The sequence below is a fragment of the Podarcis erhardii genome, assembly GCF_964252035.2.
Source record: "Podarcis erhardii genome assembly, chromosome: 15".
In the NCBI taxonomy this organism is placed as follows: Eukaryota; Metazoa; Chordata; class Lepidosauria; order Squamata; family Lacertidae; genus Podarcis; species Podarcis erhardii.
The window spans coordinates 36,849,107-37,826,919 of NC_138505.1; the positions used below are offsets into that span (position 1 = coordinate 36,849,107).

General features: G+C 45.5%; 7 protein-coding genes and 2 pseudogenes across 28 annotated transcripts in view; 5 read left to right on the forward strand and 4 right to left on the reverse strand.

The window, feature by feature from the left end:
• The window catches only part of RIMBP2 (RIMS binding protein 2), a 185,706-nt gene extending 152,655 nt beyond the window's left edge, over positions 1 to 33,051 (forward strand). For 2 of the 16 annotated variants that reach the window (XM_081842214.1, XM_081842215.1), the window contains 11 exons: positions 640 to 789; positions 1,093 to 1,251; positions 2,595 to 3,314; positions 5,397 to 5,517; positions 10,397 to 10,543; positions 17,884 to 18,068; positions 20,968 to 21,136; positions 25,550 to 25,653; positions 29,431 to 29,502; positions 30,282 to 30,416; positions 32,803 to 33,051. In XM_081842214.1, coding sequence (XP_081698340.1) covers positions 640 to 789; positions 1,093 to 1,251; positions 2,595 to 3,314; positions 5,397 to 5,517; positions 10,397 to 10,543; positions 17,884 to 18,068; positions 20,968 to 21,136; positions 25,550 to 25,653; positions 29,431 to 29,502; positions 30,282 to 30,416; positions 32,803 to 32,994 — 2,154 coding nt within the window. In that variant the 3' untranslated portion in view covers positions 32,995 to 33,051. Of the gene's footprint in view, positions 1 to 639; positions 790 to 1,092; positions 1,252 to 2,594; positions 3,315 to 5,396; positions 5,518 to 10,396; positions 10,544 to 17,883; positions 18,069 to 20,967; positions 21,137 to 25,549; positions 25,654 to 29,430; positions 29,503 to 30,281; positions 32,600 to 32,802 lie in introns of those variants that run through there. The other 14 variants (XM_081842216.1, XM_081842217.1, XM_081842210.1 and 11 more) reach the window with 12 other exon arrangements.
• A 4,380-nt stretch (positions 33,052 to 37,431) lies between these two features.
• On the reverse strand, positions 37,432 to 67,458 carry PIWIL1 (piwi like RNA-mediated gene silencing 1). Of its 3 annotated transcripts, none has more exons than XM_081842248.1 (22): positions 67,442 to 67,458; positions 63,445 to 63,504; positions 60,875 to 60,973; positions 59,679 to 59,799; positions 58,043 to 58,168; positions 57,531 to 57,745; positions 56,975 to 57,096; positions 55,937 to 56,017; positions 51,232 to 51,429; positions 50,112 to 50,223; positions 48,233 to 48,359; positions 47,080 to 47,197; positions 46,828 to 46,942; positions 46,487 to 46,674; positions 46,073 to 46,145; positions 45,329 to 45,529; positions 43,998 to 44,101; positions 43,669 to 43,739; positions 41,861 to 42,014; positions 41,456 to 41,581; positions 39,151 to 39,298; positions 37,432 to 37,827 (listed from the first exon to the last, which is right to left on the reverse strand). In XM_081842248.1, the coding sequence occupies exons 3-22, from the start codon at positions 60,953 to 60,955 to the stop codon at positions 37,711 to 37,713; spliced, it is 2,598 nt and encodes an 865-aa protein (XP_081698374.1). In that variant the 5' UTR covers positions 60,956 to 60,973; positions 63,445 to 63,504; positions 67,442 to 67,458; the 3' UTR covers positions 37,432 to 37,710. The 3 variants fall into 3 exon arrangements, with proteins under 3 accessions (XP_081698374.1, XP_081698373.1, XP_081698372.1); XM_081842247.1 differs by lacking the exon at positions 67,442 to 67,458 and adding an exon at positions 64,410 to 64,520; XM_081842246.1 differs by lacking the exon at positions 67,442 to 67,458 and adding an exon at positions 64,410 to 64,520 and having other exon boundaries at positions 63,376 to 63,504.
• An 86,909-nt stretch (positions 67,459 to 154,367) lies between these two features.
• On the forward strand, positions 154,368 to 155,713 carry LOC309329743 (MICOS complex subunit Mic10 pseudogene; annotated as a pseudogene). Its single transcript has 2 exons — positions 154,368 to 154,551; positions 155,450 to 155,713. The product of its transcript is annotated as an MICOS complex subunit Mic10 pseudogene (transcript).
• Positions 155,714 to 167,934: 12,221 nt separating this feature from the next.
• Positions 167,935 to 171,578, reverse strand: FZD10 (frizzled class receptor 10). The gene has a single exon (XM_081842266.1). The coding sequence runs from the start codon at positions 170,459 to 170,461 to the stop codon at positions 168,698 to 168,700; it is 1,764 nt and encodes a 587-aa protein (XP_081698392.1). The 5' UTR covers positions 170,462 to 171,578; the 3' UTR covers positions 167,935 to 168,697.
• A 112,671-nt stretch (positions 171,579 to 284,249) lies between these two features.
• Positions 284,250 to 284,602, forward strand: LOC309330223 (large ribosomal subunit protein eL37 pseudogene; annotated as a pseudogene). The gene has a single exon. The product of its transcript is annotated as a large ribosomal subunit protein eL37 pseudogene (transcript).
• A 15,842-nt stretch (positions 284,603 to 300,444) lies between these two features.
• On the reverse strand, positions 300,445 to 301,393 carry LOC309330823 (PSME3-interacting protein-like). The gene has a single exon (XM_081842711.1). It carries the CDS (start codon positions 301,352 to 301,354, stop codon positions 300,581 to 300,583), a length of 774 nt encoding a protein of 257 aa, XP_081698837.1. The 5' UTR covers positions 301,355 to 301,393; the 3' UTR covers positions 300,445 to 300,580.
• A 28,747-nt stretch (positions 301,394 to 330,140) lies between these two features.
• Positions 330,141 to 788,105, forward strand: LOC309330533 (transmembrane protein 132D-like). The gene is made up of 9 exons (XM_081842227.1): positions 330,141 to 331,156; positions 450,502 to 451,393; positions 516,304 to 516,450; positions 646,085 to 646,268; positions 739,081 to 739,224; positions 774,360 to 774,565; positions 775,147 to 775,420; positions 780,733 to 780,924; positions 786,454 to 788,105. Exons 1-9 carry the CDS (start codon positions 331,078 to 331,080, stop codon positions 787,636 to 787,638), a joined length of 3,303 nt encoding a protein of 1,100 aa, XP_081698353.1. The 5' UTR covers positions 330,141 to 331,077; the 3' UTR covers positions 787,639 to 788,105.
• A 26,195-nt stretch (positions 788,106 to 814,300) lies between these two features.
• Positions 814,301 to 886,584, reverse strand: GLT1D1 (glycosyltransferase 1 domain containing 1). Of its 2 annotated transcripts, XM_081842284.1 has the most exons (12): positions 886,447 to 886,584; positions 884,485 to 884,633; positions 881,804 to 881,909; positions 877,927 to 877,978; positions 876,074 to 876,110; positions 874,237 to 874,293; positions 851,554 to 851,649; positions 837,345 to 837,394; positions 827,179 to 827,222; positions 826,292 to 826,412; positions 820,203 to 820,301; positions 814,301 to 815,648 (listed from the first exon to the last, which is right to left on the reverse strand). In XM_081842284.1, the coding sequence occupies exons 1-12, from the start codon at positions 886,512 to 886,514 to the stop codon at positions 815,502 to 815,504; spliced, it is 1,026 nt and encodes a 341-aa protein (XP_081698410.1). In that variant the 5' UTR covers positions 886,515 to 886,584; the 3' UTR covers positions 814,301 to 815,501. The 2 variants fall into 2 exon arrangements, with proteins under 2 accessions (XP_081698410.1, XP_081698411.1); XM_081842285.1 differs by lacking the exon at positions 874,237 to 874,293.
• A 1,937-nt stretch (positions 886,585 to 888,521) lies between these two features.
• On the forward strand, positions 888,522 to 945,829 carry SLC15A4 (solute carrier family 15 member 4). Of its 2 annotated transcripts, none has more exons than XM_081842268.1 (8): positions 888,522 to 889,443; positions 906,301 to 906,596; positions 907,478 to 907,649; positions 908,363 to 908,440; positions 916,226 to 916,394; positions 930,422 to 930,577; positions 939,624 to 939,782; positions 943,943 to 945,829. In XM_081842268.1, exons 1-8 carry the CDS (start codon positions 888,865 to 888,867, stop codon positions 944,089 to 944,091), a joined length of 1,758 nt encoding a protein of 585 aa, XP_081698394.1. In that variant the 5' UTR covers positions 888,522 to 888,864; the 3' UTR covers positions 944,092 to 945,829. The 2 variants fall into 2 exon arrangements, with proteins under 2 accessions (XP_081698394.1, XP_081698393.1); XM_081842267.1 differs by having other exon boundaries at positions 888,523 to 889,443; positions 907,475 to 907,649.
• Positions 945,830 to 977,813: the final 31,984 nt, after the last annotated feature.

The window sequence follows — 977,813 nt, forward strand, 5'->3', positions numbered from 1 at the left end:
TGACTCAAACCCATTCCTTCAGTAGTACTATAAAAAACAGTGCTATCTACCTACTTTTAAATCTGTAAATCAACAGATATAGTACACACCCAAAGTCCCCCAATGTCCTCACATGACACTGTAGGGCAGAGATGGAGAACCGGTAGCCCTCCAACCATCGTTGTACTTCAGCTCCCATCAGCCCTAGCTAACATGTCCAACGATGAGGGATGATGAGAGTTGTAGTCCAGAAATGTCTGGAGGGCCATCATTTTCCCCATCCCTGATATAGGTTCCTGCCCTCAAACTTCCTACCAACTGGGGAAATGAGGAGCCCAAAGCAATGTGAATGTGTTGAAGAACCATAGAACTGCAGTGTTGGAAGGGACCATGAGGGTCATCTAGTCCAACCCCCTGCAATGCAGGAATCTTCTGTCCAGCATGGGCCTCAAACCTATGGTCCTGAGATTAAGAGTCTTGCGCTCTACCAACTGAGCAACCAAGACTGTGCAGATTAAATGGGCTTGCCTTTCAGTGCAAACTGAATTGGATGCCTTCCCCATCCCTACCACCAGAGCACACAGACCTCACATCCAATTTCCCCACCACCCTTAGAGAGGAGCCCTTCCCTCACCGCACTCCTTGTTCTCAACTCCACAGCTGGAGAGAAGGAGCGTGTTCAGCGAAAGGAGCGGCGCTGCGCATTACGCAAACTCTGACGAAGAAGAAGATGGCTATGACTCGCCGCGTGTCAAGAGGAGAGGGGCTTCCGTCGACGATTTCTTAAAAGGCTCCGAGCTCGGGAAGCAGGTAACTGGTGCAACTGCAGCAGCTTGAGCGTCAGGCGTGTGCCATAGTCACGGCGTGAAGAAACTTGCTTGCTTGTGTGTGCTCTAAAACAAGTGCTAATATCCCCAGGATGGTGTAGTCTGCAGCTGGTGTTGGAGAGTCCTTTGGTTTCACAAATGCCTGCAGCCCTGGTGGTGGTGCTGAGGTTCTTGGGAGCTGCCCCACCTCAACCTCTTGAGGTTGGCCTTGATTTGAATTTTGAAAGTCGCATCTTGCTTTGTTCGCCCCTCTTTCTCCCTCTCCCCCCACCCTACCCCCCAACAGCCCCACTATTGCCATGGGGAGGAGTACCATACTGAGAGCAGCCGGGGCTCCGACTTGTCCGACATCATGGAAGAAGACGAGGAAGAGCTGTACTCAGAGATGCAGATGGAGGATGGAGGGAGGAGGCGAGTCAGTATAACATCGCATAACACTCTCAAGGTAAAAAGCAACTATGAGATGGGGAAATCCTCTATGCAAAGGATAGGACAGAGAAAGAAAGAGGAGCTGCTGACTTACTCGAGAGTAGGCTTGGATGGTCCAAAGGTTTCATGGGCTAGCAGCATCTTCAAATGAAGAAGAATGTGGTTGGAGATCCTAGGCCACCACGCTGCATGCAAAAACAGCCAGAGACTTCCTAACGGTTACCTCAAATCCTCACTAAGGAATCACATTCTATATAATTTCAAATTTCTGCCCCTTGTCAGCCCTGCTGCCCCAAGAAAAACCAGGCTCACAGTCACACATATTCCTAGAATTACCTTGCTGGCAGGAACCAGGTACTTCAAAGCAGGCCAATCCCATCTCTGTGCACCCCTTCCAGTCTGCCACGTGCCAGGGAAATACTTTTTTCAGGCGTAGTTTGTTTTCTTTTGCCTTGAACATCTAACAGAAAGCCAATTTCAAATAATGTTAAGCTTAAAAAGTTGGGTGCTCTTTAAAACAAGGAGCAGAGACATACGAAAACCAACACCTCTCCTATCTTGGAGCTCTCCCTGGTGCTGATTCTTCTGCCTTCCTGTTGGTAATTTATCTAGCATCTGGTAGGTACCAAAATGTTAAAACTGGGTGTCAAAGTGTAGATTTGGTGAGTCAATTCATAAGATATCCTTCAAAACAGTTTAGATAGGCACAGTGCTAAACAGGAAGATGACAATATCCTACTTGATCACTGGGCATTTGTAGTTCTCTTCCCCCTTCAATAGAAAAGGAGCATTAATGTGCCTTCTAGGAATTATTCTCAGCATGCAAATGCATGCTGGTAAGTTTCTGTTCTTCATCTAGCTTCTTTTAATGTGTGGACAGGACAGGAGATTTTGCACTGAGAAAATTCTAACTTAAGGGTGCAGTCTACAGATTGAAGGAAAGCAGAGGGGAGAGTTATGCCATAGACAAATACCCCATCTTCCCCACATACGAAGGAGACCTCCTGTGCAGCATCAACTTCTTTGTTCCAAGTGCCTGGTTTTCAGTTCTTTGTTAGAGCCTCAATATATCAGCCTGCTGTATTGACATCCTAGCACTAAATACAACACTGAGCAACTTCCTAATCATGTCTTTTATTTTCACAGATTCCCATTCAAAGCATGACATCTTTCCTCACTGAATAAAAGCTGCATGCTTTCTGTTCGCCATTGCTCTAAAACTAATTCTGTCTTTATTTTTTTTCTTTCCTCCCTCCTTCCTCTTTTTTTTTTTTTCAATCACACACTTATTTGTTCTCCTCGCCTATTCTTTGGTCCGTTTTTTCTTTTTTTAAAAAAATCTCACGTGCACTTTTAAAGGAATGTTATACGAATAAGAGAATTGAAGCAGCTTTTTTGGAGCAGCCTGATTTTGCCCAGCAGATCCACCACAGTAAAAAGCTGTTCAGTATCCCCGAAGTAGCTGAAGAGGACGGCGATCACTCAGAACTTTTGCACAAGCAGGGTTTAGGGATGGCCCACAAAATGAGGAGCGCAGTAGCTAGAGAGAGTAGATCTGCCAGAGCTTACCACCAAGACCCACAGCACAACTTCTGGCACCCGGCGAAGCAGAGAATCTTGGAGGATGCAGGCGAGAGAGGCTATACCTACAGCAGGTCTTCCACAAGGAGCCCAGACAGCGGCCTGGACTGCGGCAGCGAGGAAGAGGAATCGCGCTTCAGCTTCCGCAACACCTACGACGCGGCTTCCGCAAACGTCGCGCCCAGCTGCTGTGCTGCCGGCGGGAGCTGCTCCTGCCGAAAGACGCCGCCCCGGCCACTGCTTGCCCGCCGCAGGACGCTGACGAGGCAGAGCAGCATTGAAGAGGACTTTGGGGACCCCTTCCCTTCTTCTCTAGAGCCCCAAGGCGAGGAGAGCAAGCCATCTTATTATGAGAGGAAGTGCGAGCCTCACTGGTGTAATAGAGCAGATAATTTGATGCACGAAGATTATCAGGGAGGCTGGAGTGGCCCCTTGGCAGGGAATGACATTAGGGCACCTTCTGCAAGGCCATCCTACCGAGAGCCCAAAGACCCTCTGGTGTGTTGAAATACAAAAACTTCCTTCTTAACATCTGCTTGCCAAATCAACCTCTTTTCTTCCTTTTTCTCCTTTTTGTTTTCTCAAGAATCCATCCTCAGCATGTGTCTCTAGCTCCCTGCTCCCGTTCTTATTTTGCGTTTTCTTTCCTCATTCTTTCCCACGTATTTAATTTCTTTTTTTTTTTAATCTGTGTTGCTTTCACAGGCTTCTTAATGCTTCTGTTTTATTGTTATTTTTATTATTTATTTATTTATTTAAAAAAAAATCTTGTGCCATAATGAAATGGGACTAATTTGCTTTACAACGATGATTTTTTTTTTTAACCCCTCACAGATAATCAATCAACAAATAGATACTGGCTTTTGTTTTCTCCCTTCCTTTTTAAAAAGGACAACTGAAACTAAATTTTAATTAAGGGTTAGCTGAACTACCATTTTCCTAACATTTGGGGTTGTTCTTTCTTTTATAATTTTTTTTCCAACGATTTCTTTGTTTCTTTTTTATTGTGCTCCTTAAAATATAACCACTAAGGGATTTTATTTATAACTTGGGGTTTAAACAACCACCGCTGCCAAACACTAACTTTATTTCAACCCCCCCTTTTCTCTCTCTTCTGTTTGTTTAAGGTCTGCTTTAAATATTCCATCTTGTCATCTTGTTTTTGCTTCCCTCACTCCTAGACTTTCAAGGACGAATCTCTTTTTCTTCAACCCTTATCTCTGGGCAAGTACTAAGAACAGTCTCTCTCCTGTCCTGTCCTGTAGCGACAGTGACCCTAGGGCTTTGGAGTTAACAAGATTCATTGTGTCTCTATTATCCACCGTCCTCACTCTTAAACAAAAACCATCTCTTCTTGCCTTTGAAGTTGCAAACTGCATCTCTGCATGCAGGAGAAAGAGACCCCCCCCCAAAAAAAAGAGCTTTTGCTCTCCTTGGCTGTTTCAAAACACACACACACACACACACACACACACACACACACACACACACCTGGGAACAGTTGCTGCAGTTCCATATTTAATCCACAAGAGGGGCAGCTATGCTTGCAAAGCCTTTATATCGTCTGTCATAGACCTCCCTGCTTCCAAATACACCAAGAACGGCTTGCTCACTTTTTAAGGACTGCAATAATCCAGAGAATGGGCATGTCAGAAATATTCATCCTCAAATGATGATAGTAGATTCAGCATTAGCTGCTTCTGCTTAACTAGGCCAGCAGTTTATTTTCAGTGGAGTCTCTCTCTCTCTTTTTTAAATAATCCACTAACAAAATTGGTGCCAACCTCTCCCCAACCCCTTCCTTCTCTCCAATTAATGTTGGTTGTTACAAAGCTGACCCCCGAAGAGCCTTAGAAGGTGGTGCCATTTCCAGCAAACTAGCAAGCAGAGAGTGCCAGCTGTGCAATTTTGAAGGGGGAAACAAATAAATTAATTTGAGAAGGTTTTGGAATCTCATTTTCTTCTTCTCCTCCCCCCACTTCCTGCAAGCATTAATGACTTTTAAAAGCCTAGAGGTGGCCACAGACTGAACAGTAGGGGGAAAGGAATGACAGGATGATGGATGGATGGCGATGCTGCAAAAAAAACGACAGAGTCTGGCTGGAGTGAAATGAGTAGGTCAAATAAATACAGGCTAATCCACTCTTCGCAGCTCTGGGGGAAGAGCCTCAGTCCACTTCGAGGAGGGATCAAAGGGACCGGAAGCATGTTTTAGTGGCAACGACAAAGGCAAAAGAATGTCTTAAAACTCTCTTTTTTTCTGTTCCAATGTACGACTGTTGTTTACAAAGTTATGTACCACATCAGGCCAGCAAACTTTTTTCTTTCATTTGTTTCTTTCCTTTCCAGGTTTACTGGGCATCTGTCCTCTTCTTTTCAGCTAACCTTTCAGTTAAAAACAAAGTTTAGTTGCCTTTAGAGCTAATGATTGACTTGATTTTCTGTTAATTTCACACACCCCTGCCCTCTTCCTCTCCCCGCCCCCCACCCTTTACTGACACGTGTACAGTTGTGTAACTTTTAAACCTGTCTCTCCCCTCCCCTTCTCTCTCTCTTCCTCCCCTTTATTTTGGTTCTTAGCTTTTGAGTAACCCATCATCCTCCGGGCGACCAGACAGGATGGAGCACCGGGGTCAAAGAATATCTCACAGAAGCTCGGGAGGACCACAGCGGTCGCGGCCCATGCTGGTCCCTTCCATTGGTTAGTTGGCCTGACTGGTACATGTTGTGTTGCTTGTTGGAAGGGAAGCACAGAGATGGGTTGGCAGGAAGTCCCCAAATCAAGCTCCTGACCTTGATTTTGATACAGTGGGAAGGAAAAGCAACGGCACATTTCTGTCTGCATAGGAATATTCCCACTGGATATTTAGCATGAGAGACTTTTGGGGAGGATACTGCTGAGCGGATGAACCACTCTGCTTGGGTTTGTCACGAAAGGCAGGTGGTAGCATCCTGCCAAGGCTGTACCACTACAGAGTCCTGTCGGTGGGGGCGGGGCAGAGGGCATGCTGTGTAATTTGGATACTCCTCTATGCCATTCCACTCCTACTCAGCGAGTACACAAGAGAGAAGGCTCCCAAAGCTTTTCTTCCTGTGTGCTGGCATGTGCATCAATGCATGGACGCATTTGAACAGGCAGCCCCCATGTCCGCCATGTATTACGCAATACAGTCCCATGAAGACGGTGTGCCCGTATGTCTTCTCTCAATTTTGATAGAATTGGGAGGACTGGGAAATGGGGTGCAAAGCCTTTCTTATTGACCATCTTTCAGTCAGTTCATAGAATCATAGAAGGACGTCAAGGGTCATATGGTGTCCCCCTGCAATGCGGGAACCACAACTGAAGAATCCCCATGGAATTGTAGAGTTGGAAGAGAGTGGGGCAGCTCTTTTAATAAGAAAGAGTTTCTTGGCTTTTATTTTATTTTAAGAGGGACTTTTGCTCCACTTCCACACACAGGAGAATGCCTCTGTACTTTCCACATCGTTGTGATTCAGTGGGTTTTCAAATTGCAGCAGGACAGTTGGATGTGATCGCCCAATATGTCCTGCTCACACCTAGGACAATTTCAGGCTGTGTCAGTGGACACACTGCACTTGGTGAAAACAAACTGGTGTGTGGCTGTATTGGATGTACATGTAGGTCCCGCTTTCCAAATGCTCGCTATGTGAAAGTTCACTTATCTGAACACGAGGAATTTATACCCAAGACTTGCTCTATGCACTGCAGATTCAGATATCCAAACAGAAAGCATTTTTTACTTCCTTGTTTGCCTTTTGCTGGTGGGCTGAGGATCAGAGGGAGGGGGAATGATCAGACAAATCAGAGAGCATTTTTCCTGGGGGGAGGGGTTTGTTCGGGACAAAAATCTGTGATTGGGAACACATTAGAAACTTCCCCATAGGAATCAATGGAAATCGTCAACTTGTTATGCAAACACACTGTGTTTGGGAAGCGGGACCTGCATGTACCTACAGCACAAGCTGAAACTAGATTAGCCTTTCCCCATGGATCCCCGGAAGGATGATATTATCTAAAGGAGCTCAAACAAAGGATTTGCTCTCTCAGCAAACTATCAGCCAAACTAGATGCTATTTGCTACTTACATGTTATTTCACCCACCCTTTAAAAAAGAAAACACCTGAAAGCAGCTTCCAAAGGCTGCAGAACTGAGTGAAGGAATGGAAAGGGCTGCTTAAAATCACCCTCCACCCCCCCACTGCCCCCACTGCTATTCCCCTACAGGGAAAAATATGGGATGCAACAAATCGGTGGGGGCTGGTCCCTTAAGATGAGTGGAGCACAACTCCAACAGCCTCAGTTGGCCCTCATTCAACTAATATCTGCCTCTTCTTACTTACAACTAAATGTGGGAAGGCCTGGGGTGGGGGAATGGGGGGTGCGATATGTGGAATATTAAAACTATATCAAACTGGTTTTTATTTTTATTTTTACGGGAGTGAAACGGCTTTGGAGAAAATGGGGGGACTAGTTTCCCCCCAATTTTTCTGGTTTTTTTCCCAGGTCTTCCCATCTCTACTTACAACCGATTCAGGGGGGTGGCTTTGCCTGAGGCAGCTTCTTCCTCCTCCTCAATTTCAGTACTTCTGGTGGGAGGAGGATGAGGAACTAAAATTAGTTGTCTCTAGGCTGCCATTGGGATGCGGGTGGCACTGTGGTCTAAACCACTGAGCCTTGGGCTTGCTGATCGGAAGGTCGGCGGTTCAAATCCTCGCGGCGGGGTGAGCTCCCATTGCTCAGTCCCAGCTCCTGCCAATCTAGCAGTTCGAAAGCACGTCCAAGTGCAAGTAGATAAATAGGTACCACTCTGGCGGGAAGGTAAACAGCGTTTCCATGCGCTGCTCTGGTTTCGCCAGAAGCTGCTTAGTCATGCTGGCCGCATGACCCGGAAAAACTGTCTGCAGACGAACGTCGGCTCCCTCGGCCAGTAAAGCGAGATGAGCGCCGCAACCCCAGAGTCGTTCGCGACTGGACTTAACTGTCAGGGGTCCTTTACCTTTACCTTTAGGCTGCCATTGGCTCTGGCTCCCCCTACTGTTGGCCTCCCTGCTTTCCGCTCTACCAGTCCTAATGGGCAGCAGCCACCATGGTAAGAAATAGCCTGTAACTCCTGAGGTGATTTTCAATTGTCAGGATCCTAGTCTGCCCTTCTGCTCTGCCTGAAGGCAGTTTCCCTCCACTTTAAACCATTTATAGCTCACCCCTACCCACCCCCCACTTTTTTAAAAAACCCAGGGGCCATAGTCACCCTGCTCCCAATAGCCACACTCTTACACAGCCCCTTTTGCATGCACACACATCACACAGATGATTCATGCAGCTGAGCAGTGGGCCACAAGCCACTGTAGCCAAAATCAGTGGGTTCTGGTGACGGGGGGTAGAAATATTTTCTGTGTGAACCATATCAGGCCCCTGGCTGGAGGGTGGCATAGCTAGGTTTGTCCAAGAAAACCTATGTCACTTGAACTCTGTTTGATGTGCTGTAGGTGTACGGAATTGCCCTCATCCTCCTCATTGATTCACCCATCAGAGCATCCATCTTCCCATTCCTCTTCATCAGCACATTGCATTTTCCCCTCCATAATACATTTGTTTTTTTGGAGCTTGGTCAAGAGCACCCAACAAGGAAGACCCAGCAATCTGAATGAGAAAACTTGAAATATGAATTGTGTCCCTGCGGTTTCCTGTCAGTGGCCTGGCTATCTTTCTTCTGTTCCCCAGAGGGATAAACCAGTTTGTGGCGGCTTCTCCTCACGCAGCTCATGTTCTCTGGCAGAGCATGAGGTATCTTTGCCATTTCTCATAAAGGTTAAATAATCATCACCACCAACAGTAAACTCAGGAGGTTGAGTCCTTGTGAAACCAGGGCCGCCGAAATTAAGTCAGGCATTTCTCTATAGTTTGAGGATGCAGAAGAATATATACCGTATTTTTCGCTCTATAGGACAAACTTTTCCCCCTCCAAAAATCAAGGGGAAATGTATGTGCATCCTATGGAGCGAATGCAGGCTCCTTGGCTTCAGTGATAGCAACGCGAAGCCTCCGAAGCGCAGAGGGAGTGCTCCTTCCGCGCTCCGGAGGCTACGCGTTGCTTTCGCTGAAGCCTGGAGAGCGAGAGGGGTCGGTGCGCACCAACCCCTCTCGCTCTCCAGGCTTCAGGGATAGCCACCTGAAGCCTTTGGAGCACAGCGGGACCTCGCGCTGCACTCAGAAGGCTTCGGGTTCCTTTTGCTGAAGCCGGGAGAGCAAGACTCTCCTGGCTTCAGCAAAGAGGGAGAGCTGCACAGCGCCCCTTCTGCCAAGCGGGAGAAGAAATGGAAGGGGCTCTGTTTCTCCTGCTGCTTCACTGAAGGGGTGCTGAGCAGAGATGGGGGGAATTATTTTTCTTGTTCTCCCCCTCTAAAACAAGGTGCGTCCTATGGTCGGGTGCATCCTATAGAGCAAAAAATACGGTAATTAACAAACAAAAATTTATGAACTAAAAAGTCCACAATGGCCTGAGAGGGACATGTGAGCTTCCACATTTGTAGAATGCCAATGGGAAATTGTTCAAACATGGAGAGGCTGAATTTGTACATAGCGATGATACACTATGATTTATTATTACACAAACAAGCCTCAGCCTTGTGCCTTCCCCTCATCTTTTGCCTGGTGTATGGTAAGACAGCCAAGTGCCACAGCTTTGGGGTTGGGAGGAACTGCTGACATATTTTTCGAGGATCCAGTGATATTATTTATTGTGTCTTAGCCCACCATTTCCTCTGAGGAGTTCAGGATAGTGTACATTGTTCCCCTCACATTTTATACCCACAACAACACTGGGAGGTAGGCTAGGAAGAGAGATAGCGACTGGCCCAAGTCCGCTCAGCGGGCTTCATGGCAAAGTGAGGATTTGAACACAGATCCCTGAAATCAACACTCTAATGATTGCATTACGCTGGCAGTTTTGCCATGTGAATTACTCTCCCCACCCCACCCACATGATAAGGCTACTTCATCTCACTCAGCTGTTGAGAAGAACCACCTTTCTACCCAAAAAAGGGAGAACAAAACAGCCTAAAGCGTGAATCAGGCCTTCCAAAAATAAGTGAGGTGATGCGTTTTATTAGATTAGCACGTGCAAGAGGAATTGATGGCACTCCAGATGTTGGTGGGCTCCAAGGGTGGGTTGATGATTCGAACTCCCATCAGCCCCAGGCAGCTTGGCCAGCAGTCAGGGATGGTGGGATCTGGAGCCCAGAAACATCTGGAGGGTACCAGACTAGGTGCGATGGTGGTGCCTCAAGACACCAGTTGATGGGAAGCCACACATGAGGAGAGTGGTGTTCTGCTTAGGTGCTTCTTCTGGGCTTCCCACTGGGATATCCTGTCGGCTGGGCCAAGATGAGCATTTGGCCTCTCTTCTTAACATTTTGTGGAATGCTTTGAGGTGCATGGCAGCCAACGTCCCAGCCAAAGGGAAACCAGAGCTGGGCAGAGAGCCTTGCCGTGCGGAAGCCTCTACAAGGGAAGGGTAACCGGAGTCGTGCTTAATAGACCATTCCGTTTTTCTCCATAGAGATTACAATGGACAGTAACAGTGAAGGTGCTCGGTCAGGTAGTGAGGGGCATAGTTCCCCCCTAAGAGAAGATGCTTATTATCGCAGCATTGGCGGACACAGGAAATGGTGCCGGCAACGTACCGTGGCCTCTGACTATAGATACGGTATGCCAAAACCCTTCTTCGTCCTTTGTGCCAAACCAAAAGGGCTGCTTTTTTCAGAGCTGCGTGTGAAATGAGCGCCATCTCTGTATGTCGACGTTGCATGCCACGCCGAATGCCGAGGCCGCCCCTCCCTCGCCCCCTCTTTTATCAGGCAAGTTGTGTCCTGCTTTCCTTTCCCCTCTTTACGAACAGGTAAGTTTTGCTTAGGGAGGAGAAAGCTTTATGGCCATCTGGCCCCATTCCCTGCCCATGCCATCAGCTTTCCACATTGAAACGAGTCAAAAGCACCACCCATTGCATGAACCCCATCCTCTCTCTGCCCCCCCTCCCCCCACCTTTCTACTTGGCTGTGCAATCCCAATGGACATGATCCAAGCACATGAGCGCTTTCTTGTACCCTCACCTTAAGTGCTTCTGTTGCCGAAATGCAGGTGCAGGATGCTCAGGTGGGAGCAAATCGACAACACCAGGGCAGTGAGCAGATTCTGATCATGCAGCCCCGTGACACACCATTGCTTTGGGGGGAAATCCTAATAACTTGGTGGGACGTGTGTCCAAGAAAGCATGCATAGGGTTAGGCTTTCTCTCTGAGAATTTCAAATTTAATTAATGTCCAAGTCTGGCATGCGGATAGGATTTGTTTCACCTCTGAAAATGTCATGGAGCCCCGCTGTTAGCAGAGCTCAGATCTGAATGTCAGGCCTCCCTGCTACCAAAATGGCGCTGAGGCCATGTAGACCAGTACCAAGCACTGCCGAAATCAACGGAACTCGCTTGCAAGTAGGGTGTGGTGCTGATTCAAAACAGGGATGCTTTGATCCCTGAGCATTCTGGAGGCGTGTAATGCAACAGAGCGCAAACTGAAGAATGGGGGAGAAGAGAAAAGAATTATTACAAGGGGGTAGATCCTCTTTTCCCTGGGCACAGGCCACATCCCAGAGACATCTTGCCGCCATCTTGTTTTGGGAAGCAGTAAGTGGGGAGGCACCATGAAAATGAATTTGTTTTCATTCCTCAGTGGGCCTAATAAAAGTAAACTTTTGTGCACCTAGAACAGCGATGGAGAACTTGTGGTTCTCCAAATGTTGTTGCATTACAACTCCCATCATTCCTGACCACTGGCCATGTTGGCAGAAGCTACTGGGAGCTGAACAACATCTGGAGAGCCACAGGTTCCCCATCCCATGACCTGGAGTCTCCCTCTCCTCCTTTCCCCACCATCTTGGTTTGGCAACTTACTTCTGGTGTGTGCATGTGTGTGTGTGTGTTTAGGGGGTGTGGTCCTCATATACCCCTCTGTCCCATATGCTACCCCCTTGTCCACATTCCCACCTGCTTTACAAGAAAAAGCAAATACAAAGAACAAATGCAAGGCTTTGGGGCTGGCCTTCCTTCCCCTCATTGTCTGGCTGCCATGCATTTTGTCTGCCCTCCTGCTGCTTGGAAATGATGTTTCAGTAACTTTCCCCCTTGAAAAGGCGGCACCTCTCCGAAAATGTGGTGTTCTGTTGAACAAAAAATACATATATGCAAAAGGCATTGGGGGATGCCAGTGGTGAATGTTGACCTTGAACGACTAGCAGACGGGTCCTGCTAGTGGCAGCCACGTCTCATGCAGGTGTGCCCATGGCAGATATGACCCCTGTATGTGCAGTCTCCTCTGTTGTGAACTGAACTGACCACTTTGTGGGATGCCACCATGTGCCACCTCAATGAGTGGTGGCAACGTTGCAGGTTTTTGTAATGCAAGAATGGGGAACCTGTGGCCCTCCAAATGTTATTGGACTTTCTGGCTGATGGGAGCTGGGAATCCAACAACATTTTGAGGCCCACATGTTCCCCCATCCCTCTCAAATGGGAAATGAATTAGACTTTCTTACTTATACTTCTACTGGCATGGCTGGTGTTCCCTCCACAGATACCCCCTTGCCAGTCTCGGTAAGTATAAAGGCTTCCTTAAGCACACAAGGAAGACCACATGGGCAGCAACTTGTCTGTGTGGGTCTGCTGGAAACCACTGAAATCAGTGTGCCGACAAAGATACATGCACTTACCTTCCTATGTGGTGTCAAGGAGTCACATCAAGGGGGTGTGATCAAATTGCCATTGGATTGCAGGCGCCAGGCCTAGGGCTACACTTGATGGTGTGGGGTTGCATTGAGGTAGTGCTGAACTGCAGAAAAGGTCATTATACCCTACCCAAGAAGTATTAGCCATGCAATTAGAAGTTTCAAGAGCTCCATACCCAGCGTTGCTTGGGAAACCTAATAAACTCAAAAAATCTGTGCAGTTTTGAATTCGGTGGTTGAAATCATTGCTGTTTTGGAAAGTTCAGTCTTGATTCAAAATGGCATTCAATTGTATCCAAGGAACTATAATGCAAAATTTGGTTAAAAGCAAAACACATGCCTTTTTCGCATCTAGGCCAGCCGCAGATCCAGCACACTGTTAAGGCAGGCATTGATGGACTCCAACTCCCATCAGCCCCAGCCAAACAACATCTGGATGGCCACAGGTTGCCCATCTCATGCACAAAAGCTGAATGGGATCTCGGCATGTCACTTGTCTTAAGTTCCTTGGATTCCAAAGGGAATGGCGTGGACACTGTCTGCTGTGGATTGCATCCATAATATAGACAAGAGTGTTTGTGGTCAGTTCTCAAGTGTGGTCTTCTTGTGCAAAGACAGCCACTTTGACCGGGTGAAGGCATGTTCAGGGGAGCTAAAAGCTAATAAAGGCCAATTGCTCTGCTCAGCAAATGGTATCTAAAGTTGCAGTAAGACTTTTCTCGAGAGCCAGTGTGGTGTAGTGGTTAAGAGCGGTAGTCTCATAATCTGGGGAACCAAGTTCGCGTCTCCGCTCCTCCACATGCAGCTGCTGGGTGACCTTGGGCTAGTCACACTTCTCTGAAGTCTCTGGGCCCCACTCACCTCCCAGAGTGTTTGTTGTGGGGGGGGGGGAAGGAGAATGTTAGCCACTTTGAGACTCCTTAAAGGGAATGAAAGGCGGGATATCAAATCCAAACTACTCTTCTTCTTCTTCTTCTTCTTCTTCTTCTTCTTCTTCTTCTTCTTCTTCTTCTTCTCTGTAGCTATCTATGAACTGAAAGTTTCTGTGGTACCATTTTGCCATGGGCCTCATTGCAGATTCGGTCCAGGTGTCTTGCTTGGAACACTTCACTCATCAAAGAGACTCTGATGTAAACACTTGAGATAGGGAAATAGGAACGGGGAACTAAGAGTCCCTTCCCACATTTATTATCCCACCACCAATTATTAAGTCCTCACAAATCGACTTTCCTTGTGAACGCACCAGCACTTGCTTTGGTTAATGCTCATCACAACTTGGAAAAAAAAATCATTGAAACCAGTCAAGTTAGAGGAAGACATATGGGGTTGGGGGAGGGATGCCAACACAGAAAGTTTCTAAGAAATTGGTCTGCATTGGCCAAATATTCTGCAAAAGTCAACATGTGATGACTTTGATTGTAAAATTGTGCAGGATTGTGTGAATAGCATGGGCTGCAAGTGGGGGATGGATGGAGGAATAGATAGATTTTTATTAATATTTATTTTTTATTACACTTATATCCTGCCTTTCATCCAAGAAGCTCAAGGCAGCCTATGTGATTTCCCCTTTCCCGCCCCCCACAAAATTATCCTCAAAACAATCCTGTGTGATAGATTAGACTGAGAGACTGCTACTATTGACTGAAGGTCACCTGTGGAGCTAATGGGTAGCAGTTGGACCCTTCTGCTCTGCAGCACAGGGTAACAGTGCAGGAGGGGTGTTGTTAAGGTACCTAGCAAACACCCCTAGAGTGTAGCTTCCAAGCTTCTGTCTCTGGAGCAAGGAGGCAGGAGAAGCTGAAGGCAGGGACTGGTGGACTGTAAACATGCCAATCTGCAGAAGCCCTCCTGCCGATCTGCAAATTCCTCTGGTGGCTGGGGACACAATAGCCCAGGTTCCAGTCTTACTCCTCCAGGCAGAAGGAGATCAGCTAATTTATTACTGGAGAGAGTAAATAGTTCTAGCACCCCAACTTGGCAATTAAAGAAATCACCCTGGCTTTGGGCACTTTGAGGTGTATGTTTTCAGGACCCTCCTTATGTTTATGGCTGTTAGTTGCTTTAAATGGTTTGTAATATCGTTTTAATCCTGCCCGTCATCCTGGGACCTTGTGGAGAGGGGTGGGCAATAAATAAACGAACAAATAAATAGTTTTGTCCACTAGAGGGAATGATATAAAAACTGGTATGGCCAAAGGGAATAGCAGTAGCTGTTAAAAATGTTCAGCCATGCCCAGGCACCACCCACCCACAAGAGGGAAGGATTGGGGGAACCTTAAGATTTGCAGAATAATGAAATCAACTTTAATTGGGTGGGTGGGAGATCCAAGTTGAAGGGGCTCAAAGGAGTGTGTTCAGAGGCCACAGGATTCTGACTTACTGGGGTTGGGGGGTGGGATACAGGGTGAAGGAGGGCAAATTGAACTGGATGATTGGAATCCTGAACAGCAACACGATACACTGCAACCTTTTGTTGCAAGTTCCACTTATTATTCTCTTCCCGGGGGCCCCTCTTTACTGCAGCCGAGCCTTAAGGCTGCCTGGTCATTTCATGTCATTTATTATGAATATTTGTCATAATAAATGTGAGATCGTCCCAAGGGGAGGTTACACTCAGAAGAAAAAAACAAGCAGATTTGGAAACGATGGTTAGAACTGAAATGGAAACGCAATACATTCCATCTCGCTCATGGACACAAAGGCAGGGTGTGTGGACTGTTGGGAAATGAGGGTCTTGACACAGCTGCCTCATCATAGCAGGGTTAAATGTGTGGCCGGAGCCCATCTGATCCCCAAATGGATGCCCCCAAAACCATGTACCGTAGTGGGGGTCAGGCGCCGAGTACTCAAGCAGAGCTGTAGTTTTAGGGCCGTGTTAGCAACTGGCTGCACACCTGTTGTTCATAAACTGGAGCGAGGCAACGTGTCCACTAGGAAGGGATCTGTCGAGTTGGGATCCTCACAGTTTTCCAGCGTTGCAGTTTTCACATCTATTCGCTTTTTCTTTTTCTTTTTGAGTCCTCATTAAGACAGGGACGCGGGGGGCGCTGTGGGTTAAACCACAGAGCCTAAGGCTTGCTGATCAGAAAGTTGGCAGTTTGAATCCCCACGACGGGGTGAGCTCCCGTTGCTCAGTCCCAGCTCCTGCCAACCTAGCACGTCAAAGTGCAAGTAGATAAATAGGTACTGCTCCGGTGGGAAGGTAAACGGCGTTTCCGTGCGCTGCTCTGGTTCGCCAGAAGCGGCTTAGTCATGCTGGCCACATGACCCGGAAGCTGCACGCCGGCTCCCTCGGCCTATAGAGCGAGATGAGCGCCGCAACCCCAGAGTCCGTCACGACTGGACCTAATGGTCAGGGGTCCCTTTACCTTTACCTCATTAAAACAAGCTTTTCAGTGTGAATTTCTCCTAATCTATGCATTTCTGTATGCAATTTCCCCTAATCTACACAATAGGAAAAGCATTCCCCCCACCCCAGTGTGAAGCATTTTTATATCTCTGCCTGTGCATTGTTTAAGGAAGTGCAAATCAAGTAGGTTTGGTTTAAATACAAGCTGAATCAAATACCACCCACCCTTGTGCTATCCACAGTGTCCACGTGAGCACTGACAGCTGCTATGAGCCACAGACTAAAATGCAGGATTGCTATAGGGTAGCCATGACTTTGTGTATTACTTTACAGAGGACAGTCCTCTATTTGAACATGTCCACCCTTTGATGATGGTGATGGTGATGATAATAATAATTTATTGTTTATACCCATCTGGCTGGGTTTGAAGGGCTCTCCAGTCCAAACCCGCTTTCAACACAAATAAATAATGACAACAATAATTTCTATACAGTCATACCTCTAGTTGCAGTTACAGATAGGTAGCCGTGTTGGTCTGCCATAGTCAAAACAAAAAATTCCTTCCAGTAGCACCTTAAAGACCAACTAAGTTAGTTCTAGGTATGAGCTTTCGTGTGCATGCACACTTCTTCAGACAAAAGCTCATACCTAGAACTAACTTAGTTGGTCTTTAAGGTGCTACTGGAAGGAATTTTTTGTTTTGACCTCTAGTTGCGTTAGGTTCATGTTGCAGATTTTCGGGTTGCGAACGCGGCAAACCCGGAAGTGTATACTTCCAGGTTTTGCCGCATGCACAGAAGCATTTTGCATGCTTTGCACATGCACAGAAGCGCTCTATCACACTCCGTGCTTGTGCAGAAGCGCTACTCTAGTTGCGGACTTTTTGGGGTGAAAACGGCACCCCGGAATGGATCGTGTCCGCAACTAGAGGTGCCACTGTAATTGGAAGTGTCCACAAGAATCATGTAGTCCAACCCCCTGCAATGCAGGAATCTTTTTGCCCAGTGTGAGACTTGAACCCACGACCTGGAGATTAAGAGTCTCATGCACTACCAACTGAGCTATAAACCAAGTCAGGTTTAAAGTTAATAAAGAATGTATGCTAAGAAGGGAGAGCAGGGGCCAGGGCAAGCACACAAGGACCACCGGGACACACGTCTCCCTCACTGTGGTGAGTTGTATTGCATTTCTATTTCACTTGCAGCCGTGATTCCCAAATTTGCATCTATTCCTATAAATTAGCAAGTGTAAGTTTTATGCAAAAATCTGTGTCCTCTTTCTCTAATTTCACGTTGCATAAATGTCCACTCTAAATTGCTTACGACACAGACATTGGGCCTCTGCCTTTGATGCCAGCGCTTAGTGGCTAGAGCAAAAATGTTCTGCCCTCTCTCATTGTACCATAGCCTGGGCTCATCTAATAAAATTGCATCTGGCAGCACGCTCAGGGTGTGCAAAATGAAGTACTGCCTTCATGCAGCCTTTGATTAACTTACGGAACTCTCTGCCACAAGATGTGAGGATGACTAGTAGCTTGGGTGGCTTTAAAAGGGGGGAATAGACAAACTTGCTGTTAATCATGACAGCTTGATAAATCCTTCATGTTTTGAGGTACTGTGCTTCTGAATATCAGCTGCTGAAGGCTATTTTGTTCATGCTCTGCTTGTGGCCTTCTCAGAAGCATTAAATTAGCCTTTGACAGATGGATGATGCTGAACTAGGTGAGCCTCTGTCTTGATCCAGGAGGTCTCTTCCTATGTTCTCACATCCTCTGTCTATTTTGCATCCTAGGAACAAGTTGGGGTCTTTGCTGAATGAGATTGAGAGGCGCCTGCATGGAGGGCTGTCAAAGATCATCTCGCAATGCTGCTCCCTCACGCGTACTTGAACTTTCTTTCTGGCCTCTGGCCTTGATTTTGCAGATGGGTACTGTAGCCGAGAGCGTCTGTCCCCAGAGATTTACGAAGAATCCGAAACTGACCCTGGTGCAGAGGAGGTTTCCACGCGGATCTTCGTTGCCCTTTTTGACTACGACCCACTGACCATGTCTCCCAATCCTGATGCGGCTGAAGAGGAGCTCCCATTTAAAGAAGGGCAGATTATCAAGGTATGGCCTGTGAAGCAGAAGCAGAGCACACTCATGCAGGATTGGGGCTAGAACCAGTTATGGCTTCTACCCGTGGGGGCCAGTCTGTGAGGGCTGAAGGGGCACCGCCCCACCAACCAGAATGTGCATTCAGCCAGCCCTCACTTGCCTGTTCTCCTACACACAAGTAGTACATGGGATGGCCTTGGCTGTCACGTTCCACCTTCGAATCACAGAATCATGGAATTGAAGAGTTGGAAGGGAGCCTGAGGGCAATCTAGTCTCGCCCTCAACAATGCAGGAATCTCAACTGAAGCAACCATGGCAGATAGCCTCCAAACCACTGCTTAGAAACCTCCAAGGTGTCAGGCTTCAGGGAATTAGCTTCCTTCCACCTTGGCAGCAGATAAGCAGAACAAAGGAAAAGGAGTCGTCTTACCAGTTAGAATCTTTAATAATCACACTGAGACACAACAGAACACATCTCTCTAGAATGGCGGTGCTCACAATTAAGGTTTACTCCCCTTGCATCCCTATTAATCTACATCACTCCTACGTCTTGTAACCTTGTGCTCTCTGTGCTTTCTGTTTGGAGACTTTCTGAGCCCTTCTAGATGGGGGTGGGGAAGGAATACTATCCAGCGACTGTAAATCTGTTAACCCTCCCTCTCCCAGCGTTTCTTCTCCTAGCTGTTCCCCATCCAGTATTTCCCAGCTTCTGCCTTCTGAACTATGCCCCTCTGCAAACCACTGTTCCAAATCTATACTGTTCTCCTGCTCCTGGGGAGATTCGGGGTCGGAGGGAGGCGGCGGCTCCCACCATGCCTCCTCAGCACAGTGCCTGACACAAGGAAAGAAAGTCCACCATTTTCCAAGGGAGTCCCGTCCCACTGTCAAACACCTCTTACTGTCAGAAAGTTCTTCCTGGTGTTTTGTCAGAATCTCCTTTGGTCTCCATGTTAGGATTCAGCAGGGGGGAGGAGGATGTTGGTGTTGGGGCAGGACTAGAATTAGTTGGCTCTACAAAGAGGTTGAGGGAACTTTTTGTGGTGGACTTGTAAAAGGGTAAAAGGGTATTGGGAAATGATCCATAACAAATTGAAATAAATGTTTAAAAGTACTTTCCCCCTCAAACCAGAGCCCTTTCTGTTGGGGATAATTCAGACTGACATTCCCAGGTGTCAAAAAAGGTTATTTATGTATGCCACTACTGCGGCCCATGTTTGGTTAGCCCAAAAATGAAAAACAATTGAGGTCCCAACTAAAGAAGAATAGCAACTTAAGCTGACAGAATATGTGAAGCTTACAGACTTAACATATAGAATAAGAGAACAAGAAGAACATACGTTTAGAGAAGATTGAGAAACGTTTATTTAATATATGCGAAATGACTGTGTACAGCTGAAAACACTGGCAGCACTGAAATAAATTCAACAGTGTAAATAAGTTATGATGGTTGTAATCATGGAATACTGAATGGTATAGTTTCTGTGAAATATGCAGGGATTTATGATATGTAAAATGAACCATGGAAAAAAGAGAAGAAGGGAAGTCATTGATATCTTAAGGATGTATAAATGAGTACTTTGAATTGTAAAACAGTCATCTGGAAACGATGCCTTATGAGGAACGGCTAAGGGAGCTGGGCATGTTTAGCCTGGAGAAGAGGAGGTTAAGGGGTGATATGATAACCATGTTCAAATATATAAAAGGATGTCACATAGAGGAGGGAGAAAGGTTGTTTTCTGCTGCTCCAGAGAAGCGGACACGGAGCAATGGTTCCAAACTACAAGAAAAAAGATTCCACCTAAACATTAGGAACAACTTCCTGACAGTAAGAGCTGTTCGACAGTGGAATTTGCTGCCAAGGGTGTGGTGGAGTCTCCTTCTTTGGAGGTCTTTAAGCAGAGGCTTGACAACCATATCTCAGGAGTGCTCTGATGGTGTTTCCTGCTTGGCAGGGGGTTGGACTCGATGGCCCTTGTGGTCTCTTCCAACTCTATGATTCTATGATTCTATGCTGTTTGGGCTTCTTGCTTTCCACTCCACCAGTCGCACTGGCCGGTCCTTGGAAGGCAAGGAGGCCACCAGCAGATGGCGCCAGAGCCAGCAGTAGGCAGAGCCAGCCGATTCTAGTTGTGGAACTCCCTCCCCACAGATGTGCCTTTGCCACGAATGCTCAAGATGCACTTCTTTACTCACCTGGTGTTGGACATTTGAGGTGCATGTTTATAGGACCCACCTTTTGTAATTTGAAGTTGTTTAAACAGTCTTTAATATTGTGCAGTATTGTAATGTGGGTGGCGCTATGGGTTAAACCACAGAGCCTAGGGCTTGCCGCTTGGAAGGTCGGCGGTTTGAATCCCCGCAACAGGGTGAGCTCCCATTGCTCGGTCCCAGCTCCTGCCCACCTAGCAGTTCGAAAGCACATCAAAGTGCAAGTAGATAAATAGGTACTGCTCTGGCGGGAAGGTAAACAGTGTTTCTGTGCGCTGCTCTGGCGAGATGAGCGCCACAACCCCAGAGTCATCCACAATTGGACCTAATGGTCAGGGGTCCCTTTACCTTTACCTTTACCTTGGGACTTTAGGAGGAAAGCACAGAAATTTGTTGTTGTTGTTTTTAAAAGGTTATTTATACCCCGCCCAGCTGGCCGGGTTTCCCCAGCTGCTTTGGGTGGTTCCCAAAATAATAATAATAATAATAATAATAATAATAATAATAATAATAATGTGATAAAACATCAAACATTAAAAACTTCCCTAAACTGGGCTGCCTTCAGATGCCTTCTAAAAGTCAGATAGTTGTTTATTTCCTTGACAAACAAACAACAAATAACAAACAAACTTCAGAAATGCCTAACTGCTTGGTCAAACTGAGTAAGTCATTTGTTTGTTTTCTCGTCCCTCATCAACATCAGGTGTACGGCGATAAAGACGTTGATGGATTTTACCGGGGGGAAACCTGCGCGAGGCTGGGCCTTATTCCTTGCAATATGGTCTCTGAAATCCAAGCCGACGACGAAGCTATGATGGAGCAGCTTCTGAAGCAAGGGTTCCTCCCTCTGAACACCCCTGTGGAGAAAATAGGTAAGGGAGGCCACCTGTAGCTGTCATCACGCCGTTGGGACTCTGCAACAGTTCTAGAAATGCTCCCCAGTTCAGCAGTAGGCCTGCGGTCAAGTAGAATATATCTGCCCAGAATTAGATTACTGCGTAAGCCAAGGGTAGGGAACCTCTCAACCCAAGGGCCACATTAGGTCTTGGGGGCCAAGGCCAAAGTGGGCAGGGCAGCAAATGCCTATTTGGCCTTTGCACAGTAGACTGGTTTCTGCACGCACACCTCGCTATCTGGAGAAGTGCTAGGCATTAACCAGAGTTCAAGGACACATTCCAGCCAGGCAAAAACACTTTGGGTGCCAGGGAGGGCCTGTGAGGGGTGTGGCCTCAGGAGGAGACTACCGAGTTCCATATAGAGAGGCCTGGGGGGCTGGCCTTTGGTCTTTGGCCTTTAGGCTCCCCACTCCTGGTGAATACGAATAAGAGCTAACTCAAATAGAAATGTTTGTTCCCCCCTATTGAGACCTTTAAAACACAGCCACTGCCAACAATTCATCGGTTCAAAGAAAAGATGTCGATCTTCCGAATGGTTAGAGTCTGCATGGCGTGTTCTGCATTAACGGTTGGTCTGGGTCACCCTGCTTGTTGTTCCCATCAGAGACCCCTGCCTGCAGCTCTGAGTCATGGCCTGAATTGCACAATATTCTGGACCAGGCAGGTCATCACTGTGTAGGAAACAGAAGTAGTCTTCAGAATAAGCTCAGGTTCAAAAACTAGAGAGGCAAAGGGCCAAATTAGATGTAATGTTAATTGCTTGATAACATGCACATTCTTCAGTTATCTAAATAGCAGCTGTGGGACAGCCTGAGCTGTCTCGGGACTATGGGGGGGGGGTTAACTTTCTGTCCTCCCCACATTGCACCCTCCCCAAGGGAACACCCAAAGGAGCTTTCCTTGGAAGACAAACAACAGCTTCCATCTATTTTTGTCAGCAGAGGTTGAAAGAAGCTGGCTGCACACATTTAAAGCACCTGACCTCCCCCCAAAATCCCGGGAAATGTAGTTCACTCCTCACAGGGATACATTCCCAGCACCCTTGGCAAACTACAGTTCCCAAAGTTCTTTTTGGCAGGAGAGCGAGCAGGAAATGTGCTTCAAATGCATGGGTTCGCTGCAGCTGCTTATTTAGAAAACAAAAAATGTGCGCCTTCCATGCAGCTAATGTAGTGGCTAGTTTGGCCAAGAACCTTACGTTTTTGTTGTTTTAAAGGAAGTACAGTATAATGGTTTAACTCCTTTGGTCTGAAAGGGTTTTGGGGAGATGGGTTGGAGTCTGATTTTGATCCTCTGTTGTTCATGTTGGGGTCTCCTTTGATCCTGAGGACGTGGAAAAGCAAACCAACCCCTTAACCATGCTGGATTACACCACCCTCAGCGCAACAAGGGCTCTGTGAAGACAAACACATCGGGTGGCTAAAATGAACTCAGGAAGTGCTGCCTTGCCACCCATCTGGTCTTGGTCCTTGAAAGTCCACATTTTGAAAGTGCCGTACCTTCCTTCTTAACAGCTTCATATCTTCTCTTCTTTTGTTTGTTCTTTTCCCGAAGTCAACTGCAACCGTTTCAAAGAGAGCTCACACTCTGCACACCGCAGGTCCAGAAAGTCCAAAAGAGGTCTGTGCTTAAAACTAACCAACTAACCAACCCCCAACCCAACAACCTGATTCAAGCTGTTGACGAAGCAAAGTGCTTTGAGCTGGCTTGTTTGATACTCCTTTTAGGCATCCCATCAGATACTGGCAGCAGAAAGGGTGTTCCTCACCTGTAAAATGTGAGCATTCATTAGGTGCCTCTGGTCTGGTCATTGTGCAGCTCTGCTGGCTACTTTTAAGAGTTCTGAGTTAGTATCTTTTGCCCAACATGGGGCTCGAACCCACAACCCTGAGATTAAGTGCCTCGTGGAGAATGGAGTTTCACAGAGCTTTTCTCTGCCCCTAGGGGTTGGGTACACTCAAAGCTGGGCAGCAGAAGGTTTTGTTGTTCTTCTGCTGCTAAAGCCTCCCTTACCTAGGTTGTTTCTGCAGTGAGGGTAGGATGGAGTCAAGGGAGTGCTGCCTCTTCCATTTCCACCGCCCGAGGCAGCTGCCTCGCCCTGCATCATGGGTGGGCCGGCTCTGGCAGGGAAATCAATCATATGGTCTTGTAAGCAATTCTCCAGTGGTCTGGGGGTGAGGAAGTTTGGAAGCTACTGGCCTAGAATATCCCCCACAGAATTTCACAGCAGAATCAGAGAATTGTAGAGCTGGAAGGGACCAGAAAGGTCACCTACCAACCCCCTGCAATGCAGGAATCACAACCAAAGGGTCCCTGACAGGTGGCCAGCCCACCTCTGTTTTAAAGAAGCCTTTGGTGAAGGAACGTATAGCACCTTCCAAGGTACACCAGCCTTCATCAGACCTGTTAATGTTGGTAAGGACTCCCTGATGATAAAAAGTGTGAGATTCTTTCTGTACTACTCTGGAGATGTTGGACAGTGGGCAAGGAGGGCAAATTAAGTCCTGAAGCTGCCTCCTTGCCGCTGCCAGAGAAGGCCTTCTACATTTTCACCAAGCACTGATCACATCCACAACCATAAGGACTAGACTTTTTTCTTTAAGTAAATGAAAATAGAGATTTCTTAGAATGTAAACAAACAAACAAACAAACAAATGGTTTCCAAACATGAATATTTGGAATACACACAGCCCTGGGGAAAGTCTTGAGGCTTAGCAGGTTAATCCCATATACCCCACCAGAATCATAAGGTATAACCACCAGGATCCGTCGAACTGTGTAGGGTGGTTTTGTTGTGTGTTGTCAAGGGACTGCTGATGAAAGCAACACAAGGTATACATACCTGTGGCTTCGTGAAACTACTTTCAATCTTCTTTTGGATCCTGGTCTGCATCTTCAAGGGAGGCAACTCTTTCAGAGCAGGGTCAACGCAAGATGTGATGAGAAAAGGAGTCTTTAAACTCGCAAACCCTCTCCTTCATTTGAACATCCTCCTCCCAGTCCCTATTTTCCCGCATCCTTTGCACAGCTGAGACTGGTTATTTTTCTCCATCATTCATGAAAGCGCTACAACCAGCACCTTGGACCAGCTGAAATAGTGGTTCAGCTCCAGGAGAAAACAACCTGAGTTCTTGTTCCAACTTGGGGGTCAGTTTTTGTGCATCTTTAAAAGGGATCCGGTGCCTCTTAAAAAGGCTGTTCAAAGATGTTTAGGGCTGCCTTGACATCTGCAGGGACCAGAGCTCAGTTGCTAGCCAAACCAAGATTTCAGCTTCTTTCCAGCTGTGTCTTGAGTCTCCTCCAAAGAAATGCCAGCTCCCAGGTGGTGTGGTGCGATGCTATATGTTCCTTTCTTTCTTACTAAAAAGTGTACCAATCCCAGACGTTCCTCATCCTCGATGTTCTTGGTCCATCAGACATGGAGTCCCTGTCCCAAGTTCCCTTTCATCAGTTTTCATACTGTTCCCCACTATCTCTGCTCCAAAGCATCCTTCATGAGATACGGATGCTAAACAAGCATAGTTTTCCTTTGCCAGATCCATCAGTTGCAAGGACCATGCCCCATTCATGTCGTTTGGAAGGCCATTCCAGAACTTTCCCTGAGAAATGTTTTATGTTGGTGTCTAAACATTGCAGCTTTTGCTCAAACCACGTTTGCTCTTGTCGCTCATTGAGAAAATGTGTATATTTCTGGTGTAAATAATGTTTCTGTTACAGCAGAGAGTGGCATTGAAAGGTCTTGAAGGAGCCTTCGTTCTTCTACCAGGCAAAGGTGTTAAGATTAATTTAGAGGCTTAAGATGAATTTAGAGCCCTGCCTTTTAGCTTCAGTTTAGTGGTAGCATCCCACCACCATTGGTGCACCCGTGAACCACTTGTGGTTCTTTCCAATTCTTGAAGACTACAAGCATATGTTGTAAGCTGCTATATGGGGGGCATCATCCTGGCCACTATGAAAACAGGATCCTGATATAGACTAGCCACTGGCCTGATCCAGTTCTTCTTGTGTTCCTATGTTCTTCTACCCTCTGTTGCTAAGTCAGGAGAGCAGTCCATTTGGCAAAAGTGGTTTGGATACAGATGAAACCCAGGTCCCTGACCGTCTGAACCAGCCTTTGCCAACCTTGTGCCCTCCAAAGACTTTGGACTACAACTCCCAAAAAGGCCAGGAGGGCACCAGGTTGGCAAAGGCTGATCTGAACAGCACTATCAAAAGGCAGAGCCAACCTCAGAGTTAGAAACTATTTCATTGTGTCCATTGTAAAATCAGTGACTTGCTAGCGAACAAGGTCTCAGGTGGGGTTGCTCCCTTGTTTATGTCACAGTTGCATAGTGGTGACATATATTTAAAAGTAACTGTGATAGCTTCTCCTCTCTTTGGCTGGAACAGAAAGGAACAGAAGGAGCGGCCATCAGCCTGCAGCATCGACCAGGAGAATGGTAGCACTATATGACTACGATCCAAGGGAGAGCTCTCCTAATGTTGACGTGGAGGTACGCGTTGAAGCAAACCAAAGCCCTTCCTCCTAACCTGATTGATACATGGATACAGAAAGAATTCAGTCCTTTGAGGGTGGAGGGGGGTAGCCAGCTGGGTGTCCGGGATTGGCTGGACACAGAGGTGTGGTGGCTGGGTGCTGAGGCGTAGGCACCAGCAGAAGCGGAGGTGGAGACTGACTTGGAAGAAGGGATTGGTGATCTGGGGGGACCTGTAACAACTGGGAGATGAGAGTCGGACGCAGGAGGGGGCTGCAGGATTGGAGAGTGAAGAGTCCAGGACTTCCCCACCTCCTGCTCCTATGCCTACCTCTCCTGCTCCCCTGTCTCCCAGGACCAGGAGAGGAATAAAGCAGGAGGAGCAGGTTGCATGCAGGTGCAGTCTCCATCTGCTTGCACGCAAACATGTAAGCCCGAATTTGGGGCCTCCCTGTTGTGCCCACCCAGGAGTAGCTGAGACACGTAGGACTGTTAGACATGCCTTTTCCTAACTTGTAAGTGTACCGTATTTTTCGCTCTGTAAGATGCACTTTCCCCCTCCTAAAAAGTAAGGGGAAATGTGTTTGTGTCTTATGGAGTGAATGCAGGCTCTGTGGCTTCAGGGATAGCCGCCCGAAGCCTCCGGAGCGCAGCAGGGGCTCCATTTCTCCTGGAAGGGGCTCCTTTTCTCCTGCCGCTTCGCTGAAAGGGAGAGAATTTTTTTTTTCTTGTTCTCCTCCTCTAAAACTAGGTGCATCTTATGGCCGGGTGCGTCTTATAGAGTGAAAAATACGGTGCATTTGACAATAAAGAGTTTGTTCCTCACTCTGGACATTGCTTGCCTGACGGCACTTTGACACTTAGTGCCTTCCAGATGTTGCTGGAATTCCATACCCATCATCCCTGACCACTGTGTATCGTGGTTGAGGTTGGTGGGAGTTGCAACGTAAAACAAATGGAGGGCACCACATTGACTACCACAGATTTAGGGGCTGGCGCCTGGTTTATGCCTTCTCTTGTGAGAACTGTAGTCCAAAATAATCATGGCTGTCAGGGGCTCAGGAGCTGAGGCACAGGGAAGATGGGAGATGGAGAGCGAGGGGGAGGAATCCGAAGGGAGCGTAGGAGGGGACAGTGGTCCGAGGGATTCCATGAGCCTCTCCAGCAAATCAGAAGATTCACAGAAGGGAGCGCCAGTGGCCAGGGGCAGGGGGGTCCCAAGGGGAACGCCCCAGGAGCAAGGGGGCAGCAGGGACTCCCAGAGCAGTAGTTGGAAATCAGGACCAGCTTCCCCACCAGAGCAGAGTGAGGGGGAAGAGTCCCAGGCATCGGGGCCAGTGCTTTCCCCACCAGGGAGAGGAGACGAGGCAGAGTCTACCACGCCTCCCTCGGAGAGTCGGACAACGGAAGGGAGGTCAGATCCGGCCAGTGTCACGGAAGAGGGAAGCAGTGATAGAAGTAGTGTAACGGTTAGGAGAAAGGTCACTGGGTTGGCGTGAGAAGCAAGTTCAAATGTACAGGAGCGCGGGACAGCAGAGAGTGAGGATTGGGAACCGGGTCCTAAAGCACGCCGGAGGCAGGGGGAGGAGCTAAGCGACTCAGCGTCGGAAGAGTCCAGGAAGGGCAATGCCCCAGAGGGCAGGAGGACCCAGAGGAGAAGAGAGCAGCGCAGGAGGTGGAGCAGGGCTAGGATCTTAAACTGGTGTGGAAGGGGCGGAGACTCAGACGGGACTTCGCCGATCTAGAGTCTAGACGTAGGGCTGCACGCTCTGGCTTTGAAATGGAAATTAAACTGCAATAAAGACTTTTGTACATCACATCAGCCTGGCGTTGGTCCTCTGTGAGCTGGGACCTAGAGGCAGCTCTGACAATGGCACTTAGACTGGAAGCACCAGGGAGACCAGTGGTCCTGCAAGTGCTGTTAAACTCCAGCTCTCAGCCCTAGCCAGCCTTGCCAGTGGTCAGGGGCAGGGATGGGGGAGAAATCAGGTTCAGTTCACATTTTAAGCCAAGCCAATCAAATTTGCATTTCCCAATATGAGAACTGCAACACAGCCCTCCTTCAAAATTTGCACTCGTCCAAATTGTGTGGTGCAGTTCCCCAACCAACCAATTGGTTGCAAATTGCATAAATTTGGGGGTGGGGACATTGGGAAAAGATGGTGTTGTTTTCACTAACACAACAAAACTGCATTTTTTTAGGGGAAACTCTTTTTTAAGAGAAATTTGCACTGAAATGCTGAAGAATTTTCATGATTATTTTTTTAAAAACCCAAAACCAACCTCAGATTGCTTCAAAAAAAAAGTGTGCAGAACTGAATTTAAGATGTTTTTAAAAAAGAACTTGCTCCTATTAAAATGAATTCCCACCCAAAATCACTTATGGCCAGGTATAGCATAAGGCATAGACTTCAATAGGTCTCAGATCAGGGACTCACCTGCAACATCACCTAACACCATGGAACCAACTTTTAATGTCTTGCCAAAAACATGAAGATAGAGTTGGTACACCAGCATGAGAAAAACTCTCCCTTAGAATTTCTTCTTCTACACAGACATTAAAATTAAAGGAGCTCCTTCTGCCAGTGCATCTCATCTGCTCCCTCTTTCTCTTTTCCCGCGGGTGGCGCTGTGGGTAAAAGCCTCAGCGCCTAGGACTTGCCGATCGAAAGGTCGGCGGTTCGAATCCCCGCGGCGGGGTGCGCTCCCGTCGTTCGGTTCCAGCGCCTGCCAACCTAGCAGTTCGAAAGCACCTCCGGGTGCAAGTAGATAAATAGGGACCGCTTACTAGCGGGAAGGTAAACGGCGTTCCGTGTGCTGTGCTGGCTTGCCAGATGCAGCTTCGTCACGCTGGCCACGTGACCCGGAAGTGTCTGCGGACAGCGCTGGCCCCCGGCCTCTTAATTGAGATGGGCGCACAACCCTTGAGTCTGGCAAGACTGGCCCGAATGGGCAGGGGTACCTTTACCTTTATACTAAACAGAAAAGGGAAAGATGGAACCTGGGGTTTTCTGCCTGCAACGCAGATGCTGTGCTATCTAGTTCTATCCCATGTCTGTTCTGACATTCATCCTCCTCCCCTCGTGTGTATATGTGCTTGCTAATTCAGGGTTGCACTTTGTGCATCTGATGAAGTGAAACTCTGGCCTGCAACAGCTCACGCCAGAATAAAGCTTAGTTTTTAAAGGAACCCCAAGACTCGTCCTGTTGTTTGCTGCATTAGACTAATGTAAAAAGACTTCTGTAAATAGTGGCAGCAGGAGATACAGTCACCTCACCAATAATAAACAGAGGTGCTGCTAGGTATCCATAATTTATTATTATTATTATCATTATTATTATTAGTAGTAGTAGTAGTATACCGCCCTATACCCAAAGGTCTCAGGGTGGTTCACATAAAAAGATCACAGTATATAAAATAAAAATAAAAGCAGTAACCCAATAATACTCCCCCCAAAAGAGCCACATTTTAAAAGGGATGTTGATCAGGTCAACCAAAGGCCTGGTTAAAAAGGAACGTTTTTGCCTGGTGCCTAAAGGTGTATAATGAAGGCACCAGGCAAACTTCCCTGGGGAGAGCATTCCACAAACGGCGAAGACCCTGCAGAGAAGATCCGTTCTTGTGTTGCCACCCTCTGGACCTCTCGAGGAGGCAGCACACAAAGTAGGGTCCCAGAAGATGATCTCAGGGTCTGGGTAGGTTCATATGGAAAGAAGCGATCCTTGACGCAGCGTCAAAAACTGAACCCTGCTTTGCAAAACCTGGTGATGCTGTCCTTTATTCTCTTTCCACAGGCTGAGCTAACATTTTGTACAGGAGACATTATAACAGTCATTGGAGAAATTGATGAAGATGGCTTTTATTATGTAAGTGTCCTGTTTATTTCTTTCCACTACTCATATATACAACCTGAGCCTATGATAGAGAGGTTCACATCAGCACCCCAAAAAGGTCTTGTTTTTCCCAGAGCCCGCAGCCTTGGATTCAAACAGAAATCAATCATGGCACTCTCTCCTGCCCTCCCAGCTTGCTACTTTGCTTCCAGCTCACATCAACTACTCTCCACTGTCCTTTTAATTATCCTAGTTGAGACAGCCACCCATTTGTCCTCTGACACAGGTCCACTTCCTTTGTTTCCTCATTGGCCCATTACCAGGAAACTGGCGTGGTTGTTTCAGGAATTTGAATCCTTGATTCAAGGAAGTGATTTTGCTGGATCCAGGAATTAGGAGGATCTCAGTATATACACAACCCTGAATTTGGAGGTGCACACTGAGCCAAGGTCTGATATTTACACAAGGGGAAGTAGCTTCAAGGTAGAGTAGCAAACTAGTGAGTTAGTCACGGTACTTCAGTAATCTACCCATTTGATCATCTGCTGCTTTTAACTTTCTATATTATTTCCCTTTTCATATGGATCTTCTGTGATTCACTGTGGTTTGCTCATCAGTGAGAAAGTAGTGTTAATGGCTCACATGGCTCTGAAAACCTTGATTCTAACTAAGGTTTGCTAGTTTATCACTGGGGGATCAAGGAAAAAGAAGGGAAGCAGGAACACTCCATCCCAGCTGGTCATTACAATTTGAAATTTGAAGATTTCTTTAATATGGATTATCACTTCCCACCTCACCCGCTTACATTCCAGGGCGAACTTAATGGCCAGAAGGGTTTGGTTCCTTCAAACTTTCTTGAAGAAGTGCCTGATGATGTAGACGTCTACTTGTCTGATGCCCCAGCACGATATACTCAAGATACGCCAATACGTACGAAAGCAAAAAGGGTAAGCAAGCATTGAAAAACAAAAACACATTTATTTATTTTTTGGTTCTGTTTCCTCCCCCCCCCCCCATATTTCATATCAGATTTAGCTATGAGTATCATCTGTCAACATTTTTAAAATCCATTTTTTTGTTTTTAGGACATGCTACGGGGGAAATGCCAATAAACACAGAAATAACTTGTTCTTCCACTAGTGTGTATAATAGTATCACGAGCATTTAGCTACGAACCATTCGTTTTGTGTTTGGTTCATTGCAATGCAAGCTTAGCTTTTCAAGCATTTTTCTGCCTTGCAATTATTTAACAGCTGCAGAATATAGGTATGTTATAGTGTTAAATGCAACACAGAACAAGGGGAGGGGGGAGGGAAGGGACATGCTCCAGCAAGCTTGCGTAGACCATAAACTCAAACCATTCAAAATCCTCACCCCAACCCCGCTGCCAGCAAATATCCCACAAAGGTGCCCATCTCTGAAAAGTATTCATGTGTAGTATCTCACTTCTGTCTTCTCTCATCACTGCAGTTTTTATATATTATATTTTATGTATATTTTTATTTCTTTGCTCATCTGCTTGGGAACAGAAGAAGAGTGTTCATTTCACACCTTAAAAAAAGGCAATGTAGCCTTCACGTAAGTGAGCAACTGAAGATACCAGTAAAAATATCAATTCAAGCTAGCTGGCATTATCTAATGCAGCCGTCTTAGCACCTAAATGTGCAGAGAGAGAAATATGTCTCCAAAACCATTAGCCCTGGTTGGTTGCAGACTTTCCTTCGATGTACTTTTCCCCCCTCCTTTTTATTTTTCTAAAAAAAATAAATTCTCAACTTCTAGGGTCTATATAGTCATAAAATGTCAACAGAATTGACTTATCTCACTGTTTTCTTCCTCCTTGTATTCAGGGCTCATGTTCTTAAAAAAAAAAGTTTTAACATTTGGAACATATTTCTTACTGGACGTATTGTTTGTTTGCATAAAAAAGTGTTCCTAGTGTCTAATTCCAAAGAGAAGCTGCATATTGCATTGTTAGCCAATCTGGGAGGAAAGCCCCCCACCTCCAGGAGAGGGAGGGGGTAAAAGCACAAAACAGACCCACCCTTGAATGATAAGTTTAACACTGTAAGCAGATCAGTATGGTAGATAAAAAGAAAGGGGTATGGTTGTATCTGAGAACACATTAACCTCAAATATCTGCTTCAACTGTTTGCCTTAAAAGTTCCTCTGCTGGTCAATGATACCCCAAGTTTGCCTATGGCAGTATCTTCTCCATAGTCATCATTCAATAAATAATAATAATGCAAACTCTCCAATAGCACAGTTCTACACCCATGTTTGCAAAGCACTCGGCGGCTCTTTGGTTTATCAATGCAATAACAGTTGACATAAGACATGCAGCTCAAACCCATGAATGAATGCATTAGAGCTCAATATATATATGGTATCTTCAGGTGTACGTTGGGGGTGCTTCTACGAAGTGGTTCTTTTTTGTTTTCTTCATTAGACAAAGACCTTGATTTGAGATCAAAGTAAGCTTGTGACCTCTTCTCTTCAATTTCAGTTCCGTTCATTAAACTGAGCCTGATCTAGATTTTCTGGATATAGTGGGGACCACGCAAGTGTCATAGCTGCCAGAAAGAATTGGTGGCCGGCTTATAAGCATTAAGCAAGCACTGCGACTGGTGTGGTCACTCACAAGTTTTCACTCTCAAATGACTTTCATACATATCAGTGCACTCTGTGCAAGGAAATATTCATTCCCTGTACCAGCCATTTTACAAGAAATCCTATTGTATAAAAAGTGTGTATTACTACCATCAAAGGTCAGGAAGCTTTCTTTGATTATGATTAAGGTTCATTTTAGCTTTTTTTTTTCAACCAGTGTGCCATCTTATAAAATATGTATATACAGTATTACTTTTCTTAAAAAAAAGTGTCCAATGGATCTCAAAAATTAAAGGGGGGAAAAGCCTCTGATTATATTATCTCCACAACTGGCGATTCCCTGTGGAAGCTGGCTGGTGTATATATAGAACTTGGCATTTGTAGTACTTAGTGCAATTTTCTCACGTGCTCAGGGTCACCAAGAGTACCGCAATGTGAAAAGGCAATTTTAATTTGGGCCAAAATCCAGTTCTGAGTCACCCGGTTAAAATAAGCAGTGCAATTTATTTTACCAAAACAACCCCCCCCCCCCCAATTCAGCTGTATATGCTGTTTTTTTTCTCACTACTTTGGTAAATTAGCTAAATCTGTTGTGTGGCATACTTTAAAGGAAAAAAAAATGGATTGTCCAAAAAAAAAAAAAATTAACAAAAAAAAAATAATGTTACGGACTTTCTTGTTGTTTGGCTTTCATTCAGTAAACTGTAACAATGTACCTACTAGGTTCCTCCTGAGAATACAGGTACATCACCAAGGAGAGCGCCATCCCCCACAGTCCATCTCCATACGGGGTCACCTACGTCACCTGTGGGTTCTGGTAGTCCCGGGCGAGGCAGGGAACTGTCCTCCAAAAAGAAAAAGGGGCTGATTTCCAAAGGGAAGAAACTTCTGAAAAAGCTTGGTGCAGTGAAATGATTTCGTGTTCATCTGGACAACCTATAAAGCTTCAGATCTATGTATTTTATTTTTTTTCTTAACAAAATAAAATGATTAAAAACTTCAAAAAAAAAACTAGGGCTTTCATGACTATTCTGAACCTCTTTCTATAGAGAACCTGGCCATTTCCTAGCACATTCCGACATCAGCAGAAACATCTCTGACTGGTTTGGTGTCAAGTTCCTTAAATCAGATGGCAAGGAGGGGAGGGAGGGGGAAAAAATCAACGTGGCATTCTTACTAAAAAGCACAGTGTTGCCAACATGCATTTTAAAAATATATATAAAGGGAAGACTGAAGGGATTGAGGAACATCACGAGAACCAACCATCTCATGACAAGGCAACTCTCTTCCAGCCAACAACTTTGGATACATTTTGGTACGTTTCCCTCCCTTAAAGTGGAGAAAGAAAATCTTGTTCTTTGATCCCTCTTCTGCCGTTTACCCACAACTTTACACATAAATGGTCTTGAAACTCCTAGTTTATTCCGCCTTGATGTTTGCCTTATTAATGCACAAATGATTTGTACTGTCTAAACTATACAGCGTATACTTTGTATGTACTGTGTATTCAACTGTCTTTCCATCTTTCACCAAGACATTGGTAATTTTAAAAGATCAAGTAATTGGTGTTGCGGACTCGGTTCAATGTCCAATGTATTTCCTGGGAGTCTGAAAGTGTTGTGCAAAGATGCATTCTTAAACATCTGTACGAGTTCTGCTAGTCAACCTCTCAAGTACATCAAAAGCCAGATTTACTGCATAAAAAAATATTCAGAGAATGCACAGTCAAGCCATTTTAAATATATATATATATATATATATATATATATATATATATATATATATATTTTCTGTAGGTCCTGGCACCAGTAAAGGTTTTGGTATTCCAACAGCCAGATAATTTTTCTAAAAAAATAAAGTATCTTGCAATGCAGTCGAGCTGGACACCATTTTTTTGGTACTGATCTCAGAAGTATGCTAGACACAAAAGTGAGGAAGTACTACAATGAGAAAGTTGTGTTATTCACTGACCATCGCCAGCAAGAAGTTACTAAAACAGATAAAGATTGCTACGTTTGCCACTACGTACTATGTCCTAATATTGGCATTGTGGTTTGGGAGGGGGAAAAAAGATTTTAAAAAGCCCTATGTAGTTGATGGCAGGCATATTTGGCTGTTACTCTTTTGTAACTTGTCCATTTGTAAATTCTTTTTACTGTTTATACATACTTTTCAGACTGCCTTTCTTTTTGTAATTGATGGAAGGTTTATAATATGAATGATCAAAGCTTTTCCCCATTGTGTCTTCAAAGAAATATAATGTAAATTCTTGTAAAATAATCTAGTGTGCTAGATTTATGAAATTAAAAGAAAAATACTGGCCTAAATTTGTGGTAAAGTATTGTGTGGGCGTGTGCATGTGTACAGTTGTTCATGTGTAAAATATTTTATATAAATAAATTTGATATTTTGTAGGTTTGTCTTTGTTGCCTCTTTATTGACAAAGTTAGGAAGGCGGCAAGCTCTTCAAGGATTCAGAAACCCCGAAGAGCCCAGTCTCTCTTCTAATACAATGCAGTCATTCTTTTTCAGAGCATCAAGAGCAGGCACAGGCAAACTTGGCCCTCCAGATGTTTTTTAGGACTACAACTCCCATCATCCCTAGCTACCAGGATCTGTGGTGAGGGATGATGGGAGTTGTAGTCCCAAAACATCCGGAGGGTCAAGTTTGCCTATGCCTGATCAAAAGATTTCGGTATACAGTAGTGCCCCGCAAGACGAACGCCTCGCAAGACGGAAAACCTGCTAGACGAAAGGGTTTTCCGTTGTGGAGGCGCTTCGCAAAACGAATTTCCCTATGGGCTTGCTTTGCAAGACGAAAATGTCTTGCGAGTTCCTGCGGGTTTTTCCCCCTCCCCCCCCCTTTCCTAAGCCCTAAGCCACTTATCAGCTGATCCGCTAAAAGACGCTAAACCGCTAATAGCGCTAATCCGCTAAGCTGTCAATGGGCTTGCTTCGCAAGAAAAAACCGCTATACGAAGAGCCTCACGGAACGGATTAATTTCGTCTTGCGAGGCACCACTGTAGACAGATTGCCATGCACCCCAGCTCTCTTAAGTAGTACTATACCACCACCACCACCACCCAAATCATGAATGAAATCCCTCAAACAAGTCTCTCAAGAATCCATTTTCAGTCTTTTTTGAAGGAGCAAGCCTGGATGCATGTGTATACATGAACAAACAGTCAGGTAAGTAATTCCCACCCATCAAGGGCTAGGGACCATTTTCCTCCACACCTATGTACTGCCCTCCAACTGTAGGCATTCCAAACAGACATTAAGCATAAAGGTAAAGCAGACGTAATCAATGTCCACAAGCTAAGCCAGTAGCTGCTGTTTGTTGGCTGGCTGAAACAGCAGAAATAAATCAATTGAACTAAATGGTGCTCACTACAGAGTAGACATGCATTATTTTACTTTGACCTTGCCGTTCACAACACCTACTCAGAAATAAATCCCCTGGAACAAGGTGGTCCAACACAGAGCCCACAAGGCACCTGGCAGAGCAGGGAACTGGAAGTGGCTCCCGGGGTGCTTCTCCAGATGTGGAAAGGAGGTGGGAGGCCTCTAGGACCGTCTCTTACCCAAAGCCCGGCAAGTGCTGCCAGATTTTGAGGTGTCCTTTGGCTTGGTGCCCAGTGTGGGGGACCCAGTTGTGCTGCCCTAAACCTGGCACTACCCCCTGCCCACCAGTGCCAAGAAGGAGAGAGTGAAGGGCTAGGGGGGAGAGCCAGCTCCAAGTCCCGGGAGCAGCAGAGACCTGGCAGTGCTGCTGCTTAGTTGGGGGCACTCATGGTCTTTGGGGTGTGTAGGTCAAGGGCCGGCCTGGGGACCAGAGGTGAATCAGTAGGGTAGGGAGAAACAGCAGAGATTGGGGGCCATCTGGGTAGGTAGTTGTGGAAAAGCCTGCCTCGTGGGGAAGAACAAACATAGGCTCCTGGTTTTAGATGGACATAAGGCTCTTACGGGACGCGGGTGGCGCTGTGGGTAAAACCTCAGCACCTAGGACTTGCCGATCGTATGGTCGGCAGTTCGAATCCCCGCGGCGGGGTGAGCTCCCGTCGTTCGGTCCCAGCTTCTGCCCACCTAGCAGTTTGAAAGCACTCTTAAGTGCAAGTAGATAAATAGGTGCCGCTTTATATAGCGGGAAGGTAAACGGCGTTTCCGTGTGCTGCGCTGGTGCTGGCTCGCCAGAGCAGCTCCGTCACGCTGGCCACGTGACCAGGAAGTGTCTCTGGACAGCGCTGGCCCCGGGCCTCTTAAGCGAGATGAGTGTGCAACCCCCGAGTTGGTCACGACTGGCCCGTATGGGCAGGGGTACCTTTACCTTTTTTTAAGGCTCTTTAAATCTCCCCCTTGCCAAAGATCGCACACTTAACCCAAGATTCCTGGATTTTTCCTCATTTCCAGGCTTTGCATCTACTAATTTGTCAGGTACCCTGCGCTTGTGTATTCAATTTAACAAATATTCGTACTATTAGTTGTATATTTATATATAATTAAATAACATAACCATAATGCAAACTTTAACAATATTGCCTGCAGGTTCTGTGTCAAAGTACTGCTCACTTGGTCTGAGGCTGAACCACCCTTCCCAGCTACAACTTGGTAGGCTAAATCTGTTCTGGAGGGGGCTCTTTTGCCTACAATTTCCATGAAAAAGAAAGTTATAGCTGCAGTAACATCTAAAGATGTTAATATTTTCCATTATATATGTTAATAGGGAAGAGCAGAACTTTTGTTTGTCCAATCTGACTTGCTATTTGGATGTAAATTGGATCTGTTAAAAACAGAATGGCTCCAAAACAGGTTGGACAGCTTTCCAACACTACACATACAAGACAAATCTTGTGCCCACTACATATTTCAATTGACCCCAATTATTTAATGAAGACTCCAATTATTTAATGGGGATGCGGGTGGTGCTGTGGGTTAAACCACAGAGCCTAGGACCTGGCAATCAGAAGGTTGGCGGTTCGAATCCCCGTGATGGGGGTGAGCTCCTGTTGCTTGGTCCCTGCTCCTGCCAACCTAGCAGTTTGAAAGCTCGTCAAAGTGCAAGTAGATAAATAGGTACCGCTCCAGTGGGAAGGTAAACGGCGTTTGTGTGTGCTGCTCTGGTTCTCCAGAAGCGGCTTAGTCATGCTGGCCACATAACCCAGAAGCTGTACGCCGGCTCCCTCGGCCAATAAAGCGAGATGAGCGCCACAACCCCAGAGTCAGCCACGACTGGACCTAACAATCAGGGGTCCCTTTACTATTTAATGAAGAAACAATTGAGGACTTGGTCTTCTATTTAAGCTTACTGTGTTCACTCATCCTCCAGAATGAGAAGTACCAATAAATTCAGATTAATGTGTTAACAGTTTATTGAAATGGAAATATATGGTTTGTTAGCAAGAACCATGTTCAAAAAACCAAGTACACTTTATCAAACAAAACATTAACTAAAAATTCATCTTGCTGAAGTCACAAGTAATAGCTTGACATAATACTAAGTGAAACAGCATAGCATGATGAAACAGGCATTTGTTTTTTTAAGCTCCACATTCAAGACATCTCTAAAGGGGAGAAAAATGTCTACGATACAAGTTATCTTCCCATACTGTTCTTCATCCTCTCTTGTAAGATCACAAGTAATAGAGATTCTCTGACAGCGACAAGTTAGGTTCCCTGTGTATGCTCTGACCCACAAGGAAAGCCAGCTTGTGGGCATATTGGCAGGGAGCAGGAACTCTAATAACCCCCTATGGAGAAAACAAACACATTACAGGAGGCAGGTACAGCAAGCTGGTGCCCTCCTCTTAGGCACATCACAAACTAAAAGTTGCACTTTCAAAGGACAAATATGATGAAGAGACAGGGCTTAAGATAGCACAATTATCATTAAAATGTGTATCTCATTTAAGCTGCCTCCTCCATTCCTCCTTAATGGAAATCTACCCAGAAATCTCCTTTCTGCTGCCCTCACCAACAGAAGTTAAAAATCAACAAGAATCTCAATAAATATTCTATTGAGAATGTGGCAGAGAGGTGGGACCAAGTCTCTCATGTCTCCTCTCAAAAGAATGACTGGAGAAATGTTTTACTTTCAAAGGACCTTCTTAATGAGAAATGTCATTTGGCCCCATCTGGAGAAATGTCGTTTGGTCCCAATGGATTTATGCTCATGGCTACAATGTACTACTGATGCTGGGTAATATGATTTTGTGGTGGCCCCTGTGTGAGGTTCTGAAAGTAAACAGAATTTAATACATTCTCATTAGTGGCATTCAATCTATCAAAGCCACCCATAACAGGATTTCTGAGCTAGTTTGCGTGTCACAATAAGCTAGTCTTATACTGCAGTTTAGCCATCAATGTATCTCTGACGTGCTATGCAGATCCCCATCCAGCTTTCTCTGGGTTCAGATTAGATTACAAGACTCATTTGAGCTGCACTGGGTGGGAGGAGCAGAATGGAATGGAGCCACATGTATGATTCTACCAGGCTTATAAGGAAACTGACTTATGACATGTAAAGAAGCACCTCAACAGGATGCAATTATAGTTAGGTCGGCTTCTTCAAGCCAGTTTTCTGCTTCAGACACAGACAAACTATTAATAAATCAAAAGCAGCATGCACGGTAAGGGAACACTTAAGCAAATTCAGCTACTTTGCTTGCCTACTTACCAATTTGGATACCCTCTGCCCTGTATTTCTGCCTCCCCACCCCACCCCATTTAGAATTTTATTGATTCTTAAGGAATCAACTAGCAGGCAGAAATACTAATAAGCCTTACAAAAACCAAGTTGCATTACCAATTCTCTTTCTACTCCAAATGGATGATTGTGGGCAGAGGAGCCCACAACAAGCTTTTTGTTGGAACTCACATCTGTTCCCAAATGTATTGGAGCAAAGCAGAACAGAACTAAAAGTGGAAAGTTACTCCTCCCCAAGCATCCAGAGGAAAGATTCTGAACCTGATTTGCAGGAACCCTGCTTATTAGAGGACCTGGGAGGAGTTAACTCATTTGAGGAAATCATCATCTGCTGAGAGAGAAGTATATTTATTGTACATATACTTACTGGCCAGTTGTAATACATGTGGCAGAGCTTGTATGTTAGCCTCTGCATGTAGTCCGGCTTCAGTGCACTATTGTCATAGATTACATTGTAGTGGGTTGGTGCAACACTGCCAGTTCTCACAGACTGACTCACAATAAAGAAATCATACCTTTTAATAGAAAAAAATTACAATTCAGAATGGAATTCCAGACAAGTGGAAGTTAAGGAACACATGCTATGCGGGGAGAAACTTTGTGCTACCCATCAGGCAATGGCTTATTCCACCTGCTTTGCCCCACCCTTCAGCCTTAAGAACCTTTGTAAGGGAGCTGTTTCTAGAGGAAGGAACTGTGAGGGGGGAGAGACTGTTTGCCATCAGTGTGTGGTTGGGTTTCACCCCACCTCCAGCCTGAGGAACCTTCAGAGTAGTAGCTGCCACAGGCATTGTGTGTCTTTTAATGAGCTGAACAGAAAGAAAGATTATGAGGCATAGGGATGGGGAATGTGTGTGCATGAATTTAACAGTGCTTAGTTTGTTTTTTGGTTGCTTAGTTTGTTTGTTTTTTGGTTGCTATTTTGCTACTGTTTTTAATATTTTTAGAGATTATAAATGCTGTATTGATTTGTTAATCATATAATATGACTATGCCTTCATTGTGATGTTCAACTTATTTTTTTGTTGCTTTGTTAATAGTGTTTTATAGATTTCAATTGTTTAACTGATGACTTGTTATTCTATTATTCTGTATTTGTAATGTTCAGGTTATTTACTGTTTAAGCTGCTTTGTAATTCATTTGAATGAAAAGTGGCATAATGAATGACCTCTCCCCCCCCCCACCCCACCGACAAAAAAAGAATAATGCACACACTTTCCTAGGTTTTGCTTAATCTATACCAAACAGTGTGTATCTAGCAAGTATCTAGAATTGTTGGGTGCCTTCCGAAGTGCACCCTTTGATTTAGCACCTTCATCTGAAGTCCACTCAAGGTAAATACAAGTCAGAGGAGTAATCCATTGTATTCATTCATGCAAGGATACCTTCTCACACAGAAGTAACCATTGTTTACAATAAACTGTATTTCACTGTGGATGTACAGAGGATCCCAGATTACTTCCAGAATCTCATCACTCAATACTTAGTTGTCTCATGGGATGAGAGAGAAGCAGCATCTCTCACTCCTGCTTGCTCTCTTGCTTCCTGAAAGCTTCCTTGTGCCATCCAAGGTACATTTAGAAGGCAGTAGTGCAGGGAGCAGGTCCTAAAGAGCACTAGGTTGAGGCATGAAAGGAGGAAGGGAAAGTTCAGGTGCAGGGTGCTGAATTATAGCAAACTTGTTACAGCAAGACAGGGAGGAGACCAGAAGGAAAAATATACTGTATATGGAGAGCAGATTGTGGTGGCAAGAAGACCTGATGTAACGTCAACTGTGCCAAAGGCATCACTTGTGGGTTCAGAAACAGACTGGGCTGAGACTCTCTGGCAAGCCTGAAGCAGTTTGGCCCCAGGAACAAGTTGCTGAGATTGTGGGGGAAGGAGATTTTCCTCTGACGGATTAATAGGCCACACAGGAGGCCACATAGATCAACAAAGTCAATTCTCTTGCCCACTGTGCTGGAGTCCACAGAAGAAAGCAGCTCCTGGGTCTCCCTAACTCTGCTGTGGCTGAATTGAGGAGGGAACTTGCCATGCACGGAGCAATGGTGGGATAATGTGCGGCCTTGCCTTTGCTCCTCCACAGCCATGGAAGTGTTCCGCCTTGGTGTAACGGGTGAAGAGGCAGTGAATGAAGCAGGCATGCCATCACACGAGACAAAAGCCTCCAGACTGGGAGGAAGGACCTTTGCCCAGCTCCCCGAGTTCTCAAAATGGCAATGAATGTCCCACAATTATGGCTGCCTGGGTGCCGGCTATGACTACTGCTAAGTGCTACCCCTTGCTTAAAATGCAGCTTATGCTTCCTTTGTCTGCTTTGTTTTTTCAAAGGTGGGTAAGGAGAAGGAATGCAAGGGAAGAAAAGAAAAGTACAAGGTAAAGAATAGCAATAGAGAGGGAAACTCCAGAAAGGATGTTGTTCTGAGCCGAGAAAGGAAACAATGATCCTCAACAAGAAGGGTAAAGTCTTCTGTTGAAGTTCTGGGTGTTTCTTGCCTCTGAACTGCAAGAACACGGCCTACTTGGAGACCTCTGGCATCCACAGAAGAATTGGCTATTTCCCAGTCAAGAACCATAGCAAGAATACTGGTTATTAACAAGGATTTGGCAAAAGCAATCCAGACAACAGCTCAATTATCTTCCATATGCACAAAGTTTACTTGCAACTTACCATTCTGGTCTCGTAACTTCCAAATCAATAACTGTGCCAGGAGGTGGATTCTGAAGTCTTCCACCAAGCTGAGCAAAGAATCTTGTATTCACACGCTTCTTCACCACTATCACTGTTAGTTTGGGACTTGAGAAGATCACATAAGAAGTTTATATACAGTTACTAATTTGAAATAAAACAGTATGTTAAGAAACCTACTCTAATATGGTGGCAATTAAGTACAACAGAAACACTTTTACCAGGTAGTGGAAGGCTATGCTAGACCAATGAGAAGTGGTTCAATAAAGCCATCTCATTTACCCATTTGATATTCAGGTATGCCAGATGGCATCACCAAGCTTACCTTTTATGGAGCCATTGCATGTGATTAACCATGACATGATCATGTCGGATCACTTAACTTACTTGTAGTCCTGCCCAACAGCTTTCAAGCACTCCAGAAATTGAGGAACTTCATAGTTAACCAAGGTTTTCAGTTGACCATCTCCAACACCATCTCGATACACAATAATGCGAGAAGGCATGTGGTTGTTGTAGGTATACCAAGTCCTTAAAGCAGCTTTAGGAGGAAACATCAGTGCATCAATCTACTACTGTTATTCCCTTTGGCCGCCAGCACGCCATTAAATTAAAAAAGCAGTCTGTTTATAGCACCTCCCTCAAAATGTCAAGCTTAGTAAAACTGGTTTCCTTCACTCTTGTGTTTTGAATGGAAGCACTTTATCTTTTTCACAGGAATAAATTAACTGTCCACCCTGCTAAAACAACTTCCCATTAAAGTGAATTTTATAAGCAAGCTTGTTATAAATCAGTTTGTTATATAACAATTTGTCTGGTTAAAGGAGTACTTTTAATTTATAAAATATTAGTAGAAATGGAAGGATCAAGATGATCAATTAAAAGAGGTGTGGGGAAAGGATACAACAGGGCAGATAGATAGTCAAAGCTGGGGGAAAATATGGGAGAAAGGTATGTTGAAAATGTTGTCTATAAGAATAAAAGAAAATTATAAATTAGGTTGGAGATGGTATTTAACACCAGTCAGATTAAATCAAATAAACAAGGAATATTTGATGTTATGTTGGAGGGGATGCCAGGAAACTAGGAATTACGTTCACATGTGGTTGGGCTATAAATATGTACCATTTCTTTGGCAAAGGGTGTTTAAAGAGATAACAGAAATCATGGGGTTAAAGCTCACTGAAAGTTCAGAGGTTGCATTATTATCAATTTACATTGGGTGGAAGATTCGTAGGCTATGAAGGACTTGCTCGCAAATTTATTGACAGCTGCATGAATTATTATAGCTAGGAAGTGGAAGGGGCAAGCAGAATATAAAATGGAAGAATGGTATAAAGAAGTGTGGGATATATCTATTAATGATAAGTTAACACGTGTCATTAAAGTAAGATGGGGAATATGCAGGAGAAATAATTTTGAGAAGGTATGGACAGCGTTTGTAGAATTTTTTCTGTTACAATGAAAAGGGCTCAAACCATTACAAGAGGTGTTGAAATTTGGGGAAGTTGGATAGTTACAATGGAATGGTCTTGGGTGGGGTGCACATTTTTACTATTTACGATTATTACTTAGTCAAAATAAAAAATAGATAAATTAAAAATAATAAAGGAGTGCTTTTTAAGTTTCATCTAAACCAATATATTTAGCACTCCAAATTTGTGTAAATTTGTAAAATATTTGGGCATGACCCAATCAAAGATTAAACACCAATGCAAAAAATATGCTCATCTCTCCCAGTGAAGGTAATGGAATTAAAAAGTATCCATTTATTAACAGAAGGATAACCTTTATTTACACCAGGCATCATCCCTGACCACTGGTCCTGTTAGCTAAGGATGATGGGAATTGTAGTCCCAAACATCTGGATGGCCAGAGTTTGCCTATGCCTGATTTACACCATCCCCACCCCACTCCCCAGTTGTATTTGCATTAGGAAAACTGCATGAAACAAGGATAAACAACTCCCAGCTGCCATTGAGTTTGGAGTGGAATGTTTTGACCTGCTTTCAAGAGCAGTGGGCTATTGGCTGTGCCACCAAAGGCACCATCAGCAGATTGGGGCATGGGGCTGGGCAGGTCTTTACAAACAGCTTGGCAAACCTGATCAGACCCATGGTTACCAATTCACCAGTCCCTTAAAAAAAAGAAATAGGGAAAATGACACACATAAGTTCTTAAGTATTTAAGTTTACCTTGCAAGCATACTTTAAGTCCATCTACAAGTTCTTGTCCACGATCTTGAAGGACACAGCGTGAATACCAACTGTTGTGAGAAAAGAAAATGCTTCAGCCAAAATAAATTTTCCTCGTCATTACTTGACAGCAGCCAAGTACCTGAAGTCTCTCTCTGTATGATAACTGAATTTGACTTTATTACAAAGTAGAAAGTGTGTGCAGCACAAGCCAGGCAGCTGAGAAAGTTCATGTAATACTTTTGATTTCTCCGATAAATTGCCTTTTCATAAAGAAAACTAAAAAACAAAGTGCTGCAATTAAAAAAAAAACAACTTCAGATTTTTACCGTGTCATTCCCTGATTCAGGCTTGCAACAAATCCTGCAATTGACCTCCGGCCAGCTGTGGTGTCATGGTAACAGTCAATTCCCACAATCATGAGTTGTTTCAGCTTGAAAAATATTAAGAAAAACAGAGTGAGCTACAAGCTCAAAAATCCAAGTTTCCAATATATTAAAATTAGCTTTTGCACTAAATAGTTATGGGAGCTATTCAAGAGTCATACTCAGATCTCAAAGGGCACAGTACTAGCTAGATGGATATCCTCTTAAATTCCTATTAGTCTGACCCAATCTCAATCTACTGATATAAAATAAATAAAATAAAATAAAATAATTCCTTCCAGTAGCACCTACTACTAATAGTAGAATTTGCTGATGTGTTTACAGTGACTGCCGTAAGTCCATTAAGGCGAGTATCATATTTGAAGGTTTCTACATAAAACCAAAGCTTCTTATTCAGTCTACAAGAAAGTATTTATTAGCAACTGAAGGGTTTTTTAGTATGGATGTGCACAGCTTTGAACAAATACTGAGCCAATGTGAGCTGTGTTCTAAGGTATGCATGCTTTAAAGGCAAACAAGTGCATTTGGGCAGGGGGAAGGGGGAGAAGACACTTCTACAGTTCTTCCTTTTTCTCTTTCACATGGTGCTAGCACTTAGGGAGTACAAGCTTTTAAACTGCAATCCCAAATCAATTCCAGCCTTTGTTACTGTGTGGGCCGTTTCGGACAACTCCCCAGTTCCCTTTTATCCTGATAGTAGAGAAACAAAGCAAGAAGCTAGGTTAAACAGATCACAAAGTTAACAGGAAGAGTCAAGTGGGATTACGAAGAAATTGGGTTAAAGAATAAAACTTCATAAGCCAATCTAAGCACATTCGGTATTTATGTGTAGGTATTTGACAATGCTAGGGACGCGGGTGGCGCTGTGGGTAAAACCTAAGTGCCTAGGACTTGCTGATCGCAAGGTTGGCGGTTCGAATCCCCGTGGTGGGGTGAGCTCCTGTTGCTCGGTACCAGCTCCTGCCCACCTAGCAGTTCGAAAGCACCCCTAAGTGCAAGTAGATAAATAGGTACCGCTTTATAGCAGGAAGGTAAAACGGCGTTTCCGTTTGCGGCACTGGTGCTGGCTGGCCAGATGCTGCTTAGTCACGCTGGCCACATGACCCAGAAGTGTCTCCGGACAGCGCTGGCTCCTGGCCTCTTGAGCGAGATGAGCGCGAAACCCTAGAGTCGGACACGACTGGCCCGTACGGGCAGGGGTACCTTTACCTTTTATTTGACAATGCTAACAAATGGAATGAAGTAAACAATTATACTTGAAAAGAACTACTTACTGGTATCTCAACACTCCAGAGCTCCCCACCCATTTTACAGTTCATCTGTAAAGCAATTTTTGTGGCTATGGCCATTACTGTCTGGGGTTTACTCAATGTCCGAGCAAGCACACATTGGCTTGGAGTGGGGCAATCGGTACACAAGTATTTCTTGATTGCATCGTACTTGTCTTTACGGTTACTGGAGAGGAGGCAAACCACCTTTTTAAAAAAATGAAAGAAAAACTTCAATGTACCACAACTACTATTGAAAAGTTTTCTATCTTCTGGCATGCTCAAGCTACAGTGTGATACGTAACTAGGGCCAGTTGGCCAACCTGCATGTCTCCCAGCAGCATACTGATGTGTAGGACCACAATGGTGGCCTTCCACAACTGGATGGAATGATCAGGAATGTTCAGCATGCACAGCCCAAAATATGGAATGGCAGGTCTCTGCGACGCCCTCTGTAACCTGCCTATTGATGATGGGTCTGGAAACCATCATCCTAGGCTCCCACATTGTACCAGATAACAAGGAATCTGTACATCTCAAGTCCTTGGCGCAGCACACATAGACCCAAAAGCCTCCCTGGATGACAAGTCTGGTGGACTGGTTTTGGGAATTAGCTAATGCCAATGCACTTTTGTTCAAATAAACCAACAAAAGGAAATTCAATTCAAGCTTTTCCCAGCATGATTCAGAGAATCTACAGCCACCACACCATGTTTCAGCATTGTATCTTCTAAATCACTTAATACATACCATCTTTGTATCTGAATCAACTTTTTGCTTCAAAGTTCTCAAATATGCTTCTGTTCTGTCCTCTACTTCAATCCTACAAAAAAGGCCATGTTTTACTGTACTTTATTCAGCAGCACCTATTCTAATTTAAGAAACTCAATAGCAATGAATCCATTATTTTAATAGTGCATACAGTGCCTAAGAATGCCAGACTCCACTGAAACTCTCAATTTCCAAAAGATAAAACAAAGATTAGGTGTTCTAGGTGGTATTGCAAATTCTCCTGAATATTCCTATGGTTTCAAAGTAGTTTATTGGAAATTCTGACAAATTACTGTGAGTACAAATTTTCTTGATTTAACCATCCTGGTACAGTACAATTTCTGAAATAAAGCAATATAGTTTCTAGATAGTAAGTGTCAATATGGTACTTACATCATTGCCTTGTTCATCTGTATACCCATTGCTGGTGTGACTTTGAAAAGATTCTGTACTAATGCATTAGCTGCATCATAATTTCTCCGTGTGTAGATTAACAGCCAGTTATCCAAAGGCTTTACACTGATTAGAGATACTCCCCTGGTTTCTTTAGACCAGTCTGCAAGTTGTGGATTGTAGTCAAACTGAATTAGAGAAGATTCCAGAGTAATCATCCAGCATGAACATAAATCCAAGTCTTAAAACATTTTTTCTTGAGCAACACATGTTGCTTGATGAGAATAATCTCTTCTGGCTATATTTTAAAATGCATTAAATGAAGTAAAAGGTTAACTTACCACTTTCCCTCCTTGATGGATCTTTTCTGACTGAACAACTCGTCCCGAAAAGGAAAGCAAGTTGGATTCAAAACTTAAGCCCCAATCATGAAGTTCTTTCTGGACATTATCATCTCTATTTAGATATATAAAATAAAAACACTGGAGTTACATTATTTGTGCTAATCTCTTTTTCTGGGAAATAGCAGGCTCATGTTTCTTAGCAAATCAACACTGTGCAACTATTATCTGAATATGATTTAAGTAACGTACTTGTTAATGTAATCAATGAGCCTTCCAACTTCACGCATTCTCTGGTCTGGGGCAAGTCTTGTATGAACAGACAAGTCTTTCATAACGGTAAAATCACTTCGCATTTTATCGGTTAAGCCTACAAATATGAAAAAGATTATTTAAGGCAAAATGTCACATAGAATAGGGCTACCATATGTCCCCGGTTTCGCAAATCTGTCCCCGGACAAATTCCGTCCCCGGAATGTCCCCAGATTTGCAAATCTGTCCCCGGGAAACGTGACAGCGGCAGCCTCAGTTGGCTTTGGCTGGCTTCAAGAGCTTCTCACTGTTGTGAAAAGACACAACATATGGGGACACAACGAGCAGCTCCTGAAGCCAGCCAGAGCCAACTGTGCTACCAGGTTGGCTCCAGGCATCTGACTGCCGCTGCCACTGCCAAGGGGGAACCGGGGACGTCAGGCGGTACAGATCTCCTGCCCCCTGCCCCCTTTGTTTTGACTGATCGGGGGAGGCTCAGGAGTCGCGGCCGGCCAACCGTTGCCCAGTTTTTTAAAAACTGTGCATTTTTGTTTCACAGGGTGCAAAAGAAGGGCTTTGCACCTTGCCTGGTAGAGAAACAGTGCCTTGTGCCCCTCCTGGGCAACGCTCACCTACCCACGACTCCTGAGCCTCCCTCGATCTGTCAAAACAAAGGGGGAAGGGGGCAGATCAGCGGGGAAGGCTCTGGATATGCATGTGTGCTTGGGCCCAGGGTCTTTTGCCTCTCCATCCCCACTACTGACTCCTTGTTGCTACTCAGCTTCGAAAGAAAGAAAGAAAGTGCCCCCAGATTCATTGAAAAAAATCTGGTAACCATAACACAGAAGCCACTCTTTCTTATCCAAATATACAGCTAGGCAATAGTTAACTAAATTCAGTTCTCCCTGTGCGTCCATGCGCTCGCACGCCCCCACAAGCACCTCATTTATTATCCAACTGCTACAAATGAAACTGTAAGATTCCTGTGAGTGTTAATGTGAAGGACCCTATCAGCACTACATCCATAGTTTAGCTACCAGAACTATGCTGAGTGGTGTCAACAGTACAAGGTATGACTGTACTCCCAAGTAAATATTAAAAATACTGAGATGCAGATAACATGACAGAAAGCTTACTTTTAATTGTAATATACCTGTAAGGTAGCAAAGTTCAGGAACAAGTATGGCTGGACCTGCCATGACACCTCCTGGGCCTGTCTTCCTCTTCGGCTGACTCACCAAAAGTGGTTGATTCAGGTCTTTGATTTCTTGGCTATATTGCTGTATTAAAAGCACATCATGTAGAATTTAGTTTTGCAAAACTTTTTGACTATGAAGTCAGAAGGAGCTGTGTCACATGGAGAGATGCAGGTTCCACAATATCATAAATATGGCCAACGGAAGATGATAGCAGCTGCAACACTTCTGAACACAGAACATAATGCTAGGACCCACTGAGTGGCATGCCACAATGGAAAAAAAGAAAATTAGTTTCACATCCTTTAAATAATAGAACAGGCCTATTTAAAAAAAAGAACTCTTCCCTCCCCAAACTAGCCTTGCACTGTAACCTTTTGCAGGGTGCCCTATATGGCAGAAAATGTGTGGAACTAGATCACCTGGCAAGGTCCAACACAATGAACTGTGCTTGGTTTTAATATATTGTGATCTGCCCTGAGCCTCTGGAATGGAGCAGAATATAAAGTCCAAGTAAAAAACAACAACAGCCACCACCCAAAAAGTATCTGTACAATCTATAGTGTTGTGAGTTTCGGGGGAACCCCCTAAATGCTAGAAATTAGTAAATGGCAGAATTTTGATTATTTGAGTATTGAAGGGATGATTGCAGACCAGAGGAAAAACACAAAGCTTTCTTTCCAAGTCAGGGCCTCACCTGGGATAGAGGTTGTTAATATGACAAAAGGTGTTGATAGCCCATCTAATAGGAAACCTGAGCCCAGGCAGACAAGATTGCCAGGGTAACTGGGCATGAGGTGACAAGATTGTTTTGAGCATGGTGTGTGGGGGAGACTGGAGAACAAACATTGAGATCCATCTTGGCTGAAGGCTAGCTGGGAGTGATGCCTTTGGCTCCAGTGCTATGGGGAACAAACCCTGCCTGAGATGACCATGCTATACGTTCTGGCCTCCCTCTATGCAGACTGAAGGTGTAAATATGTGAATAAATCAGTTCTTAAAGCTATGACAGTCTCTGCTGCACCTTCAATTCTTGAGCAGAAACCCTGAGTGAGCGCCCGGAACGCCCTGGAATCTTGCTACTGCTTAGCAGAGAGTGGGGGGTAGCACCCAATTTTTGTAACAATAGTAATAAACTCCCTACAGCCACTAAAGTAAGTTCTGCAAATACTGGAGATGCTCAGTATATTCATTAAAAATATATCATTTGTGGATGTACAGGAAAGGACCAGAGTGGGGCTTATGAAAAAGCAGCAACCCTGCAATATAGTTTCACTCATCTCATGTCCCAACATGCTACTGAGCCCCACATCTGCCAGAGGCAGCCAATGGCAAAAAACAGGAGCAGTGAAACAACACATTTCAGAGCAAAGACAGGAACACCAAGCTGCCATTTTTAGTGTCAACCCTATAGTTTTTGTAATTTGTTATTTCACCCTGACTGGAAGCCTACCAATACTTTACGTCACCAATAATTACATAAAGGGAGACAAGGGGATGAGATGAAACAGATCCGCCTGTACAGGAGGTAGAAAATGGACATGGGGTCTCTATAGAGGCAAGGCAATCTACTGAATATGGAGACTATAGAAGTCCACACCCCTTTTTTCCTCTCAAAATTATTTCTGGATTCTCACATAAACAGTAGCAAAAGACATGCCTTTGGGGTCGCAAGTATTTGCCTACAGTTCAAGATCCATATCTTTAAATAGCTAAGTTCACTGTATTATTTAACTGGTAAAAAGAAAGACAAACAAAACTGAGTACTTTTTGCAAATCTTAACTTTAGAAAAGCTAATGAGAAGGTTCAACACAGTGGAAGCCAATGTATCATACCATTTTGTAGTAGTCCATAAAGCTGATTTCAGTTCCATCTCCCTTCTTAAAGGAAGCTTGGGGATTGGAATCCCAATCAATGTCATCAACTCGGTATGTTTTGTTGTTATATCTGGCAAAGTTTTGAAAAGTTCTGTTAATCTTGCTTCCTTTGTGATTTCAGCATAAAACATTGTACAAAAAACTGTTAACAATACTAAATGACCCGGTATCAGACAGGAAACTGCCTTAGCATAACAGGAAAAGTGACATGGTGATACTTTCAGGCCCCCCAACTCAATTTGAAATAAAGCCTCTCTCAGTTGATTGTTTTATCCAAGTGCTGGAGAAAAGAAAAAGGATATTGTCAGAACATTTAAAACTCCTATCAGAAATACTTGCCCAAATCTGAAATAGAGAGAAACTCTGAAGAGAAACTCCTACAACAAGCAGACAAATTTGCAGAAAAGCCCTGGAGCAAATAGGAGGTAGCCCACCTTGGAAGTCCTCTTTTACGAATGGAGAATTTATATTAATTCAGCAGGATAGGGGAGATTTATGACAGAAAGAGCATTTCAGGTCAACATTCCATCCCAGGTATAAGCAAAGTGCCCACAAAGGGGTAAAAATTCCCTTACAATCACTAAATTAAGTTGCTTTATTTGAAGTCAGATTTTTTCATACAGAGGGTAATAGTAACTTTGTGCCTTTTGCTTACAGTAGAATATACTTCAATCAGCCCTGCGTCAACATTACCAGAACTCTGCTAAAAAGCCTTCAGGGGGCAGAAGACTAAGTCAGGGAAGCAAGCAATACACCTTGCAATGTATGCACATCGTAAACACTATTTTTGCTCCTTTAACAGAAACACTTATTTAGATTTTGGACCAGTAAATACCCTTTTAAGTGCTTTCAACTATGTGCTCTTTAGCAAACTGTTCACTGCTTTCAAATATACTGTGCTAAAATAAGTAGGAACAGTGGAAACCCAAGTAAAGCAATACTATCCATTTATTAACAGCAACCAACTGTTTCTATACACAATCTAGACAACAGGTACTACAAGCATGGCTACAATTCCCTTCTGTGAGATCAGGTATAAGTACCCCCCCCCCCCGGCAAATGATCAAACAAATCTTACCTTGTAAGAACAATCAAGCCAACCAGTTCTTTAGCACATATTTCCCTGAACCGCTGTTCTCCCACCTGCTCATACATGGAATACATAAAATCCAGAACAGTTTCACTCCTGAGAACTTTGTGGCTCACATCTGTGCACAACATGATACTTGTTTCGTATTGCAGAATGGAAGTTGTAAAACCTGGCCAAATCATCAACCTGCCATACAGACAGAGGACAGAATGTCATATCACAAATTGCCATTCAGTGGCCTCATTTGCAAGAGATGCTTTGTTTGATTAAACCCTGCCCAGTAAGTCAAGTATGGTTTGTTTACAGTTAACAGATCACAATCTGTTTATGTACTGTACTCTGGTTTAACTATGGCATGGTTTTACATAGGAACCAGGCCAACACTTTGAGAATACAACTGGAAATTTTTAGGAGAAGCTTTTCATTTGTAGTTACAATCATGCTTTGTAGAATCTGCCACTCAACAAAAAGAAACACAATTCCAAAGGTCATGAAGTCAAAGATGCTTTCCTTATTTCTGAAATTCTAAATCTTCAAAATTTTATCTGAAAACATATAATCCTCTTTCAAAATAAATGACAAGGCAGGTTGCAACATACAAAACACAATAAAACCTGCCTTTGACAGAATTAAAAACAAATAAAACCTCAGTAGATGCCGGTTTCACCTTGCCAACAAAGGTCCGTATAGTTAAAGCCATGGTTTTCCCAGTAGTGATGTATGGAAGTGAGAGCTGGACCATAAAAAAGGCTGATTGCCGAAGAATTGATGCTTTTGAATTATGGTGCTGGAGGATACTCGAGAGTCCCATGGACTGCAAGAAGATCAAACGCATCCATTCTTAAGGAAATCAGCCCTGAGTGGTCACTGGAAGGACAGATCGTGAAGCTGAGGCTCCAAGACTTTGGCCACCTCATGAGAAGAGAAGACTCCCTGGAAAAGACCCTGATGTTGGGAAAGATTGAGGGCACAAGAAGGGGACGGCAAAGGACGAGATGGTTGGACAGTGTTCTCGAAGCTACCAGCATGAGTCTGACCAAACTGCGGGAGGCAGTGGAAGACAGAAGTGCCTGGCGTGCTCCGGTCCATGGGATCACGAAGAGTCGGAAACGACTAAACAACAACAACAACAGATGCTGGTTGGTTTAAATAAAAATTCAAAGTGCAGAGCAGTTTTCAAAAAGTACATGAAAGAAGGAAGAGACAACTCCTGCTCAACTTCGACTGGCAGGGAGTTCCACAGGGCAGAATCTGCCCCACTGAAGGCACACTAAAAGCCAATCAAACCTCAGAGGCACAAGGAGCCACTCTAAGTGCCAAAGGTGACATATTAAGGGATCAGGTGTTCCTTAAGGAACTTTGGGCCTATGCTGTTTAGGGCTTCGTGAATTAACACAAGCCCTTGAACCAGCCTAAAAGCAAATTGGCAACCAGTGCAGCTCACTCAGCAGTGGACTAAGATGTTGCCAGTAATCTGCTCCTGTAACCAGTTTGCCTGCTGTTTTATTATGCTCTAGCTGTAGCTCTCTGATGAAATACAAAAGCAGCCCCACATAAACCAAATTACAATAGAGCCTTGAAGTTACCCTGCATGGTCAGGCTGTTGAGATCCAGGAATGGCTGCAGCTGGAATACCAGATGCAGCTGGTAAAAAAGCACTCCAGGCCACAAAATTCACTTGGACCTCTAGTGGAAGAGATGGAAACATGGTAAGAAGTACCCTCAGACAGCATACCTGCTGCTTTAAAGGAAGCACACCATCCAGAAGAGGCAATTGACCCAACTCCTGGACATAGTAACCAGCTACCCAGAAAGTCTATCTTTTCAGGACCCAAGCTGTTTAACTGACCCTCAACCAGTCCACCATGGCCTAGATCTAGGCATCTGTCTAGGGCTTGCAAACCTTCTCCTGACACAGATGTAATGAGAAATAGTCTGTTATCTACAGCATACCAATGATAACTTGCTCCAAAACTCCTAATTACCCCTCCTAACAGCCTCATATTGATGTTGAATAGCACTGGGGACAAAATAGTGCTCTGTTGCACCCCACTGCATAAACGCCAGGGCCCCTCAAAGAGACTCTCCCAGTGCAACACTTCATTCCCAACCCTGCAGTTAGGAACAGAGCCACCATAGCAGTGCCACTGATGTCCATCCCACCTATTTTATTTATTGAATTTATATACTGCCCTGCACACAGAGGTCTCAGGGCAGTTCACAGAATAAAATCAAAATACACAATCAAAACGACAACAACTCAATAACCCTCCCAGCCCCCATTTTGAACATAGTCTGTTCAAAAAGGATACCATGGACAGTGGTACTAAAGGCCATTGCCCTTTTCTCAAAGGTCATCCATCAGGGTAACCAAGGTTGATTCAGTCCCAAACTCATGTCTGAACACAAACTGGCAATGATCCAGATACAGTTAATCCCATCCAGGAATGTCTGCAGTTCTTCCACTCAAAAAAACAGAAATGCCCCAATAATCACCATATCCTGAAGGTACACTTGCCTGCTTCCAACAGAGACATGTTCAAACATTTCCATAATTAATTTTCTAAATAGGCTCAAATAGAAAATCCTACGACCCACATACACATCTTTGCAGTCAGCACTGTCTTCTAACTGCTAATAGGAAAAAAATTGAAAGAATACATTCCTTTGGAAATGCATTTCTAAAAAGTAAACATGTAGTCCACCATGTGCAATGGTGACCATTTATCTTTGTTGCAAGTAGACAATAAAAGACAAGTGCACACCTAACTCTAGCCATAGATCCTTGCAAAAGTAACTTCCACCCTTACCAATTATCTCATGCACAACAGTGAAGAGTTCTATCTCAGTGGCTCTTGAGTCACACAGTACTACATGTGCAGATGTTGGACATAAAAGTTCAGAGCTGGAACTGTGTGAAAGCCTCACTGCTTTGAAGCAGGCAGACAAGGAGAAGCTCCTCACTGTAGACCAAGAAGCACAGCAAATGGGAGGAGTAATAACCTACTCCACTTTCAGCAATGGGAGTTATTCAGAAGAGGCTGATGAAAAAGCTGCATTATCTACAGCAGTGTTCCCCAACCTGTGGGATGCAACCTGCAAGTGGGTCATTGGCTTCTTCAGTTAATCCAAAATGATCATTGCCTTTAACTGGTATGATGAATATCTTAGAACTTAGTTTCATTTGCATATTATAATGCTGTATTTATACTGGTAATCTAATATCAGAAAGTCTTAAATCTTAAATTTTAACACTTGGGAACTGCTCTCTGACAGCACATCCAGTGGTGGTTCACAAGATGCTCAGAACTATTTTGAGCAGGTGTGCCAAGTAGCCCCACGGCTTGGGTCCGTGAGTGCCATGCAGCATGAATGGCCCTGGCACCAAAATTTGTGGGTGCCTGGTCCCTTCATGGGGAATTTTGTGGGTACTTGGGCCTCGGAGAGTTGGCACCTATGATTTTAAGCAGCTATTACATCTTGCTTCTAATGTGCAGGCACCAAAGGCATCCCATCCCTCTTACAACAAAAAGTTATGAGTTAAGTGTGAAACCAACAGCTGCCAAAGAACTATGGTCCACAAATCCGCTCCACTTCCCAGTGGGGAGGAGTTGCGGTGGACTGCGTGGCCACCCACTCCCCACCGGGGGCGGGGGACCTTGTCCCCCGTTGCCCAGGGGATCCCGGCCAGAGCCCAGCCAGCCAATCCACTGGCTGGGGGAGCGTGGCCGGGACAGTTTAAATGGAGGAGCGAGCCAGAGGAGTTCCTCTTTGGCTCGCTTCTTCAATCACTCGCCCTCCCTCCCTATTTGCAGGTTAGGCACTGGCCTTGCTATGGACTTCGGTTGGTCGCCTTGGTTGTCTGAGGGGTCCGGTAGGAATTTTTCCACTTGGCAAACTGGCACTGGCCACTTGGTTTTCACCTATCTCGTAGCAATCGTCACAACTTTGTTAGGGTTGCAGTTAGGTATTGTTTGACCTTGTGTGGGGGAGGGGAGGTGTGGCCATCACCTGCCCCTCCATGCTTAAGGGTATTCCATTAAAGGAATCCGGGGGTGTTGATCTTGTCCGAAGCCCGGCTGGGGGCTAGGGGCTTGACATGACCCCGACGGGAACACCAGGGGGAGCTTCAGTTGGTTTGCATCGACAGGGCTCCCCCTACCGGTGGCTTACCCTTTCTGGACTTCCTGCACAGCAGGCAGGAGTCAGATATAGTCAGATCCAATCAATGCCTAAGCCAATACCGCTCACATTCTGTAATTCAATAAAGTTGTGGCCAAAATTTGCCCAATAACATAAACCTAATATCTGTGTCCTTGTGTGAGTTATTTCCCAACGAGGGGGTGGCTGCGGGGTCTCGACACGCAATACATGTGACAATAAATCAATGAGTCACCCAAGGCAATTTGCCAAGGCAACTTGCATTTGTTGGTCACCATACCAAAATGGTTGGGAACCACTGATCTATAGTATATGACCTTATCTACAGAACATAACAAAGCAAAAACAGTTGTTGGTCTATGCTACATATTACTGTGCAAAGTACACTACATAAAATTTAAGTACAGGATACAAAAAAAATACATTATCCAAAATAGGAATGACACACAATAAGCTGTTCAGTAGAGTAAAAATTGGCTGACCTGAAAATCTGTTACGAGAGCACCAAAACATTTAAGCTCTATTTCATTACCTGTGCTTGGGAATACTGATTGGGTCACTTGGATTGTAATAATTTCGTCCAATTTGCTGCAAGTTCATTATTTTCAGTAGCCTGGGGAAAAAAATATTTGGGAGTGGTTAGATAATAACAGTGCCACCAATCCACAACATAGAACCTAAAATATAGGTTCTGCCATGGTTTGGCTAAGGTCTTTCCACAAGTCTCTCTTGAACATTTATAGAAAAGAACACCTCAGTTCTGTTTAAGTGCTTCTTATGTGGCAAGTCAGATTTACAGTGGTACCTCAGGTTACATACGCTTCAGGTTACAGACTCCGCTAACCCAGAAATAGTACCTCAGGTTAAGAACTTTGCTTCAGGATGAGAACAGGAATCGCGCGGTGGTGGCGAGGCAGCAGCGAGAGGCCCCATTAGCTAAAGTGGTGCTTCAGGTTAAGAACCGTTTCAGGTTAAGAACGGACCTCCAGAACGAATTAAGTACTTAATCTGAGGTACCACTGTATATAGATTTTACACAGGCAACAACACTTAGGATCATCCCCACAACCATTTCCTTCCAACCACACTGTTATGGAGAACCTGAAAGGTAGCAACAGCAATAAGTTTTGTTGAGGAGCATGTCACCAATACCAAAAATCCACAAAACATGTGGTTGTCAAGTGTACTACTGCCAGAAAATGGAGAGACAGCTAAAGCAGCCCACTCCCTTCTCACCCTGGAGCACAATGAAGAGCATCTATCCAGGATGTTGCCCTGAAGAAGCTAGCATCAACTGAGCAGGGGTTCTTTCAACACACTGTCACTATAAAGCAAGCAGGATAAAAACTAGGTGATTTTGTATGGCCCTGCCTACAGAAGCAAATAGGAAAAACTCACTCCACTCAGTGGAGGAGAGTATTTCAGAGTAATAAAGCTAGCTGACTTACAGTGCATTAAAAAATCTGGCTCACCACAAACAGAAGACCAATATGAGCTATCAAAATAAACATACTGCTGTCCCATCACTAGTATTACTTTCTTTCACAGGAAATCAACACTGAAAGCCAACCTTCTAAAAATAATGTTGTAAAACTGTAGGCATGTAGGTGAAGTAGATGGCAGCTCATTGGTTAAAGTGATTGTAATCTTCACAGTCTCTCCTTGTCGGGTCTGACTAAACACTTCAGAAACCTGAGAATATTAAGTGACAAGTTAAATATCTTAAGATTTTGCTTTACATCAAGGGGACAACCCTTAAGAGTGGTTGTTGCCAATTTGGTGCCTGTGCCCACAGAGTCCATTCCTGGTACCCACAGGATACTTTCCTCACCCACCTCCCAGCAAAATTAGACCTCAAAGAAGCATTCTATCAGTGTTTGCCTGGTTTTAGTTGACATGTGGTGCTCATAAGTTTCTCTAGTTTGCAAATGTGTTCACAGCATAAACCAATAAAGCACCCAGCAGCAAACAGAATACACATCTCAAGCCATTTGAGCTTGTTGCTATGACCACCCTGAACTTCAGAGCCAAGGTGAAAAGCACACATAGCGTAGAAGATGCAGTGTGACTATTGTGTTAGAAAGTTTAGGCACAATTAGATTTTAAGAACTTTAGAGCCACCATACCTTGTTTTCCAGTTTCTTTGGCAAGAACAAAATTGTCCCATCAAAAGCATGTGTCCGCCCTATTAGGTCCTCGTGCTGAAACAGCAAAGCTGAACGAAGACGCCGGGCTTCCATTTGTGGATTGTAGTCAATGTGGTATTGGAACAAGGCCCATTGTGGACGAGAAGTCAGCCGAAAATGGTTTGTGCTTAATTTTATCAGAGTACCTGAAGCACCTGAAGAAAGGCATCCAGCTGCTATCAGCCATCTCTTGCTAGCAGAGAAGTTAGTAGTCATAGAACAGAACTCCAAGAGCCCCACCGGAATTTAATACAGGCATGGTGAGCCTTGGACTCCCTTTCCTCCCCCTCCCACACTGGCCTTCATTTAGCTTTCTCTGCCAACTTGGAAATTTAAATAGTGGTTTGGGAGTTCAACAGAGCAGCTGCTAAATTAGAAAGGAATACAGCATCCATATTTATTATTGCGTAGTATTTATAATTTACACATTTGTATGCTTTAGAATTGTGTACCTGTTTTAGAGTCTTTAACATGTGCCATTGATTGACGAGTATTTACGCCAAGGTCATGGAAGTCTCTGCGGCGTCCACCTCTTTCTCCCAATGACATTTCTTGAAAACCAGCTGAAATCTGAAGTTCTGCAATTTTGGGAGGAACCATCATGACTTGCACTTGTTTAGGCCCCCCCCCCCCCGAGTATCAGCAAGAAATTTCGGTCAGCTAAATCTTAACACTGCATCTCTTGGCAACCCAGAGTTGATGAAACAACCTTGATGACAGAAAGTGAGGAGGAATTAAAGAACCTTTTAATGAGGGTGAACGAGGAGAGTGCAAAATATGGTTTGAAGTTCAACACCAAAAGATCATGGCCACTGGTCCCATCACCTCCTGGCAAATAGAAGGGGAAGAAATGGAGGCAGTGAAGCAGAGACATCACCTTGCCAACAAAGGTCCGTATAGTTAAAGCTATGGTTTTCCCAGTAGTGATATATGGAAGTGAGAGCTGGACCATAAAGAAGGCTGATCGCCGAAGAATTGATGCTTTTGAATTCTGGTGCTGGAGGAGACTCTTGAGAGTCCCATGGACTGCAAGAAGATCAAACCTATCTATTCTGAAGGAAATCAGCCCTGAGTGCTCACTGGAAGGGCAGATCGTGAAGCTGAGGCTCCAAGACTTTGGCCACCTCACGAGAAGAGAAGACTCCCTGGAAAAGACCCTGATGTTGGGAAAAATGGAGGGCACAAGGAGAAGGGGAAGACAGAGGACGAGATGGTTGGATAGTGTTCTCGAAGCTACCAGGATGAGTTTGACCAAACTGCAGGAGGCAGTGGAAGAGAGGAGTGCCTGGCGTGCTCTGGTCCATGGGGTCACGAAGAGTAGGACACGACTAAACAACAACAAGGTTAGAGATAGCCCACAGTACCAACACTACTTTCAACGCTACCTGAAGCAAAGGGAGAAGTTTTTCAATAAGTGCTTGGGGTAGTACCAGACAATGTTGAAACTGAAGCATAGATATATAAGCACTGCACACAAATGATTATGCGGTTAGGACTGCAAGATTATAATTTTAACTCTTGTATTATATAAATATTGTAAAATAAATAACTTGTTTTATTTCCACATTTCATAAACTCTCAGCAGTAAATCTTCCTTCTCATAGCAAATCCAAACTGGCGGTATCACAGCAGAAAACAGAAAAAGCTAAACACTAACTGAAACTTCTTGAAATCTAATGCTAATCCAAACAGCAACATAATATGGAGAGAACAGGCTCTTTTGAACAACAGTGGTCTTCTTTTTTTTTTTTAAAAAAAAATATATTTTATTAAGGGTTTTCTTGTTTTACAGTGTAAGTGTAATGTCTCGTGTATTTTTTTTTTTTCCGTGTAACATTTTTACAAATCCATTTCATTTGTTGAGGCATTAGGGGGAGAAGAAAAAAGAAAAGAAAAAGAAGAAGAAGAAAGGAGGGTGGAAGGAGGGGAGATGGATGGGGGTGGGGTGGGGTAGCGGTGTTTCTATTATGCTTAATGTATGTAGTTTGGTGTCAGCGTGCTTGTGTTGTTCACATCCTAGGCCAACCCCAACCTCTCTCACCACCAAAGGAACACAAGTGAACAACAGTGGTCTTCTGCTGCACTTACCTTGCGATCTTGGTGCAACAGGTCCTCTTTTTTGCCGCCCACGCCCAATTAGTTCTCCTTCAGCTGGTGGCTCAGCTTCAGGTTGCTGAGCTGCAGTTTGCATATAGGTAGGTGCCTGAACCTAGATAATTCAATAATGATTAGAAAAGAATGCTGGCCATTCACCATGAATATCCAAGGTGAAAGAAACAAAATAAAAAAATTCCTTCCAGTAGCACCTTAAAGACCAACTGAGTTAGTTCTAGGTATGAGCTTTCGTGTGCATGCACACGAAACCTCATACCTAGAACTAACTCAGTTGGTCTTTAAGGTGCTACTGGAAGGAATTTTTTTATTTTGTTTTGACCATGGCAGACCAACACGGCTACCTATCTGTAACAAGGTGAAAGAGGCGTCCATATATGACTCAACTCCTAAAACTGCCCATGACAGGGAGATTTGTGGGTTATAAAAGGTTAGGTGGTTGTTCTAGGTGAAGACGACTCTGCTGAAAGTTCCAGACAGGCCCCAATCTGGAGGTTGACTTGAGTACCAACAGCTGCCTGTGATACTATGGCTTCTGAACAGGCAAGAAGGCTCCTTCCTACTCTTGTGCAGAGGGACTCATGGAGACCCACCCGCTCCAATAATATGGCCAGCAATCTGGACACAAGGAATGAACCTCCTAGAAAACCTTTTGTGAAGGACCTGCAGTGGCCAACAAGCCAGCAGAAACAATGGTATTAAACCCACTCCCCACCAATCCAACCAGTCTACCTCTTCTTCTTTTGCTGTCCCTGAGGGTTGACCTTTGGCCACTAGCAACCATGCCAGACAACAAAAGGGAAGGAAAAACATTGTGGAAGGTATGAGGATGACATACAAAGATCCTTTACAAAAAAAGAGGAAAGCCAGAGAAGGAAGTGTAACTCTGAAAATCTGAGTATCATTTCTTATTAAGCTTATGTCACCTGAGTTATTGAACACCTTATCAAAGCCCACAAATGGAAAATAAAAACACTTGTGTTGACTCTTGGGCACAAAGTCAAAGCTGTGCAAGGCTTCACTGGAATAGTTTCAGTGGGCTATTTTTATTAACCACCCAATGACTTTTAAAGAAGTTTTAAAGAAAACTTAAAGCAATGGAATATAAAACTATGCATGAATCAACACTCCCTACATCTAAATATCCAATCCTTAAGCTTTTAAACACTCACCATAGGTACTCCTACTGTAGGCGTAGCAGTCTCCTGGCCACGGGCCCTTCCCCTTGCTCTGGCTCTGGCTCTACCAGACATGGTCGCTCAAGTAACAAGCTGCAATTATTAAATGAAATGGACACATTTTGATTCCCTCATATTCCAATAAGGTAAAAAAATTATCCACCAGCATTCAAGCTAAAGCCACACACTGGCTCATTCTAATTTCTGGACAACAAATGGAAAAGTCTTTGAGCACTATTAGAAGATGCTCAAAGAATCCTTTAAAAATAAAGGGCAAACTACAGATTAATAGTCTCATACTTTTTCTCCAACACTGAAACCAACACAAAACAAAGGCTGAAGGTTTCAGTGGAGGAAATGCAGAAAGGGCTGCTTAGTCACTTCCCTACATTAGCTTTTTTTCTCATTCAAAAGACCCCCATGGTTTTTTGTCCTATAGGGAAAAAATTGTGTTAACTTGGCCCCTGAATAGTTTGCTGAGCTTACACAATACCATGGTATTTGGAAAAAATGTTCAACTTATATTTTAAGTGCTATGCTAGAAAGCATCTGATATATGTTTAATATTTATCAGTTTTATCAAAACTGTGATGCAATAAATGTGCTCTCACCACTTTTGCATTAAAATAAAAGCATTTCTCTTGTATTTCATTTTGACAGCACACTGTTCAGTTTACTATCCAATTTGTCAGATGTTAAAAAGCACTGAAAAAGCAGCATATGTACGCAGCAATTTGCATTTTGAGTGGACTCCTCTAAGATTAAGTTTATTCTATCCTGTTTGCGTGAATCAGCTTTGGTTTATGCACCCAAATCTTTAAAACATCGTAGCAAATTCTTTTATTAACTTTGTTTTAGGAAAGCGTCACACTGCATGATTCTGGCCAGAATCATGCTGCATTTTATTGAACATTATTAACTAGGGGTTTTGCCCCTGCTCACCAACTCCACTGCTATTCCCTCCACATTAACTCCATTGGACTCTCCCTTCCCACCATGCAACTTCTAAGCTAGCTTTTCACCCACTACACTTCAGATCTTTCATCTTCAATCCCATCCCCATGCTGCCTACTTCCTTTTCACAACCCCCTGTACACTCCATTTCCACCTTCACTTTTTCTATTGCCTTTCTTTTTTCAACTCTCCCCTGCACACCATTCTCATTAACCCTCCTCTGCTATTCCGCAGCCCACTTTGCACACACAAACCATGATTATTATTATTTTTATTTATGCATGCTTTTAAGATGAATAGACTCCTAAGAGCAAGCTTGTCAGTTAGCTCATTCAGTTAGGGAAGGTTATGTTCAGTTGACGGATGTTGCACATACAAGGGTTTTGCTTGTTAATAAAAATATCATCTAAATTACTACACTAAATCGGGAATTTCATGCTAATGGTACCAGGAGTGAAACACATTATGTAAAGGTTCATGTCCTTCCTTTCTCACACAAGGCATCTGAGGAATGGGAGTTTTGAGTAAAACAAGAAGGGAAGCACACAAAGGAAAATGGCTGTTTTAAACAATGGCAGAATTTTGAGTAAAGGTTGCTTTTTTAAAAGAAACATGATTTAACAAAGCAAAATAGCAGCAATGGGTACAACTAGGAAGATAATACGACTGGGCGATATCTGGTTTTCAGCATCGCGATAGATCATCAGCTTAACATCATGATATACTGATATGTCACACTGTCTGTAAAAAGGATGGAGCTATGTAGAAGCATTGGATGGTTTCACGGTTTTCCCCACATTATTACTTTTGCATAGCACACGAACACACAGTGATTCACAATATATTGCCAGGTCAAATTATGAAACCAGTATCACTAAAGGGACTTCAAACTAGTTTTGGACAATATATCACCCAGCCCTAGAAGCTAACACCAAAAAGCTTACACAATTCCTACATAAGGTCCCAGTCCCCCCCCCTTGCTCATTTTACTCAAACCTCTGCCACTGCTGAAAATTGCCACTTGGCGACCTATCAATCCGTGCTTTACTCAAACTTCTGCTGCTGTTTAAAATTGTCATTTTCCTCCGCAATGAAACCAAGCAGGCTGCCAGAGGGACATAATTCTAACATCCTTCTTCTGCCGAGCCCCCAGTAAGCTAGCAATTTCTTATCTAAACTAGCAACTTTTGGAAGCTAATTTAGCAGGCTGTGAGGCTTCAAAGTAAAATTCACTGGAATTTATAGAAACCACTAGATACAGATATGCCTAGCTCTAAGACACTGTGTCCCATGGGGCTTATAAAATTCTATTTTAAGGCTCCCATTATTTAGAATTAAGCCATATATAACTCAAGGAAACTCCCTTTCACGTAGAAATGAGTGCACTTATACCTCTGACGAAAAAGGCTTGGGGTTATCACTGCTTTGGTATGAAGATTGTAACCTTCATTTTACACAAGTTAGATTAAATGGAAACAGCACATGGGGAACCCTACCGCCCCACAAAAGTCCACAAGGGAGATCTTACCCCAACAGCTCACCCTATGCCACACAAAGGAGGTGCTTCCCACAGCTGCCAGCTCACCACACCTCCACTCCCCAAAACCTACCTCACAGGATTGTTGCAAGGATAAAATGGAGAAAAGCAGCACGTACACCACCTTGAGCTCCTTTTGAGAAAAGGGAGAATATAAATTAAACTTTCAGTTAAAATTAACATTAAAAAGTTTACTCCAGACCTGTTACTACCTTTTTCTGGATTTCTGACCTATTTCTTCCTCCTTTCCTACTTTTCTCCTCACTCCACGTTCTCCACTCACCCCCTCTGCTTTCTCTATTCTTATTTTTACATACATTTCCCAACCCCTCTTCAACTGCTGTACCATTCACTCACCAGTTTGAATGCAATATCAGACACAGACACAAGTGCAGCTGTAGAATATTATATTATTATCATATTTAATATCATAAAGTTCTGTTTTTAGGGATAAAGCAACAGCAACAAGTAGTTTCTTTGTTGTGTAGCCAACTACAGTAAAGATATCTCCTCCATGTTTCCCATGCATGGTTTACAACAAATGAGAATCTGTGGAAAACCTGAATTGCCATTTGTTGCACTTCAGCTCTAAAGAGCAGGTTTTCATGGGAAAGTCATGAGCAAGAGAAGTCACACATGGAGCAAAAGGTAAGTGTGGATACACTCTGTAAGAAGTCATCTGTTGAAATCGAAGGACCTACAGTGGTGCCTCGCAAGACGAAAAGAATCCATTCCGCGAGTCTCTTCATCTAGCGGTTTTTTCGTCTTGCGAAGCAAGCCCATTGATGGCTTAGCGGATTAGCACTATTAGCGGCTTATCGGATAAGCAGCTTAGAAAAAAGGGGGGGGGGAGAAGGGGAAAAAACCCACAGGAACTCACAAGACATTTTCGTCTTGCGAAGCAAGCCCATAGGAAATTCGTTTTGCGAAGCACCTCCAAAATGGAAAACTCGTCTAGCGAGTTTTCCATCTTTTTTGGGTGCACCACTGTACGTTAACCATGCCTTATGGTAAGTGTACTGATTTCAATACTCTTACTTTTGAGAGGAGAGATGGTTACTGATGAAACTACTGTGAACTCACAAACTCTCAAGTCAGATGTACAGTATAAACTCAATATAATCTTTTTGTTTTGTCTCTTTGGAATGATCCTAGAAAAGAGTTTGCCAGATATATTATGAAATCCAAACAATATAGTAAATTATATCCCACCCTAGACTTTGAACAAATGGCAGGATATAAACTAAATAAAAATGTGTATTAAATTAATGGGACACAAAGCATCTTCAATATCACAAACACATGCATGGGCTATGCCCAACTAACATCAACTTAAGACTAAACCCACCAAAATTAATGGGTCAAAGTTAAATCCAGAGCAGACGCAATGAAATCAATAAACATGACTAACACTGGATGTACTTCCATGATTGCAGTTTACCTGAGAATAAGTCCCATCAAACTTCTTTTGAGTACACATGTAAATGACTCAAACACACAAAATACACACTGCTGCATATTACTGTGTAATGTTTACATTTAAAAAACCCTACAGTATTATGGAAAAAAAGTTTGCTTGTATTTGTAATGTAAACTCAAGAGTAGATACATGGACATGTATCCAATTTTAATCATACTCAACAGTAGATCTACAGAAACTGATAATCATGACTAATTGTAATAGTACGCCAAACTGAGATCAATGAGAAGCTACAGTGAGGGGGGGAAATATTTGTTCCCCTGCTAAATTTGCCCGTTCGCCCTCTGACGAAGAAATGACCAGTCCATAATTTTAATAGGTTTCTTGTAGCTGTGAGAAACCGAATAACAGGAAAAAGCCCAGAAACTCAGAAGACAAGAGTCAGAGATTGATGTGCATTATAATGAGTGAAATAAGTATTTGATCCCCTATCAACCAGCCAGATGTCAGGCTACCCGGTATTTTCACTGTATGTAACAAGCTGAGATTAGAAGCACCTGCTGTAAGGGAGAGGTGTTTACCTGTAATCCCAGCTCGTTACAAAAGACAGGTACTGTTCTGTTGACAGAAGCAATCAATCCAGCAGATTCCGAAGTAGCCAAGCAGCTTGGTGACGCGACAACAGTTGGTGCAATAATTCGCAAATGGAAGAAACACAAAATAACAGTCAACCTCTGTTGACTGTATCTGAAGAAGTGTGCATGCACACAAAAGCTCATACCAAGAACTAACTTAGTTGGTCTTTAAGGTGCTACTGGAAGGAATTTTTTTATTTTGTTGAGTCAACCTCTGTCAGTCTGGGGCTCCATGCAAGATCTCATCTCGTGGAGTTGCAAAGATCAGAACGGTGATGAAGCAGCCCAGAACCACACGGGGGAAATTTGTCAATGATCTCAGGGCAGCTGGGACCATAATCACCATAAAAACAGTTGGTAACTCACTACTTCATGAAGGACTGAGATCTTCCAGAGCCTGCCAGGTCCCCTTGCTCAAGACAGCACATGTACAGGCCCGTCTGCAATTTGTCAATGCACATCTGAATGACCCAGAGGAGAACTGGGTGAAAGTGTTGTGGTCAGATGAGACCAAAATCGAGCTCTTTGGCATCAACTCAACTCGCCCTGTTTGGAGAAGGAGGAATGCTGCCTACGACCCCAAGAACACCACCCCCACTGTCAAACATGGAGGGGGACATATGCTTTGGGAGTGTTTTTCTGCTAAGGGGACAGGACACCTTCACCGCATCGAAGGGACGATGGACGGGACCATGTATCATCAAATCTTGGGCAAGCACCTCCTTCTCTCAGCCAGGGCATTGAAAATGGGTTGAGGGTGGGTATTCCAGCATGACAATAACCCAAAACACATGGCCAAGGCAACAAAGGAGTGGCTCAAGAAGCACATTAAGGTCCTGGAGTGGCCTAGCCAGTCTCCAGACCTTAATCCCATCAAAAATCTGTGGAGGGAGCTAAAGGTTCGAGTAGTTACACATCAGCCTCAAAATCTTACTGACTTGGAGAGGATCTGCAAAGAGGAGTGGGACAAAATACCTCCTGAGATGTGTGCAAATCTGGTGGCCACCTACAAGAAATGTCTGACCTCTAATTGCCACCAAGGGTTTTGCCACCAAGTACTACCGTAAGTCATCTTTTGCAAAGGGATCAAATACTTATTTCATTCATTATAATGCACATCAATATGACTTTTGTCTTCTGAGTTTCTGGGGTTTTCCCCCGTTACTCTGTTTCTCACAGCTACAATAAACCTACCATTAAAATTATGGACTGGCCATTTCTTCGTCAAAGGGCAAATTTAGCAGGGGATCAAATACTTTCCCCCCTCACTTTAGGAATAACTAATTTAGGTCCAATAATCTAATATGCATCTGGCTCTAACAGAGCTTTCTTTTTTAAAAAGATTATTTAGACCCTAATTTTATATATTAAAGTTTTCCAAGGCAATTTACAAGGGAACCATCCATATATATATATATATATATATACATACATACATACACACACACACACACACATATACATACATACATACACACAAACACAGGTTTTTAAAGGCAACAAATAATGCAGGAACTAAAAAGGGAGGGGGGCAACCCCACCCCACAGCTAATACCTTTTTTCATTAACCTAATGAAACATTAACGAAGTGGAGACACTCTGCACGTGCACAGAGGCACTGCAGGCCTAAGACACCACCATTCCACAACCTGTCTTGGTAATTAAAGGGTTTTAAACAAACAAACCAACAAATCCCAAATAATGTGGGAGCTAAGAAAGCCGTCAACCCACTCATACACACAAAACCCAAAGCAAATACTTTCTTTGTACATGCCCAGAGGCACCGCAGGCCTGAGGCAAGTTATCTGCCTTGATAACTTAAGGGCTTGATGATAACAGAAACAACGGTTTTAAAATCCTGAATGTAATTATTGTTTAAAAATTAATTTAGAGAGAGATTAATTAAAGAGAGCGGGAGCCGTCGACTCCCCCACCCCACATAATACACAACAAAAACTCGAAACAAACACTTGATTTACGAAGGCACTCTGCACATGTGCAGAGGCACTGCAGACCTGAGAACTTGCCTTGGTAATTTGAGGAAGGTCGAACCCCCTCTTTTCACCCCCAGCCCCCTTTTTAACCCCCGCGCCCCCGGCCCCTTTTGTCCCGCCCACCAGCGACCGAGCCCCGGGAGACGTTAGGACGAGCCTTCCAACCGCTCCTAAAAGGCGTTGGTGCGACGGTTAAACGGCCTTTTATAGACCCCGGGGGGGGCACGTGCCCGCTGACCCCGCCCACAACTCTAAAATAAGACACGCCCACACAGAAAGAAGACCGGGGCGACGCCCTAACGGCTCTTTCCACCTTGTGAAGAGAATTCGGGTGGGCCTCACAAAGAAAAGAATATCACTCCGCGTCACGTGACGAACCTCGCCCTTTGAATCCCCGGTACCGTTGGCCCTTTTTCTCACGCGGACCCCCCCCCTCCCATCCTCTTTTTTTATTTTTTAGGTCGTATTCCTCGTCGCAAAAAAAAAAAAAAGAAAGGTAGGAAATAATAACGACGTTATGTTTAGGAATATTTTTTCACCACGCGCGTGTTCTCCGCGGATGAACTCCGTCGACGAATCACTCTCCCTCGCAAAGCTTCGAAAGCGAGGGAGAAGCGCGCCGAGCTCTGATTGGTCCTCGTGACCTCGCAGTCCCTCCCGCTCCTTCTGACAGGCATGTGATGCCGAACGTTTCCGAAGCCGGTCGGTTGCAGCCGGCGGCGGCTCATTGGGAAGCGTACGGTATTTACCCTGCTCTGCGAAAGAACCGAAAGCTACCGAGGAGTCCCGAAAGATACCAAAGCGACCCAGAGTTTTCGGACGCGCTGGAGAGAGAGCCTCAGGTTCGCTGGATTTAGAAGCGATAGCAGCGCTTAATCTTTTTAATTGGACAGTTTTTCCTATTTGTTAATAAAACAAAATGTTCTATTTTCAGCGACCCCAAATAATTAATCAATCAATCACTGTCAGGACTGCAATCTAAAAAGGCATGGCATAAAAGGAAAGTGAGGTGGGGAGGGAGAAGGAAATGTTTGATTTGATTTATTGTATTTCAATGCCGCAGGCAGTGGAAGACAGGAGTGCCTGGCGTGCTCTGGTTCATGGGGTCACGAAGAGTCGGACACGACTAAGCGACATTTCAATGCCGCTTTTCATTCAAACGAATCCCAAAGCGGCTTATAAACAATAATAAAACATAATGGAGCATCACAAATAAAGCAGAAATCATATAAAATAATAAAGCATCAATAAATCAATTAGTCTTTAAAACACTATTAATAAAGAAACAAACGCCAGCATCTGATTCTTAATCATGGCCAGCTTGGACGGGAAACAGGTTTTTTTAATGAAAGAGAGAGAGAAAGAAAACCATCTAGCAAGCCATAGTTCTTGGAAGTGGCTGTGATGCACCTGCTTAATTGCCTGTGCTGGTTGGCAATTGCTAGCAGGTTGGCTTCTGTTTTTAAGTTTGGCACGTGGCTAGGAAGCAATATATGTCTCTCCCACCAGATGGAGCAGTGAATCAAGAAATCAGATAAATTAAAAAGATAATGTAGATTAAGATTACCTCGGCTTTCTAAGCATATGATTAGGTTTGCCTAAGCCAGTGATGGCCAAATTTGGCCCTCCAGCTGTTTTGGGACTACAATTCCCATCATCCCTGACCACTGGTCCTGTTAGCTAGGGATGATGGGAATTGTAGTCCCAAAACATCTGGAGGGCTGAGTTTGGCCATCACTGGCCTAAACAGAAATGTTTTTCGCAGGCACCAAAAAGAGCACAGTGAAGGTCTCTGCTTGATCTCAGCAGGGAGTCCCAAAGTTCAGGCACTGCCACACTAAACGATTGGGTTTTTCACATGTGGGACGAGTATTACGTGGCAGCTGCGGTAAATGATTCACATACATACGGTATTCTGCATATAACCCATGAAAACATAATATAACTATGCCATAGAAAGGAGCAAATGAAAAGAAAACGAGTGATATCAACACTCAAGGAAGTAATTGACCAATTTTAGGGTTGCCATATTTCAAAAAGTAAAAAACCAGGACAGCCTAGTTTGAGGGGGGGTTTTAGGAGGACCCCAAAATTCTTAAGCTTTTTCTTTTTTCGATTGACTTGCCGAACATCCAGGATAAAGCCTTTCAGAAATTCCCCCCAGGCATTAATCCCGGTGATGTCCAGGAAAATCTGGATGTATGGCAACCCTACTGATTTGATGAGAGGAGTCTGGATAGAACAGGTGTTGGTGAAGTTTTTCAATCAAGGGCCCCCATCCCATTTTGGGAAGTTGTCGAAGGGAGTGCACGCCAGTGGAGTAACCTATGGAAATTTGACCTCTGTACTGTAGGCTATCGGAGGGACGCGGGTGGCGCTGTGGGTTAAACCACTGAGCCTAGGGCTTGCTGATCAGAAGGTCGGCGGTTCGAATCCCCACGATGGGGTGAGCTCCTGTTGCTCAGTCCCTGCTCCTGCCAACCTAGCAGTTCGTAAGCACGTCAAAGTGCAAGTAGATAAATAGGTACTGCTCCGGCAGGAAGGTAACCAGCGTTTCCGTGCGCTGCTCTGGTTTGCCAGAAGCGGCTTAGTCATGCTGGCCACATGACCCAGAAGCTGTACGCTGGCTCCCTCGGCCAATAAAGCGAGATGAGCGCCGCAACCCCAGAGTCGGTCACGACTGGACCTAATGGTCAGGGGTCCCTTTACCTTTTTACTGTAGGCTATGAGCATAGCCAGAATTTTTGTTGGGGGGGGACAGGACTTGGTTTGCGGGGGCAGGACTTTTGTTGGGGGGGGGAGCAGAACCGATGTGATTGATCAGTTAAGTATTTCTATTGTTTTACTTGATCTAGGAGGGACAGCTCCATTGGTTACGCCCATGGAGAGGGTGAAAAGCTGGGTAAGTAGGGTGTTTGTTCTGGTACGTTTCCTGAGGGTCAAACAGAGAGGTTTGGATATCCATATTGAGCCCCCAGGCCGGTGGTTGACCATCCCGGGATAGAATCTCATTTCAAAAACCACTTTATCAAAAGCATTTATGTTATAAACTGTGTAATAGGTGCTTTGTTTTTAAAGCACTGTGGCGGTTTTTTTGGAGTTGGTGAAGTGATTGGGGAGGTTAAGAGGGTCAGATGAACCAATGTTTTAACGTGAAGGCATGTAAACACCCAGCCAGTAAATTAGAATGTCCATCGTCATATACAGTGGTACCTCGGATTAAGTACTTAATTCGTTCCGGAGGTCCGTTCTTAACCTGAAACTGTTCTTAACCTGAAGCACCACTTTAGCTAATGGGGCCTCCTGCTGCTGCCACGCCGCTGGAGCACAGTTTCTGTTCTCATCCTGAAGCAAACTTCTTAACCTGAAGCACTATTTCTGGGTTAGCGGAGTCTATAACCTGAAGCGTATGTAACCTGAAGCATATGCAACTGCTTCATGGCTTTTAGAAAGATCTTGTCAGAGGGATCCTGGGGAGACTGGTTTGAATCCCCGGCCCCTGAGAAGATCTCTCTCCCCACTACCATGAAAAGAAAAAGAAGAATATCATTGGCATTTGGGTGTTGCTGTTTGACCATTAAAACCCAATTTTCTTTCTTTGTGCGAGGTTCTGGCCATAACTGCAATCCAGGCAGTTACTGCTGCTGCTATGATCTCTGCCACAGTCTCAATTAGGTGGCCTTTGTCTCAGCCTCAGTCCCCCATCTGCAATATGGGGATAATGATACAGCGGTACCTCAGGTTACATATGCTTCAGGTTACATACGCTTCAGGTTACAGACTCCGCTAACCCAGAAATATTACCTCAGGTTAAGAACTTTGCTTCAGGATGAGAACAGAAATCGTGCTCCGGCGGCGCGGCAGCAGCAGGAGGCCCCATTAGCTAAAGTGGTGCTTCAGGTTAAGAACAGTTTCAGGTTAACTACGGACCTCCGGAACGAATTGAGTACTTAACCTGAGGTACCACTGTACCAGCTAGCCTGCCTTCAAGGGCTGCCAGAAAGATTACTTGGTCGTGCATGTGCACTTTACGGAATGCTTAATAGGAGAAGCATTCTTCCATGTATAAGCTGTGACTGTGCACAGCTTTATTCATGACATGCAAATTTCTCCGTTCTCCAATATGCATTGTTTTCTTATTTGCCTAAATGATGCTGTGTGTTTTTTCTCTCTCTTAAGGATTGTGTTCTTTTATGGATTATTTTCATCTTATCTGGTTGTGTTGTAAACAGCCCTGTGATTTGCCCATTTCTCTATAAATTTATTTTCTTGATGGCTTTTGTATCACAGTCTTCTTACATGTCCATTTTACTACTATGATAGTTTGCCAAGGATTTCATCCAGTTTGTGTTTGGTGGGCTATCTTTTGTGTACATTGGTTTATTGTTGTTATTAATTTTCTTTTGTCATTCTGTTCCATAATGTTTTCAAATGGGTTTGGGTTTTTTTTAAGCATTTTGCTTGCAATTCCTGCATGGTGTGTCTTAACTGGAAGAACTGAGAAAGCTGGTGGCTTTTGCTGCTTGTTCATGTGATATTGTTCAAACCAAGTACAGTGGTACCTCGCAAGATGAAATTAATTCGTTTCGCGAGTTTTTTCATCTTGTGATTTTTTTGTCTTGCGAAGCACGGACTTTGGAAAAGCTTCAAAAATCACCAAAGTCTTCAAAAACCTCAGAAAAGGCTACCACCCCGCATGCTATGAGTTGCTCCTCGAAGTGAATGCACGGTTTTAAGAAAAAGGAAACAAACTTGCAAGACAAAGGAAACAAACTTGCAAGACGTTTTCGTCTTGCGAAGCAAGCCCATAGGGAAATCCATCTTGCGAAGCAACTCAAAAAACGAAAAACTCTTTCGTTTTGCGAGTTTTTCGTCTTACGAGGCATTCGTCTTGCGAGGTACCATTGTACTGTACTTTTAACAGATTATCAGATGAGGATGGTATCCAGATCATCTAAATCCATCCATTTCTGCTTGCTTCTTTCAGTTATTAGGAAGGAGAGAGAAAAATGTTGCGCTGCACACTGAAACTATGCTCAGCTCTCTCCCCAGCATAACTTCAGAAGTGGCACATTCATGCTTGCCTGTGCTCAATCTTACGGACTAGAAACTTGGGTTTAAAAACCAACAAGAAATTGAAAGCTGAGATGATTTGAATGCTGAATTACACACCAAAAGGCACTTGCCTGGGGTTCGTGCAGTGAACTGTGGACTAATTATACACACAGCTCTGGGTATGTGGCAAGACTCCAACTATATCAATAAACACATCACCTGTATCCTGTATGAAAAAGAATTGGCTGGTGCTTTGCTTTGATGTTTGTTTTGCCCCCATGATGCAGCTGGCTGTGTGTATGTGTGCATGGGGAAAGTGGGAGGGGGGGGACTGGTCTGTGCTGCCTCCTGTTGCTTACAATAAGCCATTTCCCATACATGTCATCTCCAAAGCAGAGGGGATAGAGAGGAGGGAAGACCATATGGAAGCAGAACAAAGAAAACAGAACAAAAAAGAAACCGGGGAAACTTTCAAAAAGTCCATTTGATGTGCAAGTATAAACAGGAAAATGATGCCTCGGGACTCGGGAGCCAGGAATTGCACCATCAGACAGCTGTTAGCTTATGTTGTTTAATACCACAGTGAAACCCAGTGCAACTGTGTTTTTTCAGGCTTTCTGGCTTCTTGGGGAGTCCTATACACGTCAACCTGTCTCTCAAGGAACCCCTAAGCAGGGGCGTAGGATGGAGGGGGGTGACAAATATCAAGGAACAATTACTGCCCTACTAGGGCAGTTCATAAAAAACTTTTTTAAAAAAAATGCCTGCTCCAAAGGTCTTATTTTACTACACTAGAGATTATATAGCTATAGATGAAATTTCATACATATCAGTTAACATCTTGACCCTCCTCCACGAAAATAGCTGTTTACTTGCCCGTTTTCCTATGTCGTGAAGGCTGAAATTTCAGTTCTGTGGAGCACTTACTGTTCCCAACCCTAACCCTGCAGAAAGCCATCTAAGTAGACTTCAATTTTGAGATGTTTTTAGGAGGTAATTTAATTATTGTTTGATTTTATACCAATGTTATGTATCTGATGTTAGCCGCCCTGAGTCCGACTTCGGCCGGGGAAGGCAGGATTTAAATAAAAGTTTATTATTATTATTATTATTATTATTATTATTATTACTACTACTACTACTTATTATTATTATTCCTTTGTAAGAACATAAAACCATTTTTGGAGACCAGAAAAAATAAATAAATGTGTGTGGGGGGGTGACAATAAATTTTCCGCACCGGGTACCACCTTCCCTTCCTGTGTCGCTTCCCTTAAGCCAGGGATGTGGAAGCTCTGGCCCTCTAGACATTGATTTATTTGGTTATTTCATTTAACAGCATTTCCAGCCACTTCATATTTCCAAAATGAAATAAATTTCTAAGCAGTGTACAACATAACAGCAATATTCATTAAAAAATAAATACCACCTAAAACCTGGAAAACAACAGTATAAAAACATGCAAAAGCAATTAAAACAAAGACTTGGGGTGGTATTCATGCATTTAAAACAAGGTTCAGTCTTATGGGTCAGGGAAAGCCTGGACAATTATCATTTATCTTTATTATATATTTGTTTATACCCCACCTCTTTCCCTGAGAGGGACTCCAGGAGGCTTACAGCTGAAAACATGGGGGGGGGGGCACCAATCATTAAAAAGCTTTAAACATTAATAGAATTAGAACATATATAAGAACCTGCAGATTAATTACAATAAAACAGCACAGCACCAGCCCTTTCATTAAAAGCTGTCAGTTTGCCAAAGCCTGTTGGAACAAGGTCTTCATCTGCAGAAGGACCACAAGGAGGGAGGCAGTCTTAACTCTAGCTTCACCAGGGAGGGAGTCCCAAAGTCTGGGAGCAGCCACCGAAAAGGCCCTCTCCTGTATCCCCACCAAGCATGCCTGTGAGGGTGACCGACAGAAAAGGGACTCCCTCGAAGATCTCAGAACCCAGATGAGGGAATGTGCACAAAAAATACATCTAAACAAATAAACAGAGGTTGCTGTTTCTGCAGTAGCAGAAAACCCTAATATTTGGGTCAGCGCCTAATGGCATCCTGTAGGGTTTTGTGCCATGAGTAGAATTTTGCCAGATGATCTAAGTAATCTTTCAGGTCTATACAGGAGCAAGCAGTCTTTCTGATAAGCTGGACCTGAATCATAAAATCATAGAATCATATCATTGTAGACTTGGAAGGGACCCTGAGGCTCAGCTCGTCCAACTGGCGGGGGGGGGGGCAAAGTTGATGGGCATTGCCATTCAAATTGTGTCTTCTTTTTTAAATCTGATTCTTATTAAATTTTCTGTTTTATTATTTTGGATAAACATTTTGCATACTTAAGATATCAATGACTTCCCTTCCTCTCTTTCCATGGTTCATTTTACATATCTTATATCCCTGCATATTTAACAAAAACGATACCAGTCGGTTTTTCATCATGCCTTGTTTTTGATTATGTGGGGTGGTGGGGCTTACCTGCCCCCCCAATATTTTATTCAAATTGGCACCCCTGAGAGAATGAGACAAACGAGGGAGCATCTCCACACAATCTTAGGGACCAGGCAATCTAATTCCAGAGAGGAAATGAGGAAACTCCGAAATGTTACCAGCCATTTCTTCCCATCTCTGGCCCGTTCTTGTTTAAGCTGGGCCTAAGCAAATTCGACTGCACAGCTGTGGTTAAGGCTTAAAAAATAAGCACACTCAATTCCTTCACCTCAGCTAAATTCATTTTCTGTTGTTGTTGTTGCTGTTGTTGATGGCAATGAGCACCCAGCCTCAGGCCCAGAGCACTCCTCGTAAACATCAGGAAATACCCAAAGCTGCTGAGAGGATTAAAGCGTTGATATGAACCTCAGATCTCTGCTTTAAAGCCCTGGCATACAGCAAATCTGGCAACATGGTAGAGGAAGGAGTAATTGCCCGAGTATGTTTTCTTGAGTTGCAAAAACTGCTTTTGACACGTTTGCTTTGGGGGGGGGGACCTCTGCTGGTGATGTGCATGATGATGAGCAGCCTAGTAATGTGATGGTTCTCTAGAATGAGCTCCATCAGCCTTAAGGTACCCTTTGAAGACCCATCTAAGGTGGATCAAATTTTTAGGGAGCTAATTCTTGAGATCTCTCTGTCTCTCTGAGTTAGAAGGATGCAGTGTGGCACAGGTCAGATGTGCAAGGTCGCCAACATACTGCTGGACTGAAATTGGCCGCTGGGTCTTAAAGTTTCACTGAGTTAGGGATTTCCCCTGCGTGCGAAGAAGGGCTCTGGTTAATTGACCCAACAGTGGCTCCAACGGTCAAGAAGAAGAGTTTGGATTTGATATCCCGCTTTATCCCTACCCGAAGGAGTCTCAAAGTGGCTAACAATCTCCTTTCCCTTCCTCCCCCACAACAAACACTCTGTGAGGTGAGTGGGGCTGAGAGACTTCAGAGGAGTGTGACTAGCCCAAGGTCACCCAGCAGCTGCATGTGGAGGAGTGGGGAAGCGAACCTGGTTCACCAGATTACGAGTTTACCGCTCTTAACCACTACACCACACTGGCTGGTGGCGGTTGCTACACATGCTCCAGATGAAGCTCATCAACCTGCTGAAGTAGCTCATCTAGGAGAAGGAGAGCTTGATCCTAAACCTCTGCTGCCTTGTGGGATATCTTGGATGGTTGCAAAGGTGCATGCCCTTGGTTTTTACCACTTTAACACTCAGAGCTCACCCCATCACAGATCTCCAGTTCCCAGCACACATAAACTACAGTTCCCAGGATTCCTAAGGTGGAGCCATATGCTTTAAATGCATTGGGTTGTATCAAATGCTAGTTCTACTCAAGAGTTGGTCCTTTAGATTAGTGGGCATGCCCAACCATTCATTTCCATGGGTCTACTCTGGATGGAACAGAGTGGACTGCAACTCATTGTGTGGATGCGACCTTAGTGGAAATAATATAAAATACACATACTAGCAGCCTTATATACAGCATTACATGGGAAATTCTGTTGTTGCTGTTTAGTCGTTTAGTCATGTCCGACTCTTTGTGATCCCATGGACCAGAGCACGCCAGGCACTCCTGTCTTCCACTGCCTCCCGCAGTTTTGTCAAACTCATGTTGGTAGCTTCGAGAACACTGTCCAGCCATCTCGTCCTCTGTCGTCCCCTTCTCCTTGTGCCCTCCATCTTTCCCAACATCAGGGTATTTTCCAGGGAGTCTTCTCTTCTCATGAGGTGGCCTCAGCTTCAGGATCTGTCCTTCCAGTGAGCACTCAGGGCTGATTTTCTTAAGAATGGAGAGGTTTGATCTTCTTGCAGTCCATGGGACTCTCAAGAGTCTCCTCCAGCATCATAATTCAAATGCATGAATTCTTCGGCGATCAGCCTTCTTTATGGTCCAGCTCTCACTTCCATACATCACTACTGGGAAAACCATAGCTTTAACTATACGGACCTTTGTTGGCAAGGTGATGTCTCTGCTTTTTAAGATGCTGTATAGGTTTGTCATCGCTTTTCTCCCAAGAAGCAGGCGTCTTTTAAGAAACCCCTAAATCTGTGAAGTCTTGAACTCAGCGGTCAACATCAATGCAGCTCTGAAAGGTTCTGTCTGCCATCTTGTTTCAAAATAGCACCCAGCTGTATCCCAACATAGATGAAAACCTAATTCTTGGTCTTAGGAACCTTCATGCAAAATTTGGTTATATCTTCAGAGATCTCCGAATGCATAGTGAACAGATACGTTTCCAAAATTTATAGTGTGTGTGCGTGCTATTTATATATACCATCAGCTGGATGGTTCCCCAGCTGAACCTATAACTCAAGAGTGCCAAGAGTCCAAAGTCTTTGTCCTACATTTAGGCTCCCATGGAGTGGGGCAGGAATATAAAATCAGGGCCTCATACAGCAAAAATTTGTTTGGGATTCAGGCATTGTGAATCTGACCCTCACATTTAGCTTCCCAGGACTGTCAGACCCTTTGGGAATAATCTAGGGTATCTACTTATCTGTCTGTCTCTAGCTAGCTAGCTAGCTATTCCTTTTTCAAAAAATAAATAAAATTAATTCCCAACTTCTAAGGGTTTTTTGTTTTTAGTTTTTAGCTTGCTGTGTGTTTGAAAACACTTCAAGGGGGAAATGGTGGTGGCCAGCAGAGAGTGCCTCTTTTTGAAAGACATTCCTTTGTTAAATTCCTTCCCCCAGGGGACGGAGAGTTGGGAAAGAGAGAGGTTCTCAAACACCTGGGGGCAGCCACGGACTCTTTCCAAATGACCTCATAAATTATCAAAGTGTTACAATGCTTGATTTGTCAACCTCTGCTTCATCAGCTATTTATGGAGTGCTTGTAAACTGGGAGCCAAATGCGCTTGCACCCCCCTCCCCACCCACCCCTGTAAAATGCTTGCTTGTCCATTTTGCTCTTTGAATGTTTCATAGGCACCGTCCGGTGCTTTTATCCTATTCTGTTGGGGGGAGGGCGCTGATTATAATTTGATGCATCTATTTTATTTCTCAGAGTGGGTACTAATGCGGCAGTAAGGGGGAAAGCAGAACATCAGGGGCGATGGGGGGGGGGAAGGACGGAGGGGGAGAGATTGCGGGAACTTTCCAAACAGGGCTGACCAATGACTTCTGTCACTTGAGATTATGGACAGGGTACTTCTTCTTTGGCGATCACTCGTAGCCGAGTAAGATTGTCTTCCATAAACACGGTTTTAACAATGAGTCCGTAAGTGACTGTGGAGGCCAATTCTGGATCCACACCTCCTTCCACAGTGGCGACATTGGTTTCCGGGTGGGAGTTGATCACGGTGTGGATTTGCAAAGCGTGCCTTCCTCTTAGCACGTTTCTCCCTTGCGTCCTGAGTTCGAGTTTCTTCAAAGCCCATGACACCTTTGGTAAAGGCTGCTCTCCAACTGGAGCGCTCGCGGGCCAGTGTTTTCCAGTTGTCAGTGTTTATACTACATTTTTTTAGATTTGCCTTGAGACAGTCTTTAAACCTCTTTTGTTGACCACCAGCATTACACTTTCCATTTTTAAGTTCAGAATAGAGTAGTTGCTTTGGAAGACGATCATCAGGCATCTACACAACATGACCAGTCCAATGAAGTTGATGTTGAAGAATCCTTGCTTCAACACGGGTGATCTTTGCTTCTTCCAGTACACTGATATTAGTTCGCCTGTCTTCCCCAGTGATGTGTAACATTTTTCAGAGACACCATTGATGGAATCTTTCGAGGAGTTGGAGATGGCGTTTATAAGTGGTTTACAAGTGTGTGCAGAAGCCGACTGAACTGCCAGTGGATTCTTGCTTCAGCCCTGGTGAGGGGAGAGTATTCTGAGGCAAAGCACCTTAAAGAACCTTCTGATTCCTCCTGGATCCCAAGATTGTCTGATGTGGCACCTGAGGTTCAGCAGGCCATTTCCAGGGGCAACGCCTTCTGTGTGGCAGACAATAGGATCTGAGCCTTTATGCTCTGCTCTGCTCCAGCGTATCTTTCAGCCAAAGAAAATAAAAACCTTTTTCCTTTTAACTCACTGCTAGACAGGCTATGGCAGGATAAGAAGGCTATTGCCATCTTCAGATCTCTAAAGAGCTGTCCCACGAAAGATGGAACAAGCTTGTTTTCTCCTGCTCCACAGGGTAGGACCAGAAAGGAGATTCTGAATGAACTTCAGGAAGAAGTTTCTGGTGGTAAGAGCTGTTTGACAGTGGAAAGGACAATGGATTCCCTCAGGAAGTTGTGGACTCTCCTTCACTGGAAGTTTTTAAGCAGAGGTTGGATGGCCATCTGCCATGGATCATAGAATCAAAGAGTTGGAAGATAGATGACAAGGGTCATCTAGTCAAACCCCTCATTATAATGATGCCAAATTATAATACAATTACTAATACCAATCATTCAGATACCAAATTATATAATTTAGGTGCCCCACCCCACTGTGTGCCAGAATTGATGGTTTGATGATTTACTTTACTTTTGCGTTCCAAAATCTTATTAATTTCAATTACACTCCAGTCAAAATAACAACCCCTTATGCAACAACTGCGATATTAACAAATTCCATTCATATCGACACATTTAATGATTTATAAAATTGTTTATCATTGGTTGGATGCAGTTCTAAGAGGCATCACCAACCTACTAGTCCCCCACAACGCCTTCCCAGGTGAGCCATGAAGTTTTGCAGGGGCTAAAGAATATTTCGGGTCCTAGCAAGTGCATGTCAAGGCGGTGGCTTGGTGGTTGAGCCTGTATCCAGGTTCAATCCCCGTCACCACCAGGCAGGACTGGGAATGTCTCCTGCCTGAAACCCATGAGAGCTGCTGCCAGTCTGAGCAGACAATACTGAGCTAGATGAACCAGTGGCCTGATAAAGCAGCTTTCCATGTTGCATGGTGGGTCCCCTCCCCCCATGGAAATAATGACACATGACGCAATTATTAAGGTTAATGGGCTAAATAAGGCCACAACTTTATTGGTTACAGGTGATGAGCGGTGTTGGCTTAGGCATTCGTCCTAACCGACTATATCTCACTTCAGCCCGTCCGCTTGAAGTCTGGAAAGCGTTAACCACCATTTTGTGAGTCCTGCTGATGCACATCAACTAGGAACTCCCCCGGGGTCACCAATAGGGGGCGTGCCTTAGGCCCTCACCTCCCTAGGCTTCGGACAGGGCCACGCCCCCCAGAATCCTTTACCGGACTACCCTTCAATATGTGGGGCAGGTGATGGCGCTACCTCCCCTCTTCCATCTACAGGACTATACCAATGCCTAACCCCCAATACCCAGCAAGTTGTGACGATTTGCTATGAGGGAGGCGAAAACCAAATGGCTGGTGCCAATTTGCCAGGTGAAAAAATTCCTACCAAGCCCCTCATCAGCGACCAACCGAAGTCCATAGCAAGGCCAAGGAAGGGAAAGCTTATAGGGCGGGAGGGTGGGAAAAGCAGGAACAGCTGGCAGGTGGGGAAAGAGGGAGATCCTTGTGCTGCGTCCTGCCTTAAATAGGGCAGGCCATGCCCCCTGAGTCAGCCGATTGGCTGGCCAGGGAATGACGCGGCTGGGAATCCCCCCCAATCACGCGGGGGGCTGGGCTCTAGCCACCGTGCACGTGGAGGAGCCATGAAGCCCGCAACCTCACCTCCTCCGTAGAGTGGAGGTGGCTTTTCCTCTTCTTCAGGGCGCTAAGGCGAGGGGTCAGCAAACTTTTTCATCAGGGGGCCAGTCCACTGTCCAACAGAGCTTGTGGGGGGGGGCCGGACTATATTTTGAAAAATATAAATAACCTGCAAGCCGGTCCTGCAGCTGCCTCCGGACCTGGTGTGGAGGAATGCACTCTGCGCCTGCTCAGGAGTGGGTCTCGGGCCTCCTGCTCACCGGCGTTGTTGACAAGCAGCAGCTGCTCCATCAGCTTGTCTCCACAGAGCTCCCAGATGGCATGAACCACACACTGCAGCTTGTCGTCCAAGGCCAGGACGGCAGGCAGGCCGCGCACACGGAGCGCTGGGTGGGCAGCACGCAGCTCACCCTCCAGCTGCTCCACGAGGGACTTCTGTGCTTCAGATTGGCTGCAGGAGCTTCATGCAGCCAATCTGAAGCCGCGCCAGCATCGCTGCCGCCCAGAAGCCATGCCAGCGTCACAGAAGTCAGTCCCCACGTGGCAAGGCGTCCGCAGCGTACGAGGACTGACCATAGCTGTCAACTTACAGATTTGAAAATAAGGGACCAGCAGCCTCAAAAATAAGGGATCAGCAGCCAAAATAAGGGATTTTAGTCAACCAGCTGAAATACGAAGTTAAAGGGGACCTGATAATTTTTCGTTTCCAGAGGTTGCTGCTGAAGACACCAGCTGATGAAACACTGCAATTAAATAACTATAAGCAGCAACCACTTTTCGCGCAAAACGAAGTCCAAGCTACGAAGATGCTGCTGCAGTTCTGTATCTTTTCTCTTGTGCTCCACCTGTAGCTCTCAGTTCCATCAGGCGGGGCAGGAGGAAGAGGGGGGGGGGGAATAGTGCCCGAAGTAAACCTGCAGATCAGACTATCTATGCTAATCTACCACTACAAATCTATGGGAGAAGTGCTTGCGGTCCTTCCTCCGCTTTCCTTTAAAAAAAAAAAAAAAAAAAATCTTTATTACTTTTCAAACTTACAGCAGAAAACAAAAAAAGAACAAAAGAAAAAAACAATTCAATAAACAATACAAAACACAACCTTAACACTAAATTAAACAAAACAAAACAACAACAATTTAAAAAACATATAGCATACCATTTCATTAGTCTATCTTTCATTCCCTTATTTCATCGACTTCCTCTCACCTCCCTTTTTGTATTCCACTTCTGTTACTGGTTTCAGCAAATCCTTTCCATCTTTCTCTATTTTTATCATTATGAATGTCTTAACATATTTTTAACCTTATTTTCCATTAATACTAAAATACTTATTTATACTTCCTCCGCTTTCCTTCTCTATGGTTAGCCCTTGGAACACCTGCCTGCGCCTCCGCCTCCGCCTCCGCCTCCTCCTCCTCTTTCTGAACTGCTTTCTCTATAGTTGCCCTCGCTCTCCTCTCAAGGCTCCTCAGTCCCGGCGGGGAGGGGCTCCCAGGGGCCAAGGCTGGTGAGAGGAGGCCGGAGGGGGGCGGGCCGGGCCGGGCAGCCAAGCAACACAGTTGGAGCCTCCCTCCTCCCTGGCCGGCAGGGAGGGAGGGAGAGGAGCTGCTCCCTTTGAAACCCGGGAAATTTAAGGGACATCATCAATAAGGGACAGCAGCGGGACACGGCGCTGGGATAAGGGAGTTTCCCGCCATATAAGCGACGGTTGACAGTAATGGGACTGACTGAGCGGGCGGCAGCATCCCTGGTGCGGATTTCTGAGCCTGGGGGCCGCATTCGGCCCCCAGGCCTTAGTTTGCCAACCCTGCGCTAAGACCTGTCGTCCTTCCTTGCTTTCCGGTGTCCCTGTTTATTGTTTCCGCCACGACTGTTCTCTGCTTCCCTTGCCCACATCCCCACGTCCCGTCCTTCTCCCGGAGGTGTTTATTTGTATAGCTATGAGGGCAGTAACAGAGAGAGCATGCTTTGCGCAATCCCATGTCCCATCCCTGGTGTTTCCGAGGAACAGGTCAAGCCACAGGTGGTGGGGGAACAAAATCTGCCCCAAGCGCTTGAGCATCAATCGCCCTGTCATAACAGAACAAAATTTGCTACTACACCTTCAAAACTTTTGCAAGAATAGACCATCCAGTTACTAGCTGCCCTCCATCTCCATTTGGATAATAATAATAGTAATAATAATAATAGTAATAATAATAATAATAATAATAATAATAATAATAATAATAATAATTTATTTGTACTCCGCCCATCTGGCTGGGTTTCCCCAGCCACTCTGGGCGGCTTCCAACAAAGATTAAAAATACATTAAAATGTCACACATTAAAAACTTCCCTGGCTATGCATTGGTTTCACTTTTTGTTTTTAAGAAGCCGGCATTATAGCTACTATTGCAGAATTTAGCACACATTGCTGCAGCTGTAGCTTATTAAGCATCTGCTGCAGCTGAACAAATTTATAAATGGTGACGGCAGGGAGGGGCTCTTAAAAACAGTCAACCTGTGGATACAGATGCAGGTGTGACTTGTAAATTTATTTATTTATTAAGAAAGGCCATTTAGTTCTGCAATCTAGTCTGTTGGCCTTTAAGTTTGGCAAGGGCTAGCTTTATTTTCTTACTGGGTTGTGTCCACCTATGTTCTACTCTAGAGTAGACCTATTGAAATGAACAGACCTCTGTTAGGCCCCATCTGCACTATATGTTTAAAGCAGTGTCATACTACTTTAAACAGTCGGACACAACTCTGTATTGGTTTCTGTGTTGCTTTTTATTATTATTTTAAGCCAAGTTCTGTGTTTGGGAGCATTGAAAAAACAAATGGATTTTCTAGCTCTTTCAGGATCTGTCGCTTCAACAGCGTCAAAGAACTGGCCTAGTCAGGCTGGCAAAGGGCAAATCATAGTATGTGGTCCGGTTTCTGTGCACCATTCAAAACAAGGCGGTTGGCCTCTGAATTGGGGAATTTGGCGTTTTCAGGGCGCTGGTGTGATGCTATGCACAGTCTCATAGCCTTTCCGATTTGTGGAGGGGGCAGTGGGGGGAGCGTTGTGAAAAAGGAAAGTGCACAGAAGGGGGGTTAGCTTAAAAAGCAAACCTGAACACTTTTGAGGCTATACAGGGAAAGTGAGAAACTGTCCCCCCTGCTGGGGTAGCTGATGAATAATCCGCAGATATCAAGCTGAGCGCTCAGCTCAGAGCGGCTGGTATTCCATACTAACACTAATCAACCCGTATGAAACATCCATTTTAAACGCAAATGAGAAAGGGGGGGGGGGAGGCTTTTCAACCAAGACCCAAAGAGGAGATTGGAAGGGGGTGGGAGGGAGAAGAGTTCAAAGCTCAACCCGTCTCTCTGTTTCTTTCTCTGTGTGTCTTTAGAAAGAGAAAAAAATGCGGCTGATTAGTTATTGTAAAGGCGGGGGGGGGGGAGTTATGGAGAATGCTGAAAACCTTTTCTGAAAATCAGGCTTAAAACACACACACACACACACACACACACACACACACACACAGAGGTGACTTCTCTTGAAACAGGGGTGACAAGGTTGCACAAGGCATGCCAGCCATGCCCTTTCCCAAGATATTCCATTCCGTCTCTCTCACACACAACATCCCATGCCCCTTGAGCATGCTCAGTTCTCATTGGTCTGTTTTGGATTCATCCCACCCAATTGGGGTTGCCCCTGCACCGAGGATCTTTTTTTGGTACATCTGCAAATCTGGGGTCTTCTCCCAAGCACAGGATGGTGCTAATTTGGCTCCATAAGGATCCAGAGTTGAAGAATGAGTTTGCTAATTGATTGATTGATTGCATCTACATACCACATTCCCCCCAAGGAGTTTAAGGTGGCATACATAGTTCTTCTCCCATTCTGCCCACACAACAACCCTGTGAGGTAGGTTAGAGCCAGTTGAGTAGAGTTGGCATCCTTTGTGTCTTGGGAGACAATGGAAGAGTGTGCCTTTAGGGGTGAAACCATTAGAGAATTACAGCACCTGCAGAGGTAGAGATCAATATGGGCGAGATATGTTTTGTTGCAGCTGGGGCAGACCGTGGTGGCCTTTGAGTTTTCAAATTTCATCGACACCCTGTGCAACACAAAAATTTGGCGCCCCCCCCAGCCTCTCGCCCTCCATTCTAAGTTGTTGTTGTGATGCCCCCTGTGGTGCCTTCTCAACTCAGCGCCCCATGTGGGTCAACCGGTTTCGCTCCCCTAAATTCACCTCTGGGGCAGATGAAGGCATCTGGTTGTGCTACTGCAGATACACCAAAGGTGTTTCTTCTCTCTGTGATCCTCCCATAGGTTATTCCTCCTCTGGTCATTGCAATGCATCCCCGACCTGACTGACTGTCTCCAGGCACTATGGTCATCTGCAAGGGGTTCCCACACGGTGGGGTTAATGTTGCCAGCCCAAGGTCACCCAACCACGGACTTCATGGCTGAGAGGGGATTTGAGCCCCGGTCTCTCAGAACCATAGGAGCAAAAACAACCTGACCAGTTAACATTAAAATGAAGCAGCCCCATGGCCCAAACTATGGCATTAAGCCAGTGGAGGATGGTCTGTTTGGGAAAATGGATGGTCTGTCCCACCAACCTCATTCTGCTCTGACCTCCCCCACCTGCCAGGCTTCTTACTCACATCCTGCCCAGAAGGTGGCATTGCTTGTTGGTTTTGCCCCTTGAAGAGCTGGGCAGAGAGGAGGACATGGAGAAAACTAGAATTAGTTGGCTTTGAGCTGCTGTTGGCTCTGGCGCCACCTACTGTTGGGCTCCCTTCCAACCCCCCTACCATCTTCAACAGATTCAGCCACGCCAATCACAAACAAACAATCACACCCAAGGCCAACCCCAACCTCTCTCACCACCAAAGGAACACAAGTGAACAACACAAGCACGCTGACACCAAACTCTACATACATTAAGCATAATAGAAACACCGCTACCCGACCCCACCCCCATCCATCTCCCCTCCCTCCACCCCCCTTTCTTTTTTTTTCTTTTTTCTTCTTCCCCTAATGCCTCAACAAATGAAACGGATTTGTAAAAATGTTACATGGGGAAAAAAAATATGAGGCATTACACTTACACTGTAAAACAAGAAAACCCTTAATAAAATATTTTTTAAAAAAACAAAAAACAGATTCGGCCACCACTGTGTTCATCCAAAACATGGGTAGGCAAACTAAGGCTCGGGGACCGGATCCAGCCCAATCACCTTCTAAATCCGGCCCACGGACAGTCTGGGAATCAGCGTGTTTTTACATGAGTAGAATGTGTGCTTTTATTTAAAATGCATCTCTGGGTTATTTGTGGGGCATAGGAATTCATTCATTTCTTTTCTTCCCAAAATATAGTCCAGCCTCCCCCCCCCCCACAAGGTCTGAAGGACAGTGGACCGGCCCCCTGCTGAAAAAGTTTGCTTGACCCCTGATCCAAAACAAAAGGCAAATGTTGCTCTAGGACAGGCATCCCCCAACTCGGCCCTCCAGATGTTTTGGGACTACAACTCCCATCATCCCTAGCTAACAGGACCAGTGGTCAGGGATGGTGGGAATTGTAGTCCCAAAATAGCTGGAGGGCCAAGTTTGGCCATCACTGCCTTAGGCCCTCCAGTTCTGAGGGGAAAGCAACAGACTGGTGACTGAATCAGTAAGACTGGAAGACTGGCACGAGCTGGAGAGGTTAGAGTTTTGGCTGACTAATATTCACTCTTTTTTCAAAGCAGCTCTCTGGCCAAGCTGGTTTCTGACCAATACTTTACAGTTTTGTTTCATTTTTTAATGTCTTCAACTTCGGGATGATCTGGTCTCGACTGTCATGTACTAATACTAGATAATTCATTGCATGTTTTATGATTAATATAGCCCTTGATGCAGTCGATGCTATCAAATCTATCCGAACGATTCCCTAAGCAAAATAGGAATCATTTATCCCTCTGCTGAAGTATTGCAAACTCCAATTTTGCAAACATCTCTTAAATGCTTTAAAAATGTTTCAGTGAGCAAATCATTAAAAAACAGAGTGATCCTGCTGTTTAGATTATATTTACATTTTGTGGTCCATTTCATTTCATGGTACATTATGTAATGTATTAAGGGCACATTTCCGTATTAGCATTTGCTGAATAATTCTCAAAATGTAACTTATTTTCCGTACCATATTCCTGTCTCCACCCTCTCCCAAGGCACTTCACATTTGCAAGTGTGTACAGTATCAGTGGCGTAGCGTGGGTTGTCAGCACCCGGGGCAAGGCAAGTAATTTGCGCCCCCTAACCCGTGGATTTGCGCCCCCTAACCCGTGGATTTGCCCTAACCCCAGATGTTGCGCCCGGTGCGGCCGGCCCCCCCTGCACCCCCCACGCTACGCCACTGTACAGTATGCCTTATAGGCCCTGCGGAAAGAAATCAGATCCTGCAGATCATTGCAACATGTTTGTTTATTTGCCTTTCACCAGAACACAGTGGAAGGGAGAAAGAAGAGTGGCAGGTGCCGCTGCCTGCCTGCTGATTTGCAAGTGATTTGGTAGCAGTGCTGAGAAAGAGATGGCGCAGTTGGCAATAATAGCAGACCCTCCCAGTGGAGAGCCACTGCAGACCCTTTGAGTGTCCCTATTTCCCAGGTCAGTCCTGGATTTACAGAAGCTGTCCTGGTTTCTGATTTGATCCTGGAATGCCCCGCTTTTCCTTAGGACATCCCTATATCCATTGGGAAGATGTTGGAGGGTATGGAGTTATGTGACCCCCGAGCTGATGGGATAAGTAACTATACAACCTTTAGAAGACATCTGAAGGCAGCCCTATATAGGGAAGTTTTTTTAGTTTAATGTTTTATTATGGTGGGGTTTTTTTATTTAAAAAATGTTGTATACAGTAAAGTTGTGGGAGAAGCGAGGGGAGGGAAGAGAGTGGAGACAGGGAGAAGGGGGATAGTAAACTTTCATTCTTTTACATAGTGTATGTGTGAGATTTTTGTGCCAGCATCATGTGGGTATTATTATTATTATTATTATTTATTGAATTTATATACCGCCCTATACCCGGGGGTCTTAGGGCGATTCACAGGTTCTCTGTTTATTAATTTATGTTTTATTATGGTTTTTGCTGTGGCTTAAACCACAGAGCCTAGGACGTGCCGATCAGAAGTTCGGCAGTTCGAATCCCTGCGACGGGGTGAGCTCCCGTTGCTCGGTCCCTGCTCCTGCCAACCTAGCAGTTTGAAAGCACGTCAAAGTGCAAGTAGATAAATAGGTACCGTTCCGGCGGGAAGGTAAACGGTGTTTCCGTGCGCTGCTCTGGTTCGCCAGAAGCGGCTTAGTCCTGCTGGCCACATGACCCGGAAGCTGTACGCTGGCTCCCTCGGCCAATAAAGCCAGATGAGCGCTGCATCTCCAGAATCGGTCATGACTGGACCTAATGGTCAGGGGTCCCTTTACTTATAAGTTAGAAGCTGCCCAGAATGTCTGGGGCAACACAGTCAGATGGATGGCATAATAATAATAATAATAATAATAATAATGATGATGATGATGATGATGATGATGATGATGATGATGGAATAGGACATCCTTATTTTCATCGGGAAAATGTTGGAGGGTATGTGATAGCAGTGATCTTAAAGGGCCCCCCAAAAGCAGTTCTCAAAGGGCCCTCTAAAAGCAGTTCTCCAGGGTTTCAGGCAGGGGACATTTCCAGCCCCATGCGCAGATGACAGAGTCTGATTTGAGATGGAGAGTGCTGTTTCGCTCAGATCCCACTTGTAGGTTTCCCCAGAGTAATCCAGTTGGCCACTTTGGGAACAGGATGCTGGACTAGATGGGCCTTTGGCCTGATCCAGTAGGGCTCTTGTTATGTACTTGGCAACTTAGGACATCTCCTATCTCCCCTCGGACGCTTGCTGGTGGCTCAGCTCTGACACGAGCCTCCTCTCTTTGCTAGATCAGGGTGACCCTGAGCATCCCATTTTCCTTTCCATTATAAACGGGCAGCATGAAGGACCCCTCGCTGGGAGAGGACAGCTGACAGTGGAACCTGTAGCAGGCTATGGCAATAATTGCAAGCCACCCCCCACCCCCAGGATCCAGGCTCAAAGTTTTTGTAAGTTCTCGGGAGACAAAGATGAGTGAGCATCAAAGGCAGAGGAACACAGCAGGACTGTCGTAAGCCTGAAGTTACAACTTAGACATGCAGTAGAAAATATCATTGGTACCTCTCCAATGCGTAGCCTCTAGTAATTAAAAACTTGATCCCTGCTGTTTTATCATCTCATTAGCAAGGGGGGGCACATGACTTTTATCATTATTTGTCAGGAATCAAACATACCAGAAGAACTCTGATTATAAATTGATGAAAGAAAAAGTTAAACTTTCAAATAAGAGCCATTTCAGTTCACAATGTTTTATTTTATTTTATTTTTCAAAGCTGGTTTTGAAAGAGAAGGAAGGGGGGAGGGAATCTTCCCCTCTTTTTCTCTTCTTTTACTCCAGTAAGATACCCATATCCAAGTCCAGTTTGAAATAACAAAAAATGATTGTCAGACAAAGCACATGAAGAGTCCACGTACTTTTAAAATATTTATGATCCTGGAATAAATACTAACCCCTACGGGGGGAAACCCCAAAGCTGGGCAGACATAATATTAAAAAGAAATGCCAACCTTTTGATCAAGTTGCAAGGGGGGGCGGATATGATGTAAAATGTTCTGTTTGTGTCAAGTTGTGAAAGAGCCAGTGCCACTGAAGCAATGCTGACATGTATATATATATGGGGGGGGGGTGAGAGAGAGCTCTTTAATAAAAAATAAAAATAAGGTGCTGGTAACTGAAGCCTGAAGAAAACAAGATTGAATACAACATGCATCAATGGATGTATGGGGAGTTCAGTTCTGCTTGCTGGATCCTCCATCCACTGCCATTGGTCAACTTTGACCAGTGGGAGAAACCACTTACCTACCTGCCAATCACCTGCCAAGTCATTTGGGTGCCAGATGATTGACTGGTAGGTGGTCTAGCCCAGCTGCTAAAGTTGGCCCATTGGGTGAGGGGAGATGATGATCTGGCCCACCAGGCTAAAAAGGTTCCCAAACCTTGCTCTAAAAAGGTTTGAGTAGTCCATATTGGAGCATAGTAAAGAAAGGTAAAGAGACCCCTGACCGTTAAGTCCAGTCATGGACGACTCTGGGGTTGTGGCGCTCATCTCGCTTTACTGGCCAAGGGAGCCAGTGTTTGTCCACAGACAGCTTCCAGGTCATGTGATCAGCATGACTAAGCCGCTTCTGGAAGCACATGGAAACGCCATTTACCTTCCCGCTGGAGCGGTACCTATTTTGCTACTTGCACTTTGATGTGCTTTCGAACTGCTAGGTTGGCAGGAGCAGGGACCGAGCAACGGGAGCTCACCCTGTCGCGGGGATTCGAACCACTGACCTTCTGATCGGCAAGTCCTAGGCTCAGTGGTTTAGACCACAGCTCCACCCGTGTCCGTAGTCAATGGCATAGCTGAAGGTAAACTAAGCCAATTGAGAGTGACAGCGGTGTTTCCTGAATGAGTCACATGTGTGATCCTAGCCTAGTCTCCCTAGTCCGCTGACCTCACACCACTGCTGATAGCGTCTCTGGCTTGGCAGAATGGAGGACAGAGTGGAGTGTAGAACTTGGCCTACTGTAGGAAGGTTAAATTTGCATTTGTTGCTCCACCCAATTTTGACTCAGGCATGTGGTCCTCAGAAGGTTGCCCAGGAGGGGCTGTGGCCCTTGGGTTGGAAATGTTCCCCTACCCCTGGTGTACAAAAAAGATATTTTCCAAGTGGTATATGTTTGTCACACTCTACTGTGACCAAAAAAAAAGAACTTAGGAGGACTGTTAGATAGGTATGGAGCTCTTCTGGAGGGAACGCAAATGCAGCCTGAAGTTGGTTGCATTGGTTCTTAATTTCCTATATATTTTCACTAATATACCGTATTTTGCGCAGCGAAAGCAGCGATCCCTCTTGCTGTTCTGGCTTCTGGGATAGCTGCGCAGCGTGAATTCGCTCCATAAGACGCACACACATTTCCCCTTACTTTTTAGAAGGGAAAAAGTGAGTCTTATAGAGCACAAAATACGGTATGTATTTTAATGCATGCTTCCCCCAAATATGCATGCTGGCTGTGTTTCAGTCCGCTTATTGTTTCAGGAAGTGCGTATTAGATAGGTCTGCCTTGGAGTGCAAGCAATCAAATTTCTCCCCCACCACTGCAGAGGGCCAGCTGGTATACTGCAGCAGGCCAGATTTAACTAGAGGTCTTCTGGTTACTGATCCCTAAAGCACCCATCTCTATTTTGCACCTTATTAAATGCTACCGGGGCCATATATGCCTCTTCGTTACAATGCAACACCAATGGTGCAAGCGGACACCTTCTGGAGATACCCAAATCCCTATTTCTCCCCAGCATCTTCATTTATAGACCGTGTCAAAACCAAAACCTGACTTCCATTTCCTGTTTGCTTAAGGTAAATGCCCTTTGTAGTTAAGTCCTCAGAGGGATATAAAGGGGTTTCATCAGTCTGACGACTCCTCTGGTTTGCAAGCGAAACATCAGCACTTCACAGAGCTGGGTTTCAAAACGCTGCACAGCGTTTTTGCAGTGATACGCAATCGGACCGTTCCCAAGCCCCATTGAAGTCTATGGAAATGCTCCTGTGGACATCAATGGCCTTTTGAAGGTTCCCCTTAATGAGGGTTCTTCTGAGTTGAGCCATCCTTTCTTCCCCAAGGGGGTACATCTCGACTTGCAGAAGTGACACCATTTGATTGCATTTTAATGAATCGCTGACCTGAACAGAGGTGTTACTCTTGAACTGGGTAGAGGCAAATTTGGTGGGAGCAAACAAACGGGGACATCTTTTCCCTTTTGTTTCACGCCGCCTGGAATCGCTTTTCTTCTTGCTCCTCTGAATCTCGCTCTGTCTTCTTTCTTCATCTCTTCCCTTCCCTTTCAGGTTTCTGGTTGGAGGTCTAACAAGCTAAAAAGAGAGCATGTGGCAGAGACAGTGCCTAGACTGCTGGGCTGACTTTTATTAACACGCTTAAGCCTAATGATAATATTTTAAAAGAGGCAAACCAGGACCTCTCTTCCCTTTTAAACGGTGATAATAGAACTTCCCTTCATGATGGAGGCGATTACGAGCCAGGACAGAAATTGTTATACAGTGAATCAAAAGTGTGGCAGTGGAATAATTTTCTCCTTATCCTGAAAAGAAGAGAAGTCCTTGAAGCCAAAATTGACTAATCAGGAGTGCAAGGCCCCACTTTATGCGAATTAGGAGAGCGTTCCACTTTGGACAAAAGCGTAAGAAGATGCTGGAGCATCTCATTATTCAGCTGCAGTTATTCAGCGAGGAACAAAGTTAGCAGATTTGTTTGGAATTCATTAGGCCAAAACACAATCTGCAGAAGACAGAGGGAAATTACATATTTAGCGACCTCTGAAAAAAGCAAAAAGCTTCTTTCAGAATATTGTTCTTGCATCTGATAAGAGCGTTGCCTAAAAATCTGTGATCCATCTAAAAATTAATAATAAGTTTGTGTGGGGAAAATACTACACTTACCAGCTAGTAATTGGGCAATTACAGTGAGGAACTGTGTTTGTAATAGGTCAGGCTGCCTATTAGCTTAAGGCTGAATTCATGGTATGTGGGGGCCTTAAGAGGATCCTTTGGAGGTGTGTGGCCCTCTGTAAACTTCAGCTGGTCCAATATGCAGCTGTCAAGAGTATTGACTGAGCCCCAGAGATCAGAACATAGGGTTTCTCTGAATCGTACCCACCCTCCATTAAACATTGCTGGAGGCGCTCCACTCTGTTAAACGTGCAACAAGCTGAGAGGGAAGCGGGTTGCTGGATGGATTTTGATGAGTAGGATAGTATATTTTTTTCCCCATTAACTATCTTCCTCTTCTTATGTAAGAATGCAAGCACCTATTTCAGGAGAGTACCATAATATCACCATCCATGTGCAGCTTATCTCTGGAAGCTTTTGGAGAAGAGGTTGCATAACCTTCTAGAACAATTGTGATATCCAAGGATGCTTAGGAAGTCACGGATCACCTCCCTTCTTTGTTTCCCTCTTAACAAATAAATCATCCTTAGGCTAAGTAAACAAGAAAAATAGAAGGTTTACTCACATCAAAAGACTTGCCAGGATTCAACATATACAGTGATGGAAATCAAGCAAGCTGTAATCCTTAAAAGTTACAAAAGTCCATAGCCCAATTCAAAATAGAGTGTGGTCTCTGGAAGAGAGCAGGCAACCTTTTTTAAAAAAAATAATATTTATTAAAGTTTTGAAAGTTACAGAAAGAAAAAAGAAAAAGAATTAAACATAACAAAACCATACAATACAATACAAAGACAAAAATATTACATATACATAACAAAAATAAAACAAAAACAATTTGAAAAAAGAAAGAAAAAAGAAACACAACCAATACTTTCAATGTTAGAGAGTAGGCAACCTTCTCCGTTGTGGGTAAGAAGAAAACTGTGCTGTGACAGGAGGAGAAACCAGTAGGAGAAAAACCAGTAGGAGAACACTTCAATCTCCCAGGACATTCTATACAAGATCTCAAAGTAGCTGCCTTATTACAAAAGAATTTCAGAAATAGACTGGAAAGAGAAGTTGCTGAATTGCAACTTATTACCAAACTTAAAACCATGGAGTGACCTGGTCTGAATAGAGTGACCTGGTCTGAATAGAGACAATGGCTTCTTATCTCATTATACATGATAAAGCTATTTTTAGCCACCTCACTCCTTGCTTTTTCCTGTAAGACCAATTGCAGTCGTTAACAGTCATCAACAGGTTTACCACACCTATCAGCCAATCACCCATTCCCACCACCCTTCTGAGTAATACCCCTCCCCTCCCTCTCATGATATACAGTGGTACCTCAGGTTAAGTACTTAATTCATTCCGGAGGTCCGTTCTTAACCTGAAACTGTTCTTAACCTGAAGCACCACTTTAGCTAATGGGGCCTCCTACTGCCGCCACGCCGCCGGAGCACGATTTCTGTTCTCATCCTGAAGCAAAGTTCTTAACCCGAGGTATGATTTCCGGGTTAGCGGAGTCTGTAACCTGAAGCATATGTAACCTGAAGCATATGTAACGTGAGGTACCACTGTATAAGGGTCTGGTGACTTCTGTTTCAGTGTATCTGAAGAAGTGTGCATGCACACGAAAGCTCATACCAATAACAAACTTAGTTGGTCTCTACGGTGCTACTGGAAGGAATTTTTTATTTTATTTCGGCTACAGCAGACCAGTACGGCTCCCTACCTGTATCCAGAGCCCCTGCTTTCTTAGGACTCTGCCTTTAACCTAGACTTGGACCAGGCAGCCTTTTGATTTGAGAGCTCCTTCAATCCTTTGTCCTTCCAGGTGTTGCTGAGCTGCAGCTCTCATCAGCATGACCAATGGCCAGGAATGGTGGGAGCTGTAGTTCAGCAACTTCTGGAGAGCCAACGGTTCCCTGCACCTGAAGCAGAGGTCTGTCTCTAGCATCCCTTCAGTTAGAGGACTGTCCTCTTCACAGACAGACACATGGCCACCTGTACTGCAGGCTATTGGATTGGTTCCTTTCCAACTCTACAACTGTATGGTTCTGTGATTCCATATTGCCCTGGAAAAACAAACATGACTCCCCCTGCCCAATTCTTGGGATAAGTCAAGGAGGGCAACTAAGATGATCCAGGGCCTGGAAACGAAGCCTTATGAGGAACAGTTGAGAGAGTTGGGTATGTTTATGTAATGGTTATAAGGGGTTGCTCGTGCGTAAGTTACCGCCACTCCTGGCTAGGTAGCCTGGTTAAACCTGTTCTGGCTGGACAGCCCTGCACTTCGTGGCTGTTCAGTCGCTAGCAGAATCCATCAGTGGGCGTTTCTTGAACTTCTTCCAGCAAAGAAGTTCTTTGACGCCAAGTCTACGCCTACTTTCCCTGCGCGGAAATCTTCTGCGCATGGTGGGTGTGGGTAGCGGAGGACCCGTGCTCTCCCCACTGGTCTCCAGCGAAGAGTCTTGGAGCCCCCTCGCCGATTCTCCCATCTGCCCTCCTCTATCCCTGGTGTTACGCTGATTTCCTTCCCCAGCCGATGAGCTCCCTCTCTCCCTGCTGGGCCCCTCTCCAGCATCGCTTGAGAGCCTTACCTCCACCTCTGGCTCCGATGTCAGTTCCCTGACAGTTTAGCTAGGAAAAGGAGAGATGGAGAGGAGAGATGACAGTCTTCTTCAAATATCTAAAGGGCCGTCACATGGAAGATGGAGTGAGCTTGTTTTCTCCTGCCCCTGAGGGTAGGACCCAAACCAGGGCTTCAAGTTATAAAAGAGATTCTTACTAAATATCAGGAACCTTCACTGAAGGTTATGAAGCAGAGGTTGAACGGCCATCTGTCATGGATGCTTTCGTTGAGATTCCTGCATTGCAGGGGGTTGGACTAGATGACTCTCTGGGTCCCTTCCAACTCTACAATTCTATGTCGCATTAGTGAAGGCTGAAGAAGGAAGAGGGCTACAAGGATTAAGGCTTTCTGGGAGATGATCTATAATGAAATGAAAAAGGTATTTAAATATACTTTCCTGAAGAAACCAGAGGCCTTTCTCCTAGGCATAGTCGGCCAATTGGTGCCAAAGAAGGATAGAACTTTCTTTATGTACGCTACAGCAGCAGCAAGAATACTCATTGCAAAGCATTGGAAGACACAAGACCTACCCATCCTGGAAGAATGGCAGATGCAAGTAATGGACTACATGGAATTGGCGGAAATGACAGGCAAAATCCGAGATCAGGGAGAAGAGTTGGAAGAAATTTAAAATCTACTTACAGAAATATTGTAAAATTTTTGAATGCTGATGACATTGAAATGAAACGAAGGGGTTCTAGTAATAAGATAAAATGTAAGACTGGAGTGATATCAGGTTAAAATTTGAAGTTATAATATATGAGTAAAAATAATTAAGGATAAACCAACAGGATATGAATTTGCTGAACCAACTTTTAAATGGAATACAAAAAAGGGAGGCGTGAGGAAGTCAGGAAAATAAGTTAACTAAAGATGAGAAATTTTTTTTAAAAAAGAGGGATTTTTGTTTTTTGCTTTTTCTTTCTTTCTTTATGTTAAATGTTTGCATTTTTGTACTTTTGTATTTTTGTAGTTTTGTGTTTTTGTATTTTTTCTTGTGTTCTTTCTATTTGTTGTTTTATAATTTCTCTATTGTTAAAATCTAATAAAATATTATTTAAAAAAAAGAAGAAAAAGAAGGAAGAGGGCTATTTCATCTCTGGTGCCTTGTTTATGTTATACCCTTTCCACGGTGGCAGTCCAGGAACCAGCACCATATACAGTGGTACCTCGGGCTAAGAACTTAATTTGTTCTGGAGGTCCGTTCTTAACCTAAAACTGTTCTTAACCTGAGGTATCACTTTAGCTAATGGGGCCTCCTGCTGCCGCTGCACTGCCGCCGCCATGCAATTTCTGTTCTCATCCTGAAGCAAAGTTCTTAACCCGATGTACTATTTCTGGGTTAGCGGAGTCTGTAACCTGAAGCTTCTGTAACCCGAGGTACCACTGTTATTTCAGGAGTCGGTCATTTTGATTAACCCCACTAATCTCTAGCGCTCAACCATGACTGGCCCAAAAGTGAGTGACCCCATCATTATTTGGGCTGAGTCGGATATTTGAGTCTCCTTTGTCCTAGTCCAGGCATGTCCAAAGTCCATTTTGGGGCCCTAATCCGGCCTGCCAGTCAGTTTAATCTGGCCCCTGTGGCAGTTTATCTCCTGGGGTAAAATCATAAAACAGCTCAACAACTTCAATCCTTAAAAGAAAAGGTTAACAACTTTGGTCGGCCCTTTGCTCGGCCCTCACGGCCCTTCACTTCATCAAATCTGGCCCTCTTTGAAAAAAGTTTGTACAGCACTGTCCTAGTCCAATGCTCCAACCACTACACATATTCCCCCTGGCAAATAAGAGCAGTTGGAGGCTATGAGATAGAAGCTCATCTGATGGTGCAATCCTACACGTCTGCTCAAAAATAAGTTCCATTCAGTTCAATGGGGGCTTACTCCTCTTTGGTAAGTGGCCCTAGGACTGCAGTCTGAGGCAAAAATCCTGGTGCACAGCTTAGCCAAGATGTAACATGCAACACTTGATTAGCATGCAGTTATATGACATGTAATCTAGCCCTCACACAGTCCATTGTGTGTGTGTGTGTCCCCCACATGCAATTAATAATCTGGCCACAGATGGAACGGCAATGAAAGCAACAGGGGCCAGGAACTGTAGCCAGATTGTATTCTCAATACTTCACAATATACACACACCATGATGCATTCTTCAATGGTTATTAATTTAAAGGCTCTCAAAACATTGAAGAGGTCCATCTGGGTTGGTTCCAGGAAACCGAGAGCAGGATGGGAAAGCTATATTTTTGAATTTGATTTCAAAGCAACTTGCTGGAGGACTCTGATTTGCTTTATTCTCCCCAGTGCACCTCTCTAATCTGGAGCTGAAGAAGTGCTTGGTTTCATGTTCCAACATCTTGTTGAATATCATAGGGACTTTGGAATGTAAATGAAAGGATGGTTTTCCCCTCCCAAGACACATGCAATAAAAATGCATTTGAAGGTGTGAACCTGAGGAAGGTGCAAAAAGCAAAATACAAAAAAATCCCCCCAAAAAGAAAGAACCATCTAACTTAGTTCTACTCAGAGTAGATCCACAGAAATTAACAAGGGGTCCATCATTTTGAATTGGTCTACTCTGAGTAGGAGTACCATTGGCTGAACACAGGCAAAAGTAATCTGGACCAAAAACACACTGACTGATCCATCCCTAATGGATGGCCCCTGGAATTTGTTGAGGTCCACTGTTTATCTTTTGGTTCCTGTGCAATTGCATCCTCCCTGGTGTAATTTGGTGGAAGCTTGGGGCTCCTCCAGATGTTTAGGTAAAGGTAAAGGACCCCTGGATGGTTAAATCAAAGGCGACTATGGGGTTGTGGCGCTCATCTCGCTTTCAGGCCAAGGGAGCTGGCCTTTGTCCAAAGACAGCTTTCCGAGTCATGTGGCCAGCATGACTAACCGCTTCTGCTACACGGAGGACTGTGACAAGGCACAGAGCACATGGAAACACTGTTTACCTTCCTGCTGGAGCGGTACCTATTTATCTACTTGCACTGGCCTTCTTTTGAACTGCTAGGTTGGCAAGAGCTGGGACAAAGCAACGGGAGCTCACCCCATTGCGGGGATTCGAACCACTGACCTTCCGATTGGCAAGCACAAGAGACTCAGTGGTTTAGAATATTTGTAACTAACTAATGGGGGGAATATTTGTAACTAAGTCTGCCTTTAGGAATCCAACTGTGAACTGATGTGAGTAAACTTCTTTTATTGACTTTGAATAAGATTGTTGCATCTTTATTCTTTTAAGATTGATTCAAGGTAACTTACCAGGAACACACAATTCAATCTGAGACAGATTGAATTGTAGAATAGTGAGAGGCTCACATCAGCCTGCAACCAGCTATCTGCTGTGCATATAAAAGGAGGGATGTAACTCTGCTACATAAAGGAACTTGCTAGCGCAAGTTAGGAAGGATATTAATAAACAATATATCCTCTCCTGCCACCTTGAACATTCCCACAGGGGGGAGCCCGCTAGCCAACAGAGCCCTTGGCGGGTGCAAAGCTGGTGGGCTTCTAGCGAACATCTGATCGGCAGAATGTTGGACTACATGGGCCTTGGGATTGATTTGGCGGGGCTCTTCTTAATTTTGCAAACCCAAAGTTTTGGTACGCAGTTGGATCCCTCCAGCAAAATACTGGCCGTCTGGAGGCAGCAGGGGTTGAGAGGTGCAGCCAGGAAGCAGGTGCTACTGTTTTGGGTACCTGCTTACCCGCCCCTAATGCCTGCAGAAGCAGAATGCGGTTCTACAAAACAGCCAGTTATATGCAAATGTAATCCTTTTCATCTGCCTTATTCAGGTCACAGAACCCTGATTCTATTGGCTCTTCGTGAGAGCATAGTGCACACTGCCCAAACCCCGTGTTTGATATGAAGCTGTTAGAACAAACAGAATCTATGGATGGTGCACCCTCTACTAACGGCTGGGGAATATCAGAACACTGAGAAAATCGCCGTCCACAATGTTATTGGTGTGTTGTTGTTTTTCCAACTCTCCGGCTCATTGGGTTTTCCTTTGTTAGGGAAGGCGAGAAATCATACAGGGGTAGAAAGAAAGGCGGCGGGGGGGGGGGGGGAGAACCTAAAGTAAACCACAATCTGGTTCCACGCCAACAATATTAACTACGTTCTTTTAGTGCTTTTGAAGTTAGCAGGGGGTATCCCAGCTTGCGGAGCAAAGAAAGAACTATACTTTAAGTGATTCCTTTTCATCCCTTTAGCTTAATGAAAGATTAATAGCCTTGTTATTTTTGTTCCTGCTTTATTTTCTTTATATTTCTCTCTCTCTAAAAGGGGGGGGGGCTTTTAAGCACTTGTTGAAACGAAAACATTGCTTGCAGTGATTTTATGGGTCACCGGCATCTAATTCTTATGCCATAACATATTGTTAAGAACGGTGCTGTCCTAGTATTCAGATCTTCCCTCTAATGGTGATGAGTCTCTTGATCATTAGCTGCAACATGCTAATTCAAGGCGTTTGGGGCATCGGGCCATCTCATCTCAGACCATCTGTATGGTCAGCTTGCATCCGCTGGCAATAGCAGGGGGTGATGAACTTCAGGCCAGGGGGGCACAGGTGGCCCCAGTCCTCTCTATTAGATCCTTGAGCTCTGATAATGGCTCTTGCTCGAATGGATGGAGAGATGTTTGTCTATGCATAGAAACCTCTGCATGTGTGTGGCTGGAATACTGACTTCCTGAAAAATGACCCAGGCTCACATCCCTTGCTCTTGTTGTCTCTCTTCCCACCCACTACTGCCAAGTGCCCCCCCCCCCATCTTGTCCACGAGGAAATGTGGCCCTTGAGTTATGAAAGGTTGGCCACCCATGCCACACCTGCAGCAGGGATCGCCAACCGTTTTCGGCCCACAGTGCACACTCTGATGTTTAAGAGAGTGTTGGGGTTGCCAGTCTGTCATGGGAGGGCTTGGCATAATACCACAAAATTAGAGGAAGTTCCATTGTGGTGAAGGTTTTCCAATAACGGTATTTCTGTATGAGGAAAGTCTTAACCTGTTGGATTTCTAGAAAATAAGCAGGGAAAGTGCATTAAAGGGGATACAAGCACACACCAGTTATTCTTATTGCCTGGTCTCCAAACAACTCACTTATCAAATGCAGCTCTGACTTCACTCCTTGGTGAAAAACACTGACCGGAGGGAGCAGCCAGGCTTGCTCATTTCACAGAAATTGCTTAGAAGGGCAGGCCCTCCAATTTTCTCTATTTTTCAGGGACTGTCCTGGATTTACAGAAGCTCTCTCGGTTTCTGATTTGATCCCAGAATGTCCCGCTTTTCCTTAGGACATCTCTATATTCTGTGGTCTAAACCACAGAGCCTAGGGTTTGCCGATCAGAAGGTTGGTGGTTCTAATCCCCGCGACAGGGTGAGTTCCCGTTGCTCGGTCCCTGCTCCTGCCAACCTTGCAGTTTGAAAGCACGTCAAAGTGCAAGTAGATAAATAGGTACTGCTCTGGTGGGAAAGTAAACGGTGTTTCCGTGCGCTGCTCTGGTTCGCCAGAAGCGGCTTAGTCATGCTGGCCACATGACCCAGAAGCTGTACGCCTGCTCCCTCAGCCAATAAAGCAAGATGAGCACCGCAACCCCAGAGTTGTCCATGACTGGACCTAACGGTCAGGGGTCCCTTTACCTTTACCTATATTCATTGGAGAGATGTTGGACTTATGCAACCCCCAAGCCAAGGAGATTATTACTATACAACCTTTAGAAGACATCTGAAGGCAGCCCTGTATAGCGAAGTTTTAAAATATTTAATGTTTTATTATTATTTTTTATTTGTTCGAAGCTACCCAGAGTGACTGGTGCAACCTGGTCAGATGGGCAGGGTATAAATAATAAAGTTTACTCTTTTTTCAATGGAATAGGACATTTTCAGATTTGATCTGGAATGCCCTGCTTTTCCTTAGGACATCCCTATTTTTATTGGTGATATGTTGGGGGGGGGGTATGGAAGGGCACCTACACATAGTGCTTCATAACTTTCTTTCCATGAGGGCTTCTTTCTACAAGGGCTCAGAGTCTAGGACTCCTGCCCGCAGGCAGCAGTGGTGGGCATAGGTGGCCCAGGGAGCGTCTCAAGGCTCAGAAAGAGCAGCTTAGAGGGCCACAAATAAATGAGTCCCAGGTCTTAGGTTTCCCATCCTGGCCTGGACTAAGTGAGGGATGTGGGGACAAGCACCTGAAAAGTTTTGCCGGTACGTTTTTGTGAAGGGACTCGGCGCTCGGCAATGATAAATGCATCAGAGTGCTTCTCATCGATTCATACCATGGTCCTGTAAGACTCATTCACATTATTATACCCATATAGCAGATGCAAGCTGAGGCCAGGCTATGACGTCTATGCTCTACCGCCACTGTCAGAGGCAGCTTGCACCTGAACAGCGGCGTAGGAAGTGGGGTGCGGTGGGTGTGGACCGACCCGGGTGTCATCACTGAGGGGGTGACAAAATGACAAAAATATGTGTCACAAGCCAGTTTTCTCTGGGATTCCCCTCCCGCCTTCTGCACCTGCAGGGCGAAGAGGCAAGGTGGAGGTTCTGGTGAGTCTGGTTCCGCGCTGAGGGGACACAGCATTCCCCTTGGGCTCAGCCACCAGTTGCCCAAGGAAGTCCCCTCAGGAGCCCACACAAGGCAGCTCCTGCCTGCCTCCACCCCTTTCCCCTTCCTCCCCACTCACTGCCATGGAGCCCAAGAGGGAAGCAGCAAACACTTGGAGCGCCATCTTCCTTCCCTGCCTACATTCGCCTCACAGCTGTGGTGGCTCCTGCCTGGGGGAAGGCTTGCCAGCAGACCCCTCTCTCGCCCCAGTGGCTTAGCGAGGGAAAGGTGAGGTGGACTTGGCGACCAAGGCCGCAGCCACGCGCATGCGCCCACACAGCCCTGCTCAAGCTCAGAGCACAAAGTTAGGGGAAAAGGTTTTAAGTACTTATGCTCACTGGTTTTAAGTACTTAAGCTCAATTATGAATAATTGGGTGCACTCTTCCCACCTTGGATCAAATCTATGCTTCCAGGTGCCATGAGAAAGCTGCAGAGATAGTGCAGGATAGTGCTCACCCTGGAAGTGATTTCTTTTAGCTTCTGCCTTCTGGAAGAAGGTACAGGGTTATAAAGGCTAGGACTAGCGGCCTGAGAAACAGTTTCTATCCAAATGTGATTTTGGTTTTAAACGCATTGTAGGGAGTCTGTATGGGAGTACATTGTATTTAAAAATGAGGTATCAGAGTTTTTAGGGGGCTAACCAGGTTGGGATAGGTGGGATAGCAGGCTTGTTGGGTTTTGAATGTCTTGTGTAGATGTTTCAATTTCGTTGTTCTGTATGGGACAATGACAATAAAGATTATCGTACCACAATGAGAAGTAAATAAACCAGAAAATAACACTTGCAGCTGTAAGTATGTTATTTTCTCTTCTTTTAATAATTTCAATGTGTGTATGGGGGGGGGTGACAATAAATTTTCTGCACCGGGTACCACCTGACCTTGCTACGCCACTGCATCTGAATGCCAGTTGTTGCGAATAAGAAGTGGGAAGAATGCTCTTGCACTTCTGGGTTTCCCATCAGCATCTGACTGACCACTGGGAGAACAAGATGGTGGCCTTTGGCCTGAACCAACAGGGCTCTTCTGGTGTACTTATGAGGTTCCCAGCTCAGTCCCCTGAGAGTAGCGTTCCCCAATGTCAGGTGTTTGGGTCTACCACACCCATTGCCCCTGACCACTAATTAGCATTGCAATGGAGGCTGATGGGATTTGTAGTCCAAAACAGTTGGGTTGTGTCAGGTAGGGGAAGGCTGCTGCAGAATCTCCAACATCGGCAGCGTGCATTACATGTGAACCTGCCCTTGTGAACTAAACAATATGCTGCTCTTTAGGCTCGTTTCTAAGTTTGGGGCCTTGTGAAATAGCACATAGCTTGTCAATTCACAAAGAACACCAGTTAAGCTTCTCTAACCAAATTTGATGTGGTGTTTTAACTGATCCAGTGCAACTAAGTCACAGGCAAAGGAGTCATGTGGCTTTGCAGTTCATCATATAACACTAACTATAGTTTGCTGTGATGTATAAACCAGTAAACTATGGCTAACGTTTGCCCTTCAGACTGGAATAGAAAGTCCCCTTTTCAAGTGTGGTTCCCAGTTCTCATTTGGTGGGCAAGTTCTAACCATAGTTCTGGTTTATACAGCACCACAAACCGAAGTCACAGCTCTGTTGCAAACTGAAGGCTGCACCCAAAGCTATTGGTCTGCTAGCTTAAGGGCCTTTGCACTTACAGAGGTCTGTTTCTCAGTGTTGCTCAGGAGAGGAATCAAATGCAATAGGCCCCACTGGCAGAGCTGTTGCGCTAAGACTTTATGCTACTGGAAATGTTGTGAAACTACATTTTATTTTCCTGTTCTTTACAACAGTGGCGTAGCGTGGGTTGTCAGCACCCGGGGCAAGGCAAGTAATTTGTGCCCCCTAACCCATGGATATGCACCCCCTAACCCATGGATTTGCGCCCCCTAACCCTAACCCCCAGATGGTGCGGCCGCCCCCCCCCTGCACCCCCCACGCTACGCCACTGCTTTACAAATTCTACATAAAAATATAACTTGTTTGCTTTTGGAACCTCTTGTGTAATAGTAACTTCTTGCATAATTCAATCGGGCAGTGGAATTAGTTCAGTGCTGACTCCCTTTAACTTAGCATTATGTTGGGTACAACCCTCAAAGGGTCCACATCTCCTTTCCACTGTTCAGAAAGTTTAACCGTGGCTGGATGCAATACCTGATTTGGCTAACTGTGCCTATACGACCGTCTGTCAAATCAGTACCAAAAACCATAATTTGAAGGGGCTTTTCAGAGCATGGTTTGGGGGTGAGGAGGAGTTTGATGTAACTGAGTGGAAAAATCATAGTTACAGCTATTGCTCTGCATTTGGAATCTGCAACAACATGGAGAGTAGAATGAATTGTTGAGTTCCAAGGTTTAATCATAGTTTGAGTTCCTAGGTTGAGCTGTTGTGGAACAAACTAGAAGTGGAAACTTCTAATCTCCTCCCCTCATGTGGGAAAGGGAAGAGGAAGTGGTCTTCTCATAATGCCAAGCCATGGTTTGTTGGTTTACATCTGAATTCAGCTACTAGTTCAGCCTGTTGCTTAGAGATACAGTCAGTCTGACGGGCAGCAGTTCTTTCTTTCTTTCTTTCTTTCTTTCTTTCTTTCTTTCTTTCTTTCTTTCTCCCCTCCCCTCACTTTAAGTTGTCTTCACATTTTTGGCTGAACGGCTGGTCCCAGAGTACAAAATAAAATGCATCACTTCTCTTGATAACTAGGCTGTTTCAAATCAGAAATCAGAGGTTGTGTAATACGGCAGAAATTAAAACAGAATTTTTCTGCCATTATACCAAACAGCCTGCTTAATAAGTGGGTAATGAAAAAGAATAATTTATCACGGCTTGTGAATTTTGACAGTTCTAAAAAGACGTCCTTAAGAGTTTCCCCAAAGGGAGAACAACCACGTTTCTTCCTCAACACACTGGCGTTAAATGTAATTTCTCTGTCTGTAGAATTTTGCTCTTGCTTGGTAGAAGGCAGCTCGGTTTCTTTTCTCCCCCCACTTCCATCCTACATCATAACCTATTTTAGGCAATTATCATCCACAAGTAATAAATCATCTTCATTCACTTCTCATGGGGTGTGAATAGATGTGAGAGAGAATTCCGGAGCCTTAATTTATATCAATGTTTGCATTACCATTAAATGAATTAAATGGGTTCTACAAATGTTTTCCCATAGATTTGCAATAAATGGAGAGGCTCCTTAAATACAGTTATCATTCTAATTGTCCACTTCTGCACACAATTTCTAAATGGCATGACAGAACAGAGGAAAAAGGAAGGCAAAGTGTGGGAACATAGATCTCAGGTGGAACACAAGTCAAGCAACACAGTTGACATCCATATTTTTTTAGGGATGGAAGAAACCAACCTCATATCCATATAACCAGAAAGTAGGCACTACAACAGGTGTAGGTAACCACTGGCCTGGGGGGGTCTGATAAAGTGTCCCCCCCCCACATTTCTTCTGCCTCCTCCAAAGACAAATGGCAGTAGGGATGGGTGAAACTGTCAATTTGTGCTGCTCCCCGTTTCTCATTTTTCCCCCAAGTGTCCATGTTTTCCTCTCTCTTAACACCAGAACTTGCAGATGAATGAGGTGGACTCTTGGAGGAAGGCAGACAAAAGAAACAGCTTCTTTGCACGGCACAAAATCAGCACTAGCACACCACAGGGATATGTGCTAAGTCCATACCTGTATTCATTGTATACATACGATTGTGTATCATCTGACCCATCTACTGCAGATGACACCACCATAATGGGTTTAATAACAGGTGGAGACGAATCAGCGTATAGAGGGGAGGTCCAAAAAATATCTACATGGTGCCTAGGGAACAACTTGCACCTTAATATCAGCAAGACAAAGGAAATGGTGTTGGACTTTCGGAGGAAGAGAGGAGAACTAGCCCCGCTGTACATCGGGGAGAGCAGTGTGGAGAGAGTCTATTCCTTTAAATTCCTAGGAGTTTATCTCAGTGAAGACCTTACTTGGAAAATAAATACAACCCAGGTGGTTAAGAAAGCCCAACAGAGACTCCATCTCCTCAGAGTATTGCGAAAGAATGATGTCAATCAACATTTGATGATCTCCTTCTACTGGTTCACAATCGAAAGTGTCCTTTCATACTGCATCACCGTGTGGTACGCTGGTTTGACATCAACTGATAGGAAGTGCCTACAGAGGGTGGTGAATACAGCACAAAGTATTATGGGCTGTCCCGTGAATCCGCTGGATGAAATAGTGGAAGAACGTTGCCTCAGGAGAGTGAGGAAAATTCTCAGGGATGATTCACACCCTGGCCGGCACTTTCTTGATCTCCTGCCCTCGGGCAGAAGATATAGAAGCATGATTAGTTGCACCAACAGGGTAAAGAAATGTTTCTATCCATGGGCTGTTAGGCTGCTGAATGAAAAGATAACAACAGGGCAACTGACTTTCAGGTTTGGTGGGTGTGCGTCAGTAAACAAGGGGAATTAAGACTAAGAGAGCTGAGTGGGGGGTGCTCATGTAATCTCACTGTATACAAGTTGTACAAGTGACAATAAAGTGTTTCATTTCATTTCACAAACTATGGCTCTCGCTCCCACCGGAAGGCGGTGATGGCCACCTACTTGGATGGCTTCAAAAAAGGATCAGACGAATTCATGGTGGTTAAGGCTATTAAAGTAAGTAGCTCCGATGGCTATGTTCTGCCACTATGCTGGAGATGGTATGCTTCTGAGTACCAGTTGCTAGAAACCACAGGAGAGAAGAGTACTCTTGCACTCAGGTCCTGCTTTTGGGCTTCCCGTAGCCATCTGCGAAAGCAGACAGCTGGACTAGATGGGCCATTGACCTGATCCAACAGCCTCTTCTTATGTTCTCTGGATGGCAAAGCGCTTAATCCACTTTCGTTGCACAAACCTAAAGTCAAGGTGTGCCCTTGATTCCCTCCCACCAAACAGTGACTGGGGGCAGCCAGAGAGAGGGCCATCTCCACCTTTGGCATGCAGGATCTGGCAGACTGGTGAAGGTCAATGGAGCTCACCTGCCAATAATAATAATAATAATAATAATAATAATAATAATAATAATAATTTATTATTTGTACCCCACCCATCTGGCTGGGTTTCCCCAGCCACTCTGGGTGGCTTCCAACAAAGATTAAAAATACATTAAAAGGTCACACATTAAAAACATCCCTGAACAGAGTTGCCTTCAGATGTCAGGTAGTTGTTTATCTCTTTGACATCTGATGGGAGGACGTTCCACAGGGTGGGCGCCACTACTGAGAAGGCCCTTTGCCTGGTTCCCTGTAACTTGGCTTCTCACAGTGAGGGAACCGCCCGAAGGCCCTCGGCGCTGGACCTCAGCATCTGGGCAGAATGATGGGGGCACCTCTATTTTATAAGAAAGTCAGCACCTCCTAGCACCAAGGGCATCATGGCTATTATTAATTACAGTCGTACCTTGAAACTCGAACGGACTCCGTTCCGGAAGTCCATTTGACTTCCAAAACATTCAGAAACCAAAGCACAGCTTCCGATTGGCTGCAAGAAGCTCCTGCAGCCAATTGGAAGCCGCAGAAGCTCTGTTGGGTTTTTGTGTTCCAAAGAACATTTGCAAACTGAAACACTCACTTCCGGGTTTGCCACGTTTGGGAGCCAAAATGTCTGAGTATCAAGGCATTTGGGATCCAAGCTACGGCTGTGTATTTTATACCACTCTTCCTGTGGGCTCAGATTGGCACACATAGTCCTCACTATTCAATCCTTTAAGCAACCTGTGGGGTAGGTTAGGGGAGAGAGAGGGGGAGGGAGAGAGGAGGGGAGAGGGGGGGGGAAGAGAGACACACACACAGAGAGAGAGAACAGCCCAGTGTCATCCAGTGAATAGGGATTTTAGTCAGTTGGTTAGTTATGTTTTTATTTATAGCAATAGTAAAATAATAATAATAATAATTTATTTATAGCCAGCCCATCTGGCTGGGTTTCCCCAGCCACTCCGGGCGGCTTCCACCAAAATATTAAAATACAGTAATAAATCAAACATTAAAAGCTTCCCTAAACAGGGCTGCCTTCAGATGTCTTCTGAAAGTCTGGTAGTCGTTGTTCTCTTTGACATCTGGTGGGAGGGCATTCCACAGGGCGGGTGCCACTACTGGGAAGGCCCTCTGTCTGGTTCCCTGTAACTTGGCTTCTCGCAGTGAGGGAACCACCAGAAGACCCTTGGCGCTGGACCTCAGTGTCCAGGTAGAACGATGGGGGTGGAGATGCTCCTTCAGATATACTGGACTGAGGCCGTTTAGGGCTTTAAAGGTCAGCACCAACACTTTGAATTGTGCTCAGAAATGTACTGGGAGCCAATGTAGGTGTGCTGGTCCTGGGGGTTAACCGAGAGGCGAGGTCCGAGTCCGGTCCAAGGTCGAAGGTGCAGTATGGAGGCAGTCCGTAAAAGTTGAAGCTGGATGCAGGGCAGGGAGTTGGGTGAGGTCAGGAACTCTGGCAGAAGAGCAGGAAAGGGTTCAGGCAGGAACTGACAACCAACAAAGTTGCTCCCACAACTTGGGACTGGGGCTGGCTGGCTTTTATCTGCCCCAAGGCACAGGGCGGCCCCGATCCTCAGGTGACTCACCTCTCCTGGCCTGGAGGCGAGCACTCCTCCTGCGGGAACTTAGTTCCCTCTGCCTCTCTGTCCTGAGCCTCTGCAGCTCAGGTGAGGCTGGAGGGTTACCGGACCCAGAGGCAACCTCAGCTTCCCCTGACGGGGCTGAGAGTGGAGTACCTTGCAGGCAATGGGTCCTCCATCACCTCAGGAGCCAGAGCAGACTCAGCTGGTGCCTGCACCTGAGGATCCAGCACAGGTGAGGACCCTTCAGGCTCAAGCCCCAGCCCCGGCTCAGCTGGTTCTGTAGGTGGGGAATCCTGTGCAGTCTGGGATTCCTCAGGTTCAGCATCCGAATCCGAATCCCAGGACATCACAGTAGGTCTTTGCTTCTATATTCCACCTTTCCTCCAGGAGCTCAAGGTGCATACATTGTTCTCCTCTTCCCCTGCCCATGTTATCCTCACAACAACCCCGCGAGGTAGGTTAGGCTGAGAGGCAGTGACTGACCCAAGACTACCCAGTGAGCCAGGTGGCTGAGTGGGGATTTGAACCCTGGACTCCTGGTCCTAATCTGACACTTTAACCACCACACCGGCTCTCAACGCAAAGTCTCCCACAGTGGAGGCTGATCTATTTGGGAAAATGGGGCCAGGCTGCCCCCCCCCAACCTCAGCCTGCTCTCATTCGGCCCCACCTGCCTGCCTTCTTGTTTACAACCAGAGGGAGTGGGTGACATTGCCTTGTCAGCTTCGTTCTCCTTAGTCTCAGTGCTGCCCTTGTAGAACTCAAAACTCATTCCCTGGGGCATTGTTTTTTTTCTCTTCTGTTTCAGGTTTTATTTTATTTTTTTAGAATTTATAAAATTCCAGTGTCATCCATACTCATGAGCCTTTATACATGTTTTGCATATAATCTCCAAATTCCAAAGTTAAGGCCAAGGGATCATTGCCATGGAAACATAATATGGAAGACATTAAGAGGACATGGAGCACACCTCCGCAAAGCATCTGCTGCAGACTACATGGGACAGAGGGGGTAGAGTACTCTCAACAGTTTGAACAAATGGCTGGGTTGGGGGGGGGCATGCTCAATGGCAGTTGAAGCCTAAAAACACATGTGCAAGTGATGTGACTGACATTCAGACACCAGGTATACTGCTGGCAATACATTAAAACACTACTACCCTGTTTGTCTCCTGCTCAGATAGTAAGAGGGCTTGTCCTGCCCCAAGTGGAATTAGCATAGAGAAACAAATCTCTCCTCCCTTCAGCTAGGTTTACTGAAAGAAAGAGGCTTTCCTTCCTGTTGGGCTAGCGGTCAAGAAAGACAAGAGCCTTGCAGACCTTTTCCCAGTATGTATTAACAGGGGCATAAGCAATCCTGGGGTTCGGTTCTTAGCTAATGGCTCAGAAAAGCTCTTTGGAGGGGAAGGGAGGCAGTAGGCAGAGAGCAGAGTTGGCACCAGACCAGCCCTGGCACCAGCACCTTCGGCAGAAAATACACACACACACACACACACACACACACACACACACACACACCATGTAATGGCTGGAAGAGCAGCTTTAATACAAGCAGCCTTGTATCAGTTTATGGCAGCAGCTAGAATGCAGAAACTACTGTTGTATGAGGGACATGACAAAAGGACAAAAACATTTGCTGCCAGACTACAGAAAGGCCTTTGCTGAATGTAGGTATTCTCTCCTCCCCTCCAAGAGAGGCTTGATTTAAGACTGAACTGCAATCCAGCTTCTTCAATTTAAGTGAGAGCCACTCCTTACCTGCCTCCCTCCCCAAGGCCTAACCTTTTGTGACAAGACTACAGGCCAAATTATGTGACGGTGGTTAAGACCATCTTAGTAGGAGGGGATGTTTGATGGCATGTAGCCAGGCTGAAGCCACACACAGATCCCTCTGCTCAAAGAGGAACAACAGTCATGATAACAGGAAGCAAGAGGGGCTTGACTGAAGAAGCAGGCCACTGTCATTCCGGCTTGAGGTAGAAAGAAGGCAATAGTAAAAAGCAAAAAAGACACACTCTGAATCCTGGTATTTAAATGCCATCACTATCAAGCCTGGGGAGGGAGAAAGAGTAATGTACCCTCTAACACCACACTAATAGCTCACCACCTTCTGTGACATGCTACCATGGCACTTTTGGTTGAACCAAGTTTTGTTAGACCCAATAATACTGTCAGTTTTCTGGTTCCACTCAGCCATACTACTGCTGGGAAGGGAGAACAAAAGAGTGTACGTGATGGTGATGAGCCACAATTCAATACTCACACCAACAAGGGGAGAATTTTGGTACACTCAGCGATGCAGACTAACACAGCAAATGGGAGATGTACCAAGGGAAAGCCCATTTACAGCACAAGTTTTCTTTTAAAAATAAATAAAAATAAAATCTACTGCTTTGATTATTTTTTAAAAAAACTGTTTTCAAAGTGAAAACATTATTTTTATATCTCAAAGTAGGGGAGCAGTGGGAAGTTGCTTTGCTCAGCATCTGCCCTTTGAAAACCACCACTGGATGTTCCATACACACAAGCATATATCCATCAGGGGGGTGTGGGTGTGGGTGTTTTAAAAAAACTGCATTTGACATCTTAAGGTAAGTTGTTCCTCAAGCCAAAAGCTAGCAGAATGAAAGCTGTTCTGAATCTGTTCTTCTGTGTGGGTAATACATGTTATGCATACAATTAGGGGGAGGAGTACATATATAAAAATAAATATATTTGTGAAACTAACATACAGAAATGCATTATATTAGAAGGTGCTTGCAAAAATTTGTACCTTACTCAAAACAGGAGAAATTCACACCCAAAAAATGCAGAATAATTTTCGTGAGAATTAAAATCATCATCATCACCCCAAATTGCTCCAAAAATGTGGAGACTGGAAAAATGTGAAACTTAGAGAATTAACACAGACCCTCCAAGTGCCCCTATTTTCCAGGGACGTCCCTGATCACGGTTTCTGATTTGATCCCAAAATGTCCCACTTTCCCCTAGCATGTCCCTATTTTCCTTGGAGAAATGTTGGAGGATATGGAATTATCCAATCCCTGAGCCATCTGAAGGCAATCTTGTATAGGGAAGTTTTAAAAAATGCTTAATGCTTAATTATGTTTTATATATGTTGGAAGCTGCCCAGAGTGGCTGGGGCAACCCAGTAAGATGTAGGGTAGGGGGAAGGGTATAAATAGTAAAATTTTCATTATGGAATGGGATGTCCCTATTTTCATCAGAGAAATGTTGGAGGGTATGCTGGCATGAATAGATCCTTCCCCACATGGCCCCAAACCTTGCTCAGTTCGTGTGCCTCCCCCCCCCCCATCAAAGCAGATATGGTTGGTCTCCCTTGAGTGATAATCCCTATGGGGATGGGAAGCTATGGTAACCTCCATCCCTCTGCTATTGTCAGCAGGTCAAAGCACTGAATATCAATAGGCTAATTCCTTCCCCTGCAAACCCAATTTCTGGACTAGAACACTTAACTTCTCTTGAAAAACCGTCATTCACCTTTGGTCTCTTTACTGCACTACACTTCAAAGCCTCCTCTTCTTGTGGAAAATAACTTGTGGAAACTGGAAAGCGTGGCTATCGTTGCACAATTTAATTGTTAAATACATACTCGGTCACATACACACACACAGAGTTGCTGTTCTTTGTTTCTGCTGATGACAGCAGGACCGGCAACAGAGACAAAAGTCAGATCAGATTGCAGGTGGGTCACTGTGTTCCTTCCACACCTCTGATCCTGTGTCAGGAGGGAACCTGGGTTTTGTCAGAGCAAGCCTGCCAAACCAGTTCCTTTGTCTGTAATGGCTTGGGCTGGCTAGTTAAACACCAGCCTTAGCATCAGTTTCTCTGTGCCATGCAGCAAATGGGCAAGCCACCCCACTCCTCACTTGAGTGAGACAATAATCAGAGTTGCAAACCCTCCAGGCGTCCCTATTTTCTAGGGACATCCCTGATTTAGAGAAACTGTCCCGGTTTCTGATTCGATCCTGGAATGTCCCACTTTTCTTTAGGATGTCCCTGTTTTCATTGGAGAAATGTTGGAGAGTATGGAGTTGCTTGTGAGAGAGCTGGAAGCAGGCTGGAGGAAGACAATACAGGGACCTCCCTTGCTCTGTGCTGGATTCAAAGCTGTGACTAACAGAGAAGCATAACAGCCAACTCCTAGCGGCCGAGGGGTCTTCAGACTCCCCCAATAAAATATTTGAGGGGGCTGGGGCCCCAAGTTGATAGGCAGTGCCTTTCAAATGGTGTGTGCACACCACATTATGTGATTGATTATGTGGGGTGGGGGTTACCTGCCCCCCCAATATTTTATTCAAGTTGGCACCCCTGCAAAGAAGCAATATTTGTTAGAGTGTAAATGCTGTGAGCCTCTCCAGTCTATGTTCAGGTTGAATATATGTGTAAAGAAAACCAACAACAGTGGACCCTTGGGTTACGTACCTCTCTGGATATGTGACTTTTAGGTTACGAATGCAGCAAACCTGGAAGTATTATTCCGGGTTTTGCCGTGCACACATGCGCAGAAGTGCTCTGCACAGAAGCGGTGCCTCTACTTACGGATTTTTCAGGGTAAGAACGGATGCCTGGAACGAGTTCAATTCGTATCCAGAGGGTCCATTGCATCTTAAAGACCCAAAGTCTACCCTGACCCAGTGGCGGAGGAAGAGGAGTGTGGGGGGAGCGAACTGCCCCTGGCAGTGTGATCCCAGTGGGGTGCCATCACGGCTGCCCCCCATCTGCAGGCAGCATGCCAGGCAATGCCCCCAGGACGCCCACCACGCCTCTGTGGGTGGTTCACCACGCCCCCAGGACGCGCACCAGCCCTGCCCCCGCCTGCTCTCCGCCCCACCCCCACCCCGGTGCCGGAGCATGAAGCTCCGCCACTGCCCTGACCTTCCTGCAAAGAAACTGAACCCTGGGCAAGTGCTTGAAGCCCCTGGCGTCTCTCACCACTCGGAGACTAGGGTGGCACATTAATACACATTTATAGCAATATGATGGCGGCCTCAGACTTTGGGCGTCTGATTGCTAAGACACACAAAGCTTTGCTTTCTGAAAGAAGGAGGCTGTATGCAGGCTGACATCTCATCCTGCAGTTTGTTTTTCCTTTGGGGAGGGGCACCTAGCACTTGAATTCACACAGCGCATAGTTAACCCCCCCCCCACTTGCGAATCCCAGCAACTGGCTTTCTGATTCTCTGACAGTGAAGAGAGAACAGAGACATCATGTCTACTAGCCACTGATATCCTTCTCCTCCATGAATTTGTCGAATCCTCTTTTAAAGCCATCAAAGTTGGTGGCCATCGCTACCTCCTTGGGAATGAACGCCGCTGTGAAACTAGGCACTTCCCTCTGTCAGTCCTGATTGTTCCAGAACTCAGCAGAATTCCCAGCTACGAAGGACTTGCTGTTGCTGTCTTGATGCTTCCACTGCAAAATAAACGATACAAGCTAGGAAAACACATGGTTTTGTTTGGTTTTGCAAATTTTATCCTAAGCAACATATGCAGCCTGCATAATAAGCATCATTAAGAGCACCCTGGGTTCTTGGTCTGTTTGGGCATCTCCAACCCCCTTTATCGCTGCAGCATTTCAGCGTGATAAACGTATGCTTCAATTTCTCACTGTGGATTCGGTTACTGGCTTGTTGCTGTTTCTCTAATGAAATTTGCCTTGCACTTACCAGAACGACGCTTGTACACGTTGTCATGCTAGTAAATCTGCTGGAATTGCTTCCTGGGGCTTGCTGGGAAGCCACGTATTAGGATAGCAAGGGCTATAGAATGCAACGCCCCATCTGCACTGTTGATTTAAAGCAGCATCAGACCACGTTAAAGAGTCATGGCCTCTTCCCATGGTATAACAGCGCTTTCAATATATGGTCTGGATGTGACCAAACTCTCCATCATCTCTAGATACACACACACACCCTTATCTCTCTGCTCTTATATCTCAGCATATTTATTACTTGTATGCCCAACACATCCTCCAAAGAGCATGGTTCCTTCCCCAATTTTACCTTCACAACGACCCAGAAAGGTAGTAATTGAGGTAGTAAGTGCTTGCAGGGTTTGGGCTTGGTCCAAATCCATTGTACACCTCTTACAAAAATCTGTGGGAATGTTCAGGGATGCAGGAGAGGATATCTTCTTTGATTATATCCTTTCCAACTTGTGTTAACAAGTTCTACAATTTAGCAGAGTAACATTCCCCTTTTTAAATCTGCACAACGGATGCGTTTGCTCAGGCTCGCTAAAGCTTCTAAAATAAGTTTCCTTGGTAATTTCCCCTTTAGGTAAAGGTAAAGGGACCCCTGACCATTAGGTCCAGTCATGACTGACTCTGGGGTTGCAGTGCTGATCTCACTTTATTGGCCGAGGGAGCCGGCGTACAGCTTCCGTGTCATGTGGCCAGCATGACTAAGCCGCTTCTGGCGAACCAGAGCAGTGCACGGAAATGCCGTTTACCTTCCCGCCGGAGCGGTACCTATTTATCTATTTGCACTTTGACGTGATTTCGAACTGTCAGGTTGGCAGGAGCAGGGACCGAGCAACGGGAGCTCACCCCGTCGCGGAGATTCCAACCGCTGACCTTCTGATCGGCAAGTCCTAGGCTCTGTGGTTTAACCCACAGCCCCTCATAAAAAATAGACATGACACAGTCTTCTATAAAAGTATAAAAAGAGTTTACTCACACATTCTGTTCACAGATGGATCCCAGAAGGCAGACTTAAGTTACAAAAGTAATATACACCTGGAAAGTCCCATAAGGAGATAGCTCCTTTGTCCTCTCTCTTAGCATCTTAGGCTAAGCAGATGTTGCTTCTTTGATGAATGTAGTCAGAGAGAGAGATGGCGGCCTCCGTTGAGGTATTTTGTTACCTGCACAGGTGAGGCTATGCCCACCTCTGGTCACATGTAGACTAAATCTGTCCCAGCCTAAGAGGAAACAGAAAGTTCCGACTGGCTGGTCCAGACATCCCCTTTTAGTGTCCACTCTAGGGATGTTGTACTTGACTGCTCTGTGTTTCACATCCCACAAAATCAAACCTCTCTGTGCTCACTCCTATGACAAATATTAATCTTCATTCTTATCTTTGTTGCTCAACTGACTCTTCATGCTGGTCTTCACGGGTCATTTGCGTCAAAAGGATGCTAATACAGTGTGTGTAGGGGGAAAGGATGAAACCGCAAGGGCTTCACTTCCTGTCTCCCCACTTCCAAAATTCTTTGCAGTGTTGCTTTTAAATTCCTTCCGTAGCCAAGGCTCAGATGCCCTTCTTTTCCAGAACCCCCAACTGCGTGCAAATAATTATTTTCACCCTGCTGGAGCTTTGATAAGGCTCTTAAGAGCTGCCTTTTGCTCAGCCACTTCAGCCTTTGTTCCCCACTGCAGTTGTTTTCTTCCTTCCAAAAAAAAAACGGGGAGAAGAAGGGTCAGGGAAAACAGTGGTTATGTGTGGGGGAAACAGTAACACTTAGAAGAGGCGAAAACAAAGAGCAGAAAATCTGGGTCGAAGAAGTGCACATCTCCGAATGCAAGTAGGCAAGTTTTAAGCCTCTAAAATTAATTTTCAAAGTAGGCAGGAAGATCTGGGGCACAGATTGTTGCCAGGCAGGTGCTGGGTTTACAAAAGGCTATACAAACCCTAACTTTGCCCTTCCAGCAGTCAGTAATCGCCTAGCCAAATTAGACATGTATTACACTGATTTTTTAAAAAGATATTTTGGGATCAATCCTGAGATCAGACCTGCAGGGATGAGCGGCTCAGGAATCCTGTGGATCCCTGGCTCAGTGAGCTGGTTCCGGGAACAGCTGGACCACACAGATTTAAGCCCCCAACCCCAGCTCAGTCAGACATCTACTGGCATTAGTTCCCAACCTGGCTCAACCAGGACCCATCAGAACATAATACATAATCTGGACCTGGTGGATCAGGCTCACCTAGTTCAGCATCCTGTCTTTACAATAGACAACCAGATGCATGTAGGAAGCCCACAAGCAGGAGTGAAATGCAACACTTTAGATGGTGGACATCATGTTCCATTTCCAAATTTTTCCCCATATTGAATAACAAACAACCCAAATTTCCACACAATACTCTCACACAGGGGAGAGAAAAAGTTCTAAGCTATCCCTCTCCCAGACCCTCCAAGTGTTCCTATTTTCCAGGGACAGTCCTAGGTTTACAGAAGCCATCCTGGTTTCTGATCTGATCCCAGAATGTCCCGCTTTTCCTTCGGACGTTGCTATTTTCATTGGAGAAATGTTGGAGGGTTTAGAGTTATGCAACCCCTGAGCCAAGGAGATAAGTAACTAGACAACCTTTAGAAGACATCTGAAGGCAATCCTGCATAGGGAAGGTTTTTAATGTTTAATGTTTTATTGTTTTTCATATATGTTGTGTAAGGGACGCGGGTGGCGCTGTGGGTTAAACCACAGAGCCTAGGACTTGCCGATCAGAAGGCCGGCGGTTCGAATCCCCGCAACGGGGTGAGCTCCCGTTGCTCGGTCCCTGCTCCTGCCAACCTAGCAGTTCAAAAGCAAGTCAAAGTGCAAGTAGATAAATAGGTACCGCTCCAGTGGGAAGGTAAACAGCGTTTCCGTGCGCTGCTCTGGTTCACCAGAAGCGGCTTAGTCATACTGGCCACATGACCCGGAAGCTGTACGCCGGCTCCCTCGGCCAATAAAGCAAGATGAGCACCACAACCCCAGAGTCGGCCATGACTGGACCTAATGGTCAGGGGTCCCTTTACCTTTACCCAGAGTGTAGTTGTAGTAGTAGTAGTAGTAGTAATAATAATAATAATAATGGGGAAAGATGTCCCTATCTTCATTGGAGAAATGTTGGAGAGTATGCATTTTGCATGGGGTTTCTAAATGTAGGGGAACATTCAGAATCGTGGCCATCAACCTGCAAGAAGAAGTGGGATAACCCCTTCTACTGCTTCCAGCTTGTGCTGATGCCTACAATACAAGGGCAGTCACAGTAGTTGACTTTTTTGTGAAGCTCCGAATCCTGCTGGTGGACCACTGGCAAATTTGCCTGTCTCCAATTTCCCTCTCCTATTCAATGTGTTTTACAGTGTCAGATTGCAGACAGGGCCACTCTGTGTGATGATATGGCTTTGGAATTCAGCAACAATCCAGGCACAGAGTTGGAGGTTGCAGAGGCATCAGCTAAGGAGTTGAACCAGGTTCAAGACAGTGAGCCTGCTGCTATAAGTCAGGAGGTCTCTTGACCTGCAGATGAGAGACAACCCACAGACCAATTCCCTGTAGAAACAGGACCTATAGAGGCAGAGCCAAGATCTTCATAGGCACCTTCCCCTGAGCCGGAGGAACCCAATGCCTCCTGCAGTACCTCAGCGGTCAGCAGTACAGCGAATGCATCAAGCTTCCTGCCTTATAGCCTATCATGCTTGGATTGGATGCCTCGGAAAGTTTCAGGACCACAGACAGCTCTGAGTGAGAAACGTGTTCTGGCAGCTTGAAAGCAAACCAAGCCTTTCTAAGTGTCTGCTCCAAGACTATTTCTCACTGGCTCCTTTCCCTTGTGGATAACTCTAGATTCTGGGAATGGCTTTGATGTTGTTGAGTTTCTTTCACAATGAGGCGGTATATAAATTTTATGAAGTAAAAAATAAATAAATAGAGTCACAGAATTGTAGAGTTGGAAGGGACCACAAGGGTCATCTAGTCCAGGCACATCCAACCCCCAAGAGACTGTGATTTACTCCTAGGATAAAAAAAACTGGCAGTGATCTACCCATTGGAGGGAGGAAGAGCGTGCATGGGGTGGATGGATTGCCCAGATTTGTGCTTTGTTTGCGGAGGATTGCCCAGAGTTCTTGAGCCCAGAGTTCTTCAACTTTTATTTCTTAACTTTCAGTAAACTTTATTTAATCCCATGATCAATAAGGGTCCCGCGATCTACCAGGATCAACCGGGGATCTACTGGTACATCGCGATCTACTGGTTGGACATTTCTAGTCCAAACCCCTGCAATGTGTGAATAACTTTAAATACAGTGGTATCTCGGGTTACAGATGCTTCAGGTTACAGACGCTTCAGGTTACAGACTCCACTAACCCAGAAATAGTACCTTGGGTTAAGAACTTTGCTTCAGGATGAGAACAGAAATTGCGCAGCGGCAGCAGCGGGAGGCCCCATTAGCTACAGTGGTACCACAGGTTAAGAACAGTTTCAGGTTAAGACTGGACCTCCAGAACGAATTAAGTTCTTAACCTAAGGTACCACTGTAACTTAAAGAGTTATGTTTAAATAACTTAAAGGGTCAGCCCTCTGGCCTGAAAGCTGTCATCCTTCCAACTGTAGCTCAGTGGTAAGAGTGGTAAGAGCACACTGGCAGCCAGTGTGGTGTAGTGGTTAAGAGCGGTAGCCTTGCAATCTGGTGAACCGGGTTCGATTCCCCGCTCCTTCACATGTAGCTGCTGGGTGACCTTGGGCTAGTCACACTTCTCGGAAGTCTCTCAGCCTCACCCACCTCGCAGAGTGTTTGTTGTGGAGGAGGAAGGGAAAGGAGAATGTTAGCTGCTTTGAGACTCCTTCGGGTAGTGATAAAGCGGGATATCAAATCCATATTCTTCTTCTTCTCTGCATGAAGAAGAAAAAAAAAAACCCAGGTTCAATCTGCTGAATCTCCAGTCAGGGCTGGCAGAGACTCCATGTCTGAAACCCTGGAGAGCTGTTGCCAGTCAATGACCTGGTGGCTAGATGGACCAATGTTTCTCTGCTCATGGGGGGAACTGGTGTCTCCACAATGGAGCGAGACTTCTTAAGGTGCTGGCTCAAGCTGGTGGGGAGGGAAAGCATTTGGTTTCTGCTTCAGGTATCAAATACCCTTGGCTGGCACTGGTTGTAGCAAAATCTAATGAGAAGTTGCAGCCTTCTGCCTGACCTGCTGCCCTTACTAAGCCTCTGAACAAGCTTCTTGTTAACTGCCTTGAATATGTGTGTTGTTATCCCATACTGAAAGTTTAAATAACTTCCAAGATACTTAATGATCCTGGGTATCCACCTTCATCTCCAACTCAAATGGTAATCAAGGCAGGTGTCCCCATTGACTCCAGTGGCGCAATCAGGTATTTTTAAACTCTGGACCAATGTGGAAGCAGACTCAGTGTGAGGCACTGGATTTCTGCCATGACAGCACTGTTCCACCCCAAGCACCCAACACCTGATTATGCTACTCTCATCATGAACGCAGATACACTGGGGAGTTTGTAAAGACTAGAATATGACTCATTCTGCCCTTGAAAACAAATTTGGGGGGAGGATATAATGTATACATTAATTCCATCAGAGGACTCTGGGTTCCATGGCTCCACCTTTTTGTACCAGTTGGAGACCTATTATCGCTAAACCTTTCTTCTGATTTCTGAATCTGCTACAGGCGCTGTTAGAATTACAGCCGCGATAACGGGCAGCAGGGTGGGGGTAGCTGGGAGTGGTGGGGCCAGGCATGGGATTTGAATTAATGCTTTTAGACAAATCTCCATTCCGTTTCTAATTCTAATGCTAATTGCATTTGTGGATCAAAGCCCGCTCGTCAAAAGTTTCTGCTTCAAAACTGTACGCGAAAAGATTTGACTTTTATTTTGCGGGGAGCGTGCTTTGCAACAGAGACCAAACACAGTTCCAAAAAATCAAATAAAGGGATGGCCACTCCGGGACCAACCTCTCTGTGTGTTTTAACTTCCTTTCATCTGAATTTCATGGCTCTGATAACGCCAGAGAATAAGGAAGGTCTTAATGGGCTGCTTAGCCACAGGTGCCTCCCCCGCCCCAAATTGCTCATTTTTGTATTGCCGATTCTCTATTGCAACACCCATGTGCTCTGTGTGCCTTGTGAGCCTGTTTTGTGGATTTACATCCTGCTTTCCCACCAGCTAGTTGTCAAAGCAGCTGGGGGGGGGGGGAGGAGGAGTGTTCTGAGGACAGAGAAAGTATTGAGAATACCAAGGATATGCACACATCAGCGCTCAAGAAGACCAAATCACCCAAGCAAAGATCAACTGGCTCAGGAAGCCCTTTTCTTCTAGAAGGACTCATTGTGCAGGCCTGGGACCTTTACCTGTGCATCGACCGCGAGCGCCTGGAGTGCCAGAACAAGCAGAGGGCATAGCTGTCAAGCGTCCCTTATTTGGCGGGACAGTCCCTTATCCCAGCGCCATGTCCCACTGCTGTCCCTTATTGATGAGGCTTTGTTTGGCTGCTGGCTGGGCTTTCTGCCTTTAGCTCAGAGGGGCTCAGAAGTTGAACATACCTGTGCCCGGAAAATCCCTTATTTTGGCTGCTGATCCCTTATTTTCGAGGCTGCTGGTCCCTTATTTTCAAATCTGTAAGCTGACAGCTATGGCAGAGGGAAAGCAGTGGAGCTTTCATCTTCCACGCCTGGGACCGCCAGAAGTTTGTAGAAAGCGATGATGATGAAGAACTTTTGTTTAATATTCCTTTTACCGGCAATGTGAAACTACAAGGGATAATTGTGATGGGAGAGGATGATGACACACACCCATCAGAAATGAGACTCTAAGAACATTCCTCACATGTCTTTTGCCGATACTGCCAGAGAACCAGATCAGATGTTCAGCCTGAATCGTGATGTTACTGGAGAACTGGAATATCCTACAAAAATTGCTCACTTCTCAAATGTTTATCATCTGTCCATCCACATCTCCAAGTTGTGCGGAGACAACGGAGATCTTTTACACAGGCCTGAGGGGAGAATGGACAGAACCTCATCGAGATGAAGTGACCATCTGCAACGACAAAGCAGCAGCAAACCTAGCTGACCACAAAATTGATCAGATCACACCGGAGACGTACTTCATTTCCTAAGTGGTTTGTGCCCCACCAGACTGCTGTGGAGGCTTGGAAGACTGTCAAACACTTGAGGCTATAAGGAGCATTGTAGTGTTCATTCTTTTGTGGGTGTGGGTGTGGCTGCTTTGGTAAAGCAGGGCACCAAATGCTGGCAATTAGGTACCAATAATTATACCATTGCTAAGGACAATCATGGCTTGAGATCTTATAAATATTGAAGGAGTAGGTTTTGGAAATATTGGCCTTTGCCTTCCTGTAATGCAGTTGTCTCAACTGTGTTGTATCTGTCAGGGCAGAAGTTGTTGTTTTTCAGTCAGTGATCTTCCTGTTCAGTTGCTGCTTCTGCTGGCATACATAAAGGTGTGAGGATGGTGGGAGACTTGGTCTGGGAGTGTTGTACCATCTGAGATTCTGTTCTGCCTCTTGAATGTACTTTACACAGGGGGATAAGTTATTGGTGTTCTAGATGAGCTCTTGGCTAATTTCAAAAGTTAATGTGACTTGTACATGGCAGTACAGTGGTACCTCAGGTCAAGTACTTAATTCGTTCCGGAGGTCTGTACTTAACCTGAAACTGTTCTTAACCTGAAGCACCACTTTAGCTAATGGGGCCTCCTGCTGCTGCTGTGCCGCCGGAGCACGATTTCTGTTCTCATCCTGAAGCAAAGTTCTTAACCTGAAGCACTATTTCTTGGTTAGCAGAGTCTGTAACCTGAGGTGTATGTAACCTGAAGTGTATCTAACCTGAGGTACCACTGTATTCATTTGATGCACCAATGTACTGCATGCTTCTCCTTGAATATCATCCAGTAAGTTGCTAAGTTGCTTGCCAAAATGCAAGCTTCAACTATGCATCTAAAACCTGAAGAGGAGTGTTTCTCTCTCCTGGGCTTAACTTTCTAACCAATGTGGCTTAATTTTTTCTAATAAACATGTCAAAGAACATGTAAATAGATAGATACTGTAGATAGATGATAGATAGATAGATAGATAGATAGATAGATAGATGATAGAAGGACTCGTTGTCCAGCCTGGGTAGGTGGAATCAGCCTAGGGCAGGGGTCTGCAAAGTCTTTGTGGCTTGGGCTGGTTCATGGTTCCACAGATGCCGCGGTGGGCCAGAGTGTGCGTGCACTCACACATGTGCAAATGCTATTTCCGGTGCTCCTTCCGGCACGGAGGAGGCGTGTACAGCTCCCCATTGGCTCTAGGAGCTTCCTGCAGCCAATGGGAAGCCGGCCAGCGTCGCAGAAGGTGGTCCCTGCTCTGCTCCGTGCCGGTTTAGTGCAGTGCACGTGAGCAGACCAAACAGGCGGTGGGGTCCCCAAGTGGGTGGCGGGGGTCCATGGGCCAGTTAAATGACCCCCATGGACCACTTGTGGCCCATGGGCCTTAGGTTGCCAACCCCTGGCCTAGGGCCTGAAGGTCCTTCACTGAGAAGACTGCAGTTTAGTGAATCGCCACATGGGGAAGTATTACGAAAATCCATATTATCCTCCCAACATTATTTTGCAGTTGTTTAAACACCCCCCTCCCAGTGTTTCTCTCTCTTGACCCCAAAGCCTTGTCTGCAGATATAGCTGTATGTCTTCCAAAGGTCAGTGTCTTTAGGAATCATCTCTTGGAATGACGTTGTTGTCAGGAGCTCATCCTACACTAGGGCTGCTGAGCCTTTTTCCAGTTAAATGTTTCGGTTTGCTTGTCCTCACCTGTCGCAGTGGTCCAGGTGTGCCAGAGGCGGATTTGCACAGGTGGCCTAGACAGGCGCAAGATTTTGCTGCTGTCATAATACAAGAACAAGAAAGCACCCTGTGGATCAGCTGCTTTAGGAAGAAAAAAGGTGCTTGTAGGAAGCATAATTACTAAACACAAGTACCGTATTTTTTGCTCTATAAGAAGCACCAGGCCATAAGACGCACCTAGCTTTTGGAGGAGGAAAACAAGGAAAAAAAAAAAATCTGAATCCCAGAAGCCTGCAATCGCTCCATAAGACGCACACACATTTCCCCTTACTTTTTAGGAGGGAAAAAGTGTGTCTTATAGAGCAAAAAATATGGTATATAATGGAGTGGGGAAACTAGCAGCAAAACCTAATCAGATTAACCCAGGGGGGAAAGTCCCATTGATCTCAACTGGATTTGCTTCCATGCATGCAGCTAAGACAGGGGTCAGCAAACTTTTTCAGCAGGGGGCCGGTCCACTGTCCCTCAGACCTTGTGGGGGGCCAGACTATTTTTTTTGGGGGGGGGGGAATGAATGAATTCATATGCCCCAAAATAACCCAGAGATGCATTTTAAATAAAAGGACAAATTATACTCATGTAAAAGCACGCCGATTCCTGGACCGTCAGTGAGCCAGATTGAGAAGGCGATTGGGCCGGATCTGGCCCCCAGGCCTTAGTTTGCCTACCCATGAGCTAAGGGCACCTTCCACACCTGATGAGGCTTGACATGGTTAAACCTGTATAGACTTGGATGCTTCACAAAATGCCTTTCCCTTTTGATTTAGCAATGATGGCATAAATAGCAGGCAGGCAGCTCAAAGGGGGGGTTGAAACCACCAAAACACCCCAAGAGAATTTAATTTTGGTAGTGGGGAAAAACCCCTGGGCCTTCAGCAAGGAACAATTGGACTGATTTGGGCTGGAAGTCAAAGGGAAGCCAGAGAGAATGGTGGAACCGAAGTGTGAAAAGCAGGATTAGGTGCCTTTAAAAAAAAAGAGACTACTAAGATGGTGTTCAAGAAGGAGGTGGCAAAAGCAGGGGGTGAGATTCGGAGGGAGAAAAAGCCAATTAGTGGAGTATGAAATAAATCCCCCTCCCTGTTTTTTTTTGGGGGGGGGGAAGAAGAGTAAAAGCTAATTCTGGAAATAAAGAGCCAGAAGTCAGATTACGGAAAGGCATTTGAGAAGGGAAGAAGGGAAGTGGAGCAGAAGGAAGCAGAAAGGGAAAGGATGAAGGCAAAGACACAGAGATGGAAAGAAAGTGGATTTCCTCCCTCCGATTGTCACGCAGTTCCACTGCAAGCAACCCAGCCTCCCGCTGTCCTCTTCTCAGAGGTGTGCTGCCGCTGAGAGATGCAAAGGCGGCGGCATTCTGCTAACATCCGCAGGCAGTGGCGAAGTGCTTGCTGACTCAGGCAAACGGTGAGATGCGGCAGGCACAGTTGGACACTTCCCAAATCTCTCTCTGATGCCGGCCTGGATTGAGGGGAGGGGGCAAAGGGGGCAGGAGCCCCAGGCAGCAGGTTAAGGGGGCAGTGAGCAGCATCCTGCTCTGATGATGCCCCTTTCTTTCTCCCCTTCATGCCCCCCCCACCAAGGGAAGGAACCCTGTTTTAAAAAAGTAAACAACCCTGCAGGTGGAATGGGGTGGGGCAGAAAATCAGGCAAAGGCAAGACAATAAGCCTTGTTTGCTGCTTTTCTACTTGCGGGGAGATTTCTTTCTTTCTTTTCTTTTTTTACGAACCCCATCTGCAGCTCAAAATAGCATAGCCCATTCTTTTACTTCACCTTGGATGGGAATCCAGATCATCCTAATGAACTTTTAGCATGCTCAGTGGCCACAAAATGCCGTTGGAATGAAAGGGTGTGTGGAAAAAGAAGAGAGGGGTTTGGAACAGAGCATGGAACAGCTGACTGTAAATTCAGAAATGCAGGGCCCTTCAGGGTTGTCACAGCCCTTCACAGTTTCGTCCCCCAAAGCCACCCCTTTTCTAAGATTATACAATAATCTTGGTAGGAATGTGAGCCTTCTCAGTGGCTGTTCCCAGACATTGGAACTCCTTCGCTGGAGAAGCTCTCTCCTTGTGGTCCTTCCGCTGGGCAGGTGAAGACCTCCTTGTTCCATCAGGCTTTTGGGAACTGCCTGCTTTTAATGAAACGGCTGGTACCCTGCTGTTTTTTATTGCAATTATCTTTATGTTTTTAAGAAATCTTTTATATTTATTTATAGTTTCACTTTTATTAATGTTTGATTTTTTAAAAAATGATTTTTTCCTCCACCATGTTTTAAGCTGTAAACTGCCTTGATCCCGTCAGGGGAAAAGGTAGGGAATAATATTAATATACCAGTATACCTGAAGGAGCATCTCCACCCCCATCGTTCTGCCCGGATGCTGAGGTCCAATGCCGAGGGCCTTCTGGCGGTTCCCTCATTGTGAGAAGCAAAGCTACAGGCAACCAGGCAGAGGGCCTTCTTGGTAGTGGTGCCCGCCCTGTGGAATGCCCTCCCACCAGATGTCAAAGAGATAAACAACTACCAGACTTTTAGAAGACATCTGAAGGCAGCCCTGTTCGGGGAAGTTTTTAATGTGTGACATTTTAATGTATTTTTAATCTTTGTTGGAAGCCGCCCAGAGTGGCTGGGGAAACCCAGCCACACGGGCGGAGTACAAATAAATAATAATAATAATAATAATAATAATAATAATAATAATAATATTCTGCCCATCTGACTGTGTTGCCCCAACCACTCTGGGCAGCTCCCAATAGTAAAAGCACAATATGACACCACACACTAAAAACTTCCCTGAACAGGGCTGCCTTCAGATATCTTTTAAAAGCCACATAGCTGGTTATCTGTTTGACATCTGCTGGGAGGGCGTTCCACAGGGCGGGCGCCACTACCAATGAACAAACGAATGAATGAATGATGCAATGCAATGTTCATGCAGATCTGTGTATATTGCCTTTCAGCTAGCACTACTATTTTCTGCTCATGTAGACGGGTAAATGATTTGGAGTGCATTTTGGAATTCCTTAAGCCGTGTTTTCCTTGAAGTTCCATTGCGCATAACCGAACTTGCACACCATTTTCTAGAAACTGCAGTACCTTGTGTATTCAGTGTCCCTAAACTCCTCAGTGTTTTTCTCATGCGCCTTCTCCAGGGTTAGTGTGTGGGAGCCCATCTTCAGTGGCCAGCTCACCTGCGTTCACTCTGATGGACTCCAGTCAGCACAAAGGGTGAGAAGGCTTCCTCTCAGTGGCAACAACAACAACAACAACAACAACAACAACAACAACAACAACAACAACAACAAATTTATACCCTGCCCATCTGGCTGGATTTCCCCAGCCACTCTGGGCGGCTCCCAACAGAATATTAAAAACACAGTAAGAAATCAAACATTAAAAACTTCCCTAAACATGGTTGCCTTCAGATATCTTCTAAAAGTCAGAAAGAGTGGACGCTCGGGTTGCAAACAGGATCCGTGCAGTATGCACGTTCGCAACCTGCAGCGGCGCGTCTGCGCACGTGCGGGTTGTGATTCGGTGCTTCTGTGCATGTGCGACACCCGAAATCCGGAAGTAATCCATTCCGGTACTTCCGGGTTTCAGCAGGTCCGTAACCCAAAAAAACGCAACCTGAAGCGCCTGTAACCCGAGGTATGACTGTAGTTGTTTATTTCCTTGACATCTGATGGAAGGGTGTTCCACAGAGCAGGCGCCACCACCAAGAAGGCCCTCTGCCTGGTTCGCTGTAACCTCACCTCATCAAAAGGCTCCCGTTTCATGCTGAATGGGCAGAGACCCCACAGTAAAATTCATGTTGCAAAAATAGTAACAAATCTTCAATCGCTTGTGACCACTGTGAAATGGTGTTTCAGGTCTCCCTTGAAAACTTCTGTTAATGTTTGGGAAGGAAAAGCCGGCACTCTCGCTAATACAATGGAGCAGGAAGTCACTGGTTCTGTTCAGCCTATGTTCAGCTCCCCTATGCAGAAAGGTTGCAGAGTTCAGGACTTCTTAGTTCAGAGAAAAGGTGACATGATAGAAGTTGATAAGATTATGAATGGCATGAAGGAAGTGGACAGAGAAAAGTTTTCTCTCCCTTTCTCATAATGATAGAACTTTTGAATGTACAATGAAGCTGAATGATGGGAGATTCAGGGCAGATAAAAGAAAGTGATTCACGCAGTGCATAGTCAAAACCATGGGTAGGCAAACTAAGACCCGGGGGCCGGATCCAGCCCAATTGCCTTCTCAATTTAGCCTGTGGACACCATTTGAAGGGCAATGCCCATCAACTTTGGGGGCCCCCAGGTGGACGAGATGACCCTCAGCGTCCCTTCCAACTCTACAATGATTCTATGATTTTATGATTCAGGTCCAGCTTATCAGAAAGACTGCCTGCTCCTGTATAGAGCTGAAAGATTACTTAGATCATCTGGCGAAATTCTAATCATGGCACAAAACCCTACAGGATGCCATTAGGCGCTGACCCAAATATTGGGGTTTTCTGCTACTGCAGAAACAGCAACCTCTGTTTGTTTGTTTGTTTGTTTAGACGTAATTTTTGTGCACATTCCCTCATCTGGGTTCTGAGATCTTCTAGGGAGTCCCTTCTGTCGGTCACCCTCACAGGCACGCTTGGTGGGGATGCAGGAGAGGGCCTTCTCGGTGGCTGCTCCCAGACTTTGGGACTCCCTCCCTGGAGAAGCTAGACCATGGGTAGGCAAATTAAGGCCCAGGGGCCGGATCCGGCCCACGGACAGTCCAGGAATCATTATATGAGTAGAATGTTTCTTTTATTTAAAATGCATCTCTGGGTTATATGTGGGGCATAGGAATTCATTCATCCCCCCCCAAAAAAAAAATAGTCCAGCCCCCCACAAGGTCTGAGGGACAGTGGACTGGCCCCCTGCTGAAAAAGTTTGCTGATCCCTGGTCAAAACGATGGAACTCCTTCCCACAGAAGGCAGTGATGGCCACAAACTTGGATAGCTTTAAAAGAGTATTAGATAAATCCCTGGATGAGGAGAGGGCTATGGATGGCTCCTAGCCATGATGGCTGTGCTTGGAGGCAGCAAGAATTCTGAATAGCAGTTGCTGGAGGACTCTTGTGCTTTTAGGTTTTTGTGGCTTAGGGCCCTCGTATTTACGGGACCACCTCTCCTGGTCTGCCCCACAGAGGACCTTAAGGTCCATGAATAACCATAGTTTAGAGGTCCTGGGCCCTAAGGAAGTCAGACTATCCTCCACCAGGGCCTTTTCAGTGATGGCTCCAACCTGGTGGAATGCTCTGTCCCATGAGTCCAGGGCCCTGCAGGATTGAACCTCCTTCCGTCGGGCCTGTAAGACAGAGCTATTCCACCTGGCTTTTAATTAGAATTCAGCATGATCTTTTATTTCCCTTGTCTTCCCTCCCCATCCCCTTTTATGAAGATTACCCGCTCTGACACCCCACAGCTAATTCTCCCCTGGCCTCCTCACTGGCCCAAGTAGGACCAATTCAGCCAGCTAGCCCTGGGGATTAAAGGTAAAGGTAAAGGGACCCCTGACCATTAGGTCCAGTCGTAGACGACTCTGGGGTTGCGGCGCTCATCTCGCTTTACTGGCCGAGGGAGCCGGCGTACAGCTTCTGAGTCATGTGGCCAGCATGACTAAGCCGCTTCTGGCGAACCAGAGCATCACACACAAACACCATTTACCTTCCCGCCTGTGGCCAACTAGATGCCAATAATAATAATAATAATAATAAATTTGTATTTATACCCCGCCCTTCCCAGTTCAAAACCAGGCTCAGGGCGGCTAACAACAAATTTAAAACACTTAATTATAAAAGCAGCATGAAATACAGTATAAAAACATGAATGAAAATAAAATTCAAAATTCAGAAATCAATTTAGGGGAAATAAGCATTAGATAATCCCCAGGGCTACAGGTGGCATTGTGGGTTAAACCACAGAGCCAAGGACTTGCCGATCAGAAGGTCGGCGGTTCGAATCCCCGCGACGGGGTGCGCTCCCATTGCTCAGTCCCTGCTCCTGCCAACCTAGCAGTTCGAAAGCACATCAAAGTGCAAGTAGATAAATAGGTACTGCTCTGGCGGGAAGGTAAATGGCGTTTCCGTGCGCTGCTCTGGTTCGCCAGAACCGGCTTAGTCATGCTAGCCACATCACCCGGAAGCTGTACGCCGGCTCCTTCGGCCAATAAAGCGAGATGAGCATCGCAACCCCAGAGTCGGCCACGACTGGACTTAATGGTCAGGGGTCCCTTTACCTTTACCTTTACCTTTAGCTGGCCACTGTGAGAATAGGATGCTGGGCTGGATGGGCAACTGAAAATCCAGCAGGCTGTTCTTATGTTCTCATGTCAGTCTTCTCCCACCCGCAGTGAGGGGGTTGATCTTGCTTCTGAAGAGGCACACTGGGTTACGGTTGCTTCAGACTGGTGGAGGGGGGGGGCGGAAAGTGGCCTGATTCATCACAGTGGAACTAAAGTGCTTACACAGCAGGCTGCAGGGACGGGCTGTTTACCCTTTCCTTTCTTGATCATCAAATTACGCAAAATCTCTTCCTTTTCTCATCAGGAGGCTTAGCAATTATTTTATTTTAAAAACCTCACCCACAGTTTCTAGCTCTCCCACATTTTAATGTGATCGTAATTTTGCCGAGATACGCGGTGCGTTTTGCATAAGTTCCCCTACTGGCAAAGCTACAGTACTTTTGTGCTCAGAAAAGTGATTCATTGAGGTTAGCCCGAGTATTAAGTCACACTCAGGCAATGGGGAATGCATCCTTATCAACTCAAGGATTGCAAACCACAAGTAATTAAAGTGTGGGAGGTCACCTAAGGACATTGGCGTTTCTGCTCTTCCAGAAAGCATTTGGTGTGTCAAAGCTTTCCGAAGTCATCTCTTTTGAATGCCTTTTTTTGGTGGAGCCAAATGTTATCATCTCCAGTCCATCAGCTCTGGGGTGTGAGTTCAACAGGTTTCATAGTCTCTGGATATGTGCCAAATTGGGATGTAATGAGAGAAAATGCAGGATGTGATGGCAAAGATGAGCTGCTGTTTTTAACTCTGTAGGCACAACTCTATATTATTATTATTATTATTATTATTATTAATTTCTATTCCTCCTTTCTCTCCAGAGAACTCAAGGTAGCATTCATGGTTCTCCCCTGCTCATTTAATCTCCACTACTAAGCTCAATTGAGGACACAGGTGGCGTTAAACCACACAGCCTAGGACTTGCTGAACAGAAGGTCGGCAGTTTGAATCCCCGCGACGGGGTGAGCTCCCGTTGCTCGGTCCCAGCTCCTGCCAACCTAGCAGTTTGAAAGCACGTCAAAGTGCAAGTAGATAAATAGGTACCACTCTGGCAGGAAGGTAAATGGCATTTCTGTGCGCTGCTCTGGTTTGCCAGAAGCGGCTTAGTCATGCTGGCCACATGATCCGGAAGCTGTACACCGGCTCCCTCAGCCAATAAAGCGAGATGAGCGCCGCAAACCCAGAGTCGGTCACAACTGGATCCCTTTACCTTTTACCAAGCTCAATACCATGCCCAAGGAATACAGAGAGATAAATCACAAACTAAACCACTCTGTATCTATAGTTCCTTTTTGGGCCAGAAGAGTCACAAAACAGAGATTGAAATCTGGGTATCTCGTTGTTGGAGTTCCGTTGGGAATCGCAACAGTATAAGTATACACACAGAGAGTTGTTCTCGTGGACTTTTTTCAGGAATATTTGGACTGCTTGGCTTTGAGATACTGAGTTGCGCTATTATTTTGGCATTGTATATATTATTTAAGATTTCATGAATTAGAAGGTGTTGAAATGTCGTACGTTAGTAATAGATTTTTGTAAACCACATACAGAGTTGTTTGTCATTGAATCACCACAGCAACCCTTCAAGGTAGGTTAGGCTGAGAGGCACTGACAGGTCACACCCAGTGAGCTTCATAGCTGAGCGGAGATTTGAGCCCTGGTCTCTCAGGTCCTGGTGTGACACCCTTGGCTGTGGCTCAGTGGAGAGCATCTTTCAAAGCAGCAGGTCGCAAGTTCAGTCCCTGGCATCTCCCGGTGGAGCTGAGATACTCCTGTCTGAAATCCTGGAGGGCTGCTGCCAATCATGTTTCTAACCACACTGGCCTCTAAATGCTCCAAATGTCCCAAATTACCAGGAGAATCTCTATTCTTTCAGTGTTTGTGTGTCTCTGACAGTCACATTCCATGGATGCCTGATCATCCCTATTTTCCAGGTACAGTTCCTGATTTACAGATTTGACCCCGGAATGTCCCACTTTTCCTCAGCATGTTCCTATTTTCATGGGAGAAATGTTGGCGGGTATGGAGTATAAATGTTCCTAACTGCATATATAAACCACATGTCTGAAACCCCACAGAAAAAGTCCTGAAACCATTTTGTCCCTCCCAAATTGACCTCATATATTTCTCTGCAAGGTTGAAGGAAAATGGAAAAACCTCCCCATTGTCTTTTCGTTCACAAATCCTGTCTTAAGGGTATGTCTGTGTACCAATAGGGTGAGCCTGTGACCTGGCTCAGGAACCAAAGTATTTATCATTACAAAAGATTAGCCAGGCTCCCCAGGTAAGCCACTCAAGTGACCATTAACAGGTAACCTGCCCGACAGGAGAGAAACAAAGCACTCAGATTTCTGTTGTAGACCGCCCTTTCTGTGATATAGGTATGATGTTTGTGGGGGGTGGTCTTGGGTTACACCCCTTCTGTGATGTATATATGATGTATGGAGGGGTGGTCTTGAGCTCCAGGGCAGGGAATTTAAAATGTCTATATGAGGGCAGGCACAACTTTGTTCTGGGTCCTCCTCCATCCTCCTGCATGTGAGGGGAGCACCCTAGCTGCAACAGCTTTAATAAAGATCAGGCTTATGAGCTCCTTTGCTTCTCAATATTCTCTGGCTGGCCTCTGTTATTTTCTCCGACCGATGGAGAACCTACAAAGGACTCTATAAGGGCTCTTGTGTTCCCTATAAGGGAATAAGGGCAGATTTTTGTTCTCCCCCCCCCCCCAGCCAAGAAGATAACTATACAACCTTTAGAAGACATCTCTTTAGAAGATAACTATACAACCTTTAGAAGACATCTCGGGGACAACGAAATTACTTGGCTGCTCCATCCACCCAGGTAGGGCACTCCACACAAAATCAAAACAACTATAAGAACACTAATTAAAACAATACAGTATAATACAGCAAGGAAGATTAGATGACTTTCAAAGTCCAGGCTTCCCATTCAGGGCCGAGATCGCTCTGGAGAAGAAGCTGTTCTTGAGACGGCTCGTTCTTGTCTTCATCGTCCTGTATCTCCGTCCCGACGGCAGGAGCTCGAAGAAGACATTTGACATTTTTAGAAGCCATTTGAAGGCCGTTCTTTTTTTTAATGTTTAATGTTTTATTATGTTTTAATATATGTTTTAATATATGTTAGAAGCCTCCCACAGTGGCTGAGGCAACTCAGTCAGGTGGATGGGGTATAAATTTGTTGTTGTTGTTGTTACAGAATAGGATGTCCCTATTTTCATCGGTGAAATTTTGGAGGGTATGGGAACTCATTATTATTATTATTTTAGCAAAATGAGAATTCGCCTTCTCACAAAACGCCCTCCCCCTGGCAGTCCTTTTGAGAACCACACTTGTCCCCCACCCCCAACAAAAACTTATTTTCCCCTATTTATTTAGTAACTCCTAATATAATTTTTCTTCTGCCTGCAGCAGGTTATAAAGGCCTACATTCTTTTTACAGCTTTGAAAATCTCTGCAGGATTATGAATGAATACTTCAAGGGTGTATTATACATTCAGACATGTCTGCTGGGCTTTCAAATGCCACAGCGGGAGGCTCTTATGGAGGCAACCTGAGGGTAAAGGCTTTCCCACCTTTTGGGGGGGAAACTCCTCCCCTAAAATTTTCTTAGGCTAAAGTTTTTTAAAACATGCACACACACCAGAAGACGGCCTGACTACTGTTCAGCTGTTTAAAGCCACTTCGCTGAAAGCAGCCTTGGAAACGGACTGCAGTATTGCATGCCTACATATTTCTCTACAAATTCCCTGTTCTTCCCCCATTTAGAAAACAAAGGGGGGGGTGGACTATGATAGTGATTATTTTTTTTAAAAAAGTATAGCGAGGAGATTGTTAGAAACATGTCCCCCCACCCAGTGGCGTAGCGTGGGTTGTCAGCACCCGGGGCAAGGCAAGTAATTTGCGCCCCCTAACCCGTGGATTTGTGCCCCCTAACCCTAACCCCCAGATGTTGCGCCCGGTGCAGCCGGGCCCCCCCTGCACCCCCCATGCTACGCCACTGCCCCCACCAATAGGAACTTTGGAAGCTATCGTTTATTCTGTGAACTGACCCGAGAGCCCTGGGTATAGGGCAGTATATACCGTATTTTTTGCTCTATAAGACTCACTTTTTCCCTCCTAAAAAGTAAGGGGAAATGTGTGTGCGTCTTAAGGAGCGAATGCAGGCTGTGCAGCTATCCCAGAAGCCAGAACAGCAAGAGGGATTGCTGCTTTCACTGCGCAGCGATCCCTCTTGCTGTTCTGGCTTCTGAGATTCAGATTATTTTTTTCCTTGTTTTCCTCCTCCAAAAACTGGGTGCGTCTTGTGGTCTGTTGCATCTTATAGAGCGAAAAATACAGCAAATTCTAATAATAATAATAATAATAATAATACCCCGCGCATCTGTCTGGGTTTCCCCAGTCACTGTGGATGGCTCCCAACAAAATTAAAAGCACAATAAACCATCAAACATTAAAAAAATTCCCTAAACAGGGCTGCCTTCAGATGTCTTCTAAAAGTCAGATAGTTGTTTATTTCCTTGACATCTGATGGGATAATATCATGGGGTCCCTCCAGGGTTCAAGTGGGTGTTGGGGGGCTGCATCGTGTAACATGACACTGATCCTGGCCACATTCACACCATACATTAAAAGTACTATGATACCACTTTAAACAGTCATAGCTTCCCCCAAGAATTATGGGATCTGTAGTTTATTAAGGGTGCTAGGAGTTATTAGGATACCCGGATTCCCTCACAGAACTACAGTTCCCAAAGTTCCCTGGGAAGAGGAGTTGATTGTTGAATCACTCTGGAAACTACAGTTTTGTGAGGGGAATGGAGACTCCTAAAAAACCCCAAAACCAAAAACCACAGCCAGCCCCAGGCACCTGAGCAGCTTCCTTTACCGCTGCCTCCTTTATTCTTCATTTTGAGCATGGTTTGAACTCAAGCCACACCATAAAGGAAAAAGGAGGGACCAGACATCATGATGATGTTGGGAGATTGACATTAGGGATACAGGAAGGTGCCTTATACTGAGTGAGATCATTGCTCTGTCTAGGTCAGCACTGTCTGTGCTGGCTGAAGATGGCTCTCCAGGATTTCAGACGGTGCTTTCTCCCAAACCCTACCTGGACCCTGGACCTGGGACCTTCTGCATGCATGTGCAGGAGATGCTGTGCCAGTGTGGCACATTCAGATACATACAAATCCTTCCAGGATTGAAGTTAGTACAGGGGTACCTCAGGTTACAGACGCTTCAGGTTACAGACTCCACTAACCCATAAATAGTGCCTCGGGTTAAGAACTTTGCTTCAGGATGAGAACAGAAATTGCGCGCCGGCGGCATGGCGGCAGTGGGAGGCCCCATTAGCTAAAGTGCTACCTTAGGTTAAGAACAGTTTCAGGTTAAGAACGGACCTCCAGATCGAAGTAAGTTCTTAACCCGAGGTACCACTGTAGTATTTTGCCAGAGAGGGCCAGTTTTATCTTATAAAGAGTGATCTGAGTGGGATCTTTTGGAAACTCACTTGGAAGATTGGCTCACTTTGCAAGAACATTGGGGTTGCAAGTGGGTGCTCCTCTGGGGCAGGTGGCTCTGCTTCCATCAGCAAAACCCCCCTAGCAAATTGAGACCTACGAGATTGCCTTATTCCATAAGTTAGGATGTTAATGCAAGTTTTCTTTTTTTAACATTTTAGTAATTTTCAAAAATAACAGAAATAAAAACAACAACAATACAAAAACAAAACAAAACAAAATGAATTGACTTCCCTGTAGTCCCTTCCCTGGTTCGATTATCTGTCAATATACCGCATGTTCATTGTCAAACTTAAACCTGTTTAAATTGAATACTGTGATCACCAATAGTCAGCATGGATTTCTGAAAAATAAGTCATGTCAGACTAACCTGATCTCGTTTTTTGACAGAATTACAAGCCTGGTAGATGAAGGGAATGCAGTGGATGTAGCCTACCTTGATTTCAGCAAGGCATTTGACAAGGTGCCCCGTGATATTCTTGTAAAGAAGCTGGTAAAATGCGGACTTGACTATGCTACCACTCAGTGGATTTGTAACTGGCTGACTGACCGAACCCAAAGGGTGCTCATCAGTGGTTCCTCTTCATCCTGGAGAAGAGTGACTAGTGGGGTGCCACAGGGTTCTGTCTTGGGCCGGTCTTATTCAACATCTTTATCAATGACTTGGATGATGGACTCAAGGGCATCCTGATCAAATTTGCATATGACACCAAACTGGGAGGGGTGGCTAACACCCCAGAGGACAGGATCACACTTCAAAATGACCTTGACAGATTAGAGAACTGGGGCAAAACAAACAAGATGAATTTTAACAGGGAGAAATGTAAAGTATTGCACTTGGGCAAAAAAAATGAGAGGCACAAATACAAGATGGGTGACACCTGGCTTGAGAGCAGTACATGTGAAAAGGATCTAGGAGTCTTGGTTGACCACAAACTTGACATGAGCCAACAGTGTGACGCGGCAGCTAAAAAAGCCAATGCAATTCTGGGCTGCATTATAGCATCTAGATCAAGGGAAGTAATAGTGCCACTGTATTCTGCTCTGGTCAGACCTCACCTGAAGTACTGTGTCCAGTTCTGGGCACCACAGTTCAAGAAGGACACTGACAAACTGGAACGTGTCCAGAGGAGGGCAACCAAAATGGTCAAAGGCCTGGAAACAATGCCTTATGAGGAACGGCTAAGGGAGCTGGGCATGTTTAGCCTGGAGAAGAGGAGGTTAAGGGGTGATATGATAGCCATGTTCAAATATATAAAAGGATGTCACATAGAGGAGGGAGAAAGGGTGTTTTCTGCTGCTCCAGAGAAGCGGACACGGAGCAATGGTTCCAAACTACAAGAAAGAAGATTCCACCTAAACATTAGGAAGAACTTCCTGACAGTAAGAGCTGTTTGACAGTGGAATTTGCTGCCAAGGAGTGTGGTGGAGTCTCCTTCTTTGGAGGTCTTTAAGCAGAGGCTTGACAACCATATGTCAGGAGTGCTCTGATGGTGTTTCCTGCTTGGCAGGGGGTTGGACTCGATGGCCCTTGTGGTCTCTTCCAACTCTATGATTCTATGATAAAAAAAATACTCATTATCCATTCATAACAAAATTACAAGTACTTTTAAAACCCTGCTAATATATTAACGCAGGCATAGGCAAACTCGGCCCTCCAGCTGTTTTGGGACTACAACTCCCATAATCCCTAGCTAACAGGACCAGTGGTCAGGGATGATGGGAGTTGTAGTCCCAAAACATCTGGAGGGCCAAGTTTGCCTATGCCTGTATTAACCTGTGTACAATGCTTCTATATATATTCAACAAACACCTTCCATTCTTCCAGGAAGTTAATGCAAGTTTTCATCTGTTTTTAGTCCATTGTGATGTAAACTTTTCAAAAGTCTTAAATTATGGCTATCATTTTTTCTTATGGGATTGATCTACACTGGTCTGTAAAAACACTTTCAAAAAGGTAATGAAGCTCTCCATGCAATTTCCCATTGACCACAGATCACTGCTCTACAGCGCCCCCTGGTGTCACATTCTTGTCACATATTTTTAACGTTACAACTGACCAGTGTAGATTAGCCCATGGATAATGTTACTGGTTTATCTTTTTTGTAAACGACCTTGAGCTTCTTTTTGTTTGCTTTTACAATCAAGCACAATTTTTATGAAATAAATCAATTAAAGAAAGAAAGTTCCCCAAAGTCTTCGGGAATAAAGCAGTCTTCACCGGCTGGCAGAAAGACAAGAAGCAGGGAGCCAATCTAACCTCTCTAGGGAGGAAGTTCCAAAGTTTGGGAGCCACCACCAAGAAGGTCCTCTCCTTCAGTCCCACCAAGTGTGCCTGTGAGGGTGATGAGACCTGAGGGAAGGGCCTCCCTGCCCTGGATCTAAGATTCTCAAACATGCTTATCTGCAGCAGCAAACAATCCTGTCCCCCAATCTGAAATGAAAAATCCATGGATATGTGTGACATTTCTACCAGACAGTCTCCACTGGCATCTGTTTCTCCACACGTCTCTCCTCAGTCGCCCAGGAAATGTACTACCTTGGCTCTCTTGTTCCACTTAAGCCTTTAATTTGCACTTGTGGACTCCTTAAAAGATTATAGACAGTTGTTTCTTAGGAAGAAACCTATGTTGGGATTTCCCTCTGTTAGGTTCTTATGTCTACATGTCCACAGTGTGCAAAGCCCAAGCGTCCTCCTATAGGTGGTAAATATGTGTTAAGATTCCCCCTTTCCCCGTTCTCTAACCACCTTGGCGAAGAATAGCAACCTGTCATATGTAGGTCACCGTTGGTAGTCTGAGAACAGTTTAAAAGGAAGGAAGAGTGATTTCTCTTTGTAGCTGAATAAGCCAGCATCAATGCAGCAGCTGGGCCTCTTGCCCCAAGGGAAAAGCTTTATCAGCAACCGAACAAGCACAAGCTTCTATCTTATGAGACTAGTGTTGCCTTTGCAAGCACAAGAGACACACACACACACAAAAGGTTTGGTTGTGCCACGGATATTAAATTAAAGTCTCCACACTTTTAGCTGGAAACCTATGCCTCTTTGGCCTGAGTTAGAAAAGAACGACCTTGGGTGAACTCCAGAAAACCTTAATTGGATGACTGGATAATGAGAATAGGAGAAGTAATGAGGATGGTGAAGCTAATCCAGGCTTCCTCAACCTCAGCCCTCCAGATGTTTTTGGCCTACAACTCCCATGATCCCTAGCTAGCAGGACCAGTGGTCAGGGATGATGGGAATTGTAGTCTCAAAACATCTGGAGGGCCGAGGTTGAGGAAGCCTGAACTAATCTAATCTGGGTGGTGGTGGGATTGTTGTTGTTTAGTCGTTTAGTCGTGTCCGACTCTTCGTGACCCCATGGACCAGAGCACGCCAGGCACTCCTGTCTTCCACTGCCTCCCGCAGTTTGGTCAAACTCATGCTGGTAGCTTTGAGAACACTGTCCAACCATCTTGTCCTCTGTCATCCCCTTCTCCTTGTGCCCTCCATCTTTCCCAACATCAGGGTCTTTTCCAGGGTGTCTTCTCTTCTCATGAGGTGGCCAAAGTATTGGAGCCTCAGCTTCAGGATCTGTCGTTCCACTGAGCACTCACGGCTGATTTCCTTCAGAATGGATAGGTTTGATCTTCTTGCAGTCCATGGGACTCTCAAGAGTCTCCTCCAGCACCATAATCCAAAAGTATCAATTCTTCGGTGATCTGACTTCTTTATAGTTCAGCTCTCACTTCCATACATCACTACTGGGAAAACCATAGCTTTAACTATACGGACCTTTGTTGGCAAGGTGATGTCTCTGCTTTTTAAGATGCTGTCTAGGTTTGTCATTGCTTTTCTCCCAAGAAGCAGGCGTCTTCTAATTTTGTGGCTGCTGTCACCATCTGCAGTGATCATGGAGCCCAAGAAAGTAAAATCTCTCACTGCCTCCATTTCTTCCTCTTCTATTTGCCAGGAGGTGATGGGGTAGGCAACTCAATAATTTATCTATTAAAAAAATGGAGTTTGTTTATTTGTTATGTATTGGTGCAATAAGGGGAAGAGCCAAGAGGGTCTGCTTTGAATGCAGAAGTTCCCAGGTTCAATCCCTGGCATTTCCAGGTAGGCCTGGGAAAGAAACCCCGGAGAGCTGCTGCCAGTCTGTGCAGGCTGTAATAAGCTAGGTGGGCCAATACCCAACCTTATACATTATTAGTAACTCTAACATATCCAGTGAGTGACTTAGGAGCATGGCTCTGTTCATTTGTTTTGCCCTATTAGCAATTGTTATTTTGACAATTGTAAGAAATAACAACAACAACAACAACAACAACAAACAGGCAGAAAAAATAAAAGAATGGCTTCCAATAAACTCCACAGGACCAAACAGCTTTGGTTTCTGGTTCAGAGAGTGTGGCTTAGAAATTTTTGCACTGGAAGTTAGAGAGCGAAGAATCTGTTCATTTTACCTCTCTCTATTTCTTATTTTTCTGACCTTAAATGCAGTTCTTCACATTTCTACAGCATCATGCATTTTTTTAAAGGAAAAAACCCCCATGTGATCTTTTATCAGCATTTTTGTACCAATTTCTCTTAATAAAACCGCTTCTGTATGAAGCTTTTACTAAGGTACATGATTTTGCCAGCATTTCTCCTAATATAATGCTTTTTTTCCCTATGCTATTTCCTTTGGGAGAAGGGGTGGGGTGGGAATTTAATCATAAATTTTTTAAAAAACTGTTTTTAAATAAAAAAATTCCCCTAGTAACTGCATTTCTGTAAACCCTGTTTGGTTGGAGAACTTCACTGCAAAATTCAGAGAAGTGCAAATTCCAAAGGAGAGACGTTTTTCAGTTTGCGTATCATTTTAGACAGTGTGAATTTGGTAGATTCACCTCTAAATGCATACTGAATCAAATTTCTTCCCCCTTCCCATTGGAGGCCCACAGGAGAAAATTTTCACAGTCACAAACTTTTCAAATTGTACCTTAATTACTTTATCCCAAACTATGATAACCAGCTCTACCTCTCTTTCAAATCAGAACCAGTGAAGGCGGTGACGGTCCTGTGTGAGTGTCTGGAGGCAGTTGGAGGATGGATGGTGGCTAACAGATTGAGGTTGAATCCTGACAAGACAGAAGTACTGTTCTGGGGGAACAGGAGGTGGGCAGGTGTGGAGGTAATGGGGTAACTGTGCCCCTGAAGGACCAAGTGTGCAATCTGGGAGTCATTTTGAACTCACAGCTGTCCATGGGGGCGCAGGTCAATTCTGTGTCCAGGGCAACTGTTTACCAGCTCCATCTGGTACACAGGCTGAGACCCTACCTGCCCGCAGACTGTATCGCCAGAGTGGTGCATGCTCTAGTTATCTCTCGCTTGGACTACTGCAATGCGTTCTATGTGGGGCTACCTTTGAAGGTGACCCGAAAACTACAACTAATCCAGAATGCGGCAGCTAGACTGCTGACTGGGAGTGGTCACTGAGACCATATAACACCCGTCTCAAAAGACCTACATTGGCTCCCAGTACATTGCTGAGCACAATTCAAAGTGTTGGTGCTGACCTTTAAAGCCCTAAATGGCCTTGGTCCAGTATACCTGAAGGAGCATCTCCACCCCCATCATTCCGCCCAGATACTGAGGTCCAGTGCCGAGGGCCTTCTGGCGGTTCCCTCGCTGTGAGAAGCCAAGTTACAGGGAACCAGGCAGAGGGACTTCTCGGCAGTGGCACCGGCCCTATGGAACACCCTCCCACCAGATGTCAAAAAGAAAAACAACTACCAGACCTTTAGAAGACATCTGAAGGCAGCCCTGTTTAGGGAAGCTTTTAATGTTTAACAGATTATTGTATTTTAATATTTTGTTGGAAGCCACCCAGAGCAGCTGGGGAAACCCAGCCAGATGGGTGGGGTATAAATAAATTATTCTTATTCTTATTCTTATTCTTATTCTTATTCTTATTCTTATTCTTATTCTTATTCTTACTAGTAAATAGGCTAAATATGGTTAAACAGGACATACAGCTTTCTATTATGCCTTCAGACTTAAGGAAAGAGTATAGAGCAGCTTCTGTGCCTAAAGGAGCCTTCTGTTGCTGTTTGAACGCAGTAAAAAAAGCAAATTAGAAATGCGGTCAGAAAGAAAGTTGCTGATATCGTGATGCTGTTATACAATCAAGAAAGGATATTGTAGAGCAGGAGAAAGGGCAGAAAGGGCAAGCAGAATGGTCAAGGGGCTGAGCAACACCTGAGCTCATGAAAATAAGCCTTTGGATTCTACGGTTCTGTGCATCCATACAAGGTTCTAATTCCTGGGGCTGCCCTACCATTAGGGAGCAAATGTTAGTGGTGAGGGGAGAGCAGCACTATAATGTCAGTGAACAGAGCTGGGTGTGTGGTGTGATGTGATGTGGTCTGCCCTGCACACATATGTCATCCTGCTGCCTTCAGGTGTAATGCAAGACATCCCATAGCCCGTACTGAAATATGAGTCAATTGCTAGTCTGGCAAGCTTTTGTACATGGAATGGAATGGGATGCCATCTTGCTTCAGGCAACAAAATATCTCGGGCTGGACCTGATAACTCTTGCATCTTTAAGGGAAGCATTGATTGTTAAACCTCTTATAAACCAGCCTAATATCTGTAATCCTAACGAAGTGTCTTTACTTGGACTGATTAACACAGAACACCAAGCTGTGGTTTGTTTATCCAAACCACAGGTTTTACAAACCACGGGTTGCCCCATAGACTGTCAGACAAACCATGACTTGTTTCCCCAGAGCTTGGTTTGTTTTCCAGCTGCTTTTGCCTCATGCCTCTGTAGCTAGGGGAGCGTCTGGGGTGGGTGGGGCCAAGCAAACCATGGTTAAGGGTGCACATGTGATGCCGACAACAGTTAAAACAAACCAAGGTTGATAAGCCAACAACAAATCATGGCTTCCATGGCAGCAAACAAACCATAGTTGAGCTACTGGGCAGGATTCTCATATAACATTAAGCCATGGTTTAATAAACCATAGTTTGATAAATGATGGTTTACTGTGACGTGCAAACCAGGCCTTCTGGCAAGCCACTCTTGTTGTGAGTTCCTTGTTCTCCTCATTGGTGCCTCGAAAGACGAGCTGTTCCTTTACACGTCGCACTCCACCATCTCACTCAACTCTCCCCTTCTCCATATCCCCTCTGTCTCCTGGTCCTGAATTATTGCTGCATTGTTCGCAGTCACCCACTGTAGCTGCACAACAACAATGGGCCGGTGACTCATTAACGCATTATTTAACATAGCTAGTTAAACTTCCCAAGGAATCTGGCCACTGGGGTTCCAATAGGGGTGGGTGGGGGTGGGAGATTTCAGGCAAAGCTTCTTGAAACAGTGAAGGGAGATTGGAGAAGGAAGCTTTGTTTGAGTAAACTGATTCAAAGAGGACAAACTGATTCAAAGAGGGCTGTTTCCTGTCCCTGCTTCAAGCCAAGTGGCCGGATCATCAAAGGGCTTCCTGTGCTCTTCCCTCTCCAAAACTAGTTTCAAAACACTTTTAGGCCTTCGCCCTCTTCCTGGATCCTATGCTGGCTCTCCTGGTGGCAATAAAAAGCTCACTATGTTACAATTTTTTTAAAAAAAATGATCGTACATAAATTGATGTGCGGAAGGAAACAACAATGCCCCCATTTGCCAGGAAGCAGGGAGAGTCATCCTTGAGAGAGCACCAACGCTTTGAACCGTGGTTGGAAAAGGATCAGAAGTGGGTGAGGCTCTTTCAATACAGGCCAGAAATGTTCCAACTGACCAGCCCATTATTTTTCATTTATTTAATATATTTTTACAGCTGTCTTTGAAAAGCGAATAATTTTTTTTTTCATTAGGTGTGTTAATGTCTAGCACTCAGGTATCAGGATGCCAGGAATTATTAAACACACGTTTATAAACAAATACTTGTTAATTTTAATTATTATTATTTTATTTTAAAAATCATTGCCCTGGTCTCATTTCTTTTGAGGGTGCACAACCAGGCTCCCTCTTTCGGGGGGGGGAACCATGCCTGGACCCAACCTTTGGGGCTGGGGCAGCAGCGGCAGTGGCTCCTCCTCCTTAGGGCTGCCCCTGGGCTGGGCAGGAGGGAGGGAGAGGGCACAGGAGCCAGCTGGCCACAACCTCATCCCCAGGTCAAGCCTGACTTGGCGGTGGAAGCGGTAGGGAGGAAGAGAGGCAGCGGCTACCTCCCCTCCCCTCTTTGCTGGACTCAGGCGCATTAGTGCTCCCCCCGGTGTGCCCCACCCACAGCACATGTGCTCACCCCCCCCAGCACGTGGAAGAATTGGAGATTCTACACCCCTGCTCTATGGTCACATCTGCACCAAACATTTAAAGCATTCCTTTTTTTTGAAATGTTTTTATTATTAAAATAATTCAGCATTAATACACACATATTACGAATATACACACATACAAACATACATTTCATACAATCCTTAAAAATGTTCAAACATACCTACACTCAATCCCACAGATCATTCCCATCACCATCCCTCACCCCTCACCCCACCTTTGTGTTAGACTTCCAATCTACTCAATTGCAATTTCTTTCCACTTCTATTACTTTCTTTCACACACCTTTAACTCAATTTTCTGCTTCTTTTTCTATCACACATTGTTATCCATCTTATTTAGTATTTCAGTATTTAAAACGGAACTTGTTTATTCTAATAGGAGTTCAGATTTTTCAATATAGTTTTGCAAGTTTCCTTTAAACACCTTCCAGTCCCTGTCTATCTTCTCTTTTGAGATCCTTCCAATTTCTCCCATTGTTTTGGATATATTGTAATACTCCAATAATTTGGCAAGCCACTCTGTTTTTGTTGGTATAATACCACTTTTCCAATTTTTCGCAATCAATAGCCTTGCGGCTACTGTTGCATATACATATAATGTCTTGTCTTCTTCCTTTAGACTTCCTGGTACTATTCCCAATAGAAAACCTTCTGGTGTTTTCCTAAATGAATATCTGGACATTTTTTTCATTTCGTTATATATTGTTTCCCAAAATTGTTTGATGTTTAAACAATTTACTCTAGTTTCTCTTCAGACCGTATAAATCTTTCACCTTTTACATTTAAAGCATTCTTATACCATTCCAAACACTTGTTGCTTTCCCCCAAAGGATGCCAGTTCAAGAAGGACACTGACAAACTGGAACGTGTCCAGAGGAGGGCAACCAAAATGGTCAAAGGCCTGGAAATGATGCCTTATAAGGAACGGCTAAAGGAGCTGGGCATGTTTAGCCTGAGGAAGAGGAGGTTAAGGGGTGATATGATAGCCATGTTCAAATATATAAAAGGATGTCACATAGAGGAGGGAGAAAGGTTGTTTTCTGCTGCTCCAGAGAAGCGGACACGGAGCAATGGTTCCAAACTACAAGAAAAAAGATTCCACCTAAACATTAGGAAGAACTTCCTGACAGTAAGAGCTGTTTGACAGTGGAATTTGCTGCCAAGGAGTGTGGTGGAGTCTCCTTCTTTGGAGGTCTTTAAGCAGAGGCTTGACAACCATATGTCAGGAGGGCTCTGATGGTGTTTCCTGCTTGGCAGGGGGTTGGACTCGATGGCCCTTGTGGTCTCTTCCAACTCTATGATTCTATGATTCTATGATGCTGGGAACTGCAGTTTGTTATGTGTTCAGTGAGCAGTTAGGAGACCCCTCATAAAGCAACAGTTGTAAAATACACACACACACACAGTAATGCCACTGGGATAAAAAATGTGGAATGTGGCACTCCATTATGAGGAAGGGCTGTAACTCAGCAATAGAGAATTTGCCTTGCATGCAGAAGAGCCACGATTCAACCCTGGGCATCTCCAGGCAGGGCTTAGAACAGCCATAGGCAAACTTGGCCCTCCAGATGTTTTGGGGCTACAATTCCCATCATCCCTGACCACTGGTCCTGTTAGCTAGGGAGTTGTAGTCCCAAAACAGCTGGAGGGCCGAGTTTGCCTAGGCCTGGCTTAGAACAATTTTCTGTGCCTGAAAATTGATGTAGGAAATTGCTAAAAGGAGGTGGAAAGCCAAATGAACCAAATAATGACAACTCATGTTGTTGATGAATCAATCTATCTATCTATTTATCTATCTATCTATCTATCTATCTATCTATCTATCTATCTATCTATCATCTATCATCTATCTATCTATCTATCTATCTATCTATCTATCTATCATCTATCTATCATCTATCTATCCTTTTTAATAATACTTTGCCTTATCCCATTCCTCTAAAATTCCCCCATGCTTTCCCCCCTTCCTTTTAGTTCATGCTTCTTTTTTTGTTCTAACGAAATAGTGTTCCCTTCCATTTATTTGTGCTATCTCTTGCCCGTTCCTTAAATTTTTCCTATCCCTATTTTGTATACGAGTAATAAAATATATTTCTGGAACTGTAGTTTTCTTACATTAAATGTGAAATTGTATTTTCCTATCTGTGAATGTAGAATTCCTAAAGTTGACCTTGTTGCAATCGTTACACTTCCATCAGCACAATGAAATTGTTTCTTTTGCATCTTAATGCCTTGCCGAAAGCATTTGTTTAACTTCTTGCAATGATTGTAACCACCCTCAGGAATTAAGACTGGAAACTATGTACTTAAACTGCAACACTTTATTGTAACCATGAAATGCAAACTTGATTATGGTTTTGACTTACCGTATTTTTTGCACCATAACACTCACTTTTTTCCTCCTAGAAAGTAAGGGGAAATGTCTGTGCGTGTTATGGAGCGAATGCCTGCGGGTGGCGGGGGAGATCTGCTGCAGTCGTGAGCAGAGGATCCATGGTTCCCCTTCCTTCCCTCCTCCGTGGTTACAAAGCATGGATCCACATGGATCCTCAGGATTTTTGCATTGGGCTACTCCAAACTCACTGTCAGATCACATGTCTGTGGCCACAGCATGAACCACAAAAATCATATATCCACTATTTCGTTTAGATTTTTTTTTTCTTGTTTTCCTCCTCTAAAAACTACGTGCGTGTTATGGTCTGGTGCGTGTTATAGAGCGAAAAATACGGTAATCACTTCTACTCAGCTTCTCTCCCCACTTCCATCAGGCGGCAGACGAACAGATCCATTTCCTTTGACCCTGCGGGAACTCAGCTGTCAGATAAAAGTACTCATCCCTATTGTTATCAGGGGCGCCGACTTATAAAAAATATTGGGGGGCGGGGGCCCATACCGACTTATAAAAAATATTGGGGGGGCCCAAGACCTCCAAACCGCTGCTGCTGGGGGAACGAAAGGGGCGAGCCCCGGGCTGCCCCCGACCTTAAGTGAACCTGTGAGGGCCCGATTGGCTGCCGCCGTGGGCGGTGAATATTAATGAGCTAGGGGGAATCCCCGTGAGATTGTTGATGGGTCGAGAGCCCGCAACCCCACCCCCTCTCTAGATCGGGAGTGGCTTTGTTTTAACTCATTACTGAATGTATTTTAAAAGGTAACTATCGTCAAACAAGGAAAAGAAAAAATACCAACATAATTTTGTGATTTTACAAAGCATAATATAACTAATAATTTTCTTAAATTATTGGGGGGGCAGAGCCCCCCCAAACGAATTTTTGAGGGGGCTCGGGCCCCCTCAGGCCCCATGGAGTCGGCGCCAATGATTGTTATTCTAGAAAAACTGGATTACCATTTTGTTCACCTTTTCTTCCTGGATTTTAAATGTTATCTTACCTATGTAGATAGGATTTGCACTCAACCCTGTATCATGCGCACATGAACCCTTTTTCTGCACGCTGCACCAATGGTAAAGGTAAAAGTAAAGGACCTCTGGACTTAGTCCAGTCAAAGGCAACTGTGGGGGTGCGGCACTCATCTCGCTTTTCAGGCCGAGGGAGCTGACGTTTGTCCACAGACAGCTTTCCGGGTCATGTGGCCAGCAGGATTAAACCGCTTCTGGCACAATGGGACACCGTGATGGAAACCAAAGCTCATGGAAATGCTGTTTACTTTCCTGCCGCAGCGGTACCTATTTATCTACTTGCACTGGCATGCTTTCGAACTGCTAGGTTGGCTGAAGCTGGGACAGAGCAATGGGAGCTCACCCCATTGCGGGGATTTGAACCGCCAACCTTCCAATCAACAAGCCCAAGAGGCTCAGTGGTTTAGACCACAGTGCCACCTGCGTCCAATGTAACTTCCCCCTTACTTTGTAAAATGACAAATCTATGTGGATTAAGACCACCCACAATTGCAGTTGTATAAAAATTCTGAACTTACCTTGGGAATTCTGAACTTACCTTTGCTGACGTCTTGACGTAGGGAACCCAATTGCCATCAAATATAGGATCTTTTGCTTTAAACGCTGCTTGCTTCTTTTTCTCCTCGGTTTGGAATCGCCAGTCTTTTCCAACCGTAGCGGACCCTTCAGGGTCCCCTGAACAAATCTAAATATTCTACATCAGGGGTCAGCAAACTTTTTCAGCAGGGGGCTGGTCCACTGTCCCTCAGACCTTGTGGGGGGCCGGACAATATTTTGAAAAAGAAAGAGAAATGAGCGAATTCCTATGCCCCACAAATAACCCAGAGATGCATTTTAAATAAAAGCTCACATTCTACTCATGTAAAAAACACCAGGCAGGCCCCACAAATAATCCAGAGGTGCATTTAAAATAAAAGAACACATTCTACTCATGTAAAAACACACTGATTCCCTGACAGTCCATGGACCGGATTTAGAAGGCAATTGGCTGGATCCAGTCCCCAGGCCTTAGTTTGCCTACCCATTTTCTACATCAATACCCCGGAGACTGCTGCCCAGTCAGTGTAAACACTCCTGGGCTAGATGGACCAATGGTCTGGCTGCGTATAAGACAGATTCCATGATTCCTGAAAAGTGAAGAACACAGCTTCTGGGAACCCCATCTTGATTTTAAAAATAAAGCAGAAAAGTTCTTCTAGCCCTTAAGGCTGTGACAAGATCCTTGAAATTATGCCAGTGATATCTGTGGAAACCTCAAAAGCCAGAGAGGAGGTTGAAGGTGACTTCCGATGCTTGGAGTGGGGCTTGTAGTTCATGGCCCCTCCAAAATGTTGTTGTTGTTTAGTCATTTAGTCGTGTCTGACTCTTCGTGACCCCATGGACAAGAGCACGCCAGGCACTCCTGTCTTCCACTGCCTCCCACAGTTTTGTCAAACTCATGCTGGTAGCTTCAAGAACACTATCCAACCATCTCATCCTCTGTTGTCCCCTTCTCCTTGTGCCCTCCATCTTTCCCAACATCAGGGTCTTTTCCAGGGAGTCTTCTCTTCTCCTGAGGTGGCCAAAGTCTTGGAGCCTCAGCTTCACGATCTGTCCTTCCAGTGAGCACTCAGGGCTGATTTCCTTAAGAATGGATAAGTTTGATCTTCTTGCAGTCCATGGGACTCTCAAGAGTCTCCTCCAGCACCATAATTCAAAAGCATCCATTCTTTGGCGATCAGCCTTCTTTATGGTCCAGCTCTCACTTCCATACATCACTACGGGGAAAAACAAAGCTTTAACTATACGGACCTTTGTTGGCAAGGTGATGTCTCTGCTTTTTAAGATGCTGTCTAGGTTTGTCAAGATGCTGTTTAGGTTTGTCCCCTCCAAAATAAATTATCTATAATATGGGTGAATTTAAAAAAAGGAAGAAGAAAATAAATGTGTGTTGTGCAAAAAACAGGGACATGGTGTAACTTTCCCTGGAAGTGCAGAGCTAAAGGGCAGAAGAACATAAGAAGAGCCTGCTGGATCAGGTCAATGGCCCAACTAGTCCAGCATCCTCTTCTCAGATACCTCTGGAAATCCTGAAAGAAATCAAGACCTGAGCACAACTTCACATTCCCCACCTGTGGTTTCCAGCAACTGCTATCAGAAGCACAGCTGCCTCCAATTGGAGAAAGTTGCTCAGTTTTCAGGCACAGATGCAAAAGTCTTGATTGTTCGATGCTGGAGATGGATAACACTAGATGTAAGAGATGGATAATTCTGTCATGCCCAGCTCCTGACCCTGCCATAATGGCATCTAGCTGGCCATCTCAGAACATTGAGCTGGATGGACCATTGTTTTGACCCAGCAAGGGGATTCTGATGCCCATACGTACCACATTATTGATACATCCCTAAAAGCAGTGAGCAGAGCAGAAGAGCCCTCTCCCCTCCCATGGTGGAGGCAGAGCATAGCCATGGTGGCTGGTAGCCATTGAAAGGCCTTTCCTCCACATTCTTGTGGTTCAGGGCTAATAGGAGGCTGCACTCCATGCTTCCCAGGAAGAACATCACAGCAAGGGCAAGACCAACCTGGCCCCAGCTGTTGGCCACAGAAGAAGAAGCTGCTAGGAGCTTGCTTCTCATGCTACCCATGCTAGAAAGAACATTCAGCACCAGCTAGCTCAAGGTTTTGGGGGGCTCTCATATAAGTCTCTCTCCAATGGTCCCCTTTCCACAGATGCTCTTCACCACCACAATTAATCCCCAGCTCCTCCTCACTTTTCTCACCAGGAGTCAGAAAACCAATGTGCACGTGGGTTGCGGCACCCCCTGCTCCTCCATCTCCCCATTAACTTTTGCTTCTGGGCCTGTCCAGCCACCACAGGCACGTGGCCCCCAGAAGGTTGTCTATGAGAAGGTCTTGCTCTTGTTCTGAGAAATGTGTCCTGCGAGGGACACATTTGTCTAAACCAGGAGTCAGCAAAAGTTTTCGGCAGGGGGCCGGTCTACTGTCCCTCAGACCTTGTGGGGGGGGCCGTACTATATTGGGGGGAATGAACAATTTTTGCCCAACCGCAAAGAGGCCTGAAGATGCTTCACTTTACCTGTCCCAGTTGTCGTCCCAATAACTGCAGTTGAGCTTCTCCAGCCAGCTGGGTACCGTGGCAGAGATGGAGGCTGCGTTGGCCAGTGAAGACAGAAGGAGCAGCCCTGGCGGAGGAGCCACGGATGGAGGTAGGGGAACTGGGGCATCGCCAGAGCTTTTGCCCACCACCTGCTGCTGCTGCTGTTGCTTCCCAAGAGGCGCCATGAAGAAGAAGACAGAGCCACCCACCAACCCACAAGCTGCGGCCATGGCCACCGCAATGACCAGCCTGAACGCCATGGGAGGAACGAAGGAGGGAGGCAGGCAGGGGTGAAGAAAGCACGCAAGGAAGCAGTGTGGAGAAGGGGAACGGAGAAGGAAGGAAGGGCGGACTGAGGGAGAGAGAGAAGGAGCAGGAGGAAAACGCAGCAACAGCCAGCAGCCGGCGTCACATGCCCCCTTCACAGCACTGCCCTGCTGAGGCAGGCAGGCTGGTGAGCCAACTCCCTCCATCAATGGCGCCCAGCATGGGACAAGATTGCTCTGTCCCTGAGGAGAAAAGTGCCGCCGTGTGAGGGAGAGGGAGGGAGAGGGAAAGAATGTGCATATTGGCAATCCACATGGCGATTCCCCGACCTTCCACGGGCCGGATCTAGAAGGCAATTGGGCCTGATCTGGCCCGCAGGCCTTAGCTTGCTGACCCATGAGCTAAACAACCAGATTTTGTTCAGCATCCCAGTTTCTTTTGACCACAGGGTTCGTACCTTCCCTGCGTGCAATTTTAGATTGGGACTCTCAGATTATTGCTGAAGCTCTGCTTGCCACCCAAGCATGTGGATCTGAGAAAAAACTTGGATAAGCTGCCAGAGGAAGCACCAGTGCCCTTGAGAATCTCAAGGACTCAACTTGTTGATATACGGCCCCATTTCAATCACTCATCTGACCGAGTGCTGCCTTTCTGCAGATTTGCCTGCAAAGAGAGACATCTGCCAAACTGGTTGAACGTGGCACTAAATCACAAAGAGACACAAAAACATTTGGGCTGGGCCAGGGAACGTAAAGACTGAGATTGCTGCAGTGCCTCAGGAAGGGACTGACAAGCATGAAATAGGACTCAGGTTTTGCAATTCATCTGTGTTGAATGTTTCCTCACACTGTGTCCCACATCCTCACTAACAAATCAGAAGATAGGTCCCGTGGACCTAGAAGGATAGGAGCCAAAGGAGACATGACTACAGAAAAGTTGCCCCAACCTCAGAAAAAGCGAGGAATCTCATTTGATGTCAGGAGAAGCCACCAAGGAAGCCTCAGTTCATCATCATCATCATCATCATCATCATCACATATTTATACCCCGCCCATCCAGCTGGGTTTCCCCAGCCACTCTGAGTGGCTTCCAACAAAAGATTAAAAATACATTAAAACATCAGTCATTAAAAACTTCCCTAAAGAGGGCTGCCTTCAGATGTCTTCTAAACGTCAGATGGTTGTTTATTTCTTTGACATCTGATGGAAGGGTATTCGACAGGATGGGTGCCACTACCAAGAAGGCCCTCTGCCTGGTTCCCTGTAACGTCACTTCTTGCAGTGAGGGAACCTCCAGAAGGCCCTTGGCACTGGACCTCAGTGTTTGGGTTGAATGATGGGGGTGGAGACGCTGCCCCATATGATAGACTGCTGGAACTGCAGCTTGGGGGGCATATTATGAATTTGCAGGTCCTGTCCCCCCCCCCCGGCAGACAGGGAGGGCCATATAAGGCTTTCTGTTTGAGACGGAACATTGCCTGAACCACAGTGGTCTCCTAGCTGTGACTCCCCAAACTATGTTTAAATTGTAATAAAAGCATTACATTCAAAAGAGACTCCAACTGGACCGAAAAGACACAGTTGATGAGTGTTATAGGATGGTGGAAGACAAGACCTAGAAGCCTGCTGTTTAGGACTTGCCCTCTTCTCTCTCGGTATTGATTCTGGTTCACCCTCTCCTGTTCTCTTTGCTCATCAGCTCTCAACTCCCTTCTCCTCTCTCCACAGCAAAGTGTTGCTCCCAAGGCACAAGAAGCAAGCAGGCCATTGCTGAGTCCTACAGAATGACTGGCAGGTCTCCTGATTCATTAGCCTCGACTACAAGAGCAACCTTTCTTTGCATGTCCATCCTTTAGGGAGCTCAGAACCCATCCACCCCGGGAATCTCAGGTGGAGCTCTGCCCCTTTCCAATGGGGGCCCAGCTCTGACTCCTGGTTCAGCCTCTTAAGTTTGTTCCCAATCATTGGGTACAGCCCATGTCTCTCCTCAGCAGTTCATTCTGGACAACAAAAGGTCATGTGAGCAGAGGAGGGCCCTCAATGATGGTTTTCTTCCAAACAGTCTGACCCCTTTTCCAAGAACTAGTTTCCTCACCTGATTTCCAACACTGGAAGTGATCCAAGTTTGAAGGAAAGTGCTTTGAGAAGAGGTCTGTGAAGCTGGTGGTCTATTGCTAAGGTTAAAGCTTGCTGGGAAATGATATATAATGAATTGAAAAAGATGTTTAAAATAACGTTTGTAAAAACAAACAAACCCAGAAGCTTTCCTTTTGGGAATTATAGGGCCAGAACTACCGAAACATATAGAAATTTATTCATTTTTGCGACTACAGTGGCAAGAATGTTACTTGCCCCAAAATGGAAAGAGGAAGAAGTCCTAGCGAAAGAAGAATGGATACAAAAACTTATGGAATATGCAGAAATGGCGAAACTTACCGTAAAAATTAGATAACAAGATAACAAAACTTTTCATAAAAGAATGGAAATGGCTTATTGAATATTTACAAATAAACTGTAGGCAGGAAAGAACATTGGCAGGATTACTATAATAACCTGCAGTCTTATAAGAGTATATATTTAAAGCAAATGAATAAATGAGTAAATGAGGTTAATTTGGAATATGCAGAAAATATAGAAAGATAAATTTAAGGAATCACAGAAAGTGGAAGAAGGAAGTAGAGTTTTGAAATGTTAAAATGATTGTAAAATTATTGAAATGTATAAAACTGAAAATCATAAATAAAATAATAATAGGGAAGAGGACTGTGAAGGGAAAGTGGTAGGTGGCGGGAGGGTTCAGCCCCCTCATGTACAGACTCCTTTTGATGTCAGATCACATCTCCACCACAATCAGTAGTTTTCTACATTATAGGGGCAGATCTGTGTCTGATCCATTCACCAACACAGTGCTTGGAATGAAATAGTTTGGTTCAATGAAGTTCACCGAATTAGATCAGAAATCTCAATAACTGCACCTGAATGTAGTTTCCATAAATGCTGGGTGAGCTGAATGTGAACTAAGTTCATTTTGAATGATTTCTAGTTCAAGTTCATCATGTAACATTTTTTTAAAAAAAAATACTTTAGACTCTTTCCGCCTTTAAGCCAAATGGTTATAATTAATTTTATTATTTTATTTTATTAAATTTAAACATCGCTTGATTTTTTAAATATTAAAAAAGCCCAACAACCACAAAGTAGTTTACAAAAAAGATAGAGATGAAAAATTATCTGTAAGTGATAACAATTTAAGACTTAAGAAGTTGAAATAACAGTAGACAAAATACAGATTAAAACTTGCATCAAAATATTATTATTATTATTATTATTATTATTATTATTATTATATTTGCATAAACTTTGTAGACATCTGGGTAGTCTTATCTAAACAAAAATGTTTTTTTGTGGGTGGCAAAAAGAGTACAGTGAAGGTGCCTGTTTGATCTCAATAGACAGGAAGTTCCAAAGTGTAGGTGCTGCCACACTAAAATATTGATTTCTTGCAAATGTGGAACAGGTATTATGGCACCTGCTGGCTTTGCCAAACAATGCAGTCAAGTGACCATATATGGTAAGGCAATCTTGCAGGTAAACTGGTCCCAAGTTGTTAAGGGCTTTTTATACTAACAGTTTTGATGTTTTCTTAGTTGTCTTAGGTATAGTTTGTGCTTCAGCACAGCTTCATGTAACATTCTGAATGCTGATTTTTTTTTTTAAAAAAGAAAAAAACTTGAACTGTGAACTGAACATGAACTGAACTAATTCATTTTGCAAAGGGACAACCATGAAGTTGAATTATTTATTTGGGGTACATGTTGAACTTGAGCTATTATAACTAGCCCCTTTTAGAGCTTTCCAAGTTGTGCAACCTGCCTAGTTGGGTCTGTATTTTTCTAGGGCTCACGGACCAATCTTCTAGCTCATTGGTAGGGAAGGTCATTCTCACCCCACAAATCATGGAGGAATTGCCCAATGTGGGTCACACAGTTCGTTTTTCTTGTTCTCTCCCTCCCACGGCAACACAGCAGTTTGAGTCTTTGATGCGACCAGCCTGGCTTGAAAGTTTTATGCCTCTCTTAATGATTTAGTGCCGTGTTCAACCAGTTTGGGGTTGACAGTTCAGGCAGCATGGAAATCCTGAGATGGTATGAGGCTATTTCTGCCCTTCACACTGATGTCCCAGCCTTCGATCTCCTCCCATTCCAGCCCTCCAGTTGTGAGGGAGTAAAGTATTGATTTATTTATTTTTAATTAAAAAATTGAGTAAAGTATTGATGAGTTGCGTTTGCTAGCGCAGGCTCTTCCATCTTTGATCTGCAATGTTGGCTGGCCTTGTTCATCTATGTCAGGCTTCCTCAATCTCAGCCCTCCAGATGTTTTTTGGCCTACAACTCCCATGATCCCTAGCTAGCAGGACCAGTGGTCAGGGATGATGGGAATTGTAGTCCCATAACAGCTGGAGGGCTGAGGCTGAGGAAGCCCGATCTATGTGCAACTAGATGAGCTTCGTTGGCAAATGCAGGTTGATGGCAGACAAAATAAAATACAGAACAGCCAGGCCACATTTGGACATGGGGCTAAACTAGCTTTCTTGGTACCCTCCAGATACTGGGGCTGATGGGACTTCTACTCCAAAACATCTGGAGGGGGAGTCAGATGAAATGAGCTCTCCTTTATGAAACCAGATGCCACAATAACTGCACCCACCTAGGGAGTGGAGGGTGGTGCATATGTGTGAATGGGGCATTCCTCGTATATTTCAGTGTTACCCTTGTAGAACTCAGCAGGGAAAAGGATGGGGACAAAACTAGAATTATGGGGAGCAGGGGGTGGTGGCCAAGATGGCGTCGGAGGCAGGAAGTGGGACCAGTGCTTGGCTGACTCCGCCATCAAGCTGGGTGCTGGCTTTGGGTTGGGTGTCTTCTTCTCAGTCATCTTCTTCAAAAGGAAGATGTGTGGAAGATACAAGATCTTCCCACGCTGGAAGAGTGGCAGACGCAGTTGATGGACTATATGGAACTGGCTGAAATGACTGGCAGAATCCGAGATTTGGGAGAAGAGACAATGGAAGAGGACTGGAAGAAATTTAAGGACTATTTACAAAAACATTATAAGTTGTATGAATGTTAAGAATCTGCATGATTTGGAAATTTGAGCTCCTGCAATTAGATTGGGAAAACAGAAGATTAAGTTATAAGTAAGAAAAAGTTGAAATTTAAAGTTATTTTATGTATTATTTTAAGGTATAAATAATTGACAAAAGGTACTTTAAATCTAGAAGTAAAATATTTTGAAAGATATAAAAAAGATACGAAACAAGGTAATAATTTGCTGATATGTTTATTGTAAAGAACGCAGGGTGAGGGAGATGTGGGGAAGTCCAGTTAGTAACGTAAAAATGCATCTTGAAAGATGGATTGTTTTTCTTTTTCTTCTTTTTTGTTTGTTCTTTTTTTCCTTTTCTGTAAATTGAAAATGTAATAAAAATTTTATAAAAAAAAAAAAAGGAAGATGTGGCCCATCACTCTCGGGTCAGGAATGGGCTTAAAGGTAAAGGTAAAGGTACCCCTGACCATTAGGTCCAGTAGCAGATGACTCTGGGGTTGCAGTGCTCATCTCGTTCTATAGGCTGAGGGAGCTGGTGTTTGTCTGCAGACAGCTCCCAGGTCATGTGGCCAGCATGACTAAGCCACTTCTGGTGAACCAGAGCAGCACACGGAAACGCCGTTTACCTTCCCACCGGAGTGTTACCTGTTTATCTACTTGCACTTTGATGTGCTTTCAAACTGCTAGCTGGGCAGGAGCAGGGACCGAGCAACGGGAGCTCACCCCGTTGCGGGGATTCGAACCACCGACCTTCTCATCGGCAAGTCCTAGGCTCTGTGGCTTATTCAAATTGCCAGCATGACTTCCGGTCTCCTTACCTTCTCCACGGGTGGCTTGTCAAGGAGCAATGACGCAGGCCCGACCCATGCCTCTCTTTCGCCAGAGGAACAATGGCACCTTGGCAATTCCTTGGGAAGGTCGAAGCGTCCCGGCCTTGAGGCAACGGCCTTTGGAAGCGCTTGACCCATTGCTCTTTTTTCCTGCGACACCTGGGACCAAATATCATTTTTTTTGGTAATCCCTCTTTTGGAAGCAAAAACGGGGACGGGGCTGTTCTGGAAAGTAAAATAAAAATGAGAGTCCAAAAAAACAAAAAACTAGAATTATGCCCCATCTGCACTATACATTTAAAGCAGTATCATACAACTTTTAAAAGACATGCAATAGCTCAGTCGGTAGAGTGGACATAGGCAAACTTGGCCCTCCAGCTGTTTTGGGACTACAACTCCCATGATCCCTAGCTAACAGGACCAGTGGTCAGGGATGATGGGAGTTGTAGTCCCAAAACATCTGGAGGGCCGAGTTTGCCTATGCCTGCATGACACTCTTAATCTCAGGGTTGTGGGTTTGAGTCCCATGTTGGGCAAAAGATTCCTGCATTGCAGGGCATTGGACTAGATGATTCTCATGGTCCCTCCCAACTCTACAATTCCTTTATTCTATGGCTTCACCCAAATGATCATGGGAACTGTAGTGGTATTTTTTTAAGGTGCAGAGAGTTGCTAGGAGACCGCATTTCCCCACGTAGAGCCACAGTTTACAGAGTGATTTAATGGTCGACCCCTCTTCCCAGGGAACTCTGAGAATTATGGCCCTGTGAGAATAGGGGTCTAGCAACTCTCAGCACCCTTTGAAAACTACAGTTGACAGCATTCTTTGGGGAAAGCCATGACTGTTTAAAGTGGTGTGATACCAGGGCTGCCATATGTCCAAATACAGCAATTATCCATAAAAATAGCTCAAAGAAAAAAAAGAAAGATCAACAACTTTGCAGCAACAACAACCAAAAAAGCCTAGCCAGTACTCCATTCTGGTGAGTACTGTCCCCCACAAAAGTTCTAAATAAAGTAAGTTAATATGGCCCCTGAACCCCGGATTCCTTTTTAAAAATATTTATTATTCTATTCTATTCTATTCTATTCTATTCTATTCTATTCTATTCTATTCTATTCTTTTATTTTATTTTATTTTATTTTATTATTTTTTAAAAAAATTGAACCCTGGATTCCTAACCCCCTGCAATAGATCATAGAAGTCTGTCCCTTACCCCATGACAAATATTTCATTTTTGACTTTGCAAAATATTCCTAAAGTGGTCTGGTATACTGTGGTGTTCTTTTAACCAAGGAACACTAGCTCATTCGCTCTGGAACTTAATGAGGTCATGCAGCTTGCGATGTCAGCTAGGGAAAACACAGTTTGGGGGTGGTAAAGAGCCAAATCAGCCTTGAGGGTCTCCTTCCCCTCTACTCTATCCATTGCCTAAAATCACGGACTAGACTGAGATGCCTCCAGATTGGGCCCTGTTGCTTTCAGAGCAGGTACAACTAGTCTGGAAAGGATATACTTAGGTGCCCCAAATTAGCTAATTGCACGTTCAAGCCAGTAATTAAGGATGCAATTACCTTCCTCCTCCTTTCCTCCTTGCAATTTCACACATGGTGCCGACTGGAGGGTACAACACGGACTTCTTGCCTTTGAAAATACAGTACACGTTGTACAGCTCTGCCGATGTTCTCTGTACCTTTGGGAGCAATGAAAAATGCAATGGCTTTTTCTGGGTGAATTTTCTCTCTCCTGCTGTTCTGCATGAACCCTTCCCCACTGCAAGAAACTAGGCCACCAGTAGGATCCTCCTTCCAGCTCCCAGAGTCAGCAAGTATCTTCTTGTGGGGAGTTTAACGTCTTGGGCTGTATCAGGTTATAGCGAAACAGAATGTAGGGGAGAAGGTCCCTTCTCAGTCTTTAGAACACCACCACAACAAAATGCTTATTCTGACACTTACTGTAAGAAAGAGTATAAAAAAGATAAAGGGACTCCTGACCATTAGGTCCAGTCGTGGCCGACTCTGGGATTGCAGCGCTCATCTCACTTTACTGGCCGAGGGAGCCGGTGTACAGCTTCCAGGTCATGTGGCCAGCATGACTAAGCCACTTCTGGTGAACCAGAGCAGCGCACGGAAACGCCGTTTACCTGCGACAGCAACTGTGGCAGGCAGGGTGTGGAAGGAGACAAAGGCAGAGATGTAGGCCACACGGACAGACCGGCTGCTGCAGAGCAATTATGAATTATTTCCATTGGCTTGTATGTGTTTTGGATCTCACCAGCACCGTTTTCCACATTTCCTGTGCTTTTTATTTACGCTCTTTGCTTGAGCCGGCAGATAATGAGAAAGACTCGTTTTTGCGGTTCTCTGCAACATCCCGGCGACACGACACTTTCGGCTGGGCTAAGATTACAAGCGTGCAGCCTAATGAATAGGTGGGGTGCTTCAAGGAGGAGAGAAATAAACCAAGTGAGAGCTCCTCCAAAATGAGTTTAGGGTGTCTCGTGGCCGTTGTTCTGCCATGCCAAACAGATGAATCAAACGAGGGGTGGATTTTTGCACCATCACCGCTTGCATCAAAGCAAGGGCAACAGCTGGCTTTGACATTTGTAAGTGATGGAAAGGGCAGGGAGATGAGCTGGCAGACTTGGAGGAGGAGTTTGGATTTGATATCCCGCTTTATCACTACCCAAAGGAGTCTCAAAGCGGCTAACATTCTCCTTTCCCTTCCTCCCCCACAACAAACACTCTGTGAGGTGAGTGGGGCTGCGAGACTTCAGAGATGTGTGACTAGCCCAAGGTCACCCAGCACCTGCATGTGGAGGAGCGGAGACGTGAACCCGGTTCACCAGATTATGAGTCTACCACTCTTAACCACCATACCACACTGGCTCTCTCTTATTCTTGGCTCTCCTATGGCAGGCAAATTGTGGCCCTCAAGAGAAGCTGTTGGGCTCCCAGCTCCATACCGTCCAACAGTTCTCCTATGAGAATAGGGACATCCTAAGGAAAAGCAGAGGGACGTGGGTGGTGCTGTGGTCTAAACCACTGAGCCTAGAGCTTGCTGAATGGAAGGTCGACGGTTCGAATCCCCATGACGGTGTGAGCTCCCATTGCTCAGTCCCAGCTCCTGCCAACCTAGCAGTACAAAAGAACATCAAAGTGCAAGTAGATAAATAGGTACCACTCCAGCGGAAAGGTAAACAACATTTCCATGCGCTGCTCTGATTTCGCCAGAAGCAGCTTAGTCATGCTGGCCACATGACCCGGAAAAATTGTTTGAGGACAAACTCCAGCTCCCTCGGCCTGTAAAGCGAGATGAGCACCACAACCCCAGTTGTCTGCAACTGGGCTTAATTTACCTTTTTTAAGGAAAAGCGGGACATTCTGGGATCAAATCAGAAACCGGGATATAGCTTCTGCAAATCGAGGACTGTCCCTGGAAAATAGGGACACTGAGAGGGTCTGTTAAAGGATCATGGCTTCCCCCAAAGAATTCTGGGAAGTGTCGTTTGTCAAGGGTGCTGAGAGTTGTTAGACGACACCTACCCCTCTTCCCCTGACAGAGCTACAGTTCAGAGTTCCCTGGGAAGAGGAATTGATTGTTAGACTGCTCTGAACTGTAGCTCATTGAGGCACAGAAGGATATCCTAACAACTCTGCAATGTCGTGGGCCAATTAAAGTCATATAACAGCGCTTTAAATGCAGAGTGCAGATGGGGCCGCATTGTGCAAGCACACCAGGAATTTCTGAAATGGTGCACTGTAAGCTATCAAATAAATATAAATTGTTACTTTGGCTCGATTGAAAGGCTTGGTAGAAAACTTGTAAAGGAATAAATCAATGAGGATTCCCGTGTGCCCCAAAATACTCATCTGCAGAGGAGGCTGCCTGTCGCATCTCTGGGTGATTTGATCCTTACTGCCTTTCAAACAGCCTCCAGTGGGGTGGGGAAATTTGGAATGTGCTTGCTTTGATTGCAACTGGATCATTCAGTTCTTTTCAGTGTTTGAACTGAGCAAAGAAGGCTGCCATGGTGTTTGTCTCTGCATGAGTCCCTGCTGCAGACTAATCTTCCCCTTTTAGATTTATTTCTCTTCAGATGAAAGAACGAAGCATTGCTATTTATTTTAATTTAGGGGTGGGGTGGGGGAGAGTGTGCTTCGGTAGCCTAAGTTTTGGAAAGACTGGAATACACTCCACACAAAACAAGGCCCACCCTGCCTCTCCCCCCCCCTCTCCTCTCCCCGTTTGTATATATTTTTTCCTTTGAGGAGGGAGCCCTGATCTTCCAGTTCCGTGGCCTCTTTCCTCTCCAGCCGACAACAGAAGGGATTGTGCATTTCAAAAGGCATCGCCTTGTTCCCAAATCTAAGGATCTTTTTGTCATGCAAATGAAATTAACTCAGGCCCCTTGTTGGGTCTGTTTCTTTTCCTTTTCCCAGGTTACAAGTTTACCTCTCCTGTGTGGAGAGTGAAAATCAGAATGTGAATGTCTGGAGAAAGCCTTTGCTTCAGGGAGCAGCATTCTTATCTGAAGGAGGTTGCATTTCCAACATGCAATTGTTAAGGGAAGAGAACTGAGAGCCTGCTATAAACCCCCAGCACTCAGGAGCAGCCATTTTTGCAAGGAAACAAGGCACTTGAGCTCAACTGGAGACTGCCCCCTTTCAAAGTTATACAGGAACAAGACGGCAACGATAGCTCTTATTCTTCCACAGAGTAAATCTGTAGCCTCAGTTTCCAGAATCCTTTGCAGCATTGCTGTTGACATTGCTCAGGGGGTGGCTGTGTCAGTAGCAGGGGTGCAAACTTGAATAAAATATTGGGGGGGGGGAGAAGTTAAGACTCGCCCCACATAATTGATTACATGACGTGGTGCAAACACACCATTTTAATGATAATGCTCATCAAATGCGGTTGGGGGGAAGATAGCTCCCTCAAATATTTTATAGCCCCCCCCCCCCGAAGGGACCTCAGCCCTAAGAGTTGGCTTCTATGGTCAGAAGGTTCAGGGCTTCTGTTCATAAACTATGCTAAAATCCAGTCACAAACATTCTGTCACACCTTAATGTGACCAACAAAGAGAATTCGGGATGAAGCTTTGCAGATAGGAATGGACTCGAGTCTCAATGGCTGCTGTATCAATGGACAGGAAATAGATTTAGATGTACATCTCTAGACCTCCCCCCCCCCTTACGTTCATGATTGCCCATCACTGCCGCACCACCGGAGCAAAGCCAAGCCCTACACTTGTTGTCCCTCCAGAATATTTTTATTGTGCTTTCAAAATGATTTGCAATCAGGATGTCAATAATAATAATAATAATAATAATAATAATTTTATTATTTATACCCACCCATCTGACTGGGTTTCCCCAGTCACTCTGGGCAGATTACAGCATATCAAGGTAGTCAAACATGACCCTACTTTCCATACTATTAGCACCTGCAACTGGTAAAATTTGGGTTGAACAAGGTAAGTGTTAGGTGGGTTTGTAGCTGGTTGACTGACCGAACCCAAAGAGCACTCACTAATGTTCCTCGTTCCCGTTGTTGTTCAGCGTCTTTATAAATGATTTAGATGAAGGAATTGAGGGGATGCTCATCCAATTTGCAGATGACACCAAACTGGGAAGGCAGAATCAGGGTTCAAAATAATGGTTGTATAGTTACTTAACTCCTTGGCTCAGGGGTCACATAATTCTATACCCACAAACATTTCTAAAATAGGGATGCCCTGCCATACCCTCCAGCATTTCGTCGATGCAAATTGGGATGTCCTAAGAAAAAGTGGGACATTTTGGGATCAGATCAAAACCTGGGGTGGTTTCTGTAAATCATGGACTGTCCCTGGAAAATAGGGCCACTTGGAGGGTATGCTGTTTACTTGGAGGTAAACCCCAATGGTTTTAAAGGGACTTGGTGGAATACAGACATCAATCCCATTGATTTCAATGTGTCTTCCTCCCAGGAAGATGTACTTAGGATTGCAGTTGGACAGTGTGATTCTAGTCTAGGCATCTGTTTATTTGCAGGCAAACCTCTGTAGTTGTTGTTGTTTTTTAATGCTTTATTAATCATTTTTCATATATATACAACATGTAGTTATCTTCATTTCAGCCAGTCCAATAAGGATATCTATGTTCACAAAGAAAATTACATATAATTTCAACTAGGTGTTTTCTACACAAACATAAGACCTCCCATTCTCTCCATGTTTCCCTTTGTAATAAACATATTACTTTAATTTGTCATTATTATTTGTAAAAATTCTCTTTTCTATTTTGATGTCATTTTCCTTTATATATATTATTTACAGAAATCCTTCAAACGCAACTACCGTGCTTATATCACAACTATTGTTCAAGTAGTTCTTGAAGTTATCCCATTCTAGAATGAACTCCTGTCTGGGTTTGTCTTTCAGAAAGAGAGGCTAATTCTGCATATTCTGTAAGTTTGAGTAACCATTCATCTCTAGTAGGAAGTTTGTCATTTTTCCAATATGATGCAATAAGCACCCTTGCGGCCACAGTTACGTACAGAAAAAAAATTCTTAAGCTCTTGGGGATATCTGTACCTGTAATACTCAAAAGAAATGTTTCTGGTTTTTTAAGGAAAATTTACCTTTAGCATTACTTTTAGTTTTGAGTAGATGTCATTCCAGAACTCTTTGACCTTCCTGCAGGTCCACCATATGTGAAACATGGGGCCTCCTGTTACTCTGTAGTTAGTGTGTTCAGGATTGAAGCTGTTATCTGATAAAGTAGCTTTTATCAGGATACTTTCAGCAGTGTGTGTGTTTGTGTGACCCTGCGATCACCATGTGAGGCCCTTCTTTGTGTTCCTCCTCCACATGAGGTCCACAGGGTAGCAACATGAGAGTGGGCCTTTTCTGTGGTGGCTCCACATTTATGCAACGCTCTTCCCAGAGAGATTCGCTTGGTGCCTTCACTGGATATCTTTAGGTGCCAGACAAAAACATTCCTCTGTCTCCCAGGCCTTTGGCCTTGAATTCTCTGCCGCCTTTCAGAAGTGGATTATATGTTTCTAATGCATTTCTCTTTCCTCTTAGTTTTAATGTTTCTGTGTGGGGTTTATTGCCTGTTTGTTTGGTTATAAATTGATTTGGGTTGCTCTGGAGACCTGACAAATTTAATAAATGAAAATATTGAATAAATAAACCTATTTATTGAGCTTTCATCTTGATTTGTTTGTAGGGAGGATGTTTTGGCATCTGTGGTACTTGAGGGTCGATTCCAAAAGATCCCGCTTGAGGAATGTCTTTGCCCCTGTGGAGATGGTAGCATCGAAACAGTGGCACACGTCAGTGGCGTAGCGTGGGGGGTGCAGGGGGGGCCGGCCGCACCGGGCGCAACATCTGGGGTTAGGGCAAATCCATGGGTTAGGGGACGCAAATCCACGGGTTAGGGGGCGCAAATTACTTGCCTTGCCCCGGGTGCTGACAACCCACGCTACGCCACTGGCACACGTCCTCCTGTCTTGCACTCTCTACAAAGACCTGAGGAACGAGATCCTCACCCCACTCGTACTAACCATCCCAGGGCGCTCAGCCACTGCCACAATGTCCTTTCTTCTATCAGATCAAAATGAGCAGGTAACAGCAAAGGTGGCTAGGTTCGTAGCAGGGGCAATCAGAATAAGGGCCACTAACTGACGGCTGATTCAAGACTTTAAATTGTGCTCTTGTATCAAATTTCCCTTTCTGCGTATACAGTGGTGCCTCGCAAGACGAAATCAATTCGTTCCGCGAGTCTCTTCGTCTTGCGGTTTTTTCGTCTTGCGAAGCACGGCCATTAGCGGATTAGTGGATTAGCACTATTAGCGGCTTAGCGGCTATTAGCGGCTTGGGAAAAGGGAAAAAACTTGCAAGAACTCAAGCAAGCCCATAGGGAAATTCGTCTTGCGAAGCACCTCGAAAACGAGTTTTTCGTCTTGCGAGGCATTCGTCTTGCGGGGCACCACTGTACTGTAATGTTTTATTGTTGCTATGGCCATTGGCTAATGCGAATGAAGTTTTTATCTATGTTGCAGGGAGGTCTGACAATGTTGTGTCAAGCAAGTTTTATCCCACTGTATTTCTCTGTTACTTTCCTGGTCACTTGGGGAAGCGGGTTTGTTTGACAAGAGCACCAAATCAACCATCAGAAAACAGGTAATGTGCTTGACGAAGGTTGCCAGCTTCTCCCCTCCTCCCCTGGACATGGCTCTTGTGTCTTTAACAGAGGCACAGCAGGCAGAAGCTTCACCCGGTTGCCTCTATGCTAGGGAGTTTAGCTGCTGAATTTCTGCCTGTCACGTCCTTGTTCAAGGAGTCCCCGCCAGACAAAGCAGCAACAGTTGGTGACCCTCAAGCCAACCCATCACACCAAGTGTAGTGTAAACACATGCTTTCCAAGCTTTGATCAGCAAGGGCCTAATCCTGCAGGGTTAATGCATGCAAAGTTCCCAGCTACATGCAATCCCCACATAAACTCACTCCAGGATTACAAAAGGAGGGCAAAATTTGCATTTTAAAAGCAACGTGTAGAACAAAAGACTAACACATGGCTGGGAGAACACAGTGGCAGGGAAGATACTTCTTCTTTTCCCCTGACAGAGAGGTCAATGTTCTCTTGTGGATAAAAAAAAAAAGTGGACAGCAAAAGCAAAACAAATCCCAAACAGTCTACAAATACTAAGCAGAAACGGGCTATTGACAAGCTGGAACGTGTGCAGAGAAGGACAATGAAGATGACCAAGGGTCTGGAAACCTAGCTTTTGAGGAATGGTTGAGGGAGCTGGGTATGCTTAGCTTGGGGGAGAGGAGATGGAGAGGAGATAGGACAGCCATTTTCAAATATATAAAAGGTGGTCACGTGAAAGATGAGCAAGTTTCCTTTCTCCTGCTCCAGAGGGTAGAACCCAAACCAATGGCTTCAAGTTACAGGAAAGATTTCTTCTCAACATCAGGAAGAACTTGCTGGTGGTAAGAGCTGTTTGACAGTGGAATGGACTCTCAGGAGAGGTGGTGGACTCTCCATCCTCGGAGGTTTTTAAGCAGAGCTGGGATGGCCGTCTGTCATGGATGCTTTAGCTGAGATTCCTGCATTGCAGGAGGTTAGACCAGATGACACTTGGGGCCCTTTCCTACTCTACAATTCTATGATTCCATGATTCTGGTACAGGGATACAGAGCCATGTGGCCCTTCTGATGCTCTTGGAGTCAAGCTCCCATCAGCCCCAGCCAGCAGTAGTCCAACAACATCTGGAAGGCCCCATGTTCTCCATCCTTGTGCTAGAACAGTGATGGCCAAACTTGGGCCTCCAGCTGTTTTTGGACTACAACTCCCATCATCCCTAGCTAGCAGGACCAGTGGTCAGGGATGATGGGAATTGTAATCCCATAACAGCTGGAGGGCTGAGTTTGGCCATCACTGTGCTAGAATGAAAGAGAGAGACTCTAGAAAAATAGCTCAGGAATGTAAGATTCTGAATTGTGCCACATTACACTGTTGGCCCATATAGTTTACCCAGGGTTTCAGGCAGGAGTCTTTCACAGCCCTCCCTGGAGATGCTGAGAATCCAACATGAATCCAGTTACAGGGATGAGGTACAAGGAGGGAAGACCTTTAGCAGTGACCCTGGAGAGCTGCTGCCAATCAGAGTAGATCTGGGATAGAGAACCGTCTACAGCACAAGGGCCACATTCCCTTCTGGACAACTTTCTGAGGGCCACATGAAGGTTGTGGGCAGTGCCAGTGGATTAAGTGGGTGGTACAGCAAACATAAGTTTTAACCTTTCTGCAACAGGCTAGTTTTTACATCCTCTCACACAACCTCCTCTCTGTCCTCCATCCAGACAAGCAAGAGGCATCGTGAGAGTTCAAGGACACCTTCCAGCCAGGCCAAAGGACTCAGGGGAGACATCTTATTATTGCATTGATGTCCCACCTGCTTCCTCAAAGGGGCTCCAGGTGGCATATATGGTTCTCCTCATTTTATCACTGCAACAAATCTGTGAGGTAGGTTCGTCTGAGAAGCAGCGACTGGCCCAAGGTCACCCAGTGAGCTTCATGGCCGTGGGGGGGATTTGAACTCTAGCCTCCCAGGTCTGACACTTTCCCACTGAGCTATGGCTCTTCCCCTTAAATAGCAACACAAGAAACAGCCTTGTATCAAACGCTTTGTCCATCCAAAAATCGACTGGCAAGGGCTATCCAAGGTTTGAGACAAGAGGCACTCCCAGCCCTGCCTGCAGAATCGGCCAGGGATGGAGCCAGGCACCTTCTGCATGCCAAACAGTTGCTCTGCCGTTGAGCTCCCTGAGTTTTTGTTAGGTAGGCTTGTTGCTGCCTCACATCTGGGGTACTTTAGAGACTTGGCATTTCATAGGTAAAGGTAAAAGGACCACTGACCATTAGGTCCAGTCGTGACCGACTCTGGGGTTGCAGCACTCATCTTACTTTCCTGGCCAAGTGAGCCGGCGTACAGCTTCTGGGTCATGTGGCCAGCATGACTAAGCCACTTCTGGAGAACCAGAGCAGCGCACGTAAATACCGTTTACCTTCCCGCCGGAGCGGTACCTATTTATCTACTTGCACTTTGACGTGCTTTTGAACTGCTAGGTTGGCAGGAGCTGGGACTGAGCAACGGGAGCTCACTCCGTCATGGGGATTTGAACCGCCGACCTTCTGATTGGCAAGTCCTAGGCTCTGTGGTTTAACCCACAGCACCACACAAATGCAGATTTATCCACACTGTTGGAGGATGGTAGGAGCTGTAGTTCGGTTACCTCAAGTGGGCCAAAGTTCCCCACATCTGCTTAAGAAAGTTAGTCAAACTGAAGATGATGTGCATTGTGCCACCAACGAATTAAGCATGTAGAAGACTCCCCCCCCCAACTAGAAAAGGGAACATAGCACTTAAAACTTAAAAGAGCTGAAAATGGAAACAAACTCCTCTCTTTCTGATTCCAGAGGGTGAGGAGAAAGAACAGAGAGCTGCTCTTATCTTTTTGCCCCACCTGAAGAACTTTTCAGACACATTTTATTTATTAGAGTTTTGGGCCAATATACCTGCATGGCAGTAGAACCACTGATGGCATGTTACAGGTCAGTCTGCAAACCAGCACTGCTTGGGGTATGAGGAAGGCCATAGCTCCATCACAAAGAATCTGCTCTTGATGAGGGGGGCTCCCGGCTTAATTCCTGGCAGCCCTAGGAAGGCCTGAGAGAGACTCCTACCTGAAGCCCTGGAGAGCCCTGCCAGTCCATGTAAACCATGTTGAGCAAGACAGATTAATGTTCCAACTCAATATAAGGAAGCTTCCCATGTCCCTAAGATGCAGATCAGTGGCTTGGGGTGTCCCCAAGATTCACCTGTGGCTGAAGGGAAAGATGGGTAGCAATGGACATGCTTGCACAATGGTGGTCAGTCTTTGCATTTAGAAACCTCTGACAAGCTTCTGATAGTCCCCACCCAGAACTCAGTTTGGAAACCACGGCTTTAACCACCACACTAGGGATGGCCAATGTGGAGCACGCCAGGTGTTGGTGAACCACAATTCCCATCATCATCCCTGGCCATGGGCCACTCAGGCTGGGGCTGATAGGAGCTATAGTCTACAAACATCTGGAGGGTACCATCTCTGCATTTAGAATCGCCTCCATTCCCAAATCCTTGAGGACTTACAACCAGAATGGATAATTAGTCAATTCACATAATCTAGTTCCTTACAGACCCGAGCAACGCATGTCTTGGGGAAGGAGCAAGAGGAGGAAAGAATTTGGTGTTTGGGAAATAAAATGTTCCCCTTCTGCAACTGGGCCTTGAATGAGATAAATTAACATGGTCACTTTGAAGCATCTCTTCACATTAAATGGTGTTCGCAAAACGCCCCCCACGAACCTCTTTTATTTGCTGCAAAACCCCATCAATACAGAATGCTAAGGACACACATTATCATCAAACTAAAGGCCACATTTTATTATTATTATTTAATAAAATAACAGGGCATAAAAAATAATTGTATGTTACAAATATATATATAATATATACATACACTTTCTCCACCTCTCTCTCCGATACACGCACACACACCACAAATAAGTTTATGCCTCTCATATGCAACAAAGAGACAGAATAAAAAATAATCTAGTGCTTCTTGATCTATTCAGCATCCAAATTTGTTTAACAATAGAAAGAGTCAATAAGCCCTTCTGGATCCTTTGCAATTGATACCCTCCCCACTTTTTCTTTTTCCACAAATCAGTCCAAACGTGTCTGATTTCCATTAAAAAGCCACAAAAAAGTAACACTAAAGGGTTTCTAAGGACTAGACCCCTTCGTCCTTTTGTTTAGAGATCGCTTTTGTTGCCTTTATGTACAGCAAAATACTTGTTTCTCCTTTCATGTCCTGGCAAGGATTTTGTGTGTGTGGCAGCGGGGGTGGGGGTAGGAACCTGTATTGCACATAATTTTTTACTAAGTTTGGGTCAGACAGAGGACTTTTTAAAGCAACTGAGCAGGGGTGAGCTTTTCGCATTGAACCTGTTTTTAGAAACTCCATGCCTAGTAGGTAGGATGAGAAGCGTTTGGTAAAAGGATTTCTTAAAAGTTAGAACAGAAGTTGTTTTCAAAAGACAATGTGCCGATTGAACAAAAGCTACTCTCAAAGGGCTGGTTACCTAAAAGGAGGCAATTCTCCTTCAAGCTCTTAAAAAACAACAACCCAAAACAAAAAACCATTGCTCTATAAATTCTAACTCTACCTGGTTAGAAATCTAAACGCAAACAAATTTTCAGTATACATACAAATCATTACGCATGGATTTTAACTCAGGAGGGCTGAAAAAAACCAAACCATTAAAAACAAATTAGTTTTCTTTTTAAATAAGGGACCGTCAGTTTTCCTTGCACTAAAAACTTTTCCCTAAGCACGTTCACCCTTGTTTTATCCCCCATATCTTGACTTTAAACATTTCAGTTTTACCCCTTCACTGGCTATTTTGTCTATCTGACAATAGCACTTGTTAAAAAGAAAATTTTTATTCATGATTATTGTTAATCTTTAGTTCCGAGCACTATTGTGAGTGCATGTGAGTCTTTCAAAGTAGGGTCACTCCATGGCTGTTCTTTTTTTTAAATTATTATTATTATTATTACTACTAGTATTATTATACATTCTGCTCACACACAGGTAGGGGGTTGCAAAGCCGACTCGTATTTTGCATGGTGGGCTTTGGGCAAGTGCTGGGGCTTCTTGTAAAGTCCGCTACTTGCAATCACGCTGGCTGGTTTTCTCCGAGTCCTCTTCTTTAGCCTCCGGCTGCAAACGCTTTGCCAGGACTGGAAGGTCTTGGAGGTCCAGATCCACATGCCGCTGGTAATCCCCACAACCAGCAGCATGAAGACTTTGACCATGAAAATCTCCACCACCGGGATAGAGTGGCTCATCGAGCAGTCCAGGTGTTTGGCCTGGTTGTTCACCTTACACTTCTGCTGCATGGCCAGGACCTTCCAGTAGTCCATGTTCAGCCTCTCATAAAAATAGCAAGCAATGACACAGGTAGCCGGCACCGTATACAAGACCGAGAAGACCCCGATCCTGACCATGAGTTTCTCCAGCTTGTCCGTGTTTTCCCCACCAGTTTTCATCACCCTCCTGATGTGGAACAGAGCTACAAAGCCAGAGAGGATGAAGGAGGTGCCTATGATTAGGTAGCAAGCCAGAGGGACCAGCACAAATCCGGTCAAGGCATTCACATCCATGCTTCCCACGTAACACAGGCCTGTCAGCTCATCCCCAGCCACCCTCCGCATCACCAAGATCATGATAGTCTTCACGGCTGGGATGGCCCAGGCCGCCAAGTGGAAGTAGCTACTGTTGGCTTCAATGGCCTCGTGGCCCCATTTCTTCCCAGCGGCCAGGAACCAAGTCAATGTCAAGATCACCCACCACAAGGAGCTGGCCATGCCAAAGTAATAGAGCACAAGGAAGACAAGAGTGCACCCGGTGCTCTCCAAGCCCTCCTGGATGACGTAGAGCTGTCCACTGTCGCGGTCGCAGGCAATGCTCTCAGCACCAGAGAAGAGGCGGATGATGTAGCCCACCGAGTAGACGCAATAGCACATGGACAAGAAGATGATGGGCCTTTCGGGATACTTGAAGCGCTGGGGGTCTATCAGGAAGGTGAGGACGGTGAAAGCGCTGGAGAAGAAGCAGAGGATGGACCAGACAGCGATCCAGATGACGGCAAACTGCTTGTCATGGCGGCTCCAGTAGACGTCGACCCCGGCGGTGCAGAGCGGGGCGCAGGAAGCGCTCTTCTCCACGTGGTGGAACTTGCCGGGGTTCTCGCAAGTGGCCCTCCCCAGGCCGTCCTTGTGCTGCTGCTGCAGGTCGTGGCTGGCGCTCTGGGGCCTCTGGGGCCGGAACATGGGGGGCAGGATGCTGGAGCCCCTGGGGGGCTCCTCGGAGCCGTTGTTGGGTGCTTCCATGCATAGGTAGTTGGGGTCGTTCTTGTTGGGCAGCTTGCTGCAGTCCAGGGAGTCGGGCCACTTGAAGGTAAACTGTTCCATGATGGGCGAGCACTTGAAGCGGGCCTGTTCACACATCACCCGGCAAGCGGGGATGGGCGTGGAGACCTGTTCCGTGCACATGGGGGCGTAGAGGGAGCAGAGGAAGAACTTGAGGTGCCCGTGGCAGCCGTACTCCACCAGGGGGGCAAACTCATGGAGCTGAATGGCTGCTTCGCGCTGGTCCTCGTGCCCCATCAGGTTGGGCATCCGAGTCATGTTGTAGCCGATGTCCTTGCACATGGGGATCTCGATGGGCTGGCACCTCCCGTCCCCGGCCCGGTCGATGTCGATGGAGCTGATGCCGAAGCAGGAGCAGACCAGGTGCAAGACAATGCCCAGAGTCCGACGGGAGTTCCTCCGCGCTGCGCCCATGCTGGCCGACGCTGCGCCACGACCCACCGCGCCCCTGGCTCCCGCGTCTCGGAAAATGCCTGGAAAGAAGGCTGCTTCTGTTGGCGGCGGCGGCGGCTGGTGTCAAACCAGCTCTTCCGAAGCCCCTTCCCCGGCCACCGTCGCTCCCAACTTTCGCCAGGAGCCCCCCCAGAAGGGGACAGGCCCGATCCACTCGACGTGGGGCAGCAGCATAGCAGCCCCTTCTCAACCTCCCACCCCAAAAGAAAGCGAAATAGCGCCTTTCAACTCCGGTTAAGAGCTTCGCATCCGAACAGCGGAGGTCTTCCGGCCAAAGTCCATCCTGGTCAGTTTCCAAACTCCATAGGGCAAAAGCGGTGGCGGCGCCGGGAAGAAGGAAAGACTCGGGAGAGAAGGACCCTCTTGCCGTTTCAGCCCTCCCCACCCCCTCCGCAACCAAACTTACTGCACCAAGGAGGGAAAGCTTAAGTTGCGGGGGCTTGCCGTTTCTTCCTTGCAAGGGGTCTCTTGGCGACAGGCGCTCTTTCCTCCATCTCCTCCGGCCACGATTGCAGGAACGGTGGGTGCCCCCTTGCTTGCAAAGTTCCTTGTTCAAATGGAAAGGAAAAAAAGGGGAAATCCCAGCGATCAGTGCACCTCCAGCGCACACATGTCCCCAAAGCGGCGTGGAAGCTCCTCTTTCTCCTCGGTCTGTAGCTTCTTCTTCCTCTCTCTCTCTCTCTCCGATTTGTGCCTCGGACGATCCCACCTCTCCACACTTTTCGCTCGCTCGCTCCCCTCCCTCCTTCCCCTAGGAGGCGGGTCTTGCGCGCCGACGAGAGGCGGGGAGGAGGCAGATCCGATTGCAACGGGAAGGCGAGCTCTCAAGCGCCGTGGCGAGGAGAGCTTGTAGGCGGGGGTTGGCGGGGGGGAGCGCACCGAATCTCCTTCCGCAATACGCGCGCACCGTCCCTGGGTCGGATATTTTTCCCTTCCACCCAAAGCGAGAGGTCGGCGGGGCGCAGAGATGCGTGCGTAAAAGCGCCCGCTCGCTCTCTCTTTCTCAGAAGGCTAACTCCTGGGGTTTGCAGCAGCTGTGCTTGGAGGAGGCGTTTACAACCCGGGATACTCTCTCACGCGCGCGCACACACACCACACACACACAGCCTAGGATCCGCCTTCCCTGCGACACTCACTTTGCATGAGAAAAGGTGAAACTGACACGGTGATTACTTTCCAATCATTCGGAACGCCTTTCAAAAGAAAAGCGGGGTGCGCGGGGGGAGAACCGCTGGAGAGACCCTGGAGGTCGTCCCTCGATCAGTGCCGATGTTTTTAAAGTTTCTTTTTCGTCTCTCCTCTCTTAAACATCCCCCCCACCATCGACCTCTCCTTCGCTCTCTTGAAACTTCTCATACTCTCTCTGCCTCTCCTCCCCGCCCAGTCTTACTTCTGTTGCTCCTCATTTGTTGTAACAAACAAGTTTCTGGTTGGGATTTTTAAAGTTTCTTTTGAAACCTCAGAGTCATATTTTGTTGTTCGAAGGAGTTCGAAAGGGGGTTATGGTTCTCGCGCGCCCCCTTTTATCCATACAACATTCTTTCGAGGTAGGGTAGGCTGAGAGATAGTGCCTGGCCAACAGCCTTACGGGGATTTTCGTGGCTGAGTGGGCAATTCCTCTCTCGAACACCTATGCCACCTCTAAAAGACGCTGTTCTCTTAACTTTTCTTAATTTTTGAAACGGATTGGGGAGGAAATCCAACTTCTTTTGGTAAATGCAGGAAGGAGGCTTTGGGGTGGCACACAATTGTTCCTTGAGGTTATTATCGTTTTATTTTTATTCTTTTACATATGGGACCTGGTTGCTGTGTGGGGTGCTCGTGGCCAGCCAGGCCCCTTTTCAGGCTACTCCATTCCAGCCTGACGGGTTTTCATCCTCTCTTCCAGCCTTCTGTAACCACTGAACATACTCATTCCACATTTGGAGATATTCCCCCCCCATCAATGGTTCCCCCTCCCCCTTTGTACTTCTGCAAACTTTGGAATCCCCACTCCCACCGTTCTAAGTGTGGTACTGCTTTGGCTACATAAGGATGTAGAGTTTGCTATATTCTATTATTATCTTGTTAATCTATTTAGGGATAGAGTGCCATCAGTGCGTATGGCACTTTGAAGAAGGTCTGTGCCCCGAGGAGAATACAGTATAAAATCTGACACAGGGGAGACCACAGTGGGGAGTGAAGCATGGTGAGGCATACAAGGGAAAAATATAAAAACGGTCTATCTCCTGTATCAGGCCAATGGCCCATCTAGCCCAGAACTCACATGTGCCAACCTGAAGCCTCTGGGAACCCCGTAAGCAGGATATGAACACAAAAACACTCTCCGTGCTTATGGGCTTAGTGTGGTTCCAGGTCCTTTCAGTGCGACATGAGGATGGTTTGTGTGAAATGAACAAAATCAATGACTTTCTCCATAATTACCACCTGTGAAGGCTACTGGAGTATAGGAGAGACGTGTCAGGCAGGAAGCCTCTAGTTCAGATATCATCAGACAGAAACTCACTTTGTGGACTGAGGCAAGCCAATCTCTCTCTCTTGGCCTCAGTATCCCCATTCTGCAATATGGGGTCAATATTACTGGCCTTTTTTTCAGGGGGGTTCTAAGGATTTTAAAAAGAGATTACACACACACACACACACACACACACATTTGATGTCCCCTTTCAGGGCAAAACTCCCCCCCCCCAAGTGACTCACATGCAGAAATAAAGCATAAAATGGAAGCAGTCTATTCCCAATTTTAGAGGCAATTTTAGAACCAGCTGCTGTATAAACCATTTTTAAAAAATGAAGCGCAATCTCTCAGCTAAACTTAGGTCAAAATTAATGGCTTTTCAAGTCCTGTTTAAAAAACAGAGTGAAGCCGAAAAAATATATCACAAGTATGAGGCTACCATTGCAAAGGCCCTGTCACTAGTGCCCTGCTCTTGATCAATCACTGTTTCTATTTTGTCTTTTGGAGAGATTTTGTAGATGACCTTGAAAAAAAATCTCGATGTACTATCACAATTAATAGCATATTAAAAAAAACCACTCCATACCTGAGAAGACTGAGTTACAAAAACAAGTATATAACATTGATATAACATGCGCAACCTTTTTCCAATGCCTATTATTTCCAATTATTATTCCCATATTGCAGATGGGAATGTTGAGGCTGGGTGCAAGTAGCTCAGGGGGTTCTCTATCCTAGTGAAGATGAAATCTGAAGCAGTCCCTTCTTAACTACAAAGTTGCATCAGGTGAGTCCCAGTGTCGAGGCTAGAAACCAAAAGCACATGCAACTTTAGGGATATGGGGCACAGTCTGATTTCCTAATAAGTTCTGAAGTGAGAGGTGCTGCCTGACTGAGTAGAAAATGTACTCTGGGCATCCTTAACCTTGTTTTACATTCCTGGGCTTAACCCAGCCACTGCAAAACAGATCCAGTCCTTGCAAACCTTGCCTGAAATGAAGTACCGTATTTTTCGCTCTATAACACGCACCAGACCATAACACGCACGTAGTTTTTAGAGGAGGAAAACAAGAAAAAAAAACTAAACGAAATAGTGGATATATGATTTTTGTGGTTCATGCTGTGGCCACAGACATGTGATCTGACAGTGAGTTTGGAGTAGCCCAATGCAAAAATCCTGAGGATCCATGTGGATCCATGCTTTGTAACCACGGAGGAGGGAAGGAAGGGGAACCATGGATCCTCTGCTCACGACTGCAGCAGATCCCCCCCGCCACCCGCAGGCATTCGCTCCATAACACGCACAGACATTTCCCCTTACTTTCTAGGAGGAAAAAAGTGAGTGTTATGGTGCAAAAAATACGGTACTTCTAATAATGGTCTTGCTTTCCAAAATATGAGATGCTTGGGGTTAATTCTGGATCAAAATCACACCCTTGCCAAGGGACTGAAGCATTTCCATCTGCCGGTGCCTCAGATAAGTTTGAATGTGTTGCTTGCAAATTGGTTTAAGGGGGGGGGGGGACACCACTTTATACATTCACAAGAAACTCCTATCTGTTCTCACTAATTCTGATGCTCTGAAAACAGGTTTTGAAACAAGCTCTACAGCTAAGCCCTGCCTGTGTTAAATTAAGCCCCTCTTAGAATTCTTATATTTTGGGGTGGGGGTGGAGGGAAGGCGAGGAGAAGGATGATCTTGAAGAGAGGTGGGGGTGGTTGCTCAAAAGGGGATTGAGTTGGGCGCATTTTATTGCCAGGGCCATAAATGTCTGGCTGAGAAGCTTGTAAAAAATCCAGTTGGCCGGGAGTCTTCAGCCCCATCTGTTTACAAAATGTAAGCTTTGATTGTGAGCTGAGAGCCAAAAGCATCTTTCATACAGAGACCAAAAGTCAAAAACAGAACCACACCGGGCTTATGTGACTTTAAGTTAAATCCCCTAAAATATCATGCGGCAAAGTGGAAAATTCCCTCCTAGTAAGCTGTAAGGTACAGGAGGGCTGGTTTTCTCCACCCTGGAGGAGATTTAGGCTGCAATTCTAGGGATACTGACCTGGGAGAGAGCCCCATTGAACTCATTGCCAGTAACATGTGAGTAAAGATGCATAAGATTGCAATGTAATTGTGTTTCCCTCTGCATGTTACCTGGGAGTGTTACTGCTGCCCCAATTGCTTGAGTCTAACAGTGCAATCCTACACAGACGTGGAAGCGGGTGGCGCTGTGGGTTAAACCACAGAGCCTAGGACTTGCCGATCAGAAGATTGGTGGTTCGAATCCCCATGATGGGGTGAGCTCCTGTTGCTCGGTCCCTGCTCCTGCCAACTTAGCAGTTCGAAAGCACGTCAAAGTGCAAGTAGATAAATAGGTACTGCTCTGGCAGGAAGGTAACCGGCATTTCCGTGTGCTGCTCTGGTTTACCAGAAGCAGCTTAGTCATGCAGGCCACATGACCCAGAAGCTGTACGCCGGCTCCCTCGGCAAATAAAGCGAGATGAGCGCCGCAACCCCAGAGTCATCCACGACTGGACCTAATGGTTAGGCGTCCCTTTACCTTTAACAGTGCAATCCTGTGCATGTTTACATAGACGTAAAGCCCACAGAGCTCAACTGGGCACCTAGGGTTGCATCCTTAGAGTGTGACTGTGACAGCAAACCCCGCAATGACTGGAGGCTTCAGCACAAATTCAGTTTGCCACCGGGGGTGGGGGGGTGGGGTGGGTTGTGTGTGTGCTACACTAACATTTCTTGCCGCAAAAACATCACACATACGGTAGATATCACACACAAATCTTGAAACGGTGCAGTGCGACAGGTTAGGAAGTCTTTTTTAGGCCCGGTGGGTGAGTTATAATTCTCTAACGCAGATCTGAGGGCCACATTCCCTTCAGAGGAACTTTCTGGTGGTGGGGGGAGCACATCCCAGTGGTGGGCAGGGCCAGAGTTAAAAAGTGGGCAGAGCAATCAATTACAGTCATACCTCGGGCTGAATATGCTTCAGGTTAAGCGCTTTCGGGTTGTGCTCTGTGGCAACCCGGAAGTAATGGAGCACGTTACTTCTGGGTTTCACCGCTCGTGCATGCGCAGACGCTCAAAATGATGTCATGTGCATGCGCAGAAGTGGTGAAAAGTGACACATGCATGCGCAGATGTGCCGTCGCTAGTTACGTTTGCTTCTGGATAGGAACGGGGCTCCAGAACGGATCCCGTTCACATCCTGAGGTACCACTGTACTCATATACCCCTTTCTAGCCTCCATCTGGGTACGCATGATCAGAATTCAAGGACATAGAGTCCGGGGGTCAGCAAACGTTTTCAGCAGGGGGCCGGTCCATTGTCCCTCAAACCTTGTGGGGGACCGTACTAGATTTTGTAAAAAAAAAATAATGAATGAATTCCTATGCCCCCCAAATAACCCAGAGATGCATTTTAAATAAAAGCACACATTCTACTCATGTAAAAACATGCTGATTCCCAGACCATCCGTGGGCCAGATTTAGAAGGTGATTGGGCCGGATCTGTCCCCCGGCCTTAGTTTGCCTACCCATGACATAGGTAGACCATCCAGACAAAAAAACAACAACTCAAGGAGAGGACAAAATAGGGCTAGTGAGGGGAATTTTCCAAATTTTTAAACTGGAAAAACTAGTCAGGGGCTGTGGATTTCCCATTTAGAACCCTCTTTCTATTTTTTTCCTATTCCCTCCCCAGGTCATTCCATCTCTGGCTAGTCCCTCCCTGTAGATGAAGTTGTTCAGCCTGATGGCAGGTTTGCCACCTCACTGTTTCCCAGGTAGATGTTTAAAGCTGCAGGTGCAATGTCCATATGCTTATGTTTGCTGCGTGAAACGTCGGTGTTTTCTGAGTGCCCAGCTGCCCTTAGTCAATTGTCCCGCTTTGACACGGACTTCAGAGCTGGGCTCTTTTGTGCAGACACCCTTTGTGGAACGGTACAATATCCCCAGTCAGAATCACGCACAAGCACACACAGTTCGCTTCCTTGCTTGGACATTCATTCCTTATGTTTCTTCGGCTCTGTATCTCTAACAATCTGCCATTACAAATTGATCTGCCAAAGTGGTGGAAAGAGAGACTCAACTGCATTGATTTTTTTGTTGAAAAGAAAGAAAAAGAGAAGGTATTGCTCAAATGGGAAAAGAGAAGGCACAGATACAACTTAGGGTGATCTCTTGTGCTGAACTACCTTACATTGCTAAAGTTGTGTGTGAGCTTTGAGCATCAAAGAAGCTTTTATCAGGCAGCTACTAACGTTTTTGCTGCTGAATGGTTCCATGGGACTCAAAAACATCCACACTCCTATGCAAACGCCCGGGTGTTTTCAGGCAGAAGCACCATCCAAACAAGTTTGCCTCAACATCTCCATCTGCTTCAATAGCAGCTGGACATTTTTAGTCTATAAAATGAGGCTGGAGAACCTTTGGCCCTCCCAGTGCTGTTGGACTTCAATTCCCAGTAGCCCTAAGCCAGCAGGATCAATGGCGAGGGGTGATCGGAATGGCAGTTCAGCATCACCTGGCGGGCACACGTTGGCTACCCCTGCTATGGAGACCTGCAAGTGTCCAATTCCAATGGAACATACATTTATAGAAATAGCTGGAGGCAGCAGTGCTTCTCTGCTGGAAACTACAGAAGGGGAGAGGGCTCTTGTGCTCGGATCCTGCTGGAAGTATGCTATACTAGACAGACCATTGGCCTGATCCAGCAAGCTCTTATGTTCCTAAGCAAACAAATCTCCTGAAAATGAAGGCGGTATTTCTGCATGAAAAGTGGTTTAATATATAGATATAATCACCTATAATTTAAACACTGGCTTGTTTCCTGAATGGTCTCCTGGTAGATTCAGTAGCTCTTGTGGAAAAGGCTAGATTGGTTTAAAGGACCCTGGTTTTCACTTCCAGACAGTCTCCTTATTGATGTCCCTGATTTGCTTGCATGAGGTTTCCAGGGAGGTTGGACACGAGGACTGGTTTATCGAGCATTCATTCTGATTCACTGGCAGCAAGATGAGATGGTATTGCCCTCTGCAATTATTACCCCTCGCTTTCCAATGTGTTTCCCCACTACTTTCCTTAATCGTGAGAAATCTAGTGTAGGGGAGGAGAAGAGGGTTTGTTGGGCAAGCGCACCAAATCCTGCAACCAGAATTGCTGGTATGTGGCTGAATCTGATCTGAAAATAGCAATAGTCGGGAACTAGAAGCACATGAGTCTGACCAAACTGCGGGAGGCAGTGGAAGACAGGAGTGCCTGGCGTGCTCTGGTCCATGGGGTCACGATAAGTCGGACACGACTAAACGACTAAACAACAACAAGAAGCACCCTTCTCTTAGCTTCCACTTCTTAACTCTGTTTTTCAGTTTGTAAACATAAATATAGCAAACACTCCCCATATACCCCCCCACCCCACAAGAAACACCCCATGCATCTACAGTGGAAATAATATAGTCAAACATTAAGTAATTTTGTAAATAGTTTAGAATTGTTTCCATGAGTTAGGTGTCTTCTCTTCTCCATCTTTGCAGACTGTCCCAGAGTGAGCTATAGGTGAGGGGACAACATTGTCCTTCCCAGTGTACTGAATAAACATGTGCCATGCACCCTTTGTTGACCTCTTTCTGTGGACACTTTTGAGATTTATTTGAGGACCTTTAATTTTGATTTTTAAGTCGGGGGGATCATCAGGGAAGCTAGGCCACCGTTTGGTGATTCGGTATGGAAGGAGTCTGCATCGGAGTGGATTAATGAAGAATTTCTCTTCTTTGTTAAGCCAGGCGTGTTTTCCTTAGAATTGGTATGCGCCCTGAATCTTCCTCCACTCGGCTCAGTTGGGGGTGGTGGAACAGTGGATGGGAAGCATTCAGAAGAGCCCCTCTCCCCTTTTCAAAGCGAAATCCAAATGACACTCAAGTCAAACATGTACAGCGTACCCCGGTATGCTGCAGCCACCACCAGAATACCCAAATTGCTTATTAAATAAAAACTCAATTAAAATTAAAAGAATACCAAAATGGGTTCCACCCCCCCCCCCATATATTGAGACGGAGATTGCTTACAATTTTTTTCTAAGTATGGACAATCTCTATTCTATGAGGTTTCTTGGGGGACGGGTTGCCCCCCCTGAAAGCTAATGGGGAATATGTGAAATATTCACAGGATCCGATCCTTTGCCAGAGTGCTGTCTTTTAACTGATCTCCCCCCCCCCCCCCGTTTGAAATTGGGCTGTTCTCAGGATGGTGTTTATTAGAGCTAACATTTCCATCCCCTCTTTAGATCGTTCCTTCTCTCTTTCTCCCTCCCACCAAGTTTCTGCAAATTTCAGGCGAGAAAAAAGCAGCAGCACAAACAACTTGCTCGGATTGGCTTCCATTTAAAGGAGTGTGCACTGAGGAGGAGGAGGAGGAGGAGGTGGAAAAAGACACAGAAAACTAGTAAATAGAACATGATGTTAGAGTGGAAGAAAGGATGACAGACCGACCGACCAAAGGACAGAAAGACGATGAGAAATCAGCAACTGGAAAAGAACCCTGTAACTAATAAATGAAAAGACTCTTTTGATGGCTCCAGCTGAAAAGATATTTTATTTTTTCAGCCCCTATTTTTCCTCTCTCTCTTACCCCCTGCGTGTGGGATTTGTATGGAGCAGGCAGGCACCCCTGCTGCTCGGCCCTGGCTGGTCTCCGGCCCCCCTCTGGCAAATGTTATGGAGAATTGGGAAAGAATTTTATGCCTGTCTTTTCCCTGGGCTCTTTTTTTCCCTTTTGTCTTCTTTGAAGAATGACTTTAGACATTTTATTTACATATTTAACCATGGATGAAAGGGGAGTCGGTGGGGGTGGGAGGGAGAGAGAAAGCATTTGGTCCGTTGTGGGAATAGTGATATCTTTAAATTAATGGAAATCTTATTAGGGCTCTAAAAATTTGAAGCAAAGGTTTTTAATGAAACTTTGTAATTAAACATGATTTCAAATAACGTGCCAGCTAAGGCCACAGATATGCCTCTCTACGCTGTTCCTGCCACCCCAGTCTCTTCCTCCCTGCTGGCCTCCCCCCCCCCCCAGAAAAAAAATTTGCACAGAGGCAACACAGATTCCTCAAAATTCCCTTCCTGGAGCAAAAAGAGTCCAGCGTCACCCCTTTCCCCAACCCAAAGAATATTGCATATTGTAACTGGAAGTGTAACTAAATCTTTTCACAGCAAGAAAAGACAACGTGAACACAGCCAAGTTTAATGGTGTAATCTACAGTGGTGAAAGTATAATAAAAGACTTTGATATGTATAATGCGGGGGGGAATCAAAGTTATAGCTCCTTTATCCATGTAATGTTCAATGGAAATTTAAGGTACTAGGCTAGGTGGTTGCAGTTTTATGCCTTGGTAAAATGTGATTAAAGGAAGCTCAAGATATTCTTCTGGGTGATTTTAGCAGGGGGGAAACAGGGACTTGAAGGATGAGTTCAAAGACAATTAACCTGTCACAAATTTTGAAGCAGACCACTGGTTATGACGACAGTGCAATTATAGGGAAAGGGATGCATAAAAATTCTACAGGTATTTTAAATCCCCCCTCTCTTTAACAACATTTACATCCCGCTTAATTAAAAACAAACAAACCCATAAGTGGCTGGTATAAAATGATACGAAACATCAGTTACAAATAGCAATAAAAGATGACTTTTAAACAAAAACATAGATAAAAATCAACAGAGTTTAAAAACAAAGCTTCACCATAAAATTACATGGCTTGTGTCAACTTTTAGCAGCTGCCAGAAACAGAACAATGATTGTACCTGCATAATATCAAGAGGCAGGGAGTTCCAGAGATTAGGTGCTGCCACAATGAAAGAGCAAAATCTTGCAGAACAGACACTAAGAGGCACTTGCAAAAGGGTTCAAGTGGGCAGATATGGGGTAAAGCGATCCTTCCAAGTTTACTAGTCCCAAGCTGCTGAAGGGTTTATATCCCGACACCTTGAATCTGGCCTGGTAGTTCTGTTGAAGAAGAAATGTCTGTTGTGCCAATTCCATTAAGGTCCTTTCCAAGTTTACTCTAAGGAAGTACCAAATGGATCAGGGCTGTCCTCCTGCATCACCAACCCCATTATGTTTAGAGGATGCTGTGATGTGGTTGTCCTGCTACACGAGACCAGAGGAAGCACCCTGTAATTTTTTTTTCATATTTGTTCTCCTTGTCAAAATACAGAAACAAGGAAGAAAGTTAAGTGTGCCTCTTCTGCCGAGTTGAATGGGACTGGCACCCACAGCCCCACTGATTGCAGGCCCACCTTGTGGATTACACCGATTTTAAAGACAAAATAGGACAAAGAGAGGGAATGGAATGAAGGCAACAGTGATCGAAAGCTGGGATTTGTTTCTTCCACTTTTGATTTCAATCACAACACCTACATCGTGCCTCTGGCCCTTCTGCCTCCTAGTCGCCAACCCTGGCAATAAAGTTCATTTGTTTCGTTGAAAAGAAACCCAACTTAAACGGATGGAACTCAGGTAATGGATGCATCCTAAACATTTTCTCAATTCCTCCCAAGAACGTTACTTTAGGGTCTTTAACAGAGTCTTCATCTGGAAGGGAAAAGATAGAAATGGAAGTTTTAAGTGTGTGTGTGTGTGTGAGAGAGAGAGAGAGAAAAGCAACTCCAATGCCATATAGAACAACTGAAGTATCATTGCTACTCATTAAAAGCTTTAGAAAACACACACACACACACAACCCAGCTACAAAGCAAAGCAAAAAAACAACACCCCACATCATAAACGGATGAATAGATTGTTTATTAATGCAATTTGGCCAGCTTATTATTATTATTATTTTAAGGGCGCTTTCCCTAGAATGGGGTTTGAAATATTACCAAAGGTTCCACGGGGTGCCATAGTGTGAATTGCAAATCTGAGCTTGCTCCTTAATCCTCTTTTCAAGGGCTGGCTTCGGATCATTGGCGGCTAAGGGACTCCCCACTGATTTTGGCTTTGGAGGGACCATTCACTGCTGCCGGCTCTCGCCTCTATTCCCACAGTCCCGAAAACAACACCATAGAGAGACACCCTCCAACCAAATTAGATTAAACTCATTCCCTTCCACAGCCTGTTAGCCTTTTCACTGCCTCCTAAGATGCATTATTCAGTGACTCCTAATTTAAAGATACAGCATCTTTTTCTCTCTCTTAAAAAAATAAATAAAGTTGAGCCACACCAGGGGGAAAAAAGAACATTTATTTAAGGCCACAATAAAAGGACAGGTGGCTAATACTGTTGCCGTACTTTAAAGTTGTGACAATTTTGCAGGTTTAAAAATCTCTCTCTGCCTGCCCTGCCATACTGCCATCCCACAATTAAATGAGGACCCAGTTTCTGAGCACCACTAGGATGTGACACAAAGGAATTGTGGAATTGGAAGACAGCTGAACTTTTTTTATATATATATAAAAAACCCTGCTCTTTCAAAGTTAGGCTGGGGAGGAAGGGGAATTGTTGAAAGTGGGTCTCCTGCTTCCACACAAAGAAAAACAGAGGTGCATTTTGTGTTGGGCTGGAACCACCACCACGTAATATCCTCCTACATTCAGATTAAGACTGAATTAAAAGGACAACTGCACACAAAACAGATCTTGGGGTGTGTGTTTGTGTGTGTGTGTTTGATTTTGATGGGCTTTGTGGATTTGGCCCAGGGTCTGAACAGAGCCTATGTGTGCCAGGGTTCAGCCCTCCCAAAAGATGGAGTCTGGGGTCTTCTTAGAGAGCACAACGAAGCAGGACCCTCTCCATGCTGTCAAGTGGTCCTGGGGAGCTGCTAGGGCCATACACCTTGCACCACAGTTGTTGTTTAGTCATTTAGTGGTGTCCGACTCTTCGTGACCCCATGGACCAGAGCACGCCAGGCACTCCTGTCTTCCACTGCCTCCCGCAGTTTGGTCAAACGCATGCTGGTAGCTTTGAGAAAACTATCCAACCATCTTGCCCTCTGTCTTCCCCTTTTCCTTGTGCCCTCCATCTTTCCCAACATCAGGGTCTTTTCCAGGGCGTCTTGTCTTCTCACGAGGTGGCCAAAGTATTGGAGCCTCAGCTTCAGGATCTGTCCTTCCAGTGAGCACTCAGGGCTGATTTCCTTAAGAATAGATAGGTTTGATCTTCTTGCAGTCCATGGGACTCTCAAGAGTCTCCTCCAGCACCTGTATCTGAAGGTATCTGAAGAAGTGTGCATGCACACGAAAGCTCATACCTATAACTAACTCAGTTGGTCTTTAAGGTGCTACTGGAAGGAATTTTTTTATTTTGTTTTTTCCTCCAGCACCATAATTCAAAAGCATCAATTTTTCGGCCACCAGCCTTCCTTATGGTCCAGCTCTCACTTACATACATCACTACTGGGAGAACCATAGCTTTAACTATATGGACCTTTGTTGGCAAGGTGATGGCTCTGCTTTTTAAGATGCTGTCTAGGTTTGTCATTGCTTTTCTCCCAAGTAGCAGGGGTCTTTTAATTTCGTGACTGCTGTCATCATCTGCAGTGGTCATGGAGGCCAAGAAAGTAAAATCTCTCATTGCCTCCATTTCTTTCCCTTCTATTTGCCAGGAGGTGATAGGACCAGTGGCCATGATCTTCATTTTTTTGATGTTGAGCTTCAGACCATATTTTGCGCTCTCCTCTTTCACCCTCATTAAAAGGTTCTTTAATTCCTCCTCATTTTCTGCCATCAAGGTTGTGTCATCTGCATATCTGAGGTTGTTGATATTTCTTCCGGCAATCTTAATTCCGGCTTGGGATTCATTCAGCCTAGCCTTTTGCATGATGAATTCTGCATATAAGTTAAATAAGCAGCGAGACAATATATAGCCTTGTCGTACTCCTTTTCCAATTTTGAACCAATCAGTTGTTCCATATCCAGTTCTAACTGTAGCTTCTTGTCCCACATAGAGATTTCTCAGGAGACCACAGTTGGAGGTCTCTATACCAGCTGCTTGGGGTCCTTGCCAGTGCCTGGGCCCCTCTCATCATCTCACAGAAGCAGAGAAGACAGCAAACCAGGGAAAACCTTCAGAGCCGCCACCCAGCAGCTTGGCTAGCTGCGCACAGGTCCAGCCTAAGACATTTTGGCTCCTGAGGCAAACCCCAAAATGGCTCCCCTCTTCCTGCCAGGGAAGAAGGGGTGAGTGAAAATGTACATCAGGAACTGGGAGGTGGGGGGAATAAAGATCTACATTGGGCTCTGCTGCCCCTGTGGATCTTGCCACCTTAGGATCTGGGTAATTCCATAAAAATGGCAATCCACAGACTCATTTTTCTCTTTCTATATAACATTTCCCAAATTTTCGTTATCTTGCAACTGTTTTTCAAAACCACATTTTACACATGAGTAAAACAGCCAGAAGCATGGCATGCAAGATGACTCAGAATTTTGTCTCCCTCCCCCCAAAAAAAAACTTCTCCAAAAAAATAGAATAGGTTAATGATCCTTTATTGTACTGATAGTTTTGATTTCTCATTTGGTGAAATAACAATAAAGTTTGTGTTAGGAACAAAGCCAGATTAACCTAGGACAATAAAACTTATGTTGGTTTGAGCATGGTACATACACTTCAGGTTACAGACTCCGCTAACCCAGAAATAGTACCTTGGGTTAAGAACTTTGCTTCAAGATGAAAACAGAAATCAAGTGGCGGTGGTGCGGTGGCAGCGGGAGGCCCCATTAGCTAAAGTGGTGCTTCAGGTTAAGAACAGTTTCAGGTTAAGAATGGACCTCCGGAATGAATTAAGTTCTTAACCCGAGGTACCACTGTACTGTACTCTTTTTTTTTAACCCCTCAAGAAATTAAAAGAAAAGCAACAGCTTTAACTTCCTTCTCTTCGCTCAGGTTATTAGCATTAAGAAAATGTGAGGCATTATTAAGTGAAATGTTTTTTATGTGCAACATAACCCCACAATAATGCATCTTATACAGTTTCAATTGGGTAGATTCTCTTTCATTTTAAGACAAAATTCCTATTAAGTAGGTAGACTTCAGATATACAACTTAGGAGAGAAAGCTATGATTTGCACTTGTACTCAGCAGCCTTCTCTTTCTCTCTCTGGAAAAGCAATAAACAAACATATCTTCATATTTCTGGAGGAAGAGAGCATATTTCCCTCCAGCTCCTCTAGAAGTCCTGCTAGTTCATGGCTCCTGTCAATTGATTTCTGTGTTCAGCTACCTGGCGTGGAGAAGCACGCAAAGCTTAAGTCCTTGAACAAGTGGTCAGTAAACCTGAAAGCTGTGAAACATGTTCTGTTCTGAAGATTACAATCGATGCTTACAAAGTAGCCTTCGACCACGGAGCAAATTATATGCTGGGAAGCAGCTGCTGCTCCAGAGGTCCCACGAGTGGCTCATCTATCATCACTCGCTTCCCTGTGCCTGGCAGAAAGTAGAGGGACCCCTTTAGGTAATTTTAGGTGCTGTGCTTAATGAACTTATTATGAGGGGCATTCTTCTTGTACCTCTTTGACAGAAGTCCCTGTTGCCAGTTTAGCATAAGCTAAACAAGCTATAGCTTAGGGCCCTGCTCTCTTGGGACCCCCAAACAAATTTAAAGAAAAAAAGACCTGGATGTACATTTCCAAAATATAAGTGTCAGGTGCTGATGGTGGTTGCTTGTGAGTAACCAGGCAGAACTTCGACCTGTCATTTACAGGTTTTATTGTGCAAACTATTTACAGTGCAGATCTACAAAGTTCATGTCCGTCTTAGTCACTTGCAGAATCCGGGAGTGCCCCCTTCCGGCTTCTTCCCCAACATAAGAACTTTGGCACCCCAAACCTCCTCCTCCCCTCCTTGCGTTTCATCCCTCTGTGCAAGCTGGGCGACGGAAGTGGCATGCATCCCTCCTAGCCAGCCCGGTGAGGTGAGGCGCTGGGGCTCTCAGCAGCATCCTTGATCCCTTTCCTCGCTTGGCTGGCCCCTTCCCTCTCTTCTCCACTGGAGGTGTGGCTTTTCCCACCGCTGGAAGAGGAACTGCTCCTCAGAAGTGTCGGAGGCTCTCTGTATCCCAGCGGCCCCCCTGCCTCCCTCCCCTGTTCTGAAGGCAGTCCCCTGACAATAAGATAAAAAACAAATAAAATAAAACCTACATACAGCAACAGTGTTTTGTGCTGTGTAGACTCCTATGGTGTAAGTAATGGGCCCTGCCTGCTAGCCTGCTCCCTAAAATATCACTGGTTTGCTCATTTCTATATATAGGGTGCCTACATTTTGCATGTGCAAATGGCTTTAGATACCTATTAGCTCCATAAATTACCATATAGCATATATTCAGCACAAAAAAAGTGACAATTTGCTTTTGACAAAAGGACAGCTGGACATATAAAGGGCCCCATTACCTTCAGTAGCTTAGGGCCTCATCAAACCTAAATCCGGCACCGCCTGTAGCCCAGTCTTTGTCAACCTAGTACTGTCCAGGCGTTTTGGATGACAACTCCCATCACCCGCTTATGTCGTGAATTTCGAAATGATAGTTTTGAAACAATAAAAAGGGCAGCCTTTTTTCTTTGCTGCATCAGATCAATGCGAAACAATAGGAATAAAATGGTGGAAACCAAACTTGATATTGTTCAGTATTGTGACTATTGTAATGTAAAGGTAAAAAGGTAAAGGGACCCCTGCCCATTAGGTCCAGTCGTGGCCGATTCTGGGGTTGTGGCGCTCATCTCGCTTTATTGGCCGAGGGAGCCGGCATACAGCTTCTGGGTCATGTGGCCAGCATGACTAAGCCGCTTCTGGCGAACCAGAGCAGTACACGGAAACATTGTTTACCTTCCCGCCAGAGGGGTACCTATTTATCTACTTGCACTTTGATGTGCTTTCAAACTGCTAGGTTGGCAGGAGCAGGGACCGAGCAACGGGAGCTCACCCTGTCACAGGGATTTGAGCCACCGACCTTCTGATCGGCAAGTCCTAGGCTCTGTGGTTTAACCCACAGCGCCACCCACGTCCCATTTATGGTAAGTACCATTAAATGCACCAAGTTTATATGTGGGCAAAATTTGAAGATTCTCTCACCCCTTGGTTCTCAGGTGAGAGCGGCAGCCATCTTCCATTGACTTCAGTGTGACGTGCATCTCCTCGCCAGCCATGTTGACTTGGAAGTATGTCCCATTCCATTCAATGGTACTTACCTGCAGCTTAGGCTGTGATTCCAAGCATAGTTGGAAGTAAGTTAAGTTATATGACTTTAGCAAATCCCATTATAATTAAATAATAATACTAAGTGATAATACTCCTACTTTAATAAGATAATTTCATTAAATAATAACTGAAGTTCAAATATATGTGAAAATTTGGTTTCCACCCTGTGTATTGTAATCATTTCATATTAATCTGCTGCAGCAAGTAAATGTTCTTTTTTCTTTCAACTACAAGCCCTGATTACAATTTCAAAATGCTGCTCTTACTACTACTACTAACGCAAATTATAATATTTCTTTTTTCTTCTTTTGTTAGTAGTAAAGAACCATTGTGTAATCAAATATAATTACAGTAATTCTGTCTCATCAGTGTGGTGATAATTGTATTTAATAGCACTTAGTCATGAATAATCACGATACAAACAGTAATAAGAATAATTTGATTGCAAAAACAGATTCACAATAAAATCACATGGGGAAGCTGCAAATCCTATATGCCCTTACCTGGGAGTGTGTCTCCTTGAACTCAATGGGATATGCAGATCTTTGGAGGAGGCACAAATAGGATTGCACCATAAATACATCAAAAATGATGGGGTTTTGATGAGGTGCCTAGGCAGAGTCTCTGACCTTTGCCCTTCCACAGTCAACTGCCTTTTCCAGGGCTTCTGGGTGAGCAGGAATGCTGTTTACTGAGCAGGATTGCCTACTGATGGCCTAGGAGGAATGGGATGGGAGGTGAGCAGCAACAGACATTGTCTTCTGACATCGCTGTGTTGTGGGCTTCCTTCTCCATACATCAGGAAACTGTGGTCCTCCAAATGTGGTTGGGTGGCAGGTCTGGGCCTGCATTCCAGAACTGACCACAGCACTGCTGATGATCTGGGACAGGAATAAGGAACCTTTTGACCTTCAGGTACTGGGCTCCAAATCCTACTATTCTGGACCATGATGGGAGCTGCAGTTCAGCAAGCTCTGAAGGGACACAGATTCCCCATTCCTGGTCCGGGATGGTTGGAGCTGAAGCCCACCCAACTGGGGTGGCAAATCCCACCTGAGGCAAAACAAGAAGGTGCCACCATCACCCTGCCTCCTCTTCCTCCTCCTTGCTTACTCGAGTTGCATGGCAGCACCTGTGGGGCAACAACAACAACAAGAAGAACAGTTTGGATTTGATATCCCGCTTTATCACTACCCAAAGGAGTCTCAAAGCGGCTAACATTCTCCTTTCCCTTCCTCCCCCACAACAAACACTCTGTGAGGTGAGTGGGGCTGAGAGACTTCAAAGAAGTGTGACTAGCCCAAGGTCACCCAGCAGCTGCATGTGGAGGAGCGGGGAAGTGAACCTGGTTCACCAGATTACGAGTCTACCGCTCTTAACCACTACACCACACTGGCAGTGGTGGGTTCTGCTGAACTCTTGTGCGTTTTGTGAGATCTCACAAGATTTTGGTGAGATCCCGTTCAGCAAGATTTTTGTAAGATCTCACAAGATTTCAGCAACATCTTGCCGGAAGCTACCATTGTTGCCGCCAACGCTTCTCTGCCAGCAGTGGAGGTGGTGGGGTGGGCAGGGCACACATGGGTACGGTGCCTCTTGGCATTCCACAGGCCGAAGGAGCTGCCTCAGCCCACCTCATGGGCAGGTCTTCCCGCCAGCCTCATAGTCTTATTTCTTCTTTTCAAAAATCATTTTATTAAAGATTTCCTTGGATTATGAAAGTACGTGCATTGTTTCTATTTTCAGGTTATAGAGTCTTTTCTACAGATCAGCGAGACATTAATATTTGCTCATGTATCAAATCCAGGCTAAAATACCCAAGAGGGACATGGGTGGCGCTGTGGTCTAAACCACTGAACTTCTTGGGCTTGCTGATCAGACGGTTGGTGGTTCAAATCCCCACGATGGGGTGAGCTCTCGTTGCTCTGTCCCAGCTCCTGCCAACCTAGCAGTTCGAAAGCACACCAGTGCAAGTAGATAAATAGGTACCGCTGTGGCAGGAAGGTAAATGGTGTTTCTGTGCGCTTTGGTTTCTGTCACGGTGTTCTGTTGCGCCAGAAGCTGTTTAGTCATGCTGGCCACATGACCTATAAAGCTGTCTGTGGACAAACGCCAGCTCCCTTGGCCTGAAAGCGAGATGAGTGCCGCAACCCCATGGTCGCCTTTGACTTAACCGTCCAGGGGTCCTTTACCTTTACCTTTTATTGATTCTTATGCTGTTGGTGGGTTCCCACTGTTGTCTTGTTGGGCTGTGTGTGCAGTAAAGGGGAGCCACACTGGGGTGAAGGCGTCCTCTTTTATTTGTCCCTGTGTCATTTTCGGTCTTTTGGTTAGCTTTTCTATTAAGGCTATTTCTCATACGATTTGGTACCAGCGGTGCAGGCACTTGTTTCTAAGACCATACCATTTGACCCCTGCCACCATTGCTGCTTCAACACCAAGCCAACTCCCCCACCCCCAGTACCACTGCCTTGCTGAAAATGCAGCTTCATGTGGAGTTATCATGGACTCAGAAGCTTGGTCCACCATTTTGTGGCGTTTTCACAGTTTAATCCTTAGCCACACGTGCTAATGTAGCCCGCCTCTTCCTCTGCTTAGCTTATTTTACAGGATTCTCAGAAAAACTAATTTATTTGGCATGCAGACGACAAATTGTGCTCCAGGGAGGCGACATCATCCATGCCATGAAATTAATGGTGATATTTTATCCGCCGCCTCCCATGTCCTTTAGCCACTACACTGCTACTGACTGTTTTCCATACTGGATGAGCCTGATAGGAGGAACTAGAGGGCTACAGTTCCTGCATAATTGACTACTGGCTGTGGGGTCTCTGTGCACAGTGTAGCAACATCAGGCCACATGATAAATTTTACTCATTGGAAGGAGGAGTAGAGCCACAGGCTTCAGGTTTTGTTGGAAGTCCAACGCTTCTCCTGATCTTTAGTTCTGTTTGCAGAAAGAGAAGGATCAATGGTGGAGCACCTACTCTGCTTGCAAAAGATCCCAAACTTGATTACTGACATCTTCAAGTAGGGATGGGAAAGACTCCTGCCTGAAACCCTGGAGAGCTGCTGGCAGTCAGTGTAGACAGTACTGAGATGGATGGACCAAGGCTCTGACTCAGTAGTAACCAGCTTCTAATTCAAATCCAGCAAGGCTGTTCTTGTGCATTCCAGTTTGCATCCCAATTTTTTCCGTGTCCTCTTGTACAACCAGGAGATCAAGATGAAGGTTTGCGACTGCTCTTCAGTTTGATCACCTTGTGAATGCTACACAGAACATGTCTATCTCTCTACTGTGATTGGGCTAAATAGCATGGCTGAATAATATTTAATGGATGATTGTGTAAATGAATATGATCCCTATAAACAGCGTCTTAAAAGCATCTGGAAAGGCAGTCCTAAAAAGGTAAGGTCTGTAAAACAGGGGAAGAGACTGCTTATTAGTATTTTATTTTCTTTGAAACAAACAAAGCCACATTAAAGCTGATTGCAATTTATACAGCACCTATTACTTAGTTTGTTTTAAAGATGTAAGGTTAGTTATTGGCAGCATTAAAACACAGCAAACCTTCCTCTCTCCCTGGGATTGGGAACTCACCAAAATCAATGGGACAAGTGGTTCAATGGAATAGAAAACAAACAGGTTCAGTCCTGCCTGTTTCAACTGAGTTTGCATCCAACCTTTATATGCTGCCCTTCGACCAAAAGATTAAGTAGATTAATTGATACAATAGATTTTAAAAACCCAATAATAATATGCAAGTGGACAAAAAGCACCCAACAGAATAGTCAAGGCAGACTGTACTACATCTGGGGTGGGTAACCTTTGCAGCCATGATATTGATTTGATCTTGACAGAAAATCACAATGAAGCTTTCTTGTTTTTAACCACTATAAACCACTGTTTCCCCTTCTAAGCCAGAAGCAGCAGAATGAAAGGGAGAAGATTCATTCTCTTTTAATGCTGCCACACAGTCAGAGACTGGATTCTTCCAAAGTTAGTTTGACGGAGGGGCGAGGAAGCCAGAAAAGTCTGGCATATTAAAGATATGTAGCTAGTATAATAAGAAAGAGGATCCCAAGCAATCTATGAAAGACAACAGAAGCTCTTAATTGAGTTATGAATCCTTTGGGGTGGAGTGTGCAGCAGGGGGGTCGTTTCATTGATCTCCTGTTCTTCTTTAATTTTTGCTGCAAGAGCCACCTACATTTGATACTCCAGTTCCAGCAGCTGTGTCCCAGCTCTGTAAATAATTATACAGTTGCTTCAGTCTGAGGTTGCAGATGGGGGATGTTTGGCACAAAGGGCTGTTTTGCAAACCATTTCCCTGAGATGGACTAGTAACAATGTCCGCTAAAGAGGAGTTACTTGATCTTCTTGGGAAGAAAAAATATTTTACCTTGCAAGGGAGATAAAAAATATAGATAAGTGCATCCAATCAGTGAAAAGCCTAAGAGTAACAGGACAAGTTTCAGTTTCCGTTCAGTGAGAGAGCCCTGGAGACTGAGTGTATTTTTAAAATACTGATTTGGTGTACAAATATACAAGCAGAGCATATTGGAAGCCAACTGATACCCTTACAGCAAGCAGTTCGGCACCTAAAAATGCGTCAGACCCTCAATAAGAGCACCCACATCACAAGGGCCTTTCAGTTTCACCCTCCTCGCACCTCTCTCATCTCATTTGCCATCCATCTCCAGATTTAAGCTTGTGACAAGCTTTCTCTGCTCCTTCTACTGGCTTGACGAAGATGTTGACCCAGTGTGCAGTGGCTGCGAAAAAGGCAAATTGTACAAATCTATGTTGCGACCACGTTTGAAATACTGTATATAGTTTAGCTAAAGGTAAAGGGACCCCTGACCATTAGGTCTAGTCGTGACTGACTCTGGGGTTGCGGCGCTCATCTCACTTTATTGGCCAAGGGAGACGGCGTACAGCTTCCGGGTCATGTGGCCAGCATGACTAAGCTGTTTCCGGCGAATCAGAGCAGCGCATGGAAACGCCGTTTACCTTCCCACCAGAGCGGTACCTATTTATCTACTTGCGCTTTGACGTGCTTTCGAACTGCTAGGTTGGCAGGAGCTGGGACCGAGCAACAGGAGCTCACCCCATTGTGGGGATTCGAACTGCCGACCTTCTGATCAGCAAATCCTAGGCTCTGTGGTTTAACCCACAGCGCCACCCACGTCCCGTATATAGTTTAGGTCACCTCAAAGAGGATATTGTAGAGTTGGAAAAGATTTGGAAAAGGGCCACTGAAATGATCAAGGTTCTGGTGTAACTCTCTGACAAAGAATGCTTGCGGCGTTTGGGACTTTTTAGTTTGGAGAAAAGGCAAGTAAGAGGCGACATAGACATTTGTAAAATTATTCCCAGCATGGAGAAAGTGGATGGAGGAAAGTTTTTCTCCCTCTCTCATAACACTGGAATTCAGGGACATTCAGCAATGAAGCTGAATGTTGGAAAATCCGAAACGGATAAAAGGAAGGACTTACCCATAGTAGGAACCAAACACGTTCCTACGCATGTCTTGAAAGAGGATTTGACAAATTCATGGGGGATGTCGCAGGAAAAAAACTGGGGATGGCTTTTGCAACCCAACTCCCCATCAAGGAACTGAAGTGTCTGCTAAGTCCATTATTGGTCAGAGAATACAGTGGTACCTCAGGTTACATACGCTTCAGGTTACATACGCTTCAGGTTACACACTCCGCTAACCCAGAAATAGTGCTTCAGGTTAAGAACAGAAATCGTGCTCCGGCAGCGCTGCAGCAGCAGGAGGCCCCATTAGCTAAAGTGGTGCTTCAGGTTAAGAACAGTTTCAGGTTAAGAACGGACCTCCGGAACGAATCAAGTACTTAACCCGAGGTACCACTGTAATGGGTGGAGGCAAGGACCCTGTGGTCCTCCAGATCCTGCTCCATCTGTCCCAGCCAGGGTGGTCCATAGGAGATGATGGGAGGTGTAGTCCAGGAGCATCTGGAGGGGGGGACAACATGGGTTCCCTATCCATGCTGTGCACGAAACGAGACCTGGATCCATGACATTTATGGTACAATCAGGGATGGCAGTTATAAACTGTAGCCTGGGAGACCTGGGTTCCAATCAGGATGACTCTCCCAGCCAAACCAACTTCACAGGGTTATTGTGTGGACTGGAGGCATTGGAGCAGGCATAGGCAAACTCCGGCCCTCCAGGTGTTTGGGACTACAATTCCCATCATCCCTGGCCACTGGTCCTGTCAGCTAGGGATGATGGGAATTGTAGTCCTAAACATCTGGAGTTTGCCTATGCCTGCTGGAGAGTTGCAAGCCTGCACCTCTGTGAATGATTGACTTAATCAATGTTACCAATGACAGCAGAAGGTGGCGATTACAGGTGCCGAAAATAAACTATAGTCAAGAGATTCACATCAACAGGAGGCAGCTGTTTAAAGGAGACTTCCTGACCTCTTTTTTTTTTTTTAAATAAAAAAACTTCTCAGCAGGGGATCTAAGAAATGAAAAGCAGCCATCCATGCCTGTAATGAAACAGCCCAGCCAGGGAAACCAGTTGTGCTATGAAAGGCTCACCTTCACTCTGAACTCGCTCCAGCGAGATGTTAATACGACTAATTAAGGAGCACCTGGCCTCAGCCTTGGGTATCTATGACTCTTCCATCTAAACACACCTTTCCATCTCTTTCTTCTTCGGTAAAGCCCCGGGGTGACTGGTGGTGCCTCTTTCAGCTTTGTTTCTTCCTAGTGGGTGTGCCAGAACGCTGCTTTTGGAATTCTCTGACTATGCAAAGGAGAAGCTGCGCTCGAACAAAGAGAGTGGGCGCCTGCCTTTAAAGCACACACACTCACAACCCCAAACCTAGTCCTTATCTCAGAATGTGCGTGTGTTTGTATAGCGAATGGCTCCATAGCCTATAAACAGATGAGTGTGTGTGCATGCTCCAGCATGAAAGAACCTCCAGATAGCAATCGGAAGCCTTTATTGATTTTGCGAGAGATGAGCCACGCTTAGTGGCAGCGCCATTCCTAGCCCATGATTTTTATTTTATATTTTTTTCTGGCTAACAGAGTGATGTAAATAGACAAGGGCGGCCTGGCTAATATCAGTCTAATGTCAGTAGTGCTGTCAGGGGAGGACGTCCAGGCAAGTGTCTAGCAGAATGAGCAAGCCCCCCCCCCCGAAGCAACATTAATTCTAGGGTTTTTCTCCTGTTGGCAGGGCCAGCTAACCCATGAGGTGGGGTGAGCTGAGCTGACCACCCAGGGCCGGATTTACCGGATTTTTGCTCCATAAGGTGCACCTGACCATAAGGCGCACCTACTTTTTGGGGGGGGGGGATTCAAGAAAAAAATATATATTAAAAGTGAGTGCTGAGCAGAGCCTGTATGCATCCCAGGCTCTGCTCAGCACTCCCTTTCACAAGCCGCGTGGAGTGTGTGTGGGGCTCTTGGGGGCTTTTCCCTGAGGAGGCAAAAGGGCAGCCCATCACTGGCTACCCCAGAGCTGCTCAGGAGGTTGTGGGGCTGGCGGGGGAAGCCCGGGTTCCCCCCCCCCAGCCCCAAAGAGCAGCTCGAGGAGCAGGGGACAGGCTGTGCACAGCCTTCCCACTGCTCCCAGAGCTTGTGGAGCTGGCGGGGGAAGCCCTGGTCCCCCCCCCTCTTAGATTTTAAGAGGAAAAAAGTGTGTCTTATGGAGCAAAAAAATACGGTAAGTTTGATGAGGCCCTGAGCTACTGAAGGTAATGGGGCCTTTTATATGTCCAGCTGCCCTTTGTCAACAAAAAATTGTTGCTGTTCTTTGTGTTGAATACAGTGGTACCTCTGGATGCGAACGATTCTCCGCATCTGCGCATGCGCATGATGTCATTCTGAGCATCTGCACATGCACAAGAGGCGAAACCCGGAAGTAACCCGTTCCGGTATTTCAATATGAGTAGGAAATTGAGAATACCCCTAAACATTTTTTTTAAGAATCCTGAACAGGAGCATTTTACACTGCAACCCTTTATTGCAGATCCCATGAACTCATTCTGATTCATAATGCTTGCCACACTCCAGGAGAGCTCATAAAACTTTTTTTAAAAGTGCAAAGCCCATGTCAACCTTGTATAATGGGAGCACAGGATTAGCCAGTAGCACTCTCTAGGGGAGTCCGCTTTTCCTGTCTGACTAGTAGGGTTGCCATCACGTGATAAGCGATAGCTCAGTCTTCAGCTTTTTCTTGGGTAATTATTTTATGTAGTGCAATGACATGAAGGCTGATGCAGGCAGATCTACACAGTAGTTATGAACAAAGCCCTGTGCAGGTTCCTTTTTTTTTATGTTGCAACCAGATTGGTTAATTCTATGTCTAGCAACTTTCAACTTGGGATGAGCGTATCTGTCAGTTGTGGTTTCTCTCAATTTCTCGTTTTTCCAGCCTTAAGTTTGGTTTTCCACATATCCACACCAGCTTGTATTTTTTTTTAATTACAAGTCTTCATGAAAATACATCAATAGATTAGTCATGTTTCTCTTAATATGCACATTTATGTGCAATTATGCCTAATATATAATTTTTTGCAAATTGATTTCCCTTTTTATAATGCTATTTTCATCATTATATGCAATTTTATGCACGCTTTACTGCAGTGTAAACATTTTTGTGCTCATTGCTTGGCTAGAGAAATACATCCCAAAATCTGGATAAGTGCAGATTTTGAAGGATGGCTGTACTTAGTAGGTTCACATATTGTTTCAGAAAGTGCCAAATAACCACTTATTCTCCACCCTCCAACGTTTCTCCAACAATAATAGGGACATCCTAAGGAAAAGCGGGACATTCCAGGATGAAATAAGAAACTGGGGCGCCTTCTCTAAATCAGGGATGTCCCTGGAAAATAGGGACACTTGGAGGGTCTACGGGGCCTGACTACTTTTCTTAGCCCAGGTGCAGTTTTAACAGCAGCTAACTGGCGCTGTGGGTTAAACAACAGAGCCTAGGACTTGCCAATCAGAAGGTTGGCGGTTCGAATCCCCGCAACGGGGTGAGCTCCCATTCCTCGGTCCCTACTCCTGCCAACCTAGCAGTTCGAAAGCATGTCAAAGTGCAAGTAAATAAATAGGTACCTGTCAGGTCTGCCTCTAGATCCCAGCTCACAGAGGACCAACGCCCGGTGGATATAATATACAAAAGTCTTTATTGAAGTTTAGTTTCCATTTCAAAGCTCTGGGCGCGCAGACCCACGTCTCGACGCTAGACCGGCTAAGTCCCCTCTGACTCACTGCTCCTCCCACACCAGTTTAAGATCCTAGCCCGGCTCCACCTCCTACGCTGTTCTTTCCTTCGCTGGGTCCTTCTGCCCTCTGGGGTTTCCTCCTTCCTGGACTCCTCTGACGCTGACCCCCCTTGGTCTTCCCCTTCCTTCCGGCGGGCTTTAGGACCTGGCTCCCTACCCGGGCTCCCTGCTGTGCCGCTCGCCTGTACATTTGAACTTGGCGCGCGCGCCCAGCCGGTAACCTTCCTCCTGACCGTTTCCCCGCTTCCTGATGTGGGCGTGACCAAACCTGACTCCTCTCCTCCCGCTGGTGGTGAGAGCACTGGTCCCGATTCCTGGGACTCCCCCTCCCCACTGCGCTCTGGTGGGGAAGCTGGTCCTGATTTCCAACTGCTGCTCAGGGACTCCCCGCTGGCCCCTTCCTCCTGGGGCTTCCCCCCTGGAACCCCCCTCGCTCTGGCCATCGGCGCTCCCTTCTGTGAGTCCTCCGATTCGCTGGAGAGGCTTGTGGAATAACTCTTTCCACTGTCACTGCCTGCGCCCCCCTCGGACTCCTCCTCCTCACTCTCCATTTGCTCCCCCTCCTGTGTCTCTCCTTCTGAACCCCTGACAGTACCACTCCGGCAGGAAGGTAAACGCCGTTTCCGTGCGCTGCTCTGGTTTGCCAGAAGCGGCTTAGTCATGCTGGCCACATGACCCGGAAGCTGTATGCTGGGTCCCTTGGCCAGTAAAGCGAGATGAGCACCGCAACCCCAGAGTTGTCCACAACTGGACCTAATGGTCAGGGGTCCCTTTACCTTTACCTTAGAATGACAAAGAATATATTTTTCTTTTTTCTTTCTTTTTTTCTTTCTTTTTTTCTTTCTTATGATTTCTTTTCTTATGATTTCTTTTCTTATGATTTCTTTTTTCTTTCTTATGATTCCTTTTCACCCGGCTTGAGATCAGTACATGTGAAAAGGATCTAGGAGTCTTGGTTGACCACAAACTTGACATGAGCCAACAGTGTGACGCGGCAGCTAAAAAAGCCAATGCAATTCTGGGCTGCATCAATAGGAGTATTGCATCTAGATCAAGGGAAGTAATAGTGCCACTGTATTCTGCTCTGGTCAGACCTCACCTGGAGTACTGTGTCCAGTTCTGGGCACCACAGTTCAAGAAGGACACTGACAAACTGGAACGGGTCCAGAGGAGGGCAACCAAAATGGTCAAAGGCCTGGAAACGATGCCTTATGAAGAACGGCTAAGGGAGCTGGGCATGTTTAGCCTGGAGAAGAGGAGGTTAAGGGGTGATATGATAGCCATGTTCAAATATATAAAAGGATGTCACATAGAGGAGGGAGAAAAGTTGTTTTCTGCTGCTCCAGAGAAGCGGACACGGAGCAATGGTTCCAAACTACAAGAAAGAAGATTCCACCTAAACATTAGGAAGAACTTCCTGACAGTAAGAGCTGTTCGACAGTGGAATTTGCTGCCAAGGAGTGTGGTGGAGTCTCCTTCTTTGGAGGTCTTTAAGCAGAGGCTTGACAACCATATGTCAGGAGTGCTCTGATGGTGTTTCCTGCTTGGCAGGGGGTTGGACTCGATGGCCCTTGTGGTCTCTTCCAACCCTATGATTCTATGATTCTATGATTTAGAAACATTTGTATACCAACAAGAAACTGAAACATCATATTGTGATCTTATGTAAAGAAAGCATTTCTGTTGTAAAAAATCAATAAAGATGAATTGCACGAGATGACCACTGCAGGCAGCAGGATCTTCCAGGGAAGAAGATCCCCATGTCAATCTTTCTCTCCCCTGCTTGTTCCTGATGTAGATCTTCTTACACCCCTTCTTCCCTAGTGGAGAGGTGGGCACAATATTGAGGCCTGCCTCAGGTGCCCACATGTCTTGAGCTGGCCCTTCTTATTTTACCAGTTACTGGGAACAGAAAGTGGGGAGACCACAGCTGTGCTCAGGTCCTGCCTATGGGCTTCCAATGGGCATCTGGTTGGCCACCGCAAGAAAAGGATGCTAGACTAGACAGACCATTGAACCGATCCATCAGGTTTCTTCTTGTGCTTTTCTGTCCCTGTGCTCTCATAAACTTCACCAGTTCAAATTATTTATTATTTTATTTATTTGTTCCATTCATATGCTACCTTGTCTTCCAAGGAGCTCAAGGTGCTGTATTCATCCCTATGTCATCCTCACAACAACCCTGTGAGGTAGGTTAGGCTATGAGATGGTGAGGCCCAAGGTCACCAAGTGACTCTAACCATTATGGCACACTGGCTCTCACAATTTCCTTGTGCCGTGCTGCTGTAGGCGGGTTCCTTAGTGTCCTCATTTTCCTTGCTGAAGCCAACGATGTGCATGCAAGTTCCTTGGGGCACCTTAAAGACTGAAAACGATATCAAAGTGCACCAACCAATTTCACCTTAAGCAGCAGATCCATTTATTCTGTTGTAAACAAAAGCTGCCCTTATTCCCTTATGGGGGACACAAGAGCCCTTATAGAGTCCTTTGTAGGTTCTCCATTGGTAGGAGAAAATAACAGAGGCCAACCAGAGAATACTGAGAAGCAAAGAAGCTAGTAAGCCTGATCTTTATTGTTGCAACAGAGTGCTCCTCTCACACTCGGGAAAGGAGGAGGACCCAGAACAAAGGTGTGTCTGCCCTTATATAGACATTTTAAATTCCCTGTCCTGGAGCTCAAGACCACCCCTCCATACATCACACATATATCCCAGAAGGGGTGTAACCCAAGACCACCCCCCACGAACATCATACCTACACCACAGAAAAGGCGGTCTACAACGGAAATTTGAATGTTGTTGTTTTTCCTGTCTGCCAGGTTATCTGATATTGCCTTATCTGATTGCCTTTCCTGGTAGTCTGGCCATTCCTTTGAGATGGTGATTACCCAATTCCTGAGACAATGAGAAGGTTCCCTCACACCTTCCCTCCTTGCAGAGAAAACATTTGGTCATTTTGGGAGTCAAAATGGTTTCAGGGCGGTCTTCCTGTGCTGCTCCAGACATGTGGTCCCCATATCTATGTACGTGCTTGGTTGGTACATTTATGAACATTTATTTTATATATATAAGACCTCAATTTTTTATTACAATGCTTTTGCACCCCATGTTTCTGATTTGGCAAGTGCTCAGAGAAGAAGAATCTGCCAGGCAATGAACCCCGGAAAAGCGGATCTACACTCATTTTGAAGGCTTTCATGGTCCAAGAGTAAAATCTCCATTATATGTGAGTCGTAAGTCAGGCTGCAGAACTACCCCTTTCCTTGACAGCTTCCTGACGTTGCAGAGTATAAAAAGGGATTGACTGCCATGGAAGCACGTTGCTTCTTAGCTGACACTCGTAAAACTTAACTAAATCAAAAGCCTTTCCTTTAAAAAGGCCCAGAGCCTGGTTTTCATTGGACTGTGCACTAAATGGGGGGAGAAATCTCAGAGAAAGCACACTTTGGAAGGCCTGCTTCAGAAAAGAAAAACCATTTCCGAAGCTCTTAAAATGTTCCATTTATACGCAGTTGTCTTTTATCATGCACAGATCTTGTAAGGCTGCACAGATGAAAGAGGGGACTTTTCAAGTCATGATCCTCCTGGAGATCCTATAGTTATGCTGTTTGGATAGTAGAACAGAATAAGTCTTAGAGATGGCGATTCATTTGTTAAGGGCAGCTCAAAGAGCATACCTGCAATGTTCCTCAAATGAAAATAGGGACGTCATATTTAATACTAATACTAATACTAATACTAATACTAATACTAATACTAATACTAATACTAATACTAATACTAATATTAATACTCAGTGCTTTTTTCTGAGGGGACTCAGGGGTACACATACTGCTAAACATTTTGTGAATCTTTGTACTTTTGTCCATTTACCATATTTATTTTTCCCAATTTGAACTATAAAATGGTGATTTTCTAGAGTCAAAATGAGAGTACCCATAAACATTTTTTTAAAGAAAAAAGCACTACTAATACTAATACTAATACTAATACTAATACTAATACTAATACTAATACTAATAATACTATTTATACCCCACCCATCTGACTGGTTTGTCCCAGCCACTCTGGGTAGTTTCCAACATATATAAAAAGATAATATAATGTTTAACATTAAAACATTAAACATTCCCATCCAAGCTGGCCATTATAACAAATTTGTAAAGCTTAGGATTTGTTTTCTTTCTTCTTCTACCTTCCACATCCCTTTTTCCTTTTATGACGCATCTTTTTCCATTGTAAGCCTGAGGAGAGGGACTGTGTTGTTTTTGTTGATTTGGAAGGCACTCTGGGAGCTTTTCTCCCTGAAAACCGGAGTCCAAATGCTTTGAATCAATCAATCAATCAATCAATCAATCAATCAATCAAAGGAAAGGGCTATTATAGGACCTCTTCCCCATGAGTTTATCTGCTCCCCTTGTAATCTCCAATAGCTGAGCTAACTGTCAACACCACCTCTTGGGTGTTTTTTTTTTCTTTTTAAACCCAATAACCTGAGAGCAGCATCTTGTACATCAACGCAATAACAACAGGAGAAACAACAGAAGGACGCAAATCTTGTGCTCACTTATCAGAACAAATGTTTTCAGGCTTCCGATGTGTGATGCAAGCAAATTAACCACTCTTAAGAGCAAAGTGGTGATTCCACACTCCACCCCCAACACACACACACACACACACACACACACACACACACACACACACAAAAACGTCCTTCTTCAGGTTCTATTTACAAAGCAAACAAACCCTGGTGAAATGTAACTGCTTGTCAGAGAAAATGTCTGTTAGTTATTCCTGCCTTCTTGTAATGTGATGCCCACGGTACAACTTGTAAGTTTAATAGGTCCCAGGAGCCGGCCACTTGGTTAACGCAGGTTAATGTTTCCGGGCACAATTCAAAGTGCTGGTCTGACCTTTAAAGCCCTAAATGGCCTTGGTCCAGTATACCTGAAGGAGCATCTCCACCCCCATCATTCAGCCTGGACACTGAGGTCCAGCTCCGAGGGCCTTCTGGCGGTTCCCTCATTGCGAGAAGTGAGGTTACAGGGAACCAAGCAAAGGGTCTTCTCGGTAGTGGCGCCCGCCCTGTGCAATGCCTTCCCATCAGTCTAGGAAATAAACACTATCTGACTTTTAGAAGGCATCTGAAGGCAGCCCTGTTTAGGGAAGTTTTTAATGTTTGTTGTTTTATCATGTTTTTAATATACTGTTGGGAGGCGCCCATAGTGGCTGGGGAAACCCAGCCAGATGGGCAGGGTATAAATAATAAATTATTATTATTATTATTATTATTATTGAAATAAACATACATGAAAGGCAGAAGGACCCCTGCCCAACCCCAACCCCCACTTGTCATATGAACACCACTTTGCCTCCGCTTCCACTCTGACTTTGATCCAAAGATTCAGAGTGTTAATTGGAACGAATTTCTTCTTCTTCTGGGCATTCCAGAGGAAGGGGGAGATGTCACAACCTCCATCAAGCAAGTCTCTGGCCTCCTCCAGAACAGTGATTTTTCGTGAGTGTTTTCTGTGACATGTTTGTGACACAATGATAAAAGGTAAAGGTAAAGGTACCCCTGCCCGTACGGGCCAGTCTTGACAGACTCTGGGGTTGTGCGCCCATCTCACTCAAGAGGCCAGGGGCCAGCGCTGTCCGGAGACACTTCCGGGTCACGTGGCCAGCGTGACATCGCTGCTCTGGCGAGCCAGAGCCGCACACGGAAACACCGTTTACCTTCCCGCTGGTAAGCGGTCCCTATTTATCTACTTGCACCCGGAGGTGCTTTCGAACTGCTAGGTTGGCAGGCGCTGGGACCGAGCAGCGGGAGCGCACCCCGCCGCAGGGATTCGAACCGCCGACCTTTCGATCGGCAAGTCCTAGGCGCTGAGGCTTTAACCCACAGCGCCACCTGCGTCCCCCTGACACAATGATAGTGGTGGGCTATTTCTGCTGTGATTCTTTCCCAGTGATATTGCATTATTTTCTTTCTTCAGGGGCTACAGCACAACCAAAGCTGTACACACACACATAACCCAGAACAGTTTGGGTTAATAATTTGTTCGGCCAAAAGGTAGAGTAGATGCCATTCAGAATGTTGGGAATGTTGAGAGAATGGGAGTCACCAAATTGTGATCTTCATGGACATTACCCATGTATAACACCCACACTTTTTAGCAGGATTTTTAATGAAAACACATAGTTTTATACACGGAAAAGTACAGAATGTCAGCTGGAATTGGGATGCCAATTAGCAGCCATTTCTGATGAGCTACTGTGGGGTGTTTCCCCCCCCCCCAAAAAAAATATGATCATATTGATGGAAATGTTATTTATATGTAATTTTCTAACGCTTTGTAATTGTTGTGAGCTGCTTTGAGCTCAACTTTGCTGCTAGCAGAGGAGCGGCATGCAAATATGTCATTGACTCAAATCAACGTAACAAACTGAGCTTCAGCTTGACATACAAGCCAATGCAAGACATTTGTCGAAACCGGTCCATTTGAAACTAAGCAGCGCTGAATGCCAATCAAAGCCACTAAACTTGTACAAAGTGCTTCTGTTCTTCCGGAGGCTTTGATGGAGGAAAGAGTTAGGCTTTGATTCCGTTGCTTCTCTCTCGCTCCTGAGTGGCAGGCAGCCCATGTACATTATTTATTAAAAGTTAAGGAGTAAGATGCCTTTACTCCTGACTGGAAAAAGAGAGTTTTCAGGAAAGGTGGGGGGCTTTGGGAGAAATATATATTTATATATCAGGAGTAAAGCTACTGGTGCGGAGCTTGGAAGATGAAGGACCCTGCTTTTTCGCTTTGCTACCTTTGAATATGGGAGCTTCAAAATCCAGACTGTCAGGTATGATCACAAAACCCATCTTATGCACAAAGAAGAGGGGTAGAAATAATGCCCCCAAAGATCCCAGAATCTTTGCACTTAGATTCAATGAGCTGGAATTAGAAGAGAAAAGGTGAATTCTATCCTGCTCTAAATTAGTAACTGCCTTTCGAACGGAGTTTGTATCTCATCGTGTCTGCAGCGGCAGCAGCAGCAGCAGGCTTCTAAAGCAATCCAACTATGTCTAAGGGTGCACTTCCTCCTCTTGAATGGGAACATAGTGTGATAAAAAGGTAAAGGGACCCCTGACCATTAGGTCCAGTCGCGACCGACTCGGGGGTTGGGGCGCTCACCTCGCTTTATTGGCTGAGGGAGCCGGGGTACAGCTTCTGGGTCATGTGGCCAGCATGACTAAGCCGCTTCTGGCGAACCAGAGCAGTGCACAGAAACGCCGTTTACCTTCCCACCAGAGTGGTACCTATTTATCTACTTGCACTTTGACGTGCTTTCGAACTGCTAGGTGGGCAGGAGCTGGAACCGAGCTACAGGAGCTCACCCCGTCGCGGGGATTCGAACCGCCGACCTTCTGATCGGCAAGCCCTAGGCTCTGTGGGTTAACCCACAGCGCCACCCGCTTCCCAACATAGTGTGATATATATCACAATATATATCTGTTGTAAACAAAAATCTGCCCTTTTCCCTTATGGGGTATCCAAGAGCCCATATAGAGTCCTCATATAGGTTCCCATAGAGGCCAACTAGAGATTACTGAGAAGTAAAGCAACTAGTAAGCCTGATCTTTATTGATCTGTTGCAACAGGGTCCTCACTCACCACACGAAGGAGGGAGGGGGAACCCAGAACAATGGTGTGCAAGGCTTTATATAGACTTTTGAAATTGCCACCATGTAGATCAAGACCACCCCCAGAAACATACATACATCACAGAAGGGGTGTAGCTCAAGACCACCACTCCAGATACATCATACCTACATCACAGAAAGGTCAGTCTACAGGAAATCTGAGTGCTTTGTTTACCTCCTGTTGGGCAGGTTACCTGTTAATGGTCACTTGATTGGATTACCTGGGGAGCCTGGCCAGTTTTTTGTAATGATAAATACTTTAGTTCCTGAGCCAGGTCACAAGTTCACCCTGTTCATACACAGACATACCCTTAAGACAGGATTTGTGAGGAAAGAGACAATGGGGAGGTTTCCCACTTTGACCTTGCAGAGAAATCATTTGCTCAGGGGAATCAAAATGGTTTCAGGTTGGTCTTCCTATGCTGATCTATGTACGTGCTTGGTTGGTACACTTATGAACATTTAACATATACCTAAGACCTCAAAATTCCTATCACAATAGCAATCTGCCTTATAATGAACCAGTCCGTCTGGCTCAGGGTTGCCTACAACAGTGTTAGGGAACCAGCTGCCCTCCAGATGTGGATGGACTCCAACTCTCAGGAGCCCCAGCCTGCGTAAACAATGGTCAAGCACAAGCATAAGCAAACTCGGCCCTCCAGATGTTTTGGGACTACAATTCCCATCATCCCTGACCACTGGTCTTGTTTGCTAGGGATCATGGGAGTTGTATTCCAAAAACATCTGGAGGGCTGAGTTTGGGGATGCCTGGTCAAGGACAATGGGAGCTGTGATCCAATATCTAGAGGACCACAAGTCCCCTACCTGTGTTCTTCATACTAGTTGGCGGTAGTTCTAGAAAGTGACCTATTTCAGCCTTACCTAGAGATGCTGGTCCATGAATATGTGAAATTAGAAGCAGTGAAGGTTGCTGCCTGAGTGTGACTGGGGCACTGTCCCACCAAGTGCAGTCTCCCCCAGCTAGCCTTCCCCTTCCTGCCTTCCTACTTATGGCCAACCCAAGGGGCAAAGAGAGAATGAGGTTATTTATTTATTTATTTATTTATTTATTTGATTGGATTGGATTTCAAAACCAAAAAGTAACAAAATACAAGCATCAAATTCAAAATCCATATTTGTTTTCTAACATAAGCCTATTACACAGATTACCTAAATTAAAACATACTCTTGGCTTCCCTTTGCTGTATGTAAATACATCGCAGTTAAGAAATTTATATTATAAATAATATTATAGACTCCCACATGCCCCCCACTCCCCTTCACCCATGTATGATCTCAATATTTTGTTTCTTCCATCTTGTTGCGTTGTTATAATTTAATAATTATTCAATTGTTTCTATTGTTATTTTTCCTGCTTACCCCTGCACGTTTTACGCATTATCTATTAATATTTCAATTCTGGGACAACATTTTTTCATGTTATTCCTTCACTCCATCCCATTCTTTGATTATTCTCTGATTTGAGTGACCTCTAATAATTGCTGTCAATCTTGCCATTTCTACAAATTCACAGAGTTTGTTTTGCTATTCTAATAATGATGGGATTTTCTCCCCCTTCCAGTTCTTTGCAATCAATAGAGAATGAGGTGTCACTGGCACTGACTCCACCTGCAGTTGGGCTCCCTGCATTCCAGCCTACCAGGGCATTGGGTAACAGCCAACACTGGTATGAACATAATAAATAATCTGCCGGATCAGACCACCTCATCCAGTATCCTATTACAGTGTCTGAAGCGATGCTCATGGGAAGCCTGTAAGCCGGACCCGAATGAAACAGTGCTCTCATCACTTGAAATTCCCAGCAACCAGCATTCAGAGGTATACTGCTTCAGACGGTGGCTATTGTGGTTGTTAGCCCTTGATGGCAGAATGTGAGGAGGAATTAAATAACCTTTTAATGAGGATGAAAGAGGAGAGCGCAAAATATGGTCTGAAGCTCAACATCAAAAAACTAAGATCATGGCCACTGGGCCCAACACCTGGCAAATAGAAGGGGAAGAAATGGAGGCAGTGAGAGATTTTACTTTCTTGGGCTCCATGATCACTGCAGATAGTGACAGCAGTCACGAAATTAAAAGATGCCTGCTTCTTGGGAGAAAAGCGATGACAGCATCTTAAAAAGCAGAGACATCACCTTGCCAACAAAGGTCTGTATAGTTAAAGCTATGGTTTTCCCAGTAGTGATGTATGGAAGTGAGATCTGGACCATAAAGAAGGGTGATCGCCGAAGAATTGATGCTTTTGAATTATGGTGCTGGAGGAGACTCTTGAGAGTCCCATGGACTGCAAGAAGATCAAACCTATCCATTCTGAAGGAAATCAGCCCTGAGTGCTCACTGGAAGGACAGATCCTGAAGCTGAGGCTCCAAGACTTTGGCCACCTCATGAGAAGAGAAGACTCCCTGGAAAAGACCCTGATGTTGGGAAAGATGGAGGGCACAAGGAGAAGGGGATGACAGAGGACAAAATGGTTGGACAGTGTTCTCGAAGCTACCAGCATGAGTTTGACCAAACTGTGGGAGGCAGTGGAAGACAGGAGTGCCTGGCATGCTCTGGTCCATGGGGTCACAAAGAGTTGGACACGACTAAACAACAAAGCCCTTGATAGCCTTTCCTCCACAAATTAATCTTTTGCGTGCTAAACATGTGCCGCACCTCTGAGCAACTGTTCTTCCCTTGGCTTGTTATGGCCAAGCTTTGTTGTGGACGGGATACATCCAGGCACACACACAATCCAGCTCCTTTGCTATTTTCTTGCATTTATCAAGCCCTCTGTGCAAAGCTTGCATTTGATTTCTTGCTCTACCCACGTTTGCCTCAGTCCCTGCCCACCATGGGTGTGTGGCCCCTGAAAGGTTGTCCAGCAGGGTAGGTGGACCTCGGAATGAAAAAGGTTCCCCACCGCAGCTCTAACTGATGCTTGCTCCCCTTCTCTTTCCCTCTGCAGTCAGTATCTTAGAACAGCTTCTTGTCCATCTGAAGAGAGGCTTCATTGAGAATTAAAAACTCTCCGGAGCGGATCCTCCGTTAGCTTTGATTTTTGAGCCCCTCGTGTGATGTGCCTCAGGGAGCAGCCGTGTGGGTGGAGCACAGCTTGCAAGGCTTGAACCAAAACAAGCTAACTCCCCATGGCCTTCTGGGAAGAAACTGTGTGGTCTCATGCCAGAGTTCCCATTGTGATTCCAAATCGGGTGTGGGTGTGTCTGTTTCCCGTCCTTGGCCCTTATTTGGCAAAATATATAAACAGCAGGGTTGTCCCAACAAAGTTGAAAGGATGTTCACATGCAGGCAGGAGATGTAAATTGTGTGTGGACTATGAAGGCAGGCAGGGAAGCACTCAGAGCTCAATTCTAGGGAAAAAAAATGTTGTGTGTACATATCTGTGTATGCAGCCTAAATCTTATCATCCCACACTTCACGAGCCTTGAAGATGTTACACACATCCTCTCACCCTCCAGAGTTTAAAAGCTTTGCGTCTATTTGTTTTTTTAGAGTGTCTTTTCACTTAAAAGAGCTTGACACTTCATGCAGGATTTGCAGCAACTCATCCGAAATAATCTCTGCGGGGTTCTCTGCCTAGATGTGCAATATTTGACATGGTCTTTCTTTCCTTCTACGGCAATAACCTGCACGGTGGCCAAATGGCTCTATCCTGCATTGCTCATTTCGTTTTGCTTTTTTAAAAAAAAAAACCACAAAAAACCAGAGCAGTTAGAACAGCGGCCATATTATTCCAAAGAGGCAGAACATCAAATAAGCCAGTGCCACACCCTTCAGAGAAGAGGAAACTTTGCCCTTAACAAGGGAGGCAGTGACAGCTGCTCAATGTTCCAAGTTAAGTTGGGCCCAGCCTTTGATCTCAGCAGGGGGCAGCGGGACTTGTGCTAAGCATATATGCAATCCTTACTTAAAAGGGTCAAGCAGGTATTTTTAGTTCCAGTTTGAAGATGGAGGGAGAGCCAATCTCTCCCTCTCCCTCCCCCCCCCCCTCTCTCTCTCTCTCTCTCTCTCTCTCTCTCTCGGATTAAAAAAAGGAAAAGCAGTTAGTGAAGCCATTGCTAAGGTGGAATGCCAGAGATAAGAAAGGAAGAGGCTCTGGGTTATTTGCCAATTGGTGTCCTTCCCTAGCAGTGTGTAGGAGCCATGCTCAATTTACAGGGGATGCACAGGAGCAAATCCCTAGCCCCCTTAATTTTATGCTAGCTAACACTTTTCAGAAGGCTCTCAGCATGTGTCTGGTTTGGCTAAAACTGGAGGGAGACGGGGGCTTGCAGAGTTCCACTGAGAGCTCCCACCCTCTTCCCTTGTCATTTGAGCACTATGTAGAAGCTGTGTGTGTGTCTCTCTGTGTGCAATGCTAGGCAAATTGGGCAGAACACCATAGAGAATGCCTCCCCATCTTTGTTGTGATTTTGGGAAGGCAGTATTGTGCAGCGGTTAGAGTGTGAAGGCCTGAAGTTCACCTGATAACCTTCTAGGTCAGAGCTTTCCAAACTGTGTGTCATGACACATTAATGTGTTGGCTGCAGTGTGTAGGTGTGTTGTGCGAATGCTCCCCTATGTTCTTCCTGGGGCTGGAAAGGGGTTAGTTTAAACCTCTGGTTTACTAGTGAAACTGAATTACTGTGCTGCGAAATGATGCATGTCTAAAAAGTGTGTCACCATTGTGAAAAGTTTGGAAAACTGTGTTCTAGGGTCACTCTAAATCTAACTTACCTTACTGCATTGTTTTAGAGATAGGGTCCAGGGAGGGGCTTATATTCTGCCTTGAACTCCCTGGAGACAAGATGGGATAGAAACATAAAAATTAATAACGATACATTTGCACAGCAAAGAGTGCTGTTTTCTAGCAGGAGCTGTGTGCAACTCTAGCCTTATCCCTAGGCACATACTTTCTCAAACAATGGATGCATGGCTGAAGAGGCAAGCAGTTTTTCAGGTTGCGTACTGGCGGGGGGGGGGGGGAGATTGCCACCTCAGCCTGGAAACTTCACAGACCCCTCCAGTGGTTTGTTTTTTCCTCTGTCATTTCCACCGCTTCATCAGGGACTACCACTGTCCACTGCTTGAGGTAGTCCTGGGAGCACAGCTTCAGAAGCCCTGCTCTGTTTTATTGATCCTACAACATTGCCAGTCAGCAAGTATTTTGATGCTCCCACACAGCCAAATTGTCAGTATGGGGGGATGAAAAGCCCATAAAATCACAGTTCTTCCATACCCTGCTCACAAATCAACTGTTTTCCACTACCCCAAGGATGAGGAAACCAAGGCCCTTCAGAAGCTGCTGAACCGTTAGCCATGTTGCCTGGGAAGAGTGGGCGTGGTACTCTGTTGATATCTAGAGAGCACCAGGTTGAGGAGAGCTGCTTTTCTCCTATTTCTGTATCTGTTTCTCACTCATCCCAGGCACAGTCCCAGGCTACCTGCCAGCCTGACCTTTGTACAACCAGCTCAGGGAATGGCACTGAATGGCAGCTTCCTCCTCCTTAGACTCAGTGTTGTGCTTGTAGGACTCAGCCAGGAGGAGGATAGGGACAAACCTAGAATTAGTTGGCCCTGTCTGGTATAGCTCCAGCTACACCTGCATCCCTCCCATAGGCGCCGACTCCATGGGGCCTGAGGGGGCCCGAGCCCCCTCAAAAATTCGTTTGGGGGGGCTCTGCCCCCCAATAATTTAAGAAAATTATTAGTTATATTATGCTTTGTAAAATCACAAAATTATGCTGGTATTTTTTATTTTCCTTGTTTGACGATAGTTACCTTTTAAAATACATTCAGTAATGAGTTAAAACAAAGCCACTCCCGATCTAGAGAGGGAGTGGGGTTGCGGGCTCTCAACCCATCAACAATCTCGCGGGGCTGGCATCAGCCCCACGAGAAGCGGGGATTCCCCCTAGCTCATTAATATTCACCGCCCACAGCGGCAGCCAATCGGCTGCCGCAAAGGGCGGGCCCTCACAGGTTCACTTGAGGTCGGGGCAGCCCGGGGCTCGCCCCTTTCGTTCCCCCAGCAGCAGCGGTTTGGAGGTCTTGGGCCCCCCCAATATTTTTTATAAGTCGGTATGGGCCCCCACCCCCCAATATTTTTTATAAGTCGGCGCCCCTGATCCCTCCCCACCAGTTCCAGTGGGACCAGCAGGGCCGTCTTTACCTGGGGGTGCAAGGGGTGTGAGGCACCCGGGCACCGAATTCTGGGGGGTGCAGGCGCCCGCCGCTGAAGCCACCTAAGCTCTTAGCTATCTCTACCTGTTATGAAATAATAAATAGTTTTGATTAAGTTGACATTCAAAGCTGGCCACCGCTGCTGCCTTCAGCCTGGCCGCTTTCTCCTCCCCAGAGTCCTGCCCTGCATGGAGAGGCGTTGCTCCCTCGCCCGCTGTCGGTGCAGCTGCTGCATCCCTCTTCTTCTCCTTCCTTCTCCTGGAGAGCTTTTAAAAGCACCTGGATGTGAATTATCAATTTAACCTGCCATTGATAAGTTATGCGGAACTGGCTAGATTATCAGGGAGAATATGAGATCAGAAAGATCAAAAGTTTTTCTGAAAATTGGAGTAAATATTTGGTGTATATAAGAGATAATTGTAAATCTTTAAAGACACTGGCAGGGTTTGATTAACTTCAACAGCATATGGTTAATTAGATAAATGAATAAAATATGAGATGTAATGAAACTATAAGATACTTACTGAAGGGGGGGAAGGAAGTCTGAAGCTCGGCAGAGCTAAAGGTTGTATATGAGATCTATTTGTATAACAAATGTACATAATTGTATTCTGGTTGAAAATCAATAAAAATTTAATATTAAAATAAATAAATAAAAGCACCTGGATGTGAAGCTTCACCCCTTTGCAGAGCTCAGGTGCCCGGTTCTTGAGGGGTGATGGCAGCGAGACTCGGAAGAGCAGGACGCCACCGGCGCCATGGCCTCGCCTGCAACCACGGAGAAGTATATCTTGGGTGTAGATGTGGGCAGCACTAAATTTGGGGGCGCTGGGCAGATCTTTTCACTCCGGCAGCACATATGCTAAAGATGGCCCTGGGCCCCAGTCACCACTGGATGGGGAACCCTGTGGTCCTCCAGATGTTGTTGGACTTCAACTCCCACCATCCCTGACCAGGGGCAGGGGGTGGTTTGAGGGCAGCACACAACGGGTACATTCTCAGCCATGCTGCAGGGAACACCAAAACAATTCTGTAGAATGGAGTGCAAGAGGTGCCCCCCCCCCATTTTAGCATCACACAGGACATGGCTGAATTTTGAGAACCCAAAGTCCACCACTGGTCACACTGGCTGGGGCTGATACCAGGTTCCCGCATCCTCACTCTGCAAGCTCTGGTTCTAGATCAGGCTTCCTCAACCTCGGCCCTCCAGATGTTTTTGGCCTACAACTCCCATGATTCCTAGCTAGTAGGACCAGTGGTCAGGCATGATGGGAATTGTAGTCTCAAAGCATTTGGAGGGCCGAGGTTGAGGAAGCCTGTTCTAGATTCTTGCCCCACTGGGAGAGAACAGTTCTTTTGTAACCAAAAGCTGGCATTCTTAACGCGTCTTCTTTCTAAACAGTTCTCTTGGGAGGAAGGAAGTGCGATCCCCACGGAACTGTTGCTAACTGCTGCAAGTGGGCATCATAGTGGGCATCATTTAGTCCCTGTGATGCCCTGAGCAAAGGAAGAAGAAGAAACAGATAGGGTTGGGGGTTAAGAAGAAGAAGAGAGTAAATGAAATAACTCTCACAGGGGAAATACCCTTTTCAAAGCAAAAACCTTCAAGGAAGTGCTGATTTGCATTACAGAAGCGCTCTGTCATTTTATTTCCTGCCACAGACAAATTTATCACTTTTTTTTGGAGTGTCGACTATCAATGACAGCAGAAATTACACGTCCTTTCATAGCCCAAGTCTTTTGATAATTACTCTTTTAACTGCCTCTTGCTTACAGATTTTATCTCATTCTGAGTAGAGGGGTAACAATCTGACACAGTTTGGAAGAATATTAAATTCACCCCTCCACCACCACCCGTCAACTGGAAAGTGCTTGACCGGATAATGTCGCTGCCCCAAAAGAGGCAATCTGCCAAAAGAGAATTAAAATCTGAAACAATAAAAGGTTTCAAATAGGGAAATGTGATGACAGAGATGAGAGGAAGGTTTCATTTGCACAGGGTATGATTTGAAGGATTTCCCTGTGATGGTTGCTTTATTCTCGCCCCGCCCCCCCCCCCGTTTATTCTTAATGCATTAACACATCCTTGGGGGCCAAAACACTGCCAGCCTTCCCAAAGAGGACTGTGGGAAATAGGAACATTCAGAAAGGATTTCCATGGATGGCTACCAATGTTACTCCTGCTCAGAGTAGCCCCCTTAAAATTAATGGGCATGTCTAATTTAAAGTTAGTGTTTTCAATGGGTCTGTGGAGTAGAGGTTGTCAGAGAGAGAGAGAGAGAGAGAGAGAGAGAGAGAGAGAGAGAGAAAGAAAGAAAGAAAGAAAGAAAGAAAGAAAGAAAGACAGTCTTCAATTGTTTCAGGAAAATACAGATAGCAGATGCCCATTGTATCTCAGCAAGGATGCCTTTCCACATAAGAGGGGCAACCACACCTAAGGCCCTGTTCCAAGTTGCAGTGAAAGCACTTCAGAAATTTTAGAGACTTTAAGGAGATACTCTCCTGCAGGACACAGTGACCTTTTGAGTGTGGGATAACCAGCCTCATGCAACCAACATGCTTAAGTCTCATTAACATGAAGGGATCAATACCATAGAGTAATCTGTCCTGCCAGGCTTAGCTGTGTCCCCTTCCCCTCACCTTGGGAGGGACTAGGTAATAGATCTCTGTTCCCTAGGTAATAGATCTCTGTTAACCCAAGAAGCTCAGCATGTGAAGAGGACTGACCTGGTTGCTCCAGCTCAGACCACATAGCTCTCACAAACATCCCTCGAGTTCCTACACCAATAATTTAGAAACTTTCAATGTTTTGGAACTAAGCCAAGTTTTACTGCCTGTGCCACTTTTCTGACTGGTGTATGGAAGCACACATGAACCAGACCTTTGGAGAGTTTGTAAGTGAACCAATGGAAGAGGGACATTTTGTAACTCACAAGGGCATATTTTAAAGATTTAACAGCCTATATTTCAGTGCTTTGATTTGCTGAATATTTTTTGATTTTAAATCTCTGCTGGGGTTCCTGCCTCAAACTTGGATCTAGGAATTATCACCAAATTTTTTATATATATATATAAAACCAGCACGGGGTATATAAGAGTTGAAGCAGAACCAATAGGGCTGCAGCTTACATACACACTGACTGCACCAGTTTAATGGGAAGAGTCTCTTGGGCTCATCTTCTTTATGTTCTTCATGGCCTGCTTTTGCCTTTGTGTTAACATGACAAGCCAAGCCTATAAATAGATGTTTGTTTGCACATGGCAATCCAGCAGGCAACCATAAAATGCAAAATGGCACTTCATTGCTTTTTGTGTTTTGTTTTTGCTCCTTCCAAAGCCTTTCTTCTCATGATTTCCTCTGGGCACTCAAGACAAATGGCAGTTAGGGAAGAAACTGGAAGGTGTTGAAAACTGCTCCTGTTTTGTTATCTCAAGTTCTCCTGCATGGTCTGCTATCTGTATACAACTGGATCTGGTGGCAACAGTTGTTGAGAAGTTTGCTTTTTCAGCCAGGGATGTGAGTATGTCTCTGGAGCAAGTTTTCTTTGATCTGCCCATCTGCCCCACATCATCCCAATAGCAGATCTCTCATACTTCAGACTTAAAAACTGAAAAGTGAGGGGGGAAATTGAGAAGCTCAAGAAGTGGAATATACGAATTAAGAAAAACTGGAGTTTCACTCCCTGGAATGGTTCGGTGCCAACCACGGTGTCCCTGAAAAAAAGGGTTGCTTTTATGAATGTGTGACTGAGAAAGAGAGATAGAAAACTTTTTGTAGAAGAGAATATGCTGACAGACTTGTAGTTTTGATCTGGAGCACCCCCCCACACACCAAAAAGGATTCTCAAGGCTAGGTAAAGGTAACGGGACCCCTGACTATTAGGTCCAGTCGTAGGCCGTCTGGGGTTGCAGCGCTCATCTCGCTTTACTGGCCGAGGGAGCTGGCGTACAGCTTCTGGGTCATGTGACCAGCATGACTAAGCCGCTTCTGGCGAACCAGAGCAGCGCACGGAAACGGCGTTTACCTTCCCGCTGGAGCGGTACCTATTTATCTACTTGCACTTTTGATGTGCTTTCGAAGTGCTAGGTTGGCAGGAGCAGGGACCGAACAATGGGAGCTCACCCTATTGCGGGGATTCGAACCGCCAACCTTCTGATCGGCAAGTCCTAGGCTCTGTGGTTTAACCCACAGCGCCACCCGCTTCCTCAAGGCGAGATGGGAGCTAAAGGATTCCTAGAGAATAAGGATTTGGCTGCTATCTTGCAGGCAAACACCCTTGAATTTACCCTAAAATGTGGAATCCCGTTCAATTTGATAAGGAAATTTGGTGTCATGCAAGAAAGAAAGTGTTTACAGAAAACTAGCATATATCATATAACAAAAATACAGAGCTGCAGGTCAGTTGGTTTACCCCCAAAGATGTTGCAACATTCTGAGTTCCCATTGGTGTGGAAATCTCTAATGTCTTAGATGATGCACAACAAGTTTCTCAGTTGGTCAGGGTTGGAGAACTCAAGGCTGGCAGGGGGGAGTTTGTCTCCTAGGCCCCTCTATCTGGGTCTCTTTTACCAGACCACATCCTTCCCCAAGCCGCACACCCCTCTCCCAAGACCACATCTTTAGCCAGACCCATTTGCATCCTCCTTGAGTGTTCTTGAATGAATCCTACTCACCTGGATGGAGGATAGAAGAGAGAGAGAGAGAGAGAGGAAGGAGGAAGAGGAGGAGGAGAGGAAGAAGGGAGGAAGAAGAGATTTGCATTTGCCCACAATCTGTCTGTCTGTCTGTCTGTCTGTCTGTCTGTCTGTCGGCCTCTGTCTGTCTTATCTATCTTCCATCTAAAATCTGGAGTTTGGACCAAAAAGCAACTGCTAACCATTTCCAGTCCTGGGAACCACAGCCTGTAAGACTTATCAGTAATTTCTGTAGAGATGCCAATAGATCTAACCATGTTAGCAAAGGCAGAGGTGTTCTGGATGTGTTCTCTGGACACATTGATACCACATGGCCTCAGCCTGTACCACTTTGCATCAGCGCATGAAGCCCTTCTGAGCACTCTATCCTCAAAGCTCTGGAACAGCCACCCTGGAAGCAGCAGCATTTTTAACAGAGCAACTCATGAAGGCAGAAGCCAACGAGTTTTTCTACACAAATAATAAAACTTCTGCTTTGCTAGTCACAGTAGCATGTGTATCATTTTAGCGATTAGCCAGGTCCTAAAAGGGATTCAGTGTTTTCACTGGGCTACAGAGATGGGGCGTTCTGGAAACTCAGCCAAGTTTCACAACGCAATCAAACTAATTCATTGCTTACAGTGTTCTCTTTTTGAGGCTGCAGTCTGATGTGCAAACTTGTTGGGTTTTGTGTGCATGCTAGAAGGAAGACTCTGCCAACCCAAAGTGTATCTTGCGGTTCGTGGCTTTATGAATAATTTTGTATGAAGCTTGTAGGATTAAGAACTTTGGCCAGCTCTGTGATAACATATCCAGATTCAACCGGTAGGCTCTGCCAACTTTGACTGCCCTGAGGATGGTTTGTCGAAAACACAGCATAGACTTACATCACTATTATAATTGTCTAGGACAGCATGAGAGGCTCATAGACTGGTACCCCAGCTGAGTACTATCTGCATTTAGCAAATAAAGCTGGCTTGCCGGATCCTCTCAGCTTCTCATGACAATGCAAGACTTAGTGAAGGGATTTAGGACTCCAACCTCAGTCAGAGTCTTCATCATTCAGGCTCATTGACATATATAAGGAACACAGCTCTTTGTAGACTGAGAGTTCCCCAACCTGGTGCCCTCTAGATGTTTTGGGCCACTGCTCCCATTGGCTATGTTTGCTGCGGCTGATTTTCACTTATCTATTTTATTTATTGTATGTACATCCCACCTTTTCCTCCAACAAGTTCACGGTGGTATTGTTGTAAACAAAAAATCTGCCCTTTTCCCCATACAGGTATCCAAGAGCCCATATAGAGTACTTATGTAGGTTCCCTATTGGTAGGAGAAAATAACAGAGGCCAACCAGAGAATATTGAGAAGCAAAGCAGCTAGTAAGCCTAATCTTTATTGATCGGTTGTAACATGGTCCTCACTCACCACAAGAAGGAGGGAGGAGGAAACCCGAACAATGGTGTGCAAGCCCTTATATAGACTTTTGAAACTGCCACCCTGTAGATCAAGACCACCCCCAGAAACATCATGCATACATCACAGAAAGGGCAGTCTACAGCAGAAATCTGAGTGCTTTGTTTACCTCCTGTCTGCCAGGTTACCTGTTTAATGGTCACTTGATTGGATTGCCTGGGGAGCCTGGCCAGTCTTTTGTAATGATAAATACTTAGTTCCTGAGCCAGGTCAGGTTCACACCCTATTCATATCTTAAATGTGCCCTTAAGACAGGATTTGTGAAGGAAAAGACAATGGGGAGGCTTTTCCATTTTCCTTTGACCTTGCAGAGAAAACATTTGGTCAGTTTGGGAATCAAAATGGTTTCAGGTCAGTCTTCCTGTGCTGATCTATGTACGTGCTTGGTTGGTACACTTATGAACATTTAACATATATCTAAGACCTCAAAATTCCTATCACACTATACATGAGGTATCCTTCTCATTTAATCTCCACAGCAACCTCTGAGGTAGGTTAGGCTGAGAGGCAGTGACTGGCTTAAGGTTACCCAAATAGGGATTTGAAGCCTGGTCCCTCCCAGGTCCTAGTCCAGCACTCTAAGCATGACACCACACTAGATGGTGGGAGATGGAGCCAAGAATATCTGCAAGGGGACTAGGGTGGTGAAGGCTGCTCTGGAGAACAGACAACTGCAAGAAATCTGACTGGCCTGCAGTGATGTTTCCAGGCTGCTCCAGATTGAAATGGTGCCTCACTGTTCACAAGGGTGGTTAGCTTGTTCACAAGTCTTGCTTGAGAAACATGGTCTCCCTGAGCTCTGGTGGGCATTCCTGCTTGCTGCCTTCCTGGTTGCCTTTTGATCCTGATCTGCACATTGATTCTGCTAACTGATATGTCTCACAGCTTTTGACTAACTAAAGCACAGTTCTAGCTTCATGAGCATTAAAACTGAACCTTGTTTTTCTTGGATCAAATTCAGATTATTATATATGAGACATCCAGTATCACTCCAAAAGGCATGCTGAAAGATTTACACTTGCAATTGCCCTCTCCCCCTATCTTCCACCTGCCTCTCTTCTCTTTCCCCCCATCCCTCAAGAACAGACAAGACCCCCAGTTTTTGTTCCCAAGCTTCAAATGATTCTGGGTGCAAACCATTGGAAAACAAAACAAAGTCTCATTTGTGGTTTGTTCAGGAAGAAGGCAGGACAGGACTCGAATGAAAACCATCTCACAGATGCATTTCCCTTCATTTTCACCCCTCTGGGCTACCCCGCTTGCTAAAAGAAAATTAATCTTTTCAACGTGTGCCATCATGAATGGGCTGCGGTTAATGGTGTCAGCGGCAGCTCGGCATTCCCAGATTACGAATGGGGCCTTCGAGGCTGGATTTTGCACCTGGTGAAATTGCTACTCAGATGCCAAGATGATAAACGCCTTTGCAGCGGATGGTAGGTTTCTCCACTGGCATAGACATATTGCTAGGGGTGAAGAGTGGGAGGCAGATTCAGGACCATAGAATTGAGTGGCCAAAGCACTTATGGAGCCCTGCTGGCACTGCTGGCTCAGAGTTACGAGCAGGGCTGTGCTCAGGACCAGGTCTGATATGAGAGCTTATGAATCTACCATAAATGAGGAAGCATGAAATGCCAGCTATAGGCCCTTGTGTACACAGAGCAGTGGTCCTCAAACTTGGAGAAGAAGGTGTAAAGTTTGAGTTAGGAAAAGATCTGCAAAGGAATAGTTTCTCCTTAACCAGTCAAAGCACTACAAGTTGGGGTAGTACAGTTGTGCTCAGGTCCTCCTTTTGGGCATCCCATAGGTATCAGGTATGAGAACAGGACGCTGGGCAAGATGGGCCTTTGGCCAGCAGAAATCTTCTTATGTTCTTACATCTCTGATATCCTAGGCTTCCAAGTCCAACAATGAATGCCCAGGTCCATTAGAAAAGTTGAATCATCCTGAAGATCTTCATTTATGGGCAAATTGACCATGGAAGAAGATATTCGCTCAAGTATCTGTGACTAGCTGTCATTCCTGCATTGTAGGGGGTTAGACTAGATGACGCTTGGGGTCCCTTCCATTTCTACAATTCTGTGATTCAGTGATTCTCTAGATCTGTGTTCGGAGCTGTGCGACTCATCACTTAATGTTTCCCATTGGCTATGAGGATGATTTGTCGAAAACACAGCATAGACTTACATCACTATTATAATTGTCTAGGACAGCATGAGAGGCTCATAGACTGGTGCCCCAGCTGAGTACTATCTGCATTTAGCAAATAAAGCTGGCTTGCCGGTGGTTGCTCCCATTGGCTATGTTTGCTGTGGCTGATTTTCACTTATCTATTTTATTTATTGTATGTACATCCCACCTTTTCCTCCAACAAGTTCATGGTGGTATTGTTGTAAACAAAAAATCTGCCCTTTTCCCCATAAACAGAGTTCAAGTGTAACAGGAAGCCCGCTTAGACTCCTTCCTGACCAACAGCTGCCCTGGGTGGTTGGAGGTGGTCTAGGGCCTGAAGGTCCTTCACTGAGAAGCTGTGAACTGCAATTCAGTGGCTCAGTACATGGAGCAGCTGCACGCCGGACCCAGCACCTGCCAGCTCCTGCCATCCTGGCAGTTCAGTTCTCCTCCATCACCTCCAATTGGGTGCTGCAAACGAAAGGCTGTCATTCCTGCGAGGAGATGCATCTTTCACCCTCTGTACGAATTACAGAACACATATTTCATGATAAAGAAAGCTGACCCCCCCCCTCAACAGCCATCCGCTGCAGCCACCTGAGCTGCCACAGTGCTCTGCCCACCTGTAAGACCTGTCATCCGTGCCTCATTCTCATATACCCGGCATCCTGTCAGTAGGAAGGAAGGGAGAAGGTGGATGTTGAAGGATGGGAAAATAGCTGCCACCTGCACGTTTGTGTTTGGGATTGTGTGGAGAAACAATACCACTGTGTGGCTTCCTCCCCAACCCAGGTCTATGTCTGCCATAAAACGACATGATTTGCAAGTTATAAACACAGATTACAAAAAGCTTGGCTAGAAAGACTGAGATGCAGGGAGGGAGGGAGGGAGAGAGAGAGAGAGGATAGTGTTTCATGCCATCGACTTCCTGGAGTGATAGAGCATTCCAGAAACTTATTTTCACAGTAGCAGTTCTCTCATAAAGAGAGATTATGGCAGACTTACAGTGCTGCTGTAAAAATAATAACTGACTAGGGGAAAAGCAAATGCAGATGTTCAGCAGAGAAGCACCCAGAGAAGCATCTGTCCCCGCAAAAGCAAGGGGCTGTGTCAGTGGTGGCAGGGGCCCCTGTGAGTGGATAGGGAAGAAGGCAGGGAGTCCAACATGAGGTGGAGCCAGAACCAATGACAGGCAGAGCCAATTAATTCTAGTCTTGTCCCCATCCTTCTGCCTGCTGAGTTTTGCAAGGGCAAAACTGGGACCAAGGAGGTGGAAGCTGACAGCCAATGAGTACCTATGGGACTGCCTCTCCTGGCATGTTCCATGGAGGACTTTACGGTCTTCAGAACATCTTGGAGGTTCCTGGCCACAGGGAGGTTAGACTGGCCTCAACCAGAGCCAGGGCTTTTTCTGTTGTGGCCCTGATCTAATGGAACGCTCTGTCACAAGAGACTAGGGCCCTGCAGGTCTTGACATCTTTCCACATGGCCTGCAAGATGGAGCTGTTCCACCAGGCCTTTGGCCAAGGCACAGTCTGACCCCCTCTCTCCTTCTGTAATCCTCATGGAACTCTAGCCCAATGGTTGCCATTAATTTGATTTTGAATTGATTTTAGAATGAATTGATTTTAGAATGCTGTGTTACTTTTATTGTTGTTAGATGCTCTGAGCCCGGCTTCGGCTGGGGAGGGCGGGATATATTTATTAATTAATTAATTATTATTATTATTATTATTATTATTATTATTATTATTATTATTATGTAAGGGGACAGGCAGGTGGGGTCAGGCCAAGGGCAGACCAAGTTCCCATTTGCCACAATGGACCAGCCTCCTCTGGGCTGTGAAGCACATGACATTGGTCGCAATCCACATATACCTTCTATTTTCTCTCTCCCTCTAGTGTTTTGATGTGTTTTCCCCCAAGAAAGCTTCAATCTGATTTGCAAATGAAGACATTGATGTCTTCTCTCCACTCACTGGTCTGGACAGTCCAGAGGCAACTTGGAAACTGTTATGTACTGAGCTTGGATCCTAGAACAATAGGCAGGTAGGATCCTAGAAGGCAGAAACCTGATTGGCCTGCAGGAGCAGCCCAATATGGCTCCAGGAGGGGAGTTGAATCGGCAAATCACACAGGACCCATTGTGTAAATAATGTACAGTGGACGCTCGGGTTGCGAACGTGATCCATGCAGGAGGCACGTTCGCAACCCGCAGCGCCGTGTCTGTGCACGCGCGGGTCGCAATTCAGCACTTCTGCGCCTACGCAAAGCGCAATTTAGCTCCTCTGTATATGTGCGAGCACTGAAACCTGGAAATCACACGTTCCAGTACTTCCAGGTTCAGCGCGGTGTGCAACCCGAAAATGTGGAACCTGAAGTGTCTGTAACCCGAGGTATGACTGTATAAATAGCCAGAGGTTTGGGGGGAAAGTACTCACTCACTTTACCATGAGCTGAAATAAAGAGCATGAAATCAACACTCAACTCTGAGTATATTTCACTGGCGGCAAAGGTGGGATCCCGCTGAGCTGACCGCTATGCACCGTCCTGCCACCTGCCACCCCACTGAATCACACCGCTCATCTAGGCTTCAGCACCGGGACCCAAGGAACCCAGAATGGCAACTGACAACAGCTTCTTGCTGTTCAACCCAGCTTCAGGAGACTGGGAAGGGTACGCCACCCGTATTTCAGAAACACATGCAGTCATGCTGATGTGCATGATAACATGGAAATTTGATTTGCAACACTGCAAAAAATGTGAGAGAGGGCTCCCTGTGTGTTAAGCAGGTAAAGGTAAAGGGACCCCTGAGCATTAGGTCCAGTCATGGCCGAATCTGGAGTTGTGGTGCTCATCTCACTTTATTGGCCGAGGGAACTGGCGTACAGCTTCCAGGTCATGTGGCCAGCATGACTAAGCCGCTTCTGGCCAACCAGAGCAGCACACGGAAACATCACTTACCTTCCCGCCGGAGCGGTATCTATTTATCTACTTGCACTTTGACGTGCTTTCGAACTGCTAGGTTGGCAGGAGCAGGGACCGAACAATGGGAGCTCACCCTATTGCGGGGATTCGAACCGGCGACCTTCTGATCAGCAAGTCCTAGGCTCTGTGGTTTAACCCACAGCGCCACCCGCGTTCCTGTTAAGCGGGTAATGCGTCTTTAACCACAGTTTCCTTGATGTCCTGAAATGCTCCTTCATGCCAGCCAGTTAAAAAAACTCTTTTCCGTCCATATCTGAACTTCCAAACCATCTCAGTCTCTCCCAACCAAGCAGAGGATGTGCTCTCCAGCTGGCAGGCACCAACAATCAAAAGACATGATGCTTAATAAAGCTGGTCTCTTTGGTTATTTAAGCTCCTAGTTGATCCAACGTTCCCCAGGGTAGTTTACATAAGCAAATAACATAAGAACACAAAGTGGCACCATGAGACAGAGACTAGGAGTCTTTTCCAGGCCCAAGGGCCACATTTCCTCCTGAGCAACCTTCCAAGGACTGCAAGCCAGTGCTGGGCAGTCACAGGCAAAGCCAGTCAGAACAAAAAAAAAAAAATGTAAACATTGCCTTTGTATGGTAGATTTGTTTCCACACCCACTCTCAAAAGGCATAGTCAGTATTTCAGGACATATTCCAGCTACGCAAAAACTCTTGGATGCAAAATAGGATGAGCGGGGGGTGGTCTAGAGTATGGGTAGGCAAACTAAGGCCCGGGGGCCGGATCCAACCCAATCGGCTTCTAAATCCGGCCTGCGTGTTTTTACATGAGTAGAATGTGTCCTTTTATTTAAAAAGTATCTCTGGGTTATTTGTGGGGCATAGGAATTTGTTCATTCCCCCCCCCCCAAATATATATAGTCTGGCCCCCCACAAGGTCTGAGGGATAGTCGACTGGCCCCCTGCTGAAAAAGTTTGCTGACCCCTGGTCTAGAGAGAGTGTTCAAGGCAAGATATAGAGGCCTGGAGGAGCAATTTGACCTGAGGGTTCCCCCCCTCTGCCACATTGGCAAATTAAATGAAACATCTAAAAGGCTTTTTCCGCTTTTTTAAAATCACACTTGAATTAAAAACGGTCCACAGAGCCACTTGGAAGCAGGTCAAGAGAGGCCCAAGAGGAGTAGGGTGCCCAAAGGCAACAGCGGTCAGGATTCCAGCCATCTTCAGTGCAGAAGAGGGAATGGTGGCTGCAGTGGCGTAGCGTGGGGGGTGCAGGGGGGCCCGGCCGCACCGGGCGCAACATCTGGGGGTTAGGGTTAGGGGGCGCAAATCCATGGGTTAGGGGGCGCAAATTACTTGCCTTGCCCCGGGTGCTGACAACCCACGCTACGCCACTGGGTGGCTGGTCTAGCTTGCAGGGCAAGGCACAGCTGCTGAAATCCCCTCTATTGCACAACTAGGTAAAAAGGTAAAGGACCCCTGGACGGTTAAGTCCAGTCAAAAGAGACTATGGGGTGCTGCACTCATCTCACTTTCAGGCCGAGGGAGCCGGCATTTGTCCACAGACAGCTTTCCGGGTCAGGTGACCAGCTTGACTAAACCGCTTCTGGCGCAACGGAACACCGTGACAGAAACCAGAGTGCACGGAAACGCAGTTTACCTTCCTGCCACAGTGGTACCTATTTATCTACTTGCACTGGCATGCTTTCGAAGTGCTAGGTTGGCAGGAGCTGGGGCAGAGCAATGGGCGCTCACTCTGTCGTGGGGATTCGAACCGCCGACCTTCTGATTGGCAAGCCCAAGAGGCTCAGTGGTTTAGACCACAGCGCCACCCGCTTCCTACTGCACAACTATTACAAGTGCAAAAGCCCAGGCCCTCTTTTGCCTCTGAACACCCTACCTGAATGGGTGACCTTGGGTCAGTCTCCTCCTCCTAGCCTAACTTGACCTAAAAAGGGTGGTTGTGAAGATAACATTGAGGGGGCGAGGAAACAATGTCCTCCCTGATTTCCCTGGAGAAAAGCAGGGCGTATAAATATAAGGTAAAGGTAAAGGGACCCCTGACCATTAAGTCCAGTTGTGGCTGACTCTGGGGTTGCGGCGCTCATCTCGCTTTATTGGCCGAGGGAGCTGGCGTACAGGTCATGTGGCCAGCATGACTAAGCTGCATCTGGCGAACCAGAGCAGCACACAGAAACACCGTTTACCTTCCAGCCGGAGCAGTACCTATTTATCTACTTGCACTTTGACGGGTTTTTGAACTGCTAGGTGGGCAGGAGCAGAGACTGAGCAACGGGAGCTCAGCACAAATGGGGGCAGGGCGGCAAAAGCAGCCAATGGACCACATGCTGCACACCTGTGTACGATAAGCTTTGGTGATCATTTATACATAATAATGATTATTATCAAACTTGGCTGAACCTTCTTCTCTCTCCCCCCCCCCCCCCGACTAGACAGCAACTCCAGGAAGATTTGCCAGTGCAATAGCTGGACACTGGTTTCCAATACCCTTTTCCTTCACAGCTACATAGCAAGGTGGGGAATCTACGGGGAATCATGGCTCAAATCTATGCTTCCAGGTGTCATAAAAAAGCTGCAGAGATAGTGCAGGATAGTGTTCACCCCAGAAATGATCTCTTTCAGCTTTAAAGACTAGGACTAGCCGCCTGAGAAACAGTTTCTATCCAGATGCAATTTTGGTTTTATTCGCAGTGTAAGGTAGTCTTTAGGGATGCGGGTGGTGCTGTGGGTTAAACCGCAGAGCCTAGGACTTGCCGATCAGAAGGTCGGTGGTTCAAATCCAAGTGACAGGGTGGGCTCCCCTTGCTTGGTCCCTGCTCCTGCCAACCTAGCAGTTCGAAAGCACATCAAAGTGCAAGTAGATAAATAGGTACCACTCCGGTGGGAAGGTAAATGGCGTTTCCGTGCGCTGCTCTGGTTCGCCAGAAGCGGCTTAGTCATGCTGGCCACATGACCCGGAAGCTGTACGCTGGCTCCCTCGGCCAATAAAGCGAGATGAGCGCCGCAACCCCAGAGTCGGCCACAACTGGACCTAATGGTCAGGGGTCCCTTTACCTTTTTAAGGTAGTCTCTATGAGAGTATATTGTATTTAATTATGGGGTATCAGAGTTTTTAGGGGGCTAAACCAGGCTGGGATAGCTGGGATAGCAGGCTTGTTGGTTTTTGAATGACTGATGTATATTTTTTCAATTTCGTTGTTCTGTATGGGACAATGACAATAAAGATTATCGTATCGTATTTCTAGGGGGCTTGATACTGGGTGAGGTTAGGGGAAGTTTCAGGCAGCAGTCCTTCCCCCTCCTCTCCCCCTGCCTGCCCACAATATTCCCCATTTGCCTTGCATTTTAATGTGAAGTTTGGGTGACCTGGTTTGTTTGCATTTTTTTTTTTTGGCTGTGCTTCAAACATGGTGCAGATCAAAGATTTGGAGGAGGGTTCTTTGAAGGAGCAATTTTGAATACTTCTAAGTGGCTCCCCCCAACCCCTCCTCCCCCTGCATCTCTCCTGTGTGATGGATGACTCTGGAACCTGCTCCCTGCTGGGGTTCACGCCTACAAGTTACATTGAGTAATGGCCTGCTACCCTGTGTGTCTGCGACCAAATGTCACCGGGGGAAAGGAAAATCTCTGGCATAATCTCTCCCTTTTAGGGTGTCAAGAACTGCTGGGTCTTTGTGTTCGCTGCCCCATGTGGCAGAACACTGAACTGCAGTTCATGGGGCTTCAGGTACAGGGCTGACTCCACCCACTGAAGCCCCACCCACTAGCATAAGACCCTGTCCCACTTGAGCAGGCATCCCCAAACTCTGCCCTCCACCATCCCTGACCACTGATGATGTAGTCCCAAAATAGCTGGATGGCCGAGTTTGGGGATGCCTGCACTTGAGCCTTACTTAAGTACCATGGTCCTCCTGAGCTTTGGTGTGCACCTAAATCCTCGGTTATTCTTTGGTTCTGCCTCTTTGGTTCTGCCTTTCCCAACTACTTCAGGGTCCTGGCCCGCTTCAGATTGTCGCTCACAGCCCAGCCTTAATACTGAGGCAGGGGTAGAGAACAGACCCTCCAAGTGACCCTATTTTCCAGGGACAGTCCTGGATTTACAGAAGCCATCCTGGTTTCTGATTTGATCCCAGAATGTCCCACTTTTCCTTAGGATGTCCCTATTTTCATGGGAGAAATGTTATCTGACCCCCCGAGCCAAGGCGATAGGTAACTATACAACCTTTAGAAGACAACTGAAGGCAGCCCTTTATAGCGAAGTTTTTAAAAGAAATGTTTAATGTTTTATTATGTTTTTATATATGTTGGAAACTGCCCAGAGTGGCTGGGACAACCTAGTCAGATGGGTCGTGTCAGAGACATGGCCCAAAGAGAGGAATCGGCAGAGGGGGAGGAAGAGACAGAGGAAAACAGAGGGCTGCCTGCCACTTCTCAAAGCAACATTAGGAGGCAGGTGGTAGTAAGGGGTTGGATTCAACTCCAAAGGAGGAGGAATTGGCTGCACCCGAGTCTCCCAGAAGTAGGAGGCGGAGCAAGCGATTACAGCAAAGGAAGACCAGCTGGAAGCAGGGGCAGGCTCAGCATATATCTGGCCTAGGAAGGGGCCGGAGGCCAGTCGAGTCACATGACTCTGATAGTGAAGAATGAGCTGTGGGAGGCTCTGTTTGCTGTAAGCCTGTAATTGCCAAATAAAGCTAAAGGAGTTAAACTGCTAGCTTGCTGTGTCATGTGTGAGAGATGTGCTAAACCTAACAGGTGGGGTATAAATAATAAAATTATGATGATGATAATGATGATGATGATTGATGGAATAGGATGTCCATATGGGGTGGGGGGTATGTGGACCTGGCCAATGGTCTGGATCCTTATCTTCCCCCAGCCTTTATGGGCCCACTTAGTTGCCTCAATCTGTACCTGGAAAAGTAAAGAAAAACATATAGGGCAATCAATCCTATGCATGCAGTGGAGGCTCATCTGTTAGCACACTGGCGTCCAACTGGTGGACGGGTTGCAGCAGCATCACTGTCTCCATACATATATATGGTAAAAATTAATGAGTTTGCAAATGCATGCTTGGGTTAAAAGTGGGTCCTCAGTCTGGAAAGGTTGATGATAGCTGAGTTTGGGCAAATGGGGCACTGCCCCACCAACCTCAGTCCACTTCCTGCCTTCTTTCTTACAACCAGGCAGGAGTTGGCCTCTGTTTGCCATTGGCTCTGGCTCCATCTACCCCTGGTCTACCGGGGCACTAGCCTCCACTGAATATATGTCTACTGGGAAGTAAGCCCCATTGAGGTCTGTGAGGCTCATGCACACTTAACTGGGAATAAGTTCTGAGGAGAGAAGCATAGGTTTGAATTGGTTGTGTACTGCTCTGAGGCTCTACTACTTTGGCCACCTCATGAGAAGAGAAGACTCCCTGGAAAAGACCCTGATGTTGGGAAAGATGGAGGGCACAAGGAGAAGGGGACGACAGAGGACAAGATGGCTGGACAGTGTTCTCAAAGCTACCAGCGTGAGTTTGACCAAACTGGGGGAGGCAGTGGAAGACAGGAGCGCCTGGCGTGCTCTGGGCCATGGGGTCACAAAGAGTTGGACACGACTAAATGTCTTTACCAGTAGAAGGGAAGCTAGGTCTACTCTAGTCAAATCCCCCAGGCATTTGGGATTTCAGTCTGCAGTTACATCCAGTAGTGAAAACCAGTGGCTCAATATGTCGGTTGGAAGCAAAAGACGTTCAGACAGGGATCTTTTCCATCCCTACCTGGATATGCTGGGGATTGAACCGGGGACCATTTGCAGGCAAAGCGGGTGCCCTGCCAGCAATCAGTAGCCCTTCTCCTGCTTGCTACTGTTTAACTGTCACCTGAAACTTGCCACCCAAGGTGGCCGCTTTGCTCTACCTCCTAGCAAGGCCATCCCTGAACAGGGAAGGTATGAATCCCAGGTCACGCTGTTGTTGCAACCCCAGATTGCTACTTGGCATGTTGAGAATGGTTCCTTTCATCCGAGGATTTGCAGACACCGAATGCCACTTAACAGCACCCTCGGTGAGGCAGATAAGTTTCACTATTCTTAGGAGCCTGATAGAGAGGGACTCTGCCTGTTTAGAATGAGTGGATTGGGTACATTCATGGGGGCCAGGGCAGGGCGGGGTTGTCTGAAACCAGATCTGGGTGGAAATGTTAAAAGGTCAAGTGTTGGGCTGAATAGGGCAATTCAGCAGACAAAGTTTTAGAAAGCTGTTGATGATGTGTGTCAGGAGGGTGTTAATCTGAGCTGGGCTTTAGCCATCATAAACCTTCATCCTCATTGTCTTTATTACATACACAACATAAACATTTTTCTCAGGCTCCTCAGGCAAAAAAAAAAAAAAAAAAGCCTTACAAATGTTAAGATAAGACTCTCCCGCTCTCTGGCTTAAAATCTTAAAGGCATGACACAAAAGGAAGGGTGGTTGGGAGAGGAACAAAGCAAACTCAGGCACTATTTCTTAGTTGCAGAGTTCTTATCATGACCAGCTGGAATGGAAAGATTTCCATGGAGATGAGGAGCCAAAAGTTGCTGGTCTTTCAGCAGAGCTGACGAGGTCCATTTTCTCCTCTCTCCCTCTCCTAGAGCACATATATTATTGTTACCGCCTCAGAGGACGCAACATGGGACTAAGAGAGTGAGCTAGAGACTGGGACGTCCCTGGTTTGACTCTTGCCTCTGCTAGGAGCTTGCTGTTCCTGCTGTGGATGAACATTAATTTATACCCCACTTTGACGTAACAAGCAACCCCCAAACGGCTTGCAGAACACAAAACAAAACCACCAAGTAGAGTGATTTGTGCACAGGAAAAATACAATAAACTACAACAAAAGCATTTTTTAAAAACCCCACAGACCCTCTTGAGTCTATTATTCTTTGCTGGTCTGTTTTAAAAGGAGATGGTTAAGTATTAAACACCTGCTTGAACAAATAGATTCTCAGCCATCCAAATACAGGGAGAGAATGAGCCTGACAGGTTTACCTGAAAATAACATTTCCAAGTTTATTTGGGCAACCACCAACTCCCCTGCCTCTTACTTGCTTCAGGCAAATTCCTTGTTCTCGGTTGCAGTACCCCCTGCAATGTGGGGGTAACAACACTGACCTACCTTACAAGTTTGTTGTAAGATTATAAAAGTCCACGTTTGCCAAACTTTTAAAACAGCAATGGGGAAGCTCTGGTTGTCTGGATGTGGCTGGACCACAGCTCCCACCACTGGCCATGCTTCCTGGGTGAGAGCCTGGATCTCTACAGGTTTACCATCTCTGCTCTAAAGCATTGTGTAAATTAGAGGTGGGTTAATTCAAGCGTGGGGGCCAGATGTGTAGCCCTCAAAGCCTCTCTCTCTGGCTCATGTTTCTCACCTTAGGCCAGGCACAGGCAAACTTGGCCCTCTGGATGTTTTGGGACTACAATTCTCATCATCCCTGACCACTGGTCCTGTTAGCTAGGGATCATGGGAGCTGAAAACCCAAAACATCTGGAGGGCCGAGTTTGCCTATGCCTGCGTTAGGCCATACCTCCTCCCCGCCCAGGCCATAAACCTCCCTAGGACAGCTCTGCACCCTCATCTATAATAATAATAATAATAATAATAATAATAATAATAATAATAATTTATTTATTTATTTATTTATACCCTGCCCATCTGGCTGGGCTTCCCCAGCCACTCAGGGCATCTTCCAACAAAATATTAAAATACAGTAATGCATCAAACATTAAAAGCTTCCCTAAACAGGGCTGCCTTCAAATGTCTTCTAAAAGTCTGGTAGTTGTTCTCTTTGACATCTGGTGGGAGGGCGTTCCACAGGGTGGGTGCCACTACTGAGAAGGCCCTCTTCCTCATTCCCTGTAACTTGGCTTCTTGCAGTGAGGGAACTCCCAGAAGGCCCTTGGTGCTGGACCTCAGTGTCTGGGTGGAATGATGGGGGTGGAGACGCTCCTTCAGATATACAGGACTGAGGCCGTTTAGGGCTTCAAAGGTCAGCACCAACACTTTGAATTGTGCTCAGAAATGTACTGGGAGCCACTGTAGGTATTTCAAGATTGGTGTTATGTGGTCTTGGTGGCCGCCCCCAGTAACCAGTCTAGCTGCCGCATTCTGGATTAGTGCTTTTGCTAGACTAGAATGTGTCCTTCAACTCTGATAATGCCTCTCTATTACCTTTCGAAGGGGTGGTTCTAGCTACGCCCATTGCTCCATCTACTTTTTGCCTCTGGCTCTACCCACTACTGGCCAGTGATCCTCAGAAGGTTGCTTGTAAGGGAATATGGCCCTCATGCTGAGAAAGGTTCCCCACCCCTTATATAAATGAATCATTGAGTTGGAAGGGAGCCCAAGGGTCATCAATGCAGGAATGCCAGCTAAAGCGTCCATGACAGATGGCCCTCCAATCTCTGCTTAAAAGCCTCCAATGGAGAGTCCACAACCTCCTGAGGGAGACTGTTCCACAGTTGAACAGCTCTTACTGTCAGAAAACATCTTCCTGATGTTGAGTTGGAATCTCCTTTCTTGGAACTAGAAGCCATTGGTTCGAGTCCTATCATCTGGAGCAGGAGAAAACAAGCATGCTCCATCTTCCATGTGACAATGTGATAGGAATTTTGAGGTCTTAGATATATGTTAAATGTTCATAAGTGTACCAACCAAGCACATACATACATCAGCACAGGAAGACCAACCCAAACTAACGAAATGTCTTCTCTGCAAGGTCAAAGGAAAATGGAAATGCCTCCCCATTGTCTTTTCCTTCACAAATCCTGTCTTAAGGGTATGTCTGTGTTTGAATAGGGTGAGCCTATGACCTGACTCAGGAACTAAGTATTGTGTATCTGAAGAAGTGTGCATGCACACGAAAGCTCATACCAAGAACTAACTTAGTTGGTCTTTAAGGTGCTACTGAAAGGAATTTTTTTATTAAGTATTTATCATTACTAAGTATTTATCATTACAAAAGACTGGCCAGGCTCCCCAGGGTATCCAATCAAGTAAGCAGGCAATCCAATCAACTGACCATTAAACAGGTAACCTGTCGGAGGAGATAAACAAGTCACTCAGATTTGTGTTTTAGACCGCCTTTTCTGTGATGTAGGTATGATGTATCGAGGGGTGATCTTGAGCTCCAGGGCAGGGAATTTAAAATGTCTATATAAGGGCAGGCACACCTTGGTTCTGGGTCCTCCTCCTTTCCTGCATGTGAGGGGAGCACCCTCTTGCAACAGTTCAATAAAGATCAGGCTTCTAGATATTCTCTGGTTGGCCTCTGTTATTTTCTCCTACCGATAGAGAACCTACAAAAGGACTCTATATGGGCTCTTGGGTACCCCATAAGGGGAAAAGGGCAGATTTCGTTTACAACAACAACCCTTGAGATATTTGAAGATGGCCTTCATATCTCCTCTCAGTCTTCTTTTCCAGGCTAAACATACCCAGCTCCTTCAACCTTTTCTCATAAGGCCTGGTTTCCAGACCCTTTACCAACTTGGTCGCCCTCCTCTGCACATGTTCCAGCCTGTCAAATGCTAGATCTTCAGACAAAAATCCTGTTTTGATGGAAAGCCAAGATATGGGACATTATTATTTATTATATATCATTATTATTTCATAATTATTCTATAATGTATATATTATATTATATTATATTATATTATATTATATTATATTATATTATATTATATTATATTATATTATATTATATTATATTATATTATATTATATTATATTATATTATATTATATTATATTATATTATATTATATTATATTATAATGTTATATTATAATACAGTGGTGCCCCGCAAGACGAATGCTTCGCAAGACGAAAAACTCGCTAGACGAAAGAGTTTTCCGTTTTTTGAGTTGTTCTGCAAGACGAATTTCCCTATGGGCTTGCTTCGCAAGACGAAACGTCTTGCGAGTTCTTGCGAGTTTGTTTCCTTTTTCTTAAAGCCGCTAAGCCGCTAAGCCATTAATAGCCGCTAAGCCGCTAAGCCGTTAATAGCTGCTAAGCCGCTAATAGCCGCTAAGCCGCTAATAGCTGTGCTTCGCAAGACGAAAAAACCGCAAGACGAAGAGACGCGCGGAACGGATTAATTTCGTCTTGCGAGGCACCACTGTATTAGGCTGTATTCAAGTAGGTTTTACTCAAGAGTTCACCTACTGATATTAACCGACCTAACTTAGTCATGTATTTCAATGGGTCTACTCTGAGTAAAACTTAGTTGAATACCACCCAACACATAATAATAAATATAAACGTTTGTATAGCATGTTCAAGTGTTTAAAGTGCTTCACATACGCTGTCTAGCTGTAATCCTTAGGTAAGCTAGTATTTCTTATCCATTTCGCAGGTGCTGACAATGAGCAGCTTGCGCACAGTGTGGTATAATGGTTAGAGTGTTGAACCAGGACTTGGGAGATCAGGGTTCAATCCCCACTCAGCCATGAACTCCCTTTACCTTTTTACCTCACAGGGTTGTTGTGGGGATTGAATGGGGAGGGAGACAGCCATGTATGCCATCATGAGCTCCTTGGAGGAAAATGTGCGTTATAAGTGCAATAAATAACAATAAGTGGTAATAAAGCCTCGTAATGAGTCCATAACAGAGGTGAGATTCAAACGGCAGACATCTTGTTTTGTAGCTCTGTTCCTCTGAGGGACACCAGGTCTCCTCAGATTCTTATGAGACGGAACATTTCACCCTAGTCCTTCCTTCAAAAACGAAAGAGATAAGAAAAGAAAATGCACAGAAAACAAGATGATGGGGAAATAAATCTCTTCCTTTTCCCTGCCCTCCTATCTTGCCTTCCTTCTTTAAGATAACATTGAGTCTCCTTACAGAGATACACTGAATTTCCAAAGGGATCCAGACAGTGAAATAATACTGCATTCCCCCCCCCCTCAAAAAAGCCCCAACCCAACTCTGAAAGGAATTACACACAAAAGGTTTGTTTGGAAAGGGAAGCAGTGAAGATACCTAATCTGTAAAAAGATACCTTGTTGGTCTAGCAGACTCCAGATATTCTCACAAGCCTTGATAATCGCTTCAGAATTTGGCCAGAATGCCTTGCTTGGCATTCATTAGAAGAGTCCTATTTCACCCCATCTTGGAATCGATTTCTGGTTTGTGATCATGCGTCCTTTTGCCTGTATCAAGTGATTATGGCCTTTTGGAAAGGTGCTCGATCCACCCCTACCCCAATTCCATTTGAAATGAAAATCCTCTATTTGCCACATTGCAGATATGCCGCATGGTCTCCATCAACAAGCAATCTGAGTGGTTTTCCCCATCCCAGTTGACAATGGAGGAAATATCTGCTCTCCACCACCACCACAGTTCCTTCTTGGAAAGAGAGGTGTTTCTATTCTAACACTTCTGCCAACCAAGCAGGCAAAGAGTAGCTGTGTTAGAGCCTCTCCAAACATCATTTTTATTGTGCATACAATAAAATACACGGGTGGTGCTGTGGTCTAAACCACAGAGCCTAGGGCTTGCTGATCAGAAGGTTGGCGGTTCGAATCCCCGCAACGGGGTGAGCTCCCATTGTTCGGTCCCTGCTCCTGCCAACCTAGCAGTTCGAAAGCACGTCAAAGTGCAAGTAGATAAATAGGTACCACTCCAGCGGGAAGGTAAATGGTGTTTCCGTGCACTGCTCTGGTTTCGCCAGAAGCAGCTTAGTCATGCTGGCCACATGACCCGGAAGCTGTACGCCGGCTCCCTCGGCCAATAAAGCGAGATGAGCACCACAACCCCAGAGTCGTCCATGACTGGACCTAACGGTCAGGGGTCCCTTTACCTTACGTTTTTTATTCATGTTGCTATCAGACCAGTGATATGCTATTCCACTTTCAATACTGTTTGCTCCTTGAAAAGTTTTAGGGCAGGTGTACTGCTTCATTTCCCATTAGTGCATATCCCATAATTTCCCATGGGTGGTGGGTGGAGGGTACCCTCCAAAGTTTCCAGTTGGATAACATCTTTATTAGAATGAACCAAGAAGGTATAAAAAGAAGGACATCTTTTCGAATTCTACAAAATTCTTCACCAGGCCGGACGTTCTGTGGAACATCCTGCCTGGTTAAGAATTCTAGATGATTCAAAAGCTATTGATCAAGTAAGTGGGATACAACTTTTGTTAACTAAATATAGTGAAATGTGTTTGTTTCTTTAGACAGCCCTTCCAGATGCAGCAAAATAAGATGCAATATATGTAAATGTGCCATTTTCAGTTTGTAAAATTTCTTAAACATTTACTAAAAACAATGATCAAACCATGACTTTTGCCTGCAAAGTTTGCTTTTCTTTCCAGCTTTCATCCCTTTGTAACCATGGTTAAGGAAGGATGCTGGGTCCACATGTTGACACCAAGCCAAAGTCAAAACAAACCAAGGTTCATAACGCACTCCACAAACCATAGCTTATGTTTGTGGGGTTTTAGGGGCAGTAAACCAACTGGGCAAAGCTAAGCCCACTGGGCAAGGTTCATGCATAACACTAAACCATGGTTTAATAAATATCTTAATGAAGCATGGATTCAAGTTATGTGCAAACCAGGGTTTAGCAGAGATTCCTAATAAAATCAAAAGGCAGATAAATGCTTTTGGGGTTTGCTTTCTTGTTACTGCTCCTCTGCCTCTGCTCCTATAGTGGCAATGTTGTGATGTTTAGGCTCTGTTTGGTAGATAAAAACTAAGAGAGAGCTTTTCTGAAGTTCAAGATGCTTTTTTCTGAAGTCCCTCCCCCTTCCCTTTCAGGCAATTCCTCCGTGAGTTTTTCAAAAAGGTATTTGAATGTATTTGATCTCTGACAAATTTCTCTCTTGCTTCATCTGATAGGAAATTAAATCTGGCTACTCAGCCAGCCTTTGAAGCTGCTCTTCTCTTGCTTTCCAGCGAGCAGACAGAGAACACGTTATTATCTCACAAACCTGGCTTTCAAGGGTGACATCACTTCATGTTACGATGGTTGCTGGTGTCAGTGAAGGTCCATTTAGCTGAGCAAAACACTCCTCCAGGCAATATCCTTTGGCCGTCATCCAGCTCAAGTTAGCAATGATGAATGCCTATCAAAAGCCAGGGTGGGGGGGAACAATCCTGACCTGGAAGCTACTGCAGAACGCAGCAGCCGGATGACAGCATGAAACTCCTCTGCTGAAATAATTACACTGGCTGCTAATATGGTGTTGGGTCTGTTCAAAGCTCTTGCATCAATACACAAAGCCTTGGGCAACTTGGGTTCTGCATACCTCTTCTAGCCGAGCAAAAGTGTGGGTCTTACCCACACTTACCTTTTGCCCCACTCTTTTGAAGCAGGGACCCCTCCCCCACTTCCACACAGAACCTGTGGGGCACACCCTGAATTAAAGTTCCCTATTGTAAATTAAAGCGTTTGCAATATATTAAATACTATTTAATATCCACAATTAATATAGTTCATCAAATATATGTAATTAAACACACAATTAGCAGATTTAAAATATTCAATTATTAAACAAATTTAATACACAAACAGATGTTTGAGCTTTTATTAACAATGCATGACACCAAAATATTTTTTTAAGGCTTTAATATTTTTTTCTTGAATGTGGCCAAGGTTCACCAAACTAAAGCTTTGCGGGCCACATGTGGCCCTCGGGCTGTGGGCTGGACCACCCTGACCTAATAATAATAATAATAATAATAATAATAATAATAATAATAATTGTACTCTTCCCAACTGACCTGGTTGCCCTAGCCACTCTGGGCAGCTTCCAGCATAATAAAACACTACAAATTAAAAAGCTTCCCTTTACAGGGCTGCCTTCAGATGTCTTCTAAAGGGTATATAGTTACTCATCTCCTTGACATTGGATGGGAGGACATTCCACAGGGTGGCTGCCACTACCAAGTAGGCTGGTTCACTGTAGCTTTACTTCTCACAGTGAGGGAACTGCCAGAAGACCTTTGGAGCTGAACCTCAGTGTCCAGGCTGAACGATGGGGGTGGAAATGCTCCTTCAGGCTCCCAGCACATTTCTGAGCACAATTCAAAGTGTTGGTGCTGAACTTTAAAGCCCTAAACGACCTCAGCCTAGACTACCTGAAGTTGTGTCTCCACCTCCATTGCCCAGTCTGGACACTGAGGTCCTCCTCTGAAAGTCTTCTGGTGGTTCCCTCACTGTGAGAAACGAAGTTACAGGGAACCAGGCAGAGGGCCTTCTCAGTAGTGGCACCCACCCTGTGGAACACCCTTCCATCAGATACGAAGGAGATAAAGAACTACACAACCTTTAGAAGACACCTGAAGGCAGCCCTGTATCGGGAAGTTTTTAATGTTTGACATTTTACTGTGTTTTTATACGTGCTGTAATCCACTTAGAGTGGCTGGGGAAAACCAGCAAAACTATTGTTATGGTATTACAGGGCCAAGGCTGTTTAGGGCTTGCCAACACTTGGCACTGTGATCAGAAACGTACTGGGAGCTAATGTAATCCAGCCCTTTGCTTAGTGCAGGGGAAATGCTGCCTTTGCCATCTTCCCCTGATGCCCACGATGCCTCTGAGCGCCCCTCCATTCCCTGTCATAAGGTGGCAAGAGTGGCAACGTTTTTCTTCCCTCAAAAATTACATGGAACTGAAGGAGAAAGTTGGAAGATTGACCTCCTTTCTCACTTCCGTTTTTCAGCTCTATGTGCTTTTAAGGCTCAGATAGATTGTTTACCAGATGCAACTTTTATGCAGATCTCTGAGAAAAGTGAAGTGTTTATGTGTGTACATCTTCTCTCTTTCTATTTCAGCGGGTTGGAAGATGATCTGAGAGAAATAGCCTGAGGGGGTGATTCCTGTGGCACCCACTCAAAAATCCAAACGTGCTCACGAGGTTGAAAAGGTTGGTGAACCCTGGGGTTAGCTATGAGTTCTACACTTGGCCTTTCTGCACCTATTGAGCAAACTCCGGGGTTCACCTCAGCCTTGCTTGGCGTCTTATTCAGTTTTGAGGGACAGCTGAATTTTCCTCAAGACTTTTCTCATCATCTCTAACGACCTCTCATGGCCCTGACACCAGGCAACTGTTGGCCGGGGCTTTGATATTATTTATGATGGACACTCTGGTTAATCTCCTTGTCTCAGCTGGAACCTCTCTTTGGGAAGCCAAAAAGAAATAAAAAGTGTCTGTGCACTTTGCAAGTCTGTGTTTGCATCTCTCTCAGATGGTTTTGACAGCTGCTGCTTCCCTCCAAACCGAAACTCTAAATTTAACGCTGTTGCATTGATATTGTCCTTCTCCCCTTGTTTCCCTTCCTGCTGCCCTTTCTTTGATCCACTTCCATTTACCATTGCTAAGGACGCCGTGCGGAATGTTTATTTGACAGGGATGATTTCTTAGATCCAAACTTGTTTTCTGTTGACTTAGGTAGCAAGGAAGGAAGGAAGGTGGGGAGAAAGCAGTGAAATCACTCGGGGGATGAAACGGGACTGGGACCCCCAACAGTCACACACACACACACACACACACACACACACACACACACACACACACTTTCCCCCTCCAGTTGTTGGTTCCATCACAGAATAACCCGGCCAGACCCAGATACAATGCTGGAGTTTCTGCAAATGAGCAAGTCTCTGTTAGCAGAAGTTCAACATGGGGAGAAAAGCGAGAATTGTGATGAGCTGGAGATATTGTGGGGTGGCGAAGCAGAGGGGGAAGACAAATGAGAAGCAGGCTGATAGATCGCTGTGAAAACAGACTTTAGGTTTCACCAATGGAACTAATATTTAATCAATGGCCAGGTCAGCAGGTGCCGTGTGTTCAGAGGAGCTCGATAACTTCAAATGGTTTGTCTTTTTGTAACAGTGAGTTTGAAGTTTCCCTCTTAGAACTGGAAATCTGCCAGATGTATTTTTTAAAAAAGAAAGAAAGAAAGAAAAATTCAGACCATCTTATGGTGCCTGAAAACCCTTTGTGCAGACCGAGTACAGAGGATGGAAAACATTGGGAAAGGAGAAAGTTGACCCAGAAGCTCCTCCAGATATTCTCTGTATTCTGTACTCATGACCATTGTGCTTATGGTGACATTACACCTGATCCTGCTCTCAATACAGTTTGCACCTGCAAAGGTTTTGGAGTGGACATGCTGCTTTATATCCAGTGGCTGCACCTCTCGTAGCTTCTCAAATCCCATTTGTGCCACAAATACTCTGGTTTATTTCTTTGTTGTGCTATAGCACCAGAGTGCCTCTCCGGAAGACAGTAATATTGAGGAAGCCTCATGGAACCATGAATAAAGTGGAATTATGTGTATAAATCCAGCTTGAATCCAGAATAAATCCACCACTAATGCGCTATGATTGCATCAAGGACACGTTTCAGAATATACATGTGTTATAAGAATTTCGTCAGTGTATTCTGGTGCTCTGGAGGGGCTGTGAGTGGCAGGGAACAGAGACATACAAACTGCCTTGGAAAAAGTCCTCTTTTACCAGCTCAGATTCTGTGTCCTTCCATTTCAGTACAGTGGTACCTCGGGTTACATACGCTTCATGTTACCAACACTTCATTTTTATTTTTATTTTAATAATATTTTATTGCATTTTACACAAAATGACACAAAAAAGAAAACAAATTTCCATAGACATTACAAAAAAAGGAAAGAAAAACATAAAAAACATAGACAAAAAAAGAAAAGAAAAAAGAAATTTTAGCATAAAAATAAAAGCTCACTTTTCAATTGTAACCTTCAAAGCCTTATTTTCCTTACTTCCACCCGCCTCCCGATCTTGTATTCTATGTAATAATTAGTTCAGCAAGATCATTCTTTATTAATTTTCATTCTTTGTCCCTCCCTTTGTACTCTTATTTAACTCAATCACTAGAACCCCTTCTTTTGCTTTTCAAAGTCCTCAACATTCAAATGTTTTACAGTTTTTTTGTAGATAAACTTTAAACTTCTTCCAGTCCTCTTCCACCTGCTCTTCTCCTTGATCTCGAATTCTGCCGGTCATTTCAGCCAGTTCCATATAGTCTATTACTTGCATCTGCCATTCTTCCAAGGTGGGTAGATCTTGCGTCTTCCAATGCTTTGCAATGAGTACTCTTGCTGCTGCTGTAGCGTACATAAAAAAGGTTCTATCCTTCTTTGGCACCAATTGGCCGACCATACCCAGGAGAAAGGCCTCTGGTTTCTTCAAGAAGATATACTTAAATACCTTTTTCAGTTCATTATATATCATCTCCCAGAAAGCCTTAATCCTTGGGCACGCCCACCAAAGGTGAAAGAATGTCCCTTCAGTTTCTTTACATTTCCAACATTTATTATCGGGCAAGTGGTAAATTTTTGCAAGTTTGACTGGGGTCATGTACCACCTGTATATCATTTTCATAATATTCTCTCTTAAGGCATTACATGCCGTGAATTTCATGCCGGTGGTCCACAACTGTTCCCAGTCAACAAACATAATATTATGACCAACATCTTGTGCCCATTTTATCATAGCCGATTTTACCGTTTCATCCTCAGTATTCCATTTCAACAGCAGATTATACATTCTCGACAATATCTTAGCATTGGGTTCTAACAATTCTGTTTCCAACTTTGATTTTTCCACCTGGAAACCGATTTTCCTGTCCAAATGATAGGCCTCTCTTACTTGAAAGTAATGTAACCAATCTCGCACCTTGTCCTTAAGTTTCTCATAACTCTGCAATTTCACTTTGTCTCCCTCCTGCTCCAAAATTTCCCAATATTTTGGCCAATTAGATTCCATGTTAAGCTTTTTCAGGGCCTTTGCTTCCATAGGTGAAAGCCACCTTGGAGTTTATTTTCCAATAAATCTTTATATTTCATCCAGACATTAAACAATGCTTTCCTGACAATATGGTTTTTAAATGCTTTATACACTTTAGCCTTACCGTACCACAGATATGCATGCCACCCAAAAACATTATCATATCCTTCCAAATCTAAAATGTCCATGTCTTCAAGAAGTAGCCAATCCTTCAACCAGCAGAAAGCTGCTGCTTCATAATATAACTTAAAGTCCGGCAGGGCAAACCCCCCTCTTTCCTTTACATCAGTAAGAATTTTATATTTTATTCTGGGCTTTTTGCCCTGCCAGACAAATCTAGAAATTTCTTTTTGCCACTTCTTGAAGCAGTCCATTTTGTCAATGATTTGTAACGTCTGAAACAGAAACAACATTCTTGGCAATACATTCATTTTGATAACAGCAATTCTACCCAGTAAGGAAAGCTTCAAATTTGTCCAAATTTCAAGATCTTTTTTCACTTCTGACCAACACTTCTCATAGTTGTCTTTAAATAGATTTACATTCTTCGAGGTCAAGTTCACCCCTAGGTATTTCACTTTTTTCACCAATGTTAAACCTGTTTCTTCCTGAAACCTTTCCTTCTCTGCTGTTGTTAAATTTTTCTCTAAAACCATAGTTTTAGATTTGTTCAATTTGAAACCTGCCACCTGACCAAATTCTTGTATTATCTCCAAAGCTCTTTTAGAGCTAGGGATTGGCTCCTGTAATGTCAGTACTAAGTCATCTGCGAAGGCTTTAAGTTTATAGTGTTTAACTCCAACCTGTATACCCTGAATCTGTTGGTCCCTTCTAATCATGTTCAGCAAAACCTCCAGGACTGAAATAAAAAGCAAAGGGGAAATTGGGCAGCCTTGTCGTGTACCTTTCTCAATCTTAACTTCTTCTGTAACTACATTGTTCACTATTAATTTTGCCTTTTGTTCTGAATAAATCACACCTATGCCGTTTCCAAACCTATCTCCAACCCCCATCCCATGCAAATTTTTCCTCATAAAGCTCCAGGAAATATTATCAAAGGCTTTCTCCGCATCAATAAATATCAAAACAGCTTTTGTATTAATATTAACTTGTAATTTTTCCAAGATGTCAATTAAATTTCTTGTATTATTTGACAAATGCCTGCCTGGGAGAAAGCCAGCTTGGTCTTTATGTATCATTGTTACTAAAACTTTTTTCAATCTTTTAGTCAAAATATCAGCAAAAATTTTATAATCCACGTTGAGTAGGGATATGGGGCGGTAGTTCTTAAGTTGTGTCTTTTCTAGCTCATTTTTCGGTATAAGCGTGATGTAAGCTTCTTTCCACGACTCCGGCGCTCTTTTCCCTTCCATAATTTCATTGCAAACCTCCATTAAAGGTTGAATTAAGTAGTCTTTCATATCTTTGTAATATTTGGAGGTTAGCCCATCCGGGCCTGGAGACTTGCCTAGTTGCAAATTCTTAATGGCACCTTCGACCTCCTGTTCAGAAATTTTATCATTCAATGTTAATTTATTCTCTTGTGATATTTTTTGTAATCCACTTGTCTCCAAAAATTTCTCAATTTTAATTTCATTCTGTGACCCTTGTGCATACAGTTGTTTAAAGTATCTCTGGAAACAATCTTGGATCTCTCGTGGGTTTTGTATATTCCTTCCATTTACTTCAAGATTGGTAACAGTATTTAATTTCTGTCTTTTCTTCAGCTGCCAAGCTAGCAGCTTTCCACACTTATTGGCCGATTCAAAGGTTTTTTATCTCATTTGTTTGATTTTCCATTCTATATCCTGATTGATCATTTTCGAATATTGTGCCTGGTGTAATTTAATTTCTCGTAGAATATCTTGTGACTTAGGTTTAATCCTTAGTCTCCTCTCGCCTTCTCTAATTTTCTCTAAAATCTTTTCTTTCTTCTCCTCTTGAAGTTTCCTCTTTATAACATTTTGCTGAATCAAAAACCCCCTCATTACGGCTTTGCTTGCGTCCCAGATTACTCTTTTCTCCACAGTAGTCTTCAAATTTATTTCAAAATAGTCCTTCAAAGTTTTTTGGGCCTTCTTAACAATTTCAGAGTCTCTAAACAAGGTGTCATTCATTCTCCATCTAAAGGAACCAGTCGGTGTTAGTTTCATATCCATTCTCACTGGATTATGGTCGGAGCAGATTTTTGGGCAGATTTCCACCTTTCGAATCTTGGGCGCCATCCCTCTTGTAATCCAAATTTGGTCTATTCTTGTCCAAGTCAAATTGGCTTCAGAGAAGAAAGTCCCCTCTCTACCTAGGGGGTTTTTAGTTCTCCAAATGTCAATCAAATCCATATTGTCAGTCAGTTCAAAAAAGGTCTTTGGTAGTCTTCCATCTTTTGTAACTACCTGTCTTTCAGATTTATCCATATATGTCGACACAACGCCATTCATGTCTCCCATCAAAATGATGTTTTGATCTATAAAGTCCATTAACGTCTCATGCAGTTTCTTATAAAACTCTGATTTCCCCTCGTTGGGTGTGTAGACTCCAATTATTACTAATTTCTCTCCATGAAGTTGTATTTCAATTGCCACAAATCATCCATGTTTGTCTTTGAGGAGGAACTTTGGTGATAATTTCTCTTTTGCATAAATCACAACTCCTCTTTTTTTACTTTATCTGAAGAAATAAATTCTTGGCCTAACTTTTTATTTATCAATAGTTTCCTGTGGAGTCTTGTTATATGTGTTTCTTGTAAACAAATTAAGTCCAATTGTTCTTTTTTCAACATATGGAATATCCTCTTCCTTTTACTAGGGGAGTTTAGACCTCTAATATTCCAGGTTAACATCTGCAGAGACATGTTGTTTTTGTTATGATGTTCCTCCAACTGCTCCTAAGAGTTGCTCTTGGTTTGACAGCTGTGTCTCTTTCACTAGTTGATCCAATCCCAAGGGGGCTCTTCCTAAGTCAAGTGGTCCTAGTCCTGGCGTTTCCGAATCTTTTGTTCTGGCCTCTCTTTGTAATTCTTCTCCAAAGTCTCTCAGGAAACTCACTTTATCTTCCTCTGATCTTATCCTTATTTTCCTTCCTTTAAATGTAAACGAGAGGCCTTGTGGAAATTCCCACCTGAACAAAATACTGTTTCTTTTTAGCAGGTCCACCAAATTTCCGTAGTTGGCTCTGAGGTCAAGTAAATATTTCGGGATATCTTTAAAAATCTCAATTCTCACCCCTTGGATCTCGAGTGCTTTCTGGTAGTGGAGACTCAGTATTTTATCTCTTTCTTCTTTTGACCTTAAGGTAATCAAACAGTCTCTCGCTTTGTTTTTCCTTTTAACCCTTCCCAATCGAAAAGCACTCACTATCTTAAATTCTTCTTTATCTGGATCCAGGTCCCAGCACTCCTCGAATTCCGATGTAAGAAGTTCTATCAAATCTCCTTCTTCTGTTTCTGGGACAGCCCTAATTCTCAAATTTGTCTGTTTCTCTTTAAGTTCAATCAGAGAGAATTGTACCTTGTATTCATCCAATTTTTTATTTATCGGCGGTATCTTTTGTTCCACTGCCAGTACCCTCTCTTTAGCTTCCTCCGCTGTCTTCTTTGTCTCCTTGGATTCCTGCAGCAATCTGTCAATCGCCTGAGTGTTAGAATTCACATTTGTCCCCAAGTCATTCACTTTTTGCCCCAAGTCATTAATAGTTGAAGTATTTAAGTCAATCTTAACTGTCAAGTTTTGTAAAGCCAATAAAATCTTGTCTAGTGTTGCAGAGTCAGAGCCTGTTCCTTTTGATTCTTCCCTTTCTGTAGCTTGTGGGGCAGAAAGTCCTGCTGATGATGTTCTTCTATGCGAAAATTGTTGCTGTGCCTGCAGCTGCTGCTGTTGTTTAGCTTTAGCTCTTTTGGATACTTTTTCTGGAGGCTTTTCTTGCGACTTATCTGGTTGTTTGTCATCCATTGCTTTGCTTTGCCTCTAGAGATCAAGGTCACACACACAGTTCTCAAGCTCCTTCCTAACTATAAGCAATAACAGCTGCAGTGGAAAATTCCCAACTATAACACAAAGTTCCTCTAGGGGAGCAGAGTACCCAATTGTTTCCTCAATGGTTGTTAAACAGTAACTTCATCAACTCCTCTGCTATCTTCTCAATTGTTGCAGGAGTAAAACAGTTACAAACTTAGGAGCTCCCTTAAGTTGTTACCAGTCCTTCTCAGAGTTCAACAGAAAAGTTACAATGTCCATAAAGCGGTGCTTTCACAGTAGCCTTGCAGTTGTTTAAAGGAGACCAACAGACCAATATCAGAAAATAGAACGGTGAATTTTTTATCCCCCCCTTCCCTGCTTGGGGGGGTTTCTTTTAATCTGACAGTGAAATTTAGCTCTATATAAAGAAAAAAGTCAATGGTTCAAAGTTCCCTTGTCCTTTGCTTTGATTCTATTTACAGGATCGGCAAAGCGGACTTCCTGTTTACACTTTACCGTTTTCAGGTCCAAATTTAAGTTCAAGTTCAAGTCCCGATCAAAGTGTCAAGTTCAAATCCAAAGTCCAATTTTTTATAAGTCTTAAACTTTGATCTTTCCAAGTTCCAAATTCTTACTCACGGATAGCTGTTTTAATCCGACGTTTCACAGGAAAAAGGGAAGCGCTCTCCGGTAACTGCTATGCAGCTTCTCTCCGCAGAAGTAGCGATCGGCTCCAGCACAGCGCTGAACCCCCGCTCCGCTCCGGAGCTCTTTTCAGAGCTCCTTTGACAGTTCGGGGGGGGGCGCAAAGCATGCCCACTGAGCCCCACGGCCCCAGGCTTCTCCCGCCTGTGGGTTTTTTGAGGGTCCTCCGCTTCGCTGTAGCGGTGGACCCGATTTCTGCGGAGCTTCTCCCTCCGTTTCAGAGGGAGTCCGCCATTACCGATGGCGCCGCCTCCGGAAGTTCCATGTTACCAACACTTCAGATTACAGACTCCGCTAACCTAGAAATATCACCTCGGGTTAAGAACTTTGCTTCAGGATGAGAACAGAAATCGTGCTCTGGCGGCGCGGCGGCAGTGGGAGGCCCCATTAGCTAAAGTGGTGCTTCAGGTTAAGAACAGTTTCAGGTTAAGAACGGACCTCTGGAACAAATTAAGTACTTAACCTGAGGTACCACTGTACAGTGGTACCTCTGGTTGTGAACGGGATCTGTTCCAGAGCCCCGTTCGCAACCTGAGAGGAACGGAACCCGCATCTGCATGTCTGCGCACGTGCAGGTCGTGATTTGCCGCTTCTGCACGTGCATGTGACGTCATTTTGCGCGTCTGCACATGCGCGAGCAGCGAAACCCGGAAGTAACCCTTTCCGGTACTTCCGGGTCGCCGTGGGACACAACCTGAAAAGACGTAACCTGAATTGAATGTAACAAGAGTTATGACTGTGCTGACCCGTTAGGTTCCTTGTTGACCTTGAATGAACACAGAACAAATTCCCCTGGGAATAGTGGACAGCTCCCATGCGGGAATTGTACAAAGAAAAAAACATGCCCCCCCCCCCAACATTTTCCTCCATCCCTTAGAGTTGACTTGAGTGAGCAGGGCCAGGCAAAATTCTGTCACTTGCTTTCTGGAATTTACTGAAGTTCTGAACAGTCTCTCAGGGACAACCCTACAGAGAATGCCTTGCAGCAGGCCAGATGGGATGGCCAAAGAGCATGGGTAATTGCGGCTAAGCTGCAACTTTTCTCCAAGTCCCACTGGAAGTGGGTGGCCAGTCCTTTCCAATGGGATAATTTCACTCTGCCTATGGTCCTTGTAAATGGGACGTGGGTGGCGCTGTGGGTTAAACCACAGAGCCTAGGACTTGTCGATCAGAAGGTCGGCGGTTCGAATCCCATGACAGGGTGAGCTCCCATCGCTCGGTCCCTGCTCCTGCCAACCTAGCAGTTCGAAAGCACACAAGTAGATAAAGAGGTACCACTGCGGCGGGAAGGTAAACGGCATTTCTGTGTGCTGCTCTGGTTTGCCAGAAGCGGCTTAGTCATGCTGGCCACATGACCTGGAAGCTGTACGCTGGCTCCCTCGGCCAATAAAGCAAGATGAGCACCGCAACCCCAGAGTCGGTCACGACTGGACCTAATGTTCAGGGGTCCCTTTACCTTTATGGTCCTTGTAAAATACAGACCTCTCAGAAACCTCACAAACAAAGAAACCTCACCTCTCACAGACCTTCCACTCAACCCCCACTGGGTATTTTTGTTAGCCAGTTAATAAGATGCCAACAAATAAACAGAAGCCTCTCTGATTCTTTAACTTCTTTTCTCTCTCCCTCACCAACTTGGCCCATCACCTTCTTTTGCTTTAGAAACTCCAGGGAGGGAACAGATTTCTCACTTCAGAAAGGCTATCTTTTTTTACATTGTTCTTTGAAGAGCAGCTCTTGGCCATTCACACTTCCTATTATGCTAGGGCATCTGGAGCCGAGCCTATTGTGAAGCTGGCATTCTGCAAATTCCCCAAGCTATGAAACAAGGCCAAGGGGGAAGCAATGCTCTTTGACCAAGAAGTATATTAGTTTAATCAGCATGGCTTCCTGAGCATGATTCAGTCCAGCCCATTCACATAGAGAGTTTTCCCACTCGTAAACGTGCAAATTCAGTCGGCAAAGCTTCCAGGGTCCTCTGCTGGTTACAATGCCCTCCTCTGGTCAGAAGAAGGAAGTATGGTTGGAAGTTTCCCTCTTAACACACAAAATGTTGTGAAATGTATTAGTTTTTATGGATGATTGCTTAAACTGCTCGTTTATCATGTACAGTGAAAAGCAATTTGCAGATATTGAAAATAATTAAAAGCAAATCTTTCTCTTAGTAGCAGAAAAGCAGAAGTTCTGAACAGTGGATTCCAGAGGGGGGAAAAGATAATCTGTTATGATGGGCAAACTTCCCCCCCTGCAACAATTTGAGTTGGCTCAGGCCTTACAAAAGCGGTATCAAAAATTCTCATAAGAATTCCCCCCCCCCCAAGAATATTTCTGGAGACTCCCCACCCCTTGCCTAGAAAAGAAAGCCCCTTTGCAGAATGTCCTGCAAATGTTTACCACCATTTATAGCCCCAGAAAAATGCCAGGTCCTGCGGATTTTGTAGGATGCAAAACAGTCTGTCAGAGAATTCCTCACCTCCCTTGATAAATTTGCTGAAATGGCCCCTCTGATGCCTCTGCCCATAAATAGGGAGCTAGTGTGCTGTAATGGCTGTAAGCTCTTTGGGGTCAGAGCCTATTCGAGGTTCCATGCATGTAGCTTTTATTTACTTAGTCTAACCAAAGCCATTACCATGAGATCAAATACATAAAACGGAACCAAAATGGAACAAAATACACTATACAGTTAAAAAGTTACTAAAACCAGACATCCTGTCAGATAAGAGTTTGCTCCCCTGAATAATTTAACTTATCATCCCCAGAAACGGTACTCCTTAAAGCTGCTACTTTAAAGGCAAAACGGGCCAATTCCTGGGGTTGTAGGGGGACCTGTCCCCGAATAAAAAGTTAATCAAATGATCTCTTAACTGGGAGATTTAAATCTTTGAACAAGGCTGCTCGTTATCTTCATAGGGGCAAACTTCACAGGAGGTCTGGCCACTGGCAGAGGAACGGGGGGGGGAGCGCACTGCCCCTGGCACCATCGGGGAGGGGGGTACCATCGTGCCCACCCCTGACACACACCCCACCACCACCCTGGGCACCTCCCCCCCCCGCAGGCAGCGCACCACACCCCCGGGACACATGCCATGCCCTGCAGGCAGCATGCCATGCCCCCGGGATGCACGCCACACCCCTGCGGGTGACATGCCACGCCCCGGGACGCGCGCCAGCCACGTCCCCACCAGTTCTGCGCCCCCGGTGCCAGAGACTTCACCACTGGGTCTGGCAATAGCATCTTTCAGCTGTGGCAGAGTCCCTAGACTGGTGCCACAGAGCACACAGCTGGTATTCTTAAACGTTACAAACAACTTTCTGATGGTAAGAGCTGTGGAACAGCCTACCTCGGAAGGTGGTGAGCTCTCCTTGATGGGACGTTTTCAAACATAATCCACCTGTCAGGGATTCTTCAGCTATGATTCCTGAATTGCTAGAGATTGGGCTAGATGATGATGATGATGATGATGATGATGATGATGATGATATATTTATACCCTGCCCATCTGACTGGGTTTCCCCAGCCACTCTAGGTGTCTCCAACAGAATATTAAAAACACGATAAAACATCAAACATTAAAAACTTCCCTAAATAGGGTAGCCTTCAGATGACCCTTGGGGTCACTCCCAACTCTCCAGTTCTATTTTTATTTATTTAAACTTTTTACTGCTTAACTACAAGAAATTCAATTCCTAAAAAGGTTAAAAAAAAAAATCAGTTAAAATCAGTGCTTTTTTCAAGGGGTACTCAAATTTATGCAGTACCAGCACCTCTTTTTGTTGTTGTTGAAATGGCACTTCACTTACTGTAACAGCTTCATGGTGAGTACCAGTCAGTGCCGGATTTACGTCTAAGCTAAAAAAGCCATAGCTTAGGGCCCCACTTTCTTGGGGGTGCCCAAAAATTTTTAAAGGAAAAAAAACTGGATGTACGATTCCAAAATATAAGATAAAAAATAAAATAAATCCTACATACAGCAACAGTGTTTTGTGTTGTGTAGGCGCCTGTGATGTAAGTAATGGGCCCCGCCTGCTAGCCTGCTCCCTAAAATATCACTGGTTTGTTGTTGACAAAGGACAGCTGGACATACAAAGGGCCCCATTACCTTCAGTAGCTGAGGGCCTCATTTAAACCTAAATCCGGCCCTGGTACCAGCACCTGTTTTTCTAGAGAGAAAAAAAGCACTGGTTAAAACTATAAAAACAAGCTTCAGTTAAAATGCCTGCTAGGGAAAAAGAAAAGTCTTTAGTGGGTGCTGGAAGTTCAACAGGCCTGTTTGACCTGAACTGGAAGTTCCACAGAGTTGGGCCCACAATAGTGAATGCACGGCTTCTGGTGAATCTGAGCCACATGAGCTCCATTAAGTTATTCCCCTTCAGTGAGCAGGCAAGGCTAGAAGGAATTAAGCCAGCCTTGAGGTATCCTGGCCCCTAGTTGCTAAGGACTTTGCAAGTTAAGACAAGAAGCCTGGTATAATAAAAAAATAAGGTCTTATATATATAATAAATGTTCATAAATGTACCAACCAAGCATGTACATAGATATGTGGACCACATGTCTGGAGCAGCACAGGAAGACTGCCCTGAAACCATTTTGACTCCCAAAATGACCAAATGTTTTCTCTGCAAGGAGGGAGGGGGTCCCATTGTCTCAGGAATTGGGTAATCACCATCTCAAAGGAATGGCCAGACTACCAGGAAAGGCAATCAGATAAGGCATTGTCAGATGACCTGGCAGACGGGAAAAACAACAACACTCAAATTTCTGTTGTAGACCACCTTTTCTGTGATGTAGGTATGATGTTTGTGGGGGATAGTCTTGGGTTACACCCCTTCTGGGATATATGTGTGATGTATGGAGGGGTGGTCTTGAGCTCCAGGGCAGGGAATTTAAAATGTCTATATGAGGGCAGGCACAACTTTGTTCTGGGTCCTCCTCCGTCCTCCTGCGTGTGAGGGGAGCACCCTGTTGCAACAGCTTTAATAAAGATCAGGCTTACGAGCTGCTTTGCTTCTCAATATTCTCTGGTTGGCCTCTGTTACTTTCTCCAACCGATAGAGAACCCACTTAAGGATTCTATACGGCTCTTGGATACCCCAAAAGGGAAGAAGGGCAGATTTTGTTTACAACACTGGCATGGCATTAACACAGATGAAGAACCTGTTGGCAGATCCAACAGGTAAACGGCCTCGGTCCAGTATACCTGAAGGAGCGTCTCCACCTCCATCGTTCTGCCCGGACACTGAGTTCCAGCACCGAGGGCCTTCTGGCGGTTCCCTCACTGCGAGAAGCCAAGTTACAGGGAACCAGGCAGAGGGCCTTCTCGGTAGTGGCACCTGCCCTGTGGAACGCCCTCCCACCAGATGTCAAAGAGAAAAATAACTACCAGACTTTTAGAAGACATCTGAAGGCAGCCCTGTTTAGGGAAGCTTTTAATGTTTAATAGGTTATTGTATTTTCGTGTTTTGTTGGAAGCCGCCCAGAGTGGCTGGGAAAACCCAGCCAGATGGGTGGGGTATAAATAATAATAATAATAATAATAATAATTATTATTATTATTATTATTATTAACCATCAATGGATCCAGATGTTGTTAGGTGAGCAACAGAAGGCAGTTTTGGATGCAAGAGGAAGAGGAACTCACTGCCTGAACTTCAAATCTCTTGGTAGAGGGAGAGAGGCTGAAGGGACTGCCAGCTCGACAGTGAGTGAGCTTTGGAGGAAAGTCAGATACGCTGACATTTGCAGGGGTCTGGGGCGGGGGAACAGACTTATCAAAGGCACCCAAACAGTGTGACAAAAATAGAAGCCTGCCAGAGTTGTTTGGAAGAGTTCTGGATCCCTTTCCCAGAGATAAACACAGCTCATGCTGAGAGGCAGGTCAGCAAATTTGATCTCCAAAGAGGGAAGCTGTGTCCTCTTCTGTTTCCCAAAGCAACAGCTCAGCAAGAAGTAAAAGAGTGAACCAGGAGAAACTCTTGGTTCATTCAGATATGGATGACTCAGCAGCATCCAATCATTGCTGTTCTGCTGGAAACTGGAAATGGAATCTCAGATCTTGTTCCAGGCATCCAACCACTGGTAGCCAAATAGATAGCCTCCCTTTCTCCATCCCACAAATGTTGGTTTGTGGGTTAGTGTTTGTGTGTGTGAGAGAGATTTGCATTGGGACCACTGAGTGGTGGGAAAGGGTTAAATATGACCACCCTTCTGACTGCCCTGCAAGGTAGGTGTATGGGGAGGGAACTGTAGAAAAGGAAATGCTTACTTAAAAAGGAAAGGGTTAAAGTGATAGACACTAGAAAAGGCAATGCCTAGAGCACATCCTAGAACAGCCTTCCCCAACCTAGTGCCCTCCAGAATTTTGGGTGACAACTCCTATCAGCTCCAGTTAGCCCAGCTTTGCTAGCTGAAGCAATGGTCTGACTAGGAGTAAGACGGATTGATATTGGCCATCTCTATAAATTAACAGCAGCTCTTGGGAACTGGCTGGATTGGATCAGTGTTGTCAACTTTGACTGGCAGTAGCTCACAAGAGTTTCAGATGGGGTTCTTACTCAGCTCTACCTTGAGATGCCAGAGATTGAACTGGAGACCTTTTTGCAAGAAAGTTTAGGTTCTACCACCGAGCCATGACCCTTCTTGTATAAATAAAGTGGGATTCTAGTCCTCTGAAGGGATGCGGGTAGCGCTGTGGGTTAAACCACAGAGCCTAGGACTTGCCGATCAGAAGGTTGGCGGTTCGAATCCCTGCGACGGGGTGAGCTGCCATTGCTCGGTCCCTGCTCCTGCCAACCTAGCAGTTCAAAAGCACTTCAAAGTGCAAGTAGATAAATAGGTACCGCTCCGGCGGGAAGGTAAACGGCATTTCTGTGCGCTGCTCTGCTTCGCCAGAAGCGGCTTAGTCATGCTGGCCACATGACCCGGAAGCTGTACGCCGGCTCCCTTGGCCAACAAAGCGAGATGAGCACCGCAACCCCAGAGTCGGTCACGACTGGACCTAATGGTCAGGGGTCCCTTTACCTTTGCCTAATCCTCTTGATTCTGAATAAAGGGTTGAACTGAACAGGGACAGAGGAAGCATCCTTCTAATGGGAAACCTTGTTGGCCTGGTGGGGCAGAGCTTTCTCTCCCCCCACAACTTTGACAGAGGGCAAGACCACCCACCTGTCAGTCACCCGCCATCATAATGTTTTATCCATGTCTTGTTTAAGCCGATTGCCTGCTGTCCTCCTGGATCTCAGGGAGGGATTTTCCCCAGCTCTACCCAGAGGTGCTGGGGACTGAAGATGGAACCTTTTGCACATGCTCTATTGCCAAGCTCTCCCAGGCCCTGCTTCCTTGAGACAGTGCTGATCACGGCTCTCTACAGATGATCAGGTAAATGAATGCAACCATAGGCGCCGACTCCATGGGGCCTGAGGGGGCCCGAGCCCCCTCAAAAATTCGTTTGGGGGGGCTCTGCCCCCCCAATAATTTAAGAAAATTATTACAGTAAATTTCGCTCACGCAGATTTTTTTCCCTAAAAAGTAAGGGGAAATGTCTGTGCGTGTTATTGAGCGAATGTGTGGTCCCTGGAGCCGGAGCGCAGGGGCAAAAATCAGGCAAAAATAAGGTCTGGCGGTCTGGCGGAGGGAAGGCAGAAGCTGCTGCTTTCCTGCATTCTGCCTCAGGGTCTTACTGCCCACCCGCTTCTGTTGCTGCGTTTGCTCAAACTCAACAAAGAGCAGGGAATCCCCTGCCCTCCTGGCAAGCAGAGGGTTAAGGAAAGGATCGAGTCCTTCCTTCTAATTCTTTCCTAGTCACACTGCGTGCAGGCTCCAGCCCACCACCTCCTCCTCTCCGTGCTCTAGGGACTCGCAGGTGGGAGAGAGAGAGAGAGGGCTGGCTTGGGGGGACCGGGACTTTTGCCTTCCTTTCCTCCCCTCCACCCCGTTAAACTCCTTCCCTGCATTCTTAGCCAGCTGCTTCTCCGCACACCCCTCTTGTGCTTCTTGTCCCTTCTGTGTTTTTCCTTCCCTCCCCATTTAAAACATGGTGACAAAGCACGGATCCACATGGATCCTCAGGATTTTTGCATTGGGTCACCCCAAATTCACCATCAGATCACATAGCATGTTCATGGCTACATCTTGCACCAAAAAAATCACACACCCACTGTTGCCTGGGGCCGCAGTGGTGCAAAAACGTGGTGACAAAGCACGGATCCACATGGATCCTCAGGATTTTTGCATTGGGTCACCCCAAATTCACCATCAGATCACATTACATGTCCATGGCTACAGTCTGTACCAAAAAAATCACGCACCCACTGTTGCCTAGGGCTGCAATGGTGCAAAAACGTGGTTACAAAGCATGGATCCACAGGATCTTTGCACTGGGTCACCCCAAATTCACCATCAGATAACATAGCATGTCCATGGCTACAGCCTGCACCAAAAAAATCACGCACCCACTGTGGCCTGGGGCCACAATGGTGCAAAAACGTGGTTATAAAGCACGGATCCACATGGATCCTCAGGATTTTTGCATTGGGTCACCCCAAATTCACCATCAGATCACATAGCATGTTCATGGCTACATCTTGCACCAAAAAAATCACACACCCACTGTTGCCTGGGGCCGCAGTGGTGCAAAAACGTGGTTACAAAGCATGGATCCACATGGATCCTCAGGATTTTTGCATTGGGCTACTCCAAACTCACTGTCAGATCACATGTCTGTGGCCACAGCATGAACCACAAAAATCATATATCCACTGTTTCGTTCAGAATATATTTTTTTTTCTTGTTTTCCTCCTTTAATGCGTGTTATGGTCGGGTGCGTGTTATAGAGCGAAAAATACGGTAAATATCATTTCAGTCTTTTCAGAGCTATATATTCACTGCTCTGTAATAGTCTATAAGCATAATTGTTACTGTAAATTAAATTAGCTTTTTACGAAAATACCGTGCGTGTTTATGTTTTGTTTCTTTTTTCAAAGCCAAAAAGTGTTTCAGGCTTGTCGAGTTTCCCGGAGTGTGGAGTTATAGAGAGTCGAGTTTTCGGGGTTCTAATGTTGATCATATGACTCTAAAATACTTTTAAAAAACTTTAAAACTCACTAATTTTCATCTAAAATTTAGAAAACTTCCCGGGGCAGGACCCCGGTATGGGCCCCCCCAATATTTTTCATAAGTCGGCGCCCCTGAATGCAACCCAAAAGAGTTTCACAGCTTGGGAAGGGGGAGAGCGAACGAGAGAGCAAGGGAGAACAAGATACGCCCTGAGACCCCCAGAGACTTTGGTTCAAAAGCAAATTTGGCACACGGATCCCTTGAGAAGGCATGCTCCTTGCAGTGTTTTGGCCTGAGGGCTTGGGAGAGTAGGAAAAGATTTCCATTTAAGCTGTTCTTTTACTCTGGAGGCCTCAGGTGTGAGAGGCCCCTGCTAAAGGGGGTGTTGGTATCAAGGCTTCTGTGACAGCTGAAAAGCATTAAGGGAGCAGGTTGGCGGGAGGGAGGCAGCCATATCTTGTCAAGTTTAAGGCAGGCAAAGGCTTGTGTGTTGTGCTCGCGAGCCACAAAAGCCCTTGAACCTCTCCAGCTCAGCATCTCCTCTTACAATATGCCTTGCAAAGGCTTCAAAAGCAGCAAGAGGCCAAGTTGTGTCATTCCTGGGGGATTTGTTACCGAACAGGTGAGGTCAGGCAGGTGCAGGCTAATGAAAACTCCTCCAGCTCATTGCTCTGGGCTCTGAGCTTTGAAGTGCTGACATCATGCGCAAGTGATCCTGTTTTCGCTGCTGGTGGTAGGGGGGCCACATGGCCTGCTTTGGAGAGGACAGTTCTCTGTCAGAGGAAGGAGCCCTCTCTGCGCAAGGGCTGGGCCGTCCGAGTCCGTTTCAGAAGATCAAGGATCCTGAGAAAAGAGAGAAGCAAGGACTCACCCACTCGCCGCTCTATGTCTCTGCCCTTAACCTTCTCTTTTCCAGACTAAACATACCCAGCTCTTTAAAGCGTTCTTCATCGGACTCAAGTCTCTAGACCCGAAGCTTCGCCTCCACAATATATTTAAATAGCATCACACTACAGTGGTACCTCTGGTTGCGAACGGGATCTGTTCCGGAGACTTGTTCACAACATGAAAAGAGCGCAACCTGCAGTGGCAGGTCTGTGCACATTCAGGTTGCGATTTGCCACTTCTGCACATGCGCGTGATGTCATTTTGCGCTTCTGCGCAGGCGCGAGCGGCAAAACCCGGAGGTAACCCTTTCCGGTACTTCCGGGTCATTGCGGGACGTTACCTGAAAGAACATAACATGAAGCGGACGTAACATGAGGTATGACTGTACTTTAAACAGGCACAGCCCCCTCTGCCGCCATGTCCTGGGAACTGAAGTTGGTTAAAGTGCTGAGAGTTGCAAGGAGGCCCCTGTTCCCTTCACAGCACTACAGTTCCCAGAGTGAACTTATCAGTCAATCCCTCTTCCTAACAACCCTTGGCACCCTTAACAAACTACAGTGGTACCTCAGGTTAAGAACTTAATTCGTTCTGGAGGTCCATTCTTAACCTGAAACTGTTCTTAACCTGAAACTGTTTAGCCACTTTTATGGTCATCTCTGGTTTCCTGAAGTTTGAAGCTGCAGTTTGTTAAGAGTGCTGAGAATAGTTGTTCTGTGAGGTGCAAACTACAGTTCTCAGGGATTTGGGGGGCTGAGTCCCTTTAAATGTACAGTGGTACCTTGGGTTAAGAACTTAATTCATTCTGGAGGTCTGTTCTTAACCTGAAAGTGTTCTTAACCTGAGGTACCACTTTATCTAATGGGGCCTCCCGCTGCCGCCGCGCGATTTCTGTTCTCATCCTGAAGCAAAGTTCTTAACCTGAGGTACTATTTCTGGGTTAGCAGAGTCTGTAACCTGAAGCGTCTGTAACCCAAGGTACCACTGTACAGTCCCCAGAATTCTTTTTTTTGGGGGGGTGGGGAAGCCATGCCCCTGGATGGGGCCGCCCACCCAGCCATCACTTGATGCCACAACGATGTTTGGTGACCCATTTTGGTTTGCCCCAGTGTGTTAAACAGGCCTTGCAGGGTGCAGATTACTTACCGCTGCTCCAGATGTGCCACACATAGGCAAGAGGGACCTGCTGGGTGGCACACTTAAGATGAGCCCATTGGGGCAGATCAGATAACTGGGTCACAGGGAAAGGGCAACGGAGCAGACAAAGGAGTCCTTCTGTCTCTTCCAGCCCCACTGTACAGAACCAACTGGGAATAGCTGCCCTGTTAAACAAGACTGTACATTTGCTGGCGCTTAATCACCCTAAACCCATGTCGTCCAACGGCATTCTTTTAACATTGTATATGCTGCCCTCTTGCGGCTGGAGAACTGGAATTGCATCCTGGGTCACTGCATACATACACAATACAGTGGTACCTCGGGTTACAGATGCTTCAGGTTACAGGCGCTTCAGGTTACAGACTCTGCTTCGGGTTAAGAACTTTGCTTCAGGATAAGAACAGAAATCTCGCAGCGGCGGGAGGCCCCATTAGCTAAAGTGGTACCTCAGGTTAAGAGCAGTTTCAGGTTAAGAACGGACCTCCAGAATGAATTAAGTTCTTAACCCGAGGTACCACTGTACATTTAAAGGGACTCAGCCCCCCAAATCCCTGAGAACTGTAGTTTGCAACTCACAGAACAACTATTCTCAGCACTCTTAACAAACTGCAGCTTCAAACTTCAGGAAACCATAAAAGTGGCTAAATTCTGTGCTGCTGCTATAAAATTAAGGAGACAAGCTTTGAATGAATCTAACAGCCAATGTCTTAATATGTTTTAAATTAGCAGTTAAGGTTTTAACCTATATATTTCTGCTGTTTTATATGTGAATTATTTATTGTGTCAGAGAGCTTAGTTTTAATCTTATTTATATCTGTATGCTCTCTGTTGTTGTATACGTTTGCACTCTGGTCAGTGACCAAAATAAATCGATTCATTCAACTGCAGCTTCCAGGTTTCTTTGGGGAGGGAAGTGCTTTAAATGGATGATGTGTCTGCAACCTTGAAATGGAGGGGGAATTATTTGCTTCCTACGAGCTGATGATGGGACCTAAGTTTGCCCAAATGGATACTGCTTGCTCTCCAGTCACTAGAGAATATTACCTAGTTCACTAGAGTCACTAGAGAATATTACCTAGAAGTGTAAAGTATTGCACTTGGGCAAAAAAATGAGAGGCACAAATACAAGATGGGTGACACCTGGCTTGAGAGCAGTACATGTGAAAAGGATCTAGGAGTCTTGGTTGACCACAAACTTGACATGAGCCAACAGTGTGACGCGGCAGCTAAAAAAGCCAATGCAATTCTGGGCTGCATCAATAGGAGTATAGCATCTAGATCAAGGGAAGTAATAGTGCCACTATATTCTGCTCTGGTCAGACCTCACCTGGAGTACTGTGTCCAGTTCTGGGCACCACAGTTCAAGAAGGACACTGACAAACTGGAACGTGTCCAGAGGAGGGCAACCAAAATGGTCAAAGGCCTGGAAACGATGCCTTATGAGGAACGGCTAAGGGAGCTGGGCATGTTTAGCCTGGAGAAGAGGAGGTTAAGGGGTGATATGATAGCCATGTTCAAATATATAAAAGGATGTCACATAGAGGAGGGAGAAAGGTTGTTTTCTGCTGCTCCAGAGAAGCGGACACGGAGCAATGGTTCCAAACTACAAGAAAAAAGATTCCACCTAAACATTAGGAAGAACTTCCTGACAGTAAGAGCTGTTTGACAGTGGAATTTGCTGCCAAGGAGTGTGGTGGAGTCTCCTTCTTTGGAGGTCCTTAAGCAGAGGCTTGACAACCATATGTCAGGAGTGCTCTGATGGTGTTTCCTGCTTGGCAGGGGGTTGGACTCGATGGCCCTTGTGGTCTCTTCCAACTCTATGATTCTATGATTCTAAGATTCCATTGTCTACCCAAGGCTGCACTTAATTTGTAAAAAATAAATAAAAATAATAATCATGAGTGTTTGCACCCAGCTTGAATGTGTTCTTTGTTGGTGGCAAGGGGGGAAAAAATGGTACAGTATAAATGAAGAAGTCCCTGGATGCCAAGATCCAAGTTTGGGGCAAGCAAAGATTTAAAATCACAAAATATGCAGCAAAATAAAATGTGGGAATATAGACTGTTAGACATTCCTCTTCCTGATAAAAAACTGTTTTTATATGCGATAACTGCAGCAAGGACACTATTAGCCCAAAGATGGAAACAAGAAGAAATACAGACATACCACAGGTTAAAGATGCTTCGAGTTGCGCAATTTCAGGTTGCGCACCACGCCGAACCTGGAAGTACCAGAACGGGTTACTTCCGGGTTTCAGTGCTTGTGCATGTGCAGAAGCACTAAATCATGCTTTGCACATATGCAGAAGTGCCGAATCGCAACCTGCATGTGCACAGACGCAGCGCTGCAGGTTGTGGACACTGCGGGTTGCGAACGTGCTTCTCGCACAGATCACATAGGCAACCTGAGCGTCCACTGTACCAACTAAAGAAGAGTGGCAAGAGAAATTGATGAACTATGCAGAGATGGCGAGACTAGCAGGGAAACTTCGGAACCAGCAGGACCAGGCTTTCCTAAAGGAATGGGAAAAGTTTTCAACATATTTGGAAAGCAATTGTAATCAAATGACACCGCTTGTAGGGTTAAAAGAAGTTTTGTAAGAAGTGATTTATAAATTATTGTGAAGAGAATTAAGAATAGATGTATTGAAAATTTGAGTTTATAGCAATAACTATAGTAACAAAATGCATAATTAGAAAGACTTTAGAAAACTATCAGTCGAGGTTGAAGGAAGTCTCAGGCGGTGATAGCCAAAAAATGATTCTTAAAGGATGTTATGCTGGAAAACATGTGTAAAAACTAATAAAAATTATTTATTAAAATATAATAATAAAAGATTTCCTCTTCCCCTAGCATAGAAAAAAACCCACATGTTTGGCAAGCAGATGCTCTATCACTGAACTATGGACCTCCCTTTTTTTACAACCAAAAAGTTCCAAGTTCAATTTCCAAGTAGGGCAGAGAAAGACTGAACCCCTAGAGAACTTCTGCTACTCAGAGTGGACCATATTTTGCCAGGTGGACCAGTGTTCTGACTTGGAATAAGACAGCTTTCTGTGTAGTCCTTTGTGAGGCTAGTTCAGCTACATCGGCATAACTGCTCTTGCATTTCATCTGCTACAAATGCTAGCGTTTGGGTCAACCATTTCATTCCCTGCTTTCCCACCACCACCAGCTTCCTTTTGTGTCACATCCACCCTGGTGAGGAATTCTATAGAAGTTTAAAACTTTCTCACAGCTGTATAGCTTTCTGGTCAGCCCTAATTATGACACTGTTGCGGAATGGGGAATGTCAGTTTGGATGATTTATTCTGGGTCTTCTCTAAACCTGTAAGATGGGTGGAAGAACTGCTAGTCAAGCCTGTTGAGCATCCTTCTTTATACAACTAAAGAGTTGGCTGTGTTGCCATAGAAACAACTAGCTAGTGATGCTTCCAAAAGGAGAGGGCAGGCCTCTCTCCCACCCATCTGACTGGAGGAAAAGTCATCCTAGAGCTAAGAGAAAAATAGGCCAGGGGTTAGTTTTTGCCTAAACTTGTCTGGAGCTGAGAAGGTAAAGGTAAAGGGACCCCTGACCATTAGGTCCAGTCGTAGCCAACTCTGGGGTTGCGGCACTCATCTCGCTTTATTGGCTGAGGGAGCCGGCGTACAGCTTCCGGGTCATGTGGCCAGCATGACTAAGCAGCTTCTGGCAAACGCCGTTTACCTTCCCGCCAGCGTGGTACCTATTTATCTACTTGCACTTTGATGTGCTTTCGAACTGCTAGGTTGGCAGGTGCGGGGACGGAGCAATGGGAGCTCACTCTGTCGCAGGGATTCAAACTGCTACCTTCTGATCGGAAAGTCCTAGGCTCTGTGATTTAACCCACAGCACCACCCGCGTCCCTGGAGCTGAGAAGAGACAAAGGGAAGGTAAACAATGTTTCTGTGCACTCTGGTTTCCGTCATGGTGTTCTGTTGCACCAGAAGAGGGTTAGTCCTGGCCACATGACCCGGAAAACTGTCTGTGGACAAACACCAGCTCCCTCAGCTTGAAAAGCGAGATGAGCGCCACAACCCCATAGTCACCTTTGACTGGACTTAACCATCCAGGGGTCCTTTACCTTTTTTTACCTTTGTTTCTCCATCCAGCATGGCTCTCCACATGTTTTTATATTGTATTTACTGTCCTGAGATCTATGAATGAAGGATGGTATACAAATCATCATCATCAACAACAACATCATTAATTTGATATCACTCAGCCACCCCACAACATAGCAGAATCACAGTCTGTTGGATTCCTGGAATGCTTCCCTCTGTCCTAATGCTGAGATCAAACATCCTATCTTCTTAATGACTCTGGAAGCCAAGACATCCATCCAACCAGAAATAGGAACTGGAATGGAAGGGGGGGGGGGCGATGTCACAAGACCCAGCTCAACATTCTCTGCGGTTTCCCATTCCCATTGATCTCTCTCTGAGAGAGGAAATTAAACTGACACAGCACAAGTGATAAAATGCGGAGGAGCAAAACGCTTAATCACGTCAGGCCCTGGCCTTAAATCAGCAAATGTCAGGGAACATGGATTTATGTGTAGCTCTGAGTTCTTTCCACTTACAGAAAGAGTTCAAATATATAAATGTTTCAATCACCAGGTAAGACAAAGGGAGAGTGGGAAAGCACTTTTGAAACTGAGAGGCACGCAGCTTTTAAAAATAAAAGGAGGCTCAACCGACAGGCCATTTTGGAGTTTGTTGGCTTAATATTACTCAGGCGAAGCTTTGATGCCAGAGGTTTTTGCACTTTGTTTACAGCAGGGCTGGGAGCCTGTGACCCTCCTGAGATTGCTGGACTTCAACTTCTGCTCTAGTCAGCATAGTCAATAGCTAGGGTTATTTGGCATTATAGCCTAAAAGGACGTGTCATTCTGGGGTGTGAAATTTAACTTTTGCAAATTTCTGCAGGGAAGGGTCTTAAAATATGTTTTTGCATATAGGGAATTCAAATCTGCTATTATTTTTGTGACTGGGCAACATTACCTCTCCATTCTTAAGGAAATCAGCCCTGAGTGCTCACTGGAAGGACAGATAGTGAAGCTGAGGCTCCAATACTTTGGCCACCTCATGAGAAGAGAAGACTCCCTGGAAAAGACCCTGATGTTGGGAAAGATGGAGGGCACAAGGAGAAGGGGAGGACAGAGGACGAGATGGTTGGACAGTGTTCTTGAAGCTACCAACATGAGTTTGACCAAACTGTGGGAGGCAGTGGAAGACAGGAGTGCCTGGCGTTCTCTGGTCCATGGGGTCACGAAGAGTCAGACACGACTAAACAACTAAACAACAACAACAACAACAACAACTGCAAGTACTTGGCCATCATTTTTAATATTTTTTAATATGACACACATTTTACATACCAAGCAAAACTAAATTATATTAATTGAACCAAAGTATCTTTTGAATTCTCAAGTCATGTTACAACTTTTTAGCATCCTTCATTTGGGGTGTTTGAAAGTTGAAAAAAACCAACATGTCCTATAGAGCAATTCCCCTAAAAGGAAAGGTTTCAACCTAATCATCAGTTTGGACCCAATGGGAACAGAATGCTGGACTTGATGGGCCATTGGCCTGATCCAGCAACATTCTTCTTATGTTCTCATTCTGACTGGCAGTAGCTCACAAGGGTCTTCCTCACCCCTAAGGCTATTTAACTGGAGATGCAACAGTTTCCTGGTGGTTCCCTCACTGCAAGAAGTGAAGTTACAGGGAATCCGGCAGAGGGTCTTCTTGGCAGTGGCACCCTTCCCTGTGGAACGCCCTCCCATCTGATGGCAAGGAGATAAAGAACTATACAACTTTTAGAAAAATCTGAAGACCCTTGGAAGAGGCCCTCAGTGTCTGGGCTGAACGATGTGGGTGGGAAAGCTCCTTCAGGTTTACAGGACCAAGGCCATTTAGGGCATGGGTAGGCAAACTAAGGCCCGGGGGCCGGATCCAGCCCAATCGCCTTCTAAATCCGGCCTGCAGATGGTCCAGGAATCAGTGTGCTTTTACATGAGTAGAATGTGTCCTTTTATTTAAAATGCCTCTCTGGGTTATTTGTGGGGCATAGGAATTCGTTGTTTTTTTTCCCTCTTCAAAATAGAGTCCGCCCCCCCCCACAAGGTCTGAGGGACAGTGGACCGGCCCCCTCCTGAAAAAGTTTGCTGACCCCTGATTTAGGGCTTTAAAGGTCAGCACCAAAACTTTGAATTGTGGTCAGAAACATACTGGAAGCCACTGAAGATCCTTTAGGTCTCGGCGGCCGCTCCCAGTCACCAGTCTAGCTGCTGCATTCTGGATTAGTTGTAGTTTCCGGGTCACCTTCAAAGGTAGCCCCATGTATGTACAGCGCATTGCAGTAGTCCAAGCGGGAGGTAACCAGGGCATGCACCACTCTGGTGAGACAGTCTGCAGACAGGTAGGGTCTCAGCTGGCATACCAGATGGAGCTGGTAGACAGCTGCCCTGGACACACAATTGACCTGCACCTCCATGGACAGTTGTGAGTCCAAAATGACCCCCAGCATGCTCACCTGAATTTATTTTTGCATGCAAAGCCATGTCCTCCACTCCTGAGCTGTGAACCTCTTCTGTATAGGTGTGGCACATGGGAAAAACAAATGAGAGCTAATACAATTTTATTTATATTTATTTTTTATTAAAGATTTTCTTGTTTTACAGAAGTATGTGTAATGTCTCTCGTATTTGTTCCATGTAACATTTTTACAAATCCATTTCATTTGTTGAGACATTAGGAGGAGAAAAAAAGGGGTGGGAGATTGGTGGGGGTGGGGGTGGGGTCGAGTGGCGATGTTTCTATTTTGCTTAATTTATGAAGGGTTTGGTGTCAGCGTTGCTTGTGCAGGTTCTCTGCTGTTCACTTGTGTTCCTTTGGTGGTGAGAGAGGTTGGGGTTGGCCGAGGGTGTGGTTATTCATTTGTGGTTGGCTGTGGTGGTCTTCGTTTTCGTGTGTGAGGGGGTGGGTGGGTGTTTTGGATCAGGTTAGCTATATTGATTTGTATGCTGTTGGTGGATTATTGTCATTGTCTTGTTGGGCTGTGCATGTGATAAAGGGGAGCCATACCGGGGTAAAGGCGTCTTCTTCTGTTTGTCCCCGTGTCCGTTTCAGTTTATTGGTTAATTTTTCTAGTGGGGCTGTTTCCCTTACTATTTGGTACCATTGGTCCATGCTTACTCCTGACAGGTCTGAGAGCTAATATAATTTAAATGAGGAAAATATATGACCGTAGGTCCCAAGCTTGACCACTATGGAACCTTTTAACCACAAACCTAAAGCAATCTCAATTAGAGAAAACTGAACCAGGCTGTTTTGCTTTTGTATTGGTTTTTCACCATGGTGGAATCAGGAGAGGGAAAGGAAAAGACAGGGAATGGACACATGGTGGCAGTAAGTGATCACCTCTCTTGTTAGCACCAGCACATGTACACCCCTCCATCCCTTTACATAGAAACACAACCACACGCACCCAATTGATTTTCGAATGTCATTTTTGCAGTGTCATTTCATGGACTCTCTCTGAATTTAGCAGTATTTATTATTGATTTGGTTAATACATCTAAACTCCTCCACAAAAGTCTTCCGAAGTCAGCTTGCAATAAAGAAACAATAGAAACCTGTTCATGCACACCCGCAGCAGCCAAACATCAACATGATTGCAAAAATGAAAGACTAAAAATAGAACATTGCTAAAATAGCAGCAGTCCTGCCTTAGAAAATGACTATTGTTCCAGTAGCATCGGATGGAAAAGATAGAAAAGGCCAGGACAAAGAAAACTATACTCCTTTGCTTGCATCTCATCAGAGTAGCTGCAAGGTGGAGAGACCTGGGGGGGGGGCATTCTGAAGGGAAGGGTGCCACCACTAAGAAGGCCCAGTAATCCCAAATCATATTGATTCACCTCATTATTTGCTTTCCTACAGCTGAAGCACCTTTAAAAACATATCTCTTTCCCGCATATAGAAGAGGTCCCAAATACTTGTTCGAAAACCTCCTTCCCTACAGACACTCTCAGGTGCTGAGATCAGCAGAGATTGCCCTCTTGCTAGTTTCTCCACCTTCAGAGACTCAGGGGTTGACAACCCGGGAGAGGACATTATTGGCGATGGCCCCTAAGTTGAGGAACTCCCTCCTCACAGAGGTGTACCTGGCACCTCCATTGTACAGCTTCCAGCTAATGTTGAAGACACACCTGACTTTTGACACCTGGAAGTGTATATTTTTAGGACTCCTCTTATTATTGTGATTGTACAGTTGTTTGTACAGATTGTACAGTTGTTCAAATCCCTGTGACGGGGTGAGCTCCCGTTGCTCGGTCCCTGCTCCTGCCAACCTAGCAGTTCGAAAGCACGTCAAAGTGCAAGTAAATAAATAGGTACTGCTCCGGCGGGAAGGTAAACGGCGTTTCCATGCGCTGCTCTGGTTCTCCAGAAGCGGCTTAGTCATACTGGCCACATGACCTGGAAGCTGTACGCCGGCTCCCTCGGCCAATAAAGTGAGATGAGTGCTGCAACCCCAGAGTCGGCCACGACTGGACCTAATGGTCAGGGGTCCCTTTACAAAAACAACCTTACAGTTGTTTTACACTGTTTTTCATATTGTGCTTTAATGTTGCAACCAGATTCAGGAAAGCTCTTTTTAACACAGCTCATAGTTAAACTATGGAACTCCTTGCCACAGGAAGCAGTGATGGCCACCAACTTGGATGGGTTTAAAAGAGGATTAGACAGATTCATGGAGGAGAGGGCTATTGATGGCTGTTAGCCATGTTGCCTATGCTCTGCCTCCGTGGTTCAAACCAGCAATGCTGCTAAATCATCATCATCATTTTTTATTTGCTATATATATATATGTGTGTGTGTGTGTGTGTGTGTGTGTGTGTACACACACACACACATTTTATTGATTTTTTAACATATCAGTTCCATAGCTTCTCATCTTATACAATATTTTAGACTTCCGTCAACACCTCTGATGATTTTCCATTCTTTATCACTTATTCTGCATTTCTTAATATCTATATTACATTTAATTGTCCTTAACTAATAATTCTCTTCATAGTCTTTTTTGCAGTATTTCAAATAATCCACCTTACAAAACTTCTTGCAGTCCTACTAGCGTAATCTGCTCATCACAATTACTTTTCAAACAGTTCATATATTTACTCCAGTCTTCTAAGAATCTCTGATCCCGCAGGTTTCAAACCCTTCCTATTAATTTATCCAATTCTGCATAGTCCACCAACTTCATCCTCCATTCTTCTTTCATCGGTAGTTCTTCTTGCTTCCATTTTTTGTGCCAATAATATTCTTGCTGCTGTTTGCATATAAAAACAACTTACAATCCTGTCTATTGATATCATCTCCTATCATTTTTTTATTTGTATGCCTCCTTTCCACAGTTAAAAAAAGCAATGCTCAAGGCAGCTTACAGCATGACAAGATTTACATAATTGTTGTTGTTGTTGTTGTTTAGTCGTTTAGTCGTGTCCAACTCTTCGTGACCCCATGGACCAGAGCACGCCAGGCCCTCCCGTCTTCTACTGCCTCCCACAATTTGGTCAAACCTATGTTAGTTGCTTCAAGAACATTATCCAACCATCTCGTCCTCTGTCATCCCCTTCTCCTTGTGCCCTCCATCTTTCCTAACATCAGGGACTTTTCCAGGGACTCTTCTTTTCTCATGAGGTGGCCAGAGTATTGGAGCCGCAGCTTCAGGATCTGTCCTTCCAGTGAGCACTCAGGGCTGGTTTCCTTCAGAATGGAGAGGTCTGATCTTCTTGCAGTCCATGGGACTCTCAAGATTCTCCTCCAGCACCATAATTCAAAAGCATCAATTACATAATTACAAAAGTCATAAACAATAAATAAACCATATCAAAAAAATATACAACCAAATGGGTGGAAATTTCCACGTAAGTCAAAATCTAAAACTAAGAATACAGACCAGTTGTGGACAAGCACAATAAGGGAAAATGCTCTTGTACTTGAATCCTGCTTGCTGGTTTCTCACAGGTTATCCAGCTGGCCACTGCGAGAACAGGATGGTGGACTAGATTGGCCATTGGCCTGATCCTCTTACGGCTCTTATGAGATTTGAACCTGGTCCAAGGCCAAGACTGTACCTGCTGCACCACACTGGCAAAGGACCCCAGAGAGGCTGACCATAGCTCTGGATGACCACAGGAGTCTTTTGAAGTCACCTGATCGAAGCCTCGGCGATGAATGGGTGGAGGTTTGGAGGCATGGGCAGCAGCTGGACAACTACAAGTGAGGCCCATTGTAGAGCTCATTTATATTACGCACACAAAGCCATTGTTTAAACTTCACAACCCAGACTCTGGTTTGCAATAAAACAATTGCTCAGCCACCCTAGTTATTCATCAAGCCTCTCTTTCGGGTCACTGTAATAGATGGCTCATTAAAATGTTTGTATCTTCACAGTCTTTCTTTCTGCTTTGGAAAACTGCAGTTCAGAAGGCATAATTTCCCCCTTTCCCCCCCTTTCTTGTTCAAAATGTTCATTGCAACATCCCAATTTCAATTCGCTTTCCCTTTTTATATATATGAAAAAATGAAATTAAAGGGGGAAATGGCTTGCTTTTAAAAGCAAAATCAAGACTTTTGCTATGGATTAGGGGAGGACTGAATGAAGCCACAGGGGATAATTGCTAAGTAGAGAACTGAGACGGTGGTTTATTTTATTTTTTGATGATGCAGTTAGATGAGATATGCTCAACAAAAAGAAGGGAAATGATGTATTATTTCCTCAAGAAAGGGCTTTGATTTGGTTGCCTTTTCAAGGCAAGAACTAAAGGGACTCAGACAAGATGGAGCTCCAGTCCCAATGAGGGGAGAGGAACAGCTGTGGGAAGGGACTGTGGAAATGTAGCCCAAAGTTTGCACTCATTGCTTCTGAAAATAAACCTCAGGAACTTGCGATGGCTCAGTGACTCATCTCAAGCGCAAGCCAAACGTTACAACCTGCCAACTTCTTCCCTGGCTCAGATTGCAATTGGAGCCTAGAATGGCCTTGGGGTTCACCTTCCAGGTCATGGACTTAGAGAAAGAATCAGTGAGTCAGAGGGAATGGCCCACAGAACCATCTATAATGGAATGGTCCCTTCTGCTCCAGAAGTGCTAGCAGAAGGAGGAGGCCCTTCTGTCAATACCACTCCAGCCTGAAAAAGTTGCATTGCTGCCCTAGAGGGGAAATTCAAACAGAGCCACCATCTCCCTCATGCCAAAGGATCCCGTGGCTTCTGAAATAAACAAAGCCCCTTGAAAGATACTCGGAGTTGAGTGTGAATTTCATGCTCTTTATTCAGCTCGTAGTAGCAATGATGAAACTTTCCCCAAAACGTCTAGCTATATATACATTATTTACACAATGGGCCCCGCGTGATTGGCTAATTCCGGGCTGCTCCTGTAGGCCAGTCAGGTTGCGGATTCACTTCCTCCAGAAGCCTGAGTGGCTGCTCCTGCAGGCCAATCAGGTTGCTGATTCACTTCCACATGGAGCTGGATTGTGTGGCTCCTGCGGACCAATCAGACTGCTGCATTCTGGATCCTATTCTTCTGGGATTCAGCTCACCCCTTTAATCAGAAAAATCTCTCCCACTGAGAGGTAGAGCTAACCATCCAAACTGAGCCACAACCTTATTCAAAGCTCAATTAGGGTTCCCTGTTGCTGAAGCAACATTTTCAATGCGCTCCAGCTGCATGTGGGCCTGTCCATCCTCTCACCTCCTGCTAGAGCCATCACTGGAAGCAGAACAGAGGCAGGGAAGATCTCAAATCTTCCCTCTCTTCCTCTTTCCTATCTATTCCCTTGTGCAATGCCAGTTCTAGGCTTTATTTTCTGGAGGGGTGTCTTGGAAAAGGTTTTTTTTAGTAGGCCCACCTTCTCTGCTGCTTCTGCTGCTGCCCATTTGCACTTCAAATTGCCCCCACCTCCCAAAGTGAGTGAAAGGGACGTTACTGCTCCAGCTGCTCTCAGTTTTGGCTCACTCAGACAAACTAGGCTTTCTGGAGCAAGCCGGGATGCAGAAAATAGGATTCAGGGCCAAAGGCCAATTAGGAATGGAGGGCAAGCCAGGAGCCATGACCATTGAGCATGGCCCGAAACACAAGCCACCCCAGAGCTCAAAACAAGCCTAGCTGCTCATTGAGGGTGGAAGCCCTTGTACTCTTTCCATAAGGAGCCACTGGCTGGTCTGTTGGATGGAGCCAGTTCAGAGCCTTGAAAGTGTAATAGAATTTTAAGGCTATATATATATATATATATATATGCAGGTTTTGGTGTCCTCGGGTGTCTTCCCGTGTAAAAGTTGGGGTGTCTAGGCGACGTTTCGACGAGGTCTCACTCGTCGAAACGTCGCCTAGACACCCCAACTTTTACACGGGAAGACACCCGAGGACACCAAAACCTGCATTCCTGTACCCGTGAAAATCTACGAAAGCATATATATATATATATATATATATATATATATATATATATATAATAATAAATGTTCATAAATGCACCAATGTCTGGAGCAGCACAGGAAGACCTTTCTGAAACCATTTTGACTCCCTGAAACCATTTTGACTCCCAAACTGACCAAATGTTTTCTCTTCAAAGAGGGAGGGGGTGAGGGAACTTTCCCATTGTCTCAGGAATTGGGTAATCACCGGGCAATCAGATAAGGCATTATCAGAATACCCGCCAGACAGGAAAAACAAGAACACTCAAATTTCTGTTGTAGACCGCCTTTTCTGTAGGTATGATGTTTGTGGGTTACACCCCTTCTGTGATGTATGTATGATGTATGGAGGGGTGGTCTTGAGCTCCAGGGAATTTAAAATGTCTATATAGGGGCAGGCACACCTTTGCTCGGGGTCATCCTCCATCTTCCTGCGTGTGAGGGGAGAACCCTGTTGCAACAGCTTTAATAAAGATCAGGCTTACTAGCTGTATTGCTTTGCAATATTCTCTGGCTGGCCTCTGTTATTTTCTCCTACCAATAGGGAACCTATGTAAGGACTCTATATGGGCTCTTGGATACCCCATAAGGGAAAAGGGCAGGTTTTGTTTACAATGGAAGTTCTGCACAGAAAAGCTGCAGTTATATTCTCCACCAGATGGGGCAGCAATCTTGACACCTGCACTCTCTACAGTCGCTCAATGTCTCCTTCACCTTAATCTTGCTAGAAGACCTGAGAACCTCCCTGTCTCCCAGATCCTGTGTCAGTTTGTGCTCTGTTTGCACAAAGCACCCATCCTGAACAGCAGCCTCATATCAGCAGATGTGCTTTGTCAGCCTTTCCTTTTCCTTTTCCGCCTGAGGGTATTTCTCCTGAGGGCTTTTGCCCTGTGTCAATCTTCTCTTCACCTCAGTCCTGACAATTTAAATACAAAGCAGCAATCTGCTCACCAAAGCTGCTGCTTAATAAGTTTATCTCCTGTACCAAATGTTTGAATACCCTCCCTGGTTTCTCCGAAGGACTCTGGAGGCCAGCTTACAAGCAAAAGTTGCCAAAGCAAAAGGCCAGCTTGGTTTGAGTCATGCTTTCTTGGGAGTTGACTCCATATCGAAGGAGGTCTGCTGTGAATGGGGTTAGACTAGGACTAGAGCAAAGTGTTATAAGAATTTAAGGTCTCCAATATATAAATTAAATGTACAAGGCAAACACATACATACACCACATGTCTCAAACAGTGCAGGAAGACAGTCCTGAAATGATTTTGAATCTCCCAAACTGACCAAATGTTCCTCTGCAATCAGGGAGGAAATGAAAAAACCTCCCCATTGTCTCTGTGCTCACAAATCCTGCCTTAAGGGCACATTTAAGGTATGAATAGATTGAGCCTGAGACCTGGGTTCAGGAATTAAGTAGTTATAATAGCAAAAGAGTGGCCAAAACCCAGATAATGCAATCAGGTACTTGCCAGACAGGAGATAAACAACACACTCAGGTTTCTGTTGTAGACCGCCTTTTCTGTAGCTATGATATATCTGGGGGGTGGTCTTGTCTTGGGCTACACCCCTTCTGTGATGTATGTAAGATGTTTCTGGGGGTGGTCTTGGACTCCAGGGCGGGCAATTTATAGGGGCAGGCACACCTTTGTTTTGGGTCCTCCTCTTCCTCTCTCCTGCGTGTGAGGGGAGCACCCTGTTGCAACAGCTTTAATAAAGTTCAGGCTTACTAGCTGCTTTGTTTCTCAATATTCTCTGGGTGGCCTCTGTTATTTTCTCCTACCGATAGGGAACCCACTTAAGGACTCTATATGGCTCTTGGATACCCCATAAGGGAAAAAGGGCAGATTTTGTTTACAACAGAAGGGAGCGGGTAAGGCAACAGTTACTTTCTCTGTTGGAAGAATTTGGATGGTACAGATGTGTGTTGACAGTCAGCATTTGTCAGCGGCATGCCAAAGAGCCAGAGCTTTGCAAGCCTAGACAGGATTCTGCAGCAGTTGGCAACAGGCAGAACTGGCAGTCAACTGGAAGGGCCATAATTCAATGGCAGAGCATCTGCCTTGTATACCAAAGGTCCCAGGTTCTAACCCTTCCATCTCCTGGTAAGACTTGGGATTGGACCTGGACCTTCTGCATGTGAAAGAGGTATCCTACTACTGGGCTAGGTCCTTTTCCCTTTGACACCCTTTGGTCTCCTGCATTTGGAATAAATGTAGAATTTGATCTTTGCAAACAACTTGATCCATGCTGCTCAGACATGAAGAACAGACAAGCAGAACTTGGCTATCCACCAGACATTGCACTTCTCCAAAAGTTGCAACACAGTTCTTGAATTTAAATGCATCAGAACCCATATTTAAATCTGTATTTCAGAGAATATGTGTGCATATATATATATATATATATATATGATATGCTTTTGAAACACATTTTGAGAGAAAATACACAGTGAAAGATATCCTTTGAGAAAGACAATACAGTGTGTATTGAAATACATGTTTTGAGATAAAACACACATTTAAATATAGATTTTGAAAGATTGCATACATTTAATTACATCCAGAGTTGGTTTCTTGCAGCAAAAACAACAGAGAGTATTGCAGCACCTTTAAGCCTAACAAATTTATTATGGTAAAAGCTTTGTGGGCTACAGCACACTTTTTCAGATGCACGGTGCGTTCTCCTCCTAGCTATATGTACAAGCTGCTGGGCAGACGGAGAGGGGATTTAAGTGAGGGCAGAAGGAAATGAAATGAATAAAATACAGATGATGATCATTATGTGGCTATTCACAAAAAATAAAAGTTGTTGATAACACAAACTTTCTGGCTGCAGTAAGCCAATTAACATCTGCAGCAGATTAACAAAAGCTTTAATGGCTACTAGTCTTGTTGACTATGTATTGTTTCCTGTATGAAAGGCTGTATGTCTCTGAATACTTGTTCCTGGGGAGCACAGTAGGGCCCATGCCTTGCTTTGTGGCTACTCGGAGCCTTTCTGGTTGGCCACTGTGGAAACAGAACGCTGGTCTGATCCAGAGCAGGTCTTTTCTTATGTTCTGACAAAAGGGCAAGGGAAGGTTGATTTATCAGCTGGGAAGAACCTCCCACAGCACCTAGTGCTTTTAGTGGAAGGTATCTGAAAAGATGGAATATGCCAAATAATAATCCAAATGGTTGACTGATGGTCTCATGAGTGCTTTATCACTACATCTCTGCTATTAACACCTAATTTCGCCCTCTTCAGGATAACTCCCTATTCTGATGCAGCCTTTGCTAAATGGGTGCACTATAGATGCTAGGCCAGGCATAGGCAAACTTGGCCTTCCAGCTGTTTTGGGACTACAAGTCCTATCATCCCTGACCACTGGTCCTGTTAGCTAGGGATGATGGGAGTTGTAGTCCAAAAACATCTGGAGGGCCGAGTTTGCCTATGCCTGTGCTAGGCACTACAGTTCCCAGCAGTTCCAATGGCTGGGTGCGGCAGTCCACAACATCTGGAGGACACTAGGTTGGCAAAAGGCTGTTCTAAAGTGATTTTTAATTGCTCATGCAATTAAAAAGGTCTGCTTGGTTACAATGTAATAATATGCTTCTCTGAAGATCCTGTGGAATGGCAATTGATCCTACATGTCTCTGCCTGGGCTGGAAGCCATCCTTTTCTCATAGCAGAGCCAGTTCAATGTGGAACGGGAGCTTCTAATATTGACTTCTTCCATGAGAAAGCTGCTATCAAAAGTGTAATCAGTATTTATGATTCCTCCCCCCCCCCTTTCGCTCTCCTTGAAATGGCAGCAGATTAGAAATCAAAGGTCTCCAGGGTGAACAGGAAGGATATCAGCGAAGTCATCCATCTCCTACCTCGTATGTATTGATTTGTAGGGTTGAATCAATGGGGAAAATTCCACCCTTTGCTAACAGGGATTAAAAATAGAAATGTCAAGATTTTGCCTGCCCAGAGGGGATTATGGGGATTGTGGGGTGGGAATGGAGTACAGAAGTAGCACTAGGATAGACTAGGCTTACTTCAGATTTCTGGAATGGTGGGAAATTTGAATAGTACAGCATTAGGAAGCTGCTTTACTAGAGGCGAGACCTGGTGTGGGTTGCTCAGTCAGTAGAGCATGAGATGATGAGATGATGATGATGATGATGATGATGATGATGATAATAATAATAATAATAATAATAATAATAATAATAATAATAATAAAATAAATAATTCCACCCATCTGACTAGGTTGCCCCAGCTACTCTGGGCAGCTTCCAACAATTTATAAAACTACAGTAAAACATCGAACATGAAAAACATCCTAATCTCAGGGTTGTGTGTTCGAGCCCCACGTTGAGCCAATGATTCCTGCCTTGCAAAGGGTTGGACTAGAGGACCTCCATGGTCCCTTCCAGCCCTACAATTCTATGATTCATTATAATAATCTTTAGCCAATGGCCAAGGATGAGGGGAATTGTAGATAAGCAGCATGTGGAGGGTTACAGATGCCCCATACATACCCAAGTTAGCTCACTGGTCTATCTCAGATTTGTCTATTCTATGCCAACATTTTCCAACCTGGTGCCCCCTAGAAGCTGTGGGACTTCAGCTCCTCTTCTGTCCTAGCCAACATGACTGGAGGTCAGGGATGATGAAGGGAGAGGGGAGTCCATTCAGAGGTTCAACATCCAGAGGGCAACCAGGTTGACAAAGGCTGCCTCACACGAGCTCGTCAGCATTTCAATTTAATTACTAAGACTCTCTCCAGGGTTTCTGACAGGGAGACACTAGGGACTCAACTGGCGATTGTCTGAATTCAAGGCATATGCTCTACCACTAAGCCTTTAGGCTTAAGGCCCATAGGAATCTGTCTTACATGGATCAATGGTCTGACTCAGTGCAGCTCAGGATTGTCTACACCAGTATAGGGAATCTTGTGGTCCTCTGCCACCTGGCAGGGGAGACACCTTGATCATGAAGGAGGTTTTCCCAGAATGAGGCTCATCCATTGCACTACGAGTGTGCTGACCCCGGGGATTTCCCCAAATGAGGGAAATTTGTGGTACATCCCACCAGATGTCAAAGAGAAGAACAACTACCAGACTTTTAGAAGACATCTGAAGGCAGCCCTGTTTAGGGAAGCTTTTAATGTTTAACAGACCACTGTATTTTAATACTTTGCTGGAAGCCGCCCAGAGTGGCTGGGGAAACCCAGCCAGATGGGCAAAGTATAAATAATAAATTATTATAATAAATTATTATTCTGACCTACAGCTACCTTCATCCCTGACCATTGGCCATCCTGGCTATGGCTCTTGGGTGTTGGATTGCAGCTTCAGGAGGGCCACAGATTTCACATCCCCTGGGGTGAACCTACTATGCAACTAATGAAGCTTAAGATTCAGGATTGCTAATCCTGAAAAGGCTCCAGAAGCAACTTTACTCCACCTTGCTCACTTTGGGTCTAGTAGACTCAGTTTGAGTCACACAACTTGAAAACTATAAGGCATAGGAAATTTGTATCCACACCAGTGACTGTGACACATGAGATAGTCTAGTACAGTGGTACCTCGGGTTACATACGCTTCAGGTTACAGACTCCGCTAACACAGAAATAGTACCTCGGGTTAAGAACTTTGCTTCAGGATGAGAACAGAAATCATGCTCCGGTGGCATGGCAGCAGCAGGAGGCCCCATTAGCTAAAGTGGTGCTTCAGGTTAAGAACAGTTTCAGGTTAAGAACGGACCTCCGGAACGAATTAAGTACTTAACCTGAGGTACCACTTACAGCAATTTTAACCAGAATCTGAGATGCAGTAGGTTTTTTTTTTTTTAATGTCATGGAACAACCCCATTGAAGAAGATAACAGTGGTTACCCAGACCTAATTGTTGGTTGTAAAGGGCCCCCCATAACAGTTCAAGCTTCGGGGCCCCCAAAATGTAGGTATGTCTCTGCCCATCCCTGCAATATAAATGCTCACTTAGCAGGAAATGGAAAGGGCTTTCTTCGAAACCAGAGGCCTTTCTCCTAGGCATGGTTGGCCAATTGGTGCCAAAGAAGGACAGAACATTTTTTGTGTATGCGACAACAGCAGCAAGAATACTTATCGCAAAATATTGGAAGACACAAGATTTACCCACTTTGGAAGAATGGCAGATGAAGATGATCGATTATATGGGACTGGCAGAAATGACCGGCAGAATCCGAGACCAGGGAAAAGAGTCGGCGGAAGAAGATTGGAAGAAGTTTAAAGACTATTTGCAGAACTATTGTAAAATTAATGAATGTTAGAATGATGTTGGACAGAAATTAAGTGGTTTCCAGCTGTAATGCTTAAGAGATATGGAAAATAAGGTTTTGAAATAAGTAAAAAAACTAATGATGAGGATTTGTTGAACAAACAATCTGAATTGGAATATAAGAAAGGGAGGTATGAGGAGGTCTGGAAAATAAGTTAAAAGAAAATAAGTAAATGGAAACTCTATGTGTTTTTAGTTGTTTTTATTTTTGTATTTTTGTATTTTTGTTGTTTCGTTTCTTTTTGTTTTACAATGTATTATTTTTGAAAACTTCAATAAATATCTTATTAAAAAAAAAAGGGGCTTTCTTCACCAAAGACCCTGGGGAGTTGCTCTCCATCTGAATAGACATTGCTGAGTTTAGATGACCAGGAAGGAAGCTGCCTTCTGCCAGATCAGGCTATGTTTCCAAGAAGTCAAGCTGAAACGCTCTCTCTCTCTCCTTTGGGGCCATTTTTTTAAAAAAGAAATCTGGATTCAGCACAGCCTTTTTTCTCCCCTTTATCACTGTTGTTTATCAGCTCAAGTGCAGTTTTATGAGACTGGGTACAATATGAAAGTACTTGATGTATTTTCATAGGCTGTGGAGTTATTGACATTCCAATATATTAGATGCTGAGAAAGAAATGCATATTGATGATTGCTGAGTTGTCCTGAGAAAGAAAGGGATAAGAAACCATTTAAGATTTTATTAGATATTTTCGGGATGCTGGATTACTCAGCTGGAGCTCTGAGACGAGAATGAGAGGGGGGGGGTATGGGGACATGCTTCGAGTTTCTGCAATATCATTGTTGTGGTTTTTTGATAAAATATCAGTACAAGCATTCTGGGTGCTGCTTTTCAACAGGAACAGCCTGGATCTTCTGAGTCTTTTGTCTCTGAAAAACCACCACCCATCACATTGTTTGGAGGTACAGATAGGTAGCCGTGTTGGTCTGCCATAGTCAAAACAAAACAAATTCCTTCCAGTAGCACCTTAAAGACCAACTAAGTCAGTTCTTGGTATGAGCTTTCGTGTGCATGCACACTTCAGATACTTCAGATTGTTTGGAGGGACTTTGGAAACCATCTAATTCAGTTTTAGTCAATATGATGCCCTACAGGTATTTTGGACAGTTATTCCACCAGCCCCTGCCAGCCTGACCAATGGGTAAGAATGATGGGAACTGTGGTCCATCTCTTCTGGAGGTGTGGTCCAAAGTGTGACCAAAGTGTGGCCAATGTTTGCTCACTGTTTTGTTTGGAAAGGAAAGCAGCAATATAGGTCAAGGGCCATAGGGTCCTGAATGGGGTAACTGTGCCCCTGAAGGACCAGGTGCACAGCCTGGGAGTCATTTTGGACTCACAGCTGTCCATGGAGGTGCAGGTCAATTCTGTGTCCAGGGCAGCTGTCTACCAGCTCCACCTGGTACGCAGGCTAATACCCTACCTGCCCGCTGACTGTCTCACCAGAGTGGTGCATTCTCTAGTTATCTCCCGCTTGGACTACTGCAACACGCTCTACGTGGGGCTACCTTTGAAGGTGACCCAGAAACTGCAATTAATCCAGAATGCGGCAGCTAGACTGGTGACTGGGAGTGGCCACCGGGACCACATAACACCGGTTCTGAGAGGTCTGCATTGGCTCCCAGTACGTTTCCGAGCACAAATCAAAGTGTTGGTGCTGACCTTTAAAGCCCTAAACGGCCTTGGTCCTGTATACCTGAAGGAGCGTCTCCACCCCCATCGTTCAGCCCGGACACTGAGATCCAGCGCCGAGGGCCTTCTGGCGGTTCCCTCATTGTGAGAAGTGAGGTTACAGGGAACCAGGCAGAGGGCCTTCTCGGTAGTGGCGCCCACCCTGTGGAACACCCTCCCTTCAGATGTGAAGGAAATAAGTAGCTATCCTATTTTTAAAAGACATCTGAAGGCAGTCCTGTTTAGGGAAGTTTTTAATATTTAACGCTGTACTGTTTTTAATACTTGATTGGGAGTGGCCCAGAGTGGCTGGGAAAACTCAGCCGGATGGGTGGGGTATAAATAATAAATAATAATAATAATAATAATAATAATAATAATAATTATAGCTTTACATGCAGAAGGTCAGTCTCTGGCATCTCCAGGGAGGAGTGGGAGACAATCCTTGCTTGAGAGCCCCAGGCAATCACTGCAGACCATACTAAGCTAGCTGGACCAAAGGGCTGGCTCAGTATAAGGCAGTTTCCTATGGGTGATAGTCATGCTTATTTCATATGAATCCTCCCCCCCCCTTTAAAAAATGTTTAGGTGCAGGTGACATTGCATGTGCAGTCAAAGCAGCACCACCCATGCCCAAGAGAGAAGTGTCGGCAGAGCAGTGTATAAAATCATCTATGGTAGGGAGTGTTGTAAGAAAAAACTGCTCTTGTTCCCTTATGGGGTACCCAAGAGCCCATATGGAGTCCTTTTGTAGGTTCTCTATTAGTAGGAGGCCAACCAGAGAATGTTGAGAAGCAAAGCAGCTAGTAAGCCTGATCTTTATTAACTGTTGCAACAGGGTGCTCCCCCCACACGTAGGAGGCAGGAGGGACCCTGAACAATGGTGCGCAAGCCCTTATATAGACATTTGAAATTCCCCACCCTGGAGCCCAAGACCACCCCCCCAATACATCATACATGCATCACATAAGAGGCGGTCTACAGCAGAAAACCTGTCTGCCAGGGTACCTCAAAATGATCACTGATTTCATTACTTGGGCAGTCTGACGATTCCTTTGTGATGGTAAATACTCAGTTCCTGAATCCAGGTCACAGGCTCAAGCTATTCATATACAGATACCCCTTAAGACAGGATTTGTGAGCACAGAGACAATGGGGAGGGTTTCTTATTTCTTTTGTCCTTGCAGAGAAACATTTGAAGTCAATTTGGGAGAGACAAAATGGTTTCAGGACTTTTCCTCTACTGATTCAGACATGTGGTGGTTTATATGTTTATGTATGTGTTTGCCTGGTACATTTATTTTATATCTTAGACCTTATCATTTTATGAACATTTATTTTATATCTTAGACCTTATAACTCTCATACCAGGAGCATGTGGCTTTACGTTGTCTGAAGGAGGCTGAGCACCTGAAGGAGGATGTGCGCCAGGCCCCTTCAACTTTGAGAGGGCCCAACCCCCTTCCAAGAAATATTGAGGAGGCCAAGGTGTCTTTGACCCCCTAGAATTGGCACACCTGATTGTTGCTGTGTTCTACCTCCACTGTCAGACATAGCATACTCCTTTCATGGCTGTTGCTGGAAGCCATCTGTGCAATGGACATGAAAATCCAACTTAAGAAATCATTCTATTGTTTGGATGTTTTGTATCCCCAGCAGGTGCAAATTGTGAAAAGGTATTGGACATCATTTTTAAGGTTAGCCAAGACCTCTCGTCAACAAGGCACCTATTTTCGCCCTGGACTCTTATATTTTTAATCAATTTGTCACACTAACTAAAACCCTTTCAGCTTAATCATTATTGTAAAACAGTTGGTATTATTACTATTTTTTAAAAGATCACTTTCAAGGAACCAAAAGCAAGATGGACTGATCAAGGGAGGAAGAAATTGCTGGCAGGAGAGGATATTTTTACTGGCAGGGAAATTCTTGAAGCAGTTTTTACTGGCAGCCTGTAAGTTTACTGGCAGTTGGCAACCCTTCTTAAGACCTTTATGAAGGCGCAGGCGTTATGCCAGTTGTTCACAAGCTGCATTCACAGATTTCAGCTGGAGACAGGTAAGCTGGGGGCTAGACAGAATCCTATCCATTTCTGTGTTGCTCCATCATCTGCTGATCACAAGGAAAGCTATGTATTTTTCACTCCATAAGACGCACCTAGTTTTTAGAGGAGGAAAGGGGGAAAGCCCTGTTTCTTTGAGGATCAGCTCACAGTTGTGCAGCTTCTTTTGCAAAGGGGAAAAGCCCTGTTTCTTTGAGGATCAGCTCACAGTTGTGCAGCTTCTTTTGCAAAGGGGAAAAGCCCCATTTTTTGAGGATCAGCTCAAAGTTGTTGAGCTTACTTTGCAAAGGGGAAAAAATCCTGGTTTTATGGGGTTGAACTCACAGGTCTGCAACTTCTTTAGGAAAGGAAAGGGAGCCCTTTCTACAGTTTCCAGACAGATAATCTAATCAGCCAGTCACATATAGCTGGGAAAACAAACAGCCTCCTGCAGAACATTCAACAATGGAGATGTGGGCAAGGGGCCGGGGCTGGAAAGGGAGCCAGCGATCGACTACACATTCGCTCCATAAGACGCACAGACATTTCCCCTTACTTTTTAGGAGGAAAAAAGTGCGTCTGATGGAATGAAAAATACGGTAAGTGTACAAGTTTCACCAGGCTTGGAAACAGAGTTGGATTTGAGCATGTGGAGATGGGGGGCAACCAATGCAAAAGGAGAGTTGATTGCAGGCCAGAATCTGACCATCACTGACCTATTGTAAAAAGAAAAGCATTGCTGGATCAGGTGAAAGGCCTACGTCCCTAACCCAACATCCTGTTTACACAGTGGCCAGCCAGATGCCTAAAGCAGGTCTGCAAGCATAGCATTAGAACTCTCGGCTTGTGTTCACCATGATCCAACAGCCACTGCTGTTACTAGAGGTAACACATTAGCCACATAGAAGCTAATGATATCCTTAACTATGCACTGTGTGAACTACTTACTTTTGCCTGTCTTATGTCTCCCAGCATTCAGCTTCATCAGAATTACGAGAGAGGGAGAAAAACTTCTGTCTGTTCACTTTCTCCATACTCATCTTTCCTCTAAACTAAAAATCTGTTTGTTTGTTTGTTTATTAAAAAAATTGACATTTATTTTGCTTGGTACTATTTGCCGATCTAAGGAGAAATTAGTTCGGTTTGCATTTTAATGTAATCCTACCTGTTTTGCAATTACCAAACTGATACATGTTTCTCTGGATTGTCTAATACCATTCATAAAAATAAAATACACAAACTGATGCAGAGATTGGGTGAACCGAACTTAAAATTGGGAAAAATGAGATACAGAGCATTTAACAGATTTGCCCCTCCTAGTCTCATTGGTGTGTTTCTTAAAAAAATAGTTTCAACTGTTTCCCAAGGAATCCCACTAAGAAAATATATTCTAGGGCTCACTGTTTTTCCCCATTGGTGGCAAATAAAATATTCCTACTCAATCCTCCTCTGTAGAGTCTGAAAACCGGAATAGACGCCAGAGACATAATTAAAGGCAATCGCCTCAAATCCTCTGGTACTCCTAAAATGTTCATAACCCACTCACAGTTATTCATAATTGAGTATGCAGTTAAATGTTTTAGTCAATTTGTCTGACAGTAACGCAGCCCATTGATTTTATAGAGTCCCCAGGTTTTGCCATTAAATTACATTTGCTGAAAGCGATTTTTCATACTTCTGTCTTGTAATGTTTACAGTCCAATTGTGTTTTCCATTTGCGGAATGAAGCATTTCTAGTTAAGCCCGTTCACCTTGTGCTGTCTTGCCCCAGTAGCTTATCTGCTTGTTCTCTTGTTGCTCTCCTAACCTCTCCCAAACACTTGCACACCACAAAATGACAGTAGATGTGTTACACCAGGCATAGAGAAGCTGTGGCTGTCTGCTGCAGTGAAAAACTGTGAAGACACTTGTGGCACCTTAAACCAGGAGTGGGGAGCCTGTGGCCCTCCAGATGTTGCTGACTCCCATCAACCCCAGCAAGCATGGTCAATAGTCAGGGATGATGGGCGTCACTGACTGTTGGAAGGGATGGAATGGAGTATACCGTAAGAGGGCTTTCCTGGCTGGCTACAATCCTGAATGGGATGTACTCCATGGGTCTCATTTGTCACAGGTTTGACATCCCTGTATTCCACTATGGCAAATGGTACCTGCAACAAAATCTGGCAATGTGGAGTGCAACCTGTTCATGATTATAGCCAGCCAGCCAAGCCCTCTTCCGGGATATTCCATTACTTCCCTTTCAACAGTCAACCACTCCCATCAAACCTGACCATTGGTTATTGGCGAATAAGTTTGCTATTAGTGTATAGCAGGGATGTCCAACTGGTCGTCTGCGACTGACTGGTCAATCCCTGGGATGTTTGAGTTGATCGTGGGCTCTTTTTCCTTTGCTGGGGAGAAAGAGGATCCGCTACCACCCCACCCCCTCACCCCGTCCTCCATTTGTGCATGATCGCTAGAACGGAAGATGGAGTTTTCACTGTGAGGCTGTTTGTTTCCTGATCGATCCTTTGGGGAGCGACTTTTTTTCCTTTTCTCCTTAAAGAAAGTTCAACATTTTAGACCTGCCCCTCTAAAAAAAAGCTCAACAACTTTGACCTGAATCCCCACCCCCGTGAGTAGATCACAGTCTCTTGGAAGTTGGACGTCCCTGGTGTATAGCAAGGAAAATGAAACTGGTTCCCTTCACATGCTGTTGGGCTCCAGATTCCATCATCCCTAGCAACTGGCCATGCTTGCTAGGGCTTATGGGGTTTGGAATCCAATGAACACCTGGAGTGCCACAGGTTCCCCACCCCTAGTGTTTAGAATGGCATATTTCACGTTGGGAGCAGTTTGGAAGGCAAGACAGCTTTGCCCCTTCACCACAAAGATTTTCTCATCTTCAAAACTGAAGCCCCAGACAGCAGGGCCAATGGGATCATGGGAGCTGAAGTCCAGCACCATCTGGAGAGTACCAGGTTCCCCATTCCTGCCGTAAAGGAAGGGTGATGATTGGGTAGTGAAGCCATCCTGGCAAAGAAATGGGCTCACAGGTATCTGGATGGTCCTAATAGGGTAAAAAAACCCCCAAACTTTTCCAAACTGAAAAAAGAATACCGTATTTTTTGCTCTATAAGACGCACTTTTTCCCCTCCAAAAATGAAGGGGAAATGTGTGTGCGTCCTATGGAGTGAATGCAGGCTCCTTGGCTTCAGCGATAGCAACGTGAAGCCTCCAAAGTGCAGAGGGAGCACTCCCTCCGCGCTCTGGAGGCTTCGCATTGCTGTTGCTGAAGCCTGGAGAGTGAGAGGGGTCAGTGCGCACCGACCCCTCTCGCTCTCCAGGCTTCAGGAATAGCCACCTGAAGTCTTCGGAGTGCAGCGTAAGTTCCCGCTGCGCTCGGCAGGCTTCAGGTTCCTTTCGCTGAAGCCAGGAGAGTTGCGCAGCGCCCCTTCAGCCAAGCAGGAGGAGAAATGGAAGGGGCTCTGTTTCTCCTGCCGCTTCGCTGAAGGGGCGCTGAGCAGAGAGGGGGAGATTTTTTTTCTGGTTCTCCTCCTCTAAAACAAGGTGCGTCCTATGGTCTGGTGCGTCCTATAGAGCGAAAAATATGGTAATTGCTACAGCACAGCACCAGCAAGAGCAATGCATAATTTTGTTTCATGTTGCTGCTGAAGAACCTCTCCCCATCAAAGATGGTTGCTAAAGTTGACAGCTTCCTTCTCTTCCCTCTCTTCCCTCTTCCCATCACCCCCAGTTAAGGTCCTGATTGTTTCTACTTTGTCATTTCTCATCCTTTTGAGATGCATGACCTTATATTATTCACCCTCCCCTGGCCCTCTTTTACCTTATCATTTAATTTACTCAAACAGCCTAGCCGAAGGGGAACTTTGTAATTCGGCAACCGAGAACTGTTTTACATTACAAAAACCCAGGTAATTCAATTGCGGCAACGTAAGCCAAGAAGGTACAGAGAGTGTATTAATATCCTTTTCTCGCAAAGATTGTTCCCTGTGGCCTCCAGACTGTCTACGGCAACAGTTTTCCAATGGAAGGAGGAGGCGATAGCTCCTTCGCACAGCCGACAGCTGCTTAGGGAACATCCTTAAACTCTGTAATGTTCATTTTGCCTGGCTTCGGAAAATAGTTCTTAATTGAGTTGTGTCCCTACCTGACCTCAATTTAGATTTACCTAAGCAGCTAAATACATTATGGGCCTGTTGTCGCTGGCTAGGACGCCAACTCTTTTATTTCTTCAGTATAGAACAATGAGGGAGTGCAGACCAGCCAACGGGCTGGAACGAAAAAGGAGATGATTGCAGGGTACTGGACCGTGTGACCCTCGGGGTTCCTTCCAACTGGGGTTCCTTCCAGTTCTATGATTCTGCTTTATGACTGGGCAGTAAGAATGGATGAACTATGTCCATTTCAGCTACTGATTTTCTTCCAGTCCTAAATCCAGCCATTCTATGAAATTTGCACATCTCTGCATTATGCAATGCAGTCCTTCAGCCAAGTAATGCTTATGAAAACACATGGATTAGGGAAAAGCATGCAGAAAAATGTGTTACATTCAGACAAATTGCCTTGCAAAACCATCCATGCTAGGCAAACTTGCATATATAAACGTGTGGATATTAGGAGAAATTTGCATTATATATGAAATTTCGAAATGACCTGGAAATGGAGAGAACATAACTTAAGATTGGTAAAATGAGAAAGTGAAAGATTTGCCTTCACCCTTTTCCAGCTAAGTGGGTTCAGCCTAAACAATCATCTCTTTGTAAACAACTTTGAGTTAACCCCCTCTCACAATCAGGCAGTGTATAAATTTCATTAAATAAAATAAAAAATAAAATCAAAGAAGTTGTCCTGGTCAGTTGGTTAGCATTTTTTCTTTTTCTTTTTTTTAAAAAAAATCTTATTTTAAATTCAAGATCTAAAAACAAACAAAACCCTATAAGCAACAGCTGTTTCCTTACAGACTCTTTTCTCCTCTTTTCTCTTTTTTCACCAGGGAAGATTCTGGAGCAGATCATTAAGCAAACAGTCTGTGAGCACCTAGAAAGGAATGCTGTGATCACCAATAGTCAGCATGGATTTCTGAAAAATAAGTCATGTCAGACTAACCTGATCTCGTTTTTTGACAGAATTACAAGCCTGGTAGATGAAGGGAACGCAGTGGATGTAGCCTACCTTGATTTCAGCAAGGCATTTGACAAGGTGCCCCATGATATTCTTGTAAAGAAGCTGGTAAAATGCGGTCTTGACTATGCTACCACTCAGTGGATTTGTAACTGGCTGACTGACCGAACCCAAAGGGTGCTCATCAATGGTTCCTCTTCATCCTGGAGAAGAGTGACTAGTGGGGTGCCACAGGGTTCTGTCTTGGGCCCGGTCTTATTCAACATCTTTATCAACGACTTGGATGATGGACTCAAGGGCATCCTGATCAAATTTGCAGATGACACCAAACTGGGAGGGGTGGCTAACACCCCAGAGGACAGGATCACACTTCAAAACGACCTTGACAGATTAGAGAACTGGGCCAAAACAAACAAGATGAATTTTAACAGGGAGAAATGTAAAGTATTGCACTTGGGCAAAAAAAATGAGAGGCACAAATACAAGATGGGTGACACCTGGCTTGAGAGCAGTACATGTGAAAAGGATCTAGGAGTCTTGGTTGACCACAAACTTGACATGAGCCAACAGTGTGACGCGGCAGCTAAAAAAGCCAATGCAATTGTGGGCTGCATCAATAGGAGTATAGCATCTAGATCAAGGGAAGTAATAGTGCCACTGTATTCTGCTCTGGTCAGACCTCACCTGGAGTACTGTGTCCAGTTCTGGGCACCACAGTTCAAGAAGGACACTGACAAACTGGAACGTGTCCAGAGGAGGGCAACCAAAATGGTCAAAGGCCTGGAAACGATGCCTTATGAGGAACGGCTAAGGGAGCTGGGCATGTTTAACCTGGAGAAGGGGAGGTTAAGGGGTGATATGATAGCCATGTTCAAATATATAAAAGGATGTCACATAGAGGAGGGAGAAAGGGTTTTTCTGCTGCTCCAGAGAAGCGGACACGGAGCAATGGTTCCAAACTACAAGAAAAAAGATTCCACCTAAACATTAGGAAGAACTTCCTGACAGTAAGAGCTGTTTGACAGTGGAATTTGCTGCCAAGGAGTATGGTGGAGTCTCCTTCTTTGGAGGTCTTTAAGCAGAGGCTTGACAACCATATGTCAGGAGTGCTCTGATGGTGTTTCCTGCTTGGCAGGGGGTTGGACTCGATGGCCCTTGTGGTCTCTTCCAACTCTATGATTCTATGATTCTATGATTCCTTTCTTTCAGTGCACTTCTAACCATGTCTACTCGGTAGTCAGTCCTAATGAATTCACATGGGCTTACTCCTAGGTAAGTGGAGGGAAGATTACAGCCATACTCTCACACCCACGACTACCTCTTCTGAGATCATGCTTGCTACGACATGAGTGAGATTTAAAGCAAGGGGTATGATCGCTTTCTTCCCGTGCCCATTGATGTGGATTCAATTAATTAATTAACTCACTGAATCAGCCCATACAATTAATCAACAAAGATTTATTTGGCTCTTTTGTTGTGGTGGCTGAAGGAAGATGACGAAAGGAACACCCTTCTTTGGAAAGTGTCGCAATAAGACACCCACTTTGTGCCATCGATGTGGGTCCAAAGGCTATCACCTCCAGAACTCCGCCTGTGGAAAATGTGGATATCCTGCTAAACGCAAGAGAAAATATAACTGGAGTGCTAAGGCCAAGAGGTGCAATACTGCTGGAACTGGCCATATGAGGCATCTGAAAAAGGTCTACCACAGATTCAGGAATGGATTCTGTGAAGGAACAGCGCAAAAGCCCAAGAGAGCTGCTGCTGCAGCATCCAGCTCATCTTAAGGACTCAAATAACTTTTTAAAATAAATGGCATGAACTGTGGGAAAAACAAACAAAAACAAAACAAAACAAAGATTTCTTTGGTCGGGCAACTGTCTAATCATCACCCATTATGGCTGTTGCCATTAATCTAAATCAGGCATTGTGTGAGCATTGTGAGCCTAGGGATAATTCTGTTTTTCAGCAGCTAGGAGCCAGTGATTCTGTCATCACTTTCTGCTGTGGTGGATGGGTTACTGTTCTCGTCCCATGTGCATCTGGCACCTCTTGCATTTCTCAGGCTTTCACATCTCACATTCACAGTGCCACCTGCATAGTACACCATTTATTCGAAGGGAAAAGCAGGTGGTCCCATGCAGAGGTGCCAACTTGTCATGAAGATTTGGGGATGTCTCGTCAGAATGGCAGAGGAGCCAGGGGGTGGAGCCAAATGCAGTGGCAGCATGGCTTCAATGGCCTACAGTTCCTCCTCCTCCTCCTGCTGCCACGGGCCAGGAGTTGCTTCCCCCCTCCTTCCCCACCCCAGTAGCTGGAGAAGCTGGTTCCTGAAGCCATGTTGAACTCGGCTCTGTGCTCAGCCCGCTTTTTCGAAACATTCTGGGCCATGGTCCACCTCCCCAAAATATGGGGCAGGGGAAACAGTTGAGATCCCCAGAGTTGGTGCCCCTGGTCCCATGCTTTGGAAGGAAACAATGGGTATCCAAAAACCAAAAGGATGTGTACAGAACCATGGTTTGTGTTCCCTTAGGTCCTACTAAGAATGAGCCCATTGAAATCAATAAACCTAAGTTAGCCAGTTCCATTAAATTCAATGGGTCTGTTCTGAGTAAAATTAGCACTGAATGTAACTCCCATATTTCTTGTTAAATTAAGGATAGGTGACTACAGCCCGTGCAAATTATGGCCTCACTTCTGTGATGTATTTGCATTTTTTTACTGTTTTGGGCATTCATGTCATGTCCCCAGCCAGCTTAATGCATTTGTTGAATTGGACACTTTTCACCACTCAAATCTGCTAGTCTTTAATGTGCCACAAGATTCTTTTCATGGGCCTGGTTGCAAACAGCCAACTAGGGCAGAGTTTTGTGCAACATGATTCTGACTTGCTGCCCTATATAACAACATCCCAGCTCGTCATTTTGTACTCACTTCAGCCTCTAGAGCATTTTCAAGGGCAGCCCCATGTCTTCTTTGGCGATCACTCGTAGCCGAGTAAGATTGTCTTCCATAAACACAGTTTTAACAATGAGTCCGTAAGTGACTGTGGAGGCCAATTCTCGATCCACACATCCTTCCACAGTGGGGACATTGGTTTCCGGGTGGGAGTTGATCAGGTTGTGGATTTGCCAAGCATGCCTTCCTCTTAGCACATTTCTCCCTTGTGTCCTGAATTCCAGTGTCTTCAAAGCCCATGACACCTTTGGTAAAGGCTGTTCTCCAATTGGAGCACTCACAGGCCAGTGTTTCCCAGTTGTCAGTGTATACTATACTTTTTAAGATTTGCCTTGAGACAGTCTTTAAACCTCTTTTGTTGACCACCAGCATTACACTTTCCATTTTTAAGTTCGGAATAGAGTAGTTGCTTTGGAAGACGATCATCAGGCATCCGCACAACATGACCAGTCCAATGAAGTTGATGTTGTTGATGAGTTTGGATTTGATATCCTGCTTTATCACTACTCGAAGGAGTCTCAAAGCGGCTAACATTCTCCTTTCCCTTCCTCCCCCACAACAAACACTCTGTGAGGTGAGTGGGGCTGAGAGACTTCAAAGAAGTGTGACTGGCCCAAGGTCACCCAGCAGCTGCATGTGGAGGAGCGGAGACGCGAACCTGGTTCACCAGTTTACGAGTCCACCGCTCTTAACCACTACACCACACTGGCTCTTAGTTCTTAGTTCGCCTGTCTTCCCTAGTGATGTGTAAAATTTTTCAGAGAGCATATTGCAACAGTCCAAGTGAGAAGTTATCAGAACATGCATTGCTGACAGCAGGTTATACTTTTCTAGGAATGCCCATAGCTGGTGGACAAGTCAGAGTTGGTCATAAGCACTCTGCATCACGGAGGCTATCTGGGCCTCCATTGCCAACTTTGAATCAACGATACCCCCAAGCTATTACCAAGGTGATAAACAAGCACAGAATTACCCCAGTTATTTTTTAAAAAATTTTATTTTTTTGCTGAGCTTTCTAGTTTACTAAACCCCCTTTGCATTTGTAGACTGTGTACTAGCCAGAAACCTCTCCCAGTTTCGCCTCATCCCCAGATTTAATAAGTTCATCACACACTCATTTGGTGAGCCAAGGCATGAAATATTAGCCATCCTGTCAATGGCCTTGTGACTTCTTCTTCTTCTTTAGAAATACAAGTCAGTATGTTTTGCAATAAGTGCAATTAACTCAGATTACATAATGTTTATTCATGGGGGCTTTTTGGAGTAGCCAGGCATAATTGATCAGGCCAGTAACTTCAATATTGGCACCTCCAGTTATGCATATGAAATTATTATAAAGGAGGTCAGGATATTCTGCCCTCAATAGATTAATCAATTAGGGGCAATCAATGAAGAATAAAGGATGGGTAACACATTCTGAACTCCAGGACAAGGGGGTCAGTAATAAACTTGTTCAAATACACCTCCAGGTCAGAAGTGAGAATTGCATTGAAGTCTGATAATCCTGGCAACTTTTTCAAAGTTTCCCATATAAATTATCTCAATTATTATTATTATTGTGTGTGTGTAATTTTTTATTATTTTTTTCTGTTTTACAATTTAGAATATTCATTTAAACAACCTTAAAATGTCAATGACTTCCCTTCTTCTCTGTCCATGGTTCATTTTGAATATCATAAATCCCTGCATATTTTACATAAACTAAACCATTCAGTAATCCATTATAACATCCATCAAAATTTGTTTACACTGTAGAATTTATCTTAATGCTGCCAACGTTTCTAAGTGTACACAATTCCCACCCATATAGTCAGTAAACATTTTCCAATCTTCTTTAAACGCATGTTATCTCAGTTATAGTTACAACAAGATGAGTTTATTGTGCCCTGCTCTGATGGTGGAACTCACAGAGAAAGCAGTGAAGCTGGAGGCAGATTGAGGTTTGCTCCTACAAAGGTTGGGAGTGGATGGAGGCCTGTCACCAGGCTACCTCCTCCAGGCTCCACCCCGATGGCCAACCTAGCAGTTTGAAAGCACGTCAAAGTGCAAGTAGATAAATAGGTACCTCTCCGGCGGGAAGCTAAATGGTGTTTCCGTGCACTGCTCTGGTTTACTGTCTGCGGACAAATGTCAGCTCCCTCGGTCAGTAAAGCAAGATGAGCACCCCAACCCCAGAGTCGTTCACGACTGGACTTAACTGTCAGGTGTCCTTTACCTTTTACCTTTATGACATGAAGACAGGTACTGCTCATCCATTCCATAGCCTCCCTTGTGATGTGCTCCCTGCATCCCTGGAGTGGTAATATGTGGTAAGAGGTTTTCAGGCTCAGGGGAAGGTGTCTGTGAAGGTCTGTATTCTGACCCTATACATCCTGGTGGCCTGGGAGCTTCCTCCAGGGGCTTCTGTCCAACAGCCTGAGATGCAATTGTTTCCCTATCTTCAGCAGTCAGCTCTGAGCCCTGAATTCTCACCACTACTGGCATCCCTGCCCATCTGATGCCCCTGCAGTTTCCTACTTTGTGTTCAGATAGATTTAGGGGTCACAACAGAAGGAGAGTTGAGATAGCAGGACTATGACATCAGCTCTGCCGGGAGACAGTCTGCCTTTGGCTGGTCCTCAGCTATCACCTACCAGCAACCGTTCTATCCGACTGAAGCAGAGGGAGAGTTGAGGCTGCAGGGCCTTTGCAAAGGCTTCTTCTTGGAGTTACAGGCTGAGGGTAGCTTTGCATTTTCTCAACCTCAGATGAGATGTCACTCCTCACATAGGCAGTGTCTTGCTATTTGAGGCTCAGGACATTTGCCAGTAAAATCTGCATTCTGTAATAAACAAAAAATCTGACCTTATTCCCTTATAGGGGACACAAGAGCCCTTATAGAGTCCTTTGTAGGTTCCCCATCGGTTGGAGAAAACCAGAGGCCAACCAGAGAATATTGAGAAGCAAAACAACTAGTAAGCCTGATCTTTACTGAAGCTGTTGCAAGAGGGTGCTCCCCTCACATGCAGGAAAGGAGGAGGACCCAGAACCAAGGTGTGCCCATCCTTATATAGACATTTTAAATTCCCTGCCCTGGAGCTCAAGACCACCCCCAGAAACATCATACATATATCACAGAAAGGGCGGTCTACAACAGAAATCTGAGTGCATTGTTTATCTCCTGTCTGGCAGGTCACTTGTTAATGGTCACTTGATTGAATTACCTAGGGAGCCTGGTCAGTCTTTTGTAATGATAAATACTTAGTTCCTGAGCCAGGTCACAGGCTCACCCTATTCATACACAGACAGGATTTGTGAACAAAATGACAATGGGGAGGCTTTTCCATTTTCCTTCTACGTTGCAGAGAAATATTTGAGGTCAATTAGGGAGGGACAAAATGGTTTCAGGACTTTTTCTGTGGGGTTTCAGACATGTGGTTTATATATGCAGTTATGAACATTTATCATATATATATATATATCCTTACATTTTTTATTTCAATTCCATCATATGCAACCATCCCTACAAGTAGCCCAGGACAACAAAGTCCAATTCCTTCACAGTGGGCAAGAAACCAAATTATAAGATTTGTATACAAAAAAGTCCAGAAAAGTCAGCACCTGCTCATGCAAATGCAGCCACCAGTGGGCAACTGCACTCAGTGTAGCACTTGCTCGTGCATTCAGCATTCAGGATAGTATTTTCAGCACCACTGTGGATTCACTGAACTCCTGCACACTGAGCTAGAAAAGACAGTTAACAAGACACCTCACGTTTCTCCCCAGATGTTCTCTTGAAGGGGTTCCGTCATCCAATGGAATGCATTTTGTTCTAATTAGTGCAAAAGGAGAGCAATCAGCCAAAAAAAAAAAACAAAAACAAAAAACTCAGTGCCATCTGGAATGGAGCCGGTGCCAGTCTCTTTTGAGGCAGCTGGGATCAGTTCCCAACAAAGATGGAGTCCTGGGTTTACACAAGGAGGTATATAAAGGGTCTCAGAAGTGGCTTAGACATTAGCTGTTCTGTTCAGCACTGTGTTTTGCTTTATTATTTAGCAGCCTCCTTTGTTGCTTCCCCTCGACAGGAGACAGAGCTTGGAGCTGTTCTTGGGATACCTTACTAGGCAGGCAATTGTAACATTGTGAAGGTCTTCTATTGAACAAAGAAAAGAAGGAAGAAGGAGCGACATTTGGGAAGGAATATTATCTTCTCTACCATTCTCTTCGTAATCAAAGAAAGTGCCCTGCTGGCTTAGATCTGGAGTGGAACCCAACTCCCAGGTTGGAGGACCCACCAGTTATCAGGGGAAGCATTTGCCTATCATGGAGAGAAAGAGACAGAGGCCTGCTTCCCCACCGTGCACCACTGTATCCCCACCAGCTCTATCCTCACCATAAATGCTTTCATGGAATATCTGTAGAAAGGAATATTCCCTGCACATCTAGACTCCTCCTGAGATGTTACCTGGGATCCACATCATGGAGGTAGACTATGAGTGCAGATCAGAATTTCCTCAACAGACTTACCACTCGCCAAAACCCTTAGTTTCATCACAGGGTTCCATTTGGAAGGAAGTGTGGATGCTATGTTTTCAGCCAGTGCTTTTTCCCCCCTAAAAAAATGTTTAGGGGTACAGTGGTGCCTCGGGTTACAGATGCTTCAGGTTACAGACTCCACTAACCCAGAAATGGTACCTCACGTTAAGAACTTTGCTTCAGGTTGAGAACAGAAATCGTGCTGTGGCGGTGCAGCGGCAGCAGGAGGTCCCATTATCTAAAGTGGTGCTTCAGGTTAGGAACAGTTTCAGGTTAAGAATAGACCTCCAGAACGAATTAAGTTCTTAACCCGAGGTACCACTGTACTCTCATTTTCCTACTCATATTGAAATACTGCCCTTCAATGAGGCCAAACGTAGATTCACAAAATGTTCAGGCGTATGTATCCCCCTGCATCCCCCCCAGAAAAAAGCACTCTGGGGTTGCGGCACTCAACTTGCTTTTGTCCACAGACAGTTTTTCCGGGTCATGTGGCCAGCATGACTAAGCCACTTCTGGCAAAACCAGAGCAGTGCACAGAAACGCCATTTACCTTCCCGCCAGAGCGGTACCTATTTATCTACTTGCACTTTGACGTGCTTTCAAACTGCTGGGTGGGCAGGAGCAGGGACCGAACAACGGGAGCTCACCCCGTCGCGGGGATTCGAACCGCTGATCTTCCAATCGGTAAGTCCAAGAGGCTCAGTGGTTTAGATCACAGCACCACCCACGTCCCTATCTAGCTCAGTACTATACACTAATAAGGTTTCAGACAGGAGACATTTCCAGCGCTACCTGGAGAGGTCGGAGATTGATCCTGGGAACTTCTGCATGTGAAACAAGGGTTATGGCCCTTCCTCAAATATTGTTACAACTCATAATGATAATTATTATTAATCATTCAATTTATATCACCAGGAGGTCAGGGCAACATCCATGGGTGTATTCACACCCATTTTATTCTCATATTTACCCTGTAGGAAGGTTAGGCAGAAAGGTGGTGGCTGTCACAAAGTCACCCAGTGAGCCTCATGGCTAAGTCAGGATTCAAACGTGAATTTGATTCAGGCTGACATTGAACGAGTTCATGGTGCCCAAATTCCAGTCTTCTTTTAACTGATGCACTAAATGTTATCATGCTGTAGGGCCGCCAACTGATGGTGCTGCAAACTACATTGCTACTACAGGCTTTCTGAGTCTTGCTCACTTGCTGCTGGGCAGCAGAATCAGAGAGTGCAGAAGATGGCACAATGGTGGCCTGTGCAGAGCTCTCAGGACAGGACAGTGCAGTTCCCCAGCAACCATCCTGCTCTGCTGCTAACCACTGCTTCTCTCCTCCTTGCCCTCCACCAGTGAGGCAAAAATGTTGTTATTGGTATGAGACAGGCAGTATGAGGACAGAGGCAAATCTAAAAAAATGTAGTATAAACACCAACAATTGGGAAACATTTGCCTGCGAGCGCTCCAGTTGGAGAACAGCCTTTACCAAAGGTGTCATGGGCTTTGAAGACACTCAAACTCAGGACGCAAGGGAGAAACGTGCTAAGAGGAAGACATGCTTGGCAAATCCACAACCTGATCAACTCCCACCCGGAAACCAATGTCCCCACTATGGAAGGACGTGTGGATCCAGAATTGGCCTCCACAGTCACTTACAGACTCATTGTTAAAACCGTGTTTATGGAAGACAATCTTACTCGGCTATGAGTGATCGCCAAAGAAGAAAGAAGAAGAAGAATGAGGACAGGCAGTCATCATGACCGAGGCTGAGGTGGGGAAAGACTGTTGCTGAAGTTAGGAGCCAGAGATGTTGCTGATAGTAAAGGTAAAGGTGAAGAGACCCCTGACTGTTAGGTCCAGTTGTGGACAACTCTGGGGTTGCGGCGCTCATCTCGCTTTACTGGCTGAGGGAGCTGGCATTTGTCTGCAAACAGTTTATCCAGGTCATGTGGCCATCATGACTAAGCCGCTTCTGGTGAACCAGCACAGCGCACGGAAACGCCATTTACCTTCCTGCCAGAGCGGTACCTATTTATCTACTTGCACTTGATGTGCTTTCGAACTGCTAGGTTGGCAGGAGCTGGGACCGAGCAACGGGAGCTCACCCCATCGCGGGGATTCAAACCGCTGACCTTCTGATCTACCGCATCCCCAGTGCTGATAGTATCCAGAGGCTATTCTTACCCCTCATGCTGTTCCTTCTGCACCCCCAGCCAACACCTTAACTGAACAGGCTCCTGACTGGCTGAGGAGCAGAGCAAGAGAGGAGGTGAGCCATAGCCAGGCTGAAGAATAGCTGAGGCAGTGAAGTATCCATTGGATCCTGAACGGATCTCTTTGCCATTATGTTACTGCTGTAGGCCTCTTGGCTTGACAGTTCTAGCCTGAAACTAGCAAGCGGCTGGGGTGCAGATCCGGATTGCAGAGCTATGGATGGGGGAGAAATTTGACTCTCTGCATTTTAACAAAGAATTACCTGATTCACACTTCTTGAATCATCGTGCAAACTGAAATACAATTATCCTCCAAAACCCACAGTTCTCCAGGTGTTGTGATGCAGCTCTCCAACAAAACGATGCGTGCAAAAATGTATATATAACAGGAAAGTACATAAAAAGATATACATTAGTGAAAACATTGGAATAAAGTGCCTATAAAAATATGCACCTTGGGGGAAAATTTGCACTGAATTGCGACATCATGGGTGTGTGTGTGTGTTCCAGCTACCCCACCCATTTCCTTTGGAAATCTTGCAGGTGTGTGCAGGAGAGAGACTGTAAGCAACATTATGGGGTGGTTGTTTCTAGCACTAAGGTAAAACTGTGAAGCTCCCTTGTTATTTTTGCTATTGGAGGCTGCATGTTGTTTAAGTAATCTTGTTATATTTATAGTATTGGGATGTTGGGTTTTTTGTATGAAATTGTTATTGTCATTTGCTTTGCTACATTATGAAATCCTTGCTATGTTTTTTTTTTTGCTATGTCATTTTGAAATTGTTTTTGTAGCGTTTGTTCGAAATGCATCCCTCTTCCTTTGTTTTACGTGGTTTTGAGCACTATTTTTTTAGTGGGAAAGGAGCATAAAATGACAAATAAAATGAATGAATGAATGAATGAATGAATGAATTGCTGGCAACTTTTCATGAAGAAATCATCATCATCACAAACTGTTGCGGAAATGGGAAGAACTGAATTTAAGGTCGGAAAAAATGAGTTACCTGGAGAAAGTGACAGATGTGTCCATCTACTTGTTTCAAAGGAAGGAAAGTAAAAGTGAGCAAGGTGGGGAAACAAACAAACATTGAGCAGCAGACAGAGAGCACTGAGGACGGAGCTCTTGAAATTTAATGATATTTTATATTAGCACTTAGTAATTGTTTCAAGAGGCAACAAGCAGGCTGGGAGAACGAGGGCTTGAAAGTAATACAAAGTGAAATAAACTGCCTCTTCTGATCAATTATGCTAACTTCATGGGACTATTTTTTTTTTACATGTTTAGCGCTTTCCTTGCCTCAAGCAAACAAGGAAGTAGGGAGGAGAAGTGGGAAAAGCAGGCAACAGTAATTACAGGATGGATGAACTCCAGCAAAATGGTCCAGATTGTTTTTGAGCTCCTACAGTAACCTGTGGGCAAGGAAGGGCTTCATAATCCACAACAATGTGACGGGGGAAGGGATTGTCTGAGAGTGGCTGTGTCCCAGGGTTGACACACCCACACTTCGACACAAGTGTAAGGACCTGGCTAAGGGCATGAACAACAGTCCTAAAGTCTAAGTCTGGAGAGTGTAGATTCTCTGCTGGAGCTGTGCTCAAGCGAAATCCTAGGGTCAGATTTGGAATTGTGCTGATTCAGATTGCCCCAGAATTTGGCCTCAAAGCACAAATCCTAAGGAGGCTGTATTGCTGCTCTCTGACCCTGAGGCTCCAATCCAGGAGCTCACACAGAACCACCATCTCCCCTATGTGAAAGGAGTCTACAGCAGCTGAAACAGGAAAGGTCCCTTTAAGCCAGCCTTTCTCAGCCTGTGGGTCCCCAGATATTGTTGAACTACAACTCCCATCACCCCTAGCTAGCAAGGCCAGAGCTCAGGGATGATGGGAGTTGCAGTCCAGCAACATCTGGGGACCCACAGGTTGAGAACCGCTGCAGCAGAGAAACAGCTTGCGCTGGAAGGTGAAGTTAACAGCCCAAACTGAGCCACCACTTTATTTAAGGCTCAGCCTGGAGTTCTCTCAGCCAACATGGTGCTTTTCAGGAGCAGTTGGACTGCACGTCCCATTGGCCTCTGCCATCATGGCCAACATTCCATGGCTCATGAGAGTTGTAGTCCAACAACATCTGAAGAGCACTGCATCAGCCATCCTGGGGTTAACTGCTGTTGGGCATTCTGAAGTTACTTTAAAATGTGTTCAATGTTGTTTGTAATGCTGTAACCCACCCTGGCACCTTAAGGCAAAGGTTGGGTAATAAACAAACAAACAATAACAATTCTAACATTGCTCCAGCTCCACAAAGGAGTTTTCTATCCGATATGCCATGCCAAACCATGGCTTGACTTGAATCCTCTATTTAGTGGCTCTCTGAGTTCTCACTCACAGTTGGGTGGCCTGGATGAGCACTGAGTCCCAAAGAACTCCAATACAAAATACATCAAGCCCCGCCCCCATCTTCCCCAAAGGCAAATGAATCAGGGCAAAATTGTGACAGTGGGGACAAACGGCAGACAATCTGGAGGTGGTCTCTGGTCAATAAGGATGGCTGGAGTGTATGTGCTGCAGTCATGCCTCTCCTACGATGGAGATTTGACACTGGTAGATGAGCACTCATGTTGCTGAGCAAGCTGAGTTTCATTCGCCTCGCAGCTATTTTAAGCCATCTTGTGCATTATACAGCGGGTAAATACATGTTTTATTCATGGGAACAATGACTAAATAACTTGCTAAAACAAACTCACTGTTGTTGCTTCTGCACCCGGCTGCCAAACGGGGTTGGGATGAATAAATGCCCAAGTTTGGGCTAATGCTTTAACTCCAGCTGATACAGATTTACTTCAGAAGAGATGGCCCCGTCCCTGAAGCTCATATATCCTTGCCATAGCTTGCCCAAACTGTGGCCTGTGGAACACCAGAGGTTAATGAGCTTCATGCAGGTGGCCGATGGCATGTTTGTAGACTTGTGGTTGAAGATGGGAGGTGGCTTGTCCATCGCACTGAACATTCCTATCGATTTTTATTTTATTTTTAAATTTGATTCACATATTGCATTACAATATTCTATGCAATTACAATTGATGAAACAGGCACATAAATCATTATGAGGTCCACTAAGACCCTCAGAAATTTTCAAGTGGTCTGTGGCAGGTAACGTTTGAGAACCACTGGGATAGGTGACGGAAAGAACACTTTTGCCATAGGTCTGAACCGATCGCATGCAGAGGACTTTTGAACTTAGTCTGTGGAGCAGAAGGTTGCCATCATGTGTTCTAGGGGAAATCCATGAGACTTACGCTGGATGAAAACTGACTTATGTATGTATCCCAAAGAGATAAAACCTAGTTAGCTTGTTATTTGATGCTATTAAGTTTTTGACACACCCACAAAGAGTTTTCTTCTAAGCACATTTGTGTACCAAACTTTGCCCCCAGTGAAAACTTTGGGGTTTTTTTTGACAAGGCATTAGCTTGGTTCTTTTCCTGAGCACTCTCCTCTTGCCTGAGGCTTTCATGAAAATTTCACCAAGTGTGATCTGCTGCAATCTCCTGCCCAAGAGTGTTGGGGGAAGTGTCCAAAGACATCTATTCAGAGAAATCCCCCAGTAGCTCTACTGAGAGGCGGTTAGGTGTTCCTGAAAAAAACATCTTGTTTCATTAACCCATGCCAAGTTATGTCTGGGAACACTGGGAACTGAAAGAGAGAGAGCTGATACAGGAGAATTTAGAACAAATCAGATTGTGACAGGAAGTAGGAATGTGATTTTATAGGAGGGACGGGGAACATTTTCTAGCCTGAGGGAACATCCCTTCAGGGGGATGCATGCTAGTGGTGGGTGTGGCTAGAACAGGGGTCGGCAACCCGTGGCTCCGGAGCCACATGTGGCTCTTTTACACCTTTGCCGCGGCTCCGGGGTGGATACTAGCAAGGGGAGAAGGCGCATTGTGCGCCCCGACACTCCCCACTGTGGTGGGCGCTGTACTGGCTGTGACGTCGCATGGGGGCGGTGCGTGCATTAGTCACACACCGTCCCGACGTCACCTTCCCGCCTGCCCGCCCACCCGCTACATTGTAAGGGGCATGTACGCTGGTCACTGCATTGAAAGGGGGCATGTACGCTGGTCACTGTTTTGAAGGGGAGTGAAGAACACACACACACAAAAAGGTAACTTGTTAATTTAACGTTTATGTCTATGAGGAGGAGTAATTCTGAGGGGTCAAAAAAAGAAATAATTAAAAAAGTGACAAAAAAGTTATTTTTATAATGACGAGTTTTGCGGCTCCCAGTTTTTTTTTCTTCGGAAATGGGTCCAAGTGGCTCTTTTTGTCTTAAAGCTTGCAGACCCCTGGGCTAGAACCAGAAATGGGCAGGACCAGAAACAAAAATGGGTGGAGACTCTCGCCTCTGAACAGGCTACCTTACAGGTAGTTGAGCCCTCGTATATTGGCACAGTTCTGATCAGGGTCATGTCGAGGAATGAAATGTACTGAAATAAGTTGAAGTAAGGCTGGTGTGGGTTAAACCACAGAACCTAGGACTTGCCGATCAGAAGGTCGGTGGTTCGAGTCCCTGTGACGGGGTGAGCTCCCGTTGCTCGGTCCCTGCTCCTGCCAACCTAGCAGTTCGAAAGCACGTCAAAGTGCAAGTAGATAAATAGGTACCGCTCTGGTGGGAAGGTAAACAGCGTTTCCGTGTGCTGCTCTGGTTCTCCAGAAGCGGCTTAGTCCTGCTGGCCACATGACCCGGAAGCTGTATGCCAGCTCCCTCGGCCAATAAAGCGAGATGAGCGCCGCAACCCCAGAGTCGGCCACAACTGGACCTAATGGTCAGGGGTCCCTTTACCTTTTTACTTAAGGCTGGTAGACAGTCACTAAAGAGCTGAATTTAGTCTAATGTGCAGTTGGACACATTGACCTAGTTTGGAAAATCACATCTCAGTTTAATAAGGCAAGATACAGATTAGCCTTTCGGCCACATGCTCCATCCATGTGCCACCACTTCCCTCCTCCCTTTTCACCATATGCTGCAATAAGACAGGAAGTCTTCAGTTCCCCATTGTTCTCCATTACATCCAAACTGGGAAAGGATGATGGCAAATCAAGCTAATGGACTATGCAGAAATGGCAAACTTAACGACAATGACAATGAGAAGTTTTTAAAAAGAGTGGGAATTGTTTATTGTTTATGTGCAAAAATACTTTAAACAGGATGATGCATTGGCAGGGTTTTAAGCAAATGCTTGCAACTAGCAGACAATTAGATAAAATTAAGGGAAATAATAATTGAAAAAGCTTAAGAATGGATATGCAGAAGAACTTGGTTAATATAAGGAACCAGAAGAGGGTATGGAGGGAGATTTAAAGACTCTCAAAGAGAAGGTTTGTGAAAAGGTATTTGTATAAATGTAGATCTGGTAGAAATGTGAATTAATTACTGTTTTTATTTGTGAAAATGTAACTGTGAAAAACTAATAAAAAATTATTTAGAAACTGGGAAAGGGTGGTTTCCAGGTTCAGAAGACACTAGAATCTTCAACCAGCTTCCAAACCATGGTTTAAGAGGCTATCTGCTTCTGAACCTGGAAACCACAATCTCTCTGTTTGGATGTAATGAGAGGCTGTTGAGAAGAGGCCAGGGTCTTAAATTATGGTTTGGAGTTGATTTAAGAACCTAGCTTGTTCCAAACCAGATAAGGATATTGTTCCAAAGGGGGAAGATTGTAAGTTAGCAGCAGAGCATCTGTCTGCAGAGGGGTTCAGATTCAATCTTCTGTTTCACCAAGTAAGGCTGGGAACGTGTCCAGTCTGAAAACCTAGAGAGGCACTGACAGTTAGTGTAGGCAATATTGAGCTGAATGGGCCAAGGGGGTATGACATTAAGGCAGTTTGCTATGTTCCTATGAACATGATAACCATAGTTTCATGATTTGGATGAAATGCAAAATCATGGTTCACTGAAACAGGTTCAATTGTGGTGGGACAAGATCACAAGAAGGGAGAGGGGAAAGCCGTGTGGGACAAGCTTAGTTTATTAAGCTGGATCATCTAAAGGCTTTCTTTTTGCAGCGAGGGGGAAAACGTCTGCGATTGGAACAATGTTTTTGTGCACCTGGGCATATGAGGTTAGCCTGCTGTTTAGATAATATTTGGGATACGGGAGGAAAATAGAAGCTGCAGAGGGAATTCTGGGTTAGCCCATTGCAAAATACTAGCCTGGCTAGGCTCCTAAATACAAGGCCATTAAGCAACAATACTGGACCATTAAGGGCCATTGGCAATGCAAAAGAACTGTCCTTTTTCTGTGCTCTGAGGAGTGGACAGAGAGCAGGGTAACTGGGTGTGATGTTCCAGGAAGATTTTGGAATAGCTGGGACTGAAAGGGAGGGGCTGTGTTTTGCAGGGTGTACTGGGAAGAAGAAGGAGAACAGAGGCCAGAACCTTCTTAACTGCTGGCTGGAGAGGTGGCAGCCCAGAGATTGGGGAGCGTGGCTGGCTGTTCTAGACTCAAGCTAGCAGAAGCCATGAGAAAAGCAGGGAGAGGCACTCTTGAGATGACAATGCTATTATCTGCAATTCCCTCCACCTACACTCAGGTTGTACTTATGTGAATAAACCATATATCTTAAAGTCTCTATGGTCTCTGCTGCATCTTGATTCTCAATTTAAACACGAACCTGGGTGAGCACCTGGAACCCCCTGGAATCTTGTGCATTGCTTGGCAGAGATTGAGGGTTGGTGTGCCACCTTTGTAACAGAATAGGGTTTCCTTTTATTCTTCATAAAGCCTATTCTAAGGGTTAATCTAAGGGTTGTTCTAAATTAATAAAACTGGGGGACAAAGCCTCTTGTTATTCCCCAATTTGTTTCAAGGTCTTGTTTCTTTTCCTTCTCTTCCTTTTTCTCATTTTCTTGCTTCCCACCATTCTCCTTTCTCTTTCTCCATTATGTTTTCCTTCCTGATAGCAGTTGTCATTTGCACAACCTCCCATTGCTAGTATCCCTGCAGTGAGGTCAGTGTGGTGCAAATGCACCAGCAGAAGTCCCTGATGGGCTCTCTTGAAGAATAGTGCCTGTGCACTTTGCCTCAAATTTCAAGTTGTGCAAATACTAGAAAACCACTCTCTCCAAAATCTGGGCCCCTGGAGTCCCTTCCAGCTCTATGATTTTGTGATTTTCCTATTCTCCGTCTTTGTGCTGTGCTAGCAGATGGCAGAGTTTAAAGGATGCGCAACAAAGGCACCCAGTTCAACAAATGCACTATCTGAAGTGGTGCAGCAGCCAATCCATTGCACTGTAATCATAGAATCATAGAATCATAGAATCATAGAGTTGGAAGAGACCACAAGGGCCATGGAGTCCAACCCCCTGCCAAGCAGGAAACACCATCAGAGCACTCCTGACATATGGTTGTCAAGCCTCTGCTTAAAGACCTCCAAAGAAGGAGACTCCACCACACTCCTTGGCAGCAAATTCCACTGTTTTTTTCTATTTTTTTATTTTTTAACTTTGTTTTTGCATTGAGGAGTTCTTTAATCAGATGCAACACTAAAACGTCATTACAGTGTCATGACAATCCACATTACCATCTGCTCGATTTTGCACTCTCCCCACAACAAAACCAATACTTAAAAACTAAAGAGAGAGAGCCAGCCAACCAACCAACCAACCCATATGTCAGCACCTGCCAGACAGCTACACCCTAAAAATGCTTCTTTGTAAAACCAACTTGGAACACACCCCCAGCAAACAACCTTTTCATTCATGGAATCTTTTTAAAAATACAAGGAATTTCCTGTCCTCATCTGTAAACCTCAGAAGCCTCAAGTCTTTTGTTGCTGTTGGTACAATGGATGCTTTTCTGGATTTTCTGGATATTGAAGATGTGTGTCTCCCCCAATCTGTACTCCCTTCCCAAACTGAACACAAGTCTTAGAGCGGAGAGAAGGACAGGGGATATGAAGAGAGACACGCACAAAGACTGATTCAGTACATTATTTTGGTATTCTCTGGAAAATAAGAGACAGGAGAACAGAAGTTGCAAGACTAGGGGATGGTTGGGATGGAAACAGAGAAATGACGAGCATCCCTACCCATGCTTCTAAGGGGCTGGGGAGACACCTACAGCGGAGCATCAAAGAAGTTGCTTCCCCGAAACACGGAGGAGACGATCTTCCCGGTGGAGTTGATGGTCCCTTCGCTGTCCGAGCTGGACTCTGAGTCGCTGCTCCCAGAGTAGGCCCCGAGGCCCGGCAGGATCCCAATGCAGACGGCAGCCGAGGGACAGTGGAGGGCAGAGCCGCTCATGGAGCCACTGCTCAGAGGAACACAGGGCGGCTTTTCTGGAGTTTTGTCATGGTCAGGATCCGGATCGAGTTTCAGTCTTTTCACGCTGTTGGCACCTTCTGAACTCCGATGTTTCACAGCTCCAGCCAACAGCTTTGCCTGTGAGAACTTGCTCTTGTTTTCTGCCGATTTCGCTGGCAGTTTCTTGTCTGCTTCCTTCTTCAGGTCAGCACTGACCCCCACCTTTGACAAAGTGCTTCTGTACTCATTCAGCTCTTTGAGATCCTCTTCTCGCCGCTGCTTCTCTATTAGCGCTTGCTGCCGAGAAACCTCATCGAGGAACTTGGTCTCCTCTTCGTCTAGGCCTCTGACCATGTTTTTGAACTTGAACTGCTCCTCAAACTCCTGCTGCTTCTTGTCCTTCTGCTCCTGGAGCCTTTCGTAGAGCGAGCGGGGGTCGTACACCTCCTCGGGGCATTCTTCAGGGTCTTCAGGTTTCCGAATCTTCTCCCATTCTTCCTGCCTTCGCTTGCGCCGTTCTTCTATCTCCGCTTCAGACACAAACCTTTTGTTAATCATGAGGTCGGCACTACCTTCTCCTCCATCCATTGTGGAGCAGCCTCTCCGCCATGGACCCCTCCAGCGGGGCCTTCAGCAAATTCCACTGTTGAACAGCTCTTACTGTCAGGAAGTTCTTCCTAATGTTTAGGTGGAATCTTCTTTCTTGTAGTTTGGATCCATTGCTCCGTGTCCGCTTCTCTGGAGCAACAGAAAGCAACCTTTCTCCCTCCTCTATGTGACATCCTTTTGTATATTTGAATTTGGAGCAAATGATTCAGCAGAGGAAACACAGCCCAGAATAACTAAGGAAATAGTACAATAATACTTGGCTAGTTTAGATGTATTCAAGTCTCCAGGGCCAGATGAACTGCATCCAAGAGTATTAAAAGAACTGGCAGATGTGATCTCAGAACCACTGGCAGTCATCTTTGAGAATTCCTGGAGAACAGGCGAAGTCCCGGCAGACTGGAGGAGGGCAAATGTTGTCCCTATTTTCAAAAAGGGGAAAAGAGAGGACCCAAATAATTACCGCCCAGTAAGTCTGACATCAATACCAGGGAAGATTCTGGAGCAGATCATTAAGCAAACAGTGTGTGAGCACCTAGAAAGGAATGCTGTGATCACCAATAGTCAGCATGGATTTCTGAAAAATAAGTCATGTCAGACTAACCTGATCTCGTTTTTTGACAGAATTACAAGCCTGGTAGATGAAGGGAACGCAGTGGATGTAGCCTACCTTGATTTCAGCAAGGCATTTGACAAGGTGCCCCATGATATTCTTGTAAAGAAGCTGGTAAAATGCGGTCTTGACTATGCTACCACTCAGTGGATTTGTAACTGGCTGACTGACCGAACCCAAAGGGTGCTCATCAATGGTTCCTCTTCATCCTGGAGAAGAGTGACTAGTGGGGTGCCACAGGGTTCTGTCTTGGGCCCGGTCTTATTCAACATCTTTATCAATGACTTGGATGATGGACTCAAGGGCATCCTGATCAAATTTGCGGATGACACCAAACTGGGAGGGGTGGCTAACACCCCAGAGGACAGGATCACACTTCAAAACACCTTGATAGATAGGAGAACTGGTCCAAAACAAACAAGATGAATTTTAACAGGGAGAAATGTAAAGTATTGCACTTGGGCAAAAAAAATGAGAGGCACAAATACAAGATGGGTGACACCTGGCTTGAGAGCAGTACACATGAAAAGGATCTAGGAGTCTTGGTTGACCACAAACTTGACATGAGCCAACAGTGTGACGCGGCAGCTAAAAAAGCCAATGCAATTGTGGGCTGCATCAATAGGAGTATAGCATCTAGATCAAGGGAAGTAATAGTGCCACTGTATTCTGCTGTGGTCAGACCTCACCTGGAGTACTGTGTCCAGTTCTGGGCACCACAGTTCAAGAAGGACACTGACAAACTGGAACGTGTCCAGAGGAGGGCAACCAAAATGGTCAAAGGCCTGGAAACGATGCCTTATGAGGAACGGCTAAGGGAGCTGGGCATGTTTAGCCTGGAGAAGAGGAGGTTAAGGGGTGATATGATAGCCATGTTCAAATATCGTTAGTAATGCACTTGCCCTTGTGCAGCAGTGTCAAATCAGTGCAACAAGTACACCACTAAGTGCTGTTAACTTTTCACTACATTGGATGCAACCCAGTATTTGGCTGAATATGAAGTGGCTTCTGTTGGGTTGAGGTGGATCAGTAAAATGAACATTCATTTCATTTAAAACTGAATATTCCTTAACAAGCCAGTAATGGACTTGGTGAGCACTTAATTGTAATGAAGCTCACTGTTGAAAGTGAGGGAAGACAATGGAAGAAGAATTGAACATGGTATAATAGGAATATAATTTTGAAGGGAGCAAGTGCCATTTCTCCCCAGATTAGTGCTGGGTAAGGGAAAGGTTAAATTGCTTCCTAAAGCAAGATTTTATGCTTAGCAAGAAGATAACAGATTGAATTCCAAAGATCGGACTTTGTACAGCCTAGCAATAAATTACTCTTTGAAATTGAGATTGTGCCAATAATGGGTTAGCCAGACATAATTGGAATCGAAACATCATGGGCTTGTATTTGAAATATTTCTTCAAAGGCAAAAAGTGGTATAATCATAAGCAATGTGGTCCGGCTTTTCTTCCCTTTGTCTCCGAGTGTGTGAGCATAAATGCACACATTTGCAAGTTACCTTGTTTTATTGCAACTGACACCATCAACCTGGACAGCTCAGGGTGGACCTTTCTGGGTTGACTTGGGCTAGTTATAGGAACACATGAATTTGCTTTGTTCTGCATGATCCCATTGGTCCATCCAGCCAATAGTCTGACTTACCATAACCTTCAGAGTTGTTGGGCAATATCTTCCATCACCCCTGACCAATAGTTGTCCTGGCCAGAGTTGAGAGGAGATGCAATCCAAAACATCTAGAGAGCACCAGTTTGGGGAAAGTCCATCTGCCATGACTGGCAGCAGCTTTCCATGATCTTTGGTGGAGAAACATTGTCCCTTTCACCTGCCAACTGATCCTTTTAACTAGAGATGCTCCCCAAGTATGTTTCACATGGAGAAGAGCAGAGCAGAATGGCTGGTGGTCAAGGATAATGAGACTTGGAGTCCAGCAATATCAGGAAGGCCACAAGGTTTCCCGTCTCTGATATAGCTTATGGAGGAGTGAACATAGTTCAACAGGAGAACACTTACTTTAGACACCAAAGGTAACAGGTTGATTCCCAAGCATAATGTTTTCAAATGAGATCATAGGAATCATAGAATTGTAGAGTTGGAAAGGACCCAAAGGTATGGGTAGCATGTAATCTTTACCTGAGACCCTGCAGAAGACCTTCCAGCCAGGGTAGACTAGATGGAGAATGACATAGAATTGTAGAATATTGGAAATGGAATTTGCCTCAAAGTCATCTAGTCCAGCCCCTTTCAATATAGGAAATCCACTGGATTTTATCACCCAGCATCCCTGCTAGGTGGTCACCCAACCTCTCTCTGTCTCTGTCTCTGACACTTCTCTAAAGTCCACCACCTCCAGAGGCCGTTTTGTCCACTGTCAAGCGGGTCTTTTCGTTAGGAAGTTCATCCTGTTATTTCTAGTCAAAAGTCCCCTTTCTGGTAATTTGAACCTGTTGCTTCAGGTCCCACCCTCCAGAGCAGTAGAAAAGAGACCTGTCATCTATGTGGCATCCCTTCAAACGTTTGGAGATGCCTATTGTATCTCCTCTTACCAATCCCTCCTCTAGGCTAAAAATATTTATCTTCTTCAACCTTTCACCACGGGACTTGATCTCCAGACCCTTCACATGTTATAAAACAACTTTATAAGTTCCTAATGGTGCTGAGGAAGTGAGTGTTAACTCATCGCCCCATGAACTGCCCCCTCAAGCTGCCATTATGCATGGAAAGAAATAGGTACAATAATGGCAGCCAGGGGTGGTGTGATTTAATGGAATGACATGGCAGAAAGGAATAACTGCACCTGCTCTCCTAGCACCACAGTCCTGAACCACAGGACATCCCATGCCATGGTCTCATTTAACCAAGAGATTGGGAAATCTGATCTCCTAGGTCAGTGTTCTTCAGCCTTAGATCTCCAGGTGTTGGGCAACTCCCATCACCCCCAGTTTAGCCAGCAGTCAGGTATGATGGGAGTTGTAGCCCAACAACATCTGGGGACTCCCAGAGTTGAACAACACTACCTTACATCATGCCTACTTTGGTTACTATAAGGTATGACCAGTGGAAGCTGCTCCACCAACCCTTTATTTCTCCAAGCAATCCTGCCTCCCTGCTTACAATCACTCAGAAGGGTGGCCTAGCTGTCTCCTTTCTCTGCCTTAATTTCCATGTTGTCCTTGTAGAATTCAGCTGGGAGAAGGATGAGGGCAAGACCAAAATTAGTTGACCCTGACTGTCAATGGCTCTGGTTCTAACAATTGTTGGACACCACTCGACCACTGGTAGCGCTGTGTATCCTGATACACTTCCAAGACACTGAACTTATATCTTTGATCTGATTAAAAGCAGCTAATTTTTAATTGGCTGTTGCGGAAAGTGGGAAGGAAGCCTTCTACCCCTCGGGCTAAAAAAGCCTCACAAAACAGGATAAAGGATGACAGGCTCTAGCGAGAAATAGGAAAAGGGAAATTGGTTTTAATAAGTTAAAAGGACTAGCAATTGCTCATCTCACTTACCACAAAGATAAAAATAGTTCTTTCCAATGGGTAGTCTAAGAGAACCCATAATTTCTCCATCCCATTTTGAAAATGCAGCCTTACCACAAATCTCATTTAATAGAGAAAGCAGGATAAATAAAATGCAATTTCAAATAGATGCAATAAATAAAGGAATGATTGCATCGGGTGTAGTTTACTTGGTAAGCTGCCTTCTGCCCTGCTCCCACAGCCCCCCAGTAATGAGATACGTTTTCTTATGCTATTTTATTAGCCACATGTTCAATCAATATAAACTCCTCATAATGGTAAGCTGAGCCCACAACATTGTCTGACGGGTGCTTGTAGTGTTCCACCCCCTGAAAATGCCATGTTGAACCAAGGTTTAATGTTCCTTTTAAAAGCTTGCAACAAAGACCCTGGAAAAGAACCTTCTATGGATGTTTCCCATTCAAGGACAGCTGTGTGCTATTGTGCATGTGCTAAAGCTAACACACTTGCCAAAAAGGAAAGGGGAATAGTAAAAATAAAAAGGCCCCCTAGAATTTCAGTAGGAACAGCCTTGGAAGCAAAATTGCAGGCAGCTAGGAGAGTGTAACTGGGGGATTTGAAATCAACTTGGAAGTAAATGGGGCCATTCTGTTGCCATGCCCATTTGGAAGAAGACAATGGCTGTAATCTGTGTAACTTGTTAAAATGACAAAAACAATCTTGGTGACAGAGTGAAGAAAGTTTGGTTGCATAGGGATAGAGGGGACCTGGTAGGGCCATTCAGTTAAACTCTCTTATTGATGCAGAAAATGGAGAGCTAAAGCATCCCGATTAGCTGACTGCTCAAATTCAGCTCCAAGATGATCTGATGAGGGAGAGTCCACAGCCCCTCTCTGTGAGGGAGCCATAGGAGTCCACCTGTGCTTAGATTCGATGCCAGAACCCACCTGGCAAGGCAGAGCAGAAGTTGCAGGACCACAGACAGCTCCCAGGCAGCAACTTCTCCAACAAAGGTTAGGAACAGACTGTGGTCACAGCCATGCCATTCATATCAAGCTCATTTCAAGCCCATGGTTTTTCCCAAAGAACCCGCATCAGCTGCAGCCAGCATGTCTAATGGTCAGACTCAGGGATGATGGGAGTTGCAACCCAGCCTCTTCCTGGGAGCTGCAGCTTTTTTATGGTTGGGGTCTGTGTGTCACAGCATGAACCGCAAGTGTAGACGATCCAGGCAGAGCACCACAGCTTATTAACTTTCCACTGCCTTACTTCTTGTGGGCTGCCCGTATTTTCAGCAACAGCAGCCTGAGGCTGTGTGTTTCTGTGCGTTCAAATGTGTTTATAAGTGCACATTTGGGGATTTGGAAACCAGTTGAAACTGCTGTGAGTTTAATGTACTTTTAGTTCCAGCGTCGTGTGTGTGTTTAAACAGTGTTTCATTAGAGTAATGTTTTTCCCCAGTGGGGTTTCCATTAATTTTGGTATTTCTAAGCCGACTATCAGTCAAAGAACCATAGAATTGTAGAGTTAGAAGGGAATCCTGAGCACCATCTAGTCCAGTGGTTCTCAACCTGTGGGTCCCCAGATGTTGTTGGACTACAACTCCCACCATCCCTGAGCTCTGGCCTTGCTAGCTAGGGGTGATGGGAGCTGTAGTTCAACAGCATCTGGGGACCCACAAGTTGAGAAAGGCTGATCTAGTCCAACCCTATGCAATGCAGAAATCTCAACTAATGCAAACATGACAGATGGCCATCCTTCCTCTGCTTAAAAAAACACAAAACCCAATGAAGGAGAGTCTCACCACCTTCCAAGTTAGTTTGTTCCACTGTTGAACAGCACTTACCCTTAGAAAGTTCTTCCTAATGTTTTGTTGGAATCTTCTTCCTTGCCATTTGAACTCATTGGTTTGGGTCCTACCCTTGGGAGCAGTAAAAAAACAAATTTCCTCCATGTGACAGCTCTTCCGATACTTGAAGGTGGCTACCATATCATTTCCCAGGCTAAACATACCAAACTCCAGCCTCGACCATTCCTCACAAGGCTTGATTTCTAGACACTTTGTCATCTTGGTCATCCTTATCTGCACACCGTCCAACTTGTCAATAGCCTTCCTAAATTCTGGTACCCAGAACTGGACAGAGTACTCCAGGTGGGGACTGACTAAGACTGCTGTTTCACTTTAATAGTTGATTGTTTTATTGTATCTTGGGTGCTTTTAGTCTCCTTGAACACTTCATTGGTAAGTTGAAAGGTGGAATCATAACAAACAAACAAACAAACAAACAAACAAACAAACAAACAAACTTTGGCATACCGGTGTGTGTGGGTGTGTGTGTGTGTGTGTGTGTGACATTAGCTGTTCCTGCCCTAACACCCTTCCCCATGCTTCTGATGTTCAGGTTGTGAGTGCTGTTGTTCATGTAGCCAAAGCAGTGTCATCTACACACAAGATATGGGTATTAGTCAACTTGGGGGAATCCACCATGATTTTCAGAAGTAAAAATCTTTAGGGAAGGGGAATCCAAAGTAGGTGGTAATCCCTTGCTTCTCATAAAAATCTGGTAAGGACTGAGCATGCTTGGTGGATATGCAACGCTGTCTGACTGTTGGGAAGAGAGACTGAAAAACGGCGTGTTGAAACGAGGCGTCCAGAAACTAGTCCACACATCAGCACTCCACGCTGCAACATTTTGTTGCTGGTGCAACATGCATCTTCCTCAAAGGCTGAAACAGGGATGAAATAGGGATTTTGATTTAACAAGGACAGGTGCTGGGAAAATCAGGACTACTCCCAGTAAAACAAGGTTGTTTGGGACATAAGACTCTGTTTTCCTGATGAAGAGAATGTGCTTGATTATGGGATCTCGCCTGTTTCCCCACCCCTACTTCCATCATTTGGGATTCAACACAAAACCATAGGCGCCGACTCCATGGGGCCTGAGGGGGCCCGAGCCCCCTCAAAAATTCGTTTGGGGGGGCTCAGCCCCCCCAATAATTTAAGAAAATTATTACCGTAAATTTCGCTCTATAACACGCAGATTTTTTTCTCCTAAAAAGTAAGGGGAAATGTCTGTGCGTGTTATTGAGCGAATGTGTGGTCCCTGGAGCTGACTCCGGAGCGCAGGGGCAAAAATAGGCAAAAATCAGGCAAAAATAAGATCGGGCGGTCGGGCGGAGGGAAGGCGGAAGCTGCTGCTTTCCTGCATTCTGCCTCAGGGTCTTACTGCCCACCCGCTTCTGTTGCTGCGTTTGCTCAAACTCAACAAAGAGCAGGGAATCCCCTGCCCTCCTGGCAAGCAGAGGGTTAAGGAAAGGATCGAGTCCTTCCTTCTAATTCTTTCCGAGTCACACTGCGTGCAGGCTCCAGCCCACCACCTCCTCCTCTCCGTGCTCTAGGGACTCGCAGGTGGGAGAGAGAGAGAGAGAGGGCTGGCTTGGGGGGACCGGGATTTTGCCTTCCTTTCCTCCCCCCCACCCCGTTAAACTCCTCCCCTGCATTCTTAGCCAGCTGCTTCTCCGCACACCCCTCTTGTGCTTCTTGTCCCTTCTGTGTTTTTCCTTCCCTCCCCATTTAAAACGTGGTGACAAAGCACGGATCCACATGGATCCTCAGGATTTTTGCATTGGGTCACCCCAAATTCACCATCAGATCACATTACATGTCCATGGCTACAGTCTGTACCAAAAAAATCACGCACCCACTGTTGCCTGGAGCTGCAATGGTGCAAAAACGTGGTTACAAAGCATGGATCCACAGGATCTTTGCACTGGGTCACCCCAAATTCACCATCAGATCACATAGCATGTCCATGGCTACAGCCTGCACCAAAAAAATCACGCACCCACTGTGGCCTGGGGCCACAATGGTGCAAAAACGTGGTTAGAAAGCACGGATCCACATGGATCCTCAGGATTTTTGCATTGGGTCACCCCAAATTCACCATCAGATCACATAGCATGTCCATGGCTACATCTTGCACCAAAAAAATCACGCACCCACTGTTGCCTAGGGTCACAGTGGTGCAAAAACGTGGTTACAAAGCATGGATCCACATGGATCCTCAGGATTTTTGCATTGGGCTACTCCAAACTCACTGTCAGATATTAAAAATCTTTATAAAATAGAGAATTAAATACATACAGAATGTTAAATTTTCAGTTTCGAAATATTAGTACTAGTTTAGTACTGTATTTCTATATTACTATAGTACTGTAATTGTTATTTTCAAATACTTAAATATTTTTAGGGTGTAAGACCCAATTAAAGCCCGTTATTTACATACAGTATTACAGTATTTACATACAGTATTAGGCATACTGTATTAACTTTATTAACTGTATTAAAGCATTAACTTTGAGATATTATTTTTATTTAATGAACCCTCAGCCTTATTCAAAGTAAGCTTAAATTAGCTATTTCACTTATTAATCAAAGTGCTATTACTGTGCGACAGCAATATTTTATGTTTTATTCTTTTAATGATAGTTTAGGATTTATTTAAATATCATTTCAGTCTTTTCAGAGCTATATATTCACTGCTCTGTAATAGTCTATAAGCATAATTGTTACTGTAAATTAAATTAGCTTTTTACGAAAATACCGTGCGTGTTTATGTTTTGTTTCTTTTTTCAAAGCCAAAAAGTGTTTCAGGCTTGTCGAGTTTCCCGGAGTGTGGAGTTATAGAGAGTCGAGTTTTCGGGGTTCTAATGTTGATCATATGACTCTAAAATACTTTTAAAAAACTTTAAAACTCACTAATTTTCATCTAAAATTTAGAAAACTTCCCGGGGCAGGACCCCGGTATGGGCCCCCCCAATATTTTTTATAAGTCGGCGCCCCTGCACAAAACAGACTGTGAGTGAGATGGAAGGGTGACACACATCTGAGATCATGACTAAATGACTGAAATGATTCGGAATGGGCAATTATGCCAGCACATTAGCATAGCGGTCATGGCTCAGCAAGGTACAACCAGGCACAGATGTGCAGAGATAAACTTTTCCTTGGTGCCCTCAGAGCCTGGGGTAAATGGTATATTTATCACACAAGATAAACAACAACAACAACCAACTCTTCTTGTTTAGAACCCTGATTTCTTTGCAGGGAAAAGGCCATAGCAAAGTAGTAGCACATCTGCCCTGCTTGCAAAGGTCTTGGGTTCAATCCCCAGCATCTCTAGGTAATGCTGAAAGAGATCTTGCAGAGCCACTTCAAATCAGTGTGGTCTATTGCTCAATAGACAATTGGTCTAACCCTGTACATGCCAGCTCCAAATTTCTCCAAAAAAAGAAAAGCTTTGAGAGGTCTTGAAGATCTTGCTTGGCCCCACCCTGTCCTTTTCTTTCCCGGGATAGAGGAAACAGCACCAGAAAAATCTCCTGGTCGGAGGGAAGCATGTGGAGGCCTGTTGACACTGCTGGTCAGACTTTCAAAATATTCCACAGTTATCAGAAGTGGTTAATATTACCTAGTGTATAGGAGGGGAAGGATCAGGGAAGGTTAGCCAAATGTGAGGGTTGTTTTTTTTGTTTTGTTTTTTTTGCCACTGCTGCTGCTGCCCTTTGGGAGTATGGGCAGGTAAAGGTAAAGGGACCCCTGACCATTAGGTCCAGTCGTGGCTGACTCTGGGGTTGTGGCGCTCATCTTGCTTTATTGGCCGAGGGAGCCGGCGTACAGCTTCCGGGTCATGTGGCCAGCATGACTAAGCTGCTTCTGGCGAACCAGAGCAGCAAACAGAAACACCGTTTACCTTCCCGCCAGAGCGGTACCTATTTATCTACTTGCACTTTTTGGTGTGCTTTCGAACTGCTAGGTTGGCAGGAGCAGGGACCGAGCAACAGAAGCTCACCCCGTCGTGGGGATTCGAACTGCCGACCTTCTGATCGGCAAGCCCTAGGCTCTGTGGTTTAACCCACAGCGCTACCCGTGTCAGGTAGTGTGCACAAAGAGCAACAGAACTGCTCATAAGTAAATAGCCAGCTGTCATGGGGGAACAAGATAAATCACATATGCAGGGGCAGCCCTACCATTAGGCAGAGCAAGGAGGCTTCTTCAGGCACCAGTTGCATGGCTTGCCTTGTGCCCTCTAAGCCAGACTGCTGCTCTCTGGTACAGCATAGATGTAGGGGAAACCTATTGCACAAGAGGAGATAGGTCAATTGGTTTGTATGATTCTTCCTCCTTGCTTATTGGCACACCTGAAGGGGTTTGTGCTCCAGGGATACATATCAGCAGGATGTGGGAAGATGCATTTGTAAGTCAGCTGAAGGCTGAGTGCCTGCCAGCAGTGGAGCAGCTGCCAGATTAATTAGCTATGCTGGCTCCTATCTTAACAGGTGGGAGGAATTTAGACATCAGAACAGCCAGCATATAGCCACTAAGGAATGTAAATCTCCCTGATGGTGTCTGTCCTTTGAGTTTTGATGTAGGCCCTGACTGGTTGGGTGCTGTATACTGCTCAGCTGAAGTCTGTCTGTTATTGTTTCATGAGGCTCCCTATAGCTGAAAGGGAAATATTTTATTTTTCTTATTCTGATAATCCTCCGGAAAAACAATCTCTGAAAGGACCTGTTGATGGCATTTTACTATTGTACTGTTGAGAGTGTGTTAACTTATGGTCTGTGTGTGTGGCTTGGGAGCCGCACGGTCAGGGAAAAAACAATGCTGTCCAGGGTTGTAAAGACTGTGGAGAGAATAATTGGGTGCCCTCTTCCCACCTTGGATCAAATCTATGCTTCCAGGTGTTATAAGAAAGCTGCAGAGATAGCGCAGGACAGTGCGCACCCCGGAAACGATCTCTTTCAGCTTCTGCCTTTTGGAAGAAGGTACAGGGTTATAAAGACTAGGACTAGCCACCTGAGAAACAGTTTCTATCCAAATGTAATTATGGTTTTAAACGCAGCATAAGGAGTCCCTATAGTATATTGTATTTTAAAGTGGGGTTTCAGAGTTTTTAGGGGGTTAAGCAGGCTGGGATAGCAGGCTTGTTGGTTTTTGAATGTCTGATGTAGATTTTTTCAATTTCGTTGTTCTGTATTGGACAATGACAATAAAGATTATCGTATCGTTATGGTATTCTGCTTAAGGACTGTTTCACTGCTTTTTATTCTGTATTCAAGCCTGCTACTTGATAATAGAATCATAGAATTGTGGAGTTGGAAGGGACCCTGAGGGTCATCTAGTCCAACCCCCTGCAATGCAGGAATCTCAACTAAAGCAGCCATGATAGATGGCTGTTCAACCTCTGCTTAGAAATCTCCAAGGAAGGAGAATCCACAACTTTCTTAGGAGTCTATTCTACTATTGAACAGCTCTTACTATCAAAAAGTCGGAATCTGCTTTCTTGCGACTTGAAGCCATTGGTTTGAGTTCTACTCTCCAAATCAAAAAACAAAAAACCAAGCTTCTTTTCATCTTCCATGTGACAGCCCGTTATATATGTGAAGATGGCTATCACCTCTCTTCTCAATCTCCACTTTTCCTAGCTAAACATATGCAACTCTCTCAGCCATTCCAGAAATGGAAACAGTATTCCAGGTGTGGTCTGACTGAGGCAGAATAGAGTTTTACTCTTTTACTTCCCTTGATCCAGACACCATATTTCTCTTGATGCAACCTGGGACAGCATTAGTTTCTCTTTGCTGTGGCATCACACTGTTGACTCATGTTAAGCTCCTAGAGTCTTCTCACATGGACTGCTGGTAGGACAGGTGTCCTCCAACTTATGTTGCTGCAGATGGTTCTTGCCTGAAACCCTGGAGAGCTGTTGCCAGTCAGTGTAGACAGTACCAGCCTAGATGGACCAGTTGTCATGAGTCATTGTAAGGCAGCTTCCTACATCCTGATGTCCTGTGTCTTGGGTAGCAAAATATCTTGAGCTGGGCCTTTCCACCTGTAGAACAGTGGTAACCAACAATGTGCCCTTCCGATGCTGCTAGAGTACAGCTCCCATCATCCCTGACCATTGACCATGAGCTGAGGCTAGTGAAAACTGGAGTCTATCAATATCTGGAGTGCACCATGTCGGCTACCACTGCAGTAGATACTTGTATCAAAACTCTGCTGGTATGTCACACCTCTTTGGGTCTTCTGCATGCAATCATCTTCTGTTCAAGCTTTCTTGGTCTCATTCTGCCCATTCACCAGTTCAGCACAGCTCCACACATGACAAATGCCACCAGTATGGCCAGTAGATGAAAATATTAGCCTATTGCCTCTGTGTGCATCTGCATATGCACACTTCCCGTTCCAGGCTCCTGACATGAAATCAATTGCAAATCTATTACAAATATGGACAATGTGGCTAACATGCTGTAAAAAGCTCTTCTGCCATATGCTCTCCCATCTGTGGTTAAAACTGCTGCATTGCAGAAAGGGTGGAATTGAGTGCAATGGATAGTCATTTAAGGACAGGCTGCTGGAAGTCCATGTGGCCCAAATCTGGCCACGAAAAAGCCTTTCCATTAGCTTCCCAGCATAGCCCTGATCCCAAGGACCTTCTCCTTCATACATTCATGGACATCAGACACTTTATCCCAAGCTCAGATGCAGGCAAAGTGTTCTTAAGAACAGAAGAAGAGCTCTGCTGCACCAAACCGAAGATCCACCTTGTCTAGCATTGTTTCCCAAAGTGGTCAACCAGATGAGCCAGAGAAGCCCATAAGCAGGGTGTGAGGACAATACTCCTCTCTGCTGTATGCTCCCCAGCAAATGATGTTCAGAGGGATGCTGCCTTTGATGCTGGAAGAAACCATAAAAAGGCATCACGGCCAGTATCCCTTGACGTACTTGAACCTCCATGGATTTTTCTAATCCCCTTCTAAAGCCATTGGCCTTTCAAGTCCAATCATGTTCTAAAGCTGTTGGTCCTTCACATCTGGTCCATGCCTGTTCCATATGTTAACTATGTGTTATGTGAAGAAGTACTTCCTTTCTGTCTGTTCTGAGCTCTCCTCCAGGATTTTAGCATCTTGCAGAAGGGCTTCGCTGCAATAAAGTTTACAATGGCTGCACATAGGCTGCCTGACCAGGTTCAATGTTCTTGTATTAATTAACAAGGCTATTAACAACTTGGGTCCAGGATACTTCTGGGGCCACCTGATTTGTCATTTACGGTAGTCATTCTCTTCTCTTCTTATGAGGTGGCCAAAGTATTGGAGCCTCAGCTTCAGGATCTGTCCTTCCAGGGAGCACTCAGGGCTGATTTCCTTAAGAATGGATAGGTTTGATCTTCTTGCAGTCCACAATTAAAAAAAAAAAATCCACAAGGAAGCCAGTAGAGGGAGCAGAGAGACCACATAACTTTTAGGACACGGTGGTTTAGCATTCTGACTTGACTGTTGTGCACACCACTTTGCAGTAGTGATTGCAAGGCTCATGAGTGAGAGATCCTGTGCCAGCTCTTGTGAAATGAAGAAGAGATGCTGCCTTACTTTACAGCAGGAGAAGGGAGCTTTGTTCAGCCTGAGGGCCACATCCCCTTCTGGGCAACTTTCTGGGGCCACCAGAGGCAAAAGTGCCATATTTTCTGTTCTGAATCATTCCCATTCTCAGACATTCTCAGGTGCTACTGGAAGGAATTTTCTTATTTTGTTCAGACACTTGAATTTGCTCTGCAGGAGAATATAAATATGATGCTTTGCATTTTCTACTTGCTTGGGGTGTAGTGGGGATTCAGATACAGAAAACAACAGGAAGTTCCCAGATCCATTTTTTCCCCTTTCCAACCTTGCTTCTTTTCTGTATGGAGAAAAAAAAAATGTGATTGATCCAATTACACACCTCCTACTGACTCACAAAGTTAAAGCTCTGGTTTTCCCAGTAGTGATGTATGGAAGTGAGACCTGGACCATAAAGAAGGCTGATCACCAAAGAATTGATGCTTTTGAATTATAGTGCTGGAGGAGACTCTGGAGAGTCCCATGGACTGTAAGAAGATCAAACCTATCCATTCTTCAGGAAATCAGCCCTGAGTGCTCACTGGAAGGACAGATCCTGAAGCTGAGGCTCCAATACTTTGGCCACCTCATGAGAAGAGAAGACTTCCTGGAAAAGACCCAGATGCTGGGAAAGATGGAGGGCACAAGGAGAAGGGGATGACAGAGGATGAGATGGTTGGACAGTGTTCTTGAAGCTACAATCATGAGTTTGACCAAACTGTGGGAGGCAGTGGAAGACAGGAGTGCCTGGCATGCTCTGGTCCATGGGGTCACGAAGGGTCGCACACGACTAAATGACTAAATAACAACAACTGTCTCACAGAGTTTGTGGGCCCAGAAAGAGGAGTTGCAGAATATTTCAGGAGAAAGAGGAAGAAAGAGTGGTTCATCTCTCCTTCCCCATTCTGCAAAAACAAGCACTACAGGGAATATCCACACTTCTTGTGTTTTCTGTTTTAGAGAGAATTCTGCTCTTCAGAACAGAACTTTGTGAAGACTGATGCAACACGAGGGGGTGCTAGTACTCTACCAACAGCCACCCAAGCCGTTGACGCTCACCATTAGATACATGTGTTTGTGCGTGTGTGCGATAGCAGCAGTCCATTACATTGCAATTTAACAATATTTGCACAGCAAAGCACATAGCTGTAGGGTCTGTCTGTGTGTGCTCAGAACTACTTGCTGCCTGTGTACACAAGCTATGTTTTAGGAAAGAATTCAGTCTAAAGCCAACAGATGTTAGTTCAGGAATTGGTGATTATGGTTGCTTTTTTTAAATGAAAAAGACCTGGTCTTTGCATTATAAGCAGTGGGTTGAGTGAACCTATTTAAATGAACACACCTAGTTTAGTAAAGCCATTAATTTCAGTGGGTCTACTCTGAGTATGACTATCATAGAACACAACCCAGAGTGTCAGTGCTTTATTTATTTGTTTATAATTTATTTCTATCCCACCTTTTCCTCTAAGGAGCTCCACAGGCCATGCATGGTTCTCCCCCTCTTCATTTAATCTCAACAGCCCTGTGAGGTAGATTAGGCTTAGAGGTGGTGACTAGCCCAAGGCAGCACCACGAGCTTCATAGCTGAGTGGGAATTTGAACCTTGGTCACTCATGTCTTAGTCCAACACTAACCACTACACCACACAGTCATGGGGCTGCTGCCAACTTTGAGGGGTGCTTTCAGTAAGAGGTCCTCTGGGCCTTTCAGAACACCACAGCTGTATATTCCTGCATTGCAGGGGGTTTCAGCTTTTCTCAACCTGTGGGTCCCCAGATGTTGTTGAACTACAACTCCCATCACCCCTAGCTACCAAGGCCAGAGCTCAGGAATGATGGGAGTTGTAGTCCAACAACATCTGGGGACCCACAGGTTGAGAACCGCTGGACTAGATGATCCTCAGGGTCCCTTCCAGGTTTACAACTCTATGGTTCCATGATTCTGTGTCCACCTCCCTCAACCCTTAACCTTACCAAGGTGAAGAAAGAAGATTTACCATCTATCAAAGACTGGCAGAGGAAGATTATGGACTATATGGAACTTGCCGAACTGACCGGGAGACTCCGAGACCAGAGAGAAGAGATGGTGGAAGAAGATTGGAAGAAGTTTAAGGAATATTTGAAAAAATATGTCAATATTTAAATCTTAGAATAGCTTTGGAAGTAGATATAGGCTGTAGGGTTAGAACTAGAAGATAGTGTATTTTAAAATAATACTTTATTTGTAAGTGGTGGACTCCCTGGTCCTGAATGGGGTAACTGTGCCTCTGAAGGACCAGGTGTGCAGCCTGGGAGTCATTCTGGACTCACAGCTGTCCATGGAGGCACAGGTCAAATCTGTGTCCAGGGTAGCTGTTTATCAGCTCCATCTGGTACGCAGGCTGAGACCCTACCTGCCCGCAGACTGTCTCGCCAGAGTGGGGCATGTTCTACAGTATTTCTCTCTCGCTTGGACTACTGCAATGCGCTCTAAGTGGGGCTACCTTTGAAGGTGACCCGGAAACTACAACTAATCCAGAATGCGGCAGCTAAACTGGTGACAGGGAGCGGCCCCCGAGACCATATAACACTGGTCTTGAAAGACCTACACTGGCTCCCAGTACGTTTCCGAGCACAATTCAAAGTGTTAGTGCTGACCTTTAAAGCCCTAAACAGCCTCGGTCCAGTATACCTGAAGGAGTGTCTCCACCCCCATCATTCTGCCCGGACACAGAGGTCCAGCGCCGAGGGCCTTCTGGTGGTTCCCTCACTGCGAGAAGCCAAGTTACAGGGAACCAGACAGAGGGCCTCTCGGTAGTGGTACCCGCCCTGTGGAATGCCCTCCCACCAGATGTCAAAGAGAAAAATAACTACCAAACTTTTAGAAGACATCTGAAGGCAGCCCTGTTTAGGGAAGCTTTTAATGTTTAATAGGTTATTGTATTTTAGTGTTTTGTTGGAAGCTGCCCAGAGTGGCTGGGGAAACCCAGCCAGATGGGCGGGGTATAAATAATAAATTATTATTATTATTATTATTATTATTATTATTATTATTAGTCAGAAGCGGCTTGCTGGGTGGGGTGGAGCTGCTGTTTTAGCTTGCCAGGGCAACAAGTGGTTCATGATTGCTTACTAGGAGAGAGAGAGGAGGAGGAGGGAGTATTGCTACTGGCGCATTCGCAGCACTGCACTGACCTCCCCCCTCTGGTAAGCAACAGGGACCCACCTGTTGGGAAGCCAACATCTCCACTTGCCTTAGGAGGCAGTTTCTCAGGGCAGGGAGAAGTGTTGGAGAACAGAGCCATGGGACTGCCCTGGGCTGTCAAGAAGCCTGTGGCCTGTGCAAAGGGCAGGATATAAATAATCTCAATGAATGAACTAGGCTGTGAGAAGAGAGGGGCCCTTTTCGTAATGTTCAGGGTGTGGTAAAATTTTAAGGGTGTGTGTGAAACATTCTAATTCTCCTCGCATAGCTAGAGTTTTTTTGTTTCCCCTGAATGCTCATAATGAGGTTACATCATGATGAGAGGGAGATGGGAGGCCACTTGTCAAGGAGGAGCGCTGGTGAGTTTTGTCTGCTGACTCCCCAGCTTCCAACTCTATGATACCATGGAATTTGCGTTGAAGAAAGAAAGAAAGAAAGAAAGAAAGAAAGAAAGAAAGAAAGAAAGTTAGTTTAGTTACCCCTTCCTTCTTGCCCAGAGTTATATCTGAGATGACCCACCAACACATGATAGCCATGACTTAGCAAAGGAACATAGGAAGCTACTTCATACGAAGTCAGAAGGATTGGCTTAGTATTGCCTGCACTGACTGGCAGCAGCTCTCCAGCGTTTCAGTCAGGGTACACTCCCAACCCTATCTGGAGATCCCGGGGATTGAAATTGGGAGCTTCTACATGGCAAGCATCTGCTCTGTCACTGAGCTATGCCGCGTCCCCAAAACACACACACACACACACACACACACACAGAGAGAGAGAGAGAGAGAGAGAGAGAGAGAGATTAGAAGCTGCCGTATACTAAGTCAGTCAATCTAGTTCACTATTTATTTATGTTTATGTATATATTCATTGAATTTATATTCTGCCTTTCATTTGAAGCTCGCAGGACCATTCACAACATAAAAATACAGTGGTACCTCAGTTTACGAACTTAATCCTTTCTGGAAGTCCGTCCTTAAACTGAAACCGTTATTAAACCGAGGCGTGCTTTTCTTAATGAGGCCTCCTGCCGCTGGTGCTCTTCCACCATTCGGCTTCTGTTCTTAGACCGAGGTAAAGTTCACAAACCGGGGCACTACTTCCAGTTTTGCGGAGTTTGTAAACAGAATCGGTCGTAAACAGGGCTGTTCTTAAACCGAGGTACCACTGTACAAGTATTCTCTCCCCTGGCTGGCAGTAAGAGACATTCCCTGTTCTGCTTAGAGATATGAATGCACACACATTCATCCAACACAAAGGGAATTTTTGTTGGCTCTTCCTTTCTTTTTCTCCTTCAACAAGAGATACATCCAGTGCAGAGATTAGTACTGTTATTGACTGATCACATTTCTGTCCCACTTTTCCAGAAAGGCCCTCAACGAAGTACAGTGTAAACTCGGGCTGCGAACATGACCTGTGCAAGATGCACATTCGCAACCTGCAGCGTTCGCAACCTGCATCTGCGCATGCACGGACTGTGGTTCAGTGATTCTGCGCATGCGCAAAGCACAATTTAGCACTTCTGTACATGTGCGACTGCCAAAACCTGGAAGTAACCCATTCCGGTACTTCCGGATTTTGGCAGTCCCTGCCAACCTAGCAGTTCGAAAGCATGTCAAATTGCAAGTAGATAAATAGGTACCGCTCCGGCGGAAAGGTAAATGGCATTTCCGTGCGCTGCTCTGGTTCGCCAGAAGCGGCTTAGTCATGCTGGCCACAGGACCCGGAAGCTGCATGCTGGCTCCCTCGCCCAATAAAGTGAGATGAGTGCCACAACCCCAGAGTCAGTCACTACTGGACCTAATGGGCGGGGGTCTCTTTACCTTTACCTTTACCTTTAACCCGAAAAAACTCAACCTGAATTGGCTGTAACCCGAGGTATGACTGTATACATGCTTCAGTCCCCGTCCCATTTCTCTCTCACAACAATCCTGTGCAGTCAGGTTGGGGTAAAGTAACTGACCCAGGGTTGACCAGCAGCTGAGTAGAGATTTGAACCTGGGTGCAGGCCCTCCAAGAGTCCCTATTTTCCAGGAGCATCCCTGATTTAGAGAAGCCGTCTAGGTTTCTGATTTGATGCCGGAATGTCCCAGTTTTCCTAGGATGTCCCTATTTTCATTGGAGAAATGTTGGAGGGTATGGAGTTATCCAACCCCCGAGCCGTCTGAAGGCATTGCTGTATAGGCATTTTTTAAAAAAATGTTTAAGATTTTATTATTTTTATATATGTTGGAAGCTGCCCAGAGTGCTGGGGCAACCCAATAAGATGTGTGGGGGTATAAATAGTAAAATTATCATTATGGAATCGAACGTCCCTATTTTCATCAGAGAAATGTTGGAGGCAGGGCCAGATTTAGGTTTGAGGAGGCCCTAAGCTACTGAAGGCAATGGGGATCTTTAAATGTCCAGCTGTCCTTTGTCAACAACAAATTGTCACAGTTTTTTGTGTTGAATATTTTAGGGAGAAGGCTAGGAGGCAGGGCCGATAGGAGCCTACACAACGCAAAACACTGTTGCTGTATGTAGGTTTTATTTCATTTGTTTTTTATCTTATATTTTGGAAATGTAAAAAAAAGGTAAAGGGACCCCTGACCGATAAGTCCAGTTGTGGACGACTCTGGGGTTGCAGCGCTCATCTCGCTTTACGGGCCAACGGAGCCGACGTTTGTCTGCAGACAGTTTTTCCGGGTCATGTGGCCAGCATGACTAAGCCGCTTCTGGAAAAACCAGAGCAGCGCACGGAAACTCCGTTTACCTTCCCGCCAGAGCGGTACCTATTTATCTACCTGCACTTTGACGTGCTTTCGAACTGCTAGGTTGGCAGGAGCAGGGACTGAACAACGGGAGCTCACCCCGTCGTGGGGTTTCGAACCACCGACCTTCTGATCAGCAAGCCCAAGGCTTTGTGGTTTAGACCACAGCACCACCCACATCCCTTTGGAAATGTACATCCAGTTTTTTCCCCTTTAAATTTTTTTGGGGCCCCCAAGAGAGTGGAGCCCTAAGCTATAGCTTGTTTAGCTTATACGTAAATCCAGCACTGGTTGGAGGGTATGTGAGTGTCCTCAGCTCTACCCCAATGTTCTAACCACTACACCACACTAGATCTCAATGTTTTGGCCCACTGTATGGGCCAGTTTTCCTGCACCTGGCACCCTGCAGAGGTTGTTGAACTCTAGTTCCCCTCACTCTTGAGCTTGGTGATTTCTCTGATGGGAGTTGGCATCTAACATTTGGAGGACATGTTGGGAAGGGTTGGCAAATGGACATGGAGGATGATCACTCACAGAACAGGCATAACACAGAGATAGAACTTGATGCGAGCCTTGTACTGGGAACCTGTAGCATGTCAGGCAAAAAACCTGCCTGGTTGCTACTGCCTGGCTACAACTCACAGGAAAGTTTCCATGCACAAACCCAACTTTGCTGCACAATCAGCCCAGGCTGATCATAATATAGACCTCCCCTATAAAATCAGGATGCAGGATGTGCAATTTTCTGAAAGGGAGAATTTCAAGTTATACTCCAAATGGAATTTTGCCCGTTTTTGAATCTAACACATATCCAGTTCTATTAGCTCTTGTCTACATCTGGGGCGGGGAAGGGAAGAAAAGAATATTACACCATTCGGAATGCAATCACATTTCAGATAGGGCTCTGTTACATGTTTTGTATACTCCATCAGCTCACCAAGCTGCTGAAAAGGAGATGGTTGCAAGTAGCTACTTGTGCAGCTAACACCAATTCTCCAGCGATTTTGCTTGCGAGATATATCTTAGTTGCTTATTTAATTCCCCAAAGCCCACTCAATTTCACGAGCTCTGGATGACAGCAAACAAACACTGACAATTTTGACATCTCTCTGTTCAGGATCCAGTGGGGTCTCTGAGATACCCGTAAAGAGACCTCCTCAATCATTTCACTGGGATGGGTGAATCTGACAATTTTGCTTTCTCTCTTCATACTGATTTTCCAGTGTCTTAAATTCAGTTCTCCACATCAATTTGAGATTATTATTTTTTTGTTTTAAAAAAATAGTTTTAGCATATTTCCTTCTCATATACCATTTTTGCATGCAATTTTGCCTTACATATTTTTTTGCAAAGCAATTTCCTCTAATATAATGCAGAGATGCTTAAGTTTGCTACTATTGGTATTATTTTTTGTATCTTTATTGTTAACTCTTATTATGATATGTGGGGATTGCTTAATCTTGTTGTGTACTTAGAGAGATACACATTTATTTCTCATGACTACCTTTGTTATATTTTTGTAATTATGCAAATATTTTCATGCTGTAAGCTGCATTAAGCGTGGTTTAACTGTACAAATAATGGCATATGTCATTTTTAATTTTTGTTGGAGAAAAGCAAATACCGGTACGTTTCCTTCTCTTAAGCTTCTAGTTAATGCATGTGCACTAACGGGAAGTTTGTCTCGTGATTTACCTACTTACTGCTTGTAGCCTCGCTGTCTGAATTAAGTCCACACCTAAAATCTGAGCCATTTTGTTTGCTGTTCTCTCCAGCCAAGACATCTGCTATTTCTCTCCTTCTATCTCAACTCATCCTGTAAATAGTTCCTGCATGAATAAAGCCTTTGAAATCTCAAACCTGTGAATAAAGGTAAAGGGACCCCTGACACACGGCGCTGAAGAACGAAGGGAAAGGGAGGGGAGGGAATCAACTGATGGTTTTCCTTTCACTTAAACACGCACGCACAAACAAGGCGCTCTCTCTACAGTCCTCATTCACTTCTGACCATTAGGTCCAGTTGTGACCGACTCTGGGGTTGCGGCGCTCATCTCGCTTTATTGGCCAAGGGAGCCGTCGTACAGCTTCCGGGTCACCTTCCCGGTTTACCTTCCCGCCGGAGCGGTACCTATTTATCTACTTGCACTTTGACGTGCTTTCGAACTGCTAGGTTGGCAGGAGCAGGGACCAAGCAACAGGAGCTCACCCCCATCACGGGGATTCGAACCGCCGGCCTTCTGATCAGCAAGTCCTAGGCTCTGTGGTTTAACCCACAGCGCCACCCACGTCCCATAAACCTGTGATTATTCCAATCTACGGTAATTCCCCCTAGCTGCAAGGTCTGCTAACAATTTTAAACTCATTGATTGTCTCCCCATGCAAATATTGTTACCTTTTTGTTTTTTAAGTCTTTATGCAACTGTGGGGTCCCTTTTTCAGCTGCTGGACTACAATCCCTCCAGATCAACCTTTCATGGGCCACATTCCAGTGGGGTTTTTTTGGAGGGGGGAGGCAAAGACAAAAGTGGACAGAATACCTCTGGCCAACCTTGCTTTGCACCCTTCTTAAGCCTGGATGAAGGATTAGAGAGGCGGGCATGAAGCTAGCCTATTGGGAAAAAAGTTTAAGTTTGCTGCTCTGTCCACTTTTGCCTTAAAGTGCCATCCTCAAACATTTTTCTAATAATACAGAGTTGTGCTTTACTAAAAGCCAGCACTAAGACAGCTCCTCCTCTTCCTTTGTCCCATAGAACTCAATGAGAGCCAGTAGAAACTGAGCCTAGATTCTGCCAGCATCAACACCTGTTTGGGCATTCCTGGCATTTTAACAGAATGAGAAACAACATTATTACTTAACCAGGCATTTGATGAGTGATAGATACTGGCCATGGCAACCATGAAATTAATAACCATGAGGGTATGTGATTGCTTTTAGATGTTTTTAGATGTTCCTAATGTTCCCAAGTGGTTTTTTTAAGGGTTTAAATATGTTTTGACTTGAGATTTTAAATTGTACAGTGTTTAGCATTTTGCTGTTTGTTTCCCTGGGCTGCTTTGGGAGGAAGAGCAGGATACAAATAGAAAAAATAAATTAATCATAATAAAATTCAGTAGGACTTATTTCTGCGTGGACATGCTTAGGACTGCAGGGCAAAACTGATGATTGTTAGACTCCAGTTCCCATCAGCTCCAGCCAGCCTGGTCAGGGATGATGGGAGCCTTAGTTCACAACATATGGAGGACCACATCTTCTCCATTCTTGTTTTATTCCTGCATTGCAAGAGATTGGACTAGATGTCCCTGTGATTTTATGAAAAGCACGAGCAACCGTTTGGTGCAGAAATGCAGGGATTTGTGAGGAAGAGACACAGCTCAGTGGTACAGCATCTGCATGTAGACAGTCTCAGGCTCCACCCTCAGTGACTCCACTTAGGGCTGAGAGGTACCCCTGCGTGATACCCTGGAGAGCTGCTGGAGACAATACTGACAAAGATGGACAGCAGTCTGACTCAGGATAAGGCAGCTGTGAAGTGTGCATATTGAAGTTCTGCAAAGCTCTCTTGCAACTGGTGCTCTGTAAGATCTATGGCAGCTGCAGTTTTCTTGTGATAAGATTCTTCTGTCTTCAGCCCCATCAAACCCGCCACTGCAACTTCCACACACACCCTAACCAAACTAAGCACCCTTTCTTTCTGGGAGTCTTTCCCCCCTTTAGGATCAATGAGATGATGTGTCGTGTTCCCAAAATGACATTGCTCAACTCTGCAGTGACTCTGAACTGACAGCCAGCTCAGAACGCCCACCCCCCTAGAGGCAGCTGATACGGATCCTTTTCACCACTGAAGGCTTAGCTTGAGAGATAGGCATTCCAAGGTTCTTCTTCTTCTTCTTCTTCTTCTTTTTTAACCACTGACAGGAGATACTGGCTGTCAAACAGATTCATTTTAAACCAGATCCACTGTATTTTTCTTTCTTATTTTTCTACCTCCTTGTACGCTGCTGAAAGCCAAGCCAGAGCAGGGATGGGAGGTACAGAAACCTCCTAAAAGTTTGTATAGGAAATAGAGGATAAAGTGTTTTAAAGGATGTCACCATAAAGAGCTGCCTTATCTGAAATTCCCCCCCACTGAGCCACACAAACAGTCATGCCCTAGTAATCTCCAGCTTGGACTACTGCAGTGTGCTTATTGTGGGGCTGTCCTTGGAGACTGTTTGGAAATGGCAACAAGTAGAAAACTCTGCAGCCAAATTGTTACTGGTGCCAGGTGCTTGGGTTCCATGCCACCAATTCTGTGGAACCTGCATTGGCTGCCAGTTTGCTTCCAGGCTGCTGGTATTTATCATATTTTGCCCAAATCCTAACCAGGAAGCTGTCTTGTACCAAGCCTGATTGTTGTTGAAATATACTCAGAATCGCAAAGTGATTTCATGCTCTTTATTCAGCTCATAGTGGTGAATGAAAGTCCCCTCAAAGTATCTGCTTTATATACATTATTTACACAATGGGCTGCACATGACTGGCTAATTCTGGAATTCTACTGTAAGCCAATCATGTTGTGGATTCACTTATATCTGGAGCATGATTGGGTGGTTCCTGCCAACCAATCATACTGCTGCATTGTTCTAGGACCAATCAGACTGCTGCAATTTGGATCCTATTGTTCTAGGACCAATCAGACTGCTGCAGTTTGGATCCTATTCAACTCAGTACATAACAGTTGTCCTCTACTGACTGATTGGAGTCTTGCCCTCTGGAGGCACAAAGAGAAGGTCCACACCACCTTCTATGTGAGAACCCTTCAGATACTTGGAGACCCTTACTGGTTGCCTCCTCATCTGGTATTCAGGGGTATACTGCCTTTGAGCAAGGGAGATGGGTGGCGCTGTGGTCTAAACCACCGAGCCTCTTGGGCTTGCTGATTGTAAGGTCAGTGGTTTGAATCTCCGTGACGGGGTGAGCTCCTGTTGCTCTGTCCCAGCTCCTGCCTACCTAGCAGTTCAAAAGCACACCAGTGCAAGTAGATAAATAAGTACCGCTGTGGTGGCAAGGTTAATGGCATTTCTGTGCGCTCTGGCACTCGTCACCAGAAGTGGTTTAGTCATGCTGGCCACATGACCTGGAAAGCTGTCCGCGGACAAATGCTGGCTCCCTTGGCCTGAAAGCGAGACGAGCGCCACAACTGGGTTTGCCTTTAGCTGCCTGAGCATGCAGGATCCATTTAGTTAGGATCCATTGTTAAAAGCTATGTATAGGCCAGGCATAGGCAAACTCGGCCCTCCAGATGTTTTGGGACTACACTCCCATCGTCCCTGACCACTGGTCCTGTTAGCTAGGGATGATGGGAGTTGTAGTCTGAAAACATCTGGAGGGCTGAGTTTGCCTATGCCTGGTATAGGCCCATATCTTCCTGAGACTGGACTGTTGCATATCACTGCTTGTCTTTCCTTGCTAGCACCTATAGCAAGAGTGAGGAACCTCAAGCACAGGGGGGCAAATGCCCTCTCTACCAAACCCATGGGATTATCTCCAGGCCACACCCCTTACTAGGCCACACCCCTTATCAGTCCTGCTCTGCATCCATCTTGAGCTCTCTTGCCTGGCACCCCTTGCATGCATTTGTATATGCATACACACACACATTTGTTCTTAAAGAGCATAAAAAGTAGGCAACCTTTAAGTAGATCTCCTTAGAGAATAATTGATCATTTGAGGACGCCTAAGAAGTATTATTTTGGTATGACCAAAGGGTAAATGAGCAACCCCTTCGAGTAAAGTTAAATTGATTGTCAAAAGTAGAGCTTCCATGTGCAGCTACTGTCTATCTGAGATCTATCTTAGTAAGACCTACTGAACTTCTGAGTAAAAATGCTTAAGATTGCAGTATGAACTGCACAATCTTTACGCAGCTGCCTAGGAGTAAGCTCCATTGAATTCAGTGGGACTTACTCCTGAGTAGACAAGTAAAGACACTAAAGAATAAACAATAAAAGAACAAACACCCCACAAGTTTTCTAAAAAAAATGCTGGCTGCTGAACCATTGCAATTAAATAATTTAAAGTGGATTTGGGCTACATTTCCCTTCTGCATCACATTCCTTTCACTGCAGGTAATTTATTTTCAGTATAAACAAAAGACTCAGTTTTTATAGCTGATTGTATTTAGCAGTGCCCTCTTTATATATTCACATGGTGTAAACATGTATGTTGTCCTCTAGATTCAAACACACACACACACACACACACACACACACACACACTATAAGCAAGCAATACTCCAAAGTGCTTATCTTGTGAACTTGCCGTTTCAATTGCTTAATCATGACAAAAGACCCTGTTTCCAAAAAGGACAGGAGGTGGTGTTCTCATCTCTTCAGAGCTTTTAATGGATCTCTGAGATGTTGAAGGGAGGAAAAGAAGAAGGAAGGATATTTCAGGGAGTTGGCCGGGTACCTTCCAACTCTGCAATTCTATAATTCCCTTCCTTAGATTTAACAGCAAAACAAACAGCTGGCAGCAGCACAACTTGCACGCTTTCAACTTTGCTTGTAGGGCAGCCTTCCCCTTCTGCTCTCTCAAGATTTTCTCTCACACACAGTTGCAAAACCAGACAGGGGAGCCCATCTTCCTCTTCAAAGCGGAAAGGGGAAGGAGGATTGCTCACTTTTTGCCTCTCCAGGTTTTCCAACTCCATGTCAATCAACATCTCTTCTTCTGCTCCAAATGAAAGGGGAAGCAAAACTGCTCGCTTAGGAAAGGAAGAAGGCTGCTGAGTGTGCAAGGGAAGGCCTGAAGCCTAGACAGGTTGGCAGGCTGGGAGCCTCAATGACACCCCTCTGGAGGCTTCACCCAGGGCAACCCCCCCCCCTGCTAGCCCCCTGCTAGCTACGGCTCTACCATAGCTCAGTGGGAGAGCACTTGCTTTGCATGCAGAAGGTCCCATGTTCAATCTCCAGTGTCTCCAGGAAGACTAGGGAGAGAATTATATTTGAAATCCTGGAAAGTCACTGCCATTCAGTGTGGACACTACTGAGTGAGATGGGACCAATGGTCTGACTTGGAATAAGGCAGCGACCTGCTTTCCTATGTTGCCACTGGGGGAAACATGATACCCAGTGATTGGGGGTGGGTGGTGGCAGTGGCTAGCTAGCTTTATTAGTTATTAAAGCAGATTAGGCCCCCTAAGCCAGTAGATTGTTCTGAAACTGAAGCAGTGAAATCTTGGGATAAAAAGACAATTTGTTTTTATTAATCTGACACAAGCTCATTACTAGTCTGTTGGAAGCTTCTGAGAGCCCATAGATGGTTGCGTTTTACTGGGGTTGATACTTCCTTCACAGCTAGTCCCCTTAATGAATCAAGAAGGTTTCAGAGCTTTCGGCAGTGTGTGTTTTTAAATCCTGCTTAGATCAGGAAACTGGTTGGTTGTTACACATGGGTCGCTTGCCCTGTAAAGTGCAAGTGTAAGTGTGTGTGTAAAAGGTAAGGTAAAGGGACCCCTGACCATTAGGTCCAGTCGTGGCCGACTCTGGGGTTGCAGCACTCATCTCGCTTTATTGGCCAAGGGAGCCGACGTACAACTTCTGGGTCATGTGGCCAGCATGACTAAGCCGCTTCTGGCGAACCAGAGCAGCGCACAGAAACACTGTTTACCTTCCCAATGGAGTGGTACCTATTTATCTACTTGCACTTTGACGTGCTTTCGAACTGCTAGGTTGGCAGGAGCAGGGACCGAGCAATGGGAGCTCACCCCGTTGCGGGGATTCGAACTGCTGACCTTCTGATCGGCAAGTCCTAGGCTCTGTGGTTTAACCCACAGCGCCATCCGTATCCCAAGTGTGTGTGTAAAATGAGGCAAAAGGGTCCTAGAGTGGTTCAAGTGCTGCTAAGCTGCTGAGTCTGTGGTGCGTAGTGGTCATTGCTGGAAATAAGGCATTTTTGGGTTGTGCCACAGAGTGCAATTGTCTGTTGAGGGAAGGGCTGTAGCGCAGTAGCAGAGCATCTGCTTGGCATGCAGAAGGTCCCAAGTTTCATCCCCAGCATCTCCAGGTACAGCTGGGACAGCCAATGTCTGATATCCTCGAAAGCAACATCCAGTCTGTGCAGGCAAAAGGGGCTGGACGGACCAAAGGCAGCATCTTCTGTTCTTAAGAAGATGGCGGGGGGGGGGGGATGGATGAAGATCCCCTTCCTTAACCTCGCATCCACCAGATGCTGGCGACCGGTGCCCTCACCTTTGGCCATGGCTCCTTTGGGAACGGTAGCGTAAAACATCCGGTGGGCACCCGGTTGGGGGAGGTAGGCGTGGATGCCCGCAAAGTCCAGCCCAACTCTAGCACCCTGCGCTTCTTAATTCACTAATTCACTCTTCGTTCCACGTAGCAGAGGGCGTGTAGGTCACATCCTGTCCGTGTGTCAAAAAAAGTGCGAACTTGCAGCGCTGTTTTGCGGAGCTTAGCCGATCCTCTCTCCTTCCCCACCCCGCCACCCTTGAAATTCCCACGCTCGGGATTTCCCCTGGGGGCGGAGCGTGTCTCCATCTCGCAAGGTCCGGGAGGTGGGCGGGCGGGGGGGGGGGGGAGGAAGAGGGATGAGCGCGATTTGCTGAAAGGGCGGAGCTTTCCTGTCTCCAGATTTGCATGCGCCCCGCCCCCTCGGGTCGTGCGTTCCCTTTGAAGCGGCTGTGGATGCAACTTAAAGGGATGGGCGAATCTCTCTCTCTCTCCCCCCCGCCCCGCGCGTCTCTGCCCATCTTTCTCGATAATCCGCTCCAGGATTGGTTGAAACCTTGACTGTCTGGGAATTGATGGATTGGGGGGGGGGGAGGTGCAGTGGCAGTAGCGTTGCCTAAGGGGGGGCGGGTAAGCTGAAGATAAAAGGAAGATGCGTTTATTTAATTCCCTCGTTTTTACTGGTGGGTTTAAAAAAACAAATTAAATAAAAGCTTCTATTCCCCCCCCCCTCCTCTCCTTTCCCCTCTCTCCCATGTGCGCTGGTGAGGACAGGATCGGAAACGATACCATGTAACTAAAATTTTATTTCCTTCCCCACCTCCCTTGCAGATCGGGCAGGAATTTACTGTTTATTTTAAACTGCATTGTCAAAACCAAAACAAAATAGGCGAGCGGAGGGGTGGAGGAAGCAAAAGCAAACCAACAGCAGCACAGAGCCCCCTCTCTAACCCTTCTCGGTTGGCAGCCTCTCTTTCTCCAGCCAGCGGTGATCTCTCGTCTCCGGGCTCAGCTTCTCCAAAGCATCACCTCCAGAGAAGAGCCAGGGTGCTTCTTTTGCGATGAGGTCCTGCTCTGCTCCGCCTCCTCCCCCCCCAAGCCAACCTCTCCCCTCCACCCCAAGAAGTGAATGAGGACTGTAGAGAGCGCGCCTTGTTTGTGCGTGCGTGTTTAAGTGAAAGGAAAACCATCAGTTGAAAACCCTCCCCTCCCTTTCCCTTCGTTCTTCAGCGCCGTGTGTCTCTCTGCCTCCTTCTCCTCTCCCGGGCGCAACGAGCCACCGAAAGGCAAACTTTAGCGCTTCTCCCTCCCCACTGCGCTGCGCTCCGCATCCCTCCCCCACCCTCCCCAGGATCTCTTTTAAAAAAGGAAGAAGAAATTTCAGCCGCCAAACAAAATGCCAAGCGGATCGGTGTTGGGAGGCAGCCTTTGTCTCTCTCCTCCCGATCAATTCCACCCCAAGCCTTGTCAATTTCCCCGCTGCAAAAGAGCGTTCTTCTGCTTAAACGTCCCGCGTCCAAACCTCGGTTTGCAGGAATGAATTAGCGATCGCCTCCCCTTCTCTCTCTCTCTCTCTCACCTCTTCCTCGCCTCCTCCATCTCGTTACTCCTAGATCTCTCGGCTGGCGTTTATTTATATGGAGATCGGCGCTCTCTCTCTCTCCCCCACCCCCAACCTCGGATCACCACGATGCAAACCCAGGAGATGTTATTTCTGTTATTTAATATTCCTTGTTATTGAGAACATGCTTTTTTGAAAAACAAAAGAAATTTAGTTTTTGTAAGGACAGGCAACGGAAGGCACCCCACCTGCCAAGTCTTTGCTGGAGAGAAAATGAGTCTGAAGATCTGCAGATGACCTTCTCCACTCCCTACCTCTTTTTCTTCCTTTTCTTCCCGGGAGGGGTGAGAGGGGTTAAAAATGGCCAGGAGCCGGATTTGTTTTGATCGCGAAGTCCTTGTGGCAAGGATCTAAGTTCTCTTCTGCAGCCCACCATGGGGACCCCTGGGCAGGGCAAGGTGCCTCGGGTGGCCTGGCTTCTGCTCTTTAGCTTGGCGGTGGTGCTCTCCAAAGGTAAGAAGCAATTAACCTTATCTTTCTTAACTTTCTCTGCCTTCCTGAGCCTGGGATTCTCCACTCCACCCCCCCCCCCTTCTCAAGAGGCTGTTCCTGGGAGTTTGTGGGGAGCGGCTGTAAGATTTGTGAATGGGAAGCGGGGAGCCCTGATCTTTCTTTTAATTTAAATGTCAGGGAAGATCTGCCCCACTCACTGGGATTCACACTGGCAATTTATTAATCTTTAAATCCTGCCTAAGATAATATTGATTAGCACTCTGGCTAGATATTAAAATGGGTGTGTGTGTGAAAGAGAGAGAGAGATTAACTGGGCTTTTACAGCACCTTTTTAAGCGGCTACAAATGAGATCTATGTTTCATTCCTGTGAAATCACATAAAAAAAGATGCTCCCCAGATCTCATGATAGAGACATGGCTAATGACAGAGCCAGGCTTCCTCTGTTCCAGCAGAATCGGATGTCAAGGGGAAAGAGTCACCCCGGGGGTGTGTATTTGATTATTCATTTATTCTGTAAGGTCGGATGGGTGGCATCACAGCGCATTGGGCAAAGTTTTACTATGAAAAGCAGAAACTCTGTAGTGGGTGATTCATCCTAGCAATAGCCTTGGAATAGTGTTGATGAGGAAGCTGAGAACCTGCTATCCAGTGTTCATGCATGCAAGCATTCTGACACATTTTTGCATTTTTCTCTTTTAAAACAACAAAACACTCAACAATGGCTACATCAAAGTAAGGAATGCTCAGATGAACACCTCAAAATGTAGGGCTCTATGGTGGTGGAGCAATTCAGTGGGGTTGCTTGGAAAACTGTGGAAGAAGGGTTTATGCTTCTTCTGGGGAGTAGGTAACTGAAGGCACCTCTTGCAAGATGTTTCATTAGGCTGGAGGTTTAAAGGGGAAGGAAGAAATTCCCTTCTACTTTGTGAATTGGACAATAGGGTAGTTTCACCAGCTTGTCCTGTACATGCAGTCAGTCCTCATGGAGGGACATGGCTTCAGTTAGCTTTTGTTTAGGGTGCTGCTTAAGGCTGTAATAGTTCTTCCTTTTTTTGCCTATGATGCATCAAAAGTGTTGGCCAAAAATATTTCATCTACATTATAGCATGTGGCAGTGGAATTGACGCCTGTCCCTGGGTTGGCCCTGATCTCCTGTTGTAGTACCAGCTTTGGGAATAAGGTGCCTCTGAAATGAGGAAGTGCGTGTTGAAAAGCTACAGAGAGACCTGGGGAATTGAAGAAAAGGAATACGGAGATTTCTGCCTTCACAGCTCTTCCTTGCTTTACTTTTTGCCCTGTTGCATGTGGAAGAAGTAGAAAAGCCTTGTTTCTGTTTCTGTTACACAAGAAATACTGGCCATTGCTGTTTCTGTTCATGTGCTCCGAGCACAGGCATTCCACCTTTGCAGAGTACACCTGTTAGTAGATGGGAGGTATTCAGGGTAAAATCTTTGTCAGTCCAGTGGGGTCTACAAGCTTCAGCTGGAGAAGGGTCAGAGCTCAGTGACAAGGCAAAACGTCCCAGGAGCAATCACCAGGTAGGCCTAGAAAGGACCCCCTGTCTGAAAACCTGGAGAGTTGTTGCCAGTCAGTGTTGACAATACTGGGCTAAATGGACCCATATATATGGCAGCTTCCTATATTCAACTGCAGGTGGTGGTGAAATATGGGATATCTTTAACATTCCACCCCTATGTAAACTCCTTGCATGTAGAGGATGAGGCTAAGCCTTTGGCCCAGATGTGTGGGGTTCCTCTACATAGTTGTAGCTTTGTATGAGGTGTCTTGGAAATATGATAACAGGCCTTTAGGCCAGCCTCCCCAACCCTTATGCCCTCCAGATGTTGCTGGACCACAAATCCTACCAACATCTGCAGGGCCATTAGGTTGCCCTCGACACCATGTAACACATACATAAAGCATGAGTTCAAAACATCAAAGGGAACAAAGCATTTCATAATAATAAGCAAGCCTAGCAACAAGAAATAATAAATATAAGCAATGTCACAGCGATGACAGGGAAGTATGTGTATATTATTATTATTATTATTATTATTATTATTATTATTATTATTAAAATGCAAGCCCTATTTGCAGCCTGAACGGGTCAGAATAATGTGTGGAAAGGGGGCTGTAGCTCAATGACAGAGCATCTTCCCTGGGTCAATTCCTAGCATCTCGATGTAGGACTAGGAATGACTTTTCCTGATTTCCTGGAAAGACACTGCCAAACAGTGTAGACAGTACTGAGCAGGGTGGACCATTAGTTTGACCCTGTATAAGGCAGCTTCACATTCAGTATATGAATATTGCCACTTCTGGGCCTGGATTTGCATTTTTTGCCTCCCCCTGATGACCTATTTATTGAGCATTCATCTTCATTTGCTTGCATAAACCTCTGAGGAAGGTTAGACTGTACCCAGTCTTTATTGCACATTTGTGCCAATTTATTTGCAGAGACGTTATACCTCAACGAGTACGGTACTCATCCTGATTTAATCTACATTTGTTTGCATGGTGGTAATGTGACTTCCCATTAATCGTTCGTTCACCCCATACTTTTCAGGGCATTTTCTCATCACTTACCTAACTGCAAAAAAATCTTGTTATCTCCCTCCCTGCAGTGGATTTGTTACACCAGAGCAGCAGAAAGCTTTAATCTACTTTAATTGCACAAACCTGCATTCCTAGTATGTGCAGGAATCCCATCCGCAAAATATTGATTGGTAGCCGTACTCTGCAGGCCATGTGTCACCAGGGTTAATTCTGTTCAAGGGGAGGAGCTTTTTCTTGCAGCATGAGACTCCTCCCATTATGTCCAGAGCTTCACGTGTTGTTTTGAAATGGTTTCTGCACCATCAGATTAACATAAATTCACTACCCTAACTCTGTGTGCCTCGGGGTCACTTCATCCAATCAACAGTATTGTGTGAGTGCCTGGAGGCGGTTGGAGGATGGATGGCAGCTAACAAATTGAGGTTGAATCCTGACAAGACAGAAGTACTGTTTATGGAGGACAGGGGGTGGGGGACTCCCTGGTCCTGAATGGGGTAACTGTGCCCCTGAAGGAGCAGGTGCGCAGCCTGGGAGTCATTTTGGACTCCCAGCTGTCCATGGAGGCGCAGGTCAATTCTGTGTCCAGGGCACCTGTCTACCAACTCCATCTGGTACACAGGCTGAGACCCTACCTGCCCACAGACTGTCTTGCCAGAGTGGTGCATGCTCTAGTTATCTCCTGCTTGGACTACTGCAATGTGCTCTATGTGGGGCTACCTTTGAAGGTGACTCAGAAACTGCAATTACCGGTAATCCAGAATGTGGCAGCTAGACTGGTGACTGGGAGTGGCCGCCGGGACCATATAACACCGTCCCTGAGAGATCTGCACTGGCTCCCAGTTTCCGAGCACAGTTCAAAGTGTTGGTGCTGACCTTTAAAGCTCTAAACGGCCTTGGTCCTTTATATCTGAAGGAGTGTCTCTACCCCCATTGTTCCACCCAGACACTGAGATCCAGCGCTGAGGGCCTTCCCGCAGTTCCCTCATTGTGAGAAGTGAGGTTACAGGGAGCAGACAGAGGGCCTTCTCGGTAGTGGTGCCCGCCCTGTGGAACGCCCTCCCATCAGTTGTCAAGGAAATAAGCAGCTATCCTATTTTAAAAAAGACATCTGAAGGCAGCCCTGTTTAGGGAAGTTTTTAATATTTAATGCTGTATTGTTTTTAACACTTGATTGGGAGCTGCCCAGAGTGGCTGGGAGCGGGGTATAAATAATAAATTATTATTATTATTATTATTATTATTATTATTATTATTATTATTATGGCTACCAAGACTGTATGGTAGGGATGCCATGTTTGAATACCCATTCACGTGAAAAGAAGGGCTCCCTTCCTAGGCCAGTCCTACCATTAGACAGAATGTGATACCCAGTCAACGGTGCCAACTTGAATAAAATATTGGGGGGGGGGGGCGTGGCAGGCAAGCTCCATCCTGTATAACTGATCACATAACATGGCACACACACCATTTGAATGGAAATGCCCATTAACTTTGGGGTCCCCCGGCATCCTCAAATATTTTATCAGATATTTTTATTGGGGAGCTGAAGGGAGCTTGGCTCCTAGGATTTGGCTCCTATGCACCCAGTATCAGCTGTCTAGCATGAAAGGGCAGCTAGGTGTTGGTTATTTAAAGTATTATTGAAATTTTACTCACAGGGAGAGATGGCTGTGGAATCCTTCTGCCCCAGGTGTCAAAACATCTTGGCTAGCCTCATTGACTTTGCTGTTGTGCCTCAGGCAGTAAAATGTCTCCTACCAGTCTTTCTCCCTGCACATATGAAATAGCTGTATCAATGAGAGTGTTTGAGCCCAGATATTCTGGTTTTCTTGTTGCACGGGGAGATCTGCCAGCCGACTGTTGGCTGAATGTCTAAACTAGTCCCCGTTGGCTTTTGAGGTAGCAATGCGTGAAGGGCTTGTTTACTGGTTTAGATGGCTTTAAAGGGCGTTGGACAAATTAAGGCCTAGCCATTGCTAAAAGGATCCTGCATGTAGGCGTTCACCATTGCACACTGCTTGTGCGCTTCTTGGAGGCTTTTGATTGGCCGTTTTGGAAAGCAGAGTTCTGAGCCAAATGGACTTTTTGTATGTTGCTCTTGCAATCTTTAAATATTAATGCATGCTGTGCCTAGACAGGAAAACCTGGAAGTAACCATTCCAGTACTTCCGGGGTGCCACGGGACGCAACTTGAAAACACGTAACCTAAAGCGGATGCAACATGAGGTATGACTGTATCCAGATCAAGGGAAGTAATACAGTGGTACCTCAGGTTAAGAACTTAATTCGTTCTGGAGATCCGTTCTTAACCTGAAACTGTTCTTAACCTGAAGCACCACTTTAGCTAATGGGGCCTCCTGCTGCTGCTGCGCCGCCGCTGCACAATTTCTGTTCTCATCCTGAAGCAAAGTTCTTAACCCAAGGTAATATTTCTGGGTTAGCAGAGTCTGTAACCTGAAGTGTATGTAACCCGAGGTACCACTGTAGTTCCACTCTATTCTGTCTTCGTCAGACCACACTTGGTCATACCATCCAACTTTTTGGGTTGGGAAAGTGGGACATCCGTGCACTCTTTCTCCCCCCTCCCCGCCCAAACTGCACACCTTTTCTCCTGCCCCCCACCCGAACCACAAACTCTTTCTTCTGCTTCCTACCTTAACCGCATGCTCTCCCCACCTGCTCGATCTTTGCATCGCAGCCACTGCATCTGTCCCTCTGCCAGCTCTTTCTCCACTGTTGCCATAGCTAGGCCTCATCCTTCTTGCAGCCTACCTGGCCTTGCCGCAGCTGCTGGAAGTGAGGTGCCTGCATCAGGAAGTGGGTTCCAGATGTGTTGTGCCCGCTTCTGCGAATATGGCAGCAGCAGAGGTCAGCCACAACGGCAGTGGAGCCTATGGTGGAGGCTGCCCCAACCGACCTGGAGGCAGAAGAATCAGGACATCACTGAGGCAGCTTCTGTGAATTTGCGATGACCCACCCAATTAATTTGGGGCAATTGAGTATGCAAGCGAAGTAATAGAACCACTGTAATCTTCCTTGGTTAGTCCTCAGCTGGAGGTCCTGTGTCCAGTTCTCAGCACCACAGTTTAAGGATATTGACAAGTTGGAACATCTGCAGAGGAGGGCAACCAAGATGATCAGGGGTCTGGAAACCAAGTCTTATGACAAACGGTTGAGGGAGTTGGGTATATTTAGCCTGGAGAAAAGGGAGACTGAGAAGAGATATGATAATAGTTAAGTTGTGGGTGAACATATCAGATTACACAGCGATGCTTCAAACAACTCTTGTTTATTCAGAGGCCAGAACAGAACTGAATTGAAGGGTTCAGTCAGCCTGCTTATATAGAGCTCCAGTACAACGTAACTGTAACAATTTTCTAAAACTATCCAATCACTGAACGTCACTTTCCATCCCTTATTTGCATAACTATCTACAGTATCCCCCTGCTGGCCCAGGGTGAGAATTTCAGTACATAACAATAATCATCTTCAGATAGCTAAAGGACTGTCAAATGGAATAGGGAGCAAGCTTGCTTTCTGCTGTTCCAGATGGTTGGACCTGAACCAATGCATTCAAAGGACAGGAAAAGAGATCCCAACTAAACACTAGTAAGAACTTTCTGACAGTAAGAGCTGTTTGACAGTGGAATGGACTCCCTTGGAAGATGGTGAGCTCTCCTTCATTAGAGATTTTGAAACAGAGGTTGGATGGCCATTTGTCAGGGACTCTTTAACTATGATTTCTGCATTGCAGGGGTTTGGCATAGATGGCCTTTGGGGGTCCCCCTTCCAACTCTATACTTCTATTATTCTATGCTGTTGATTGGCAGGAGATGGCTTCTGCATCCTGGCGTGCCGTGAACATAAACAGGATGTTTGTTGTTTTTGAAGCTTGCTTTATCATCCACTCTGTGTTCTGCATATGTCTACACATCCCCCACTACAAAGAAATGCCAACTCCTATTGCAAAATACAAGTTTAGATTGCTATTGAAGCGAGAAAAAGGTCAAGGGAAGGAAACGTAATTCTGACAATCGCATAATATCTCTCTGTGTTGCCTGGGTGTGGCGTTGTTGTTGATGCTTCGAAATGCTCCAGTTTGAAGGCCTCCCCTCCATTATCTGCTTCCGAAGCAAGGATTGGGTTTGAACACCTCTTTCTCCTTTCCTGTCTTTTGTGTCTCCTTGCCTTCTGCACTGTCTACAACACAATGCGCTAATAGCAGGTGGCTTGCATACACTTGCAAGCAACCTTGAAATAATTCAGGGTTTACAGAACAGCACGCAGTGAGTTGCTCTTTTGGAGAAAAAGGTTCATTTTTGAAGTTGTTCATTTAAATTGTGCTACAGGTTGATGTTGATGTTCTTGCAGTGTGCATCTCTCTAGAAAATCTGGCTGCAGGGCTTGTTCAAGACATGTTGCTACCCAAAGCAAAGGGCAAGATGCCTGCCATGAATTGCACATGTGGAAGGTGACCAGACGGGCAGCTGAATCCTACTTCAATAGCTGGAAACTGGGATGTGGGGAAGGGGTAAGAGGTGGCAGCTGCTTCACACTGCCTTAGGATTGGAGAACTTCAAGTGGGAGCCTGGGACAAATATGATCCTCCAGGCCCTTTCTTCTGAGGCCACACACTTCACTGGCTCTGCTTTGCAGTCCCAGTATATTTTTTAGTTTGTCCTTGAAATCTGATAATGCCTCTTGCTTGCCTAGATGGAGGGTAGAGAATGGGGTGCGTGTCAAACAGGGTGCTGTACAAAGGGACAATCTGCCTTTGCTCCTCTGCTCACCTTTGCTTCTGGCCAGGCCCACCACTGGCATGTGAGCCCTGGAAGGTTGGCCAGAAGGGAATGTGTCCCTCAGGCTGAAAAAGGGCCCTCACCTCTACAGCAGTCCTTCCCCAATGGAGCCCCTGAAGCATCCGTTGCCTGAGGAGCCTGCCTCATGCTACCCAATAGTGAGGATGACCCTCACTGGACATTCTCTTGTTGGTAGTGGTAATTCAGAATTCTTCTGGATGGGTGAATTAGGGTTGACAAGTCACTGTTGTTAAAAAAACAACAACCAAAAACATCTTCCAGGTGACAATAACAGAGCATAAAAATGACAGAACACCTAATAACCCTCCGCATGGCCTCTAAACCAATTTACGGAATCCGCTGTCACAAAATGTGATGATGGCTCTTGATTTAGATGGCCTTGAAAAGGAGTTGGGGAGGGGGAAAAACTCCTGGATGGGTCTATCAATGGCTGCTAAATGGACCCTCCATTTTTAGAGAGAGTTTCTCTCCGAATTCCTACTACTAGAGAGGAACAATGGGAGAGGGATACTGGAAGACAAGATGCTGGATGAACGAGACTTCTGCAAGGTTGTGCAGGAGACCATTGGCTGCATTTCTAAGGTGTGTGCTCATACTTTTCATTAGAGAACTGTTTGGGCATATTTATTTACTTTGAAGTATTTAAGCCTGTGTGTTGTAGTGCTCAGAGGGCAGACTAGGACCTGGGAGACAAGGGTTCAAATGCTCTCTTAGCCATGAAGCTTACTGGGAGACCTTGGGCAGTCACAGTCTCTCAGCCTTGCCTACGTTGCAGGATTGTTGCAGGGATAAGATGGGAAGGGGAGAACCATGTTTGCATGCCGTCTTGGAGGTTCCACTATCAACCCTGTTGCCGGTTTGTTTTCATTGCTCTCTTGGTGGGTTTGCCCAGGGCAGGGTATCGATTGTGGCACCACCACTGAGAAGACCGTGCCCTGATGTATATTTCCTCTGGAGACTTAAAAATCTTTTTTAAAAAACAAACCCTGAGTTTTTATTCTCTGGGAAATTACAATTTTTTTCCAGAAGCTGCTGTACTTAAGATCAATGAGGTTTTGCTCTGATGCTTGAGTTCAATTTCTTAAACAAGGACTAGATAACTGTTGCACAGCTTCTGTTCAGTGATGTTCTACACTGTAATTTAGAATTGCAGGCTCACCTTTCTCTGGTAATAGGCTTGTAGTGATTTAGTGTGGCTTATAGTATTACAGCTAGGTTTGTTTGTTTTTCCAAAAATTCCTTGGAGATCGACACTATATAGAAGACTCTGCCATAAGTGGGTCAGGCTCCCACCTAAGGGGATTCTGCTTGAGGTTCTTCGGGGATTAAATTTCTGTGAATTCAGATCTGAACCGACTTGATCCATACCTCTCAGACTAATGCACAAATCGGAATATTATTAGCTTTTAGCTTTAGCACTTCTCTGAATTTTGCAATATAATTCTCTGCTAAAGTAAAGTATGCAAATGCAGAACATGCTTTAGGATAAACTACACTTAGGAATGCATATGTGCGTTTGTACATATTTGGTGCATAAAATACATATTTTAAAATACACATGGTTGAGATGGAATGGATGTATTATCAATTGCATTTATATCAATATATTTCCTCTAAGGAGTTTGGGTCTCTCCCCATCTACTTTATCCTCACAACGACCTTCTGAGGTAGGTCAGGCTGTGAGACAGTGACTGGCCTAATGTCACCTGTGTGGATGTGAACCCTGCTCTTCCAGGTTATAGTCCTACACAATAACCACTACACCTCACTGCCTCTCACTCACTTCAGCTTATATAAAATTTCAAAATTGTCACACATGCTTATTTGTCCACCCCTGTGTTGCACCAGTGCCACAGTCCTGTTTTTCCTTTCCAAAGTGTGTGTGTGTTGTGAAGGGAGAGGAAAGAAACCCAAAAAACTACAGCTTGAAAAATGAACCTCCTTTACCTTGTTTCTTCTTTAAAAAACTGCACAGAAGACAGAAACGTTGCAGAAGTAGGTTTTCTCCCCCTTGCCTGACAAACAGCGCCTGCTAAAATTGCCTCTCCCTTAGGAGAGCGATAAGACATGTATGGCAAAGAAATAAAAATGAATTTTAGGCTGGAAGGAAAGGAGCTGTGGGTAAAAATGATCTATACTGAAACCCCATAGGTTTCCATTCTAGCTATCACTCTTTCGAGGTACTGAGAAAAGCTGCTTTATACCAAATCACTCTGTTGTTGTGCGGAAGGTGTGAGGAATCGTCAACCCTCCAGAAGCTGCTGAACTACATCTCCCATCACCCCAGGCCATCGTTCATGCTTTCTGGGGCTGATGGGAGTTGTGGTGCAGCATCATCTGGAGGTTTCCCATACTTGGTCTATAGCATAGTGGTACAGTCTCTTCCAGGGGTGCAGAGCCATTAGTCAGGGGGCTGAATGTAGCCATTCCAGGCCTCTCTCTCTCTGCTCCTCAGAACTCTCTCCAGGCCTCACATACTCCCCTTGTTTCACACCCCACAACTGTTCATTTGGGATGTGTCCTTGCAGTCTGATGATGCCTCTTGCTTCTCTGGGTGGAGGACAGAAAGGGCCATGTGGAAACCAGTCTACTGTACAAAGGCAACTTTTTGACCTGGTGCCCTGCCCACTTTTGCCCCAGACCCCACCCACTATTGGCATGTGGCCCTTTGGAGGTTGCCCAGAAGGGGATGCAGCCCTCAGCTCGAGAAAGGTTCCCACCCCTGGTCTACTCTGATGGGCAGCTGCTCTTCAAGATTTCAGGCAGAGGTCTTTCCAGGCCCGATCTGGAGATGTCAGGAATTGAATCAGGGACCTCCCGCATGCAATGGAGATATGCTGTACCACTGAAAGATATCTTCTTTGTCTATTTTATCACACCCATTTGGTCAAGAGGTGTATCCTAACTGCTAGGGTTGCAACAAGCCGGTATTTTGCTGCTCTGCTGCTTCTTTGGTTAATTATTTTGGGTCTGAAAATCCAACAGATTCTCCCAGGTTCTTCCCTTGGCCGGAGAGGTATTGTCAAGCTCTCGTATAAGCCATCAGGTTTTGCTTTAGTTAACACTCCTGAGCTGTCAGATTCCTTCCTGAATCCATTAAGCGCCTGGTCCAGCCTTTCCCTGCAACCAAAAGGGAGGGTCCATTGCCAGCTAGTTCACTTTGACAAAGTAATGAAGGGTGAAGGGCCAAGGCTCTAAAGCAGCCTTCCACAATCTAGTATTGTCTCAATGCCATTGTACAACTTTCCCCATTATCTCTGACTCATGGCCATTCTTGACTGGGAGTCCAGCAGTCAGCTTGTTGTTTAGTTGTTTAGTTGTGTTTGACTCTTTGTGACCCCATGGAGCAGAGCACACCAGGAACTCCTGTATTCCACTGCCTCCCGCAGTTTGGTCAAACTCATGTTGGTAGCTTTGAGAACACTGTCCAACTATCTTGTCCTCTGTCATCCCCTTCTCCCTGCGCAAGTGCCTAAGGGCCCCGCTCCTGCCACTCACCACCTAGCCCAGGGCGGGGCCAGACAGGCCTCATAAGGACTGCTGCTGCTGCCCAGGAGGACTCCCCTCCCACCAGATGTCAAAGGGGAAAATAACTACCAAAATTTTAGAAGACATCTGAAGGCAGTTCTGTTTAGGGAAGCTTTTAATGTTTAATAGATTATTGTATTTTAGTGTTTTGTTGGAAGCCGCCCAGAGTGGCTGGGGAAACCCAGCCAGATGGGCGGGGTATAAATAATAAATAATTATTATCATTACTTGTGTCCTCCATCTTTCCCAATATCAGGGTCTTTTCCAGGGAGTCTTCTCTTCTCATGATGTGGCCAAAGTATTGGAGCCTCAGCTTCAGGATCTGTCCTTCCAGTCAGCTAGAGGGCACCAGTTTGTAAAGGCTGCCATATGCCTTGCCTCATCATTGTTTAGTTTGCTGCCAATTCCCCTTCCCCCAGTAGGCACTTTATATTCACACGCCTCTTCTGCCTTTGGGATAAGCAGGTGGTGCAGGATGGCATTGGTGGAGGTTGGTCAGTTAGGGAGAAAGGGGCACTGCCCCACCAATCCCAGTCTGCCCTCAGCCAGCCCCAACCTACCTGTCCTCCTACTGACCACCAGTCCAGAGGGTGGGACTGCATATCATCTTCCACTTCCTTGGTCTCAGTGTTGCCCTTAGAGAACTCCACAGGGAGAAAGGTGGGGACTCTGGCTCTGCCTATCACTGATTCTGGGCCTCCCTGCCTTCTGCTGCTCCAGTTCCAACAGGCACCATCCACCACAGGCTGGCAGATGACTGGAGTAATGAGTAGCACCCACCTCTGGCCCAGGGGAGAGGCTTCCACTTCCCTTCCTCTACAGCAGACTCTTCCTGCCGAGAGTTTCTTCAAAGAGCAGAGCACGGCCCAAATAATAAATTCAGATTAAAACGAGAGATGTTCTGCCGGCGTACCATTTTATTTGTCAGCTCCAATCCTTAATGCAATTTGGTTTCTAATATTTTCCCCCTGCATTGCTCTTGTATTCCTCTGCCTTTTCTTTTTATTAGTTTCTCGGCGGTGGCAGCCTTCTTGACACCAGCTAGCATTGTTCTTTAATGTATTAATAAAAGCTGCATTATAGAAGAAAGTAAAAGAAAAAAAATAGAGTATTGAGAAAGAATCCAAAGATAATCTTAGTGTGTGTGCATGGGTTTGTGTATGTGTGTGTGTTTGTCTGTCTATCTTGAGAGACAATGGAGTGCGCCTCTGTGGGTTAAGTCAAACCGCTGCATTAGCAACAACGAAGTGACCTTCCTGGGGTGCAAGTCTGGGCAGCGTGGATGGAGGTCCTGGGCTGTCCAGAAAACAGGACTCTCCTCTCAGCCTTGCTGATGTGGTCCAAAGGAAAGCAGAGCAATACGTTTGGCACCAGCTTGGCGGCAGGAGTTGCCAGAAGGAGGTGTAAAAGGTGCCATCCAACCAGTGGCGTAGCGTGGGTTGTCAGCACCCGGGGCAAGGCAAGTAATTTGCGCCCCCTAACCCTGGATTTGCGCCCCCTAACCCTAACCCTATCCCTAACCCTAACCCCCAGATGTTGCGCCCGGTGCGGCCGGCCCCCCCCTGCACCCCCCACGCTACGACACTGCGTCCAACCGTCTTAGAGACTCCCCTCTGGATTGACTCCTTAGCCTTTTCATCTCCTGAAGATATGCTGAAACCACTTTCTTCACTGTTGTACTCACCATTGGTCTTGTTTGCTCAACCCACCAGACCCTGTCTTTGCATGCAGGCAGAGTCCCTAACTCACCGAGGGTTTGAGACCCACCGGCTACCCTCACCTGGTTTAGCTGGCCAGTCAAAGCCGTTTCCTGGGGTGTGGCCGCTGTTGCATGCTTTTCGGAGCCACAGGTGAGAGGTGAGTGCATGGTGGGGACCAAAGATGAACAAACTCCCCCAGAAGGAGTACCATGTGTCCCCCACCAGAGGTACTACAGTACTACCCCTCCCCTAACACCCCATCCACCCCATATATTTGTATGGGGGTTGGTTATATACATAAGCATACATGTACACACACACAGAGAGATGAATACATGCCCACACTGCATTCTTCATCTATCATCAGTCTGACTCTACCCTGGAAACCGAAGGTGGCAGCTGTCTGTCACTATGTCCCAGGAAATGTCGGCAAGGCTGCCGATTGATTGAAGCACCAGAACTGCATTGCTGTTGTGCTTTTTTTAATAAAGTGCTATGTTAAATTACTTGGGTTTTTATCCTGCTGTGTAATATAGCTTTCTGCATTATTAATGGCAATTGAGAAAACCAAGTGGGTTTTAAAGATCGTTTTGCAGTACGTAAGTAGTGTTAATTATCATAAGTAGAGGTTAAAAAAAAGAGAGCTCAAAATGGCTTTTTAACCTTTTTTCCATTTGAAAGAACGAATGAAAAAATGGACACAGGTTATACTGTAGCTAAGAGAGCCAGTACAGTATAGTGGTTAGAGTATTGGACCTGGGAGACCAGGGTTCAAATCTCTACTTGACCCTGAAGCTTGTTGGATGAACTTGGGCCAGTCACTGCCTCTTAGCCCTAACCTACCTCACGGACTTGTTGCAGAGACTAAATGAGGAGGGGGAGAACCATGCACACCATATTGAGGATACTTATCCAAGATTCCTACATCTGTCAGAATGATGGTACATAATGTAACCTTATTATCAGGGGTCTGGGATTGAGGATATTTGGTAGCCACCTGGAAGAACTCTGGGTGACAGTTAGGGACGAGTGAATCTGTCATCTCCAGTATCTCATTTTTCCAGCCTCAAATTCAGTTCTCCATATTTCCATTTCAGCTTGCATTTTTTTAATAACACATTTTTTGTATGTGGTTTTCACTTACACAGGTATTTTTAATGTATTTTTTTTAAAGCACCCTTTCCCCTAGTCCAGGCAGCTTGGCCCTCCAGCTGTTTTGGAACTACAACTCCCATCATCCCTAGCTAACAGGACCAGTGGTCAAGGATGATGGGAGTTGTAGTCCCCAAACAGCTGGAGGGCCAAGTTTGGCCACCACTGCCTTAGTTTATGCATTTCTGTAAACATTGTTTGGCTGGAGAACTACATTGCAAAATTTGGAGAAGTGGCAATTTCAAAGGATGACCAGGGTGCAATCTACACACATATTAAAAATGCTTTTTTTTAAAAAAAGTTTGAAAATATATATATATATATTGAATTTGCCATAGCTCACCATCACGACCTAGTGTCACATTTGTATATTGCACTTTACAACATACTCAAAACCTGTTTTCTTTGCAGCTGGACAACTGAGTCCTGAGTTTGTATATTGTTTTGGTAGTTTCGATAGGTTTGCCTTTAAATGTAAAGTGAACCCAATGTTTCCTCCATCCCTGGTTACACTTATGAGTGTTTCCAGTTGCCAGGGAGTTTTACCCTCCCTTTTCACCCCCACATCTTTGAAACTCAACCCAAACTATTTGTTCATCTTGAAAGTCAGCACTAATCTGTTACCACGAAAACATTTGAATTGTATCCAATGCCAGATCTACTCAAGAGTGGACCCACTGAAATTAATGCCCATGCTTAACATAGGGTGCATTGAGATTAGTTTTCCTGATTATAATGCTATCACTTTTATCCTGGAGTCTAACATTCCCTTTAAGGAATTAAGACCTCTGAACAAGCATCATTGTAATTACATTCCAAAACTCTCATGATTTTCTGGGTTAACAAGGTTTTTCTGGAAGTGAACAACATGGAAATGAGTGCTAGGGTCCTACTAGTTTTTTTCAGGAGTGTCTTTTACATTCTGCGAAAGATCACATAAAACGTGGAAATTATCCAGAAAACTGAACATAGTGCTCTCAGTATGATAGGCCTTGGGCCTATCAATTTCAGTGGGTCTACTTTGAGCAAAACCTAGTTGGATTCAACCCTTTGTTTTAAAATGGAAGGAATAATCAAATATGAGAAATGAAATCACTGCCCTGAGGCATGTGCAGAATGTCTCTACTCCTGGACCACAGCTCGTCTGTGCACACATCTGTGATTTGAAAGCAGGGACAAAGGATGGAGTTTCCTGGGATGGCTGTTTCTTTCCAGAAATTAATCATCAGCTGCAGCCAGCCCTGCGATAGTATCTCCACTTTGGCCAGGTTTCCTTACGTAGCCTAGGACAAGAATAACAATATTTAAAATAAAGATGTCACGGACTGAGACAGCCTGGCTAAAAATAATCCAGCCAGCCAACAGCCTTTGATAGATCACCTAAACAAATAGGAAAGAAATGAAGAGGCTGAACTAAAGCGAGATCCTTAAAGATGTCTTTATTTTGCCTCCCTCCTCCTTGTGAGGAATACATGTGGCTGCACCATTAAAAGAAGCCCTGCTGGAATTTAATGTCTTTATTAATAATGCAGCCAACCTTTTTACATGAGACAGTTTGGTCTTTTGGCAGGCTGCCATTATCCACAAACACCTCAGGCTTTCATGCATATATATATGTGTGTGTGTGTGTGTGTGTGTGTGTGTGTGTAAAACACAGACCTTCCAGAGCTGGTAGAGGTTGTGAGGAGACCAACAATTTCACTAATGTCTCCAGGCTGGACATGTTAGAAAGGGCATGTGGAGCTCTCTGATATTCCTCTAGGGTTGGAGGGCAAAATCTAGAGCAGCCTTTCAGCTGGGTTGGGACAGGGCTGAACTTGTTATTTCCCGGCCTGAATTGTGAAAAAGCTAAGCTGCCGACTCCAGTTCCCATCCCCGCACCTAACTTTTGCCATATCTGCACTATACATCTAAAATACTATGATAAAAAGGACCCCGGATGGTTAAGTCCAGTCAAAGGTGACTATGGGGTTGCGGCGCTCATCTCACTTTCAGGCCGAGGGAGCTGGCGTTTGTCCACAGACAGCTTTCCGGGTCAGGTGGCCAGCATGACTAAACCACTTCTGGCGCAACGGAACACCGTGACAGAAACCAGAGTGCATGGCAACACCGTTTACCTTCCCGCCGGAGCGGTACCTATTTATCTACTTGCACATGGACGTGCTTTCGAACTGCTAGGTTGTCAGGAGCTGGGACCGAGCAACAGGAGATCACCCCATCGCGGGGATTCAAACCACCAACCTTCTTATCAGCAAGCCCAAGAAGCTCAGTGGTTTAGACCACAGCACCACCTACGTCCCTGAAAACGGGACCAAACCGTGCAGGGGTTCTTTATCTTTACCTAAAACACCATGATACCACAATAAAAACCATGGCTTCCCCAAAGAAGTCTGGGAACTGTAGTTTGTTAAGGGTGCTGAAAAGTGTTGTTTTTTAAAGATCCCTGTTGTTTTCACAGAGCTGCAATTCTCACATACCCCCCATACTCACTATTTTGCCGGGACAATTGCTATCACTCTTCAGTAATCACAGATTCTGTCTTATCCCTCTGCCCTGGCACCGTAGAGAATTAACTCCCAATTAAGACCTCTGCAACCATTCATAGGGACGCGGGTGGCGCTGTGGGTTAAACCACAGAGCCTAGGACTTGCCGATCAGAAGATCGGCACTTCGAATCCCCGCGATGGGGTGAGCTCCCGTTGCTCAGTCTCTGCTCCTGCCAACCTAGCAGTTCGAAAGCACGTCAAAGTGCAAGTAGATACCTTCCGGCGGGAAGGTAAACGGCGTTTCTGTGCGCTGCTCTGGTTTGCCAGAAGCGGCTTAGTCATGCTGGCCACATGACCCGGAAGCTGTACGCCGGCTCCCTCGGCCAATAAAGCGAGATGAGCACCGCAACCCCAGAGTCGGCCACGACTGGACCTAATGGTCAGGGGTCCCTTTACCTTTACCTTTAACCATTCATAGTTCTCTGGTGCCCCATGGCCCCTCCCACCCTACCTCCCACCCAATTGCTGCTCTTCCCTTCCCACTCTGCTTCATGGGAAATAGGAAGGGGGCACTGGGTGAGGCAAGGCTGGGCTGTGTGGTGGACAATGGATGTTGCTGCTCCTCCCCACTGCTGGCTTCCCCTGACATAGCTACTAAACACACACACACCATGGCTCTAGGTGCCTCTGCCTTCCTCCTCCAGCCCCCCTTGCTCTACTTTTCTTCACCTGAATGTTGGAAGGCATGTTCTCAGATTGATTTAACAGTCAATTCTTCTTCCCAGGGAACTCTGGGAATTGCAGCTCAACACCCATAATGCAGTGCAGTTCCCAGGATTCTGTGGGGGAAGCCATAACTGTTTAAAATGGCATGACACTGCTTGAAATGTATAGACAGGGCCAGGGTTGGCTGCCAGGCTGACACTTTGCATCTTCCTCAGTGTCCTGGATATGTTAATTTACCTGTTTAGAAATAAAATAAAAAATTTTCTTCCAGTAGCACCTTAGAGACCAACTAGATTTGTTATTGGTGTGAGCTTTCATGTGCATGCACACTTCTTCAGATACTGGTATGTTTGATGTTGGGGCCAGTAATGGTGTTGTCCAGGTGTATGTGGCAGCAAAGTTGGCCTCTGGGTTTATTGCAGGCTCTGGTACCAGTGTTCACGTTAAGTCTGGTTGTTGTATTATTGTGGGTGAGGAGTTGTTTAAGATTGGGTGGCTGTCTGTAGGTAATGAAAGGTCTTCCTCCCAGAGCTTGAGAAAGAGAACTGTCGTTGTCTAGGAGAGGTTGTAGATCTCTGATGATGTGTTGAACTGTTTTAACTTGGAACTGTATGTGATTTACTAGTGGTGTTCTGTTGTTTTCTTTTTTGAGTCTGTCTTGCAGCAACTTCTCTCTGGGTATCCGTCTGGCTCCATTGATCTGTTGTTTAACTTCATCAGGCGGATATTTTAGTTCTAAAAAGGTTTGCTGTATCTGAAGAAGTGTCCATGCACATGAAAGCTCATACCAATAACACACTTAGTTGGTCTCTAAGGTGCTACTGGAAGGAATTTTTTAATTTTGTTTCGACTACGGTAGAGCAACACGGCTACCTACCTGTACCTGTTTAGAAGCAGCTTTGGAAACAATTTCCATAGTATTTTTAAAAATGGAAAATAATTATGTGGTTGTTGTTGTTGTTGTTTTATAAAAGTCCCAGCTTTAACCCCTGGCATCTCCTGGTAGGGCTGGGAATGTACCCCATCTTGAATCCCAGAGAGCCACTGGCCATCAATGTAGACCAGGGATGTCCAACTCTCAAGAGACTGCGTTCTACTCCCACTATAAAAACACTGGCAATGATCTACCCATTGGATTGACCAAAGTTGTTGAGTTTTTTTGGGGGGAGGAACAGCCACAGTGGTTGAGCTTCTTCTGGGAAGGCTTTGGGGGGGGGAATCGACCAGGATCACGTGATCAACCAGGATCGACCAGGAATACCCCATGATTGACCAGTAGAACGCGATCGACCTGTTGGACATCCCTGGTGTAGACAATACAGTGGTACCTTGGGTTACATACGCTTCAGGATACAGACACTTCAGGTTACAGACTCGTCTAACCCAGAAATAGTACCTCGGGTTAAGAACTTTGCTTCAGGATTAGAACAGAAATCGCGCGATGGCGGCGCGGCAGCAGCAGGAGGCCCCATTAGCTAAAGTGATGCTTCAGGTTAAGAATAGTTTCAGGTTAAGTACCAAGTGAAGAATCTACTTGAATTCTATCAAGGGGGTAACACAGAGGTACAGTGGTACCTCAGGTTACATACACTTCAGGTTACAGACTCTGCTAACCCAGAAATAGTACCTCGGGTTAAGAACTTTGCTTCAGGATGAGAACAGAAATCGCGCTGCGGCGCCATGGTGGCAGCAGGAGGCCCCATTAGCTAAAGTGGTGCTTCAGGTTAAGAACAGTTTCATGTCCCTGTCCCACGCACCTCCAGAATGAATTAAGTACTTAACCCGAGGTACCACTGTATAATCAAGGAAGTGGGCCAGAACTCAAAAATGCTTTAGCAGAACCATTTGCCATGCCACACTGAGGCCTTCTTGTACCTCTGTAATAACGTTTAAAAATGAGGGTGAATAAAGACACATGCACACATTGATCTCTCATCAATTGATGCCAGCAGAGCCAGGAGCATGATGCTTTGAGGTACATCAAGGCAGACATGAAATAAAGGGGAAATCGGAGCAGTCACCAACTGGCCTGTCACCAACCCCAGTGATTTGAAACAAGCACCCCTTCACAACAAAGCTTGAGCAGATATATTAAATGTAGTGGGACGTGAATGACACAAATCCATTTCCTCAGTGGCACTGATCTACCAGTGGCGATGGCAGGCTTCAAAATCAAGAGACAGGATTTTCAGAAGTATCCAAGTTTTATGAGTGGTTTTCTTTTGTTTCATTTTTTAATCAAACTGCTCAAAAGTAACCGGCTTCAGCTCAGCCTCCCTCAACCTGATGGCTTCCAAAAGTTTTTGGACTACACCTCCATCACCAAAGGTTGGAGGAAAGACTACTGGTATAACAGCCCAGCCCAAGAATCTGTTCAGCCGCCTCAGCTATTGTAGTTGGAGTCAGTCAGGGCCCTCCCCTCCTAGGCCAGGTGAGAAAAGGCTTGCAAGGCAGGCAGCGGCGGAGGAAGCTGCTCGGGCGCCTGGGGTGTCACGCCCAGGGCTGGGTGAGCCGCCCACAGGGGAGGGGTACACCGCGGGGGCCCCAGAGTCTGCCTGCCTCCTCCCACTCAGCCGCCCTACAGCTGGGGGGAGGCAGTGGGCAGACCATTTGGGCAGCATGGAACCTGGGCGTGCCCAAGCCACCGCATCTCTCCCAGGAGAGACTCGTGGCTCGGGCACACTGCAGGCCCCGCATTTTGTCACTTCAATGGTGACACCCGGGGTGGCCAGCACCCCCCATCCTCCGCCCCTGAAGGCAGGGAGCAAGTCCCCCAGAACTCACAACCAACATGCCCTTTAGTGAGCAGTGCTTTTAGGAGGCTCACTAGGAAGGCTCAAATGTGATACCCCTGTTGTGAACCCCTGTGCCCACAGCAACTGGTGTTTGGAGGTAGATTGCCACTGAACAATTAGGTTAGGGGTCAGAAAACCTTTTCAGCAGGGGGCCGGTCCACTGTCCCTCAGACCTTGTGGGGGGGCAGACTTTTTTTTTGGGGGGGGATGAACAAATTCCTATGACCCACAAATAACCCAGAGATGCATTGTAAATAAAAGGACACATTCTACTCATGTAAAAACACGCTCATTCCTGAACCATCCATGGGCCGGATTTAGAAGGCGATTGGGCAAGATCTGGCTCCTGGCCTTAGTTTGCCTACCCATGACTTGGGTTCTATACCACCATTATGGCTAGTAGCAGTTGAGAGTCCTATCTTCCCATGACCCCTAGTGAACTCATGATTCAGGTGAGATTCAGATCCAAAAATTCTGGCTCAATACCTTCACAAGATGAAGAGAAAACAACACAGAGATGGAAATAAAGGGCCTGTAAAATCACCCGCACTTGACCTTGCAGCAGAATGCTCCAAGAGAGCACTCAAAGAAATAATTAAAAGCAGATTCGTTATTGTAGGTTGAGACTGATAGAAAAAGGAGAACAAAAAGAAGATTAAAATGCCAATAGGAGAGAGGGGAGAGAAAAAGAGAGAAGAAAATAAATATGTTTCCTTCCAGAGTCATTATCGCACCATTACAGTGATTTACTGGTCCTCAAATGCAAGGAACAATGAAAAGGGAAGAAAAGGCAGCAGTTGACTCCTGGTATTATTCTTCTTAAGCTATGGTAACAGGGGAAATTTAGCTTGGCTTTTTCTCAAGCAGCAGGAGGCCACGACAGCAGGATCTTAAAAGCTATCTGAGGACAAGTTGAGGAAGAAAAGAAAGAAAATACAATAACAGCATCAACCGGATGTTTAGGCAACAAAAACCGCAGGCATAAGCCTTATTTAGCGGCTCATCCATTAAACAAATGAAGCAGTTAAAAAATATATACAAATTAAACACACACCAGAATTTCAGCCTCATGGTACACACACACAAACACGTTCCCCTCCCCTGAAATTTATTAGAGAAAAAAACATACCTTCAAACCTATCAGGGATGAGGCTAGTGGTGTTAAATTCTTAAGAATAATCTTTTGGAGAATATTCTCTATTGAGAATATTAGAGAATTTTCATTTAAAATGGGAGAATGTTCATTTTAATGCATTGAAAATGATATATAATTAGTTATATATAATTAGTTAATATAGTTGATAAACAAAACTATATGCATACATATAAAAAGAAGCCATTAACATTAAATTTATTATGATAATATATTTCAGTATGTCAATCTCTGGTAAACAGCACCTTATAACATTGAGTGGCACTGCAAAAACCAGTTACTGGCACTAAATAAAACGATAGAAATGTCAACTGTTTAAATCAAGACCACCTCACATGCTATTACACATAACTGTATAGGCCTAGGTACTTTAAGTGTATAAAGCATTAAAGCTACTTTCTGTAAAAAAAATAAATCACACTGTATGGCCAAGGGTATAGAATTACTAAGATTAAGGTCACACCAAAATAGAAAAAAGGCTATTACATATAGTTGAAATACATACAAATTCAAATGTTCATCAAATTAAATGAATAGCATTTTTAAATCTAAAATAAAAATGTTTTCTGTAGCTCACATTTCAGAACTGCCAATGATGAATGACACAATGCCCAGTAATGTAACTGGATCAAAAAAAATAATCATTATTCATTACTTACACTGGTAATATCACAGCATGACTTATTATTTACTAGATTTTTTAAATGTGGGTTGTAAAACTGGTTCTTACATTAGAATTTACAGTTTCTGGAGAATATTCTCCGGGGAATTTTCTAGCAGAGAATATTCCCAAGAATATTCTCCGGAGAATATTCTCACCTCACATCACTAGATGAATAAGAGATGCCCGACTTAACCCCTGCTGCAATACAGCCAGTGTTCTGATTCGCCAGTCACAGCATAAGGTGACCTATCACAGGCGGGGAGGTATGTTGCCTGGGCCAAGTCCCCCTGTTTGCTACTCTTGTTCTTCTTGTTCCCAATGTTCCAATAAACCCTTTTGAGCTGAATCTCAGTATTGGATCATGCATGCCTGAACCCACCTACACTTCAGCACCCATCAGATATAACTAAGGGGCTGTACCTTTTAAAGTCCGGCCAAATTTCCCCCCAGAAAAATTGATTAGGAAGCTGTCTTATCCCAAGTAAGGCCACCGGTCCAGCTCAGTACAGTGGTACCTCAGGTTAAGTACTTAATTCGTTCCGGAGGTGCGTGGGACAGGGACATGAAACTGTTCTTAACCTGAAGCACCACTTTAGCTAATGGGGCCTCCTGCTGCCACCATGGCGCCGCAGCGCGATTTCTGTTCTCATCCTGAAGCAAAGTTCTTAACCCGAGGTACTATTTCTGGGTTAGCAGAGTCTGTAACCTGAAGCGTATGTAACCTGAGGTACCACTGTACCTCTGTGTTACCCCCTTGATAGAATTCAAGTAGATTCTTCACTTGGTGGTGGAAGGAGCAATATTAGATTTATTTCTAAATCCATTGTTTCTTTTAAAAGAAAGATGTCTTTTAGGACAGGAGAATGAGCAAGAGAAGGGGAGAGAGGCAAGGCCTGTCAACCTCCTCAGCAGTTCTGAATTAGGCTGGACCAGTTGGAAATGAAAGGTTCAGGGAGTAGAGATGGAATAGACTGAGGAAATAAAGGTAAAGGTAAAGGGACCCCTGACAGTTAAGTCCAGTCACAAACGACTCTGGGGTTGCGGCGCTCATCTCACTTTACAGGCCGAGGGAGCCGGCATTTGTCCACAGACAGTTTTTCCAGGTCATGTGGCCAGCATGACTAAGCCACTTCTGGCGCAATTGAACACAGACACCAGAGCAGTGCATGGAAACACCGTTTACCTTCCCACCAGAGCCATACCTTTTAATCTATTTGCACTTTTTTGGGCATGCTTTCGAACTGCTAGGTTGGCAGGAGTTGGGACCGAGTAACAGGAGCTCACCCCATCACAGGGATTTGAACTGTCGACCTTTTGATTGGCAAGCCCAAGGCTCCGTGGTTTAGACAACAGTATCACCCGCGTCCCCTGATTGAGGTAGTAGCTTGGTGCAAATTCAAAGGGCAGGTTTACTTATGGAGCCTGATCTCTATGGGCAGGGGGAGACACCTAACACTTGGAAAATGTTGGTTACTGAAGTGCCATTCTTTCTCTGCCACCCCCCTCTCCAAAACCAAGAATTGCTTGAGGCTCTTTCCCCCCTTCCTGCCATTGATTTTTGACAGCACTAAAATACATTAGAAATATCAGCTCATTCATACCCATCCTTGGCCTGGTACTAGACATGTGAGGGCATGTCTAGGCTCCTTAGAGGGCAACCCAGACACCCCACAGCTTGAGGATCTCCTGAATCCAATGTCAGTCTCACTAAGTTCGGTTGTGCTTACTCAAATGAGTGTGCACAGGGTTGCAGACTTAACTTTCTTCCCATGGTCTTGGTAAAATTAATCTCATGAGTGCTGCATCTTGTCTCTGTCTGTATGTATGTTGATGTGTGCACATTGTAAGGCCTTGCTGAAATGTGTTCTTGAACTCCACTTTGAAATTATTAAGTGCTGCTTACCTGCCTGGGTGGAGGTTAGAGAGGCTTATATTGAAACAGACCTACGGCACAAAAGTAAAACCTAGATTTGGAAGGTTGCTCAGAATGGAAGGTGGTTTTCAGGCTGAAAAACGTTTTCCATACCTAATGCAGTTTGATTGACGAATGGCACAACTCTGAATAAGGCAACTTTCTGTGTTCCAAAGGCACAGAAGAAGGAGCCAACCAGGACTGTATTCTGGGTGCCACCATTGAAAAGATCCTATTATGCATACCCATCCATGGTTAGAAAGACAACAGTGTGATGCACTGCAGAATCTTCTCCTCTGGAGACCAGAATGTAGACTTGTATCTAAGATCCCTAATCAATCAAGGCATGAATGGGGAAACTTTTCCAGCCAGTGGACCTCATTCCCATTCTTGGCACCCTTTAGAGGGCCATATGCTAGTGGTGGTGGTGGGACAAAGGCAAAAAGTGTGTTGAGCAACTAAGTTCTTACTTTCATGCACTAGACTAGTTCCAGAACACACCCCTCTCTATTCTCAATTCACACTATCAGTGGACATTATTGGAGGTCAATGACATCTTCTGGACTGCCAAAAGCACTTAAGGAGATTCAAAGCAGGGGCAGCAAGGGGTGTGGCTGGGGAGATTTTTGAGGGCCATGGGGAGAGGCATGGAGAGCCACATTCTGTCTCCAGGCCTGCAATTCTCCACCCTGATACAAGATGGGCTAAGAGAGCCGGCACTCCTATGTCCTTCCACTTGAAATTTGCTGCAATGCAATTAAATATAGATACCAGTTGACACCAATTGAGCTTGTTAAGCATTCTAGGCTGAAGGAGTGAAGAGGATGTTTAGACATACCTGATCTTGCAGGGAATATAGTGGGCTGTTGAGAGTACAAGCCACGTGATTGAAACCACCATGGAAGCTGTGTGTCTGCAATGCCACACCTGGAGTAGATGCTAATGTGAGATGTACCAGACAAGAGTGACCTCAGGTTGCTTGACTCTTGGGGAAGCTGAGCACCTGTTTCTCTTACTGTTGACTCTTACACAGAAAGATTTTATATCCATATATAAAACCATGGGGATTTTCACTGGATTTGTTTCAGCAGTTCAAATCTGCAGGCTTGGTTGTGGCTGAGCGCTTGGTTAAGGCTTGGAAAAGGATGAGCTCTTAACAGTGTTGGGGAGGGAGCTAGCAAATGAAGATTGGGGAGGCCAAAGAGTATTTGCAGGATTAGGCTGAAGGAGGGAGTTAACTGGAAAAAGATTCAGAAATGGCCGGGAAACAATGGCAGAATGTTGTAGTTTGAGGGTTGCATGGGGGTGAAGACTTTGGTTGGAGACCCTTCCAGAATGGAGAGGGCCATGGTTAACTGGTAACATACCTTCTTTGCTCGCAGAAGGTTTCAGGTTTAATTCCTTGCATCTCCAGGTAGGACTATAAAAGACTCCTGTCTGAAAAAGCTGGAGAGCCTCAGCCAGCTGTATGAATAATAACAAATGGGCAATCATAGTTAGTAGATCTCCTTTTCTTTTCACCCTCTCTTCCCCCACATGTATCATCCCTAATTAGAAAAGCGGTTTCAAAGTAATGATTCTACCACTTAAGAAGGCTTTCAGATTGGCCATTTAAGACCACATTTGTAGCCAGTTTGTTGTTGACATTGCTGCCAGGCAATTCTGGCCTACATCAGTGAATCATTCTTACAGTAGGTCACTCAGCCCCAGGACTGAAGCCTGCTTGAGGTGAGTCACTTCAGGCCCACTGATATCTTGGGTTCTGCAGCAACAAAATAACTAGGTTTTCCACAATGTCCTTTTCAGGGATCAATCTGTATTGCATTACGTATGAGCAGGGGCGGAGGGGGAGAGTTTTCCTATTCCCCAGTTCAAAGACAGTATATGTTATTCAGTGCACATTATAAAGATAATAGGGGATGATATGATAATAATCCTTTCTTTCACATTGAAATTAGGGATGTGCTATATTTATTGCCCAATACCTCTCTGTTCCTACTGTTGCACATTTGTAAAGCTCCACCTGCCTTTTCTGTATTTGTTTCTTCTGTGAAAGCGTGTGTCCTCTGTTGATGGAAATGCCAAGATGGAATTTGTTCCTTGGGCTAAAGGCTTGCTGCGGAAAACGTCGCTGTCCGATTGCAAAATAGCTGGATTAGAACTAACAATGCAGTTTGATGCTATTCATTTGAGCTTGAATGAGGACAATGGTTTCTTGTCCCACTTCTGGTGTTAATTTGCTAAGGAATGAGAAAATGATTGCATTATCACCAAATTATTATGGGTGCAAGTGGTCACTGTGCTTATCTTGCATGAATTCTAAGCTTTAATTGGATTGTCACAGACATTACATTGACACTGTATGCCACTGTTCAGAATTCTTTTCTCCTCTTCTGAAACCATATTTCTGCCAACTGAGAATTACATTTTAGTGGAGTTTAGTTCACAAAAGCTTGTGGATAATATCCAATAGCGGATTTGCCTTAGTGGAAAACACTTGTGCTTACTCACACAAGTCGGGGGTATTTCGGGTGTCTTTTTAATCAGTGTCTTTTCCCCACCTCAAAAGTTGCACCTGATGGATGGGGGATCCTCCCCTAGAACAGAATAGGGTACAACACAGTGATCTGTTGTAGGGATGGGAAATCAGTGAAAATCAGCTGCTCAGCCTTGGAGAAGTGCTTTTCACTAAGATAGGGGACCTTTTTCAGTCTGAGGACCACATTTTCTTCTGGGCAGCTTTACAGAAGCCACACGTTGACAGGATCAGAAGCAAAAGTAGATGGAGCAATGGATTTACGTTACGCCACTTTCTACACACAGGTAAGCAAGAAGTACTATCTCAAGAACATCTCGCAGCCAGGAAAAACTGCTCAAGGTGGGGCCAAAGCAGGTGAGGGGGTGGCCTGAGAAGAGTTATGAGGGCCAGGTAGAGACTTTGGGGCTGGAAGAGGTTCCTCCACCCCTAGTTTAGACAGTATGGAACTACATGGATTGATGGTTTGTCTCTGTCTAAGGCAGCTTCCATTAATCCTATGTCTTAGAAAATGGGTTGCCATCCTTTGAATCTTTGGATATATTTGCAAACTGGAGAAAATGTCATGGGGAGCACACATAAAGAGGTGGAGCTCATTTTTTGGTATGCATTTTACATGGGAAAAGACCCCTCTGATCATAGCTGTGGATTGACCTCTTGTTTGGCTTTCTTCTGCATTGTAAAAATGTGGCTCCTTCTGTAGAGCATTCTGTGGAGGGGACTCGGTAGTTTAACTAAGTGCAGAGCCGGCCCTATCAATGGGTAAAGTGAGACAGTTGTCTCATATGGAAGATGTTGGGTGGCAGCAATGGCCAACACATGCATGTACACACAGCCAGACCATTATCATCTGTGGCTGGCACACTTGATACGCCCCATTTAAACTAGCCTGAGGTCCTTAGATGCAGGAAGAGGAAATTACCCCAGCTGCTGTTTCTCTGCCTCAGCCCCATTTCCATGTCATCCTCTTGTTCCCCTTCCATGTCCATCTCAGCCTGCCACTCCACTGCTGAGCCCAGGGACTCTTCAGGACTCATGACACACTAGACCCCCCCCAATGTTTTGTTAGCTGTTTCTATGACAAAATTTTGGAAAATCTCCCTTCCAAGGTAGGGATGGAGGAGAAACTCGATTTTGTTTGCATTTCAGTGTGAACCTATCTAAAGTTGCCCTTCTCAAACCAATATGCAAACCATACCACAGCTCTCCCACAAAATTTGTGCTCCTCCAAATCTTGTGATGTACCTCTCCAACCAAATGTAATGTACAGAAATACGTATATTAGGCACGTTGCCCCCTAAAAACCTGCATTTGTGAAAATGACATGTCAAATTGCATTATCTTTGTGGAGGATAATTGCAAAGACATGCATTTTAGATAAAACCATCTACAAAAAATGTGTTTATTAGGGGAGGGACACCTGACCATTAAGTCCAGTTGTGGACGACTCTGGGTTTGCGGTGCTCATCTTGCTTTACTGGCTGAGGGAGCCGGCGTTTGTCTGCAGACAACTTCCGGGTCATGTGGCCAGCATGACTAAGCCACTTCTGGTGAAACCAGAGCAGCACATGGAAACACTGTTTACCTTCCCACCTGTTTATCTACTTGCACTTTGACATGCTTTCGAACTGCTAGGTGGGTAGGAGCTGGGACCGAACAACGGGAGCTCACCCCATTGCGTGGATTCGAACCGCCGACCTTATGATCAGCAAGCCCTAGGCTCTGTGGTTTAGACCACAGCACCACCCGCGTCCCCCACTTATTGGGAGAGACTTAACTGAAATTGACATCCCTCTTCCAAAGCGATCTTTTTGCTATTTGCATCAACTAATTCAAGTTCTCCCATTAAAATGTAGCAACACTGGCAAACAAGTGGAGCCTGAAATCTTATAAACCAAATCAACAGATGTTTAATCCCCTCTCCCCCCCCTTTTAAATAGCCCTGTCCCTGCAGGATACAAGCAGGTGAGTTTGATTATGAGCCATTTCAGAGCCACTGCGCATGGAGAGAGGACTTAAAAGGGCTGCAACAATTCACTGTTTATTTCCTTTGGGATTTCTTTCTTGGAGCTGTCCTGAGTCAGGAGCCAGTTCCCCCCCTCAGAGTCGTCTTGTCTGATGGGTTTCATAATTAGCATGACAAAGCCTTCTCTGTCCTGCTTTGAGAGAACTGGAGGAGCAGAGAGGGTTGGGGACTAATTTCTTTCAGCAAGCTGTTTCTGGGTTTTCCAATGCCAGCTGCAAAATCACAGAAAAAAACTGGGGCTTTGTGTTTTGTCGTGAGAAGTTATATATCGTACACAGGTGCCGGCATATCAACCATTGGGCTGGATCTGAATCACCCCTCCCCCAATTGGTCACCTAGTTTGAAGGATGAAGCCGAGCGAGTCCTGTGCTCAGGCCTGGCAGCACAGCTATTGACAAGCTGGAACGTGTGAAGAGGAGGGCGACCAAGATGATCAAGGGTCTGGAAATCAAGCATTATGTGAGGGAGTTTGGTACGTTTAGCTCGGAGAAAAGACGACCGAGAGGTCATATGACAGTTGTCTTCTGATATCTGAAGGGCTGTCACATGGAAGATGGAGCAAGCCTATCTTCTGTTGCTCCAGAGGGTAGGACCCAAACCAATGGATTCAAATGAAAATAAAGGAGATTTCAACTCAGTGTTAGTAAGAAGCTTCTGGTGGCAAGAGCTATTTGACAGTGGAACAGACTCCAACTGAAGATGGTGGACTCTAGGAGAAGCAGCATTAAGATGTGGAGATATGCTTCAGAGATCCAGACCATGGGGAGCTCTGAAAAATTAATAAATACAATTTGGACTATAATTTGATCTCTATGGGGAGCTGGCTTCAGGCACCAGGCCCATTGGCAGACCAGCTCTACATTACAAAGATGTCTGCAAATGTGACAACTGAAGGCTGGCAACATCAACCTGTTCAGCCATAGCAGTGACCACAGGAGGAATGACCACTGGGAGGAGTGCAGAGAGAAGAAACACCCTGGTACACCTACAGCAGTACAACTGGATATCTTCATCTGCCCCAGCTGCAACAAAACATGTCTCTCCCGTATCGGATTCTACAGCTACAGCAGGTGCTGTAACCTTCGAACAGTTTGACTTCACCTTGAAAGGCGCACTCTTCTATTGTCTCATGAGATAGACTGATGACAACCCAATCCAGCACTGGGTAAGGGTTCCTCATTGCTGAGGCTCATATTCCAAGCCAGGACTTCAAGGAGCTCGGTGACATTTCCCTGGCAATATATACATCATCTTGTCTTGCATTTTGTAACTCTGAAGAAAGAGAAGTCTCCATGGGGCTGTAGAAGTTGCTTTTGATTAGACTGGGATTTCAGAAATCCTCCCTATTCCCCTAAATTAAATGGAAAAGAAAAGCTCTCTGTCTAATTAGAGTCTACTGGGGGATCAGGAGGAGAGCATTTCCAGTCCTTTGCATGGATTACAAATGTTCTAAAATAACCAAAGTGTTTGAGCAAGCTTTTAAAAAGCGATTGGATTGCTTCCTCCCTGTCCTGCTTCCTGGGGGGCGGGGCGGGGGATAGGGTTGTCTGTCTGTAAATCAGAACTTTGGATAACCTTAAAAGGTAAAGGTAAAGGACCCCTGACAGTCAAGTCCAGTCGCGAACGACTCTGGGGTTGTGGCGCTCATCTCACTTTACTGGCCGAGGGAGCCAGAGTTTGCCCGCAGACAGTTTTTCTGGGTCATGTGGCCAGCATGACTAAGCGTCTTCTGGCAAAACCAGAGCAGCGCACGGAAGCGCCATTTACCTTCCAGCCGGAGCGGTACGTATTTATCTACTTGCACTTTGACGTGCTTTCAAACTGCTAGATTGACAGGAGCTGGGACTGAGCAATGGGAGCTCACCCCATCACGGAGATTCGAACTGCCGACCATCTTATCGGCAAGCCCAAGAGGCTCAGTGGTTTGGACCACAGCACCACCCGCATCCCCTGGATAACTTTAGTTTCTTTTAAAACACACACACACACACACACACACACACACACACACACACACCCTTAATGAGGAGGAAGCCACTTTAGACAAAGCAGAAGTTCAGGTGTCCAGATAATACAGAGATACCCACTGCCTGGCATTGTTTGCCTGTTACTGGCTCAGAGGGGAACACTCAAGTGTGAGCTTTTGTATGCTTCAGGTGTGTTTCTCTGAATGGAACAGACCTGCTTCAAAGGAAACACAGATCACCTTTGGAGCCAGGATGCCTTGGAATGCCAGTTGCTAGGAATCAAAGATGAGAATAGTGCTGTTACCCTCTGGTTCTGCTTGGAGGCTTCCCAGAAGGGGCATCTATCTGGTTGGCCACTATGAAAACAGGATGCAAGGCCCCAGCGGGGCCAATCCCCAAAGCTGATCATATGCAAAAGTGCTATTTAAATTGTTGTTGTCCCCTGCAAGGGGTGGCGCTGTGGGTTAAACCACAGAGCCTAGGACTTGCCAATCAGAAGGTCGGCGGTTCGAATCCCTGCGATGGGATGAGCTCCCGTTCTCGGTCCCTGCTCCTGCCAACCTAGCAGTTCGAAAGCACGTCAAAGTGCAAGTAGATAAATAGGTACCGCTCTGGCGGGAAGGTAAACAGTGTTTCTGTGCGCTGCTTTGGTTCTCCAGAAGCGGCTTAGTCGTGCTAGCCACATGACCCGGAAGATGTACGCCGGCTCCCTCGGCCAGTAAAGCGAGATGAGCACCGCAACCCCAGAGTCGGTCATGACTGGACCTAATGGTCAGGGATCCCTTCCCTTTACCTTGTCCCCTGCAGCTTTTGCACCAGGCAGTGTCAGCGGTGTTCAAGTTGAACAGGGGTGAGGATAGAAGGTTTGTGTCTTGAAGTTTATACCTCTTGAAGCAACACTGAAAGCTGTTCACAGTGGCCAAATGTACAAGCATTTGTGACGCCTATGTTTGTGGTGCTCTTTTTATAGAAACACTAGCAAAAGCATTCATCATTGTTATTGGTAGACCTGCCACGGTTTCTTATTTTCTTTCTTGACATGTTAAAAATAGGCACCCTGTGCTAGATCAATTGAATGTAGATGGAAGAAGCAGTGGGTGGACAGGACCATCAGCAATGTCCTGGGAGCTGTCACTGAGCTACAGACCATCTTCAACCATTGTGTTATAGTTAAGACCCTTCCTCTACCCTGCATGCTGTGCGGAGATATATTACACCCCAGCCCTATCTTCCTTGCAATATACAAGCCCCTGCTTCACGCAAAATGCCATTCATAACATTGGACCCATTTGCTAGCATGTAAAATTTTTTTTCTTCAAAATCTGTATGTGTGTGTGCATTTGCCATCTCAGTGACATAGCCTCTGATTGAAGTTCCTTGGCAGGCCAGCACTTCCACATGGCAGTGTGACCTCTGCAGCCGCTGCCCCTGGGTTAACACAAACTGCATCTCAACATAGATTTATTCCCAAAAGGCTGAGGGATCGCTGATAACCCATCCATCGTCAAGCGTCCATCGGTTTGGACAGCTGGGCTAACCAGAGGAAAACATCAGCTAAGGTGCTGTATGTCTGTCTCCTGGGGAGGGGGGGGGCAGCCAAATGCAAGCCAAAAGTCTCATGGCTTAAGATGTTCTGAGTTGAATATGTGCCATGGTCTCTCTTTTTGTCTTCCTTAACAGCAGATGATGAACTGTCTCCAGGGTTAATTCAGGAACCAGATTTGAATGGGCTACTGTTGCTTGCCTTTTGCTTGGCATCCAAAGCGAAATGTGGATTCCTAGGAAAAGGCTGTCAGAGAAATTATAGAAATAGAATAAAAATTGAAATGTGTGAGAGAGAAGGTCTGGGCAAGTGAAGACTAGAATGTGAAGGAATGTGAAGAATTGAGAGAGAAGGACAGAGCGACATCTTCAAATATCTCAAGGGCTGCCACATGGAAGACCGAACAAGCTTGGGTTTTTTTCTGCTCCAAAGGGCAGGACTCAAACGGCTTCAAGTTACAAGAAAGGAGATTCTGACTAAACACCAGGAAGAGCTTTATGACAGCAGGAGCTGCTTGACAGCTGAACACACTCCCACAAGAAGTGGTGGACTCTCCTTCCTTGGAGGTTTTTAAGCAAAGATTGGATGGCCACCCTGTCATGTATGCTCTAGTTCAGGCATAAGCAAACTCGGCCCTCGAGATGTTTTGGACTACTACTTCCATCATCAAAACGACCTTGACAGATTAGAGAACTGGGCCAAAACAAACAAGATGAACTTTAACAGGGAGAAATGTAAAGTATTGCACTTGGGCAAAAAAAATGAGAGGCACAAATACAAGATGGGTGACACCTGGCTTGAGAGCAGTACATGTGAAAAGGATCTAGGAGTCTTGGTTGACCACAAACTTGACATGAGCCAACAGTGTGACGTGGCAGCTAAAAAAGCCAATGCAATTCTGGGCTGCATCAATAGGAGTATAGCATCTAGATCAAGGGAAGTAATAGTGCCACTGTATTCTGCTCTGGTCAGACCTCACCTGGAGTACTGTGTCCAGTTCTGGGCACCACAGTTCAAGAAGGACACTGACAAACTATTTTTTTTAAAAAAATAATTTTTATTAATTTTCCAATTTTAACAACGAAACAACACCAAACAATACAAACAACAACAAACATAGACACATACATACATTTTTGCTTTCTTAGCCTCATTTTCATAAGCCTCTTTTCTCGGACTTCCCCGTACCTTCCCCTTTTTGCATCCTAATTTCCAAATTTTTCAGCAACCCTTTTAGCCAATTATAGTTTAACTTATTCTCCTTTCAATTACACTTTGAATCAAAAGATATATATAGCTGTAATTATACATCTTCCTTTCCCTTAACACTTTAACACTCCTCAATTTTATAGCAATTTTTAAGATATGCTTTAAACTTCTTCCAGTCTTCCTCCACAGTCTCTTTCTCTTGGTCACGGATTCTGCCGGTCATTTCTGCCAATCCCATAAAGTCGATCACTTTCGCCTGCCACTCTTCCAGCGTGGGTAACTCTTGTGTCTTCCAATACTTTGCTAGAAGGATCCTTGCTGCCGTTGTGGCGTACATAAAAAAGATCTTATCCCTCCTTGACACCAATTGGCCGACCATACCCAAAAGAAATGCCTCTGGTTTCTTATGAAAAGTACATTTAAGTACTTTCTTAATTTCATTATAAATCAGTTCCCAGAAGGCCTTAATCTTTGGGCAGGTCCACCAAAGGTGAAAAAAGGTACCTTCGGTCTCATTACATTTCCAACATTTATTATTGGGCAAATGATAAATCTTCGCAAGCTTGGCTGGGGTCATGTACCACCTGTAAATCATTTTCATAATGTTTTCTCTTAAGGCATTACAAGCTGTGAATTTAATACCTGTGGTCCACAACTGTTCCCAGTCAGCAAACATAATATCATGACCTAAGTCCTGTGCCCATCTAATCATGGCTGATTTAACTGTCTCATCAATTGTATTCCACTTCAACAGCAAGTTATACATCCTTGATAAATTCTTCGTATTGGGTTCTAACAATTCAGTTTCTAATTTCGATTTTTCCACCTGGAATCCAATTTTCCTGTCTTGTTTAAAGGCCTCCATTATTTGAAAATAATGGAGCCAATCTCGTACCTTGGACTTTATCTTCTCAAAGCTCTGTAATTTAAATTCACCACTTTCTAGTTCCAAAATCTCAGAATATTTTGGCCAATTAGTTCTCATATTAAGTTTCTTCACCTCTTTAGCCTCCATTGGTGATAGCCACCTGGGAGTTTTGTTTTCCAACAAATCCTTATACCGAATCCAAACATTATATAGTGCTTTCCTGACAATATGGTTTTTGAAACCCTTGTGCACTTTAACCTTGTCATACCAGATATATGCATGCCAACCAAACATATTGTTAAAACCTTCCAAATCCAGAATGTCTGCATTTTCAAGTAGTAGCCAGTCTTTCAACCAGCAAAATGCTGCCGCTTCATAATACAGTCTTAAGTCCGGCAGGGCAAAACCCCCTCTTTCTTTTGCGTCAGTAAGTATCTTAAACTTTATTCTGGGCTTAAGTAAGTATCTTAAACTTTATTCTGGGCTTTTTGCCCTGCCAGACAAATTTAGATATATCTTTCTGCCACTTCTTGAAACAATTTAATTTATCCACAATTTGTAGTGTCTGAAACAAAAATAACATTCTAGGCAGCACATTAATTTTAATCATTGCAATTCGGCCTAACAAGGAAAGCTTCAAGTTCGACCATATTTCTAAGTCTTTCTTTATCTCTGTCCAGCACTTATCATAATTGTCTTTAAATAAGTTCAAATTTTTAGATGTCATGTTAATTCCCAGATATTTCACTCTTTTTACCATAATTAATCCAGTTTCCTCTTTCCAACCAAAATGGTCAAAGGCCTGGAAACGATGCCTTATGAGGAACGGCTAAGGGAGCTGGGCATGTTTAGCCTGGAGAAGAGGAGGTTAAGGGGTGATATGATAGCCATGTTCAAATATATAAAAGGATGTCACATAGAGGAGAGAGAAAGGTTGTTTTCTGCTGCTCCAGAGAAGTGGACACGGAGCAATGGATCCAAACTACAAGAAAGAAGATTCCACCTAAACATTAGGAAGAACTTCCTGACAGTAAGAGCTGTTCGACAGTGGAATTTGCTGCCAAGGAGTGTGGTGGAGTCTCCTTCTTTGGAGGTCTTTAAGCAGAGGCTTGACAACCATATGTCAGGAGTGCTCTGATGGTGTTTCCTGCTTGGCAGAGGGTTGGACTCAATGGCCCTTGTGGTCTATTCCAACTCTATGATTCTATGATTCTATGACCACTGGTCCTGTTAGCTAGGAATGATGGGAGTTGTAGTCCAAAACATCTGGAGGCTGAGTTTGCCTATGCCTGCTTAAGTTGATATTCCTGCATTGCAGGAGGTTGAACTCAGAATCCCTTCCAACTCTACAATTCTACAGTGTCAGTGGTGCTTAACAGAGTACTGGTCCCTGCCCTGAAGTTTGACATGGGAGGAGACAGGGGAGGCATGGGTGAACAGGAATCAGATGTGCGATTATTTCAGTTACTCATCCTAGTCTTCAAGGCCTTTGAGGAACAAGGGGAGAGAAGGAGATTTTTCCAGTGAAGGCTTATTTGTTTGAGTAAATGGGGAAGTCTCCCCATCACTCCTCAACCTGCCCTCAGCCATCCCTCATCTGCCTACTGTTGGGCTCCCTGCCACCTGCCCTATCGCTCCCAATGCACACCAGCCTAGATAGGATATAGCTGCCAATTCATCAAACCAGAAACCCCACATTATGTAAAGTGAGGGCTTGCACAACCAGCATGTAAACTGACTAAATTAACTGACCAAATTAACCCCCTCCAACACCCTCTCCTTTTAACAAAATCATTTCCTCCGTTGTGCTGTGGCCTTCAAAAACAGTAGCCAAATGGGCGATCACAAAATAAAGGAGTTAGGTACTCTCTGTCTCCTGTGACTTGACCACTGAGTGCCATATTCCGACATCTTCCTCCAGGCTATGTAAGGCCTTCCTTGGTTTCCTAAAGGGTCTGTGGGGTGCTGGGGGGGGGGAATAGTATTGCTTGCCATGCCCCAGGGCTTGGAATATGCAAGTCCAGGCCTGGGGTATGTCCCTGGGTTATGCAAAGTCTAGTCTCCGGTGCTTGAAAAACCTCTGATGTCAGGGGTGGGTGCCAGAAGCAGGTCAATAATAACTCACAAAGATCTTGGCTCAATGAGGCAGTTGCAAGGACTGAAGGTCCCCTCCTTCCTACAACACCCTAAGGCTCCTCCTCTCCTGGGTCTTTCCCAAGCAGTCAGAGACTCCATCATTGCACCTATCCTTTCTCTGTCCTCTTCATATCTCTTCTGGTCCTGGGAGACTGGTGGAGAGGGAAGCTGATCACAGGGAGAACCCCTGGATTCTTCAGCAGCCTGCCTGATCTCTGCCTCTAGGCCCTACTCTTCTCTAGCCCCCTCTTCTGCTTCTGCTTCAGGCCTGCTCTCTGCCACAGCCTCTTCCAGCTCACTAAATCCTGTCCCTCTTCAGCTTCTGAAACTTCCTTCTCCCAGTCTTCTCCCTGTGACCACTCATCGTTGTCCCATCACCAGTCCCCAGGCTCTTAGCCTTCTTCCCTTGGGGGTTCCTTAGCTGGTGCCTCCCACCACTCCTTTATATCCAGCCAGTCCATTACATCTTATATACTGAGAAGCCAGAGACTTTATTTTGCTCTCACCATGCCAGAGGCTTCTTCTTCTTCTTCTTTTTTTAAAAAAGATATTTATTGAGATTTTATACAATACAACAAGCATACAACAAAAGAAAACAAACATCACAAAGAAAAAAGAGAAAGACATCAAAGACATAAACAAGAAAAAATCCAATTTTTTAACTTATTATTATCCTTCTTTTCTTGACTTCCTCACACCTCCCCTCTCTGTGTTCCCCTTTACAAAATCAAATTCAGCAAATTCTAACCCTCTTTCATGCCTCATTTATAGTTGCATATTTCAACCTATTATGTCTCCAATTTTTCTTCTCTTTTCAAAATCAATTTTTGCCTATTCTTTATAGCTTAAACCCTTATACCATTTTGTTTGAGTTTGACATAATATTACTCTGGTCTTTTCCCCCTTTTTGTTTTAAAATTTTTTGCATACTCCTTTTAACTATGTCACTGATGCCATATTCTCTTTAGGTCCAACATCATTTTAACATTCAAACATTTTACAATGTTTCTGCAAGTAGTCTTTAAACTTCTTCCAGTCCTCTTCCATCAACTCTTCTCCCAGGTCACGAATTCTGCCAGTCATTTCTGCCATCTCCATATAGTCTATCACTTGCATCTGCCATTCTTCCAGGGTGGGCAAATCTTGTGTCTTCCAATATTTTGCGATAACTATTCTTGCTGCAGTTGTTGCGTACATAAAGAATGTTCTATCTTTCTTTGACACCAATTGGCCGACAATGCCCAGGAGGAAGGCCTCTGGTTTCTTAAGGAAGGTATACTTAAATACCTTTTTCAGTTCATTATAGATCATTTCCCAGAAAACCTTAATCCTTGGGCACGTCCACCAGAGGTGAAAGAATGTTCCATCATTTTCTTTACATTTCCAACATTTATTGTCAGGCAAGTGGTAAATTTTTGCAAGCTTGACTGGGGTCATGTACCACCTGTATATCATTTTCATAATATTTTCTCTTAAGGCATTACATGCCGTGAATTTCATACCAGTGGTCCATAACTGTTCCCAGTCAGCAAACATAATATTATGACCAATATCTTGCGCCCACTTAATCATAGCTGATTTGACCGTTTCATCCTATGTATTCCATTTCAACAGCAAGTTATACATTCTTGAAAGTGTCTTAGTTTTAGGTTCTAACAATTCTGTTTCCAATTTTGATTTTTCCACCTGGAAGCCTATTTTTTTGTCCAAATTGTAGGCCTCTCTAATTTGATAATAATGCAGCCAGTCTCGCACTTTATCTTTTAGTTTCTCAAAGCTCTGCAATCTCAGTTTGTCTCCTTCTTGTTCTAATATCTCCCAATATTTCGGCCACTTGGCCTCCATATTGAGTCTTTTCAGAGCCTTAGCTTCCATAGGTGACAACCACCTTGGGGTCTTGCTTTCCAATAAGTCTTTGTATCTTATCCAGACATTAAACACCGCTTTTCTGACAATATGATTTTTGAATGCTCTATGAGCTTTAACCTTGTCGTACCACAAATATGCATGCCACCCAAAAACATTGTTAAAGCCTTCCAAATCCAAAATGTCAGTGTTCTCCAGAAGCAGCCAATCTTTCAACCAGCAGAATGCTGCTGATTCATAGTAAAGTTTGATGTCTGGCAGGGCAAACCCACCTCTTTCCTTAGCATCAGTTAAAATTTTAAATTTTATTCTGGGCTTTTTGCCCTGCCAGACAAATTTAGAGATATCTCTCTGCCACTTCTTGAAACAGTCCATCTTGTCCACAATCTGCAAGGTTTGAAATAAAAACAGCATTTTTGGCAATACATTCATCTTTATAACTGCAGTTTGACCCAACAAGGAAAGCTTCAATTTTGACCAAATTTCTAGATCTTATTTAACTTCTGAGCACCATGCCAGAGGCTTCAGTGTAGCCTTTGCCAACCTAGAATTCTCCAGATGTAGCATCCTACGAATTCCATCAAGCCCAGCTAGCACAGTCAGTGGTCATGGGTGATGGTAGGAGCTGAAAACCCAGGCCTGGGGAATGAATGTGGCGTTTGTGGTGATCTTCCCAGGTGATCCTCCTCATTGGCCCCATGCCCTCCTTGAATGATATTGCCTGTCTGGAATGTTTACTCATACAGTGATAGTTTCCTCAAACTTCTTGTCCAGATGGAGAAATGTTTGTGTGTTCATCTAGAAACCTGAGGCTTTTGCATTGATGGAATGTAGCCCTGTGGCCACTTTTGTTACTGGCCTTGCTATGTGTCCCTGGAAGGTTGATCATGAAGAAATGCAACTCTCGGGCTGGGAAAGGACCTTCATTTGTTTCCACATAAGCCCATTCCTTCAAAACGAACAATGTTTTTCTTGGTGATGGCTGAGAAATCTGCAGAAGGGACATCTGCAGCCTTGTATTAAGAGTAGACCACACACATGACGGCTCATTGTAGTGTTTTATGCATGAGAATCCACTTTAAGCAGTTTATGAGATGGAAAAAGCATGGGAACTTGAAGCCCACTGAATGATCAAATTTTTATGGGTCCATAAAAAGCCTTGTAGAGGTTAATATCCCTGGGAGACAGCCACTAAATCCTGAAGTTGGGCAACCCTCCTCTTTTTTTGACTTCTAGGGTGGGGACAGTTTGTTTTCGGATTACATTTTCCTATGTAATTGTAGATGACAGATGCATTAAATTAGCTTTTTTTTTTTTTTTGGAAAAAGCTTTTGGAGGTCTGCCGTCTCTCTGAACTGTAAATTCCAACTTGACGTTCTCATTTTCAGGTGTCAAGAGAGCATTTTATGTTTTATTTGCTTACGACGAATGGGACAAAATGTAGCCGGTAGTAATACGTTACAGGCAATTTAGTGGAAGACGAGAAAGAGGAGAAGGAAACAGCAGGCTAAGATCCTTGCGCTTGTGTTCATGACACCTCTCTTTTTGATGGGCTGGGCTGATGAGAAGGCACAGGGTGTTCAGTCGCTCAGGGAATTTATAGTCCAGCTTCTGTGAGGGAAGGGGAAGTTGGCCTGTTTGGCTAAGGTTGATATATTGCTGACCCCTGTTGCTGGGCCTGGTTTGGTTTATATGGGGTGAGGAGGTGCTTGAGGTATTGAGGTATTAAGGCTTTATAGGGCCTAAACCAGCACTTTGAATTGGGCCCGGAAACTCAATGGTAGCCAGTGTAGTCAGACCAGGATCGGTGCAATATGCTCGAACTGTCTTGCCCAAGGGAGCAACCTGGCTGCTGAATTCTGCAGCAGCTGAAGTTTTCGAACCGTCTTCAGAGGTATTTTCAATTGTAGGTCTTTCCAAGAACACTGCATTTTGTAAAAAGAAATATGTCAGTGGCAAATGTGATTGCCAAGGACAGGACTCCAGCATTGACCCAGTCATGCTATGTGGTGGCTCCAGGATGAGGATGGAAGGAGAGAGAGAAAGAAAGAGAGAGAACACACTTATCTTCACATGCCTCTCTTTGGAACGTGTCCAGAGGAGGGCAACCAAAATGGTCAAAGGCCTGGAAACGATGCCTTATGAGGAACGGCTAAGGGAGCTGGGCATGTTTAGCCTGGAGAAGAGGAGGTTAAGGGGTGATATGATAGCCATGTTCAAATATATAAAAGGATGTCACATAGAGAAGGGAGAAAGGTTGTTTTCTGCTGCTCCAGAGAAGCGGACAGGGAGCAATGGTTCCAAACTACAAGAAAGAAGATTCCACCTAAACATTAGGAAGAACTTCCTGACAGTAAGAGCTGTTTGACAGTGGAATTTGCTGCCAAGGAGTGTGGTGGAGTCTCCTTCTTTGGAGGTCTTTAAGCAGAGGCTTGACAACCATATGTCAGGAGTGCTCTGATGGTGTTTCCTGCTTGGCAGGGGGTTGGACTCGATGGCCCTTGTGGTCTCTTCCAACTCTATGATTCTATGATTCATTTGTTTTAATATGAAAACTCAACTTGGTTTGGCTTTTAGCAGTCTGACCTTGTAGAAAACCCACCAGGAATTTTTTATCTCCACTTACCTTAATACATCCTGAGCATATTTTTTAATCAGCTAAGTATGAACACTGTGCTAATTGTCTTTTAGTTCCCAAGATGAATTTCCTACTTTAGACTTCTATACATAGGTAGTTTCAGAATTTAAATAGAACTGGGCTGTACCAATATGCCAGGTGTGAATTAGCCCGTAAGACAATCAAGTCAACATTTAGCAAACCCCTGTGATCGGTGATGGCTCCTTCCAGGTCATGCCACGTCTCTTGTAAGAGGCAGTGGGGGTGGTTTAATTAGAGTGCTATGGCTGGCCCAAAGATGGGGCAAATAGGAGGCAAGATCAAGGAGGAAACTAGTACAGTGGTACCTTGGTTCTCAAATGCCTTGGTACTCAAACACCTTGGTTCCCATATGCTGAAAACCTGGAAGTAAGTGTTCCGGTTTTCAAACGTTTTTCGGAAGCCGAACGTCAAATGTTGGCTATTGTTTCTGGGGCACCTGCACCAATCAGAAGCTGAGCCTTGGTTTCCGAACATTTTGGAAGTCAAACGGACTTCTGAAACAGATTAAGTTTGGCACTTTTGTTTTTGCTATTTACCGTATTTTTTGCTCTATAAGACTCACTTTTTCCCTCCTAAAAAGTAAGGGGAAATGTGTGTGCATCTTATGGAGTGAATACAGGCTGCACAGCTATCCCAGAAGCCAGAACAGCAAGAGGGATCACTGCTTTCGCTGCGCAGCAATCCCTCTTGTTGTTCTGGCTTCTGAAATTCAGAATATTTTTTTCTTGTTTTCCTCCTCCAAAAACTAGGTGCGTCTTATGGTCTGGTGTGTCTTATAGAGCGAAAAATACAGTATTTTGCATTTTTGTTTTTGAGGCTTTTTTGGTTAATTTGTTTCTGTGACTGTGTGGAACCCAGTTCAGCTACTGATTGATTGATTGATTGATTGATTGTGTGACTGCGAAAATGGATAAAAGCCCCCCATCCAAACAATGACTATCATCTGTGTAGGTAAGAAAAAAAATATAATTTTTATCATCTACAATACTGTCTTATTTATTTTAAAGTACAGTACATGGATTATTGCTTTCATTTTATGGATCAGTTGTCTCATTGGATAATAAAATTCATGCTAAATTGCTGTTTTAGGGGTTGTTTTTAAAAGTCTGGAATGGATTTATCGGTTTGCATTACTATGGGAAAGCGCGTCTTGGTTTTGGAACACTTTGGTTTTGGAATGGACTTCCGGAATGGATTAAGTTTCAGAACCAAAGTACCACTGTAGCTTGAGCCAGAGAACAACCCTGGATGTAGGAACATACCAGAACTCAGGAAAACTTTGTTACTTAAGCAAGGCTCAGCTACAACAGGAAGACATTTACACTCTTTCCTGATCCATTGGCCACCTGGGGGTAGGTGGAGTCAATCCAGGGAACAAAGGTATTTCACAGAGAAGCTTCCACCTCAAATTCAGTGGCCCACCACAAGGGAAAGATGCAACTGGTTCCTGACACTCCCAGAGCTGTAAACTGTACATTGGACTTAATAACATACCCTACTAATCGTTTATTATGTTTGTCCTAGATCCTTTGTAGACAAAGTTCCAGGGTTACTGAAGGAAGAGGTAGATTTCCCCCCCTTATTTTTCCACCAGGTTTCATTCCCCCCTCGTTTCCCTCCAACCTTTTCCTTTGGGGTGGAATTTGAAATCAATCAGGATAGATTTATTCACGACTCGTTTAATGAGTTTGTTAATATTTTGTAGCAACAATGTAATTCTGGAGGGTTCTTGCTTCTGAATTCATATAATGAACCCTTGTCCTTAGACCATGGGTAGGCAAACTAAGGCCCAGGGGCCTGATGCAGCCCCATCGCCTTCTCAATCCGGCCCGGGGACGGTCTGGGAATCAGCGTGTTTTTACATGAGTAGAATGTGTCCTTTTATTTAAAATGCATCTCTGGGTTATTTGTGGGGCATAGGAATTGGTTCACCCCCCCCATATATAGTGTGCCCCCCCCACAAGTTCTGAGGGACAGTGGACTGGCCCCCTGCTGAAAAAGTTTGCTGACCCCTGATCTGTTGCCTTAGTTCTGGTGATTTGTGCCAGTGGCCACCTTTATCTAAACCTCTTTCAAGCCTAGCTCAAACCTCTATGGGCTCTAAGTCAAAACAAGACAGTGAAGAGGACTTTGATTTCTTCCTGCAGAAGAAAAACCCAAGAGAGCATACAAAGCCAAAAATGTGCATGCGTGATATTTCCCTGGACATAACAAGTCTGGATTAGCAATCTTTTGCTCTGTGGTTGAATGCCATGGGAGAGTTATCTGCAATGTGGACAATTTCTTTTAAAACCTCAGATTAAACCAGTCACTGTACAGCAAGGTATCTTGATTTCTTTCCAATCTGATTCACTGGTAGCTCCAGGTTTCTGTTTCACTCGCCACTGGAGTTGCCGCACAGTTAACATATAAAATTGGTTTATTTTAATTCCAATACCTTGTTAATGCTACCCAGAAAGATGGTCCCAAATTAGGTTCATCTATCTTAGTGGAAGTGCTTGGAAACTTGGGAGAAAATGATCATGTTCTCCTGGGTTTCAGGATACAGAGGCTATTTCAAAAAGCTGAAGTAGCTACGGGGTGCGATCAGAAATACTCACTGAAAAGGGAGTCCAAGAAGGATGGAAATTTATAAAAGGAGAAATAGTGAAGGTCCAAATGCAGACAACACCTATAAGAAAGAAAAGTGGGAGGCATCTAAGGAAATCGGTGTGGCTGCATAAGGCGCTTACAGATGAGCTGAGAGTTAAGAAGGGGATGTATAGGAAATGGAAGAAAGGGGAAATCACAAAGGAGCACACAAGTAGCCAACAGTTGCAGGGAGAAAGTCAGGCTGGCTAAAGCTCATAATGAGAGCTCAGGCCTGCAAGATAGGTTAGATTTTTTTTTTTTAAAAAAAAGGTTTCTTTGGCTATGTCCAAAGTAAGAGGAATAACAAGCAAGTGGTGGGTCCTCTGGGTGGGGAACACGGAGAAATGCTATTGGGTGACGGAGAAAAGATGGAACTACTCAACACCTACTTTGCCTCTGTCTTCACTCAAAAGGAAAGTGATGCCCAACTTAGTGATAATAGAATAAATGATGTAATAGAATAGAATAAATGATGAGTTGCCAACTCATAGAGCCTTTGTCTATTATCTCTGAGAATTCTTAGAAAACAGGTGAGGTCCCTATAGACTGGAGGCAGGCAAATGTTGTACCCATCTTCAAAAGGGGGGGAAGGAAGACCCAGGTAACTACCGACCAGTGAGCTTGACATCGACACCAGGGAAGGTCCTAGAACAGACAATTAAACTGCCGGTCTGTGAGCATTTAAAAAAGGATGCTGTGATTACTAAGACCCAGCATGGGTTTCTTGAAAATAAGTCATGCCAAACCAAACTAATTCTTTTTTTAAAAAAATGGAATTACAAACTTGGTGGATCAGGGAAATGCTGTGGACATAGTGTATCTTGATTTCAGTATTGCTTTTGACAAAGTCCCCCATGATATTTTCATGAGGAACGTGGTAAAATGTGGTCTGAATGAGTTAACTGTTAGTTGGTTGACTGACCAAAGCCAAAGAGTACTCATTAATGGTTCCTCATCATCCTGGAAAAAAGTGACAAGTGGGGTGCCACAGGGTTCTGTCCTGGGCCCGTTGTTGTTTAACGTCTTTATAAATGACTTGGATGAAGGAATAGAGGGGATGCTTATCAAATTTGCAGATGACCCCAAACTGGGAGGGGTAGCTAATGCCGCAAAAGACAGAATCAGAATTCAAAATGACCTTAACAGATTGGAGAATTGGGTGCAAGCTAACAAAATGAATTTCAATAGGGACAAATGTAAGGTTCTGCACTTAGACAGCAAGAACCAGATGCACAAATATAGGATGGGGGACATCATTACTAGCAGTACATGTGAAAAGGATCTAGGGGTCTTGGTGGACCACAAGCTTAACATGAGTCAACTGTGTGATGCAGCAACAACAACAACAAAAAGCTAATGCTATTCTAGGCTGCATCAACAGAAGTATAGTGTCCAGATCAAGGGAAATAATAGTACCACTCTATTCTGCCTTGGTCAGACCACACTTGGAATACTGTGTCCAGTTCTGGGCACTACAATTTAAGAAGGATGTTGACAAGCTGGAAAATGTGTAGAGGAGGGCAATCAATATCAACAAGGGTCTGGAAACTAAGCCTTATGGTGAGCACTTGAAGGAGCTGGGTATGTTTAGCATGGAAAAGAGGAGACTGAGAGGAGATATGAAGGCCATCTTCAAATATCTCAAGGGCTGTCACATGGAGGAGGGAACATGCTTGTTTTCTCCTGCTCTGGAGGGTAGGGCCCGAACCAATGGCTTCAAATTGCAAGAAAGGAGATTCCAACTAAACATTCGGGAACAACTTTGACAGTAAGAGCTGTTCAGCACTGGAACAGACTCCCACAAGAGGTGGTGAACTCTCCTTCCTTGGAAGTTTTTTAACAGAGTTTGGATGGCCATCTGTCATGGATGCTTTAGCTGAGATTCCTGCAAATCAGGGGGTGGACTAGATGACTCTTGGGGTAACCTTCCAACTGTAAGATTTTGTTTCTATGATTCTATCTGTCGGAGAGAGCAAAACCAGTAGTGCCTGGTTCATTACAGCTATAAAAGTAAACATTATTCTAGTGTTTCTGCATCAGGAACTCCAACTTGAAAAATGTATCAATCCACCAATAACAATTCTAAAGCCAAAGAACAAACCAACTCTATAAGAACACACAACAGAGGCCTCAGATGCTAATGCAGAGTTTGGGGTATGAGGGGCCAATTGTAAACATAATATTCCTGAGAAATTCTGTAGGGTGGACAGAAGACATGAATGGCACCCATAACGTCCGCCAACTATGTACAATAAAAAATAGCATCAAACTAAACACATTCTAGGGACACGGGTGGTGCTGTGGTCTAAACCACAGAGCCTAGGGCTTGCTGATTGGAAGGTCAGTCGTTCGAATCCCCGCAACGGGGTGAGCTCCCGTTGCTTGGTCCCTGCTCCTGCCCACCTAGCAGTTCGAAAGCACGTCAAAATGCAAGTAGATAAATAGGTACCGCTCTGGCGGGAAGGTAAATGGCGTTTCCGTGTGCTGCTCTGGTTCGCCAGAAGTGGCTTAGTCATGCTGGCCATATGACCCAGAAGCTGTCTGCGGACAAACGCCAGCTCCCTCAGCCTATAGAGCGAGGTGAGCACGCAACTCCAGAGTCGTCCGTGACTGGACCTAATGGTTAGAGGTCCCTTCACCTTCACCTTTAAACACATTCTACGAGGCAGCAAAATGGTCCCAACACTCAGGGACAATTAGACCAATAGGAGTGTGATCCACACTGCAAGTGGAATCACAGAATTGCAGAGTTGGAAAGGACCTCAGAGTCACTTAGCCCAAGCCCTGCAATGCAGGAATCACATCTCTCTCTACCCTCCATCCAGACAAGTAAGAAGCATTATCAGAGTTCAGAGACAAACTCCAGCTGTGCGAAGACACCTGTCAAGGATGCAAAGCAGGAATGAAGCCCTGGAGGTTGTGTGGCCAGGGGAGAGTCCTGAGGGACAGATAATGAAGTTTGGAGAACAGGATCTGGTCCTCGAGCCTGAGATTCCCCATGCACGCTTTAGCGTAACAATGTTCGTACATTTTTTATATATAAAAAAACAACTAGCTTGTAATCCCTTTCGGACAGAGTTTGCATCAAAAAGCATGCAAATATGCACCAACTGTTGATTGTTAAGTTCCCTCTCCCTATTGTTTACATGGCAAGAGAGGGAGAGAAGAAAACTGTTCTTTTTTATCTCCATAATTTCAATTAGATGAGCTTCAAGTCCAACAGATGTACACACATGGATAGTTCGATCGGGAAGAAAACTGGATGAGAGATCAAGGGAAGCACAACTATTAAAACCATTTTTATATAAAAAGGGCGGGGGGGGGGGAGTTGCTTGCTACCTTCCACTCTGCGATTAAAGCAGTAATCTCCTCAAAAGAAAACCCACTGTCTATTTGTTTATATTAATGTTAATAGCTCTCCTAGCTAATGATAAATGTATGATAATTTATTCGACGGGAAATGAAGCGCGCCCTGCAGAAGAAGATGCTCACAGCTGAGGGCTTCAGCTTGCCCAGGTTCGGAGAGCATGCATTAACAACACAGCTCCTTTTTCCATGGCGGAAACAACTGAATGACAATGAGGTGCCAAGGCAAGGTGCAAACAGAGATGGCACAGCAGGCTAGCAACGCCATGTGGGCCCACACTTTCCTGGCACATCACCTGGAAAAATCCCAGGTGCTGGAAACCAAACCCCAATAGCAATGCTATTTTCTCTTCCATTTGGCCACATAAGTTGCAGGTTGCAGCAGCCTCTCCGAAAGCAAGAAAGTCTACTGTGAACGGGAAAGATTGCACAGAGGAGACCTTGGTCCTTAAGCACAACTACATAGGAAGCTGCCTTGCGCTACCCCCAATAGGGAAAGTCTGTGTGGTTCATTATCAGGTGGCGGCAGACAGCAGCAACTGAATCATGGCCTATCCATCACCTCTACTAAAAAAAACCCCAAACCCCAGCTCCGTTTGGCTCCTCCTCTGTGCTGTTTCAATCCCATCTAAAAGGGGGGCTCTGTAACTTTAAGAAGGCATAGAATTTGCTCTTTCCATCCCTCTCCCCTCCCCTATACTGTCTTTTACAGTATAGAATCGTAGAATTGGAAGGGACCCCATTGTCATCTAGTCCAACACCCCCTCCCCATACAGGAATATGCCTGGTGGCAGGGGTAAAAATGTTCTATTTATTTAATTTAGAGGGTGAATTTTATCCAGAAAACAGCCTGCATGAAACAGGATTTGGCTTGTGTAGGACATCTTTTGAGAATCAGTTGCCCACATGGACATATGGATATTTCAGTGAACCCAGATGGATAGAGGCAAGGTCTCCTATTTGCCTCCAGGCCAGGCAGAGAACAGGATATCTATTTGCACATCACAAAAAGGGGAAGGACAAAGTCCAGATTGGTATATGTTAATTTATAAGTACAGATGCAAATATAGAAATAATTGCTACCATTGAGGGGGAAAGAGTAAGACCAAACTGGTGTCCAGTGGTGGCTGGTGCCTATTTAGACTGGTAGGATGGAATGGGGGAACACTCAGACTAAGGAGGAAGAAGCTGGTACCCCGCTCCCCCAGAGTTGTTGTAAGTAAGAAGGCAGGCAGATGGGGGCTGGCTGAGGGTAGACTGAGGTTGGTGGGGCATTGCCCCATTTGCCCAAATGTAGCAGCTTCCACTGCCAATCAAAAATGGGCGGCATTTTTTCATATCCGCCAAGCTAAGCAGTTGGCTCCTTACCTCTCTTGCCCTGACCTAGCCACTGTGATCCACGCAACGGTCACCTCCAGGCTTTATTATTGTAACTCACTCTACATGGGGCTGCCCTTGAGACTGACCCAGAAACTCCAGTGGGTGCAGAATGCCACAGCGAGACTCCTTACGGGGTCCTTGCCGTGGGATCACATTCACCCAGTGCTATATCAGCTGCACTGGCTCCAAGTGGAGTACAGGATCAGGTTTAAAGTGCTGGTTTTAACCTTTAAAGCCCTATACGGCCTAGGACCCTCGTACCTACAGGACTGCCTCTCTTGGTATGTCCCACAGAGGACCTTACGGTCTTCAAATAAAAACATTTTGGAGGTCCCAGGCCACAGAGAGCTTAGGCTGGCCTCAACCAGAGCCAGGGCTTTTTCAGCTGTGGCCCCAATCCGGTTGAATGCTCTGTCACAAGAGACTAGGGCCCTGTGGGACTTGACATCTTTCTGCAGGGCCTGCAAGACAGAGCTGTTCCACCAGGCCCTTGGCCAAGGCACAGTCTGACCCCCTCCTTTGGTGATCCTCGTAGAACTCTGGTCCAGTGGTTGCCATTTGATTTTGAACCGATTTTAGAATGCTGTGTTATTTTTATTGCTGTTAGCCGCTCTGAGACCGGCTCTGGCTGGGGAGGGCGGGATATAAATAAAATATTATTATTATTATTATTTATTAATTTATTATAAGTGTGTTGTTCAGCTTGATGTTCAGATGATAACGCTGATGGGAGGGCCTGCTCTTCTTTCTCAATGCTCTTCTCTCTTCAAACTGGACCTAGACCAGACAGCCTTTGAAACAGAAGACTGTGTAAAGTAGGACACATGTCCACTCTAGTGTTTATGCCCTGAAATCTGGGAAAGGTAATGCCCGGTATGGCCAGCTGCTCTTTGTGAAGGCTGTGAAGTTGTTCTGCAGTCATAACCATTCGCTGACCTGACCTCTCTTCCTCCTCCTCCTCCTCCTCCTCGGCCAGTTTTTGAATTTATTGTTACGGGGAGTATGGCTCAGTACAAGGTGAAACAGAGACAAGCTGTTTTTTTAAAAAAAGACTGGCATGATCATAGAAAAAACTCCCGCCCAGGCAGGGGAGATGGACACATTGACCTGGCAGGTCTTTATTCTCTGGCTTTTGTGAAGCTTCAGTGCAGAATCCCTTTGGGAGCTTTTCATGCTGAAGTCAAACATGCAAATGGCAAATCCATTTCAACGTGGCTTCACTTGGTTGCTGAGTGCATTTCTGAGTCCTCTGTTGAGAATTGTACAACTATTTCTTTCAGTGCTTTCCCCAACAGACACACAGACACATTTCTGCTTCATCCAAGTTCAGCAAGACACAGGATCCTTGAGGACTGACAAAGTCCTAGCACCACTGTTTCTATTCCACTGCAGTTTGGTTTCCACCAAAAAACTACATTATTCATCTCACTGCCTGCTGTGGCAAAATTAAGTAACTTTCTTCATTCACAATTGTGTAAACAGCATGGTCATTACATTATTCCAACCCGTTCATTTTGTCGGTTTTCATTTCTTAGTGCAGAAAGTATTGATCTGATGTGTAGAGATTTTTTCCTATTCTGATTAGTTCAAGAGTGTTCTAGAAGGTTTATTTCTATGTGAGAGAAACAGGAAGAAGATTTCTGATGCTTTGGCTGTTTCTTCTGGGAAGCTGAGTACAGCTGGTTTAAACTGGTTCTGTTATGTTTCTGTCAAGGTCGTACTGACTATAATGGTCAGGCCAGGAGGAGCCTGGGTATCACTCACTCACTTTCTCTTTCTATCTCTTTGTTCTAGTATTCTGTTCTGTATGCTTATTGTTAAGGTTTAAGTCTTATTATAAGTTATTTTAAGTGTACGTTTTATTTTAAGTGCTGCAACTGGATTTTGATGGACTGTGCCAATCCTAAAAGTACTGGATTTGTGACCATTATGCTCATTTGCCTTCAGTATCAGCAAAGCTCTGCTTTTGCCTCTGGTCTAATTTTGGGAAACTCTGCTAAGTTTTAGCAGTTTTTTCCTGTTCCCCACTTCCATGGGTGACAATACGATACGATAATCTTTATTGTCATTGTCCCATACAGAACAACGAAATTGAAAAAATCTACATCAGACATTCAAAAACCAACACGCCTGCTATCTCAGCTATCCCAGCCTGGTTAACCCCCTAAAAACCCTGATACCCCATTTTTAAATACAATATACTCCCACAGAGACTACCTTACACTGTGTTTAAAACCAAAATCGCATTTGGATAGAAACTGTTTCTCAGGTGGCTAGTCCTAGTCTTTATAACCCTGTACCTTCTTCCAGAAGGCAGAAGTTGAAAGAGATCATTTCCGGGGTTTGCACTATCCTGCACTATCTCTGCAACTTTCTTATGACACCTGGAAGCATAGATTTGATCCATTTGGAAGCATAGATTTGACACATTTAACTGTAGAGGAAACACAATGCAAACAGATAGACAGCGTAATCAATTTATGCTGGTACACCCTTCCACAGGAGGCAGAAACAGCCACCAACTTAGATGGCTTTAGAAGAGGATTGGAGAAATTGAACTACTGTACTTAACCATGTTGGCAATGCTCAGCTCCCACTATGGGAGCAGCAGTGCTTCTGAATACCACTTGCTGGAAACCACTGCAGTGGGGAGGGCCCTTGTGCTCGAATCCTGCCTGTACATTTCCCTCAGCCACTGTGATGACAAGACGCTTGACTAGATGGCCCATTGGGCTGATCCAGAAGATTCTTCTTATGTTCTTCATTATGTGTCATTTGTGGGGCAAGAAAGCAACAAGAAAGAATCCGAATTGTAGAATGGGAAGGGACCCTAAGGGTCATCTAGTCCAACCCCCAGTCATATTCCCTGGATTCATTTCTGTCCCAGACATGGGGTGCAAAAAGAAACAGCGATATCTAATCTCATTTCCCTTGGAATCCTCTGACATCGGTAGCCCAGCCCCACCACCTTTTTTAAAAATGTATATTTGATTATATTTGCGAACTACTTCCTATAAGACATATCAAAGCAATTCCACATTAAAGAGAATTTCACATTCAATACAGCACAACCTAGCGCAAAGATCGCCACTTAAAAGGCTTGTTCAAAAGGGAATGTCTTCATCAGGGGTCAGCAAACTTTTTTAGCAGGGGGCCGGTCCACTGTCCCTCAGAACTTGTGGGGGATTGGACTATTATTTTTTTTGGGGGGGGGAAATAATGAATGAATTCCTATGTCCCACAAATAATCCAGAGAGGCATTTTAAATAAAAACACACATTCTACTAATGTAAAAACACCAGGCAGCCCCCCATAAACAACCCAGAGATGCATTTTATATAAAAGGACACATTCTACTCATGTAAAAACACGCTGTTCCCAGACCGTCCGCAGGCTGGATTTAGAAGGTGATTGGGCCGGATCAGGCCCATGGGCCTTAGTTTGCCTACCCATTGCATAGCTGTCAATGTTTCCCTTTTTTAAAGGGAAATTCCCTTATTCTGAATAGGATTCCTTGCAAGAAAAGGGAAAAGTTGACAGCTACGGTCTTCATCAAGCACTAAAAAGACTGAGATTGTGGCAGTCTGACGCATAATGGGAGAGCATTCAAAAGCATATCTCAGAACTTGCTAATGATCCAATTCCTATATCATTCTGAATTTACCTCCTGGTGAGATGGCATCAGCAGGAGACGCTCTCCCACAGAGCACAGTGATACGCAGGGTGAGATAATCTTTTGGGTATCCAGATTGATTTCCATATTAAAGCTGGGTGGCTGGACCTGGAAGCAGCCATTTTAATTTCCCACAATCCCCCCTCAATACCACATTCCTCCAGTGCATGTCCGCGGCCTCTCCACAGTGCAGACAGAACTTTAATACCTCACAGGGCTCTAGAGCTATTCTACTTGGTGAGAAATTTAAATGCTGGCTCAGGGTCACCTAGCGCTGATAGGCATGATGCTACAAGATCAGCCTGCTAAGGAGAATATGACAGTGGCGTAGCGTGGTGGGTGTAGGGGGGGCCGGCCGCACCAGGCGCAACATCTGGGGGGGGGGGGCGCTCACCGCCTCCGGAGTCGCCAAAGAGTCTCGGGCGCAGGCTGTAGCAGAGCCCCATGTCTCGTGGAACCGACGAGCTGTGCGTGCGTCCGGGTTGAAGGCGTCCGGCAGGCAGTGGCTCTCAGCGCTCGTCGCGGTCCCCGCGCGTCAGGGCCGTGGAGGGCGCGCCAGGCAGCCCCTCCTCACAGCCCCGCCACCGCCGCCGCTGCTGCAGCTGCTGGGCCATGTTGCATTTTCCTCGCCTCTCTGCCCTCCTCCTCCGGGCAAGCGGCGTCATTTGGGCGGCAGCGCCAGCGGCAACTCGCCTCAGATCACCTGACACGGACCTGCCACCGCCACCGTGACTACCTTACCGTAAATACCCCAGCCCAGGAAGCAGCAAGAAGAAGCTGGCAGCGGCGGCAGGTTAGGGGTAAGGGGCACAAATTACTTGCCTTGCCCCGGGTGCTGACAACCCACGCTACGCTGCTGGAATATGAAGAGCCCTGCTGGAACAAACCAAACTAGTCCAGCACTCTGTTCTCTCAGTGGCCAACCAGATTCCTCTAGGATGCATGCACTCTCCCCTCCTGTGAACCCTGACATATCTTATCTACATAGGAGGGATCCACTGATATAGCAAGTGGCCTGCCAAATGGCCCTTTGCAGAAGGTCTCCCTCAAACCTGGAGCTGGTCCTCTCCAGCATTTCAGATAAGCGTTTCTCCAGCCCTGCCTGTGAATTGTGGGGATCGATCCTGGAACTTTTTCTATGAAAAGCATGTGCTCCCCCATTGGGCTATGGCCACTACATATATGTTGAAGAGGTGCAATCATTTAGCCCTCCAGATGTTGCAGCACTATGAATCCCATCATCCCTGGTGATTGCCCATTCTTGTTGAGGCTGATGGAAGTTCAGCCTGGACACTGAGGTCCAGTGCCGAGGGCCTTCTGGCTGTTCCCTCACTGCGAGAAGTGAGGTTACAGGGAACCAGGCAGAGGGCTTTCTGGGTAGTAGCGCCTGCCCTGTGGAACGCCCTCCCAGCAGATGCCAAGGCAATAAGCAACTATCTTACCTTTAAAAGATATCTGAAGGCAGCTCTGTTTAGGGATGTTTGATGCTGTATTGTGTTTTTAATATTTGGTTGGAAGCCGCCCAGCGTGGCTGGGGAAACACAGCCAGATGGGTGGGGTGTAAATAATAAATCATCATCATCGCTATCACAGAACCCTAGAATTGTAGTGCTGGTAGGGTCATCTAGTCTAACCCCCTGATTTGCAGTAATCTCAGCTAAAGCAACCATGAAAGATGGCCACCCAACCTCTGCTTAAAAACCTCCAAGGAAGGAGAGCCCACCACCTCTCATGGGAGTCTGTTCAGCTGTTGAACAGCTCTTACAGTCCGAAAGTTCTTCCTGCTGTTGAGTTGGAATCAGTTGGTATTTAAAGGCAAGCATATAATTCACACTTACTCAAGCAGTATGAAAACAGAAGCAAAGCCATCCCTCGAAATTTACACTTCTCTGAATTTGTAATGCATGCAAAAATGCAACTATTAGTGAAAATAGAACAGAAATAATGCTCTGTACTTTGGGGAAAATTGCTTGTGAAAATGTGTGTACTGGAGGAAACTACATAAAAACAATGTTTACATTAGGAGAAAACGTGGGTGGCGCTGTGGTCTAAACTTGGGCTTGTCGATCAGAAGGTCAGTGGTTCAAATCCCCACGACGGGGTGAGCTTCCATTGCTCTGTGCCAGCTCCTGCCAACCCAGCAGTTCAAAAGCATACCAGTGCAAGTAGATAAATAGGTACCTCTCTGGTGGGAAGGTAAACGGCGTTTCTGTGCACTCTGGCTTCCATCACGGTGTTCCATTGCACCAGAAGCGGTTAAGTCCTGCTGGCCACATGACCCGGAAAGCTGTCTGTGGACAAATGCCGGCTCCCTCGGTCTGAAAGCTAGATGAGCGCCACAACCCCATAGTCAGCTTTGACTGGACTTAACTGTCTAGAGTGTTCCTTTACCTTTACCTTTACCTTACCTAATATTAGGAGAAATTTGCACTATAATGCTGATGAGGACTTTAAAAAAAAAACAATATTGCAAACTGATAGGCAAATGTGGACAACTCAAAGAGAAACTGAGGGAAAGAAAAACTGACATAATTGCTCATTCCTCATGCTAGCTTGTAAGATGTGTGCGAACTGGAGAAATATTTGTGAGCAGCACATGAGCCTACAGGCCCCAAACTGTTGGTGATCTGTGTCTTAAACCTTTCTGTGCCTGCCCAGTTCTACCTTACCCCCCACCAGCCTTTCTGTCTCTCCTCAAGCCAGTTTTATTTCCATCTTTGGAATCTGGGTGTAGGAAAGGCAGGTATGGCTGCAGCAACCCCCTCCCTCTCTCTCCTGCCCAGTGATTCACCCAAAAAGTATCATTGCATTTACCTCCCAAGGAAAACTCAGGATTTTGAACCCTTGTATTTCCCCAGCACTGACATGTAATCCTACTCTCACATTCTTGTTTAATGGGCCTTATTGTTCAGTGCTCAAAAAGACCACATGCTAAGATTGAAAGATGCTGCTGGAACATCTGGCAAAATAAAAGAACAAGTCCTATGGTGAAAAATGGTCGATGAGACTTTTTTTGTTTTGCAGCCTGCAGATCTCTTATTCAACCTCATTTTGAATACCAAGCCCCCCCCACCCTGAGCTTTGCTGTTCTATAATAAGTCACGATTCATATTGCTAAAGCTCTCCTCCTGTGGATCACATTTGCAGAAGATTTTACCGAAAGGTTTAATTCATCATCTGCCTACTCCCCACTACTGTTGCCCCCACTCCAGGCACCAGGCAAAAGCAGCTGCTGAATGTAGACCCCTGGGCTCTTGTTCTCAACAAGCCAAGCAGCTTAAAAGAACTGCAAGGGAGAGGAGACTTAGACTTCTTCAGGCTAATGTACAAAACACACAAGAGCACATGATCCTGCAAATCTGGAGAAGTCATCTTATTCCATTACATCTATTTCCATAGAAGACAACTAGCTGGATTCATCCTAGTGCAACATCTTGTTGTCAGCAGTGGTCAGGGAGATGATTCCAGAAGTGCATAAGCAAGGAAAGAAGATAACAGCTTTCCTCCACCACCACCAGTTCTTTGTGTCCCATCAACTGCACCCAAACTGCCTCTAAACACAAAGGTCCCATTTAGCTACCAATGATCAAACCTCTCCATTCTGAAGGAAATCAGCCCTGAGTGCTCACTGGAAGGACAGATCCTGAAGCTGAGGCTTTGGCCACCTCATGAGAAGAGAAGACTCCCTGGAAAAGACCCTGATGTTGGGAAAGATTGAGGGCACAAGGAGAAGTGGATGGCAGAGGACAAGATGGTTGGACAGAGCCACTTCCGGGCCTGCCCCAGGAGGTGGGGTTGCGGGCTTCACGCCCACCCACGCGAGCGGGGGCTGGCCCCAGCCCCCGCGAGAGCAGGGGGATCCCCGTCTGGCCCGCCCCCCCAGCCGGCCAATCAGCTGGTCGGCGGGGGGGCGTGGCTTGACCTATTTATTGCCGGCGCGGAGGGGGCTCGCCCTCTTTTCGCCGGCTCGCCCCCACGTTTCTTTCCCTTCCCACCCTCCCTTTAAGTAGGTTTAGGCTTAGGCAGGCCTTTGACATTGCTATGGACTTCGGTCTGTCGCCGCAAGGGGCATGGTAGGAATTTTTCCCAATTGGCAATTTCGGGCCTTTTGGTTTTTCGCCTACCTCATAGCAACTCGTCACAACTTCTCGGCATTGGCGGTAGGCATTGGTAGCGGTAGGCATTGGTAAGAAGGGGTTAAGACGATGTGTGGGGGGGGAGGAACGCCATCACCTCCCCCCAGCGAGCGAAGGGTGGTCCGTTAAAGAACCCCGGGGGGCGTGGCCCTGTCCGAAGCCTATGGAGGTGTGGGCCAAAGGCACGCCCCAGAGCGGTGACCCGGGGGAGCTCCTAGCCGACGTGCCTCGCGGGAGTCTCCCCCGATATAAGGTTAACCCTTCCCCGTGTCTCCAGCAAATGGGCTGGAGCCGGATAGCCGTTAGGACCAATGCCTAGGCCAATGCCTCTCATTCCTGAATTCAATAAAGTTGTGGCCTAATTCGCCCAATTAACCTTACATACAGTGTCTGGTGTCTTTATTTATTCTGGTGGGGGCGGGAACTCGCCACGCAATGCTCTCGAAGCTACCAGCATGAGTTTGACCAAACTGCAGGAGGCAGTGGAAGACAGGAGTGCCTGGCGTGCTCTGGTCCATGGGGTCACGAAGAGTTGGACATGACTAAACGACTAAACAACAACAAAGCAATTAGCCAGCAACAAGCTGATTTACAATTAGCTGAGTTACAGTCCATACATGTGGCTCCCAATAGGCCTTCTCTCCTGGCACTGAAGAGACCTGCTTAGCTTAAGCACAGCAAGGAACCCATGTGCATTCAAACCATCCTGAGACCTCCGAGTATAGGGCAGTATAGAAATTAAATAAATTAACAACAACAACAACCGTGCAAAAGAGAGCTATTCAGTGTGAAGAAGTACTTTCTTCCTCCTCAAACTATCGTAAAGCAAAACTTACAACATGATGTATAGAGATGAACAGAGCTGAATAATTTCCCATTACAGTGGTACCTCGGGTTAAGAACTTAATTTGTTTTGGAGGTCCGTTCTTAACCTAAAACCGTTCTCAACCCGAGGTACCACTTTAGCTAATGGGGCCTCCTGCTGCCGCCACGCGATTTCTGTTCTCATCCTGAAGCAAAGTTCTTAACCCGAGGTACTATTTCTGGATTAGCGGAGTCTGTAACCTGAAGTATCTGTAACCTGAAGCGTCTGTAACCCGAGGAACTACTGTATTCCACAGAAAGCCTAGGGTAAGCTCCTCCTCCCACCAAAAAAAGAGAATGTTCTTGTTTTTCACCTTGCAAATCTGCTAGGAGGAAGGCAGTGTCTAAGGCAGGGGTCTGAAACCTTTTTCAGCCGTGGGCCGGTCCACCGTCCCTCAGACCATGTGAGGGGCTGGACTATATTTTTTTTTTTGGGGGGGAGGAATGAACAAATTCCTATGCCCCACAAATAACCCAGAGATGCATTTTAAATAAAAGCACACACTCTACTCAGGTAAAAACACGCTGATTCCCGGACCATGTGCGGGCTGGATTGAGAAGGCGACTGGGCCACAGGTTGCCTACCCCTGTTCTAAAACAACCTGGGAGCTTGTGGGGAAAGGGAAAATGCACAAACATGAGAGGATTTGTTAGGGGCAGGTAAAAAAATGCTGTGGGGGGCAATTGAGTGTCAGGGGAAAACCACTTTCTGGGGGATCTTTGTGGGGAGCCTCTCTCAGTCCTGTAATTTTGCCCCTGAAAGTCAGTAACTTCTTCTACAGAATATAGAGTGATTTGACTCCCTTACATTCAGTAAGGAGAAGCTGCGTGTCCAGGGAAGCCAGCATTTTCCCTCCTGCCTGGATTTTAATCTGAAGGGGAGGAAAATCATTCGTTTTAACATCATCTGAGTGAGTGTGAAAGGTCTATCTGTCTTGCGTATCATCTGTGATGACCTCTCTTCACGCTTGCAAACAATCGCTTTACCCTAAGGCTGTGAAAGACAACAGCAACAACAATCATAATCTGTATTAGATTTTATTTTTCATCTCCATCGTTGTACACATCTGGTTATCATTTCCCATTTATTTTAATGGGATATTCTTCTGCTGAACGGCACAAACCTTCTGCTGTGACTCCCCCTCCACCCACAAGAACTTTCCAAATTTCAGATTGGAAAGTGTCTGCGTATTCCACAATCAATGAAAGGCCCACATCCCATAAGCTTTTCGTTGCTTTCAAAGAGAGATCCAGTTCCTTTTTTTCTGCTTGTAACATTTGTGCTTTCTGTCCTATTGTCAAGGAAGGGCCCCTGGCAAAGTGGCAGAGCATCTGCTATGCATGCAGAAGGTCCCAGGTTGAGTCCCTGGGATTCCAGGTAGGGTTGGGAGAAACTTCCTTGTGAAACCTTGGAGAGCCACTGCCAGTCAGCGTAGACCGTACTGAGCTAGATGGACCCAATGACCTGACTCTGAGTAAGGTAACCTCATCTTCCTGAATCATGACATTCAAGACATCCTAATATCCTTCCAATGGATAAAGTAAAGGTAAAGGGACCCCTGACCATTAGGTCCAGTCATGACCGACTCTGGGGTTGCGGCGCTCATCTTGCTTTATTGGCTGAGGGACCCGGCATACAGCTTCCGCGTCATGTGGCCAGCATGACTAAGCCGCTTCTGGCGAACCAGAGCAGCGCACGGAAACGCCATTTACCTTCCCGCCGGAGTGGTACCTATTTATCTACTTGCACTTTGACGTGCTTACGAACTGCTAGGTTGGCAGGAGCAGGGACTGAGCAACGGGAGCTCACCCCGTTGCGGGGATTCGAACCACTGACCTTCTGATTGGCAAGTCCTAGGCTCTGTGGTAATATTGGCCAAATGTCAGATAGATACAACAAATACTTCTCTTTTTTAATATATAACCCATTTTATATTTCTCAGTCTCACTGCTTTCTCCACACCCCATCCCTGGTAACCATTCTGTGGCATGTACTGGCTATTCCTACATTATCGTAACTTTTAACTGCGAAAGAGATGAACCCCCTCCCCCTTATACCCATTCAGAACTCATTCGCTTAAATTCCAGTGGTTGGTTTTTTGTTTTGTTTTTTAAAAAGTAAAATGAAAGGGACTTCTTTGCAAAATTAAAGCGCATGCACCTTATCAGCATTACAGACTTGCATGCGTGGAAAATTGGTTCCTTTTCTGTATTTCATGCACAAACACAGGAATGAATCATACTGAAATCACACATGACAGTGGCAAGTGGGTTGTTAAAAGTTTCTGGGGGCGCTTTCCCCCCTTCCTCCAGAATAGCTGGAATCATTTGATCTTAATAGCCATAACTGTGTGCAGGAAGCCACTCTTAATTGTGAGCAAATAGCTCACAAAATGAAACCGCGGATCCCTTGTCTCTGCCTTCCTCTCACCACTTCCCTGACAAGCATAATTTACAAGCTACAGCTGGTACTGCTGGACTGAGCTGGTCCATGATGTTGAAGCTGAAGTATCTGATAGAACCTGCGATATTAAATTCACAAATATTTGCCAGACTTGTGAAATAATTCCCCCGCCCTTCCTTCTCACATCTTGTAGAGCTGACTCTGTGAATTGAAAATGAACTGCATCCCAAATGCTGAAAATGCAGATCTTGTTCAAAAGGGATATTCTAACTCTTTAAAGAGGGGAGATCCTATCCCCAAATTTTAAAATGAAGGTGGGGAACCTCTAGAAGTCTGAGGGCCACTTTCTCTTCTATGCAACTTTCTGAGGGCCACATGGTATTGTTGTGTGGAGCCAGAAGCAAAGAATGTGAATTTTACCTTTCATACAGAAGGCTGCTTTCCACACCCACACACACACACACCTTTATTCTCCATCCAGGCACATAAGGAGCATAACTGGATTTCTAGGACACATTCCATCTGAGCATTAGCCCTTCAGGAGGCTACAAAGCAGGTCTGGCTGCGGCCCTGTATGGTTTATGGCCTGGAGAGTGTTCTGTGGACCAGACAGAAAAGCCTAGAGGGCCCTATTTGGCCCCTGGTTCTGAGGTTCACCATCCCTGCTTAAAAACTCCACACACACACACACACACACACACACACACACACACACAAATAAATCCAGTGCTTATTTTTCTCAGCCTGGGAGATGCTGATGGCTGCATGGCCAGGCATCTGCCAAGGGCCCACACACCATCAGGAGGCTCATGGATGAAAACTTTCTTAACCTGTTCCTCCACTTCACTGTGTTCGGTCTGCTTCTCACCCTGACCCAGACAAGAGCGATGGTGAGAAGAAGGGGCAGGACATGGCGCCCAGATCAGAAGAGCTTTGTGAATGGGGGCAATGGCTCATGAGGTTCAGCACCCTGTTCTCAGATGCCTAAGGGGACAAGCTCAAGCACAACTTGAGCTCAACAGAACTCTCCCCTGCTTCAGTTTCTAGCAACAAGTCTTCAGAAATGTACTGCCTCTGACAGTGGAGGTAGAACATAGACACTGATGCTTATCACCCCCAAGGCCTTAACTGCCTGTTTTCTCATTGGTTCTCTTCCTGACAGGCAAGCAGCTGCTGGCAGTGATTGGGAAGGTGAGCGGTAGCAGCTGGTAGTGGTAATAGCAGTGAGGAGATGGACTCGGTGATGGAAAGGAAATGGGGAGCAGGTAAAGGTGTCTAGTCCCTCCAAAAGGATCACACTTCAAAACGACCTTGACAGATTAGAGAACTGGGCCAAAACAAACAAGATGAATTTTAACAGGGAGAAATGTGAAGTATTGCACTTGGGCAAAAAAAATGAGAGGCACAAATACAAGATGGGTGACACCTGGCTTGAGAGCAGTACATGTAAAAAGGATCTAGGAGTCCTGGTTGACCACAAACTTGACATGAGCCAACAGTGTGACGCGGCAGCTAAAAAAGCCAATGCAATTCTGGGCTGCATCAATAGGAGTATAGCATCTAGATCAAGGGAAGTAATAGTGCCACTGTATTCTGTTCTGGTCAGACCTCACCTGGAGTACTGTGTCCAGTTCTGGGCACCACAGTTCAAGAAGGACACTGATAAACTGGAACGTGTCCAGAGGAGGGCAACCAAAATGGTCAAAGGCCTGGAAACGATGCCTTATGAGGAACGGCTAAGGTAGCTGGGCATGTTTAGCCTGGAGTAGAGGAGGTTAAGGGGTGATATGATAGCCATGTTCAAATATATAAAAGGATGTCACATAGAGGAGGGAGAAAGGTTGTTTTCTGCTGCTCCAGAGAAGCGGACATGGAGCAATGGTTCCAAACTACAAGAAAGAAGATTCCACCTAAACATTAGGAAGAACTTCCTGACAGTAAGAGCTGTTTGACAGTGGAATTTGCTGCCAAGGAGTGTGGTGGAGTCTCCTTCTTTGGAGGTCTTTAAGCAGAGGCTTGACAACCATATGTCAGGAGTGCTCTGGTGGTGTTTCCTGCTTGGCAGGGGGTTGGACTCGATGGCCCTTCTGGTCTCTTCCAACTCTATGATTCTATGATTCTATGAAAAGGTGGACCTGACACTGATGGCTGCACAAGTCCCCATTCTCCATTCTGCTAAGCCACTGAAACCCATTGTGTTTATCTTTTGTAAAAAAGACAGAAGTCTTTTTATTAGGTTTTTTAGGTCAAGAAATACCAAAAGAAATGAGGACTTTATTTATGTATGCCACTACAGCAGCAAGAATGTTCATTGCACAAAACTGGAAGACTGGAGAAATACCAACTGAAGAACAACGGCAAGAGAAGTTGTTGAACTATGCAGAACTGGCAAAAAGGACAGAAAGACTAAGAGAAAAAGACAACAGAGACTTTGAAAGAGAGTGGGAACCATTCATATTATACTTGCAGAAACAAAGAACGGCAATAGACTTGATGGCAGAATTTAAATAAACATTCACATTATTAGCATCAGAAAATGTTTGGAAGATAGTGAAATAAGATGGTGTATTTAATTTTATTTTTATGTTTTTAAGGTTTAATGTTATGTTATTAACATAGAACCAGAAACGCAACCAGAAACGCAAGTTGGGGGAAGTCTTGGAGGGGAGGGAGGGAGGAATATATAGCAAATGTTAAGTATTTGAGATGTATGTAATAAACGAAAATGAATAATGAATAAAAATTTTTTAAAATAAACCCATTGTGATTTTCTGTGTGTGATGGCCTTCCCTAGGTACACCTGGTGTGTGTGTGTGTGTGTGTGTGTGTGCATACGTGCATGTGTGCATGTTTTATTAATTTTCATTATATAACAACAATTACAAAAAAGCGGGGGGGGGGGGGGCAGAATACAAAAACAAAATCCCAATTTACCTCCCCTCCCCCAAATCCAGGATGGTTCAGTCTATTTAAGTTTGCCAAAGTCTAATCTGTGATTCTGGTGGTTGTCATTCCTCAGGGTTTATCAGTAAAGTATTTTTTAAAAGGATGTCATATTAATCTGGGGATTAATTCACAATCCCCAGCTCAGACAACAAGTGTATTCATTTATGGAAGGTTTGAAATTTTGAACTCATGCACACCCCTGATCGCCTCCTATTAAGGGCCAATATTTATGTGGTAATTAGAATAGGGCAGAATGCATCATGAGTCCTTATTTCGCAAAACTTTTCCACAGGTCCTAAAATAATCAGCCAGCTGGGGTGCGGGAAATATATGGCCTGCTTGATTTTGTTGTTGCTGCTGCTTTCTGGTTGGTTACTGGGTACCAGTTTTGTAACTATAATTTTATTTTGTATGATTCTTAATGTTCTTTCTTTAGCAAGGGTCTTTATTATGGGTCTCTGAAAGGACTCACAGCAAAGGATTTATACAGGGGTAGATAACACAAATGTAGTAAGTACATAAATAAGGATTTCACATAAGTAATATAGTTTACATAGGTGTTATAAAACAAGCAAAATGGAGCACCATTCTCCCAAGGTTCTGGGGTCCAAATGCCAGTGTTGGGACTAGAGGCAAAAATGGGCAAGGAAATGAATGTAAATTTTAGGCTAATTCTTTCACACTCAGACACCCCTTTCTATCCTCTATCCTGGCAAGTGAGAAGCATTATCATAGTTTAATGACATATTCTAGCCAGGCAAGAACCTCTGGGGTGAAAACATGGCCAGTTAGTGATGGAGCCTAGAGAAAGGCTGTGTGGCCTGGGAGAGCCCTAAGGGCCAGGTAGGAAGGCCTGGAGGGCCACATCTGACCCCTGGGACTGAGGTTCCCCATTCCTGACTTAGCAGATTAGGCACTTTTGTGCTGTACTTCACCCCTTGTCCTGTTGGCAAAATTTAGCATTTTGGCTCTGCCCCATGGCTTGTCCAGCTCCCCTCTCAATTCTCACTCAGGTACCAGAATTCTCTATTTCAATAATTCAATAAACCTTCCAGCCCAACTTCCCCTGCCTTATTTTTTCATTTGTGTGCGCTGCTCTTGAATTGCTTTTCACTTCATGCTGGTTCCTGAAGAACCCTGCATAGGTGTTCTCTGTTTCCCTTCAAATATTTTACATTTTGTTGGAAAAATGAAAACTGTGGAGAACTCCAGATGTTTACTTTGCAGCTTCCATTGCATCCGCTAGCTCTCGCCCGGCACAACTTTTTAGAATAATTAGGTCAATAACGTCCTTAGGAGGACAATCAAATTTAAGCACAAATTCGACCCACAGCTGTGAGGCATTCGCGAGTTTTTTTGCGGATAAAGTCCTATTGCTCCGTCGTGACCTCCCTGCCAATTTAGATACAGTGACTGAACTGGAGGCCCCTCGAATGACTTCAGGTCCAGTGTTGGACCATTTCGATCGGATACTCCCTACTGATGTGGATAGATTCCTCCAAGTTAGTAGGCCCACCACCTGCCTCCTTGATCCGTGCCCGTCTTGGCTGATTAGGGAGTGTCCAGATGTTGCGCGGACCCCCCTGGTTGAAATTATCAATTTGTCCCTTGACACGGGGACATTCCCAGGGGAACTGAAGGAGGCAGTGGTGTGTCCACTCTTAAAAAGTTTAAATAAAGGCTAATCCACACTTACCCCCCCCCCCATTTTTTAAAATTGATTTTCACAAAATTAAAAACACACTAACAAATAAACAGGCAAACATAAACCATAATCTTATTAATCTTCTTTTGTTAAGTGACTTCCTTGTATCCCCCTAGTTGAATTTCAATGCATATCATTTTAACGGTTTTCCAAATCAAAGTTCTTATAATATTAACTTAATCACTTAACATCACTCTTTCTTCCCAATACAGCATTAAACATGATAATTCATCACATTGCTTATTTAAATCCTAAGCCTAACTGGTAATTGCAAGCTTTTTCCAATTAATTTAACTTAACGGATTTAACTAAATAGTCATTAAATTCCGTCCATTCTTCTGCGTACTCCTCCTCATTCTGGTCGCAGACTCTTCCAGTCAGGTTGGCTAGCTCCGAAAAGTCCATCATCTTCATCTGCCATTCTTCCACAGTTGGTACTTCTTGCATTTTCCACTTCTTAGCTAGTAAAATTCGAGCAGCAGTTGTGGCATACAAAAATAATTTAACATCTTTCTTGGGCAATTCCAAACCTGTTATTCTGAGAAGAAAGGCCTCTGGTTTCTTTATAAATGTATATTTCAACATTTTTTTCAATTAATTAAAAATCTTTTCCCAGAAGTCTTTCACCTTGGAGCAGGTCCACCATATGTGATAAAAAGTTCCCTCTTTTTCTTTACATTTCCAACATAGATCATCACAGTTATGATAAATCTTTGATAATTCATCCACACTTACCTTTTGTCCCACACTTTCTGCATACAGGTCCACACTATCCCATTCCGAGTCCAAGTGCGCTCTCTCTCTCTCTCTCTCTCTCTCTCTCTCTCTCTCTTTTGCCGCACTGCTTTCCCCAGGAAAACCTGATCTTTACCATGGAATCAGAGCAAACAGCTGTGATGAGCACCATGAGTGCTTGCAGGAGCCAAGCCCTGAGTACTGTGAAGTTTTCCAAGAAGCGGACCCTGGCTGAGCTAGCCTTGGGGGTGGGGGGATCATGATAAACATGTTGTATAGTTTCTTGTTATGAAAGAGAAGGCCTTTCACATTCCGTCTTTAAAATGCTGGCTTCCATTAGTTCCTTTGGAACATTAGCGCCCTGTTCTCTTAACCCACTGGCTTTAATTAATCTACAACATGTTTTGAATTGAAAGCAAAAGCTAGTAGGTTTTCACCTCTGCAAACCTTCGGTGGCTTCAGGAGTGCTCCATTTAAAAGATATATTGGGCAAATAGCTTTCCAACGTACTCTTGAATAACGTAAAACCCAGCAGGTAGCCATCAAGTGCCATTTTCTTAGAGAACTCTTGCCACTTTTGCTCAGACCTCTTGTTTTAAAAGGAAAGTGATTGATGTTATTCTTGCTTCAAAATATTTCTAGAAATCTTTTCTTTCCATCCTCCAGCTTGAAGTGGGAATGTCATCACCCTAGATTTTGTTGTCTGTCTGCTCTCACTCTGACTAATCCTACCCCACCCCTCCACAGTGATAACTTTCTAAGCTGCTGTTGGAAAAACATCTTTAGGGGAGGGTAGAGATGGTAGAACTTGAGGCCTGCCAGATGTTTCTGGACTACAAATCCCATCAGCTCCAGCCGTGATTGCCAGTTGTCAGGAATTATGGGAGCAGTAGTCCAAACAGTACCTGAAATGCCACAGTTTCTGTGTCCCTTCCTGGTTAGGGTGAAACCACAAACCAAAATTTGCTGCAGGTCTTCTTCCTCCAGTTTGAGGCCAGCTCAAAAGCTGTTTATATCAACTAGTCCAAATTAAACCTAAGTGTGAGCCATGCCAAGATTAGGTAATGTGGTATCTGCCATCTGGAAATCATGTAGTATATATGAAGGAATGAAAAATTTATTATGGTCAGATAGTAGTAAAAGTTGTTGCAAAGGGGATACATCTGCTCTGTAGATGTTCCATGCACATGCTGTCACTTCCAAGAAGGCAGTATCAATAAGTTCCATAGATCACCCCATATTACACAAATGCAGACAGGTATATGCATAATGGACATTGCCCCCTCAAAACGGCTAGTGAAAGTTCAGTGATAATAAAAGCATTGATTGTGCTGATAATATATTGGGAACCTAAACCCTTTTGAAAAAGGAGAGCACAAAATATGGTCTGAAGCTCAACATAAAAAACCCCTAAGATCATGACCACTGGTCCCATTACCTCCTGGCAAATAGAAGGGGAAGAAATGGAGGCAGTGAGAGATTTTACTTTCTTGGGCTCCACGATCACTGCAGATGGTGACAGCAGTCACGAAATTAAAAGACGCCTGCTTCTTGGGAGAAAAGCAATGACAAACCTAGATAGTATCTTAAAAAGCAGAGACATCACCTTGCTGACAAAGGTCCGTACAGTCATACCTCGGCTTACAGCCACTTCAGGTTAGATTTTTTTCGGGTTATGGACCGCCGAAATCTGGAAGTATCAGAACGGATTACTTCTGGGTTTCGGCAGTCGTTCATGTGCAGAAGCGCTATATCACACTTTGCGCATGCGCAGAAGCACAACCTGTGCGTGCATAGATGCACAGGTGCAGGTTGTGAATGCTGCGGGTTGCAAACATGCATCCTGCATGGATCACATTCGCAACCCGAGCGTCCACTGTATAGTTAAATCTTTGGTTTTCCCAGTAGTGATGTATGGAAGTGAGAGCTGGACTATAAAGAAGGCTGATTGTCGAAGAATTGATGCCTTTGAATTGTGGTGCTGGGAGAGACTCTTGAGAGTCCCATGGACTGCAAGAAGATCAAACCTATCCGTTCTGAAGGAAATCAGCCCTGAGTACTCACTGGAAGGACAGATCCTGAAGCTGAGGCCCCAATACTTTGGCCACCTCATGAGAAGAGAAGACTCCCTGGAAAAGACCCTGATGTTGGGAAAGATGGAGGGCACAAGGAGAAGGGGGCAACAGAGGATGAGATGGTTGGACAGTGTTCTCAAGGCTACCAGCATGAGTTTGACGAAACTGCAGGAGGCAGTGGAAGACAGGAGTGCCTGGCGTGCTCTGGTCCATGGGGTCACAAAGAGTCGGACACGACTAAACGACTAAACAACAACAGCAACAAACCCTTTTATATATGTACTGTGCATCTCCTTTTCTAGCTGAAAATGTTTCGCTTTAACCATACCTTCAGCTTCTGTGGCCTTTTAAATGTGTTGGTTATTGGTTTGTTTTTATTTTGTTATGCGTTTTGTGTTCTCATTTTGTACTTTTATGTTGTAAACCACCCTGCGACACCGGAAATCGCTTCTGCGCATGTTCAGAAGCCGAAAATCGTGCCTGCACAGGTCCAATTTTTGGTGTCTGGGCATGCACAGAAGTGATTTCCAGTGCTGCAGACATGTGCAGACACGATTTCCAGCATCTGGGCATGCGCAGAAGTGGTCCCTCGCCGAGCGGGTGGCTTGGTTTGGGGGCAGCTCGTGGGCCAGTTAAACCCCCTCCGTGGGCTGCTTCCAGCCCATGGGCCTTAGGTTGCCAACACCTGATCTTGCCTTTTGCAACAAAATGTATTGCAGTGTCCCTGCTTAGCTGCTGCTGCCCCATGCCAGAGAGCTAGTCCTGGATCTATATAAGAATAGGTTGGGTTCTCAGCTGAGGATCTTTGTGCTCAGAATTGGTTCCAGGGAGGGATGTGCATCTCCATCATGAACTGGTTGAGATGATAGTCTGAAACAGCATTGTACACAGGAAAATTGATTTGTAACAGTGGATGGAATCAGGAAGATAAATGTTAATGTCCACAAGGACCTTATTTGGAATTATGTGTTGAATCCAATGTTGCGCAAGCAATTCTTCACTTGTCCGACAAGGCCCCCCCTTCCCTCATCTTCCCACCACATCCACATCTGCTCCAGAGGGTCCTTCAACTCCCTGGAGCAGCTTTTCAGGGAGCGTTTGGAGGCAGATGAGGGGGAAGTTTTATTGCACAAGCAGAAGTTTGTTAAATGAGTAGAATGGAAACGATGGAATCAGCCTTAAGTTATGTCAGCATCGCCCTTGAGCCAGCGTCACCAACTGGACTCATGCACTTCAACCCCGACTGGGCTAGGCGAGCTGTGTAGCACTTCCAGAGACCACCTTTTACACAGGAACAGGTCAAAGTGCTGTGGACTCACAGCTTAGAGTTGTGAGCACCGGATTCACTTCCACAATACAGTCGTCGCACAGCAGAGTATAGCAGAGTCTAGCAGTGTATAAACGACTCGGAGAGCAGCTTTGTAGAATATCTTCTTTTATTCTATAACTATAACTATAATACAAAACTATATACAGAGCTAAATAGGTCTAAGCATAAATGAATGCTGCACTGAGTGTCTGCAGCTGCTCTTAGCAGCAACCTTATCTCTACACACGATCTCTAACACTCAGTCTCTCTCTCTCTCCGACACACTGACTGACTGACTGACTTGGTGCTGGAGCTGAATAAGTAGAAAGCAGAACACTGCTCCTCCTCTCTGGAGAATCAGCAGACTCATCAGGAGATTCTTGGATATGGGAGGGGTGAAATCTCCTCAGTATTTAAGAGGTAGAGGTAAAGGTAAAGGACCCCTGGCAGTTAGGTCCAGTTGTGAACGACTCTGGGGTTGCGGCACTCATCTCACTTTACTAGCCGAGGGAGCCAACGTTTGTCCGCAGACAGATTTTCCAGGTCATGTGGCCAGCATGACTAAGCCGCTTCTGGTGAAACCAGAGCAGCACACGGAAATGCCATTTACCTTCCCGCTGGAGTGGTACCTATTTATCTACTTGTACTTTGACGTGCTTTTAACTGCTAGGTTGGCAGGAGCTGGGAGTGAGCAATGGGAGCTCACCCCATCATGGGGATTCAAACTGCTGACCTTCTGATTGGCAAGCCCAAGAGGCTCAGTGGTTTAGACCACAGCGCCACCCGTGTCCCATGTTGTATTTGCTGAGCTTTAAACATTTGTGTTGTCTCCCCACCTCCAAAAAAAGAGTTATACATTCAGAAAATGGAAACAGAATGAATGAATGAATGAATGCTGTATCATGTTTTTAATATTCAGTTGGGAGCTGCCCAGTGTGGCTGGGGAAACCCAGCCAGATGGGCGGGGTATAAATATTAAATTATTATTATATTATGAATGCTGATGCTGCCATTTACGTACGAAATATGACTCCTGCTTTTCTGGACTTTTAAATTAATGCTCCACTGGCCAGCCTGAAAAGTTGAAGGCCCACCCTCCTTCCTGAGAATTGGCTCTTTCCAGTATTTATTCCTTGCAATGTGGTAGATCATATGGAATAATCCCTTTGCAATCGCAACTTGCCATCCATTTTCGAAAGCTTCTTCAATGAACAGTGTTACTGTACCCATTGGTGTAGGAGAGCTGTATTAATGAAGGCGTGATGGGGTTGAGTGTTCTTACGAGTCCTCGAGGAATAATAAACAGCTTGAAATAACAACCAACAAATTCTCCAGATGCTTTTTAGCCTTGTGTCGGCAGCTGTGTTGATTCCAGATCAATGCAGGGTATTAAGACATTTATATGATTGAGCTAAAAGGCTGCCAGATTCTATAAGCAATGGGGCTGTTTAAACTTGAAGGGCTGAGTAATGCGAAATGCGCTCACTTTATAAACTGCAGAATAGTAACTTTTCTATTTCAGGTGATTATTTGTACAATGGAAAGGAAAGTTCCTGTTTCTCAAGCATTAGGAGACCTGTTCCTTTGTTCTAGTCCTCACAGAGTTAGAATCATGTGTGGAAAGAGTGGGTGCATGCCGACTGGCCCCAACCCTTCCATTGTATCCCCCTCACCCATCTCTCACCACGCCTCCCTCTGTTTCACTTTCACAGCAATCCTGCAAGGTAGGCTAAACTTGGAGATTTATCATTGGCTCAAGATCACTCATAGAATTATAGAGTTGGAAGGGACCCGAGGGTCATTTAGTCCAACCCCCTGCAACGCAGGACTCCCACCCAAAGCAGACCTTAGGTGGGCTTAAACCACCAATCTTCTTGTTAACAACCAGGTGCAATATGCCGCAGTTCCACAGTTGACTTTGGTGGCTGAGTGGAGATTTGAACATAAGTTTCTCCAGTTCTAATCTGGTTTCCTGCCTCAGGGTACTTAAAGGGTTTGTATCTGTTGTGAAACTTTAATCAAAAGTGTCTTCTTTACGAGTCCATAAAACATGGCTGGTTGATCAGCTCAGCACCCTGGAGAGCTCCTCATAAGCAACTTTGCTCCAACAAAGGTTGAAAAGAGGCTTTTTGAACTTTGGAAAGAGAGGGGTACTTGAGGCAGAGGTTTGAAAGGCCTTTATTTCCAACCCTTGTTGGAGCAAGTCGCTCAGTAGGTGCTCTCCATGGTGCTGAGTTAACTGACCTGCTGTGCTCCTCTTGAAGAGCCAGTCCTCTGACCTGATGATGAGCATTTCTCCTGCATTCCATGGCCTCTTGCCTGGCATGCTTCCTGCACTGTTGGCCTAGTGAGGAAGCATGGGAGGCTCCCAGTTCCCTGAGCCCAGTGGAATAAATGAAGGTCTTGGCTGTGGTTCAATGACCCCTGGTACAGTGGGAGCCGATTCAGTGGTCTCCTGCCCATCAGCCAGACTTGGGTCCAGTGATCACCAGCATCAGGCTCAGAGCCAAGAACCAGATCTGGCTCTTTAGCTGATGAGACCCTGGCCTCCAACTCAGTGTTCTTGTCACTGCTGAATTCCAGAAAGCTTCTTAGCCAAAAGCTGGCATTAGCCCTCATGGTGTACTGGACTTGATCCAGTGGAATCTGGTATTTACATCGATGAACTCCTTGGGGTTTCATGCCATCTGTTGAGTTCTGCATCTTTTTTTGAGTTTGCCATTTCTTTTGACAGCAGGTCATTAAGAAGGAACCAGAGCAATGATGACTTGAAGTAAAAAAATGTGCAATTGTGCCCAGTCATAACATTTTAAGTGTGTGTGTATGTGTTACACTGGCTTGCATGGTGGAGACTCAGTAGGAGGATGGCTCTCTGGAAGCAGTAATGAAGTCTGAATCTCTACAAGAATTTGCTGCAATTCCTGGCTCATGGCCGTTCAGTTCTTTTCATATCCTCTGTTTCTCCTGTATTTAGAGCAGTAAACATACAACCAGCTACACCTCTTCTCTGTGTAATTCTTCCTCACTAGTTAATTGGCCTTACCTCTGCAGAATGCTGAAGCCAGCAGAATTCATGACAAGACCCTCCAACTTTCCCTAAGCACGTCAACCAGCTAACAAAGCCATTTGTCCTGTTTTCCCGAGCTGCCCGAGAGCATATTCTGCTTCTCGCTGGTTTTTTTCCAGCTTTGGTTGACAACTTCATTAAAGCCAAATGCAGTCTCATTGTTTTGAAGCCTATGGCTGGTTTTGTGGTGGTAATCCTAACACCTGCTGAGCAGAAATGCAAGGGAGGGCTGACTGGAAGGTTGTGGAGTTTTCTCTGTTGAAGGTTTTTAAGCAGAGGTTGGATGGCCATCTGTCACGAATGCTTTAGTTGAGATTCCTGCACTGCAGGGGGTTAGACTAGATGACCCCAGGGTCCCTTCCAACTCTACAATTCTATGATCTTTTATGTCTGCATCTGCCAAGTTAGTAGGTTCTTCTACCTAGCATTTGCTTTGGGAAAGGCCATAGTTCAGTGGCAAAGCACCCTCTTTGCATGCAAAAGGTCCCAGGTTCAACTCTTGGCATTATTATTATTATTATTATTATTATTATTATTATTATTATTTATTTATTTATTTATACCCTGCCCATCTGGCTGGGCTTCCCCAGCCACTCTGGGCGGCTTCCAAAAAAATATTAAAATACTGTAATACATCAAACATTAAAAGCTTCCCTAAACAGGGCTGCCTTAAGATGTCTTCTAAAAGTCTAGTAGTAGTTGTTCTCTTTGACATCTGGTGGGAGGGTGTTCCACAGGGCGGGCGCCACTATCGAGAAGGCCCTCTGCCTGATTCCCTGTAACTTGGCTTCTCACAGTGAGGGAACAGCCAGAAGGCCCTCAGAGCTGGACCTCAGTGTCCGAGTAGAACGATGGGAGTGGAGACGCTCCTTCAGACATACTGGACCGAGGCCGTTTAGGGCTTTAAAGGTCAGCACCAACACTTTGAATTGTGCTCGGAAATGTACTGGGAGGGCTGACCATGTCCCGTGTCTGAAATTCCAAAGAACCATGCCAGGTCAGTGCACACAACACTGAGCTAGAGGGAGCAAGGGTTTGATTTGGTGTAAGACAGCTTCCTAAGTTCTACCAGAAAGAGCTGTTAGAACTCAAACATTCCTGAAATTTGTACTGGGAACTTTTATCCAAGATGGATGCTTGTTGTTGGTTGCTTAGTGGTAAGAGAAAAGTCCTCTCCCAATGGTAAAGGTCACCCTAATTTAGGGGTGGGTGAATCTGTCAATTCTTTCAATTTCTCTCCCCATATCCATATGAGTTTGCATTTTTAAAAAAGGGCTCTCGTGGAAATTAATCAGCATTTTAATGCCCTTTTTTCCAGAATATACACATTTTTGCCTGCACTTTTGCCTTTCATACATATTTTTGCAAAGCGATTTCCCCTAATATAATGAATTATGTATGTTCTGTCTGCATTTTTATGCACACGTTACCACAGCATATTCAGCTTTCTGCACATTACTTGGCTGGAGAACTCCATTGCAGAATTCAAAGAAGTTCTCTTTTTGAAGAACGGCTGTTTTTTTTTGGTGTGTGTTTCAGAAAGTGTGTGTTTGGTGTGTTGACTGTTAAGTACAAACTGAATCAAATGTCTCTCCTATAGTTTCTCTCTTTGAACCCTAAAACTGGAAATGGTGAAACTGGGTCACCTTGGGTCAATTGCACGCTCTCAGTCTAAGCGTGAGGATAAAATGGGGGGGGGGGAGAGAATGATGTATGCCATTTGGGCTCATTGTAGGAAAGGTTGGATAGAATAATAAGCTCGGTGGTAGACCATTCACTTTCCATGCAGAAAGCTACAGGTTCAAGCCATGGCATTTCCGGATAGGGCTGAGAGTAACCTCTTCTAGAAAGCTAGTGTGGTGTAGTTAGAGTGTTGGACTAGGACCTGGGAGACCAGGGTTCAAATTCCCACTCAGCCATGGAGCTCATTGGGTGCCCTTGGGTCACTCCCTGCTTCCCAGCCTAACCTGCCTCACAGCGTTGTTGTGGGGATACAGTGAGGAGGCTGAGAACCATGTACACCACCTTGAGTTCTGGAGGTGGGGTGAAGTGGGATATAAATGCAATAGCAACATAAAACATGGATTGCTGCTGTTGCCGGTCACTGTGTAGACCAGGCTTTCTCAACCTTGGGTCCCTAGACACTGTTGGACTATAACTCCTATCATTCCTAACCAACAGGGCCAGCGGTCAGGAATGGTGGGAGTTGTGCTTCAAGAACATCTGGAGAAAGGCTGCTGTACTGGGTTTCACTTGGTATAAAGCAACGTCCTATGAAATGGATTCCAAGGTTCACTTAACTTAACTTAACTTTTACTCACTCACCTGGACGGAAGTCCAGTAAATTCAGTAGGGCTAGATCACACTGTAAATCTAGTGTGATGCTGCTTCAGGGATGTGTTTTGTGGAAGCTTGTACCTTATTCCTTCCTTCCTTCCTTCCTTGTGCCCTGATTGTGACTTATTATCTAGATGTTATCGTTCTTGAGTTCTTCTTCTTCCCAATAATTCTCCTTGTCCGAGGATTACCTCCTAGCACCGATGTGGATGTATTCCATCTGTTATCAAGAAGAATGCTGAGCTACAACTCTTCTCCCCTAACTGTGTACAGGGAGTTACAGATAGGTAGCCGTGTTGGTCTGCCATAGTCAAAACAAAAAATTCCTTCCAGTAGCACCTTAAAGACCAACTAAGTTAGTTCTAGGTATGAGCTTTCGTGTGCATGCTGTGTATCTGAAGAAGTGTGCATGCACACGAAAGCTCATACCAAGAACTGACTTAGTTGGTCTTTAAGGTGCTACTGGAAGGAATTTTTTGTTTTGTGTACAGGGAGGTGACACATGTGTGATGAGATATGCGTGGGGCATTTTCACATTACTGGCATCACTTTTAAACATACCCCTCAAGTTCAATTTTTGGCTCCACTGCATCAGTCCGTTTTAAGTGGACCTGTTTCAGAGCAGCGCAACAACAATCTGAATTCTTACAGCGGTTTATTCTGTTTCCCTAACTGCTAATTTCCATATTATATTTGAGCTTTCACATGATGCAGAAGACACTTCTGGAAATATAGTGGAATATAGTGTGGGTTTAACTCTCATTTCAGTGTTGGTTGCTAATGGTCCCCCCCCCCCACTTGAAGCAAATATGACTTAGGCCCAGGGTGAATGAGTGGATTGATTTATTATGGTCACAGACCAGAAATACAGACATATACAGCAATAGAGAACATGTAAATATAAATAGGTTAAAATTAAACTCTGTAAGTTAGAACATGGTAAACAGTACAGATATAAAACAATTGAAATATGTAGGTTTAAATTTTAACCACTAATTTAAAATATGCAATGCTAAGACGTTGGACATGAGATTCATTCAGAGCTTGTCGCCTTAATTCTATAGCAGCAGGCTATCTGAAGGACCATAATCTTGCATTTAAACCTGCCTGGGTTCTAAGATCTTCAGAGGAGGCCTTTCTCTCACACTTTTGGTGGGGACACTTCTCAGAGTGGTTTAACAGCCACTCTCTCTTCCTAGGGAGCTCTGTGAGGGGAATAGAGGGTCTCCTAAGAACCCTCAGCACCTTCAGAAAAATTACAGTTCCCATAACTCCTTGTGTGGGGGGAGGGGGAGGCGTGGAATCATGAGAGTTTAAAGTGGTATAATAATGCTTAATTGGAGCCTTAGTTGCTGAAGACCGATAACAGGGGGAGGCAATTTTCTCCACAAAAAGTTGTGTTGATTGCAGATTCTGATGGCCCTTGTGGCGGAGCAGGATGCTGGATGGAGATGGCTCTTTGGGTCTGCTCCAGCTCAGGGTTGCTCTTAAGCAAATGTGATAAATATTCAGCCCCCCCCCTTTTTTGCCAGCAAGATCAATTCAGCGGAAGCAAGTGCAGCATGATTAAGAAAGCCGACGTGATAATCCATTACCGCAGGTGACTGGCTTCCTTTCTCTTGTGTTGACTTTTCCAATGGGAGTTCAGTTTGAGCAATTGCCCAGCCTTGCACTTTTAATTAGCCTTCCGTTTCACTTCTGATGCCAGTCTTCTCTCTCCGCCACCCCCTCTTTTCTTTTCTTTTTCAAAAGGTGGCTTGCCTCGGGCCGGCACCGTGTTTAAGCTCAGGCGGAATGAGAGGTGGGAAGAGTGAGAGATGAGCACAGGCACGCAAAAAGAAGTCTCTTCCAACACTGCGGAAAATGTCACTGTGTGACCTTTCTAAAAGGCCTGCCATGAATTGGTGGGGCATAAAAACCCCAAGAAAGAAGAGAACTTGTGTGAGCCGAGGGGAAAGGGAGCCGAGCGAGTCGCTCATCAAGGGCAGAGAGAGCGATAGATTTTAATTATTTTCGATAGTGGGATTTTCTTTTTGTCATTGGGTGGCACGCACTTCTAGTGACAGGTCTCATGGGGCATCTACAGGAGAGGTGGCAATGAATAAGATAAAACTCCACTGGAGGTAAAGCAGTCTCCCCCCTCCCCCCCAACAGGACTGGCATGAAATATAAATGCGTTCTGTCTAGGGATGTGGGAGAAATGTGATTCACTTTCCATTTAAAGGTGAACTTGCCTGATTCACTTTCAGAAACAATATGCAAACCAAAACATTGACATCCTTAACACATTGCATAGGCCTGAAAGTTGCAGGGCATTTATCCAGCCAAGTAACATGGACAAAAATGCATTTACCGTATTGTTCGCTCCATAAGACACACTTTTTTCCTCCTAAAAAGTAAGGGGAAATGTCTGTGCGTCTTATGAAGTGAATGTGTGGTCGATCGCTGGCTCCCTTTCCAGCCCCGGCCCCTTGCCCAGGCCTCCATTGTTCAATGTTCTGCAGGCGGAGGCTGTTTGTTTCCCCAGCGACATGTGACTGGCTGATTAGATTATCTGTCTGGAAACTGTAGAAACGGCTCCCTTTCCTTTCCTAAAGAAGCTGCAGAACTGTAAGTTGAACCCCATAAAAACAGGAGTTTTTCCACTTTGCAAAAGAAGCTGCACAACTTTGAGCTGATCCCCCCCAAAAGGGGCTTTCCCCCTTTCCTGCTCTAAAAACTAGGTGTGTCTTATGGTCAGGTGCGTCTTATGGAGCGAAAAATACGGCGCTTGGAAAAGCGTGCATAACAAAGCATCGTATCTGGGGGGGGGCTCGCTTTGCAAAATGTGTACATACGTAGAAGCTTTTTAAAATTTGCAAACTGATGTGGAAATATGGAAAACTGAATTCATGATTGGAAAAATGAGAAACTGAAATAGACAGATTGACCCATCCCTTGTTCAGGCACTCTCAACAAGGCTGGCAAGGCAGGGAGTTAGACTGATGATGTCACTGCCAAGCTGTCAGAAGAGACTGCAAAGCAGGGTACAGTGTCATGAGGTAGGCTACTAATGAAGTCAGGCTACACTGCTGTGATGGCCTGAGATTCGGATTCAGATGCTGAACCTGAGGAATCCCAGCCTGCACAGGATTCCCCGCCTCCAGAACCAGCTGAGCCGGGGCTGGGGCCTGAGCCTGAAGGGTCCTCACCTGTGCTGGATCCTCAGGTGCAGGCACCAGCTGAGTCTGCTCTGGCTCCTGAGGGGATGCAGGGCCCATTGCCTGCAGGTGCTCCACTCTCAGCCCCGTCAGGGGAAGCTGAGGTTGCCTCTGGGTCCAGTAACCCTCCAGCCTCTCCTGAGTTGCAGAGGCTCAGGGCAGAGAGGCGGAGGGAACTAAGTTCCTGCAGGAGGAGTGCTCGCCTCCAGGCCAGGAGAGGCGAGTCACCTGAGAATTGGGGCCACCCTATGCCTCGGGGCAGATAAAAGCCAGCCAGCCCCAGTCCCAAGTTGCGGGAGCAACTTTGTAGGTTGCCAGTTCCTACCTGAATCCTGTCCTACTCTCCTGCCAGTGCTCCTGACCTCACCTGACTCCCTGCCCTGCATCCAGCTTCAACTTTTACAGACTGCCTCCCTATTGCTCCTTCGACCTCGGACTGGACTTGGACCTCGCCTCTTGGTTGACCCACGGGACCAGCACAACTGCACTGTTGGGGATGTGTGCACATGCGTGCAAAGGGCGGTTAAGTCCCGTCGAATTCAACCACGGGGTGAAGTGCTGATTGGCGCTTTCAGACCGAGGGAGCCACCGTTTGTCCACAGACAGCTTTTCCGGGTCATGTGGCCAGCATGACTAAACCACTTCTGGTGCAATGGGACACCATGACAAGTGCCAGAGCACACGGAAACACTGTTTACCTTCCCGCTGCAGAAGGCTGTTAGAATGCTTTTTTAAAAAAAATTATTCAAAATTATAACAAGACATATTATCCAAAAACATATCATCCTTGTCCCCCCCCATTTTTCCTCCCTCCCCCACTCCCACACAACCCCCACTCCTCCCCAACTTCCCTCAGTTCCAGTCTTTGGTTTCTCTAAGAATGCTGTTTTCTGCATGTTACAAAGTTGTATAGATTCTCAAACTATTTAGCTGATTGTTATCAATAAAAGGTTTGTGAAAGTTTATTAAAAACGTGCCAAGGAGTCCAGTTCACTTTGTTGCGTCTTCAGATACTTTGTAAAGGGTTCCCATTCATCCTTAAAGTCACAGTTATCCTTGTCCTGTAGCTTATATGTCAATTTTGGCAGTTCTGCATAGTCCGTCAATTTTTGTTGCCATGATTCTTTAGTCCTCCATCCTTGTGCTACCAGAACTCCCGCAGCCGTTGTCGCATACATGAAGATGTTTTTCAACATGTTAGAATGCTTTTGAACTGCTAGGTTGGCGGGAGCCGGGACAATGCCACAGGGGCTCACCCTGTTGTGTGGATTCGAACTGCCAACCTTACGATCTGCAAGTCCAAGAAGAGGCTCGGGGGTTTAGACCACAGTGCCACCCAGATCCATGAAAGTAATTGGACCTAGCATTATGGCAAAACCACCAATGTCAAAGGCTTGGGCTGGCTGTCCACATCATCCATTGGCCGTGGGCAGCAATCTGTGGACTGTCCTTACCTTTGGAAAGGGCAGTAGGAGCTCAGTGGTAGAGCATATGATTTGCATGCAGAAGCTCCCAGTTTCAGTTGTGGGCACCTGTGTTTCTGTCTATCTCTCTGTATGTGCTAATAACCTGACTCTCTTATTAGTCCATTTCATATGTTCATATCTGCATTTCTGTCTTAATATGAATAAATAATTGTTAATTGGTAAGAAGAAGAAGATGAGAAGAGTTGGATTTGATATCCCGCTTTATCACTACCCAAAGGAGTCTCAAAGCGGCTAAAATTCTCCTTTCCCTTCCTCCCCCACAACAAACACTCTGTGAGGTGAGTGAGACTGAGAGACTTCAGAGAAGTGTGACTAGCCCAAGGTCACCCAGCAGCTACAAGTGGAGGAGCGGAGACGCAAACCCGGTTCCCCAGATTATGAGTCTACCGCTCTTAACCACTACACCACACTGGCTCTCAGTGTGAGTAAGCACATGTTGACATGTGGAAGGGCACAGGTTTAATCCCTGCCATCATCAGGTAGCACCAGGAAAGTCTCCTGTTTGAGACCATTAAGCACCACTGCAATCATGAATACTTAGAGGGACCAATGGTTAGACTTAATACTGAGGCAAGTGCATGTGTGCTGTGTAAACTTCTGTACTTAATTTATTCCATTCATGGCCCCAGCCTCAGCCTTAGAACTCCAGGAATACAGTCGTGCATTGGCTCCCGAACACCTTGGGAGTTGAATGTTTCAACTCCCAAATGATCGAAAACCAGAATTGAGTGTTCTGGTTTTCAAACGTTCTTTTGGAAGCTGAACGTCCGATGGAGCTTCTGTGGCTTCCAATTGGCTGCAGGAGCTTCCAGCAGCCAATCAGAAACCACACTTTGGAAGTTGAACGTTTCGGAAGTCAAATGGATTTCCGGAACAGATTCTGTTCAACTTCTGAGGTACAATTGTATAAGAAACTGCCTTTATGATGAGCCAGACCATGGCTCCATCCAGTGAAGCATTGTCTACACTGACTGAAAGCAGGGGGTCAGGTGTGAGTCTTCCTCTTCTCTACCTGGAGATGCTGGTGGTTGAACCCGGGCACAAAGCCTGTTCTCTGCCACTAAGCTATGGCTCTTCTCATGAGCTGTAACCCTTCCCAAAGTGGCTCTTCGCTATCTCAGACAGGAGACTTCTCCCCATCTCACCTGAATATATTGCTTTTGTTTTACTGTGGTGTAGTGGATTATGTGAGAGTTTTTACTTTCTTGGGCCAAACCATGCAACCATGAAAATTCAGCACAGCCCCAGCCACTTCCCAAGATGTCTGGCATCTGGAAATTATCTTTCCAAATTTTGCCTTTATGAACCTCGTTTCATCGAATGTAAATGCTGGTGTTCCTGTGCTGACGTTTATAGGTGTCCTACACTTTCAAACAAGCTTTGCAGCGTGGTGCATCCTGGATAAAACTGAGCACCTTGTGAGATCATAGGTCCTCCGCCAAGTCAAAATAAGCAACCTGGGATTGTCAGAACGAAGTGAAGTTCCTGCAAAGGGGGCTTGCTCTGGCGCCAGAGTACCAGTAAAATTGGAGCCTACAGCTCAAAGGCAGAACCCATTGCCTGACCTTAGTTCCTCTGCAAGATCTTTAACATTCTTACTTGTTGTAACCAGCTGAGCCATTAGATCAGGCTAGAGGCTTCTGCAGACATTAACATTTTTAAACATTTTCTGCAATAGGCACTTTTTAGGTCTAACTTATCTCTTCATGCTAGGCAGAAAGGCTTTCTTCAAAAGCCTAGCAAAAAGATTTTGCATGTCTTTGAGACACATATTAAAAGGGTTCTTCCAGGGAACTTGATGGCTGGAGCATTATGGAACCCATTAACAACCTATTTTGTTTCTTTACAGGTCATTAAGCTAAACTCATCTGAACAGCTCTTTGACTGTGCAGATCATCTCCACTTTTGTGGGATATTAAAATAGGATCTGGGGAGGTATTTTTTTTTTAATAATGCAGACAAGTACATGCAAGGTTGTTATTAAGAAATGTACCTGAGAACATTTCTCTCCCAAGACCCACAGATACAGCCAACTAAGCATGCAGTAATTTCCTTTTAGCCAAGGGGATCAGAATCTGCAATCAACACAACGTTTTCGGCAGAAAGTTCCCCACAGCCGTTACGGCTTCACAGCAACTTTGTGAGGTAGGTCGGGCTGACAGTTGGTGACTTGTCAAAAGCTCACTCAGTGTGCTTCATGACCTGAGTGGGGATTTGAGCCCAGCCCTCCCTTCCTATATCTAACACATAATCCAATTGCTGTTGTTGTTGTTTAGTTGTTTAGTCGTGTTCGACTCTTCATGACCCCCTGGACCAGAGCACGCCAGGCACTCCTGTCTTCCACTGCCTCCCGCAGTCTGGTCAAACTCATGTTTGTAGCTTCGAGAACACTTTCCAACCATCTCATCCTCTGTCGTCCCCTTCTCCTTGTGCCCTCCATCTTTCCCAACATCAGGGTCTTTTCCAGGGAGTCTTCTCATCTCATGAGGTGGCGAAAGTATTGGAGCCTCAGCTTCACGATCTGTCCTTCCAGTGAGCACTCAGGGCTGATTTCCTTAAGAATGGATAGGTTTGATCTTCTTGCAGTCTATGGGACTCTCAAGAGTCTCCTCCAGCACCATACTTCAAAAGCATCAATTCTTCGGCGATCAGCCTTCTTTATGATCCAGCTCTCACTTCCATACATCGCTACTGGGAAAACCATATACGGACCTTTGTTGGCAAGGTGATGTCTCTACTTTTTAAGATGCTGTCTAGGTTTGTCATTGCTTTTCTCCCAAGAAGCAGGGGTCTTTTAATTTCATGACGGCTGTCACCATCTGCAGCAATCATGGAGCCCAAGAAAGTAAAATCTCTCACTGCCTCCATTTCTTCCCCTTCTATTTGCCAGGAGGTGATAGGACCAGTGGCCATGATCTTCGTTTTTTTGATGTTGAGCTTCAGACAAAATACATTCCCACTTTAATTTTTGCCACCAGTTTACTCTTGTCTGCCCTCTTTCTAACTGTTTAACCCCACCCCCACCCTGTGACTTTTCTGATATGCTACATAATCTAGCCAGTCAGGGATCTCGGGATCATGGTGATATCATAAAGCCCATTCCGAGGGTTTTCTGCTCTCATTCTGTATGTGCAAACAGATTTCCCCACCCCAATTGTGCAGGCCCTAAAGTGTTGCCAAAATGGAAGGCACATTTCATTGGGGGGGGGGGGAGCAAAGGCTTTTTTTTCTTGAATTGTCCCCCTTCCCACAATCTAACCTCTGTTCATGTCAGCACCTCTTATTTGGTATCCTGTCTCTTTAAATCATCTGGAGCAGTGGGAGAGAAGTTGAGCGGATAGTTTTGTAGTGAACAAATGTAACTCCAAATCTCTTTTTCATCCCTTGTGCCATGCCATTTGCAGAGACTAACTATCCAAGCAGCAACATCTGTTGCTGAGGCAGGAATTTTCTGTTGGCAGTCTTTATCTGAAGAAAGCTGGAGGTAGCATTGCACAAGATCTAGGGTCGGGCAAGCAGGCCAAATTTCATCCTTGGAAGAAATGTGTACCCATGCTTTAATTTATAGCACTGTTTGCCATTCACTTGTATGGAGAAGCCTCCGGGCTTCTGTTTCTTGGTCATGCTACAGCAGGGGTAGGGTACTTCAAGCCCAGGAGCCAAATGCAGTCCTCCCTGTCTCTCTGCCTGGCTCTTGGAACTTTTCCATGGTGACACTTTCTTCTCAGCCTGTTTCACCCTCAACATTAACACTGTTGCCTGGCTCAAATGGGTCCACAAATTCCGATGATGCCTCTTGCTTGCTTGGATGAAGGACAGAGAGGCTTGTGTGCACAAAGAGGCAAAATTCACAATCATTGCTCTGCCCATTTTTACCTCTGGCCTTGCCCATGTGGCCCCTGGAAGGTTGCCCAGAACATTATCTGGCCCTCTGTCTGACCCCAGTCCCCCACCCCTGCCGAAAGTGTGATGGAATGTTTGGGAGCCAACTTTAAGAGGTTCAACTGATGATTACTTACTCTCAAATGCACTGCAAATGAATTAGCTGAAACAGCTTTATTACCCCTATTAAGTGCCCGCATGCTAATTAACTGGCGCTTTTTGTGAATGGTGACCTTAGTGGAGCACGCTTGCTTCTGAAATGAAATGCCTGGAACGCTATACTCTCGACACTATGCTACTGGCCTCCTACCCCAGCTTGCGAAAGTTCAACCACATGCACACATAGTGGTGCTTTTCTCCGCCTTGCAAGAACATTTGGGACATGTTGATCATGAACACAAGATTTCCTTCCTCCTTAAGATATACAGCCTCTTTCCCTCTCCACTTGCCCAAGTACCAAAAAACTCCAACACCCCCCTCTCTCTTTTTTGTTCAAAACTTTCTCGACAAAATAGGAATGAAAACTTGTTTTGTGTGGCTGAGGAGCAGGGAACTTTTAGTGCCTGTGAGATAATTGCAGGGGAGGAAAAGAACTAATCTTTTCTGAGATTCTCTAATCTGAGAACTCTAGCACATTCCCTTTTTTAAAGTGTATCTATTTCTCTCTCCTTTTGAACAATATTAATACATAAACTGCTGAATTTTATAGTTTTTTGTTCCATTGCCTAATAATGGAACCTTGGTACAATCCAGAATTCTGGTTTTCCCAAGTGTTAAAGCTAATGTGGTGCTGACCAGATGTTGTTGGTCACCATCTCCCATCAGCCCCAGCGAGCCAATAGTCAGAATTCATGGCTGTTGCAGTCCACAACATCTGGTGGTGGGAATGGGTAAGCCTTCAGTTTCTGGCTTTTTTCCTGTTTCTCATTTTTCTTTCTTTCAGTCTTCAGTTCTCAATATTTCCACATCAGTTTGCATTTTTATTAGAAGTCCTTATGAAAACTGATTGCATTTTTGCAACCAATTCATCCTACTATTTAATGACAGGGGTTTGGGGTGGGGAACCAGTTATGCCACCTTGAGCTCCTTGAAGAAAAAGGTGGGATATAAATGCAATCATTGAATATAATGCATTATTTTATGTTGTCATTAATATATGGATTTTATGCATACATTACCCTAGTGCTTTTGTTCATATTGCTAGAGAACCGCGCTGCAAAATTCTGGAATGTGTGAATTTCCAAGTACGACCGTGTTTCAATTTATGTATTGTTTTGAGATGTCCAAATTAAGTGTGTCTGCCTTTTATATGTGAAATGTATTTTCCCCGTACATCCCCGAACCTCATTTGTTGCCCCTGCCTTGGGGTTTCTGGTTAGCAACTCTGAAGTGTTAACGTTCCAACTGAAAGATTTCGACTTCAAGCATAAAAATGTTAGCTTTCCCTTTTTATCCAGATCAGACTTGTTTTTGAAAACCAGCACAGTGGCACAAGGTGTGTGCTTCGTTCTCTGCAGAAAACCTCTGAGCTGGGAGCAGATGAGGAAACCTTTGACTCTGGCACCTGCGATGGAAATTTAGGTCTAGTTGGGGGGTTTTAAAAGCTATTTTTAGATGTTTATGGAACACCAAGAGCTGTAGCCAATTTTTATCCCATCACAAGTATGGGAGGGAAGAATCTTGAGGTTCTATTCTAATGGTTGGTTCTTAAAGTGATGTTATGTAACCGAGAGTGAAAATGGAAGGAATTGTCTCCCCTGTCAGTTCATAGGAATGTGGACAGACAATCTGCAGTTTCTGGCTTTATTTTCCCTGGGGATTTTGTAGCTATGGCTTTCCACTGAAATTTGTGCTGCACCCATTTATAGAATTTCTGAAAAGGGTCTACAAAAAATGAATTGCATGATGTTGCACTCAGGTTTTTTTTTCTTCCATTTAACAAGTGTTCATTTAATTTTACCTCCTCTTTCTCTGTCACACATAAGGGCTTGCTGGATCAGTTCCATCATCCTTTACTCTCAGTGGCCAACATACAGACAGATGACAGGGAATCTTTTTCAGCCTAAGGGCCACATTTCCTTCTGAGTGACCTTCTAGGGACCAGTGGTGGGCAGCACTGGAGGCAAAAGTGACCAAAGCAACGAATGTAAATTTTACCTCCATACAGCACTCCCTGTCTTCATTCCGGCACACAAGAGGCAATATCAAAGTTCAAGGGTGTTCCAGTCAGGCAAAAATACGCAAGGAAGATGCAAAGCAGGACTAGTGAGTTGTGTGACCTGGGGAGAGTCTAGAGGGACAGACAGTGGGGCTCAGAGGGCCACACTGGACCTGAGGTTCCCCACTGTGGTTCTGTGGGATATATCCCAATAAATTCTGCTTAATAAACTAGCAAACACAAATAGAACAAAACAGCAATCAAACAACATTACTGAAGCAACTCCAGGAAGAGAAGTCCACTTCATTCAGAGCCTATGGGCCAGAAATTGGACCTTCCCCTGGGCCTGAAGAACAGGATGTCCCTACCACACATCACCAGTCCAGGAGCACGCCAGGTGGGAGGATGTGGAACAAAAGAGAAGTGCCCACCTTTGGGCGCGAGGGTTGACTTTTTAAGGCTCCAAAGTACTCTTAAGGGGGTGGAGCCTGGAGGAGGTAGGCTGGAGACAGAAGCATAAAAGACTCCAGTCTGCTCCCAACCTTTGTATGAAAAAATGACTCCATCCGAGCTGTCCATGGTCCATGGTCCAATCTTGCTCCTTCCCTTCCCTTGCTCCTTCCCTTCCCTTTCCAGCCACTGAGCCAACATCATAGCATTCTCTCTGCAGGCTGTCTGAGATCAGGCTGGGAACCACATACAGCCTGCAGGGTCATACATTTTAAGACAGGCATAGGCAAACTCAGCCCTCCAGATGTTTTGGGACTACAACTCTAGCTAACAGGACCAGTGGTCAGGGATGATGGGAGTTGTAGTCCCAAAACATCTGGAGGGCCAAGTTTGCCTGTACCTGTTTTAAGAGTTTGAAGTTAGCATTTTGTCCTTTGTTTCACTGTATTTTGCTGTTGTGGATAACTCTGCTAATTTGGACAGCGAGTTAAAAATTGATCATGATCAGATTTTTGGGGAGAGGAATGCTCTGGAACTGGCGGATGACTGGGAAAGCAGAAATTAAATCAAAAGTGCAGGCAGAGCACTGTAGATGGCATAGCTTGTGCAATGTGCAATAGCAACCCTCCCTCTGCGTGTGTGTGTGTGCATTGTGCAGGGAAGTGTGCTGAACATGCAATGCTTGTGTGCAGGAAACTGGAGAAAAATCTGCGCCAATTAAGGGGCAGCTTTTACACAATCATATCTTTTTGACAACTGTCACTCTTGTGCAGCTGTGCCGACAGAGATATAAAGGATCAGGAATGTTTTAAGCACCGTGGATCACCCTTCCAGCGAATCTTATGATTTCTGCTAGAGACGGCGCAGAGAGCCCAGAGGGCTCTTAGCTATCTCCATTAGGCAATCACGCTCTTCTCTGAGCAGGCAAATTGCCGAGCCTTCTCAGTAGCTGCTGGCAGATTTAGAATGATATATATTTTTAAGAACCACTTTACCTGTCAGGCTCATGGGGTCGGGGGAGAGACTTGTGTTCTAAAAATGTTCCATGGATCAATAGCCAATATTGCAGAGCTGATTCAGGAGGGCAATCAGTCTCCTCCGTGCTACAATGTAGGTAAATGTTTGTGGTATTAAGCAGAAGAGGGGAGGGGTGAAGAGGGGAGAGGGGCAGTGGTAACAATGTGGAAGGGTATGGGCCAAGTCTGACCCCCAAACATCTGTCTGTTTGTTTACAATGACATTTACATCCCACCTTTTCCCAAAGGCATTCATGGAAGCATACATAGCTCTCCTCCCTGTTTTATGTGGCAAGCTATGGTGAGAGGTGGGACATGGGTGGCGTTGTGGGTTAAACCGCAGAGTCTAGGACTTGCTGATCAGAAAGTCAGTGGTTCAAATCCCCGCGACGGGGTGAGCTCCCGTTGCTCGGTCCCTGCTCCTGCCAACCTAGCAGTTCAAAAGCAACGTCAAAGTGCAAGTAGATAAATAGGTACCGCTCCAGCGGGAAGGTAAACGGCGTTTCCATGCGCTGCTCTGGTTTGCCAGAAGTGGCTTAGTCATGCTGGCCACATGACCCGGAAGCTGTACACCAGCTCCCTCGGCCAATAAAGCGAGATGAGCACCACAACCCCAGAGTCGGTCACGACTTGACCTAATGGTCAGGGGTCCCTTTACCTTTACCTATGGTGAGAGGTGGTGACTGTTCAAGGTCACCCCATGAGAATCATGGCTGAGTGGGGCTTTGAACCTATGCCAGAACAAGATGTTGACTTGGAGCTATCCATGGTTTGGCTACCTTCAACCTGCCTTCCTGGTTTTTCCATGGCATCTGGCATCAGATCAGAACACGGCACCAGGTCTTCTGTGTTGACCCTGTATCTGCTGCCCGCTCCCTTTTATTTTACTTTTATCTTGCTTACAGGGCAGCCAAGTATTCTGCAAGGTGCTGTGCCCATGAATCCTCAGCCACCCATCATCTTAATTTGCATTTTAATTGCTAGGCAGATGCACTTTATACATCTGTGCAAAGATGGTGCTTTGGTCCCTGTGCTCCTTTTAAAGACCCCACACCCCTTTGTTACGACATTCTACATCCATTATGTTTTAACTGGAAAGCTGCCAAGTGGCATCCATGGGTGGAGCTAGGGATAGAGGAGAAGTTTAATTTGGTTTGCATTTAAAGGCAAGACTACTAAATTCAAACTTTCCAAAATGATACACAAACCGAAACAAAGCCATCTTTTCAAATCCAAACATCTCTGAATTTTGCAATGCTGTTCTCCAGCCAGGTAGTTTGTATAAAAAGGTCCATGCCAGGGTAAAATGTGCATTAGCAGTGATAAATAATGAAAAATAGCATGGAAAAAATGCATTATTTTGTGTAAAACTGCTTTGCAAAAAAGAAGAAATGTATTTTAGGAGAAGTTTGTACTCAAATGCTCATGAAATTTCACCAAAAAAAAATTCAGAAAAAAAATGCAAACTGATAGGGAAATGTGGAAGGCTGAAGGCTGGGGAAAACAAGAAACTGAAATTGACCAATTCACTCATTCCTAGAGGAAGGGCTCTTCTCAGCATGGGTAGCACCTTCAGTCAGGGGTGTACAAAGGGGGGGGGGCAGAGGGGGCGGTCTGTCCTGGGCACCGCCCTGGGGGGGTGTGACAAGATGGGCCATTGCCTTCCCCCAGCTGCAGAGCAGCAGAAGACGTGCATGCAGTCAGTGTGGGCGCTGCTCATGCCGCATCTGCATAGTGTCCGTATGGGCTGCCGCTTGCGCACTGTGTCCATATGGGCTGCCGCGTGTTTGCAGTCCATACGGACGTTGCACATGCATCACCGGGCAGTTCGCCCCATCCCTCGGCATCCCGCCCTGTGTGACGGAGAGGGTTCCTCTGCCACTGCCTTCGGTTGATCTCCTCTAAGCATGACTAAGTCTGGATGCAACCCATGTCTTTCAGCTCATTTGAAATGCCTGCTTAATTTCCGCACCCACTCCTGATTTTCCATAATTGTTAGGCAGGTGACATCATTTGATTTCATTTAATTTGCTTCTGATCTTTAAATGATAAAGATCTAGGAAGCAAAACCCATCCTTTCCCTGGGCAATAAGTTTGGGGTCATTTACCTCCTGTATTGTTTTCAGTGGGACAACTTTCTCTTGCATCAGTTATTAATGGCAGCGCATATTTCTGATTTCTTTTCTATGTTTTGTTTCTGTTTGTGTATACAGCCATCAGACTTTCATGTTCTCACTTCCATCAGCTCTGACTTGAAGCATGATGATCTTCTTTCATCTCCCTCCTTTCCCCTGTAATTATCACACAGTCAACTTTTCAGAGGGGAAAACTTTTGTCCTTTGTTACATGATCCTCTGATCTTTCCTGTAGTTCTTGGTGATTTCAAGGTGTGCATGTTTGCATTTTTTTTGTTTGCTTCAATTGCCTTGGAAAAAAGACATTGATCAGCATGAACAATACAGCCAACTTCTGGGAGTGTAAAATCTTGTCATCCTTTCAAATATCAGATTAATTGCATCCTTCACCAATCTTTCTCCCGCCAGGTGTTTGGGGCTATAACTTCCATTAACCTCACCTAGCACTGCCATGACATGTCAGAGTTGGAGGTGGAGATGGAGGATAAACTTGATTCAGTTCACATTTAAATTTCAGCCTACCTAATTCATACTTTCTGAAGCAATGTGCAAACCTAAACACAGTCGTCCTTCAAAATTTGCACTTCTTCAAAAGTTATGACACAGTTCTCCTGCAAAGTAATGTGTACAACAAGGCATATACTTAGGGTAAAGTGTATGCATAAATGCATATATTAGTTAAAATAAGATGCAAATGTACATTATGTAAGGGGAAATTGCTTTGCAATTCGTGTATATTAGGGAAAAGTGCATATAAAAATGTATTGTCTGCACAAATTTGCACAAAAAATGCAGATGCATTTTCATAAGAACATTTTTTAAAAAACAAAAACCAAACCGTCAAACCACTGTGGAAATGTGGAAAACTAAAGATTTGGAAATAGATAAATGGAGAGAAATCTTTGATTGACAGATGCATTCATCCCTAGTTTAGGCCAAAACATCAGGTTAGTGAAGACTGGATTGGTGTGTCGGGATCTGGTCATCGCCTATGTTTAAGTTATAGGTTTCTCTGACGTTTGGTGCCAACAGGCATTACAATCTTGTAATAACAGTCCACAGCAGGGGTCGGCAACATGCAGCCCTTGGGCTGGATGTGGCCCATGAAGACTGTTTTACCAGCTCACAAGCCACTCCTGAACCGAGCCGCCCGCTCGGCGAGTCCCCCGCCCGCTGTGCTAAACTGGCGCAGCGCTGCACAGGGACTCACCAAGCGGTGCTGGAAATCATGTCTGCACATGCATAGATACCAGAAATCACGTCTGGGGGTGCCCAGAAGCCAAAAATCGCTTCTGCGCAGTCACATTTTTTGGCATCTGGGCATATGCAGAAGTGATTTCCAGTGCCACAGACATGCGCGGATGCCATTTCTGGCATCGTGCTGTGCTGGACCGGCCCACGGACGATTTCCGTGTTAGTGATCCGGCCCATGGCCGGTAAGTTATGCCAACCACTGGTCTACAGTCACAAGTGACTGAAGCATATAAACTGACCCAGACACTGCGATCATCATATGAGGCCCTTCTTTATGTCCCTCCTCCATATGAGTATATTTCTGAGCACAATTCAAAGTGTTGGTGCTGACCTTTAAAGCACTAAACGTTCTCGGTCCAGTATATCTGAAGGAGCGTCTCTACCCCCATCATTCACCCAGACACTGAGGTTGAGCGCAGAGAGCCTTCTGGCAGTTCCCTCACTTTGAGAAGCCAAGTTACAGGGAACCAGGCAGAGGGCCTTCTTGGTAGTGGCACCAAGAATGTGTGGAACGCCCTCCCACCAGATGTCAAGGAGATAAACAACTACCTGACTTTTAGAAGACATCTGAAGGCAGCCCTGTTTAGGGAAGCTTTTAATGTTTAACAGACCACTGTATTTTAATACTTTGTTGGAAGCTGCCCAGAGTGGCTGGGGAAACCCAGCCAGATGGGTGGCATATAAATAATTATTATTATTATTATTATTATTATTATTATTATTAGGTCTGGAAGGGGGCAGCATGAGAGTGGGCCTTTTCTGCAGTGGCTCCACAATTGCCTTTGTTACATATCTTAAGGCACCAGGTGGATAAGAGACCCTCTCTCTTTCCGTGGTTCTGCTGTGAGTACACATGCACGATCCATGTGTGCATGTGATCCCACTGATGAAGGCTCTTGTTTGTTTCTTGGAGAAAAGGCTATGTTTTGTCCCTTTCCCCCCAGCTCCATTTCAAGCTGCATTGCAAAGGTAGATCTAAACAGGGCTTGCAGTCAGCACCAGTTGGTTGACTCTAATGTCATTGCCAATCCCTGCTTTACTTATTAGTTTTATTTATTGCATTAATATCTCAGACAAAGGAGCTCAAGGAGGCATCCCTAGTTCTCTTTCTCCCCATATTATATTCCACCCCATGTGGTGGTTTAGGCTGAGAGTGGGCTGCAGTCCAACACTCTAACCTTACACTGGCACACTTTCAGCAGGGTTCATCTGCACTATGGATTTCCACATCAGTAATTCCACAGAACAACCAGTCCCAAGGGGCTTGAGGTCGCTGTCTGTCAGCTGCCTGATGCTGCATTCAAGCCCTGATTTTTGGTTTTGGTGGTGGGCGAGCTGTGCTTTGAAGTTCCCAGTAGATTACTCTGAATCACAGCTGATCATCTTAACAGCACCAGCTGAAATGACCACATGCCAAAAATATCAGAAAGGGCTGGGACCATTTTAGAAGCTTTTTGGATGCTTCAGGAGTTCAATTAATACATCAGGTGTATGGCAGGGGCTGAAGGATTTATGTAAATGTGATAGATATTCCTTTGCCCCTCCAGGACTTGAATGCTATCCATCACTCTGACTTTGCCAACTGAAACAAAGTTTCGAAGCCTGGATAATCTCATTGACTTCAAGAGAAATGTGTATTTCTGATGTGGTGTATGCCTTTGATCACAGAGGCAGAAAATAGCCAGGGCTTATTAATCATATGTAGAAAGTTGGTTTTGTACACCCATTGCCATGAATTTATTTTTTGCTTCTGTCCTGAACAATCATAGCCAGAAATGCTGAAGGTATAGCCCTCCAGATTTGGTTTGCCTCTGATTCCCATTAGTGCCAGCTTGAATGACCAATGTGTTGGTTTTAATATGGTTTGAAGGAAAAAATAGATAGATACAGCATAATAAAAGGAGAATTCCCTGGAATTCAGGTTTGGGACAAGTACTCTTTGGTGAGAGAGCCCCAGCAGAGATTTAAAATCACAAAATATGCAGCAAAGTTAAGTGGGGAAATATAGGCCATTAGACCTTAAAATATCCCCTTCTAAGTTGCTTCGAAAGCTCCCCATTTCCCTTAGCATAGAAAGAGTCCACATGTGTGGTAAGTTAATGATGGTTTACAGTGGTGCCTCGCAAGACGAAATTAATTCGTTCCGCAAGTCTCTTCGTCTTGCGAGTTTTTCGTCTTGCGATGCACGGTTTTCCATAGGAATGCATTGAAAATCAATTAATGCGTTCCTATGGAAACCGCCTTCCCCCGACCTCTTCTGTCCGGGCGATTTAAAAGCCCCTGGGAAGGCAAGCAGGGGGGACAAAGACTTTTGCCCCCCGCCTGCCTTCAGAAGAGGTCCAGGACAGGCTTCGCGGACCTCTCCGCAAGCAGCGGGAGCGCTCCTTGCGGAGAGTTGCCAGCGCGCCCAGGCTTCGCGGCCCCGCCGCCCGGCTTCGGGACATCGTTCCGATGCCAGGCGGCGGGGGGGAGGCTTTCTCGCCCCGCCGCCCGGCATCGGGACGACGCCCCGAAGCCGGGCGGCGGGGGGAGGCGTTCCTGCCCCGCCGCCCGGCATCGGGACGACGCCCCGAAGCCGGGCGGCGGGGGGAGGCGTTCCCGCCCCGCCGCCCGGCATCGGGACGACCCCCCGAAGCCGGGCGGCGGGGGGAGGCGTTCCCGCCCCGCCGCTCGGCTTCGGGACATCGTTCCGATGCCGGGCGGCGGGGGGAGACTTTCCTGCCCCGCCGCTCGGCTTCGGGACATCGTTCCGATGCCGGGCGGCGGGGGGAGACTTTCCCGCCCCGCCGCTCGGCTTCGGGACATCCTTCCGATGCCGGGCGGCGGGGGGAGACTTTCCCGCCCCGCCGCTCGGCTTCGGGACATCGTTCCGATGCCGGGCGGCGGGGGGAGGCGTTCCCGCCTCGCCGCCCGGCATCGGGGCATCCTTCCGAAGCCCGGCGGCGGGAGGAGGTGTCCCCGCCCCGCCGCCAGGCTTCGGAGGAGGTCCGAGGACAGCGGGGAAGACGAGCTGCGCTTCCCCACTGTCCCGGAGATTTCCCTATGGGCTGTCGTCTTGCGAAGCAAGCCCATAGGGAAATTCGTCTTGCGAAGCGCCTCCAAAACGGAAAACCCTTTCGTCTAGCGGGTTTTCCGTCTTGCGAGGCGTTCGTCTTGCGGGGCACCACTGTACTTACAAACTTTTCAAAAGTCAGATTCATGTGCTTTTGCATACAGCAGCAAGGAAGAAAAGGTAAATGTTTCTAAATTATTTGTATAGAAACAGAAAGATGGCTTCTTTAAGCCACACATTCTAAGCTTGGAGCATCCAGCTTTAGACATCCTTACTGGTAGGGTTCACATGGTGGAAGAACCCCCTCCCCAAGAGTTTGCTAACCCTTCCTCCCAAGGTGAGGGGATGTGACCTACCTATGTCTGGAAGGGGCAGCTTACTCTATGGTTTTAACCCCTTCATGAATTAATTAGAGTTAAGCTTGTTGGTTACACGAAGCTGATTTATCCCACACAATGTGCAGGGATTATGTGAGTTCTGGTCCAACCGCACCTGCAGGCTGGTACATCCTAGGAGTTTTACTGGACTGGGGAGGATAGAGGGTATTTTAGAAGGAAGAACTGAACCCAGGAACAAAAAAGAACAACTTGAAAATTAAAATTTACATTTGCTATGTCACTTTTTGAAATCCCAAGAATGTAAGAAGAGCCTGCCCATCTCATCCAGCATCTTTGTTTGCACAGTGACCAATCAGATGCACTCAGCCCCTGCTTGTGGTCTTCCTTTTGGCAACAGGATTCTCTCACCTGTGATTCCCAGCAACTGCTATAGAGAGACATACTGCCTTTGACAGTGGAGTGGAGAACACAGTCATTGTGGCTAGGAGACACTGATAGCCTGGTCCTCCTTGAATTCCTGGTTCTTATACTGATGCCCAAATAGATGGGATGTTTGATGTTCCACAGGGAATTTTATTTAACCAGTTGCTGGCAGTGTGTGCATGTGACTTTCCTCTTACTGCAAATAGCAGACTGAGAAAGGATTCCAACTGACCACCCCCGAGGAAAAAGGTAAATTTAAAAAAGAAGTGATGTATGGAAGTGAGAGCTGGACCATAAAGACGGCTGATCACTGAAGAATTGATGCTTTTGAATTATGGTGCTGGAGGAGACTCTTGAGAGTCCCATGGACTGCAAGAAGATCAAACCTATCCATTCTTAAGGGAATCAGCCCTGAGTGCTCACTGGAAGGACAGATCCTGAAGCTGAGGCTCCAATACCTTGACCACCTCATGAGAAGAGAAGACTCCCTGGAAAAGACCCTGATGTTGGGAAAGATGGAGGGCACAAGGAGAAGGGGAGGACAGAGGACGAGATGGTTGGACAGTGTTCTCGAAGCTACCAGTATGAGTTTGATGAAACTGCGGGAGGCAGTGAAAGACAGGAGTGCCTGGCGTGCTCTGGTCTAGGGGGTCACGAAGAGCCGGACACGACTAAACAACAACAACAACAACAACAACAACAACAACAACAACAACAACAAAAGCAACCCATTCTCATGCCATGGAGCCAATCTGTACCCCCACCCCATGTTAGATATTGGTTAAATAAAAGACAGTTGTGCAGTGCCAAACAACATGACAAATATCATGTCTAGTGCAGGCCAGAATATCCCAGTACCTTGGATGTTGGTACTAGTGTTAGCCATGGCAACCACCCAATGTTACTCATGCCAGGCCTGCCTGTTGAATCATAGAATCATAAAACTGTACCATTGTAAGATACTGTACTTAAAGGATCATGTAGTTCAAACCCCTGCTGTACAGGAATCGCAGCTAAATGATTGTTGAGAGGCACATGAATGTGCAGCCACTGAGAGCTTTTCACACGCATGTTTGTGTTGTGATCTGTAAAGCACACATGCCAGAATCTGTGTCCCACTGAACTCAGCCAGACTTTACTTCCGAGCAATCATGCATGAGATGAGACTGAAAGGGGTGGGACACCTCAGGCCTGGGAGCCAATTGCAGCTCTCCAAGTCTATTTGGCCCATGAGAGACTCTTCATCAGTGCTTCCACCCTCGAGTGGTTTTTGACCGGTTGGAATATAACCTTAAACCTTAGTAATGTTTATTTGCCTGGATGGAGGTTAGAATGCATAATAAAATCATAGAATTGTAGAATTGGAAGGGACCCTGAGGATCATCTAGTCCAGCCCCCTGCAGTACAGGAATAGGCAGCTGTCCTGTGTGGAGATTGAACCTGCAACCTTGGCATTATCAGCACCATGGTCTAACCAACTGAGATGTCTTCTTTCTTCTTTGGTGATCACTCATAGCTGAGTAAGATTGTCTTCCATAAACATGGTTTTAACAATGAGTCTGTAAGTGACTGTGGAGGCCAATTCTGGATCCACACGTCCTTCCACAGTGGGGTCACTGGTTTCCGGGTGGGAGTTGATCACGGTGTGGATTTGCCAAGCTCGCCTTCCTCTCAGCACATTTCTCCCTTGTGTCCTGAATTCGAGTGTCTTCAAAGCCCATGACACCTTTGGTAAAGGCTGTTCTCCAATTGGAGCGCTCGTAGGCAAGTGTTTGCCAATTGTTGGTGTTTATTCTACATTTTTAAAGATTTGCCTTGAGAGAGTCTTTAAACCTCTTTTGTTGACCACCAGCGTTACGCTTTCCATTTTTAAGTTCGGAACAGAGTAGTTGCTTTGGAAGACGATCATCAGGCATCCATACAACATGACCAGTCCAATGAAGCTGATGTTGAAGAATCATTGCTTCAACATTGGTGATCTTTGCTTCTTCCAGTACACTGGCATAAGTTCACTTGTCAGCCCAAGTGATGTGTAAAAATTTTCAGGGACACCATTGATGGAATCTTTCGAGGAGTTGGAGATGGCATTTATAAGTGGTCCATGTTTCACAAGCATACATGCGGAAGATAGCTTACTGTACAAAGGTAATGTACAGTACAGGTGCCATAAGAAAGCTGCAGAGATAGTGCAGGACTGTGTGCACCCTGGAAACGATCTCTTTCAGCTTCTGCCTTCTGAAAGAAGGTACAGGGTTATAAAGACTAGGACTAGCCGCCTGAGAAACAGTTTCTATCCAAATGCGATTTTGGTTTTAAAAACAGTGTAAGGTAGTCTTTATGTGAGTATATTGTATTCAGTTATGGGGTATCAGAGTTTTTAGGGGGTTAACCAGGCTGGGATAGCAGGCTTGTTTGTTTTTGAATGTCTGATGTAGATTTTTTTTCAATTTCGTTGTTCTGTATGGGACAATGACAATAAAGATTATCGTATCGTATTCGCCCCACCCAGTTCTGCCTTTGGCCTTGCTCAACACTGGCATACGGCTCCTGGAAAGTGGCTCAGAAAGGAATGTGGCCCTTGCTCTGAAAAAAAGGTTCCCCATTCCTGCTGCATGATTTTGGGTGTCTTGGGGGTTTTATAGAAAGGATGGGGTATGGATATTGATAGAGAGATCTTTCTTTCCCTGCTGCTGTCTCCATTATATTGTCTAATACCTATCCCTCTCTTGATGTGATTCTCTCACCTGAGGAGCACTGATTGTGTATTGCCACAAAGGCCCTCCTCTGTCATTTTTGTCCCCTTGATGTGCTAAGTAAGGCTTCTCTGCCGCTCCTTTTTCCTTAAGAAGCGCTGCAAAGATGTACAGAACTGGAGCAAAAAGAGGAGCGTAATAAAGCTAGTCAGGGGGAGAGATGCATGCGGAAAGAGCACCTCTCTTACCGGTGTTTTAGAGAGATATATATTCCCCCCCCCAAAAAAAATGGAAATGGTGACAAGAAATCTTATGAACTTAAGCAGAGCTGTTGAGTTTGAAATGCTAATGAAATAAGTTACCTTTAATAAGTTGGGAGCGTTCTTTGGGGGCTTTGAAGACCCATTATTCCTTCTCCCCTCTATTAATGCAATATATATGCACAACTTTCAGCATGCCAGTTCCTGAATAATACCTTTGCTATGATACCTATTGATCTAGCTTCACCAGAGCTGCTTCCACACTTGACTTTTTAAAGTAATGCTCTTTTCCCCATTATATTAACCAAATAATCCACACACAGGAGTGAAAAATACCATGTTGAAGAAAAATGCCTTTGCTGTTTATTTCATGCATCATGGGATATTGCTAACCTAACACTGTTAGCCATTAATCTGCACTAGCGCAATCAAAGGAAGGAACTGTAGCTCAGTGTTAGAGCGTCTCCTTGGGCTCTCAAGTCACGAATGGGGAGAAATTTGATTTGGTTTGCATTTAAAGACACTCTTACTTAACTAGCATAATACATGAACCAAAGCACAGCTATTGTTCAATATTCACACTTTTCCACATTTTGCAATCTCCAGGCAAGTGTGCATGTGTACAAAAATGCATATACTAGGGGAAAGTGTGCATTTAAAATACAGTGGTACCTCGGGTTAAGTACTTAATTCGTTCCGGAGGTCCATTCTTAACTGAAACTGTTCTTAACCTGAAGCACCACTTTAGCTAATGGGGCCTCCCGCTGCTGCTGTACCGCCGCTGCACAATTTCTGTTCTCATCCTGAAGCAAAGTTCTTAACCCAAGGTACTATTTCTGGGTTAGCAGAGTCTGTAACCTGAAGCCACTGTATTCTGCTCTGGTCAGACCTCACCTGGAGTACTGTGTCCAGTTCTGGGCACCACAGTTCAAGAAGGACACTGACAAACTGGAACGTGTCCAGAGGAGGGCAACCAAAATGGTCAAAGGCCTGGAAACGATGCCTTATGAGGAACGGCTAAGGGAGCTGGGCATGTTTAGCCTGGAGAAGAGGAGGTTAAGCGGGGATATGATAGCCATGTTCAAATATATAAAAGGATGTCACATAGAGGAGGGAGAAAGGTTGTTTTCTGCTGCTCCAGAGAAGTGGACATGGAGCAATGGATCCAAACTACAAGAAAGAAGATTCCACCTAAACATTAGGAAGAACTTCCTGACAGTAAGAGCTGTTTGACAGTGGAATTTGCTGCCAAGGAGTGTGGTGGAGTCTCCTTCTTTGGAGGTCTTTAAGCAGAGGCTTGACAACCATATGTCAGGAGTGCTCTGATGGTGTTTCCTGCTTGGCCCTTGTGGTCTCTTCCAACTCTATGATTCTATGATTCTAAGCGTATGTAACCTGAAGCGTATGTAACCCGAGGTACCACTGTACATGCATATACTATAGTGCATATACTATACAAAAACGCAGTATAGTGGGGGAAATTGCTTTTCTAAAATGTATACACTAAGCATAATCACATACAAAAAATGTGTATACTAGAACAAGTCTTCTCTTAAATGCTGAATTTTGTTGAGCTCTTGAAAAAGGTATCAGCAAGCCTATATAAAAATGTGGAGAACTGAGTTTAAGATTGGAGAAACAGTCTCATCCATTCTTATCTCTAGTTTAAAAAAATACTAAGATGGGAAACTGTCTGCCTTCAACCTTGGAGAGAGCAGACACAGTAGAGTATGAAACTCTTAATCTCAGCGTCATGGGTTTGAGCCCCATGGTGGGCCAACAATTCCTGTATTGCAGGAGGTTGGACTAGATGACCCTTGTGGTCTCTTCCAACTTTATGATGCTGCCCCATGTGCTGTGCACTACAGTTCCCATAAACCATTATCATTGTTCATGCTACTTGAGCTTGATGGGAATTGTAATCCAAAACATTTGGAGGGTGCCATATTGGCTGCCTCTGGAGTAGAGAATACTGGGCAAAAGGCCCAGGTTCAACCCCTCACTCAGCCACAAATCTTGGGTCAAGTGGTATTTCTCAGTCTAGTCTACCTTACAGGGTTGTTGCAAGGATGGAAGAAGAGACCATGCACACTGCCCTGAGCTCATCTTGAAGGAAGAACAGGATACAAATATAATGAAACAGTTTCATCTGACCCATTCTTTATTAGCCAATGATTGTTCATTGCTTCCTACTGTCTCAAGGGGTGGGGAACCTGTGGCCCTGCAGATGATTCTAGACTCCAACTCTTACCATCCCTGTATTGGAAGAAAGCAAATATATTTCATTTTTTAAAGCTTCTTGTTAATGCATGTGTTGCTTTAAACTCCCTGACAGCATGGTTTATGTGGCAATCTAGCCAGCACTTGCTTGTAACCTTTCTAAGGTACCTTCACCCCCAAAAGCTGAGCCTATTTTATTTGCTGTTCTCTCCAGACAAACGTCTGCTATTGTCTGTATCTCATCTTCCTATAAATAGTTCCTGCATGAATAAAGCCTTTGAACTCCAGAAACTGTAAGTGATTATTCCAACTTAATTTGCCTAAGCTGCAAGGTCTGCTAATACCCTTACTATGCTGTCTGAAGCTGATGGGAGATGGAGCTCAACAACATCTGGAGGACTCCAGGTTCCCCATCTATTGAACTCTCAGCTTGATGCGGCATTTTCCTTGTGAACATTCATTTGGTCTATGCTCTGTCTCCTCACTTCTGCAAAGGCCTCTCTTTAAGACATTAACATTTGAGTGCATTGTTGAGAGTGTCCACCTCTGGGAAGGTAATAATCACAATGCGCTTTGACATTTGGCAAGTGCATCCTCCCCCCAGCTCCTTTTTTGTGGGGGGTGCTGGTAGCACATCAGGGTTGTGGGCCTATTTGTCATAAAAGGTCACCCTTTCAGGTTGCGTGTGTGTCTGCGTTTTAATTTCTATATCTGCATGGCAACTCTATGTAAGTCATCTTTCCTTGTTCCCTTATGTCTTCCTAGGTAATGCGCCAAACGGTGACATGAAATCCATACCTCAACGTAAACTGTGATAATATCAGGCTTACCTGTCATTTCTGGAGTCAAGAGTTTAGCTGGTGGTGCATAGGGCGGGTGGGAGGAACAATGTCCGACAGAGAAATGTTATTTATATTGGGAAGAGATCAGGTTAGAAGGAATGAATTGCAAGCAGCAACCTAAGAATTCCTGGGGTTGTAAACCTCTGTCTGTGTTGTACCACGCCAGTCTACTGTTGGACTCCATTTCAATTGAATAGTTCCTCCCTATCTCCCTATAGAAGAAAAATCTGCAGATAGAAAGCTAGTAAATCAGAGACCCACACTGGTTGCCGATTTGCTACCAGACCAGGTTCAAAGTGTTCCAGTTAGTATATAAAGCCCTCTGGAGTGAGGATAAATAATTAAGGGTAAATTAAGAGGGTATGAATTTGCTGAACAAATTTTTAAATGGAATACAAAAAAGGGAGGTGTGAGGAAGTCAGGAAAATAAGTAAATGAATGGTAAGAAATTAAAAAGAGGGATTTTTATTTTTTATTTTTTTTTCTTTTTCTTTCTATGTTAAATTATGGTTTTTGTATTTTTCTTGTGTTTTTTGTTTATCGTCTTGTAACTTTTTTCTTGTTAAAAATTTAATAAAATATCATTTAAAAAAAAAATTATATAAAGCCCTCTGGAACTCCCTGTCTATTGACACCAGGCAGGTGCCTTCACTGTATTCCTCTTGGCACCTGCTAACAACATTTTTGTTTAGAGAAGCCTACCCAGATATGTACAATGTTTTCATGAGACTGTTTTTAGCTTCTCACTGATCACAATTATTATTTGAATGTTTTAAGTGGTTGTTTTTCATTGTTTTTACTGACAATACTATTGTTTTATTCTTTTTGAGGGTTTCTTTTTTAAACCACGAAGCTGTGTATAAATCTTATGAAATGACTAAAAATAGAACAAATCACTGACTAATAGCTCAACTGGCCCAACTGGCTATTAGTACAAATCACTGACTAATAGCCCACCTGGCTGTGGCTGATGGGAGCTGGAATTCCATAATGTTTGAAGGAACACAGTCTCCCCATTCCTGGTTTAAGTTGCCCCAAAGATTCTCTGCTGTGTTTTTAGCTGCAGCAGAGTGTCAGGGTTGCCCCACAGGAAAGAAAGAGTCCAGTAATGGAACAGGCGAGATGGCACAACAGCCAGGAAGCTGGAGAGCGTGAGATGTCTGTCCATACCAATTACATCAAAGCTTGTGCTCCTTTAAGCCTTTGTAAAGGAAAAAGCCCTAAGGGCATAGCTACGCTATGGTTGTCAATGAGGCAGCATCTGACTGGTTCAACCAGTAAAGCTGAGTTGTTGGGTATCTAATACTGAGGTCCTGGAAGGAAGGAAGGAAGGCTGAGTTGATTTCTCCTCCTGCCTCCTCTGCCCCCCAGTTCCACCCAGTACCTAAGGATCTTTTTTTTCCCCTGGTGCAAACTCATAACACCAGCACCCACCCCCTGTCTGTCTTGCAAAACTAGAGCATTGACTTACTGTCCGCTTTATAGCTGCATTTGTTTAAGGCCTTTATGTTCTCGGCTGCTTGCTTTGTAATTAGTTGCAGAAATATTAATTGTATGCATGCGACAATTGCCATTCAGACCAAGGCTGGAGAAGCTGTGCCCTCCCTCTCCCACGGGGTCCTTGGACTCCAGCTCCCATCATCCCTGACAGTTGGGCACACTATGCTTAAATAAGGTTGTTGCTACCTTTGCAAGCATGCCTGTTACGGTAAAATCTGGGTGCAAGGCTGCTCTGCCACCCAGCTCGTCGGACTAAGTCCGCGGGTCCCTGCGGAGGAAAATGAGCTCAGCCGGAGACAGGAGCAAACTGCAGAAGATCCAAGTTTATTGCGCAACAGGTTCAAGGCAAGATTGAACAGCGAGAAAGGGGTGACATGAACTTTTGAAACTTCCCTCCATGTCCCAGAATACAGTGCAAAATACATCCCAGTTACATCATGAATACATTAAGAAGAGGTTGGGTTACACAGATTACATCATGAATACATTAAGAAGAGGTTGGATTACACAGGATTAACATATGGAGGAGGGAGGGGGGAATATGCAGAGCTGGAGATATGCGCAGATAAGCACATCTTGAGTACCGGTGATGAGAAGACAATGGTCCATGTACTGGCATTGCCCGGAGGAAAGGCTTGGCAGAGTGATTTGACAGGATCAGGGTCTTGACACCTTGCTTGAGGGATTATGGAGGACAGGGGAGGTGTCATGGAGTCCTAGAGAAATTGAGCAAATTGGCACGTTGAGTTTCTATGAATTTTATAGATTTTAGTCCCTTTTGACATTGACAATTGGAAATAAATGGATATATTGTAGCGAAGAAGAAGGTGAAGAAGACATGCCCCCCCTTCCGTATCAATGCCGTTGTAATCAACCCTTATATATTTGGCATTTATAGACATATTTTTTTTCAAAGTGTGTAAAATGGATGCACAGTTCATGTATGTGTTCCAACCTCCCATGTGATCTTTGGAATGTTTGGATTTTTTCATATCAGTTTGTTTTAATATGTGGTCTGTAATAGTAATAGTAAAGGCTCACAAACCCTCATGGGTTAGCAAGTGTTGGGACTGCGTTGGATTTGACGCTTCCACAATAGACTCTGATATCATTGCTGTACTTCAAGCCAAGATGTGCTGTCTGGAAGCGTCTACTTCAGAGGAATAGTTGTGGCATTTTGTTATCTGTTTCAAGATACTGCCCTGGTCTGGAAGCCTTTGATCATGACACACAATGTTTTCTGTCTCAAAGAACTACATACACTGACCCTTGGTGGCATCTGTGTACTTAAGCTCTGTTTTGTGCTCTTTCTTGCTGTGGTCAGTTCTGTATCCCTTCCCCTCCATTTCTGAAGGTGGCTTTCACTAGGCCACTGGCCTTTAAAAAATAAAATAAAAAGTCTTTAATAGGGTGGAGGGTATATGTTGGTACTTCAGTTTCATGAAAATACAGCAAGATGGTACGCTGTATGTCAGTACAGTGTTACCTCGGTTTTCGAATGTCTCCATTGACAAACATTTCGGAACTTGAATGCTGTAAACCCTAAAGTAAATGCTTTGGTTTTCAAACACTTTTTGGAAGTTGAACATGCCACGCGGCTTCTGTATTGAGTTTTCCATTTTGAGTTTTCGGTTTTCGAAAGTTTCAGAACTCGAATGGTCTTCCGGAACAGATTATGTTTGAAAACTGAGGTACCGTTGTATGGAGTAGTGGATAAAATGTTGGACCAGGACCTGGGAGACCAGAGTTCAAACCTCCCTCACAGGGGTGTTGCGGGGATTCAGTGAGGAGGGGGAGAATCATGCATGCCATCTTGACCTCCTTGGAGGAAAAGGTGGGATATAAATCCAATAGATAATACAAAATTAAAATATGATAAAAATAAATAAAAAATAAGTAAACACTTGTTAATGTAAAAAAAAAAAAAATCCTTTCAAAAGCTGACTTAAGAACACATATTTTAGAAGCTGTCTAAAAGAAGGCACAAATGATTCCTGTTGAGCTTTTATTGGCAGGGAGTTCCACAGTCATACTAGTAAAGGCAAAGCAAACATCAGATGTGCACGAACCACTAGACATGCTCCATCTGAAGCGCTCAGTGATCGAGGTGGAGCATAAGGAATCAGACAGCCCTTTGGACCCAAGTTGTTTAAGGCTTTGTGAATTAACACAAGCACATTGAACCCAGTGGCGGAGCTTCATGCTCTGGTACTGGGGGGCGGAGAGCAGGCGGGGGGGGGCTGGCATGCGTCCCGGGGGAGTGGTGCGCCGCCTGCAGGGGCATGGCACCCAGCGTGGGCAGCCACGATGACACCCCACTGGGATTGCGCTGCTGGGGCAGTACGCTCCCCCCCCGCACTCCTCTTCCTCCGCCAGTGCTTGAACCTATCCCAGTAACAAACTGGTAACCAGTGCAGTCAGATACGTGCCTGTGCCTATATGTGTATGTCATTGAATCAAATAATTGTATAGTTGGAAGGGATCTTGAGGGTCATCTAATCCAAACCCCTGCAATTCAGGAATCAACATTCGGTGCCCCATCTTATTTGAAACCATACCGGACCTTGCTTAGCTTTTCACATGTGCAAGCAGTTTTATTTCTGCATCTCTCTCTCTCTCTGTGTGTGTGTGTGTGTGTGTGTGCGCGCACACGCATGCACGCAATTATAACATAAACTCTTCAAAGTTCAGCTGTTTCACAATTCAGAAAAGCAGGTAGGGGGAGAGAGGTAGCAAAGGATGATTAAAAAATAAAACTTAAATGCCATGCTGATTTGCTCTTTCAGGCTCGCTCCGACTCAGCCCTCCCCTTCGTCTGTCACAGTTTTAATAAAGTTGTTGACTGTGACGGTTGACACTTTATCACAAACCTAGAAATGAGGCACTCATTGCATTTTAAGAAAAGGTTACTGCTAAGACCATATTCTGGAAGGTGAGGTAATTTTCGTGTCTCAGCTGCTGTACGCTCTGGCTTTGCTATTGCGACTTAAGTGTCTCTTGAAGGAAGAATGACTTCTGGGTGGCATCTGTTACCAGTTTCTAAGTAGTTTAATGGCTTTGAAACTTCTCCCCTTACTCTACCCGAGTGAGGAACCCTGAGAGCTACAGGTTTTATGACGATGAGTCTTGAGCACAGATTTCCTGAACCTTCTAAATCACTTTGAATCTTGTTTTCAATTTGCAATGTAGCTGTATCAGATTGCCACACAGGCCCTTAGCCAGAACTGAAATGTGAGGCCAAAAAAAGGGTTGTGGCTCAGTGGTGGGCATCATCTCTGACATCTCCTGGTAGGGCTAAGAGAGACTCCTTTCTGTTCTCCTTTCCCTTGGAGAACTGTCAGTGCAGTCAAATACTGAGCTGGGCTACCATGCCTAACCCTAACTCAGTCCTAGACATGGAGTCCGTAGACAGAGGACCATGAGGACCAGTCAAGAGTCCTCTGGAACCATTACTGATTATCCCCTTCTGGGAGGAAACCTGCTGAAGAGACCTTGGTGCTGTCAGAGGTGGAGCTATGCTTCAGCCCTCAAGAATGCCAGTACCTGACACCTGTTAAATTGGCAAAAATGTATAGGATGAGTAGTAAATTATGTTGGAAATGTAAAGTGAAGGACGGAGATTTTTTCCACATGTGGTGGACATAAGAGAAAATGAAACAATTTTGGGATTTGATTTACAATGAACTGAAAAAGATGTTTAAATATACCTTTCCAAAAAAGCCGGAAACATTTTTGCTAGGCTTGATGGGAGAGGAAATAGAAAAAGTAGTTCAAAGACTATTTATGTATGCTGCGACTGCTGCTAGAACTTTGTTAGCCCCAAAATGGAAAGTACAGGAATTACCAACAGTGGAGGAGTGGCAGACGAAGATGGTGGATTATGCGGAACTAGCAAAACTGACCTACAGGATCCGCAACCAGGAGGAAACAAAGTTCCAAAGAGATTGGAGTAAATTTGTGGATTATATAAGTAATAACTGTAGAAATTTGAAGGCGTTAGCAGGACTGAAATAAATCTTATGACGTGGACTGTATATTACTAAGGAACAGTGGAAAGGGGATTTTAGTAAGAAAACCTGCTGAAGGGAGGGAGGGAAGTCATTGCTCAGTAGAGCGTTGAGAAAGAAAGTGGGTATATGATTATGGAACATTATTGTATTTTGTTTGTTTATGTGAAATGAAGAACTAATAAAAAGCATATTAAAAAAAGAAAAAAGAATGCCAGTACCAAAAGGTCTGGGTCAAAGGGTGATAACATAGCAACTCTGGGCACATAGTTACATACTACTATATTGGCCCAAATACAAGCCACACTTTTTTTCCAAATTCTGACCATGAAAAGTTAAAGTGCAGCTTATATTCGCAACCTTACACAAATGGACTTTTACGATATTGCTGCTGAAACAGTTGCACTAGGTCCACAGCCCTGCCTTGCCTTCCAAGGCTGGAATGGAGAGTGATCTCCCCCATTCCGGCCAGGATGCCACCATGAGGGCCATTGGGGGTGTGGGACAGTGGTGCCCATCTTGACTGCGGCTCCCAAGCCTCCCACAAAACGCTGGAAAGAAGGCGGCAAGAAGGCAGAAAGAGGGTGACAGCTTCCCCTGCGCTCCCCACTAGAAAGCAGCTCAGGAGCACAGGGGAATGGTACCAGTAGGATTTTCTTCTACATTTGCCATTTACGGGTGTGAGTGCCTGTGGAATTTTAAGGGAGTGGTTTATATTCGGGTATTGTCTCTCCCCCCCCGAATTTTTAAGGTGCGGCTTATTTGCAGGTGTGGCTTATATTCGGGCCAATATGGTATGTGACTCAAGAGCAGAGGGTTCCTAGGAGGCCAAAGTTTATAAGGCGTCGGTAGGCAAACGAAGGCCTGGGGGCCGGATGTGGCCCAATCACCTTCTCAATCCGGCCCGTGGATGGTCTGAGAATCAGCGGGTTTTACATGAGCAGAATGTGTCCTTTTATTTAAAATGCATCTCTGGGTTATTTGTGGGGCATAGGAATTCGTTCATTCCCCCCCCCCCCAATATAGTCTGGCCCACCACATGGTCTGAGGGACAGTGGACCAGCCCTCTACTGAAAAAGTTTGCTGACCCCTTTTATAAGGTATGGAGAGTGGCAACATAAGATCAGGCCTTTACAGTGATGAGTCCCCACTTGGTGCCATCGTTACATCTCTCTCTCTCTCTCTTTTAAATATTTTATTTAGGATTTTCTTGTTTTACAGAAGTGTAATGCCTCGTATTTTTTTTTTCCCCCATGTAACATTTTTACAAATCCGTTTCATTTGTTGAAACATTAGGGGGAGAAGAAAAAAAAAAGGAAAAAGAAAGGGGGTGGCGGGAGGGAAGATGGATGGGGGTGGGGTCAGGTGGTGGTGTTTCTATTATGCTTAATGTATGTAGAGATTTACACCACAAAGAACTCATAACCCACCTACTTTCAGCAGCCAGAAACACCATAACCAGACACTAGAGAGACCTGTCAGGAGTAAGCATGGACCAATGGTACCAAATAGTATGGGAAACAGCCCTACTGGAAAAATTAACTAATAAACTGAAACTGACACGGGGACGAACAGAAGAAGACACCTTCACCCCGATATGGCTCCCCTTTATCACATACACAGCCCAACAAGACCATGACAATAATCCACCAACAGCATACAAATCAATATGGCTAACCTGATCCAAAACACCCACCCACCCCACTCACACACGAAAACAAAGATCACCACAGCCAATCACAAACAAACAATCACACCCTAGGCCAACCCCAAACTCTTTCACCACCAAAGGAACACAAGTGAACAACACAAACAACGCTGACACCAAACTCTACATACATCGTTACATCTCTTTAGGCTCTAGGCAAAAACCTTGTTTTTTTAACCCGGCCCTTGGCTTTTAATTATCTATGTCCTTTTTTGAATGGGGAGGGGGGAATGATTTATTCTAGGTTGTTTTTCTTAATGAATTGCTTTTAGATTTTTTTTGTGCTGGTTGTATGTATGCAGGTGGTGTTTTTTTGCTTAAAATATTGTAAGTCACTTTGACAGAAAAGTGAATAATAAATTTATTAAATAACAGCAATAACAAGAATGGGAGGGTGACAGCTTCTCCATCCCTGGTTCAGATCATTGCTTTTTAGCTTCTGTGAAGGGACACACACACACACACACACACACACACACACACACACACACTTTATCTCCTTTATCATTCATTTATAAATCAACTGAGATCCAGATGGTGCTCCGAAGTTTTTGTTGTTGTTGGTGCTGGGGTGGGACCATTGATTTTGTTTACTGACACTGCTTTCCCTCCAGATAAAGTGCAAAACCCATTTGAATTTTCTGGCCTTTGGCTGGCTTTTATTTTTTTTTAAGCTGCTGTCAGCTTCCAGAAGGATTCGATTGAAATTCAGCACACAGCGTTTTCCTCTTCGGCTAAAGGAGAAGCATTGCTGCGAGTGGACCAGTCTGCCTGGCCTACCCAGGTTCCTTTGCTTCCTCTATGTGCCTGGATCCATGCCCCTTTTCCTCCTAGGCATCTGTTGATCTCCAAGCCAAATAACGACTTATCTCATTTTCAGGCTTGTTGGGAGGGCAATGGCTTTTTGAAGAAAGGGCAATGAAAGGGAGGTAGAGGAAGGAGAAACTCACTCCCCTGCCCTGCATCCCAAACACATGCACAACCACCATCAAATTAAACATTAAACTCAAACAATTTGGGTGGAAATATGAGGAGCTTTGCATCCTGCACATTAGGACTCTGAAATAATCAAGCAATGAAACGTCACCTTGGAACTCAAGGCGGAGGGAGCAATGGGATTGCAATTAATAGAAGAGATGAATTAAAAGACTAAGTGCTCTGGAAACATCACTCCCTTTTGTTCTTTGCTTTTGGAAAGTTGCATCCTCGGTGCCCGTTTGCATTTAACGGTGTTTCATCAGGCTGCAAGAGAAAATACAGAATGAGACCTGAATCCATAAGTAACAAGAGAGATTGTAATCTTTAATAATATCGAAAAGTATTTGTCCTCTTCTCTCCCCCCCCACTTGCCACACCCCAACCCAAATTTTTGCCCATTTTCTGCTGTGGATTTTTCATGCCAGATGTTCTCCAAAAATGATCTTGGACAGGCATAGACCACATGGTGCCCTCCAGATACTGAAAATTACAATTCCTACTGCCCCTGCCAAGATGTCTAATAGTCAGGGATGATGGGAGTTTGTGGTCCAGAAGATCTGTAGGGCACCATGCTGGCTATTCTTGATCTTGAGTGTGTTGCTGGTATGTTCTTCCGCATCAGATTTCTCATGCAAAGATCTGGGAGTTTCACACTGTTAAGTCAAAACAAAACAAATTCCTTCCAGTAGCACCTTAAAGACCAACTGCACACTTCTTCAGATGCACACGAAAGCTCATACCAAGAACTGACTTAGTTGGTCTTTACGGTGCTACTGGAAGGAATTTGTTTTGTTTTGACTATGGCAGACCAACACGGCTACCTATCTGTAACTGGAACATTGTTAAGTGATAGCATATGACAACCAGCATGCAATAGCAGTTAGTATTTGATCGTACCTGCTATGTAGTAGTCAGTATTTGATAATTGACATCCAGCGGCAGCCACTATTCACATCTAGCGTAGAGTTCCAATTGAGGTTGAAGAGTGTCTAAATGCAGCCATGTTTTATTAGAGTTTTAAAACCCTAATTAAACATAAGGGTGGGAGTGGAATAGGTAAAGAAGGAGACACAGCATCTCCTTCTCCTCTCCCAAGCGATCCTGCTGGGTGCTGCTTCAAAAGCATATTCTCTGTGGGAAAAGTGCTTGCAAAGAGCAGGCAGCAAAATTAAATCCTCACTCACCAGTGTTCAATGTTACTGGGATCTGTGGCTCCTCCCTCACCCTTCTGACAGTCCCGAATTGCTCCAGGAGGCCTGACCTGACCCAGAGCAAACTGGGGCTGTCACCACCTGACTTAGCCAAAACCTGGCTGCCCCACAAATCAACCTCATTTGGTTTAGGCTTCAGCTGGATCCAGAGTGCAGCCCTAATATTATGCAAACCTGTGTACAAATGTGCTTATGATGAGAAATGAGCATCAGATGCTTATGGGTTTTCACGAGGACTTAAAAATAATAGCAGCAAATGGATGTGGAATTGTACATAACTAAAAAGGAGAACGTGAGAAAATAAAAAATGACATGTTACCCATTCATAATCTGGAGGGCAGCAGGTCTCTCATATCTATGTCTATATCTATGTAACTGCAGTGGTACCTCGGTTTTCGAATGTAAACCATTCTGGAAGACCATTTGAGTTCTGAAACATTCAAAAACCAAGGTGTAAAGGGCGGCCTGCAAATTTAATAGAGAAAATTGAGAAAAATAACATATACACTCAGAGGAAGCCATTCGACTTCCGAGGTGTGTTTGAAAACTGAAGCATTTCCTTCTGGGTTTACGGCATTTGAGTTCTGAAACATTTGTCAACAGAGATGTTCAAAAACTGTATATCTATAATCTCTCTATAATCTATAATCTCTCTATACGAAGAATAATAATTCAAATAAAGATACAGTAATGGTTACCAGTTTGCTTCTAGGTCCCATGACTCCCTGATGCCCTATGTGGCTTTGGTCCAGCATGCAACGAGATCACCTCTCTCCATCCCAGCTCACCTGCCTCTTAGCTCAGCTGGAAGATGCAATTAGCCCAGAAAGGCTGTCTCCATCCTTTAGCATATTATAGACGGTGTGCTCAGCGGAAGGACTATTCTCCCTTCCATGAATGTATAGTTCTAATTACAGCTTGAGTTTTCACTCGACAAGTGCTGTCTCTACTGCATATTTACGTTCCTCCAGAAAAAAAGTGGAATTTGCTTTTAAAACTCCACTAGATGGTCATCATTTTTCGCCCACACCGTTGGTGTTGGTTTTTTCTTCTTCTTCCCTGAGTGCTGCTGATTAGCACTTCCCACAGTAGCAAATCATGTCAGCAGCCTTCAGCGTTCCCTGTTGGGGAATAACAGGGGAAATGGCTCATTAAGAGAGAGACTAGCATAACATGGGAAATAAGACCTGCAAAGAGACTCACTGGAATAGCTTTCAGAAGCGTTTGCCTTCTATGGGAGAATTCTAGTCTTCTTTGCTAGGTGGCAATGCGTTATTTCAAGGGTTTTTGTTTTTTTAAAAAAAGAGAATAAATGGAGAATCAGTTGTTCCAACCAACAAATAAATCTCTAGGGTGTGGGACTTGTAGCCTTCTGGGTGTCATTGTTCTCTACTTCCCATCAGCCAAGCAAACATCACCAAGGGTCAAGGATGTTGGGGGTTGTAGTGAAGCCCATGTATATGGGGTTGAGTTGTTTTATGTAAGGCTGTGACAATATATTCTCCCTTTTGCTATCTGACCATTAAGGCAGGGTTGAAAAGAAATTACCCTTGGGTATAAAGGTGGGGAAAATAAAATAAAATAAAAATAAACTATCAAATTGTGGAGGGGACCAGAAGGGTCATCTGGTCCAACCCCCTGCAATACAGGAATCCTTTGCCCAATGTGGGGGGTCAAACCTAAGACCCTGAAAGTCTCATGCTCTACTGATGGAGCTATTCCCCCAAATTAATAATAAATACTTGGGGGAGATATTTGAGATTTGTTAAATTTGTACACCACTGTGGTGTAAGCCACTGAGCCTTGGGCTTGCCGATCGGAAGGTTGGTGGTTTGAACTTCCGTGACGGAGTGAGCTCCTGTTGCTCTGTCCCAGCTCCTGCCAACCTAGCAGTTCGAAAGCCGTCAAAGTGCAAGTAGATAAATAGGTACTGCTCAGGTGGGAAGGTAAACGGCGTTTCCGTGTGCTGCTCTGGTGTCAGTGTTCCATTGTGCCAGAAGCAGCTTAGTCATGCTGGCCACATGACCTGGAAAAACTGTCTGTAGACAAACACCGGCTCCCTTGGCCAGTAAAGCAAGATGAGCACCGCAACCCTAGAGCCATTTGCGACTAGACTTAACTGTCAGGGGTCTTTTGCCTTTACCTTTTACCTTTTACCTTTTGCCCTTTCTTTTACCAAGAAATACCCAAAGTGATCTACAATCAAGGAAAAACAGCACAATAATAAAATCCACATAAATATTATTAAAAATAGATTCAACAGTAAAATCCTATCATTGGTTTTGCCCAAATGTCTGCACAAACAAAAATGTATTTGCCTGGCAGTTGTGACAAGGTTGGGGCAGGCAGGCCTCTCTTGGGAGAGTGTTCCATGAATGCAGGGCTGCTGCAGAGAAGGCCTATTCTCTCCTTGCCACATGTCAGAGCTCCCTCCGTGGCGGCATGCAAGGAAAGGTTTTCAGAGATAATCTCAGGGCCTAGGCAGTGGCGTAGCATGGGCGGTGCAGGGGGGCCCGGCTGCACCGGGTGCAACATCTGGGGGGGTGCGCTCGCCGCCTCCGGAGTCACCGAAGAGCCTCGGGCGCAGGCTGTAGCAGAGCCCCATGTCTCGCAGAACCGACGAGCTGTGCGCGCGTCCGGGCTGAAGGCATCCGGCAGGCAGCGGCTCTCAGCACTCGCCATGGTCCCCGCGCATCAGTGCCGCGGAGGGCGCGCCAGGCAGCCCCTCCTCACAGCCCCGCTGCCGCCACCGCTGCTGCTGCAGCTGCTGGGCCATGTTGCATTTTCCTCGCCTCTCTGCCCTCCTCCTCCTCTGGGCAAGCGGCGTCGTTTGGGTGGCAGCGGCAGCGGCAGCGGCAACTCGCCTCAGATCACCTGACACGGACCCGGCGCCGCCGCCGTGGCTACCTTACCGTAAATACCCCAGCCCAGGCAGCAGCAAGAAGAAGCTAGCAGCGGCGGCAGGTTAGGGGTTAGGGGCGCAAATTACTTGCCTTGCCCCGGGTTAGGGGAAGCAAATTACTTGCCTTGCCCCAGGTTAGGGGGCGCAAATTACTTGCCTTGCCCCGGGTGCTGACAACCCACGCTATGCCGCTGGGCCTAGGCAAGTTCATGTGGGGAAAGGTGGACATGGGCATGGCTTCCTGTCACAGTTAACCATTATTGCCAGTGTGGTGTAGTGGTTAAGAGCGGTAGTCTCGTAATCTGGGGAACCGGGTTCGCGTCTCTGCTCCTCCACATGCAGCTGCTGGGTGACCTTGGGCTAGTCACACTTCTTTGAAGTCTCTCAGCCCCACTCACCTCACAGAGTGTTTGTTGTGGGGGAGGAAGGGAAAGGAGAATGTTAGCCACTTTGAGACTCCTTAAAGGGAGTGAAAGGTGCGATATCAAATCCAAACTCCTCTCTTATTGCAGCAGTGCACTTCAGTAGCTGTAGTTTCCAAAGCATCTTCAAAGGCAGCCCCATGTACAATGCATTGCAGTAGTGTAACCTGAAGGTTAGCAGAATATGGGCAACTGAAGCTAGGCCATCCCAAGCCAGTAGGGTTGTGGTGGTTCTCTCCCTCTCTCCCTCTGTTGTTCCTTTACATCAACTTGGACTGCAATTCCCATTATCCCAGGCAAGTGGCCATGCTGGCTGGGGCTGATGGGAGCTGGAGCCCCACAACATCTGGAGATCACTATGTTGGTTATCCCTGCTTTAAAAAATCTTCATGTCATGTTCCGTGGCCACCCAGGTTTCCTGAAGGAAGCCTTAGCGAGGAACTCAAAGCATAAGAGAGAACTAGGCCTATGTCCCCACTGTGAAAGGAGGTGTGGATCCAGAATTGGCCTCCACAAGTCACTGTTAAAACCATGTTTATGGAAGACAATCTTACTTGGCTATGAGTGATCATTGAAGAAGAAGAAGAAGAAGCGTCTGTAACCCGAAGTACCACTGTATTATTTCCAGGGCTTTTTTTTTCAGCCAGACTTCTTCGGAATGGCATTCCAGCACCTCTCAGCTGGGCCCCGGAAGCATGGGGAGAGACGTGGCCAGCTTCAGCAAAGCCCTGCTGTGCCTCTGGAATCTGAAGGAGACATCCTCTATGGGCTCCAGAGAGGGTCTCATGAGCCACCCAGCTAACAGCTGACATGAAGGAAGACACACCTTGGCTGAGCAAGCCCCCATGCTGCTCCAGAGAGGTGCAGGGGAGGGGGGGCTGGTTAGGCTGCTCAGCTGAGATGAGGAAGGCTCCCCTTGCCTCAGCTGAGCAGCCTCAGCAAGCCTCTGGCTGGCCCACAAAGGATCTCTAGGGTGGGTGTTCTGAGGGAGGTGTGTTCCCATGCCATTTCCTCTAGAAAAAAACAGATTATCACTTTTTTTATTAAAAAAAATGAAGCTTCTTTTTTAAAAAAAATAATTCATTTAGAAAACGAAGAGTAAGAAAAGGCAGAATTATGTACAAATAGTTCAGAAAGTTTGGGAAACAGCGTCACAAATCAAAGAAGACATTATCATTGCTAATTTAGTCAGTTCCTTTTACATAATTCATATATTAATTTTCTCTCTCCCCTTCTCCCCCCCCCCCGATCCTGTCTACTGTTTCTGCACTCCACCTTGGAAATATTTGCATGCTGTTTTTTCGGCTGTAATTGCAATCCACCATAGCCTCATTAGCTATTCCTCCTCGCTTGATTGTTTTAAGGACCCCAGTGCCTTCCAAATTAAATTACAAGCCCTGTTGAAGGTCAGGGAGCCACTTCACCTAAACTGCTGGAGGAAGCGAAAGACGCCCCCCCATACCCTCTTTGATTAAGTATTTTGGCACCAGTTCTGTGTTGTGGATTTTTTTGGGAGGAGGGCGACTTTTGCCCTCTGCTCTACTGCAGAGAGGAGGTGAGGCCTTGATACTAGGATAGCATTCCTCTCTTGTGCAGGGGTTCCAGATGTTGGCCCCCCAGTTCTGTATGTGAGAGATGTGATGCATCGTCCTCCCTTGTGAAGAACGGCTCTCCCATACAGCTTGCCTGGTCAGGAGCATCCCAGACCCTGAAATTTCCAGGCCCAAACCTGAGAGCTAGGGGTGGTCCCTCATGATGACACATGGACAGGCCCTGGTGATGTCTTGGAGGAGCCCCCATTGATATCATTCAAGCATGACTCATTGTTGTGTGCTGAGCTGAATCCTAGAACAATAGGATCCAGAATGCAGCAGTCTGATTGGTCCGCAGGAGCCACCCAATACAGCTCCAGGTGGAAGTGAATCAGCGACCTGATTGGCTTACAGGACCAGCCAATCAGGCTCCTGGATGAAGTGAATCAGCAACCTGATTGGCCTGCAGGAGCAGCCAATCAGGCTTCTGGAAGAGGTGAATCCACAACCTGATTGGCCGGCAGGAGCAGCCCGGAATTAGCCAATCGCGCGGGGCCCGTTGTATAAATAATGTATATAAAGCTAGACGTTTTGGCGAAAGATTCATTCATTGCTACTATGAGCAGAATGAAGAGCATGAAATTCACACTTGGCTCTGAATATATTTCACTCATTAAGCATTATCAAAGGAGAAGAGGAGACTTCAGCTGCAGAACACCAATTGTGCCCAGCTTAGCCCCCACAAAGCCCCATTTTGCAGAACACAGAGAAGCCAGCAGCACAACAACCCACAAATCAGGCTGCAATTGCAGACTCTCAAAGTGTCCCTATTTTCCAGGGACAGTCCCTGATTTAGAGAAGCCATCCTGGTTTCTGATTTGATCCCAGAATGTCCCACTTTTCCTTAGGATGTCCTTATTTTCATCAGAGAAATGTTGGAGAGTATGGAGTTCTAAGACCCCTGAGCTAAGGAAATACAACCTTTAGAAGATATCTGAAGGCAGCCCTATATAGGGAAGTTTTTAAATGTTTTATTATGTTTTTATAAATGTTGGAAGCCACTCAGAGTGGCTGGGGCAACCCAGTCAGATGGGTGGGTTATAAATTGTTGCTGTTGTTTGTTGTTGTTGTTGAATAGGGCACCCCTATTTTCACTGGAGAAATGTTGGAGGGTATGGAATCAAAGGAAAGTTCAGCACAGCCCCTGGGAAGAAAAAGCAGAGGCCCACAGCAAGAATAACCACTCCAAGTTTCACTCTAAGCCAGTGCCTCCTGCCTTTTCCTGCTGCACTGCATCTATTTCTTGGGGACAGCTGTAGCTCAGTGCTTAGAGCATCTGCTTTGCCTTCAGAAGGTCTCATGTACAGTCATCTATTTGGGGGGCAGAAGTTCAGCCACCTCTTGAGAGATCATTCCCCAAACTTGGCCTGAGAGTTCCCGAAGTGGGGGTGGCAGTCTTCGTTGATGTTTCTTTTTTTAAAAAAATAATATTTATTCCAATTTTAAAGATTACAAAAAAGACAAACAACAAAAAAAGAGAAAAGAAAAAAACACCAGATCAAACCTTCCCACAACTCATTTTTCGTTTGCTTGTTTCCTTGACCTCCTCACACCTCCCTTTTTTGTATTCTAGTTCAACTAGACATTTCAGCAAATCCTTTCCATCTTTGTTTTTATCCTAATAATTTATCTTAACATACTGTAATTTTACACTCTCTTCTTTCACCAATTAACTATCTATTTTTACTTAATCCTTTATATCATTTCTGCTAAGACCACATAACTTCATTCCAACATCCTTCTAACATTCCTTAATTTTACAATGTTTCTGTAAATAAACTTTAAATTTCTTCCAATCTTCTTCCACCAACTCTTCTCCTTGGTCTCTTCGTTGATGTTTCAATGCCAGGTGCCATCTTGAATAAAGATGGCAAACCAAAATATGATTTGGGATTGAATTCACCCAATTTTTGGTATGATAGGTGCACACTCGCAAATTGCACTCTCCATTTAAAAATCACTTTTTTTTTTAGGTTTCTAAAAATATCCGGACAGCACCAGGTCCTCCCTGCTAGTTCTGAGTAAGCACTTGGATAGGGTTGGCGAGTGACCACAGACAAGAAAATCCTCCTGGGCATCCATGAAATACGTCTGCGTTCTGAGAGTTGCATTCTCACCCCCCACCCCACTGCTTTGGGATGGTATTCCAGAAAGTTTCTTTCCCTCTTTCTATCCATAGTCTGAAGTCTTAGTGCTGTTTTTCATGGGTGAACGGGTGTGTATGTGTGGTTTGCCAAGACTGTATCAGTGAGTTGGGTCTTACCGCAGTCTTTCAGAGCTTTTAATTATGCAAGCCTTTAAAACAACCATAAACAGAGCGCAAAGCGATGTCAAAGGCGCTGCTGGCAGCACGGAATGAGAGAAAAAGGCGTTGTGAACTTTCAAAGGCCTTCTTTCCTTCCTTGAAATTCGTGCAGATCAATATTTTCCAAAATTCTGACCAAAGGGTCCGTTTTTGTTATGATTGTCTCAGAGTGGTTGAACACTATCATCCTGTGTTCAATACTGTTTGCTCTTGCAGACATTTCAGAGAGTGCGTGTCCCATAGTTTCCTGCTGAAACCCTGTAACTTTGCACACCGAATGCTCTGAACCAGCAGGCCAGGATATGTATAAAGGAATATAGGACATACTGTCCCGTCCCGTCCCCCCCCCCCCCGCCATATGAGCATGCCCACAAGGTGAGTTCATCGTCTTTTCAAACATGGAAAGAGGCTTGCTGGGTGGGAATACAGGGCAGCACCTTTTTGTGATAGCGCCCTAGTTGTAGCATTCCTTCCCAAAGGAGGTGCAAAGAGCTCCTCTTAGTGTGGATGTTGAAAACAACCTATTTCCACCTGGCTGTTAATATATTCTGGACCTTTTTCATTTTAAGGTTTTAGTTTTAATTCTTGTTCCTTGCTAATCTGAAAATGAGATGGACCCTTCTGCCTTCACGCCCCCCCACTCCAATGCACACCACACTCATTGGAAAGAAGGGTGGGGGGTGCAAGAACAATGCAATTATTTAAAAGAATAATAGGGAAAAAAGGAACACAACTTGCAGACCCAAATTTGAAGAATTATCTGTGCAATTGAAACTGTTGGTGTTTGGCGAGTGATGAAATGCTCAATTTGGAGTTTCCACGGGGTACTGGGTTAACTCATTAGCTTGCTTGATTAACGTGCCATCCACAATTGTGCACAACCTTGTCCTTGTTCCACCTCTCTTGCATTTAAAAAAAGGAAAGCAAGCAGTAGGCTGCTGCAACCAGCGTTTGAAACTACAAGTGGGAAGTGTATCAAACATTTCAGTGCGGTGTACTTCCAGATTCTGGGCACTCCATTCCCTATCCACCTTTGTTCCCTCTCCCTATTCCCTTAATAGCCAGCATTATGTTCCTACTCATACTCAGTTCTCATTGAGCTATCTTGGGGTTTCCCCGTATTTGGTTCCCCCATCCCACTCGCTTCTGTCAGTATTGGGGCTTCTCCAATGGCGGCTGATGTCCATAGGCAGGAGGCAAGGAGACCGCTATTAAGTGCAGTCAGAGCCAATGGCATTGGTCTCAACTTCGTCCCCATCTCCTTTTTTTCTGTGTTCTGCAAGGGTGACACTTAAGACAAAGAAGGGGGAAGTGGTAGGCTGTGCCATCTCCTAGATTGGCTGTAAGTCAGGGATAGGTGAAAGGCTGGCTGAGGTTCAGCAGGGAAGTGCCCCATTTGCCCAAATGGGCCAGCCTCCACTGGGTTTCTCTGGGCCTGCGCACTGGTGGAGGAATGTGGGTGCAGGAGGGAAACCGCTGCAGGTGTCATCCCTGAGCGAGGGTGACATTCGGTGCTTCGCCTGCCTGTGACTCGGACTCCCACACCTACCATGAGCCATCGGGGGGAGGGGGCAGCTGCTGTGCCGCTTTGCCGGTTCCTTCCTGTGGTGTTTGCCCTCCTAGGTGTGTGACATCATACTGGGTTCATAAGGAAAGGGTTAACTTATTGTAAAATGACTAACCAATAGAAACCCAAGGGGCAGATTTAACTGTGTATAAGGTTTAAGCACAGAGGGTTTTGGAGGAGTTGGGAGTTAGGGTGGTTGAGAAGACAGTCTGGAGTTAGAAGAGACAGAGAAGATAAGTCTGTGGGTTGGGGTAGTCTGATGTGAGAGAGTGAGAGAATTTGTTAAGAGGAGTCAGTCAAACAGTTGAGATAATCAGTCGGAAGGTATAGGCTGGTAAAGAAACTAAAGTTAAGATACTGACAGGAATATTATCTGAGAAAGCATAAACTTGTTAATGTTTGTAAAATAAACTTGGGGGTTTTTTTGGTTCACTTTTAACAACTGTCGGGACTCAGTGTTTTACCAGAGAGTAACGGGTTGGTGGCAGTGGGGAAGCGAGCACAGTGGTGGCACAGGGATCAATAGACCGTTAAACGTCCAGGGACCCTGTGTGATCACCACACTTCCTCTTCCCTTCCTGCTCGCCTGCCTCCTTCCCATCCTCTCACCTGCCTGCCTGCCTCCTCCAGCCAGGAGCGCGGCGCAGCAGCTCCCCCCTTCCCCTGATGGCTGGCAATAGGCGCAGGAGTCAAAGGTGGGCAGTGCGATGTTGCCCCGTGCTCCCGGCTGGAGGAGGCAGGCAAGCGGGAAGGGGAGAGGAAGGAAGCAGAATCGGTGGGTGCGCACATGGCTATCCTGCGCCTGGGAGGGCACCCTCTGCACCCCTTGGAAGTGCGCACCCGTGCCCCTCAGGAACGCGCCTTCCCTGGGCAGCGTGGGCATATGCTCCACCACTGGGCCTGCTAATCCCTTCCTGTTGCACATGGATGCTGCAGCTTTGGCTACATAACCCCTGATAATTGTAGCCTGACCATCAGAAATAGAGTGAATTGAATATTGGGGAACAGGGCCCTAGCTCACAGTCCTTTGAAAGTGCTTTTTTAAAAAGATAGGCACTGGTTTTCTCAGTTTTGTTTGGGTTTTATTTTTCTTGTCTCATGTGTTTTATCTGTCTCAGTTTCCGCTATTTCTCAAATTCCAGCTTAATTTGGAGATTTTCCAAAATGAATGTGGGAACTGGTGCATGTTCAAGGTTGCTGTTGTGTTTGACTGATGTGCAGAACTGCCCCTGCATATTGGTCAAAACACAAGGCAAAAAGATGTTCCGCCCTTCAATAGGATTCTCAGTGCACAATTGTATTTTTGCAATGTGGGGGGTGGGGAAAGGCACACGAGGTCTAAGGAAGGGGTAGCCAACATGGTACCCTTCAACTCCCATGCAAGACCATGGAATGATTCAGGGGATACTCCAGAGGTTCAATGGACCCTTTGCATGGAGATGGTGTGCTGTTCCTGCATCTGCCACCAACATAGGTGAACAGGCCCCACTCTGACAGGCCATCCTCACATGCATGAGTGCTGGAGGCAGGACTAATTTGTCAACTCTTTAGATAGGACCAGATGAAGACCTCTGAAGGATTGGCCATGACCCTGGAGTCAGATTCCTCCTCTTCAGGGGAGGAGGGTGAGGACCTTGAAGCAAAAGAAGAAAGGCATATAAGGGCAGCCTCACAAATGCTCTCAGATGAGCTGTAGGGCCAGTCTCCCCACACCCTGACCTGAAGTTCTCGCACTGCCTTCCTGTGATTCAAGGGACTCCATGCAGAAGACCTGAGACGGTCCTGCTCAGCTGCAGTAGGAGATTACTGGAGAAGGCTGGACCATTTAAGTAGAGCATCGTATTACAGCACCAGGTCCTCCCTGCTAGCGTTTAATAATTCTGAGTAAGCACTTGGATGGGGTTTGCGAGTGACCACAGACAAGAAAACCTTCCTGGGCATCCATGAAATATGTCAGCATTCTGAGAGTTGCATTCTCACCCCCCACCCCACTGCTTTGGGCTGGTATTCCAGAAAGTTTCTCTCACTCTTTTTATCCATAGTCTGAAGTCTTACAGTTAGGCTGTACTTGCCACCACCTCTACTACTGTATAAGAGTTCATCAGCTTGTTACTTGCTGGATAAGCTTCAGAGCTCTGTACATCAATCCAGCCTAAACCTTGCCCCACCTTGCCTTTTTTTATGCCCTGGTTGGGCCTTTCCGTGATGCGTTACTCAGCAGCACAGGATCATCCTGAACCGAGACCACGTTCCTGCTTGCATTTGTGAACAAAAGGGTACCTTTTCCACAGGGAAACATTTATCCCACATTCCACCACCTACTGTCTGAAATGTAACATTCCACTTTTGCCATTTCACCTGTGTGCAATGTGATCACATCAAGCTGTTCTATTCCAGATGGTACCAGAAAGAAGGGGGAAGGGGTGTGTGCAGGCAACAGGCTCCATACCCCTTATCAGATCAGCATAAAATGTAGTGGCGGCGGGTTTAAAAGGGGATTAGACTGGTCCCTGTTGGACAATTGATCTGCCAGTGGCTTTTAGCTTTGATAATCCATATTCACAGGTGGTATATCTTGGGTACACTTCTCAGCTGCTGGTGTGGGACAATCTGCAGAAGAGGGCTTTCATGCCCTGCTTGGGGGTTTCCTGGAGGCCTCTGGCTGGCAATTGTGGGAAATGGGATGTTGAAGCAGATAGACCTTTTGTTCTGATGCCATAGGGCTTTTATGGTGTTTTTCCCCCCTGGTCCTTGGAATGTTTCCCCTCGATATTAGCTTTCAGGCTTCTAAACTCTCCTTTCCTTTTACCAGTGACGGAAAGCCGGGGGATCCTGGAGAGCATCCAGAGGTTCTCCTTGCTGCCGACATATCTGCCTGTGAGTTACCACATCCACAATGCAGATGTTTCCTTCTTTCTGAAAGAAGCAAACCAGGATATCATGAGGAACTCTAGCCTTCAGTCTCGAGTGGAGTCCTTCCTAGTCTATAAATCCAAGAGGCCTCCCACCCTGAATGCAACGTATGGGCCTTTTTCCATTGAGCAGGTGGTCCCCCAGGACTTATTGTCACCTTCAAATCCATTTGGAGCGACTGCCCCCAAGTTCTCTTTCAACTGGAAGTTGAAGGCGTACATCATGAACAACAAAGTCTACCTAAGCCACCCCAAAGTCCAGATCCTGTTCTATATAGTCGGGAGGGACTGGGATGACTACAGCGTCACTGAAAAGCTGCCATGCTTAAGGGTCTTCGCTTTTCGAGAGACAAGGGAAGTCCGGGGGAGCTGTCGGCTGAAAGGAGATCTGGGGTTGTGTGTGGCTCAGCTGGAACTTCTCCCCAGCTGGTTCAACCCACCGACGGTAGTTGCTGGCCGTAAGAAGCTGCTGAATCAGTCGGAAGGGAGCCCAGTGGAACTTTATTATGCTATCCAACCAGGGGATGAGAAAGGGGATTGCGCTAAGGAGGATCTAAGGAAGAACAATGGGATCAGACCTGGGCACAATGATATTGATGAATCGGGGCCACCCTTGCAGCGAATTGGGAGTGTTTTCCTCTACCAGACACGAGGTAGCCCTTCCTTAAGCGAAATGTGGTTAGATAGCAACATTGCTATCCAGTATATACCAAAGACTGTCAAGCAAGGGGATGTTTTGACCTTTGTGGTGTCTATTGCTAAAAATTCAACAGAGGACCAGTTCACCTTGAGGTAAGAGCAATCAGTTCTGTATATGTAACTCAGATCAGTTTGTTCTCCCATGTGAATATAACTCTTCCTTCGATACCCCACTTCTTCCTTTTGCTTTAACACCCACCAAATCTCTTGATCCCCGAATCTTACCCATTCTGACGATGCTTTGCTTCAATGTTTACATTTGATAGCAGCATTTAATGTGTGAGGCTGTTTGATAGCTGATGCATCATAGCATTTCAGAAGGTGATGGTATAGAAGAATTGGCGGCATTTGAAAGTTGGCAGACAGTAGTAATTTAGTTTTTGTCTGTATTTGATTGGCGTTGTGCACTGGCAGTATTTGATGGCTGACATACAGTTGTATTTAAGGAAATGGTCATTTTCAAAGTCCCAGTTTCAGTTCTTATATTCGGATTTGGTTGCCAACCAAACTTGAATGATTTGTTGCTTGCCTAGCAAGAGAGAGAGAAGTTTCTGAAGTTTGGGAAAGGTCAAAGGTGTTCCCTTTTCTTCCTTCCCTCCTGAAACCTCCCTACAGAGATGCAGGGAAGGGTTTTTAAAAATGTTATTGTTTGTATTATATATCTACTTATACAACATCTACACATACAGATTGTTGCAATAAAAACAACACATCACTTATCAATTAGCAATTGCTAAAAACTGGAAAAAAGAAACTGTGCCAACAAAAAAGGAATGGCAAGACAAAGCGTTAGAGTATATTGAACTGGCTAGATTAACAGAGGCAATTAGAGATCACACTATACAAGAGTTTCAAAAAGCAAGGGGAAAATGCAGAGAATACTTCACAAAACTGTATCCTATAATATATACCTGGACTTGTTTTGATTAATGTCTGCAGGAGGCATTGTGGATTTTTAAGTTATAATTAGAAAAATCTTAATAATTATTCATAAAGGAAACAGTTTCTAAGAAGTAAATAAGGAGACCAGATACAGGATAAAGGAAGTCTTTTATTTGGTTGTTTGTATTGTTTGTATTGTTGTATTGTTGCTGGGACGCGGGTGGCGCTGTGGCTAAAAGCCTCAGCGCCTAGGGCTTGCCGATCGAAAGGTCGGCAGTTCGAATCCCCGCAGCAGGGTGCGCTCCCGTCGCTTGGTCCCAGCGCCTGCCAACCTAGCAGTTCGAAAGCACCCCCGGGTGCAAGTAGATAAATAGGGACCGCTTACTGGCGGGAAGGTAAACGTCGTTTCCGTGTGCTGTGCTGGCTCGCCAGATGCAGCTTTGTCACGCTGGCCACGTGACCCACAAGTGTCTCCGGACAGCGCTGGCCCCCGGCCTCTTGAGTGAGATGGGCGCACAACCCCAGAGTCTGTCAAGACTGGCCCGTACGGGCAGGGGTACCTTTACCTTTACCTTTATTGTTGTATTTTATGCTTATTGTATGTTATGTTCATGTTTAATGAGGGTGGATTTGTGTATTGGGGGTGGGGTTTATGTTATGTTGTAATTAAAATTCCAAAAAAACTAATAAAAACAACACAACACCTTCCCTTTCCTCAAAAGTAACAGGCCCTAATAGAGAAGAAAGTTACAGAGGGCTGATTGTGCCAAGTTGCTGATTCATGAAGGTTCACCCTATCTATACTTAAAAACAGTCATAAAATCAGGAAGAAGAAGAAAAATAAGATAATAAAATGATAATCATAGTAATCATAGAAAGCTTTACAAGAATGAAAAGCATAAAATAATATTTCAAAGTGAAATACAAGGTGTATATTTGTACCAAAGATACCAAATATTCATGAATGTTGCAAAGTAGTCTCATATTTAGTGGAACTAATCAGAAGCTGGGATGGCTTCCGTAGTTCCGGGATGTCCCGGAAGAATCGGGATGGTTGCAGAGTATGAGATTCCAGGCCAAACAAAATTTGTTTGGAGGGGTCCAGGTCTTGTATGGGTCAGGCTCAGACAGCCCTGGATCTCTCTAGGTCAGTTTGAGGGCCCAGAGCTATCTGGGGGCAGGAAGGAGAGGCAGGCATGAGAAAGCACACGAAAGAGAGACTTACCTGGTGAAGGTGGGTTCTGCCTTTCACTCTGCATCTCTCTTCCTCCCTAGCCAGGCAGAGGGCCGCCTTGGTGGTGGCGCCCGCCCTGTGGAACGCCCTCCTATCAGATGTCAAGGAAATAAACAACTATCTGACTTTTAGAAGACATCTGAAGGCAGCCCTGTTTAGGGAAGTTTTTAGTGTTTGATGTTTTATCGTGTTTTCAATATTCTGATGGGAGCCACCCAGAGTGGCTAGGGAAACCCAGTCAGGTGGGCGGGGTATAAATAATAAAATAATGATTATGATTCTTCCTTCCGCCTGAAGGATCCAATACTTCATGGTGCTGCTCCTTTAGCAGCAGATTCCCTTGTGTGCAGGGAAGTTGCTTGTGAAGGCTCGGTACAGTGCAGGATCAGATCCTTTTGGTTAACAGCAGTTAAAGAGCAATATCCAATTCTATGTTGTGCCAGTCCAACACCCTCCCTTTCTTAAAGCTAATTTTAATTGTATGTTTCCACAATGGAAACAAAGGACAGCAAAAGGCAAATCATCCTGATTGTGGGGGCATGGATCAGGGCCATAGAGCATAGAATCATCGAATCCTAGAGTTGGAAGAGACCACAAGGGCCATCGAGTCCAACCCCCTGCCAAGCAGGAAACACCATCAGAGCACTCCTGACATATGGTTGTCAAGCCTCTGCTTAAAGACCTCCAAAGAAGGAGACTCCACCTCACTCCTTGGCAGCAAATTCCACTGTCGAACAGCTCTTACTGTCAGGAAGTTCTTCCTAATGTTTAGGTGGAATCTTCTTTCTTGTAGTTTGGAACCATTGCTCCGTGTCCGCTTCTCTGGAGCAGCAGAAAACAACCTTTCTCCCTCCTCTATGTGGCAGATTCAGGGTGAGCGGGAGGGGGGGGGGGGCTCCCAACAATGTCCACTAGCAAAATGATCCCATGTGTGCCTGTTCAGGAATAAGTCCCATTGAACTCTCTATATTGTAATACAAATCAAACTTAAAATGGTTACTGAAAGTCTCTTGAAAATTTCAATTAGTCGGGAATGCAGCAGTAAAAGTATTGGTGGGTGCTTGGCTGCAGGAGACGATTACACCTATTTTATACAGTGGTACCTCTGGTTGCGAACGGGATCTGTTCCGGAGGCCCGTTCACAACATGAAAAGAGCGCAACCTGAAGCATCGCATCTGCGCAGGTGCGTGGTGCGATTTGGCACTTGTGTGCATGCGTGAAGCGCGATCTAGCGCATCTGCGCATGCGCGAGTGACGAAACCTGGAAGTAACTCTTTCTGGTACTTCCAGGTCACTGCAGGACATAACCTGAAAGAACGTAACATGAAGCAAACGTAACATAAGATATGACTGTATTGGCTGCACTGGTTACCAGTTTGCTGCAGGACACACTTAAAGGTGCTGGCGATTACCCTTGAAGTCCTTAATGGGTCAGTTGTGGGTTACTTAATGGACCATGTTCTTCTTTGCCATCCTGCCTGCTCCCTAAGATCTGAGAGGGGAGGCCCGACTCAGCATATCTGAAGGGCTGTCATGCAGAAGCTGGAACAAATGTCTTCTGTGTTGCTCCAGGACTTGCAGAACAAGTGGGTTGAAATTTCAGGAAAGCTGGAGGTATTTAAGCTGAGGCTGAATGGCCACCTGTCAGGGGTGATGACGGCTTTATTTACCGCTTATATGCCAAAATGGCTTCTGAGTGGTTTACAACTATAAAATCAATCTGTAATTAAAATATGCAGCTTGCTTAAAATATGCAACAAAGCAAATGATAATAAAAAACAGAACAATTTTAAGAATAATACCCCTAGTTCAGTGCAGGGGAATGCATGCTTAGAAAGGTGTGTCTTTGGGAACCAGCAGAATGGAAGGGGTCTCTTGTACAGTGGATGCTCGGGTTGCAAATGTGATCCATGCAGGATGCATATTCGCAACTCACAGCATTCACAACCGGCGTCTGTGCACGCGCAGGTTGCGATACGGCACCTTCTGCACATGCGCAACCACCGAAACCCGGAAGTAACATGTTCCGGTACTTCTGGGATTTGGCGGTCCCCGACCCGAAAAAATGAAACCTGAAGCATCTTGTAACCCAAGGTATGACTGTATTTTGGCAGGGAGAGGCCCTTCCCACTTGTGCCACTAGTGAAAAAGCCCAGCCTTGTGTTACCATAAGCCGATAGCCACCAGACTGGATGTAATAGTTACAATCCTGAATTGCCGCCTGGAACAAGAGGTCGGAGTAGTTGATCTCTAGGGTATATTCCAACACAGATTCGGTACATTTTGACTATGAATGAGATTAGATTGTTTAGAACACACAAGAGAATCTTCAGGTTGTCCCGTCACCCCCCCCTTCTATTTTCTACCATGTTGTTGTTACCAACTCACACTTTACCTTGTTTTGCTTTAAATGGCTGAACCTGGTAACATAGCTGATGTTGTTTATCAGCTGCTGTTATTTCTTTTATTACTGTGTTTTGTTTTTTAAAAAAATGCTTTCTTAAAAATAAAAAAAATGTAAGAAGCCACCCCAAGCGCTGTCTTCAACTGTGAAAGGGCAGGTGAGACATCTTCTTAAATCAAACAAACATCCAAAAATGCAACGTTGGGCTTTTAAAACATTCTGACTCTTCCAAAATATCGCAAGTAAAACACGTACCGTGTATTTACAATAGATTTATTGTACAATAAATATTATTTATTTACAACAAATAATAAATGATAAATAATTACTAAAGAACACGCACCAGGGTAGGGCCAAAATGCCATCACAGTGCAAGCAAATACTACATGTAGAAACAACGGGAGATAGTAAAAATAGCAAAAATGAAAAATACATGCTCTCATGGTAAAGAGGAAAACATCCTAGACAGTTGTCAAAACATACCAGCCTGTAGCAGTGAAATGAAATCCTACTTCAGGCCCTAAAACTTGCCTGGAATAAAAAAAAAAATGAAATGAAATGGTTTTCACTACTTGCCTTAACTGCACAACCCTGTACATGTCAAATTGTGTTCCTTCTAGGTAAGTGTGTAAAAGACTCCAGCCTAAACCACAGGTGCACTGTGGTTTATAAGCTTGGAACCAGTTTAATTCTGAAAGAACACATTTGCATCCTGATGACTGAATAAAGAGACAGACACGTAGGTTGGGGTTGAACTGGGCCACTTTTATTCAGTGAACATAAGGAGATCAGCAGTAACTATGGAGGGGGAAACTAACACCATTTACAACTGCAGCCATTGGGTGACATTTTCCTGCCTGCAGAAACAGAGGCGCTATCCCTTTTCGCAGGCCACACCTTGGAAGTGAGAAGGGAAGTGTTGCTGCCCCACCACTCCCAGGGACCCCATAGCTCCAGGGGGATGAGTCAACTTGGCCTCAAATCCCAGAGTTTAGAAAATGAACCTCAAGGACAGCCAATCCCCTTGAAAGGTGCCAAAATGTCAGGTGGCTGCAAGCAACTCCCATGGCCTGTTGCCCAGGAATGTACAAAGACAAGGAAAGATTCTTACCGCCTGCTTTTTATTCGGTATTTACAGAGAGAGACTTTGGAACACAGCCTCTTGGATAATGGCTGTCCTGGACCCCGGGGGGGGGGGGTTACCAAGAGGCGTGGTCAGAGTCCGGTCCTGGGTCGAGGGTCTGGAGACTGTCCACCAAGGGCGAAGCGGGGTCCAAAGCAGGAAGCTGGGCGTGGTCAGGAACTCCGGAAGAACAGGTCTGGGTCCTGGCAGAAACAGGTTTCCAACGACATTGCTCCCACAACCTGGGACTGGGCTGACTGGCCTTTATCTCCTCTGATGTCAGGGGTGGTCCCGGCCCCCAGGAGACCCGCCTCTCCTGGCCTTAAGGCAAGCACTCCTCCTGAGAGAACCCAGTTCCCTCCGCCTCTCTGCCCTGAGCCTCTGCAGCTCAGGAGAGGCTGGAGGGTTACTGGACCCAGGGGGAGACTCACCTTCCCCTGACAGGGCTGGGAGAGGTGCACCTGTAGGCACTGTGTCCTCAATCACCTCCGGAGCCAGAGTGGAATCACCTGGTTCCTGCTCCTGAGGATCCGGCACAGGTGCAGGCACTTCAGATCCAAGGCCCTGCCCCAGCTCAGCCAGCCCTGGAGGCGAGGACTCCTGTGCAGGCTGGGGTTCCTCCGGTTCAGCCTCTGAATCGGAATCCCAGGCCATCACAATGGCGTTGTCCCAAGTGAATCTCCACCCTCCATCTCTCCCACTTCCTCATACATCACTTCTATGGGTGCTGACAAGCACCCTCTGCCTTTGAGATCTTTGCTCTCCTACGTTCAAGACTCGCCAGGTTCTGGGAGAGAGGAGGTCTGGATGCTCTAAAGACACTGAGTCCATCAGCTGTCACCCCCCTCTATTGCTTTCTCTTCCTCCTCCTTCTCCTCTCCCATTATTTCCCAACTTTCCCCCTCATCTGCCTCTGAGCTGTGACCTCCTTCAAACTCCTGCTGTAATTCTGAACTGCCTTCTTCTTCTCTGCAAGGGTCAGGCTGGGGAGGCGGTCTCCACCATTTCCCCTCTGCCCAGTCTCTGACATCAAAGAGCACCAGAAGGCTAAAACAGGATAGCTCCCCTTCTCCCACCTGAACTCGCAAAGTGACCACACTGAGCCAAATTGCTAGTTGTGATTCAAGGACCCGCCACCCGCTTGGGGATAAGAAAGAGACATGGACACAGTATATTAGGTTAATGGGCTAAAAAAGGCCACAACTTTATTGATTGCAGCATGTGAGAGGTATTGGCTTAGGCACTGGATAAACAACAGAGCATGACTCCACCCCCTCAGGAAGGGGTGAGTCTAACAAGGGTTAACCACCAGCAGGAGGAGCCTGTTGATGCAAATACAACTGAAAGCTCCCCCTGATGTCACCGGGGGTCGTGCCATGGCCCTAGCCACCAGCAAGGGCATCGGACAGGATGCCCTTTAACGGAATACCCATAAAGTGGAGGGGTAGGCGATGGCCACACCCTGCCCTCCAATACACAAACATATTCCAATGCCTAACCTCCAATACCTAAAAGTTGTGACGATTTGCTATGAGGTAGGCGAAAAACCAAGTGGCTGGTGCCAATTTGCCAGTTGGATAAAAATTCCTACCAGGCCCCTTGGACAACCAAGGCGACCATCCATAGCAATGTCGAGAACCAAGCAATTAACTAAAGGGAGGGTGGGTGGGTGATCCGACCAAAACCAGCAGTGGAATGAAAGGGAAGTGCTGCCGCGGCCACATTTGAGCACCTAAACCCCACCCCCAAGCCTCCACCTGATTGGTTGGCTACCTGGGGGCGTGGCGCAGCAGCCAGGCCAGCTGGGCAGGGGCCGGAACGCCCCCTGCAATGCGGGAAACGGCTCCTGCTCTCTGTAAGGAGGAGAGGCTTTGTGCACCATCCCCTATGGCTGACAGGCTGCAAATGTATCCCCCCATTGGTACCACTGTGGACCAGAGTTAGAATGGGCTCCTGATCATCTAACAGGAAACATTGTCCTGGGCATCCTTGTTTATGTATGCAGATATCATATGTTTGAAACCCTCTGCTTGTAACCCAAACCTTGCCTGAGCAGCTGATTGAAGGAGAAAGCTCCCTTGATTCCTCAGGCTTTGCAGTTTCTTGACACGTCTGAAAAAAATGTGTGTTGGCGAACTCAAAAAAAGAGGTCCCCCCCCCAAGCATGTAGCAGTGCTTTGTCTCTCTGACAATATTTAAGCAGGGTTTGGTAAGCAGACATGTGTCACCTCCCTGGTGTGTTAAATCGCGGTGGGGTGGAACATCAAGATTTTATTATTATTATGTGTACAATGTTAGAAGCACATTACAAAACATCGGTGATGAAAACATAATAAAAACATAGGCTGCCCTCCCCACCCCCTAGCTATGACTCTGGTTATGGCCAATCCAGAGGTCTCATTCTAGATTCCAATCACAGGAGCCTGTGTTAAGCCATCTTTGTCCCCTTCCTGTGCCTGAAGATGGCTCTGACTGAGACCTTCAACACACAAGGTCTTAGGTAGCTCATGACTCCTCAGGCATTGCTTGCCCAGCCTTGAAGTCATTGACGGCTGGCAGTGCTTAGCTGAAAGTTCTTTGCTGAACTTTGTTCACCCTTTTTCACTGTCCGTGTCTGTTCATGCAATCCTGGAGGTAGTGATCATGCTCCTATCTGTTTGGCCATTGCGGGCAGCAGGATTGGAGGCGGGGAGTCAGTTCAGATAACAACAACAACAACAACAACAACAACAACAACAACATTTGTACCCCACCCATCTGGCTGGGTTTCCCCAGCCACTCTGGGCAACTTCCAACAAAGATTGTATTTAAATGTGCATGTACCTAATTCACACTTTCTGAATCAACACATTAGCTCAAACACATGCATTCTTTGAGATTCACACTTCCACAAATTTTCGTTGCAATTCTCCAGCCAAGAAATGTGTGTTATGCATAAGCTAGCATAAAGTATGCATGAAAGTTACATAATAGTGAAAACAACATTGAAAATTCATTAAATTAGAGAAAATTGCTTTGGAAGAATACTAGATTGGGCAAATTTGCTTACAGACATGTATGTTAGAAGTTTGCTGATGAATCTTCATGAAGACTTAAACACACACACACACACACACACACACACACACACACACACACAATGTGTGTAGTGGAAATCTTGAGACCTGAACCTAAGATTGGAAGAAGTGACTGAGATAAACGTAATTGACAGATTCAGCCATCCTTAGCAGGCCTAGATGGACCTTTTGTTTTCTAATTCTTCCTTGCAGTGAGGCTCAGTTTTAGTTGGGCTTGTTTGAGTTCGGCAGGAATAAGTGAATGGGGAGGCTACATGGGAGCAGACAAGAGGAGGGACGCTTTGCACAAAGAACTGCTTCAAATGAGCTTCTGCAGCCAGTAGCCTGTCACAGGCACGTTCATAAACCATCAGCGCTCACTCGTGTGTTGTGAGTGCCCCCCTCTCCCCCCCCGTGACTCCTTCGCCTGGATGTCACTGTTCACCTCCTGACCTGCGCAGCCCATGCATCCCATCTGTTCATGTCCGGGTTTCCAGCCCAATGGAGCAAAAGCAATGGTGAAAGCCTTTTTGCCAGCAGCCATTGGCCTTGAATCATCCGCTCGGACAGAGAGTCCTGCTGCCGCTAGAGACAGGCATCTGCAATCTGGTGACTGGGAGTGTATGTGTGTTTGCAAGAGAGAGAGAGAGAGAGAATTTCCTTGTGGTTTCTGCAGTACGGAGTAGATTTCCCACCCACTTCCCCCCACCCTGGTCTGAGGAACCGCAGGGAGAGTTCAGCATTATTTTTTCATGCTCAGAGAAAGTGCTCAATGTGCCCAAAGTGTTGCAGAGTCTTCCTGAATTGTTTCTCTTTACTTATTTAGTGAGAGAGAAGAAGCGGGGTGGGCAAGCTTCAGTCAAAGGGGAGGGTACAGAGAACACAGGAAGAGCGCTTTGAGAGCAGATTAAAGGAATTTTAGCCTTACAGCATGCATTTCACTTCTTCTTCTTCTTCTTCTTCTTCTTCTTATTATTATTAGGCCAGTTTAAGACCAGGCTAGATCTGGTGCACAGCTCTGTTGAAAGGATACAGGCTCCCGGGGCAAGCAGTCTCTTTTTGCAAATACAGTCGTACCTCGGAAGTCGAACGCCTTGTGAGTTGAACATTTTGGCTCCCAAACACCGCAAACCCGGAAGTGAGTGTTCCAGTTTGCAAACATTCTTTGGAACCCAAACATCAGACGTGGCTTCTGTGGCTTCTGATTGGCTGCAGGAGCTTCCTGCAGCCAATCGGAAGCCGCGCCTTGGTTTCCGAACGTTTTGGAAGTGGAACAGACTTCCAGAATGGACTCCGTTCGACTTCTGAGGTACGACTGTATGGGATACTTTCCTTGTATGTTCAGATAGGCATTTGCAGTCCTGCACTTGATGTGCTTATTGGAGGATTTTCTGCATAGATGAATGCCCACAAATGAGGTGTTGAAATGAAATGAAGGGGTTCTAGTAATAAGGTAAAATAAGAATATGCAAGAATAGATTGATATTAGATGAAAATTTGAAGTTATCATATGTGAGGATAAATAGTTAAGGATAAATTAAGATGTATGAATTTGCTGAACCATTTTTAATTGGAATACAAAAAAGGGAGGTGTGAGGAAGTCAGGAAAATAAGTTAATGAATGGTGAGAAATAACAAAGAGGGATTTTTTTTATTTTTTATTTTTCTTTTTTTATGTTAAACTTAAATTTCTGTATTTTTTGTATTTTTGTGTTTTTGTATCTCTTGTGTTTTTTTGCTTATTGTCTTGTAATTTTCTTTTTGTTAAAACTTAATAAAATATCATTTAAAAAAACAAAAAACAAATGAGGTGTTGAAGACAAAAGAGGCAGGGAAGGGAGCAGTGGACTCAAAAAGGTTTAAAACCTCTGCCTTATATCTTTAAGACCATCCACTGATCTTCATTCTAGTACAGTGGTACCTCGGGTTACATACGCTACATACGCTTCAGGTTACAGACTCCGCTAACCCAGAAATAGTACCTCGGGTTAAGAACTTTGCTTCAGAATGAGAACAGAAATCGTGCTCCGGCGGTGCGGTGGCAGCAGGAGGCCCCATTAGCTAAAGTGGTGCTTCAGGTTAAGAACAGATTCAGGTTAAGAACAGACCTCCGGAATAAATTAAGTACTTAACCTGAGGTACCACTGTACCCGCCATTTGAATCTTTGACAAATCAGGCCTGCACCGTCTCTTCCCGTGTGCCGAATCACATGTCATGCGTGTTGTTTTCTTGCTCGATTGCAGGGTGTATAGATGGGGAGAGTGGAACCCGATGAGAAATTGCCTTTAGAGTGGTGGTTCCATATGTCTGGCCCCTTCCCCACTCACTTCATCAATCTCTGACAGAGAGAAGCTGAAGACTAAGACCTGACAGGCTCCTCTGCTTGAGGGACTGAGTAACTTGCCTGCCTTCGCTCATTGGTGGGCAGTGGAGGAGTGAGCCTCTTGAAAAGCAGATTCGTTGAAAGACTCCATTGCGCTACTCAAAGCAATTTCAGACTTCACTGCTGAGAATGCTCAGAGAAGCTATAGCTGTGACAGACGGGGGTGGGGGCTCCTGAGCGTGCTCACCCCCATCACCATTACCCAGTTAAATGGGAGTTATTAGCTCCTGCACTTAGAAACAAATCTTTTCTCTCTCTCTCTCAGTCACCCTTCCCTGAGGACACCGACAGCTGTGCTCTCACTTCCCAACCATCTCTCAAGTGCTTTGGGTTTTTTTCTATCCCAGTCCACAAAGACATCTATTTTCTAACCTCCTACAGCTGAATTTAGAGATGAGTTGAATAATGGGAAGATTTGCTGATCTTTTGTGGTCTGACGACAAGCTTCTTTGGGAAAGTATATGCTAGGGCTGCGAATCGGCTGCAAGATTGGGTCTGGATCCTGATTCAACGCTTTGTACAATGATCTACAGCGGCCTGAAGCCCTTTAGAGGGTGTCTGATTTAGTTCAGGGTCCAAAGCTGTTTACTTCAGAGAAGGCGTGTGAGACAAGGATTTGTGTCTCCTGTCCTCTTCACTACTGGGAAATAACAATGGCTATACCATAAAAAAGGCTATACCTCCCTTTCAACAGATGTGGACAAACTCCATAGGCATAGCAGCCAATCCAGAGTGGATCATCGCCCCCAAGTTATAGGCAAGCAAGAATTTTTTTTTTGGGGGGGGCGTATTCTGGGCACCTTTTAAAAGGTGATTGTTAAGAAAGATTCTAGCTTAAAAAATAATATCTGGGTTAAGTGGATGAAATTTGCAGGCATGATGGTAACCCTACCCGAGAGGATGAATCTTGCCAGATTTCATGGATGCCAAACATGGCACTATAATAAACAAATGAGAAAATTCAGTGGTTTTCCCTGTAGCCTTTACAGTTTTGGGTGGGTAAAGAGGATTCACTCAGTCTCTCCATGTGTCTTATGGGCAACTGATCTGAAAATACTAGATAGGAGGGTGGCTCCCTGGGTGAGAAAACTGTCCAATTACAGGCAAATAACTCCTGCATTTTGGTTTGCTTTTTGTGCTATAAGCCCTTAAAGTTGTTTGGGGGTAGGGGGCACATGGTTTGGAGAGTTTAGGTAAAATAATTCCTTCTGATTGTAAGCTGTCAGTCAGAACATATCTCTTTCTCTCCCTAGGCTGGTGTTTCATCTAATTCCTTCCCCCCACCCTGGCATTTTCCTTCTGTGGTAAACAGACATAGGCAAACTCAGCCCTCCAGATGTTTTGGGACTACAACTCCCATCATCCCTAGCTAACAGGACCAGTGGTCAGGGATGATGGGAGTTGTAGTCCCAAAACATCTGGAGGGCCAAGCTTGCCTATGCCTGGTGGTAAAGTTACAGACATTAGTTTTGCTTTTAGAAACACTTGTGTATAGCATTTCTTTTGCCATCCAAATTGCTGAGGTGCTACGAGGTGCTTCAGGAAAGCCTTGCTTTGACTCATCCTGCCTTATATACTTCCCACTTCACTTTCAAAAATCCTTCCAAAGTGCCTTGCTTTGGAATTCACCCATAACTTTGGAAGAAATTTAAAGTTTATTTACAGAAACACTGTAAAATTAAGGAATGTTAGAGGGAGGTTGGAATGAAGCTGAGTGGTTTTAGCAATAATGTGGTTAAGGGGTACGTAAAAATGGATTGTTAACATGTAAAAATGTAAAGTTATAATATATTACGATAAAGTATCAAGATAAATGCAAAAAGGGTAAGGACTTGCTGAAACAACTATTGAACTAGAATACAAAAGAGGGAGGTGTGAGGAGGTCAGGGAAATAAGTAAATGAAAGACAAGACATGGAAAGATTGAAATGTTTTTAATTGCTTTTTTACTTTTTCTGTATTTTGTATTTTTTGTTTTCTTTTTCTTTTTTCATCTTTGTAATTTTTTTGAAACTTTAATAAATATTATTATATATATAAAAAAGGAATTCACCCATAACTGATACTAATGATTGCTTCTAGGGCCATAGCCAAAAGTGGCTACAATGAAACAGGAAGGAGATACAGTGGTACCTCGGGTTACATACGCTTCAGGTTACATATGCTTCAGGTTACAGACTCTGCTAACCCAGAAATAGTGCTTCAGGTTAAGCACTTTGCTTCAGGATGAGAACAGAAATTGTGCTCCGGCGGCGCGGCAGCAGCAGGAGGCCCCATTGGCTAAAGTGGTGCTTCAGGTTAAGAACAGTCTCAGGTTAAGTACAGACCTCCGGAACGAATTAAGTACTTAACCTGAGGTACCGCTGTATTGGAGTGCTCAAGGGAGCCCAAAGGTTAGCACATGTACAAGAAATCTCCGGGGGGGGGGGGCGGGAATCATAAGTACGTAGAAATATTCCACAGCGATTGAGAAATTGACTCTGCCAGTGTACCTGCCCTGTCCTGGGAATGCAAAATCTGCCAGGAGACTCCATGATGCCTCTGTGCCCGCTGTATATCCCTCCCCATACTTTCAGTTGCTGTTAGTAGCACATTGATAGCTTGAGAGAAGAAAAAACAATCAACTCCATTGAAATTCACAACATCTTCCATAGCAGATCACCCGGGGATGGCTTCTACTCACTGCAGGTGATTACACTGTTTACCAGCCTGCGCCAGGACCTTCATATGTCCAGCTTCCACAATCTGTGTGGCCTAGAAATGGCTCTGCAGAGCCTTCACCAGGGACTGTGCCCCCAATTACTATTTGAAGCTATGCCCTCTCCACCGCCCTGTTCCCAATTACTTTTCTAGTGCCGAGATCCCAGAAGCCCAGTAAAGGAACATCATGCGATGAAATAATTGCCAAGTGCTTGGCAGGTGATCAGTAGAGACATTAGCAGGGAAAATGTGGGGAAGTAGCCAAGGCATTATGATAGATCGCTCTTTTGCCCAGTATTTAATTGCTGTCCCTGTTTAACTTAATAAATTAGGAGGACTACCTCACATTCTGAATAATGGAGAAAGAAAGCTGACAAATGAAGACTGAATACTCCTTGACTTGGACATGTAGAACTGTAGCGATTGGTTGGAGCACAAGATGCTTCAACAAAGATCTAGCTGGCCCTGGTTGGGGAAGGCGCCTGAGAGTGAACGCCATGCTGTCATGTCAGCATCTTTGCTGCAAAATCTGTATGGCTAACTATTTCTTTCTTTAAGTGGGGAAACTTTTCTCTTCTGAGGGCCTCATTCATTTCTGGGCAACCTCCCAAGGGCCACATACCAGTAGCGGGCAGGGCCAAAGGCAAAAGTGGGTGGAGCAACGAATGGAAAGTTTATGCAAAATCCACTGCTGTATATCATTTTAACCTAGCAGTTCAAAAGCACGTCAAAGTGCAAGTAGATAAATAGGTACCACTCCGGCGGGAAGGTAAACGGCGTTTCCGTGTGCTGCTCTGGTTTGCCAGAAGTGGCTTAGTCATGCTGGCCACATGACCCGGAAGCTGTCTGCGGACAAACGCTGGCTCCCTCGACCCCAGAGTCAGTCACGACTGGACATAATGGTCAGGAGTCCCTTTACCTTTATATCATTTTAACAAGGCCACACATACTCAGTGGAATAGTTGAGGCAGGGAGCAACCACCATTATGGGCAACAAGGCCATTTACCCTCCAGCCAGTACATGTGAAAATGATCTAGGGGTCTTAGCAGACCACAAGCTTCACATGAGTCAACAGTCGGAAGCAGCAGCAGAAAAAGCTAATGCTATTCTAGGCTACATCAACGGACCGCTCTGTCCAGCCTTGATCAGACCACACGTAAGTAGTAATAGTAATTTATTATTTGTACCCTGCCCATCTGTCTGCGTTTCCCCAGCCACTCTGGGTAGCTTCCAACAAAGATTAAAAGTACCTTAAAATGTCACACATTAAAACTTCCCTGAAGAGGGCTGTATTCAGATGTCTTCTAAATGTCAGGTAGTTGTTTATCTCCTTAACATCTGATGGGAGGGTGTTCCACAGGACGGGTGCCACTACCAAGAAGGCTCTCCGCCTGGTTCCCTGTAACCTCACTTCTCGCAGTGAGGGAACCACGAGAAGTCCTTCGGTGCTAGACCTCAGTGTCCAGGCTGAACGATGGGGGTGGAGACGCTCCTTCAAGTATACTGGGCCAAGGCTTTTGAGGGCCATAGGTTGTTTAACTTGCACATAACAGGCACTAAGTGTGTCTCCCTGGGGAGAGCATTCCACAGGCAGGGAGCCACTGCAGAAAAGGCCCGTTCTCATGTTGCCACCCTCCAAACCTCTCAGGGAGCGGGCACACAAAGAAGAGTCTCAGATGATGACCGTAGGGTCAGGGTTGGTTCATATGGTTCACTACCAACAGGATTAAATTAAATGGGCCTCAGCGTCCGGGCAGAACAATGGGGGTGAAGACGTTCCTTCAGGTGGAATCCTTGTCCAGTTTGGGCACCACAATTTAAGAAGGATATTGACAGGCTGGAACGTGTGCAGAGGAGGATGACCAAAATAATGAAGGGTCTGGAAACCAAGCTGTATGAGAAATGGTTGGGGAAGTTGGATATGTGTAGCCTGGAGGACAGAAGACTTAGAGGAGATAGGATATCCATCTTCAAATAACTAAAAAGCTGTCACATGTTTTCTCCTGCTCTGGAGGGTAGGACCCAAACCAAGTGATTCAATTTACATGAAAGGAGATTCTGACTAAACATTTTGGTGGTAAGAGCTGTTTGAATGTCTCATGTGGAACAGACTCCTTTAAGAGGTTGTAGACTCTTCTTTGTCAGAGGTTTTTAATCAGAGATTGGATGGCCATTCCTGCATTACCGGGGATTAGATGATCCTTAGGATCCCTTCCTGTTGTATGACTCTATGTCTCAGAGGTAGAGGTGAGGCCCCCTCCATTCCACAAATAATATCTAATTGGTTTTGTTTTCCCTGCATTAGCAATGTTTTTCCTTTGCACTGAAATGAATGTGGTGGAATAACATAACCACAATTTATGTAATTTATTATGTAAGTTACATAATTTCATCACAGCAGACAGTGAGACAAATAAGAGTTTTAATTACATAATTAAGTAGCATAATTGCACTGCAGTGCACAGCAAGATGAAGAATGTTGTTTTGGGCAGAAGACAAACTCCAGTGGAAAGGAAGCAGCGCTGCATACGAAGAATACAGGGCGGAATGGAAAATAATGGCTTCTTCCATTCCTAGATGTAACTGACTTGGGGAAGAGGAAGCCTTTATACTTCCAATTCAGGCAGCAAAATATATTGGCTCAACCATGACCTCTCTAGTTCTCCCTTGATGAAGTAAAGAGACGAAGTTACTGGGAAACTCAGTCTGTGTTCAAAATAATAATAATAAGATACCAACAATGAACCACTGGAACGATCCAATGCAGTCTCAGCAATATGTGTAAAATAAGGTGTTATCTTTTGTTTTGCTTTTTATCATTACGTTGTCTAAATGAGCCTGGCTCAGAATTACTGCTCCTTTTTATAAAGTGGAGACACTCAAAGGTTAGGCGAAAAGGAGGAGGGGGCCAGAGATGTGGGAAGAGCTGACTTCTTGCAATAAAGTTTTCATTATGGTGGCAAAATGGAACTTCAGCAGAAATCAGCTTAACCGTTTTCTGGCCCATAATAACTGCAGGCTGTTTAGGGTTGTTGGTGGGTTTTTTTGTGTGTGGGGTGGGTGGGAAGGAGCGGTGCGAGTGATTGCTTTTAAATATATACGAGCTCCAGTTTTGGAACCGGTGGGTTTGGAATATTGCCTCTCTCCCTCCCTCTGCGTGATCTGCTTTGGCATTCCAATACCTTTTGTGGGCATCTATAGAGAAAACATTAGAGGTTCTTCAGTGATAAGAAAATGAAACAATATGAGAGAGGGCTGTCAGGCCTGCGCCAGATAAATGGAAGACAGATGGTAAGGGTGATTGGCATTGACAACTTGCGAGGAGCCTTGTTTGCAGGTGCTGCTTCATTCATCCGTCACACTTTTACCTAATAGTGGGAGATGTCACTGTGATGTACTTAAATCCCCAACTGACTGATAAAAAGAAAAAAAGGGAAAAAATTAAACCAACAGCTGGGGGAGGCTGTTGTGTTCGAAGGTGGCTGACTTGAAGGCAGCTGGGCAAACTTTTTATTTTAAATGTTGAGGGCCACATTCATTGAAGAGCAATCTGTATGGGATTGTTGTCTTGTTTTTATGTTTGTTTTTAATCTTTTTTATGTTTAACTGGTTTTGTTTTTATTTTGCAAACAAGTACTACATTTTAAAGGGACGCGGGTGGCGCTATGGTCTAAACCACTCTGCCTAGGGCTTGCTGATTGGAAGGTCGGCGGTTCGAATCCCCACAACGGGGTGAGCTCCCATTGCTTGGTCCCTGCTCCTGCCCACTTAGCAGTTCAAAGGCATCTCAAAGTGCAAGTAGATAAATAGGTACCACTCTGGCAGGAAGGTAAACAGCGTTTCCATGCGCTGCTCTGGTTCAGCAGAAGTGGCTTAGTCATGCTGGCCACATGACCTGGAAGCTGTACGCCGGGTGCCTCAGCCAATAAAGCGAGATGAGCGCTGCAACCCCAGTCCGCGACTGGACCTAATGGTCAGGGGTCCCTTTAACTTTACCTTACTACATTTAAAGCAATATGATACCACCTTAAACAGTCATGGCTTCTCCTAAAGAATTCTTGGAGTTGTTGTTTGTTAAGGGTGCTGAAAGTTGCTGGGACACCCCCTATTCCCCTCCCAGAGCTACCATTCACAGATTTCCCTGTGAAGAGGGGGTGATTGTTAAACCACTCTGAGAATTTTTGAACTTTGGTCAAGGGCCATGTGCAATAAGGGTAAAGGTCCCAGGTGGCTCTGAGCCACAGTTGACCCAACCCTCCTTTAAGGGAAGGGATGGAAACCACCAGGTGCTGGGCCAAATTCACATCCTGCTGTGAGACTATTTTGCCAACTACAGGAGCAAAAAAAAAAAAAGAAAAGAAAAAGAGAGGAACATTTTTTGGCTCCTAAGCAATTCAAAGCCTGAACAAGAAAAACAAAAAAGCTGATTTAAGCGAGTTAAATTATGCAAACTGAGCAAATCTTCATACTTTGTTTGTATATTTTATTCTATGAGTCATAGGAAATGCAAGGAACAAGGCAAGGCATCTCAATTACTGGAAATCTGATTCAGCCCTTGTGGGTTCCAGGTTTGGGGCAGTTTTTATTTGCAGGTTCACCTTACCCTTCTTTTGCCCACTTGACTGCTTTGATCTGTGGAACTGCCACTGCTACAGATGCCACAAAACACCTTTCCCACACTTGGAATACATAGCTTCCTGTTCTTGTGTATTTTAATTGCAGATTGCTTTTGCAGCTGTAATTGCTTAGAAGCCATTTTGGCATATAAATGACACACACACACACACACACACACACACACACACACACACAATTTAAAATAATAATAATAGTACTAATAGTAATAACAACAACAACAACAACAGTTGCCAGATGATGCTGTATTCAGCCACTGCTTTGACTGGAGATTTTAGTTAGGATTGCTTACACACACACACACACACACACGGGTCGCAGCTTTATAGAATCACAGAGTTGGAAGGGACTACCAAGGTCCTCTAGTCTGACCCTCTGCAATGCAGGAATCTTTTGCCCAGCATGGGGCACGAACCCATGGCCCCGAGATTAAGAGTCTTATGCTCTGCCGACTGAGCCGGGAGCAAGAAGGTTTCAGGCGCAACTCCCAGCAACTCCAGGATCAGATAGCAGGGGATTGGGCAGAGCTTTCTCTGCGTGAAGCTGTGGAAAGCTGCCCCTAGTCAGAGTGAACCAGGGATCAGGGACAACAATCCCTTTTGGGTGAACTTCTGGGGGCCACATGGCAGTGGAGGGCAGGGCCAGAGGTAAAAGAGGCATGCATACAAACCACAGCTTTGTGTAGCAGGCTGCTTTCTGCATATCCCTCTCTATCCTCCATCCAGACAACAACCCTGTGAGGTAGGTTATGATAAGAGAGCATTGTTTGTCTCATACTGTGGGGTGGGGCATTTTATCGTTTTCATTGTTCCTCTGAATTTCACACTGGCAAGACTTCCCCCATATGAATAGTAAGGTAGGTGAAGGTAAAGGGACCCCTGACCATTAGGTCCGGTCGTGACCAACTCTGGGGTTGCGGCACTCATCTCGATTTATTGGCCGAGGGAGCCGGTGTACAGCTTCCGGGTCATCCCAGAACAGTGAATGGAAATGCCGTTTACCTTCCTGCCAGAGCAGTAACTATTTATCTACTTGCACTGGTGTGCTTTCAAACTGCTAGGTTGGCAGGAGCTGGAACTGAACAATAGGAGCTCACCCCGTCGTGGGGATTCGAACCACCAACCTTCTGATCGGCAAGTCCTAGGCCCTGTGGTTTAACCCACAGCGCCACCTGCATCCCTCTGAATAGTAAGGTAGCAAGGTTTAAAATAAATATAATAAATTGGTTCATTTCTGTCAGCCCCTGAAAAAAAAAATCATTATAATTAGCAGTCGTCTAGCTGCCTACATCTTAAGCGTTGTGTCTCTGCATTACCAGCCCACGCACCTGAAATTGAGACTTGAGGGAGGGGGATGTAAGGCGGTAATCTCAGAGGAATCAAAATACAGTGGGACGATATTCTCTGCGATGTCAAATTAACTTCCAGAGTTGGGGTGTGGGTGGAGAATGATGATCTTTCTCCCAATGGCAGCTTCACAGCAGGATATAACACAGTTGCTTCCTCTACCAAAGAGCTTCTACTGGAAGCCAGGGATTTGGGGACACTGGCCCCAGGCTGTGGGACACACTTCCAGCAGAAATTCCACAGGCACATTTGATTTTTTATTTTCGACCATCTCTGGAAGACCTTTTTAGGTAGATAGCCCCATGTACCGGTAACTGTTTTCTGATCAGCCAGACATATTAATGACATTATATATATATATACATATATATATATATATATATATACACCCGAGGACACCAAAACCTGCATACATATATACACACACACACACACACACACACACACAAAATGGATTATGCTGCTTTATATTTTATGGTATATTTTCATTTTTCTTATTTTATTTATTTCATAAGATTTGTAGGCCCCTTGATGGTGTAAAAAAAACAAAACCTCCAAGTTGTTTGCAACAAGATAAGACAATCAAGAAAAAAATGCAACTATACTTGAACTATACTTAAATGGCGTTTCCGTGTGCTGCGCTGGTGCTGGCTTGCCAGGTGCAGCTTGTCACGCTGGCCACATGACCCGGAAGTGTCTTCGGACAGCACTGGCCCCTGGCCTCTTAAGCGAGATGGGTGCGCAACCCCAGAGTCGGACACGACTGGCCCGTACGGGCAGGGGTACCTTTACCTTACAATACTTGAAAATATGCAAAAGTCAAAATGCTAAAGCATATGAAAATCACCTCTTAGCAGGCGCCCAGAAGTGTACAGTGAAGGCACCAACTTGACCTCAATAGGCAGGGAGTTCCAAAGTGTTTAAATGGTTGTTTTAAAACTTCTTTTTCTAGATAATGTTATTGTTTCATTCATTCTGTAGACCACTTTGAGGTTTCATTACAGATCTTGTGAAATAAAATTTAATTTTTATTTTTTTAATTCTCAAATGATAAAAGGTACATCCTTCCAGCCCTGTTCTTCTCATAATAATATCGTTCTGGTACGTAATTCCCCACCTCATGCCAGAAGCTATGGGAATGTGCTGGCATGTGTGCGTGTGTTTGTGTGCACAAAACTTTCATACCCACTGCTGTGTCTCGATTTATTTAGGTCATTTTGAGCAGCGCTGGGAAATGGTGGTTTAATATTTACAAATGGATGCCGCCACGATTCGACTCATTCCGCCCTCCCCCCCAAAAAATACTTAATTGCAGTTAAATTAGAGCAATTTGGCTTCAGCAAAGGAATTAAGAAGGAAGCAAAGAGAGGCGGGTGTTAAGGAAATTCCCCAACATAAATCCAGGCCTTTGAATTAAGGACTCTTTCAGTGTGCACTAATGAGCTCCCTGTGCAATTAAGCAATGTGTCTTGAGGTGGCGATATCTGAAGTAGGAGTTCCAATGGGAAAGAGGAGAAGCTGTGCTGAATTAGCCGGGAATGAGTGGAAGCGCCTTCGTTCTGAGTCCTCACGCCCTGGATGTCAACAGATGCTTCCCGCTTGCAACCTGTCACCGAGACAGGTTCATTAACCTGTGACCCCCAAATTCAGGATCCCCCCTCCAACTGTTGCCCAAGTTTTGTGCTAGTTTTGAGCCATTTTGTGCTGCGAACTGCACGTTTTGTGCCACCCCCAAACTGAGTAAACGACAAAACAAATCGGGGACACAAGTTAATGCAAGAGTCCCAACCTTGTCCGAACCACTGCCAAAATTTTCTGCTAGTTTTGTGCCGCAAACCTGATTCATTTCCCCATTTATTATTTTAATCCTGTTGGTAGTGAACCATATGAACCAACCCAGATCCATTTAATTTAAACCTGTTGGTAGTGAACCATATGAACCAACCCAGACCCTACGGTCATCATCTGAGACTCTTCTTTGTGTGCCCGCTCCCTGAGAGGTTTGGAGGGTGGCAACATGAGAACAGGCCTTTTCTGCAGTGACTCCCTGCCTGTGGAATGCTCTCCCCAGGGAGACACACTTAGTGCCTGTTATGTGCAAGTTAAACAACCTATGGCCCTCAAAAGCCTTGGCCCAGTATACTTGAAGGAGCGTCTCCACCCCCATCGTTCAGCCTGGACACTGAGGTCTAGCGCTCAGGGCCTTCTTGTGGTTCCCTCACTGTGAGAAGTGAGGTTACAGGGAACCAGACAGAGGGCCTTCTTGGTAGTGGCGCCCGTACTGTGGAACACCCATCAGATATTAAGGAGATAAACAACTACCTGACTTTTAGGAAACTTCTGAAGGCAGCTCTGTTTAGGGAAGTTTTTAATGTTTGAAGTTTTATTCTGTTTTTAGTCCTCTGTTGGGAGCCGCCCAGAGTGGCTGGGGAAACCCTGCCGGATGGGCGGGGTATAAAAATAAAATTATTATTATTATTATTATTATTATTATTATTATTATTATTATTATTAGGCTTTTTAATCTATCTCTCTCTCTCTCTCTCTCTCTCTGTGTGTGTGTGTGTGTTGTTGTGGTGGTGGTGTGCATTTTTGTGTTTTTATAGTACAAGCCACCCTGTGATCTTCAAATGAAGGGCTGTATAGAAATTTAATAAATTAAAAAAATAATTGGGCAAAATCACATGAGTCAGCACCATCATGTCGTGTGGCACCTGCACTTTGGAACTTTGTTTAGGAAACCTGGAAAGGGTTCAGTAAGACTAAGGAAATTTCTCATGCAGCTGAGCGTATGTGTATGTGTCATGTACTACAGTTGCAATCCAGATTTTTAGCTTGAAATTCATGCTCAGCTTTCAAGTTAATGAAGTTTGATTGCAATTTGCCTGGGAATGTTGGGCAGTCTTTGATTGGATTACGACTGTCCCTGTTTTCTGAGACTGATTCCTGGTGGCTGAATTGGATTGCTGTAGTGGCTGTGTGCATTATTTGACTGTAACTTTGCTGTAACCCTGCCTGAAAAAGGAAGCTCCTCTTTGTTTGATATCTCTAGTTTCCTTATACAGTGGTGCCTCGCAAGATGAAATTAATCCGTTCTGCGAGTCTCTTCATCTTGCGGTTTTTTCGTCTTGCGAAGCAACCCTATTAGCGGCTTAGTGGCTTAGTGGCTATTAATGGCTTAGCGGCTTTAAGAAAAAGGAAACAAACTCACAAGAACTTGCAAGACGTTTCGTCTTGCAAAGCAAGCCCATAGGGAAATTCGTCTTGCGGAACGACAAAAAACGGAAAACTCTTTCGTCTAGCAAGTTTTTTGTCTTGCGAGGCATTCGTCTTGCGGGGCACCACTGTATCTTTAGCATCGGTTTGGGCTAGGTGTCTCTCACCTGGTAGACATTTGCGGGCCAACTCCTGCATGGCTGACCCTTCCATTAGACCAGGGATGGGGAACCTCTAGTCCACAAGCCAAACATGGTCCACCAGAGATTTGCATTTGGCCAGTGAGACCATTTCCCACAAACCATGTCCGCTTGACCCATACATGATGTCACACTATGCCAATTCATAACCAGGAGCGTTAAAATACGCTCCCAATTTTGGATTGGCAGAACTTCCACTCTACCACTGCAGGGCTTTTTGCAAGCCTTGTGTGGTGCTTTGAAGTCCAGACCTTGAGACTTCAAAGTGCCCAGTCACCTAATGCCATTTTGGCACCAGGTAAGCCCTACCCGCCTGTCAAATTCTACTTGGGAGGCTCAGATCTGGCCCATGGGACTCAAAAGGCTCCCCATCCTTCTATTAGACACAGTGAGGTAGCCTTCTTGTTCCCACACAGAACCATCTATGTTTGCCAGCTGCACTCAGGTGCTGTCCCATTACCAGTGCTGAAGCAATATTCATCTACTGACCTAGTCACCTTCTACATGTGGAATAGCAGAGGGCGCCATCTTGTCCTTTGCGTCAGGCAGGAAAGTGCCTTGGGCTGGCCCTGGATTCATGAAAAAAGAAATGTCAGCTCTAGTTGTATTCTGTCATCTGCGTGCCCACATGTTCCTCATGGCTTGAAAAGATGCTGCTGATAGTTGTGTTCTGCTTCCACAGTCGAAGGCAGTATGCCTTTGAATATCAGTTGCTCTGAGAGTGCTGCTACATTCACATCCCACTTCCATGCTTCCCATTTGCATCTGGTTGGCTGCTGTGGGAACAGGATATCAGACTAGATGGGCCACTCGCCTAATCCTGCAGGCTCTTCTTGTGTTCATATGGGAGCGTGTACCTTTTATCCCATTTCTTAGAGGGATGGAACCAAATCTCTCCCATTTCCCTGCAGAGTTTAAAGGGGAAATCCTTAAAAATCTGTCTGGAACTGGGAGTAACGCATGAAGTTGTTTGGGGATTCTGTGATGCCTCTCTGTTGTTGTTGTTGTTGTTGTTGTTGTTGTTGTTGAAGATGATGATGCCATTGATTTATGGCTATTAATTCAAGCCACCCACAGTTGAAGAAGTTAGTGTATGAGGGATTGTTGCCTCAGCGTGCCTGGAATGAACCTAGAGCAGGCACCCCTAAACTCAGCCCTCCAGCTGTTTTGGGACTACAACTCCCATCATCCCTAGCTAACAGGACCAATGGTTAGGGATGATGGGAATAGTAGTCCCAAAACAGCTGGAGGGCCGAGTTTGGGGATGCCTGACCTAGAGAATTCTTCCCCTTGGGAATAACAGGGCTTGATTATGTTCTGTCATTCCCCGGGGGAATTTCATTGAGAAAAAAACATGGCTGCTGCTTGTGTAATCAGTTTTAAAGCAAAAAGAGAAAATGATGGGTGAGGAGGAGACAGACTATACAGTGGTACCTTGGATTAGAACTTAATTTGTTCTGGAGGTCCGTTCTTAACCTGAAACTGTTCTTAACCTGAAGCACCACTTTAGCTAATGGCGCCTCCCACTGCCACTGTGCCGCCGCCGCACGATTTCTGTTCTCATCCTGAAGCAAAGTTCTTAACCCAAGGTATTATTTCTGGGTTAGTGGAGTCTGTAACCTGAAGCTTCTGTAACCTGAAGCGTCTGTAACCCGAGGTATCACTGTAATGCTCAAACCACACAGGAAGCTGCCTTATAACAAGTCAGACTACCTTGCTCAGTATTGACTGGCAACGACTCTCCATAATTTCAGGAAGGTGTCTTTTCTGCCCCTACCTGGAGATGCTGGGGATTGAACCTGGGACCTTCTGCATGCAAAGCAGATGCTCTGCCACTGAGCTATCACCCTTCCACTAACACTTCAATATTTGCTTTAAAGGTGTGTTTGGAGGCAATGGAGGTAGTACACCCGGCTGTCAATGGAATCTGCCATACTGATGTGGACCATGATCTGCCCATATCAGGAGCCCACTTTGAGTAGGATGGATTCCTTCCCCGTTCCTACTCTCTTCTGTAGTAGAGTGGTAGTCTGGAAAGTGAGGCCATTCAGTTTCAGTTGGAATGAATGAACCTAGAGCAGGCACCCCCAGAGCAGGCAACCGCATCAGTTGCTTTCATTGTGTGAGCTTCTCAGATGAATGGGTCCCTTTTGCAGATTGGCAAACGTGAGTCACAAGGGCTCATGTCTGCATTTGGCAGCGTTTGCCTTCCAAAGGGCAATTATTGACCCACCATACAGACACAGAAGTTATTATTTTCATTTTGAATGGAACTTTTTGTCATGTGATTTGAGCATTCAAAGATTCCAAAGGGAAATATGCATTCAGCTCCTTCCATCTTTTGCTGCATGAAATATGAGCTCTGGTATTCACTACACGGCAAAAGAAGCAATCCAGTTCTACTAAGAGTGACTACACATTGTTGTTGGGTGGAGGTGAAACCTGAAGTCTTTTCAAGCTCTCTGACCTCGTTTCCCCTTCCAGTGGGCCAGTCTACATGTTAACATTAGCCAAAGGGATTTTGCTGAGCATGCTCCCTGCGAGTGATCCCCTTGTAATGTTTAGGACAAATTATGATCAGGTTCTCCTTCGGCTCATCAGAAATCTCCACACCCTGCCAGATGTTCCCAGCAGCCACTGCCAAAGGAAATATTTAGTGTGATGATGGCAAACATCATGATAAGCCATTGAAAATGTGTTTCCTCTGGTGCAGGAATCATTCACTATGAGAAGGCTGTTTTCAATGGAATCTCCCCCCACCCCCCACCCCAGAGAGCACAGTGAATCCATTTGCCATAAAATACAGTCTGCACATGTGATTTTCAAAATACAATGGGCTGAGTCCATGCTATGTGGTAGTATACATTAACATGTCCCATGAGCTCTAGGATTTAGCAAGGATTTTCTCCTTCTCCTCCCCCAAATCTCCTCTAGAGGGTTGGGAGAATCTACAGAACATATTATTTTATGTACTTATTTATTAAATTTCCATTCCATCCTTCAGCCGAGGATCACAGAGCGGTTTACAATATAAAAACACAAAAATGCACAACATAGTAATAAACAAAGACAATACTCCCCACAGTCTAAAAGGCCATAAATTGATTAATTTGCCAAAGGTGTGGGAGAAGAGGAATACTTTTTCCTGGTGCCTAAAAATGAGACTCATAGGATTGCAGAGCTGGAAGAGACCCTAAGGACCATCTATTCCAACACCCTGCAGTGCAGGAATATGTTTATTGCTCTAACAGTTACTTAATACTTCACAGGATAAAGCTCTTAGTTGTAGTTGGGTTTAAATTGAAATCAGCAAGAACACTAGTCATGAGTTGATTTCAGTAGGAGCCAAGTGCAAGTGACTTGGGTCTGGATCCAACCCAATGGTTGCAACACCTGCAAAAGTCACCAGAAAGCCCATAATAGCAGCAGAGAGTTTCTGGTACCATCCAATGGCAGCTTGTGACGTGTTTTCAGTTGAGGAGTTTGCCTGTGTGGCAGAGGTGGGGATCATGTGGTCCTTCAGGTGGTGCTGGACTCCAACTCCCAACAGCCCCAGCAGCTAGAAATGGCCTATGGTAAAGGATTCTGGGAGTTGGAGTCCAACAGCATCTGGAGGGCCACAAAAACCCTGCCCTATGGCCAGAATGCTGTGAACTAACTGGAAGTTGGTTCAATTAATCATGGAGAGAGTGAATAGGGAAACATTGTTCTCCCTCACAAACAACACTAGCACTTGTGGATGTCCAATGATGCTGAATGTTAGAAGACAGAGAAAAGAAAGGACTTCTTTATACTGGCATAGTTAAACTATGGAACTCACTGTCTGAGGAGGCAGTGATGGCCACCACTAGGATGACTTTAAAAGAGGAATTCACGGCTACTAGTCATGATGGCGGTCTTCTGCCTCCCGTTGTCAGAGACAGCAATGCCTTTGAATACAGGTGCACTGAAAGCCAGAACAAGGGAGATTGCTCTTATGCTCAGGTCCTGTTTGCAGGTTTCCCACAGGTATTGGGTTGGCCACTGTGAGAATAGGACATTGGACCAGACGGGACACTGGCAGGGCTGCCCCAATGCATTTTGCCATTGAGGTAAACCCCAAAATGGCCCTCTCCTCCACCCCAGGGAAGACGGGGCAATTGAAGGCCTACATCAGGAACAAGGGTGGGAGGAAGAAATATCAACTTTGGGATCTGCTGCCCCTGGGGACCTGAGGCAGTCAATCATCTTGCCTCATGGGTGGGCCAGCTCTGGCCATTGGCCTGACCCAGTGGGGATCCTCTTATGTTCTCAATTGTACAGTCATGCCCACCTCCAGCCTTCAGAAATCTAGCTTCTTTCTTTAAGAAAAAAGAATGATTGTCCCTTTGCCTAAATGTGTGTTTAGTATCTTAAACACAGTCCTTGCAGCCCTTTGAACTTAGTCTAGTATTTATATCTGACATGAGACATTTCAACTTTAATTACAAGGGCCAAGGTGGTAGTTGTTTTCAAACAGAGACTCCAGTAGGAACATAGGAAGCTGCCTTAAATTATGTCAAGTCATTGGTTCAGTATTTTCTACACTGACTTTCTTTTTAAAGAAAGAAAGAAAAATAAAGATATTTTGTATAGAAACTGTATAAGTGATTAGCTTTCCCTAAATCCTTGTGACAGAAGGAAATCAATAACCCGTCCAATTTCCATCAGAACACTCTCTTATTTATGAGTGACCCAGAGACCCTCATCCATCTTCTGTTCTCTGGTGGAGCCCTATTATTGAAATAAAATCATAAGCCAGCAGGGCTGGGTGGCAGTTTTAAAGGGAGTCTGCTCCATTCGCTAACTACTCCTTTATATTCCAGACTAGGCTTTGTTTTAGAAGCTGTGAAAATAAGGCACATAGTTAAAAAGGATGGCAGTTCAGAGAATTACAAGTGGGATCTGCAACAAAATGTTATGTTATGGAGTGTTGCTGCTCATTCCATTCCTCTCTCCACCCCAACAGCCAGTATTTCATGCCTGCTGATCACACTCAGTCCTGTTCCTTAGGATTCCCCCAACTTAAAAAAACCCAAAAACTTCTATGAATCTCAGGGCTTCTCCAAGCCTGCTAATTCCCACCACCCCTCTTTTGTGTAGGAGTGGTGCTCTTTTGGCTGCATAAGTAATGTGCTCCCAACCTGGGCATCAGAAGTAGAAGAAATGATTAGCAGTAAGCATATCGGTTTGGTGGCCATTGGGACTGGCAAGGTAGAAGACAGGAAAGGCTGTCAGAAGATGGAGCCAGAGCCAATGACAGGCAGAGCCAAGGAATCCTAGTTTTGTCCTGAGGAACTCTGAGAATTGTAGCTCTGGGAAGGAAATAGGGATCTCCGAACAACTCTCATCACGCAAACCACATCTCCTAGAAGGGGAGAAGGCATGGCTGTTTAAAGTGGCATCGTATTGCTTTAAATCTGTGGTGTGACTGTGGCCACAGTTTGAAACCACAGGAAAATAAAAAGGACACCTCTGATAGTACTGCAAGTTTGCTCTCAAAGAAGACTCGAGAGGCCAATTAAGTGGCAAAATGGTTGTACCGATTAAGTATAACAAAATGAGAAGATCTGGAAAAGCAATTAACTGAATCGGAAGAGTCCAGGCAGGTGTTTTTATGGACATAACAAGGGTCTTCTCCCTCCCATCTGCTGGGCATGTTTACAGCCACAATCTGTGGCCATCCAGTCAAGATTGGGGGATGGGACTTATGTGTGCCTTTGGTATGTGAACTCAACACGTGCATCCAGGCCCCATTGTTCAGCATTCACCTAGATGTGCATACGAGGTTTAAAGGGCACCCTTAGTGACAACCCCCAGCCAAACACAGTGGAAGGTGGCTAAAGAGATCCCTTCACCCCCCAATGTTTCTCAAACCCCAGGGGCTTATCAAACATATTCTTTTCTCTTTCTTTTTTTTTAAACCATCACCTGCCCAGATTGAATGCCAAACAAACCAAATGCTCCTCACTCCACTCCTAAAAGCCAATTGGAATCACTCCAAAGAAGAGTACCAATCAGGGACCGCCCCACCCCCCGCCCAAAACAATCCTACGCAGACCCAGAAACAGTAACAAGCAAAGCCCCTGTGAACCTCTCTGAGATCTTTGGATGAAGGGCAGTACAGTGGTACCTCGGGTTACATATGCTTCAGGTTACAGACTCTGCTAACCCAGAAATAGTGCTTCAGGTTAAGAACTTTGCTTCAGGGTGAGAACAGAAATCGTGCTCCGGCGGTGCAGCGGCAGCAGGAGGCCCAATTAGCTAAAGTGGTGCTTCAGGTTAAGAACAGTTTCAGGTTAAGTACGGACCTCCGGAACTAATTAAGTACTTAATCTGAGGTACCACTGTATATAAATTTAGTAAATAATAATAAGGGGACATTCGGTAGGTGCTGAAGCAGAGGGAAGTATTTGGGGTGGAACTGACTTAAAATGCTTGACTCTTTCCTTTTTGGCTTTTAAGCCACACCTTTCTCACACCTCCCAGCGAGGAACCATTGGAACCTTCTCTGGAATAGGGCTATGTGAGAAAGAAATCCACTCCTCGCCCCCCAAGTGGGAGTGACCTTGTGATGAATCAAAGATTATGGCTCAAATTGCAATCCTAACCCCATTGAATTCAATAGGACTGTGAAGGTATGGTTAGGACTGTAATGTCTGGGATTTGTGGTCTGTTCTGCTAATCTTGTCTTAGCCATGCATGCCTGCATGATTGCAAACCAATCTACCTGGCAAATCAAATCCACAGTGCACCAGCTGAAATGCAAAACAAGCTTTCCAGGCTGTTTCGGGCCTCTCCCTTAGCACAGCTGCTCTCTCCATTGGAGGCTGGGTTAGCACGATTGAGTGGAGCACTTGTGCGAGACACAATGATTGAATCTTTGGAGGGTTGTGTTCTGCGTTTGATTGGTGGAAATCAAAACCTGGCTGGTGGCCATTGCAGAACTTGGCAGGCGATAGCGACATCTCAGTGGTTCTTTTGGGGAGAGGTTGACTTAGATTCAGAGGAGGGCTGGAAGAACTGGGAAAAGGCTGTGTGTATTCCACTCCTTGTTAGTCTAGCCTGCTCCTACCCTCCACCCACCCGGCCAATCTCTTACTTGTCAACACTGCTATGTTCTCCTGTTTGGAAGTCTAAAGTTGTTATGTGTCAAGGAGCTGATCTTTTCCCCCAGCCCCTAGTGTGAAAACATGATGCCAAAGAAAGGAGGCAGAGGAGGTGGCCGCTTCCTGTCTCAGTTGTCCCAGCTTCCTCGTCTGTTTGCAAATCAATTGCAGACTGCAGCTGATGCTAGCAGTAGGGACGATGGGGGACATCTTGGCACCACAAAGGTAGCATTTGGTGGGGATCAGCGGAAAGGCAGAGCGAGGCTCCGTTGTGTGCCATCAATATGCACCAGAGCCAGTTCCCAATATTCAGTTCACATTCTAGCATCACAGCAGCAAATGGAACGTCGGGTAGAGCTAGGCAAAAGGGTGCGTAGGGATTTAGGAAGCTGCCTTATACTGACCATTGGCCCATCTAAGCCCAGCATTGTCTAAACTGACAGGTAACAGCTCTCTGGGCCTTCAGACAGAGGACATTCCCAGCCATACCTGGAGATTCCAGGGCTTGAACTTGGAACCTTCTGCAGGCAAAGCAAATGTTCTATCACTGAGCTACTTCTCTTCTCCATTCTTGGTAACCGGTGGCAGCCATTGGGTTGTATTTGACAAAGTGGACTGGCAGTAAGCTGGAAACACAGGGCCATAGCCAACATTGATTGTAGTTCCTTAGTTCCTTAATGGAACTAAGGAAGTTCCATTAATTTCAACAGCGAAATGGTTTTTATTGCTCTCAGGGCCTGCTTTCAGACTTCGATAGAGATATAGTCGACCATGGTGAGAACAGAATGCTTTGCTAGATGGGCCATTGACCAGACCTAGCAGGCTCTTCTTATGTTCTTAAAGGGCCTACTCTGAGTAAAAACTTAGCTACAGCCTACAGTTGAGAGGAAGAAGCTCCTGAGCTATTAGAAGCAGGTTTAAGAAGCTCCTGAGCTATTAGAAGCAGGTTTAGACCCCTCTCCCCTTTCCAGGGGTATCCCAATGTTTCTTCAGTTTAATTCTCCCATATGGCTCCTGTTAGCTCCCATGGGGATCAACCCGAGACATTTTTACATATTATTCCCATTACCCTGGTCTCAGTCTTCCCTCCATGACCCCTATTTTGTATCTTGAAATTGTAATAAGTTCCATGTGGCAAATACTAACCCCACCTTCCGTTATTCTGCAAGAGTCATGCTTTTTCCTACCTGGTGTTTCTCCAGATATTGTTAGACCCCAGCTCCCATGCCCCAGCTGGCATAGCCAATGGGCATGGATGATGGAAGCTGTAGTCCAGCAACAGCTGGAGGGCAGCAGGTTGAGAAAAGCCGCACTATATTATAATTACGATGGGGATGATTATACCTAAAGTAATACCTAAATGCTCATAATTATAGGTGTTATGAAGTGGGATCCGGGTGGGGGAATTTCATCCTCGCTGCAATCAGCTTTAAAATTAATGTTGTTGTTGTTGTTGTTTAAAAAAAATGAAAACAAAACTGTTTGCATCCTCCAGAGTGCAGAATCAGACACCCGGTAGCTATTCCTTCCAGTAAATACCAAAGCCTTAAAACAGCTTGTAATATTCCACTGATGTCGCACACATTCTCGTACATGGGGAAGAGCGGAGATGGCAGCCTCCTGGGGATGAAGACAGGAGATGAATTGAGAATGAGAGAGAGATGGTTGCATGACTGTGGATTAGAGCACATCTTATTTACTATTCTTTTATTTAGATGAATGAGCTGAACTTTTTTGTTGCTAGCTAGGGACAACTAACAGTCGGTACTCGATATCTAGGTTTGAAAATCTCCCCCCCCCCTTTCTTTCCATGGGAAACTAAGATCGATGGTGTGTGTTGGGGTGCATGTGCTAAGTAAGACTAGTTTTTGGGGTTTGATCTATGTTTCAGAAACCTGTTAAATGATGTGGATTCTCAGGAGGGGGAGGCGATATGTGATGGAATATGTCTCCTGCTGAGATTGATTAGCAATGCTGTAAGTGTTCTTGAGCTTGAATTAATCATTTCACGTTAAACCCCCACCCAAATCCCCTTACCTTTTCAGAGACCTCTTTTGAACAAGGTGGGGGCTTCATAAATATGTTAATACACTGAATTGAAACAAATACAGGAAGAGAACTCTTAGGATTCCAGTCTTGATCTGAGCGAGCCAAGGTCACTTGCCAAATGTCTAGCTTTTGAGTAAGAGTTGCCTCCATCATTTTATTTGAAAGGGAGGAGCTGGAATGGGCATTACACCTTATCCAGGCATGTACCAGGGGAGGTGTTTGTGTTTAAACCAAGGGTGGAGAAGCTCAGGCCCAGGGTCCAAATGCAGCCCTCCAGCCTTCTCTGTTTGGCCCCTGAGACTTTCCCCAGACCATACCCCCCACAGGCCATATCTCAATAGTTTTTGCTTGACTGGGATGTGTTCTTGAACTACGACAGTGCCTCTTTGATGCACACAAAGATCTATAAGCTCAGCTAACTAGCCAGGCTAGAGGCCTTGTACCTACTGTTTCTTTCCAGTGCCTTATCTTGTGCTAGGAGCAGCTTTACTCCCAAGGTTGTTAGCACATTCCTAAGCGTCTACATAGGGACGCGGGTGGCACTGTGGGTTAAACCACAGAGCCTAGGACTTGCCGATCAGAAGGTCAGTGGTTCGAATCCCCGCGACAGGGTGAGCTCCCGTTGCTCAGTCCCTGCTCCTGCCAGCCTAGCAGTTCGAAAGCACGTCAAAGTGCAAGTAGATAAATAGTTACTGCTCCGGCCAGAAGGTAAACGGCATTTCCGTGCGCTGCTCTGGTTTGCCAGAAGCAGCTTAGTTATGCTGGCCACATGACCTGGAAGCTGTACGCTGGCTCCCTTGGCCAATAAAGTGAGATGAGCACCGCAGCCCCAGTCGGCCACAACTGGACCTAATGGTCAGGGGTCCCTTTACGTTAAACGTCTAAATATGAAAGAAGATGTATCTTGCTGTTCTGAGATGTACCTTCATCTGTTCCTTTCCCCCTCAGGTAGAAAGTAATGCAAAGAGAGATCACGTGCAGTGGGGGCTGCTTAGAGAGAGAGTTCTTTGTTCGCTTGCTCAATGAATAGATAACGAAGGAAAGACCATACATGGTATAATTAGTATTGTGTTGTAACTTTAGATTGGAGGACGTTTATGCATATGCATTGCTTTAATAGATAACAGCTATGTATATAAGGAGGCCCCACCCTTTCCGGGCTTTTGCTTAGCTTTTGGAGAGTGACCCCACTGACCCATCATTGCTTGCAATAAACACCTTTTGTTTTCTCACCACTGCTGGAGTTTTTCCTTTCAGCCCAGACATTTACAGTATTTTGCTACATCTTCTTTGCTTGGATGGAGGTAGAGAGATGTGCCAGGTGTGTTCAGAAACCTGTTAGGTTTGTATGGCTAGAACACAACCTCCTCTACAAAGGTGAGAGTCACAATCATTGCTCGGCTGAATTTTGCGCCTGGTCATGCTGGCTATGTGGTCCTCAGAAGGCTTGCCACAAGGGAAAGCACTTCCTCAGCTGAAAAAAAACTTCCCCTGCCTTTACCTAAAGCTTTGCACCTTGTGCTTCAAACCAGACCAGTGTGTGCAGTAACATTTTAGGGGAGACTCGGATGTGCCACTGTGAGGGAGAGCAGGATGGGGCTGTAGCTCCGTGACATGGCAGGCTGCTTTGAATGCAGGAGGTCCCTTGTTCAATCCCTGCCACTTCCAGGTAGATCAAGGAAGACCCCCCTTTTAAAACCCTCTCTATCCTCCAGCCGGGATGCAGGTGGCGCTGTGGTCTAAACCACAGAGCCTAGGGCTTGCCGATCAGAAGGTCAGTGGTTTGAATCCCCACGACGGGGTGAGCTCCCGTTGCTCGGTCCCTGCACCTGCCAACCTAGCAGTTCGAAAGCACGTCAGAGTGCAAGTAGATAAGTAGATACCGCTCCGGCGGGAAGGTACAGTGGTGCCCCGCAAGACAAATGCCTCACAAGACGAAAAACTCGCTAGACGAAAGGGTTTTCCGTTTTTCGAGGTGCTTCGCAAGACGAATTTCCCTATGGGCTTGCTTCGCAAGACGAAAACGTCTTGTGAGTGTGCTTCCTTTTTCTTAAAGCTGTTAATACCCGGGGAATCTGCACTCCGCAAGACAAAAAAATCGCAAGACAAAGCAACTCGCGGAACGAATTAATTTCGTCTTGCGAGGCACCACTGTAAATGGCATTTCCATGTGCTGCTCTGGTTCACCATGACCCGGAAGCTGTCTGCAGACAAATGCCGGCTCCCTCAGCCAGTAAAGCGAGATGAGCACCGCAACCTCAGAGTCATCTGCAACTGGACCTAACGGTCAGGGGTCCCTTTACCTTTATCCTCCAGCCAGGGAACCAAGAGGCATTATCACAGTTTAAGGTCACATTCAAGTCAGGCAAAAACACTCAAAGAGGATGCAAAGCAAGGGACAGTAATGGTTTGTCCTGAAAAAGGAGGGTGTGGTCTGGTGAGAGTTTCAGTGGATAGACAGAGAGGCCTGGAGGGGCAAGCTTGGCTTCTGGGCCTGAGATTTCCTTTTTAAAAAAATATAAATATTTATTATGGTTTTACCAAAAAAAGCACATAGATACATACCACAAAGAAGAAGAAACAAACATAGCCAAAAATACAAAAAAGATACACAGAGTACAAAAAGGATACACAAAAAGGGTCAACAAAAAATCATCAAAAAACAATAATAAAACACATAAAAAAGAAAAAAATCCAACTTTTAGCTTTATACTTATTTAACTCTGTTTCTTGACTTCCTCACATCTCCCTTTTTTGTGTTCCCATTTACCCAATCAGATTCAGCAAATCCTTACCCTCTTTCAAATCTCATTGTCAATTATATAGTTCAACCTATTATGACTCCAATCCTTCTTCTCTTTTTAGTTCATTCTTACCTATTCCTTATAACTTAGTCACTTATACCATATTATTTAAGTTTGACATAATATAACTCTAGTCTTTCACCCTTTTTTTAAATTCATCTATGCATATTCCTTTAACTTTGTCACTAATGCCGTATTGTTTTAATATCCAACATCATTTTAACATTCATAAATTTTGCAGTGTTTCTGCAAGTAGTCTTTAAACTTCTTCCAGTCCTCTTCCACCGACTCTTCTCCCAGGTCTCGGATTCTGCCAGTCATTTCTGCCATCTCCATGTAGTCTATTACTTGCATCTGCCATTCTTCCAGAGTGGGTAAATCTTGTGTCTTCCAATGTTTTGCGATGAGTATTCCTGCTGCTCCCCGGGGCTGGCAGTGAGGGAAGCTCGGCTTTCCCCACCGCCAGCCCCACAAGCATGGCAGTGGCTTTCCCCAAAGAGCAGGTCGGGGAGCAGCGAAAAAAGTAGGTGTGCCTTATGGTCAGGTGCACCTTATGGAGCGCAAAATACGGTAATTTTCTGGCTCCACAGTTTTAAGAAGTATGCCTACATGTTTTTCCCCCCTTTGGGAACTGATTGAGAAAATACCCATACGCTTTTCAGAATAAGTGTGAACTGTGCTTTCAGTTTAGGGATAGAGGAGAAATTTGTTGACACTTCCCTAAGACAATATGCAAGCCAAAACATCGCTGTCCTTCAAGTATCACACTTGTCCAAATGTTGTGATGGAGTTCTTCAAACCCTTTCCCCTAAAAAAATGAATGCATACAAAATGTGTATATTAGGGAAGAAAGCACACAGAGCTGTCTATCCCAGAACCAAAATTCATTATATCAGTGAAACCTCCATAAATAAAAAATGGCTAAATCTGGGGTGGGGGGGGAGGGAAGAATGTGTTTTTGTTTTTTAAAATCACAAACTAATTGAGAAATGTGGTAAGCTGTAATTCAGATTAGAAAAATGAAATTGAAATTGATGGATATGTCCATCCCTATTTCTGCGTGTGTGTGTGTGTGTGTGTGTGTGTGTGTGTGTGTGTACCGCGCGCACGCACACACACACACACACCAGAACCAACCAAAGCCAGACCCCAGGTTTCAGAAATTTGAAAACACCATCACCGGCAGAGAATCTTCCGCAGCACATTGGTGAATGTATTCACTGGGATGGTCAAGATGCAACCTGGGTCACTTGCTTATAATTCTTCTCCCTGCAAGCTTTCAAGCTAATGTATTAATAACCCTACCCGGCCTTTTGTGAAACAGTCAGACTATTCCATAAAGAGGAGAATCTGTTTGAAGACTGTCATTAAAAGCATTGTCCTCACTTGATAAGCCCGGATGCTTCACTGAGCCAATTCCTTTGTGTGCTTGAAGGAAACCTTTAAGACCATGAAAAGGAGCTAAATTCTAATGCCAGGTCAGTGTGGCTTTGAGTGTGTGTGTGTGTGTGTGTGTGTGTGTGTGTTTCAAGGGCCATAGTGCTTGTTGTGAACCATTGCTAAATATCTATTATTATACATTCAGGAGGAATTACCTGGAAATGAGAAGTGGAATGTATAGGGCATGTTCAAACTTTCTTTGAAGACCCCCCCCCCAAAAAAAACCCCACACCTATTGATCATCCAGAACTGCTTTACACACAACAAGGAAGCCAGTTTAGGGCTCAACTGAATAATGCTTCCAAGGTAGACTTAAAGGAGAAATGTGAGGGTACTAACAACTGTTGTTGTTGTCGTTCAGTCGTTTAGTCGTGTCTGACTCTTCATGACCCCATGGACCAGAGCACGTCAGGCACACCTGTCTTCCACTGCCTCCTGCAGTTTGGTCATGCTGGTAGCTTCGAGAACACTGTCCAACCATCTCGTCCTCTGTCGTCCCCTTCTCCTTGTGCCCTTCATCTTTCCCAGCATCAGGGTCTTTTCCAGGGAGTCTTCTCTTCTCATGAGGTAGCCAAAGTATTGGAGCCTCGGCTTCAGGATCTGTCCTTCCAGTGAACACTCAGGGCTGATTTCCTTCAGAATGGATAGGTTTGATCTTCTTGCAGTCCATGGGACTCTCAAGAGTCTCCTCCAGCACCATAATTGTTATACACAACTGTTATTAACTGCATGTTATTAACAAGTAGTTATTGGAACAACCACAAAATCAAAGGAGAGTGTATGCATAAGGTCATTAACCTAATTTCCAGCAGCTTCAGGCAGGAGGGCTGGACAAGATCTCTTCCTGTAACTTTGAAGGGCTGCAGCTGACCGGAGTGGAAAATGATGCTCTTGATCAAGCTTTTTCAATCTTCCAGCCCTTTGTACTACAACTCCCGTCGCCGGTGATTGTCAGCCACACTGACAATGATGAGAGCTAAAGTACAAAACATCTGGGAGGCCACCAGATGGGAAAGGCTGCCTTAGGGAGAACCAATGATCTGATTCAGTCTACGTCAGATTTATACCTTTGCTTCGTCTGTCATTCTGCTGAGATCTGAATAAAATTCATGGGGAAAGGTTTGTGTCTACAAAGCTGGCAAAACTGAACCAAAGTTGTGTGAGAAGAAAAGGCAGCTCCTGCGGGTGGAAAGGAGGGACTTAAAGAGATGTAGGTGAGGCAGCTGGAAGTCAGATTCATTCATTCATTCATTGTATTTGTACAGTGGTACCTCGGGTTACATACGCTTCAGGTTACAGACTCCGCTAACCCAGAAATAGTACCTCGGGTTAAGAACTTTGCTTCAGGATGAGAACAGGAATCGTGCTCCGGTGGCGCAGTGGCAGCAGGAGGCTTTTCCACACCAGAAAAACCTGCTCAAACAGCTTACAACAAATAAAAAGGGATGCATTTCAAACAAACACTACAAAAACAATGTTGTAGTGTAGTGTAGCAAGGACATAACAACCATTTCATATTAATATAGCAAAAAACAACAATTTCACAATAACATAACAAAACAAAACAATAGCAAATATAATAACATACAAAAAAAACCCACATTCCAATACTATAAATATAACAAGATTACTTAATCAACATGCAGCATCTAGCAGCAAAAAGAACAAGGGAGCTTCAAAGTTTCACCTCCGTCCCAGAAACACCCCTCCCATGATGTTACTCACATCATGAGAATTACATCATGACCAGGATGACAATTTGGAAATTCTTAGTAGTTGGTAGAGACCATGCTTTGCATCCGGAAGGCAACAAATTTAGTCCAAATTGCCAGTTCAATGGGCACATTGCAGATGATGGGTAATACTTTAATCAGAGACCCCAGAGAGCTGCTGAAAGTCAGAGTAGACAATACTGTGATAGATAGGCCAGTGGTCAGACACTGTTTATGGCATTCATTTCCAGGGACCTTGCATTGTTATCAGGAATGACTTGGAAACACAGTGGTACAGTGGTACCTCGGGTTACATATGCTTCAGGTATCAGGTTACAGACTCTGCCAACCCAGAAATATTACCTCAGGTTAAGAACTTTGCTTCAGGATGAGAACAGAAATCATGCAGCGGTGGCGCAGCGGCAGCAGGAGGCCCCATTAGCTAAAGTGGTGCTTCAGGTTAAGAACAGTTTCAGGTTAAGAACAGACCTCTGGAGCGAATTAAGTACGTAACCAGAGGTACCACTGTACCTTGGTTTAAGAAAAGTCCTGTTTAAGAACGATTCGGTTTACAAACTCCGCAAAACCGGAAATAGTGTCCCAGTTTGCGAGCTTTACCTCGGTCTACAAACGGAATCTGAACGATGGAAGGTCACCGGCGGCAGGAGGCCTCATTAGGGAAAGCACACCTCGGTTTAAGAATGGTTTCGGTTTAAGAATGGCCTTCTGGAACGGATTAAGTTTGTAAAGTGAGGTACCATTGTATGAGTTCTTTTCTGAAGCTAGAATGCAGGGCTGTCCAATGAAGCCAGATATTGGAAAATTCAGGATGGACCAAAAAAAGAGAAAGTATTTTTTTCACACAGTGTAGAGTTAAACTATGGAATTCACACTGACAAGAGGTAGTGATGTCTACCAACTTGTGTGGCTTTAAAAGAGGATTAGACAAATTCAAAAGCCATAGTGCTATAAATAGCTACTAGTTGTAGTGTCTGTGTTCCACCTCCATGGCCTTTAATTTATTTACATATCAAGAGATTTCTATACCACCCTTCACTCAAAGAAGTTAGAGGGTGGTTTGCAAAAAATAAAGTAAGAAAAGCAAGATATTATAAACACATAGTATGCCTCTGAAAAGGGACGCGGGTGGCGCTGTGATTAAACCACAGAACCTAGGACTTGTCGATCAGAAGGTTGGTGGTTTGAATCCCCGTGACGGGGTGAGCTCCCTTTGTTCGGTCCCTGCTCCTGCCAACCTAGCAGTACGAAAGCACGTCAAAGTGCAAGTAGATAAATAGGTACCACTCCAGCGGGAAGGTAAACAGCGTTTCCGTGCACTGCTCTGGTTCGCCAGAAGCGGTTTAGTCATGCTGGCCACATGATCTGGAAGCTATACACCGGCTCCCTCAGCCAATAAAGCGAGATGAGCGCCGCAACCCCAGAGTCGGTCGCGACTGGACCTAATGGCTAGGGGTCCTTTATATGCCTCTGAATACCTGTTGATTGGGATCACAAATGGGGAGACTCCTGCTGCCCTTGGGTCCTCGTTGTGGCCTCCCATAAACATCTAGCTGCCCATGGTGAGAACAGGATGGTGGGCCTTTGACCAGATCCAGCAGATTCTTCTTATGTCCCTGGATTGAGTAGAATACCTCTGATTGAATCAAGTGTCCTACGAAGATTCCTCATTCAGTTTTCCTCTCTAGAAATGCCGGTGACCAAATTTGACAAGGTGGGATGACACGTTTCTGATCTTTGTGTTGGGTGAACAAACTGCAGAGAATTTGAAAGGCATCTGTGCTGGTGACTGCTTCAAGTGGGTGGGCTAGCTTTTACTTCTTATCAGGGTATATTTACAGCCTAGGACCCTCGTACCTACAGGACCGCCTCTCCCTTTATGCCCCACGGAGAGCCTCAAGGTCCATAAATAGCAACACCCTAGTGGTCCCGGGCTCCAAGGAAGTTAGATTAGCCTCAACCAGAGGCAGGGCCTTCTCAACACTGGCTCCGGCCTGGTGTTACGGTCTGCCTCATGAGACCAGGGCTCTGCGGGATCTGATTTCTTTCCGCAGGGCCTGTAAGACAGAGTTGTTCCACCTGGCCTTTGGCTTGGAGTCAATTTGATTCCCTCCCCCTCTTTCTTTTTTCTTTTTCCTTTCTCCTCCTGTGATGAGGCTGCATTTTAATATTTTAATGTTTCAATATTTTAATGTTGTATTTTAATCTTGTTTTTAAGTTGTATTCATTCAACTTGTTTTTATTATTGCTTGTTAGCCGCCCTGAGCCCGGCCTTGGCTGGGGAGGGTGGGGTATAAATAAAAATTATTATTATTATTATTATTATTATTATTATTATTATTATTATTATATTGTTACGCTCAGTGATTATGCTGACCATGAGGATGAAGAGGCTTGCAAAGGAGAATTTCAGTGGAAACAAGTTGAGGGACGGGGGTGGCAGCAAAATGTACTAAGAAATTCCCTCCAAATATGCTTTCTGGTCTCTAGAAGCAGACTGATATGCTAATAGTTTATGGAGCAGATTGAAAACCTCAGCCAGATTTCAAACAGTAATAAGGCTGTTCATGTCACTATTTGCAGCTGTGATCTTCTCCACAGATTTTAATTCCGACAATTCTATGGGAGATTTTACTAAGTGGATAAGGTCAATAGATAGCAAGGTTCCTTTTAAAACGAACCATTTATCAGCTATGAAGAGTTGTCATTAGATAAGGGAATGGGGGCAACAGATTACCATTATTAGACTTAAAAAAGAAAGAGAGACATTACATTGCGAAATAAATCTTGGAGCAATGGTGTGGTTTTTTTTTAAAAAAAAAGTTCAAGCAGACAAAGTAATTGAGAAAAAGTGAGATGGAAGGTGAGGATATCTAAAGTCCATCGGATTCTATTGGAAATTTCAGGAAGCTATCCACATAAAACAAAGGTGGAGAAGAGAGATAAAATAAGCCATGGATGAGAGATGCTTGCAAAGGGACAAGATCCCTTCAGCTCAAGCCTAGCAGGACTTTGAATGTCGTAGTTGAACCATCACCACTTTATTAAACCTCTATCCTACCCTACCTCACAAAGGAGCGCAGGGGAGCAAACATCAAAATGTTAAAACAATATAATTTAAAATAAAATAAGGTCACATATTATTTTTAAAAATCTTTAAAAAAACAATAACATACTGTCAGGGCTGCCCAAGGTCCCAGCTCACAAAGGACCAACGCCAGGTCGTTGTTATATGCAAAAGTCTTTATTGAAGTTCAGTTTCTATTTCAAAGCCGTGGCGCGCAGCTCTACGTCTTAAACTCTAGACCGCCGAAGCTCCGTCTGAATCTCCTCCCCCCAGACACCAGTTTAAGACTCTAGCCTTGCTCCACCTCTTCCTTCGCTCCTTTCTCCTCTGGGTCCGCCTGTCCGCTGGGGTCTCGCCCTTTCTGGACTCTTCTGATGCTGAGTCCCCTGAGTCATCCCCCACCCTCTGGCGGGCTTTAGGACCTGGTTCCCCCTCCGGGCTACCTGCTGTGCCACGCGTCTGTACATTTGAACTTGGCGCGCGCGCCCAGCCGGCAACCTTCCTCCTGACCGTTCCCTCGCTCTCCGATGGAGGCGTGGTTAGCCCTAACTCATCTTCTCTCCCTCCTGGAGGAGACGCTGGCCCTGACACCTGGGATTCTTCCCCCCCACTACGCTCTGGTGGGGAAGCTGGTCCTGATCTCCAGCCGCTGCTCTGGGAGTCCCCGCTGGCCCCTTGCTTCTGGTGCGTCCCCCCTGGAACTCCCCTTGCCCTGGCCATCGGCGCCCCCCTCTGGGAATCTTCTGATTCGCTGGAAAGGCTCATGGAATCTCTCGGGCCACTGTCATCTTCTCCCATGCTGCCCTCAGATTCTTCCCCTTCACTCTCCATTCCCTCTCCTCCCTGTGCCTCTGCTCCTGAGCCCCTGACACATATCCTCACAGCTAATAACTTTATGGGTGCCAGGTACAGTCTCCTTCAGCCATCAAATTTATAGGTAAGCAGGATTATCCTTTTTAAGTTCCTCCTGAATGTTAACATTGAGAGGGTCAGGGATGGGATGGAAGGCGTCACACAGACAGGAAACACTCTAGGATTGCAACTATGTAAGCACAATCTGACACATGGCTACTGTTAAGTTGTGGGCGAACATATCAGACGACACAGCGATTCTTCAAACAGCTCTTGTTTATTCAGAGGCCAGAACTGAACTGAACTGAGGAGCTCAGCCAGCCTGCTTATATAGAGCTCCAGAACAACGTAACTGTAGCAACTTTCTAAAACTATCCAATCACTGAACGTCACTTTCAATCCTTCATTTGCATAACTATCTACAGTATCCCCCTGCTGGTCCAGGGTGAGAACTTCAGTACATAACATCTACTCAAAAGTAAGACACAGTGAGTTCAGTGCCACTTACCTATAGATAAATGTGCATAGCATTCTGCATCACAGCGTTACACATGTAGCATTAGATCTTTAAAGTCAAGGTGTGTGAAGAGCTTTGCACAACCAGTGTAGGCCATGGTGGTTGGTGCCTGACAGGACTGGCATGGCAAAAGGCAAGGAGGCCAAAAGTAGGTGGCACCAGAGTCAATGGCAGGTAGAGCTGACTAGTTCTAGTTTTGTCCTCATCAAACACAGCAGGCAAGAAGATTAGGGTAACACTGAAGCTAAGGAGGAAGAAGCCATTGACCACACCATCTGGGACTGATGGAGGTTGTAATCCAACAACAGCTGGAAGCCACCATGTTGGCTTTCTACTCTAATGGTCAGTGGCTTTCCAAGGTTTCAGAAAATGATTTTTCTTAGCCCCACCTGAACATACCACCTTGAGTCTCTGTCTGGGGAAAAGGTAGGATATAATCTAAATCTAACAACAACTATAATAATACCAGGGATGACGGAAGTTGCAGTCCCAAACATCTAGAGCAGTGTTTCCCAACCTTGGGCCTCCAGATGTTTTTGGCCTACAACTCCCATCATACCTAGCTAGCAAGACCAGTGGTCAGGGATGATGGGAATTGTAGTTCAAAAACAGCTGGAGGCCCAAGGTTGGGAAACACTGATCTAGAGGACACAAAGTTGGCCCCTCTAGCCCTATGTCTCTATGATGAATGTGATACGCTCTGCACATTAGGCAACACAAATGGCGACCAATTCAGCCTTTCATCAGGAATGGGTGTGAGAATCAGCCAGTGGATTGAATCCTGCTGGTGTAAATAAAGGCTTGACAACCATTGCAATCCATCTCCTGAGCAACTTCGAAAAGAGATTCACTCTCTCGTCTTTATCCCTCATGTCAAAAACAGCAGTCTAAACTGGGACCCATTTATAACATTTTTTTTGTTTCGATATGAAAAGAATTCTACGGATTACTGCATTTATTGGCGCTGTCTGCTTCCTGTAATTGTCTGGAGTGTGTATGTGTGTGTGTTTTAAAAGCTAGATAACTACATGTCGTTCTGCACCAGCACATACGTAGCATTTGTTTTTAAATCCTTCTCTTGTTCATAACTGAGGAAAACTCCCCACCCCCCAACTTTTTGCTGCTCAGCCAGATTCTTACAGAATGGGGAGGGAAAACAGCTTCTAATATCTTCTCCCGTGCTTTGGAAATGTGGCTGCTACTGAAACTTGCCCCTGTTTCTGAACCCTTACTGTACTGCAGGAGGATGAGATATTTTTCCAACCTGAGGGCTGTTTTACCTTCTGGGGGATTGCATGCCAATAGTGGCCAGGGCCTGAAGCAAATGTGGGTGAAACCCAGCCAGATGGGTGGGATGATATTATTATTATTATTATTATTATTATTATTATTATTATTATTAAACAAATGCAGAGATTAACTTTATGCAGTAAACTAGTTTCTACGCACACTAACACACACTTCCTCCATCCAGTCAAGCAAAGGGCATTTTCAGAGCCCAAGGACACATTCCAGCCAGGCAAAAACAAAGGGAAGGGTTGTGAAGGAGGATCAGTGTGGAGTGTAGCTCAATGGCTTGGGAAAGAGTCCTGAGGTCCAGATAGACAGACCTGGAGGGCCACACCTGGCCCCTGGGCCCTGAGGTACCCCTCACTTGTTCTCCAGCAAGACTGACACATGATTGATGTCAAGTGATGTCAGGGCACCTGCTGAGGGCCCACACTTCAGAGTTTCGTCCATGGGCCTAATTAGGACCAGCAGGCCTCCTCATTTCACCTGCCAAATGTGGGGCAGGTAAAGACACAATTGGACTGGGGAGAGGTGTGCGCAGGGACTGCCAACCAGGTGATTTGCTGCCCTTGCATAGCGCTGTGGACGTCACCAATGATCAGCTGACTCTGGGCGCTTCTGTGCACAGCACTGCATCGTTTTGATGTTATGTGATTGGCAGGTCAGCGGCCCCTCCCACCTGTTGCTACGCCCCCACCCCAGCACAGTGGGTGTGGGAGAGCAAGACAGAGGTGAAGCTAGCGGCTCAGGCACCTGGAGCAGCGTACATGCTGTACACCTGGGAGCAGGGCTAGCTGCCCGTGGGGGCAGGGCAAGCATCCCAGGGGTTGGTGCCCACAGCAAGCATCCCAGGGGGGCGGGGGGCGATGTCAACCCCGTCAGGGATGATACCCGGGGTGGACTGCCTCTACCGCACCACACCACACCACATACCCCTTCCCCCGCCAGTGGATCAAGATCTGGCCAGTCAGCTGCAGTCAGTTCCCCACACCTGGGCTATTGCCTTTATGCCCTTCTTCTGAGTTCTTGGAGGGATGCGGGTGGTGCTGTGGGTTAAACCACAGAGCCTAGGACTTGCCGATCAGAAGGTCGGCGGTTCGAATCCCTGCAACGGGGTGAGCTCCCGTTGCTCGGTCCCACCTCCTGCCAACCTAGCAGTTTGAAAGCATGTCAAAGTGCAAGTAGATAAATAGGTACCGCTCCAGCGGGAAGGTAAACGACGTTTCCGTGTGCTGCTCTGCTTCGCCAGAAGCGGCTTAGTCATGTAGGCCACATGACCCAGAAGCTGTACGCCGGCTCCCTCGGCCAATAAAGAGTCAGTCATGACTGGACCTAATGGTCAGGGGTCCCTTTACCTTTACCTGGGTTCTTGGAAGCATCTGACTGGCCATTTAGTAAAGGATCCCGGATCACATTGACCTTTGGCCTTCCTTTCTAGTCTGCCTGAAACCTGCTTGCCCTTGCCCCCAACTACAGCACGCTCCTTCCTTCCTCTCTTCTCAAAGTATTTCCCCACCTTTGGACATACGGAAATGGACATAACTCCTCTGCTCAGCAAATCTTCAAGGACGGGCTTGACAAGCATTTGACGCTAGATAATTCATTGTAAACTTTCTTCTTCTTTACATAACCCGAGTAATTCCACACCTGCTACAGTGCTCCAAGAGTTGTCTTTGAACTTGGCGTTCCCTGATATGGCCATTTCCGGAACATTCTTGCCTCCAGCTTTTTCTTTGGAGCCAGGTGCATGCAGAAGTTTTAACAAGCTCCTTGGCTTTTCTGAGGATGCATGAATATGTATATGCCTTGGCCTGTCAGAAAGAGTGAGCCTCCTCAAGGAAAGGTTCTTCAAATTAACCTTCACAGTGGCCTGGGGGAGAAAATGCTACTCTCTCTGTGTATGTGTGTGTGTGCGCACGCATGCGCAAATAGCCATGCATATATCTCACCATTCTGGTTTCCAGAAGGTCTCCAACGGAGTATAGATTTGAATAGCAGGATGAAATTGTATGTCAGATGTAGGGAATATCAGGCCGGGGGACCAAATGTGGTCCTTGAAACACTTCTATCCAGCCCTCAGGATTCAATCCAAGCCACACCCCTCATTGGCTTGCCTTTGCACCTTCTTCTAGAGATGTTACCTGGATGGAATGTGTCTTTGGCCTGTGATAATCTCTCTTCATTGCCTGGATGGAGTATGGAGAGATCACACCTGTTCCTGAAATAGATTGTGGCCTTCAAACTTCATACATGACTAAACGATTAAACAGCAACAACAAAGGACTCCTGGACAGTTAAGTACAGTGAAAGGCGACTATAGGGTTGCGATGCTCATCTCACTTTTCAGGCTGAGGGAGCCAGCATTTGTCCACAGACAGCTTTCTGGGCCATGTGGCCAGCATGACTAAACCACTTCTGGTGCAGCGGAACACTGTGATGGAAACCAGAGCAGTGCATGGCGACGCCATTTAGCTTCCCACCACAGCGGTACCTATTTATCTACTTGCACTAGTGTGCTTTCAGACTGCTAGGTTGGCAAGAGCTGGGACAGAGCAACAGGAGATCACCCCCGTCACAGGGATTCACACTGCCGGCCTTCCAATCTGCAAGCCCAAGAGGCTCAGTCGTTTAGACCACAGTGCCATCTGAGTCCACAGCGCTGAAGTATACTTTTGTAACCATGCACTTAAGAAACTTCTATTAGGCAAATTGGAGAATTCTAAAACTCTGAGTGATCACTCAACAGTGACTTCTACGATATTTACCCCCTGGCATCTATATTTTTTAAAAGGTTGCTTTGTTTGAGGAGAAAAAGGGAAATCGATGTGTCCAAAACATCAATGATTCCCCCCCCCCAGCCCCGCCACTCACACCCTGGTCCATCAAACTCTCTTATCAGCAACTCATGTTCTGTACAATAGGAAAGTCAGTTTGAATAAAAATAAAAACCTGTTTCCAAGGTGGTTAATCCCCAATAGAAGCTGAGACAAAGAATAGAAATCTGCCTCCTTCTTGGTAATACAGACATCACTTGCAGTAGTAGTTGTGTTCTGACTTGCTTTTAAATAGCAATATGTTTGGAATGCGGTGCACACATTAAGGGAGGCAGGGAACTGCTGTGCTGAAGCAAAGTGATAGATTAGTGGCCCAAACAGGTTGATGTTTTCTGCCCACAAAAAATTAAATAGTCTAGCCACGAAATGAACGAGCTATACATGGCTGTAAATTTATATTTGGCTATAGTTAATAATAATAATAATAATAATAATAATAAATGTTGATGCTGGTGACTGCTAACTTGGATGGAACTAAAAGAGATTCATGTGGGTTAAGGCTATCAGTGGCTATTTGGCACAGTGGCCATACTCTACCTCAGGGGTCAGCAAGCTTTTTCAGCTGTGGGCTGGTCCACCATCCCTCAGACCTTGTGGTGGGGTGGACTATATTTTTTGGGGGGAAATTAATAGATTCCTATGCCCCACAAATAACTCAGAGATACATTTTAAAGAAAAGGACACATTATACACATGTAAAAACATGCTGATTCCCGGACCGTCCACAGGCCAGATTGAGAAGGCAATTGGGCCACATCTGGTCCCCGGGCCTTAGGTTGCCTATCTCTGCTGTACCTCCACTCTCAGAAGAACTTTACCTCTGAATACCAGGAATCACCAGTGTCGAGAGAGGGAAATGGAAATGGAAAACATTGCAAGGGATAGATAGGAAAAGAGAGATGGGTGTGCTAACAGGTTGGCGCCCTTCTATAGTCCAGTACAGGTGGACTCCCAAAGTCAGCAGTATCTGCAAAACTAGGGTTAACTAAAGTGGTGCCCTCCAGATATTGGTGGGCTCTTAACTTCCATCATCTATGAGCACTTACCATGCCGACTGAAGCTGATGGGAGTTGGAGTGCAACAACATTTGGGGGCACATCTGGGCCAATGTTGCCTCTACTGCATTGTCAGTGTTGATAGCAGCTCAGTGCCTCACAGTGACATCTTCAGACGGTGATTGGGATCCTGTGGCCATTCAGAGCATGGCCTGGCAAACTAAGGCCCATGGGCCAGATCAGACCCAATTGCCCTCTGGATCCAGCCTGCGGGCACTCCTGGAATCACTGCTTGGATTGGCGTGATCGTTCGGGCTGCGCCATATTCTTTTTGCAATTTTGGGGGGGCAACATTCCCACCCCCTCACAAACAGCGCGGCGGCCCCTCCTCCCTCCCTCCTCCTGGCTTCTCCCCTCCCTGCAGAGGAAGGGAGCTGGGCTTTAATTGGTGCCAGCCAATCCAAAGCCTCGCTGCCCATGCACTGAGGCACAGCCCAGACTTGCCACCCGTCCGCCGGCCTCTCCGTCCATGGCCACGCTGTGGGCATTGTGATGGGCGCATTGCGGGGCTTCGGCTGGAGCTTGGAACACCTGCTAGCCCTGTGTCTGCCACCCGGGAAAGCTGGACCAGAAAAGAGAGGCACTGCCGCTGCCCCCGGCTCCTAACTGCAGGCACAGCAGCAGAGGAGATAGGAAAGCAGGGGCAGGGGAGGGGCTGGGGGAGAGGGGGGAGAGAGAAGCCCCCCTCCACCACACGCACGTGCACAGTCCAGCCCACCACAAGGTCTGAGGAGCGGTGAACTTGCTCCCTCCTAAAAAAGTTTGCTGACCCCTGCTTCAGAGGGTCCCAGTCTCCCACTCCCATCAGTCCCAACCAGTGTGACCAGTGGTTAGGGAGGGTGGGAGTCTCAGTCCAACACCTGGAGGTTCACAGACTCCCCATCTCTGATCTCAACACAGCCCCTTGCCTTCTGAACCTCATGTCCAGTCTGCTATGTGTCGATGAGGAAAAGTGGCTGGTCCTCTTTGTGTGCCTATGCACAATCCCAGCCCACACTCTAGGCCTGTGAGCAAGAGAATTGTGCTATTTTTCTTTGCCCATCTCTCTCTCTCTCTCTCTCTCTCTCTCTCTCTCTCTCTCTCTCTCCAGTGGCGTAGCGTGGGGGGTGCAGGGGGGGGCGGCCACACCGGGTGCAATATCTGGGGGTTAGGGTTAGGGGGCGCAAATCCACGGGTTTGGGGGCACAAATCCATGGGTTAGGGGGCGCAAATTACTTGCCTTGCCCCGGGTGCTGACAACCCATGCTATGCCACTGTCTCTCTGTCTCTCTGTCTCTCTCTCTCTCTCTGTGTGTGTATAGAGAACAAGTCTGATAGTCAGTTGGCCTATTCTAACTTTGGGTTTATGCGCTATGGAGTGTAGAGGAACCATTGGGGAGCCTATCAGGCTGTGAAGCTGTTCTAATTAGGAACTAAAAGGGGCCCCATCTCCAGTCCTCTTCCCATCTGCTCACCCTCCTTCTTTCATCAGTCGCTCAGGGTTAATTGATTGATGAGTAGATATACTGCAAACTGTGCCCATAGAGCCAGAGCTCAGTATCTATTGCACCTCAGCAATTGTTTAATCCCTAGGTGAGCTATTAATTTCCTTCCTACTACAAACATATGGATTTCCCATGTCAAGCCGTGGAGTTATGCTGCACTGTAAAAATCCTTACCGTCTAATAGGAGCATGGGGAATCCTGGAAGTGAGGCTCACAATTTTTTCTAAGCTAAGAAAGAAGAGTCCAATGCTGGCTCCCGGTTAGGCTGCTGTGCAAACCATCCCGGTGGTTTTGTTTCTCTTTACCCAGAGGGGGCTTCCCTTCTCCTTTACCAGTTTTGGTTTCTGACCTCGCATCTCTAATTTGGACTTTCAAGGCCTTTCCAGCAGCTATTGCAGGAATGGGAAACCCCCGGCCCTCTGGATTCCTTCCAGACCACAACCCCGTTCCAGCCCTACTCCTGAACCTGCTTTGCATCCCCCCTGAGTGCTTTTGGCTGGCTGGAATGCTGACATCACAATGCCCCTATACAAGTCTATACAGTCGTACCTGGGAAGTTGAACAGCCTAGTTCTTGAATGTTTTGGCTCCTGAACGATCAAAACCAGGAAGTGACTGTTCTGGTTTTCAAACATTCTTTTGGAAGCCAAATGTTCAATGAGGCTTCTGTGGCTTCTGATTGGCTGCAGGAGCTTCCTGCAGCCAATCAGAAGCCACACTTTGGTTTTGAAATGTTTTGGAAGTCAAACAGACTTCGGAAATGGATTTCATTCGACTTCCAAGGTACAATTGTATTTGTATAATATAGATTGCATTTGGAGTACTATGCACAGTTCTGGTCTCCTCACCTGCAAAAAGATATTGTAGAGTTGGAAAAGGTTCAGTAAAGAGTAGCCGAAATGATCAAGGGGGTGGAGGAACTCCGCTATGTAGAAAGGTTGAGTAAGAGGTCACATGCCAGAAGTTTTTAAAATTATGCATGGCATGGATAACACTCATAACACTAGAACTCAGGCACATCCAATGAAGCTGAAAGTTGGAAGGTTCAGAACTGGTAAAATAAAGGGTCTGGAAACCAAGCCTTATGAGGAATGGTTGAGGGAGTTGGGTATGTTTAGCCTGGAAAAGAGGAGACTGGGACAAGATATGATAAAGGTAAAAGTAAAGGTACCCCTGCCCATCAGGGCCAGTTGTGACCGACTCTAGGGTTGCACGCTCATCTTGCTCAAGAGGCCTGGAGCCGGCACTGTCCGAAGACACTTCCGGGTCACGTGGCCAGCGTGACTAAGCTGCATCTGGCGAGCCAGCACCAGCGCCGCACACGGAAACGCCATTTACCTTCCCGCTAGAAAGCGGTCCCTATTTATCTACTTGCACTTAGGGGTGCTTTCGCACTGCTAGGTAGGCAGGAGCTGGGACCAAACGACGGGAGCTCACCCCGCCGCGGGGATTCAAACCGCCGACCTTTCGATCGGCAGGTCCTAGGCTCTGTGGTTTAACCCACAGCACCACCCGCCTGGAAAAGAGCCTGGAAAAGAGGAGACTGAGACAAGATATGATAGCCATGTTTAAGTATCTAAAAGGCTGTCACATGGAAGATGGAACAAACTTGTTTTCTCCTGCTAAGGAGACTTAGCCAATGGCTTCAAGTTCCAAGAGGTTCTGACTAAACACCAGAAATAACATTCTCACAGCAAGAGCTTTTTCGACAGTGGAACGGACTGCCTAAGAAGATTGTAGACTCTCCTTCACTGGAGGTTTTTAAGAAGCAGAGGTTTAGTTGAGTTTCCTACACTGGAGGAGATGGACTAGATGACTCTTAGGATCTCTTACAATTCTATGATTCTAAGATTCTATGTGCTTTGTATGCAGCCTTCATGCAAAGTATATCTTTTGGTGCAATCTTTTTGCACACTGAAACTGCATTGCAGAATTGTGCACAGTTTGACTCGACACTCTTATTTTCTGATCTGGAAGCAAGTTCAGAAGTGATCGGGTTGTCCTGCTGTGAAAAATGGACCAAACTAATTCCTCTTCCACCCCCTAGATAAACATATTTCCCAGTGCTATCTCCAAGGTTTTGGGGGCCCTCTCTCAGGACCTTCCTGCACCCAAATCCAAAATCAGGCAAGGCCTCATCAAATGTGTGAGTTTTTTGAGTTGATAAGGCTTCCTGCCATGCCTACAACTGCATGGTGTATGTTTCTCTGTGTGTGAATTCCCAGGAATATCCTTAATTAGCATGGAATTGAAAAGCAGACATAGATTTTGGGTCTGAGCCCTGGCTTAGACAACGCTCTGTGCTGTGCTTGCTAGCAGGTTCTGGCTGTGCCGTTGCTTGTATTTGACTATTGCCTGCTGGGAGGAGAGCCATACAACATCCAGGGCAATTTCCCTTTCAATGACTCCAATGTGCAAGCAGACTGTGGCATGCTCCCTGGAATTTTGAGAAGATGAGGTGCAGAGAGATGCTGCTGCTGTTAAATCAACTGTGCTGTGGGAAGCTCTATCAGGAGAGAATTACCTGCTGACCCACATCCATGCTCGCAAAATGGCTTTAACTCAGGATGGTTCAACCACAAAGATTTTGTGTAATTTTGAAATTGCTGGCTCCCCTTGGGGAGGAGTGCACTAGAGCAGTCTCCACTAGCATCTTTGATATGAAACCTCTTTTCTCTGGCCACCTGGTCTGGTGCATGTTAACTGTCCTGATGAGTGCATAAAGGAATGCTCCCTCAAGTATAGGATTGTGGGTCTAGTGCTGTGTATGCAGAACTCACCAACCATGCTAGGGAGTGCAGGTCACTGGAGTGTTAGGATATGCCTAAGACCTTGCATGGGGCAGAGTTTCCATTGGTCCTCATTGCTGTTTGGGGATGGTCCAGGAGCTGAAGGCTAAGGTGATCTAGAAGCTGGAAACTGAGCATCCTGGGGCAAGCTAATAACTGGGACTGAAGGGCAAGTCAGAACCAAAGGAGGAACCATGAGACAGGAGCAAGCCAGAAATCCAGGACCAAAGGACAACCAAGAATGTAGGGACACTCCTGAGCTCAGGAAGACTTAGATGCCCAAGCAAGGCTCAACTGAAATAGGACCTGTCCAGGACCATTCACTGACCATTCTGAGTGGGCAGTCGGTCAAGGGGCTGAAGGTACTTCACTGAGAAGCCAGTTCCTATAGTTCTGCAGCTCACCACAAGGGGCAGCTGTTCACAGATCCCAGAAGTTCCTGACACCCACCATATGCAAGATCAACACTCCCCAACTTCTCTTGACCAAAACAGCCTCCTGCACTCTCTGGTATAGCTAGCCAATATGGCTGTGGAAGCCCTAATATGGGGGAGACATATCCACAGCCTATCCACCCCAGCCCCACTTTCCCCCTCCCCTCTTAACATAAGAATACAAAAAGAACCCACGGGATCAGCCCAGTGGCCCATCTAGTCCAGCTTCCTGTTCTCATGGTATTATAATAATAATAATAATAATGATAATGATAATAGGACTTCCGGGTTAGCGCCATTGACTAATGGCAGATTCCCTCCGAGCTTAAAAATCACAGGCGCGGATGCCTGTGAGCGTGGTGACTCGGCAGGCACCATTTGCGCCCCCCAAGCTGCGAAGGAGCCTTTTTAAAGGCTCCGGAACGGGGACGGGGTGCGGCGCGGTGCTGTGAGTAGACTGCTCCTTCTGTGGAGTGAAGCCGCAAGCCATTGTCGGAGAGTGCTGACTTTTTCCTTGGAACAATTGGATTTTAAAGTAACAACCCGTGAGTAGTACGGAAATTGGAATTTTAAAGAAAAATCTTGTTGAATCAGTAACGAGCGGGGAAGGGTTAAAAAGGAAGTCGCCCCCCCTCTTTGTAAATAAGCTAAAGGAACCTGAAGTATCTGAAGAAGTGTGCATGCACACGAAAGCTCATACCAAGAACTGACTTAGTTGGTCTTTAAGGTGCTACTGGAAGGAATTTGTTTTGTTTTGTCTGTGAGGTGAGTGAGGCTGAGAAACTTCAGAGAAGTGTGGCTAGCCCAAGGTCACCCAGCAGCTGCATGTGGAGGAGCGGAGATGCGAACCCGGTTCACCAGATTACGAGTCTACCGCTTTTAACCACTACACCACACTGGCTCTCAGAAGCGGCTTAGTCATGCTGGCCACATGACCCGGAAGCTGTACACCGGCTCCCTCGGCCAGTAAAGCGAGATGAGCGCCGCAACCCCAGAGTCGGTCACGACTGGACCTAATGGTCAGGGGTCCCTTTATCTTTTTAAACAGGGCCTACCAGATGCATATGAGAAGTTCACAAACAGGACCAGCACCTGGTATTCAGAAGCATAGTCCCTCCCACAGTGGAAGCAGTGCACAGCCATCAGGGTTCGTGACCCCTGAAAGCCTGATTTCCTGCACTTTTCCCATCTGCTCATGAGACAACCTCGCTCCCACAGAGAAACTGATTGGGGGCAGAAACTGACAGCAACATTAATTTTTGACCTGGCCAGACAAAAGGTTGCTTGGCCCTGCATGTGCCTGAGGGACAGCCATGCATTCACTCTGGAGTTTTACTTCCAGGGAACCTGGAGAGGAAGTTGAACCTTGAAGAATGAGATGTCTAGCAAATCACAATGTTCTCCCAGTATAGGAGGTATTGGAAAGCAGAGACTGCCTCTGATAAATGGGGACATTTGGGAGTGTGTGTTGTGTGTGTGTGCACCAATGTATTCCCTCCTCCCCCCTCCCACCGTAGATTTAAGAGGGGCAGGAGAGAGAGAGAGAGCTGGACAGAGAATAATTTTAGCCTCACTCATTATTATATTAATTGTGCTCCCTTCTGCCTCAGTGATTAGATCGAGTGATTGGGGATGCCTGGAGCTGGAACTGCTTCCTGCTGGGACTGAGGGTATGTTTATTTGCTGAAAGCCAGCATGGTTGGGAAGCCGAGCACAACTGAGCATTTCATGCTATCTACACATGTAGGGTGATTTGGAAGAGGGGATAAATCCTTATTGGAAATAATTTGCTAGCAGAACTAGAGCAAACCGAGTTTCGGAACAATATAGGCTTTAAACACACACACACAGTCGACCAAGCATCGATGATCCGCTTACAATATAGAAATAAATTATCCACTATGCCTCACCCTGGGAATTAATGTCAAAGTATTATCAATAAATAAATAAATAAATAAATAAGGAAGGAAAGCTTGGAACTCAGGGATGTTACATGAAAGGTTTGAGGTGCAGGTTCGTGACATGTTTGGATAACTTTGCATGTGGTAATTTATTTACAGTGGTACCTCAGGTTACATACGCTTCAGGTTACAGATGCTTCAGATTACAGACTCCGCTAACCCAGAAAAAGTGCTTCAGGTTAAGAACTTTGCTTCAAGATAAGAACAGAAATTGTGCTCCGGTGGCGCGGAGGCAGCAGGAGGCCCCATTAGCTAAAGTGGTGCTTCAGGTTAAGAACAGTTTCAGGTTAAGAACGGACCTCCGGAACGAATTAAGTACTTAACCCGAGGTACCACTATGTTTATTTTATGCAAATTCAAGCCAGCATTTAAATAATTATTATTATTTGGAGGGAGAACCAAAACTTGACTCTTGTTGTAAGGACTTACCCTGAGCTTTGAGCTGTCAAACAAATTTTCTGGGCCCAGTGCACATAGAATCAAATAATTGTAGAGTTGGAAGGAACGCCAGTGGCCATCCTCCTCTTTTGTTGTTGTTAAGAAAATTGAGAACCTCTTATAGGAATAACTAGCAGCCTCATTCCCAGTGCTGCCCAGGAATTCTAACACACCAACAATGTGCAGTGGTACCTTGGTTGAAGAACAGCTTTGTTTATGAACAACTTGGATGAAGAACGCTGCAAACCCGGAAGTAGGCGTTTTGGTTTATGAACTTTGCCTTGGAAGCAGAACATGTTGAGTGTGTTCCATTTGTAAATTGAGTCCCCCACTGCTATGGGAAAACACGCCTTGGCTTAAGAATGCTTTGGTTTAAGAACGGACTTCCGGAACGGATTAAGTTTGTAAACCAAGGTACCACTGTATAGCTTTGAAATCAATGGCCAAAGTTAGTGCAGTTTTGAAAGGTTACAGGCTGCCATTTTGATTCAAAGTGGCACCCAACTGTAACCAAACATAGGTGAAAAGCGCTTGCTGAACTCGAAGGAGCTGCCATGCAAAATTTGGTTCCAATATCTTAAGAGGTGTCCAAACAAATAGCATTCCAAAATACCCAGTAGATGAGTATGATACTTTCTAAAGAAACAATAGCTTGGTTGCAAGAGCATGTGACTCTTAATCTCAGGGTCATGGGTTGAAGCCTCATGTTGGGCAAAAGATTCCTGCAATGCAGGGGGTTGGACTAGATGACGCTTGTGGTCCCTTCCAACTCTACAATTCTATGGTTCTATGACTGTGGCGGACAGTGAAAACCTTTGTGTGTATGTCAGCATTAAAGCTCTTTCTGGCCTCGGTCCTGTATACCTGAAGGAGCGTCTCCACCCCCATCGTTCAGCCCGGACACTGAGGTCCCGCGCCGAGGGCCTTCTGGCGGTTCCCTCATTGCGAGAAGTGAGGTTACAGGGAACCAGACAGAGGGCCTTCTCGGTAGTGGCGCCCGCCCTGTGGAACGCCCTCCCATCAGATGTCAAAGAGATAAAGAATTACCTGACGTTCAGAAGACATCTTAAGGCAGCCCTGTTCAGGGATGTTTTTAATATGTAATGCTGTATTGTTTTTAATACTGATTGGGAGCCGCCCAGAGTGGCTGGGGAAACTCAGCCAGATGGGCGGGGTATAAATAATAAATTATTATTATTATTATTATTTCCTTACCTCTATGTTTTTCTCCATCCAGCAAAACAGCAACAGGATGGTGAATGTCCTCCTTGCTCCTCTGAGTGTCGCTTCTTTATATAGCTGTTGTTATTGCACATGAAATAGTTGTCACAGACAGCCATGCGTCAGCTAGTCTAGCACACCAGAAGCTGCCAGCCGGGTAATGGCCTTGTGATTTGACATGCTGCTCCAGGGCTCAGAGAACAAATGAACTCCAAATCCCCACTCTCCAAGGGAAAGGGAGAAGTCTGGTAACATTATGGGGGCACAAGGCTCCTTGTCTGAGCCCCTGACGCCCTGCTGCAGAAACACGCACAATAACGTCTACCCAGTTCACAGACCAAACATCTCCAAGAAATCTGCTTTATTTAACTCAGGCGTGCGAAGTTCATCTTCTGAAGTTTGCATTGGGCTTGTGCCCTTTCACTAATTAAATTTAATTAGAAAGCCTTATGGGACTTCTTTCTTTCTTCTTCTTCTTTTTCAAAAAAATCCATCTCTGAGTGAGGATGCTTCACTGTCTGGGTGATTGTGTATGTATGTGTGTGAGCATTCCTCATTTCCTCCTGAAATGTTAATTAGAAGGAGAACATGTTAGGTTTGGGGAGTGAAAGCTGTCTTGCAAACCCATAGATAAACAGATTGATTTAATTTTAATCTGCTTTCATGGTGATGCATAATGATAACTGGTTTCTGTCTCGCAGGGCTGGAGAAAGCGCAGACCTTAATAAGAATTTGTGGGTATATTATTCAGCTTTAAATGACTTACGTTTTGCTAGATCGCTCCCCGTAAATTATGCCAAGTCCACAAGGAACTTGGAGACTTTAAACTGTTTTTTCCCCCTATTTACGCTTTTCCATCAAGAAAGTGTAACCCAGAAAAACTTGGAGTGTCAGAGTATCCAAAGTTATCTAATGTCTATACGAAGTACCCATGTACACAAGGAAAGCATTTCTGCCCCCAGCTCCCATGGTGGCATCCTTCTGAACTGTAGCTGAGTCCATGGCAAAGGGTCTTCTGATCTCCAGGGGGTTGGGTGGGGGGCAGGCACTGGAAGCTGCCTTATACCAGGTTAGGCTATTTCATAGAATTATAGAAATGTAGGGTTGGAATGGACCCCAGGAATTATAGCTAAAGAATCCCTGATATGTGGCCATCCAAGCTCTGCTTAAAAACATTCAACAGAGGAGAACCCATCAGGCCATTCCACTGTTGAACAGCATCAGAACGTTATTCCTAATGTTTAGTTGGAATCTCCTTTCTTGTAATTTGAATCCATTGGTTCAGGTCTTACCCTCCAGAACAGCAGAGAACAAACTTATCTTCCATGTGTCAGCCCCTCAGATATTTGAAGACAGCTATCACCGCTCAGTCTTCTCTTATCCGGGCTGAACACACCCAACTTCCGCAACAGGTTTGGTTTCCACACCATAGATCATCTTGGCCTCCCTCTTCTGCCCATGTTCCAGCTTGTCAATATCCTTCTTAAAATGGTGGTGCCCAGAACTGGACACAGTGCACAGTTCTCTTTCCAGATCAGATAATTTGTTCATCTAACTGGCAGTGGCTATCTGGACTCACATAAAAACATAAGAAGAGCCCCAGTGGATCTGATGAAAGGCCCATCTAAAGGCCACCCAGATGCCTCTGGGGTGCATGCAAGCAAGACCTGAGCACAAGATCATTCTCCCCACTTGCAATTCCCAACTACTGTTAGTCAGCAGTCTACTGCCTCTGTCAGTGGTGGGAGAAACATAATTATCATGACTAGTTAACATTGATAGCTTTATCCTTCATAAGGATGTCAGAGGTGGGTATTTCACATCATGTATTGCCTCCTACTTTAAACTGGAGAGGCCAGGGATTGAACCCTGAGACCTTTTGCATGTGACCCCTTCCCCAAGTGGGGTTGCAGAGACTTGGTTCTGTTGCGTCCCAGTTGAGGTGTCTTTTACAGATGTTTGCCAACTTCTTTATGTGCTTTTGATAGTAACTCGAATTTGGGGAGGGGATGATGGCAGTGAGTGGTCTCTGGCCACTGTATGCCTCCTGATGCATATTATAGCATCAGCATTGCCTTGCAGGATCACAGCAAGCTCCACCTGGCTCAGTATCCTTTCTCCAACAGCAGACAGCCACAATTGTACATGTATATTGTACATGCAGATGGGCCCAGACATGTGCCTAACCATACTGGGTGCTGATGCCAAATGTGCTGGTCCCGTGGGTTACCCGAGAGATGAGGTCCAAGTCTGGTCTGTGGTCAAAGGTGCATGTGGAGGCAGTCCATAGGGAGGGAGCCAGGGCGGGTCAGGAGCTCTGGCAGAAAAGCAGGTCAGGGTTCAGGCAGGAACTAGCAACCAACAATGTTGCTCCCCAGGGGCGCCGACTTATAAAAAATATTGGGGGGGCGGGGGCCCATACCGACTTATAAAAAATATTGGGGGGGCGGGGGCCCATACCGACTTATAAAAAATATTGGGGGGGCCCAAGACCTCCAAACCGCTGCTGCTGGGGGAACGAAAGGGGCGAGCCCCGGGCTGCCCCGACCTTAAGTGAACCTGTGAGGGCCCGCCCTTTGCGGCAGCCGATTGGCTGCCGCCGTGGGCGGTGAATATTAATGAGCTAGGGGGAATCCCCGCTTCTCGTGGGGCTGACACCAGCCCCGCGAGATTGTTGATGGGTCGAGATCGGGAGTGGCTTTGTTTTAACTCATTACTGAATGTATTTTAAAAGGTAACTATCGTCAAACAAGGAAAATAAAAAATACCAACATAATTTTGTGATTTTACAAAGCATAATATAACCAATAATTTTCTTAAATTATTGGGGGGGGCAGAGCCCCCCCAAACGAATTTTTGAGGGGGCTCGGGCCCCCTCAGGCCCCATGGAGTCGGCGCCTATGTTGCTCCCGCAACTTGGGACTGGGGCTGGCCAGCTTTTATCTGCCCTGAGGCATAGGGCAGCCCCGATCTTCTGGTGACTCACCTCTCCTGGCCTGGAGGCGAGCACTCTTCCTGTGGGAACTTAGTTCCCTCCGTCTCTCTGCCCTGAGCCTCTGTAGCTCAGGAGAGGCTGGAGGGTTACCGGACTCAGAGGCAACTTCAGCTTCCTCTGACGGGGCTGAGAGTGGAGCGCTTGCAGGCAATGGGTCCTCAGGAGCCAGAGCAGACTCAGCTGGTGCCTGCACCTGAGGATCCAGGTGAGGACCCTTCAGGCTCATGCCCCAGCCCCGGCTCAGCTGATTCTGGAGGCAGGGGATCCTGTGCAGGCTAGGAACCCTCAGGTTCAGCATCCAAGTCTGAATCCTAGGCTATCACACCAAGCCAGGCTGTTTGCCTGTAGAGAGAGGAGTGGAATGGGACAAATACCAACAAATGCAATTATATGTTCCCAAACCTTTGCGCACAGAAAGGAAGAAAAAAACTTATCAACTTTCTGTTCAAACTCTGCTTTGATCTTCTTCCTGTGCCTCCCGTGGAGCTTTTGTAAAAATGCTACCCCAAAATTCATCTCTTTGGTGGTTAGAGCCAGACACGACGGCTCCGTTGACATTGCACTGTGGCCCTTGGCGCTGTGCGGCGTTGCAACACAGTTATGTCTTTGCCAGCCAGCTGTTCCACTTTATACAACACTTAAGTAACAATTTCACGGCCGTTACCAGCCTGCAGTAATGACAGGGGCTGGGAGCTAAAGTGCTAACTGGTTGTAAACTACAAAGAAGTGAAGAGGAAGAATAAACGAGGCTGGGAGATGTTAAAAGAGGCATGCACAAGTAAATGAAAATGGAACGGCACCTGCATTTTAATTGCATGATTTGAAGCCTCTCCTTATCACCCGAGTAAACATGGTGTTTAGCGGGTTAAGAAGAGTGTGTTGGGAAATTACTGTCTTTGGGAAATGCAAAGGTATTGATTCCTGGTGGTTCACTCCATCTGCTCCAACTGTCTCTATTCACCAGGGATAGTGCTTATTTTCTGCTACAAGTCTGTAATATAACGCTGCCCATGTTTGGTTTCTTTCCCTCCATTAGAGGAGCAGCTAGCTCACTGCCTCTTACTCCCAAGTAAGAGTGCACAAGACTGCACTCTCTGAAACGAGGATGAAAGGATGCAAGGAGACAGGAACTCCTGACTTACCAAAGGCTGCAGAGCTATGAATGCTTTCGTTCTGAGGAATGATGCAAAAAGAACAGGCTACCATTGTAGAATTCATTAAATAGGCTTCAGTGGTTTTTAAAGATGTTTTTCATTTTGAAGGAGTGGTTATGATCAGTCTATTAACATAGCCTGGGTTTGGAAACCATTGCTGGAAAAATGAGCAGAGTGCACGGCAGACAAGAACCAGTGGCAATGAGGGCCAGTGGCATTCACATCATTAGTTTAAAGCACTATGATGCCACTTTAAACAGTCACGGCTTCCTCCAAAGGCTTTTGAGAGCTGTGGTTTGTTAAGGATGCTGAGAGTTTTTAGGAGACACCAATCCCCACCCCACCCTCAGAGCTACAATTCCCAAAGTGTTTTAACCATCAGTCCTATCCTCTGGAGCAGCAGAAGTAAGCTTGCTCCATTTGGCATGTTGACAGTCCTTCAGATATTCACAGAGGTCTATCATCTCTCAATCTTCTCTTCTCCAGGCTCAACATACCCAACTCCCTCAAATGTTTTATTTGTTGTTGTTGTTGTTGTTGTTAACTGCTTTGAGGTTTTTGGTTTTTAAAAAAATCAAGTGGTGTAGAATTTTTATGAAAGAAATAAGATAGTAAAGAAAGCTTCATTTCAAGACCCTTTATCATCTTGGTCGCTGGCCTCTGCACATGTTCCAGCTTGTTAGTAGGGGACCACAGGTTCCTCGTTATGGGTCTATGATGAGTGCACCCCAGGGAAATGGGCATAGAATTAGGGGTTACTATCCAGAAGTAGAAATGGAGATTGGGGGTAATCCTTGTCTCATAGCCCTTCATCCTGCCTTCCTCTCCTCTCCGCCTTCCCCAGCAGAGCACAAGACTAGCCGGCTCCTTTTATTTAAGCATTTGCAAGTCTGATTTACTGCTGGAGCATGCAGGTGCTTCTCTTCCTGACATATGTGCAAGGTTATCTGGTTTGCCCTGAACGCCCCTAGCAAATTCCTCCACTCTCTAGTTTACGAAGAGACTTGTGAGATTGTGCAGAAAAGCTCTAGGGAAAATGTAAACTAGGTAGACCTGGAAATCTGTACCTGACAGGAATCACTTGCTGCAGACACTTGGGATACTTCCAATCACCCCACCACACACAGCCCACCATGCTTATTTTATTTATTTAAAATTATTTATAGGCTGCTTTTCATTGTGGAGAGGGAAATGACAAGGTGGTGTACTAAATAAAACCAGTACGCTCAAGTAGCAATAACATGTCAACCAGTTCAGTAAAAGGGGTACTAAGGATCAGTGCCTGGGAATGCCCATGGAAATGGTTTTTAACATCTGGCAGAAGGCCTGCCCCATAGATGCCCATTGTATCTCTAAAAGGAGGTCATTCCACAATGTGGGGGCCACTCTGGCAAGGCCCTTTTTTTTGAGTTGCCATGAGATGTAGCTCCACTAGATGTAGCCTGATCCTCTGGTGCTCTTCAATTCAAGGGCACATGCAAGATTAAGATCGTTCTGTCTAGGTAGGGATGGGGGATGAATATGATTCAGTTCACCTGCAAAGCTGCACTTGAATAATTGGAACATTGGAAGAAGTGAGACACAAATTCTTAGTGGTGCCCAAGTGCCCAGGGGGGCAGGAATCAAAATAATGACAAAGTTGGTGCTGGGCAGGCATCTCTGGGGAGAGAGCACCCCCCAGATTTCATGCATTTGTATACCATACTTCAAACAATTGGTTCCCAGAGCAGTTCACAACAAGGAAAGACAGGGATAAGAACAGCACAAAAACGGAATGTCAATATGTAATCTGCCTGCTTGATGAGATCACCATCAAGGGTCTGTAGTCCCACAGTTTGGATGGAGAAGTCTTATGAAACAAGGACCCTGGACCTGTTCTGGGTTGACCCCAAGACTTCAGAATGACCTTCCTCAGGGACTATGATTTGATCCTTTCCTACTGGCCCTGGGGCAATGGTGTGAATTGTTTTGAATGTTATGGATGGACCTTTATTCGGTCTGCCTTCAGATGTCAGGTGTATTTAGAGTTGGGCTTATTTAGAGATCTGGCTTCTACTCTGGTTTTAAAGTTTGCTTTGAGGTTTAGGAAAGCTGGAATATTTTTTCAGTGGAACATGAGATTCTTACTAAACATCAGAAAGAACTTTCAGGCAGCAAGAGCTGTTCAATAGTGGAACCAACTCCCTTGGAAGGTGTTGAACTCTCCTTCCTTGGAGGTTTTTAAGCAGAGGTTGGATGGCCATCTGGCAAGGATGCTTTAGCTGAGATTCCTGCATTGTAGGGGGTTGGACTAGATGACCCTTGGATCCCTTCCAACTCTACCATTCTATGAGTATGATAGGATAATTGTATCGAAAACCCATGGAGCTGCTTGACAAACTCCTAGAGATCCAGTGGCAAAGTGTCTGTCCTCCTACATAGAATAATTGTTCAAGACAAATTGTGAAAACAGCCAAAGGCTAGAATCTGAAGGCCAGCTAGGCAGATGAACCCAATATATGCCAGTCTTGTAATCCAAATGGATTGGGAAAGGAATCCCGTGTTGTTTGTTACACTGCCTTGGCACTCTTCCCACTGTTTAAGTCAGAAGCCGTCTCAGGAGAGGCTGCCAAACATGCCTTCCCTTGTAATAATGACATCTCTTCTTCATTTGACACTTGCAAAGCCCCTCATGCATATTCAAGGCCGTGTGTATCCTGCTTTTCAAAGAAAATATCAGAATCACATGTCACAGCAATCCAGATTCTAAAATCAAGGAAAGTTGGATTCTGCAACCTGCACAAATTGGGCAAATGCGCACAATTCCTCTTGCTTTGCATACATTATCCTTTCCTTTGTGCCACTTTGTGTAATTTATTCTGATGCTACTAGTCACAGGGTGAGGATCTAGGCCAAGCTTGGGGAGATTGCGGTGCTCTGGGTGGTGTTGGGTTACCACCATCCATAGCCATCTGCCCGGCTGGCTGGGGCTGGTGGAAGTTGATCTGCATTTTGGAGGCTACATGCTTCTGACGCCTGATCTAAAAACTACAACCCCCTGCCCTTCCCAGATGCTGGGGATGGAGCTCAATGGTTGAGCGCCCACTTTGCATGCAGAAGCTCCAGCATCATCAGGTACAGCTGAAACCCTGGAGAGTCACTGCTAATCAGTGTAGACCATGAGTAGTCAGCCCTTTCATACCTAGTGGTTAAGAGTGGTAGACTTGTAATCTGGTGAACCGGGTTCACTTCCCCACTCCTCCACATGCAGCTGCTGGGTGACCTTGGGCTAGTCACACTTCTCTGAAGTCTCTCAGCTCCACTCACCTCACAGAGTGTTTGTTGTGGGGGAGGAAGGGAAAGGAAATTGTTAGCCGCTTTGAGACTCCTTAGGGTAGTGATAAAGTGGGATGTCAAATCCAAACTCTTCTCTTCTCTTCTTCATTTTTATTGATGGTAAAATTTCCTTACTGCCCACCAGTGCTCAATGGAAGGAGGATTCAGCTTGTGCCGTAGAATTCCCTACAGCCCACCTAGAATCCTGAAATGCCCACTAGTGGGCGGTAGGGACCAGGTTGACAACCCCTGGTGTAGGCAGTATTGCAGTAGATGAACTGACTCAGTGGAAGACAGCTTCCTATGGACCAGCTACCTTGTCATTGATAAGTCACATTGGACCAATCTTCCTGTGTTTCATGTTGAAGCCTGAACATCACCTTTAGAGTACATAGGGAACTGGCATCCACACTGAGAGACATCCAGCAGAATGGGATCCTGGGATCCTGATTCCCAGCTTCATGCTTCATCTCTCTGGGATCCTGATTTCCAACCAGTTCTTTCTTTGTTCCAGTAGAACATTTATTGACACCAAAAGTGCACAGGTTTGGATATGGTTTTGGGGGCTCCTAAGAGCCTCAGGTTCATTTGTCCCGGATCACCAGCATAAGGTTGAGTCATGAACCTGTTCTAGCTCCTTAAGTGGGGACTCTGAAGCCTCTGCCTCGGGCCCCACCTGCATTAAAAGCATTTAAAGCGTCATCATACCACTTCAAAGCAGTTGAGGTTTTCCCCAAAGAATCGTGGGAAGTGTAGTTTAAGGGTACTGAGCAGTGTAAGAAGACCCCTATTTCCTTTACAGAGCCACAGTTCCCAGAGCAGTTTAACAATTGATCCTTTGCAGAGAATTCTGGGAAGTGTAGTTCTCTGCACTCTTAACAAACTACACTTCCCAGAATTTTATGGGGGGGGGAGCCTTAACTGTTTAAAGTGGTATGATACTGCTTTAAATGAATAGCACAGATGGGACCTCGGTATCTTAGTCACAACTGAAGTTTGGGGTCATTAAACTAGGTGGTGCAGCAAACATGTTGTATTACCTTGGCTTGAGAGTTTGATGCCGATTTTAGTGCTGTGTGCACACACCTCACAGCTAAATAAGCTCTACCTGTCTGAATGCCGAAGGATAGCTTTCTTAAATCATCGCCACTTTGAAGGACCAGTAGTGAGTCCTTCACTTTGAAGGACCATGCAGTGAAGACCGGTAAGAGCAGCTAGACCTCGCAGTCCCTGTCTGCTTGTTAACATAGCTTCTTCTTTCTCCCAGGGCAAAGGTGAAGAAAGGCGTCAATGTTTTCAGCATAAGAGCTAGCAATCCATACACATGGGACGTCCAGAAGAGTGTGGATTATATTGGGAAATATGCACCGGCTGTTATATTTTGTCGAAGAAAATCTACCCCCTTGGGAAAGAGGTACGTAGGTTATTACCAGTAGTTTTCAAGCTGTGTCTCAGGGTACTTCTGAGTACCTCCTGGGAAAGTGAATTATAGTGACCCACTTCCTTAAAAAGAAGTTCGGACATCACTGTTGATTTTCCCTTGCCATGCCAAGATCTGTCGGGGTGTTTGCTGTATTCTGGAGTGTCCATTCAGGTCATGCGGGACATGGCAAAGTGTAAGCAATCTAGTCTGCACCATTTCTAACCTCAGGATATTTGTGAATTGAGAATTGGGAAATGGAACACCTTCAGTCTGAAAATGTTATCCCCAGTCTCCATCTCTGAAGTCTGGACCCAATTACCTGACTTGTATTGAATTCAGCATCAGCCAGCAGTGTGGCTCAGCAGCTTATCGGGGCAGCCTCGAAAAGCATATAACAGATAAACCTTCCTGAGAAAGCACTTGCTCACCACTATAGATCTTTTCCTATGATACACGGTCACAGGAGTGTTATGGAAACCAGGGTGGGGAAGATTTGGTCCTCCTGATGTTACTGAACTAAAACTCCCATCACCCCTGACCATTGGCCATGCTGGCTTGGACTGATGGGAGTCACAGGTGACAAGGAAGGGCAGGCGGGTAAGTGGATGAGCTGGTGGAAGAACAGAGCTGGATCACGACATATGGAGGCCTTAAGTGACATCAGGTTTAAGAGGCTGCATAGCATGAGCAGAATAATGTTTTATTGTAACACAATGGAAATAGAAATAATAAAGTTTTATATCTGCATATATATCAGTACCAAGGCTAGGATGGAACTCAAAGCTCACAACCTACCTAAAGCATAAATCTTGCAATAATCTTATTTGCATATGAAATACCTTTAAATGAAAATACCTTATGATTTCTCACTTAGCCTGCATGAACACTTTGAATGTACAGCAACCAAGATCAGCTAATGAAATTTTGATATCGTTATTTCTCCAGATTCATAAGCACAATGTGACAAGTAATTGTGTGGCCATTAAGTACATTTTTGTCATAGCAGAACAATAATGTCTCTATTAGCGTCTGTTTCTCCCGGTTCCTTTATTTGTTTTTTTAACCAGTTACGCAAAACTTTAAATTTAGTAATACTTTTTGTGTTTAGAGGGCCCCACATAATCTGAGCCCCTAAACCACAGTTCCCTTAGCTTATGCATAAACCCAGCGCTGTGGAGTCATGTGAGGGGGCATTCTGCCCCTCTTCCAAACCTAGCACAGAAACCAAGTGATGTATCAGCGGAGAGAAACCTCCTCCTTCAACACCTAGCACAGAAATGCAAGAGGTGACTGAGGGAGGCGAGGTGCCCACTGGGACTGGAAGGGCAGAAGATAGTGGAGCCAGAGCCAATCACAGAAGGAACCAACCAATTTTACTGCTGTCCCCCTCCTCCTGTTGAGTTCTGCAAGAGCAAAATTGACACTAAGGAGCAGGAGGAAGCCGGCAGCCAGGGCTACCTGCTGAGGTTGTGGTTAAATAAGAAGGCAGGTAGGTGGGAAATAGCTGAGTGTGGTGGGGCAGTTCCCCATTTCCCATAACAGACCGGCCTCTACTGCATCGCGACTATCCATCACTGCTCTGCCAGCCTCCAGCAGGCTAGCAGAAAATGTTGAAGACTTCTTTAGGATGCTCCGTTGGGGTTGGGAAGGTTCTTCTGGGGCACGTTGACATTTTGCGTGGGCTTACAGTGAAGCACGTGAGCTGAGCATGTGCTGTTGAATGTGCCTCAGAATCCTCTGCAATGTGTAAGGCTTTGCCAGAGGTCAAGCTCACATGAAAATTGGTCCCTTGGCCATTTAGAAAGTTGCTTGGGGGAAGCCACCACTGTAAACATTGTTTGTCAAAGGTCAGATTTGTTTTCACACCTTTGGATCCTTTTTATTCATAACAGATCTTTCTTTCTTTCTTTCTTTCTTTCTTTCTTTCTTTCTTTCTTTCTTTCTTTATCATGAAGTTCTACATCATGCTCATCAAATATATGCAGCAAATGTATCTTTGTGGGTGGAGAGGGAGGGGTAGATGCTGGGTTGTATTTAATGCCAGTCCTACTCAGAGTAGATCCATCACTAACTTATGCTCATTAAGTTCAGTGGGCCTGCTCTCAGTTGAAGTTAGTTGGCTGTGACCTAAGGATGCTATCATTTTGAGTTGGTTTATAATATTATTATTTTGCTTATTGTGCTGTATGTGTATCAAAGAGGAATGTATTTTTTTTTTTTTAAAGCCATCTCAATCGCCTAAAGGAACTAGAAAAGGCAGAAGGCTGTGTGTGTGTGTGTGTGTGTGTGTGTGTGTGTGTGTGTGTGTTTTCCTTTTTTAAAAGGAGCTTTGAATTTTGTCCAACCCTCTTGTTCAGTCTCTTCAAATTACTGGAAAGCTTTAAAGACGAGCGTCTTGCTAATTACTACCCTTGGTTTGTATCCTGAACTTTCCAGGGGGAATTAAAAAAAAAAAAAGGCTTTACACGCTTCATTCCGCCGTTCTTGTGAGTGAATTTTTAATCCACATTCAGAGACTTAGAGCTTGATTTTTATTTTTTTTTTAATTCCCACAGTGTAATTGCTAATGTAGGACAGTGACCCTTAAAACAATCAGCATTTAAGAAGCTGGCTACTGTTTCGGTTCCTCGTTTATGAAAACAATCGCTTTTGTTCTGGTTTTACTAACAGCTAGCGGCCATTCATATACATCAGAGCTGGCATGGTTGTTGCTTTTCCAGCCCAGGGAACAGATTCCCTTCCATGCAAACTTCTGAGGGCCACATATTGGTGGTGGGCAGGGCCAGAAGGAAATCTGGGAAGATCCACAAATGTAAATGTCATATTTGTACAGTAGGCTAGTTTTTGCACATACGCCTCTCTATTCATGGAATAATGTGCAATATTATTATCAGCAATGTGCCCTAAATTTCTAGTATTGGAAAGAACATCATTTCGGTGTCTGCATAAGTGAGGTAGATTACGTGAAGAGAATGTGACTTGGTTGGGACTACCAACGAGCAAAGATTTATATTTTCCAGTATAGGATGAACAGAAAACCAGGATGCCATGTTGGGAGAGGTCATTGCTAACTTTGTTTTCCTACTTGCAATCTCCAACCTCCCTGCACAGCACCTCCTACTGGCCATTGTGCCTTACATAACTAATACCACATCCCCCTTTCTAAGCAGGGAAGGATGACAACTCAATAAAGTGGTACCTTGGTTTACAACCATAATCCGTTCCAGAGGTCCGTTTGTAAACCAAAACAGGTTGTAACCCAAGACGTTCTTTTGCCAATGGGGCCTGCAATTTTTTTTTGTTCGTAATCAAAAAAAGAAAAAGAAAAAAAGGGTTGCAATCCAAAAAAAGTTTGCAAACCGGGACACGCACTTCCGGGTTTGATGTGTTTGCAATCCAAAACGTATGCAAACCAGACTATTTGCAAACCAAGGTACCATTGTACACAAAACGGACAAGCACAAATTCATGTAATAAACATAGTGTGTTATCATAATGAGGATCATAATGCCCTGTGTGTGTCGGAGATTATGCTGTTAACAATATGCTTCAAACACTTTTTGCCCAGGGAGCCTCCTGATGTTATGCGATGTATCTCAGGAATGCTGGTGGTCACCTTGGATTTCTCCCCAAAGAGGCTGGAGAATGGGTAACATAGATTTCCTGGGTGTTATCCACATACTTTATTTCAGACTGGTGAGCAACCAGGCACATATGGTCTGTAGGGATGGAGCAAAATCTGTTTCAGTTCACATTTAAAGCTGAATTGATCAAATCTGAATTGATCAAATCTGCACTTTCTGGAACAACGTGGGAACCAAAACATAACTATGCTTTTAAATCCACACATAACTGTGATGCAGTTCTCCACCCAATCAGTGTTTACCAAAATGATTTTTGAAGACAACATACAAAAATGCATTATAGTAGGAGAAATTGCTTGCAAAAATTTGAACATTAGTCAAAACTGCATACAAAAGTGTGTTTATCAGGCAAAAAAGGTAAAGGACCCCTGACAGTTAAGTACAGTCGTGGACGACTTTGGGGTACGACGCTCATCTCGCTTTACTGGCCAAGGGAGCTGGCGTTTGTCCACAGACAGTTTTTCCAGGTCATGTGGCCAGCATGACTAAGCCACTTCTGGTGAAACCAGAGCAGCACAAAGAAACGCCATTTACCTTCCTGCCAGACCTTCCCTATTTATCTACTTGCACTTTGACGTGCTTTATCTACTTGCACTTTGACGTGCTAGGTTGGCAGGAGCAGGGACTGAGCAATGGGAGCTCACCCCGTCGCGGGGATTCGAACCGCTGACCTTCCGATTGGCAAGACCTAGGCTCAGTAGTTTAGACCACAGTGCAAATTCACACTAAAATGCCATTTTAGATTTTTTTATTTTTAAATGCAGATTGCTGCAGAAATGTTGCGAACTATAGTGGTACCTTGGGTTAAGAACTTAATTCATTCTGGAGGTCCATTCTTAACCTGAAACTGTCATTAACCTGAGGTACCACTTTAGCTAATGGGGCCTCCCACTTCCACCGTGCCACTGCTGTGCGATTTCTGTTCTCATCCTGAAGCAAAGTTCTTAACCTGAAGAACTATTTTTGGTTTAGCCGAGTCTGTAACCTGAAGCGTCTGTAACCCAAGGTACTACTGTACATTTATTGTTGGAAAAATGAGGAACTGAAAGACCCCAAACTAAAACAGTCTTCCATCCCTAATTGTAGCTTTCAAGATACTTGATAACTTGCAGTTTTAATCACAGACAGGCTGCAAAGCTAGAAGCTGTATCAAGTTTCTGGTTGACCCACCAGGCAAGGCAGGTGCCTGGACTTTATTAGTCTTTCAGGTCACACAGTTGCGCATGCTGATAGTACTGATTTGTAATTATTTCCTCTCCACCATTCATTTAAAAAGAAAAAAGAAAAGGAAGAATAAACAACAAAGATGCAGAGCAGAAGTTGTAAAAGTCCATGAATTATCATGGACTTTCAAAGAAAGAAAGAAAGAAAGAAAGAAAGAAAGAAAGAAAGAAGAAAGAAAGAAAAGAAAAGAAAAGAAAAAGAGAGATAGGCTGAATGTTGTGGATATGGTCTTGGAATGTGTTCTTCCGAAACATCACAAAATAGTTCAATTGTTGAGCTTTATGCATTCTTCTGCCCTATGCCAGTTTAAATAAAATGGCTACAGTCAAGATTTTATTTAACCACTCAAATAATTACACCCATAAAAGTCCATTTCAACTTGTATCTCTCACTAGCATTCCCCCAGGATAGCTTTGGCACTTTGTCAATATCACTCAGCAACACTCCAAGGCAGTTGCGCGGACCTTAATTGTGAATCTAGAGCAGTGGTGCTTTCTTGGTGTGTGGGATGACTGAGTGAATGAGGAGATGTTACTGGAAAAAGTCCCGCAAACCCAAAGTGGAGGGGCTTCTCCTCTGGGCTAGCCTTGCCACTTGGGGTATGCGAGACTCAGCACAGGGGTGAAAACTGAACACATCCTTCTTAAAGAGGAAGTGCACTGAAGATAAATAGGGCGAAAGGTAGCATAAAATTTGTGGGTGCTGTTAAGTTGTGGGCGAACATATCAGACAACACAGCGATTCTTCAAACAGCTCTTCTTTATTCTGAGGCCAGAACTGAACTGAGCTGAAGGGCTCAGTCAGCCTGCTTATATAGCGCTCCAGTACCTTGTTACTGTAACAACTTTCTAAAACTATCCAATCACTGAACGTCACTTTCGATCCTTCATTTGCATAACTATCTACAGTATCCACCTGCTGGCCCAGGGTGAGAACTTCAGTACAGAACAGGTGCTAATTTAACAGCTTAGATGCGTATTTAAAAATAATTGCAGCCGTTTAAGTTGAAATAAGAACACAATGGAAGAACACAGCAGGGCTCCTATTGTCCAGCTGCCTGTTGCCACAGTGACCAACCAAACACCCAAACGCCCAAAAGCAGGATCTGAGCACATCGCTCTACTCACCCACCTGCACTAGTATCCAGGGGCATGCTGCTTCTGACAATGCGGGCAGAACATAGCCGTTGTGGTTAGGAGCTTGAATTGCCTGATTGCATCATTGTGAACCTTTTGGGGTTCAAGGCCTGGTCGGATTAGTACCTCTCAGTGAAAAGCAAAAGCTGGATCATTTTAGTAGCCTGGAAGGTATCTTCTTAATTAATCCATTCTTAATGAACCGGCAGCGAACTGGACTCGGAGGAGTCCACTCATTGCTAATTTTAAAAGACATTCATCTAATAGACTAAATTATTTACATGTTGCTTTCCTATTAATTTTTACTATGCCTGTTCACTGTTCATGGAACTGCTGTTCAGTTCTGGGAGCCACATTTTTAGAAGGACATTGACCATCTGGAGCATATTCAGAGACAGGTGACCAAGATAATGAAACTGAGCCCTATGAAAGAGATGTGTAAATGTTGAATACGGCTGTACATCATCCTTCTCCACTGACCTAATCCAGGCCAACCTCAGGACCAGTGCTGGATTTATGTATAAGCTAAACAAGCTATAGCTTAGGGCCCCGCTCTCTTGCCCCCCCCCCAAATAAGGAAATAAATACTGGATGTACATTTCCCAAATATAAGATAAAAAACAAATAAAATAAAACCTACAACAGCAACAGTGTTTTGTGTTGTGTAGGCTCCTATGATGTAAGAAATGGGCTCTGCCTGCTCCCTAAAATATCACTGGTTTGCTCATTTCTATATATAGGGTGCCTACATTCTGCATGGACTGGTGGTGTGGCAATATGTGCAAATGGCTTTAGATCATAAATTACCATATAGCATACATTCAACACAAAAAACAGCGACAATTTGTTGTTGACAAAGGACAGCTGGACATATAAAGGGCCCCATTACCTTCAGTAGCTTAGGGCCTCATCAAACCTAAATCCTGCCCTGCTTGGGACCACTGGCCCCAGATCCGACCCCATCTCAATTCAGGGTAGGAGTGGCTGGGGGAAGAAGTGTCAGGAACTCGCCCTACACTCGAGTAGGACCCTGGCAGAGACACATGCCTAACTGGCATGTTCCCTCCCTCCTGGTCGATCGTTCAGGACCTTCAAAAGCTTTCTTCTGCCTCGAACATCACAGCAACCAATTCCAATAGATATCGGCACACTTAGGGTTCTGCAGAGTCTTCGCAGCTTGCATGACAGACCTCAGCAACTCAGCATTTTGGCTAATCTACTTTATTGACCTATAAACACACACGGAGCACTGCCACATGGCTCCCTCTCTCTCTAGCATCAGACAGCAAGGAGAAAGAACAAAGGACGATAGCTCCACTTCACGGGACACAGTAACACAAACATCCTGTCTTCATCACTTCCTACTCTGTGGAGTCAAAACATATACTGTCATGTGATAAACAACAATCCTATGACTGCAATCACGGAGCAGGAATTCTAACAAGAAGAGCAGGAGGTTCAATAGTGCTGAGAGCTGCTTTGCACCACACAGGAGTGAAGGAGCATAATGCACCCAGCAGAACTGAATCCACTCACCTGCTGTTGAGTAGGTGATTCAATCCTGCTGGGTTCTGTTTCCTCAGTGTGCTCTCTGAGGGGAGCACACTGAGGCCGCCTGCCTCAAGTTCCCATTGGTTCCTCTGCTCCATGGCAGCACCAGATCCCTTTGAACTGCTTGATTTGCTTTGGGCTTCAGCGGAATCTGGTTCCCAGCCCTCGTTCGTGTTTAGCCTGGAGAAGAGAGGATTAAGGGAAGGCATGCTAGCTGTCTTCAAATAGTCAAAGGGCTGCCATGCAGAAGCTAGAGCAGATTTGTTGCCCTGGAAGACAGGATGACAACCGAGAAGTAACAATGGCAGGGAAGCAGATTTTGGTCCAACAGGGACCAGCTGTTTGACAGTGGAACAATCTGCCTCGGAAAATGGTGGTCTCTCCTTTGCCAGAGGTATTTTAAGCAGAAGACGCACTGCCATCTGTCAGGGGTGCTGGACTAGACAAACTCTTTTAAGTTCACATCTAGCTTTACCATTGTATATTTTAAAGGGGACAGATCGCTGAAGACATAGGGACCTGCTTTTAATGTTTTAAAATTATTGGCTTTCATTGAAAAATGATTCCGTTGCATCAAGCGATTTTTGATGTCATGAAACAGATATTAAAGCTGCTGTTCAGAACTCAACAGAACTTCCTTTGTTTAGTTACCCGGCGGCATTTGTTTATATGTTATTTCTAACTGCCCTATGCCCCAAATATACATATAGTTTAAATATCACTCCTTTAAACACACACACACACACACACCACCAGAAATCTGATTGTATAAATGAAAAGGTGGTGGCATTAATTAACTGGAGATTCCACGCTTTCGTGTGTTCTGATCATTTTCCGTGGATTGGGAAACAGTGTTAATAAAGCTAACTCGCTGTGACAGGTGTAATTTCACGGATTAAAGAGATGCTCACGCCAGCGACGAGCAGGCGGGAAGGATACGCACCGCTTTTATCGGAATTCTGAAACGTATCGCGCTTTCTGTTTGGAGAGGTTTGGGGGACCGAAACCCTTATCGTAACAGGATTAACATACAAATATTATCACAGGCAGCAGGGTGTTTTAGTATGAATATTAACTGCAAATATTATGACTTTGTATCGGAATAGCTAATTAAGCCCATCTGTCAAATAGCATTTGAAATTTTCCAGACTGTGCTTGTTATCAGTTTGGGGCAAAATCCCAGATTTCAAGCAGCGCTTTTGTTTTCTTGTCTTATGGCTGGAGGTGGGGGTGGGGGCAACATGGAAGCAACCCATGTTGATAGAAAAGTAAGGGTGGAGAAGTAGTGGCTGGTGGGAAGAAAAGCAGGGCCCACAACACACACAGTATCTTAAATTCACTTTACTTTATTTAACCTGTTTCCTTTGTGCCTTTCTGTACAGCAGCACTGGCGGGCAAGAAGATGGATTTCTAACACAAATGCTACCTCTGAGTTGTCCAGGGTCAGAGATCCATTTGCATTAGACCTAAGTCAGAAACAAGCATAGTCTTATGATTTATCCTAGTAGTCTGCATGCTTTTAATGAACTTTATATTCCCTGAACTTCATCTTGTGGGTCTTTGGACCACAATAAAGTATTTGTTGTTGTTATTCAGGCATTCAACAACAACAACAACAACATTCAGGCATTACCTCCCGACACGCACAGGGCGCCATATAACTACAGTTTGCCCTGGTGCCTTTGGGAAGTTTGAGAAAGCGTTCAGTGTGGCAGTCACAAAGTGGCTGGATGTGGCATGAGAACAAATGGTTGTTGCGGGACATGGCATAACACAAAAGAGCACAAAAAGAGACAGGGCCACAAAATGGTGTAGGAAAGTCTCCCATGCGGTGCACCCCCAGCCAATGGGATAAAAGGCACCTACACAAGCCAGTCTCAGTTAGAAGTTCTTTGGGCTTCTGCTCAAAACAGATGAGACGGTCTGCGTCCAAGCCTGGCATCTGATGAAATCTGGGTGTCTCTAAAGTGTGGGCCAGCACAAACAGGAACTGAGAAGAAAGAGCAAACACTCTTTTGTGCATTGACCATTTTCGAGGGGACATATATTTTGAGGTCTTTTGTGTACTGGAAGGATCACTGTCACCTGCAAGTGTCACGTTGCAACTTGAGGCAAATCTTACACATCATACATTGAAACAGCCATACCTTCCCCTAAATAATTTTGGGAGCTGTAGTTTTGCCAAGGGTGCTGAGCGTTGTTTGGAGACTCATATTCTGCTCTCAGAGCTCAAATTCCCAGTTTCCTAGGAAGAAGGAATGATTTTTAGACCACTCTGAAAATCATGGAAGGGAAATAGGGGGGTCTGCTTTCAGCAACCTTAGCAAACCACAGCTCCCAGGATTTGGAGGAAGCCAAAGTATATCTTGCAGATGGGGCCTTAGAGAAGCTTGCCCTGCAAATTTTTGAGAACCAGGATTTAAATGGCAGTGGGGAAGCTGGGCCAAAGGGAAATGCAACGGCTTGATGTGGCCTTGATTTACCCTCACTATCATTTATTTTTATCGCTTGCGCGGTTAGCAGCGTGTATTTCTCGTTTCCAAAACTTGCCTTTAAATTATTTAACGTCCAGCATTCAGTGGAAGGAGCTCTATGACTTACAGCCTCGTTCGCTAACCTGTTGCAACTGCGGCTATGTCCCAGCAGGGATCTCCGGAGTGCCGTAATCCCCAAACCGAGTGCCAGTTCCTTGGCTCAACGATTCGTTTGGCATAAATAAAAGCCTAATGGCACCAATAATCATATTATGTGGCTTCCTGGTGTTCATTAAAATGTTTCATAAATACTGGCCTGTATCATGCATCATAGTTAATGTTACTGGGTTGTCTATTTTCCCTGTGGTTTTTATGCCCTTGTAGTTTTGTCCAAGGGAGATTGCAGCCAGAGAAGAGAGGAATTCTCCATTCTGAGGAAATGTGTAAGATATTGGCAATGCCCCCCCCCCCTAATTTTCATCCGCTTAAAGGTGCCTGATCCTCTTTGCAAAGCAAACCCTTCAAGGTATTGTCATGTTATAGTTGTGAGCTTCAAGGCTAGACTTATTATTCGGAGAAATACTAAGAGTTGGAAGGGGCTACAAGGGTCATCTAGTCCAACCCTCTGCAATGCAGGAATCTTTCGCCCAATGTGGGACTCAAACCCACAACCCTGAAATTCAGAGTCCTGCATTCTACCAATTGAGCTATCCCAGTTCTTATTATTTCTTATTATTTATTAAATTTACTAGTCACTATTTTGCCATTGCAAGTCAAAGCAACTCACAATATTTTAAGCAAACAACACATACCCTAAACTACACACACACACACACACACACACACACGCACGCACGCACGCATTATATATATGACAATTCTATTTTTTAAAAAAACAGAAACAAACCTACATTAAAACATCCAACCCATGCAAAAAGGCCACAGATAGTTAAAAGCCTGAGGCTTGATTAAAAAGGAATGTCTTTGCCTGACACTTGAAAATATGTAACAATGTTACTGGGTGAACCTCCAAGAGGGAGAGCATTCCACAAGCAGGGAGCCACCACTGAAAAGGCCCGTTCTAATGTTGCTTGATACTTTCAACATGAAAAAAACTTCAGCAGAAAAGGGCCAAAGTTTGATTTGTTTCTGAAAGGTGCTTCAAAATAATGAATATATATTTTTGTTTGTTTCTTTGTGAGGATGCACATCCTCATGTTTCAGTGATGTCTATGCTGACAAGGTTATGTCCACAGAACAGAGATGGCAGAATGTCCAAGGACGTGTGTGGCGATCACACAGGGTCCCCGGACACTTCACCGTCTATTGATCCCTGTGCCACCACTTTATTTCTCGCTGCCACCACCCAGGCCCTACCTGGTACAATCCTGAGTCCAGTCAGGTTTAAATTGGAACATAAACTTCTGTTTATTTGTTGCAGTTTAACAAGCGCGTGGTTTCATAAACGGTATCGGTCAATTACAATCATGGGGTGCCTATCCAGACTTATACTCTACACTAACTCAACCTACCCACAGACTCTATCCCAATTCACTCCCACTCCAACCAACCACCCAACTCCCAACGAACTCCCCTTTCACCCCTCCCAAAGCTGGTTTTATAGTCCCTCTGACTCCACCCCCTGGGTTCTGATTGGGGAACTTGTTTAACTATTTCACCTCCAGCATTCTCATATGTTAACGTCACAATGTGTTCTGTGGAAAGGGTAAAAGAGTATTGGGAAGTGATCCATAATGAATTGGGGGGGAAATGCTTAAAAGTACTCTCCTTTTCCCCAAAACCCCAGAGTCCTTTCTGTTGGGGATAACTCAGACGGAAATTCCCAGATGTCAAAAAAGGTTATTTCTGTATGCTACTACTGCAGCCTGTGTTTTGTTAGCCCCAAAATGGAAAACGAGCAAGGTCCCAACTAAGGAAGAATGGCAACTTAAGTTAACAGAATATGCACAGTTTGCAGACTTAACATATAGAATAAGAGAACAAGAAGAAGATACATTTAAAGAAGACTGGAAAATGTTTATTGAATATATGGGAAATATTTGTGTACAGCTGAAAATGCTGGCAGCATTAAGATAAATTCAACAGTGTAATAAGTTTTGATGGATGCAATAATGGAATACTGAATGGTATAGTTTTTGTAAAATATAAAGAGATTTATGATATGTAAAATGAACCATGGAAAGAGAAGAAGGGAAGTCATTGATATCTTAGGGATGTAAAATGAGTATCTTAAATTATGAAACAGAAAACTTAATAAAAATTATATACAAAAAGAAAAAGAAGGAAGGACGTGCTCTGTGGAGAGCTGGCTTTAAACACCAGGCCTCTTGGCAGACCAATTCTGTGTTACAGTGAAGGCTGGCAACATCAGCAATGGCAATCCCTGGACGAAGGGTCAGCAAACTTTTTCAGCAGGGGGCCGGTCCACTGTCCCTCAGACCATGTGGGGAGCCGGACTATATTTTAGAAAAAAAAAAATATGAACAAATTCCTATGCCACACAAATAACCCAGAGATGCATTTGAAATAAAAGCACACATTCTACTCATGTAAAAACACGCTGATTCCTGGACCAACCATGGGCTGGATTTAGAAGGCGATTGGGCTGGATCCATGCCTTGGAATGACAGTCAGGTCGTGCATCCACAGTAATGACCAGAGGAGGAATGACTGCTGGGAGGAGCACAAAGAGAGGAAATGCCGTGGTGCATCAGCAACAGCAGAATCGGACGCCTTGATCTGCCCCAGCTCCACCAGTCTCTACAGCCACAGCCGGTGCAGTCTCTCTCCAACCGTTTGACTTCACCCCAAAGGTGTTCTCCTCCTCCAAGACTGCCAGATACCAACAACTGTTGCGTTCTTTTGCTTGTGTGTTTGCCACCCTGGACTCCTTTGGGAGGAAGAACAGGATACAAATGTAATTAATAATATGTGAGCATTTTCTGCCTGGTTTGTCTTTCGCTTCAGTCTGGCGGCATCTTCCATGGATTCAATTATTTGCCACGATGCCTGCAAGGCGCTACCGTGGGACTCTCCTCTGAGCCTCTCTCATTACAAGCACGATTAGCAGCAGCAGTTACTCTCCTCTGGTTTCTTGTTCAAACCTTGTTTGAAGAGTTAAGGACATATCGATTAGCGGCTGTTTGGTGTGTGTTGGGGGGTGGCCTTTGGAAAGTCAGGCAGATTTCCCTCCACACTGCCAAGCACGCTAGCAGAAGAAAAAGGTTGCATTTTCTTTTCGTCTGTGCTGAAGCTGACACAAATGAATGCCGGTGACAGAAACTGGGCCAGTTTTTGTGCGTCTATTTGGGATTCAAAATCCATCGGAGATATTGATAATTCTCTTGCACGAGGGAGCAGGGACCAGTGTGGGGTTTAAGCTCAGTGGAAGAGATGCGCTTTGCATACAGAAAGGCCCAGGTCCAATTTGTGGAATCTGCAATTAAAGAGATGTCAGCTAGCAGGTGATTAGAACCTGGGTCCTGCAGAGCCTTCGTTTCACATCAGAGTAGATAATGCTTTGTTTGATGGACCAGTGGCTCAGCAAAAAGTAGCTTTATATGCTCAGAAGGTGTTTTGTTGTTGTTGTTTAGTCGTTTAGTCGTGTCCGACTCTTTGTGACCCCATGGACCAGAGCACGCCAGGCACTCCTGTCTTCCACTGCCTCCCGCAGTTTGGTCAGACTCATGTTTGTAGCTTCGAGAACACTGTCCAACCATCTTGTCCTCTGTCGTCCCCTTCTCCTTGTGCCCTCCATCTTTCCCAACATCAGGGTCTTTTCCAGGGAGTCTTCTCTTCTCATGAGGTGGCCAAAGTATTGGAGCCTCAGCTTCACAATCTGTCCTTCCAGTGAGCACTCAGGGCTGATTTCCTTAAGAATGGATACGTTTGATCTTCTTGCAGTCCATGGGACTCTCAAGAGTCTCCTCCAGCACCATAATTCAAAAGCATCAATTCTTCGGCGATCAGCCTTCTTGATGGTCCAGCTCTCACTTCCATACATCACTACTGGGAAAACCATGGCTTTAACTATACAGACCTTTGTTGGCAAGGTGATGTCTCTGCTTTTTAAGATGCTGTCTAGGTTTGCCATCGCCTTTCTCCCAAGGAGCAGGCGTCTTTTAATTTCGTGACTGCTGTCACCATCTGCAGTGATCATGGAGCCCAAGAAAGTAAAATCTCTCACTGCCTCCATTTCTTCCCCTTCTATTTGCCAGGAGGTGATGGGACCAGTGGCCATGATCTTCGTTTTTTTGATGTTGAGCTTCAGACCATATTTTGCGCTCTCCTCTTTCACCCTCATTAAAAGGTTCTTTAATTCCTCCTCACTTTCTGCCATCAAGGTTGTGTCATCTGCATATCTGAGGTTGTTGATATTTCTTCCGGCAATCTTAATTCCGGCTAGGGATTCATCCAGCCCAGCCTTTCGCATGATGAATTCTGCATATAAGTTAAATAAGCAGGGAGACAAAATACAGCCTTGTCGTACTCCTTTCCCAATTTTGAACCAATCAGTTGTTCCATATCCAGTTCTAACTGTAGCTTCTTGTCCCACATAGAGATTTCTCAGGAGACAGATGAGGTGATCTGGCACTCCCATTTCTTTAAGAACTTGCCATAGTTTGCCGTGGTCGACACAGTCAAAGGCTTTTGCATAGTCAATGAAGCAGAAGTAGATGTCTTTCTGGAACTCTCTAGCTTTCTCCATAATCCAGCACATGTTTGCAATTTGGTCTCTGGTTCCTCTGCCCCTTCGAAATCCAGCTTGCACTTCTGGGAGTTCTCGGTCCACATACTGCTTAAGCCTGCCTTGTAGAATTTTAAGCATAACCTTGCTAGCGTGTGAAATGAGTGCAATTGTGTGGTAGTTGGAGCATTCTTTGGCACTGCCCTTCTTTGGGATTGGGATGTAGACTGATCTTCTCCAATCCTCTGGCCACTGCTGAGTTTTCCAAATTTGCTGGCATATTGAGTGTAGCACCTTAACAGCATCATCTTTTAAAATTTTAAATAGTTCAGCTGGAATACCATCGCTTCCACTGGCCTTGTTATTTGCAGTGCTTTCTAAGGCCCATTTGACTTCACTCTCCAGGATGTCTGGTTCAAGGTCAGCAACCACACTACCTGGGGTGTACGAGCCATCCATATCTTTCTGGTATAATTCCTCTGTGTATTCTTGCCACCTCTTCTTGATGTCTTCTGCTTCTGTTAGGTCCTTACCACTTTTGTCCTTTATTATGGTAATCTTTGTACGAAATGTTCCTTTCATATCTCCAATTTTCTTGAACAGATCTCTGGTTCTTCCCATTCTGTTGTTTTCCTCTATTTCTTTGCATTGCTCGTTTAAGAAGACCTTCTTGTCTCTCCTTGCTATTTTTTGGAAATCTGCATTCAATTTCCTGTATCTTTCACTATCTCCCTCGCATTTTGCTTGCCTTCTCTCCCCTGCTATTTGTAAGGCCTCGTTGGACAGCCACTTTGCTTTCTTGCATTTCCTTTTCATTGGGATGGTTTTCGTTGCTGCCTCCTGTATAATGTTGCGAGCCTCCACCCATAGTTCTTCAGGCAATCTGTCCAACAAATCTAAATCCTTAAACCTGTTCCTCACTTCCACTGTGTATTCATAAGGGATTTGATTCAGATTGTATCTTACCGGCCCAGTGGTTTTTCCTACTTTCTTCAGTTTAAGCTTGAATTTTGCTATAAGAAGCTGATGATCTGAGCCACAGTCAGCTCCAGGTCTTGTTTTTGCTGACTGTATAGAGCTTCTCCATCTTTGGCTGCAGAGAATATAATCAATCTGATTACGATGCTGCCCATCTGGTGATGTCCACGTGTAGAGTCGTCTCTTGTGTTGTTGGAAAAGCGTGTTTGTGATGACCAGTTTGTTCTCTTGACAGAACTCTATTAGCCTTTGCCCTGCTTTGTTTTGATCTCCGAAGGTGTTTTAGCTCAGTGGTAATGATGATGATGATGATGATGATATTTGTACCCCGCCCTCTCCAGCTGGAGCCAGGCTCAGAGCGGCTAACATCATATAAATAACACAGTATACATAAAAACAGGCATCAATTAATTAAAATACATCTTAAAATTAATTCAGACAAATTAAAATCTGGACAGTTATCAGGTTAAGATTGAGAGCGGTTAATACTTGCCAGGTAGAGCATCTTTCTTGCATGCACAAGGTCCCAGGTTGTTGTTGTTGCTATTATTATTTTGTTTGCAATATTGTGCTAATGTACCATAACAAATATATATATAAATATGGAAGAAGAAAAAGAAGAAATAATACGTATATAGTAACAGAAAACCACCATCAGTTCACATTACAAATATAACAACCACCAGAGCATGAGTTAATAATAGCCGTCCAGATGTCCAAATAGGTTACTGCACAAATTTGGCGTCTATATGAAATATGTTCAAAGGTAACCAGGGCATTAAGGTCTTCAGTTTATTGCATAATAGACGGTTGGCACTTATCCTTCCAGGCTCAAAGTACAAGTCTCTTGGCAATCACAGGGGCTTGCAAATCCACTTTTGTTTTCCTGCTATTAATCCCCACATGACAGAAAAATCATTTAAATGTATACAAACACCTGCAAATATCAAGGATTTCACCAATGCAAAATTGAGGGGGATAACAACTTCAGACCAAAAAGAATGTTTTGCTAGTGGGGCCCACATAATATGTCCCAATGAGGTTAAATTTCTGGTATCTCCTGGTTCGATGTGTCTCCCTCTCTTCTTGTTAATGTTTAGGAAGAACTTTAAAACATTCTTGTTTACCCATAAATTTGATGGCTGAAAGATATGGTTCCTGGAAATTCTTAACTTTTTATCTGTGAGGGTATGTGATTCTTTTTAGATGCTCTTAAAGGTAAAGGTAAAGGACCCCTGACCATTAGGTCCAGTCGTAGCCAACTCTGGGGTTGCGGCGCTCATCTCGCTTTATTGGCTGAGGGAGCCGGCGTACAGCTTCCGGGTCATGTGGCCAGCATGACTAAGCCGCTTCTGGTGAACCAGAGCAGCGCACGGAAATGCCGTTTACCTTTCCGCTGGAGCAGTACCTATTTATCTACTTGCACTTTGATGTGCTTTTGAACTGCTAGGTTGGCAGGAGCAGGGACCAAGCAATGGGAGATCACCCCTTCGTCGGGATTCAAACTGCTGACCTTCTGATCGGCAAGCCCTAGGCTCTGTGGTTTAGACCACAGTGCCACCTGAGTCCCTTAGATGCTCTTAGGTGTTCTTAAATGTTGTGAGATATTTTTAAAAGGTCACATCCACTCCTTACATTTAAAGCACATCCACCCCAATAAAAGAATCACCCCTTCGAAAAAAACAACAACCCAAAAAACCATTCCATGGATTAGTGACGAAGTGACTGATAATGGAAAACTGGAGGAATGGAATGGAGTATCCTGAGAAATGACATAGCTGACTGGCTGGAAACCTGAAGAGAAGTGATTGATACGGCAACATTTTATTTTGGGTTCCACTTATGGAGTGCAAGTGTTGCTGTCGTTATTGCTGCTGCTACAACATCAGTAGTGATGTTCATGTTCACTTCAATGGGTCTTCTACAAAACAATGTCCTTTGTTTCCTGATTGAAAGGCTTCCTTCACAGGGATGCTTAACCTCCTAAGTCTATTTGTCAGAACTAGCACTTAATACCTCAGTGTAATGGATAGGATCTTCTTTCTCCCCCTGCAGTAAATCAAAGGTGACATTTTGGCAATCCTTCATTAGATAAAGCCCTTGTTTTGGATGGCTCTTAATGTAACCTGGTGTATTGAGAGATGGCATTATAAGAAAAGGATTCTTCCAGCCTTCGATTTCTCAAGTCACGTGGATGCTTCAAGTTGTGTAAACAACTCGGGGACATTTGACGGAGTCGAATGCTGGAAGATTCAAAGCAGATAGGACAGCACTTAGTCAAACTGTAAAATTCACTCTCAAGAGGCAGGGCCAGATTTATGTATAAGCTAAACGAGCTGTAGCTTAGCCTGGGATGCGGGTGCTGCTGTGGGTAAAAGCCTGAGCACCTAGGGCTTGCTGATTGAAAGGTCAGCGGTTCAAATCCCCGCGGCGGGGTGCGCTCCCGTTGCTCGGTCCCAGTGCCTGCCAACCTAGCAGTTCAAAAGCACCCCCGGGTGCAAGTAGATAAATAGGGACCGCTTACTGGCGGGAAGGTAAACGGCATTTCCGTGTGCTGCGCTGGCTCGCCAGATGCAGCTTTGTCACGCTGGCCACGTGACCCGGAAGTGTCTCCGGACAGCGCTGGCCCCCGGCCTCTTAAGTGAGATGGGCGCACAACCCTAGAGTCTGTCAAGACTGGCCCGTATGGGCAGGGGTACCTTTACCTTTACCTTTTAAATGAGCTGTAGCTTAGGGCCCCACTCTCTTGGAGGCCCCCCAAAAAATTTAAGGGAAAAAACAACTGGATGTACATTTCCAAAATATAAGATAACAAATAAATAAAATAAAACCCATATACAGTGTTTTGCGTTGTGTAGGCTCCTATGATGTAAGTAATGGGCCCCGCCTGCTAGCCTGCTCCCTAAAATATCACTGATTTGCTCATTTCTATATACAGTGGTACCTTGGTTCTCAAGCTGAATAATTATTTCACTGTTAATACACTTCTTAATTGTGTTTCACTATTAATATACTTCTTCTTAATTGTATTTCAGTTCAACAATTACTTTGAAAAAATACACATTTTGTTATGTGCAAATGGCTTTAGATACCTATGAGGCCCTTAAATTATCATGTAGCATATATTCAACACAAAAAAACAGCAACCATTTGTTGTTGACAAAGGACAGCTGGACATATAAAGGGCCCCATTACCTTCAGTAGCTTAGGGCCTCATCAAGAGGCCACCTGGCAAGAGGCCACCACTTGGAATGGCTTCTAAAGAAGATGAGACACATCCACATGATGGCTGTGCTTTTCCTCCACCATTGGAGGCCACCATGCTTCTGAAAACCAGTTGCTGGAAATTGCAGGTGGGCAGAGTGCTTTCATGGCAGGCTTCCCATAGGCACCTGGTGTCAGTATTTTCATTCTCTCCTGTTGATGAGTGTGTGGCTATTAGATCACGTGCTCTGTGTGTTTACATTCCATGCTTCGGAAGTGTGAGAATGGAAGACACTGTGCACCACTTCCGCTCCCTTTGTTCTGACTCTTGTTTCTCTCTCGGTGGAGAAGAGAGACACGCCATGATTCCTCTATTCTTTATTTGGATCCTGTAAATAAATAACTCAACTCAGATGCCCCGCGTCTGCAGTCTCAGCTTCTGCTAGGACTCTGCTTTTTAATGGGATCCTCTTAATTGAGGGTCCTGGTTGCACACAGGCACTCAGGGCACACCAAGGGTTAATTTAGAGGGAGGGGTGTAACCCCAGCCCTAGCAATAGCCCTGGGATCACGCCAGACTGTCTGGGGCCAATCGCCTGGCGGTAGGGTGATCCCAGGGGCTGTTAAGAACGGCAGCGCGACGTAATTGGGGGCACTTGCTTCACACTGCCGAACACCCACCCCTCCCTTTCTGTTAGGCAGCGTTGCTTTGGCCTTGCTTTGGTTTGGGTCGCCTGTTTTGGAACAGGGGCTGGGTAGGATTTTTTTTCCCATTTGGCAGATTGGCTATAGCCACTTGGTTTTCGCCTACCCCCTCAGCAATCGTCACAACTTGTAAGGTGGCTGTTAGGCATTGGCTCATTGAAATGTGGGGGAGGTGACTTCCGGTTGATCGCCCGGTTATAGAGTGTCCAGTGTCAAGACATTTTTGCCAACTGGTGGGGCACTCTTGTGCCACAAGTCAACAAAAGTAAGATTAAAAGAAATAAACCAGAACATTTGCGATATGAAAGGCTACAAGATTCCAGCAAGATGTTACGAGACAGGCACTGATTAAAAATGAAACGGTATGTCCACCCCCTAACCTTTGCAGGTGTAGGAAGTGGGACTGAGTATAACACAGCCCTGATAATAATAATTTATTATTTCTACCCTGCCCATCTGGCTGAATTTCTGCAGCCACTCTGGGTGGCTTTCAACAGAACATTAAAAACATAATAAAACTTCAAACATAAAAAACTTCCCTAAACAGGGCTGCTTTCAGATGTCTTCTAAAAGTCAGATAGTTGTTTATTTCCTTGACATCTGATGGGAGGGTGTTCCACAGGGCTGGCGCCACTACCGAGAAGGCCCTCTGCCTGGAAGATTGTTGCACAAAGGAAAAAAAATGTACATTGTCAATGCAAAAGCCCCGGTGAAACGGAAGAGATAAAATCAATAAGTCATGTTCTTATATAGTGTAAATTTTATCTTGCTTCCTTCGGATCAGAACACATCCACCTTTTCCAAGGTGCCTAAATATTCTGCTGCCGCATGTAAAACTCACCTGGGCCTAATTTTAGCAAATTTATAAGTTTGCTTTGTGCGTCTGGTGTTCTATAATGCGATACAGTTACTAGTAATTTTATAGTCATGGTTCTTTATTTGGTTTGGTTTGATATATTTTGGCAAAATTTCTCTTTTGAATACTGGTAAATAAAGAGTAACGATTTGATTGTTCTATCCCTGTACTCACCTACATGAATCAGGGCGTTGATGATCGTGACTGAGACAAACATGAAGCTGTAAACAAGGCTTTGTTCCCTGCATGCGGTTGTAATTAAGCATATTGAGAGTCCCATTGTGGAACGCTGCATTTGAGTTACTCCTTGGCTCCTGGGGTGGGTGGGTGGGAATGCAAGCTCCTTTTTACACCACAAAGGCTGAATCATTTGCTGGGCTTCTGGTCAGGACAATCCACCTTTTCCAGATTGCAGGAAATAAACTGATACCCACACAAAATAGCTGAGTGTGGTGTAGTGGTTAAGAGCGGTAGTCTCGTAATCTGGTGAACTGTGTTTGCTTCCCCGCTCCTCCACATGCAGCTGCTGGGTGACCTTGGGCTAGTCACACTTCTCTGAAGTCTCTCAGCCCCACTCATCTCACAGAGTGTTTGTTGTGGGGGAGGAAGGGAAAGGAGAAAGTTAGCCACTTTGAGACTCCTTCGGGTAGTGATAAAGCGGGATATCAAATCCAAACTCTTCTTCTTCTTCTCTTTAAGCTGAAGGCAGCCATTTTCTGCCTGAGGGCTGTCTTGCCTTCTGGGCAATGTTACAGGTGAGCAAGAGTGGGCAGAGCAAATAATGTAATTGATATCTCTGTACCTAGCCTAGTTTCTATGGATCCACACTCACACATCCGTCTCTATCCTCCATCCATGGAAGTATGAGCCATTGTCAGGATTCAAGGATGCATTTGAGCTAAGGCCTAAGATAGTTCAATTGGTAGAGCATGAGACTCTTCATCTCAGAGTCTTGTGTTCGAGCCCCACATTGGGCAAAATAGTTCTACATTGCAGGGCGTTGAACTAGACGACCCTCATGGCACTTTCCAACTCTACAGTGATTCTATGAAAAGCTCTGGGGAGGAAGCTTGAGGGCTCTTGACAGGGTCCCATAGTCCCCCTCCTCCTTTCCAAAGTCTAGTTACTGCTTGCCCAGCTTTGGGAAGGAGAAGGGAGGACTCTAGGACCCTGTCAAGAGTCCTCAAGCCTCCTTCCCAAAGCCTGGTGCCTCCCTTTGGGAAGATGGCTTTGGGCTGGGCTGTTAAATGTTGTCCTAGCACAGGGTACCATATCACCAAGGTCCACCCCTGGCAGCAGAGTCAGGTGGAGGTGGGATGTGCCACCTTTCTGGATCCCACGTCTGAGGCAACGGCTTCTGTGTGCCTCATGGTTGGGCCAGTGCTGGCTGCAGGTGCAATTTGCTCACTGGCAGGCTTTCCTTAATGGTTTTCCTTTGGTAATGGTAAAAGTAGTAGAGCGAACCATCATAGTCTCTATTGCCCACATATTAAGAGAAGCTCAGGAATGCTTCATCTTAAGTCATATTATGAAGTATTCCAATAAAAACAGCTTCTTTGTATTATTAACAGGTTGGATGAAGTCCCATGGATATAGCTGGATACTTTGACAGGAGATGTCTGGCTAGAGGTGTCTGTTGTAGGTTCCAAACCTACTTTGCCAGTCTCCTTTTTCTGTACCCATCAATAGGGGCAGTGGGATGCTTAAGAAGTGCCTTTTTGCAAACAGCGTTAGGTCTAGAGGAGATGGAACGATGCTCTGGCCCCTGGAACCTCACTGCTCATCCTGCTTGTGGATGATCCAAACTACTCTCTGAAGCACCTTCTTTTAATCCTTTAAACCCTGTTCCATTGATACTTAAACAGCTCACCTGCTCACTTGTTTGTTTGCTGTTCTGATATTCTGTCACCATACTGGAGTTGCTACAGCCACCTATTGCAGTCCATGAGGACTGCAGCATGGCAACAGCCTTACAATTTTGTTATATAGTACGTAATAATATTTTTTATTAAATACATATTTATATATTTTTCTAAATATGAGATTCTATACAGATTTTTTTTTAAAAAAATCACAAATTTACAGAGAAACAGAATGGAGGGAATTTATGAAGAACCACATGCAAACATTTTTTTAAGTAATATTTTTTTCCAGTTAAAAAGGTTATTGTTCTAGCCAAAGGCCAAAAGCAATGCCGTATTTTTATTTGGTATGCTTCTTTGCCCTTTTGGTTAATATCAAGTGCAGCACATGCAAACATGATGCAAACTGGGTACAGACTGATCCACCCAACCGTACTTTGGTTTGATATGTGGTGACCAAAAGTTTCCCCATCATCTTTTCTCCCTTAAAAAAAGCAAAAAACAAAACCCAGCTGTGTCCCATTGTGTTCATAGTGGAAAATGAGGCTCTCCCTGTGATCCTGGATCCTTCATCTTGTCTCTTTGGGGTTGGGAGATAAATGCCTTGGGCTGCATCTAGACCAGTGTTTCCCAACCTTGGGTCTTCAGCTGTTTTTGGACTACAATTCCCATCACCCCTGACCACTGATCTTGCTAGCTAGGGATGATGGGAGTTGGAGTCCAGAAATAGGTGGAGACCCAAGGTTGGGAAACACTGATCTAGACTGTCACTATTTTGCAGGAAATGTAAGTACTCTATCATCCTAGTACAACAAATCCATTGGGGGAAAAAGGACTTTCTGCGGTTAGTGATAGAAAATGCACCGAAATGTGTGAGATAAATTGATAATTTATAGGAAAATATATAAGCACCCCAGAAAGCAAATCAGGATAAATTCGGGAAGAGTGCTCATTGTTGTGTAACTTTTCTGAAAACAAATAATGATGAACTCTCAATGATGACTGGACATAGTTTAACCACTGTGTAAGCTTTGTGCAAGCAAATCAGAACAAATGTTCAGTAAAGGCCAGACGTAGCCTAGCTGCCATGTAAGCTTTGTGCAAGCAAGTCCAGCTAAAGGCTAAATAAGCAGGCCATCCGGAGGAGCCCTGGAAATGCACAGATTCTATGGATTGAACCTGATACCTTCCGCTTTTGAAGTGTCTCCTCTATGTTGAACCACAGTCCTAGGCCGTCATCTTAAGAGTGAGGACCTTCTGGTTTGGTTCACCTGTTGCCCTTGATCCTCTTCTTATTTGATTCCTCTGTCATCCTTGATCCTCATGTTCACGGCTTCATAATAATAATCTGAGCCATGTCAGACCTGTTCACTGACCCCTTATGCCTGTCCTCCACGGCAGTTTGTTTGAAGATCCTTAAGGGCCTGAGAGTCAATAAAAGGTAGACTCAGTTGCTGCGAACATGACATTTAGATGAAGAAGGCCCTACCGGGCTCCTCAGTTGTCATTATAAAGATGAAAGTTGTTTCAGCTGGATTTTTTTTTTTTTTTTTGTATGCTCTGCAAAGAAAAGAAAAGAAAAGAAAAGAAAAGAAAAGAAAAGAAAAAGAAAAGAAAAGAAAAGAAAATGCATTTCTTTGGGAGTGGACTTTAGATAGTAGATATGCATGGAACTCATCTGAGATACCATGAGTAGCTACTGCAAGGCAGTGTTAAGCTGTGCATAATTTGTATGACGAACTACTGGGCATGAAAACCTCTGTGCCCAGTATGGCCAAAGGTCAAGGCTGGTGTCCAGCAGCAGCTGGAGAGCCACAGGTTCCCCACCCCTGTATTGCATGGTTTTTGTAATGGTATATGGAAAGTACTCTGGACTAGGGATGCAAGAAGGCATTGTTTTGCATTCTGCCCTGTATTCATCACATCCAGCCCCACTTCTGTTCCGCTGCAATTCATCTTCTGCCCCAAGTCACATTTCTTATCTTGCTGCACAGTGCAGTGAAATTATGTAACTCATGTAATTGCTTATGTAACTAGTGTAATTAATTATGTAATATGTAAATTACATTGTCATCGCATTATTCCACCCTGTTTACTTCAGAGCAAAGGAAATGCAATGCAAATAATGACCATGGGGAAGTAATTGATTACATATCAATTACTGCCAGTACCAGTTGTATACATTGGATTGATTTCCATTACAGATATGATACAAATAAGTGCATACTGGCAATTTCTGCTCCTGCTTTTGTTGGAACTCTCCAACATCCCTATTTTGAAAAGTTGGAAGTGCTATAACATGCTTGTTGCTGTTTTTGTTGTCAACCGCTATTGTGCAGCATGGAAGACTTTGCTCAGATCATCTTTGCATGCCCTGCAACAGCTTGCTTTCCACTGATTTCAAATCCAGGAGTAGCTTTGCAGGACAGGGTTAAAGATATATGCGGGGGGTGGGGGGGTATAATAAGACAGAGGCAGAAATCCAGGTCTCTACTCAGCAGAATGAGAGCAGGGTCTTCAAATACAAGGCTGACTTGTTGCATTATGGACAGTGGTGGCTGGTGCCCATTGTGGCTGGTAGGGCAGAAGTCAGGTATCCCCAACAGCAGGCAGAGCCAAGGAAAAGCAGAGCCAGCTAATTCCAGTTTTGTCCCAGCCTCCTCTTCCCTGCTGAGTTCTACAAGAGCAGTGCTGAGACTACGGAGGAAGAAGCTGATATGTCATGCCCAACCCTGGACTGGTTGTCAGTCCAAAGGCAGGCAGGAGGAGCTTGGTGGAGCAATGCCCCATTTGGCCTAATGGAGCAGCCTCTGGAGTAAGGGAAATCGCACATATTGCAGAGTGGGGAGAGCTAAGATCATTAGTGAAGACCTGACATTCTGCAATGGTTGCCACTGTCTGTGAGAGGTGGCAAAGTGAAAATGACTGCATCTTCGTGATGAACTGCTGGGCCTAAGCTGTTACCCCTTTCCCCCCATCATAAGAGACACTTCAGGAAGTAGCTTAAAGTGTAAGCTAGCCCTTAGGTTAGGCTGATTGCCCCCTCCCCGCTTAAAGTGTTGCATTTGCAGTTGCCTCTGACAACGTGTCACACCGAAAGGCCTTGTCATGAGCAATGAGCGCCCAAGATGAGCAATTTTTTTTATTTTTATTTTTGAAAAGGACTTGAAATCTTGACTGGCTCTGACGAAACCCTGAGTGCTTTGTTTGACAGGTTACAGTTTGCCGATTCCCAGCTGTACCGTCTTAGCAGTGGGAATGAACCTCCATCGCTCCGTGGCCACCCCTGCCAGCGCTCTTGTTTGTGCAGCACTACGGAAAATGACATCTTGGGCCTGAATGAAATGTCAACTTGGAAACCGCTCCAGGCACTCTTTCAACTAGCCTTAGATCAGTGATTCCTAAATAGCTTCTGCATCCCTTCTCTCTCTGGAAAAAAAGAAAAAGAAACCAGAAGAGCTTTTCACTAGCAAAGGTGCTAGTGAATAATAAGGTGAATTTGTTAAGGATGTGCACTGGATTTGGATGAACCCTGAGCAAAATTCTGGTGCTTCAGAAGGATTTAGGGCTTACAAGGTGACACAAGGTGAAACGTTGACCCCTGAAGTGCTTTGTTGTGCCTCACCGATCCAGACATTTGTTTGTTTGTTTGCTTGTTTTTAAATGTGGCTCGCAAGTGTCTGCTGAGAAGGGGGATCAAGCCCCAGAGCTGTGAGGCTGGGATGGGGGAGAGAGAGCTCTGTTGTGACTGGCAGGTCAAGCAAATAAGCAAACCCCTTTTATAGCCCACAAATATAAACGTTTTAAAGGTGCCTTGCACAAAAGCCCTTGGACTTATTCATCTGCAAATAACGTTTCTTGGGGTGGGGGAAAACACATTTGTGATTTTTCAGATTAATTGCCCACAAAACACCAGAGGATATTAAGTGATTACTTTTTACCCATCCCAGAACAATAAAGGCTGCAGTTATGGGGGAAGACACTGTAAGTGTCTTTCTGAAATTTGAAATGATCCGTGCTTTCAGCTTGGGCGGCTTTGTTTGCAAATTCTATCCAATTTTACCCTGGATTTTTAAAAATTAGACCTCTCTCTCTCTCTCTCTCTCTCCCTCTCCCCCTCCCCCTCCCCCTCCCCCTCCCCTCCCTCCCCCCTCCCCCTCCCCCTCCCCCTCTCTCTTTCTCACTGCCCTCCTCTTCTCTCCATTTCAAAAAAATGCCTAGCCCAAATGCCCCTTGACTTACTTGTCTGTAGTTTGGCAGGCTTTATCCACTCTGCAAGGCATAACATGCCTGCAAATTTCAGCCAAGTCTGCCAAAAAGGAACAGAGTTATATCCATTGTAAAACTTCGCAATGGCAAATGAGGGACAAAACGGACTCAAGTGGAGCCCAGGCTGAACCAAACAGCTTACAGAGAACCTCTTAACAAGGCCAACTGTTTCCCAATGAATCCCTGAACTGATTAAGAGCTCAACCAAAAATCCAATGACATTCTGGCTGACTTCGACACTAGGTTACTTAAAATTTATCACTAGGGTCTCCACCACCACTGCTACAGAGCTTTCCCTTCACACTTACTTGCCTTGCTGCCAGTGGCATAGCATGAAGGGGGGCAGGGGGGCCATGTCCCCAGGCGTAAAATTCAGAGAGGGCGTTGTAGCGATCACACAGGGTCCCCAGATGTTTCGCCGTCTATTGATCCCTGTGCCACCACGTTATTTCTCTCTGCCACCACCCAGGCCCTACCTGGTACAATCCTGAGTCCAGTCAGGGTTAAATTGGAACATAAACTTCTGTTTATTTATTGCAGTTTAACAAGCCTGTGGTTTCATAAACGGTATCGGTCAATTACAATCATGGGGTGCCTATCCAGACCTATGACTTCCGCTACCTGATCTCACTCACTAAACCACCTCTCAGATATTTACTTGTCTTCCTAGCTCCTAACTGTTCCTGACTCAGCTTATTTCTCTACACTAACTCAACCTACCCACAGACTCTATCCCAATTCACTCCCACACCAACCAACCACCCAACTCCCAACGAACTCCCCCTTCACCCCTCCCAGAGCTGGTTTTATAGTCCCTCTGACTCCACCCCCTGGGTTCTGATTGGGTAACCTGTTTAACTATTTCACCTCCAGCACTCTCATATGTTAACGTCACAGGCGTAACCAGGTACACACACCCGGCACTGGCTTCCGTGGGGATCCCTGCCCCATCCTGGTTATGGCGGCAGAGCAGCCCAGGCCCACAGTGAGTGGGCATGGACAGAGGGTGGTGGGCAAGGGGCGACCCCAGCCTGGCACTCCTCTCCAAGGGTGTCAGGGGGATTCGCCCACCAAGGGCCACGTAAACTGGCCAGACCCCTCTTGGCTCTCTGGAGGCATCAGCAGCTTCCCTGCCCTGCTAGGGCAGTTCATAAAAAACTTTTTTATTTAAATGCCTGCTCCAAAGGTCTTACCTTACTACAGTAGGGATTATATAAAGGTAAAGGGACCCCTGACCATTAGGTCCAGTTGTGACCAACTCTGGGGTTGCGATGCTCATCTCGCTTTATTGGCCTCGGGAGCCGGTGAACAGCTTCCGGGTCATGTGGCCAGCATGACTAAGCCGCTTCTGGCGAACCAGAGCAGCGCACAGAAACACCGTTTATCTTCCTGCCGGAGTGGTACCTATTTATCTACTTGCACTTTGACGTGCTTTCAAACTGCTAGGTTGGCAGGAGCAGGGACTGAGCAACGGAAGCTCACCCTGTCGTGGGGATTCGAACCGCCGACCTTCTGATCAGCAAGCCCTGGGCTCAGTGGTTTAACCCACAGCGCCACCCGTGTCCCTTTTTAGGGATTATATAGCTATATCTAAAATTCCATGCATATCACTTAATATTAATCTTGACCCTCCTTCACTGAATTGAAATCTCAGGCTTCGCGACATAGGAAAATGGCCAAGTAAACAGCTTTTTTTGTCACTTTATGACCAATTCAGCTTTATTTTGCAGGAGCTGCATTTTTTAAGAAAGAACAAGAAAAGATGCAGAATATGATTTCCTTCATAACACCTATTTTCAATATATGTTTTTCTCTTATTATGTTTCAAAATATTAATATTCTGTCTTGTTCATAGGTGTACGACTCTGATATTTTGATTGAAGAGTTTGAGGACAGTCTGTAGTAAGTGAAAGACACTTAAGAGAGTGAGAACAATAGACTATTAGATAATGGCAGCTTCACCATCAATAGCCACAATAATATCTGCAGATCAACTGGCATTTGGTCAGTAGGGTGGGTTGCCCTGGGTAACCCACCCTACTGAGTCCAGCCGATAGGACACCCAGCTCAGAATGGTCTATGCCAGGGGTCAGCAACTTTTTTCAGCCGTGGGCCGGTCCACCATCCCTCAGACCATGTGGTGGGCCGGACTATATTGGGGGAGGGAATGAACTAATTCCTATGCCCCACAAATAACCCAGTGTAGCATTCCCAAAACAAGGAAGGATTGGACTGATTAATAGAATACACACGAGGCTTGACCAGCAAGACTCTGGGAGGAGGTGCCAATAATAATTCTCTCTCCACCCCTTGGCCCAGGTCGTTTTATTCACAAAAGAACTTTTTACATAGTGTTCATAAGAACCAATCAGATTTTCTCTGAACATTTCAAAACCCCCACGTGGGACAAAGTCACATCAGAAGAAATTATTTTAACTACAAAGAAACTATTTCCTACTTGAGCATGCATAGTAGTCCAGAGTAAATAAAAGAAGAAGCAAGGAAGAATGCTCTTAGGAAACCCCAGAGGTCATAAACAGGAGTAAACAGGAGAGGTAGGATGGCAGGATTTACCATCTCTTTGTGAACTCTCTTCCTGGCCCTTAAGTTCTATCTAAAGATCAAGAAACTACATCAAAGTAACCTACTATCTTTATGTACTGGGGATGCCCGGTGAAGCAACTGGCCTGTGTTTAGAATGCTTATACGTGCCTGTCAGGCATAGAAAATGGACAGTAGAAAAGATGGCATAGATGCAGAGGCTTGTGGGATTTGATCAGAAATTATTGTCAATGAATCAAACCCAGTCAACACAATGCTTTCATCGTGGACACAATGGCTTGATGCATATTTTACAATTCCTCATAGTAATCCCATCTGATCACTACAACCCAGAGATGCATTTTAAATAAAAGGACACATTCTACTCATGTGAAAACACGCTGATTCCTGGACCGTCTGTGGGCCAGATTGAGAAGGCGATTGGGCCGCATCCGGCCCCCGGGCCTTAGGTTGCCTACCCCTGGTCTACACTGTAAGTGGCTTTCCAGAGTTTGAGACAGGAGTGTTTATCAGCCCTTAGAGGAGAGGCTGGGGGTTGAATCTAGGACCTCCTGCATAAGAAGGCTTTCCTCTGCCACTGAGCTACAGTCTTTCCCTAAGTTTCAAGGGAGTCTGACAATCAGTATGGAATACTATTTTCCCCAGGATCCCTGATGCCTTGTATACAGTGTTGCCCCGCAAGACGAATGCCTCGCAAGACGAAAAACTCGCTAGACGAAAGAGTTTTCCATTTTTTGAGGTGCTTCGCAAGACGAATTTCCCTATGGGCTTGCTTTGCAAGACAAAACGTCTTGCAAGTTCTTGCAAGTTTGTTTCCTTTTTCTTAAAGCCGCTAAGCCGCTAAGCCGTTAATAGCCGCTAAGCCACTAAGCCGTTAATAGCCGCTAAGCCGCTAAGCCACTAAGCCATTAATAGCCGCTAAGCTGCTAAGCCGTTAATAGCCGCTAAGCCGCTAATAGCCGTGCTTCGCAAGACGAAAAAACCGCAAGACGAAGAGACTCACGGAACGGATTAATTTCGTCTTGCGAGGCACCACTGTACCTTGTATGCAGCACTTATGGCACTAGTCACAGAGAGGCCTCCAGATCCAGCCCATGTTTGCTACTTTCACAACATAACTAGGTAGTTCAAGCAGGATGGCAGAACAGTCTTGAGAGGCTCTTGAGGAAGGCGGGAGCTCATATTTGGGCTGGGTGGAGGCAGCTGGAATGCACTGCACCCTGGTGGATGCTGCTGGGGCCATGATGGAGTCAGGATTTGGGAAATGTGCTCAGAGAACAACAGCAAGAAGCCATAATAGGGAACATAAATCAGTTTGTTGATTTTCATTTGGGCTCTGGGGAGTTTGAACTATTGCTGCACTTCACTCATATGGCTGAAGTAAGTTTGCTATTAGTGTGTTAAAGGCTGCGGGTGCCTTTGGGCAGAGGCGACTTAATCACCATAACAATAATAATAAATAATAGGTAGTATATAATTTTGAGACTGAATTTGAGGTATGGAATTTTAACAGTACCAATTGGGGCTGCAAGCTGTGCTTATCAAGAACAGTCAATTTCATCCCCTCCTTGTTTATATTCCACATCCCATGTTTCATCTTAAAAATAATAAAAAAAAAAGGATGACTCATGGCAAATGAGATTTTTGAGAGAGAGAGAGAGAAAAACCCTGGGAAAATAATCTTTTGCTCTAGGTTTTTGGATTACACTTTATTGATTTTTTGTTGTAATGTGAAAGTAACCACATCAAGGGAGGAAACCGAGGCAATATCGCAGAGATGCCTTCAACAAAAGGGCTATAGAGAGGGGGGTTGCACGGATGATAACACACAGCCTAAGATGTGCAGTATTTGCTTGTTCAAATTAAAACCTTAGCAGTTGGAAGATGGGAGGACTTCGGCCTGTGCAGAGTAGTGCTTAGAGGGCTAAGAGTTGAGTGAGCAGGATTCAGATCCCTGTTCAGCCATTAAGGGTCAGATTTTTTTTTTGCAATACTTTTTATTAATTTTAACATATAAATTATAATACATACCACAAAACTTCACCACTTATACAATCTTTTCTTTTCTTTTCTTTTCTTTTTTTTGGACTTCCATCAGCACCTCTGAAGAGCCACCTTTTTAACCACTTCTTATGCATTTCTTAAATTCATATTGCCTTTAATCATCTTAACTCCCCTTTATCCATTTTTGCAATAGTTCCGATAATTCACCTCACAAAACTTCTTGCAAACCTACAAACGTAGTCTGATCATCACAATTACTTTTCAAATAATCTGTAAATTTATACCAGTCTTCTGTGAATTTCTGGTCCCGCAGATTTCAAATCCTTCCTGTTAATTTATCTTGTTCTGCATAGTCCATTAATTTCATCCTCCATTCATCTATCATCAGTAATTGTTCTTGCTTCCATTTTTGTGCCAATAATATTCTTGCTGATGTCATTGCATATAAAAACAGCTTACATTCTTTTCTATTTACATCACTTCCTATAATGCCCAGTAAAAATGTTTCTGGTTTCTTTATAAATGTATATTTCAACATTTTTTTCATCTCATTATATATCATTTCCCAGAAGCTTTTCACTTTTTTACATTCCCACCACGTGTGATAAAATGTTCCTTCTTTTTCTTTGCATTTCCAACATTTATTGCTAACTTTATACATTTTAGCTAATTTAATGGGTGTAATATACCATCTATACATCATTTTCATCACATTTTCTTTTAAGGCATTACATGCAGTAAACTTTAAACCTTCTTTCCATAATTTTTCCCAATCACTCAGCTGTATATTATACCCAAAATCTTTAGCCCAACGAATCATAACTGAAGGGTCAGATTGGGCCGGTCATTATCTTTCAGCCTAACCTACCTTGCAGGGATTTTGTGGGGACAAAGTTATTATTATTTTCACACCCTTCACCCTAAGGCCCTAGGGTGGGTTACATGAAAACATAATATTTAAAACAGTTTAAACCCGAGGAGCAGAACCACGTACAGCGTTTTAAGCTGCCAGGAGGAAAGGTGAGATATAAATAAAGTTGTAGTGGAGGCAGAAAGCTGGACTATGAATAACAATAGTAAGAAATAAAGTAATCTTAGTTTCTCATTTCCCCATCCTTAAGTTTGGTTCTTCACATTTCCACATCAGTTTGCAAATGCTCCCACCCCCTCCTCTTCTTACCAAACAAACAACCTTCATGAAAATCCATCAGCAATTTTGTGGGTGTATATATGCATTTTTGAATATGCAAGCATTTTTGCAAGCAATTTCCCCAAAGTACCAGTAATTATTTTTTCTTGTGTTATTTTCAGTAATATAGGCATTTATATGGTATGCACAGGCACATGCTATCTATTGTATCTTCTGTGCAAATTGCATGGTTTGAGAGTTGCACTGCAACACTTGGAGAATGCCTCTGTTTTGGTTTGTGAGGGGATTTCCTCCAGGAAGTGTGGATTAGGTAAATGTTCCTTCAGATGTGAACCAAATCTGATTTTTCACCTATATCTATTTTTTTTAATTATTATTATTTCTTGATTTACAAAGGTGTTTGCAATGTCTCTCTTATATTTTTCCCCCCATGTAACATTTTTACAAATCAGTTTCATTTGTTGAGACATTAGGAAGAAAAGGGGGGAAGAAGTGGACGGGGGGAGATGGGTGGGGGTGGGGTCGGGTGACGATGTTTCTATTTTAATTACTGTATGTAGGATTTGGTGTCAGCGTTGCTTGTGCAGGTTCTTTGTTGTTCGCTTGTGATTCTTTGGTGGTGAGAGAGGTTGGAGTTGGCCTAGGGTGTGGTTGTTCATTTGTGGTTGGCTGTGGTGGTCGTTGTTTTCATGTGAGCGACAGTAACCGCCCCCACCCCGGCCCCGATCCATCACCTGTGAACCAGATGCCTCTGGGGAAGCCCGCAAGGAGGACATATGTGTACTAATACTCTCCCAGATGCTGAAGTTTTTCTTTCATCTTCTAGTAAACAAAGTGCACACTTAGAGTGTGATCAGGTAAAGAAAGGACATTTCAAAGAGGCACATGAATATTTAATACCAGCATTTTTATTTTTACCTGGGTAGTTATCCAGTTTAATAAACATCATGCAGAGTGCTGAGGGGGGAGACATTATTTCAAGTCTCTCTTTCTCTCAGTGTGTGTGTGTGTGTGTGTGTGTTTGTCATACACATATTCTCTCTCTTTTTGTGGTCAAACACAGCTCAGCTGGGCACCAATGTCCTTGCATCTCAGAGAAAACTCTAGCACAGAAAGTGGGATATTTTTATTATTGGTGATGCCACAGAGCCATTTCCTAAAGTGTTTGGAAAAGTATTTGCTTAGCTGTACCCAGTTCCAGCTTAGGTCTACGGTGGAGACTAACAAATATTTGTTGTTGTTTAGTCGTTTAGTCGTGTCCAACTCTTCGTGAGCCCATGGACCAGAGCACGCCAGGCACTCCTGTCTTCCACTGCCTCCCACAGTTTGGTCAAACTCATGCTAGTAGCTTCAAGAACACTGTCCAACCCTTTAGTAATTGCTATTTGATGATGATGATAGAGAAGGGAGGCAGTATTTTAGCTTAGGAACACAGGGAGCTATACCAACTCAGAACATTGGCCCTTTCAGCTAAGCAGTGTCAGGCAGGGGTCTTTCCCAGACCTACCTGGAGATGCTGAGGACTGAGTCTGGGAACCTCTGCATCTAAAACAGGGATGGGGAATTTATGGCCCTCCTGATGTTGTTAGGTTCCAGTTCTAATCAGCTCCTGTCAACAAGGTCAGCCATCAGAATTGCTGAGAGTTCTGCAACATCTGAAGGGCCACAGGTTCCCTATCCTTGATGTAAATATGTGATCTGCCTCTGAGCTTTGGAGCCTCAAGAAGGGGTTCCACCTGTCATTGTGTCCACGTGTCTCCTTGGAAACCATCCCAAAGCTAGTGCAGATGAAAGAAAAGTATGGATCAAAATGACTTTGGCTTTTCTTAACGCAGGTCTACAAAAGGTCTCATTTAGAAACACTTTTATTACCACTTGGACAACAACGTTTTCCTCCAAAGAAGTCTGGGAACTGTAGTTTCTTAAGGGTCTCTTAGCAACTCTCAGCAACCTAAACCAACTATAGTCCCCAGGATTCCATGGGGGAAGCTATGACTATTAAAGTCGTATAAGGATCCTTTCATTGCATGGTGTCAAAACGCCTTCGAATGCCAATGTGCAGCCTGGGTTACAGTGGTTGAAAACCAGGAATCTAGATTAGGGGCGGGGAAGATGGGGTCCTTGCGATGCTCCTTGGTCCTGAATGGGGTAACTGTGCCCCTGAAGGACCAGATGTGCAGCCTGGGAGTCATTTTGGACTTACAGCTCTCCATGGAGATGCAGGTCAATTCTGTGTCCAGGGCGGCTGCCTACCAGCTCTATCTGGTACGCAGGCTAAGATCGTACACGTCCGCGGACTGTCTTGCCAGAGTGGTGCATGGTCTACTTATCTCCTGCTTAGACTACTGCAATGCATTCTATGTGGGGCTCCCTTTGAAGGTGACCTGGAAACTACAATTAATCCAGAAGGCGGCAGCTAGACTGGTGACTGGGAGTGGCCGCTGGAACCATATAACACTGGTCCTGAGAGATCTGCATTGGCTCCCAGTACATTTCCAAGTACAATTCAAAGTGTTGGTGCTGACTTTTAAAGCCCTAAATGGCCTTGGTCCTGTATACCTGAAGGAGCGTCTCCACCCCTATAGTGCACCCCGGACACTGAGGTCCAGTGCTGAGGGCCTTCTGGTGGTTCCCTCATTGCGAAAGGTGAGGTTACAGGGAACCAGACGGAGGGCCTTCTCAATAGTGGTGCCCACCCTGTGGAACGCCCTCCCATCAGATGTCAAGGAAATAAGCAGCTATCCTATTTTAAAAGACATCTGAAGGCAGCCCTGTTTAGGGAAGTTTTTAATATTTAATGCTGTATTGTTTTTAACACTCGACTGGGAGCCGTCCAGAGTGGTTGGGGAAACTCAGCCACATGGGAAGGGTATAAATAAATTGTTATTGTTGTTGTTGTTGTTGTTGTTATCATCATCATCATCATCATCATCATCATCTCAGAATCCAACTCCCATCAGCCCCAAACAGCATGGTCAATGGGCAGGAATAATTTGACAACACTGAAAGGGCTGCAGGTTCCCTATCCCTGCCATACAGCCAGAAATAATCCACAATAATTGAAAGGGACATGAATCAGAATTTGTTCATCCAAATGCAAGCTAGGAACATTTGCTTGAGAACCGCTGCCCTCCCCCCCCCTTGCCCGGCAGCCTCCGGCTCATTTCAGTTCTAGCATACTCTCAGTTTCAGATTCCCACCCCTCCCTCCCCAGCTCTTCTAACAAATATTTCTTATGTGCTCCTCAATTCTGATTCCTGAGAATGTGTTCCAGCTTTAAGGTGTAATTTTGGATATGAGTTTTCCTGCCTGCCGTGCCTCTCGCTTCAATTTTCACCTTTATCCTCTCCCCCTATTTCCAAAGGTCTGAGATTCTCATATTTGAATTTCATCTACTCCACACAATTTATGAATGTTTTCTTTTTATGTCTGATTGTATGCCTGCATGCATAAAAAAAGGAAAATGGGAGAAGGTGGTTAGGGCTACATGACAATATAGGTAGGCACAATTACGTTTTTTTCTTTTTTCCAAAGGAAGAGAAAACAGGACAAATCTGGGAGTGCTACGACATGAAATGCAGAAACCAATGCAATGCTGTTTTCTGTTGATTTTACAGGAGGGTGAATTTGTTTCTCTAAAGCAGGGAAGAGGAAACTGGTGCCCTCCAGGTGCGGTTGGACTCAGGCTCCCCTCTGTTTCAGCTGGCATGGCAAACATTCAAAATATCTGGGTAGGCTTGTCTAAAGAAAATTGTTTTCAGCAAGCACCAAAAAGAGGACAGTTGAAAGGCTACTGCCTAATGCCAATAGGCAGGGAGGTCCAATGAGATCAACTTTTTAAAAATGTGGAATGGGTATTATGTGGCACCTGTATCAGTTCCACAGATCAAAGTGACCAAGTAGGCCTGTATGGGGAAAGTCGATCTCATAGGTTAATCAGTGCTGGATTTACGTACAGTAGTGCCTCTAGTTGTGGACACGATCCATCGCGGGGTGCTGTTTGCACCCCAAAAAGTCCACAACTAGAGCGGCGCTTCTGTGGAAGCGTGGAGCGTGATAGAGAGCTTCTGTGCATGTGCAAAGCATGCAGCACTTCTGGGTTTGCCGCGTTCGCAAGCTGAAGAGATGCAACATGAACATAACGCAACATGAGGTATGACTGTATAAGCTCAACAAGCTAGAGCTTAGGGCCCCACTCTCTTGGGGGCCCCAATTTTTTTTAAGGAAATAAACACTGGATGTACATTTCCAAAATATAAGATAAAAAAACAAATAAAATAAATTCTACATACAGCAACAGTGTTTTGAGTTGTGTAGGCTCCTATGGCGTAATGGGCCCCGCCTGCTAGCCTGCTCCCTAAAATATCACTGGTTTGCTCATTTCTAAATATAGGGTGCCTACATTCTGCATGGACTGGTTGTGTGGCAACATGTGCAAATGGCTTTAGATACCTATTAGGTCCATAAATGACCATATAGCATATATTCAACACAAAAAAACAGCAACCATTTGTTGTTGACAAAGGACAGCTGGACATCTAAAGGGCCCCATTACCTTCAGTAGCTTAGGGCCTCATCAAATCTAAATCCAGCCATGCATGTTATGCATCAAATAATGAATGAGCGAGAAGACTTGGGTCCTCATCCTGGGCCATATTTGCTCACTGGGGGAGTCACTCACTTTTGAGGGTGCTGGGAAGATCAAATGAGAATAGGGATGATGTATATCACTCTGCGCCAGAGTGAGTACAGTGGTACCTCGGGTTACATACGCTTCAGGTTACATATGCTTCAGGTTACAGACTCTGCTAACCCAGAAATAGTACCTCGGGTTAAGGACTTTGCTTCAGGATGAGAACAGAAATCGTGCAGCAGTGGCATGGCAGCAGCGGGAGGCCCCATTAGCTAAAGTGGTGCTTCAGGTTAAGAACAGTTTCAGGTTAAGAACGGACCTTCAGAACGAATTAAGTACGTACCCAGAGGTACCACTGTACTAGTGTAAGGAAAATAGCAACAGCCACCTTACCCAACTGGTCTGGAAGAAGCTGTGACTTTCTGCAGGCAGATTGCACGCTCTGCCACTGAGCTGGTGGTTCTCAAGGTTCATGTGAAGAGATCACTGCTTTCAAAAACAAGTTCAGCTTCAAGCCTCTTTTTGGCAGCTTACAGAGATGGGGATTTGTTTATATTGCACTAAGAAGCTCCAGCATAATTCATTTCTCCCCTATAAAGCAAAATCTTTCTTTGTGTTGCATGTAGAAGTGTCATCACTTTTATGTTATCAGAGGCAGTGTGTTTTCATCTCTTCTCCATTTTCTTTTTTGAAAACGGGGGAAGCAAGGAAACAAAACAAAATTTCCTTGTGTGTAATTTTCATTCCAATTAGGCATTGTCGAGGTAGCAAATATTGTACCTGGAAACAGACTAATTGCAAAATGGCTCCTCTGAGATTCAACTTCTTGTTAATTGCTGAAGGCAATTAGGTTTCCTGTGAAGACACAGAATGACTGGATCGGTTTTCGAGGGGTGGGGTTGAAGCTAAGAAATCAAGCAAGTTTGATGCAGAGAATTTGAGCAAAGAGAATGGATTTTAAATCAATAAACTAATTTTTTATATATATCATCTCAGAACGTTGCAAGCAGTTGCATGCACAGAAGTACTACTAATGCAATCTCACTTCAATGCCAGTGACTTGGAACATGCAAGATACTTCTCAAATGGAGAGTACCTCTATCTCCCATTCCAGGCTGAGCCCTACAGGGACATTCTTCCCAGGTGTAACAATTGTGACCCCAGCTTTGAGCTTTGAGTGAGAAAATGACTCTCGCTGGCTGCGTCCACTACTACTGTTGCAGGCATCTGGTTGGCCATTGTGAGACCAGGGAGCTGAACCACAGGGGCCCATGGCCTGATCCAGCACAGCTTTTCTTAAGGCCAGCCAGAGCCTTAACTCCTGCTAAGGAAATGGACCACGTCCCTGATGCTAGTGCTTCAGAGCTCACAGAGTCCAAGGCCGATAGATTGGAGCTTATGGAATCTGAGGCTGAGGATCTAGAGCAAGAATGCCATTCTCCAGTGGGTGCCCTCAGGTCCCCGTCCCAAGACCTCTAAACCTCCCACCAAAGCACTCACCAGCATGTGCAGGTTTCTAGTGTAGCACAGGTGATATGATAGCCATCTTCAAATATTTGAAGGGCTGTCACATAGGAGAGGGGGCAAGCTGACTTTCTGCTGCTCCAGCAAGAAGGACTCTCCTTCATTTGAGGTTTTTCAACAGATGGCCACCTGTCAGGGATTATTTAGCATTTCAGGGGATTGAGCTAGATGACCCTTGAGGATTCTTTAGCAGGCCCCAAACCTGGAGAGCCCATCAGCACTGGTTTCATGGGATGCTGCCTGCTTCTCCAGGCCTTTGACCTGTGGTGTGTCTGATTTGCTCTTGGGGGACTCCATGTGTGGTATTCTGTGACCCTCTGCCTGTCAGAGCTGTTGTTGTTGTTGTTTAGTCGTTTAGTCATGTCCGACTCTTCGTGACCCCATGGACCAGAGCACGCCAGGTACTCCTGTCTTCCACTGCCTCCCGCAGTTTGGTCAAACTCATGCTGGTAGCTTTGAGAACACTGTCCAACAATCTCGTCCTCTGTCATCCCCTTCTCCTTGTGCCCTCCATTTTTCCCAACATCAGGGTCTTTTCCAGGGAGTCTTCTCTTCTCATGAGGTGGCCAAAGTATTGGAGCCTCAGCTTCACGATCTGTCCTTCCAGTGAGCACTCAGGGCTGATTTCCTTCAGAATGGATAGGCTTGATCTTCTTGCAGTCCATGGGACTCTCAAGAGTCTCCTCCAGCACCATAATTCAAAAGCATCAATTTTTCGGCGATCAGCCTTCTTTATGTCAGAGCTAGGCATGACAAATAGAGAAGTATCATTAGGCTTAGAGAAGCTCCTTCTTTCTCCTGACTCCCATTTTTCTCCCCAAGTGAAGCACACTGCAAGTATATTTACATATTTGTGGGTTTTTTTGCTGGTTGTGTTTGTTACATATGGACCCATATTGTACTGCTGCCCTGACTTGATATAAGGCTGCTTCCTGTTCCCCTCTCAGACCTACAATTCTCAGGGTCCAGACAGGGAACTCTGAGAACATTAGCTCTGTGAGGGTAGAAGGGGTCTCCTAATAAATCTCAGCACACTTAACACCTGAAGGCAGCCCTATACCAGGAAATTTTTAAAGTTTTATGTTGTATTATGTTTTTACATTTTGCTGAAAGCCGCCCAGAGTGGCTGGGGAAACCAGCCACTGGATGGGTGGTGTATTGTTGTTGTTATTATTATTATTATTATTATTATTATTATTATTATTATTATTATTATTAATTAACAAGCTACACTTCCCAGAAATCTTAGACGGAAGCCATGGCTGTTTGAAGTAGAGTCATAGTGCTTTAAATGCATAGTGTGAATGTGGCCTTAGTTGGATACAACCATAATAAGAATAATGATAATGGTTATAATGTTAATATGCTGGTGCTTATTCCACAGCAACTTTTTATTTCTCTCTCTCATTGATTATAATAATTAACCCACCCACCCCCCATCTTTTCCGCTGGTTTCCAGATGAAGAAGTGGACCTGAGTTTGAAATATCTCAGATGTGCAAAAATAAACGAACACACTTTTTAAGTAAGGGGGGGGGGCAACCTGGAGTACAAGCCCCTTGAAATTGCTGCTCTTGGCAATAGTTGCTGTCAGTGTTCATTCTTTGAAGTTAGTTTTCTGCTCCTTGGTTGTGATTACATAAGTGCGCAAAGCCAAAAATAGCCCCTGTGCTAAATGTTTTAAAGGATTAACCTCCTTTATAAAAATGAGTAGTTTTTCAGCTCTTAACATTATTTCACAAAGGGGAAGGGGGGTGGAATCCTGACTCAGCAGCTGCAGAAGAATCTATAGCTGAGCTGAAATGAGGTCTAATGAGCTATGAGGGAGACCTTCGCTTTTAGATTATAAGCTCACAATCTGTGTTTGCATCTCTGAATGCAGCCATAGATCAACACAGGGCTTGCAGCATCTTCAGACAGTACGATGAAAGATCCCTGTCTGAAAACTCAGAGAGCTGCTGTCAGTCAGTATAGGTGGGAAACTTGATCAGGATGCCCACCTGTCAATCACCTAACCCAGCAATCAGATGATTGCCAGGGCTTGCAAAAGAGCTTTGGAAACCCCTCTTTGGCCCAGCCATATTGTTACCTGCCCCACACCTGAGATATATAAATTGGGGCAGGTGGACATGGCTTGACCAAAATGGCCTCACTTGCCAAACTGCAAAGGCTGGTGGGCCAAATTAGGTCAACAGGCTAGACGGTCCCTCACTGCTGGCATAGACAGTACCAATGACCTGACGATACTGGTCAGGGATAATCGTTACTCTTTGGAGTATTTTGCTAGTGTATCAAGGCTCAGGTAAATCAGAGCCCAGAGAGATGGTGATGGTGTGTGTGTGTGTGTGTGTGTGTGTGTGTGTGTGTGTGTGTTTTAAGAAAACCTCACTGTGAAGGTTTTGTGTGTCTCCAAATACAACTGCAGCAATGGTAGTGGGGCAAGAGATATTTAGCTACCCCTCCCCTGTATTTTCTTGATTGCACAAACACACACTGCTGCACCTGTTATGAGACACACACACACATACAGGCACCAATGCAAATATTCAGGGATGGATTTCATGACTGTAGACTCCAGAGGCCACCTGTGGTTCTGGGCTCTATTGGTGCCTGGGCTTGCTTACTTCATACCTGGTGGGGCGGGGCGTGGAATACAAATAAGTATTCATGTGTAAAGCGGAAATTCTGACCCAAGTGGCCAGTGTTACATCAACATTTTGCTTTATTAGTCAAGGATAAGTTTGCATCACGAGTTTGGATTCCAGAAGCCCTTGAGAGAACTACATCTTCCATAGTGTTCTGTGCTCTGGGATGCTTCGATGGCCACCAATTTGTATGACCTAAAAGGATGAGGTTGTCAGGGTGGCTATGTTCTCTCTCCACTGACGTATGCAGTATCCCTCAGAATATTGGTTCCTGAGAATCACAAGTGGGCAGGTGCTTCATGGTCACTGTGACAATAGGATGCTAGACTAGGTGGACATTTGGCCTGATGGAGTAGGTTTTCCATATATTCTTATTTCTGGGAGTGTTTTCAGTCGGCTAAGCTACAGGACACTGGTTTCAAGGCTCAGAATCCTTGAGGTTTGCTTAGCAACCAGAATAAGGATAAGATGAGGAAATTCCACAATAAAAACAAACCAGCTGTTAGATACAGTGTACACAAGCCCTCTACTGAAACATCAACTTTTATCAGCTACAACCTATTCAGGAAAGGTTAACCAGTGTCAAGTGAGCCGAGCTCTCCACAGGAATAGGCATATATATATATATATAATGCTTCATTATCATTAACACATTTTTTTTAAAAAACAACCTGCTGTTTTTTCCCTTTTCAGACTGGGAAATTAGTCTTTGAAGCAGGGATTCCTAAGGGAGCGGGGAGTAACAGAATTTGAAAACAAGAGAAAGAGGTTTCTGTGTGTGTGTGTGTGAGAGAGAGAGAGAGAGAGAGAAAGAGAGAGAGAGAGAATAAATCCCATCTAAAATTAGAAAGCCAATTTGTCTGTAAAGCCTGGGGAATGAGGGGCACTACATGCCCTTGGAAATTAGAAGCAAAACAAGCTATGTTGAACTCATCTGCTACTCTACACCTTGGGGGCAGTGAATAGAACTGAGATAGACAATATTTCTCTAGTCTGGCACAGATGTCAGAAGATTGGGGGGGGGTGGATCTGGGGCTAGGCAGGATGAACGGGGAAAGATTTTCGATAGAAAGAACTTGATGCAATTTTTAAAATGATGGAAAGATTCAAGAATGGCCATTTAAGCAACAGAAAGAGAGCATCCTTTGAGATAATTCTGTAGCCACTTCCATGTTTTATTGCAGACAAAAAGGCAGGGATTAGAGAACGTGCAGACCTCCAGATCATCATCATCATCGCCCCTGACCATTGGCCAGGATGGCCGATGGGAAGGGGAATCCCAACAACACTAGAAGTGCTACAGATTCCCAACCCCTTCTCCAACAGAGGCTGGCCCATTGTGGTGAAAAGGGCCCTGCTCCACCAAGTTCTGTCTGCCTTCAGTAGGGTGGTCCTCATCTTCTTACTTTTAACCAGTCCATGGGGTGACATTGCCTGTCAACCTCCTCCTCCTGAGACTCACCGTTGCCCTTTAAAACTCAGTAAGAAAGAGGTTGGGGGCAATCCTGATATTAGCCTTATCCACTGTGGTCTAAACCACAGAGCCTAGGGCTTGATTATCAGAAGGTCGACGGTTCGAATCCCCATCACGGGGTGAACTCCCATTGCTTGGTCCCTGCTCCTGCCCACCTAGCAGTTTGAAAACACATCAAAGTGCAAGTAGATAAATAGGTACTGCTCTGGCGGGAAGGTAAACGACATTTCCGTGCACTGCTCTGGTTCACCAGAAGCGGCTTAGTCATGCTCGCCACATGACCCGGAAGCTGTACGCCGGCTCCCTCAGCCAATAAAGCGAGATGAGTGCTGCAACCCCAGAGTCATCCGCGACTGGACCTAACGGTCAGGGATCCCTTTGCCTTTACCTAGAGATGCTGGCCAATGAATCTGTGAAATAAGAAGCTGTGCAGGCTGGTCCATTAGCACGAATGAGACACTACTACACCAAGTCCAGTCTGCCCACAGCTACCCCCCACCTGCCTGCCTTCCTATTTTTCCAGGGTAGAGGGATGAATTTTAGGACTGCAGAGCATCACACAAAAGAGTGCCCTTGAAATCTGTTTGTGGCAGTCCTTTTTAACACACACACACACACACACACACACACCAAATGCTTTAGAATAATGCTGTTATTTCTGCTCCCCTTTCCTTCCTCATTGTCCTTACCTGCTGGGTAATAGCACGAAGTTCTAGGGGCCATAGGAAATGCAATTCCGCAAGGACCCTCGCCATGTCTAAAAATACCGCTACAAGTTTGTTGGTTGCAATAGAGCAGAGAACTGGGAACCTGTGTCCCTCCAGATGTTGCTGGACTCCAACTCCCATCAGCCTCAGCCAGCCTGGCCAATGGTCAGTGATTATGGAAGTTGGAGTCCAACTGGGGCGATCACAGGTTCCCACCCTGTGCAACAAAATTTTCAGTGTGGACATGAGATCTGTTCTAAGCCTTTCCCCAAACAGTGCATTCAGTCAGCAGTCTTCGAGTTAGGAGGGGAAGAAAGTGATTGTCAGTAAATGCTGTCGTGGTAACAAATATTTATTTTATAAAAATAGACACTGGGTTGTGGTAATGCTGATGTGCTAAATTTCTCTACTATGGAAATAAAGAGGGCTTTAAAATCTACAGCTCACTTAGAGCTTTCACTGTAATGATAGACACAGCACTAAAATGAGCTGTGAAATATGTTTTCTTTTCACAGGGACTTAGCTGGGCTTTGTGGGGGAAGCAAATTGGAGCGTCTGTCCCCGCTCAATTCTAATTAGAGCCCAAAACAGCATTTGCAGAAGTGTGGGTGTGTGCAGGGGATTTGGGGCAGATTTTGCAGCAATGTTCTGTATGGATCCCCTACCAGAACCAAAAGCTTTTCGGAAGTTGGTCTTGTGAACAAATGAAATGGGTGGGTGTCTGCCAATGTGGTGGTGTCCTAGATTCATCGAGCCCACTTTCTGCAAACAAGGGGTGGGGAAACTGAAGCCCTCCAGATGTTTGTTAATTAATTAATGAATAATAATAATGATAATGATAATAATGATAATAATTTATACCCCACCCTTCCCGGTTTAAAAACTGGGCTCAGGGCGGCTAACAGCAAATATAAAACATTGATTAAAATGCAACTTATAAACAGCATAAAATACAACATAAAATGCAGCATCAATGTCAATAAAATTCAAAAATTCTGGGGTCATTTTTTTTGGGGGGGGGGTGGGGGAACCCAGTCAGTAGACATCAAATGAACACCAGGGCTAACTGGCCAAGTTGGTCCTACTAGAGCCAGCAAGGAGACCAGGGAAGAATTTAAATGTGGGGTCCCAGAAGGGGTTTCTTCATAGAAGAGGAAAGGGAAAAGGGAATAGAGGATCAGGCTAATTCAAATTGAAGGTCAGGCAGAATAGCTCTGTCTTACAGGTCCTGCGGAAGGAGGCCAACCATGGTTAGAGACCAGCCATCCTCTATGGCCACTGGTCATGCTCTCTGGGGCTGATGGGAGTTGGGAGCCTTCTAACAACATTTGGGGAGTCACATATCCCTCAGCCCTGCCGTAGATGATTGTGTCTGCAGTTTTGTGGTACTCACAGAGCCCAGTTTGTTACTGTGACTTCTGTACACAGAATGCCTTTTGCTAGCTAAGGCCAGTGTGCCATTTCTGACTACCACCACCCTGAACAGAGATACCTTGGCCACAGTTATCCATTATCTGATAACTTTCCTGATTTAAACTACATTAATGTAGTTACTGCAGAACTCCTGATCCTCATGATGAGTATAATGTGTAACTTGCAATGTCTAGATCAGCCTTTCTCAAACTTGGGTCCCCAGATATTGTTGGAGTACAACTCCTATCATCCCTGACCACTGGCCCTGCTAGCTAGGAAAGATGGAACTTGTATTCCAACAATATCTGGGGACCCAAGGTTGAGAAAACCTGGCCTATAATGTCTCTTACACTTCTTCACCTCCTCATTGTTAAGAACAACCATTGTTAGTTACTTTGGTTTCTTATTTTTTTTTCTTTTTTGGAGGAAGAAGCAAATAACAATTACAGCTTGCAGCCTAAAATACTCACAGTTGATGAGTTCTAATGATTTCATGTAATCCTATGACTACAAAACCCTTGATGCAGTGCTACCATGAGAAAAAAAATAAGTGCCATGCACTGAAAGCCTTTGGGGGCCTTCAGTGAAGCAATCAGCTGCCCACAATGTTTGAATGGCTGTGTAAAACCAAACCGGCTGAATGACAAAATGGCCAAAAATATATATTCTGCGGGTATCAAAAATGAAAGTCTCCCAGCAAGTTTTACATATGCGTGCCTAATCAGATTATTCAAAAACAAACACTGAGGAGGGGGGCACTTGAATCTTCAAGAGGACTGAAGTTTTATCTTCCCTTTCTCATCTTCCTTGAGAATAATTTGCTTTCAAAAGTTAATAACCAAAATGCATTCATCTTCTGTAGCTGTTACCAGCCCATAGCAAATTGCTTTTATTGTCAGAACTACAAATTTGGGCCTCGTAATCAATATGGCCATTTTATGAGCTGTCTATAAAGAGACTAGAAGATGTAGCATTGCTTTGATTGTCAAGGAATAAAGATCAATTGGTCCCCACAGCTTCTTCACAAAAGATTCCCAGTTGATGCTCATTGGCTAACACATCACGCCTCGGCCCCAGCCCTCCCCCATCTCTTTTCCAAATCATGCAGTCAATACCTTTTCCCTCTGCATTCCTGTTAAGCACTCCCCCCTCCCATGTGCAACCCCAATTAATATGTTAAAGAGGGTGAGCAGGTAGGTAAGGAAAACCCTTTGAAGTCTTCTTTTCCAGTGCTGCTCCACTATAGGCATGAAATCAAAATTATTACACTTGCCTCCAGTTTCCACACGCACCCCCTTTTTTGAGCAGAAGCAGAGGATGTTTTGATAATTCCCACATCTTGCAAATTCTTGGTTCCCAAATGATTCTGGGTCTCATCTGTCCATCTCCAGGCAGATTTCTGTGGCCAGTGTAACACAGGAGAATACCAGAACCCCATGAGGTTCATCCAGTGACACCGAGTGGTAGAAGATGTAGGACAGATAAGAGGCAGATGTAGGACAGATAAGAGGCAGATAAGAGGCAGTTATGGACTTAAGATGTGGTGATGAGCAAGGATTTAAAAGAGCCTTGGGCAAATTCATAATTGTCATGATGGCTGAATACCAGTTGCCAGAGAACAACAGTGGGAGCGAGCTATTGACCATTTCTTCTTGTGGGTTGGTCCATCCCTGTTAGGATACATCAGTAAAGAGGGAGTCTTTTACATGTTGGATGCATATGTTGGATAGTTTAGCCTCTGAATACATGTGTGCTGTAGACGTTGGTTTCATAGGCAAGGTATGGAAGAGTGCATATCATCATGGGCAGCATCGGCCAGTGCAGACCCCACTCAGCTGGTGACAGTGCATGTGGGTGATTACCTGGATAAGGCTGCATTCAGCAGATGGGATGGTGAACTGCAGGCTTCGTGGCTTGCAAGGAGAGAAATGCCCAGCCAACGGAAAGAGTATGAGTGTACATGCATAAAGGAACATGAACGAGCATGAAACTGTGAATGAACATGAATGAACCTGTCTTAAGCTAATGGGTCGTTGCCACAACATGTGCCAGCTGTGCAAAGATGTCCCAGTTCCTCGACCAAGGGGTGAGCAAAATATCGCCCTTCCAGATCACACTCACCACAAAATGGGTGGGCATTAGGAGGATTTTGGTAAGGGGGGGCAATTTTCAGTGTGAAAGAGCCAGGAGCTCTTCAAAACACCATTGGGGGCAGCCATTTTGAAGTTTGTTTGTTTTTCCCAGAGTGCTCTGTTCTGAGAGACTTTAAGTGAATAATGGTGGTTGTCACAAAATGGGGGCCCTATTGTCTCCCCTTGCCCCAAAGAAAAAAACACCCAACTGCTGAAAATACAAAATAGAGAAATCAGTTTCACCCCCTCTTTCATCATAAAACCTCTCCCTCACCTTGACATTTAGGACAAACCTTTGGCCTTTTGCAAGTTGGGCTGAGCTCAGCATGGGGGAGGGGACACACCATGCAATTCCACTTTCTAAGTACGCCCAGGCCTGTTTCAATGGTCTGACCTAGCTGTGCTTCTAACCCAAGGATGGGGAGTCCTAATTAGGCCCACCAGGCTTCCCCCTTGTGCTCTCTGGGCCATGTATTAGCCCAGGGGTTCCAGAATTGGACCAAAACATGGCAGCTGTCCCCTTTAGGCTCAGCCAGATTTCCACCTGTCTGTAGGGGTTGTCAACTCACTGTTTTAAAACTCACTGCTCCTTTATGTCCTCTGCCCCAGGGGACTCTTGAGGAACTTGTTTTAAAACAAACAAGGACTGGGATCGCAAAGACTTTGCAGTCCTTCCATCTGAAGTGGAGTGCAGCTGTGGCGTTAATTAAGGATGAAAAAGTAACGGTATTTTGGTCTCCACAGTGACAGCGATGTTTCGAGGAATGGTACAAGTTTAAATCCCCTTTGATCTTAAGCGCTGTTGCTGAAATGCAGACTGTGCCACCCGGTCGTTGTTCTGGTGCAATGTGATATCTCAGTGTCGAGAAGCCAACTTGAATGACAGGGAAGCTCGTGGTGGAACTCTGATTTCAGTGAGTGGATGTGTGTGTGTGGAGAAAACGTGGCCTTTAAACTTTGCCGCTTTTCCCCTCTGTGGTTGCTGAACAACTTGTATTGTTTTGTATTGTATTGTTCTCCAACATGGATACATGATGCCGATGAAGCTGGTATATATTTATTTACTTTGGCATTATTTTTTATTTAGCTTCGGAGAATTATGGACTATACTGAAGCCCTGACCCTGTCTGGCTTTATTATAGATTTCACAAAACCTTGCCCATGCACACGTAAGCCTATCATGTTAAGGACTAGAAACTTAGTCCTTAGTCCATTCAGAACCTCATGCACAACTAGAGATGTACTTAAGCGGTGGCCCTGAAGCTCTTGCCTGCCTTACTTATCCTGTGGCCTTGAAGGGAGATGAGGAATATCTGTACATATCTGAGAGCCCACCAGGAAGCCAGGCATCTGGTGTGTGTACCTCCAGTCCTGAGGCAGCCATGTCCAGATGGAACAGTGTTTCAGGGCCCTAGTCATGTTGTGTAATGGTTACAGGGTCAGGACTAGGACCCTAGAAACCAGGGTTCAACTCAGCATTCAGCCATGAAGGTTACTGGGTGGTTTGGGGCCAGTCACCAACTTTCAGACTCACCTTCCTCAGAGTTGTGAAGCTTCTGTTCCAATCTGTATCCATCACAAGCAGCGCTGTTTCCTTTCCATTACAGTTCTGCTTCCTCCAAGCGCTACAACTTCCTGCCTGCTCCCTAACGTATGTTACATAACTATTTCCATAACTTCATTAACTTACATTCATTTCATTGTAAAGGAAACAACAAAACAATGCAAAATAACAAGTAATTGATTACTCCTTTTCTATGGACTTCAAAAAATAAATCTAACCAAAAACAATGTGAAGAGATGCCGATCTTTTTTTCTTGGCTGATTTCCTTTCCTGACCACTGACAAATACCCAAATTGCAGCAATTTCAATTTTTCTCTGCCAGCATCCCTATGGAGAGCCATGTATTTCACCCTGGATATACCAGAGGAAAACTGAGGTAGAACTGCAATAAAATAATAATAAAATAAATCTGCTGTGGGGGTAGGAGTGATTCGGAGACCTTCCACCCCAATTCTGGGCAGGTCTGAATACCGAAACCTAGAGATACGCAGAGCTTTCCTGAGAAATGTAATGAGTAATCAGACTTGATTTGGCTTCCCTAGGTTTCCTGGCATTTAGCTTTTAGTCAAATGTTGGTGGCAACTCTGCAATAAATGCCATGCCCTTTTACATGGCCCTGAAGTTATTGCCATGCAGGAAGTGAGTTACTTTATGAGCATCTGTGCATTTCCACCTCTGGTTTACGGCACTGCCTGTGTAAACACAGTAAAAAATAAATAGACTCTTCTTGGGGGCAGCAAAAGGTAACTTAACGTACACAGAAGGAATGATAAATAAACCATGATGTTTTCTTCAGTGACTTTTCTCAGACTGGGGAGGAATTTCCCACATTGGATTTCCCTTTGTGATGACTTTATCTTAAATAACAGCAAAGAGTTAAATAACAGCAAAGAGTTGTAGGGAGCGGTGGGTTAGCATCAAGCAGAAATCAGGGTAACTCAGGGGTGACGCATTTGCTTTGCATGCAGAAACTCCCAGGTCCAATCCCCAGCTCCATGTAGGGATGGCAGGGAGCCTTTTTCTGAAACCCTGGAGAGCCACTTACAGTCAGTGTAGACAATAATGAGCTAGATGGACCATTGGGCTGACTTATTATAAGGCAGCCTGCTAAGTCTGAGGTGAGCCAGGAATTGCACAGTTAGCAGAAGCCCTGAAGCAGACCAGCCACTAGGACCAAAGAACAAGAGCAGGGCTGCAAAATCTGCAGCCCTCCAGATGTTGTTCTGCTTCTGCTCCTATCATCCCTGACCATTGGCCATGTCAGGTGGGACTGATGGGCCCTGGAGCTGAAGAACATCTGGAGGTCCACAGGTTCCCCATCCCTCAGGATGAGGAAGGAGGCTTGTACACACGTTACTCTCAATACAGGTACACACAGTCTCTGCACATGTACAGGTGCTTGTGTGAAATACACTTGTCAATTGTTCATAGCTCAGCTACTGTGTACACAGAGGAACAGGCTGTGGAGTCACTGAAGGTTACATGTGATTAACTTTATGGATCACAACCCAACTATTTATGTGCACAGATAGTACACTCCTTGAATGTTAGGTGTGACACTCCTGAGACAGAGGAGCAGACCAGAAGTCAGTAGGCAAAGCATGACTCAGGAACGCGTCAGAGCTCTGGTGTGTTTCATCCATACTGCTCATAGAATCAGCCATTACTCTTCCCATCCTTCCTTTTGGAAGTTTTGTGCCAGGCATTTGGAGGGAGAGCCAGGAGTTGCCAGGAATCATCAGTCAGATACCAAGGAGCTAACTCAGACATCTCTCATCTTATGTCCTCCAAATGATGTGGATTGCGTGGCAATTCCTGCCCCATCCCAAAGATGAAGTAAATAAAGACACCGGACACCAAAATTTTAGGTTAATGGGCGAAAATGGCCACAACTTTATTGATTACAGGTAAGAGTGGTATTGGCTTTAGGCATTGGCCCTACCAGACTATCCGGTCTAACCGGGAAGGGTTAAGCACCAACCGGGGGAGCCCCCGAGATGCACATCCCTGGGCACTCCCCAGGGGGTTACCGCTCGGGAGCGCGCTTTAGGCCCTAGCCTCCGTAGGTTTTGGACGAGGCGACGCCCCTCGGAGTCCTTTAACGAACTACCCTTCAAGCTTTGGGGGAGGTGATGGCGTTCCTCCCCCCCGACCTCATTTCCATAACAATACCCCTGCCAATGCCTAACCGCCAAAACCAAGGAGTTGTGACGTTTTGCTACGAGGTAGGCGAAAAAACCAAGTGGCTTCCAAAGCAGCCAATTAGCCAAATGGAAAAACTCCTACCAGGCCCCTTGCGGCGACCAGCCAAAGCCCATAGCAAAGTCCAAACGCAAACCTAGAGGGCGGGTGGGTGGGTGGAAAACCGCTGCTGCTGTGGGAACGAAAAGGGGCGAGCTGGGGCTGCCCCGACCTTAAGTGATCCCGGGAGCCCCGCCCTTACCAGCAGCCGATTGGCTGCCGCTGCGGGCGGTGAATGCTAATGAGCTGGGGGAATCCCTGCTTCTCACGGGGCTGACGCTAGCCCCGCGAGATTGATGATGGGGGCATGAGCCCGCAACCCCACCCCCTCTTTAGGTCGGTAGTGGCTTTCCCAGTTCCTATGAGTGCCAGCCAGCATGGCCAATGGCCAGGGATGATGGGCGCTCTGGTCCAAAGTGTCTGCAGAACACCTCATGGGGTAGCCTGAGCTACCTATAGGACATACTCCTGTGACAAAATGTCAGCCCCACCTGGACGCCTCTGTAGTCCAAGTCAAGCAGAACATATGTGCATCTTCAGCTGGCGGGACACACTATGGGTCGTGGCCTGATCCAAGGTGGGTCACAACAGGAGCACTACCACCTTGCAAATATATGGTAGCAGATTAAGAAATGGGTCCCTAAATGCATGTTTGGGTTAAAAGTGGATCCTGGGTCTGAAAAGGTTGAAGGTAACCGCAGTAGGTTAAGCAGGTAGCCTGGGTGGGTGGGGCCTAGGGACTCTTCATTGCCCAGAGGACTGCCCAAACTGTGGCCCCAGTGACCACCACATGGGACAACCACACACAGTTCTGTGGGTTCCTGGTTTCAGGTCCTGACAGCGAGGAATTCAAGAGTTCCCAAAGATTGCTCTGGCATCAGTGGAACAGGCTACACCATTTGCCTGTTTGCCTAATGATTGGCTCAAGTTTTCATGGGGAAATGTCATCTCCTGTGGAAGGAGGCAGGGCTCTTTGAATCTAATTGCTCCCCAAAGGCTGCAAGAGTGATATATCAGTGGCGCACATATCAGCATCTTTTGCACATTATTAGCAATAACACATGCTAATAGGGGTCTTGGGATAGGAAATCACTAATGTGAGTTGTCTGTCGGAGAGCATCTCACCCCACGCAGTCTCAGCTTTCTAGGGCCTGAGGTCAGAAGCACAGCAACACTTTCATTCTTGAAGGGGGGAAAAGCAGGTTGATGGAAGACAAGGGTGACAGGAGAAGCTGTCGCCTTTGCTGGCTGCTGTTTATGTAAGGTTGTGAAAGTTACTCAGCCCACAGGCTCCGTGGGTGGAAAAGTCATGGCTTTCTGGATATCATTAGGCTCCAACTCCCATCATCCCTAGCCAGCATGACCAAAGGTCAGGGTTGATGGGAGTTGGAGTCCATTGGCATCTGGAGAGCTATCACATCCCCACCCCTGTTTTAAGGTATGGAAGGCCATGGGATGGCTTTTGATTGGAAGGAGACAAGCTTAGAACGTGAGGAGGTGGTTGTGGAAGTGTTGCTTAGCAACTACGCAGAGTGGCATGATTTTGTTGAGATAGCAGGTGCCCTGATTGGCTGTCTGATTCTGTGGGAGTTCTGCCTCTGTGTGTTTGATGGAACGTCTCCCTGCTTTGTACAAGGTGGATAATAAGAAAGATAAAGCCTCTCTGTTTATTTTCCCTCAAACTATACACTATTGTTGTTCAGTTTCCTCGGTAAAGTGGACTCCATCTGCATTATTTAAGTGACTTTCTTAACAGCGTGTGGTCCTCAAGAGCTTTCTACTTGGGACTTTTCTGAGGCCATGTCCCCTTCTCAGGCCACATCTCTCAGCAGCCCACTTCCACACCCTCACTGAGTACTATTGCCTGACTGGCGTGTGCACTTGAACTTGGTCAATGCCTCTTCCTTGCCTGGATGAAAGGCGGAGAGGGATGTGTCTTCAGAAACCACTGATTTATGTGCAGCTGAAATTCAAAGGTGGGAGTCCCATCCATTGCTTGGTCCACTTCTCCTCTGGCCCTGCCCACTGCAAAGGGCTGCCAGAAGGTTCCTCACAAGCGAATTCAGAAGCCTTCAGAATAAAAACTCCCCCAGCCCTGCTTTAAAACAAGTGTTGATGCAGAAAGATGCCATTGGGCACCTCTGGCGGCGGGGGGGGGGGGGGGAGGAATCCATACCCTCCCCACCTAGGTGGACGGTTCGGAAAGGCAAACTGAGTTGTATCTTGTTCTGTGAGGGCAGCTCACTAATGGACTATCTCACTTAGTGATTCCCATCCCCTTTTTTGCATGGAATAGCAAAGGTAGAAGGTTGCCCCTGGTCTCTCGGAATAATTCAAAGGCCGCCTGAAGATCCAGGGCCTTTGCAATGCCTGGGCGCAGCTGCCCTCCCTCTTTTGACACGCAGAGTCAGATCCCTGACCTTCCTTTCTCCGGGGCTGTTCTGAACGGCTTGAGTTTGCCCTCTCTGTCTTCAGGTGCATACTTACAATTTAGCAGCGTGTCTCCGCGCCGAGTTTAGCTGTCCTCTTGTAATTAATTTAACAGAAACTGCAGCAACTGAAGGCCAAAAGGGATTGTTATTTCATTTGTACTGAGTGGGAATTAAGATATCGTGTTTTGCTGGCTGCAGCCCGTAGTGTTAGCCGGGGCACTTCGGGTTTCACAGTGAAGAATCATCAGCATTAGCCTTGGATTAATTGGACGCATCCTTTGTCAGGCTTATTTCCTCTTCTTTCTTTTTCAAATGAAGTGGGGGGAGGCGGCGGGGGTTGAACTGTCTGCTTCAAAAGGCTGAGAGCACCAAGAGTTACAGTATAAATGTAGAGCCAGGACAAATTTCTGCATGGATCTTAATGGGATTCCCACATACCTGAGAAGTCCAGAGAATAATAGAATTGCAAGGTTCAAGGGAACTCAAGGAGTCATCTAGTCCAACCCCCTTGAATGCAGGAATCACAGTTAAATAATTCCTGACACATGGCCATTGGACCTGTTTAAAAACTTCCAGTGAAAGAGAGTCCACTATATTCTGAGTGAGTCCATCTGCTGTTGAACAGTTCTTACCATCCAATTTTCCCCCTCTTAATGTTTAGTCGGAATCTCCTTTCTTGTAATTTGAATCCACTGGTTCGGGCCTTGCCCTCTGGGGCAGCAGAAAACAACTCGCTCCATCTTCCACGTGACAGCACTTCAGGTATTTGAAGATGGATATTGTATCACCTCTTAGTTTTCTCTACTCTGGTCTAAACATACCTGACTTCTTCAAGCTTTCCAGATCCTTCATCACCTTGATCACCCTCCTTGACACATGTTCCAGCTTGTCAAAGTTGTCACAGATCATGGGGAATCTTTGGCCCTCCAGATGCTGTTGGATTGCAACTTCTGCCATCCCTAACCACTGGCCATCCCGATTGGGGATGGTGGGAACTGGAGTAGCATCTGGAGGGACACAGGTTCCCCACTCCTTTTGCAGCAGATCACACCAGTGCTAATTTTTCTAGAAAAAAAGGTGCCGGAACTCACCATGAACACCTCATTTGTTCTCTTAGAATGTCAATGGCGCCCACCTGAGAGGTGCCAGAACTGAGTTCCAGAGAGTGCCAGCTGGAAGTAAAAAGCCCTGGATCACACCCATCTCCTCACAAATCAAGCACTTGTGAAGAAAGATGTGCTGCTTTATAAGAGTTGGTGCAGGGAAAGCGATTACCCAACAAATTTGCAATTTTGCTTACTATACACATTTTTGTAAAGCATTTCCCCCAAATATCACTCATTTTTTGCAAGTTATTTTCACTGCATTTTGAAGCACACTATACGCCAGCATATACATTTTTGCACACGTTTACTTGGCTGGATTGCAAGATCTGGAGAAGTGTGAGTTCCAAAGTATGACTATATTTCAGCTCATGTATTGTTTCAGAAAGTTCAAATTAGAATCATAGAATTGCAGGGTTGGGAGGGACTCCAGAGGTCATGTAGTCCAAACCCCAGGTGGATGTGCAGCTGGGGGCAGAGGATATTGTAAGGGCTGAGTTGTAGGCAGCTGCCGAGTGAGAATTGGGGGTTTGAGGGTCAAATTAGGGACTGGTAAAGGGTTTGAGTCTGAAACTCTACAGAGTTGCTGACAGTCACTACAGAACACACTGAACTAAACAGATCCTTCACCCAATTTGGGAAAAGGCTGCTTCCTATGTCCCTGATTACCTCCCTGCCCTCTACAATGTCCTGTAGCCATTGCTTTGCATCTAGCGCTGCCTTCAGTGAAATATAGAACCGAGTTACTTTATGAGCATCTTTGTGCAGCAACCACTTCCTTTTTATAGCAGTGTCACTGTAAACATGGTTAAAATAAATAGACTCCATTCTTATGGGCGGCAAAGAGATAACTTAATGTGCAGAGCAAGCATATAAAGAAACGGTGATGTTCTTCTCGGATAGGAGGGGAGGCGTGGGAGAGTGATTCTCTCAACCTTCCCTGTGGTTGAGCATCTTTTTTAAAAAGCAGCTGGTACAGCGAGCTCAGGTGCTGCACTATGGTGGCCTAAGCTAGCAAGGCTAATGGTCAGAGTTCATGGGAGTTGTAGTTCAACACTGAGAGTCAGCGTCGTCTAGTGGTTAGAGTGCAGGACTAGGACCTGGGAAATCTGGGTTCAAGTCCCCACTCAGCCATGAAGTTCACTGGGTAACCTTGGGCCAGTGACTCACTCTCAGCCTGACCTCTTTTTTTTTTATAAATAATATTTATTAAGATTTTGAAAGTTACAGAAAGGAAGAAGAAGAAGAAAAAAGGTTAAACATAACAAAACCATATAATCCAATCCAATCAGCCTGACCTATCTCACAGGGTTGTTGTTGTGAGGATAAAATGGAGGGTAAAATGATATAAAGGTAAAGGTAAAGGTACCCCTGCCCGTACGGGCCAGTCTTGCCAGACTCTAGGGTTGTGCGCTCATCTCACTCTATAGGCTGGGAGCCAGCGCTGTCCGCAGACACTTCCGGGTCACGTGGCTAGCGTGACAAAGCTGCATCTGGCGAGCCAGCGCAGCACACGGAACGCCGTTTACCTTCCCACTGGTAAGCGGTCCCTATGTATCTACTTGCACCCGAGGGTGCTTTCGAACTGCTAGGTTGGCAGGCGCTAGGACCAAACGACGGGAGCGCACCCCGCCGCGGGGATTCGAACTGCCGACCATGAGATCGGCAAGTCCTAGGCGCTGAGGCTTTACCCACAGCGCCACCCGCGTCCCTGATATACACCAACGTATAATGATATACACCACCTTAAACGAAAGGTGGGATATAAATGCATTAATAGCAATGGCAATTGCTATTTGGGGGGTGAGAGCAAGGAAAGACCTTCTGCGGTAGCAGGAATCCTTGCACTGGCTTCCACTAGTGACTAGTGGAACAGGTTAGTCGTATCCAGCCTTACATCCATTGCACTTTTGCCTCTGGTATTGCCCAACCTGGGCATGTGGCCCTCAAAAGATTGCTTTCAAGGGAATGTGATCCACAGGCTGAAAAGCTTCTGCACACCTGCTCTAACCACTACACCACATTGGCTCAACAGTATTTAAAGGTCTGCAGGTTCCTTGTCCCTGTTTTAGCTGCCACGCAGGATCCTTTTTGCTCTCTGCTGCTCCTGGAGAAAATTGTCTCTTGATCTTCTTCAGCTGCTACTCTTGCTTTTGTTTCATGGAGGTTGCGTATTTAACATTGGTCTCTAACTGCGGCTGCTTCGTTGATTGATGATGCCCTGATAGCTTTTATGAGCTTCATTGCCATGTTGCTTTATAAGTATAGTAGAAAACCTTAAATATTCATAAAATACCAACTCACCAAGGTGTAGATATAACTGCTCATTAAGCTGGAAATCTGATTTATACTCTCAAGGACTGAGAAGAATTTCAGAACATTTCAGACAGAAGGGGGAAAGTCTCACTGCTGATAGACAAGCCTGTTAATTTCAGATTCTGCCCATTCTTTGTTTTCCCAATCTTAATTGAAATGTCTTTTGCATTCCCAGTTGCTGATGGCAACCATTTTTTTAAACCCTAAAACTTCCAAGGTAAGGGCAGGTTACCATCGCCCTCACTCTGACTGGGCTTCATGACAACACCACATGATGAGGCACCATCATGAAGTCAAATCAGAGTGAGGGCAATTCTTCCTGCTCTTGATTCCTGGTGGTGGTGCTGACGCCTACCATAAATAATACACACAAAGCTCTCAAGTCAATTAATCCAAGAATATCTTCTAATAGTTTTACGCTTTTATGCAATTTTGCCTACTATACACTTCTTTGCAAAGCTATTTCCCCCTAGTAAAATCATTCTAGTGTTATTTTCACAAATACATGCATTTTTATGGGCACTTTACTCTAGTGTATGCATTTATGTACACATTACTCGGCTGGAGAACTGCACTGCAAAATTCACAAAGATGACCGTGTTTTGGTTTTCATACAATTTCAGAAAGTGTAAAGTAGATAGGTTTGTCTTTAAATGCCAACTGAATCACATTTCTCCGCCATCCCTACTCGCCCAAATGCATTAAAATCTAAGCCAAGCTTTCTTCTAGGAATTGTGTTTGAAGATATGGGGAGGAGATCCAGGGGGACTGAAAGATTGTTCAAAACTTTCAGTCCCCCTGGATCTCCTCCCCATCCGCGACCAGAGGAAAGAGGCGGTGGAAGAGGACTGGAAAAAATTTAAAGTATATCTTAAAAACTGCTGCAAAATTGAGGACTGTTAAGATGTTAAGGGGTGAGAAACAGAGAATTACAGCTGTAAATAATAATTTTATGGAAACTTAAAGAGAACCAATAGAAAAATTGATTAAAGGGTTGCTAAAAAATCTTTTGGAATAAGGATGCAGCGAAAGGGAGGTATGGGGAAGTCATGTTTTATGTTTATTTGTTTTTTTCTGTGTTGTGTTTGTTTTCTTTTCTCTTGTTTATTGTTGTGAAAACTAATAAAAATTATTAAAAAAAAAAAAAAGAAAGAAAGATTGTTCAAAACTCTCCCCTGGCTAATTTTCTTCTCTGCTGCCATTTCCTGTTTAGTGGTCCTGGCAGTGATGCAGAGACACTTCCAGGAGACTTTCTGGTTGGTTGGTTGGTTGGTTGGTTGGTTGGTTGGTTGGTTGGTTGGTTGGCTTGCCAAATGGTCACCTGCTGTCATAAACTACCAATTGGTAGGTCAAGAGCAGGGAAATCTGGGGCCGCATTCATTTATATGGTAGGATGCACGCCAAGGACCTGCAAAGGACAGATGTTTCTACACACATGAGAGCCAGTGGTTAAGAGCGGTGGACTCGTAGTCTGGTGAACCGGGTTCACGTCTCCACTCCTCCACATTCAGCTGCTGGGTGACCTTGGGCTAGTCACACGTCTCTGAAGTCTCTCAGCTCCACTCACCTCACAGAGTGTTTGTTGTGGGGGAGGAAGGGAAAGGAGATTGTTAGCCGCTTTGAGACTCCTTAGGGTAGTGGTAAAGTGGGATATCAAATCCAAACTCTACACACATGTGCATATGCACGTGCACACACACAAAGACATGTCTCCGTCTCCATTTAGGTGAGCAAGAAGCATTGTCAGAGTTCAAGGACACATTCCAGTCAGGGAAAAGCATTTGAGGAGGATGCGACCTGAGGAATGGGGTGTGGCCTGGAGAGGGTTGGGAAGAGTCCTGAAGGCCATATAGAGAGACTTGAAGGACCACATTTGGCTCTAGGGCTGGAGGTTGTCGTATCCCTCTCCACCCTCGCCATGATATATGGTTGTCTGTATTCAACCCAATGTGAAACAAGATTGGATCACTTCTTATAAGACAATGCTGGTATGTCTCCTTCCTGTGGCCCTTCCCCACATCAGCCTTGCCTCGGTGCTTGAGAGGGCCAACCCTGGTTTGGGGAGGAGCCTCAGTGGATCTTGGATGGACCTTGGGCATCTCATGATGTCACGCATGAAGAATCCTCTCCTCCCCCGGTGGCATCAAAGGCAAGAAAAACAAGCAAGTTTGTATTTATGGGTTTTATTCAGTCATCTGGGTGCAAAACAAAAGAATCCACGTCTCCACGCAAGGGAAACGTTGCCTACTCTGAGTCCCTCCTCTTCTGTCCACAACAACATCCTGAGTCCCTATGGGAAGTCCCAGGAGCCACACGCCTTTGCATTCTCTGTGTTCTTCCAGACTCTCCAAGGAGGTCTCTGCGGGCTGCTGTCTCACTCCCCCCTCTTCCTCCACTATGTCATAACTTGACAGCTGTAATTCAACCCTGTCTCCTTCTCCTTTCGAAACTGCTGGAGAAAAGGAGGGTGAATTTCCCCCCTCCCCCTCCTCTTCCAAGAGGAGCCAAGGAGACAAAGGGGACAGTTCCCAGCCTTCCTGTTCAGTTCAGTCCCTGGCACATGAAATCCCTGCAGTCATGGAACTTAAGAAGAACAGCCCAAATGCCCTTCTACTCCCGCGTCCTGTTGTTACATTGAGCAGCCAGATGCCTATGGTGAGTCAGATAGCAAGACCTGTGCCAATGCAACCTCTCCACTTGCAGTTCCCAGAAACTGGTGCTCCACTGCATACTGCCTCCAGCAGCGATAGCAAAATATAGTCCTTGTGGCTAGCAGCCATTGGGGAGTGTAAGAAGACAGCCAGTGTTTCTACAGCAAAGTGACAACTGTATGAAGGTGTGAAGCCAATACAGTAAGGAAGGGATGGGGGACCTGTGGCCATAGAGATGCTGTTGAGCTCCAGTTCCCACCACCCCTGAACATTGGTCATAGTGGCTGAGGCTGCTGGGAGTTGGAGTCTTTTCAATGACATTTAGAGAGCCCCTGGTTCCTCACCCCTGCTATGAATGGCAAAAGGCTGAAATCTAAGACCACTGTTGTAAACCGGGATGAAGTACTTGCGGTCCTTCCAATGCTCTTGGACTACAACCCCCCATAATCCCCATAGTGGCAGGGGTTGATGGGAGCTGGGAGTCCAACAACATCTGGAGAGGCCCTGTTCCCTGCCATAAAGAATAATGTCCCGCCTCCACCCCTGAGAGAGGAAGAGACTCAACGGTGAACTTCTCATACCATAAGTGATTGGTACATCACTATACATCAACTTGTCCTGCCAAAAGTGACATTACAAACCTGACATTTTATTAGTTTCTTTTTGCCGTGATCTCTATTTTTTATTTTCAAAAAAAGGCTTTTTAAGATGGAAAGGCAGCAAGAAGAGGAGCATGGGAAATTCACCCGACAAAATCCATTAGAGAGTTTAATGCGCTCTGACATGACAGAATAAGGGATAGTCTCTGCAGTGTGCCTCCTGGTAAAGACTCCCAGGGCCTCCTGTAGATCCAGCAGACCGCAGCAGTCGTGGCTGCTGTGATGCAGTCTTAATTCGGAATCATTTTATTAAATCAGAGAAAGGCAACTAGTAGCCCAAGGGCTCCATCTGGCCTCCAAAATATTCTCATTTGGCCCATGGGATACCTCCAAATAGAAAAGATGCATGTGCCTTAATGCTTCTGTTCCTTTTGCTCTTTCAAATGAGGCAGGGGATAAGGGTCTTCAGTTCCAGCCTTCCAAGGGTGAATAGAACCCTCTGCCTCTCATGCACAGTAAAAAAGGTAAAGGGACCCCTGACCATTAGGTCCAGTTGTGACCGACTCTGGGGTTGCGGCGCTCATCTCGCTTTACTGGCCAAGGGAGCCGGTTTACAGCTTCCGGGTCATGTGGCCAGCACGACTAAGCCGCTTCTGGTGAACCAGAGCAGCACACAGAAATGCCTATTACCTTCCTGCCGGAGTGGTACCTATTTATCTACTTGCACTTTGACGTGGTTTCAAACTGCTAGGTGGGCAGGAGCAGGGACCGAGCAATGGGAGCTCACCCTGTCACGGGGATTCAAACTGCCAACCTTCTGATCGGCAAGTCCTAGGCTCTGTGGTTTTACCCACAGTGCCAACCACGTCCGTGTCTCATGCACAGTAGTGTACGGGGAAATTCAGAAGTGCAGGGTCCAGTTATAGCCATGGCCCCTTCTAAGATTAGACAACCTTCTAAGAGTATACAATAATCTTGCAAATAAACAAGATGAGGGATGTGTTGCAAGTATCAGTGCAGATCTCCATGTGTTGCTTTTCAGCTGTATCTACCAGTTCCTATGCATGTACATGGGCAAATTCCTAGGAGTGCTCCACTATCTTCTTTTGGGGTGACTTAAATCGTGTTTTCCTTGAAGTTCCATTCCACATAACAAAACTGGCATTCCGTTCTCTTGAAACTGAAGCACCTTGTGTTTTCAGCATTCTTACATGCTTTGCTTTGAAGCATATGAAACAATGGCTTCTCTGTGCTCTTCCCACATGCTTTCTCCAGAGTGAGCCTAGGAGCTAATCCGCAGTGACTGAGTCACCTCCTGTCACTGTGAATGGCTCCAATCAGCACAAAGAGTGAAAAGGCTTCTCCATGGCTAAAAATCTCCCCTTCCGTGCTGATTTGTTGAATATAGGAAGCTGGAGATAAGGACCCTGGTGCTGAAATAAGTAATGAGATCCCTACCCCTTTCACAACCCCAAATCACTACACTTCTGAATATGTACATTATCCAATCACACTGAGGAAAGGAAGCAAAATCCTCTGGCCCTCCAGATGCTGTTGAACACAAACTCCCATCATCCTCAGCCAGCTTTGCCAATGGCCCGGGATGATAGGAGCTGTAGTCCAACAGCAATGGTGATTTTCTATAGGTTAGACTACCAGTTCCTTCTCCATGTGGTCTGATGTAATGATGTAAGCAATATGTCTGCTTACCAGTCCAAGTTAAATCAAACCTGCCCATTAAGGATGGGAAGTTTTGGAACCACTGCCCTAAAAGCAGCCTAGAGGAGTTCTGTAGGGGAGACTTTGTCAAAATCTTCCCAACAGAAAGAACATTTGATGTGCTGCCTTTTTAATATACTCTTTGGCCGCCATCTGAGAACCCCTGCACTAGAGAGTTCCCCAGGATACAGCTTTTATGTCCTCAAGTGCAAAGGTAAAGGTAAGGTGGCCAGTTTTCCTCCAACCAAAAGGGCACCTCAGCAGAGTGACAGCTAGGTCTCCCTCTTGGAAATGGGCAACTGGGTGAATGCATTGATCACCTGAGGCAAGCAGGTCTAAAGCGCTTTGTTGCCAATCTGTCACCCCCATGTCAGTTTTACACCTTTCCTCCCAGTTAGCAGGTAGATGCTTTTGCCTTCCCCCCTGGGTTATTTATCCTTCCCAGGCAAGGGTTATTACATGCTGTCTCCTTTTCAACCGTGCTCTAATAAATTTTCTCAGCAGCCACGGTAAAACTGGGCCAAACGGATGGTGCGAGGGACTCATTTATCATGATTTCTGCCTTTGTGTCGTGCAGGAAATGAGTGGCTGAGAAGAGCCAGCTAAGGTGCAAGGAGAGGGAGATAGAATTTCATCCTCTTTCAACTGACCTCAGAAAACCCTGCTTGAGCGGGGTTATTTGGTTCTGCTTATTGCCATTTTGGAGACGACCATGGTCCCAGCCCCTTGCCCTTCCAAAGATCTTTTAAATAATAATAATTTTAAAACTCCTGAAGTTCCTACAATTAGGAAGTTAGTTCAGGATTTGTTCAGGCAGGAAAAAAATCCTGCTTTTGTCTGGTTGCTCCCTATTAACTTATGACAAAACAACAGTACGCAATGGGCTGTTTCAGACATAGCCCTGACCATAGTTTAGTGCAAGGGTTTGGTCCAAATGTTTTTGGACTCTTAACTCCCATCAGCCCCAGCCATCAGGACCAATCATCTGGGGTGAAGGGAGTTCTGGTCCAGCCTTAGTTTAGTGTTACAAGAAGGTCTATCTGTTTCAATTAGTTTGCTTTTTTAGCCACTATTTAATATGCTTTATTTTATATACCAGTGTGGTTTAGTGGTTAGAGTGCTGGACTAAGAGGAAAAAACAGGAAGGGGGAGAATCATGTACACCACCTTGAGTTCCTTAGAGGAAAGTTGGGATATAAAAGTAATAAATAAAAGTAGACACACTAATCGGTCCACAAATAATAATATCTTGGAGGTCCGGGGCCTCAAGGAGGTTAAACTGGCCTCAACCAAGGCCAAGGCCTTTTGGGCTTTGGCCCCAGCCTGGTGGAACGCTCTATCACAGAAGACCAGGGCCCTGTGGGACTTGACATCCTTCTACAGGGCCTGCAAGATGGAGCTGTTCCGCCTGGCCTTTGGTCCAGGCTCAGTTTGACCCCCCCCATGGGACCCTGTAAATTACCTCTTTGGCCCTTTTATCGGCTCATGTGGGACCAACATGAATAGCTGGCCCTGATGAATACTTGAGGTTCCCGACCCCTATGGTTGTAATTTGTGGGCAGTCATTTAATTTTATTCTGATTCTAATTTTTAATCTGTATTTTAATCAGTTGTTTGATTGGGTTTTAATGTATTTGATATTTGATGTTAGCCACCCTGAGCCCAGTCTTGGCCAGGGCGGGCAGGGTATAAATAAAAATACTTAAAGGTAAAGGGACCCCTGACTGTTAGGTCCAGTCATGGGGTTGCGGGGCTCATCTCGCTTTATTGGCCGAGGGAGCCGACGTACAGCTTCCAGGTCATGTGGCCAGCATGACTAAGCTGCTTCTGGTGAACCAGAGCAGCGCACGGAAACGCCGTTTACCTTCCTGCCGGAGCGGTACCTATTTATCTACTTGCACTTTGACGTGCTTTCGAACTGCTAGGTTGGCAGGAGCAACGGGAGCTCACCCCGTCACGGGGATTCGAACCACCGACCTTCTGATCAGCAAGTCCTAGGCTCTGTGGTATAACCCACAGCGCCACCCATGTCCCCCAATGTACTTACTTACTTACTAATCCTTTTTGAAGCCATGGCAGAGGACACAATGGAAGTGCCAAGCCTGCAGGAAGGCCATGCTCTTCTTGTAATGTTGAACCAGGAGAATGTGAGCACAAGGGCCACATTACTCTCTGGAGAACCTTCCAGGGACCACATCCCAGCCGTGGGCAGAGACAGAGGCTTAAGTGGATAGAGCCAGGGCCGTCTTTACCTGGGGGTGCAAGGGGTGTGGGGCACCAGGGTGCCAAACTCTGGAGGGCACTAGGCGCCCGTCGCTGAAGCTGTCTAAGTGTATTGTATTGAGCTGCTATGCAGCAGCAGGGTCAGTGCACCTCTCTGGAAAGTCTCGCCCACCAAAGCTGGGAGGAGGGGAAGTGACAGGAAGGAAGGAGAGACAAACAGACAGATAACGTGCTTAACTAGCGATGGGAGCGCGCACAGGCTCCGGAACCTTCCCAAGAAGAACTTGTATATGCGCGATCGCAAGGGCCCTCCCAGCTCCTCTAGAAATAAGGTTGCTCCCACAATGAAAGGCTGCCCAACATGGCTCTCCCACGCATGCACACAATGCCTGCCCGTGTCATCTTTCAGACACCTCCCTACGACCGTAAGCGCATGTGTGGAGTCTTTACACTGACTCCCAATGTGTTCTTTGTCTTCTTTAGAAAAGGTGGTTTTAAACAAAACACAAACAAAAAAGACTCCTTTTGGAGCTGCGTAGGCATGAGTGCTCTTTATTAAATGATAATAGTGACATAGGCATAATAAAAGTTAATTTGGGGGCTAAACTAAGTTTTGCCTAAAGTGCTAAATTTTGAAAGTGAAGAAGAATAAGAAGAATTTTGTTTATTCCTAAATGTGGATTTTGTGAAAGTATGTTTAGGTGGACATATGCTCTTTTTCCTTTCTGTTGGATTATTAGTAATTGGGAAGCAAGGGAAACAATAGTCTTAACTCTTCATTGCTTCATTGCTTTCCCTTGGCATGTGTGTATGTAAATTTCTTGGTTTAAGGAAATGTCTACTTGCATGGAAAATATTGTAATTGCTGGATCTTACATTATGTATGATTTTAGTACTCCTTTATAATTTTCTTTTGCCAGAACACCAGGAAAAAGAGTCAAGACAACCAAATGTGGCTAAATAGGTTATATTTATTAAATATAACAATTTGTGTATCTGCAAAATAAACTGACTAGTCAGGTTCAACCAATGCAACCAAATCAAATTAAGTGTGGGCAGATGTTCATTAATAGATGAGGGTGATTTCTATCCTTATCACCTGGGCAAGTTAGCAGCCACAGACTATGTTCACGCAGCAAGGTTTCCTAAAATTTGTCTCTCCCTACTGCATGGGCCTGAGTCACCCGCAGAGGTAGCCCCACATAGTCCTGATAACACTTTACTGAGAAAACTGAACAAAACAATGTATAATTTGAGGAGACAGAAGGAGAAAGGTTTTGACTTTCTTACTTCAGTCCTTATACATAGAAGCAGGGCATTCAAGGAAGCATACAGAGGGGAAATTCTCTCAGACTTGTGCAGCCAATCAGGGCACATGCTACATCAGGAAATATCCTGACATTCTGCTTGGTTGCTAAGCAACACCTTCTCCACTACTCCCTGGTTAGCTGACTTATGAACTACTAGAGAATTAACCTTTGAGTTATCAAAGGGATGTGCTACCTCTGAAGGTCGTAGACTCACCTTCATTGGGGTTTTTTAAAGAGAGGTTGGGTGGACATCTGTCAGGGGTTCTTTAGCTGTGGTGCAGGGGTTTGGACTAGATGACACTTTGAGTCCCTTCAACTCTAAAATTCTTAGAGTTGATCTTGCCTGCTGCAATTCCAACATGGTCTGGACAGTATCCCACAGGGCAGATAAAGGTAAAGGGACCCCTGACCATTAGGTCCAGTTGTGACCAACTCTGGGGTTGCGGCGCTCATCTCACTTTATTGGCCGAGGGAGCCGGCGTACAGCTTCTAGGTCATGTGGCCAGCATGACTAAGCCACTTCTGGCGAACCAGAGCAGCACACGGAAACGCCGTTTACCTTCCCGCTGGAGTGGTACCTATTTATCTACTTTTCACTTTTTGAACTGCTAGGTTGGCAGGAGCTGGGACTGAGCAATGGGAGCTCACCCCGTCGCGGGGATTTGAACCGCCAACCTTCTGATCGGCAAGCCCTAGGCTCTGTGGTTTAACCCACAGCACCACCCGTGTGTTTAGAGAGGCTTAGAAAGCTGTATTTGGCTCCTAGACCTGAGGTTCCTCACCCTTACAATTTTACAGCAGCAGCTTTACACTGCTCTTTCACTGGAAGTTAAAATGGATGTGGACTTTAAAAATCTGTTATATTTCTGTTCTTTGGTGTGAAGCCATAGATTATAGATGGGGGCTGGAGTTCCATTCAAATTGATTCATGCGATTTAAAGAACAATCAATCTACTTGAGAAACTTTAGAGGAACGTAAGGCTTTGATTAAAGAGTGTGAACTGCAAGCAGAGTAAGGAATACATTTTAGGTAAAAGCTTCCTAAATAAATGCATTTTGCAAGTTCTAGATTGCACAGGTCAGAGTTTTGTGTGCATTCGACTGAAAAATTTTATGTCCTCTGCTTCTCTGCAGCAGCAACTAAAACCAGCAATTAATTATATTCTTTAAAATGCACTTTGGAGGGGGGGGGGGGCTGTCCTACAGTTTCCACAGCCCAAGAAAGCTAAATCATCTGCCTTTATGTTGTTATGGGGAACTTTGAAGAAGAAAGCCACCTCCTCTCTCAGCTTAATGCCAAAATCTTCCACTGAATATATTTGCATCTCGCTATTATTCTCATAATGGTTGCTCTTGCTGAAACCTGCAGCGAAGGAAGAAGCAGCCGATTGCCACTAATACTCATTTTGTAGGCAGCAGACAAAGGTGCAATTGGATGGAAAGAAGGGAGACGTCCAGTGAGCTTCAGAAGGTAGTGCAAGAAGAGACACCTGGCATTTTCTCCCCCCCCCCCCGCCAACTCCTTCTAAAATAAATAGAGAAGTCAGAAAATTCTGACGGTTTATCAAAGGTTTGCAAGGCTCCTGAATTAAGCCTCTGCTGCTTCTCTCATTTGCAAAGAGAGAATTTTGCCCCTGCAAAAGGATGACCAAACTTTCTCTCTCTCTAGGTGCAGCCTAGAGGGTGGGTGAATTTTAGCTTCTCTCAATTTCTCTTTTTTTCCAGTTGAGTACTCTGCATTTTGACATCAGTTTCCTATTGACATTATTGCTATTATTATTAATAGGGTTCATGTTTTGTAACCTTGCCTTGTTTAACCATTATGTATATGTTGTAAACAGTACTATTCACTACTTTCCACACATTGACATATCTATGGTTTATTTATTTGGGTATTGTTTTAAGTCTGCATTTGTTCAACAGTGATCCATTATTGTATATGGATGGTGAATATTGTCACCAGATCCTGCCTGATAACATTGTATTTTGTAGAATCTTGTATAACCCATAGCTGTCAACATTTCCCTTTTTTAAAGGGAAATTTCCTTATTCCAAATAGGATTCCTCACAAGAAAAGGGAAAAGTTGACAGCTATGGTATAACCTTCTTTAAAATAAAAATAACATATTTTTTTTAAAAAAGTGTGTATTAGGAAGGTTTGCCTTTAAATGCAAATTGAATCAAATCTCTCCCCCTCGATTACACCACCCACAAATTCTTATTTTATGCAACTATTTCAAATCATGCTGCAATTGAATATTCACCAGTTTATGTTTCTAGCTCAAAGCTACCACTAGCCTTTCACACGTTAGGTACTGCTAAAACTCATCTCTCCCCCAGCACAATTTGATTCCAGTGTTTTCCTTCTCCCCAGCAGAATGCCTCTTGGTTGCTGGTGCTGCTACTTTCCCAAATTAGTCACATGAGTGACCCCACCCAGACAAGGATCATTCATCGAGTTGGATGACATCAGCAAATAAAATCAGGCTGTGTGATGATGTAAGAGAGAGAAAGTAAAGCAACTGAAAATGGAAGCAGTTTAAATGAATAGATTTGCTCACAAACACACACACAAACCCTAAAGAGGCAGTTCCATTTCAACCTTGCCAAAAATGCATTTTGAACCTAATCTTAATTCACACCAATGGCATCTTCTACTATGAAAATGGACCACTCCTTGGCAATTTCTGAGCCCAGTTCTGAAATTTAGACCGTGTTGCGTTTCTGATGGCAACATTGGAAGCTGAGTAGCACCCCAGATACAAGGAACCCAGTGTTTGTGTGTGTGTGTGGAGCTTTCAGAACAGTGCTTAGTATGGATGGGGAAAGAAATAGGGTTCACTTTGCATTTAACAGCCAGCCTGCCTAATTAACACTTTCCTAAACAAAGTGTGAACTGAAACACAGCTGTCCTTTGAATTTTGCACTTTCCAATTTTTTCTGCACTGTGTACTAAAAGCATGTATTGGGGGGGGGACGTGTGCATACAACTGAATGTATTGGTGAAAATGTCTGTGCTATTATTACCAATATATTCATTTCACCAATACAGTCAAATATAATGCATTTGCATATTAGGGGAACTAGCTTGCAAAAAAATTTGTGGATTAGTCAAAACTACATGCAAAAAAATATATTTACTAGAAGAAATGCTTCCTAAAATGCTGAGGAATTTACATGAGGCAGCTGGTTAGCTCAGTGGGTTAGAGTGTGGTGCTTATAATGCTAAGGTTGCAGGTTTGATCCCCGTAAAGGAAAGCTGCATATTCCTGTGTTGAAGGGAGTTGGACTAGATGATTATTGAGGTCCAGTCCAATTCTATGATTCCATGAGACAGTGTACACACACACTGTAATGTGGAAAACTGAATTTAAGATTGAAGTAATGAGAAACTGAGAGAACCAAGATTGGCAGATATCCCGACCCAAGACATTTTGCTTCTTGCACTATAGCTCAAATACTGCTCCTTCATACAAGGGCCAAGACCTTAAGAAGATTCGCTGTACCATTGAGACACCAGATCCTGACTTCACATTTCCTGTCTTCACATATTGTGCCACCTGAAACAAGGCCAGCCCCCACTTATATCCATGCTAAAGTGTTGGGGACCCCATGGAAATTTCATCTCCCAGGGTCCCCACCTCTGTGCCTTGAATGCTGCCGTTATATCATCTGAGATGCAAAGGAGGGAATGAGGACAAGCAGTTTCATTTGAAGACAGAGAAGAATTTTGTGGGGAAATGCCACAAACTGCTGAGCATTACCCCCTTCATGGATCACTGCCTTGCCGCGGCGAAGGGGCTTGAATAACTCAGAGAAGCTATGAGCTATGCCGTGCAGGGCCACCCAAGATGGACAGGTCATAGTGGAGAGTTTTGACCAAACGTGATCCACCTGGAGCAGGAACCGGCAAGCCACTCCAGTATCCCTGCCAAGAAAACTCCATGGACAAAGACAATAGAAGACAGGAGTGCCTGGCGTGCTCTGGTCCATGGGGTCACAAAGAGTCAGACACGACTAAACGACTAAACAACAGCTGAGCATTATGAGGAGGACAAGTTTGCATTCTAAGCCAGGTTAATTTATGCTTCAGGGAGATAAATCTTTAGCATTGCATAGAAATGGAAAGGCAACCCTCCTGCACTCTTACATTCCTATGATGGAGAAAGACAGTCCCTTGAAACCATTCTTCTTGCACTTTCTTCCTGGAGAGCAGCTTAGCAGTAGAGACCATCTGCTTTGCTTGCAGGATTTCCCAAGAGAGCCAGTGTGGTGAAGTGGTTAAGAGCGATAGACTCGTAATCTGGGGAACCGGGTTCGCATCTCCACTCCTCCACATGCAGCTGCTGGGTGACCTTGGGCCAGTCACACATCTCTGAAGTCTCTCAGGCCCACTCACCTCACAGAGTGTTTGTTGTGGGGGAGGAAGGGAAAGGAGATTTTTAGCCGCTTGAGACTCCTTTGGTAGATGGACCACTGGTCTGACTCAATAAAAGGCCACTTATGTCCCTTTTATGAAGCTGCAGCCCTGCAACCCACAGCAGGTTTTGGCTTGTCTACATGGAAGCTCTGGGACTGCCAATTAAAAGCCGGCCCTCCGCATTCCTTCAAGATTTCTGTTCAGCAGCAGCAGCAGCAGGCCTGTTTGCATTTTGTGAAGGTCATCGCTGCAGCCTGAAAGATCTGACAGCCGTGGATTTCCATCGCTGTGGATTAGCATATTTTAGATCCAGACTGATAGTTAAATAATGCTTGCATTCAAGACGCTGGGGGTGTTTGCTGGATTTTTAATAGTAAGCTCAATAACTCTGGCGTTCGTTTCATAAAGAAACTTTATGCCAGTTTGGCCTAACAGCCCAGGCGAGTTGATTAAAGCTTGGCAGGGCTCTATTGACGCTTCTAATAAAGGAAGCACAACCACAGCACTTTTCTCCATGGCTTAAAGCAACAGGAGGGAAGAGACTGGGGAGGAATGAAGCAAAGAGAGAAAGAGAGAAAATTGGAGGTGTGGGTGGAGATTTTTGAAGGCATTTTTTCCTGAAATAAAAAAATACCCTGAGTGCTTAGTGACCAAGTCGTTGCTGTTTTTCCCACCACTGCATCACATCAGAACAATAATTCCAGGAATCTCTGAGTCGTTTATCATTTATTTGCTAAGAAATTAGCAATGCAGATGATGTTCATGATCTGCAAAGTGTTATTGGCAAAAGAGCAGAAGTAGGAGGTAAGGGTGGGGGGGGGACATGAAATAAATGCCAAATAATGTTGGAAGGGACGCGGGTGGCGCTGTGGGTTAAACCACAGAGCCTAGGACTTGCCGATCAGAAGGTTGGTGGTTCGAATCTCCGTGATCCCGTCCACCATCACATCTAAGGAAGACTGTTTGAAATCGCTTCTTGTGGACGCAAATCCCCAAGTTTCACGTGGGGTGGCAATCTTTATAGTGCAGGCCTTGAAACCCAGAGCTACTTTGACTGGGTAGTGTGCCCTAGACCTGGACCTGTTTTAATTCTTTCATTACCTTTTTAACCTAATGTGCCGAGCCTATTTTGGGGCCATTATTTGTTTTATATACATCCGCATTCTAGATTCCCGGTGCCGGCAACTAAATCTTTACTTTATTGTCTTAGGGTAATTTAAATGTCATAACCCCAGTAATATCGCTTTGAATTTTGTTTGGTTGCTTGTCTATAGCATTTTTGTTCTATCCTGCTATGGCGGTATGCTAATGCAATAAAGGTTTGATTGATTGAATATTATTGAATCCCCGTGATGGGGTGAGCTCCCGTTGCTCGGTCCCTGCTCCTGCCCACCTAGCAGTTTGAAAGCACGTCAAAGTGCAAGTAGATAAATAGGTACTGCTCTGATGGAAAGGTAAACTGCATTTCCATGTGCTACTCTGGTTCTCCAGAAGCGGTTTAGTTTTGCTGGCCATGTGACCCAGAAGCTGTATGCTGGCTCCCTCAGCCAATAAAGCGAGATGAGCGCCGCAACCCCAGAGTCTGTCATGACTGGACCTAATGGTCAGGGGTCCCTTTACCTTTACCTTTAATGTTGGGAAAAACAGGAGTTAGTTTGAGCAGACATTTGGCTCCCTCTGTCTTTTGGGGAGCCCACACAAACTGACTGGCTGGGGGAGTCTGGTTTGGTCACAATCGGCCAAAGGTGAAAGACATGGCCAGAAGGCTTGGCAAGGGAAGCGAAGCGAAGACCATTCCTAGCAACCACTTGCTCAGATTAATGATGCATCCTGGCACTGAACGGGCTTAAAGACCCAGCATGTGCTGATGGGCTGACAGAATCAGCTGGCAGTGTGAAAACTGTCCAGAAGAGGTCACAGGGATGTAGGAAGGGGGGCGGGCTATGGACTGCCCCAAGTGCCATCATGGGGGGGGAGGGAAAAATTATCAAGGAGCCATTACTGCCCTACTAGGGCAGTTCATAAAAAACTTTTTTTTTGAAAATGCCTGCTCCAAAGGTTTTATCTTACTACACTAGGGATTATATAGCTATATATGAAATTTCATACGTATCAGTTAATATCTTGACCCTCCTCCATGAAAATAGCTGTTTACTTGGCCGTTTTCCTACGTAGTGAAGGCTGAAATTTCAATTCAGTGGAGCACTTACTTTTCCCAACCCTAACCCTGCAGAAAGCCATCTAATTAGACTTTAATTTGATTTTGACACGTTTTTAAGAGGTAATTTAATTATTGTTTGATTTTATACCAGTATTATGTACCTGATGTTAGTCACCCTGAGCCTGACTTTGGCCGGGGAGGGCGGGATATAAATAAGTTTAAAAGTTTATTATTATTACTTATTAGTATTCCTTTGTAAGAAAATATGAAATAACATAAAACCATTTTTGAAGGCAAAAAATAAAATAAAAATCAATGTGTGTGGGGGGGGGGGCGACAAGAAATTTCCCGCACTGGGTACCACCTGACCTTCCTACGCCTCTGAGTGATCAGCTGGAGCTGAGGCATTCTCTAAGGCCTGTTCTGTGCAGCCTTCTGAGGCATTTGAGTGCTGGCCACTCCCTCCTAGTGGTGTCGGTTTGACATTCACCCCATCTGCTGTACACTGGGGGGAAATTGGAGAGAGCCATTCTGCCTAGGCCAGTTCAGCCTGAGAGTGCATCTTCTGTTTCCCCCTCCTCCGTGTGCTCACTGTTTAAGCCTTGCAGCTTGCTTGAGACAGAGGGCAGAAGGGTCTCGTTCTGTCAGTGGCGTAGCGTGGGTTGTCAGCACCCGGGGCAAGGCAAGTAATTTGCGCCCACTAACCCATGGATTTGCACCCCTAACCTGTGGATTTGCACCCCTAACCCTAACCCCCAGATGTTGCGCCCGGTGCAGCCGGCCCCCCTGCACCCCCCACGCTACGCCACTGCGTTCTGTGGCTCTCAGCCAAGAGCAAGTATTTGGTGGGAACTGGCGCTGACATCTAGGACATCAGGAGCCTGTAGAAAGGATGCATGATTTCCACCATCTCTGGCCCACTCCCCCTGTACTTGATATCATTGGTGACTGAACGCATGCCAGGATATCTGGGCTGGGGGAGAGGTGGACAGGAAACCAGGCCCAGAGTTTTTTTACTTAGAGATGGGGGAGCAGCAGACTGATTTCAGGTGCTCTTGCAAGAAGGAACACAGCCCCACAGAGATCAGTACTGGGGTGAGTTCAGTAAACTGTAGAGTATGTGAAATACCCCCTGGCTACAGATCCACTGATGGGGCCCAGAATCAGAAGTATCTTAATTTTCTTTTTTTTTTAAAAAAAAATAATTTTTATTAATTTTCGACAAACAAAAGTACAAACAAAAACATATAAACTGACTTCCCCAAACCTCCCCTTCGCTGCATCCTTATTTTATCAATTTTTTTAGCATTCTTTCATCCAATTCTTAAATATCTTTCTTATTAAAGTTTATCAAATTCAAATTTTACAACTGTAATTCCTTGTGTCTAATCCCTTGACATCTTAGCATTCCATAATATTACAAACGTCCTTAAGATAAATTTTAAATTTTTCCCAGTCCTCTTCCACCGACTTTCTCCTCTGGTCTCGAATTCTGTCGGTCATCTCCGCCAACCCCATAAATTCAGTCACCTTGGTCTGCCATTCTTCCAGAGTAGGTAGTTCTTGCGTCTTCCAATACTTTGCCAGGAGGATTCTTGCTGCTGTAGTTGCATACATAAAAAAGGTTCTATCTTTCTTTGGAATTGTTTGGCCAACCATGCCCAAGAGAAAGGCCTCCGGTTTCTTTACAAAAGTCCATTTAAGGATTTTCTTAATTTCATTATAGATCATTTCCCAGTAAGCCTTAATCTTAGGGCAGGTCCACCAAAGATGATAAAAAGTTCCTTCACATTCATTACATTTCCAACACTTGTTATTGGGCAAATGATATATCTTTGCAAGCTTGACTGGGGTCATGTACCACCTATAGATCATTTTCATTATATTCTCTTTTAGGGCCGTACATGCCGTAAACTTAATGCCTGTGGTCCATAACTGCTCCCAATCAGCAAACATAATATCATATCCAATGTCCTGTGCCCACTTAATCATTGCTGATTTAACCGTTTCATCCTGTGTATTCCATTTTAGCAGCAAATTATACATTCTAGACAAGTTCTTAGTATTGGGCTCTAGCAATTCTGTTTCTAATTTTGACCTCTCCTTCTGGAAACCTAGTATCTTAATTTTCATCAGCCACTAGCCATAGCAATAAAATAAAATGTGCTGAAGATGGAGGTAAAAACTTAACTATACGAAATACATTCTGGAGGCTTACATCAATAATCAAATAATGGATCTTATTCTAATTGCTCCTGCTAAACATTTTGCAGTTTTTGCTGTCACCTGATTATCTTGATCTGCTAGAAGAAAGGACACAGTAGCAATGGTTGAGCGACCTGGTATGGATATTAGTAGAGGGGTAATAACCTCACTCCTCAGATCTTTATAAAGAGTGCAAGTCAGAAGCAAATGAGCAACTGATTCAATACTGCCATCTCCACAGGGACATAACTGTTTTTCCAGTGGAAATTTTTGAAATCAACCCTCAAGTACAGCTGAAGGCAGTATATTTAATCTTGTGTAAGTGAAAGCACATCTATATTCTGGAATTGTTAAATTAGGAAATAGGGTGCCAATGTGTTGAAATGACTAGGTGGAAAACAATCATACCATGGACAAAATTTCCTTCTCATGGCCAAATTATTCTGTCGCTCAGTATCATATAGGCGCTGTCTAATTAAATTATTTGCTTTACTATAGCCCAGTGTTAATAACGGTTGTGGTGATAAACCAAAAAAGTAAAGCTTTTGGTTGACAATTTTAGTCCAAGCCCTCTCATGACAATCTTGCGATACTAAAGATAGTAGACTGGTGGGGTTTAAATTTAGCTGAAGCCAATAATAAAATGTCCTACACCAAGTCTGTAATTCAACAGAGGGGAGATTGGCCTCAAAGTGCAATGAAGCATTTGGAACACAGGATGGAGCAGAAAAAAATTGCCATAGGAACTTAGATTGAACAGTTTCTGTAGATCCAAGGTGAGCGCCTGTCCAAATCTGAGCCCCATAAACTGGGCTAGGGGTTTGGCTTTAAACACTTCAAGTGCTGTTGGTATGTGATTGCTACCTTTTGTGTGGGGGAAAAAGGTCTGAATGTTAGCGCTTTGAGACGCCTTTTCCTTTGCGTATTTCTGATGTGCTCCCCACGACCCTTCGGCAGCACATATACTAAAATTGGAATGATACAGAGAAGATTAGCATGGCCCCTGCGCAAGGATGATACGCAAATTCGTGAAGCGTTCCATATTTTTTAAAAGAAAAAAGGAAAAAAAGAAAAATAAGGCCGAGGTATTTAAAGACTTTGATCAACTGATGGCAACACCATGGCTTCAGTTTTATTGTAATTCACAGCCAGCTGTTCTCTTTGGCAGTATCCTGAGCATGCCCTCATCAATCTTTTTAGGCCTACTTTTGTTTGTGATAGAAGTACCACATCATCTGTATATAATAATATAGAGATGGCTTTTGTGGCCAATTTAGGGACATGATACTCTGGGGATGTTAAACTCTGGACAATATCATTTATTTATAAATTAAACAGTGCAGGAGCTAGGATACAACCTTGCTTAACTCCCTTTGTGGCTGGTACGGATCCTGTGAGCTGCCCATTTGTAGAGCAACGCACTGTCATCACAGGGTTTTTATATAGACGTTTAACCAAGAACAATAATCTTTTATCTATACTTGAAGAGTTCAACTTATCCCACGGTCTTACTTGAGAGATTGAATCGAATGCAACTTTCAGATCAATGAAAGCTACATATGGCACACCACCTGGTTTCTTAACATACTTATCTATAAAATGGGCTAGTACAAAGCAATGGTCTATAGAGGATCTGCCTTGTCTAAAACCTGCTTGCTCGTCAGCAAGAATAGCTTCATCAGTTATCCAATCAACTAGCTTATTGTAAAGATGCTTTGCATATAATTTGCTAATTATAGGTAGCAAAGTAATTGGTCTAGAACTAGCCGGATCAGATGTAAGGCGCTTTTTGAATAAAAGAATGACTACTGTTGTGGCCCAAACTTCAGGAAATTACCTGAATGAATCAATAAATGAGAATATTGCTGCCAGCAGGGTGGCCCACCAATCGATGTTAGATTTCAGCAGTTCTGGGGGCAAATAGTCTATGCCTGGTGATTTATTATTGTTTGACTATGAAATAAGGTTATTATCCTCAGTTATAGATACTGGAGACCAGCCTGGTAAGTTTTCCAAAGATTCTGTTTTTTGGTTGACCTCACCATCCTGCCCATGATAGAGTGAATGATAACACTGCAACCATTCATTGGGTCCAAGAGTACACACTGGAACAGTACAAGCATTCTCCAGCAGACCTGATACTATATGCCAGAAGAGGCAGATATCCTTATCATGGGAGGCTTTTATTAAGATACGCCAAGCGTTTTTTTCCATCTTAGCGGAAGTTCATCCTTCTGTCTGAGGGAAACATATTCATTAATCAAGAGGGGTAAATTAGAGTTCCTATATTTTATGATAAACTCCCTTCAGCTGGCTTTTAGCCTGCTTTCACTCTTTGTCGAACCAGCTGGAAGATCTCATTGATCTTCTTGAGCCACTATTCTTGATCTCAGTTCTCAAGTTGCCTTGCAACCTGTCAGTCAAGATCTTAAATAAATTCATAGCCTCAGCAGCAGAGATAGCTAAGATGATAGCCCTGTGAATTGCCCTTAAGTCATCTGTATGAAGAAGGTGAGTCAGTGCTAGATTGAGTACTGGTGTCCATTTAATTCTATTGCCTGCAGTCACACCTAAGTTGGTGCTAGAGATAAACTGAGTTTGGGGGAAGAACTGCTAAATTCTGGGCCTACTTGTACCATTGTTAGAGGTAAATATTATGGCCCACTTCAAACTCCATGACAAACTTATATGCAAATTGCGAGATTGCAATATAATCTATCACATTGCCTCCATGCTTTGTAAAGTGGGTATATTCCCCGGGCTGATCTCCCTCTATAATGCCATTTAATATTAACAAGTCCCTACGCCTTACAACTTGGGCTAAACAAAGCCCTGAATAATTACATCTATGATCTTTAGACAAATGGAAGGTACCTCCAGCTCAGTAAATATCTGGTTCCAGAATCTGATTGTAATGAGTGTACAAATTTACATCCCATACGTGTGTTAAAATCCCCTGCAGTGATAAACACTGAATTAGGATATAGGGATTCCAGGGATTCTGTATAATTCTCTAGTTCTGTCCAGATAGCATGTACAGTAGATTTTTGACAAGGTGGTATAGAGATGCTAATCAGCATTAAACATACTTTCGAAACTAAAGCCAAGACAGCAGTTGCAAACGAGTCACATGGAATCATGGCTGTTGTAGTTGCATTCAACTTTGTGGAAATGAAACGTGCTAAACCCCCACTGGCTCTACCACCTTTCACTGAGGGATTGGCGGCCAATGAGGGACATTATAGAGTCATTGTACCATGTTTCTTGTAGCAGATGAATATCAAATTGCTCAAAATAGTTCAGCAGCTGTTTATTATTCTGCTTTGAATGCCAACCTGCTATGTTCCATGACATCAGTTTTAGCCCCAGTTCCTTTAAGGCTCTGTGCTTGTCATTTCCACTTTGTACAGGTACCCAGTTTTGTCTAAAAAACAGCTTCCATTCCTCTTATCAGTGGGAACCCATTCAATGGTGTTAGTATCCTTTTTGATTCTAGGGAGAGGACTACCTATTTCATTTGGAGCTAACCTCTGATAGCTCAGCCAAGTATCTGTAGTTACGCCATCTGGATTGTCCCTCACCATATCATATTCCAAGGGAGGGGGTGAGTTTGCAATTCTGCATCTATGCACTTAAAAGTTCCTCTGGCAGCCCTCTTTTAAACTATGCATTTTGGAGAAACAGCTTGTGGGTGAAAGGTTTGTGGCGAAAGGCTCTTTAGAGGGCAGACGTGGGAGATACTAAAGAGAAGTCATCCCTTTGGGCGAATCCCTAGGGGAACATCAAGGGCAAACTTCTCTGTTTTTGAAAATTAATAGTGTTAGGGTGAGAGACTGGGGTGAAGACATTTTTAATATATATATATATATATTATTAATTTTAACATATAAATTATAAAGTGTACCACAAAACTTGTCACTTATACAATCTTTTTAGACTTCCATCAGCACCTCTGATGATCCACCGTTTTAACCACTTCTTATGCATTTCTAAACTTTATATTGCCTTTACATCTCTTAACAGATCATCCTTCCCCTTTTCCATTTTTGCAATAATTCCATTAATACTCCTCACAAAACTTCTTGCAAACCTACAAACGCTGTCTGCTCTTCACAAATACTTTTCAGATAGTCTGTAAATTTACTCCAGTTTTCCGTGAATTTCTGGTCCCGCTGGTTTCGAATCTTTCCTGTTATTTTATCTAGTTCTGCATAGTCCATTAACTTCATCCTCCATTCCTCAATCGTCGGTAATTCTTCTTGCTTCCATTTTTGGTGGGGTGAAGAGTTTTACCCCAATGTGAGAAATAGGGCTGGAAAGAACATACCAGATCCAGAGTGAGAGGCTAGCTAGGGAGGATGGAGTTAGAGTGGTGTGTATAATTTCTGAGTCCCTGGTCATGCTGGTTGGGGCTTATGGGAGTTGGAATCTAACAATTTTTGGAGGGCCACTAGCCCTTGGGAAAATTGCATTTCCTGTGATCCCCAGGATGTTGTGTCTTAAGCACTGGTGGGAATTGGAATCCAGCAACATCTGGAGTACCACAGCTTCCCCATCCCTGTATTAAAAGAACACCAGGTGAAATATGCCACCCTGTTGTTGATGTGGCATTAAAAGAACTCAGCGTTTAAAATCCTTTCTCTTTTTTTTACACTCGTTACCAGCTTGGCCCGGCTTGTGTTCTCTCCTCCCATATTTATGTTCCCAGGGTACTTTAGCAATTTCTAGGTAAGTTCATAATCAGAGCTGAACCACCCTAATGCTTTCGCTGGGCTGTGCAAAGAGATTTATAAACCCTAAAAGAGCGAGAGGCAGTCAGAGTTGAGAAACAGTCTTGCAAGCCATGCTATTAAAATCAATATAGTTTGGCTCTCCTCAGCATTCAGTAAAGGTTAAAGAACTGGCTAGACGTCAAAAAAAGGGGGGTGTCAGATTTATTTGATCACTAATTTACATTGCAGTGGACTTGTTGAGGTTGGTGGTCATGGAGGGATGGTCAACTAAGAGTTATTCCATCCACAATGTGTTGTTCAGTATAAAGATGCCACAAGCTTTCTGGGACAAGACTGACCCTTATTGGCCTTGCTTATTGTCTGATCACTGCAATGCCATTCCCTGGCTGTCTGCATTGGTGGCACTGCAGAGCATCAGACCCACAAAGGATTAGCTCAAAGGATATGATGCCTGGGTCTGACCAGATCCCTGGTGGAGAAGTCCTCCTAAATACTGTACAAAAGCTGGAAGACTTTGTAAACCAGGATGTTTTAGAGCAGTAGTGCCCAAACTTTTTTCAAGGAGGGCCAGATTTGATGAAGTGAAGGGCCGTGAGGGCCAATCAAAGTTGTTGCGCTTTTTTTAGGATTGAAATTGTTGAGCTTTTTTTTTTAGGGTTGAAGTTGTTGAGGATTTTACCCCATAAACTGCCGAAGGGGCCGGATTAGGCCCCCGAAACGGACTTTGGACATGTCTGTGGTAGAGCCTTTGGCCATCAAGGGAATCAAAGGTGTGCTAAAGGTGGGAAAGGAGATTGCAGAGGAGCTGAACGGATTATTTGCATCTGTCTTCAGAGCAGAAGACTCGTGAGTAACATAAAAGTAATAAGGTGAAACAGGAGAGATGCGAGCCGGGAAGGGCGACGGAAGGGCCCGGCCGGGCGGCGACTCACCTCGCAGGCGGTGCGCCATCCCTTTGGCCCAGGCGAGGCAGCAAGGCGGCGGCAGTGGCTGCTCGACGACCTCCTCGCCCGTCTCCTTGTGAGGGAAACGCGGCATCGGGGCGCCTCTGGCGGAGCAAGGCCGCTGGCCTTCGCCTTCGCCTTCCCCTCCGCCTTCCTCCTTTTCACCGCGCCGCCTGCACCTCCGCTGCCTCCCGCTCTCGGCCGGCCCTCCCGGGTGTCGGGCATCGGGCTCCGAGGGCGAAGGCGCCGCTCCTCGGCCCCACGCCCATCTGCAGCACGGGCCCCGCCGCCGCGCTCCCACCAGCCGCCCTGGCCGCTTCACCCGCCTCCTCCTCGGGCTCAAAGCCCGGGTTGTCCCGGCTCCAGGCCTGCCTTGTGCAAGACGAGAGCGGCAGCGACGGCAAGCAAGATGAAGGAGGAGGAGAAGGAGAAGAAACGTCGACGATGACTCCACCGCCGCTGCCCGGCGGGTCCTGCAGCCGCCCCAGCTCCAGATGCTCCAGGCTGCTGGGAGGGCAAAGTCCCACCATGGCCCCCCAACCCTGGACGAAGGCCGCCGCCGCCTCAGAAATTTTCTCTCAGGCCGGCCGAGTAACAGCGCGGGAAGGGAGCGCCTTCTCTTTCTCCACCACCCGCCTTCCAGCCCCCCATCCCTGCCCACAGCGTGCCGCCTCGCAGGGGGAAGCGAGCAGGCCAGGCTGGCAGCTACACGGGCCACATGACGAGGTCTGGCGGGCCGGATTCGGCCCGTGGGCCTTGTGTTTGACACCCGTGTTTTAGAGGATAGTGTGTTAGTCTAGGGCCAATGGGTTGTGATATGAGTCTGTGATCACACGACTGCATCTTAGCTTCAGTTCCCCTTCTGTGAAATGGCAAGATTAATGAGCCCAGGGGGAGATTAATTGGAAGGTTGTATAGCAGCTTTTACACTGAATTGGCAATGGGTGAATAATAACAAGTAATTATCAGTAGAGTAGTCAGCTGATTGGCAAATGGTTTGGGGAGCCATTGAGGTTAGGAGTGTATATTTTGGGATTAGGAACCTGTGGCCTTTCAGAGTAGAATTCCTCTCATCCCTGAACACCACCTATGTTAGCTGGAGCTTGGGTCCAACCTCTGGAGGGACATTTGGTTGTCCATCCCTATGGCAGTCAAAGAAATGAATCACATACCTTTTTACTCAGTATTTTATATTTATTTATTTATTTATTTATTTATTTATTTATTTATTTTACCCTGTCCATCTGGCTGGGTTTCCCCAGCCACTCTGGGTGGCTTCCAACAGAATATTAAAATGCAATAGTCCATCAAACTTTAAAAGCTTCCCTAAACAGGGCTGCCTTCAGATGTCTTCCAAAAGTCTGGTAGTTGTTGTTCTCTTTGACATCCGATGGGAGGGCGTTCCACAGGGCGGGTGCCACTACCGAGAAGGCCCTCTGCCTGGTTCCCTGTAACTTGGTTTGTTGAAGTGAGGGAACTGCCAGAAGGCCCTCGGCGCTGGACCTCAGTGTCTGAGCAGAATGATGGGGGTGGAGACGCTCCTTCAGGCATACTGGATCGAGGCCGTTTAGGGCTTTAAAGGTCAGCACCAACACTTTGAATTGTTATATTGCATGTAAGTCAATGTGCACAGCTGCAGAGCTTCATTCAACATGTGCTTTTGAGATACAGTGATGCCTCTGGTTAAGAACTTAATTCGTTCTGGAGGTCCGTTCTTAATCTGAAACTATTCCTAACCTGAGGTACCACTTTAGCTACCACTGCCACCGTGCCACTGCCACGCGATTTCCATTCTCATCCTGAAGCAAAGTTCTTTTAAAAATAAAAAATAAAAATAATTTTCATTGCTCAATTTCCACATAACAAATTGTCAAATCATATAATCACCTACATAATTCCCCCCCCCACCAAGGACTTCCTTCAGTTCCTCTCCCTGATTTCGCTGCACATATTTTCTCTGCATATTATTAAATTGTATATCTCCTTACATATCTATCCATCCTATTATCAACTATAAATTTGTGTATGTTTATTCAAAACCTGCCAAGGAGTCCAATTCATTTTGTTGTCTTTTTAAAGTAATTTGTGAAAAGTTCCCATTCTTCCTTAATGTCACGGTTGTCCTTATCTCGCATTTTGTATGTCAGAAGCAAAGTTCTTAACCTGAGGTACTATTTCTGGGTTAGCGGAGTCTGTAATCTGAAGCGTCTGTAATCTGAAGCGTCTGTAATCTGAAGTATCTGTAACCTGAAGCGTCTGTAACCCGAGGCACCACTGTATTGTAGGGAGGAAAGGTCATCTTCCATATTTTCCTTCACGTTGCCTATTAAACTATGCAAGGAGGGGACTGTAGTTCAGTGGTTTCTCTGCAGGGTGTGCCATATTCATTTCCTGGCATCTCCTGCCACTGTTGGCAGCAGGATGCTCCCTGAATACCAGTTGCCTAGAATAGCAGTGGGGAAGCTTGTGGGCTTCCTCTAAGCATCTGTGAAAAGAGAATGTTGAATGGGCCATGGGCCTGAGCCAGCAGGGCTCTTCTTTTGTACTCTTAATTAAAAGGATCAGGTAGCAGTTGACCAGCAAGTGAACTTGTGCCTGATACCCCAGAGCAGAGCTTTCCAAACTTTTCATGTTGGTGACACACTTTTTCGACATGCATCATTTCATCATTTCATGACACAGTAATTCAGTTTTACTAGCAAACTGGAGGTTAAACTAACCCCTTTCCAGTCCCAGGAAGAGTGCAGGGAACCTACGGCAGACACACTAATGTGTCACGACACACGGTCTGGAAAGCTCTGCCCCAGAGCAGTTGCTAGATCAGGGATGGGGAAGCTCCAGATGTGCCCCAGCCAGTGCAGCCAATTCTCAGGTTTGATTGGGGTGGGAGCACAGCAATATTTGGAGGGCCACAGCTTTCTCCATCACTGCACTAGATGGAAAAAAATTAGATGGTGTTTCTGGGAGAAACAGGCTGCTCTAGACTCAGGAAGCTTCCTGGTTCCTAAAGTGATTCATCAGAACTGAGACATCCCAAAAACAAGCAGGTGAGCTCCATGAAGTGGAGGCCTTGTCAATTAAAATTAGCCTTCAACAATTAAATTGACTCCAGCAATTAGCTGATGGAAAGATATTTTTTTTAAAAAAAGTCTACTAATTAAACTGATTGTAGCTTACAGTCCCAATTACTAATGATGATGATGTTAAAGTCGGGGGGCTTGTGAAGCAATCACAGTGTTGGTGAAATGTAGGGATGGGAAAACTTGTCAAGTTCAATTTCTCCCAGTTTCTTATTTCCCATTCTTTAAGTTCTGTTCTCCAAATCCATTTGAGGTCTATATCTATCATCTATATCTATCTATCATCTATCTATCTATCTATCTATCTATCTATCTATCTATCTATCTATCATCTATCTATCTATCTATCTATCTATCTATCTATCTATCATCTATCTATCATCTGTCTATCATCTATCTATCTATCTATCTATCTATCTATCTATCTATCTATCACCTATCTATCTATCTATCTATCTATCACCTATCTATCTATCTATCTATCTATCTATCTATCTATCTATCATCTATCTATCTATCTATCTATCTATCTATCATCTATCATCTATCATCATCTATCATCTATCTATCTATATCTATCTATCATCTATCTATCTATCTATCTATCTATCTATCTATCTATCTATCTATCTATCTATTCTATCTATCTATCTATCTATCTATCTATCTATCTATCTATCTATCATCTATCTATCTCTATCACCTATCTATCTATCTATCTATCTATCTATCTATCTATCTATCTATCATCTATCTATCTATCATATCTATCTATCTATCTATCTATCTATCTATCTATCTATCTATCTATCTATCATCTATCTATCATCTATCTATCTATCATCTATCTATCATCTATCTATCTATCATCATCTATAATCGTCATCTATCTATGATTCTGGAAACGTATGTCCAAATGCTTGTTAATGTAATGCAATGTGTATGTGCTGTAATGAGGCACTGGGCCAGCAGTAAAGGTCAATATGTTTTCAATTCTACTTGACTTTGGGGTCGGAAGTGCCAGTCACTCAGCTGAGGCCAATAACTCCCATCAGAGTCTGTGAGACATCGAGCATGAATTGAAATGTGGCCGTGCCTAACAGGATAGATGTGCACTTCCAGGGGAGAGAGCACCTTGAAGGGTGAGTCAGCTGGGCTGCCTCGAAATATCTTTCTGAAGTCCAGGATTAAAAGAGGCAGCAGCTTCTCATACTGCTGCCCTACCCACCCCACCCAAACAACCAGATGAGAATATTTTTTGAGCTTCAGATGTGGAATGGGGAAATTAACACCCCTGTCCAACTAACCTTCAACTTTCTAGCTCAGCCTTTCCCAGCATGTTATCCTCAGGATGTTATTGGACCACAACTCCCATAATCTCTTATTAGCCATGTTGGCTGGATAAGAAATGGAATCCATCCACATCTGGATCATGGATTTCCCATCCCTGCCTTTAGACATGAACTGAGCAGCCTAAATCCATCCTATTTCAAGTCTCGCTGGGGCTTAATCATTGGTCCTTTCCATCCCATTTTGTGAAAGATTGTACAAAATGGCAACATTTACACTGTTCATTTTTTATATGCACTGTTTATATGTAAACATGCACTTTTGTGCAAAAACATGTACTTTTCAATGCATTCTTCCATAAAACATGCATCTTGAGTGCATTTTGATGTGCCCTGAAAGTGTATCAAAAAATCCAAAGAAGTGTGTGACACTGCCTGGCAGTTGCGCTCCCGTATGTGAGTTAGTTTGGGCATGTGACATGGGGGTCATCAGCTGCAAAAAGCAAATACCAAACACATTCCTTCTTCGTCCTTCATTTCCATAGTGGACAAAGAAGAGGGAGCTTTCCCTCATCTAGCATGGAAACACAGCCTTCCACCCTCTTTAGTCGTTTAGTCATGTCCGACTCTTCGTGACCCCATGGACCAGAGCACGCCAGGCGCTTCTGTCTTCCACTGCCTCCCACAGTTTAGTCAAACTCATGCTGGTAGCTTCGAGAACACTGTCCACCCATCTCGTCCTCTGTCGTCCCCTTCTCCTTGTGCCCTCCATCTTTCCCAACATCAGGGTCTTTTCCAGGGAGTCTTCTCTTCTCATGAGGTGGCCAAAGTCTTGGAGCCTCAGCTTCACGATCTGTCCTACCCTCTGTCTACCCTCTTAGCAGGCCGGCAAAGATGCTTACAGACTAGTCACCTTTGCAGGTTGATTTGCAAGGCTGGCCACATGCTGCTCCAGGTGTTCTTTGAGCAGAAGAGGTGAGCTGGTTTTTGCAGCGGCGACAAGAACTGTGATACACAACTAAGATGGGTCACAGCTGCTTGACCCCATTTCATTAAAAGGGATTGTGTTTGAGGTGGTGGCAGGTGAGAACGCAAGTTGCAACCGCAGCCTTTGAAGCGTGACGGGGGTCATTCACACTTGAGCTGTCACTTCATGTGAAAAAACAGGCACAACACAGGAAGCCCATGGCGGCGCCATCACTTTCAACTGCATCTCCCAGTTTGCTTCTGACTTCCAGATGCTGCTGCCTTTTGTTCTGAGTGCTTTTTGGAGTTAGGATTTTGCATAGGGGAAGTACCTCTGTTCTCTTTGTTTTCTTCCAGTCATGATTTTCACCGAGGTTGGAGAGTCCAAAACTTTGTTTTTGGTGTTGTTTGTTTGATTGATTTTTGGAGCAATATAATTCTTGCATGATTGTTTTGACTTATTTGTTTGGACTGATTTAATTCTTTTTGGGGAAAGGCTGTATCTCAGTGGTAAAGCATGCAGAAGATTCCAGGTTCCGTCCCTGGCATCTCCAAGACTCTTCCAGGATCCAGAACTAGTTTCTCTGATGTAGCATCATAGAAGTAGGTAAAGAAAGACCAAATTTTATGTGTTCTTTTATTTATTTTTTGGAGATGAGGAACCTGTGACCTTCTAGACCAGGCATCCCCAAACTCGGCCCACCAGATGTTTTGGAACTACAACTCCCATCATCCCTAGCTAACAGGACCAGTGGCCAGGGATGATGGGAATTGTAGTCTCAAAACATCTGGAGGGCCGAGTTTGGGGATTCTTGCTCTAGATGTTGTTGGACTCTGACTCTCCCATTGCCCCCAGCCAGCACAGCCAATGGACAGAGATTATGGGAAGGGTTGTCCAAATACATCTGGAGGGCCACAGATTCATTCCCCCTACTTTAAACTGTTCTATGCTCTTCCCCTGTTTTGTTTTTTTGCACAAGGTTGGGAGCGCAGGCATGCACACACATTCCACCCAGGAAGGATCGTAGCTCAGTGGGAGAGCATGTGTTTTGCATGCAAAGGGTCCCAGGTTCAAATCCTGGTTTCTCCACATAGGGCTAGGAAAGACTCATGTCTGAATGTCTGGAGAGCTTACCCTGGCCAATTTTGACACTCCTGAACGAGATGCACTAATAATATGACTTGCTACAAGGCAAATTCCTATGTTTTCTCCTATGCATTTTAAGAGAGGAAGTCTATCCTTTGCAATGGAGCACCCATGAGGCTCTGGGTTGTGCAGATGGTTATAAATCAATGCCATCAGCACGCACACCCAAAAATCCTTTTACATGGGGTGGCTCCAATTAAAAGTCTGATTAAAATCTACATTGTTAATCTGCAAGTAATAAATTAATGGCGCCAATTATTCAATTAGTGCCTTCTGTCTTAATTGGGATGCTCTTCCCAAGTTTTCCTTTTGTTCCAAGTGTGGCTCCTCAGATGAACTTTCCACTCCAAGCCTGGCTCTTAGCCAAGAATGATTAAAACTTGAAATTTGTAATCATGTCAGCTCTGAACGAATGTCAACTCCAAACATTCGAAACACAAATTGAAACAGGTTACATCGTCCATCTCTCCTGCCCCTCTTCTCCCCCCCACCAAAAAATTACTTTGCTGTTTCTTTTTTAAGTCCAGTCCACACACTGTATTCCCCCCTCTTTTTTGTTCTTATAAACATCATTCCTATCAAAGATAAGAAGCTCAAGAGTCTATCTTTATTTAATCCAAAAGAAGATTGGAAGCCAGACAGCATACTTAAACAGGAGATGGAGGGGGGCAGGAGAGAGTGGAAGATGACTCCTGGGATTTGCATGGCAAGGTCTGTGAGCAAGTCAAACATGAGGGAACAGCCAGCAACAAGCAGACAGAAAACAACTCAGGGCCCAGTTTTAGCTCCAGCTGGGCAACAGAAGGATTTCTTGGAGTGGCAGAACTGCCAGGGTGTCCACAGCTCCACCAGTCCTACCAGCAAGGAGAAAGGTAGTTTTGCTATATGAACTCCATGCTGGGCACAGAAAATGCGTCTCGGTGGCTTCTCTCTCCCTCTCCCCCCCCCCTTGCACACACACCTCTTGGTGCAACATATGGCTGGGGGACTTCTGTGTATAAATTTGATTCAATTTGCATGGAAAGGTGAGCCTATAACCAATCTGCACTTTCTGAAAACAATTTTCAGCTTGAAACACAATGGCATCCTTCAAAATTCAGAATGTGTGTGTGTGTTTTGCCATTGTACAATAGGCTGGTTTCTACAGACACTCACAAAGGCTGTCATTGATCTCTGATAATGCATCTTCCTTGTTTTGATAAAGAAGAGTAGAAAGGTGTGTGTTTTGCGTGTGTTTATGTAAGCCAGCCTGCTGTACAAAGGGAAAATTTACACCTGTTTCACCACCTACTTTTGCTTCCTGCTCCCTTCCTGGCTGGCATTTGGCCCCCAGAAAGTTGTTTAGAAGAGAATGTGGCCCTCAGGCTGAGAAAGGTTTCTACGCCTGGGATAAGGATTCCTACTGCAGTAACTTGTTTCCTTGTACCTACCAGATGGTAATCACTCTCATCTTTAACATATACACAAAAGCTGTCATTTTCTGAACATATATGGACCAGCTGGTGTACAAGACAACATGGGCATATGTTTTGCCATGCATGTGTTGAAACAATGTGCAGTGAACGGTAGTTCCTACTTACTAGCCTCAGACAGGGAATCCCTTGATGCACAGCTCAGCAAGGGCTGAAAAATCTGAAAATCGCTTTGAGGATGGATGTAAGAGACTTGCCAGATGAAGTACTCCCCCCTGTGGAATTTCTGCCGGAATCTAGCCTGGGGTCCTTTACAAAGCAAGATTGTTTAATTCGTCTCAACTCCTCATAGACACCGAGAACTACGACATGCCCATTTGATATATAATTTATCCTTTTCTTTAGCGAAAACACAAAGGGGAACTTGCATTTCCTGGGCATCTGTGCCTTAAAGGGAAACGGCTTAAAAAACCAACAATTTACTCTGACATTCTCCTCTGGGGGAGAAGATTAACAACAGCCACAGGGGTGGAGAATGTCAGGTCTAGGGGCCAAATATGATGCTCAGGCTTCTCTGCCTGGCCCCCAGAACTCTCCCAGCCACACCATCTATTGGACCTACTTTTTCAACCTTGAGTGCTTTTGCTTGGCTGGAAAGTGTCCCTGAACACTAAAGATGTCTTTTGTGTGAGTGTCCCTGTGTGTAGAAACAAGCCTCCCGTACAGAAATAGAATCCGCATATCCTGTGCCTCCTGCTATTGGCTCTGGCCCCAACCAATGCTAGCATATGGCCTCTGGAAGGTATCCCAGAAAGGAATTTGGCCCTTGGGTTGCAAATGATTCCCCAACCCCAGGCTAAGGCAGTGGTGTTTGCCTTGTGTGTCCAGACTAGTGATACTACTAAAATTCAGAATTTCTCAGGTTGGAATACAAAGCAGTTGGGACCTGACTTTAGTTGAGGCTGGCCTGGTTGAGAGGCAGGGAGGTAACATTCGGAACCGCCGCCCCATTCAAATGTTCACCAAATCCCTGGCCATGTTGGCTTCAGGATGACTGTGTGCTTGCCTAGCATGCCATGCTAGAAGAGCCGCCCAGAGCACCAGATTCTGGTGAGTGCCTGGTTTGGTTCTAACTTGTTGGAACAGTCCACTGTTTTGGATGACCGACTGTTTTTTACTATGAGTTGAAATAAACACAAGAAAACTGATGGCTCTACGCTGAGTTTATTTCAACAGGTTTTCCCACTAAGCCAAGGGGGCAGGTAAGCAAGGCACTGGGCTTTGGGAAGGAGGCATGAGTTATGACGCAGTCAAAAAAATGGTGTCTCGCCAAGACAGGCTGCAGGAGAAAAGGGAAAGATGGGGGAGGAGTTTCAGGAATGCAGGAAGGAGAAGGAGTACGAAACTGAAGTTTGACCTGACAGAGCCCCCTGATCTATTTGATTTATTCTGCTAGCCTGGAAAAATAAAGGACAATGATGATTAATTTTGTCTACGGAGGTGCCGAACAGGGCTGTCCTGGACTAAACCCACACAGAGAGAGAAACCAGCTTTTAGTCGGCTTATGAGAATCATCAGAGATCGCAAGGAAAGGAATACGATAACAACAAGATGAAGAAAATATACAAAGAACTATCTGGTCTGGACTGGATAGAACTGATTAATGAATGCAGTAAAATAAGTGAAGGCTGGAAATAGCCGGAATTTTGGACTCGTGCGGAGCTTGATATATGGGTACTCCCAAAAAATTTAAAAATTTGGCTGTATAATTTGGAACCAATGTGATTTGAATAATATGATGTGATTGGCCTGTCAATAAAAATTATTTTTTTTAAAAAAAGGGAAGGAGGCATGAGGCTCAACAGGGTCCTAGACTCGTCCCCACCATCTCCTTCCCAAAGCCTAGTTAGCACTTTCCCACCTTTGGGAAGAAGGTGGGTGGCTCTAGGACCCCGCCAGAACCCTTGTGCTTCCTTCTCAAAGCCAACTGCCTTCCCACCTACCTTTGTTCCCCCATACCTGCTGATCAGATGCTTCCAGGAAGCCCACAAGCAGGTGCAAAGGCAATCGCCCTCTCCCACTGTGGTTCTTCTGAAGCCAGTGTTCAGTGGCGCAGGATTGCTATTCCATGAGCCAGTCAGAAAGGAAGAGCAGGATGCAGATGGGGAGAGCAGTTCACAGCCCGGCCACCTTCCACAGACAAAGCTGACTACTGATGCCCAGAGGCCTAGAGTGGCTGATATCACATACAAGCTGCCTTTTCCTTTATATCCCCCCAAAGAATATTTGTTATTCTGCAAGTTGCCGCCAGCAAGACGCTCAGCTAACACTCCTTGTGTCTCCCACTCTGCTAGATATGTTTCTTTAAACTGTTCCTTAAGAAGGTGTTAAAAAACACCCCCGAGCCTCTGAAAGTTGGCATTTGATCTTAAATTCTGACACATGTGTGCAACATAGGCACTGATAAAGATGGAGCTCTCTCAGTTTCCCCCAGTGCATGTTTAACAATTTCGCTTGCTTGTTTCTAAACTGTTTTTGAGTTCCCTTGGATGCAGCTTCAGTGGAAACCTTCCATTAATACAAGCCACTTTGGGGTCCAAATATCTCACCTAGCAATACATCTCTGCCAGTGACCAGCAAAATGCTTGTCACATGGAATCTCAACAGCGGAGCGAGTTGGCAATAGCACTCTTCAATTGTTGGCCCTTGGTTTCTGGAAGTCTGAGATATACTGCCCCTAAACTGAGAGGTTCTATTTTGCTGTATTACATATTTTTAAAAATCTGTGCCGCCGTTTTACGTTGCTGCACTCAAGAGAGTTTGCAACCTGAGAATATAACTAAAAACGCATTAAGAAAATCCAAGGATTCATTTTGCATATACTTTGAAAAGTGAAAAACAAAAGCAAACAATAAAACAAGACACTCACCCACCCCGGCAGTTACGTCTAATTAATAATTGCAAGACAACACCTTGATTTGTGTATTTCTTTAAGAAAAGTAGATTGATACATAACATACATTTTTTCAAGGTAATTATGAAATGTGATATCAAAGGTTTTGCATTTAAGATCCTGTGGGAATACTGGAAGGCTTAAATAACATGGTGCACTGCTTTATATGATATTCTTATTAATATGCGCATTATCATTTGGAGTTTGTATGGTGTGTGTGTGAAGTTTGTATTCATTAAATAATCCGTGATTTTTAAAAACGCATATTTAAAACACATATTTTAAAGCAGATTCTTGTATAAAGAAAAATCACGGATTAAGGCAGAAATTGGCCAGCGTGTGCAAAAGTGGCACAGAAGAAACTGACTGATGCATCCAGCCCAATTCTTTCCCCTTGAAACTGATCTGACTGGGGGCAGGGAGAATAATTTGTGGCTTTATTACGAGGGTGTTAAATGGGAAAACCCCAGTCCCAACTCCACTTGAGATGGATGGACCTACCGGAAGGAAGGAATGGACCTTCTCATTTTCAGTTCTCTGTTTCTCTGTTTTCCCAAACCTAAATCCAGTTCTCTACATTTCTGCAGAAATTAGTAATGTTATTATTATTTCTTTTAAAAAAATCTTCAGGAGAATTCACAAGAATTTTAGTCCCATTTTCTCATAATAATCTCATTTTTAATGCAGTTCTGACTCATGTACACCTTTTTGCCAGCCATGTAGTGCATAATGAATGTGGTTTTCATGAATATGCTCATTTTTATGAACGCTTTCCCCTAAAAAAATGGAATTTTTCAAACATAGGTTGGTTGGAGAACTAGATTGTAAAATTCAGAGATGTGCAAATTTAAAAGGAAGGTGATGTTTCAGTTCACAGATTGCTGCGGAAAGTAAAAATTAGGTATGTTCATATTTAAATGCAAGCAGAATCTAATTTCTGCCCCATGCCTACTGACAGGACAGAGGCAGGGGGCAAGCGCCACACAATATCTGTTCTAGTTAAAAAGGTTGTGTAGCTGAATCAAGATGGAACATGCTTATTACAGCAGCAAGGATTCATATTTCCAGCACAGATGTTTTTCAGCATCACTAAAAATGATGAGTGGTTGGCAAGTCTATTCGTTTTGGCTTAATTTTGCAATTATTCTCTCCACTCGTCTAGGAATTGAATCCAGTGGAAAGTTCACAGAGAGTACTGTGTTGACCTTCATTCCTTAATCTTTTTTCATATCCTTGGTTAATGGGCCTTACATCAAGCTTTTGTAGAACCTGATTGTAAGACGGTTGCATCCAGAAATACTGAGCTTTGGCTGCAGAGACACCCCTGTTCCACTGTCTTGAGCAGAGGCAGAGTTGTTTAAAATTGTGCATCTTTTAAACAAATTTATCTATATTGAGAGTCCCATGCATTTTATGAGCCTTTTTTTTTTTTTTTACAGTAGAGCATATTGTTTTCCCTGTAAGTCTGTAGCATCCATGCTGTTCTCAGGGGAAGCTAATGGAAGACAATTACTCAAGTCGCAAAAAGGTTTTCCTGTCCGTTTATTCTCAATGTCTTTTTAATGCTGTGCACTGTAACTCAAGGCAAGTCCCGGGCACAGCTCTTGAAAGCTTAAACAGCGTGGAAAGGAAATTGACCTCCTCGGATGCCTGTCCTGGGTGTACCATGGCAGATTCTCTCTCCTTTTCTCTGTAAATAGTCATTTAATTCACTCAGAAGTGGTGCACCTTCAGCAGATCTCGCTCATTCCTTGAAGGTTGCTGACCAGGCTGTTTAGAAAATGAAACAAAATAAGGTGAACTGAGAAGACACAGAAAACATTTCATGCTTCATTTGGAGTGGACAAAACATGGATACGCTTTAAGATTATCTGGAATATTATTTATTAATTTGAATCCTTCTGTGGATTACTTCCAGTAAAATACTCAGAAGCTATTCCGTGGGGGGGGGGATCAGAAAAAAACAACAATTGCACAGGTTCACATATTTAAAAAATATTTATAGCATTTCTAAGAAATGTAAAGTATGGTTTGAAGCTCAACATCAAAAAAACGAAGATCATGGCCACTGGTCGCATCACCTCCTGGCAAATAGAAGGGGAAGAAATGGAGGCAGTGAGAGATTTTACTTTCTTGGGCTCCATGATCACTGCAGATGGTGACAGCTGTCATGAAATTAAAAGACGCCTGCTTCTTGGGAGAAAAGCAATGATAAACCTAGACAGCATCTTAAAAAGCAGAGACATCACCTTGCCAACAAAGGTCCGTATAGTTAAAGCTATGGTTTTCCCAGTAGTGATGTACGGAAGTGAGAGCTGGACCATAAAGAAGGCTGATCGCCGAAGAATTGATGCTTTTGAATTATTGAGAGTCTTGAGAGGCCCATGGACTGCAAGAAGATCAAACCTATCCATTCTGAAGGAAATCATTAGATGGTTGGATAGTGTTCTCGAAGCTACCAGCATGAGATTGACCAAACTGCGGGAGGCAGTGGAAGACATGAGTGCCTGGCATGCTCTGCTCCATGGGGTCATGAAGAGTCGGACATGACTAAATGACTAAACAACAACAACAAGAAATGTAAAAGGTTTTAATACGTAAAAAGCATTTCAAACCTAAAACAGATACAAAATGGGATAAAGATATTCACTTAGGAAGATAGCAGCTTCCATGTCCTGTTTCAGACCAATAGTCCATCTAGCTTAATACTGTCTACACTGACTGGCAGAAACTTTCAGGTTTCCAGGTAGGAGCCTTTCCCAGCCTTCACCTGGAGTTACCAGTGGGTTGAACTTGGAACCCTCTGCATGCAAAACAGATCTCTACCACTGAGCATAAGAGAGGCTTGATAAAAGAGGAAGTTCTCTAAGACACACTGAAAGGATACCGTATTTACTTGAATCTTATGCTTACCTTATTTTCACCAAATAATGTTGCGAAAATTAAGGTTCGCCTTAGATTTGATGGCACATTTACATATGCCAGTAAATCCTTTTTTTTTTTCTTTCAAGGTCCTGAGAATTGAGGTGTGTATTAGATTCTATGGCACATCTTGTTGTCGTTTAGTCGTGTCCGACTCTTCGTGACTCCATGGACCAGAGCACGCCAGGCACTCATGTCTTCCACTGCCTCCCACAGTTTGGTCAAACTCATGCTGGTAGCTTCGAGAACACTGTCCCACCATCTCGTCCTCTGTCGTCCCCTTCTCCTTTTGCCTTCCATCTTTCCCACCATCAGGGTCTTTTCCAGGGAGTCTTCTCTTCTCATGAGGTGGCCAAAGTATTGGAGCCTCAGCTTCACGATCTGTCCTTCCAGTGAGCACTCAGGGCTGATATCCTTCAGAATGGAGAGGTTGGATCTTCTTGCAGTCCATGGGACTCTCAAGAGTCTCCTCCAGCACCATAATTCAAAAATGGCACATTAGACTCAGGTAAATAGAGATGTTGCCTGTCCAATGTATTCCTGGAGAGACTTCCAGAAGTGCACACTTCTAAATGCTAAATGGCAGGGTCTAACCACACGTACAATGGGCCTCCTCTTGAGATGGAATGTACAGGATTGTGGCAATAAGTCTGCTCCTGTGAGCAATTGAGCTGATGTGTTCAACAGGGAATCAGTCTAGGTCCAAAACACGATCCAGAGGAAAGGTCAGAAAACAGTTGGAGTCAATAACACCAGATTTTTAGGAAAAGCTATCCACAGCAAGGAAGTGGGCCTGAAGTACAACACAAGAAGTCAAAGATTAGCATTGTTTCCAGCACTTGTAAACAATAAGAAGCAGCCTATAGCCTCTTAGACCTCACCCAAATGCCATCTGCTACTAGTAAATGAGTTCCATGGACTGCTTACTCATGAGTAGACCCCTTATTCAGGAGCTACTTTGGGTAAGTAGATACCTGGGTGAATGTATCTTCAGTTCAATTTCCCACATCAGCTTGTGATTAACATCATCATCATCATCATCATCATCATCAACATCATTATTTGTAAAGGTCTTTGTGATATTTATCAACACTTGAGTACCAATTTCTCTGTATACAGACATTTTTGCAAAGTATTTTTTCCCCCAAGGCAATGTATGTTTGTATTCTATTTTCACTAATATATGACTTTTAATGCACATTTTATGCTGGTATGCTCATTTCTGTACACATTCCTTGGCTGGAGAACTGCATTGCGTAATTTGGAGCAATTTAAGTTTGGTAGGAAGGCACTGTTTTTGGTTCACATACTGTTTCAAAAGTGTGCATCAGGTGGATTTGCCCTTAAATGCAAACAGAATCAGATTTCTTCCTTGCCCCTAGTCGTCCTAGACTTTTCTCTCCATTCTGGCAGTTAGAGAGCATAAGACCTTCAAGCTCAGTTCCTTTGAACCAACAATGACTACCGAAGCCTTGGTTTTTGGAGAGGGAAGCCTATTGCTTCACAGAAATCATCAAAGGGGAACCTAGGAAAATCCTGTTGAAAAACTAAAAGGGCAATGAATATTATAAAGAAATGAATATTTACCCAGTACCTGGCAAGATTAGTTGGGTGTGGAGGGAGGGGTTTTATGATTATATTTAGCTGTCTTGTTATATTTTGTAACACTGCATGCCTATGAAATACAAATACAGTACACATTTACAAAGGAAAAAACCCCATGATGATCAATTTCAGTGACTCATCAGTCAGTTGCAGCTGGCTTCATTGTCACAGTGCACCTGAAATCAGCACCCAGGTTTCCTTTCCTTGATTCCGTCCGATCTTTGCAATAACCAACAGAAAAGAAACAAGAGGAGAAAAAAATCAAAGGAACAATAATAGCATGGCTGACATGTAGGAAGACTCCACAGTGGGGCGTATAATTGACAGTAATGGTTGCAGGAACAAGTCCTCAGAGGGGAGAAGTTTCTTTTTCTGTGTTGTTTTTCTGTGCGTATATTGCAAAAGCCATCACTCTGGAAAATCCAACTCGAGTGGTGACTCAGTATTTTGAGCTCTTATCGATCCATATAAAAGGGAGTCCCACGGATTCCATCCTGGGGACAGACTATAGGTCATTGTTGTTGTTGTTGTTTAGTCATTTAGTCGTGTCCGACTCTTCGTGACCCCATGGACCAGAGCACGCCAGGCACTCCTGTCTTCCACTCCCTCCCACAGTTTGGTCAAACTCATGCTGGTAGCTTCGAGAACACTGTCCAACCATCTCGTCCTCCACCGTCCCCTTCTCCTTGTGCTCTCCATCTTTCCCAACATCAGGGTCTTTTCCAGGGAGTCTTCTTGTCTCATGAGGTGGCCAAAGTATTGGAGCCTCAGCTTCAGGATCTGTCCTTCCAGTGAGCACTCAGGGCTGATTTCCTTCAGAATGGATAGGTTTGATCTTCTTGCAGTCCATGGGACTCTCAAGAGTCTCCTTCAGCACCATAATTCAAAAGCATCAATTCTTCGGTGATCAACCTTCTTTATGGTCCAGCTTTCACTTCCATACATCACTACTGGGAAAACCATAGCTTTTACTATACGGACCTCTGTTGGCAAGGTGATGTCTCTACTTTTTAAGATACTGTCTAGGTTTGTCATTGCTTTTCTCCCAAGAAGCAGGCGACTATAGGTCATAGCTGTCAACTTTTCCCTTTTCTTGAGAGTATTCCTGTTGGGAATAAGGGAATTTCCCTTATAAAAAGGGAAACGTTGACAGCTATGCTATAGGTACAGACAGCCTTCCAGGCTATGCCCCCATCATCCCTGCCCACTGGCCTCAGGAAAAGACAAATAAAGCTGAATGGAGAGGGATGAAAGATGCTTTATTCTGAAGTGTTGGCGGACTTCCGGGTTGATGCGATCGGTGTAATGGCGGATTCCCTCCGAGCTCCGGAGGGAATCGGCTCCTCTGAGGACGGGTCTTGCCGCGACGGCGACGCGGGGACCCTTAGAAACCACAGGTGCGGATACCTGTGGACCTGGTGACTCGGTGGGCACCTTAAGCGCCCCCCTTGACAGTCGAAGAGCCTTTTTAAAGGCTGCGGAGAAGGTACGGGGGGAGGCGCGGTGCTGAGAGTAAACCACTACCTCAGTGGAGTGAAGCCGCAAGCCATTCACCGGAGAGCGTCAACTTTCTACCTGAAAATTCGATTGGATACAAACACCCCGTGAGTAGAAGAAAATTTGGACTTAAAAAAAAAAAAATCGTTATTTTTAAATCGGGCAAACGGGGGGATGTGCTAAAGGGAAGTCCGCACCCCCCCTTCATACAGGCAATTGGAAGCAAGGAGCGAAAATCTAAGATCGGAAAAAAGATTTTATGTTTACGGAAACTGGTAAGAGACTTTAATAACTTTTAAGAACAAGTTTTATCTTGTCAAGTTGTGCTGGAGGGAAGAGACGAACTTTGGAAACTTTTGTGACCCCCCCCTTGGACCTGGGAGCGTCCTGCACCAATCTAGCCTTAAGGAATCGGAGTTTGACAGCTGTCAACTGAGCTGTCAAACAGCTGAACAAAGGACAAAACTGTATTACTATATATCTCTTTGGTTTAAAGGTGTTACATATAAACAGACGTGATTTGAAACAAAGTAAATAAACAATAGGGTAAAGGATTGCTGGCGTAGAACTTTGAACAATGGCAATCCCCCTAGGGGAAACCAGTGACATTACAATGGCTGCAGAAGGAAAATTACTAGCACAAATAGAGAGAGCCTCTTTTCTCGTGGGAATCCTACAAGAACAATACACGACCTTGATTTTCAAAACAAACAATCTTGCTGATGGAACTAGAGACTTGTTCTTGAGAGACTCTGTAGCTCAACCAAATATGACATCTTTGGAGGGGGTGAAGGAGGAAGTTGGAGAAGAGAAAGTGTGGAAACCTATGTTGCCAGAGAACAAAGAAACCTTTTGGATTACAAAGTATGAAGACATGAGACTGAGGAGAAAAGTGAAGGAGGAAGCCCTTGGAAACTGTGGAATTATGAAAATTAAAGGAGTAAAGAAATATAACTGGGACTTCCTCCTCTTTTCTGGCCTTTATTATCTGCAACCTGGAGGACTTTTGGTAGAACCCTGGCAACAAGTTTTCTCAATTAGGTTTGAATTGGGAGAAGAGGAAGTAACTGTAACAGACACCCTTCGAGACCTGGAAACCAGCAAAAAGGAATATCAACAGAAAAACCGGAGAGAGACTGAAATAGACTTGAGGGCTGGAGATGTGAGGAATCCTGGCTAGGAATTTTATGGAAGGATAACTACCTGGGAAGGGACAGATACCCGGGCAGGGAGGGAGGGGGGAAAACAGATTCTTGAAAAACTTTATGATTTTTGGTTATTGTAAATTTGATTTATACTTTAATATAAAAAAAAGGGGAGATTGGTATAAAAATTTTGATTGATCTTAGAAAAAAGGATTTATTGCATATAAGAAGATAGGGTAATAATATGGGGTTTAATAAGATGAACTAAGTTGGAGAATAATGAGATTAAGTTTAGAGAGAGGAATAAGAACTTGCTGAATTAAATGGGGGAAGTGGGATGTATGTGGGGGGGTGGGGGGAAGTCATATGTGTTGTTTGTTGTTAAAAACTTTGAAAACCCAATAAAAATTTATTAAAAAAAAAAAAATATTCTGAAGTGTTGGCAGTGGGAAAGCTTAGACTATGCTTCGCCTCGTGTCCTTTATTGTTTTGCTCTTAAGGGTTAACTGTTTCAGAGGTTGAAAGGCTGGCTGGTGGAAGCAGAATGAGGAGGAGAAAGGAGGGGATGAATTAGCTCAAGGATGAGGAACATGTGGCTCTCCAGATGCTGTTGGACTATAACTCCCATCATCCTTGGCCAGTGGCCATAGTAGCTAAGACTGATGGGACTCCAGATGTGGACTCCAGATCACTGAAGGAGGAAGAGGGGGCGGAGGGAGTGCACCGCCCCCAGCAGCGCAATCCCAGTGGGGTGCCATTGCAGCTGACCCCCCACCCGCGCTGGGCGCCACGCCCCTGGGACACGCACCACACCCCTGTGGGTAGCATGCCACATCCCTGCAGGTGCATGCCACACCCCCAGGATGCGTGTCAGCCATGCCCCCACCTGCTCTCCGCCCTCTGGTGTAGTAATAACAAGAACAACAGGAGGTTGGATGCAATGAGCTGTGCAGGAGCAAGCTGGCAAGCAAGCTCCAAAACAAGCTGCCGGCTAGCTCTGTAGAGGCTCCTTTTATTAGCAGAAGTCAACAATAACAGTAGGGAAACCACCCTGAACATGACATATTTCCATCTAAGCACATTTCCAGCATTAGCAAATACACGTGTTAGCAGGTGTTTTCCTAAAATGTTCCCCGATACTTGATTACGTCTGTGTCCCTGGTCATGCTCCAGCCAAGCATTATGTCTAGTAACCAAATCTGTGAGAGGACAAACGGTCAGGGGAAAAACCCTGTTTTCTAGCCAAGAAGGCAAAAGATCTGGGAGCGTGGGCGCAACACTCCTTGGCACACTGTTGCATGCCTGGTGCCAGGTTCGCCTCAGCACAAGCGGAGCGTCACCTCCACACCCTGGTGCTGGAGCATGAAGCTCCACCACAGCTCCAGAGGTGGTTGGACTCCAGCTCCCATCAGACAACTCCCATCAGCCTGAGCCAGCATGGCCAATGGTGAGGAATGATGGGAGTTGTTGCTAGCATTGTTTTATATGTTGGAGCTCAAAGAAGATGACGAGTTCTTCCTTTGTAAAGTACCGTTAGATTGTTTCCCCCTTTCTCTTGCCCTCTTGCTGTAGTCCCGTGTATTTTTCATTGCTTTATTTTATTTGGTGACAGCCACTAACTTGGATTGTTTTAAAGGCGGATTAGGCAAATTCCTAGAGATATGCATCTCCCTCCAGTGTCAGGGGACTGGCTGGGAATAACCCATGGCTAGGAATCACGGATGGGGGAGAGAAGCAATTGTGCTTGTGGGCTTCTGAAAAGAGACTTCCACTTGGCCACTGTGAGAACAGGATGCTGGAATACATGGACCTTTGTCTTTTTTTTAATAATAATAATAATAATAATAATAATAATAATAATAATATTTTAAATTTTCTTTCCTCAAAACAAATATCCAATATCACTGTTAAACATACATTTTCCAATTCCCCCCCCCTCCCTGTTGACTTCCCTCAACTGCCATTTCTGGTTTATTACATCAAATGATACATTCTGCTGTTTATATACAATATTATGCTATCACATCATTATACTTCTTGTTCTCTGTAAATAAAATTGTAAATGTTTATTTAAATCCTGCCAGCGAGACCGTTTCTTTCTGCTGTTTCTGCAAATATATTGTAAAGAGTTCCCATTCTTTTTCAAAGTCACTATTGTCCTTTTCACACAGTTTGTCCGTTAACTTGGCATACTTCATCAACTTTTCTTGCCATTGTGCTTTTGATGGTACTTCTCCAGTCTTCCAATTTTGAGCTATTAAGATTCTTGCCGCTGTTGTAGCATACATGAATAATGTCTTTTTTTCTTTTGACAACTCTTGTCCTAAAATACCTAACAAAAACGCTTCTGGTTTTTTAACAAATGTTATTTTAAACATTTTTTTTTAGTTCAGTGTTGTCAGGGAACTGCGATCGGAGCCAGAGGCGGAGGGAAGGCTCCAGAGGGATGCCGGAGAGGGTCCCAGTAGGGAGAGAGGCAGCCCATCCGCTGGGGAAGGAAATTAGCGTAGCACCAGTGGAGGAGGGGGGAAGATGGGGGAATCGGAGAGAAGGCTCCAGGACTCCCAGCGGGGAGAGCACGGGTCCTCCGCTGCCCACACCCTCCCTTTGCAGAAGACTTCCGCACAGGGAGAGTAGGAGGAGACTGGGCGTCAAAGAACTTCTTTGCTGGAAGAAGTTCAAGAAATGCCCACTGACGGATTCTGCCAGCGATTGAGACAGCCATGGATGGGTGGCTGTCCAGACAGAAAGGGTACACCCAGGTAACCCAGCCAGGTGTGGCGCCAACTTACGCATGAGCAACCCCAGAACCATTACAAGTGTATATCATTTCCCTTTTTAAAAAAATAATCTTACAATCCCACCACATATGATAAAATGTTCCTTCCCTTTCTTTACACCTCCAACAATTCTTTTGTTCTGTTCTATACATTTTTGCCAAATTTTACTGGTGTAATGTACCACCTATACATCATTTTCATGTAATTCTCTTTCAATCAACAATATGCAATCCATAAATTTCAAATTCACTTTCCAGAGCCTTATCCAATCTTCAAATTGTATATTATGACCTAAATCATTTGGTCATTACCGATTTAATGATTTAACTTCTCCATCCTTACTTTCCCATTCTAACAGCATAGCATATGCTTTCTTTAATAGTTTAGAATTGTCGTCTATTATATCTTTTTTTAAAAAATTATTTAATCATTTTTTGATACAAGCAACCACAAAAGACACATACAACAAAAACCATAATAACAATAATAACACAATTTGACAATTCAGATTGGAATACACTGATATATCTATGACTACACCTTTTTAAACAATATTTTCCCACCTCTCTCTCCTCCCCCTACTTCCCACCACTATCCGCCTTATCGCTTAAATATTCATTCCAGATTTCTTCATATTTATCCATTCTTATTTTGCGTTGACATGCAATTCGTTCATATGTAGCTAGTCTGTCCATATTATCAATCTATGTGCTCAATGAAATCTTTTTGCGGCTCTTCCAATTCATCAAAACAAGTTTTTTTCCTTCTAATATAGCACGGTAGGTCCATTTTTTTGACCCCTTGAAATCCCCCATTTTTCCGGAATATAATTTAGAATTAAATTCAATTCCCCTAAATAACAATTTCTTTTTATTACTCTTGCTATAAATATCCTCACCACGCACCAAAATAATCTTATCATCTATTATCTCTTTTGGACCTTTGTCTTGATCCAGCCTGCTCTTATGAACACTTTCATTCTGTGGTATTTACATTCTAAGCACCACAAAAATCCAAGATTCTAAACCTGTTTTTGGTTCATTTCTGTGTATCTGCATATATGGAAACGAGGAGATGTTTTTGAGAAGGAGCAGTAATGCAAACAAATTGCCCTTGACTTAAATATTAATATCACATGATAATTGGGCCTGAATAAATATTTCAGCAGCCCGGGAAGTGGAATGCATTGTTCAAACACTTGCAGGCCAGATTCTACTGCCTCTTATTTGTCTTTCCCAGGAAAGTGCTCAATATGGTTTAAAAGCTTTCTCCTGCTCTCGCCATTGCCCATCTGTCACAACCGATTACCAAGAGCCAGTGTGTGTGATGGACACTAACCGAATAAATTGTGGGGTGGAGGGGAAGAGATGTCACTTTGTTACTGCCTCCTCTGTTGGAATTGCTTCAGCTCAATCGCCACGAGATACATCTTTATCAAGTGAGTGGCGCTGGAGGCATTGGCAGGCTGTAAGGCTCTGGGTTGTTTAGAAAGAAAAGGGTATTCGAGAATTTCATTATACAGGACTGCGGCTGCCAGGATTTCAACTTCCCTAAAAAAACCCCCTGAAGTCAGTTCCTCATGCACAGCTTTTGTAATTGGTCAGTTGCAAATAAAGGTCAAGGGAAAGGGACCTCTGACCGTTAAGTCCAGTCTCGAATGACTCTGGGGTTGCAGCGCTCATCTCACTTTACTGGTCAAGGGAGCCGACGTTTGTCCGCAGACAGTTTTTTCCGGGTCATGTGGCCAGCATGACTAAGCCACTTCTGGTGAAACTAGAGCAGCACACAGAAACACCATTTACCTTCCCGCTGGAGCGGTATCTATTGATCTACTTGCACTTTGACGTGCTTTTGAACTGCTAGGTGGGCAGGAGCAGGGACTGAGCAACAGGAGCTCACCCCGTCACGGGGATTCGAACCACCGACCTTCCAATCGGCAAGCCCTAGGCTCAGTGGTTTAGACTAGGGATCGGTAAATCGGTCAATTTCAGTTTTTCTCAGTTCCTCATTTTTCCCCATCTTAAGTTTAGTTCTCCACTTTTCCATGCCAGGTTGCATATTATTATTGATATTAATAATATGTGATTCCTAATCAGAATTCACCAGCATTTTAGTGCTGATTTCTCTGCAATTTTGTCCAATTTACACATTTTTGCATAGCAATTTCCCCCAATAGAATGTCTTTTTATATATTATTTTCACCAATATGTGCAATTTTTAATGTGCATTTTACTCTAGTAAATGCACCTTTGCACACATTACTTGGCTGAGGAACTGCACTGAACAATTCAGATCAATGCAAATTTTGAAGGATGACTCTGCTTTGGGTTCTTGCAATTTCTCACAAAGTGCAAATTCACCTTTAAATGTGAACTCATTCAATTTTTTTTTTCCTGCATCACTAGTTACTAGTGGGATCAACAACAAAATGTGACAGTGTAGAGTGTTTCCTTGCTGAAGGAAGATGAACTACACTTTGCTTCGGATCGTGCCCACTTTTGTCTTTGCCCCCACCAACAATTGGCTTGAGGCCCCAGAAGGCTCCATAGGAGGGAATGCATCCCTCAGACCAAAAAGTGGTCCCCACCCCTGTTGTTAAGCTAGGAAACTGCTTTGTATTGATTTGGTCCATCTTGCTCAGTCTCATCACCAGGGCTTCAGGTCCTATCTGGACATGCCAGGGGTTGAATTTGTGGCTCAAAGATGCTTGGTCACTGATTTAGTGGAATGTCTTGTCTAACCCATGATTGCCATTTGAGTGGGTTGTCTTGTGTAGCACACAGCTGCCAACCAACAACATAATTCTTGTCACTTCAAGCCCTATTCTTTCTTTTCTTTAGAAAAACAAAATAAAATCGTTGTCACAAACAACATAAAAGCTCCATTCATAGTGAGCCTTTCCAATGGAAGCATTGATCCAACATAGCTAGGGAAATAGAAGATGGGGTATTGTATAAAAGGGACAGTGGCCCTTTAATAATTATCACCAAGAAAAGCAGTAACACACAAACACACACAAAATCGTTAGCAATTTTCAGCTGGTTCATAAATTATTCCTTTCGAGGTGTGGTAAATGGAGATCAATTTCCAGTCGGTGTTTTTCCCCCAACAGGGATAAAGTGCATTGAAACGTTGAGCACTTGAAATGTGGTTGTTGAAAAAGGAGCTGAGATCAAGATGAAGGGTGAAGAAGTCGTGCTTCAAGCTCAGGTCGAGTGTTGTGGGTGGGGGGAGGTTGTGATCACCACCTTTGTAAGAGAGCTTCAGGAGATATTGACTTCCCTTTGTTAAAAAACACTCTGACGGCTATTGTGCCGTTGCCTTTTCTTCTTGAAGAAGTCCAATCTTGCAATGGGGGAATTAATTGAACTCGGCAATACTTTTCCCTGACATCAGACTGCAGCGAAACCATACAAATCCTTTGACTGCGAAGCAGCTATGATGTTTTAAAACCCTCACAGCTGAGCCAGAAAAGAGATGTTGAAAGGCAAACGTCCAAAATCCTTAGAAAGCCATTGTTGATTTTTGGACAGGTCTCACAATTGAATGCCAGGATTGAGAACCCTTAAATGATGTGCAATGGTTCTTGTTGTCTCCATCTCAAAAAGCAAAGTGTAGGGATGGGGGGGGGGAATCTCATTCAGTTCACATTTAAAGGTGAACCTACATCATTTGCACTTTTCACAGCAGTACACAAACCAAAACACAGGCATCTTTCAAAAACTGCACTCCTCGCAATTTTGTAGCCAAGCCGTGTGTACAAAATGCATATGTTAGGATAAGGTGTGCATTAAAAGGTAAATACCAGTAAGTGTGGGTATATTTCTGGACATGCAGAAGTGCATTATATTAAGGGATAAAAAGCTAAAGAGACCCCTGACCATTAGGTCCAGTGCTCATCTTGCTTTATTGGCCAAGGGAGCCGGCGTACAGCTTCCGGGTCATGTGGCCAGCATGACTAAACTGGTTCTGGTGAACCAGAGCAGCACACGGAAATGCTGTTTACCTTCCTGCCGGAGCGGTACCTATTTATCTACTTGCACTTTGACATGCTTTCGAACTGCTAGGTTGGCAGGAGCAGGGACCAAGCAACAGGAGCTCACCCCGTCACGGGCATTCGAACCGCCAACCTTCTGATCGGCAAGTCCTAGGCTCTGTGGTTTAACCCACAGCGCCACATGTGTCCCTGTATATTAAGGGATTTTGCTTTGCAAAAATGTTAGAAAAAAATGGCATGAGAACATGTGCATATTAGGAGAAATGCTGGTGAGTTTTCATAAGGACTAAAAAAGACAAGAAAAGAATCTCAAACTCTTGTGGAAAATCTGGGAACTGAATTTAACACTGGAAACTGAGAGAAAAGGAAATTGATCCACCCACCCCTACAGCAGAGGTCCTTGTTCTCTGACCCCAGCCCCAATTTCTCATTTGTCCCTTGTATTCCATACTGCTCCTAAGTCAATTTCCCTACGCCAGGAATCATCTTACCTTACGAAAAGTTCAAGACACCTGTGACCCTGGATATGCTCTTGAACTCTGATGCTGCCAATTACTTTCTGGGCCCAATTCAAAGTGCTGAGTTTGACCTATAAAACCTTATATGTCTCAGGACCTCAAGGACTGCCTCTCCCCATATGAACCAACCCAGACCTTGGTAATCATCACCTGAGGCACTTCTTTGTGGGCCTCTTCCTTGGGAGGTCTGGAGGGTGGCAACACAAGAATGGCCCTTTCCGCAGTGACTTCTCCCTTGTGCTGTGCTCTCCCCAGGAAGACCCACCTGGCGCCATCATTACATAGCTTTAGGTGCCAGGCAAAAACATTTCCTTCTCACCAGACCTTTGGCTCTTAATTATCTGCAGCTTCAAGTGGGTGGAATGTTTTAATCCTGCCTTTTTAAATTGTTTTTTGGACTTCTTTATTTTATTCCTCCCTCCCGCCCCAACTTTTATGCTGCTTTCAGTGTATGCGATTGTTTGTAAGTTGCTTGTTTTGAGTTATCTTGGTAAAAAAATGACGAATAAATACCTCACAATAATAACTCCAGCTTCCAACAGCCCCAGTCAGCATGGTCAAAGGTCAGGGGGAACAGTATTTGCAGGTATACTGGTGCAGGTATACCTGTTAAGCTGTGGGTGAACATATCAGACAACACAGCGATTCTTCAAACAGCTCTTGTTTATTCACAGGCCAGAACAGAACTGAACTGAAGGGTTCAGTCAGCCTGCTTATATAGAGCTCCAGTACAACGTTACTGTAACAACTTTCTAAAACTATCCAATCACTGAACGTCACTTTTGATCCCTTATTTGCATAACTATCTGCAGTATCCCCCTGCTGGCCCAGGGTGAGAACTTCAGTACATAACACCACCCTTTCTGTAAGACAAGAAGCCATTGTGGTTGTGCCCCATCCTGTGGATGGAAGGAGACTGTCACCGAGAGAGCTTGACTTGCTTAAGCATGCCTAAGTGAGGTCATGGCAAAGGCAAAATCCAATCCAAGGACTGCCTGACTCTCAACAAATGTCTCTTTGCCACCATCAGAGTGCTCAAAGCTTTTCAGAAACATTGTCCTGTTGAAATCCTTACAACCCAAGGCAGTGGGTTTCATAGCCAAGAGGGGGATTTGAACCCTCGCCTTCCAGGTCCTAGTCCAATGCTCTAACCACTGCCCCATGTTCTGTAGATGGGTAGGGGGCTGAGGCTGTTGTCTTGGCTTGCCTCATGCGATTTGCAGGGAAGAGAGGGAAATCAAAATGCAGGCACCGATTTCTAAGCTGTTGATCTCATCGTGACCAAATGGCACAGTGCAGGGGCTGGAGGTTCCTGATGAGGCCAGGCCCTCCAGCAAAGCTGATGAAGTGAGCCTTCTGCTTCTGTTAGAGAAATCATTGAAATTTAGAGAGAGAGAGAGAGAGAGAGAGAGAGAGAGAGAGAATGAAAACTGAAATGTGTGAGTGCAGGGCTGAGCAAGTGATGGCTGGGATATGAAGGCTGCATTTGTGAGAGAACCAACAGAGAAGGGTGAAGGAGCACATAAACAGGAGCTTTTTAATAAAAAGTGTTGTAGGTGAAGAGATAAGGACATGAGGAGAAAGTTGCCTTGCCTCGTGATTAAACCAGTAGAAGCTAGTAGAAGGAAGTATTGCCCTATACGGGAATAACTGCCCTTGATTGAAAAGTTTATACATGCCGCTGTTTGAAATATTTGGAGGAGATAACAGAAATCACTAGGCTAAAGCTCACTAAAAGTCCAGAGGTAGCATTATTATCAATTTGTGATGGGGTGGAAGATTCACAGGCTATGAAGGACTTGCTCACAGATTTATTGACAGCTGCATGAATTATGAGAGCTAGGAAGTGGACGGGGCAAGCAGAATATAAAATGAAAGAATGATATAAAGAGGTGTGGGATATAGCTATTAATGATAAATTAGCACGCACCATTAAGGTAAGACAGGGAAGATGCAGGAGAAATTATTTTGAGGAGATATGGAGGCAGTTTGGGGAATTTGTACTGTTAAAACGGAAAGGGGTCAAACCATCACAAGAGGTGTCAAAATTTTGGGAGGTTGGATAGTTACAGTAGAATGGTCTTGGTGGTGGGGTGCACTTTTTATTCTTATTTATGTACGATTATTACTTTGTCAAAAGAAGAAGAAGAAATATTTGGTGTAAGCCACTCCCTCACACTGCGTTGCAACACTTTAAATCAAGACATCGTGTTGGACTGACAATTGGTGTCTGGATTCTATTGGCTTAAATCCTGCCCCGATATTTCCCTGACCCTTCCTATCTGGGGCACTGAAGCAGTCTGATGGAACGGCTGCCCCCGGGTGAAAGGAGGAAGGAGAGGAGAAGAGACCTGATGGAGCTGGCCTGTCGCAGCCGAGGGGGTGGCTCTGAGTTGTGCTTCTCAGCTCTCCCACCGCTGGAAGCAGGCATTATGACTGAAGCCTTAGTGTGTTCGTGGTAGATGTAAAATCCCAAGATGGGACTTCTTGATTCCACGGCACAGTCTTTCACCTGCAACACTTGCACCAACTGTCACCGGAGTGACAGAAGATTTTGTTAAGGGAGTGGGGGCAACTGCACATCCAATGAATTTGGGGGGGTGGGGCGGAGAGCGAGATTGTCTGCAAGCAGCCATAACTGGATGACTGGCAGAGAAAATTCAATCAAATATATTCCGTTGCGACAGCAAAGCTAGATGATGGGGGAGGGGTGCTAAAAATGGTTCCTCTCTACTTTGTCTGCCAGCTTTTAATAATTCAGGGCCTTTAGCATTCGCCCGCAAGGGAAACAATATCGGCTTCTGTGTGGAAGTGTAATAAACGGAGCAACGTCCAAATCGACTTGCTCCTGAGAAAGAGGTATCTGATCATAAAAGCAATCAAGCTCCGGTGCCCAGACTCGTGCTGCATCAGAGGCCAAACTGAGGACAGACACACGGTTCAAGGTTTCATCTCTGGATGGCTGCGTTGCAAAATGTGAGCCAGGAAGGCCGCATGTTCTGCCACCGCTGGATGGCACTGCTTTTTCTCTAGGCTGGAGACAAATGGATCGCCCAGCTGCAAACGGAAGCTCTTTGCAAGTCAGGATGCTCCCCAGATCCGTCACAAGGCAATTTATACTGCATTTTCTTTTTCTTTTGATGCATAATCGGTTTTGAGGCTCCTATTCCTGGAGAGGTGCAGCCACCTATAGCAGGAAACCAAACTGGAATTCCTATTCAGGAACCTGCCCACTCTGAAACGTCAGTGGGCTTTGCTGAAATACTTTAAAGCATTTTATAATTAACCAATTAGCAATATCTGAAGCCACGAGGTCTAGAAAACTTGCTTTTCTAAGATTTAAAACATTTATAATACTGAATTAAACAGCTTGCAGAGCTCTGGTGCACAAACACACATAGCCCTAATTATTGGTTGTGATGAACATTGTTATGTACTGAAGTTCTCACCCTGGGCCAGCAGGGGGATACTGTAGATAGTTTTCACTCAGGTCCTCATATGCAAATAAGGAATCGAAAGTCACGTTCAGTGATTGCATAGTTACAGAATTGCATTGTAGTGGAGCTCTATATAAGCAGGCTGGCTGAACCCTTCCGTTCAGTTCTGTTCTGGCCTCTGAATAAACAAGAGCTGCTTGAAGAATCGCTGTGTCGTCTGATATGTTCACCCACAACTTAACAAACATTTTCTTAGGAGTCTGAGATTCCTAGGAGCAGATCTTTTGGCCAAAGCAAATTCTAACTCCACTTTCCTGCTTCACACCTCTTGTGCATCTCTTTCTCTCTCACACACACACTCTCAACAACCACACTAGGGAGAAGATACCTTTGCATGATCTAGTCTTCCCATTAGGATCACATTCCCTTCCAGCAGCGACAGACCTGGGGGTCTCAAATTTCAGTGGCTCCCTGTACGACTCTAAATTCTGTGTCGTCGTCGTCCTGCCTCTCTCCTTCCATTCTACACCACAGTTGTGCAGCCCCCTGCAGCACCGTAAATCTGGAGAGCTGCTGCATAAGTTCTCCAGGGTTTCAATCAGGCCATTTATTTTTCTTTTTTAAAAATAATATTTATTAAAGTTTCAAAAATTACAGAAAGAAAAAGTAAAAATACCACATTAAACAAAAACAAAACAACACATCGCAATATAAAAAAAGAAGAAAAAAGAGAAATAAAACCCACTAAACAAAAACAAAAACACAAAGAAAAATGCATCAAATCTCCTCATTACTAATCTTTCATTAGCTTATTTCCTTGACCTCCTCACACCTCCCTTTTTTGTATTCTTGGTCAATTATCCATTTCAGCAAACCCTTTCCCTCTTTTAAAATTTTTGTCCTGTAAATTGTCTTAATATAACGTAACTTTACTTTTCCTCCTTTCACCAATTAACAGTCAGTTATTCCCAAATCCTTTATATCATTCCTGCTAAAATCATATAATATTATTCCAACATCCTTCTAACAGATAATAATTTTACAATGTTTCTGTAAATAGTCTTTAAATTTCCTCCAATCTTCCTCCACCGACTCTTCTCCCTGGTCTCGGATTCTGCCAGTCATTTCCACCAGTTCCATATAGTCCATCACCTTCATCTGCCATTCTTCCCGGGTGGGTAAATCTTGTGTCTTCCAATACTTTGCAATAAGTATTCTTGCTGCTGTTGTAGCATACATAAAGAAAGTTCTGTCCTTCTTTGGCACCAATTGGCCGACCATGCCCAGGAGAAAGGCCTCTGGTTTCTTCAGAAAGGTATATTTAAATACCTTTTTCATTTCATTATAGATCATCTCCCAGAAGGTCTTAATCCTTGGGCACGTCCACCAAAGGTGAAAGAATGTACCTTCGGTCTCTTTACATTTCCAACATTTATTACCGGGCAGAACAATCAGGCCATTTCTTGCCCTACCTGCAAGTGACAGGGACTGAAGCGGGGACTTTGTGCATGCAAAGCAAGTGTTCTGCTACTGACTTACGGTCCTTCAAATGTGCTGCAGGTGAAGCCCCTAAAATTGTACCTTTTGCCCAGGCCATCGAGCAATTTCAGAACAATACTCTCCTTGCAAAGAGGGATGACACTCCAGAGCTGTGGGCTTTGCTCTTTTGCAAAACTGAGAAACCAGTTTAGTAACTTTCCATCAGTCCAACATCGAGCCAGAGGCAGCTCCTGAATTCCTGGCGCCCCTCTTGAATCCATCTGGGGGAGAGGCTGGCAGAGACTGGCATGCTTTTTTCAGCTACTAGGAGAGTCGAAGCACGTTTGGCCATCTGGCACTTGCCCACAAGAACAGTTTGGCCCACACCCTGCCAGGTACCTCCTGTTGCGATGGATTCCCTGCACTAAAGTGGGAATGAATGAAGTGGCCGTGCCAGTTGATTACAAAAACTGCCTGTTCCTTCCCCCTTGCAGGAATGGTGAGCGGTACAGTTCCTGGCCGCTTGGTTTCATTCCTCCCTCTCTCTTTTTAGCCCATCTCTGCAATGCCAGCCATTCCATTTTCCCGGGGAAAATGCAGCCGACACAGGTGGTGTTGATTAAATAGATGACTGTGTTTCAAAGTGGTCCGCCGGGTGAAAGCCTGGTGACCCTCCGCGCCTCGCAAATGGAATTCTGCCACCGACTTCGATGGAAAATGGAGGTGGCAGATTTCTATTTAGAGCCGACAATCAGTAGCTATTGGTTTTGCCGTAGGGCCAGCGGCCCTGAAAATGGGATTGGCAAAGCCCCGGGAGAGATCCCCATTATTGAATTTCCCGTGTATTTTAGTAAGAGCTGATTTGGTGCTGTGGCCCCCCTCTCACAGCACCTTTGCTCATCCTCATCCTTAGTTCTTTTCATTCTCCAGCTGCCCCTGAAAACTACTAAACAGCCAAAGGGTTGTGGATGAATTTACAGAGAAGCAATACTCCTATCACAGAGACTTAAAGATTTCCGCCAATTAACCTTGAGCGCACGACAGGCTGGGCAAAATTGCTTCCTCTTTAGGAGAGTGTAAGCTTGCTTCCTACTAGGTTCCTTACTGACAGTCACTTAGTTGCAATCAAGATTTCTTTTTTTTAATCCTGTGAAACTCTCTTCTCTCTACTATGACCTCTGCTAAGAACCTTCATGTTCTAGGAGGTCAAACATGGGGAACCTCAGGGCCAGTGGCCCTTGAAGGCGCCTTCTCTGGCCCTCAAAACCCTCCTTGCAGTACACTCCCTTCCCAACCACTTTGTAGGAACTTTACAAAGGTAAAATTTGCATTTGTTGCTCCGCCCACTTGCTCCTGGCCCCACCCACCACTGGCGTGTGGAGTCTAGAGGCATAAAGCGGCCCTCATGCACTTGTGTGTGTTCTCCTGAATATTTGGAGGTCATACCTTGATGCGGAAAATTGATGGGAAGAGTCATATGCATGATAAAATAAATGTTTGATGTTAGCTGGCCTTTCAGTCTCACTCTGATATTCGAAACATATGTTTTGGGATTTACAGCCTGCTGCTATATTTTGTTTTATGACAGCCACAAACATTCTAATTGTACATTTTGGAAGCAAGCATGTGAGATGCCTCCAATTAAACTTAGGAAGAGGACACAGTGATGAAGGGAACCTGTTATATTAGAAAGGCAAACATTCTTTCCTCCCTCTCTCCCCCCCTCTGAATGAGTAGTAATGGAGACTGATGTTTTTTGGGATGGGATGTATTAATTTAGAAAATGAATGTCTGTCCCCTTTTTATTAGACAGAATGGCCTTGGGCCTCAACCTCCTTGTCTGTAATATGGGGTCAATATGTTGCCCACCTTTCAAGATTGTTAGTGCTGATTCAAATATTGAAATACAATATTGGCCCGAATATAAACTACACTTTTATTCCAAATTCTGCCCCTCCGGAATATCAGTGTGGCTTATATTTTATGACCTTATGCTGCACAACACCCATCCGCCACTCCCAAGCCTCCCCCGAGCCATCGGGGTAAGGGGAGAGGCTGCCAGCTAAGAGGTGTGGCTCCCCCCCCCCCATGAGAGCAGCCAGGAGCACGGGGCAACCATGCGCATCCCGCCTGCCGCTCCCAAGCAAAGTGGTGCAGCTCCCCCCTCCTCCAGGAAGCAGCCAAGTTATTTTCTTTTTTCCTCCCCCCCCCCTCAATTTTAAAGGTGCAACGTATTTGCGGGTGCGTCTTATATTCAGGATAATACGGTAAAAGATTGCAAGGTGGTGTATAGACTAGAAGCACAGTACAGCAGAGCTGCAACTTACATGCATTTAAGTCGTGCACATTCAGCTTTACATGCTTGGCAAAAAAAAGATTAATAATAATAATAATAATAATAATAATAATAATACCCTGCCCATCTGGCTGGATATCTCCAACCATTCTGGACAGCTTACAGAATATATCAAAGCATCAAACATTAAAAACATCCGAATACAGGGCTGCCTTCAGATGTCTTCTAAAAGTTATATAGATTTCTATTTCCTTGACATCTGAAGGGAAGGTGTTACACAGGGAGGGTGCCACTACCCTAGTTCCCTGTAACTTCACTTCTCACAGCAAGGGAACCACCAATGGACCTCAGTGTCTGGGCAGAACGATGGGGGTGGAGACGCTCCTTCACGTATACAGGACTGAGGCCGTTTAGGGCTTTACAGGTCAGCACCAACACTCTGAATTGTGCTCGGAAATGTACTGGGAGCCAATGTAGGTCTTTCAGGACTAGTGTTATATGGTCTCGGCAGCCGCTCCCAGTCACCAGTCTAGCTGCCGCATTCTGGATTAGTTGCAGTTTCCGGGTCACCTTCAAAGGTAGTCCCACGTAGAGCGCATTGCAGTAGTCTAAGTAGGAAATAACCAGAGCATGCACCACTCTGGCAAGACAGTCTGCGGGCAGGTAGAGTCTCAGCCTGTGTACCAGATGGAGCTGGTAGACAACTGCCCTGGATGTAGAATTAACCTGCATGGACAGCTAGGGGGTAGAAAGTGGGCAGGTGGGGGGGGGGACTTTGTCAGTCTCACCAGCCATTTCACTCAGTGTGGAACAGACTCCCTCAGAAGCTGGAGGACCTGCCTTCATTGGAAGTTTTTAATCAGAGGCTGGATGGCCATCTGTCAGGGACTTTTAGCTGTGATTCCTGCATTGCAGGGGTTGGAATGGATAACCCCGGGAGGTCTCTTCCAATTCTGCACTTCTGTGGTTCTGTGATTAATATCTTTTTTCTTCAAGGACTTGGAAGGAAGTGGACTATAAATGGAATGGAATGATTAAACTAAGCCATCATTCCTTGCTACGTGGCTCTACCTGTGAGCTCTGCAGATCCTCGGCTATTGGACACAGCCCTCTAGACAGCTCTTTTTAAAAAGACAGCATGGCCTTCTGTGTTGTGATATGAAACATGCACTCTCAGCATGTAATTAATTGCATTTGCCTGAAAACTAGTATGGAGGCACTGATAATCACAACATAAAAGGGGGATTTGGTTGTAGCTCTCACCTTGGAGATGTGGATAAGAATGAAGCGACAAGATTAGACCTTTCTGCTCTGAATTTAGCACCACAATAAACTGGCTCCAAGATCATTCTGGCAATATATGGCATCATGCCGTGCAGCCTCAAAAAATAGGTAGCATAAGTGGGGGTGATGCTTGTGTGTTGTGACAGAATTGGGCCCAAGATGGTTATGAAAACTGGCAGGTCAAGGGCTCTCTGAAAATACAGGATTGTAGCCAATCTAGCACTAAGCTAAAGCAATGCTGCAGTATACTTGATGTGCTGTCACAATGTTTCACAAGGGAAAACACCAGTACATTACCCAAAATCATTGTGCAATGGATTGTACAACAAGAACCAGCTGTTTCACAACAAGTGGCCACCAGTACACCTGTTGCATTGGATTCCTTTGTTGTGCAACCTTTGTTGAGCACCTGCCATCAACTAGCAAAAGGGCTTTTGTGCTAGAGGGCAGAAAACATTGGATATGACCCATGGATTTCACTGAGTTGGTGCCTCGGGTCATTGATGGTCTGCTGAGTCAGGGAAGGGCAGATTTCAAGCTTGTAGGATTCTCTCTCTCTCTCTCTCTCTCTTTGCAGAGTGCCTCTGAGCCTGGGGATTTCCTTTCAGCAGGAGAACTGAACTGAGCTCACAGTCCCTTCACACAAAAGTCCACTCTCGGTTATCTTTTCCTTCATTTCAGCATCCTAACTTAGGTGGGAAGTTGTCTTGCTGTTGCTATTGTTAAATAGTTTGGAGCCAGATGCCCTGCTGATCTACTACAAATTGCCCAGAGACTCCAAAACCAACTTCAAATGTCAAGCTATGGTGCAGAATACAAAGCCTCCGTATTCCCACCAATGATCTGCTTTTGCTTGTCACCAATGCAGCTGCAAGCCTAGTGCCATGAAGAAGAAAAAAAGCTTTCCTACTTTGTTTTAACCCTTCTTTGGTACAAACATGGCAAGCTCTGTACTGAAGGGTGAGGCAGGTGACTCACAGAGCAGCCACTGAAAACAGCATCCCTGAGATTGGTTCTGTTTGAGGGGAAGGTCAATAGCTCAGTGGTAGAAGATCTGCTTCACATGCAGAAGGTCCCTGGTTCAATCCATGGTGTGCTGGTCCCATGGGCTAACCGAGAGGTGAGGTCCGAGTCCGGTCTGAGGTCGAGGGTGCAGTATGGAGGCAGTCCGTAAAAGTTGAAGCTGGATGCAGGGCAGGTAGTCAGGTGAGGTCAGGAGCTCCGGCAGGATAGCAGGACATGGTTCAGGCAGGAACTGACAACCAACGAAGTTGCTCCTACAACTTGGGACTGGGGCTGGCTGGCTTTTATCTGCCCCGAGGCACAGGGTGGCCCCAATCCTCAGGTGACTCACCTCTCCTGGCCTGGAGGCGAGTACTCCTCCTGCAGGAACTTAGTTCCCTCTGCCTCTCTGTTCTGAGCTTCTGCAGCTCAGGTGAGGCTGGAGGGTTACCGGATCCAGAGGCAACCTCAGCTTCCCCTGACAGGGCTGAGAGTGGAGCACCTGCAGGCAATGGGTCCTCCACCCTCCACCCCCTCAGGAGCCCGAGCAGATTCAGCTGGTGCCTGCACCTGAGGATCCAGCACAGGTGAGGACCCTTCAGGCTCATGCCCCAGCCCCGGCTCAGCTGGTTCTGGAGGCGGGGAATCCTGTGCAGACTGGGATTATTCAGGTTCAGCATCCGAATTTGAATACCAGGCCATCACACATGGCTTCTTCTGATAGAACTGGGAATGTTCCCTGATGGGAACCTTAGGGAGCAGTGTAACCAATAGTGAGCCAGAGAGACCAGTGGCCCTGTAATTTGCAGGATCATATTTTCAGCCTAAAGGTTGCATACCTTTCTGGACCACTTTCCAGGGGCTACATACCAGTGGTGGGCAAGGCCACAGGCAAAAGTGAACGGAGCAATGAATGTAAATTTTACCTTTGTGACGGTAGACGAGTTTCTGCATACTCTTATGAGGAACGGTTGTAGGAGTTGGGTATGTTTGACCTGAATGAGAGGAGACTGAGATAGCCACCTTCAACTATCTCAAGGGCTTCAACATGGAAGATGGAGCAAGCTTGTTTTCTCCTGCTCTGGAGGGTAGAATTCAAACCAATAGCTTCAGGTTACAAGAAAAGAGATTCTGGCTAAATATCAGGAAGATCTTCTGATACTAAGAGCTGTTTGACAGTGGAATGGTCTCTACCAGGAGGTTGTGGACTTTCCTTCCTTGGAGGTTTTTAAGCAGAGTGTCAGGAGTGCATGCAGGAGCCAGGCCCTGTGATCAGTAGGGCTTCACAGGACTGGGGCCTTCCTAAGTTTGTTCTGAAGAGGCAAGGCGCAGCTGCACAGGTGAGGCCACTTGGTAACTCACCGCACCTGGTGGCAAGAGCCGGGAAGGTATATAAGGTCAGCATTTCCCTTCGGCTCTTTGCCACAGCAACACGTTTTCTGCCTTGCTGCATTTGGCTTCTTGCTTCCTGATCCTCGGACCTTGGCTTCCTGACTCCCTGCTTCTCGCCCCTCAGACCCTCAACCTCGTGACTCCTTGTTTCCTGACCCTCGGACCCCTGACTTCTGGACTCTCGTTCCTTCTCCCACCCTGCCACCTTGCCACCGGTCCTGACATTGTCAGCTAGGACTTCGATCACCTGTAGATCAGACCGTGACAGAGGTTGGATGGCCATCTGCCATGCATGATCTAGTTAAGATTCCTGCACTGCTGTGGGTTGGACTAAATGACCCTTGAGGTCCCTTCCAGCTATACAGCTCTATGATTCTATGATAATGCTCCCCTCTGTATTCTCCACCCAGAAAAGGGAAAGGCATTATCAGAATTCAGTGGTACATTTTTAACCCTGACTTCATCTTACTGTACATTTTCTTAGCATAGCTGCTATAGGACAGTGATGTTGTTACAACACAGGTGAAGTGATCCTAAGCATTAGCAGCAAGGGGCAAAGGATTTGTTTTCTGCAGGTTCAGTGCTGAGCAAAATCCTGGAAAGGTCTCAGTTAAAAATTTAAGTTGCTAATACTCATGATTTTTTAAAATGGCAAATTCTTATGCCAAGTTTTAGTTTGCTGCTGGCCTAGCAGTATCAGTTAAACAGCAATGAAGCCTCATAGCGTATTCCAAACTTAACAGCAGCACCAATTTGTCCAGCTTCATGATTGAGCAGTTTTGAAAGCACTGACTGGATGTTTACTGACTCTTTCTTGAATAATTTATTGGGTTATTATTAGATTGGGCGTAATAAATTCACCGCTGATTTATCACTTCCTTCACATAACGTGGCAAATTACGATCAGATTTATCACGTCAAGAGATGTTCAGGGCGATGGCTGAGCCCTGTAAACCAAGGAACGGTTTTGACGGGAAGTTTGCGCTCTGAAATTTATGTTGTTCTAAATGCTCCACTAATCTTGAGGTGGGGGTGGCGGGGGGTTTAAAAAATTAGTGGTTTTTTTAAGGAATCTTGAGATGGGAGGGGCACAGAAATGCTGAGCCACATCTTGGTGAAGAAAAAGGTGTGGAATTATTCATTTGGTCTTAAAACTAAATCTCACATAGGAGCAGTGTTTCTGGGCAAAAAATGGACCCAATATAAAATGTGCTATGATAATCAAAATGTGGGGTTTTTTTGGGGGGGGGGGCTTCTTGTTTAAAGCAGTGCTGGAAATTCTAGGGCAGGGGTTGAGTGTGCCCCCCACAATCCAATCTCTATCCAGTCTTGCCAACTTTCTCTGAGCTCATACTCTCACCAGGTAAAAGGTAAAGGACCCCTGGCAGTTAAGTCCAGTCAAAGGCAACTCTGGGGATGCGGCACTCATCTTGATTCAGGCTGAGGGAGCCAGCATTTGTCCACAGACAGCTTTCCGGGTCATGTGGCCAGCATGACTAAACCGCTTCTGGTGTAATGGGACACAGTGACAGAAACCTGAGTGCACAGAAACGCCGTTTACCTTCCCGCCACATCAGTACCTATTTATCTACTTGCACTGGTGTGCTTTCAAACTGCTAGGTTGGCAGAAGCTGGGAGCTCACCGCTCAGGCTTTGTGTAGCTGGACTGTAGCCTATTGTACAGAGTTTAAAATGGCACCCATTGTTTGCTGATTGATTGATTGATTGATTGAATTTATTATCCACCCTTCCCCCTAAAGTCCCAGGGTGGGTTACAACATTAGTAGTTGTAAAAGGTGCTGAGAGTTGTTAGGAGACCACTGCTCCCCTCACAGAGCCATAGTTCCCAGAGTGGTTTCAGTCATTCTCCAGAGGGAACTATGGTAATTGTAGCTGTGTGAAGGGAATAGGGAGTCTCCTGTTCCTTTTTCTGGTGGATTTTCATGAGGGCTTTAAACAGGGATTTGCCAACTGGTGTGGGAATATGGAGAACAGAAGTTTGGAAAACTGAGAAACCAAAAATAGATAAAGTTGCCTTCCCTAACCTCAGCTTCTATCTCTTCCTCATCTTCATTGCCTCTCTCTCTTCTTGTTTTGCCTTCTTCCATCTCTCATCTCAGTTTCCCACCTCTGAATGTGCCCAGTAGCAGGAGAGTGCCATTGCTAACATGTTCCCACCATCAGTTTGCAAACAGCAGCACTCAGCACTAAGTCCCCCTGGGGATGTTGTGCCACAATGTAGAAGCAGGGGGCTAATTTTGTTTGGCTGCAGAAAAGCTCAAGGGAAAGGTGAGAGACAGCTAAGTAGGCAACAACCAAAACAAAACAAACAAAACAAAACCACTCTGGGACAAAAAGCACAGAGAGACTCAGAAATGAACAGAAAGAAGTCCTTCACTTCCACAGTGTGTGTGTGTGTGTGTGTGTGTGTGTGTGTGTGTGTGTCTGTGTCTGTGTCTGTGTCTGTCTGTCTATGGGCTATCTGTCTGTCTATAGGTCCAGATCCAAGAGTTTTTTTCTATTGCCCAGGTGCTTTCCCCAGGAAAATCTGCTGAATTGTAACAGACATCAATTGTGTTTTCAGCAGATTGACGTTTGTTCTGATTCAGTGGTAAACAGTGGGGGTTTTTTCAGGGAAAGTGGCTGGGCAAAAGAAAAGCCTATCAAAAGCACAGGGCAAGTGGAAGAAACATGGTACAAGTTGAAATGTGAATGAGTCCTGTGTGTAGAAACTCAAGTTTCTCTGAGCCCAGTTTACAGCAGAAGTGTGAAGTTGCTTTTCCTCCTGGCAACACATAGCCAGATGGTGATGAGCTTGAAAGAAAAGAGGAAGGGGAGCCTCATCGTGGCCCACTTGCCAAAGGCTGCAGCAGCTGCTGACTGTGATTTTGGTGGCAGAAGGAGGACAGGAGATAGCAGCAGAATCAGGACTTCTTCCTCTTCTTCCTCTTCTTCTTTATTAATTAAATTTGTATACTGCCCCTCATCCAAATATCAAATCAGAAAAATACAAAACGAGAACACACCATAAAAATCATGGAAATAATATACATCATAACATAAAACTAAAAAATGTAGGAGAGAATACTGATAACGAAATTTGCATTTCAGTCATTTAGAAAACCTGAGAGTTAAAAAGGATGAAGTGGGAAAAAAAGCATTTCGTGAACAGAATTTCCAAAGGACGCCTAGCATCCCATAAGTATTCTCCTTCCTCAGAAGTCTGTATTTTCTTCCTTCGGGACACTGGCAATCACTCTTTGTTTTTAGCCAGACAACTCCTGCAGTGGTTCAACATATTTCCAAGAGTAAAAAATATTAAGCTCAAGTGTCAATAATATTAGTAATATTCATAATAATTCTTCAGCCAATGTTGTGAAGAGATGCAAAACTTGATTCAGCGGCAGATAACCATTGCTCCGATTCTTTCAAAATTGTTTCTGCCCTTCCTAGTGACTGTTCTAAAGTAGCTTAACTTTCAGGGGTTCAATTTCCTCTTTTTATTCCAATGACCCTAGGGTATAGCTTTCAAGAGGGCCAGCATTTAAGCAAAATAAATGTATTTTATAATCAAGATGTTTTGGAGCGCATCTGCAAATGGTCCCAAGCACCCAGTGCAAACCAAGGTTTCAAATATGCAGCCATAGCTGCCTGATCAGCTTGAAAGTTTTTGCTCCTTGTCCACTGAAATGTGCACACGCATCACACTGGGAGTCGAAACAGGCCTGCTGGATCAGTCCAATGGCTCCATCTAGTTCAGCACCCCATTCTCACTGTGGCCAAGCAGATGCCCATGAGATGCCATCAAGCTGCACCTGAGCATAACAGCACTCTTCTCCACTTGGGATCTCCAGCATCATGGCCAGCATCCATTGATACCTTATTCTCCATGAAATTCTCTAATCCCTTTTTAAAGGCATCCAGGTTGGCAGCCATCACTGTATCATGTGGGTGCAAATTAGATTGTTTCAATGCTGTTCTGGGTGAAGAAGCTCTTTCTTTTGTCTATCTGTAATCCTTCAAATTCGGGACGTGGGTGGCACTGTGGGTTAAACCACAGAGCCTAGGACTTGCCGATCAGAATGTTGGCGGTTTGAATGCCTGCAATGGGGTGAGCTCCCTGGTCCCTGCTCCTGCCAACCTAGCAGTTCGAAAGCACATCATAGTGCAAGTAGATAAATAGGTACCACTCCAGCGGGAAGGTAAACAGTGTTTCTGTACGCTGCTCTGGTTCATCAGAAGTGGCTTAGTCTTGCTGGCCACATGACCCGGAAGCTGTACGCTGGCTCCCTCAGCCTATAGTGCGAGATGAGCGCCGCAACCCCAGAGTCGGCCACGACTGGACCTAATGGTCAGGGGTCCCTTTACCTTTACCTTTAATCCTCCAAAATTCAGCTTCATTGGTGTTCCCCAAGTGTTATGAGAAGGGGAAGGGGGAAATTGTCTCTATCCTCTTTTTGTATGCCATTCCAAATTTTACACACCTCTAACATGTCTCCTCTCACTTCCCTTTTCTCTAAACTGAAAAGGCCCAAATAGTGTAACATTTCTTCATAGGGGGATTGTCCACTTAATAATTTTGGTGGCTTCCAGCTCTACAATATCCTTTTTAAGGCAAAGAAACCAGAATGGTACACAGTATTCCAAGTGTGGTCACACCATATGGAGAATAGGGGTATATCCTGAACAACTTGGGTCCCAGACACCTTAGGGACCTCCAATCACAGAGTACAGAGGAGCACTGTTAGTTAGTTGTCCCTCGTGTTACCAATGCCTGACTAGTCTCACCCAGAAGTCAGGCATTTAGTTTCATCAGTTCCCTGCTGTGGGACACTCTTCCAGCAGAGATCTGGCAACCATCCCCACTTTCAGTGGCGTAGCGTGGGGGGTGCGGGGGGGGGCGTCCACACCGGGCGCAACATCTGGGGGTTAGGGGGCGCAAATTACTTGCCTTGCCCCGGGTGCTGACAACCCACGCTACGCCCCTGCCCACTTTTCACTTCCATGCATCTCTTAAAAACTTTTGTAAGCTGACAGACCTATGGAATTGTTTAAAAATTTCTTAATGCATTTTAATGTACACTCTGCACTACTTTTAAGCCTAAGGCTTGCCGATCAGAAGGTCGGCGGTTCGAATCCCCGCGACAGGGTGAGCTCCCGTTGCTCGGTCCCTGCTCCTGCCAACCTAGCAGTTCCAAAGCACGTCAAAGTGCAAGCAGATAAATAGGTTCCACTCTGGCGGGAAGGTAAATGGCGTTTCCGTGTGCTGCTCTGGTTTGCCAGAAGCGGCTTAGTCATGCTGGCCACATGACCCAGAAGCTGTCTGCGGACAAATGCCGGCTCCCTCAGCCTATAGAGTGAGATGAGCGCGCAATCCCAGAGTCGTCTGTGACTGGACCTAACGGTCAGGGGTACCTTTACCTTTAATGTTGCTGTACAGTGCTATTTTTCTAGAAGACGAGGTACCAGAACTCACCATGAAATCCTCCCTTGCTGTCTTAGAATGGCGATGGTGCCCACCTGAGAGGTGCTGGAACCAAGTTCTAGTGAGTTCTAGCTGGAAAAAAGCCCTGCTGTACACCATCATAAGAGGGAAGCAGGGGTGTCAACCTGATTATGATATTGGGGGGACGACGGATAATCAACCAAATGGCATACATCATTTAAATGGCAATGCCCATTAACTTTGGGGGTGTGCCACCCTCAAATATTTTTGGGGGGGTGGGCAAAGGGACTTGGGCCCTTTGGAGTTGTTTCCTATGGTAGGAAGTATAGAACTACATTTATAAATACATAAACACCCTTATTAGGGATGCTTAAGGGACAAGTTGTGGGACGCGGGTGGCGCTGTGGGTTAAACCGCAGAACCTAGGACTTGCTGATCAGAAGGTTGGCAGTTTGAATCCCCGTGACGGGGTGAGCTCCCGTTGCTCGGTCCCTGCTCCTGCCAACCTAGCAATTCGAAAGCACGTCAAAGTGCAAGTAGATACCGCTCCGGCGGGAAGGTAAACGGCGTTTCCATGCGCTGCTCTGGTTCGCCAGAAGCAGCTTAGTCATGCTGGCCACATGACCTGGAAGCTGTACGTCGGCTCCCTCGGCCAATAAAGCGAGATGAGCAACCCCAGAGTCGGCTACAACTGGACCTAATGGTCAGGGGTCCCTTTACCTTTAAGGGACAAGATCTTTTCAAATTTTGATTTAAAAATGATTGCATCCACACCTCCCAAACTAGTCCACCAGTGTCGGCCCATCTCAGTTGCTCCAATGCAGTTCTCAGGTCAAAAACACATTTGTAGAGAAGTTTAAAAAAATTGGGAGATGATATATAACGAATGGAAAAAAATGTTTAAAATGACATTTGTAAAGAAATCAGAAGCATTTTTGTTAAGGATTTTAGGACGAGACCTGCCAAGAAAAACAAAGAATTTATTTATGTATGCAACAGCAGTGGCAAGAGTCTTGTTAGCACAAGGATGGAAGAATGAGGAAACCCCCCAAAAATAGCAATGGCAACAAAAACTGATGAGTTATGCGGAGTTGGCAAAGTTGACCTAAATTAAGTGAGAAGGACAGTCGTGACTTCAAGGAAGAATGGGAACTATTTACCAAACTAGCTAAAACAACAACAAAATGATTTGGACTCCTTGGCAGATATTGAATAAACACCCACAAATTTATTAGTAGAATATATGGCAGATAAGGCAATGATACGTACAATTTTTAAAATGCCGAGAATAATATGTCCAAACAAATCAGAGAGAGGAGCTGAGGGAAGTCCTTAGCGGGTGGGAGAGGGAGAGAAAGGGGGGGGGGACAAAAAGGGGGGAAATGTAATTGGTTATTTTGATTGATAATTTGTTTTGTTAAAATTGTTTAATAAAAATATATTTTTTAAAAAAACCAAAAAACCCACATTTTTAAAATGTGTGTTTTAAGAGAAATTACATTTGGCAAATGTGTACTTAAATGCAACTTTTTGCTCTCTCTCTCTCTCTCTCTTTAGAAGAATAATATTAATCCACCAGATTAATATGGAAATGGGATTGAACAGATTTATGAGTGAACATATATTTAAATGAGAAGGAACAAAAACAGCTAGTCCTTTTATTCATCTATAAATTGTTGGTGGGCATGTAAGTGGAGAATCAGGTTTGGTCCCTCCACCTCCAACATCTATGACTGGTTTGTGTTGCCTTCCTCTCCACATGAGAAAATGTAGCATGGTTTCAATAGCAACCTACTCCGAAAGCATCTTGTCTCGAGGTCAAGAATCATGTTGCACTCAATTGTAGTTTGCAAATTGCCCCTTTCATATGGTGTAGTGTACACCAGTGTGGTGTAGTGGTTAAGAGCGGTAGTCTCGTAATCTGGGGAACCGGGTTCGCGTCTCCGCTCCTCCACAAGCAGCTGCTGGGTGACCTTGGGCCAGTCACACTTCTCTGAAGTCTCTCTTTTTTTTTTTTTTAAATAATATTTATTAAAGTTTTCCAATTAATTACAAATTAATAAAACATCCAATTTCAAATCTTTTTCCAATTACATCCTTTCAGGACTTCCCCTTCCCTCCCCCCCTTGTATTCCAAATCTCTCAAATGATCTCAACAAGTTCTTCTCCTCAATTCAAACTTGTTATCCTTAACCCAATTTTTTTTTAAAAAAAAAAAAACATTATTTTCCATTCCCCTAAAATCGGTTTATTCCCACCACGAGTTCCCCACTTTAGAATACCATGTAGATATATATAGCCTAAATAAAACATAGTTTACGCCTTTAAGGATTCCACATTTCCCACCCCCCCTTTTCCCGGTTGCGTTCCCAATGTTCCTCAATGTCCGATATTTCCACGTCTCTCTAAATCATAGTCCTTTGCCAGTCCTCTTTAGTTTCGAATGTCCAATCATGGAAGGATTCTGTCTTAAAGAGAGGCCCATTTTTTCCATCCAGATTTTTATATCCAGGAGTGAAAAACTCCAAATTATAATCCTTAAGCTTGTCAAATCTGGATGTCCCAAATGTCCCCACTTTTGACTTGGTCCAATTCTTGTTATTTTGTTATTCTTATTGATCACACTCCTCTTTCTATTTCTTTCTGTCCCTGTTTTCCTGCACAAATGTCCTAATTCCAAAAGTTAGTTCCTTTACAGAGGCTTGTTATTCAGAAACAAAACATTACGTCAAGTTCCTTTCATTCCACAACAGATGATTCCATTGTCTTCTTCGGTGTAGTAGCCTCTGTAGTCATAATAATGTTCCATTTCTGCAGTTTCCCAGGAGATAAACAGTTCAGTTCCAATTTCCAGCTAAAACTTGTAATATCCCTCGGCTCCTCTAGGTGGATTGCAAAAACTGAGTTCTCTTCCAGATCGCATCCATTAGCCCTAGTAACTTTGTAATCCTTATTTAAAACAATTTGTATCCAATTTATAACAAATATAACCAGCAAAGTCCTTGTAACATAGTCTCTATCTTGTTTTCCGCTTTGACAGCTCTTTGACAGCTGTCAAAACTTGCCTTTCTCCTCTCCAAGCTCCGTCATCAATCGCTCCCGGGGTTCCAGGGGGGGTTGTTTTTAAGTCCGAATTCTACTTTCCTCCTCCAGCTCAATCTCATATTCTTCACTCGTGAGGTTAAAAACTTGCCAAAATGATGTTACTCCGATCTTAGTTATCAGATCCTTTGCTTTGACCCTTCTACAATGGAGGGGGTGGCTGACTTCCTTTTTTGCGCCTCCCCCGCTCGCCCCGAAATTTTTTAAAATTTTTGTCCCTCTTTTTAGTCCAAGTTCCAATTACTTACAGGTTGTTCTTTTAGGTCCGAATTTTCAAAGGAAGAAGCCAGCGCTCTCCGCCGAATGGCATGCGGCTTCGCACGGCAGGGATAGCAGAGGACTCAAAACACCACGCTTCTCCCCGGCACCCGATCCGTAGCCTTTAAAAAGGCTCCTTCACGAGTCGGGAGGGCGCTAACGGTGTCAGCCGAGTCTCCATGTCCACGGCCCCCGTGGCCGTGGTTTTTAAGGGTCCCCGCATCGCCGGTGCGGTAGGACCCAGCCCCTGCCGTGCAGGCTCCCTCCGGAGCTCGGAGGGAGTCCGCCATTCGGCGATGGCGCCGACCCGGAAGTCTCCACACTTCTCTGAAGTCTCTCAGCCCCGCTCACCTCACAGTGTTTGTTGTGGGGGAGGAAGGGAAAGGAGAATGTGAGCCGCTTTGAGACTCCTTAAAGGGAGTGAAAGGTGGGATATCAAATCCAAACTCCTCCTCCTCCTCCTCCTCCTCCTCCTCCTCCTCCTCCTCCTCCTCCTCTTCTTCTTCTTCTTCTTCTTTTGTTGGCTTTGACATCAAGCGGTGAGAAAAGGAATGTGATGCTTTTTATAAAAAGAAAGCAAAGCAAAGCAAATCGTTCTGTGACATTAATTCAACAGGTTGGAGTAGATGGTGAGGTTTCCTTTTTTTAAAAAGTAATAATAATAATAATTCTGTGATGCTGAGTATCCACCTTTTTAGTCCATTGCAGTTCAATCCTGTGCAGTGGGGCAGGGGAACTCTTCAGCCCAGGGGCCACATTCCCTCCTGGGTAATCCTGTGAGGGCCACATGCCAGTGGGGAGTGAGGCAAGAGGCAGAAATCAGCAGAGCAGCAGATTCCAGCCATGCAAAAGTCTACAGACACACCCACATATCTCTCTCATCCAGGCAAGCAAAATGTATTGTCACGGTTTAAAGACACATCCCAACTAGAGAGAAATGCTTGAGGCGACAGCAGGGTCTAAGGCAAAGAGGTGTACATAAAAAAGCTAAAATTCACAGCAGAATTAAAAAAACCAAAAACAAATATACATAAAATAATTATCCTTCAAATACAGATAAGATCAGTATACAGTGGTACCTCGGGTTACATACGCTTCAGGTTACATATGCTTCAGGTTACAGACTCCGCTAACCCAGAAATATTGCTTCAGATTAGGAACTTTGCTTCAGGATGAGAACAGAAATCGTGCTCCGGCAGCGCAGCAGCAGCAGCAGGAGGCCCAATTGGCTAAAGTGATAAGAACAGTTTCAGATTAAGTACAGTGGTGCCTCGCAAGACGAAATTAATCCGTTCCGTGAGGCTCTTCGTATAGCGGTTTTTTCGTCTTGCGAAGCAAGCCCATTGACAGCTTAGCGGATTAGCGCTATTAGCGGTTTAGCAGCTTTTAGCGGATCAGCTGATAAGCGGCTTAGGGCTTAGGAAAAGGGGGGGGGGAGGGAAAAAAAACCCGCAGGAACTCGCAAGACATTTTCGTCTTGCGAAGCAAGCCCATAGGGAAATTTGTTTTGCGAAGCGCCTCCAAAACGGAAAACCATTTCGTCTAGCAGGTTTTCCGTCTTGCGAGGCGTTCGTCTTGTGGGGCACCACTGTACGGACCTCCGGAATGAATTAAGTACTTAACCTGAGGTACCACTGTACAATGAATATAGGTAATGAAATTATATGTCTTAAGTAGGCTTACTGAAATACTAATCATAAAAGTTGGTATGACCTGGTATCTAAAACAAGATATTTGGGGCACCTTCCTTATGTCAATACGCACCTGTGGTTGTTAATGAGTTGTTAGGGTTACTCTGCATTTCCCTACCGACTAAGATATTCTCTCTCTCCTCCCAGGGGTATCTCACAGCACCATGGCTTCACAGTCCTTTTTTTTTTATTGAATTATGTTGCATACACAAACAATTTGAACTAAACTTACAGACGTCAAATAGATTAAGTAAATAAAAGAAGAATCAAGAAGTAATCAGTAAAAGTAAAATTATAATATAGAAGAAGAAAAAAGAAAGGAGAAGTATGAAAGAGAAGAAAAAGAGAAAAGAAAAAGAAAATAGAAAATGTTTGTGTGTGTGTGTATAAATAAAACTAGGATAACAGTAAATGATTCATTGTTAGACTAATATTTTAGAAACAATTCTTAAATTAAAACACAGAAGTCCTGATGCGTCCATCACTCCTAGAGCTCTCAGTAAAGCTGTTTAGATTATAAGTTCCTCTCCCCTCTTTCTCCATTTCCACCACTCCTCTATTCCAGGTTTGCCAGCATGTCTGCTGCACCAAGACTTTTATCTCTTTTTCATGCACTTTACAGTGGTACCTTGGTTCTCGAACTTAATCTGTTCCAGAAGTCCGTTCAACTCCCGAAACTGTTCAAAAGTCAAGGCGTGGTTTCCGATTGGCTGTAGGAGCTTCCTGCACCCAATCAGAAACCGCGTTGGATGTTCGACTCTGAAAAACGTTCACAAACCAGAACACTTACTTCCGGGTTTGCAGCGTGCAGGTTCCGATTTGTTCAACAACTAAGTCATTCGAGAACCAAGGTACTACTGTGCATTATTAATTTTTTGTCCGCCCCAGGCCCCTTTTGACCTCCAGATCTGTATTCACCGCTGCACAGCTCCATCAACCTTGAAGGAAACCCTGGTTTTAACCTTCCCAACACTGGGTCATATCCAATGTCAGTCCAACTCTGAGTAGACCCATTAAAATGAATGACAGCAACTATCTTGGCTCCATTAGTCTCAGTAGGTCTACTTCGAGTTGGACTGTAGCTCAGTCCTACTCAGAATAGACCCACTGAAATCAATGGACCGCAGTTAGTCCCAGCTGGCCTACTCTGAGTAGGACTAGCATTGGCTCCTACCCGCTGAAACCTGACATGGTTCTGCCCTTGCATGCAATGACTTGCCAAATGCACACAAACCCATCTGTCTGTTTGAGTGCGTTTAATTTTAATTACAGACTTGCATTATTATTTTTTTCTTCCTTCCTTGATCTCAAGCCTCCTTTGGCCATCTCCTGTCACTGCCAATTCATGCTCTCTGGCGCATCCATCTGGCTCAGAGCTCTGCGCCACAGGCACACAAACTCTGAGATCTGTAAAACCCCAGTAATTGGCGGGCGTTTCTAAAGTGTTGCCAGACAAGGCAAAACTTCCCTGTCAAACTCTTCCTCCCCTTTCGCTGTCCCCCCCCCCCCCGACTTCCCTATAAAAGTTGCCGGTTGAGTTGAGTTCGCCTCGGCATGGATGTACTGTTGAATCTTTACAGCTCTGCTTCCTACATAGTGGCTGGTTTTTATTATAAAGGTTTACAAGATCAAGCCCTTTAAGGCTCACGTAGCTCCCCTGCCTTAAATCTCTCCTTTTTCATGGCATTCATATTCCCTTCTGGTTGTGAATCATTTTTGAGCTATAAAGGATTCTGTAGCATCACGCCCGCGAAGGACACATATGAAAATGAGCAGGATAGGCTAGTGGAGCCGGGCGGGTAACCCTTCAGCTGCCGAGAATTCAAAGCAAATGAAAATGTTGCATATTCATACATTGCTTTTGGGTTAGACTGCTACTGAAACATGCTCTGTGTAGAGCAGCCCCTGGAAAGTGTCTGGGAATTGCAGTTGGTGCAAAAGGAGGCAGCAAGGCTGCCGCTGAGAGCCCAATCATATGGCAATATATTGCAGGAGCAGGGAGCCTGAGGCCTTGTGGCCAGACATAACTGTCAGGGATGTGTATGGTTGCTCATGAGTAAACAGCCAGGACTCCGGCCTACCTTTTTACAGGTTTTATTAGGTGCAAACTATGTACAGTGCAGGGACGTGGGTGGCGCTGTGGGTTAAACCACTGAGCCTAGGACTTGCCGATCAGAAGGTCGGCGGTTCGAATCCCCGCAACAGGGTGAGCTCCTGTTGCTCAGTCCCAGCTCCTGCCAACCTAGCAGTTCAAAAGCACGTTAAATTGCAAGTAGATAAATAGGTACCGATCTGGCGGGAAGGTAAACAGCATTTCCGTGCGCTGCTCTGGTTCGCCAGAAGTGGCTTAGTCATGCTGACCACATGACCCGGAAGCTGTACGCCGGCTCCCTTGGCCAACAAAGCGAGATGAGCGCCACAACCCCAGAGACGGCCACGACTGGACCTAATGGTCAGGGGTCCCTTTACCTTTACGCTATGTACAGTGCAGAAGTCCAAAGTTCATGTCTGCCTCAGTCACTAGAAGATTCTGAGAGTGGGTTCTTCCTGCCCCCCCCCAGCATAAGAATCTCGACACCTCCAGTCTCTTCCTCTTTTCCTTACATTTGACTCCCTTGTAAAAACTAGGCAACGGAAGCTGCATGCCTGTTTCCGCCTGCCTGGGAGCGGTGCTGGCGCTCGCAGTAACCTCTGTGAGCCTTTGCCTCATTTCCCCCTCCTTTCCTCCTCTGTTTCTCCTGAGGCTTCGCTCTCACCAGTCTCTGACGAGGTGTTTTGTTGTTGTTGTTTAGTCGTTTAGTCGTGTCCGACTCATCGTGACCCCCTGGACCAGAGCACGCCAGGCACTCCTGTCTTCCACTGCCTCCTGCAGTTTGGTCAAACTCATGCTGGTGGCTTTGAGAACACTGTCCAACCATCTCGTCCTCTGTCGTCTCCTTCTCCTTGTGCTCTCCATCTTTCCCAACATCAGGGTCTTTTCCAGAGAGTCTTCTCTTCTCATGAGGTGGCCAAAGTATTATAGCCTCAGCTTCAGGATCTGTCCTTCCAGTGAGTACTCAGGGCTGATTTCCTTAAGAATGGATAGGTTTGATCTTCTTGCAGTCCATGGGACTCTCAAGATGAGGTGTTACTGCTCAGCAAAGTATGTGAGGATGTTTTATAACTCTTTGTTTGAACTACTATATAAGCTTTTGTTCTGAAGTGCCTTGGGGCAGACCTTCTCCACTGGCAGGTTGAGTTGAGTGAGCTCTGTCCTATTGCAATAGCTGTAACAAGCGCTGGGTTCCTAAATCTGGATGCTGGACTTGAAAATAATTTCCTTGGTCCTGTGGTTTATTCAAAAGGTTGGTTGTTCCTCACCTGGATAACAAACAAGGTGGTGTAGAGGTGAATTCTTACCACAATGTACCATGCACACTGACAATGTTTTCCCCTCCTCTCTCTTCCTTCAGCACCAATGTTCCACCCTCTGAGATCATGCAAATTGATTTTGAAATAGAAGATCTTAGTGAATTGCCAGAAACCCAACTTATTACGTGGCAAGTTGAGTATCCGGGAGACAGAACATCTGACCTTGGCATCTCCAAGATCTACGTAAGCCAGAAAGATCTAGTTGGTGTTCTTCCACTGGCGATGGTAAGAGAAACCGTTTACTGCCCCGGTACTGTTTAGTGTGCAAGCACAGTTCTAGACCATATTGAACAGAAATGTGACCGTTTTCACATTTGTACTCTCCACAGCCTGTAGTTTTGGAAATCAGTCAAGCATTCGGATAAAGATCTTGACAGCATGAGCAATTTGATGATGGAACCCGTTACCTAGTGAGGTAGTAAGTTCTTGTTGACTGGAGGACTGCAAGCAGAGGCTAGCCGGAGAATGTTCTAACTTTGGATTTCCAGAATTGAACTAGGTGTTGGAACAGGCAGCTTACAAGACTCTCTCCAGGTCTAGAATTCTACAGTATGATTCTACTAGCCAGCGGTGGGAAATGGGAAGGTGTCCCCTTCTGCTATCTGCCCACCACCAAAGCCTTGCTTACAGGGGTTATGGAAGATCTTGCAGGAACCTGGAAGTCACTCCTATAGCCTCTTATCCTCATTTTTCCAGCAATGGCGGGCAGGGTGCCACCACCCTTTAGACTCTGCCACCCAAGGTGGCTGCCTCAGTCCACCTCATGGATGGGCCAATCCTGCCATTAGCTGTGAATGCAAAAGTCAATGGTCTACATACAGCGTACAGAAGACTGTAAAAGTGTGTCAGGCTATGGAAGATATCTGTCTCTTATGTATAGTTTATGTAATTCCACGTTCAGACGATTGGTCCAAACATAATCCCAGTGGATTAATCCCAATATGGGCAATTTGGGAGCTGCCCCAATAACCTCAGCATGCTCTTCCCCAGCCCCCACCCACCTGCCTTCTTATTCACAATCAGCTACTGCCAGTCAGTGTAAACAATACTGATGAGTTAGCAAACTCCCTATTCCCCTCACAGAGCTACATCTCCCAGAGTCCTCAGAGAAGAGTGTTTGACTGTGAAACCACTCTGGGAATTGTAGCTCTGTGAGGGGAATAGGGAGTCTCCTAACTCATCTCAGCAACCGTAAGTGACGACAGTCCTCAATATTCTTCGGGAGGAAGCCATGGCTGTTTAAAGTAGCCTGCTACGGCTTTGAATGGATAGTGCAGATCGCTGGAAGAACACACCATGAAAAGATTGAACACTTGGCATTGTTCAGCAGTTTCTAAAGGCTGTGAAATCAAATCCCTCTTTTTCATAACACCACGTACAAGGATGGCTCTGTAATTGTGGGGCAGGCGAGGGAGTTGTTTAATAAACGGACTTTTTGACCGTGGCTCATTGGATAAGACAATTGGACGCCCCCCGTTCTCTCTAGTGTGTTCTTTGGCCCCAAATTACTGTGCTGGCTGGAACAAGGGATATCATCTTCCAAGATTTTTTATGCCCGGAGCTTACTCTTTGACCCATTTATTAAAAATATTGACACATGTTATTATTTGGAAAGAGGGAAAAAATTAGACTATATGGGGGAGAGAGATAATTAATATTTGAGTAAAAAAAAATTTGGGGAGGTGAATAATAGGAGCCAAGTGGTTGCCTAGTGACAAGCAGTTAATTATTATACCATTAGTCAAGGTTGAAGAGTGGTTTGTGCCATGGCTTTAATCTGTCAATTTCAGACCAACTCGCATGTCACATTGGCACTTAATGGTGCCAAATGCTATTGCATTTCTCTCTGACAGCTGTATCTTTACTTTTATTTTTTTAAAAAGAAACAAGAACAACACAACACTCTTTTCTTGTCTGCTGGGTTACCAAATAGAATTGAAACGGCAGTTTGAAAAAAAGATAACTCTGCAATCAGGGTGTCAGAAGGTGAAGAAGTGAGAACAGCATCTTTAGATCAGGGGTGTTAGGAAACTATTTCTTTCCTGGAGGGTGGCCACATTTCCTTCCAGGCAGCCTTCTAGAGGCCACATGCCAGGGGTGGGGAGAGACAAAAGTGGGCAGTGCAGCCAATGTAATTTTTCCCTTACACACAAACGCCCACACCTTTGTCCCCCCCCCCCAGGCCAGCTAGAGGCATTATAAGAGTTCAAGGACACATTCCAGCCAGGTGAAAATCACTGAAGGTGGGTGGAAAAATACATTGGGGAGGGGTCTGAATGAAGAGGACAGGCGGGAAACATTTGGCCTCCAGGCTGTAGGTTTCCCACCCATGATTTAGATGGGGCATCCTGGAGCCCTCTAGATGTTGTTGGACTACAGCTCCCATCCTTGACCCACTGGCTGTGCTGGCTGATGGGAGTCGGAGTCCCCCAGCATCAGCTTCTGTTTCAGATTGATGCTCTGCTCAGCCCCCTGTCTCAAGTCATTCTGGGGTGCTGGTTGTTTGATGTGGTTGATGGTGGCTCCCCATTCTCAGAACGCAGAGGCTCACCTGGCACTATCATTATCAGCCTTCAGGTGCCAGTCAAAAACTCTATAACCTTTGAGAAGCGGGTGGGGTGCTTGTAATGTATTTTTATTTCCTCTTGATTTTAATGTATCTAAAAGTAAAGTTAAAGGGACCCCTGACATTAGGTCCAGTTGTGGCCGACTCTGGGGTTGCGGCGCTCATCTTGCTTTACTGGCCGAGGGAGTTGGCGTACAGCTTCCGGGTCATGTGGCCAGCATGACTAGGCCGCTTCTGGCGAACCAAAGCAGTGCATGGAAACGTCGTTTACCTTCCCGCCGGAGTGATACCTATTTATCTACTTGCACTTTGACATGCTTTCGAACTGCTAGGTTGGCAGGAGCAGGGACCAAGCAATGGGAGTTCACCCCGTCGCGGGGATTTGAACCACCGACCTTCTGATCAGCAAATCCTAGGCTCTGTGGTTTAACTCACAGTGCCACCTGTGGGATTTATTGTCTGTTTGGTACTTTGGGCTGCCATGGGCAGGAAAAAACTAGCAAATTTAATAAATAATAATGCTAATCATAATAATGTGTTGTTAAATCTTCCTAACCTCCAGGGTAGCAAGCAGTTGGGTATAAGAACAACCCTTCTGGGTCAGATGTGGCCTATGCCAGAGCTAAATGTCCTTCTGCACCGGGTTGCTGTCTGACCAGTACAGCCTTCCTGGCTTCTATGTGCTTTTGTGTGTGTCCATTAGCGCTGACTCAAAGCTCCTGCCTCCCAGTTCCTTGGTTTCCTCCAATAGCTCCCTATGGTTTACTCTTGGCACCCTGCTTGGCTGAGGGGCTGTGTTTGGTGCACCGGGTTCCATGTTAAGCAAACCTGCTCCTTGGCACACTTTAGGGAATTTTATACTTTGGACTTAAAGCATCTAAGAGTGGGGGCTCCTGGGGAGGTAAATGGACCTCCTCGCCCCATGTACCCATGCCTGGCAACTCTGCTTCTCAGGTGACTCATTGCTAAGAGTACTGCATGCCTCAGTTGTGCACTTAGTATGCACTAAGTATTGAGCTTTTAGTGTTGCACCTCCAGGCCTTTGGAATGAGCAACCAATAGAAATTAGCAAAGCTCCTGCTGTTTTGATATTTAGGTGGCTTTTGAAGGCTGTTGCAGATTTATTTCTTATTCTACAATTGTGCACATGGTTGTTTTGTTTTAATCTTGCTGAGTTTGCAATTTAAAAAAAAAAAAAAAATTTACACCTCTTCAACAACATTTGGCTATGAGACTGTTAGGGGTGGGTAATAATAATAATAATAATTTATTATTTATACCCCGCCCATCTGGCTGGGTTTCCCCAGCCACTCTGGGCAGCTTCCAACAAAAGACTAAAAATACATTAAGACATCAGTCATTAAAAACTTCCCTAAACAGAGCTGCCTTCAAATGTCTTCTAAACATGAGATAGTTGTTTATTTCTTTGACATCTGATGGGAGGGTGTTCCACAGGGCTGGCGCCACTACTGAGAAGGCCCTCTGCCTGGTTCCCTGTATCTATCAATTTCAGTTTCTCTCAGTTTCTCATTTTTTTCCAATCTTCTGTTTAGTTCTTAACATTTCACACCAGTTTGAGACCCCCCCCAAAAAAGTCCTCATGAAGATTTACCAGCATTTTAACATACACATTTTAAAAAATGCAGTTTCCCCAACAGACGCATTTTTGCAAAGCAATATACCCTAAAATAATGCATTTGTGTGTGCCATTTTCACTAATATATGCATTTTTGCGGAAACTTTACCCTGATATATATGCATTTTGTTCACATTACCTAGCTAGAGTAGTGCATTAGAGAAATGCAAATTTTGGAGGATGGGTGCGTTTTGGTTCATGCGTTGTTAGGAAAGTATAAATGAGGTAGGTTTGCCTTTAAATGTGAGCTGAATCAAATTTATCCCCCTTCCTGGAGGGACTTTATAAATCTCCCAGCAAGTAAATAGATAAAACATATTATTTTCTTTTAGTGTTGTAAGTCAGCCCTGATGCCATCTGCTTAGTGGGGCCATGAACCCCTGTCCCAAAATCCTGTCTTGATGGACCTGCTTTAACTTTATTTCATTTCCTTACAGCAAAATGGGTGTTTTGCTGTGACTGCTTTGTCCCTTCGCCTTCCACAGCCCTTCTTTCTAGTGTTTGCTCTCTCTTTTATCTTCATACCTGAGGATTATTGAGATGCAAGAGGTGGAACCAGATGGCAGCAGCTGTTGATGTTCTGGCACTCGGTTGATCCCCACCAGAATTGTTGGCCGATGATAAAGAATGGGGGGGGGAATCTTGACATGGTTTGCAACCTTCCTGCATTAACAGTGGATAAACACACCAAGGTTGGGACATTCAGGTCAAATTTACTGTCTGCAAAGGTGTGTTTTGCTCAGATAAATCACTTCCAGCTGCTGGAGATAGAGCTGAATTATGATGGCCTGCCCAACTTGAGCGTTTAGGATAAATGGCCCATTGTTTTAAATTGGAGGACATCTTGGCAGGGTGATGAGTACATAGATAGAAACTGCGGGTCTCTTTCCCCATCATATTGACAAGATCTCTTGTCCCTTTACTAAGAGGAGGCTATACTACCAATAAAAAGTACCCCATTTGGACTACAATGCTATCTGGAATGGGTGGGAAACATTTTTTCATCCCAAGGGCCACAGTCCCTTCTAGGCAACCTTCCAGGGGCCATATGCCAGTGGTGGGCAGAGCAAGAGACAAACGTGGGGGGAGTGATTAATTTAAATGTTCCCTTTGTGCAGCAGGCCTGATACTGCACACACTGCACACCGCACACACACTCACACACACTTTTCTCCAGGGCTGGCCCAAGACATTTTGGCACCTGAGGTGAACCACTAAATGGTTCTCTCCCCACCAGTGAAGAAGGTCTGAATGAAGGGGTGAATGAAGACCTACATCAGGAACACGGGGGAATAACGATTTACATTGGGATCTGCTGCCCCTTTGGATCCTGCTACCCAAGGCAGTCGCCTCATCTTGCCTCATAGGTGAGCCAGCCCTCCACCGTGAAAAGGAAGGCTTATCAGAGTTCAACAACTCATTCCTGCCAGAAAAAAAAAATCACTGTGAGGTTGTGAAGCAAGGACCAGTGAAGGTGCAGCATGCAGAGAGTTCTGAGGGCCAGGTAGAGAGGTGTGGAGGGCCACATCATGTCCCCAGACCTGAGGTTCTCCATCCATGTTATAGACTTTTCTCTAGAGGCAGGTGCCTTTGAGCTCAGTGGGGCCTAGATATGTCAAAGATTGCACTATGAACCATATTTATTTCCTATTCGGGGAATTTCTCTAGACCACACACCTCTATACCATCTTTCAGAGTTGGTACATGGGCCTGAAGTGCACATGTGCTCGAAGTGTTATAGAGCCACTTTCTTGCCTGGTGGAAGAGATCTGTGCATATAAACCTGATTTATACTGTGTAAAGGTAGACAGTTCCTCCACCCACTTCCCCCCCCCCCTTTGGTCCCACCTAATACCTCATGTGGCCATTGAAAGGCTCGACCCAGAATTAAATCACACAGAATAAGTGAAGTTAACTCTTTATTAGAAGAATCAAGGTGTGCTCAGGAGTGCTAGGGCTAATGAGCACAGCAACTCTTCTCAGTAGGTCTTGCCCCTATGAGACAGTTGTGGACGCTGAAGTTCCCCACAGCTGCCTAAGTCTCCTTCTCCCCCAGGTCCTTCCCAAGCAATTTGAGACTACGCTGGCATGTCTGTCTTGGGTCCTCCCACTTCATAACTCTCCTGGTCCTGTCGCAGCAGTGAGGAGAGATGCCCTAGCTTCTTCTGCCACAGACTCTGCCTGCTCACTAAACCCTTTTACCTCTTCAGCTTCCAACACCTCCTTCTCTCCCCTGCTATATGGAGCTGAGGGTCCCGCCCTCCCTTGCATTATCTCTTGTAATATATAAATGTTTGCTTTGCAAATGTATTATCCTTTCAGAACCATGCTATATAGAAACATTGCATTTACAGTATATGCTTTATTGGTGAATCGCTTCCCACAAAAGAACTCAAAGTGATTTCATAACGAAAACAGCAATAATGAAAGCAATTGAAAACAATTCCACATGGAGAAAAAATTCAAATCCAATACAGATATCGCTTGCTGAAAAGGGTCTTTAATACATTGACCCAAAGTACAGCTAGCTATCCTTTAAAATTCACGCTTCTCTGAATTTTTGCCAGCTATGTAATGCATATAGTGGGGGGAATGATCATTAAAAACATATATTAGTGGATATTGTTACAGAAATGCATTATATTAGAGTAAATTGCTTACACAAATGCGTATATTGGTCAAACCGCATACCCAAATGTGCTTAGGAGAAATTTGCACTAAAACACCAACTAATTTTCCTGGGATTTTTTAAAATGCCAAATTACTGCAGAAATGTATAGTACCGCATGTGAGTTTGGAAAAATGCTAAATGTAGAGTATTGAAACTGTCAGCATCTTCCAACTTGCTGGGCTTCAACCAGCGCATCAACTGGCCTCAGGAATGGTCCCAATTTCTTCTTTCTTCCTGCATTGCAAGTTGTGCTCAGGCCTTTCGCATCTCCTTGGCACCGACAGCGCGATTCACATTTCAGCCTTGATAAGCAAGCCTTGTTCTTTGCAGGATAATTAAGGTTGCTGGAAAACAAAGCCAAGCCAGCTGGTCATTCAGCCAAATTAAGAGCTTTCTTTCTTTCTCCCCCGCCACCCCCTACAGACAAGTGGATTTTTTGTTCTTTCGATCTTTATCAGTGCAAATTCCCAGCCGGGATTTATTTTGTTCTCTTTCCCACTGGCCCCTCATTTGTGGCAGGGTATATATTGATTAGTTTTCTCATTTCCCCCACCTCACGCACCCCGCACACACTTTCACTGAACGGACCGGGGAGGTTTGCTTACAGTGCAATTGATGGAAAATGAAAATTAACCTCGTTACTAATTAATTGGAGGCATGCTGGGAGGAGGATTTAAACCTCAATTAACCATGTGCAGAGCCAAGATTGGCCCTTGCCTAGGCAAGGAGCGAGGGCTGTAAATTCCACTTCTGGGTGTTCTGTTCTTTCTCTCTCTCTCTCTCTCTCTCTCTCTCTCTGTGTGTGTGTGTGTGTGTGTGTGTGTCCTGCTTTCCTTTTTAACTTCTGTTGCTTCTGAGCCCAAATGAACAAACAATACAGTCGTACCTTGGAAGTCGAGTGGAATCTGTTCCAGAAGTACATTTGACTTCCAAAACGTTCGGAAACCAAATTGTGGCTTCTGGTTGGCTGCAGGAAGCTCCTGCAGCCAATCAGAAGCCACAGAAATCCTGTCAGATGTTTGGGTTCCAAAAAAACGTTCACAAACTGGAACAATCACTTCTAGGTCTGCGGTGTTCGGGAGCCAAAGCGTACGAGTTCCAGGGTGTTCGACAACCAAGGTGTAACTGTACTGTTTTTTATTTGGGTTTTCTGGTAGCAACTTTCAAGTACTTTCCTACCACTTCACAAGTATTATTCTGGTTTGAAGCCTCACTTCTGAATTGACCCCTTTCTAGGGATGGGAGAGAAAGGTGTTTGGTCTGCTTTTCAGCATCCAATGAGCCAATGATCCAAGAATGTTTGCAAGGAACAGAGCTCAGCTTCTAACTGGCACTTCTCCAGATTCCACTGTGCATTTTCAGTGTGTGAAACATGCTCATAGCATTATGAGCTATAATGCTCATAGCATGATGAGCATTTAACGACTTTAATATTAAAAAGATGCTTGCAGTTGCAGCCAGGAAGTGGCGGCATGCAATGGGTTCGAACAGGATAGAATTGGTGGATCATCTCATCCCTCCCCTTTGTGTTTCCAAAAAGAAAGAAATGTTTCACTCCAGAAAGGGAGAAGGGATGCACATTTGCATTCCATTTGCATATGTTAATTTATATGTGCAGGTGGAAAGATAGGCATGATTACTCATTTAAATAGAATTACAAAATACAACTCCCCCTAGTGGGGAAGACTGTGACCAGATGAGCTCTGTACCTGCTCAGTGTGCTATACAAATGCTACCTGCTGGTGGGCAGCTTCAAGGCACCTGCTGCTCTCATTTCTTAGGCTTCTTTAGCTTTAAATCAGGCTGGGTAGCATCTTTTCCAGAAAACTCCTCCAGATAGGGAACTGTCATCTTTAAAGCATCTGCTTTAATAGTAATAATAATAATAATAATAATAATAATAATAATAATAATAATTTTATTATTTATACCCCACCCATCTGGCTGGGCTTCCCCAGCCACTCTGGGCTGCTTCCAAAAGAATATTAAAATACTGTAATGCATCAAACATTAAAAGCTTCCCTAAACAAGGCTGCCTTAAGATGCCTTCTAAAAGTCTGGTAGTTGTTGTTCTCTTTGACATCTGATGGGAGGGCGTTCCACAGGGAGGGCACCACTACCGAGAAGGCCCTCTGCCTGGTTCCCTGTAACTTAGCTTCTCACAGTGAGGGAACCAGCAGAAGGCCCTTGGTGCTGGACCTCAGTGTCCGGGTAGAATGATGGGGGTGGAGACGCTCCTTCAGATATACTGGACCAAGGCCGTTTAGGGCTTTAAAGTTCAGCACCAACACTTTGAATTGTGCTCGGAAACGTACTGGGAGCCAATGTAGGTCTTTCAAGACAGGTGTTATATGGTCTCAGCGGCCACTCCCAGTCACCAGTCTGGCTGCCGCGTTCTGGACTAGTTGTAGTTTCCGGGTCACCTTCAAAGGTAGCCCCATGTAGAGTGTGTTGCAGTAGTCCAAGAGGGAGATAACCAGAGCATGCACCACTCTGGCGAGGCAGTCCGCAAGCAGGTAGGGTCTCAGCCTGTGTACCAGATGGAGCTGGTAAACAGCTGCTCTGGACACGGATTTGACCTGTGCCTCCATGGACAGATGTGAGTCCAAAATGACTCCCAGGCTGCGCACCTGGTCCTTCAGGGGCACAGTTATCCCATTCAGGACCAGGGAATCCTCCACACCTGCCCACCTCCTGTCCCCCCAAAACAGTACTTCTGTCTTGTCAGGATTCAACCTCAATCTGTTAGCCGCCATCCATCCTCCAACCGCCTCCAGACACCGCCTCTTATGGGGCTTTGCACACAGAAGGCCCCAGGTTTAATCGCAGGTATCTCTGGGAGAGAACTTAAACTTTGGAGAGTGACTGCCAGTCAGTGTCGGCAATGCTGAGGTAGCTGACCAGTGAGAGCTTCCTACATGGCCACCTTGCTTACAACAACCCCATAAGGGTGGCCTGCATAATTATTCCCATCTTGCAGATGGAAAAGCTGAGGACACCAGCTGAAAGACACAGGTTTGCCTGTCGCTGAGTTCATGGAAGAGGTGAGATGATCTATAGCCCAGGCAGTAGCTTACGTAGGATTATGAGATAACAGGAAAGAGAGTAGACCTATGAGCATGGATCACTCAAGCCAGCTCACTTGTGTCTTCGGTAGAAAATTCCAAGCTGATATCAGAAGGAAGACAGTCCAAGTCAAAAGGACATGAGTTAGCTGAGTGGTAGAGTCTCTGATTTCCATGCAGAATGTCCCAGGTTCAAGCCCAGGCATCTTCACTTAAAATTTAGAAGGGAGCAATTGGTGTGAAAAGCTCTTCTCTGCTGCCACTCAGTGTAGACTATACCTGGTTAGATGAGCACAGAGCCTGTGCCTGATGTAGTGTGGAATGAAAGAACTACTTTTTCTCTGTCTTGAATCTTCTGACACTGATCACGTTCAGATTATCAATCCTTTGATTATTAAACCAATATATCCTTAGCTTATCCCACCCACCCACCCACACAGTGCAGTTAGTGCTGGTGGACCCCCCAGAAAAATTAGCTTGATTAGTTGTATTTGGTCCTTAGCAGGGGGAGACATCACCTTGCCAACAAAGGTCCATATAGTTAAAGCTCTGGTTTTCCCAGTAGTGATGTATGGAAGTGAGAGCTGGACCATAAAGGCGGCTGACTGCCGAAGAATTGATGTTTTGAACTATGGTGCTGGAGGAGACTCTTGAGAGTCCCATGGACTGCAAGAAGATCAAACCTATCCATTCTGAAGGAAATCAGCCCTGAGTGCTCCCTGGAAGGACAGATCCTGAAGCTGAGGCTCCAATACTTTGGCCACCTCATGAGAAGAGAAGACTCCCTGGAAAAGACCCTGATGTTGGGAAAGACTGAGGGCAGAAGGAGAAGGGGACGACAGAGGACGAGATGGTTGGACAGTGTTCTCGAAGCTACTAACATGAGTTTGACCAAACTGCGGGAGGCAGTGGAAGACAGGAGTGCCTAGCGTGCTCTGGTCCATGGGGTCATGAAGAGTTGGACACGACTAAACGACGACAACAAGGTGTGTGTTCGGGAAAGGGGAAAGTTTGGCACCCTGAGACACTTATCAGGTGAACATTGTGGTTTTAGAAACTTGCATAAAGGGCCTTGGGGAGCCACAGGGCAGGGTGTGGATTACTTCCAAGGATCGCATCACTCCATGGGAGTTGTAGGCACGTGGATTGGGAAGACCTGCAAGAGGTGTGGCAGGGAGAAAGTTTAACACTACCTGGTCACCCTGCAAGTTAGGCTTACCTGATCACTGCTGGCTTGGGAGCTGATAGAGGACTGAATATTTCCCGCGTGCGGTTTTCCCAATGCAGTTCAGAAATTCTTGATGTTGCAGTTGAATAAAGTGGCCCTCGTTATACTCCATGCCGTCTGACTTGCCTCTTTGTTTCCGGTCTCTTGACACAAAATGAATCAACCTCAGAGGTTGTTTGGTTCTGCAGGGTGTCCCCCCCCCCCCCATTTCCCTCCTAAAGGGTAAAAATCCTATCCTAGTAAGTCAACTGAGCAAGCAAACACATTTGTTCAGAAACTAACCTTTAGCTTCTTAGATCTTTAAAGCATTTGTTTTCACCCTAAGCAAATAATTACGTAATTATCCATCGGGGGTTTATTAAACTTCCGATGTGTCTAGTGTCTGGCAGATGGACTTCCACAATGACGATTTTACCAGAGACAATGTATTCAGACGTTCTAGTTATGAGAGGCCACTTCTGGAAAGGATGGAAATAGAAGGGTCTGTTTTCAATACAGGCTTCTAAGAGGAGAAGATTGTCTTCAACTAAGTAGTATGATGATAATGATAATGATGATAACTACTACTACTAAATAGTACCCAGAGTGGACCTATTGAAAGCAATGAAACCAAGTTTGTCATGTCTATTAACTTGAATGGGTCTACTCTGAGAAGGACTCACATTGAATAACACCCAGAAAATAAACATATATCACATTATATTTCATCAGCATTATTCCTATACTGCCTTTCCATAGTAAGCTATGCTCAAAGCTCCTCACAGTATCAGAGCATTTAACATAATTCACTAACAGTTGTAAGACATAACATAATTTGTATAGCCATATGAACAATGCACTATTGGAACAATGCACTAATGGAAACATCTCTAGTTAACAAATGTGCAATAAAATTAAACAATCCTCTGATAATTCACAATAAGTTCCAACAAAAAAGGGGTAAGAACATGATATAGGTATATAGAAAAAAAAGAAGAAGAATGCATCTCCACAACTCAAATCTTTCCCCCAAAACAGCCCCTAAACCACTTTGGTGGTCCCAAGACATTGAACACAGCAGAAGCAGACTTTGGGGCTTTAGGCAATCAAGTCCTGGACCTCCAGGCCAGCTGGAAATGGTCCAGACAAGCAGATCTTGCAGGGCTCACAGGACTTTTCTTCCTTTCTTCATTCTGATTCAGATGCCAGTCACTGCTTTCTTCCCATAAATTTGAAATCATTTCAGGAGACAGTCAGGAGTAGAGTGACCGTTTATGCATCAGCAAGCAAGAGGACAAGAGAAGGCTCAGATATGCACAGAATCCTAGAAAATTGCTATGACCTACAATACTTCTGATAGCACCACTGTTGTGCTGGATTTCGTATTGCACAACAATCATTTTCACCCTTACCCTACCATGACGGCCCTTCTGCTAAGAGGTCAGAGAACATCAAATCTGGCCCAAAATTTCCAGTATGTGCCTGAATCCCTCTTGCAAAATGCTGGAAACCTGGAGGTAACCTGTGAGCTGATCTGTCTAACTGGAGAAATGGCAGGAACTGAACCTGTGATCTTCTGCATGAAGAACCACTGACCTAAGGCTCTTCCCCATTGTAATAGAGAAATGAATAGGTCACCCAAAGAGTTTGGGCTACAGCTCCTGCTATTCCACATTGGATGAGGCTCTTGGAGTCCAGATTATCTGGTAGGCCCCATGCTGGGGAAGGCTGGAATTAGGATGGGAGAGAAATTTAATTCAGCTTGCATGGAAAGTTGAACCTTCCCAATTTGCACTTTCTGAAACAATCCTGCAAGTGAAACAAAAAAGCTATCTTTTGAAAATTCGCATTTCTCCCAGTTTTGCAGTGCAATTCTCCAGCCACATAATGTGTATAAAAATGCCTATACTTGGTGAAAGTGTGCATAAAAAACTGTATACCAGTGAAAATAATGTGCACAATTTATATTAGGAGAGGTTTTATTAGAAAGCTGGTGAATTTTCATGAGGACTTTAAAAAAATCAAATCAAAGCGCAAGCAGATGTAGAGAACTGAAGACCGGGAAAATGGGAAATGAAAACTTGGCAGATTTCCTCAGTCTCAGCTGCAATACACCTTAACTTTGCAAGAATGCATTACCTCCATCTCCTCCTACTCTTTAAGATCCGTACAACAATGTTTTCTTTTAGAAATACAAGAGTCTGGCCTACAATGAGGGCCTCCATTGCAGCCATCCCTGAAAGTTCACCAGCAGATTTAACTACAGACCTTTCACTGCCTCTGCTAAAATGTGTCTTTTCCATTCAAAGCGGTCCCATCAAAGGAAAAGACAACCCCATCACCACAAAAAACCCTGTGACTTTTTCCGTCTTCTTATTCCATCTTTTGGCCTGGGGACAGTACCACTTGGGGTCATCCCAGAAGATTAAAACCTCTTCCCGAATTATTTATTTACAAGCCCTGACAATCTTCTCCAAAACGGATTTGAACTAGTGTTTAATTGGATAATTTGCCAACGAGTGAGCCAGACCCCCAGAGATATGGAATTACACTTGCTTAAGAAAAAGGTCGTTCTTCGTGTAGAATTAATTTGATTTCCTCTAGATTACAAGCAATAACCAGAGTAGTCAACGGAGGAATTATTGTCCTGACTTTTAGTATCTTTCTTTTAACTGGGGTGTGTGGGTGGGGAGTAGGTGTGGTGGCACAGATAGATTTATTCATTTGTTCGTTCCGCTTTAGGGGGCTGGTCCTTCGACTGAGATCAGCCCCTCTTGAGAGTGTTTGCAAATGCAACAAGAAAACATTAGTACCCCATAAAAGCAAATTATATGGGCAGCAGGCATAAAAACTATCTTAAATAGCCATGCAGAAATAAAGCAATAAAGGATCCCCACCCCCAATAAGCACTATCCTGCCAAAATTCCTGAAGCATGTTTGGGTTTGGATTGTCAGGTTCTGATGCAGGAACAAGAGAATAAATTGGGGGGGGGCTGAATAATAGGAACCTGAGTTGAAAGAGGGTAGATCTGCCCTGTCCACTCCAACCTCAGTCACTTGGGAAGAGGGAGCAGGGATGCCCGGTCTCCCGAATTTCTTACAGCACAAAGAGGCTTGGGAGAGCTTGGAGTTGTCAACGGTGGGGGCAGAACTGGAAGTATCAATGGCTGAACAGGAGGCTGAACAGGTGGGTGCAGCCTTGTCACCTCAAACCAAGTGCTACCTTCCAGACGGGAGGGGATCCACTGTCAGGATTGTCCTACACGCGAGTAGGAACCCGGCAGAGACACATGCCCAACTGGCATGTTCTCTCCCTCCTGGTCGATCGTTTGGGAGCTTCAAAGTCTTTCTCCAACCCGAATATCACAGCGACTGATACCTCTGAGAGGCATCAGCACACTTCACGATTCTGCAGAGTATAACGTCCTGTCTCCATCACTTCCCACACTGTGGAATGAAAACATACACCGTCATGTGCTAAAAACAATCCCATGACTGCCCCACTCTTGAAGATTGGCAGATGCAACCGATGGAGTACATGGAGATGGCGGAAATGACTGGCAGAATCCGAGACCAGGGAGAAGAGTCGGTGGAAGAAGATTGGAAGAAATTTAAAATGTATATACAGAAACACTGCAAAATTTTTGAATGCGAATGATGTTGAAATGAAATGAAGTGGTTCTAGCAAATATGTTTAGAAGTTAAAATTCGAGAGGACAATTAATTAAATGCAAAATAAGAGGATAAGAATTTGCTGATTAAATTTCTAAATGGAATACAAAATAGGAAGATGTGAGGAAGTCATGAAAATAAGTTAATGAATAGTATGATATCTGAAACAATGATTTTTAATTTTTCTTTTTAAAATTTTGTTTTTTGTTTTTTGTGTCTGTGTGTTTTTCTGTTTTTGTAAACTTTTTTGTAAAATTCAATAAATATTATTATAAAAAAATAAAATAAAAAAAACAATCCCATGACTGCAAGCATGGGGAAAGAATCCTAACATCTACATGCCCTGAAGGAGTGCATCTTTGCAAATCCTGACAGCAGGCGAGTCTCACAAGGGTCTCACATGCAGGCCTGTGCAGACCTTGTCTGAGGCCCAGGGTGGGAGTCTTATAAGCAGTGCTTTTTTCTGGCAGGACGCAGGGGTACGCCTACCCCATAAACATTTTGTGTTTCCCCGGCCGACTGCAAACCGACATGCCAGCTGTCTCCACAGTAGCAGTGCGGACTGGAGCTCTGACATTCTCCCTGCTGGTGCCTGGGGAGGCGAATCTGGGGGGGCCGCGGTGAAGGCAACGGCGCTCCTCCTCCTCCTTTTGCCGTGCTAGACCCAACTGGCGAGTGTTTGCCCCTTCCCACTCAAGCCGACCCTGTCGCAGCCAGGGGCCTTTCCATCCTCTCAGCGCCACCACCGCCACCTCAAGTCCCTCAAATGGGGGTTGGGGGAGAGGAAGGAAGTGAGCGGGAGGGGAGCAGCTAAAATGAGAGTACCCCTAAACATTTTTTTTAAAAGAAAAGAAAGCATTGCTCTTAAGAATAAACGGACTCAAACAAAAAAGCAGCCGATCCCTGGTGGGGCGGGGAGGGCTCCAACTAGCTTAGCTGCCCCCCCCAGCTCCATGCCCCATCATAAAAAGCTTGTCGTGCAGCACGGGAAAACTTCTCGGGTCACCTTCGTCATTTCCATCCAATTCCAAATTTCTTGTGCTTCTCTCGAACCCCTGAGCTGTGACTCCTGAGCCTTGTGTCTGCTGCTGATATTTGCCTGAATAAAGGTCTCATTCCTTTCCTACAAGTAAGAGAATTTGCTTGCATGTTTGGAGCCAGGAGCCAGGACATAAGCAACTGGGGTTAGAATACTATTTGAATGATGTTTGAAAGCTGCAAAAAAGAACTGGCCTGGTGTGGTGTAGTGGTTAAGAGCGGTAGACTCGTAATCTGGTGAACTGGGATTGCGTCTCCGCTCCTCCACATGCAGCTGCTGGGTGACCTTGGGCCAGTCACGCTTCTCTGAAGTCTCTCAGCCTCACTCACCTCACAGAGTGTTTGTTGTGGGGGAGGAAGAGAAAGGAGATTGTTAGCCCCTTTGAGACTCCTTAGGGTAGTGATAAAGCGGGATATCAAATCCAAACTCTTATTCTTCTTCTATATGTTGTCATGCCAACACGCAATATTGTCATGGCTGATATAAGCTAGGGTTGGGGAACCTCTACATCTGACTTTGGGGTCTTCCTGGAGGCCACACAGCCCCAGGCCACACCCCACACTGTCTCTACTTCAACCCCAAGTGTTTTTGCCCAGGGCTGGGATAAGTCCTGCCAATGGGAGGGCACCTGGTTGGGAAAGGCTGAGCTCTGAGCTCTTGGCACCTGCCTTCAGGTCCCCATTATCCTGTGCAGGTCCTCACCTCACTTCATCCTGTCCCTCCCCTCCATATGCAAACTCTTGCATTTCCAGTTTCCAAGTTGTTGTTCATTATTCACCGCTGGCATTTGTGGGGGGCAGCGGAGGTGGGACTGAAGGTTAAGTCGAAGCCCAAAATCAAGATGAGGTAAGCGCTGGATTTAAAGCGCTGACATTTAACGAGAGAAAATGGTAGGCAGAGATAAAAATGTAAATGTGAGAGATGAAGGGGGGGGGCTGCTATTTTATCCCTCCTAATGCTTTTCCCGTCGTTCTATCATAACTTTAGAGAATCCCCACCCTGGAATAGAATTCTACAAAAATTACTACCCTGGAGAAAGAGTAGTAACAGTTCAAAGGGATTTCTCTCTCTCCACCCCAGTATGTTCAACTTATTTTCACTAAACCTGTCAGCCCCAAACAGTATGAATGAAATATAGAAAATGCTCAGCAGTTTCCATGCAAATTGGTCCTTAAAAAAAAAAAGTTTCGAAAAGAGGTGGAAGCATTTGAGCATATTTGGAAACTGCAGAAGAAAGCTGGCCAAGTAGCCACACACATGCCAGGAGGAGCTGCCTTTCTGTCCTTGCTTCTCCTGTGAACGAATGATGATACCATGTCAGGGTATGTGTGTGTCTAGGTAAACTACGGGACGCGAGTGGCGCTGTGGGTTAAACCACAGAGCCTAGGACTTGCCGATCAGAAGGTTGGCAGTTTGAATCCCCGTGACGGGATGAGCTCCCATTGCTCGGTCTCTGCTCCTGCCGACCTAGTAGTTCGAAAGCATGTCAAAGTGCAAGTAGATAAATAGGTACCGCTCTGGAGGGAAGGTAAACGGCGTTTCCATGTGCTGCTCTGGTTCACCAGGAGCGGCTTAGTCATGCTGGCCACATGACCTGGAAGCTGTACGCCGGCTCCCTCGGCCAATAAAGTGAAATGAGCGGTGCAACCCCAGAGTCATCCGCAACTGGACCTAATGGTCAGGGGTCCCTTTACCTTTACCTTATTCAAAACCTGCCAAGGAGTGCAGTTCATTTTGTTGTTTCTTTAAGTACTTTGTAAAAGGTTCCTATTCTTCTTTAAAGACACAGTTGTCCTTATCAAGGAGTTTGTATGTCAATTTCGCCAATACCACGTAGTCCATCAGTTTCTCTTGCCACAGTTCTTTGGTCGGGATTTCCTCATTCTTCCATCCTTGTGCTATTAAGCCTCTTGCCGCCGTTGTCGCATGCATAAATATATTTTTGAATTTCCTTGGCAGGTCTTTTCCTACAATCCCTAAACATCCTGCATTGTTGGGATGCAGATAGAAGGGCTTCATAAAGGTTTTGCAAAAGAGAAACGATAGGAATTGAGGGAGGCAGGTGGAGGGAAATAGGACGATCCAGTTTTTATTAGTGGTGGTAGTATTGTTATTTTCCAAGGGAAATTTCCTTGCAGAGAAATAATTAAAATTTGGGTACACAGGCATTTGGGAGATAAATTAATGTTTTTTCCCATATACCAAAAGTCGTGGGGGTGGGGGTGGAATCAACAGCAGATCTTTCCGAGAGTAAAATAGGTACCTCTGTGCAATCTTTATAAATCAACATTTCCACTTCTAACACATCTGGGATGCAATAATTATACGCCTGTAATGACTTTTCCAAACAGAGAGAGCTCAGGCTGGCTGCTGGACAGAAAATATCCTGGAGATGTTTGCAGTCCTGTCCAGCTGCTGCGAGCTCTAGAAAAAACAGGACCTTGTGCCTGACATTTTCCTTGTCCAAATTTCCACTGCAACTTGGGGCATTCTAATGGTTCCCTTCCAGAAGGATGATCCACAGGTGGGGAGGAACAGAGCAATGGATTCACCGGAATAGAGGCCAGGGCTGTTGGAGGGAATTTCCTTTTTCTTCTTATTTATTTTGCCATTGCAACTTGAGCCTGACGTAGCCTTGGGGCTTGAGAACTGCTGCCAAGGATCTAAGGATCTAAGGTTGAGGGCCCTTGTATTTACAGGACCGCCTCTCCTGGTCTGCCCCGCAGAGGACCTTTAGGTCCATGAATAACCCTAGTTTAGAGGTCCCGGGCCCTAAAGAAGTCAGACTATCCTCCACCAGGGCCAGGGCCTTTTCAGTGATGGCTCCGACCTGGTGGAATGCTCTGTCTCATGAGACTAGGGCCCTTCAGGATTTAACCTCTTTCTGTTGGGCCTGTAAGACAGAGCTATTCCGCCTGGCCTTTTTAGTGGTAAAGGTAAAGGGACCCCTGACCATTAGGTCCAGTTGTGGCCGACTCTGGGGTTGCGGCGCTCATCTTGCTTTATTGGCTGAGGGAGCCGGCGTTCAGCTTCCAGGTCATGTGGCCAGCATGACTAAGCCGCTTCTGGCGCACCAGAGCAGCACACAGAAATGCCGTTTACCTTCCCGCTGGAGCAGTACCTATTTATCTACTTGCACTGGCATGCTTTTGAACTGCTAGGTTGGCAGGAGCAGGGACCGAGCAACGGGCGCTCACCCCGTCGCGGGGATTCGAACCGCCAACCTTCCGATCAGCAAGCCCAAGGCTCAGTGGTTTAGACCACAGTGCCACCTGTGTCCCAGTGGTACATCTATACATTCTACTCAGGTAAGCCATCCCCCCCACTCTCCCCTCCCTTCTCCACAGCACCAGACAAGCCCCGGGAGCTGCTTACCTGTGTCTTGTGAGTGGCAGGGGCTGGCTGCGGCAGGGCGATGAGCGGCGTGCGAAAGGGCTCTGGAGAGGGGCTGGCAGCAACAAAGCCCGAATTGAGCCTGCTTATAATGGCAGCCGCTCGAGCGCTAACACTGTTGCTGCTGGCACCAACAAAGCTCTGCCCCCTTCCTCTCCGCTCTAGGCAGGGCAGGGAGAAGCCAGGAGGAGGGAGGGAGGAGGCACTGCTGAACGGCTGCACTGGCGCAGCCCAAATGATCAGATCAACGCTGATCCACGCGGCGATTCCTGGACTGTCCGTGGGCCAGATCCAGAAGGCAACTGGGCCGGATCCTGCCCCTGGGCCTTAGTTTGCCCACCCATGACATAGAATCATAGACTTGGAGAGTTGGAAGAGACCGCAAGAGTCATCAATTCAGGAATTTCAGCTAAAACATCCATGACTGACAGCCACCCACCCTCTGCTTAAAAACTTCCAAGGAAGGAGAGTCCACCACCATATTGTATTGTTTTCAGTGGTTTTTCATGTTTTCTTGCTGTACGCTGCTCTGATATTTTACGATATGGGCCTATAGACATACTTTTGTTAAATAAATAGACCCAAGGAATCATCCTTAGAGTTAACATTTTCCCTCCTTCATCGAACTAAACAAACAAATGTAATTATCCTTTTTAAATGCATTTAACACTTCAGGAATACTTCAATTATAACTCCATTAATTTAATCTATTTCATTACACCAGAAGTAGGATTTAGGATCCCTGATACCCACACATACGCATATTAATGATTCAGTCTAACACATTTTCCCCCTCCTTGTTCCCTACTTCTCAACCAGTAAGTTAATTTTCACAGATTTAATTAAGGTCCAGCACTTAACTTCCCACTTATTACTTTGGGGACTTTTCTTATTTTCCAGTATTGAGATACTAATGTCTTTGCTGCCATCAATAAGTAACGCAATAATTCTTTCTCTGTTTAGGATCCAGTTTCATCCATATAAAAATTCTAATAAGATCTAAAAGGGCTTTCTATCTCTGTTAAAAACCTCATGTGTATCTGTAGTCCCCAGTCTTTGTGGATAATGGGTCCACCACATATCGGGAGGGAAATGTTCACATTTCAATAGCTGTGATTCCTGCACTGTAGGGGGGTGGACTAGATGACCCCTGGGTTCCCCTCCAATGCTATGATCCTATGAAATATGCATTTTTAAACAGATTCTCTTGTGAAACACATTTGAGCCTGGGTTTTGACAAATGCTTTTGAATAGGGCAGGAGTCAGCAAGGTTTACCTCCCCTGGGCCGGTTCACTCCAGTGGAGATCCCTCTGAAGGCCGGATTGCAAGCGAGCCCACGATTTCCGGCCTCTGCGCGGACGCGATTTCTGGTGCCACGGAAGTGAGTCCCTGCGCCGCACTGCACCAGTTTAGCGCACCGAGCGGGCGGCTTGGTTTCGGGGCGGCTAGTGAGCTGGTTAAACAATCCCCGTGGGCCACTTGTGACCCATGGGCCTTAGGTTGCTGACCCCTGGTCTAGGGCTTGTGTGCATGACGAGGTCATCCGTGGTTAGGCAAAGAATCATGGACACAGAGAGACAACAGGACTGTATAACGGCTCCCGATTACAAAATAATAGAAAATGGGAGATACGTAGCTGCTCCAGCAACATATCTCTATTTCCTCACATCTAGAAATGCAAGAAGGGCTTTCACTCTTGCTAGAAGCTCAGCCTTGCCCTCACCGGTTCTGGAAGGCTCCTATAGAAGAGTCCCGTACGCACAGAGACTTTGCGCCTGCCCATTAGGGGAAATAGGAAGCCCCGAATATATATATATATAGATGTCTTTTTCATGTTGAGATTCGTAGAGACACTGTTGATCCTTTGTTGAAGAGGCTCACCGATCTTCCAGACAAGTCTAAACTTAATTCTCTCCTCTTAGGCAAAGATCACAAGACGACCTGGCTGGTAGCCAGATTCTGGTCCAGATTTGTAGGCACAGATCATCCTCTAGAATAAAATAACTTACTAGGGAAATGCTGAAGTCGCCCTTTGGGGTCAATTTTTATGGTAGCCCAAATCTCAGTTGTACGGGTGTATGTATATATATCTCAATTTTAACTCACGAGCTATTGCTGCAATCTGCTCTGATTGTATATTTTATCTTTACGAACGCTGTTTTTATTGTGGTCTTTGACCGTAAGAAATTATCTTGTATCTCTTGACTTGAGGTCCTAGGTCCCCCCCCCCCCCAAATGGCTGAGAGGTCCCTGCCAGTCAATCCTGGAGATCCGCTGCCAGCCAGTGTAGGTAATACTGAGCTATATGGATCCATGGGCTTACTCAGCTTCCTGTGTTCCTGTCTGGAGGAGCTCCAAGAAGAATTAAATGCATTTTGATGAGATTAGTACAGATTCTCAGGATTTATTTCCCCGCCCTCCGGTTCCATCTCTAATGCTGAGCGCCATCTACTGGCAAGAATCTTTATCCAGCCCTATCATTTTACCCCTCCAGGCATAAACCAGCGAGGAACGCTGCATGTTCTTAACTTCCTGGGGCATGATCTATCATCATTTCATCTTCCCTTAGCAAAGCATACACAGGAGCGGATATTTATGTACCTTTCATGCCCTTGGGAGCCTGAATGTTGGAACGTCTTGTAAACCGTTTCGGTTTTTTTAAAATGAGCATGACTCTTGAGAAAAAGATACCCGGATCGTACTATCTGAAGCACGGAGATGAGTGAAAGGCAGCCAGCGGGGATGAGAGAGATGTAAATTGTTCCACGTTAGGCACCTAAATGCACAGATTTGGAATTCGTTTTCCCCCTTAGAGATCTCAGGCAGCGTGGCAGCTCGAAGGCTGAGCTATGAAGAGAGAAGAAAGCCATCTCAAATATTTTGCCGCTGAAAGTTCAGTTAAATGCTTGGAAAACACTTAAAACGGTAGTCCCTCTAGACTGGTGCTGTGTGTGTGTGTGTGTGTGTGTGAGAGAGAGAGAGAGAGAGAGAGAGAGAGAGAGAGAGACTGAGTGAGGATGTATTTAGCAGCTTGTCACTGATGCAATAATAGTGCATTTGTTGAGGATTTATACTGGGCTATCAACCTATTTTAGGGACTTGGGTGGTGCTGTGGTCTAAACCACCGAGCCTAGGGCTTGCCAATCAGAAGGTCAGCGGTTCGAATCCCCGTGACGGGGTGAGCTCCTTAGTCCCTGCTCCTGCCAACCTAGCAGTTCGAAAGCATGTCAAGTGCAAGTAGATAAATAGGTACCACTCTGGCGGGAAGGTAAACATTGTTTCCGTGCGCTGCTCTGGTTCTCCAGAAGTGGCTTAGTCATGCTGGCCACATGACCCGGAAGCTGTACGCCAGCTCCCTCAGCCAATAAAGCGAGATGAGCACCGCAACCCCAGAGTCGGTCACGACTGGACCTAATGGTCAGGGGTCCCTTTACCTTTTATCAACCTATTTTGGATCTTCTAGGAGAGCCTATGGCATGATGGGTCAGTGCAACTGGCTGCTAACCAGAAGGTTGGAGGTTTGAAGCCACGCAGGGACGGCCATGGGCAGGATTGCTGCACCCTTCCAATTCTACAATTCGATGAGGGCCATAGGATGGCTACTGGCCATAATGGCTATACTCTGCCAGCAATGCTTCCAGATACCAGTTGCTGGAAAACACAGGAGAGGAAAGTGTTCTCATGGTTGAATCCTGCTTGCAGGTTTGCCACAGGCATCTGGTTGGCCACTGTGAGAATGCTGGAATGCAAGGGCCATTGTCCTGATCCAGCGGGCCCTTCTTATGTTCTTACTTAATTTGCCTTTATGAGTTGTTCTGTGATGTTTCCCCAATGTTAAGGCGTTATTGCTGTCTGCAGTGACCCTCTGGCGCAGCAACATGACGAAAGGACAGATAAGCAGTCCTGAAACATTTTCAGTACAGTGGTACCTCGGGTTACAGATGCTTCAGGTTACAGACTCCACTAACCCAGAAATAGTACCTCAGGTTAAGAACTTTGCTTCAGGATGAGAACAGAAATCGCACGGTGGTGGCACGGCAGCAGCGGGAGGCCCCATTAGCTAAAGTGGTGCTTCAGGTTAAGAACAGTTTAAGGTTAAGAACGGACCTCCAGAATGAATTAAGTTCTTAACCCAAGGTATCACCGTATTAAAAAAAACCTGCAGGATTCCAGCGGGAAGCCACTGGGCTTGCACCAATCTGCAACAAAGCAATATGTTCACTCTGAAAATTTTGCAGGTGCAAACAGGACTGTGTATAACTGCCCCAATACCATCACGAACACAAACCGTCGTGGACACAACACAAAAGGAATTCCTGGAGAGGCCTTTACGTTGTTTCTCTGCAACATCCGTCTGAACAAGATTGGTGATCCTGCGGCCCTCCAAGCATGTGTCTCTGTATGTGTGTTGTGTGTGTTGTGTTGTGTTGTGTGTGTGCATCAGCTTTGTGTGTACCCTAAATTATGCGCTGAATTGGAGTGATTCAGGGAAGGGCCTCAAGTTTCCTGAGTTAACAAGGTGGATTAAGGTTTCCCTAAGCTTCCAAGCCACTTGGTAGACTCTGCTGTCCAAAAATATGCACCAGTTCTGCCTGCCCTGAGGAATGAAACCAAGCTGACTAGGCAAGCACTCAGAGCTCAAGAGGGGAGATGCTGAAGAGAGGAGGGGATCTTTTGTTTTTATGGACATGTCTAGCTTTTAAACTCAATTATTTCCTCAGCACTCCAGCCAAAGTTAGTTGAGGGAAGGATTAAAAAATGCATTTGTTTTTCACGTGGATCTGTGCCTTTCACCATGTATCTCAGTGGAAAGATATTCACTGTATCTTGAATAACCTGTGGGGAGTGAGGAAGCTTCCACTCCCAACCAATGACCCTTGTGGGACCAGGTACCCACTGGGAGGGGTTGCATTCCCCCCCCCAGTCTTTCCTGGGAATTTATCCTGTTTTCTACCACCTTCCTCTGCTATTCAAGGCAGTGTGAGAGATTAGTCTCCCAGGGAGAAGAGGCTGTATCCTCCCCCCCCCCAAAAAAAACACCCTTCCACCAAATATCCTTTGGGCAACAGGGTCTTTACCACCTATAATTCCTATTGTACCTGTTATGTACTGAAGTTCTCACCCTGGGCCAGCAGGGGGATACTGTAGATAGTTATGCAAATAAGGGATCGAAAGTGACGTTCAGTGATTGGATAGTTTTAGAAAATTGTTACAGTTACGTTGTACTGGAGCTCTATATAAGCAGGCTGACTGAACCCTTCAGTTCAGTTCTGTTCTGGCCTGTGAATAAACAAGAGCTGTTTGAAGAATCGCTGTGTCGTCTGATATGTTCACCCACAACTTAACAGTACCCACCCAAAAACAGTGAATTTTGTCCTTGCAGGCGAACCATTGCAACTAACATTACGGAATTGGGCAGGCTTCATCCCCCTGCAAATTGCATTCAATTCTGGCAAAAACAAATTGAAAAGTTATAGATTTTCCTTTGTTTAAAAATGAAACATTAAAAATGTTTTTAGATTCCTTCTTATTTGACCAGAGAAAGAGAGAAAGAGATGTGAAATCCTGTACATTCCATGCACTTTTAACCCAATCTGCCCACTATCAGCAGTGGCCCCAAATTAGCATTTTCCCTGGAGAAATGCCCCCCACCCCAAGTTCCCCATCTCTGATCTACAGCATTTTGATCATCTTAAATCTCTGGCAAGAAACAATCAGAGGCGCGGATTCTAACTAACTATTTTTGGCAAGCACCTGATGATTGACTACTAAATGAAGCTGAAATGGGATCCATGTTTGTATTGAAGAAGAATGGAGACATGAAATGCAATGTTGTTATTGAGACCATGCAATTGTCGGGGAGGGGGTAAATTTTGGATTTCTTGTCTGCCTTCTGATGCCTTCATTTAAATGCAAATGGCAACTTCGGCCAAAGTGAAATATCAAGGATGGTTTATTTTCTCCCTAAGGAGCCAACAATGAGAACCCATTTAGAACATTTGCTTTTTCATAAGCAAAGAATCTTTTTTATTCAGAGCTGCACACAGTACTTATAGGAATTGATTTTCTTTTATGGGATGAGAGAAGGGAGCGGTGAGCATCATTCCCATGTTTACACTGCAGGTTCAAGATCAAATCCATACAGGTTGGTGAGTAATTTAGACTGTGATCCTAAAGACACTTACTGGGAAGTAAGTCCCATTGAATCCTACTGAACAGCTGGAACAGAATGGCTTTGAAATAGGATTCATAGAAAATAAAACTATCAAGGGCTACTCACTCTGATGGCTATGTCCTGGCCATCAGAGTGAGTAGCCCTTGGAATGAGTATGCTTCTGAATACCAGTTCCTGGAACCCACAGAAAAGGAGATGCCCATGAAAAGCCTAAAAGCATAATCAGAGGTCAACAACACCTGCAATTCCTAGCAACTGATTTCAAGAGTCTGGAGTGCCTGGAGGCGGTTGGAGGATGGATGGCAGCTAACTGATTGAGGTTGAATCCTGACAAGACAGAAGTACTGTTTTGGGGAGACAGGAGGCAGGTAGGTTTGGAAGATTCCCTGGTCCTGAATGGGATAACTGTGCCTCTGAAGGACCAGGTGTGCAGCCTGGGAGTAATTTTGGGCTCACACTATCCATGGAGATGCAGGACAATTCTACGTCCTGGGCAGCTCCATCTGGTACGCAGGCTGAGACCCTACCTGCCCGCAGACTGTCTTGCTAGTGTGGTGCATGCACTGGTTATCTCCCGCTTGGACTACTGCAATGCGCTCTACGTGGGGCTACCTTTGAAGGTGACCCGGAAACTGCAACTAATCCATAATGCGGCAGCTAGACTGGTGACTGGGAGTGGCCGCCGGGACCACATAACACCGGTCCTGAGAGATCTGCATTGGCTCCTAGTATGTTTCTAAGCACAATTCAAAGTGTTGGTGCTGACCTTTAAAGCCCTAAATGGCCTCTGCCCAGTATACCTGAAGGAGCCTCTCCACCTCCATTGTTCTGCCCGGACACTGAGGTCTAGTGCCAAGGGCCTTCCGGCAGTTTCTTCAGTGAGAGAAGTGAAGTTACAGGAAGAGAGTCTTCTTGGTAGTGGCATCCTGTGGAACACCCTCTCATCAGATGTCAAGGAAATAAACAACTATCTGACTTTTAGAAGATATATGAAGGCTGCCCTGTTTAGGGAAGTTTTTAATATTTAATGAATTATTGTAATATTTTGCTGGAAGCCGCCTAGAGTGCCTGGGGAAACCCAGTCAGATGGGCAAGGTATAAATAAATTATTATTATTATTATTATTATTATTATTATTATTATTATTTATTGAGGTATACAGCCTCTGACAGAGGAGTTAGAGTAGGAGTTTCTTCCATCAGAGCTCTTCTTAAACAAGCCCTGTTGAAAACACCGTTTACTTGGCCTTCTTCCTGTATCCTTGGAAGTCCAGCTTAACATTTAGAAAAGGCAATATACCATTTAAAAATAATAATAATAATAAACGTGGCAGTCAGTCTGCAGAACAGGCACATTACATCTCACCTGTTTTCCTTTCTCTCACATGTTGTTGCAACGTTGGGCTTTAATTAGTGCATTAAACGCCGCAGTTTGCCTTTATGAGATCCAGGCGGGTTTTTCTTTCCTGCGAAAATGGAGCAGTTCAATTACCCTCTTTCTAATGGATAAAGCATAATTAACATTGTCTTGAGGCTAATTTTCATTTATGCTGCCATTGCTCATAAGCCCGACATCATTCTCTGGAAAAAGTCAACTTGTCACTTTTATGAGTCCAGTTTGCACTTTAACAGCACGGAAATTAATTCAAGATACATTAACGTACTTAAACTTCAAATATGGGGGAATTAAGTGAGGACCAGCAATCCATCTTTATGTGTCCTTTGCAAAGTCATGAAGGTTCGGGAAGGGCGTGCAGGTTCACCGGTACAGGGAAAGCAGTACTATGCTACAAAAGCTTGTGGGAGCCAGGCATTCGGGTCCTTGCATCAATGCTAGCTGCTCATTTCTAGGCCTGGTTTGGTTTTGGCTTTTCATGCCCAAACCAGAGGTGGAGAACCTGGGGTGGCCTGGGAGCCAAATGTAGCCCTCCAGGCACCTCACTGATTTGCTCACTTTTTCCCTCCAGTTCACCAGTGGTCTCTGAGCTGTACCTGAAATTGCCATAATTTCCAGATAAACCGAAGGTGAACTAGGTTCATTCTGAGGTAGAACTTTCAATGGTTTCTAGTTCATCGTCATGTTCATTCCCTCTCTCTGCCAACAGAGGGCCTGGATGCTTAGCATTTTTTTTAAGGAAGTCAGTCAGACATCTATAAAGAAAGTTAGAAAGCAAACTGCGGAGGCAATGTGCTGCTACTAGTAAGAATTCTTAGTCACTGTTACGAAGCAATCAGAAGGAAGGAATGTGGGGTTTTTCCCATATCTTCCCTGCTGAAGAGTTTTGCTCTCTTTCAACAGGATGATGAAGAAGCCTTGTACCTTTAACAGCTACATGGCAGAGCGAAATCAAAAAAATTAAAGTATTTTCTAGTATGGAAGTATAATGATGGAGACAGCTTCACCTGTTGCCATTCCGTCTGTCAGAGATCTTATTACTTGTGAATGGCCCATAATTTGCTTTTGAACCCTGTATTTCAGCACAGCTGCTTATAACGCTCTGAATGCTGTTTTTTGTTTGTTTGTTTCTTCATCACTCCATCTTCTGTTTACACATCTTATACTGTGTAAAGCAGAGCTTTCAGATCCTTCAGTTTGTTTCTATCTCAGCTTCCCATACATTACCAATGCACATGCATAGATTGCTTCCCAGCCACCACATAAGTTGTATGTTCTCAGGTATACACACTGTTTGGGCTTCACTGTTGACCCTCTTAAGGAGAATGTTTCACAAAACCCTAGAACCCTGGTGGTGAACCTGTGGTCCTCCAGATGTTTCTCCTGTCATCCCAGGACATGGGCCATGCTGGCTGGGGTTGATGAGGGTCTGTGTCCAGTCTTTCTGGAGGACCACAGTGTCAGGAGCCAGAGTCAAGAGAAGAAGAAGAAGAAGAAGAAGAAGAAGAAGAAGAAGAAGAAGAAGAAGAGGAGTATGGATTTGATATCCCGCCTTTCACTCCCCTTCAGGAATCCCAAAGCGGCTAACATTCTCCTTTCCCTTCCTCCCCCACAACAAACACTGTGAGGTGAGTGGGGCTGAGAGACTTCACAGAAGTGTGACTGGCCCAAGGTCACCCAGCAGCTGCATGTGGAGGAGCGGAGACGCGAACCCGGTTCCCCAGATTATGAGACTACCGCTCTTAACCACTACACCACACTGGCTCTCAGCAATGAAACGCCTGGTGTCCGTGAAGTTCTCTTTCTTCAAAGAAACCAAAACAGTGCAGGCCTAGTGATCACAGCAATTCTTCCCAGTAGGTCTTGCCCCAATGAGGCAGTTGCAAGGATTGAAAATCCCCACCTTCCCACCGCTCTGTAAGACTCCTCCCCTGGTTCCTTTCCCAGCAGCCTAAGGCTCCTTCATCTTGTCTCTCTTTGCTCTGCCCTCTTCATTTCTCTGTGTGTTCTGGCAGACCAGGGGGAGGGGAGCTGGTCACAGTAGGAGTGGCAGAGTCCCTGGCTTCTTCAGCAGGCTGCCTCCACTCTGCCTCTTGACCCCTCCCCCCATGCTTCTGCCTCTGAGTCTGGGCTGTTCTCTGCCACAGTCTCTTCCTGCTCACCAAACCCTGTTTCCTCTTCAGCTTCCAACACTTCCTCCTTCCAATCTGCTCCTTCTTCTGCCTCTGACCACTCATTGTTGTCCCACCACCAATCCTCTGGTTGTGAGCCTTCTTCCTCTGATGGTTCCTTTGGGGGTTCCCCAGCTGGTCCCTGTGCATCCACACACAGATTCTCCACCTTGGTAAACCTGATTTCGGGGAGTTGTCCCCCCCCCAAAGTGATGCACGCAAATGTGCTCCTGCACATTTTTAAAGCCCTGCAGAAATATCATCTGTATGCATTCATACATATGCATAGTCACATCAGGATTCCACACCCCTCCCAGTGTTTAATCAATGCAGATATGTGCATTGATGGTGTGGGGGTGGGGTGCAAACAAACTGACTGCAATCCTATGCACATCTTCATTTCCTTGAATGTGGGGTTACTTTTGAATAAATGTGTGCAGGATTGTGCAGTGAAAGAACTAACACCCACAGGCAAGATCCATTTCTGCGGGGGAGGGGGTGTTGTTGCTTTTAGAAAAAGAATGTATTTCCCCAGTTAAAGAAATGGAAAGCAAGTTGAGGAACAGTAATGGAACAAATGTTTCAGGATGTCCAAAGTGTGATTCTCTACCTGCCTGTGAAGATATGAATTATCTCTTTGTCCATAGACTTGTGACTCAGTTGGAGTTTTATGCCATTCTCCTGGCCAACTTGCAGAAAATAAGCATATGAAACACACAGCATCTTCATATGTTTATTGTTCTCAAAGACATTTCTTTTCTTTCTCTACAAAATGAATAATAATAATAATAATAATAATAATAATAATAATTTATTATTTGTACCCCGCCCATCTGGCTGGGTTTCCCCAGCCACTCTGTGCGGCTTCCATAGAAACCAAAAATACACTAAAATATCACACATTAAAAACTTCCCTGAACAGGGCTGCCTTAAGATGTCTTCTGAATGTTGGGTAGTTATTTATCACTTTGACATCTGCTGGAAGGGCGTTCCACAGGGTGGGCACCACTACCGAGAAGGCCCTCTGCCTGGTTCCCTGTAGCTTTGCTTCTCGTAATGAGGGAACCGCCAGAAGGCCCTTGGTGCTGGACCTCAGCGTCCGGGCAGAATGATGGGGGTGGAGACGCTCCTTCAGGTATACTGGGCCGAGGCCGTTTAGGGCTTTAAAGGTCAGCACCAGCACTTTGAATTGTGCTCGGAAACGTACTGGGAGACAATGTAGGTCTTTAAAGACCGGTGTTATGTGGTCTTGGTGGCCACCCCCAGTCACCAGTCTAGTTTCTGGATGAAATGAATGAATGATTTCTAATGGAATAAGCAATTACATAAGGTGCCCTTTGGGAGGTGGTGGCCTTTGTACGTGCTCCAAGGCTCTCTATACCCTGATTTCTTAAAATTGCTTCCAGGCAGGAAGCAGGAGTGCTCTTCAACTACAGTGGTACCTTGGAAGTCGAATGGAATCTGTTCCGGAAGTCCATTCAACTTCCAAAATGTTTGAGAACCAGGAAGCTCCTGCAGCCAATCAGAAGCTGCGGAAGTCACGTCAGACATTCGGGTTCCAAAGAATGTTTGAAAACCAGAACAATCACTTCCGGTTTTCGATCGTTCGGGAGCCAAAACGTTTGACTCCAAAGGTGTTTGAAAACCAAGGTACGAATGTACTCAGAAGCCCCTTTCTCCTACCAAGCAAGAAAAACTTGGTCCAGCTTATGACTGGGGACAGAGAGGCAGGGAGGTACATACCTTGCAACTGTCAGGCTGAAGAACCAGAAGTGTTCAAAATGATACCTTATTTGTCTCCTCTCCATAAGCCGTTTTCAAGCCTTGTTTGCCTTGCATTTAATTATTCTCAGTGAATGACATGGTGGAGACTCGTGGACAAGTTCCCCCTTGTTTCCTGCCCAGAGGTCAGCCCTGGACGGAGCTGGTTGCTTGCTGTAATCAAGAGGGACACAGATGCTTGATCTGCCTTGTTTGGCAGCAAGCTGTGGTTCGGGGGCAAGAGCGGGGAAGAGAGATGTTAGTAGAGGAGGGAGGGGTCATCAGAAGTTAATCAGCATGACAATAATGTGCTACAGGATTAATGTGACAAGGCCAGTGGGCAGCACTCCTAATGAGCCAGGCAATAGCTTTTCTTTAGCAGATGCCACCCATTGACCTGTTTGGATGTACAGGTAAGTCGAGGGCCCCGCTCAATGGATTATCTCTTTGGGGATGTCATCAGATCACCAGGCAAAGTTCATATTGGCAGCGCCGGGCAGCTCATTTGTGAAGGATCACAGGAAAGCAGAGATTGTTAGCTGATGGTGAGCTCTTACTCAGATGGGAAAGAGATTGCTCAGATGTTTAAGGCCCTTTCCAGGGTGTCTCTAATCTGAGGGAAGGTAAACTTCCTGAGAGCTGCAGGTCGTTGCTAGGGAAACACAAAATTCCCCTCTCCGACCCCACTTGTGGGTCGACACTTGCAGAAGCAGGCTGCATTTGATCAGCAATGCTGAAGAGGCTTACCTTCCAGGAAACCATCTTGTTATCAACTCGTCTTTTGTGAAATGCCAGCATATTGCAGATAAATTCAGAGGCACGTTTTCAGATTTGCACACCACATTGTGTTGAGTCTCTGTGCATGGAGAGCATGTCACGAAACCCGAAACAACTTGGGTGGATCTTGTGGCCCTCAAGATGTTGCTGGAAGAAAACTCCCGTCAATGTTTTCCCCACATGTGTCAAAAGCAAAGTATCAGGAGATGGCAATGTAGGGGGGGGGGTGGCAGACTTCAGTGGGACCTTAGTACAGTGCATTAAATGGGTCCCTCGCTTGCATCCATATGAGTGTCCACTAGGGATGGGGGAGAAATTTTATTCAGTTTGCATTTAAAGATAAATCTACCCAATTTTCCCTTTCCGAAAGAATACATGAACTGAAATGAAGCCATCTTTCAAAATTTGCCCATCTCTGAATTTTGCGATGTACTTTTCCAGTCAAGTAATACGTACAAAAATGCATATGTTAGGGTAAAATGTACATAGAAGTGCATATATGAGGTAAGACGACACACACACAAAATGCATTAGGGCGATGAAAATTGCTTTGAAAAAATGTGGAGATTAGGCAAAATTGCCTAAATGTGCGTATTAGAAGGAACTGGTACTAAAACACTGATGAATTTTCATGAGGACATTTTTCCCCCAAAGAAAATAATTTCAAACTGATGTGGAAATGTAGAATATTGAACTTAAGTCTGAAAAAATGAGAAGCCAGAAGAAATTGGCATGTTCACCTTTGCTTTGTCGCCTGCAAGCTCTGTTGCTACCAGGGCCGTCTTTAGCAGATGTGGCTCCGGGGTGCAAATATTCGCCCAGTGTCCCCAAATTACCATGGATGGGGGGGCAAAGACGCGCACTGCCAGCCATCAGGGGCACAACTCTCCCCATGCTGATGCACAGAGGATTGGAAGGGAAGCTGCGCCCCGCCAACCATATGGCTGGCAGGTACGCAGCTTCCCTTCCAAGGCTCCGTGGGAGGAGAGCAATCCCCGCAGAGTCTTGAGAGGGAAGCTGCGTGCCCACCAGCCATATGGTTGGCAGGGCACAGCTGGTGGGTGTGCAAGGAAAGGGGAGGCCACTGGCAAAGCCGCACAGCTCCTCCACTCCCTGGGGCACCCCTGAGAGGCCAGCGCCCTGGCACAATGCACCACTAAGCCCTTTGGGAAAGACGGCTCTGGTTACTACCTCTGTTAGACTCTTTGCCTTGGTACTGCTGCTGTCACCATTGGACACTACTTTCTCTTTCCGTTCTAACCCTCTTTGTATCCTTGACTGGCCACAGCAGCATTGCTTTGGAAGGGGAACTGAACCAGCATTTGCCTCCAACCTTTGATTACCAGCCATCATCTTTGATTGCTCCAACACTGACAATCAAGCGTTGCATTTTGGGCAATCAAAAGTGGTGGGCAGCTGCTGCAGATCACCCACGCCCTGCCTTTTCCATCTCCTGATACATTCAGGCATCTGATGACATCTCAGAAGGCAGAGTTGCTGAGGAAGATGCCCGGTGGGCATCCACTTGCTCTGCAGTGGGTAGAATCGCAATAAATTACGCAACTCAGTTTCAGTTGCAGAATATATTCTGCAGAGGAAGGTGAGTTATGTACCTTGTTTATGCAGGCTAAATAATTCAAGTGTGTGTGTCCCTGAATGTTGATTGCTTAGTTACAGATTTCTTATTGTGTTCTGGATGCTATTATGAAGCTGAAACATAAGAACACTGGGAACAGATGAGGATACATTCCCAGAAGAGTTTCAGGGAATAAATAGCAGCAACCAGGAATAAAGCTTATGTCTCCCCCCTTTTTATCCCCACCCCAATTTATTTTGGGGGAAAGCAGTGTTAGAGCACCTGCTTTGCATGCAGTCAATCCAAGGTTCTCATATATATATATATATATATCACTTTTTGCAAATCAGTTTATAAATCAGTATAACCAATTACATTTCCCCCTCCCTCCCTCTCCCACCCTCCAAAGACTTCCCTCAGCTCCCCTCTCTGATTTGTTTATACATATTATTCTCTGCATGTTATAAAATTGTACGTATCATTGCCTTATCTATCATATGTTCTACTAATGAATTTGTGGGTGTTTATTCAAAACCTGCCAAGGAGTCCAAATCCTTTTGTTGTCTTCTTAAATAGTTTGTAAATAGTTCCCATTCTTCCTTGAAATCATGATTGTCCTTCTCACGCAGTTTATATGTCAACTTTGCCAACTCCTCATAGCTCATCAGTTTTTCTTGCCATTGTTCTTTTGTTGGGATTTCCTCATTCTTCCATCCTTGTGCTAACAAGACTCTTGCCACTGTTGTAGCATACATAAATAAGTTCTTTGTTTTCTTTGGCAGGTCTTGTCCTAAAATCCCTAGCAAAAATGCTTCTGTTTTTTTTTTTTTTTTTCCAAATGTCATTTTAAACATTTTTTCAATTCATTATATATCATCTCCCTTTTTTTTTTACCTTCTCTACATTCCCACCACATATATTACAAAGTACCTTCTTTTACTTTATATTTTCAACATGCATTTGACCCAGTTTTATACATTTTTGCCCAGGCAATCCAAGGTTCAATTCCCTGCACCACCACTTAGGCTTAGAGTGCCCCCCTCCCTAAAACCCAGCCAAACACCCTTCCTGCCAAAGGAGCCCATGTTGGCAAAAGGCAACAGATAAAACATATTAAAAACCCTATTTAGAGCAATTCCAATATGGAAACACCTCAGCTTAAAAGGTTTGTTGGCAGAGGGAGGTTTTCAGTAGGTTGTGAAAAGACAACAGAGATGGAGCCAGTCTGATATTTAATGGAAGGGATATCCCTAAGGGTAGGTGCTTCAACACTCAAGTCCCAATAGACCTCAGAAAAAAGATGGCCTCCTTCCATACAGACCCTCTCATGTGCTAAGATCAGAAGATGAGGCCCTCTTGGTAGTTCCTCCGCCCTCAGAAGCTTGGGAGCTGGTGGCTTGGGAGAGGGCATTCTCGGTGGTGGCCCCTAAGCTATGGAACTCCTACCCCACAGAGGTGCAAATCACACCTTCATTTTGCAGCTTTTGGAGAAATAGATGAAAGAGGGCAGACTGTCTCAGCAGAGTAGTGCCTGCTCTAGTTATCTCTCGCTTGGACTATTGCAATGCGCTCTGTGGGGCTACCTTTGAAGGTGACCCAGAAACCACAACTAATCCAGAATGCGGCAGCCAGACTGGTAGTGGCCGCCGAGACCATATAACACTGGTCTTGAAAGACCTACATTGGCTCCCAGTACGTTTCTGAGCACAATTCAAAGTGTTGGTGCTGACCTTTAAAGCCCTAAACGGCCTTGGTCCAGTATACCTGAAGAAGTGTCTCCACCCCCATCGTTCTGCCCGGACACTGAGGTCCAGCGCCAAGGGCCTTCTGGCGGTTCCCTTGCTATGAGAAGCCAAGTTACAGGGAACCAGGCAGAGGGCCTTCTCGGTAGTGGCACCCACCCTGTGGAACGCCCTCCCATCAGATGTCAAAGAGAAAAACAACTACCAGACTTTTAGAAGACATCTGAAGGCAGCCCTGTTTAGGGAAGCTTTTAATGTTTAATAGGTTATTTTATTTTAGTGTTCTGTTGGAAGCCGCCCAGAGTGGCTGGGGAAACCCAGCCAGATGGGCGGGGTATAAATAAGTTGTTGCTGTTGTTGTTGTTGCTGTTGTTGTTGTTGCTGTTGTTGTTGTTAAGAGGGACTACAATGCCTCAAAGACTGCCTCTTCCCAGATCCTGCAATCATCATCTGAGGCCCTTCTTCATATGCCTCCTCCATGAGAGGACAGCAACACGAGAACATGCCTTTTCTGTGGTGGCTCCCCGTATGTGGAAATCTCTCCTCGGGGAGGCTCGCCTGGTGCCTTCATTGCATATCTCCAGGTGTCAGCGAAAACGTTTCTCTATAACCAGGCCTTTGGCTGATTGATGGCCTTTAAAAATGTGTTTGTGCAAGGAGGGTTGCTGTCTTCTTTCTGTTCTTGCTTTATTATATATTTTCTGTTCTTGGTTTGTATCTTTATGTTCTGAACCGCCCTGTGATCACTGGATGAAGGGTGATATATTAATTTAATAAATAAAAATAGCAGAAAGGTCCTGGCACTGGAGTTTGACAGTTGTAACGCGAAAAGGCATATCAGCCTTGCAGTTGGTGCTGCGGCAACTGGAGCAGGCTGGCACAGTCTGCATCTGGTTTAAAAGCAGTTTAGAGAAATGCTCAGGCCCTGAACTCAGCAGAAATTCTCGGTCCACCTAATCATTATCACTGTCATTATATCAGCCTATTTCTGGGCACATCAGCACTTCCAAAATAAAACCTCGGTTCTCTGGTGTGCTGTTAGGAACAGCATCCCATAGAGGTCAGCAGCTCAGCACAGGGAAGTGGTCCCCTCCTTTGTCATTTCAGCTTACTATTTTGAGATAGCCAAGAAGAATTCAGAATGATACACAATTGGCTGTTTTTAGGCATTCAACATATTATTTTCCTGCATTTTCCAGCACTTCTGAGCATCTGAAACTATCTGTCTCTTTTTGGCGCAGCTAGCAGATCATGCTGTATGTTGGAGTCAGTTGAATTGAGGTGAAATCAAATGAAAGGCCATTCAAGACATGAGTAGTGTATGAAATGGGTTTCTAAAGTTCTCACAAATTAGAATAGGCAAGAGGCTTCAACTGTTTAGCCCCAAATTCAGGGTTGATTCCTGGTTTCTGGGGTTTCTTGTCAAAGTATCATTGGGGGTAGACTATTATTATTATTATTATTATTATTATTATTATTATTATTATTATTGTATTGTATACCCATAGATCTTGCATACCACCCAGCTATAAGCTAGTGACAGCATCTACAAGCCACCTCTTTAACTTTGTAATATTTTTGCAGTGCCTCCAATTTAGCACCATTCTGTGGCATTGTGGAGTCAATGTGAAAGAAAGTTGGGCTAGCCCCCAGTAGACCAGGATTCAAATCCCCACTCGGTCATTGTCAAATTCACTGGGTCACCTTCATCCCGTCAGTCTCTTACCTGAACCTACCTCATAGGGTTGATTTGAGGATAAAATGGGGAGGAAGAGACCCAGCTGTGGCCTGGCATCGGGGGCCAAGGACAAGCCAGTTCTAAAACACAACCACCCACCAATATTTTACTTTCTTGGGCTCAATGATCACTGCAGATGGTGACAGCAGTCACAAAACTAAAAGACACCTGCTTCTTGGAAGAAAAGCAATGACAGACCTAGACAGCATCTTAAAAAGCAGAGACATCACCTTGCCAAGAAAGGCCCATATAGTTAAAGCTATGGTTTTTTCAGTAGTGATGTATGGAAGTGAGAGCTGGACCATAAAGAATGCTGATCGCCGAAGAATTGATGCTTTCGAATTATGGTGCTGGAGAAGATTCTTGAGAGTCCCATGGACTGCAAGAAGATCAAACCTCTCCATTCTGAAGGAAATCAGCTCAATGGAAGGACAGATCCAGAAGCTGAGGCTCCAATGCTTTGGCCACCTCATGGGAAGAGAAGATGCCCTGGAAAAGACCCTGATGTTGGGAAAGATTGAGGGCACAAGGAGAAGGGGACGACAGAGGACGAGATGGTTGGACAGCATTTTTGAAGCTACCAGTATGAGTTTGACCAAACTGCGGGAGGCAATGGAAGACAGGAGTGCCTGACGTGCTCTGGTCCATGGAGTCACAAAAAGTCGGACACGACTAAACGACTAAACGACTAAACGACTAAACGACTAAACGACTAAACGACTACTACTACTACTACTACTACTACTATCTATATCTATCTTTCTATCTATATATATGAATTGATTTTTTTAAAGATTTTTTTAAAAAATGCTGGAAAACAAAGAAGCCATCTTAATTCTTAGGAGATAAATTCAAGATGACCTCTTGCTTCAAGCTCCAGAGAGAGAGATGAAGGAAGGAAGGAAGGAAGGAAGGAAGGAAGGAAGGAAGGAAGGAAGGAAGGAAGGAGAAGCCAAAAGTTGTAAGCAGGGTGCAACTTAAGACATTTCAGTTTAAACATTAAAGAAATAGAGAGAAGTCAGCATAGTGATAAAGTTATAGGTATGGTCTGGGAAGCCAGAGGTCCCTTTCTCTATATTTTACCTAGGCAAATCCCTCTCAGCAAGGGAAGATGAACAACAACTGCATCATTTCAACTTTATCAGAGCAGTTTTATGCCTCTGCTTTGTTAATCACAGTAAAATATATATTATTTTAGTGATTAACCAAATTATAAAAGGTACACAGAACCAGCTTGCCTGAAATGCTGTCTAAAACTTTTATATCATCTATCATCTATCTATCTATCTATCTATCTATCTATCTATCTATCTATCTATCATCTATCTTTCTATCTAAGGGACGTGGGTGGTGCTCTGGTCTAAACCACTGAGCCTCTTGGGCTTGCCGATCAGAAGGTCAGCAGTTTGAATCCCCGTGACAGGGTGAGCTCCTATTGCTTGGTCCCAGCTCCTGCCAACCTAGCAGTTTGAAAGCATGTAAAAAAAAAAAAGTGCAAGTAGATAAATAGGTACCGCTTCGGTGGGAACGTAAATGGTGTTTCCATGCGCTGCTCTGGTTTCAGTGTTCCATTGTGCCAGAAGCGGCTTAGACATGCTGGTCACATGACCCAGAAAAACTGTCTGCGGACAAATGCTGGCTCCCTCATCCTGTAAAGCGAGATGAGCGCCGCAACCGCAGAGCCGTCTGCAACTGGACTTAACTGTCAGGGGTCCTTTACCATTACCTTTATCTATTTAGCATCTATCTATCTATCATCTATCTACATCATCATCATCTATCATCTATTTATTGGTGGCCCCACAAGTGAGCAAGCCCCTTTGTGGGTGAACACAGGGATTCTTGGGAACTCATAACCCATTCACACTTCTGAAAAAAAAAAAAAAACACCAAAAGGAGAGACACATTTCAAAAACATTTCAAAATGCAGTTTGCATTTCAGCTCCACCCAGGCTCAAAGAGTGCTCCAGTTGCCTCTGCATGCTTAGCTTCAATACACTGTTAAATTCTCATGCTCAGGTTCTGAGCAACAAAAATCTCTCTTTTTCCTCTGCGCCTTCCTTCCTCTAGGTAGAAGAATGATAGATCTTTTGAAGCCTTTCAGCATTGCCCCAATGACTCCTTTTGAAGGGGGGGGGGGAATTAAAAAAATAAACACAGGCTCCTGCCTGGAATCCCTGACTACTCTGCAACCTTCAGTCTGATTTCTCCTGGGAAAGTCCGAGTGGAAAGTTGGCGTCCTTCTCTTTGAATATGCCATGCCTGCTAAAGGCTTCTGACAATGCTTAGCAAAAGCCCGCACTCCAACCAGATAGATGTTCCCAGTGGTTAGGCTAGCTGAAGCTTCTTTTTCAGTACAATTGTATCTGCCTGGAAGCACAAAGGCAGAGGAGATAAACTCTTGGCTTCACAGCAGAAATGTGGTGGCTTAATTTAGGTTCCCAGCCGCCCCAGCACTTTTATTGTGCTGAATGCTAGGAGTGGAGTTGGTGTGTGTGTGTTTGGTTCACATTTTAATGCAAACCCACCTAATTCATTCTCTCTCAACCAGCCCTCTGAAACTCACACTTCTCCAAATTTTGTAATATACAGTAGGTTCTCCAACCAAGAGCTGTGTACAAAAATGTCCATTTCGTAGGAAGAGAGGAGGACTGATTCAGCAATTCAGAGTGGACCAAAGTGAATGGGGGGGCCTTGCACAGGGTTTAAAAGCCTAATTAAACATGTGGTCAGGAGGGTTACAAGGACTGCCTAGATCTAGACTGCCTACATACAGTGGTACCTCAGGTTACATACACTTCAGGTTACAGACTCCGCTAACCCAGAAATAGTGCTTCAGGTTAAGAACTTTGCTTCAGAATGAGAACAGAAATCGTGCTCTAGCGGTGCGGCAGCAACAGGAGGCCCCATTAGCTAAAGTGGTGCTTCAGGTTAAGAACAGTTTCAGGTTAAGTACGGACCTCCGGAACGAATTAAGTACTTAACCCGAGGTACCACTGTATGTCTCTTTCTCCCCCTCCTTTTTGCCATATCTCTGCCTGCACCCACTCTCTTGACAGCCCTGGGTGGCTCTGGCTGGGTCTAATCTGCCCCAGGGAGATGCAAGGCTGCCTTAGCCTGGTCCAGTTGAATCCTGAGTTGACCCAAATCAGCTTGACCCAGTTCAAGATCCAGGTTTTGGCCAGAATCAGTGCAGAGCCCTAGAGGACAGTGTGTGCACACAAATGGTCATATTTGAGATGATAACGTACTAACAAAATAAATAAAGGCATGGTTATTTAGGGAAGTAGCTTACCAAAATGTGAATGTAAGGTGAAAAGGCTATGGATTTCAAGCTGATTTCTTTTTAACCCACATTTCATGGTCAACCTACATCTCATGGTGGAGAGGTCTCAAAGGGCTTGTTGGAGGGAGAAGGTCTTCAGCAGATGTCAAAAAGACAGCAGACATCACACCTAATATTCATGGGGAGAGAATTCAATGGGGACAGTATCACAGCACTAAAAGCCCGATTCCTACATGATGAAGAATGGACCTCCCAATGAGATGGTGTCTACAGGGGTCCTTCACCTGCTAGAGCACAGCAATTTATTAGGTATATACAGGATGAGGCAATCTTTAGGGTATTCTGGTCCCCAAAACTTACCCCTTGAACCTAGCCGTTGTCAAATCCATGGATAAGTGATGCATTGGCAATCCATAGCAGGTAGGTTTCCGATGAAATGAGCAAAGGGGGATTTGCTTAAATGCACCAGGGGTGTGTGTTTGGGGGCAGCAGGGGGTGGGTGGTAGGAAATTTCAGCCTTTTGAACCTGCAGCTGGGGGGGGGTTAGTTACTTCCCCACATGAGGAGATTGTGGCAATTGGCATACCCCACCTGTCTCCTTCCTATTAGGTACTCATTCATTCAAGCAGTAATGGATTATATCTTGTATAATGAGGCATGATCTACCCAATGTATTTAGCATAATGAATGAACAATGCATCATTTTTGGACCTGTCAGTATAATACGTTGGGTGAGCTATGGTAGGCATATCAACAGTGTCTTGTTATTTCCCAATGGGGGGGGAGAGGAGGAGGGGGCGCAAATGGGAGAGGCAACTAATGTCTCATTGTGTTTCCCAGACAATGAGCAGCTGATAATTATTTTAAAACATCAGTGTCAATGGGTTGTAATTCATTTTCCTTTCTCTTCCCCCTCCCACTCCTGGCTTGGCGCTGGAGAAGCCTTGGGGAAAAAACACCCGTCTTTGCTTGTAAAGCACTCCTGTGTGCCGGGCACTGATAAATGTATCAAACTCCAGCACGACTTTATCTCGGCACCAGATTTGGGTAGCTTGCGAGGATTTAGGTCAGTGGATAATTCACTGCAAACTGCAAATCTTAATGCTATTGACAAAAGGCAAAACACAAATCGCTAGCACGTTTTATAAAAATCCCAAGCCAGTCAGTGGCCTCCTTCTCCACCCCCATATCTGCTGTGAAATGCCCTTGAAGGCTATCTAATGGAACAAAACAAAGCAAACCCAACTAATTTGACAAGTGACAGGTTGGGGCTTTAGTAGGATTGTTGTTGTGCCTTTTTTTGGTCCTATTTGGGTTGCTGCTGAATGAGCTGTTCTGTAAAGTGGGGTGGGTGTTTGTGTGCTGGGGTGTATGTGCAATGCTGGGCTTGCATAGGGCAGCTCACATGATCTCCTATGGCGAGTACGATTTGCATCCAGGCAACTCAGCAGGAAAGGTTTCATTAGACCATAAGGGGAACCCTACTGGATCAAGCCAGTGGCCCAGCATTCTAGAGTCCAGCATTCTCTTCTCCCAGTGGCCACCTAGTTTTCCAGCCCTGCACCATGTTGTCTGTAACATATAGACCAGGGGTCAGCAAACTTTTCAGCAGGGGGCTGGTCCGCTGTCCCTCAGACTTTCTGGGGGGCCGGACTATATTTTGGGGGGAAAATTGAACAAATTCCTATGCCCCACAAATAACCCAGAGATGCATTTTAAATAAAAGGACACATTCTACTCATGTGAAAACACCAGGCAAGCCCCACAAATAACCCAGAGATGCATTTTAAATAAAAGCACACATTCTACTCATGTAAAAACATGCTGATTCCCAGACCGTCCGCGGGCTGGATTGTGAAGGCGATTGGGCCGCATCCGGCCCCTGGGCCTTGGTTTGCCTACCCATGATATAGACTTTCACTTACAGCGGCACTTTGGGAGAACAAAGGCAGAGCTTCTGAAAAGATAACATTTCATTATGATGTGGGAATCATGCATCACCAACAGGAATTTCAGCAACCAGGAAAGAAGATGAAGTCCCTGCCAGAGAAGACTGGCAGATCAAGTTGATGGATTATGCAGAAATGGCCAAGATGACCCGAAAAATCAGAAATCGGGAAGACCAAAATTTTAATAAGGAAGGGGGGGGGGAATTTATAACTTATCTTAAAAACCATTGTAAACAGTTAAAATCGTTAGTAAGGTTGGAATATCACTTATAGTTTAATGGTGACTTTTGGACACAATGGAGAGGTAAAAGATTTGGATAATCATAAAAGATGCAGGAGGACATGATTAACAATAGGATCCGCAAAGGGGAGGGGGAAAGTCCAAGAGATTCCTTGGAATCTTGTTTTTATGTTGCAAGTTGGATATGTGAATGTAAAATTTTAATTTGGAAAAACCAAATTAATGAATTTAGAATTGTCACGGAATTTCAGACTTAAGAAGCAAGCGCAAAAGAAGTATACCATGTGGATGCTAACAATTTCCCCCCGGGAAGTATGTGGGTTGGCTCTGTATACCTTACAAGGTCTTCCTACCAGCTTCCTGGGTGTTTTATCAGTTTGCAGGTAAAATTCATTGAGGCTGTGTGTGTGTGTGTGTTAAGGATAGTGTAGCTATGGAAACAAGATGGGAATGGAGAATGGGAGTTTGGGCACAGCACACTTCTTCCCGTGTGGTAACAGCTTGGATGCACTTGGCAACATTTACCTCCCTGTGTCCCCCAAAACAATTGTGCCGGTTATAAGGAGGGCTCTGTGCCAGTTGATGAATTGGAGCACCTGGTCTTGTACGGTGCCAGCCAGTGGCACACAAGAGGCTTGTTTCCTTGCATGCAGGGAAGCCGCTAGAGAAGGAGTAGAAACACACATCAGCTGGAGGATTTGATTCTGCTTGGGACCCGTTGTGTTAAAACAGAGTTTGGAAAAAGAGGAAGGGAACTTAGTACCACCCCCAAATTTCTCCAGGAATCGATCCAGAACTGGGTAGGTGGCCCCGGAGGCGTCACAGGGTAAATCATACTGTTCCAGGGACCACAGATCAGGAGCAGATCAGGATGACAGCAGGCAGCACTAGTTGTAAAACCTTGCACTGAGCAGACAGAAGTAAACAATTCAAAGTGTTGGTGCTGACCTTTAAAGCCCTAAACGGCTCCACCCCCATCGTTCTACCTGGACACTGAGGTCCAGCTCCGAGGGCCTTCTGGCGGTTCCCTCGCTGCAAGAAGCCATATTACAGGGAACCAGGTAGAGGGCCTTCTCGGTAGTGGCTCCCGCCCTGTGGAATGCCTTCCCACCAGATGTCAAAGAGAAAAACTACCAGACTTTTAGAAGACATCTGAAGGCAGCCCTGTTTAGGGAAGCTTTTAATGTTTAATGGGTTATTGTATTTTAATAATCTGTTGGAAGCCACCCAGAGTGGCTGGGGAAACCCAGCCAGATGGGCAGGCTATAAATATATTATTATTATTAACTGATGGCCTTAGCTGCATCTTGGTGGTGACCTTATACTAGGTTGAACTCTTTGTCCAACCAAGCCCAGTAGTGTCTACTTGTTCTTTAGACCATTCTTTCTATATTAAGAAGGACTTTCTGGCAGTGAAAGCTGTTTGACAGTGGAACACACTATCTTGGAAGGTGGTAGATTCTCCTTCACTGGAGGTTTTTAAGCAGAGGCTGGGTGGCCATCTGCCAGGGATTCTGTGGTTGGGATTCCTGCATTGCAGGGGGTTGGCCTAGATGACCCTTGTGTCCATTTCAGCTCTTCAATTCTATTGATTCTAGGGGTCTCGACAAATTGAAACCTGCTGGAAGAGTTGCAGGAGTCCATCCTTTTAGCTCTGCTAGGGAGGTTTTGCTGACTGCGCCTCATTGCCACTGGACATGGTGTGGAAGTGGTTCTTCTTGGTGGTGGTGTTGTTTAGTCGTTCAGTCGTGTACGACTCTTCATGACCCCATGGACCAGAGCACGCCAGGCACTCCTGTCTTCTACTGCCTCCCGCAGTTTGGTCAGACTCATGCTGCTTGCTTTGAGAACACTATCCAACCATCTCATCCTCTGTCGTCCCCTTCTCCTTGTGCCCTCCATCTTTCCCAACATCAGGGTCTTTTCCAGGGAGTCTTCTCTTCTCATGAGGTGGCCAAAGTATTGGAGCCTCAGCTTCACGATCTGTCCTTCCAGTGAGCACTCAGTGCTGATTTCCTTCAGAATGGATAGGTTTGATCTTCTTGCAGTCCATGGGACTCTCAAGAGTCTCCTCCAGCACCATAATTCAAAAGCATCAATTCTTTGGCGATCAGCCTTCTTTATGGTCCAGCTCTCACTTCCGTACATCACTACTGGGATCACTACTTCTTGGTAGTGGCACTTATTCTGTGGAATGGCCTTTTGACAGCGATCAGGTGGGCAGCAGTGCTGGGTGGTTTTTGCCAGAAGTTAGCATGGGAACAAAGGAAGCTGTCTGGTCCTGAGTTGGACCATTGGTCAGTATTGTTCTCACTGACTGGCAGAGGTTTTCCAAGGTTTCAGGCAGGAAGTCTTTCCCTGCTCTGCCTGGAGATTCCAGGAACAGTACCTGAGACCTTTGGCATGCAAAACAGATGTTCTTTCGCTGAGCTATGGTCCTTGTCAACCTTAAAAACGTACTTTGTTTTCCCATGCATTGTCCTGGCCATTTTTTTGCTAGTTCTGATATTGATTCTCTTTCCCCTCCCCCTTCCTTCAGTTTTAATAATTAGATTTTATTGATTATGCTGCATTGTGTTTTGCTCTCTGTGTAAACCACTTTGATAATCCATCATAGGCATGAAAAGTGGGTTATACATTTTCTAAATAAATTTTCTCAATAAAGAAATGACAGGCTAATGAAAGATTAGCATGTCAAGAACTGGGGTGAAATGGAGCGACACCGATAAAGAGCCAAAAGTAGCATTTGCTATTCTCCATCAACTGCAGCAGCTGGAATCTGTATGTGGCTGCCCTGTGTGGTGAAACACTGAACTGCAGATGAAGACCACCTTGTTCCCACAGTGTTTGAGAACTATCTGTTTTTAGTGAGGAGGCTGGCACTGTATAGTGGTACCTTGGTTCTCAAACTTAATCTGCTCCGGAATTCCATTCCAAAACCAAAGCGTTCCAAAACCAAGGCGCGCTTTCCCGTAGAAAGTAATGCAAAATGGATTAATCCGTTCCAGACTTTTGAAAACAACCCTACTGGGATCGTGCTGCCGGGGGTGGTACTCTCCCCCTGCACTCCTCATCCTCCGCCAGTGCCAATGGCCATATGTGCCCCCCAGGCCTCTCTTTGTGGCCATTGGACCCTCTTCAGGCCACGCATCCTGTCTACAAGCCACAACACTCACTATCTTTCCTTTGCACCCTGAATGTATTACCTTGGGTGCAATGTGTCTTTCACCTCTGGTAATACCTCTTGCCTTTGTCCGTGGAGTTTTCTTGGCAGGGATACTGGAGTGGCTTGCCGGTTCCTGCTCCAGGTGGATCACATTTACTCAGAACTCTCCACTATGACCTGTCCATCTTGGGTGGCCCTGCACGGCATAGCTCATAGCTTCTTTGAGTTGTTCAAGCCCCTTCGCCATGACAAGGCAGTGATCCATGAAGGAGGTTTTACTGTCTCGGGTTCCATGATCACTGCAGATGGTGACAGCAGTCACGAATTAAAAGATGCCTGCTTCTTGGGAGAAAAGCGATGACAAACCTAGACAGCATCTTAAAAAGCAGAGACCTCACCTTGCCGGCAAAGGTTGGTTTTCCCAGTAGTGGTGTATGGAGGTGAGAGCTGGACCATAAAGAAGGCTGATCGCCAAAGAATTGATGCTTTTGAATTCTGGTGCTGGAGGAGACTCTTGAGAGTCCTATGGACTGCAAGAAGATCAAACGTATCCATTCTTAAGGAAATCAGCCCTGAGTGCTCACTGGAAGGACAGATCCTGAAGCTGAGGCTCCAATACTTTGGCCACCTCATGGGAAGAGAAGACTCCCTGGAAAAGACCCTGATTTTGGGAAAGATTGAGGGCACCAGGAGAAGGTGACAACCGAGGATGAAATGGTCGGACAGTGTTCTCGAAGCTACCAACATGAGTTTGACCAAACTGCAGGAGGCAGTGGAGGACAGGAGTGACTGGAGTGCTCTGGTCCATGGGGCCACGAAGAGTTGGGCACGACTAAACGACTAAACAACAACAATGCCTCTTGCTTGCTTGAATGGATGCAGGATGGAGAGGTGTCTGTGCAGAAACTGGCCAGCTGCACAAAGATAACGTTTCCATCCATTGCTCTGCTTGCTTTCACCTCTGGCTCTGCCTGCTGCGGGCATGTAGCCGTGGGACTGTTCCCCACAAAGGAATGCAGTTGTGGTGCTTGAAGAGCTGACTTGCTGCAGGTCTTTGAGAGTGTGAACCATCTCTTTCCCAGCCCTACCTGGAGACGCTAGGGGTCAAAGCTGGGACTTTCTGAAAAACTCAAGCCATGGAACCAGGTCCCTTGCCCGGTTCCCTCTGGCCTGACTTCTCAGTCTAAGTTACCATCTTTTCCCATCTATAGGACACCCCCATGTATAAGTCCCTCTATTTTGGGGGACTTAATTTTAAGAAATTGATGCAGGTGGCACTGTGGGTTAAACCACAGAGCCTAGGACTTGCCCATCAGAAGGTCGGCGGTTCGAATCCCCACAATGGGGTGAGCTCCCATTGCTCGGTCCCTGCTGCTGCCAACCTAGCAGTTCGAAAGCATGTCAAAGTGCAAGTAGATAAATAGGTACCACTTCGGCGGGAAGGTAAACGGTGTTTCCATGTGCTGCTCTGGTTCGCCAGAAGCGGCTTAGTCATGCTGGCCACATGACCCAGAAGCTGTACACCAGCTCCCTCGGCCTATAGAGCGAGATCAGTACCACAACCCCGGAGTCAGTCACGACTGGACCTAATGGTCAGGGGTCCCTTTACCTTTTAATTTTAAGAAAATGAGGGGAGATGGACCACAGTTGTTGAGCTTCTCCCCCCATGCAGCTGCGGGCAGGAAACACTCCCTAGATTGTTTCCCACACACAACAGCATCAGGGGAAGTTGCGCTCCCGACATCTGGTTGGTGGGTGGGTGTGCCACTTCTCCCCCCCCCCCCCATGTATTGGACAACCCCAGTTTTTTGACACAATTTTTGAGTCAAAAAACCTCGTCTAATACATGGGAAAATACAGTAAGTACTCAACCGTTAAGCACACACATTGTACTAAACCCAACTAGGCTCTTGCAAGTCAAAGGCTACCTAGCAATTTTGAGAGTGTGCTGAGAACTGAACCAAGTGACTGCTTTTCTATTTGCTACGTGTGTGTGTGTGTGTGTGTGTGTGTGTGTGTTTCCCCATTATCCTCACAACTGACCACCCCATCTCCCATCCACTTTGCCAATATATAAAAATTCTATTCCAGTCTCCAGCGCAATATGCCACACTAGATGAAGTAATTTGTTTTAAATATTTTCTGGCTGGTACCTGTTGATTGCAATTTCTGATGTTCCTGATGAAGTGGTCTGTTTGTTTTGCTTTTTTTATTATTTTGTTTGGAAGTGGCTTGAAAATTGCTCGGCTGTTCAGGGCTTCAGGCTTGGGAACAGCCGAGAAATGCCTACTGTCACTTGCTCCTGGGTCTAATCTGGCAGGGAAGAATGTGTCCAAGGATGGCAAGACTGCCAGAACCTCCACTGTCATTGGTGAGGAGCTGCTGCCTTTCTTAGACAGCCAGAATCTGCACAGATGGAACTATAGACCTGCTGTATAAGAACAACTGTCACTTTTCAGAACATGTGGTTGTGCTTGCTTTTCCCTTCTCTCTCCCCTTCCTTTTTTCTAATGACTTTTTAGATGACGAGCCTGAGGGCAGGGACCATCTTAGCTGTCTGGGTCACCTTGGAACCATGACAGGGCCTTTTCAGTGGTGGTTCCTCATACAGTGGTACCTCGGGTTAAGTACTTAATTCGTTCCGCAGGTCCGTTCTTAACCTGAAACTGTTCTTAACCTGAAGCACTATTTTAGCTAATGGGACCTCCTGCTGCCGCCGCACAGCCGGAGCATGATTTCTGTTCTCATCCTGAACCAAAGTTCTTAACCTGAAGCAATATTTCTGGGTTAGCGGAGTCTGTAACCTGAAGTGTATCTAACTTGAAGCATATGTAACCCGAGGTACCACTGTATTTTGGAATGCTGACCCTGGTGAGGTGCATCGGACGCCATCATTGTTAGCTATTGGGAGGAATTTGAAAACAATTCTATTTACCCAGGCATTTAAAGGCTGAAGAATACTCTTCCAGACAACCTCGAGATCACTTGATGAATTTTTTTTTTAAATTTTAAGTGTTTTTAGAATGTTTAAACTGATTTAGAATTTTTTTCCATGTTTTTAAAATGTTGGATGTGCTTGCCTCCCTGTGCACCTTTGGGAGAGTGGGAGATATATATATATATATATATATATATATATATATATGCTTTCGTAGATTTTCACGGGTACAGGAATGCAGGTTTTGGTGTCCTCGGGTGTCTTCCCGTGTAAAAGTTGGGGTGTCTAGGCGACGTTTCGACGAGGTCTCACTCGTCATCTTCATGGAAGGTTTCCTCCCCGTAGAGGTAAGATATTTGCTTTCGTAGATTTTCACGGGTACAGGAATGCAGGTTTTGGTGTCCTCGGGTGTCTTCCCGTGTAAAAGTTGGGGTGTCTAGGCGACGTTTCGACGAGGTCTCACTCGTCATCTTCATATATATATATATATATATATATATATATATATATATTCATAGTGAGTTTGCCTGGGAGCCTTTTTGAATAAAGGGCAGGGTGTGAATCTAAATGCCTTTTATAAATAATTAATATTTTCTCTCTGTGCAGTTTTCAATAGCACTGCGAGTTTTGGATCATAGATTAATCAACTAAATGCTTTGGTTGATTAATTGATAGGGACATAGCTTTAAGCAAAGAGAGGAGGCTTATTTATATCCTGATGTTCTTCTGCTGGTGTGGTTCTGTCATGACAGATGGAAGAAGGAAAAATTAATGGTGATCTTTCTTTTTTACCCATGAGAAGCAGCTGTGCTTATTAAAGTGTATTCTGCCATTCCTGTGGCATCATGAAAGGCATCCATCATGAGGTCTGGGCACCATGCATATTTATTTATTTAATTTAATTTAAATGCAGACGATTAATCAACTAAAAATTATTTGATCTGTTGACAGCCATAGACTCTACCAATAGCACCATCTTCACAACATCCATTTAGGACACATAGTGCCCTCCAGGTGTTGTTGAATTAGACCTCCCATCATCTCTGGCGGTTGGCCATGCTGGCTGGTTGCTGGTGGGAGTTGGAGTCCACCAACACCTGGTGGACGCTACATGGGTTACTTCCAGTTTAACCAGGCACAATCTGCTATGCTGCGTTTTCCTACCATTCCTCCAGTTCTCAAACTGTGTGATGGCCCCCCAGAACATCTGGAAGAGGGCATGAAGCTTAAGAGAGGCAGAAGGTCCTGCAACAGGCAAAGGACAAAGGAAGGGGCCTTATACTGAGTCAGATTATTGGTCCATCTAGTGTAGTATTGCTTACACTGACTGGCAGTTGCTTTCAAAGGTTTCAGACTGGGAACTTTTCCTGTCCTTCTTGGAGATGCTGAGGATTAAACATGGGATGTTCTCCATACAAAGCAGATGTTCTACTTCTGAGCTATGGCTCTTCTTGGGCTCCCAATAGTCTCCCCCAACTGGTTTCCTCACTTGATGGTCTGAGCTCAGGCTCAAGGAGTGGAGGCCCTAAGATGGTTGGATGGTGCCTTGTACACCTCCTTCCAGCAACTCCTGTGGCCAAGCTGGTGCCAAATGTCTTGCTCTGCTTTCTTTTGGACCACACCAGTGAGGCCTTGTCATCTGGGCAGCCCAGGACCTCCAGACACACTACCCAGGCTTATGGCCTGGAGAGGTGCTGCTAACACACTTGGTTTGGCTTCACCCCTGGAGGCACACTTCATTGTCTCTCAAGACAGATAGGTGCCAACAACCAAGTTCAAGGCCTCTACAGTATGCCCTCTGCCACCTCCAGCAAATACAGTGGTACCTCAGGTTACATACACTTCAGGTTACAGACTCCGCTAACCCAGAAATAGTGCTTCAGGGTAAGAACTTTGCTTCAGGATGAGAACAGAAATTGTGCTCCGGTGGCGCGGCACCAGCAGGAGGCCCCATTAGCTAAAGTGGTGCTTCAGGTTAAAAACAGTTTCAGGTTAAGAACGGACCTCTGGAACGAATTAAGTATTTAACCTGAGGTACCACTGTATCCTATAGAAAACAAAAGATTAAGTAGGGGAACAAAAGGAGAAGGTTTAGAGAAGGAACATAGCTATGGACTGTCAGATCCAGCTCTGATCTGGAAGCGAAAACAGTCTCCACGGTTGCCAATACAAGGAAAGGGCCACATACAGCTCTTCTCAGTTTTCCTGGACCGCTTATGTGTTTACCTAGAGCAGAGGCAGCTGATTTTATTTGGCTCGTGGGCCACATAGGTGGGTAACCGTCCCTTCAAGGGCCATGAGCCAGTGTATATGCATGTAGTTCATCAACATCTGGAGGGTCAGTGCTCCCCACCTGCAGTAAGGCCTGTAGGTTTTCCAGACCTCATTTGGCCTTTAGGTTAGCCATGACCTTGACCTACAGTATAGATACTTGAGTATAAGATCACCCTGGCTGGATCGGAACAAAGACCCATCTCCTTCAGCAACATAGGGTTTCTCAGAATGGTCACCCACATGCTTCCAGGAAGCCTTACAAGCAAATCTTCCACTGTTGACCCACAGCAATGCGTACAGGGTGGCCTCTGTTCCTGGAGGTTCCATACAACCACCACGCTGTCTAATATCAAACATGGAGGGTGAGTCCCAACAGAAAAGGAGCCCAAACGGGGCCACTGAAAATCTAGAGGGAGGCACCAGGATAATCTGAACCTCAAGGTCTGCAGACGTACAAGTATTTCAACACACCAGTAGAGAATAATGACCCTATACAAAAAAAGAAGAAAAAGCTTACATACTTTTAGCGATGCACATGTGTTAAAAAGGAAAGAAAGAAAAGTTTCCATCAGCATAAATCCAGGTCCTTTTACCTCCCCATTAATGCTTACCCTTTATGGACAATAAAGCATGCATTTGGAAGTAACATATTCTGAACCGAGCAGGGTCAGAGACAAGCTGGGTGGTTCAACACCTTCCAGTATTTATGAGCCAATAAATTTGATTCCAAGAGGACCTAATAGGCGCAATGCATTTTATGGAAATGTGTAATGCATTTTTGTGGAAACACTTTCTAGAAAACCTAGGGAAACCCTCTGGCTTCCTGGGCCTGCGATCCTAACCCTTCAAGGTCTCGAAAGCAAACACAGTTATTTTGAAGCTGTCTCAGCAGCTGGGGCTGCCAACCAGCTGGTACTTTATCAGCCTAACTAGTAAAATTCTGTTTTGTCCAGTAATCACTACCGGAGTCTGAGAAGCTAACAAGTCTAGGTTTAAGGGGTTGCTTTGATTTACTGTTGCCACCTCACCCGGCTGCATTTATTCCTTTGTTATTGATCGACTTGGGGCTCAGCCAGACTTCCCCTTGTGCCACTGGGAGAAACCGCTCTTTCACGCTCAGTCGGAGGCAAATTGCAATTCAGATTTTCTCCGGATTGACCTTTGCTCTGACTTAGCCCTAAAGGATGAGTTTTCCCTGTGAAAGGAGCAGGGCAAAGAGAACACTGCTCAGACCTGTGCTTGGAAAGCACGGGTCCAAGAGGAAAACAGCTCAGACTCCTGCTTTCTAAGCATGGGGCAAGTGGAAGTGTGTTTGAGACCTTATGGATTGATGGCGGCTAACAGACTGAGGTTGAATCCTGACAAGACAGAAGCACTGTTTTGGGGGGACAGGAGGCGGGCAGGTGTGGAGGATTCCCTGGTCTTGAATGGGGTAACTGTGCCCCTGAAGGACCAGGTGCACAGCCTGGGAATCATTTTGGACTCACAGCTGTCCATGGAGGCACAGGTCAAATCTGTGTCCAGGGCAGCTGTTTACCAGCTCCATCTGGTACGTAGGCTGAGACCTTATCTGCCTGCAGACTGCCTCACCAGAGTAGTGCATTCTCTGGTTATCTCCTGCTTGGACTACTGCAAAGCGCTCTAAGTGGGGCTACCTTTGAAGGTGACCCGGAAACTACAACTAATCCAGAATGCGGCAGCTAGACTGGTGACTGGGAGCGGCCGCCAAGACCATATAACACCTGTCTTGAAAGACCTACATTGGCTCCCAGTACGTTTCCGAGCACAATTCAAAGTGTTGGTGCTGACCTTTAAAGCCCTAAACAGCCTCGGTCCAGTATATCTGAAGGAGCGTCTCCACCCCCATCGTTCTACCCGGACACTGAGGTCCAGCACCAAGGGCCTTCTGGCGGTTCCCTCACTGCGAGAAGCCAAGTTACAGGGAACCAGGCAGAGGGCCTTCTCAGTAGTGGCGCCTTCCCTGTGGAACACCCTCCCACCAGATGTCAAAGAGAACAACAACTCCCAGACTTTTAGAAGACATCTGAAGGCAGCCCTGTTTAGGGAAGCTTTTAATGTTTGATGTATCACAGTATTTTAATATTCTTTTGGAAGCAGCCCAGGGTGGCTGGGGAAGCCCAGCCAGATGGGCGGGGTATAAATAATAAACTATTATCATTATTATTATTATTCAAAATATTTATACCCCTGTCCATTACCTATAGTTCACAGAATAGCTTCCACTTCAGGAAAGGCTGAGACTTAAATCTGTTCACCTCCCAAATGGCCCTGGATTCCTTTCCAAGCATCTCCACCTTGGGAACGTCCCCTGTCTCTGAAACCTGAGAGCTACTGCCCGTCAGTGTAGACAATACTGATGCTTGATGGACCAAATAGCTGCCTTAGAAGGGAGTATTCTATGTTCCTATGCAAGGGGGTTTTTGGGGTTCTATGTATACAAGTCTTCCTCCCCACACCTCAGTCCCCAAACACAGTTCTCACATATTTTTATTTTCATTATTCATTGAATTTGTATACCACCCTTCATCCGTCGATCTCAGGTTGGTTCACAGCATAAAAATCCAAGTTAAAAACACAAAATACATAATAAAAACCAGAACTAAAGAAACCAATAACACACACACAGCCATCTGATACTCAACTGCTTAATCTGCTGACTTATTGTTCTATGGGTTGGCTTTGCTCTACATTCTTATTCCCCCTAAATTATGGTTTAGCTAGGAGAAGTTATATATGTGTGTAAAATGTGGAATGAGACCATTATCAGTTTACTGCAGTTTCCAGCCTCTTCAGTTCATTTCATTCATCTGTTCCCGCTCTGCATTACCAATGCATTGGTGAAACTGTGTATGCACTGATCAAACTCTGGGAAACCAGAAGGAATCTTGATGTGGTTGAAGATGTGATTGCATCAGGGTTCTTTCTACAATATGTTTGACTGTGTTTTGTTTTGGCTTCTCTTCCTCCACTTCACTGGTTCCACTGTTTGGTCACCCATCCATTCTCCCTCCCAAGGCTGCATAAGTGAGACTCTGGGCTTTGGGAAGGAGGCGTGAGGAGCTCTGACAAGGTCCCCAAGAGTCTTCCTGCCTCCTTCCCAAAGCTAGTTAGAGGAAGTAGGTGGTCTCTGGGACCCTGCCTGAGCCTGGCACCTCCTTCCTAAAGCTCAGTGCCTCGCCCAGCTTTGGAAAAGCATCAAATTTTGGCTTCTGTCTCCACCACCACCTTCCTGTGTGACAAGGGAGTGTGCAGCCCATGGATTCCATGCCAAAGTACTCTTTGGTATGAAAAGTTGGGCCACCCTGCTCTGGAGCAATGGTGGTGATGGCTTCTGTCTCAAAGGCCACCCAGCACCCACAGCAGGCACTGGGGCATATTTAATTAAGGCCCAACCAAGACTTGCCTCTCTTTGATATGGCATCATAGCTGTTTCACAGTGTTGAAAGTGGGGCAGAAGAAATTTGCTTGCCATCACTAGGGATGGGGAACCTGCCACCTTCTGGGTGTTGTTGGACTTCAGCTCCCATCTACCCCAGCCAGCACATCTCCTGTGGTTGGATATGCAGGGAATTGCAGCTGAAGCAACATCTGGAGGGCCACAAGTGCTCACACCTCTGCTCTGCACCATAGGCAACAATGGCTCTCTCAGAAAGGTGCTCTCCATATGTTCTTGCACTACAGATCCCATCAGAATGTCAGAATAGACTTTATTTGCGTAGCCGACAGGCCATAGCATCAAAGGACAAACACTGACAAAAATACATTACGAATATAGTTACCATAAAATCTTATGACCTATTAAAACCCTAGGTAGAAACTGGATTATCATTCATCCATGACCCTCTGTCCCATGGGCGGCGGCCTTTTCTCTGATAGATTGTTCCAGGTCGGTTAAGTGAATAGACCAGATCCCATCATTCCTGACCATTGGCCGCACCATACCATCCAACATTTCAGGAGGGCATTACAGGACACCCCTTGCCTGATCTCCAAGCTCTTTGTTAGGTTTAGCATACCTCTCTCACACGACACAGCAAGCTGGCAGTTTAACTCCTTTAGCTTTATTTGGCAATTGCAGGCTTACAGCAAACAGAACCTCCCACAGCTCATTCTTCACTATCAGAGTCAGTTGACTCGACTGGCCTCCGGCCCCTTCCTAGGCCAGATATATCCCAAGCCCGCCCCTGCTTCCAGCTGGTCTTCCTTTGCTGTAATCGCTTGCTCCGCCTCCTACTTCTGGGAGACTCAGGTGCAGCCAATTCCTCCTCCTCTGGAGTAGAATTCAACCCCTTACTACCACCTGCCTCCTCCTCCTCCTGTGTCTCAATGTTGCTTTGAGAAGTGAGAGGCAGCCCTCTGTTTTCCTCTGTCTCTTCCTCCCCCTCTGCCAATTCCTCTCTGAGGGCCATGTCTCTGAAACTCTTTCTTCCACCCTCCACCCAACCAAGCCATAGGAACCAACTCCAGCAGTCTGTGGGTGCTTGGGCACCCACAATAATATCATATAACTGTGGGGGCCAGGCACCCACAAAGTCAATGAGCAAAGCCAACAGGAAGCAGCAGCTCAGAGAAAGAAGAAGAAGGAGAAGAAGAAGAGTTTGGATTTGATACCCCGCCTTTCACTCCCTTTAAGGAGTCTCAAAGCGGCTAACATTCTCCTTTCCCTTCCTCCCCCACAACAAACACTCTGTGAGGTGAGTGGGGCTGAGAGACTTCAGAGAAGTATGACTGGCCCAAGGTCACCCAGCAGCTGCATGTGGAGGAGCGGGGAAGCGAACCCGGTTCACCAGATTACGAGACTACCGCTCTTAACCACCACACCGCACTGGCAGAGCAGTTCAGCTCTGCCCTCTGCAGCAGGGAGCAAGGCACTCTTGCCTCTGGGTCTCAGCCCTTCCCTGCAGAAAAGAATTCTCTCTATTTCTCTCTCTCTATTGCTCTCTCTCTGCTGCAGCCCCAAAGAGAGGGGTAGTTCAGCTCTGCCCTCTGCATCCAGCCAATGAGGCACCCTTTTCGGGGGCTCAGATGTGGAAGCAGAGTCTCTCTGCCTCCGAGTCTGACCATCTCCCCATGGAAAAGGGTGCCTTGCTGGCTGCAGAGAGGAGGATGAGGAAGAGGAGCTGCCATTGCCAGCTGCCACAACGCAGACGTGTGATGTCATACGCACTATGTGCAGGCGTGTACATGTGATGTCGCATGTCTGCATTGTGGCGGTGGCCACCTACAATCCTGAGGGTGAGATGGCACCCCTGGATCAAGCTCTTTCTCCTACCTGCACTTTCTTTGAATGCAAGGTGGCCCCTACCTCCCTCAGAAGGCTCAATCATTTATGGGCTCCATGTGACTGGCAGGGCAAATGGGCCAGTGGGTACATAAGGAAACAGGCAGCCTGGCAGCAAGAATACTCATTGCGAAGTATTGGAAGACACAAGATTTACCCACCCGGGAAGAATGGCAGATGAAGTTGATGGACTATATGGAACTGGCGGAAATGACTGGCAGAATCCAAGATCAGGGAGAAGAGTCGGTGGAAGAAGACTGGAAAAAGTTTAAAGATTATTTACGGAAATATTGTAAAATTAATGAATGCTAGAAAAATGTTGGAATGAAGTTATATGGCTTTTGTAGAAATGTTATAAGGAATTAAGTGTAAATAGATTAATAGAGTATTAAAGGAAAAAATAAGGTTAGAATGTGTTAAGATGAATATAGGATAGAAAACAGAGGAAGATGGAAAGGAATTGCTGAAACAATTAATAGAAGTGGAATACAAAAAGGGAGGTGAGAGGAGGTCGCGGAAATAAGTGAATGAAAGATAAGATATTGAAATTAGCGCCAGCCACCATGTGTTTTAAATTGTTTTTATTTTGTTTTGTTAGTTTAATGTGTTAGTGTTATGTAGTGTTTTTGTTTTGTATTGTATTGTTCTTCTTTTTTGTAGTGTTTAAATTGTTGGAAAAGCAATAAATATTATTTAAAAAAAAGAAAAGAAAAGGAAACAGGCAGCCTGAACACCGGACCTATTGAAAGCTATTGGAAGGTGGGCTCTGCAGCTTGAATGCCAGGAGGCTTCTCGAGGGGCTGCGATGGGAGGAGGGTCCTACATGGTTTATGACCTATTGGAGAATGGCAAGGGCAGCATAAGAAGTGGTCCTTGGACCAACCAGGGAGGAAAGGATGCTCACTGGTTTTAACCAAGACAACAACAGTTCTGCCTCAGAGGTTGGGGGTTGAATCCCACTCACCAATTGGAAGGGCAGATTTGGGACGTTTGGGACAACATCATGGAGCCATGGCATCTAACGTTCTTTCAGTGATGTCTTGGTTAAAATGAGACACTTGGAGAGTATGCCATGCTGGCTGGAGCTGATAGGAGTCTTGTTGGACTCCAGGTCCCATCAGCGCCAGCCACCTTTGCCGATGGTTAGAGATTATGAGAGTTACGATGTTAGCTGCCTGTACTCTATCATATTACCTTGAGTTCTCTTAAAAGCTGTTGCTGCCTCCAGCCCAAGGCTGTGAGCTATCAGCAAGCCTCACTACAGTTCAATGATTTGGAGCAAACTAAAGTGGAGGGGGAGCGTTTTCTATGCACAAAGAAAAGGCAAATTTATTATATCGGATCACACAGCTCTGTGATCTGATGCAATTTAGGCATCCAGATCTCAACATGTTGCCGCAACACGGATGGAATGTCTAAGCAGGAGAGGTGGCTGAAGCACAGAAAGGTGAAATTAAATTGGGATGAAGAAAATTTGAACAGTTAATTAAAAATCAAAAAGCAGAGTTATAATAGAAGTAATTATCCAGGAGACATTAAATCAGTTGTAAGCCCAAGTCCATAAAAGAATTAATCAAGAATAATTTAATATTTGATACTAAAGCCTTACTTCCCCTCCCCGTTTTCTCTAATGGCCAAATCCATTCCCTTAACTAGCTGTATAGTGTTGTTATTTTAGTTGTGCTGTTTTAAAATGTTGTTTTTTAAAAAATAAAATACTGTGTTTGATTGCTGTATGTGGTATTAAGCTGTTCACTACCCTGAGCTCTGTCGAAAGGAAGCTCAGTATTTAATTAAAGTGAATGACAGCAGAGAATGCTGCCTTGTACTGAATCGGATCATTGGTCCATGTAGTTCAGTGTTGTCTGCACTGACTGGCAGTGACTCTCTAGAAGAAGAAGAAGAAGAAGAAGAAGAAGAAGAAGAAGAAGAAGAAGAAGAAGAGGAGGAGGAGGAGGAGGAGTTTGGATTTGATATCCTGCTTTATCACTCCCCTTCAGGAGTCTCAAAGCGGCTCACATTCTCCTTTCCCTTCCTCACCCACAACAAACACTCTGTGAAGTGAGTGGGGCTGAGAGACTTCAAAGAATTGTGACTAGCCCAAGGTCACCCAGCAGCTGCATGTGGAGGAGCGGGGAAGCGAACCCGGTTCCCCAGATTACGAGTCTATCGCTCTTAAACAACTACACCACACTGGCTCTCCAGGGTTTTAGGCCAAGAGTCTCTCCTAACCCTACCTGGAGATCCCAGGAATGGAAGAAGAGATCTTTTGCATGCAAAATAAATGCTCTACCCCCCCCCCCGAACTAACCATCATGAATAAAAGCAGCCTATGATAAAGGTTTTGCAGAAAAAAATACGATTATCCAGACTTCCTTTTGCACCACATTTTCCAGACACAGGTCCACACTCTGTGTCTGAGTGTTTTGTAGGTGTGTGTGTTTTCCCGTATTCATAAGTTGACTTGAAGCATTTTTTGGGGGGGAAACAAACAAATATGAACAGCAACAATCCAGTCAGGGATCAAGCTGCTCCAGTTCTTTGCGAGCTGTCCACCAATACCATACTCTCCTTCCTTTGAGGGGCGTGGGGAGAATAGTCAAGTGGTATTGCCCGAAGGAGGAGCTGGGGTTGGCATGTGATGGCTCAGCGGCCAATCAGGAAGGAAGAACAGGGAGCTTTATAAGGCAGCTCCTCCCCAATCTCTCCCTCTTCTGTCCACCACTGTCAACCCTTCCCTTTTGCAGTGTGGGTTTTGCTAGTCACCTGTTGAAGGGACTGAGTAGGAATTGGGGGGGGGGGCTGACTGGCCTTGGGACTCCTCTTTTTGGCCTACCTTACACTGTTGGGAATATGTTCTATGGAGTGGCGTTTTGATTTGGTTTAATCTGGCCTCTAGTCTGGGAAGGAAAGGAAAACAGAATAAGGTCTTGTGGGGTAAAATCTGGAGGCATTAATGGAGTAAGGGCACTCTTAGTCACCCTACAGTGCATTTACTTTATGGGCTGTTGGTGTTTTGGAGCTTGGCATGCACACCAAAGTGAGCACCATTCTGGGGGAACCACAATACACTTCTTGGGTTCAGAGATCCAAGACCTGGAAGCAAGGAGGAAGAATTCCTTGCAATTCTTGCTGCTGGGCCACATGTGGTGCCTCGAGACACGCATGGGAGTTTAAGGAAGGGTGTTGATCCTTTCTTTGTTGTGGAACTTTCCTGCTTGGAACGCGGGTGGCACTTTGGTGTAAACCACTGAGTCTTGGGCTTGCCGATCGGACGGTCGGCGATTCAAATCCCCACAATGGGGTGAGCTCCTGTTGTTTGGTCCCAGCTCCTGTCAACCTAGCAGTTTGAAAGCATGCCAGTGCAAGTAGATAAATAGGTACTGCTCTGGCAGGAAGGTAAACAGCATTTCTGTGTGCTGCTCTGGTTTCACCAGAAATGGCTTAGTCATGCTGGCCACGTGACCTGGAAAAACTGTCTGTGGACAAACGCTGGCTCTCTTGGCCAGTAAAGCGAGATGAGCGCCGCAACCCCAGAGTCGTCCGCGACTGGACTTAACTGTCAGGAGTCCTTTACCTTTACCTTTTTTCCTGCTTGGACTATGTTGATTTAGCTAATTCGGTTCTACTCTGTGCAGGACTAGCATTGAATGCCACATATTAATAATAATTTAAAAAATCCACTCCAGAAGTCCCAGTAATTCAGAATTTATAAATCCATGGAGAGATTTGGACAAGGAGAATTTTGGAGGCACCCCTACCCTCACTGCTGTGTGTATTCATGGAAGATAGCTTTATCAATGGGTGTTTCCAAGTTCAGAGCCAGGATACCACTGAAATTCCACAACAAGCTGTGGAGGAGAGATATTTTTGTTCAAGAGTTTCCTGGAAGAATGTGCTTGGAAGGAAGCAGGTTGGTGGATTAATTGGACCTTTGGTTGAGCCGACAGAGCTCCAGTTTCTAGCCAGTGCTCCACTGCATTAAAAATGGGGCAGGATGAGTTCCTCCCACCACCTGTTGAATAAACTTGTTCCATATCCACAGTCCAGTGCACTAATTTATCAACTTGACTGCTGCATGAGGAAGAATCTAGCAGCAGCCTATATAGGTGATAAAGAGCTGATGGATGTCCACTCTGGACTTAATATTGCAGCCTGTGACACAGTGTTGTTTATTGCAGAGGGCTTGTTAGAAACTCTAGCAGTAATAATAAATAATAATAATAATAAGGTTCTCTTGTATCAATTTAGCCAGAAACACATAGGGTGAAAAATTCACAGTTCCCAGAGAAGAGATGTCTTTTAATGTTCCAAACTTGTAAAGTGTAAACAGATGGCATAGATTTCTGCCAAAGCAAAGCACGAGTGCTAATGATATTCAATGGGACGTTCAATGGTCCAATTTTAGATTGTAGGCTCTTTGGGGCAAGGGTGTGCAGGTTTGTTATATCTCTCCAAAGTGCTGTGCCGACTGACAGCACAAGATAAATAGTGAGTAATAACAACCAAGAACCCTGTTAGATGTTGAGCAGCAGGTTCAGAGAGGCAGGAAGAGAGAGTGATTTGGAAGGCGAAATTGTGGGTACATAACTTTCCTTGGACCTCTTGTTTTCTTTCTCCATTTCCCTTCCAAAAGATGCTTTTTTTGCAGCTGGGTTCCCCGTTGCATATTTGCCGCAGAGATGAGCAGAAATATGTCTATTTCAGGACCATTTAACTTTTGCATATTATTACCCATAATTCTGTTCCATTTCCATATTAAACTCTGATATCAACCCCCCCCCCTTTTTACAAAAAGTTCTCTGAAATATGCATTGAAATATGTTCTCTCAAGATACATATTTAATCACATACGTTGATTATGTTTAAACTGCTAAGAGCTGTGTTGCGACATTTGGACAGGGGCGAAATCCAGTGAAAATCATCGGTAGAGGATGTGCTTTGCATGCAGAAGGTCCTGGGTTCAATCCCCAGTAGTGTAAGAACATAAGAAGAGCCCTCTTGGAACAAGGCAGTAGCCCATCTAGACCAGCACCCTGTTCTCACACTGGCCAACCAGATGTTTGTGGGAAACCTACAAGCAGAACCTGGGTACAAGAGCACTCTTCCTTCCTGCAGTTTCCAGCAGCTGGTGTTCAGAAGGACACTGTCTCTGTCCATGGAGGCAGTGGCGTAGTGTGGGGGTGCAGGGGGGGGCCAGCCGCACCGGGCGCAGCATTTGGGGGGGGCGCGCTCGCACTCGCAGCTCTCTGCCCCTACCTGGCTCACTCACTCTCTCTCACTGCAGTGCTGGCTGTGCGAATCCGATCCGAGCTGCCGGGTCGCCGCCCACTGTGGAGGGGAAGGGTGCCAGGCGTGCGTTGCGGTGCGGAGTGGAGAGCGAGCGAGGGGGGGGGACTATCTGGGGGAGGGACAGTGCAGCGGCCGCCCAGCACAGCGCTGAGCATGGGGGAGAACCACACCCGACCAGCCCAGGCAGCAGCAAGAAGAAGCTGGTAGCGGTGGCAGGTTAGGGGTTAGGGGCGCAAATTACTTGCTTTGCCCCGGGTTAGGGGGCGCAAATTACTTGCCTTGCCCCGGGTGCTGACAACCCACGCTACGCCGCTGCATGGAGGCAGATATCTTTCTCCTCCAATAATTTGTCTAATCCATGGGTAGGCAAACTAAGGCCCAGGGGCCAGATGCGGCCCAATCGCCTTCTAAATCTGGCCCATGGATGGTCCGGGAATCAGCGTGTTTTTACATGAGTAGAATGTGTCCTTTTATTTAAAATGCACCTCTGCTTTATTTGTGGGGCCTGCCTGGTGTTTTTACATGAGTAGTACGTGTGCTTTTATTTAAAATGCATCTGGGTTATTTGTGGGGCATAGGAATTTGTTCATTTCCACCCCCCAAAAAAATATAGTCCGGCCCCCAACAAGGTCTGAGGGACAGTGGATCGTCCCCCTGCTGAAAAAGTTTGCTGACCATCCAGGTTGGGAGCCATCATTGCCTGCTGTGAGAGAGAGTTCCAGAGTTGAACCATGCACTGTGTGGACTACAACTACATGGGCCTTTGTGTGTGTAGTGGTTAAGAGCGGTAGTCTCGTAATCTGGGGAACCGGGTTCTCGTCTCCACTCCTCCACATGCAGCTGCTGGCTGACCTTGGGCCAGTCACACATCTCTGAAGTCTCTCAGCCCCACTCACCTCACAGAGTGTTTGCTGTGGGGGAGGAAGGGAAAGGGGATTGTTAGCCGCTTTGAGACTCCTTAAAGGGAGTGAAAGGCGAGATATCAAATCCAAACTACTACTCCTCCTCCTCTTCTTCTTCTTCTTCTTCTTCTTCTTCTTCTTCTTCTTCTCCTGATCCAGCAGGGCTCTGGTCATGTTCTTACGCAACAAATCAGTCCACTTTGCTTTAGGTTTCTTCTGTGCAGACGCCTGGCTCTTTATTGACAGTCCCTTGGAGGGAACATTAACAGAGGGAAAGTGGCAGGGAGCGGGGGGGGGGGGGCAGCAATAGAAAGGATGAAAACAAAAGCCTTAGTCCCACTATTGTCATCAGGTAAAACCTTGTGTGTATTTCTCCCCCCATCCGTCCGATTATGGAAATAACATTGCATGTTCCAAAGGCGTAATCTGATGTTGAGACGAGATTTATTTTCTTGAGCGCATTGAGCTGACATTAACATAAGTTCTGGGGGTAATCATTCCGGCGGGATTAGACATTAAACAATTGTTGCAGAACGCCACAGTATACTTTGTGAGGCACCACAGCTGCCGCTTGCATGTTCCTGGGGATATTATTACAAGACTTGTCATGTTTTCCCTCTAATGGCTTCTCAGAGCAGCGCCGCCAATGCTCAGATTTACAAACATCCAATCGCTCCCTGATTCCTGCCATGTATCCATTTGTTGAAAAGCATTTCTGATCATGGCCCAAATCTGATTCCCTCCCTGCCTCTCATGAGTTTATTTATTGCTTTTTGGCGAGATTGTAAAGGATTTTGATTCCCCAAGTGTTGTTCATCTGTAACTAGTTATGTAAATCCATCCTGGTTCAAGATTGTGGGGAAAGTGAGGGGGGGACATGTGTGTGTGAAATATACTCGCAGTCGAGAGTGGATTTCATGCTCCTTATTCAGCTCATAGTAGTGAGGAGGAACGGAAGTTCCCCCAGAATGTCTACATTATTTACACAATGGGCCCCACGTGATTGGCTAATTCCAGGATTCTCCTGTAGGCCAATCAGCTTGCGGATTCACTTCCACCTGGAGCTGGATTGGGTGGCACCTGTGGACCAATCAGACTGTTGCATTCTGGATCCTATTGTTCTAGGACCAATCAGACTGCTGCATTCTGAATCCTATTTTTCTAGGACCAATCAGACTGCTGCATTTTGGATCCTATTCAACTCAGTACATAACACCATGTGTGTGTGTGTGTGTTGGTGTGTGTGTGTGTTGGTGTTGCTTGAATGTATTCAACAAATGTTTCTGCCTTCTGCAAAGCCCAACCCGATGTCATAGTTCAGTGACCTGTAAGTCAAAACGCACATTGTTCCTTTCAGCAACAGCAACTGGGAGCACCTAGCTGAGGTGTGGGGAACATTTTTCAGCCTGAGGGCAGTTGCAACCAAACCTTTTTGGCCTGAGGGATGCATTCACCCTTGCCCAACCCTCTGGAGGCCTCATACAAACAGTGAGTTCATGACCACCCCATCATCTTGTATACATACATACACACCACATGGGGAGGGGGCTACGGGGTTTAATCCCATGGCTGTCCTGCTCCGAGTAGACCATACCCTCCAACCTTCCTCAGAGAAAGATAGGGACGTTCTATTCTACATCAGCATGATGTAGGGAAGCTTGGGGGAAAAGAAAACCCCAAATCAATAAATACAACTAACTCTCTCTGTGTGTGGACTGTGTGATGTCATCATGCCTTTGTGAGAATTTTGGAAGCAGGATAACTATGAACAACCATTATTGTTGTGGTTCTGCAGGTGTATGATATGTGGTATCCCAGTGTTTATTTTAGGATCCAGAGGCTTATAAACTTCTGAATTCAGGGATACATAAACTTTCAAACTTCTGAGCAAATTAGGAATATGTAAGCAACTGCACATGGTGACAGCAGCCACAAAATTAAAAGAAGCCTGCTTCTTGGGAGAAAAGCAATGACAAACCTAGACAGCATCATAAAAAGCAGAGACATCACCTTGCCAACAAAGGTCCGTATAGTTAAAGCCATGGTTTTCCCAGTAGTGATGTATGGAAGTGAGAGCTGGACCATAAAGAAGGCTGATCACCAAAGAATTGATGCTTTTGAATTCTGGTGCTGGAGGAGACTCTTGAGAGTCCCATTGACTGCAAGAAGATCAAACCTATCCATTCTTAAGGAAATCAGCCCTGGGTGCTCACTGGAATGACAGATCCTCAAGCTGAGGCTCCAATACTTTGGCCACCTCATGAGAAGAGAAGACTCCCTTGAAAAGACCCTGATGTTGGGAAAGATGGAGGGCACAAGGAGAAGGGGACAACAGAGGATGAGATGGTTGGATGGTGTTCTCGAAGCTACCAGCATGAGTTTGACCAAACTGTGGGAGGCAGTGGAAGACAGGAGTGCCTGGTGTGCTCTGGTCCATGGGGTCATAAAGAGTCGGACACCACTAAACGACTAAACAACTGCAGCATCCTGGTTCTGTGGTGGACCCTAGATGGATCAGCTGCGTAGACACACACGCATGCTTGCATCCCTTCGCCCAGCTGCCCTGGGACTCCCCTCTACCCAAATGCACAAAACAGGAAGGCTCATCAGAAGACAGGAGTGCCTGGTGTGCTCTGGTCCATGGGGTCATAAAGAGTCGGACACCACTAAACGACTAAACAACTGCAGCATCCTGGTTCTGTGGTGGACCCTAGATGGATCAGCTGCGTAGACACACACGCATGCTTGCATCCCTTCGCCCAGCTGCCCTGGGACTCCCCTCTACCCAAATGCACAAAACAGGAAGGCTCATCAGATTTCAGAAGGTGCCACCAATTCAGCTCATGGGAGAGATCAATGCCTCTCCCCCCCCCATCCATGTGAGAAGGCAAACAGGAAGATGTTTTTGCTCCAGAGGACCCCACCCCATCTCTGCAAATCCTCTTTCTCTCTAGCAAGCTAGTCAGCCTCATTTTAAGCCATGGATAGAGCCAACCTGCAGGATCAGATCTCTCTGCATCTCAAAGCAGGTGCCATTTGAGGAAATACCCGCCCCACACACAGGTGGCAGTGGCTCAGTGACAAATGAAACTGGCAGTGAAAGGCAAGGCGGCAATGTAAAGAAACTGGGCAGGGACTAAATAGGTTTGGACACAGAGCAGATCCTCCCCATTGTGTGCAATGTTGCTGGGCAGCTTGTAAGAGTGTGAAAATGAGAACCCAGAGTAGGTTACTGCTTCTCTCTTTCCCTAGCCAGGAGATGGAAAGAGCAATCAATGAAAAGGTGGAGAAAGAATGAGAGGGTTTTTTTCCAGGACTCTGCATGATAAAGTGAAAAGCTGGGTTGAGGGTCCTCATGAAGGTTCCGGCATTTGGAGACTGTAGTAGACCCATTGAAATTAATAGGCCTAAATTTGTCATGTCATTCATTTTAATGGGTTTACTCTGATTAGGACTAGTATTGGATTCAATCACTATACAGGGCATACCCAGGCAACCAGCCCTCTTCCAGGCCCCCAGGCTCCAAACCTCTGAGTGTTGTGCAACTACCAGCTGTTTAAAAATAGGGAATATCTGAGTTCTGAATGGAATTCAGTAATCTGTTTACTGCATTTTGGACCAGGTGAAGTTGTGTGTGTGTGTGAGTGAGTGAGTGAGAGAGAGAGAGAGAGAGAGAGAGAACAAGAACCAATAGCTCAGTCGGTATAGCATGAGACTCTTCATCTCAGGGTCATTTCAGGGGGCTGGACTAGATGACACTCGTAGTCCCTTCAGACTCTGCGATTCTATGACTCTATGTTTTTAGGGAAAACATGCTCAAAAACTGTGCATTTAAATACATATTTAAATGGCAATTCATGTTGAAAATCCAGATAAATGTGGAAAGGGTACAGAATGGACTGGATGACCATTTTGGACTCTTCCAACTCTACAATTCAATGATTCTGTGACTTACGAGTGAGCACATGTAGTAACTGTGAGACAGACTGGAAAGAGATTGACTTGTCCATTGCTATTAAGGATTTGAGATAAAACCAGAAATAGCACAATGTCATAAAAGAAGGAGAAGGGTTTCCCGTTGAGATGCAAAATGTCAAACGCTCCGTGGCATTTGTTGGAGATGGAGTGGGGAAACGTGCTGACTTCTTGAGGTGACCTCAGACTCTCTCCTGAAATGTCGCACGCATGATGCTCAAAACCTTTGGGTCACAACATTGAGAGCAGGTTTTATGGCCTGGAGTGTGCCACACGAATGGGCAGCTTTTCCAGGTCACTTACCTACCCTTTGAGTGCTCTGTAACTGTAGAGGTCATGTTGCTTAGACTTTTGCCATGACGGACTTTTGCCCACCAGTTCAAGGGCTGTGCATGCTCCCCTACCCACAGATCCAGGGTCCAAAGTGGCCGTTCGTATCAGCCCCATCCTAGGATGACATGAGGCTGGCCTGACCTGGATCCAGGCCCCAAATTGATTTGGGGGCTAGCCATAACATTTAGTTAGTGGTGTAAGCCCTATTTAAACGTGGTTGGGATGGCAGGGGAAGAAGGAGATACATTGTGTTCTATGCAGGAAATGCTATGGTCAAGCAGACCCATCAAAGGCCTTCTGCCTCTCTTTCTAAATTTCCACCTCTGCTGCCACCTGACCCCCAGATCACTTCTGGGTGAGACAATGAAACCCGTGGCCATACAGGGCTGTCTCAGCCCAATGCAGCTGACCTGGGTTGACCCAACTCAGTTTGTTATACCAGCTCCAGCCTGATCTGGTGCAGAGCCCTACTCCCACTGGCAATGGTCTGCTAAAGTTCATTATTCATTAACTGGTGTCCACAAACTCTACTTTGCAGAGGATAGGGTCTCCTGGGATATGGTCTGAAGCCACTTGAGGCCACCACATTGCTGTTCGGTAAAGTATGTCTGGATCTGTGATGAGTGACTACCTGGCAACCACATATATAATCACTTGGGTTGATGTGGTGGAAGAAAGGCAGGATATATAAATGGCAGGGGATTTAAAAACAAAAATGAAGGAATCCTCTATTTGGAAGCCAGTCTGTTAAAACTCTGGCATGAAAGTGAAGAAACTTAAGAAGGAAGAAGATGGGTCTTGACGTGTGATTCACTCACACTTCCTGTTTCCCCTAAAAGTTTGAATGCCTGAAACGAAGGAGGAGGAGGAGGAGGAGTTTGGATTTGATATCCCACTTTATCACTACCCGAAGGAGTCTCAAAGCGGCTAACATTCTCCTTTTCCTTCCTCCCCCACAACAAACACTCTGTGAGGTGAGTGGGGCTGAGCGACTTCTCCATCTGCAGTAAGCACCTGGGCTGGACTGAACAGGTGCTTAGGTCACGTGATCACAGTCTTCCCTGGTGTGGGTAGAAGTGCTGTATTTCTATTTAAATTATAGCAACTGTTTCTAAACCTGTACAGATACATCAACACAGGCGTTGTCGGGCGTGTCACCCATGGAGATAATGATGCTGTTGAGGTCTTCCCCTGGTGTCTGCAAAACCTCTGACACAACCCCGCACCTGCCATTGCCCTTTGGTCATGAGCTACTGAGAGTGGTTAGCTTTTTCTCTTTGTGAGAAGTGCCTAAAGAAGGAAGTTGGAAGAGTGACACTCTTTCCCACTTCCTCTCTCAGCTCTGTTCAAAACTCAGGCCACATTCACCCAATACATTTACAACACTATGTGGTGCCACCTTTAAACAGCCATGGCTTCCTGCAAAGAATCCTGGGAGCTGCAGTTGGTTAAGGGAGCTGAAAGTTGATAGGAAACCCCTCACAGAGCTCCAACTGTGGCTGGACAATCAATTCCTCTTCCCAGGGAACTCTGGGAATTGTAGCTCATTGCAAACTAAATCATATTTCTCCCGCATCTCCAGTCTTGGAAGATCTCAGGGTCTGGGTGTAGGCATGTGGGAAGAGGTGATTCTTCATATACCTTGTATTATATTTTACAAAATCTTGAGGAAAACATCACTAAGGATGCCATTTGCGGCTTTCACTATTGGAGAGGCAAAATTCATGACACGTTTCAATGGCCAAATCTTGGATATATTTGTGACTGAATTAGAAAAATGTGGCACTTCTTCTAGAGTATTTGTCGTAGTTACCTTTTTATGCCTTGCAATCAAGAGGTCTCTCTGTGTGTTTATTCCTGCGTATGCATCTAAGGTATAATCATGTTTTATTTGTTGTTCATTTATGGAAATTTTAATCTGTGTAGGAGGACCCAAGGACCCTTATAGAGGTTTACAATAACATACAAAACTGTACAATAACAACCCCTCAAACAATTGGAACAAAAACCATTAAAAGACAACCAAGGAATATTACAATTCTATTTTTAAAAATCACAGCATTTTTTAATTCTGAATAAGAGCATAAGAAGAGTATTATTCAAACAGGTTCTAGTCCAGTAGCCTGTTTTCACAGTTGCCATCTAGACACCTATGGGAAGAAGGACCCGAGTGTAATTAGGATTAGGATTAGGATTATTTATCCCCCGCCCATCTGGCTGGGTTTCCCCAGCCACTCTGGGCGGCCCCCAACAGAATATTAAAAACACGATAAAACATCAAACATTAAAAACTTCCCTAAACAGGGTTGCCTTCAGATGTCTTCTAAAACTCAGATACAGTGGAACCTTGGTTTTTGAACCTTTCTGTTGATGCATGTTACCCAGAAGTAACTGCTTCGGTTTTCAAACAATTTTCGGGAGCCAAACATGCCACATGGTTTCCATTTTGAGTTTCCCTATTGCATTGAAGCTTCTGCTTTTAGTTTTTGGTTTTTGAACATTTCAGAAGTCGAACAGTCTTCTGGAACGGATTATGTTCGAAAAACGAGGTTCCACTGTAGTTGTTTATTTCCTTGACATCTAAAGGGAGGGTGTTCCACAGGGTGGGTGCCACTACCGAGAAGGCCCTCTGCCTGATTCCCTGTAACTTAACTTCTCACAGGGAGGGAACCATCAGAAGGCCCTTGGAGCTGGACCTCAATGTCCGGGCAGAACAATGGGGGTGGAGACGCTCCTTCAGATATACTGGGCCAAGGCTGTTTAGCCCTGTAGACTTCCGGGTTGGCGCCATCGCCGAATGGCGGACTCCCTCCGAGCTCCGGAGGGAGTCTGCTCGGCAGGGGCTGGGTCCTACCGCACCGGCGATGCGGGGACCCTTAAAAACCACGGCCAGAGGAGGCCGTGGACATGGAGACTCGGCTGGCACCGTTAGCGCCCTCCCGACTCGTGAAGGAGCCTTTTTAAAGGCTCCGGATCGGGTGCCGGGAAGAAGCGTGGTGCTTGAGTTCTCTGCTATCCCTGCCGAGCGCAGCCGCATGCCATCCGGCGGAGAGCGCTGACTTCTTCTATTGAAAATTTGGATCTAAAAGAAGAACCCGTGAGTAATTGGAATATGGACTAAAAAAGGGGACAAATTTTTAAAATTTGGAGCGAACGGGGGAGGTGGAAAAAAGGAAGTCAGCCCCCCCCCTAAATTGTAGAAGAGCCAAAACAAAGGAATGGATAACTAAGATCGAGAGTAACCTTATTTCATCGAATTAGCAACTTCGCGAGGGAAATTTTTAAGATTGAGCCGGAGGAGAAAAGTGGAATTTGTATTAAAAAGCAACACCCCCCCCCCCCGGAATCCCTGGAGCGATTCGTGAAAATGCCTGGAGAAGAGTAACGGAGGTTTTGACAGGTTTTGACAGCCGTCAAGGAGCTGTCAAAACGGAAGAATGTAACAGAGACTTGGTTATGGACTTTGCCGGTTACATTTGATATAAGTTGAGTATAAATTGTTTCAAATTGTTCAAATAAGGATAAACAAGCTATTTGGACTGGTGGATGGGCTTTGGAAGGGAACTTTGTTATGGGAATCCATCTAGAGGAGCTGAGGGATATTGCATGTGTTTTTGACAGGAAACTTGTGCAGTTGAATAGAACTTTTAATCTCCTGGGAAACTGCAGAAATGGAACATTATTTTGTCTACAGAGGTCTACACACTATAGGAAACAATGGAACTATCTGTTGGAAAATGAAAGGATCATGATGTAATGTTTTGTTCCTGAACAACAAGCCTCTGCAGGGATATTAGAAACTTTTGGAGAAAGAACATTTCTGTGGGAGAACAGAGAAACAAAAAGGAGGAGAATGGCCGACAAGAATAAGGAAACAACAAGAACTGGACAGAAATGGGAAAGGGGATATTTGGGATATCCAGATTTGACAAGCTTATGGAATTAAAATTGGAGTTTCTACTCCTGGATATAAAAATCTGGATAGAAGAAATGGACCCTCTTCTCGATAGACTTTTTTTAGGATTGGACATTCGTAATTAAATGATTGGACATTCGCAATTAATAAGACTGGCAAAGAATCAGAGGGATGTGGGTTTAATGTAATGTGGGAACTCCAGGAAGATATTAGAGATGGAGGGCTAGGAGGAACGTAACAGGGAAAAAGGGGAGGGAAAGTTGGAATCCAAAGGTTGTAAAATCATTATTTAATTCTATGTTGTTGTTTTTTATCTGTATTAAAGGGGGAAACTCGTGGAAGGGAATAGATCGATCTTAGGGGGATGGGAATTACGCTAAACTGGGCAATGGAGGATGATTGCAATTTGGGGATAAGAATTTGTTGAACCTAATTGTTTATTTGGAAGATTTGGAATACATGAGGGGGTGGGGAGGGGAAGTCCTAGTTATTGGAAAAAGTTTATAAATTGGATTTAATTTGTTTTAATTTGGAAAACCTTAATAAAAATTATTTTAAAAAAAAAAGGCTGTTTAGCCCTGTAAAGGTCAGCACCAGCACTTTGAATTGTGCTCGGAAATGGACTGAGAGCCAATGTAGGTCTTTCAGGACCAGTGTTATGTGGTCTTGGCGGCCTCTCCCAGTCACCAGTCTAGCTGCCGCATTCTGGATTAGTTGCAGTTTCTGGGTCACCTTCAACGGTAGCGCCACGTAGAGCACATTGCAGTACTCCAAGCATTGCAACAGCAACTCTCACAACGTGTGGCTCCCAGTAACTTGCATTCAAATGTATTCTGCTTCTGACAGTGGGAGCAGAGCAGAGGCATCACAGTTGGTAGTCATCTCCTCCATGCATTTGTCTAATCTTTTCTCAAAGCTGCCCAAGTTGGTGGCCTCCACTGACAGAGGCAGTACACCTCTGAATACAAGTTGATGGGAATCTCCAGTGGGAGCAGGGCTGTTGTACTCAGGCAGGGGCAGATCTTGGGGTCTCAAATTTCAGCGATGCCATCATTTGGTGCCCTTCCACCTCCCCAAGACTCCACACCCGGTTGTGCTCCTCTAAATCTGCCTCAGATCCCGCTTGCAGGCTTCTCAGAGCCATCTGGGAAGGCCACGGTGAGAACGGGATGCTGGGTGCTATTATGGACTTATGAGCTCATCCACCCACCAATTGACAGAATTGAACCTGATGTTCCTTATGGGGACAGGGTAATGAAATGGAAGAGCCATGCCTTTCTGAATAACCCCTAACAACGTTAACCTTTATCCCTCATGGGAACACGGAGAGAAGAGTAGGGGGGAGAGAGAGAGAGAAGATGAAATCTGTGTCAGACAGAAGTTCCAGTGATATGTTCTGAGGTGAGGCTGGAGGGATTGTGATTAAACCAATTTGTGCATGATTCAAAAGGGGGGGGGGCGGGAAGTCTCGCTTGGCAGGGGAGAAGCCTGCCACAAACATCTTCATCATGTTGATACTCAGAGGTGGCTTCTAATTCCAAGTGCTGCTTCCAGGCTTGGCCCTCAAACGTCTGAGGCAACAGCTTCCTTTCAGCTAGGAGTATGTCGGCAGTCAAGTCCTTAACCCACAGTGGGGCTCCTGGCCTAAGAACTGGCAATATATTAAGATTATTTAAAAAAATAAAAAAATACATCCTTCAACAAATCTGTTGCTGAACAGCGGCCAAGTTGACAGCTAATTGGCTGTGCTCTTTGGGTAATTATCACACCCGTCAATGAAGTCTTGTCGGGGACACAAACAGAAATAAAATAAATTAAAGAGCTGCATAATAAGAGTGGGAGAGGCTGCTTCTTTGGTATACAGTGTTTGCAGCCTGCTTTTCAGAAAATTATTGTTTTCCAGAGCAGCTTACAGAGGAGGGAAGAGAAGGGGTGTTTTTTTTTTGTGTGTGTGTGTGTGTGTGTGTGTGAGAGAGAGAGAGAGAGAGAGAGAGAGAGAGAGAGTTCAGCAGTAATTGGCATGACCCAGATTTTGTGGGAAAGCAACTCCCCCCAATGCATACATTTTCTTAATATCAGCAATCCTCAGCCCCAATCTTCACAAAAACAAGGCTTCTAGTCCACAAGCTCATTACTTTTGTGTTGATAATAGCCTTATTTCTCCCTCCCTCCCTTCCTCTCTCCCTTCTTTTTCATCCAAGAAGCATTGCTTCAGACTAGAACACAGGTAGGCAACCTAAGGCCCGGGGGCCGGATCTGGCCCAATCGCCTTCTCAATCCGGCCCATGGACAGTCTGGGAATTAGCATGTTTTTACATGAGTAGAATGTGTCCTTTTATTTAAAATGCATCTCTGGGTTATTTGTGGGGCATAGGAATTCATTCATTATTTTTTTCCAAAATATAGTCCACGTGGTCTGAGGGATGGTGGACTGGCCCCTGCTGAAAAAGGTTGCTGACCCCTGGACTAGAGCATGGAGGGCCTCACCACCACCATCACCAACAATATCTGTATCTTATTGCAGTTTTCAGACAGTTACAATCTCCCAAATTGGTTCACACCAATAAAAAGTGTGGGAGGGGGAGATGCTGCTATCAGGTTTACACAGTTAAAAGACAAGACACACAAGGGGGAGGGTAGAGGAAAGAGAGCTGTTCTTCAAGGGCACAACTAAGCAGTGATCTTTAAACGGGCATTTATACTCAGTTCAGGCCAAGCTGATCTTCCCTTGCTGGGGGTGTTCCAAGTTGCTCCAGACATTTCCTTGAGGTTCAGCCAGAGCTGTCCAGGCTCAAGCACTAAGAAAAATGCTATTCCTGGTGGGCTGTGGCTGTCATTTGGGGGCCACAGCAGAGTAGGCAGGGGACCCTTCCTTAGCACTTGGGCCATTGGCAACTGCCCAGTGGTGCTGGGCCCAACCCGTATCAAAATAGCTAGAGGGGAGATTTTTTAAAATAATAATAATAATAAATTATTGGTTTTTACATATAATCACATTACGTAACATCATATCCTCTTATTTTATCTCTTTGTCTCAACTGAGCCTAACGGCTTCCTTCCCTCCCGTCTGATGGTTTACAAAAATAAACTTTGCATTTTTACATTTTGCTTCATTTCCTTTCTTTGTTATAAAAAAAGGTAAAGGACCCCTGACAGTTAAGTCCAGTCACGAACGACTCTGAGGTTGCAGTGCTCATCTCGCTTTATTGGCCAAGGGAGCTGACGCTTGTCCGCAGACAGGTTTTCCGGGTCACTTTGACATGCTTTTGAACTGCTAGGTTGGCAGGAGCTGGGACCGAACAACAGGAGCTCACCCTGTTGCAGGGATTCAAACCGCCGACCTTCTGATCAGCAGGTCCTAGGCTCTGTGGTTTACACCACAGTGTCACCCGCATCCTTGTTATATCATTACCTAAAATATTATATTACTCAACCTGAATAGGTAGCAGTTTCATCTTACAAATCTTCAGATAACCCTGCTAATGATGTTAATTGCTTACAGTTGTCTTTCAAATATGATATAAATTTATTCCAGAGCTTTTGGAATGCTTGGTCTCGCTGGTTCCAGACTCTTCCCATCAGTTTTGCCAGTTCTGCAAAGTTCATCAGCTTCATCACCACTCTTCTTTCATTGGTAGCTCCTGTTGTTTCCATCTTTGGGCTGACAAAATTCTTGCCGCAGTTGTTGCCTATAAGAACAATATTTTATCTTGTCTCAGTCTCTCTCTACCTGCTATACCCAATAAGAAAGCTTCTGGTTTTTTAACAAAAGTGTTTTTAAACATTTTCTTTAGCTCATTATAGCTAGAGGGGAGATTGGGAGGGGATTGCAGCTATTTCAGGTCAGTCACAACCACAAAAAGCATGGGAGGAGGTTTGCTTCCAATGCCATTTTCAGCCTGACGAAACCCGTGTGTTTAGCCGATCAGTAGCAGACTCTTTGAAGCACCAATGGTGCTCAAAGAGAAATACTGCTGAACTTGGCTCCAGCCCTTCTGGCATTGCTAGACACTGATTAAGTGGCAAACGTATACTCTGCTCGATTGCACCGCCAGGGCTAGCTTTGGGAGCCCTCCTTTGAAGTTGTCCACTAAAAGCGCTCATTTTGTAGCTGGAAAACCCTTTAAACTATCTGACATCTCTCCCTCCCGCCTCGCTTCCTCTACGCACCGACTGCACCAGCCCTGAGGGTGTTCAGCTTTCGCGTTTGGTTCGGTTAACCGTGAGGCCTGCAAATCAAAAGAACCCGCCTGCCAACCCGTCACTCTGGGGAGCTGCTTACACCAGCCGTGTGTGTGAAATTTTGATGGGGATTTGCTAATTTTCCACGACATGTTCCTAGCGGCTTCTGCAATTCACTGCTATCAGATACAGCCGTATATCTGCGGACCTTTAGGTCATATCTGCTTGGGGATTGTTGGGGGTTTTTGACAAATCGGTCATGTATTCCCCACCGTCCTCCTTACAGTAATGCTGAAAAGCACTTTTGGCTTGTTTATTGGAAGCCAAACAGGTGCTTGGACGGGGAGGGAATGCAGTGAAGCAATCCTAAAATGCAAGCACTTCTTGGTTATCAGAGGAAGAACTCCGCTAAGAACCTGCAATTACAGATGCACGATATGGAGCGTTCAGAATCACGGCTTGATGCCTGGAAATTAATTAGTGATTTCTCAGAGGAATCAGCGCCTGTCAACCTGCCTCCTTCAGAAGTGAGGTGGCTGTCTGACTTTGAGAAGTGGTCCACGTGCACAGAAGACATTTGCTGGCCTCAGTCGCCACCACACTGTTGACAACCCGTAAGATCATGCAATGCAATGCTCACATGGAACAGAAAATAAACACAGCCTCCAGTCATCCAGCATCAAAGCGATTAAAAAGCTGGGTGGCCAAATGAAAGGCATTCCCCCCCCCCCTTCTTTCTTTAGAATATAATCGGTTTGCATTAAAGGGTAAAGGGACTCGTGACAATTAAGTCCAGTCGCAAACGACTCTGGGGTTGCAGCGCTCATCTTGCTTTACAGGCCGAGGGAGCCGGCATTTGTCCGCAGACAGTTTTTCCAGGTCATATGGCCAGCATGACTAAGCTGCTTCTGGCAAAACCAGAGCAACGAACAGAAACGCCGTTTACCTTCCTGTCAGAGCAGTACCTATTTATCTACTTGCACTTGACGTGCTTTCGAACTGCTAGGTTGGCAGGAGCTGGGACCGAGCAACGGGAAATCACCCTGTTATGGGGATTCAAACCACCAACCTTTTGATTGGCAAGCCCAAGCGCAACAATGGTTTAACCCACAGCGCCACCCGCGTCCCTTTGCATTTGTTACCCACCATCAATAACATAAGGTTAGAGCAATAGACTCCTAGGAGAAGCTTTCCAATGGGGCAGAATTTTGCAGTACAGTGGTACCTCGGGTTACGAACTTAATTCATTCCGGAGTTCCGTTCTTAACTCGAAACCGTTCTTAATCTGAGGTGCGCTTTCACTAATGGGGCCTCCTGCTGTTGCTACACTGCCGGTGCACAATTTCCGTTCTCATCCTGGGGCAAAGTTCGCAAACCGAGGTACTACTTCCGGGTTAGCGGAGTTTGTAACCTGAAGTGTTTGTAACCCAAAGTGTTTATAACTGTACCACTGTAATTCCATATGTGGACCCAAACATGGCTATCCTTTGAAATTTGCTCTTCAGCAAATTTTGTGATGCAGTTCTCTAACTATAAAATGTGCACACAATGTTTGAATTAGGGGAGATGTGCATCCCCCTCTTTCCTCCCCACCAGACAGCTTCTCACCTTTAGACATACCTGGATCTTTCCAAATGGACATGATTTGATCTGGGGCTACCTCAACCTTATCAGACCGAATCCTGGATCAATGCGAAACAACCCAATTTGCTTCTGGATCCAGGATTCAGCTGGATCTGGTGCACAACACAACCAAATAGGCTTCTAAGCAGTTCATGAAGTATTTAAAAAGACCCAGTTATGCTAATATTAAAATATAAACATCCATATTTAAAATATGCAATGAAAGAATCCCATTAAAACATTAAAATATAAACATTCATGATTAAAATGCACAATAAAACAATCCCATTAAAACTACACAGCAATAAATGAAGCTGGAAGAAGGATCCCAGGAAGGATAAAAGCACCAAAGGAGATACACCGAACATCAAACAGGCCTGCAGAGTTTGAGAATATTAATATGAACAGAAGGAAAATTTTTGTCTGCCCAGTGTTTAATTATTTATAATATTATTCTGTTTGGGTCTCTGTGAGAAAAGAAGGGTGCTGACATTCAAAAGCCAAATAATAAATCAGAAGGGAAAGGAGATATTCAATTTAGTTTGCATTTATTTGAAGGCAAATTAATCAAATCTGCACTGTACAAAACAATATGGGAGCTGTAGCACCAGCATCCTTCAAAATTATTATACAAATTTTACAGTTTAGACGTCCATCCAAACCATTTTTTTTTAAAAAAAAATACATATGTTAGGAAATGAGTGTGGTAGGGGGAAATGGGAGTGACAGCGAGAGGGAGAAGCATCTAAGGATGGATTAGTGATGGCAGAAGAAATTCAGTTCAGTTCACATTTAAAGAAGAACCTACTCGATTCCCACTTTCTGAAACACAGCCATCCTTTGAAATTTGCTCTTATCTGAATTCCCTTAATTTTCCAGTGCAGTTTTCCAGCCAACTTTTGTGTACAGCAATGCATTTTTTGGGATAATGTGTGCACAAAGATGCATATATTTGTGTAACTTACATACAGGAAAATTCCTTAGCAAAAATGTGTATATATAAGGGGGAAATGCATTAAAATGCTAATAAATTGTCATAAGGGTTGTTGTTGTTGTTTTTAAAGTAAACTGTTGTGGAAATGTGAAGAATGAACTTTTAAGAAACTGGGAGAAACATAATTCAACAATTTATTGTCCAGTTCAGTCCAGTTTCACATGGGATGGGGCTAAGTCTGTCTCATCCTCTTTCCATGCTAGCTTTTAAGGGATAGTCTTTAAAATCCTTGGGGAAATACAAATGTATGAAACAAAATGAAAAATACACATGGCATTCTGAGGACTCCAGCTTTGTTTTTACCTGAGGAGGGGGCAGAAATGTCATTCCCACGATACAGTTCCCTCTGAGAGCTACAGAATGTCATCAAGTCCCATTGTGTTCTATGGTGACTCACTCCCATTTTTGTACGAAACTGGTCTTCTTTGGTTCTAAGCCTTGTGGACAGTTTTCAGGATGGAGGAGGCGGGGTCATGGTGGGCGGAGCCAGAGGCAATTGGAGGCAGAGGAACAAGTGCATGCCAGACATGCAAAATCCAGCTGTTTCTGCAACTGAATGCAAACCTCTCCATGCAGCGAAGCAAGAGACGTGATTATTTGTGTTTCCTTTATAAAATTTCTTAACCACCATTTACTCCAAGGTGTCCGGGTGAGTTCCAGCAATCCTATATACAGTTGTAAGGAACAAGTAAAACAGTGTAAGCATTCCAAACACAGCAAAGGCATCTAGGATCAGCAAAAGATGTGCATCCCACAAATGACAGGACTTTAACTGTCAGAGCCAGTGTGGTGTAGTGGTTAAGAGCGGTGGACTCGTAATCTGGTGAACCATGTTTGCTTCCCCGCTCCTCCACATGCAGCTGCTGGGTGACCTTGAGCTAGTCACACTTCTCTGAAGTCTCTCAGCCTCACTCACCTCACAGAGTTTGTTGTGGGCAAGGAAGGGAAAGGAGATTGTGAGCTGCTTTGAGGCTCCTTTGGGTAGTGATAAAGCAAGATATCAAATCCAAACTCTTCAGAGGCCAGGCTAAAGAGGTGTGTCTTTAGTATATGGTGGAAGTTGCACAGTAAAGATGCTACAGCACATCTCTCGGGGGAGAATTTCACAATGTAGAGGCTGCCACAAAATCACAGAATTGTGGTGTTGGAAGGAATCTTTCTGCCAGCGTGGGGCTCGAACCCTGAGATTAAAGAGTCTTGTGCTCTACTGACTGAGATATCTCAGCCAGAAAAAGCCCATTCCTGTGCCAGCACACCTTGCATTTCTAAATGTAAGGAGCCACCCTGTGCTCCTCGGATGAAGGAGAGTATATAAATTTAGTAACGAATAATAAACATCATAATAAAGGTGGCAGAGCTTATTTTATTATCGTAGTTAAAGAGCAAGGCAAAAGCATTCAGGGGTGTGGAGCAGGGCCAGTGGTCAGTGAAGGGTGTTCCTGGGGAGACTCCCAAGGGCCAGAAAGGAGGCATGGGGGATGACTCCTGATTCAAACATTTAAACCCCCTGCAAATATGTCTTTGTCTTGACAACAAGGTATATGGGGGGGGGGAGCTTTGCCCACTGGGTGTATGCTCCTGCCTAATCTGTAATAATCTGCTAATCCAATCTAATCAAAGATAATATGTTCACACTAAATAAATGAGATCCATTGCAAACACGGTCCTCGTTTGTTTTCAGTCTCCAGCTTCCAGTGCATGCAGCTGTTTGTCCAATTGCAGAGCAGCTTCTGTTGATGTCAGAGGGAGGGGGGATGTCTGAATCTGTCCACCTCCTTGAGGATGTCAAACATTTTAGAATATATTGGTTTAGAAGCTTACTAAATTTAAACAGAAGCATTAACACGGCCCTTCGGCTCTCTTGACAGATATAAACTCTTCCTTGGGGGGATTGCGGTAATGCTGTCTAATCAGCTTAAGGAGTTAATTAAACAGCTGTCACTTAGCTTCTTAATTCTGAGACTTGATGCTAAATAAGATTTGAAATTAGTTATGCATGGCAGAGGCGTGAACCTTGACGCAGTGGAGATGGCTCCCAGCCCAAGGCAGGAGGGAGAGAGAGAGAGAAGACGTTGCTTTAGGTGCGGTGCAAATTGACAGTTGCGATATTCTACAAGGGGGTAAACTGAGGCATTTGCTCTGGTCCCAGCATAGGCAGTGAGCCTCTCAACATAATACAGTAGAAGTAGAGCCCAGCTGGAGCTGACCAAAGGGCAGTCTACCCCAGCAAAGGCTGTTCTTCCCCAGGCGCAAGCCACATGGGGACATGAAACAGCAGAACATGAGGGGAATAGCCTTCCTTCCCTTTTCCCCAAGCCAATTGTCACCTGCTTTGCTCCAGGGGGTGGCACTATCTGTCAGCCACCTCCTCTCCCATTGTCTTAGGCTGCATTTACACAGCAGTTTGTTCCATTTCCTTAACTGTTGATTTCCACATTTTTTGAGCTTTCACATCTAAAAGCCACTGTCATGGTCCGGGTTACAGGCAGTTGGAGTCCTGGCTTGGTATGTTGGGACTAGGGTAGCAGGAAACGGCAGCCCAGGGTCAGCAGTCCAGGGGTCAAGAAGCCAAGAGTCCAAGAGTCAGGATACCAGGAATCAGGAAGCCAAAGCACAGCTAGGTAGGTAGCATGTTGCTGTGGCAAAGAGCCAGAGGGAAATGCTGGTCTTATATACAGTGGTGCCTCGCAAGACGAAAAGAATCCGTTCCGCGAGTCTCTTCGTCTAGCGGTTTTTTCGTCTTGCGAAGCAAGCCCATTGACGGCTTAGCGCTATTAGTGGTTTAGCGACTTTTAGCAGCTTTTAGCGGCTTAGCGGCTTAGAAAAGGGGGGGAAGGGAAAAAAACCCGCAGGAACTCGCAAGACATTTTCGTCTTGCGAAGCACGCCCATAGGAAATTCGTTTTGCGAAGCGCCTCCAAAACGGAAAACTCTTTCGTCTAGCGAGTTTTCCGTCTTGCGAGGCATTCGTCTTGCGGGGCACCACTGCAGTGGCGTAGCGTGGGTTGTCAGCACCCGGGGCAAGGCAAGTAATTTGCGCCCCCTAACCCGTGGATTTGCGCCCCCTAACCCGTGGATTTGCCCTAACCCCAGATGTTGCGCCCGGTGCGGCCGGCCCCCCCTGCACCCCCCACGCTACGCCACTGCACCACTGTACTCCCGGTCCTCCTGGCCCTTGCCACCAGGTGCTATGAGTCTTCTGTCAAGCATCACCTGTGCGGCTGCGCCTTGCCCTTCCAGGCCAAACTCAGGAAGGCCCCAGTCCTGCGAGGCCCTACCAGTCACAGGGCCTGGCTCCTGCATGCACTCCAGACAGCCACTTTTGGTAATCTAGCAGATGTCCTGTGCTTATTCCCGTGTTAATTGCTTCCTGGAAAAAAAATCCATCTGCAGCCACATTAACCCAGAAAATTGCAGGGGTAAGGTGATGAAATTTGGGGTAGCAGGCCAGCATAGAGTTGTTTCCTGCCATTTCCATGGGTGAGTCATGGGAGAAAGAAGCACACCTGTGTTGGAAGGGTGGGAGGTGTTGTGCTGTTGTCCAACAACCACGTCTAAGAGTATGGATGAAATTTAGCATAACGTGTATTGGTCAAAAAGCCACAATTCCTCAACACAACCAGGCACCTTTGTGTGAAAGGTACATTGGAAAATGGAGCATCGTGATCAGGAAAACTATCCCCTACACCTATACATCCTCAGTGTTGCCTTTGCTAAATATGGGAGGGAGGAGGATGAGGACTAACCCAGAATTAGCTGACTCTGATCCACATATTGTTGGTTCCTCCTTTCTTCTGCTCTACAGTCCTAATGGCCACCAGTCTCCATTGACACTGCCTCTGATCAGCCCTCATGACTTATAGCCATTGACAGCCGTACCCTTCATGAATTGTCTAGTCTGCAAGTTGCTCCAAGCTGGCAGCCATCGCTACATCTTGTAGCAGTCAGATGCATTGCTCATCTGCATGTCATTTGTACCTCCTCTAGTCTGTCTTGTATCTCCCACCACCCAAAACATAAGAAGAGCCCTGCTGGATCAGGCCAGTGGCCCACATAGTCCAGCACGCTGTTCCCAGAGTGGCCAACCAGATCCCTGTGGGAAACCCGTGTCAGGAGTTCAGCCTACACTCAAGTAGGACCCTGGCAGAGACACATGACTGACTGGCATGTTCCCTCCCTCGTGGACGTTTGTTCGGGAGCTTCAAAAACTTTCTTCTGCCCAAACATCACAGAGACTGATGCCCACCGACACCAGCACACTTAGGGATGCACAGAATCTTTGCAGCTTTTGTAACAGACCTCAGCAACTCAGCATTTTGGCTAATCTACTTTATTTACATATAAACACACACAGAGCACTGCAACATGGCTCCCCCTCTCTCTAGCATGAGACAACAAAGAGGAAAGAACAAAGGACAATAGTCCCACTTCACAGAACACAGTAACACAAACATCCTGTCTCCGTCACTTCCCACTCTGTGGAGTCAAAACATAAACCATCATGTGATAGACAAAAATCCCATGACTGCAATCATGGAGCAAGAATTCTAACAACCCGCAGGCGGGATCCTGCAATTTCCAGCCGTTGCTATTCTGGAGCTTTGCTGCCTCCTCAGCTTTGTTGGAGGATCTCAGATCCAAGCAGTAAGAAGCAGAGAGATGTCTTGTCCACTTTATCCATGCCACACACAATTTTGTATCCCCTGGTTTCTGGTCCCCCCTAAACTAAAAAGCTGTGAATGCTTCATATAGACCCCGGGTCGTTTTTGTTGCCCTTTTCTCTCACTTTTCCAGTTCTATAATATAATTTTTGAGGTCCAGTGACCAGAACTGGAGACATGCCTCAGCTCTGGGCATACCCTGCGTTAACAGAGGTGAATCGGGTGGTTCAGGGCAGATTCACATTCCCAAGTCACTTCATTAACAAGGCATGTTGAGGCAGGTCAGGGAGTCTCCAGTGTCTCAAGCAGCTGTTACTTTGGTTTTCCTAAAGTTCAATGCCCAGCCCTTTCATTCATTCATTCATTCATTCTATTTTCTGAGACCCAAAAAACTAAGTTGACTGGAAAATTTCCAGAATTTAAGAGGGGAGGTTGGTGGTGGTTGGATCTTTAGTTCTGACAAACAGGCTACTTTTTAATCATGGTGAGTAAATAGCTCGCTGTGATTTTATCAGTGCACTCCAGTTACTTCAGTGATTTAGGGGAGGGATGTTGCAATAAATAGTTGCTATTCATGTGGGAATTGTTCTTTGAGTTTTGTCTGTGAGAGCAGGGTGTGAGTGTGAATTGGAAGAGCCACAAAAAGATTCCCTTGAGCACATGGATTGATAATATGGACAGAGTAGCTACATACAAACAAATTGCATGTCGACACAAATTAAGAATGGATAAATATGAAGAGCTTTGGAATATTTAAGCGATAAGGCGTACAGTGGTGGGAAGTAGGAGGAGGAGAAGTGGGGAAATATTGTTAAAAAGGTGTAGTCATAGGTATATCAGTATTCCAATCTGAATTGTCAAATTGTGTTAGTAGTGTTATTATGGTTTTTGTTGTATGTGTCTTGTGCAGTTGTTGTTTGTATTGAAAAAATGATGATGATGATGATTTATTTATTTTAAGTGACTTTTCCCGTTTTTATAACACAGGAAAATCATCTAACATAAAAGGCCCTGGAACAATTTGTCTGAAGTTTCCCAGGTTTCTTACAGATTGCTCATCTCCTTATTTTTTCCTACTGATTTTTCCTACAAAAAACCCCTACAATAACCCAAAGGAGAGGATCATTATTTGCTTAATCCACTTGGCAGGGGGTTCCTGTGCCTGCAAAGTGTGGGGGAGTTTTAGCCATTTTTTGATACTCCACTGCAGTGAATGGAGAACACAGAGCTTGGTTACATGCAGAGAAGCTCTGAGGGCCTGTTGAAATGGAGAGAACACAGAGCAACTTAAAAACAGTTCAGAATTTTTATTTTTTTTAATGTACACATAACAGAGAGAAGGTGAATCTTGGGACCTGTGCACACTCCTGGCCAGAACTGTGTGCAATAATTAAAGTATGGCTGCACCACAAAATTGCACAAAGGGATTATGATTTGGCAGTTTTATTTTTGATCCTTTTCCTAATGATCCCTGAAATGGAATTCACATTTTTTCACAGCTGCTATGCACTGGATCAATGCTTTCATTACGCTATCCACTATGACTCCAAACTCTCTTTCCTGGTCATTCCTTCTTTCTGTGATCATTCCTCTTTCCCCGTCCTTCCCTGCTACAGATTTGAATCAATCAATCAATCAATCAATCAATCAATCAATCAGTCAGTTAGTCAATAAGGGATAATAATAATAATAATAATTTATTATTTGTACCCCGCCCATCTGGCTGGGTTTCCCCAGCCACTCTGGGCGGCTTCCATAAAAACCAGAAATACACTAAAATATCACAGATTAAAAACTTCCCTGAACAGGGCTGCCTTAAGATGTCTTCTGAATGTCAGGTAGTTATTTATCGCTTTGACATCTGATGGGAGGGCGTTCCACAAGGCGGGTGCCACTACCGAGAAGGCCCTCTGCCTGGTTCCCTGTAGCTTTGCTTCTCGTAATGAGGGAACCGCCAGAAGGCCCTCGGCGCTGGACCTCAGCGTCCGGGCAGAACGATGGGGGTGGAGACGCTTCTTCAGGTATACTGGGCCGAGGCCGTTTAGGGCTTTAAAGGTCAACACCAGCACTTTGAATTGTGCTCAGAAACGTACTGGGAGCCAATGTAGGTCTTTCAAGACCGGTGTTATGTGGTCTCGGCGGCTGCCCCCAGTCACCAGTCTAGCTGCCGCATTCTGGATTAGTTGTAGTTTCCGAGTCACCTTCAAAGGTAGCCCCACGTAGAGCGCATTGCAGTAGTCCAAGCGGGAGATAACTAGAGCATGCACCACTCTGGCGAGACAGTCCGCGGGCAGGTAGGGTCTCAGCCTGCGTACCAGGTGGAGTTGGTAGACAGCTGCCCTGGATACAGAATTGACCTGCGCCTCCATGGACAGCTGTGAGTCCAAAATGACTCCCAGGCTGCGCACCTGGTCCTTCAGGGGCACAGTTACCCCATTCAGGACCAGGGAGTCCTCCACACCAGCCCGCCCCCTGTCCCCCAAAAACAGTACTTCTGTCTTGTCAGGATTCAACCTCAATCCATTAGCCGCCATCCATCCTCCAACCGCCTCCAGGCACTCACACAGGACCTTCACCGCCTTCACTGGTTCTGATTTGAAAGAGAGGTAGAGCTGGGTATCATCTGCATATTGATGGACACCCAGTCCAAACCCCCTGATGATCTCTCCCAGCGGCTTCATATAGATGTTAAAAAGCATGGGGGAGAGGACGGAACCCTGAGGCACCCCACAAGTGAGGGCCCAGGGGTCTGAACACTCATCCCCCACCACCACTTTCTGAACACGGCCCAGGAGGAAGGAGCGAAACCACTGTATAACAGTGCCCCCAGCTCCCAGCCCCTCTAGACGGTCCAGAAGGATGCCTGCAATTTGACTAGTTTCCTAGATAAAGCATGTTTGACTCAGAAGTAGGAGTGGGTGAGAATTCTGATTCAGTTCACCTTTAAAAGTGAACCTACCTAATCTGCAGGACGCGGGTGGCACTGTGGGTTAAACCACAGAGCCTAGGGCTTGCCGATCAGAAGGACGGGGTGAGCTCCCGTTGATCGGTCCCTGCTCCTGCCAACCTAGCAGTTTGAAAGCACATCAAAGTGCAAGTAGATAAATAGGTACCGCTCTGGCAGGAAGGTAAATGGCGTTTCCGTGCACTGCTCTGGTTCACCAGAAGCAGTTTAGTCATGCTGGCCACATGACCCAGAAAAACTGTCTGCAGACAAACGCCAGCTCCCTTGGCCTATAGAGCACGATGAGTGCTCAACCCCAGAGTTGGCCACGAATGGACCTAATGGTCAGGGGTCCCTTTACCTTTACCTAATCTGCATTTCCCCAGAACAATATGCAAAGCGAGAACAGTCAAACCGCACAGAGATGTACCACAAGTGTCCTACCTCACAAGAGATACAGTGGTGCCTCGCAAGATGAAATTAATCCGTTCCGTGAGGCTCTTCGTATAGTGGTTTTTTCGTCTTGCGAAGCAAGCCCATTGACAGCTTAGCGGATTAGCGCTATTAGCAGTTTAGCGGCTTTTAGCGATCAGCTGTTAAGCGGCTTATCAGTGGATCAGCTGATAAGCGGCTTAACGGCTTAGGAAAAGGGGGGGGGAACCTGCAGGAACTCGCAAGACATTTTCGCCTTGCGAAGCAAGCCCATAGGGAAATTCATTTTGCGAAGCGCCTCCAAAACGGAAAACCCTTTCGTCTAGCGGGTTTTCCGTCTTGCGAGGCGTTCGTCTTGCAGGGCACCACTGTAATGAAATCCCCGAAATTATGTTACTAGCCAAGATGGAAGCTGAAAAATGGAAGAAAGCATGTAAGGAAGAGCTAGATGCACTTCACAAGAACAAAAGTTGGCAGCTAACCAGTTTCTATTAGGAAGGAGAATCAGAGGATAAAAATGGATCTTTGCCATCCTTCAAAATTCCCACTTCTCCGATTTTTGCTGTGCAGTTCTCCAACCAAGTAGTGTGTACAAAAATGCATATAATGGGGGAAAGTGTCAAATGCTTTCAAAACATTTCCCTCTAATAAGATGCTTTTTTGTATGGGAAACAACATACACAATGCATTTTATTAGAGGGTAATGCTTTTGTGGGGGGTGTATATTAGCCAGAATTTGCACTCAGTGCAGATTAATCTTCATTATGATTCTTTTGTTTATTTAAAAAATGACAAACCTGTGTGGAAATGTGGAAAACAGAACTTCAGATTGGAAAAATAAGCAACTGGGTGGATTCAAAGTTGTCAGATCCACCCATTCCTACTCAGAAGTAAGGCCCAATCTGCACTCCATTATCATCCCACTTAAAACACTCATAGAATCCTGGAAACTATAACATGTTAAAAGTACTGAGAGTTATGAGGAAACCCATTCCCCACCCCAGAGCTACAATTCCCAGATATCCCTGGGAAGAGGGTTTGATTGTTCAACCGCTCTGGGAATTCCAGCTCTGTGAGGGGAATAGGATCCTCCTAACCGCTCTGAAGAGACATCACCTTGTCGATAAAAGTCCGTATAGTTAAAGCCATGGTTTTCCCAGTAGTGATGTATGGAAGTGAGAGCTGGACCATAAAGAAAGCTGATCGCCGAAGAATTGATGCTTTTGAATTATGGTGCTGGAGGAGACTCTTGAGAGTCCCATGGACTGCAAGAAAATCAAATGTATCCATTCTTAAGGAAATCAGCCCTGAGTGCTCACTGGAAGGACAGATTGTGAAGCTGAGGCTCCAATACTTTGGCCACCTCATGAGAAGAGAAGACTCCCTGGAAAAGACCCTGATGTTGGGAAAGATGGAGGGCACAAGGAGAAGGGGACGACAGAGGACGAGATGGTTGGACAGTGTTCTTGAAGCTACCAGCATGAGTTTGACCAATCTGCGGGAGGCAGTGGAAGACAGGAGTGCCTGGCGTGCTCTGGTCCAGGGGGTCATGAAGAGTCGGACACGACTAAACGACTAAACAACAACAACAACTGCTCTGAGCCATAGCTGTCAACTTTTCCCTTTTCTTCCGAGGAATCCTACTTGGAATAAGGGAATTTCCCTTTAAAAAAGGGAAACGTTGACAGCTATGCTCTGAGCACCCTTAGCAAACTACAGTTTCCAGGATTCTTTGGGGAAAGCCCTGACTCTTTAATTTGATATGATACTGCACTGTGCGCAATGGGCCTTACTCCTAGCTATGGGGAACAGCTGTGGATCGGTGGCAGAGCCACAAAAAGTCCACAGCTTCCCCATTCCTGGTTGACAACACTGTATTTGATTGTTCTGACTCCTTATAAAGAAGCTTTCTATGTTCCTCTGTGCCCTTAGAGATTCAGCTTTGGGCAGGCAAAGACCAGTTCTTACCACTTAAACTACCCCCAAGACTTTCATAAAGGAAAGGCTATTTTCTTCTTTCTTCAGCCTACTCTGTTTGCTAGCCGCTCAGTCAAAGATCGCCCTCCTAGCCAATGGGAGTTCATTGCCAAGACTGTCCTCGGAACTTAAACTAATACATCTGTATTGTGTACTGCAATCTGCTGTCTCGCTAATGTGTTGGAACATTCTGATGATGTTTTAATGGCTCTTTAATTCTGTGTTGTATTAAGGAAAGCACCGCAGCAGTTTATACTTAATGCTAATGTGTTTATCCACAGGCTCCCCACATATTAATTGCCTGGAGAACAAATATTAAAAACTCACTTAAAATATATGTAAGCAGTTTGCAATTCCACGAGGTCCTACAGGCTTCCTGCTTATTCTTATCTGGCGGGGGACAGGACTGTTATAGAGGCTGTGCAAATTAAGCACAGTATTGCTAGCATAGAAAATATTGTACGCCTTTCCTAGAAATGTGTTTTTCGCACACTGTAGCTCCATTGGTCCCAAGGTCATTTTGGACAAACTTTTGCTTTGTTGCCAGTAGGCTTAGGCCAGGCATAAGCAAACTCCAGCCCTCCAGATGTTTGGGACTACAACTCCCATCATCCCTGACCACTTGTCCTTTTTGGATAGGGATGATGGGAATTGTAGTCCCAAACATCTGGAGGGCCGGAGTTTGGCTATGCCTGACCTATAGGAAGCGTGAAATCAGGACCTGAGTGAAACAGTGCTTTCCCCAACTGTGATTCCCAACAACTAGTGTTCACAGGCTTACTGCTTCCAACTATGTAAGCAGAACATAGCAATCATGCATAGTCTTACCCTCTGTAAATTGAGATCTATACAAGATCTCAAAGTAGCTGTTCTATTACAAAGGAATTTCAGAAATAGACTGGAAAGAGAAGCTGCTGAATTGCAACTTATCACCAAACTTAAAACTATGGAGAGACCTGGTTTGAACAAAGACATTGGATTCTTATCTCATTATACATGACAAAGCCATTTTTCACCTTCTCACCCCTTGCTTTTTCCTGTTAGACCTATTGCAGTCGTTAAGAGTCGTCAACAGGCTCATCGCAGCTATCTGCCAATCACCCATTCCCACCACCCTTCTGAGTAATACCCCTCCCCACCTTCTCACTATAGAAAGGTCCGGTGACTTCTGTTTCAGTGTATCTGAAGAAGTGTGCATGCACACGAAAGCTCATACCTAGAACTAACTCAGTTGGTCTTTAAGGTGCTACTGGAAGGAATTTTTTTATTTTGTTTTGACCATGGCAGACCAACACGGCTACCTATCTGTAACTAAATTTGTCTTGTCCTCTTTTCAGGTCATCCAGGGGGTGTTTGGTTTCACCCGAGCTGAATGCTGCTCTGATCACATTCAGATTATTTCAAGCTTCCTTTAGGTTTCAAAAAATGACAGCATTGGGAGGCCCTGTCATGGGTTTGCTACATCTGTTTTGGCCCTAAGAGGGACACCATGGAGACACAATGCAGATATTGCTGAACTACACCTCCCATCAACCCCTGCTTTCCGGGCCTAATGAGAGTTGTAGCTCAGCAACTTCCGAAGGACCAAAGGTTCCCCACTCCTGGTGTAATGTAAATATCTTCACTCTGTAATTTCTCCTCATTCTGTACAAATAATCACCACCCCTCCCTTACTTTAATGAGTATGTGTGAGGTATAAAATTCTGTGTGCCAAAATCAATCGTCTTGTATTGGCTATATGAAAATGATTGGCATCTCCTTTTTATTTCAAAACAAATTTGATGGGGAAAATCCACTTTTTCTAGGCAGCCTCGCCAGGGCTATTCATCCCTCTGGATCATCATGTCCCTTAATCCTCTGTTAGTTATGGATGAGGGGTACAATATTTCTTCAAAAGAGTCAGATATCATCTTAGCATTCCCTCTTCCCTTTGGGAGGGACTGTTTAGATTTCATCTTCTTTAATGTGCTGGGAAATCTCTGTCTGGGCTAAACAAGTATTTCGTTCCCCAGGGGATCCTCTACGTCCCCCTATGCCTTTAAAGGAATGAAGAAAGAAGCATTTCCAAAGATCCCACCCACTGCTTAATCTGGTCCAAGTATTTGCTGTGGAATGAGAAAGGCCTGCTTGATTGGGGAAGGAAGGAATCCTTCAATCACACGCTATAATAGAAGGGGCTTAATGGTTTATAACATCATTAATACACAGTTGCTTACCTAAAGCCTCTGTTTTCCATTGGCAGGCACGACAGCTGATAATTCCCTCAGTTTGGAACTGTCTTTATGTTTTGAAACAGAGGTGGGGAACCTCTTTCAGCCTAAGGGCCACATTCCATTCCGGGAAACCTTCTGAGGGCCACAAATATTTTCAGATCACCCCTTTGGGCCAGGGGCAAAAGTGGTTGGAGCAATGAATGTAAATTTTATCTTCACACCGTATGCTAGTTCCTACCCCTCAACTGTCCCGGGAAAACTGGAGCAGCCTGTTTTGTCACACGAGAGCACGACAGGCATTTGGAGCACTGAGATCTCACACAGTCTCACGCTGTGATCTCGCCCTGGGAAAAATCCCTTTTTTGTTGCTGTGATCACATACAGGTCATGTGACTCACCCGGGAATGCATCACGGAAAACACACATCCTGGTTTTTGACCTGCGCATATTGGTAAAAAGGTAAAGGGACCCCTGACCATTAGGTCCAGTCGTGACCAACTCTGGGGTTGTGGCGCTCATCTTGCTTTACTGTCCGAGGGAGCCAGCGTACAGCTTCCAGGTCATGTGGCCAGCATGACTAAGCCACTTCTGGCGAACCAGAGCAGCACACAGAAACATGAAACACCGTTTACCTTCCTGCCGGGGTGGTACCTATTTATCTATTTGCACTTTGACGTGCTTTCGAATTGCTAGGTTGGCAGGAGCAGGGACCGAGCAACGGGAGCTCACCCCGTCACGGGGATTCGAACCGCCGACCTTCTGAGCGGCAAGTCCTAGGCTCTGTGGTTTAACCCACAGTGCCACCCGCGTCCCTTCGCGCATGTTGGAGGGTAAGCTAATTTCAACACACAGCTCTCTGCATCCAAGAAAGAAAAAGTTCAAGGAGACATTCCAGCCAGGCAAAAATTCTAAGTGTCAGTGAGGGGTGTGCCCTCAGCCTCATGTCTCCCACCCTTGTTCTTTAAAATCATCAACGCACAGCTGTTTACGGAGTGCTTGTGTTTTTTTATCGGTGATCAGCAATATTCCCTGAGCTCAGTTCTGAACTGACTCAATAATTATGAACTTTCTCATTAAGCTTGAGAGTCAGCCCTACCCACCCACCGTGTTCATATTGTTGGCATATGCACGTAGATAATTCCATATGCCATATTGCTTCCTGGGAGCTGCAGCTTCCAGGAACCTACCGTATTTTTTGCTCTATAAGACTCACTTTTTCCCTCCTAAAAAGTAAGGGGAAATGTGTATGTGTCTTATGGAGCGAATGCAGGCTGCGCAGCTATCCCAAAAGCCAGAACAGCAAGAGGGATTGCTGCTTTCACTGCGCAGCGATCCCTCTTGCTGTTCTGGCTTCTGAGATTCAGAATATTTTTTTTCTTGTTTTCCTCCTTCAAAAACTAGGTGCGTCTTGTGGTCTGGTGCGTCTTATAGAGTGAAAAATACGGTATATGCTTGACATTTTTAGATATATTTTTTCCAAGATGTATAAACAGGACACAAGATTCACCCATGGATGGATGGACGGATGTGACCTTTGGAATGTTTTGATCATTTTATATAAGTTGGTTTGTCTAAACGTTCTGCCTGTATAAAAATAAATAAACGAAAACGAAAACATAGAATCCACAGAGCACTTTTAGAGGGTTCAAAATCCCTAATATCCATGAGTTTTATAATCCTTTTGTAAAGTTACTGTTATCCTCATTTTACAAATCGGGGTGTTAAGGCAGGGTGGGAGCAGAAGTAGCAATGCCAGCTCAGGATCACCACCGTGCAGTGTGGACGGGGCTTTCATAATGCAGCTGAACTTTGCACATTTAGTTAGAGGTCAGTTGCACTGAACTCAGTGGGGCTCAGGATCCTTGAGAGAAACAAGGTTGGAGAATGCATCCATTGGTTCATACCTGTCTGAAGCCTCGGAGTCTGTATCCTCTTTCTTTTGAACTAGGACAAAGGAACTCTGTTCTTTTAAGATGTTCAAAGATCTCCTCCCCGTTTTTTATCTGTCTCATATTAGATTAAAGAGACTGGTCTTATTCCCCCCCACCAGATGAGAAAGTAGGAAAAGTCAACTTCTGACTGACTTAATTCTCAAGCCCTTAGGTTCTCTTCCACAAGTAAAATCATATCATGTTTCAAACCCTGCAGTGCAAACTATTTACATGAGAAATTGCCACTCCAGGGGCAAATGGGTTGCAAACCTTCAATCATAGGAACCGTATGAAATCAAGATTTGCTTGTTCTGCATGTGGGCCTTGATTTTAAATGCCTTGGAATTCTGAATAAGAAATACATCTCTCTCTTTTTAACCCAGGGTGCAAATCAGTAGTAACTTCAGTGGAGACAATGAAACTACTTTGGGGTTACACTAGGGTGCAATACAGAAAGGATCATTTAGCTTCCATTGTGTGATTCAGAGGCTATCCAAATAGGCTGAGCTAAGGGGTGCTGAATGTGTCAAGTACAGTTCAGCCATTGTTTTGAATGTCTTAAGAATAATGCTGGTGACCAGCTTGGTTCATTAGAGAGAGAGGACTCTAAGAAGAAAAGAACATAGAAAGAGCGTGATGGATTGGACAATGGCCCATCTAGTCCTGCACTCTCAGTTCCCAAACTGGCCAACCAGATACCCACAAACAGAACTTGAGCTCAACAACATTCTACCCTCCTGCAGTTTCTGCCAACTGGTATTCAGAAGCACGCTGCCTCCAACTGTGGTCTTTTGTCACTGTCCGCTGGCATTAGGATGGTCACTCTGTACATGCTCGAATAAAAACCCACTGTGTTTAATAGGACTTATTCTCAGTTAAATGTGTTTAGCCTAAATTAGAGTGGATACAGTGGTACCTCGGGTTACATACGCTTCAGGTTACATACACTTCAGGTTACACACTCTGATAACCTAGAAATAGTGCTTCAGGTTAAGAACTTTGCTTCAGGATAAGAATAGAAATCGGGCTCTGGTGGTGTGGCGGCAGCAGGAGGCCTCATTAGCTAAAGTGGTGGTTCAGGTTAAGAACAGTTTCAGGTTAAGTACGGACCTCCGGAACGAATTAAGTACTTAACCCGAGGTACCACTGTAATTGTGGGACGTGGGTGGCGCTGTGTGTTAAACCACAGAGCCTAGGACTTGCCGATCAGAAGGTCAGCGGTTCAAATCCCCACGACGGGGTGAGCTCCCATTGCTTGGTCCCTGCTCCTACCAACCTAGCAGTTTGAAAGCACGTCAAAGTGCAAGTAGATAAATAGGTACTGCTCTGGTGGGAAGGTAAATGGCATTTCCGTGTGCTGCTCTGTTTCGTCAGAAGCAGCTTAGTCCTGCTGGCCACATAACCTGGAAGCTGTACGCCGGCTCCCTCAGCCAATAAAGCGAGATGAGCGCTGCAACTCCAGAGTCCGTCACGACTGGACCTAATGGTCAGGGGTCCCTTTACCTTTTACCTTTACCACTGTATTGCTAAATACAAAAGAAATTATTGGGCAGGTTGCACCGAAAGAAAGCTGGGCTATTCTCCCTTTGGAAGTACAAATGCATGGATAGATTCTGACTGTCTCTAGCACTAATCAGAATGCATAGTCGCCTTGTAAGGCAAAGAAAAGGATTCTAGTCCTTATGATAACATAGTCAGACATTCATTTTAGGTGGTGCCCTTACAGATGAAATTTCCCAGAGGGTTTTTTTTTCTGAGAAAAATTATTCCGGCTGTTATTCAATATTACTCCTATTCAGAGTAGAGACATCAAAATTAATGGACCTAAATTACTAATGTCTGAAATGAATCTGTGCATAATAATTTGGAACTGTTGTGAGCCTTCCTCCAGCCAGCTGAAAATGGTGTGCCTTGTCTTTTAGGAAGCAGAGATCTTGAACACGGCCATTCTCACCGGGAAGACTGTTGCTGTCCCTGTCAAGGTGGTCTCAGTGGAGGATGATGGAACCGTCACTGACCTTCTAGAATCTGTGGAGTGCAGGTCCTCTGATGAAGACGTGATTAAGGTAGGGCTTTATGTTATGGCATTGCAAATGAATCCACACACGTTTCTAGCACAAAACAACTGCTTCTTTCCCTAGGGTTTAAGAAGGCATCATTTTCCATTCCACCCTGTATTGATCAAATGTCCTCTGTGGCAAAATTGCATAACTTGCATAATTTTAGTTACAGATAGGTAGCCGTGTTGGTCTGCCATAGTCAAAACAAAAAATTCATTCCAGTACAACCTTAAAGACCAACTAAGTTAGTTCTAGGTATGAGCTTTCGTGTGCATGCACACTTCTTCAGATACACTGAAACAGAAGTCACCAGACCCTTCTATATAGTGAGAAGGTGGGGAGGGGTATTACTCACCCATTCCCACCACCCTTCTGAGTAATACCCCTCCCCACCTTCTCACTATATAGAAAGGTCTGGTGACTTCTGTTTCAGTGTATCTGAAGAAGTGTGCATGCACACGAAAGCTCATACCTAGAACTAACTTAGTTGGTCTTTAAGGTGCTACTGGAAGGAATTTTTTGTTTTGCATAATTTTAGTTATGGAAATTACTTAAGTTTTATTGTTATTACCTTATTTCTCCCCATTCGTTTCAATGCAGAACACAATTCAATTTGTGTGTGTGTGTGTGTGTAATCAATTATGTATCATTTGTGGACCGAATGCAATGACTGGCAGGTGACCTCCTTTGAGGAGCGGCTGTCGCAGGGGCACAGCAAAGTCTGCCTGTTGCTTCCCATGCAACGCTTGCAAGGAGGTTGGGTGCACATTCCCTGCCTTGCCTTGCCCCGGGCACTGCCAATCCACGCTACGGCACTGCATTCTCATGTGCACCTCTCTCTGTCCTCCATTCAGGCTACTAATAAATGTGTGTAAGGACAGATTCCAACCATTCAAAAACACTCAAGGGGGTACAAAGCAGGGCCAGTAAGTGTGTTTGGTTGGGGTGTTGCCTGGGAAGAGTTCTGGGGGGCCCCATTTAGCTCCTGGGCCTAAGGTTCTCCACTGTTGCTCACCCCAACAAGTTATCTCCCTCTCTGATCCACCATCTCCAGCAGTCACTCTTTCCCACTCACTCCCTGTCACTCAGCCCATCATTCCCTTCCACTATCCAACTGTCCATCACTCTTCCATTAGCTGTCATAAATATCTCTCCTCCCCCGCTCCCTTTTATCCCCTGCTTCAAAAATAGCACTTGTTCCTCAGTAAAAGCGTTTAGCATTGGGGCAGCAGAAGCCCATTATATTTACAATAAAGGAAATTCTGACTTAGTATCAGGAAAAACTTTCTGACAGTAAGAGCTGTCTGACAGTGGAAGGGTCTTCCACATTGGAGCTTATAAGCAGAGGTTAGATGGCCATCTGTCATGTATGATCTTGTTGAGATTCCTGCATTGCAGGGGATTAGACCAGTCAACATTCAGGGTCCCTTCCAACTTTGCAGTTCTGAGATTCTATATTTCTGTAGACCCGATTGTCCAATGGTTTAAGGGAGCTCAGATCGTTATTGATGCTGCTTATATTTGTTTGATGTTATTTTACAAAAGGTCCAAAAGCAACTTATTATTAATAATAATCTATTATTATTATTATTATTATTATTATTATTATTATTATTATTATACTTTTAAATATTAAAATAAAGAATAGCTTCCCAGTTAAAATCCATAACACACAATAAAACATAAGAACAATGAGAGTGTTCATCCACCAACAAGGCTCTTCTTCTGCTCTTAACATCAGTAGAGCACCATGTTGACTTCAGTGTGAAGGAGTGCCTCCTTCCCTACAGATCCTCTTGAGCAGGCATAGGCAAACTCAGCCCTCCAGATGTTTTGGGACTACAACTCCCATCATCCCTAGCTAACAGGACCAGTGGTCAGGGATGATGGGAGTTGTAGTCCCAAAACATCTGGAAGGCCAAGTTTGCCTATGCCTGCTCTTGGGTGTTGAGATCAACAGAAGGGGCCCTCTTGGTAGTTCTGCCACCCTCAGAAAGTCAGGGGGGTGGCAGCCCAGGAAAGGGCCTCCTCTGTGGCAGCCCCTCAGTTATGGAACTCCCTGACCACAGGGATGTGCCTGGCATCTCCATTATACAGTTTTTGGCCTTTGACACCTGAGATGCATATTTTTAGGACTCATCCTATTTTTGTGATATTTAGTTGTTTTAAACTGTTTCTAATTTTGTGTTTTAAATGGCTGCGAGTGATCTTGGGACCTTAGAGTGTAGGGCAGGGAAATAAAAACAACAGCAGCTGTTGCTGCTGCTTTAAACCTCAGGTAATTTGGTGTCTCAGAGAACTCCATGATAGGTCACCTGAGCTTCTTCGAGCAAAGGTGGGACCCAAATACAATAAATTTGACTGAAAGGCAATGGACAGGAAATTTTTGAATGTTATGCTTGGTGCCAGCCAAGCTGAAGCAGTTTGGTTGTGGTGGTAACCATGGGAACAGATAGAGCTGCTTTATACCGGGTCAAACTGTTGATTTGTCTAGCCCCGGGTTGTCTACTGTGACTGACAGCAGGCAGCTCTCCAAGGACTAAGACAGAGAAGGGTCTTTCCCTGTGATCCTTTGGGACTCAGCCTGAGACATTTTGCATGCAAATCAGGTGCTGTGCCATTGAGATCAGGGCTGTCAAGTATATGCGGTGCCGGGGTGCAAAGATCTGCCCGGCACACACACACACCCCGGTTACCCAGTCCCGGGCACGCAGGAGGGTGGAACCAGCCAGCTGCCTCAGCATCTTGCTGGCTTTGTCGCCCCCAAACTCAGAGTGCAGAGCCTCCCACAGCAGAAGAGCCCACTGTGGTGCTCCAGCTGATGGGCAGGCACTTCCCTGGACTAAACTCTTGGGCCCTGGACTCTCAGCCTGGCGCCCCTGAGATGCCCCGCACCCCTAGAGCCTATGGGTAAGACGGCCCTGGTTGAGATCTTGCCCCTCCCTGTTAAATCAGTCCTAAGTGTGTATCAACCTCTTGAACCTTTGGCTTGTTCTCAGCCCAACTGTTTGCACACAAACTGGCACTCTCTGATGTATAGTGTGTGTGTGTGTGTGTGTGTGTGTGTGTGTGTGTGTAAAACAGCTACATTTCCAGCTACCACGCTGGGAATATCTGATTAAAGACGCCTTTCTCTGTATCTTAATCTAGGTGGCTTTATAAATCTGCCACTGATTTGGAAAATGGATTTGCTTAATGTATATTTAAGGGGAAAGCGGAGGAGAAGGGGGGCACACAAACACACAAATGCAAGGGGGCTCCGTTGGGTTCTTTGGTTACATTTCTGATGGATTTGTCTTTTATTTCTCAGACCTTGCAAATGTAGGTACAGGGCTAGCAAATGTGATTTCCTCCAGATGTTGGTGACTACAATTCCTATCATGCTGAACCTTTGGCCGTGCTGGCCGGGGCTTATGGGACTTGTACTCACCACCATCTGGAGGGCATCCCATTGGCTAGCCCAGATCTAGTATGTGGTCTGTGTACATACATACATACATACATACATACATGCATAACTTTATTTGTATGCTGCCTTACAAACCACGCTCCAGGCAGCTTACAACATTTTTAAAAAAATACATGGCTACAACATAAAAATTGTCATAAACAATAAATAAAACATTTTAAAAATATGCAGCGAAATGGAACAATTTCTGCATAGAATCATAGAGTTGGAAAGGACCCAAGGGTTGTCTAGTCCAACCCCTGCAATGCAGGACTCAGACATAAGTCACAAGATCTAAAATAACGATATAAAAAACCCCAACAGCAGCAACAGCACCCCAGCCCAAGAGTCTGTTCAGCAACCTCATCTTTTGTAGCTGGAGTCTATCAGGACCCTGCCCTCCCAGGCCAGGTGGAAAAGCCCTGCAAGCCAGGGAGCTGGTCCTCCAGAACTCACAGCCAAGATGGTCTCTGGTCTCTTTTGCAGTCCCAGCTTTTGTAGCTGGAGTCAGTCAGGGCCTGACCTCCAGGAGCACATCCTAGGCACGGTGGCGAGAGAACTTCACCCAGTGGTGTGTTCATTTCGAAGAATCACTTCATTTCAGTTTGTGGATTGGTTTCAGAAGTGCAGAAGAAGTTAAGTTCCCCTGAAAATGCAAGCCCCGTGAATTTCTGCCCCCATCCCTAACATCAACAAAACACCTTTCAGTTGAGAGTTTAACCTTGCAATGAATATGTCGGATTTGTGCCTTGCTAATTTTTGGCAAAAAAAGAGGAAAAAAGTCGCTTTGCATGTACACAGAGGGAGCAGAGAGCAGCAATAGCAAACAGGGACAGAACGAAACCAGCTCCACATCTCATTAGCAGCTCAGCTGAAATGTTTATGACTATGTCTTGGGCAGGTAATGGTCATTTGCGTGGCTCTAGAAACCGGGGGAAGCTGTCCTAATGACCTGTTTTGCAAACCTGTCAAATGGGCATAGTCTCCTGATGTCTTAAATAATTGGGGGTTTTCTGGTGGTGATGGCTGCTGTTGTTTTGGGCTCTTTAAGTAAGCTAGACACATCTGTGAGAGCCAATTAGTGAGAGCCAGGGTGAAGGGGGCAGTTCTGATCTCTCTTTGCGCTCACAGCACAAGGAGAGTGGTGGCCTCCTTTCTCGTGGAGGAGAAAATAAGGTGGGGCACAAATCCGTTTTGTCTGCAAGAGATGGATCCAGAGATGGGGCAATGCTAGAGGGTAGCCAGAGGGTCCTTTGCAAAGGGGTCCCTAGATCTCCTGCCCCTTCAAAACTTTTGTTTTTATCATTTTAACACTTGGCTATGATCCTTTCTATGTGGGTTGTTACATTGCTGTGTGTGTGGTTGGCAGATAGAAAAGGGGGGAGCTAGTGAATGATTGTAATGGTTGGGTAGATTGGAGGTTTAGCAAATGGTTGTATTAATAGTGTGTTTTACGTTGGCTGGGATTTTACATTATTCTGCTTGTTTGTGCTCTCTGATTTCATTTATATTAATATTGTTATAGGTTGGGTGGTGGGACACCCCCCCCCCCAAATCCTAGAAATTAATAGCTGGTAGGATTTTGATTATTTGGGAGATGGAGGGACTATACAAGCTGCAGAGGAAATACAAAATATGCAGAATGACCTGGCCAAGCTAGGGCCACTGAGAAACAATATAGGGCCACTGAGAGCCATTGGCAATGCAAGAGAACTGTCCTTCCTCCCTGCCCTGATGTGTGAACGGAGACTGGGGATTTGGAAGGTTGCCAGGATAACTGGGTGTGAGGTGACAGGAAAAGAGAGCCTTTAGCAAGGTGTGCTGGGAAGAAGGAGGAGGGAGAACAAAGAGAGATCCATCTTGGGCAGGCTGGCTGAAGGCAGGCTGGGAGAGATGCCTTGCACTCCGGTGCTGCACTGCTGTGGTGAACAACGCCCTCTTAGGGGGCTGTAAGAGCTGGATTCCTTCCATCTATATTTAGCTGTAAATGTGTCAATAAATCATATTTCTTAAAGCTACAGCTGCCTCTGCTGCATCTTCAGTTTTGCAAAGGAGCACAGACCCTGGGCCAAGACCCATGGAATGGTGTGCACGGCTTGGCAAGGATTGGGGTGGTGGCGGCCTATAGCAATACTCTGCTTATGGATATGGAAATTGTTTATGTAGTTTAGCTTTAATGGATGCTTCTTGGGGAAATGGTGGAAAGGGAAGAAGGTTTAACCATTTCCCCAGCACCCTTTTTCTGATGAAATTGTCCACCCCCTCCCCTCCCTTACACTCCTGTTTGCCCACACTTGCAACCACATGTGCCCCCTGCATTGTGGTGCCAATCGAAATTCGTCCCCCTCCCCCTATTGTGTGGCTGATAGTTGTTATAATTCAGAGGCAGGCAATTCATTGTCTCATCTCGCTTCACCTTTCAGGAGTCTTTTTAGCCCTGTTGTAAAACAATCACCCAGCTTCTATTTTCTGAAAGTCCTCACACACCCAAGCTTGTTGCTATGACTTGCAAAAAATTGTCTACCACCTCCTTTCCAAAGGGGGTATTATTAGTCATGCTGGCTCCAAGCCATCCTGCAAGTGAGGCCATTCCTGATGCTGATTTATCTCAGCAATGCCACCTCTGCCCGTGGCCAGAAAGGGGACTGCAGCTTTTATCACGACAGAGATCAGTCTACCCAAGGAGCCAAACAGTTCCTTGTTAAACAGCTATTGAGTGTGGTCCAGCTGAGCAACTTGCTGCCCCTGTTGGGTGTGGCTTTGATTTGTCGTCCCCTTCTCCTTGTGCCCTCAATCTTTCCCAACATCAGGGTCTTTTCCAGGGAGTCTTCTCTTCTCATGAGGTGGCCATCTAGTATAGCATCCTGTTTTTATGGTGGTCAACTATGGGGAGCCTGAATGTATAACCTGAGTGCAACAGCGCTTTCCCTAATTGTGACTCCCCGTAACTGGCAGTCAGAGAAATGATGCTTCTGATAGTGCAGAGAAGATTCCACAGTTCAGTTATGTGCTGTGTGAGGAAGTACTTTCTTTTGTATGTCCTGAATCCTGCAAAATTCAGCTTCACTTGATGCCCACAAGTCATAGTGTAATGAGAGAGGAAGAAAAACCTTTCTTTATCCACTTTCTCCATCCACTGCTTCTCTGCCCCTTTAACAATCTTGCGGAAACCTGTAAAAGCTCCTTTATCACAGCCAGTGACAGATAATATGTGTGAAAGCAGTCATTCTGGCTTGCCAAAGAAAGCTCTTTCGTACAATTTCCCCCTTCTGTTGACACCTTTAATTACTTTCTCATTTGGGAAGGAAATTGGGCCTTGTCTCAATCTTAACGGGCTGGACTTGGATTCTGTGTATTCCTGCACCTTGGAAGAGGATGGCAGGATTCATAGTTCAGATGCCTGTACCTGAAGCATTCGATCAAAAGAGTTTTGCAAATCCCTTTTTGTTCTCTGATGGCTCCTCACTAATTACTCTGCCTTTTCTGGGGTGAGAATGAAAAATAATTGCCTTAAAAATTCATGAAGAATATGGAGAATATCCATTGATTTTTTAAAAAAATCCCTGACTGAGCAAACACTCGAGTGGAGTAGCACTGTTTCTTTAGCAAATAAGTGACTATTAAGACCTGTGTGAAGCAAATCAAAGTCAGTTTTCAGAATAAATTGTGACTATTTGCACTGTTCTGATGGTAGAGTGTTCCTCTTTAGCTTGCTCTCTTTGCAGTCCCTAGCACGATGTGAGGCAGTAAGAGACCTCATGATATGTCAATGCAGGTTCATGGGAGGAAAGCAGGCAAAATATATGGGCAAGATGAGGGGCCCCAGAATGTGGTTTGAAGCCATATGGGCTACCCCCTTGCTGAAGCTAAGTAGGTGTGGGTTTGGATAAGAGACCAGGTGTATGCCTGTCTGGGTTCAATGTTTCGGAAGAAAGGTGGAATTTAAATATAATACATACATACATACATACATACATACATACATACATACATACTGTAAAGGCATTGGAAGTTGTTGTTGTTGTTTTTGGAATCTACATCATCCCTACCCCAACACTTTCCAAAACTGGATGAGATCTGCACCAAAAACCTCAGTGCTGCTCCTGGCACTTGGGCAAATGATCCTTGCATTACAGGGGGCTCAACTAGATCAACTTCATGCTCCCTTCCAACTCTACAGTTCTATAATTCTCAGAGCCAGCAAATTGGATAGGGGGTCACACATATCCTCAATAACACCATGCAGGAGGGTGCCTCACTTAGAGAGGCAGCACATTGGAGACACCCAGTGCTCTCTGATTGGTCTCACCATTTCTGTCCCAGGAGCAGAGATGACAGTGACACAAGCAGACATTTGTGCTCATATAGCATTTCCTTATTCTTGAAGCCCATGCTGGGTGAAAGGAGGGTTAAAAAATCCAATACAACAACAACAATAAAGTTGCTAGCCTGATCAGCCTCATCCTCCCAGGGACCTTCTGCATGCAAAGCAATTGCTCCACTGTAGCCCTGCTGAACATAAGAGCCTTGCTGCATCAGACCAAAGGCTTATCTAGTGCAGAATCCTGCTTCCCAGTGGCCAATCAGATGTTGGCCCATTAGGGAGAGATGAAGGCAATAGCACTCTCTTGCTGTTGATCCTCGGCAATCATTATTCAGAGGCATTCTGGCTCTGATCCTAGAGATAGCATCTAAAAGTTGTGATCACTAGTCACTGTTGACAGAATTTGTCCACATATACACCAGAAAGGTAGCACACACACAAACCAACAGACACATTAATTGAAGGAACTGAAATTACAAGAAAATGGATTTTCACTAAACATTAAGTAGGAATAAGTTCCTGATATATGAGTTGATGGGTAGTGGAATAGACCATGTCAGAAGGTAGTGAACTCTCCTTATGTTTGAGGCTGAACGGCCACTTAGGTAGGGTGCTGTAGTGACAGATCTTGTCAAGGGGTTAAATAGACAGACTTTGAGGTCTTTTCCAGCTCTCTGATTCCGTGCAACAAACTGCATGCCTGTGTGCTTTGAAATGAAAATCGAACAAAATTCAATTTCAGTAAGGAGACTGGTGTACTTGAAACTCCAAAATCCAAGAAGAAATTTGACAGAGGTAAATTTTAGAAACATCCTTAGTTGGCACCTGCTCACCCTTCATGGCATGCTGTATCAAGAGCTGATCTGCACATGTGACAGAGGCATTTCAGTCATTGCATTGATCTTCCCTTTTTACCTGCTGGCTGCTGAGATTCTCAAAAGCACCACTTTTGTAACCTTACGTTAGATTTCACGCTGTGGTGACAGAAATTAAATTTGCACAGACCTGAAGGCAACAGTCGTTATTGGGCTGTTGGTTCTCCTTTCAGAAAGTTTAAGCTAATATGACAGACATAGTTCCTAAGGATTGCCCACTGCTGTTGTCTACATTTGCTGGGTTTGCAGGGTTTTGCAGCACTTGCAAAATCTGTTTGACCCAAGATGACAAAAGAGAAATGGAAATAAATGGATACACCATGGGAACCAGTGCCTCAACCACATCTCCATCCTGTCTTCTTCTTTAAAAAACAAACAAACAAAAAACCACCCTTCAATTGTTCTCTTCCATTCAGCACCATGGACAGCGGATGATTGAAGTGGCCCTATTCATGAGCCATTGCTAGTCGTCCTGAGAATTTGCATGTGTTTTTAACAGAGATGTGGATTTCTTACAAATGATCTGGTTAGCGTTCTGCCTAACAAAAAGCCACACCAGCATCTCCCTCCTTCTCTTAGCCTCAAATACCTTCCTCGCTACTTTTCCTGCAGTTGTGTTGGTCTTGATACTCCCTCCTTTCATGCCAAGCACTTTGTCCTTGTGAACTCCATAGGATTTTGTCGCCCTAATTTTGCTACCCCCACACATTTGAAACCAGCTAATGTGCTGACGGTGCTGGCCTTGTTGAAATTAACACTGTGATCATTTGGCCAGTTATTCATGCCTTTATTGTGCCCTGTGATTCAACCAAGATTGGCCTCCAAAGCAGCTTATGGCAATTAAAACGCATCACAATGCAATCCGGAACCTGTAAGTGTCTGTCAGCTGTTGTAATCCCTGGTACTTGATGACATAACCCAGGGTTCAGGATTGTTCCTCCCTTCAGAGCAGTCACTTGATGAGTAGGAAAGGGGTGAGAACTCAGCAGAGGAGTGGGTCTGTGTGTCCTGCCTTGTGTGCACATGAACAAGGGAATATTGAGGGGCCACAAACACACTTAGGGCCACACACACACATTACTAGCTTGGCGTGAAAATAAAGTTAGCCAGGATGCTGCAACACTTCAAGAAAAACTTAAACTTTCCTGGGGGGGTCACATATATTTGTCATGTACAGGTAGAAGCTAGCTAAGGTGTGGTTGCAACATGATGATTCAGCAAGCTTGTTCTCTACTGCTCCAGTGGGTAGAATCCAAATCAATGGCTTCAAGTTACAAGAAAGGAGATTCTGATTCAACATGATGAAGGACTTTCTGACAGTAAGAGCTGTTTGACAGTGGAATGGGCTCCCTCGGAAGGTCTTGAACTCTTCTTCATTGGAGATTTTTAAACAGAGGTTGGGTGAGCATCTGCCAGGGATCTCTTAGCTGTGATTCCTTCATTGCAGGGGGTTGGGCTAAATGAACCTCGGGGTCCCTTGCAACTACAATTCTATGATCGTATAGGAATTGTTGTTGTTGTTTTGTCGTTTAGTCGTGTCCGACTCTTCGTGACCCCATGGACCAGAGCACGCCAGGCCCTCCTGTCTTCCACTGCCTCCCACAGTTTGGTCAAACTCATGCTGGTAGCTTTGAGAACACTATCCAACCATCTCGTCCTCTGTCATCCCCTTCTCCTTGTGCCCTCCATCTTTCCCAACATCAGGGTCTTTTCCAGGGAGTCTTCTCTTCTCATGAGGTGGCCAAAGTATTGGAGCCTCAGCTTCAGGATCTGTCCTTCCAGTGAGAACTCAGGGCTGATTTCCTTCAGAATGGATACGTTTGATCTTCTTGCAGTCCATGGGACTCTCAAGAGTCTCCTCCAGCACCATAATTCAAAAGCATCAATTCTTCCGTGATCAGCCTTCTTTATGGTCCAGCTCTCACTTCCATACATCACTACTGGGAAAACCATAGCTTTAACTATACGGACCTTTGTTGGCAAGGTGATGTCTCTGCTTTTTTAAGATGCTGTCTAGATCGTATAGGAATATAGGAAGCTTATTCTGAGTCAGTCCATTGTTCCCTCTGGCTCAGTGCTGCCTACACTGACTGACAGCAGCTCTTCAGGATTTCAGATAGGTTTCCCTAGCTGGAGATTGAACCCAGGATCTTCTGCATGCAAAGCCATGGCTCTACCACTGAGCTTTGGCCCATCTCAGCAGTTTCTCAGGCAGTTTTAAGTGAGCTCTCACCATCTCCAGGCACATGCATTTCAAGTCCATCCTTCCAGCATGTTCCGCATGTCAAGATAATGGGGTAGTTGGTAGTTGGAGGGCTGATATGTGGTGAGAGCAATTGTTGTCCAGAAAGATAATGTCCCAGTCATCACAAGACAGAGGCTTGGTATTCCTTTTGCCACCCCCACTCCCACCCTCCAAAAGGCAATTTATTTGAGCAGCACTCCAGTGTTATTTTGCAATTAGAGGCCTAGCGAAAGCACAAATAAACCGCTCCCGCATCTGCCAAATGAAGTCTGTGGACATCCTCAGATAATTAATATTTGCATGATTGCGTGTCATTTGCATAATGAATTCAGCTTATGGCACTGTTTACCTGCAGTAAACTTTGTGCTACAGCCTATATAGTAATAGCAAACTCATTCTCCAGGTGTGGATCTGTATGTTGCTAAAATGTCAGCACCCACCCACAAAAAGGCAGTTATCAATGGAGTCAAAGGGAACCGCTCCTGCTCCTAGGTTTATGGGTGCAGGATGAGGTTTTAATCTTAACCAGGTGAACGCAGAAATAAGTCCTGTTGAGTTCACTGGGTTTTATTCCCAGGAGGGTGGATTGAGGACTACAGCGCTTTCTCTCACCCAGACAGCGCTGACCCCTGGACCCGAAGAAGTGGGGAGGTAAGCAGCAGCAGCAGAGATGACAGCCCTTAGGGAGCTGCAGGCTCAGAATGAGAAATAGATCATAGCATGTGTCAAAAAGAAACCTAACTATATTCGAACCCAGAAATGAAGCTGTGTTTCTGCAGGTGCATCTGCTACAATGAATATTTTTTCCTCCTCTTTCCATATTACACTCGGAGCCTTCAGGGCTTTGTCACCCAAGCAGAAGGGAATTGGATCCCTCGTAAGCAGTTGTCCCCAAGGGGCAAGAAACACCGGGTCTAGAAAAGATCGGGGGTAGGATGTGAGGTTTTTCTGATGTTCATAAACTTCACATCGTTTAGACAAATGAGTTCCAGGGGAACTTCCTGCCGAGAAGGGTGAAAATGGCACTAATTAGGAGACAGCCTTGGAAGAAGCCAAGGGGCAGAGAAAGCAGAAACTGTGCATAATGCGGAGCGAGTCGGTGGGTATGTTGCACTGTGTCAGTAGAGATTGTGGGTGGCAGAGCCTGCTTCCGAATGCTCTGCTCTCCTCCCGTACTGGCACAAAAGGAAGAACATCTTCTCATGGCTCATAGCTAAAGACTTCTTCACACAGCAAAAGATGCCTGGATAGGCCACTTGCTTGGATGGCTTTAGAGGGGAGTTAGACAAACCCATGGAGACTATTGATGGCTACTAGTCATGATGGCTCTAGGTTGCCTTCAGGATCAAAGAGTTGTGTTCAATTTAGTGCTAAGTCACTGGTTCCATCAGTGCAAGAATTTCTCCTTGTGCATACCCTCCGTCTCCTCCCCTTGTGTGACCCCTGAATCTGCTCTGGGTTCCTCCACCCCCAACTCTCTGGAGCAGATCTGGAGGTGGCCCAGGGCATGTGTTGGGGAGAGGAGAGTGGGGAATGCCTCCCTGTGCAAGCAGTAATCCTTGCAAGCGTGCAACTGTTTAGTAAATCTCTGAATAACAGGAGCTGGGAAACACAGAACCATAGAATAGAGAGTTGGGAGGGACCCCAACGGCAGGGGCGAATGAAGCCGGTGTGACACCCGGGGTGGCAAACCACTATGTACAGCACATGTGTGGTGTCGCTATGTACTGCGCATGTGCCGCACATAGTGCCGCCGCACATGCGCTGTACATAGTGGTTTGCTGGCAGCGCCGCTCCAGCACCGTACGGACAGTGCGGGGATCCTCCGTTCGCAGCTGTAGCAGCAATAGAGGGATCCCACTGCCATCCATAGGGCGCTGAAGCAGCGCCACAGGCAAACAGCACATGTGCAGCGTTGTTATGTACAGCACATGTGTGAGATGACGCACATGCGCTGTACATAGTGGTTTGCCGCTGGCGCTGGGATCCTCTGCTCGCGGCTGCAGCCGTGAACGGAGGATCCTCTACATGCGGTTGTGGCAGCGCGATGGCTGCTCGCGCCGCCACAAGCCCCCTCAGGGTGCCTTCTTGTCACCCCCCAGACATGGCACCCAGGGCGCACCGCCCAAGGATCATCTAGGCCAGCCTTTCTCAACCTGTGGGTCCCCAGATGTTGTTGAACTACAACTCCCATCACCCCTAGCTAGCAAGACCAGAGCTCAGGGATGATGGGAGTTGTAGTCCAACAACATCTGGGGACCCGCAGGTTGAGAACCGCTGATCTAGGCCAACCCTCCGCAATGCAGCAATCACAGCTAAAGATTCCCTGACACATGGCCATCCAACTCCCCTTTAAGAAACCTCAAATGAAAGAGAGTCAGCCGCTTCCTGAGGTAGGCCATTCCACTGCCCAACAGCTCTGACTGTCTTCACATGAATGAGTGAAGAGTGCTGATGTACCTATGTCCAGCTTGCAGGCTTCCCAGAGGCATGTGGTTGGCCACTATGAGGGTGCTGCTATTGGGGAGCGAAGTCACCCTGCATTTTTCAAGCACTTCTGCAAACCTCTGCATTCCTTTTGAGCATGCCGACGCCTCCCTCTCCTCTCTAAGCGACCCCATTATGCCTGCAATCCTGTCGGCACTCACCAGCTGAGTTTGCTATTAGAAGGAGTGATGCGGCAAAGGGGGATAAACCCCCTCTATGCCCCACGGTAGCATTAGTTGTTCATGGTGTTCCATAAACATCCAGCAATAAAGGCCACACATGTTTCAGTTCATAAATATGAAGTGGCAGCTTATGACTTAGCCACTGAAATGATATTACAGAGTACAAATATGAATAATAGAGGAAATTGAAAAAGCAGAAGGGGGAGTCTTAATAGAATTGAGGACTGACATAAATATATATCATGAAAGGGATATTGGGTTTAATGCCGGATATGAAATTCAGAAACTGAAGGTGTTAAAAAGGAGGAGGAGGAGGGGATAATCCGCTCATCTGATGAAGGATCCCTTGGGCTAAGCAAAGAGCAGCTGAAAAGAAAAGGCATAGCTACTCAAACTAGATAAACCCTGTTTAAAATTGTATGAGTACCAAGGCACTGTTTGGCGGACAGGCATTGCTCAAAGTTTTACGTATGATGTGGAGGTGGGTTTGCACATCACCGGAAAAAAGGACAAAAGAGGGAGGAGTTTGCCATAACCTTTGCATATGCATAGATAGCATTTGCATAGATAGATAGATTCACATGGGGGGGGGGCCGCGGGAATACTATAATTCAAATACAATGTTACCATGGGGTGGGTGAGACTAAACGAGTTTGCTGTCCAGGTGCTGATTGTTTATGGACCACTTCAAGACTCCTTCTGCTCTCCCTTCTTTGTCTTCAAACCAGACTTGGACTGGAAAGTGTGTCAGGCCAGTCAGAGGGAGAACAGAAACTCGACTTCACTGGCTACCATTCCATTTCCAGGCACAACTCAAAGTGCTGGTTATGACCTACAAAGCCTTATACGGCTTGGGTCCAGGGTACCTGAATGACCACATCTTTCTACACCAGCCTGCCTGGGCTTCGAGATCTTCTGGGGTTGCCTATCTCTTGATTCTGCTACCTTCCCAGGCACATTTGGTAGGGACAGAAGAGAGGGCCTTCTTGATGGCTGCTCCCAGATTGTGAGAACTCCTGATGGGGACTATCTCAAAACCAAAGAGAGAGAGAGTTTTCATCAACTCCTGAGTCTCACCAGAAAGATTAACCTGCCTCCACAACTAATGAACTTTCCCTGAGGGATTATGGGGTAGTATTTCAAGCCTTTGGCATTATATGCTTAAGGGAGGTGGTGGTGAATTATCTGCAAAGGAGGAAAGGGCTCAAGCTGCCCACTGAATCCCAAGAATAAGGGATAATAGTGTGTGGCAACCATTATTCCCCACTGACACCTCTTACTCTCAGGTTCTCCCTCCCTCCCTTTGGCTACCCAATCAGTCCCTGGGGGTCACTTTCTGCAAGGGATGAGGATGATGATGATGATATTATACTCACTTGGAGACTCCCATCATCCTTAGCTAACAGGACCAGTGGTCAGGGATGATGGGAATTGTACTCCCAAAACAGCTGGAGGGCCCAGTTTGGGGATGCCTGCCCAAACAGTGTCCAAATATGCGCTGAACAGTGCTGGGTCGGGGAACCTCAGGCCAGGGCTGAGGGTAGGAAACATGGTCTTCCACTCTGTCTGGCCCTCAGTACTCTCCTCAAGACATGCTGCCACCTCCCCAGTGGGCACCCAAACCCTTCTTAAATGCTTCTGGCTGGTTAGAACATGTACTTAGACTCTCACTTGCCTGGAAGGTGTGTTTGCCTCTGTGTAAGCTGGCATTTTCATGGCTGGCATTGGTATACCTACCAAAGAGTCACATTTGTTGCTCTACCTAGTTTTGTCTCTGGCTGCGCCCACCACAGCTGTGCAGTCCTCAGAAGGTTGTGCATGAGGAAATGTAGCCCTCAGGCTGAAAAAAGACTCCCCCTGCTCTGGTTTATGGGTTTCATCTCTCCTTTGTTGTTGTTTAGTCGTTTAGTCGTGTCCGACTCTTCGTGACCCCATGGACCAGAGCATGCCAGGCACTCCTAGCTTCCACTGCCTCCCGCAGTTTGGTCAAACTCATGCTGGTAGCTACGAAAACACTGTCCAACCATCTCGTCCTCTGTCGTCCCCTTCTCCTTGTGCCCTCAATCTTTCCCAACATCAGGGTCTTTTCCAGGGAGTCTTCTCTTCTCATGAGGTGGCCAAAGTATTGGAGCTTCAGCTTCAGGATCTGTCCTTCCAGTGAGCACTCAGGGCTGATTTCCTTAAGATCAAATCTATCCAGTCTTAAGGAAATCAGCCCTGAGTGCTCACTGGAAGAATAGATCCTGAAGCTGAGACTCCAATACTTTGGCCACCTCATGAGAAGAGAAGAATCCCTGGAAAAGACCCTGATGTGGGGAAAGATGGAGGGCACAAGGAGAAGGGGACGACAGAGGACGAGATGGTTGGGCAGTGTTCTCGAAGCTACCCACATGAGTTTGACCAAACTGTGGGAGGCAGAGGGGAGCTATTGCCCCAGAACTTAATGAAGTGTCTGCGGGTGTGATGGAGATCTAAGGTGGACATTGCAGTTTGTTGCTGCAGGATATTAGCACCTGCAAATTCAATTAAAATGTTAATAAATGAGAGACTGCTTTGTCATGACTCAAAAGAAGTTGCGCGTATTATGCAAGCCCTTGTCTAGCGCATAACAATGAGCACGTGGAAAGAATCAGCTAAGTGATTGCCACCTCAATTTGCTTGTGAAACTGAGTGCAGTATATTTAATGCTTTCCCCCCATGTCTGCCAAGTAAAAACAGCAAACAGGAATAGGTATGAAATTACATTTGCTTTGTTTTCTAACTGGATGTTTTGTCTCAACACTGAGCGGGTTCACTCCAGGACTCTGTAGAACGAGGCAACAATTCCTGTATACTAAATTCTCTGGCCTTGTGGGGATCCTGTGGTCTTCTAGATGTTGTGGGGCTCCCATCAGCCCCAGACAGCATGCTCAATGATCAGGGATGAACGGCATTGTAGTCCAGTGGCATTATGAACTGCATGCCATAAGGTCCCAGGTTCAATCCTTCACTGCTCTCATTTAAAAGGTATCATGCAGCTGATGATGGTAGATCTATTTTCCTATGAGACTCTAGAGAGCATCTCCCAGTCAGAGTTGATAATACTGACCTGGTATATACGTAGGTCTCCCATCAGCCCCAATGAGCATAGCCAATACTTGGAGATTGATGGGAGTTGTAGTGCAACAAAATCTAGAAGGCATCACCAGGGACCAAGAATGAGAGCCATCTTCAGGTGTTGAAGTGGAAGCCTCTGAAACAGAATAGGAAGGTTGATCAACCTTTCATCATGAGATCAAAAGGTTTTGAGACTCTATGGGGAAGACTTCTTCACTTCTACTTGAGCCCTGCTTTCTTGAGCTTGGCCACTTTGGCCTTGGGGATCTTGGCTTTCACCTTTGCCTTCACTGCCTTGGTCATTTTCTTGGGCTTGACCTTCTTGGGGCTCTTGGTCACTGTCTTCCTAGCTCACATGGCAGGCTTTTTGGCTGCTTTCTTGGGGCTCTTCTTGATGCTGAGTTTCTTGGCAGGGCCCCAGAAAAGCTGGCACTGGGTGAGCTTGCAGAAGACGGGCAAACTAATATCAGTGTACTGGATGAAGCATCAATATTTTTTCAGAGACATCTTTGATGGAATCCTTCGAGAAGTTGGAGATGGCGTTTGTAAGTGGTCAATGTTTCACAAGCATATAGTAAGGTTGGTAGTACAATAGCTTTGTAAACAAGCATTTTGGTTTCCCTGTGAATGTCCTGGTCCTCAAACACTCTGCACTTCAATTGGGAGAAAGCTGCACTCACAGAGTGACCCTGCTGGGAGTACAAGATTCTGACGGCTTCACTCACCAGGGTCATAGGGTCAAGCCCACTCACCACAACAATGCAGCGAGTGAGAGAGTCAATGCATACCACGGTTAGATACCCAAGAACTGAGATATATGCAAGGCCCCTGTATGAAAAGAAAGAGTGGGAAGCTTAAGTGGCAGCTGCGTCCTGAATAATTCAGAGCCATGACTGTGGTGTATGAGTGAGTTGTAACTAGCTGTGCCAAATTAACGGCCTCTGTTAGGAGTGAATTAAGACAAATGGAGTTGGAGCCTTTCTCGTTCCTCCTCCTCCCGGGGAAAATGTCACGTTGTTTTGGGTCCAGGCCAGCTTCTGCCTCAAGGTGCTTGTTGGGGAAATGGAAAATGAGAGATGAGTCCTAGTGGCAGCTACAGCAGCAGGTTTCTGATGGGAAGAGGCTTGTCAAAGCCTTCAGCCTGTTCCATGTGAGTCTGACAAGGGGGAGGCTGGGCAGCCCAGCTCTCACAGGTAAACCTGTGTCAGGACTATATCACTTCAGGCAGCAGGGGGGAAGTAATAATAATAATAATAATAATAATAATAATAATAATAATAATAATAATAATTTATTATTTATACCCCACCCACCTGGCTGGGTTTTCTCAGCCATTCTGGGTGGCTTCCAGAAGAATATTAAAATACAATAGTCTATTAAACATTAAAAGCTTCCCTAAACAGGGCTGCCTTCAGATGTCTTCTAAAAGTCTGGTAGTTATTATACTCTTTGACATCTGGTGGGAGGGCATTCCACAGGGAGGGCGCCACTACCGAGAAGGCCCTCTGCCTGGTAAGTCACCTGATAAGGCACTCCTTTCTTGGGATGGGCAAGTCTATCACTTGCATTTCCTCTGAGCTGTTCAACAGTGGAATGGGCTACCTCACTGGAGGTTTAAAATCAGAGGTTGGATGGCCATCTGTCATGGATTCTTTAGCTGTGTTTCCTGCAATGCAAGAGGATGGAGTAGAGGACCATTGGGTCCCTTCCAGCTCTACAGTTCTATGCTTCTAATCCCCCAGCCCCATCTTAAGTTAACTTCTCCATATTTCCACGTCAGTTTCCAATTTCCTCATGAATATTCACAACCATTTTATTTCTCCTATATGCAAACTTTCTGTATGCAATTTCCTCTGAAATACACATTTTTACAGAGCCATTTCTGAGCTTGGGAGGAGAGGGTGTTGCGGGCTACCCCCTCCCACACACGCGGAGGCTGGCCTTTTGCCCCCACGAGAACAGGGAATCCCCGGGCGTACCTTCGACCCAGTCCGCCAATCGGTGGGCTGGGGAGGTGGGGCCTAGCCTATTTAAGGCCAGGCACACTCGGGGACCGCCCTCTTTCTCCTTTCCAGCTGAGCGGTTTTTCCCATCCCACCCACCCTTTAGGCTTAGCTAGCTATGACATTTTCTGCAGTATGTACATTTTTGTACACATGTACAGTGGTACCTCGGGTTACAGACACTTCAGGTTACAGACTCCGCTAACCCAGAAATAGTACCTTGGGTTAAGAACTTTGCTTCAGGATGAGAACAGAAATCGTGCTCCAGTGGTGCGGCGGCAGCGGGAGGCCCCATTAGCTAAAGTGGTACCTCAGGTTAAGAACAGTTTCAGGTTAAGAACGGACCACCGGAACGAATTAAGTTCTTAACCCAAGATACCACTGTACTATGATTTCACTGGAAAACTGTATCGCAAAATTCAGAGAAGTGTTATCACAGGATGGCTATGCTTCAGTTTGCATATTATTCTGGGAAGTGCAAATTGGGTCATCTTATTTTTAAATGCAACCAGGATTTAATTTCTCCCCCGCCTTTACCACCATCTTGGTATTAGAAGAGACAGCTTCCAGTGGTTTTGGGGGTGGCAAGTAAAGGGCCATTGCTCAGAGGTTGAGTGACTGCTTTCCACGAGGAAGGTCCCAGGTTTGATTCCCTGGCATCTCTTAGAAACCTGGAGAGTTGTTCTTAGTCACTGCACAGTACTGAAGGTGGACCAATGGTCTAACTCAGTAAAAGGCAACTTCCTTATACTTAGAATAGAAGAAGCAATAAACAGCCTAGGAGCTGGTTGCCTCGTTGGTTAGCGTATTTTAAATTATTTGTTGCAGTTATTCTTTTTCAACAAACTTTGCAATGAGGATCCAAACAACAGCAGCATAGAATGCTCACCTTTTTTAAGGAAAGGGATTTGTCCCTTTGGCACCCATAGCTCAGCAGCAAAGCATCTGCTTCGCATGCATAGGGTTCCAGGTTCAATCCCCGCCCGCAGTGGTTTAAATTGTATGCAATTTTGCCCAACATTCCATTTTTTCCAATGTAATTTTCACCTAAGATGATGCATTTTTTGTGCGTTATCTTGACTAATACAGAATTTTTCTAGTTTGAGCTTTACCCCAGTGTATGTGTTATTGTACGCCTTACTTGGCTGGAGAACAGCATTGCAAAATCCAGAGGTGTGCAAATTTTGAAGGCTAGCTGCATTTCGGTTCATGTATTGTGCTGGAAAGTTCTAATTGGGTCGGGTTGCCTTTAAAATGTGAGCTGAACCCTATTTCTCCCCCATCCCTATGTTAGCCTCCCAGCTAGGGAAAGACGGAGCAGCCTAATTCCATTTTATTTCAGTCTCAGTGCCACTTGGTCACAGGGTCCATTTTGTCTCATTTAGTGTGGATCTTTTCAAAAGCGTGTACAAAATGCCCATCTTTAAATTGTATGCATTTTATAAACATTTTAATGGATTGTATTAATTAATTATTTGATTTAATTTAAGAACTGGTACCAATAAAATATCTCTAAGTGATTTCACAGTAGATAATAATAATAATAACAATTTTAAAAATTCCCTATGAAAAAAAACCTTAAATAATTTCATATTCAAATCCAATACAGAAACACACTGGGATACCGATCTCCACTTAAAAGGCTTCACCAGATGTCCAAAACATAATATAGATTGCACCCATCTGCTGTATAACCAGAGTGAGTTTCAGAATGGAGGTGCCACCACACCAAGGCCCTGATTTCTGTTATCCTGTGGGACAAATCTCCTCATAAGATGGTATCTTCAGGAGGTCTTCTCCTGTTGAGCAAAGTGATTGGGTGGGTGGTGGGTATATGTACACACACACACACATTTTTCAATGCGTTCATCCATAAGATATGCATCATTTACATAAATTGCTTTATTTAATCAATGGAACTGCATCACAAAATCCAGAGTCTTGCAAAATCCAACCTGGAGTATCAGGTCCAGTTGATCTACTTTGAAAAGTGGATCAAATGAATTATTCACCCAGCCCTGCTCCCATCAGCCCCAGACAGCATGGCCAGTGGGCAGGGGTGATAGATGTTGCAGCCAAACCAGTTCTGGCAAACTACATGGAGTCCGCACCTGACTTTTTCTATATGCTGGGCTGATTCTGCCTCTATGGTGCATGGAACCTCTGTTCCCCCCTCCTTCCCCACTTCTACTCTGCAGCAGCCAAGCAGTAAGTCTAGCCAAGTGGTGCATACCTAGAACCACCCCAGGACAGCCAGTGTGGTGTAGTGGTTAAGAGCGGTGGACTCGTAATCTGGTGAACTGTGTTTGCTTCCCTGCTCCTCCACATGCAGCTGCTGGGTGACCTTGGGCCAGTCACACTTCTTTGAAGTCTCTCAGCTCCACTCACCTCACAGAGTGTTTGTTGTGGGGGAGGAAGAGAAAGGAGGTTGTTAGCCCCTTTGAGACTCCTTTGGGTAGTGATAAAGCGGGATATCAAATCCAAACTACTACTCTTCTTCTTCTTCTTCCTCTTCTTCTTCTTCTTCTTCTTCTTCTTCTTCTTCTTCTTCTTCTTCTATAATGTCCACCATGCTGTTCTTTCCCCCAACTCTTCATATTTAAATTGTCGGCCAGAAGATGACTCAGAGACTGAGAAGCACTCCCTGTATCTCATCTGAGGATTCAAGTCTTGCCATCAGATGTTCCTGCTAGGCTGGATCTCAGACATGGTAATTAGAGGTTCTGACAGGCCACTGAAAACGAGATACAGGACCATGCCTTTTGGTCTATCATCTCTGTCCATGTCATCATCGCTTCCTCCACCTGCCATTGCCTGCCTGGTTGCTCAATTGAGCGAACCACACAGCCTCCGTGCCATGTTACAATTTGGCCATTAATTCGGGCCCCATATTCCATCTCAGATTCTCTCTGATGAGCTCTTAGATGCCACCTGTCACTGGAGCAAGAGTGGGATAATTAGAGTTGACACTGTGCACCAAGAGATATCTTGGAAACGGAGCACACAGAGAAAAAGTCACATGGGGAGACTGAAAGGAAGGCTAGAGGGCTGTCTAAAGGCTGTTACAGTGACAAAGTTGAAATGTAAATGGCTTCCCTGAGGTGTCTAATGTGTCGACTGTGTTGGTGGGGCAGTGTTCTCTCCAACCTGCCAGTTCAGAAGCCCCCAGATGTCTATAAGGGATTTAATAGCTTCTGTGCTTTCAAAGGATTTGTGCCTGTTACTTCTCAGTTCTGTTTGACTGGAAGCATAGCAATCCCGCTTAACAGCAGCAGCCGATGGAAGGCAAAGATATTGGAAGTAAATGCATTTGGAAGAAATGGCAAGAATGAAGCAGAGAGAGTATTCTGGTATTAGTGGGGTAGGAGAGCAGAAAATCATGCCAATATATTTCACCTCTGACAACCAATGCGCTCCTTTGGATTCAAATAGTACATGGGTAAAGGTAAAGGTACCCCTGACCGTTAGGTCCACTAGTGGACGACTCTGGGGTTGTGCGCTCATCTCGCTCTATAGGCTGAGGGAGCTGGCATTTGTCCGCAGACAGCTTCCAGGTCATGTGGCCAGCATGACTAAGCCACAAGCTGACCACAAGCATTAAATCAGGTGCAACTCCAACTGCAACTCTGACCATCCCTGCCTGTTAGCCATGCTGGCTGGGACTGATGGGAGCTGTAGTCCAACAACCATGTTGGATATCCCCTCTATTAAATCTTTGTTGTTTTAAGTACAGTTTCACCAGAAAGTCCATCTCAAAAACTGGTTGTGAACAAGGTCGTGGGACTGACCATAAGTACTGCAGTGTGGAGAACCTCCTGTTCATGTGCCAACCACTTAGCCCTGCCCTCTTCTGGAAAACTCCATTCCATTCCCTGCTCCAGTTTTATGGGCTCCTTTTAATAGTCAGCCAGCATTGTGTCCTCACTGAGCATGCTCAGTCCTCACCATGCACCTTAATGAGGTTGGGGGTGGATTCTTCCTCACGAGCCTCTGGTGATCCCTCTCTCTTGTGTGTGGATGGTGTTGTTTTGCCTACAAGGAAACTGCAGTTTGCTATCACTGCTGTTGAGCCATAACATTTCATTGTGTCATACCAAAAATAATTTAACGAAAAGGCATTGGGTTCTGCCCAATGTAGCTCAAAGTTAAAGTCACTTAGATATATACCTGTTGCACTAGTGGAATGTTTTTGCATGAGGAAAAATGCAAGCGTGTTGCACAAGTCACTGTCGCAGGCAGCAGGCTTCTAGAATCATTGAATTATAGAACTGTAGAGTTGGAAGGGACCCCAGGGGTAATCTAGTCCAACCCCCTGCAATGCAGAAATCGCAGCTAAGGGCTAGTTCTGCATACCAGTTGCTGAAAACCAAAGAGGGGAGTGTTGTTTTGCTCAGATCCTGTTTGTGGCCTCCTATGGGGGACGCGGGTGGCGCTGTGGGTTAAACCACAGAGCCTAGGGCTTGCCGATCAGAAGGTCAGCAGTTGGAATGCCCGTGATGGGGTGAGCTCCTGTCGCTCAGTCCCAGCTCCTGCCAATCTAGCAGTTTGAAAGCATGTCAAAAGTGCAAGTAGATAAATAGGTACCGTTCCGGTGGGGAGGTAAACGGTGTTTCCGTACGCTGCTCTGGTTCGCCAGAAGCGGCTTAGTCATGCTGGCCACATGACCCGGAAGCTGTATGCCAGCTTCCTCGGCCAATAAAGCGAGATGAGCACCGCAACCCCAGAGTCTTCCATGACTGGACTTAACGGTCAGGGGTACTTTTACTTTTACGTCTATGGATGTCTGTGAGGACAGGATGCTGGAATGGATGGGCTGCTGACCCGATCCAGCAGGTTCTTCTTACTTTCTCATGTTCTTATCAACTGTTGCACAAGAAGAACCAGCTGTTGCGCCAAGGGAAGCGTAAGTACATTACCAAAGTTCATGGTGCAAGAGTGCAGCAGTTGCTTTTCAACCTTTAAACTGTGCCACCTGGGCAGAGAATGGTGAAGTTTGCAGCCTTGACTCTTTCAGACTTACTGACGGCAGCAGCAAAGGTCAAAAGTCCAACAGCAGGGGTGTCGCTTGGATTGCACACCCTCCAGTATTCCAATCCAGATCCTCACTGCCCAGGACCTGCCCATTGCTACATCGCTGGAGTCTTGAGACATGCCTGCCACATTTGTTTACTTGGCAGTAGTCTGTCTCTCACTTATTCTGCAGCTGAGAAGGTGTTTGTTTCTTGAGCTGAAAATACCCGCAAATAAAACATAATGGTCTCTAATGGGTTCTCAGTGGTTACAAAAGGCATTGTCTTGTCCGCAGTCTCTTAAAATGCCAGGCTGTGTATTGCACATACAAAGCATATCCAAAGGAGGAGGATCGGGATGGAAAGAGGCTCAGAAACCAGGCCCTACAGGGGTTGAAATAGCTGGATAAGTTGAGCTTGGGGGGACAGAAGATTGAGGAGAGCCAGAGAATCACAGAATTCTATAGCTGGAAGAGAGCCCAGGGGTCATTGAGTAAGTGTTAGAATTTCATCAAGTCTTGAGATGTCTAACTGGGTGCCAGAAAATTCTAATCCATGGACTCAGAAAGTGTTAAAAGATAAATAAGCCAGGCCAGCTTCTGGTGTTCAGCTAATTACCTGACTTGATGGGCTGTTACCAAAGCAAGAGAGGGGGGGCTCTGGGCCAAATGGCAAATGGGTGGGGCCACTCCTTCATTTCTCAGAAGGGCAAAGCCTGAGTTTTTGACAACAGATTTGGTATGTGTCACATGACCTAGAAGTAAAGTAGCAAGCAGCAGTATCAGAGCAACGTTTGAGAGCAATGTTTGAATCCAAGGCTGCTACCCTGGAAGAAACAAGACCTTTTGGGGGGTGTTAATGCTGTGAACCCCTCCATTGTAGGCTCAGGTTGTAAAGATAAAAGTAAAGGGACCCCTGACCATTAGGTCCAGTCGTGACCGACTCTGGGATTGCGGCGCTCATCTCACTTTATTGGCCGAGGGAGCCAGCGTACAGCTTCCGGGTCATGTGGCCAGCATGACTAAGCCGCTTCTGGCGAACCAGAGCAGCGCACGGAAATGCCGTTTACCTTCCCGCCGGAGCGGTACCTATTTATCTACTAGCACTTTGACGTGCTTTCAAACTGCTAGGTTGGCAGGAGCAGGGACAGAGCAACGGGAGCTCACCCCGTCGCGGGGATTCGAACCGCTGACCTTCTGATAGGCACGCCCTAGGCTCAGTGGCTTAACCCACAGCGCCACCCACATCCCTTCAGGTTGTATATATGTGTAAATAAACCATATATCCTAAAGACACCATAGTCTCTGCTGTGCCTCATTTCCAAAAGGAAACACAAACTGTGAGCAATCTCGCATGCCTTGGAGATTGAGGTGGCGAGCAGCAAGAGTATAAACCGCGGTAGTCAAAGTGGTGGCCTCCATTTGTTTTTGGACTACAATTCCCATTCTTGACTATTGGCCACGCTGCCTGGGGCAGATGGGAGGTGCAGTCCCACAACATCTAGAGGGCAGTATCTTGACTACCCTGGTATGGACCTCTCTTCTGTGAAATTATCTAATGCCTTTCCAAATCCATGAATGTATTGCATCTCCGCACCGCTGCCTTTAGCAAACCATTGTGTAAACATATCATTTACGGAGGCTTCATATTATGGGCTTCTTGAGTTATTGCTGATTACGCTGCTGCTGCTGCTGTTTCCACCCGATACCCTGCATTTCAGAAGTGCTCTTGTGCTTGGGGATTTTAATCTCAATGCCTGGTTCCTGAGGTAATCCTTTTTCCCGGCAGTGCAGAAGCTCTCTCGGCATTCATAATGTACATTTCAACGACAGCTCTTCCCCTTTGGCAGGCTTACAAGAGAGAGAGAGAGAGAGACTGATTTAGCAGGGCATTCAGTGCTTAGAGCCCATAAGTAGAAGTCACAGCATTTAGCCCAGGTGAGTTATGTTAATGGGAAGTCAGCGCTGTCACTAGCTGGGCAGGGACTTCAAGAAGGAAGTGGGAGAACACCCGAAGACAAGTATATCCAAGTTACTTGCTTGGCCTTTGAGGAGAAGTTATTGCATTCGGGGCTTTTTCATTTAGGAAAATAAAGATGACCAAAGGCAGACGTGGGGAAAGTTGATAAAATTACAAGTGGGAGCCTGCCTGAAACCCTGGAGAGCCATTGCCAGTCAGTGTAGATGGACCAATGATCTGACTGAATATAGGGCAGCTCCCTATGTTTTGGGTGCTGAAATGTCAAAAGTATTAGTGCCAGTTGTAAGTCTAGGGCATGGGGTAGGGGCAAATCCCTGTCTTGTTCTCAGCTACCAAGCAAGTATTTATTTCCCAGATCCCTGCAACATTCTCCAGTTTTGTCAGCAGTAGCAAAAAGAAGAATCCAGTTAAAGTAGATGTGGCACTGGGGTGGATGGAAAGGTTTAAACCACCCTGATCGATGTCTTGGTGGGGAGGCAAATTGCAGCCTCCTCAGGCATCAGAGTGGTCATTGAATGAGCAGGAAGAAGGGATAATCTCATTTCCTCAGATGATAAGTATGGGTCAGTTGAGGAGGGGTGTTTGTGTGTTGTTCGTGTGTGTGTGTGTGTGTGTGAGAGAGAGAGAGAGAGAGAGAGAGAGAGAGAGAGAGAGAGAGAGAGGAGGGTTAGCCACATTCACTTTCGGTCGCCTACTACTTGCATGTTCTCCGTGGAAAAACTGTCCAAATTTTGACCCACAAAAGGTTAGCTAACTCTGCTCTATGGGGAGAGTATTCCATAGGTGGGGCACCACCACTGAGAAGGCCCTACCCATCACTACCATCTCTCCTGGCGGTGGAACAATGAGAGGAACCTCTCTTCCAGATCTAAGAGCAGGTTCAGATCTAAGAGCTGATACAGTGAATTTAGTTCCTTTAGTCATTTGGGTCCCCAAGTCAGTTACAAGGCATGAAAATAAGAAGGTAAAGGTAAAGGTAAAGGGACCCCTGACCATTAGGTCCAGTCACTGATGACTCTGAGGTTGTGGTGCTCATCTTGCTTTATTGGCCGAGGGAGCCGGCCTACAGCTTCTGGGTCATGTGGCCAGCATGACTAAGCTGCTTCTGGCAAACCAGAATTAATATGCACAACCACACCATGGTCTCAGTCATAATTGCTTCTCTCCTTGGGCAGCTTTTACAAAAATGTAAAGAGATGGGCAATCTGGTCACAAATCTCCAGCATTTTATTTCATTTGGCCATCGGTCTCAGCCAATACAAGAAGCGGAAAGTGTGCAATAATGAATAACATCCGGCTGAAGTCAAAGACCTGAAAGAGGCTGGGGGACACCACACACTTTTCACCAACCTCATTGTCTTTTGATTGACTGCTGAAAAACCAGGGGTCAAGTGCCCAGTGATATCACACACACTCCATTTAATAGGATTTTTCTTCGTAACAATGCATGAGATCAAAGATAATGTAAAAAATTAATTTCCCACATGCAGCTGAGCACTGCACACACATTTAAAAAAAGGGGGGGGAGTAAAACCATAGAAAGAACAGTGTTCTCTCAGCGCTGATTGATATGGAATGGCACATTCACGAAAAGATGCTGTCACAACTTGCAGAAGCCAAAGGTTGAGGCTCAACCCCTACCATGTCCACTTCAGAGGAACAGGAAAAGACCTCTGTTTGAGACATCAGAGAGCTGCTGTCCATTAGAGTGGACATTCCTGAGCTAGATGAACAATTAGGGTGATTTGGTATAAAGCAGCTTCCTATATTCCAGTGGTGAATGCATAAGTGTTGCTCCAAGTTTCAAGGTATTTCCACACAAGGGCAAGATTTTGGAGTGGGATTCAGTCACATACTGGCAAATTCAGGTTGTGCAATTCCAACTGAATGGGAAGTCTTGGGGAACAAACTTCCCCAAAGACCAGACCTTCATGCAATAAGAAAAGTGATGTGGAAGTGCACCAGAAAAGTGTGTGGTAAACACTTCCTTTGATGAACATCCACTAAACTCCCCAGAAACAAATGGGAACAAATGCTCATTGAATAAGCGGCATTTGTCTAATCTCCCTGCAAAGAAATCAGGAGGAATGCTCAATGAACAAGTCATGTAGAACAGTGTTTCCCAACCTTGGGCCTCCAGCTGTTTGTGAACTACAATTCCCATCATCCCTGACCACTGGTCTTGCTAGCTAGGGATGATGGGAGTTGTAGTCCAAAAACAGCTGGAGGCCCAAGGTTGGGAAACACTGATGCAGAAGCACCTCTCCGTCTTCCACAAAGAGATTTCAGTGGCTTGCAAGGCCATTCCACTGCCGCTGCCGCCCAACATCTTGTCTCTCACCTCCCTTTGCCCTCTGTGTGACCAGATGCATGATCTCTGAAGCTCCCACAACTGTCTTCTATAAAGCCGCACCTGACATAAATCAGAATTTTGATCCCTGTTCATAGTAGACAGTTATTTTTGCTTTATTCAGGCATGTGGCAACAGCAAAGTTCATCCATCCATCCATAATTCATAGCTGCACCCCGTAACTGTGGGTTCCCCCCTCCCCTTTGGCTGAGAATTTGATAGGCAGCTCCTAACCTCTTTCTGCCCTGCTTTCTCCAGATTAGATTTAGATGAACAAGCATGTGTGAGAGATAGAGATTCTCTTATAAACCTTCCTGAGAAGTTCATCAGTTTTAAGAGACAAGGGTCAGAACAGGGAGAATAAAATCCACTTTACTAACAATGCATAATGAGCCTTATGTTACTTGTTACCAGAGGGGAACTTATGAGTCATCTAGTCAACCGCTCTGCTGAGTAGAGGAGATCCAAGCTCAGAGCACCCCACACACATGGCTATCCAACCTGTCCCTCCCAAACTCACGTGGGAACTAGAACACAATTCCAGTCATATTATACACTTTCCAGATCTTGTAATGCATTTTCAGTGTGCAGGAAGTACACTCAAAAAGGCATATTTTATGTTAAAGGTGAGCTGATGAGAGGTGTGGAGTCCAGGGAGATTCTCCACCCCTCCTCCACATGCAAAGAATATAGCAGTGGCCCATTGCCTATGATTTTGTCCTTTCGATGAAGTGAGGGACATGAGGCAGGATTTGGTAATGCAGGTGAGCTGTGCACAGGTGAGCTGCAAGCAAGCTGCCGGCCAGCTCTGTGGAGGCTCCTTTTATTGACACAATATGCAAACCTAGCCAGATACATTTTGGGCTGTGACCTTTACACATCTTCCAGTCCCGAGATCGTGGGGTGGTACAAAGTTATTTTGGCACCTGTTTCCACCACGTCATTTTCCCCTTGCACAGTGTATGACAAAGGAGACAAAAGTCTCAAAGACAAAGGTCACAGACAGGACACGGCAGACGACAGAGACCACAAAAGGTTAGACAGAGGGCAAGATGTTCAGACAGCTGTGGCTTTATCTGTGAGGGGGAGTGTGCCCCACACCCCAAGGTCACACGTGCAGGCAGTTGAGGCTGCTTGTGGGCGGGGAGTGTGCTCCGCACCCAGCGATCATCCCTACACAAAGGAAAACATACTGCTTGAAAGGTATTGCCCCCACCCCACCCCACCCCACCCTCTACTCCCCTTCCAGAACAATCCTATCTGAAATGCCTTTGGGAACCCAGAGATGCCCTCTATAGATGTCAGCATATTTGTTTGAAAGACTATTACAGGATAGTGGTCCGTGAAACATCTAGCAAAGGAACAGCATCCTAATGATTTCAGTGGCATTGCTGTGGTTTTGCATTCTCTTTGACCAGAAATCAAATAAGGATCTTGGAGAAGCACATTTGCTGCTAAAGGACTTTCCTGGGGACCCTCAGCCCAAGGAGGACAGAAGAGGTCTGGTGGTGAAATGAGGGGCTGGAGCAGAGATATTATATATATTTACTCAGAGTAGATCCAATGAAATGGAAGAAGGGGCCATTATTTCAATAGGTCTACGTTGATAAAGCCTACTGCCTTCAGAATCCAGCAGTTCCCTTACTTTAGGGTACAGCTGTTGGGTTTCTAAAACTTTTAATTACTCCTACATTTGTCCCATTTGGATCAAAAGGGATGGTGGACAGTGTCTGGAATGATCTAGTTAAAGAGCTCAGTTGGCTAGAGCTATCCAACTCTCCAATTCTATGATTCTAGATTGAATAAAAAGCACTGCATTTGTTCAAAAATATCTGAATGGTACCTGAAAGTAGTTCCAGTGCCTGGTAAGATGAATGTGAAATAGGTTCAATTTGTGATATAACTCTGTGTGATTTCTAGTCCATCATCAGGTTCATTTTCTTACATGTGGTATTTTTTTTAACTCTTTGGACTCTTTGCCCCTCAAGACCTTAAAACCATGTGGGTGTGCTGTCACCACCAAAGGCTCCAAGTGGGCCTCAACCCTTGACAGGGCCTTTTCAGTGGTGGTACCCTGTAACTGGAGGGACGCAGGTGGCGCTGTGGGTTAAACCACAGAGCCTAGGGCTTGCTGATCGGAAGGTCGGCAGTTCGAATCCCCGCAATGGGGTGAGCTCCTGTTGCTCAGTCCCTGCTCCTGCCAACCTAGCAGTTCGTAAGCATGTCAAAGTGCAAGTAGATAAATAGGTACCGCTCTGGCGGGAAGGTAAACGGCATTTCCGTGCACTGCTCTGGTTCGCCAGAAGCAGCTTAGTCCTGCTGGCCACATGACCCGGAAGCTGTACGCCGGCTCCCTCGGCCAATAAAGCAAGATGAGTATCGCAACCCCAGAGTCGGCCATGACTGGACCTAATGGTCAGGGGTCCCTTTACCTTTACCTTTACCCTGTAGCTGGAATGCCCTCCCTGGTGAGGTACACCTGTTTCCATCATTATTAACTTTCAGGAGGAATTTGAAAACATTCCCGTTTACCCAGGCATTTTGGTGGCAGAAGAATGCTGTTACAGGCAACACTTAGAGAAGAGGATGATACTGCTTTTTGTTATTCTAAAGCAGCAATGCTGCAGCAAGCAAAGGCTCTAGCAGCTCAGTCAGCTGCTTGTGGCTGCAAAGCCAGACAGGATGTATGTGACTGTTGCCATGGATACAAAGGAGCAGTCCATTCTGTACTGAGCACCGGATGTTAGCTCAGTGTGTGTGTCATATGACCTGAACAGGATGTACATGGGTGGAGTTTTGAGTTTCTCTCTGCTTGTTGAAGTGAGCAGACATCTTTGACTGTATGACTGCTAAAGACAGGAATAAAAGCATGTAGTTAAATTTCTGTCTGAGTCTGATTCCCCTCCCTGGGGATAAGCAGGGAGGAGGAGAAGCAGTTGGTGTGTTTTTCTCACAGCCTGAGGAAAATCGCCGGAACGGACCTCGTGTGTTTTTCCTGCCGGGAGTCGCTGGAGGGAGGTCGAAAGAATTCAGCCGGTGCCTGGAGAGATAGGCACATACCTCTGACCGAGCCTGAATTCTAACACTTTTAATGTTTTTCTTTTTTATATATATAAATATTTATTAAGGTTTTTTTTTTTAATAAAAGAAATGCACAAATAATAATATCATAACAAAATCTCATAACTTCTTAGGACTTCCTCACGTCTCCTGCTCCCACTTACATCGTTGAAAATTTTTTTCAAGCAAATTATCATCTTGTTTACAATCTTATTTCCACTCATTTAAATATAATCTAACAATTCTCCAAAAGGCTTATGTTTTCCTTAATCTCACTTATCATCAAATTCCAGTCTAATTTAGTGGTGGCCAATTATTTTATGATCAAGCATCCTTCTTAACATTCAACCAAATTACAATATTTTTGTAAATAAATCTTAAATTTCTTCCAATCTTCTTCAATCCTTTCTTCTCCCAGGTCTCGGATTCTGCCAGTCATCTCCGCCAATTGCATATAGTCCATCAGCTGCATCTGCCACTCTTCCAGTGTGGGTAGATCTTGAGTTTTCCAGTTCTTAGCGATGAGTATCCTTGCTGCCGTTGTTGCATACATAAAAAATGTTCGGTCCTTCTTTAACACCTTCTGGCCGACAATACCCAGGAGGAAGGCTTCTGGTTTCTTAGTGAAGGTATACTTAAATACCTTTTTCAACTCATTATATATCATTTCCCAGAAGGCCTTCACTTTAGGGCAGGTCCACCAGAGGTGAAAGAATGTTCCTTCATTTTCTTTACATTTCCAACATTTATTATCAGACAAATGGTATATCTTGGCAAGTTTAACTGGGGTCATGTACCATCTGTATATCATTTTCATTACATTTTCCTTCAAAGCATTACATGCAGTGAAGTTCAGCCCATTGGTCCACAACCTTTCCCAGTCCTCAAACATAATGTTATGCCCAATGTCCTGTGCCCACTTTATCATAGCCGATTTAACCATTTCGTCTTGTGTGTTCCATTTTAACAGCAAGTTATACATTCTTGATAATACCTTAGTCTTTGGTTCTAACAATTCTGTTTCCAACTTCGATTTCTCCACCTGGAACCCTAACTTTTTATCATTTTTAAAGACTTCTTTAATCTGAGCGTAATGTAACCAGTCTCGCACTTTATCCTTCAATACTGCTTTTAATGTTTTTCAATACAACAACTTATGGAACATTTTTAACTGTAACTGCTTTTAGACATTATTTATCGTAATTGCTTTTAGAATGATTAACTGCTTAGCTGTTTTGTTTTGGAAATGTTGATGTGCTTGCCTCCCTAGACTCCTTTGGGAGGAAGGGTGAGATTTAAATTCAATAGATTATGACGATGATTGATGGGGAAAATAAACAATTCAAATTCCACTGTATGTGGGTAGGAATGTTTCGTGATGTTCTCTTTGTCTACGTATGTATATTCTGTACTTCAGCTCAGCAGCTTGTAACATTCTGAATACTGGGGAAGAAATTGCCAATGGTGGTCCAACCCCCTGCTGTGCAGGAGTCACATTTAAAGAATCCCTGACAGATGGCCACCCAACCTCTGCTTTAAAAACTCCAATAAAGGAGCGTCCATCACCTGCCATGGGAGTCCGTTCCACTGTTGAACAGCTTTTACTTCCTAATGTTCAGTTGGACTCTCTTTTAATCAGAATCCATTGGTTTGGGTCCAAACAAGCTTGCTCCATTTTCCATGTGATAATCATTCGGGTATTTGAAGATGGCTATCATATCTCCTCTCAGTCTCCTCTTTTCCAGCATAAACATACCCAACTCCCTCAACTGTTCCTCATCAGGCTTGGTTTCCAGACCCTTGATCATCTTGACCCCTCTTTTCTGCATACGTTCCAACTTGTCAATATCCTTCTTAAATTGTATTGCCCAGAACTGGATACAGGACTCCAGGTGGAGTCTGAGTCCAAGGCAGAATAGAGGATGTTTTTGCTGCAACAGGCTAACACCGTTCTCCCTCTGAGCTATATCAACCCTAATACTTTTCAAAAGCTCTAAGGATTCAATACACAGCTATGGCTCTGTGGTTAGCTGCAATCAAAGGCACCTGAACACTGATTTACTCTTCTGCATGCTGGGCAGGTCTTTCTCTTTGGGAGAGGCAGAAAAAATAATGCTTGAATGTAAATTATGCCACAGCAGTTTCTGATGTTTCGATAAGATTTAGATCCACTCTGCATTTAAACAGAAAAGTAGAAAATGGCATTAAATTCAGATAAGTGCAAGATCATGCATATTCGGGAGGCAGAAATATTAAATACACCATCATAATGGAACAGAAGGCCTGGCTGGTAATGGATTGTGAAAAAAGAGTTCAGGGTTTTAATAGATCATTCCTTCAGATCATCACCACTGCAAAGTGGGAGTTAATAAATTATTTGAACGTGCATTTTGCGCCTATATTTTAACAACCTATAACAAACGGGTTTGTGTCATTTCACCGAGATGTGGGCGAAAAGCTTCAGGGGAAAGTGTGATTTATGAACCAGACTGACAGAAGCTCATAAAACCATGTGACGTCATGAATGGAATGGAAGGGTGGAAGTATCAAGAATACCAGGAAGAGGCACAGCATTGAACGCAGAAGATTCCAGGTTCAATCCTTAGCATCTCAAGATAGGGCTGCAAGAGAACAATCAGTGCAGACAATGCTGAGCTAGATACACTGGTCTGACCTTCTGACAACCAGAACCGTGCACAACTTACCTGTCATTTGTCCTCATTTGTATTTAGGATGCAGGATGCAAGCTGGATGCAAGAAAAGGGGTGGGTGGGTGATAGCAACTGGGATCTGGCTGTTTCTGCCCCAGTCCCATGATGGACTGAAGACGCTGCATGAAACACTTAAGACCCGTCCCTTCACTCTTAGCTTTCAGCCAATGAGCAGTACTGGTGGGTGTGGTGGAGTGGAGCAATCCTTCCAACACCAGGATCCATGCACCTGGATGGAGCTGGAGTGGAGCAGGATAGCAGTCAGGTCAGTGATGGGCAGATGCTGCAGCTCAGGCCTGGAGATCACAGCAACTCTTCCCAGTAGGTCTTACCCTGATGAAGCAGTTGTGAAGGCTGAAGGTCCCTGCTTTCCCACCACTGCGTTCCCCATGGTCTTTCCCTAGTAGCCTAAGGCTTTGTCATCTTGTCTCTCTTCATTCCTCTCTGTCTTCTGGGAGACCAGGGGGTTGCAGAGCTGGTCACAGCAGGAGGGGGAGGCTTCCTGGCTTTTTCAGCAGCCTGCTCCCTTCCAGCCCTTCCAGCCTTGATTCTGGACTGCCCTCTGCCACTGCCTCTTCCTGCTCACTAAACCCTGTTGCCCCTTCAGCTTCTGACACCTCTGCCTCCCAGTCTTCTCCCTCTTCTCCCTCTGACCACTCATCATTGTCCCACCTCTAATCCCCTGGTTCTTCTTCCTCTGGGGGTGCCCTTGGGGGTTCTCAAGCTGGTTCCTCCTTCCACTCCTCTGCATCCAGCCAGTCCATGACACTTATAGTTGTTTCTACAGATCTGAATACCACGCACAACAGTCTAGTGTCCAGGCAGCTATTCCCATATCTGCATTCTATGGAGCAGTTGCAACAGTAGGGGACCACTTCCCCTCTACCTGTGGCTCCACCTGACAGGCTGCATGCACACAGCTAGAGAGTACACCTGTGTGGAAGCTTCCTCTGATCATCCCCTTCCTGGTTCTGGGAGACAGCGGTGCAGGAGAGGGTGAGGAAGTACCTGTTCCTTAACTTGCCTGACCTGCCTCTTCCTCCTTTTCATCTGACCCATCCCGTGCTCCACCCTCCAGCTCTGAAGCTTCCCACGCCTCTAATTCTTGCCTCCTGGTCAGTAGAAGTCCCCACAAATCACTGACCCCCTCTCCCAAGTCAGACTCCAGCCCCTCTCCCCCCAGTGTGCACTCATCAGCATCCTGCCAGTCCCAGATACCACCGCACCCCGATCCAGAATAGCTGCAGTAACACTGGTATCAGGAGATCAGCTCCATCCCACTACAGCTCCAGCGAGATACAGATTTGATGATTTCACCTAGGGACTTCATTGTTGTTGCTTTCCTCCATCCACCTCTCCTCTTGTTTCCAGGTCTCCGACAGATGCGACTACGTCTTTGTCAACGGGAAGGAAATGAAAGGGAAATCAAACGTCCGTGTCCATTTCATGTACCAGCATCTGAGTGCCCCCCTGGAGATGACCGTGTGGGTGCCCCGCCTCCCTCTGCAGATCGAGGTCTCGGACACAGAGTTAAATCAGATCAAGGGGTGGCGGATCCCCATCGTCTCAAATAAGAGGTGGGCTTTTGACTGAGGTTGTTCTATCGGGTCTAGATGCAGGCCGTGCACTCTATGCAGATGGTTGCCATTAGGGCTGTGCAGAACCTCCCTGGCCTGATCTGGGACCCTATCTGGGGATCCCCCCACCCCTGGCCCAAGCTGACCCAAAGAGTACCCAACCCAGATCCAGCAGATCCAGACCCAGGGGTTATAAACCCTAATTAAATATACACTTGGGAGAAGGGCACTATCTGACCACGTTGAAGAGAGCAGGTTTAATCCTGCTGGGTGCTGCATTGCCACTGCATTCTCTGCAGGGAACATGCTGGCAGAGCAGACCCTTGCAGGATTGAATCCTCTGCTCACCAGCTGCTGAGTGGAGGATCCAATCCTGCTGGGGTCCTCAGTGTGTTCCCCTGCTTAGGAACAGGCACTCACAACCAAAGACCCTTCTTTAAAGAGGATAGTGTTGGGCCAGTTAGGCGAATATTCCAACCTGATACAAGACAGCGTCCTATGTCCCTATCACTGGGAGGATTTTAAGTCAACCTTAAGGCAATCTTCTTTGCCCAACCCCTCTGCTTTTTTTGCCTTGACAGGCCAGCTAGGGACAGCGATGACGAAGAGGAGGATGAGCGGAAGGGAAGAGGTTGCACCCTCCAGTACCAGCACGCCATGGTGCGGGTGCTCACACAGTTCGTAGCCGAACCCTCAGATCCTGGCGGGCAGATGGCCTACCTGTTGGGCTCAGACTGGCAAGTTGACATCACTGAGCTGGTGAGCGATTTCATACAAGTGGAAGAGCCGAGGATTGCAAAGCTGCAAGATGGGCAGGTGCTGGTTGGACAAGAGCTGGGGATGACGACGATTCAGGTAGGAGGAAAGGAATGCTGGGAAAAAGCAGAAGAGCAGCCATTCTGGATCAGATCAAATATTCACCTAGCCCAGCATGATGATGCAAAATGTCTTTCAAAAACTATTTGAAAATAATACATAAGGTATCATCATCATCATTGTGCTGGGCCCGGGGGTAACCCGAGAACCGTGGTCAAGGTCCGGTTCAGAATCCAAAGGTTCCGCTAGGAGTCAGTCCGACAGGGCCAAGGCAGGACGCGAGGCAGGAAACCAGGCAAGGACAGGCACAGGATCTCAGGCAGGATCTGACATACAGCAATGTTGCTCCTGCAACCTGGGTCGGGGTCCGACAGCCTTTTATCTTTGTTGGGGTAACGTAACGGCCAGTCCTGATCCCCCGGCGACTCACCTCCCTGTTTCGCCCAAAGGTGAGCACTCAGGTCTCTCCTTCTCTCAGACCTTAGTCTCAGCAGCTCGGCAGAAGTTGGTGGGTTACTAGACCCAGGGGCCGCCTCAGCCTCCCCTGACCCAACTGGTAGTGGAGCAGCTGTAAGTGATGGCCCAGCTGGAGGCAACGAGGTAATCCCTGCATCTGGAGCCAGGGCAGGCTCAGGCCCCTGACTCGGCCCAGCTGGTGTTTGTTGCAGGGGAACCTGTGCAGACTGGGACTCTTCAGGGTCAGGCCCCAGACTTGGTCCAGATGCCACCTGAGGCAAAGGATCTGGTGCGGACTGAGACCCCTCTGGCTCCAAGTCCGAGCCCAAGTCCCAGGCCATCACAATAATCATCACTTATTGCATTTATGTCCCACCTTTCTTCCAAGGACTTTGAGGCATGCGTAGTTCTCTTCCCCTCCGTTTCATCCTCACAACATCCCTCTGAGGTAGGTCAGGCTGGGAGGTGGTAACTGGCCCAAGATTACCCAGTGGGCTTCCATGCCTAAGTGGGAAATGGAACTTGGGTTTCCCAAATCCTAGTCCTACTCTCTAACCACTATGCCACACTGCTTCTCCTGACATTTAACTTCTACAAAAATAGTTAAAATGGATAAACCCCACTCACCTACTTTCTGGAGGGGGTGTACAGCTCATGGTTGTTTCACACATATGTGGTAGCACTGTCCCAAAGTTTCCCAGTTCTAGGAAGAAATCTTTTTAGAAATAACAAAAATATTGAGAAAACGGGAGTGGGGGAACCTCCTGAAACAGTATTGTTGGGTATATTCAGTGGAGAAAGCCAAGGGTCATTATATACACATTTAATTGGTTATCGGTTTATGGGAGCAAGAATATATTGACAGCTGGAAACTGGAAAGAAATGAAGGGTTTAAAAGTACAAAAACTGTATAACGTAATTTAGGACATAGCGCTTTCTGAAAAACTGACCTAAAACTGGCATTGTGTGGCTAGAGGGCAAAAGAGAAAGAGACTTTCATGGCAGACTGGTTTCCATTCATCCAGTAAACGAACAAAGGCTCTACAGGACAAAGTGTACCTGCCACATTCCATAATATATGATTGTGTTAACATTTCCCTTCATACTGATATTAGCAGCTTTCAGTCTCTCTTCATTTCAGTGCTATAGGTTGGGGGAAAGAGGTGGGGTACGCCCAGTTTGTATTCCCCCCCCCCCGCCAATATTTTCTTTTTTAATGAAAACTTTCTATATTATATTTTGAAAACACCCACTTTTTATGACATAGAAATTCCCAAGGTGCTTATTAGGCAATAGACAACTGCCTTGGCCCTATCCCAGTAGCCAGGACTGGCCCAAGACCTTTTGGCACTGGAGGCAAGGTGGGCCACCAAGACTTCCTCCTCACAGATCTGGGCCCGTGCCCTGGTGGGGTGGGAGGAGACCAGCAGAAATGCAGACATTTTGCAGGAGTGTTCCCTCTTGATCCAGTGGTGTCCAAACTTTTTTTCCAAAGAGGGCCAGATTTGATGGAGTGAAGGGCCGACCAAAGGGCCAACCCTTTTTTTAGGATTGATGTTGTTGAGGTTTTTTTTAGGATTTTACCCCAGGATATCAACTGCCACAGGGGCTGGATGGACTTTGGACATGCCTGAGAGTCTTAGAAAAATAGGGGCATTCCATGAGCCAAAGCTGCTGCTCTGCTTGGCTTTGGCTTTTGGCTGCATCTTCAGCTTACCCAAAGCTGGATTGGAAACCACCAAGGCTGGATCAGGATCTCTTGCTCCCCCACAAACATGTAGTGTGAGGCGGGTCACCTCAGATCACCTCATAGGTGTACCAGCCATGCAAGGGCAGCCAGCTAGCTTAGGGGCTGCAGGGCAGACCACATGGCACACCTTCCCAGCCCATTTCCATCCCTCAGCATTTGCTGGCTATGGAAGCTGTCTCACTTTGCCTTATGGTAGGGCTTGGCCCTGCTCGTTGCAGTGACCAGGGAGCACAGGCCTTCCAAGCACAGAGAGCCACTGCCAGTTCCTAAGAGGAGGAAAGGCAAGATGCAAGGAGCTCAGCGTGGTGTAAGCATGGTGGCAGGAGTGTCGGATTGGCTCTGCTCCTGCACCTGCCCCATGCTGCCCTTCCTGCCCCTCTCCCTCTCAGGAACCAGCAGTGATGCTCAGTGCTCAGAAGACAGGTGAGCGATGTTGCCCTGCTTCACAGACCACTAGCCCCTTATCCTTACCAAATTGCTTTTCCTCAACAGGTAGCCTTTGGGAAGTGGGGAGACTGCAGCCCTCGGTAGCAATCTATATTTATATGTTGCAAAAGCTGAGAGTCTCATCTTGCCTTCTGTGACTGTCCATAAATATAGATAATGTATATCTGGGAAGGGAACTGGAAGTGAGAGGGAGGGAAGCGGGGAAGGCTAGTTGGCCTATCCGCTTGAAAGAATATGTATAGCCTGCCACTCGAGAAATCGTCAAAGTCAGCTGCTTTTGAAATGCCAAGATCTTAGAGAGCGATAGCTCAGCTCACATCCATCTTGTTTAATTCACTTTTCATAAGCCTTGCTTGTCTTCTCTTCAGAGTCTTCTGTAATGCAAGCAAAAATAAATATATATAGATAGATAGGTCACTGCCCCGATGGGTTTTCAATCTAAGGTCAGACAGTAGGGATGGGTAACAGAGGGAGACAGGAGGGAAGAGAGACAAAAACATAATGAGGGGTTCTGTTTAGCTGCCCATAATTTGTCCCCCCATTGTTTGTTTTCAATCACTAATTTTGATTGAAGGAAATGTGATTGAATAATTCTATGACTTTTTAGTCAATTAATCAATGAATCTGTGGGTTAAATTAGCATATGGGGGAAACAATCTTTTTCAGCCAAGAAGGATGATGTAGATATGTAGATATACGTTGCAGCAGGAACTATAATAGAAGAGTCATTCCACCCTACACAACATTTTTTTAAAAAAATGATGCTTCACATTGGAATTAACAGAAATGTCTGTTCAGATAGATAGATAGATAGATAGATAGATAGATAGATAGATAGAACTATCTACTGCCATTTGAGCTGATAATTTTATTGATCTGGGGGAAAGGCAGGATAAAACAACAACAACAACAACAAACAACAACGGAATATTAAATAAGTCAGATTTGCTTGTGTTCATTCATAAGTCTGTTCCATCCTAGTTTTGTTTTAAACTGCAATTTTATTTTTTAAAAAAAACCTGTTTGTTTCAAAATGCTTATTTATGTTACAAAGTTTATATCCTGCTTAAGGGGCAAAATCCTCTAAGCGATCTACATAAAACAATGTAATATATGTATTAAAAATACCAATAACTATGCATTGAAATAGCATGTGATCACAAAATCTTTAATAGGTATTTTAGCTCATGCTACGCATTTCTAAATTATATGATCCTAAAATAACGTAATTTTAAAGTGTGTTTTCAAACATATTTTGAGCAAAAACATTACCATGAAATTCATAGAAGTGTGAAACTCAAAGGCTGATTGTTTTTTCAATACATGTACTATTAGCCTGGAAGGTGCAAATTTTCTTAAGTAAAAATGGATTGGTAATTAGTGAAAGAGGAGAATGTAAAATTATAGTATATCAAGATAATTTTTTAGGATAAAAACAAAGATGGAAAGGACTTGCTGAAATATCTAATTGAACTAGAATACAAAAAAGGGAGGCATGAGGAGGTCAAGGAAATAAGCAAAGGAAAGAAAGTTATGTAAAGGTTGGATTTGTGTTTTTTGTTTGTTTGTTTGTTTTGTTTTTGTGCTTTGTTTGTTTAACTTTTTCTACTTTTCTTTCTGTAACCTTCAAAATTTTAATAAAATCTATTATATAAAAAAAGAAGGTGCAAACTTTCAAGCAAATGTGAATTGAATTTGATTCTCTTCCATCCCTAACTGCAGCCTTGCAGTTTCTTCCCTTTTCAGGATACCTGCAAGGTTTGTCTTTTGTCAGGGTTCCCATTCTCAGAAGGGTCTTTTTCACAGCTGGTCCCTAGAGGCAACATGATTCTCTCCAGGTGTCATTGTGCTACAACTCCCATCAACCCCAGCCCAGCATGGTGAATGGCCTGGAATGAGTCTCTGGAGGGTACCAGGTTGACTTCTACCCTACGGTCAACTCAGCCATTTGATGGATGCCGTGTGTGAAAGCTTCCTTCAAAGAATCAATTATTGATTTCCATTCCTACTATTTATGTTGTGGTTGTTGTGGTAGTTGTTGCTACTGCTGCTGCTGCTGTTGCTCTTCCATAATTGCTTAAAGGAAAAGGTAAAGGGACCCCTGACCATTAGGACCAGTCGTGACCGACTCTGGGGTTGCGGCGCTCATCTCGCTTTACTGGCCGAAGGAGCCAGCGTACAGCTTCTGGGTCATGTGGCCAGCATGACTAAGCTGCTTCTGGCGAACCAGAGCAGCGCACGGAAACGCCGTTTAGCTTCCCGCCGGAGTGGTACCTATTTATCTACTTGCACTTTGACGTGCTTTCAAACTGCTAGGTTGGCAGGAGCTGGGACCAAGCAACAGGAGCTCACCCCGTCACGGGGATTCGAACCGCCAACCTTCTGATTGGCAAATCCTGGGCTCAGTGGTTTAACCCACAGCACCACCCATAATTGCTTACTTGGTGCTTATTATTGGATAGATTTTGCTGCTACCTTTAATTTGTTTTCTACTTAGTATTGTTGTTAGCTGTCCTGGGCAAGCTTGTCATAAGCCGCCCAGGGAATATTTATTGGTAGTCTGCTAATAAATAAATCCATCAAGGAAAGTTGGGACTGAAATGTTTTATACTTTTTAATATATATATATATATAAGGTTTTAAGATGTATGACTCTCCTTGTGACTTCTGACGGGGTTGCCTCGGTTTTCCTGAACAGATTCTGTCTCCGCTTTCTGACGCCATCTTGGCTGAAAAGACTGTGACTGTCCTTGACGAGAAGGTGACTATTACTGACCTGGGGGTCCAACTGGTGACTGGGCTTTCCCTCTCCTTACAGCTGAGCCCAGGAAGCAACAAGGCCATCTTTGCCACGGCGGTAGCCCAGGAAATCCTCCAGGTGCCAAAACAGGTAGGAAGCCTCGTTTGCCTAACAACAAGCCACCATTTCTGAGGCCTACTGTACTTGGGCAATTCCCAGCCAGCCAAGCATATACCCTCCAAGTGGAGAGTCCAAGAATTTGGAAAGCCACCTGGGCTTTCTGACACGATCTCAGAATGTCCCAATTTCCCCCACCAGTGCCAACCGCTGCCAAGCTCAGGGAGAAGGATGAGCTGGCATTTGTCCCAAGCAATGGCGGTGGTGGCAGCTGTGGCTGCAAGGGAGCAACCCATGGCCTCTGCTGCCAGCCTCCTCTCTTGGACAGCTTGTAGCAGCTGCTGGAGAGTCAGCAAGAAGGAGGAGAGTCTGCTGCCGTTGGGGCCCAGACTCACTTGACATGGCCGGCTCTGAGTGGCAGGCAGAGGACAGGGCTACCCTGGGCGGGAAGAAAGGAGGAGCAGAGCTGAGCGCAAGGAGTCTTGATAATTATTATTATTATTATTATTATTATTATTATTATTATTATTATTATTTTAAATGCTTTGTGCATTCACATCTAATCTTGCCCCTTTCTAAAATTTATTCATCAGTGTGTGTTTTTCTTTTTGTATATCTACCCAAGAATAAAATGAAGTGAAATGGGGATTAAGCAGTTTTCTCCAAATGGGGGAGGGCATATGTCCTGTTGGTCAGACTTCAGGGAATCAGCTCCCCCCCCCATGGCAGTAGATAAGAGATCAAATGAAAGGAACGCCTCACCAGTTAGAATCCTTAATAATCATAGCAAGAGAACAAAGAACACATCTCATAGAAGTGGCGGTGCTCCCAATTAAGGGATGCTCCGCCCTCTGTCCCTATTAATCTACGTCACTCCTACGTCTTGTAATCTGAGTTTGTACCCTCTGTGCTTTCTGTTCTAACACTTTCTGATCTCTCCGTGACTTTGGAGAAGGGGGGTGGATGCTATCCAGAGACTGTGAATCTGTTAAGTCTCTCTCTCTTCTAGTGTTTCTTCTGCTAGCTGCTCCCCATCCAGTATTTCCCAGCTTCTGCCTTCTGAATTATGCCCCTCTGCAAACCACTGTTCCAAATCTATGCTGTCCTCCTGCTCCTGGGAAGATTCAGGAACAGGAGCAGGTGGCTCCCACCATTCCTCCTCAGTGTAGCCCTCCTCAGCACAGTCCCTGACAGTGGTGGCGGTACTCGCCCTTCTTCTGATAGGAAATGCTCTGTGAGGGGGGTCAGTGCAAAAATGTGAAATCGAGGAGGGTCAGTTGCAGGGGAGTGAAAAATGTCCTTGTTTTCATCTGAGGAACGTTTGGAACGCATGGAAGCTGGAGGAACCATCCAGAGCAGACTTTCTCAACCTTGGGGCCCCAGATGTTGTTGGGCTATAACTTCCATCTTCTCTGGCTGCTGATCCTGCTAGCTAGGCATTATGGGAGTTGTAGTCCACCAACAAAAAAGACAAAGGAGAATGCAGATTTGCATACAATGGACAAATATGCACATTAAGAAATCAAAGCTTATAACTTAAATAGAACTATAATCCATTTCACCAAGACCACACTGTGAAGTACCTGCCTCCCCTTTAAATGGGGGTAGGACTTGGGGTAAGCTGTGAGGGGAGAAGCAAGGATGTAGTTGAGGAGTAAAGAATTATGCAGGGTGGGGATTACCTGCCCTCCCCATATTTTATTCAAATTAGGGCCCCAGTAGGTGAGGTTGGCAGGTAGGTTGAGCAGGGGCAGCTGCCTCCATCATTAGCAAAAGTAACATGAAAATGAGTTAATTTTTTGGTGGGGGGGTGTATGTTGGACAAAATTGCACACAAATTGTACTTTAGGAGAAAATCACACTAAAATGCTGGTGAATTTTCATGAGGACTTAAAAAATAATAAATTCAAAGTGAGGCAGCAATGTGCACAACTGAACTGATGCATGGAAAAACGAGAAACTGCGGGCAAACGAAATCGAGAGATTCTCCCATTCCTATTTACAGACTTCTTTTGTGTATGAGATTGGCTTTGTGTGCATTCATTCGGCCCAAGAACTGCCAGTTGCTGACCCTCAAGTTGTGTTCCACCCCCTGAAACCCTTTTATCAAACAAATACTGGGTAGAAGAATGAAGAATGAATGAAACTTTATTTGCGTCAGCCATCGGCCATAGCAACAAAAAACATTGTGATATGCACAGAACAAAATAAAAGGTTGATTATATAAAACAGAGTTTAGGGTCCTGAATCAGCAATAAAATAGTGGACCTTATTCTGATTGCCCCAGCTAGAAACATTGCAACCTTTGCAGTCATCTGCTTCTCTTGATCTGCCAGGAGAAAAGACACTATGGCCTCAGGTCTTTGTAAAGTGTGCTTGCGAGGAGGGCATGTGCCACTGATTCGGTGCTGCCATATCCGCATGGGCAGAAGCGTTTTTCGTATGGAATCTGTTGGAATCGTCCCTCAAGTACAGCCGAGGGCAATACATTCAATCTTGCTAGGGTAAAAGCACGTCTATATTTTGGAGTTGCTAGGTTATACAGATAGGGTGCCAGAGAATCAAAGTGGGAAGATGGAAAATGGTCGTCCATTGGGAATAATTTCCTTATTGTGGCCAAGTTGTTCTGACGCTCAATATCATTTAGGCGTTGGCAAATTAGACGGTGAATACTGGGTAAATTTCCTGCTCATTCATATGATGCTCATTCATCTCTCTTTCAGATAGTTTTGGTGGGGAGGGGAAGAGATGACCTAAGGCTGAGGCCTTGGTAGAGCACTCAGAATGAAGTTCTCCCCCTTCCCCAATGCACATTCTCTCTCTTTCTCTTTGTAGCATTCAGCAATCAAGCGACACACGGCTAGAAAGCCAGAACAGGCAGTTCATCCTTTGCTGACCAGCAGAGCTAAAATCGCTACCTTGAAATCAGCTCAAAAGGAGCAGGCTTGGGTGGCACTAAGCCCCCAGCCAGCTGTGCATGTCACTTCCTGAGGAAATTGAGTCATATCCGAACCCATCCTTTCAGTGCAGTGGGGGGGTCAGGGGAAGAAATGAAACCAGGTGGCAGGCCCAAAACTAGAAAAGAGCTCAGGGAGCTTGTAAGTGATCCTTCCGCTGTGTCCAAGGTCAATATTGGGTTTGCAAAGCAGTTGGCGAGGGGAAAGTGGGAGGGATGTTGAGCATACAGTAAGAGCCTCCACACAGGGTCAGCATTGTCAGGAACTTGTCAAGGTTTATCTATTTATTATCTAGGAAGCTGCCTTATACTGAATCCAACCTTTGGCCCATCTAGCTCAGGGTTTCAGCCCTTCAGGGTTTCAGACAGAAAGCCTAACTGGAGATGCTGACCTGGGACTTTCTGCATGCCCGGAGGATGCTTTGCCCCTGAGCTCCGGTCCATCCCAATCTGGTCCACTGAGAGACTGGTTTTCTCCATAGATGGTCACAAAGTTGTATACACAGCAGGACCAGTCCTGCCATTGGGCTGAGTGAGGTGACTGCCTCAGGCAGAATCTGCTGGGAGGCAGTGGTGCTGCTCAAATCCTCCTCCTCCGTTCCCTAACCATCCCCTTCTATTGGAGGGGAGAGCTATGTGTCATACACCTTGCCTTCCAGCTTTATAAGCATCCTGCTGATCTGCCCTTGCCATGCCCTGTTGCCAAGATTTGTTCCTGTACAGTTGTACCTCGGGTAACATCCTAAATTCGTTCTGGAGGTCCGTTCTTAACCTGAAACTGTTCTTAACCTGAAGCACCACTTTAGCTAATGGGGCCTCCTGCTGCCGCCACGCCGCCGCCACATGATTTCTGTTCTCATCTCGAAGCAAAGTTCTTAACCCGGGGTACTATTTCTGCGTTCGCGGAATCTGTAACCTGAAGCGTATGTAACCCGAGGTACCACTGTATATGGAATGGTTGCATACGTGCGCCATTTTGTCCTTTGCCTCAGGAAGCAAATTGTCTTGGGCATGGCCCAAACAATAAAACAGCTCATCAATCAAGATAATATGGAGCTTAAAGCAAACCAAAAAAACTTAAGTTCAGTAAACAGACATAATACAACTTGCAATTGCTCGAATTTCAACAGGGAGAGAGGGTTGTCTCATCTCAGCCAGGAGGGAGTTCCAGAAAATTGGGCTCACAGTCCTGAATGAACTGCTCCTGGTTGAAATGGGGAGAAGAACCATGTGAAGACAAAGGTGGTAAATAAGTGAAATAAAGATAGATAAAACAAGAACCCTGAACTTGGCCCAAGAGCTTTTAGGAGCCCACTTTCAGTCCTGGGAGCCTCAGGACTCTGATGCTTTTCTTCCTGGCTAGCACAAGGTCCAAGGCCTGCATTCCCTCATGCCCTGTGTGCTGTGCAAGGAGACTTTTATATAAAGTGGTTTTTAGAAATCATAAATATAATAAGTAATTACTTGTGCGCCCCCCTCCCAGTTTGAATACAGAGCAGTAGTAAATGATCCAATCACCTGTGATGCTGTTTGACATGCAATTTATTAGTGTTTCAAAGCATGCACCAGAGACCTCAGGGGGGATACAAGTCTCTTACCACTTCTGTGGAAAACAAATCTTATTACCTATGACTATTTAAAACGTAGCCCTTGTTTTTCATAGAATTGAAATAAAAATGAATGGCTCGGTGTGGAATTAAATTTTCTCCATAGCTGCGTCTCCAGGCTGGAGAGATTGTTTCTTTGATCTGCCACTGAACACTTTGGAGGGGGGGCGGTGGGATGCTCAGGAATAGGGAAAGGGGTCTGCTCTATATTTCTCCACTGTGAACCAAAAAAGGAAAAGGAGGTTCAGTTTGCTCAGTGTGAGCTTTGTGATGACCATGTGTGGCAGGTGTGGAGAACTTCTGGCCTGCAGGTCAATTTTGGCTTGCCAGTTGTGCCAGTTTGGGCTCGCAAGGTCAGTTTTCTGAAACCATACCTACTTCGCAATCAGATGGTGTCACCCTGATGCTAAAGTGACGTCAGTGGTTGAGCCCCTGCTTTACATGCAGAAGGACCCAGCTTCAGTCCCTGGCATCTCCAGTTAAAAACATAGTTCAACTTCTTTCTGAGACCCTTAAGAGATTCTGCCATTGTATTGGAGTGGACAGTACTGAACTAGATGGACACACCTGGCATAAGGTACCTTCCTGTACTAAGTCCTCGGCTTTTAATTAGATGGAAATATATTTCTGTTTGAGATTCATTTCAAATGGTCTTTCTACAAATATATGTTGTGTTGATGTATGACCTCAGGAAAGCTTTCTGGTTCCTTCGCGATAGCTTCTGCAGTAGCTACTTTTTGTAGGATTAAGTTCCATGGTTTAACTAAGTGTTGTGTGGAGAAGTACTTTCTCTTGTCTGTCCTGAATCTTCCAACTTTCAGCTTCATCGGAGGTCCCCGAGTCCTAGTGTTATGAGATAGGAAGAAAAAGTTTTCTCTCTTCCCACCATGCATAACTTGAAATGCCTCTTATGTTGTCTCCTTGTATCATAGCAACCCTGTGGTTTTTAACTCTGATGGGTTTCTCAGAATGATGATGTTGTCATCATTTCCCTTACAGGAAGCTGCTATAAGTTGCTGGATCCAGTTCAGTGATGGGGCAGTCATGCCCTTGGACCTCTATGACGTCAAGGACTTCTCTCTGGTGGCCACATCTGTAGATGAGAAGGTGGTCTCCATTCTCCAGAGCCCCAAATTCAAATGGCCCCTTGTCGTTGCTGAGTCAGAAGGCCAGGGGCTGTTGGTGAAGGTGGAGATGGTGATCAGCGAATCATGCCAGAAATCTAAAAGGAAGAGCGTCATGGCTGTCGGGACTGGAAACATCAAGGTCAAGTTTGGTCAAAATGATGCCAACCCCAACACCAGTGACAGCAAGCAGGTTGGGGCCAGCGTGCACTTGGAAAACCACACCAGCGACAGGCGTCAGAAGACAACCCTACAGGAGAGGTCTCGACAAGATGGGCCTTATTACAGCTCGTCGATGGGGCAGGAAGAAACCAGGGGGGCCAGCACACAAAAGTCAATTCTTAGTAAAAAGGAGGACCGCGAGAGCCTTCTAGATGATGACAGCCATATGCAAAACATCCCAATAGACTTCACCAGCTTGCCGGCACAAGTGGACTTGCCAATGAGCAATGGAGATCTGGAAGAGAATGACCTTGTGGAGACACCCAGGGGCCTAAGTGACTTGGAGATTGGGATGTATGCTTTGTTAGGTGTCTTTTGCTTGGCCATTCTAGTCTTCCTTATCAACTGCATCACCTTTGCTTTGAAGTATAGGCACAAGCAGGCTCCCTTTGAAGAGCAAGAAGGCCTGAGCCACTCTCATGACTGGGTAGGACTAAGCAATAGGACAGAACTGCTGGAGAACCACCTCAATTTTTCCACCCAGCAGGAGGAGTGCATCACGGCCATTGACCAAGGCATAGACTTGGAGGAGAGCAAGTACCTCCTGGATGCCAACACCCAGAAGAACCTCAATGGCCAAGTCTTCCGGTCCTCGGACCCCACTGCCACCCCCGAAGGGAAGGAGCAGAAGAGCGAGCAGACCGCCTCGCCAACCTCCAAGCGGAAGCGAGTTAAGTTCACCACTTTCACCACCATCTCCTCCGATGGCGGGTGCCCTACCGTCAACTCTATCTTGACCAGCAGTGAGGATGATATCAAGTGGGTTTGTCAGGACATGGACCTGGGGGGATGTAAAGAACTAAGGAACTATATGGAACGGCTACATGAAAATGCATAACAGTGCACTAGAAACCCTTTTACTTTCTTGCTTTCTTTTTGTTTTCCACTCACCTTTCTGCCTTTAATTTGGCGAACTGGGACAAAACAAAAACAAAAAAAACCTACAACCATTTGTGAACAATTAAAATGGTGGATGATTTGGTTTCAATGGAACCCTGAGGAGCACTTTGAGTAAAGGTCCCAAGCAGCAACTGTTACCTGTGCTCAGTGGTTCTTAAAAAAAGATGTTTGGGAAATATTCTGATGGAAGGCAACTTACATGGGAAAATAAATTTTTTGAAAAAAATAGCAAACAAGATTCCATTTTGTGGGGAGGTTGCACAGGAAACCAATACTAATCTGCAAATTCCAATGCAAAATCAGGTATTTTATATCATGCAATCTCATCTGGCCAGTAGGACAAACCTGACCTGCCAGGGCTTCTAATTTACCCCATAAGACCTTTTCCCCCATATGTGGCATCAGATGTGGATCAAGCAGACTGCATTCAGACATGGGGTTTATTGCGAGAGTTTTACTTGTTATAATGTCAGCCCTTCTGTCCTGATTTTTCTAACATTCCTTTTACATTGCAGTATCTTATGTGTTTTGAAACTGTGGCTTTTTCATCAATATACCACCGTGCTGTGCTAAATTTTAAACAGTGGGAACTGAATGTCAGTATACTGCCCCAGATTCCATCAACACAAAATGCCCACAAGTCATCAGGGTTGCAAATTGATTGTTTTTTGGAAGCAATTAACATGGAGGTAAGTGCTAAACTTCTGCAACATCCCCCTAGATTTCCAGGACTGGCTTTCATGTTGTGCGAAAGAACACATAAAAAGTGAAAAAAGAACAGGTAAGGAAACACCTGTGATGATGGAATAAAGAGCCAGCTGTAGGGATGCGGCTGTGAATGCCTTAAAGTTTGCTCCTTGTTGTCCATTGGCTCTACAGCCCACCAGATGATGGATGGCAAAGCCTTGGTCTTGGGCGTTTTAAAGTACAGTGAAGGGTTCTTTGCAATGACGCTTTGAAGTCCTGACTCTGGGACTTAAAAGTGCCCAATCTCCAGACATCACTGAGGTGCAGGTGTGCGGGACTCCCTGCTCCTGAACTGGGTAACTGTGCTCCTGAAGGACAAGTTGTGCAGCCTGGGAGTCAGTTTGGACTCACTGCTGTCCATGGAGGCACAGGTTAATTCTGTGTGCAGGGCGGCTGTCTACCAGCTCCACTTGAGACAGCTCCATTTCACTGTACCAGCTCCACCATGCCAGCTGATACCCTACCTGCCTGCACACTCTCTTGCCAGACTAGTTTGAACACTTCAATGTACTCTACATGGGGCTACCTTTGAAGGTGACTTGGAAACTACACCTAATCCAGAATACGGCAGCTAGATTGGTGACTGGGAATGGACAATGTAACAGCAGTTCTACTAAAAGAACTGCATTGGCTCCCAGCACATTTCCAAGCACAATTCAAAGTGTTGGTGCTGACCTTTAAAGCCCTAAACAGCCTCAGCTTTGTATAACTGAAGGAGCATTTCCACCCCCATTGTTCAGCTCAGACACTGAGGTCCAGCTCTGAGGGCCTTCTGGCGGTTCCCTTGCGACAAGAAGTGGAGTTACAGGCAGAGGGCCTTTTCAGTAGTCACGCCTGCCCTGTGGAACACATTCCCATCAGAGGTCAAGGAGATAAATAACTATACAACTTTTAGAAGACTTCCGAAGGCAGCCCTTTTATAGGGAAGTTTTTAATGTTTGATTATATTTTTATATTTGTTGGAAGCCACCCAAAGTGGCTGTGGCAACCCAGCCAGATGGGTGGGGTACAAATAATAAAAATTCTATTATTATTATTATTATTATTATTATTATTATTATTATTATTATTTCAGGAAGGAGAGTTACAACCTAGCCCTTTGGGAGATATGCAAGTTGTCACCTGATGTTGCAGTCATCAAATGATGAGTATGCATGTTTAAATGAAGTCAGAATGAGGTGGGGTTAATTTTTAATGCTTTAGAAATGCAGCCCGAGAGAATTTATATAACACTGTCTGGGTGCACCTTCCTCTGCCAGTGATCTGCCTCTTCCTTGTAGAGATTATTTCTCTCTACCAAATGTAAAAATAATTGCCAGTTAATAATAATCTGCATTGATCCAGAAAACGAACATCGGGGCAGCCAAAAGATGCAATTTAAGAACAGGAGTTATTTTTCCCAGCTAGCTGACTATGAAGATGAATGAACTCTGCATGCTCACAGTGCTGTGGTAAGTAGCTGCAGAAGAGACTTTCACACTTCGTTTAGATAATGGATGAAACACAGATGAAGCAAAGCAGCGAGTGAGCATCCAAGCAATGGGTTTAAGCTACCAGGTGGACTTCAGATACAATCATCTTTGGGCATGGAGGAGAGAGAACAAACTGACAAGCCGGCTGTAGAATAAACTGCTTGACAAAATTGCTTGACTTATTCCGGTCCTACCATTGGGTAAAAATGAGATGCAATGGCAGGTGGCAGAATTGCTGCATCATTTCTTTAAAAAGCAAAACTGTTTTGCAGCTAATTAATCAGTTGTTTTTAAACCAGAGTAGGGATCACCATGTGAATTTGCCCACTTCAGGCTCTGAAATGTTCTGACTAGACCTTATTTAGTTTTTAAGAAAAGGATGGATCAGCATTTTAAGTACTAGTAGGCAGTCATCTCCTAGCATCCATCAATGGCTGAATCTATCAGCTTCAGTTTGTCTCGGATTCCCATTTTTCCAATCTTAAATTCAGTTCATTTCCACATTGGTTTGCGATTTTTTCTTAATCCTCATGAAAATTCATCAGCATTTTAGTGCAAATGTCTCCCAATATATAGTTTCCCAAACATTCTCCCCTAATATATTTTTTTAATGCTATCTTTGCCAAAATATGCCTTCTTAAGCACACTCTGCCAACATATACAAGTAATTGTGTGCATTACTTGACTGGAGAAGTGCATTGCAAAATTCAGAGAAGTGCACATTTTGAAGGGCTGCTGCATTTCATTTTGCACACACACACACACACACCTTTGAATGTGAGCTGAACCAAATTTCTCCCCCGTCCTTCCCTGTGGATCACATGATGTTGGGACAGATGTGCATTGTCATCCAGTGAGGACTGCATTGCCCTATGACTTTGGCCGGCTCAACCATTAGGCAGAGTCAGGTAGCTGCCTCGGACAGTAGATTCTGGGGGGCAGGCAACAAAGGCAAAGTATTGCAGGACAGAGCACCGTGCATGTGTCACATGGCCTCCCCTGCACACCCTAAGCTGGTACGCTGCTCTCAGAAAGTTGCTGTGCTGTTTCCACTGATGGCAGAAAGTTTGTTTGCCAGTCCAGATGGCTCCTTTGCATGAAGTACAGGTTGGGTGCCATTTTGTCCTTAATTTCAGACAGCAAAGTGTCTTCAACTGATCCTGTGCACAAGGTCCCAGCTTCAAACCCTGGAATCACCAGTCAGAAAGATCTGGTGGCAGGGAAGTCATTGTCTCACTATGCTAGGCAGACCAAATGGTCTAGCCTGATATATGGCAGCTTTCTATTAAAAAGTGAATGGTTAAACTCAACAACTAGGACATTCACACTGCCTCTAATGGAGGGGAATCTTTGTTAGCCTGAGGGCCACATTCCCTTTGGGCAACCTTTCAGGGGCAACATGCCAGTGGTTGGGCAAGGCCAGAGGCAAAAGTGGGTGGGGTAATGAATATAAATGTTACCTTTGTACAGTGGGCTCATTTCTACACACACACACACACACACACACACACACACACACTTCTGTCCTCCATACAGGGAAGCCAAAGGCATGATTTAAGACACATCCCAGCATGAGAAGAGACCTGCTGATATCTACCCAAGGGCCCATCTAGTCCACATACCCACCCCATGCAGTCAGTGCAGGCAACAGGGTTAAGCAGCAATGTCTGCAAAGAAAGGGTGAGACTGCAACTGGGGAAATGGCAAGTCAGAAGAGCGTGGAAATGATGTGAAGGTCTTTACAGCAAGCGCCGAAACCAGGAGAGGATCTCTTTTCTCTTTTCGTATGTCCGACACAAACGCAAAGCGAGAGAAGACGTTTTGGCTCAGTGTGGGCATTTTGCCCCTCGGTTATTGTACAAAGATGCAATTAATGCATTTTTAAACTGCTGGATGACGTTTGTGCAACGGCTGTCAATGCAGCACTGTTTAAGTGGCCTGGAACATCTAAGGCAGGCTGGGTCTGCCCTCACCTGCACATTTGCCTTCACGGTGATGTGAGCTAGGAACCCCTTTGACAAAGAACCCTTTCATCTAGGCAGGTTTTGGTCCATAGTGCTGTGTGTTGGGGAAACCAGTGGACTGGCTCAGGTGTGGAATATTAATGGACAGGGAAGAGGCACCAGTGGTTCCTAGGCCCCTGCTAATTCCTGTTTGGTTGCTTCCATCCCAGCCAAATTCCACACAACACAGGCTTCTTAAAGCAGCCCGAGAAAGGATAAGTGGTCAGGGTCATGCCTTGCACCGCCTGCAAGACAGATCCACCCCCACTTGTTGAAGGGCCAAGGCTTGCATGCCTCACATGCAAAAGGTCCCGTGTTCAATTCCTGGCATCTCTTGGTAAGGACAATACTGAGAATGGAACAATGATCCAACTCTGCATCACCAGCTTCTTATATTCCTATAAAGGTAAAGGGACCCCTGACCATTAGGTCCAGTTGTGACCAACTCTGGGGTTGCGGCGCTCATCTCGCTTTACTGGCCGAGGGAGCCGGCGTACAGCTTCTGGGTCATGTGGCCAGCAGGACTAAGCTGCTTCTGGTGAACCAGAGCAGCGCACGGAAACGCCGTTTACCTTCCCGCTGGAGCGGTACCTATTTATCTACTTGCACTTGACGTGCTTTCGAACTGCTAGGTTGGCAGGAGCAGGGACCGAGCAATGGGAGCTCACCCCATCATGGGGATTTGAACCACCAACCTTCTGACTGGCAAGCCCTAGGCTCAGTGGTTTAATGCAGAGCATCAAGCAGAAGGTCCCAGGTCCAATCTCCAACAGTACCTGTAGGTAGAGCTGAGACTGCCCCGTGCCTGAAACCCCGGAGAGTCACTGTCAGTCAGTGCAGACAATTCTGAGCTAGACTGACTCAATATGTTCCTACATCAGATTTTGATTTGGTATTTTGTGGGGGAAGGGCCCTCCTGACCTAGAGCACATGGGTATGCTAAAGGGCCTCCCCAGGTAGGTCCGAGACTGTCCCCTTCATGAAACCCTGGACATTAGGTCCAGTCGTGACCAACTCTGGGGTTGCGATGCTCATCTCGCTTTATTGGCCAAGTGAGCCGGCGTACAGCTTCCGGGTCATGTGGCCAGCATGACTAAGCCGCTTCTGGCGAACCAGAGCAGCGCACGGAAATGGCGTTTACCTTCCTGCCAGAGCGGTACCTATTTATCTACTTGCACTTGACTTGCTTTCGAACTGCTTGGTTGTCAGGAGCAGGGACCGAGCAACGGGCGCTCACCCCGTTGCGGTGATTCGAACCACGACCTTCTGATCGGCAAGTCCTAGGCTCTGTGGTTTAACCCACAGCGCCCCCTGTGATGAACCAAATAAGGCATCTTTCCATGTCCCAGTGACTTTCTCTTCCCACCTGGACGGTCTCCATCATTCTTGCATTGTCTTCCGCCCACTTGCCAGCTTCCTCCAACCCTCCCCATGTGTTTCTCTTCTCCTTACCTATTAATTCCCCCTTGCAGCCGACAGTTATCCTTCATCCCATTCACGTCCAATCAATACCTTCCCTCTTAGCACTTGGCATTCCTTTCCTGCTGCCCATCAACATCCCAAGGTCGAACCAGCCCTCTTTTGTCTCCATTCTTTCATGCTGCTGCAATTCAACTCAAAGAGCAGGTGGGGATGTGTCATTCTTTATGGAGAACCTCTCTCTCTGCCTACATATTCACTTCACATCAGTTAGATTTACCACTGAGCCTCTCTGCTCCCACAGCACAATGGGGCTTTGGAGAAGCAGTTGGCTTCCTGTAATTGGCTAGAACCTCATCCAAGACCCAAATGGGTGTCTTGGCCAATCACATTTTAAAAAAAAAATATTGTGAAAACTCAGATGTAGATACGACAAGCTCCAATACCTTCTGTATAATTAACATCTTTTCAATTGGTTGTGCTTTTGCAACTCTGCATGGTCAGTGTTACTACTCATTTTCATATTTAATTTATATCCATGCTTCCTCCCAAATGAACCCAGGATTGCAAACACATCCATAATAAAAGAATTTATTTTAAAAACAACAAAACAAAACAAAACCGTTCCATAAACAGTCAAAATATTCTAAATCCAGTTACGGTTAAGAATATTCTATTTTAAAAATCTCAAACAGTGATCTCAGGGTTGCTAGGAACAGTATTCGTCAGATGCCTGGGTAAACAGGAATGTTTTCAAAAATCATCAACATCATCGTTACAGTGGTACCTTGTTCTCAAACTTAATCTGTTCCAGAAGTCCGTTCCAAAACCAAAGTGTTCCAAAACCAAGGCCCACAGAAAGTAATGCAAAATGGATTAATCCATTCCAGACTTTTAAAAACAACCCCTAAAACAGCAATGTAACATGAATTTTACTATCTAATGAGCCCACTAATCCATAAAATGAAAGCAATGAACAATGTAATGCAGTCACACAGTCAATCAATCAACCAATCAATCAATAGCTGAACTGGGCTCCACACAGTCACACACGCACACACACAAAAGAGCCGCAGAAGCAAAAACACAGAATAAATATCAAAAACAGACAGACCTCAGCATAACACTCAAAATGGAAGTGTGGCACTCAAAACAGAGCATGTTCAGTTTCCAAAAAAAGTTCGAAAACAGGAACACATACTTCTGGGTTTGCAATGTTTGGGTTCAAAACTGTTTGAGTACCAAGGTGTTTGAGAACCAAGGTACCACTGTTTATATTTATTCATGTCCCACTTTTTTCTGACAGCCCCATGCTGTTTCCAGTGGCTGCTAGGCCTTGCATGGCCTTCCCGGGGCCACTCAGCCTCCCATCGCCTGGAGATGCAGCGTCTCATGAGGAGGAGGCCAAATGCAGCAAAGATAAGAGAGGGGAGGGAGGGAGGGAGGCGGAGAGCAGGCAGGCGAGGAAGGCGTCAGTGAGGGGGCGAACAACGAAGATGTGGGATGGTGGCGTGTGTGCCCCCCAAATGTGTCTGTGTTTTTGCTCTTCAGAATATGGCCAACCTAGCTATCTCCCCCATTCCTCTCCCTACCCCCACATCCTTGGACCATGTTCTATGACTCTGCCTTGGCCTAGTTCTGTTGACTTCCCTTGTGAACAGGCCCTGATTCGGCCCTTTGCTGTGAGATGTTATTGACCCAGCACCAGCCTTCACTCCCAGTCTGCTCACCCAGAGGGTTTTTGACTTTCTTTTCTCTAATACAACCACAGAGCGTCAATCTCTGAAGGTGCTACCTACCATTGTGTGGGCAGTGGGGAGCGATTAGACCTCAGCCCCACAGAAGCCCAAGGACGAGGGTTTCTGATCTTAATTCCTCATTTTTTGCTTATTACACTTTTCTTCCTCTGATCCCCCCACAACCCTCCCCGGTCAACAATTTCACTCACTGTACTTTAGGGAAGCTCAAAATAGCTTGCCAGATTGAGGCGGCTCTTGAGAAGTTTAATTTTCCTAATGCTTGTTGGAAAATCCCCTTTTCTGAATTTTCAGGAATGCTCTGCTAAGGTTCTTAGCGTGATCGCTTCAGAGGGGGAATTTGGGGGGGGGGTGAGCTGACAGCAAAGTGGAACAGGGTTAGGCTAAAGAAAACTCAGCCGAGGATGGAACATGTTTTTCTCTCTTTTTTTAGGGGAGGAGAACCTCTTCTGGCTTGTCCAGGGATCAAAATTCCCCTAAATAAAACAATCTGGCCCAAATTACTGCCCTCCAACTTTGCCCTACAGCGACATCTTGACCAGTCCCTGGACTGGGATAGCTTCTGGGTTAGTGTGATGCATTCTATGTGGGGGACTTGCTAGCATTTGGTCTGGAAACTGCAGTTAATGCAGAATGCTGCAGAACAATTGCTGACAGGGGCAAGATCCTGTCAGCAAATCACACCCCTGCTCAAATATCTGTTACTGGACCAAATTCAGTAGAAGTGGAGGAGGAAAAGGAGCCCGCGGTTGCCACCACAATACTAATATGCGACGTCATACACACACACACCTGAGGGCGAGATGGCACCCCTGTGCTGTGACCTCCAGCAGATGGACTTCACCCTCATAGGCATAGTCCCACATTGTCTCCTGAGACAGACAGGTGCCAACTGGTCAACAGGAAGAATGGAAGCAAGGGCAGGGAATGCTTTTTCAGCCCATGGGTCACATTTGCTCATGGGCAACCTCTCAGGGACACATGACAGTGGCAGATTGGGCAAGAGGCCAAAGCAGGTAGAACAACAATACGACTCTTGCCTCTGTATGAAAAAGCCAGACTGTTATGTACTGAGTTGAATAGGATCCAAAATACAGCAGTGTGGTTAGCCCTAGAACAATAGGATTCAGAATGCAGCAGTCTGATTGGCCCTAGAACAATAGGATTCAGAATGCAGCAGTCTGATTGGCCCTAGAACAATAGGATTCAGAATGCAGCAGTCTGATTGGTCCTAGAACAATAGGGTCCAAAATGTGGCAGTCTGATTGGTCCACAGGAGCCACCCAATCCAGCTCCAGGTGGAAGTGAATCCGCAACCTGATTGGCCTACAGGTGAATCCCGGAATTAGCCAATCACGTGGGGCCCATTGTGTAAATAATGTATATAAAGCAGACATTCTGGGGGAACTTCCATTCCTCCTCCCCACTATGAGCTGAATAAAGAGCATGATATCAACTCTTGACTCTGAGTATATTTCACAGACGTTTCTACGAACACCTCCATCACCCATGCCAGCAAGCATGCTCACATCTCAATGACAGATCCAAGCCAGGCAAAAGCATTCAAGGAGGCCCAGAGCGCAAAGCCAGGGAGGGCTGTGGCTTAGCATGGAGCATATTCTGGAAAGAGAACCCGCTTCTCTGCTAGTGGCAATAGAAGTGGGGCAACTTTTGGGGCCCAAGGTGGCTGCTTCACTCTGCCTCATGGGTGGACTAGCCCTGACACCAACAAAGAAGGCCTCCCCTAACTCATCTTTCTATTGCCTTCATATTCCAGATTACCTGTGGTGATGAAAAAGGCTAAGGTCATCATCCCTAACTGCCATCTCCTGCTCCTCCTCCTCCTCCTCCATCATTTTCCTGCCTAGACATGAAGAAAGACTGGTCTGAAATACATCATCATTCAATGCTGCCTATTGTTCCCCATTCTACAATGTGCCACAGTGGCGCCTTCAAATTTGCCCATCCATCTCTCCCATCTCCGAGAGCTCGCACAATGGTTATTTGTCGTCAAAGGGACCTGGGACGGGCGCTTTCATTATTCACTTCATTTATTTTGATACAATATTTGGAACCACTTCATTAAATTCCCTTTGGAACGTCCCCCTCGCTTTCCCCTCCCACCCCCTTGCCGCCACCCGCCTGACTGCTGCAGATAATGTAATAACCGTCATAAACAACCGGGTTGACTTTCCTCTTGAAAGGGAGGCAAGACGAGGGCTTTATTTGATTTATTGATCGTAGGTGGTTTCCCACCTTCTGCAATAGGGGGTGGGGAGCAGAGGGAGGGAGGGAGAGGCAGGCAGGCAACAGAAAACTGGCAGTTTTCAAACCTGTCAGTCAATGACAAGGTTTAAATATCCCCAGTAATTTAATTGTTAGACCAGGTGGCAATTTAAGAAGAGAAGTAGCTCATTTTGTATGCATGCAGAAAGAATCGCAGCGTATGGCTGGAGTTGGGTTGTGTAGCTGGAAGGGACCTGGAGAGGCATCTAGTCCAGCCCCCCTGCAATCTTTTTGCCCCATTTGCGAGACTCAAACCCACAACCGTGACAATAAGAGTCTTAAGCTGTACCGGCTGAGCTGTCACATTCCCTTCTGGGGTATCCTTTGGGGGCTCACATGCAGTGGTGGGTGGGGCTAAATGCAAAAGTGGGCAGAGCAATGAATGCAGTCTTACCTTTCCACCTCTTTGTCCTCCAGCCAGGCAAGAGTGAGCAAGGTGCAGTGGTTAGAGTGCTCAAACTAGGATCCGGGAGATCATAGCCTCAGAGAAACTCCGAATTCCTCCAAAGCACCCTGTTTTGGCTTGAGATTTAGAATTCATGCACAGCCCTAATTAATAGTATCCTGTCCGCACTCCTGCAAAGTCTAGAGTTGGGCAGGGTCCCTTGTAAAGAAAGACGTTTACATGTTCTTGTATGTCCTTATCTGTGTGGTTTTCTTGGTTATGATGTCCACTTTGCAGAACTCCTTACCCCAGGAGAGTCCAGGAGAGATTTTGTTCAGGTACGTTTCTGGCATGGAAAGATCTTGTTCTTTGTTGGCTGGGAAGGAGAAATCTGTCTTCAAAACAAAACAGCCAAGCTGTTGGGCTGTTTTGCAAGGTTCCCCTATTAGACTCCCTCCCTAAGTTGTTGTTTTTCTCTCTGTGTGTGTGCGTGTCTGTTTGTGTGTCCACAAACTTTGCAGAAGCTCCTGCAAGTCTGCTGCCGTTGTCTCGTGTTTGTTGTGTGTTGTGTGTGTGTGTGTGTGTGTCATGGCTACTTAAGCACCCATACATGAACGTCAGAATTAGAGAGCAAGGTATAAATTGAGCAAATCCACATCATTCCTCTTGCTCTAAATCATTTATTTTGCAAGTTATTGATTCTGTGTTTGGCAGAGAGTGGGAGGGGAAAGGATCTATACGAGGTGGAAAGTCTCACTCACTGCCGACCTTATTCTATTCCCTCATTGGCTTCTGAGATTTCAGCAGGCGTTTCACACAATTTCATGAACGTGATTTTAAAAATTAAACCTTAGGAAGCTAAACCTGCATCTGGCACCCCACTGCTCCTGAACTTTTTTGGCATCTTGGCACATGACATGCATAACTCTACATCTGGTCTTCCTTTCGCCCTCTATTTTGTGTTGCTGCGCTAGATGGCAGAGCGGTGTCGCAGCTGTCACTGTGCAGGTCGGCCTGTCTCTGGAGGGGGGAGCAGAGAGTGGACAGAGCTCACAGGAGGGGGAGGGAAAGCGGAAGGGTGAAATAACAGCCATTCAGGGCCCGGCTGTGATGCAAATGTATGTTCTCAGACCGCATCAGAGCACAAGTCCATGGGGTCACAACTCCTGCCAGGCTATTTCTAGCTGTTAATCACACTTCCGCGGTCAGAGAGCGGTGTTCGGACAGGGTTAAGAGAGGACTGCCATTAGCAGTTTGTTTACTGTCTTTGGAGCCTGCAGGACAGCAATGTATGCCTAGGCCCCGGTAAGAAGACTGGAAACTTAAAAAATAAATAAATACGGATACTTGGGGCAACAGGTCACCGTAGCAGAACCCAGGGATAGTCTGAAGGCACATGTCAGAGCTCTGCTTCAGAAGTCACACTGTAACTATAGTTCAGCCTTAGAGTATAAATCGGATCCTCTCTTAAAGAGGTTGCGGTGAGACCTGGCAACCAAACGCTATGTTGTGGGTGGGTTTGATTGAGTAGCCACAACACCCGATTGGTGGGTCCCTTGATTTACCCAGGCCAATGGGATGCAGACTAAACGGATCAAGGAACCTATATATACCTATGCACGTGACCCAGAGCTTCCTCTTTCTGTGTGTGACTCGGAACACCTGCCCACCTCTCCCTATTTTTAGGGCTGTGCGCTTGACCTTGCTATGCCGTCATGTGTCATCTGTTGTTGGGACAGGGGCATGGCAGGAATTTTCCCCACTTGGCTGATTGGCTGGTGCCATTTGGGTTTCGCCTGCCGCGTAGCAAATCATCACAACTTGTAAGGCTGCGGATAGGCTCTGGTTCAGGTGATAGGGATGGGAGAATGCTCTCGCCATCCCTATGTGATGGGTATTCCGTTAAAGGAATCCAGGGACTTGATGGTTTGGTCAACCCCTGTGAGGGGGTTGTGCCCGTGCCTGAGTCCAGGGGGGCATTTGGGTGGCAGAGATAGCCTGTTCCTGGCTTTCCGCTTATCTAGGTGTTCACCCTCGGCTGACCTATGCTGGTGCCCTGGGTCAGCGCTACCTGCAACGGTGCAGGGAGCTAGTCGAACCAGAGCCTATGCAACTACTCACTTGCTATAAAGTTGTGGCCTAAATTCTGCCAAAAACCAAACCAAAATTTGAGTCTTGCCTGCATTTATTTAAGAGGGAGGTTTAAAGGTCTGAACACGCAAATAATATTAGTGCTTACCTTTCTAGGTGCTCGGCAACTCATGCCACACATCGCAATGTCTTAAATCTCTAGGTGCTTGACATCAGACACAGAAGAGTGGCTCCACCAGTGGACCCCCAAGAAGACCATGTCTCCAACAAATGTTTGCCGGAAATGTTGGCTTCAGCATCCGGCAAACCCTTTGACATGCTTTGCGGTATTGCTATATGACCCAGATTGCACCGTTGTTCCAAACTGCCCACCACGTGCTGGGCTGGCACCAGGGATGCCACCTTAAATAAAATATGGTGTGGGGAGGGGGAAGCACATGCACACATTTGGATGACAATGCCCATCAATTTTGGGGAGGCCTGGCAGCAGTTGGCAACAATGGCAGTTTATCTACCTTTGAAGACTCAATTAACCTTTCTTTTATGTCATCCAGAGTAGAAAGAAAGGTTTTTTTAAAAAACACCACAGAAAAGCAAACCCCATCATTTTTTTATCTGAGGCATGCCGAGGCAACAAAATGGTGCGTTTTGAATAATTCTATACATGTTTTCCGGCTGGAACGTGCTCATCCGCAACCTTAAATTCCTTATGGTTTCAGAGAAGCGATTTGCTGAAGAGGCTTCACTTTCTGAGATTTCCACTCTAATGCCATGTGCTGTGTTGTTGCTATTGTCGAAGGTCAGGCTTTCGTTGCGACTTAGGCTGGGGGTGGGATCTGAACTGTTTAGCTTCCATGCCTGTTTAGCTTCCATGCCCTCCACAAGTTGCAGCACTCCAGCTCCCATTGGCTCCATCCAGCATGGCTTGCAGTCAGGGATGATGGGAGATGGTTTTGCAACACCATACCCTCCAAAATTTATCTGATGAAAATAGGGACATCCTAGACAGCATCTTAAAAAGTAGATACATCACCTTGCCAACCAACGTCTGTATAGTTAAAGCTATGGTTTTCCCAGTAGTGATGTATGGAAGTGAAAGCTGGACCATAAAGAAGGCTGATTGCTGAAGAATTGATGCTTTTGAATTATGGTGCTGGAGGAGACTCTTGAGAATTGCATGGACTGCAAGAAGATCAAACTTCTCCATTCTGAAGGAAACCAGCCCTGAGTGCTCACTGGAAGGACAGATCGTGAAGCTGAGGCTCCAATACTTTGGCCACCTCATGAGAAGAGAAGAGTCCCTGGAAAAGACCCTGATGTTGGGAAAGATTGAGGGCACAAGGAGAAGAGGATGACAGAGGACGAGATGGTTGGAGAGTGTTCTCGAAGCTACCAACATGAGTTTGACCAAACTGCGGGAGGCAGTGGAAGACAGGAGTGCCTGGCGTGCTCTGGTCCATGGGGTCACAAAGCGTAGGACATGACTAAACAACAAATTCTATTATTCATATTTATTTATTTATTTATTTATTTTTCAGCCCATCTGACTCAGTTGCCCCAGCCACCATGGGAGGCTTCCAACATATATAAAAGCATAGTAAAAAGTTTTAAAACTTCCCTATACATGCCTTCAGATGTCTTCTAAAGGTTGTATCTCTTTGGCTTGGGGAAAACAGGGACACTTGGAGGGTCTGCCAGCGCCACTCACTTGATAAAGATGTATCTCATGGCGATTGAGCTGAAGCAATTCCAAAGAAGGAGCGGTAACAAAGTGGTGTCTCCTCCCCTCCAGCCCACAATTTATTCGGCTGGAAAATTGCAAAGCCGAGAGAAACCCAAATCGACAGATTTCTCCCATCCCTACTTGAAAACTGGTGTGTGTAAAAGTGTGAGAGGGAACCATTGCTTTGCAAATCAGATTTTGCAGGCAGGACTGAGCCTTTGGGGATCCTCCTGGTTTAATTTATTTCAGAAATTGAGCTGTGTGTTGCGCATGCTCCAATCCCCAGCCTACCCTGTGGCTCTGATCTGTGGAACCCTGTGCCCCACAGATGCAACCCCAAATCAGTTTGGTGGGCAGAGCTGAAGGCTTTTTAAAGGCTTTTTAATCCCTTAAAAATCATTTTTACAGGGTCATGGGAATGCACAGCACCGTGCAGGATCAGATATCCCTGCTCAACAGTTGCCCTCCTGTGCACACATTCTAGCTTGGCAACATCCTTCCTAAATTGTGATGCCCAGAACTGGGCACAGCATTCCATGTGTGGTCCGACCAAGGCAGAAGTGGTACTATTACTTCCCACTGATCTGGACACTAGACTTCTGTTGATGTAGCCTAGAATAGCATTAGTTTTTTTTGCTGCTGACTCAGGTGGAATCTACACACACACACACACACACACACACACACACACACACACATATAACGCTGTGAAAATGCTTTAAAAAAAAAACGTTTTCAAATATACATTGAATTTAGCATAACTCACTTTCGCCATCTAGTGTCGCATTGGTATATTGCACTTTTCAACACATTTAAATGTTTTATTTGCAGCTGTATAGTCCTCAGTCAGAAACAACTGGGAGGGCCACAGATGAGCCTTCCTTAAATGCCTGCCTTTGGAGACTCATGAAAGATTGAAGGCTGGAACAGCATCCTCTGCAAGATGAAAACCTCTCTTAAAGAAATGCTCCTGGTATGTCAGAGTTTATACCTGATCTATTTGGATTCATTTATGGTAGAACACCTTCTTTGCTCGGTTCAGTCCCCAGCATCTGCAGGTAGGGCTGGGAATTGTTCCTCGTCTGAAACCTTGCAGAGCTCTGGTGTGATGGCCTGGGAATCGGATTCGGATGCTGAACCTGAGGAATCCCAGCCTGCACGGGATTCCCCGCCTCCAGAACCAGCTGAGCCGGGGCTGGGGCCTGAGCCTGAAGGGTCCTCACCTGTGCTGGATCCTCAGGTGCAGGCACCAGCTGAGTCTGCTCTGGCTCCTGAGGGGATGGAGGACCCACTGCCTGCAGGTGCTCCACTCTCAGCCCTGTCAGAGGAAGCTGAGGTTGCCTCTGGGTCCAGTAACCCTCCAGCCTCACCTGAGCTGCAGAGGCTCAGGGCAGAGAGGCGGAGGGAACTAAGTTCCCGCAGGAGGAGTGCTCGCCTCCAGGCCAGGAGGGGCGAGTCACCTGAGGATCGGGGCTGCCCTATGCCTCGGGGGAGATAAAAGCCAGCTAGCCCCAGTCCCAAGTTGCAGGAGCAACATCGTTGGTTGTTAGTTCCAGCCTGATCCCTGACCTCACCTGACGCCCTGCCCTGCACCCAGCTTCAACTTCTACGGACTGCCTCCATATTGCACCATCGACCTTGGACTGGACTCTGACCTCGCCTCTCGGTTAGCCCACGGGACCAGCACATCCTGCCAGTCAGTGTGGACAAGGGGTCCATGGTCTGACTAGATGGGCCCATGGTGTGACTCAGATTAAGACAGCTTTTTATGTTCTTAAATACTTACAAGCTTTCCACCCTGACGTGTCCAAGGGTGGGTCCCAACAATAGAATTCCAGAGTTTCACTGTGTGCTGCGTGAAGAAGTAATTTATTTCATCTGCCCTAAATCTTCTACTTCGTCAGATGCCCATGAGTTCCAGTGTCAGGAGAGGGTAGGGAAAAAATCCCTCTCTCCACTTTCTCCATGCGAGGAATACTTTTATAAACTTCTATTGTGTCACCTCTTGCTTGCTTTTTCTCTAAACTAAAAGAACAGCATCTTAAAAAGTAGAGACATCACCTTGCCAACAAAGGTCCATATAGTAAAAGCTATGGTTTTCCCAGTAGTGATGTATGGAAGTGAAAGCTGGACCATAAAGAAGGCTGATCGCCGAAGAAATCATGCTTTTGAATTCTGGTGCTGGAGGAGACTCTTGAGAGTCCCATGGACTGCAAGAAGATCAAATGTATCCATTCTTAAGGAAATCAGCCCTGAGTGCTCACTGGAAGGACAGATCCTGAAGCTGAGGCTCCAATACTTTGGCCACCTCATGAGAAGAGAAGACACCCTGGAAAAGACCCTGATGTTGGGAAAGATTGAGGGCACAAGGAGAAGGGGACGACAGAGGATGAGATGGTGGGACAGTGTTCTTGAAGCTACCATCATGAGTTTGATCTGTGGGAGGCTGTGGAAGACAAAAGTGCCTGGCGTTCTCTGGTCCATGGGGTCACGAAGAGTCAGACACGACTAAACGACTAAACAACAACAAAAAGAACAGGACAGGACAACATAAATTCAGAAGTGGGTCTCACAATAAAATGAAATAAAATAGATGGCTGAAGCAATAGGACTTATTGAACATTTTAAAAAGAGAAAATGAGAATAAAGAGAGGACCCCCCCCCCCCAATTCGGCTGGAGAGCTATTTCACACATCTCCCCCACTCATTTGATGGGATTCCCAAATTTGCTGCCTGAACGTAGCAAACCCTTTCTGTTTTCCTCTCTTCCCCTCCTGTGTCCCCTCACCCTACCCAACTGAAAAGCATCCAGGCCAAATGGATCTGATTTGCATGTGTCAAACGAAGCAAAATGTTCTCAAGCTGTACAGTCTCTTGACGTATCTGATTGGGATAATTACAACGCCATGGGGGACTTTTGGCCTTGCTAAAAATAGTCAGGAGGATGGGAGCTAGTGGACTGGCAAGCAACCTGGAACAATGTTTTGCAGCAAACGGAATATGTTTTAAGCATGGCAGAGGCAGGGGAAAGCGGACTCCCACGTTAGGCTCATTTCCTAATCAAAATTTATGGAATATGCTTTTTTTAAAAAAATGAATCAAAATGCACCAGGATGTGTGTAGAAGGCCTTCTTACAGGGAAGGAATGCTGCCTCTAGTCAAAGCCTACATTGTGATGCTACAGAAATACAGAATACAGTGGTACCTCTGGTTAGGTACTTAATTCGTTCCGGAGGTCCGTTCTTAACCTGAAACTGTTCTTAACCTGAAGCACCACTTTAGATAATGGGGCCTCTGACTGCTGCCATGCCGCCACCGCACGACTTCTGTTCTCATCCTGTATGTAACCCGAGGTACCACTGTACAGGTTACAAGCCTCAGGTTACAAGCGCTTCAAGTTACAAACTCCACTAACCTGGAAGAGTTACCTCAAGTTGAAAACTTTGCCCCAAGATGAGAACGGAAATTGTGTGCTGGTGGCGAAGCGGCAGCAAGAGGCCCCACTAGCAAAAGCATGCCTCTAGTTAAGAACAGTTTCAGGTTATGAATGGACCTCCAGAACGAATTTAGTTCGTAACTAGAGGTACCACTGTACAGTGGTACCTCAAGTTACAAACGCTTTGGGTTACAAACACTTCAGGCTACAAACTCTGCTAACCCGGAAGTAGTACCTCGGGTTAAGAACTTTGCCCCAGGATAAGAATGGAAATTGTGTGGCGGCAGTGGGAGGCCCCATTAGCTAAAGTGGTGTCTCAGGTTAAGAACGGTTTCAGGTTAAGAATGGGCTTCACGTGATTGGCTAATCCCAGAATTGTCCTGTAGGTCAATCAGGTTGTGGATTCACTTTTACCTGGAGCTGGATTGGGTGGCTCCTGCGGACCAGTCATACTGCTGCATTGTTCTAGGACCAATCAGACTGCTGCATTCTGAATCCTATTGTTCTAGGACCAATCAGACTGCTGCATTTTGGATACTATTCAACTCAGTACATAACAAAGCCTTTCCATTTTCATCTAGAAAAGCAAGTTGCTAGACCTCATGACTAGAAATAAAAGTTTCAAAAACTCCTGCTTAAATTTCACAGACCAAAGAGATGGGTCATGATGTTCTGAGACATTATGCCACTTGTATCATAAGAAAAGTATTTCTGGATCAGGCCAGTGGAGCAGCTAGCCCAGAATCGTGTTGTCATAGTGGCCAACCAGGCACCTAAGGGAAGCCCACAGCGGAATTCCCTGTTCCCTGTGCAGCTTCTGTCTTCATGCCTGGCTTGAGGGCTTTTTGGAGACATCTGACTGGTCACTGAGAAGAAAAGGCTGCTGGGCTGGATTGGCCTTTAGCCTGGTCAAGACCAGAAGGGCTCATCTGATGTTCTTAAGGCTTTCCAGTGTTTGGGCACATGGACCGACACACCTTTGACCACAACTCAGTGATGCAGATTTTGAGAAATGCTGCCAAGCTGCTCTATTTCAGCAACCGCTCCAATTGCACCACTTATTCAGGCTGCAGGGATCAGGCGTCTGGGCACATGAGACTTCTAAGCCCCCTGCCCATTTGCTACCCCATCAGCAGGGCTCGGTTTGCGCTTGCCTTCTCGCTGACCCCTGCCACAAAAACTTTTCATTATTAGCTTTTGAAGTCATACGAGGCCAGCGACTACTCCCCCTGCCCCCTTTGGTTGTGGCTGCTGATGAAATGTGATGGAATCAGACTAATGAAAGAGGTGGCCTCTATCAAGCGAGGTTAGAATTATTGGTGGACTTGTGTTGAAGAATATGTGTGCTGATGTACCCACACACAAATGAAAATGGGCAAGAGTCGACGCTTGTGTGTGTGTGTGTGTGTGTGAGAGAGAGAGAGAGAGAGAGAGAGAGAGAGAGAGAGAGAGACCATATAAAAGGAAAAGGTTTGGTGTCAGAAAGAGTACATGGTTGGCATCCGTCAGTTTCAAAAGACAATGGAGTGTGCCTCCAGGGGTGAAGTCAAACTGCTGTGTTAGCAGCACTGAAGTGACCTGCTTAGGGCACAAGCCTGGGCAGTGTGGATGGAGGTCCTGGGCTGCCCAGACAACTATACTCCCCCACTCAGCCTTCCTGATGTGGTCCAAAGAAAATGTGATGGCCTGGGAATCTGATTCAGAGGCTGAACCGGAGGAATCCCAGCCTGCACAGGAGTCCCCACCTCCAGGGCCGGCTGAGTCGGGGCAGGGGCTTGAATCTGAAGGGCCCTCACCTGTGCTGGATCCTCAGGAGCAGACACCAGCTGAATCCGCTCTGGCTCCAGAGGTGATTGAGGACCCATTGCCTGCAGGTGCTCCTCTCCCAGCCCTGTCAGGGGAAGGTGAGGTTGCCTCTGGGTCCAGTATCCCTCCAGCCTCTCCTGAGCTGCAGAGGCTCAGGGCAGAGAGGCAGAGGGAACTAAGTTCTCTCAGGAGGAGTGCTCGCCTCCAGGCCAGGAGAGGCGAGCCGCCTGTGGGCTGGGACTGCCCCAGGCCTCAGAGGAGATAAAGGCCAGTCAGCCCAGTCCCAGGTTGCGGGAGCAACATTGTTGGAAACCTGTTCCTGCCAGCCCTCTGACCTGCTCTTCTGGAGTTCCTGACCATGCCCGGCTCCTTGCCTTGGACCCTGCTTCACCCTTGACGGACAGCCTCCAGACCCTCGACCCAGGACCAGACTCAGACCACGCTGCATGGTAACCCCCCCCCCCCGGGATCAGCACAGGAAAGCAGAACAATATGTTTGGCACCAACCTGGCTGGAGGAGTTGCTACAAGGCGCCAACCAACCATCTTAGGGACTCCATTCCGGATGCGTGTAGGATTAACTCCTTAGCCTAGGGGTCAGCAAACTTTTTCAGCTGTGGGCCGGTCCATTGTCCCTCATACCTTGTGGGGGGCTGGACAATATTTTGGGGAAAAAAATGAACGAATTCCTATGCCCCACAAATAACCCAGAGATGCGTTTTAAATAAAAGCACACATTCTACTCGTGTAAACACACACTGATTGCATGGCGAGGTCCCACCGCTGCCCCCCCCCCAGTGGAAATAAAGACACATGACACAATTATTAAGGTTAATGGGCTAAATAAGGCCACAGCTTTATTGGTTACAGGTGATGAGTGGTATTGGCTTAGGCATTGGTCCTAACCAACTATATCCGTTTTAGCCCGTCTGTTTGAAGTCTGGGAAGGGTTAACCACCAGTAGGGGGAGTCCTGCTGATGCACATCAACTAGGAACTCCCTTGGGGTCACCGCTCGGGGGCGTGCCTTAGGCCCTCACCTCCATAGGCTTCAGACAGGGCCACGCCCCCTGGGATCCTTTATCGGACTACCCTTCAATATGCGGGGCAGGTGATGGCGCTTCCTCCCCTCTTCCATCTACAGAGCAATACCAATGCCTAACCTCCAATACCCAGCAAGTTGTGACGATTTGCTATGAGGTAGGCGAAAATTAAGTGGCTGGTGCCAGTTTGCCAAGTGGAAAAATTCATACCAGGCCCCTCAATGGCGACCAACCTAAGTCCATAGCAAGGTGAAGGAACAGAAAGCTTATAGGGCAGGAGGGTGGGAAAAGCAGGAACAACTGGCAGGTGGGGAAAGAGGGAGATCCTTGTGCCGCGCCCTGCCTTAAATAGGGCAGGCCACGCCCCCAGAGCCAGCTGATTGGCTGGCCAGGAGGTGACGCGGCTGGGAATCCCCCCAATCACACGGGGCTGGGTTCCAGCCGCAGCACGCGTGGTGGGCCCGTGAAGCTTGCAATCCCACCTTCTCTGCAGGGCGGAAGTTGCTTTCCCAGACCGTCCACTGGCCAGACTGAGAAGGCGATTGGGCCACATCCAGCCCCCGGGTCTTAGGTTGCCTACCTCTGCCTTAGCCGTTTCTTCTACCAAAGATATCTTGCAAGGCAGCAGAATTTTAGGACCTGAGTTTTCCTTCTCCTAGGTGGGCTAGCTTCCCAGGTGGACAAGCCCCACCTGCTCCTTAGAAAGAATACATAATCCTAATCATTTAGACTAAATTCCAGTGACACCGAGGGTGGGGAAGCTTTTTCAGACTGAGAGACGCATGCCTTTCACGGGCCACATGCCAGTGGGGTTGTGTACTTACCCAGGGCTCAGTTTCCTTGGAAGGAAGGTCAGCAGAGACTATGGTGCCTTTTAAGACATGAATTTATTTAGAAATATATACACTTGAGAACAGGATGGAGGGGCTCACAGCATTAATGCCCCAATCTGTCACAGCTGTGGCTCAAGCACAGAGAGAGGCATGCCTCTGTCCCTGCCGGGTCTCCCAACATCTCCCCTCCAGCCTCCAGCCCACTCCCAAAGCAACTTTCTAGGCCAGCCCTTCTTTTCGCCCTTTAGGTCATTCCTCTCTTAGATGCAGCTACTGCAAAGCAGCAGCTCATGCCTTGGAAGTGCTCACTGGAACAAGATTGTTTCAGGAAGTGTGAATTATGTAGGTTCACACTCAAATGCAAACCAAGCCAAATTTCTCTCCCTTGCCGACACAATGTCTTCCAGACATTGCTGGATTTAAACTTCAATCAGTCTTGGCCAACATGTCTTGGGGTGAGGGGTGATAGAAGCTGTTGGCCAATAACAGCTGGATGACCACACAGGTTCCCCGCTGCTGACATCAGGAGCAGTGGCAGAGAGCAGATGGGGGTGTGGCTGGTGTGCATCCCAGGGGGCATGGCATGTGTCCCAGGGGCGTGGCATGCGTCCTGAGGCATGGCGCGCCGCCCGTGGGGGTGCTGGGTCCTGGGGGTGTGAGGCACTGCCTGTGGGGGCATGGTGCCCAGCGTGGGCAGGGGGGCAGCCGCATGGGCAGGGGGGCAGCCCCACCGGGATCGAGTTGCTGGGAGTAGTGCACTCCCCTTGCCCACCTCTTCCTCTGCCAGTGATCAGGAGTGCCTACTCCCATAGTTCTGCACTGATGGAAAAAGCTCTATTGCTGAACCTAGCCACCATTTTGATTTCCCAGAATGCCTCTGATGGAAGGTCACTTTGGGGCATTGTGGGAAATGGAAACCTTGAGAGCTGGGCCCAGGCCCTTCCTGCCCTCCCTTGCCAAAAACAAAGCTCATGGGGGTTTGCAGGGCACGCATATGGTTGCCATCAATTTTGATTTTAATTAATTTTTATAATGTTTTTATAATGTTGTACTACTTTAGTGTTGTTAGCCGCCCTGAGCCCGGTTTCGGCTGGGGAGGGCGGGATATAAACAATTTTTTTTAGTATTATTATTATTAGTAATGCTGAGGATGCCAAGCGCTGGATCTGAGCCCCTATCCCACCGCAAAGAAATGCTCGCAATCCTCCTTGAATCTCACCTCCTCCCTGCCATAAATTAAGCTGCAATTTAAACTCCTCACAATTAGCATCCTCCTTTTACATCACCTTCGAACCCAGAGTGCTTGTCAATTGATCCAGGGTGCCAGATACCTGCCAGAGCCTGACTTGTTAGATACTGACTTTTGTGTGTGTGCGCGCACGACTGTCTGGACGGCTTGGTGGATTAAGCACCACTCCTCAGGGATGCCACTTCCAATCCAAAATTGACTGGAGTGATTTAAAGCCTTAATGGATGGCTCAGCGATCCCAAATTAACAATGAGCTGCCACAAGAAAGAAAAAAAGGTAGTTACTGCCCAGTCTTAAGGAGACAAGCTCTTTTTTCTTGTTATTAAGCTTCTGCAATTGTCAGTAGTTAGAATCAGAAGACGATAATCAACTCCGTAAATCAGTGGCTTTCAAACTCCCTGTCCCCAGGGAACCTTTCCAACCTTGGTATTGTTCATTCAAGAGGCCCCGAGTGTTGCAGGGAATTATGGGTGATGCTTTAGGGCTCACTGTCTGTTCCCACTTGTGAGAGGCAATCTCTATGCACTCTGCTAGCCTCGTAATTAAGTCTGGCTTCTGCTTAGCTTTCCTGGGAAATTATTATTATTATTATTATTTATTTCACTTATGAATCGCTTCCTGGGAAGCGTCTTGGAGCAATTTATGGTGCAACGAAAACATATACAGAACAACTACATGGATCAAAGCAGTTAAAACAACTTTATGTCTAAAAATAATTTCAAAACAAAACAAAATCTGCACAATTACATGTAAAACAATGAAAAGCAACAATTACACACAGAGACGCACACACACAAATATAAAATCAATTTCAATAGAGATATGAACTGGGAGAACAAAGGCCTTCCTTGGCCTGGCTTTTGAGATTTTCGTTTCCCATGATGCCCCAGAGTGATTAGTGGCATTCTGGGAAATTCAAAAGGTGCCCTGGTCCAAAAACCTGGTGTGACATGGAGCCAATGGATGAGGGCAGCAATCAGGGCAGGGAACCATAAACCGGTTACAGATACCATCTTGCACTGGTTGCGGAAAGTCTTACTGAAAGAATCATGTCTTCAACGAGCATCTAAAACAGAACGAATATCACAATTGCAGTGTAATGTCAAACTGCTGTCTAAAATGTATTAGATATCATTGGAATGGGAGACAAAGGATGAGCAAGTAAAATCTTCAATGACGCATTGGGCATTAGACAATGGTTATATTACAGATATGGAAGCATCGTAACAACCGTGGAATATGGATATAAAATTTACATCATGCTATGGTTTAAGAAAAAATTATATGAAAATGTTATATAGATGGTATCTAACATCAAGTAAATTGGCAAAAATGTATAAATCAGAATCAAATAAGTGTTGGAAATGTAAAGAGAAAGAAGGTTCTTTTTATCATATGTGGTGGTCTTATAGTATAAGGTGAGAGCTTACTGGGAAATGATACATACTGAATTGAAAAAGATGTTTAAAATAACATTTGTAAAAAAAACCCAGAAGCTTTCCTTTTGGGAATTATAGGGACAGAACTACCCAAACTGTATAGAAATTTATTCATGTATGCGACTACAGCAGCAAAAATGTTATTTGCCCAAAAATGGAAAGAGGAAGCCCCGACGAAAGAAGAATGGATACAAAAACGTTTGGAATATGCAGAAATGGTGAAACTTACCAGAAAAATAAGAAATCAAGATAATAAACGATTTATAAAAGAATGGAAATAGTTTATTGAATATTTACAAACATACTGCAAACAGATAAGGACATTGGCTGGACTATTGTAATAACCTACAGTTTCATAAGAGCATATATTTGAAGTAGATGAATAAAAGAATAAGTTAATTTAGAATATGTAGGAAATGTAAAAAAATAAATTTAAGGAACCACAGAAAGAGGAGGAAGTCAAGGTTTGAAATGTTAGAATGATTGTAAAACTATTGAAATGCATATAACTGAAAATCATAAATAAAAAGACAATAGAGACTGTGCTCTGATTGGGCCAGAGTCCTACCGATCTTTTCAGTCAAGCAGTGGAGGCGGGCACATTTGGGAAGATGGGGCCCTGTCCCACTGACACCAGTCTGCTTCAGCTAGCACCCACCTGCCTGCTTTCACCCATTCCATTCCTGACTGCCAGCTTCCTCCACCACCTTAGACTCAGTGCTGCCCTTGCAGAACTCAGCAGAGAGCAGGATGGGGCCAAAACTAGAATTAGTTGGCTCCATCTGTCATCGGCTCTGCCTTTTGCCCTGCCAGTCCCAGTGAGACCACCCAGCACAGATGATCCGGATGGAACCCACCACAGACCACCTTGCTTGCTGTGTACCTCTTATAGCATTTGCCACTGAATGAAGCCATGGTGCAGCCATGTAGGTGTACCTGTCTACAGGTCAGGCCAGCTGGAGGGACACGAGAAGCTGCGTTATACCAAGTCAGAAAGGTGGCTCATCTAACTGTCTGTGCCAAGAGTAGGGGACTCTTTCCAGCTGGCCCTGCACATTCTGTGGCTGGAATGTGCCCTTGAACTGTGTTCTTGATTGCATGGATGGAAAAATATATGTGTAGATCAGGGGTCAGCAAACTTTTCCAGCAGGGGGCCAGTCCACTCTCCCTCAGACCATGTGGTGGGCCAGACTATTTTTTTTTGGGGGGGGGGAATGAACGAATTCCTATGCCCCACAAATAACCCAGAGATGCATTTTAAATAAAAGGACACATTCTACTCATCTAAAAACACACTGATTCTCGGACCGTCTGCGGGCCGGATTGAGAAGGCGGTTGGGCCAGATCCGGCCCCCGGGCCTTAGTTTGCCTACCCATGGTGTAGATAGATGTGTTTGGCTTGAATGCAGCCTATGCCACAAAAGCCAAAGGTCACATCTCTTTGCCTGCTTTCTCAACCTGGCTATGCCCATCACTAGTTGGCAGTCCCTGCAAGTGGCTGTCAAAAAGCCAGCTGGCAGTAAATCACGCCGCTCAAGTTGGAGTCGACTCTTTCTTAGCAAAACCACCATCAGACATGGCTGAGTGTCATCCCCAGTAAGTCTTGCCCTATGAATCAGTTACCAAGACTGAAAGTTCCTGCCTCTCCACAGCCATCTAACACCCCTCCACTCCAGGCTTTCTTCCCCAAGCAATTGGAGACTGCGCCTGCATGGAGCCTGCCACTGCTCCGCTCATTTCTGCCCTCTACTGCTTCTGGGAGACAGGGAGGGATTCCCCTTCTCCAGCTGGTTCCTCCCACCATTCCTTAGGGTCCAACCAGTCCATGACAATGGCCGTATTCCCTTGGTTGGAAAACAGTTCCCTGATCCACAGCACTCATTTTTGCTCCTACCAAGTCCAGGTGCAGGTGCCATGATACCAGGGTGGATAAAAATCAATGATTTTTTTTAAAAAATAAAAAATCAGATTTTTTTTAATTAAATCAGATTTTTAAAATAAAATGCTTTTTGAGGAAAAATCTTTCTAAAGATAGTTTTCAATTTAAGTTACATTATAGCCCAAAGGCTATTCATCAGGAAATAAGGATTTGTTTTTCGTGTGTGCTAAAACTCAGTTTGTTTGTTTTTTAAAAAATATTGTTTAGCCACATCAGTTAACAAACATGGATACATATGCTATAATGTTATTGTTTTAGTTAAATAAATTGTTTAAATTGTTACTAAAGGTTATTTTTCTCCTTCCAATACAGTACAGCAGAAAAGTTGTCCAAATATAAACAGTTAACTTATTAAACCTCACAATAATTTCCTAATTATCTATGTATTTCTAATAGCATAACCAAATCAGTAATTTTGGATACAACTGTAAAAACTACTCTGAAAATTTATTATTCCAAAAACGAAACCTTCATCTGGTTGTAAACATTAAGATTATACCAGCAAGAATGAGTCTTTCTGTAAACAAAAAACAAAAAAAACGTTTTAAATCAAGTCTTACTGACAAGTGATTTAAATCGTGATTTGAATCGATTTGATTTAAATCAAATCCACCCTACATGATACAATGAAGTCCCTTGATGCCCATGGAAACGCAAGTTTTACAGAAATCACTGTGCACAGTCACATCCCCCCTCGCCAACCACATTTTACTAATCACAAGGAATAACTTGTTGTGCTTGACTCACTCCAAAACAGGGTCTTCAAGTATAGTTTCCCTAACAGGATGTACTTAAAGCTTCCTAAAATGATAGATAGATGATGATAGATAGATAGATAGATAGATAGATAGATAGATAGATAGATAGATATCTCATAGCCAGATTTTTTGGGGGGTTGGAGGTTGGTGGTGATGGCAAAGTGGAGGGAGAAACAAAGGCATTACTTCTACCGCTGGGAAATGAATCACAATTGCTTTCCAGATCTGCAGGCACAAGAGCCCTCCTTTAATTCCCTTTTGCAAATGCAGAGTCCTATTACAATGTGCTCAATGGTGCCAACGACTGTGCGATTCAGAGGACAAAAATAATAAAATAAAGCATCCGGAATTTGCACAAAGTACTGAATACAAATTTCTCGCCACTTCCCTTCTATGGAGCCTGAGCTTCTCGTGGCCAAACACGAAGGAGATTTATGAGGTTCCATAGAAATGCAGTATTGCAATTATTATTTATTCTGAGGTAGCAACCAGCTTCCAGGAAATGTGAAGTTGGTGTAAACATCAACTTGAAGAAATAAACTCCAACTCAAGATGTGGACATCAATCAATATAAATACGACCCCCCCCTCCTGGTGGACATGTCAGAGTGACACCCTTGCCCTAGCCAACATTGTTAGTGGAAGGTGTTGGCAGGAGCAAAGCCGTACGTCTTTGCTGTATGGCATCGGTTCAGTTACACCCAAGAGAGACACCCTTTTAAAGTGTTTGTTATGGCCCAGCTTAAGGGCACGTAAAAAGGAAAACAGAAACCGTGGATGTGGTGGGGGGGAAGAGTCATAATTATTGAGACTGCAGAACTGGAGTTTGACTCCATCCCCTGCTATTATTAGCACTGGGAGGAAAGTTCTGGTCCCCCCCCTTAAAACAAGTGTTTTTACACACACGCTCTTTCTAATCGATGGATTAAGTGATTAAGGGTGTGGTCAGTAAACGAACCACGGCCACTGAAGTCCCATGGAAATGAACAGGACATGAATGAAACAATCGTAATTAACTTGACGACCTCCTTTCAATGGGACCACTGCATAATCTGCTTTCTCTGGAACTAGCCCATAAGTCAGTCCGAGAATGATTTCCACGATCCAACGGCATTCCTAGTGTGCATGTGTTCGCATCTGAATGTGTTACGCAAAGGTGTGCATCCATATAATTCCAACAAATCGTATCATATTGATGCATCACTGATTATCCGTATCTGTGAATATTGTCCTCTCGCAGGGGAAAAACCCTGCAATCATTCTAGCGTCCACTGTATGATACATTTCAACTGGTACCACAGAGAGCAGGTGATATGGGGGGGGGGGGAATCAGTAAGTGTCATTAATCACAAAAATCTGATTGGCTTGGATGGTTTGATCCATCCATACTGGGTTCCTGTATCCTGACGAAAAGTGGGTCACTGAAGCATCAGCACAAGGTTCTGATACGCTTTCCTTTCGTGTTCCCATGAGTGGTGCTTTGTGACGTACTCCTTTGCCTTCATTACAATCTCTTTGTGCAGAAATGGGTCGCCGATCAGGCTTTTAGACAGCTGGACAAACTCCTGAAAAGGTGAGAAATAGCTGTTGTTATTATCCCACTGCCAATATCCAAAGGAGATTACACTCTATCAACTTGTCACGTTGCAAGGGAACAGGAATAGCGGCCTTACAGATTGTCAGATCATCAAGCGCAGTATTGTCTACATGGACTGGCAAGCGGTTTTCCAGGATTTGAGGCCGTGGCGTTTCCAGACCTACCTGAAGATGCCATGGACCTAACCTGGGACCTCCTGCATGAAAAGCAGGTGTTCTGCCTCTGGTCTATGGAAGAGGGCAGGTTAAGGGGAAGGGCTTTCCAAGGGCTGCCTGCCACAGAACAGAGACAAAAGTGGGACTTTAATGAATGCAACACTTTGAAGCTGGCTCAATTCCAGCCATGTAGAAGCCTGAGCCCAACCTGGCTCCCTCGAGATGTTTTGGGCGACTGCTTCCGACAGCCTGATTGTGCTGGATAGGACTGTGTGAGTTGTGCCTAAAATAACTGAAGGGCACCAGGTTGGGGAAGGTTGGTCCAATGTGTCTATAAACACACTTCTCTGTCCTCCATCCAAGCTAGGAAGAGGCATTATCACATTTTCTTCTAAGATGCCAACAGTAAAAAGAGAATGGAAGCACAATACGACCCAGCGATTGCAAAATTAACTGAATAGGTTAGACTGAGGGAAGGAGGCAAACGCAGGGGCAATCTGAAAAATTAGGGTCTCCTTTTATGACATATACGGAGCAGAATTATCACATACAATAGCTTTAACATTTCTTCGCAGGTGAGATGAAAGGTAGCAAATGCAGAAAGAATAGCACTGATGATTAATATGTATTAGATACTTACAAAGAATGAAATCATAATAGGATATGTTCTGCAAGAATAACAGTTTTCAAAACACATATATTCCTGCAATCTTTGCTTCCGTATGCTTTTGTGCAGAAAAAATTGGCACACATACATGCAAATGAATAAAACAACACATTCCAGGGAGGCAAAAACAGTCAAGAAGGTGCAGTGCAGGCCGGTGAGTCGCGTGGCCTGGGGAGAATCCTGAGGGCCAGACAGAGAGCATGGAGGGCCACATATGGCCCAAGGACCTGAGGTTTGCCACCCCTGAATCAGAACTTGCTTTTCAAACTTTGGCAAGTTCTCCTTTCCAGCGACGGTCAAGGGATGGTCTAAAATCCTTTTTGCGTGAAATCCTTTTTCCTCAAATAAAAAGGCAGGGCTGGTGGTCAGGGGGGATTCTGTTGTGGCTATCAATTGCATAATGCCATCTCTCCACCAGTGTCACCCCCACAATAAGCCTAGGGAGGGTGGGGGAGATCAGGATCTGGCCCACCAGCTGGATCCAGTCTCTCCCCACATTTGGGGCATGCATATACGAAGGAGGTGTGAGACCAGTATCCAAACTTGTTTAATGTTCAGGAACATTCTTGTACGGAGGCCACGAAGGACTAGCCGAACTTGCAGACTCAAGATCTATGGGCAATAAGCAACCTCTGCCTGAGATCAAGCCATTCTGTCTCTCCAATGCACACCAGGGGTGCGGAGGTGAGTTCCACGTTGATACAAGTACCTTTTTCCCGGAAAAACCAATTGCATTTGTTAACAAAGAGATTCATTTGTGAAGACCGCGGGGAACAATGAACTCTCCAGGGAGAAAAATGTTAGGCACAATCGTTTTATCGGAAGGGGGTGGGGGGTGGGAGGAGGGTCAGGGGCAAGGGAAGTGCGACTGCCAAAGTCTAATGAAAACAGAGAATCTACCTTCCTCAGACTTGACTTAATAGTATGCATTAATCATAGGCACTCTGAACAAAAATGCATTTTACACTCTGCAGTTTTATTTAATCTCTTGGTGTTCGTTTTTTTCTTTTCTTTACGGAGCACGTTATTATTGCACTTAGCTGATTTTTGGAGGCCAGAATTTAATTTATAGAATCAACAGGATTAATATTCTCACACACCCCTCCTTTCCAAGCCTAATTAAGACCACCAGTTAATTGGGATATAGGGTGAAGCTTCAAAAGCATAGGTTGCGTGTGAAGGAGACATGCTGGGGACTTAAAATCAAAGTGATAGTTGGGTTTTGCTGCTGTTCTTGCTGCTGCCTGGGTGCCAGTTGCCTTTAGAATACTAAACGCTAACCAGATGGGAGTTGTGAAATATCAGAACATAGGAAGCTGCCTTATATATTCGACCCCTTGGACCAAGACTGGATGGATGGGATATTGCCCGCTCTTGATGTGGTTGCACTACCTCTGAAGGAGCAGGTACATAGCTTGGGGGTACTTCTGAATCCATGCTTGAGTGGTCTCGGTGGCACAGAGTGTCTTTCTCCACAGAGTGTGCCTCCTCCACAAGAGATCTAGAGGTGGCAGCACAAGAACAGGCCTGTTCTGTGCTGGCTCCCCATTTGTGGAATGCTATGGTTTTCCCAGTAGTGATGTATGGAAGTGAGAGCTGGACCATAAAGAATGGCTGATCACTGAATAATTGATGCTTCTGAATTATGGTGCTGGAGGAGACTCTTGAGAGTCCCATGGACTGCAAGAAGATCAAACCTCTCCATTCTGAAGGAAATCAGCCCTGAGTGCTCACTGGAAGGACAGATCCTGAAGCTGAGGCTCCAATACTTTGGCCACCTCGTTAGAAGAGAATACTCCCTGGAAAAGACCCTGATGTTGGGAAAGATGGAGGGCACAAGGAGAAGGGGACGACAGAGGACAAGATGGTTGGACAGTGTTCTTGAAGCTACTAACATGAGTTTGATCAAACTGCGTGGAAGACAGGAGTGCCTGGTGTGCTCTGGTCCATGGGGTCACGAAGAGTCGGACATGACTAAACAACAACAACAACTCCCCATGGAGGTTCACCTGCGCCATTCTTAGATATCTTTCAGTGACAGGCAAAAAATTTACTCTATAACCAGGCATTTGGCATTTAAGTCTCTGTGGCCTTTTAGTTGTTTTTAATGCATTTCAGTTTCCCTTTGGTTTTAATGTTTCCCTGTGTGGTTGCTCGTTTGTTGATTGGTTGGTTGCTGTGGGTTGCCTTGGACAAGATAAAGTGACTAACAAATTCAATATATCATCATCATCGGTCCATCCAGTGCAGTACTGTCTGTGCTGACCACTAGGGGCGCTCTAGGATTTCAGACAGGGGATCTTGCAAAGTCCTACCTGGAGATGGCGGGGGATGAACCTGGGGCCTTCTGCAGGCAAATAAGGTGTTCTACTTTGGAACCACAGCACTTCTCCATTCTTTAAAATGGGATCCATCCTTCAGGCCCCTTTTAAGTGAAATGGTATTGTCCAAGGTCTCCCCTGGAGACTTCCATCTCTCCCATCACCATTCTTAAGTAGCTGCTAGTACCCAGGTGCCTGGCAGGATGCCACTGGCAATAAACCCACCTTGCCCTTGCTGGAGTTGGTACTGCTTTGACCTCCCCACAAATCTGTTTCCCTGGCCACAGGCTTATTCGCTGGCAGCGACCAGGTTTTCAAAGCTGCCAGCCATCTGAGGTTTCCCCAAATACCCTGGAGTGTCCGATGTAGAACTGCTCAGCGGTATTGTGGGAAACTGATTTGAGGATGTGGAACTCTCTTCCCCTAAAAGTAGGGAGGTAAGAAGGTGTCGATTTCCATTCTGAGCCATGTCTGTCACATACAGCAGCGCTTCCGTTCTGCTACAGTTCGGCTTCTGAAGGAAATATGTCATTTGGCTTGCTGTCTGTTGTGGCGGAACTTTATGAAATAAATTAGATAATAATACAGAAAGTGAGGGGAATAACGGTTTTTGTTGGAAACCGAATTACAGCAGAACAGTGCTAGTCACAATGAAGATGGGTAATTATTACATTATTCCACGCCACTTACTTCAGTGCAAAGGAAACGCAATACAAATGGGGGGGGGGGAGACCCGACATGAATTACGTGTCATTTGATATCAATGGTGATCATATCCTGCACCACTGAATACCATAACCCCAACCTATATAGGTTTAAATTCCAGCATTTATTATTATTATTATTATTATTATTATTATTATTATTATTAATGATTGCATTTATACTCCACCTTTCCTGAAAGGAGTTCAAGGTGGCACATGGAGTTCTCCTCCCCATTTTATCCTAACAACAACCCTGTGAGGTAGGTCTGGCTGAGAGTGAGTGAGTGACGGGCTCAAGGTCATCCTGAGAGCTTCATGGCTAAGTGGGGTTTTGAACCCTGGTCTCCCAGGTCCTAGTCCAGCACTCTAGATCAGGGGTAGGCAACCTAAGGCCCGTGGGCCAGATGCGGCCTAATCACTTTCTCAATCCGGCCTGCGGATGGTCCAGGAATCAGTGTGTTTTTACATAAGTAGAATGTGTCCTTTTATTTAAAATGCATCTCTGGGGCATAGGAATTCGTTCATCCCTCCCCCCAATATAGTCTGACCTACCACATGGTCTGAGGGACAGTGGACCGGCCCACGGCTGAAAAAGGTTGCTGACCCCTGCTCTAGTTGTTACACAACACTGGCTCTCAATGCAAGTGTGCATTGAGTCATTACTTCTTTTTTTACCTGGGGGTTTGAGTATAGCAGCCCAGTTGTCTTGTGCGCGATTATTGCAGCATTCCCTGGGATATTCCTTGCCATCACCGGAACATTTAAATCCATTGTCTAGTGCAGAAACACAGAGGAGAAAAAAGGCTTAGGGTTAGTTAGGTAGAGCTGGAAATTTGCAGAAGATTGTGGAGCAGGGTTCTGAACACAGGCTTCTTGTTGGGGAATCTGGTTGGCTGCTGTAACAACAGGATTATGGAACTGATGGGCCACTGGTCTGATCCAGCAGGGGTCTTCTTGTGTGCTTATGAATACATCATCTAGGTTTATTTGGGCTCGAGAGCACTGGCAGATCTGCCAGAGGTTAATCTTCACGAGGGACAGAAATTTCCAGCAACCACCGGAGCATAGAATGGCATGAGGTAAATCCTCGATATCTCTGGGGAAGCGCATGGAGCCCGCTTGCGCACTTGTCAAGCGGAATCCCCCCCCCCCCGCCTGACCTGAAATTTTAATTACCGCCGCCAGCCTCAGAAATCCTGAAAAACATGTGGTGCCTTTGAGCGCTTAATGGCTCATCTTGTACAAATTACTGCGGTGTCAGACAACAGAAAGAAATCCACTCTCCATGTTGTTCAATCCATACCGATTCACTGGCACTTAGGAGAGAATGTGCTTTTAATTACTGTCATTATCATGGGGGGCCGTGATTTCCCCGTTGTGTAATCGGCCCGGAAGGAAAGCATGACAAGTTTGGGGGTTTTCTTGGGGTGGAGGGGTAGAAAACAGAAAAAGTAGATTACTTGAGCTTGCCTGCACACTTGCGCACAAACACATTAGTAGGAAAGACGGCTCTGTTTCATTGATTAATTGGCTAACAGTGTGCTGCTAAACTTATCTACGCAGAAGTGAGCCCCACTGACTTCAATGGAACGTGTTTGACAGTAAGCAGGGGAACTTTGCTCAAGCATTTTTTCACTGCCTATGCTGAGGCAGCCAGAACAGCCACAAATGGCATTGCAGGCTCTGCAATTCCATGATTTCTATGACTATTAGGAAGGGAGAAGGGTGAGTCTATGAAGTTTGCTCCAGTGATGGTTCTAACTGCCATCATCTCAGCCTGAATTCTTTCCAGCAAAGGGAGACGTTAAGGCAGGACTAGGGATTATTTCCAGTCTGGGGGCCAGATCCCTTTCTGAGCAACCAGGCAAAAACTTCTTTTAGGTTCCCAGTGGGTTGGGGGGCAGGTGTCTGTTCTGCAGCCCTAAGAGATATCTGATGGAGTGGACAAACCTCACCTAGCCAACCTACTGGAATTGGTTTCTCTGTTGGATTGCACAGTGGTGAGACTCTGGTCACTTGCTGCACAAATAGCTGTGCCTGCCCTGCTCTTCACAAGGAAGAAGGCTCTTCACAGGGAAGGTGAGGGCATGTGGCGCTTGTTGGATTAATGCTTTAGCTCACGCTTAGCGCCATGCATTTAACTTCTCTTGCACTTGCTCTTGATTTCTGTAACCTGACACTCGCCTAATGCACTGATCTGATCTGAAAATCACAAGATTTGTGAGTCTGAGTTTTTCACTGGACGGGGAGGGCCAGGACACCAACAAATTTTCAGTCTTCCAATGGGGAGCATAAAACTGGGAATGGGGTGAGTGGTAATTTCAGCCCAGACACTTGGGAGCGACGAAGGATATGCATAAAACAAGCAGGGTTTTTTTTTCAGGAGGAACTTGCCAGATCTCAGTTTCAGCACTTCTCAGGTGAGTTCTGGCACCTCTCAGGCAGGCGCCATTGCCATTCTTAGAGAAAGAGGGAGGGGTTAATGGTGAGTACTGCCACCTTTATTTCTAGAAAAATAGCCCTGAAAACAAGGAAAGTGAGGGTACATAACAGAAGCGGGATGAAGTCTTTCCTTCTGAGTGTGCATTTGCATCAGAATTTGAACCAGGAACCCCTTTAATCTGTGGACCAGCATCTCATGTAGTGAGCCACTTTAAACACAATCTGGAAGCAGATAGGTCTCTCTCAGGTCTTAGCTTGGCTGCACCCCATTTATCAAAAAAGGTTCTTCCTGATCTGATCTGACTCAACCATAAACAAACCTGTCTCTTTGCCTGGCTAACATTTATGCTTCCATGAATATGCTTTTCTGATCCATTTGCACTTGACTCACAATTTTTGTTTTTTAGAAGAGAGGTGGCCACTATGGTAAGTGTCCTAGATGGGCTTTTGATCTAACCCACAGCAGAGCTCTTCTTATGAGTCCACCAAACCCTCTTTGATAGAAGGTTGGACATCCTCATAGCTCAAATCTACCCAGGGAAGTAGTGGAAGAAGCTGAACAAGATGGTCCTGAATTTATTTTTTTAATCAGTGGAGTCCAAGCACTGGCTGAGGCTTCTCTTTCATTTTCTGGAGCAGTTTTTCGGCCCTGGTTAATGAAAACAAGGTTTTGACAGATGGTCATTCCTCCTGACCATCATTCCTCCTGACCTCCTGACCATCTCAGGTAGGGTTGCTGTTGTTTCTCCTAATTAAAATAGCACTGTTGTTCAAGAGCTATCTTCTCTTTCCTTTCTAGGCAGATGGTGCTACTTCACTGTCAGGGCCAAGAGTATCGCCCATGGGAAAGACGGACAAAATAATCCTTTACCAAAAAGAACACAAAATGGTAATGAGAAGAACTGAGAAATGGGCGGCTTTACCACTTATGAATTTCCTACCTCAGGGAGGGTGATCCCTAAAGAAAAGGAAGTGGGACAGATCCAAATTGTCCCTTATAACAATCTTAGAAATGAATGAATAAATCTAGCCAAAATAGAAATTAGTCACCTCCTCCCTGCCCCCAATAAATTCTGAAATATTGTGTGATACTACTACTTTGAAGTGTCTATATTTTCAAGCCTTTACTAGCAGGTGAATGAGAAGCTGGTGGTGATTTATTTATCTGTTTGTTTTTAATAAGGCTAGGCAGAAATTCTCTCCCTCCTTCTGGTTTTGCAGCCCAATTCAACCCAGCAACAGATTGGAGAGACAATCCAGCAATGGATAAGATCTGTTGAAAGGTGTCAGGGTTGTTGATGAATCTTTGAGTAGGCAAGAAAATGCCATTCTTGCACCTGGACCACTTTTGGACCAATGAAGCTTGATTGGAAATCAGGAGCGTGGCCAGAAATTGCACTATGGCATGATCCAACAGGAACGTACTGTAATTATTTTCCTTATGGAATGGGGGAAGTTCTGTTTCAGACTCTGTGTACTGATTTTCCCCATCATCCCTTCCCACTCTGTCCATGAATGCTTTGCACTTCTTTTCTGAGGAAGGTAGTTTAGCACAAGGGGATCTGGCCTGTCGGCGGTGATCTAGATTTTATTTCCAAGCTTCTCAGGTAGGGAACCCTTGAGACCCTTTGGCCTTTGGACGGCTGATTAGAGGAAAGTGTTGAAAGAAACTGAAGATTTGTGCTTCTTTTCCCCCTACCCCACTTTTTTCTTTTCCCCTGAATTTTATTTTTTTTCTCTCTTCAAGCGTAAGTCCAGGTGCTTTCGTTAGTGTTTAAAGCCCCAAATACCCGAAAAAAACACCTCCATTCCTATAGACCCTCTTGAGTGCTAAGGCTGATGGAAGAAGATCCTGTGGTTGTTCCACCAAGCTCCAAAATCTCTTTTTCTTTTTTGGTGGGGAGAAAGTGTTCTCTGTAGCAGCCTCTAAGGGACATGGAATGGTTGGACACAGAGGAGTGGTGGGAGGAACCAGCTGGGGAACTGCCAAGGGGAGAAGGCCCATAGCCAGGGGTTTGGTGATGGGACAACAATGAATGGGCAGAGGGAGGAGAGAGAGAAGACTGGGAGGAGGAGGTGTCAGAAGCTGAAGAGGTAACAGGGTTTAGTGAGCAGGAAGAGTCTCTAGCATAGAGAAGTCCAGAAGGAGAAGCAGGACAGAAAGCAGGCCAAGAGGCTGAGAGGAACCAGGGTGTCTCCCCCTCCTGCTGCAACAACCTCACCTCCCCCTGGTCTCCCAGGACCAGGAGAGGTATGAAGTGGGAGAAGCAAAGGCTGGCAGGTAGTATCAGATTGCTTCGGGAAAACCCAGGAAAGGGGGAGAATTAGACAGCTGTGGGAAGGTGGGGACCTTCAGCCTCCGCAACTGCCTCATATGGGCAAGACCTACCAAAGAAGAGTTGCTGTGCTCATTAGGCCTGAAACTCCTATGCAGATCCTGTTTCTGACAACAAAGAGTTAACTCCCACTTGCTCAGTGCGATTTACTGCTGGTTTGCTCCTGCCACTAAGTTGTGGACCTCCTTCCCCACAGACCTGTTCCTGGCCTTTCACTATGCAGATTTGTACCATTTCCAGCTTCTGCTGAAGACACATCTTTTTACAGTAGCCTTTGGCATTTTTCAGGACCAACCTGCTATCATTGTGAGGCCTAGAAACTCCTCTTTTCTCAAAAAGCTGGGACGCTCAGTCTCCCAAGAGAGCTGCTATGAATTCTTATTATGCAAGAATACCTTGCTTCTGTCTGTCGCTGTAGTAAGATGCTAAAACAATTAGTGATAGGATTATCAAGAAAGAGAGGCGGGGCTCTGCTTACTAAAACAGGGCAGCAGAGACGAAAAGTCAAGCCAAAATAAATGACGCAAAGCATGGCCACTATTATGTAAATATAGATGTAGAAATAGTACACATCACAAGCCATGTTCAGGCATTATGACACACAAGTAGAATTGCTTGCTGGCCCTGCACCCACCACTGTGTTTCTTCCCTGACGGCAAGAGCTGTTTAATAGTGGAATGGACTCCCTTGGAAGGCTGAACAGAGATTGGATGGCCAACTGTCATGGATGCTTTAGCTGTGATGATTGCAGTGCAGAAGATTGGACTAGGTGGCTCTTGGAATTACTTCCAACTCTACAATTTTGAGACCGGGGAGGCCTGTTGATTTTGCTAGCCCCAAATTTGAATGAGGTTACTGGGCTGAGTATGGGACGCAGGTGACACTGTGGGTTAAACCACAGAGCCTAGGACTTGCTGATCAGAAGGTTGGTGGTTCGAATCCCCGCGACGGGTGAGCTCCCGTTGCTCGGTCCCTGCTGCTGCCAACCTAGTTGACGAAAGTACGTCAAAGTGCAAGTAGATAAATAGGTACTGCTCTGGCGGGAAGGTAAACGGCGTTCCCGTGCACTGCTCTGGTTCGCCAGAAGCGGCTTAGTCATGCTGGCCACATGACCCGGAAGCTGTACGCCGGCTCCCTTGGCCAATAAAGCGAGATGAGCGTTGCAACCCCAGAGTCGGGCACGACTGGACCTAATGGTCAGGGGTCCCTTTACCTTTTCACTGGGGTGAGTTACAATTAAATCAGTTAAAATAAATCTTTGTCAAGAAAACGGGGTAGGTCCATTTCTCTCTCTCTCGCTCTCTGATGTCAAAAGCCAGGGTAAAGTGGTGTGTCTTCAGCATCCAACAAAAGCTACATCATGAAGATGCCAGGTGCATCTATATGCAGAGGGAATGTCACAATTTCGGGGATGCCACAAAGAAGGCACTGTCCTAGGATGTAGCCACCCCGAGGGTGCTGGAAGTACCAAGAGGGCACCCTCTGCTGATCTTGGCACCCGAGATGGACTATAAGGAAGGAGGCTGTCTCTCTAGATCAGGCATAGGCAAACTTGGCCCTCCAGATGTTTTGGGACTACAACTCCCACCATCCCTGACGACTGGTCCTGTTAGCTAGGGCTGATGGGAGTTGTAGTCCCCAAACATCTGGAGGGCCGAGTTTGCCTATGCCTGCTCTAGATATTGCTGGACAACAGCTCCCATCGCTCCTGACGATTTTGACGATCGCTCCCATCGCTCCTGACGATTTTGATTGAGACAAACAACAAGACGAAGGCCACAGCTTCCCATTCCTCACCCGCTGAGCATTTGTTAATTTCACAGGCCGGCTGAAACTGTGAGTTGCTAACTGTTCCTGCATAATGTTTTAGAGAAAGCCCTTGTGTTTTGTGGGCTTTGAAAGGCAGTCAGGGAAGCTGATGGAGATTTCAAACCAGCCGAGCAAGGTCAATGTTCAACGTGAAGGTCAATGTTCAGATGCAATTACCTCTAAGATTGTGGCCGACATCCCCTCCGAAATGGAACTGTTGACAACGGCAAAGCATTTTTTCACAAGAGCGTGCAGGTCTTCTTGAGAGATCTCCTGTAGCAAATGCACCCCATCTGCCCTACCAAGCAAAGATGGTTTAGTCTGTTAGTTGGCCTCCAGACACTGGACTTCAGAGTCGTCTGGAGATATTGGATGGCAGAAAGATTTCAGGTTGAGCTGGGGATGAAACCTGGGAATTTCTGTGCACAAAGCAGATGCTCTAGCACTAATCTGTGGCCCCTCCCCATAAATTCAGGAACATCCACATAAAATGTCTTCTGCAAAGCGCTACATATTTTGGTGGTGTTATATCAAAATAAATAAATACTTAACACACACACCTTCCAATGTAGCAGCAAGACAGGATTAATCTCCCTTCTCCTGAAATGTTCCTAACCTCCCCTGCAGCTCCTCCACCCATAAACTGAAACGCAAACATTTTGGATTTCAATTTTGGATTATAAATGGCTAATTTTGCTCAGAAGCCTCTTTTTCAGAGCTCTTTTTAGAGTTATCTATCAGCTGGCAACCTGGTTTGCCTTTTCCAACTTGGGTAAAAATCCAAGCCAGAGAAGAATTATGGGGTCATAATGCTTGTCTTGTATTCAAGGAAAATGTTACGAGCCCTTAACACTCATAATTCTGAGCCAGAAAATGTATGCTTCAGTAAAATCGCCACCTCAAACTGAAGTGAACATAGGAGGTCTCAGGAGGCATCGGGCTTCTCAAGTAAATCTGAGCAACATGGAAAGAGATTTGTTTGCAATGAGAATTCGGGGGAAATAAATATAGCTATATATTTTTCTTTCTTCTTTTTTTTTTTAATCTCCAAATTAGGAGCCTACCTTTTAATTTTCTCTTTGACTTCCTCTGCAAAGAGTGGATCAACCTACGACAGGGGGAATAAAACACAGGAAACTTATGAACAGCAAATCATCCTGTACATTGGGAAAATATAAATGGGCTGAGGTTGCAGTTTTGCTGGATACCAGGAGTGTGGAACTCTAGGACTCAGGCAAAATGTGGCCCTCTGGGCCCCTTCATCCGGCCCTTGGGACTTTCCCCACACCACACACCTAGATCACTGGCTGTGCTTCGAACCCTCCTTGAATGTTTTTGCCTGGATTGAAGGTGTGCTTGAACTCTGATACTGCTTCTCACTTGTCTGGTGGAATGCGTAAGTGTAAAAGTAAAATTTACTTCACTCCTCTACCCCATTTTTTGCCTCTACTCTGCTGATCCTGAAATGTGATGATGCCTCTTGGTATCAGTCGCTGAGATGTTTGAGCAGGAGAAAGCTTTTGAAGCTCCCAAACGAATGACCAGGAGGGAGAGAACATGCCAGCAGGGCATGTGTCTCTGCCAGGGTCCTACTTGTGTGTAGGAACTCCTGACAGTCAGTGGACAAGGAGAACCAAAGGTGGCTGGATCTGCCTTTTTTAATGTTCTGCTGGGCCCATGCTGGCAGGGGGCAGGGAGGAGGGCACTCCCCCCCCCCTTTCTTTTTTGTTCTGGCCTTAAAAAAACCCCCAAACTATGCCAGCTCTAGGGGTTTAGCCTAAAATTGGATGCGAGAGCCTTGCCCATCCCAAAGCTACAGGTGAAGAACTTTCAGATTTGACAAGCATTTCTTCTGCTTCCTCTTACTTCGTTTGTAAAGGTAAAGGTAAAGGGACCCCTGACCATTAAGTCCAGTCGTGGCCGACTCTGGGGTTGCGGTGCTCCTCTTGCTTTATTGGCTGAGGGAGCTGGCGTACAGCTTCCAGGTCATGTGGCCAGCATGACTAAGCCGCTTCTGGCAAACCAGAGCAGCGCACGGAAACGCCGTTTACCTTCCCACCGGAGCGGTACCTATTGATCTACTTGCACTTTGACGTGCTTTCGAACTGCTAGGTTGGCAGGAGGCAGGGACTGAGCAACGGGAGCTCACCCCGTTGCGGGGATTCAAATCGCCGACCTTCTGATCAGCAAGTCCTAGGCTCTGTGGTTTAACCCACAGCGCCACCCGCGTCCCTTCCTACTTCGTTTGTACCCATCTCTAACAGACATTTATTGCTCCAGGGTGGTGTGGGAGAAAATGGGAGAGCTCGTATTTCCCAGCACCTCCAACACTGGCATGTAATTTCCTTTCTACCCTGTTCTACACTGGGTGAACACTGGCTGTGAACCTATCCAGTGTCTCACTGAAGAAGCAAAGGGAGGTGAGATTTGCCTCCAAGATGGTGGCTCTCTCTCTCTATTTCCCTGGGGAGATCCCATGGGCCTTGGGGAGCACAGGAACTGATTCATCTGGCTGAGCCAGTGTGGTGTAGTGGTTAAGGGCGGTGGACTCGTAATCTGGTGAACCGGGTTCGCTTCCCCACTCCTCCACATGCAGCTGCTTCAGAGAAGTCACACTTCTCTGAAGTCTCTCAGCCCCACTCACCTCACAGAGTGTTTGTTGTGGGGGAGGAAGGGAAAGGAGAATGTTAGCCGCTTTGAGACTCCTTCGGGTAGTGATAAAGTGGGATATCAAATCCAAACTCTTCGTCTACTTCTTCATTCTATGGCCCCCCAGGAATGCAGCCCAATACATTCTTGTTCCACCAAGGTTTTAATGTGTTTAAATTTCATTTAGATAGGGTTTCAAAGCCTGTTTTCTTCTGTTGCAGATGCTCTCTTGAACAACATTGGTGTTTAATAGTCACAAAATGTCTTGGCAGAGTCAAATCACCATGCAGAAATGCCTTACAAATAAGTAAATAATCTCATCCACTACAAAGCTGTTTCACTTGGTTTGGTTTCTTTCTTTTTTTACCAATCCTTGTGCTGCTGCAGTTTAAGAATTTTCAGAAACTTTCCCCCAAAAAAGGAAAGGAAAAAGCAGGTGTGCAATTAAACTTTAGGATATATAAACGTTTTGAGAAATTTCCCAAATTTGTGGGGCTAAGGTGGGACGCGCCTGTTTGTTTCTGGGGAAAGTGAAGCAGATGTAAAGTGAAGTGCCTGAAATCTTTCACAGGCTGCATCTGAAGGCATCGGAAACGCAAACCACATTATACCTGCTCCCAATTTTCTCTTCCACCCCAGTTCGCTTTCAAATCTTGCAGTGTATCAGAGTGGAAAGAAACAGAGATTAAAAAGAAAGAAAGAAAAATAACCAGCACAATGAAAAGCAGAAAGGTAATAAGACAACTCAATGTTCTAATGAAAATATAGGAGCTGAAGGTTCTAAGAGACAAGTTAATAAGAGAGGGGAAATTGCATTCGTTTTGCATCAGAGATGTTTCAGGGCTGGGGAGGGCAGGGGGAATAAATGACAGAAGGGGGTGAACAGTGCAGTTTCCAGGCTATCAGACTGCCAAACCTTGCAAGCGGGGTTGATATACCCAGGAAGATATGGTGTGCGTGTGTTTGCATAAGAATAAATACATGCACACTCTTGTATCCAAAACAGACGCTGAAGGGAGAAAGAACCTGAGAATGTAAGAAAAGCCCTGCTGGATCAGGGCCCATCCACTTTTCTTTTTAAACTAGAATACCGAGCTCCGCCAAGTGGACCGGGACCTTCTGTTTCAACTGGCTTGTTTTACTGCACATTTTAAAGTGTGGATGTTTAATGTTTTGACTGAGTTGTTTTCCTGCTCTAAATGCTTTGATCTTAGAAGCCACCTTGGCAATTAAGCAGTATGTAAATGAATAAGCTCCAGGGACGCGGGTGGCGCTGTGGGTTAAACCACTGAGCCTAGGACTTGCCGATCAGAAGGTCGGTGGTTCGAATTGCCGCAATGAGGTGAGCTCCCGTTGCTCAGTCCCTGCTCCTGCCAACCTAGCAGTTCAAAAGCAAGTCAAAGTGCAAGTAGATAAATAGGTACCACTCTGGCGGGAAGGTAAACAGCATTTCCGTGCGCTGCTCTGGTTCGCCAGAAGCGGCTTAGTCATGCTGGCCACATGACCCAGAAGCTGTACGCCGGCTCTCTCGGCCAGTAAAGCGAGATGAGTGCTGCAACCCTAGATTCGGTCATGACTGGACCTAATTGTCAGGGGTCCCTTTACCTTTAAATGAGTAAGCAACAACTCCATCCTGGGGAAGTGTCATAGCTCAGGGGGAGAGCTTCTGTCTTGTAAGCAGAAGGTCCCAGGTTCAGTCCCTGGCATCTCCAGGTAGGGCAAGGAGAGCATCCCTGCCAGAAACTCTGGAGAGCTGCTGCCAGTTTGTGTAGGCAATACTGAGCTATGTAGAGCAATGTAAGGCAGCTTCCTATGAAGGTCCACAAGCAGCTGGGTCTCCCTCTCAAAACCCTTCCATGGCAGGCAGCGTTGCCAGATTCAGAAGGAGAGAGCGCTCTTCCTAATGCGGCAGGAGACTGGAAGGCACAAATCTCATCAGTGGCCTAATACAGCATCAAAGAAACATGACTGAACATGACAAATCAATAGGCGTGGGCTCTCTTAAACGCAAAAACTTCAGAAGAGGAGGGCAAAACGATTCACTTCAAGCCCCCCTCCCCTCCCCCCAGCTGTAAACAACCATCCTAGATAAACAAATTATTCTTCTTTAATGTGGCCATTGATACAAACTTGGCCTGGAAAACCGTCTTCCTTTTCTTTGATGTTTTATTAGGGGTGGGGGGAGCCTGTCAGTTTATTTATTTATTTGATCCCATTTTATTACATCGCTTCCCATGAAATATCTCGAAGCGACTTCACATTTATTTGTTTTTAAAAACAATTATAGAATTTAATATACAGTGGTACCTTGGGTTACATACACTTCAGGTTACAGACTTCGCTAACCCAGAAATATTACCTCAGGTTAAGAACTTTGCTTCAGGATGAGAACAGAAATCGCACAGCAGCAGCATGGCAGCAGCAGGATGCCCCATTAGCTAAAGTGGTGCTTCAGGTTAAGAACAATTTCAGGTTAAGAACGGACTTCCGGAACAAATTAAGTACTTAACCCAAGGTACCACTGTATAGAGATGCAAACCATAACTGAGGGAGATCTTTGTGTGGAAACACACTCAGCCCGTGTCAAAATATACCGCAAAGGATTTGGCCTATAGAGAATTTATCATCGGAGTGCTTGAGTATATATAAAATTATGTTATTGATATGAAGAATTCCCTCTTCCGTCCCCTTACATCCCCCCCCCCGGGGGGGGGATTAACTCTGATATTAGTTGCTGCATTGGAGAACCTACCCTGGAGAATTTAACCTGAAGGGCATTTGTTTTCCGTTACTTCTCTTCCCACGCCACTGCTCTCGACTTCAAACTTTCTCAGCACTGCAAAGTTTCTCGCTGGATTCCAGTAAATTTGTTTTACTGGGGGCGTATCTCCCCTGCCGCTTCCATTGTCAGCTGGAATTCTGTGCAGACTCTTGCCAGACAGAAATCTCAGTCGTTTGCTACCAGCTGACATCTGTTAATTATGTGCAAACGCAAGACCGGCAGGAATGGCTTCAAAACAGCCAGAACACAGAGATGAGCTGTTGGTAGCAGTCATAGGACATGTTTGATCCTGCTTGGTACAGAGGTCAAGAAGGACGATCTATATTTCAAAAGAGCAAATGGCACAGATGGAGGCAAACTGCAGCTGGGGGCAGGGAAGTCTGATTTTTAAAACAGGAAACAACACAAATGAAATGTACTTTCCTTTCTCTCTCTCTCTCTCTCTCTCTCTCTCTCTCTCTCTCTCTCTGCCTTGTGGTTCCAATCCAGTTTGGGACTGTTGCATTTGCTTTTAAACTACAAAATAAAAAATTGTTATGTATGACCGTGTGGCTTGGTCTTTTTGCGGACTCAGTGATGTTACCGGAACATCCAAGGGCAATGAGTCCCACAGGTTAACAAACTTGTTTTGTATATTCTGTTTCAATATACAATGTGTATGCAAGTAGAAGAGTTTGGATTTGATATCCCGCTTTATCACTACCCGAAGGAGTCTCAAAGTGGCTAACATTCTCCTTTCCCTTCCTCCCCCACAACAAACACTCTGTGAGGTGTGTGAGGCTGAGAGACTTCAGAGAAGTGTGACTGGCCCAAGGTCACCCAGCAGCTGCAGGTGGAACAGCTGAGACACGAACCCGGTTCCCCAGATTACGAGTCTATCACTCTTAACCACTACACCACACTGGCTCTCAGTTCTGTTATCATTCATTGGTTATACATTGGTTATATGCTTTGTATTGTATTTTCAGCTGGTGAAGACTATCACGAAACAGTAGTATCATTCCAGAAACACTGTCCTTGAGACTTTTGGGACGTCTTCCATTGGAACTTTTGAAAAACATTTGCGAAAACCTTACTTTTTAGACGTTTGAGTCGTCTTTTGTTGAAACCTTTGAATAACCATTGTGAGACTGACCTTTGACACCTATCTTGAACATGTGGCTTGATGTTCTGTGCCACTAGTCTGTTACACTGCATATCTGAACTCCAATAGATTCATTTTTACCTTTTGAATGATGATTTAACAGTTATTACACTCTCCTGCGTGTGAGTGTCTGAGGGCCCTGCTCCTTCCTGCCACTCACCATCGGGCCTGAAGCCTCATAAGGACTGCTGCACTCCGCTGCCCAGGAGGACTCTCCTGTGTGGGTGTATGGGGCCCTGCTCCTTCCTGCCACTTACCACCTGGCCCAGGGCAGGGCCTGACGGGCCTCACTAGGACAGTTGCTGTTACTGCTGGAGGGGTGCAGAGTGCTTTTAAAATGTTTTAAAATTTTTATTTTGAATTTTTTTTTGGATGTGGGGGTGGGGGTGGGGGTGGGCCTGGGAATTTGTTTGATTTTATGTTTTTGTAATTTTTATTGTTTTTCGTTTGTATTGTTTTATTTGTGTGTTTTTTTTTAGGTGTTATTTTGTTCTTAAGGGGAGGGGTCAGGGCTGCCGGGGAGTTGGTCCCAGCCAACAAAATGGCTGGGACATGTTTCACAGGGGGGAATGCACTGGGACAACCGATCTCAGTGATCACGGGTAGGAGGAGGAATTACGCTAAGACCAGACCATGTCATTACAGAGGAGGCAGGTTTAGTCGTTGTCTGAGGACTATCCCTGCCTCCGGGTCTGGTCCTGACAGGATGGATACTAGAATCAGCAAGGGATACCCACATGACCTGAAAGTGTTGCTGTGCAATGCCAGGTCAATGATTCATAAGACCACTGCCATCCATGACTTGATCATGGATGGAGGACTTGACCTGGCATGTGTAACAGAGACTTGGTTGGATGAAGCAGATGGGCCTGTCCTTGCCGCTGCTTGTCCACCAGGTTTCTCTTACGCACAGCAACCCAGGTCATGTGGGCGGGGAGGGGGGGTTGCAGTGATTTTTAGGAAGTCATTAGTTTGCACCAGGCGTCCTATTGGGAAGACCCAATTTTCCGAGTGCATGTTCTGGAAGTTGGGCAATAGGGGCAGTACAGGATTCCTTCTGGTGTACCGACCTCCCCGCTGCACCAAGGATTCCCTGCCCGAGCTGCTTCAGGTCGTGGCGGATGTTCTCCTGGAGACACCTAGCTTGGTTGTCCTAGGGGATTTTAACATCCATGCCGACACGACCTTACAAGGGGCCGCTCGGGACTTCGTGGAAAGCATGGCCTCCATGGGGCTGTCCCTGAATAAGTCTGGCCCAACCCATAGCCGCGGACATGCCTTGGACCTGGTGTTTACCTCTACGGATGTTGGTGATCTGACACTAAGTAAAAGTGAAACAAAAGAAGTGCCATGGTCAGATCACTTCCTGGTGCAACTGGACTTCTCCGCGACCCTTCCCCTCTGCAGGGAGGTGGGACCGATTTGGATGGTCCGCCCCCGCCACTTAATGGATCCAAATGGTTTCCAGAGAGTGGTAGGGGATGCTTTATCCCATGTTGATGGCCTTTCAGCCGATTCCCTGGTGGCCCGCTGGAATGTGGAGTTAACCAGGGCTATTGACTGTTTGGCTCCGAAGCGCCCTCTCCGATTGCATGGAGCCCGGAGAGCCCCATGGTTTTCCACGGATCTGAGGGCAATGAAACAATCGTTGAGACGGCTAGAGCGCCGGTGGCGGATAACTCATTCCGAATCTGACCGGACACAGGTTAGAGCTCAACGTCGAGCCTACCAAGTGGCGATAGCGACGGCAGAGAAGACTTTCTTCACCGCCTCTATTGCATCTGCAGAAAACAGCAGCAGGAGACTCTTTCAGGTGGTTCACAATTTAGCGGAACCACCTGTAACATCGGGGCCCAGTACGGGCCACATGTTCTCCTGCAATGATTTTGCAAAATTTTTTGCAGATAAAATCGCTCAGATTCGGGAAGAAGTAGACTCCACTGTGGGAGCAGGGCCGGGGCGGGAGAGTGCTAGAGTCCTGTCTGGTCAAGTTGTGTGGGATCAATTCCAATCTGTTACCTCCGAGGATGTGGACAGGCTGCTTGGACGAGTGAAGCCAACCACCTGCCTCCTGGATCCTTGCCCATCCTGGCTTATAAAAGCTAGCCGGGAAGGACAGGGCGATGGGCTTCGTGGGGTGGTGAATGCTTCCCTCCGTGAGGGAGCCTTCCCAGACCCGCTGAAAGAGGCGGTTATTAAATCGCTTCTTAAAAAACCATCTTTAGATGCGGCCACGATGGCCAATTATCGCCCAGTCTCAAACCTTCCATTCTTGGGCAAGGTGATTGAGCGAGTGGTTGCTGAACAACTCCAGGCACGCCTGGAAGAAGCGGACCATTTGGATCCCTTCCAGTCAGGATTCAGGCCTCATCATGGGACTGAAACTGCCTTGGTCGCACTGGTTGATGATCTCCGGCGGGCTAGGGACAAAGGTGAGAGCTGTTTCCTAGTTCTGCTGGATCTCTCAGCGGCCTTTGATACAATCGACCATAACATCCTTCTGGACCGTCTAGAGGGGCTGGGAGCTGGGGGCACTGTTATACAGTGGTTCCGCTCCTTCCTCCTGGGCCGTGTTCAGAAAGTGGTGGTGGGGGATGAGAGTTCAGACCACTGGGCCCTCACTTGTGGGGTGCCTCAGGGTTCCATCCTCTCCCCCATGCTTTTTAACATCTATATGAAGCCGCTGGGAGAGATCATCAGGGGGTTTGGACTGGGTGTCCATCAATATGCAGATGATACCCAGCTCTACCTCTCTTTCAAATCAGAACCAGTGAAGGCGGTGAAGGTCCTGTGTGAGTGCCTGGAAGCGGTTGGAGGATGGATGGCGGCTAACAGATTGAGGTTGAATCCTGACAAGACAGAAGTACTGTTTTTGGGGGACAGGAGGCGGGCAGGTGTGGAGGATTCCCTGGTCCTGAATGGGGTAACTGTGCCCCTGAAGGACCAGGTGCGCAGCCTGGGAGTCATTTTGGACTCACAGCTGTCCATGGAGGCACAGGTCAAATCTGTATCCAGGGCAGCTGTTTACCAGCTCCATCTGGTACGTAGGCTGAGACCCTATCTGCCTGCAGACTGTCTCACCAGAGTGGTACATGCTCTGGTTATCTCCCGCTTGGACTACTGCAATGCGCTCTACGTGGGGCTACCTTTGAAGGTGACCCGGAAACTACAACTAATCCAGAATGCGGCAGCTAGACTGGTGACTGGGAGTGGCCGCCGAGACCATATAACACCGGTCTTGAAAGACCTACATTGGCTCCCAGTACGTTTCCGAGCACAATTCAAAGTGTTGGTGCTGACCTTTAAAGCCCTAAATGGCCTCGGTCCAGTATATCTGAAGGAGCGTCTCCTCCCCCAGCTTTCTGCCCGGACACTGAGGTCCAGCTCCGAGGGCCTTCTGGCGGTTCCCTCACTGCGAGAGGCCAAGTTACAGGGAACCAGGCAGAGGGCCTTCTCGGTAGTGGCGCCCGCCCTGTGGAATGCCCTCCCATCAGATGTCAAAGCGATAAACAACTACCTGACATTCAGAAGACATCTGACGGCAGCCCTGTTCAGGGAAGTTTTTAATTTGTGACATTTTAGTGTATTTTTCATCTTTGTTGGAAGCTGCCCAGAGTGGCTGGGGAAACCCAGCCAGATGGGCGGGGTACAAATAATAAATTATTATTATTATTATTATTAGCCTATGTGGTGTGTTTTCATTTGTGTTTGGGCAGCCACTTTGTCAAGCTGACTGAAGGAGAACTCCACACCGTGAAAGGCAAAGATTGCATCAGGTGATTTTGGGTCTCTTGTGGCTATCCTACCCCCACTCCACACCAACAAACACTAAACTTTTTTTTTTAAAAAAAAACTTTTAAAAACAGAAATTATATGAGGAGCAGAGGCTGTTTAGTGGGTTATATTTTACTTTAACATTTTTAAGGTAAAGGTAAAGGGACCCCTGACCATTAGGTCCAGTCGTGGCCGACTCTAGGGTTGCGGCGCTCATCTCGCTTTACTGGCCGAGGGAGCTGGCGTACAGCTTCCGGGTCATGTGGCTAGCATGACTAAGCCGCTTCTGGTGAACCAGAGCAGCGCACGGAAACGCTGTTTACCTTCCCGCCGGAGCAGTACCTATTTATCTACTTGCACTTTGACGTGCTTTCGAACTGCTAGGTTGGCAGGAGCAGAGACTGAGCAACGGGAGCTGACCCCATCACGGGGATTCGAACTACCAACCTTCTGATCGGCAAGTCCTACCCACGTAGCGCCACCCACGTCCCTTTAACATTTTTAGATGGCCTAAAAAACAAAAAATACAATTGTGCAAACTGGAAGTGAGTAGAAGGAGCATTATGGGTTTTTGAGGGGATACCTGCTGAGACCTTTTGCAGGTGCCATAGGAGGTACTAGTGGGCACACTGGCACGTATGAGCACCAGGCTGGCAATCTTTGGTTTACTGTGACCTTAACGACAGAGAGATCTGACCCACGGGGCATAATCTAGCAAGACATTCTTGTGTTAGCCCCACACAGCAGTTTTGAGGGATGACTCCTTCTCAGTGGGGGGCTATAGACTTAACAGCGCCTGCCTGCCATAGCACATGAAAACAAATTCACGCAAAGAATTTATATTTAGAAAGAATGCTTACAAAGAAAGCAGGGAAACTTACTGCGGGTCCAATTATAATCAGGTGTGTGCTGGGCTCCTCTCGGTGCCATTCTATCAAACAACAGGAGAAAGTTCTGGTTACAGGAAAATAAGCGTCATATTGTTCTGGTTAGGGCATTGTAAAGAGAAACTCGGGCAATCCATCAGTTAATTGGTTTATGCAAATTTTGAGTCATTTTAAAAAAAAGGAAGGTCCCCCCTACCTACTGGGCAGCAGACTTAAAATTAATTAATTAATCAACCACAAAGTTATTTTGCTGTTTCTGGAGGGAGGCACTTGCGAAAAGTCAATGAACACAGAAGCACTGGTCAGGGTAACAGGAACTGAACTCTGCATTTCCATAGCAGACGCGATACTGGAAAGCTCTTTGCAATCACTGTTGTGCTGATGTATCAATCATTCTGGCAAACCCGACAGCCATTATGCCCAATTCACAGCTGGGGGACTGAGGCCAAGACATTGTGATTTTCCCAATTGCCCTACATTTTGCAAAGCTCCTTCAGTTACAGGTCATACTTGCTCTCTCTCCTAGCCATGGTATTCTGGCCCTCCTGTAGCTCAGTTAAAGAAACCATACTTGATCAAATCATATGCATCTTAATGAATTATTCAATCAATCAAATCTGCATGTGACTAAAACAACAGTCTACTATATATTTTGGAAAATAATTGTTTGCTTGTTTGCTTTATGCATTTGGACATCTCATAAGAGTCGGTAACCAAATTTTGCATGACGCTTCCTGAGTTCAAGGAGCAAGTTTTCATCTATGCTTGGATAAAATTGGATGCCATTTTGAATCAAGATGGAGGACTGAACCTGTCAAAACCGCACTGATTTAAAACCAGATTCCAAAACCATACCGATATTTTTTTTGTCCCTTAAGAATTCCTAAGCAACACCAGGCACGAGGCTGATAGTTCTAAAGAAAAACAACGTTCTGTCCCAACAAATTAATAAACAAGTTGTTGCTTATTTTAGTATAGTGCTAGCAGAGGCATCCTCCCTCCTGTCTCACACTCGTACATGAGAACATCTCTTCCTGGATGCTGCCTGCAGTGACAAGCACACACACATGATCTATGCCTCTCCACCCACCCACCCCAGTGGTCCTGCTTCCTTCACCTGCGAAAGTACGAACATCTGGCCAATTAATTGACTGAACCTCACACAATCAACCTGCTAAGATTTCTTCAGTCAGGTGACAGCCCTATGTAGTAGCAGCGAAGTGGATTACTACCCCATGTTCATATTTAGTGAGCAGAATTTACAGCTCAGCTTTAGCACAGAGTGACTGGATTAGCCTCATGATTAAATTCACTGCTTAATCAATGTTCTCTTGCTGAGGGTCAGTTCCGAAGCCTTGTCACTTTCGTAGTTTCTCTTCAGTACAAGTGTAAATGCTTGTGCTCAGAGCTGCCTCCCTGAAGACTGTCCCCTCCATCTCTCTCTCTCTCTCTCTCTCTCTCTCTCTCTCTTACACACACACAAACACACACACACACACACACACACTGCCATCCAGTCCCTGCCCCTGATTCTGTGTTCAGTACAGACTTCTTGACCTTTCCATTTTTAAAAAAATATTCCATGGCCTTGCCAAACCTGATTGCTTGGGCCTCATTTCTCATTGTGTCAGCCTTCCCCAAACCTGGTGCCCCCTAAGGCAGTGTTTCCCAACCTTGTGCCTCCAGCTGTTTTTGAACTACAACTCCCACCATCCCTGACTAGCAAGACCAGTGGCAAGGGATGATGGGAATTGTAGTCCAAAAACAGCTGGAGGCACAAGGTTGGGAAACACTGCCCTAAGGCACCAGATCCCACTAGATCCCACTAGCAGACTGTTTTGGGCTGATGGGAGTCCATCAACCTCAGGAGGACATCAGGTTGGAGAAGGGCTGGGGCAGGAACTACTGAGCCAAGTGGGACTATCAAGGGCAGGGGAGAAAGATTTGGTGCTGGCCAGCAGGTAATGGCTTTTCCCACCTGCCTTGCCCCCCCCCCACCTTAGAAGCCTTCATAAAGGAGCTGTTTCCAGAGGAAGAACTATGGGGGGTGGGAGAGACTCTGTTTGCCATCAGGAGACGCTGCTCCACCTCCAGCCCAAGAAACCTTTCACAAGGAAGCTGCTGCCATGAATATAATGTGTATGTGTCTCTTTAATGGACTGAATAGAGGGAAAGATTATGAGTCATGGGCATAGCTGTCAACCGAGGGAAAGTCCCTTATCCCAGTGCCGTGTCCTGCTGCTGTCCCTTATTGATGATGTCCCTTAAATTTCCCGGGTTTCAAAGGAAGCAGCTCCTCTCCCTCCCTCCCTCCCTGCCGGCCAGGGAGGAGGGAGGCTCCAACTGTGTTGCTTGGCTGCGTTGCTCACCCAATAAGGAGTCTAAGAACGACAGGGGGGTGGAGCTTGCATGCCTTGTGCTGATCAAATCACAGGCGTTGCCTGGGGACTCGCCTTTGCTCAGCGCTTCCAAGCAGAAAGGTGAAAGTGTTTTTCCTTGCTGCATCCCCTTCGCTGGGTTGCTGCGCTGTGGCAACCACCGCTTGAGGCTTCGTTTGGCTGCTGGCTGGGCTTTCTGCCTTTGGCTCAGAGGGGCTCAGAAGTTGAACATACCTGTGCTTGGAAAATCCCTTATTTTGGCTGCTGATCCCTTATTTTCGAGGTTGCTGGTCCCTTATTTTTAAATCTGTAAGTTGACAGCTATGGTCATGGGGGTGTGGAGAGTGTATGTATGAACTTAACAGTGCTAGTTTGTTTTTGGGCTGGTGCTTTGTTGATATTGCCTTGTAGATTATAAACACTGTATTGATTTGTTAATCATAAAACGTGAATTTTGCTTTAATTGTGATGTTTAGCTTTTTTTTTAGTTGAAATAAAAAAATAATAATTGTCCAGTAGCACCTCATAGACTATCTCAGGCCTATTTAATTGCTCATCTTCTAACATTGTGTATGCCATCCAATGCCAACAGTGCCCTTCAGTGTCAAAGATAACGATCTTGATAGCTTGACCGTTGAGCCGTGTACTCATAGACAGCTTTACGATCCCAATCAGTCATTTGCAGCGTCCGGCACGCTTCCTTCTAGCTGCGCACCAAAGTCTGCTGTCTCTTTGGCCACGGCTTAGCAGAGTAGCTTACAGCGGTGTAAAACAGTCTTTTTCTCCCTTGCTCCATGCAAGCATACACAGACAGATCCGTCTATTTACAGCTTTTATTCAAACATTTGTCCATCACTGCTTGCAGCCATGTTAAAACATGTCCGTCTCTCTCAAGACACACAGAGAGAACAACAACAGTACAGTCTCCTCCCAGACTCCTCCCAGCTTCCATAGCTGACGTCAGAAAGCTGACGCACAGCTCAGAACACTTAACCAGTTAAGTTCTGAACTCCCACACACCCCCTTGCGTTGCTTTCTGACAAAACCTGTGTAACATCTTCAGCAACACCTTGTGAGATCAATCCCTTCCCCAATGCCTTGCGCCCTACCTTGGCGTACCTGTTGGGCATCTGTGGAATCACCTCACAACTCTCAGAATCGCACTGTGCGAAACTTACCCACGCACCTGTGGACTGGTACCTCTCAGGTGGAATACCCTTGGTTGTGCGACTGGATCGCCTAGGCACAAACTCTGGTGTTTCCTCTGGCTCACTGTCACCAGCAGGTGTGTCCTCTGCATCACGGGATTCCCCCTCTGACTTAAAGCGTCTTCGAATCCTCTCCATTACACTTACAGGAGAACTAGGCTCACTCTTGGGCTGTCCTTTCCTAACAACTTGTGGAGACGCCCCACCCTGCTCCTGACTCTGGTCAGTGACCTGGTCGTCATCAGCAGACTCAGCCTCTTCTTCCTCGTCACCAGAACTGTCCTCTGGATCAGAGAGACATTCTGAGGACTTCCGGTTTCCGTCGCGGACAGAAAGGGAGCGCGGAAAAACTCCGGAGAGTTTTTCCGAGTAACACAGTGAACAGGGGGGTTGCAAAGGCACTGCACCCCTCCAGAAATCTCAGGGGGGGAAGCCCCTGAGGGAGAGAGCCCCAGCCGTGTGGACGCGGCTCGCCGTTTTTCGGGATTTTTTTTTCTAAAGAAGCCTGAAGCGGCGGACCGCTAGCACCAAAGGGGAAACAACGATCCTGTGTTACGATGCCTCTGGCTCCCACTGAAGAAGGCGACGGACCTCCAAACTTATAAGTGCGGGACCCTTAGTGTGAGTAGATGCTTTTTATACCAAAGGATTTGAATTTACACTAAGAGAACGTCGGATGTTGGAAGATTTAACTTAAAGGGTTTATCCCGATCGAGGCTTAAAATGGCGCTGGCTACAAAGTAGCAAGGAGAGAACAGGAAGTTTCTTTATCGCTTGACTGTGTGAGTTACAAAGTAAATTAGCCTGGACTTTTGAAGTTACAAAGTAAATTAGCTTGGACTTTTGAAGTTACAAAGTAAAGATTATGGACTTTTAAAGTACCAACTTAAAAAAAAAAAAAACGTTAAAAAACAAAACAAAAAAAAAAAAGAAACATTTCACTACCACGAACTACGGATTGATAGCGCCTATATAGACTTTGAACTGCAGACTTTGAAGTGCTTTGAACTGCTTTGATCTGCTTTGAACTGCTTCCTCAATGGTCCTCCTCAAACCCCCCCAAGTTAGGATTTTTGCGGGTTCGACTGTCTCCACGAGCTGCCTGTAAAGGTTCCCGGGGAAGAAAAGTAAAAGTACTCGGGGAAAAGATTTGCAAGACACGGGAGAGAGACGCCTTTAAGACTTTTATTGTTAAGACAAAACTTTACGAAACAAAAACATAATTACTCGCTTTATACATATTATCTAGTGTTCTTCTTCCCTCCCCCTTTGTGTTCCCCAGTTGCACCCCCCTTACTTCCTCCTCCCGCTGCCCTCCCCCTTACCCCCCTCCCGCTCTTTCTCCTGAACACTTATCCTTCTTATTTTCTCTCCTTCTCTCACCTCTCTAACGTAATAATCTAACCCAACCAAAAATTTATTTAACCCATTCTCAACCTCATTTCTTACATTTTTGGCCACGGAAAGATTCCGAACTTTTTTGAACCACATGAAAAACATTTGAATCGGATGTTTGGTTAGTGGCCAGATAAATCCCGTCACGTTAGAGGATAAGAAACTGTGGATAGAAAGTCACTGGGATCTGGACTCAAAGTCACCAGAGTGTAAAACTCAACACAGCCTCTGAAAAGTGGATTAAGCCAGTCAAGTGGCTGAAATTTCTGGAGAACAGGAAAACTATTCAACCCCCCTGGATTATAAAAGAAGGACACTATATTTGACTTTTGCCTGCATCCTTCTAATTTGGTTAACCCTCTTTGTCTTTAAAATAATTATACTAACATACTAATTTAATTTTGAGTATCTAACAACAAAAGGTTCTTGAAAACGTAATCGAAGGGAATAGGGGAAATAGGTAGATTGAATTAAGAAAACGAAAGGTACTGAAAGGGGGGAACCGAAAGAGGTTTAAAGATAAAAAACAAACAAACAAAAATAAACAAACAAACAACAAGACAAATAAGATTGTGAGCCCCTCTGGGGAGAGAAAAATAACCCATAGGATGTCGGGGAAAGATGCTAAAAAAATCGGAGGGACCCCGGGGGAAAGGAAGGTATCCAAGCAGGAGGAGGTCAAAGATCTAGACATTCTATGGTTAAAAATTAAAGAAGAATTTAAGCAAAGGGAAATACATATGGAAAGCAAATTAGGAGAACTACAGGAGCAAATAGATAACAAAATAGAAAGTGCTGTAGGGGAACTTACCAAAAAGATACAAGACTTGACAGTCAAATCAAAAATATTTGAAGAATCAAATAAAAGAACACAGAAAGACTTGAGGGACCAAAAGAAAGAAACTGAAAGGTTAAAGGATGAAATAAAAAACCTAAATAAAACACAAGATCAACTGTGGGACAGTTTAGCCATGACAGAACTACGTCAAAAAAATCTTAATTTAAAATTCAGAGGGATAGTAGAAGAAGCAAACGAGAACATAAGGGAAAGAATAGTCAAAGAACTTGCAAAATGGTTACAGATGGGAGAAGAACAAGTAGCACATACTATAGAGAATGCGTTCAGAATAAGAGGGAAATTACAACAAAACAAATCAAAAAAGACCCCTGAAGATTGCTTAGTAATTTTCAATACTATGGAAATGAAGAATATAATACTAAGAACGAGCTTTAAAAGAAAGTTAGTGATTGGAGACCGCCCAATCATTATTTTCAAAGAAATTCCAGTTAGGATTCTCCGTAAAAGGGAAGGATATACTCAGTTGACAAGAGTGTTGAAAAGAAACGTAATCCAATATAAATGGGAATTTCCAGAAGGGGTTTCGTTTTATTACAAGAACAAAAAATTCAAGTTGACAGATACACTTGAAGCAGAAAAGTTCCTGAGAAGATACGAAAAAGATTTAGGTAGAGAGGAGGCAGGACAGCGAGCAGGTGATGTGGTTGCGGGGGGGGCGGGGGGACACGGGGTTGGGGACGGGGGGTCGGGGGGGGAGACGGAGGACTCAGGGTCGGAGGAAGAAGAAGAAGGAGAAAGCAGAGAATCTAAAAGAAAGAATAATACCAGATTATAAAGCAGAAATAAGGATAAAGTGAATTTAGTAATAACCCGAAATGTCTCTTAAATTTTTTTCATGGAATGTGAATGGCTTTAACGACAAGTCCAAGAGAAATAAATTTGAAAAGATTATAAAGAAAAAAAACATTGATGTCATTTGTTGCCAAGAAACCCATGTTGCCAAAAAACACAAGCATATTTTAATAAATAAAAGGCTGGGAATAGAATTTATCAATTCTGACGCCAATAAAAAGAGAGGAGTAGTAATCTATGCGAAAGAGAAACTAGAACCCAAACAAATATGCAAGGATGAGGAAGGAAGAATCCTAGGGATTCAAATTAATTACCAGGGAGAGAAAATAAATGTGGTTACAGTTTACGCCCCAAACTCAAATAGAATGGAGTTTTTTGAAAAATTGGAACAACTTCTATTAGATCTAGATAACAATAAATTAGTTCTACTTGGAGATTTAAATGCGGTACCGACACCAGAACTAGATAGAAATACAAGGAAAAAAAATTTAAACCAAGGGAAATTACCAAAATCGTTCAATGATCTGGAAGAAAATTTGGACTTAATAGATATATGGAGATATAGAAACCCCACAACGAAACAATTTACTCATTTCTCTGAACCACACCAGAGCTGGAGCAGACTGGATCAAATATGGATCTCGAGAGAATTAATAACAAGAACGGAGAGATGTGAAATTTTACCCAGAACCTTATCGGATCACAGCCCGATAACACTACAATTAAAATGGAAGACTCAAGGTTTATACAGATGGAGAATGAACGATTACCTATTCGAAAAAGAAGAAGTGATCGAAAAAGCAAAAACCACTATAAAAGATTATTTTGCCTTAAATATTACTAAAGAGATTGGAATAGATACAGTATGGGACGCTAGTAAGGCAGTGTTAAGAGGTCTCCTGATACAACAAAATTCTCAAAGAAAGAAGGCTAAGGAAAGGAAGAAAGAAGATTTAATCCTTCAACTGAAAGAATGTGAGAAAAATATGATAAAAAATCCAAAAGATGACAGCCATAAGCAACAATACAAAATGCTTCAAACACAATATTCAACATTAATAAGCCAAGAGGTTGAATGGGGAATAAAGCTAATGAAACAAAAGTTTTTTGAATCGGCAAATAAAATTGGAAAACTTTTGGCGTGGCAACTGAGAAAAAGAAGAAAAAATAGTATCATAAACAAAATAAAAGTAGAAGAGCAAGTTCTGGAAGATCCTATTGTAATAAAAAAGAACTTTTTTAAATTTTATGAGAACTTATACAAAAGAGAAGAAGAAGACTTAACGAACATTATAAAATATCTAGAAGAAAATAGCCCTAAAAAAATAACAGAAGAAGAAAGAACCGCTTTAAACAGACCCATAAAAATAGAGGAAATTCGAGAAGCAATTAAAAGAATGAAAATTGGAAAAGCACCAGGTCCAGATGGGTTATCAGCTAAATATTACAAAGTCTTAGAGGAATACATAACACCAGTGCTATGTGACGTTATGAACGAGATATTAAGAGGAGGAAAAATGCCAACATCCTGGAAAGAAGCCTACATTACGCTGATCCCGAAACCAGATTCAGATAAACTTAATATTAAGAATTACAGACCGATTTCTCTATTGAACAACGATTACAAAATTTTTGCTGACATAATGGCCCACAGACTCAAAAAATGTTTAATTAATCTTATTCATTGTGATCAGGCCGGTTTTCTTCCTAATAGACAAATAAAAGACAACATCAGACACACAATAGATATCATTGAATACCTAGAAGTTCATAATGAAATTCCTGCTGCTTTACTGTTCGTTGATGCCGAGAAGGCTTTCGACAATGTCTCTTGGGGTTTCCTAATAAAATGCTTGGAAAAAACAGGGATACAGGGCACATTCCTAGAAGGAGTTAGAGCAATATATACACAACAAAAAGCTAGATTAATAATAAATAATAACTTGACAGAACAGTTTGAAATAGCAAAAGGTACCCGACAGGGATGTCCTCTATCACCGCTGTTGTTTATTATGGTTTTAGAGACAATAACAAATAAGATAAGGAATACCCCAGAGATCCGCGGCATAAAAATCGGCGTGCAAGAATACAAATTGAAAACATATGCAGACGATCTCATGTTGTCATTGGAAGAACCAAAGGAGAGCATCGGTAAAGTTATAAAATTACTGGAAGAATTTGGAAAACTATCGGGATTTAAACTGAACAAGGAAAAAACAAAAATAATGACTAAAAATATGAAAGAAGACACCAAAAATGAGCTTGAGATACAAACTGGAATTAAAATAGTCAAAAAAGTTAAATATCTTGGAATTTGGATAACTATGAAAAATATAAATTTGATGGAAAACAATTATAAGAAAACATGGAAAGAAATAATGAAGGACTTAGATACATGGAACAGATTACATCTTTCGTGGATGGGCAGAATGGCGGCGATTAAAATGAGCTTACTACCCAAATTACTCTTCCTATTCCAGAACATTCCTATAATTAGGGGAATTGCAATATTTAAAGAATGGCACAGATTACTATCCAAATTTATTTGGCGGGGGAAAAGACCCAGAATTAAATTCAAATTGCTTACAGATCTAAGAGATAGGGGGGGGTTTGCGGTTCCAAATCTGAGGTTATATTATGAGGCCGCATGCCTTTGTTGGGTAAAAGATTGGATCGTTATTAAAAATAAAGAGTTGTTAGACCTAGAGGGGTTCAACTTAAGATTTGGATGGCATGCCTATTTATGGCGAGACAAGGGAAGGGTCCATAAAGGTTTTTCCAACCATATCTTCAGAGGGCCGCTACTGGAAGTCTGGGAAAGGAATAAAAAATTGCTGGAGCAGAAAACACCCTGGTGGCTATCACCAATTGATATTTTAACAATTAAAAAATCAAATCTTGAGGGGGAACGGTGGACATATGAGGACCTACTAACCAAAACAGAATCCGGGTGGAGGATTAGACCATATGAAGAAATAAAAAATAAGTTGACTGGTTGGATTCAATATCATCAAATAAATTCAATATGGACGGAAGACAAAAAGATTGGAATAAGTGAGAAAAAATCCAGATTCCAGATTGAAATAATAGAAAGTAAAACAAAATTACTATCAAAAATGTACAACCAGTTGCTTGAGTGGGACACCAAGGACGAGGAAGTAAAGGAGGTGATGGTGAAGTGGGCGGTAGATCTAGGGTATAACATAGAATTTGATAAATGGGAAACTTTATGGCGCAAAGATATGAACTATTCAGCATGCACGACACTCAAAGAAAACATGTACAAGATGATGTACAGATGGTACATAACGCCGATAAAATTGCATAAAATTTATAGAACAGGTGATAAATTGTGTTGGAAATGCAAGAACAAGGAGGGCGAATTCTTCCATATGTGGTGGACGTGCGAGATTCTCAAGAAATTTTGGGAATCTATTTATAATGAATTAAAAAAAATTCTCAAATATACGTTTGTCAAAAAGCCTGAAGCTTTCCTGTTGGGGATAATTGGCAAGGATATCAAAGAAGAAGATAGGACCTTTTTCCAATACGCAACAGCTGCCGCTAGAACCCTCATAGCACAGTGCTGGAAAACACCAAAAATCCCAACATTAAAGGAGTGGCAATTTAAATTATTGGATTATTTAGAATTGGCAAAATTGACACAAAAAATAAGAAATCAAAAACGTACAAAATTTAGTAATGAATGGGATAAATTTAAAACATATATGGAAATAGAGACAAGGGGTACATCAAAGTGTTAATCAGAAATATATATGTATCAAAAAAAATAAAAAATCACAGTAGGCATGAGATAACGCTTACTACGTTACAAATGTCATTTTGGAATAGATACAGCAGATAGACAACTAAGATAACATTATCCGAAATCGAGATAAAGGGAAGTCGATCAATGTTGTTGTAAAATTAATGTTAAGTTGTGTTGTTTAGGTAGTATGCATTGTATGTCTTTTTTCTTTTTTATGTTTGTTTTATTTACTTTTGTCTTTTGTCTTTTGTATGTTTGTGAAATATACTTATGCAAAACTCAATAAAAAAAAAAAAAAAAAAAAAAAAAAAAAAAAAGATCAGAGAGACATTCTGAAAGAACATCACGCTGTGCAGAAATCTTTGGCCTTTCATCCTGCTCAAAGAATTCAGCGTGTTTACTGATCAGCACCTTACTCTGATCACCTGACGGGTAAGCAAATCTCCATGCACGAGCGTCTGGCTCATACACACAGAAGATCATTTTCTGGACTTTGGCTCCATCTGGCCCTTGCAAAGCCTTAGGCACAGGGACAACCGCAGGAGATCCAAACTTGCGCAGAAAGTGAACCTGGGGTTTGCGGCCATTTAACAACGAGTACGGTGTGTCACCTACCAGTGAGTTGTAGACACGATTCCAGGTGAACGACACACATCGGATTCCCTCCAGCCAAAACTTTGGAGGTAACCTGGCGTCTTTCAGCATCACCTGTCCAGCCTTAACCAGAGCTTCACTTCTCAGCTCTGCCACCCCCCTCTTACTGGGTGAAGTAACTGTGTGACGTATCCCTCTTCTGTGAAAGAACTGCTGCAAAGCAGAACCAGTGTACCTAGCATTTCTGTCACTGACGATCGCTTGAACCCTGGTGGAGAATCTTAGCTCCACCCCCTCAATCCAGCTCTTGATCAGCTGTGCTGCATCCTCCCTGGATTTGAGGCCGTGGGTCCAGGTGCTCTGCGAAAAATCATCCAAAAAAGTTAGCAGAAACCTGGCCCCTCCCAGACTTGGTTCCTTGACAGGACCGGCCAAATCTATGTGAACCAGCTCAAAAGGTTTAGTGGCAACCCGTTCCACCTTTGGGTAACTGCACCCCCTCACCTTCGCCTGCTTGCATGTGGCGCAACTAATGGCACGTCCACAATCTCTAATTTTACACCCTCTGGTAACCTCAGGAAGTACTTGCAGTTCTTCTAGAGAACTATGATTGGTCTTCTGATGCCATGCACAAGCACATTGAACATGAGTGGGAACTGTAGCACGCTGCGCCTGTGCTCTCTCAACCTTCCCCTCACCCCCAAGAGACGTTTTAAGAATGAAAAGATCATTCCGCCCCTTCTTAACCTGGGCAAGTAACCTCCCTCCTCTGGAGATTGTGCAGACATCATTTTCAAAACAAACTTTGAACCCCTTACTTAACAAATAAGGCACAGATAACAAACAATGATCCCCCTCTGGGATAACACAAAACTGCAGCGTCTCCTGCAAAACAGAAAGGAAAACGTTAGTGACAGTTTTAATCTGGGTTCTCTGTCCATTTGCGAACATAACAGTTTGTCCGGCCGGAATTGCCGTGCAATTCCCCATCTTGACTGCAGATGTCTCTGGAACCATGTTGCGGTTAGCTGCTGAGTCGATTACAAAAGCCATTTCCAAGTTTTCCATTCGGCCGTCTTCGAACAATGCCATACTCGCATAGACTTGATAAGCCTCTTTCTGTTGTTTACCACGACCACCTGGCTCAGTTCCATGCCTGCCTGTCTTCCCAGGCCTGTTGCCATGGAAACCCGACTGGTTCCCATGAGAAGTGTCCTTGCAAACATCCTGCATCGGCTCTCTGCTCCGGTGGGGGCAGCTGCCATGCAGACGTTGTACTCCAGTGGAAAAACACTGCCCGGGGCTCCTCCCAGCTGGCCTGGCCTTCCTTCTCCTGGAACGGCGCCTCCCACCAGCCTGGCCCCCCCTGAAGCTGCTCTCCGCTTCAGCAACAATGGAAAGTTTCTTAAACTTGCCTTTGGAACTCTTCGCCCCCCCGATCTGCCCAACAGTGCTCCTTGAGACTGAAGTACCGGGAACTGGGGCCGCAGCCATCTTGGGGCTCTCCATTTCTTCTCCAGGGCCCTGGCCTCCTGCTGCAGTTTCACACAAACTTCGCAGCACATTCCAGGCAGCCCCTGGTGTCTGTACACCTTCCAAATGGGGCCTCAGTGAAGCATCAACGCATGCTCTGAGCATATTCAGCTCTTGTTGCATTCTCTGCTTGCCATCTCCAGGCACCGCAGATTCACAGCCTGCTTCAGCTGGCTCTGACTGGCTTCCTTCCCAAAGCCCAGTGACCAAGAACCAGCCCCTTATTCTTCTGCTCCAGGTTGCCCAACTTTTTAAAGTGAGCTTTTCCACCGGCATATCTTGGCTCTCTGCCATTTTCTTCCCGTTCTCCCAAGGGGGCCCAAGCTTACTTACGATCAGGTACAGCTTCTCTGCCTCACCCTTCCGTGGAGAAACGATTTTTGCTGCTCCCAGCGTTTAGCTCTGTCTCTCAGCAGCTATCTTGCCTCTCAGAAGCAGGCAAACACTTCCTCTGCTTCCCGGCACCAGGCTAGACTCATGGAATGCAGCTTCCAACCTCCGGCTAGCTTCCGTGCCGACTTCAAAGCATTCCTGGAGCTCACACCGACTGTTTTACGAGCGTTTACTGACCTTCCATAACCTGTCAAAGATAACGATCTTGATAGCTTGACCGTTGAGCCGTGTACTCATAGACAGCTTTACGATCCCAATCAGTCATTTGCAGCGTCCGGCACGCTTCCTTCTAGCTGCGCACCAAAGTCTGCTGTCTCTTTGGCCACGGCTTAGCAGAGTAGCTTACAGCGGTGTAAAACAGTCTTTTTCTCCCTTGCTCCATGCAAGCATACACAGACAGATCCGTCTATTTACAGCTTTTATTCAAACATTTGTCCATCACTGCTTGCAGCCATGTTAAAACATGTCCGTCTCTCTCAAGACACACAGAGAGAACAACAACAGTACAGTCTCCTCCCAGACTCCTCCCAGCTTCCATAGCTGACGTCAGAAAGCTGACGCACAGCTCAGAACACTTAACCAGTTAAGTTCTGAACTCCCACATTCAGCTCTCTATACAGTGGTACCTATGGTTACATACGCTTCAGGTTACAGACTCCACTAACCCAGAAATAGTACTTCGGGTTAAGAACTTTGCTTCAGGATGAGAACAGAAATCGTGCTCTAGCGGCGCTGCAGCAGCAGGAGACCCCATTAGCTAAAGTGGTGCTTCAGGTTAAGAACAGTTTCAGGTTAAGAACAGACTTCTGGAATGAATTAAGTACTTAACCCGAGGTACCACTGTATTGGACAAACTGAACAAACCCTACGCCAAAGGATAAATGGACATAAATCTGACATCAGGAATCACAAGACAGAGAAACACGAAAGCTTATACCAGAACAAACTTAGTTGGTCTATAAGGTGCTACTGCGCAATTTTTTATTTATTTATTTATTTATTTCGGCTGCGTCAGATCAATGCAGCTACCTGAATTTCTTTTTTAGTTGCTTTGTTAACACAGTTTAACAGAGTGTCATTGTTTCACGGACGATTTGTTAATTATTCTAAATGTTTTGTGCTGTATCTGTGATGTTCTATTATGTTCCATCATGCTATCATTATTTATCGTTTGTAAGCCTCTTTGGGATCCCTTTAAATGAACAGAATCACAGAAACATAATGAATCAAAACCAATCCTGCATTTGCTACAAAGCGAAAAAGAAAGAAAGGGGGTACCAACCTGCAAAAGCATCAACTAAATAAAGAGGATCCTTGACTCTTCTCAGACCACATATCAAGAGGAAGAGGCGCAGACTGCTGCTGTCCTGGAAAATCCCTGTATTAATCATCATCATCATCATCATCATCATCATCATCAAGAAAGTCAAGAAAGCTTAAACATGCCTGGAAATGTTAAATACAGAAAATACAGAAATCAGGAAAGTTATGGTTCCACCCTTCCTCTTAGCTTTCCCACCATCCTTGGACTTGGATAGTGAGCTCCCGATGACATCCTAATCCTGTCGAATCAGACATGGGGCCTTGAAGTCACCACAGCCAGTTTCTCAAGGACACAGGGCCAACTGATGCATAGACAAAGCCTTGGGTAGCCCCAGTGCTTGGCTGAGACAAGTCTCAGCCAGTAGGGCCCACTGGGACTGCCCAGGCTCCTGACATGCTTATAGAGACTTGTCTGGACTTTGATGACCTGCTCCCAGAGCTGACTTGACCTGCTTTGCTACCTCAACTCCTCTGCTGAAGAAGAGTTTGGATTTGATATCCTGCTTTGTCACTACCCGAAGGAGTCTCAAAGTGGCTAACATTGTCCTTTCCCTTCCTCCCCCAAACACTCTGCGAGGTGAGTGAGGCTGAGAGACTTCAGAGAAGTGTGACTAGCCCAAGGTCACCCAGCAGCTGCATGTGGAGGAGCGGAGACGCGAACCTGGTTCACCAGATTACGAGTCTACTGCTCTTAACCACTACACCACATTGGCTCTGCTGAGCCCTAAAGATCCAGCAGAACAGGACAAAGATGGCACCACAGGTTGGGCCATCAACCTTTGTAGGGCCAGCAGGCACATGTGAAATTTTGCAGAACTGCTGTGGGTGCCAGTCACAAAATGGCTGCCAAAGGGTTCTTGGTGGTATTGCACCAAACGGTTGCCACATCTAAAAGAGCAGGGAGGAGCATAAAGTGGTGTAGATTTTCTCCCCAATTAAAGAAGGGGGTGGGGAGGAGGGAGACAATTAAATCAGCCACTGCCACGCTCACTTACGAAAAAAAGCTCTTTCCACCTTTCTTCTGCTCAGAATGGTAAGGAGAGCAGGTGTCTGATCCACGGCTTCCAGGGTGAGCCGATGCAAACAGAAACCGAGCAGCATAGATTTCTGATGGCCGCATTTACAGAGACGTTTCATGGACCTTCCATGGAGAGCATGGTGCCCATGTGTGAAAGGTTGGAAACCCCTACCATATGTGCTTTATGGGTGTGTGTCCAGAGATAACAAGAGAGCTTCCACATCCTGAAAATCAGAACAGCTCTGAAAATTAAGAACACCCCTCTCCGAATCCTTCACCATTGCCTGCCAATCAGCTCCCTCAACACTACACCTGACATTTCAGTTGTTAACATGAGAGGGAAATCTACTGAAGATAGCAATCTATGCTCTTCGTTGTGCTTCAAATGCATTCTTTTAAAAAAAAAATAATAATAGTAATAATCTGAGAAGGGAAGTTTTTCAAAGTGCCACTCAAGTCAATGTCAGTCCAGTTGAGGTATGAAATTCAAAAAATAAAATAACACACACACCCCATCATGTTTAAAGACGAAAGAGAAGGGACAGAACATAAAGGGAATGGCAAAGTCTGAGATGAGGCAGCTTGAGAAGGCAATAGTTGAGATAGAAGTGGGGTTGGAATGAGCTTCAGAGTGTCATGGTCTGGTTCACGGGCGATCAAAGTCCCAGCTGGGGACGTTGGGACCAGGGGCAAGATGGCGGAGTGGGAGCAAGAATGGGAGTCAGGAAGCCAGGAGTCAGGAAGCCAAGAGTCCGAGGGTCAGAGAGCTGGGAGTCAAAAAGCCAAGGGTCCGAGAATCAGGAAGCAACAAGTTACAAAGTCAAGGGTCCAAGGATCAAGAAGCCAGGAGTCACAAAGTCAGGGGTCCGAGGATCAATAAGCAAGGAGTCAAGGAACCAAACGCAGCAAAGCAGTGAAGGGGTACTGTGGCAAAGAGCCGAAGGGAAAATGCTGACCTTATATCCCTTCCCGGCTCTTGCCACCAGGTGCTGTGAGTTACCAACTAGCCTCACCTGCCTTGCCTCTTCAGAACAAACTTAGGAAGGCCCCAGTCCTGCAGAGTCCTATTGGTCACAGGGCCTGGCTCCTGCACGGACACCTGACACAGAGTTAGGGAATGTAAGAAGAGCCCTGCTGGATCCGGCCAATGGCCCATCTAGTCCAGCATCCCGTTCTCACAGTGGCCAACCAGAGGACCATGTGAAGCCCACAAGCAGGACCTGAGCACAGCAGAATTCTTCCCACCTGTGATTTCCAGCAACGGGCATTCAGAGACCTACTATCTCTGAAGTACCGCCTAGCCCTTGCGGCTAGTAGCCATATAAAGCCAGTTTCTTTATAAGGCTGAGCCAGACCATTGGTCCATCAAGCCCGGCGCTGTCCGTGCTGATAGACAGCAGCTCTCCTGGGTAGGGGACATTCCAAGCCCTGTGCAGGGGACTGAACCTGGGACCTTCTGCATGCAAAGCAGATGATCTAGCCCTGAGCTATGGGCTTTCCTCCGCTGTTCATTACAGGGGTGCAACTGCCAGGTCATCTCTGGTTGCATGTGGGGTGGGTCGGGCACACTGCACGGCACTGTTCAGTGCTTCTTTTTCTAAAAAAAAAGATTGAGGTTGAATCCTGACAAGACAGAAGTACTGTTTTGGGGGGACAGGAGGCGGGCAGGTGTGGAGGACTCTCTGGTCCTGTTACAGATAGGTAGCCGTGTTGGTCTGCCATAGTCAAAACAAAATAAAAAAATTCCTTCCAGTAGCACCTTAAAGACCAACTAAGTTAGTTCTTGGTATGAGCTTTCGTGTGCATGCACACTTCTTCAGATACCCTCTGGTCCTGAATGGGGTAACTGTGCCCCTGAAGGACCAGGTGCACAGCCTGGGAGTCATTTTGGACTTGCAGCTGTACATGGAGGCACAGGTCAATTCTGCGTCCAGGGCAGTCTACGAGCTCCATCTGGTACGCAGGCTGAGACCCTATCTGCCCGCAAACTGTCTTGCGAGAGTGGTGTGTGCTCTGGTAATCTCCCACTTGGACTACTGCAATGTGCTCTATGTGGAGCTACCTTTGAAGGTGACCCGGAAACTGCAATTAATCCAGAATGCGGCAGCCAGACTGGTGACTGGGAGGAGCTGCCGAGACCACATAACACCGGTCCTGAAAGACCTACATTGGCTCCCAGTACATTTCCAGGCACAATTCAAAGTGTTGGTGCTGACCTTTAAAGCCCTAAATGGCCTCGGCCCAGTATACCTGAAGGAGCATCTCCACCCCCATCATTCTGCCCGGATACTGAGGTCCAGCCCTGAGGGCCTTTAAAGCCCTAAATGGCCTCGGCCCAGTATACCTGAAGGAGCATCTCCACCCCCATCATTTCTGCCCGGATACTGAGGTCCAGCCCTGATGGCCTTCTGGTGGTTCCCTCACTGCGAGAAGCTAAGTTACAAGGAACCAGGCAGAGGGCCTTCTCGGTAGTGGCACCCGCCCTGTGGAACGCCCTCCCACCAGATGTCAAAGAGAACAACTACCAGACTTTTAGAAGACATCTGAAGGCAGCCCTGTTTAGGGAAGCTTTTAATGTTTGATGCATTACTGTATTTTAATATTTTGGTGGAAGCCGCCCAGAGTGGCTGGGGAAGCCCAGTCAGATGAGTGGGGTACAGTGGTGCCTCGCAAGACGAAATTAATTCGTTCCGCAAGTCTCTTCGTCTTGCGAGTTTTTCGTCTTGCGATGCATGGTTTTCCATAGGAATGCATTGAAAATCAATTAATGCGTTCCTATGGAAACCGCCTTCCCCCGACCTCTTCTGGCGGCATTTTAAAATCGCCCGGGACAGCGGAGGACTTCTCCGCTGTCCGGGCGATTTAAAAGCCCCTGGGAAGGCAAGCAGGGGGGACGAAGCCTGGGCGCTCCTTGCGGAGAGTTGCCAGCGCGCCCAGGCTTCGCGGCCCCGCCGCCCGGCTTCGGGACATCGTTCCGATGCCAGGCGGCGGGGGGAGGCTTTCTCGCCCCGCCGCCCGGCATCGGGACGATGCCCCGAAGCCGGGCGGCGGGGGGAGGCGTTCCTGCCCCGCCGCCCGGCATCGGGACGATGCCCCGAAGCCGGGCGGCGGGGGGAGACTTTCCCGCCCCGCCGCCCGGCTTCGGGACGATGCCCCGAAGCCGGGCGGCGGGGGGAGGCGTTCCTGTCCCGCCGCCCGGCAGCGGGACGATGCCCCGAAGCCGGGCGGCGGGGGGAGGCGTTCCTGCCCCGCCGCCCGGCATCGGGACGATGCCCCAAAGCCGGGCGGCAGGGGGAGGCGTTCCCGCCCCGAAGCCGGGCGGCGGGGGGAGGCTTTCCCGCCCCGAAGCCGGGCGGCGGGGGGAGGCTTTCCCGCCTCGCCGCCCGGCATCGGGGCATCCTTCCGAAGCCCGGCGGCGGGAGGAGGTGTCCCCGCCCCGCCGCCAGGCTTCGGAGGAGGTCCGAGGACAGCGGGGAAGACGAGCTGCGCTTCCCCACTGTCCTGGAGATTTCCCTATGGGCTGTCGTCTTGCGAAGCAAGCCCATAGGGAAATTCGTCTTGCGAAGCGCCTCCAAAACGGAAAACCCTTTCGTCTAGCGGGTTTTCCGTCTTGCGAGGCGTTCGTCTTGCGGGGCACCACTGTATAAATGATATGTTATATTATTATTATTAAAAAATGTTTAGGGTACTCTCATATTTCTACTCATATTGAAATACTGCCCCTCAATGAGGCCAAATTTAGATTCACAAAACGTTTAGGGGTATGCATACCCCCGGGGGAAAAAGCACTGGCGCTGTTCCACTGTCTCCCTCATATTTTCTCCTGGCCTTGGCAGGAATGCTACAGATCATTCTGTGGCATTCCAGATGTTGCTGTGCTCTGATCCCCATCAGACGCCTGCCTGCATGGCTAATGGTCAGGGATGATGGGAGTTGTAGTACATCAGCATCCATCTGGAGGTTTCTTCCTCCTGAGATAAACAGGAAAAGCTCTTCCCCCGATCATCTCTCTCCCATTGCATCATTTTCTCCCTGTGTTGTCCTAAAAAAAAGACAACCCAGCAAATAACCCTCTGCCAGTAAGTTTCCTGCCTCTTAATTTCCTAAAACCTTTGTGATCTTTTTCAAAACAGCCGTGAAACGCAGGAATATCAACCACCCCGAGCTACTGAAGTAGTTCCCGAAAGCTCGTTTCCCTAAATGTCACCAGGGATTGGTAGCACGTTCCAGCAATATCGCTTTTGAAAATTAAAAATCAAGCCGGGGATTTTAAAATGCTTTCATCTTCACAACATTTCCGTTTGGCTTCCATCTGAATAGGCCGGCTCCATCATGTAAGCTCCAGACAACCGAAAAGGTGATTTTAAAGGAGGTAATTTGTTTCACATTTTAATTTTCTTGTTTGAGGATACACACACACACACACACACACAATCTCCGAGTCCAAACACAATTACAAAATGTTTGACTAAACAGCAAAAAAAAGAAAAGAAATAAAAAGGTAATCAAAATATTTCTAAAGCTCAAAACTGCATTTCTTTTATAAGAAAGGAGAACAACTATTCTTAATGGCAGTTCAATATTTTAAAAATACCAACACAGTCTTCAAATTGGTTTATTTAATTCTTTTCTTTTGCTATCCTCCCTTTACACAAGAGGTACCTTATTTTGCTCACAGCAGATAAATTCCTTAATTTTTAATAACCATTCCTTCAATACTGACACTTCCCCTCAGTATTTTAGCACAGACCACTCTAGCATCTATTAACATAAGAAAACTCCATTCTCTTTCTTTTAACTCACAACCATTTTAAAGTTCTTTCTTCTTTCAGTTCAAGGAGGTAACCCACCTCCCACCCCCTCATGAGATAGCAAAGAACTGGTGGTTTTTTTACCCCAGAATAGCCACCACAGGTGTTAAGGCCTCTGAAAAGAAGCATCAAGAAGCAAAGAGCCGCTGCAATAGGGAGGTAGACAGGCATCCCCACACCCCAGAAGCGCTGTGGCTTATCGCAATATACTTTCAAAACATGTTGGTCACATTCACAGAAACTTAGCCTTAGGAAAAAAGAGAGACTTTTAGGATGACTGGATTCTGCTCTTAGTTTATATTCCCGTGCAGTTGGTGGACGGTGGCATGGGTGTAGCTCAGCTGCTACAAAACCAGAATAGGTGGAGTTTCCAATGAACATCTGGAACAGATCTAATCCCCTGAGCTGCATCTACATTAATGGTTTCTACCTGAAAAGCTGGGACGCGGGTGGCGCTGTGGGTTAAACCACAGAGCCTGGGGCTCGCCGATCAGAAGGTTGGCGGTTCAAATCTCTGTGACGGGGTGAGCTCCTGTTGTTCAGTCCCTGCTCCTGCCAACCTAGCAGTTCGAAAGCACGTCAAAGTGCAAGTAGATAAATAGGTACCGCTCAGGGGGGAAGGTAAACGGCATTTCTCTGCTGCTCTGGTTCGCCAGAAGCGGCTTAGTCATGCTGGCCACATGACCCAGAAGCTGTACGCCGGCTCCCTCAGCCAGTAAAGCGAGATGAGCGCTGCAACCCCAGAGTCGTCTGCGACTGGACCTAATGGTCAGGGGTCCCTTTACCTTTACCTGAAAAGCTAACTTCCAAGTTAACCTCCCTTGCAGCCCTAACATTCACTGATCATTCTTCTTTGTCCACCATGGCAGCACAGCTGCAATGAAAGCAAGTGCTCTGCTTGTGATGACAAGGTCCGCCGCGATGCTTGAGGCTCATCTCACACCTTCCTGCGTTTGGGCCCTGCTGTGAGTCGCGATCCAAATTTGCAGGTGCGAAATTGCTCAAGAAAGGAAGGGTCAGCCCATGCCTATCACCAAAGCGCCCTGCTTGAAATTTTAATTATACATATGTTATAGGCATTCGGCTTGGATGGAGACTCTGCTGGGCTCCACGCACATTGAAATCATCCGGACTGTCAACAGCATTAACCCCTGCACATCTGCAGGCTTCTCACCGTTTAAGATTCTGGGGTGTAGTCAAGCTCCACTATACAGGTGTATGCAGTGCCGGATTTACATATAAGCCAAACAAGCTATAGCTTAGGGCCCCACTCTCTTGGGGCCCCCCAAAAATGTAAAGAATTTTTTTTCAATAATTACTTTGATAAAATACATATTTTGTTACATACAAATGGCTTTAGATACCTATTAGGTCCCTAAATGGGACGCGGGTGGAGCTGTGGGTTAAACCACAGAGCCTAGGACTTGCCAATTAGAAGGTCACGGTTCGAATCCCCGTGACGGGGTGAGCTCCCAGCTCCTGCCAACCTAGCAGTTCGAAAGCATGCCACAAAGTGCAAGTAGATAAATAGGTACCACTCTGGTGGGAAGGTAAATGGTGTTTCCGTGCACTGCTCTGGTTAGCCAGAAGCGGCTTAGTCATGCTGGCCACATGACCCGGAAGCTGTACGCCGGCTCCCTTGGCCAAGAAAGCGAGATGAGCGCCACAACCCCAGAGTCAGCCACGACTGTACCTAATGGTCAGGGGTCCCTTTACCTTAGGTCCATAAATTACCATATAGCATATATTCAACACAAAGAACAGTGACAATTTGCTGTTGACAAAGGACAGCTGGACATATAAATGGCCCCATTACCTTCAGTAGCTTAGGGCCTCATCAAACCTAAATCTGGCCCTGGATGTTCGCACGATCGACCCACACATAACCACATATATGCATGGCGCCAGAAATGGCAAAAAGAGAGCTGGAGAATGCCCATGGCTCATGAAAAGACCCTCCCCAAAGCCCAAAGTGGATGTCTTCTTTTCTTTATCTTGTCTGTCCCTCTATTTCTTGATTTTTCTTTCTCCTTGTTTTGGTCTTCCGTTATTCTTTTGTCTTTAGACAGGTTTGACTTTTATTGTAGAAAACTTTCAACTTTTATGTTGAAAACATTCAATGAAAATTAGCTAGGAAAAGTGGGCTTTAAAAACGCAACAAACAAATTATTCTGTTCCTAGCAAGTGCTTCCCCTTGAAGCCCCCCCCCCAGCTATTTTGACAGCCATCTGGGCTAATCTTAACAAAACTGGTCTGAAAAGGCTCACATAACTTTCCTCTGTGTACACATATGTGGGTGTGTGGGTGTGTGTAGAAAAGGACAACCAAAATGCTAAAGGGGCTGGAATAACTCCCCCTTTGAGGAAAGGTTACAGCATTTGGGGCTTTTTAGTTTTTTTGGGGGGAGGGGAACTAAGAGGGGCATTAATAGTAAGAAACACATTTATGGAGCCCTTCAAGGTATAAAGCCATCAAAGTGGTATACAGAGCAAAAAAAGAAAGCACAGAATAATGCTCTAAGACAGGTATAGGCAAACTCTGGCCCTCCAGATGTTTGGGACTACAATTCCCATCATCCTTAGCTAACAGGACCAGTGGTCAGGGATGATGGGAATTGTAGTCCCAATTAATACAAGAAAATTAATTAAGAAAATTAATACAACAAGCTCTAAAAGTTTTTTAAAACCATACATACATACTCACTTTAAAAACAAAGAAAGCATTTCATCAAATATAAAACTGATCTTCCACAAATAAGTGGGTTACACCCCTGGGAAAGTTTTCCTAAACAAAGAATCAAAATGTACTCAGTAGGTGCCTGCCAGATTTTGATTAGTCACTGATTCCAGAGAGCTGGATCTGCAACACTAAAAGCCCAGTTTCTACTACAGTGGTACCTTGGGTTAAGAACTTAATTCGTTCTGGAGGTCTGTTCTTAACCTGAAGCTGTTCTTAACCTGATGTACCACTTTAGCTAATGGGGCCTCCCAATACCGTTGCACCGCTGCCACACAATTTCTGTTCTCATCCTGAATCAAAGTTCTTAACCTGAGGTACTATATCTGGGTTAGCAGAGTCTGTAACCTGAAGCGCCTGTAACCCGAGGTACCACTGTACAGGCTAAGCGTACCTCTGCGGGTAATGGTACAATCTGCCCAAAGGCATGCCCATCGCTGTGGTCTAAATCACTGAGCCTCTTGGACTTGCCGATCAGAAGGTCGGTGGTTCGAATCCCCGCAACGGGGTGAGCCCCCATTGCTCGGTCCCAGCTCTTGCCAACCTAGCAGTTTGAAAGCACGCCAGTGCAAGTAGATAAATAGGTACTGCTGCGGCGGGAAGGTAAACGGCATTTCCGTGACCTCTGACCTTCGTCACGGTGTTCTGTTGCACCAGAAGTGGTTTAGTCTTGCTGGCCACATGACCCGGAATGCTGTCTGCAGACAAATGCCGGCTCGCATGGCCTGAAAGCGGAATGAGCGCCACAACTCCATAGTCGCCTTTGACTGGACTGAACAGTCCAAGGGTCCATTACCTTGACCTTTTGCCTTGCTTGCCGCACTAAAGCTGTACCCACCTCACTTTTTCAAAGCAAAGACTTTGGGTCATGTCCCCCATTGGCTCCATGTCTCACATTGCTTAGCCATGCTTATCATCTGATGGCATATCACCCACTGTGCTTTTTAACCCTTGTGTTGCCTATACACAGTACAGATTAAATATTGTGGCAGAAATTGGGATCATAGTTCAAGTTCTTCATCCAGCGAGAGCCAGGGCAGAGAGTCCTAAAGGGTAGATACGAGAGTTGTGGAAGGGTACATTTGACCCCCTCGCCCAAAAGTTCACCACACCTGCATTGCAGGAAGTGGAGAGGAACTTGATGCAGACATACCATTTCCAGAGGCAGCCCTGAATCTCTGATCACGTATCCCGACTGTAGAATTTGCTTTGCTTTCTTAGTCTGAATTAGGACATGCAGTATTTCTACGGCTTACTCTGTTCCCACTGAAAAAGCAGACTTTTCCTTTTCCTGCATGTAATCCTCCTCCAAGCTTTGCAAACACAATCAAAATAGTGTATCAAGAATAATTCCTATAGGACTGCTGAAATAACACTTTTTACTCTTTTTTTTTTTAACTGAAAGTATGGAGCAGAACAGAAGCACCCCTTTTAAAAAGGGCTTTGGAGCAGCACTCTCTTAATGCCATCCCTGCATGCATGCCAATATATATATATATATATATATATATATATATATATATGTATATGTATATGTATATGTATATGTATATGTATATGTATATGTATATGTATATGTATATATGTGTGTGTGTATATATATATATATATATATATATATATATATATATATTATAAAAGAAAAAGTCTGTTTGAGAAATCACAGATAAAACTCTTACAAAACACTCCTTACAGATCGTTAATCTGACTGCGGGCCCTACAGGCTTCCATGCAACTTAGCGATATCAAAGAGAAACTCGCTGCAAGTAAATGGAACTGCTGGGGAGAGATTTATCTTATCTTAAGATAAATCCCATATATATATGGTTTTTCTTCTTCTCTCTCTCCCTGTCGGCTCAAAGAAAAGAAAATACAAGATGTTTTGTCCCATTTGAGGTTTTACACAGCGGCTTGCCTTACCACACACCCGATAAGAGAACATACAAGGTTTCTTAAAAACCAAGAGACGTACCCAGCTGCCTAAACAATCAACCCAGGAAGTGGCTGCTGGAGAAAACAGTGGTTTGAGAGCCCTAGCTTCTCTCTGTGTATAGGCAATGACCCAGAATAAGGCAGAACAGTGTGAATGTGTGTGTGCAGGACAGGGTGTGCTTATATGTGCTCTGCTGATGTATGCAGGAGGAAGGAAGCCCCCGTGCGAAATGGTGGAATATTCATGCATTAGTGACAAATACCAGACAGTAGAGGAGATCAACCCATCACCTTCAACTGGGTTTTCTGAAGTTCGTTGGGCACCTGGGCGCAAGGCTGGAACCAGGTATCTTGGCGCATAAAGAAAAAGAATAGGAAGTTGGTGGGTTCTGTCCAAGAACCTGCAGAGCTGCTGACACTTACAGCAGCAATACTGCGATGGATTGACCAGTCGGTAGGCCTTGGGGTAAAGTTCCAGTAGAAGTTCTGAAGGTGATCAGGAATGCTGGCCATGCAGGGTTCTTTATCAGTCAGAGAGTCCACACTTGTATAGATTTAGAGGCACTTAAGAACATTGGGACGCGGGTGGTGCTGTGGTCTAAACCACTGAGCCTCTTGGGATTGCCGATCAGAAGGTCGGCGGTTTGAATTCCCGTGACGGGGTGAGCTCTCAGCTCCTGCCAACCTAGCAGTTTGAAAGCACGCCAAAAAGTGCAAGTAGATAAATACGTACTGCTCCGGCGGAAAGGTAAACGGCGTTTCCGTGCGCTGCTCTGGTTTCGCCAGGAGCGGCTTAGTCATGCTGCTACATGACCCAGAAAAACTGTTTGAGGACAAACGCCAGCTCCCTCGGCCTGTAAAGCGAGATGAGCACAGCAACCCCAGAGTCGTCTGCGACTGGACTTAAATGTCAGGGGTCCTTTACCTTTACAAACATCAGAATAGGCTGCTGGATCAGGCCAATGGTCCATCTAGTGCAGCAACCTGTTCTCCCCTCCTGCAATTTCCAGCAACTGACATTTGGGAACTTACATCCAGCTGTGGAGGTAAAGCAGAGCCATCGTGGCCATTGATAGCCCTCTCCTTCTCCATAACTTTGTCTAATCCTCTACTGAAGCCACCTAGGCTGGTGGCCATCACTGCCTCATGGGGGAGCGAGATCCAGAGTTGTCCATGAGCTACATGAATAAGTCATTTCTTTTCTCTATCCTGAACCTTCCAACATTCAGCTTCATTGATGTCTACAAGTTCTAGTCTTATGAGTGAGGGAAGAAAGCATCTTCTCTGTCCACTTTCTCCATGCCATTCATAATTAAATAAAGACTGTTGATGGCCAACTCCAAGGCTCCTCCTTGCACTTCTTAAAGAACTGCATAGTTAAACTGCACTTGGACCAAACAGCCCTTCAGAGATGTATCTGTTATGTCATGGGTCTTCAACACAGGTTAGGACCAACCAGGGGGTTGCAAGGCCATCCCAGGTAGGTTGCGGCAAGTGGTTGCTGCCACATTGGACTTTCTGAATTGCCATTTCAGGATTAACAATGTACCTTGTTAGTACCATTAAGTATAAATCAAAAGTGAGCATGTAAAAGTGAATGTAAAGAAATGTAAAGTATTGCACTTGGGCAAAAAAAAATGAGAGGCACAAATACAAGATGGGTGACACCTGGCTTGAGAGCAGTACATGTGAAAAGGATCTAGGAGTCTTGTTTGACCACAAACTTGACATGAGCCAACAGTGTGACGCGGCAGCTAAAAAAGACAATGCAATTCTGGGCTGCATCAATAGGAGTATAGCATCTAGATCAAGGGAAGTAATAGTGCCACTGTATTCTGCTCTGGTCAGACCTCACCTGGAGTACTGTGTCCAGTTCTGGGCACCACAGTTCAAGAAGGACACTGACAAACTGGAACGTGTCCAGAGGAGGGCAACCAAAATGGTCAAAGGCCTGGAAACGATGCCTTATGAGGAACGGCTAAGGGAGCTGGGCATGTTTAGCTTGGAGAAGAGGAGGTTAAGGGGTGATATGATAGCCATGTTCAAATATATAAAAGGATGTCACATAGAGGAGGGAGAAAGGTTGTTTTCTGCTGCTCCAGAGAAGCGGACACGGAGCAATGGTTCCAAACTACAAGAAAAAAGATTCCACCTAAACATTAGGAGGAACTTCCTGACAGTGAGAGCTGTTCGACAGTGGAATTTGCTGCCAAGGAGTGTGGTGGTCTCCTTCTTTGGAGGTCTTTAAGCAGAGGCTTGACAACCATATGTCAGGAGTGCTCTGATGGTGTTTCCTGCTTGGCAGGGGGTTGGACTCGATGGCCCTTGTGGTCTCTTCCAACTCTAGGATTCTATGATTCTATGAAAAGTGGATCCCATGGTGCACATTGGGAGCCAGAGCTGGGTCTCGAGTCTGGACCAGTTAAAGACCTCTGTCCTATCTAATGTAAGACACATGCCACAGCAGTTTGGGGGGGGGTTATTGTAGGTTTGAATAGGGAACCTGTGTTCCTCAACGCAACAACCATAATCCTTGACCAATAGCCGTGCTACCCGGGTCTTCTGGGAGTTAGAGTCCAGCAACATACCCATCTTCTTGCTCAAGAAATAAAACTCTCCCGTTTTAGTTCATTCTTTTCAGCAGCGTTCCAAAACCATGTTGATTTTCTAAAGGAAGCTATCCCAGGTCTGATGCATCCCAAGCTTTCCTTGTCTGGGTTTTCTCTTCTTCAGAAGCTGCACAACTCTTGAACCTGATGGCAGGGGTTACATCACCTCTCTGTTCCTGTGTTCTGTTCCCTTTGAACCACCCTGAGCCTTTCATTCCTCCTTAAAGAAACAGGCCCTTTCATCTCCCTTCTAACATTTCAAAGTGTTCACTGAACATCTACAAAAGTGAGAGGAGGGCACCTTGCTGAGAATTCTACCTTGGCCCATATCAGTTGTTTTATGTTCTGGTGTTTTCAAGCTCCAAAAGACTCCCCACCCCCGGCAGTACCAAAATAAGCTTTTTGATCAATTTCTCATAAGATTTCCCTCCACTTCTAAAACTTAGGTCCTTCCATTACATGGTTGGGAAAAGTCATACTTATGGCAGATTGCTGTGACCATTTTAGGTGCTGCAAACTGGGACTTCTTGAGAGGTTTGACACACTTATGAAGGAAAGAACGTAAGAAAAGCTGGCTGAATCAGGCCAGTGCCCCATTTAGTCCAGCATCCTCATCTTAACATTGGGCTGGGCTGCAACTTAAGAAGACTGAAAACACATCAGAGCACACACATTTCCCCAGCAATTAAGATCTTTAAAGCTTAAAGGCCCAAAGAGTCTTCAACAGGTTGTTGTTGTTCTTTAAGGAGAATGAACTTGAAGACAAACAAAGGATCGTTCCAGGTTCTACGCCCAAATGAACTTAATTCATGGCAATAACAGGAGTTGCTTTCGGGTGACATTCAGAGATTGCTGAACTAATTCAGTGAACTTCATTTAAACTGACCTAATACATTCTAGCACCGACTACATTGCCGCCATGCAGAAGTCTATAAAGGTAAAGGTACCCCTGCCCGTACGGGCCAGTCGTGACCAACTCTGGGGCTGCGCGCCCATCCCGCTTAAGAGGCCGGGGGCCAGCGCTGTCCGGAGACACTTCCGGGTCACGTGGCCAGCGTGATGAAGCTGCTCTGGCGAGCCTGCACCAGCGCAGCACACGGAAACGCCGTTTACCTTCCCACTATAAAGCGGTACCTATTTATCTACTTGCACTTAAGAGTGCTTTCGAACTGCTAGGTGGGCAGGAGCTGGGACTGAACGACGGGAGCTCACCCCGCTGCGGGGATTTGAACCGCCGACCATACGAGTCCTAGGTGCTGAGGTTTTACCCACAGTGCCACCCGCGTCCCTAAGGTGTCTATACCTGCATACAAACCCCTGCCTTTCTCCATCCCTCACCCAGGTGAGCAAGAGGCCTGAGATGAGTCTCCAGGACTTGAAAGAAAAACATGGAGGGCTGAATTGAGTTCCTGGGCCCCAGGTTGCCCACTCCTGGGTCTACACTGACTACCAATGTCTCTCCAGGAGACATTGTTCCAAGGAGAATGTTCCAATGCTACCTGGAAATGCCTGGTATGAAAGGAGCTGCTCTACCTGCCAGGAAACAAAGAAGCCACGTGAATCTAATGATCATGCAGTTCATCTGTATGCAATTTAGAAGGCCCACATGCCCTCAGACATCTCTGTGTCTATTTTTGCTGTATGTGGTGCCACTGGAAGTAATATATGCACATTTGGGATCTCCCCACCCCCACAAACCCCTGTACCCTTTTCTCCATTCTTCTGTTGCCGGTTCCTTTAATCACACAAAACAGCCAGATTCGGGATCCAATCATCATCCAGGCAGAGCTCCCCAGCGACAAATCATCCAGCTTCTGAAAATTATCCATTTTTATTCTTTTCGTTCCCAGACACGCGCTGTGATTTACTGGGAACAAAATAACCTCACAATGCTCAATTTAAGAATTGGACACTGCTTCTGAATAATGACACATATTTGCCGCCGTGATAAAGCAATTGAGCACTTGCAGTTCATTCGTAATGGAAAGGAGGCTGCACACTCTGTGAGCCGGGATTGATGAGTGGGCTGCTAAAATGTTTTTCCTTTAAACTTCCCCAGAGTGAAATACTGAAAATCGCCCTCGCAACCCTAGCCAATCCTCTGCTGATGGCAAGAGAATCCTTCGCTAGTTCGTTGTCGTTTTGGGTGAGGAGGCTTTGCTGAAATAAACCAGTATTTCAGACTTCATTTTGTGAGCTGCCGTTTATGCTCCGCTGTTTTTCCATGGCGAAACTCAAGGTGGCATCCTCAGTAGTTTCGCATCGACACTGATCAGATCTAGGCGGTTGCACCATTCCTGTCCACCCGGCCACACCCTGGGGAACTATGACCCAACGCCTGAATTATCGCATCTGACCTGATAAAATTCTGTATGCTTGAGCCCAACGTAAAGGATAAACAACAACAAAAACCACGTAGGACCACTACACTGTGGTATGGAAACTTGTTAATCGACAAGGTGGAGCAAGCTCTGGAAGGGAGGACAAGAGCCAATGACTTCAAGGTACAAGAAAGGCGATTCAACTAAATACAGTGGTGCCTCGCAAGACGAAAAGAATCCATTCCGTGATTCTCTTTGTCTAGCGGTTTTTTCGTCTTGCGAAGCAAGCCCATTGACGGCTTAGCGGATTAGCGCTATTAGCGGTTTAGCGGCTTTTAGTGGCTTAGCGGATAAGCGGCTTAGAAAAAGGGGGGAAGGGGGGGAAGTCGGAAAAACTCGCAAGACATTTTCGTCTTGCGAAGCAAGCCCATAGGGAAATTCGTTTTGCGAAGCGCCTCCAAAACGGAAAACCCTTTCGTCTAGCGGGTTTTTCATCTTGCGAGGCATTCGTCTTGTGGGGCACCACTGTACCAGGAAGAACTTTCTGAAAGTAAGAGCTGTTCGATAGTGGAATGGACTCCCTTGGGAGGTGGTGGACTTCATTCATTGGGTTTTTTTAAGCAGAGTCTTGGATGCTTTAGTTGAGATTCCTGCATTGGACTAGAGGACCCTTGGGGTTCACAAGTATAAAAACCAGTGACACAAGCATCATGAGATAAATCATCCAAATTAAAAGGCACTATAAAAGAATCTCATTAAAATAACAAGGTAATTAAAGCAGGAGGGTTGGGGGAGAGATTAAAGGAATGGTCATCCCTTTGGCCATGCTGGCTGGGGGGTCATGGGAGCTGGAGACCTACAACATCCGGGGGTCCCCATTTCTGCCCTAAACAATTTAGATGCACATTATACGAGCACTGTGCTCAGCTATGAAATTTATTATTTTTATACGGCTTAGTTTTATTGGAATAAAATATTTTGGCTTTAATGTTTTATGTATGTACATTAGATGCCTCGGGAGGGCTTCAGGGATGCAGAGAAATTTTTTTGGGGGAGGGGGGAAATATGATTACTTTAATAAAAAGATGCTGCCAACTTGTCAAAGCTAAGTTAGTTAGTGCCTGGATTGTGCCTTAATATAATTTCCCGTCCAGAAGCAGGAGAAGAGCTGTAGCTCAGAGAGTGTGTTTGCTTAGTATGAAGAAGGACCCAGGTTTAATCTCCAGGCAGCACTGAGAAAAATTCCTGCCTGGAACCCTGGAGAACCTGTGCTTGTCCACCGTAGACCAGGGCTGAGGAACCTGTGGCCTTCCAATTATTGTTAGGTTAGAGCTCCTGTCATCTCATAGAATTATAGAATCATAGAGTTGGAAGAGACCACAAGGGCCATCGAGTCCAACCCCCTGCCAAGCAGGAAACACCATCAGAGCACTCCTGACATATGGTTGTCAAGCCTCTGCTTAAAGACCTCCAAAGAAGGAGACCACCACACTCCTTGGCAGCAAATTCCACTGTCAAACAGCTCTCACTGTCAGGAAGTTCTTCCTAATGTTTAGGTGGAATCTTTTTTCTTGTAGTTTGGATCCATTGCTCCGTGTCTGCTTCACTGGAGCAGCAGAAAACAACCTTTCTCCCTCCTCTATGTGACATCCTTTTATATATTTGAACATGGCTATCATATCACCCCTTAACCTCCTCTTCTCCAGGCTAAACAAGCCCAGCTCCCTTAGCCGTTCCTCATAAGGCATCGTTTCCAGGCCTTTGACCATTTTGGTTGCCCTCCTCTGGACACGTTCCAGTTTGTCAGTGTCCTTCTTGAACTGTGGTGCCCAGAACTGGACACAGTACTCCAGGTGAGGTCTGTGATCATCGGCCAGGGCCCCTGGGGCAGATGGGAGTTGGAGTCCAACACCACCACTGGTGCAGAACATCCTATGCTAGATGGATCAGTGGTCTAACTCACCATAAGTTAAAGGTGCTGGTTTTGACCTTTAAAGCCCTATGCAGCCTTGGACGCATGTACCTACGAGACTGCCTCTCCTGGTATGTCCCGCAGAGGACCTTAAGGTCCACAAATGACAACACTTTGGAAGTCCCAGGTCGCAAGGTGGTTAGATTGGTCTCAACTAGGGCCAGGGCCTTTTCAGTACTGGCCCCAACTTGGTGGAATGCTCTGTCACAAGAGACTAGGGCCCTGCGGTACTTGACATATTTCCTCAGGGCCTGCAAGACAGAGCTGTTCTGCCTGGCCTTTGGTTTGGACTCAGTCTGACCCTTATGTTTTCCTCCCTTTATGGTTTTGATTTATGGGCTACTTTTAAAATGAGGCGGCATTTTAAATTGCATTTTAACCTGTATTTTAAATTCCCTCCCCCCCCCCCACATTATGCTTCTTACTGTAATTTTATTGAGCCCAGCTCTGGCTGGGGAGGGCGGGGTATAAATAAAATTTATGATTATTATTATTAGGGAGTGCCCCATGTTCCCATTGGAGACTTTCATATGTTCCACCTCTACGGAAGAAAAGTTGGGAGATCTCTGTGGCTGCACTTATACTATGGAACTCATCACTGCATGGGGAGGCTGGACTGCCCCCCCACCCAGTGGCGTAGCGTGGGGGGTGCAGGGGGGCCGGCCGCACCGGGCGCAACATCTGGGGGTTAGGGTTAGGGGCGCAAATTACTTGCCTTGCCCCGGGTGCTGACAACCCACGCTACGCCACTGCCCCCACCTCTTCCTGGTGTTTCACTATATGGCAAAATGTAGGGCATATTCACTAGGGGGTGAATAGCACAGGTGGGTGTGCATAGAATGTGTAAATCTGGCCACTTGTACTGGGGCACACAAACAGGTAAAAGGGTTAAGGTAAAGGATCCCTGACAGTTAAGTCCAGTTGCGAACGACTCTGGGGTTGCAGCGCTCATCTTGCTTTACTAGCCGAGGGAGCCAACATTTGTCCGCAGTTTTTCCGGGTCATGTGGGCAGCATGACTAAGTCGGTTCTGGCGAAACCAGAGCAGCGCATGGAAATGCCATATACAGTGGTACCTCGGGTTACATACGCTTCAGGTTACACACTCCGCTAACCCAGAAATAGTGCTTCAGGTTAAGAACTTTGCTTCAGGATAAGAAAAGAAATCGGGCTCCGGCGGCGCGGCAGCAGTAGGAGGCCCCATTAGCTAAAGTGGTGCTTCGGGTTAAGAACAGTTTCAGGTTAAGAACGGACCTCCGGAACGAATTAAGTACTTACCCTGTACCTTCCTGACAGAGTGGTACCTATTTATCTACTTGTGCTTTGACGTGCTTTCGAACTGCTAGGTTGGCATGAGCTGGGACCGAGCAACGGGAGCTCACCCTGTCGTGGGGATTTGAACTGCCGACCTTCCGATCGGCAAGCCCTAGGCTCTGTGGTTTAGACCACAGCACCACCTGCATCCCACACAAACAGGACATGTGCACAAATCTCCACGGCCACCCCAACATTGTGTCTACTTTCTGCCCCTACTACTAAAGTCAGCTCAGCCTCCAGAGAGAGTCTCATAGCATAGACTATAAATTGAGAGTAGCCCACACAGAGCCTTGCAAATGTTGTTGGGATTGCACCCCTATTGTTCACCATCCAGGAAAGACCTGGGATAGCATGAGACTCTTAATCTCAGGGTGGTGTGTTTGAGCCCCACATAGCACCAAAGATTCCTACGCTGCAGGGGTCAGGATAGATGACCCCCTTTGTCCCTTTGAACTCGACAATTCTATGATTCTAAGGCCACAACTGGCCGTTGTAAACAAGGCTGATGGGAGTTCTAAGCCCAACAACATGTGGAGGGCACCATGTTGACTACCGCTGCAATAAATGACTGAAACATGGACCAAGCAAACCCTATTGATTCATACTGACGCATCGCCTCTCCGCCCCCTCAGAAATCATTATTTCATCTAGGCCTTCTTGGAAAGGTTGCGTGGAGATTATTCAGACTAGTGAGTGAACTCCCTTCAGTTTGCAGACACATACATTTCAGGGAGGATTTTATCTATTTATGCTTTTTAAAAAAGCTATACCATTTCTATTTTTTAAAGAAATCGCTGGATGAAAAGCTGGCACCAGATCACGCTCCCTCCCTCCCTCCCGACACTATTTTCACTGTGGTTTAGAGGGAGAAAAATCAATTTCCGCCATTGCTAGTTGGAGCTGTCACGGACTCGGAAGAGACGGCCTCTGTTTAGCTTTCAATTCAGGCTCTCTCAAAAGGAGCTTTGTTTTGCGCTACTTAAATGAAGGTTATGGACATTAATTATGAAAACTCGGGATGAAAAGAAGAAGGGAATTTTAACTAGGGACCAGAAAAGATCCATTCAGAAACAAGTTTTCAATTTGTTTCGCCAATTTAGCTGGCCTACACAGGGGTAACAGCAAAGTTTAGAGCCATTCGAGTCGCCCAGAAATCACACTGGGTTTGGAGACCCTGTTTCCTGTCCAGGACTTTGCACAACCGGCTCTAATCCTGTCACCACCTGTGCATTCAAGGATTTGGCACCTGTACTGGATGCAGAAGGGTAGTGGGAGACACCAGCTGGGGAACCCCCAAGGGAAGAAGAAGAAGAAGAAGAAGAGGAGGAGGAGGAGTTTGGATTTGATACCCCACCTTTCACTCCCCTTAAGGAGTCTCAAAGCGGCTAACAATCTCCTTTCCCTTCTTCCCCCACAACAAACACTCTGTGAGGTGAGTGGGGCTGAGAGACTTCAGAGAAGTGTGACTGGCCCAAGGTCACCCAGCAGCTGCAGGTGGAGGAGCAGGGAAGCGAACCCAGTTCACCAGATTACGAGACTACCGCTCTTAACCACTACACCACTGCTGGCTTCTCTGGAAGAAGGTACAGAGCCGGGTGTTGGTGGTGGGATGACAACGAGTGGTCAGAGGGAGCAGACTGGGAGAAGATGATGTTGGAAGCTGAAGAGGGAACAGTTTAGTGAGCAGGAAAAGGCTGTGGCAGAAGCAGAGGCTGGAGAAGAGGGATGCCAAGAGGCAGAGATCAGAACAAACACAAACCCCTGTGTTGCAAAATGTGACAATCTACAAAAATGCAAACACAACACGCTGGCTAATAACTGTTAGTAAATATATAATCGGTATGTCATCATTCAAAATATATGAATAAGCCACTTCAAAACAATATATATATCATACAACACATCTCACAAAATATACACAAAATATACAAGTTGTTATGTGTATCAGAGTCAAACAAAGATTCAAACAACCAATGAACAGCGAGGAACGCCAAACCATCTCTTAAAGGAAGACGTCTCACAAAAGTGTCAAAGGAAGACTGATCCACTACTATGATCTTCACTAGTACAGTGGTGCCCCGCAAGACGAATGCCTCGCAAGACGAAAAACTCGCTAGACGAAAGAGTTTTCCGTTTTTTGAGTCGTTCCGCAAGACGAATTTCCCTATGGGCTTGCTTCGCAAGACGAAAACGTCTTGCGAGTTCTTTTTTTCTTTTTTTTAAAGCCGCTAAGAGCTGCTAAGCCGCTAATAGCCGTGCTTCGCAAGACGGAAAAACCGCTAGACGAAGAGACTTGTGGAACGGATTAATGTCGTCCTGCGAGGCACCACTGTATGTATATTTCACTGATAATTATTCGCTGATGAAGACTTCATTCTGAAACAGTTTAACTATTACGGATGCACTGTCCTTTTGAGACTTTTAAGAGACGTCTTCCTTTGAGTTATCTCTCGCTTGGACTACTGCAATGCCCTCTACATGAGGCTACCTTTGAAGGTGACCTGGAAACTGCAATTAATCCAGAATGCAGCAGCTAGACTGGTGACTGGGAGTGGCCACGGGGACCATATAACACCGGTCCTGAGAGATCTGCATTGGCTCCCAGTACGTTTCCGAGCACAATTCAAAGTGTTGGTGCTGACCTTTAAAGCCCTAAACGGCTTTAAATACCTGAAGGAGCGTCTCCACCCCCATCGTTCAGCCCGGACACTGAGGTCCAGCACCAAGGGCCTTCTGGCAGTTCCCTCATTGTGAGAAGTGAGGTTACAGGGAACTAGGCAGAGGGCCTTCTTGGTAGTGGCGCCCGCCCTGTGGAACGCCCTCCCTTCAGATGTGAAGGAAATAAGCAGCTATCTTATCTTTAAAAGACATCTGTAGGCAGTCCTGTTTAGGGAAGTTTTTAATATTTAATGCTGTATTATTTTTAACACTCAACTGGAAGCCGCCCAGAGTGGCTGGGGAAACTAAGCCAGATGGGCGGGGTATAAATAATACATTTATTATTATTATTATTATTATTATTATTATTGAGAGACGGTTTGGCGTTTCTCGCTGTTCATTGGTTGTTTGAATCTTTGTTTGACTCTGATACACATAACAACTTGCAATTACTTATATATTTTGTGAGATGTGTTGTATGATATATAGTGCCTTATTTGTATATTTTGAATGATGTCATACCAATTATATATTTACTAACAGCTATTAGCCAGCGTGTTGCGTTTGCATTTTTGTAAAGAGGCAGAGGTCAGGCAGGCTGCTGAAGAAAACAGGGGGATCTCCCTCTCCTGCTGCAACCAGCTCCCCTCGCCACTGGTCTCTGAGAACCTGAAGAGGTATGAAGAGGGTGGAGAAGAGATGGACAAGGTGTTAGAGTCTCAAACTCCTTGGGAAGGACCTGGGGGAGGAGGAGACTTAAGAGAGTGGTGGGAAAGCAGGGACCTTCAGTCCTTGCAACTGCCTCCTTGGGACAAGATCTACTGGGAAGAGTTTCTGTGCTCCCTAGGCCTGTTTTGTTTTTCGAATAAAACTTCACTGACACCTTGGTGGAGCCAGTGTGGTGTAGTGGTTAAGAGCGATAGTCTCGTAATCTGTCGAACTGGGTTCGCGTCTCCGCTCCTCCACATGCAGCTGCTGGGTGACCTTGGGCCAGTCACACTTCTTTGAAGTCTCTCAGTGCCACTCACCTCAAAGAGTGTTTGTTGTGGGGGAGGAAGGGAAAGGAGAATGTTAGCCGCTTTGAGACTCCTGAAGGGGAGTGAAAGGTGGGATATCAAATCCAAACTCCTCTTCTTCTTCTTCTTCTTCTTCTTCTTCTTCTTCTTCTTCTTCGTCATTGCTGACCTGCTCCCAGCCCTTGCCCTGACACAAGGACAGACAGGACAGAGCGAGGAGACTGGGAATGGGGTTGGTTTGCTTTCTTTTTACCTTCAGACTGCAGAAATCTCTTCCAGTTGAAAGAAGCATTGCAGGTGGTCACAATTCCTGATAATAATCATAAAAACAAGCAGACGTGCATTAAATAATTCATGGAAAGCAATCCATGGCAGGCAAGCTTCATCCATTTTAGTGGCATTCCTCTTCCCTTCCAAAAACCATTCAATGCACTGGGGCTTGTAGATAAGAGTTAGGGAACCAGTATCCCTCCAGAGTCTGTTGGACTCCCAACTCCCATCAGCCCTAGCTAACATGGCCAATGGTTAAGGATGGCAGCAGCCGCAATCCAGCCGCATCTGGAAGAAGCCATGCTGGCTGTCCTTGCCATAGCTACTCTTCCAAGTGCGTGAAGATGGGGATTTCATTGCCACTAAAATTTGAAATGCTATTCCAGCCATCAACAGAGGCATCCTTAACACCTCCTCTCTTCATGACACCTTTTATTACAGCATCCCCTGGCCTGGACATCTTTCAGAGGCAGAGTTCAGGGTTGGGGAACACTTTTCAGCCCTGAGGGCCGAATTCTGCTCTGGGAAACCTTGCAAGGGCCACATGTATGCCAGCAGTAAGTGTGGCCAAAGGCAAATGTGGGTGGAGCAACAGGCACAAACTTCACCTTTATACAAGGGGCTAGCTTCTACAGTGGAGCTTCAACTTACATACGCCTTGTCTCGTGGACATTCCAAGTTGCGTCTGTGCAAACACCAGGTTTGCCACGATTCGTGCATGCGCGGAAGCGGCTTTTGCCATCTGTGCGTGCGCAGAAGCGTGCTACTGCCTAATGCGCACGCACACAAGATGCCTCTTCTAGCATACTGTTTCGACCAGCAGATGGACTGCCGGAACGGATTATGTCCATAAGTAGAGGTTCCACTGTACAGGCATCCAAACACCCCTCTCTAGTCTCTATCCAAGCAAGCAAAAGGCACAATGAGAGTTCAGGGACATGTCTCACCCAGGCACAAACATTCAAGGGTGTGTGAAGACGGCCATGATTCCACAATATGGAATACAGATACAAAATTTACAGCATATTATGGTCTAAGAGAAAATTATATGAAAATGGTATCTCAGTGGTATCTAACACCAAGTAAACTGGCAAAAACGTATAAATCAAAATCAAATAAGTGTTGGAAATGTAAAGAGAAAGAAGGTTCTTTTTATAATATGTGGTGGTCTTGTAGCAAGTTTAAAGCTTACTGGGAAATGATATACAGTGAATTGAAAAAGATGTTTAAAATAACATTTTGGGGGGGAAACAACCCAGAAGCTTTCCTTTTGGGAATTATACGGACAGAACTACCCAAACTGTACAGAAATTTATTTATGTATGCGACTACAGCGGCAAGAATGTTACTTGCCCAAAAATGGAAAGAAGAAGAAGTCCCAGTGAAAGAAGAATGGATACAAAAACTTATGAAATATGCAGAAATGGTGAAACTTACCATAAAAATAAAAAATCAAGATAACAAACTTTTTTTAATAAAAGAATGGAAATGGTTTATTGAATATTTACAAACAAATTGTAAACAGATAAGAATGTTGGCAGGATTATTGTAATAACCTGCAGCTTGAGTATATATTTAAAGCAGATGAATAAATGATCAAATTAAGTTAATTTGGATATGCAGAAAATATTTTTTAAAAAATGAAAGAGGAGGAAGTCAAGTTTTGAAATTTTAAAATGACTGTAAAATTATTGAAATGCATAAACCTGAAAATCATAAATTTTATATATCTAAGAAAAAGAAGATGGCCATGATTCTTAAACCCCACCCATCCATGATTTAGTTTTTCTCTGCAGAAATAGGAAACTTATAACACTTACCTTGAGCTTGAACATATATTTTGTTCCTGGCACGAGGCTTAAAAACAGAGGCATGAAGGGAAAGCAAGTTAATTTAACTAAGCAAAGCAAAGGTGAGAAAATATTTACAGTACACATCCATACATGAAATGGTTGTGTTTCAGAAACCACTCTCCCTAAAATACCTGCAGAAGGAGATTAAGATTCAGCACTGCTTTCTTTACCTCCCTCTGCAATAGAGATGTTGGCTTCCTGCTCAGAGCATTTTTCAATTGTCAATGTGATGACATCAGATATTGTTAGGAGCAGGGCCTTTTCCAGAGTGGCCCTGAGGCTGTGGTGGAGGTTCTTCAGAAGGACTTTTGCTATTATTCTAATATTTTCCCCATCCATCTTCCAAACATCTGGTGGCTACTTTTAAGAATGTGGGACTACATTCTACCAAAACAAGAGATCATTTTCATTGGTGATATTTTTCGTATTTTACGGTTGCACATTGATACAATATGTGAATGGCCTGGGGGAAGATTTCACTCTTGAAAGGCTCTATAGATCTTTTGTTTTTAAAGTTTAAAATTGTGAGGGTTTTACCCTTAAAGATGAGACATAAAATATTCAGAAAAAAATATAAAGAAAAAGCTCAACATTGGCATCAGAATGTTGACAGTGAAAACTTTGCAGCGGTCACCAATCTGGTGCCCACGGAATGTGCCCCAGAGAGGCCTTCCCTCCACCCAAAGGGTGTCATCCCCCCCCCCAAGCTAAAATGAGTCTTGAAAGAAGCATTCTGCTGCGGCCAACAAAATAAGCTGAAATGGCTGCTTGGTTGTGTTGTGAATATGTGGGCAGCGACCAAGACAGCTCCTTTGGTTTGCAAATGTGTACACAGGTCAGAAAGGTTTTTTGACCCCCTGTGGGTGCATCCCAAAGAAGAGAATTTCAAACGGGTTTGGCTCCTTCTAGAAAGGAGCGCCAGAGCAAGGTCAGGAGCAGGGGAGAATGGGAAGCTTGGAAAAATAACTTTACTTGCTATTTATGGTCTCCATCAACCAATTTTGTAATTTGACACAGTTACCAGCTTAGCTCAAAAGCAGCCCTTAAAAAATAAATGCTAACATACCAGCAGCATTTCATAGCATCCCCTAGCAAGTGTCTGTTGTACAGAGAAAGGTGTGTGTGTGTGTTTGTAGCCTCTTGGAAGGAGTGGGAGGTGGGGAATAAAACAAGAAGGAATAATGAAGGTTGCAGTTTGATGGGGAGAGGACGGTTGCCAACAAAAGGAGGCGTAATTTGTGTTGAAGGCAGAGAATCATAGAGGAAGAGTGTACTTATCTGGAGTAGGGTTTTTCGACTGTATCAAAATAAATTAAAGCCCTGTCTATGATTGCTATCAAATACTGTATTTATATGGAAAGTAAATCTGCCTTCTCTAGGGCTCTCTAAACCAAATCCCTCTTTATGTCAGACGTGTTTTATAGCCACTGCATACAAAAGCCAGTTGACCAGTCAACAGGCAACCCTTAACCTCGGTTTGATGTTGTGTACCTGAAGAGCCACGAGCCTCAGACATGTTCACCCTGGCATGATCACCCTGGCTTGCTTTAGGCTCCCTTCCAACTCTCCATTTCTACGATTCCAAGTCCACATAGACAACTCTAGATGGACCCGTGATCTTCATGGTATTGCTCTGTTTCCAGCAACCAGCAGCAACCATTTTCTCCACCAGGAGCCACCCATCCATCTGACCAGGTGGCCAACGCCCAAGGATGATGGGAGTTGTAGTCCAGCAACAGCTGAGGGCCACAGAGTCCCCACAAACCCACATTTTAGGGCAACGCTCTGCAGATACGACTGAAAATGCCATAATTACGTACCCAATACACTGCAGCTGCTTCCTTCATTGACTCTGTGAAGGACACTGCAAACCTAGAGGCAGTGAGAACAAAGGGACGTCAAATCAGGACCCAATGATTTAGATCAGAGCTGTCCAAACTGTTTGTCGTGGCACATTAGTGTGTTGGCTGCAGTGTGTAGTTGTGTTGTGCGAACGCTTCCCACGTTCCTCCCAGGGCTGGAAAGGGCTTAGTTTAACCTCCGGTTTGCTAGTAAAACTGAATTACTGTGTCGTGAAATGATGCATATCTAAAAAAGTGTGTCACCAACATGGAAAGTTTGGAAAACTCTGTTTTAGACACACACACTTGTATACAGACTTCTCTTTTGCTTTCCTCGTTCTTTCATATGTTCTTTACCTTCTGCTGGCATTCTCCTTTGACCCCTCTTTTTTATTTTGCTTGTGCTTTGCCATAGCTCAGGGGCAAAACACCTGTCTTGCATGCAGCAAGTCCCAGGTTCATTTCCCAATGGCATCTGCCGCTGGGGACTGGGAAAGATTTCCTGCTGGAAACCTTGCCAGTCCGTGCAGGCAATACTGAGCCAAATGGGCAAATTCAGTACAAGACAGCTTCTTCCTCTGATCCTATAAGGTTTGCCTATTGTTTTGAAATAAGCAGAGGCTGTTGGGCCTCAGGCTTTTCTCAGGAGGTTAATTGTCACACTAGACAGCCTATGCTAAAACCCAATAGCTTTAAAGATGATCAAAAACTTAGCCAAAGACATGGACTTTCGCTCAAACACCTTGCTCCAATTTCTTTTCAGTGCAAATTGTATTTCCCATCTATCACGTTCTTGAGTGGGAGGGAAACTGTGGCTCATGGCCTGTCCAGTGATAAGACTGCCAAATTAAAAAATATGCCCTCAGGGAGAATCACCAACATTTAAGAAGAGTTTGATTAAAATGAAATAAAATAAAATGGAACAATGGCATGCTCTTTTATGAAGCTGAATGAGCTTCTTCTCCCACCTCCCCACCCTTACAGAATTTGGCAGAATATGTAGCAGGTAAATCACACAGTTCCGCCAGTCAGTTTGTACTGGCACCCCACGCTCAGTTACTGGAAAGGAAAGGGCCCTGTCTCACTGGTAGAACATATGCTCTGCATGTAGAAGGTCCCAGGTTTAATCCCCAGCATTTCCAGACAGACACATGTCATGAAAGCCTAGAGAGTTGCTGCCAGTCTGTGTAGAAATAGGCATAGCTGTCAACTTACAGATTTGAAAATAAGGGACCAGCAGCCTTGAAAATAAGGGATCAGCAGCCAAAATAAGGGAATTTCCAAGCACAGGTAGGTTCAACTTCTGAGCCCCTCCGAGCCAAAGGCAGAAAGCCCAGCCAGCAGCCAAACGAAGACTCAAGCGGTGGTTCCCACAGCGCAGCAACCCGGCAAAGGGGATGCAGCAAGGAAAAACACCGTCACCTCTTCGCTGGGAAGCGCTGAGCAAAGGCGAGTCCCCAGGCAACGCGGCTGATTTGATCGGCACAAAGCACGCAAGCTCCACCCCCCAGTCGTTCTTAGACTCCTTATTGGGTGAGCAACGCAGCCAAGCAACACAGTTGGAGCCTCTCTCCTCCCTGGCCGGCAAGGAAGGAGGGAGGGAGAGGAGCTGCTTCCTTTGAAAGCCGGGAAATTTAAGGGACATCATCAATAAGGGACAGCAGCGGGACACAGTGCTGGGATAAGGGACTTTCCCACCAAATAAGGGACGGTTGACAGCTATGGAAATAGGACTCAGTCTGGTGGCTGCTGAAGCAACTTCAGAGCCCTGCTCTCCTCTAGCTGTGGTTCCCAACCTTTTCAGTATGGTGGCCCAGAAGTCCAAATTTACTAGGTATGGTGAACCATCGATTTATTGCCACACAAATTCTGGACTTTAGGTCTTCAGCAGCCATTGGTTTCATAGGTTTTTTACTGCATTTGCCTGTTTTATAACCATGCATGGTTCCCACAGCGCAGCAACCCGGCAAAACCAGGCACCCATGCATAAATTTACTTAACACCTCCATTAATGTGGAATTTGTTGAAATATCTACAGTTCTTGCAACATTATCCACCTTTTTTTTTTTAATGGGAATTTAAGAACACCAATCATGGGATTGTGGGATATTGCTTCATAAGCTATAAAAATTTATTCCAAAAACATAAAGTTATACTAGCAGTGTTAAGCTATAACAAATTATGAATATTTTTAACAGTTAATGTTCATGGAAGAAGCCCATTTGGGGAAGTATCACTGGGATGGGAGAATACATAAGAGGATCCTGCTGGATCAGACCAGTGGCTCATCTAGTTTCCTGGTCTCACAGTGGCAAGCAGGATTCAAGCACATGAACACTCTCTCCTCATGTGGCTTCCAGCAATGGGTATTTTAGAAGCATTGCTGTCTCCAACTGTGGAGGTACAACGTATCCATCATGAAGTAAAGGTAAAGGTAAAGGGACCCCTGACCATTAGGTCCAGTCGTGACTGACTCTGGGGTTGCGGCGCTCATCTCGCTTTATTGGCTAAGGGAGCCGGTGTACAGCTTCCGGGTCATGTGACCAGCATGACTAAGCCACTTCTGGCGAACCAGAGCAGTGCACAGAAACACCGTTTACCTTCCCGCCGGAGCGGTACCTATTTATCTTCTTGCACTTTGACGTGCTTTCGAACTGCTAGGTGGGCAGGAGCAGAGACCAAGCAACGGGAGCTCACCCCGTCACGGGGATTCGAACCGCCAACCTTCTGATCGGCAAGTCCTAAGCTCTGTGGTTTAACCCACAGCGCCACCCGCATCCCATCCATCATGAAGTAGTAGCCATCAATGGGTCTCTCCTGTATGAATATGTCTAATCCTCTTTTAAAGCCATTCAAGTTGATGGTCACCACCCCTTCCTGGGGGAGCCAGTTCCAGAGTTTAGCCATGTGCCCCATGAAGAAGGACTTCCTTTTACCCGTCCTAAATCTTCCAAAATTCAGTACGCATTTTGCCGACAAGTAGGTCAACGCGGGGGTTAGACGGTTGTCAGACATACTCCCAAGATCATTCGATACATAGCCTGCTACAGCATTTTGTCCTCACAGCAGCTGAAAACCCGGTCCTGAAAAGATATGTGCTACCAAATGGCAGCACAAACATTGTTTCATCAGCAGACTCAGGATACTCTGTGGTAATCGGCTAATTTTAGCAACACGAAGCCAAAATTCAGAAAACCTTGCCTTCAAAAAAATGTATCTTTGAACATCCTATCACAGGACAGTTTAAGGAGCGGCATCACTCAAATTCCGCTGTTTCTTCAGCTGGAAAGCAGTGGACAGATTTGGGTTAAGCAAACCTCAAATCCCCCTTGGCTTAAATATTAATTAAACCAGATCGGGTGATGGTTTGTCACAAGGTGCTGATACAGAGAGCTGTTTGTAGTGAGTATTTTACTCCACTGGGAAGGTAAATAGCATTTCCGTGCGCTGCTTTGGTTTGCCAGAAGTGGTTTAGTCATGCTGACTACATGACCCGGAAGCAATGTCTGAGGACAAACGGCAGCTCCCTCGGCTAGTAAAGCAAGATGAGTGCCACAACCCCAGAGTTGTCCGCGACTGGACTTAATAGTTAGGGGTCCCTTTTATTCATTTTAAACTATCATTTCTTCCCTCTATTTCCTTCTCACTTTGCTCTGCTGCTGCCAGTGTCAAAATTAAGGCAGTAAATTTAGGCAGAGGGAGGGAAGACACCATGTAAACAACAACATCCTCATAATAAAAAAAATATGGATGAGATATCCGAGATGGGGAGAAGGGCAAAGAAGGAGTAACATAGACTGGCTATATTACTACCCAAGGATCCTCTTTTGCCTAAGAATCTGGCTCTTTCCTCTACCTGGCTTCCTCCAACACTCTCCCCATCACTTTGGCCTTTTCGTCACACTTGGCATCTTCATTGATGTCGGTTCCACCAAAGATGATTCCAAAAGGAATCCCGCTGCCTGCAAAAAGCCCAGAGGTGCAAGGGTTAATTTGATTAAATTTAATCGAGACTTCTTCTTCTTCTTCTGATCTTCCTACACTGCCTTTGCAATGGCTGCCTAATGATTAAGTTATATTTTATGCCCAATGTCAAATTATACATGTTACAAGTCTGGACACCCTATCAGAATTTTACATTCCGATAATGAAGAAAAGATTCCATTTAAATAAAAAATAAAAAATCCTGTATTTGGCATGTGTTCTTCCAATATCGCTTTTACGGTAGGTAAGATAGATAGATAGATAGATAAGATAAGATAAATATTTTTATTGTCATTGTCCCATGTAGAACAATGAAATTGAAAAACTACATAAAACTACATAAAACTACATAAAAACTACATAAAACTACATAAAAACTACATAAAACTACGGTAACCATGGGTACCATGACACCCAGAAAGGCCTTCATTGATGTTCCCTAGATGCTGAGCTTTCACTTAAAAAAAAAGGGGGGGGGTCTCTAGCCCTCTTAGAAAGTAACAAAACAAAATGTGCAGGTACCTTTCTAAGAGATTTCTATGAAATGAGCCAGCCTGATTACTCCTGTTGTTGTTGTTCAATATATTTATATCCCACCTTTCTCCCCAGATGGGATTCGAGGTGGCTTACTATGTTTAAAAGTATAACTCTTAAAAACAAAGTCATAAAAACAAAACAAAAATACTAGTTTAAAACAATAATTAAAATTCATCACTTTTAATGTTTGATGTCTTACTGTGTTTTAATTTGTTGGAAGTTGCCCAGAGTGTCTAGGGTAACCCAGTCAGATGGGCAGCAAATAAATGAATATCCTCATCAAAGCACATTTAGAACCAGCAGTTAGAATGCCATTTGCCCTGACAGAAGCCAGCACTCAGCACTGTCTGCTAGTCAAACAATGAGCTAAAGTTTACGTTTTGTGGTTCCATGCCTTACAGTGCAAATCTCCATATGCAACTCAAAAGTAAGCCCTACTAGTTTCAACAGGGCTTGCTCCTTAGTAAGCGTGTGTGGGATTGCAGCCAGAGTCAAGTAAGGTTCTCTAGCTGCTGAGAGATCCCTACTCTGTCCATCCAAAACCCAAAAGCTCTTGTTATAGATAGGTAGCCGTGTTGGTCTGCCATAGTCAAAACAAAATAAAAAAATTCCTTCCAGTAGCACCTTAAAGACCAGCTAAGTTAGTTCTAGGTATGAGCTTCCGTGTGCATGCACAGTGTATCTGAAGAAGTGTGCACGCACACGAAAGCTCATACCTAGAACTAACTTAGTTGGTCTCCAAAAGCTCTTGCATCTCCTCAGATCTGGTCTCTCTGCCACACCCGCTGCCAATTAAAAAAGAATGAGCCCCAGCAACCAACACTCTTTTCTTGCAACCGATCAGGATGGCAAAGCAATAAGCTTTACATTCTTTTAAGCTCTGGAAGGTGGGGAAACAAATACAATTAAGTGGCAGTTTTACACCTCATTAAACTAACAAATAGCAGTGGGATGGTCACTAATTAGTAACATGGCTGCTTTTAAATTCCGGCTAAACGCTTGTTAAAAATAAATCAGAAGGAGGTCATGTGATGTATGCTCTGACCCAGGCTTGCCCAATTATTGTATGGTTTCCCCACCCAGTAGGAGGCATCCTATATCACAAAGTTTGTTTATTTATTATATTTGTATATCTCACCTTTTCTCAAAGGAGCTCAAGATGGCACACACTCTTCAACCCTCTCTATTTTATTCTTACAAGAACCCTGCAAGGGAGATTAGGCTGAGAGAATGTGAATGGCCCCTGAGATTGCCCAGTGGAGCTTCAACCCTGGTCTCCCATGCCCTAGTCCACTCTAGCTGCAATGCCACACAGACGTCACAGTTCATCCTCACACTTCATAACTCTACTAATGGGTAGTGCCTGGCACTACCAAGCAATTAGTGGAAACATTGCAATTTTAAAACGTATAGACTGATTTGTGAGTTTGGACCTGTTACACTAAATATCAGGTGACGTCACGCCAAAGTCACATCTTGATTCAAAATGGCTCCCGGTGTCCAAATGTCGACAAAGACTGCCACCTCCGCCTCAAGAAATCTCATGTTGAGTTTGGCAACAACATACTGAGGTGGCCAAGCCTATGCCAAAAAATAATAATGGGTGCCATCATGCCAAAGTCACGTTTTGGCCCACCCTCTTGATTCAAAATGGCGTTCGCCACCATCGTGAAGTTTGCTTTCCCCATCTTGGGAACTCACATGTCAACTTTGATGGCTATATCTGTAGCTGAAACTATGTCCCCAAATGGACAGTCACCCCAAAGCAATGTTTTGGTCCACCACCTTGATTCAAAATGGCATCCAAACATTGATGACAAACAACGCTGGCCGGATTGATGGGGTCTGTCATGCAAGAACATTTGGAGGCCACAAGGTTGGGGAGGCAATTTCTAGGAGACAATTTCTACCAGGTACAAATATGCAAAAGGTTGTAGGAAAATTTAGCTTTTTCCCAAATGGGAAAAAAAATGGCAGTAACACCCGAAATACACACAAAATCAGAAACCACAGTACCTTGCAGAAGTCTGCCTGCTTTATAAAGATGAATGCCCAGAGCTGCCTCAAAGTTCTCGGAGGGAATGAGATTTGAAACTGCCAACGGGGGTTTGCAGGAAGAGATATCTACGAGGGTACATGAGTGACCAGCAGCTTCTAGATGATCCCTACAGGCACAGAAGAAAATGGAATAAGATTGGAGTTTAACATTACATATCTGCTAGAAACCTTCCACAATGCCAAACAGCACAGACAAGGTGCTTCTCTCCATCTCAGTAACTTTGGGTGGAATCCAGTGTGGTATAAAGGTAAAGGTATCCCTGACCGTTAGGTCCAGTTGTGGACGACTCTGGGGTTGCAGCGTTCATCTTGCTCTATAGGCCAAGGGAGCCGGTGGTTGTCCATAGACAGCTTCCAGGTCATGTGGCCAGCATAACTAAGCTGCTTCTGGCAAACCAGAGCAGGGCACAGAAATGCCATTTATACCAGTGTGCTATAGTGGATGGACAAGTCTCCTGGAACTACTGCACTAGAAACTACAACTTGCTAAGGGTGATTAGAACAGTAGCTCTATGAATGGCAAACTATAGGGGAATTTGTGTGCTTTAAATGTTTGGTGTGCATACAATACAATTCACACAAATACACACACACTCCATAGATCAGCTGCTACTTGATCACAAAACTGCGAAACGTTACAGATTGAAACTCAATGTGTGTGTGTGTGTGTGTGTGTAGATGCAGAGAAGCAAACAGCATATGTGTAACATAAAAGGATGCAAAAATCTACACTGTCTTTCTGACAGTAAGAAGTGTTTGATGGTGGAACAGGCTCCTATGAGAGATGGTGGATTCTTCTTCCTTGGAGGTTTTTAAGCAGACGCTGGATGGCCACCTGTCATGAATGCTTTAGTTACGACTTCTGCTTGCCTCTACTTTTGTTGTTGTTTAGTCGTTTAGTCATGTCCGACTCTTCGTGACCCCATGGACCAGAGCACGCCAGGCACTCCTGTCCTCCACTGCCTCCCACAGTTTGGTCAAACTCATGCTGGTAGCTTCGAGAACACTGTCCCACCATCTCGTCCTCTCTCATCCCCTTCTCCTTGTGCCCTCCATCTTTCCCAACATCAGGGTCTTTTCCAGGGAGTCTTCTCTTCTTATGAGGTGGCCAAAGTATTGGAGCCTCTGCTTCAGGATCTGTCCTTCCAGTGAGCACTCAGGGCTGATTTCCTTCAGAATGGATACGTTTGATCTTCTTGCAGTCCATGGGACTCTCAAGAGTCTCCTCCAGCACCATAATTCAAAAGCATCAATTCTTCGGCGATCAGCCTTCTTTATGGTCCAGCTCTCACTTCCATACATCACTACTGGGAAAACCATAGCTTTTACTATACGGACCTTTGTTGGCAAGATGATGTCTCTGCTTTTTAAGATGCTATCTAGGTTTGTCATTGCTTTTCTCTCAAGAAGCAGGCGTGTTTGAATTTCGTGACTGCTGTCACCATCTGCAGTGATCATGGAGCCCAAGAAAGTAAAATCTCTCACTGCCTCCATTTCTTCCCCTTCTATTTGCCAGGAGGTGATGGGACCAGTGGCCATGATCTTCGGTTTTTTTTTTAATGTTGAGTTTCAAACCATATTTTGCGCTCTCCTCTTTCACCCTCATTAAAAGGTTCTTTAATTCCTCCTCACTTTCTGCCATCAAGGTTGTGTCATCTGCATATCTGAGGTTGAAGACTTCCACTCAGTGTGGGGGTGTCAGTGTGGAGATGCAAAGACCAACAGCTTCACCTGACGGATCTCTGCCTGCAAAAGACACTGCGAGTCTCCCGGAAAATTTGTTTATTGTAAATGTTGCAACCCTCAAATACGACATAAATGCATGCGGCAAGCCTAATTCACCTAACGAACTCCTGCCTGCCCGTTATTGCGGGAGCTCCGGTGCCTCGAGCCCCTCCCCGAGGCGCGGGGAGCACTTACTGGATCCTCCTCGCGGTGGTGCCGTTCCCGGTGTGGGCTCGCAGAGCCCCCAGCATGAGGAACCGCATGGCCCTGGCTGAGCACAGCTGTCTCCCTTGCCCTACTTCCGGCCACGTCCCTCTCGCCTTCGTTCCCTCGTGTTGGGTACCGGAAACCTGCTGCCGGCTCTTCTAGGCATCTCACGCGGCCATCCTTTCTTCTCAGCTCTATGGTAATCAGCGAGGCGTTCGTAGTGGCCTCCCACAGGGAACTCCCTGGAAACAAGATTCAGGACATTCCGTTCCGCTTCCATCTTTCAAAAGGTGATTTGGGCTTGGCGGTGTTGGACAGAGCTATTACGCAGAAGAGAGGGGACGCTTTATGGGTTTGCATTATGAACCATATGGGAGCAAGGTGCCAGATCTCTATAGAGCAGTTGTGGGGAAACTCTGGCCCTTCAGAGGTTTTGTTTAGTTTATTTTTTTATTGCTATTTGTTATTGTGGTTAATATTGTTTTAAATATTATGAATGCTGTAGTACTTTATGAATCCTATAATATGACTTTTGCTGTAATTGTGCTGTTTAGCTTATTTTTACCTGTTTTGTTAATAGTGTTTTATATACTGTAACTGTTTTACTGACGATTTGTTAATTATTCTGCATGATTTATGTTTCCACTTCATTTTTTTCCACTTTTAATTGTATACCGCCTTGCTAGATTACTATGCACAAGGCAGTTTAGAAGCTGAAGAAACCACAATATAGACAACTTTATAAGATACAAAAACCTTATCTAATACAAAAATCAAAAATATAAATTTGAAATAAACATATTCTATTGTGTTATTATTGTTTATTGTTTGTAAGCTGTTTTGTGATTCATGTGTATCAAGAGGTATAGAAATATAGTAAATCAAATCAAATCAGCCCCAGTAAACATGGCCAGAGCTGATGGAAGTTGTTGTTCAGCAACAGGTTCCCTTCCCCCCATTTAACCAACCACGAAATAGTATTTGAATAGAAAACTGGGTGAACAGGTAACCAGTCAAAAAGCGCTCAGAGTAGCCAGCCAGACGTGTTTGGCAAGCTTGCAAGCTAGGTGTAAACTCAGGAACAGCCTCCCGCTATTTTTCGACAGCAACTGGCATTTTTTCCCAAATGCAGTACGTCCTCGCACCTGAGAGTTCAGAACAATTACCTGCTCTATGTTTTAGTTACAGATAGGTAGCCGTGTTGGTCTGCCATAGTCAAAACAAAACAAATTCCTTCCAGTAGCACCTTAAAGACCAACTAAGTCAGTTCTTGGTATGAGCTTTCGTGTGCATGCACACTTCTTCAGATGTGCATGCACACGAAAGCTCATACCAAGAACTGACTTAGTTGGTCTTTAAGGTGCTACTGGAAGGAATTTGTTTAGTTCTGCTCTATGTTTTGCTTTCCCAAATGTATCCTGGCATGCACGTTAATTTATAAGTCACATTTTACAAAAGTAAATAGATGAGTACTTAAAAAACAAACCAACCCTCTTGGTTCACTTCCAAGAAAAAGCCTGACTAGGGTATTGCGACAGTAACTCACGCGGCAACGCTCATTCCATTGATAAGACTGCGAGTTGCCATTGACAAAAAAACAACAACAACCCACCATGAAAAGCAAGGGCATTGGGCGAGCCAAGCCACGCCCCCGTTCGCTCGCACCTGCCTCAATTAGCATACTCCCCCTCCTCCCTCCCCGGAGCGTTCTATTTTGCCGCGGCTAACCACGTGAGGGCTGAACCTGGAAGGGCCTCCCTTCTGTGAGCGACCGCGCGGCGCGGCCAATCAGCGAGCGCGAATCCCCAGCGCTGGTCGGGAGGGGGAGGAGGACCTGGGCATTCCAACAGCCGAGAGAAGTTGGCGGGCGGAGGGAGGGACGGAGGGCAGCGCGGAGCTCGGAAGGGCCGCCGAGCGCGAGGGTTCGGCGGGGTCCGGTTCGGCGAGCGCGGCGGGGAGGGCACGGGTAGCGGAGCAGCCGCGCCGAGGGAGGCGCCCTGAGCGGGGCGAAGTCACGAGTTCGAATCCCGGGTGGGGCAGTTTGGGGTCAGGTGGGTAGAGCAAGGAGGGGGTTTATGGGCAACAGCTGAGAGCCGGGGGGGGGAGTGGGGGATCCAGAAGTTAGCCCTGCCCTGAAAGAAAGAAATACCCACCCCTTCCACAGGAACCCCAAAACTGAGACAGGTTCTGGGCAGCTTAGGTAGATCTGGGTTTGCAGAGTTCTGGATTAGCAGATTTGGGGAGCAGCTAGGTCAGGGGGTTGGGAGGTCCCTGAGAGTGTGAGCAAGTTGCAGGGGGTTTTTTTGGGGGGGGCAGGCTAGCTGTAAGTGGGCTTAGTTCCTTAGACTGGGAGGTGTTTCCATTGCACTGGAGTTTGGCCGTGGTGTTTAGATTTCCCGGCGCCCCATGGAAGATTCTATGGAGAGGAGCCCCCTCTTAGGAGGGGGAGACCAGCGGGGCCCACACAGCTCCCCCAGCGCCAGCGCCTTCCGCGGCCGGCGCCTGGCCTGCGCTGCGGTGCTGCTGGCGGAGATGCTGGAGCGAGTGGCGTTCTACGGCATCACCTCGAACCTGGTGCTTTTCCTCAACGGGGTGCCCTACAACTGGGAGGGCACGCAAGCCAGCCAGGCCTTGCTGCTCTTCATGGGCGTCACCTACCTGGTGTCGCCCTTTGGGGGCTGGTTGGCGGACGCCCTGCTGGGCAAGTTCCCCACCATCCTGTTCAGCATGGCGATCTACCTGCTGGGCATGCTGGTCTTCCCTGCCATGGCTTACTCCACCACCCGCCAGTGGCTTTGCGGGGAGATGCCCCTGCGGATCGTAGAGAACTGCTCTGTGCCCGTGTCGCCCAACATCACCCACACCCCGTGCCAGCTGCAGGGAGCCAACCGCTATTGCCTGGTGGCCAGCTTCGTGGGACTGGTTCTCGTGGGAGTCAGCGTGGGCTCCGTCAAGGCCAACATCACGCCCTTCGGAGCCGACCAGGTCAAGTATTTTTTAATTTACCTTTTTTTGTTTCCAATAGATTTGCGCTGCATGCCGCAAGGCTGCAAATAATAATGCTGTTTCCTGGAGAATAAAGCAGTTCAGTATTTCACTCAAGAGCGACTGTTTTAAGATGTTTCAATAAATAAATAAATAAATATAATTTATTAACAAATAATGAAGGTGAAAAAGCAGATTAAGACACCTCTATGTGTCTGAACAAAGCGGTTATATCACACACCAAAAATGTGTCAGACAAGAATATCAGACAAAGCAGTTATATCAGACACCAAAAATTTGTGGTACAGAAAAGGAGCTTGCTTGATGTCAATAGTTAGGGAGTTCCAAAGTGTGGGCGCTGTCATTTTTTTACTTTTTTTTTTACAAATGTGTAATGAGTATTATGGGGCACCTGTAACAACCAGGGTTTGCAGATGGAAGCGGTCAAGCGGTTATTTGTGAGGCGAGGCTTTCCGCCAAGGAAGCTGGTTTTTTCTGTTGATAAGGAAGCCACACTTTGCTATGGGGAAGATGAATGAAATGTGGCCCTCCGAAACTTGCTTCAGGCCCTGTGCTCCTCAGCCACATCTGTTATTGGCCCTGTTCTGCACGCTCCATTCATGTTTTTGTCTGGAGTTGGAATGTGGTCCCTGAACTCTGTTCACGGCTCTTGCTTGTTTGGAAAGATGATAAGAGTGTATGCAGGAAGTCACTTATTGTATGGAGGGGGGGGGGCATTTGTTGCTCTGGTCACCGGCATCAGAAGATACTGTGACGCTTTGGGGTGAAAAAGGTCCCCCACTTGCGCCTTGCGGTGAGGTCATATCTGTTGACACCAGCAAAGCACAGATGTTCAAGGAGATGGAGCAAGTTTCCTTGTGAGCAGAAGTTGCAGCATTTTGGAGTTTTCTTGTGTAGAGAAAGGGCAAGCAAGATACGTACAAGTTTATAAAGTTATACATGGTGTGCAGAAAGTGCAAAGAAGAAAGTAGCCACAATGACGATGTTCAGCTTCCAGTGTCAGAGGTATCTGAATGGCAGTTGCAGGAGGGGAGGGTGTCTTGCGTTCATGTTGAACAGGCTTCCTCAAACTCGGCCCTCCAGATGTTTTTGGCCTACAACTCCCATGATCCTTAGCTAGCAGGACCAGTGGTCAGGGGTGATGGGAATTGTAGTCTCAAAACATCTGGAGGGCCAAGTTTGAGGAAGCCTGATGTTGAACTTGCAGGCTTCCCAGAAGCATCTGGTTGGCCACTGGGAGGACAGGATTCTGTGCTAGTCGGGCCACTGGCCTGATCTAGCAGGTTTGGTCTTCTGTTCTTACGTTAGATGGATTTCCTGACTCAATATTGCTGATGGTGTATGTATGGATCTGGCTTCTGTTGACCCATGTCATTAGTTTGGCTAGCCCAGGGCTGCCAGTTCCACCTTGCGGTCACTTTTCCAGGTCTCATGGGAAGGACCATAGACCAGCCCTTTACGTGCAAAAAGCTCCAGGTTCAGTCCCTGGCAACTCAGGGTACGAGGATTTTTCATGCTTTCAGGAATGTGCTAATCCTCCTAATCTTGAAAACTTGATGCAAAAGGTTGTCATCTATTTGATAACATTAGAATACCATCAGCCTCGAGAGACAATGGAGTGTGTCTCCGGAGTCAAACCGCTGGAAGGAGGCGCACAAGGCGCCATCCAACCAACTTAGATACTTCACTCCGGATTTGTGTTGTGTTTACTCCATAGCCTGTTCTTCTCCTGAAGATGACCAGTGTTTTCCTTCCCCTACATGGGCTTCCTTCCCAGGTTGATGAGCCCCACCTGCCCCTCACTTCCCTTTACAGCACATGCAGAAACTGCCTTCTTTGACCTTTGGACCTGCTGTTGGTCTTGTCTGCTCAATCCCCAAACTCACCGAGGGCTTGAGACTCATCGACTCCCCTCTGCTGGTTTAGCTGGCCGTTCCCGGGGTTCCTGAGCTTGCTCTATCCTCTATGTAACAACCCTTTACAGTGGTACCTCAGGACGGGTTAAGAACTTAATTCGTTCTGGAGGTCTGTTCTTAACCTGAAACCGTTCTTAACCTGAAGCACCACTTTAGCTAATGGGGCCTCCCACTGCTGCACAATTTCTGATCTCATCCTGAAGCAAAGTTCTTAACCTGAGGTACTATTTCTGGGTTAGCGGAGTCTGTAACCTGAACATAGCTGTCGACTTTCAGATTTGAAAATAAGGGATCAGCAGCCTCACCTATCCCGGGGACAGTCTACGGGATATCTAACAATCCGGAGTAGCAGCGGGAAACGGCGCTGGAATAAGGGAATTTCCCGCCAAAAAAAGGGAAGGTACGAACCTGAAGCGTCTGTAACCTGAAGCGTCTGTAACCCAAGGTACCCTGTACACTCATACCTCAGGTTACAGATGCTTCAGGTTGCGTGTTTTCGGGTTATGGACCCGCCGAAACCCGAAAGTACCAGAACGGGTTACTTCCAGGTTTCGGCGGTGGCACATGCGCAGAAGCGCCGAATCTCAACCCATGCATGCACAGACATGACGCTGTGGGTTGGGAACACTGCGGGTTGCTAACGTGCCTCCTGCACGGATCACGTTAGCAACCCAAGCGTCCACTGTAGTTATTTGAAGATGGCTCTCAGTCTCCTCTTCTCCAGGTTGAACATAGCCAACTCCTCAATAGGTTTGGCTTCCAGACCCTTAGTCATCTTGGTTGCCCTCCTCTGTCTGTACACGGTCCAACTAGTCCCTATCCTTTTTAAACTGCAGTACCCAGAACAGGACACAGCACTCCAAGTGGGGTCTGACCAAGGCAGACTAGAGCAGGACTGTTAATTCCCTCAACCAGGACATTAGACTTCTGTTGATGCAGCCTAGAACAACATTAGCTTTTTTGGCTGCTGTATCACGCTGTTGACTCAATTGAAGCCTGGGATCTACTCAGACCCCAGATCCTTTTCACGTGTCCTGCTGGCAGTGAACCCATGACCCACATTGTTCAAGAAATGCAAGTCTAAACCAGGGCTTGCTAATGTGGTGGACTCAGGATGTTGTGGACTTCAGCAGGTCAAAATAGGAGTTGTAGCCACAAACATAGATGGCACCAGGTTGGGGGAGAGGCACATGGAATTCATCCCTATGGTCTTTGGCTCCACATGACATTCACTCAACACTTCAAGTGGAATTTCCTTTGCATAACCAGCTTGTGTGTGTGTGTGTGTACACACATCAACCTCCAAGATATAGCTATTTTCTTCCTGTTTGGGAAAAGGCTCTGTGCAAATCAAAAGAAACCATCATGCTCTTTCACCAGCAAAATCTCAGCAAGCAGAAATGTCAGTGGTTGCGTATCTCTTGCAACACACACAACAAAGGACACAAAGCCTTTGTTCTATGGGCTCATGTTTGCAACGATAGGAGGAAGTTTTTGGTTTGCGCAGAACTCCTCAGACCGCCGTGATTGAAAGGGAGGCAGGGAAAGAAAAGGAAGATGACATGCTCCAAATAATCTTGATTGAATAATACGGTGCATACTGAGCACATAACAGTTCAAACAAAAGAATGCTAGCTGGATTATAAACCGGGTGGCTTTCAAGAATCCCCAAGGGTGGGAAGAGGGACTTAAGCAGGAAGCAAACAGGAAATAGTTTAATGAAGGAGTGGATAGTTAATAGGATAATAAACTATTGGATATTAACCTGTTTCTTCTACCCCATTGTTTTCTCCTCTTTGCCGCCCAATTGCCTGGGGTTTTCCTCTTGCTTCATTGGACTCTCAAGAGATAAAGATGAGAAATGTTTTGGGTTTTTTACAAGGGAAAGAGCAGGGTGAGTGAGGTCTGTCTATCGTCCAACTGAATATGCATTCTTCCCTATGAAGGAAGGTGCAGTGTGAACTTAACCGTTTGACCCAGATTTAAAACAAAGCTGCCCCATCACAAATGAAGTACAGTAATTTTTCAGGGGAAGTAGCCTTCAAATCATGTCCACAGAAACCCTACACATAAGAGGACAACAAAGAACAGAGGAGCTTGATGGCTCAGACTAAAGGCCCGTCTGATCTAGCAAAAGCATTCTTTGCTTGCATTTCTGCACATGTTTGCCTAGGAACTAGTTAACTCTGAATTTGAGGTGGCTTATTTTTTTGCTAGACGTGCAAAATATTGGGCAGTGAGCACATCACCACATCTTGCGTCAGCGAAGGCCACGCCGGAAGGTGTGCAGATGGATCAGGCTTGTTTTCTACTGCTCCAGAGGCTAGGACCTGGACCAGTGGATTCAAATTACAGTGGTACCTCGGGTTACATACACTTCAGGTTACAGATGTTTCAGGTTACAGACTCCACTAACCCAGAAATATTACCTCGGGTTAAGAACTTTGCTTCAGGATGAGAACAGAAATCGTGCTCCGGCGGCGCGGTGGCAGCAGGAGGCCCCATTAGCTAAAGTGGTGCTTCAGGTTAAGAACAGTTTCAGGTGAAGAACAGACCTCCGGAACGAATTAAGTACTTAACCTGAGGTACCATTGTATAAGAAAGGCAAATTCCAACAAGACATCGGGAAAAAACTACCTGATGGTAAGAGCTGTTGGACAGTGGAACTAACGCCCTCAAGCTGGTGGATCCTCTTTCACTGGAGGTTTTTAAGCAGAGGTTGGATGGCCACCTGTTACGACTGCTTTAGTTGAGATTCCTGCATTGCAGGGGGTTGGACTAGATGACCGCGGAACCCCTTCCAACTCTTCCGTTCTGTGACTCTATGGTATAGCAGCTACTTTGTTTTTTTTTAAAAAAATATATTTTTATTATTAATTTCAACATAACATTTTATCAAAAAACATATCATCCTTAAATATCCCCCCTATTTTTTTCCTTCCTCATCCCCCCAAAATAGCCCCCCTCTCCCCCCCCCAAACTTCCCTCAGCTCCTCTATCTGGTTTATCAACATATGTTATTTTCTGCATGTTACAAAACTGTACAGATCTTAATTTATCTATCTAGATGTGATCAATAAGAAGTTTGTGAATGTTTATTCAAAACCTGCCAAGGAGTCCAGTTCATTTTGTTGTTTCTTTAAATACTTTGTAAAGGGTTCCCATTCATCTTTAAAATCGCAGTTATCCTTGTCATGTAGTTTGTGTGTCAGTTTTGCCAATTCTGTGTAGTCCATCAATTTCTCTTTCCACAGTTCTTTGGTTGGGATTTCCTTGTTCTTCCATCCTTGTGCTATTAAGACTCTTGCCGCCATTGTCCACATACATAAAGATATTTTTCAGTTTCCTTGGCAGGACTTTCCCTACAATCGCTAACAAAAATAAATGTTTCAGGTTTTTTGACAAATGTTAGTTGGAACATTTTCTTCAACTCATTATATATCATTTTCTTTTTTTTCTTTTTACTACAGTCCCACCACATATGAGGTATAGCACCTACTTTGCATGCAGAAGGTCCCAGGTTCAGTTCCTAGCAGCTCCAGGTAGGCGTGGGGACACCTTCTGTAGAAAGCCGTAGAGAGCTTCTGTCCGTGTTTGTGGACAGTGCTGAGCTAGATAAGCCAATGGCCTTTTTAGTATAATATGCCTTCCTCCAATTTCATACCATGTGGCATAATGCTTTTGGGACATCAGTGTCGTGGCTGATACATGGTGCGCAAGTACCGGTATGTGTGTGTGGGTTGGGTCCCTCTCTCATCAGGCATTGCATTTCTGTATTTTTGTGATGGAATTCTGCCCATCTTAGCATATCAAATACCCATAAGATAGCTTGAGTCTCACAAATTAGATCATTGCCCTTCCATCTTGGAACAGTCAAAAGTTGATTTGTTTTGTTTTTGTCCAGAATAGTTTATTGCTGTGGCATAGCTCTGGCTCCCGAGCCTCAAATACCACTTATTAATCAATGAGGCATAGTAACTTCCACTACAGTTTTGACCCGCGAAAGGTTTTTGAAAATCCCATCTATTGCCAGAAGATGGGTGGTTGTGTCAAGAGAGAAATAATGTCGGTGGTCACTTTAATCAGAACTTCAAAATGGTGGATGCAAACACGAGTGATTATTACTGGAGTGCACCATGGAGAATTTAGGGCGTAATTTTCATATACCTTTCCTTTCCCTGCCTTGTTTCATGAAAAACCAGCACTGTGGTTTGGTTTGTTCAAAATGGTCTTCTCCACCTCCCAGGAGCAACCAAATGTATTTCCATTGATGACTCTTCCTTGGAATAAAGACTTGAGTTCCTGCAAGGCTGATTTGTTGGTAGCTGTGCAAGGATCACCTTGAATCTCTTCCAAGCAAAGCCTAGACCTGCATTTCCCAAACTGGTGCCCTCCAGATGTTGCTGGACTCCAATTCCCATCTGGAGGACCTCTGGGAAAGGCCGGCCGAGAGGGGATCTTCCATTGTCCTCTTGCATTATTGCAATCCCAGGAATTGAGGGATCAGTATGTGATTGCACATACAGGACGCGGGTGGCGCTGTGGGTTAAACCACAGAGCCTAGGACTTGCTGATCAGAAGGTCGGCGGTTCAAATCCTCGTGACGGGGTGAGCTCCCGTTGTTCGGTCCCTGCTCCTGCCAACCTTGCAGTTCGAAAGCACGTCAAAGTGCAAGTAGATAAATAGGTAACGCTCCGGCGGGAAGGTAAACGGCGTTTCCGTGCGCTGCTCTGGTTCGCCAGAAGCGGCTTAGTCATGCGGGCCACATGATCCGGAAGCTGTACGCCGGCTCCCTCGGCCAATAAAGCGAGATGAGCACCGCAACCCCAGAGTTGGCCACGACTGGACCTAATGGTCAGGGGTCCCTTTACCTTTTTATGTGATTGCAGAAGTTCCTTTGTGTGCTTGTCATTTTGAGACTAGTTTAAACTGTCCTGCATATATATATAGAGAGAGAGAGAGAGAGAACACTACTTCATTGGGAACAGTATGCTGATTCAGGCATGATTTTCAGAATGGGACATGGCTGGACATAGGTTCCCCATCTCTGATCTAGATGTTGTTGTTGTTATTCCCCACCTTTTCTCCTGACAGGGACTCAAGGCAGATTACAGGTAGATAAGAACCGCTAAATGAGGGTCTTTCCCCATCAATTCCTTCATGATCTGTTGTTGTATTTAGTTGGAAATGCCAGAGATTGAACCTGGAGCCTTGTGCATTCGACACACGTGCTCTGCCACTGAAATACGGTCCCCTGTACACACACTTCTTAGTTTCAACCATAAATCACACTTTAAGGACCTGACTTCTCCATTTCCCTCATTGCTGTGTGTGTTTCATTTCTTTAATTCCACTTCCCAACCCTGTTGGTTAATCGATTGGGTGCTCCCTGGAGTTTCCGGGATAGATGTGCAAAGAACTGCTAAATCTTTTCAACATCGTTCATGTGCCATTTTATATGTGCGCAACACTGTTGGGTTATAAAAAAACCCAAATAAACTTAATTTCGCTCTCACAAATTAACTAATGTGGATTTATGTGATTATGTGGGGAAACCCAGCCAGATGGGTGGGGTATAAATAAATTATTATTATTATTATTATTATTATTATTATTATTATTATTATTATTATTATTACAGCATAAGCCTCCCACCCTTCTCTCTGAAGGTCACTTTAACTGTCATGTCTTCTAGCAAAGTATCCTGGGATTTGTAGCTTCTGAGACTTGTGAATTCTGTGGTGGCTCTTTTCCCTTCTCATCGAACTACAGTTCCCAGAATCTTCTTGCGAGAAGGAATGACTTACAACTAGTGGGGATATTATAGAGTTCTCCCCTGCCCCACCAACATACAGTGGTACCTCAGGTTACATACGCTTCAGGTTACAGACTCCGCTAACCCAGAAATAGTGCTTCAGGTTAAGAACTTTGCTCCAGGATGAGAACAGAAATTGTGCTCCGGCGGAGCAGCAGCAGCAGCAGGAGGCCCCATTAGCTAAAGTGGTGCTTCAGGTTAAGAACAGTTTCAGATTAAGAACGGACCTCCAGAACAAATTAAGTACTTAACCCGAGGTACCACTGTAATTCAAATACCTAACCACAGTATGACTTAGGGTTTTTGAAAATATTTTACTGTAGTTTTCTAATGCTGGAAATGTGTATGCAAGTACATAAAAAAGGTACTATAAATATGTTTATGTGTATGCAAGTACATAAAAAAGGTACTATAAATATGTTTAAAAAAAACCACACAAAACAGAAAAAACTAATACAGAACGTAAAGAGAAAACAGTGCGGAGCATCTGATAATCTGGCCTGTTATAATCCTTCTTTCTTTGCCGGCTTCAGATTTGAACCCAGGTTTCCTGGACACAAAAATCACTGCTTTTACCTAACAAGCAGCAGGACAAATTGTACATTAGTCATGGCGTCCGCGGGGCGTGTTACATAAAATAAATATATTTTGTTGGCATTGTTTTCCCTCTCCACATGCAAACATCTCCACCTGCCTACATTTCTAGGAATGTGTCCTGATGTGAAGGGTTGGCTCAGTCAAAGAGCTTCGTTCTCAAAAAATAGGCTTGGGACTGTGATGTCCTCTTTATCTTCTGCTTCTCTTTTTGAGCAGCATTGCACTCTGTCCGTTTCCTGTTCTTCTGTGTGACGCGCTTTGATTCCCCCCCCCCCTCAAAATTTTGCAATTCTGAATTTAGCCCATTCGCCAATGAGGAAGCGAAACTCTCCTTAAAAGACAAAACATGCCAGTCTGAATCTGCAGCTCCAGCCAATCAGGTGCTTCTTCAGCACCACTGAAATGAATGGGGAACAGTGGCTGCACCCGTCTTGTTATTACTGTAATTAGTTCATCATTATTATTATTTGTGTGAAGACAGGCTCTGGCAGATTGAGCAGACAAGACTAATAGTGGGCTCAACAGTCTTGAACATGGGTAGGCAAACTAAGGCCCGGGAGCCGGATCCGGCCCAATCGCCTTCCAAATCTGGCCCGCGGATGGTCCAGGAATCAGCGTGTTTTTACATAAGATGTGCCCTCTTATTTAAAATGCATCTCTGGTTTATTTGTGGGGCATAGGAATTCTTTCATTATTTTTTTCAAAATGTAGTCCGGCCCCCCACAAGGTCTGAGGGACAGTGGACCGGCCCCCTGCTGAAACAGTTTGCTTTTTCAGCAGGCGCCATGAAAGAGGTTTCTGCATGTGCCATAGAGGGGGCAGAGGGGGCTCATCCATGGTGTGTGTTATTGGGTTGTTGTTTTTATTTTGATTATATATTTCATGGTTTTATATTTTGATTTTTTTAAGACCTCCAGGTATAGGGCAATATATACAATAAATCATCATCATCGTCATCCACCTGGGAAGGTAACCCATCTAGGAGAAGGAAAATGGATCCTAAACCTTTGCTGCCTTGTGGAATAATTTCAGGACAAGAAAAGGCTCAGGAGGAAACCCTACACAAGCTTAAACTGTTGCAATGCTAACTTTTGTGTGAAACGGGCTGAGCTCAATTTAGTTCTGGAACTTTAAGCAAATTCCTGCACCCAGGACATTCACTCAGAGCCATTCTGTGAGAGGTAGACTACAGCACCCAGAATCCTTTGAAGGGCAGGGGAATGTGCTTCGAATCTGCTCTAAAGATTTAGTGTGTACACTGCCTAACTCTTAACCGCTCGCCTGCACTGCTGTTGCTCATCTTCTCAGTAAGGAGTCGTAGAACAAAGCTTGAAAAGCACGGCTTTAAAAATGCAGCTTGCACCTTCTCTATTTCCTTCCCTTTCTCCTGTCCACCATATTTTTGTAACCCAATTCATTGGAACCAATGAGTGGGGGAAATTGGGTGTAAGCACCCAGGTGACACAGGACTCTTCTTCCATGAATGTTGTTAAATGCATAAATAAACAAACAACCGTGTTACTAAGCAGTGGCATCTACCCAGCAACCATCCTGAGTTTGCTTTTCACTCAGCCTCCTTGGCACGGGTGCCAAGCTGGAGGAAACGGGACACTTTAATTCGATTAAAAGCAAGTCATGCTTGTTATGGAGCGTGGCCTGGGATTAATATCATGTTGCTCTGCTAAATGCAAGTATTGCATAACTGGGAAAGTTTGAGCAAAATAGATCCCCAGCGATGATTCAGCAGGAAGATCGTTCTGTATTCTGCATTTCGTTTCATTTTTTTTCCTTGCTGAGATGGAAACTCAGGAAATTTAGCAACTGGTGCAATGACCGGGCGTAAGAACTTCAGTTAGTCATCAGTTCCAAACATACATCTGTTTAAAACTGGCATCTTGGGCTCTCTCTGTGTGTGTGTCTATCCCTGTAACAAATGTTGTTCTCTTAAGGGGTGATTCATCCTAAACAGAGATGGCCTGTGAGTCTCGGACATATTTTGGGCATGTGCTGAGTAGAGGAATGCAGTGCAAAGGCGCATTAGCAAAGTATCTTCAGCTGCCGTTCTTATTTATTATATTCCATCATTATTTCTATTTATCACCATCTCTTCCATTATAATGTCTGGGGCAAGGAGGTTCCGGGAATTTTGAAAGGATGCTGACAAGCTGGAACTTGCGCCGAGGGTGATGGGCGACCAAGATGATGAAGGGTTCTGGAAACCAAGCCTTTTGCGGAATGGATGAGGGAGTTTGGTAGGCTTACTGTGAAGAAGCCCAAGAGGTGATATGAGAGCCATCTTCAAACATAAGAGCTGTTTGACAGTAGAAAGGATCACCTCCAAAGATGCTCCTTCGTTGGAAGTTTTTAAGCAGAGGTTGAATGGCCATCTGTCAGGGATTCTGTCGCCAGGATTCCTGCATTTTAGGGGGTTGGACTAGATGAGCCTTGCGAGAGAGGGCCTTTTCGGTGGCTGCTCCCAGACTTTTGCACTCCCTCCCTGGAGAAGCCAGACTGGCTCCCTCCTTGCTGTCCTTCCTCCGACAGGTGAAGACAACTTTGTTCCAACAGGCTTTGGCAGGCGCACAGCTTTTAATGAAGGGACTGGTGCCCTGCTGTTTTTATTGTACAGTGGTACCTTGTTTACTGAACAGCTTAGTTGTTGAACAAATCGGTTCCCGAACACTACAAACTCGGAAGTAAGTGTTCCGGTTTGCGAACGTTTTTCGAAAGTCGAATGTCTGATGCAGCTTTCATTTGAGTGCAGGAAGCTCCTGCAGCCAATTGGAAGACGTGCCTTGGTTTTTAAATGGTTTCGGGAGTCGAATGGTCCACTGTAATTAATATGTTATTGTAGTTTGAATAGATTTATTAGATTGTGTGTGTGTGGTTAGATAAATCTAATTCTTTCATTGTTGAATGGGTTTTGGAGTTTTTATTTGTTTTTAGTTTTTCTTTTATCTGCAAGCTGCCTTGGAAAAAGGGTGGGGTTTAAGTAAAAAAAAGGTTAAAAAAGGTAAAACAACAACAACATTCTTCCTGATGTTTAGTCCGAATCTGAATTCTTGTAACTTGAAGCCATTGCCTCAAGTCTTACCCTCCAGAGCAGGAGAAAGCAAGCTTGCTCCATCTTCCATGTGGCAGCCATTCCAGTATTTGGAGATGGCTCTCATATTTCCTCTCAGCCTTATCTTCTTCAGACTGAACACCCCCTTTGACACGGGTGGCGCTGTGGGTTAAACCACAGAGCCTAGGGCTTGCTGATCGGAAGGCCGGTGGTTCGAATCCCCGTGACTGGGTGAGCTCCCATTGCTCGGTCCCTGCTCCTGCCAACCTAGCAGTTCAAAAGCACATCAAAGTGCAAGAAGATAAATAGGTACTGCTCCGGCGGGAAGGTAAACGGTGTTTCCGTGCGCTGCTCTGGTTTGCCAGAAGCGGCTTAGGCATGCTGGCCACATGACCTGGAAGCTGTACACCGGCTCCCTCAGCCAATAAAGCGAGATGAGCGCCGCAACCCCAGAGTCGGCCATGACTGGACCTAACAGTCGGGGGTCCCTTTACCTTTAGCATGAATGGGGAGAGTGGTCTTCCACATGAGGGGGGTCCAGTACATGGGGCCCCTTTTCACACCAGCCAAACTTCAGCTGGTGAAGTGGGGAGGCCACTGGCCAGTGTGTTTGTGTATGGACCAGCCACTGGGGTTGTCGGAAGTGCCCGGGGGGCACCTGCACAGCCCTCAGATCGAGACAAACACAGCATGGGACGGTCATAACTCTTCAGTCCCGTTGAGCAGCAGCGACACATAACCGAAAATATGTGCACACTCAAAGAGCAGAGTAAAGCTGGAAGCTGAGGCTATGAGGTGTGGCATTTAAGTAATTTATTAAACAATACAGTGGTACCTCTGGTTGCGAACAGGATCTGTTCCGGAGCCCCGTTTGTAACCAGAGAAGAACGCAACCCACCTCTGCATGTGGCGGGTCGCGATTCGCCGCTTTTGCGCAAGCCGTGATGTCATTTTGATTGCCTGCACATGCACAAGCAGCAAAACCTAGAAGTAACCCGTTCCATTACTTCCGGATTGCCATGGGACACAACCTTAAAACGCTCAACCTGAAGCGTCTTTAACCTGAGGTATGACTGTATATACAGGACAAAGCAATCATGGCGTCCTCTTACATCTTCTCCAAAAGAGAGAGAAAAAGTAAAAAACAAAAAACAAAAGTACAATACAATGGAAGAGATAGGACTGGCTCTTGTTTCCCACACTTTCCAAGCATGGAATGTAAACACAGACATGTGATGTGACAATCACACATCCAGCAACGGGAGAGAAGGGTGGGTGACTCAGGGTGTGAAGCCCCATGTACAGTGGTGCCTCACAAGACGAAATTAATCCGTTCCGCGAGTCTCTTCGTCTAGCGGTTTTTTCGTCTTGCGAAGCAAGCCCATTGACAGCTTAGCGGATTAGCGCTATTAGCGGTTTAGCGGCTTTTAGCGGATCAGCTGTTAAGCGGCTTAGCAGCGGATCAGCTGATAAGCGGCTTAGGAAAAGGGAAAAAAAGGGGGGGAAACCTGCAGGAACTCGCAAGACATTTCGTCTTGCGAAGCAAGCCCATAGGGAAATTCGTTTTGCGAAGCGCCTCCAAAACGGAAAACCCTTTCGTCTAGCGGGTTTTCCGTCTTGCGAGACGTTCGTCTTGTGGGGAACCACTGTAGCTCTCATGCTTCGTTTCTGCATATGGGGGGGAGAATTCATCTGAACCCCTGTTAAGACAACCACCTTCATAAGCCAGCCAGCAGGGTCCATCCATTGCATAGCCAAGGCATATTCCGGACAGCAGGCAATGCAGACCCCTTACAACATGGATTTGGGGAGGGGTGGGTGAGATGCCCAGCTAGTGCGGTTCTTGCAAAGATATGGCTGCTTTAAGCGCACGCAGGTCTGAGCCTCGTTTCGGCTGTGAAATGGTGGGAGATTTACGGCAGAGCTATAAACTCTGGTCAGCAGGGAACTATATTTTGCATCTCTCAGTTCCTCCTCGCGGGGAGTTGCTGCACAGCTGCTCCTCAGTGGCTTCCCGGAATTGCTGTGGTCTTACTTTCACCAGTGTGGCAGAAACAAAGGGTGGTAGAGCACCTGCATGCAGAAGGTCCCCGGTTCATTCCCTGCCACCCCCAGGTTTGGGAGGGGAGAGAGACTCCGGTCTGAAACCCTGCAAAATCACTGTCAGTCTGACTTCCTGTGGGTTCTGATTTGGGATTGAACGATTCCCTGTATTTTTCCTCTTAGAATAGAGTTGGGAAACCTCAGGCCCTTTGTATACTCTCCTCAGGCCACATGCTCACTGCCCCTTGCTTTGCACCCTCCTTGAGTGTTTTTGCCTGACTGGGATGTGTCCAAACTCTGGTGATGCCTCTTGCTTCCCTGGATGAGGAATACAGAGGGATGGGGCAGTGTAGATAGAAACCAGCTTATGTTACAAAAGGTAAAGGGACCCCTGACTGTTAGGTCCAGTCGTGGATGACTCTGGGATTGCGGCGCTCATCTCGCTTTATTGGCCGAGGGAGCCGGCATACAGCTTCCGGGTCATGTGGCCAGCATGACTAAGCTGCTTCTGGCGAACCAGAGCAGCGCATGGAAACACCATTTACCTTCCCGCAGGAGCGGTACCTATTTATCTACTTGCACTTTGATGTGCTTTCGAACTGCTAGGTTGGCAGGAGCAAGGACTGAGCAACGGGAGCTCACCCTGTCGTGGGGATTCGAACCGCCGACCTTCTGATCGGCAAGTCCTAGGCTCTGTGGTTTAACCCACAGCGGTACAAAAGGTAAAATTTATGTTCAGCACTTGGCACACTTTTGCCTCTGCCCACCACTGGGATGTTGCCCCCAGATGGGCACCTGGCAAAGCATGCAGTCCTCAGGCTGAAAAAGTCCCAATTCCTAATAAATGTTCTGATCTAGCTTTCTTCTCCCTGCCTTGCTAGTCTGTGTTTGCGCAACTCGGGTTTTTGTAAGGAGGAAAGTTCAGTTATTGAACTGCATGTTAACAGCATAATACAGCATCCAAAAAACAAAAAATAATAATCTAGGCTGCATCAGGAGATGCATAATGCCCAGATCAGAGGATGCAATAGTTCTGCCTTGGTCAGACCACATCTGGAGCACTGTGCTCAGTTCTGGGCACCAGAGTTTAAGAAGGGTACTGACAAGCTGGAAGATGTACAGAGGAAGGCGACCAGGATTATCCAAGCACCTGGAAGCCAAGCCTTTTGAGGAATGGTTGGGTATGTTTAGGGTGGAGAATAGAAGGTATGGTGGTTGTGGTTGTTGTCGTTTAGTCGTGTCCGACTCTTTGTGACCCCATGGACCAGAGCACGACAGGCACTTCTGTCTTCCACTGCCTCCCACAGTTTAGTCAAACTCATGCTGGTAGCTTCGAGAACACTGTCCAACCATCTCGTCCTCTGTCGTACCCTTCTCCTTGTGCCCTCCATCTTTCCCAACATCAGGGTCTTTTCCAGGGAGTTTTCTCTTCTCATGAGGTGGCCAAAGTAGTGGAGCCTCAGCTTCAGGATCTGTCCTTCCGGTGAGCATTCAGAGCTGATTTCCTTCAGAATGGAGAGGTTTGATCTTCTTGCAGTCCATGGGACTCTCAGGAGTCTCCTCCAGCACCATAATTCGAAAGCATCAACTCTTCGGTGATCAGCCTTCTTTATGGTTTCATGCATCACTACTGGAAAAACTATAAGGACCTTAGTCGGCAAGTTGATATCTTTGCTTTTTAAGATGCTGTCTAGGACGTCTCTATTTTCATCAGAGAAATTTTGGAGGGTGTGGTGTCGCAAACCACCTCCCATCATCCCTGACTGCAAGCCATGCTGGATTGAGCCAATGGGAGCTGGAGTAGCCATCTTCAAATGGGCTGTCATCACTTTCCCCAAAGATTCCTGGGAACTGTAGTTCAGAATGGGTGCTGAGACTTATTAGGAGACCTCCGTTGCCCCTCACAGAGCTACAAATCCCTGCACCTACAAACGACAGTTCCCAGGGTTCTTTGGAGGAAGTCATGTGTTTTAAAAGCCTTTGGTCAAGAGTAGGGGGACCTGCAACCCCCGAGGTGTTGCTGGAATGCAGCTCCCATCATCGCTGACCATTAGCCATGCTGGCTGGAGTCGAACACATCGGGAGGGCAACAGGCTCCCAACCCCTGGTTTAAAAGCTAGCCAACAATTGGTGGTGTTCTTAGACAGAAAACAAAAAACACCCGTGGTTGACAACCTTGTGCTCTGGCTCACCAAGCTGTAGATTTCAGTCTAGTCACCAGATATGTGCTTTTGAACATCGGAAGCAATTCCCTACTAGAAAGGGGCTGCTTAGAGGACTTTGGTATCTGCTGGAGTCCTGCTGTTATGGCACTTTAATCTCGCTGCAGATGGGGCAGATAACCCCAATTAGAAAAGCCAGGCTGTTCTTAGGCTGCATTCAGACAGCACTTTTATTCCTGACATTTCCTTACCTGAGCATTTCCATGTTTCACGTGATCTTTCACACATCGTGAAATCCACTTCTGGGAATCTAGCAGAAGCTCATCGCCCATGTTAACCCTGCAAAATCATGTGCTGTAACTTTCCTGCTGTTTTATGGTGGCTCACAGCATGTGACAGAATTTGGGGGACTTACTTTCCAGCATGCAGATCCTTCCCCCCATTTTCATGGGGAGCAGAAGCACACATGGGCATAAGAGAAGGGGACGTGTCCGATAACATCTGCTGTGGTGCCTTACTGGTGTGGATGAAATTTAGTGTGCCATGGCTCTGTAGATCAATCAGACAGCTGCAGTTTCATAAGGCAATAGTTAAGGCAGTGCAAAAGGTACATGAGAAACCTGGGCAAAAGTACTAGCGTGATCACCAGGAAAACTAAGGCAGTAAACCCCAAGTCTGAATGCACACTTAGATTCTTAATCTTGCATGGGTTCTTAGGAACATCACCAAGTTAATACTGACTTGCTTGCTATTTTCTATACGGCCCTCCGTTTGAGGATCACAAGATGGTTTACAAGACAGGCAGCTCCCATTTAGTGTGGGGTTACGTCTCAAGGCACCACACGGCTCAGTGAAATCGCATATATTTGAAGCACCGTCACAAAAGCCTGCAAGCACCCCGTTCCGCCCCTTTTTGTGATGATTTGGGATCGCTTTCTGGGATGGCGCAATAAGTGTGTGCATGGCTGAGCACGTGTTGAACACGTGTAAATGGAGCCTTTCCTGTATAAAGCCACAAACGTACATACCATAGTAACAAACAAACACAACTGGTCCCCCCCCCAAAAAAAACCCCACTTTCTCTGACGCTCCTGGATTTTCAGAAGCATCACGAATGCAATTAAAACTGAATGGGAATGCATTGCTCTTGATTAGGCGTTTGTTTTGGCGAATAGTTATTGACTTGTAGGTTGTTTTTTTACGGAGGAGATTTAAGAACAACAACAAACTCTCGTGCAGGTCAAAGACCGGGGCCCCGAAGCCACACGAAGGTTTTTCAACTGGTTTTATTGGAGCATAAACTTGGGGGCCATTGTATCCTTGGGAGGCATCGCATACATCCAGCAGAACGTGAGTTTTGTCATCGGCTACATCATCCCAGCTGTCTGCATCGGGGTGTCTTTCGTCGTGTTTCTCTGTGGCCAGAGCTTCTTCATCACAAAGCCCCCTGACGGCAGCGCCTTCACAGACATGTTTAAGATTCTAGCTTATTCATGTTGTTCCCGGAAGAGGCCTGAGGAATACTCCAGCAATAGGTAGGTAGTGGGAATTTTCCCCCTTCTAGGCAGTGTTCAAAATTCCCCAGGTGCGTTTTGTGACTGGCGTGGGTCCCGTAGCAACTATGTGGAGATCTCTTGAGGCCATCTTGTGACTGTCCTTGCTGGGGCCTGATGGGAGTTGTCGTTCAGCAGCAGCCAGAGGGCCAAACCTACCCTAGAATGTGACAGGATGTTGGGAAACTGATTCATACAGATGCACTCACACTCACACATTGTGCTATCCAAGGGAAATAAATCTTAGGCGAGCTTAGTTGCCCGATTAAATAAGCATGAGTGTTTGCTTGTTATCGAAAGGAATGTCCTGCCTATGTCTAAGATAATTGAAGGCAGATTAACGACCCATAAAGTAATAATTTGTAAAAAAATACATAATGTTGAGAAGAATGAGCAATTAGCAGCCATGCAATAAAGCACACTTTGGAAGATTGAAAAGGCAGCAGTAGCATAAATGGGTTTAAGAGAAATATTCTGCAAACACTGGATGGAGAAGAACTTCAGCTGGCTGCTGCGGCAGAGTCTCTGTCTCAAAAGAGAGAGAGAGAGAGAAAGCATACTTGTTTTTAGATGCTGTGCACCCACATTGGAGAAAACCTAGAAAACATCTTTGGCTTTGGGAGCGTTTGCATGCTGTTTTTGAGCCAAGATGGTGGACTGAACCTTTCAAAGCTGCACTGATTTTAAACCCAATTTTGTAAGATAGTTGTAAACACTGATTTCCAAACTGCCCTGTTTCTTAGAACTCCCAAGCAACACTGGGGATGGGGCTGCTAGTATACTATACAGGTTTCCCAAAATTTCCAGTTTTGCTGTGTTGCAGTCCTTTTGGATCCATCTCCCTTCTTCCTTCTTTCAAGTAGAGACACCCAAGGGGTACTTCATCAACCAGCTCCCAAACAAAGCCTCTTCGAGATGGCCAAATCATCCCATGGAGGGCCATTCAGGGAAGATAAAGTTGAGGATGTGAAAGCGCTGGTCAAAATCATTCCAGTCTTCCTGGCCCTCATACCTTACTGGACGGTCTATTTTCAGGTTGGTGAACAGGGCCCAATTCGGTTTTTGGTTCCTGTATGTCAAGAGCAGCAAGGGGGCTAGATTTGCCACCTAAACAGTCTTTGGCTGTTAGTGCAGAGGGCGAAAGTCCTTGACGTTTTGAGATGGAGTCGCGGGTGCCAGTCATAAAATGGCTGCCGCAGGAGTGTGGCTTGATGCAAAATGGCTGCCACGTCTAAAAAAAGTAGAAAAAGAGGCAAGAGCACAAAATAGATTGCAGGGAAGCCCAACGAAGTCTGGTTCTGTTTGCAAATCAATTGCTTTCAAGGAGAAAAAGTGTGTGTTTCTAGGGACAAGCAAGTATTTGCTTCCCATGTTGACATCAGCCAATAGACTGTAAGCTGCTTGGGGCAGGGACCCTGCACTCTGTAAAGAGTCATTGATGGGACCCTTGTCAGGGATGGGGGGCCTGTGGCACTCTGGGTGTTCATAGACTCCAGGCCCTTCCTCTTCCGTCCATCATGGCCAATGGTCCAGGCATAGGCAAAATCCAGCCCTCCAGTTGTTTTGGGACTACAACTCCCATCATCCCTAGGTAACAGGACCAGTGGTCAGGGATGTTGGGAACTATAGTCCCAAACCATCTGGAGGGCCAGAGTTTTCCTATGCCTGGTATAGCCCATTGACATCTTGGAGGGGCACATGTTCCGACTTCCAGCAGAATATAAACAATTTCCTTTCTTTCACTTCAGATGCAGACAACGTATGTCCTCCAAAGTCTGCACTTGAGAATTCCCCAGTTTTCAAACAGCACCTCAAACAGCCATACGGTAAGTGGTCATGTGGATACCCCTGTTTCCCTGCAGGTTGGCTTCCTGGGTTACAGTTTCATAGCATGCAGGTGGGATGGGGGGGGGGGGAGCACGATGAAGAATCAAAACAGAAAGGGGGGGGGAGCAGGCTCTGCCATTTAGTGGTCCGAGATGCGATCTCTTCCGGAGTGACCTCCTCCTCCTTTGTTGTAACTGTAGGCAGAGATAAGAGACAACACTAATTTAATGATCCTCAGAAGCATGGGAGAGTGTTCAGGCATACTATTAAAATAATAAATGGTACCATTGAACATTATCCTACCTTTTAAAGAATCCTTATCTATTAAGCCCCATCTGCAATATGCATTTAAAGCAGAATCATAACCATCTTTCCCCAAAGAATCGGGGGGGGGGGAGTGCAGTTTGTTAAGAGTGCTAGGAGACCACTATCACCCTCACAGAGCTAGAATGAGCAGAGTGATTTAATAATTAATAATAATAATATTTATACCCTACCCGTCTGTCTGGGTTTCCCCAGCCACTCTGGGCGGCTTGCAACATACCTAAAAACATAATAAAAACACCAGTCCTTAAAAACTTACCAAAACAGGACTGCCTACAGATGTCTTCTAAAATCAGATAGTTGTTTATTTCCTTGACATCTGATGGGAGGGTGTTCCACAGGGTGGGCGCCACTACCGAGAAGGCCCTCTGCCTGGTTCCCTGTAACTTGGCTTCTCACAGCAAGGGAACTGCTAGAAGGCCCTCGGCGCTGGACCCCAGTTTCCGGGTAGAACAATGGGGGTGGAGATGCTCCTTCAGGTATACTGGACCGAGGCCATTCAGGGCTGTAAAGGTCAGCACCAACACTTTGAATTGTACTTGGAAACATACTGGGAGCCAGTGAAGATCCTTTAGAACTGGTGTTATGTGGTCCCGATGGCCACTCCCAGTCATCAGTCTAGCTGCCGCATTTGGGATTAGTTGTAGTTTCCGAGTAACCTTCAAAGGTAGCCCCACATAGAGTGCCTCTCCCCAGGGAACTCTGGGAATGGTAGCTCCGTGAGGAGAAAGCTCAGCAGATGCCCCTTTTTGGTTCCAGGATGCATGCAAATGGACACTGGCAGACATCCATGGGATTGTGCAGGATCATTCCCTCAGGCTCTTCCCCAGATATATCTTTATCGCTTATCTCTGCATATCTCTCTCTCTATACATATCTGGACTGGCATGTGTGATAATAATTGTTAAGTTGTGGGCGAACATAGCAGACGACACAGCAATTTCTCCAGAGCAGCTCTTTACTTGCAAGCTGGACAGAACTGAACAGCAAACAGCTCAGCCGGCCTGCTTTTATAGGCAGCCGGCTGTCAACATTGTAGCAACAACAACCCAGAGTTTCCTGCCTAAAATAACTGACGTGGACCTGAGTGAAAACTATCTACAGTATCCCCCTGCTGGCCCAGGATGAAACATCACTACATAACAACAACAACAACAACAACAACAACAACAACAACAACAACAACAATTTATTTATACCCCGCCCTCCCCAGCCAAGACCGGGCTCAGGGCGGCTAACAACCAATAATAAAAACAAGTTGATTAAAATACAAATTTAAAGATTAAGATACAATGTTAAAACAGTTAGGGAGCAATCTCATCATAGGAGGAGAAAGGAAAAAGAAAAAGGGGGAGGGAATCAAACTGATTCTGAGCCAAAGGCCAGGCGGAACAACTCTGTCTTACAGGCCCTGTGGAAAGAAATCAGATCCCGCAGGGCCCTGGTCTCAAAAGACAGAGCGTTCCACCAGGCCGGAGCCAGTGTTGAGAAGGCCCTGGCTCTGGTTGAGGCTAATCTAACTTCCTTAGGGCCCGGGACCTCTAGGGTGTTGCTATATGTGGACTTTAAGGTCCTCCGTGGGGCATACCAGGAGAGGCGATCCCCGAGGTACAAGGATCCTAGGCCGTGAAAGGCTTTAAAAGTCAAAACCAGCACCTTAAATCTGACCCTGTACTCCACTGGGAGCCAATGCAGCTGGAAAAGCACTGGGTGAATATGCTCCCATGGCAGAGAGAAACCCCCTGGAGTTTCTGGGACAGCTTCAAGGGAAGCCCTGTGTAGTGCCCATTTTAATAAAGTAGAAATTCAAACTCCACTGGCACACATCAGGATTGTGCCCATGTTACACACAGGGAGCCTTGTACCCACATTCAGGTTTAGTAATGCCCTTTTGATGACACCGTTCCTGCAGGTTGCTGAATGATTAATCAGTTTTGTTGGGAAGGCACAGAAGTTGGAAAGGCCAGGGGGGCTGCTGTCTCTGTGGGTGACCCCTAGTTCTAGGCTCATCCCCCCTCCCTAAATGGTTCAGCTCACCTCCCTATCACCCTAATAACCCAAATTCATAATGTATGGTGGTTTTAATGCAGTATTCATAAATGAGGTGTTTGATCCAAAAAGCTAACCTGCTTAATATTAACATGTCAGCAATTCCGAGCAATTTGGAAGAACTGCATCACAAGGAGCCGCTGAACTTCAAGGTGGGTGGGCAGAACTTCCAAAGTTGTAAATAAAGTTCTGAGTGTAAAAGTTTCAGGCTTGTATTTCAACTTTGAATTCTGAGTGGCTGGGGTTTTTTTAAGACTTGTTTTAAGTCTGATGTTGCAACCAGCATCAACCCACCAAACCCCTAGGCCTGTATTTCGACTTTAAATTCTGTTTGGGTTTTTTATTTTACTTCATTGGACTTGTTTTAAACCTGGTAAAGGTAAAGGTAAAGGGACCCCTGCCCATTAGGTCCAGTTGTGGCCGACTCTGGGGTTGCGGTTCTCATCTCGCTTTATTGGCTGAGGGAGCCGGCGTACAGCTTCTGGGTCATGTGGCCTGCATGACTAAGCCGCTTCTGGAGAACCAGAGCAGCACACAGAAACGCTGTTTACCTTCCCGCTGGAGTGGTACCTGTTTATCTACTTGCACTTTGACGTGCTTTCAAACTGCTAGGTTGGCAGGAGTAGGGACCAAGCAATGAGAGCTCACCCCGTTGCGGGGATTCGAACTGCCGACCTTTTGATCGGCAAGTCCTAGGCTCTGTGGTTTAACCCACAGCGTCACCCGCATCCCTTTAAACCCGATGGGTACTTCCAAATTCATGTAAGCAGTTGCATCAACCCGCCAAACTCCTAGCATTGTGCTCTCCCCGCCCCTGAGAAAGGTGTCACACCTGATTCTTTCAGGCCCAAATGGACAGGGATTTCCACTTCCATGACGGGTTCTGGCTGTCATGGTGTGGGAGGGACAGCACCAGAGTTTTTGCTACTAAAGGAGGGGAGAGGAACCTATGGCCTGCCAGATGTGGCTGGACTACAACTGTTTCCTAGCTATAGAGCCCAACCTCTGCAAGAACTTGCGTGCTGAGCATCTGTTGTGAGCCTTGGATGCTAGGAGGTTGCACAGGAGTGGGGACCGTTTTTCAGCCTGAGAGACACATTTCCTTCTGGACATCCTGGGAGGGGGGTTGCATACGAGTGGTGGGCAGGACCAGAGACAAAAATAGGCCAAGCAATGAATGTTGTTTTTACTTTAATACTGTATGGTAGGCTAGTTCCTACACATACTTGCAGCCCCTCCCTATCCCCCATATAGAAAACCAAGAAGCATTATCACAATTTCAAGGACACATTTCAGGTAGGCAAAACACTCAGCGGTGGTGAGGGGTCTAGCCTGGGATGGAGGAATGTGGCTGTAAATAACTCCAAGGGCCAGAGAGCAATGTTTTGAGGGCTACATTCAGCCCCTGGTCCTTAGGTTACCCACCCCAGGGTTGAACAATCAATAATTAATCAAGTACAAATCAGGCGTACAACAAAATACTGCTCCTATTAAGGATGCCAGCCATCAATGGCCATTTTCTAGAATACTCCTTTCCATCCCCCCTCCTGTTTTTTGTCCACCCCCCAAAAAAATGGTCAACTAGTAATCTGTGCCCCACAAACATGTGCAGGTCTCATTGGGCCAGTTTGGCTCCACCCCTTGGTTTGTTTGGTTTTTTAAAAACATATAAACTAATTTTTTTCATGCACAAGTCAAAAAATGTACTCTTTCATCAAGCTTTCTCTTTTGGGCAGATAAAGTGTAACTCAAAATGTTTAAAGCCAACAGCCAATACTATGCTAGTGGGTTGTGGTTGTTGTTGTTGTTGTTGTTTTAAAAAAGGAAGCTGTAACATGAAAGTGCTCTGAAATGCCAGTCTTCCAAAATGGCCGGATCTCTGGCCTTTAATGTGCTGCCTTCAAAAAATTGAGGTGTTTACTCAAATCGTTCAGAATTCAGTGCCTGGATGATGGAGCAATAATCCCAGCATTCTGACTGATAATTTAAATGGCATTTCTTTCTCACATTTTGTCGAAATAGCCCTAGGGTTCTTAATAATGAAAGTTGGGAAAATGTTTTGCATTTTTGTTTTGTTTTTTAAAGTGAAATGCAACGTGCTATTTCGTTCTGCCTTAATTAAATTTAAAGTTTTGGTGGTTTGATCTGAATGCAAATTCAGAATCTCTTGACATCGCGGGCAGGGGCAGCTTTACTGTGGCATCAGCTTTTATGAACTAGGGCAGACTTCAGACATGGCTGATCTCCTTTGGGGTTTTATTTCATGTTCCTTAGAGCGCCAGTAATACATGTGAAAAGGACCAAGGAGTTCTTTAGTAGAACTGCAGGTTCCTGGGTTCTGATCTAGGCAGTAAGATTCTCTTGGGTGTGAGAAAATATGTGCATGCCACATTGAGCTTGTTTGAGGGAAAGCAGTGTATACATATGATTAATAAGTTAATAAACAGTAATCCACTTGAGATGTTGTGCTCAGACCCATCTGCCTGCTTTTCTTGGTATGTTCCCAGAGTTTCTCATGGTGCAAAGAGCTGGTTCAAATGTGCATTTGCTCTTGTGTTTTAAAGTAGATTTCCTAATATATTTGAAAACAAATGAACACACGTCTGTGGATAATCTGACTGTATCCTCATGACCACTGCTCCTTGTGCATTTTTCTAATCTATGGGTTGTGCTGAAGAAGATTCCAGCGAAACAGTCAGATTATCCGGGATCACTGTCCTACGTTGTTATTCACTTACTACTTCGGCACCATGAAAACCTAAAAAAAGTTTTACCGCTCAGCCCACAGGATAGCATCTATCACTTTGTTTCAACCATAGACTTATTATACTTTTACGGACTTTCAAAAATTGACAGACATGTGTTCATTTGTTTTCAAATATATTAGAGAATTTACAAGTGTACACATTTTGTTTTTGTTGTACTAAATCATGTATATTATGCAATAAGAACTACAGTGCTATCTAGGATACTGGTCTTGGTTTTGCTTGTGTTGTTTGTTGTGTTAAGTTTGCAACACAGGGGTTTGTTGTTCTGTATTAAAGCACCGTATTTTTCGCTCTATAAGAGGCACCAGACCACAAGACGCACCTAGTTTTTGGAGGAGGAAAACAAGAAAAAAAAATATTCTGAATCTCAGAAGCCAGAACAGCAAGAGGGATCGCTACGCGGTGAAAGCAGCAATCGCTCTTGCTGTTCTGGCTTCTGGGGATAGCTGCGCAGCCTGCATTCGCTCAATAAGACGCACACACATTTCCCCTTACTTTTTAGGAGGGAAAAAGTGAGTCTTATAGAGCAAAAAATACGGTAGATTTCCAGCAGCAGGCTCTGTCAAGCGAGATACTCCTTTAACTCAGAGGCGGAGAATCTGCAGCCCTCTGGAGGTTGTTGGACTCCCAACTCCCATCAGTCCCAGCTAGCTTGGACGATGGTAGCTGGAGTCCATCAACATCTGGGAAGGACACAGGTTCCTATGCCTGGGATAAATGATGGTGATAACAGCAGTGCAAGATCCAAAACCCTTAGGCACTTTTTTTTTGGGGGGGGGGACTTTCTAGCAATGAGAAAACAGTTAAGCAAAACCATGTAGGGGAACGTGTGGTTTCTGGAGCAAAGGGGGGGGGGATCAGCAGGGAATGCATAACTGACTGCTTCCTGTCACCCCCGCCATCAGTATGAGCTCTGATGGCTGTTTAAAAGCCATCTTTGTGTGTGTTTATTTCAATAATTTACAGGGCTTTGTTTATCAGGTGTGAGTGGCGTAATCCATAATTCTGCAGACAGGTGTTCTGGTGATTAATAGGGCTTAATGGAATCTCAGCCCATTGCGTGACAGTCCTGTTCTGTTAACGAGATTCCAGGCTGAGTCAAGCGGTGAAATCTTAACGATGGAAATTAATGCCCCTCGTTCCACTGTACAGAGGGGTGTGTCCTCCCTCCCTTCCAATTGATAGCAATAATGTATAATGTTCCTTATGATCTATCGCTTTCCAGAAACTGATACTGAATCACTTCTGGTCCTGGAATCATTAAAATTATGATCCCCTCCGGGACTGTTAAGAATGATCACACACACACACACACACACACACACACACAGTGTCCATCCTCCTTTTCCCTTGGGAGAACCATTGAAAGTGGGCAGAGTTATTAGTACTATTATTATTTCATTAAATTTATCCTTTTTTTTAAAGCAAAGTGACTCAAAGCACCTTACAGACAGATGCATTAAAACCAATAAAAAAGGAAAGCAGAGCAAAATCGAAAAGGCATTTAAAAAAAAAAAAAAAAAGCTGGGTAAAACATCCCACCCTCTCATAAACAGAAGAATAATTAAAAGCCAAAGACCTGGTAAAGGGGGACGGGGCTTGCCTTGCACCTAATGATATATAATGACGGAGCCAGGAGAACCTCCCTGGGTTCCATTCTACTGTGGAATGTGGAGCAAAATTGGGGAGAGATGCTCTTGTGCTCAGACCCTGCTTGTGGGCTTCTCATTTTGGGCCTCTGGTTGGCCACTGTGAGATCAGGATGCAGGACTAGAGGATAATAATAGTAATAGTAATAACAACAATAACAATGATAATATAATAATAATAATTTATTATTTATACCCCGCCCATCTGGTTGGGTTTCCCCAGCCACTCTGGGCGGCTTCCAACAGAACACTAAAATACAATAACCTATTAAGCATTAAAAGCTTCCCTAAACAGGGATGCCTTTAGATGTCTTCTAAAAGTTTGGTAGTTATTTTTCTCTTTGACATCTGGTGGGAGGGCGCTCCACAGGGTGGGCGCAATACCAAGAAGGCCCTCTGCCTGGTTCCCTGTAACTTGGCTTCTCGCAGCAAGGGAGCCACCAGAAGGCCCTCGGCGCTGGACCTCAGTGTCCAGGTAGAACAATGGGGGTGGAGACCCTCCTTCAGATATACTGGACCGAGGCCGTTTAGGGCTTTAAAGGTCAGCAGCGACACTTTGAATTGTACTCGGAAACGTACTGGGAGCCAGTGTAGGTCTTTCAAGACCGGTGTTATATGTTCTCGGCGGCCGCTCCCAGTCACCAGTCTAGCTGCTGCATTCTGGATTAGTTGTAGTTTTCGGGTCACCTTCAAAGGTAGCCCCACATAGAGCGCATTGCAGTAGTCCAAGCGAGAGATAACCAGAACAACAACAACAATTTATTATTTGTACCCTGCCCATCTGGCTGGGTTTCCCCAGCCACTCTGGTGGCTTCCAACAAAGATTAAAAATACATTAAAATATCACACCTTAAAAACTTCCCTGATGTCAGATGTCTTCTAAATGTCAGGGAGTTGTTTTGATGGGCCTTCTGGCCTGATCCAGCGGTCCGGGCTCTCCTCATTCTCTTACAACTTTGTTCCATCTTTCTCTCTCCTCCCCTTTCTCCCCCAGTTCCCTGCAGCTTGGCTGACCATGTTTGACGCGGTGCTTATCCTCATATTAATACCTTTGAAGGACAAAGTGGTCGACCCCATCTTGAAGAGGCACGGCCTGCTCCCGTCGTCATTGAAGAGGATTGCCGTCGGCATGTTCTTTGTGATGTGTTCTGCATTTGCTGCAGGTGAGAGAGGGGAGGGACAGGTGAGAGTGCCGCTGGTTGAACGGTCATTTGGTGGCTGCCCGGAACACCTCGAAAATGGGATAAAAAATGTGAGACGTTACAGCAGCATCAGACCAAAAGCCTATCAAGTTCAACACTTTGTGTCTCGGTTTCTGACCCGATGGCTCTGGGAATCCCACAAGTGCAACAGTGTTTTCCCCACCTAGGGTTCCCAGAAGCTGGGGTCCTGAGGCCTTCTTCCTTCCAACATTGGCTGGTAAACCATGGAGAGCCTTATTCCTCCATGAGAGCCAGCGTGGTGTAGTGGTTAAGAGCGGTAGACTCGTAATCTGGTGAAAGGGGTTCGCATCTCCGCTCCTCCACATGCAGCTGCTGGGTGACCTTGGGCCAGTCACACTTCTCTGAAGTCTCTCAGCCCCACTCACCTCACAGAGTGTTTGTTGTGAGGAAGGAAAGGAAAGCAGAATGTTAGCCCCTTTGAGACTCCTGAAGGGGAGTGAAAGGCGGGATATCAAATCCAACTCTTCTTCTTCATGAATTTGTCTAATTCTGTTTTGAAGCTGTCCAAGTTGGTGTCCATCACTCCAAATCCCATGTAAAGAAGTGCTTTCTTTGATCTCTGTGGAGATTCTGCTCCAAATCAATTCCGTTCCTCTTCCGTTCCTCCTATCCATTACTCAAATCATCTCCAGATAAAGTCATGTTAACATTTATTTCCCCTTCCAAGAAAAGTTAACATCTACCTACCCAGTAACCAAGATCACACACCCTTCCAATTCGGTTCCTCCCAAATTCTTTGCCCACCCAGGAATATTTTGGGCCCATATATAGACCCCTACCAACACCTGTGTCACTGTACAGTGGTGCCCCGCAAGACGAACGCCTCGCAAGACGGAAAACCCGCTAGACGAAAGGGTTTTCCGTTTTGGAGGCGCTTCGCAAGACGAATTTCCCTATGGGCTTGCTTCGCAAGACGACAGCCCATAGGGAAATCTCCGGGACAGTGGGGAAGCGCAGCTCGTCTTCCCCGCTCTCCTCGGACCTCCTCCGAAGCCTGGCGGCGGGGCGGGGACACCTCCTCCCGCCGCCGGGCTTCGGAAGGATGCCCCGATGCCGGGCGGCGAGGCGGGAACACCTCCCCCCGCCGCCCGGCATCGGAACGATGTCCCGAAGCCGAGCGGCGGGGCGGGAACGCCTCCCCCCGCCGCCCGGCTTTGGGGCGGGAACGCCTCCCCCCGCCGCCCGGCTTTGGGGCGGGAACGCCTCCCCCCGCCGCCCGGCTTCGGGGCGGGAACGCCTCCCCCCGCCGCCCGGCTTCGGGGCAGGAACGCCTCCCCCCGCCGCCCGGCTTCGGGGCAGGAACGCCTCCCCCCGCCGCCCGGCTTCGGGGCAGGAACGCCTCCCCCCGCCGCCCGGGTTCGGGGCAGGAACGCCTCCCCCCGCCGCCCGGGTTCGGGGCAGGAACGCCTCCCCCCGCCGCCCGGGTTCGGGGCAGGAACGCCTCCCCCCGCCGCCCGGGTTCGGGGCAGGAACGCCTCCCCCCACCGCCCGGGTTTGGGGCATCGTCCCGATGCCGGGCAGCGGGGCGAGAAAGCCTCCCCCCGCCGCCTGGCATCGGAACGATGTCCCGAAGCCGGGCGGCGGGGCCGCGAAGCCTGGGCGCGCTGGCAACTCTCCGCAAGGAGCGCTCCCGCTGCTTGCGGAGAGGTCCGCGAAGCCTGTCCTGGACCTCTTCTGAAGGCAGGCGGGGGGCAAAAGTCTTTGTCCCCCCTGCTTGCCTTCCCAGGGGCTTTTAAATCGCCCGGACAGCGGAGAAGTCCTCCGCTGTCCCGGGCGATTTTAAAATGCCGCCCGCCAGAAGAGGTCGGGGGAAGGCGGTTTCCATAGGAACGCATTAATTGATTTTCAATGCATTCCTATGGAAAACCGTGCATCGCAAGACGAAAAACTCGCAAGACGAAGAGACTTGCGGAACGAATTAATTTCGTCTTGCGAGGCACCACTGTATTTGTTTCAGCAGTTCTGTGCCTTAATCTTCTCTAATTCTGCAACTTAGTCAAGAAGAAAACAATGGTGCTTTTGTAGGATGTGTAAATGATCTACTTATTGAGAATAATTTCCACATGCTCAGCACTTTTCCACAATGCTTCCTAGACTGCTCATACCTTCACCTGGTACCCACCACAAGGAACGTATTGATAAAGTGTTATAGTGTTAAATAAATTAATCTTGAGGGCTTGTAATCCTCCCAGTATATCAGAGAGAGGGACACTTTATAGGGCCATTAAGGCTTCTCTCTCGATGAAAAGAGGTAGTTACCTTATTAGGGACAAGGTCGTTTTGATATGTGGGCAAGCCAAGTTCCTGCTGTAAAGTCGTTTGAACTTTTAAACCAAGAATATCTTTTTGAGATTTCTTTTATTTCTTTTATCCCTCTGCTACAAGAAATTTGTGCATTTAATTTTAGTCAATTCCCTGTACCTAGGCAACACAACTTTCTGAGGTCTATATACCGTATTTTTCGCTCTATAGGATGCACTTTTCTCCCTCCAAAAATGAAGGGGAAATGTGTGTGCATCCTATGGGGCGAATGCAGGCTTTCGCTGAAGCCTGGAGAGCGAGGGGGGTCAGTGGGCACCAACCCCTCTCGCTCTCCAGGCTTCAGGAAGACATCCGCTAGCCATGGGATAGCTGTGCGAAGTCGTGCACCTCTCCCACAGCTAGCAGAGAGCTTGCCTGCACCCAGAAGCTTGGGGTGCGCTGTGCTCAGCACGCCCCAGGCTTCAGGCTTCACGCAGCTCCCCGCTAGCCATGGGAGAGGTGCGCGAAGTCGTGCAGCTCTCCCACGGCTTGCAGATAGCAGCCTGTTCTGGGGTCAGGGGAAATAATTTTCCCCCCTTTATTTCTCCCCAAAAAAACTAGGTGCATACTATGGGCCGGTGTGCCCTATGGGGCGAAAAATACGGTAATTTCAGCAAACAAAATTACAGTGGTGCCTCGCAAGACGAAATTAATACGTTCCGCGAGTCTCTTCATCTAGCGGTTTTTTCGTCTTGCGAAGCACGGCTATTAGCGGCTTTAAGAAAAAGGAAAAAAACTTGCAAGAACTCGCAAGACGTTTCGTCTTGCGAAGCAAGCCCATAGGGAAATCCGTCTTGCGGAACGACTCAAAAAACGGAAAACTCTTTCATCTAGCGAGTTTTTCATCTTGCAAGGCATTCGTCTTGCGGGGCACCACTGTATTTTATCCAGTCTCATTTTTCCCCGGGTGCTAGTCCAGCACGACATCGTTTTTGCTGCTTATGGATTGGGCAAACGATCCAGTAGCACACTTTTTCTCGTGGGGCAGCAACTTCTTTTTGTTTCTTCTATCCAGGCGAAATCTAGCGGCGCCACCTTTGCCTTACCCACCCACCCCACCCAGCTGCCACGTCCCCTGAGCGCCCGCCCTCCCCGATGCAATTTGCAACGCCTATTAGAGGCTTTCGATTATTTCAGAATATCTTATAAATTGTGCAAGAATGCGACTGATTAGATTTAATGAACGTTGGCGGTGCTTACTTTCGTGGCTTACATTGTAAATTCTTTGCAGCGGTATTTAAGACTACTCAGCTGGAAAATCAACTCCGTTTGCAGCCTTTTAAAACAATTACGGCAAAAATTTAATCCCAAACTTTAAATGGTAAAGAAGCGCCTTCGATCGTATCTTGAAACTTGGCACATTGCTACTTCGAACAACCAAAAAAGAAAGGAAGAAAGAGGAAAGAGGATGTAGCATGTCAGGTGAAATTATTATCATGGACATATTTTTTTATCCCTCTGTAGAAGGCAAGGCAGTAAATACTGGGTGGGTGTGAATGCGCAGGGAACTTAGTGCCTGGACAGGGATTCGAATTCAGGCTTCTGCAAGCTGAAGTCCAGCTTTCCATTGACTACACCACTTTTTTTAAACAGCCACCGCAACCCTACAGAAACAAAATAAACTCATTTTGAAAGGCTTTGTGAGGAAAGGAAAGTATTCAACAAAGAAGACATTGTTGGGGTTTGCTTCACTTCTAGGGAAAGATAATTAATTTGTTCATTTCATTTCAGAATTTCTCAGTGGCTCTACATTCACTGAATACCCAAGCAGAGCCCAGAAATAGAATGTAAAGCATTATACCAGATCATAAAACAGCATTAAAGAATTAAAAACTGCAGAAAGAAATTCGATTAAGGCTGCAATCCTAACCCCATTTACCTGGGAGCACATCCCATTGAATTCAATAGGGCTTACTGCTGAGTAGACATAGTTAGGATTGCAGCTGAATTCAGGAAGGCATGGAGAGAGAAGAAAAACTTTCAACAAATGGCAGAAACATTTATTATTATTATCTGGGCGTTTTTTAAGCAACAACGAGATAATGCAAAGTGACTTACAGTATACAAGCAAACAAATGCATATGTTAAAACCAGCATAAAAGAGAAAACAGAAAAATCTAAAGGACAATCCTAATTTTTAAAAGGAAGAATTCAAACATTCCACCAACTCAAGGCCACAGATAAATAAGAGAATGAATTAAATGTTTCTTTACCTGGGGCCTTAAGGTGTGTAAACGATGGCACCAGGCGGCACTGGCGGAGGAAGAGGAGTGCGGGGGGAGCGCACTGGCAGCGCGATCCCGGCAGGGTGCCATCGCGGCTGCTCTCCCACCCTCACTGGGTCCCCCACCCCCTCAGGTGGAGTGCCACACCCCCAGGATGCGTGCCAGCCTGTTCTCCCCCCCCCCCCAGTGCCGGAGCATGAAGCTCCACCACTGCCAGGCAGGACTCCCCACAAATGGGGAGCCACTGCAGTAAAGACCCTTCCTTGTGTTGCCGCCCCCTGGACCTCCCAAGGAGGGGGCACATGGAAAAGGACCTCCAATGACCACCACAGGTGGTAGGTCGGTACATATGAGGCGCGGTGGTCCTTGAGATATAACAGTGTTTGGCAGGGAATTGATTGATTGATTGCACCGCCGTATACACATAGGTCTCAAGGCAGTTCACAACATAAATTTTCAATTAAAAGCACAAAATGCATAATAAAAACAATTAACAATACTAATGTATGCTAACTAATAAAAAATCTACCACCAACAAAAGCCTCTAAACAATTCCCTAGGCCACAAATACAAACATCCCAATTAACATTTAAAAACATTTTAAAACAACCCCCATTCCCCAAATAAAACAACACCCACCCAAGTTAAAACCCCATCTCCCGTTAAAACAATCATCTTAGCACAGGGGGTCAATCCCACAGCACTGAAAGCACTTCCTTGAGCCAGAGAAGGGTTTGCCACAGGAATATGAGGCACCATCTGTAGACATAAGCAAGTGGGGTGGGATGTATGGGGAGAAGCAACTTCTCACCTGCCGTGGTCCAGAACTGCCTAAATTGCAGCCCATTCATCCCATCCAAGCTGGTAGACGGAGCCCGGCATTACTTATTTACTGTATTTAATTTTAATCCTGCTTTTCAGACATCTGAGAGCCAGTGTGGTGTAGTGGTTAGGAGCGGTAGTCACGTAATCTGGGGAACCGGGTTCGTGTCTCCGCTCCTCCACATGCAGCTGCTGGGTGGCCTTGGGCCAGTCACACTTCTCTGACGTCTCTCAGCCTCACTCACCTCACAGAGTGTTTGTTGTGGGGGAGGAAGGGAAAGGAGAATGTTAGCCGCTTTGAGACTCCTGAAGGGGAGTGATAAAGCAGGATATCAAATCCAAACTCCTCTTCTTCATCATCTGATGAAGTGAACAAACACAAACCCCTGTGTTGCAAAATGTAACAGTCTACAAAAATGCAAACGCAACATGCCGGCTGATAACTGTTAGTGAATATATAATCGGTCATGATGTCATTCAACATATACGAATAAGCCACTTCAAAATGATGTATATATCCTACAACACATCTCACAAAATATACAAGTAACTACAAGTTGTTATGCGTATCAGAGTCAAACAAAGAATCAAACAAATCAATGAATAGCGAGGAACTCCTAGCCATCTCTCAAGGGAAGATGTCTCTCCAAAGTCTCAAAAGGACAGTATATCCGGAATAGTTCAACTGTTTCGGAATAAAGTCTTCATCAGCAAATAATTATCAATGGAATATTCATTCTAGTGGGGATCATTGGATCAGTGCTCACTCGATAGTCCTCACTAGTAAATATCCCATTGATAAGACGTCTTCCTTTGTTTGACTTTGATACACATAACAACTTGTACAGTGGTGCCTCGCAAGACGAAATTAATTCGTTCCGCAAGTTTTTTCTTCTTGCGAGTTTTTCGTCTTGCGAAGCACGGTTTCCCATAGGAATGCATTGAAAATCAATTAATGCGTTCCTATGGAGCCCGCTTGCCAGGCTGGCGGTGCGGAGAAGGGCTTTTCTCCCCACCGCAAGCCTTCAGGACAGGTACGGGAACAGAGGGGAAGGCGCGCAGCGCTTCTCTGTTCCCGGGGCTTGCGGTGGGAGGAGGGTTTTTCCTCCCCACGCCAACATTCAGAACAGCATTCTGAAAGTTGGCGGTGGGAAGGAAAACCCTCCTCCCACCGCAAGTCTTCAGGACAGCCATCCGAAGGCTGGCGCGGGAGAAGGTCTCTCCGCCCCACCGCCAGCCTTCAGAGCAGCCATCCCAAGGCTGGCGGCCGGAGCAGGTCTCTCCGCCCCACCGCCAGCCTTCGAAGGCTGCCGGTGGGGCGGAGAGACCTCCTCCCGCCGCCAGCCTTCGGAGCAGCCTTCGGAAGGCTGCCGGTGGGGCGGAGAGACCTCCTCCCGCCGCCAGCCTTCGGAGCAGCCTTCCGAAGGCTGGCGGTGGGAGGAGGTCTCTCCGCCCCACCGCCAGCCTTCGGAGGAGGTCCGAGGACAGTGGGGAAGACGCGCTGCGCTTCCCCGCTGTCCCGGAGATTTCCCTATGGGCTTTCGTCTTGCGAAGGAAGCCCATAGGGAAATTCGTTTTGCGAAGCGCCTCCAAAACGGAAAACCCTTTCGTCTAGCGGGTTTTCCGTCTTGCGAGGTGTTCGTCTTGCGGGGCACCACTGTATTTACTTGTATATTTTGTGAGATGTGTTGTATGATATATAGTGGACGCTCTGGTTGCGAACGTGATCCATGCAGGAGGTATGTTCGCAACCCGCAGCATCATGCCTGCGCATGCGCGGGTCGTGATTCGGTGCTTCTGTGTATGCGCAAAGCGCAATTTAGCACTCATGCACAAGCGCCAAAACCCGGAAGTAAGCCATTCTGGTACTCCCGGGTTCGGCACAGTGCACAACCTGAAAACGCGCAACCTGAAGCGCCTGTAACCCGAGGTATGGCTGTACATCATTTTGAAGTGGCTTATTCCTATACGTTGAATGACATCATAACCGATTATATATTCACTAACAGTTATCTGATGAAGTGGGCAGGAGTCAGGGAGAGCTTATGGCGTATTCAATTTGTTGTCTTTCAAGGCTCCACAAAGCACCTTGTTGCTGATTTGTTTGTTTGCTTGCTTGCTTGCTTGTTGCAAGAAGCGAACATAGGTACCACTCTGGAAATTCTGACAATAATTGCCTCCCAAAGCGACTCACGTCACTTAAAGAGGGAGAGAGAAGGGCCTGATGCCATCAGGTGTGCAAGCTAAAAATAGGCAAGACACATGAGTAAATGGGAGCATACAGAATAGATAGAGGAGGGAGATCGGGTTCTTCTGATAAGTGGGACTTTTCATCCAGCTGGAGCCAGGCTGGTCTTCCCTTGCTGGTAAGAAGAGGTAGCTCACGGTTTGAGCACATAACACCAATTCTGCAAGGTGGTGGCCACAGATCGGCACGTGTTAACCATGAGCAAGCAGCGTTTCCTGCTTCACATGACTGGCATGAAATTTGAAGGGGGGGGGGAGGGAACTGCCTTTTTCAGACATCCTCCCAGCTGCATAGAAACCTGAATTTGCCTCTGCTTCCTCTTTATTCTGCAAGCACAGCGCCAATGTTGAAGGAGGCTGGTTTTCCTCCTGTAGTTGATACCTCAGCATGGCAGTTTGGTTTTGGCTTTATTTTGAATTTTTTAAAAAGGATGAAACTGGAGACACTCTTTACGTCCGGAATCTGGAACCTGCGCCCACCCACCCCCCAGATGTTGTTGGACTCCAGTCTCCATCATCTTTGACCATTGGTTGGGTAGACCATTGGTTTGACCATTGGTTGTAGACCACCTGGAACCCAGAGGTTCACCACTCCTGCCTTACACTGCAAATATACCGTATTTCTCGCTCCATAAGGCACACCTGACCATAAGGCGCACCTACTTTTTTTGGGGGGGGATTAAAAAAAAATACCCCCAAAAATACCTGGTTTTGGGGCTGGGGGTGGGGAATGCTCGGGCTTCCCCCAGCCCCAGCCCCCAAAACAGGTTGGGGCCCGGAGTTTGCAGGGCTAGGGGGGGGAGCCCGAGCTTCCCCTGCCCCCAGCCCCCAAAACAGGTTGGGGGGAAGCAGCGTTACTGCACCCAGCTTCGCTGCTTCTCCCGGAGCTTGCGGGGCTGGCTGGGGAAGCCCGAGTACCCCCCCCCCCCGCCCAACCCCAGGGACCACACATTCGCTCCTTAAAAATATGGTATATTTGCCAGGATACTGTAACCGGGTCTTCTGGTTTGTGATAAGGCAGCTCACCACTGGAAACAAAACAAAAAGTGATTAACGGTGCAATCCTAACCATGTCTATTATTAATTAATTACTTAATTAGGTAGTTAGTTAATTAGATTTGTATACTGCACTATACCTGTAGATCTCAGGGCAGTTTGCAACATAAAATTACAATATATAAAAAAAACAGAAAATGCACAATAAAAACCAAAACAGCCCAGCAATCCCCACTTCCACAACACATGTTAAAAGATCATCAGATGTCAATCAGCCTGGCTAAAGAGGAACAGTTTCTCCTGGTGCCTAAAGTTGTATCATGAAGATGCCAGCTCAACTTTCCTGGGGACAGCAGCCCGCAAATGAGGCAAAGCAGAAAAGGCCCATTCTCATGATGTGACCATGAAAAGGGACTGATGTCAATGTTCCCCACTTACAGATCACCCTCTTCCTGCCCAGATCAGCTTCCTCATCCATAATGGGTGAGGGAGATCTTATTCTGAGGCCGACCTGACATTCAACAACAACAGCAGTCATAAACCCGAGGGCTGCCTGACAGGACAACTGCAATTTCCCAGCTTGGAGGAGGGGTTGGCACACGGCAAAGTCACTAACTGCCTGTGCCCCGTGCCCCTTACCCAGCCTGCCCCACCTCACACACTCCATAACTCCCCCCACCCCAAACTACTGAGATTGGGGGAGCCCCTGCTCTCCTCTTCTCCCAGGAACATCCCACCAAGCGCCCTTATTTGAACACAAACAAGTTTAAAATAAAAAAAAAAAAAATAATTTATTATTCATACCCCGCCCATCTGGCTGGGTTTTTCCAGCCACTCTGGGCGGCTTCCAACCAAATATTAAAATAATACAGCATCAAACATTAAAAACTTCCCTAAACAGGGCTGCCTTCAGTTGTCTTTTAAAAGTAAAATAGTTGCTTGACATCTGGTGGGAGGGCATTCCACAGGGCGGGTGCCACTACTGAGAAGGCCCTCTGCCTGGTTCCCTGTAACCTCACTTCTCTCACTGAGGGAACTGCCAGAAGGCCCTTGGTGCTGGACTCAGTGTCCGGGCTGAACGATGAGGGTGGAGACACTCCTTCAGGTATACAGGACCGAGGCCGTTTAGGGCTTTAAAGGTCATAACCAACACTTTGAATCATGCTCAGAAACGTACTGGGAGCCAATGCAGATCTCTCAGGACCAGTGTTATGTGGTCTCAGCGGCTACTCCCAGTCACCAGTCTAGCTGCTGCATTCTGGATTAATTGCAGTTTCTGGGTCACCTTCAAAGGTAGCCCCACTTAGAGTGCATTGCAGTAGTCCAAGCGGGAGATAACTAGAGCATGCACCACTCTGGCGCATTAGAAGCATTTTAAAGCATTCCAAATAGCTGGGGCCATAACAGCAACCGAAAGCAGCATACCCTAACCCAAAGATCTTCTGGCCACCTCAGCTTCCAAGGCTGCAGTCCATCAGTGAATCTGTAGAGCCACACCTGAGGCCAGGTAGAAGAGGCAGGGGGCAGGTCCCACAAGGCCCACAGCCGATGGTCTTCTGTGCTGGACAGCCACACTCCTTTGAGGCTGTCTCCTCAGAAATATGTCCTGTTGAATTCAGTTGGGCTTTACTCCCAGTAAGCAGGTTTAGGGTTGTGGTACTTTATCCAGTGACTCTGTAGTACTTTATCCAGTGACTCTGTACAGCTTGCAAACCTCATTTTTGTTGGGGTTTTTAGTATTCATAGGAATCAAAAGGGATTTATCTCTTGCTTTTGCAAAGTCAGTGTAGTCCAGCATTTGCATAAAACCAGCAAGCGCTGGATTTTTGGTTTTTTTCTCCCACCAAATAATACAGGTCGCCAGCATCTGTTGATGCTCTGCTTTGACTTTGTACCGGGTGTGTGTGTGTTCTGCTAGCCATAATAAGATGGCCTTTATTCCAAATTATGTCTGTTTGCATCAGTAGCTGCAAGCTAATCCACATGGGACGAGGGACGGATTTGTGTAATTCTGGTTAATAAAACGAGAATACAATAACTCCAGAATCCTGTGGTGCAGGAAACTGGAATTTCCCAAAAATGTGCTTCTTTTCCTGGCTGTTTTTGTTCTTGTTTCCTTTGGTGTGCTTACAGTAATTTCTGCATGTTGATGTGAGAAAATTTAAGCTGTGGTTGCTTAGTTCAGCTAATCCTCTTGTAAAGCAAGCAGATCCGTTCTCTTCGAACTGTGAAGAAGCCGCGGATCCAGGGTGCCAGCTCACTCGCCTAGCTTCTTATAGGAACACAGAGTCAGACCATGGATAAATCTAACTCAGTATTGTCCACACTGACTTGGCAGCAGCTCTCCAGGATATCAGCCAGGAGTTTTTCCCAGTCCTTTCCGGAGACCCCAGGGATTCAACACGGGACATTCTGCACCCAAAAGGTCATAAAGGTTTTCATAAATGCTCTATAAAGTTTGGAGTGAGCAGTGAGGAAGGGGCCAGGTTTGCTGATGACACTAAATTGCTCAGGATCCATAAAACAAAAATACCTTTCCAAACTGAATGAATAAGTGGCAAATGCAATTCAGTGTAAACAAGTGTAAAGTGGTGCATGTCAGGGCAAACAAAATCTTAATTTCACCTAAACGCTCATGAGCTGGTGGACCAGGAACAAGACCTGGGGGTCATCATAGATGGATCCATGAAGAAGTCAGTCTTTGCAGTCTGCAGCAACTTTTATTTTTTATTTTATTTTTTAAAGCTAATTCCATGCTAGGGATCATTGAGCAAGGAAGTTGTGTCCGACTCTTCATGACCCCATGGACCAGAGCATGCCAGGCACTTCTGTCTTCCACTGCCTCCCGCAGTTTGGTCAGACTCATGCTGGTAGCTTCGAGAACACTATCCAGCCATCTCGTCTTCTGTCGTCCCCTTCTCCTTGTGCCCTCCATTTTTCCCAACATCAGGTTCTTTTCCATGGAGTCTTCTCTTCTCATGAGGTGGCCAAAGTCTTGGAGCCTCAGCTTCACGATCTGTCCTTCCAGTGAGCACTCAGGGCTGATTTCCTTCAGAATGGATACGTTTGATCTTCTTGCAGTCCATGGGACTCTCAAGAGTCTCCTCCAGCACCATAATTCAAAAGCATCAATTCTTCGGCGATCAGCCTTCTTTATGGTCCAGCTTTCACTTCCATACACACTACTGGGAAAACCATAGCTTTTACTATACGGACGTTTGTTGGCAAGGTGATATCTCTACTTTTTAAGATGCTGTCTAGGTTTGTCATTGCTTTTCTCCCAAGAAGCAAGCATCTTTTAATTTTGTGGCTGCTGTCACCATCTGCAGTTATCATGGAGCCCAAGAAAGTAAAATCTCTCACTGCCTCCATTTCATAAATCTGTAGTGTGACTGCATTTGGAATATGGCGTACAGTTCTGGTTGTCTCACCTGTGAAAGGATACTGTAGAGTTGGAAAAGGTTCAGAAATGATCAAGGGGGTGAAGTGATGTCCCTATGAAGAAAAGCTGCGGAGTTTGGGAACTTTTAGTTTAGAGCAGTGTTTCTCAACCTGTGGGTCCCCAGATGTTGTTGGACTACAACTCCCACCATTCCTAGCCAGCATGACCAGTGGTCAGGGATGATGGGAGTTGTAGTCCAACAACATCTGGGGACCCACAGGTTGAGAACTGCTGGTTTAGAGGGAAGGTGAGGAAGATGCGACAGGATTGAAGTTCATAAACTTGCGGATGGCATGGAGAAAGTGGATGAAGAAAAGTTGGGACACTGGGACTTGTGGACAACAATGAAGTTGAACGTTGGGAGATTCAGGACAGAAAGGACTTCTTGACATGGCGCATAGTTAAACTCTGGAACTCCCTGCCACAGGAGGAAGCGATGACCACCAAATTGGATGGCTTTAAAAGAGGATTAGACAAATTTATGGAGGAGGAGAGGGCTGTCGATGAGTGTTAAGCACAATGGCTTAAAGTTAGGTTAATCGGGTTCCATCCCCCACTTGGTGCTGGTTTTGACCTTTAAAGCCCTTCACAGCCTAGGACCCTCGTACCTATGGGGCCGCCTCTCCCGGTATGCCCCACGGAGAGCCTCAAGGCCCATAAATAGCAACACCCTAGTGGTCCCGGGCCCTAAGGAAGTCAGATTAGCCTTAACCAGAGCCAGGGCCTTTTCAACACTGGCTCCGGCCTGGTGGAACGCTCTGCCTCATGAGACCAGGGCCCTGCAGGATTTCTATCCTCAAGGCCTGTAAGACAGAGTTGTTCTGCTTGGCCTTTGGCTTGAAATCAATTTGATTCCCTCCCCCTCTTTCTTTTTCCTTTTTCCTTTCTCCTCCTGTGATGAGGCTGCATTTTAATGTTTCAGTATTTTAATTGTTGTATTTTAATCTTGTTTTTAAGTTATATTCATTCAACTTGTTTTTATTATTGCTTGTTAGCCGCTCTGAGCCCGGCCTTGGCTGTGGAGGGCGGGGTATAAATAATTATTATTATTATTATTATTATTATTATTATTATTATTATTATTATGAAGCTCTGACCCTACCTCGCAGGGTTGTTAGGAGGATAAAATGGAGGAGTGAGGGAAATGACATGCACCACTCCAAGCACAGGAGGGGAACTTTGGGCCCAGGGGCCGAATGAGGACCTCCACATCTCTCTCTGGCCCTTGGGATGCTGCCCAGACCACACCCATCACCAGCCCTCCTTCACACACCCCTTAAGTGTTATTGCCTTGCAGGAATGTGTGCTTCAGCTGTGAAAGGGTGTGTGTGTGTGTGTATTTGTAGAAATTACCAAGCAAAGGTAAAATTTGCATTAATTGCCCTGCCCCCTTTCCCCTCTTGCACTGCCCACTACCAGGATGGGGCCCCCAGAAGGTTGCACAGAAGGGCATGCAGCCCACCGGCTAAAATAAGGTTCCTCACCCCTGATCTCTGAGGGATGCGGGTGGCGCTGTGGTTTAAACCACAGAGCCTAGGGCTTGCCGATCAGAAGGTCGGCGGTTCGAATCCCCGCGACGGGGTAAGCACCCGTGGCTTGGTCCCTGCTCCTGCCAACCTAGCAGTTCAAAAAACACATCAAAGTGCAAGTAGATAAATAGGTACTGCTCTGGCGGGAAGGTAAACGGCGTTTCCATGCGCTGCTCTGGTTTGCCAGAAGTGGCTTAGTCATGCTGGCCACATGACCTGGGAAAACTGGGGGCAAACACCGGCTCCCTTGGCCTGTAAAGCGAGATGAGCGCCGCAGCCCCAGAGTCGTCCGTGACTGGACCTAACGGTCAGGGGTCCCTTTACCTTTTACCTCTGATCTAGAAGGAAGGGTGGGATTTTTTAAAAAATGTGAAGCTCCATATTGCATTTCCCCCTCTCTTGCAGGAATATTGGAAAGCAACAGACTGAAGATCGTGAAGGTCAGGACTATCAATCAGACGATTGGGAACGCAGTCTATCATGCGGCCGATATGTCCGTCTGGTGGCAGATCCCTCAATACCTTCTGATTGGGTTCAGCGAGATATTTGCAAGCATTTCAGGTGAGTTTGGGATGGGGAGCGCGGAAAGGTCTTGCGGCTCTTTCCTGTACGGCCATTTCATCCCGTTGGCTGAGGAGCCTTGGGCCACAGGGAGAATGCAAACCCCACCCCACCCCTGCCTCCCTCCCTGTGTGGCCCTCAAAACTTCCCAGGCCACATCACCACTCTCTCCCAGCTTCCCGCATCTAATGTTTTCTCTGGCCGGAAATGTGTCTCTCGGCTTTGGGAAACGCCTCTTGCTTATCTCTGCTGTGCGAGATGCAAAGCTCAAATTTCACAATCTGCCCACTTTTGCCTGTGGCCCCACCCACCGCCAGCATGCGGCCCTTGGAACATTGCTTAGAAAGTAATGTGGCCCTTGGACTGGAAAAGCTTCCCCACGCCTGATTTAAAAGCTCTCTCACCTGCCCCGGGCTCTTGCTTCCATTTCATACTTTTACGATGCTGCTTTTAGGGATCTGCAGGTGAGGGGAAGAAAGCTTCAGGTTACAGACTCCGCTAACCCAGAAATATTACCTCGGGTTAAGAACTTTGCTTCAGGATGAGAACAGAAATCGTGCTCCGGCGGCGCGGTGGCAGCAGGAGGCCCCATTAGCTAAAGTGGTGCTTCAGATTAAGAACAGTTTCAGGTTAAGAACGGACCTCTGGAACGAATTAAGTACTTAACCCGAGGTACCACTGTATTAGAACTGCTTTTAAGAGGTTTCATGTCCTGTTGTGTGTCACCCTGGGCTCCTTTGGAAGGAAGGGAGGAATAGGGGAGCCTCATAACAGGAGGGGCCATAGCTCAGTGCTGGAACATGTATTTAGTGTGCACATGGTCTAAGGCAGGGGTCAGCAAACTTTTTCAGCAGGGGGCTGGTCCACTGTCCCTCAGACCTTGTGGTGGGCCGGACTATATTTTGAAAAAATATGAACGAATTTCTGTGCCCCACAAATAACCCAGAGATGCATTTTAAATAAAAGCACACATTCTACTCATGTAAAAACACACTGATTCCCAGACCGTCTACAGGCCGGATTGAGAAGGCGATGGGGCCGTATCCAGCCCACGGGCCTTAGGTTGCCTACCCATGGTCTAAGGGCCAGTCCCTGGCAGCTTCAGGTTTGTTTTTGTTTTTTAAAAAAGGATCAGGTGATGGCAAAGACTTTTGCTGACTTTGGAAGCCACTGTCAGTTAATGCAGCTGGCACAAGGCTAGATGGCCCCAAGGCCGCAGATGTTGCCAGTGTGCAGCTTGAAATTCACTGCTCTAAGCCAAGAAGCAAGTGTCCTTGAGTATTTCCGTCCCCTGACGGTTTCATGTAGTGTCCAGCAGTACAGGCTCCTATTGATTTTATTCTCTTTTCTCTCTTTCCTTCTTTTTCGTGGAATGCACAAACGGGAGGAGGGAGCATGGCCGTAAAATCTCATTTTCTGGTCTGTTTCACACACATTCAGGGCTCATTAGCAAAAGCAAAGCAAGAAATAGCTCCAGCTTTGTGCCTCCGTTTCACATGCATGTTGTTTTGCGTAGACGTCGAATTTAATAACTGTTGCTCTCTTTTCTCTGCTCCTCTCTCTTCCTTTTTACTCCCCCTCGACACTCGACACCAGGATCACCATGGGCCAAAAACAAACAATGCCCCCCAAAATTGATATTCTGTGCCTTGTTTTTAAAGTCCCCCCCCCCGAAGTAAAGTTTAGTTGTTAATCTTGAACATTTAAGTTTAGTTTGGTTGATGAATAAAAACAATGTCCCTTTGATTGAGTACATCTTCACCTTTAAAATAAGTACGGTCATACCTCGGGTTGAATGTGCTTCAAGTTGAGCGCTTTCGGGTTGCACTCCACGGCAACCCGGAAGTAACGGAGCGCGTTACTTCTGGGTTTCACCACTCGCGCATGCGCAGACACTCAAAATGACGTCACACACATGCATGGAAGCGGCAAGGTGCGACCCGTGCATGCGCAGATGCGCCGTCTCATCTTACGTTCCATTCAGGATGCGAACGGGGCTCTGGAACGGATCCCGTTCGCATCCCGAGGTACCACTGTACCATATTGGCCCACTTATAAGTTCTTCCCCGAATTCTGATCCGGAAAAGTTACAGTGCGGCTTATAATCAAGACCTTATGATGTGCTGCTGAAACAGCTTCCCCAGGAGGACCATTGGGGTTGTGGGACAACGGTGCGCCGTGCACCCGTGACTCCCAAGCTTTCCCCGAGCTGCCGGGGGGGGGGGGAGTTGCGCCACTTTGCCAACAGGAATCTCCTCTTCCTCCTTCATTTTGACAGCTTGGGAGTCGCAGGCGGGCTTCGCACCATTGCCCCACGTTCCTGGGATGCTTCCTGGGGGGAGCTACACCGCTTTGCCAACAGCATTCCCCCCTTCCCCGTTCTTTTTGACAGCTCTTGGGAGGCCCCCCCCCCCAGGAAGCAGCCCGGGAATGTGGGGCAACGGTCCATCATCCACCCTCCGCCCCAAGCCAAGATAACACCTGATACAAGGCTGCCTTTGTTATATTCATTAAAAAAAACAAACTTAATTTATTATTATTATGATACCTTTATACCCCCACCTTTTCCACTGATGGGATGAAAAGCAGATAAAAGCTTACATGTAAAAGCAAAAATTGCTAAAAACTTAAACAACAAGCAGCTAAACATTGATAGAATTAAAACTTTGGCATCCATCTCAATGGAGTACGCCACCGGGGGCGAAGTCAAACCGCTGCGCTAGCAGCACTGAAGTGACCTCCCAGGGGCGCAAGCCTGGGGGGTATATCTGGAGGTCCTGGGCTGCCTGAATAACAAGACCTGCCCCCCCCCCCGCCTTATTGACATTGTCCAAAGGAAAGCGTAGCAAAATGTTTGGCACCAGCTTGGCTGCAGGGATTGCTGGAAGGAGGCGTACAGGGTGCCATCCAACTGTTTTGGTGACTCCAGCAAGTCAGATTATTGTCTTCCCCATCCCTTGTGAGCCAAGTTTGGTATCAGTGCACTTTTTCACCCCAGGGGGGCGGGGAGAAGACCGCTTTGGGGGCTTTCTGCCACGTGTATCTTGATTTTTATACTCTGCCATGTTACCTCCTTGCACAATCTTTATTATCAAAGCAGATACAGTGGTGCCTCGCAAGACGAAAGTAATCCGTTCCACGAGTCTCTTTGTCTTGCGGTTTTTCGTCTTGCGAAGCACCGCTATTAGCGGCTTAGCGGCTTAGAAAAAGGGGAAAAAAGGAAAAAGCTTGCAAGAACTCGCAAGACGTTTTCGTCTTGCAAAGCAAGCCCATAGGGAAATTCGTCTTGCAAAGCACCTCAAAAATGGAAAAACTCTTTCTTCTAGCGAGTTTTTCGTCTTGCGAGGCATTCGTCTTGCGGGGCACCACTGTATGAACTTGGTGGCCACAGAAACTCGTTACTCGCATGCCCCAAAGCTCTTCATGGTCCACTTTTTAGGAGACGACTTTTTAGGACAACACCTCAGGGTGTTGTTTTGAGCAGGGCTTTGGAGGGACAGCTCTGCAGATCTGGCAATGTAGATGGACCCATCTGCACTAGGCTTCAGGCTGTGACGGTGTAAATTGGGGCTTGGGAACCTTTTTCAGTCAGAGGGCCATTTTCCTTACTGGGTGACCTTCCAGGGGCCACACGGTAGCCATTGGGCAGGGCCAGGGGCAAAAGCAGCCGGAGCAATTAATGTAAAGTTTTGTAGTGTTAGGCTAACTTCTATAAACACATACAGTGGCCATTGCGGTATTAATAATACATTTCAAGGCCATGAGAATGTCTCCCTACCTACCCATTTCCCCAGATGCGGCCAATGGAATTGCATTTTGGTTTCCCTAAAAATTCCTTGGGTGCTTCATCTGAAGAAAAGCCACTTCATTTGCTTCCGGGACGGAATACTGGCAGAAACTTGTAAAAGTTAACTTTTTCTCTCAGTAGTTCCACAGTGAAGCCACTAGGTGGCAGGATTTTAGATCCTCTTCACTGCAGAAAGAAAATGTGGGGAAAAACTGTTCTGTCCTCAGGAATTTCAGCCCCTGTCGTTTTGCTTTTTTATATTTATACTTTTTTATATTTCTGCTTAGAAAAACTCAAAGAGGCCCTGTTCAATGTGGTGGGTATATTACGCTGCAGTTATACCAGGTGTCTTTTTAAAGTTGTTTCTGGACAAACATTTGGTTCTGTTTTGTATCCCAGTTCAAAAAGCGAGAATTGTCCTTCAAGGGCCTTGCAATTTGTTCAGGTTATCCCAAAATCTGTACTGAAAGGGTCAGGTTGACTGTGGACTAGCCACTGTCTCTCAGCCTAGCCTACCTTAAGGGGTTGTTGTGAGGGTGAAATGAAGGGAGGGGAGAGAAAATGTATATGCCTCTGTTTTTTTTGTTTTGTTTTTTTAAAGTCACTATAAAATCCATAATAATTAAAATACACAATGGTACAGTTCCAAGAAAAAAATTAAAATATCTGTGATTAAAATTTGCAACGAAACAAGCTTGTTAAAAGGCTTGGCAATTGAACAGTTAAAAGTGTGATTAAAATAAGTAATTGGGTCTTTGGTCGCAAATTTCAAAGAGACTGGAGAAAATTTATTTGGTATATGAACAATTATTGTAGAAATGTGAAGACTGAAATAAATCCAGCAGCGATAAACTTTAAAACTTTTCAGACCTAAGAGATAGAGTTGACTACAAGGATATTAAGGTCAGAAATTGATAATTTAAAGTGTGATACAAAGATCTGAAAAGAAGAAGAAAAAAAAAAACAGCTGAAGGGACAGAGGGAAGTCACAAGCTTGGCAGAGCAAAGAGTATATTTGTTTGTTATTGCAAGATTGGATTTGTTGTGTTATAAAAGGAAAAACTAATAGAAATTATACAGAAAATAAATAAATAAATAAAATAGGAAGGTCAACTTCAGAGGAAGCCTTGTCTAAACTGGTGTGTCTTCAAGAGCCGACAAAATGCCAATACTGATTGGCCTATCGTCTTTCAGCCTGGAGGCATTTTGCAGGGATGGAAAAGCCCACCTGCGTGTTACCACAAGCTGAGCACTATCAGGCTGTGAGAAAAACCAACCAGGTTTCATTTGCTCATCTTAATGCCCTTACTCACAGCTGCCCATGGAGGCGCAGGTCAATTCTGTGTCCAGGGCAACTGTTTACCAGCTCCATCTGGTATGCAGGCTGAGACCCTACCTGCCCGCAGACTGTCTCACCAGAGTAGTGCCTGCTCTGATTATCTCCTGCTTGGACTACTGCAATGCGCTCTACGTGGGGCTACCTTTGAAGGTGACCCGGAAACTACAACTAATCCAGAATGCGGCTGCTAGACTGGTGACTGGGGGCAGCCACTGAGAACACGTAACACTGGTCTTGAAAGACCTACATTAGCTCCCAGTACATTTCCGAGCACAGTTCAAAGTGTTGGTGCTGACCTTGAAAGCCCTAAACAGCCTTGGCCCAGTATACCTGAAGGAGCGTCTCCACCCCCATCGTTCTGCCCGGACACTGAGGTCCAGCGCCGAGGGCCTTCTGGCAGTTCCCTCACTGTGAGAAGCCAAATTACAGGGAACCAGGCAGAGGGCCTTCTCAGTAATGGCGCCCTGTGGAACGCCCTCCCACCAGATGACAAAGAGATAAACAACTACCTGACATTTAGAAGACATCTTAAGGCAGTCCTATTCAGGGAAGTTTTCAATGTGTGACATTTTAATGTAGTTTTAATCTTTGTTGGAAGCTGCACACAGTGGCTGGGGAAACGCAGCCAGATGCTCGGGGTACAAATAATAAATTATTATTATTATTATTATTATTATTATTATTAGTGGGTGGTTACTACAAACCGTAATGGCGATGCAGGGCTGGAGACAGTAAACCGCTGGATACCGGTTGCTGAGAATCGCAAGTGGAGATGGCGCTGTTGCTTAGGCAGCTGGTTTGCCACTTTGCCATTCACAACAGACCACTTGCTATTTCCTGACTGCCCTCTGCACCCGATGAGCCATAATAAATGGGAAGGAACCAGATCTCAAGCTTGTCATTGCAAGCTTGTCATTGAGAGCCAGCATGGTGTAGTGGTTAAGAGCGGTAGTCTCGTAATCTGGTGAACCGGGTTCGCGTCTCCGCTCCTCCACATGCAGCTGCTGGGTGACCTTGGGCTAGTCACACTTCTCTGAAGTCTCTCAGCCTCACTCAACTCACAGAGTGTTTGGGGGAGGAAGGGAAAGGAGAATGTTAGCCTCTTTGAGACTCCTTCGGGTACTGATAAAGCGGGATATCAAATCCAAACTCCTGCTCCTCCTCCTCCTCCTCCTCCTCCTCTTCTTCTTCTTCTTCTTCTTCAATGCTCTAAAACTGGCATTCGGCACTGCACAAAGAGTCCGCAGGGAGCATGTGGCCCAATCTGTTCTCATGGTACACCTTCCCATCTTCAGTGCTGGATCATCTTTATATGTGTGACGATGTAGATGTTGCAGGGTCATCCTTTATTTAGACTTGGGTGCAACAACTTCCTCTCCAATGCAACTGGCATTCATATGCATACAGCCTCCCACAGCGGAAGCAGAAGACAGCGATTGAGGCTAGTGGCCACCGATAGCCTTACGCTCCATGACTTTGTCTAAATCCCTTTTAAAGCCGGTCTCTCTCTGAACCATCCCCTCAGCTTACTACATAGTTAAGTGATTGCTGATCCACTGCTATTTGAAGTACCTGTAGGGGCAACCTATTCGCTGACGAAGAATCATTATTGAAACAGTTCGTTATCCGGAAAAACTGTTCTACACTTGGAGCCCTCATCACCGCACTTCTGCAGGATTTTGACTGTTGAAAGACAATTTGCCTTCATCTCAGCCTGTTTTGATACTGACTGTTCCCGCTTTCTGATTCTGTGCATGGAACATTTATTTGACTCTGATTACTTGCGACTTTATGCAAGGATGACATATTTTCTGCTTATGAAGTGTGAAACAATATAATGTTAATAATATTTTGTTAGATCATTATTAGCCGCGTGTTGCTTGTGGTTGTTTGGAGTTTTCTGTTTTTGCAACACAGGGAATTTCCTGGCCGTACTGAGCCAAATGGAAACAATTTGACTCAGTATAGGGCAGTTTCCTATGTTGTTGGTGATGGACCTTGAGGTTCTGTTAAAGAAGCATATAGAATCAAATACAGTGGACGCTCGGGTTGCGAACGTGATCCGTGCGGGTTACTTCCGGGTTTTGGGTGTCGCGCATGCGTGGGTTGTAATTCGGCACTACTGCGCATGCGCAAAGCACAATTTAGCGCTTCTGCACATGCATGACCCCCGAAACCCAGAAGTAACCTGTTCCGGTACTTCCGGGTTTCGGCGGTCCGTAACCCGAAAAAACACAACCTGAAGCGGCTGTAACCCGAGGTATGACTGTAACTATTAAACTCGAAATGACCCCCTGGGGTCATCTCGTCCAATTCCCTGAAATGCAGGAATCTCAGCTAAAGAATCACCGGCGTATGGCCATCCCACCTCTGTATAAAAACCTCAAACAAAGGAGAGTCCACCTTCCGAGGGAGCCCGTCCCACTGTCAAACAGGTCTTAGAATCAGAAACTTCTCCCTAATGCCGAACCCAGAAATATAAAGCTTGGCCCCCCTTTTTGCAGGGTGGATTTTAAAAGTAGGCACCAGTGCTTTTGAATTGTGCTTGGAAAACTGTCTGGCAGCCTGCGTAGTTATTTTTAAGTTTTCTTCCAGCATGCAACATGTTTCCGCTTTCGAATCCTCTGCAGCCCGAGTGTTGGGATAAAACGCAAGAGTTTGTGTTTGAACTGGAGTCTCCCTGCCGCTCTTAATTGCTTTTTGACATTTGTCCACCCCTCTTCCAGTTGCTCTACAAAGCTTTTGTTTCAATCTTCTGGTGGTTATCTGAGCTAAAAGGCAAATAATGAGAAGCTCAGCACCTCAGAGATGGGAGTCAGATATTCTGGGAGAGTGGCAGATTGTCGAACGCTTTGGTTGGATATTCTGGGAGAGTGGCGGAGTGCTGAATGTTTTGATGGGGCTCTCCATTGCGCTGTTCCGTTAAGCCCTTCAATTTGCATAATAAGTTGAATTGCAGCAATTATGACACATTCCTTGCTTTGAAACGCACGTGTCCTTTCCTTTGCACAAAGAGCCCAGATTTCATACGGAGTAGAAACCAGGCTCTGTTTATAGCAGTCTTTTATCCAGCAATACGAGCTCAACTTCAGAGGCTTTTAGAAATGCAGGCATTGCCTTTCGTCTGCAATCCTGTTTGCAAAGTCAGAAGCACCTGGATAATCCTGCTGCAGTTGCAGAGCAGTGATGGGGAATCTGCGTCCTTCCAAGATGCCGTTGGGACTCTCAGCTTCTCCAGCAAATATGCCCACTTGTCAGAAACAATGGCATGAGCCTCCCCTAAAAAAAACACCCCCTAAGTTGAACAAAAGTTGGGGTTCGGAGCTGACATAAGGTCAGGCAGATGTTTTAAAAGCCTCTATGGAGGACTGTGGATTCTGCATATCACAAGACACATTCTTTCATGCAAAGGAAGAGACATAGGTGCACAGAGGCTGAGTTGTGAGTGTCAAAGCAGTGTCTACATGGCAGTTAAGGCAGTTGCCTTAACTTATCCCTTCCATGCTTTTGGCACATGAGTCAATATGTGAGGTTTAAACCCTTAAACCAAAGGGTTTTGGTCCTTAAGTTTTACATTCTATAGCATAGTGTTTAACATGCTTCACAGTAACCTTTTAGGATTTAAATCAGGTGTGGAGAACCTTTGACTTTCCAAATGCTTACTGAACTACAACTCCAATCACCCCTGGTTGTTGGCCATGTTTGCTGGGGCTGAAGCAAATAAACCTGTAATTATATCTCTCGCTCACTGTCTTAGAATGTGCCATAAACATTACAGATAATGTGTGATGAATAATAATTGTGGGTCCACAGGTTTTGAGCCTGTGTCTTCATGGCCTTTATACTCGTGAAAAAATGTTGCCCAAAATAATGGATAGAATTCGCCTTAATTCCTCTCCCCCTTTGTTCTTTTGTTCCAGGTCTGGAATTTGCATATTCTGCAGCTCCCAAATCTATGCAGAGTGCTATTATGGGTCTCTTTTTCTTTTTTTCCGGAATTGGGTCTTTTGTTGGATCAGGGCTTCTGGCTTTGGTGTCTATTACAGCGATTGGCTGGATGAGTAATCACACAGATTTGGGTAAGTTATTTATGTGTTTTTTTTTATTTATTTATTTATTTATTTATTTATTTATTTATGTATGTATGTATGTTCCAGCATGTTAGAGAAAAAGAAAGCAGAGTACTTACTCCTAAAGCTGCTGCATGCTGTTAATTTTAAAAACTTTCCTATCTTAGGCACGGCTGTTTTTTCTAAGCTGCAATTTTCACTGGCAACCTTTGCCAGAGGAGGCAATTTTAAAAGCTGAGCAATGATTACACAGAAATTCCAAAACGACCCTGTAATAATTCCACCCCCAACCCCCGTATAACAATGCTGGTTCGTTCGTTACTATCTTTAGAATGCTGCTAGAGGCTGCTCTGGAGAAATTGTTCGCTGAGCAAAGCAGTTGACACCAGGGTTCTCCTTTATTTTGGTGCCCTCTGAGCAAAGTAGCTGGTTATAGACCATCCAAGGGATTTTAACTACTATCTTCTGGTTGCAGATCCCTCCTTCCTTCCTGGTGAAAGACGACTGAGAGGGTTGTGAGGGAATAGCTTCAGATATTGCCAGATGAGACGAACTATCTGAATCCGTGCTAGCCCTGGGTTCAGGCCTGGTTGGGGGCCAAATCAGCCTCTGTCATTCTAATGGATGAACTTTATTATTATTATTATTATTATTATTATTATTATTATTATTATTATTTATTTATGCATACATACATACCCCACCCATCTGACCGGGTTTTCCCAGCCACTCTGGGCAGCTCCCAACAGAATAGTAAAAACACGATAAAACATCAAACATTAAAAACTTCCTGATACAGGGCTGCCTTCTAAAAGTCAAGATAGTTTATTTTCTTGACATCTGAAGGGAGGGCGTTCCACAAGGGAAGCACCACTACCGAGAAGGCCCTCTGCCTGGTTCCTCACTTCTCGCAGTGAGAGGACTGCCAAAAGGCCCTCAGCGCTGGACCTCAGTGTCCGGGCAGAACGATGGGGGTGGAGACGCTCCTTCAGGTATACTGAGCCGAGGCTGTTTAGGGCTTTAAAGGTCAGCACCAATACTTTGATTTGTGCTCCAAAACGTACCGGGAGCCAATGTAGGTCTTTCAGGACCGGTGTTGTATAGTTGGATGCCGCATTCTGGATTAGTTGCACTTCCTGGGTCACCTTCAAAGGTAGCCCCATGTATTTTTGCAAAAATGAATTAAAAAGGGGTGAAAGATTAGAGTTATGTTATGTTAATTTTAAAAATAATATGGCATTAGTGATTAAGTTATAAGGAATATGTAAAAACGAATCAAAAAGGGAAGAAAGATTGGAGACATAATAGGTCAAGTTATATAATTAACAATGAGAATTGAAAGAGGGCAAGGATTTGCTGAACTTGATTGAGTAAAGGGGAACACAAAAAAGGGAGGTGTGAGGAAGTCAAGAAACAGGGTTAAATAAGTATAAAGCTAAAAAATTTTTCTTTTTTATGTTTTCCATTATCTTTTTTGCTGTTTTATTGTGTACTTTTTGTCTATTTTCTGTGTATTTTTGCTATGTTTGTTTTTTCTTTTTATGTTGTATGTATGTATGTATGTATGTATGTTTTTTTTCTTTTTTGTAAAACTTTAATAAATATCTTATATATAAAAAAAGGTAGCCCCATGTAGAGCACATTGCAGTAGTCCAAGATGGAAGGACAGGAGGAGTGCCATGCTACTGTTGCTACTGCTGCTGCTGCTCAATCTCTCAGTGGCCTTCAGAACCACTGGCTATAATATCCTTCTGGACTGACCCTGCTGGATGGGTCTTAGTAGCACTGAGCTACAATGGCTCTGTTCCTACCTGCAGGGTTGTGAACAAAGACCAGCAGGAGAGTCTTGTCTGGCTTCTGGGATAGCCACGCAAAGCCTCTTGAGTTCAGCGGGGGCGCTCCTGCCTCTTCGCTCAAGAGGCTTTGCGTTGCTTTCTTGTTTTCCTCCTCTAAAAACTAGGTGCGTCTTAGGGTCGGGTGCATCTTATAGAGCAAAAAATACGGTATTCAAAATCCAACCCAAACTGTCTAGGTTAATGAATTCAACAAAATGGGTGAACGTGATCCATTAATGCCGGCTTTTCCAAATCTGATAGTCACTGGCATCTCCAGCACCACCCCCAGGTAATCCCACCGCCCCGCCCCCCCCCCAAGGAAATAGCACCATCAACTTTGAGGACCGCTGTGTTGCGACATTGGTGGAGCTGCTCTGAGGTATAGAGAAGGTTTGATAGAGAAGGGGGGGGGAACCTCATAGAAGGCTCAGAGCCAGGAGAACTATCCCAGGCAGAATCATTCCCCCCGGCTGATTGATCCAATTTCCTCCACATGCCACAGCAGCACAGTGTTAACTGTGTTGGCTCAAATCACTGTGTTTCTTTAGCTCCCCCTCACCACTTAATTCGCCCACAAACACTCAAGTGCCAACCCAGCCCCCATGAAACAATTAAATTATTTCTGGAGTTTAAAAAATGGAGATTTTCATGGCGTTAACATCCTGACCTGTAAAAAGGGAAATTGCTACTTTTAAAAGACTCGGCCTCTGCATTGTTTTTTTCATGTCAAGTGCAAAAGCCCCTTTGGGCTCTTACTAGAGCTTGTAATTATAAATCCATTTAATTGAATCTTACGTTTTATGTAATTAAAGTAATTTCAACTTGACATGTATACACAAACAAGGATTGATGAGTACAGAATTTTTTTCTGATGCCCCACCACCCTGGTCCCTGCCCAGTTCTAAGTAATAACTATAATGAACCAGTTGGGTGGTCCTCCTGAGGTCTATTGGACTCTGTCCATGCTGAGCCTTGTGTGGACATGCAACATTAGCAAACAAAGTTCCCTTAACAGAAGCGTAATTTTCAACCAATGAGCTTTCCTAATTTAGGAAACTAAACCCTAGTTTTGAAGGAAAGCTGAGTGCAAGCCCCGTGCGGGTGAACTGAAGTGTCTTAATTGAAGAGCAAGATCTCAGGAAAGTTTTCACACGGTTCCAAGAAAAGGAAACGGCTAGACGGCTCCAGTATGATTAAAAAAAACCAGTTTCCTATTGAGGGGCAGCTTCTGTAGAAAGAAAATACTTTAGCCCATGGGCTGCTGTCTAGAGACTCAAGCAGCTTCCAAGAATACAGGCAACCCGCGTCATCCGCAGGGGTTCGGGACCAAGGATTATGTGCATGTACGAAAATCGTGTATAGCTAAAATTGCCTTTTCCTTGGCTGGCAAGGGGCGAGGGAGCCCTGCAGGGAGGTCTCCTCATGTTTCCACGACTTCCCTTTCTCCACGTGAGTGACCGAAGACCGGCCACCTTTGCAGCTGTCATCTATGCATCCCTCTACCCTGCATAGGTGGAAATGGGGAGTCTGCCTAGTCTGCATGGGGGGGGGGGAGAGCCACTCCACAGCTAGCCATCCCACTTTCTATAAGGTGGCCAGTGAGGGGAAGGGCCAGAGGTGTGGGGAAGCTGGAGACCCCAAGTGGACTGGAGCATAGAGCCTTGTGAGATCTTTGTGGGTTCAAAATCTTGCATCACCACCACTCCCAGAGCTGTTAGCCTTGCAGGCTCGCCAGGCAGGACTTGCCTGGTCAGGTGTAGTTTTTGGACCGATGGAAAGGAGGAGGAGGGAAGCAAGCAGAAAAGGCAGAGAGAGATGCAGGCAGAAGAAAAAGGCTGGGATAGAGCAGCAGCGGAGCACATACGCTTGGAATCGTGGGTGTTAAATGCACATAAGACAGAGGTCGGCAACCTAAGGTCCGCAGGCCAGTTCCAATCCGAATGGGTTCTGGATCCAGCTCCTGGACGGTCCAGAAATCTCCGCATGGTTCTGATTCATATAGTTTGGGCTGCACCATTTTTTCTTTGGAAATCACTTCTGCACAGGTGTGATTTTCGGTGTCTGGGCATGCGCAGAAGCGATTTCCAGCGCTGCGCCGGTCCGGCCCACTGCCGATCTCCACAGGAGTGATCCGGCCCATGCCCTGTAAGCCTTACCGACCCCTGACATGAGATGTGATTTGCCCGCAGGAAAACCAGCCAACCTCACTGTAAAGCTAGCATTAGTGTTTCTCTTTTGGCAAAATGTTTCTGTGTTCCAGCTACGTGGAATGGCATTACTTGGTGTAATGGCATGAACTTACCTTGTCTCTCTCTTTCTCTCTTTTCCCTCTAGGTAACATTAATGGGTGCCATTTAAACTATTACTTTTTTCTGCTGGTTGCTATTCAAGGAGCAACCCTTCTCCTTTTCCTTATCGTGTCTGTCAGATACGACCGCCAAAGATCCCGGACTAACGGACCTCCCGCCAGTGTGCGGACCTGACATCTGCAAGGAAAGAGCAGCTTTTATGACCGACGTTTGACGTCAGATGAACCATCCATCTCTGAGGTCTTAAATGCTAATACAGTGGCCCTTTGTGGCCAGGAAACATTTTCTTTAAACTTGCATGTTAACATTGCGTTCTTGCCTCAGCCCTCTTTGTTCCTTCCCCTGTAAAAGTAGGTAAGTGCCTTGTGTTAGCAAGATGGCCTTGTCTTGCCCGGTGCCCAGAGACATGGCCCAAGCTCTGTTTTTCAACTGTGTTACCCTCAGGCACAGAAGATGCACAGAAGATGCAGCGAACTTATTCGAAGCTGTTTCCTTCAGTCTGTTGAAGCTGGGGATGATTAGCCTTTGGATACAGAAGCGATGAATGACTGCCTACTAAGGAGACATTTAATTTCTTTGAAGAATGACTTTGAAGGAAATGAGCAAAAGAAGGTTGCTTGCCATTTCCCCTTGCTTATCCATTTCCCCAGAAATAATGTTCTCCTTTCTTAAAACGGAAGTATCGGTGTGGATGGGGGTGAGAAGTCTCTGTTGGTGGTGTTGGTTATATGGGAATGAAGTGGTGTGGAATTTTTTTATTCCTGTGTTGTCTAAAAAGGGAAGCAACTTCAACCTACGTGGTATTTTCCGCGGCAAAAGTTATGAAACTACTGTAATGAACAGGCCTCGCTGTGCAACATGGTGGTCCTTCTGTTGCTGTCTCATTTCTATCCGTTAAATCATTTTGTGGCGGGAAACTGAGCTGGTATCAGAGTCTTTCCTTTTCCTTTCTTTTCTGTTGCCTCACGCCTTGAGAATTTATCCTTTTCTTTCTTAGGTAGGAGTTGAAATGTACTCAAGCGTTTGGGATATATTGTGTGCTGTGAATAAGCAAATCTGTTGCTGTTCCCTCATTTTTAGGTCACTTTCCCATTTAAAAGCTGTTGGCGCAGATGGGAATAGAAACTAAAAGTATTTGAAAGTGTAATTTGAGCTAGGTTGGATGGACATTCTGAAGGGCACAGCCAATTTCTGGTGGAGGTCCAAGATGGACGGAAGTTGTTTGTGGTGGGACCTTGGCAATCTGTGCCAAAACAAGGCCCAAGAATCTACATTGACTGCTAGCCAAACAGGTTCTCCATTAAAACCCCATCTTGTGGAGGACAAGGCTCTTGTATATAAATAAGGAAGAGGGAACATTTGACCTTCCTGAAGTTGGACCCCCAGCTCTCATCAGCCTCAGTCAGCTTGAGCAGTGGTCAGGGATGATAGGAGATGTAGCCCCAAACAACCTTAAGGGCCGCAGGTTCTCCACCCCTGACGTAAATCTGCCTTGAGCTTCTCAGCAGAGGGGTGTGCCGTAGAAACAGTTGGGTTTCCTCAGTCATTTTCCTAGCCTTCTTAATTAACCTAATGAAAGGAAGAGCCTTTATATTTCATCTCACGTGTACCTCACTCAAATGTTCTCTATTTCTCACAGGGCCTAATTTTCAGCCACATAAAAAGCAGTATTTTGCACAGAAATTGCAGAGTTCTGGCAAGTGGGAGTCAACCTCACCTAATAACAAATGGTTTCCCAACTTTTTTTATTTTTGGTGAGGAGGCGATTAATTTTTAAGAGTATTCAAACATTGGAATGGAAAAGGCGCCTTTGGTTTTCTATAATTCAAGTACCTTCATTTGGAAATGTTTACAAAAGCCCGTGTGTGGGGAACCTGTGTTCTAGAGTGAATAAAAAAATATGCTGCAGGTATTCTGTTCTCTGTAGTCTTTGATGCTCCCCCTTCTGCTGTTGAACACCAAGAAGGCGCATTGTGGCTTTACAAGTTTGCTGAGATCCATAAAGACAAAAGAAGACGATCTGCTGGACCAGATGAAAAGGAAAATCTTGCTGGACTTGTTCAGAACTGCCTGGCATGATGCCCAAGAAAAACGAGGCCTAAAGCAGGAATTATCCAGGTTCTATATCAGGTTTCCTCCACCTTTGGCCCTCCAGATGTTTTGAGACTACAATTCCCATCATCCCTGACCACTGGTCCTGCTAGCTAGGGATCATGGGAGTTGTAGGCCAAAAAAACATCTGGAGAGCCAAGGCTAAGGAAGCCTGTTCTATATGTTAATACTTTATAATTCCTGTACAGGGATGGGGAACTTTTTTCAACCTGAGAGTCACGTTTCCTTTTGGGAAGGTTTCCAAGGGCCATACAGCAGTGGCGGGTAAGGCCAGAGGCAACAAATGTAGATTTTACAGGGATGAAGCACAAGTCCTGGGGACAGAAACCCTCATGTAAAATGGGTGCTGGAGAACGTGAGTGCTATTATAGGTGTGTGATTGGATAAATTTCTCCCTGTATTCCACAGCAGAGGTTGTAATCCCCATCACTAATCCAAAATCCCTGTCTCTAATCCGAGGTTCCTATTTCTAATCCTAAATCTTTTATCTCTAATCCCCAAATGCCTATCTCTAATCCCCAATCCCTAGCTCCCCCTCTTTTCCCAGATCCCTAGCTGTAATTCACATCCCTAATCCCAGGTTCCTATTTCTAATCCTAAATTATTTCCAATCCTAGGTCCTTCTCTCTAATCCCCAGATGCCTATCTCTAATCCCCAATCCCTATCTCTAATCCTGGGTCTACTCCCAGATCCCTAGCTGTAATCCCCATCACTAAACCCAGACCCCTAGCTCTAATCCCAGGTTCCTGGTTCTAATCCTAAATCTTCATCTCTAACCACAGGCCCTTGTCCAAACCACAGACGATCCCTACCTGCACTCTCTCAGATAGCCCCTATCTGACTGCTAGCATGTCATCGGTATCCAAATTAAATTTCCCCTCCGTTCTTCTGATGAGCTCACCAGCTCCCCCTGAAGAAAATAGTATATAGCCACTCTGAAGGTCCTCTGGGAGTTGGGAGGCGGCGTATAAACAAAGAGCAAAGCTTTAATACATGCAGCACACTCCTCGACATGAACATTTTAGTTCCTTCGTTCCCCGCCTCATTTTTGTCGCCAGGGTCAAAGCTTGTCTGAATACCCCAGAGAGACGACGGTGGATACTATCAATTGCATAATTTCACTCTTTTTTAATATGGAAGGACTTGGCAGAGGCCCAATCTCTAGTAATTATGGCCATTTATGAAGATTAATTTGGCACTTATCAAAAGGAGACAGTCCCTTTCATTCAAAGGTTTACGAGGTTGCTTTCCACCAGTGTGTGTGTGTTTGTGTGTGTGTGTTTTCCATTTCCCATTCCTCTTCTAGAGAAGACTAATCAATTAAGTTTATGGCTAATTAAAGAAATACCTTGCCATGCATCATTTAAGAGTTATGGTTGATTTGGCTTTTTTTCAGATTGATTTAATGTAGCAGAAACATCTCTCACATTAAAGGATGTTTTGTGAGATGCTAACCAGGGCAGGGGTTTGTAAAGTAATAATTTAAGATGCAGTCTTAGAAGTAAGTCTATACAAAAAAAGGAGGCGGGAATCATTTTATTTATTGCCATTTATAGACTGCCTTTCTGCCAAGGCAGTTTACCATTTTAAAATATTGACACCGACAAACGGCACAAAATATTCTCTGGCCTATTTACAGAGCTGATGGAACAGGCTTCCTGGACTGGGAAGGGCTGGCGCTCAGTTCTAGAACATCTGCTTTGTATGCAGAAGGTACCAGGTTCAGTTCCTGTCATCTCCACATGGGAATCTCCCCTGCCTGGAATTTGGGAGAGGGGCTGCCAGTCAGTGTGAGTGAGCAGTAGTGAGCTAGGTGGACCAGTGGTCTTGCTCCAGCTCCAAAGGTTAGGACCTAAACCACTGGGAGATTCTGAATACTAAGAATATCATATAGTAAAAAGCCAGAGGCATTCCTTTTCAGAATTTTAAATGATGATATTCCAAAAGACAAAACAAAATTTTTCTTATACGTGATGTCTGCAGCAAGAATCTTAGTGGCTAAGTATTGGAAAGGGAATCAGTTACCCACTAGGGGAGAGTAAGCTTCCAGAATTAGCCAAATTGACAGACATAATAAGACCAAAACCAAAAAGTGAAGTAAAAAAAAGAATGGGAGTGTCTAAATGAATACCTTAAAAGCCAAGGTTCGAGGACAGAAATCTGGCTGAGTCTGGAATAACCTTGTGAAGGTTATTAGCTGGAATAACCTGGAATATCCTAGAGATGTGCTAGGATAGAGATGGTAAGGAAAACAGGAAGACACAATGAGAGCTAAAGGAGGTGCTGTGGGATTGGTGGAAGTCAATGTTTTTCTTTTTAGTGTTTAGTGTTTCTTTTTAGTAGTATTAACTTGTAAGATATGGATTTGTGTGGGGGTTTTTTGGATATGGGTTTTTGTGTTTTGTGTATTTCCCCCCGATATTTTTCGTGTTGTGTGGAAAATACTAATAAAATTTATAATAAAAAAGTTAGAAAAAAAGAGAGAAAGGAGATTCTGAGTCAACATCATGAAGAATTTTCTGACATTAAGAGCTGCTTGACCATGGAACTGTCTCCTTAGGGAGGTTATGGATTCTCCTTCCTTGGAGGTTTTCAAGCAGAGGTTGGATGGTCGTCTGTCATGGATGCTTTAATTGAGATTCCTGCATTGCAGGAGGTTAGAATCATAGAATCACAGAGTTGGAAGAGACCACAAGGGCCATTGAGTCCAACCCCCTGCCAAGCAGGAAACACCATCAGAGCACTCCTGACATATGGTTGTCAAGCCTCTGCTTAAAGACCTCCAAAGAAGGAGACTCCACCACACTCCTTGGCAGCAAATTCCACTGTCAAACAGCTCTTACTGTCAGGAAGTTCTTCCTAATGTTTAGGTGGAATCTTCTTTCTTGTAGTTTGGAACCATTGCTCCGTGTCCGCTTCTCTGGAGCAGCAGAAAACAACCTTTCTCCCTCCTCTATGTGACATCCTTTTATATATTTGAACATGGCTATCATATCACCCCTTAACCTCCTCTTCTCCAGGCTAAACATGCCCAGCTCCCTTAGCTGTTCCTCATAAGGCATCGTTTCCAGGCCTTTGACCATTTTGGTTGCTCTCCTCTGGACACGTTCCAGTTTGTCAGTGTCCTTCTTAGACCAGATGACTTCAGGATCCTTTCCTACTCCACAATACTACGATTCTATGAAACGCAACAGGACAACAACAGTAGTTTATTTGTTGACCCCAAAATTGAATAAATTATTATTATTAATTCTTTGCAATAGATGACAAATAAATCACATACATTATTTCTTTATTAGGCGACAAACTGAATAAATTAATAATTTTGCATTAGGTGACAAACAGAATGAATTACAGTGGACGCTCTGGTTGCAAACATGATCCGTGTGGGAGGCACATTGGCAACCCGCAGCATTCGCAACCCGCAGCACCTCGTCTGCGCACGCACAGGTTGTGATTTGGCACTTCTGCGCATGTGCAAAGCACGATTTAGTGTTTCTGCGCATCTGTGAGTGCCAAAACCCCGAAGTAACCCACTCTGATATTTCCAGGTTTCAGCGCATGCGTAACCCGAAAACGCGCAACGTGAAGCGTCTGTAATCCGAGGTATGGCTGTATTAGGTGACAAATACATTGCATATATTATTAATTTATTAGGTGACAATAATTTGAACAAATTAATGAATAATTTTGTATTAGGTAACATAAATTGTTGCATTATTATTAGTCAGCATTCCATGACCACAAAGCATGCTTAATCTTCATTCAAATGTTTGTACATTTCCCTGTTTCGTTTTCAGAAGTTGCAAGTTGTTTTTCTGCTCTGTGTGTGTTTTTCTGTGTGTGTGTGTGTGTGTGTGTGTGTGCACGCACACACTTTTGCAAAGCTCAGTACCCCGCAAGCCTGCCATTCCTTCCTTTTTGACCACTGATGGTTCCGTGTTGGCTACGTAAGGAGCCACCTTCAGCGAATGAGTTCTGTATTGGTATCTACGATGGCAAAACTCCTTTGATTGCAGGATGGGAATAGGTTTCCACTTTTAATCTGGAAGAATGATGCCCTGGGTACCTGTTTGCCGTGATATGCCTGCTGCTCCTGAGTTTAGGACCCACCCGCAACGGAGTGGCAGTGACCATTTCAAAGCAAGGTCGCCCCAGCTAGCTATGAAATCAATTCACAGCCAACCAAGGACCCATCTGCAAGGAATCAAAATCCATTTGCAGATGGAGATATTATTAATCAGAGAAAACTGCCCCCCCAACCTTGCCAACATCATCCTTGAGACTAGATATACTGGTACCTGAAATTGCTCAGCTCGGTGGAAAGATAATTTCATTTGGACAGTGTATATGTTTGGGTGGTTGACAGTGTCCCTGTAGTGAGAATTACAAACCGGCAAAGACAATCAGATGTTGGTCAATGTGAGTCTCAGACTGCGCAGTAATTCCTTGATTCTTTACGCCGGTGCTTTGCACGGACTTCCCTAGCCTGGTGTTTCCAGATGTTGGGTGCCAGATCCCACCCAGTGCCGGATCTACAGATGTTGCTGAAAGGGGGCAATGGCCTGCAGGGGGGGGGGCTTTAAGGTTCATGTCACCACCACTAAGAGAAAGAAATAACAACAACAACAACAACAACAACAACAACAACAACAACAACAACAACAACTTTTATTTATACCCTGCCCTCCCTGGCCAGAGGCGGGCTCAGGGCAGCTAACATCAATAAAATCACAGTAAAAACAATAGGGGAAGGGGGGGAACCAATTTAAAATACAGGTTAAAATGCAATTTAAAATGCAACCTCATTTAAAAAGTAGCCGATAGATCAAGACCATAAGGGGTGGGAAACATAAGGGTCAGACTGAGTCCAAACCAAAGGCCAGGCGGAACAGCTCTGTCTTGCAGGCCCTGCGGAAAGATATCAAGTCCCACAGGGCCCTAGTCTCTTGTGACAGAGCGTTCCACCAAGTCGGGGCCAGTACTGAAAAGGCCCTGGCCCTAGTTGAGACCAATCTAACCACCTTGCGACCTGGGACCTCCAAAGTGTTGTCATTTGTGGACTTTAACGTTCTCCACGGGGCACACCAGGAGAGGCAGTCCTGTAGGTACGTGGGTCCTAGGCTGCATAGGGCTTTAAAGGTCAAAATCAGCACCTTAAACCTGACCCTGTACTCCACTGGGAGCCAGCGCAGTAAAGACTTCTTTTTCTTGGTGACAGCTGCAGGGGGTCATGAGAAAGAGAAGGTCCTTCTCCTCTTGGTGTCCCATCGACTTTTGCATCTTAGTGGTGGCAGGAGTGGGATCACTCCCCCCACTGTAGAAAACCTGAATTGACATTTGTTCCAATTCAGCTTTAAAGAGCAGGTTTCCGAGGGAAAAGCTCGGGGGGGGGGGGGGGCATTCGGACACAGAAGGTTAAAGTGTGGACCTCTGCGTGGAAAGAGCAGCATAAAAGGTAAATATGGATAAGCTCTCAGGCATTCTTACGAAGGCATTTTTTTTTTTACATAATGTCACACTGCATCATGCAACTGGAAGTCTTTAATCCAGGCATAGGCAAACTCGGCCCTCCAGATGCTTTGGGATTACAATTCCCATCATCCCTGACCACTGGTCCTGCTAGCTAGGGATCATGGGAGTTGTAGTCCCAAAACATCTGGAGGGCTGAGTTTGCCTATGCCTGCTTTAATTTTAGAAACAAATTGAGTTATCTCACCCATGTCGAAGTTGCACTGCATCAGGGGATTTGTAGTCAGATCATTCCCCATTCCACTTTCTTTCACATTGTTCACTGCAAGAGATCATTTTGGGTGCAAAACCTAGTCTTTTTTATTGGGGCCCGCTCCTTTGCTTGTATCATATTGGGCAAAATGAGCTTATTTCATTTTGTCCAATGAGATATTTAATACTTTATTATGCATCCTGTTTCTACCTGCATGCAAGGACCAGAGTGATACACCCAGAACACGCTCCAGTGGCTAAAACAAGTAATATGAGTCTCTTTAGCTAAATAATCTTAGGTTTTCATGGGGGGGGGGTTCCTCCAAAGAGGCAAAGATATACTGCTTCAGGAGTGTCAGTATTTGATAGCTTGATGGCATAGAATTATACAATCATGAAATTATACAGCCCAATCTTTGGAATCCCTGCAAGAAACGAGTGTTGACTTCATCAGATTTCCCGTACTGATATTTAAATGTAATCTCCAATCGTTTTTTTTTAAAAAAATGGAGGCTACCAGTTGATAACCTGTGGCTTGAATTACTGCACTAAGACTCACTGAAGGGAAGAAAGAGCAAAATGATAGCTTTGGGGAAGAATCCAGGGAAATAAGCTTCATTTGCCCAACAGAATTGTGATTTTTTTTGACATGAGAGGCCATGATAAACTGGAAGGGCGTGAGCCACCCAGGGGCTGTGCTTAGGTAACTTCATGGACTCGGGATACACAAAATTGCATATGCCTCACACAGATATACAGTGGTACCTCGGGTTACATACACTTCAGGTTACATACGCTTCAGGTTACAGACTCCGCTAACCCAGAAATAGTGCTTCAGGTTAAGAACTTTGCTTCAGGATGAGAACAGAAATCGTGTTCAAGCGACGCAGCGGCAGCAGGAGGCCCCATTAGCTAAAGTGGTGCTTCAGGTTAAGAACAGTTTCAGGTTAAGAACGGACCTCCAGAACGAATTAAGTATTTAACCCGAGGTACCACTGTATGCTGTTCTTGCCATCCATCTGTCTCGGGAGACAATGGAAGCATGTCCGTTTGGAGATGAAGTCAAACTGTTGTCAGGTTACATTACCTGTTGTGGCTGTAGAGACCAATATGGGAGAGACATGTTTTGTTGCAGCTGGGGCAGAGGAAGGCATCTAGTTGTACTGCTGCAAGTGCACCATAGAATTTCTTCTCTCTCTGCTCCTCTCAGTAGTCATTCCTCCCCTGATCACTGCTAAGGTTGATCAGATTGAGGTTGAATCCTGACAAGACAGAAGTACAGTTTCTGGGGGACAGGGGGCGGGCTGGTGTGGAGGACTCCCTGGTCCTGAATGGGATAACTGTGCCCCTGAAGGACCAGGTGCGCAGCCTGGGAGTCATTCTGGGCTCACAGCTGTCCATAGAGGCGCAGGTCAATTCTGTGTCCAGGGCAGCTGTCTACCAACTCCATCTGGTACACAGGCTGAGACCTTATCTGCCTGCAGACTGCCTCGCCAGAGTGGTGCATGCTCTGGTTATCTCCTGCTTGGACTACTGCAAAGCGCTCTAAGTGGGGCTACCTTTGAAGGTGACCCGGAAACTACAACTAATCCAGAATGCGGCAGCTAGACTGGTGACTGGGAGTGGCCACCAAGACCACATAACACCAGTCTTGAAAGACCTACATTGGCTCCCAGTCCATTTCCAAGCACAATTCAAAGTGTTGGTGCTGACCTTTAAAGCCCTAAATAGCCTTGGTCCAGTATACCTGAAGGAGCATCTCCACCTCCATCATTCTGCCCAGACACTGAGGTCCAGCACCAAGGGCCTTCTAGCAGTTCCCTTGCTGCGAGAAGCCAAGTTACAGGGAACCAGGCAGAGGGCCTTCTCGGTAGTGGCACCCGCCCTGTGGAATGCCCTCCCATCAGATGTCAAGGAAATAAACAACTATTGGACATTGAGAAGACATCTGAAGGCAGCCCTGTTTAGGGAAGCTTTTAATATTTGGTGAATCATTGTATTTTAATATTCTGCCGGAAGCCACCCAGAGTGGCTGGGGAGACCCAGCCAGATGGGTGAGGTATAAATTATTATTATTATTATTATTATTATTATTATTAATAATAATAATAATAATAATAATAATTAATTAATTCTGGTTCTCTCACTAAGGTTTCTATTTCCCATCCAAGATGCTGACCCAAGGATGGGTGAAAATTCACATACACCCCTCCCTGGCTATATCATGGTTGTGGGTGGATTTGAACCCTGGGGTCTCCCAAGTGGTGATCCAGCGCTCTAACCTCTACACCACGTTGGCTGTCAGTGCTCTCCTTATTGCCCTCAGATAAAATTAGAGCTGCATTTTGGGAGGTTGGCTGTGGAGGAAAAGCAACTGGCCAAAGGTGGGACTGGCAGGGCAGATGGCAAGGAGGCCAACAGTAGGTGGCACCAGATCCAATGACAGGGATGCCCAACTACCGTATCTTTCCATGTATTGGATGAGGGTTTTTTGACTCAAAAACCATGTCAAAAAACTGGGGTCGTCCAATACACGGATAGTGGCATGGGGGGCAGAAGCGGCGTGCCTGCCAGCCAACCGGTTGGCAGGACCGTGGCTTCCCCCGATGCCTCAGCGAGCGAGGAGTGATCTGGGGGCACTGGCTGGTGGGAGCGCAACTTTGCCGCTGTGCGCAGGAAGCACTCCCTGGATCGTTTCCTCACAGCAGCGTCAGTGGAAGTTGCCCCCTGGCCAACAGGCCGCTGCCGCTGTGTGCAGGAAATGATCTAGGGAGTGTTTCCTGCCCACAGCTGCGTGGGGGGAGGGGCACGACAACTTTGTGCCATCTCCCCTCGTTTTCTTAAAATTGAGTCCCCCAAAATAGGGTGGGGTCTTATAGATGGGGGGCGTCTTATAGATGGGGAAATACGGTAATTCTAGTCCTGCCTTTCTCCTCTCCCCCTGCTCAGTTCTACAAGAGCAACCCTGAGATTTGGGAGGAGGCAATTGTCAAGCAGTGCCCCCCCCCTGGACTGGATATGAGTAAGGTTGGTGGCCTAATGGACTGCCACTCTCTGGCATCTTCAGCTAATGTGAAAGACACCTTCAATCCTTTTGCTAGCCACCCCAGAGACCTGATTAGCCTCTGCCGATTTACTCAGTGGGAAGAAGAAAAGGAAAGAAGCGGGGTGGGGAGGATATCTCCTCTCCGCGTGCAACAGGATTAAATTGAAGCTGGTGATTACCTGCGATTTGAGGCTTTTTGCTTCCATATCAAAGGCCCATCCGTCAGCAGCACAAGCCAGGTGTTCCTCTCCTGGTAAAATGCATAGATCTGCACGATGAACAAGGTAATAGCAGAGCGCAGTTGCGGGGAAATTGAATAAAATCAGCCCAAGTCGGGAAGGAGGGAGAAAGGGCTGCCCTGCTGTCACTCTGGAGCCCTGCTGCAGATTTCGCTTACGGAAGAGATTTCTGCACATTACTAGAAAAATACACCTGAAACGAAGGAATCTTCAGATTATGTTCGGCAAGGGATTCATGGCGGTTGCTCAGGTTCACTGTAAGTTGGACGACTGCACATCCCCACCTCCCCCCAAAGAGTAAATGTTTCTACAAACGAGGGATACAGGAAGCTGCATTGTACTGAGTCAAGCCATTGGTCCATTGAGGTCAGTGTTGTCTACATTGACTGACAGTGACTCTCAAGGGTGTCAGACAACCCTACCTAGAGATGCCAGGGATTGAGGCCTTCTGGGGCCTTCTGTGTCACTGAGCAATGGTGCTTTCCCCTTGTGCAAACTTTTCCCCCAAGGACAAAAGAGGACACCAAAGCGCATGCAAGCCAACATATGCTAATCCATGTGTAATGGATTAGATGCAAATATCTAATTTACATGGAAGTGGAATCCAGGTGACCTGCCTGCCTGCTCAGTCATGATGGGCAAGTTCAAGGCCCATCGGTGCAAGTCTTCTCCAGGTTCTTTGTCTGTGAAGCAGCCTTGGACCTGGCAGTCCGTCGTGCAGAGGACTGTCCTTTACAAAGTAGGATGCATGACTATCCGAAGGGTGGGAATCAATCTCACACTCTTCCAATCACGCAATCAGTGCAGGCATTTCACGATTCTTGGCAGAACAATCTCCCATCTCTTCCTTCTGCACATTGTTCTGAAGGTTCTGTTGTGATTTTTGACTACGTGCCATTCTGTGCAGCTTCACACAGAGTCAATTAAGCATTGGCCGAAAGCCAAGGATGACTGAGCAGAGAGGAGTTATTCTGCCTAGAGATATGAGACCTTGGATACAGCTCTACCATTGGTTGAGGTCTCACACAGGCATGATGACTTATGACCTTACTGACGGGATAGTTTGTTGGTCAGTGTGGAGTCTGAGAGTCATTTGGAGTTTGTTAAGAGAGAGCTAGTTAAGATCCATTTTCTGTTCTTGTACATAGTAACTTGTGGAGTCTGCTGTAAATAATAAACACATCTAAGTAACCAATTTACTAGTAGCAGCATCTGGTTCCTGCTTTGTCCATCCTGCCTGCAACTGATTGCTTTCTGCATATGCTCTGCTAAGGTCTGGCTAAGGTCCTGCAACAGGTCAAATTTGTGAAACACCAATAGGTTATGGGCAGCAGATCAGTTGCAGAGTGTTTCTAAAGTTTCTGAAGTTGTGGACACCTGGGTCAACAGTCTCCCAGATTCCTAGCAAAGGAGTTGGTGAGGACTGGCCGGAGGTGATCAGTGGTAGCTGTGTCGTGTGTGTGTTGACGCCAGACGCTGACCTGGCAAGATCTGCGTGTCCTGGATGACTGGACGTCTGGGACTGCTAAAGACAGACACCAGCTGGAGAGTTTGGAAGCTGGATGTTGCGGATCGCTCTCTGGAGTTGTAAGCTGTGAGTAGCTGGTTCCTGTTTGTTGTGGAACACTGCTCGGATGAAATGGCTTATCTGATGACGTTGCCATTTGAACAGCTCAACAACCACAACTATTTGCTATGGTCTCAGCGCATGCAGGCTACGTTGCAGAGAGAGTTTCTCTGGGAGTCGGTAGATAGGCCGACAATTTGGAGGGATTGTGGCAGAAGGGGAAAGGAGAAAGCCCCATTGCAGCAGTGGGAGTCCTTATTTGCAAGCAACCCAGTTGTAGAACATCTTCTCCCCTCTCCCCAATCCTGCTTTCAGGCATAGGCTGCCCACAACCCTGGTCTGGCCCTGACAAATGTCCTGTTCTTAGACTATGTACTATATATGCTACCTAGAATTTGGACTGTTGAGTTTTTCTCTCCCTAGCTTTAAGTACTGTCTTTTGGGGAATGGTCCTCCTAGCCTCTAGATACACTGAAAAGTGCACACATCTTGCCTCAAACGTGGCTCAAAGCTTCCTCCCTCTCCATCTGACAGCATGCTCATTTTCTTCAAAACAAGGAGGACCAGAAACATGGTCAAGAGATAAACCACTGTGAATCTCTGAAGGAAACTCTCACACAAAGTTTTGTAAATGTTCCTTACAGCCATGTTCCCCATGGGACATGAGGACCAGAATCTTGCTTTATAATAAAACCACAACTTTGGGGAGAGTTGAGATTGCGTTCCAGGTGGACAATGATGCTCACTTTCCATTCTCATGTACCTTGGCTTGATTTGCTTTTCTCCCGCATTTCAGTCAACCATTCAGTTTGCTGTAACGAAATATATTTTAACAGGCCTGGCACTGTCCACTGAGGGACCAGCAATGGAAAATCCATTACTCTGTTGTAAAGTATTGGTGAAAAGTTAATAATTTTGAAAGTGCCCTGCCAGAATCATAACGACATCTAAATTCCAAGGCATAAAGTTTGATGATCTCCAGTATTGTTAAATTGCCCTGGATAATATAACGGAAAAGAAAAGTAGCAAAGCAAAGTACTTGTAAATGAAAAAAATATGTGAGGAGAAGCAATAACTCAAAATTGCAGCGTGTGTGTGGCTACAGGAGTGGTCTTAATATTGGCAGAGCACTTGAAGTATTTTTATACCGATTTCTGATGGAATGGAAATCAAATATCCTAATGTGTGGGGATTTTGTGAAGTGCAAAATGGATTGAATTGTTCGCCAGGTGTTATAGCAACAACTTTCAAAAAATTATATACACATATACATAAAGAAAGAGAGAGTGTTTAAGGGTCACTGTTGTTAACAATCCAATTACTTTTAAGCGCATGGTTTTAAAAGCATTTTCTTCCTCCAGATTTCTAGCTGTTACGGGAGTTTGTTAACTATGTGAAAACCCCCTGAGAATGTGATGGTAAATGACTCTTTTGCAAGGTTAACCCACTTCCCCAAATTCATATAACAGGTGGTGTTTGTGTGTGTTGCAGGAACCCCTGAGCACAGAGGGCCATTGCCCCCAATATATGCCATTAAATGTGCATGAACACACACACACACACACACACACACAAACAAACAAACACACAAACAAATGAACACAAACACAAATCCCTCTCCCTCTGCCTCTCTTCCCTGCCATCATTCCAGCTGGGATGGAAACCATGATTGTGAGTACAGTGAGGGGGCAGGGAGTGATTAACCCTTTCTCCCATATGATGGTCCCAATCAGGGGTGTAGGAAGGGGGGCACAGGTGGCGGCCCGCCCCAGGTGTCATCTCTGAGGGGGTAACAAAATGGCAAATCCCGGGGGGGGGGTGGCACTTACAGCGGGACCTAGCCTGCAGTGCGCCCAAGCCACGTGCCTCTCCTGGGAGCGACGTGGTGGCTCGGGGCCCTGCACAGCCCCAAATGACAGTCTGGGGCTTGCGTCTGCCCGGCAGACTCTGTGGGCAGTTCACCACAGTGCCCCCGTGGGCAGATCGCCTTGACCCCGCCGCTCTGGGTGCCAGAGCAGCTAGCTACGCCCCTGGTCCCAATTAAAATCACCCATCCCCAGCCTGTGGGACAAGGGCATTGTCCACCTGACCACAGAATAATCTCTTGAGTCAAGAAGTCTGGAAGCGAACTAGCAATTATTGGGTGCTGCTGAACCATTAAGTCTGGAAACACACTATGAACCAGCTTCTTGTGTTCTTTTTTACCCTTGAATTGCTCTGGAACTGACTTCCAAAAGATGCAATCCAGCCCACTAACTTAGATGGCTTTAAAAGTGGATTAGACAAATTCATGAGGGTAAGGCTATCAATGGCTACTAGCCGCAATGGCTACCTTCTGTCTCCACTTTTGAAAGCCTCTGAATACCTGCTGCTGGGAATCACAAGTGTGGAGAATGCTGTTGTGCTAAGGTTCTGCTTTCAGACTTCCTAGGGGCATCTGGGCAGCCTCTGTGGGAACTGGGTGCTGGACTAGATGGGCCACCTCTGGCCTGATCCAGCAGGACTCTTCTTATGTTTTTAATTTGCAGTTTTGAAATATCTATTGATAAATATGAACAGAAATGCATAGATACAGATAGGCGTCCCCCAGCAAGTCTCCAGATTGAACATGCTCAAAATATCAAAATTGCAGCATCTTCTTCTTTGGCGATCACTCGTAGCCGAGTAAGATTGTCTTCCATAAACACGGTTTTAACAATGAGACCGTAAGTGACTGTTGAGGCCAATTCTGGATCCACACGTCCTTCCACAGTGGGGACATTGGTTCCCAGGTGGGAGTTGATCACAGTGTGGATTTGCCAAGCGTGCCTTCCTCTTAGCACGTTTCCCCCTTGCGTCCTGAATTCGAGTGTCTTCAAAGCCCATAACACCTTTGGGTAAAGGCTGTTCTCCAACTGGAGTGCTCGCAGGCCAGTGTTTCTCGGTTGTCAGTGTTTATACTACATTTTTTTAGATTTGCCTTGAAACAGTCTTTAAACCTCTTTTGTTGAAAGCATTACATTTTAAGTTCAGAATAGAGTAGTTGCTTTGGAAGACGATCATCAGGCATCCGCACAACATGACCAGTCCAACAAAGTTGATGTTGAAGAATCATTGCCTCAACACTGGTGATCTTTGCGTCTTCCAGTACACTGATATTAGTTCGCCTGTCTTCCCAAGTGATGTGTAAAATTTTTCGGAGACACCGTTGATGGAATCTTTTGAGAAGCTGGAGATGGCATTTATAAGTGGTCCATGTTTCACAAGCATATAGTAAGGTTGGTAGTACAATAGCTTTGTAAACAAGCATTTTGGTTTCCCTGTGAATGTTCTGGTCCTCAAACACTCTGCACTTCAATAGGGAGAAAGCTGCACTCTCAGAGCTCAGGCGGTGCTGGATTTCGGCATCAATGTTGGCCCTTGTGGAAAGATAACTGCCTAAGTAGGAGAAGTGATTGACATTTTCCAAAGTTACACCATTGAGCTGGATTTGTGGTGCTGCAGACGGGTTATTTTGTACTTGTTGGTGCAGCACTTTGGTTTTTTGGATGTTGAGTGATAGGCCAAACTTTTCGTAAGCTTCTGCAAAGATATTTAGGATGTTTTGGAGGTCATCCTCTGAGTGTGCACACACTACGTTGTCATCAGCATACTGGACAGAAATACATAGAGACAGATAGGCATTCCCCAGCAAGTCTCCAAACTGAACATGCTCAAAATATCAAAGTTGCAGCGCATGTATATATATATGCACACAGAGAGATACATTGTGCATTCAGTTTCTTCCTCCTGCATCCTGATCAGGAGATTAATGTATTTCTGCAATGCAATCGGGGTTATTTATATTAAAGCAAAGCGAAACCTTTGCTGTTCTAATATGATATATTAAGCAATCCTGCCTTCAATCTGGTTCCTGTGCCATCTTCTGGTGCGGCTGGCTTTCCACTTAAATATGATCATGTCAGTTCCACTTGACAGACAAAAGCTGCATCAAGTTGCAGAATGGAGGAGGCCACTCGGCAATGTTAAATGTATTCTCCGGCTGCCTTGTAAGGTGCCACAGTTAACATCGCTGATCTGCACTAAAGCAAATATGTGCCTTAAAACTCACCGTGCTCCAGGAGCCCCAGCACGGTGCTTGGGACACCTGTAGAATGGGTGTGTTGTTCCAGGGAGGAGAGAGAGGGAGAGTTCCACTGTGGTGGGGATTGCACAAGGAGTTGGGATCAGTGTGATGCTGCAGCAAAATAGGCTAATGCTATTCTAGGCTGCATCAGTGGAAGTAGAGTAATATTCCCACACTATTCTGTCTTGACAAGGCTCCACCCGGAGTGCTGTGTCCAGTTCTGGGCGCTACAGTTTAAGAAGGATATTGATAAGCTGGAACATGTGCAAAGGAGGGCAACCAAGATGATCAAGGGTCTGGAAACCAAGCCTTATGAGCAACAGCTGGGTATGTTTAGCCTGGAAAAGAGGAGACTGAGAGGAGATATGAAAGCCATCTTCAAATATCTGAAGGGGTTGTCACATGGAAGATGGATCAAGTTTGTTTTCTCCTGCTCTGAAGGGTAGGGTGTGAACCAATGGCTTCAAGAAAGGAGATTCTGACTAAACATCAGAAATAACTTTCTGACGGTAAGAGCTGTTTGACACTGGAATGGACTACCTCAGAACATGAGGTTGGTCTACAGAGGTTGGAAGTCCGTCAGGGGTTCTTTAGCTATGACTTCTGAATTACTCCTGAATTACTAGCTGACCTTCCATCTCTACAATTTGATGATTCCAAGGCTCTGATTCAAATCCTTACTCACACATCAAGCCACCTTGGGCCAGTCGCTCTCAACCTGGCCTGCCTCATAGTCAAAAGGGAAAGAGAGAGAAATGTAATTTCAAGGGTGTCTTAGCAACATATGATTGATTCTCTTGACAAGGGAAATGTAGTGATGGCTGACAAAGTGAAAGAGAATAAAACAGGTGGGAAGTGGGTCGGGACAGTAGTGTAAAGTGACGGCAGGTTGTAGATTCTAGGAAATGGCTGGTCAGTTTCTGATTTCTGATAGATTGCTGTGTGCCTAGGCCTTCAGAAACTGGAAATGGAGGTTTCATGGGACTCCGTAGCTGGGATCCTAGGATAGGTTACAGTGCAACCCTCCACCTGCCTATCCAAAAGTGGAAGTCCTGTTGATTTCAATGCTACCAACCAGAGATTTAACAAACAAACAAACAAACAAACAAACAAACAAACAAACAAACAAACACCTCAGGGAAGATGCAAAGCAAGACAAAAGCAATGATTTTTTTTTATTACTCTTATTAATTTCATTTATTATTTTCTACCTATGAAGCACCTCAATGCGGCGTCACAATAGAATAAAAGCATATAAAACAATTGCATATATAAAAGCATTTAAAAGACTTGCGTCTACAAGTTCAGGTGCACTGTAGATGCAGACTGGGATTTGAAAATTTAAAAAACCCTCCACTTTAAAAGGCTTGTTGAAAGAGGAAAGTCTTCAACAGGTGCTGGAATGGCATGGAGACAGAACCTGTCTGAGATGTAACAGGAGGGCAGTTCAACATTGTGTGGGGCGGATTTCTCCATTTCCTTTTTAAGTCTCCTAACCAAAGGTGGGATGCGGGTGGCACTGTGGGTTAAACCACAGAGCCTAGGACTTGCCGATCAGAAGGTTGGCAGTTCAATCCCCATGACGGGGTGAGCTCCCATTGCTCAGTCCCTGTTCCTGCCCACCTAGCAGTTCGAAAGCAGGAAGTGCAAGTAGATAAATAGGTACCACTCCGGCGGGAAGGTAAATGGCGTTTCTGTGTGCTGCTCTGGTTTGCCAGAAGCAGCTTAGTCATGCTGGCCACATGACCTGGAAGCTGTACGCTGGCTCCCTCGGCCAATAAAGCAAGATGAGCGCCGCAACCCCAGTCGGTCACGACTGGACCTAATGGTCAGGGGCCCCTTTACCTTTACCTTTACCTTTAACCAAAGGTTAACCTTCTGATGTCCCTGATTCTTTGGAGGGAGTGTGTGTGTGTTATCTAGGCATAACATTTCTATATCATTCAAAGAGGCCAAGGTAGTCAAACTGAGAACTTGCTACCTCACAGAACTCTATGTCATAGGTTGCATACCTCCTCCCATATTGGCCTGTTGGTGTTTCAACAGATGAGGCTCTTCTGCCAGAAGCTTGTGGCCTTTCCAGAAGCAGCTGAACAGCCACTGTGGGAAGCAAAATGCTGAACTGCGTAGAGATTTGGACTGATGTAATAAGGCTCTACTTATGTCCTGAACAGAACCTCCATGTGTAGAGGAAAAGTACCTCTGAGTAGATGCTGAAGACAACACAAGAGGATGGTTTACTTCAAACCCTGACAGCTTTTGTAGAAAAGAAGACTCCAGAGTTATAGGAAACAATTTTGAGTATGTGTAATGTGTTTCTATGCTGGGCAGGTGCAGAAAAGCAGGATTATGAATGGACTGCTTACAGGCACAGACTCTGTGTGGATAAATACGATAACATTTGGAATGAGTTTATACAAAATGTAGTAGGCTATTAACATTTACATAAGTACTAGGACAATAACACTATACCAATTTATACAAGAATGTATGGGAATACTGTATATTATTGTTGTTGTTTTGCATATTTTCACTTTTTATATGTATCTTTGTTGTTGTTTTTCTCCCTCTCATTTCCCTTCATTTTTTTCTGTATCACTTTATTTCTTTTAATTGAAATCACCTTAATAAAATATAAATATCAAAAAGCATGTTTTTATTTCCCTGTAAGAGTGTCCCTAGAGGTAACACTTTCCTCCCCACTTACAATCAGGAGTGAATGGGGGGGGGGAAATATATGATGTGGGTCAGATAGAGGTGGATTTAGGGCAGCACAACCAGTTTCCCCACACTGGGCACCAAGCCTAGGAGGCAACATAGGCTGTTGTGACTATGGTGTCATGAATTGAGCACAATGGGAGGTGGGAGGTGAGGGGAGGGGCACTGAATGTTGGCCTTGCACAGAGCACTGCTGAAATTTGAAAGACCAAAGTCTGCCTCTGGTTCAGAGGTGGAACCTGGAGGAATATGACAAACCAGTGGCAGAACTAGAATCATAGAATCATAGAGCAATGCAGGAATCCCACAACCCTGAAATTAAAAGTCTCACACTCTACCAACTGAGCGATCTGAGCAGATTAAACCAGATGTGTCTATGTGCGCGCGCGCACACACACACACACACACACACACACACTTATGCCCCTTCTCCAGCCTCCAGCATCATTACATTTCATAGGCATATTCCAACCAGGCAAAAACACTCGAGGAAGAAATAGGACAGAATCTGGAAGCTATGGGGCAGGATCTGGCCAGCTTTAGGAGGATCCTGCTGTCCCCTGGCCAATCATGGAAGAAACCAAACAGAATCTTGACTTTCCTGCAGGGGCAGAAGACCTGTGGACTTTCTTGTGTTGCCAGACGACTTCCTTCATCAAACTTGACCACGCTGGCTGGAGCTGATGGCAGGTGGACTCCAGCAACATCTCCCCAAGCCTTGGTTTACTGGCTTTCAGACCTTCTCACTGATGACCGGATAGATGAGATTTAATGGCTGGACCAGCAAGAGAAGTTTCACTAGTTGGATCAGTAAGAAAGCTGAGTGGTTGGCAACTCTAAGAGACTGGCAACTGTGATTTGGCATGGCAAGGTGAACCACCGCTAGGCCTACTCAATTCTTGGCATGTCTAGGGCACCACAGTGCCACCCAAAGCAGGCTTAATTGCTCACCGTTTTGCAGTAGACATAATTAAACAGTAACACCCCGTCCCAGTTATTTCCAATTTGTCTGCTAACAATGGCACAACCTGTAGGCCAAAGTCAACCCATCAGCTGCTTCCTGGACCTATAAATTGTCTAATTAGCACAAGCATGCAAAATATGTGGCAATAGGGGTGTGATTATTTCCCTCTTTGTAATCAGGCTTTTGTGTTTCAAAATACTGCTGGAAAACAAATTGCTAATTGCGGAAAATCTTGATTTTAATTGACACGGAAGAGATGTATTGGGGCAAAGGGGAGGAGGAAATATCACTAAAATAAAGACCTGAGTGACACGCTTTGCATGCAAAACTCGTGTTTTCATTAGAAATGTACAGCTTCTCAGGTTGTACAATGCAACCCACATAATTGATTGCATGTCATGGTGTACACACACCATTTGAATGGCAATGCCTTTCAACTTGGGGGAGGGGACAGCCCCACAGAACTTTTATGGGGGGGGCAAGATTCCTTTGGCCCCCCCAGGAATTGGCTCCTATGCCTCCTTAGCATCTTGACTAACCACCTGAAGCTAGACATACTTTAGCAAGGAGAAAGGGCCCTTTCCTGAGAGCCAGTGTGGTGTAGTGGTTAAGAGCGATAGACTCGTAATCTGGGGAACCGGGTTCGCGTCTCCGCTCCTCCACCTGCAGCTGCTGGGTGACCTTGGGCTAGTCACACTTCTTTGAAGTCTCTCAGCCCCACTCACCTCACAGAGTGTTTGTTGTGGGGGAGGAAGGGAAAGGAGAATGTTAGCCGCTTTGAGACTCCTTTGGGTAGTGATAAAGCGGGATATCAAATCCAAACTCCGCTTCTTCTTTTATTTTTTATTTTTATTTTTCTCCTCCTCCTCCTCCTCCTCCTCCTCCTCCTCCTCCTCCTCCTTCTCACAGCATGCCTTCTCTTGCTGCTCTCCCCCAGCCACTGGTATACTGCCTTGGAACACTGAAGCTCCACAGACCCATTGTGACTAACAGCCGGAAACAGTATTAGCCACAATATCAGGCAGCCAGTTTCCCCGTGGCTGCGGCATTCCCTCCATCTCTGCATGGATATTTAGGCAGGCATTACAGCTTCCACGGCGCCTCTGAAATGTCTTTTAAGTACACGACAAAGCTTATGGCAAACTCGGATGCTGTGCTGAAGCCAGCAGAGCAGCAATTCAAAGCCAATTTGATGCAGCTTAAGAAGGGGGGGGGGGGAGCGCTCCCTTGCCCCAGCAAGACAGCACTTTAAAGAGCTCAAGGAATCACGGAACCAATTTTAGCAGCAGGAAAGTGGGTACTTGCACCAATACTCTGAGCACAACTGGCTTTATATCTATCTATTGACTTAACCGGCTTTAGCATTGTGGGCGATATTGAGTTTTGGACTCATTTTCTGTTGCAAGGATGGGGAATGAGCGGCAAGACACAGAGGCAGAGAAGCGATCATTTTTGCTAGGTTGAACAGGATCGCCTCCACTGGCTATTCATCTAACTTGTGCTCTGAGTAGACCCATCGGAATTAAAGTGCATGGCTTCAGTTAGGTCCATTGATTTCAGTGTGAATGCTCTGAGTAAAATTTCACTGAATTGCTACCCATTGGCTCTGGAATTTGAGATTGACGGGTCCCAGAAAGACATTGCAAAATTCAGAGAAGTGTGACTTTTGAAACATAGTTGGTTTCTGGCAAAGATGATTTCTGGGAATGGAGTTGAGAGATGACATAACCTGGAGAGAAAACAGTAAAGACCTGATGAAGAGAGCACAGTGGGGGTTATATTTTCTGAGAATCCTCCGGAAAAATAATCTCTCAAAGGACCTGTTGATGGCATTTTACCACTGTACTGTTGAGAGTGTATTAACTTATGGTCTGTGTGTGTGGTTTGGGAGCTGCACGGTCAGGGAAAAAACAATGCTGTCCAGGGTTGTAAAGACTGCGGAGAGAATAATTGGGTACCCTCTTCCCACCTTGGATCAAATCTATGCTTCCAGGTGTCATAAGAAAGCTGCAGAGATAGCGCAGAGAAACAGTTTCTAACCAAATGCAATTTTGGTTTTAAATGCAGTGTAAGGTAGTATCTAAGGTGCGTGGATGGCACTGTGGGTTAAACCACAGAGCCTAGGGCTTGCTGATCAGAAGGTCGGTGGTTCGAATCCCCACGACAGGGTGAGCTCCCGTTGCTTGGTCCCAGCTCCTGCCAACCTTGTGGTTCGAAAGCACATCAAAGATAAATCTGGTGGGAAGGTAAACGGCGTTTCCGTGCTTGGTTTACCAGAGGCAGCTTAGTCATGCTGGCCACATGACCCGGAAGCTGTACGTCGGCTCCCTTGGCCAATAAAGCGAGATGAGCGCCGCAACCCCAGAATCGACCATGACTGGACCTAATTGTCAGGGGTCCCTTTACCTTTACCTTTAAGGTAGTCTCTATGGGAGTATGTTGTATTTAATTATAGGGAATCAGAGTTTTTAGAGGTTTAACCAGGCTGGGATAGCTGGGATAGCAGGCTTGTTGGGTTTTGAATATCTGATGTAGATTTTTTCAATTTTGTTGTTCTGTATGGGACAATGACAATAAAGATTCGTATCGTATCGTATTGTTTTCATCCTTGTATTGTTTTGAATAGTCTGCATTTACATCAAATTTCTCCCCAGCAGTACCACTTGTAGGAGGTTGAGGGAGTGAAAGGTGACAAGAGAGAAGTGCTTGGTGGTGCAGAGGAAGGCAGAAGCAGGCAGGCAGCCGTGACCCCTCCCAGCCACCCAGAGCCTGCTGCCCCGAGGTGACTGCCTCACCACACCCCATGGGAGGGCCAGTCCCACTCCCCAATCTTTAACTGTAAATTAATGTAATTTTAAAATATTTTATTTTATGTTTACAAATGGAAGGTGATGCTTAAAAAGCAATGTAAAAACTCAATTTTTAAAAATAAATACATTCTCCCCCACCCCGCCCACCTTGGAGAAAAGTCAGTCTTGAAATAGCTCACAAGAGGGAAAATACTCCACGATTTGTCACTAGGATTCAGATGATCCTATTTGTCTGCTGCTAAGTGACTTGTGGGACGCGGGTGGTGCTGTGGGTTAAACCAGGGAGCCTAGGACTTGCTGATCAGAAGGTTGGCGGTTTGAATCCCTGCAACGGGGTGAGCTCCCGTTGCTCTGTCCCAGCTCCTGCCAACCTGGCAGTTCGAAAGCACGTCAAAGTGCTAGTAGATAAATAGGTACCGCTCTGGCAGGAAGGTAAACGGCATTTCTGTGCTCTGCTCTGGTTCGGCTTAGTCCTGCTGGCCACATGACCTGGAAGCTGTACGCCGGCTCCCTCGGCCAATAAAGCTAAATGAGTGCCACAACCCCAGAGTCGTCTGTGACTGGAACTAATGGTCAGGGGTCCATTTACCTTTACCTAAGTGACTTGTAGGAATCAAATTCGGTTTGAACTATTCTTGGCTTCTTCTTGGCCAAACGAAGGCTCCCACCCCACCCCCTGCCGCTCCAGCCCACTGTGAAGAACTGTGGCAGCAGCTGTTTGTCTCCATTCAAGTTGAGAGAAACGTGCCTTCTATGATTTAGCAGCAGTGGCGGTGACATAACCCCCAATGATCACCCTCCCAGTGTCATAACACTATTAATCTCTGGTAGCTGATGTAGTTGATGGATGGGGTTGGGGAAAGATGCTGTGGATTGTGGACCTGCAGGGTACCATAGACGTCAAAAGTTATGCATAAAGAGAAAGACTGAAAAGGTAACCCAGATGAATAATTACGACGTCAATGGTTACTATCCAGTTTAATGTTACATGTGTTAAGAGAATGAATGATGTTGATGAAATCTGTAATCCAGTGGCTTGGAGCACAACCATCAAGTGATTCATAATATTTGCCTTTGATAGAAGGCAAGCATTATGACTCTTGAGTTCTTTCCTGGCTTGGATTTTTATCCAAGCCAGTGTAAAACTCATTCTGCCCACTTCCCTGGTTGCAGTGGAAGAGATGGGAAGAAGGATGAAATCCTCGTTGTACTCTAGTTTTGGGGTGGGAAACGTATTTCAGCCCAGGGGCTACATTCCCTCATAGACAGCCTTCCAGGGGCTGCATGCCATTGTTTTATAATTTTTAAAACTGCTGATGTTATGATTGCGAATCAAGCTTAGATGTTTCGCAGGAAGCGATCCATAAATGCAGTGAAATAATTAATAATTATTCACTCCTGTTGTTCCTCCAATCCCTCAGGGCAGCTAATATGGGTTAATTATGCAAGCGTCTTGCATCACCAGCTCCCTTGAATTAATTGCTCCCAATGAGATTCACAGATGGTTACGTCTGGAATGGTGGAAAGAAGAACTGGAATTCTAGCAAGAGTCATTGATAACAGAATGTGTTCCGTGGTCTACAGAGAAATGCTGCCTCCCTCACAAAGATCACAGCCTTCCTAGGCATTGGAACCACTTGTTGTTTAGTCATTTAGTCGTGTCCAACTCTTCGTGACCCCATGGACCAGAGCACGCCAGGCACTCCTGTCTTCCACTGCCTCCCACAGTTTGGTCAAACTCATGCTGGTAGCTTCGAGAACACTGTCCAACCATCTCGTCCTCTGTCGTACCCTTCTCCTTGTGCCCTCCATCTTTCCCAACACCAGGGTCTTTTCCAGGGAGTCTTCTCTTCTCATGAGGTGGCCAAAGTATTGGAGCCTCAGCTTCACGATCTGTCCTTCCAGTGAGCACTCAGTGCTGATTTCCTTCAGAATGGATAGGTTTGATCTTCTTGCAGTCCATGGGACTCTCAAGAGTCTCCTCTAGCACCATAATTCAAAAGCATCAATTCTTCAGTGATGAGCCTTCTTTATGGTCCAGCTCTCACTTCCATAAATCACTACTGGGAAAACCATAGCTTTAACTATATGGGCCTTTGCTGGTAAGGTGATGTCTCTGCTTTTTAAGATACTGTCTAGGTTTGTCATTGCTTTTCTCCCAAGAAGCTGGCATCTTTTAATTTTGTGATGGCTGTCACCACTTAATACACGTCTATTGCTCTGCTACAATGAAAGTTATGGGAAATGCAGGGGTGGGTGGGTAGGAATTTGAGGTATTTGTCAGTGCCGCAAAATTTTGTTTTCTCCCTGTGTTTTAATTCATGCAAACCCCTTGGATTGATATTGAAAACAGTGGTGAGCGCATGGACACAATTTATTCAAAAACACCAACTTCAGCCCTCACTAGGCTGAAAATGAACTTAATTCCAAACAGGAAAGTTAAATAAAGATTGTCCCCCCCACAAACTTCATTTAACTTTCCTATTTGGAATTAAGAATAATAAGCAAAAGCCTTTAAGAAATGAATTTTCATCAGGACATTTTTTTTTAATTGCAAACTCATGCAGAAATGTAAAAAAGTGAAATTATGAAAAATGGCAAACTGAGAACCATAGAATTGTAGAGTTGGAAGGGACCATGAGAGACTATCTATTCCAACCCACTGCAACACAGGAATCTTTTGCCCATAATGGGGCTTGAACCCACAACCCCGAGTTTAAGTGTCTCATGCTCTACCAACTGAGCTATCCTGGCTGAGAAACCAAAATGGATAGATTCATCTATTCCCTATTCCTGTGCTCCTCTGTCCCCTTTCTAGTGGTTTTTGCTGTATATATGTCAGGTGGCTGATACAAGCATTTTCTTGGTCCTCTCCTGACATGCCCCACCATTTTCACTGAACCATCTTTGGAGCTCTGGCATCAACCACAAACATTTCCAGTATATGGAGATGTGGGGAGGGATCAGGATGAATCAACATTTTCCATTCCCTGTTAATTGTTTCTAGGACTTTCCCTATAAAACAAAAACAAACAAAAAATCTGCCCAGGTGTTTGAGTACCTACAAGTAGGGATGTAAGAAGGAAGCCATTTCCATTCTGACCCGTATTTGCCAAGATCAGTGCTGTTTCTGTTCTGGAGCAGTTCGGTTTCTGCCAATTGCTGCATTATTCACCTTGGTGTGTGCAATATAACATCAAGTTACATAAGGGTTTCAGAATTATGGATCATAGCCAACACTAGTAGGTGGCAGAGTTTAAAGGCTGTGCAGCAAAGGAATCTGATGCATATACGTAGCTGCAGTGGCGAAAGGTTATTGCACAACAGTTGATTCTTGTTATGAAATCCATTGCACCACAATATTTGGCAGGCCAGCCCAAGACATTTTGGCACCTGAGGCGGCTTCCAAAATGGGCCCCCCTCTCCTCATTAGGGAAGGAGTGAGGGAATATCTGCATCAGGAAAAGGGGGTGGGGTGGGGAAGAGAAAGATTGACATTGGGATCTGCTGTGCTGGTGGATCCTGCCACCTGAGGCAGTCAATTCACCTTGCCTCATGGGTGGGCTGGCCCTGATCTTTGATAATGTATTAGCACAATGTCCCACTAACATAACAAGTATACCGCTACACAGATTAGGGTAAAGGTAAAGGTAAAGGTAAAGGTAAAGGTAAAGGTAAAGGGACCCCTGACCATTAGGTCCAGTCGCAGATGACTCTGGGGTTGCAGCATTCATCTCACTTTATTGGGTGAGGGAGCTGGCAAACAACTTCCAGGTCATGACTAAGCCACTTCTGGTGAACCAGAGCAGTACATGGAAACGCCATTTACCTTCCCGCCGGAAGGTTTTCGAACTGCTAGGTTGGCAGGAACTGGGACTGAGCAACGGGAGCTCACCATGTTGTGGGGATTCAAACCACCAACATTCTGATCGGCAAGCCCTAGGCCCAGTGGTGTAGACCACAGCGCCACCCGCGTCCCACAGATTAGGGTACAATCCAGTAATTGTTTCAACTCTTTCTAATGCCTCAAGCAAGGAAGGATTGGCAATATTGTCATATTGTAACTTGGTTCCTCAGACAAGGTGCAACTAAATGTGAACAGAAGGTAAACATTTATTTATTTTTAAGATGGTGATTTCCAGAAGGTGCGAGTGGAGGACTTAGGGGTGAACAAGTGGCACAGCTGTCTGTTTAATCAATGATGTCTTAAATGCAATTAGCCACTTAATTGTCGCATTTCCATTTAGCTGACGTGTGGCCCATGTAATTAATTACAGTTAGGTTCCCCTCAACCTCGACCCTTTCAGATGGCAACACTGTGTTCTCCGGCTCCCACATGGCAAATTAGGCAGGGAGAGATTAGTCACGGAAGTCATCCGGATGATATTTCCATCAATGCTAAAAGCAAAAGAGCAAAGGGACAATGCGGTTCTCCCCACCACTATCGCCTGTCTCACTCTTCCTAAGTGACAGAGACATCATGATCTCTCAAAAACACAAGCTATTTAAACAAACAAATCACACGATGTGCCTGTTGCTGCATTAGACTGCTGGGCCAGGGGAAGGCACGTAGCTCAGTGGCAAAGCATCCGGTTTGCATGCAGAAGGTCCCAGGTTCAGTCCCTGGCATCTCCAGGTAGGGCGGGGAAATCCTGGACAGCTGCTGCCAGTCAGTGTAGACAATTCTGAACTAGATGGACCGAAGGTTTGACTCAGTGAAAGACAGATTCCTATGTTCCTACATACAATGGTACCTCGGGTTAAGAACTTCGTTCTGGAGGTCCGTTCTTAACCTGAAACTGTTCTTAACCTGAAGCACCATTTTAGCTAATGGGGCCTCCCACTGCCACCGCACAATTTCTGTTCTCATCCTGAAGCAAAGTTCTTAACCTGAGGTACTATTTCTGGGTTAGCGGAGTCTGTAACCTGAAGCGTATGTAACCTGAAGCGTCTGTAACCCGAGGTACCACTGTACTTCAGAATGAAATGTGTGGGGTAGCGAGGGCAAAACAAGCTTCCAAGCACAATTCAACTTGTTGGTTTCAAACTAGGGAATGGAAACTTGTAGTCTTTCACATAGAATCATAGAGCTGTAGATTTGGAAGGGACCCTGAGGATCATCTAGTCCAGCCCCAAAGCTCCCACTTGCCGTACTAAGAATCGCTTTTACAGAATTACGATTCCAATTGATGCCCTTGGCGGTGGTGGATGGTCGGTATGGCAAAGTACAGTAAAAGTCTGTGTGGGCAACCTTGCATAGAGGACCTGTACCTCTATTTATTGCAATGCCCGCTATATATAGAACCAAGAGACCAATTTATAAAACCCCTGCTTATGAATGGAACACACTCGAACAGGGCAGAAAGGGTGAAATGGCTGCTGAGTGATACTGATGACTTCCTAACTTATAAAGTAGCACTATATGCGTTGGCAGCTAAGAAGATCAGGGGAAAGGAACTAGATAAAGTAGCGGTCAATTGCAAAGGTGATTTGGACATTTAAGCTGGCACATTCTATCTGAGAAACCCCTGTTATTCTATTGTATGCAACAAATAATTTCTAGGAGACTTGACCGTGGTTTATTGTATTTGCAGTGCCTGATATTTTTATGGTTTTTATGGTTGTTGTTGTTTTTCTTTTTGTTTCCTTTGTGAATGATGCCATGGCCTTTCGCTAGTGCAATAAAGTTTATGATGATGATTATAGTCCTACAGTGCTGGAATATGCAGCTGTCCCATATGGGGATCACACCTGCAACCTTGCCATTATCAGCACCACGCTCTAACCAACTGAGGTGTCCAGCTGGTGCAATGTGATTGGATTCTAACTCCCATCCTGACCACTGTCTGTGCTGGCTGGGACTGATGGGAGCTGGTGTCCAAGAAGATCTTGAGGCCCAGAAGTCCCATATCCCTGTCGGAGCCTCCGTACGACCGAGCTGTAATAGCTAAGTCTTTGAATAAGACTTCAGGCATGCTCTCCATTGTGCAGAATACTCAGACAACAGCCAAAGGAGCCAGAAATATGTGCTACATTGCTACTTTATTTTTAACTATGCAAGACAGAAAAGAATATGTGTCTGCTCTCTGTGAGAGACAGAAAAGCAACAGGACACAGAAACAGGAAACCAGTAACTTCAACATCCGTCTCCCATCTCCCGTGAGACTTCCAACAGTCTGGAATGTCAACAGAGTCTTGTGACTCCAAGAACTGCACAGTGACATAACAGAAACCTAACAATCCCCACTTTAAGCAGATTGGGGCCGATGAAACACAAAGGCAACTATCTCCCATATAAACTTGCCCAGCTGTGGAGATCTTCTTCATGAGCCCATCTCCAGGTTTTCCTGTCTTCAGAATTGGGCTGCATGGTGATTGGTATGTAGCCGGTTCAGCAGTGACACCCCAGCTTTGCAATGCTTTCCCCATGTGCTTATATTTGGTGTATTTTCAGTGCCAGGTGAAGACTTCCTTATTAACCCAAGCTTTTCAGAATATGGGTCCTCCTGGATCAGGCCAAAGGCCTATCTAGTCCAGGTAAGTTGGACTAGATATTCTGTTAGAATATTGCATGGGTCACTGGTCAGCAGGGCCACTCAGTCATTAGACAGAATGAGTGAAGCAGCTGCCCAAAGCAGCTTATTTTAAGTGTAACAAAAGGACAGAAAATTCTTAGTTATTTAATTTATGACTGCTGTATTTTTCTGCCAGGGAAGGGCAGAGGTGTTCGTGGGAACATTTGCAAGTAAGTCCTCCCTTACCAGGAGGGAGGGGAGGCAAGGAGGTTGGTGCTTTGTAGGCGCATCAGCAGGAACACCAGACTGGCTCTAAACAATGTGCCCACACAATGCTGCCCTCCCCACTGCCAGTGAGCAGTGGCAACTCCACGAATGGAAGAACAGGTGGGTGGCTGTGTCTCTCCTTGTGGACCACTCCTGGTAGCAGGTGATGGGAGCAGCGCTGGATTGAGATACCTTGCTGCCTGAAGTGAAGAATAAGATGCCAACCTCCTCTCATGCCACATACAAAAGCTAAACGAACTGGCATTGACTCTTACATCAACTCTTGTGATGGACAGGACACATGGGCAAGACAAATACAGCTGGCCACCACCAAACCACTGCTTTCGGCTCCCACCCCACCCCACGCAGCCTATGGTGGCTGCCCCCCCCCCTGCCTGGTGCCCACAGGCATCATGGTGCCTGTGACTCTGAGCTTTCATTTTCATTTTTAAAATAAGCCTCCAGCCCCCCTAGAAAGATGGTTAGGGGCAAAATGTGCCAGTTCCTTCTGAGTACTTTTCGTGAAACAAGAAACTGCATATTTGCTTGCTTGCTTGTTTATTTGTTTTACTTATTTATTTATCCAGTTTACCCTCCTCCATCTGCAGATCTCAGGGTGGTTTACAGCATAAATATACAAAATAAAAACACAAAATACATAATAATACCTTGTGCATTTTTCATGGTACTGAGGAATGCTCCCTGTTGGCATTAGAGAGAAACAGAAACTGTGTGTGTGTGATCTCCACAATCAGGCCCAGCAGGACATAGTTAACTTCCCATGACAAACATCAGGTTGTGGGCATGGCCATCTCTCTAATAGTGTGTTATGCCATGCCCCACAGCAGCCATTTTGTGTTATGCTACACCCCCTCTATGGCAGCCATTATGTGACTGGTGCCTCTGGAACTCTTTCAAAAGTGAAAATGTGCCCACTAGTCCAAAATGTCTGGCAACCCTTGCTATATGACAATCCCTTCTCATGTGATTTGAGTACTAAACAATGAAATTCTAACTCTGAGAGGCCTTCAGTAGCACTTGTCAACTTAGTTTCCCTCATTACTTACTTTCAAAATAATTTAATAACCCTGAAGTCTTAACAGAACGATGTTCTTCTTACAATGGATTCCATTTCAATTTGACTTCATTAGAGTTGAATGCTCCCTTCTGGAAATGAGCCCAGAACAGCCAGTTCTAGACCTGAGGGCCTCCGAATGATGCCAAATTGGTCCAGTTATTTCAAGTTCTGAGACATGATGTTTGCTGGCCAATCACTTTTAGTATTAGTATAATTTTGGCTGTGAGCGTGCAGCTGGTTTTGGCGGCACTGGAAATTAATCACGATCCATTGAATGACAAATTCTTTGGATTTGTTTCCTAGAGAGGCAGAGGTTTGCACATGTATGCTTGAACCTGATGTGATTAATGACAGCAGTGGGGGCTTTTAGTTCAGTCAAGATCAGTGTGTGTGTTTTTTCTTTCTTCAAAAAACAAATATTGCTCAATGCCAATTTATCTGGGAGCAAGACAAGAGAACCGTAGGCAGTATCCGATGCACAGTATCCGATGTATCCGATGTATCCCTCCCTGTGCACGCCCTGTACCTTACCAAAATGTGGTCTGGACTATTAGGGAAAACCGCAGAGCAGATTTAAGGGGTGCATGGAGCATGCAGAGAAATGAGAGGAACAGGAAGTTCCGTTGCCCAGCCTAACGTCTTTGCACTAATGGAACAAGTTTGTGTAAGTTTTATGGAGATTCTTATGAGATACCAGATACAGTCATACCTCGTGTTAAAGTAGCTTCAGGTTGAGCATTTTTGGGTTGCGCTCTGCGGCGACCCAGAAGTAACAGAATGCATTACTTCTGGGTTTCGCCGCTTGCACATGCGCAGACGATCAAAATGACATCATGTGCATGCACAGACACGGCGAATCGTGACCCACGCACGCGCATACACGGGTTGCGTTCACTTCAGGATGCGAACAGGATCCGTTCTGGAGTGGTACAGAGGTACCACTGTACTTTATGGTGATGTAATTCTGAATTAATAATGTTATAGACAGTGGGTGGCAGTAATGGGGACCAGAGGCTTAGCGAGGGTTGCCAGTGCCTGGGGGGTTGGGAGGAAAATGGATGGAATACGCATGTGCATTCAACTGCCTTATGGCATCACTCAGGACATCACAGCCACAGAGATAAGAAGAGTCGTTCCATTGTCTGGAGAGGTCATTTCCTGGTTCACGTGGAGAAGACGTTTTCAATGGAGCCCAGTGACAGAAGCACACAGCTGTAATGAGACAGCACCTGGTGTTGAAATTTTGCGACCCCTAACAATTTTGCACCTGGATCAACTGCCCCTGTGCCCCCCCCATGCTGCGCCACTGATAGGGCCTATCCTTTGCCTTGCAGCACCATCAAATTCCGAGAAGGACCTAGCTAAAAGACAACTTGGCCTCAGCTCCAGGAGCTCTATCCATGGTACTGAACCTATATACGTATTTTACTCCATCCAATGTTCTGACTCTTGCCTTTACCTGCCCTGCTTTGGTGTACTTCCTGTTTAGGGATCCAGGAACTACTGGCCCTTCCTCCGTGGTGGGCATCCTGTGGATCACAAAGATGTGACATTTCCCACTGGATTAGTGCCCAGGCAATGCAGAAGCATGAAGTCAATTCCTGGTGCCAAAAACAGAAGCGACTTCATTAACATTTGGGAATCTCTGCCTGGCTGGTGGCTGCAGCTTGGACATGGCACATGATATAATTGGAGGCACCATGATATAATTCTGGATCTCAAAGTGGATAAACAGCACTGGCTTTATCGTTCGTTCCTCTCTTTCTCTTTCCTTTGCCATGTTGGTTTCTGTTTCCTTCACTGTGCAGCGAAATGGTTGTCACGGGACATTGTTTTGCATTCCACAGTCAGAGTACTGTTGGGTTCCCACGGGAATGGGAGACTGGATGTGACATTCACTGGTTTCCTGTTTTTCACTGTTCTCTCGGTGTTCTTTGTTTCCGAGAGGAGTTGTTTCTCTGCTCTTGCAGAGGCAAGATGCATGTTTGTATTCTCTCAGCATAGAAGTGTAAATAAAGTTAAGTATGTGGCACATACTGCTTATCCTTCCGCTGTGTGGACTACTCTGTTTGGGCTCAAGATAAGACAGGCCTGTATCAGCTTCAGATGGGCAGAAGCTGGTCAAAACCTCACATGCCACCCATATTCCATCTGCCACAATGTCATCTTGTTACTTCTCCTTTTATAACTTTGAAAAAAATATTTCCCTTCCTCTCTTTCCCCTTGTCAAAAAGTGCTTTCTGCACAGGTCATCTCTTGCCTACACTACTGCCCTCTTCTCTTCTCTGACTTCCCACTGCATCCTCTTTCCCCCCTCAAGCCTATCCAACACGTGTTCCTTGCTCTTACCTTCAAAGTCCTTGATGGCCTTGCCCTCCAATTATTCTTATATCCCAATACTTCCTGGCCCAGAACCTCTGTTCCTTCAGCTCCATTACCTTCCATTGTCTGAAGGAGATGACATCATTGTGACTTTACAAACACAGCAAAGAACGAAGGTATTCCCAGTCACATTCACTACAACTTTCCTGATTGGCCGGGGTCACTGTAGGAAAAGGATGTCCTGCAAGGGTCCAGGCCTTGTTAGGAATTCTGTGCTGCTCCTAAAAGAAAACCCCCAAACAAGCCTGCGATTAGATTGGTGATTCCAGCCACATGGATGGCCCACTGACCTCACTCTGCATGCATGGACACTTGTGGTCCCCCTTTGGCACAATCCCCACACCTAATGCTGTTGCAAGGGAGATTCT

Excerpts from the sequence above, each read along its gene's own strand:
- PIWIL1 (XM_081842248.1), bottom strand. The coding sequence starts at position 60,955 with ATGTCTGGTAGAGCCAGAGCCAGAGCAAGGGGAAGGGCCCGTGGCCAG. Across the intron at positions 42,015-43,668 it reads ACTTAAAGTATGCTTGCAAG|CTGCTTTAAGGACTTGGTAT; the intron begins GTAAACTTAAAT and ends TTCCTCCTAAAG. Across the intron at positions 37,828-39,150 it reads ACATGTATTACAACTGGCCA|GGGGTTATTAGAGTTCCTGC; the intron begins GTAAGTATATGT and ends TTTTCTCCATAG.
- FZD10 (XM_081842266.1), bottom strand. The coding sequence starts at position 170,461 with ATGGGCGCAGCGCGGAGGAACTCCCGTCGGACTCTGGGCATTGTCTTG.
- LOC309330823 (XM_081842711.1), bottom strand. The coding sequence starts at position 301,354 with ATGGATGGAGGAGAAGGTAGTGCCGACCTCATGATTAACAAAAGGTTT.
- LOC309330533 (XM_081842227.1), top strand. The coding sequence starts at position 331,078 with ATGGGGACCCCTGGGCAGGGCAAGGTGCCTCGGGTGGCCTGGCTTCTG. Across the intron at positions 646,269-739,080 it reads GTGTTCTTCCACTGGCGATG|GAAGCAGAGATCTTGAACAC; the intron begins GTAAGAGAAACC and ends CTTGTCTTTTAG. Across the intron at positions 780,925-786,453 it reads TCCTCCAGGTGCCAAAACAG|GAAGCTGCTATAAGTTGCTG; the intron begins GTAGGAAGCCTC and ends TTTCCCTTACAG.
- GLT1D1 (XM_081842284.1), bottom strand. The coding sequence starts at position 886,514 with ATGCGGTTCCTCATGCTGGGGGCTCTGCGAGCCCACACCGGGAACGGC. Across the intron at positions 874,294-876,073 it reads AATATATGTTCAAGCTCAAG|GAATTGTGACCACCTGCAAT; the intron begins GTAAGTGTTATA and ends GATTATTATCAG. Across the intron at positions 826,413-827,178 it reads GTCAAAGAGAAAATTAAAAG|GGCAGATGGGGTGCATTTGC; the intron begins GTAGGCTCCTAA and ends TTTGCTTGGTAG.
- SLC15A4 (XM_081842267.1), top strand. The coding sequence starts at position 888,865 with ATGGAAGATTCTATGGAGAGGAGCCCCCTCTTAGGAGGGGGAGACCAG. Across the intron at positions 889,444-906,300 it reads CGCCCTTCGGAGCCGACCAG|GTCAAAGACCGGGGCCCCGA; the intron begins GTCAAGTATTTT and ends ACTCTCGTGCAG. Across the intron at positions 939,783-943,942 it reads GAGTAATCACACAGATTTGG|GTAACATTAATGGGTGCCAT; the intron begins GTAAGTTATTTA and ends TTTTCCCTCTAG.